Raw genomic sequence first — 987,792 nt, 5'->3', positions numbered from 1 at the left:
ACCCTTGTCTCTCTCCTGCTCTCTTATGAGATAATTCTGTTCTCACACGTGAGTCTCCTTGCTGCTCCCAAATATGCCAAGATTCCTTGTACCCCAGAACCATTGGGCTCTCGGTGCCCTCTGCCTAAGAAGGCTCTCCCCAGATACGTGCATTCATTCCTTGATTCGTCACTTCGCCCAGGTCTCTGCCCACATGTCACTTTATCCATGAGCCCTCCTTCCTGGTTACTATCTTCTTCCCCTACTAAATGTATTTATGGTACTTATTATTATTTATAGGACTTATCATTATAGCACTGCATAATATTATTTAAAATATTATATAATAGTAGTATGTGTGTTTGTCTCTCCCATCGCATGTAAGCTCCATGGGAGCACCTATGTTTTTTTCACGGATGCACCTCCAGCCAATAGGACAGTGCTTGGCTTGTGGTAGATACTTGGTAAACACCTGTTGGTTACACTGAATATGAACACCAGAGTTCAGTGAAGCAACCTCCCAGGGGGGCCAGAACAGGAGAAGGCAGAAAGGGTCTGAGCCGGACTTGTTTGTGCTGGGTCTTTCCCACAGACACGAGGCTTTGTTCATACAAAGTCTGGGGAGTGGCAGCAGGCCACTTTCCAGATGTCTCATGGCCTGGAGATGCCTTCACTCAGATATGATCCCCACCTGCTGTGAAGGAAGGAGGCACATGCTCAGGGCTCTCAGCTCTTTCTCTGAGCTGCGGGTTAAGGGCTGGGTGCTAATTGGGCCCCCGGAGAATCTGGAATGGTTCAGGTGGCTGGTGACAGATGGGAGCAGGGGTCTGGCATCCCACTGAGACACACAGGCCTTGGTTTGGGCGCTGGTCCTGGCTTTGCCACTAACTCACCCTGGGACACTGGGCAAGACTTTGTCCCTCTCTGGGCCTCAGCCTGCCTGTCTCTCGAATGGGACTCAGTAAGCTCCAAGGCTGACTTTGACTGTGATCTGCCTTCCAGATGAGGAAACTGAGGAGCAGAGAGGTTCAGTGACTGGCCTGAAGTCGCACAGCAGCATTAGTCATAGAGCTGTTGGCCCCAGGCCCTTCACTCCCACCTTTCCTCCCCCTGTACCCCTGTGTTCAAGCTCTGACTTAGAGAGCTGGTCTTCTCTTCTCATATCAAGACTTATTTCCCAATTAGGCTTCGAGCCCCTCAGGGCAGGAACCACAGCTGGTTCCTGCTTCTCCCAGTTCTTCAGGATTATGCAACCAACAGGTCCCAGATAAAGGCTTGGCAAATGAAAGAGCTGGGTTGCCCAAGGGAGATGGTGGCAAAGCCGAGATCCCCACCAGGTCTTACTGGTTCCCCCAGAGACTCCAGATGCTAGGATTTGAGTCATTCATTCACTCATCCAAACTACAGTTGCCAATTACCTGGTATGTGCCAATTTCCACTAGAGTGCTGGGAATCCAGCAGTGACCAAGCCAGACAAGGTCCCTGCCCCTAGGAGCTTATGTTCCAGTGGGAAGTAGCAGATCAGCAAGGACCAAATCCAGACACAGAACAATTTGAGATTAGGACAAGACCTATGAAGGAAACAAAACAAAGAGGCAGACAGTGACTGGGGTGGAGCTGATTGAGATCAGGCGGTCAGGGTAGGCCTCTCTGAGGAGCTGAGACCTGCAGGACAAGAAGGAGAATCCCACTAGGCAGAGGGAAGAGAAAGTCCAAAGGCTCTGAGGCTGGGAGGACCTCAGGGTGTATGAGGAAAAGAAAGAAGGCTGGAGGGGCTGAAGGAGACACGTGAGGGCACAGCTGGGCAAGGTGAGCCGGAGGAGTAGGCAGGGGCTAGATCACGCCCGGGGAAGGAGTCTGCATTTTACTTGAAGTGAGTTGGGCAGTCTCTGGGGGGTTTCAGTAAAGGATGAAAAGACATAATCGATGTTTCTAAAGGATCTCTCTAACTCTGCAACTTCTTGCTGTCGCTAGTAGAGAAGCCTCCGGAATCTGTGGTCCCTTGCCCAGGGGGAAGGAAGCCTTTGCTCCCAGGCAGCCAGAGGTTGTAGTGGCTGACAGAGGCAGGGCAACTCACCAGAGAACTGCACCTGAGGCTCTGGTCCAGAGGAGCGCTGCCGCATCCCACTCCCGCCCCCGAGATCCCATCAGCCTGCCCCCCCCCACCAAATGTCCCATGGGTGTTACAGAAAACTGTGCCTGCAAGATGTCTAGGCCCTCATTCCTTGATTATATTAACGCCAAAATGTATTAAAGAAGCATGGTAGAAATGCCATTCTAATTGTTTCGTACACACGCCACTGGGAGGGAACTGATTGGACACAGCTCACAGGCAGTATGTTAATACGCTATTTTCATATGATGATAGCTTTGCATAATCTTCCCTTCTCCCAGCTTTGCAGGGACCTGTTGTTAACCAAGCCCCAGGAGAGAGGGGGAAAGGCAATCTGACTTCAAGTCCACTCCCCGCCACATTAATTAGTCATGTGGCTGGGGAAAGGTGTGTGCACTCAGTACAAAGTAGACTTTATAATTTATACACCAGCTGTTTCCGTCCATTCTCTTCCCTGCCTGCCTCTAATGAAATCATGTTACCAGAGAACTGACTGGCGTGAATTGAGCCTTTAATCCCATTGACCCTGGCCTGGCTGGTGGGGCCCAGGGGAGGGGGTGGGGCCTTTCAGCGAGGGGCTGTGATGCGAAGACCCTGGCAGGCGTGACCCTCCCGCCGCCCCCCACCACAGGCCTGCCAGCCCACACAATGGAGCGGCTTGGCACAGGAGGAGGTGCTGGGAGTGCGGCCCTGCCTGGCTGAGCAGCCCTCGCGGGGATCCCTGGAGGCCGGGATGGCTCACATTTATTGCCTCATCTTCTGAGATCCAGCGAAGCACAACATTCTCATCTAGGTTGTTCTTTTACTCAGAGAACAGGCCAGGCCAGACTGCACAACCAATGAGCTAAGGCTTGCTTTTCTGGCCATGGGGGTCGCTGGGAAAACAGAGACATGATTCCACGGAGAGAATGCTGCCCCAGCCCCCCAGCAGCAAACCGAAACTCTCCTGACCCAGGAAGCTGACTCCGAGCCCAGGGGCCCCTTCCTGGAGAGGAGGGGTAGAGGCAAGACAAAGGGACAGGCCCTAGTCCTGGTGCTGGCGTGTCCCAGAAAGGCAGTGATGAGAATGATGTGTCTCTTTCCCTGCCCCCGCCCACCCCAAAAGAAAAACAAGCAAGATCAGGCATCCGGAGCCACTCAAGCAAATGCCTGCAAAACAGAGCGCAGTTGGCGAGCGCGAATAAACACAGCAATTAGCACCGTGGCAGTCTCTTAAACAAACACATGGGACCAAGTCAGGGGTGGGGGAGATGCCTCTGTCAGAGGGGCCAGAGGCTACAAAGACGAGGCTTGAGGTGAGGGAAGCTGAACATAAGACTTGTCAGGCTAAGATGCTGGGGTGGGCAGATCTGAGCGTGGGACAAAGAAATGGGGTAAGGTGGTAGGATAGGGACTGGAGGGCTGCAGGAGCAGGAAATGCAGGGAGGGTGGTAAGGTGGGGTGGGATAAAGGTGGGGACAGTGTGGCCTCCTGGTTGCCATCTTCAATTTATTGGAAACCCTGATATCCTCATATGGATGTGAGGGCCTTCTGTCTGGGAAATCAGTGAGGTGAGACGTGGCATCCTCAGGCCTCATTTCCCATGAGAGCCTGAGTGAGCAACCTCTACCCAAGCCCAGGTACACTCCCAAGTCTACTGCCCGTTGCTTGGCCTTGGCTGTCACCTTCTCCTCCATCTGGAATGGCAGCCTTCTCTTCTTCCCCCAGCTAAGTCCTAGACCATTCAAGGCTCAGATCTGATGTCACCTCTGCCTTTCCTGATTCCCCAAGCTGGTCTGGCTGACCCCGACACAGCCTACATCTCTATCTTCCCCACTCCTCGATGGCAGCGGCCATCTCTGCATCCCTTGTAGCTAGCACGGGGCTGGACAAGGTGGCCTGGAATGGGTCTCCTCCTTTGGCTGGTCCTCAGTTTACTCATCTGTAAAATGGGCTTGGTGATCTCTTAGAGCCACTCTGTCTGCCCGAAAGCCCCAACTGGATTCTCTCAGGCCGAAAACCACACGCTCTGTCCTGATAAAAGGAGGGGAACTCTGTTGCGGGCATCCAAGCTTATTTATTACCTCTGAAATAGCCAAAGTACTACTTTTGTTTAATGGCATTAAAAAAAACAAACTGCAAGCAGTCCTTTTTTAAATGAAAGTGTGGGGATCATCAGGGGAACCTAGCGAGGGAAGGAAAATGAAGTTGTCATTTTTTTTCAATGTAATTAAACTTGGTTTTCAAAAAATCTCCTGATCTGAAATGTGACTTACGCTAATTACTTCTGGTGGCTGCAACATTGATTTCAGTGTTAAAGCTAATGGACTTAATGGACGTTGCTTTCCCCTCAGACATGGCTTGGGGCTCCTTGCTGGAGGTCCTGTTTGTCTACCATGAGGGGCTTCTGCTGGACCCCTTGAATCCTCTGTCATCAGCTTCTGCTGCCTGAAGCCCTGCCCCTTCCTCTCTCTCCAGCCCTGGCTCTGGGCTTGAGGCCTCAGGGGAACAACTGTCCCCTTTTCCTGTAGGTGGGTGGGGATCAGGCACCTACTTTGTTCTCCCACAGTGCTAGTGCCCGGTGGGAACAGGGGGCACAGAGAAGGAAACGGCAGGTGGTCCCTATTCCTGGAGCGCTCATGGCCTAGAGGAAGCCTGATAGGAGCCAAGGCCTGGGGCTGGCAGGGCTGAGATTGGGAGCCTCAGGCTCTCTCGGCCCTGAGCCCTCTGAGATGGCCTGGTGGTGGTTCAAGGAGAAAGGAAGAGGGAGAAGCAGAGATGGGCCAAGAAGTTCAGGGCAGCCTTGCTCCCTGGAAGACGGGGTGCAGGAGCTGGCTAGGAAGGCAGCGTACTGGAGTGTGCAGGGCAGGGAGGTGGGCCTACGGGACAGGAGAAGCAGGTTGGCATGGCCAGGCCACAGAGTTCTCCATGGGCAGCGGTGGATGGCAGGGGGTCTTGGAGGCCAGGAGGAGACTCTGGATGTGGTCTTCTGTCTTAGGCAGAATGAGACGGAGCCTTGGTGTGACAGTACAACCTGACAGCTGGAGGACCCTCTCTCTCCGCCAGGAAGAACTGCTTCAGGATGCCCTGAGGGCAGGCCGGGCCAGCTGCCTCTGCTGGTTGGCCCCCTCCAGAGTGCTTCAAGTTCCCCCATTAAAATGTCATCTTAACTGGGAGTCTGGGGTGCTTTCCTGAAGGTCTGTTTTCACAGAAGCCTTTGGGTTCTCCCTGACCAAAGGGTCACAAGGTCTAGGGCACAAAGTTATAGTCCTGAGTACACACGTGCCTCCTTCACAAATGGGACCTGCCTGTGCCTGGTAGAGGCTCCCGGGGGCAGGGGCACACTCCTTCCAACATGCAGCCGCTGAGGACACTGTGCATAGGCAGAGCTAGTCAGCGGGAAGCTGTACTGGCCAGAGAACTATTTCCTGAGGTGGAATGCGGGTAAGTCATGGCCCTGTGGCCACCAGGAGGCAGCCCTGAGTCGCTGGCCAGAAACAGAACTCCTGGGAAGCTGAGGGGCCAGGCTGGAGTGGAGGGGCCTGATGGGGGCAGCACAAGGGGTCTTGAAGGGGCAGTGAGAGATGGAGCCGGCTAGGGTCAGGGTGGGAAGGGCCTTGATGACCAGGCCAAGGAGTCTGGACTGGATCCTGTCAGGAGACAGGGGGAGGGAAGGGCCTTCTTGATACGAACCCCCCGGGGGGCAGAGGGGAACAGTGGGCTCCAGGAGGGAGAGTGAGAAGAAAGCCACTGCGGGAACCTCGTCAGCCACGAGGTGGGTTTGATCTCACTGCTCTGCCCTCTCCCTCAACTTCCCGTCCTCTGAGGCGGAGTATGAGGTACATTTCACCAAGGGTACCCCACAAGTTTCTCTCAAACCCTCCCAGTTCTCTGCATGTCCCACCCCTCAGCCCAGGCCACCACCATCTCTCCCCTGGACTACAGCAAAGCCCCTCTCCCTGCCTCTCCAGGCCCCGCATCCCACCTCCTCACACCAGCCTGGATGAGTTTTATGAATCCGAGATCTGACCTGTCTCTCCTCTTTGAAATTGCAGTAGCCAACACTCATGGAGCCCTTGCTACAAGCCAGGTACCCGCTTTATGCATTTTAGGTGAATTAACTATTTTAAACCTTGTAACAATCCTCTGAAGTTGACACTATTATGAATCCCCAGGGTTATATGCATGAAACTGAGGCCCAGAGAAGTTAAGTAATTTCCCTGAGGTTATCCAGCTAGTAGTGGCTAAGCCAAGATTTGAATCGAGACTACGTCCACTTCTGCCTCTGTGATCCCTTTGAGTCTGCTCTCAATGATGCAGTCAGTAAGCCCCTAATCATGTTTGAGTCCTTCAGTAACCTGCAAGACCCTGTGCAACCTGGTTCTCCCTTCTTCTCTGCCCCCTTCACTCCCCCTTCCTCACCACACAGTGTCCTCGTGGCTATTCCTCGAACAGGCCAGACCTCAGGGCCTCTGCACTTCCTCTTCCTTCTGCCTGGAATGCTCTCTGTGTGTCTGCTTGCCTTGCTCCTCCACTGCTTTTATGTCTTGGCTCAAATATCACCTTCCCAGGAAGGACCCTGAACCCTCTACTTAAAATTGCAACTCTTCCCAATACTTCCTATTTCTCTGCCCTGCTTGATTTTTCTACATAGCCCTTAGTATTGCCTTCTGACATATTATACAATCTGGTTATTATAGTATTTGTTATCTTTCTCTTCCCACTAGAATGGAAACTTCATGAAGACAAGGATTGTTGTCTGTTTTATTCATTGCAGTATCCCTAGTACACAGAACAGTGCCTGGCACATGGTGGTCACAATAAATATTTCTGAACGAATGAAAGTATTCTCACAGCTCTGTACCTTTGTCCAGGTTGTTCCACCTCCTTGGAATGCCTTTTCCCCATGGTGCCCCCCAAATTCCTAAGTGCCCTCTCTGTGACCACCTCCAATTGCACTTCTGTCAGGAAGCCTTGAGCCAGGCTCCCCCAGATGCTCGCAGCCCAGGAAGCTGGTCCTATATCACCCACTACACGCACCGTCTGTACTGTGTGGTATGATCCCTGCATTTGACTCATCACAAGTGGGGATGGGGATACTCTGCCAGAGGACAGACTGGTGCCCGACTCATCACTTGCTGTCAGAAGCCAAGCTCCCCTGCTGCCCAGCAGATTCAGATGAGACAAACCCCACAGAGCAGAGGTACCCAGGGGAGAGGATTCATCAGCACCGCCCCCCACCCCTTTACTGCAACTTGTGGTTCCAGACGTGCCTTTGCAGTTCTCTGGGACTTTGCTCCTCTGGTTTCTCCTCTGATCCCTGGGACCTTTGACTCTTCACTCCAAGTCCAAATCTTCAAACTATTCTGTACCTCTCTCCAACCTGACCCTTACCTTCCCACCAATCTAGGTCCAGCTCAGCTCTGGGCCCAGAGTCTAGGTTCACCATGTTCAGCCCTAGAAGTTGTACACTGCCCAATTTAAAGGGGGCATTCATATTGTAGTCTATGTAAATACCACTCCCTGGAGCTTGTGCAATGCCAAATAGCACAACCAGCCTAGCAGACCTGCTGGACCCCCACTCATAGTAACTCCTTGGGTAACATCTCCACTGAGACAGCAGTCTTTGGGCCTTTCTGGGGGCCACGCCCTGTTCTACTCGTGTCAGACTTTACCCACTCTGCTGACCACAACCTAGCTGAACTGTCTGAAGAGAGAGGAAGGTTTGAGAAAGAAGGATGCTCTGGTTCTGAGTCTCCCTTCCCTCCTGTGGGAGAGGCTAAGCCTGCAGAGGGGAAGAATCCCAGCTGAGAGCAGCAGCCTCCACGGACTGGGAGTTGAACCAGTAGCTAACCAGTTTCTGGGCCCTATAAACCTGATGGAGAGACAAGGAGATCCGGTGCGCAGGTTACTTTGGGGATCATTCCTGGGCCAGCAACAGTAACCATTGCAGTCACTCCCATTTATGACTGTTAACCACACACCAGACAAGATGGAGGCTATCACGATGCCCGTTTTACAAACGAGCACATCAAGGCTATAGAGGTTTCGTGACTTAGGCCCAACTCGTAGTTAAGTGGCAGAGTTAGGATTTGAACCCAGGACCATCTAGCACCACGTCCTACATTCTCAGCCACCCTGCCCTCCCTCCTGTAGCGCCTGTGGCCACTGAACACCTGGTTGGATATGCATACACCCTCCACCCCCAGCACCCAGGTGCAGACGTGGATGTTAAACCGCGCCCAGTCCCGAGGTACTACCTGGGTAAAGCATGGCCAGTAGGTGGGTGGATTGGGTGGGGGCCATTTCCATGCACGTCTGAAGATCTGAGGAACAGGACATGGGAGGCTGGGCCTCTCTTCTCCTGACGGAAGCAAGCGCCTGAGTGGATTTCTAACTGAGCGGAAGTCAGGCTAAATCTGCTAGCTCCCAGGTGTTAGGTTGCTTCCCTTTTGGCTGGAAATTCGACTGTGGTTGATTTAAAATCCTGACACCTGTGTCCATCACCCCAGCCTCCACCATGATTACCGTCCCTTTAAAGTTCTAAATCCCTGTACTTGTGCAGTGTCCTTACCCTCTGATGGGCCGGACCTATGTGAGCAGGGAGATTGGGTTATTATGTAGAAGAGTTATAATAAGAAATATGACTGCAAAAGCCAAGTCAGTTGAAATTGGACTATAATTAAATGCTTAGAAAATTCTATGCTTGGCTCATTTTAAAATCAAGTGCTTCTTTGTAGCAATTTCCTTTCTTTAATTACAATTTCCTGTCTAGTTTGACATTTACAATGCAATCTTGGGGGACATGTTTGTGATTTATTATTCCTGCTCCTATCAGGATATCACTGTGCAGAAATGAGTTTATAAAATAAGAGCTCAAATTATTATGGCCTTTGACCAATAAAGCAGGCTCATAATTTCAGGCCTGAGAGAAGATTACCATTTTTGACAACCCAAGGCAGAAATAGTGGAGAGGGGGAGGGCACAGTTTAGGAATTCACTCTATGTTCAAAAACATTGCATCGTCTCCTCGGGGAAGGCCAGCTTTGGAGGCAGAAGAACATATTAATAACGCTTCAAATATATACAAGCCTTCGCGGCTTTGAAGAACTTTCACTGTCGTTGATTCATATCATCCTAGAGTTAGACAGGCAGGCATCATTATGCCCACCTGACAGAGGGGAGAATTGATGCTCAGAGAAGTTAAGTGACTTGCCCAAGGTCATAAAGCCTATAAGAGGGGTCTCAGAATCAGCACTGAAGTCCGACTTAGTGAGTCCTTTTCCCACAATATAATAGCTGACCTAAAGGCCTGAGAAGGGACCTGAGACACAGAAGATACCCTCAGTGCGCATCCAGGCAGAGAGTCCTTCTGCCCCAGTTTCAGGAGTTTTGACCAACCCCGAGAGCAGCACTGCCCATGACCCAAAGGAGGCCTCTGGGACTGTGGCCCCAGCTCATGAAAAAGGCGACATCATTTCCTTTTTTCTTTTTCCTTTCATCTCAGGGTTCTCCCTAGAAATTTGGGAGTACTTACTGGCCTGCATCACGTCTTTTTACCCTGGGCTGCAAAGTGAGACTTCCCAGCCCAGTGTATGAGGGTTTACCTTCATGTGCACATGTGGACTTTCAGTTGCTCAGATACATGGTGCCCAGACATCTGCACTTGTTTGGGGGAGGGTGTTGTGTGAGCACCTGTGCACATATGTGCTGAGTATAGGAGGTATAAGGATGCTTGTACAGAGTGTGCCTTATTACCCAGGCCATTAGACATAATCTAAAGACCAGAAGGCCAGTGTGGAGGCACAAAGGGATGTGCCTCAAAATCACGAAGGACTCAGTTTCAGTCCCTCTGGGAAGGCCTTGAAGAGAACGGGAAACACAGAGAGAAGTTGGGTCCCCTGGGGGTTGTCTGTGGACCCTTCATCCTTCTATTCCTTAGAACTTCCTGCAGTGAAGGCTCCCATCAGCCTGGTCCCCAGCGGGGGGTGGGGGGTGACTTCTGACCAGGTGAAGAATGCCCACTGGCCCCTCTCTGAGTCTGGAGAGTCTCTGGGGAGTGAGCATCCCACTCCCTTCCAGAATGCCACCCGGCTCGGTGCCCTGATCAGGAAAGGGGCGACACCATCTTGGTGATGAGGACCACAGGAGGTGGGGCAGGCCTGGGAGTTGGTGATGAGTCTAGCTGTGGACACAGTGAGTTGGAGGCACAGGTGGGACATCCAAGGGGAGGTGTCCAGGCGGTTGCATGTGTGGGTCTGGAGCCTGGGGAGAAGCTCTGAGCTGGGCTTGTGGGTTTTTGCCCTGCCCCATTAACACCTCGCTGTGGTTTTCAGCCTCAGTGCCCCTCCCCAGCTTTGACCGTGGCTGTGCAGCCAGGATCGGGACAGATCAGCCTACCCCTAAGGTAGGCTGAGGCAGTCGAGCCGTGGCCATGGTGGCAGCGAACACCTGGCTGAGGTGGGGTTCGTGGAGCTGCTGGCCTGGGTTTGCTCATAAACAAGGCTTCTGGGCCAGGAGCAGGGGTTTCTGGGGCGCTGCCCCTCTGTGGATCCCCTTCTTCCCCTTTGTCTCACTTGAAAGGAGTCATTATGGGAGGTAAATCCCCGTCTCTGGCTTTTGGCCTCAGATTAAGTCTGTCCAGAGACTCATCTGTTGCCTGTGAAAATCCCTTTATTACTTCAAAACAATTTTAAAGCAGAATATATTAAGATTTTCGAAGAAAGAGAAAGAATCATATCCCTACACCAGGATGCTCGTTATGAAAGTCAAATGGACGGGCCAAGGCAATCCTCTTACACTGCCTCCCTCACGTCAAACTGGGAGATGGGGCGGGGGCTCGGGCCCACCCCTCTGAGTTCTGAGGAAACTTCTGACCCTTGTACAAAGTGCTGCTCTCCTGAAGGCCGTGGCAGGACTGGCATTGCCTGGGCCAATCTGCACTCGCTTCCCTCCCCAACGCATGTACACACTCACCTTCACACCAGCACACCCACAAGCATGTGTGCACGCACTGGTCCCTCCCTGTCTGCAGTTACTTCTTTGAATCAGGGAGGAAGCCTGGAAGGCTATTTGATCTCTGCTGTTCAAAGGAGAAAATGAAAGCTCAGATGGCGGAAGTGACCCTTCCAAGGTCAAGCAGGACCAGATCTGAAGTCTTCTTCTTCCACGGGCAGGACTCTCCGCTTAGAACTTCCCAGACCTCCAAGCGTAGGTTTGTGGCTCCTCCCAGGTTCCTGACTCCGTGAGGAAGGCCAACCTGGGCCCAGGTGATCCTGGGTCCCTAGCTCCTCCCTTGTTGAGTCTGCGAGGCCTCCGGTCCTCTCCTGCCCAAAGAGACAGAGAATTAGGCCAAGCTAATGCTGCTGCCCTAACCCCACCCCGTCCCTCTCCTGAACCAGCCCCTTCAGGCCCCAGCACCAAACTGGGACAAAGGCCTGTACAGGTGGAGATGGTTTCCAGAACCCATGGAAATCCATCCACCCGTGCATCCGTCCTTCCATCCACCCAACAAGTTCAGCTACACCGCAGCTGCAGCAGAGAGTAAGGCAGCCACAGTTCTGCCCTCAAGCTGCTCGCAGATCTGTGAGAGGACAGGAAAATAGTCATTGCAACCCAGCGTGTTAAGCATTGTGACCGGAAAAGTACAGGGAGCTGCGGGGTGGGGGTGGGGGGGCGGAGGCACAGGCATGTCACTTATCCAGCCTCCTGAGCCATGACAGATGGAAGAGCTAGCCACACGTTCTCAGGGAGGAGGGAGGTTGGACAGTGTATGACCAAGTTCTTTCCAGATGTTTTTTGGGAGCAAAGGTAGGGGGTGGGGGTGGGGACTGGGGCCCAGGACTGCCTCTGTGGAGTGCCACGGAGTTACTAGGAAGCCCTCGCCTGGCCTCACCCAGAGTCTACCGACGCCGATTCCACAGAACATCCACTGTAATTCCTCCATTGCACATTCATCAGTAGGGGGCCCTTCTCTAAGAACCGCTTAAATACAACTAACACTTCAAAGATGCCTGCCACACCTTATACTAAATGCTTTAGGGATATCATCTCCCTTGGAGGTAACGGAGCAGGTGCAAATTGCTCTGCGATGCTCAGGATACAAGCAACGGAACTTTATCTTATTTTTCTAACACAAATTAAATCTGGTGCCGGCCCAAGCTCACCAATGTTCGTGAGAGATCCAATGCCAGTCATTTGTAGTGTGCTTTCTCTTCCTCTTCTTTTTTTTTGTGGTACGCGGGCCTCTCACTGTTGTGGCCTCTCCCGTTGCGGAGCACAGGCTCCAGACGTGCAGGCTCAGCAGCCATGGCTCCTCCTGTCTGAGGCTCATAAGTTGGCCTAGTGTTCTGGGATCCCCTTTGGTCACCCGAGGTCTTGGTTGTCAACAAGCCCAGCACTGTGTGTCCTTCTCACTGGCCACTGGGAAGGGTCCGGCAGCCTGCTGTCCCTTCACTCTCCTACCAAAGCCCTGCCAGTCCCTTGATCGCCTGCAGGCGGACCCAGCTCTGTGACAATTCAGAAATTGTGCATTCACTGGGAAGATTAGGCCTGATTAAGAAATTCATGCTAACGAACTGTGCTTAATTGGATTTGGGGAAGGACACAAAATGGGCTGCTTGACATTCCAGGGTCCTCAGCACAGTCCTGGGGCCTCCCTGGTTCCTCCCGGCAAGGCTGACCATATCAGCCGCCCTTCTCCCCGAGTGCCACAGCCTTCGGCCTCTTAGCCTAGTAACCGGGAAGTTATCTGCCTAATCAGACTAATTAGCACTGGGGACACAAAGTCATAATCTACAAAGAATGCAAATGCCAGTTTTACAAAATGAAAACGCCATATGTGCAGTAATTAGCAAACCACGGGCACATTTTATAAATCATATTTATTAGTTTGTAAACAAATCAAGCTCTAAATGCAATGAAAGATGCCATTAAATGTGACTGCAGCAGTGGCAGTGCTGAGCAGGCCTCAATGGGGGGGGACTGGGGGTACAGAGTAGAAACTGACCCAGGGCCCCTGCCTGGGAACCCACCAACCTCCCTCTAATCTCCCTTCCAGCCCAGCAGCCTTGGTGTGGGAGGCAGGGGTCTGTGCCCTGGCTAGCCAAGATCCATGGACCACCTGTCTTCCTACCAAAGCCCCCTGGTGGGCTGCCCACCTGCCCAGTATCCCATGACCCTGGGCTGGTTACTCAGACTAGGGCTCAAACAAATGATTGTTCCTACCATGACAACAGACGGCAGAGCCCCAGCTCAGCACCAGACCCCTCTTCCCTTGATTTTGGAACCATAGGCCTCTTTGTCTACTTACACACCTCTGGGGCTTGAGGAAAAGTAGAGAAAACGTCTCAGCTGAAGGAACTTCATACGCTGACCAAGCTTGCCGCGTGCTTCTCAGCTTCTGCTGTCCTTGGAGAAGAGCTTGAGGGAAGGAGGATTTTCCCAGGTTGGTCCTCTCCTGGGTTGTACTAATGTGTTCTCCTGTTCATCCAGCTGAGGTCCTGCCTATCTGGAACTCAAAGGGTTGAAATAGAAATATAAGGGTAAGTTTAAGCTTCCCGGGTACTCCAGATCATGAGAAAGGGTCCCAGTGTGGATTGTGGTAGCCATGATTTTGTTCTGGTCAGTGTATCATCCCATCTCCCTTCCTTGGTGAACTGTTCCTTCTTGCCTTGGGGAAAAAAACCTCTTTCTGCCCCATATGACTATGATAAGGCTTTCAGTCCAGGTGTCCGGCACCACCTCCACCACAAGGTGGGCATGTGATCTAAGTTATTGCACTGCATGCCCTGTACCCAGTGACACAAGTTGGACCCATCACTCTCTTTATCCAGATTTTCTGAAAAGAGAGAGAGGGATTGTCAACTTCAGAATTACATAGGTGGTTCACACTTTAATGGTCTGATCTGGTCTATACAAGGAGCAATGACAATCGATTATATAAAGAGAAAACCAAAAGCTCATAGGCATATATATATATATATATATATATATATTAGATTGCATGTAGAAAGATAGGATAGATATCTAATGCATATATATATTATGCAATTGAGAAACATGGAATTAGATTGAAGAGCTCTAACATGCATCTAATAAAGGTTATCTAATAAGAGAATGAAAGAAATAGTAGAGAAGCAATATTTAAAAAGATAATTGTCAAAAATTTTCCAAAATTGAAGAAAGATGTGAGTTTTCAGATTAAAAAATCTACCCAGTGTACTGAGTTGGAAAAATAAAAATAGATCCACATTCAGACACATCATGTGCAACTTCAGAACATCAAGGTAAAAAGATCATTTTAAAAGCTATCAGAAGAAAGAAACAGATTATTACAAAAATCAGATTAGATCAACAGCAGGTTCGTCTTCAGTGACCCATGAGAGAAGAAAATGAAATAATATCTTCACGATACTGGAGAAAAAATGACAATCAATCTAGAATTTTATACCCTGTTAATCTATTATCTAAGAGTGCAGGCAGAATAAACCCCCTTATAGACACGCAAAGACTAAGCTACTATGCCCCTACAGCTCCTCACTGAAATAAAGATGTCCCTTGAGTAAGAAGAGAAGTAAACATGAAGGTAAGGCAAATGGGGTGCAAGGGACCATGGATGACCACAGGAAGTGATTAAAACATGTTGGTAAATTCAATCAAGTGTTGACTATAAAAAATAACAATAACCATATTTTGTATATTTTTCAAAGGTTAAACTAAACCCCTAAACAAAGATAATGAAAAGGATGGGCATGTTCAATATAGCATTACATGGGGGGAAAAAAAAAAAACGGGAAATCTCCAGGACCAGCAAAAGAGTGTATTTATTGCTAGGATGGTAAGCAGGAAGTGATACTGGATACAGGAAGTGGCATTTTAACACCCAAGTAGGGACAGGAGATTTAGCCTCCTGCCCATGAAAAGCCACAGAAACAGAATTAAGACCCCTTGCATACAGCTGAGGGCACTGAAAGTCTGCCATCTATATGAAGATGGAACTAGAGAAACTAAACTCACAAGTGTAGCAAGCAACAAGAAAACGTATTGTGTGTCTGGGGCAGTGGATGGGAGAGAAAAAAAGTCCACAAGAAGTTGCAGCCTTGGGAATGGGCCAGAAGCAGGTATGAAGTCCAAATGTACACTACCTGGGGGCCTAGGATCCACAAGCTGAGAGAATAAGATGGGTCTAGGGAACCAGCAACGAGAAGCATGAAGCTGGTTGGCAAGGAATATTATGACAAATACGGTACTTGAGACTCCATTAGAAGCACAACCCCTGCTAAAGCTCAGAGAAACAAAAGCTCAACGAAAAGTTACCAACCACGTGAGGAAAGGAGGCACCATGAGGGAGTATCAGGAGAAATCAGATTGTTCAAAGATTCCCAATCGTTCCAGAAGAAGAGAGTACAAAGAATGGAGGCGGGCACCCTAGAAGAGAAAATGCCTAAGAATTTTCCACAATTGAAGAAAGAGCTGAGTCCTCAAATTGATTAAATACCTTAAATCCTGAGGACAAATTAAAAAAATCCACATCTAGATGCATTATGGGGAAACTTCAAAACATTAAATAACAGAGAAAAGCAACGAGAGACAGCAGAATTCCTAAAAAAGAACAACAGTTGGGCTGGCAGCAGACTTCTCAGAAGCCCAATTAATTCCAGAAGACCGTGGAATAACATCTTCAGAGCACTACAGAAAAATAACTGGCCACTTATAATTTATTTGGAGTAAAGGCAAAGTAAAAGATATTAGAAAAAGTCAGAGAGTGTTTACAACGCACAATTCTCTCTGAACTAACAACTAAGGGGTGTAACTTAGAAGAAAATTGAGACCAAGAGGAAGGAACAATGAGCAAATAAATTAGAAAGCATGTTTGGTTAATTTAAATAAGCATTGACTACAGAAAATGACGACTAATCTTTAGAATGTGTTAAAAAACAAGGTAGAACTAAAATATTTTATAACAATAGCAAGAAGATGGGAGTGGGGATTGGAGTTAAAACATTTACAGATCTTTGTATTGTTGGAGGCAAATAAAGATATTGACTAAATTTAGACTTTTTAAAAAGATATAACATCCAAACCAGTAGAGAGAAGAAAACAGGTTATAAAAAGAACTCAGGGGCTTCCCTGGTGGCGCAGTGGTTGAGAGTCCGCCTGCCGATGCAGGTGACACGGGTTCGTGCCCCGGTCCGGGAGGATCCCACATGCCGCGGAGCGGCTGGGCCCGTGAGCCTCTGGCCGCTGAGCCTGCGCGTCCGGAGCCTGTGCTCCGCAACAGGAGAGGCCACAGCAGCGAGAGGCCCACGTACCGCCAAAAAAAAAAAAAAAGAACTCAGTAAATCCTATTGAATACAGGAAAGCAAAAAAAAAAAAAAAAAAGAAAAATACATGGTAAAAAATTTTAAAGACGGTATAAAATAGTCCAAGTTTATCAGTAATCACAACAAATTTAAATGAATTAAACCCACTTATTCTGAGATATTCTAAGGTAAGGTTTTAAAAATCTAGTCATAAGTTGTTTATAAGAGACATAATAACTAAAATATAATTTTGCAGAATGCTTGACAGTAAAAGGATAGAAGAATATATTGTAAATACTAACCAAAAGAAAGGAGACATGTTAATAGCAAGTAAAAGAGCTTTTAAGACAAAAAAGTTTTGAGATTTAAAGGAGGTGAATATTTACTGACAAGAGGAAAAATTCAGTAGAAATCTATATTGATGCTGTACCTGGTTGCTATTAATAACATAACCTTAAAGTGACAGAATTACGAGGAAAAATTGACAGTATATTAAGCAAAATTACATAGCAGAAATTGACAGAATTGTGGGAGAAACTGACAGACTTACGATCATAATGGGAAATTTTAACATTGCTTTTTCAGAAACTGATGGAACAGAAAAAATTAGTAAAAACATAAGCAGTTGAATACATATGATTGAACTACACAATTAACATTTGTTTAATAACATTAAACATTTGTTTAACATTTGTTTAAACCCCTGTGTCTAATAATTAAGGACTACACTTTATTTCAAGTATACATGGAACATTAACAAAATTGACTATATAATAGGCCACAAAGGATGTCTTAACAGACACTAAATATTTGATATAATTAATGGCACATTCTATGACTCCAGTGCAATAAAATTAGAAAACAGTAAAAAAGATCTAAAAAATCTCATTCATTTTCTTCCTGTAGTGAACTATACTATGTGTGTAAAAGAGTATACATATGATATATAGAATTCAAGGAAATATAATAAAATGAATATCTGTGCAACCATCACTCAGATTTAAAAATATTATTTTTCCAGACTCTTTCTCTCCAGCTGCATTCTCTTCCTTCTTCCCAGGGATAACCACCATCCTGACGTTTAGGATAATAATTTTCTTGTTTTTTTCTTACTGTTTTACTACTTATGTATGCATCCTTAAATAATATTGATTAGGGACTTCCCTGGTGGTCCAGTGGTTAAGACTTCACCTTCCAATGCAGGGGGTGTGGGTTTGATCCCTGGTCAGGGAACTAAGGTCTCACATGCCTTGCGGCCAAAAAACCAAAACATAAAGCAGAAGCAACATTGTAACAAATTCAATAAAGACTTTAAAAATGGTCCACATCAAAAAAATCTTTAAAAAAAATATTGATTAGTTGTCTGGTTTTTATCTTTATACTAATTGAATCATACTGCCTACACTCTGCCTGGTGTCTATAACCATGTGCTGGGCAAAGGGATTATAGAGATGGCTTAGACATGGATCCTGCCATCAACATGATCACATCTGGTTGTGGGAATGGGTAATTATGACACAATATGAAGTAAGATACGGAAGCACACAGAAGGGGTATTATCATAATCAGAATGGGAAAAAGAGAGACTTCTTGGAGCTGTTGACATTTGAGATGAGTCTCAAAATGAATTGTCTTATTTTCCAAGACAAGGGGGGTGATAATTACTGACAGTTTTGAACACATAGTGTAAAGCAATTTTTGTAAAGTTTGTAAATTTTGTAAAGTTTACAAAGTTTACAAAGTTTGTAAAGCAAACTAAGCCATTGTCTTAGTCAAGATTCAAACTAGGCCAAAAAAAAAACTGTTTTTAACTTACATAATGGAAAAGTCATGTGCAGTGGGTTCAGGCATGGCTGGATCCAGGAGCTTAACTGATTTCCAGGTTCTGATTCTCTCTATATCACTCAAATAGGCTTTCTTTATGTAATAGATCAGACAGTCCTCAAAAGCTCTAGACTCACTTACTTTCATCATAACATTATTAGTAGGAAGTATTTTCTTTCATAAGTTTCAGCCATGGTTCCCAGGGAGCATTGTAATAGGCCCTGCTTGGATCAAGTTCACTTCCTGCATTAATCACTGGGCCTAGAAGGATGGGGTATTGTTATCGTCCTAGATCACAGACCTAGATTGCCTACCCATCTTCATCCAAACCACACAGAACTGGTTCGGGTCTCAGAAGTGAGAAGAAATCTTAAGAAAGCAAAACCAACCAGAGTTCACGCCAAGTATGAGAAACGACAAGCTATTTGGTATGACTGGAGGGTGTGACGAAGAGGGACGTACTGGGGGAGATGCAGAATATGTGAACTATCAAGTTTTACTTTATCCTGAACACGATGGGAACTTTACAGTGATTGAAGGGATTGAAGCAGAGGGTGAGGAGTTCAAATGTTCATTTTGAAAGATCCCCCTGGGACCTGTGGGAGGGAGGGACTGAGAGCAAGGACTGTTATAATAATTCTGGTGAGGAGCCTGAAATGAGGTAGAGGAAAAGGAAACCTTGTGGGGCAGAGGGCAGAGAGTGATCAGATAGTAAACTAACAAAGAAGTAGAAACTGTAGGATGGGGTAGGAAAGGATGGGAAGACAAAGAAGAGAGAGGAGTCGAGGTGGCAGCCATGTTTCTCATCTGGGTACCAGGTGTCTGTGTCGGGGTGCTCATCACCCAGATGGGAAGCATGAGTGGGATCAGCCCAGTATTTTAAATGATGGCTGTATTTAAGTAAGCTCCTGTCTCCAACTTCTTCAAGCCTAGTGCTGGGTACACACTAGTTTCCTGAGAAACCTTTATGGGTAGACAAATTGGAAGTTGCATTGAAAGGTAGGTGTTCACTGTGGCTTGTGCTTCAAGCTGTAGGTCTGCTTCAGGTCCCATTGCCAAGTGCTTGAGAGCCCCATTGAGGAGGGCTGGGGCTGAGCCAGCCTGTGTGTCTGTGGGAGATGACCTTCCTTCCCACTGACAGCCCCATCCGGGACAGCCAGGCCTCCAAGCCCATGCCTCCTGCTGGCGGGATCAGGGTAGGCTGCTCCGCCCCTGCTGCTTAACCTGGTGTGGGGAATGTCCCGACCCTAACCTGCTCCTCCCCTAGCTCCACCCTTCCCACCTCTGCCAAGCCTTTCAGAGGAAATCCTGGAGAGGCTGGAGTGACAGAAGCCATGTCCTAAGCCCAGCCAGAGAGGGTGTTTCAAGGAGGGACGTGACCACAGACAGGTGCTCTACCCCACCATGGACAGGGCTCTGCGAGGCCCTCCCTCCATTCACACCCACAATGCGCTACAAGGCAGACACTAGTACTGTCCCCAATGTACAGATGAGGAAACTGGAGGCCAGAGAGGCAAACGGGGTTGCCTGAGGCCCCTAGTTTGTAAGTGGGGGATCAAAGTGCAGGTCCAATCAGAATCTTGGGCGCTTCCGCCTACTCCTGCTGTCAGGAGGCAGGCAGCCTGGAGTGGTAGAGGCCGGGGTCTCTTGGGAGAAGAGGCTGAGCTCAGATTTTCCCGGGATCCAGGAGGAGTAGACCAGAAGCCCAGCTCTGCAGTGAGCATGGGGCCCCTCCCTCTTGGGCCTGGGTTCCTAGAGGCCCACGCAGAGGATGGTGACAGGCAGAAGGCTGGTAGCAGAGGAGGTGGCTGGGGGTGGGTTAACGCTGCTACCTTATGAAGGACATTTTTCAATTGAGCCAGTAACTGGAGGCTCTGAGAGTGTGTTCTATCTCAGCAGCTCTATAGTCGGAGGATATGAACTGGCTGTGAGAAAGCCATCAGGGGCTGGCTATTCCCAAACTCTTGGAAGGCACAGAGTTAGATTTAATAAAAGGGGAAAATGGAACATTTTCATTAGCACCAAATTTTCCATTTAATTTGGACTTCTGCAAAATAAGTGGCCTAATTACTGCCATCATTTGAGCGTCTCAGTAAGTTTTTCCTCTAAGAAGTTGCAGGCTCCGCATGGGCTCCATTCTCCAGGGCTTATTCTTGTACCACTGCCCCTCCCACCCCACTCCTGGAAGCAGGAAGGTTTCAGAGGCCTGAGGGGGGGGCAGGGCAAGCCCCTGGAGGGGAGCACAAAGCTTTGGGTTCACCTGAGCTCACAGGGCCCTCCTCTGCCACCAGCGCCAGCAGCCAGTGGGAAAGCTGCCATTCTGGGGTCTGCAGACCCCCAACACTGGCCTAGACTGTGTCTGAGCCCTGACTGGAGTCTTGCCTGGGTGTCACCTCAGGCCTGGGAGTTTGCAGAGCTGCAGTGAGCTGACAGTATCTTCTCCCCCGTGGTCTAGCTTTTGCCTTTTTTGCTGCTCACCCCAGGCCTCCGTCCTTGGCCTATAAAGATGACTGCAGCCCAGCAGTCTCAGCCCACTTAACACTGACCCTGCCCATCATGGGGAGGTCAAGGAAGAGGAGGTAGCCTCAGTCCTGGGTCTCACAGCTCTGGTCGAAGACCCTTGAAGGCCCTCGCTATCCCCACCCCGTATCAAGCCTGGATGCCGAGGGCTGGAGCCACTCCTTCAGCTCCTTTCACCCCTCCCCCAACCCTCCCCCCAACAGGCCTTCGGCTTTTGCTTTTTTCTCTTCCCTCTGCGCTTGAAGAGAATCAGGGATTAAAGAAACAGAGCAAGAAATTGCCACGAACTAGCCTAGCAGAAGATCAGATAGAGTGATGGGGGGAAAGGACCCTCCCCTCCAAAGCAGCCTGGAACATCCAGGCCGAGGGGGGCCCCCCGAGAGAGGCAAGGTAAACCAGTGGGCAGGGTCTGGTCCTGGGTGTGCCCAGTGCCAGAGACCAGGGCACTTCCCTATCATCGCCAATTCCTCTTCTCTCCCAGAGAACCAGTCCCATTACCAGTCTCATTGCAGGGCCTCTGTCCTAAGCACAGCTCTTCAATGCTCCCCTTCCTGCCCAGGAAAGCAAAGCCCACTCTGGCCCCTCTCCAAGCCGAACCCAGCAGCCCCAAAACCTCTGAGGGCTCCCGCTCCTCATTTCCAGTGTCCAGGCCCGTGTCACCTCAGCACCCCAGTTCTGGCCCTCCCCTTCCAAGGGAGAGAGAGAGAGGCCACCCCAAGCCCCTTGTGGAAGAGCAGCTAGAGGCTGGTGGGGACACACCAAAAGCCACATCATAACTGGGATGTTGGCAGAACAAGGTGAGATGTTTGCTGGGGAGCTGCGGGTTCCCTTCAGACCCATGGCCCTTCCTACGGCGTGGGGGAGGGTCTTCTTATATTGGCAGTTCTTAAGCTAGACCCTTAGTAGGGGTGAGGGAGGACACAGAGGGGAGTCCCTATTCTCTACTGAGAACACTTTCTGTGGTTCCTACTCTCATGGAGCTCACAGGCCAGTGGAAAGAGGTAGGTGATATCCCCCCCCCCCACCCCCCGTTTACCATACATGAAGAGACTGGCCGATGTGTCCTGTGACCCAGCTGGGGCGTGGTAGAGTTGGGATTCCAACTGAAGGCCTTAAGGGCAAGGCCTATGTTTATTTGGTTGTTACTACTCAAAATTTAAATTTACACATAGCAAAGCGTGCAAGTGCAGCTCAATGGGTTTTCACATACGTGTGCACCGTGTAACCGTCACACGATTCAAGGTCTAGATTCCAGCATCCCAGAAGGCTCCTTCGTGCCCCCTTCCAGTCAGTACACTCCCACAAACGTCACCTCTATTCTGCATATCTTGGCACGTTTCTGTGAGCCAGAGGATCGATTGGCCCAGCAGGGCTCCCCGCTGGTGCCTATGACTCAGCTGTTGCTGGAAAGGTGGCATGACCCAGCCCCCGACTGACACATAGGAGGAAACCCTGGCACTCTGGGGAGTGAAAAGAGTTAATGATGTCAGGACGACAAGTATTAACAGGGACTGTCCCAGTCTCTCTCTTTACCCAGGCCTGCTGCCTCTCGGCCCTCAGGGAGAGCCCAGAGGCGCTGAGGCAAGGTTTCTGGTGGAGGCTGTGGAGGCCCTCACCTGTAGTAGGACCAGACCTGGCCCACCAACCCCTTCTGGGGGTCCACCAGCCTTGGGACTCAGCAAGAAGGGTGGGGGGGGTAGGTGCGGAGCCAAGACACCCCGGAGGCCTGGGAGAGGCTTCCTTTGCCTCTGGTGGCAGCCTGCTCACCTAGCTCTGCCGGGCCCAGGCTACCCTTTCCTTGAGGGTGGACCTCAGAGGTGGCTGGCAGGGACTGTGTCTGCCATCCACAGGATGGAGACGGTCAGGAGGCAAGTTTCCCCCAAGAGGCCTTCTGGTACCCCAGGGCTCCCCAGACCCACGACCACTCCACCCACCCAGCATCCACTGGCCAGGAAGGGACTGCCCAGGCAGATCCTCCTTGACCCCAGCCTGCCTCTTTATCTTTGAGCCAGGCCGGCCAGTGCAGTGTTAAAGCCGCTGGAGTGTCCAAGGAGACATAAAGAAAGTTTAGAGACTTTTAATTTGCCAGCACGGCCACTCCTGCCGGCCGGCCGGCAGGTTGAGCGTTTATGGAGAAGGGCAGCTGCAATAAAGGCTTATTGTTCCTCCCCTGAGCCACCGCTTGGTGACTCCTTTCTTAAGTGAGACAAAGGGAACCCAAGGCCCACTGGCCTCCCCAGGCTTGGGGGGCTGGACCCACAGTTAGCAAGCGTTCCCCACAGCCACCCCAGAGCCAGGTCTGGCGTGGAGGGCCCAACTCTGGCTCCATCTGGACTGCACTCACGGGAGAGGGCAAGCCGGGAGTGCTGACCATGGGATCCACACTCCAGTGGGGACTCCAGGGGACGTTAGAGCTCCGGGAGGCGGGACTCTGACAAGGAGGGGCCCCGAAGTCCCCCTGCAGGGGAGCTGCACAGCCAGCAGAGGAGCAGCTAATGGGACGCTGGGGACAAGCCTCATTTTCAAAGTCCTCCTGGGGGTAGGGGTGTTCCAGGAAAGGTTTCCACCGCCAGAGAGGCCACCACAGGAGAGAGTGAGCTCCCCACTGCAGGAGGTGTGTAAGCCGAGGCCAGAAGCCCACCTGCCAGGAGGGTGTCCAGAATGAAGGCTGAATTCTGCACAACGAGCTCACTTCCAATGCCCAAAAGCCCAGACTCAGGATCCCCAAGCGAGCCCTCTTGGCCAGGCAGGAATGGGGGGAGCAGAGGGGTGTGCTGACATTTCTAGAGATACTCTGAACCTGAGGCCACCACCTGGTGCTGCACACACTTGGGAGCCAGGTATCCCATACCCTTGGGGAATGGAGGCTGAAATGTGGCACCATGTCCCAGAGCACCCTTTACTCAAAGCAGCTGCTACCATAGCCCACAGGCAGCACTGCCCAGGCATCCGGAAGGGAGCCTGAATGGTTTCTGTCCTGCTTGCCCTCACCTGCCATGATGCCTGAGATCCGTGGGCACCCCGGTAGATAGTGATGATGGGAACATCCTTTCTTGCTGTCCATCGCCCCCTCTGGAGACTTGCCTTGCTTCACTGCCCAAAACGTTAATGGCTTTGGAGACGTGCAGACAGTAAGTTGCTTAAACAGTAGCATTTCAGACCACGATGTTGCTGGCAGGGGGTAGGGCCAGCATGTACAGTTGTGTAGGTTGTTCACTGCACAAGGGTAAAGGGAGAAAATGAGGGTTGGAATCCAGACTTTGCTCTGCTCACCAACCTGTGGGCCCTGCTTGGCCCACCCTTGCCTGGAGGAAGGGGAACCTTTCCTAATTTTAAGATACACAGAGACCCTGTAAGGGCTAGTGGAGACCCTGAATGTGTAGTCACCTGGTTCTTGAGGACTGGCCTTTCCTCTCCAGGGCACTCGGACCAAGGGTCACATTTCTGAGGCTTCTGTGATAGCCACAGGCTCAGCTCTAGTGCATCATGGGTGCATCCCCAGCACATAGGGCCTTTCCTGCATGCTGGGGTTGGCAGCAAGAACTGGTGCCTGTAACTTTCATGTCTGCACACAAGGCCTCAGCCCCAGTGACCTCGGGAGCTGCCACCTCAGGCCTCCCACCTCCCAATGCCACTTGTCCTTGGATAACTGGATTGGGGAAAGGGAATATTATTTACCAGTCGCTTAGACCTATTCCTCTCAGCCCGCCCCCATTCTCTGCCTTGCCAAAGAATGAAGATTGGGGATGAAATGAATTCGATAATAACCAATAAGGACCCCCAGAGAAAATAAAGCAGCTTTTATTAAACTTCTTCCAAGACCTTTTGTGTTGAGCCTCTGCAGGCTCTCTGGGTGCAGCCTTCGCAGGATTGGCTCTGTTCCTGCGGGCGAGGGGAGCCCCAAACCTGGCTCTCGTGGTCCCTCCTGCAAATGTCCAGCAATAACTCAGGCTCAGATCCCTCCCATGGCTGCCCTGAGTTGACTCCTATTTGAAAGGCAGTTAGAGCCACAGAAAAGACCCCGGCCGTGCATTGCGGGGCTCTGAGGTTCTGGTGGAGTGGTCTTCCTCGGCCAGGCCAGGGCCCTGGGCAGCTGGTACCAACGGGTCCCAGCTCCAGAGGCAACCGAGTTGAGGCTTGGGACCCGCTACCATTCATCCCCGGAGTCATCTCTCCAGGTTGAGTATGGCACGATTTAATGCTCCCATTCCTCCATTCCTGCTCTGCATGACAAATTGTTTTAATAAACATAAACCGGGTAATAATAAAGTCATAATAAGCCCGCGACTCACCTTATATCACTGCAGTTAAATCCTCCCATAAGCCGGCGCTGGTTACAATGACAATTACGGCCGGGCCAATCCACAGGCAGGCCTGCGTGCGGACAGATCTAATATCGTTTGTAAATATGATTAGTGGGCTGTCATGTTATTGCAGGCTGCTATTTACATTTCTCTCCGGGGTTATCCACTCCGCCAAATCAACATTAAGTAGTGGGCCTCTCTTTCCTCCTTAAATCATACATTCCCTCTGCCTGCGCCAATCCCGCTTAATGAAGAAAGGGAACCTGACGGTGGGAGCCGGGCAGGATGGAGCCTCGCCTCGGCATTCTTCCGAAGACAGATGGGCACGGGGAGCCCCGAGAAAGCTCCGCCCGGAAACTCCAGTGGGTGGATGGGCCGTGCTCGCCACGGCCCCCTCCCCTCTCACCGGCAGCCCCTGCCCCTCTCCCTGCCTGCTCGCTTATGAAAAATGTTCACATAATGAATGGTTGTTGTTTACAGAAGTAATTTCATGCTACATTTCCATTATTGCCTGGATTTGTTTGGCTTGGCACACTAGCCCATTGCCTACGATGAACTTTTAAGGAAATATTGCTCGTGCTTCCTGCTCTGCCGTTCCGCTTCTAATGGAAGCCGCTTGCATTTGAGACATATCGTGACACTTCATAACTGTGTGCAAATAAGCATTCTTAAAGTGCTTGGCTCAATTAATCATTGTTGCGAAGTCCGGTCTGCTCCTGGTGCGCCAGAATCCACCCGACTGGGGCGCAAGTTTGGAGGCGAAAAATCTAAAATCGGGAGGGCGCAGGGGATGGGGAGGGCCAGGAGCCACAGCTGTGCTTTCCAGATCATCCTGTGTCACTGGAGACAACACAGGTGGGTTCCTCTCTGTCCCCAACATAGTTTAGGGCGGCCCTCTCGGCCAGAGAGGGGAGAAAGGTGAGGGTGGGGAGCCGCTTGGGAAGAATAAACCTCGAATATCATACGCCTCTGATGCCTTCTGTAAGACGGCATTCTAGACAGGATTTCATCTACTTGAGATGCCTAAGGTCACCGTTATATTTGAAAGTGGAATATCTAGATGCACTCAGAGGCTCTGAAGGCTGTTAGTCCTTGCGCAGAATGCCCCAGCGCCATGGTTTCTGAGCCCTGTGTGTACGGTGTGGATGTGTACGGTGTGGATGTGTACGGTGTGGATGTGTACGGTGTGTGTAGCCGCCAGGGTGTCTGTCCCTAGCATCTTCACTTCTTGTGCTACTCCTAATCTTTGGTGAGCTTGGAGACCAGGAAATCAACTTTGCAGCATGAAGACTAGAAAACCAAACTTTATACATTATTTGTAAAAGAAGAGGAAATAGATTTGGCTGACAGCGTGGAGACTCTCCTCAAAGTAAGAGTCAGGACATGTGTTTTATTCAGAGCTCTTTGTTTCCTTCCCGATTCTCAGCTGAGTTGGAGCTGAGAAAGGGCCTGGATGGAGGCTAGGAGGAGCTCTATCCTGACACTGAAGCATGTTCATTAATTCATTCTACAAATACTTTATGTGTTAAGCTCCTGCTGTGGTCTGGGCACTGTTCTGGGCCCTGAAGGTCACAGAATCTCCTTCCTCCCCTGAGGAGATGATGCTTGAGCTGAGATAAACACACCCTCTCCTGGTGCCCACATGCAAATCCTTACAGACTCCATATGCATGCACACCTGTGTGTAGTTTCTTCTTCATTAATGACTCCTGAATGAAATCATTTCTCCTCATAATGGCCTATAATTGCCAGACTTTGTATAATGAATTTTATTATTTTAACAAAAAGAGATAAAGATATAGTCTTTTTTTTTTTTTTGCAGTACGCGGGCCTCTCACTGTTGTGGCCTCTCCCGTTGCGGAGCACAGGCTCTGGACGTGCAGGCTCACGACCATGGCTCACGGGCCCAGCTGCTCCGCAGCATGTGGGATCTTCCCGGACCGGGGCACGAACCCATGTCCCCTGCATCAGCAGGCGGACTCTCTACCACTGCGCCACCAGGGAAGCCCTAGTCTTTACTTAATGTCAGGAGATTTAGGAAAAATTTTCATTCAAAAAGGTTAAAATGATAAAGTGGGTGCTTGTATGGTGACACATTCCACTATCTGGAAAATATGGATGACATGAGTCAGGGTCGAGTGTGTGTGTGTGTGTGTGTGTGTGTGTGTGTGTGTGTGTGTGAGAGAGAGAGAGAGAGAGAGAGAGAGAGAGAAGGGAAGGCAGGGACGCGTATAGCTAAGGGCTAGGTGACAGGCCCCGGGTTCCCAGGTACCGTGAAACAAACCAGGGGCCCCAGAGCCATGTGTTCACCAGGCTTGTCAGCCTATACAGAGATTAGGGCTGGGACCATGGCCAGAGAAACGTCTCAGTCCCCAGCAGCACAGAGGAAGCGCGACATGTAATGAAAAGTAGTAGCCCAGCACTGAAAGTGGAAAACGGTATTGATTTTCCAGTGCTTGGTTGCTCAGGGGAGCTCATCAGGTACAACCTCCCAGGCGTCCACCACCCTAGAGGGGTCTGTGGCGCCCCCTGCCTGCCTTGCTTCTCCACTCCACAGAGGCCAGCTCCCCAGCCCAGCCTTTGCAAACCCCGTGAAATGCCTTGTCCTCTGTCCCAGGGGTTCAGCTCAGACAGTGGAAGGACAGGTGACAGTGCGCAGAAAAGGCCTGGGAGGACACAGCTCTCAGCTCTGGTATGTGTGACCAGAGGGCAGGCCACTGCCCACAGGCCAGGCTGCTGCCCTCCTTTAGATCCCTACCCTCACCAATCACTGTGGCATCCAGGCACTCAGGTGAGCGCCCAGCATTGGAGCCTGTCCTTACACAGATCGAGAGCCATGTAAAGGAAAAGCAAGCTCTACCCTAGAGCGAGAAGCAAGGAATAGAGGCAGAAACTACAGCGAGTGGCCCTGGATACAAGGCCGATGCAGCCCCACAGGCTCACACCCATAAGCAGGGGTCACCAGCTGAGAAGGTGACATAGTGCAGCCGTTAAGAGTGGGCTGTTTGGAGTCATCCAGGCTTGGACTGGCATCCTGGCTCCTTCACTCGCCAAGTATGTGAACCCAGACAAATTATTTAACTTTCTTCAGCCTCAGTCGTCTCATCTACTGAGAATGGGGATTCTAGTCGTCTCCTTAAGGGTTTAACGTGAGGATACCATCAGATAAAGCAAGTAAAGCACCTGGCACGTGCTTGGCTCTAGTAGTGTTCCAGATTATTAGCTAAAACAACAGCAACGATAAATATCAAGGATTCAGGGTAGGGCTGAGGCTCACACCTGTTCCCCACCCTGCCTGGTTTTCGCTTCACCAGTGGTACCACCATCCCCTCATTGCCTGATGCAGAAACCTTGCAGTCATCCTAGACTCTTCCCTTGTACCCCAGGCTAATTAGTCACCCAGTCCTGCCCATTCCACTTTCTGGACACCCCTCCATTCTCGTGGCCTCCTCGCCCATCCAGGCCCCGTGATTTCTCTGCTGGATGACTGCGGTAGCTCCAGACGGGCCTCCCCAAATCCACTCTTGCCCTTTCCACTGCATTTGATGCCCAAAGTCTGAAGCAAATCAGGATTCCATCACACTCTGACTTTCTGTCTTCAGTGGCTCCTCTTTATTCTGTACTTGCTTACCTTCCCTTCTATCTCCCCCAGGGGGCCAGTGAGCTCCTCCAGGGAAGAACCCTTGGATTTTTAAGCACTGTAACCCCAGTGCCCATCCCAGTGCTTGGAATGAAACAGGCTCGTGGAATGATTGTTGAGTGAATACATGAATGTATACCTCCCCAGGCCCATCTCTACTGATGTTTAAAGTCAACACTTTGGACCAGCAACGGACCACTATGTGTTAGAGTCATGAAGCAGTGGCCTTTTGTGGGTGGGGTGGGCATTGAGGAGTAGGGTGATTGGGGCAGAGCTGCAGAGGTGGGAGAGGCAGAGGAAGAAGAAATAGTGCACAGGGGTGAGATCGTGAAGAGCCTGGGATATCTGGTAAGGGTTATGCACTTTACTTTGTAGGCAATGGGGGAGCCGTTGACAGTTTCAGGCAGTTCAAAGGCATGCTTTGATTCCTGTCTTAGAAAGGTTGCTCTGGATCGGGGGCATGTGGAGCAGAAACAGGAAGACCAGACAGGATCAGGGTGGTGATGGTAGTGGAGAATGGGAACCAGATTCAAGAGGCACTAAAGAGGTAAAATCAATAGACCTTGGTGACTTTGTATTTGAAGGAAAAGAGAAAGAGAAGTGGGGGGCCTAGTAGGAGAATTACCCGGTAGTTGTGTGATGGTTAGTGTCATTCACCAGGACGCTGAATACAGGAGGAAAGGGCAGTTTGGACCAGGGATTGTTGGGGGTAGAAAGTGATGGGATAAATTTTGAATGTGGGACATCACGTGAAGATGATGGAATCTCTTGGCTATGAGGGTCTGGAGCCCAGGAGACAGCTCAGTGCTTTAGACAGAGGTGAGGGGCCCTCAGTGTACAGTTCAACAGTGGAAGAAAGTCAGGGCCAGGCCAGATTGTAAGGAGGTGTGTTTAATGAGAGGAAAAGTCCTGGGGAACACTGACATCTAGGAGGTCACTGGAGGAAGAAGAGAGAGAAGGGAGTGAGGACGAGCAGCCAGAGAGGAAGGAAGGGTCAGGGAAGATGAGAGGAAAAGAATTCATGGAAGCGTGGTCAGCCGTGTGGCCCACAGAACCTTGACGAGAAGGGAGGAGGTTCATGATGCCTTGGGCGGGATGCCAGAGGGGATGAAATACTTAAAAAAATTTTTTTTGTGTGTGTAATGATTGAGGAGACTTGCATATATAGTTACCTATTGATTTTAATTTATATCGGCCTCCTTTCTAAAACAATTTAAGACAGCTGAGGAAAATGTGACCTTATTTAGAGCAAGGGAAGGACATATAAGTGTGGCCAGGCCCACGTCTTCCATGATCACCTCAGAGAAAGGCCTGCACTGAAATGCCCCCTTGGTTAGTCATGAGGGTCTGAGTCATGAGGACAAAATCAGTTACATGAGGTCAAGGTGAGGTCAAGACGTGAAGTCAGGGACGGGTCACTTTGGTGTGGGAGGTGAGGTCACGGTCAGATGAAAACAATGAGGGGGAGAGACTGGAGGGTCGGGGTGTTGAGGGAGTGAGATCTGGGCGCATGAAATCCCGGTGGGAACAGGATGCGGTCAGAATCGCCCACTGAGGGAGTGAGGTCAGGGTGGGATCAGGCCAGTGGGACATCAGCAGGAGCATGGGGGCGTGGTCACGCTGGGTGGTGATGCTGGGTGGTGACAACGATGACGATGAGAGCCGTCCCGTCCCTGTCCCCACCCCCAAGTATGTGCATAGGTACACATTTGGCTACCATGTGTGCCCAGAGCACATGGCCTGCATGTGTGCACACGTGTGACGTGCCCTTTTCGAGTGTATGTGTGTGCTCACTTGTGGGCGTGGCACATGAGTGCATATTTTGTATAGTGTATCTGTGGTTATGTTATGTTTTCTAAAAGCACACAACGGACTGAGGATTATAATCAGAAACTAGATACAAATCCCTCAAAGCTATGGCCAAGGGGCTTCCCTGGTGGTGCGGTGGTTGAGAGTCTGCCTGCCGATGCAGAGGACACGGGTTCGTGCCCTGGTCCGGGAAGATCCCACGTGCCATGGAGCCGCTGGGCCCGTGAGCCATGGCCACTGAGCCTGTGCGTCCGGAGCCTGTGCTCCGCAACAGGAGAGGCCACAGCAGTGAGAGGCCCGTGTACCGCAAAAAAAAAAAAAAAAAAAAAAAAGCTATGGCCAAACATCCCATGCTATTTCCTGATGACTTCTCAAGGCTGAAGAGCTCTGGAAGCCATGTGGAGAAAGAAGAGCTCTGGTCCTTGTTGGCCTCAGGAGGATGCATTCCCAGTTGGTGGAAATAGGGTGGGGGGCAACTGGTAAAGCAGGGGTCCCCAGCCCCTGGGCCGCACAGCGGGAGGTGAGCGGCGGGCAAGCGAGCGAAGCTTCCTCTGCCGTTCCCCACCGCTCGCATTACCGCCTGAACCAGCCCCCGCCCCACGGTCCGTGGAAACACTGTCTTCCATGAAACTGGTCCCTGGCGCCAGAAAGATTGGGGACCACTGTGGTAAAGAACTGACCCCCCTGAGTCTGGAATGTTCCCACCCTGCAGCTCTCATGCCCTGGCAGCTAACCTCACTGAGCCCAAACTATTCACCCACCTATGTCAGCACTGGAGTGAATGTCACTGTCCCCAGTCCATCCTATGACGGCAGTCACAGTGAGATGGAATCGAGTCACTAGAGTGTCTGAACCCTTCAATGGCTCCCCATCATCCACAGAGTAAAGCGCAAAACCCTTACCAGAACATTCCAGGCCCTTCATGATCCAGCCCCTGCCCACCTATTCTTCTGCTTCTGCCTCCCCAATGCCCACCCCATTCCCAGCAGGCCACTGCTTCATGCCTCCCAGGCTGTGTCACCAGTTGCAGGTTGAAAAAGCTGGCTTCAAATACCAGTAGACGATGGGGCCAGGAGTGGCCTCAGGTGGACCTTCCTTCTTTCCTTCCCTCTTTCTTTAATTAGACAAATATTTATTAGTTGCTTCTAGGCCCTGAAGATATAGAAATGAGTAGACAGTGATCTTTGGGGGCTGGTTAACCTTCAAACGAGAGTGTTAGCGAGGCTGTAACTGAACATAATAGATGCTCAATAAATATGTATTAAATAAATAAGTGAACAAATGTAATAAGTACCACAATAGGTTATTGCAGGATAAAGCACAAGGAGAGAAAAGAAAAGAAGCCTCTTTACCTCTTCCTGGAGATAGGAAAGACTTCACGAGGCCGGTGACGAGCTAGATGAACTCGGAAGTGTTGACTCAGAGCTTGCAGGTGGCGCTGGGAAGGGCGCTGAGCACAGGCACAGGCAAAGGCTGGGAGACAGAAAAGGGCCACAGAGTGTAAGTAGATTGACACAACCAGGGCACAGGTGCAGGGGCAACAGGCGGGGCTGGGGAGGAAGCGGGCTCTGGTCACAGAAGGCCAGTAAGCAAGGACTCCCTCCTGGAGTTGAAGGGGACTCTTCCAACTAGTCAGGAGGGAAATGACTGTGCAGAAGGCCTGGTGAAGAGGCATTTGGATGTGGATCCGTGGGACCTGGCTGTTGAACAGACAGCTGTGTCCTGGACGTAGTGGCCCAGGCTCAGAAGGGCCCCATGCTTGGGGTTTAATGCTCTGTGGTTGCTGTCTTGGAATTCTTCTATCTATGAATCTGTGTTTTGTGTGTGAAGGCTACTGGGACAGTGGCGCATGTGCCAGGGGCTTGGAGCACAGTCTAGCTTTGACCCCCTCCCCGGGAACGAGTTCTGGACCTGCTCCCTACCCCTGGCACCCCAGGCGGGAGCCGTCACAACCTAAGCCTTCACTACTCTGTGCTGTGATTCAGGGCAAAAGTCCCGAGTGTGGGCTCCACGGAGGGAGTAAGAGGCGGAGGCGTGAACCTCTCCTCACGTCCCAGCTGACTGGGCCTCTGGCCCTGACGCCACACCTCCAGGGACCGGGAGCGCACTGCCTCCTGGGGTAGCTGTGAGAATGCCACTGGTCAGTCCAGCACCACCATCCTCCTGCCTGTAGCTCCTCCCCCCAGGGGCTAACTGGGTCCTCTGAAGCCTCTCGCACTCACTAGAGCTCAAAAGCCTGCTCCTGAGACTTAGCTTGCTCCAGGCCAACACCCTTCCCGGTTCCGTCCCCTCAGACCCCCTCAAGCAGTCACTCCAACAGCAGCCAGGCCTGGGATGGAAGACACAGGGTCCTGCAGCCTGCTAGAGCCAACTACTAAATATGCAGGAATTCTGCAAGTCAGTTGTTAAACTGTCAGTAGCTTAAAATCTGCCATCGAGGAAACTGGCAAACACTACAAATCAGGGCCTGTTTTTCCCTTGGAGAGCAGTTTACTAACTCACCACAGCCTGGGGGCCTGATTCCCAGGGGCCAAGTGTTTGGAAAGGCCTAGGGTGATTCCTAGTATGTGTGCGTGTGTGTGTGTGTGTGTGTGTGTGTGTACATATGTGCATGTGTGTGTTTGCTCTTGTGCGTGTCTCTATAGGAGTTTACATGTGCATACATGGGTGTGTGTGTCCTTCTGTATGTTTCAGCACAGGGACTGGCAGTGTGGGTTCTCTGACAACCAAAACTGCCCATGTAGCAAGAGTTTCCCACTGTAGGGGAAATGTCCCCCAGAGAGCCAGCAAGAGGCTCCACTCTATGACCATGCAGGCTCTCCTGCCTGACCCCAGGGGCCTCAGGTCCCCACCTGAATTGTAGAGTAAAGGGCTGGGGATTCTGTGCACATAAGCGCCTTAGCAGCCCCAGAATCCCTGCACCTGGTGTAGCTCTGTTCAAAAACTGTGTTCTGTTTCCTTTGGTTGTTTATATTTCATTTTAATATTGACAGAAAACAAAATTTGGCCCCTTTGGAAAGTCTTAAGTCTGAAACAGTTAAAAACAAAATAAAACAAAACAACAAACTACTAGAAGTTAGTTAGGAGATAATCTTTAGCTTGTCATGCAAAGTTATGCTCATACCAAATCCAGAGAAGACCAGTGAGAAGGAAGAACTGGAAGGACCTGGTACTATGGGCAACTCCAGCCTGATGAGGAAAAAGACAGTGTATGAAATGAGCTCAGTGCACTACCAGGGCTGGGGCTCAGCTCAGCCAGGCACTGGTAGAAGAAGGTGGGACTGTTTCTCTCAGTCAACAGAGGTCATGAGGCAGACCTGGGTGCACCTCTGATGGGAAGGCTGACAATTAAGTAACACTGCCATGTCTCCGTGCTGGCCAGGCACAGAAGGTACTCAATCAGTGTTTTTTATTGTTCTTTTATATGGGGGGGGGGGTGTCTTTCTTTCTCCTTCCTCCCTCCCTCCCTTCCCTCCTTCCTTCCTTTTCTCTCTCTCTCTCTCTCTCTCAGATGACGACTGAATATGTCTGCATACCCTTCATCTCCTGGTCACTGGCTGGAGCCCAGGATGTGAAGATAATGATTCAGGCCCCTTTCCCATCTTCCCTGAAGTTCTGAGAGGGAAGGACTATGTTGCTATGTCCCCAAAGGAAAGAAGCCAAGAAAGGAATCTACCTGCACAATGGATGAGCAAGAGGGTTGGGACCTCAGGCCAGGACCCTCTCACTCTCTAGTTTTAACTGGCCCCTCCTTCTGGGGAACTCTCAGAAAGGTACCTTATAAAGTTTCTCAGCCCTCCTGGCCACAGCAGCTGTCCTCAGTAGCACTTGGAGGAACTTGGCTGTGTCCCCACTCACTCCCTGACCATCCCAGGCATTTCAGCCACATTCAGCTGGCTGTACCCACTGACGGGAGCCCCTCAGGAGGAGTCCCTGGGAACCACAAACTAGAGGTTCAGATTCCTGGTGCCTAGGTGGCTGCCCCCTGGTGGAATTCTGGGGGTTCTCCCAGATGCCTCAGAATAGGGGGTAGGGGAGTGGCAATTAAGACATTTAACTCGAGTTCTGTTATCTGCTTTGCATAATAGCCTTGCTTATACAAAAGATTTTGTTTGAAGAAAGGGTTCAGCTACTTTTTAAGAATTGCAAATCATTGTTCTAGGAGTAGCAATTTCATTAGGTAGGTTTGTTAATAACCTCTAGGGGATTCCACATGGGGGTGGAGGGCTTGTGTGTATTTTGTAAAAGATTCTCTGGGGCCCTGATTTGCCCTGTGTGAGAACCAGTAGCCTAGTGGGTCAGAGAAGGCCAAGCTGGGTGGGTCCCACAGATCATGTCCTTTCTGTGTCCTCACACCATCCTCCTCTGACTGGATGTGGGCCTGATGCCTGCCTGCCTGTCTTGTGCTTATCTGGGCGCTGTTTTGGCGGCCTGGGCAGGCCTTCCTATGACTGCAGCCTCAGTGGGTCGTGTTGGAGAGAGGTGGTTGGACCACCCTCCACCCCATCCTCCCTGCCCTCGGGTGTGCCTCTCAGAGGCTGAAGGAGAGACAAGGGGGCTCCCAGGGGACAGGGCGTCGTCCCCCATGGCTGGGGCCACGGAGTTTCCTCAGGACAAGGAAGGGGACCTTTGCAGAGAGTGACTCGGCCCCTGGATTCCCCACCTTCCCCCATCTACCCTCTCAGTGCTTTGGGAGTTGGAACCTAATGGAAGGGGTTACTTAAGAGAAAGGGGGAATGGGGGCCTGCCCTGGAGGAAGCTGTGCCTAAGGTTGGTCTTGGGACTTGGAATTGGAACGCTGAGGGGCAGGGGGGTGGGGTGGAACCAGACAGGAGGTCCTGGTCCCGAAACCGTCCCCCCTCCTGGGGCCTGCAGGCTTTACCCGCCCCTGCCTACCCACAGACTACCGTCCCCAGGCCCCTTCTTTCAGCTCCCCTTGCCTGACTGTCCCAGTTTGGGCCCACGACCTTCTCCCCCTCCACTCTCTGTCCTCTCTGCAGACCCAGCCTCTCACTTCTGGGCTGACACAGGGGCTCCTGCCCTGTTCTCCCCCTATTCCTGCGCAGGTCTCTGCACCTGCCCTGGTGAGCCTGTGCCAGCAGCCCTGGGCCTCTAGGGGGCAGCAGAGAGAGGATGAACAGGCCGAGCGGCCGAAGAGCCCTGTTCCAGATGCATTTCTGTCTCTGAATTGCTGCGTGCCTTGGGAGGATCCATTGACCTCTCTGGGCCTCCGTTTCTACATTGGCTTTTTGGAGGAGATGACTCACAGGCCCCTTCCTATCGGGTATTCTGCTGTGGTTAAGCCGCTGCAGAGAATCTAAGGAGGAGGTGGAGAAGGGAGTGTTCAGGCTGCCAGGAAGGAGTGTAGGAGGCTAAGCAGTGGGGAGGCCCCAGCAGGTGTGTGTGCCTCCACTCAGTAACCCCCAACCCGAGGACAGCCGACCAGAGGCGACAGACAGGCCAGGAAAGCACGGTGGGGGAGCATGGTGGCTGGGGACCTAGCTGCAGGCACGGGGCCCTAAGAACCAGAGGCTGCTCTGTGCCTGGAGGAACCCAGCACCCCCGCGGCATCGCGGGTCCACGAATTGCCCCTCCCTCTGCCACCCCTGCCCGGGTTTTCTCAGCTCTGATTGTAGGACTAATAGATTTGTGATTTCTCTTTGTAAAGAAATACAACCCCAGTGCACCAGGCCGGGGAGGTCCCTAGCCCACCCAGATGCCCAGAATCCCACGTGCCCCCCCTTCCCTGGGGAGGGCTGGAGTTTGCGCTTGGTGGCAGCTTGGCCGGCCCTGCCCAGGAAGGGCTGGGAAGTCAAGGAGGCTGGAGGGGCCTGTACCCGGCTCTGGCCTCTGCCAAGCTGCACTGGGGAGGCCCAGAGGGGTTTATTTGGATTTTTTAATTATCATTTTTACTTTTTTTCTCCTCATGAAAAAGTTTTAATATACACAGTAAGTTAAGCTCAGAAAAAAAGGAGGGGGGCACATTTCATCTTTAATCTATTTACTTCTGAATATTTAACATACAATTCTGGCACCAATCACCAAATTTAACTGGAAAATTACTCACTAATCTGTTTGCTTATTTGGAATAATTGGGTCGGCTGCCAGCGCGAGGATTTTCCCCCCTGTTTAATATCTCAGTTAGTAGTCCAATTTCAGCTTGGCGGCATAATTACTCTGACAGAGCTGTAGCCATGGGGCCTGTGAGTGGGGCTGCTTTTAAACCGTAAATTATGAAGGATTAGCATTTATGAATTTTAAATCAGGGCTGGGGTAGGAGACACTAAAGCTGCTTAATGCTGGGGAACAGCGGCCTCCACTCAGCAGCAGAAGCCGTAACCCTTCCGCTCCCAGGACGGGCCGCAGGATGTGGGAGCCTGGGACGTGGCAGGTGGTGACCCAGAAGGTGTGGGTCACAGGGCACACACAAAGGACACAGGGGTGGGGGACGCTGCCACAGCGATGGAACCCCCAGGAGTTAGAAAACCTGGGGTGATGTGAGCAAGGGCTTTGGCCTCTCCCCCTGCCCCACCCTGGTCCATAGGGTGCAGTCTCCCCCCTTGGTTAGTAACAGTTCACCTCCCCCCTGCCCTAGAGGAAGCTCAGAGCAATGACCTAACTAGGAGCTGAGGTCACTCCCTGCAGCCCCCCCCCCCCCCCCCCCCCCCCCCCCGCCTGCACGCAGGAAGGGTCCCTGCTGCTCTTAAGCATCCCCATCTGGCCGTGAGCCAGTCTGACTCAGCATCCTTTGGCTCTAAGTGTGACTTCCCGGCGTACCCAGCTCTGGCCAGCTGCAGAACGGCTGCCCAGGTACGTCACTCTCAGTCCTCCCCTTCCCTCCCCTCTCCCTCCATCCGCACCCCACCCTCTGGCACACGATGGCCTTAGACCCGCCTTTGAAACCATATGAACTTGCGTTTGAAACCCAGCTATGCTCTTTACAAGCTGTGTGACCATGGACAAGTAACTTAACCTTTCTGAGTCTCCATCTTATTCATCAGTTAAATGGAGACAGTCATTCCTACCTTACAGGGCTGCTGCAGACTTTTATTAGATACTGTGGGTGGAGTGCCAGGCACAGTGCCTGGCACATGGCAGGTGTTTTTTCTGTCAGCTCCATGCTCCTTGGGCTCTCCCCAAACCTGAGTTAATGCCCTGCATCCACTGCCCTCTCCCTGTGTCTCATCTCTCACAGCACAGGGAAATTTCAGCCTCTGGACACTCAACCTGCCCTCATGGTAGATGCCAGGGATGGATCTCAGGACTCTACTGGACTCCAGCCATCAGTGGCCGCTAGAGCACAAACTCTGGGGCCACGCTGGCTGGATGTGAACTCTTACTCTGTCATTCACTAGCTTGGTGACCTTGACCAAGTTATTTAGCCTCTCTAGGCCTCAGTTTTCCTAACCTGCAAAATGGGAATCATAACAATAGTATCTCATCATAGTACTGTTAAGATTTGGTGAGTTAATGTACGGCATTCAGAATCGTGCCTGCCACACAGTAAACACTAGCTGTGCTGGCTATTGTTATTTATTATTCGTATGAGGAAGATGACTGTGGCCCTCTCTGTGGAACTTGCGGCTCCAGGTGGACCTCCCTTGAGCCTGAGGGATCTTTAGGTAGCTTACAAAAATAGGAGGAAAAGAGGCAGGATCTGAGTGGGCAGGACCAGGCTACCTGGCACCTCACTGAGGACCAGTCTGGAGCACATGTCTCTGAGATAAAGCAGTCCCTACAGTGGCCAGACCTCCACCTGTCCCATCTATGGGTGATGGGACCTTCCCATGGCCTGCAGCTCTGGAAGAACCTCCTGATGTGCCTGATGGGACAAATTTCTGGGGTACAGGCCAGCAGTGCGGGCAGCAGAGGCCGAAGGGGCAGGAATGAGACCATAGGGGCACATCAGCCCAGAGAGACCCTCTGCATGGGTCAGCCCTCTTTCCCAAGCTGGCCAAGATCTCTGTCCTCCCGGTCCCCAGGCCTGGGCTAGACCAGGTCAGTGGGTGGCCAGGGAAGGAAGAGTGGGGGTGACTCCAGGCATTCCAGCCTGCAGGGTGAGTAGGCCAGGCCAGGCTGAGCCCAGAGCCTCACTCTAGGCCTCCAGGGCTAACCTGTAGGCCCAGCCCTTCCCACTGCCCCTCACCAGCTTCAATGACAGTCTGTCCTAGCTCATCACGTCCACCGTGTGACAGCTGCCAGTGCCTTAATGTGAGTCCTCCGGCAGTTCACTTCCCCTTTGGGGACCTGATTTTGCACATCTGAAAGAAGAACAGGAGGGTCTTGCCCGCCTAGGGGTCTATGACTCAAGTTCATAGCCTGTTATCTCAGCAGAATGGACACAGCGTGTCATTCACCTGTTCTCTGCAGAGCAGGTCCCACAGTCCACCCACAAGTCCAGGCTGGGTGCAGTTTGGCTTCGTGTGACAGACTGGATGGATGCGGCAGCCCAACACCATCCATGACCCCAGGCTTAATGACAGACCAAGCCGCAGCCTCAGATCCTGGGTGCGGGCTAGCCATGGGAGTCCCGGGGAAATGCTGCAGTCCAGCGGGGGCTCACAGGCCCTCATGTGGTATTAATGCTCTTTTTAAAAATGTCCTGAATGATAATTTTGCTTTGGCAAATAAATCCTTAAGTGTCCCCCCACTCCTTGTACCTCCATATACCTCACACCATCACCCTCAGCCACCCGGCCCTTAAGGACTATGACTTGGGGGAGGAGTAAAGGGGGAAGGAAACCGGCCAGGGCTGCCGCTGCTTGTGCAGCTGAGGGAGGGCTGCATTCCCAGGGGACCCCCAGGACTTCTAGTGCGGCTGGTCTGCCAGCACGCTGGGATGCTTGACGCAGGGGAAGTGCCCGGTTTGTCGAGTCCTTGCTGCGCTTTGTGATAACTCATTACATTTCTTTCTTTACAAATTGGCCCATTAGTACTCCTGAATTGAACGGAATTCTAACGCCAGGAGCCTCCCAGCCTGGGCCAAGCCTGGGCCAGGAATTACCTGCGGCACGAAGGCCTGCATTCTGGGGAGGAAGCCTGGGACGGATGTCTGGAGCGGGCCCTACATTCTGCAAGGGAAGTGGGTTTGTTTTCTTTAAACTCTAGAGAATGAAAGAGTTCTAACCAAGCCCTGCTGGATTTAAATAGCAAGATCTGCCTCACTGCTCACTGGCTTTCAAGCTGGGGGCTCTGATCCCTGTTTGAGGGGTTAAACTCTAACCCCATTAAGCCATTTATGGAAAGCTGACCACCAGGGAGGGAGGCGGCCCCTCTTCCTGCAGCCTCCCTAAACCCCACAGATTCTGAAATTGGTTGTCACTCTCGGTCTGAGGATTCTAAACAAGTAGGCGCTAATCCCCTCTGTTAAGGAGATACTTATTTTGTCTGAAAAACTTCAAAGAGCCCATGACAGACACTCAAAATCAAAATTAGCATTCCAATGAGGATTTAAAAAATAATAATTCTTACAGTTCTGCTGAGGAGAGGAGGAGAGGGGAAGTGACTGGCCGGGAGGCTGGGGGAGGGAGTGGGGGCAGTGACTTTCATCTGCCTACCCTCAGGAGCTCTGGGGATCTGCCCCTGCTGGCTGAGATGCTGAAGCCCCCTCCCCAAAGAGGCAAAGGCTAGGCCGTAGCCTGGGCCCGCCAGGGTGGGCAGGAAGTGGCAAACCCCAAGGACTGTGCAGATGAGAAGTTCGAGTCTCAGAGAGGGAGGCAGCATCCGGGGCCATCAGCTGCCAGTGCTGCAGCTACAGACAGGCATTCGGACCCAGGTGGGCCTCGGGTCTGCCTGCCTGAGGCCTCAATGGTGCTCGCAGCTCACAGGACTAGTAGGAGTGCAGAGAGGCTGACAGGTGTCCTGAGGCAGCTCAGTGGCACAGTGTGGAGCCCCACGGTCTTGCCAACGTACCTGTCCATGTTACGGCCATGTCTGGAGCCACTGCAGGGTCCTAACATTCCCTCCAGTCCCAGCAGCCTCTCTTCTGGAACCCAGTGAGCCCCCTGCCACCCCCAGGCCTGACCTCTCCCTTTGTTGGACTAGTGCCCCCAGCCCAGCCTCACCCTGGCCTGTCCCACCCCACAACCCAGCCTACCCCAGAAGGTCTCCCTCATCAGAGTCATTCTGGCATTTCCATCTCTCAGGGGACCCTCCTGTTCCAGATTCCAGATTCCCAGGCCAGGAGGAGGCCCCTATCTCCAGACAGGGGGCTCTTCTCTCCCAGTCTCTATAGCCCCTTTCTTTCTGAAGTCCCTTAGGTGCCTGCAGGACCTCCTAGGCCCCTCTCAGATCCTGGACCAAATCCCCCACTTCCTCTATTGGCTCCTGCTTGGCCTTCCCAGGAAGCCAGGGGGCAGGACCTAACCTTCCCACTCCCCTCAGCCAGGCTGCCCTAAGCCTGTTTGGTGTCATCCCCTCCAGGGAGGACCTCACACCTCGAAGACTGTTAATAGAAGTTTCTGGACTCTCAGTCTTCCCCCGCCTCCCCCAGTTCACACTGCTTTTCTGCATCACCCCCAAGTTCTATCCATCACCTGCCCAGTCCCCACTAAGCACTGTGCCCCATTCCAAGGCTGATCTGGAACCAGATTCTGTCCATTCACTCAAACTCTCCTTCAATGTGTAAACCTGCTCTGTGCCTGGTCCCGTGTGAGTGCTGGAGCACAGGGACCAGACTCTGTTCTTGGGGTGCTTCCAGCCAAATAGGAATGCTGGTCCATCACAGTACAGACGGATCAGAGAACTCCATCTGTGGGGCTCCCTGAGGAGGTGCTAATGAGCTTCAACAGGAAGTCACCAGGTGGGCAAAAGAGCAAAGGGCCTTCTAGGAGGTGGAGTGGTGTGCAAACACAGAGAGGCCAGGGAAGCCTGGGAACGAGGCAGAACCCCGACTCTAAGACCAGTACCCCTTCCTCATCCGTAGCCCGGGTCCCCAGGCCCTTCGTGAAGACCACGAGGTCCTGGTCACCTGTTCTAGTAACAGTATTGCACAGCACGTGAACCTCAGAGAAAAAAGGAAGTGCCCATGACACCCTAGGCCACAATGAGAGAGACCCCTTGAAAGCACTGCCTCATCCATGACAGTGGTCACTGGCTTCTGGTACTAGAAAAGCCTGAAGGAGATATCCAAAAGGCCCAGCTTTGGGCAATAACCGTTTCCGAGGCAGGCCTGGTCCCTCCTGGCTGCCTGTATTATCCCTGTGAAAACTGGCTCTGTTCAAAGCACTTTCCCACCCATATCTCATCATAGATTTCTAGAACATTCATGCTCAGAACCCACATAGACTGGTGTTGTCCAACAGAAATACACTGCAAGCCACATACATGATTTTTAAAGTTTCTAGTAGTCACACTGAAAAGATTAAACTAATTTAATAATATATTTTCCTTAGCCCCATATTATTATTGGGTTTATGTAACCCAAAACACTATCATTTCAACATGTAATCAGCATAAAATTATTACTGAAGTGTATAATCTTTTACACTGACAGCACATCTCAATTCCAACTAGGCACATTTCAAGTGCTCCATGGCCACAAGCGGCTAGTGGCTACTATACTGGACAGCACAGAGACCAGCCCAGCGTGTCTCCAGAGGAAGAAACTGGGAAGGAGGGGAATGGACTTTGCTATCAACTGAATGTTTGTTGTCTCCCCAAAATTCATACGTTGAAACCATACCCTCAGTGTGACGGTATTAGGAGGTGGGGCCTTTGGGAGGTAATTAGGATTAGATGAGATCACAAGGGTGCAGCCCTCAGGAGTGGGATTAGTGTCCTTACAGGAGACACAAGAGAGCTTGCTTCTTCTCTCTGCTGGCCACCCTGTGAGATGCTGGCCGTCAGCAACCCAGAAGAGGGCCCTCTCCAGAACCAACCATGCAGGCGCCCAGATCTTGGCCTTCCAGACTCCAGAACCGTGAGAAACAAAGTTCTGTTCTTTATAAGCCACCCAGTTTATGGTATTCTATCACAGCTAAGGCAGACCTGCTCAGGATTAAACGCAAACCAGGCTGTGGGAGGAAGTCCCCTGACTCCAACTTCTGTCCCTCCCACAGTCCTGCTGGACCTTGAGAGGGCCCAGGGCACTGAAGCAGAAGACACTGGGCTGGGGCTAGAGACGGGCATCATGTGCTGGGTCTGCTGCTAACCTTCCCCACACATGGCCTTGGGTGGATCAGGAACTGCATTGAACGTGGGGACCTCCTGCTGGCTGTGAAAGGAGGTCAAATGAAGAGGCACCAGAGTGGCAGACATTTCCAGCGCCTGCTCTGTGCCCGGCCCCGTGTGGTGGCTGTGGGCTGTCCTCATCCTGAGGAGCTTGCGGGTGGGGATGGGACAGTGACAGCATAGGTGATGAGGCCCACAGTGGGGCAAGCACGGGGCCCTATGGAGGCACTGAGGACAGGGTGTTTGGGAGAGGCAAAACTTGAACTGGGTCTGGGGAGAGGAGCACAGGATCTACCTGGAGGCTGGGACACCACCCCAACGCCCCAGCTTCCTAAGACCCCGGGACCCCAGCTGCCCCTGAAGGGTGAGGAGAGCCCACTCAGGTAGCCCAGCCCTGCCCATCAGGCGACACCCAGCCTCAGAGGTGGCTGGTGCCGTGACCTCCTCAGGGGAGCCCCGAGGAGTCCGGCCTCGGCCCTTCGCCTTTTCCTTCAGGCATTCCAGACTTCTTTGGGATGAACTGGGTCTGCCCGTGGGCCAAGCTGGAGCCAGAGAGGCAGCCTGAGTCCTGCCTGCCAAAAGCCAGGGAAGCCACCGCCTGCGGGGAGAGCTGAGCTGCCTCCGGGGCTAAGGCTGGGTGGCAGCCCACGGGGCCTGTGGGGCTTGCAGTCTGCAGTCAGGGCCTCGCTGCCTCTTGCCCCCCACCTGGCCACGAAGCCCCAGAGCCGGTAATGAGCACCTCCGGCTCCACAGCGGCTCAGAGGAGGCCTCCCGGCAGCCCAGCCTTGTTCTCATTGTCCCGCTCCAGCCCAAATGCACCAGGCCCAGGCCTCAATCATGATCAATGGGCCAAGGATGTGCTGAAGCGGCACTTTCATCTTTTCTCAAGGCCGGTGTTTGAACTTCTCCGAGCAAGCGGCCTTCCCAAACGGGCTTGTCTTCTAAGAAGGCGGCCAATCTCCTTTCCCTTGCTTCCTAAGCAGGCTGATCCCGAGAGTTATTGAGGCACAAAAAAAAGAGACGTTCAAAGGCAAATCTAAATTACCGTCCTCTTCAAACTGGCGAAAAGTCTTATTAAGTCACCTGCGTGTGAATCCCGGCCTATTTCTGTCTGCAGACCTTTCTTCCTTTGTGCCACATAAATGGACACATCTTATTGATTTTCTTTCAACCTGGATCACCTCCATCGCTGTGAATATGGGCAGACAAATCCCGCTCCTTCCTTCCTGGTGGGGCTGAGGAAGAATGGGGGTGGCAGCTAGAGCAGATGGGGGCCACTGCACCCTCCTCGCCACCCCTGTGTGCCTTCCCACAGAAGTCAGCAGAGTGGCCCGGAGCAGCATTTTCCTGGGGGAGCTGGGGAGGCACGGCGGGCCCGTAGGGAGGCTCTGTGACTACAGCCAGCAGATGGGGCCTCGCCAATCCTTCCTGGGTTGGGAGGACAGCTCCAGGGACCCTTGAACTCACCCCGCGCTGCCCTCAGCCTGTCTTCTGGTGTCCTTGGCTTCCTATAGCTTGTCCTCTGTGACTCCCATCCCCAAACGCTCCCCACTCTGCTCGCTCCATTCCAGCCTTGACCTCTTTGCTGAACAAGCCACACACATGCCCACCTCAGGGCTTTAGCACTGCTGTTCCCACGCCCAGAAGGACCCTCAAGCCTCTTCCCCTCACCGCCTTCAAGTCTCCACTCAAATGTCAACTTCTCAGTGAAACTTCCTCAGGCCACCCCATGTAAAACGGTACCCATCCCCTTAGGCTCCCCCGCACCCTCCCCACTTCACTTTCCTGCGTGGCACTTATCATAATTCACACGCTCTACGTTTTACTTGCTTGTGTTGGTTGGTTATCTGCCCTCTCTAAAGGCTAAACTCCATGCCAACAGAGCTGTTTGCCCCTTTGGTTCACTACAGTGTCACCGCCACCTAGAACAGTGTTCAGTATACCAACATGCTCTATAAATGATTGTTCAATGCAGGCCACGCAGGGGCCCAGCCAGCGCCAGCACCCCACCTTCTGATCCAGTCCCCAGCCTCCAGAGGACACCACGCAGTATGTCCGGACCGCATCCTCACTTCACCATCATCTCTACTGAAGTGACCTCAGGCTCCCAGACAAAAATATCCTCTCCCTAGGCCTGCAGCTTGGCCTGGACACTGCCTGGTCAGGCTTTGGTCTCAGGACAGATAGTTTCTAAGCCCATGACCACACCTCTGAGCCCATCAGTCTCCTCCTACTGGGGACAGGCCCCTGTGTGAGGGTAGTTCACCCCATCAGATGCAGCTGACCAGGGCAGTACCACAGAAATGCTCTGGGTCCTTAGCTGCCCTCCCCACGCCACTCCCAGAGGACGGATCCTCCTGTGGGGACCCCAGGGCTGCCGCCCATCTCCCTCACTACATCCCTAGGCTGGGCAAGTGGTATAATAATTACTGTACACTACGGTCTGAATGTTTATGTTCCCCCCAAATTCAAATGCAAAAATTTTAATTCCCCAGGTAATTAGGAAGAGGGGACTTTGGGAGGTGATTATAAAATGGGCCCCTCCCTAGCCCATTCCACCACATGAGGACACAGCGAGAAGTCGCAGTCTTCTGGAACCTGGAACCTGATCACGTTGGCACCCTGATCTTGGACTCCCAGCCTCCAGAACTGTGAGAAATGCGTTTCTATAGTGTGTAAGCCACCCAGTCTGTGGTACTGTGTTCTGTCAGCCCAAAGAGACTAAGATACTGTATAAACACCCTGGCTGGCCACTGGGAGCCCTGGGGTTGGCCTTGGCTTTGCAGTTACTCTCTGTATGGCCCCGAGGGACTTTCTTCCATCTCCTGACTTGAGTTTCCCCATCTGCAATATGGAGGAGTGATCCAGAGAACCTGAGGACCCCTTTGTAGGTCAGAGCCCTCTCTGGCTCATTCTGGGGAAAATCAGACCCGCCAACTGGAGGTACTGGGGCTACAGGCAGGGCAAGCCCACCAGCTAGATGGACCTTCTCAGGGCAATTCGCATCTTTGGGCTGCACTGGGCCAGGAGGATGGGTTGAGAGCCTGGGGCAGGGTGGAGCCTTGGGTCTGGAGCAGTGCTCTGGACAGGTCGCAGGGCGGTGGTGAGGGACACACGCCAAGTCCTTACTTCGTTCCCCTTTGTTCCTGGGCCTCAAATGGGCCACAAGGTCAGGTGGTAGGGCTGTGAGCATCGAAAAGCCACCAAACCTGACCGCAGCCCTCAAGGGGACTTTACTCTGATCAGCTCTTCACGGTAGGGATAGGAGTTCACGGGGTGGTGGCCAGGGGTCTCTGACTTAGGCCCATGACCCTGGGGTCTCCCCTTCGACCAGCCCGAATAGGTTGAACAGAATTCTGGTCACCAGCTCAGTCCTGAGCTTGGCCCTATCACTGACCCTGACCCTGGACCAGGCCCAGCCAAGACCTCCGAGCCCAGTGGCCATGCTACGCTTCAGGCTGCCAGCCTCCTGGCTGAGCTGAGCTGCAGGGAGCATGGCTGTCTCCCTGCATCCATCTCCACCAGATTTCATCTTGAGGCCATGCAGGTGGCAGCTTTGCCCACAGTGACACACACCCCCCCAGGCTCCAGAAGGCCTGCGTCTCTCATTAGTCTGTGGACTCTCCCAGTGAGGCCCATCGTGATTCCTCCTGTCTGGTCTGCCTGAGCACGGCCCCTCCCCCATTCTCCCTGCCTCCCCTTGATTGAGGTGTTCTCCTCTCCCTGGGACCCTTGCAGTCACTTCCTAACTGGCCTCCCTGACCCTGACCCTAACCCTTGGGCTGCACTGGGCTGGGAGGATGAGTTCTAGCATACAGCCGCCAATGATCTTTCTAAAACAGTTTGTTCCCATCTCTCTCTCTTGGAAACCTTCCATTGCCCCAAGACCCAGACTAGGGTGCAAAATTTAAGAATGCACTCATCCTCTGGTTGTGCAATGTAGGGTCAGCCTTAAATAGCAATGCCTCCTTAAATCCCTAGGGGCTCTGCTGGACTCACCCAGTCCTAGCCTGGCATTATCCTTAAATCCAGATAAACTCCAGATTCCTTCTCTAGGCTCAAGGCATCACCACATCCCAGCTCCGGCCCTTTCCTGCCTATTTCCTACCAAACCCCACATGACTGCACCTGGCCACACCAAAGCACCTAGGGCTATCCCGCTCAGTGCCCTCCCACTCTGCGTTTCTGCACATTCCTGATGCACCCTCTCCTTTCCTAGGGCTGTCTCTTTTTGTCCTTCTAGGCCTCACTTGGCTGTCACTTTCTCCAGGTAAGCCTTTGACCAGGGCCCCCTTGGGAGCAGAACACAGCACGAACCACATTGAACCACTCAGGCCCATTTTTGGGTCCCTCTCTCTCAATGGGCTGAGTCATCTTTGAGGGCCAGAGCAACATCTGGTTTTTCCCCTTTCCAGCGCAGGGCAGGGCCCAGAGTAAGTTCTCAGTAGGTGTTTGTTGAATGAATGACTGGAGGAATGAAAGAAGAACCCACAAGTCCCCAGGCCCATAAAGGAACCATCCCGAGGAGAAGCCTCATGTATCTTCTTGCTAGAGAGAAGCAGACAGACAGATGGAAACGAGTGAGGCCGAGGAATTCTTTGGGGAAAAGCAGCTCATTTCCAAATGGGAGGCATATAGACCATGGGAAGACAAAAAAATTTCTCAAAATTAAACCAGAGGAGGGGTCTGGGGAGCGATGGGGCTCCCAGGGATTTATTAATGCACGCCTCCAAGTGATTCTTCCTCCTGTGATCAAGGCACTGGGTTAGCACTGACTTCCAAATTATATTTAATTGGACAATTATTCAAACTGAAAAACCTGCACAGGAAACGAAGGCGGTCCTTAATAAACACCTTGTCTCCTCAGCCCCAAACAGGCAAGTCATTTACTGACCCAAGAGGCACAATTTTGTCTTTGGTAAATTTATTTTGAAGTAATCGCCGACTCCGAGAGTAACCATTTTTCAAAGGGAAACTTGGCTCTAGCCAGCAGAATAACAAATTGTTCCCTGACCCGTGTGAAGCCTAATCCCTTTAGAAAGATGTGCGCTTAGAGGGTGGCGGGCCTTGGTGGAGAGGGACGACCCAGCCGCGTCACTGTTGTCCTGCCCTGGACAGGTGGGAGCCTCCCAGGCAGACCAGGGTGCACCCACAAGGACCAGCGCAGACTTTCTCTGCAGGGGGGTTGCGAGGCCTGGGCTGGAGATGGTCACCCGCCCATGGTCCACAAGGTTGGGGAGAGAAGGCTCACACTTCCCCAGCCACCCCTGGGCCTGCCTGAAGCCCAGTGCAGCCCTGATGCTCAAGCCTCCCCCTCGGGGCTCCCCACCCGCCCACCACATCCCTCCGCATCCCTTCACCAGACTGTCCTCATCTCCACCCTCCCAGCCAAGCCGGTCCCAGACCCGGCCCCGCCCCCTTCTCTGCACACCTGGTGAGGTTGTGCAAAGCCCTGCACGGTGAATGCACCTTTCACGCAGAAGGTGCACCGCAGGCCAGCCCCCACCTTGTTGAGCAGCTGAGGGCCTTGGGGAACCTGCTTTAATGAATAGGAGTGCTTTTATAAATAGCATATCCAAATGCAAATGAGCACCTCCAACAGCACGGAAACTGGCTGGGCTCTGGTCCCTTCCTGTTAAGCAAACACAGTTGATAAAAACTGGGTTCTTTTTTTCAGGAGCGTCATAAAGGGACTTCCCTTGACTTACAAAGGGATTCCAACTTGGTTTCCTGGAAGATCAAGGTCGCTTCCTTCACATATAGTATAACTCAGTGCCTCCAAACCCATGCTTGGCCTAACTGGGGTCTCTACCAGGGATCTTTTTGTTCACTGATACATCCAAGTGCCCACAACAGTGCCTGCCAGGAGATGGTGTGCAACAAATATTGTTTACAGAGATGTAGTCCTAGAGAACCTAACCTGTGGAGAGGCCAAGCACCCCTCCTCAGCTGCCCTCACAGCCTGTCTTCAGACCTTGAGCAAAGCAGAGCTGACAAGACGCCAGAGTTGGAAAGACTCTTTGAGTGTTGTCATTTTTCCTCTTCCCCTTTCTTCCAGTCTGGGAAGCAAGCTCTGAGAGACTTAAGTATTAGGCCCAACGGCAAAGCAGGTCAGAGGTGGAAGCAGGGCTAGAACCTGGGTCTCCAATTTCCAGAGCCCCATCCCTCCTGGAGTCCAGGCTGCCTCCCAACATCAGCCCGGCCCCATCAGACAGCAAACAGCATCAAAAGAGCCCTAGCAGTGAGCAGGCCCCCTGAGAGCACTTTTGGCTACATACCTCTGGTTAACAGGGAAACTGAGGCTCACAGAGTGGGGGGTCTTGCCCCAGGTCACACCTTGAGGGGGCTGTTTCCCAGACTCTTAGACATCAACATGCGGCCTAGGAGTTAGGGCCAGGCACCCCATCACCACCTTGGGTCTTCTTGGGGGTCACAAGGCTTGGGCCCCTCTATCTAGCAAGGCCCCTTTGTCAGAGGACAGGGACCCCATGGGACAGGGAGGCTGCCTCTTTGGCTTCTAATTCCTGGGTCATTCTACTGTCCCCATCCCATCCCAGGCGGCTTTTGGAGCACCTAAGGGGGCCGTTCCCACATGGCTCCCGTGGTCTCCCCAAAACCTTCTTTGCTCCTGCCCCTGGGCTCCCAGACCAGCTCCCCCGCCACCTGCCCAGCCACATTCCCCCCACGCCCAGCACTGGCTTCCTTGTGGATTTCGGTGAATGTGGCCTCACCTTTCGCGTAAGGGAGAAGAAACAAGTTGTTCAACAATAACAACCTGAGGGCAACAGCTGGAAGAACGAGGCATTTTGCTACGAAGACCAAATGCAAAGAGAATGTTTGCAGAGCGGGCTGTGTGGGGAAGCAGTTCAATAGTTGGGGGTCCGGAGAGTGGGTCCTGAAATAACCCTTGCCCCTCTTTTAACCAACTGTGTGGCTTCTGAAAGTCACACCACCTCTCACAGACTGTTTCCTTGCCTGGAAAGTGGCACGATAAATAGCACCTAAGTCATTAAATTGTTTGATAATGAGAGCTAACATTTTTTTGAACACTTGCTACGTACCAAGCACTATTCTAAACAAACACTTTACTGTTACTCATTCATTTGATCTGCACTACACAGAAGAAGGTAGTTATTATTTCCCCACTTTACAGATCAGGAAAATGAGACCCAGAGAGGTTAGGTTACTTGCCCAAGGTCACACAGCTAGTAGGCATTCTTCCAATGGATGTAATAGACTTGGCACGCTGTAAGCACTCAATAAATATTATTATTGCTATCATTAAGACTTGACTTTCTTTGTACCAGTCCAAAGAGCAGAATGAGGGCCACAGGGAGGTCAAGGGAGGAAGCTGTGTGGTAGGGAAAGTGTAATAGAGCAGGGGAGGGGCGGGAGGTGGGGGGGAGGCAAGAGCTACCTCTGATACTTCTGATGGGAGCACTGAGGCACATCCCCATGGAAGCATTTTCATCCAAGATTTACGTAAGAGCCAAGAAGTATACTGGGAAAAGGCCTTGAATTTAGACCACATACAATCATTTTCTATGGACTCCAGGGCCCTGACAGAGAGCAATGGTACTAAGTAAGAGCTCACCCAAAGAAGTGATGGTGGCTGGAATGAGGGCGAGCCCAGCCAGATCAGAGCCCCAGTGGGGATGTGGGGTCTGGCCCTGCAGCTGGGGGAGGAATACAGCTTAGCTGGCAACCCGGGGAGCACGCGTGTGCTGTGCCCTTTACGGAGAAAACCATCACAGACTGAGTCGCTACACTTATACCCTGAAGCCAAGCCACCAGCTGTAGGACCCCTAAGTGGACACGGCTGGAGGCGGGGCACCCCTCACTTGGAAAGGGAGGCCTAGAAGACACAGGTTTCATTTCCCATGTGACTGGCAGTAGGGCAGCAGCAAACGCCTGGCACAATGAGCTCCAAGGTGACAGTAGTGGTGGCTGAGGCAGTGAAATCTTGGCCAGGATTCTGGCTCAGTTGGCTGCCCCTGTGAGTACAAATCATGTGACGTACTTCCAGAGATTCCCCCAAAACACTTGTGAAAGGGAGGTCTACAGACACCTGAACTGGAATGGGGCCATGGAGATCCAGATGTTTTGCTAAGGCCCGGGACATACAGGGAAGAACTTGCTAACTTCAGAGAGTCTAACAAGAAATCCAGCAACCTGAAACGGGAATGAGCTCCCCATCGCTGGGAGTATGCAAGTAGAGGGTAAGCCACTGTCTGCCAGAGTTGTTGAGGAGAGGTTTCCAGTCCTGTCCAGAGTGGTGTAAGATGAACCTTCCTGATTCATCCCACCCAATGCTCTTCTCTCCCAGAGGTTCACTGCTCATGCATCATCGGGTCCCTGTATGGCCACAGAGCACAAAAAGATGACAGACACAGTGAGCTAACACTTACGCAGGGGAACTGTGTGCTACAACTCTGCAGGTCCTGACCCATTCATGGCCTCATGACAGATCAGCCAGGTATCGTTAGCTCCATTTCACAGACGGGGAAACTGAGACCCAGAGAGGCTCAGCATTACACTGCTAGGAAGTGGTGGCACCAGGATCAGACCCAGGTGGCCTGGCCCCAGGTCCACACAGCCCCTTTCCAGGCTGCCTTCCAACGCATGGGGCAGTGCCCCTGTGGGTCCTGCATGGCTGGGCTAAGGCCTAGAGACCTGGGTGGGGCCCAGACTGGAGAGGGGCCCTCCGGAGTGTCCTCTTGGGGCCAAGAAGGCCCTGGCTGTCCTGGCTAGGTGGCCTCTTCCTGTTGGATAAGGGTCTACGGCCCACAGTCAGGCGGGTCTGGGAGGAGTGAGGGTGGGCTCCTTCTGCAGGAGGGTAGCTGAAGGCGAGGCCCAGTGGGGTCTCAACCTCCACGTCAGGGGCCAGCAGAGCTGTAGCCAGGCAGCCGGCCTGTCAGGGCTCTGGGAACCTGTGGCTGCCTCCGCTGTGACTTCTGCCACTGTCTGCAGAAAAGCCCTCCGAGTAGACTGAGCCAGGGGTCTTGTTGGGGGTTATGAAGAAAAGTGACAGTTGCGGAAACAGATAGTTTCTCACCCTGCAACCCAGGAAGGAAAGAATGCCCAGGACCAGAGCAGACGAGGGCAGCTCCGCAGAAGAGCGGCTAAGCCCTGGGCTACGCCTCAAGCAAAGGGAGAAGGGTCGGAGGCCTGGGCACCAGGAAGCACCCTCCCCATCCCAGTTCAGAGGGCTGCTTCCATTCCACACTCCGGGGGCCCCTGTCCTCACCAAAGCTGGGGGCAAGCCTCCTAACTGGCCTCCCTGTCCCACCCCTACTCCATAATTCCCTCACCCAACAGCCCCTTATTCTCCACTGCCCTAGACTGATTCCAGAACATACTTCTGCCCATGCCTTGACCCTGGTAACAGCCTTCTGGAGGCTTCTTAGCACCCCGAAGGGAGAGCCCAATCCCTCAGCCTGGTCTCATCTCACACCACATCTCTTCTCCCTCCCTGGGCCCCCATCACCTCACGCCCTTACCGTTCCCCTAAAGGGCAAACTAATTACCAACTCAAACTCTGCCCTCAGCTTTGAAGGCCCTTCTTGTCCTCCGTGGGAAATTGTATTAGTCCTTCAAAGCCCCAACCCATTGCTCCTTCCATGAAGCCAGTTCCAATCTCCATTTTTCCTCCCTTGAGCTTCCAGACAATAAGTACAAAAGTGACAGCCACCACTTCTATAGCACTTACTCTGTGCCGGCACTATTCCAAAAGCTTTACCCCACTAACTCTTTTCACCCTTACAGCTGTATGAGGGAAATATTCTATCAGTCCCATTTCACAGATTAGAAGACTGAGCACAGAATAGGTTAAGTAATGCACCCAGGGTCACACAGCTTGTATGGAGTGGAGCTGATATTCAAACCTCGACAGTCTGGCTCCAGAGTCTTAACCATTATTTGAGACTCACAGGTTGGGGTGTTGGTTATAGGCTTTGCTTCCTTCTAGGATATGAAGAGGAGTGCTTGGGCCTATGTCTACTTTACTGCAAAGCCCTTTGCCTGAGAGTGGGACTGAATCCCACAGTTGGCTGATGACCTGGCTGGGCAGGGGGCTCTGATCCCCACCCCCAAGGCCAAGCTGCATCATTAAGAGCAACCCATAAGGGCAGGTCCCCCCCACCGGGCACCATCTTCAGCCTCCATCCCTCTCTCCCAGCACTTGGCTTTTCACAGCATTTCCTGTGTGTCTCTGGAGCTGCCTGGCAAAGGCCCCCCTGTTGGATCTGATAGTCCTCAAATCAGCTCAGGCTCTCTAGCAGAAGGGTCAGTCCAGAAACTTTCCCCTCCAAATCCCTTCACTCTCTCACCTCTACCCTTCACCATGTTCAGCCCCAGACAAGGGTGAGGTTGGAACCCAAGACAACAGGCATCTCCAGAACTTCCCTAAGAGGCCTTGCAGAGTTCAGTTCAAAATCTATTATCCTGCTCTAGTCCTAATTCCAACTATTTACAATCCCAACCTTGTAATCTTAACACCCCTTAGAAAGTTATGGCTAATATTAGTCATAAAACCACTACATCTATGTTACCACTGTTAAAGGCCAGCAACTCTTATGCCAACAGAAGGTAATGTGCCCAGGGCCTGGCACAGAGAAGATGCCATTAAACTTTAGTCTCCCTTCCTTCCTTCCACAATTATATATTGAGCACCTGCTGTGAGCCAGGGCCTGTGCTGGCTGCTGGGGGAAGTGCTGAAAGCCAGAACACTGATCTTTGTGGTTAACATCCATCCATGGCATGAGGTTTGAGAACACTAGCAGAGGGAAGCCCAGAGAGCTGAGGACACAGTCCCCCACCTGGAGGTGTCGTGTGTGTGTGTGTGTGTGTGTGTGTGTGTGTGTGTGTGTGTGTGTGTGTGTGAGTGAGAGATGGGCAGGGACAGGCAGGAAGGGCCTGTGGGCCAGGCTGAGCAGCTTGGACTCCACCAAGGTGCTCAATGAAGTGCTCTGTTCTAGGAAGGAAGTGCTCTGTCCTAGGAGGCAGGCAGACCAAGGAGGACAACTAAAATGGTCAGGAGGGAGATAATGGCCACCTCTCCTAGCAAAGTGGCAACCAGGTCGGAGATAAATGACTCTTCGACAGTGTTTAGTAGGTTACAGTTAATTATAGCTTCTAGTTATCGAGCGACAACTGTGTCCTCGGGGTTAGACCTTTGTGCCTTATATCCATTATCTCCATCCTTACAGGAATCCTCCCACCAAGGATCTATCAGCCACACCCTGGCAGAAAGCAGATAGCACCCTCAGACTCGGCACCATGAGAAGAGTTTAATCAATGGACTGTCTCACAGATGTGAGCAGGGTGAAGGAAAGCTCTAAAGAATGGTGCTGTACCCTAGAGCTTGGAACCATGGGGAGCCATTACCAGCCCAGGTCAGAAAGGAGATGGGGAGGGAGCAGCTACTGGGACCCAGAGAGAGGAGAGCTGTGGGGTGCCACCGTGGAGGTGGGGTGCTTCAGCTGGGGGACACGGTGAGCCCGTGGTGACCCTGCAGGAAGGAGAACTAGGAGAAATGTAACAACCACATGAAGGCAGACCAGGTGACGAGCCTCCTGGGCATGGGGTGGGAGAGGACAGGCCTAGAGGGCTGGAGCACACGGTCAAGGCCAGAGGGCCTGGGGACTGAAATGCAGAGTCAAGGCTGACCCAGTTTCTGGTTGGACGTTAGTGGCAGATGGTGGTGTGATGCTCAGAGACAGAGTCAAAGGGAAAGGAGGGCAGGACCTCTGTGGCGGGAACGCTCCTGCCTCCACCCCGAGGCTCCCACATGGCCTGCACTGGCTCTGTGGCGCAGAGGACCTGCCTCGTCTTATCCCTGGTCTCCTTCTTTCTAAAACAAAGCACTTAACCAGCTACTTGAAATGGCCTCCTCATGTCCCCCCACCCAGCTCCCACCTTTCTTGCTGCCACAACTCTGGGCTGGCACATGGCACGTGGAGCCATGTTTTAGGGAACGTGAGCTATCTGGGGAGAGTAGGGCCCAGCCTCTGGAGTCGGGCAGAACTGAGCTGGGCAGGCACAAAATGGCAGAATTGTATACATTCAGATGTGCAAAAGCACAGACCTTTATTTTCTATGACTCATCTCATCTTGCTCTTGCACTTGTATTCCCACTGATGCCTGGGAAAGGAGTAGGGGAGATCCTTTAACTCATCAATTAAAGATAGCTCAGCCTTTTCCTGTTTAAAACAGTCTCTTTCAGGTTAACTCAATATCTTTTGCATAAATACTCAGTCTTCCAAAATTCAAGCTCTCAGGACACTCTCCTCTTTCATTATGTCTTCATTCTACTCCCTTCTTGCAAAGACGGCAGCCAACTGCAGGGGGCGGCTGGCACCTCTCATGGGGGCACAGGGAAAGGCATTAGGAACCCATGCTGCCCGTTGTACTCTCACTGGTCTCAGACGGTGTGACCAGCTCCTGGTGTTCACTGAGGTGCTGAGTCCTTGAGTCCCATCTTGGCTTCTAGTCATGAAGCCTGTATCAGCCAGTATAAGCTAGGTTACGCCATGACAACAAACAGCCCCCACATCTCAGGGACGTATTTCTCACTGTGTTACGTGTCCATCACAAGTCAGCCACGGGCCCTGATCCACGTCATCACCGTCCTCCCTCCAGGACCCAGGCCGATGGAGCAGCCACCATCCAGAACGTCATGAACGACGCAGCAGAGGGAAGCGAGTGCTGCGGAGGGTTTCACTTCAGGGTCTAAGTGCTCTGTCCTAGAAGAGGCACTTTTGCTCGTGACGCTTTGACTAGCACTAGACACGTGGTCCCACCATGGAGCCAGGATCTCAGACCTGCCCCATGCCAGGAAGGGGAAAGAAAGAAACTGGAATGCTTAAGACCCCTATTCTGTAGCTCCAGTACGTGACCAACACCAGACCTACTTGAATGTGCCATCGCTCTCCCCAGCATGCCCTCTGTGGGCTGGGAACACAAACTGGCTTTCTCTACCTCCCCTCCGCCCCCGACAGAGTGCTGGAGGTCCTGTGAGGCTGTCTTTCGGCTTAGTCACCCGGGTACCTTCCTTGGCCATTTTTAAAAAAAATGTATGTATGTATTACTTTTATTGAAGTATAGTTAATTTACAATATCGTGTTACTTTCAGGTGTACAGCAAAGTAATTCGGTTATACGTGTATATGTATACATCTATATTCTTCTCTTCTATTCCTTTCCATTATAGTTTATTACAAGATATTGAATACGGTTCCCTGTGCTATATAGTAAGTCCTTGTTGTTTATCTATTTTATCTATGGTAGTGTGCATCTGTTAATCCCATACTCCCAACTTCTCCCTCCCCGCCTTCCCCTTTGGTAACCATAAGTTTGTTCTCTCTGTCTGTGAGTGTGTTTCTGTTTGGTAAAGAAGTTCATTTGTACTACTTTTTAGATTCCACATATAAGTGATATCACATATTTGGAAAAGACAAAAGCTGTAATTCAAAAAGATACATGCACCCCAATGTTGACAGCAGCACTATTTGCAATAGCCAGGACATGGAAGCAACCTAAGTGCTCATCAGCACATGAATGGGTAAAGATGTGGTAGGGCTTCCCTGGTGGCGCAGTGGTTGAGAATCTGCCTGCTAATGCAGGGGACACGGGTTCGAGCCCTGGTCTGGGAGGATCCCACGTCCCGTGGAGCGACTGGGCCCGTGAGCCACAACTACTGAGCCTGCGCATCTGGAGCCTGTGCTCCACAACAAGAGAGGCCGTGATAGTGAGAGGCCCGCGCACCGTGATGAAGAGTGGCCCCCGCTTGCCACAACTAGAGAAAGCCATCACACAGAAACAAAGACCCAACACAGCAAAAATAACTAAATTAATTAATAAACTCCTACCCCCAACATCTTCTTAAAAAAAAAAAAAAGTAAGTCTCCCCAGCTGTAAACCAGGGTCAATAGTGCCTACCTCATAAAGTCACTGCACTCAATAAAAAATATCAGCCTTCTAAAACAAAATTAAAAAAAAGAAGATGTGGTACATACGTACAATGGAACATTACTCAGCCATAAAAAAGAATGAAATAATGTCATGTGCAGCAACATGGGCGGACCTAGAGATTAGCATACACGGAGACTCCCAGCCCCATCTGGGTGACCAACTCCACTTCCCTGGTGCTTCCACTCCGGGAGCAACCAGGGTGTTGACACTTTGCCTCTCTTCCTACTCGCCATTTCAGTGGTGCCCGTCCCTTAACTTCCTCTGCCTGTGGAGGGGAACTTCCTCTGTGTAACATCCTCCAGCCTCCGTCCTCCGCTCCCACACACCAGCTTGGCTTCTCCCTCCTGGCCCTCTGCCCCCTCCTCCGCTTCACAGGCTTGTCCTGGGAGCACCTACTTCATAAACCACTTGTACACGATTTCTCATCTCAGGGTTCACTGCTGAGAACCCAGCCTGAGACAGCACAGGCCCCACAGAGCTGTAAGCAGGCACAGGTAAGGCTGAGAATACCAGCTACTTACTGAGTGCCTACAGTGTGCGTGGCCCTTCACGTGCGTGTCTCATTTAATCCTCACAACTGAACTTCCAGCTAGGAGATATTATTATCCGCATTTTACAGATGAGGAAACGGAAGCTTAGAGCAGTCATGTGACTCGCTGCCATCTGGCCAGTACATGGCGGAACGGGATTGGGATCCAAGGCTGTGGGACCCTGTAGTCAACCTCCCTAACACACACCCCACCCCAGGATGCACAGTGGGTGAACACAGCCGAGAGTCCCGTGACAAGAGGTAAGGTAGTTAGTGTGAGGGAAGACCAAGATCCTTTTTGGAGGAATTATGGAAGAGCAAAACAGAAAGAGCTCAAAGTGGGGATATGGGTGGAGAGGCAGACCCCAGCCAGCACGTGGGACTGGGAAGGGGCTGGGCTGAGCCAGCCCACGGGCACTAGAAGAAAGAAGCGTCAGACTGCACACTGCTCCCTCTCCCGCCCACACCGACACACACGCCCCCACCAGGATACGCAGCGTGGCATGTGCACGCGCTACTGTGACACAGACACGCCAGGGATGCCCGGGGGATTACAGCTCACACGTCACCATTCCCTTGCAGAGACCCTGGTTACACCACGTCACTCTCCTGGTTTCGGCCACCTCCTCTTGTACTAGAACACTCCAAGCATGGCTCCAGCCCCCAGGGAGGAAGGGATAGGCCCACTGGGAGACCCAGGGCAGGAGGGTCTGCTCAGAGAGGGTCCTGGGTTGAGCTTGGAAACACAACCCCTACAGGACATGTTTGGATCTGAATTGGGAGAGGGATTACCCTGATCCAGCCCCTGATGAGGGAGCCAGGGGAATAGCATGGACCTCAGCTGGGCAGTGAGGGTCAGGAGGGGAAGACAGGAGTGGCCCTATGTTCCCCTCCTGTGACGACGGGACCTGTCACAGAGCAGCTTCTGCCTAAGACCTCGGAGGTCGCAGGAGTGGCTATAAGTCAAGTGCAGCCAACCCGGGAGTTCAAAGTTCCCCTTCCTAAGATCTGGGGCCAAGCTTCCACCTGAGCTGTGGACAGGGCTTACAGCTAATGGCAGGTGTGGGTGGGTGGCCATGGCTGTGGGCAGGAGAGAGAGAAGAAGGAAGCCCAAGATCACTGTCCTTTGGAGATGGTGCCGCACCGCCCACACCGGCAGCAATGGAAGTGACTGGGGACCTTCAGTTTCAGGGCTTCCATGGCATCACCAGCCCCTAATACCCTTAGTCTCAGAAAACGGTTGGGGCAGGAAAGGGGACAGGGAAAGGAGAGAGAAAGCACAGAACACTGGGCTAGAAGCAAGAGGAGACTTCTGGGTGTTCCCCGAGGGTGAGCTGGAGTGGACTCTGGGCATGTCATGCCTGGTCTTGGCCTCTGTCTGGGTCCCTAGATGGTACCCCCCAAATGAAGAAATCCTACACCCTGACACATACATAATCCCAACTGCACCCTCATCCAGGAAAAAATCCTTTCCCCCAAACCAAACTCCAGCTCTATTCCCTAACCTGACCTCTCTCCTAAGCTCCCGTGGAAGCCTCTCTTGACCCCTGACCTGAATCCAGCCTTACGTCCAGCCTACCCTGACTGAGTGCAGACCCAACTGGAAACCTCACTCTTACTCTGCCCCGACCTTGAACATCCTCCACGAGCCTACGACCTCGGTCCTGACAGCTCCACGCCTGCCTTGGCCTGTGCGCGTCCAGGGACACAGCTTTGTTACCGTAAGCCCCCTACATACGAAAGGGTCCCATTCCCTTCTGAGAGCACATCTGTAAGTCCAATGTGTTCGTAAGTCCAACAGAGTTACCCTAGGTCCCCAACCAACACAATTGGCTATACTGTCCTGTACTGTAATAAGTTTATAATACTTTTCACACGCATAATACATAAAAAAGAAACACAAAAAATAAAGAAAACATGTTCAGTCTTACAGTACAGTACCTTGAAGAGTACAGTAGTACGGTACAACAACTGGCACACAGGGGCCGGCATCGAGTGAAGAGGCAAGAGGAGGTACTGACTGGAGGGGGGAAAGGAAGTGGGAGATGGTAGAGCTGAAGGATCATACGTAGGGGACTTACTGTAGTTTAAAAGGACTGTGCCTGGCACCTGGCGGCTGCCAGCCTCTGCCCGCCCCACCCTGAGCGCTGCAGGGAACCACCTTAGAGTGGTTGGGGCTCTGAAGTTTTCCAGCCACGCCTGCCATCATCAGCACCACGGGAGGGATTCACCCATTTCCCCGCCTGTCACCTCGTCATACTTTCTAAAGCACAGTAAGCTGATGCCATCTCTCAACATCATTGGACTCCGTCCCTGCCCCAGAGGGCTTCCTTGGGGCCAGGACCTAGAAGGGATAGCCTGGTGCGATTATTTCGCAGACACGGACAGGCAGGCTGCATCAGCTGTCACACGTTCTGCTGGCCTCCTGGACAGATGTCACTCCAGGCCCCCTCTGCCTCAGCCCCAGCACTCCTGGCTCATCTGAGGCCTCCATGTCACCATGAGCATCCCCATTGCCTTGGAGCGTGCAGGAGGCAGGTGAAGCAGAGACCACCAGGGGTCCCTGTCACACTGTGCCTCCAGCCCCTCAGGAAGGTGACAGAAATCCTAAAATCCTCAGCGGTGCTCAGGCACCTGTCCTCACAGGCAGGAGGGACATAAGCAGGGCCTGCTGTGGCCTCTCTCCCATCGCCTTCCCCACCTGCAACTGTCCCAACAGACTGACCATGAGCTGCCTCTACTGCTGTCACGGGACCCCACAGGCAGTGGGTGGTTGGTGGCTGCGTGACCCATTGCAGAGTTGGGTGCTGGTGTGGCGGAAAGGGGTTCAGGAAGAAGCCTGCAGGTAACAGGGAGGAGGGACGCTGTGACAGAGCCTGACAGGATCACTCCCTGGGACCTGAAAATGCTGAAGGCACAGCCCCCCGGAAGACTGGTGTTAACCACAGACAGAACGCTAGGGTTGCAGCCCAGGGCTCAGAGGCAGAACCCTGCCAGGGGGAGACAGAGAAGCATTTCCAGACCTGGGGCCCCAGCCTGTGGGGTTGTCCGGTGGTGTAACCCCCAAGGTGCAAGGTAGGTGCTAGGGTGCCCCCCAGCCGCACTGGGTCCACAGGCTCTCACAGGGCCCTGTGCCTGACCGGACCAGGTGCCCCAGCCTGGCATAGTGGGAGGAAAGCAGGGTGTTGACAGGAAGGTTTCTCCTCAATGTAAGAAACGACTTCCTAACCATCACAGCATTCAATTTAAAAGAAAATCTAAAAAGAAGACATGACATCAACTCTCTGATTGTTTGTGGGCTTTGAAGACTGACTGTTAAACCTCCTCGGTAATTAAGTAGAATGACTCCATTTCGCCACATAAGTACGGTTATTGCTCCTGGATGGCTGCAGTTAATATAAAAGCAGCTTAAGGAAGCCATCATCAAGGCATAACGAGTTTTTAAATATTAATTAATATGTTAATAACCATTCTAGGTTAAGGGTGAGGTTTTGTGCTGTTAGCTTACTGCCAGGGACCCAGGAACGCCTGCATCCTACCCTACGTAACCTCCACTTCCTGGCGGGACTCCTGGGGGAGCGAGAGCACAGCACAGATCAGAGCCCTGCTATGTTCACAGCTACGTGACACGTGATGCCTAAGGCCCAGCACAGCGCGCTGAGCGGCCAGAACCCGGAACATGGAGCGTCGGCTTCAGGGGGCCCGAGCACTTCCCCAAATCTAAATGTGGCATCAACACCTCCCAAGGAAAGAGAGTGAGGCCCCGGGAGAGGTTCTCAGTCCACTCCTCCTCCCAGAATGTACAATCAGAGGGGATGCTAAGGAGGAGTGGTCGCGGGACCCAGGGCTCGTGCCCTGCCTGGGTCCGCGAGATGCCGTGAACTTAAATCGGGGTCCACTAAGGCCATGACCTTGGCCCAGCCGACGTCCTGAGTTCTGACCATGCAAGTCGGCAGAGCCCTCCTTCGGTGGGAGGACAGCAGTCAGAGGAAGGTCTAGGAAGGGGAGAGTGGAGGGGTGAAGCACCCTGTTTTTGTCCTCTCTTGACTTTCTGGTCTACCTAGTGGGGGGGCGTGACTGCCTCCCAAGGGAGGGGGCCACAACCAGCAGCCCATTGGTACAGTTCCATTCCCAGCTCACGAAGGCCCCTTGGTCAATACCTACTGGAGGGATTTCCCTGGCGGTCCAGTGGTTAAGACTCTGCGTTTCCACTGCAGGGGGCATGGGTTCGATCCCTGATCTCACATGCCGTGAGGCACCGTGTGGCCAAAAAAAAAAACCTACAGGAGAGCTGCAGGTCCAGAGGTCTCTGAATAGGTTAGAACAGGACATTAATTGATAATTGAATAACCCAAGGTTGTCCCACACACTTAAGTCAAAAATTCATACACCCTTCGATTTCCCTACCTTAAGTTCTGACCAGCCCCACTGCCCCAGCTAGTTCAACAAAGGGGGCGCCACAGACAGCACAGGTGGCAGAAGTCTAGGCGGCAGCAGAAAACTCCCAAGTCTGAGCCTCACCTCCTCATTAAGTTCTTACAGAGAAACTAACGTCCAAAATGAAATCCCTTTCTATGTGTTAATCCATATTCAAAATTCTCCCTTCCTATCGTTTTCTGGCTGTCTCAGAGAGAGGGGGCCTTCCTCGGAGGCCTGGGGGGTGTCGAGGGTACCTCTTTACCGTTGCAGCCTTGACCAAATTTCTTGGGAGTGGTTTTCAAAGTTATGGAGAGCGAATTCAAACTCTCTCATCTGTGCCATTTTCCCTAAAACTCCTAAAAAACTTCAGCCACAGCCCCAATTCCAGGCCATCTGGAAACAAATGTGGCCACTTCAGCAATAAATAACATTCCCCAAGGTAAGTGAAGTGAGGGTCTGACATTTCTATAGTCAGCCATGGACCACAGCCCACATTGGAGCCCTGGGCTGGGGAGTGAGAGGACAAAGGTCAGCTTTCAACTCCAGCTCTGACCCTGTGTGGCCTTGAGCGAATCAATTCCCCACTGTGGGCCTCAGTTTTCCCCTTCTGCAGAATGGGAATGACAGTCCCGCCCCACTTCTTTCCCAGAGCTGTGGGGATAAACCAAGAGGAAGTCTTTTGGAACCGTAAAAGGAGATGCAAGATGAGGATGCTCTGTAAATGTATTCCCTCCTCCCTTCCTTGGCTTTCCTCCCTGTGGATCAGATCCAAGGACATAGCGGCATCAGCGAGGAAAAACCCCTGCCAGGCCCAGCCTGAGCCAACTCCCAGGGGCTTCCCACCCCTGCCCCCATCTCCACTCTCACCCTCAGGCCTTACCTCCCTTCCTAATCCACCCCCACCTCCCATCTTTGCTTTCCCTGATAGAGTCTCCTAAGGCACAGGCCTGAGGATACCTAGTGGTCAGGGTCTGAACTCAAGCACAGAAGCACACCCCTCAGACGCCCCACATCGAACCCAGCCCCGCCCAGGGCAGTGCAGGTTACATCTTGTCAAGGAGCTTTCTCTCCCAGCAATCTGCCTGGGGGCGTGAAGAAAGTCCTGAATGCTGTGAACACGGGTCTCCCACCTTCTGTCCAGATGGTTTCAAACTTGCTGGGACAGAGGGCTGAGCCCCTTTCTGGCGAGGAGTGGCAGCTGGGCCCACGGAGCAAGGGGAGCACGGCCGACAACCCCTGCGTCAATTAGGACCTGATTAGCTGGGAGGGGGCCAGGTGGGCTGCTGGCTGGGCGCCGGCCCCTCTGTGGCCGCAGCCTGGCTTCCCTAATTAGAAGCGGAGCCTGGCAGGGCTGGGCAGACTTCACGCCGAGAGAGAGGAGAGCGCCAGGCAAGGCCTGAATGCTTCTGTTTCTGATCTCTTCTTGCAGGAAAAAGAGCAAAGCTGCTGTAAGCTGCTTGCCTTTGGGAGGAGGGGAACGAATGGCAGGTTTAAGCAGGGGCCCATGTCTGCTAATTGCAGCTCCTGATGCTTGCCTGGGGGCTGCAGAGGCAGGTGTAAGGGTAGGGCTCTCATGCTTTCCCACACAGCCCCTTCCCACTCTGTCCCTGCCAGGTGTTCACGCTCTGAGTCCCTGACGGGCACCCGGGAGAAGATTCCTGAAGGTTGCTGACTCTGAGTTCTACCCCCAAGCTAGGAAGGCCACTGGCATTCTGTATGGGGTGACTGATAACAGGGGAGGTTAATACTCCACATCTGACTACTGAGCACCGAAATGCGGCTGGCATGACTGAGGAACCCAATTTGTAATTTTATTTGAGTTCATTTAAATAGCCACATGGGGTTAGAGGCTACAGCACTGGACAGCACAGATCTAGGCTGAAGTGAGGAAAATGTTGCCCAAATTCCTCCCAGGTCGCTTGGGGAACCTGAGGAATGGCATGACTGTCCCCTGACCCCATCTTCTCCACCCGCCAAAGGACTTTCTTTTCTCTCCATGTCAGCCTGGGTCCCTGCCCCAGGAGCTCCAGGCCCTGCGGGCTGGGCTTCCAGGAGCAGTTGAGGATTGAGGTTAGAAGCACAGGCTTTGGGGCCAAACAGACTGGAGTTCAAATCCATCCCTGCTCTGCCACTTACCAACAAACCACCAAGCTTTCCTGAACCTCGATTTCCTCATCTGTAAAATGGGTATCATAAACAATACTAATATCCACTTCGGTTACTGTGAGGATTGAATGAGTTAATACATGTGAAGCACCGAGACTAGTGCCTCGCCCACAGGAAGCACTCAAATAAGTGGGAGTTTTTGTTGCTATTACCACCACCACAATCACCACTAGTTAGTATGCAAAGCAGCAGCTGGAATTAGAAGCAAGTACTGACAACTATCTTCTGGAGGGAGACCACAAACCTTAAAAACGCAGCTTGTGGGCTTCCCTGGTGGCGCAGTGGTTGAGGGTCCGTCCGCGATGCGGGGGACACGGGTTCGTGTCACGGTCCGGGAGGATTCCACATGCCGTGGAGCGGCTGGGCCCGTGAGCCATGGCCGCTGAGCCTGAGGGTCCGGAGCCTGTGTTCCGCAGTGAGAGAGGCCACAGCGGTGAGAGGCCCGTGTACTGCAAAAAAAAAAAAAAAAGAAAAACGCAGCTTGAGTCACAAGCTTCTCCTTGAGCAACAGAGAGTAAAGGCCATCAGGAAAAAAACCCAAACACCCAATAATGGGGAGAGGGGCCAACACCTCTTGCTAGTTGAGGAAGTGGTCCGAGTATGGATTCAGACCTAACAATTGCTGCCACCTGGGTGGGGCTGGGGACGGGGTGCACCAGCTGAATGGGATCTGTCGGATGTTATAGGTACAGTCAGGCCTGAAGCTCACCCCGGTGGGGACAGAGACAGGACAATGCCCCCAGAAGCTCCCACGTCCACTTCTGACCATGGGCCTAGCGCTCTTCCTGCCCACAGCTGTCCTGGGAGACCTGGGTGGCACTGGACCTTAAAGGGGAGGGTGAGGGTGGAGGAGTGTCTCTTCCCCCTCCCCCGCAGGTGCTCTGAAATGCATGACTGATGTGGGACTCTGCCCTGGGCCACAAGGACCGACGCCAGCTAGTAGTGGTGAGGTTTCCCTGAGAGAGGTGGGTGGGATTTCAGGCGGAGGTTTGCAGAAGACCCCTGGTGGCGCGGTGGCCTTGGAGCTGGGGGAGGCAGATGAAGACTGAAGAGCACCCAGGCATCAACACCGCCTCTTAGGGTCTGAGGCCTGCGGTGACACGCCTGGGAAATTCTGGAGGAAGTCCTGTTGGCAAGGGCTCTAAACCGCGGCCCCCCACCTCCACGTGGCACAGCTCCTGTCAGGGCCAGCCCGGGTGTCTGGGGGAGCCCGAAGCCCTCCATCTCCTCTGGCTCCGGGAAAGAGCGACAACAGCTGTCAGGTGGCTGGATCGTTGACCCACCGTTCTGGGCTGGCTGTCGGGGAGAGCCAAGGCCCTGGGTGGCGCCGGGAGCGCCCAGGGACGACCCGCCAGGCCAGGGGAGCACTCTGGAGAGACAGGAGCCCGAGCCCAAGGTGACCCCGAGGGAGAGGAAGCTGTCCCGGGAGGGGAGGGCGAGCGCGCGCAGCTTGATTGCGTTGAACAAAATGAGGGCGGCGCCCCGCCTCCTGGGCACTGCGGAGGTTTGGGCCAGCGGCTCGCTTCTCCCCCCCTCCCACCCCCGCCGCCCCCGCCCGCCTCCGGGCAGGGCTGTCATCAGACTCATTGGCTCCCAAGTTCTGAAATGAACTCTGCTCCAAGTAATTACAGCTCTTCAAGTTTCCCGTCCTCTGTTTAAAGAATTCGTCCTCTAGCCCTCAATGCCCCATCAGCTCCCTAATTAGCAGCGCGCGGCGCGATTACACATTCTCCGCAGCTCGCTGGGTCCGGCCCCTAATGAGTGTTTGTGGACAGCTGGGAGCCGGGCCGCCGCCGCCGCCCCGCCGAGCCAGGAGTCAGGGCCCAGGAGTGCGAGCTGTCAGCTCCGTGATGGGGCTGGAGCTGGTCGCAGCCCCGCGGGCCTCCGGGAGGAAAGGCCTTGAAATATAAATGAAGATGAATATTCATATTTGGTTCAATAAGTGCCAACTATTAATATACATGTCTGTCGGGAAGAGGCGGCAGCGCGGAGCCAATTCTGCCGGGCATAATTGCGCTCCTAATTCACAATTAGCCTGGAGCTCCAGGCCTATGCGCCGCGGGAACCCGGGCTCTAACGGTGACAGGGGCCGGGACCGGCCTGCAGGGAAGACCCTGCACACTCCAGGGTGCTTCTGCCCTGAGACCCCTCCCCGCTAGAAGAAGGCAGCCTGCAGTCCCCTCCGGGAATCCCACAGGAATTAACGCGAACTGCGATCTTCAGGTGGACCCCAGAGTCACATTTGAACCACACACACTGCTCCTCTGTGAGGCTGTCAGCCCAGAGGGCTCACGCCCAGTCTGTAACCAGAGCTCCACACCAGGAAATGTCTAGAGATGCATGAGAATTGAAGCCAGAAAATTGTAGGGACTCAGCCCAGCATGGCTGTTGTTCACCCTAAAGGCTGGCTTTCTGGGGGTCCAGCCTATGTAGCCAGAGGGTCTCCAGGCACCGCCCCACCCAGGCTCCTGGTGTCACTCAGCCTCTCTTCTTTACCCTCTCTCGTTTCCCCAGACTCTGCTCAGATGTCCTCCATTATGACACAGTTGCCACCAGGCCTTCTCTGCATCCTAAAAAATCATAGACTGCCTGCAGGTGGCCGCAGAGCCATGCTGAGCATTACCTTCGCCTGCAAAGTATCCTCAACTCGGAGACAACAGGGAAGAAGACCTCAGGGCCAGGGAATGGGTGGAGTCACAGCCCAGGAGGAGGGCATGTCTGAGCCCTGGGAATGAGCCCACACCGGCGGCAGCTGCGCAGAACCCCTTTGAGCCAATAGCCCATCATCACACTGGTAAGTGGGGTGCCAGGGGGTCCCTGGCTCAGCCCCAGATCTGCTTCAGCCAGGGTCAGGGGCTGAGGTCTGCCACCGGGCTAAGGGCCTGCCTGTGCCCTCCAGCCAAGATCCAAACCTGTCCAGACTCAGCTCCAGTGGGGATGAGAGATGGGCGCTCATCATGCCAGCCTGACAGTGAATGCAGGAGGGTGGAAGCTTGGACTTTAAGCTTGTCCAGGGACATCCTGAGCAACAGCCAGGAACAGGTTGGAACAGTGAGGGGGAGGTGGGAGCTGTGACAAGGCCCTGGGGCAGGCCCCCCGGAAGGTCTGGTATGATCAGGGCCTGGAGCATTGCATCCTCTCAACAGCGTGTGAGGTGGACGCTGCTGTAATCTGCATTCTACACATGAGAAGGCTGAGGCACAGAGAAGTTAAATAGAGAGAGTAGAGAGGAAGGCTGAGCACAAGCAAAGCCACTCACCAGTCTGATTCCCAAGGTCTGCAAAATGGCAACGCCACATGGAGCCTGCGGGGAAGGGAGTGGTTTCCCATGGCAGGCAAATGAGAATGATTTTAAATGGATTTTCTACTCTTTCTCTTCTTCTTCCTCTTCCTCTTTCCTCCCTTCCCCTCCCTCCCCTGCCCACCCCTTCCCTTTCCTTCCTTTTATGAACAACTCTGCCCCAAAGCCATTAGGTGAGGCCAAGCAAGGTCACTGTCTGCACCGAAGGCCAGGGGAGGGGCCACAGTGGCCCAGAGCAGGATGTCATGTTGGAGCCTGAGCAGATGAGCCGGACTCCCATGTGAAGGGGAGTGTCTACCTCGGTGGGTCAGAACACAGGGTGAGGAAGCCACCTGGGAGAGTGGTGCAACAGGGGGAGCCTGATTACACACAGGGGATCAAATGCATAAATATACGGAGGCTAATGGGATCCATGTTTCACGCTATGGGGGAAAGGAGTTACAAATAAGGAAAGAGAGAAAACTAGAATGATCCTGGGTCGGAGTTGGAGTTGGCGATGGGAACTCACAGTTCTCGGCAGAAACAGATGAGACAGATAGATGATAGACAGATTGATAGATAGAAGCAAAAACATAGACATAAACGTGATCTGTCAATCAATTGACCTATATTCATCTATTCCTTTGCTCAGTCCACCAAGAGGACCTGCGAACAGTGACACACCAATAGCAAAGAGCATACCTTGCACCCAGTTCTTGAATTCTAAATATAGTTGTCCCCTAAAATGAACCAGGATTTCTTGGAGGAATGCCCGATTCCAGGGCGAGAGCAGAGAAAGTACCAGATGAACCTAGGACATCTTATTGTGCCAAAAAGCCAGTGTACTCAAATCCTGATGTGCATATATCAAAAGGAAACAGAAGTCAGCTTGAAGGGGCTCCCATGGGCCAAATCTGGGGCAATTTGAACATCAAAATAAATAATGATGGTAGCAGTTTATAGCCCATTGAATAAAATAGGAAACCATGAATCCATACTGACATAAATGAATACATGGAAAATTTAATGAGGAATGGGATATTTACATAGTCTCAAAGTACCTTCCCACATAGTTATTAATTACAAAGGGAAAAAGTGATTTTACAATGGAGGAGTCCAGCAGACACCATCTTAAACAAGTGATCAAAGTGAATGTCAGTAATGGAACAAATCAAAACTAGGCACCACCTGATTGGAGACAATGAGAAGAACCTTACATCACGTCTGTCGTGTTTCTGCCAAAAATGCTCCGTCTGAAATGAATCTTGAAAAACGTTGTACAAACCCGAACTGAGGGACATTCTACCAAAGAACTAGCCTGTAGTCTCAAAAGTGACAATGCAAGCAGAGGTTGAGGAACTGTTTCTAGATTGAAATAGACAAAAGAAATATGACAACTAAATGAGACATGATCCCCAAACCTGGATCCTTTTGCTATAAAGAGCATTACTGGGACAACTGGTGAAGCTTGAGTGGGATCTGAAGACTAAATGGTAGTTAGGTGTTGATGTTAACTTACCGATTTTGCTGGCTGGCTGGTGGTTATGTAGGAGAATGTCCCTCTTGGTAGGAAACGTACTGTAACCCATGGGGATGGGAGGTGATGGGGCATAATGTAAGGAACTTATTTTCAGATGGTTCAGGGAAAAAGACAGTCATGTGTTCTGTAGTTGCCACTTTTCTGTAAAGTTGAGGTTATTTCAAAATAAGAATTAAACTTTATAACAAATGCTGGAGAGGGTGTGGAGAAAAGGGAACCCTCCCACACTGTTGGTGGGAATGTAAATTGGTGCAGCCACTAGGAAAATCAGTATGGAATTTCCTTAAAAGCAAAAACAAAAAATAGAGCTACCATATGATACAGCAATCCCACTCCTGGGCATATATCTGGAGAAAACCATACTTTGAAAATATACTTGCACCCCTATGTTCATAGCAGCACTGTTCACAATAGCCAAGACATGGAAACAACCTAAGTGTCCATTGACAGATGAATAGATAAAGAAGATGTGGAATATATACACAATGGAATACTACTTAGCCATAAAAAAGAATGAAATAATGCCATTTGCAGCAACATGGATGGACCTAGAGATTATCATACTAAGTGAAGTAAGTCAGAAAGAGAAAGACAAATACCGTATGATATCACTTATATGTGGAATCTAAAAAATAGGACACAAATGAACTTATCTACAAAACAGAAATAGACTCACAGACAGAGAGAACAGACTTGTGGCTGCTGGGGGGGCGTGTTGCAGGAGGGAAGGTCTGGGAGTGCAGAGTTAGCAGATGCAAACTAGTATATATAGGATGGATAAACAACAAGGTCCTACTGTATAGCACAGGGAACTATATTCAATCTCCTGTGATACACCATAATGGAAAAGAATAAGAAAAAGAATATATATGCATGTATAACTGAATCACTTTGCTATACAGCAGAAATTAACACAACATTGTAAATCAACTATACTTCAGTAAAATAAATTTTTTTTACAAAGAATTAAAAATTTGAAAAGTGTGGGGGAGGTCCTGCTCTGGGCTGAGGCCCAAAGCTGGACGAAACAAGACCACAGTTGCCCATGTTCTAGGGGAGGTGCTGGATGCTCCAGGCGAGGCTTGCCAACGGGAGGCCCAAATCGGCCCAGGTGCCTCACCCAGTCACTTGCTTCCAGATGGTCGGAGGGAGAAGCCAGAGACCAAAGAAAGATTTGGGAGCCAGGAATTCTCTGGAGAGATCACGTATTGCTGCTTACCTTCCACCTGCCCCAGCGGTGGGAAAGGGCTGCCAGGCCATCGAGGGGGTTCTTGAGGGAACATGGCCTGTCCCCTGAGTTTGAGGGCAGGTTTCTGACATCTTCCAGGAAAGTTTGAAGGTCAGAGGTCAGCTGCAGCCATCTGTGCTGCAGAGAGAAGAGAACTCACCACCCCGGGTGGTCCAGGCATGCTGGTGGAGTTTGGCTCGACGAAGGTGAGGGCGTCCCTAGGAGCAAGGGAAAGGTCACAGGGCTCAGCTTTCTTGGAAGAATCCTCCCCAAGGAGACTGTCTGGCAGGGCACAGCACAGTGACTTCAGGAGGTGACTCCAACAGGAAGGGCACACAGAAGCCCAGGGTGGTTGAAAGGACACAGTAAGCTGAGTTCTGAGTGCCCTAAGTCCATGGGTCAAAGCGAGCGCTTACTCAGCACCGGTCCGCAGCCTCCAGGGCTCATTTTGCATGAGAGTCCTGCTCCAGAACCTTAACACAGCCCCTGCCTCCTACCCCAGCTTGTTCCAGCTGCTGCTCAGATATAGATGCTTGTAACAGCCAACAACTGCTGTGACATCACTGTGACAACCCCCTCCAGAAGTGCACGGAGACAGCAGCATTTCTTTCCTCTCTCTCAGGTCGACAGGTGAGGTGGGTGGCTACTTCAGGATGCAGACTGGCTGGGTTGGCTGCAGGTCGTTGTTGGCTTTAAGCCTGCTCCTTGGGCCCAGCAGAAGGGGTAATAGCTCCCTAGGCATGTGCTTGTTACCCCATCAAAGGAAACAGGAGGCTGAGCAGAAACACAGGGCCCTGTCCCAGAGCCCACACACTGTCGCTTCCACTGTCCAGACAGTGGATGTGTTAGTCTTCTCCTGCTGTGTAACAAACTACCATAAACCCAGCCACCTAAAACAACATCCATTTATTAGCTCACAGTCTGTAGGTCAGAAGCCAGGCTTGGCGTGACGGGTTCTCTGCTCAGGCTGATATCAGGGTGTGAGCTGACTGTGTTCTCATCTAGAGCCCGGGATCCTCTTCCAAGCTCATTCCTGCTATTGTGGTTGTAGGATGGTTCCTTGAGCCTATTGAAGTCCCCACTTCCTTGCTGGCTGGCAGCCAGAGCTGTTCTCTGCTTCTGGAGGCCGCCCACATTCCTTGTCACATGGCCTCCTCCATCCTCAATATAGCAACATTGCAACAAATTCATCTCGCGCTTTGAACCTTTCTGACTTCCCTTTCTGCTGCTGACCAGAGAAATTGCTCTGCTTTTAAAGGGCTCACTTGACTGGGTCAGGCCCACCTGCATAATCTCTGCATTGTAAGATCAGCTGACCTGGGACTTTAATTACATCTGCAAAATCCCTCCATAGCAGCAGCTAGATTCGTGTTTCATTGAATAACTCGTGGTCAGGAAACTCGGGGGTTGGAGGGCATCTTTAGAATTCTGCTTAGCACACATGGCCAAGTCCAGCATCTATGGGTGGGAAAATATGTACCTCCCCAGAGAGGCAAGTGAAATGTTACTGAACCATTATCTTACCTATTACGTGTTCCTGAAAAACCCTCTCCAAATCCACTCATCTGACCACTAGACAATCTTCAGCAGTACCTGGGCAGAACCCCACAGAAAGGGAGGGTCCCAGGCCTGTTCCCAAGATGCTCCATCACTGTTCTCTTCCCAGGATGGACTTGGGTGTCTGAGCCCCACGCAGGCCCTGGGACCCTTCTGAACCCCCTTCCTCTGGCCCCCTATCCTGTCTCACTGCGGGCGGTTGTCCAGCCTTCACTTCACCTGGGTGAGCCAGGCCCTCCAGTCCTGACTAGGCCCCTTGATCTCCCAAGACACTCCCCCCATGCTGGGACAGAGGCTGAGGTCCAGTCCCTTCATCCTAGTCCCCAGGCCATCTGCCTCTCTCCAGCCTTTGCTCTCTGCAGTGCCCTTGTGCACCAGGCTCGTGCAACCTCCAGGCCTTTCATCACGCTGGCTGCCCCTCCTGCTGAGTTTCAGGGCTTTTCCTCTTTGATCCCTTTACCCACATCCTTCCAATCCTTCAAGGCCTAGTTTACTCACTCTTTCAGGAAGCCCTACCAGACTACCCCCTGGACCCTGTCTTACTCTGCTCCAGGGCTGGGTGGAACTCCTTCTGGAAGGGTCAGGACAGGGTGGGGGGAGCCCTGCCCAGTGGTAGCACAGTTACATATGGGGGTTGTTCCTTGGAAGGGAGTAAGCACCCTAAAATGCCGGTGTTGCCCTACGTGATACTCTGCCCTTCACGAGGGGGTGTCCAGCAGGGGCAGCTGCCCCCAAGCCTACACGGCCCCATAACCACCCCCCTCCAGTGTCCCTCCCTCTCACCACCCTCTCACATGCCTGCCCGGGCTGCTGTGCTCTCTGTCACACACTCTGGGATCCCCGCCCAGAATGGTTCAGTATTTGGGCTGCCTCTATTTCCCTAGGTGTGACGTGTTTTTGAAGAGTGTCTATACCTCCTGGGACTCAGGACCTGGACTCAGTTTGAACAGAGAGGGTGAGCTAGCTCCCTGGGCTCTGGCTCTGACCATTCTCTGGCTGGCAGAGTCTTGGGAAGGGAGGGCCTGGTGGAGCAGCTGAGGGGCCTTGAGCACAAGGTCACAACTTGGCAACCGAAAGCCAGTCGAGCGCCTTCCATCAAGTTTTTAACCAGAAAAATAGTGTGCCCATTTCTCTGTAATACACCTCTGGGCCTTTTTATTATGACTTCATTTCCCCTTGTAATATTGGAACGTCTCTATAATTGTAAAAGTGTAATAGAATCTAATAGAATTTCATTTGGCGCCCGGAATGCTCCGTGCCATGGCCGCTCATTCAGAGTGAAATAATGATGTCTAATGCCCACACATGGCTCCCCGTGACCTTATTCAATCTTGGGGCTGATCGGGAAATACATTGATTCAATTATACACTGATGACAAATGAACTCAAAGAAAGAGGAAAAAAGGTCAGCATATATTTGAAAATGTAAATCTTAGCAATGTCTTTGGGGTTCGCCCCAAAAAAAGAAAAAAGCCATTTCAAAATGCCATTTGTGGCTAATAGTGTGGAGTTCCAGGCTCAATCAGGGAGACGCATTGGGTGGCTGAAAAGGCATTAATGGGGTGCTGCTTCCTTAGAGCAGGGATCAGGCCCAAATCCACCTTGAGCAGCTGCTGCCTGCACAACCTCTCCCGGCACTGCCTCTTCCCCCAGAGCCAGACCTCCCTTCCTCCCTCCCTCCTCCCTCCTCCCTTTCTCCTCCCTCTCTCCTCCCTCCTCCCTCCCTTCTCCCCTCCTCCCTCTCTCCTCCCTCTCTCCTCCCTCCTCCCTCCCTTCCTCCCTACTCCCTCTCTCCTCCCTCCTCCCTCCCTTCCTCCCTCTCTCCTCCCTCTCTCCTTCCTCCCTCCCTCCCTCCTCCTGCCCTTTCTCCCTCCTCCCTCCCTCCTTTCCTCCTCCCTCCCTTCCTCCCTCCCTCTGGGGAGAGGGTGAGGAGGCAGGGTGGCAGGGTCAAACCACTGGCCATCTGGACAGAGTGAGGGCAGGGAGTGTTCTGGGTGTGCTTGGGCTCCAAGGTGGAGGGTGGTGCCCCCCAGCAGGGCAGCACAGCAGACGAAGAACAACACCCACAGCCAGGTAGTGGTGGACAAGGAGTGCCCAGAGGAAGGAGGAACACCAGGAGAGCTGGATCACACGAGTCAGGCAAGGGAAGAGTTTGAAGCAGGAGAAAAAGACCAGTCATGCCAAATACTGTCAAATTCTAGAAGATGGAGACACATAAAACTCCAAGGCATTCACAGAATTTCTCCAATCAAAAAAATTTTAAATTACGACTGTCTTACAGCAAAGTCCATAAATATGAAGTGTGCAGCTCGATGAGAGTTTTAGAAATTTATATATGCCTGTAACCACCACCCAGATGGACATATGGAATACAGTTGGCCCTCCGTATCCATGGCTTCTGCATCCGCAGATTCAAAATATTTGTGCATTGACAATATTTGGAAAAAATAATTCCAGAAAGTTTCAAAGAGCAAAATTTGAATTTGCCACATGCTGACAACTATTTATATAGCATTTACATTGTATTTGCAACTACTTACATAGCATTTACATTGTATTAGGTATTATAAGTAATCTAGAGACAATTTAAAGTATACGGGAGAATGTACATAGGTTTTATACAAATACTGCACCATTTTATACAGGGGACTTGAGCACCCTTGGATTTTGGTATCCAAGGGAGGGCCCTAGAACAAATGCCCCACAGATACCGAAGGACGACCGTATTTCCAGCACCCCAGCGGCCTTCCTCACGATTCCTCAAAATTAATAACCCTGCATCCCCCTAGGTAAACACTATTCTGGCTTCTATCCCCATACGTTAGTTTTGCCTGCCTTTGCACTTCTTATAAATGGAATCATAAAGTATGTACTTTTCTGCCACTGGCTTCTTTCCTTCAACGTTGTATCTGTGAGATTCATCCATGCTGTATGTACCAGCAGTCCTTGCTTTGCACAGCAGGACTGTGAAATGAATATGCAGGCTGAAACCATGCAAAGCAATCTTGATGATCAATGGGGAATATTATGATTGTTCTGTGACTTTTAAAATTTTTCATCAAAACATTAAAAACTCTCTTCCTGTTGGTTATAAAGGTATAGGGAAATGAAAAAATAGGAACACTAATATTTAGTAACCTGTCGTTTAAAGCATTAAAAATTAAAGTGTTGTATTTCTTTGTAAAAAAACTTATCAAGAGCCGTTTGAACAGTCCTCGCCTCCTTCTGCTCACGTTATGTAACTTACAATACAGAGCGAGCGTCTTTTCTGTGCCTTGGCAGACTGTCCTGCTGTTTTCTAAGTCTGGATCAGCTTCCAACGTTGTGCCTTTGTGCTTTCAGTGTGGTGAAATATCTCTGAAAGTTCCTTTAATTCGAAGTTTTGTGTGAGCTTCACTTTCTCTGGGCCATCTTCATCCTTTCAGTCACAATCAGGTTCAAACAGTGGCTATGTCAGCATTCTCATGATCAGCTATTTCTTCTGTAGCTCCACTTAACATCTGATTCAAATTTCAATTCCATCATTATCGATTTTCATTTCTTTGTTGCACTTTCATCTTTGTGACTAATTCCTTCTTTCACTTAACGAGTTTTGTAAAGTGTTGCATGTATTTATAACTTGGAGATGAGGAGGCAACACAATGGCACACTTTGCTGTCTGTTCGTGAAATAAACAGCAGATGCCCAGTGGCTAGTCACCCACAGACGCCCAAAGAAGTGACATGGCTGGTCACAGGTCGTGATTTGCAGACTGAAGACCAGGTAGGGAAGTTTGTATTCTACGCAGTTACAGTTAATATACCATGGTAACTAAAATTTGAACTGTGTTATTGGGAAACTGGTATTATCTGACTAAACTGTGGTAACTGAAATTTGTGCATATTGGAACCGTGTCAAGTGAAGCCTGCTTGTATAAATAGTTGGTTCTTTTTCACTGCTGTGTACTACTCCATTGTGTGACTATGTCCCAATTTATTTGTTCCTCTTGCTGTACACTTGGGTTGTTTCCAGTTTGCCTCTATTATGAATAAAGCTGCTATGAATATCCTTGCACCTGTCTCTGTCAACATATGAACTCATTTTGGTTGGTTAAAGATTTTTCTACCCAATTATTTCATGTGTCCCCAGGCAAGTCCCCATCCCCACAGAGCTGGGGCATCTGAGCAACATCTGTAAAGAAAGAGGGTCATAATTGCACTGAGATGGGAGGTCCTTCGCCTCTTCCAGACCCATTTTACAGACAGGAAGATAGACTCTAGATCCAGAGGGACCTGCTTGAGGTCACACAGAGTCAGATCTATGGGGCCCCTTTCAACCTGCCCTCCAGGAGGCCTGCCTGCCCTACCGAGGGCTGCCCTTGAGGGTCAGCCCTCCCAGCTGTGGAGCTAGAGTTTGCCTTATTCTGGGGCTAGTGGGACTCTATCTCAATGGGAAAATACCTTCATCCCATCCGCATGGGGCTGAGGTCAAATCAGGTATATGGGGCCGGGAGGCCCAAAACGGGAACCTTACCTTCTCCTGATACCCCAGAAGCTCTCAGTAAGAGCTCAGCCGGCCTGGCTGCCCCATTTAATTTTCATAATTAGCTGACAGCTCATTAGCAGCTCATTAGAAGCCCTGAATGCAGTGACAGTAACAAATTTGGTGCAACCAGGCAGTCCGGGGGTGTCCCCAGGGGAGTGACCCAGGCTGGGCTTCAGAGTGGGGGGCTACTGGGAATGAGCTCAGCCACTGTGCCCATGTCTGAATCCTAGTCCTTGGATACCATTAAAATATCCCCTCCCCCAACCACCTGCCCACTGACACTTTCCAGCCCTGCCCCCAGCTTCAGGACCCTTAGCTACCCTCCCCTGTGCTCCTCTCCTGTGAGGACCACATAGGAGAAGGCAGTCCAGCTCCAAGATAGGAAGGGGGACCCCAAAGCCGCGAGGGACCCCAGAGAGCCCAGACTCTGCCCAACACTGGGCACCAGGCCAAGCCTGGGAGACTCAAGTGCCCCCCGTCCACTCACTGAGTCCTGGGGCGCATGCTCTCTAAACCCTTCTCCACTCATCCCTCCAGCTCCGGTCGCAGCTCTGTCTGTCGGTCTGTCTCAGTCTATCTCCATTCATTCAACATTCACTAGGCACCTATGATTTGCCTGTTCTGGGCTAAGTCTGAAGCAGCTACAAAGCTAGGTTACGTCAAGTCCCTAATAAAGGACTCATGACACAGCGGGAAGGAGAGGAGTAAACAGACATTACAATCCTGTGAGGTAAAGGCTGGATAAAGACTGGAGTAAAAACTGCAGACGCATCAGAAGAGGGGACTCCAGGACCCCAGGGGTTGGACCTGTCAGGGGAGGCTTCCTGGAGGAGACAGCATCTGAACCAGGAGCAGGAGTTTGCTGCTTGCTCTTCAGACCACCACCTTTGTGCCTTCACCCTTCTCGCTGCAGCCCAGGCCTCCCCTCCTTACAGCTGAGCCCCTCCACCGCAGGGTCTCGGACCCACTGAAGGCTCCAGGGGCAGAGGCCAGAGACTGGGGATGGAGCCAGCCCCATGGGAGACAGCTAGAGCCTGGAGGGGGCAAGGAGAGACAGAGTGACTTTTCCTACGGAGGGCATGGGAGAAAGAGAAGAGAAAACGGGGTGGGAGGGGGTGGGAGGGGGGAGGAAAGTCAGAGGGGAAGAGCCCAGGTGGTCCCAGGCTCCCACAGCCCTGTGACCTTGGGCAAGTCGCTTCTCTCCCCTGGATTTCAGTTGTCTCCCCACTGCGCTCCAAGGGAACCTTGCAAGGTAGGGCCTCACCATAGCCTGGGTGAGGCCAGGGCTGCCTGGTATGGCCACCAAAGGTCAGGGCTCTGCACGGCCGGCCTGCCTCCCAATCCTGAGTTCCCAACTCCACCTCGGGGTGGCCATACGTCTGCCACTGGGATCAATGGGAAGCCATTATCATCACCACATCTTAATGACACCAATTAATTCCCCATCTGTGGGTCCCCTGCAGCCTTCAGTGCTGAAGGTTAAAGGGAGGGGCACTGGCTCAGGGTGGCTCTTTCCCAGGATGAGTTACAGGCTGGTCTGTGTGGCATGTGTGTATAAGCATGTGTGTTCATTACCCTTGCGTTGCCTGTGTATAAAGGCAATGTTCATCCTTTACTGGTTTATGTGTGTACACGTGTGCACTCTGTATGTGTGCATTGTCTGTATACAAAATGTTTATGTGTACAAAGTGTAAATCGTTATATATGTGCAAAGTACGGTATGTTGTTATGTGTACAAAGTATGTGCATATAAATGATGCCTCTATATTACGTTTGTACATAATGTAAGGTTTATCTGTGTGCACTGTGTGTGTGTGAAGTTTCTGTGTGTGAGTCCTATGTTGGTGAACACCAAGAACACAAAGGATTTGCACCTCTGTATCCACTCGGATTGTGTGTAAGGGTGCATTCTGTGTCTGCCTGCCTCACTGTACACGTGCCTGTGAATGTGTGCTTGCACATTCGTGTGCTGACTGTGAGGGGCCCTGGCCAGCAGATCCCCCCTCTGCTGCATGGGCGTGGGGTAGGGGCCAGAGGCTCCTCTCTGCTTCTCTGGGGACTGGGGTTCTGCTCTTGAGCCCAGGGTTCTCAAGGGTAGATCTTCTTGCACTCTGACATGGACCTGATGCTGCCTGAGCTTCGTCTGTGTTTTGAAGGATGAATAGGAGTTCACCAAGTAGTAGAGGAGGGAAGGGGGTTCCAGGCTAAATGTTCTAAGTGTGTTACACACACATTCATATAATCTTCACAGCAACCCTATGAAGTGAGCACTATCATTATTTCCATTTTACAGATGTGGAAAATGAGGCAAAGAGATGTTTAGTAGCTTGCCCAAAGACACATAGCTTAAAAGTAGGACAATCAGGAGTCGAACAGACACACACTCATACCCACATTGGCACATATACACAATGCTCATGTAGACGAGACAATGGACACACACTCATGATCACACACACATGCTGGGCACACACTTATGCACCTACACACATTGCACATGTCCACATCCAGACCGTGTCCAGTGTCCCCAGCTGTCCAGAGTGACCCAGACCAGAGCAGAGCTCTAGCTCAGCCCTGGCTTTGCTGGGGTGGGCATCTCGGGGGAGGAAGGTGGTGAGCATGAGATGAAGGAGGACCAGAGGGAAGTGCCTGGGGGTTTTCTCTGCCTTGTAACCCTACCCATGCAGCCCAAGAATGGAGGGCAGGGTCCGCCCCACGCAGCACACCTGAACAAACACGCCTGCTTTGCAGATCTCAGCATGGCCTCACTTTCTCCAGCAGCCATGCGGGAAGAACGCTGCCCACCCTGTCCCTGCCCAAGCCTGTGGAAAGGACTCTCTGGGAAATGGGAACCCCCATCCCACCCAAGCCTCACACGTCCCCAGTCCCCTCAAGGGCCAGCAGCCACCTAGGTTCAAAAAGATAAAAACTAAAGCTGCTGCCTGCCCCATGCACGATGCTTTCTCTGGCCCAAGGAGGCTCCCTGAGGGCCAGGCTGTTCCTAGCCTGTGACCTCAAGGTCAAGCAGTGCCCTGGCCGCACCCTCACACCCAGAAGGCCCCGGACAGCTTGCCCTGCCTGCCTGTGCCAGAAAGCCGGCTTGCCATCCCTCCCCTGGGCTCTCTCTCTTTTTAATTAACAGGAAGCCATTGTGAATACTAAAGAAGAAATTAGCACCTGTCAGTCATTTCTGGGTGTTTTTAGATTTCTCAAGCCCTCTTTAATTAACCCCTCCAGTTCCAAAGCCCTGCCCCCCCTTGGATGGGAGCCTGGCCCCTGCCCTTAAGGACCCCAGGCTAGCTGGTCTTGACTCCCTGTTTAACAGCAGCTTCCCATTCATCTCAGGCCCCCAGTGGGGGCCCGAGCCACCCCAAGATGTCGGGCAGTCACATCAAGACATGAAATATACATGACCTTTCACCTTCCACTCCACATTCGGGAATTTATGGAAAGGAGCTGATCACACAAATGAGCAACATGTAGAAGGAGCTCCAGCACAGAGCTGATTGTCACAACTACGTCCATGGGTACGGGATGGCTTCTTACAGGCAAACAGTCCTGTAGACAGTGACACAATAACAGTGACATAAATTCGCAGTTACTGCCATGGAAACTGTCCTTTATACACTGTTTTGGCAAAGCTGTAGGTTACTAAAGTGCGTTGATAATATGACATTTACAGAAAATCTTATTCTTTGAGAGAGAGTGAGAGAAAGGAAGAAGGCTCAAGAGACGGATGTTTTGAAGTTCCCAAAATGTTAGCAGATATTATCTCTCAGTGGTGAAATCAGGTTGTTTTTTTTTTTAATTTCCTTTTTTTCCATTTCTTTGTGGTGAAATATATATTTGAATATGTCTATTTCTATATTTCTATATATACATATATATATTCAAATCATAAAGTCCCGCAGAGGTGCACTGATTTGATGGACGGCGCTGACTGAAAGGCTGCATGCAGACAGGCAGGCACTCGGGGCCCCAGGGGCGGCTGGTGGGATCTTCTAACTGAAGAGGGCCCGGGAGGAGCCTCCAGAGGGCAGGGGAGCTGAGCAAGTCCTGCCAGAAGAAACTTCTTCATTTGTGTGGAAAGCAAGACTATTTGGGACAGAGGGTGGGGTGGGGGACGGGAGGGGCCTGGAGGAGAGGTCTGGAGCTGGCAAACAGGCCCAGCCTCTCTTTTCCTGTCCCTCCTCTCCCCCCACTCCAGCAGGGGAGAGAGTACTGCTGGCTTGTGCGGGGAGGGAAAGCCCCGGGGCTGGAGCTCGCAGGCCTTGGTTCCCATTCTGTTGACCTCAGTTTCTTAATTGGAAAATTCTGAACTCTCAGAGCGTGGAGACTCCTTAGAGGCTGGCCTAGCAAGGCCCCAGGACTTGGGGAGAAGCAGACGGCCCCCTGAACAGCTGAGGGTTTGGGTCAAGCCTGGTCCACCTCGCTCTGGAGGCCTCAAGGGTCATTTAGGCCGGAGAGGCTGGAGGTTTATTTAACCTCAGGGCCAAGCCTGAGGAATGCCACGGGCAGACTTGCAGACCAAGCACTCAATCCCGTGTGTCTGTTTTCTTCAATGAGGACTCAGAGCCCTGGGTGGGGGACGCCAAGCAGAGGCAGGTGTCTGTCATCTCTGAATTTCTGACTGGGGTCCTTCAGCTTTAGGAACAGAATAGCCCACGGGCTCCAGCTGCAGCTGTGGCCAGTGAAGGCAGGAGGAGGCCAGCCCAGGCCACCTGCCCCTCCCATAGGCCAGGTCTGAGTTTGGAGCTGGCTTGGGGATGCCTGGAGCAGACTTAAGGGTCGGGAGGGGAGAAAAAACAGCCTATTCAGGCCCAAGGCATGAAAAGCTGAGCGTTTAGACAACTCTCCTCAGTGCTTTCCCCAAGCGAGGCCTTAAGGGAGAAGTACGGGGCAACACCCGGCCAAAATTCTCCATTCTTGAGGCCGAAGTACCACATCCAGACCTTAAAGGTGGGACCTCACAGGGGCAAATGCAACATCCTGAATTTCTGGTCAAAAAATTAACTGCTGGAGGCACATGAAAAGATGCTCAACATCGCTAATCATCAGGGAAATGCAGATCAAAGCCACAATGAGATATATCACCTCACACTGCTCAGAATGGCTACCATCAAAAAGAACACAAAAAATGTTGGCGAGGATGTGGAGAAAAGGGAAACCTAGTACACTGTTGGTAGAAATGTAAACTGGTGCAGTCACTGTGGAAAACAGTATGGAAGTTCCTCAAAAAACTAAAAATAGAACTAGCATATGATCCAGCAATTCCACTCCTGGGTATTAAAAAAAAAAACCCAAAACACTAATTCCAAAAGATACGTGCACCCCAATGTTCATAGCAGCATTATTTATAATTCCCAAGATATAGAAGAAACCTAAGCATCCATGAACAGATGAATGAATAAAGAAGATATATATACACACACAATGGAATACTATGCAGCCACAAAAAAGAATGACATTTTGCCATTGGCAGCAACACGGTGGACTTGGAGGGCATTATGCTAAGTGAAAGAAGTCAGACAGAGAAAGACAAATACTGTATGATATCACATATGTGGAATCTAAAATATACAACAAACTAATGAATAACAAAAAGGAAGCAGACTCACGGATCTAGAGGACAAACTCGTGGTTACCAGTGGGGAGAGGGAAGGAGGGAGGGATAAAGTAGGGGGAGGGGGTTAAGAGGTACAAACTATTAGGTATAAAATAAGCTACAAGGATATATTGCACAACATGGGGAATGTAGCTGATATTTCATAATAACTATAAATGGAGTATAACCTTTAAAAATTATGAATCATTATATTGTATACCTGTAACTCATAATATTGTAGAGCAACTATACTTCAATAAAAAAAATGAACTGATGGAGTTGAAGACGGAGGAGACCAGGCAGCTCACGTGAAAAACGGGGCTGGAGAAAGACCCTAGAAGCCCCGGGCAAGTGTGCCGTGACCACAGGCATCCAGTGCCAGAGTGCGCCCAGCCATGAGGAGTGGCCGGGAGGTTTGCTTCGGTCCCACTGTTCAGCCTTGGCTTCAGTGATGGGCTCAGTTTCAAGGACCACATTTTCAGAGGCTTTGACACCCTGGGTGGTCCAGAGTGGGATGAACAGGAGAGTGATGGGTCTGGAGACCATGAACTGGGATGAGGAGAGGAGACAGTGAGAGAAGCAATGGGGCAGCTTGTTGTGAAACAAAGCCAGGGGCATGGCTGATGTTGTCAGATCTCTGTTGGGCTGACAGGGGCAGAGGATGGACCACGGGGGAGTGTAGTGGGTTGAATTGCATCCCCCCCACCCCTGAAATTCATGTCCACCTGGAACCTCAGAATGTGACCATATTTGGAAATAGGGAGGGTCTTTGCAATGTAATTAGTGAAGGCTCTCTAGATTAAACCATAGCCCTAAATCCTATAAGAAGAGGAGAGGACACACAGAGTCTCAGGGAGGAGGCCAAGTGAAGAGGGAGGCAGAGATTGGAGTGATGCTCCCACAAGCCAAGAAGCACCAGGAGCCACCAGAAGCCAGGGGGCGCAAGGAAGCATCCTCCTCTAGAGACAGCATGGCCTTACCAGCACCTTGATTTGGACTCCTGGCCTCCTGAACCGTGAGAATTCTGTCCTTTTAAGCTACCGACTTTGTGGTCATTTGCTTCGGCCGCCCTAGGAAACTGATACAGGGAGAATGGATGGGAGGAAGATTTTAGAGTAATAAGAAGGCTTTTCTGCCCTGCAAACTGGTTCATCTGTACCAGTTTTCTAGGTTCCACATATATGCATTAGTATATGATATTTGTTTTTCTCTTTCTGACTTCACTCTGTATGACAGCCTCTAGAAATAGAGACACAGATGTAGAGAACAAACGTATGGACACCAAGGGGAAAGTGGCAGGGGAGGTGGTGGTGGTGGGATGAATTGGGAGATTAGGATTGACATGTATACACTAATATGTATAAAATAGGTAAGTAATAAGAACCTGCTGTATAGAAAAATAAATTAAATTAAATTTTAAAAAGTCTTTTCTAACAGAAAAGCAGATCGTCCTGTAAGGTAATGAGCTCTCTGTTGCCGTAAGGGCTCAGGCCAAGTTCTGTGAACACCATCAGGCCATTGTAGGGGTGGAGGAGCCCACTCTGGAAAGGGTGGGGGCTTCTGGTGACCCACATAGGTTAATTAGACCAAGACCTGGTATTTCTGACCTGGGCTGATGCTTGGCCTGGGAAGGAGTGGGTGGGAGTGGGGCAGGGGAAGCTTGCCCCATACTTTGCATTCTCACTACGCCTGGGCTCCAACGCGAGCAGTAGACACCATAGTCTGTCAGGAAGACCCTTGCCACCTTGCCTCCCAGTTAGAAACTAGTAGAAATGCAGGCACTCGGAAGAGGGGTCTGGAGACAGTGTGCCTTTCTTTGGTGCCGGGCATTGGGGTTTGAGGCCTGCTCCTCACGCAGCCCGGTCGCTGCAACCCCACAGGCCTGGGCGAAGGTCAGCCGGTCTTGCGCCCATGGTCTGCATGACTCAGACAGGCGCCATCTCCCCCACTGCCCCAAGCTGCGCTCAGGGTCACCCACTGCAGGCTCTTACGATGGCCTCTCACAGCCAAGAGCACCTCTTCACTTTTAACACCTTCCTCTGGAAAAGGCGCACCAAGATCACATCTAACTGAGCTTGCTCTGGTAACTGCAGAGAGCATGCAGGCCAAGCGGCCAGAGAGGCGGAGACTGTGCCAGACCAGCCTGGGTGCCGGCCCCTCCACATGCTCTGGGACCCTCTCACTGGCCAGTCACTCTGGGAAGCCCTGCACGGCCCTTGGGAAGATGAGGGCCAGCATGGAGGCAGCCAGGAGGGCTCACCAGGAACCTGAAGGTCAGCGGGAAAGATGGCCCCAGAGCAGGGGGTTTGCCCAAGTGCTCTGACAGCGGCAGAGTCTGTGTGCCACTCCCCCCCGCCAAGAGCCCCGTAGACAGGCCCAAGTCTGAGGGCCTCCACTGACCTTGACTGGGCCCTCAGCTTAGATGACTGGGCTCCATGCCGCGTGGTCTCTCATCCTCCAGGAGGCTGATCTGGGCTTGTTCTGATGGGAAGGCAGGGGAGCAAGAGTGTGAATGGAAGCACACGAGGCCTCTGGAAGCTTCAGCTCAGAAATGACATGAGTCACTTAGAGCCACATTCGACTGGCTGAAGCACGTCACAGGCCAGCCCGGGCTCAGGGGCCGGGAGATAGACAGTAAAGCCACGCTGTGAGGGCGCGGCTACACGTGGAGAGCCCAGCCACACATGGATGCTGAGAAAGCTTCCCAGGTGATGTTGGTAAGACATCCCTACTGCCACCCTCCTGGGAACCCCGGGGATAAAGGCACAGGGATGGAGGGGGGGCAGTGCCTGGCAGAGGATGGCAGTGACAGTGTGAGGGCCGGGCTGAGGCCAGGCATGGCTGGGAAGAATATGAGGGAAGAAAGGTAGGGAATGGGCTGGGGGTGGGCTTGCCACAAGGAGCCTAGGATGGCCTCAGGTCCGATGGCTCAAAGCATCACCAGGTCTCACTGGCTCCACTGCCACTGGGACAGACCCTCTTCGCAGGTGGCTCATCCCAGCGGCAGAGGCTCAGTCAGCAGGAAGTGGGGCCTGGAGCCCCTGGAAAAGCACAACTGTCCTGAGCTGGAAGAGCCCAAGCTGCTTCCCTCCTAGGTACATCCTGGGACTCCTACCTTCCAGCAGTGGTTGTCAAGCGGGGCTGTGACTGTAGCCTCGGGAGCTCAGGGTCCTCCTCTTGCCACCAGTCCAAGCGCGCAGGCCCTTTTCTGGCTCTTAGCCACGAATCACATGCATTCCCCTCCTCCCTGTCTTCCTTCACCCCGGGCTTCTTTACCAATGCGAAGTGATGTAAGCCTTAGAGGTTGCTAAGGCTAATACTTATGTGTGCCTCCTGGCTCTCACCTGAGCTCCCAGCTGCCTCACATTTCAGTTACATGGCCTGTGGGAGGGATTCCAGAGCCCTCTCCAAGTTCCCGTGCCTCTCTCTGCCTCTGGGCTCCCACCGCCTCTCACTCTGCTCTTGGGTCACCTGAGCCCACCTCAGGGGCACTCAGAGCACAGAGCCCAGCCCGTTTGGCTCCATCCCCACCCCTTGCACTCAGGCACCTTGCAAGTCGGGAGGAGGGGTAGATCAATAAAGGCAGGGGATTGAATTAGTCTGCTTGGGCTACCATAATGAAATAACACAGACCATGTAACCCAAACAACAGAAATTTATTTTCTCACCGTTCTGGAGGCTGGGAAGTCCAAGATCAAGGCCCAGCAGGGTTGGTTCCCAGCGAGGGCCCTCTTCCTGGCTTGCAGACTGTGCCTTCTCACTGTGGCCTCATACAGCAGGGAGAGACAGGGAGTTCTCCTATGTCTCCTCTTATAAGGACCTCCATCCCATTGGATCAGGGCCACACCCATATGACCTCATTTAACCTAATTACCTCCCTCCAGACCCCACCACCAAATACAGTCACATTAGGGATTGGGGCTTCAATATATGAATTGGGAGGGGGGATACAATTCAGTCCATAACAGGGATGTTGATGCAGAGGTCACGTTACAAATGGAGGGTTTCGACCATCTCGTGCTCCTCTAACTTCCTCTCTCAGAGCGATGGGCGCGCCTCCCCGACCCCATAGCTCCCTCAACACTTCCCTCTGATTCAGGCCTGTCGCTCTCTTCTTCTAGTCAAGGACCCGCCAAGCAGTGTTTTGCAAACAAGTGGAGGACTTTCAACGAATAACATCTTCCCCATCACGTAGCCTAAATGAAATTTCTTAGTGCGTTTCCACAGTCTGTGGAAGATCCTGACGCCCAGCCCCCCTGAGAGTCCGCGGCACCTGAGTGCACTTGCAGGGTCCGAGCCTTCCTGAGTGGTTGTGGTTTTAATTAGCTACAGGCTACTATTAATTTAGCTTCATCATTATCCACTCAGTTGCTTGTTGGTTAACCCTGCAATGTGTAGGGATACATAGTTGCAAAAACAGGGTTCCCGGCATAAAACTTCCCACTGCTGAGGGCTGGAGGTGGGCATTCACGTTGGTGCAAACATGGAACATTTCCGTCCTGTTCCTACCTTGGAGGTACACGTTACTCACCATCCCTCCCCACATTGCAGCACAGAAAGAAACTCATTACTGGTAATGAACCCCTAGAATCTGTATTAGTTGAATAACTAGCAGTGCACCATCAAGGTAAGAATAATAGAACTACTGCATGATTTTCAAGTTCACAGAGAATTGTTTTATAATCTGTTTAAGCTTATATTCATTAATAGTAAATATGCAGTTCATACATGCTGCCAGCAGCCAGCTGTCTGCAACTTACTTGAGAATTCTCTTTGCCTAGAAAATGGAAGCAGGTGGGTGAGCCTTGGGGGGAAATTCAGCTTGGAGAACACAGTCCACTGCCTGGGCCCTCGGGCCACTGAAATTTCCAGACTTCCATCAGGACACGTGCACCCCCTTGCTTCCTTCCTGAGCCAGCCACCCATAAAAGTGTCCAGAGAGGCCGTGGGGGAATGAGCAGGGTCAGTGTTGTGGTTCCAACCCAGGCATCACTGAGTGATACCCAGCTGGGGCAGGGCTCTTGGGAACAGGAGTCTCGGCTGAGTCTCGGGCACCTGGATCCTGGGCAGGTGGGGCAGACAGTGAATGTAAGTCATCTGTGTCTGAGCCTGTCATGTGAGCAGCTCAAACCCGTTCCCCGAGGCAGTGAGGGTCAGAGATCGCACACGAGTGTGTGTGTTTGTGGGGTGTTATGTAAAACCTTTAGCCTGAGCCAGGAGAAGGCAGGAAGTTGAGGCACAGTTGAGAGCTCCTTCCTCCCACCTGGGTGCTTACGTCATCAGCTGGGATCTCTGCAAGTGGACGAGGTCTGCCCTAACGCCTTGTCTGGCAGCTCTTGCTTTTCATCTCTTTTAAATAAGCCATATCACGTCTTCTGGCTGCCACACACTGGCTCCTACAGTCCTTGAAGTTCTCAACACTCTGCCCGGGTAGGAAAGGCCCCTCCGTGGCAGAATCTGAAGCTGTTCTGCTAGTGTCTGTTCTCTCCTCCTTGGTGTCCCATATCCCTCGGAAGGTGGTCCATTCATCAAAATCAGTGACCTGACTGTGCCCTTTCACACCCTGTAAAATCCTCCATTTTCCTTTAAACATGTCAAATCCAAAGCAAAACCTGGAAGGTAGAAATGGTGTCCTCGTTAACCCAGAATGACCAGTAAATACCCCACAGCCCTGGATTGATGCAGTTGTCCTGCTGCCAAGGTGGGAGCACTGCAGACCCCTTAATCTTCACAAATCCTCTCTAAAAAACATTCAATCTCATTTTAAATCTCTTAACCCCCAAAGGCAGTGATGGGGACCCGTGCATGATTGATAAAGGGTATTCCAAGAAACCCAGGTCAGCTGAGGGTCTCCTGCTGGCCCCGCCCCCTGAGGGTTAGGCTCCTGCTGCAGCCTCGTAGGGAAGGAGGAGGGAAGCTGCTGGCTGAGGAGATGCTGGAGCCTCTGCCTGCTCTGCCTGTTCTGGATCTGGAAGGTTCGTCCCATGGGAGATATCCTGAATATAGAGTCCTGAGAGACCACGCAGCTCCCAGCTCCCACTTCCAACTGGGACACCTGCCTGGCTTCTAATCCAGTGGCGGCCGAGCAGCCCTTTCACTGAGCCTTGCTGTACAGAGAGGGGCTGGACCACATCCTACCCTTTTCACCCCAAAGGTGCCTTTTCTTTTATGGACTCTGTGTTTTGAAAGATTTTGTCACCCAAAAACTTCAGGTATGAGTGTGGCCAGAGCCGTTCATCACAGACAGAGATGCTCTCTCCACGACGTTCCTTGACATTTGAAAATAGCCTGCAAATCCCATTACCCGCTTTGGGGCCCAGATAGGAAGCGGAGCTGTTGTGTGTCAGGATTACCTGGGGCGCCCTGAGGCCTGGGAGAGGGGAAGGCCTGAGAGGTCTCCGAGGGCCCTCCCACCGAGTCCCTCTGTGCACAGTGACCCTCCTCCCACAAACTCCACCCCCTCCCCGTCCAGCAGCTCCCATCCCACATCCCAGGCACCTCGGCACTCATCACCACCCACATCCACCACCACACAAGGCTGAGTCCGCAGCAGGGGCTACACGAGGAGGTGCCCGGGCTGCTCCGTCCCACCACGTCTCGGTGGGACACCTGCAATTTGGGCCTGGCTCTCATCACTTTGGATACATAGCATCTTGCCGGGCAGCGGCTGCCACAGCCCCTGGCTCCCCAGGAGCTGCACAGAAGCTGGGGAAGCAAAAGCCCTGAAGAGAAAAGTGAGGGGCAAGGGCCTCAGAAGTTATGCCCTGGTTTCGAGGGTCACGTCTGAGCCTCTGCTTCAGGCAAAGAGCTGCACGTGAACAAGAACACACGTGAGCAGCCCCAGGAATTTTCACGGAGGTCTGGGGAGGCAATCCTCGGACAAAGACTCAGGTTCCTGCTGGTACCGGGGGGACGGCTCAGAGCCATTTAATTTAGGCACAGATGTTCCTGTGTCCCTGTGCTCGTCCTGTTGGGAGGGCCCGGGACAGGTCCCGTCTGAGGCTGCGAGCCTCTCCTGCCCCACAGTGCCACCCAGTAGTGGGAAGCCACTAACGCATCCTCGGGCAAGCAGCCTTACGATTCAGTTTGCGCCTTCTCCCCTCTCCGTGTAACTCAATGGGTAAATAGACAGACACTTGAGGAAAGTGAGTCTGTCTTCCCGGCTAATCTCAGGGCTCCGTGCCGCAGACTCAACCCGGGTGCACTCTCTGTCGCTCCCTGCTGGCAGCCCGCTGGGAAGGGGCTCTTTCGTGGTCACCGAGAGTCTGCCACAAGGACATCGATAGGAAAATAAAATGCTTCAGGGACACATCGTCATTAAAGCCTGTCCTAGTAAACTCAAACCAGACTGCCCACAAATCCTTGCTAATAGGAACATGACGGGCCCCAGGGATGGGGGCCCCGTGTCCAGAGGACTGGGGGTGGCAGCCACACTTGGAGGCCTGGGTTCACTTTGGATGAGCCAGAATGAAGGGCCAAGACACATGTCATCTGAGGAGGAGTCCAAGAGAAGTGGAGACATTTAGACTAGAGAAGGCTCACAGGGCTATGGGGATACCTTCAATTCCTAAGGGGCCGTTATGTGGCAGAAGGAACAGACTTTAAATAGTTCCCAGGGGGCAACTAAGGAGCAGGTGTCAGTTAATATGAAGACTCTTCTAGCACTTGTGTGTTTCCACGGTGGAATTCATCTGCCTTGAGACATAGGGAGCCCGTCCATCCCAGGGGGCGTGTCCCCTGAGGCTGCAGGTCGGGATCCCTCCCCTGGGGGAGAGTTGGGCAGAAGAAATAGAGCAGATAGTCCATGATTCTGCAAATTTGGGCTTCAGGAAAGTATCTGGTCCATCATCATCTCATTCACTGCTGATGGGAGGCTATCGCATGATGATTTAGCTATTGAGGGTGTTACCTATCACTATCCAGATTCGCTTAATCAACCTATAAGGAGGTTTGGCCACATCCCCTAGGGATACTTCTCCAAATGGCATTCATGTCATCCCATTCCATTCTCATCCTTGTTCTTGCCAAAGCACAGTCACTGCCCAGTTCCTGAGCGAGGGACACAGGCTGCTGGGTAACCAAGATGGTGCCTGGATGCCTGGGTCTCCCTTGGGCCCTGGGTTCTGTGACCCCTGCCCAGTGTCCAGAAGCCCTTATGCAAAAACTCACGATTAACTCTGGGTCTCTCTTCACATGCTTTCTCTCCTCTAGGCCACTTTCCCCTCTCTCCATCCACCTTGATCCACTCCAGACTTTAAGTCCATCTCAAGCAGCCATCTCCACTTCAAGGTCTGATGGCCTCTCAGCTTAGCCCTCTTTGGTCCACTGCCACCCCTGACTCGGTCCTCCTCAGTGAGTGAAACCACCATCAGTCTGGTTACTGAAGCCAGAAGTCATTCTTGACCCCCTGCCCCCTTTTCTTCACACTTCACATCTACTCATCATTTGATCCCATCAATTCTATCTCCAAAACATATTTCATATCCACCTATTTCTCTCCATCTTCTCTGCCACCATCTTACTCCATGTCCTCTAACCAATCTCCCACCTCTTGCTCCACTTGAGTCATTTGTTACAGAGAAGGCACAGAGATCCTTTAATCAGATGCCATTCCCCAGCTGAAAACTTGTTGATGGTTTTCTGCTGTGTTGAGAATAAACAGGTTCCTTCCCGTGGCCCCTGAAGTCGTGCAGCACCTGGCCTCTGCCTCTCCCTCACCCGTGTTGTTCTGGCCTTTGGACCAAGTCCTAGAACCCAACAAGCTCTTTCCCCTTTCCTTCTGCCTAAAGCATTCTTCCCTTTAGCCTTCAAGCATCTTCAGAATTGCTCTCAGATAAGGTTTCTCTTCTGTTATTCTCTATTACATTACTCTTTCCTTTATTGCTCTAATCACAATACACAGCTATTCTACTATTTGTATAGGTCTCAATCATCTTTCCCTCCCTCTTCCAAGACTGCAAGCTCGTTAAGGGCAATGACCTTGACAGTCTTTTACATCATTTTCTGTCCAGTGCCTGTCACAGTGCCCGGCCCATAGTAGATGGTCAATAAACACTTCTTGGATGAAGGACTGAGTCTCTCAATCCAATTCTACTGAGTTCTTTGTGCAACTCCTGGTCCTTCGTGCTGGTGCTGCAGAGTGTGGTGCTGGTCAACATGGAGGAAAAAGGAGACGTGGGCAGTGGTCAGACTGCTCTTCCCCTCCAGGCAAGCAGAGTGTACTGCAGGCAAGACATCCCTGCTGAGATTGAATACGGGGGTGGGGCACCCAACAACGGTTCACGGTCAGGGACTGTGTTAAAAAAAGAGTCAGCTGAAAGTTGCTATAAAATTCAAGTGGCTGGACGACTAAGTTCTCTACTGATGGGAGGAAGGATGTCAAGCCACAACCAGGTAACTGCTTCCGGAGGGAAAACAACTCTTGTAAAAAATTACCCATTTCAATGGGCTTTGGGATCTTTTCCATTAGAAGCCCTTTCTATCAAAGTTCCACAACAGCAATGAGGATCCTGTGTAAGAACTCCCTCTCTCCTCCGGGGACCAGCCGCCGGCAGCAGACTCAGAGATGGGTGGCGGCTGGCAGGTGGCATCACCCTTAGCTGCTGGGCTTCGTTCCAGAGCAGATGTTTGCCTCATCCTGTACCACAGAAGGGGTCCGAGCCTTCAGAAACAGTCTGTGCTCCCTGAAGTAGGGAGCTGTCTGTATGACGAGGAAAATCATCACTCCACCTGGCATTATCTTAAAGTGGTAAGTGATGGCAAATGCTAGAGATACTGGAGAAGGGCGAGGTGGAGAAATGGTCCAGCAGCTGACTTGTGAACTCCGTATTTTCACAGCTACACACACTACCTGATGAAGAAATATGGGAAATCAAAACATTTATAGTGATTCTTAACCCCCACTGCCCTGCGATGGGAATTGCAGCACTTGGCGCCTGGTAAGCATCAATCTATCATGTTTGCACAGACAGGGCGTGAATTCCCGAGGAGGCAATGGAGCCCCTTTTCTTTCTTCTGTCAAAAACATATTCAAAGGCTTCTAAAGACTGTTCCTGACAATGACCTGTTAGAGCATTTAGAACTTATTTTTATTATGCAAAGTCCTGCAGAATGCAGCTCTCCCTGGCTGCGGGTGGGTCTTACTCAAATTTATTAGCATGCAAAATAATCCTACTCTGTTCTGAAACCTCAAGGCCCAAACTTCACAAAATTACCTCGACTTTTGCTGGAAGACAGAATGTTCAGGAACCACTTGGCCTTTTGGAACTCTGAGATTGAACTTTACAGCAGTCTCAGGCCTGAACTACAAATGCCTGGAGACACACTTGAGCCTGCTGCCTACGTTCAAATCTTGGTTCTGCTACTTCTTAGCTGTGTGACCTTGGACAAATTTCTCAACCTCTCTGTGCCTTAATTTATTCCTCTTTAGAGATAAAAGAATTAGAAGAATACGTGTAAAGGGCTCAGGATGGTGTCTGGCATGTGGCAAGTGCTCTGTAGATGTTGCTGCTATTATTACATTATGACCCTGAAGAGGGGCTTTAGTTAAGAGACAGTGATTGCTTCCACTAATACAGCTCAAAGTCCAGCTAACAAGGGGACTCTGATCTCTAGTAGACTCAGTGTGAACCAGTGCCTGGACCAGGAAATACTGGCTGCTGCCTTGCCCCTGGTCAGACTGGAAATGCCCACTCCTGGGACGGTACAGTTGCCCCGGGGATGGAGACAGCTTGCTGTGCTGATGAGAAGAGTCTCTCCTAAACAACAGGGTGATGTCAGGATCTTGTCTGCAGACCCCGCTGTGGGTGAGAGGGTCAAAGCTGTCTCAGTCCCCCAAGGGCAGGGAGATTTATGTAACCTCTGTATCAATGCCAAGGATATGTCTGGTCTGGAGATGCTGCAGAGTCCACTTAGGAGAAGTTCATGCTGGGGGGAGGGGTCTGCACTGCATCTGTGGGTCTGTCCTCTGTGCCAGGCCAGGAACCACTGCATGTTTTGCGGAGAAGGTCCTCTGAGGTCTTCACCTTGAGTTCGCTGGGTCCCTCAAAGATGTCTGGGGTGGCACCAGGCAACCAAGAGGGGAAGGCTCTAAGAGAGCCAGTGGTGACACTGTCATAGCCCTATTAATCTTCCCAGTGTTCCACTGTCTCCTGTGTGTTGCTGCTTGAAGTGAGGCCACTGGGGCAGTGGTGGGAATCCGCATGGCTCCGGCTGAGGGCTGCTCCGGATAATTTAGGGAACAGAGAGAGCAGATTATACCAGCAACTGAGGAAGGCAGCCACAAAAAAGCAAGACAGACATTGCTTATGGTCTTCCTTTGAAGAACAAAAGCAAAGAAAATTGGCTCACCCGTGAGAGAATGAAGCGATAACCATGTACTGAGCAGAAATCCCAAGCCTGAGCCTGCTCACCCAGGAAAAGTACCGGATCCCGAAGCATAAAACTGAACTATGCGAGGCCTCTGAATAGCGAAAGGTTTTACTTTAAAATGCTTTGTAAAGGGACGTTAGCACTTGTAGAGAAGAAACAAATGCACAGCCCAGGGAGACGTCTTGTCTTCAGGCTGCCTGTGCTTGCCCTGGAAGCCTCTGCTGAGCCCTGAGTCCACAGCCAGGAGACGGCGAGGGTAGCTCCCGTCCCAGCCTGTAGGTCCTCTTGGCTGTTACAAGTCAAGTGTGGCTTTCTTTTAGGCTCCCAGAGGCCATGGTTGGAATTTAAGACCTAAATTTCAGCCTTCTGGGTCCACACAATCTCAGATCCACCTGGGCAATGCTAGATTTATCTCACTGGGTCTAGGTTCCAACCTCAGGAATATCTCCCCTGTCACCCCCTCGCTCAAGCCCCAGTGACCACCCAAGGGCATCAGTTTGTTTCAGGAAGAACCCATTTATGCTCTCTGCTCTTCACTTTACTGTCATTTGGTAGGAGATTGGCAACCATAGACAAAGCTGCCCCAGGTCAAAACAATGCAGAACTGACAAGGGTCTGGATCACCTTGGGTGTCAGGAGGAGACAGATGGTACTCACTCAAACGGGGTAGTTGAGAATCTAACAAAGAGGCTACTGGTAAAGGTACCAGAGAGTTTAGGGAAACCCATGAAGGAAGACACAGTCCCCAGGGCAATAGCCCTGGTCTTAGCCTGAAGGGGCAGGGAACACAGCTGTGAGGGAGCGCTGCCGGCAGGAGCTCAGATCTATAGAAAGAGAATGCAGTGACTTCCCAGTGGCCCAGCACTGGGGGAATCAAGGCCTAGACCTCTCCCCTCCCTGAGTGCCTGTTGGTGTCCCCCACTGACAGAAGCCCAGCGAAGCCAGAGGCCAAGGGAGCCTGTTAATTCACTCCTGAAAGATCACTTCTCTGAGTGGAGAGGGCAGAGCAGGGCAGAGTGGTTCTGGAGGGGCAGATGGAAAATATCCAGCCCAGGGTCATTTCCCAGAGGCCACAGCTTCTTGGTCTCCAGCCAAGTGCAGCCATTATGGAACACAACTTCCCTGGCCAATTTCAAAGCTCTGCTTACTGCTGGGAATGCGTGTTTGAACAAAGCCTTTATTCTCTATTCCAACAGCAGGGCTGGAATTTAAAAAGCTTCATTTTCAAGACTGGCTGCTTTCAATCTTTCTAACCTGGAACTTACATTTTGGAGTCAAACAGAATTATTTAAACAAAGCATTTCAGTGATAAGCACAAAGTGTTTTGAATTTTTTCTCCTTTCCCCTCCCTACGCAGCATAACATTCCTGCTCAAAATGTCAGGACTATTCTGTGGCCACCTCTTACAACCGGCCTCTCTCAGCTTCCATTTCCCCGGGTCTTTGTTCTTCAGCCTGTGTCCTCACCCAGGTGTGCTGCTGTCCAGGCCACGAGAGGCCAGTCCTAATGCAGACTGGCCTAGGACAGGGACCTCTCTAATTACCCCAGGAGCACTTTCGTCCTCTGACTCCTGCTTCCGGGTTTGGCAGAACCATGTGCCGTTATCCAACCAGTCTTCCTTATTAATTACACTTTGTTCTTTTTGCTCCCCTGACCCCAACCCATTTTCCTGTCTTCTGTGATTTAAGTCCGTCTCTGCCATCCTCTTGTTCTCCTCAGCTGAACTTCTCCCCAGCCCCCGGCTGGCATTTATCTTTTATCATATTCCTACTGCCTTGACCTGTCTTTTACTCAAGTCAGAGTGTTGACTGGCATTTGCATTCCTTGGAAATAACACCTGCTCTGCACTGTCCTGGGCAGACTGTGTCCCTGTGGGTCATAACGAAGCCCAGCCCTCCATGCCGTGGTGCACAGGAGGTGTCAGAGTGATTATCAGTGCCCTGGAGTGGGCCTAGCAGTCACTGAAAACACATCTGAAACAGAAGAGTAACTATTTTCACAGCCATGAAAGTAAATGGAGAAAGCAAGGCCACAAATCCCCAGATAGTAAAGAGGTACACAGTTGGAAAACAAAGCTCACATATGGCCTGGCCCAAGTGTGTTCCATACAGATAAATAACAAATAGAAATAATATGAATATTCTCTTTAGAAAGAGTGAGCTAAGTCCCGGTCAAAATGATTCCATGTAGATCAAGTGAAGGTCTGCACAGAGGACAGCTAATAGAACGCATTTTCTGGTAGATGGACAGCTGGCCTGGCCTGGTGCTGGGGTGGGAAAAGGTACAGATGTACTAAAACGTTATAAAATGACTTCACCTTTCACTTAGTGCTTAGTTCTGGACCTTTGCTCAAGTTTACTGAGCAGAATCACTAATTTAAGACTGAAGAGAATGGTACAGATGAACCGGTTTGCAAGGCAGAAATAGACACAGATGTAGAGAACAAACGTATGGACACCAAGGGGGGAAAGTGGGGGGTGTGATGAACTGGGAGATTGGGATTGACATATACACACTAATAAGTGTAAAAGAGATAACTAATGAGAACCTGCTGTATAGCACAGGGAACTCTACTTTGCTGTACGGTAGAAACTAACACAACATTGTAAAACAACTATACCCCAATTAAAAAAAACAAAAAGACTGAAGAGAAATGTGGATAGAAATTTGGATACTATTCAATTTAACAAGAGTTCTCCAATACATGATAGAGAAGAAGGTATCACCATGAAAGTAAGAGCAGTTTTGAACACAGGAACTATCCCATTTTCGGGCCCAGGGGAAGGACAGAATCCAAGCCACTGTCTCGGTTGGCTTTTCTGCCGGGAGACCAGTCACCTCACCTCTGCCTCTGGGAGCACCTCTGGGAAACGTAAATCTCCACTCAGCTGAGACTGGCTTCTCTGTAGGTGAACAGAATACGCTCCTCAAAGATGGCTCACTAATCCCGGAGAGATGGTTTACGGGCTCCTGGCAGGATTGGAAGTAATAGTCAGGAAGGAGAAAGACCTTGAAGAAGCTTCAACTCCAGTTTTAAAGTAAAGCTGGCAGATTCCCCCGGGGAAGCACATTGAAGGCACTGAGAAAATACTGGCCAAACTACTCAGCCAGGGGCAACATACGTCAGTGTTATCTCTGACCCATTTGGAGGCTGGACGGTGTCTTCCAAATTGATCACTAGAAGCACGTCTACTACCTTCAGCCATTGAGGGGATTTATGTGCAACTAGGACCTGCTCAGCTGGCCAGGTGTGGGGCATTTTGGAGGCTTAAGTGACAATCCCACGAGGAGCTGGAATGAACCTAGGTTACTTACTTTATAAAGGCAAAAGCAGATGCAAATTGCTTCCTCAGAGCTTGTCTGTGAGGCCAAGGGAAGCATCTCTTCACCCAGTGTGACCTAGAATGACAAAACTATTTGTCCAGCTGCAAAGGAGAGACCTATAATACTAAGAGGAATGATGTACCTTCCCCTGTGTCCAGCCTCATGACCATCCCCAAAGATGTGTGCCTACCTTTGCAGCAGCAGGCCAAGCTCAAAATTTGCTTTTTAGGGCTTAGAGGACCTGATTATAGTCACCTCTTGTTCACGTAAAAATTAACGTGTGTGGGTGACATCTGGTTTTTTATTGATTCGATCGATACGTTGGGAATTTAGCAGCATGTTAATGGCAAACAGTTACAAAATCTATTTTTCTACATTTAAAGTAAGCTGTCTTAAACCATCTACAGCAACCTAAAATTACAAGAACACACGTGAATGGCTGAAGCACTTCTGCTGTTATGCTTATAGACAAGTTTATTAGTAATTTCCTAACAAATCTTCTAGTGCAAAGTGCACATAATCATTTGGAACCTCCACTGAGGTTCTGGCTCTCAGTTTCCCCTACAAATAATTGTGCCTAAATGTAAGAATCTGAAGTACAACCGGACAAGTGTGCCCACAGCCTTGCTTTGAGGGCATCCACTCCTCTGAACAACTCTCGAAAACACCTTGAGTTGATTTCAGCTGCACAAGCCATCAGGCCTGTTGCTGGCTGTCCTTTAACCCCACCTTGGAGTTGACTGCTTCAATTTTAAAACTGGTGCAAACACTTGGCAGGGCTCAGGGTGGCTGAAACGCTGAAAGCTCGGCATACTATTGTCCTTTTCCCCTCCTAAACCCTCATTGCACTAGAAAGAGCAGCTCTGTTTCTGTACTGTTCAGCGTTGTTTGAGTTTCTTTTTGGTTCTAGGCAGGGCAATGGATTTAGCAGTGCCTCTGGGTGCTGTTCCTTGCCCTGAAGTCGTGGGGGGTTTCTCTATTTCTCCCTTGAGTTCAACTGAAGGGAGTCTGCTAGATATGTAACTTGAGTAACTCATGTCCGAGTCATCCATGTTTTCCTTCTTACTGGGCACAGAAGTCTTTTCATAAGCAGTGGGCTAGGAAAAAAAAAAAAAAAAAAAAAGGCCTGGATTAATTTTGCAGACACAAAGCAATCTACATCAATTCAAAGAAGCGAGGGGCTACAAAGTTGTCTAGGATGTGCAAGTTGGAGCTCTCTTCGGACGTGAGATATAAACTAATCACACTGTGAAACTGTTATTGAATGCCAAAGAAAGCTCCTTTAGCATCTTCAAGAAAACGGAATTGTTTAGTGTCTGGGATAGAGCAAACTACAGGCACAACTTCAAATCCACTGCCCTGCAAAATGAAAGTAAATACCATTCACATAGGCAAGTCCATCTGGACACAGTTGTAATCATTCATCTTTCCAGATTTCTAGATGAGCTTTGACATGTGTGTGGATTCCCTGACAAGCACATCATGATTATTCTTTCTAACCCGGGTATAAAGTTGCTGCATGTGGCCCACTCCTCACATGCTCACCATTCTCTGCATTGATTCCAGGGACTGGCTTCTAACCCCAGTCACACCACTTGGGCAGGTCTGAAGACCTTTTGTAGTCTTGATGCCTCACTGTTAAATGAGGAAAATGGTATTTGCACATTTACTACATGGGCTTATTATGAGAATGAACTAAGGTGGTGGCCACGAAAGTACTCTGTGAGCTTTAAAGCATGAAACAAGTAGAAGGAATTTTAACAGGCAACTGTGTTTTCTCAGGTCACTGCACCCCACAGTGGAGGAAACGGTCTCTAATCCTGCTGTTGTGAGGGAAGCAGAGTCCATTTTGACCTTAGACCCATTTTAGAAATGCTCACTTCCCATTAAATGAAGCTGGGCATAGAGTTCTAAAATAGCAGAGAACGTCTCAGGAGACCGGCACAAGCAGGATGGGGGATGAGACAGGAGCTATAGATGCAGCGAGTTCTCATTTACACAGAATGAGCTCGGAAAGGTCTCATAAGTTTAATACTCTGGTTAACTGAAAGCATACACATGAGTTAATAATCAGGTTAACAATTTTCAAAGAAGGTGAAAAGATTACATATAACACAAAACAAATAAACCTGGTGTGTGCGTGTGTTGTTTTTTGATCACTCTTGTGATACAAGTGACCATGTTTTATACACAGTAGCAGTACGTATTTGTCCAATGAATAAATGAACTCCCAGGGCTGCAGCAAAACCTCAGGTCATTTATGGATTTTTGGTACCTCTATTTCGAGAAAAGAGAAAATTTACCAGATGTTTGCTTACTGCAGACAGTCCTTAAATAGGTGCTTCTTCAAACTATCATTCTTGTATGACCTTATAACAGTATATGCTAATTCTTGAGCTGGTAATTTTGCACATTGAAAAATTAATTTGTACAAATTTGGAAAAGTGAAAAGGTCCTTTTCTGTATAGATGCATTTTCTCAGGAAAATTTCTGGGTTGCTTCTCTGTGTATTCTTTCAAGAAACAGAAAACAAAATGTGTTAGCCTTCAGTAATACAGGTTGTGTCTTCTCCTTGAAAACTCCTTACGTTTAGCAACAGGGTGAGAGTAAAACACCCCTGATGTTCCAGTGTCCAGCTAAAGACAAGCTGCTCTGTTTAGTACAGAACTGGTCCCTAGCTTGGACATTTCAATTCATAAAAATTTAAGTCACTTGACATACAAATCATTTGAAAAGGTGAATCTAAGTTTAACCTCTCTTTTGACATTTCCACCTCTTGAGTTATCACCTGAGTAGTTGAGGAAATGGTTTTCATCATGTCCACTACAACAAATAATCTATAGAATAGGAATAGAGACTCAGTCATTTTCTTTTTAATGTGTTCATATTCATATCTGGTTTAACATTTCCATTCTTCTTCACTGTTCCATTTGCTAATTAATGTACTTGAGTCATTAAAGTAGACTCAGAAGTTGAAGTCACTGGGAAGAAATACTCAGAAAGTCTCTATGGGCAGGATTAGTGATATAGATATTGTCTTCTTTTTTTCAAAAACACTGAAGGCTCTGATTTCTTCCTGGATAAGATATCTTAAGATAATTTGCAGAATCTTCTGGCACAGTGGAAGGAAAAAGGAAACTAAACTAAACTAAGCTTCAGTGTAGGAACATATTTCTCAGTTTCATTCTAGAGCAAGATGAGAAAATGATATCACTCAGCCACATTTATCTATTTTATTTACTTATATATAATTTTTAAGTGAATCAGTTTTTAAATAGGTAGTACATCCCCATGATTTAATATTCACAGTGTTCAAAATCTCCTCCTTGCCCCCTAGTTAACTCAGCTCTGCCTCCCATCCAAGACAACGAATACTATCAGTTTACAGTGCACATTTCTGAAGAGATTTTATGGAACTTCAAGCAAATATTAGGCGGAACCAAATGGAAGTCGTCATCATTTTTGCAGGTCAAAACAGCCTAATACTGGCAATTTCATATGGTTCAATCTAATCCATATATTGACGCACTTTACTCTCACTTTTTTACACAAATGGTAGCCCACTGTAAACACTTCTTTACACCTTGCTTTTTTTTTTTTTTTTTTTTGCGGTACGCGGGCCTCTCACTGTTGTGGCCTCTCACGTTGCGGAGCACAGGCTCCTGACGCGCAGGCTCAGTGGACATGGCTCATGGGCCCAGCCGCTCCGCGGCATGTGGGATATTCCCGGACCGGGGCACGAACCCGTGTTCCCTGCATCGGCAGGCAGACTCTGAACCACTGCGCCACCAGGGAAGCCCCCTTGATCTTTTTAAACTAACAATTATCTTGAACATCATTCCATGTCAATACATAAAAGAGCTCTCATTCTTCTTTCAGCTATGCAGTGTTCTCTTGTTTGAATGTACCATAATTTATGTAGCCAGTTCCTTGAGAATGGACATTCAGGTTGTTTCCAATCTTAACTAGTAAACATAATGCTGCTGTGAATAACCTTGTACTTGTGTCATTGTGTACATGTGTAAATAATATATCTACAGGATATACATTTTAGAAGTAGAACTTCTGAGTTAAAAGTTGTATGGATTTGTGATTTTGCAAGACATCACCGTATTGCCTTCTACTGCAGTTGTACCAACTTATACTCTTACCAGCAACATTATGAGTACCTATTTTCTTATTTCTTTTTCAGTTTGGTATTTAATACATATTAAAACTAATATAGTCAACCACTTTTTTTGTTATTATGAATCTATTTTTTTAATTGAAGTATAGTTAATTTACAATGTGTTACTTTCACGTGTATAGCAAAGTGATTCAGTTATACATATATTCTTTTTCAGATTCTTTTCCATTACAGGTTATTACAAGATATGAGTATGGTTCCTTGTGCTATACAGTAGGTCCTTGTTGTTTACCTATTTTATACATAGTAGCATGTATGTGTTAATCCAAAACTCCTAATTTGTCTCTCCCCCTGCTCCGAGTATCCCCTTTGGTAACCCTAAGTTTGTTTTCTATGTCTGTGAGTCTATTTCTGCTTTGTAAATAAGTTCACTTGTATCATTTTTTTAGATTCCACATATAAGTGATATTACATATTTACCTTTCTCTGTCTGACTTACTTCACTTAATATGATAATCTCTAGGTCCATCCATGTTGCTGCAAACGGCATTATTTCATTCTTTTTTTATGGCTGAGTAATATTCCTGTGTGTGTGTGTGTGTGTGTGTGTGTGTGTGTGTGTGTGTGTGTGTGTGTGAGAACCACATCTTCTTTATCCATTCATCTGTTGATGGACATTTAGGTTGCTTCCACGTCTTGGCTATTTTAAATAGTGCTGCTATGAACATAGGGGTGCATGCATCTCTTTGAATTATGGTTTTCTCTGGATATATGCCCAGCAGTGGGATTGCTGGATCATATGATAGCTCTATTTTTAGTTTTTTAAGGAACCTCCATACTGTTCTCCATAATGGCTGCACCAATTTACATTCCCACAGTGTGGGAGGGTTCCTTTTTATCCACACCCTCTCCAGCATTTATTATTTGCACACTTTTTAATGAAGGCCATTCTGACTGGTATGAGGTGATATCTCATTGTAGTTTTGATTTGCATTTCTCTAATAATTATTAGTGATACTGAGTATCTTTTCATGTGTCTTTGGCCATCTATATGTCTTCTTTGGAGAAATGTCTATTTAGGTCTTCTGCCCATTTTTTGATTGGGTTCTTTGGGGGGTTTTTTGTATTAAGCTATATGAGCTGTTTGTATATTTTGGAAATTAATCCCTTGTTGGTAGCATTGCTTGCAAATACTTTTAGTCAACCATATCTTAATTGAGCTTCAAAATCAGCCTAAAACTGGCTGCATGGAAACAAATCACAATGTTCGTTCCTTAACTCCCTGGTAACATCAATGCAAGCCTATTTACCTAAATGCAAATACTTATTGCAAATGCTTAAAAGCTTCTGTGTATATGTGTGTACCTTGTAAAATATTATGTATGTACTTTACCATTTCTCTTTGCTAATTTGCAGTTTCATTAAGTTTAGGGTGCCATTATTTAGGAATCAGAATCCTAAGAGCTTTCCTAAAGACTGAGTCTCCCTTCTTAAATGTCCCCTCACTAAAACCGTTCTCTGATGCTAATAAAACACGGATGAAGGCTGGTCCACATGATGCCCTTCAGGCCAAGTTACAGCTTTCTTCACCAAGAGTCAAGCCTCTCATCTCCTTGGAATATAAACAGCCAAGGCGAATTCCAACTTCCAGGCTTTTCTCTAGGATTTTTAAAAGGATTTCTTCTGTAAGTGATAGGCTACCTAAATTTTAAGTTTGTATTTTTCTTCTCTCATAGTTGATGGGATTCTTCAGGGATCTATGCTGTAACTGATGCAATTTTACAGTTTTGTAAGAAATGGAAAGTGAAATTTCCAGAGAAATGGAAAGTGAAATTGCCAAGGCTATAGAAGTTACTAAGATCTTCCAGGTCATGAAAGGTGTATAGAAGGTGATGAGCTCCCGTAAGATTGTACAAAGCGGGAGAAAGATGAGAGAGGAATTTCAATATTCAGTTCTAGAGGGAAAGAGTCTATCTAAATGATCATTATCAGTCTGTTGGTCATAATTATCAGTCCAAAAGAGGATCTAAAAAACACTGTAGACTGTTTTCCAAGAGAGGATTTAAAAATCATTGTAAACTGTTCTCTAAAGATACTGTTGTAGTATACCATTTCACAGTGACCAAGAGAACCTGGCTATCATCAGAAAGCATCTTAGAAATCAAAGAAAAAAATTCTTCTATCCTTATTTATCATGAAGAATTCATATCTGAAATACTGCAACCAGTCTGAATAGATATAAAGGGACCAGAGAAGGTTTACAGACAGGCTACTGATGTGCTAGTGGAGGTTCTCACACACACACACACACACACACACACACACACATATATATATAATCACAATTTTAAAATGCAGAAGGGGTAAGATTTCAGCACTGGGAAGCTAGACAGCATCTCTGAGTGCTACAGTCAGGATGGTTACACCAGGGGTTCCCCCAAGCAGCATTTCAGTTGTTTCTCATCTTTGACAGACTCTTACCATGTGGGACTGCTGAAGAATAGTCATTCCTACTAGAGGCACAATGATAGAAAAGATGACCTTACAAGGTTCCCTCTGGTTCCATCTTTTTGTGGTTTAGCACCCTGGGCCTGATTTCTCCAGATGATATTATTAATCTTGAAATGGGGGTTCCATGTGTGCAAGGGGAGATATATAACCAGAAGAAATGGGCTAAACACACATATTTCATTATTCACTGGCATAACTTCAACCTGATGAACACATCTGGTGATAATGGATGCAAAACCTGTAAGCTCTAGGCATATCCCTGCAAGTTAATACCAGTGCACAATTACTAGAAACTGTTACCATTTCTCTAAATTTTGAGTAAAATACATGCTATTTAAGTCAAGTGGTTTATCACCATAGCAACCATTTCTAGAGTCACACATTCAAATTATAGGCCTGCACAAGGTCCAAGTGACAGAATATTCGGATATAAGTTTTCAGCTATAGTTTTACTTGCAATGGTCACCCACTTTCTTTCACATTCCTGTGGTTTTCGGAAGGAAGAGGAAGGGGAAAAAAAAAGCAAAGGGAAGAAGAGAAATTGACTTCCAAACATAGATTTCTTATATAAGCCTACCCACATAAAGAGCAGGGCCTTCTATGGCGTTAATGAAAACAAAATCTAACTTGTAAATTAGAGAAAGATATAAATATCTCTCTTTTCTTTTTAATTAAAGTATAATTTACATACAGTAGAATGTGCAAATCTCAAAAGTATAGTTTGATGAGTTTTGATAATGCATAGAGCTATATAACCAACACCCCAATCAAGAAATAGAACAATTACCCAAGAAGTTCCTTCATGCCACATTCCAGTCAATTCCCTCCCATCCTGGGGCTATAAGTGTTCTGACATTTTTCAACATAAATTACTTTTGTTTTTTCTAAAACTTCATATAAACAAAATAACATAATGTACTCTTTTGTGCCTTGTTTCTTTTGCTTAACATGCTTTTTAAATTTTGTTTTGTTTTGTTTTTTGCGGTACGCGGGCCTCTCACTGTTGTGGCCTCTCCCGTTGCGGAGCACAGGCTCCGGACGCGCAGGCTCAGCGGCCATGGCTCACGGGCCCAGCCGCTCCGTGGCATGTGGGATCTTCCCGGACCGGGGCACGAACCTGTGTCCCCTGCATCGGCAGGCGGACTCTCAACCACTGCGCCACCAGGGAAGCCCCAACATGCTTTTTTTAATTGAAATTTTTATTGAGATAGTTATAGATTCTCATAGTATTATACCATTTATGAGATTCATCTGTGTATTAGCAGTTCATTCCTTTTTACTGTCAAGCAGTATTCCATTGTATGAATATGTCACAATTTGTTTATCCATTCTTCTATTAATGAATATTTGGGCTGTTCCCAGTTTGGGGCTTTTTTTATATAAAGCTGCTATAAACATATTCTACTAATCCTTTTTTGAACTTACATTTGGGATTGCTGGGTAAATGCTAAGTAAATGCTTAACTTTATAAGTAACTGCCCAACTGTATTCCAAAAGGACTGCACCATTTTGTATTCCCACCAGCAATGTAGGAAAATTCCAGTTGCTCCAATATTTGCTAAAATTTCGAGTTGTCAGTCCCTTTAAATTTTGGGCATTCTAGAAAGATTGTAGTGATATGTCATTGTAACTTTTCCTGATATCATTTGCATTTTCCTGATAACTAATGATGTTGCACTTTTTTTATATGCTTATTGACTACTGATACATCTTTCTATCTGAAGTGTCTGTTCAAGTCTTATGGCCATTTAAAAAAATTAGTTGTCTTTTTATTATTGAGTTGTAGGAATTGTCTTTATATTCTGCATACAAGTTCTTTGTCAGATATGTTTATTGCAAATATTTTTCCCTGTCTGTGGCTTGCCTATTTCTTTTCTTAATATGCTTTAGATGAGCTAATATGTTTACTTTTGCTGAAGTCTATTTTATCCATTTTTAAAGGGCTTTCTGTGTTTTAAGAAATCTTTGACTACTCTCTGGTTGGAAGATATTATCCTATGTTTTCTCATAAGAGCTTTATAGTTTAGCTTTTAAACTAATTTCTGTATACAGTGTAAGCTGGGGGGGGTCAAAGTTATTATTTTCCCATATAGATGTACTATTATTCTAGCACCATTTATTGAAAAAACTATCCTTTCTCCACTGAATGGCTTTGAAAGATCTGTAAAATATCAACTGACCTCATAAGTGTAGGTCTCTTTCTAGACTCTCGATTTTGTTTCATTGATCTATTTATCTACTCTTAAACCAATATCACACTGTATTGATTACTGAAGCTACACAGTAAATGTTGAAATCAGATCATATAAGTTCTCCAACTTTGTTCTTTTCATGTTATTTCGGCTGTTCTAGGTCTTACATATTCCCCAATAAATTTTAGAATCAACTTGTCAATTTCTATCAGAAAAGCAAAAAGCCCTAGATTTCACTTGGGGTTGCTTTAAAGTTATAAATCAGTTTGGGGAGACATCTTAATAGTATCAAATCTTCCAATCCATGAACATGGTATATCTCTCCATATATGTCAGCCTTCTTCAATTTCACTCAGCAATATGGTGTGGGGGTTGGTATATATATTTCACATATATTTTGTTAGATCTATCACTAATATTTTATGTTTTACAATAATATGTTAAATGGTTTAAAAAGCTTTTGTTTTCCAATTGTTCATTGCTAGTATATAAAAATACAATTCATTGTTTTGTATACAAATCTTGCATCTTGCACTTTAAGTTCAATTTCTGAAGATTCCTGGGGATTTTCTATGTACACAACCATGGCATTTGCAGGTAGCCACAGTTTTATTCTTCCTTTCCAATCTATATAATTTTATTTCTTTTACTTGCCTTGTTGCATTGGCTAAGACCTGTAGTACAATGTTAAAAAAAAAAGTAGAAAGGACATCCTTGTCTATCTCCTATCTTCAGTGGAAAAGTGTTCAATATTTCACCATTAAGAATTATATTAGCTTTAGAGGGGTTTTCTTTTCTTTTGGTAAAAATCCCTTAGTATGTAAAAGAAAGTTCCCATCTGTCCCTAACCTGCTGAGGGTTTTTCTCATGCTTGAGTGTTGAATTTTATCAAATGGTTTTTTCAAAATTATTGAGATAACTATATGGCTTTTCTCCTTTACTTATTAATATGGTACATTACATTGATGGATTTTTGGATGTTAATCCAAACTGACATTCCTGGAATATACTATACACTTGATCATAATGTTATGCCTTCCTTATAAATGAGTTGGGAAATAGTCTCAACAGTTTGTGTCATAAGCTTTCTCCTCTTTCCTTCTTAAATATTTGGAAGAACTAACCAGTGAAATCATTTGGGACTGGAGTTCTCTACACCTGCAAGTTCTCAATTACAAATTCAGTTTTTAAAAAATAAGAATAGAACTATTTAAATTTTCTATTTTTGTGTATCTGTTTTGGTGTATTTTAAAGGAATTTGACCATTTCATATAAGTTTTCCAATGTATTAGCATTAAATGATTCATAATATGTTCTTTTAAAAATTATTTCCTTCCTACTATTTTTGTTAGGAGGGTGCTTAATTTGATGTTCTTTTTCTAGCTTATTGAGATGAAAGCTTAGTTCTTATTATTATTGCTACTGTTTTAAACAGTCAACATTATTTTATATTTACTCACATATTTACTTTTGCCAATGCCCTTCATATTTTCCTACAGTTACTTTCATCTGGGATCATTTTCTTTCACCTTGAAACTTTTCTTTTAGTATTTCTTATAGTAAGATAGGCTGGTAAAAATTCTCTCGTCTTTTACATATTTGAAAACCTTTTCATTTTTATCTTTGAAGGAAATTATCACCAGATACAGAATTCCAAGTTGGCAGGTTTTTTGTTTTGTATTGTTTTCCATTTAGCAGTTTAACAATATAATTCCTTTGTCTTCTGGCTTCCATTATTTCTGTTGGGCTGTCAAAAGTTGCTCCTTTGATGACAACGTGCCCCCACCCTCCACCCCAGATGCTTTCACAACTCTCTCTCTCTAATCTAAAGAACTAAAGGATGGAATTCAAAGCAACCACAGACACCAAAGAATAGTGAGCGAATTCTTTAAAGGAGATAGCCAGAAAGGGGGAATCCTAAATTCTGCTCAGCTAAAGATAAATGAACCAACCTAAGATGTGAACTGCTGGCTAAGAGGCAATATTCAGTTTTTATCCAATCAACTAATTGCCTGCTAAAACAGAAAGGTCAACACTTTTTGGAGGAACATAGTCAAATCAAGAGCCGGTACAACACAACTTTTCCAATGTCTAGGATACAATCCAAAATTCCTCAAATTCCTCAACAGAAATAACAATCAATAGAGACAGACCCTGAGATGACCCAGATATTGGAATTAGCAAACAAGGATTTTAAAGCAGTTATCATCACTATTATCAATGATGTAAAGTGAAAATTTATTTGGTGAATAAAGCAGCTCTCCATAAAGAAATAGAAATAATAAGAAAGAATCAAATGAAAATTTTAGAATAAAATATAATATCTGAAATTAAATATTCACCAGATAGGTTTAACAGGAACATGGAGACAACAGAGCAAACAGTAAAACTGAAGACAGATCAATAGAATGTATCCAATTTAAAGAACAGATTGAAAAAAATCAATACAGCCTCAGGGACTTATTCAACAATATCAAATGGTCTAACATACCAGTAATTAAGACTCTCAGAAAAAAATAAGGAAAAAGTAATCACAAGACTTCCTAAACTTAGCAAAAGACAGAAATACAGATTCAAGAAGTTCAGCAAATCCCAAGCAAGATAAATGTGAAGCACATTCCTAGCAATATGATTGTCAAACTGCTGAAAACCAAAGATAAAGAGAGAATTTCGAAAACATTCAGAGAAAAGTGACACATTACATATACGAAAAGAACATTTCAAATGACCAGTGACCTCTTATCAGAGAATCTGGATTCCAGAAGGCAGAAGAATAACATCTTTAAAGTGTGGACCAAAATTACCTGTCAAACCAGAGCTCTGTAAACAGAGAAAACGTCCTTCAAAAATTAAGACAAAATAAAGACATTTTTAGATAAAAGAAAACTGAGCGAATTCATCACTAGCAGACATGCAATACAAGAAATGCAAAGGAAGTTCATAAGGCTGAAGGGAGATGATACTAAATGGAAGCTTAGATTTTCAGAAAGGAAAGAAGAGCATCAGAAATGGTAAATATCTGGGTAAATATAAAAGACAATTTTCCTTTTAATGTCTTGGAAATACAACTATTTAGGGCAAAAATTAAAACATTGTTTTGTAGGGTTTATAATTACATAGATGTAATACATGTGACAATTATAGCATAAAGGCAGGATAAGAGATGAGTGGAACCAAATTAATACATTTGAAATTGAAGCAATATTTTTTATAACCCAACCCAATGGGTTGGTTCTCCACAGGGGAAAATATACATAGCATATACTAGAAGCTATAATCTCTAAGGGGAGCTGAGCAGAAGCCAGGCTTGGGAGAGCAGGGAAATGATTTGAAAGGATTCACTAATATATCCCTTCAACCATAGACGTCTGGCTAAACCCGTGGTGAAACCTAAGCCTTACACAGGAGATTCTACTGGGAATAGAAGTACAGACAAAAGCCTTATTGTTTACGGAAGCCTATGAATCCAAACTAGCAACGGGAATTGCCAATAGCATTAGATCAAACAACAACAGGTCAAAATTCATGTTAGCACAATGAATAACTAGTACCTGTATTAGTCAGCTATTGCTGCAGCTATGCTACTGTGTTTGGGAGGTCCCCAGGTTCCATTATTCACTAGGAGGACTCACAGAACTCAGCATATAGTTGTACTCATTGCTATGATTTATTATAGTGAAAGGATGCAGAGCACAATTAGCAAAGTGAAAAGACACTTGAGGAGAAGTCCAGTGGAAACCATGTTTAAGCTTCTAAGAGTCCTCTCCCAGGAGTCACATAGGATGCACTTAATTACCCCAGCAAGAAGTTACGACAACACATGTGAAATGTTGTCAACCAGGGAAGCTCTAAGAGACTCAGCACCCACGGCTTTTATTGGGAGCTGGTCGTATAGGCAACCTCTGCCTAGCACCTAGCAAAATCCCAGACTCCCAGAAGGAAAGCAGGTGTTCAGCATAAACCATATTGTTTGCACAGTTTAGGCACAATTGATCATTCTTATCAGTTAATGGTAGCCACTGTTCCAAAATCTAAGTTCCCAAAAGCCAGCCAAGGGCCAACCTGGCAAGCAGGCCTTTTCAAGGATAGCAGTTTAGGCCTGCTATGTTAACTCTTTTCTGTACAACTACCTAACAAAGAACTGTAAGAGTCTCAGTATGTTATAATAATAAACATTAATTTTTGCTTGGTGGTGCTAGGCTAGACTTCAGGCTTTGTACTGGGTTCAAGTCTGTTCACAGATCTTCATAATTCCAGGAACTGTGGCTTCTGCAGTCATGTTCTTCTCACGTCAGGTGGCAGAAATACAAGAGAGCAAGCTAAATCATGCAAACAATTTTAAGGTCTCTGCTTACATCACACCTCTTAACATTTCATTTGCTAAAGTCAGTCATATAGCTAAGATCAACATTAGTGAGGTGAGAAAATATACATCTACTCTAATAGGGAGAAAAACCACATGGCAAAGGGTATGAATGTACAGATCCCTTACAGAGGTTTTAAATAATTGGGAAAAATAATCCAATCTACCACAGTGCCCTAGGGATCTCACCAAACTCAGAGGGCAAACGAGGTTGGAAGCATCATCTTACCACTTTTGAAAATGATATTTCTTAGTTTGTTCATTAGTTTATTCCCACACCTATGCCCAAAGGAGCCTTAAAGCAGACAAGAAAGAACGTGGAATTTTAGCAATATCCTATGCAAGTTCTTTAGCAACATAATAATAAAATTAATAATAGCTAACATTAATGAGTGCTTACTATATGTCAAGAGTGTTACATGCATGATTTCATTTAGTCCTTGGTTGATGTCATTATTTTTCCCATTTTAGATATGAGGAAACAGAGGCCTAGACACTTACCCAAGGTCCTAAAGCTTATAAGTGGTGAAGCCAGGATTTGAATCCAGGCAGCCTAGATCTGGAGCTTGTGCTTTTAACCAGTAGGATATTTTAAATGGAATGCTTGAGCATATATGCTAGATTACAATGCTTCAATATTGGAGTGTAAAAGTGTGCCAGAAACATGGAAGCACCACCAAATTTTCACATGATTCACATGGGCTCGGGGAACTAAGATTTAATATGTTAAGAAAAGAAAATTTTTATCTTACTCAACTAAAATACTAAGAAAACTTGACTTTTTCCTCACAGCAACAGGTCAATATACCACATAGTTCAACTGTTTAATTTCAATCTTATTTAAATTCAAATATTCCTTGACTTTGCAGAACTGCTAATGAATACATTTCATTGATCAAAATAATTTTCAAAGCTTCTAAGCCAGCTTGCCTTTCTACTTTCTAGACTAGATAAAGTATCTGCTACACATACCATCTCCTATGATTCTGTAAAGGCCATGTTTTTTCAGTCAAGAAAAATGATCACAAAAATCTTCCATTTTCACTAAACAAGTATATTCAAGACTGTGTTCAATAAACAATTTAACAACTAAGAAGTTTTTCCTTTATGAAGCAAGAATTCTGTAATGCAAATACACTTCTATCACATCCAGAGTTGCTAGTCCCTCCCTCTATGGTTATGGGGGGGTGCATTTTAATTACAGACATTCACTTCTCTTCAATTGTCTTCTGAGCTTAATGAACAATGAAAGTACCGTACTACATATCGGAAATCACTAAGAATCGAACGTCGAAAGGCATGTTCCTGCAATAAGCAATGGTCTGCTAAGTGTCTCATTTGAAGATGAGTAAATGCTGCTGTAGGAATTAAGTCTAGGGTCTGTCTGACAGAATAGATTAAGAACCCATTGTAGGGAATTCAGAGGGTTACCAATAACACAAAACGTTATCTAGATGTACTCAGCCTGTAAAAAACATGATATATAAGAGAGAACACTTCTATCTTCAAAAAACGCAATTACCTAAAACAGACTAAAGGTTGAAAATGAAAAGAAAAAAAAAGGACATTAACAAATGTCAACTAGTCAAAAATAAGTTTGAAAAAGTGAAGTGTGATACCTTAGTCCAAACATGAAAAATGAGGAGATACACACTGTATTTTTCCATAATGCCCAGGGCATTTGGAACTAAGGAACAGTTACTCAGAGAAAGAGGAAGGTGCTTAGTTCAACTGTTTTGGTTTTTAATAATTCCTCACTTTCTCTGCTGGTTTTTCAAGTGTTTTGCCACTTATCTAAAAAATATGATGACACTGGCTTGTGAGAAATACAAAATCAGGAGCTCTAAATGGATTTATGAGATTCTTCAGAAGAGAGAACAATGATACAATGGAAAGCAGGAACTGCTGGCAGATTTCCATTTAAAGTAAAGCCAAATTTCAAATATTTTAATGGAAAAAGAGTCATATACACCTCTTTAATTTCGTAAGTATAAATTATTTATCATATCAAATTATCCATATAATCTAATTTTAACAAATAAATTTTTCCCATGAGAAATATTTCAATATTCATAGAGTGATTTTTTTCTCTTTTTAAAAAACTAATTTTTATATGTGTTGGGTTCTTGTTGCTGTGCTTGGGCTTTCTCTAGTTGCGGCGAGCGGGGGCTACTCTTCATTGCGGTGAGTCGGCTTCTCACTGCGGTGGCTTCTCTTGTTGCAGAGCACGGGCTCTAGGAGCATGGGCTCAGTAGTTGTGGCTTGCAGGCTCTAGAGCGCAGGCCCAGTAGTTGTGGCACACGGGCTTAGTTGCTCCGCGGCATGTGGGATCTTCCTGGACCAGGGCTTGAACCCATGTCCCCTGCATTGGCAGGCAGATTCTTAACCACTGAGCTACCTTCATAGAATGATTTTTAACAAAATTAAAATTTCACCCTTAAGAATATTAGTTACTATATGAATCCTGTGTGGACTCAAGACTAAATGGCCTACGCTATTTTCAGTTATCACGTTAGGCCTTATACTCTACAATTTACTGTTAATGAAGATTTGAAAAAAATAAAAGAAGTAATTTCTTAACATAAACTCAACTTCAATATAATTAACAAAGTAATATTTATTCATAAAAATCAGTGAAAAATTTAATATGGATGAGAAGTCTTTCTTTTAAGGGGTAACAATTTTCAGAAAAATTCCCAAATAAGGTAAGGTATTCCTCCCAAGATATCACAGCCAAAACCTAAGCATAGGAAAGTCCCTCAGAGGACATCCACGGCAAACTCCTACCCGTCTTGGAGAAATTCCTGCCACAGCATTTATAACAAGTAGCTTTCCAGAGTCTGCATGAATGGTTCCAATGATTGAAAGGTAGGGTTTATTATCCACGGCCCAGCCTGTGCTATTGCAGGTGAGCTCTGATTGTGGAAAAGTTCTTCTTGTTGATGAGTAGAAATCTATATTCTTAAATTTTCAATCCACTGAGTATAGTTCTAGCATCCACAAGAACCTCAAATTCCAATTCTTCTGTTCCCTAATTGGAAGTAGCTGAGAACAGCATGGCAAGTCCCATCACTCTGTGACTTGCAGGGGAAAGAGGAGGAGGATGGTGGAGACAAGTGACAGAGCAATGAAAAAGGAGATGGAAGACAACCAAACATTTGGTTCACAAGGATATTTTATGTCAGATTCAGTGCCAAACAGAATCCAAGACTACAAAAGACAATGTGCATATGCATGTGTATGTATGGATTTGTGTTTGTATATATGTGAGTATACAGTAGATGCATGTATGTAATATGTGTAATGTATGTGTATACATGTGTGAGTATATATACATGTGTGTATGTATATGTGTGTATGTGTACGTATGTGTGCGTGTGCACATGTATATGTGTGTATAAAATGCCAAGTCAGCTAACAGGAAATGCAAACATTGGGTTTTTAGGATATTTTTAACAAGAATATAAAATACACACATCTGCTAAGCACTGCAGGAGTTGTTAACAGACTAGAGAGGATGAAAGGGAGTCAATAAACCTATGTTTATATTATGGTAAAAATATGGTTATTTCAAAATATCTGAATAATTAAATGTCAAGCTTATTATCTAGACATTTGCTATCAAGTAGACAAAGAAGTTCCCAATGAGTAAATAAAAATCAACCAGATCACTCTACTGGGTCTCTTTCTGCAAATTTCTGACAGGATTCTTAGCATGGCACGGAGTGGGCCAGCCACGCTGCACCTTCCTGGCTGGGGGTCAGGATTTACCCTCTCAGTTCCTTTCTCCACTTGCCCGTCTCTAGGCCTTGGAGAAAGGCAGCAACTCCTCACAAGAAGTCTGGGCTCTCTGGAGGTAAATACAGCCCCCACTGGCAGCATGTTCAATCATTAAAGAAGAGCGAAAATATGCTGATTAGATCTCAAGACAAGAAAGAGAACAAACATACAGACAATTTTTCCTCAAACACAGAAATGAAAGAAAAAAAAGGGTTTGGGTAAATTGTCAGGATATCAATTTAGCAGAACACAATCTAGAATTAATCAAAATGTTACTAAATTTTATTCACCAAAAATGATAAAACTATATTCAGATCTAATAAGGTAAAATAATAAAACTATACAAACAGTTTTAGCTACCATAAAATTGGAAATGACTAACTGGATAATTTAGTAAGTCTTTTTCTAGGTAATACATAAACCCATTCCAAATTGTGTAGCCTGGTAAAATACAAAAATTATTCATCGTGACTCATTAGGCAAAACTGGCACACCACCTGTCTTTGTAAATAAAGTTTCACTGGAACATGGCCATGCTCATTCATTTGTTGCCTATGCCTATTTTCATGCTATAACATCAGAGTTGAGAAGCTGTGACAAAGACTATTACGGCCCACAAAGCCTAAAATATGTACTATCTGTTCCTTTACAGGAAAAATTTGCAGACTCCTGCCCTATATAATCATGGATCCTAAAATAAGCATGTAGGCCACATTGCTAAATCATGATAGTTTCAAGGGAGGAAAGAACTTTACTGTCTTTATCATGCAGGTCTCCTTTGTTACAAACCATTAAAGACCAACAATAAAAAAGAGTTGCAAAAGAATGTTCCAAGTGTTGTGAAGGTACTTTACAGTTTGGAGAAATGGAACAATTGGTTCTTCCTACTTGTTTTGTTGGTTCTTCCTACCTGTTTTCCTTCCTCTTCATCTGAAGAGTTCCTGACATGGATACTTCTGCTGGGTTGGTAACCTTTCAGCTTTTCTTGACCGGACCAGTTGTTCTTTTGATCTGTTGTACTTTCCTCATCACTTCCTGGGTTATTTTTCCATTCTTTCATCATTTCTAGCACATTGGTTGGTCTCGCCGAAGAAATTATATTGCCCTAATGTTAACAATGAATTTTTGGTGTTATAAACAGTTTAGAAAACGGAAGACTCTTACATATTTTAGTAATATAGTCTCACAAATTCAGTAAGTCACATGGAAAAATTATAATGCTGAATAAATAGCAAAACTTTGGATGCCCTTTTGAGCATACTCCTTGTACTGGCACGTCTCAGACCTCTTCACTAATACTTTTACAATATGCCAAAATTTAGGGATGGGAGAATATTCTGGTTTAAAAGAATAGTGCAGCATGCTTGTGTGAAAGAACCACTACATAGGGCAAGTTCCTGGAATCCAAAGACCCCCTTACAGTGCCGTTCCTAGAAAATCAATAGGGAAGCTGAAAGAATGAAAGAAGTTGCCCAAAGTCTACTGGGTAAGCCTATATAACATCAAAATGTTTAGGTAAAAAATCTAAATTCAGTTGACTAGTCCGGTGCCGTGTCCAAGAATATAGATGTTTGACTTGAAAGCTCTTGGTTGACTGGAAGATTTCGATATAATGTGGTCATTTGATTATAATGGATTCCGTGCACTGTTTTAACCCCAGATGTGGCTATACCATACTAAAATTGACCATTTTATATTAACTATATTTTTCTCAAATATAATATTCCATTTAATGCCAAGAAATGCATGAATGCATTCTTAAATGCCTCCTGCTAGACTAGGTATGCCTTAAATAGTTTTGCTCCTAACTCAGACTAGTAGAGAAAGTTTGGACAAGAAGTTTGGATCACATTTAGATTAAAACAGGACGTTTAGGTGTGGGAACAACTATGGAGTGATCTAAGTTAATTTGATATGTGGGTGGATTGAAGCATTAAGCAACAGTGATACAGAATAGTACGAGGCCAGGCATCTTAAGGGCAGCCATCTGAGTACACTGTTGAGGATTTGTAGAGTTCAATATATTCGTGGTTAAAGACACAGACAAATATTAAGCATGGAATAGTAATAATTAAATGAGGATCGTTATGCTATCCGTTCCCTGTCGTTCTTCTACGTCATCCTGTTTTAAGAAGGTCTATATTCTCACTACTTTTATAGCATCCTACTTTTTGTTGCACTTCTGCAGCCTCTACCCATTTACTCCCAGAATGCCTTTACTATGCCTTCTGCCAACCCGTAGCCTACATTTCCGTCAAGGCTCAAGTTGACAGTCATCTCCGTCAAGTATCCCAGAACTTCCAAAGATGTTGTCAACTTAAATGAAGCACAGATGAAGTCTCAGAGAGCAAAAAGGAGTTGAAATTGTTTAGAACGGCAGATAGTCTCACAGCTCTCATCTGAATGAGTTCTGATCTTCAGGGCTCTGTCAACAGCCCTACTTGACCCCAGTGATTCATCTAGCCTCTATTATAACCTCCTGGCTTCATCATGACCTTGAACACTAACCCACAGTGTCCAGGCTCCTGGAATACTAGTACACACAACTTTGCCTCAACTTAATTCTTTCATTAGAAAACAGAGACAATCTGACATCTATGTCTGTAATCCCGGTCCTCAATTGCTCTTCCCTGATAAACTCTCTACAAGTTAACTCTTTGGATCTAGAGTCATTTCTTCTAGGCACATGGTAGAATTTTGCTTCTCCACCTCTTTTGGAACATGATGATATGACTTGTTTTGACCAGTAAAATGTGATTTGAAATAGTGTGTATCACTTCTGGGTAGAAACTTGAAGAAAGAGCATGTAATTTACATGTTCTCAATTTCTGCCTTAGTAACTATAGAAGCACAGAGATGGAGCCTCCATCAGCCTGGGTCCCTGAGTGAAGACAAAGTAAAACAGAGCTTGCTCCCCTCCTCCCAGCCAATGTGCAATGGAAGGCATAAACAGCACTGAGATCTGGGGGTCACCTGTTACCACAGCATAATCTAGCCTGTCCTGATATAGACAGAAGATTAAATATTTACACTCTGTAAGTCACCTCCAAAAAGCTTTATAAAGAGTGAGCCCGCTATATAATCAGCATACCCAACAAAGTTGTAATTACTACACAAATCATATGCAATCAGTACCATGTGATAGCCAATTTATGTAGGCAGTCTTTGCTTTGCACAGTCCTGATATGCATGAATTTTACTCATCATGACTTAAATAATATCAGTCCCTCAGCAACACAGTTCAAATTTCAGTCACCATGGTACATTAACTATAATTGCATAAAGTTCAAACTTCACTGCTAGCTCTTCAATCCACGATCACCAGGTAAATTACAGATCTGCATCACAATCAGTGACCAATCACATCACTTCTTTCACAGTCTGTTGGTGATTGGACACTGTGCACCTGCTATTCAGTTCACACACAGACAGCAATGTGTGCAGTTGTGCTGCCTCCTTGTCTTGCAGGGAATTTGCCAACAAAAATGAAACTGCAACAAAGAAATTAAAAGTGATAATACTGGGAGTAAAATTTGAATCAAATGTAAATGGAATAACAGAAGAAATAGCTGACCATGGGAATGCTGCCACTGCCACTGTGAGAATCTAGATGCGCAACCAAAGGAACTTAGTGAAGGCAAACTTATCAACATAAATGAGGAAAGATGAAGATGCTTCAGAGAAAATGACACCCACAAAAAAACTTGACATTTAAAGAATTTTCAGAGATATTCAAGACATTGAAAAGACAAAGGATACAATGTTACAAGTTGATCCAAACTTGTAAAACAGTATGACAATTCACCAAGGCATAAAAAAGATGCTCCCCTCTGTATGATAAGAAGAAGGCAAGCACTGTTTCAACTAATCTTGATAAGTTTTTAACCCCAAAATAAGATACTTTAACTCTCAATATTTCTCTCAATATTAAATTACAGCACCAAAAATTTAGCTTTACTTTTATTTCATTCTCTCTCTGTATTTAGAACCAACAGTTAGGGAGTTTTTAATGTTTAACAAAAAATTTTAAAGGGCATGGAAAAATCACAATTTTTCCCATTGATTATTAAAATCATTTTGCACAGCTTCAGTCTGCACTATTTTTATGGTTCTGCACTCCTGTGCAAAGCAAGGATTACCTGTACTATCTTGAATCTGCATTTCTAGACAGCTTTCAAGTGCTTGGTTCACATATATCAATATATACACACAAAAGCATGGTGACTGACACGCTACAAATGACTCTATTTCTTATTGCAAAGAGACTGGGGAGAAGAGCAAAAGATCTAGAATAGGGTCATTATCCCATCAAAAACACTATACCATTTATAAATTTTTAACTATTTGCTTCCTATATTCCCTTGTGATATCAAACAGGGCACAAATGTTGGTATAGATTCCAGACTTTCCCTCTTGTCTGAAGTCCAGCCAGTAACTTACCAGACTAGCCCCTTCTTGCCTGCTAACAGTTGGAGGAAGAATTGCATCAGATACTTGGACTGACCAATGAATAAGTTGCCCAGAGCTGTGTGTCATGAGCCTTCTAGGCTCAAGAGAAATTACACATGAACCAACCAAAGAAAAATGGGTGGAATTGTTAGGGCAGACACTGGAGATTGTGGAGACACCTCACCACCAGAACAGTAACCTCTGAACTCCCTTTACTGGCTGTGTTAAGAGGGGTCACACCCTGAACTCATCAACCATGAAGCAGCAAATGGCAAGAAGGCAGCAGTAATAGGCTGATAATCTGAGGCTATCATAAGTAGAAAACAAACCTTTTTGTTAATAAATTTCCACTTGTTTAACTAACAGTTTGAGACGACTTCATTTTGAAAAACTGGAAAAACGAACACTCACAGAGGAGAAGCATTGGTCAAATACTAAGATTTGGATTTAATCTTAGTAGACAGGTCCTGCAAATAGGAACCCAAACATACATCCTCATCTAACAAAATTTGCCTTTTCAAGGACAGTGCCTATCAGTATTCTGTAAACAATAAGTCTTTTACAAGTATTTTTTAATGAACGAATGAATGATATGTATGAGTTGGGGTAAGATAGTATAAAACATAAAATCAGCAAAGCGAAAAGGAAACATTCTGGGTCTTTAACTTACGGTCATCATTTTCTACTTTTCGTAAGTAGCTAGAACTCTTTATTTTGTAATGTTCCGAGGAATAAATTTTTTTAATTAGAAAAATTTTTTATATCTTTATAAAAAAGATATAAAAGGACGCTCAACTTCACAAAATTAATAAAATCCAAATCAAAAACAATGAGTTGGCAATTTTCACCTAATAGATGGACATAAATTTAAGTTTGATAAAACTGTGTTGGTGAGGGTATGGGGAAACAGGCTCTCTCATTTACTTGCTTTTTATGGGAGGATAAATCGGCAATAAACTATCAAAATATGTAATGCACATTCTCCAAACCAGTAATTCAACTTTTAAGAATATATTTTATAGATATGCTGACACAGTATGTAAACATATACTTACAAGAACATTTGTGGCACCATTGTTTGTAACAGAAAAGACCTGAAACAATTTAAATATTCCATATTCATAGGGGCAAAATAATAGTGTATCCATAGTTTTGGATACAATACTGTTTTTCAAAAAAATAAGTGTATCTTCCCAAAATACATTAGATGAAAAAGAATAGTTTGCATAATATAAACCCATTTGTGAAAAGTGAATAATAAAAATGTTCAGAATGTATTTGAAAGAATACATAAGAGACTTAACAATGGTTATCTTTAGTAATTGGGAATGAGGGAATAGAGGGAGAAAGTTATTTTTCCTGCCTTGTTTACCATTTAAATCATTTACTAAGGGTAATGGCAACTATTATATGACTAAAAATTAATATAAACTATGTAGGAAAAGAAATAATGTAAGTTGCAGATACTCACAAAGGACTGATAGCACCCAGTAAGATCACCAAACATGCTCTCATGGGTCTCAGTGAGGCCAAGGCAGCAGCATAGAAAGGTAGTAAGGGCTGCTGAAGTAAGCAACTCTGTACCACTTTAAAATTTTTCCTAACAAAGGCATCTCAGTGATTTAGTTTTCACAAGTATAGCAAATAATGAGAATAGAGAAAATTGGTGTTGATATTCTCATTCTTTAAGAGGAAACAAACTGAGAAATTTAGTAATTTACCCTTATTCCAGAAGTGCATTTCCATTGTCTGCTAAGAATTTCTAGGTAGAGGTGCTGCTGAGCCTTCAATACTGTAATGTATATTTGAAAACTGCTCAAAGAGTTTTTCCCACCACAAGAAAAAAAATTTAAACTATGTGAGGTGATGGATATAGTAACTAAATTTATTGTGGTAATCATTTCACAATATACACATATATTAAATCACTATGTTACACATCTTAAATTTATACAATGTTATATGTCAAATTATGTCTCAATAAAGCTGGAAAAATAAAAACAAAATATATTCCAAACCAACATTCTTCAAATGGTTATGTGTACACCTCGCTGTACACCAAGAACGAAGACTTCCTAAGGGCTGTATGGGCAGGGATGGTTTGCAGGGAGTCAATTTCAAGACCCTCAATTTCCAATGACCTACTCTTTTTCAAAAGTCACCTGCTTGAGCAAGGATCTGCAGTAATTCTTTCCATGTTCTTTTCTTAAGTCAGCTTCTTACAATGCTTGTTATTGTACATATATTATTTGTGTGTGTGTGTGTGAGAGACAAAAGGCTCACATCTAGAATATACAACAAACTTCTACAAATCAATAAATAAAAAAAAAACTAATAGAAGAATGGAGGAAAGACTTGAACAGACATTACACAGAAGAAGATATCCAGAAGGTCAATAAGGATAAGTAAAGTAAAAGTGACCAATTTCATTTGTCATTCAGGAAACGCAGATTAAAACTGGACTTGAGGATATGGGGAGGGGGAAGGGTGAGCTGTGACAAAGCGAGAGAGAGGAATGGACATATATACACTACCAAACGTAAGGTAGATAGCTAGTGGGAAGCAGCCGCATAGCACAGGGAGATCAGCTCGGTGCTTTGTGACCACCTGGAGGGGTGGGATAGGGAGGGTGGGAGAGGGAGACGCAAGAGGGAAGAGATATGGGAACATATGTATATGTATAACTGATTCACTTTGTTATAAAGCAGAAACTGGAGAGGATGGGGAGCAAAACTAGAACTCTTACACATTGCTGGTGAGTCATACAGACTGCCAAGAGTCACATGAAAAGATGCTCAACATCACTAATTATTAGAGAAATACAAATCAAAACTATAATGAGATATCACCTCACACTGGTCAGAATGGCCATCATCAAAAAATCTACAAACAATAACGCTTGAGGGGGTGTGGAGAAAACGGAACCCTCCTACACTGTTGGTGGGAATATAAACTGGTACGGCCACTGTGGAGAATGGTATGGAGGTTCCTTAAAAAACTAAAAATAGAACTACCATATGATCCAGCAATCCAACTCCTGGGCACATATCTGGAGAAAACCATAATTCAAAAAGTACATGCACCTCAATGTTCATTGCAGCACAATTTACAATAGCCAAGACCTGGAAGCAACATAAATGTCCATCAGCGGAGGAATGGATAAAGAAGATGTGGTACGTATATAGGATGGAATATTACTCAGCCATAAAATAGAATGAAATTGTGCCATTTGTAGCAACATGGATGGACCTAGAGATTGTCATACTGAGTGAAGTCAGTCAGACAGAGAAAGACAAATATCATATGATAACGCTTATATGTGGAATCTTAAAAAATGGTACAAATGAACTTATTTACAAGACAGAAACAGAGTCACAGATATAGAAAACAAACTCATGGTTACCAAGGGGGAAATGGGGGGGGGAGGGATAAATTGGGAGACTGCGATTGACAGTACACACTACTATATATAAAATAGATAACTAATAAGGACCTACTATATAGCACAGGGAACTCTGCTCAACACTCTGTAATGACCTATATTGGAATAGAATCTAAAAAAGAGTGGATATATGTATATGTAAAACTCATTCACTTTGCTGTACAGCAAAACTCACGCAACACTGTAAATCAACTATACTCCAGTAAAAATTAATTTTTAAAAAAGATACTATTTACCCACATCTATTCCAACACCGGCTACTGCCAGACTTCTTTTTTGCGGTACGCGGGCTTCTCACTGTTGTGGCCTCTCCCGTCGCGGAGCACAGGCTCCAGACGCGCAGGCTCAGCGGCCATGGCTCATGGGCCTAGCCGCTCCACGGCATGTGGGATCTTCCCGGACTGCGGCATGAACCCGTGTCCCCTGCACCGGCAGGCGGACTCTCAACCACTGAGCCACCAGGGAAGCCCCAGACTTCTTAATTTTTGGTTTATCTCACTGAGGTCTTGGTTTGTATTTCCCCAATCGCTAATGCGACTGAACATCTTGTCACGTGTTCATCAGCCAAATGTGGGTCCTCTTCTGTAAAAATGCCTGGCCCTAAAGCAACTATACTCCAATAAAAATTAATTTTAAAAAATGCCTGGCCCTGTCTCTTTGTACATTTTCTACTAGGTTGTTTGTCCACTTTTCATTGATTTGTAAGAATTATTGAGATTTCATGATATTAACCCTTTTTTGGTTTTTTGGGTTACAAAAGCCTTCTCCTAGTTTATAACCTATCCCTAAAGTGTTGTTTTATGAACAGAAGTTCTGAAGATTCATATTAAGTCAAGTTTATTCACCATTTCTTTTATGTTAGTGCCTTTGGTATCTTGCTTATAAAATCCTTTTCTACACAGTCCAAGGTCCAAAAGATTTTCACCTATATTTTCTACTAAAAGTTAAATATAAATTTTATTATTTAAGTCCTTGATTGATTTGCAGTTGACTTTTGTCTGCAGTGTGAGATAGGAACCCAATCTCGCTCTTTTTTTCATATGGACAACCATTTATTCCAGCTCCAGTTATTGAATAGTCTCTCCTTTTTCCACTGATCTGCCATACTACCACTGTCATAAAAGTTCCAGATATGCATGGATATGTTTCTGCACCTTCTATTTTATTCTACTGGTCAATTTGCTTATTACTGCAAATGATCACACTATGCTAATACAGCTTCATAAGTCTTAATATCTGGTAGAGCAAAACATTCAGAAATGTTTGGGCTATTTTCCACCCTTTAAGCTTCGATACAAATTTTAGGGTCAGGAAAGTTCGTGGAATTTTGATTGGATTTGCATCATGTATGTACATCAACATGAGGAAATCAGTTTTTATGATATTAAGTCTCCTGACCTATGATTATGGTATACCTTTACACTTTTCTTCAATGTTTTCCAATAAAGTTTCATAATTTTCCCCAAATCTTATCTTGAATTTATTTCTAGAAATGATATATTCTTGAATATTATTTTACATCTTCATTTTTTTACATTTTATATTGTTGCTTGCTAGTGAAAAGAAATACAATGTCAATCTCTTTTTTCCAGGTTTACTGAGATATAATTGATATATAACATTGTGTAAGTTTAAAGTGGACAATGTGTTGATTTGATACACTTATATATCGATGAGTATCAACCTTAAATCCAGCTACCTTACTCAGCTCTTCTATTATTTCAAATAGTTTAATAATTTGTCTAATAATTTGTATATTACTGCAAATAATAAGAGTTTTCTTTCTGTTTTCCAATTCTCATGACTTTATTTTCCTTGTCTTAAGTTGACTAAGATCAACAATGTTGGGAAAAACTATTGAAAGCCGATTTCCTTGACTAGCTTCTTATTTTAAAGAAATGTTTCTCACGTTTCCCATTTAAAACGATATTTGCTGTAAACTTTTATCAGGTTAAGGAAGTTTTCTTCTATTCCTAATTAAATTATGAATGTATACTGAGTCTTATTACAAGTGTTTCCATTAAATTATCATATGCTTTTTCTCCTTTAATATATTAATGTGTGAATTTATATTTACAGATTTTTTTCCAAAATTAAACCATCATTGTATTTTTAGGGAAAATCCAACTAGATCACGACCTTTTTTATAAACACAGTTGGATCCAACTTGCTAACATGCTGTTTAAGGTTTTACATCTATATTAATAAGTAATATGGATCATTTTCCTTTTTCATAGGTTTGGTTTACAATGGTCTAATTTTGTTATACTAGAGTATACAGAATTAATACTAGACTCAAAATAAATCAGGAAAATTCTCTCTTTGGGGGCACAGGAGGAGAGTTATAAATTTGACATAAAAGTTTGGTAGAACTAATCTGTAAAATCATCTAGGCTTGGTGTTTTCCTGGTGGAAGATTTTAAACTACTGCTTCAATTTCCTTAGTAATTATATAGGACAATTCAAGTTTTCTATTTATTCTTTTTTTTTTTTAGTTTTTTTTTGGGGGGGTGGACCATTTTCTAAAGTCTTTATTGAATTTGTTACAATATTGCTTCTCTTTCATGTTTTGGTTTTTTGGCCGTGAGGCATGTGGGATCTTAGCTCCCCAACCAGGATTGAACCTGCACCCCCTGCATTGCAAGGCAAAGTCTTAACCACTGGCCCACCAGGGAAGTCCCTTCTATTTATTCTTGAGACAATTTTATGAAGCTGTATTTTTTGAGGAAAATATTTTTTATGAAAAGAAATTTTGTCCATTTTTCCTAAGTTTTCCCCTTACCTTTTTAATATTTATCCTTTTAATTTCTGCTTTATCTGTGCCTGTATTCCCTTTTTCCTATTAATACTATTTTTGTCTTCTCTATTTCTTTCTTATTTTTGCCAAAGATTTATCTATTTGTTGGTCTTTTCAAAGAATCAAATGTTGGTCTCATTGATCTTCTCTTTTCTACCTTTCCTTTCCATTTAATTTATTTTCACTCTTACTTTGTTTTATTTTTCCTACTACTTTATTTGGGTATATTCTGTTGGGATTTTTTCCCTGAGATTTTAAGTTGGATATGTAGTTCCTTTTTTAGCCTTTCTTCTTTTCTTTCTTTTCTTTTTCTTTTTTTGCGGTACGCGGGCCTCTCACTTGTCGTGGCCTCTCCCGTTGCGGAGCACAGGCTCCGGACGTGCAGGCTCAGCGGCCATGGCTCACGGGCCCAGCCGCTACGTGGCATGTGGGATCTTCCCAGACCCGGGCACAAACCCGTGTCCCCTGCATCAGCAGGCGGACTCTCAACCACTGCGCCACTAGGGAAGCCCTTGTCTTCTTTTTTAACGTGAATACTCCAGGTGAAGTTTCTGCTGAAACACACCTTTACTGCATCTCACAGGTTTTGATACGTTGTATTTTTATTACCATTCAGTTCTACAAATTAAAAATTTGTTCTCATTAGTATTTATTCTTTAACCCATGACTTATCTAGAAGCATGTGATTTAATTTCCAAATATATACAGATATTTAATCTTATTGGCACTGACTTTTAACTTAATTGTGTATTGTTAGATAACATAATCTGTGTGAAAGTTATTGAGACTTGCTTTCTTCCTGGCCAGTTCAATTTTGGTAAATGTTCCTTCCACATGTGGTTAAGAAAAATGTATATTCTCTAATTGATGGATGCAGAATTGTATACATGTCCACTAAAATAAGCTTGTTACCTGTGTTGTTAAAATACCCTTGTTTCTGTTTTCATTTGCTTTACGTATCAATAATTGAGAGAAGTGCATTAAAATCTCCCACTATGATGGTGAATTTTCCAATTTCTCCACGTAATTTTGTCATTTTTGATGTATATTTTTGAGGTTATCTTATTAGTTGCATACATGTTTAAACTTATATATTTTGTTTGGATTGAACTTTTATCATTATAAAGTGACCTTCATTATCTCTAACGATGATTTGTTTGTGGCAAGGTATATTTAATTGATATTAATTCAGTTACTCAGGCTTTTTTTGGTTAGTGTTTGCCTGGTATGTTCTTTTCCATTCTTTTTCTTTCAATATTTGTGTCCTTATGCTTCAAATGTGCTTCTTGTAAATAGCACTTAGCTACATTTTTAAAAAGTCAACCTGACCTTATGTCTTTTAACAGGTATTTCTTTTTTAAAAATATTATTTTTTCATGTTTATTTATTTTTATTTATTTATTTATTTATTATTTTTGGCTGTGTTGGATCTTAGTGGCGGCATGCGGGATCTTTTGTTGTGGCACGTGGGCTTCTCTCTAGTTGTGGTGCGCAGGTTTTCTCTCTCTAGTTGTGGCACGTGGGCTCAGTAGTTGCGGGACGTGGGTTTAGATGCCCTGCAGCATGTGGGATTTTAGTCCCCCAACCAGTGATCAAACCCACATCCCCTGCATTTGAAGGTGGATTCTTTACCACTGCACCACCAGGGAAGTCCCTTAACAGGTATTTTTAACCCATTAACTTATTTGAAACTGTTTCTATCATTTAAGTTTGTTACTACAACTGTCTCACTCTTTGTATCTTTGTTAATCCTTTATTACTTTGAAAATCCATTGTCTACATCTTACATTTTAGCCCCCTCTTGTGTACCTATGTTCTCTCTCCGTTCTCAACACTTGTCATGTGTATATTATCTCACATTTTAAGTCTGGGTTATTATGAATATACTTTCTCCTCTTCTCCTTTGGTCTTTTTCTCTTTTTTTGGACACCAACACACTTTACTAAGGTATCTGAAGACTCTCGGTACACATGGCTCTTGCAGTATCTACTGGATTTCTTTGACCTCCTATTTAATTACTTCTATCAAGTGTTTTAAATCTAGGACTTGTGTGGCAAACCTGAGGCCTTGTATATTTGAAAATATTTTTATCATTCCCTTTCACTTGAATGACAATTTGGATGGATATAAAATTCTAAGTTTAAAGTTGTTTTCCCTGTAACACATTTAGAATTATTACTCCATTTACACTTGCATCCAATGTTGCTGCTGAAAAGTAAGATGTCAATGTGACTCTTGTTCTTTTTTATATGATATTGCTCTTTCTCTCTGGGAACATTTAGAATTTCCTCTTTGTTTTTGATGTTCTTAAATCTCATTATGTCTATTTTGTCAGTTTTTCCTTCTCTCTCCTATTTGGTAGTCTATCATCTATTTAGAGCTGAAGTCTTTCTTCTTTCTTTAATTCTGACGAATTATCTCTATTATTTTTTAAAAGATTTCCTTCTCCCTCTTTTTACTTTTTTTCCTGAGACTCCTATTATATGGATTTTGTAACTTTTACTTTCAATTCCTTATAGCTTTTTTTTATTTTTTCAATTTGTTTATCTTCACCTGTTCCCTTCTATAAAGTTCTATTAAAGTCCCATAATCTGATCATCCAGTTTTTTTAATTCATTCTTCAGCTGCACCCATTTCACTACTTATCCTATATAACTGTATCTCTATTTTAACTATTATACCTAAATGGTTCTACCTGGTTTTGCTTTATCATTTCTTGCTTCATATTATTAACATCTTCCCTTATCTCTTGTAGCATGTTCATTTTGTTGACTTCTAAATTCTTGAACTGCCTATTCTAAACTCTCTTAATGGTGTGTGAAATGTGGCCTGTTAGCTCATACTCCACAGGGAGTACTGGCTCCTCAGGAGGACAGACCAGAACCAGGCCTTCAGCCCCAGGAGCTCAAAATCCCTAGGCACCAAAGATCTGCCCCCACAAAGCAACTCCTCAGTTCAGGGTTTCAACCTTATCAAACTTCTCCTCCAAGGAGGAACAACCCAAGGAGGAGGCACTTCTAAAAGTATAACCCACCTGTTCTAGGGTGTGGAGGCCAACAGGTAAGTCAATGCCTAAATCCAATTCGCACCCATTTTCCTTAGCTTCTCACTCATGCAGGGCCTCAGTGCTGCTCTGATTTTACTTTCTACTCCTGTGAGAGGACAGGCATCAGCGTCCCGAGGCAAAGGGGAACTTGGGTTGTTTTTGTCTTCCTATTTTACTTCCTTCCCTGGCTGTAACCTCACTCATACATGCCAGCTCAGAATATCCCCTTATCTTCCCAGGGGTTTTGCACACTATTCTCTGAATCCTGGTATCATGAGGTTTCTCTCTAAAGTTACTCTAGGTTTAATCTTCAGAGAACATGCAGAAGTTTGTGCTAATTCAGTACCTTGTCAGGAACCAGAGCCTCCTCCAGCTGGCCTTTCACTAGGTGGTTTTTGACATATAACCCAAACAGATTTAAAGAAATGAGTGACACTGCTACATCAAAATTCCTTCTACTTGTTTATAAGGTTCTCAGTGCTTACATCTATGGAAACTGAAAACAATAATACAACTGATGCTGAACACTGTCTCTCTCTAACATTAAGTAACATTCAATCATGGATGGATGGCTATTTGGGGGGAAATGTAGCCCTATCCATCCACTAAACAGATATTTTTCCAATACAATTTGACTTATGTTTGATAATTATTAACAATTATAATTACATTCCCTTGATCAATTATAAACAAATAATTAAAGTCACTCTTAAATAATTTTTAAAAATTTAGAGCCCTAGGGTCACGAGAAATAAAAACAAAAATATAAATATATATTTGAGCTGTTTTTTGCAAAATGAAACAAATGATAGGGTGATTAGTAAAAAGTCTTTCATGCAAAAATATATATTACATTGGGATAAATGCGGTGGAAGAAATGCAATACAAAAACAAATTCAAAGAAAAGAATGGATAATCTAAAGTTTCTTTTTTAAAAAAAATTTTTAAATTTTATTTATTTTTTTATACAGCAGGTTCTTATTGGTTATCCATTTTATACTTATGAGTGTATATATGTCAATTCCAATCTCCCAATTCATCACACCACCCCCTCCCCGCCACTTTCCCCCCTTGGTGTCCATATGTTTGTTCTCTATGTCTGTGTCTCTATTTCTGCACCGCAAACTGGTTCATCTGTACCATTTTTCTAGGTTCCACATATACGCGTTAATATACGATATTTGTTTTTCTCTTTCTGACTTACTTCACTCTGTATGACAGTCTCGAGACCCATCCACATCTCTACAAATGACCCAATTTCGCTCCTTTTTATGGCTGAGTAATATTCCATTGCATATATGTGCCACATCTTCTTTATCCATTCATCTGTCAATGGGCATTTAGGTTGCTTCCATGACCTGGCTATTGTAAACAGTGCTGCAATGAACACTGGGGTGCATGTGTCTTTTTGAACTATGGTTTTCTCTGTGTATATGCCCAGTAGTGGGATTGCTGGGTCATATGGTAATTCTATTTTTAGTTTTTTAAGGAACCTCCATACTGTTCTCCATAGAGGCTGTATCAATTTACATTCCCACCAACGGTGCAAGAGGGTTCCCTTTTCTCCACACCCTCTCCAGTATTTGCTGTTTGCAGATTTTCTAATGATGGCCATTCTAATTGGTGATATCTCATCGTAGTTTTGATTTGCATTTCTCTAATAATTAGTGATGTTGAGCATCTTTTCATGTGCTTCCTGGCCATCTGTATGTCTTCTTTGGAGAAATGTCTATTTAGGTCTACTGCCCATTTTTTGATTGGATTGTTTGTTTTTTTGATATTGAGCTGCATGAGCTGCTTATAAATTTTTGAGATTAATCCTTTGTCAGTTGCTTCATTTGCAAATATTTTCTCCCATTCTGAGGGTTGTCTTTTCGTCTTGTTTATGGTTTCCTTTACTGTGCAAAAGCTTTTAAGCTTCATTAGGACCCATTTGTTTATTTTTGTTTTTATTTCCATTTCTCTAGGAGGTAGGTCAAAAAGGATCTTGCTGTGATTTATGTCATGGAGTGTTCTGCCTATGTTTTCCTCTAAGAGTTTTATAGTGTCTGGCCTTACATTTAGGTCTTCAATCCATTTTGAGCTTATTTTTGTGTATGGTGTTAGGGAGTGTTCTAATTTCATTCCTTTACATGTAGCTGTCCAGTTTTCCCAGCACCACTTATTAAAGAGGCTGTCTTTTCTCCATTGTATATTCCTGCCTCCTTTATCAAAGATAAGGTGATCATATGTGTGTGGGTTTATCTCTGGGCTTTCAATCCTGTTCCACTGATGTATATTTCTGTTTTTGTGCCAGTATGATACTGTCTTGATTACCGTAGCTTTGTAGTATAGTCTGAAGTCCGGGATCCTGATTCCTCCAGCTCCATTTTTCTTTCTCAAGACTGCTTTGGCTCTTTGGGGTCTTTTGTGTCTCCATACAAATTTTAAGACTTTTTTGTCCTAGTTCTGTAAAAAATGCCATTGGTAATTTGATAGGGATTGCACTGAATCTGTAGATTGCTTTGGGTAGTACAGTCATTTTCACAATATTGATTCTTCCAATCCAAGAACATGGTATATCTCTCCATCTGTTTGTATCGTCTTTAATTTCTTTCATCAGTGTCTTATAGTTTTCTGCATACAGGTCCTTTGTCTCCCTAGGTAGGTTAATTCCTAGGTATTTTATTCTTTTTGTTGCAATGGTAAATGGGAGTGTTTCCTTAATTTCTCTTTCAGATTTTTCATCATTAGTATATAGGAATGCAAGGTATTTCTGTGCATTAATTCTGTATCCTGCAACTTTACCAAATTCATTGATTAGCTCTAGTAGTTTTCTGGTGACATCTTTAGGATTCTCTATGTATAGTATCATGTCATCTGCAAACAGTGACAGTTTTACTTCTTCTTTTCCAATTTGTATTCCTTTTATTTCTTGTTATTCTCTGATTGCTGTGGTTAGGACTTTGAAAACTCTGTTGAATAATAGTGGCGAGAGTGGACATCCTTGCCTTGTTCCTGATCTTAGAGGAAATGCTTTCAGTTTTTCACCATTGAGAATGATGTTTGCTGTGGATTTGTCGTATATGGCCTTTATTACGTTGAGGTAGGTTCCCTCTACGCCCACTTTCTGGAGATTTTTTATCATAAATCGGTGTTGAATTTTGTCAAAAGCTTTTTCTGCATCTGTTGAGATGATCAAGTATGGTTTTTCTCCTTCAATTTGTTAATATGGTGTATCACATTGATTGATATGCGTATATTGAAGAATCCTTGCATCCCTGGGATAAATCTCACTTGATCATGGTGTATGATCCTTTTAATGTGTTGTTGGATACTGTTTGCTAGTATTTTGTTGAGGATTTTTGCATCTATATTCATCACTGATATTGGTCTGTAATTTCCTTTTTTCACAGTATCTTTGTCTGGTTTTGGTATCAGGGTAATGGTGACCTCATAGAATGAGTTTGGGAGTGTTCCTTCCTCTGCAATTTTTTGGAAGAGTTTGAGAAGGATGGGTGTTAGCTCTTCTCTAAATGTTTGATAGAATTCACCTGTGAAGCCATCTGATCCCGTACTTTGCTTGCTGGAAGATTTTAAATCACAGTTTCAATTTCATTACTTGTGATTGGTCTGTCCATATTTTCTATTTCTTCCCGGTTCAGTCTTGGAAGGTTATACCTTTCTAAGAATTTGTCCATTTCTTCCAGGTTGTCCATTTTATTGGCATAGAGTTGCTTGTAGTAGTCTCTTGGGATGCTTTGCATTTCTGTGGTGTCTGTTGTAACCTCTCCTTTTTCACTTCTAATTTTATTGATGTGAGTCCTCTCCCTCCTTTTCTTGATGAGTCTGGCTAATGGTTTATCAATTTTGTTTATCTTCTCAAAGAACCAGCTTTTAGTTTTATTGATCTTTGCTATTGTGTTCTTTGTTTCTATTTCATTTATTTCTGCTCTGATCTTTATGATTTCTTTCCTTCTGCTAACTTTGGGTTTTGTTTGTTCTTCTTTCTCTAGTTCCTTGAGGTGTAAGGTTAGATTGTTTATTTGAGATTTTTGTTGTTTCTTGAGGTAGGCTTGTATTGCTATAAACTTCCCTCTTAGAACTGCTTTTGCTGCACACCATAGGTTTTGGATCGTGTTTTTGTTGTCATTTGTCTCTAGGTATTTTTTGATTTCCTCTGATTTCTTCAGTGATCTCTTGGTTATTTAGTAACGCATTGTTTAGCCTCCATGTGTTTGTATTTTTTACATTTTTTTCCCTGTAACTGATTTCTAATCTCATAGCGTTGTGGTCAGAAAAGATGCTTGATATGATTTCAATTTTCTTAAATTTACTGAGGCTTGATTTGTAACCCAAGATGTGATCTAACCTGGAGGATGTTCCATGTGCACTTGAGAAGAAAGTGTAATCTTCCATTTCTGGATGCAATGTCCTATAAATATCAATTAAATCTATCTGGTCTATTGTGTCATTTAAAGCTAGTATTTACTTATTAATTTTCTGTTTCGATGATCTGTCCATTGGTGTATGTGAGGTGTCAAAGTCCCCCGCTATTACTGTGTTACTGTCGATTTCCTCTTTTATACCTGTTAGCAGTTGCCTTATGTATAGAGGTGCTCCTATGTTGGGTGCATATATATTTATAATTGTTATATCTTCTTCTTGGATTGATCCCTTGATCATTATGTAGTGTCCTTCCTTTTCTCTTGTAACATTCTTTATTTTAAAGTCTATTTTACCTGATATGAGTATTGCTACTCCAGCTTTCTTTTGATTTCCATTTTCCTGGAATATCTTTTTCCATCCCCTCACATTCAGTCTGCATGTGTCCCTAGGTCTGAAGTGGGTCTCTTGTAGACAGCATATATATGGGTCTTGTTTTTGTATCCATTTAGCGAGCCTGTGGTTTTTAGTTGGAGCATTAAATTCATTCATGTTTAAGGTAATTATCCATATGTATGTTCCTGTTACCATTTTCTTAATTGTTATGGGTTTGTTTTTGTTGGCCCTTTTCTTGTGTTTCCCACTGAGGGAAGTTCCTCTAGCATTTGTTGTAGAGCTGGTTTGGTGGTGCTGAATTCTCTTACCTTTTGCTTGTCTGTAAAGCTTTTGATTTCTCTGTCGAATCTGAATGAGATCCATGCCAGGTAGAGTAATCTTGGTTGTAGGTTCTTCTCTTTCACCACTTTAAATATATCGTGCCTCTCCCTTCTGGCTTGTAGAGTTTCTGCTGAGAAATCAGCTGTTAACCTTATGGGAGTTCCCTTGTATATTATTTGTCATTTTTCCCTTGCTGCTTTCAATAATTTTTCTTTGTCTTTAATTTTTGTCAATTTGATTACTATGTGTCTCAGCATGTTTCTCCTTGGGTTTATCCTGCCTGGGACTCTCTATGCTTCCTGGACTTGGGTGCCCATTTGCTTTCCCCTGTTAGGGAAGTTTTCGACTATAATCTCTTCAAATATTTTCTTGGGTCCTTTCTCTCTCTCTTCTCCTTCTGGGACCCCTATAATGCGAATGTTGTTGCATTTAATGTTGTCCCTGAGGTCTCTTAGGCTGTCTTCATTTCTTTTCATTCTTTTTTCTTTATTCTGTTCTGCAGCAGTGAATTCCACCATTCTGTCTTCCAGGTCACTTATCCATTCTTCTGCCTCAGTTATTCTGCTATTGATTCCTTCTAGTATATATTTTTTTTTAAGACTAGTCCTTTGTTTTATTAATTAATTAATTTATTTTTGCTGCGTTGGGTCTTCGTTTCTGTGCGAGGGCTTTCTCTAGTTGTGGCAAGCGGGGGCCACTCTTCATCATGGTGCGCGGGCCTCTCACTATCGCGGCCTCTCTTGTTGTGGAGCACAGGCTCCAGATGCACAGGCTCAGTAGTTGTGGCTCATGGGCCTAGTTGCTCCGTGGCATGTGGGATCCTCCCAGACCAGGGCTCGAACCCGTGTCCCCTGCATTAGCAGGCAGATTCTGAACCACTGCGCCACCAGGGAAGCCCCCTTCTAGTGTATTTTTCATTTCAGTTCTTGTATTGGTCATCTCTGTTTGTTTGTTCTTTAATTCTTCTAGTTCTTTGTTAAACATTTCTTGCATCTTCTTGATCTTTGCCTCCATTCTTTTTAGGAGGTCCTGGATCATCTTCACTATCATTATTCTGAATTCCTTTTCTGAAAGGTTGCCTATCTCCACTTCATTTAGTTGTTTTTCTGGGGTTTTATCTTGTTCCTTCATCTGTTACATAGCCCTCTGCCTTTTCATCTTGTCTGTGTTTCTGTGAATGTGGTTTTTGTTCTACGGGCTGCAGGATTGTAGTTCTTCTTGCTTCTGCTGTCTGCCCTATGGTGGATGAGGCTATCTAAGAGGCTTGAGCAAGCTTCCTGATGGGAGGGACTGGTGGTGGGTAGAGCTGGCTGTTGCTCTGGTGGGCAGAGCTCAGTAAAACTTTAATCCGCTTGTCTGCTGATGGGTGGGGCTGAGTTCCCTCCCTGTTGGTTGTTTGGCCTGAGGCAATCCAGCACTGGAGGCTACAGGCTCTTTGGTGGGGCAAATGGCGGCCTCTGGGATGGCTCACACCAAGGAGTACTTCCCAGAACTTCTGCTTCCAGTGTCCTTGTCCTCATGGTGAGCCACAGCCACACCCTGCCTCTGCAGGAGACCCTCCAACACTAGCAGGTAGGTCTGGTTCAGTCTCCTATGGGGTCACTGCTCCTTCCCCTGGGTCCTGATGAGCACACTACTTTGTGTGTGTCCTCCAAGAGTGGAGTCTCTGTTTCCCCCAGGGAAAAGTCCTGCAATCAAATCCCACTAGCCTTCAGAGTCTGATTCTCTATGAATTCCTCCTCCCGTTGCCAGACCTCCAGGTTGGGAAGCCTGAGGTGGGGCTCAGAACCTTCACTCCAGTGGGTGGCCTTCTGTGGTATAAGTGTTCTCCAGTTTGTGATTTGATTTTATTGTGATTGCGCCCCTCTTACTGTCTTATTGTGGTTTTTCTTTTGTCTTTGTATGTGGGGTATCTTTTTTGGTGAGTTCCAGTGCCTTCCTGTTGAAAATTGTTCAGCAGTTAGTTGTGATTTTGATGCTCTCGCAAGAGGGAGTGAGCGCACATCCTTCTATTCTGCCATCTTGAACCTATCTCTCAACTGCATTTCTAAATACTTCAATTCCTGGCTGTGCCTCCCTGGGAGGATCCTGAGCAAACCCCGGTCCTGTCCACATGGATGTAGCCCCAGGTTGTCCTGAAGCCCAAATCCCAGCAAGTCCTATGGAGACTGAACTCCTGTTGCAAGGACGCTGGCCCTTCGAGTCCCAAAGCGGAGGACCTGGTGGTGCTTGAGGAGACAGAACTCTAAAGTTTTTGTTAAAGGATAATTTGCTCATAAATTTTTTAAATTGGATGAGATGGAGGTGTTATATATGTAAAAAAAGTTAGATTTATTTTTAATTACCAACATTTACAATATATAGGAAATTATATCCCTTGTAATTATTTACATTTATGATGAAAAACTTTTAAGCTCAACCTAACAATATCTGAAGAGATTCGTTACTTTTCAGTCTTTCTGAAATTATTCAAGCACAGACGTTTGAATATACTGTTCCAAAAAGCACCTCATTCTTCTTCCAATCTACAAAACCAGTAAGTCTTCTATACTTTTGTCTTACCCCATTTTCCTAGTCACCTGAAAAAGTTTTTATTCCTTCTACTCTTTCATCTAACATTTCTTCTTAGTTGAAAAATTGTGTTGATTGTCTTTCTAATGTCTATTTCTCTCCTCTCCTCTGTTCCATTCTCACTGCCCTCGTTCCAATCTTTATTATCTCACCTGAGTCCTATTTCAGTTCTCCAACTTTACTTGCCACTCTGCAAACCATATCACACATACTGTTGCCAGATTATTCTTCCTGAAGTTCTGTCTGCCCTGGCCAGCAATACATCCACCAACCCACTAACTGATAGAGTTGACCTGTGAAGAATCTTAGACACTTGCTACTTGTTCCCAACCTGCTCCAATGCCTATCCTGTTCTATCTCCCCATTAAGATCCTGTTTCTGCCCTTCAGCCATGATCTGTGCATAAGGATCCCTCAAATTTATTCCTAGGGCCCTTCTGGCTTCACACTATTTCAGCCAGGATACTGCATTAGAAGAGGAGCTCCCCCCTCAGAATAGCCCACAGACCCCATCCAAGTCCACTCAAATCACTCCACAAGGGTTGAAGGGACAAAGCAGAAAACAAAACTCACATAAGTTCAGCTATGATCTGGTACTCCAGTGCCTTTCAGTAGCAATCCATCGTCAAACAAGTCAAATACAAAGTCTTCTCTATGTAGGCCAAGGTCTAGAGCAAAATAGCCCTAATCTGCCTTTACAGCTTAATTTCCCACTACTTCCCTACATGTCTTCTATGAGTCTAAAAAACCAGAACTACTAATATACTTCATTTTTTCTTTCTCTATATCTTTGTAAAGTTCTTTCTATCTAGAATCCCCTGCCTTCTTACCATGACTCCAACTTTAATTTCTACTTTTACCCATTTATTTAGAGTCAGATCACATATTACCTTCATTTTAAGTGGTTTTTGTAACCCGCTAAAGGGAATAATAGCTCTCTTCTTAAAAACCTAATAGTACTACTACTATACTATATACTGTATAAATACATGTTTTATATATTAAATATAATATATATTTAATATACATTAATAAGTACAAATATGATATAATATTTTATAGAATATATATTTTATACAGTATATTTTTTATATATATATATATATATATATATATATATATATATATAAAATATGTATACACACACACACATCATATACTCATTCTCTGCCTGTGTTTTTGTTTTAAACTTTCCACTATGCTTTGGGCAACCTGTAGGAAGGGACTATGCCAGACTCATCCTTGTGTCCTCCACAGCACATAGTAGTTATTCAATGAATATTTGTTTGAATTATTAAGTATATATCAATCACTGAATTTTGAGTAAATGCCCAAGGTTCCTGGTTCATGAACTTCCAAACATAATTCTTATTTATTAAAAAACCTTCATTAAAGAGGGCTTTCAAAGTGTATTCATATATGTAAGATAATTCAGAATTTAAGAATAAGTAAATATATCAATAGTAAAATAAAGGTAAGAGACTTAATATATTTAGGAAGAAAATATACAGTAGGAAAAAAAATAGTTAGGTATTAGAATAATTACCAGTAATTAGTTAGGTATCAGAAAATTCCAATTCTTTTACATAGAGTATACAGGCTAAAGGTTAAAAGCTAATGACCAAAGCCTAAATAACAGTTTGTGAATTAGTGAACAAGGACCCTGTTCACGCATAGGAAAGAGTGTTCTGAAGTTAGACCCTACAGTTCATTACAAGAGCATTTGTAAAGTGTGACTAAAAAGCAAAGTACACTGTAATTTGTGGTAAATCACTCAATGGGAGAGACTGTGTTTTATTCATCTTTGTACCCACATAGTGCCCGATGAATTAAAATCAAAAGACACTTGTTAAAATCAACATAGACATTTAAATGACTGTTGTCCCGTTTAAAATAAGCCACCCTGCAAGACTGACGCACTATAATAATAATTTCCTTCCGTCAAAGAGCTTGCAATTGTTCCCCACTATCTATGGCAGGAAGTTAAAACTCTTTAGCCTGGGATTCAAGTGCCCTCACAATTTTCTTTCCTTTTCTAAAGTCTTATTTCCCACTTCTTTCCTTCAGGCATCTTATTTGTCAGTCAAATTGAACTCCTGATTTCACACTTGCTTGCCTCTGTATCCCTCTGTTCATCTGGCAATTTATGTCATTTATCATTTTCTTCTTTGCTTTGTATCTTATACATAGCTTGTTTTCCTTATTATATTGTAAGTTCCTCATGTCAGAGACTAGGTCCTATATGTCTTTAACTATATTTTATTACCTAGCACAGGGCCTGGCACATGGTAGGCACACACACAAAGAATCTGTTGAAGGAATTACTGAATAATACCAGTAGAGCTCAACTCCGGAAACTACTTTTTGACAAGCCGTAAAAGAAAAATGCTTTTGTTAATTTATGACAGAGTTCTTAAATATAAGCAGGCATTAAAAATACTGGGGAAACTTGTTAAGTATGCAAATTCTTGGTGTTAGTTGTTACCAGGGGACTTAATACCAAGGGGCAACCATAACTATCTAATAAGGAATGAAGTCCTGAACCACTGCTGAGAATGAAAAGGGCAAAAAAGAAGAAAAGGATAAAGAGGATAACAGGCACACTCTTGGCAGTGGGAGTCATCATCAAACTCTTCCTTTGTAGTAAAGTCATTATTGGCTGTTTTTCCTTGCATCTGATCTTCGACTTTTTTTTTTAAATACCTGGGTTTTTGTTTTGTTTTTTATAAATTTATTTATTTATTTATTTTAGGTTGTGTTGGGTCTTCGTTGCTGTGCACAGTCTTTCTCTAGTTGCAGCGAGCGGGGGCTACTCTTTGTTGCGGTGCGCGGGCTTCTCACTGCGGTGGCTCCTCTTGTTGCAGAGCATGGGCTCTAGGTGTGCGGGCTTCAGTAGTTGTGGCACACGGGCTCAGTAGTTGTGGCACATGGGCTTAGTTGCTGCACAGCACGTGGGATCTTCCCGGACCAGGGCTCGAACCCGTATCCCCTGCATTGGCAGGCGGATTCTCAACCACTGCGCCACCAGGGAAGTCCCGATCTTTGACTTTTTAAATCAGGATGACAATATCTGTTTAAGACCCATTCACTTAAATGTACATAGCGAAGCAATGATTATTTTTCTCAGAATACTTTTCAGGTATGTACTGTATTTCAAAATGCACAATATATAGGTAAACCATAGAAACTTTTTATCCAATAAAGCTCTTTGAAAAGAATGTTACTATTTGTTCGGTATTGGAAGATCAGTTCTTCTTATAAAGCAGTAAGGCACTGAGAGAACTAATGTGTTCTCTTTAGATTATTTCAAACAGGATATGAATTACAGGAAGCAAGACTTCAAGTGGTTAAGAAGAAAAGAGTTTTGCCTTTCAGAAGTTTACAAAATGCCAGTATTCTAAACTTCATACACTGAACTCCTTAGGATAGTCTGATATAGTACACGCTATCTGTCACTTCTCTATCCATTTGGCAAAGACTACATAGAGACAAATGTTACAGAGGCTCAAAAATGGAGACTTCTGGAAAAATGACCAAAGCCAGAAATAAAGTTGTACTAATTAGAAAACAAATAATTAAATGGCCAAACCCGAATGTTGTGTGATGCTGAAAAGAGATAGATTTCTAAAGCATACCATCTGTTTTACAGTTTTTATTTTGCTGTACTGCAAATCTACTCAGTAGTTTTGCAATGATCTAGCTGCTAACTCATTTGCACAATTACTTTAGGCCAGAAATACTTATTGCACAGAATCATTTGAGAGTTCAACACATTCACAGAAGAGGGCAGATATAAACCATTTTTGAGTGAAGACAATTTCTTTAGTCCTTAAAGAAAATGTTATTCAAAAAAAATGATTAGAAATTGCCAAAAGAAAATCAGAATGCTATCACTATAAATTTATGGTATCTAAACCTATCTAGGCCTCAGGGTCACCATCAACCCCTCTGTTGGCCATTCTAATGAAAACTCATTCTCATCTTGACCCCTCGGCAGCGTTTACCTGGGAGCTGACTGCTCCTGCTTTCTCAAACACTCTTCTCACTTAATTTCCTTGGTACCACCCTCCTGACTTTCCTTCTTCCTCATCAGCTATTCCTTTTCAGCCTCCACTGCTAGCTTCTCCTCTTCTAAATGTTGTAGTGTTTAAGGCAGGGTGCTAAGGCCTCTTGTCCTTTCTATCTGTATTTTCTTCCTAGCTTATCTCTTCAGCCCAATGGCTTTACATGGCATCTATACTCAGGATTCACAGATTTATATCTCCAGCTCATTCTTCTCGAGTTCCAGGCTCATACATTCAATGATCTATTTGAAATCTCCACTTGAATGCTACATAGGCATCTCAAATTTAGCATGTCTCATATGGAACTCTTGACTCACCACTCTTCCCCCAGAAAAAAAAAAATCTATTTCTCCTACAGTCTTCCACATCTCAGCAAATGGCACTACCATCCAACCAGCTGTTAAAGCAAAATCTAAAAATCATCCTGATACCTCCCTTATCCTTATCTCTTATCTGATCCATCACCAAGCCCTATCAAATATACCTAAAAAATATATTACATTTATTTCTCTTCAACTCTATTGCTACCACCCTGTCCAAGCCACCATCATCTCTCAACATTACTACTGCATTATAAGCATATCATGTATTTGCAGTACCTAACACAGTGTCTAGCAAGTCATAGATGTAAAATAACTTTCGGCATAGATAAATATTACTTAGCAATATTCCTATGTCTCTAAGACAATCTCTAATTTCCATTCTCAGACATTTTCTGACATACCTACAGATATTCATTTACTGAATCATCTACTCATCCAGCAATTATTTATTATTGTATTAATTGGTATTAGGTTTAACTGCATATTTCACAGTATCTCAAAGATGACAGACATTTGTCTCCTGCTCATATAAAAACGTCTGGAGGTAGGCAATCAAGGGCTGGCATAGCAGCTCTATGTGCTAAGAGCCCTGGTTCCTTGCATCTTGTTGCTCTGCTATCCCGTTTATAAATTCCACTCTATGATCTAATATGGCTACTTAAACTCCACCCATCACAGCTGCATTTCAGTCACTAGGGAAGAAGATGGATGTGAGGAAGGCCATACCCCCTCCATTTAAGGACACTTCCCAGAAATTGCTCCTACCTCCACTTAGATCTCATTGACCAGCACCATAACTAGCAACGATGGGGAAGAACTAGCAAAGAAGACAAGATAGCAATGTTACCAGCTAAAAGCCAGGATCCTCATTTCCACAGAAGAAAGAGAAAATAAATACTGAGAGGTAGTAGCATCCTCTTCCAAAGTTCCTGCTGTGACCAGGTAATGTTCTGGGTACAGGGATACAAAGACCAGTAAGACATAGGGTCACAAGGGCTTCCCTGGTGGCGCAGTGGTTGAGAGTCCGCCTGCCGATGCAGGGGACACCCGTTCGTGCCCCGGTCCGGGAAGATCCCACAGGCCGCGGAGCAGCTGGGCCCGTGAGCCATGGCCGCTGAGCCTGCGCGTCCAGAGCCTGTGCTCCGCAACGGGAGAGAGGCCACAACAGTGAGAGGCCCGTGTACCGCAAAAAAAAAAAAAAGACATAGGGTCACTGCTCAAGGCATTAGTCCAATGGGGGAAAGCAATATGTAAATGAATAATTACTCAAGATTTCAAGCCAGGCAACAGACACTGTTAGAAGACCTTGGCTTTTCTGAATCCCTGAAGATTCCTTGCATCCAAAGAGTTGAAAGAGAAGTAGATGGTTCCAGTGCTTTACATCACTAAACTATACAGACTGCTTCAATATTCCACAGCTTTAATAATGGACATTTCTCAGCTCTATTTTACTGGATTTGATACAAAAGAAAAGTTCATTTAAACCTCTATAAACATATATAAACAACAGTGGTAGTAATTTTAACAGTTTGAAAATACCCATTTCAGAAATGTGGCAACACTCAATAATTTTTTTAACTTGTCAGAAGATGAAACTAAATGACTGTTTTAAGAAGACTATATATAAACTACAAGGCCAGATGAGAAGAAATAAGCAATGACGGCATGCCAAAAAGAAAAAAAAGAAGTAATACTGTAACTTACCGTTAACCACTGGTTATCTAGTAGTTCCTTAGCTGTGATTCTATGAGCAGGATCTACTTTCATAAGTTGTTTCAAAACACTTTTAGCTGCAAATAAGGGAAAAATCCTGAAAGTCTTATTTATCTCAACTATAATTAGTACCACACATTTTCCAGTTTATTTAGGATTAGGTCTGTATGATATGAAGGAAACTTCTCAGTTATAAAATAAGTATCATCAGTACCAATGGCTAGTATTAAATAAAGTTTAAGGCCTACAGTGAGGTTTTATTGCCTGGATTACCTGGTTTATGGTCTATAGTAAAAAATTAGCTAGATGATCAGCAAATTTCCTCTTCAATTTTTATTATGCATTTTCTGTTTTTGCTGAAAGTTTCAACTATAACAAGCACAGTGAAGATATCACTATTACCACAAGTAAATAGTGTATTTCTACAAGTAAATTTAATGACTAACCAGAGATCTAAAGTATCTGAGTTACTGGCTGCCTTTCTTATATTATGTATACTTGCTTTAGTAAATAATAACAAATCTATACTTACCAGAATCACTTATGGAATCCCAGACTGAACCTTTAAAATGTAGTTCTCCCTTTCTTATTAACTCAAAAAGCTTCTCTTCTGAGCTTGCCATAAAGGGTGCTTCTCCACATAATCTACAACAAAGACAGTCGTTTTGTTAAGATTTTTTAAAAAATAATCAGAATGAGGCTATTAAAAATTAAGTTTCCACAGGACTTGGAAGTAGTGGTGCTTCATATTTAAATAAAGGAGAGAAAGAGGTGGGAACTTCTCTGGATGTAGAAATGGAAGCGAAGGGCTTTTGCAAGATCTGTGCTAGGCTCTTGTATACATTGGAACTTCCACATTTGCAAATGACCCAAAGCTCTTCCAGGTGGGGAAACACTAAAGGGTTAAAATACAGAAAGGTGTGTGAGTTTAAGTGCACAGTAATAGTGGTGGATGATAGAGGAGAAACACTTCAACGTGAGCAAAGGTAAGGTAACACCTTAAGGTACATAATTCACATTGGACTTACAGAAAGATATACAGAGTTATCAGAGTCTAACGAGAGTTATCAGACTCTAATGACCATGTAAGAGTTTTACCTGTGGTAAAATGCTACACGAATGTTAGTGATAGTAAGAATGACCCTGGGGTCTACAGGCTCTGAGTCAAAACCAAAAATCCATTAAAATGGCCACAACTCTTCAAAAATGATACATAAAATGAAGAAAATCTGAATGAGGAAAATCAGTCTGGAAGGGTGAAAGCTGAGTATATGTAACAACCAATATCAGTAAAGCCATGTGTATACAGTAAACATGGGCTTATTTGTAGATTCTGTAGTACGGGGACTATGAGTCTTTAGAATCTTTTAAAGGAAGCACCGTGCTATACTTTACAAAGAGCATGGCAAGCCTATGCTTCCATAGGTGATCTAGTCCAAAACTACAAGAACATGCTTAAAAGTTGCAAACGTTAGCCATCATCTTTATCATCAACCCCAACATCTGAGGGCAACCCTGTAGACAACAACCAGATTTTCCCAATGACAACCAGAGAGAAGTTGGACCTGGACTCATCACAGAGGCAACTCTAACTCTGTATGTCTATTCTTCAACTCTCAGGATTATACTTTTCCACTTTATTATGGAAACAGTAAAACGGCAGAATTCCATTACACTTCCCAAATGCTGGTCTATTATGTACATAAGTATAATGTATAATGATCTCCAGGTCTCTTAACAGATTTTTACTGATTTTTGTTTTTAGTCATATTTTTCTTAAAGTTCTTTAAAAACCTTTCCCACGAATATTTTTTGAATAAGTCTAAATTTGGTAAATATCTTACATGACAATGATTTTCTGGGGGGGGGAAGGGGGAGAGCTGTTCTCATCCTAGTAATTTATCAAACTAGGCTGGATAACACAGCTTTTCATTTACCAATAGGTTCTTGTTAAGTGATAAATATTTATTAAATTGTTCTGCAAACTCTCATTTTAATACTTTTTATTTCTCCAGCTCATTCTGACCCTCCTCTCTCTGATCTTACTTGCCTTACTACTGTTTAGTTTTAAAATGCAATAAAAAAAAGCCCAAAAAAATGGTCTTATGGACAATTACAATCTATTATAGCAAGTACAGGCCAGCAAAAGCCTGGCTCATTGAGTCTGTTAACAACCAGTGATATGCACATTCACCAATTTCTTAGCTGCTCCCACACTGCCTGACTAGCATGCAACTATATAGCTCAAGGGCTACATTTTAAAAATTCCACTTTTTTCTGTCCTTTACAATTTTATTCACACAAAATGTATCTAATGGTTGGTCAATCAGCAGCGTATGAAATTTTATGACAGCAATTTTCTGCACATCCAGAAAAGGGAATCCAAGACGTGAAAAATGCCTCTTAAAGCCTTCCGATTATTTTGCTTCATAGGAATCAAAACAGCAAAAGATAGTGCCCATAAAGAGTATTTATGTCAATTTCACCTTGAGAAAGTATGTTATCATTGTCCAATTAAGTAGCAATGAAACAGGGGTAACTGATAAACAAGAAAATAACCCCCCTGGAGAAGGTAATATGTTTGTGCCCTTGTTGAAGGAAATTATCTGTAAGACCACTGGGCTCAGGCAGATTAATGAATAGGCACTGATTAGCTAAGCAAGAGTCTACTGTAAAGAAAAAAATATGTCATCATTATGATACGCAGTCACACTCAGAAGCAGAAAAATTAAAATTACATCTTTAAGTAGGAGAAAAAAATTTAAGGTATGTAATACACTATCACTTCCCTTAACACCAAATTCAAACTAAGAAGGCAGCAAATACCACATGAATGGTGTAATAAGAGTTCACATGTATTATGTTTGACTTGTGTTGTCCAGAAAGTCGTGAGAGTATAAAACACTAATTTTAAATAGTTGTATTTTTAATTTAAAACTAAGGCTCAGAATTTTAATATGATTCTAATCAGCACAGAACAATGATCAAAAACTTTGTGAATACATTTATACTTTATGCAATCTAAGCAGTGATATGTCAGCTATCTGAGTTACAACTACGATCACAACATCCAATTTCTACTGCCCGTGTATTCCATTTCACAGGACTGTGAAAATATAACTACTGTGATGTCAATATTTAGAAACGATCTGGAAGAGGTAGTGCACAGTGAAATCTTCAATATGACCATAAAACTCATGTTGCATCAACATAAAAATGTTCATATTCACCAACAGGCAGAACAGTGACCACTAACTTTGCAGGACATCTCTTAGACAATTCACTTTAATTCAATTTAACAAACAAATATTGAGCACTGACTACATGTCTACTATTGTACCAGATACCAGGGATGCAAAGATGAATCATATCTCTGTACTTCATGGAATTTAGAGTAAGAAAAACAGGTACAATACACATAATACAATAATTATATTCCATTATAATCTAGCTTTTAAAAGTGCAATGAGAACACAGAAAAGTGAACAATTTATTCTATCATATTTACACATGTGCAAACTTTCCTGATTAAATATGCTTATTATTTTGTTTTTCTTTCTACATTACTGTTTTACATGCATCTTCGTCTACTGCCTTAAATTCCAAAAAGTATACACATAATGAATGTAGTAACTGCTGGGGTCGAGTAGGACTTAGGGAAATAGAAGTCTTTGCTGTGTGAGCTGGACACACCCAGGAAAGAGGTTAGTAGAGAAGAAAAAATAACATCTAGGCAGAATGAACTGCATGAGCAAAGACCCAGAAGCATGCAATACAGGGTGCCTGAGTCATAAGGAGTGGCCTAGAGTGTCCACCAGCACAGGGTAAGTGAATGGGAACACATATGCAGACCAAGATTAGAAAGGCACTCTGGAGCCAGGCAGTGGAAGCTTTGTGTTACGCCATGCGGGGATGCTCTGAGATTTTTCTACAGCCAGGGAGAATTACCAGAGGTTGTTAATCAGGAAAGTAGTACAATCAGATTTGTGATTTAGAAAGACAACTCTGACAACTGTGTGAAGGATGAACCAGAGGCAGGAGAACCGACAGAAAGACACTGTAATCTTCTAGAAAGGGATTGTAAGGAGAAATGATACAAGTGAAGAGAAATGAAATAATAGGTGAGGACACTTCAAAGGAAAAATACAGGCCATGGGGTTTGACTGAATCTTGAGAGTGAGACAGAAGAGAGAGCAAGAAAGGCCAACATTTTCAGTAGCATGAAGAGAAGTAGAAACAACAGAATACTCTCTGGACCCTGGGCTGAACCTTTATCTGGTTACTGCCCGCTCCTCACACGTGCCCTGTCCATCAGGTGGCTCTCGTGCCAGGTCCCAGGACCTCCCTCTACCTGATGCTCTATAAGTGAATCTCTTGAGAAAATACAAAGAAGCTTTTGTTTTGTAGCAAAGGATCAGGGAGGTGCTGAGGCAAGTTTTTCATGTGGCTCAGATCATACAGTGCATTGTAGCATTTATAGATCAATGAAAAGAAAAGCTGAAAGTTATAAATTGATTGTATTAAAAAAATACCTAATGGATGTACCTGACAACTAATAAGACACCTTTTAGAATGACTTCCCAACTGTTTCTTTAGTCGCTTTCTTAAAACTATATTGTTTAGTTTTAATTTAAAGTCTATGTAATTCTACTGTTAGGGATCATCCATTCATTTTAAGTTGTACATTTAGCAGGGTACTTACAAAATGTACATTATGACACCTATGCTCCAAATGTCACACTGCTGGCTATAGTCGTGGGCATTGATAACTTCAGGGGCTGCCAAATAAGCAGAAATGAAATAATATTAATAATACAATAAATGACTTTTAAATGCTTAAACACAAAGCATGAAAAATGTGCTGATGTGCTGTAATTTATTCCCCCACAGGGAAAAAGAGAACCAACAGCAGATGTTAAGTGAATAATGTATAGGCTTAACAACTGACGTCGCTGTATCCTCACCCCTGCTATTTAGCTTCTGATGGAACAATGGCACACACTGTATAGCTAGATGTACAACTCTTCATCTCTTTCAAATTGTTAAGAAATGATTTTGCAAAGATTGTGTAGTTATAGTAGAAGACAACAATATCTCAGTTCTTTGCCAAAAACAGAACTGAAAACATACCTTAAGTAGATACAAGCCCAATAGGTAGAAACAAGCCCAATAGGTAGAAATCTGGATTTACAGAGAAACTAAGATAAACGGTTATAAATCACTTCAGTAAAATAACAGTAGTAATAATAACATCATAGCACTCCTATGGCAGTATGAATTATCTTCCACATTTTCTAAATGAGAAAACTAAGACAGAGAGCTCCTATAACATAACTTGATCAAAAAGCCAATTAGGTCCAGGATGATGACTAGGATGCAGGCACTCCTGACTCCCCAACTCTGGGCTACTTACTTACAATGTGTCCACAATAGGGTTCCTTTAAACAATCTTCTCAAAGTAGAACTTTTTTTTTACTTTGAGGTAGCACATTTTTTAATGATTAGGTTTTTTATAATGGCTGGCTTTCTAAAAAGTCACATATGATATTCCAGGACTATGTCTATTATACTTCTACAGCTAGGTAGCACCACACAGGGCCGACTGTAAGTTATACGTGGATTCACCCCTGCGTCGTTCAAGGGTCAACTGCGTGTGTTTGAATAGAACTTTAAAATTGACAAAGCACTTTTGTATAGATGATGTTATTCGTGTAAATTATGTTAAGAATCATGTGAGACGGGTATGTAGCCATGACTTACTTTGCCAGCGAGGAAATTAAGGTTCAGGTACACATATGAAGCGACTCACCTAAAGCAACACTGTTACACAGCGCCTCCCATGTAAAAGGTGTTTTTACTTTAGAAAACAGTTTCAATCACCCCCCCAACATACACACAGCTTTTATAACTACTGAAAGCAAATGAAATTTCATTTCCTCTGCCTATTGTTAAAGGAACTAAAAAGCAACAACAAAGGAGTTAAAAGGTAAACAGAAGAAAGAGAACAGGCTCAACTGTAGATAATTAACAAATTGAATAATTCTTCTCTAAATCACTGAAAATTAAAATTAATATTTTCCTTTAAGCAATTACTTGTATTCTTTAACTCTACTTAAACTTTTAAAATATGGAATCATTAAAGCTCAAGTTGCTCTATGGCTGCATGTCTACGACAAGGGCAGATTCCGTGATCCGATTCCCTGACAGACCTCCATGTAGGTGCATCACGCAGCAGGGGCCCGGAATTTGGAGCCCTCACTCCCTCTTTCGGAGTCACCTTAATTATCAGGGGCATTTCTACTTGCACTGTCATCGCAGCTCTCACAGGGAGGCAAAGGCCAGACTGGCTGGGCCAAGAAGCCATTTAGGAAGTCAGCAAAGCTCCACAAACCATCTGCCTTCTCTCTTGTTCTCTCACTTGTCTCACAGTGCAGACAACTAATAAGCAGGCATAAAACTCAGGGTGCTTGGATATATTTTCCCCATGTAACTACAGACCAGATGTCTTTTGCCAACAGGAGGATATGAATAGAATCTAAAGTAGCCTCTTCCCAAATAAGATAAAACAATGTAGAAGCTTTATGCATCAAGCAGACAAAGAAACAATGAACTAGGTATACTGCTCAGCCATAAAAATGAATAAACTACTGATATAACAACACGGGTAAGTCTCAAAATCATTACATGGAACGGAAGAAGACAGACACAAAAGAATATATACTTATGATTCAATTTATATAAATTCTAGACAAGCAAAACTAAACTAAGGTAATGGAAATCATCAGTGGTTGCTGGGGTCTGGGTGAGGAATCGACTGGGAGGGACACAAAGGAAATTCCTGGGGTGATGGAAATGTTCTATATATTCACTGGGGTGGTAATTGTACAAGTATATGTATTTGTCAAAACTCACTAAACTTTACACTTAAAATCTGTGCATTATATTATATGTAAATTATGTTTCAATAAAGTATATTTTAAAGAAATCTACTCAAAGTACAAAAAGAATCTATCAAAGCCCTGCGCTGGTGAGTGACTTTAATAACTCTCTTAGAAATCATCAGAGGAAGCAAGCACGATTAAATTAACAGTATTGACTAGGCGGCCGAGATGGCAGAGCAGGAAGACCGTGAACTTCCACAGACACACCAAAATTACCACCACTTACAGAGCGACTGTCTATAGGAATGACCTGAAAACCAGCAGAAAACAATTTCCACAACTGAAGACATAAGTAGGAACTACAAGAAGATGGATAGGAGGGGCGCAGACACAGTAGAGTTAGGACCTACGCTCTCAGATCGGCGAGCCACAGACAGGAGGAATGTCACGGTCTTGAGGTCCTTCCCAGGGAGTGAGGGCTCTTGGTCCCACAGCGGGCTCCCCAGCCCAGGGGGTCTTGCGCCAGGAATACAAAGCCCCCAGAACGTCTCCCTCTGAAAACCAGCAGGGCTTATGTCTGGGAGAGCTGGAGTGCTACAGCAAACAAGAGACTCCACTCTTCAAGAGTGCACACAAAATCTCATCCACTCTGAATCCCAGCTCAGAGGCAGTACTTTGAAAATGAGTCAGACCCACTTGCTGATCTTGGAAAACCTCCCAGAGAGGGAGGGAGCAACTAGGACTCCCCCTGCTGACTGGCAGCAGCCCTTTTGGGGAGTTCATTGTAACACGTGGACACTGGTGCTGGTAAGCACCATTTTGGATGCCTCCCCCTAGCTTATTAGCGCCAGGACCTGCCCCACCCACCAGCAGGCACACACCAGCCCCACACCCCTGGTAGGCAGCTGCCAAGACCTGGCCCGCCCACCAGCAGACTTACACCAGCACTAAGCCCCCCATACCATTCAGACGCCATGTGGGAACCCAGCCTTGCCCACCAGCAGGCCAGCAGAAGCCCCATGCAGTTAACCCTGCAGTAAGCCTACCCCACCTTCTAGCAGGCCCAGAGCCACTGGACATGACACAGCCTCAAAGCCAACCAGGCTGGGGGCCAGTCCCACCTACCAGTGTGCTCACAGTAGTCAGCCCTACCACAGCAGAAGGGTGCATGCAGCCCACATAGGAGTTGCCCCGAGAACATATAGCTCCAGTGACCAGAGAGGAGCATGCTGTTGGGCCCCACAGGACATCTCCTATATAAGGCCACTTCTCCAAGATCAGAAAATGCAACCAACATACCTAATACATAGAAATAGACACAGAGAATTGGGCAAAATGAAAAAAAAAAAAAAACTGCAGAAAGCACAAACACATGAAGTTTAAATAATATACTACTAAACAACCAGTGGGCCATTGAATAAGTCAAAGAGGAAATCAAAAAGACCTAAACAGAAATAAAAATGGGAATACAATGATCTAAAATCTGTGGGCCACAGCAAAAGTAGTTCTAAGAGGGAAGTTTATGGAGACACAAGCCTTACCTCGGGAAACAAGAAAAACCTCAAATAAACAATCTAGCCTTACCCTTAAAGGAACTAGAAAAAGAAGAACAAACAAAACCCAAAATTAGTAGAAGGAAGAAAAAAATAAAGATCAGATAGGAAATAAAAGAAATAGAGACTAAAAAGATATAGAAAAGAACAATGAAACTAAGAGCTAGTTCTTCAAAAAGATAAAATTGATAAACCTTTAGCAAGACTCATCAAGAAACAAGATAGAAGACACAAATAAAATCAGAATGAAAGAGAAGTTACAACCAACACCACAGAAATACAAAGTATCGTAAGAGATTACTATGAACAATTATATAACAATCAAATGGACAATTTAGAAGGAACAGATAAATTCCTTGAAATGTACACTCTCCCAAGACTGAATCAGGAAGAAATAGAAAATATGAAGAGACCAATTACCAGTAATAAAATTGGATCAGTAATTTAAAAACTCCCAACAAACAAAAGTCCAAGACCAGATAGCTTCACAGGTAAATTCTATAAAACACTTAAGAAGAATTAACACCTATCCTTATCAAGCTATTCCAAAAAGCTGAAGAGGAAGGAGGATTTCCAAACTTATTCTACAAGGCCAGTGTCAGCCTGCTATCAAAACCAGGTAAAGATACCACAAAAAAGAAAATTATAGGCCAATATCACTAATGAACCAGATGTAAAAAATCCTCAAAAAAATCTTAGCAAACCAAATTCAATAATACATTAAAAGAATCATATACCACGAGTAAGTGATATTTAGTGCAGGAACTCAGGATGGTTCAATATCTTCAAATCAATCAATGTGATACACCACATTAACAAATTGAAGGGTAAAAATCATATGATCATCCTAATAGATGCAGAAAAAGCTTTTGACAAAATTCAACACCCATTTATGACAAAAACTCTCCAGAAAGTGGGTATGAGGGAACATACCTCAATATAATAAAGGCCATAATGGCAAACCCACAGTGAACATCATACTCAATGGTAAAAAGCTGAAAGCATATCCTCTAAGAGCAGGAACAAGACAAGGATGTCCACTCTCACCACTTTTATTCAATATAGTATTGGAAGTCCTAGCCATGGCCATCAGATAAGAAAAAGAAATAAAAGGAATCCAAACTGGAAAGGAAGAGTTAAAGCCATCACTGTTTGCAGATGACATGATACTGTATACAGAAAATCCTAAAAATGACAACAAAGAACTATTAGAATAAATGAATTCAGTAAAGTTGCAGGATACAGAATTAATATTTAGATATTTATTGCATTGCTATACACTAACAACAAATTATCAGAAAGAGAAATTAAGAAAACAATCCCACATATGGATCAATGGAACAGAATAGTGAGCCCAGAAATAAACCTACACACCTAAAGTCAATTAATCTTTGACAAAGGAGGTAAGAATGTACAATGGAAAGAAGACAGTCTCTTCAGCAAGGGGTGTTAGGAAAGTTGGACAGCCACATGTAAACCAACGAAGTTAGAACACACCCTCTCAACATACACAAAAAATAAACTCAAAATGGCTTAAAGACTCAAATATAAGACATGATACCATAAAACTCCTTGAAGAGAATATAGGCAAGACATTCTTTAACATAAATCATACCAAACTGTTCTTAAGTCAGTCTGCCAAGGCAACAGAAATAAAAGCAAAAATAAACAAATGGGACCTAATCAAACTTACAAGCTTCTGTACAGCAAAGGAAACCATAAACAAAATGAAAAGATAACCTACAGACTGGGAGAAAATATTTGCAAATGATGCGACCAACAAGGGCTTAATTTCCAAAATATACAAACAGCTCATACAACACAACAACAAAAAAACAAACAACCCAATAAAAAAATGGACAGAAGACCTAAACAGACATTTCTCCAAAGAAGAGAGACAGATGGCCAACAGGCACATGAAAAGATGCTCAACATTGCTGATTATTAGAGAAATGCAAATCAAAACTACAATGAGGTACCACCTCACACAGGTCAGAATGACCATCATTAAAAAGTCTACAAATACAAATAACAAATGCTGGAGAGGGTGTGGAGAAAAAGGAACCCTCCTACACTGTTAATGGGAATGTAAATTGGTGCAGCCACTATGGAAAACAGTATGTAGGTTTCTCAAAAAACTAAAAATAGAGCTGCCATATGATCCAGCAATCCTACTGCCAGGCATATATCTGGACAAAACTCTAATTCAAAAGGCTACATGCACCCCTATGTTCATACTAGCACTATTCACAATAGCAAAGACATGGAAACAACCTAATGTCCATTGACAGATGAATACATAAAGAAGATGTCATACATATATACAATGGAATACTTTGCAGCAGTAAAAAAAAGAATGAAATAATGCCATTTGCAGCAATATGGATGGACTTAGAGACTATCATACTAAGTGAAGTAAGTCAGAAAGAGAAAGACAAATACCATAGGACATCACCTATATGTGGAATCTAAAGTATGACACAAATGAACCTATCTACAAAACAGAAACAGACTCACAGACATAGAGAAGAGACTTGTGGTTTCCAAGAGGGAAGGGGAGTAGGGGAGGGGTGGATTGGGAGCTTGGGGTTAGCAGATGCAAACTATTATATATAGAATGAATAAACAACAAGGTCCTACTGCATAGCACAGGGAACTATATTCAATATCCCATGGTAAACTATAAAGGAAACAATATAAAAAAGAATGTATACATATGTATAACTGAATCACTTTGCTGTACAGCAGAAATTAACACAACACTGTAAATCAACTATATGTCAATTAAAAAAAAGACAACAATCTCATTTACAATTGCATCAAAAAGAATAAAATACCTAGGAATAAATCTAACTAAAGAGGTAAAAGACCTGTGCTCAGAAAACTATAAGACAATGATGAAAGAAATTGAAGATGACACAAATGGAAAGATATACCATGCTCATGGACTGGAAGAATTAATATTATTTAAATGACCATACTGCTCAAGGCAATCTAGAGATTCAGTGCAATCCCTATCAAAATAACAATGGTATTTTTCACAGACTAGAACAAATAATTCTAAAATTTGTATGGAAACACAAAAGACCCTCCTGAATAGCCAAAATAATATTGAGAAAGAACAGAGCTGGAGATATCATGTTGCTCAATTTCAAACTATAATACAAAGTGACAGTAATCAAAACAGTATGGCACTGGCACAAAAATAGACACATAGATCAATGGAGCACAATAGAGAGCCAGAAATGAACCCACACTTACATGGTCAATTAATCTATGACAAAGGAGGCGAGAATATACAATGGAGAAATGACAGCCTCTACAATAAATGATGTTGGGAAAACTGGACAGCTGCATGGAAAAGACTCAAAATGGACTAGTTTCTCATACCATATACAATTTAAATAATCTCAAAATTGATAAAAGACTTAAATGTAAGACCTGAAACCATAAACCCCCTAGAAGAAAACATAGGCAGTACGCTCTTTGACACAGGTCTTAGCAATATTTTTTGGATGTGTCTCCTCAGGCAAGGGAAACAAAAGCAAAAATAAGCAAATCAGACTACAACAAATTAAAAAGCTTTTGCACAGAGAAGGAAACTATCAACAAAGTGAAAAGGCCACCTGCTAAATGGGAAAAGATATTTGCAAATGATATATCTGATAATGGTTAATAACCAAAATATACCAAGAATCATACAACTCAACATCAAAAAACCAAACAACCCGATTTAAAAATGGGCAGAGGACCTGAATAGATATTTTCCAAAGAAGACATACAGAGGGCCAACAGGCACGTGAAAAGGTGCTCAACATCTCTAACTACCAGGGAAATGCAAATTAAAGCTACAATGAGATACCACCTCCCACCTGTCAGAATGGCTACCACCAAAAAGACAACAAGTAGCAGATGTTGGTGAGGATGTGGAGAAAAGTGAACCCTCATGCACTGGTTGGTAGGAATGGAAATTGGTGCAGCCGCTCTGGAAGATAGTATGAAGATTCTGCAAACAGTTAAAAATAAAACTGCCATACGATCCAGCAATTCCACTTCTGGGTATTTTTCTGGAAAAAAACCCCTAGAAAACAAAAAACCAAGAATTTGAAAAGATGTCTGCACCCCTATGTTCAACGCAGCATTATGTACAATAACCAAGATATGGAAGCAACCTAAGTGCCCATTGATAGACGAATGGATAAAGAAGATGTGGTTTACATATACAATAGAATACTACTCAGCCATAAAAATTCAATCTTGCCGTTTGCAACAACATGGATGGTTCTTGAGGTTATTATGCCAAGTGAAATAAGCTAGAAAGAGAAAGACAAATACTGTATGATCTTACTTATATGTGGAATCTAAAAAACAAAACAAACGAACAATGTAATACAAAATGGAAACAGGTTCATAGATATAGAGAACAAATGGGTGGTTGCCAGGGGGGTGGGGGGATTAAATTTTCTAGGTGGTTGGGATGTGTTTGATGCTCATGTGAATGTGTGTTAATTTATCTAGCCTTTTGGTTTTTCTGTCTAGCTTTCTTCATTATACTAGGTAATTGTGACTTAAAGGTTTCCAATTTTTAGGAGTTTTCTCTGTGACTGAACACAGGATTCATTTTTGCAAATGTTACACTGGATATTTTGAAATTTTCTGAAAAACATAAATTATCAAAATGACTCAAGAAGATGTGAAAAACTTGAATAACCTAATATAAATTAATAATAGAAACTTTATCCCCCAAAGGGTATCAGGACCAAAAAATTTTAAGGGGAAATTTCATCAAATAATTAATGAACAGGTAATTTCTATTGCTTAAGTGGTTCATGAGCATAAAAAAAGTGAAAATATTTTATTTTTAAAATGAGGATATTATAACCCTAACATCAAAATGACAAGGGCAGCTGAAAGAAAGAAAGCTACACTCAAAGTTCCTAAATAAAGTAGTGACAAATTGAATATGGCAGTACCTTAAACCAAGTGGGGTTTAATCCAAAAGTACAAGGATGGTTCAACATTTTAAAAATCTATTAATGTAATTATTTCATTAATAAACTTAAAGAGAAAAAATATATGATCATCTCAATAGGTACAGATTTGAATAGAAATTTCATCAGAGAAGATATATGAATGACTAATAAGTACATGAAAAGATACTCAACATCATTGGTCATTAAGGTAACGCAAATTAAAAATCACAATGAGATACTACTTCATAACCACTAGAGTGGCTATAATTAAAAAGATAGGTAATATAAAGAGTTAGCAAGGATGTGAAGAAACTGGAACTCTCATACATTGCTAGTGCAAAGGAAAATATTAGAGCCACTTTGGAAAATTGATTTTGGAAAATTTTTGGAAAATTCATTTTGGAAAATTGAATTTTGGAAAATTCATTTTCCTTGGGTAACTACCAAGGAGTGAAATTGCTGGGTCATATATTATTTATGTTTATACTTTGTAAGAAACTGCCAAACAGTTACCCAAGGAAAATGAAACCACACGTCCACAAAAAAAACTTGTACACGAGGGACTTCCCTGGTGGTGCAGTGGTTAAGAATCCGCCTGCCAATGCAGGGGTCATGGGTTCGAGCCCTAGTCCGGGAAAATCCCACATGCCATGGAGCAACTAAGCCCATGCACCACAACTACTGAGCCTGTTCTCTAGAGCCTGCGAGCCACAACTACTGAGTCCGTGAGCCACAACTACTGAAGCCCACACGCCTAGAGCCCGCGCTCTGCAACAAGAGAAGACAACACAATGAGAAGCCTGCGCACTGCAACGAAGAGAAGCCCCCCCGCCGCAACTAGAGAAAGCCTGTGCACAGCAACGAAGACCCAACATAGCCAAAAATAAATAAAATAAAGTAAATAAATTTTACAAAAAGCTTAACAAAAAAAACAAAACTTGTACACGAATGTCCATAGCAGGATTATTCATAATAGCTCCAAACTGGAAACAATCCACATGCCCATCAGCTAATAAATATATAAACAACATACAACGGACAACTGTTCAGCAATATAAAGAAACAGACTGCAACAGGGATGTACCTCAAAAACATCATGCTATGTGAAAGAAGCCAGGCGTATAAGCCTACATATTGCATGATCCCATTTATATGAAATGTCCAGAAACAGCCAATCTAGAGAGATAAGGATTAGTGGTTACCTGGGGTTGGGATGGGAATGAGATTGAGTGCAAACGGGCATGAGGCAACTTTTGGGGGTAGAACTGTTCTAAAACTGGATTGTGGTGATGTTGCACAGCTCTGTGAATGTATGAAAAAAATCACTGAATGGTACATTTTTATGGTATTTAAATTATACTTCAGGAAAGCTGTTAAAAATCACATTTAGGAAAATGGGCAACTTGGTTTATAAAATATATTTAATCAGTACTCTCTGAAAAACCACTGGATGGCAATGAAATTGGATAAAAAATGGAAAGAAGCAAAACATACTCATGATTTTAGCATGAATTAATAAAACAATAATTAAGTTTGGGTGTATGATTACCTAAGAGACATAAACAGCTATAAGAAGAGCCCAGAGAAATAATGAAAACTATAATCTTTGAAGATAAGAACTATGAGAAATCTGCTAAAACAATTAAAATTATTTGACCTAAGAAAAGGTAGCTTGATCAGGGCCATTAAGTCATGACGTGAAATTGAACTGCTCAAGTTTTAATCCATACTAGTTGTTCTACTTTTTCATATAGAAAAAGAATCATTTTAAGTCTACTAACTTACCCATATAGATAGGTGTCCCACATGTGGTCTGCAACATGGCTTCACTCCTTCCTTGCTTCTTCACCGCTAAACCAAAATCAGTCACCTAAAAGAAGAAACTCATACGGAGTTACCTGTGTTCCAGTCCCAGAATTCACTCATTTTGCAAATAGGACTTTCACCGCATTGTATTGCACTTAATTCAGGGATTCTTGAGGATGGAGGGGCTTTACTTGTATTACTAATAAGGACCTTGCTTCCCCTCTCCACCCACCCCTCCTTTTGAAGAAGAAACTTGGTAAAGAGAAGCTTGGTTTGTCCAATCTTGAGAAAACACCCATGACGTTGATTGTTCATTCCTTCTAATTAAATTCACCAGTTCAACATAGGAAGTTGTTCTTGCAAGAAGGCATTTAACGTTTTTTCAAATAAAAAAGTTATTTTTATAAAGTTCTTTCACTGTAAAATACATTCTGGCCTTAGTAAGTTTATCATCTATTTTTCTGATGCTCAAGCTATGTTCCAGTCTAAAGTGCTGTTATAAATGCAAATCATTATCCTTGCCAGCACTCAAGGAAACTCCCCCCTTTAATAATTATTTACAAAACATTATCTCTAGTAAATGCTATCTTTTCTTTATTAATATTTCCTTTGTTTTCTAGAGTATATTAATTTAAAAAATTATTACACTATTAAAAACTACGAGAAGCAAATTAACAGGAAAAAAACCACAATATAGCTACAAATACACAGGAGGCCTACTGCTGCAACTGCAGGCTCTCTGCTCAGTTCTAAATCTTGGTCATTAAACATTTGGTTATTAAATATTCAGTACGTGCCCTTGGTCTTGTCTCCCAAGTTGGAACAGCCTTGGGCTGAAAGCAGAAAAACAGGCACATTTATTGATCACACAATCAAAGATAGGCTTTTGGTCCACAGACACTGAATGGAAAGTTTCCAGTACTGCATGGAGTAAGAAAATATTCCTATCAACAATGTAATATCATTATTTTTCTAAAGAGATTAATAAATTTCTCCAGGAGTGTTCACAACGATCCTACTTGGAACATTATGATACATATCTTTCTCCACAGAAAATTTATACAGATATCAAATATATAAAAGCTTTCATGATCCAATTCAGTTCTTTGGAGAGCATTTATTCCTTTATGCACCAAATATTAATTGAGCACATACTATGCTTCAGGCACTACTCCAGGTACCAACAGTGAATGAGACACACAGAATTCCTGTTCTCGTAGAGTTTACGGTGGAAATATTTAAGAACATTTACTTTACTTGGGTAAAACAACAATGCTGTTAAACCTATTTAAATGCAACAGAGCAAGTTATTCACAGACAACATTTTATTCCTAAATTAACACATTCATATATTTTGAAAGCAGCCACTTTTAAAGTGCTAAGTAATAAATAATGTATCCTATCATTTATTTGACATTAAGGAACACTTAATTTGAATAAAGTCTTCAAGAATAAATACTTGGCACATTAATTTTTCTTAGGACATAAATATTAATACCCAACTTATTAAGTTTGGGTATTTTTAAATGAGAAATACAGACTTTAGCATTAATTTAGTATCAAAGGCACAGCCAAGGTGCACTTTTTCTCTAGATCTGTAACACATTTACATCAAATTACCAGGCATAATTTTGAAATTAATTAGAATTCAGAGCATCTGTTTGTTTGCTATTAACTAATGATTTAGAACTATCAAAATGAATATGTACTTTAGAAAAATTCAATAGCACCACTTAACTTGTAAAATTATTCTTGTCAGTCACAACCTCTTTTGTGAAATTTTTTTAGCACAAGCACTTAGTTTTGGCTGTTTAAAAGCTTTCAAAATGTATCTAAAAAGAGGATGTACTTTGCCACTTCGCTATCAAACTGTTTATAGGCAAAAAATTACGACCATTTCTAATATCTTACCTTTATGTTTAAGTTCATTTCATCATTAGCATCAATAAAGCTGCTTTTAACCATTATGTTTTCCAGTTTTAGATCTCTATGTACTATATCTACCAAGAAAATAAACAACAAATCAAATGAAATAGATAATGAAAAAATAGAGAGGACACAAATAGAACAAATAAATATACTTGACCAGTTAACATCCACTGTTGAAAAATTTGAGGAGGGCCAGGTGTAACCCTGCCCTCTTCTATTCCCTGATATTCAGATCCCTTTTCTCCATGTTTCTAACCTTAAGGAGCCATTTTCTTTGGCTCCCTCACCTCTCCCCAATCCCCTGCTGCTCCAACTGGCCGCTCTTCATGACAAGTGGCCTGGTAAGTATGGAAGAGGATCCTGTCCAAGGTTAGGTATTCCCTGGAGGAGGGAGACACGTATACTTACAAGCCTGGGAAGGTTTCCCATGTCCTTCGCTCTTCAAATAGAGGATTACTTCTTTACTTCTATGCATATGTTATTGCCAGTATAAACATTTAACATACTGCAACCTGGCAACACGTATACAAACTACACTTACTTCAGTATATTTTTCTACAACATCAGTACCACCTTCCTACTCTATACATCAAAATTAAAAACAAAAACCCCTGAGACACAAAATCTCCAGTTGAACATGTCAGAGCTCAGGTAGGACTTTTATGTACATGCAAATACTCTCATGTACCAAATATTTCCTTTGCAAATAACTGATTCAGTTCATATCCATAGCAATCATTTCCCTAAACTTAAAAAGTTATAGGCATAATTTCTGGAAAAATGAAGCTGAATGAGCCCTGGACTGGCAATTATACCTAATTAGTTACAGTTCCCTTACCCAGTTCCAGCCTGTGTTGGAATTTTTATTGTTTCTATTGTTCTCCTTATCTCTTCTTACATAAATACCACAAAATTTTAATATTAATTTATCTTTATGTTTTAGTAGTTGGCAGGGCAAGTCTCTCTGCTGCCTCCGCTGTTCTTCTTTTTCATTGTTTTCTTTACTAGTCTCACCCATTTCAAAATAATTTTATCAAGTTCCAAGAAAAATCCTGTTAAGATTTAGTTTGAAATTATACTGAATTTACAGCTTAATGTGGGAGAATCGACATTAGCATAATATTAAGCCTTTGGTTTCCTGCCCTTGCAAAAATTGTTGCCCTCTGCCTGGAAAGCCCTCCCTTTTTCGTCTGAGTTTGTATTCCTCAGCTCAGGTTTTGCTTCCTCTGTGAATTCTTCCCTGACTTTCCAAATCAAATGAGGCGCTTAATATACCTATGCTCCTTGCACTTTATATGGCTTTCAGAAATTATCATGTTGCATTACAGTTTGTTTTCTGTACTCCATCACCCATCTGCCTCTCAATTTCCTTGAGGGGCAGGTGCCTTGTCTTTTAACTTCTGTAACTCTAGAACTAACCACAATGCTGTAGGTGCTCAAGAAATATCTGCTGAATGAACCCCTGGGTTCCAGTACCGGATCTGCCACACCTAACCATGTCACTTCACCTCTCTGGAACAAAGCTTTTTCTCATCTATAAAATGAGAAGTTTCTAAAGTCACATGTAAGCCAAACTAACACTGAAGAAAAAAAAGCAGGAGCACGAGGAAAAACAGTAGCAATAACACCAAAGAACAGTAAAGCAATTAGAAGAATTAGAATAATATTTAAATGTGGATTTTAAAGTAGTGAAACGATTCCCATATGGTACTATACTGGGGGATATGTATCTTTATACATTTGTCAAAATCCATAGAATTTTGGATTCTATGGATCCAAACTATGGATTTTGGGTGATAATGATGTGTCAGTGTAGGTTCATCAATTGTAGTAAATGTACCACTCTGATGGGGGATGCTAATAACGGGGCAGGATGTGCATGCACGGGCAGAGGTATCTGGGACTCTCTGTAACTTCTCCATTTTGCTGTGAACCTAAAACTGCTCTAATAATTAATCTAAAAAATTTTAAATGCCTAGAATATATAGACTTTTAACATTATTAATATATGTGTTTTTAGAAATTTCACTTTTATTATTGATTTTCTATGTTTGATTTGATAATATTAGCTTCTTTTCAAACTGTTCTGTAGAAACATTCATAATTTCATCTTGTCTGTGTACAATGTAATTGCATACCTGCCTTGCTTCTAATTAAAATATATCTATAAAGTTAAAAAGGAAAAATTTTTTTAATTTTTAAAAGAATATCTTCCATATTAGTAGGCATTATTTCTGTGACTATGAACCCTGAATACAATTGCCCTTAAACAAAAGTGGTGTCTGCGCTCATGGAGTCAGTGAGCTGGATCCTCTTCTTACCCTTATTGTGAAGATAGGCTATAGCTGAGGCGAGACTTCGAATGATCCACCTGGTCTCATTCTCTGAGAAATGACCTTTCCTATTCAGAATTCCTCTGAGTTCTCCATCCTCACAAAGCTCCATCACAAGGTACATTTTCTGACATTATAAATTTAAAAAGAGAGACAGAGAGCACAAATTATTTAGCTGAGGATCTTTAAAATGTTATATATGGTATACGTATAGCAGAAATATGGTTACAATCGATCTTTTCATTCAAAACTATTTGTTATCTATCATGTACAAGATACTATGCAGGATACTAGAGGAAAAAGGAAGCATAAGACACATAGTCTTTACCTTCAAGGAGTTCAGAGTTTCGCTATAATCACAATACCATGGGGTAATGGCTAACAGAAGAGGAATGTCCGAAATGTGATGAGGTTACAGAGGAGGGGAGCCTTTGCCTAAAGAATGCTCACTGAAGAGGCAACATACAGGCACGTCTGGATGACTGAATAGGGATTTATGGGTAGAGAATATGGGCAAGAACAGGCATAGCACATGGCATTTGCAGACTCCAAAGCTCAAAACAGCACTGGTGGGACTTCCCTGGCGGTCCAGTGGTTAAGACTCCGCCCTTCCACTGCAGGGGGCGCGGGTTCTATCCCTGGTCGGGAACTAAGATCCCGCATGCCAGCGCTGCAAGACTAGAAAAAAAGAAAGAAAGAAAGAAAGAAAGAAAGAAACCAGTGCTGGCAGTTAAAGAATAACAAGTATCTCAGTGTTAATAGCACTGGGAGTTTGGTAAGTCAGAGAAGACTGAGATGGTGAGGGGTGAGGCAAGAAAGAACACGTTGGTGTCAGGCTGTAAGGAGTCTTGGATGTCACACAAAGGAGCTGGGATTTTTTCTTTTTTCCCATATGCAATAAGGAGCCACTGAAGATTTTTTTTTTTTTTTTTTTTTTTGCGGTACGCGGGCCTCTCACTGCTATGGCCTCTCCCGTTGTGGAGCACAGGCTCCGGACGCGCAGGCTCAGCGGCCATGGCTCACGGGCCTAGCTGCTCCGCGGCATGTGGGATCTTCCTGGACCGGGGCATGAACCCTCGTCCCCTGCATCGGCAGGCGGACTCTCAACCACTGTGCCACCAGGGAAGCCCGCCACTGAAGATTTTTAAGCTGATGTCTGGAGTGGGGGGAAAGGTATGTGCTACTATCAATTCTGCATTTCTAAATGAACACTCTAACAGTAATGAGGAGCAGAGTTCAACAAACTTTTTTCTGTAAAGGCCAGATCCAGGTAGTAAACATTTTTGGCTTTGAGGAACATACACAATCTCTTGCAACCACTCAACTCTGCTGTTACAGCATAAAAGCATCCATAAACGAAACTTTATTTATGGACTTTGAAATTTAGCTTCATATAATTTTAACATGTCATGAAATTTTACTCTTTTACGTTTTCTCCAACCATTTAAAAATGTATAAAACCTGGCTTATGGGCCATAAAAGAACAGGCCACATGCCACTGGCTCACATGCTGCGTAAGCTGACCTCTGATTATAAGAGGGTAGATGTGAGGCACAGAATGGAGAAAAGAAGGAAGAAGAAAAAGATGTGAAAATACCTGGAGGGAGAAATAGTGGGACTTAGTGACTAATTGGGTATAAATCGTAAAAAGCCACAAATGAAACGCCTCTTCCATATTTCCTGTTTCTGTGCATACATATTAAGATCACCTTAGGTATTCCGATAGCCAAGTCATCTATTAAGTCAAAAAGATTCACAGTCAACTAAAATGCGTGTCTTTTTCATACCTATGCTATTCAGACACAGACTACCCTCCATGTCTCCATTCTATCCTATACCACATTTTCACTGCTGTTTTTAAGATTCTGGAATCTGATCCTATTCTATTACCACTACTAGTGCAACTTCTGTGTTCAGTCAGCAAGCACGAATACAGGAGGACAAGGCTAACAACCTTTCTTCCTATAGTCAAAATTCTGACTCACTCAAACTCAAGATGTTTAGAATTTCAAAAGTAACTACAGAATGCTGCAAAGTCTAACACGTAAATAAGTTTTTGAACTAGGCTGTAGTTTTTCCACTGACAACACTGTAGGATCATGAAATGAAATGGTAAGTGAACTATTTGGAAGGCAAAGTTATATTAGCAGTGCTTACAATATAAATTGATGTCATTTTAAAATGTGTACGTTGATAAAAGTTATATCAACAGAAGTTTTTTACAACTCTTTATACAATTATTAAAAGTAATTGTGTAGAACATTTGGACTCACAAGAAACCATACATAGTCAAACTGCATGATCAGCATTACTATCTTAGCCTAACCCTTCAGGTAGCAATTTCCATTCATCCTTAAGATGGCTTCAACGGAAGGTCTAGGCATTTGTGTGAGTTGGGAAGATGGGGAGTCAGATGTGACCTGTGTGAATCAAGGGCAAACAATACATAAAAAAGACAATCACAGATGATGGTTTCTTTGGCCTTCAAATTATCCTAGATTTGGACTGCCACTTGATGAAGTAACAGATCAGACTTACCCTCCCCCCTGAAACAACTTAAGAAATGGACAAAATACATAAAATAACAATTTTCAGACATTAGACATCAGACAGCATAGGGCAGTGATCCCTGAGAGAGGGGAAATCTATGAGGCCAGTCCCGTGATTATCCTAGCTTACTGTCTGGAGAGTTTCCAAGCCACAGAGAAGGGAAAAGGAATCCAAACAGAGCCCAGCAGTCTACATGAACTGAGGAGATGGTGCTGGGAGTCCCTGAAGGCCAAGACAACTGAAGTTCACAGAGAAGATTACCAAAGAGGAGAAATCTATGGAGAGAAGGTTCCATAGATTTGCAGACAGCCCCCCCTCGACTCTTCAGCGAAGTACCAACTAGCACACATGTATGAGGAAACTACCCAAAGTTGGGAGAAGAACCATGTGAAAAGATCAGAAGAAACAATCACTGGCGCTTACACATGGCCAGGAAGGGTTTGTATTCCCATTAGCCAGAGTGGAAAATCTCATTATTCATGGGGTAGAATACTCAAAAGGGTCTTCCCTCATTAGTCTGGAAAAATTAGCCCTAGACCAAAGGCTGCTCTGGTGCCACCTAACAATGCTTAAAGCAAGCTTGAAAAGTATCAAACTATTTCCGATAACTTAACTATGTCCCAGAATAAAGCTCAAAAATAGTTGTAAGAGTATAAAAAATAGCCAGCACCCAATCAACAATTAACAGGCATCTAAAGAGGCAGGCTTATAACGAAGGGGAAAAAATCAATCAATTAAAACTGACCTAGAAATGGCACATATGATAGAATTAAGAGAAAAGGACATTAAAGGTTATTGTAACTATATTTAAGGAGGAGGAAATAGTGAGCATGTTAAGTAGAAACATGGAAGATAGAAAAATGATCCAAAGCAAATTTCCATTGGAAGGGATAAACAGCGCATATGATGTTACAGAAAAAGAGATTACTGAATCTGAAGATATCACAATAGAAACTCTGCGAAACTAAACAGGGAGAGAAAAAAGATTGGAAAAAAATGAATAGAGCATCAGTGAGCTTTGTACAATGTCAGGCAATCTCATTTGTACTTGAGGTCCTAAAAGTAGAAGGCAGAAAAAATATTTGAAGAAATAATGGCCAAGATGTTCCTTAATTTGATGAAAACCATAAGCTCACAGATTTAAGAAGTTCCATGAACCCCAAGCCAGGATACATGAAGACAACTATACCAAGGCACAACGTAATGAAATTGGTTAAAAGTGATGATAAAGAGCAAAACTATTCTAAGCAGATTTGAGGATAAAATAAGTCACAACTCTAAAACTGAAAAGGTAGAGAAGCCTTCTGGCACCACTGCCATATACTGCTCCCATAAAAGGTAACTGTGGTCGCTAACATTTATCAAGCACTTCTAATGAATCAAGCATAACGCATAACGCAAGTTGACTATTGCTGCCTTAGAGACTGTCAAAGGAAACAAAGAACAATAGCTAACAGTCGATGAGATGTATGCTTTATATTCACTTTCCCGTTTAATCCTTCAACACCAAATGAGTTTGATACTATCATTAAACCAATCTTACAGATGAGGAAACTTAAGTATAGAGAGGTTGAGTAACTTGTCCATGGTCTCAGAGCTAATAAGTGTTGGAGCCAGGATTATACTGCACAGGCAATCTGATCCCAGAGTCCACGTGCGTAACCACTGTATCATACTGCCTCCGAGCAGAGAAATACCCAAGCCCACGTGCATAAACAACTTGAAGGCAGAATGGCAATAACCCAGGCTTCAGAACAACTCTAAATGGAAATTAGAAGCATTGAAAGACAAGAATGAAAACATCTAGGAAAGAAGGAAGATTAAACATATTAGTTTAAGACACAGATGACAAAATATCTTCTACATAGTGCCAAATATGCCCATACCAACTCTACTATGAAGCTAGACTTGCAAAATTATGACAATATTCCAAGAGACTCCAATGGAGAACCAAGGACCAAAGCAAAAAGAAAGACACTTCTAAGGAAGCTCTGGTCACAAATGGGTTATATCTGAGGTTGTTTCAATTTTAAACATTTGTTTTCAACATGCCACCAGAAATTTCACTAAAAACGTCAATCTAATCATCAGATACCTAACTATAAAATCAACAATAAAAAGTCCTCCAGAATGCTCTCATCAATCTCCAGTGACAGACTCATGCCAAGGACATGAGCCACTGTGTCCCAAAAGGATTACTTCCCAAGGGAATGATGTTCATTTTGTAATAACAACAATTTTCAAAATGCAGCACCTGACAAAGCTTTACCTTAGGCGTCTCAAATACTTGTTCTAGATGTATAATGTGTTTGTGTTTCACACTTTTTAGGATGGTCACTTCCCGTTCAAGCAACTTCACAGCAGAGCTTCCAGCCTTCAATGATGAGGAAACATAGATTTCACATATGAATTTCATTACTGCATACCTCAATATAAAAGTTAAAGTTATTTAATATTTTTCCTACATTTTCTTTAGAAGTTCCTTTTTCAAAAGATAACATGCAACTTACCTATGTGTTAAGATTAAAGTATGCCCCATCTTATCCTTTGTCCAATTTTAAGAGATATATAATTTGGCCTCAAACCACGTTTCTTGGACTGTTTCTATAAATTAGCTACAACATGGTCTCTGTCATGTCACAAAATTATTGCAATTTTTAATAGCCTTTTTGGAATTTCCTTCAAAATCGTATTGATCCTTTGATGTTAGCATAATAAAAACAAAATCTACTTTCCCGGGACATCAATTAGAAAACGGATATAAAGCATCTGTCTCATTAAATGTTAGAATTGTTAAAATAAAATGTTTTTGTTTTATTGTTGTTTTGTTTTGATTATATTTATATTCATATCAAAAGAAACAACAGGCAGTGAGATTCTACACTTAGCCCTGCATTATATTACTTCCTAGTCCCCCAGCCTCAAAAATTTGAGAGAGAGAGAAAGAGGAGAGAGAGCACACTCGATCAAGATGGAGATGGAGATTTTGCCTTCAGACCAACCTAACTCCAATTTATCTCCTTACATGTAACCCTTAACCACACCTGACCAGGCCTTCATTCAGGGTGTAAGTAACTGTCTACAATGTCATCTAAGAAATTTCAGAAGGGCTTTCTCCACCCTAACCACCACTACCACCAACCCAGTCATCACTCCTCTTGATATCTAAATTACCATCATTATTCAAGGATAAACATTGTCCTCATTCACATGAAAATATCCCTGAAAGGGATAATAAAGTTCTTATTCCTCCCTCCTTACCCCTAACCCCTGCCCCCACCAAGTTTGGGAGAGACATAATAGTTCCTGAAGGACTGGAAAGGGATTGATCATAAGGCAAATTTTACCTAGTTAAAATTTTTCCTAGTGTCATCCCTGCTTCCAATTACCTTTACCCTTCAACCATTACCATCTCAGGAGGGATAGGAAACTGCCCACCCTCTGTGCCTCACCCATGGAGGATGAAAGTCACAGTTTAAGGTTATCCTAGAGGGTCAAGAGAAATAGTGATTGTGAGGAGTGAATTCCTATACAGACTAGATATGGAGAGTTATAACAATATCCATCTCAATCCTCTTCCTACCTCCCTCCACAAATGATTTGACCTGTATATAATGCAGTAAGATACTGTCCAATTCATATACTGACTATATAACTTTATTTTACTTAGTGTCCTGAAAACTCTCAGCATCAATAGGTATGTGCAAGATTATGAATTCCTAAAGTTGCAAGCAGGCATCCTGACTATATAACCCTAAAACCTAACCCCTAACCCAATCTGGGATAGGAGCAAAGCAAAGGAAATAACATCCCATTTATTTTTTTTTTTTTTAATAAATGTATTTATTTATTTATTTTTGGCTGGGTTGGGTCTTCATTGCTGTGCGCAGGCTTCCTCTAGTAGTGGCGAGCGGGGGCTACTCTTTGTTGTGGTACGTGGGCTTCTCATTGCGGTGGCTTCTCTTGTTGTGGAGCACGGGCTCTAGGCATGTGGGCTTCAGTAGTTGCGGCACGTGGGCTGTGGTCGTGGCTCACGGGCTCTAGAGCACAGGCTCCGTAGTTGTGGCGCACGGGCTTAGTTGCTCTGTGGCATGTGGGATCTTCCCGGACCAGGGATAGAACCCGTGTCCCCTGCACTGGCAGGCAGATTCTCAACCACTGTGCCACCAGGGAAGCCCCGACAGTTCATTTAGTTAATTCTAAAGATTTCTAGAAGGGCTCTGGATCTCCCTTTATTTTTTTGGATCTCCCTTTATTAAGATTTAATGTTACTGTATTAAACTTTAGGGGAAAATGGTATATAATTTCCTATGGCTTGTTTTAAAGAATACATAAAACCTACTATTTCCTTTTGTAAGTGTAATATTTATCATCGCAAATCCAAGGGGAAAACACCTAATGTTGTCTTTTGTTTTTCCTCGGGCATAGAAAGTGTTTTAAAGTTGATGAAACGATCAGATATAAAGCTTGAGGACTTAGATTCTCCCTTAAAAAGAAGCCCAGTTGTTCTTCACTCCAATGAAATCTAGTGAGACATACAGTGATTACAAGTAAACAGTACAGAAGATAGTTGGGGGAAAAGTGGTTCAAACTGAAAGAGTAGGTAGGATGAATAAACAGAGTTAGCTACCAATGAGGAAATAGGGAATCAAAGGAAAGGCAAAGATAGGGACAAAGTATATCAGAACCACATCGGGAGAGACTACCGGGACCCATTTCTCACTAAGACATCACTAGCCCACAGCCCTCCATCTACACATACTGATGATCAGCCCTCACCTTCAGCTCACTCTGGTAAACTTTACCTATATTTGGTTATGCTGGTTATGTTAGGTAATCCTTTCATTTACTTTTTAGTACCTGTCTACTTGAGTTTAAGAACTGGTCCCGTCCCAGAAGGCTAGAGAAATATCCACATTTCTCCAGGGGAACAGCCTAGGCCCTGGCCCTCAGGGTCAGCTGTGTTAGTGTGAAAAACTGTACTGCCTACCCCACCCTGCACTGGCACTGTGCTCTCAGTAGGACGCTGCCGATATGCCTTACCTTTTCTTTGCTCACTCTTTTAATTGCCCACTTAGTTTCTGTCTCCTTGTCAATAGCTTCAATGACCATTCCAAAGCTCCCTTTTCCCAGTATTCTTCCAAAGGTATAGATTTCCTGGATAAAAAACATGAGTTCCTTTGTCTCTCTCTGCCATTCATCAGGATTACAAATAAACATATAATACTGACAGATATCCACCCAAGGGAAGAGTGATTCTGCTCCAGGGTAAAATCAAACAGAAGACACCCCATATTTGCTTCAATATTAATAAACACATCTTAATTAAACAAAAATAAGTTTTGATGAATTTTATTAAATATCCTTTAGAGGAAAACCATAAAAATCCTTACAAAGAAATGTAAAAAACTTCAAAAGCATAAAAAATGAACCTCTTATAAACTACAATATTAATGAAATGTCTTCATAAGAAAAAGGAGGAATGGAACATTCATACATGCAAATATATATGTGTGTGTATAAGATACATTCAACCAAAAAATTATCACCAAACTCTGAGAGCTACACTATAAAATCAGCACATATTAACCACTGAACAACTGCTCTCCTGTTTACCAAGTAACCCTTTTTCTTTATCTTCACTGTTTCTATTAAAAAAATCACTTTTGTTGTTTTATTTCCTTTTGTTTTAGGAAAAGGAATATATGACCAAAATATTAATATAAATCAGCACTGTAAAAAAAATGAAAACCTTCCACAGTAACACTATCCAGACCAAGGATCCTTCTGCTTATCGTTTTACTCCTGCTTACAAAGACAGAATGCGTGGTCTTGCAACCAGCATTCCTCTTCATGTCGTAAAATAACAAGCAGGTAACTCATTTACACTTTCATTTCTTGTGAATTTGGTTGGAGGGAGTCAGTCTCCTTGATCTGAATCAACTCCAGGGCAGTAGCAAGAGTTTCTCAACCCATGATGCACAGGGACTAGAACAGGAGAGAACACCTGAGCTAATGCTGCTCGGGGAAGCCCCTGTTGGGTGAGCCAGCCAAAGCCTGCCTTAGAGATGCCATGTTCCCTCTGCGTGACTACTTTCATCTTCACCATGCAACAGGTAAGTTACTGCTAGACTTTATGTTTTCTACTGCTTACATTCCTTTCTTACTTTTGTAAAAGAAGATCCATATCCAACTAATTACTTACCTCCTTATGAAGGGCTTCTCTGCCTAACTCTGCACCATGGTAATCGTTTGTTTGACTTCCTTCAACACATGTATGCATTGGTCCTCAAACACTATTATTACTCTCTTGCTTACAAACATTTTGGCTCATTTTTTTCCTTCCAAGATGGTCTAGAAACACCTTATGAAGAAGCTGTTTCTTTTGTATCCTTTAAAAAGCCTGCCTGAAACCTTGTAGGCAAAATATTCATGCTTAGTGCATGGGAGGAAAAGGGAGAAGGAAGAAGGGAAGGGAGGGCAGAGAAGGGGAAGGGAAGAAGAAAGGAAAGAAGGAAACAGAAAGAAAAAAGAGACAGAGGGAGGGAAGGGGAGAGACAGAAAGGAAAAGAAAGAAGAGAAGAGAAGAGAAGAAAAGGAAAAGAAAAGAAGAATGTTCAGCTTCAACATGTTAGATTTTCCTTGGATATTTCCTTGTGATACATACTTTGGGGGCTACAAAGATGAATAAAACATAATTACTGTTTTCTCATAATTTGTAGTCTACTCAAAAGACAAGATTATTACTTAAGTCATAAAATCTTAAGTTAAAAAAAAATACAAAATGACACTGGGGCCAGAGACCAGAGCTAAAATACTGGGAGAATAAGGGAAAACGTTATGAAAGACATGGCTTCTGAGATAGGCATGTGAGGGAACAAAGGCAAAAAAAAATAACTGAGAATATTTTTCTCTAATCCAATCACAGCAAGGAAGGCATTTCAAAGGAACAGCAGTGCAAATGTGGAATGAATGAGTGAGCTGATAAATGAACTGAATCAATAAATCAATCTAGTCAGCAAGCCAGCCAGTCAGGAACCTTCTATACATATGCATATTTGAGAGAAGTGAGAGACTGGGTACATGGAGTTGAACCCTGGAGAAGGAACTCCAGATCTGAGGTCTTGAATGTTGTGAATGGTGACCCCCACTCAGGCAGGGCACATCCTGTCCAGGCGATTGTCCTCAGGACACTGCCTTCTGATGACTTATAATTACTTTGGCTTTTCCCTCTTCCCATTACCACTTGATAGTGAGAATTAAAGTCAAAAAACTAAGATGATTAAAATAAGACAAAACATTTTATTATATGTACCTGCAACTCCCAACTATACACTATGTAAAATGAGTTAAATCTCCACTTAAACCTTTTATTCCCACAGAACAAAATAATCTCAATAATCCCTAACCACTTCCCCAACTTTTCTTGTCCTTTAAAAATTAACCTCTCATTTCATCTCTAGACATATAGAACCACAATTTGGACACAGTATTTTAATACTGTTTATAGGATTTTTAAAATGAAGAATGGGTAGAAAAATAGTCCAACTGCCCAACTAGTTGTTTATAAATTAATCATCTTCTTCAACTAACTGCTTTGGCATCATTACATAGTGATGACAATAAGGAGAAAATGACTTCTTGTTTGTAATAATTTTAAGAGGATGCTATTACAATGGTAACGTAGATCTCTTTTTATTGACATATAAGAAGTCCATGATATAGTATAGAGTGTGAAAGCATGCATGATATGATCCCATTACGAAAAATCTGTATATGTGGAGGTGCTTACATTGATGTCTGGAAAGTTGTTCATCTAAATATTAAGAATAGTTATCATTAGGTAGTAGAACTTTGGATGACTGTAGCTTCCTTTTTTATACTCTTCTGAAATGTTTGATATCTTTAAAATGAGCCTGTCTATTTAATAGGGGAAGAGAAACTTCCACTATACCATTTAATGTTATTTCTTAAAAATATGTGTATATTTGAAATATTTTACAATTTAAACCAGGAAAAAAACAAAAACAAAAAATAGGGTAAGACTTATACATGCCTAGAAAAATGAAGTAAAGACAATAAATGTTAAAATTGGTTATGTCTGGCTCATGATTTTTATCTTCTTCACTTTTCTATCTATATTTTCCTAATTTTTCAAAACACATACATTTTGCTTTTATAAAAGCTCTTATGGTTAAATTTAAAACTCAGGAAATTTGTGGATTTTTTTAAAATTCAGGTCTTTTGTTTACAGGGGAAGATTTAAACTTTTCAGGTCAGAAGTTCTCAGAAAGTTTTTCTGATCTCTTCAAGTAAATTGCCAAATATTTCTTAAAGTAATTTTTTAAAGTTATTTAACATTAACACAATTTTCTTCTTGTTGTTCTTGTTGCAGTTCCTTTAATCTGGTGTTAAAGGAACACATTTTAATTTCTAAAATGGTACTAATATTTAAGTCATATTTGTATATAAGAATTAGAATCCTGGGAAGAATAATATTGGTATTCACTCAGTCACAGGCTGGAAAAATATGGAGGGGTCCATGAGGGAAATTCTAGCCTCACTACTGGTCATCAAAGAAGTGAACAGCCAAACCATCTAAGTCACCTGGTCTCTGTCTGCATCCTGAATAGGTCTATACAAAGACTCCACAACTGCCCTCAGCAACAGGCAAGACCTGGAGACCAAAATGTTCTCATTTTGTCTAATAAAAATGCTCTCCACTTTAATTATTAAAGTCCATTTGCACCTCTATGAACAGAAAAAATAATTAATCTGCATTTTCTTTAGTAAAGACTTTGACATACTTAAAAATGGTAAGTTTCCTCTTTCCTTTCCTTAGAGACTTACTTTTAAATCATTTTTGCCATTAACACTGACTTAGAAGAAACTGGAAAATTTCTAGTAGCTTCAGTTTGCTCTCTATATACCTGAATAGCAGCTCCATTGTCCATCCTTATGTGAGGAACTTTTCCTTCTGTAAAGTTGCCTCGACCCCACTGTTGTTGAGATGATTTTCTCTCTACACTTGAGGTTTCTGAGGGCTTGGACCAAAAAGAAATTTTAATATTAACTTTAAGATATAATAATCTGACAAATCTTTAATGTGTGTCAAGATATTTATTGTGTACAAGACAGTTTACTGTTTTTTTCAAATTCTAAGCCCTATATAATTCATTCACTCATTAGGCTAAAAGAGGCCTTAAGAAGTTATTCAATCTAATCTCCTCTATCCAGGCAAGTCTACATGATGACTTGCATAGAAGATAAATCAGGACTTAAAATCTTTAACACCACAAAAGAAAGCAACTTCACAGCTTTCTCAATCACCCTTGTTTCAAGACATAACAGTCATCTCAAATAGGTTATACACAAAAAATTACTGGCCAGACATTCACAAAATATGCTTTGAATGAAGATAACATAGCAATAATTCACTCAGAGACACCTATATGGAAAAAACTATACCATAATACAAATCAGAAATAACAGTTTAGGGTGAAAATGTGAAAAGGGTACAAACTTGAGGGCTGAGAACCTAACTTTTCTTAAACTTACTGCTCTCTGTCTCCAAAGTTGTGCTATATCAATGACAATCTTCCATAGTGCCTCTCCTCTATAAAGGCGAATATACCAAAACCTGTCTAACTGGGTAGTCATAGATTGTAACTAATGCAAGTCAATTTTGTAAGGTATACTTGATATTCCATCTAGATAACCAGGAACTGTCTTAAGTAATAACCACCCTATATTTAACCACAACCATAAATCTCATTCTGCATCAGTTGAAGAAAATGCCCCAAAATTCAGATTGAATTCAATTTGAAAACCAATTCATTTCCATATAAACCATTTTTTAAAAAAGAAGCTGGAATAACATTCTGAATTATTCATAATCCTGAGAAATCATTAATTTGGGCAGTCGTTGGAAAGAGCATAAAAGAAATTACCAACCAACTTTTCTCACCTCTTATGTAAGAAAGAAATGTTACTTTAATAGTTAAGAAGGCAATGAATTGGCTGACAAGGGTCCATGGGATATGGATGAATCTAGGGATGGGATCAGGGAATGGGACATCCACTTGTGTTGAATCTTCAATATTTACCAAATCTTTTCCAGAGGTACTATCTTTGCTGGCTTGTCTTTCTTTTTTTCTCTCTGGTGAAACTGTAAATTCTGAACTACCAGTGCTCGATGTCTGTGACATTTCCACCACTGACATTGGAGAAAGCTTTGTTTTACAAGAACATACACAAAGCACATTTCTCTGAGAAGCAGATGAACAGTTGGGGCATTTTGTGGATTTTTTACCACAGCTGCTATCAGCCATTTGCCTAACTCTTCAACAAAAGCAACTTGAAAGAAAGATGTTTCCAGTGTTTGAGGAAAACAACCAGACCAAAAGGATAAGGTAAGCTGATGACGAAAACTGTAACTTCCAAGTGGTGAGGTCCTTAGGTTAACGATGCACTAGACTTACAGTCACACATGAGAGCTGCAGGTAGAAAAGAAATCACCATTTAGAAAATTCTTTCTTATCCATTCACCCTTCTAGAAATCAAAGAAAAACTAGCAACTAGCACCAAAAGCATCCTGCCTATACATGAAAGTTAATATTTACAACAAAATTAGAACATATTTCTAAAAACCAATACATTCTCATCTTCCAAAATTGAATTCTTGAACTCCAGACATTTTAGTTACTTAAGAGTCGAAAGAATCACCCTCTGTACAGAATCATAAAACTGTTAAAAAAGCATGGTCTAAGGAAATTTGGTGGGTTGATATCAACTTTTTTTAATGAAGTAGAATAGAATAGATATATATGAGAGTATTTTGCATAGATCCTTGGTAAGTTTTGTGAAACTTAAAAAAAATTATAGATATGAATGTACAGAATGTGTGTGTGTGCGTGTGTGTACACTTGGTCACAGTTTAAAATGTATTTCTTAGTGTGGGTTGTGGTAAAAAGAAAAAAGACTTAAAAATACTGATATAAAACGTACACTACTGTGGCTTCAGAAGTTAATAAGCCTTAGTCCACTTATTATCAGAGCAAAGTCATATCACACACTTTACAAAGGAGTAGATAATTTGATTTTATAAAACTATCTAATTCTAAAAGTTCAAAGGCAATATTAGAAGTATCCTCATTTTTATTCTCAAACAGAAAAATAGGAACGAGTGGGTACTATTTTCCCCTGAGTGAAGAACAGGTACGCCCATCATTCTACCTAACTAGAGTTACTGCAGCTGTATGGTGGCAAGTCAGAGAGATGTGAGCTGAGGAAGGAGGGGGATGTGTTCTGCAGCACATGAAAGAGAATACTTTGAGACACTTCCAGAAGGAACTGGGAGTACATCGTTATGGTTTTGTGCCATCCTACTTCAGGTATTACTTAAAAGTGTATTTTGAAGTCATAGATTGATAAGGCTGGGGTATATGGACTATACCTTTGTTCTTTGTACTGGAATAAACTTGACCAGAATAGGAGTTAGATATCTTTATTTCATTAAAGAAATATATTTCCAGTTTTAATTGTCTAAGACTGATTTTCTAATCAGAAACAAGGGCTAACGTTGATCAAATCTTTATCTATTGCGATTACCATATTTTTTCTTATTAGATCTTTTGATATGCTGTATTGAATTAAAAGCTTTCCTAATATTAAAGCATTCTTACATTTATAGTATGAACCCTACATGATCATGATGGATGATTCTTTCAATGTGCTGAAAAGTTGAAATGTTTGTATCTTGACTTTTCACAGTTATATTCATAAGTTAAACTGGTCTATAATTTTCCTTTTCACTCATCTTTGTCAGGTTTTGATACAAGATCCTGGCAGCTTTATAAAATAAATTGGGTATCTTTCCATCTCGCAATGCTTTGTAACAATCTGTATAGCATGGGAATCTACAGGAAAATCTCCCAGGCCCTTAGGATTTTATGAAAGATACTGCTAGTAGTTTATCCAATGTTTATTCCCCCATTCTTCCTTATTAACAGAATCCTCATTTTTGTCTGGGACAGCAGTATGCTAATTAAAATCGTCCATTTCCTAGCATCCCTTGCAGCTTGCAGATGGCCATGTGACTTTTGACCATGAACCTTACAGAATGAAAGCAAAGTTGTACTTAAAAGAAAACTTTATTAAAAACAGAAAAAAAAACTTTATTAAAAACATCAAAAAATAGTTATCTTTTTCTCTCAATTTCTCACTAAGTCATATAATCACTGTATCACTGACATTGACACAGATTGCCGAGTACTTTTTTTTTTATACTGTCCATTTTATTATTTTTTAACATCTTTATTGGAGTATAATTGCTTCACAATGTTGTGCTACTTTCCACTGCACAACTAAGTGAATCAGCCATATGTATGCATATATCCCCATATTCCCTCCCCCTTGCGTCTCCCTCCCACCCTCCCTATCCCACCCCTCCAGGTGGCCACAAAGCACCGAGCTGATATCCCTGTGCAATGCAGCTGCTTCCCACTAGATATCTATTTTACATTTGGTAGTGTATATATATCAATGCTACTTTCTCACTTCGTCCCAACTTAAACTACCCCTTCCCCGTGTCCTCAAGTCCATTCTCTACATCAGCATCTTTATCCCTGGCCTGTGCCCCTGGATTCATCAGAACTTTTTTTTTTTCTGATTCCATATATATGTGTTAGCATATGGTATTTGTTTTTCTCTTTCTGACTTACTTCACTCTGTATGACAGACTCTACGTCCATCCACCTCACTACAAATAACTCAATTTTATTTTTATGGCTGAATAATATTCCATTGTATATACATGCCCCATCTTCTTCATCCATTCATCTGTTGATGGACACTTAAGTTGCTTCCACGTCCTGGTTATTGTAAATAGTGCTGCAATGAACACTGTGGTAAATGACTCTTTTTCAATTATGCCCAGGGTATATGCCCAGGGTATATGCCCAGTAGTGGGATTGCTAGGTCATATGGTAGTTCTATTTTTAGTTTTTTAAGGAACCTCCATATTGTTCTCCATAGCAGCTGTATCAATTTACATTCCCACCAACACTGCAAGAGGGTTCCCTTTTCTCCACATCCTCTCCATCATTTATTGTTTGTAAATTTTGGGATAATGGCCATTCTGACTGGTGTGAGGTGATACTTCATTGTAGTTTTCATTTGCATTTCTCTAAATATTAGTGATGTTGAGCATCCTTTCATGTGTTTGCTGGCAATCTGTATATCTTCTTTAGAGAAACGTCTATTTAGGGCTTCTGCCCATTTTTGGATTGGGTTGCTTGTTTTTTGATACTGAGCTGCATGAGCTGCTTGTATATTTTGGAGATTAATCCTTTGTCAGTTGCTTCGTCTGCAAATATTTTCTCCCATTCTGAGGGTTGTCTTTTCGTCTTGTTTATGGTTTCCTTTGCTGTGCAAAAGCTTTTAAGTTTCATTAGATCCCATTTGTTATTTTTGCTTTTATTTCCATTTCTCTAGGAGGTGGGTCAAAAAGGATCTTGCTGTGATTTATGTCATAGAGTGTTCTGCCTATGCTTTCCTCTAAGAGTTTTAGAGTGTCTGGCCTTACATTTAGGTCTTTAACCCATTTTGAGTTTATTTATTTTACATCCTCCACCCCCACCGCTTCCCCCCTTGGTGTCCATATGTTTGTTCTCTACATCTGTGTCTCAATTTCTGCCCTGCAAACCAGTTCATCTGTACCATTCTTCCGGGTTCCACATATATGCGTTAATATACAATATTTGTTTTTCTATTTCTGACTTACTTCGCTCTGTATGACAGTCTCTACATTCATCCCCGTCTCTACAAATGATGCAATTTTGTTCCTTTATATGGCTGAGTAATACTCCATTGTATATATGTGCCATATCTTCGTTATACATTTGTCTGTTGATGGGAATTTAGGATGCTTCCATAACCTATATTGTAAATAGTGCTGCAATGAACACTGGGGTGCATGTGTCTTTTTGAACTGTGGTTTTCTCTGGGTATATGCCCAGTAGTGGGATTGCTGGGTCATATGGTAATTCTATTTTTAGTTTTTTAAGGAACCTCCATACTGTTCTCCATAGTGACTGTATCAATTTACATTCCCACCAACAGTGCAAGAGGGTTCCCTTTTCTCCACATCCTCTCCAGTATTTGTTGTTTGTAGATTTTCTGGTGATGCCCATTCTAACTGATGTGAGGTGATACCTCATTGTAGTTTTGATTTGCATTTCTCTAATGATTAGTGATGTTGAGCAGCTTTTCATGTGCTTCTTGGCCATCTGTATATCTTCTTTGGAGAAATGTCTATTTAGGTCTTCTACCCATTTTTGGATTGGGTTGTTTGTTTTATTAATATTCAGCTGCATGAGCTGTTTATATATCTTGGAAATTAATCCTTTGTCTGTTGATTTCTTTGCAAATATTTTCTCCCATTCTGAGGGTTGTCTTTTCGTCTTGTTTGTAGTTTCCTTTGCTTTGCAAAAGCTTTTAAGTTCCAATAGGTCCCATTTGTTTATTTTTGTTTTTACTTCCATTAGTCTAGGAGGTGGATCAAAAAAGATCTTGCTGTGATTTATGTCAAAAAGTATTCTTCCCATGTTTTCCTCTAAGAGTTTTATAGTGTCTGGCCTTACATTTAGGTCTTCAATCCATTTTGAGTTTATTTTTGTGTATGGTGTTAGGGAGTGTTCTAATTTCATTCTTTTACATCTAGCTGTCCAGTTTTCCCAGCACCACTTGAAGAGACTGTCTTTTCTCCATTGTATAACCTTGACTCCTTTGTCATAGATTAGTTGACCACAGGTGCATGGGTTTATCTCTGGGCTTTCTATCCTGTTCCATCAGTCTGTATTTCTGGTTTTGTGCCAGCACCTTGTCTTGATTACTGTAGCTTTATAGTATAGTCTGAAGTCAGGGAGTCTGATTCCTCCAGCTGTTTTTATCCCTGGTTTGGCTATGTGGGGTCTTTTGTGTCTCCATACAAATTTTAAGATTTTTTGTCCTAGTTCTGTAAAAAATGCCATTGGTAATTTGATAGGGATTACATTGAATCTGTAGATTGCTTTGGGTAGTATAGTCATTTTCACAATATTGATTCTTCCAATCCAAGAACATGGTATATCTCTCCATCTGTTTGTATCATCTTCAATTTCTTTCATCAGTGTCTTATAGTTTCCGGCATACAGGTCTTTTGTCTCCCTAGGTAGGTTAATTCCTAGGTATTTTATTCTTTTTGTTGCAATGGTAAATGGGAGTGTTTCCTTAATTTCTCTTTCACATTTTTCATCATTAGTGTATAGGAATGCAAGAGATTTCTGTGCATTAATTTTGTATCCTGCAACTTCACCGAATTCATTGATTAGCTCTAGTAGTTTTCTGGTGGCATCTTTAGGATTCTTTATGTATAGTATCATGTCATCTGCAGACAGTGACAGTTTTACTTCTTCTTTTCCAATTTGTATTCCTTTTATTTCTTTTTCTTCTCTGATTGCTGTGGCTAAAACTTCCAACACTATGTTGAATAATAGTGGTGAGAGTGGGCAACCTTGTCTTGTTGCTGGTCTAAGAAGAAATGGTTTTAGTTTTTCACCATTGAGAACGATGTTGGCTGTGGGTGTGTCATATATGGCCTTTATTATGTTCAGGTAGGTTCCCTCTGTGCCTACTTTCTGGAGAGTTTTTATCATAAATGGGTGTTGAATTTTGTCAAAAGCTTTTTCTGCATCTATTGAGATAATCATATGGTTTTTATCCTTCAATTTGTTAATACGGTGTATCACATTGATTGATTTGTATACACTGAAGAATCCTTGCATTCCTGGGATAAACTCCACCTGGTCATGTGTATGATCCTTTTAATGTGCTGTTGGATTCTGTTTGCTACTATTTTGTTCAGGATTTTCGCATCTATGTTCATCAGTGATATTGGCCTGAGGTTTTCTTTTCTTGTGACATCTTTATCTGGTTTTGGTATCAGGGTGATGGTGGTCTCATAGAATGAGTTTAGGAGTGTTCTTCCCTCTACTATATTTTGGAAGCGTTTGAGAAGGATAGGTGTTAGTTCTTCTCTAAATGTTTGACAGAATTCGCCTGTGAAGCCATCTGGTCCTGGGCTTTTGTTTGTTGGAAGATTTTTAATCACAGTCTCAATTTCAGTGCTTGTGATTGTTTATATTTTCTATTTCTTCCTGGTTCAGTCTCGGAAGGTTGTGCTTTTCTAAGAATTTGTCCATTTCTTCCAGGTTGTCCATTTTATTGGCATATAGTTGCTTGTAGTAATCTCTCATGATCCTTTGTAGTTCTGCAGTGTCAGTTGTTACTTCTCCTTTTTCATTTCTAATTGTTGATTTGATTCTTCTCCCTTTTTTTCTTGGTGAGTCTGGCTAATGGTTTATCAATTTTGTTTACCTTCTCAAAGAACCAGCTTTTAGTTTTATTGATCCTTGCTATTGTTTCCTTCATTTCTTTTTCATTTATTTCTGATCTGATGTTTAAGATTTCTTTCCTTCTGCTAATTTTGGGGGATTTTGTTCTTCTTTCTCTAATTGCTTTAGGTGTAAATTTGGGTTGTTTATTTGAGATTTTTCTTGTTTCTTGAGATAGGATTGTATTGCTATAAACTTCCCTCTTAGAACAGCTTTTGCTGCATCCCACAGGTTTTGGGTCGTCCTGTTTTCATTGTCATTTGTTTCTAGGTATTTTTTTATTTCTTCAGTGATCTCTTGGTTATTTAGTAGTGTATTGTTTAGCTTCCATGTGTTTGTATGGTTTACAGATTTTTTCCTGTAATGGATATCTAGTCTCATAGCATTGTGGTCGGAAAAGATACTTGATACGATTTCAATTTTCTTAAATTTACCAAGGCTTGATTTGTGACGCAAGATATTATCTTCCCTGGAGAATGTTCCATGAGCACTTGAGAAGAAAGTGTATTCTGTTGTTTTTGGATGGAATGTCCTATAAATATGAATTAAGTCCATCTTGTTTAACGTGTCATTTAAAGCTTGTGTTTCCTTATTTATTTTCATTTTGGATGAGCTGTCTATTGGTGAAAGTGGGGTGTTAAACTCCCCTACTATGATTGTGTTACTGTCAATTTCCCCTTTTATGGCTGCTAACATTTGCCTTATATATTGAGGTGTTCCTATGTTGGGTGGATAAATATTTACAATTGTTGTATCTTCTTCTTGGATTGATCCCTTGATCATTATGTAGTGTCCTTCTTTGTCTCTTGTAACATTTTTTTTTTTGTTTTTTGCGGTACGCGGGCCTCTCATGTTGCGGAGCACAGGCTCCGGACGCACAGGCCCAGCGGCCATGGCTCATGGGCCCAGCCGCTCCACAGCATGCGGGATCCCCCCGGACCAGGGCATGAACCCGCGTCCCCCGCATCGGCAGGTGGACCCTCAACCACTGTGCCACCAGGGAAGCCCTCTTGTAACATTCTTTACTTTAAAGTCTATTTTATCAGATGTGAGTATTGCTACTCAAGCTTTCTTTTTTTTTTCGCAGTACACAGGCCTCTCACTGTCGTGGCCTCTCCCATTGTGGAGCACAGGCTCCGGACGCACAGGCTCAGCAGCCATGCGTCACGGGCCTAGCCGCTCCACCGCATGCAGGATCTTCCCGGACCGGGGCACGAACCTGTGTCCCATGCATCGGCAGGCAGACTGTCAACCACTGTGCCACCAGGGAAGCCCCCGAGCTTTCTTTTGATTTCCATTTGCATGGAATATCTTTTTCCATCCCCCACTTTCAGTCTGTATGTGTCCCTAGGTCTGAAGTGGGTCTCTTGTAGACAGCATATATATGGGTCTTGTTTTTGTATCCATTCAGCCAGTCTATGTCTTTTGGTTGGAGCATTTAATCCATTTACATTTAAGGTAATTATCGATATGTATGTTGCTATTACCATTTTCTGAATTGTTTTGGGTTTGTTTTTGTAGGTCTTTTACTTCTCTTGTGTTCCCTGCCTAGAGAAATTCCTTTAGCATTTGTTGTAGAGCTGGTTTGCTGGTACTGAATTCTCTTAACTTTTGCTTATCTGTAAAGGTTTTAATTTCTCCATCGAATCTGAATGAGATCCTTGCTGGGTAGAGTAATCTTGGTTGTAGGTTCTTCCCTTTCCTCACTTTAAATATGCCCTGCCACTCCCTTCTGGCTTGCAGAGTTTTTGCTGAAAAATCAGCTGTTAATCTTATGGGGTTTCCCTTGTATGTTATTTATTGCTTTTCCTTTGCTGCTTTTAATATTTTTTCTGGTATTTAATTTTTGATAGTTCGATTATATGTATCTCGGCATGTTTCTCTTTGGGTTTACCCTGTATGGGACTTTCTGCACTTCCGAGACTTCACTGAGTATTTCCTTTCCCATGTTAAGGCAGCTTTCGACTATAATCTCTTCAAATATTTTCTCAGACTCTTTCTTTTTCTCTTCTTCTCCTGGGACCCCTATAACTTGAATTATGGTGTGTTTAATGTCATCTCAGAGGTCTCTGAGACTGTCCTCAATTCTTTTCATTCTTTTTCTTTTATTCTGCTCCCTGGCAGTTATTTCCACCATTTTATCTTCCAGCTCACTTATCCATTCTTTTGCCTCAGTTTTTCTGTTATTGATTCCTTCTAGAATTTTTTTTTTTTTTTGGTATGTAGGCCTCTCACTGTTGTGGCCTCTCCCGTCGCGGAGCACAGGCTCCGGATGTGCAGGCCCAGCGGCCATGGCTCACGGGCCCAGCCACTCCACGGCACGTGGGATCCTCCCAGACCAGGGCATGAACCCGTGTCCCCTGCATCGGCAGGCGGACTCTCAACCACTGTGCCACCAGTGAAGCCCCCTTCTAGAATATTTTTAATTTCAGTTATTGTGTTGTTCATCACTATTTGTTTGCTCTTTAGTTCTTCTAGATCCTTGTTAAATGTTTCTTTTGTTTTCTCCATTCTGCTTCCGAGATTTTGGATCACCTTTACTATCATTATTCTGAATTGTTTTTCAGGTATGTTGCCTCTTTCATCTTCATTTATTTGGTCTTGTAGGCATTACCTTGCTCCTTCATCTGTAACATATTTTTTTGTCATTTATTTATTTATTTTTTTGATGGGTGGGCCTGTATCCCTGCCTTACTGGTTGTTTGGCCTGAGCCACCCAGCACTGGAGTTTGCAGGCAGTTGGATAGAGCTGGGTCTTGGTGCTGAGATTAGGACCTCTGGGAGGCCTCACTCCAATTAATATTCCCTGGGGTCTGAGGTTCTCTGTTAGTCCAGCAGTTTGGACTCAGAGCCCCCACCATAGGAGCTCAGGTCCAACCTCCGGCCTGGGAACCAAGACCCCGGAAGCTGCGTGGCGCGGAAAAAAAAAAAAGAAAAGAAAAGAAAAAAGGAGCAGTACAATATCAAAGAGTAAAAAATAAAATAAAAGTTGAAAGATAAAGAATATATTAGGAAAAGTAAAAGTATAATTGAAACAACTGCAACAAGGTAAAATAAAACCACAACAGAAAAAAGAAAAGAAAAAAGGGGGGGGGGGAGTGGGGGAACAAGCCAAAAGGAGAGAACAATAACAAAGTATAATGAATAAAACAAAATTATAAAAATAAAAATTTATTAGGAAAAATAAAAATATAAATGAATCAACAACAATGAATCAAGATAAAACAGAACCCCAATCTAAGAGGAAAATAGAAAGAAAAAAAAAGTCTTAGCTACAGGGGTGGAGTTTAGGCTGGGGGGTGGAACTTAGGCAGGGGCAGGGTTTAGGGTGGGGTGGGACCTAGGCCGGTGGGGGGGGGGGGTTGATATTTGAGCTTGGGGCGGGGCCTACGCTCAGGACCCACGCAGCCGAAAAGGCCTTGGGGGTGGGGCCTAGGCGGGTCAACATTGAAGCATGGAGCCGGGCCTCTGCCTTGGACCTGCGAGGAAGGGGAGAGGCAGCATGTGGAAAGGAGGGCCTCTGGAGTGTGGAGTTCCGGAGTTTGGAGGTAGGGCCCTGGGTGAGGGCGTAGGGGCGGGGCCTGGGCTCTGCACGGCAGGAGGGAGGCTCTGAGGGCAGAGGATTAGGCCTGGGAGCCCAACAGGCTCCCCAGTGCCTAAGTGGACGGGGAAAGCACTGGCCCCTTCCCTTCCGTTCCTCTGCGCCCCTCCTGTACCGTCTCCCCCTGGGTCTCCCCCTACTTCACTAGGCCCCTAACCGTGGGTGGGTCCCGCTGGCCATAGGAACTCCTCCCCTCCCCCAGCCGCCCCTCAGGGGTGCTGTCCCAGAGGTCCACCCTTTACTTTTGCTCCCCCTTCACTCCCTCCCACTCCCTCAGGACGCACGTGGCTAAAAGGGGCCTAGGTGGTCAGGGGAAACCTGGCTACGTTCCCTTTTGATCCTCTGCCCTCCCAGTGGTTACCCAATTTCCCCCTTCGGGCGTGGGATCCCTTCCCCCCCCCAGCCGCCCCTCAGGGGCGCCAGTCCCGTCCCGCCCCCACTTCTCCTCCCCCTTCACTCCCCCCACACCCCACATCCTACCCGGTCACTGGGGTTTCCTCCTGTCCCCTTAGGTGTCCGTGGTACCCCACCGGTGCCTGGGAGGTGCCCTAGTTGTGAGGAGACGCGAATTCCGCATCCTCCTAATATGCCATCTTGACTCCGCCCTCTGACAAGTACTTTCTTGCTTCAGTTTCTGACATATCCATTGCCCTAGAAGTATTTGGTAGCTATATTCAGAAAGCATAGGAGTTCCTGGTACTCACTGACAAGCTACAGTTCTACTCTCCAACTTACTATTACATTTGCCAACGTAATGTTCTACTCTCTTACCCCAGCAGGTCTAAAACAATAGGTTGAATAGCTGCATGCAAAATTTCTTGACAAGGATTGGATTTCGAATTTAATTTCTTTTTGGCTGCCTGAATTCCAATTATTTTAGCTTAAAAACCAAAATAGAACAAACGTTTACTCACATTTCTTTCTTTTTCATTTATGAATTTATCTGAAAGATTTGTTACTAAAATAAATCTACTGTCTAGCAGGCCAAATGATGTCATTCATATTTTAGGGGCATAAAATGAATCAGGTATTGCAAACCTAGCGTATCTTTATGTAAACACAAAGATGAATAGCTCTTCTTCTATAGAATCATGGAATTACATTTAAACAGGACTTTTGATATAAGAAATATATCAGAAAACCAAAGAAACTTCTAACATAATAGTGTTTCTTTGTGTCTCCAAATACTGGACATGCATAGGTATTAAACATATGCAAATAAATAAAATAAGGTCAAATCATATCAATGCTTAACTAACATGTGAGCTCTCCTTTGGCTAAGGTTTTCATTTTATTTTCAGGAGTAAGACAAGTCAATGGAACAACTCTGATATGGAAACTCTCTGAGCTTTCATTTAAGCATAAAAAGGTCTCTTATGCACTGGCCCTCTAAGATACACTTACAGTAATTTCCTCAAGAAAATGAACACAAGAATGGTTTTATGAGATATAACTAGCTACAATTTTCTTCCCCAAAAGCAATTTTTTAGTTTTCTTTGCTAAGACTGTGTCTACAAGGAACCTAACCGTCAGTCAGTTCATTAAAAAATGTGTTCTATTCAAGTGAAGAAAAAAACCTTATGGATTGTCTGACGATGCAGACCAAGCAGAATGACTGTATATTCACTTTTCAACTACTTGTTTTCATAACATGCTTACAGGACCGAAAGAGGGGCCAAGTGAGCTTTCTAGATCATAGTGTTGTTAATTTAAAATGAGACGAGCACTTGTTTACTATTTCCATTAAGGTCATGATTAGGGAAACCGGTCTGTGTTGTCTTATGAAAGGATCTACAGTATGTTTAAATTTTACATTATTTCAGACATTTAAAAAATGTTTAACAGCTAATGCATGCTATCAGTTTTTAAATTTTAATTTGCATAATATTCCTCACTGATTAAGCTCTAATCTGAAGGGACAATCTTAAATGTGGTCCCCATCCTGACAGTTTAAGGTAAGAACAGAGATTTTACCAAGAAAGTTTGGCTTAAAGAGGCTGGAGAGGGCTTCCCTGGTGGCGCCTGCCGATGCAGGGGACACGGGTTCATGTCCCGGTCTGGGAGGATCCCACATGCCGCGGAGCGGCTGGGCCCGTGAGCCATGGCCGTTGAGCCTGCGCGTCCGAAGCCTGTGCTCCACAATGGGAGAGGCCACAACAGTGAGAGGCCCACATACCGCAAAAAAAAAAAAAGAGGCTGGAGAGACCCTCTCCCTGATTCTTTCCTGTTATTATCCAGTATCTTTTCCCCATGTATTGATACATTATAAGCAACCTGAAGTCAGGGACATTTATGCAGCTCAGAATTATCCTTGTACATAATAGACACTCAACGAAAATTTCTGAGTGTTCATTTTGTGGGGAAGAGCCAGAATCACAAATCACTTAGGCAGAAAAATAGGCAGGTGTACAGAAGAGTTATCAAAGAAAGGAGGGGGTCATGTGGAGGAGGAAAAACTCAAAGGGAATGTCAGGGTTCCCTTCATAGATGTGAAGAGGGTTAGGCACAGGAATTAAGAGTTCTGCACGATTCAAAGAGCCTGCATGCGAATTTAAGGCTGATACAAAGGACTTCCTAACATTTAGAACTGTCAAAGATAAAAGGAAAGACTATCTCCATCACTACAAGTGTCCAGGTAGAGGTTGGAAGGTCAGCTAGCAAGAAACCATAGATGATATGTAAGCATAGACTAGGATGTCTTGAGGTTCCTAGTCCTAAAAGTCTACAAAGATGAATCACTCCTTCTAATGATCAACTGAGGTGGATGGAGCAGACATTTAAAGGAACCGAAGTGATAGCTGACCTCACCTCTACTGTGGAGGTTTCAATTTTATAATGGGGATCCCGCTTTCCTACCGCAGAGCAGGCCAAACTGGTTACAGCCCCAAAACTCACCTCAGCCAATCTGAATTTCACCTTTAACAGAGCAGCGCAGCCAAGCTCTACCACAGGCGCAGGGTGATAGTGAGGAGGAGGAAGCGGATGAGGCGCCAGGCTGGAGGAGGAGTGCTCAGCTAGAAAGGAAAAAGCTAAATTAAGTGAGAAAGAAAAGACACTGTAGGAAAACAGAAGTAAGTCTATCTTCCCACTCATTAAATCAGAGGATAATAGGTGAAGAGTGAGTAAATGGGCCCACATGCAGCTAAGGCAGCCAGAAAACACAACATTGCCAAGAAACTCTAGGAGAGAAGAAGAACCACTCAGAGAACTGTGGCATGAACACTCAGCAGTGCTCCATCCAGGAGCCTTAAAAGAAAATACTCCTCTTTTCCCACTTTACTGAGGAAAAATTGATAAATAATAGTTTAAGGTACTTAAAATACACAACATGATAATTTGATAAATGTATATACTATGAAAGGATTCCCCCTCATCAAATTAACACATTCACCATCTCATGTATTAGATACAAACTTTCAGTTATAAGATGAAAAAGGTCCAAGGATCTAATATATAACATGGTGACTACTGTTAACACTGTGTTTATTACATAATTGAAATTTTCTGAGACTAGAATTTAAATGTTCTCACACACAAAAGGAATCTTAATCCAATTAGCAACAGATCAATAAGTTTAAGAGTTTGATGGCAAATCTGAAAGTTATGCTAGCTTCATTTATCAAGCACCGATTAATAAATTTGGATTGATAAGATCTATTAATGTAAAACCGTGTGGCCAGAGATCTTTCTTGTATGTCAAATATTCGCAGGAGTATTGAAAGAGAGGAACTGTCCAAAGCCAGCAACTTCCATGAAACTAGTTAGTTAGCTAAGCAAAGTGTGATATAATGCTCCAACCCAGATGTTTCATACCATATGAGAAAAGGCATTCTGACCCCCAAGGTCATTGCAAATACTGGGAACACAATTTAGAGGTATCCAGGCAACCTTCGTCTTGTGGCCAGATGTCTGAAAACTTGACAACTCCAAAGAGTCAGCAACAAAACACCAACAACAGATTCCATGATCCCCGTTTTGAAGTTTCTGTATAAGTAATATTAAGAAAACAGAAAACAACAAGAAAAGATACTTCTCTTAACTGTGAGCCCCTCCAGGACAGAAAGTATGTTCTATTCACCTTGTCGTCTTGTATCCAGTAAAGGCCTCCATTATTAAATAAGGATTACTGATTGAAAATCATTCACTGATTGATAGAAACAGTATTTTCAAACCTACAAACATAATATGCAATATAATTGCCTAGAGTAAGAGAGCCAGTGGTTTATCATGTAAATAAATAATATCCTTGAGGAAGTCTCCTGGCCAAAAAACTGCACTACAACCCAACCCTCACTCTATCTTGAAGCTCTCATTCTAGAGCAAAACACCAAAACCCCCATACCAAGCCTGACCCCAATCCTGTAGTCTAAATTTCCACCTACTTCTGAAAGTTTCCCTATCAGACAAGATGTTATAACTACACTCCCAAACTTATGTTCTATTCCAGACTTTTCGTTTTCAGCAATCTCAAAGGATGCATAGACACAAATATTTATTTCAGTGATAAACCATATTATCAAACTCTAAGGGTTTCTGCTCAGTCTCCAACAACTACAGGCCTTGGTCATAAACCTTATTATTACTCAGATCCTCATATTCAACAAAAGGTCACTATTTTTGGCAGATGATGTAACCAGCAATAACTGGTTCATGTTTCTTTCATGTAAAACATGCATGTCATAGACAAGACCAAAAAAATTCACGTGATATATATGTTAACTTTCTCAGGCTCCCTAGTCAAACCACCTCAAGTAAGGATACTTATTTTTGGAAAGAGCCTGTTTTCTTCACTCCTAATGATGAGCCATTTATCTGCAGCACACAAACCCCAGACTTATAGCCAGAACAAAAGCATTTAGAGTGTCATATCTCAGGTGTCAATGTGGCATGCCTGTTAATTACAGCAAGACAGGAAAGACAGGGGAAATAAGACCTAAAAGGCACTTACTGGCAAGAGTTCTGTACGACTGGCCAAGAAGAGTGTCCAGAGGGCAGTAATGAGTTAAGCAAAGAGCACAAGAGGTCGAAGTAGAACAGACCAACTAAGAATCCAGCCATCTAACCGTGTATGTATGTATTCAGCAAACATTTTCTGAATACCTGTTATATACCAAGGATTGTATTGGGTGCTGGGAATAAAGAGATTATCAAGACATGGGCCTTACTAATAATGATTATGATAAAGATAATGATCAGCATATACAAAGTACAAAAGTGATATAAAAGAGGAAGTAACCAGGGAAGTAATATAATCAGGTGGGAAACAAAATTTTAGAATGATAGAGATCAGGATTCAAATCCCACCTCTACTAACTAGCTCTGTACAAATCGGGATATGTAAAGAGGAGTTAATAGTAACTATCTTAAATGATAATTGTGAGGTCTAACTACAAAACATTTGTAAAGTGCCTAGAACTTTGCCTGGTACATATTATTGCTTTAAAAAATCATTATCCCTCACTTGCTGAGGGAACGGTCACAGGTTTCATGGGATAAGTGATATTCAAACTAAGTCTCTTTTTTCGTTCTTTTTTTATTGAGGTATAGTTGATTTACAATTACTATAATTAGTTTTTATAATTATATTAGTTTCAGGTACATAATGATTCAAAAATTTTATAGATTACACTCCACTTACACTTAAGATAAAATATTGCCTATATTTCCTGTGCACTACAATATATCCTTGTAGCTTATTTTATACATAGTAGTTTGAACCTCTTAATGACCTAACTATATCTTGTCCCTCCCCTCTTCCTTCTATATCTGTGAGTCTCTTTGTTTTGTTATATTCATTCATTTGTTTTATTTTTTAGATTCCACATATAAGTGATAAAATACTGTATTTGTCTTTCTCTGTCTGACTTTTTTCACTAAGCATAATACCCTCCAGGTCCATCCATGTTGTTGCAAATGGCAAATTGTTCATTTTTTTATGGCTGAGTAGTATTCCATTGTATATATGTGTCACATCTTCTTTATCCATTCATCTGTTGATGGACACTTAGTTTGCCTCCATACTTTGGCTATTATAAATAATGCTGCTACAAACATTGGGGTACATATATCTTTTCAAATTAGTATTTTCATTTTCTTTGGATATACACCCAAGAGTGGAATCACTGGATCATATGGTAGCTCTAGTTTTAGTTTTCTGAGGAACTTCCATACTGTTTTTCATAGTGGCTGCACCAATTTACATTCCCACCAACAATGTACAAGGATTTGCTTTTCTGCAAAACCTCATCAGCATTTATTATTTGTGGCTTTTTTGATGACAGCCATTCTGACAGGTGTGAGGTGATACCTGATTGTAGTTCTGATTTGCATTTCTCTGATGATTAGTGATGCTGAGCATCTTTTCATGTATCTGTTGGTCATCTGTATGTCTTCTTTAGATAACTGTCTATTCAGGCCTTCTGCCCATCTTTTAATCAGATTCTTTTTAAAAAAATTTATTTATTTTATTTATTTATTTTTGGCTGCATTGGGTCTTCATTGCCACGTGTGGGCTTTCTCTAGTTGCAAAGAGCAGGGGCTACTACTCTTTGTTGCGGTGCTCAGGCTTCTCATTGCGGTGGTTTCTCTTGTTATGGAGCACAGGCTCTAGGCACGCAGGATTCAGTAGTTGTGGCACACAGGTTCAGTAGCTGTGGCTCGTGGGCTCTAGAGTGCAGGCTCAGTAGTTGTGGCACACAGGTCCAGTTGCTCCATGGCATGTGGGATCTTCCCGGGCCAGGACTCGAACCCATGTCCCCTGCATTGGCAGGATTCCTAACCACTGCGCCACCAGTGAAGCCCTGTTTTTTAGATATTGAGTTGTATGAGCTGCTTGTATATTTTGGGTATTAACCCATTATTAGTCATATCATTTACAAATATTTTCTCCCATTCAGTAGATTGTCTTTTCGTTTTGTCAATGGTTTCCTTTGCTGTGCAAAAGCTTTTAAATTTAATTAGGTTCCATTTGTTTATTTTTGCTTTTGTTTTCTTTGTCTTAGCAGACAGATTTAAAAAAAATGTCACTACAATTTATGTCAGAGTGTTCTGCCTATGTTTTCTTCTAGGAGTTTTATGGTTTCCAGTCTTAACATTTAGATTTTTAATCCATTTTGAATTTATTTTTGTATATGGTGTGAGAAAATGTTCTCACTTCATTATTTTCCATGTAGCTGTCCTGTTATCCGAGCACCACTTATTGAAGAGACTGTCTTTTCTCTATTGTATATTCTTGCCTCCTTTGTCACAGATTAATTGACCATAGCGTGTGGGTTTATTTCTGGGCTGTTTATTCTGTTCCATTGATCTATGTGTTTGTTTTTGTGCCAGTACCATACTGTTTTGATGACTATAGCTTTGTAGTATAGTCTGAAGTCAGGGAGCATGATACTTCCACCTCTGTTCTTCTTTCTCAAGATTATTTTGGCTACTTGGGGTCTTTTTTGTTTCCATATAAATTTTTAAATTATTTGCTTTAGTTCTGTGAAAAATGTCATGGGTATTTTGATAGGGATTGCACTGGATCTCTAGATTGTCTTGGGTAGTATGGTCATTTTAACAAAATTAATTCTTCCAATCCATGAACATAATATTTCTTTCCATCTATTTGTGTTGTTTTCAATTTTTCATCAGTGTCTCATAATTTTCCAAGAACAGCTCTTTTACCTCTTTAGATAGGTTGATTCCTAGGTATTTTATTACTTTTGATGTGATGGTAAATGGAACTGTTTCCCTAATTTCTCTTTCTGATAGTTCGTTCTTAGTGTATAGAAATGCAACAGATTTCTATATATTAATTTTGGATCCTACAACTTTACCAAATTCATTGATGAGCTCTAGTAATTCTTTTGGTGGCATCTTTAGGGTTTTCTGTGTATAGTATCATGACATCTGCAAACAGTGGCAGCTTTACTTCTTCCTTTCCAATTTGGATTCCTTTTATTTCTTTTTCTTGTCTGATTGCTATGACTAGGACTTCCAATACTATGTTGAATAAAAGTAGCAAGAGTAGACATCCTTGCCTTGTTCCCAACCTTACAGGAAATGCTTTCAGGTTTTCACCGTTGAGTATGATGTTAGCTGTGGACTTATCCTACATGGCCTTTATTATGTTGAAGTATGTTCCCTCTACACCCACTTTTTATCATAAATAAATGAATTTTTATCATAAATGAATGTTGAATTTTGTCCTTTTTCTTCATCTATTAAACTAAGTCTTAAAGAATGAATTGGAGTTCACTTGGTGAACAAGTCAAGGAAAGGCTCTCTAGACAGGGACACCAGCACATGCAAGGGCTCAGAACCTATGGTTCAAGAAGAATGGAAGAAGGTGATTTCCATTTAAAGGCAAGAACAATGGGAGAGAGAAAGCCAGGTCTGTGCTAAGATAAGAAGAGGGAAGAAGCACTTCCAGGAAGTATCAGGGTTAACAAGAGTGTCTTCACTGAAGAATAGTGGCTCCACTAGGCACAAAAGACAGATGAAGGAGCGTGAAACGTGAGGTTCTCGTTCTGAGAGAGCTTCCAGAAAGAAAGGGCTGCTGCAAGTAGTTTTAGGTGAGACTTCCAACCCTGACACTAATTAGCCACAGATTTGGAGTGAAGAGAGAGTAGCCACCAAACTGCCAACACTAAGTCCTCCAGCAAGCATTTGCAGCTTAGGCATGGAAGGGACAGAGGGCTTCAACGTATGCTGAAAATATAAACTGTAAAGTTCTAAGGTATGCAGAATAAGTCCTAGACAGTACAATCAATCCAAATCTACTGCCGTATGAACAAATTAGAATTTAGTGACAAATTAACTACAGTCAGTGTTTCAATGTGATGGAAATATATGGCTTATTTCTAATTAGTTCCAGAATAACAAAAAATACCAAGGGAGCCTTCCCACTATAACTTCCACAGAAAAAGAAAAATAGTAAGTTATTTATTTTATACACACACGCATACATCCCTCCTCCAAATTCAGCACTACTGCAAACAAAGCTACATCAGTCCCAAAAAACAGAACAGCAGTGTTCTACCATTTGGGTATAAAGACCCCAAATTTCTAAACAATTTATGAGCATTTAAATCTCAGAAGTCTTCTCAGACAATGGTTCCATTTTACACGTACAGAATATTTTAAATGAAATTTGTTTGCCCTTGGTAGTCAGAAAGAACCTGAGCTTTACCATTAGACCAAGGTCCAGATTCCTCATCAGTGACTTAACCTATGTGGTCTCACCTTCCTTATATGCAAAGTATATAGACGGTGTCTGTATACCTACATGGCAGAATCGTTATAAGGATAGGATATAATGTATGTAAAATCCTGATACATTGTAAGCTTTTAATAAGTGGAGGTTTTTATGATTATTATGAAACTCTGCCAAAACCCAATAGCAATAGATGGTAGCATCAGAAAATTATTTTATCAGCCATAATCTCTCAATCTAATGCTCCAAATATTGTTCTACATGGTTTCCAAGATACAAATTGCCATCAAATCAGCTCGTAGCTTAGAATGTAACCTCATGGGAGCCTGCTCTAGATATATGCAGTTGAGTTGTAGAGGGAATGGCTTGCTAGATTAGCCTACAGGCAGCTTGTTAAATGTTAAATTCTGAATGCTACAGGCACTCAAATATCATATTTATAAGAATTTTATTTTTAAAATATGTAGTGCTGAATATCAAGAACGTTTTAGCCTAGCCAAGACCACAGCCTCTCAAAATATTACTACTCTGTGTTATACCTTAGCAACTGATCAAGAAGGAATAATATATAATTGGTTAGGTTTTCAGAGAAAAAAAAGAGGTGTCTGTATCCACAGATTTATTTACTTGGTGAGTTTCCCAAACACTGCAATGGAACTGTAAAAACAATGTGATTAAAATCGATAGAGCACATCATTTGCTGATACTGTTGCCCAAGAAAAGGCAATAAGCCTTAGGCATGTTATTACTAGATTACACAATTTCACTGACAGGTTCAAGATTTTTAAAAGCAACTGAGAATACAGAGTATTTCTTTTTTGGAGCCAAGGGATTTTTTGTCTTCAATTAAAAGAAAATCATCATTTCTCTCTTTTTTTATCATGAAGATTTTAAATGTCCTCTATAACATTTAAAAAATAATATTAATATTTCATTTATTTCCAAAAATAAAAATAGATTGATGATCCTGATTAAAATTAAACTGAAAGCTACTTTTGTTTAACAATACCATATCCAACCACACATCCATTTCACAAATATTAGAATAGTTCAGGGAATAGTGGTTATAGGAGGATTATTATTTCTTCAAAGTCCATGCAGAAGAATATGAACGTCCAAATATATGAATTTCCAAACCTCTTCTGCAAAAATGATCAATGACTCTTTTTTCAGGTCTTAGTGATGAAATGACAAACTTTAAAACAGGCCTTCAAATTCAAAGAATGCTACATTTCAAAGTATGCTTTTTAATCAGATAGCAAAAGTTAGTCATGTAGACATAAATTCATTTGGTAAAAAGTGACCAAATAAAACTGAACCTAAAATCAGTAAGACTTTTACTCTAGTCAGATGTTCTACTATACTACAAACAGAAAACTGCAAAAGTTTTTGATTGCTTTATACTGAAAATTCCAAAGTAGAAACATTCTTCTGTAGCATGGGAAAGCTGATGGTATCAACTATGTAATTTTATCCTTATGATAAAAAAAAAAAAGTTGACCTGAAATGTTGAGATAATTTTAATCATGAATCCTGATAGGATATACAGTGCTAGGCTCACAGAAATAAATTGACCAGGCATTAGGTCTACATTTACCAGCTTTTACCAAGTGAACAGTAAAGTCTATTCAGGGGAGCTTAGGTCTTAGACTTATACCAGATGTAGATAATTTTAAGAAGAAAATCTACAAAACACCACATACTTTCTTGTCACTGAAGTGCATACATATATAAAAGCTTTATGTTCTAAGGTACATTAAAAGATGCTCAGTATTGCTAATTATTAAGAAATGCAAATCAAAACTACAATAAGGTATCACCTCACTCTGGTCCAAATGGCCATCATCAAAAACTCTACAAATAACAAATGCTGGAGAGGGTGTGGAGAAAAGGGAACCCTTGTACACTGCTGGTGGGAATGTAAATTGGTGCAGCCACTATGAAAAACAGTATGGAGGTTCCTTAAAAAATTAAAAATAGAGCTACTATATGATCCAGCTATCCCACTCCTGGGCATATATCCAGAAAAGATGAAAACTCTAATTCAAAAAGATATATATACTCCAATATTCATAGCAGCACTAGTTACAATAGCCAAGACATGGAAGTAACCTAATGTCCATCGACAGGTGAATGAGTAAAGAAGATGTGGTATATATATAATGGAATATTACTCAGCCATAAAAAGAATGAAATATTGCCATTTGCAGCAACATGGATGGACCTAGAGAAAATATCATACTGAGTGAAGTCAGACAGAGAAAGACAAATATTATACCACTTAAATGTGGAATCTAAAAAATAATATTAATGAATTTATTTACAAAACAGAATCAGACTCAAAGACATAGAAAACAAACTTATGTTTACTTAAGGGGAAAGAGGGTGGAGAGGAATAAATTAGGAATATGGGATTAACAGACACACACTTCCATATAAAGAATTGATTAAAAAAACAAGGATTTACTGTATAACACAGGGAACTATACTCAGTATCTTGTATTAACCTATTATGGAAAAGAATCTGAATATATATATATATATATATATATATCCATATCAGAATCACTTTGCTGTACACCTGAAACTAATACAATATTGTACGTCAACTATATTTCAATTTTTTAAAAAAGCTCTATGTTCTAAATAGCTATTGGAATAGATAGCTTTATTAACTGAGTAATACAATTTTCCTTAGTTCCTCTCTCTCCCTTGGTCTCCACATTCAACAATGCTATTTCCAAAACACTTCTCAAATCGATCTGACTTTCTCCATTCCAAATGTCTACACCAATATTATCTCTTGCCTGGAATACTGCAAGAGCTTCCTAACTGGTCACTCTGATTCCAAGTCAACCCTCTCATGCAAAGCATTCTCCATACTCTAGCCAAGATGCTTTTTCTAATATGCAAAACTCATCATGTTTCTTCCCAACAAAAATCGCTTCAGTGTGATATGGCCCCAGTTTACCTCTTCAGGCTTAACTGATTCTACTTCCTCAATGTAAAGTTTTCCAACATACAGAACTTCTTTCATTTCCTGCAATTCTGTGCTTTCTGTAGGCCTTCCTACATGCACTCTCAGCCTGGAATACTCTTTCCCATTCTTCCCTTCATTGTTAAAATTTCTGCTCTACCTGCAGATCTCAGCTTAGACATCATCTCCTTTGAAATTTTCTTGATGTCTTGAGTCTCAGTTGAGTGTATGCCTCTGCTTTGTGCATGTACTTGCTCTAGCATACTCGGAACTGTATGTGTCTGTGTCCCTCCCTATACCCAAAGTTCCCTGAAAGCAGGGATGGTGTCTATATTGCTAGCTATTGTCTCCCCAGTGAAGGAGTGACAAAAAGAAATGCGCTTTTTAGAAAGCATGTTCTACCTGCAGTATAGAAAATGTATGAAAGGCAGAACAAGACTGGAGACATAGAGACAAGAAAGTATTACAATAGTTTAAGCAAGACAGAAATGTGGTCCTAATTAGGAAAGCAGCATCAGGGATGGGGAAAATAGATTCTACAGATATTCAGGAGGTAGAGTGATCGAACTTGGTAACTGATCACCTATGACCATGCTAAGACACAAAGTCAAAGAGGACACTGAAGTGGAGATGTCTAAGAGGCAGTGGTTACATAAGTCCAAAGATAAAAAGAAATCTGGATTTAAAACTTGGAGTTAAGAGTTATGTCACAGAAGAGGCAACTGAAATCACAGGTATAGGTGAGATCACCCAGGAAGGATGTGTGGAATGGAAACATAAGAGAGTCAAGGACAGAACTTTCAGAAACATCAAATTCTAAAGGATAATCAGAGGAAGAGAGTCCACTGAACAATGGAAAAGAGTATCCACAGAGGCAGAAAAGAGGGTATTTAATGAAGGAAAGACTGGCAAAAGCCAGGTGGCTCAAAACTTTCAAGGAAGATGAGGGCTGGAAAGTTTTATTTTAAAATTAAGTTATGGGGTATTGTTGGCAAAAATGGCAGATTAGGGACCTCCAAAATTTTGTTCATCCATAAAAGCAATGAAAAAGCTGACAAAATTATTAGAATAAACTATTCCAGAGCTCTGGAAATTAACCAAAGCCTTGCAGCAACACAGGAAGCATTTATTTTTAAGTCAATAAATAGTTGTATCTCAGGAAGAACAAGAAGCTTTGTGACATTTTAACTTCCCTTGCTCCCATCCCCCATTCTCATCTCTGCAATAGTCTTGAAAAATGATAGCCCACATTCCTGGTACAGCCTAGGAGTCACTGGGTAGAGCAGAATGGAGCTGGAGCCCTTTCAAATCCTCATTCCCAAAGAACTGTCATTATTTGATCTTTCTGATGGTTCCCTGGAAGACCCCACTTATAAGTCAGTCTGTAATTGACCTGACTCAGAACTCACCTAGTATAAAAAAGCCTTCTCCCAAGGGGCATTTGTTGAAAACAGTTACAAGCAAGTGTTCTAACTTCACAGCTGCCTGAGGAAGTAGTTACTACTTGGAGCAACAATAGACTAACCAAAAAGCTTAAAAGAAACAGCTGAGAAATATTCACCCATAGGGGCTTTGAAAAGCTTCAACACAGAAGAGGGTGTGGAGAAAAGGGAACCCTCTTACACCATTGGTGGGAATGTAAATTGATACAGCCACTATGGAGAACAGTATGGAGGTTCCTTAAGAAACTAAAAATAGAACTACCCTGTGACCCAGCAATCCCACTACTGAGCATATACGCAGAGAAAACCATAATTCAAAAAGATACACGCGGGCTTCCCTGGTGGCGCAGTGGTTGAGAGTCCACCTGCCGATGCAGGGGACACAGGTTCGTGCCCCGGTCTGGGAAGATCCCACATGCCGCGGAGCGGCTAGGCCTGTGAACCATGGCCGCTGAGCCTGCGTGTCCGGAGCTTGTGCTCCGCAACGGGAGAGGCCACAACAGTGAGAGGCCCGCGTACCGCAAAAAAAAAAAAAAAAAGATACACACACCCCAATGTTCACTGCAGCACTATTTACGATAGCCAGGACATGGAAGCAACCTAAATGTCCATCAACAGAGGAATGGATAAAGAAGATGTGGTACGTATATACAATGGCATATTACTCAGCCATAAAAGGAACAAAATTAGGTCATTTGTAGAGACATGGATGAACCCAGAGACTGTCATACAGAGTGAAGTAAGTCATAAAGAGAAAAACAAATACCATATATTAACAGATATATGTGGAATCTAGAAAAATGGTATAGATGATCCTATCTGCAAAGCAGAAACAGAGACACAGACATTCAAAGGTATGGATACCAAGGGGGAAGGGGAGTGGGATGAATTGGGAAGAATTCATTTTGCTGTACAGTAGAAACTAACACAACATTGTAAAGCAACTATACTCCAATAAAAATTAATTTAAAAAAGAGAAAAGAAAAGCTCCAACATAGTCTTGGGAATCTAGGAGACCACACACACACATAGGTCTGTACACATGGAAAAGGAAAACTTGAGAAGCCCCTAAGCTCTCATCTCTGTCTGACCTTGAGGCTCTGCACAAGCAGGAAGTGAAGGTTAAGACAGAGCTGTCATACACCTTGCTAAGTGTTGACGGTGCACCCCAACACGCACATAGAGCTCCTCAGCAAAGACTGGTGATTTGTTGGTCACTCTTCCAATCACTAGCTCACCACTAAGCTAAACAAGTAGAGACATCAGTGGCCACACAAAGCAAGCAATACAGACTTCACATAATTAGTTCAGAAAAGTCACTAAACAAACAACTACTACAACAACAACCAATAGAAAAAAAAAAAAAACCCTGGGGATGGGAGAGTATCTGATTTCCAAAGTTGCCACATTATTTAAAATGTCCAGTTTTCAACAAAAAATTATGAGCCATGCAAAAACAAACAAACACACAAAAAACCCAAGAAAGTATGGCCATATAGAAGAACAAAAGCACTTAATAGAAACTGGCCCTGAGGAGGCCCAGATGCTACTACACAAAGACTTTAAATGAGTTAATTCAAATATGTTCAGGGCTTCCCTGGTGGCGCAATGGTTAAGAATCTGCCTGCCAATGCAGGGGATACGGGTTCAAGCCCTGGTCTGGGAAGATCCCACATGCCGCAGAGCAACTAAGCCCATGCGCCACAACTACTGAGGTTGTGCTCTAGAGCCCACAAGCCACAACTACCGAAGCCCACGTGTCACAACTACTGAAGTCCACATGCCTAGAGCCCATGATCCTCAACAAGAGAGGCCCCAGCGCGCTGCAACTAGAGAAAGCGCATGTGTGGCAACGAAGACCCAATGCAGCCAAAAATAAATAAATTAAATAAATAAATAAATATGTTCAAAGAGCTGCAAGAAACCATGTCTAATGAACTAAAAGAAAGTATGTGGTTATCTCCCCAAATAGAGATTATCAATAGAGATATATAAATTATTTTTTAAAAAATCAAACAAATTCTAGAATTGAAAAGTACAATAATTGAAATGAATATTTCATGAGAGATGCTCAATAGCAGATTTGAGCAGACAGAAGAAACAATAAACTTGAAGATACATGTCAATGAAGATTATCTAGTTTGAGAAACAAAAGTAAAAACAATAAAGAAAAATAAACACAGTCTCAAAAACCTGTGGAGATACCATCAACTGTACTAATATAAGCATAACGGGATTCTCAGAAGAAGGGGAGAAACAGAAATGGGAAGAAAGAATACTTGAGGAAATAATGGCCAAAAACTTCCAATTTGATGAAAAACATTAATCGCCACATCTAGAAGCTCAAAAAACTCCAAGGAGGATAAACTCAAAGAGATCCACACCTTGACATATATTAGCCAAACTGTCAAAAGACAAAGAGAATTTTGAAAGCAGCAAGAGAGAAGTGACTTATCACATTCAAGAAATGTTCAGTAAGATTAACAGCTGTATTCTCATTAGAAACAGAATGAAGGAAATGGAATGACATATTCAAAGTTCTGAAGAAAAAAAAAACCTGTCAATCAAAAATTCTAAATCCAGCAAAAACTACCCTTCAAAAATGAAGTGAGTAGCCTAAGGCCAGAATTATATTGATAACAAAACAGTCAGAGACATCACATAAGTGCACACACACACACACAACTAGAGATCAATATTCCTTATGATTGATGATAAATGCAAAAACCCTCAACAGAATACCAGCAGCATATACCACCAAAATACTGAATCAAGCAGCATATGAAAAGGATTACACAATACTATGAGAGGAGGTTGATCTCAGGAATACAAGGTTGGTTCAACATATAAAGTCAATGTAATACACCATATTTATAAAATCCAGGGAAAATAAACACATGATCATCTCAATACCTGCAGCAAAAACATTTAACAAAATCCAACACTCTCTCAAGATAAAAACATTCAACAAACTAGGAACAGAAGGGAACTTTTTCAAACTGACAAAGGGCATCTACAAAAAACCCATAGCTAACATCATAGTTACTGGTGAAAGACTGAAAGCTTTTCCCCCAAGATGAGAAACAAGTCAAGGATGCCTGCTCTCACCACTTCTATTTAACACTGTACCGGAGGTTCTAGCCTGGAGAGCACTAAACATGAAAATAAAATAAAAAGCATCTAGATTGGAAGGGAAACTGGAAAAGATTACCTCTATTTGCAAATGACATGACCCTGTATATAGAACATTCTAAGGAATACATAAACACACACGTGCACACACAAGCTAATAAACAAGGTTAGCAAGGCTGCAGGATACAAGATCAATATACATAAATCAGTTGTATTTTTATACACTAGAAATGAAAAATTAGAAAATAAAATTAAGAAAATGATTTAATCCAATAATATCAAAAAACAAGAGTAGGGGCTTCCCTGGTGGTGCAGTGGTTGAGAATCTGCCTGCTAATGCAGGGGACATGGGTTCGAGCACTGGTCTGGGAAGATCCCACATGCTGCGGAGCAACTGGGCCCATGAGCCACAATTACGGAGCCTGCGCGTCTGGAGCCTGTGCTCCACAACAAGAAAGGCCGTGATAGTGAGAAGCCCGCGCACCGCAATGAAGAGTGGCCCCCACTTGCCACAACTAGAGAAAACCCTCGCACAGAAACGAAGACCCAACACAGCCATAAATTAATTAATTAAATAATTTTAAAAAAACAAGAGTAAATAACAAAATAAGTACAAGACCTGTACACTGAGAACATAAAACTCTGTTATAAGAACTTAAAGAAAAAAATGAAAAGACACTTTGACTTCATGTGTTGGAAAACCTAGTATTGTTAAGATGGCAATACTCCTCAAATTGATCTACCAATTCAATGCAATCACTATCCATTTCCAAGTGTCTTTTTTTCCTGCAGAAATTGACAATCCTAAAATTCATATAGAAATGCAAGGGACCCAGAATAGACATAATAATATTGGAAAAAAGATCCCTTCAATATAAAAGGAAATAACATGGAATATTTAAATATAATTTCAATGCAAGGCAGAAAACAAACGTATAAAGCACAAGATGGAAAGAACAAGCTCTTCCAACTTGGGTAATCAAAACTAATTTATCAAAGAAGATATACAAATGCCGATAAGCACATGAACAGATGCTCAATTTCTTTAGTCATTATTGTAATGCAAGTGAAAACCACAATGAGGGACTTCCCCGGCAGTCCAGTGGTTAAAGCTCCGCGCTTCCAGTGCAGTGGCTGCGGGTTCAATCCCTGGTTGGGGAACTAAGATCCTGCCTGCTGTGTGGCTCGGCCAAATTAAAAAAAAGGAAAAAGAAAACCACAGTAAGATACTAACTCACACTCACCAGGATGGCTACAGTTAAATAAACAAAACCAGAAAATAAGTGTTGGAGAGAATGTGGAGTAACTGGAATGCAAAATGGCATCACTGGTGGGAATGTACAATGGTGTAGCCATGAAAAACAATTTGGTAGTTCCTCCGAAGTTAAACAAAGGGTTACCATATGACCCAGCAATTCCTAGGTATAGACCCAAGAGAATATGAAAACATATTACACAAAAACGTATACACAACTGAATAGAGCAGCATTATTCACAGCACCAAAAAAGTCAGAAACAATCCAAATGTCTATCAACTGATGAACGGATAAACAAAATGTGGTATACATATAATTTATATATATTTATATATATAAAATTCAGCCACTAATATATGTACAATGTGGGTTAACCTTGAAAATATTATGCTAAGTAAAAGAAGCCAGATTCAAAAGGCCACATATTGAATGACTCTATTGACATGAAATGTCCAGAAAAGGCAAATCCGTAGAGACAGAAAGTAGATTAGTGTATGTCAAAGCCTGGGGGGAGGGGAAAGGGTGACGATGCGAAGTGACTGTCAATGGGTCTGAGGTTTCTTTTTTGGGGAGAAGAAAATGTTCTCAGATTAGAAGGTAGTGATGGTTGTACAACCATGGAGTAGTACACTTTAAAGTGGTAAATTTTTAAAAAATTAAATTGTCCCTGAAAATTTGCCAAGATTAACTTAAGTAAATTGATGGGGGCAGACTAAATATTAATTTTTCTTGAAAGGCAAGGCATTTGGCCACTTATCTCAAGCTTTGTCCACACAGCATCAAATATTAATTGAAAAGTAGGGGAATTCCCTGGTGGTCCAGTGGTAAAGAATCTGCCTTACAATGCAGGGGGCATGGGTTTGATCCCTGGTCAGGGAACTAAGATCCCACGTGCCACGGGGCAACTAAGCCCATGCACCACAGCTGCTGAGCTCACCTGCTTCAACTAGAGAGGCTGCATGCCGCAAACTACAGAGCCCATGCACCCTGGAGCCTGCATGCCACAACTAAAGAAGAGAAAACTCTCATGCCACAACTGAGAGAAGCCCGCATGCCGCAAGGAAGAATCTGCGCACCACAAAGAAGATCCTGCGTGCCTCAATGAAGATCCTGCGTGCCGCAACTAAGACCCAACACAGCCAAAAATAATTTAAATAAATAAATAAATCTTTAAAAGAAAAAAAAAAAAGAAAAGCAGGAATTCAGTCTATCTTACAGCTTTACCTAGTTTCAGGGCCCAGTCATACCTATGTGAGGTCTTCTGTCTAGCAGCCCTGCCCAAAGAAAGAGCCTTACTGAGCAAAATTCCCTAGGCCAACTAGCCCTCCAGCTTAGCTCTCTGCCCTTGAACAGTGCAGTGTTCTTTCCATTACACCATGGACTGCCCAGGTTCAAGTCCTGGCCACTTACTAAATCTGTGATTTAAATCTACTTAATCTACTTTTGTGCTTTAGTTTCCTCATTAGTAAATTGGGATAATAAAGCATCTTCCATAGGTTATTATGAGGATTAAATGAATTAACCCATGTAAAATGCTTACACTAGTGCCTGATAAATTGTAAGCACTCAACACACGTTGTGGGGTAATGGAACAGGGAATGAGTCTAAATCATGACCAAACCACTCACGTTATGCCCCAAAGATTCTTTGATAAGTTCTATGGTAAAGGTAAAGGTAACAGTGAAGGAGGAAAGATAGTACATATCCATGTCAAACTCATTTGACCTGATCCACAATAGCAAATATATTTTTACATTATGACCCAGTACACACACATACACACACACGCATGTATATATACAGTGAAATTAATGTTTAATAAAAATACCCTTAGTATTTATAATACACTCTACTTGTTATTCTTGTCTATTCTATTCCCAATTTTTAAAAAATCTTGTCACAGCACCCTACTATCACTCCACTAAATTGATTTTACTACCCAGTAAAATTTGGTCCAAAGTTTGACCAAATTGTTATTGAAAAATATGAATATGGACATGTGACCAACTAACTTTAACACAAAGAAGAATGAATTAAGTGCCCAGTTAAGGTTGCTATTGTGGGAACACAGAAGAAGTTAGTAATTTTGACTGGGCCATCCAGGATCCACTGCATACAACTATGGACACAAATGGAAACTCAAATAATAGGAATTAAGGATTGGTCATAGTTAATCTCCCTTACACTACTATCTTCCCAATCTGGGTGGAAAACAAGCTGCTAAAATATTCGATACACTAACTAATGGCAAAGCTTAGACATAAACTTGAGAGCTGTTATCTGATTTGTCAATTAGATAATGTTGTTTCTCTTGTCCCTTTACTCTCATCCTCTGGGATGAACACCCAACCTCATGGAGTCCCCAATGCCCAGTCACTAGTCCACTCACTGTCCAAAGCACCTGCCTTTGCCCCTATCCAGATTTCCAAGGTGCCCGGGTGTTCTCCAGTCCCCAGTTTTGCCTCAAGTCTACCACACAGTTTCCCCACTTCCCCACCACTATATGGCATTGGTAAGCAGTATCAAAACTTAGCCAAAATCTGTTCTATATGCTTTGGAGAGGCAAAAGGAGAGGTACTAATTTACCACATATGCAATTTCCATCTGCAATGAATGGGTAAATTACTGCTTAATCCATTGATCTTGCCATAACCAGATGCTGAAAGAACTATCAAGTATCTAAAGATTTTGAGTTTCACAGATGAATAGGCTTCCCAGAATTCAGCTTTGTATGTACTATATGTACTGTGTAGTATATTTTGATTATATCCAGAAAATAATTTTGCTCTAACAGGATAGTCTATATAATTTTTTTTAAAAGTTACCATGGTAAATTTGTAGGACCACTACTAAAATCACTTTACTATTATCACAATGGCAGTTATATCTATTTATTCAATCATTTATTTAATAATGTTGGTCAAGTTCTACTATGTGCAAGGAATTATGGGCCCTATATAGGAAACAAAATAGTGAAGTCCTGGATCCTTTCAATCTAAAAGGAAATATCAATAATACGGCATATGTACAAATAGTTTCAGTGCAAGGCACAAAACAAAAGTATAAAATACAAGATGGAAAGAGCAAGCTTTTTCAACTTGGGTAATCAAAAACTAATTTATCAATTCCAAATTATGGTTTACCAAAGTTTAGATCACGTTTAACTAGTAACAAATAGTTTATATACCCTTGAAATAAGAAAACAAAATGTCTGAACCGGGCAATTCAGCAAAAATATGACTTATGATGTGGGAAAGCATTTCAGCCCAAGGCAATAGGAAAGAATATCCATTTCACTCCAGAAGAGGGCAGAAGTTTCTACACAGGAGGTCAGGAAATGTGGAGAAAAGATTCCTCCCTAAATAGGAGCTTAAAATGAATGAGCATCAAGACCCCAACCAAGTTTACTATTTACTACAACATATTCAAATATTAAATGGCATGAACTGATCTACACTAAGTATAATTCCTATTTAAAGGATAAGGGTTTAGTTATTAAATCTTATCTTTTGGGGGAAATCTATAAGAAGAGACATTTTTAATGAAAAACTTCCATGTAAACTGTAGTTGATTTCCATTCTTTATATGTGTAGGAATATTTCATTCCAAAATTTTCAATGAAATCAACACTCCAAGCAAAACAGTTAAGCCATAAAAATACAATAGGGGTAGAGTTAAAATAAGCATATTATTTATTAAGCATTTTCCATTAGGTCCTGAGGCTGGTGAAAGTGGGGGCTGAAAAGGTGTGCTACATCACTCCTGCTCCCTAGGATGGAAGAAAGCCTTTGCATCCAAGGAGACAAGACTGTGGGTAGCATCATGGTACCTTGAAATGGAATGAGAATGTATAATAATCAGCACTAAACAAAGAATAAAAAGCTAATCATAGTCTGAAACAAGTATTACTAAACTATTTTTTTTTTTAAAGCAACTTAGGTTTGAGAAGGTCAGGCCTGAGGAGACAGCAGAAGGAAAAGCATTTAAAGCACTTATGTGGGGAATCAGTAAGTAAAAGCACCCTAAAGTAAAAAGCAAACTTACTGGTAAAGGAAGAAGAGAGGGTCTTGGTGTGGAAAATAGTTAGTATTTTATTTTCTTATAGTAGTAGAGAAATATGTACTTATTATATATGTTGGAAAAATGAAAGACCCTCCCTCCCCACCAAGAAAAAAACTTAACTATTTGGAAATTTAGAAATATTTTCCAAAATGCTTTGATAAAACAAAAATCAAAACTGAAATACAAACTCTCAGGAAAACTGTGAAGAGGAAAATGTTTCCTACCAAACTTACGAGGAACAGTGAAGGTTATACTCAGAAGAAATCTGATGGCTTCAAATGTATTTCTTATACAAGACGAAAAATGAAAAAGAAAATTAACCTAGTGCTCACGTTTAGCAACTAGGAAAAGAACAATTAAATAAACAGAAAGTAGGAAGAAAAGATGAAAAAGGGTAAAGCTTCAATTAATGAAACAAATATCTCACATAGTAGAATGAATAAATCTAAAGACTGATTCTTTGACATGATTAATAAATAAAATAAAATTAAAGAAAATTGAGAGCAAAAATAAATATATAAGATTCAACTTGATCATGGTGTATGATCCCTTTTATGTGTTACTGGATTCAGTCTGCTAATATTTTGCTGAGGACTTTTGCATCTATATTCATCAAAAATACTGGCCTGTAATTTTCTTTTTTGGTAGTATCTTTGTCTGATTTTGGTATCAGGGTGATGGTGGCTTCACAGAATGACTTTGGATGTGTTCCTTCCTCTTCAATCTTTTGGAAGAGTTTGAGAAAGATAGGTATAAGTTCTTCTTTGTATGTTTGGCAGAATTCCCCCGTGAAGCCATCTGTCCTGGACTCTTGTTTGCAGGGAGGTTTTTTAAATTATTATTACAGATTCTATTTCACTTCTAGTGATTGGTCGGTTCAGATTATGTTTCTTCTTGGTTCAGTTTTGGCAGGCTGTATGTTTCCAGAAACTTGTCCATTTCTTCTACATTGTCCATTTTGTTGGTATATAACTGTTCATAATATTTTCTTATGGTATTTTGTATTTCTGTGATATTGGTTGTTATTTCTCCTCTTTCATTTCTTATTTTATTTGGGTCCTCTCTTCTTCTTGATGAGCTTGGCCAGAGGTTTGTCAATTTTGCTTATCCTTTAAAAAAAATAGTTCTTGGTTTTATTGAGTTTTTCTATTTTTTTAATCTTTATTTTAAAGACACAAAACATATTAGAACTGATAAATGAATTCAGCAAGGTACCAAGATACAAGATTAATAAACAGAAATCTGTTGCATTTCTTTATACTAACAATGAAATATCAGAAAGAGAAAGTAAAAAAAAAAATCACATTAAAAAAAATACCTAGGAATAAACCTAACCAAGGAGGTGAAAGACTTATATGCAGAGAACTAAACATTGATAAAGGAAATCAAAGATGATTCAAGGAAATGGAAAGATATCCCATGTTCTTGGATTAGAATAATTAATATAGTTAAAATGGCCATACTACCCAAAGCAATCTACAGATTTAATGTGATCCCTATCAAATGAAAATTTTCACAGAACTAGAACAAATAATCCTAAAATTTATATGGAATGATAAAAGACCCAGAATTTCCAGAGCAATCCTGATGAAAAAGAACAAAGCTGGAGGCATAATGCTTCTGAATTTCAGATAATACTACAAAGCTACAGTAATCAAAACAGCATGGTATCAGCACAAAAACAGACATATAGATTAATGGAACAGAATAGAGAGCCCAGAAATAAACCCACACACCTATATCAATTAATCTTCAACAAAGGATGCAAGAATATACAATGGAGAAAACACAGTGGTGTTCAGAAAACTGGACAGCTGCATGTAAATCAATGAAGTTAGAACACTCCCTCACACCATACACAAAAATAAACTCAAAACGGCTTAAGGACTTAAATGTAAGACATGACACCATAAAACTCCTAGAAGAGAACATAAGCAAAACATTCTCTGACATAAATAGTAGCAACGTTTTGTTAGGTCAGTCTCCCAAGGCAATAGAAATAAAAGCAAAAATAAACAAATGGGATCTAATCAAACTTATAAACTTGGAAACCATTAACAAAATGAAAAGATAACCTATGGACTGGGAGAAAATATTTGCAAATGATATGACCAATAAGGGCTTAATTTCTAAAATATACAAACAGCTCATACAACACAACAACAAAAAAACAAACAACCCAATAAAAAAATGGACAGAAGACCTAAATAGACATTTCTCCAAAGAAGAGAGACAGATGGCCAACAGGCACATGAAAAGATGCTCAACATCACTAATTATTAGAGAAATGCAAATCAAAACTACAACGAGGTACCACCTCACTCCAGTCCGAATGGCCATCATCAGAAAGTCTACAAATAACAAATGCTGGAGAGAGTGTGGAGTAAAGGGAACCCTCCTACACTGTTAGTGGGAAGGTAAATTGGTGCAGCCACTATGGAAAACAGTATAGAGGTTCCTTAAAAAAACTAAAAACAGAGTTGCCATATGATCCAGCAATCCCATTCCTGGGCATATATCTGGAAAAGATGAAAGCTCTAATTCAAAAAGATACATACATCCCAATGTTCAAAGCATAACTATTTATAATAGTCAAGACATAGAAACAACCTAGGTGTCCATCAACAGATGAACTGATAAAGAAGATGTGGCATACATATATATATATATATATACACACACATATACGTACAATGGAATATTGCTCAGCCATAAAAAAGCATGAAATAACACCATTTGTAGCAACATGGATGGACCTAGAGATTATCATACAAAGTGAAGTAAGTCAGACAGAGAAAGACAAACATTACTGTATATGATATCACTTATATGTGGAATCTAAAAAATAGTACAAATGAACTTACTTACAGAACAGAAACAGACTCACAGGCATAGAAAACAAACTTATGGTTACCAAAGGGGAAGGTGGGGAGGGATAAATTGGGAGTATGGGATTAACAATGCATGCTACCATATACAAAACAGAGTAAACAACAAGGACCTACTGTATAGCTCAGGGAACTATATTCAATATCTAATAATAAACTATAATGGAAAAGAATCAGAAAAAGAAAAAATATACATATAAAAGATTCAGAGTATAAAAGAAATCATAAGCACAGATGAGAAAGCGATTAAGATAATTATAAAACAATAGTACTTGCAATTCTATGGTAATTTTCCTAGTTACAATGACTGCATAACAAACTACCCCAAAATTAGTGGCTTAAAACAACAGTTATTTTATTATGCTCACAGATTTTATCAGTCAGGAAGTCAAGGAGGGCTCATCTAGGCTAGAGTCTCTCATGTGACTGTACTGAGATGCCAGCTGGTTTGCAGTCCTCTGAAGGTTCAATTAGACTGTGTCCAGAATGGCTTACTCAGCTGGCTGGCAATAGACGCTGGCTGATAGCTGGGAGCTTACACATGGCCTCTCCAGTATGGTAGGCTCAGAGCAATCAGACGTTTTACATGTCAGCAGACTTCTCCCAGAGTGAGCATCCCTGAGAACTGGATAAAAGCTGCATGGCCTTTTCTGAACCAACCTTGGAAGTTACCTAGTATCACTTCCACCATACTCTATTGGCTGAAGTAATCATAAGCCTGCCTAAATCCAAAGGGAGTGAACATAAATCCATGTCTTGATAGGAATGTCAAAAAACGTTGCAGAAATGTTTTAAAACCATCACAGCAACAAATCTGAATGCTAGAGGAAATCAATAAGTCTGGAGCAAAACATGAATTCCCAGTCATGACCCAAGAAGAAGTAGAAAGCTTGAACAGATCAAATGCCATAGAAAAGACAGGAAAAGGGATTAAAGATCAGCCATTAATTAAATGCATCAGGTAGTTTCACACTTGAGTTATATGTAACTTTTAAAGAGAGAAGTGCCATGTTATTTAAACTAGAGGATCTCAAAGTTTAGTGAGCACCAGAATCACCTTATCAACTGGTAAACATGCAGATGCCTGGGCACCATCGCCAGAGATTCTGATTCACTTAAGTCTAGAGTATGGAACAAGGATCTGCATTTCCAACAGCTGATGTTGATACCATTTTTCCACAGATAAATTTTGAGTAGGAGTGATTTAAACCAGTTAGCAAACTATGGCTTGTTGACCAAATGTGGCCCACTGCCTGTTTTTATAAATAAAGTTTTATTGGAATACAGCCATGCTCATTCATTTACAAATTGTTTATGTCTACTTTTGCACTACAGTGAGAGTTGAGTAGGTGCAATAGAGACTGACCCACAAAGCCTAAAATACCTACCATCTGGCCCTTTGCCAAAAAAGTTTGCTAACCCTTGCCTAAACCACTGTATTATTCTACCTCATTATATTTTCCCTTTTCCAAACTTCAGCAGACTTTTGGTATCTTCTGTTGATACTAAAGGTTAAGGTGCAAAACAAATACAACAAATAGCTTTCATGTCACATGCATTCAGTTCACGACCTGGATCACCACGTTGAAGAGGATGTGAAACTGTCCAAGCTCGGTGAGGAAGAATGTTGTGATTGATTAGCGATGTCTTCCACGGGCATCTACTTGCTGAGCCTGATTATAAAGTATACAAGTTTTAAGAATCTTCTAAAAAAACTGTTGGATAACAGCAACAAAATTTGGAAAGAATGCACACATTTTTAACTACACCATTAACAATGTATCAGATTTTGTTCCAACTGCTGTGGAAGTTATTGTAATAGTATTAAATATTTCACATTCATAAAAAAGTGGAGAAATAAAATCATTTTGTGATTTTATTAGACTGTAATACAGACCAATTTTGTCATTTTTGTACACAAGATTTCTGAGATTGATGTCTGCTCTTGGAAGAATACTAATACTGTTTCAAATGCTATGAGCCTATATTTTATCAGTTGAAAAATGTTCCCGTTATTAAGATACCTTTCAAAGATCCTCTCAACTTTGGGGGTGATTTTCGCACATTAACACCATTTTCCCATGATGTTATTTCTAAAATAGTGACCCAGAACATACCAATAAGGGAAATGACATTTTAAGATTTGCATATTTACATTATTATTTTAAAGGAAAATATGTATTTTTTTTGTTCTAGGCAAAAAAAAAAACTGTACAAGAAAATATATGTGTATGCTTGTTGTTCTAGGCAGGAAAAAAAACTGCAGATGAAAATTTCCAATGTGGGCAAGAAACAGTTAAATACTAAATCCCAATAAAGCAGGAAGTAAGCAGGGCTGCCATGAAGTCCAAGGATGGTGGCACAGGAGAACTAACCACAGAGCAGAAGTCCTAGAGGAACCAGGCAAGGGTAACCAGGCATACCCAGACGTGAGTTTTTCTTACCACTGTATTATTCCTTGCATTAACAAAGCTTGGCCCACAGAAAAAAACTCAATAAACATTTGTGGCAGGAAGGACAGAACGCATGAAAGGTGAAAGGGAGAGAGGGCAGAAGTTCACACAACAAAGCTGCGGCTCCATTCGAATTACCAGATGGTGGTTATAAAGAACAGTTGGGGAAGGTAACTGGTAATAAATAAGTTTCTCCACTAAAAATGAAGACGGCCAGGTAATCAGCCTCCAGTTGCTAAGGGTCTGATGTGCTAAGATCCTAGCGAAGGACACAATGGCTCCTGACATATCAGAAGCAAGTGTTTCTCTTTCCAGTTCCTGTGCACTGACTCTAAATACTATAAAGACAACTATATACCCAGGAAGAATAAGGATCCTCTGAGACTTTTAACCTTGATATGCAAGAGGAAGTTTTATTTATTATGTGGGGTCTCTGGTCTACAACACTGTATTAACAATACCTAGCAAGATAAAGCGAGGAAGGGCAGAAGATCTACTGTGTAGCTGATGATACTTGGTATGCTGGGTGAAATGTATCAGCAAAACTAGATAACTCCAAATTTTATATGGCATTGAAGTTTTTAGAACTGGGAAGTCCATGTATATGCCTAAAGACTGTGAATCTCCTGATAATGTATACAAAACATGTGTATGTGCATTTTTCTGAGAAAAGAGTCCAATACTTTTACCAGAGTGCCAAAAGGTCCACAATCTACCATACCCCCTTCCCAAAAATATTAAGAATCACAACTGCAGTGATTCACAAACTAGATCATTTGTGGGACACAACATTCTAAAATTAAATATAAAAGAATATATGAGAGTATAACACTTGTCATAAAGGTATTATTTCTTCAAACTTGCTTCAGGTGTGTGGGTGGGTGGGTGTGTGTGTGTGTGTGTGTGTGTAGCAAGGTAAATTTTTTCACACTGAGGTCTGGGTCAAAATGTTTGAAAGCCACTGCTCTAAGGCATGAGAAATGTATATACACAACTCTGTAACATACTAAATCATCATCCATTGAAATTAGGTGATCTGTGGTTCACACAATTAGGTGATCTGTGGTTCCAGTGGGTATTCTACTGTTTTGAGTGACACATGATCCACCAAAACAAAATGACTATTATTAGAGAACTGCAATCTGCAATACTCAGAAATGAAAGTATATCTTACACGGTCCTATTGATCTTAAGGAGACCAAGGACTACAAAGAAGTTGCCTTTGAAAGGACCCTGCACACTGGGTGTTTCTGAGAAAATGTGAAAAACTGAATTAAGTGTTTAGGAATGAGAAAAGTGCAAATATTTTCCCTGGGATGACAGAATCCTCTAAGCATCTCAGAAATATATCAGGGAAGGGAAGAGTATGGAAATTCATCCTTAAACCTGGTACAGCAATGAGATCTAGAAAAATTATTATTCTTTTATACAAAAGAGTATGGTAAATTTGCCATGACAGCTTGGGTTTGGGGATGTCACTTTAGTCCCAATTACCAGTAACTGGTACTGTCCACTATTCTCTTCTAAGCCTCAATACAAGAAACATAAATGGTCCAGGTATTGAATTACTTGGCTTATTGTCTAAAATACTACTAAAGCAATTTGTAGATTTGAGTTGTCCCAATCAATGCAAAAATTTCACAGGTATCACTAGATTCTGCACAGCCAGACCACTACCTTCCTCAATCTACAAAAGACTAAAAGTTACCCCTCTCAGATAGGTTCTGGCTTGTGGTTCAAGCATACCTGAAATCAAAAGTGAAGTACCATACTGAGATACTCCATCCCTCTTCCCCTGCTTACCTCCCAGAATGCTTGGAGCCAGGCTTATATCTCCTGGGCAGGAGACTAGAGCCAGTGAGGAATCACTGGAGAAACTGCCTGATACACGTGAAAAGGTGCACAGGTACTGACATACTGGGATTCTTCCCCTAATCCCAGCAGCCCCCAGGAAAAGAGCTTAGATCATTACCAGGTCACCTTTACTAGTTGACACAGAGCTTGTGATGCAATTTTAATACCTCATTCTCAAATAGGAAAACATACACAAGGATAGCTAGACATTTTATGAAAGTCTCAAATGTGAAAGAGAACAAAACAAATGGAGGAAAAGGAACTCAAAAAAAAAAACAGAGAGAAGGCCAGGAGCAAAATTATACCATATATAAAAAAAAAAATCCTCTGAGAGTTAAAAGATATCATATCCATGAAATAAGAAGCTACAATAAAAGAACATTCAGAAACCAGCAGAAGTTCTTCAAATCTAAAAAGTTTATTTTAAAAATTAAATAAACGAGTTAGAAGATAAATTTGGAAAATGTCTTAGAAAACATACCAAAATGACAAAAAGATGGAAATGGGAGTGAATAGGTGAGAAAATTAAGGATCAGTCCAGGAGGTCCAACATTTGAATAATAAGAGTTCAAGCAAAAAAGAATATAGAACATGAAAGAGAAGAAATTATCAAAGAAATAATACATATAAACCTTCCCAGGAGTAAAGAACATGAATTTCCAAATTGAAAGAGCCCACAGATTTCACAGAAAAATTAATGAAAAATGATCCACATCAATAATCGTAAAATTTCTTGGAGGCTTCCCTGGTGGCACAGTGGTTAAGAATCCGCCTGCCAATGCAGGGGACACGAGTTCCAGCCCTGGTCCAGGAAGATCCCATATGCCGTGGAGCAACTAAGCCCACGTGCCACAATTACTGAGCCTGGGTTCTAGAGCCCGCAAGCCACAACTACTGAGCCCGCGTGCTGCAAATACTGAAGCCCGTGCACCTAGAGCCCATGCTCCACAACAAGAGAAGCCACCGCAATGAGAACCTCGCGCACCGCAATGAAGAGTAGCCCCCGCTCGCCACAACTAGAGAAAGCCCACATGCAGCAACAAAGACGCAACACAGCCAAAAATAAAAAATAAATTTTTAAAAATAATAATAATCATAAAATTTCAGAAAACCAAGAATAAAGAGAAGAAAGATTGGTGAGGTACCTTCACAATGCGGGGGGGAAGGGGTCAGGCTGATACCACCTGAACCTATCGATTATTATTAGTCTCACTAAAGTGGGAAAACCAGACACTACATGTCTGATGATGTGATGCAAAGCTTAAGATGTGAGACAATAGAAAATATACAGCAGCACTTATGAAGTATTATTGTTTAATAATTGAACTAGAACTTAATCAAGCATAAATCTACATACTAGTGAGGTTTTTTTATTTCAACTGTTGTATTTTTGAGTACTAAAATATCATTTGGTTATTCTTATATCTTCCATTTCTATGCTGCGATGTTCTATCAAGGGAAACAGTAAGGGTGAATCTCGTCATTTTAGCAGTCATAAGTATATTTTTATAGAGTACTTTGTTGCCACTAACTAAAGAAAAAAGCCAATAGCAAGAATTTTTGGAAAAACAAAGAGCTCAAGAACACAGGCAATTTCCCACGAATTTTGCAGAGTGACCCAAACCGACAAGATGTGTCCTGCACTAATGTCTGGTGTTCAACAAATGATGAATGAATGAATGAATGAACACGCATGTATGCACATCTCTACAGATGTTGAAAGAGGAGCAGAATGTCCAGCCCTTTTAAAAGGTGCTACGTATGGTCACCTTATCTTTGATAAAGGAGGCTAGAATATACAATGGAGAAAAGACAGCCTCTTCAATAAGTGGTGCTGGGAAAACTGGATAGCTACATGTAAAAGAATGAAGTTAGAACACTCCCTAACACCATACACAAAAATAAACTCAAAATGGATTAAAGACCTAAATGTAAGGCCAGACACTATAAAACTCTTAGAGGAAAACATAGGAAGAACACTCTATGACATATATCACAGCAAGATCCTTTTTGACCCACCTCCTAGAGAAATGGAAATAAAAACAAAAATAAACAAACGGGACCTAATGAAACTTCAAAGCTTTTGCACAGCAAAGGAAACCATAAACAAGACGAAAAGACAACCCTCAGAATGGGAGAAACTATTAGCAAATGAAGCAACTGACAAAGGATTAATCTCCAAAATATACAAGCAGCTCATGCAGCTCAATATCAAAAAAACAAACAACCCAATCCAAAAATGGGCAGAAGACCTAAATAGACATTTCTCCAAATAAGATATGCAGATTGCCAACAAACACATGAAAAGATGCTCAACATCACTAATATTTAGAGAAATGCAAATCAAAACTACAATGAGGTATCACCTCACACCAGTCAGAGTGGCCATCATCAAAAAATCTACAAACAATAAATGCTGGAGAGGGTGTGGAGAAAAGGGAACCCTCTTGCACTGTTGGTGGGAATATAAATTGATACAGCCACTATGGAGAACAGTATGGAGGTTCCTTAAAAAACTAAAAATAGAACTACCATATGACCCAGCAATCCCACTACTGGGCATGTACCCTGAGAAAACCATAATTCAAAAAGAGTCATGTACCACCATGTTCACTGCAGCTCTATTTACAATAGCCAGGACATGGAAGCCACCTGAGTGTCCATCGACAGATGAATGGATAAAGAAGATGCGGCACATATATACAATGGCATATTACTCAGCCATAAAAAGAAACAAAATTGAGTTATCTGTAGTGAGGTGGATGGACCTAGAGTCTGTCATACAGAGTGAAGTCAGTCAGAAAGAGAAAAACAAACACTGTATGCTAACACATATATACGGAATCTAAAAAAAATTAAAAAGGTTCTGATGAACCTAGGGGCAGGACAGGAATAAAGACACAGACATAGAGAATGGACTTGAGGACACGGGGAGGGGGAAGGGTAAGCTGGGACAAAGTGAGAGAGTGGCATTGACATATACACACTACCAAATGTAAAATAGCTAGTGGGTAGCAGCTGCATTGCACAGGGAGATCAGCTCGGTGCTTTGTGACCACCTAGAGGGGTGGGATAGGGAGGATTGGGAGGGAGACGCAAGAGGGAGGGGATATGGAGATATATGTATATATATAGCTGATTCACTTTGTTATAAAGCAGAAACTAACACAAAACTGTAAAGTAATTATACTTCAATAAAGATGTTAAAAAAAATAAAAAGATGCTAAAGAGGGGAGGAACTAAAGCTATAACTCCTAACAGGGAGCCTCTAAAAGTTAGGGGTCAGGAACTGTTTCGGGTGATAATGGTAGGACAATGAACCACTACTGGCCAATTAGTCATTCTGACAACAGGAAGGTATATAAAAGCTAAGAGAAATGTTTCCAAATATACTGATGATATAAACTGGTATGATTGAGTTTAAGAGTTGTCCAGGGACTTCCCTGGTGGTGCAGTGGTTAAGAATCTGCCAGCCAATGCAGGGGACACGGGTTCGAACTCTGGTCCGGGAAGATCCCATGTGCTGCGGAGCAACTAAGCCCGTGTGCCACAACTACTGAGCCTGCGCTCTGGAGCCTGAAAGCCACAACTACTGAAGCCCGCGCACCGCAACAAAGAGTAGCCTCCGCTCTCCGCAACTAGAGGAAGCCCACACGCGGCGATGAAGACCCAACGCAGCCAAAAATAAATAATAAATAAAATAAATAAATTTAAAAAAAAAGAGTTGTCCAAAATCTGTTCTCCCTTTGATGTTCAGCCATATCCAAGAAATGTCAGATCTAGCCAGAAGGATTTCACTACTGAATGATATGGCAAGTTCACAGAAAAGGCATTCTTATATTGATATCAAGCTCAGTCTTCCAGGGGCTTAATGATAATCTCTGGACACTATGCTGCATCTCAAAAATTTTTCTTTCAGTGGAGGTGATGGACCTCTCTGTCCCAGTCTAATGAGGACATTAATAATCATTTGGGAAACAGGGTATCAGTGAATAAGGTGGACTAAGACAGCTCGCCAATATGGTGGAGATTAAAAAGTGACTTGGAGACTCACCAAACCAAACTCTCAGCAAAAACGGGTTACATTCCACAAACAGGCGAGGATATTTTCACTTTTAGCCTAAGCAATGGAGCACCCGTAAAACATCAGTACCAGTAAGGGCAAACTACCCTAGGTTTGGATTACAACAGGACAGCAAAAGATCTGAAGAATCTACCTGCAATTGTTTCTTTGTCCCCTAGCAACTCATGCAATAATTACTTGACATTAATACAGTCATGTGATTTATTTGGCACTTAACTAACAGGAATATGTATAAAACAACTCAGGGAGGTTACCGTATCTCTTTTATAGCTAACTCATAACTAAAGTAATACACAAACAAAGGCTAATATAAATTTTAAGCTTCTATAGATTAATAAAGAATATTTGATATATCATCCTTCAGTGAGCCATAAACTAAACATTATATGATCAATGTAGGTTCTAAACAACGTTTACAATGGAAAATAGACAAAGCAAATCAGGGCCCCAAAAGAATTCAATTCAGCTTTACACCTTTAAGATAGGAATGGGATTCAATTATATCAATTACTTGAGAAATGTGTACATTTTTCAATGAGCATATTATTTTAAAACTAACCTAATTTACTTATGAAAGAACAAGAGGCTTTTCATCTCTCCTTTTCCATAGAGGGTTTTTTCTTAACTAGTTTTCAGTTTCTTGACTCAGTAGTGTAATACAATTTTACATTTCCTGCTTTATCTGCTGAAGCAAGATAACTCACTAGCTATTGTCCAGACAGATTTTCATTTCACCCAGTCCATAGTTTTATACAAAGTGAATTTCCTAACTTCAGAGAACTTAACAACTATTCCCAATGAGAAACTCTTTAGGCAATGCCAGGAACCCCATGCAACCCCATGAAAGAAATTCTACTCAACTACAGTATGAACAACTCCTTACTAAATAGCTTTTTTCACAAACTTCAGTGCATTAGGTATGTTCCATGCATATCTTTCTATCATTGTATATTTTGAAATAAAAAAATATATAAAATGATACAGCCCTAAGTCAGTTGCTCTTTTACTTTCCATTTGTTTCAAATGTTTCACAACTTAAGTTTGTGATATTACAATCCCCTCCAGAAGACTTAAATAGTATTAAAATACTGCTTTCAATTTAAAGGGCTAAATATCTGGAAAATTAAGGTCACAATGTTAGAGAGTCTAATGGAGTATGGATTTCTGCTTGAAGTACTTCAACCAGAAACCTCAGCAATCTTAAATCTGTCTCTCCTGGATATAATAAGTTTTAAAGCTTTGAATGAAGTTTCGGAATATGTTTCACATCTTTCATAACTTTAGAAAAGGATGCTGCAGAGAAGCAAAGGGAACAGTTTCTACAATAACAGAATTTTTATGCAGGAGCAATAAGCTACAGAGCCTTTAAAACAAAAGATGAACAGGATCATTTTTAAAGGAGGAAAATAACAAACATTAGAAGGTTTCTTTGTAAGAATTTGTTTGTAGGTACAAAGTACTTTTTAAAAGATCAAGAAATAGTAGATTATTTGATCCCAGGTGTCATAAATCCTATAGAATCATGATTAAATCAAGTGTTAATTTTAAAATATATGGTTTTTATTTCAGTTATTTCTATAGGTAATACGGCTAGTTTCATATTCCATTATAAAACCTAAGTCATTTTTCCAGATAGGGCACTACCTGGGAAGTATTGAAAGACCAAATCACATGAAACATGTACAACATTTGAAATAGGGAAACAATGCAAAATACATTTCAAAAAATTTGCTTTTAAAATGTTCATTTAGAATAGTGGTTCTCAACCAGAGGTGATTTTGCCTTCCTGGGGACACTTGGCAATACCTGGGGATATTTTTAGTTGTCACAACTAGGGGAGTGCTACTGGCATCTAGAGGTTAGAAGCCAAGGATGCTGCTAAACACCTGCAATGCATGGGACAGGCCCACAACAAAGAATTATCCAGCCCAAAATGGCATTAGTGCCAAGGCTGAGAAACCTTGACCTAAAACAATACCAAGGACACTATCAGATGTGCTTGAACAATGAACAAATATCTGCTGAATGCATGAATGAATCTTAATAAGCAAAATTTCTTCATTTCTACTTTTTATAGCTTCTTATTATCTCTATCAATCTGATTCTGCCTAATACAGACTCTATTTCTATTCTCAAGATCTTTACCTACTCATTCATCAGATTCCCCTGTGATGTCAAATATGATGAAATGAAACCACATGTCTATCAAGGATCTTGCCGTGTGATATGGTTCCAAGGGAATCCAAAACAGGGACACTATACTGACCATTTAATTGTCATTCAAATTAGCAGATGAAAACATTTTCAAATGCTTTCAGTGATTAAGAGCTCAAAAATACATAGTTTTTAACTACGGGAATTAAAACACTATTATTTTATTTGGTCACATTTGTTGATAAACCAAGGTATTTCAAATTTATATTTCAAGACTAAACAATCAAAACAGTCTTCAGCAAAAACTCATCATGTGAACAGTGTAACTAGGAAAGGTTAAAAGGCCCATATGATCTTCCTAAATAGTAATTCACAATTCCCAGGTCAAAACAATCTTAAAGAAAAATTTTAAACTCTAGGGTCCCGAATTTAATCTAATATGAAAACTGCATCCAGAGAGGAAATCAGATTTTTAAGTTTTTTTAATCCAGATTTATATGTATCCTTAACTGGTATTTATTTAGAGATTTCTTTTTATTAACAAATACCTAGAATCATGATTGTATCTGAAAAGAAGAAGTACAGATATTTTTTTCCTTATAACTTAAAAAATTTTTGTTTTACTACACACATAATAATTTTGTAAGAAAAGTAAATGATATAGTCAAAGAAAAAGAGCCTTTGATAATTCACATACACGCCTCAATTTATATAGAATCATATTATTCAAGGGTTAAATTTTAAGAATAGAGTTAATCATAAAGATAAGAAATTTCTAAATGATTTCTTTTTAATAAATGTGCCACTTATATAAGGGGGAGAAGTGAATAAAACTGAAAGAGACTTATAAAGAAATGCTTCTAGCCAAAACAATAATGTTAAATGAATTACAAATACTAAATCAATCATAAATATTTACACATTATTCTGCAACTATACTTTGTTTTACTTGTCCTTGGAGACAAATGTTTCTATGAGAAATCCTGTATATTTAAATATTGCCTGAGATAATGTTATTTCAAAAAAAAAAGCCCAAGAATTACATCAACTAAAGCCATGACATGGTCCTATAGTCACAGATTGAAGAGCAGTCTAAAAGCTGTTCAAATGTTTATTCAGACAGAAATAAAGGGCACAGCTTCTCAAAGGGAAATGGCTTTTAATAAAAGCTTATAAACAGAAAGTTGTCCACCAGAGATATAGGTCCAAATGAACCAATGAAAAAGGAAATTCTATGTGGGATTATTCCAAACTCATTTAAAGTCACATGCACTTGGAAAACCCGAAACAATCAAAGTAAGTACATTATCTAGCCATGCTTTCAAATCTATTTCTCCCCGCTGGGTACCAACAACTGGAGAGGGTGTTCATTTGTTCTTTTCGTTCTTTTTTACAGCTAAATGAGCATGCAAACCTTCAAAAGAGTGGCAAAAATGGAAATGACAGCACCATTTATGAATCTAAAATAATCTCTGTGAATCAGTGTCAGTGAAATGGGCAAAAAGACATATAAACATCCCAAGTGAGTAGTATCTCTGTAAGAAAATCAGAATTTGGGATGACCAACGTTACAAAGGATTTTTGTATATATCAATCCCTTGAAGCATTTGTTTAGAGGCCACTAACAACTGTCTAAGAGCAATCTAGCAATCAACAACTAACTCATAAATCCCTTCCAAAATTTTTTATTTAGACCCTACCATATGCACGGGACTCTGTTAGGCACAGTAAGAGAAGCAAAGACTTGTCCATCATAGACTGGCCTCAAGAAGCTTACAAGTCTAGTGGGGAAGATAAGACATGACTAGAAAGAACTTCAAAACAAAATAAAAAGGGTGAAGTGCTTAAAGAGCAGTAAAAATAAAGTGTCTTAAGAAGTCAGAAGAAAAAGAAGTGACTTCCAGCTGGGGTGATCAGAGAAGACATTAAGATTAGGTGCTAACATCTGTGATAGGCCTGGAACTATACATGTGATTTGGACCATCTCAGAAGGAGGTAAACATTGTAAGGGAACAGAAACAATACAAGTGAAGGTGGACCTATGAGAAAGCATCCATGCTCATCCAGAAATTCTACTGGCTAACAGAGAGTACTACAGAAAGAGGAGTAGTTAAAGATGCAGTAGGACATTGAGACTAGGACCAGTTTGGGAGGGCTGAGAAGTCTGAACTTTGTTGGGTAACTGGGAAGCTGGTAAAGACTTCTGAGCAGGAAAAAGCATCATCAAAGTTGTGCTTTAGAAAAATCAATCTAGCTGTAATTGATGTAGGTGAACATCAATCAAATGCAGACGATATAACACAGTGAATATAATGTAAGCCTGCAGGAATTCAGGAATTCATTTATAAAAATGTAATTTATATGCATCTTTTCAGTAACACAGCCCTATAAACTGTCTTGCTCATAGACTAGTACCTAATTATGTAAGCATCTAAAAAGGTCATAAGTACTATAAAATGATATCACAAAACCTCTTGCCTCTGCCTGGAAAGCCTTCCACCCCCTTTCCCTTCCGGTAAACTCCTTATCCTGTAGGTCTAGTTTAAATGTCACTTCCTCAGAAAGGCCTTTTTTAATCACTTATCCAAATTAGGTCTCCCTGTTTTTTCTCTTTCTAAGGAATTTGTACTTTTTCCACACAGCATTTATCACTATTTATATATTTTGGTCAGTAATTGATTAAAATCTCTCTCTCCCACTAGATTGTGAAAGGAAGGACAGTACTATTTTTGCTCATCATCATATTCTCCAGAGCCTTAAACAATATAACACAAGGTAGGCATCTAACAGATATTAGGTCTATGAAGAATGAATGAATGAAAAAGAACAGATTTTAAGGTCACTACTGTAATGCCCTTCTTTGCTAAATGTGCTATTGGCCAAGATACTTTCTTTCACAGGGAAAATTTAAAGAAATCTTAAATTTCAACTTAGAAGAATGCGAAATTCCTATCTTCTAAAACCAGAATAAAATTTCTGTCTTCTAAAATCAGAATAAAAGTCTATACTTCTATAAGGAAAACCTTAAACCAATTATTCAAGCCAGAATATACATTTCTACTTCTTATATCCTTACAGAAATAATTAATAAAGCAACTACTAAATGAACTGGAATAAGGAACAGAATCTGAGTACAAAGTAAGCATTATAAGTCATGTAAAAAAGGTGATCATATACTTGAGGTGACTCCTTGATCCATGCATATCACGTCAGAACCTCAAAGAGAACTTCAGCATTCAATAGGAAAGATTTTATGTTAACCTAAATAATCACTGGAGTAGATAAAACCCTCAAAAACAGATGGCTAAGCTTCTTCACAAATAATTCATTTCCACATTAATAAATACATGGCTTTGAATCACATGCTACTTGTACCTTTGATCTCCAGGCCATAAACATGGTATAATGTTTTCTTCATATAATAATAAACTCATAGAAGATTAGTAATGTAATGAACCTTGAGTCACAGAGGTCTAGAGAAGTCCAAAGGAGTTCAACATGTGGCATTTGGGACCTAATGACAAGATGCAGCCCTTATAAAACTTTAGAAAAATCATCCAATTCATTAGTATACGTGAACTAGGAAGGCCTAACCAACTATAAGTAAGGAACTAAAGAAGTTGGCTGAACTCTGGAAATGCTGAGCTAACTTGGTACAATGGAGTACCTAGAACAAAGGGAAAGCATGATTTCCATCATTCTTTTGGGGCTCTTTGTGCAACTAAATTTTGCAAACCAGATGCACTATCCAAACTTAAAATGAAAAAAAGATCAGCAGAGATTTGTTCAAGGAGGTAGTTTTGCTATAAAGAGACACCTGCATTCCCCAAAATCACTACACTATGTAAAAATCACAGAATAGAAAACATAGGCCTTACGGAGAAAATGCAGTTAGGGACACAACACTCAAAAATTTTGTCAGAGACATACACACACAAGATAGGAACCCAATACAAATGGTAGCATAGTTTCACTCATGTTAAAGGGTTAGGAAAATACATAAATATGGCAACTTATCTTGAAAAAGACCTGAAGTTTGCTTGTGGATGTGAAGATTTGAAAGGTTGTAGCTTGTGAATTAATTGTTAAGTGGTGGAAAGAAGGTTATCTGAAATCACAGGGAAAGGTGTAATGCCAGCTGTGGGTGGGTGTGGCCCATTGCACACAGTGAACTGAGGGAGCTGGTAGATATTCCAGGTGTGTGTACCTGTGTCCATTTTGTGTATTCCTATGTGGCTCGGTTCAACTGGGTGCAATATTCTGTGTTCACCTGGTGCTTCTTGCTGACAAAAATCATACATAAGCAAACATGAAATTCACTTATGCTCAAATTGCTTCCTAATATATCAATCGTGTTTCAACAAATTCAAGTTTTCAAAACAAGCATTAATAGCAGAACTGACTTTATGGGTATTTAGAATCAAACAACCAATGCCAACTTGATACTGCAATCATTTCCCCATTGCTCAAATGTCTTGAGCTCACAACATTTTGAAGAATCACAGAGTCTCTAATAGAAAAAAGTCACAATCCCTAAATAGATCTGTATAAATCATATGGCCAAACTCTAGAAAACGTTGGGGTCTGCTTGGCTCCATGAAAGTACAATCTTCTTCATAAAATCATTGCCTTTAAAGCAATAAGTATATAGTGACATAAAATCTAAACATCACTGGTAAATATAGCATTTGATCAAATCTAGTTTTTACTCAGAAATTAGGATCTTCTTTTCCTGTCATCATCACTATTATCATTAGCACACCTTCTCACGTTTTTCTCTCGGCCTTCAGCAGTCACTACTATGATAACCAAGGCACAAAAGCCAACACATTGGCATAGTTCACAAACCTTAGCAACAGCACTGTTCTTGTCCCTGGTGCCAGTTTCTAGCTTGGTATCATAACAATTGTCATGTAGTGAAAATAGTATCTGTGAACAGATACCATTTCACTTTGTTTTAATCAGGAAAACCCAACCTCCAGGAGGAATGTCTGAGCCTCTACTTACAGCATTTATAAAGCATTATCTATTCCACAGGCTTGTGAGCATCAAGAGCACTCAGGTCAGTGCTTCACAAAAATCAGGGGCTTACTTAATTTTCATTAAATAAATGTTAGTTGAACTTACTTGATTTGTTTTGCTATTTACGCAAAATAATTTTAGTCCCAAAATATTAAATTCCAGTTTCAAAAGCAACATAGTCACCAGTCACCACTAGTCAAAGATTATTTTTGTTTGTTTTTAATTACTATAAAATTAGAAGATAATTGCTGTAAAAAAAAAATTGGAAGAGTCAAGAGTGTACCAAAAGTCCACAGCATCTCCATTCCTCACCTGAGAAAGAACTCATTTTAATGGCTCTCATGTAATATTCTAGAAATTTTCTATGCATATATGTAAGAATAAATTACGTATTATTTTTAGCAAATAAGATCATACTATATTCTCATATAACTTACTTTTCCCCTAAGTATTATAGCCCAGCCATTTTTCCATTATCAGTAATATACATATACAACTTTCGTTTTAGTGGCTATATAATATTCCAAGGTATACAAGCACCTAAAATTATTTAACAAACTCATATCAATAGTCAAGTAAATAGTTCCCACATTGTTTCTATTATAAGCAATACTATAAAACAACATCTTATTACATATACCTTTGTACTCTAGGATAAATATATTTGTAGAATATATTCTTAGAAGAACTGCAGAGATAAAATATATGAACATTTACAATTTTGATAAATGCCAAATTGTCTTCAAGAAAGGATATGAGAATGCCTATTTTATGACATCCTTTTCACCATTAGATATTTTCAGTTTTTCACCTTTGTCAAATCAATAAATGAAAAATGGCATCGCATTTTCATTTCTACCTCTTTAATTATAAGTGAGAATAAGTACCTTCTCAAATTTTTAATATTTTTATTTTTCTGTAAAATGTTTGTTCATATCAATTACCCACTTTTATACGGGGTTGCTCATATTTTCTTGTTGACTTAGCAGTGATCCCTGAACATTAACAACATCAATCCTTTTTCTGTCAAATATTTTGCAATTATTCTTCCCCACTTGTATATTTGTTCATTGATTGTTATCATGGTGATTTTGCCATGCAAAGGCCCTTACTTTTTATGAAGTCAAATTATTAATCTTTTCCTTAATCGTCTCTGGGTTTAGAGTTATACTTAAGAAGACCTCTGTCCTAAGATTATAAAACTATTTTGCCCATATTTTCTCCTTAAAATAATTAATAAGTGATTTTTATTGAATGCTTACTCAGGCCCAGGCACTGTTCTAAGCACTTTGTATACATTATAGCATTTAATCCTCACAACAAGCTAAGTAGGTGGGTAGTGTCATTATCATCATGATACAGATGAAGACTCTGTGACTACAGATGAGGTTTAAACTTATCTGAGGTTACACAGCTGGTATGTGGCAGTGTCAAGATTTCAACTCAGACCAGTAAATTCATCAACTTTAAGCTATATCTACTGATTTTCTCTGTCTCTCCACTAAGAAAAATGAGTTCACATACACATACCTTTACCTCTTCTTTCTTCCCCGCCTTATATTTATTATTTAATTCCTTTTTTCATTAATAATTGTACAGCCTTTACATTTACTTCTGTTTTCATAATATGCAGTTATTTAGATTTGACTTAGTTCCATATTTAAAGTTCCATATTTAAATGGATTCCACATACCCTGCCAATCCTTTAATAGGATTCTCCACTCCCAAGTTCTTTTTCCTTATTTATCACTTAACAGACTAATTTTATTCATGAGGCAATTTGTTGGGAACTAGATCCTTGAATGGTTGAAAATATCATTTGTTACCTTTATACATAAACCACTGCTTGGCTAGGTATCAAGTCTGCCCACATGTATCCCACCAAGCTCTAGAGACATTGCTCCACTGCCTCCTGGCTTTAACTGCTACCTGAGGCCAATCTGATTTCCCCCCTTTTGGGTAACTTGCTTTTTCTGCCTGTAAGCCTATAATATCCTTTTCTTAACCTTGTAGTACACTAACTTTACTATTATATACTTACTTGGTATTGATCATCCTGTCTCAGTTTTTCTTGGAACTGTGTGCCCTTTTGATCTACAAATTACAAATTTCCTTCATCTCTGAAAGTTTTTTTCCTCCATTATACACCTAAATATTTTCTGTCCATTTGTTCTGCTTTCTTTATTAGGCACACCAATAATGCATATGTTGGATCCTCTCTGTCTATCTTTATTATCTGTATTATATTAGAAATTTTAGTTGCAAGCCTATGGGAGAAGATTAACTTGAACTAGCCTAAAAAAAAGGAATATACTGAAATGACACTAGAGTACCTCATATAACTCCAAAGAGCAGCTGGCCCTCAGGGATAACTAGAACCACAGACTTGAACACCACCACCACCAGGCCTATTTATCTACCAGGAGTGTCTCAGCTTTTATTTCTTCTTATGCGTGTTAACTTGGCTCTTACCACCACAGACAGACTCGCTTCCTTCACGAGGCAGGAAACATGGTCAACAGCTCCAAAATCTCACATCCCATGATTCTCACTAGTGAGTGACTGCCCTGCTTTCCTTAATCCCAATTGTTAAAAATCTTATGTTCCCTTCAAATTATTTAAGTGACTATAGATGTATTTTTCCAGAATTTCTGTTTCCCAAAATAATTCTGAATCTGAAATGTATGCTTAGAGAAAAGCAGTTTAGCCAACTTTGGTTTGCTAATTTATTGCTTATTCATTTCTGTTCATTTGATTCTGGTCAACTTCTACAAAGCTCACTGTCATTTCTTCCCCCTCACTTCATTATACCTTAGAAGTCAAGTATAAAAGGGCACCATTCCCTTAGCCTTATTTCTCCCTCTATTCTAAGATATGGAACTGGTTCCCTTGAGGATTTTCAATTTTTCACATGGCCTGCCCCAAAGTGTAAACCTCAAAGGATGGGGCACTCAGGGCCCTCCACTGACTTTCTGAATTTTTAGAAGTAATAGTTACTATTAAAATTCTACTTTGGAAAATTTACAATCCATTCACTCATCAAACATGCGTGGAATGTTAACTATGTGCAAGACACTCTGAGAGGCGCTAAAGACACATCAATGAAGAAAGAAACAGTTCTTCCCTGTAACTATTCCTTGTAAATAGTTACAGCGAGGAAGACAAACACCTAAACAAATAATCACAAGGGTAATAGATCAATAAGTGAGTAAAAAGGTGGTTGTTAAAGCAGAAATTAAATAGAGGGCCCAAGAGTTATGGATTAAGTTATTTAGCTAGAAATTCTCCAGGACTTCCCTGGTGGTCCAGTGGTTAAGAATCCGCCTTCCATATACAGATTGCCAACAAACACATGAAAGGATGCTCAACATCACTAATCATTAGAGAAATGCAAATCAAAACTACCATGAGGTATCACCTCACACCAGTCAGAATGGCCATCATCAAAAAATCTACAAACAATAAATGCTAGAGAGGGTGTGGAGAAAAGGGAACCCTCTTGCACAGTTGGTGGGAATGTAAATTGATACTGTCACTATGGAGAACAGTATGGAGGTTCCTCAAAAAACTGAAAACAGAATTACCATATGACCCAGCAATCCCACTACTGGGCATATACCCTGAGAAAACCATAATTCAAAAAGAGTCATGTACCACCATGTTCACTGCAGCTCTATTTACAATAGCCAGGACATGGAAGCAACCTAAGTGCCCACCGACAGATGAATGGATAAAGAAGATGTGGCACATATATACAATGGAATATTACTCAGCCATAAAAAGAAACAAAATTGAGTTATCTGTAGTGAGGTGGATGGACCTAGAGTCTGTCGTACAGAGTGAAGTCAGTCAGAAAGAGAAAAACAAATACTGTATGCTAACACGTATATATGGAATCTAAAAAAAAACAAAAAAAAGGTTCTGAAGAACCTAGAGGCAGGTCAGGAATAAAGATGCAGACGTAAAGAATGGACTTGAGGACACGGAGAGTGGGAAGGGTAAGCTGGGATGAAGTGAGAGAGTGGCATGGACATATATACACTACCAAATGTAAAACAGATAGCTAGTGGGAAGCAGCCGCGTAGCACAGGGAGATCAGCTTTGTGCTCTGTGACCCCCTAGAGGGGTGGGATAAGGAGGGTGGGAGGGAGACGCAAGAGGGAGGAGATATGGGGATATATGTATATGTATAGCTGATTCACTTTGTTATACAGCAGAAACTTACACACCATTGTAAAGCAATTATATTCCAATAAAGATGTTTAAAAAAAAAGAATCATAAAAAAAAAAAAAAAGAAAGAATCCACCTTCCAATGCAGGGGATGCAGGTTCGATCCCTGGTAGGGGAACTAAGATCCCACATGCCGTGGGGCAACTAAGCCCACGTGCTGCAACTACAGAGCCCACACACCCTGGAGCCCGCTCACCACGACTAGAGAGAAGCCCACACGCTGCAACGAAGGATCCTGTGTGTCGCAACTAAGACCCAATGCAGCCAAAAATAAATAAATATTAAAAAACGAACGAAAGAAAGAAACTTCCTGCGTTGCTTCTCAGTATGGGGAGAGTCAAAAGCCTCCTTGCGGCTAATTTTATTTATTTTGTGATGTCACGTAAGTTGCTTCCCTTAGTGACAGATTGCAAGATGAGGACGTACCCTATAACTGGGTATAATAGGACCTTTCTTGGGGGGGGGGGTCCAACTTAAAAATAACTACCTTTTTTCTTGGTGTGCAAAACCCACTGGCCTTGTGGGAGTATTCCTTGGTATTCAAAGTTAGGGAAAACTGTTGGGATAAACCTGACATGGCACTTACCAAAGTCTTCTGTCAAGAAGGGATGCAAATGTCACCAAAAGAGTACTTGCTAGGCAGGAGCTGTCTGAGTTGGTGACCCAAGCTCAAGCCAGCCCAAGGGTTTATGGAGGAAAGGTGACTCTAGCCCAGCCTATAATCACCATGATACAAGATTATGCTCAGAGGAACAATGGGTAAACGAATGTAAACTAATGATACATTCTACAACCTGAGCAGGTCACCACAGTGCAGTGGATAATTGTGCAGGACCATCTTCAACATCAACAGTCTTTTTTAGCAACAGCTATATTGCACTTACCAGATTTCCAGTTCACTCCCCAACTGTTACATGAACCTTTAGGTTCTTAGACAACACACAAAGTGAAGGAAGAGTCCTCCAAAGGGAGACACTGACCTTTCTGGCAATAAAAGCATGTAGAAAATAATGCAATTAACTTAATAATTAAAAGAGATTTGACTACATTGGGATTTCTCTGAAAGAGTGACACTTGAGCAGAGATCTGAAGAACAACAAGCAGTTATCTCGTTGTAAAGAATACATTCCAAAAGAAGGATCAGGAAGAAACTTGGAAGATCTGAGGAAATTAAAGAGGGTCAGTATGGCTGGACTGTGAAGAAGGGCTACGCTGTTGACAGCCAAAGATGGTGAGGTCGGCAACGGGCTGTCTCCCATAGGGCTTTGTAATCTACCTTAAGTATTTGAGGCTTTATCCTAAGAGCAATGCGAGGTAATAATTAAGCTTTAAGAGTGACATGACCAGATTTGTATTTGTAAAACATGACTTTCGTTGTAGGATGTAAGAGAACAAGAGTGGAAACGAGTAGGAAAGCCAGTTGGGAAGTTATCTCAGGAAGAATGGGCGGGTGCAGGTGCAAGTAGGTTTATAGATTTAGTTGTAGGGAATTTCCATCAAATGTCTTCCTTCTCTATGATATAGCAAGCTGAAGAGAGAGTTGACTTTGGGCATTCATAGGATTCAAGGGATGAGTAAATTCAACCCCAAAAGTCTCTTGGAAGAAAGCAGACACGCTGGCCTTACAGAATTCTGCTAAAGGCTTAGAAGGGAATTCTGGCACTTATGGATTTAGTGTTACATTATACTGCTAGGTTAAGGATTCTGTATTATTTTGTCAAAATAAATCAAAGTTTTACCCAAGAGATTAAAAGCTATATAAAGAAAAGAACTTTCCATTTGCTTGCCCTTGTACAGCAAGTGGAGGTACTCTTCCTAAGCATCACCTTCAAGCAACTTCAGATGAAAAAAGTGAGAGAACTTAGGAAATACTTTTACAGTTGACCATAGATAGACCCTGGCTAGACCGTAAGAAAAGAGGGCTTTATTAAAAGCATTCTTAGCTGATGGTCCTTTCACCATTTACCAGTCACTTAGGTCAAAAAACAAAAGATAAATGCTATTCCCCAGGTCTAGCGCCACCATCAACATGGAGGAAATGATGAAAGCCCTAGATTACAGGGGAAATTCAGCAACGGGTGCCTTTGGGAGAAGAAAGCTGACATTCTGTCCTCATCCCTTCAAAAACATATCCCAAGCAGAAAGAGATCTAGGATCAAAGCTATCTTTAAAGGACTAAAAGGTCTCAGAAGCACTGCTGCCTGCAGGTGTAAAAATAAAGTGACAAAAGTATACTGACAGACCAAATTAGTGATCCCTAAACTTCCTTTTAGGTTGGCCCACTGCTCTTCTTATTAAGACTCTAGAAAGTCCTTGAGAGGGCACCTCCAGGAGTGTCATTTGTGAAAAACCAAGGCAACAGAAAGAACACCTAGTAAGATAATTAGTGGATTTTAGGAGAGGGAAAAAAAAAACAACAAAGTAGTGAGAAGTACAAAGGATAGATTCTCCACCATCTAATCACTGCCACATAAAGAATATAGGTTTTACTGTGATTTCCAGGCAAAGGTTAAAAAACTTCACATTTTTAACAAAAATATCCCCACCCCCATCTCCCTGGAAGTTATAACCCTCTACTTTTGTTGTAATTGGGGTTTACCTGTGGGGTTAATTTCCCACTGGAAGTAAGCCTATGAGCATCCCTACACTGCAGGCAGCATAAAACTGGGGCAGAAAAAAAAAATACCTTCTGCATCAGGAAGCAGAGTTTCATAGCTGGAGTCACAAAGCCCTGGGTTCAAATCCCAGTTCTACTATTTACAAGCTATATGTCTCTGGGCAGGTTACTGAAACTCTTTGAGCCTCAGCCATCTTGTTTGTATAATAAGATTATTATAAAGAGAACATGAGACATAAAGTGTCTTAGCACAGTATCTGACACACAATAGTATACAATAAGGGAAAGGTACTGTTAGAATTAGAAATCATAAATCCTTACCTCCATGTTCTTTCGTTCTTCTCTGCTGCCTTTGAAGAAGTCTTTGGTCTCAGATGCAACTTGTCTACCTGGAACCCCAATATCCTGTCTGCTTCTGCCTATTTATCTCTACCTACAGGACTCTGTTGTCCCTCACTCTACCAACAATCCCTGGACTTAACTTATTACCTATCCAGACCTATAAACTCTGCTGACTCACCCCTGCTGTGTATTCCCTCCCCAGCCTCCTCTTCTGCATGTTGCCTTTCATTTCCACTGTGACAAATCTGAAGTCAAGTCAGATTGTTTCCATTACTTTGAAGGCTGCCTGAAAGGCTTTATTTAACCTACAGTAGCCAGAACCATTAACTTACATATAACTAACATCATTGATCAACTGATAAATCACTCTGTACGCAGGACCACGCTAAACTCCCAAAATAACTATATTTGATCCCTCCAAAATGTGACTCTCCCCTTTTACAATCACAGAAGTTGCCACAAAATGTTGCTTCTAAATGAAGACTCTTGGTTTCTGCATCTTAACTCAATATCTTAACTATTTTGAAAACTAGAAAGATGAGAAACAAAAGTCTCTAGGCTACTTTAAAAAAAAAAATCTTAAAAAAAAAAAAAAAATCTTAGACCTATATTGCTTTAAAATTACCAGAGAGTGTCTATTAGGGAACATTAAATAATTTCACTGTCTCATTACTCTCAGGTTATAGTCTAAGTCCTTGATTGAATTAAATGAATCAAGAAAAGGAATTTGGAGTACTAGTAACCCAAGTTTGGTTTAATGTTTAATGTGTGGTTAGTTTAGAGGCAATAAAGAAAGGTCAAGGTCATTAGCCTTTTCTATGCTGGATATCATCTCACAGGACATCTTGATTAAATTCTGCAAATACAATCTATTGAGTCAATACTGGGTCTTGTAATAGTCATGTATGCTTTTACTACTGCAAAGATGACTCTTTGATTATATTTATAATTCAAAAATTACTCTATTGCCCAAGTCTCTTTCACAGCATAATTCTTTAACTTAGTATACTTGAAATTTTGTACTTCCAAGAACAGAAAGTACTGATAGATAATATACATAAAAAACTAGGTGACAGACTGCCCTCTAGTGGAAAGTAAAGAAATTACTGAAGATGCTTCTTTGACAGAGCTCTAATACAGAGTTACAGCTGTCTAACTTATGACATTATTTAAATGATGTTTAAAACACTGAATAAAATTTACTTGGGATTTATTAATCAATTCAAGCTATGCAGAATAGAATAGACTAAAAGCAGAGACTGGTTCATAGCTCATCTCTGTTACTTTCTAGCTGTGTAATGTTTGTCTCAGTTTCCTCACCTGTAAAATGGGAAAAATAATATTACCTACCTCGTAGGGCTGACATGAGGAGTAAAGGAGTCAACATATGAAAAGTATATAGAACATTGTGCTACAAAGTTAAGTGATATAAAATTATTGGTCATTATTATCTGTAGCTATTATAGGAGGGATTATGGCTGGAGGCAAATCATAATTTCAGAGGATATGAAGAAAAGTGAAAGAGTCCTGGTAGGAACACACTTCTTTAGGGATTAGGCTGTAACATACTAGTAGAGCATCAGCTCAGTTTGTCCTCCCATTTGCAGAAATCCATGAGCTATGCCTGTATATAACAGAACACAGGGGGAACTCAGAAGCAAGTGAACTGTATGTGGATAACATTTTGTGGGAAATACAGGGAAGTTTTTTTGTTGTCCCAATGCAAACACGATGAAGAATACCACATACTCTTTTAAACCAAAAACACTTGCAGATTCAGCCCACCTGGATCTTTCAGGCTTTGGACTCCTTTTGTACCTAATGTCTACAGCATATACAATTAGTACCTTGCTGCACACTAATCATTAGTCTCAGATTCTCTGAATCACACATGTAGCACTTTTCTACAATCAATTTATTCACTGATTGGGCATATATTACAGAATTCTAACTTTTAAAAATAATATTCCGCTGCATCTAGAACAACATATCTAATTAACGACTAAAACAAAGTTAATAATATAATTTCCACCTCTTTTTCCAAGGAAAGCCCAAATCAGTAATTATTTTCAGCTGAAAATAATGCCCATAAAATTGAAAAATGATCTATAATTTCCAGGTACTTCTTTACCACAAATAATTGTCATCCAGAGCAAAATGGCTTGTTTTTCTCATAAAACAATATGATCACTCTAATAAAATCAATATAGTTCTTAGTTATTTCCATCACTGTCCTGAGGTGCCCTAATTCATTTAATTCAAATTTTTTTTCTGTGAACACTCCAAATTGAAATTAAAAGTTGCAATTCAGTTATTCAATACAAACACGAACCCATTAAAATGACATAAAAGTTCCTCTAAGATCTTATTCATAACATTTCCATGTATTTACTGCAAGCGAGTAAAAAGGACCAATGTATGTAATTGGAGTAATAAACTGCAGATAATGTCTTATATATGTAAAACTGCAACTCAGAAATAATTACAAAAATGAATACTACAGTATGGTTAGGTAAATTCTAGAAAACTTCACACCTACTGTAATATAATTCTCTCTGTAATTTAAAGTCACTAAGAAATGTAACACTATTAAAGCATATAGTATTTGAAGATAATTGCAAAAAATAGGCTGTTTGAAGTTTTTGGAAAATTCAAGTCTATTTGGAAATATAAAAGCAATAAAGCTACTCCATTACAGTATTTGATATTTCACTAAGCACAGTGCCATAAAAATTGTGTCCCTAAATATGTCCCTGATACCTGTCTAGAATATATAATGTAGCAGAAGGAAGATCAATTCTGATACTACAGAGGAAAAAACTCATTCTCTTACATATCCTTTGTAGACATACTTAATCAATGATGTGCCTGCTGTGTTGTCTTATTTTTCTTGTACTAAGAAAAACACTTTTATTTCTTAAGACTGAAACAGTGACAATACAGTTCTACCAAAGATGCCAAAACACACAAGGCAACTATGTACCCAAAGACCTAAAGAAAAGTATTTATTAGTATAAGTTTCCTTTTTAGAAATTAAAAGATTTTAAAGTTCAAATAGAACAAAGCCCAGTTCTCCTAAAGAATATTTTCTAGAGAAGGCCCACAGGATGACTTCTAAGAAACATTACAAGGCATAGATTTACCAAGGTTTGTTCTGTGAGTCTCAGCCTTGCTGCACATTCTATAGAAATTGACAAACGGATTCCAGAATGTGTTTGTAAAGACAAAGGTCCCAGAAAAGTCAAAACAATCTTGAAAAAGAAAAAAGCTGGTTTCAAGACTTGATATAAAGCGACAGTAGTCAAGACACTGTGGTATTGGGGTAAAGATAGACAAACTGATGGAACGGAACAGAGGTCAACTAATTTTCAACGAGGGTGGCAAAGTAACTCAATGAATTAGAAAAATCTTTTCAACAAATGGTGCTGAAACAACTGCATATCCATATGGAAAAAAAATTTTAACTTCAATTCCTACCTTCCACAACATACAAACATTAACTTGAAATGGATGATATGCATAAATGCGAAAGTTGAAACTAAAAAGCTTTTAGAAGAAAATAAAGAATGTTTTCATGATTTTCAGATAAGTTAAAGATTTCTTAGAAAGAATATAGAAAACATTAATAATAAAAGAAAAATTGATAAGTTAGACTTCATCAAAATTAAAAACTTCTGCTCCTCAAAAAACACCAATAAGAAAATGAACATACAAGCCACGGACTGGGAGAAAATATTTATAATACATATATTTAACAAAGGACTTATATCCAGAATTATAAAGAGCTCCTACAACTCAATTATAAAAAACATAAATAACCCATCACAAAAATGGTCAAAAAACCAATACCTTACAAAGGATATATGAATGGCCAATAAGCATATGAAAAAATTCACAAAATCATTAGTCATTAGATGGATGAAAGTGAAAACCACAATGAGATATTCCTACACACCCTTCAGAAAAGTTAAAATTAAAAAGACTAACAAAACCAAATACTGGGGAGGATGTGGAACGACAATAACCTTCTCATGCTGCTGCTGAGAATATAAAATGGTACAATCACTTTAGGAAACAGTTTGACACTTTCTTATAAAGTTAAACATACATCTATCCTATGAACAAGAAATTCAATTTGGTACATCCTAGGTATACACCAAAGAAAAACAAAAACATATGTCCACAAAAAGCCTTATACAAATATGTCTTCAGCAGTTTTATTTGTGATGGCCAAAGACTGCACACACCCAAATGTCCACCAACAGGTGAATGGGTAAATAGATTGTGGTACATCCATACAATGGAATACTGCCCAGCAATAAGAAGGAATAAATGATTGATACAGACAACAACATGGATGAATATCAAAGTAAATACACTGAGCAAAAGAAGGCAGACCCAAAAAAAGCATACTATATGATTCCAATTACAAAAAGTTCTAGAAGATGCAAATTAGTCTTTAGTGACAAAAAAATGATCAGGGGTTGCCTAGAAATGGGGATTTGGCATAGAGAGGCAGGAAGAAGGTGTTAAAAGGGGCATGAGGGAACTTTTGAGAGTGATGGATATGTTTATTATCTTGATTGTGGTGATGGTTTCACAGGTGTGCACATATATCAAAATTAATCAAATTGTACACTTTAAGCACATACAATTTATTGTATGTCACTTATATATCAATAAAGCTGTTAAAAATACACACACACATATGCACATACTGGAGATTTCTACTTCCAGTCAAGATGGAATAAGAGGTGACATATTTACCCTTTTGCCTTAAACTGCTAGAAAACTGGACAAAATATGTGATACAACAGTTTTCAGATATCACACAACAGACAACACAGGGTTGTGTTAGCTGGGAGAAAGAAAACAAACACAGTGAGTTCTACAATTGTACCAGCTTACTGCCTAGAAGCAGTTTCCAGAATGCAGTACAAGGAGGAGGAACCTCCACTGCCCCCCAGCCAAAAAAAAAAAAAAAAAAGCCCAGCAGTCCAACTTAGTTGTAGGAGGAAACTCACAAAAAGAGAGCTCCAGAGATTTACAGAAAGGTGCATGTGAGTCTCTGGCTAAGAGCTGACATGCACATGTGTGAGACCCAAACTACCCAATATAGATAAAGATGGAAGACTTTATGCTATGTGAAATAAACCAGATACACAACGACAAACATTGTATGATTCTACTTAAATGAAATACCTAGAACAGGCAAATTCATAGAGACAGAAAGTAGATTAGAGGTTAGCAGAGACTGGGGGAAGAGAAAATGGGAAGTTATTGCTTAGTAGTTACAGAGTTTCTTTGGGGTGATAAAGTTTTGGAACCACATGGCAGTGACAGTTGCACAATATTATAAATATAATTAATGCCATTTAATTGTATGCTTAAAATGACAACTTTTATGTCATATGTATTTTACCACAATAAAAAATTAATTTTTTAGGACTTCCCTGGTGGCGCAGTGGTTGAGAGTCCGCCTGCCGATGCAGGGGACACGGGTTCGTGCCCCGGTCCGAGAGGATCCCTCCCACATGCCGCAGAGCGGCTGGGCCCGTGAGCCGTGGCCACTGAGCCTGTGCGTCCGGAGCCTGTGCTCCGCAACGGGAGAGGCCACGGAAGTGAGAGGCCCACGTTCCGCAAAAGAAAAAAATATAATTTTTAAAAAACCTTACCCAAGGCTGAGGCAGTGGCTGGGGTTGGGGGATGGAGGGGAGAGGCAGCCTTGAGAAGAAAAAGCAGAACAACTCCCAGAGCTCATACGGGACTGGGAGCAGTTCCCGTCCACCCCAGCCAGAATGGAGAGACCTCAAAATACACAGAGCAGCAAAGAGCATTCTCAGAAGGGGCTCATCTTAGTAATAGAGACCAATCAGCCCTACACTAAAGGCTGCTCTGGACTTCCCTAATTAAGCTTAAACGCAAGTCTCAAAAGGCTTCAGCTGACTCCAAGCAACTTAACTGCATACCAGAACAAAATCCAACACTGTGCAAGGAAGTCAACTAAATCCATCAACCAACAGCATGAAAGTCACAATGTCTGCCATCCAATTAAAAACGGGCAGGCATGCAAAGATTCAGGAAAATGTGGCCCCAAAATGCAGAGATCATAGAACTAGCAGACAAGAATGTTAAAACAACTGTTATAAATATGCTGCACATGTTTAAAAGGATAGAGAAATACATGAACATGACTAAGAGAGAAATGGAAGATACTGTTTAAATGATCCAGATGGAATCTCTACAGATACAAAAATACAAGAAATGAAAAACAGGGTGGATAGGATTAACAGCAGATTAGACACTTACAAAGGAAAAATCAGTTAATTTGAAGACACAGAAAAAGGAACTACCCAAAACGAAGCACAGAGAGGGAAAAAAAAAAGGCCACAAAAAAACACAGCTTCAGTGATCTGGGGGACAATATTAAGCATCTAGTATACATATAAATGGAGTATCAAAAGGAGAAAAAGGAGGGCAGAAAAATAAATAATTGCTAAAATTTTTCCAAACATGATGAAAACTATACACCACAGAACCAAGAAATTCAACAAACTCCAAACTGAATGCCAGCTTTTTCAAAATAAAACAGATAAAAAGAAAAAACTGATATATTAACTTCACCAAAATTTTTAAAATTTTGCTCTGTGAAAGACCCTGTTAAGGATTAAAAAGACAAATTATAGACTAGGAGAAACTATTTTTGCAAATCACATATCTGACAAGGACTTGTGTTTAGAATACATAAGAGCTCTCAAAACTCAACATTAAAAAAAAATCCAACTAGAAAATAGGAAAAACACGAGTAGACATTTCACCAAAGAAGGTACACAAACGGCAAATAAGAACATGAAAAGATGATCAACATTATCAGCCGTTAGGGAAATACAAATTAAAATCATGAGAAATCACCAATCAGAATGGCTAAAATAAAAAACAGTGACAATACCAAATGCTGGCGAGAATGTGGAAAAATTAGACCACTCATACAGTGCTGGCTACTAATATAGCCACTCTGGAATATAGCTTGGCAGTTTTTTTAAAAACTAAAAATGGACTTACCATACAACACAGCAATTGAACTCCTGGGCATTTATCCCAAAGAAATGATAAATTATGTTCACATAGAAACTTGTACATGAATGTTCACAGCAGCTTTATTAGTACCAGTCAAAAACTGGAAACCACCAATGTCCTTCAATGGGTGAACCACTAAACATCCATACCAGGGAATACAACTCAGCAATAAAAAGGAGACAAACCTCAAGGGAATTATGCTGAGTGAAAAAAGCCAATCTCAAAATGTAACATACTTTATGATTCTATGTTTATAACATTCTTGAAATAACAAAATTATAGAACAAATTAGTGGTTGTCAGGGGTTACAGAGCGGGAGAGGTGGGTATGGCTATAAAGGAGTAGCACAAGGGACCCTTACGGTGGTGGTATAGTTCAGTATCTCGACTGTAGTGATGGTTACACAAAACTACCCATGTGACAAAAATGTCTACAGAACCATACACACACACGCACACACCCAATAAATGTACAGAAATTTCCTGGTATTGATACTACACTACAGTTATAAGATGTTAATATTGGAGGAGGATGGGTAAAAAGTGCATAGGAACTCCCTGGACATTTCTTTGCAACTACCTATAAATCTATTATACGGGAGGGAGATATTACAGAGACTAACTCAATCTAAAGAGTGAGCCAGTCAGTAACAAACCAACATTTGCAGATGGCGGAGAAAATGTCTGTAGGATGGTGTACCAGAAGGCAGCAAGCAGCAACCAGGCATGTGAGATAGAGAGGATGAAGAGAGAGCTCTGAGAGGAGGGCTGAAGGGGAGCTAAAAACAAACAGCAGTAGCTTCCTAATCCTTCTCATTCTTTATCGGCATTTAACCAATGCCTGGCAAATTCACACTAGTGATCATAATTTGCATGGACAACAAAAGAACAGTCTATATTCTGAAGTGATCTCTCTCATTCAAAGCAAGAATTACAAGCAACAATCAAGAAAGTATGTTCCTAGGCTTTTAAGTTTTCTTTTTTTTTTTAGTACTTTCCAAATTATTTGATGTCCATGAAACCAACTGACGTTACAAGAGGAAATAAACCTGGAATGCATTTTCCAATTATAGATAAAACTCTTATGATACATTACTATATGACTAAATGTATGCCACAGATTAGTGTTATTTCAACTGCTTGATACGTGAATAAAACAGATATTAACTTTCTCATACTGAATAATAATAGCTAACATTTATTAAACATGTTTTATGTGACAGGAACTGGTCTAAATACTTTTGGAACACAGTCTCACTTAATTCTTATAACAATTCTATAAAATAAGCTCTAATGTTATTCCCATTTTACAGATTATGAAACCAAGATATAGAGAGGTTAGGTAATTTGCACAAAGCCACAGAGCTAATAAATGATAGAGACAGGCTTCAATCCCAGGAAATCTGCCGCCAGACCAAACTCTTAAGAGTAATTCGATAAAATGAAGCCAGTGCTAGATGTTCTAGAATTCTATCAATTCACAAAAGACTATTGGATGACTTTAAACAACCCTGAATAGGATTTGAAAGAACTGCTCTACCTCCCTTAGATTTAATGTTCCAAACAAATCATTGGTGACTAAATTATCATAAAATGATTCAAACATTTCAGCAATGTACACCTAAACTCAGGCAGAGTCAGGGCACCAGAACAAATTAAAATTTATCATCAAAGTAAAAAAACAAAACAAAACATGGGCTTAGAATATATGTTTTCAGACTCATGAAATGCATTTCATACCATAACAGCATTTTATGTACAGGTACCACTCTGGGCACTGGAAACATGAAGGGGAAAACACAAATAAGGTCCCTACTCTCATGGAGCTTATATTTTAAGAGGGTAGAAAGGGAGAGAAAGACAAATAAGTAAACAATAAAATGAAAATAAGAGGACAATGAGATCAAGAGTAACTTGGGGGCCACCTTAGTTTGAATAATCAAAATAGTCTCTCTGAAAAGGTGATAGTTAAGTGGAAAGCTGAATTAAAAGCATTTTTTAATGTGTCAACTACACAGATTTAGTAACTCAGCACTTTAGTATATGAAAACTATAATTTATGCCCAGGGAAAGTAATCTACCTAGAAAACATTAAAGTGATTATTTTCCTATCAAAGAGAACCTTAGAACATCTAACAACGTAGAAGCAAACATTAAGAATCCTTTGCCCTTTTTCTTGTAGCTGTTCTTATTTTCAGACATCATGCATATGTAGGGAGAAAAATAATAAGGGACTTGTATATAACATTCTTGAAGTGACAATATTATAGAGACTAGATTAGTGGTTGCCAGGGGTTGGGCGAGGAGAGAGGGAGGAGGTTGTGGCATGAGGGATCCTATCTCACACACACACACACACACACACACACACACACACATACGTAAAACTGGTGACATCTGAACAAGGTACACAGATTGTATTTATGTCAATTTCCCAGTTGTAACATTGTACAATGATTATACAAGATGTTATCATTGGGCTTCCCTGGTGGCACAGAGGTTAACAATCCGCCTGCCAATGCAGGAGACACGGGTTTGAGCCCTGGTCCGGGAAAATTCCACATGCCGCAGAGCAACTAGGTGCCTGCGCCACAACTACTGAGCCTGTGCCCTAGAGCCCGCGAGCCACACCTACTGAGCCCGTGTGCCACAACTACTGAAGCCCGCACGCCTAGAGCCCATGCTCTGCAACTAAAGAAGCCATGGCAATGAGAAGCCAGTGCACCGCAACAAAGAGTAGCCCCTGCTTGCTACAACTAGAGAAGGCCCGCACACAGCAACAAAGACCCGATGCAGCCAAAAACAAATAAATTTTTTAAAAAATGTGATCATTGTGAGAAACTGGGTGAAGACTCCAAAAGAATTTCTGTATTATTTATTACAGCTGCATATGACTCTACTGTTATCTCAAAATAAAAAGTTTTTTAAAAAATATAAGGTGAATGTCAGAAACATATTTAGGAAGCAACAGAATACTGCAAAGAAACAGCTTTCAACAAATTTCATGCACTAATCCATTGATCTAACTTAAGAACTAATCCTCACATCCATTCTCTACATCTGCCTTTCTATTCCTGCCCTGCAAACAGGTTCATCTGTACCATTTTTCTAGATTCCACATATATGTGTCCATCAAAAAGAGTAAATTAGACTTTGAGGCTTATAGACCAAAAGTTTAGAAAATATGCATTTTTTATATGAGGCATCTGTAATCTCAAATTGTGACCTAACTGTAAATGTACTTTAACCTTCATCATTTTCAAACCAGGACTCAGAAAATAAACTTATACAGTTAAAAGTAAGCAAGTCAAATGCACTAAGTAAATAGTGGCAACAAGAATTTCAAGTTTCCTGTATTTTGAAATTAAATAATGCTAATAATACATTTTTGGGGGGGAATACATTCTTGAAACTAGAAATTAAAGAGGATAATTTAATTTTAAAGTGAAAATGTTTTCCAAATTTCAAAAGTAAAAGCTAATATTCTACATTCTTTTTTTTTAACATCTTTATCGGAGTATAATTGCTTTACAGTGTTGTGTTAGTTTCTGCTGTATAACAAAGTGAATCAGCTATAAGCATAAGTATATCCCCATATCCCCGCCCTCTTGAGTCTGCCTCCCACCTTCCTTATCCCACACCTCTAGTGGTTGCAAAGCACTGAGCTGATCTCCCTGTGCCATGCAGCTGCTTCCCACTAGCTAGCTATTTTACATTTGGTAGTGTATATATGTCAGTGCCACTCTCTCACTTCGTCCCAGCTTACCCTTCCCACTCCCCGTGTCCTCAAGTCCATTCTCTACATCTGTGTCTTTATTCCTGTCCTGCCCCTAGGTTCATCAGAACCTTTTTTTTTTTTTTTTTAGATTCCATGTATATGTGTTAGCATACGGTATTTGCTTTTCTCTTTCTGATTTACTTCACTCTGTATGACAGACTCTAGGTCCATCCACCTCACTACAAATAACTCAATTTTGTTTCTTTTTATGGCTGAGTAATATGCCATTGTATATATGTGCCACATCTTCTTTATCCATTCATCTGTCAATGAACACTTAGGTTGCTTCCATGTCCTGGCTATTGTAAATAGTGCTGCAATGAACACTGTGGTACATGACTCCTTTTGAATTATGGTTTTCTCAGGGTATATGCCCAGTAGTGGGATTGCTGGGTCATATGGTAGTTCTATTTTCAGTTCTCTGAGGAACCTCCATACTGTTCTCCATAGTGGCTGTATCAATTTACATTCCCGCAAACAGTGCAAGAGGGTTCCCTTTTCTCCACACCCTCTCCAGCATTTACTGTTTGTAGATTTTTTGATGATGGCCATTCTGACCGGTGTGAGGTGATATCTCATTGTAGATTTGATTTGCATTTCTCTAATGATTAGTGATGTTGAGCATCTTTTAATGTGTTTGTTGGCAATCCGCATATCTTCTTTGGAGAAATGTCTATTTAGGTTTTCTGCCCATTTTTGGATTGGGTAGTTTCTTTTTTGATATTGAGCTGCATGAGCTGCTTGTATATTTTGGAGATTAGTCCTTTGTGAGTTGATTCGTTTGCAAATATTTGCTCCCAGTCTGCGGGTTGTCTCTTCGTCTTTTTTATGGTTTCCTTTGCTGTGCAAAAGCTTTGAAGTTTCATTAGGTCCCATTTGTTTATTTTTGTTTTTATTTCCATTTCTCTAGAAGGTGGGTCAAAAAGGATCTTGCTGTGATTTATGTCATAGAGTGTTCTGCCTATATTTTCCTCTAAGAGTTTTATACTGTCTGGCCTTACATTTAGGTCTTTAATCCATTTTGAGTTTATTTTTGTGTATAGTGTTAGAAAGTGTTCTAATTTCATTCTTTTACATGTAAGCTGTCCAGTTTTCCCAGCAACACTTATTGAAGAGGCTGTCTTTTCTCCATTGTATACTCTTGCCTCCTTTATCAAAGATAAGGTGACCATATGTGCCTGGGTTTATCCCTGGGCTTTCTATCCTGTTCCATTGATCTATATTTCTGTTTCTGTGTCAGTACCATACTGTCTTGATTACTGTAGCTTTGTAGTATAGTCGGAAGTCCAGGAGCCTGATTCCTCCAGCTCCATTTTTCCTTCCCAAGATTGTTTCGGCTATTCAGGGTCTTTTGTGTTTCCATACAAATTGTGCAATTTTTTGTTCTACTTCTGTGAAAAATGCCATTGGTAGTTTGATAGGGATTGCACTGAATCTGTAGATAGTTTTGGGTAGTTTAGTCATTTTCACAATGTTGACTCTTCCAATCCAAGATCATAGTATATCTCTCCATCTGTTTGTATCATCTTTAATTTCTTTCATCAGTGTCTTATAGTTTTCTGCATTCAGGTCTTTTGTCTCCTTAGGTAGGTTTATTCCTAGGTATTTTATTCTTTTCGTTGCAATGGTAAATGGGAGTGTTTCCTTAATTTCCCTTTCAGATTTTCCCTCATTAGTGCATAGGAATGCAAGAGATTTCTGTGCAGAGTAGAGTGCATCCTGCTACTCTACCAAATTCACTGATTAGCTCTAGTAGTTTTTCTGGTAGCATATTTAGGATTTCCTACGTATAGTATCATGTCATCTGCAAACAGTGACAGTTTTACTTTTTTTCCAATTTGGATTCCTTTTATTTCTTTTTCTTCTCTGATTGCTGTGGCTAAAACTTCCAAAACTATGTTGAGTACTAGTGGTGAGAGTGGGCAACTTTGTCTTATTCCTGATCTTAGAGGAAAAGGTTTCAGTTTTTCACCACTGAGAATGATGTTGGCTGTGGGTTTGTCATATATGGCCTTTATTATGTTGAGGTAGGTCCCCTCTACGCCTACTTTCTGGAGAGTTTTTATCATAAATGGGTGTTGAATTTTGTCAAAAGCTTTTTATGCATCTAATGGGATGATCATATGGTTTTTATCCTTCAATTTGTTAATATGGTGTATCACGTTGACTGATTTGTGTATACTGAAGAATCCTTGCATCCCTGGGATAAACCCCACTTGATCATGCTGTACGATCCTTTTAATGTGCTGTTGGATTCTGTCTGCTAGTATTTTGTTGAGGATTTTCACATCTATGTTCATCAGAGATATTGGCCTATAGTTTTCAATTTTGTGACATCTTTGTCTGGTTTTGGTATCAGGGTGATGGTGGCCTTGTAGAATGAGATGGGGAATATTCCTCCCTCTGCTACATTTTGGAAGAGTTTGAGAAAGATAGGTGTTAGCCCTTCTCTAAATGTTTGATAGAATTCGCCTGTGAAGCCATCTGGTCCTGGGCTTTTGTTTGTTGGAAGATTTTTTTTGTTTATTTTTGTTTTTTTTTTCTTTGCGGTACGTGGGCCTCTCACTGCTGTGGCCTCTCCCATTGCGGAGCACAGGCTCCAGACGGGCAGGCTCAGTGGCCATGGCTCACGGGCCCAGCTGCTCTGCGGCATGTGGGATCCTCCTGGACCGGGACACGAACCCATGTCCCCTGCATTGGCAGGCGGACTCTCAACCACTGCGCCACCAGGGAAGCCCTTTTGGAAAATTTTTAATCACAGTTTCAATTTCAGTGCTTGTGATTGGTCTGTTTATATTTTCTATTTCTTCCTGGTTCAGTCTTGGAAGGTTGTGCTTTTCTAAGAATTTGTCCATCTCTTCCAGGTTGTCCATTTTATTGAAATATAGTTGCTTGTAGTAATCTCTCATGATCCTTTGTATTTCTGCAGTGTCAGTTGTTACTTTTCCTTTTTCATTTCTAATTCTGTTGATTTGATTCTTCTCCCTTTTTTTCTTGGTGAGTCTGGCTAATGGTTTATCAATTTTGTTTATCTTCTCAAAGAACCAGCTTTTAGTTTTATTGATCCTTGCTATTGTTTCCTTCATTTCTTTTTCATTTATTTCTGATATGATCTTTATGATTTCTTTCCTTCTGCTAACTTTGGGAATTTTTTCTTCTACTTTCTCTAATTGCTTTAGGTGTAAATTTGGGTTGTTTATTTGAGATTTTTCTTGTTTCTTGAGGTATGATTGTTTTGCTATAAACTTCCCTCTTAGAACGGCTTTTGCTGCATCTCACAGATTTTGGGTCGTCGTGTTTTCATTGTCATTTGTTTCTAGGTATTTTTTGATTTCCTCTTTGATTTCTTCAGTGATCTCTTGGTTATTTAGCAGCACACTGTTTAGCCTCCACGTGTTTGTTTTACAGATTTTTTCCTGTAATTGATATCTAGTCTCATAGCATTGTGGTCAGAAAAGATATTTGATACGATTTCAATTTTCTTAAATTTGCCAAGGCTTGATTTGTGACCCAAGATATGATCTATCCTGGAGAATGTTCCATGAGCACTTGAGAAGAAAGTGTATTCTGTTGTTTTTGGATGGAATGTCCTATAAATATCAATTAAGTCCATCTTGTTTAATGTGTCATTTAAAGTTTGTGTTTCCTTCTTTATTTTCATTTTGGATGATCTGTCCATTGGTGAAAGGGGGTGTTAAAGTCCCCTACTATTATTGTGTTACTGTCAACTTCCCCTTTTATGGCTGTTAGCATTTGCCTTATGTATTGAGGTGCTCCTATGTTGGGTGCATAAATATTTACAATTGTTACATCTTCTTCTTGGATTGACCCCTTGATCATTATGTAGTGCCCTTCTTTGTCTCTTATAATAGTCTTTATTTTAAAGTCTATTTTATATGATATGAGAATTGCTACTCCAGCTTTCTTTTGATTTCAGTTTGCATGGAATATGTTTTTCTATATCCTCACTTTCAGTCTGTATGTGTCCCTAGGTCTGAAATGTGTCTCTTGTAGACAGCATATCTATGGGTCTTGTTTTTGCATCCATTCAGCCAGTCTGTGCCTTTTGGTTGGAACATTTAATCCATTTACATTTAAGGTAATTACCAATATGTATATTCCTATTACCATTTTCTGAATTGTTTTGGGTTTGTTTTTGTAGGTCTTTTTCTTCTCTTGTGTTTTCTGCCTAGAGAAGTTCCTTTAGCATTTGTTGTAAAGCTGATTGGTGGTGCTGAATTCTCTTAGCTTTTGCTTGTCTGTGAACGTTTTAATTTCTCCATCGAATCTGAATGAGATCCTTGCTGCGTAGAGTAATCTTGGTTGTAGGTTTTTCCCTTTCATCACTTTAAATATGTCCTGCCACTCCCTTCTGGCTTGCAGAGTTTCTGCTGAAAAATCAGCTGTTAACCTTATTGGGATTCCCTTGTATGTTATTTGTTGCTTTTCCCTTGCTGCTTTTAATATTTTTTCTTTGTATTTAATTTTTGATAGTTTGATTAATATGTGTCTCAGCATGTTTCTCTTTGGGTTTATCCTTTATGGTACTCTGTGCTTCCTGGACTTGATTGACTATTTCCTTTCCCATGTTAGGGAAGTTTTCGACTATAATCTCTTCAAATATTTTCTCAGAACCTTTCTTTTTCTATTCTTCTTCTGGGACCCCTACAGTTCGAATGTTGGTGTGTTTAATGTTGTCCCAGAGGTCTCTGAGACTGTCCTCTATTCTTTTCATTCTTTTTTCTTTATTCTGCTCCCTGGCAGTTATTTCCACCATTTTATCTTCCAGCTCACTTATCCATTCTTCTGCCTCAGTTATTCTGTTATTGATTCCTTCTAGAGTATTTTTAATTTCAGTAATTGTGTTGTTCATCACTGTTTGTTTGCTCTTTGATTCTTCCAGCTCCTTGTTAAATATTTCTTGTATTTTCTCCATTCTATTTCCAAGATTTTGGATCATCTTTACTATCGTTACTCTGAATTCTTTTTCAGGTAGGTTGCCTATTTCATCTTCATTTATTTGGTCTTGTAGGTTTTTACCTTGCTCTTTCAACTGTAACATTTTTTTTTGTCATTTCATTTTTTTTTTTTTTTGATGGATGGTCCAGCCCTGGAGTTTGCATGCAGTTGGATAGAGCTGGGTCTTGGTGCTGAGATGAGGACCTCCAGGAGGCTCACTCCAACTGATATTCCCCGGGGTCTGAGGTTCTTTGTTAGTCCAGCGGTTTGGACTCAGAGCTCCCACCACAGGAGCACAGGTCCAGCCTCTGGCCTGGGAACCAAGATCCCACATGTTTCGTGGAGTGGTAAAAAAAAAAAAAAAAAATGAAAGAAAGAAAAAAGGAGCAGTACAATATTAAAGAATAAAAAACAAAATAAAATTAGGAAGATAAAAAATATATTAGGAAAAATAAAACTATAATTGAAACAATTGCAACAAGGTAAAATAAAACCATAGCAGAAAGAATTAAAAAAGGGGGGGGAGGGGCAACAAGCCAAAAGGAGAGATCACTAACAAAGTATAAAGAATAAAATAAAATTAGATGGGTGCTTTGTGACCACCTAGAAGGGTGGGATAGGGAGGGTGGGAGGGAAACACAAGAGGGAGGAGATATGGGGATGTATGTATATGTATAGCTGATTCACTTTGTTATAAAGCAGAAACTAACACACCATTGTAAAGCAATTATACTCCAATAAAAATGTTAAAAAATAAAATAAAATAAAATTAGAAAAATAAAAGATTTATTAGGAAAAATAAAAATATAAAAGGATCAACAACAATGAATCAATAACGTAAAACAGAACCCCAATCTAAAAGAGGAAAAAAGAAAAATAAAATAAAGCCTTGGCTATGGGGGCGGGGTTTAGGCGGGGGTGGAACTTAGGCAGGGGTGGGGTTTAGGGTGGGGTGGGACCTAGGCAGGTGGGGGCTGACGTTTGAGGGTGGGGTGGGGCCTAGCCAGGGCGACATTCAAGAGTGGGGCAGGACGTCTGCTTACAACCTGCCCAGAAGGGGAGAGGCAGTACTTGTTCCAGAGTTTAGAGGTAGGGCCCTGGGTGGGGGGGGGGTGGGGGGGGGCGGGGGGGCGGGGCTTGGGCTCTGCACGCCAGGAGGGAGTCTCCGAGGGCAGAGGATTAGGCCTGGGAGCCCAACAGGCTCCCTGGTGCCTAAGTGGACGGGGAAAGCACTGGCCCGTTCCCTTCCATTCCTTCATGCCCCTGCCCCCCCCACCCTGTCTCCCCCAGGGTCTCACCCGTTGCCGCTGGACCCCTAACCATGGGTGTGTCCCGCTGGGTGTAGGAACTCCTCCCCTCCCCCAGCCGGCCCTCAGGGGTGCCGTCCCAGAGGTCCGGACTTTACTTTTGCTTCCCCTTCCCTCCCTCTGACTCCTTCAGGACCCGCCTGGGTGGAGGGGGCCTAGGTGGGCAGAGGATCAGGCCTGGGATCTCAATAGGTTCCTGGGGGTCCAAGTGGGCAGGGGAAACCTGGCCACGCTCCCTTTTGATCCTCTGCCCTCCCAAGGGTTCCTAATTTCCCTCTTTGGGCATGGGATCCCTTCCCCTCCCCCAGCCTCCCCTCAGGGGCGCCAGTCCCGTCCGCCTCCACTTCTCCTCCCCCTTCACTCCCCCCACACCCCATGTCCTACCTGGTCGCTGGGGGTTCCTCCCATCCCCTTAGGTGTCTGTGGTCCCCCACTGGTGCCTGGTAGGTGCCCTAGTTGTGAGAAGACTCGAATTCCGCCTTTTAAAAAATTATTGGGAAAAAACCAGAAATTAAATAAGCCTAGAATCTCCTTTAAAAAAAAAAAAAATCCTACCACACCATTTTGGCAAATTTATGAGCAGAATGTACCATGCAGGATAACTTTAAATAACTAATCAACTATTTTTATATAATACAAATCACTATCATCCATTACCACTCCTTGATTAACAATAAATGACCAAGAGCAAAAGAACAGACTGCTGTAGCATCACCTGAAACTACTTAATCAGAAAGACTCAGAGAAGTATGATCCCATTGGTGGAATAATACTCAGATCCAACTCCTACTGTGCTACTGAACATTCAGTATTCCTGAGCAAGCTATTTAACCTCTGCACCTCAATCTTCTGAGCTGTAAAGTGAGAATCATCATAGCTGCCAATTCATAAACAGGGATGCTGAAGCTTAATGTAAGATGCTGCATCTAAGCTACCACAACCCAACAGATTCCAGCAGTTCTTGCTCAAGCAAAACTTCCAAAAGTGCCAAAGTGAACCCCAAACTCTTACTGCTTTCCGTTTTATCTCCAAATATGTGGATGAACATCATGAGAAGTTGAATATTATCACTAGAACATTTAAAAACCAATGCCTGACTCAGAGACATAGTAACTTTATAACAATAGCTGATTTAATGGTTATTTTATAAATGTATTCATTTGTTATATCAGACTAAATAGAAATATAAGCATTCCACAGAAGTGTCACAACCCATAAAAGAATGAAATAGTAATAAGATATATTGTATCACATCACAAAATTTGTTAATTCCTATTTTGTTTCTTCCTTCTCTAGCAAAGAGAATGTGCAGAACATACAAAGTGAGAGGTGAAGATGCAGACAGATAAAAAGAAGGGTATAGCCACTCTAGGCCCCCCTGAACTATACGCTAAAGAAAAGCTGCAGGTGTAACCTCAGAGCCAATATTGATAGACTTTGAAAAAGTGTGGGAAATAAGAGAAGTCCTTAGATATTGACAGTCAAGTGTTATAAAAATGAGAATATCTGATCATTTCACCTTTACATACCAAGGAACACAGGTCATACACTGCTGGAAAACCTAAGTATCAAATCAATTAGCCATCTCTGGTCTAATCACACTTTCAGGGAGGACAGTTGGCTATGCCAAGAACTCAGATGTGTCAGCACAGAGGCTGTAGGACAGGAAGATTCATTTAGAAAATGCAGGAGGACAGGAGCCCAAAAAATCTAGTACAGAGTTAACAGAGAGTACTATAATAGCTTACATGATACAACTACAAAAATATAATAGCATCACTCTGTTACATGCAACAATTATCTATGAAACACAATACAAATAAACTAAGTTATATTTCTGGATAAGAGATTTTAATTTTTTCAACAATTAAAGTGACTTTAGTCTGCATTCTAAAGTTCATTAACTATAGATTCTAGAGCTAATAGCTAAGAAACAGAAAACAGCCAGAAAGAAAAATCAACAAAGATATTCCAATGCATAATTAATAAATTAGAATATTACAGAGCAAATCAAACTCAGTCTTGCCTCTAATTTCAAAAGCCTATATGACTTTTCACAAACTTCATTTATTATTTACTATTTATCATGCGCTACAAGCAGAATAATCTTAGATATGTTTCCTGATTCTACCATGTCACCCTCCTTAAACTTGTTTATCTGGGCATATTAATATATTTCTATACTCTTCATGATTATTTTAAAATATCTAGTACCACTCCTGAAAAATAGTAATTGCCTACTCAGTAGCAGAAAAATAAAAGTACTGTGTAATATTACTGTTTATCTTCATAGTCACTTTTTTTTGGGGGGGGCTGCTTTGGGTCTTCGTTGCTGCGCGCGGGCTTTCTCTAGTTGTGGCGAGCAGGGGCTACTCTTTGTTGCAGTGCGCGAGCTTCTCATTGCAGTTGCAGTGTGCAACTCTTTGTTGCAGTGTGTGAGCTTCTCATCTGCTCTTGTTGCAGAGCACGGGCTGTAGGTGCACAGGCTTCAGTTGTTGTGGCACTCGGGCTCTGTAGTTGCAGCTTGCAGGCTCTAGAGTACAGGCTCAGTAGTTGTAGTGCACTGGCTTAGTTGCTCCGCAGCATGTGGGATCTTCCTGGACCAGGGCTTGAACCGGTGTCCCCTGCATTGGCAGGCGGATTCTTAACCACTGCACCACCAGCGAAGTCCCCTAGTCACTTTCTATTCTACCAGTGCAGAAGCTATGAAGATGTGAGTATGTATTCCACTCGCACGCCTCTCCATCTGACAGCTCTGCAGGTCTTTCCACACAAGCTTACTTTAGTTCTCTTCATTTCACATACGAATCTTTAAAATTCCCTTTTGCCCATTTTCTGGATATACTCAATGGCAACAGACCCATTACAGCCATTTTTATATGGCAAATTTCTTGAACAAGAATCATACCATAATCCTACCATAATCATAAAGGTCAAATGCATCAGTGCTTCTCCAGGGAAGTCTTTCCATGCAGTAATGAGCCACTTTTCTTTAGGAATCAAAGTTTCACTCTGTTGAGTAAATGACTGCTCACATGCAGACGTTTCTCACTCTAAGTCAGTCAACTATGCCATAACCTTCTCTTTTCTCATTTTTTTTTGAAATCTGCAAGCTTTTACATATATATGATTGCAGTGCTTGATGTAGAGCCCTGCTGATGGAAAAGCACTCACATATTTGTTGATTTATCATACACCTGTACTTGGAATTTTAAAAACTTCCATATTAGTAATAAATAGAGCTCTTCCTATTGTGAATTTCACCATATTCAGAGCAATCCCTTCGGTTCTTGTTTATCAGGCACAGTGGACTCACGCATGTACAAAATAACCTAAATTCAAAGTTATTTATTACAGCATTGCTAGCAAAATATTGGAAACATTCAAATGCCCTTTGATAAAGCACTGGTGGTACATCCATACAGTGGGATACTATGCAACAATTGAAAAATGAAAAGACTTTTTTTTAACTGGAACAATCTCCTAGATATTGTTAGGCAAAAAAAATCAAGGTATAAAAGAGGGGTGAAATTATATTTATATATAATATACTAAATGTTATACACTAAATATATTTATATATAATATACTAAATGTTATATATGTATATTTTATATATTTAATTTATACAGACTCATACATCTCTGAAAGGATAGTCATTGTAGGAAAATAAGTGTCAAGAGGACAGGGACAAAAGGAAGACTTTTTCACTATATATCCTTCTATTTTTAAATTATGTACCAAACACAATTATTATCTATTCAAAAAATAATTAACCTTTAAAAGAATATATAGTGTGGTAGTTACACGCAGAGGCTCTGTAGATAAAAAGACCTGAGTTTAAGTCCCAGCTCTACCATTAACTAGTGTGTGACCTTAGGCAAGTTCTCCAAGCCCCAGTTTCCTCATCTGTAAAATGGGGGTAATGACAGTTACTGTGAGAATCAGAGCAAATCAAGTATATAAATCACTTAGCACAGTTCCTGGAAACTATTATTATTCAATGTTCTATTTAAATGGTACTGTAGACTTGAAAGTCACAAAGATCATCTATCATTTTTTCTCTTATTCTCGGTGAGCAAATTTTGTTAGTTCCTCTTTCAAAAAGATACAGCATCCAACCATTTATGTCCATTGTATAACCACTAGAGATTGGCCCAGACACTGAAGTATTAGCTAAAGACTTTGAATTTCCTAAGAAAGTCAGTTAGAAGCCCCTGCACATTTGCCACTATATACAGACATGTCCATATAATCTCTACTCTACTAAATACCAAATGCCATCAATTTATATCTGTATTCCCACTTTACTGTTTATAAAGTATTTTCAAACACTTTAGCTCAATTCCTGGAATTGCATCTTGGAAACAGAAGGTCCATTAAAGGACATTCTAATTTTTCAACAACTATGAAACAAGCAGAGCAGGCATTTTTGTTCCTCTTTTGTAGATAAACATTTTTAGTTGACGAGTAACCTATTAAATATGAATTTAAATGATTTTTAAATAATAAATTAATTAAATGAAAGCCAAAGAAGAGGAGTGACGTGCCAAAGGCCACATGCTTTACAAGAAAAAATAAAAATGCCTAGATTTCAGATCTTCTCATTTCAGCACTCATTTCACCTACAGTCTTGACAGGAAGTGTGTCTCTTACCAGGACGTCATCAAGCATACTGTTCTTCCCTTACCTAGAAGGCTCTTACCTATGCCAACCAAGACTTTGTTCACAGCAGCTTCCCTGGATCTGGTAGCCCCAGGTCTCTGAATTCTATCTACTGCCATAGCAAACAACTTAGGCCCACACTGATTGTATCTACAAGGATGACCTACAAGCACCTCAAATTCAACATGTTCACAGCAGTAACATATTCACGGCAGTAACTACCTTGCCTCGTTCCTCCACCCTCAACCCTTGCCTGGACTTGCTCTTCCACCTCCACCTCGTGGGACCCCTAGTTCAGTGAATTGTCCCACCGTCACCCACATGGGAAACCATACATCTAAGAGTGATGCTACTCTCCTCCCTCTCCCTAAATCCACCAATCCTGCTTCTACCTCTAACTATCTATAGAATGAATCCGCTTCTCTTCAGAATGGATGTAGAGTAGGAGAAGAGAGAGAACTGGAGAAGAGGGCCCATGCCTAGTCCCCCAGACTTCCAGGATTGGAGAGCAGTGACTGAGAGGTCTGATCCAGGCACCAAAATAGCATGGTTCAAATCCCAGCTTAGGCACTTACCAGCTCTCTGACCTTGGGCATATTACTGAACTTATGTCTCATTTTTCTCATCTGTCCAGTTGAGAAAATACTAGTAGCTATCTCATAGGATCATTATAAAGTGCAAAAGAATTAATATAAAGTGCTTAGAATAATGTCTGGTACACTTTATAGTACACACTACTATTTCCAACAGAAGCATGTTTTTTTTTTTTTAATGTCATAAGGTATTTGTTCCACAGTGGCGTAAAATCCAAAAGTTTTTCATCAAGACAGAAAATCAAAACAGTCCAATGTCCAATCAATCTGATTCTCCATCCCACTTAAAAGTTTTAGTCACGTTGTGCCTATGGCTATTTCCCTACTGTACAACTGCAATACCTCTTACCTAGATTACTATACCAGCCTCCAATTAATTGATCTCTTTATTTCTAGCCCTCTCCAATATATTCTCCAAACTGCAGTCAAAATGATTTTTCTAAAATGTGTATCTATGTATGCCGTTCTCCTACTTAAAGCCCTTCAATCATTCACTATTACTTTGAATTAAAGTCTAGATTTTTTTTAACATGGCTTAAAGAGCCCAATATGATATGTGTGATATGGTCTCAAGCTTCATTCTTATCTACCTTCCCACCCTGCCATCTAGGCTCCTGTCATCACTCTTTCCATTCCTAAAATTCTTTCAGGTCCCACACCTCTCAGGTCCAGGATTTTAGATATATTATGTCCTCTGCTTGAAACACCATGCCCCATCACTCTACCTCTTACCTGGATAATTGCTACCTACCCTTCAGTCTTAATTTAGATGCCGCTTCATCCAAAAAACACATCTCCTGGCCCCCAAATCTGGATTAGGTGCCCTTCCTATGATTCAAGCAGTACCATATATTTCCCCTATCAGAGCATTTTTCTCAACTGCCTATTTGCTTATCTATATTCCCCCGTCAAACTATAAGCTGTACAAAGGTAGAGACCACATCTTTCTTTTATCCTAATGCTCACCACAATGCCTGCCACGTGGCAGGTGCTTCATTAAATATCTGTTGAATAAATTAATATCACAAATGGGGCTCCAGCAGGTTCATGAATATTTTGCAAGCAACATTAAGTGGAAGGATTTTTTTAAACTAAAGTAAATCAAGTAAATAAAATACTAATAAATACAGAAGTTGAAAGTCTTACGGAGACACTCAATATGACATAGAATCTAATCATTATGACTGTCCAGTGACCAGGTCAGAATCTTTGGGAAACAGCAAAAGAGACCTCTCTGAAGAATATAGGTAGAAATAGTTTCCAGTAATACAGAGGCAAGAAATCATGAGCAACAATACATCTCCTGCTAAGCCTCTGGAAACCAAAAAAAAAAAAAAAAAAAAAAAAATCTATCATAGGAAATCTTTTAAAAATATAAAATACATGCTTCAATCTCCTGGCCAACTGTAAGTTCTACCACACTGAACTGAAAAATCAACGCCTAAAATCCATGCAGATTAAACACACTGACAAGTAAAAAATTAATAAATATTCAATCTCACCTCTACCTTAACAGTCAATTTTCAATTCTCTTATTTTTCCCACCTCCATACACAAAGTAAGATTCTCCATCCTCTGTACCTGGTAGCAATTTATACACAGCTCTGGTATTACTTTTATCACACTCTATCGTATTACTTAAGTACCTCTCCTCCACCAGACTCTCAGGAAGACAGAGGTGGTATCATTAATTCATCATTGTATCTTTAAGGCTATAACTGCACATAGTAGGTTTTTGGTGTTTGTGGAAAGGAGAAAAAGGAAGGAAGAGAAAGGGAGAGAAAGAGCAATCTATTTATTCAAGTATGTCGAAAGGTAGTAGTTGAAGTGGTAGAGAACTCCCACAGATGTAAGGAAAAGAAGCCTGAAAGAAGTTAAATTTCTAAAAGTTAACATGCAGATAATTCAGTGAACTTTAATATTAATTAATAACAGAAATAAGGACTACTCATTCTCATCCAATGGCAGTCTACAAGAAAGCTTACAGAGTAAGGAGCTCCATGTAGACTTCTTTATGTAGCCTATGTAGAAGCACAGAGCCCCCCCCCCCAAAAAAAAAGAGGAGGAAGAGGAGGGGGGAAGAGCAGAAATGGGAAGAGAAAAATAAAAAAATTGTTCCATGCCCCACTCGGTGTCTAAGAAGTCAAAGTGATTCAAACACTTCAAAAATGGTTGTCCATGACCAATATTATTAATATTTTGAGAAAGATGCATGAGGATGTTTTACTATTGGGGGAGAGAAAAATGTTGGATATTCTCAACAGAAATTCATTGTCATATTTTCACTTAGTGACATGACTCTAAAATGTTCAAACATGAAGTGAAAAATTCATTTGTTCAGTGTTTGTAACAGATACTCAAATATTTGAAAAATCATTATTTCAACATTAAATATCACTATTTACATTACACAGTATGCAGGCTGGAGTTAGAAGAAAAGACTATCATGTGGAAGATTTGCTTTTAACAGAGTCAGACAATCTGTTCATTCCCCAAGATGCCAAGAATTTACCTTGCTCCCCAATAAACTTAAAGACATTCCCCATATACTCTAATACCAATAGCCTGGGCTGTGTAAGAGTTCGTGGAAGAGAGATGTAATCTGCTATCATCACATATGCAATGAAAAGTACAAAAGAATTCTAAAAGTCCTATAAAACTTGTATCTTTCCCACCAGGGAAACTCTCCCAGCACAGTGACTTTCTTTTTCATAATACCAAATCAAAGCTTTAATAGCATCCACGTTGTGCTTAGGTTCAGCCCAGAAAACAGACTTCTCTAAAGACTTTGGAAAAGAAACCCAACACTTAGATGGAGCCTTATCACTTCAGAAGAAGGTCTATTCCAAAAGAGAACCATCTGTCCCTGAAGGCTGAGCTCATTCCAGACAGAAGATATGTAACTTCCCCTTTTTTATTAATTTATTGGCATGATAACTCACATCAATTTAAAGGCAGTTCATCCACAATGAGCAAACTGTTTGAAAGCTAAATGCATTAAATCTTCTTTCACGGGGCCTGTAAGTATTTTTTGAAATCTTAGTGGTTTGCACTTAATGCTTTATTTTTTAAAATCAGTTTAATCATATCCTAAAACCAGTATTTCTTCAGGAAGATGGATTTCATTTTACCTCCATATCTATTACCCCAGGTCAGAATTGCAATGAATTGTGATTCCATTTGAAACCACTAATACTGCACTCAAAAATCCAATCAGTAAGGGAGTCTGAAAACAGAATTTTCCAAAATGACTACAGTGCTCCTACTTCCTATTCTTAAATATCTAAGACACTAATTGAATGTCCATACTATTTTATTTATAGATCTTTCTCAAATACTCTCACAATAAAATCACCAGTTTTTAATTCCCACTTCCACAAAAGCTCTTTTTTTTGGCTTTATTTTGAAGACTTAACAACTGTATTTTTTAAATCAGTTTGATAAATAAATGTTCAAAAAACAAAATGTTCTTATGAGACTCAGAAGTCTCTACAGCATATAGCTTGATACGCTTTATAACAGTAGGAACAGAGGACAAAACTATGAAAGTATAGTAACACTCAATTATACAAAACAGATGTATGAATATGTGTATAAGTATACATGCGCATGAGATATATATCCACTTTGTGAATTATCTACAAAAGCAATTTAATGTCAGGCAGCTTTTATCCACCATGTCTTCTTGGCTATGGTATGATCATGAATCTAAAATCAATCATATAAATCACTGAAGCAAACCTAGAATGGAAAAGTAGCCATGTCATAGTATCAGGCAATCACAGAATCCTGGAATTGGAAAGAACATCAAAGGACATCTGATACAGCATGGAATTTCTTTCATAGATCTAATGGATGCTGACATGGGCATTGTTATAAGTTTTCCAACGACAGGGAGCCCATTCTTTACTTTCCCCAAGAAGCTCATTTCATCAGACTCCAGTGACAGGATGTTTCTCCTCATATCAAGCCAAAATTATCTCCCTATAAATCCTCCTGTCAGGTAGTACCTAGTCTGTTCTTACAGATATTCCTAGTCCATCTTTAACAGGTCTCTGTGTTCTAGATATGAAGGAAATGAACATGTTCCCCCTGGTCATATTTCCTAGAGGCTAGGCATCTTTTCTACATCCCCAATACCCTAAGCTGTCCTTTATATCATTTAAAGACCCTTAACCATCCCAGGCACTTCAGTCTCCTCTTGGTGAAATTCAGTTTGCCAGTATCTCTATTAAAAAACGGCATCTAGAACTAAAAATCATACTCCACAAATTATTACCAATATTTATTCACTAGGAAATAGATATTTGGGAAAGAGTCAAACCAAAGAACCCTCTGCTTCCTAGGGAGCAAGTCTTAACGTATACAATGGAAATGGCTAGATAAACAGAAAATATAAATCAATGCGATCCAAAAACAGTGATGAGAAAAGTGGGGGGGGGGGGGGGGTTGGAGTTTAAAATAGAGTGTCATCAAGCTATTCATTCTGAAAGAAATTAAACCTCACTATGTGCTAGTCCACAACCTAAATTACCTGAGAACTGGTAATGCTAAAGTAATATGACCAAAACTTTCTAAATTTGCAATAAGCACGGTTATATATAGTCATAGCCTTTAAAATAAATTACTTTTAATCTCATCTAAAGAATCAAATGAAATCAAAATACTGGATGTAATTAAGACTGTTTAGTTTCCCTGGAGATTATACGAATCAGACATGTTAAGCATTCTAGGAATGAAACATTTGATACAATTAAGAAAATCCTATTGAAAAAAATTAGTCTGTAAAACAGAGATAATATGGGGCTAAGGAATGGCTTATTAATTACTTATTCAATTCTGAGTATAATAAATACAGCTATTACCATTTCAATTCACTAGTGGCTGAGCTCAGAAAGCTAAAACACTGCCACTCAATCTGCCTCCAGAATCTATTGATCTAATCAGTATAGTCACTGCCTGCTTCATTTATTGAATCACAGAATTATTTTAGGCTGAAAGGAATTTAGATGAAAAAAAAATGCTAGTAAGAAGGAGGACCAAAATTAAAGACCAAAATCTGGTACCTTGTCTTCTATACTTGAACAACCCTTCAAATACTTGAAAGAAGCTGTCATACCCTCCTTTCCCGCCCTAACCAATCTTCTTTCCAAGGCCAGTTCCTTCAATGACTTATAATATAGGGAGGATCTCAGAACAAAGTCCTATATAAGTGACCTCTGGAAATTCAGACATGTTCTTTCATGTCTGACGGGCCAGCTCAGACTGTGTCTTGAGGGGATAAATGAGTGGCTATCGGGAGGAGGCTGCCCCCAACAAGATGAAGCCTCTTGAGCCCCACTCTTCAACCCCTCAGTTACTCTGCATAAGTCAAGCAAGAGGGACCTGAGAGCCACAGCCCTGGCACAGAGCCAATCAGTAAGTGACTATGGAAGAAGATCAGAAGAGAGGCTATGACTACGCGAACATCAGAAACACCAGGGGACAGCACCTCCAGTTCAGGCGCCTTCCCCTATACCTGGCCTTTCTCCAATAGCGCTCTCTCCACTAGGTCTCAGCCAACCTAATGGGTCTTTCCTGTTTCTGACTAAGCCCTGGGGCAAACAGGACAGAGACTCCTCCAGAGAGTATATAGCCACAGCGGGAGCTCTCCATGAGGATAAGATCATAATCCCAAAGTAGACAGGCAAGTAACCTAGGATGATATTAAAGTGGCAGGATGCTATAACAAGAGAAGCAAGATGGCAAAAGCCCAAAATATTAGATGCTTGGGGGAAATGCTAAAGACAAAAGACAAAGAAAAGGAATTTTTTAAGCTAGGCTTAACATAAGAAGAATAAAGCCAAGACAGTTGTTAATTCTTAACTACAAATTATGCTTCTGTCTTCTCCATCCAAACTGACCTCAAATCTCAGCCCAGCATAACAGGCTCTTTGTAAAGCTGGGCACTGCTGGCCTGTCAGTCATTGTCTTCTACTATTCCCCTGGATATCAGCTTCCTTAAAGACCTACACTCTTCCCCACCTCCAGGCTTTTGGGCCTGCTGTTCATCCGGCCTCAGATTCCTTTCCCCTTCTGCTCATCCTCCCTTGACTGCCCCAAGCAGACCAGGGAGTACTCTCCTCCAGCTCCGATAGCACCAATCCATGTGTCTCTTCCAGCACCTCCCATGGGATATGATCATTTCTTGGTTTGCTTCCCTCCAAAACAGACTGTAAGCTCTCAAAGACTGTATCTTCATATTCCAAGAATCTAGCATAGTCTGGCTCTTAATTTAGTAAGTGAATGAATCAAACATAGGGAAGTAGGATAAGTAAGGTGACAATCATGTGCCAGGCTTTGTCTCATGTATGTCTTTTATCTCTTCTCTACTGACTAATGACAGACATACAGAGAACAGTGCCTGAAACACACGAAGTGACCAATGAAAACCAACTGAATAAATCAAGTGAATAAACATGAAAAGAGCTTTGACAGATTCAGCAAAGTGATATAGTCATGAGTATGAAGGTCCCTTCCAGTGCTAAGATTCTAAGGAGTTTTAAAAAACTGTACTTATACAAATTTCCCAGAAGATTTGGAAAAGAGAAAAGGGAAACTAGCATTTATTGAGGAGCTACAAATTTGTTAGGCACTTTATATATGATATTTGATTTGCTTTTCATAATAATCCTGGGAAATTGGGATTATAATCCCCATTTTACAGATAAAGAAACCAAAGATAGAGATGCAGAGACAAAATTTGAACTCAGGTGAACCTGACCCCAATCCTAATCTTTTCCCACACTGCACACATGAATCCCTGGGAGAAACACAATTCTCCCTTCCCTATCACTCCATTCCAAGGAAAAGGAGTTCTGAAACAAGCCGAGGCTCAATCAGGTCAGGATTCCAGAGGGTAGAGCTTTCAATGGGAAGTATGAAGAGGTGAAAAAGCTCTACCTTCCCTTGAGAATACCCCTCTTTTCCTTGTCGAAAGGTTCACAACTCTTCCCATGTTCCTCCCATGAGTCTGGAAGGAAAATTGTAGGACCTCTCCAGCTTATAAAGGGCCTCTCCAACGCCTCTTTTACTCTTCCCGTTCCCCAACAGGTCAAGTGGCAATCAAGTTATAATTCAGAGGAATGATGGCAAGGAGAGAGCTATGTGGGTCTACTTGAGAGGCCTTAGATTAGAGGGGGAAGCAGCCCTGAAGCTTACACATCCCCTGCAAGCCTATTCACCAAGTTATAAGCCTACATACAAATGGTAACCAAAGTCCTAACTAGCAATACAGGTATTTCTTTGCCTAGAATGTCTTCTGTGTAGGATGGTGGCATCTAACTGAGGTGACAAGGAATCAGCCAAATTTTGTTTCCCCAAAACATGACTCACAAGTTGACTTAAACAAATAACGTGAGGTGTACAACAAATGGTCCTGGGACAACTGGTTATCCTCATGCAAAAGAATTAATTTGGACACCTACATCACACATATATAAAAATTAACTCAAAATGGATCAAGGCCTAAATACTAGAGCTAAAACCACAAAACTCTTAGGAAAAAAACATATGAGTAAATCTGACCTTGAATTAGGCAATAGTTTTTTAGGTATGTCATCTAAAGCCAAACGACCAAAGTAAAAACAGATATATTGAACTTCATAAAATTAAAACTTTTGTTCCTCAAAGGACACTACCAGGGACTTTCCTAGCAGTCTAGTGGTTAAGACTCCATGCTTCCATTACAAGGCGCATGGGTTCAATCCCTGGTCGGGAAACTAAGATCCCACATGCCACAGGGCGAGGAGGCCAAAAAAAAAAAAAAAAAGACCCTACCAAGCAAGTAAAAAGACAACCTACAGAATGGGAGGAAATGTCTGCAGATCATATGTCTGATAAGGGTCTAATATCCAGAACATATAAAGAACTCTTCCAACTCAAGAATAAAAAGAGAATCCAAATTAAAAAAATAAAGGAGTTAAATAGATACTTCTCCAAAGAAGATATACAAATGGCCAAAGATGTTCAACATCATTAGTCATCAGGAAAATGCAAATCAAAAGTATAATGAGGTACCACTTCACACCTACTCAGATGGCTATAATCAAAATGATAGACAATAACAAAGGGTTGGGGATGGTATGGAAAGACTCCTCATACATTACTGATGGGAATGGTGCAACCACTGTGGAGAACAGTTTGGCAGTCTTCAAAAAGTCACACATAGAGTTACTGTATGACCAGCAATTCTACTCCTAGATAAATACTCAAGAGAAATGAAAAGATATGTTCATACAAAAACTTACACACAAATATTCATAGCGGCATCATTCATAACAGCAAAAAAGAAAAAGAAGAAACAACCAAAATTGCCATCTACTGAGGAATGGATAAAAACAATGTGGTATATCCATATGATAGAATTTTATTTGTTTACAGAAAAGAATGAAGGACTAACACATACTACAACAGAAATGATGCTTGAAAACATCATGCTAAGTGAAAGAAGCCAAATGCAAAAGGGCCCATACTGTAAGATTCCATTTATATAAAATGCCCATAATAATAGGCAAATCCATAGGCAAAGAAAGTAGATTAGTGTTTGCCAGGGGCTGGGGGAGGGGAGATGAAGAATGACTGCTAACGGATGTGGGGTTTCTTTTTTGGGGGCAATGAAACATTCTAGAATTAGATAGTGGTGATGATTGCAAAACCTTGTGATATACTGAAAACTTAATTTTACACTTTAAAAGGATGAATTATATGGTATGTTAATTATATCTCAATAAAAAAAGGTGAGCTGCAAGTATAAAAATGAGCTAAGTGTACACATTATAACATGTACCATCAAAGAGATAAAACAGAAAAGCAATTAAGTTAACTTGAAAATCACTGCTGGACATTGGTGTTTACTTTCATAATAACAAATATGAGAAGTATTGCATTTTATTGCCATAAACTGCACAGCAACATAAAGAAGATTGAGAGGAAAAATTAATTTGATTCCATGAAAAACGTCCAAGGATAAATATTTGCTTTCTTCCCAATATCTCAGCTGGTTGTAAGCTGAGCTCCCTGGAGCAGATATAAGAGCCTCTATGTTAGATTTGCTGACAGCAAACAGACTTGAAAGAATTCAAGTATAAGAAACTGAGCCTCAGACGCCCTGCCTTTGGTAAATGGTAAATGGATTCTCTCCCAGCAAGCTCTGTCACTGCAGACAAGCATTCCACCATGATAACGACAAAGTAACAGAGTAGAACTTTCAATTACCAGCATCTCAACCTTAGAGACTGGATGAACATCTTCCATAAGGCTTTTCTCAGATTCTCTGAATGAATGTGTGAGTCCAAATGACCAGTTTTTCCAGGTGAACACAGTTCATGTCAAGAATATTGAATCACAAGCAAACTTTGTACACATACAATGTAAAAGTAAAAACATAAGACAATATTCTAGAACTATGCCTGGAACATCGTAGGCACCCAATAAATACTTGTTGAATAACGTTTATATAGTTAATAATATCTACTACATAACTTAGATCAAATACTAAGGCAAACAGTAGCAGTATTTCTAAATCAACTTATCTTCATTAATAAAGTTGTTTTTTTCTTGCTTTATTCCTGATGTTATACCACACCCTTATTGAGAGTCAAACTGAAAAGTCAATGGTTATTAAGAAAGATAATTAGTCTATCATAAGTAGAAAGGATATTCTGATTAATTCTAAAAGTTACTGCCTCTCATCTTACAAACCTTCCTGAAATAAAACAACTTCGGGTTAATAAAACTGCAGAAATTTGTGACGTGGTTAATCTTTCATGCACCCTAAGATTTATTTTAGTTAATAAACTAAGAAAAAGATATATTGATACAGTTTAATAATAAGTTGTTTACTCTTCACATTCTGGAACCCTAAGACAGATCAAGCAAAACACAATTCACCTCACTGATCCCTATTGGAGCTCAGTAGGAAGGGAAGTTCTTTCTGAAGCACATATTAAAGCACACTAACTTACCAATGCCTAGAAGGTCAGCAATTAATTCTACATTACATTTTCCCTTTTTTAAGCCTCTTTTAAAAACAGGGAAATAATTTCTCAGAATGTAACAACTGTGGGTGCTTGAAATACTATATAGAATCATCAGATGGGTAAAAGAAGTAGAAAATCTCTTCAGAGATCACATCTTTTCCTCTTTCAGGACACTTCTGAAAGTCTCTAAGGATACCATTCTACAAGTTCACGATCTATGACAGACTGTCAGAAAAAGTCTTCGTCAGTTTCTTTTACAGCAGTATAAGCTCTTTTCTTCTATCTTCAAGGAGACATAAAGATGACATGAGTATCACCCTTTACATCATCATCTTTTAGGTTTTTTATTGGAAATCACACTACTCAATTCTCTCTCACTTTCATTAACTCTTCCTTGATTTGCTGACATCACAAAATAACATTTTTAAAGAAAATGTAGTTTGTTAACTGGTCTCTGCATGAAAAAGACTTTCTAAGCATAAAAAGCAATGAATCAAAAAAGAAAAGGTTAACAAGTAAACAACATAAAATTGTTTTAATTTCTATAAATGAAAAGCCATCATAAATTAAAAGAAAAGGCAACTGTAGGAGAAATGCCCCAATATGACAAGCAAGGGATAATATTCTTACTCTATAAAAAGTTCACACAAATCAGCGTCTGGCCAAGACAAGTGCCCCCTACCCTGTCCCGCATTCCCCTCCTCATCCGTACAAGAAATTGCTAGGTCCCTACAAAAAAAAAGAGGTTACAGCTTCTTTCTCCCAGCTTTCATGATCACTGTGCCTTTCTTCTGCCTTAGTCCTTTGCCTCCTACCCGGATGCCCTTTTTCTTCTCAGCCCTGTTAGCCAGGAGATTCAGATAAACAGCCTGATCTTGATTTCAGATTTTCCCCAAGATCCAGCCTCTGAAACACTGCTTTCTACATTGCTCTGTAACCTGCAGGCAAGTAACAACTCACCCCAGGCTCCAGGGATACCTTATCCAACTAATTCCAGCCAAAGCCCAACATATTGGCTTCTGCCTGCGCTAGGGAGGCAGAAATCAAACAATTAAACAATTAAGAAAAAAACTGAGACTCCAATATAAAAACCATCAAAGAGCTTGCGCAGGCAATCTAATAGCTAATAAGATTTTTAATGCTGTAACACATTAATAATGGAAGATGTGAGTTAAAATGAGGTACTATTTTTAATCTGTGAAATTTGTGAAGATTTTTTTAAAAAATAATAATGCTAACACAGGTGTCATAAAACTGATAGCAGGATGGTAAACTGGTATACTCTTTCTAATGGTGGCAGCATGTGTGAAGAGCATTCCTCTGCCCTTTGACCCTGCAATGTCATTTTTAGGAATTGATCTTCAGTAATCAAAAATCTAGTCAAAATATTTAAGTATAAAGATATTCATCTCTACATTTTTGTACGTGAAATGTAACTATCCAACAGTAAGTAAACTGCAAATAAATTATGCTTTTTCCACAGTGTGGATTATTATGGAGCCAATAAAAATGATATAGTAAGAGCTGACTATTCTATAGCACTGATTAAGGACCACTGACTGTCCTAAGCAGTTAACATGTATTCAGTCATTCACTCCTCCAACAACATAAATGGAAACTGTGAGGTATGTAGGTGTTAGTATCATCTCCATTTCACAGCTGAGAAATCGGAGGCACAGAGAAGTTATGTAATTCGTTCAAGGTTACACCGGCACAGACTCACATGCCCTTTTCTGAAATTCTAAAATCCAAAAAGCTCTGAACACCACGTGTTCTCCATAAATTTGTGGCAAATTCATTTGTTGGCAAAACCTGACCTGAACTGAAGCAAAAGTATGTATAGTCTTTACTTACCCCACTTTGAGTGAAGTTATCTTGCTAAAGAAAACTTAATGCATTTGATTACAGAGTGCTGCCCCAGACCCCACTAGAAGGGATGCAGTTTATACACCATGTTGCCTTTCTATAATCTGAAAAATTCTGAATTTTAAAGCACAGACAGCCCCGCGAGTTTCATATAAGGAATTGTGGCAGAGCTGAAATTCAAATCTATGCATCTGCTTGGCTCTGGAGTCTCTGCTCTTAACCACCATGGTTATTTTGAGAGCCTGTTTAATGGCATGGGGAAATTCTTATAATTAAAATATTTAAGTATTTATTAACTACATACTATGTGTCAGACAAAATTAAAATTGGGACAATGCTACTAAGGACAGATAACTGGTGTCAGAAGAGCCTATACCCTAAGGGGGCTTATCCTAGACAGACTGGTCAGTGGCAGTTTTCCTGAGGAACCATCTGATCTGAGAAGTGAAGAATGAGCAAGAGTTAACGAGAAGAGGGAAGAGCATACCTGGAAGGAGAAGAGCATGCGCAAAGGCCCTGTAGTAGGTGGGAAAATGGAGACAAAGGATTCAGAGTCAGTGTAACTGGAACACAGAGAACCAGGAGAGCCTAGTGTAAGATAAGGCTGGAGAGGAGGTAGATGCTACAGGACCTTATAGGTGGAGTAACCATTTGCCCCAGTTTGCCTTAGGAACAGTCCCAGTGTAAATAATAGCACTCTCTTTTACTGTCAAAGGTATCCTGGTCTATATGATAAAATATATGGCCATCCAATTTATCGGCCACATTAAAGAGTCGTACTTTTACCCTAAGAGCGATAAGAAATCCTGATGGATTTTAAGCGGCAGGGGGGCAGAAGAAGGGTATCGTAATGAAATTTTAATTTTCAAAAGATTAGTCTTGCTACAGGGCAAAGAACAGACAAGAATACTGAAAGGATAGGGTGAATACCTTTAGACCAGTTTGGAGGCTATAACAGGAGACCAGGCAAGAGACAATGGCAGCTTGGTCCAGGGTGACAGTGGTAGAGACAGAAAGAAGTGGATGGAATTGAGTTTGGTTTGAACGTAAAATAAACAGACCTTGATGATGATTTCCACACAGAAAGAGTGTCCAAGACTTCTGGCTTGCAAACTAAACGGATGGTGTTGTGATTCACTAGAGATTTACATGAGCTAGAAATTTAAATATGTGAGGCATCTGCATAGCAGCTGTAATTTGAAGCGGGGGAGCCTGTAAGAGTGTCTAAAACAAAAAAAGTTTAGGTTCAAAACCTGCTGATGTTTATTTCCATTGGCAGAGCCCTCTTCCGATGCAGGACCCAATTTTCCGGTTGAATACTGGAGCTGTTTGGTGATTAGACAAAAGAGAAGGTCCCCCTTGCCTGGTGATATGGGACAGGAGGAATCAAACCACGTGCAGCATGTAAACACCCGTTACAACTAAACCCCGAGTGCTTGATATTTACTGTTCACAAAGCAGTCTCACATACAGGCTCCTTGGAGCCCACAACACTTGGTGAGAAAATGTGGTCTGCATTTATGGATGAGGAAACTGAGGTGGAGCGCTTAAATTACCTGTCTACACAGAGGCTGCTCTTACGCCATACTATCTCCTCAAATGTGCCATCCACTGTGTGCAAGCAACTACACTAAGTGCTGTAAGAACTACCAAATAATGAGGTCCTACTAGGTGCCAGGCTCTAGGAAATTAAAAAGAGAGAGAGAAAGGAAAAACAAAAAAACAACGCAACTTCAGAACTTTTAAGGATGTGTTACACTTACCCTAGAGTAAATTCGCTTTAAATTTCAAAAAGGTTCACGTCCCAAGGTGGGGTCGAGGTGAGAAGGTGGAGATGAACCGGGCAGCCAGGGACCACCCCAAACACCGACTCAGGGGGAAATGAGGTCCCAACGTCTGGGCCCCGGGAAACACTAGGAAGGGACGGCGGGGTCCACCGGCCGACTGGTCAACGGAGGCCCAGCTGCCCGTTCGCCTGCGCGTTGCCATAGCAACGGCCAGGTCGGCTTTACCCCGGAGCCTCCCGCCCACTTCCGCGGGGTCCGCCCTGCGCCGCAACGCCAGGGGCCACTCACCCAGGCCGTCGGGCGGGCTGGCTCCCAACTGGCGCGCACACTCCGCGCTGGTGGTCGCCAAGTCCGGAATTCCGCACCTGGAGAAACTTTTCGGCCAGCGGGGCAGCCTTAGGGAGGTGGACGGGGGCCGCGTTGGGACAAAGCGCGTCGGCTTGGCGCGAAGCCCTTCTCCGTGCGGTGGGGCTGGCGAGGAGGGTTCTCCCAGGTGCGTTCGGAGGCGTTCCCGCGAGCAGCTCCTCTTAGCGATGGACCTGAGAAGCCTGTCTCGGGGACAGAGAAGCAGACCTGTTACACTTTATAACAGTCATATCACACTACTGAGGTGATGTCCAGGCTAGTATTCTCGCTCAGGCCCGAGGCCTCGTGGTCCAGCTGGTTGGAGCTGGGGCTGTAAGCCTCGCACTGAATTGGGTTCCGAGCTGGCCTAAAAGTGAGGGAAATGAGTATCAGTGCTGGGGGGAAGGCCCCCGGAGTGCAGGGTGTTTGTCCCCACGGAGGCGCTGAGAAGGCTCTTGAGAGATCAAATGACAATTACCAGGAATAGGTTTTAGCCACAAATCTCTGTGGAACCATCTGAATGCGTGCCCCCCTGCAATAGAGGCTAGAAATGCGGGCTCCAGCTGTATGCTAATGTATTTCTGACCTGAACTAGGAATGGCTTCTGTGGACACGGGTCTTGCTCTCTAGCAGCTGCCGCGGGGGTGGGGGGACGAGGGGTGGGCTCAACTCTCCAGATACTAGCCTAATTATTCAGGCAGATGTCCTCTAAAATTTATTTGATTAATAGCCAAGAACTTGGTACAGCAGGTCGATTCATTTTATTGCTTAGAGGTAGAAGTCCACCTTTGGCAACGGGTTCCTCCTGTCAGCTTCATCTGAAAACTCATAATGGCCGTGGTAAGCAACCGGTAACTTCAGTTTTGCAAATTTTCCGAACACAAAAATAATCCCCACCATGTCCTGTACTCTAGAACTTTGGGGTATTGGCCAGACTTTGTTTTGAAGAAGTACAGAACTGTTGTCTAACAAGGGTCTGGAATAGCCTGCAAGAATTTTCTCTCTGTCTCTCTCCCCCAACCCTGCCTCTATCCAAACATGAGTGTTAGTGCCACAATGTCCAACAAAAGAAGATAAACTCTACCATCTGCTTCATTGAGCTGTGAAGTGTGTGGATCTGCCTTTAGTCAGCAGCTAGGTAGTCTTACACGCCACAGCCTTACCAAGAAATAACTTGGAACTGTCCACTTTCTCATGCCTGTGAAAAGCCTGGTGGAGAGAAACTACAGTGCCGTAGAATTGTTTGAAAGGCATGCAGATGACCCCCTCCTCTACATAGTCTCTGGGTCAAGTGAGTTCCAAACCTGCTACATATCAGAGACATCCGGGGAGTTCTATTTGTTTTGCTTTGTGTTTAAATACAGATTCACAGGACACGCTTCCAGAAATTCTGATTAAATAAATCTCATGAAACCATTTTTAAAAGATCTTCATATGAGCTTGATACAAAGCTAGATTGGGAACCACTGGGCTATGTTTTATCCTGAATTAAGCCAGACCATCAAAAAGCTGTTTGTACCACTTTTTTTCACCCTTACAAAATTGTCTCTACCAAGTCATGCTTTACCCTTATGCCATCTGCTTATATTGAGATGCTATTAAAAAAAGATACGCATGACACCTCTGAATTTACTGGAGGGATTATTTTAAGAATGATGTTTTTTACATCCCAGTAGCAGAATCCTACCATATTGCCCAGCCCAGGGTTTTTCAAGTTTTTTGGACGATAATCCACCAAAAGAAATATGTTTTACATTATCACCCAGTACACAGGTACCTACACATTTAATAACTAAAACAAGTCTTATAAAATATTACCCATTCCACATGCATTTTATTGCTTTTTAATGCTGGCTTCCACCCGTTAAATGATTTATTGACCCCTAGATGAGTTGCAAGTTGCATTTTAAAATCAGCAGTATAGGGACTTCCCTGGCGATCCAGTGGTTAAGACTTCACCTTCCAGTGCAGGGGGTGCGGGTTTGCTCCCTGGTCGGGGAGGTAAGATCCCACATGCCTCGCGGCCAAAAAGACCAAAACATAAAACAGAAGCAATATTGTAACAAAGTCAATAAAGATTTTTAAAATGGTCCACATCAAAAAAAAATCTAAAAAATTAAAATAAAAAATCAGCAGTATAGCCAGATATCTTTTTCTGGAAACTAGCCCTAATCCTCAGACAAACTAGGCCACCTGTCCACAGTCTATTGCTCCAATAGCAGTACCAGAGCCAACGCAATCACATATTTCTCCCAGGAATTTGGAATTAGGACTGAGAGATTTTAGTTTTTCTAAATCTAGGTAGCTAACATAGAAACATAGAATGCTGTAATATTGAAAGTCAGAAGCTATCCACAGACATGCCTTCCCATCATGTGGCCTGGAGAAATGCAGAAAACCAAGTTGCAGGAAAAATGTGAAAAGAACAGGAAGGATGAAAGAGATTCACAAAGAGGAGAGAAGAGACCAAAAGTGTTGTGACAGCTTTCCATTCCTGATCATTTTATTTCTTGAAATGAGCTGCATTCCTGCCTTTGAATTCCACGTAATATTCCAAATCTTTACAATAAGATGCACTCTTTTGCTTATGCTGGTTCAAATGGTTGTTTCTGTTATTGCAACCAAGATGAACCTAATTATATTGGTTTTATATGGCTTTTGTAACAAATTACCACAAACTTGGTGATTAAACAATGTAAGTGTATTATCTGGCAGTTCTATAAGTCAGAAGTCTGACACAGGACTCACTGGACTAAAATCAGTGTCAGTAGAGGAGAATCTGTTTCCTTGCCTTTTCCAGTTTCTAGAGGTTACCTACATCCCTTGGGTTCATGGCCCTTTTCCTCCATCTTCAAAGGCAGCAATATTGCATCTTTCTGACCGTGCTTCTGAGGTTACATCTCCCTCTGATTCTAGCTAGGAAGGTTCTTAGCTTTTTTTTTTTTTTTGCAGTACGCGGGCCTCTCACTGTCATGGCCTCTCCCGTTGTGGCGCACAGGCTCCGGACGCGCAGGCTCAGCGGCCATGGCTCACGGGCCCAGCCGCTCTGCGGCATGTGGGATCTTCCCGGACCGGGGCACGAACCCGTGTCCCCTGCATCGGCAGGCGGACTCTCAACCACTGCGCCACCAGGGAAGCCCAAGTTTCTTAGCTTTTAAGGACCCAAATGATTAGATTGGGTCCACCCAGAAATTCCAGAATAATCTCCCCATCCCAAGGTCCTTAGCTTAATCACCTCTGCAAAGTGCTTTTTGCACAGAAAGTAACGTTCACAGCTTCCAGGAATTAGGACATGGACATTTGGGGGAAATGTGGGGGTGGATCCACACTAACATACAATCACTCTATGCCTTAATGTATTTCAATCCTGAGTGTCAGGGAAAAAAATCTTTTTCTCCTTGAAAAACTGATTTCCTTATAAAGAAAGAAAACCATGAAATTGATCACTTTTCCCTTTTCACCTTCGCTTCTAGGAAGACAGGAACCAAATTTGCAGCTCAACATTAATTTTGTCAAACTCTACTGCTTGCATATCAGTGTTACAACTTTCTTCTGTTCTCTCTCTCTTCCCTCATTTCTACCTTTTTTCTTCATTGTATTGACTGTATTATTTTAAGCTGCTTCAGATATTTTGACTTGTTGTTTCCTCTGCCTATAAGGCTCTGCCCCCATACCTCCACAAGGCTGGTTCCTTTTCATCATCTATATCTCAGCTCACATGCCACCTCCTCAGAGAAGCCTTCCCTGATCCCCCTATCTAAAGTAGTCCCTCCCACAGTCTATCACATTACTTTACTTTGTTGTCCTAGAGCACTGAACACCATCTAAGACAAGCTGATTTATTTTCTTTCTTCCCTCACTGGAAGTTAAGCTTCAAGACAGTAGGGACCCAGCCTCTTTGTTTATTGCTTTGCTCCCAGTACCTGGAACGGTGGCTGACAGTTAGTAGCTATTTAGTAAAAAAACCATGGCATTAGTAAATGAAAGAATGAATAAAGGAAGCGCAGGAAGAAGGAAAGAAGAGATTTTGTAGAACATGTTGATATATAGATGGATAGATAAATAGGTAGATAGGTTGACAGATAGACAAATATTCATTTCTGATGTGCAAATGTCACCAATATTTATAGGGAAGAATCAGAGAAATTACACAAGGAAGTAAAACATAACTCCCTACAATATGTTCATAGAGCTACTGGGTTTTCTTGGGGAACCCTTTATGTAAATGCCTTAGACAGAAAGTTTCTTGAAGTTTTCCAGTGGCTCAAGGCAGCTACCTTAAATATCCCGGCTGGTTACCATGTCTGAAGTCATCAGTTCTCAGTGAGGTGATGGATTGCAATACCATGACTCCTAAGAACAACAAACTCTTGACACTGCCAAGGGAGCTCAGTCTATTCCAGGGCTCATTACTGCACAGCAATCGGCTCTCATTCTAGTCCAGTAATTATCAACGTCACCACTGGCAACAAGTGTTATATGCTGTTTACTTAAACACTCTATGGTAACGTCATTGTTACAATGCAATATCAAATTGCTTGACATTTAAGAGAGATCAGAATCGAAGTCTGTCAATATAACAAAACATAGAAGCAATTAGATAGTTTGTTCCAGGGTTTGTTGACCCTGTTAGTAAAAATACCAAAGTCTTGGAGGGAAGAGATGGACTTCAGTTTTCATAAGTCAAGAAGCAGTTGATTTACACATTAATTACAATTTATCTGTTATTCAAAAGACTTTTAAAAGACTCTATATCACAAAAACATCACTCCATATTTTTTCTGTTCTATAAGATAAGTTATGATATTTTTAAATCATTATGTGTTATATTAAGATTTCTTAAATTGGGGGACATGTCTTTGAAAAGTGTATAATGCAAAATGTAACTTTATCCTAATGATAGCTCTTTGATTATTGGTAGGCTCTACCAATTTATACAAAGTCTTTCCACTTTTCTCTTCTCCTACCTTGACAAAAGTAAAACTGTACCTTATCCCCACAGCTCAAAAAGAAATAAATATTTAGCAATTAACTCAGTTTTTCTGATCAACTGTGGATGTCTGACCCAGCCCCCTTTTCAGATAAAACTAATAGAGTTCAGGTTAGTACATGCCAAAACTAAATTAATGGTTCATAGAGTGGAAGACTTGATATTGTTTAGATGGAAATACTCCCCACATTGATCTACAAATTCAATGCAATCCTTATCTAAATTTCAGCTGCCTTTTTTGTAGAAATTCACCATCTGATCCTAAAATTCATATGGAGATGCAAGAAACTCAGAGGAGGCAAAACAGTGTTAAAAAGAAGAACAAAGTTGGAGGACTCACACTTCCTGATTTCAAAACTTACTACAAAGCTTTAGTAATCAAGACTGTCATATTGGCATAAGGATAGACATATAAAACAACAGAATAGAATTGAGAGTCCAGAAATAAATCCATGCATCATTGAACAACTGATAAGGGTGCCATGGCAATTCAATGGGTGACAGGATAATCTTCAACAAATGATGCTAGGGAAACTGCAAGAGAGTATATTTGAACCTGTACCTCACACCATATACAAAAGTTAACTCAAAATGGATCAAAGACCTAAACATAGGAGCTAAAACAATAAAACTCTTAGAAAAAACACAGTTATAAGTCTTCAAGACCTTGGATTAGGCAATGGTTTCTTAGATATGGCATCTAAAGCAAAAGCAACCAAAGAAAAAATAGATAAATTGGACTTCATCAAATTAAAACTTGTGCTTCAAAAGACTATCAAGAAAATAAAAGACACCCACAAAATGGGAGAAAAATATGTGCAAGTCTTATAAGTGACAACAGTCTAGTATCTAAAATATATTAAGAATTCCTACAACTCAACAGTAAAAAAACAAATAACTCAATGTAAAAGTGGGCAGAGAATTTGAAGACATTTTTCCAAAGAAGATATACATAAAGCCAATAAGCACATATAAAGATGCTCAATATCATTTGTCATTGGGAAAATGCAAATCAAAACCATAGCGGGGTACCAATTAATACCCACTAGGATGGCTAGAATCAAAAAGACAGACAATAATATAAGCTGGTGATGATGTGGAACAATTGGAACCTTCATACATTGCTGGTGGGAATATAAAATGGTAGAGCTGCTTTGGAAAATAGTTTGGCAGTTTATTAAACAATTAAGCACAGGGCTTCCCTTGTGGCGCAGTGGTTAAGAATCCGCCTGCCAATGCAGGGGACACGGGTTCGAGCCCTGGTCCGGGAAGACCCCACATGCTGCAGAGCAACTAAGCCCGTGTGCCACAACTACTGAGCCTGCGCTCCAGAGCCCATGTGCCACAACTCCTGAAGCCCGGCGCCTGAAGCCCGTACTCTGCAACAAGAGAAGCCACCGCAAAGAGAAGCCCGCGCACCACAACGAAGAGTAGCCCCCGCTCACTGCAACTAGAGGAAGCCCACGCACAGCAACAAAGACCCAATGCAGCCAAAAATAAATAATAATAAAATTAAAAAAAAAATTAAGCATAGAGTTACCATATGACCACTACCCAAGAGAACTGGAATTACATGTCCACACAAAAAACTTATATACAAATGCTCATAGAAGCATTATTCATAATAGCCAAAAATGGAAACCCAAAATGGCCATTAAATGATGAATAGATAAACAAAAAATGGTATATCCATACAATGGAATTGTATTTGGCTACAAACAGGTACACGCTACAACATGGATAAACCTTGAAAACATTATTTTAAGTGAAAGAAGCCAGATGCAAAAAGCCATATCTTGTATGATTCCATTTATATGAAATGTCCCAAATAGGCAAGTCTGTATAGAGAAAAAGTAAATTAGTGGTTGCCAGGGACTGGGAAGAGGGAATGGGGAAAGACTGTTAACAGGTATAGAATTTCTTTTGGAGGTGATAAAAATGTTCTAAAATTAGACAGTGGTGATGGTTGAACAACCTTGTGAATATACTAAAAACCATTGAATTTTACACTTTTAAAAAGTGAATATTAGGTATATGAATTATGTCTCAACTTAAAGAGTAAAGTAAAAAAAACTAAATAATACTTTATATTTCATGGATTCTAAAACCCACACTGTTTTCACTTTTTAAACTTCTTTGAAATTGGGTTGCATAATTGATTACATATTACTATTGCTGTCAGCCAGGTAGCAGTCCTGACGTGTAAAAGTCTTCCTGAAGGACCAAGAGAGTGCCAGCATCTTGGTGTCTTAGTTTTCACAAAATACAGGTGATATTCACTCACCTAATGTTATCAACTCTGTTCCAGGCACTGTTCCAAATGCTTTCTGTATTTTAACTTATTCAACCCTCACAACAGCTCCATGAGATAAGTACTGTTATTATCCTTATTTTACAGACAAAGAAACAAAAGTACAGTGTGCTGGAGTGATTTGTCCAAGATCACACAGCTGGTTCGTGTGAGTCCCATCCAGGCTGTTCTGGTCCAGAGTCTGTGCTCCTAACCATTAGGCTTCACTGCCTCACTTACCTGTGAGTGCAAGACAGCCATTACTGTCAACGGTCTTCAAGGATTCCTACCAAAGTTGGCCAAAAGAGTAACGAAAGCTAATAATGAGTCTTGCAGTGGTTCAGTGATTAAAAACACCATTCATTTGGAAGTTTGACTGGTTCATTCAAACATCTTTTGGCTATGTCTAAGGGAGTTCACAGCCTGGAACTTCATTTACAGAGCTCAGATAAGAGGGAGTAACCGCTTCCTGCTTGACTTACAAGGTGAGTAAAGGGAGCTGGAGCTTTAGTCCAGACCCTCCTCATTTTTCCCAGCTGACTGCAGAGACTGACCTCCTTCTCCTATGAGCCTGACTGGGTAAGGGACAGGGCAGACCAGGTTCCAGCACGGGGATGGAGGGATGAAGTCTCTAACTCATGTGCGAAGGATGTGGAGCCAGAGGAAACACCACCAGAAGCCATCTCAGGAAGAAGTGCAGGATCAAACCTGAGGCAAATATTCCACCTCCCTACTACCTGACATCCAACCTTGCTGATTTAATGCAAAGTCAATCGTTGGAAGATTGGAAGGACTCCTGAGGATTCAAGGGTGTATAGCATTCCAGGCTCAGGAGAGAAAATGGATTGTATCACTTCCAAGAAACTATAGGCAGAAAGAAAGGATAGCTAAGCCCTCCCTGTCCCCATTCTGCCAAGGCTCTTGCCACACCCACCCCAGCTGAGCCCCTTGGATACCAGATGCCTCTTTAAGATGACTGGGGAAACCTAGCCGAAGCCAGATTGCTTCCAACAAGCTGACCCCACAGACACACTCAGTTCCTGGAGGCCAGAGTGAGGATGGAGACTAAACTCAACGCCCTTCACTGCCACTCCACATCCCCTTACAGAGGCTAGCAGTAGCATTTTCCAGCCATGAAGTAATTTCACCTCCTCCAGCTTAGGCCTCGGCCTCAGAGTCCGGAAGCCAAATACAATCCTTTCAGTAGAGAAAAGACGGAAGCAAAGAGGACAACAGAAGACACACCCAAATAAGGCAGGGTACCAGCTCTGAACTGTTGCATAATGGAAAGAGGAATGGGTGGGCAGAGGAGGTGCCTGGAATCACCATCCTTTAATTCATTGTTTTCTCTTCTTAAATTTTCATTTGGTAAAAATTTCAAACTTACAGAAAAGTTGTGAAAATAAAAATAGAAAGAATACCCATATACCCTCTAAACCCAGATTCACCTATTAATATTTTACCCCATTTGCTTTATTTGTATCCTGTATATATTTTTTCTATTTTTTCTAATTAGATATTTTTCTAATTAAATATATAAATATGTTGAAAAAATACAATGTAGATAAATTATATTAAAATATATATTTACATATTTAAATTATATAAAAAAATATTTTTTGCACCATTTGAATGTAAGTTACATACACTATGGCCTTTTACTCCTAAATACTCCAGTGCATACTCCCTAAAAAAAGGGTAATTTATTATATAACCACAGCACAGTTATCAACTGTAGTATATTTAGCATTGATAAAATACTGTAATCTACTGTCCATATTCCAATTTTGTCAGTGGACCCAATGATGTCCTTTAAGCACTTCCCCCCTTCCACTACAGGACCCAGTTTAGTCCTGGATATTGCATTTAGTTGTCATGTGTCTTTAGCCTTTTTTAATGTGGAACATTTTCATAGCTTTTCTTTGTCTTAGTGACATAGACATTTTTTTAAAATCCAGCCCCCTATCCCCTGACTTTAACATAACGTTCCTCATTTTGGGTTTGTCTGATGTTTCTCCATAATTAGGTTCAGAGTATGCATTCTAGGCTGCGATATTGGATGGGTGATGTTGTGTCCTTCTCAGGGTATCACTTCCGGATGCACGTGTCCACCTGTGCCTCACTGGTGACGTTATTTTGATCACACAGTCAAGGAGTTGTCTTATTTCTCCTCTGTTTAATTACTGTGCATTTTTTTCTCCCTCACAACTAATGAGCCATCGGTAGAAAGGCAATTTAAGGCTGTGCAAATATCCCGCTCCTCATCAAAATGTCTCCCTTGCACACTTTCCTGACTTTGCCAGAGAGCTAAATGAGCACCGCTGGCGCCACCTATGGGGCTTCTGGCACACTGCAACAAAGGGAATGGGCTGTGGATCCTCCCTCACTCCTGCCACTTGTCTGGTGCCCAGGAGCTTTTTTGGCCTTAGACATTTTGAAAGAAGAGCTTTTTGAGACTTGAGTCACAAGGCTTGAGTTCTAGCTCTGACATCGCCACCAACTCATGAGGAAACTGGGACAAGTCCTTCCCCTTCTCAAGACTTCAGTGTTCCCAGTAAAATGGGAAGTTGGATGACAAAGACCTGATTTCATTCATTCATTCAACAAATATTTGTTGAGCAACTACAGGCACTGTTCTAGGATCTGGGCAAGATTTCTGCTTTCAGGGAGCTTACACCATATGAGGGGTGACCTAGACAATGTAAGAAAACAAATTAAGGAAATGGATAAATACACATAGTAGTAAGTGCTATGCTGACAATAAAACAAGATTGTGAGAGCGAGTGCCTGGGGTCCACTTTAGATTGGGTAGTTAGGAAAAACTCTCGGAAGAGGGGTTTTGGCTAAGACATAAAATATGATATTTGAAATATACCATGATAAAAGTTTAAAAATACATATAAAAGTATTTGTATAAGTATAAAAGCAGTACAGCATTTTAACACCAAAGTTTGGGAAAAAGAAAAATTATGCATAATGCTACCACCCTAATATATTTTAGGATAATAACATTTTATATATTTGTATTTGTATCTTTTTTCTTTTATTTTACATATAATTCTGTTTTGCTTTTTTCAATTTAGCATCATCTCCTAATTATTTTCCATGTTGTTATTCTAGATGCAAACATTGCATGCCTCATATTCCATTTGTTAAAATTATTTGCTCTTTTTCCCTCCCAAGAACAGTTCAATAAACATCCATGTCCCCTTCATCTAGATTTACCAATTGTTAACTTTTGGCCACATCTGTTTTACTTCTCTCTAATAACGTAATATGTAGTTTTTCTACCCCTGAGAGTTAGTTGCAGACATCATGATCCTTTGTCCCTAAACACTTTAGCACGTACCACCTAAAAACAAGGCCTTTTTCCTCTGTAACCACAGCTCAAAGTATCGCTCTCAGGAAGCTTAATATTAATACAAATTATCAGCCCGTATTAAAATCTCCCCACTTGTCCCAATAATGTCTTTTCAAATGAGCTCGATAATTATTTTAACTGATATCTCTGCTTTCTGAAATACTTGAGAGGTTTCTCAAGCCAGAAGAAGTTTAGAACTTCTTTCTCCCTTTATGTATCTTCTGACTCTGTTGGATTCCTAATTCAAACAAAGGCTTTGAGAGTCTTTGTCTCGGTTCAAGTATGCCTATAGACTCTTTAAATATCATTTTTAATTATATCATATTAATTATTTAACCATCTTCTATAGGCTTTTCATTGTTTCTAATATTCTACCATTACAAATCTTGATCATACCGAAAAAGTAACATAAAAATTAAAGATAAAAAGTAATAATAACACTAAAAATAATAAATCCTAATATCATCAAATATCTTGAGTTTTCATCTTTTCCCAATCATCTCATAATATTCTTTAAACCAGGATGCAAATAAGTTGCATACTTTGCAATTGTTTTATATGCTTTTTTAAGTCTCTTTAGTCTGTAGGTTTCCCCCCCATCTCTTTTTTTTTTTTTCCTTGCAATACATTTGCTGAAGAAACCAGGTCATTTGTTCTGTCATTGCTCACAGACTGGATTTTACTGATTGTATCCTTGTGATGTCATTTTAAATGTTCCTCTGTTCTTTGCTTTTCCTCTCAATTGGGAACTACATCTGTAAATTGGTAGTTAAATCTAGAGACTTGATTAGATTCATATTCTATTTGTTTGGAAACACTTCATAGATGATGTTGTGTATCAGGAGACACGTAATGTCTGGATGTCTCTGTGATATGGGACACCCTGGATGGTCACTGCCTAGATCCATTCATTCACTGGGGGTTGGAAAATGGTGATATTCCAGTTTACCAACCCTTCCATTATTAGTCTGAAAACTTCTGAAAGAGATACTTCCCCTTGCAAACAAAGAAGAACAAAGAGCATTGCTCACCACCCAGTTGGACAAGGATTAAGCTATCAGCCACAGCATTCTTAAGATGCTTTTCCCCCTAACTCTCCTTCAGACTTGCTGCCTGTATTTTAAAGAACAGGATGTGTTCATGCAATAAGAAGCAGAGAGCTGAGTTCTTCCCTAGAGAGAAAGCTCCCCAATCTACTCTTCCCCACCTTGTGTCTTAACGATGTTGGAGTCTGGGGGTGAGAAGACCATGAAGCATGTTCAACCATCTCCACTCAAAAAACACTCCAGGACACAATTACTGGTAAAGAAAAGTGCTATCTTTTAATTTGTTCTAGAATGTGTAGGTCCTATTAAGATCAGTGACACTTCCCCTTATCATGTTCCTCCCTCATGCCCCCAACCACTTTGGATCCAATGGCCACTTCTAGAAAAGGCCTAGGAGGAACTCGCCCTACATAGCCAACGAAGGGGTGCAGTTTGAGGAATGGGTATATGGCTCCAGAAGCAGCACCAGCTACTAAAGACTTTCCTCAAAGCAGCTCATTTTGGCCTGTGAGTCCCTTTGCCCTGCCTTGGTCAAGACTCCCTAGCTGTGAACTGCTCCAGTGTTCCCTTGTTCCCTGTGTGGCCTGAGCTTTAGAATTAGAATCACCATTACCAACTTTAGAGCTGTAGAGCCTCTGAGAGGGCACTGTTTTCACCATCCTTCCTCCCCACAACTTTATAGATGGGGAAACTGTACCCAAGGTCACACAGTTCACAACTGGCAGAGCCAAAATTTTGATGTTCAGCATCTCAAATCAGATATCTTTCTACCATACCCTCCTGCCTCCAAGAAAACAACCGGCATCTGCCTCTAGCTCCAGGAACAACTGGAGCAAGCAGGTGGTGGTGACCAGAACAGACGGGAAAGATCCGGCTAAAGGGGCCAGGCTGACCCCAGCTGAACCCCAAGCAAGTGATGAATCACAGCACTGCCCAGTTTCCCTCCATCAGAATGTTATCAGTGGCAGACACCCACCCCTGCCAGGATTCTCCTCCTGGCTAGCAGAACTGAACCATGCATGGAAACATGCTTACCGAGATTCCAAGACCTTACCGACCAAGGCAGGCTCTAACTGGCATGAGGATCCTGGTGCTGAGCTGCCCACCAGCTGGGTAATCCAGCTCACCAAATTCCTTCTTGGTAAGATCCAATCCACATTCTTGGGCTGATTTATATAGGGCCTCTTAGCAAACATGGCTAAAATCTGTCTCTGTGCTGCACTGGGAGAGACAGACAGAAAGAATCACAGATGGTGTCCTCCCAGCAGAGCTCATACACATGCTTGGCATGAGGAGAACTGAGTCCAGGAGAAGAAATGAACTCAAAGAGAACAGGCAGACACAGAGGGCAGGGAGCAGGGGCAGCTGTGCTCCCTCCTGCCTATCCTACTCCTGAAGAGGAGAGACCACAGAAAGCTGCAGATGTGTCCCCCTGTCAGTATTTCAAGGAAGGCTCAGCCTGTGTAGCTGAAAGGTAAGAGGAATCCAGAGAATTGTGGAGTCATGAAAGCCAGATGAAGAGGGTTTTTCAAACAGCAAGTGGCAGACGATGTGAAATGCTGTAGAGAGTTCAAGACAGTTGAGGACAGAAAGGTATTCACTTGATTTGGCAACTGGGTGGTCACTGGTGACTTTTATGAAAATCTATAGAGGATTGGAAAGTGATGAAGAAGAAATCAATGAACAGATTTTTTTTTTTAAAGAAACTTGGCTATTGAGGAAAAAACTGTAAGTGCAACAGACTCTAAGAAATTCTGTTTTAATCTTGGGGAGAACTTTGTTTGTTTGTAAGCTATGTGGAGGTAACCAATGGAGAGGGAGTTTGAAGACCCTGGAAAATGGGAGCTGTGGGATATGCAATGGAGCAAAGTCTTGGAAGACATAGAGCAGGATTCAAGAATAGAGCACCAAACAGGAGCAACTGGAAAGGCGCTGAGGAGGGATACAGACACAGAGGGATGGGAGGGGGAGAGGAGCATACGGACAGCCAAGGTTTTGCTTTAGGGCCTCTCTTCTGTGAAGCGGGCAATGAGGCCAGTCATTTGCTGACAGCAAAGATGAAGGGCATGGATAGAAAGCAGAGTAGTAACAAGTCAGAGACACACCGATCAATACTGAGAGCCCAACTGAGACTGTCAACTCTGAATTTTTCATGCTTAGGAGCCCAGAAAAAGGGAGCAAAAAATAGGTTGATGCAGAAAATGGAGAATGGTTGATAGTTTCAGCAAGAGTTGGAGGAGATGAGGAAGTTCAGCATGCTGACAAAACCATCAGTGTGTCCTGGGCCATGGGTTTAGGCTCAGGAGAGGAAGAAGTCCAGGAGAAAGCTGAAAGACTCGGAGAACAGAAAGCTAAGGTCTTGGAACTGGGCTAAAGGAGCAAGCAATTTATTTAATAGCAGTGGAGGAGTGGGAGAAGAGGAAGCATAGGGGATGGTAATCCAAAAAGAGCAAAGTCTCAGTTCAGGAGTTCAGAAGAGAAGACTATAGGTGACACCATGGAGTGAGACAGAAAGCAGAGCAGAGCCCAGGAACAAACAAGGAGAGGTGTAGGTCTTAGAGGCAAGGCAAAGACCTGTTGCCAGAAATGGGTACAGAGAGCCAGAGTCCGCCAGGGTTGATGGTAGGGTCTTCTGTGGAGCAGAGCCTACAGAGGATCTGGTGGCTGCTGTTAGGGAGGGGGTACCTGCAAAGACAGGCAGGGTGTGTAGTTGGCAATTGCTGGAAGTTAGGCAAGGCCAACCTACCCGTTTTCTAGAAGAGTGCACTAAAATCTCCTTTGCATCAACTGAAGCCACTCCATTCTTCTGTTTCTCAGTATACCCAAGAAACCCAATTCCTCTTCTAGGACTGCATTCTGTACCATAAGAATCCAGAATTCATTGTATTTCCATTTCATGACTTTGTCATTGACCAAAGGACTTAACTGACTCCACAATGGGGCCATTATGGGAATAAGTCAAAAACGGGATTAGCTCAAATGTTAGCAAAGAGCCAGTGAAGTCAGTCACTCAGCTAGTAGCCTTTTGTTCAACTTCTGAAACATCATGTTGTTTTCTGCATGCAAAAACAAAACAAAACCAGCAGTTAAAACACTGGTGCTAAGTACACAGGAAAAGCCAGGGAGAGGGCACTGTTGTGGGGTAACCAACGTAGGGATGGATGGTGGGCCGGGGCTTCACACCCTTGGAGGAAAGGACACCCTACCTCCCACCCCTCCCCCACTGCTCAGGTGCCTAAAGGGAGCTTCTCAGCATGCAGGGTCTCTGCAGTGGGAAGGGAATATGTGACTCTCTACCACATTACTAAGGTCCCCTGGCCCAGCAGGCTACACTCAAGCTGGGAACTTCACTGATAGAAGTGAAGCCAAGCACTTAACTAGGTATTTTCCTTCATATTTGTGGTTTCTAGCTGGTCTTGGGGAAAGATGTCAGTTGGGTTTGAGCCTGTCATAGCCCTCACCCAGCTGCCCAACACAAAACACTGGTGAAGCTCATTCAAAGAAGGTGTGAAGGTGGGCCACACAAAGGAAAGATGACCAAGAGGAGGAATTAATGAGGTAATTACAGAGAGAACCTTGCCAAGCCAACTAAACAGAGAAAAAGATTTGAAAATTGAAAAGGAAGTGGTCAGAGCCCAAACCGTAAAGTCATGTGAGCTCCAAAGAGTAGAGGGTTACATGCAAAGATCGCCTGGCTACTGGATTATTCAAGACCTAGTTACCCCAAACTAGAAAACAGGATTATGGAAGTTCATCTGCTTAGGAGAGCTTGGCATGTGCTGGTGAAAGAATGGCAAGTCAGTGGGCACAGTCTGCTTTGAAGTGAAGATGCTCTCTCAGCCTGGGTGGAAAAGAAACGAGCAGTTCCATCCACTCACAAGGAGAGAAGAAATGTTTTCTCTGATCAAAATTATCCCATTAACAAGGGCCCTACAAATAAACTGCATCTCTTAGCAAAAGTAAAGCCATGACCTACGGCTCCCTTGAAATTAGCTAAGCCATGACAGGACCAGGGAGAGCCGTCCCCAGGCCAAGCCAACATCAGCAATAGGTTCCCTCTCAACCAAGCCCTTGCTCGTGAAGTGGCCTGACCCCCAGCACCTGCCTATGCCTTTTCCTCCCAAACACCTTGCACAGACCACACCAATCCATCCGAGATGCAGCCTGGAGCTCCGCTCCCATGCCTGTGACCTCCAGAACACTTCTCTCTGCATTCTAGGAGAAATAAAGGCCTGAAGTTGCTTCAGGGTCACCAAAGGACACCAAAGAGCCTTCTCGCCTCTCAGTTTTCCCCTTTTCCACGCCAGATAGAACTTCCACGAATGCTTAGGTCTGGCTCCTGCTGGTCCCTCTGGCCTTCTCCAACCTCCAGCAAAAAAAGGGCTGCCAGCAGAGTCTTGGCTTTTTCTGGGCAGTGGACAGCCTGAGGGCAGGCGAGTCAGAGGACTCACTTCTGATCTTTGGCTCTGTGAAGTGGAGAAGCTGAGAATTAGGATCTCTACGCAGGAGGAGAGACCCAGCAGAGAGAGCTGGTTGTGGGTCATTCTCCTTGGCCTAGAACCTCTGTATGTGAAGTAGACAGCAGCTTCCTCATAGTTTTCCCAAGCAGAACTCAGGGTCTGGACCTCTGAATGGACATAATGAAGGGGTGGCCGCCAACAATCACTTCTAAGAAGCAGGTTCTGACACCAAAGCAGTGGCACAGATGGCAGGCTCTGAAGTTAACATCTTCTTAAGCCTGCCAGTGAAATCGGAGCCTAAAGATGTAAGTGGTCTCTGCACAGCCACCCAGCCCCATCAAGAATGCCACACCATCCAGAGCTTCACAGCGGCCACCTAAGTCAGCATCAGGAAAGGGGGCATGAAAAACAAATACCCTGAAAACCGTTAGAACCCGAATAGGCACCAGTTGAGACCTATGGCCTCTAGAAGCCTCATTGCCCTGTGCAGGGCAGGTGCCTCTGTCCGAGCAGGCCAAACAAAGGCAAACAGTGACAGTCTTTGGCTGTGCTGGGCCAGGGATCACAGGCCTGCCATATGTCAGAACCTCTCTCCCTTCTTTTACCCTCTTCTGGGCCCAGGAGGAGTTCAGATATATACATTGCTCCTGAGCCCTGCACACTGAAAGGTGAGAAATGTCGGCCTTCCTCAGCAGAAAGAATTCACCAAGGAAGTTTGGTCCTTCCGAGCCTAACTGGGCTTGGTCTTGTCAAGTGGACCCTACACGACTGATCGTTCTGGTAATAGGGAACACCCCCCTCTTTGCTGTTTACTCTCTGTAGTGGATGCACTACGGCTCCCAAATAAACGCTGTAAGATGCAAACGGCAAAGAAGGGCACTACAAGCTCAACAAGACTTGTCTCACATCCACAATCCAAAGAGAATGAGCTGAAAGGTGGGGAGGAGTGGTCAACAGGACGGGGCGCCAGCTGCCGGAGTACTTGGTCTCCTTCCAGCCCTCACACCTGGGAGATGCTGTTGGCCAGGCGGAACGACACTCTTTTTGCTCTTTCATTCTCCTGAAAGAAGAAAAAAATATTTGGCATCAGAATGGCCCAGTGTAGGGTTTATCAATGTGAAAAGACCAACTGTCCAGACGGGGATTCCCCACAGCCAAAGTGTTTTATTCCATCCCAGGAATGCAACAGCAAAACTCACTGAAGCCACTAAACACTGTGTGCCAAGTGCTGCAAACCACCGGGGATGGCTAGTCAGATCCTGGCACACAGTGGGAAGGCAATACATTTCAGCAGAATTAAATAGCACTGAATCGACGTTTCAGGTCTGCACAGGTGAGACCAGACAAAAGGTCACATTAGATGTCTTTCCTGCAAGCAAAACCTCTCCTTCCTTCTCTACACCAAGGGGCTGAAAAGACTCTCCCTTTCTCCCAAACCCAAGTTGAGATCAGGTACTGAGACCAGGTCCTTCTCTTCTTATGGGCATCACAGTGTGGGGTAATCACTGCACTGAGCTGGTCCTGCTGCACTGGTCCTGCTGCTAATTTTCTGGGTGACCCTGGGCAGGTACCCCCATGTCTCAGGGTTCTGAGCCTCAGTGGTCCTTGGAGCTGATGAGCGCTGCACTGCCTTGCCTTTGTCTGAGGCTAAGGGGTTGGAAGTGAGGGCTCATTGTCACCACTCTCTTGTGCCACCCGAGCAGCTTCACTTCAGGTTACTCTGTACATGCTGCGTGGGTGCCCCCTGCCAGCCCAATCACCCACCCACCTGCCTGCCAGCTGGCAACACCTCCTTACCATATGTCGCCGCCGCCTCTTGGGCTGGATGCCCTCCTGCATGCAGTGGGGCCATGGAAAGCCCTGGGGAGTGGAATACCCACTCTCACTAGACACCTCTTCAGAGTCTGAGTCCTCCTGCCTTGGCTGAGCAAACCGTTTCTCCGGGTAGATCTCCTTCAACCAGCCCTCAAAGAACACTTCCAGGCAGCGGCCTGCCTCTGCAACCTCTGAGTCGGGCTGAAGGGGGAGGAGAGCAGTGATGGTCTGGCCCCCTTCCACAAGCCCATCTCTTCCTGGCCCCTCAAGAGCTATACAGAGAGCGCAAAGCCTGGCTGGGTCTCTGGGATGTCTGGAACTTTACATTTTCTCCTCAGGGCCCAGGATAACCAGTTTAGTATCAGCTCTTAAAGCAGACGTGACCCTGACAGTTACCCACAGATGGCCAGTCACTAGCAGCCCCCATATTCCTCCTGAGTCCACGCTGAGGGCCCGATGTGGGAAAGAGCTTATAAACATTCACTGCAGTAGGCCCCAGGAGGTCTGCTCCCAGCTCCTCCTGGCAGCCCAGGCCCGAACCAGACACTTCTGTCCAGCCATGACAGTCTTGGGGTCACTGGAAATAGGGGAGAGGGAAAACAGGGAAGACATACATAATTGAACTTAGCACAGTTCCAGAACATGAGGCGGACGTCTGATACCACCTCCTCCGGGGTGGTGTAGTGGGCTGGGTCCTTCTTTTGCAGCTTCCTCCGGATGATCGACAGGTCCATGGGTCTCTTGATAATCTGGTAGTAATGCCGGGCCTTGCAGGAGGAGAAGGGGAAGCAAATAGGAAGAGAGAAGTAGAGGAAAAAGCGAAGGATAAGAAGGAAGGAGAGATAGAGAATGAGTTGGAATGGAAATAATAGAACATAAGACAAAGGCAGCAAGAAGAAACATGTGGAGGGAAAAGACAAAGAGAGAGGGAAAAGGAGGAGTGGTTTACATGTCAAGTCAGGTCTGACGCAGCAGCAGCTGTTGGTTGGGGGGCTGTAGTGGCCATGGCCCCCGGGTCCCCTACGCCATGCACAAATTACTCCTGCTTCCAGTGGCCACGCTCTGAGCCCACCCTGGGCACCGCCATGATCTGCTCCAGGCCCAGGGTGCTCTGAGCAGCAAGTCCAGTAGCCGGCAGAAGCAGTGAGGCTTTCCTTACCAGCGGGCTGACAGGCTCGTGGAAGGGCAGGCTGAGGCTGTTGCAGCACAAGGACAGTACCAGCTTCTCACACTTCTGCAGAAAGCAGAGTTGGCAACCGTGTTACTTTGTTCTGGCCCCACCTCAGTAAGGACTAACGATAGCGACCCTGATGGCTCTGTCCCACAGGGTACGAGTCGCTATACTAAGGCACAGTTCAGCCTCCCAGGCCAGAGGAAAACAGCTGGCAGAAGAAAAATCGTAGTGAGCCCCCATAGGCACAGCCCAAAAGAGAGGTATCCAGAGAGGCCTCTCACCCCCTCAGAAAAGACTCAGCTCCCATGGGCACAGGCAGGCTGCCCCAGAGACCCCTCCCTACCTTCTGGTCATACGCGCTCAGGCCAGGAGGGGCCCGCACTCCAGGCTGGTTATAGCGGGCGTTCTCGCAGTCGTACTCCATCTCAGGCTGGCTCAGGCTGCGGCACAAGGTACACACCCAATCTCCCCTGAAGAGGCAAGTGAGGCCAAGTTAGCCCTCAGCACATCACCCAGAGCCCCCTCCCTTGTCCCACTACCCTAAGACAAGCTTGGGGAGTGGTGACATGAGAAACTGAGTCCCTAGCCCTGCCCTGTAGAGAACGGCTTCCTAGCCACAAGCTTGAAAGAAATTTAGTAACTCAGGATTTAGTGAATCCAGAAAACTAGGAGTTACAAGAGGCTGGGAGAGGGGTAGAGGGACAAATCTGGACAGGAGGAAGCTGGGAACAGAGGAGGAAGGGAAGCATCCACCTGTCTGTGTGCAGAAGACACACAGCTATAGCGCCATGAAGTCACAGACCCGTAATTCATGCAGGCCCAGAGAAGGGAGGAAGCCCACCTGAGGGAGCTCTGTGGGCCTGGCCTGCGGTTGGCATGACTCACCCTGGGAAGCTGAGCAAGGCTGGCAAGTGGCAGGAAAGGTGGTACACTTTGGGGCAGCGGTCACAGCACAGCAACTCTCCCCCGTTGAGGCACACAGCACAGAAATCCTCATTCTCTATTGGTACTGGGGGTCCCTTCTTGGCTCCAGGGGGTCGAGGAATGAGCCTGTGTTCTTCAGGAGATGCACTCTCCACTTCTGGTGGCCGCTGCCCAGCCAGAGATGTGACAGTGACCTTTCTACCCCCCAGGTTTGGGGCCTGGATGGCATCAGACAGGTGGTCCTGGCTGACCTTGGGGAAGAAGTGAGTCTGAGCAGTCAGGGCACGGCACCAAGTTGTGGAGGGAGGGAGAGGAAAGATGACAAGCCCTGGGTACCGACTTATTCCAGGACCCCAAGACAGCCAAGCCCCTGGAACACCAGGACAGCTCACTCCTAGTGCGCAGCTCACAGACCACTTGTAGCAGGGTACAAGGTCTGGCCAAGCTACAGCCCCATTCAGAGACTCAGAACAATGCCAGAGCCAGAATTCTCCCAGTAGCAGAAAGGAAAGAGAGGCTCCTAGGCTGGGCCAAGGTTCAAGGAGAAGGCAGAGAAAAGTGGTACCTTAATGGACATGCTGGAGGACTCAGTACCACATTCAATGATCAGCAGGAAGCTCCCATCCTGCTCATTCTTCTGTGGCTTCAGCTTGAACACAGGCATCTCTCCTGAGGAGGCAGCACAGATCTTGAGCCGCTCCAGTCGCACATAGGGAATCTTGGGCTCACTATTGAAGGGTCTAGGGCAAGAACGACATCCCTGGGTCTCGGTGGGAGCCTCCTCTGGCCCCAACCTCTAAGTCAGGCTCATCCATGATCCTACAACTGAATTGCTGCTCAAGATCTCCTCAGTCCAACCCTCTACAGGCCCCTATTCCACCCTGCTACCAGCTCTGCCTGGCCGGGTCCTGCCAACCTCTGGGAGCCCTTTGATCAAAGAAGGGGGGTCCCCGAAGAGGGAGGACTGCACACAGACTGCGTGCCTCACGCCGCAGGAGCCAGGACATCCTCCCACAACCATCCCAGACGCCCAACCACACACCCGACCCCAGGGTCTGGGGGTTGAAGAAGACAGCTGCAGGCAAACGTCTTCTTCTAGTTAAGTCATCAAGGATGCTCACTTCCTGTGCCAACCTCCCAGGACATGAGGTTGGAGGGTGAGAGAGGGAGAGTGGGCCCAGCGTCTGTTACCTGATGCTCTGGTTCCCTTTTGTACCCAGGCCTAGGGCTCCTTGTTCAAAATTCTCACACTCTAAGGCAAAAGACAAACAAATACACTTATGATAACACACCCTGTCACCCACACCTTCTACTCATATCTGCTACTCATGCTTTGGCCACACACCTGTCACACCATTGTTACCAACACTGTAATCACTCATAGTGGTGACAATCCTACCATATCTCCCCCTCCTGAGAGGGCAAGAAGGCCACTTTCTTTTAAAAAGATAAACACAGGTAACACTCAGAGGCTGCCTGGGGGTGAGGGCTCGGTCAGGTGCCAAGGGGCCAGCTTCTCACCTTCAAAATGAGCTCAGGAATCACTTGTTCCCCATACATACACTGGTGTCACCTGCTCTAAGGAGTCATTCTGTCCAACCCCTGCCTTTTCAGCACAGCCTGAGAATCCAGCTCACCCTCCAGGGGCAAGAGGCTCCCAGGAACCCTCCCCTCAGAAGTGCAGTCTGTGGCGATGGGCAGGGAGCAGTGTGGGGAAAGAGGAGGACACTAGCATTTACTGAGCGCCCACTCGGCACCAGGCACTGTCCTGAGCACTTTCCATGGGCAAGCAGGGTTCAAAAATTTAAGTGCTTAAAATTCAGGGTTACATTATTGTGTAGTTAAGAAGAACCAGTATGAGGAAAAAAACAGAAAGATTGCTTCATTTTCATCTATTAATTATGTAGGAAATAAACTGATCATTACACACTAAACATTTATGAATCATACACTGAAATGAGAAGGCCCCCAATGCTCACTAGGCAGTTGCTACTTCCCAACTCCCTCACTTTCTCCAGAAGGAAGGAGCCTTAGCCTAGCCGCATTTGAGAAGGGGTGTGGGTAGCTCAGAAGAGAATCAGAGCCAACCTCCACCAGTCCACATTCCCTTTACTGTGAAGCACAAATCTACATTAATGCCAGGTGCAAGGCAAATTCTTGTTACTACAGAGTAAGTCATCAAATGATTTCACTGTAGTTATTTGTCCCAATAGCCTATGAAGTAGCTATGATTAGCCCCATTTACAGAGAAAGAAACTAACTCAGAAAGGTTAGGTATCTTGCCCAGGTTCAAACATAAAGAGATAGAGCAGGTCTGCTAACTTAGATCTATCACACTCCAAAGTCAGACATGCTCTTTCCCCTAAAATATTTTGCCAAGGCTAGCCCTCCTGGAATGTGCTTTTCCTGCTTCCCCTTACCTATAACCCAGACCCCCGAAATTCTGCATGGGGAATTTTACAAGGAGGCTGATTTCTGGCCATGCCTGGATCAGTCATGGCTACAGTGAGGGAAACAGAACAGACATCAGTAAGTCAGTTCTGGGGGAGAAGTGAATTTAGCCCGAGAGAAACACTGCTCCCTCAGGCTCAGAGCAGCTCTGCTGACCTCTGTCTCACGGCAGCGCTGAGCCCATCTGCTCAAGTGTGTGGTCAGCACGAAAGGCAGGCTGCTGAGTCTCACCTTCTGGGCTCCGGTACTGCTGCAGGGCCACGGATTTGCTGACCACTGGGACCAGTGCAGGTTTTTTCACAGAGAGGTTAATTGGCTCCTCCAGTTCTGAGGGGATAGCCAAATCCTTGGAAGTGTCCGGACCAGGGGCTGTGGGGCCTTGTCCCAGAGAGTCAGTGAAGCGGGTAGAATCCTCACTTTCCATCTTTCAAAAGTGAAAGGCCAACAAGAATCAAAGAAATCAGACGTTTTTCCTGTTGGTGGTCACAGAGCTGTTAAGCTAAGGCCAGAATAAAGCCTTCAGGGGCTACCCTTTTGCCCAGCGATGAGCAGAGGAAGTTGAATGGCATCTCCCCAAGACCTACCTTACACAAGGCATTCCCCAGGGAGGGGTCAGCCCCATCCCCAGGGCGCAGGCTCCCTGCATTTCGGCCAGAGCCAGGACTGCAGCTGGATCCGGTTTCCGACTGCATGTTAGAAGCCGGAGGCACGCTCTGCAGAGGACAAGTTGCCAGGCTTGGTACAGTGTGGGTGGGACCAGACATCAGGCTGGGCCCAGTCTGAGAGTGATCATTTGCCAGGCTTGTGATGGCCCGGGAGGGATCACTCATCAGGTTGGGCATGGAGTGGGGTGTGCCACACACAAGGCTGGGCATGGTCGGCAGGTGACTGGCTGTCAGGCTGGGCATAGCCTGGTTCTGACCGCCCACCAGGCTGGACACGGTTGGTGAGGGGCCACTCAGCAGGCTTGGTACCACCTGGGGTGGAGCAGCTGTCAGGCTGCTCGCACTCTGGATCTGTGGCTCTAAGGTCCTCGCCAGCCTGGTAGATGACAGTTCCATCTCCAGTGTGTTGGAAAAGCCCATGATGCTCACAGAAGTGGAGTGCTGCAGGAGCGAAGAAGACAGGGGACAGTCAGGCTGTTAGCTAGGAATGGTGGGAGGGAGAGGACAGATGCAGCCCACAAGAGTTCCATGCTCAGATCTCACTCTGCCTCAGAGTCTCATAGCTGCAGGGAACGCAGACAGCACAAGAAGTCCTATTTCCATTGCCCTACACCAAGGAGGTTGGTGGGCTATGACACAGAGGCAGGCACGGCTGAGGACACTAGTGTGCATGCGTGTGTGCATGTGTGTGTGTGTGTGTGTGTGTGTGTGTGTGTGTGTGTGAGAAAGAGAGAGAGACAGACTGACAGACGATGAGAGGGAGAGAGAGAGGGACAGTCTACCACCTGACCTGAGGGTGGTACACACTCACACATACACACACACACTATCAGCCACACCCTTCACCCCCTTTCCAGTACCTAAGCAAAGGGTCAGACTGTAGGACTACCCTCCCACTTCACATTCCCCTCTGACTACAGCACTAGTGGCCTCTCTTCCCTTCTGGGGGTCCTACAGGATAGTTTCTGCTACATAAAAATGGGAGGAAGTTCAGAAGGCTCAAACCCTGATCTGCTGCAGACATTCTCTGAGATAGTGCCAAGGCTTGGGAAGCCCCAGTCAGTCCTGGGTAACCTGGGTCAAACTCCAGAGCCTTCTCACAGCCTTGTTCAGATCAATTCCAGCACCACCAGCATCAGATTGAAGACTTTGACCAAGAGATGTGAAGGTCTTTTCTAGCCCTGCTATACCTGCCAAAGACATTCTAAACCAGATGCAAAGAACATCAGAGCAGCTAAATCTTAATATGGACAATCTGGACAATCATTGGATGAGGCAATAATATTCCAACCCCCATAATTCCTTTCTCGTTTCTAACTGCTTGGTGACCTAGGCAGAAGAGACTTAAAAGCTTGATAAAAAGAAGTTAAAGACATAGATACTGCACTGAATCCATTTCAGTTTTTCATGTTGGAGAAAGAGATTTGATGGAGGGGAGACGGTGGGAAGACCTGTTCTAAATGCAACATTCAGGAATTTAAAAGTTTGATATCTTTGCCTTTTTTTTAAGACAAAAGATATAATAATTTGACATCTTTTGAAAATCGAAGGGGAAACAAGGAGTAAATATCTCTAAGTTTCCAAAATCAGTGTCATAAACCTGTCATTCTTTTTCCCATGAATAAGACATTCAGATTTCCACAGGAAAAGAAACACTTCAAATACCCTCTCAAGTTTCCATATTAAGTTAGTAAAGCTAATTAACAGTGAAGAAAAGACTGTCCTCACATCAGTGAATGTCACCCTAGTCACCCAGTTCTTCAAGCTGAATCCTAGGAGGAAGACAACAGTAGAGCATCCTTCCTCCCTCACCCAAGCTAATACCAGACCTCATCAATTCCACCCCTTAAACATCTCTCAAATATTCCCACTTTTCCTCTCTGCTGCTGGTGTCCTAGCCTGGGTTACACATTCATATTTTTCCAGACTACAGTAGTGGTCTCCTCAGTGGAGAAATAGTTTCAAAACACAAATCTGAGCACATCAGTCCTCTGCATAAAACTGTACTGCGCTCCACTGAGAAAGTGCTCAACAAGGCTCCTAAGGCCTTGATGACCTCTTCCCTGTCCTGCTTTGCAGCCACAGTCCATACAACAGCTCTCTCCTCATTCTCTGAACTCCAGCCACTCAGACAATTTTTCAGTTCCTGAAACATGCAACCTCTCTCTTCAGACAGACCGCTTCTTCTGCATGGAACATTCTCCTAGCCCTGCCCCTGTTCCACTTACCTTCTGAATTCAGCTCACCCGTGAATTTTCGCTCTAACCCAGACCAGCTCCCCATTTTATGCTCTCATAACTCCTGGACCTTATTCTCATAGCCCAATCTGTGATACCATTCGGTTAATATCTATTTCTCCTACTAAACTGTAAACTCCATTAGAGCGTGGACTTTGTCTGTTTTGCTTATCCACTGTATTTCTAGACGCAAGAGCAGTGCTTGGCTGAATAAATGAATTAATGAGCTATTCACTAAGCTCAAAATGGATTAAAGACCTAAATGTAAGGCCAGAAACTATCAAACTCTTAGAGGAAAACATAGGCAGAACACTCTATGACATAAATCACAGCAAGATCCTTTTTGACCCACCTCCTAGAGAAATGGAAATAAAAACAAAAATAAACAAATGGGACCTAATGAAACTTCAGAGCTTTTGCACATCAAAGGAAACCATAAACAAGACCAAAAGACAACCCTCAGAATGAGAGAAACTATTTGCAAATGAAGCAACTGACAAAGGATTAATCTCCAAACTTTACAAGCAGCTCATGCAGCTCAATAACAAAAAAACAAACAATCCAATCCAAAAATGGGCAGAAGACCTAAATAGACATTTCTCCAAAGAAGATATACAGATTGCCAACAAACACATAAAAGGATGCTCAACATCACAAATCATTAGAGAAATGCAAATCAAAACTACAATGAGGTATCACCTCACACCGGTCAGAACGGCCATCATCAAAAAATCTAGAAACAGTAAATGCTGGAGAGGGTGTGGAGAAAAGGGAACCCTCTTGCACTGCTGGTGGGAATGTAAATTGGTACAGCCACTATGGAGGACAGTATGGAGGTTCCTTAAAAAACTAAAAATAGAACTACCATATGACCCGGCAATCCTACTACTGGGCATATACCCTGAGAAAACCATAATTCAAAAAGAGTCATGTACCAAAATGTTCATTGCACCTCTATTTACAATAGCCAGGAGATGGAAGTAACCTAAGTGTCCATCATCGGATGAATGGATAAAGAAGATGTGGCACATATATACAATGGAATATTACTCAGCCATAAAAAGAAACAAAATTGGGTTATTTGTAGTGAGGTGGATGGACCTAGAGTCTGTCATACAGAGTGAAGTAAGTCAGAAAGAGAAAGACAAATACCGTATGCTAACACATATATATGGAATCTAAGAAAAAAAAAATGTCATGAAGAACCTAGGGGTAAGACGGGAATAAAGACACAGACCTACTAGAGCATGGACTTGAGGATATGGGGAGGGGGAAGGGTAAGCTGTGACAAAGTGAGAGAGTGGCATGGACGTATATACACTACCAAACGTAAGGTAGATAGCTAGTGGGAAGCAGCCGCATAGCACAGGGAGATCAGCTTGGTGCTTTGTGACCACCTAGAGGGGTGGAATAGGGAGGGTGGGAGGGAAGGAGACACAAGAGGGAAGAGATATGGGAACATATGTATAACTGATTCACTTTGTTATAAAGCAGAAACTAACACACCATTGTAAAGCAATTATACTCCAATAAAGATGTTAAAAAAAAAATGAGCTATTCACAATTTTTTTAAAACAACAATGCATGACTGTTTATTCCACAAATTGTAAGCCAAATGAATAGCAGCTTAGTTCTACTAACAACTAAGTCTATAAGTTTCTCTAAAATAATACCTATTTTTAAAATAATTAGTTAATTAATTAATTTATTTATTTTTGGCTCTGTTGGGTCTTTGTTGCTGCACACGGGCTTTCTCTAGTTGCAGCGAGTGGGGGCTACCCTTTGTTGTGGTGCGTGGGCTTCTCATTGTAGTGGCTTCTCTTGTTGCAGAGCACGGGCTCTAGGCACGTGGGCTTCAGTAGTTGTGGTGCGCAGGCTCTAGAACACAGGTTCAGTAGTTGTCGCACAGGGTCAGCTGCTCCACGGCATGTGTGGTCCTCCGGGACCAGGGCTGGAACCTGTGTCCCCTGCATTGGCAGGCGGACTCCCAACCACTGCGCCACCAGGGAAGTACCTGCCTATTTTTATATAGCTAAAATTTATTGAGAATTTATTATACACAAGGCAATTTGCTAAGTGTTTTACATATATTTCCTCACTTAATCCTCACAACAAACATTAAAGGGTTGTGAAGGTTAAAAGAAATAATCCATGTAAACATTTAGAGCAATGTCTGGCAGTAGGTACTCAATAAATCCCAGCTGCTGTTGCTGCTATTATTGTTATTGCTATTATTGTCGTAGCCCTAATTTTATACCTGAGAAAAAATGAAGCTCAGAAGGGCATCTGCAGTTTTTTATGTTATTGAAAACATAATTTTATAAATCTCCATTTCTCTTTGTTTGTGTTCATGAACTTGCATCCAGGGACCTTACTAAAGTCACTCTGGGATTTTCTGTGCATATAAATCATGTCGCCTGTGACTACTGAGTTTTATTTCTCCCTTTGCTTACATTTGGTTTTCTTGCCTTACTCCACTAGCTAAGACTTCCAGTATGAGGTTGAATAGAAGTAGTGACAGTAGCCATCCTACTCTCATTCTTAATCTCAGGGGGATCCTTTCACTATTCGCCACTAAGTACGATATTTGACATAGGATTTTATAGATTTAGAATCCAGATCTCTGGCACCAAAGCCACACTCTTCATTCTGGTCTGCTTGCCTCTGCCCCTCTCTGTGCTCACCCCCTTCCCTGATCTCTCCCACATTCTGTTCTTCCATCTCTTTGTCCTTCCTTCACCTGCCCTTTGTCTCTCTTGACCTTTTCTCTCTTCTTCTCCTCTCTTTTTCTTTCTTCTCATCTCTTTTTCTTCTCCCCCAACGCTTTCCCCTTATTATTTGTTTAACTGCTTTAATAAAGCTTATATTTTCTATTCTTAATTTTTAGTTTTAAAAGTAGATGAGCTAAATACCCTTTATTTCTCCAAAGAAAAGTTTGCTTTTTATATGTTTCTTGGTATTTCAATGGTCTTCAATAAAAAGCCTTCAATTTGCTGTATAGTCTAAGTCCCAAGATAAGAAAGGTGAGGAGAAAAAGCAATGGGGGGGAATGCTCAAACCAAATGGAATAAAGTAGGCATAGAGCCCAGCTTAAGGGACTGAGGCCAGAGGCCAAGGGCCATCTCAAACATGCCCTGGCCTGCATCCCTTGGCGTCGTCTTGTTGTCCTGGTAATGCACTAACATAGCTCTCTAATATACTGTATTTCCTTATCTTTGGATAAGAATAACCAACGATCATTGTATTCCCTTTTGTAATATAGGACTGTCTAATCCTTTGAGCTGGACTCTTTCACCTTGTCCCTATCTGACATGTATATTTAATGCAGTCATCTCATCTACATAGATGACTCTCAGTGAGGTCCTTGGTGCCAAGCAGTAAGAGCACCAAAATCCCTCTGGGACCATTCTGAGTAATAATAGTCAGATGCTGTATGTCACAAGACATGCACAAGATTAAATCCCCAAACACAAAACTTTCCAGATTAGGGGTAGAGATCACATTTGTATGATACCGACTCCCCTTTCCTGATCACTTATTGCACATCATGAAATGTGAGTTAATACAGTGATAGAGAAGAGAGGGCATGCAGATTGAGCCATGGAAGAATTGTAGAAACTCTGTTGCAGCTTATTTTGAGTTGCGCCTGCTGGACCTGCTCCCACAACACCTAGCAGACGGCATGAGGTCGGTAACATGTCCTAAGATACTGAAGACTAGACTGGTCTCTTTCCTGTCCATATCTACAGCCAATCTCAAGGAGGCCAAGGCTATCAGTAAGTGGTGTAAAGAAAGCTCTGGTAACAGTAACAAGAACCTGGGAAACATCTATAGGGAAATTCTGAGAAGGGACTCAGAGAGACTGCTATGAGGAAGCCGGCCCCAGTCCCATATCTATAGGCTATGCAAATACAGTGGCATTTCTGGAACCCATTATGCTGTGTGTTAGTTATTTCTGATACTTCATCTGGCTCTCTGGAGTGAAGAGCTACAAAATACTAAAACAAAAGGTCCTTATTTCATGTACAGGAAGAAAGAGAGGAGTTGAGACCCTCCATCCTACCCTGCTACAAGGTGAGTAGGGGCAAGGGGAGGGCCAACTTTCCGGGCCAGGAAAGCAGGCTGAGTCTCTAGGGCCTGTAAGGAAGAGTCTTCTTGAGAACATACTAGGGTTGGAGAAGGACTTGGGAATGTGACCAAGTTGTCTGACATTTGGTGCCTCACACACAGGAGGAGCTCATATGTCAATGGAGATGATGCCACCTGCCCTCTCCAACACCCAGGATTGTTCAGAGGTCAAATGAGAGAAGGTGAAAGCGTATGGCCAGCTGGAAAGTCTGTATAGGGCAATCACTGACACCGCCAAGCTTAACTGGCACCTTGACTTCATCTTCACATATAAAACCTTCAGATTTCATGAGGGAAAATAAGTATTTTGAGGTTTGCAAGTAAAAATAAATTATTTTCTAGTTCAGGGAGGAAGAAAAGTCCAAAATGCAAAAAACATACACTGGTCATCAGCTCAGGTCATCTTTGACGTATGAAGGGAGCTCCCTCTTACCTCCATGACCTAGTATCTCCTCACTTGCCCCTAATTTTCTCTCCTCCCAAATTGTATGTCCCTGTCCCTTTGTTCTCTTTGTCTCTTATCTCTTTATCTCTGTTTGCCACCTGCCTGACCTGTGACCTGTCTGAATTGTATGACTTTCAACCTTTTCTCCTAGTCACCTATGTAGTCCTTTACCCATCTAATCCTGTTGATCTGTGCTCTGTTACCTGCTGCCTTTCCTCTCCCCATTCTCACCACCCAGATCTTTTTCTGGAGTTCAATGTGCCTAATATTGCCATTCTAATGACTGCCACAAGATGTTGTCAAAATTCAGAGAAAACATTGTTCTTTCATTTTAACAGGAAGGGAAATTGAGACACAGAGTGATTACCCAAATTTTCCAAGCTTATAAAGGAATCCAAGACTGGGCCCAGCCTTAGAAATCTGCTGGCTGGTCTTGATTTTGTGCCATTAGGTAGAAAGCTAGTGCCCTAGTATGATGTGATTAAGAAGTCAATAAACAGACACTTGGTGCACATACCCTGAGTTTAATACAAATTTCAGGTTGTTACAGAAAGATAATATTGCTGAGGATAAAGTGGCACAGATAGGGTGGTGTTCCACAGAAGTCAATTTTCCAGATATCTGAAACATATCTCTTTCGATAACAAAATGCAGTTAGCTTTAAAATATTATTTTGAAGGGGAGTATTTTTCAAATGCTTTGCACCCTACCCTGTCTTACTAAACAGAGCACATGATGCCTAATGAGACCAATTCTTAGTGATGTAAAAGAACTTTGATGAACCTCTATTGCTGGGGTGTTCTGCAGTTCATTGGTGCTTTAGGGAACTTCTAGGAATGTAGGGCTTAGCTTGTCCTTTCAGTGAATGACTTCACATCATGGCACATTTCCAGGTGAAGTTTCTTGTCTTCTCCCCTGTTGTTAGCTGCCATTATAGAAGTTCTGCCTTCCTGCTTTTACTCTGCTTACTGCTATAATATAGGAAAACTAAAAATTTCCAAAGAAAACCATATAACTAAGCTTGCTAGATCAAGAATGATGACTGGGGGCTTCCCTGGTGGCGCAGTGGTTAAGAGTCCGCCTGCCGATGCAGGGGACACGGGTTCGTGCCCCGGTCTGGGAAGATCCCACATGCCGCGGAGCGGCTGGGCCCGTGAGCCATGGCCGCTGAGCCTGTGCGTCTGGAGCCTGTGCTCCACAACGGGAGAGGCCACAACAGTGAGAGGCCCGAGAACCGCCAAAAAATAAGAAAAAAAAAGAATGCTGACTAGATCAGGCTTATAGTCGCATATAGAATATAATGAGTGAGGTTTGTGACATCTGTTCTTGTTGCTGCTCTGAAGCTTTGCCTGCTCACTTCTGCTTTCAGGTTTTTGTTCTAGAAGTTAAACTCGTCAAAAACTCATCACCATGTAAATGTACAGTAGAAGAAGAGACCAATGTGTCATGTTTTGGAAACATACTGAAGGCCTTCACCCTGGCTGAAGAAACAGATAAGGAGACAAGGATGGAGGTAAATCGATTTGTGAATTAAATCCTTGAGATATTTGAGAATTTCAACAGCTTCATATAAAGTAGACTGGTTTAACAGCAGGAGATCTTGACACAGCTGAATCAGACAGCTGAGGGGGGAACTAACTAACTTTTCTTGCAAGTGGTTTCACAAGTTGATTTTCAATAGGAAAGTTGCTCTTGCTGATGGTGAGTGCCCCTCCGGCTCAACAAAATACTCTTGTATGAAGTAAGGCTATTGCTATAGATGTAACTATGTTGATATCTGCTAACTGACCAAAGTCAAAAGGGAAAACAATCATGGCTGGTGAAGAGAGAAGAAATGAAGACTGCCCAGTGCCCTGATGATACAAGAAGATGGAAAAAGCAAAGAGGATCCCAGAGTCTGAGGTGGAAGGAAGAGGAAAAGAATAAGTGGATTCCAGTAAATCTGAAGTCAAAGCCAGAATGAGTAGAATCGTCAAAACCCAAATTTTGGAGACTAGGAAAACTTAGGCCAGAGGTATTTTTCCCAGGCTGGGTTAAGGAAATTTAAGGCCTAGGAACAAGAACCTGTTTTCACATGAACCAAGAGATAGACAAAGATCTTGGGTTTGGTCTGTGAATAAAATCAGGTTAGAATGAAGGAGACAGGCTTCCTAGAGAGTACAAAATTCAGGGAGCCAGACCTGGGGAGTGTTAGCTCTGTTGGACAGAGCACATCTCTGTACAGTTCTGCACATGTTAACTGGACACAGGCTATGCCCTAAGAAAGCCACACCAGGCCCTGGGAACATTCTGAGAAACGCTGCTGTCAGTGGCAGACTATGAGGAAAAGAAGGTTGCTAAGGCTGAGAACCCATGACCTGGTCCGTAGTAGTGTATTTGGAGACTGTGAAGGCGGATGCCTAGTATTCACTTATGTCAAGGTTTAGAGTATGTATTTAAGCAAATCATTTTCCATCTCTGGGCTTTAATTTCCTCCTCTAGAGGTTAATGTAAATCTCACTGAGTTTTAAGAATCAAATCAAGAGCTCAGGCATCAAAATGCTTTGATAATGGCATAAACGCTATTCATCTGAGTCATTATCCTTGACTCTTCTGCATCACTCTTAATAATCTGGACCACAGGAATGCCTACTACTTCTGTATCATTTGCTGAAAATACATCAAAGACTCCTCTCAAGCCTTAAGCAGCATCTTGGTGGCCTCAAAGTCCTTTGTTGAAGATCTGGGGCCACATTATGAGCAGAAAAGAGGTCCCTCTTGCAAGTGAACTGGGGTTCAGATAGGGCTCTCTGTGACGTGCACAGCCTTGACTCCATGAGTGTTTTGAGGAAAGGAATGTGTGTATTTTTCAGCAGTTGACTAGTTAAGTTTGAAATGAAGCCATCAAAACGGCTTCCAGTTTCACTTGGAATTTAAAGGGGTTCTGTTGCAGAGTTGTCTTTCTTCATCGTCTTTCTTCAGAGTGGCTGAACCAAGATTAAGAAGCATAGGCAACAGCTAGTGCCAAACAAATGTCCAAGTTCATACAAAAACATCCTGCTGGAGGCAGGGAAGGTGGTGGGATAAAATGTTCCCGAGACTGCAGAGCTCAAGCCGCTAGAAAACCCATTCTAGAACTTTCACTTCTCATTTTCAGCAGCAATCTGTTTTCACCATCAGCTTATTTAGTACCAGCTCCTAGGTACTTGTGCACAGCTGCTCAGCTGTAACAGAAGTCCTCCATGTGGTGACACAAAGCAGCTCTGAGCATGACTAGGTCCCTGTGGAACACAGAGTGGTGCCTGGAGCCACAGGTTCCTCTCATCTGTGGCCTCAGATAGACTTCTGACATCCCCCGGCACTCACAGGCCAGTACAGGCTGAGGAGTCGGCTGGGGGCTAAATGCCTTTACCAGATAAAGATAGCCAAGACCAAACTAGGCTGGGTCCTAAGACCTCTCCCCAGCAAGGCCTCAGGCTACTTCAGAGAGTATAAAGATAGGAAAATCCAGCAGGTGAGAGACCACATGGAGTCCTACTTCTCCCACTGCAGTGCACAGAGAGAGGCAATTTAACCTAATCATTGAACACAGGGCTGAGGCAGGAACCTGTGCTCTGGTCCTAACACTGCCAATCGTTGGCTGTGTAACTCTTAGGTGATCACTGAACCTCTCTGTGTCTCAGTTTCCACATCTTTCAAAGGGGAGTAAGAAAGTGGCTTCCTCATAGTACTGCTAGGATAAACAAAGAGATACAATGGAATAATCCTTGTAAAAACCTATGAAAAAAGTAGAAAGTGCTATACAAAGTATTATCAATCAATGATAAGATGCTCAAAATGTTGTTTGGTAACCTTGACCTTCATACCCCCAACCCTGCCCGATCCCAGATTCAAGGCAATGAATTCCCTCAAAAAGAAAGCCCTTCTTCTTATTTCAGGAGCTTTGTGTATAAGCAGTACCCCTCTCAGTCAAGTAGACCCAAAGGTTCCTCTGGGCCAGGACGGCAACCTTGAGGTTCCTTTTTCTGGGAGTCCAAGCCACAAAGAAGCCTACAAAGCATCTGAAAAATGTCAGGCCACTTGCCCCTCCACACCTCTGCACGAACCCAGGTTAACGGCCAGGGGCAGCTCAAAACGAGAAGTTAGAGTTCTTAGGATCTTCTTTAACCCCACTGCCACCCTGCAGCCACACAGGAGGGCAGCATCCCCCTCCCCTCACTGCTCAGAGCACCCTGTGGGCCACCCACACAGGCAGCACGGACTCCATGCTTGCATGTGGCTCACCTCCTTTCCTCTGTACTGGGTGGAGGAGCAGAACTGAGACTCATTAAATAAGCAGAAGCATTTTTAGCATGGCTCCCACTACCAGTTGAGCACTGGCAGTGCCCATGCTTCCTACTGACCTCTAAAGCTAGCTGCCTTCCATTCATCTTATATTCATCTTATAATGTAACTTCCACAGGAGAGCACCAACAATTCAAGACTTAACGTTTTCCTCCCCCCCAAATATGCTTTTCTTCCCATGCTCCCAGCTCAGGTGAATGGCAACTCAGTGAGCTAAGACACACCTCGGACTGTCTTTCCCTCACTTCCCATTGCCAGTCAGACTCCAAGCCCAAAAGCTCCTGTGATCTGATCTCTTGAAGTTCTTGCTGCCTCATCATTCCCATCATTACCTGATTTCATTCAACTTCTCCTATTTCTCCTCTGTACTATTTTGGTCTCTCTTACTACAACTAAAGTGACCTTTCTAAAATTTAATTCAAACCATGTCCCTCCTTGCTAGAAATCCTTCATTCACGCCTCGCAACCCCCAAGACTGAATCCCAACTCCAGAGCATAATTTACAAGGCCTTCCAACCACTCTGGTTTCAATCACGCCCATTCTCCAGTACATCTCATGTTCCTACCGAGCCAAATCATCTGAAACCCCCTAAGTACCCCAGGCTTTCTCTCACTTCTGGACCTTCCTATTTGCCATTCCCTTTGACTATTTATTCTATACTTTCCCCCTTCCTTCCTTTACCAGCCTAACTTCTCCTCCTTCAAATCTCAGCTTAAAATCATGTCCTCTAGGAAGTCTGTGAACAGTCCCTTCTCCCAGAGTTAGGTGCTTCTTCTATACAACCCAATGACTATCACAGCACTTTATCATGCTTTATTGCTGTTGCTTGTTTAACTATCTCTCCCACTAGAATATAAGCTCCAGTGTGAGACTCTTATTCACCAATGTGTGTCTGACACGTAGAAAACTATTTGGCATATAATAGGAGATTAACCTATATTTTTTGAACATTGAGTGAATACACAAATGGGTGGATAGATGGATGGTTGGATGGATAGGTATCTACCCCAGGTGTAAGAATGTAAACCACTAAGAGCCACAAAGGACCAATTTACAGCATCTCTATGGCCTCTAGGCCAGACAATTTTCAAAAGGATAGGGCAGGATGGGCATAGACAAAAAGCCATTAGTACCAGAGGCCTGCCCAGACTTCAAGGGATTTCCAAGTTAACACTTCATTTTTGCCATCTCTTACTTTTTAAAATTCTCTTCTCAAGTATCATTGAGTTAGACTGATCTAAAACATATATGGCAATGGTGCTACTGGGAGAAACATGATGAAGGGTAGGTACACAGAACAACTAGTGGAACTGGAGTTGTATAGCCTAAGGGATGCTGCAGGACCGAGGGTGCAGGCTGGAAGGATACAGAATAGCTGACAGAGCTTCAGGTACAGGGCTGAGTGGAAGTACCAGGAAGGTTGAGGGGACTAGACCAGAAAAGGCAATTGGATAAGTGGAGCAGGGCCAAGGAACACACGGAGTGCTGATGGGAAGGCATGGCACAGCACTGAGGTTCCAGCTAGGAGGATGACCAGGGTAGGGATGAAGGGCAGGGGTTAGAGTAGGACAGCTGAGGAGTCGTGGGATTCTGGGTTATTGCCATGAACGCTTCCACCAGCAGGTAGGTAGATGGACAGGAAGGGCTCCAATAGCTTATCTCCAAGAGATCCCAGTGCCCCTAGATGCTCAGCTACCTCTGCAGGATATCCCTGTAGAGCACTCACCCAATAAATTCCATTAATCCAAATTCTAAGGCCAACGAACTTTGGATTGTGGGACCACATAAAACATTTTCCCCATTTTCATTCATTGCAGACAGAAGAAAGTTCAGGCTTTGGATTCTCATTTTAAATAAACCTTAGCCCTCTTATGTACTAGCTGTAGGACCCTGGATCTCAGTTTCCTTAGCCATAAAATTGGGGTGCCCACCTCACAGTACTGTTGGGAAGGTTAAGTGAAATCACCCTGTGAAGCACCATGCACAGTTCTAGGTACAGAGTGAGGGTTCAATAAGTCGGCTTTCTTTCCCTTTCCCCTTCCTCTCTAAATGAAGCTCAGTTGCTCCCATTTTTACTGTATGTGGGTGTAAATGGGGTAGAGGAGGACCTTGCAGACTCTTTAGGACAGAAGGCATGAGTCAGGGTTGTGTAACATCCAAGGATGGAACAGGGACACTCCTCCCCCCACCCAATCATCCTCATCCAGGTCCCTGGGGTCTTGACAGGCAGTGGGTCCCGTATGGTCAGCAAAAGCAGGCTCTGTTAGTACCTTTCTCACCACATTCGGAGAGGAGTGCTGGATGGCGCTGTCCAGTTGGGGAACACTGTGAGGAGTTTCTTCCCCAGATGCCTGGGGCAAGTTAGCAGTTGTATTCTTGTCAAGAGGGAGAATTGGCTTTGGGCCTTCAGATGCTGGGGACTCATCTGTAGCCTGGAGAAGAAAATAAGAACTTGGGTGGGTTTTACCGCAAAGAGTAGCAGCAGCAGCAAAGGCTAATGCCCACCCTGCACTGTCCGTTGTTACCACCTACACATTGTGAACTGCTTGAAACTTTTTCAGAAAGAAAGATAGTCTTATCTAAATTCTTCCTAATATGACAATCTTAGGACAGAACCCAAACCAAGAATTATGAGCTAACTCTGTCATATTCACCTTAGCAATCATAACAGTTTTGACTTACATTTAAAGAGTTTATGGTCCTCTATAAACCCTAGACCCTTCTCTGCCATCATAAGGATTATTCCATATCCCCTCAAAGGAACTGAGCCTCAGAGGAAGACATCTGAAGCATGATCTGAAGCTGTCAGTCCTGAAGCATAAATGTGAGGCCTTATATTTTGTAATAAAGTAAAAGTCTGTAGAGCTGCTTTGAAGATATAAATGTGGTTACATGTTTAAAGGAGACACCACTATGAAAAAAGTGAGAGGGGAGGAGGAAGGGGCTGGAACAGGAAGCTCTGGGGACAAAGAAAAGCAAGAGTTAAGGATGAAGATGTGGAGTGCTGCAGAAATCCCAGAGGCACAAACTGCACCTCTTCAATTGTCTCTTAGCTGAGAAAAGAGAGGAGCAGCCTTCAGAATCCCCCTAGGGAGAGAACAGGGCCTCCTCTGTGGCATTTCAGAGTCAGCAGCCCCGGATCCAAGTCTTCGCTCTACCACTCAATGTTTTAGGATCTCTAGGCAAACTGCTTGCCCTCTCTGACCTCCACTTCTGCACCTAGAAAAACAGATGGTAATGCCTACATAACAACATTGTTGATAGGACAAATGACATAGTGTATATAAAACATTCCTAGCTTAGTAGGCTTGGAATAAACTCTAAGTCTCTGTCTTAGTGTTATGAAGTGTTATGAAGTTGCTGTCCACTAGCATGTAGGGCACACCTTCACTGCCCTTCCCCCTGTCTGGGATATACAAGTTACAGCAAGGCAAGTGAGGTTACAAAGGTAAGAGACAGCCTCCCTTCTGCCCTGGCGCTAGCTAGAATCCAGCATAGCTCAGGAAGTTCCATTCATGGATAAGGTCCCTAGTGTCACCCAGGAGGACAGGGCTAAGCCAGGCCACTCTGGACAGTATCAAGCCCAGATCTATGTTGGGGCTAAGTACTCCGTTCTCTGGAGCTTTCCTGAGATGGGAGGTGGAGCCCGGCGCAGTCTTGAATTGTGAGGGCTGAGTTCAAGGCCACCCTAAAATGAAGAAACTGTGGTCTTGTGCCACCCTGTGACTGGGAGGCTGTGTTTCCTGCACTGTCCTAGGGAGAATGTGTGTTCCATGCCACCCTGAGGCTCACCTGCACTGTGTCCTCCTGGCTCTGGGACTGGACGGGTGCCGGCTGCCTCACAATGTAGTTGATCTGCCCCACGATGGTTTGCTGAAGATGCTGCGGCGATTTGGCCTGACTCAGCTGCAGGCTGGGCTGTTGAGCCTGAAGGAGAAGCTCCAGGTCCTTCTGCATTTCCTCCAGCTCAAACTTGTGGTGCATTATGTCCACATTCTGGGAACAGGCAGGCCCAGGAGGGCTCTCGTGCTGACTAGAAGCCAGATGCTGGGATGGAGGGAGAGGTGGGGGTGGCTGCTGTTGGGGCGGAGGCGGCGGCTGCTGCTGAAAGTGGCTGAGCTTCAGCTTCTGGTGGTGGCCCAACTGCACCTGGACAGACGGTGTCTGAAAGGTGGGCGGGGCGTGGGCTCCTTGCTGAACATCCTGCGGAGGGACGATGCACACGGGCTGGGAAGTCAGCTGCTGCCCCAGCCGCTGGGATGTGCGCTCTTGCTCCGCAGGGGGCTGGGTTTCCAGCCAGGGTTGAAGTAGCTTTGGTGGATGAGGACGGCAGGGCAGTTCTTTTTCCCTGGGCAGCAGTGGGGAGCACTGCAGTGACCTCAGCTGTTGGGGCACCGTCTCGGAGGGCTGCCTAAAGCTGTGGGCTGGGTGTATGCTGGGCGGCGGGACCTGGCCTTTGAGGGAGGGCAAGACTGGGGAGCAGTGGGAGCAGCACACAGAGGAGGAACACAGTGCTGGAGGCTGGAACTTGCGTGAGGGATGGCTGAGAGTCTCCTGCTGAGCCCCTGGGGACTGGTGGCTTTGATAAAAAGATGATGGTCCCTGTAAGCTTCCATACGCAGGAGTATCTGCCGGGGACAGTTGTCCACCCTCAGTAGTTATACAGCCTAAGAATTCAAAATAGAGAGTGTTTCCAAAGGTAATCTGCAGTTGTTCCCCCTCTGCTACCTCCCACTCCTGGGACCGAAGGATAGCATTCAAAAAAACTTGTACCAGATGCAGAGATTAAGAAATTCAACCCCTGATCCCCAAGACTCAGTCTAGAATGCTTCCAGCAATTGGACCTATATAGACCTGCTTTTGGGGCCTGGGACACTTAGAAATTAGCTCAGCTTTTACCAGATGCTCAGTCCTAACTCTATCTCACTAGAGAAACCACGGGCTCCCTCAAAGAGCACCTACTTCTTTTTTAACAGAATAGCCCAAGAGAGACTCAGACCAAAAAAAAATCAACACTGGGGGAGAAGAAGGAGTGTGTTGGAAAGTGGCAAAGGAGATTCATCCCCAGGACAAATGAGCAAGTCTTCAAATATGGTTCTGGGGAACTGTGTGTTGGGCATGTAGGATGGAAGAGAGTGGGGAAGCTCTAACACCAGGGTCAATGCCAGGCGCCAGTGCTGCGGACTGAGGCCCCTGGGCCCTCATACATGAGTAGATGATATCCATTGCTGTTTCAGGCTAACGGCTCCTTCAGCTCATCTGAGGCTTATTTGGGGAAGAACAAGTGTCTTGAGGGCAGGAGGTGTGTTTTATTCACCTTTGGTCACTTGGTGGCCAGGGTGGGGCCTGACTCAGAGCAGGTGCTCACCAAAGGTCTGTTGAATTAAATCAAAAGGGTAAGGGAAGCAAAAAATAAACCTAAATATATCATTTATCGCTCTGTTAAGTTCAAAACACTTTCACTGAGAATAACAGCCCGGATGAAGGTAGCAGTTGGCCATTAGTTTAACAAACCTACCATTAGGTTGTCAACACAGGCACAACTTCAAGTTGTCTACATTCTGCCTAAAGACTGAATGCCAGCAAGTTATTGCAGCAGGGAAGAAAAACGCACAAGGTCATGAATTATCTGCTTATATCTCAACTCCAAAGGACATGTGTGACACTGTTTGTCTGTCTCCTCTCTGTGTCGCTGAAATATCTCTGTTTGTGCCCACACACATGTGCACTGCCATACAGCATTCTGGAGAGTAGGGCCACTGTCTTGTCTCCTCTTCTAGCAATGAAAACAAGGGAAGAGGGACATTCATGCAGAATAGGAAGCTCAGATCTCAGCTGGTCCTGTTACAAAAGTCCTGTATTGCCATTGCTATTTACGCTATCAACTCTCCCCACCCCCCACCCCAACCCTACCCTCATCACCCCCAGTCATTCAGGTTTGCTCTGGCAGTCTCAGGGAGTGCTTTCTCTTGGGCATATGCTGATCTAGCCAGTAAGCTAAGCAGATGGTCTATATGTGTTCTTAGCAATCATGCACAGGCCCACAGAGTAGGCCCTGGGCTCACCAAGGGAAGCCAGCTGCTTGGTCCAGAAGTTAGGCTCCCAGGTGAATCTGATACTCCAAGGGGAACCAGGGTCTGTGTTACAATTGGTCTCCAGCAATCGCTGCATCTGAAACACAATCTGACAACAGCACCAAAGGTCATTTCTTTGGGCATCTTGCGCCTGAATGACAACGCCCTCTCCCTCACTCTTTGGACAAGTTGAAGGCCAAAGTCCTGGCTGTTTAGCCTGTGGTCCTCCCCCATATGCTTGCTTATTTCCTTACACGTTAGTATCTTCACATTCCTCCGCTTTCCCCCACCCCTACTGATCCCCTTCTTCTTACTGAGGCTTATGGAAAGCCTACATTCTTATCTCTTCCAGGCCTCGAATGATTTTAATTCTCCCTCAGAATATCACTTGGCTGGAAGCCTCTCAAGAGAGTTCCTTTCATTCTACCATAATCTCACATGAAAAGCCAATGGGGGCAGACATTCTCTGAGTTCCCCATAGCTGTCCTTCCATCCGCTTGTAAAACTCCATTACATCCTAGTCAACTGCCCTCTTCCTCCCTCATTCCTTTCATCTATCTCCTATCGCTAACTCTCCCATTTATCTAGGACTTTGGCAAGTATCCAACTGCCCTGACAACATATAGTTAACCAATGTCCTAATCAGCATCTTGGCCTCTTACGTCCTTGATCTCTTTAATGTAAATCACCTTCACCTCTCTTTTCAGTTCACTCACCATATCTAGACCATTTTCATCATCTAGAACCATTCTACCTATGAGACCTTAAACTCCAACAACCCACCCCCTGATCATAACCAGCTCTCACTCTGAGCATGCTCTTCAGCCTCATTGGACTCCCCAAGCCCTGCTCCCTTAGTCCATAGGGTCGTCCCAGCTTTCCATCATTTTCAGTAACAATGTCACTAGTGCCCTAGTTCCCTTCCCATCCCCAATGTCTGACCTTGGGTCAATCCAGCCATCCCAAAGCCATGTTATCTGGGTCACTACACTGATCATTACCCTCAGGGGTACCCTTCAGTCCTTCTTCTTGTCACTTCCTATCTTGTCAGCTTCCTCTACCATGGTCCTTAATGACTATCTAAAATTTTTACTTCTCTCCTCAATGTCATTTACCCAATGACTAACCCTCTCATTATCACCTCCAACTTCACAGAGGGTGAAAAAACCCATAAAAGACAATTTCCCTCAAACTTGTATCCCTCCTATCTCCAAACTTAACTACATTATATTGACACCTTCCTGTCCTCTGATCTCAGAGGAAAGGAGTGCCTCTTGTTTAAGGTCAACCAGTTCACTCTAGGTCCCACTTCTTTCTGCCCTTCCAGTATGCTTCCTCTACCACACATCTCTTCTACCTTCAACCACTTCTCCCAAATAAAGATGTGCAAATGTCTTCCTTACTTTAAAAAAGTATTCCAACCCTGTCTCCTTCTCAAGCTACCTTCTTACTTCCCTTCTTTTCACTTCTGTCTCTACTTCCTCACCTCCCATCCTCAGCTTCCTCATTCTAGCTTTTGACCCTTCTACTTTGTGGGAATGTCTTCCAAAAGATTACCAGGGACCTCCTGATTCCCAGACCTCAAGGCTTCGCTTCACTACTCATGCCCCTTCACCTATGTAGCAATGATAACATTGATTACTTAAAATGTGAAACTCTGTTAATTTCTGTGCACCACACTCTCCTATTTCTCCTCTCACCTCTGATGCTTGCTTCTCATCTCTTTCACTCATCTTCTTCCTCTGTCTATGTGAAAATGACGGCATTTCCTTGGGCTCCAGGTTTGTTCTTCTCTTCTTCCTTCACACACTCTTCCAATATCACTGATATCCCAGTGACTCCCACATCTCTCTCTCTCTAACCCTGACTTTTCTTCCGACCTCCAGACCCATCTATCAAAGCAGGTTTGGGACAGCTCCCTTTAAATGCCCTATAGGCACCTTTACTTCAACATATCCAAATATAAACCCCATCAACATCCTTCAAAATTCTTGCTTCTTTTCCTGGGGATCATCACCCTCCCAAGCCCAACACTTCAATGTCATCCTCAACTCCTCCTTTCCTCTTAGGTCCCATTTAAACCCAAATAACTTCCTATGGAATGTTCAGCACACTGCTAGTATTAATGCCTGGATCCATGACCTAAGACAGAACTACAGAACTTCCCAGCTGAGTTGCTTGGAGGAAGGCAGGTCTATTCCAGCACCTGGGTCCTTAGCACTGTGGGGTTTGGTCAAAGATGGTTTTCACTTACTAACCCAAAGTCAGTGATTGAGGAGTGGGAGTTCTTCTTACCAGCTCTTTGCTGAAAAGGAAAGGGATGCTGGTTTTGCTGCAGACAGCCCAATTAATGAAATTCTGCACATGCTCAAATTGACGGTTGAGAACCATGATGCTCTGCAACTGCTGCTCCAGCTTCCGCTTCCTTTCATTAGTAATGCCCTGGTTACGAAGAGAGAAGACAGAGTCCCTGATCCTGTTCTTGGACTGCAGGCCACATGCTTGGGAAGTCTGGTGGTCTGTGTGTATCAGTGTAAACACAGATGGAATCAGATGAAACTGCACCCCTGAGAGGAGGACATGGGCTGCTGAGGGATGGATGGAGGGAGGGAGGGAGGGAGGGAGACAGGGTAGGTAGATTTTATAGTACAAACATGGAATGGCTAATAAATGAATGAGAAAATGAATGAATGTCTGCATCTCTTGGGCATAGCTTGTTTCATATCTCTTTCAAGGCTATAACCCTGCATAGTCCAGGAAGGCAGTTGCCTTACTGCCACAGCATTAATGGGAGTTTGATCTGATTCTCTAGCCCTTAATGAGCCAACTTCCCAAAATTAGACTGGACATTTTAAGATACAGGGAGCAGCAGAGAGCTATGGAAACTATATATCTGAATTCTAGCCCAGGCATCTCTGAGCCCTGAGACAAGGTTGATATGTGCCTGGTTTCTGCCCCAGGGAAAGAACAGAACCCATCCATCTGCTCACATATACCTCCAGCTCCTCTATGAGCCCACTGGCCTGTTTGTTCAGCTCGTTCATCAGAACCATCTTGGCCATTTTGATCTGGTTTTCCACCTTCCTGTGCTGATGCTTCACCTCAAAAATCCTGTAAACAACAGGATGAGACAGAGCATGGTGAGACCTTCCCCCCAGGCCTACGAGAGCCTACAGACAGCAAACGTAAGAGCCTACAGTGTGGAGGCTGCCTACTGAGATCAGGGCCCACCAGGTACCAAATGTAAAGAAACAAGAACCTTCCTCCACCACCCATCCCACTCTTTGTACAACCCAGCCCACTTGATCTAAGTGGGACAATGGCCCAAAGTTCAACGCAGTTTTCTCTAGGTAAACTGCAGGGCCACGCCCAGGTCAACCCAGTAGCTCACCAGTTCACACAGCACTAGAGGCAGGACAGAGAGAGTGAGTACAGTTATGACTTCATGTAAACAGCGTCACTAAACACCGTCATGCAGTAAAAAGAGCACAGGTAGAGACAGAAAGTAGACTAGTGGTTGCCAAGGGCTGGGGATGTTGCACGGTGAATGGGGAGTGACTACTAATGTGTATGGGGTCTCTTTTTAGGGTGATAAAAAGGGTCTTTCAAAAGTAGACAGTAGGGGACTTCCCTGGTGGTGCAGTGGTTAAGAATCCACCTGCCAATGCAGGGGACAAGGGTTTGAGCCCTGGCTCAGGAAGATCCCACATGCCGTGGAGCAACTAAGCCTGTGTGCCACAACTACTGAGACCGTGCGCCTAGAGTCTGTGCTCTGCAACAAGAGAAGCCACCACAATGAGAAGCCCACACACCACAACAAAGAGTAGCCCCTGCTAGCTGCAACTAGAGAAAGCCCATGAGCAGCAATGAAGACCCAACACAGCTAAAAATAAATAAATATATTCATATATTAAAAAAAAACATAGACAGTAATAATGGTTATATAACTCTATGAATATGCAAAAAAACTCACTGAATTGTACATTTTAAAAGGGCAATTTTATGGTATATAAATTATATATAAAGTCATTAAAGCCATTTTAAAAAGCCATTAAAAAAAACAAACATGGGCTTTGAAGCCACATAGATCTAGCTTCCAAACCCAGCTCAGTCTCTGACTAGCTGTGTGATCTCAGACAAGTCACCTAACCTATCTGAACCTTAGCCTCCTCATCAGTACAATGGAGATAACCCCAACTCAAAGAATTATAAGAACTGATCAAAATGATGCATGCATGATGCCCAACCCAGTGCCTGTCGTGATGATCTCTCAGTACATACTTGTTTCTCTTTCCACAGAAAATACAGATGATTTCACGTCATGTGTAGGTCTATATGGAAAACACTGGGAAAGGGGTGATAAAGGGTAGATTGCCACTGACTTGTACCCACATGATAAGCAGCACTCTTCCCCAATATCTACTCTGTGCCCTTGTCCTTAAGCACCTACCTTTGGCTACTTCATGGCCACTTTCAGAAGGCATGTACTTTAGCCCAGGCTCACTGTGATCATCCTGACCTAGCTTGGCCCCATGCACCAAGTGATGACCCAAAACCCCCTCCCTGGCCCTGAGACCTCTAAGGCCAGGACATATGCCAATGTCTGCATGTCTTCCTTATAAGTACTCCATCCTAGTACTGTGACCCAGGATGAGAGGGAACAGTGCATTTCCAGTGCTGACAAGGGGCTAGCCGATGTTACCTGTCCTCAATTTGCTTTGCAGATGTCTGTAGACTAGCTTTCTTATGTGCCACCTGTGTAGTCACACTTTCCAGAAGCATCCTCTGGTTTTGCAAAACTTCTTCAAGATGTCTACACCTAGAGCAGGAGGCAGAGAAAAAGCTGAGGAGGACTGAGTCTTATTCTGAGCACACCAGCCAAGAGAGAATCCCCACAGTGCATTGTCTCAGCCAGGTCCATGGAGGCTGGGGTTACATGTAGTGAGTCAGAGACTCTTGGCCCTTCAGGCCCTCTCCAGAGAAAGCCCACAACAGGAACAGGGAAGAACTTCAGCCCAGGGGCTGAAGGTTGGCTTGAGCAGGGAGAGGATTCTGAAGTACTGGGAGCCCAGCGCTCTCATAGGTAGAGTCCAGAGCCCTCCCAGTTCCCCTTTGGGCAGCCCGCCGGCCCCACCTGTGCTCTTTGTGTTCCACCATGAGGCAGCTATGGCATGTGAGCACATCACAGGTCTCGCAGAATAGCTTGAGCACTTCCTGTGTGTGTAGAGGACAGTACAAGGCGAAGTCTCCAGAACCACCATTCACTCCTGCCAGAGAAGATGGAGAAAGTGGGCTTCTCTTGCTCAGGAAGACCTCTTAGTTTAAGTTCCACTGAGCATCCCTCAGCCATCTATGGACACAGGGAAGACACAGAGCTTGGAGGGAAGGTGGTACAAAGTAAGAGAGGCCTCTCTCTGGACCAGTGAGGTTCCAGGAACACAAGGAGGAAGGCAGGCTTAGACTGGCTGGATTTGCCCATCTGTCCAGAAATAACTGGCCATCAAGCCCCAGGCACCCCACCACCTGGTGAGCCTGAGGAAGGGGCTTGCTACCTGCTGCACATGGATCTCCTGCAGAATAGTGAGTCCTCTAAAACTCAACCTAAATCTCCTCATTAACCAGGATTCTGTTATGGTGAGGCTGAAACAAGCTACCCAACCTTGCCAGGCTCCAGACCAGATCACATGGGTCATGAACTTTGGTTCCTGTCTGACGAAGGTAAAACCCTTCTCAGAGTTCGAGGGCCTTGAGAAAAGACTTTCAAGAAGACTGTCACTTAAAACAGATGGTGCTGGATGGATAAATGGACAAACCCTGATCCAGTCTGCTGAATTAATCAAGTAACTAAACAGAAGTGAGGGCCGTTTGCTTGAAACAGAGGTGAAAGATAGGGAACTCAATTACCTTCTGTGGTAATTCGAGACTATTCCTCCCTGCACTGCCTCACCCACCCTCACCCACGCCCCCGCTGCTCCCCCCAGCAGGGAGAGCCTAGAGTGAGTTTACACTGTGATGTGACTCTGCAGGGGACAGCTTTCCTTCAGGAAAGGCTCTGAGACCACCCCTACTCTCACCCCCAGCAGGGAAACGAGGTCAGAGAGCTATTCTCCAAAGATTCTATGGTTTGCTACTACTTAAGTGCATGTGAGCTAGTGGAGAGGGTGAGGAGTGATACCTGGAGATCCCTTCTGGGTCCGGGGAAAGAGTGGGCCCCCAGGGGCAGGGCCGTGCCGGTGCTCCTCCGTGCAGGAGCTGCACAGCCAGCGGTTGCAGTAGGTACAGAGGATGTGTGCCGCCCTCTTCTCCTTGCACTCGGAGCAGTTCTAGAGGTAGAGAGTTCTAGAATTACTGACGTATCTTCATCACTTGGGCCTGCTTTTATGAGTGGTAAATACTCTAGGCACTGGGGTCCTGCAGGGCTGTTCCTCCACTGTTTTGGAGTGCAGTCAATTCTGGAGAGCTGCCTGGGAGTGACATGCAGGGGCGTGTGAGGCATAGCGCCCTTTGTGACTAAGCGTACTGCCCTCGGGAGCTATTCACACAAGTCCCGTGCTGCAGCTGAGGATACGCAGATGAATAAGGCAAGGATCTGCTCTCAAGGTACACACAGCCTGGACGGGGTGGCAGACATTCAGTGGGTAATGCTGTGATGAAAGGATGCACCAAGTGCTAAGGAAGCAAAGAGAGGTTTCCAGGAGTTCCATCCAGGAGCAGCCATGAAAGGTTCCATAAAGAGCTGACATTTGAGTTGGATATTGAATGACAAGTAGAAGTTCACCAGGCAGACAAGGGAGGAAAATGGAAAGCACAGGCGAGAGCGAAAACTGTAATGTGCCTATGGAGAGGAAGAAGCTGCAGCTGTATGAGTACACAGAAAGATGATCATACGCAGCCAGGAAAAAGTGAGATGGACCAACTCTCAGAGCTGTGTTTCCACTGCTGCGGCCTGCCAGGACCAAGAGTCCCTAGCCTTCTTCTAGTACAAATGTTCATTCATTGGTCAGCAAACATCATGCAGGGCTGATATAAAAGGTGGAGAAGAAGAAAAATTAGTCTGTCTGTGCATGAATAATACAGGCCACCAAACTGATGTGGATCCTGACAGCTTTGTCCTCACACTGGGATCTGACAAACCCACAGCAAGAAAAAGAAAAAAGAGGAGAAATACAAGTTTTACTGACCAAACTATGAATTCTTTGAGGGTAGAGACATGGGTCTCTGTCTTCCTAGCACCCAGGCCCTGGCATATCAGACATTCAGTAAGAATTTAATACAGGTGCAAGTAAGTAAAACGGCAAATGAATAAAATGTAGTGGGCAAGGATACCCCAGTGGAGAAAGGAACAGAAGGGATACCAGTCAGTAAGTGATGTGAAATTTCAGAAACTCACGCATTAGTTGTTAAATATAAGCATAACTGATGAACCCATTTATCCCAGGCTGGTGCATGAGTTTCAACTCAGTGTGCCGGGGTGGGTGGAGGGTGGGGAATAAAAGCTTAGTACCCATAGTTTTCAGTAAGAGCTATAAGAGAGAGAAAACACCCCAATTTTGCTTCCCCAACTGAAACATTTTGGTTCTCTTCTGGATAGAAGTATGGATGGATGGATAGATGGATGGATGGATAGATGGATGGATGGATGAATGGATGGGTGGATGGATGATTAGGCAAACTGGTGGAAGGGTAACAAGTCAGATGGAGTGATGGGTGGACAGACAGACTTATGGACAGGGGTTCCATAGATTTCTGAACAGGATCAGCTGTTTCTTTGCTTGTCCTGACTTACCCTGGCCATCTTGGATTGCTCAGAAGGAAAGCACTGCAGCAAAAAAATGTTCAGTTACATCCCTGGTAAGGTATACTCGCTTACACCCAGGACAGGAGATGAGCTCTGGGAGAAGGTGGGAAAGATAGCAAAGTCAGGGCAACACTGCAGATTATACATAACATAGGACCTAGACACAAGGCTTTCTAATACACAACACCAAGGTATGTACCAATACCACTTGTGCCAAAATGAAATATGTTTGATGCCATAGCCTGCACTTACCATCTAGGTGCTCCGGACATGACCATCCAATTAGCGGCCTGCCCTACAGAACTTCCCACATCCTCATCTTTGCCTGATCCTACATTCCTTTCCTCCCTACAAGCCATGTTACTAGAGGCCCAACCCTGCTCCACTTCTGATAATCAGGTGCCTTCCTGCTGCTCCCACTCTGCATTCCACAGTCCTGAGAGCCTGGTTCCCACTATTGGCTAAGTTCAAAGGGGTCAGTTTAGCCCAGGGCACAGCTCCAGCCATTTACATTACTGTGTAGTAGAATTACTTTAAAGATCTCAAAGCTAGAGCTTCCAAGAAGGTTCTAGCCAGAGAAAGGCAAGGACTCCCTGCCTGCTCATCTAGGAGGTATTCTTCTCTTGTTACAACCAATACCAGTTGGTCTGCCTCTGGGGCTCAAAGAGGTTTTGCTGGGCCTTCTCCACCCAGTCCATGTTGGGTGCACCACATATATGTGTGTTTCACCCGTGAACATGAACATCTTGTCCTACTCCCCTCTCCCCAGAGAAATGCAGCAGTCTCCAACACATTCATCAGCATGGTGGACTCCTGAACTATATAAGCAGCATGACACTGCTGCCACCCTGGAGATTGTAGTACTTCAGGTCCACCCCACTGGCACTCAGTCCACTGGGTACAAGGAGATGAGCTTCCTGAGGAGGGCCAGGTGCCTGCGCCCAGGGATGAGGACACCCTGAAAAGCGGCTGGCTATGCCAGTGCATGCAGCAATACCACCACAGTCTTCTCTGCCCCATATCACCAAAATGATACAATGGCAGTTGCTCTAGACTTGCAGGCAGACAGACTTAAGCCCAAACACCACCAAGGTCTACCACTCAGCGACCTTGGTTGGGCAAGTCACTTAGTCTCACTTAACTCCTCTGTGCCCCAGATGTAAAATAGAAAGGAAAAACAGGAGTTGCTATGAGGACTGAATTAAACAATACTTGAGAATTCACATGATCCTCCATGAATGTTGACTTTGAATTCAAAAGATTTCTCATATCCCATTCATGGTAGGGCAATAACCTCAATTATCAACTCTCCCAGGTGATGAAAGTCAGATAGTCTGAGAGGGAGATTGAAAAAGTGGTCACAAATTCTCCTCCTCCCTGTGTCCATGCCTTGCAATCCTATCCATTAAAAGTGGAGTCTTCTCTATCCTTTGAAGCTAGGCTGCCCTCATGACCCGCTTTGGCCAACAGAATGTAGCAAAAATGACACTAAGTTCTAAGCCCAGGCCTCAAGTGGCTTTATATGACTCTGCTCTCGCTCTCAAAACTCTAAGACTGCCACGTGAACAACCCCAGGTTAGACTGCTGGAAGATGAGAAACCATGTAGAGAGAGGCCTCAGTTGTCTCAGGTATCCCACCTGCAGCCGTCACAAACCAGGTAGCCCCAACTGACCCACAAGCTGAACACAGACATGGGTAAGCACAGCAGAGATTAGCCAAGCCCAGCCCAGCCCAGAAGAACTACCCAGAGCATCCCAGCCCAAACCCTCAACCTGTAGAATCATAAATAAAGCTTGGTTGTTGTTTTAACCACTAAGTTTTGGAGTGGTTTTTTATGCAGCAAAAGATAACTGATATATTCTGGAAAAATCAAAATCTACAAAATCATGCAAAATAATATTTTAATAATCTTCTTTCCCCCACCTACCACTCCGCTCCCCCGCCCCGCAAAAAACCCCTCCCCTAGCCTCCACAGAGCCATGGACTTTAATGACAGAACTGGATCTGCAATCTCCTAGATACTCTCCTGCGTGTCAAGAACAGTGGCCCGTGGTGGAGAAGGATGCTCTCTACAGGTGGCGTCATCCAGGGGCATCATGTGACTGCCCCTCCCTACCACCTGGCTGCCCAGGGAAGATCCTCCTCATCTACTCCCAGGTCAGAAATGCTGTTCTAATTGTTGGAAATAATTTCCACAAGGTTTCTGACTCCCTGGTACCAGATGCTCAAACATTTGTCATAGTCATACAGCCTCATTATCAGCATGAGAAAGAGAGAAATAACTGAATAGATCAGACAAGGCCTCATCACACATCCTGTACCTCCCCTGGCCTTAAAGATCGAAATCCTCAGCTTGTCACTCAAGGCCCTTTCTGAGTTGGCCTTAACTCTCTCTAGTCTCATCTCTAGCTTCACCTGCCACACACCCTATGTCCTTGCCATGCCAAATACCTCTGCTATCCCTAAATGCACCAAACCTTTGCATAACTCTATGTTTGTGAAAGTGAATGTTCCCTCTCCCTAAAACACCCTTTCTTGCTGCCCCACTCCTTTTCAGATAAACTCCTATTCAACCTTCCAAACTTGTTCAAATGTTCTACCTTTGAGAAGCAGTGTTGATTTCCCTTAGGAAGAGTTAATTATTCCCTCTTCAGGGTTCCCACAGCATCCTGAACATCCTTCTAGTACAACAAATATCACATTGCATTTTAACTATCTGTTCATATGTCTACATACAAAAATAATCCACAATTTGATACTAAAAGATATTGCATGATTTTTATGTTTCTTGTGGGTTTGAGTATTCCAGGTGTGTTCCTTGCACTCACAGCCAATGAAAGTAGTCAAAAGCCATTTGGAAGTTTTCGGGGTGGTGGAAAAAACCAGCCCAGGAAAATAAATGAATCAGGTCTGATCCAGAGCAGAGGTGTGGGGCTTGGGAAAGGCTGTGAACTGGGAGATGTGGGTTCCAGGCCCAGGACTGTCACTAACTGTGCAACCTTAGGTAAGCGACCCCTTTTCTCTGAACTGTACTTTCTACACCCTTAGATGAGGGGAATGGGAATAGAAGGGAAGTATGGATTATCCAACCCTCCTCCTCTGCCTACTGCAACCAGGCTTCAGAAATATTCCCCTGGTCAAGATGGGAAGGGACAGCCAGCCACCCTTGTCAGCAAGTCAGGGACAGGCTTGTGGCTGAGGGAGGCCTGGATCTAAGACCTCCTCCAGTCTGATCAGGGGCTGCTGCAGCAGACAGCAGGGCTGGAGAACCGTGGCAGTGATACACACAGGTACCAGGGTAACTGTGGGGATCAGAGTGGACACAGAGGACATGGGCTCTCTTTGTGTCACAACTTTTGGCCAGAAATTCTTATCTTCCCTCAGAAGGTCCCTAACCCCCCTAGAGCTGTGTCAACCTTGAGCTCTTTGTTTTTTAAAGAGGATTCCCCATTTTTCAATGAGGATACCAAAACAAAGTTTTTTTTAGACAACTGGAATACATGAACTCTTAGGGCTGTGGATATATATAAAATGACCTAACATCAGCTTACAATATTTAACATTAATTTAGTTTTTAATACATATTTAAATCACATATTACATAAAATATTATTTAGATATATTGCTTTTTTCTTTCTACTTGAATTATCCAAGCAACAGCATTGAGCTTTTATTTCATACAGAAGAACATCAATTCTGAGAAATGCAGGACCAGGGCCCAGGGGCCACACAACCATCCCCAAAGGGGGTGGGCTTCTGCTTCCAGAATGAAGAACACACAGGCAGCAGAGGTTCTCTGAAAACTGAAGATGTTCAATCCATCTGTCACAAGAGTGAGCACTTCTGGTCCCTGGGAGGTATGGGACAAATTATTCTTTTACCACCACTCCCTATATTAGGCACTTTACATGTCTTATATAATCGTCAAACCATCTCTTAGAGGTAGGCATTGTTCCCATTTCATAGTTGGATAGACTGAGGCTCCAAGAAGTTGTCACCTACCAAAGATCATAGAAAGCAGAGGCAGAGCTACAATTGGAGCCCCAAGTCTGTCCACCTCTAAAACTCAGCCCTGTCCACTATGCTATACTCTTCTCTAATTCAAGTGTAAATAAACAAGGTAATTTTATTTTAATTAACTAAATGATTTGATTTTAAGTAAAATATTCCATAATAATGATCAGACTCTAATGATGACCTGGACCCAGCTTTGAACTTGGAATCGAGAAGGAGCTGGAAGCCAGCCCCAGCTATGCTTAAAGTTTTAAGAAATATGATCTTTGAGAAAAGGCAAATGAAGCAGAGTTTTTCTGCCTAGAAAAAATAAATCTGGGGGCAGTTTCATTCTACAGATCAGTGGTTCTCAAACTTTGTTACATATTTGAATCATATGAGGTACTTTTAAACATCCTGATGTCCAGTCCACACCCCATATCAATTAAATCAGAGTTTCAGGAGGTAGGAGCCAGGCATCAGTATTTTTTAAAATTCCCCAGGTGAGGGGACTCCCTGGTGGCGCAGTGGTTGAGAGTCCGCCCGCCGGTGCAGGGGACACGGGTTCGGGCCCTGGCCTGGGAGTACCCCACTTGCTGCGGAGCAGCTGAGCCCATGCGCTGCAGCTGCTGAGCCCACACGCGTAGAGCCCAGGCTTTACAAGAGAAGCCACTGCAATGAGGGGCCCCCGTACCCGTTCGCTGCCACTAGAGAAAGCCCACACCCAGCAATGAGGACCCAACGCAGCCATAAATAAATAAATAAATTTATTTTTAGAAAAATTCCCCAGGTGATTACAATGTACAACCAAGTTTGAGGACCAGTGCCAAAGAGAGAGTACCCCTTTCCCCTGTGGCTGAGCTGGATAGACCTGCCCCCTGTATCATGCAGCTGAGAAAGGCAAGCTCACCCAGTTTTAAAGAGGCTCCAACAAGTTAAGGAAGACTCTGAATGCAGCCGTCATGTATTTCCCCTCTGGCAGAGAAGAGAAAAGGGCAGATGCCCAACAGACAGAAGGGTGTCCTGATACCTAGGTACCCTGGGGGTTGGTGGGGAATTGGAGGACACCTTTTGCGTCCCCTAACTCCCAGCTTCACTGAAGGACCCATGAGCAGGCTTAGGGTGCAGCCTGAGGTTCGGCACTACAACGACTGCTGCTGGGGCCTAGAGAGTGTGCTGAGCCCAGGACTTAGTGAGGCAGCAAGGGAGGTGGGTCAAGACTAGGTAGTCCACCCTTAGACATGAACGGCAGTGCCAAGGCAACCTGGGCATGGGGCTGGGGTGGGAGAGAAATCCCAAGGAGGTCTCAGAAAACTAGCATGGGTCAGCTCAGCACACCAGGTCGGGACACATGCACATAAGCCTGAGCTCAGTGCTAAGCAACACTCTGAGGGTTAAAAAGCCCTTCATTCTAGAGCTCTTGTCCAGGGCTCCGTGAAACTTTGCCGCTGGGGCCCAAGCTCTGACTCCAGTAGAGCAGTGGCATCATCTGGAGAAGACTGATGCTCCACTGCCAGCTCTCACCTGTAGAACCAAAGCTGGACAAACCCAGCTTCCAGACCTAGCTTTTTCCACTGTTCATCTACCCAGTTCCCTCATCATAAAGATGGTGACACAGAGGCCCAGAAAGAGGCAGGGACATAGCTAAAAACCACAGATCCTTGTAAATCACAGGTGGCACCTTGAAACACTGAGCAGTCCCTGATTACCTCTGTCAGGGGTATGCCTCTATCAGACACTATGCAAGGAGAAAAAACACTCCAGTTACATTCTCTGGCAGGCTGGCCATCCTCACTAACCATTCCTGCCCTCCCACCCAAGGCAGCCCCAGGGTACTGGGCATCAGCTAAGGCCCCCACCACACAAGCCCCCGAAGCCTTCCTCTAGCCCATAGCTCAGAGCAGCACCACCTTTGAGAAACACGTTGCACCCACTCCCCAGATGCCCAGACCCTGCTAGAAAGACAGATTTCGATCCTAAGGTGATTCTGCTCCTGCCCCTGGCTGCCAGCAGGCTTACCTGTGGGGCCTGCTGCCCTGTGATTGGAGCAACACCTGGGGGAGAAGTCAGAAGAGCGACAGGTGAGACCACCACAGGTCCCAGAGGATGGTGCTCACCAAGTGCCCAGGAACACCCACCCTGCACTCTGCAGCCAGCTGGGCTGCAGGGCCTAAGCCTCAGGGAGCTGGGTGCGGGGTGGGGAAGGGGGAGCAGCCTGGGTCCTCTCCTCCTGTCCCTGATGCATCCTCAGCCAGGGCTGCATTTCTCCAGCTCACCTGAGACGCTTCTGCAAGAAAGGGCTTGGTTGACTCCTCCTGTTCCTGTTTATCTCGAAGGCTCTGCAGTATTTTTCCCAAACTGAACAGCAAGAGGGAGACCTCAAAGAGGCGACTCTTCCTAGCTGCATCTCCTTCCTAATCCTCTGGGTGCCTTGGAACAGAAGCTCAGAAGGAAGAAAACGAGATTTTCAACTTTCAGGAACTAGCTCTGTCGCCCTCTGCATAGCTCAGGAGGCCATCACTCTCAGCCTTTTAGGACTCCATCCAAAAATCCTTCAGCCCTCCATGTTCCCCAAAATGACAGTGCTCATGTGTGGCTGGAACCTGCCCCGATCCGGCAGCTCATTTAAATAGAGCTCATCACAACAGTGTTGGTAGAGAAGTGAGTAGCTGCAGGGCCCTGGGGACCCCCTGTTTATACGTAGGAAGAATGATGCAATCTGGGTATCAAAATAGCAATCCAGAATGGAATAACAGGCTCACGCAGCAGCGGTGCCTGCACAGCCAGAGCTCAACTTGACACACTCTGTCAGCCCCACACTACTGCAGCACGCAGATGCCAGGCACACACTCTCACCACAGCATTTTAAAAATCAGCAGGAGCCCGAGAGAGCCCTCCATGCCCCCGGCACTAAAGGAGGGTGGGGGTGAGGGGGCTTCGACAGACATTAAAGTCTGTCTCCTACACACTCACCTGCTCCTGCCACTTCACCTGAAGTCCTTATCCTGTGATGTCACAGTCAGTTGCCATAGTGACCAATTGTCCGTCACAGCGGAGGATTAGGACTTCAGATGGAGAAGACACATTTATAATGCACAACGGTCCTGAGAGGTGTCCCTCGGCAGCTAACTCTACCCCTCCCCCCAGGGAGATACAGTCACACACAAGCTGGGAGAGAAAGAGGAAGGAAAAACAGGGTCAGGTTAGAGGAAAGATATTAGGATGGGGCAAGACTACGAGTCCAGTATAATTGCTAAAGCCCAGAGTACAGGCAAATTTCAAGAGCACAGAGGGGAAGTGACAGGGAATGAACTTGGAAAGACTGGCAGTAGAGTAAGTGCCTGAAGAGCCCTGGATTCTAAGCCAAGAGGCTTGGCTTGACATTTATCCTAAAAGCAAAGGCCACCCAAAAAGGTTCTGGCTTTATGACTATCTTGATGGACTGGAGATTGGGGGTGGGGGTAGGGCAGGGAGAAGGCTTGTCCAGTTAAGGATTAATGGGATCCTGAATGAGGGTAGAAGTGGAAAAAAAAGGGACAGAAGAGTTGTTTCAAAGAGAACCAGGAGGACATGACCAAAGTAGGATGCTGAAGGGAGTGGTGGTGTGTGAAGGAAAAAGGGTCACATGGATGGGCTGCCATGAACAGAGATAGGTAACAGGAGGAGGAAGAGGGCAGTTGCCAAATCTTATCGTACCTGTATCCTACTTTCTCTGGCATCCGTTCCTTCTTAAAAGGATCAGGCCTCATTCTGCCTTGCTGGACCAATGATTCACAAATCTGTAGGGTTTGTTAGAAATCCCAAAGCCAAATCTCTTGGGTGTGGGTACAGGACCAGGAATCTATGTTTTTAGCAAGTTTCCCAAATAATTCTTAGGCATCCAGACCAGCACTGGTTCAAGGACCAGTAATCAGGAACCAGTGGCCTGGACAACTACAGTAGCTTCCTAGCAGTTCTTACTGCATCCAGTCTTGTCTCCTCCATTCATTCTTCTCAGGAAGCCAGAAAGACTTTTCAAAAATACAGATTTGATTATATTCCACTGACCCAAAACTTTCAATGGCTCCCCACTGTCTACTGAGTAGCCTAAATTGGTCAAGACCCTTCTGTTTGGAAAGGAAATTTGGCTCAAAATTTCCTTTCCAAACAGAGTTCCTACTTCTCTCCTTCAAGCAATCCTATATTCCAACCAAAGTTCACGCCCTTCTGTTCCTCCTGCCCTCTCCTCCCTGTGCCTCATGCTAACACTATCCCCTACCTGTGATTCCCTTCCATATTCTTCTGGCCCTGCCTGGCTCCTACACAGCTATTCCTGCTTGATGCCACCCACAGGTTCAAATCCACCCAATTTCCCCAGGCAGAGCCTAAAACAGGGGTCAGAAAACTATAGCTCACCTGTTTTTGTAAATAAACTTTTATTAGAACACAGTCATGCCCATTCATTTCCATATTGTCTATGACTGCTTTTGTGCTGCAGTGGCAGAGTTGAGTAGTCGTAACAGAGCCTCTATGACCTGCAGAGCCCAAAATACTTTCTATCTAGTCCTTTACAGAAAAGGTTTGCTGACCCCCGAACTAAAGCAACAGCTACTTTGTTTAGTCTCTCCCTTTGAGGTTCCCTTCTGGTAATGGGGATCCTGCTTATTCCCAAGTCAACTCCCATCCCTGTGTGCTCTAGTTCTGCTAACTGGGTCACATTTGAGCTAGAACTTCAGTTTGGGGTAGGATGTAACAAACAAGGAAAGGACATTTCAGAAGGCGGGAACACCATAAACAGAGGATTACAGATGACAAAATACGAGGCCCCTCAGGGAATGAGTGATGAAGCTAGCCCATGCAGAGGAATGACAGATGAGGCTCTAAAGTTAGCACGGGGTCAGACTGGGAAGAGCCCTAAAGGCCATGCTAAGCTTCTGTTCTGAACTGCAAGCAATTAGGAGCCCTTTAGGTAGCTAGAAATTCAAGCTCAGGATAGGAGAGAGTGATCAAAGTTGAAGCTAGAGGATTTGGGAGCATAATCCACAAAGGCAACAGGTGAAGTAAGGTCAGGCAGGGGGATCCAGGGACTGTGGGGCAGGGCCAGGTAGCAGATCTGAGCCAAGAGTCAGAATCTGGGCATAAGAGCCAGGTGACAGATTGAAGCTGGAGATGGGTTATCCACAGCCTTCACAGTCCATGCTCCTAGGAACCACCTGACTGTGAAGTAAGCTTTCTGTGTCAAGAAAGTACCCATAGTGGAATGCAGAAGGTATGGGTAGGATGACCCTGGATTCATCTCTTCTGATAGAGTGGCACCTTTATCTCTTTTCACTTCCTATCTCAAGAGTCAATCCAAGGGCTGATGCATTGACATACTCCATGCAAAGCCACTGTCTCCATTTCCAACTGGGCCTGGACAGAGGACCAGTGGGGGAACCAAGGGCAGCACCCTACTCTAGGTCTGTGGTTCCTACTGTCCCTGAAGCCCAGACAAGCTCCAGATTGGCAGGCAAGGGAGCCGGATTTTTTTTCTGGCTCTCTGTAAGTGACCAATTATGTGACATTCAGCAGAATTCTAGAACTTTCTGGAATCCTGATGTCCCATTTATTCAATGAGGGGTCAGAGATATACTCTTAAGGGCCTTTCCTGCTCTCCAGCCGTCATAGCAGTTAACCAATGACTGGTCCCTCTTGAGTGAGAGTTCCCGCAGACAAGAGGCCCCTCCAAGACCCTGTCCATCAATCACATCTACCTTGAACTCCCTCCCTAGCTATAGCTTTCCAAGTAGTGCCAGCGGCAGCAAGCACATCCCCCAAAACACTGCCTGCCTCCTTCCCGTCACCAGGGGAATTGCTCTCCCAGGAACAGCTCTGAGGTACCAGTGCTACTCCCAGGGCCCTAGAGAGCCAATTAAGGTGGGGAAACTGTTCATGAACTGAAAAACCATCCTGCTGATAGGCTCTGGAGCTCCAGCTTCTGCACCTGCTGCACACCCAGCTCAGCCCAGCTCAGCAACCTGCCCTCCACCTGGGAAACTTGGGGCACTGCCCACAACAGATCCCAAATAGTTGCACACACTGTTCCTCACCTGGAGTGAGCAAATAGCAGGCACCTCGCCTGCCAAGCTCCTGGTTCTGAGATCTCATCCCCTCTACCTCCCACTCTCACCCCAGGCCATTAGAGTCCATCCAGCGGAGCTGCTCATTAAGATAAGTATCATTTCCCTCTCTGACTCTGAGGTTGTAGCATCGTGCATCGGGTCCCTCTCTTTGGATCTTCCCAAATCCCCAAGGCCTGCCCACTGAGGAACAAAGATTGCTCCCCATTTCAGCATTTGTACTTTTCAAGGGATATGCTGTTACCCATCACTAGCTTCAGGAAGCAGGAGGCTATGGTGGTTATTTGGTGTTCTTAGAGCTCTTCAAGTCCAGTCCCAGAGAATACCCAGGATCACCTAGTCAGTTAGTGCTAGAGTCCAGACCGAGCTCCAGGGCCCCTGACTTCCAGACCAGGGCTCTGCCCATATGTAGACTGCATCATCCACACTGAGATTGGGAAAATTAAGATACTAAACAAAGAGATTCTGGAATCTGGACCTCGGAATCAAGGTCTCCCATCTAGGATATGTCTTTTAGTAGATTTGAAGAGAAAGAATAATGTTCCTTTTATTCACACGGGGAAGGAAATATTCAAGTAATGGCCTTCCTCCCCTAAAACAACACATAAAACCATAGGCGCCCTGAGAATTCTGAAGACAGATCCAGCACATAGTAAACAGTTTCAGGCATGCCAGCTTCCTTCAGAGCTTGCTACACTTATTTAAAGTATCACTTGGGGACTCAATGGCCAACTTTCCACGTAGAATTTGACCTGGGACCATTTTCAAATAGGCTTAAAAGCAAACAGTCCCAAGAAGATATTCTCATTGGCTGAGTAGATCCGTTTCCAATATCCAGCCTTTCTGGAGCCTTCCACTCCAGTCATCCCACAGCACAGCTAAGACATTGTGTGTTCAGCATACTACTGCCTTTGCTTTGGTCCCCATCATCAGCTACCTTATAGGGTTGTTGTGAAGTTTAGAAAAGATAATACAGGCATAAGCACTAGGTACAGCATCTGCCAGCCAGAAGGTGCTTGATAAATGTGATTTGCACCTCACAACTTGAGGACTAGAAAGGGGCAGTGTCTTAAGTGAAAAAAGTTTTCCTTCCAGGCAAGAGCCATGGGAGATCTTTGTGGATCCACTGATTAAATCATTTGTTCAACAAATATTCACTTAGGCCCTCGTCCTGTGTCAGGTTCTATGTTGGGCTGTGGCATTGTAGAGATGAAAGGCACAGCCCAGTTGAATGAGATGCCCACCTCACTCCCTCCCCCAGTGCTGAGCCCCACTGCAAACATGCAGGCCTGGTGAGGCTCCACTGAGGGATCAGAGTTGAAAACCAGCTGGACAGACACTGAGCCCAGGCACAGCCCCTCTTCCACTCAACTCAGCAACTTCTCAGTTCTGCCCAGCAACCAGCAGGAATAGATTTATGGAAATGGACTCATCCCCATGCAATGTGGCCGCAACTGGCTGGAAGCGTTGATGCTAAGGACCTATTTAATTCGTCAGCCTCTATCCATCTCCCCTGCCAACCCTCTACCTATTCCCATATTTAACTTTTGAAAGCCCCAGATTGGCAGAAATAGGATAAGCCTTTTAGCAAGTCTGTACTCCTACTCTGCTGGATAAAGTGGCAGTGCTAAAAGCTCTTTCCAAAGAACCAAACTCCCAAAGCATGGCTTCTCAAATTACAACAGGAATCTAAGTTCAGGTACTGGGTATCTCACTGGACTTCCCAGAGATAGGTGACATCTCTGCTTTTCATCAGCGTGGCATTTGAGTGCCATTCTTTTAGTCCTTCAGAAAACATTCAGTGAGCAACTGATATCCACCAGTCCTTGTGCATGGAAAATCTCCCAGAGGTATTGCTCCTTTGCCTAAACTTTAAACAGTCTTCTCTTCACATTCTTACCACACTGTATTATTGTCATCTGTTTAGTTATCTGCCCTTCAATAAAATATGAGTTCCTTGAAGGCAAGGGCCCTGTCTTTTCATCTCTGCACCCTAAACGCCATAGGGCCTGGTACATAAAAGTCAATAACTACCTGTGAAGGAGACTGACATACAAACCAACAAATACCACACAGCATAGAATTCTAAAACCTCCAAGTAGCAGAGGAAGCTTATTCCACTCTGATCCACAAATGCAAATATGGAAGGTAGCAATAGCCTGGCCAGACTGCAGGACATACTAAATAATGTAAGATGCCACATATTCAAGAAATTGCCTCTCTGGTTCCAAGTCAAGCATGTTTGCATCTAACAGATTTTTTTCCACTTCAGTTTCACAAGTTCTAAATAACGGTATTTTTTTCACATTTCTTGGTCTCTTACTATATCCTAAGCACAGTACAGAATGTTTTATGTGTATGTTCTCATTTAATCTTCATAACAATCCTATAAGTTAATTACTACCATCATCATCCCCATTTTACAGGGAGGAAAACTTACCAAGCTATACAACTGCTGTATTAAGTGGCAGGTAGATTAGGACTCACACTCTGATGCCCAGATATACTGACACCAAAGCTTACGTTTTCATTCTCCCTTGCACTTAGAATAACCTGGCAACAAACACTATGATTCTAAAAATTGTCATTAGTATGAATTTAGTTTTCTGACTTTAGAGTCAAACATATCCTTGAAACATGCATAATTAGTTCATGTTAAAAATCTTTTATTTTTTTAAGGCATTCTGTTGTTTTTTTTTTTAATGTATTTTGTTTATTTATTTGTTTAGGCCGCACCAGGTCTTAGTTGCGGCATGCACGCGGGATCTAGTTCCCAGACCAGGGATCAAACCCAGGCCCCCTGCATTGGGAGCACCGAGTCTCACCCACTGGACCACCAGAGAAGTCCCTAGTTCATGGTAAAAATCTTAAGTGAGGGGCTTCCCTGGTGGCGCAGTGGTTGAGAATCTGCCTGCCAATGTAGGGGACAGGGGTTCGAGCCCTGGTCTGGGAAGATCCCACATGCTGCGGAGCAACGAGGCCCGTGAGCCACAACTACTGAGCCTGCGCGTCTGGAGCTTGTGCTCCGCAACAAGAGAGGCCGCGACAGTGAGAGGCCTGCGCACCGCGATGAAGAGTGGCCCCCGCTCACCGCAACTAGAGAAAGCCCACGCACAGAAACGAACACCCAACACAGCCAAAAATAAATAAATAAATAAATAAAATTTTAAAACATTAAAAAAAAAAATCTAAAATGAGATTAAAGACCTAAACGTAAGAATCAAAACTATAAAACTCTTAGAAGAAAACATAGGGGAAAAGCTTTATGACAGTGGATTTGGCAATAATTTCCTGGATATGACACCAAAAGCACAGGCTTTTGGAAAAAATAGGTACGTTGGACTTCTTTAAGATTTAAAACTTTCACTATGTTAACAGGACACTATCAACAAAACAAAAGGCAACCCATGGAATGGGAGAAAATATCTGCAAATCATTTATCTGATAAGGGTCTAGTATTGAGAATACATAAAGAACTCAACAACAACAGCAACAACAAAAACCTGATTAAAAAATGGGAAAAACTTGAAACTAACAACACTGTAAATCAACTATACTCCAATAGAAAAATTAAAATTAAAAAAAAGGCAAAACTGCAACTCTATATCATTAAACAACTCCCCGTTCCCTCCTTCCCCCACCCCTTGGCAACCACCGTTCTACTTTCTATCTCTATAAATCTGGCTACTTTAGGTACCTCATGTAAGTAGAATCATAGAGTATTTGTCTTTTTATGGCTGGCTTATTTCATTTAACATACTGTTCTCAAAGGTCATTCATGTTGTAGCATGTGTCAGAATTTCCTTCCTTATTAAGGCTGAATAATATTTCATTATATGTGTATACCACAATTATTTATCCATTCATCTTTCCACGGATTCTTAGGTTCCTTCTACCTTTTGGCTATTGCAAATAAGGCTGCTATTAACACAGGCATAAAAATATCTCTTCTAGTCCCTGCTTTTAATTACTTTGGGTATATATCCAGAAGTGGAATTGCTGGTAATTGTATATTTAAATTTTTTGAGGAATCACTTTACTGTTCTCCATGGAGTCTGCACCATTTTATATTCCCACCAACAGTGCACAGGATTCCAATTTCTCCACATCCTCGCAAACACTTATTTTCTGTTCTTTTTTTTAATACTAGCCATCCTAACACATGTGAGGTGGTACCTCATTATGGTTTTGATTTGTATTTCCCTGAATATTAGTGATAGTAAACATTTTTTCATGTGCTTGCTGGGCGTTTGGATATCTTGTTTGGAGAAATGTCTATTCCAAGTTCTTTGCCCAGTTTTTATTTGGGTTGGTTGTTTGTTTTTATTCTTGAGTTGTAAGAGTTCTTTACATATTCTGGATAATAACCCAACAGTGCTAGAACTTTTAAGACATATTTAAGATTCACCTTATTTATACATTTAACTTACTGTATTTCCAAGAGTTCTTTAAGTAATTTAGAATGCTTATTTGCTGGACAATTGAATTATTTTTAAAAATTTAGTTTATAAAAGCAAATATTAACTGTAAATATGTTTAAATATTAATGAAAGGCCCTTTAAAAGTGATTGTTAAATTTGCTATATTTATAAATAGAACAAGATTTGTAAGTTAAAATTAAAAGCTTAAGGAAGAACAAAGTCTAAGTAGTAAGTTTAAAAATCATGTATTAATTTAAAAAATCAAAGTATACAATACCTTTTCTGTACTCTGAACTCTCAACAGAGACTCAGAGAGCTTAGGTAGCTTGCCCAAGGGTTTAGAGGCCTTGAAATTCAGATCTAAAGACAACTGCAATGCTATAATGCCTCAAAAATAGCCTAGACTTGTGCTACAAATCACTTTGAAAAAACTGCAGACAACAAAACAAACAACAATGATGATGCTTCTAAATGCTGTCAACTTATTTGGCTTTTTCATCCCACGAGTTCATTCAGCAGACACTCACTGCATCTCTGTTACATGCCCTGTGCTAGAATACTGAAACGAAGGGACTTGGCTCTTGTCTCCAAGGACTTCACAGTTCTCAGTGAGATTGTTTCCTAGGAAACCTGACCTTCAGAAGAAAGACAGAAGCTCCTCCCTGCTGGAGGAGGGAGCAGCTTAGATGGTGAATGGTTCATTAGTCAGTGTGAGTCTGTTCAAAATCTGTTCCTGACTGACCCTAGGAGCCCAGCCATTCTCCCCCCCGCCTTGGAAGTTCAGTGGGTCAGGACATGTCCTCTCCTTCTGGGGAGTCAGCCAAACCTTGAATCAAAATCTTCCCAGGTTTCTTAGCCTGCCACCAATTTAAGGAAATCCCAAACATGAAAAATCCCAGTTTACAAAACATATATTAAGCATCAGGAGGATTTGCTTTGTCTCACAGATTCCCCAAAGAGTTGCTTTCAGCAATGAGTATCCCTGGGCTCTTACATTCTGATTCTTTCTACACCTGAAATTCAGTACCTATGAAATGGGAAGAGACCTGTTATATAGAAGGAGGTGAACCTGTGGTATTTTTGTACTTACCATCTGGGACAGTCCCATGAAGCCCAGCAACCTGCCCTAGCTCCTGGATCAAGCCCTGGAAGCAGTCCTTACAGAGCAAATGCTGACAGGGTAGGAGCCAGGCACCTATATCTTGCACGTCCTGTTGGCATAATGAGCAGATCAGTACCGCCTCTATCTGTCCACTTCTGTGTTTCTGGTCAACTAGAGGTCGCCCCATAAAGCTCACACTTATATCCATGCCCATGCATGTGCCCAGAACCGGGGCTTTTCCATTAATATCCTCAAGCGTGAAGCAGTGTGTAGAGTGAGCAAGCTCCACTCCCTGTAAGTGAAGCACAAAGCAGAGTGATTTGCTTCTCTGGGGAGACAGATACTCCTGGACAGGCCAGAAAGGACTCAGAGACCAAGGCCTCAGAAATCCAGGCTATGTCCCTCTCCAGAACTGGAGGCTCATGCCCTACAACAGGGCACAGATTCAACCTCTCACTTGGGCCCAAAAGACAGTCCAGCATCTCTGCTGTGGAAAACAAAGCCTGGAGGGGTCTGCCAGGTTGTGTGTTTATTACAGGGTTTGTTTGCCTTCAAGTGTCCCAGATCTACCTGTGCCTCTCTTTGTTAGTGGACAAGCTTGATCCAAGAGTTCATGTTGGAAAAGAGAAGGAAATGTATTAAATGCCAAGTTTATACCAGGTGCTTTACATACTTTATCTCCATCCTCACAATTACCCTTGGAGATAGGGACTATGATATTTTAAAAAATTAAATAAAACCATCAGAGACAGGATGAGGAAACTGAGGTTCAGAGAGGTTGGGTAATTGCACAAAGACAGACAGTAAACAGCAGAATTCAAATTCAAATTCAAATCCAGGTCAGTCTGATTTCAGACTCCATACTCTTAACTGAAATGTTTCTCAAGCTGAGGTCCACACACATGTCCTCAGGAGCTCTCTCCACCAACATTTTTAAATTAGTGTTTCATTCTGATGAGTTTTTTAAAGTATAAATATTCTGGATCATCTATATATTCATCATGATGAGATTTTAGAGGCAGTGTTGAGAGTTAGGATCTAGTTCTTACCAAGCAGTATTACTTTGTCTCAGGCTAATGAGAAGAGAAGGGAGCAGACAATATGTAAATGATGCCCTCCTGCCCCATGAAGCTAAAATGAGATTATGGCACACAATGATGAATGTTTCACAGTACCTGGAATAGACAAAGGTGGGAGGGAAAGTGGGGCACCATCACTGCGGCACAAGTTTGCTAAACTTAGCCACATCAGGGTGCACCACACTTAAGCTGTAGTGACAGTTTCGTTTAGCAACACATCATCTGCAAATGAAACTAACATTGTTAATTTGATTGTTTTGGTTTTTTATAATTTATAAACTGTATTAGGTTTTGTAATTGTATAAGAGCAGAAAGAGTGCACCTAGTTTTATATTTGTATTTATTTAAGAAAAAAACCAAAGATCATTTAATTCAAATCCGGAGCTCTGTAATTATGCAAATTTGAGAGAACTTTCACTTCAATCCACAGTCTTTCAGAGCCAAGCCCATTAAGGACAAAGGACGACGGGGTTGGGGGAGACCAGGCTTCTTGCGGGCCCAGCAAGATGCCACTAAATAAAGCAATGGGGGGGCTCTCCCCTCTAGTTCATTCTGAGGCTCTAAGGGCAGTTATTCCCCAGACAGCAGCCCTAGTAGGCGAGGTGAGGGCAATCTCTCTTAGAAGGTTTAAATGTGGTAGAGTTTATTTCATTAGACTTTGAGAATACCAGACCTTTTAGTCTTAGAACTGCTTTACATATTTTAATTATTGAGCACCCCAAAGAGATTTTGTTTATGTGGTTATAGCTACTGCCATTTACCGTATTATAAAGTAAAACTGAGATAATTTAAAAATACTAATTCATTAAAAAACAATAAACCTATTACAAGTCAACATGAATAACATACTTTTCAGGAAAAATTAACTACTTTCAAATAAATTTAGTGAGAAGAGTGACATTGTTTTTCCCTTTTTGCAAATTGCATTAATGTCTGGCTTAACAGAAGACTTAATAGAAGCTGGCTTTCCATACCTGCTTCTGCAGTTACATGTTGTTTTGTTTACAGTATATGAAGAAAAGCCAGCCTCACACAGCTATACAGTTGGAAAAGATAGGAGTATTTTAGTAGCCTTATCAGATAATTGTGGATATTCTTTGATACTACTGCAAAATTTAACAAGCGGTAGTTTCTTAAAGGTTAGTTGTAATGTGGAATCTGAAACTACATCAATGAACTTTTCTTACTCTGTTATATTAACATCCACTGGTCTGTATTACACTTTGAACTGCTCTTTTACTCAGGCATAATTTTTATAACACCAAGCACTGGTGATTTGGAAAATATTGGTTCAATGATTTACACAGATGCTCCAAATATTGACATGTTTCATTATAGAAAAAAAATCACACTGTTTAATATCACCTCTAATTGCATCAGAAAATTCTGTAACTATTATGAAGTTGTCAAACTCATGGAGGCAGCTATAACTTTACCCAAATTCTAATTTTTGCTTGCAAACTCAAATTTTATCATTGGCAACAAATACTGTCAGTTTTCTTTCTTGAGGTGACAGGCTCACTTCATTCTTTGAGAAAATATCTGCCAAATTCTCAAGACTGAATAATCACAGTTTGTCTGTCAGTTGTTCTTTCAAATAAAACTATTGTTCTACAATAATAATAATATAATAATATAATAATAAGGCTAGCGCAGCGTGCAACTCAAATAGTAGCACAAGTGCAGTTCCTCACTTCAGTTCCTACTTAGTTCCTCACTAAGTAGCAGAGGTGCTTTTTGCATACTTCTAATTTCTTCACATAGAATATTAAAAAGACTTGTATTCAAGAATTGAAATTTAATAAAAATGGACATTCTTCAGTGAAACTGGCTCTTTTCTTTTTCTTTTCTTTTCTTTACAAGCAAATGCCTGGCAGTGAAGAACACACTGACTCGTCTTTGGCTTTGGCTTTGGCACCATCAGTGCAAATGTCAACCCAGTGAAAAGGGCAAATAACATCTTAGTATTACTATGAAAATTGTTTGACCTTGTGGAACCCCTGAAAGGGTCTCAGGGACCCCTGATGGGCCTTTAGACCACACTTTGCGAACTGCTGCACTAGACTCTGAAAAACAATTCTGGGCATTTGGGGGCGTGGCATAGCTTTCCAAACCAGTGGGCACTACCCAGGGTAAGAATATAAAGAAATAAGTATTTCATTTCTGTCTCAGAAGAGCAATTGAATTAACTCTATGAGGGTAAAGGTTAAATTAAAGGCACAGCAATGGGTCTCTGACTTAAGGAGAAGGGGGGAAGGTCAAATGATCTCTTTTTTATCCCCTTCCGCCTTCTCACCATAACTTACCTCTTCCCTCTCCTTCCTATCTCCCCTGACCTGGGAGAGCGAAGGGGATAGTTTGGCAGAATGTACTTAAGCCAGGAGTAGCCAATTCAAATGCCTCCAGGGGCCAGCCATATAAAGACTGTGGGTTCAGTGTTGCCAAATCTTAGGTTATTCAAAACACCAGAATTCCGGATTTTTATTTAAATTTTTAAACGTTGGCAACCAATTAAATTTTAAAAAAACATAAGAAAACAGCGTGAGTCAAACAAAATATACCAGCAATCAGCTCTGCTTTAAGTCATGAAGAGACCTGAACTAAATGAAACATCAGGTGAAAGACTGGAAGGACGCACAGGAAACCGCACCTATATTACCTTGTTTACAAACCACCTCTTTTAATATCCCACACCCAGATGTGAGAGAAGGGAGATATTAACTGGGTTTCTGTAACCTTGCCAAGGAATAACAGAGCAGGTCATTGCATGCCACATTGGGAGTTAGAATTTCAAAGATTGTTTGCATGGGTAGTACAGAACAAATTATCATCAAAATAGTATACATTTTCCGGGGGAAAAATGGGAGGGAGAAACACCAAGTAATGAGAGAGCACCTACTCTAATGCTAGACTGTGTTGAATGTGATATATTATTTATTTGTTTACTTGTTCACTGTTTGTTTTAGACACAGTCCTAGGCCAGGACTTTGTCTTTCTTGTTCACCATGGTACCTTCCCCTCTTTGCCTGGCACCTATATATAGTGCCTGAACATAGCACACACTCAATAAATATTTCTAAAATGAACAAATGAATCTCAGTATTTTTTCACTATACAGACAAGAAAACTAAGACTCAAAGAGAATATGCTACTTGTTCAAAATCATTCAGCTAGTGAAAACAGAGGTAGGAAATGAACCAAAATTTTTGTGTTCTTTCCATGAATTTTATCATCTAAAATTAAATTAAAACCGAGGAGCAGTTGAATTTGTTGTGCTATTGGATGAATTGCCCTCAAAGATCCTGGCATTCCTCCCTTCACATTCTGCTATTCTGAGTTTAATGGCAGCGGGGTTTTCCATCCTAGCTTCCAACAAAGCTGTTAGGAAAGCATTTGCCACGTAGTATAATGAGACTTTTGAAAATCTATCCAGCACAGAAAGGAAGGACACTTAGTCCTCGAGTTATATTTATTTTTACTTTGTAATGAAGAAAACCTTGTGTGGTCCTATGAATTTTCCCCTAAATGCCATATTGCCGTATATCAAAAACTACTGATAAAAGCAAAAACAAAACAAAACAAACAAAAACCCTGAACCTGGTGTAGTTTAAATTGGAAACTATACATGCTGCTGGTGCATAAATTCGTACAGGTACAATCCATTTGGAAAAAAAAAAAAAAAAAAATATATATATATATATACACACATATAGCAACATAAAATGAATCATAAAAATGTTTATACCCTATAATACAGCAATCTCACTCCTGGGAATTTATCCTAGACAAGTTATTCAACAGAAGAAGAAAAAAGCCACATATACACAAATGTTCACTGCATCATTTTCTCCAATAGCAAAAAACACAATGAGAACAAGGAAACAAAATACATGAGAAAATGGCTTAGTAAATTATAGTATGTGCTGAAGATAAATTACTCTTCAGCTGTTAAAAATAATAATCATGGATACTGGGTAGTGATACAGAAATGTAATAGTATTAAACGAGAAGCAGAAGACAAAAGGATTTGCATACTATGATCATCAGCTTTGCAGATAGCTATGTCTAGATGTAAATAAAAACTGAAAGGTAATATTCAGACATGAAAACAGCATTGTAAGGTATTATAATTTGAGATGTTTACACTTTTTTAAAAAAAAAATTTTCTTTCATGTTTTACTGTCTTGTCTATTACATATAAGTTTTAAAATTCTTTCTGAAGTAAATTTGGATTTCTGAGTTTTTCTCAAATTCTCACTTAGAAACGACATCCTGACTCTTCCCATCTTAAATTGACAATCTTCTACTTGAAAAAGGAAAGCAACATAATATTTCCAAATGTCCAAGTCTAAAGGTGGAGAGCAAGAAAACAAGGCTGGATACACCCATGCTGTTGTTGCTGTCTGAAGGACTGCTGATGAAATCAGGCTCCCAGAGAGGAGAGGAAGAGAGAGGGACCACAGGGCCCTCTTCAGGGTGGCAGTATGTTTACAAGGCCACCTGGAGAGAGGGCTGAGGGAGCAAAAAGGTCAGCACTGCATATACCTGCCTCACCAGGCGGCTGTCTGGCATCCTCTCCCTTCTGCTCATTTCACAGGCATTTTCTGAGGCCCTGACCCTCTGGGGGAGCCCAGATGTCTGAGATGTCACAAGGCCATGTTTTACTTCAGAAGAGATGCCACAGAGAAAGAGGCCTCTTACGGGTCAGGTCCACCATCACGCCCCGTGTGCCTGGTGAGGAGGGACAGATCACCTAGTGCCTCATGTCTGGCTGCTATATACAGAATTCAGCTTTGTTTGCTCTCTCAGAGCTGGCCGACCCACAATGACAAATCCCACAGGAGCCTTATGTTAAAGCTACATGGTTTCCTTGGGAAGAAGAGGGAGCTGGCTAGAAAACCAAAACCAGACAACTGTCCAGGGCACTCCCCCTACCCTGGAGATCAAACCACCAATGAGGAGAATGTTAGGTGAGCACAGAACCCAACACAGAGTACTAGTCTGCTCAGGGAGGCCTTCCATTCAGAAGGATGGCCTGAAGGATAGGATGCAGCCCCTCTGTAACCAAGGAACCTGACAAAACTATCCAGAAGCAGTGTCCCATCAACCAGACTCTACCTCCATGCCCTGGGCAGTCTTGGTCCTTACTTCAGTCCCTATTTACTAGACACCTGAAGGTAACCTTTCATTCCCAAAACTCTGCCCAGCTTACCTCCATTCACAGACCATCTTCCCAAGGGTAGTTTCTAGGTAGCTCAGCTCATCACTTGTGCACTTACTGGCCAGTTTTGATGTCAAATAGAGGACGATCTCTTCTTAGGCCTTGCCGCCAACTCTCAAGGCCTCTCTTTCTGCTGGTAACAGACAGTATGTGATTAAGGACTGAAAGAGTGATGAAGCCCATAATGCTGTGAGGTCAGAGAGGGAGGAGATGCTAAGGTAAAAGCAGGAGATTTGGAGAAAGAAGACTAAAGGCTAGGCCCAGGCTCTATATCTTAGCAGCTCTATAGCCTCTGGCAAGTCAGTCAACCTTCTGTGCCTCAACTCTCTCATTCATAAAATGGGACTAGTAGAGTTGACCTCTCAGGCAGACACATTTTGTAAACTGCAAGGTATATTTGGTTATTCTCACTGTGGGCTGGAGTGTTCTGGGAAGAGCAGAATGTAAGGTAGGGCTTAAAGGTTGAGGAAGCTTCAGGACATCTGGTCAGAAAGAAGATGAGTACTCCAGGCATGAGAAATGGCACTAGCACAGGAAAAAAGGTAGAAGGGATGTACCAAGTTTGGCTGCAGTAGAAAGCTTGTGCAGGGAAGAAGCCGAAGTTAGTTTGGAAAGGCAAGTGGGCTGTATTCTGCTGGTAATAGGGAGCTATCACACTTTTTGATCAAGTAAGTGAAAGGATGAGAGTCACGTTTTAGGAAGATCAAACTGACAGAGGTGTGAAGGATGGACGATTGGAGGAGGGTTAGAATACAGGCAGGGTGATCACAGGAGGGTGCCGAACTCCAGATAAGACAGAAGATGAGGGCCTTAATGAAGGCCATGGCACGAGGGCTAAAGAGGAGAAAGCAGATTTGAGAGACAGGTATAGAAAAAAAGACACGGTGACAGCGTATTAGAGGAAAAGAATGCTTGGGGACAATTTTCAAGTCTCCCTGACATCACTATCTGGGTGGACAAGGCTGCTCACCAAGCTACAGAATAAAGAAGACACCAGAGAACCGGGAAGATCAAAGTATTTGGATATGTCTATCTAGGATGTCTTAGAATGTCCAAGGGCTACTAACCAGAAATTAAGTGAATATATGAGTCTGGAGCTCAGCAACAGAGATGTGAATTGAAGCCACCCAAGATGAGTTCACCCAAGAACACTGTGTACTATGAAAAGTTAAGAGAGGCAAGGACAGAAGGCTGAAGACACCAATACTTAAATGGTGGACAAATATAGAAGAACCTGAAAGGAAGACAGAGAAGTAGCCAGAAAGATAGGAGGAAGGTAAGAGATTAGTTAGAAAAAGAAGTCAAATGGGTAAAGTACAACAAAGAATAAGTGGTATGAGGAAGAGTACATTCAGGTCAGTGTTTGGTTAATTGATGACCTCCATAAGAGCAATTTCATTGAAATAATGGGGCTGAGAGCTAGACTGCAGTGGATTAAACAATGAATGGGAAGCTAGCAAATGGACAGGATTTGTTGACTATTCTTTTGGGGAGCTTGGCTGAAAAGGAAAGAGCAAGGGTAATAAATAGAAACAAGGAGAATTTAGGATATTTTAGCTTAAATGTATTTTAGCTGAAGGGAACAAGGCACAGAAAATACACCCAAACACACACTGAGTGACTGAGGGAATGTGATCTTGAACATTGGCTGAGACTTAAGACGGAAAGGATGTCTCTTGCACTTTAGTTTAGAAAGGGTGGTGAGGGTAGGTGCATTCATTCACTTAACGATCATTTGTTGAACATGTACTACATGCCAGGAGCTAGGAGTCCATGGATAAAAGAAAGTAATCCTCCAGCCTTTAAGAAATTTGGTCTAGTAGGAAAGACAAATGTGGATCAACAATTACATAAGAGCTCTGTACTAGATTTTGAGGTGGCACAGTGGGGGGAGGTGAGCAACTATGGCTGAATGGGTCAGAGAAGTATTACAAGAGGAGACCCTTGCATAGGGTCCAGATTGAGCAGGGGTTCTCTGGTCCAGGAGAGGAGGGGGTCACGGGCATGCAGTGAAAATTAAAATGTGGCGGGTAGAAGATTTACAGGGTCTGGAGAATAAAGAACCCTAAAGTGACCAGGCGTTAGAGGTCCCTGAACTCAGGTTGTTCCAACTGAGGACGACCGGGACGATAGCACAAGGGCAAAGGAGAAAGGAAGACCTTGAGCCCACTCAGTAGTGTGGGCGAGAAGGTCCCGGAGGGTGGTAGAGACATCTAGAAAGACTTTAAAGGGAGCAGGAATAAAGGGAGCAGGAATAAAGGGAGCAGGAAGAGACATCGGGTGGGCACACAGGGTCAAACAGGACCTTGCGATTTCTCACTGCGGCCAGGGGACAAGCAAGCAACCGCTACCGCCCGAGCCGAGCCGACCACCAAAAACAGCGAGACGCATGGGGCTGCTCAGGATGGGGCGGTTGGTGAGCAGCAGAGAAATACAGTGGCCCCAGCAGGTTCCTGGGCCGTGTCCCTGGGAAAAGCGCCCGGCCCACCTGGACCCCAGCTGCGTGCACTACAGCGTCCCAAGCCCCGCCTTCCGCGCCAGCGCTCCGCCTCTGAGCCCGAGCGCACGCGTGACAGCACGGAGAAGGCTCTCGGCCCCCGCAGCCTCCGGAACAACTCTATGACGGAGAGTTCACCCCACAGGAAGTGGAAACAGCAAAACCCGCAGCAGCTCAAGACCCGCGACGCCAAAAAAGCTCCGCCCGCGGCCCGGCCTCCGGACCGGAAGTGAGGCGTTGGCTCCGCCCCCGAGCTCGATAGCTCGCGAGACTTTGCAGAGCCCTTCCTTTTTCGTCTCGGTTGCTGACATGGTAGGTGATTTTTCTGATGCGTCCGCATAGTTGCTGGCCTAGGCCGCGATCTTTACTCACCTTGCACCCCAGCCACCTACTCCCGAGCTTGGCCCGGTCCTCCAGGCCGCGCATGGCCAGCCGCAGGGCGGGGTAGCCGGCGTGGGTCCGGGGCGGGGCGGGGAGCCTGGGGCCGCGTGTTCATCCTGCGGTTCGGTTTCTCGAGACACGCGGTCCGGGGTTCCCGGGCGCCTCCCTGATGAGGCCGCACGGCCCCGGGCCAAGCCGTAACCTCGACTTTGCTGAAGGTGCAACAAAGCAGATCCTTGACCCCCAGGCCTATAGGCCTCTCACAGACTGGCAAGCTTCGCCCCCTGCCCCTCTTCCCTTAGGCCTTATCACCAAGCACCTTTTCCCACACAGCCATCCAGACTAAGGAAGACCCGGAAACTTAGGGGGCACGTGAGCCACGGCCACGGCCGCATCGGTAAGTACTGTCTCCACATCCTGGTCGTCCTTGGGCTATCTCTGCATGGTGCTAGCTTGTCAGGAAGTAGGTAACTTAGAGAAGTGGGTTAGTTAGAGCTCTTGGCGGTCGAGTCGGATTGAATTTGATCATTAGCTGTTGGCTTTATCTTTGAGAATTCTCTAGTACTCCAGTTTTAGAGAATTTCACGTCAGTTGGGGGGTTGGAAATTGAGCGGGGTCCAGTATTGAATTGGTTGAAGGTATGGACTACTGTGCTAGTGTTGTGAGGTGGAACACTGCAAAGTGATGATTATCCCAGAGTCTTGAAGGAACAGCATTGCTGGAAGAGGGGTATTAAGCAAAGGCACAGAGGTATGGGGAAATGCTTTTGCGAGAAGTAATATCGAGGGGTTGGAGAAGGCTATTTTAGCCATGTAGCTTTGTGTTTCTGCAGGCAAACACCGGAAGCACCCGGGAGGCCGCGGTAATGCTGGTGGCATGCATCACCACAGGATCAACTTCGACAAATAGTGAGTGTTTTTCGGACTCTGCCTTTCCTGACACTGACAGCTTTGGATTTAGGGGTAGAGGGTAGTTAAGAACATCTTCAACAGGAAGCAAGGCTCTTACCACTCAGAAACCTTGCCTGTGGCTGGGTTTCGTCAAGTTAATATTTGATGTGAACTGAGAACTTGTCACCGAGGCTAGAGTCACGCTTGGGTATCGGCTATTGCCTTAGTGTGCTAGAGTCCTCGAAGAGAAACTGCTGACCTTATTCACTGGCTGTGGCCCTCGTGGCATAGTCAGTCACCGGGTTAGTGACATGCATCAGATTGACTTACACAACTGTTAGATCCGTTTAACGCCCACAAATTAGCAGGGTTGTGTTTTAACTATTTGTTTAGGAGACCTGTGTTACAGGAGTGTGGGGAAGCTGTCAAGTGACCTGAATCCTAGTCTTGGCACTGCCTCTCACTTTCTCAGTGACTTACTTTGGTTCCGTGAAATAAGGCTAGTCTTTTCCACCCGATAGTCTTTGGTGGCTTTTTAAAGATTTGTTTTATTCAAGAAGTGGAGTACCTGCTTTGTCACTCTTCTGCATGAGTGCACACCTTACACTGTAATGGGGGGAGATGGACTGTGGAGATGATAAACATAGCTTTTTAGTTGGAGTGAGGTAATGGAAATGGTTGCCTTCTTTTCTCAGTCACCCAGGATACTTTGGGAAAGTTGGTATGAGGCATTACCACTTAAAGAGGAACCAGAGCTTCTGCCCAACTGTCAACCTTGATAAATTGTGGACCTTGGTCAGTGAGCAGACACGGGTAAATGCTGCCAAGAACAAGACTGGAGCTGCTCCTATCATTGATGTGGTGCGATCGGTGAGTGAATTGAATATTTTTTGCCTTTCAAAATTCTGGATAATATACTTGCACCTAAAGTCTATACCCAGATACCTACTAGACAGTTAACTTTCCGTAGCATTTCCACGGGTACTTACTGATCAAAATTGAACTCTTGTTCAATTGTGATTCATGCAAAACATTTGAAGAGTAGTTCTTCCACTCCCTCATTCATTTACTTCATTTTTTACTTGAACGTTTTCCGATCGGTTATCTTATTCCTAGTGTCAGTGCCCTGATTTGTACGCGTTTCTCACCTGAACTATTGGTAGTAATTTAGGTCAGCTGGCTCTGGTCTGTTTTACACAAGACTGCATGAGGCACAGCCCTTGGCTCTTTATGTTTCTTACAGAATAAAATCCTAATATGTTCAATTGTTATTTAAGGCCCGACATTATCTGAAGAGAACCCCCGCCCCCCTCCCCCAAAGAAAGCATTTTTGTATATCATTAGGAGTTCTGGTCCTTGTGTCAGTCTTACCCACTGTGGGTATGGAGGTGGTGGGAATCCTGAGGGGGCTTTCAGTAAAGTTTTAAATTTCCCTTTCTCAGCCTTTTCTTTGAGCAATTCTGATGACCACGACTTGGGGCATTGCTGGAAATGTGATTTTCCTTTTTTGCTTATCAAGTCGTAATTGAATAGGAGAAAGGGTTTGAGCTCTGCCCGAGACTAGAGTCACATCCTGACAGCTCTTGTCCTGGTGTGCTAGAGTCCTCGGAGAGAATCTGCTGGTCTTGATTCACTGGCGAGGGCAGTCAGTGCCCCCGGGAGTGCCCAGATCAGAAACATGCCCTCCCTGGCCCCTAGATGGAGTGGATTGGTAGGCATTTTTCTTCGTACCCATCACAGAGTTGGTGACTGCCACGGTGCATTATAAACCCTTTTCTCTGTTCTAGGGTTACTACAAAGTTCTGGGGAAGGGAAAGCTCCCAAAGCAGCCTGTCATCGTGAAGGCCAAATTCTTCAGCAGAAGAGCTGAGGAGAAGATTAAGGGTGTTGGTGGGGCTTGTGTCCTGGTAGCTTGAAGCCACGTGGTGGGAGATTCATTAAATGATAACAAGTGCTTTTCTCTTCTGGTCTGAGTGAGGGTTCTTTGGCACTTCTACCTCCCTACCTGTACAGAAACCCACCTAACAGGTTCTAGGAGTAAGGGTTTGAGGACCTGGGCTCTTCCACCAGCTCCCCTCAAAGTAATGGAAGAGATGGCACCAACACTGAGAAGAAGGCCTTGGCTGGTTACCTAATTTGAGGCTTCTCACTTACAAAGCGAGAATGATACCTGTTGGTGCCGTCATACCATTGAAAGGCCTGTTGGCATTGTGTGCTCTGACTTTATAAATGAGTGGGACAATGTGCCCTTAATTGTTCCATGTCAAGGGGGAAAACTCATGATCTTTACAAGATTTTGATGAGTCATGTTGGAAAGATGGGTCAGTGGTAGGATAGAAGTGGTTCTTTGGGACTTACTTCGTCAGTTTAAGGTTCTTACACCTGGCTTCCTCATCTCAGACCAAACCATTCTGTTGATAATCAAAATGTTGGAATGGGGCCCAACAGTCTGAATTTTAAACACACCAGGGCTTTTACACATCAGAGTGGTTTAGATTCTAGAAAGCAGTTGTCAGGATTTATGGGTCCTTGTGCATAGGAGTCTTCATGTTCAAAGAAATAACATCATGAAATGCTAATGATTTTCCTTCCAGCGTGAAATGTATCTAATAGAGAAATTTGGGGAATGCTAAAAGGCCAGAAACCAGAATCAGGTTTCCTAGGGTTTGTTACCTCCTGCAAAACCAAGAAGATGAGCAATGCTTGTGTGCAGATAGGACCCTCTTAGATCCTGGTAAATTATAATTTGGTATAGTTTTCCAAGATTTTGAAAGTTTTTTGGCCCATAATAGAACTTGCAGTCTAGAACCCTAACCAAAGAATAGTTAAGATGGCACTTAAGCCCCCTAAAACTCTACTTACATGTTTAGTTTGGTAGAGGGTGGTTTCTGTATTGTTTTGTGGGATCATAAATAGACTGGGAACTATGACTTTCTGTGAGACTAATTTGTCATCACAGCCTTCAGAAGATATTGGGGATGGTCAAATGTAAGGAAAGACGGGAGGAAATGTAATTGATTTGTATAATGGAGAGTTAAAGGTGTCAGGAAGGCACTCAGCTGGATAAGCTAATAACGATCATTAACATCTTCTGTTGGTACTGGTGGAGAAAGGTAAAAATCGGGTTTCCCTTAATGTCTTTTGGAGGACTTATAATAGGGAAGCTTCAATGCCTTCTAGACACTGAAGGTACATAAATGTGTAAATACAGTGTCTTAAGATTCAGGCCGGATTTGAAATTTATATCTAAACCTAATAGCTGTGTGACTTAGACTTAGTCCAGTTTTCTCATCTTTAAATTTAGGTAAACGTACCTACTTGAGGATTGTGTGGATTAAGTAAGATGGAAAGCATTTACTAAATTTTTGTGTTTCGCTCTTAGTAACCAGCATGTAAGTGAACCATTATTACCCGAGCAGACAAGTCAGTTAACCTTGGTGTGATTCAGTCAATGGGAAAGTGGTCTAAACACAGGAAAGAGCAAACATGCATTTAGGAAACCCAGTTTGGAAAGGTTAGGCAAGTTGGGAGGTGTTATATGGGAGAGGAGCATGGAGCGAACAGTTATTCTGGCCCGGCTGTAGTTTAAGGGCACAAGGCTACAGTGGAAGGCTGGAGGCGGGACCATGAGGATGGAAGACAGGATTCAGAAGACATAAGGGACAGACAGGACTTGGTGACTGAATTGGGGTGGGGCTGGCAGCAAAATATGGTTTAGGGGGAGGATAGGTGGTCAGTAGTCCCTTTATGGCTAGCTTCCTCCAAGGTTTCATTGCTAGAACCTTGCAGTATAACTGTCCTGAAACTGGGTGGGATAATGCTCATCCCAATCCTATATGGAGGTGCTGCTGTTGGACATGGATGCTAAGTATGAAAGTCAGTCACTAGTACAGCCATTCTGAATAGGGAGGATGCCTCAAGAGTATAGCTGCTGATCTGTGTGAGCTGCCATGTTCTGGCTTGCTCACTCACCATTATCTACAGGTAATAACTGGGGAGATGCTCTGATTACTCCCAGGTAATACTGTTGCCAAAGGAAGCTGGGTTACTGGTGAAAAGCCAAACATGTTCAAGATAATGGAGGACACGGACCTAGAGCAAGTGCTTATCTTTAATAGGACCAAAGGCAAACCTTACGCTTTGGTTTTATATCTGAGAGTGAAACGTGCCAATGCTGAGATACATAATATAGCCGATGCATAGGAAAAGTTCATGCATTAGATTGTCGAGCTTTGATTAGCCTGTCCGGTAGGCACAGAGACCCATACTGCCACTGCCTCTTTAGTGGCCGATGATAAGTGCACGGTGTTGATGAGATTCTCCCATGTAGGGGGAGCAGGTGCCCCATTACTTAACAGGTGCCCCCTAACTCAGGTTAACGGCTAAATTCTCTATCAGCTTGAATTGCTAAGTATATTTCTAGCCTAATAATTAATGTATGTGCTTTAAAAACATTGTTATTCAAACCTCGGAGCTGCCACTGTGACTTCCAATTTATGGGAAATGTCCGCCACATAATTTGCAAAAGCCCTCATTGTCAAAACCAGCTAAATAGGATTTTAACTTTTCAATTCAAATAAATATTACTATGCGATGGCTAACTAGCCCAGTAGCAGCCAGCCCGGGATGAAAAGCAGCCAAAGGCGTGCACCACCGGCGAGAGGCAGGCAGCGCTCGCGTACCTGCGCTGCGGGGTGGGAGGTTACCGGGATGCCAGCGGCTGGAGCCCTGTGGAGGCTGGCGCCCTAGCAGCCGCTCTCGTTGGTCCCTACCGCCCGACGTCCTTGGCGCACTCAAACCGTCCGCACCGCACAGCCGCTCTCCTCTCCCTTGCCGCTGAGCCACTTCCTGAGGGTGCGAGGTTCTGGTTCCGGCGTCACTTTGATCTCTGTCCCATCCCACCCCAGGGCCGGAAGCATGATAGGCGCCGATCCGCCATTTCCGGCAGGGGGCGGGGCTGGCCCGTGGCGCGCGGACGAGGCGGGAGGTTTAACCCGGCCAGTGTCCAAGTGCGGCGTGGTGGGCGCACAGCCTAGGTCGCCTGCCTCGCCGCACTCAATTTCCGCTTTGGCTGCGCGGAAGAAGAGAAGCTGTGGCCTTTTGATGCACTTTCAAGATGGGAATTTCCATATCTCTCAGATTACGTTGCCATTAAAAGATAATGAGAGTTCGACGTACTTTGGGATTAAAAAAAAACAAAACAAAAGAAAAACTTGTACGTGCATGGGAAGGTTCTGGAAGAACAATGCAGAAGGGATTTTTTTCCTCTTGAGTTTTGGGAGGTGAGGAAGATGATGTATGCTTTGGTAGTTTGTTTCTTCCTTAACCAAATGCATATTACTTTCACGTTAAAAAGCAATATAAATAGACAACTTTAACTACAAGTTATGGTAGCTTGTCAGTGCTGAAAAGTAATATTTTCTCTTATTCTAGAACTTCATGACCTTTTAAATTACACCCACCCCCACAGCCCATAGGCAAGTGAATTCAAGATGTTTTGGAATGCCATACTGTGTGGCTCTAGAAACTAATTTTGTGTGTCGCCCCTAGGAAGAATATAGGTTAAGTGTATGTTTCATTTCTGGCTCTGTTTTGCAGCCCAGTTTTTGTTTTACTTTCATTTCTACTTAAAGTTGGTTTAAAAAAAAAAAAACCCCAATTTATGTATCCTTATAAATCAGTCCTTTGGGGTACAAGGTGAGTTATAAGTCTTATTTGCAAAACAAAGGGTATTATTTTTAACACAATTTAAACTGATCTGTGATATAATTAGAATAATTTTCTTGGGGTCCTAATTCCACATACCATCCAGCGTGAACCACAGTTGCTTTCCAAGAGCATTCCAAAATATTGCCTTTAAAAAGCCCATACTTCTCATTTCAACATTGTGTTTACCAGAGCATGGTAATTTACTGAAAAGAGCATTTAGAAAGATGTAATAGCGCAACCTGCCCTGCTCTAAAAGTTAGCAGACCGATTACTGGAGAAAACCCCAGGGCCTTTCTTAACTCCAGAATGGAGGAGGGCTGACAGTTCATAGGCACTGGGACTTCTGGTAGAGGAGACAGCATTGCGCTGCCCCTGAGCAATTTCCCAGAAAGGCACTGTCTAAGCACTGTTATTTTCAGTAGTGTGGACACCATCCTCGGGGGGGTGGGGCGCATTTTGTAAAGGTACGGGAGCATTTTTGGTCACAATTATGGAAGGGAAGCAACCAGAGATGCTTGATGTCCTGCAATGTATGGGTTGATTCTAAACCAGGGGTCCGCGGTCTGTTAGGAACTGGGCTGCACAGCAGGAGGGGAGCAGTGGGCAAGTGAGCAAAGCCGCCTCTGCTGCTCCCCATCGCTCACGTTACTGCCCGAGCCACCCCCCAGCCCCACCCCTTACCTGGAAGAACTGTCTTCCGTGACACTGGTCCCTGGTGCCAAAAAGGCTGGGGACTGCTGCTCTAAACAGCAAAGGAAAACCTAGCTTAGAACCTACCTTCATTTTACACACAATCAGAATCAAAAAGATGTGTTACTGGTTTTTTGTGTTTGTTTTGTTTTTGTTTTTTGCAGGTTTCATATACTTCTCGGTTTTCCAGGATTCCAACTATTGTTTAAATCAGGGGAAGCTCAAAATGTGTTTTGTTTAAAATATTGCCAAAAATTGTTCATTTCAGAAAACTCTCTTACTAAGTGGTTAACACCCACTTAGTAGAATCTGAGTTGCTAATTCAACACTTTTTCTGCATGTGTAGCTGTTGCATTCACAGTAATTCTGTGTACGGGCGTAAGCATCTGACTTATGTCTTATAATACAGTTGTGCCCAAGCATTCACATATTTTAAGTACATGTTATTTTATGACAAAATACTTTTCCTTTTATTTCTCCCCTTTTATATTATGGTTAAGACTATATTACAGTTAAGATGTGTTTAGGTAGGTTACATTATCTATGAATTTCATTTCAGGATAGTAAAAGGGAGAGTTAACAGTATTTGCTATAGAGAAAGAGTGTTGCATCTGCTAGGATTGAGAACCATCAGTTTAGGTGTCCAGAGATCACGTGAAAGCAGAACTTGGAAAGAAGCCCTACATACTTTTTGTCAACCCCAAACCAGGCCCCCTGGACACACCCTCCTCTACCTTCCAGATGAGACTTCTGGGCGAGGCACAGAGCACTCACTGTACGGGCCCCTGCAGCCCATTCCAAGCCACTGTGTACCAATATCGGTTTTCTAGATTGGGATGAGAGCTGTGGCCATGGGAGGAGGCGGGAACCCCTAGGGTTAAAATGCACTGTACTTTAAAGCTACATACAAGTTACAGATTTTTAAAAATAATAATTTACACCTATATACCTTGTGATCTGATCACATGTCGAGGATTCTGTGGAGCCACATTAAAAAAGAGAGGGAGAGGAAAGGAGAAAGAAATAGCACCTTTTGTAAACTTATTTTATTAAGGAATCCACTTCTATGACTCACGAAGCCCAGGATGAGTTAACAGTGACAAGTTCTGGAGGTAACAACACCCTACTCTGGACTTTCCAGTTATAACCACTGTCTTCTCTCTCTACCTCAGCTGAAAACCCAGACTCATGAGGCCTCAATCCCTGCCCTCCTATTCCTGGAAGATGCCAAAGCCAACTATGTAAGGGCTTTCTCAGAGGAGAAGACGAATTTGTCTTCCCAGAAGACAAACCCTCTACTTTGCTTTATGAGGCAGACAGCAACCCCAAACTATGGACAGGTTGGGACCTGTGCAGGGCTCAGTGGAGATGGGAAAAGAAGGAAAGGGGATTCAGGAAGGGATCATCTCCTGTTTAACAAGCAGGCTAAGGTGGAAGGACAGGAAAACTTCACTCTATGATTCAAATCCACCAGACTCAAAGCCAATACCAATGAAGAGACTTCCAGCTTAATGCCTCATCCTGGGAATTTTCAAGGTCTCAGCTCTGTGAAGGCCTTGGGTGAGTGGAAAGCCTAAGCCACCCATATTCCCCACCTTGCTTCTCTCCTTGCTTTTCCAAGGAATATAGCAGAATTTTCTATATGCACACCTAGACTTCCAATGGAAAAAAAACTTCACAGAGTGACATGGAAGAGCCGTAGACAATGGGCCAGGGCTATAAGCCAGCCCTGGATTGGCTTTAGCTGGGCTTGACTCCACCAATGTTAAGATACCCAATGATGTCTTAAGGGCTTCATACTGAATAGGAAAATGTCAAGATTCACCTAATAGTGGAGCCAAGGGGCAATGAACATTCTTTCCATCACTGGAAACACATAGGATCTGAACAGTTAGCTGTTGGAGAGGGAAGCTGAGCTAGAGCAATGATTAGGTATCTTCTAAGAGCAGTCATACAGCTCGGGCCAGAGAACTCAATTTCAGGGGAGGTCAGTGACCCACACTAAAGGTAAACTCTTAAATCAAGTACTCAGTTCCCTGCATGAAGGTGTTTCATCCCTGATGGGCCTGCCTCAGCCCATTCCCCTGGAGAGAGAACTCTAGATAATAAAGCCAAGAAACACATGGGGCTCTGGGCCCAAACAACTATACACTGTTTATTGAGAACACCCGTAGATGACGGGAAGGAGGGGTGCCCTGTACCGCATCATGGCTACCACTGAGTGGGAGCCGGGCCCAGAGAACACTAGCAGAGCTGGGGGGTGGGCTTCCCATGACTCACTGACCATCACAAAGGTGGGAGGAATAGGAGAAGGCCAGGCCCAAGAGCCTGGTACCATGCTGCAAACGGGGGTTGATTGGTCTTTGCTTTTCAGAAACAGAGGATTAGGGGAGGGGGACTACTAGAAAAAAATAGAAACTCTAAGATTAAAAAAAAATAGTCCTGTACATAACAAGACAGCATCTGCTCTCCAGGGCCCGAGACTGGCAGCAGGGGCCTTAGGCAGGCAGGCCAGGAGCCTCCAGGGGAAGATCAGTGGTTCGGCTGAGACAGTCAGCTGCACATAATTGGCCAGTCGCCAGCACCCAGCAAAACTTCATCCGTGCTCGGGCAGGGCAGGAAAGCACCCGGCCTCTTGGGAATACACAAATATTTACCGGATTCTCTGCTCGTTACAGAAACAGATAAGAAAGCTTACAGCAGATTATTTACAAACAGTATCCTGGGATATTGTGAAGGCAGAGGTGGGCTGGCTTGGAGGGTGGGGTCTGTGGGGGCAGAGCAGCCATAGCAGCCCAGAGGGTCCAAGGCTGGGCCCCCTCCCCAGGCTCCAGGCTCTGCAAGGCACTGGACTCTGTTACTGGGAAAGGGGGCTTAATTCTTCTTGTGGAGGAACTTCATTTTGTTGCCTGTGGGCCAGAGGAGGGCAAGAGTGAGAATGTTTCAGTATCATCTCTTCCAACAGCCCTAACCCTCTCAGTGGGAGAGAAGGATTAGAAAGACTGGATTACAGCTAGGTATGATCCAGGATGGTGAAAACACTCTAGAGCTCTAATCAGAGCACTGGTATTAATCATGTATGGATTTGGGCAAGCCATTTAACTTCTTCAGTCTCAATTTTCCTTTTAAAGTGAGACATGCTATGATGCTGTGATTTAGTTGGCTCAGCTCTTTGAAGGGCACTCTGGTGCTGCCACTTTTGTAGTTAGACCCCTTATAGCCTCGAGGAAAGCTCACTGGTCCTAATGGCCCTTGTGCTCACTCAGGAAGGAGTGCACCCAGGAAGACCTGACCTAGGTGAGGCTCTATGAGATCTCTTCCTGTTCTGTCTACAGCCCCGATATAAATACTGGCATGGGTTTAGAGTAGTTTGGGGTACAGATTCCCCCAGACCCTCCCTTCTTGCTGAATATGTCTCATTAGTGACAAAGCTACTTACCCAAACCGCGGAGAAACTTGTTCATTCCACTCTGCTCAGTGTCTGGCAGTTCCTCTAAATACTGCTCCACTCGCTGCTCAAAGAGGCCTGGGGAAGAGGAGAAACAGGAACAGAGAAGAGAAGAGTCATTGGAGGAAGGGAAGGGGAGGCCTCCTGGAGGGAGACCAAAGGACACAGATCCCAAAAAGGGGGAAACCAAAGATCTGCAATTATAAGAGCATCCTACCAGAATTCAGACTGGCTCATCCATTCAGACTGGGCTTATCAGACTGGCCCATGTTCACTGCTGATGGCAAGAGCCCCTTGCCTCCCAGTGCACGTTCCTGAGCTGCATTATGGTGAGGATGCCACTCCTCGTAACAGAGCTGCCCCCAAGTGGACACCTTCTCCAGCTCCTTTTAGACCACACTACCATGTTGTTTCAAAAGGTTTGTTACACTAAATGGACAGTATTAGTGGGCAGAATAAATAATAACCCTGAGGTTAGAAAGGTCTTGATGAGATGAAAAAGCCCTAGGGTGGGCAGAGCTGATGAAATAACAGAGATAAGATAACCTTTGTGCTCTGAGGGCAGACTGTCACCAACCTAAGACAGTGAGCTAGCTCAGTTCTCTTCAGGGGCTTTCTCAACCCTGGATTCTCAGGACTCCCTAAACTGCACAGTCTGGTCTTTTTCTCTGAGTAAGGAAGGACCTGTGAATGCTGCGGGGATAGGTGGAGATAAGCCCCACTCTTGCCACGTGGCTCCAGCCTGTGCCCAGGCTTGTGAATGCACGTACTGGGGCAGGAGGAGAAGGTGCCCTTGGCAGTCTCTCTCAGAAGAAAAGGGATGTTAGGAGGCCTGCCCTGGCTAATAACTCAAGAGCTTCCTGATGGAAGCTCACCAGTGCCTGGCTACTCAGCCCTGTGGGTAGCAGAAAAGTTGGAGGACTCCTGACATCCCCCCAGAACACCCTACCCCAGGCTCTTCTGGCCTTACCCTTTGCCCGACACTTTCTTAGCTCCCTGTCTTGGATGAAGCCAGCAAACATCTGAGACTCCATAAAAACTTCAAGAAAACGGCGGATGCTTTTGGAGGCCACAGACTTGCGGAAGGCCTCTCGCTGAAAGGCCCGCTCCCCCTTCTCACTCTGGGTCAGGAAGAGGGAGTAGTGCCCAACAGTCTCCACAAAGAACCGGATAAACACCTCTGACACCAGCCCATTGAGGGTATTACATTCTGGAAGAGAAGAGAAAATCTTTGAGGTTCAGGTCAAGAGCCTGCATCCCCAGCCTCCAGCTGGTGGTGTCTCCCTCTCCTCGACGGAACTCCAGCCAGAACCACTTCTCTGTTTTTGAAACCTTAGCTCTTGTGCTCCCAGGCTTGTAACTCGTTCCTGAGCCAGGAGGTCGGAAACTGTGCTCTGAACACGGAAGCTGGGGAATACTTGCTGGATGAATGAAGATGGAGATTAGGGACCAGAGCGCCACTCCCCACACACCCTCACCCTCAGTGGTTTCCCTGGCTTCACAGGAAGAGGAAGCTCCCTCCATCTCCTGCAGTGGCTCGAGGCAGGGCCTGAGAGGGAGGAATAACTAGTGTCCAGTCAGCGAGAAGAGTCTCTGCGGTTGCCAACTGTCTTCAGGGTTTTTCTCCCCAAACTTCCTGAGGTAGAGAATTAGAGGCAAGAGGTAGCTCTGTAGCCTGGGCCACCCTAGAAGCAGCCCCAATGTTTAAGTTTCTGAACTCCCTCTGATAAAATACCACACTATTTCTCTCCCCTGAGACCCAGTCAAGCCACAACTCCTAGAGCCACACTAGTGGGGCTAGAGAATTCTAGGCTAAAGCGAGACCAAGGTCCTATACCTGAGCTTCACTAGCCAGAAGGGTCTGGTGCATAGAATCAGGGTCCAAGCCCCATGAGGCCCAGGCCCAGGCCCAGAGCAGAGGGAGTCTGGGACCAGAACTGATTCTAACTGGGGCAAGCCTCACTCACCATCATCGGAGTCGCTGTCAGAGTCCTGGGAGATCAGTTCATTCTTCCTCTCTAGAGCCTGCTCCAGAGCCGCCTGCAACTTCCTAGGTAACAACGTGTCCTCGTCATCCATCTGCAGGAGAAGGAAACCACACAGTGACACTGACTGAGCACTTAACTTCGTGCCAGCCCTGTTTGAAGAGCCTGAATATATAATCTCGTTTCATTCTCCCAAGAACCCTGATACTATTATCAACCTCATTTTAAGATGAGAAGCTGAGGCTCAGAGAGAGGTTGAGAAACTTGGCCAGGGTCACAAAGATAAAAAGTGGTGGAGCAGGTGGCATTCACTGCCCAGGACCAACAGGGCTTCCTACCCCAGCACCACGATGAAGTCTCCCCAGTTCCTCCATCTTCGGCTCCAGGGGGGAAGCACGGTTGGCTGGGGGAGGGGAGATTGTGGCCCAGCCTGTGTCTCAGGCGTGAGGCGAGGCTGTTGTGCCTGTCTCTGTATTCTGGTTCAGTGTCTGCATCGTGACGTTCGTACCCAGGAGTCGTAGCTCTGTCAGTGGTGTGTAACAGACTACATTCCCAAAGGCTATGGCATTGGGTTGTGTTCCTTTATAGAGAGCTAGGAGGATTTCCACCACCAACAGAGGCTCTTTGAAGTTGACAATGATTGCAAACCTTTACATTCCACTGCATTCTGTCTGTCATGTATAATCCTCCAGCAACATTTCAAGGCAGGTGTTATCACCATGCGTGTTTTAGAGATGAGAATTCTGGTTCAGAGAAGTTCAGAGGCCTGTTCAAGATCATGTGTCTCAGAGGGGGCAGAGGGCAGAGGTCAAGCCTTTGGATCCAGGCCATGTTCTTCACACACTCACACTGCCTTCCAGAAGCTGACGATGCCGACCAGAACAGCAGATCCTGCTGAGGTCAAGACTTCTCAGACCAGCTTCTTTCTACCCTTGTCTGTTCTGTGAATGTGGAACCCAGAGGGCTCAACAATCAGGCTGTGAAGGTGGAGTCGTGTGTGTGACAGTGTTGGGTGCTCTGCATCAAACAAGCACCCACCCTGGGTCAGGCCATGCTCTGCAGCATCCCACTCTTACCTGTCGGATGAATCGGTCAGACCCCAGATTCACCATCAGTGCCTGAGAAAGAGTCACGAGGGACAGTGATTCACGATATGAATCCCTGTAGTGCCCTTCCCAGGCCTCCAGCCCTCCTGGATTCCCAGGGTCAGATAACAGGAATAACTCCAGCCAGGGAAAGACCTCCCAAGGAGAAAGGATAAGAGCTGGGTACACAAAGGAGAAGATCCCAGCAGCCTCGGGCCCCCACCCCCACCCCTCCTGGGGGTTTCTGTTCCTTCTGTCCCTTCCTTCCTCCACACCAACCTCCCCCCCACCACCCCCCCGCCGCTGGCTCCCCAGGTGGCCCACCTCCTCCACAGGCAGCTCCTTCAGTTTGGGGAGGGAGCTGGAGAGCAGGCCAACCAGGAAGGGGGTGGGACAGCAGACGATGTCAATCATGGAGGCCGGGAGGACAGGAATGAAGGTGTGCTGCCAGGAGAAGGGGTAGAGCAAGGCCACCACCGCATGGGAGCAGCTGGATAGGGTACTGGCAGACAGACAGACAGACAAAGCACTGAGCCCAGGCCCAGCACCTTCGGGGAAGGGGCGTTACAGCCTGCTGGGCCAGGCTCAGGAAATCCTTTCATGTTAAACCTCCCAGTGCCACAAAAATGCTAAGGAGTCTTGGGCCTGGGTCTGACCTTGCGGACTGGTAAAGCTCCCACATTGCCACTTCTCGGGACCTCAGGGACAATGGCGCTACCCTCTTTGGTGGCTCTACCTAGGAACAGTCATAAAGGTACACAGCAACACTTGAACACACATACACACCCCCAAGAGCCACCCAAATGCACAGGTGGGCCTGCCTTAGTGTGGGAGTATCAGCTCAGGCCAGGGAGTACAAAGGTAACCTGAGCAAGGGCTGATCACAAATTCATAGTAAGAGCTGGAAGGTCATCTTATCAGGTCCACATTTTACAGCTGGGGCCATTGATACCCAGGGTCAGTCTGGTCATAAGTGGCACACCTGGGACACAACCAGTTCTCCTGTCTCCCAGCCCAGTGTTACTTCTACCATTCTTCTTCTCTATCCATTCCTCCTTCTCCTAATTGGAAAAAGTGGTCTGACTGAGGGCCACTGACTGAGGTGAGGCTGGCACCATTCTTAACCACTCCCATCTGTCCTCTCATGCTCCAGGACATAGCCAGAGGCCTCAGTGGGGCCATCCTTCTCTTGGCCTAGAGGGGGGCTCCAGGCCTCCAGCACCACAGGGCTGGGTGGCCAGGCAGAATGACCAGTGGGAGACTGGAAGGAGGATCTCCCCGATGCTAACTAGAAGGCACAGAAGTGAGTGCTGAGGGACAGTATGGGTCACCAGTCAACACAGGAGACACACCCGGCTTTAACCATCCACCCGTCAGGAAAGGAGTCGAAAGCACTCCCCTAAGGGCCATATTACATATGAGGAGACAGAGGCCCAGAGTCAAGTTCCTTCTCAAGCCTGCCTTTCCCGCCCTGTCTCTCCGCATCTATTGGCCCCACCTATTAGCTATGAAAGCCCTGGGCTCCACTTGATCAGCTCCAACAGGGATTCTCACCCTTTCATGACTAATGCCCACCAGTCAGAGAACATGGTTCCAATCCATGACAGAAACAACCCCTCCTTTCCAGAAGGACCTCGGGGGACGTTCACAAGCGTTTTGGCAGCCAGTGCCTTGCTTGGCTGTCCTACCACCCCATGGACGACTAAAATACTGCTGGGCCTTGAGGCAGAGACACAGGTATCCTGGCCCTGAGAGTCCTTCCCCTAAGGACAGCAGCTCCCCACACCCCAAGGACAGCCATCTGAAAAATATCTGGAAAGGGGCTGTCCAGGGTCAAAGGAAACACAGCTCCACAATGCCTTACAGTGGGCCTGGGACTTGGGAGGCAGAAGGCTTGTACAACCCTTAGGGCGCGCACACACACACACACACACACACACACACACACGCACGCACACACACCACACACACACACACACACACACCCTAGGCCAGAGGGACACACACACACACACACACACACACGCACACGCACACACACACGCACACACACACACACACACACGCCCCCCCCCCCCCCCCCCCAGGCCAGAGGGACCAAGGACTTGTGGAAAACCTAAAAGGTGAGCAACGGAACAAGAGCTGGCTGGACTTACTGAGTCTTGACCCCAGTCCAGGCCTGTGTGCCCTCACTGGGCTGCCTATTCTGCCCCTTTTCAGTCAGAGGCAGACCCCAAGCAGGGAAGACATCTTTTCTAAGACCCAAGATTGGCAGGACTTGAATGCTGAGCCAGGCCAGATCAGGGCCCTGGGGTATTTTCCTCCCCAGATGGTCCAGGAGTGTGTTCAGAGGCAGCTGAAGCCACAGGAAACAATCACTGTATTCACAGCCCTGTTGGAGCCAGGCTGAGGGCCACGGGGGTGGCCAAGAGGAGGCTCTGTCCTGGGTAAGGGAGTGGAACTTTCAAGAAAAGAAACCTCGGGGTCCAGGCTCTGCTAGGGGCATCAAGGTCTGACCAGACCAGAGCCTCACAGCTGGGTAGCGGGGGCTTTGCTGGCAGACAGTGAACACGGATGGCAGAAAGGCACAGACGGGGCCCCAGGGAGCTGCCATAGCTGGCTAGTTCCGGTTGCCGGCTCGGTCCCTTCACAAGGCCTGATGGGCCCATGACACACACAGAACTGTGGTGTACAGAAACACTGAGGCTGTGACGGGAAGTGGAGAGCAATCTTCTTTTCTAAACCTGGCTCTCTCTGGAAAAGCCAGAAGCTCTGGGTTTTCCTCCTCTTTACTTCTTCTGGGCTGAGGGTGGCCCTGAGTTCCTGCGCCAATGCCCTGTGAGGGCATTTGGGAGTCCATTTCCTCATGACCCTCTCATGCACACAAAAGAAAGACCCCAGGGATCGTGGGCTTATTGGGGACAAACCAGGACGAGGATTCTTCTTTTCTGCCTCTCATATCAGCGCCTAGCGTACGTTATGGCACATAGCTTAATAAACGTCTAAATGGCTAAATTAATTCCACCACTCTAAAGAAGCTATTGCCCCCCGTGATGGGTTCTTTGATGAAAAATTATACAATGTGTTGCCGAGATCTCATCCTTTCCCTGCCTGTCCCATCCCCTACATATACCCTTTGCTATGGTCTGAATGTTTGTGTCCCCCTAAATTCTTTGTTGAAATCCTAACCCCCAAATATGATGATATTAGGACATAGGGCCTTTGGGAGGTGCTTAGGTCATGAGAGACCTCATGAATGGGATCAGTGTTCTTATAAAAAAAGAACCCCCCTTCCAGCATGTGAGGACACAGAGAGACGCCAACAGCTATGAACTAGGAAGAAGGCCCTGACCAGAACGTGACCAGGCTGGCACCCTGATCTTGGACTTCCAGCCTCCAGAACTGTGAGAAATAAATTTCTGTTGTTTATAAGCTACCCAGTCTGTGGTATTTTGTTATAGCAGCCTGAATGGACTAAGACGCTCTTTTTTTTTTTTTTTTTTTTTGCGGTACGTGGGCCTCTCACTGTTGTGGCCTCTCCTGTTGCGGACCACAGGCTCCGGACGCGCAGGCTCAGTGGCCATGGCTCACGGGCCCAGCCGCTCTGCAGCATGTGGGATCTTCCCGGACGGGGGCACGAACTCGTGTCCCCTGCATCGGCAGGTGGACTCTCAACCACTGCGCCACCAGGGAAGCCCTAAGACGCTCTTTTAAAGAGGAAAAAAAAACCTTGGCTGCCTAGAAGAGCTCGGCCTCTTCCAGAACACCTCATGTCCAGTGACGTTTCTGCCGCCCCCTCCCATGGCCACAACCATCTGGACCTCCTCTGCCTCTAAAATCATAAATGCCAACATTTCAGACTAAGACTTGTGATCTGTTCAGCTCTTTTCTTATTCTTCTTAATCCAGCTCCCCTGCCTCAATGACCTCTCCAGTCCCTGGGCTTCTTTCTCCCTTTCCTAGTTTGGCCAACCTCCCTACAACCACTCTCCTCCCCAGCACTCTCAAGACCCTCACCTGGTCCTTCTCTGCAAATCCCCACATGCCTGGCCCTGGGTCACTCCATCCAGTTGCCTTCTCCAGGTGACACCCTCACTGGCCCCCTCACTGGATGGCTCAGCACCCCTCATACTATCCCTAGTCATGCCCTTGCCCCTTCCTCACTGTGGCTCTTCCTAAAGTTCATCACTCTCTTATAATTCAGCATCCCACAGAGGTGGCCTTGCCTCCCCCTCCAGAGGAAATGTGGCCATAAGCTAGAAATCTTACTTTCTTACTTCCTTCCTCCACATAAATAGATTTGTACCTCTACAATCTTGGCCGTTGCAAAAGCAGCAGCGTCTGTCTTTTTCCCTCCAGCCAAGTCCTCCATTGGGTTCTCAACCCTGCCATCTTGTGTGCTCGCAAGCCCTGCTCCCTCAGTCATCCTCTCTGCCCGGGTCTGCTAACCTTTCCTCTCCATTTGATCTTTTTCTCACCACACACAGACGCACACATACACATACACACACACTCTATGCACAAATACGACTGGCTGGCATATACTAGGGCTCGTAAATCACATTGGATCAATTAGTGGATGTGCCTCCCCCCCCTTCTTCACCTCACCTGCTGGGCCCTACCTGAGCTTATCTGCTACAAAAATGACGCGGCGCTCCAGCAGCAGTGAGGCAAAGATTCGGATAAGCTGGCGCACACTGAGGCAGGTAAAAAGGCACTCGAAGTCCACATGCTCCAGCCGGGAATCCATGGGCCGCCGCAGCTCTAACACCTGCAGGAGAACAGTGGGGCAAGTGGGGCAAGCCAGATCAGGTGGGTGCCACTCCTGGGTCATACACAAAGCGACCGGAAGCTGGCTCCCCTTCCCACCTGCTTTCCCAAGGCCTCTAACCCACCCCACTGTGTAGTAAGACCCAGTCTCCTCCTCCACTCAGACCACAGCTCTGCCCCCACAGTACTCAGACGCCCAGCCTGTGGGCAACAGGGCTAACTGAACATGGGGGAGGCTCTGGAAGGAAGGAGCTGGAGAGCCATGTGCCAGGCTCTCAGGAAAGGGGGGAGGAGAGCTGGCTGCTCTTACAGATGAGGGAGGCAGGGAGCCACACAGCTTCATCTGCACTGCCCTCCCTGCCCTCCTGCCCGTCTCCCCAAGGAAAGGACTTGGCTCTGCGCTGCCCAGCTCCACAGCTGATCGCTGCCCCTCCGCGCGGCTCTGCTCACCCATCTCTGGACAGACAGTGCCAGTGTCCTTGTTGCCATGCCCCCTCCCTTTCCTGCTAGGAAGAGTTTCCTTCCAGAGGCTCTGTCCTGGCCTCTATCTCTATTGGCTTGTCTAATCCCTGTGCCAGGGACAAGGGAAACACAAGCTGGCCATTCCACAACCTTGCCAGGAAGCAGGACTCTCTTTATCAGGGCCAGACCTAGCAATCTTCCCTCCGGAGAGGTTGCAAGGCCACTCTGAAGGTTGGTGCTGTGGCGCAGGGACCACTTCCCTGGGGGCAGTCATGAGGGTGGAGGGTGGCAACTGACCCTGGCAATGAGAGCAACAGGAAGTGCTGACGCTCAGGCCAGGCCAAAGCAGCTCTCACCCGGGCCTGCCTAGGCTTCCCCTCGCTTCCTCAGCGTATGTGGGCAGCACAGATGTGTAGGTCTCCTGAGAGCCAGGAGGGAAGACGCATGCCCTCTTTTAGCCCTATGGTATCAGAGCCCTCCTCAAGAGGCTTCACCCTGCCTTATCTCATTTGTTCCTCAGAGTCTAAACAAGTGAAGCTCTAACTCCTAGTTCAGTAGTCATCCCTCTGGGCCCAAGGGAAGCAGCAACATGGGCACAAGTTGCCCTAAGGATGTGTCTCTTTTATAGGGTTCTGTTTACACTCTGTCTCTCCCACCGGATGGCGAAGCCCCAGAAGGCCCAGTGATTAGCAGGATGTGGGGTACACCCAAAGTGCTCAGTGAACGTGCGCTGAAGGGATCCCTTACCACAATCACGCCAGAGGCCTCTGCACCCCTCCTGCCCTTGCCCCACCTGGAAGAAGTCACAGTGAAGCTCCCCCAAGCCTCCCTCCTGAGAGCCTGCATGCGGTCAGCGCCCCACTCCTACTACCCCGAGGGTCCGGGCTCCTCCAGGGAGTGAGGGTTCACACAGGAAGCTCACAGGACCTGGGCCTCTCTTCATTCACCTGCCCTCAAGGAGATCACAGTCCAGTGAGGCTGAATGAGCCTAAACCATCACAGCCCACCAGCTACGTGTCAGGATAGGGGAAAGGCGTCATTAACATCTGCACAGGGCGCTGAGAGGGCTGAGAGGTCAGGGCAGCAGCTCAGAGCACAAGATGCTTAACTTGGTTGTCCAAGGAGAGAAGAAGGGAAGTGTCTACTAGGCAAAAGGAAGCAGGGTTCAGGGACAGTAAGCGAGTCAAGTCAGAGCGTTGAGACGAGGCTGGTGCGTGGGCTGGGCCCCATCCTGAAGGACTGACTCCCAGGCATGCTACTGGGCTCTCAGGGTAGGGTCGGTGGTCCTGCCCCCAGGTCATGCATGAAGCAGGAAGTCCCTCCAAAAGAGCGTGGGAGAAAAGATGCTACAAGAAAGGCCTTAAATGGCATTCGCCACTCCCAGCAAACCCAATGTTTCTTTAGTCAGACCGTCTCCACTCCCTGCAGCAACTAAGTTATTTCTTCTTCCCTCTCCTCAAACCCAACATCCACCTCTGACTCTCGGAGGATGACCTTCTTTTCCATTGTGAGAAAACTGCAGCCATCAGATGAGAATCCAGAATCTACAAGCCATGGCCCTTCCTTGCTGTTACACAAGGAAGTGCCCTTCTCTCCTGAAAAGCCAGTCTCTCCCTGGATCCCACCGCCCTGCCTTCTCACTGACAGTCTGACTGTCCCTTCCCTCTGCTGCTGCTTTAACCTCTTCCTCCAATGGGCCACTCCCACCAGCACCCAGACAACCACCTTCAACAGACTCTCCCCTGGCTCCACGTTACCCTTCAACCACTGCCTCTTCCCCATTTCTCCCCACAGCCAAACCTCTTAAAAGCTGTCTCTACAGGCTAGTCCCCCTTCTCAACCCCATTCACTTCTCAACTCTCTCTACTCAAGCTTCTCGGTCCCCTGACCGCCCCCGTTTCTGAAACTCAAGGCGTCCCGCCACATCTCATCCTGACCTCGCCTGAGCCCTCCTTCCTTTCTTGAGAGGGCCCCTTCCTTGGCTTCCTGGGACTCCTCCTGTCTTAGTTTTCAGGTCTGCTGCTCCTCTGCTGCAGGCCCTCTAAATGCTGGAGGCCCTCGGGACTATCTTCTCTTCCCTGTCTACACTGTTTGCTACTAAACATCTTCTCCGGGATGTCTCGCAGGCATCGTGAATGTAACGTGCACGGAGTCAAGCTCTTCCTCCTCACAAACCTCCCTCAGGTGCTCCATCCGCTGACCTGTTGCTCAAGCCAGAAAACTGGGAATTCGCCTTCAAATCTCCCCAACACTATTCCCTATTTCCAATCAAACACAATGTGCTATTGACCCTAATTCTAAGGCACATCTCCAGTCCATCTATTCTCTTCACCTTTTCGTCCACACCTTAATCCAAACTCCGATCATCTCTTGCCTGTACTACTGCAACATATCCAAGCTGGTCTCCCTGTTTTCACTCCAGTCCATAATCTACACAGCAGCCAGAGTGAGCTTTTAAAATCACATCTCGGATCTCATAACCCTGCTTTAGAGACATTCCAAACCCTGAACTTGGCCTACAGGTACCTTGTGATTTGGCCCTGCTGTCTATCCACCCTGCTCACTCCCTTTTTCAACCATCCTGGCCTTTTTACCCCGTTCCTTGGCAAGCGTCCACACTTTCCCAACTTTTGCTTTTACATGCTGTCCCTCTACCTGGAATAATCCTCTCCCGCCCATACCCTTCTCTTTTAGTCTCCCTCCTCCCACTTCATCTGGTTGACTCTACTCACCTTGGGTCCCCAGTAAAATGTCATTTCCTCAGAGGAGGGCTTTCCTGGCCCCTAATCTAAAGCACATCCCGTTACACACTCTCACTCTGTGCTTTCACTTGGCACCTAACACTTTTAGGGGTTATCTGTTTCTATGTACAAGTATTTATTTAGTGTCCGTCTCTCCCACTAGACTATGAACTCCACAAGGACCAAGCTGTGCCCCTCTTTAACTATATGACTCTGCCTCAAGGTCTGCAGGAACCCTGACTGTGAGAGAGCACATATTCTGTCAACATTTGATGAATGAATAAAAGGTGGCCTGCAGTTTAGTCCCAACAGGTCAGGGAAGGCCCCTAGAAGCTACAGAGAGTTGAGCAACGATTACAGTTCTGTCATTCACTCTTTTTAGTCCCTGTTGGTGAGGTGTGCAAATGTGCTGAGCAAGGAAGGGGCCGTGCTCGGCACCCCCAGAGACTGAGCTTGGCCCAGCAGGTCCCACGCCAGCCCCAGTCCATGGTCTGAGAGAAGAGGCAGCAGAAATCCCTACCTCATTGCCAGCCCCCGGCAGGAATGTCTTCACTTTGATGGTCTTCCCTGGGGCAGGGAAGGGTGATTCCATGAGACTTCTCATGAAGGGATAGACCAAAGCGGCGGAGATCCCACGCCGGCGCTCCACCTCATCTAGGACCTGTGCCCACCGCCAGCAGCCCAAAGAGGAAGGGTGTCAGGGCGCCACCCTCCCCTACCTCCTGGGCAGAGAAGAGGGCAGCCCGGCATCTGACCAGCCCGGGCCGAAAGCTGGGAGATGATGGACTATCTCGCCAGGAGCTTCATACCCTACCCTTCCCGTCTCCCTGGCCACTCGGTGTCGGCTCTACTCCCTAACTAGTCCTTGCCTCAGACTCCAAGATCTGAGTAGCTGGGCAAAGGAAATACCACTTGAGGTCGGGTTCCTGGGCACTTGGCTTCCCGCAGGGTCTCTGTCCCCAAGGACTCAGCTCCGCCCACGGCCCAGGGTGAGCTGTGACATTAGCAGACACTGCCGGTGCAGGAGCTGGTATATGGGGAGGGAGTCGGAGAGCTCGCTTGCACTTGCCCTTGCATTCTCGCCTTCTCTCACCCTCTCACACACAGACAGGTGGTTTTCTCATCTAAGCCACATGCAGATACTCCTATGGGAGCTGTCAGCTGGGGGAAGGGGGAGGGAAGTAAGCCAGAGCCCTCTTACCTTGGAAAACAAGCCGAAGCAGCCAAGGCGGCTGATGACACAGTACACCTCTGGCAACCGAGGCCCCTTCCCACTTGGCTGGGCCAGGACAAGGAGGAGAGAGACACAGACACAGAGGACGCATGGTTACTATATCTGACTCCTTTTCCTTGGGAACTGAGGACGAAGCACCAGTCTTCTAGTGAAGACTCTGGGCCTCTTCTAAACCTCTACTCAACCAGGCCCCCAAGGAAAGGGCTGTCACTCTTTGGGGGCAGGCTTCAGCCTCTGCTGGGCCTTCCAGCCCAAGGTACCAGACTCCTGCCAAGCTCTACACAGGCTCCGCCCTTCCCCCCCAGGAAGACACTGATGGGGGCTGGCAAAGGACAAAGCGGTTGGGCAGAGGCTATAGGGTGATTGTGGATTTATATCCCTAAATCCCCAGGCCCCCAGTGGTAAGGGAGGGACTTGTGTACATCCTTAGGAGCAAGCCAGGCGGTCTTCTGCCTCCCAGAGGGGACATTCTGCAAAACATTCCTGTTCTCAGCTGCTCTTTTCTCCCTTCCTTGATCCATCCCCATTCTAGGAAAGCAAACTGACACCAGATAAGAGAAGCAAACTACTATTTATTGAATATTTACCGTATCCGAGTCCTGGGCTTGGAACTTTCCAAAAACTTGTTAGATAGGCATTATTATCCCCCTTTTATTGATGAGGAAACTGAGCTCAAAATTATTAAGCCATTGTCCAAGGTCATGTATAGAAGTCATGGAACCAGGAGTCTGTTTCTGCCTCTGATTTGCTGTATTACCTCTAAAGTATGCTGCCTTCTGACAGAAAGGAAGGGAAAGAAACACAAAGAGACTGGGCAGAGGCATGTACAGAGTAGAGGAGAACAAAGTAAAAGGGGGGTTTAAAAGGTAGGCAGCTGAAGGAGATGTGCACTGAGAGCTCCCCAGGCCTGGAGCCCCCAAATGCAGGCTGGAGTGAGTCCACAGGAGTTGACTTCTCCAGCCAGGGGCTGGCAGGGCTCTGTGGCTGCCTCTGGCTCAGAGGCCTGGAGTGCCCAGCAAGGCCGAGCGGGGAGGGAGCAGAGCAGCAGGTGCTGGCCCCTCATGCAGGCTGCTAAGCAAATGCAGATGGGCTATTTCAGTCTCCAAACCTGCTGGCCACACGTCACAGATCTAAAGAGAAGGCAGAATCTGTTTTTGTCCATATTAGGCCTGAAACTCACTCCTCTCTTCTTCTCTCTCCCCCGCCTCCCCTAAAGCCCCAAGTGATTAAAACAAGTATGTGGGATTTGGGTTAGAATCATTGTGTCCAATCTGCAGGAATGCCGAGCTAGTGCCAGCCCCCTTGGCAGGGACCCAGCCCAGGCCCTCTCTGAGCACGCCAGGACAAACATGCTCTTCCCTGGGGGCAGCAGGCCCACTGCAAAGGAGCAGCTCTGCTCCATCTCTGCTCCTGCAAAGGCAGCCTTTGGAACGCTACCCCCCCCCCCCCAGGCCCAGGTAAAGCTGCCTGGCTCCCCACCTGGCATCTGTACTGCTCTACCTTCCCTTAGCCCCACTCACCAGGCATTCTATCTCCAAGTACTCCTTCTCCCCAGACTACCCTTTGGGGTGATCCAGGATACCAGACTTGGTGTTAAAGGACTTGGAGTCAACCTGGCTCTGGCCCTGATTGGCTGTATGACCCTAGGCAAGTCATTCTACCTCTGAGTCTCGGTTTCTTAATCTAAAGAACATATATAATAATACTGGGTTGGCCAAAAAGTTGGTTTGGGTTTTTCCATACGATGCTATGGAAAAACCCAAACCAACTTTTTGGCCAACCCAATGCCTCATGGGCTATTATGAGTAATAAAGAAAATGACATACTTAAAGCATCTAGCCTGGAACATAAACAGATCCCAAATCACAGTTCATTCCCTTTGCCCTGACTTCTACACTGAAAGTCCTACCTCCTCTACTGGACTATCTAACGTTCCTTGAAGATAGGTGCCATGTCTAGCTCATCTTTATGTGCCTTTAGCGTATGCTGCCTAACCCTCAGCAGGTGTATGCTACATGTTTCTGAATGAATGAATGAACAGCCCAGAACCCTTCACCTGGAGTCCCTGCTATGCATCACCTTTGCCGAAGATCCCCCTCATCTGCCCCTTCTCCCACTAAGGCCTGGGAACCCTGAAACTCTGTCAACAATACCCCTGGTGAGCCCCAGGGGAGTGTGTGACAGGACTCTCTTTACCTTTACCTCAATCTATTTCCCAGGACTAATGAGAAGAGGGATGGTGTAGTGCTTCTCTCTCTACAACATGGCTTATATTTTCAAAACCCTCCCTTTCCCTTGAGTTCAAGGCATCTCTCCCAGAATCCCACAGAAGGTACTGCTCTGTCCCTGCTCAGCCTCCAGCCCTACCAGACCATGGACAGGATGCACATGAGGTTGTCCAGGTATGGGGGTGAGGAAGGTTGTCCTCCACCCCAATCTGATGCACACACACATACTGCTGGGTTGATGTGCTCCTGCAATCAGGATCAGCAATCTGAGCCTGTAAGCCCAAAGTAAATGAACAAAAAGAAAAAGTATAGAAGAGCTAAAAACATATGACAGCCCAGTAGAAAGTGATCCAATCTCTTCCCTTATTGTAGATTATCTTAGATCCTGGGGCCCAATCAGAGGGGAACTTTAAGTCCTGCCATCCCAGGGAGTGCTTCGTGGAATGTGTGTGCGTCTGTGTGTGTGTGTGTGTGTGTGTGTGTGTGTCCGTCCTCAGGCAGCATACAAGGAAGCAGAACATAGAACAACTTGAGTTTCTACCAGCTCAAGTTAAAGAAGAGCGTACACACATACAAACACTGTGGCCCAGTCCCTGAGGACCGAATGGCCCTACTTACTAGTAAGCGCCTGCAGTAGCCAAAGCGTCTGCTGCCATCCTCCCCAGTCAGCATGAAAGAGAACGTCTCACTGGAACAGGGAGAAGTCTGGCATCAGGGAAATATCAGAGGACCCAGGAAACAGCCCCCAAGAAGAGGGACCGCCCAGGAAGGGGGTGAAAGACCAGGCTGCGGTAGGAGAGGAGGCTGGGACTAGGGTGGGCCAGAGTCAGCTGCCCACTGTTATGGGGGTAAAGGAGGCTATGCTAGACCAGGCCTCACCTGCTGTACTCTGACACAGGAAGCCAGTCCTTGGCATCAGGGAAGCAAAACTGGGGAATGGCCTTGAGCCTCTCTTCTGCCTCCCGCATCTGCTTGGTGGGTCGGTCCAGCTGCAAGGAAGAGGAATATGGGGAGAGAGAGATAAGAGAAGACGTGGAACTTGGGACTGGTGGGGGGTAGCTGACAAATATCTCCTCCCCCGAGAGTCCTAGGTGGCACTTGCCCAACCGGCATGCTTCTCAGCAACCCTACCCTGACCCCACTCCCATTTCTCACAGAGAGGTCCGGGTGTTGGCTGAGTCATCATTTATTCATTCAGTATATGCCAAACTAGCACTTTCTATGTGGCACCTGGCATGTGCTGGGCTACCAATAGAAAACCAAGCGGACAAGGTCCCTGTCCCTGTGCATTCTGGTCAGCAGAGTGAGACAATCGACAACAAAATTTCAGAGGGTGCCACGAAGGAAATACACAGGGCGATATGACAGAGATAAGTGGGTGGGTGGGGCTACTTTAGAGTGTCTAGAAAGATCTCCTATTTGATCGGAGAATGAAGAATGAGAAAGAGCCAGCAGCCAAGTGAAGAGCTGGGGAAAGAAGATTCCCGGCAGAGGCAATGGCAGAGAGAAAGGGCCCGAGTGTTACAGGAAGAGAAAGGAGGCCAGGCGGGCTGGCTGGGGGCAAGCAGGGAAGGAGTGATAAGAGCTCAGGTACGTGGGGGAAATGGGGAGTGAGTGCTAATGGGTACAGGGTTTCTTTTGAGGGTGATGAAAATGTTCTAAAATTGATCACATAACTGTGACTATACTAAAAGTTATTGAATTGTATGCTTTAAACAGGTGAATTATATAGTATGTGAATTGTATCTCAATAAAGTGGTTAAAAAAGAGAAAAGAAAAGTAATAAGGTAGGAGAAGTAGCTGGGGGTCCTTCCTCAGGACCCTTGAAGTCCTGGAAACAACGTGGATCTCATTCTAGGCACGCTGGGGGGTGTTCTCTCCGCCCTCATCCTCCGAATACTCACTGGCCCAAACCCACCCCCTCTCCTCCCTCCCGGCTACAGGTAGACACGCTCAGTGCAGTGAGGTGAGTTGCTAAGGCAGGAACAGGATCTCTCTTCTTCCCCAGATGGGCCAGGCAGAAAGGAGGAGGCAGAGGAAGGGGCAGGGAAGGAGGGAGGCGGCCTCACCTTGGGAAACTGGTAGGAGACCTCAGGGAGGTACGTGTTTCGGGATGGCTTCCTCTTGAGCGACACCACCACGAAGCACTCGAACAGCTCCCGTTCCTGCCACTCGAGCAGCTCCAGCTCCAGGGTCCGGTAGCTGGGTGCGCGCTTCAGCATGGACTGGATGTGGACCAGGCGCTGCGTGTGGGCTGGGGGCAGGTCACACGTCAGGGACGAGACCCCCACGTTAGCCCCCTCCACCCCACGCTCAGGGCTCCATCCCCAGGGGTCACCTCTAAGTGCAGGAGCCTAGTCTGACGGCCTGACACAACGAGGTCTGGGGGAGAAGTGGCAGGAGCAAGGTGTGTAGCCTGTCTGCCCTGACACAGTCAGGGCGTCCTGGAGCCTCTGGAGGCTGAGCTGGGGCCAACAGACTGCCTGAGCCAGGCACATCCAGGGATGCATCAATGGCACCCAGCCACCCCTGCCCCTGTGCCAACAGGACTAGAAGATATGAACATCCATGAAGCCTTCACCCTAGGGCCCCTATCAGTCCTTGGACTTGGACCCTTTTTCCCTGTCCCCAGGCACAAAGTCCACTTGCCCACTTGCCTGGGGGACCAGCAGAGGAGGGAAGGAGGGAGCTAGTTCCCACATACTTTAATCATCCAGGAAGGTCTAGGCAGGGCTTCCCAGTAGAGAAGGAACAGAGGTTTGCCCAAGGCCCCCTGGAACATGAAGGTCCCAGAACCTTTCCAGGGAGGTGGTAGCTCTCCTCTCTAGGGAGAGGGAAGATGAGTGGCCTCAGGGCCTCCAGAGTACCAGTTTCCTCAGACTTTGGCACACTTCTTACAACCAGAAGAGGTACTTGTAACCTATTGAACCCATCTCTGACTCTCCAGATTCACAAAACTTACCAGGCAAACCTAGCACCCAATTTTCATGGACAACAGCTTGGGAAAGTAAGGCAGGGTCACCAGCCTTAAATTTGGGAAAAGGAGATGGTTGCATTTAATCTCTCAGGGTCGAGTTCCATGACTGTAGGAATGGACTCCCCTAGAGCTCCTTGCTCTGTTGGCCTCGTATCCTGCCTGCCATCGCCTCTCCAAATGGGGCCACTCTGGGATATTGGAACTGCATGTGCAGATAAGGGAAGGCTGATTCCCCACAGCCAGGGCAGGAAAGGGGTCCATGCTCTTGGGGAGCCATGCCTCACCTTTGAACCTGTCGTCGGAGTCGCTCTCGCTCTCACTATTCTCATCTAGAAAAGTTAAGAGCAGAGTGCATGCTTGCTGAGCCATTGCCCCACAGCAAATGTTTTCTGTGCCCCCCACCCAGCTCTTCTCATGAGGGATGTACCTCGTCTGGGCTCCAGTGGGCCCCTGGCCAGGTGCTGCGTGGCCCGGGGCCAGGGTCCCTTAGAGCTCAAACTGCAGGTGCTAATCTATATCCAAACCCCTATCCACCCAGTCCTGGTTCGGGGCAAGCTGAGGGCCGAAGTTGGAGGCTGAGCCAGCAGAGAGGCCTATCAGCCTGGAACACAAGGGTCTTGCCTCCAGGAGGCCAAGATTTGAAATGGGAAACAGACCACAGTGCTCAGTAAGTCTGGCCTTTCCTTTTGCCAGATGCAGATTCCCACACCCACTTTCCTATTCAGGGCCTCACAGCCCAAAGTCTGCACTAACCCTTCCCAAGGCTTTCTTCCCTCTTTGGCCCTCCCCTCCTATGTGGCCACTTTTTCACAAGGCTCTACCCTCCTAGAAGACAGGAGGATCCCACGATTGCCCCATGGAAGGGTAAACTGAGGCTAGTCCATGCCTCTCCCCACTTCTAATGCCCAAGGGCCCCAGAAACCTGAGCCAGCTCAGGCATCCAGGCCTACCTCTCAGTGATGATGTCTCAATGCTGGACATGGACAGCTTTTTTAACCTCTTCTTTCCCCGCTTGGCATTGTAGATGGAGTTAATTCTTTGGACAAGCTGGGTGAGAAAAGCAGGGAGGGTGAGGCAACCCTAACACCAACTGCCCCGGCTCCTCAGAAGGCTGATTTACAGAGGCCGTCCATTCCCTTACTGGTACAAGCCTTCTGCCCTCTCCGCAATGGGCCCAGTACTGGTCTCCCTCCTGCACTGGCCCCAAGGGCAGACTGGTGGCTCCCCATCTACTTGTCCCCTTAGTGGTCTCCTGCCCCCAAGACAAGGACTTTACACTTAGCTCCCCAGAGGAAGGAACTGTGATCAAACTAGACAGGATGGGAGCTCCTGGGTCTCAAGAGTCCCTGAACCAAGTGAGACAAAGAGCTGCTCAGAGGCAATAACAGGAACAAGGATTAAGCCTTTCTCCTCTGGGCTACAACCTGGGGCCCTGGCAGGAAGGAGCTAAATTCCCAATATACCCAAGCATTGTTTGCAGGCTAAAAATACCACTTGGCTAAATCCTGCTGCTTTGGGCTGGGGATTTGGGCCTGGCTATCTATGTGTGCAAATCATTGCTGAAAACTCTCAATTCTGAGAGTTATAGAAAGGAAGACCCATGTTTGGGTCCTATGTCCTTCAAAGCCTGGAGATGTCTCTGCATACACAGAGACTTCGTGCACCCCACACTCACTAATGGGGAGCTTCTTAAGGACTGTTTCCATCCACCCAGTGGCGTAGAGTACTCCCTGGGGGCCAGGCTAGCCTGTTTTCCCCTAACATCTGCACAGCATTAATCACTTAGGGCATCTTTATTGATAAGAAAAGGAAATAAGCCAGATGAAAAAGAAAGGCCAGTGCCTGGACCTGAAATTGATTTCAGGAGAATTGAGGAAGCAGGCCCAGATTAGGGAGGGAGGGAGGGAGGGAAGGAAGGAAGGAAGGGAGGAAGGGAGGAAGGGAGGGAGGGAGGGAGGGAGGGAGGGGGGAGGGGGGAGGAGAAAAGAGCCACTGCCTGCCTGCCCACCTGCCCAGCCCCAGCCAGCTCCAGCTGGGGAGGCTACCTTGGGAATGCGGCGGGCCCGGCGGCTGGACAGCAGTTCACTCGTGGTGCTGAGGCTGTCCTCATTGAGGCTGGAGGGTGAAGATGGCAGGCTCAACTGAGCCAGCAGCAGCATGTCGTCATGGCTGTGCCTCTTGGGTAATCGTGGCAGCCGGTGGCTCTTCCTTTCTGACCAGTTCCCACTGCGTAGGGACTGGCTGCCGGGTTTCAGGGAGAGCTGGCATGGGAGAGGGGACATGGGAGAAGGACTCAGCACAGATGCCTTGGCTGGCACCTGTCTGCTGGGACCTGGACAGAGAAGCCACAGGCTGGCATCCCAGACTCCTCCAAATCCCACCTGGAATTTCCATCTACCAGGGTTTCCTCTTTTAAGAGCTCAGCTGCTGATCAGCAGCTCAGGGCTAGATTCGATACTTGCTTCCACAAAGGAAGCTTAACTACTTCTTCCAGAAAAAAGAAAGCAGAGACTAAGAAAACTGGGCTGTCTATCTGAGTGGAAAAAGAAGACCAAGTGAGAAATCTGCGGGCCCCTCCTGAGCTCTGGGACACGGCTTAGACTCTGCTCGTTACTGGGTGTGGTCGACGGAGCCAGTCTCCCCCACTCAGCCCCTGAGTTAGTCCTAAAAGGCTTCTCTAGCAGAGGCCAGAATACATGTCAACCCAGCCCTGCTCACTTCTTCCAGGGAGAATACAGGGCTCTGACCACCAAAGCCTGGCAAGGCAGGCCTCGGAGCCAGTGGCTCCCTCACCTACATGGTCCTGGACTGCTCCCATCCCTGCCTGGATCTACTTTCTGCCTCCCTCTGTCTAGACTGACACCCTTCAGCACAGGGCACCTTACTCTTGGCGGATCCGGCTCACCACCAAAAAGCCAGCACCCCCGCAAACTTGGCATGCCTTCCACCTGCCGTCTGGATGTGGCATTGCCTCTCATCACTCTTCAGCAAGTCCTCCTTCCCTCCCATCCCCCAATTTCCCCTTCCCACCCAATCAGTCTGGAAATACAAATTCAATGGAAGCTTATTTGAACAGAGCACATTAGAGAGGTAAGTCTTTTATAAAAAGTCACATCATTCCAAAGCCAGAAGAAATAATTTTTATATTCTCTAGCCAGTGTTATAAAATATCTAGGAGAGGGGCTTCCCTAGTGGCGCAGTGGTTAAGAATCCGCCTGCCAATGCAGGGGACACGAGTTCGAGCCCTGGTCCGGGAAGATTCCACATGCCGTGGAGCAATTAAGCCCGTGCGCCACAACTACTGAGCCCATGTGCCACAACTACTGAAGCCCGTGCACCTAGAGCCCGTGCTCTGCAACAAGAAAAGCCACTGCGATGAGAAGCCTGCGCACTGCGACGGAGAGTAGCCCCCACTCGCCGCAACTAGAGAAAGCCTGCGCGTAGCAATGAAGACCTAACACAGCCAAAAATAAATAAATAGATAGATAGATGAATAAATAAATAAATAAAATTTATTAAAAAAAAAAAAAGTCTAGGAGAGTTAGAGTTGCTTGGGTAGGTCCAAGATAGGATCTCTATTCTCCTGCCTCCTGTCCACCGTGGACAAGGCCAGAATGAGCTATAGTCTAAGAGCTTCCTTCAACTCTTCACCTTTCTTCCCATTCTGCCTCTATCAGTCCATTCCTCGGAGATTCATCCATTCAACCATTTATTCAGTGGGAGTGGTTCCAGGTCCTGGAGACACCTGTCTAGTTCTCCAAATCAGGTTCTTGGGCCTACGCCTGGCCCCTAAATGCCAGTGCTGAGATCAGTTCTGCCAGAGCTGCAGAATACCAAGACTCCAACCTGGGCCCTGTCTTCCTGTTTCCAGGAAGGGGAGGAGAAATAATGATTAGACAGGAGACGACAGGGGCTCCTGCCTTAGTTTTGCAGCTCAGAGCTCAAGCAGTGAGGGGAAGAAGGTGGGACAGGGTGCCCCTAAGAGCACATCTCGATTGGCCACAAGCATATCGACACGGCAGAAGTCCCTGAGTGCAGAGCTCTTCCCTGACGTCACCTTCGCCTAGCACTAGTGAGGCAAAAAGCCTGAGTGGAAGCTGGCCCACGCCTCATGCTGACCCTCCAGGCCCAAGTCAGGGCTGCTGTTACCTGAGCAGGTGGGTTGTTGTACTTCCTGTCCTGAGGACTCCACATCCTGTGCAAAGAGTCCAAGGAGTTCTCAGACAGTTGCTGGGATTTTCGTCCTGCTCTTCGGCTCTTTAAGTCCACATCCTCATACGGATTCTCCTTGGGCAGATCTCCTGCAGAGGAGGAAAAGTTAGAGAAGGGGGAGAAGGCAAGAAGGAAACACACACACACACACACACACACACACACACACACACACACACACAAATAAACAAGCAGAATTCCTGTGAGCCAAAGAGAGTGGCTTCTGCCTGGCCCTTCAGCTCATGAGTCATGCAGCTGCCCGTCTGCAGTGGGGAGGCTACAAACAGATGCTGGCTCCAAGTCCAGAAGCTGAACCCCCCACCTCCAGTTCAGCTCAGCCTTGCCTGGCCTCTGCTTTGTAAATTCAGGGACTGCACAAGACTGGCTCAGCCAATCCATGCCTGTGCCCAGCCAGAGGACAAAGCCAACACCAGGCGTCTCTCCTTGGCTCCAGTCCCTTTGCTGCAAAAGCCCCAGAGATATACAGTTCAAGGTAGAAAAGGCTTTCAGAGGTCACACGGCTGTCCCTTCACCCACTGCTCCCTGAGGACCACTTCTGGAGATGGGCATGGAAGGGCGCTGCGAACTCTAGGGTGCCGGGCTTCACCAGCCCTCCCTCCTGCCTGTACGCTGTGCCACAGCTCTCTCAGGACAGGGCTTTTGCCTGGTACACTGAAGTGGTGAGCACTCAGTATTATTTGTTCAATGAACCGCTCTGACTACAGCGTCACTCCACTTCCTCCACCACAGACCTCAGCAAGAAGACAATGGTCAGCAATCCCCTTTTGGAATAAACTCTCCTGCTATGACACATGGGAGATGTGAAAGGCTTGAAAGGAGTTTGGGCTGGAGGGGTGGGGTTGGTGGGGAGTTCTTGTTTCTCTTCTCAGGACTCAATTCTAAAACCCCTGGCAGTAGGCACTGTATTGGCACTCAAAGTCCAAAGCATAGTCCCTGCCCTTGAAGAGAAACCCCTTCCCACAAGCCATGCCCTCCTGCCCCTTTCCTGCCAACACATACCTGGACTTTTCTAAAATATAATAATATCATGAGCAGGGTCAGTCCTAGAATCACAGTCGTGCAGCAGAATCACAGTGGTGACAAGGTCCACGGGGACTGTGAGGAAATACTGCCCTCTACTGCCCTTTGTCTTGTCTTTCCTTAGCCTCCCCTCGGTATCAAGGCCACTGTTTGGGACGCAGGTACTAGTGGCCAGAATGCGGCTTTGCTGGAGGTGGCACACAGGAAGCTGCTAGCAGGGCTCACTCCAGCTTCTCCAATCAGCAGCGGGATTGAGCTTGGGTGATCACTGAGCCCCAGGGATGCCTGTCCGTGCCTCCCACCATAGAGGAGTTCAGACGTCACTTCTCAGGGAGCAGACAGAAGAAAGAGCCATAGACTAGACACAAAGGCCACTGGGTGTGTAAGCTTTCCTAGGATAGGACACAGGAGAAAAACCAAATCCCTACATGCTTCTTTCAGATTTTTCCATTTCCAAAACCAAGATCTCCCCCCGTTGTGGTATCTACTTATTACTATCATGGAAAACCACCATGAACTTAGAAAATGCCTTTACAGAGGTGGAGGAGGAGGGATGGGGGGGGCTGTGAAGGGGGGATTTCGGTCACAGCTAATTAGACTGCCATGGGAGCAATACAAATCTCTGTAAACTTATGAGTCAAAGATGGGTCAAGGAAGGATTTGGGACTGAATTAAGTGATTCCCAACATCAGCAGAGTCCCCAGCAATTGAACAGACGTTTTCCTGTAACACAGTCATGCTATGAAAATGACTTGTCTCCATTCCAGAGCCCTGACTAAGCAGAGCTGCCTCCAGAAGCCAAATATGAAACCTGGCATCCCCTGCATGTTTTCTCCAGCCTACCCCACTGTGGGCACTTTGGGAGGAATCAGGATAGACTCTGTATGTCTTGGTCCCTCTCCAACATATATCCTACAGCAGTGAGGTTGGGGGACCAAGGACTGGAGAAAGCCAGGACACAGTCTTCCTGATCCTGTGAAGCAGGACAGAGCTGAAGGGGTCAGGAAGAACATTTATTCCAGGCTCATCAAATCTAAACTGCTTTGGGCTGGATGACCAGCCAGAGTCCTTATCATCATGCCCCAACCTACAGGATGACCCTGTCTCAACTCCTTTAGAAGAGTTGCTCCAAACTACTGACACTTGGTGCTGGATAATTCTTGTGGTGGTGGACTATTCTGTGCATCTGTAGGATGTTTAGTAACAACCCTGGCCTCAATCCACCAGACAGATGACAGTAGCATCCCCTCAGTTGTTACAAACAAAAAAATGTCTCCAGACACTGTCAAATGTCCCCTGAGCAGATGGGTGGATAAATGGATGATGGGTGGATGGGTGGACAGATGGACAATGGAAGGAAGGAAGGAAGGAAGGAGGAAAGGAAAGGAAGAGAGGAAGAAAGGAAAGGTGGATGAGTGGATGGGTGGACGAAACTGTGCCCCCATTCCCACTCACCCCATTAAGAACCACTGCTTTAGACAGATGTTTCTAAACTTCCTAATAGCTTCTGAGTGCCATGACGTGAGTCCCAAGGCAAACCCTCTTTTCCTCCCTCCTTCACTCCTTCTCTTCTCTCCCTTCTTTCTTTCCCCACAATCAAAGCTGTGAACATTAATATAAAATCCAAAGCTCCGGACTTCCCTGGTGGAGCAGTGGTTAGGAGTCCATCTGCCAATGCAGGCGACCCGGGTTCGATCCCTGGTCCAGGAAGATCCCACACTCCACGGAGCAACTAAGCCCGTGCGCTACAACTACTGAGCCTGCGCTCTAGAGCCCGCGAGCCACAACTACGGAGCCTGCGTGCCACAACTACTGAAGCCCGCACGCCTAGAACCTGTGCTCCGCAACCAGAGAAGCCACCACGATGAGAAGCCCGTGCACCGCAACAAAGAGTAGCCGCTTGTCGCAACTAGAGAAAGCCCGTGCGCAGCAGCAAACACCCAACACAGCCAATAAATAAATAAGAATTTTTTTTTAAAAGTTAAAAAAAAAAAAATCCAAAGCTCCAAGAAATAGATGTAGGAGACTGAGGCCCAGGGAAGTAATAGATGCACATCAGTGATAACCTGGGAACTGAGAACAGTTGGGAACACCAGGGTCTCAAGCCCAGTATTGCCTCTGGAAACTAAATTTCAGGAAAGCCTTAAACGCCTGCTCCTCCCGACTGTTCAGCCCTAACGTCAGCCTCTTTCTTCTCCAGCAAGGTTAACATCCTCTCTGATATAACCAGGCCACTAATCATTTCTCCAGGAAATGACGGCTGGCCCTGGCCCAAGCCCTGCCTCCCAGCCTTAGCTTGGGCCCTTCACAGCCCCCGTTCACCTATTACTCTCAGCTTCCTGGACTGTTCTGACTACCCTTCTGGAGCTGCCTCATGGAGACACTCCCAGCCATCTGTCCAGGGAGTAAGGGTGCCCAGGGGATGGGGATGTGCAGAGACCAAGCAGTCCCCGAGGCCTAGAGCCACTAAACGGAATCTGCTGAGAGCAAATCAACCCCAAAGCAATGGCTCAGAGCTGGGAGAGGAGGAGGGCTGGAGAGCCGGGCTCGGAACCTTCTCTGGAGGAGCAGAGCCACAGCGAAGCGGAAGAAGCTGGAGCCGAGGGGAGAAACCTGGGGAAGCTTTGGCAGGGACATGGATGGGAGACCGGAAGCCTGGCAGACCTCAAGACTTTCACCTGCATTCTTGCCCACGCAGCTTCCTCGAGGGTGCTCCACGCTGCCCTTGGAGAGAGAGAAGAGGTAGGCCCTCCTCCCCCGAGGCCTGGCCTGAGCAGCTCCATCTCATCAAGCCCAGCTGTGGAAGCCAGAGGTCTCAACCTTTCCCAGCTTTGCTGATGAGACAAGGGACAGGGGCATCGCCAAGAATTTCTGCTTTGCACTCTTTTAAAGGCGCTGGTCAGAGCCCAGACTTATCACATGGATCCTCTTGAAGGAAGAACCCAGTCCCACCTAGCCCTGCCCCCACTCCTCCCCACGTCTCCTTTGGTCACTAACCACAGGTGCCAAGCACCCCACCCCCCAACAAACGCACAACTGGAAGAACCAGTTAGAGAAGGGGTGTGTCTGTGCACAAGCACTGAGAATTTCCCCGAACGGAATCTTAAGCTTCCCAGACCACACCCATGGCTAGGGCCGTGGGTCTGCAGATTCCCTCCCCAGCCCTCTCCTGCTTCCAACCAGCTGTTTCTCCTGGTTCTCAGCCTCCTCCCCACCCTCGCACAGTGGAGACAGGGCCAGATTAGGGGCCCAACTCCCGCGACAATACATAGCACATCAGATGGGGAGCTCTAAGGGGCCAGTTGTTACCACCCTCCGAGGCTGGACAACATTTACCAACTGCCCGGGCACCATTCCCTGGACCGCACCTCTGGGCAGCAGCCTCTATGCTGTTAGATGTCTCTGTTTCCCAGCCTTGGGACAAATGAGAGAAGAAGGCAGAAAGAGCAGAGGCTCAAAAAGCTTTGCAGTAAGGCTGACTGGCTCTGTCCCCAGCTCCCACCCCGCTCAAGTTCCTGGAAACTCTCCCTCAGCCCCAGCTAGCTGAGGGGAGTGGGAATCTCTGCAGGAATGCAGCCCAGGCTCCTTGGTCAGGCGCCGAGGCCACTCCACATAACTCTCTAATAAGCTGCTTCCTTGGGTGCATTTTTAACTGTCAGGCTCAGAACGCAAACGATTATAAGGCTTTGTAGGATAGCAGCGTCTTCCAGAGGCAGACGTCAAATTGGACAGGCGAGAATTAACCAGCCCCACGAAGCAACATGGCAGTAACTTTATTTCTGAACCACTCTATTGCAAATTAGCAAGATAACCTCAGCCTGTTTTGGAGTATTTCACCCCAGTTCCCAAGGTGTCATGCCTGGTATGGGCAGGAGGCTAGCACACTCCCCAGGGCCCCTCGTTCAGGTCCAGGGCTCACGGAGAAGACGTGTTAGTCTCTGGGCCAGCTGGCCCTCAGCCTCTTACAGACACGGAACTCCAGACCAATGGGCTGGTCCCCGAGACAAAGACTCAGCACGGGAGCTCTGGCCCGTGCCCACCTCCCGCCACAACCCGATTATCACACCCCCAGAACAAAGCTCCGTCTGGTCCTGGGCAAGGGAGGCAGCACAAGAAAGAGCTGGATAGTCCAAACCCGAACACCTCAGCCTCGCAGAGCACAGGCTGGGCCAAGAAGACAGAGAAGGCTCCCAAGAAGTCAGGCACTGGTCAGTGGAAGGCAAAAGTGAAAGTGACATTCAGAGTTCAGCAACAAGGGCCCCCCACCAAAGCCTTTAAGGGTGTGGGTCCAAATTCTTGGGCCTGTCGCCAGGGAAGGAGAAAGGGTAAGTCAACCAGAATCTGAGAGAAAGAGAGAGATTCTCCCTTGTATTTCCCTCTGGCCTCCCTGGTCAGGTCGAGAAGTTCAGGCGGGGCTGCTATGGGGATACTGAAGGAGGAAAACGTGCCCAGGGCACTGAACAACCGGAGACGCTGAAACCCACCCTACCCTCACACCACAAGGGCGACGCAAAACACCCAGGTGCCCTCCCTCCTCCCTCCTCCCTCCTCCCCATCCCTCTTCCTCCACTCTCTACACAACGCTCCAAAGACCCAGAAGCTAGTGGAACAGCTAAGGAACATGCCCCAGTCCCAACCTCACCTCATACCAGCCCTCGCCCCTAGCTTCTGGCTCGTCCAGCTAAGAAGCATGCAAGCTGCTCCTCTATCTTCTTGCCTCCTTGAGCAACATCTCGCAGTGGCCGCAAGCCCCCCCCACTGAGTGAGGCTCAGACACACTTGCCTCCCCGTTCCTCTGGACAGGGAGAAATGGTTGAAGCAGCCCTTTCTCTATTCCAGCTCAGCTGATGCAAGAACATTCCCCTGCATGAGATCCCCGGGCAGCACAGAAAGGCTGCAAAGCCTCCTCAGAGAAGAGAGGCCAGCGAGGCCCCAGCGTTGGCAGCGCCTGGATCCTGAGCAGGGGGGCAGCTGAAAACTGGAGTCTGCCCTGTCCCCTGCGGCAGCCACACTGGGTGCTCCCAAGGGCCCTGGGCAGCAACGACACATGACAATTCCTCTCAAACTAGAGGAAACAGACTTGTACCCTGCTCAGGGCCGGGAGGCAGATGGGGCTGTGCCCCTGATCCCCACAGCTCTGGACCTCAGCTCTGGGCGACCGTGTGTACAAAGCTTTTTCCCAGTAGTAAAGGAAGAGGCCTCCCTCCCCAAACCCGTTTGCTGTTCTGGAGAATCTCGTTCCCACAGTCCTTCTGATATGACCGAATTTCGGACGGCTACATGCTATACACTCCCATCCTGGGAAAGCAGTGCCTGTGTGGACCTGAGCACTGCTGCTGGCTTCCCAGAAATCCTGGCCCAGCAAGTTGTACGGAGAAAACTGGGAAACCGATGGCTCCCATCAAATGAGGGAATAGAGGACCCTCTCTTCCGAAGATCCCACAGTCTTATCTGGAGGGTTCTCCACTAGGGCCACTCCTCTCTGTATCATGTTCACTCACTAAGACTATGTCCTTCAGCCCCCCACCCCGGCCTAAGGCAGAGATAACACAGAGACAGAGACAAGGGCGGGAGCGGTCAAGGGCAAGGGCACTTGACCTTCCTTTCTCTTCAGAGACCTACGCTGAGACACACGCTTTACTTGAACAAAACTGAAGCCCCCACTGAAGAGAATGAGGCCAGAATTAAAATAAAAGCCAAAAATAAACCCAACCCAGCCTAGACAACTGGCCTTTTGCTGTTGCTCAAACACAAATTTGCCAACGCAACATCCTCCCAGTTGTTGGAGGGCCGTTCTCCACAGTGTCCTACATTTCTGACCTTCTGAGCAAGAGGAATTAATGGTTCCAGACTATCTTTTCAAAGATGTTTATAGAGCAAACAGCCTTGGAAGACATGTCTCCTTGCAGGGCAGAGGCAGATTTGTTTGCTGACCAGAATGAAAAGGATAAGTCTCCTCATGGGGCAAAGGTTTGCTAGCAGCCCCTTGAAAAGCTTGGGGTTTCTTAAGCTTGAGGTTCCTCAGCTGGGCTGCAGACCCACCACGTGTGCAGCCTCTACCTGGACCTCCTCCCCACTGCCGCATGGGACTGGGGAGCAAGGGGAACCCATGTGAACATCAAGGTCACGTGGCCTGCTGTGCCATGAGTAACAAAGTCCTTTGTCTGTGATCCAAGCGTCTGTGTCTTCTGCCAGCATCTGTGAACTGGGGCAGGCTAGACTTGTTAGCTTGCAAGCAGAGTGAAATCTCAGATACTTTCACAGTTCTTGACACCACTTACTTTAAGGGAAGAGTAGGAGAGATACATATTAAGGACCAGGCATTGTGCTAGGTACTTTGATATATATTTTGTCACATTTAATCCTAACAATAATCCTGTGAAGTGTTATTACTATTACTATTGTTGTTGTTACCATCAAAATATCATCATCACCATTTCATAAGAGAAAAGGTTTCAAAAAAGTTAAGTGATTTGCCTAAGGATACACAAGCTAAGAAAGGGCACCTGTTGGACTCCAAAGCCTTTCGAAAATAAAAGGAAGGGATGATGTGGTTTCCCCCTTCTTGTGGTCCCAGAAGCCCTTTGGGTTCCAATTCATTCAAGGCCAGGCTTTAATCTCTTAGCTGCTCAGTCTTTTAAGCTGCTTTCTCTGATGCCCGTTTCCTGAAGAAGTTCCAGAAGCTGGGCCAGGTCTGCCCACAGCGAATGAAGTGGAACCTGGAAGTGCCCCTCCTGTAGCCATTCTTTTGCAGCACCACAGACGAGCCAGCCCCCCACTCTACCCCTGCTTACCCACAATATCTTCATAGGCATTCTCTTCTAAAGTGCTTTTGGATCCAAACTTGGGTTGGCTCTCAGTACCATTCTCAGTGGGAGAAGAGGGGTACAGGGACTGGAGACTGGATGCATCCTCAAACTCAAAGGATTTTCTGTGGATAACAAAGAGTTTGAGTCATTCCGGCGGAACCCGACTCCTGCTGCCCTGGTGGGGAATGGCTGAGGGCAAGAGCAAAGACCGGAGGTCCTCCTCACAAAACCAGCTACCGAGCAAAGCATCAAGATGGGTCCAAACTTGCCATCCAGATGAAGAGACAGATGGTCTGAAAGGCCCCAGCCCTGGTGCCTGCAAATAATACCAATAACAACTACCACAGCCGAAAGGGATGTTATGTGTCAGATGCTGTGTCATATGCTCTACACATGTTGGCCCATTAATCTTCACAATGCTGCTACCAGGTATCGTGCCACTTTAAGACTGATTAGCTGGAGGCTCAGGGAGATGAACTGATAGAGGTAGACTTGCCCAGGACGTCTGACTCCAGGGTCTGAGCTTTTGACTTGGGCCTCCAAGCCCCGGAGAACATCATTTTTGAGAAGTACCTGCCATTACCAGAGGAATTGAGTGCCTCACCTGCTCTTAAGAGTCTCACATCCTGCCGGTATCCGAGCAAGGTCTCTGGCACTGAGTAGGCAGCAAGGGCTCAACATTGGATGGGTGATGCTCACGGCTGTTTGGGGGTTGGGGAAGCAGCTGGTGGTGGGTGGTTTGTTGAAACATGAAGGCGCTGAGCCCTCAAAACAAATCATACCACTTCTGAGGTAGAACTAGGAGGGGGCAGTTGCAGCCAGCAGCTACTTCCCTGACCCAGCTTCCCTTCAGCTCGTCACCTGCTCCTTTCCATCCCCCAAATAACCTTCCCTTCTACTGCAGAACTTCAAAACCACAGCTGGTTAGCTTCTCAGACACCCTGAGCCCACAGTACCTGCTACTCCTCCCCTTCATCAGGGAGGTTCTTCCCTTCAACGTCTAAGGCTTGGTCCCAGCTGCATCCTCTCCCTCTCCAAGGCAGGTCCCTCCCAGGGAGGGAGAGAAGGAAGTGCACTGACTGAATCCCTCCTCTCACCCATTAACACCTCCCTCATCTTTGGGAACCATCAGATCTTTCAGCTGATGCAGTCCTTTCTCTCTCGTTTAACGAACAACACCCCAAGGGCCCTGGGGTGCAAGTCAAGGACTAAAAGTGTCCTAAAGGCTACATCTTGTTCTCAGCTTGCCCAGCTACTGTGCAGTCCTCGACACAGCAAAACACCTCACGTTGGCCCTCTCCTCCCTCCTCTCTGTGACACGGTCCCTCCTGGTTTTCAACCGCGTCTCAAGCTCCTGTGAGGCATCCCCTTTTCCGCTGGCCTTTTCAATGCCACGGTCTCAGAGTCCTGTCTTCAGGACTTTCTCACCCTGCACTTTCTGGGGCCCCAATATTGACAACCATCACCATATCTACCATTTCTACCACGATGACTCCCAGATCTCTCTGTCACTGGCCCAGACTTTTCAACCAGCTAAATACCCAATGGCTGAGCACAGTGGTTCCTGAATGTTGGCCCGCAGACCACTGCTGGTATGAGAGCAAAAGCTTTCACTGATGTATACAGTGGAGTCAACTTCTTATGCAGGCAGTTCTCAAATCAGCAAATGACACAAATCACGTTCAGGCAAATTATCCTTGAAAATCCCTCAGAAAGGTTCCATGTCGAGGACCAACACACTGTCTTTCATTATAACTGATATAGTCAGTTAAAAACAGATTTCTTTCTCTTTGGTTGAATAGCAGAAATATATGACTTGTATTTTTTTCTTAAATAAAAAAGTATATTAAATACAAGAATCATACCTGGCACAACAGATACAAACTTACTATTTCATGCTCCTCAGGGGAATATGCTCACTGTGTGGAAAGGCAAATAAAACAGCCTGTGCTTTTTGAACTGTTTTTCTTTATCTGTTTTTTTTTTTTCCCCAAGAGCACAGATTTAAATTTGCTGTTAATTCTTACCGGAAGTGACTCCATATATGGTATATGTGTGTGTATATATTATAAATGTAATGTGTGTGTATGTGTAGAACCTTCAGGTTGATGTAACCTCCTCCCATCCCCTTTTTTTCACCTAGCTAAATGCTTCTTGCTCTTCTAAATTTAGCTCAGCGGACTTCCCTAGTGGCGCAGTGGTTGAGAATCCGCCTGCCAGTGCAGGGAACACGGGTTTGAGCCTTGGTCTGGGAAGATCCCACATGCCGCGGAGCAACTAAGCCTGTGCGCCACAACTACTGAGCCTGTGCTCTAGAGCCCGTGAGCCACAACTACTGAGCCCAAGTGCCACAACTACTGAAGCCTGTGAGCCTAGAGCCCGTGCTCCGCAACAAGAGAAGCCACCGCAATGAGAAGCCCACGCACCACAACAAAGAGTAGCCCCGCTCTCCGCAACTAGAGAAAGCCTGTGCGCAGCAACAAAGACCCAATGCAGCCAAAAATAAATATATTAAAAAAAAAAAATTTAGCTCAGCAACTCCCTCTCTGAAGAGCCTTCCCCCACTCCCCACTCAGATGCCTCTTCCTCTGGGTTTCTGCAGCATCCCACCCAGACGTGGATCAGGGCACGCAGCACAGCATCTACGATTTATTTATACATCTCCTGCACCAGATCACCAACTCCTTGAATGGAAGAGCCACATCTTATGTGCCCCTGTGTCCCCTTGACCAGCACAAAGCCTTGGTGCACAGCACGCTCTAGACAGGTATTTCTAGAAATGGATGACTAAAGACAAAGCAAACACTCTTGGCAGGCTTGACATGAAGAGTCCGTGAGCATGCTGAGGTGGGCCAAAACGTGGGATTACCTTTAGCCAAGGGCTCTTCTGGCTCATGAGTCTGAACCTTTGTGATGTCTTCCTCTCTGCACATGGCAGGAAAGTTTCTACATGAGATGGGATATGCTGGATGGAAGCCTGAAGTATGGGGTCAGATTGAAGAATCCCCAGAAGCCAAACAAACCTGAATGCCCACCTGACTCTGGGTTAGAAGAGAAAGGCAGTGAGGGGCAGGAGGACAGGCCTTCCAAAGGAAGCTGGCTCCCAGCCTACTCCAGTTCAGAGAACAAGATGCCTGTCATCTTGCACCAACTCCAGCTGCTCCAGCTCCCAAGTCACTATAATTGTGGAGGTGGCCCGGGTACTCCCGTGTCAGGAGACTGACCAGGAAACCAATGTGACCAGGTCCTTCTTGGACATGGCCAAGAAGCAGATGAAATGTTCTCTCTCTCCTTTTTCCATCAGTCTCCCCTTTCAGGATCCAAAGATCCCCTCTTCATATAAGCCCAGAGTTCCTGTATGGCCAGGAAGCCCTCAGGAAAGAGGAAATCATGTTAAATGTGTCAACACTTCTGTGTTAATGGTAACATGCAATATTTAGATGATGCTTCAGTCAAAGAAATAAAACTCTAGCTGGCATTTCAGGTAGTTACGAGGCTAAGATCTTACTAGTCCTCAAGGGACTGCCAATTCTATCTAAAAGTAAGGTGGCCCTACCCTTCCCACAGAGGAAGTTCCATCAGGGCTCTACTCCAAAGGCCAAACCCAGCCAGCATGTTCAGTACACAGCATTTGGAAGAAGCGCTTTCACCCTCCCACTCACGTTTAAGTATCCTTACCCTGCAAGAGCAGAAGAACAATCAATCTTTCTCACCTAGCTCATGCTTCACCTAACATTATTTGGTGCTCCAGAACTTATAAAGCACTACTGACTGTGACCCACAACTAGAGTCTGCTTCTGCATCCTCCACTGACAAGAAAGCCGCTGTGCCCAGCTCTACGTCACCGGAGGGGCATTCGTTACCTGCTCTGGGACTTGCGGTGACCACGCATGTCCTTCTTGGGTCTCCGGGTGACGGGTGGGGCTGGGGTGGAGGGCAGGGGGGGTGGAGCAGCAGGTGTGGGTGAAGGAGGTAGACCATTGCTTGGCTTACTCTTGGGGTTCTTGTCAGCCTCATATTCAAAGGTGCGCTTGGGTTTGGGGACAGGGTTCACAGCGGGATCAGGGGAGCTCTTCGATGGCAGCAGCTGGGAGGTCGGGCTATTATTTCCAGGGGTCCCCGGCTTAGTGGAGCCACTACCTTCCCTCTCCGGGGGTGAGCCCACCTCCCCCCCAACTCCAGCCACTCCTCCTGCCCGGCTGCCAGCGCTCACACTCGCGCTCCCTGTCGGTTCCTCCAAGGTGCCCAAGATCTCAGTCTTCCTTCTCCCTCGGTCTACACTGTAGCAGCTGCTGGGGAGCTGGGGAAGCCCCCCACCCGGCTGCTCCTTCAGGGCCTGTTCAATTTTCTGGATTCGACTCAGCACCGCTGAGCTCTCCTTCCTGCTGCCGTGCCCCCTGAGGAAGGCACTGGGCTCACTCCGGCCTGGCCGTTTCTCCAGACGGTAGAAAGAGTCCCGGACGGGGAGTGCCTCTCCCTCCTCCTCGGTCTCAGGGTAGGAACACTCGGAGAAGGTCCTGCTCATCCTCCGGAGGCCCTTGAAGTCGAAGGTCTTTTCTGAGCTGCAGGGGGACGGCACCACACTGGGACAGCCCACACTGGGGCAGCCCTCACTGGCCACCCACTCGCCCCCAGAGCCCTCCCGCTTCTCTCCACAAACGCTCATCCTGGGCGAAGCCTCTCGGCGACCCTCCCATGCTGAAATCTTCTCCCGGATGCCCAGGCTGTGGGCACGGGGGCCGGTGCGGTTCAGAAAGATGCTCCGTGGGCCTGCTGCTGACCCCAGGGACGGAGTGCTCTGGGCGAGGGGGAGGCAAGCAGCTACTCCCTCTACATCCTGGGCTGCCCCCTGGACATTCTCCTTCTGCTCCTCTATCTTGCACACTGAAGGGCTTCTGTCCAAATAACCGAAGCTGGTGGCCTTGAGGGGACAGATGGGTGGTGAAGTGTCTGGGGAGGGGGCTTGAGGATTTTGGGGTGAAGGATCACGGGGATGCCAGTCCTTGAGGAGCAGCCGGGAACTGCAGCGGCTTGGGTACCTGCAGGCTGACGTTTCACTGTCACTGAGCGGGTAGATGGGACTCCTCGGTGGGGAGAGAACTGGAGGTGGAGAGACTGACTGAGACCTAAGAGGAAAAAAAAAAAGAAGAAGAGAAATGGCAGTGAGTGGCCTGACAACACTGTTTCATTCTTAAAGAGCTCAGCATCCCTTTCCTATAGGACTCGCAAGCTCAAAGTACTGTATGCAAGTAACGGACCTTCCAAGGCTGTCCTCAAGGAAAGAAACAGCTCCTTATCCACAGCAGGCTAAACTCAATGGTCCTCTCTGCCCAATTCATCCCTAGAGACCCTGAGTACTGTCTGCAACAGAAGCCAGTTCTACGACAGGCCAGGGTATCCCCAAAGTCCACATCTGCCAATCAGAGAACAGTAAGATCAGTAGTGTGCTGCTAAATGTTTAACAATCGGCTCCTTGGGCGAGAAAGCATAGATATGTAGCATCTGCCAACTTCCACAGCATAAATATTCCTACTATGGCTGATTTCAAACCAGCAATGTGACCTCATTGGATGTGGACTTGGGAAGAAACACTAATGATCAACTCTCATGAACTGTTACAAAGCATCTCCAGCATGCCACTTCCCAGAGGGGCCCCAAATATGCACTCAAGCCCTTTGATCTACCTCCTTGACAAGCCCCATCTCCCCCAAGGCTTCTGCTACTAGACGCGAGATACCGCACCTCAGCTCGGGTCTTGATCAGAACTCAGATTCTTGAAGGTCTCAAAAGGATCAGGAGGGCCCTTGAAGAAAGAATCCTTTCCACGCTCTCAATGAGAAGGCTAACAGGGAGGGGAGACCAGCTCCTTCGCAGCTCTAGCCTCTAGCAGTGGCATCACATCAAACAAGCATCAGCCATTCCCCAGCTCCAAATCAACACCCTGGTCTTAGCAACTATCGGGAACAGTTCTAAATCAATGTTTTTACCTATATTTACTCACTGAATCTTCACAAAAACTCTGTCATATTATTATACTTTATTATTATCTTCATTTTGCAAATGAAAAACACTGAGGCATACAAAGATTAAATATCTCATTCAAGGTCTCTAGCTGGTACGTGGTGAAGCCAGGACTACACTATATTGCTGCTCTGAAGAGGAAGCAGTGGCCTCTGTCATCTTTGTGAACTGCCTGGCCCCCAGACATAGGTCAGCAGAAATCCCTACAGCACTGAGCACAGCCCTGTCTCCAATGTAGCGTTTGTAAGTATCAGGGAACCTTTTAGTCTTCGCTACTAGACCACGATTTCTTCCAGGTAGAGGGACACATATTCAGTGTCTAGAAGGTGCTCAGTAAATGATGAACAAATAAAGACAAGAAAAGGTAAAGGTGAGCTTACCGAAGAGAACCATGGGCATACGTCCTCTTCAGCACACTTTTCTAGTTGTCTACTAGGGTCATCACTGTCAACTTTCAGAATTTTTCCCAAACCGTTTTAGTTCAAAGACAGCAGGGCTCTGCCAACACTGCATGCTACCAAGGCCTACCTGACCCTAATGCTGTGGCCCTCAAAGCCAAGCGGTCAGCCTCGCAGGCTCCAGAGCGCCACGCCATCCACGGAACGCAGCCAGCTGCCCCTGAGCCAGGCTGCAGTCACTGCTCCATCACACACAGAAAACTGCAGCTCGGGTGAGTCAGGGATTGGCCAGCAATTCCCTGTTGGGTCATAGCCTCTGGCTGCCCCCGATCAACAGGAAACCTCAACATGCTTAAGTTGTTTTTAAAAGGGCAAGTCAAACAAGAGCCCTCCCACGTGTACATGGGCACAGATGAGAGAAATTCGGTGCCCAGCCAAGCCGATGACCAAAGACACTCTGCTCGGCAAGGAGGTGTGAAAAGAGTAAGCCTCGGTACTCCCTAGGGTAGGCAGTGGTAGGGCAACGAGCCAAGCTTGAGCCTGGGGAGAGCCCAACCTACTCACAGTCGAGAAAAGCCCAGGCCCCTCACTTTTTTCACAGAACCATGGATGCAAAAGGTCATCAGTCCAGCCCTGTAAGCCAACAAGTGTCTGGGCTACACAAAGGACTCTACGTTTCAGTTATTCTCAGTTGGAGGCGGGAGAAGATGCCTTTTATAGAGGATGACCTTATCATGTGTTTATTCATTTAATAAATACTTAGTGAGCACCTACTATGTGCCAGGCCCTGTTCTACATGCTAGATACAAGAATAAACAAGAGACAAAAATTCATGTCCTCATGAAGCTTGAATTCTAGTCGGTGATGGCCAGTACCCAATGAGATGCAGAATCTTTTAGGAAGCCTTTTCAAACTACATATGCCTCATTTCTCCAGACATTGTGATAAATGCTCCCCTAGCGATGTATCTCTTTAACCCTCAAGGTGAGAATTCACCGGTCCATGAAGCCACCTATGGTGGGGTGGTGGGGTGGAGGGGTGGGGGGTGGCTCCCATAGGGGGACAGAAAAACAGTGAGAACCTCTGGTCTGTTTGATTCCAGCATGCTTCCAATGATTTCAGAAAGGATAATTCTGTAACTTCCCTCAGTAGTTCAAACATGGAGAAATTCCCACAAGTTAAGACATTCTCTCAATGCCTAGTCCACTTTAACCGAGGTTTAGTTTTTCTCCTCTCGTGAAGGATAAAACAGAGAAGAGACTGGTCCTTTCCTTTAAAGGTCCTGGTCTTCGGATCTTTGCTGATCTGAGGCCCAGAGCTGCAAGCGCTCCTCGCCCAGCCACCCCACACAGGCCAGGCCCAATGTGCTCCAGCAACTCGGGGTGAAAAGCGGGCCTGCCTATGCTGACCTGGAGCCCAGGCATCCACTGGTTCATCACAGAGAAGGCAATGTTTGCTCACTCCACGATCATAGATTAAGGCCCTGCCCTCATGGGGCTCCGGATGCTCACCTGAGGGTAGAACTCAAGGCATCTCTCTACATGTTTCTGATGCTACCTGTTATCAGGAATGTGACCGTGGGCAAAGCCACACACTCCCTTTGAGCTGCCAGTTTCAATTCCTCAGAATTGTTCCAACTGTATCACAGGGTTGTCATAACGGGCACATGTGACTATGGATATGAAACGATATCATACATTGTAACTCATTATTACTGTTAATTATTAGTAGTAAGTTTTTCACCAGGTTATCTAGGCCAGTTGTTCTCAGTAGAGGGTAAGAACATCACAGTTGCTGGGTTTAAGTTCCAGCACAGCCACTAACAAGTTACATGACTTTGAGCAAATAACTTTCTCTAAGCCTCAGTTTCCTTATCTGTAAAATGGAGGTTAAAAGGACACATATCTCAGAGGATTGTTGTAAGGAATAGAGACAATACGCATCAAGTGTTGCGCTCAGCGGCTCACACTAGTACTCAATCTTAGCTTAATAATTACTAATATTAACAAGGAGCTGCCTAATCAGAATAATCACTTGGCAAACTTTTTAAAACAGTTTACCTCTATCCTTGGATTCTAAACATTTGGGGTGCGAGGGGAAAGGAGTAAATTAAATATGGCCATAAATTCTTTGCAGCTCATGCTATCGAAAGGTTGAGTCTATTCTTCTGCCCCTTGAATCTAGGCTGACCTTGTGATTTGCTTTGATGAATAGAATATGGTGGAAAATAAGTTGTCTCAGTTCCAAACTTGAGGCCTCAAGAAGCCTTGCAGTTTCCGCTTCACGCGCTTGGAACGCTGCCCTGAGACTGTCACGTAAGAAAGCCAGTCTAGTGTTTCAGAGGAAGAGAGGCCATGCGCAGCATCACTGCAGTCCCTCAGCCGACAGCCAGCCACCACATGGGCCTGACACATGGTGAGGTCATCTTGGACCCAACTGAACCAGTTACATGAGCGAGCCCAGGGGAAGCCAGTAGAGGAACTTCTCAGTGAACGCACAGAAACACGAGAAATCATAGATTGTTCTAGCCCACTAAGTCTTAGGGTGGTTTGCTACAATGCAATAGTAAAATGATGTTGTGGGAGAGGCACTGTGTGTAACTGGCCCTCCCCACCCCAGTGCAGGACCAGGGCCCTGGGCCTTCCAACCCCGTGCCTCTCTCTTCCTCCACTTCCCTACAGACCAGCTGCCAAGGTCTGAATGTTTGGACTGCATCCCTCTCCCCGGCTCTCTCTCACCCTACTAGAGGCTCTGGCACTCTTTTGGGAGTCTCCCCTGAACACTCCCTAGAAATGAAGCTAGTCCTGCAATCCCAAGAGTCAGCTTCCATCAGTCCTTGCTCCCAGGTTGAGGGAGGGCTCAGGAGAATCTGTTACCTAAGAACAGGGAGGCTTAAGGAGGAACACACTGGGGGCTAGCAGTCAGGATGCGTGTGTCCTTGTGACAGTGAGTTTACACAACAGGTGGCACGTCCTTGGCATGGATGGGAGAGGGTGCTCGCTCTTGGGCTTCAGTTTCACTCTCTAGTTGTTTCCCGGTTCCTCAAACTGAGGTTGGAAGTGAAAGCAATTCTCCCCCTGTTGGACAAGGAAAGGCTACGGCCAAGAGAATGACAGTGCTGGGACCCGGGCTGCCTTAGGAAGCCAAGCACCTGAGCAAAGCCTTCTTTTGGGTCTGGTCTCCCATTCTGCCACTGACCGTCTCCAGCTTCACTTCTTCAGGGCTCTTGGACAGCTCCTTGCCACCCTTCCCTGAACCCTGAACAAGGGAACAAAGGAAGCCACCTACTCCCCAGGCCACAGTGTGCTAACTGTACCAGGCTTAAGACACACCTTGGTTCTCCATTCAACCAGTATTTACTGAGCATCAACTATATACCAGGTACTATTTTAGGCATTAAGGACTGGCAGAGACTAAAAATAGACAGTCTCTCTCTACAGGTTACATTCTTTTTTTTTTTTTAATTTATTATTATTTATTTATTTATTGGCTGCGTTGGGTCTTCATTGCTGCACGCAGGCTTTCTCTAGTTGTGGAAAGCAGGGGCTACTCTTTGTTGCAGTGCGTGGGCTTCTCATTATGGTGGCTTCTCTTGTTGTGGAGCACAGGCTCTAGGCGCATGCGTGGGCTTCAGTAGTTGCAGCACGCAGGCTCAGTAGTTGTGACGTGTGGGCTCTAGAGCACAGGCTCAGTAGTTGTGGCACACAGGCTTAGTTGCTTCGCAGCATGTGGGATCTTCCCAGGCCAGGGATTGAACCCATGTCCCCTGCAATGGCAGGCGGATTCTTAACCACTGCGCCACCAGGGAAGTCCCTCTACAGGTTACATTCTGGTGGAGGGAGACGGTATGGCTTTAGTTGTCTCGAGTGAACAGACAATAAAGAAACCAACCGTGTGAGATGGTTGTGGGGCCAGTGAAGAAGAATAAAGCAGGGTAAAGGGGTAGAGCTTAACAGTGAAGCAGATCAGGGGAGACCCCTCTGCCAGGGAACATGGGAACAGAACCTTGAGGAAGTAAGCAATGTGTATATCCAGGGCAGGGGAGGGGGCAGCGGGAATGTTCCAGACAAGAGCAGCAGTAGGGCAGAGGCTCGAGGCAACTGCAAACTTACTGTACTCTGGGGGCAACAAAGGGGCCAGCGTGGCCAGCGTGGAATAAGAAGAGGAGGAGTGGGCTGGAGATCAGTCAGAAGCACCAGAGAATCCCATGGACCGACAACGAGGCTTGGGCTTTTACTCTGAGAGAGAAAGGAAGCTCTTGAAGGGATACGAGCAGAAGAATGACATGCTCTGACTCCATATGAGAGAATGAAGTGTGCATGAATGCAGGGGTGGCCACAAGGAGATTACTTAAAGGCTACTGTAACAATCCAGGCAAGAGGTTACAACTGCTTGGATTAGAACGGCAGGTCTATCAACATCTATCTTGAGGGCTGTGCCAATCAGAGTTGCAGAGGAAGCGGATGAGAGGTATGAGAGACAAAGGGAAGTCAAGGATGAATCACAGTTTCTGGCCTGAGCACCTGGTAGAAAGGAGTCAAGGTTACAGCTTTCCATTTCGGATTCATCAGTAGTATATAGATACTATGTAAAACTATATGGCTAGATGAACCATCAAGGGAGTCAGCCTATCTAGAGAAGTCCAAGGGTTGAAACCTGGGGCACTCCAGCATTTCCGGCTTATGTAGAGGAGGAACAACTAGCAAAGGAAACTGACTGGAAGAGCACGTAGTGAGGAAGGAAGGAAACCACGAGGAGGGATATCCTGAGACCTTTGAGAAATAGGGAGTGATCAGCTGAGCCAGATCTGCTAACAACTGAGCAAGGGGAAGACTGCAGAGTGATCCCTAGATTTAGGTAGTCACTGTGACCTTGAGAAGAGAGGTTCTGCTGGCAAGGTAGGGAGGGAAGGCTGACTGGAAGGAATTCAAGAAATGGAAGAGAGAAAGTGGAGATAAAGAGCTCAGACAGCTCTTTCAAAGGGTTTCCCTAAAGGAGGAACAAGGCAACGAGGTGGCAGTTCGAGGGGAACGTGGGGTACAGAGCGTTTTGTTGGTGGGTTTGAGCTGAGTTATTAGAGCATGCTTAAATGATGACTGGAATAATCCAGTAGAGAGGGAAAAAGCCGTTAATGCAGGACAAGAGTATAAGTGCAGGCAGTGAGCAAAGTGAGCAGGCAGTGAAGGGCTGGGGACCCAATGCCCATCTACAAGGGGCGCCTTAGACTGAAGAACCCCATTTGCTCTCATTCCCATGTACCCAGGCTGAGCGTTTTCTCACACGATCTCATTCCTATGTTGCTTTATGCTTCCTTCACCATGGCTTTGACTCCTGCATATATTTCCAATTCATTCCACAGAGGGAAGAAAAGATCCAGAGATGTTCTTTCTTCCTGTCCTTCAAGCATCTGGATCCAGCTTCCTCCCCAACCTCAATGATCTACTCAATGCCTAAGTCCTATCAATTCTACGTCCTTCATATCTCTCAGATCTGTCCCTCCTGTGCCATTCCCACTGCTCCTGCTGCTGCCTTGATTCAGATCTTATCTACCGGGACCATTCACACAAGCTCTCAACTTCTCTCTCTGTCTTCCGTCTTAACCCAGTTCCAAGTCCATCCTCTCGTCTCCTAACATCTTTCAAAAATACAAAACTCATCATGCTTCAAACTCCCCACTATATACAGAATGAAATGCAAATTCATTGGAATGGATCACAAGGCCCCCATGATGTGGTCCCTATTTTTCCTTTATCATTTCATACTGTCTTTTCCTCCAAACAAATCTGCATCCCACTCTTAGTCACATCAAACTCCTTGCTTTTCACAACTTTAGGCCTTCATGCATTCAATATTCCCTTTGCCTGCAGTGCTGCCTTGTGTCCACTTACATGTCTCTGTAACTCCTCTATGGGATCTCTCTTCACCCTACCCCCTCACCCAGGTGGAGATGTCTGATTTTTGATGCCTCCACTGTGCCTGGAAAAATGTCTACTACGGTACTTGTAACACTTTACTGGACTATATTTTTCCTCACCTGCCTCCCTTACTAGACTATGAGTGAAGTACTTGAAGGTGGTGACAGGGTCTTATTAATCTTGATATAACCTGCTCTTTGTACTGCATCTAGAATTTAGTAGGAATTAATGCATTTGTGCTGAGTGACTAAATGAATGAATACAAAAATAAATGATTAAAACCTAGGTCTCCTTATTACTCCTCAGGGCACTGTTTACAGACTTCACTGCCTCTCTCTTTGTGCCATATGACCTGAAGAACAACACAGAAAGGTACATAAAGCACTTAGTGCAGCCCAGCATGGCTGTCAGTCCCTAAAGCCCTCTCCCATAAGGCAAAAATCGTACCCTAGACCAAGAGTCTAGAGACCTGGGTTCTGCTCTGGTCCTGGTTCCATCACTTCCTGGATGGGTTCATAAGCAAAGTCACCTGAATTCTCTGAGCCTCAGGTTCTTTTTTTTTAAAGAATGGTTAAATACATGTATGTACGTATGTATGTACATATGTATGTATGTATGCATTTATTTTTTACCACACCACGTGGCTTGTGGGATCTTAGTTCCCCGACCAGGGATCAAACCCGTGCCCCCTGCCTTGGAAACATGGAGTCTTAACGACTGGACTGCCAGGGAAGTTCCCTCAGGTTCTTTATCTACAAAACAGGAGGAAAACACTTGCTCTGAGTACCCTCACATACTAGCTGTGTGACTAAAATGATGTAAATTTTAAAAATGTTTGAACACCGTTAAAAGTTCCGTGAAGACAGGAGAAATATAAAAGAAAAGTAAATACACAGCAGCTAAGACACTTAATATGCTGCTCTTATCACCTCTTTACTGCTCTTTATTCTAAAATCTCAGAGCTTGCCCCTGGGGAGGCAGACACTGTGAAACTGGGCCCTTGTGCCACCACCTTGTCAGCAGGCAGCCAGCTCTGCTCCTCAGCAAAGGCGTGGATGCCAACGCTGCAGCACATGACTGGCCAAATCCAACATTTACAAGAGAGGGAGTAAGATAAACAGATAGAAGGAGAAAGAGAGAAAGGGGGCGGGGGAGAATGCAAAGGAAATTTAACAGAGGAGCATAAGCACACACACACACACATGAACACACACACACACACACACACACATGCACATGCACACACACAGACAAACGTATAAGACAAGTGAGTAGGACAGAAAGGCCATGAACTAAGGTAGAATGAGAAACAAACTTAAAGAGAGGGCAACGTGTGTGTGCTCATGCCCGTGCGCATGTACAGACAGAAAGTGAGAGTTAAAGTGCAAAATACGTGCCCTTCCCTCCAGTACTGTTTCACAAGAATACAACCTAACCCTTGGGTTAGTGACCTGGGCATCCTCCAGTAACACAGCAGGAAGCATGCATGCCAAGGGACACCCCATATATTGTCAAGGTCACCTAGGGACCTTTTGGGAGGGAAGGCTGTCTTTAGTCCTTGATGACAAGACAGTTCTGAGCTCAGCATGCTCTGGCCACAGAGCTCCTGAAGTGTCAGTATCAGGAAGCAAACCAAATTGGGGCCAGTTGGAGAAGGCTCCTGGGAGTCCAGGAAACAGCCCCAGAGGCACCAAGATGGGCTGTGGGCTCCATGAAGTGAGCCTGTCCACAGATTAAGGTTACACAGGGCCCAGCTTCCAACATGCCTAGTCCCTACTGAGTCGGTGTCTAACCTGCTTCCAAATGAAACTGCCTGGGAGTTGGCCAACCACCATCCCAGGGCTGCTCAACTAAAGCAGGTCCTGGTGGCTCAGTGGGCAGCAGCATCCTCCCATCACTATGTGACCGCTCCAAGTCTGGAGATGGCATGCTCACTGCACTCCCCCAAGGCCATATTCTGAGGCATCCAGAAGAAGAAAAGGGAGGAAGTCTGCCTGAGTCCTATCAGCAAGTCCAGAAGTTTGTTCCCCAGGCCAGAGCAGGGGCTCAGTTCAGTAACGGACACCCCACTCTGGGACAAAAGTCAAAAAGTCAAAAAGAGAGTGACACTCACAACTTGACCATCTTGCTCCCAAATGGCTGGAAGCCCTCAGTAGGGTCCAGGACAGCCTCATCCTCCAAGTGGGGCTACATCTGGACCACTACCTACAGAGACTCAAAGTCAATCACAGCTTGTCAGGGTAAGTAGAACAGTAGCTAGGGTCAGAGCAGAAACTGAGTCACCTTGTCACCTCCAGAAAGCACATCTACCTGCCTGTCATCTAGCTGATTTCTAGGGAAGCACAAGGAGAATTGGTGAGCTCTTCTCTGGGAAGGAACCCCAAGTCCTCTAGGAAGTAATGGCAATGAACATAAAGAGAGCATTTATAAGACAGACGCCTTCTCTGAGACAGGTAAAAAAATGACGCCTTATGGGAACGTCCCCAATGCCCTAGGTCCAGCAAAAATGGAACTGCTGTATAAAGCAGAACCAGGCGCTACGCAAAGCCAAGAGGGAGAGAAAGGTAGCTGCAGGAAACCATGCTAAAGACATTTGTGATGGTTTCAAAACATGGTCCCCAAATTCTTTGACATGACTGCTGCCAACATGACCACTTCTCTTGAATCTGGGCTCTGTGATTGCTTGACCAATAGAATATGGTAGAACTGAATCTGTGCTACTTTTCAGGCCCAGGCCTCAGGAAACCAACAGCTTCTACTTCCTGTCTCTCAGGCTGTGAGAGAGCCCAGGGCATGTGGAGAGGGTAGGTGTTCTGACGGACAGTCTCAGCTGGGGTCCCAGCAACAGCCAGCATCAACCCCCAGACAGGTGAGGTAAGACGCCTCCAGGAAACACAAGCCCCTAGCCACTGAGTCACCCTAAGCCTTGAAGTCTTTCCAGCTGAGGTCCCAGACATCATGAGCAGGGAGCAGCCATCCCTGTGGTCTCTGTCTGAAATCCTAAACTACAGAGTCTGTGAGCAGAATCAAATGGTTGTTTCACACTATAAAATTTGGGATAGTTTTATAATGGTAGATACCTGACACAGATTTGGGTACCTAGAAGTGGAATGCTATTGACACAAAGTCCTAAAACATTGACCGTGGGACTGGGTGATGGTTGTTGGGGGTGCTTAAGGCAAAAATAAGGAAAACGTTAGAAGCTAGAGGAAAGGGGACCCTCATAATGTTGAAAAGTTTGGCAACTCTGTCACCTGTGGTAACATGGAAAATAGGAAGTATATCTAATATATTAGATGAACTAGCCAAAGACATTTCCAGGCAGAGTGCCAAAGGTGCCCTCTGACTCCTCGCTGTCTCTAGTGAAAGGAAAAAGAGATGAGCCAAACAGGGAACCGTTTTCAAACAAAATTTAAAGGAAACATAAACGAGAAAGGGCTTTCTGAGTTAGAAAATAAAACTTGTTTCAGTCTCTGTCTCTCTAGACAAGAAAAAATTCTCAAATTAAAAAATGGTTTCCAGGGCTTCCCTGGTGGCGCAGTGGTTGAGAGTCCGCCTACCGATGCAGGGGACATGGGTTTGTGCCCCGGTCCGGGAAGATCCCACATGCCGCGGAGCGGCTGGGCCCGTGAGCCATGGCTGCTGAGCCTGCGTGTCCGGAGCGTGTGCTCCGCAACGGGAGAAGTCGCAACAGTGAGAGGCCCGCGTACCGAAAAAAAACAAAACAAAACAAAACAAAAAAAACGGTTTCCAGATTGTGGTGACAGTTACACTCCGTGGGTGTGTGTATGTGTGTATATGAACTCATCAAATTGAAAACTTTATTCTTTTGGTTTTTTGTTTTGTTTTGTTTTAACATCTTTATTGGAGTATAACTGCTTTACAATGGTGTGTTAGTTTCAAACTGAAAACTTTAAATTGCATTTATGGTACTTTAATTATCCCTCAATAAATCTTTTTAAAAAAATCTAGAGTGGGACTGAAAGATCCTTTGCCAAGACCTAAGGAAGATTTAAAGTACTGCCTCACAGACTCTTACACACAGACAGACAAAAGGCCTTCTAAGGACCTTAAGGGTGAGCCCTGAAGATCCTCTGTAAATAATAAGGCCTCTAAGACTCTTAACAACCAGTGTCCCATAGCAATCTCACAGGGAAAAATCCACTTATCCACCTTCTGAGGTACTACAAGTGCCATGTGGAGGCTCTAAACCAAGGGCTCTAAGAGTGAATACAGAGAGGGGAGGGGAATCCTTCCTAGCTGAGTGGTCAAGAAAAGGACTGGGAGGGAAGTAACATCTGCATCCAGACTGGCAGAAATGTAAGGTTTGCATTAGAGAGCAGTGCAAGATTAAGACAGAAAGAAAAACCAGGGTTTTTTATGGAAGCCTTACAAAGCAAGCCAAGTTTGACTGTATCATAGATGACAGTAGTTTTTGAGCAGGGAAATCCCAGTCATGTTTATAGGGAGGTGAATGTAGAGGTACAATAAAATAACAGAAGGAACAGGAGAGCTAGGCTTGCGTTCTTCCCCCCATTAGCTTTGTATCCTTGGGGAGTACCTCCTCTTCTCTGTGTCTGTTAGCCAAACTGTCAAACAAGTGGGTGAGACCAAATGAGCTCCAAGGTTCCTCTTCAGCTCTGCCTTTCTCAGAGTCTATGGACTGAATGGAAAGGGAATCCAAAGTTAACAAGACCTATCATGGAAGATACTATAAAGAGTCAAATAGTACAAGTAGCCTATGCTCTAAGAGGCTGATCTCCCAGCCATCTAAACAACTGGTCAACCAACAGTTAGTCTTCTAGGTACCAGGCACAGTTCCAGGCTCAGAGGAAACAGAAAGCAGTCAAAGTCCTTGACCCCAAGAAGTCTACACTTTTACAGGCACCCAAGTTTCCCACACATACATCCAGAGGTAAGGTTTCCAAAACACAATACAGACAGCCTATATTTGCAAGTCACAATGATCCAGATGCTGGAGTTTCACAGTGAAGAAGCTGTTGAGGAAATAAGCAGACATGACAAGTCTTCTGAGAACAGCCCCTGCTGCCTGCCAAGTCTCACAGTACAAGTGAAATCTCCTGAGAGCAACAAGTGGCAAAGTTTACCCCATCTAGATGGCCGAACTAGCTCTCAACATAACACTTTCTTAGCAACCGTTAGCATGACCATTTCTTTTTTTTTTGGCTGCGTTGGGTTTTTCGTTGCTGCATGCAGGCTTTCTCTAGTTGCGGTGAGCGGGGGCTACTCTTGGTTGAAGTGTGCGGGCTTCTCATTGCGGTGGCTTCTCTTGTAGCGGAGCACGGGCTCTAGGTGCACGGGCTTCAGTAGTTGTGGCATGCGGGCTTCCGTAGTTGTGGCTCGCGGGCTCTAGAGCACAGGCTCAGGAATTGTGGCGCACGGGCTCAGTTGCTTTGCGGCATGTGGGATCTTCCCAGATCAGGAATTGAACCCGTGTCCCCTGCGTTGGCAGGTGGATTCTTAACCACTGTGCCACCATGGAAGCCCAGCATGACCATTTCTTAGCAAGCAAGTCACTAAGCTGCTTCTGGTCCCACCCAGGTCATCAACACCAACATCATAAAGCCTGACCTCTGGAATTCAGAGGAGCTTTGAGAATCTCACCTCCCACCCCCAGAAATGGATGCAGCCAAATCTAACGAGCTGGAGTGGGAACAGCCTGCGGGGAGGTGAAGCAGCTAAGGGTGAAGCAACGTGACCCTTTGTCCTCACTAACAGAGAGAAAGGGAAGCCTGCTCCAGGAGACCAAAATATAGCAAAGAACAAAACTTTGGTGGTAAAACGAGAGGTTCACGTTTCCTCCTCCTGCATATCCTGCCAAATCAAGAATGGGCTATAAAGGAAAAGGAAGAGAATAAACTAGCAAAACACTCCTAAGAACCTAATAATGGAATGGAATCTAGGATCTTTACCCCAAACTAGCTTAGTGGTGGCACCAGGTGAAGTCTTATTCAAATTAAGGATATGGCCTTGCAAATACATATCTTGGCAGTTCCACAGGGTCCCATTTGCCCGTCCCCACCAGTTTTCCATGCCCCAAAGTACCCCTGCCCCCAAAGCTAGATACAAATGCCTCTCAGTATCATCAGCTTCCTCTGCCTCCATGTGGATGATGTGGAGGTCCCCAAAGCAGCCAGGGTTCAAAGGCCCAGCTTTCCAAGGTCCTAGCACCCCTGCACTTCCCAACCAAAGTTCCGGTCATACCTGGGAGTCTTTTCTCACTGGAACTCCTGGGCTGGCAATGATTAAAGGGCCCCAGGTCACAGGCAAATGTCTATCGAAAGGTCAGACTAAGAAATCTGGGTGCCAAGGTCATCAATCCAAACTGTAAAAGCCTTGAAAAAAGAGAATGGATCATCCCCCCCCTTTTCCCCTTTTTGTTTTTCAAAATTGTCATCTGGTAGTTTCTCTGTCCACCAAAGAGCCCAGCACCTCGGAGGAGAGCCCTCAGAGTTCACTGACAACTTCCTAAGAACAGTCCCAGATTTGGCTGGGGGTGAAAGCAGCCAGAGAAACCACCAGATGACAATTTTGAAATAATAACAACTACAGTCCAGCAGTAGCCTCTGAGAGAAGACTGTAGCTAGCCACAGAGGCCTGTGACTCCATGCCAAAAGCCCAGGAGAGGAGGGAGGGAAGCGGAAAGGTGGCAGGAAGGAAGGGAAGTGAAGACTTGGCAGGGAAAAATGCCTTTTTTTAGGCACATCAGAGGCTCAGATATTTACAAATACCATCCGTCATGTTATGATGGCAAGCAGGCTGGGAAGCTAAAGGAAGAGCAATTTCTAAAAATGTTTAAAACATGTAGGTATATACTCCAAATAGAAACTAGGGTGCCTGTCAGCAGTTCTGATTCTGCTTTGTCACTTTATGTAAATACTGCATCTCCCATCCCGGTCCCCACAAAGCGGAAATTAGAAGAAAAAAAGAATACTTGAAGGAGCTGAGGGCTGCTGGGTACAGTAATTTCTAATTCAGGTTCTAAATATACTATTTCTTTTAATTTAAGAATAAAATGGTAAAATCACACACAATGCTTATTTCACCCATACAGTCTCATATAAAAAAGTTGGGAACCTTAATTCCCAGTCTCTATCTGCCAACTCAGAGGCAGACTGCAGAGTAAGAAATGCCACCAGACTCGGGGGGGAGGGGGGAGCCCAGCAAAGTGGTTCCTGAAAAGTAGATAATGGGAGACAAAGACTCTGAGATCTAGACCTGTTTCTGCCTTGGCCACCGACACACCCTGGGATAGGTCAGTTTTTCTATCTGCTTTACCCAAGAGTTTGTTGGTGCCTGCCATCCTCAGCCTCACCCAGTTCAGGGAAGCAAGTACGCAAGCAACTCTAGTCCAGGTTAGACGGGGTGCGTGCGCAGGGGGTGTTCTCACTGGTCTTGCTGCCACAGAGTAGATATTCAATTTGTTTGTCTAAGCCCCAAGCTCTAACAAGTCATAATCTACCAATTTCTGTTCGGTTGGCACAGTCAATCCAGACCATTTCCACTGGGACCAAACTGCACATATGGTGTACAGAATTCCTCTTGCCTCATTCACGCCAGTCACTCCCCAGGGGCCACATCCTATGCCCCATTCTATCAACCATACCTGGATATTAGCTCTGAGTGAACCAAACATCTACCACTACCTCTGGCCAGACGTGACTGTGTGCCACACTCCACTGGACTCAGCCTGGTAACGCACAGCCCAGACCTCCAGGAAGGAACTAGCCCGATCCCAGGGTAAGATGAGCATCCTTCTCATCACTATCCATTCTAGCGGCTGAGGTTCCAAAGGCCAAATCTGCCCAACTGAGATTCAGCAGAAGGGGCTATGAAGGGTATGTGGCTTTAATAAAAGAGGTTCTTCTAGGACATCAGCATCCAGCCTTGGCCAAGACCTGAGAAGCCCTGGTGAGGGTTGTACAGCTATCTGCCAGCTCTGGAAGCTTCTACCCCACCCCCGGGAGGAAGCTAACATTTACTGAGTGGCTTTTTGCCAGGCACTATGCTAAGCACTGACATATATTATCTCATTTAATCCTCACAGAAACTCTGTGAGATAAGTACTATTATTATTTTACAGATGAGTAACCAAAATGTTAGAGGGCATAAGAAAATGCCCTGAGATCTCACTATTTGGTAAGCAGTTAAAGTTTGGCCCAGATTGTGCACCTCTATGACTGTCAGAATCATGATGATAATCATTGACATTTGGCAGGAATCCTATCCAGGACACAGGTCACTAGGTGTCCTTTGATGTTACCTTCCAGTGAGCCCCATTCCCTTAGCAGTGCTCCCCGACTCACCTGCTCAGGGTCCCTCGAGGGGCCTTAGTGCCTCCAGCTCCGTGGGTGATACTGGAATTCTTGTTGGCAGTCATGGTCATTTCTGCTCTCTGCAAACACAGAGCCCTGCAAAGAAGACAAGACCTATAAGCCAAGTTTCCATGGGCAGCGAAAAGCACCTCAAACATTTCCAGATGACCTCCAAAACTGCCAACAGGGTTTCTGTGGTGGTTAGCAGGAACCACTTTCCCACATATATTTAATTTCATGTGTTACAGATTAAGAGCCTCAAGGGATCCCTGATCTGGGTTGGGGAAGAGTCTGTGAGCTAACAGATAACTTATCACTTCACAGAAAATGATTTTAAAAACTCCATTTCCATCCTGCTTCGTCTCATTTCTTAAGTTAGAGTTTCCCAAACTTCTGGCATGCCATACAGCCTTTATGAATTTTACCATATTTGCTTACCTCCTGAACAATCATTTATTCAATGTTTTTCTTTAATCAACTTGAAACTGACTTACTTTTCTTAAAATAGTTAATCTTGTTCTAAACAATTAATCATTGACAAATATTTACTGAGTGAGCACCCATGTCCTAGGCACTGCCATCCAGCAAAGAATGAAACAAAGTCTCTGCTCTCATGAAGCTTACATCCTTATGGAGGGAAACAGACAATAAGCAGGCACAAGTCATGTGTGTGATACATAAGTGTACATTTGTGTATAATATGTATAGTGATAAGTGGTAGGAAGAAAACATGAAGCAAGGTAGAGGGAGAGTGAAGAAGATTTGTTTTTTAAAATACGATGTTCAGGGAAGAACATCCTGATAAAGTGACATCTGAGCCAGAAACCACAGTTATGAGTTATCATATTTTTAACATTAAAATATGATAAAATTAATATACTTTAAGGTATTTAAGTATTTACAAAGTGAAAAATGTCTGTACATGTACCATATACAGTTAGCTAATATAGTAACATTATTTTATGCTAAAATAATAAAAGGAAGAAAAATGTTAAAACTTAAGGGTACATCCAGACTGGAAATTGTCTCCTATTTGCAGATGGTATTATCCTCCATGTAGAAAATCATAACAATTCCACTAAAACACTCTTAAACTAACGTATAAAGTCAAGCAAGTTTGCAGGATACAAAGTAATATTTAAAAAATCAATTTTCTTTCTACATACCAGCAATGAACAATCTGAAAATGAAATTTTAAAAATTCCATTAATAATAGCAGCAAAAAGAATAAAATACTTAGGAATAAACTTAACAAAAGAAGTGCAAGACGTATGCACTACAAACTACAAAACATCACGGAAAGAAATTAAAGAAGATATAAATAAATAGAAAGGCATCCCAGGTTCATGATCGGAGAACTCCAAGTTGTTAAGATGGCAAGATTCCCCGAATTGATCTACAGACTGAACAGAATACTCATCAACTGCAGAAATTGACAAGCTGATCCTAAAATTTTGTGGCAGTGCAAGGGACCCAGAGCAGTCAAAACCATCTTGAAAAAGAAGAATAAAGTTGGAGGACTCGCACTCACCAATTTCAAAGCATACTACAAAGCCATGGTAATCAAGACAGTGTGCACAGATGTAAGAACAGAAATAGAAATCAACAGAATAGAATTGAGAGTTGAGAAATAAACCCATACATTTACGGTTAATTGATTTTCAACAAGGATGCTAAGACAATTCAAGAGGGAAAGAAGAGTCTGGTTTTTTTTTTTTTGCGGTATGTGGGCCTCTCACTGTTGTGGCCTCTCCCATTGCGGAGCACAGGCTTCGGACACGCAGGCTCAACGGCCATGGCTCACGGGCCCAGCCACTCCGCGGCATGTGGGATCTTCCCAGACCGGGGCACGAACCCGTGTCCCCTGCATTGGCAGGCGGACTCTCAACCACTGAGCCACCAGGAAAGCCCAGAATAGTCTTTTCAGACAACTGGACATTCATATACAAAAGAATAAAGCAGGACCCTTATCCTTATACTATACAAAAAAAAGTAAAAATGGATTATAGACCTAAATTTAAGAGTTCAAATGACAAAAGCGAAGCCTGGAATACAACATAGAGGTAAAGCTTTGTAACACTGGATTAGGCAACAGTTTCTTAGATATGACACAAGCAACAAAAGAAAAAAGATATAAACTGTATTATACTAAATAAAAAACTTTTGTGCTGTAAAAAATACCACAAGAAAGTAAAAAGACTCCCACAGAATGGGAGAATTATTTGCAAATCATATATATCTGCTAAGCAACTTGTATCTAGAATACATAAAGAACTCTTCCAACTCAATAATAAAAAGACATAATCTAATTTAAAAGTAGACAAACAGAACACACCATTGTAAAGCAATGATACTCCAATAAAGATGTTAAAAAAAAAGTAGACAAAGAATTTAAACAGACATTTCTCCAAAGATATAAAGTTGGCTAAGAAGCACATGAAACAATGTTCAACATCACTAGTCATTAGGGAAATACAAATCAAAACCACAGTGAGGTATTACTTCACACCACCAGGATGACTCCAGTCAAAAAGATAAAAACAAGTGCTAGTGAGACTGTGGAGAAACGAAAACCTTCATTCACTGCTGGTGGAAATGTAAAATTGTGCAGCCACTTTGGAAAATACTTTGGCAGTTCCTCAAAAAGGGATACATAGAGTTACCATAAGACTCAGCATGATTCACCCCTGGGTATACAGCCAAGAGAAATGAAAACATGTCCACACAAATACTCATACCAATGTTCATAATAGCCAGAAAGTGGAAACAACTCAAATGTCCATCAGTGGACGAATGCATTAACAAAGTGTCGTATATCCATAAAATGGAATATTATTCAGACATAAAAAAGGAGACATTCCACAACATGGATGAACTCTCATGCCATTTTTATGAAATGTACAGAATAGGCAAATCTGCAGAGACAGAAAATAAATTAATGGCTGCTTAGGGTTGAGTTGAGGGTAGGAGAATGGGGAGTGACTGCAATGAGTATGGGTTTTCTTTTGAGGGAGTGAAAAAAAGTTCTGAAATTAGATAAACAGTGGTGATGGTTGCATAACTGTGAATATATTTTAAAAATGAATTGTACACATAACACAAGTGAATTTTATGGTATGTGAATTATATCTCAATTTAGATGTTAAAAAAAACTTAAAAAAAATTTTAAGTCCCTTGGAGAATAGATGTGAGAGACAACAGTAATTCACAGTATCTCTAATGTGAATGTGGACTCTGTTCTGGGCCAACAGCACCTTCACAGACGCTGAACAGTTCAGGAACAATAGTTCTCTCACTCTGATTGGCATTCTCATCACACTGACCAAAATGAAGTATGTCTGGATGTGGAAGTTAAACATATTTATTTATGGCCACTAATGACCTTAATCCTGGAGGCCATCTTACTTATTATCTTGGTGCAAATAAGTGATTGGTTTCGATGATAAAAAATAAGCCAGACCCTAATTCTTGATATCATTTATAATTCTTTCCTAATTTCAACATGAAATGCACTCTCTCTAATTTCCTTACCTGTATACAATCTCTCAAGGTTGTCGTTTTGGTGATGGTAGTGGTGAGTGATGCGGGAGCTGGAAGGGAGGAAGAAGCCCGTAGGTGCTAGCAATGGTGATAGCAATGAAACATCCCCCACGATGCTTTTAGAGAAAGAAAACAAACCCTGAGCCTCATTTTTATCCTTCATGAAAAGCCTTCCCGGGCTTCCCTGGTGGCGCAGTGTTGAGAATCCGCCTGCCAATGCAGGGGACACGAGTTCGAGCCCTGGTCCAGGAAGATCCCACATGCCGCGGAGCAACTAAGCCCGTGCGCCACAACTACTGAGTCTGCGCTCTAGAGCCCGTGAGCCACAACTACTGAGCCAGGGTGCTGCAACTAAGGAAGCCCGCGCACCTACAGCCTGTGCTCCACAACGAGAAGCCACCGCAGTGAGAAGCCCGCGCACCTCAACGAGGAGTAGCTCCCGCTCGCAGCACGCAAAGACCCAATGCAGCCAAAAATACAATAAATAAATTTAAAACAAAAACAAAGAAAAGCCTTCCCTACCTATTGAGGAAAAAATCTTTATAAACTTAAGTATATAGCATAATGTTAGTATGAGGAGAAGGAAGAAGGGGAGTCAATCCTGCCACCAGAGCACCTGTGCACGCCGGCTCTGGTGAGATATTCTTTACCTGCACCAGCCAAGGGCCAAGTTAAGTGCTTGGCGTATGGCTGTGTGTGTTAAACAGAAAGAAGGGAAAGGAGAGGCAGCCTCTGGAAGCTTTCCCAGACCAGTTCTCAGGGTCCTTAGGGAGCACAGTGCTACAAGGAATCAACTTGCTAAGCATCAGCTTTCAACTGTGCCCATGGTAACAACGGTCACAATAATCATCAGAACCCATCATAACAACACTGGACATGCTCTACCAGCTCCAGGGCAGGCCCTCAGGGAAAGGAGAGAAGATTTGTGGAAAGACCAGAAACTGAAATATATTAAAAGAACATGATGAAAAATATATTCTTTCCTTCCCTGAATTTCTGATCTAAAATGCTCTGAAATGCAATCATATACTTGAATATGAGAACACAGAGCCAACTTAGTCAGAAGGAAGAATGTAGATAGCTGTGATTTTTGCTTAGGCCAAGAAGAAAAATCCTGTGAAGATGCAACCAAGAGAGGAGTGGGTCAAAACTACCAGGCCCACGGCATTAGCCCTTGGTCACACTTCTGCAAGAACACAGCTGCTATTCTCAGCAGTGGCCCAGGAGTTGAGGCATCTTGGGCAGGCACTGCTGAGAACCCCAGGAGAGCCTACTAAGTCAGAGATGCTTACTTGCTGTGCTCCCTCCCACCTGCTCTCTCTAGCCAGGTCTACCAGGTTCAGGGAATAATCCAGCGGCCTGAGGAACTAAGGACCAGGCTAACCCTTTACACCTGAAGCGCAGACTTGAGCACTCTGCATGGCAGGCTTCCTGGGGGACACTGCTTCTCCCAAGGCCCTAAGCGCCGCCCCAGGCTCCCATCTGTGCTTTCAGCCTGATTGCTTGGCTAGTCTGGCTGCAAAGAGAGAGACACTCCCAAGGAAAAGAAACACCCACCGGGAATAGAGCAGAGAAGCCAAGAGGATGAGAGGTGTTTTGCTAGCTCCCAGGCCCATCAACGGCAAAAACTACATGTTTGGAAAATGAAATTGTTCAATTAGCATCTACCACCGATCACGAATTGCTCAAAACCCCAGCTCTGACAAATTACAGGCAACTATCTGAAGAGTTACAACCCAGAGAAAGGAACAGAATAAGGTACCACTAGAACTTCTCTACAAACTCTGCATCGAGACAGAGACCACAGTCCCAGGTTCTCAAGGTGCAGTGAGAAGGACACCCAGCCTGGAGTCAGCCCAACCCTGCCTCTAGCAACTGCTGGCCAAGGGTCATCGTACATGTGAGTTTCGAGGACTCAACATTCTCGCTATAAGAGCAATAATAATGACATGACCTACCTCACGTGATTATTATTCTGGCACACTGAAGCTTAATAAATCATTTTTCTTCCAGATCATGCTTCTCTACGTATTTGGAAGACACCCTCTCCATTCCCAAGCTAGATTCATTTTTCAGACTCCCCGGCACTGCCATCCAATCCATTTACTCTATGCTAGGCACTGTGCAAGGTACTAGGATATGAAAATGGACAGCTACAGTCCCTGCCCTGGAAAAGCTAACTGTAAAGGGAGAAAAGTGAAGGAAAAAGTGGACTCTATGAAGGCCTTATAGAGAGGTGACATTTGAAAGTAAGCCTTCACCTGTTTGTTACCCATGGTAAAGAGGACTTAAGAAAAAAAGCAAAGGCACATTTATTATCAAAGGTGCTGCTAGATTCTTTATAAAATTATAATAGCTAAAGTTATAAGCATTTTAAAGGATTAAATCATTTAATCCTTGTGACAACCCTACGAAGTGGGTACTATTATTATTTACACGTTACCAAGGAAACCAAGGTACAGAGCAGTTAAATCGCTTGTCCCAAGTCACACAGCTAGAAAGTGGCAAGGCAGGAATTTGAGCCCAGGTGGCCTGCACCAGCGCCCTTGCGGCTCTGAGTCAGCACTCTGCATGGCCTCCAATCATCTTGCATTTCAGCTCTCACCATCCCATGACGTAGTGATAATACAGGCCCAATTTTCCAATCAGGAAATTGAGATTGAGAGAGATTAAATGATTGGCCCAAGATCACTCACCTAGTGAAGGAATAGGGCAGGACAGTGGACTCAGCTCTGACTCCACTGTCCACTTACTTTTCTTAACATTGATGGGGCTGCTTGTTAAAAATGCAGAATCCCAGGTCCCACCTCCCCCTCTTGAACGGAGCCTAGGAATTTGTATGTTCAGGAAGCACTTCAGGCTAGTGTTACACGCCTGTAAGTGTGAAAACTTGAGTACCACAATGTGCTGAGGACTTGTAAAGGTATGAAGGGTCACTACTGACCATCCTCCCAAGAGTCTGCCCAGCTGTGAGCAAATACAAGATGGACACTCGGTCCTCTTCCTTCTCCCACCCCCCCAGCTTCTTCCACCTGCACAGACCCACCGACCCTCAACAAAGGAGAAGGCATGTCACAGGATCCAGTGAAAGCATTATCAATGTCTGCTCTAAACAGTTACCTCAGTCTTTGTTGTACTCTGAGTTCTTGTATCTCAAAACAGCTCTTCCTGCCACCCACCCCTGGTAGCTAACAACCGCTTTCCTCACTTTCCCCTCACTTCCAAACTCCTGGGAAAAAAGAGTTTATACCCGAAGATATTAACTGGTGGTTTGCAAGAGCAAAAATATGTTCCATTTGGTTTTCCCTTCATTTTTTTAAAAAAAGTTGAATTGGTTATCAAACGTTTTAAACATTGGGTGAGTATAAATGAAATGCAAATAAAAATTCAGATTCTGGCTTCTCTTGAAAAATTAGAAAACCTGCCATCACCGTCTGCATTTCTATATGGCAGCAGTTGGCAGTCCAGTTAGATGTAGCAAGCTCTCTCCGAATTACCACTGTCCCTCCCCACCCAACGCCTACAGGTGGCCAGCTTTGCTCAGCTCTGTGGCCTGACTCTCCCAGTCAGCAGGTGAGTGCTGTGTCCCACGTCCCGGCAAGGAAGGGGTAGGGGGCACTGCCCTGGGAGCAGCCACACAAAGCCTCCTGGAGGGCTGGGCTTGAGCAGTGCAGGGAGGAGCCTATGCCGGCCGCTTGAAACCCTCCATCTACTGCCCTCGCTGCCACTGGAGGAAAGACCCTCTGGAAGGCTCCCTGCTGTCACTCAGGCCAGCCTGCATCTTGCAGTTGTCTCTCCAGCTCCCTCAGTGCTCCCTCTCCCTACCATCCAGTCTCATCACCCAATCCACAGATGCTCTGCCCGGGTCTGAGAAGGGATCCCTTAGAGGTCAGTCTCTGAAGGGAGCTCCTTCTGAGGGGTGCCCAGCCTCTAAGAATGGACCTTACTATCCTAGAGCAAAAAACTGTTTCCCCTCGTTAAGTGACATTTCTAAACGTCTGTGTGGTACTTTTCCGCAGGCCTAATTTCGGACATGACAGTATGCCTCGCCCCTGAGGAGGAGACATTTGAGCCCTGAGAGCGCTGAAGAACAGATGCAAGTGTTTGGAGGGAAGCCTCCCGTTCTGCTGGGGTTAATAAGGTCGCCACTGAGAGGAAACACAAACACTGCCCAGCACCCTACTTGTCTGGTCTAGGTAAGAAGTCAGGAGCCACCCCCCGCCCGCCGCCGGCAAAGGAAACCTCTAAAGCACATGAGAGAATTTCTGCCCACGTCGACATTCCACTGATCTCTTAAGCAATCTCTGGTGCGGAAGTAATAGCTTAGGAAGCAGCCCAGAGGGAAGGAGAAGGTGAGAAAGGGAACGGAACTCTGTGTGCCCCGAGAACCTGGCTTCAGCCCAGTCCGGCTCCGTACAGCTGTGGTCTGACTGCCCTGGAGTCAACCTGCTACTCACCCTGCTCAGGGAACACCTACCAGACTGTCCTCACCCCCTCACTGACTCCCTCCTGCTGCCCTTGGTCATCTAGGCCCTGCGGCAGGCCGAGCAGAAAAGGATCAGACTGGCAGCTCCCCCAGAGGAGGGCCTACGTCTCTCATTTCTTCCTCCAAGAGTCTCGGCAACCAGCACTGGCACCGCAAGTTTCAGGGAGGGTCATCATTAGAGAGAGTTCCTTTTAAGTACCCAAACCAGAGTTCTCGAAAGCGGGAGCGTTTGATTCTCCCTTTCTCTCCTGCAGGTGTCCTTGGACTGGGCCAAGGCGGGAGGCGCCTCATCTACCTTTCATAGCTCTGCCTGGACTGACAGCTCAGGCTCTGCTGTCGCGGCTCACCTGCACAGCCTTCCTAGGAAATTCAGCCATCCCACAGGTCCCCTGACATCCTGGCCCGCTCTGTCCCCACGCGGCTGAGAAAGCTGTAGGGCAGTGCTAGCTAGTTCTTCGCCATGTTTTGAACAATCCTCAGTACTTGGCAGAGACTTCTGCACATAAAAGACAGGCAAATAAACGTTAACTGATTTGCCAACTGATGGCAAAAGAGGGCCCCCAAGGAGTCAAAGGCCAGGAAGACAAAGGGCCCTAGAAATTCTAGCACTGGCCATATCCTTTAAGGTGCACTCTTCTGCTCCCCGAAGTCATGGCTGCAATAAATCCAATGAAAGGGAGGTTTCCAGCTGTAGGTGCCACCCAGTTGGATTGTCACCAGCAGGCCTTTTCCTCCCAGCCCTCAGCCAGTCCTGTCTACCTCAGGAGTTTCAATCTCCTCACAAGTGCCCCTATTATCTTCCAGGGTCCTCCTGCGGTAACAGTTCTCATCCAACACACCCATGAAGAAAGGCTGCTCCTGGGAAACCTGCCTTCACCTCCACGCTGGCTTTCTCCTCCCCCACCCCTCTTTTCCCCGCTTCCTTTCCTGACTCATTTCTCACTGGTTATCTGCCCACAACCTTGTCTTTGGTTCTGTTGTGCCTAAAGTCAAGGGGTTACACAAGGGAAAGGGGAGAAAGTGGGCTCAGAGGTTGGGTGGGTGGGTATCAAAAGCTGTAGAAAGGGAGCCAGGAAGGTTTTTCTCAAGTCTGTCCCCTAATTCCCTCCAAAGTTCCAGACCCCTTTTCTCCGTCGGCACTTCTACATACCTGGTACCTTGGATCTTTTCCATTCCAGCCCCAAGCTCTGGGGCTCTAGGTCCAGAAAGCCCTTTGAGCAAAAATGTTGAGGGGATTATGAGCCTGGTCAAGTGGAGAGGAACCAAGATTTGTTTTGCTGGGAGATCAGAAGAATTGCTGGGGGTTTTTACAGGTCCCTGTGAGGCTGAAATCTGTCTCAACCAGTCACAAAAAAGATGATTTTTGTTGTTGTTGTTGAATAACAACCAGAAAAAAATTAAGCTCTCTTTCCATCTCCTGACTGTCCACTTATCACTCCCACATCCTCTTTCCCAACTCTCCTCCCCAAAGAGGTCTTTAAGTTTGGGTTTTCAACCTCAACCATTTTCAATCCCTTTTCCTGCCAGATGGTCCTTCTCCAGTTCAGTACAGATTCTGTGGAGGTTTGAAGTTGGGTTTAAATGTTTCCTGAAAGCCTAAAATGGGGTGAGGGCTTGTTAGGCAATTCCAGGCCAAAGGAATCCTGGTTGCTTCCAAGACAGTTTTAAAAACCTAGACATGGCTGTTTCTGCCAGTCTGGAAACTCAGCCTCTCAGCGAGCGGCTTAACCCAGCTCTGCCAGGACGATGGAGCCCGCTCTGTCCATAGAACGGAGGCCTGCCCCACAAAGAGCCCTGCCCTCTTTCACCCTTGGCAAGAAGAACCTGGTGGGTCCTGTACACATGATGATGATTCCAAGGCCACAGACCTATCTCACACCAGTGCCTTCCCTCTGCCAGTCACAGCAGACTAACTGCCATTTCCTACACATGCCAGGAGTGTTCATGCCTCCAAGCTTTTATTCAACCAATTCCTTCCATCATCAAGTCCTCCACCACCATTCTTTCTTAAATATCCAGTTCAAATGTTGACTTCTTTCTGAAGCCTTTCCCAATCCTACGTCTTGACCCCATTCTCACCCTTCCCATGCTCTCCAGCCTAGCTGAACTCAACCTGACTGATGGCAAGATGCCTGCCCTGCTCCAGAAAAACACACCACCCACAAGCCAACTTTCTCAGAAGAGGACTAGGAAATAGTAAGGGCTAAAGGGACTGGGCAAGCCTCAATGCCTCCGTTTTCCTACCTGTAGTATAGGAAGAATACTCTACCTCTATAATGAGAACTTGAAGACCAATGAGAAGCCATGTATAAAAAACAGAGGATACTCAGAACCAAGAGGGAACATACTTGAAGTCTCTGGCTTTCCCCCAACTCTCAGCCTCAGGACCTCTTCTCTTGTCCTCACTCTCTTAGCTCTTACTCTGTTTCCTATTTCACTGAGAAAATAGAAACAATCAGAACAGACCCTCAATAAACTACCACCATCACATTTACCCACCACCAGCAACAGGGCAGATCTTGTCACTACTTCTGCTCAAAACCCTAACATGGATCCCAATCACTAAAAGTAAGAGCCAAAATCTTCACAATGACCTACAAGGTCTTCATCATCTAGGTCTCTATGAGATCTCTGACCTCATTTCAACTACTCTTTCCCTTTACGTTTTCCCCACCAGCCACACTATCTCCTTATTATTTCTTCAAATACACCAGGCACATTCCAACTCCGGGCCTCCACACCTGCTGTCCCCTGTAACTAGAACATACTCCCCCAAGAGAGCCTGCTCCCTCATCTCCCAGGTCTTTGGTCAGACATCATCATCTTAGTGAGGCCTTCCCTGGATCACACTAAAATTTAGTGTTAAGAAATTACTACTAGGGACTTCCCTGGTGGCGCAGTGGTTAAGAATCCGCCTTCCAATGCGGGGTACGCAGGTTCGATCCCTGGTCAGGGAACTAAGATCCCACATGCCGCAGGGCAGCTAAGCCCATGCGCCACAATTACTGAGCTTGCGCTCCTCAACTAGAGAGACCACGTGCCGCAAAACTACAGAGCCCACGCACTCTGGAACCTGCGTGCCACAACTAGAGAGAGAAAACCCACACACCACAACTAGAGAGAAGCCTGCACACCACAAAAAAAGAGCCTGCATGCCTCAACGAGGACCCCGTGTGCCGCAGCCAAAAATAAATTAAATAAATAATAAATAAATCTTTTTTTAAAAAAAAAAAAGAAAAATTTTTTTAATGAAGAAACATTTGCCACCATTTCAGAGTGGCTCTACCCGGACAGAGTGAGCAGGCTGGGGGCTTCACTGTCCAGGCCCATCTTCCAAGCCCACCAGCCTTCCCAGTTCAGAGTCTGACCTACCCTCAGCAAGCACACCCACTCAGAAAACTGAAAAGTGGGCCACATCCTATGAACACCCAAAAGATTCAGGGCAGGGGTGGCTGCAGCCCCAGAACAACTGAAGTTGCTCTCTGCAAAGATTGCAATGATTTTCCTATTATAAAATGCAAAGATCCTTTCTCTGGGGCTTAATGAATCAGAGGACCTTCCTTTCCTCGTGTCTACTGTTTGGGACACTACTGATCAGCCCTCTCTGAAGCACTGTAATGTAGTTAACTCTCAATCTGGAGTACGGTCTCTGGGGGTAGCATTTTACCATCTGCCTGGAGGATCCTCACGCTCATCAAAAGAGGGCACAGGTTAAGAAAGGTTGGGGGAATACTGTCAGAGAAGTAGAGAGAGACAGGTGTGGCACCTAAGACTTCTATTTGTTTACGTACCTGAAGCCTCTGAGGGCATCTTCCCAGCCAGGCCCCCATGCTACTGTGCTATACTCTGGTCCTTGCCCTTGAGCAGCTCCCCATCCTGCCTGAGAGAGACAAGTAAAGAAAAGATTCTGGCACATTGTAACAAGAGCTGTGATAGATGTATGCACACAGAGTTCTGAGAGCAAGGAGAAAAGACACCTAATCAGATGGACAGGACGGAGGTAAGGGAGGGCTTCTGGAGGAGACAAGAAGTAACACTGGGCTGAGTCTTGCAGGACTTGTGGAAGATAAAGAAGGCAGAAGAACACTGCTGCAAGCAGAAGAAAAACCATGAACAAAAGCCAAGGAGATCTTAGAGCAAGAACAGGACACAAAAGGCAATAACCATAGTGGAAAACATTGATAAATCAGACTACACTAAATAAGAACTCTGTTCATTAAAAAATGCCACTTAGAGAGTGAAAAAAGAACCTTTGGAGTGGGTACACAGGTTACAGAACTCAGCAGATTAGGAACATTAGATACACAGAGGAAACTTATCAAGAAGTAGAGTAACTCTCAAACTGCAGATCTTGGCCAGATCATTAGGGCTGAATTTCCCTTTGGATAAAAGTCTCAGTTTTGGAAGGGAGTAGAAGAAAGTGCACATACACAGCCAGGCTCTGCTAGTTCTAAGTATGCATTTATCTCATTTAATCTAGCTGTCATTGTCTCTATTTTACGGATGAAGAAACTGAGGCTCGGACTTCCCTGGTGGCGCAATGGTTAAGAATCCACCTGCCAATGCAGGGGACACAGGTTCAAGCCCTCGTCTGGGAAGATCCCAGAGCCACAACTACTGAGCCCGTGCACCACAACTACTGAAGCCCACGCACCTAAAGCCCGTGCTCCGCAACAAGAGAAGCCACCGCAATGAAAAGCCCGCTCACCGCAACAAAGAGTAGCCCCCGCTCACCGCAACTAGAGAAAAGCCCGCACGCAACAACGAAGACCCAGTGCGGCCAAAAATTAATTAATTAATTTTTAAAAAATAAGGAAACTGAGGCTTAGGCTAAGTAATTTGCTCAGGGTTTCACAGTAAGTGGCAGACCTCAGAGTCTAGAGAGGTTGGCACTGAGCCCTCTAATTGACACCAGAGCACATAAGTCCTCCGGTCTCTGTCATATCTTGTGACAGGAAGCCATCCTCCAACCCAAGCGTGCCCCTGCAGCCCAGCTCTGTCTGTAAAGAGTTAGAAACGGATATTGGCAGTAGTCTCATGCCTGGCCCCCAAATGCTTGGTGTTAAAATCCCATTTTTCTTTAAGCCATCTAGTTCAGAGGGCCCTGAATCAATTAAAAATAAATGTAAGAGATGCTCCTCTCTTGCTGTTCTTCAAGCCTTTTCTCCTTATCATTCTTCCCCACCTAGGGGACCCTGGTCAAAGAAAGGCCTTCCCCTAACAATGCAGTCCAGCTGGAGCTGAGACTGAAGGTAAGGGGCATCTGTCTGTCCATCTATCCAACTTCTTTAAGGGTTATGATGGGGACAGAATTTGCCTTTTTCCTTCTTTAAATAAAGCAAGTGTTACTTGGCTTCTGTGGTTCTCAAACTGTGTGCTGAGGTGCCCTAGAGCACCGCAGTGAACTCACAGGGGTGCCGCAAGATATATATTTTTTAAATTAATTTCTTTTTTTATTGGGGTATAGTTGTTTTACAAGTTGTGTTAGACGATATTTTAAATTTTTGAGGGAAACAAGACCAATATCCAACATTTGTTTGGACACCCCGCGAGTTCACAGTTTTAACATTAGACTGCACTACATTCTTTTCGATGATGTCATTTCTTTGTGAAGCTGGGTTTTCAGCAGCTGCTGTGATTAAAAAGCAATAACCGTGTGAAAAGCAATGTGGAACAGGAAATGGGATGGCAGTATTCAATCTGATTCCAAGATGTGAGATGTTGTACAGTGCCCAGTACATCCCATAAGTTAGTAACTGTGGTTATTTTAAGAATGAAATAAAAAATGTTTGTAATTGAAATTGACGTACAATATTATGTTAGTTTCAGGTGTACTACATAGTGATTTGATATTTGCATATATTATGAAATGATCACCATGATAAGTCTAGTAACCACCCGTCCCCATACAAAGTTATTACAATATTATTGACCATATTCCTTATGCTGAATATTACATCCTCGTGACTTATTTAATATATAACTAGAGGTCTATACCTCTTAATCCCCTTCACCTATTTCACCCATTCCCCCAACCCTCCTCTAAAAATATTTTTCCTTTCAATTTATATACATATATTTTTCAAATGGCTACTCAGTTATCAGGATATAAGCACTTACTAAATTGTTTACACCTAAACACTTAATAAAAATAAGGTCTCTCTTTTGGCCTCTGGGCACTGTGAAAAATTACTAAAACACTAAAGGCCCACGAACTGAGAAAGTTTGGGAACCTCTGGTAGCAGGTGTTTTTTTAAGTCTCTGTGTCAAGGAGTCAAGGAGGAGCTCCCAGGGCAGGGAGCTCCCAACCCTGCCCCAGAAGCCGGCGGGCAGCTAGCACTCAGGCCTATGGACGGCACACCCAGGCTTTCACTGCAGCTGACAGAAGAGCTGCCCCTCTGCCTGAAGAGATGAGGCTGCACAGTAGCTCCCTCTCAGCCCAGAGGCTGTGCACATCTGCCTCAGCTGTACCCCAGGCTCCCGGGCTCCCCTCTGAACTCCCTCCCTGAAAAGCTCTATTCAGTATGGACCTCATGAATAAAACCCAAGCCAGCCCAGAAGCCAGCAGGGGACTTCCACACACACTCAGACTTGGGCAAAGTCCACAAACCAAACCATTAATCCACTGAGGGAGGGAGGGATGGGAATCTGGGAGACGGCTTCCACTGACAGCCCATCCACTAAAAGGCCAACTGGGTTTTTTGGGTGAAGATTTACATGAAAATAACGCCTTTGTTCCCCAGGGGTTTCTGGCCCTATATACTCCTCCCTCCATTCTTCCCTGAAGTCATAATCCTCTGTTGGTGACATCACAGCTGTTGATACAATAGCCAACTGTTATGATGTCACAAGACTCAACTTTTGTCATTTTCAGTGGGGAGTGGGGTTAGAGAATGTGACAAAGGGCTGGAATTGAATAAGGTTATAGAACTGGAATTTGCTTTTTCATGCTAATTTCCCTGGTAGCGAAGGGCAGTGACTCAGAAAATGAAAGGCAAGCAAGCCACTGGCAGCAAGGCTGTGTGTAGATTCATCTACACCAAGGGGAGAGGGATGGCGTTAGGGGGGCTAGGGCAGAAAGGAGACAAAAGTTTTCAATTCCAGGATTAGCCAAATATGAAGATGTTCTCAGTCTGGCCAAGTTCAGGACTTTCTCTTTCCATTATCCATCATCTGAGCCCAGGGTAAGCAGAGAAAAGCTGAACTGCAGGAAAGGCTCCAGGCTGGAATGTTCCCTGGAAATTAATGTTTGGGATACTGCATTGGGTTCTGGACTCTACACTGTCCAAGGGATAGGCTCTGTTTGGACTGCATCCTGAGGACAGTGACCAGAATGGAGAGGGCACTCAGAGGCATGTCACAGGAGAAATGACTACAGGAACTGAGAGTGTTTACCCTGGAGAAGAGAAGGCTGCGGATGGGGGAGGCGGATAATTGCCTTGAGAATTCTGAAAGGCTCCCATGTGAAGAAGGGACTACATATGCTATTTATGGTCCCCCAAAGAGACCTCAGACAATGAGAAGATCCAGAATGGCCAATATGAGAGAGAACTTTTTATTCTTAAATTCCAGTTAGAGACTATAAGTTTTTTTAAATTCTTAACTTCTTACTTACAGGCGAGGCTCTTGAGGACAAGACTGTCTTGGTCACTTTAGTGTATACCCCAGAATTTAGAATAAGTGGCACATAGTAAGAGCTTATTAATATTTGTGAAATAAATGAACAAACGAAGCAAGGACAATGGTCTGCTGAAGTTGGTGCTTACTCATTCAATAAGTAGTTTTGAATCCCTACCACATGCCACTCACTCAGTTAAGATGCTGGGGATACAAGGGTGAAAGAAGCGGATAAGGTTAGTCTTCCCTCTCCCCCTGCTTTGTAGATTAGCACAGATGGCACGTAAGGTCCCTTCCAATATTGAGACTCCTTGATTTTTAGAGATGACTAAAATATTTTAAACTGAGAGCAAAGAGGACCCCAAAGGCCATAGATAAACCCTACCTACCACCGCTGCTGTTATTCACAAGCCTGGAAATCTAGACCAAGCTAAGGTTGCCTTCTCGACTGGGGAGGGGCCTGATGCTGAGACAGCCCTGTGCTGGGCCAGACCAGACCAACCAGACTGGGCGTTTTATCAAAGCCTCCCAAGCACCCTAGACAAGACACAGTAGGCTCTCATGTGAACCTGGGCTCCCTCAGCCCAGCAATAAGTACGTATAGTCCAGTTAGGTAATATGAGGTATTTCAGATACCCTCACTTCTCTAGGGAACTTAAAATTTCCCCAACAGCCTCAGGGCAATTATCCTTCTAGGGGCCATCTGAATGACAACATAGTCACTACAGAACAATTTTCAAGGAGATAATTCCAAGATCTTCTAGGCTGTGCTAGGGATACAGGCTTGGTTCCAACTTCTGAGGGCATAAGAGTACAACTAAAGGTAATGAAACAGATGATTTAACAATAACGATATACAATATACCAGAGACACAATACACACAGACATTATCCTCTTCAGGGTAGTCCTTAGAGGCCTGAATGTTTATTCCAATACATTCTCAAAACATTCCTGAAATTCCTGTTTGGAAATTGCCCTCAGAGACTTTGGAACATTATCTGAATTTTCTCTGAAGGAAAATCTGCATCCTTCAAGGGTGCTAACTCATTCAGAGCCATGTGGCAAAAAGGGTGCAAACGAGAGAAAAGCATCCTGGGTCAGAATAAGCAGTATCTGTCAAGTATACTGTGGAGCATACTGTATACTGATCTCAAAGGGGATGCATACCGACACTGTCCCAAATCTCCACTTTTTAGAGTACAGCTGTATGAGTTCACAGAGCTCTCTGAGTATCTAATAAACCCCAAGAACATCCATAGAAAACTTCTAAGAACATGAACTTCTGTCTACCCTTTTAGGATGTTCACAAGCTCCCAAAGTTCCTCCATAGACTCACTGTAAGAATCCTTGTCCTGGGCTTCCCTGGTGGCGCAGTGGTTGGGAGTCCACCTGCCGATGCAAGGGACACGGGTTTGTGCCCTGGTCTGGGAGGATCCCACATGCCACGGAGCGGCCGGGCCCGTGAGCCATGGCCACTGAGCCTGCGCGTCCAGAGCCTGTGCTCCGCAATGGGAGAGGCCACAACAGTGAGAGGCCCGCGTACCACCAAAAAAAAAAAAAAGAATCCTTGTCCTAACCCATTTTACCTGCCCCATAAGTGCACAGGTAATTCTGAATGGAGGCCTACAGAGCTCAGCAGGTATGCCAACACTGGGCACTGAGAGAGTGGCAAAAAGGCACCCTGCTTCCATGAGTCCTTGCATCATTTTTTCAAACCTGGATGTCAGCAATTTACAAACTACTACACATCACAGGCCTTCAGGAGTGTTAGAAATAGTTAAATCCAAAAATATCAGACTTACAAATGCCAAAGATCCTGAGACTCAAATGTGACATTTTCTAACGTGGTTTGTAAACTGGTGCTGAAGACAATTCCCAAAGAGGAATCAAATCTACCTATGGTAACCACAGGTGTTTAGCCGTGTAAGTGCACATATGAAGAGCAAGCTATGGTCACAGCACAGATTTTCTCCCCTTCCCTAAGTCCCCAGTCTCCCTGTGAAGCACCGGGAATATGCCTCCTGCCTTCTTCTGGGCCGGCCAGCATGCCTACCAAGCAGCTCCCGACACACTAAAAGCCACCCAAGTCACATCTGGCTCATGCCATTGCTCTCTGTAATGAGGTATGACATGTATTTAAAGCTCTTGTATATTTTCAGATTTGTAGCCTACAATTAGGCATTTTTGAGGGGTGTAGCTAACTACAGTTCTGTTCAGTGACCTATAATTATTCACACAGGCATCACGGCCAATCCAGGCAACTATCAGGCTGAAGGAAGGCACTCTGAGCTCAGACCTCACGGAAGAGGCTGCTCAGCTCTAAGGAGGCCCAGAGAACACTGGTTAGTGACGGGCCTCAGGGGGCCACATTGCTCTTCCTTGGCTATACACAGATACACTGTCCTCTCTGTCCCCTACACCAGTCTTCCTCATCCACTGCCTGGCTCAGCACAGCTCAACCCCAAGCCCAAGGAATGGCACAAAATTGTGCCACAAAAATGTACCGCTTTGCCGGACACAATCTCCATTACCAAGGCAATAGCAATTTAAAGCAATTTCTCAAACTCCCTACAAATCTCTCACCTGAGGAAAAACGGGTCACACCCACCAGGCCACAGAATCCTGCCGTCCACTGCTGTGCAGCTGGGCTGTGGCAGCTGACATGGGCCACCTCTCTGAGCCAAACTCTCTGCCACCCGTTGCAGTGGCCTCACTGCTCCCAAGAGCCCAACAGAATAATTCTCCCCCTTGCAAACGCCTACCACCATGCTTCCCCACTGCTTCCCTGGCTAGAAGGGAAGGCCTGGTTAGCCCTCAAGATCTGTCTCTAGTGATATTTCAGATATATATTTAGCTCCATTAAGAACTGGTTTCTTGATTCTTTAATGGAAGCTCAAATCCCGATTCTAAATATAACCAAAGATACTGCCACTAGCCAGCCCAGTGCGCTGTGAAGTACGACTATGGCCCACACTCAGAGCGGCATGCACGTTAAGTATGAGCCCAATAGCTCAACCACAATTCCTATGCAAGTTACCCTTCTTCCACAACGCTGGCTCCAAGTCCTTCAGCGTGCTTTATACTTTTCAAAAATACTTTCACATGCCACCTCATTTGAGTCTGCCAAACAAACCCCAGAAGTTAAATGCAATAGGTATTTTCTCTCCTTTTTACAAAGAAGACAGGCTCAGGGAGGCTGTCTTGCCCCAAGGTCACTCAGCTAGTAAGTGCAGAACCAGGTCTAGAACTACTTTGTAGCTGTGCGACCTCAGTTCTTCATATGTCAACAATTAATAGCGGCAAACTCATAGGGCTTACTGTAAGAATGAAAGGGCTCAAATACGAAAGGTGCTTGGAATGGTGTCTGGTCCACCGTGAGGACTACGTTATTACTGTTGCTGTTGTTGTTATTTTTAAGAGTACTATTACCACCACCACCCAGAACCCCCAGTTCAAAACCTAAAGCTCTTTCCTCTCCCTCCTTCTGCAACTTTGCAAGGATTACTCAGGAGGCAGTTTCATCTAACCTTGAGTGAGTCCAGACCCAGTCCCTGCAATTTGCCTATGGAATCTGGAACTCACCGGGCCCTCTATCTTACCACTCCACAAACTTCTCCATGCTTTTGGGTGCATACGCATACACACATATACCACCTTTCTGCAAATCTGACTCTCTAGTCTCCTGGCCTCCGATGTCACGTATGCTATGTTAGCCACCATTCTGTGGCTCACCCTGCCTGCAGTACCCAACTTTTCATTCACTTGGTTCCTCCCTTCAATAATCAATAACGAGAACCCGACTCTCTACCAAGCACTGAGGGGAATATACCTTGCCCTCCAAACACACCAAATGAAAAGTGCGGGAAGAGTGGGGTGCACAAGGGGAGTGACAGCACAGAAGTGCCAGAAAATAACTCTGAGGGCAGCACAATAGATTTCAGAACAGCAATGCTTGAAATGCGTTTTAGAGAGTGACTAGAGTTTTCTGGGCAAAGGGAGAGAAGGACATTCAGAGCTAAGAGAACAGCATTTACACAGGGTTACAAGGCAGAATCATACAGAATATGATAATCTCACACTGCCACCATGCAGGGGCTGTATGTGTGTGCCCTCCTGTGTGTGTGTGTGTGTGTGTGTGTGTGTGTGTGAGAAAGAGAGAGAGAGAGAGAGAGAGAGAGGAAGACAGAGAGAGGGAAACAGAAAAAGAGACAGAAACAGAGACAGAGAGAGACAGAAAAAGCGAAGAGAGAAAAATTAGATGTAGGTGGGTGAACCCATACTGCCTGGGGGTGGCAGGCAGCCGGGACAACAAGCGTCACGTCTGCCTTTCCATAGTCTGAGTGGCAATCTCAACTCCCTGGTATGCTTACAGTGCACCAGTCTTAAATGCAAAATCCTCTAACAACTGTTTTCTCTTTCCTTCTGTCTTCCCTCCTTCTAAAGATCTGTTTATCCCAATTCTCATTTCTGCCCCGCTCTGAGCCTGACTTTTAGTGCCAGTGCTTTTACACAAATCCAGCTTCACATCCTGAGTGAAATATAATTTCATAGGAATGTAATTCTGGAATGATCTCATTGAAAAAGCACACCCAGCAAAGGCCATGAGCAAACTTCAGGCCAGCCCATTCACACCCAGAGCCAAGGAGATTGCAGACCCCTTTCCCTTAAATGGACAATGTGCCTGGGGCCCAAGCAAAGCACACCAGCTGCCCACGGATATTATTCTGCCCACAGCCAGCCTGCCTGCTGGCAGACCAAGGCCTGGGCCCACAGCAGTGACCACCACAAACCATTCTGCACCGTACAAGGACAGACCCAGGAGAGCATCCAAGCAAACGGGCCTTACTGCGCAGACGTTCCCCATGCCCCCTTGGGAGGGCTCTGGCTCCAGGCCAGGAGACACCAGCTAAAACTATTAAGACCCCCACTCCCCATCACATCCATGCCAGGCAGAAGAAGGCCCAGAAGCCAAGCTGGTAAGGATCCTCTCCACAGCTATCTGTCTTCCCTACCTCTCTGAAACTCAGCTGCTATCCAACTCTATGGAGACAGTCAAGAAAGTAGGGCATTTGACTCTGGAACCAGATGGCAAAGCCAGGTCTAGCCCAGTCCGGCAGGCTGAGACAGGGTAGAACTGGGGAAGAAATAATATACTCTGACGGACTTTCAAAAACTCTAGCTGAAAAATCACTAAGTTGGAGTCTTTGGAAAAAATGTCCTTACTCCAAATCTGTACCTCACCCCCAATGAATCCTCATAAAATGGACCAGAAGAAGAGGAAAAAAATGAATGGCTTGCAGGGTCTACAGGAACTCTATGTACTATTTTTGCAACTTTTCTGTAAATCTATAACTCTTCTAATATAGAAAGTTGATTAAAATTAATGGTTTGTCATGCTTTCCTCTGTAAGGAACAATGGGAGAAGAGAAGCGCTGGGTATAAATTCCAACTCTACCTCCACCAGCTACGAAGCTGTGGATGAGCGTTCTAGGCCTCAGTTTCCTTAAGGATGAGGTGGAGATGACAGCGTTCTCGTGCAGGTTCACTAAGGCCTGCAAAGGCCTTACCACTGCCCAAAATGCTTTCTTCCTGGGCAGTAGCAGTTCCTCAGTTCAGTCAGCCTTCACCGTGGGTTCTCGGCGACTGCAGTAGGAGGCCCTACCTCCACTCCACGGCCCTGTGGTCTTTATGATTTACAGCCTCTTCCACACATGGCATCACACTTTAAGCCCACAGTAATCACCCAAAGGGCTGAAAGCCACCTTACAGCGAGTTCCAACTAGTGAAAGCTCCCCTTTGTTGACAGAAACATGTTCTCCTTCCTGCTTTCCCTTCCTCCAGTAGGATCCAATGTCACTGCCAGGAGCTGAACTACTTTCCTGCGGTTCACAGGGGTCAACCAGAAGGAAAGGCAGATGGTGACAGAGCTGGGCTCCCAGTTCAATCAGCCATCCTTGGCAGAGGGTGGGCAGGGGAAGAAGTATGCTCTCCAAGTTGCCACAAAAGACTCTGCACCCCTCAGCAGCACCACTACCCCCAACAGCTCCCACACCCTCCCTGCCCCGTGCTCCCCACTAGGCTCCACATGAAGCTGGGTTGATAAACTACAAATCCGCCAAGTTAATGGGCACAGCAAGTTCCCCAAAGCCAAGAGATAAGCCCCCAGGTCAGGCGTGAAGTTGCGCCCAAGCCCTGGAGCCAGGTTCTCAAGCCTCAGCCACCCTGACTCTTGGCTCCATGATGTGCTGTCCACTTTCCCCCAGCAAGACTGCGGTGAGTGGACACAGGCCCCATCCTGGTCTCATAAGTGGATGGGCTGGAGGCCAAGGAAAGAATCAGGTGAAGAAAGGTATGGCTCTGATGTCACATTATCTCTTTAAAAATCACTCACAAGGATATCAGGTCCTTAAAAACTCTCCTAAAACAAAGGAGAAGGCTAATCTCACCCTGAAATTTTAGTGTCCAAATAAGGGAGCAGTCAGTGCTAGAACTGTTAGCTTGCTCCAACTTTGAAAAGCCCTGTGAGAGAAGCAGTTCCCAGGCTTGAGATTCCACTGACAGGTTGTAACCCCTCGAAGCACTAATGGGTACATTCTAGTGGCTAATTTCTCTGACCTTCCAGATGGCTGTACTGGGGACACACCCCAGCTGAGGCCCAAGGACATTAGTTCCTGGCAAGGAGTATGCAAAAGCTCAGCAGCCCAGCCGAGCCAGATAACAGCCCCAGCTCCAGCGGCTTCAAGGACACGTTTTGGGAAGCAGAGCTCAGGAAGAAGATGTCCTTGGAGCTATTTCTTATTTAACCAAATAAGAGCCAAATATAGCCAAATATGAAGAAGCTAACTATGTCATCTTCTGTGCAATTTTTCTCCAGCTAATCACCTCTTATCAAGCTTACTACGATGGTCTCTGATTACATAGAGCTCTTTATCGAGTGCCAGCCCATGGAGGCAGTAAATAAATGTGAAGTGTTACTATTATCATTACTAGTTCTCCTTTCTTCTTCCATCTCTAGTCCTCCTTCTCGTAAATGACAGACTAAGTATCCTCGAATCTCAATATCATCATGTCATTCCTCTGGGCTCCTTAACTGCCAAGTCCAGATTCTTCCGGTTCCTCCAGAACCTTGTCAAATGCTACCAACCAATCTGGCTTCCCTCTTCTTCCTTCCTCCTCGTTCCACCATCCCTCACCTTACCACCACCATTCCCCTACCATCCTCCATTCCCCTTCACACAAAGCCACACAGACTTGCATAGACACACACACACACACACACAAATGCACTGAACTTCTCTCTCCAGGCAGGATGCCTCCCTGCTCCATACATATCCATTTCTGCGCCCATCTTTTTATGTGCAAACCATTTCCAGCCTGGAGTACTCCCTTTCCTCCCTGCTATCCAAATCCTATCCATGCTCCATGGCCCAGTCTAAGGTCCCTCTTAAACTGAAGTTGGGAAACCATCAGATCCACAAACAATGACCGAGCACTTCCCCTGTGCCAGGCACTACGCCACTCACTAAGGACACAGTAAGGAAAACAACACAGTCCTCCATGCTCCTAACTGGTGGGAGCGGCTTCAACAAGAACCTCCCTGGGGGCCTCCTTGGTGAGGAGGTTAAGAATCCGCTCTTAACCGCTCTAGCACAGCGGTTAAGAATCCGCCTGCCAATGCAGGGGACACGGGTTCGAGCCCTGGTCCGGGAAGATCCCACATGCCGCGGAGCAACTAAGCCCGTGTGCCACAACTACTGAACCTGCGTGCTAGAGCCCGCGAGCCACAACTACTGGGCCCGCGTGCCACAACTACTGAAGCCCGTGCGCCTAGAGCCCATGCTCCGCAACAAGAGAAGCCACTGCAATGAGAAGCTTGTGCGCTGCAACGAAGAGTAGCCCCCGCTCGCCACAACTAGAGAAAGCCCGCACACAGCAACAAAGACCCAACGCAGCCAAAAATAAATAAATAAATAAATTTATTTTTTTTAAAAAAAGAACCTCCCTGCTCACCTGAACTGTGCAAGTAAGAGAGTCAACAACCAGACCTCAGAGGCAGCTTGTTGTGACACTTGTAGGGGCAAAGGTGGAGGCGGGAGATGAAGCCCCAGTTGGGTGAGGTCTTCTTGCCTCTCCTTCAGCCTTTCTACGAAGCCCCCTAGGCTTGGTGGTTTAGAATGTATTCTATTACAAGAATCATCGTTCTCTCTGACCACCTTGTCTCCTGCCCTGCTTTGGAGTTTATCAGCTTCAGAGGTCGGCTGGGTCCAATTCCATTCAATAATAACCCTAGCCAATACCCCTCCTAAGGACCAGATACACAGCTTCACATCCCCACCCTAAGCCCGGGAAAAGAAAGAAAACAACCAACCCTTTCCTCAGGAGTTCCCAGACTTTGTGTCACCGTGACTGCATAGCTATTGGAGGCCACATGGGAGGCAACTCCCTTAGGCCTCTCCAGGGTGGTAGACAATTCTCAGACCCTAATAATAACTTCACTTCTCTCTCTCCTATTCAAGAAGGGTTACTGGGATAGGAGTCAGATTGCTATTATTACAAGAATAATCCTGCATACCTTCTAAATTGTAAAAATGGATAACCTATTCACATGTACCTCGGTCCTTTAACTCCTGTAGTAACAGATGTAATAACTCTACATGTCATATCATATCAACGCAGTTGCTCTTTCCCCCTGAATCAGAAACAGAAGAGGCCCTCCAGAAGTAATCTTAGATACCTTTTAGACTCAGGGAGGAAGGAGGAGAGAACACCTAACCCATCCCAATTTATATTTCCAGCAGTGGAGACTCACAGTCTTCCTCATCACAACCTATCTGAACCTCAAGTCTCTGAATAAGCTCATGCCACGTGAGACTCAACCATTACTTCTTATTACAGTTAACGATTCAGCCTCCTGCTAGTAAAGATCACCCTTCCTAGCAAGGCTGAATTGGTCTCAGGAACCATTCTAAGGAATGGAAGGAAGCTCACAGCGTTCAGGAGCTCGCCCAAAACGCCAGTCGTGTGTTTAGGTGTGCAGACCTCAAGGGGCTCTGATAGGTCAGGGCTGCCAGAAAGGCCACAGCTGCTGCTGATCAATGTACACCACATGTGAGCAATACAAGGGATCAGTGAGGAAAGCCTTACAGAAAAGGCAGCACGGAAGGAAGAAGCTGCCGTCAGCCCTCAGATCACTAGCACCTAGCTCAGAGGAGTGTGTGCCTGAGCGAAGCTATGCACCCAACCGTAACAAGCACCCAGTCTCTGAAACCCGTGGCGTCCAGACAGTATCATCTTGTACTCGACCGTGCAGGCTGCCCCCACTCAGCTACCCTGAGGGCGGCCCGTCGCCAAAGGCTGGAGGGAGGGCCCAGGGCACACTAAGCATCTTCAGAGACGCAGCTACACATTCAGTCTCCTTCCATCTCAGCCCCTCCCCCTGCCCCTGCAACTCAAATTTTCAGTCTCCACATATGTGTGTCTGTGTGTCTGCGTTTTATTTACACTACCCATGTCTGTTGTTAGCAACAGAAACAAAGTACTTTAAGGCAGAAAAGGCAAGCGGCCAACTGGCCTGCTGCTCCCCGTCCTGCTTCCAGCTCAGGGAAGAGGCTGTAAGGGATCCTTTGGGCTCCAAGTGACCATGTGGGCTGACAGCTCCCATGTACTAGGGGAGCTGGCATGGAGCCAGGTCACCCCAAGTCAAACACAGCTGTTTGGGGCCCCAACCACTGGCCCTCCCCCTTCTTCCCTGGAGGCCACACTCTGAACACCTCGTTCTCTCACCTGCCTAGATGCTGACTACTGCTGGAAGGCAGAGCTTCAAACGCCAGAATTCAGGAAACCCACTCTCCTCCCTTGTACACTAGGAGACCGTAAAGATGAACAGGCATTGCCTCCCCAGACCCAGACTCTATAGAGAAGCAGCCCAAGGCTAAGTTTTACCTTCATGTCCTTTCCCATCTTCAGTTTTTCTGCTACTGATAATCTTCCAAGTTCCAGTATCAGGCTCCTCAATAAAATCAACAGTAACTACTGATCACTGCTTTGTTTTTAGCACTGCGCTCAAGGAGCTCACAGGCTAACTCAGGGAAACAAGACACAATAGGAAATAATCCAAATGTGAGACACAGACTAAAAGTGCTCTAAAGTACAGTGGGTGGGAGTGGAGGGGCTCACGACAGGATTTCTGTGGGAGAGGAAACATGAGACAAGTTTTAAAGGACAAACAGTAGTTGGACAGAATGACACAAAAGGCTGTTGTAAGATTTAGAGTTAGACTCAAGGTCCCAAGGCAGGAAGAATGGCAGCCCTGGGAGGTAAGAAGGAAAGAGAGTGGCCTGATGACAAAAATAAAACCCTCCCCTCAGGGTCACCATGCTCTGTAGTCCCTCTGCTCCTGCCTCTGCCAAGAGCATGCTCAGTGCCTCCTTTTGCTGCACGACTGTGAAATCCTCTCCCATAGAGTACACAGAGCGCAGCTGGCCCAGCTCCCTAGCCCTGAGAACACCCCGAGGGAACTCCTGGTACTCTAGGCTCCTGCATGCTCCCACAGCTGCAAAGCGGGTCAGGAGTTGGGTCTATTCTTCTGCTGGGTCAGGTCAAGCTAAGTCCGATTTTTCACTCACCACAGCAGGAGAAGGGGTATGAAATTTAAATACAGTCTCCAGTTAGCCAGGGCAACAGGCTCTCCTCCTTCCATTCACACTTACCATCATATGTATATTCAACTAATATATATTGAACACCAACCACGTGTAAACTAATGTGCTTAGTGCTGGTTGGGACACCGAAATACCAAAGACATGGGTCCATCCTCAAAGAGCTTACATTCCAGTAAGGTGGATACAAAAGACACATAAATATAACAAATGCCAGGAAGACTATTTTAGGTGCCATTAGGGAGATAAAAGGCTGTGGATTTGGTTAGAGGGGAATTATTTCCAACTGAAGAAGCAGGAAGGGTTCATAGAGAGGACGGCCCTTGCACTGGTCCTGGAAGATCAAATGGCAAAAGAATAGAGGGGAAATCCTGGGCAGATGGAACTATATAAGCAGAGTCTTAGAGGCAGGAAAGTAGAAAACATATGAAGGACAGTAAGATGTTCAGTCTGATGGAAGTTTAACTGGAAGTAGACCAGGGAGAAGGAGAGCTGGAAAGACAGAGAAATGTCAGATCTTAGAGGCCTTTGAGAAACAAATTAAGGATCTGTCTTTTCTCTGGGAAATCAAGGAAATTTTCTGAGAAAGGAGTAATGGGTCAGGAACTGTGCTTCTGCAAGATGAAGCCATACTCAGAAATCTAGGGGCTACAGCAGAAAAGTCTGTTTTTGTGGTCTACCAGGACTGAAGATTATAGTTAGGATAAGAGAGGGAGGGAACTCAAGTAATCAAGTATATGCCTGGAATTCTTGTCTTTGAGGTTCAGGCGGATGGGACAATAAGTGGGCAGTCCTGAGGGCAGGGCAAGGCTGGAGAACCAGCCGTCCAGAGGGAGCCATGAAAGAGTCAGGGGGTGTAATCATTCAGGGGCTTGGGGAGGGAGCAGAATTTCAGAGTTTAGCATCCTGAAAGTGGAATAGCTCCAAGTGATGAGGCCAAAGCTATGAGTACCTTAACTGGAATGAGGATAAAGTCTTTAGAGTTGAAAAGATTGAGGGACCTTGAGGCCAGAGCGCTGAAGGATTCTCGGCATGAAGTCCCAAGTCCTACTGGGCCAGACAGGAGACCTACGAAGAAGGCTGTAAGCAACTAACATGGAAGGCAAGGGGGAGTCAGCATCAAGAATGAGGAAAGGAGATATATGTGAAGGGAGAGACTGACTTCAAATAGGACAGGTTGCCAGGCAGGGCGGGAAGCAAGGTCAGGGAGTAGAGAGTGAAAGTCAGGGGAGGAGAGGAAGTTGCTTCATTAGAGAGGGTCCCAAGGGAAGTGAGATCTTCAGGGAAAAGCCAGGTTTCAGGTAGGAATGCTCAAGGAGAAGGTAGCAAACAAGAGGCAATACCACTTTTTGTCTATCAGATTAGGCAATCAAATGATAAAACTAATCCCAGAGTGAGGCAGGGTGTGGTGAATGGAGCACTCTCAGACACTGGTGGAGGTACTGGAAACCAGCACAACTTTTCTAGAGGACAATTTAGGAATACGTAAGCTCTGAAAAATACACGCTCACAATGATACCCTATACAAAGTTAAAAGACAAGCCACAGCCAGGAAGAAAATACTGCAAAGCACACAACTGACAAATGATTAAATATAAGAACATGTTAAGAACTTAGAAAATCAATAGGAAAAAGACAACCCAGTTGAAAAATAGGTAAAAGATATGAAGAGACAATTCAAAGAAAAGGAAACTCAAATAATCAATAAAATATGAAACAATGCTCAATCTCTCTGAAATCAGGAAAACACAAATTAAAGCAATGAGATGCTATTTCATATTCATCAGATGGGGAAATACTGAGAAGTGTAGAATCTTCAAGTGTTAGCAAAAATTTAGGGAAATGAAAACTTGTATACATTGCTCAAAATACTTACAATCACTCTCAACAGCAATCTGGTATGACCTAACAAAGCTGAAGAATCCCATACCCACTCCAGGCGGCTGGTGTACACAAACTCTTGTGCGTTCCTCGTATAAGGATGCTCACCACAGCATTGCTTGTAACACACAAAAAGTGGAAAGACTTTAATCATCTCTCACTATCATACAATGGTACATCATATACCAATTAAACTGAATGATTTTATACATGCAGACTTTTCAAAAATGACACTGAGTGAAACAAACCAAGCTGCAAAAGGCTGCATGCAGGAATGGTGTCATGTGTATAAAATTTTAAAACACACAACAATACATTACTTATGGACACATATATAGAGAGGATAAGATATGCATGGGATGATATGCATATCAATTTCTGAAAGGAAAGGACAGGGAAAGCTTAGTCATATCTGTCATATTAATTTTTTTTTAAATAAGAGATCTGAAGCAAATATGGTAAATGTTAATATTTATTAAATCTGGGTGATGGGTACACAGGTTTTTATTATATCTATTTTTTCTTTTGCTTAAAATTTAAAAGATATTATTAAATAATTTGTGTATATTATATACCATTTGATACAGCAATTCCATTTCTAGAATTTATCCTGAAGTTATACTCATAAAATTAGGGATAGATATTTACTACCACATAGCTTTTAATAGCAAAATAATAGAAATAACCCAAAGTCCACTGTCAGGAGATTAATTAGGTAAGTATTGATTCATCCATACAATGGAATTCTCTATTCAGCATTAAACATTACAAAGTAGCTCTATATATGTCCCTGGAAGATACCCATGTAAGAATATTAGTCAAAGAAGGAAGTTACAAAACAATGCTATGTTTGTATTTAAAAAAAGCATATCTAGGGGACTTCCCTGGTGGTCCAGTGGTAAAGAATCCGCCTTCCAATGCAGGGGATGCAGGTTTGATCCCTGGTCGGGGACTAAGCTCCCACATGCCATGCGGGGCAACTAAGTCCACACACCACAATTACTGAGCCTGAACACAACTACTGAGCCACAAACTACAGAGCCCATGCGCCACAACTAGAGAGAAAATCCACACACCACAACTAGAGAGAAAACCTGCATGCCACAACTAGAGAGAAGCCCGTGCGCCACAGTAAAAGATCCTGCATGCCGCAACTAAGACCCAACACAGCCAAAAAAGAAAGAAAGAAAAAAAAAGAGCATATCTAGAACATGTAAGAAAAAAAGATCCAAAAGGATATATACCAAAAAATTAACAGTAATTATGCTATCTCTGGTAAAGTGATGACACATGATTTTTACTTTCTTCTTAATATTTTTTGTTATGTACAAATATTCTGCAATGAGCATGCATTTCTTTTATTATTTTAAAAAATCAACAAAGGAATAGAAAAAGGAAAAGGAAATAGGAGGAGCTGGTCTGCCAATAGGAGGGGGGGTTTTACCTGGAATAATTCAAGAGGTTAGAAGAAAAAGAGGGAGACGTTGCAGACAGAAGTGTAACAAAGGCTCTACAAAAATGAAAGGGTTGGGAGAGCAGGGCTCAGACGTTTTCACCCAGGGTAAGAATCTTCAGTAACAAGAGGAAGAAAGTAAGAGGGAGGAGGTCAGCTGGGGATAACTCTTTGTAACTGAAGGGCAGAGAGTGTGGGTCAGAGAGAACTACACAGTTCCCAAATTCCACACAAAATGTTAATAATAATTTATCCTCCATTTCACAGATCCTGAATCTGCCGTGGAGACCAGCTTCTTTTGGTGTAGCTTGAGTGATGGAAAGAAGACTCTTGGCTAAGCTTTCTGGGTATAACGTCTGTCATAAGAACAGACTCCAGAAGAGTGGACTTTTCAGCCCAAACTATCTTCCCTTTATTCAACTCACCCCGCACCCACACCCCTCATGCACCCTCAGAAGCTTTAAGGAAATGCCAGTCATGACTGAATTATCTGTGATGAGGAAGGTGACTGAGGCAACAGAAGCAATGGCCTCACAGTGACCTTGGTCTAGTCTGCACAACCAGCAATTCTGTTTCTCTAGAATTAGTGAGAAAGGCAAAGGAGACTCAAGGAACGGAATGAGAAAAGTGGGCTAGTGAGCAAGGTGGTAATCACAAGCCAGTCTTGCATTTAGGCAAATGTGAAACATCTAAAACCTAAAACCAATCAAGGCTGTACAGCATCTACGAACCGACATAGATGTTCTCTTGGCAAGTATATCTTCTTTCCGGGTACAGTACCCCCTATCACATAAGCCCCCAGAGGGTCAAGTAGTTGTTAAGAAAGCACAGGAAGGTACAACATCTGAGGCTCCAAGAGTATCCACTGAAATGAAGCCACTCTGTGCTTTCACTAACTGTGGGTTTCATACAAGGAGCCAGCTGCCTGCATTTCCATAGCAGCCAAGCTTTACTCCTAGGCCCCAAATCCTTAATTTGCGCTATGCCAGTGAAAACCCATCAGCAGCTTTTCTTTACATTAAAAACTGACTGTGTAAAACTACAATGAGCTACCACCTCACACCGGTCAGAATGGCCATCACTTAAAAGTCTACAAATTACAAATGCTGGAAAGGGTGCGGAGAAAAGGAAATCCTCCTACACTGTTGGTGGAAATGTAAGTTAGTGCAGCCACTATGGAGAACAGTATGGAGGTTCCTTAGAAAACTAAAAATAGAGTTGCCATATGATCCCGCAATCCTACTCCTGGGCATATGGCCAGAGAAAACTATAATTCAAAGAGATACATGCACCCCAATGTTCACAACAGCAGTATTTACAATAGACAAGACACAGAAGCAACCTAAATGTCCATCGACAGATGAATGGATAAAGAAGATGTGGTATATATACAGTGGAATATTATTCAGCCATCAAAAAGAATGAAATAATGCCATTTGCAGCAACATGGATGGATCTAGAGATTATCATGCTAAGTGAAGTCAGTCAGAGAAAGACAAATACTGTGTGATATCACTTTTATGTAGAATCTAAAATATGACACAAATCAATACATCTACAAAACAGAAACAGACTCACAGATACAGAGAACAGGCTTGTGATTGCCAAGGGGGATGGGAGGTGGGGAGGGAAGGATTAGGAGTTTGGGATTAGCAGAGACAAACTATTATACATAGGATGGATAAACAACAAAGTTCTACTGTATAGTACAGAGAACTGTATTCAATATCCTATAATAAATCATAATGGAAAAGAATATGAAAAAGACTATATAATATACATATAACTGAATCACTCTGCTGTACACCAGAAACTAACACAACATTGTAAATCAACTATACTTCAATAAAAAAATTAATAAAATAAAAAATTGGGGCTTCCCTGGTGGCACAGTGGTTGAGAGTCCGCCTGCCGATGCAGGGGACACGGGTTCATGCCCCGGTCCGGGAAGATTCCACATGCCGCGGAGCGGCTGGGCCCATGAGCCATGGCCACTGAGCCTGCGCATCTGGAGCCTGTGCTCCGCAACGGGAGAGGCCACAATAGTGAGAGGCCCACATACCATAAATAAATAAATAAATAAATAAAAATTAAAAAATAAAAAATTGACTGTAATCATAGCAGTTTTTCCTGTTTTCCAGGATCACTGCTGCAAAGAGGAAAAGGTACAAGAGTATAAAAGAACACACAGGCATGGGACTTCCCTGGTGGCGCAGTGGTTAAGAACCCGCCTGCCAATGCAGGGGACTCGGGTTCGAACCCTGGTCCAGGAAGATCCCACATGCCATGGAGCAACTAAGCCCATGCGCCACAACTACTGAGCCCACATGCCACAACTATTGAAGCCCGGGAGCCCTAGAGCCTTAGAGCCTGTGCTCTGTAGCAAGAGAAGCCACCGCAATGAGAAGCCCGTGCACCACAACTAGAGAAAGCCCACGCGCAGCAACGAACACCAATGCAGCCAAAAATAAATAAATTAAAAAAAAAAAAAAAAAGAACACACAGGCAAATTCTTCTGTGGCTCAATTTCTCCTCTTTCTACCTCTGACCAACAAGGATGACACAGAGCTAGGGGTACTTCCTGCATGTTGAAGGCAGTCACCTGTCTGCCCTGTTGTTGTTTTTCATCTGGAAAAATCACCCACTCCCACCTAGAATCTCTCCCTTGTCACTATAATTCCATGATTTGTTGTGATGTGAGCTTCATTCAGCAATTGCCCAGGACTGGTGTTATCTAGAAGTGATGACAGTCATTTCCAGATCAGAAACAGTCACAGAGATAAAGCAAAGGACAATCCCTGCCTAGCATTTATGACCCAAGAGATGGAGGAGAGAAGGGAGGAAGGCAATGGGCTTGTTCACCTGATCTCTCAACACTGAGTCAGCCTCCCATTTGTAATTGGAGGAAAAGCCCGATACCTGGTATTTCAGAGGGAATGAAACGTTTGGTCAGTCCCCTTCTACCCCAGGGCTATTGTAAAGATTAAACAAAATAATGTTTTAATGCAGGCAAGAGTACAAGTTGCGTGGCTCTGTCATGTAGGAAGTCAATCCTTCCATCTGTTTTCCAAAGTCCATGGATCTGCTTTTATTTGGAAATAAGCAAAGAATATAGAACTCAGGGCCTTGAATTGATTGCTGTCCAACTCTTAGAAAATCCCAACTTTAAAAAGTGATATTTAAAGACCATCTAATGGGGCATGATGAATATCCTGAGTATTTTAAGCTCCATTTTTCTATCAGATCACTGGAAAGCTACATAGATACACCATTAGCTCAGCTCCTTATAGGGTGGTTTTCACTGAGTTGCAATTTCATGTAACACATTTGTATTTTACCAGCAATCACTATATGAGAACTATTGGAAATTGAAATCACATAAGCATTTGTTGTAAAAATGGTAAAGAAATATCCTGTGGTTGTAAAAACAAGAAAAAAATGAAAACATAACTCTCGATTTAAAAAATAGTAAGGATTACTATCTATTGTATCATTCAATATCTCCAACAAAGCCATATAAAAAACTCCACTAATATATAAGACTTTGTCCACCTTGAGAAAATGGTATGTTTCCTCTTTCTTAATGGTAAGGTGTCAGAAGGTCAGTTTCGCAGACTGCCAAAGGACTCAAAGTCAAAGGCCATTCATAGCAACAATCTTAATTAACAAGACTAGGATACTTGTATGCTCTTCTTTGATGTTGATGATCTGTTTCCATGTTATAGAAATCTCCCTTTATCAGTCACCCACTGTGTGCCAAGCACTGTCCCCATGTGTTAACTGTGTTAATTAATTTAACACTCCAAAACAATCCTAGGAGGTAAATGTTATCAATTCTATTTTATCAATTCTAAGAAAACTAAAGCCCAAGGTCATATAGCTGGTAAAAGGAAAAGCCAGAATTCAGACGAGGTCTGACTAAAGTTCCTGTTCCTTCCACTATCCCATGGAAAGTACAGTCAGGTGCTGTTTTTATTATGCCTTCGGTAGCCAGCCACCTCAATTCCTCTTGTGAAAGAATATAAAACCAATGAAAGAGAGTATGTGAAAATATTTTATATACTGTAAGTTATTATTCAAATGTAAATAACTATCATCATCCTCCAGGAGAAGATGCAGAAAGCTGGGCTGACGTCTCTGCTTACACGCACACACGCGTGCACACCAGCAGTCGGCAGGAAATGAGCTCCAAGTACAGCCCAACAGGAAAACATTTCTCTCAACATTAAAACTCATTAAACCATAAATGCGTGTGGTCCAGACACTCCCTTAAACATAGGTGTTTGGCAAGATAGTGAGAAATCATCCCAGTTGTAGCCTCCCCTGGGCACAGACTCCACTTGCTTCGGAATCAAGAAAATGCTGGTATTAAGTCAGCTAGGCCCTCTTTTCTCCCAATTCCCCTTAATCTCCTCTCCTTCCATGATGACCTTCCTAAAAGCACTATTTCAAGAGGTACTATCTTTAGGAGGAGGAATCATTGTTTCGAGTTTTCATTTCTGACTCACCCACAAGTCCACAACTTCAGCTCAAAGTTCTTCAAAACTCTGAAACTCACGATAGGCTTCTTTCCTATAAGTTTGATGGCCACACCCCAGGGGAGATATATATATGCCTTCCCTGGTATTTCAGAGACAAGGATCAGAATAGCCAAAGTCAGAAAAGGGGACACTCCACCTCTAGTCCTCAGGCATGAATGGCTTTTTAGAACTTTAAGGGGCTAGTGGTCACCAGCAGCAAGAAAATGCCAGGAGTTCTCTGGGCCAGTGCTTCATCCAGGGACAGGCACCCACTCTACCTGCCCCCACCCAAAGTCTATAAACAAAATGTAAAGAATGCAACACAAATCTTCACAGAGACTGGCTAACAAAATAACACTCAATCAAATGGCACCAGGGGCTACTTCACAAAGGGATCCCTTAGGGATAAAACAGCAAGCAGGGACTCACTAGGCCATCTCCCTAATACCAGTGCTACTTAGGTGATCAAGTATATCTTCTCTGGAGGCGTCCTGCTTCAACCCCCGCCCACATATCACAACTCTGTCCCTGTTCTTTTTTTTTTTGGTGGTTCAGGGGCCTCTCACTGTTGTGGCCTCTCCCGTTGCGGAGCACAGGCTCCGGACGCGCAGGCTCAGCGGCCATGGCTCACGGGCCCAGCCGCTCCGCGGCATGTGGGATCTTCCCGGACCGGGGCACAAACCCGTGTCCCCTGCATCGGCAGGTGGACTCTCAACCACTGCGCCACCAGGGAAGCCCTGTCCCTGTTCATTTTTAATCCCCTACCCCATTAGTTTTCCCCCACCTCAACCAGTGGACAGCAATCTCTACTAGAGTACACAGGCTTAAAACCTTCTTAAAATGATACTTTGCAATATCATATAATATCGCTTATATGTGGAATCTAGGAAAATGGTACAGATGAACTTATTTGCAAAGCAGAAATAGAGACACAGATGTAGAGAACAAACTTATGGTTACCGAGGGGGGAAAGTGGGGGGTGGGATGAATTGGGAGATTGGGATTGACATATATACAGTACTATGTATAAAATAGGTAACTAATGAGAACCTGCTGTATAGCACAGGGAACTCTACTCAGTGATCTGTGGTGACCTAAATGGGAAGGCAGTCTAAGAAAGAGTGGATGTATGTATACATATAACTGATTCACTTTGCTGTACAGTAGAAACTAACATCACATTGTAAAGCAACTATACTCCAATAAAAATTAATAAAATTTACCACAATTGGAAAAAAAAAAAGTTGTGCTTTTTTTCCCACCTTGCCTTCTGCCACCACTGACTGTGCTTCCAATCTATTTCATAGTGCTGCTGCTCTGCCATAAAGCAACTACTCCCCATCTTCCAACTCTTCACAGATGTACGCACCATCTCCTACCCTAACACACACCAGCTCTCTCCCTGACAGCCCTTTCTTCACCCTGGCAACTTCAATACCTATGTGAATGGACCCACTCAAAACCCCTGTCTCACAACTGACTCCCTGACTTCAAGTTTACTTTTGTCACCCATGCCTATGGACAAATCTTGGACCTTGTCATTGCCTGAGACAACACATCTCAATCTTGTCCTCCAAAATCCTACACCCTGACCACAATTTCCCTTCCTGCCTATCTCTTGGTCTTTTTACTATCCAACAGCTGCTCTTTGACCTTCGTCAAGTCACTCATCCCTTGAGCCCTCCTTCTTTTTCTTAGCTTATATCAGCCCACCTTTCTGTCCTTCCAGGCAAGAATCCATGATCCATCACACCCTCAAATCCCTGGCCCCGGTCTCCTTTCACTGTACAGTTGTCCCTTGGGACGAGAGGGACCCACCACAGATACCAAAATCCACGGATGCTCAAGTCTCTTACATGGCGTAGTACTTGCATATAACCTATGCATACCCTCTCATGTACTTTAAATCATCTCTAGATTACTTATACCTAATACTATGTAAGTGATATGTAAATAGTTGTAAATACAATGTGAATGTTATGTAAACAGTTGTCTGTTTACATAGCAAATGTGTGTGGCAAACTCGAGTTTTGCTTTTTGAAACTTTCTGGAAGTTTTTTCCCTAATATTTTCCATCTGTGGTTGGTTGAATCCGTGGAGGCAGAACCCATGGATACAAAGGACCAAATGAAAGCCTAACTCTGGATCAATTCAATCATCAGTAATCTCTGTTCTTTCTTGAGGGCCACTAAAAATTGCTCGTTAGGAATCAGTATGTTGGGACTTCCCTGGTGGCGCAGTGGTTAAGAATCCGCCTGCCAATGCAGGGGACACGGCTTCGAGCCCTGGTCTGGGAAGGCCCCACATGCTGCGGGGCAGCTAAGCCCGTGCGCCACAACTACTGAGCCTGCACTCTAGAGTCCACGAGCCACAACTACTGAGCCCGTGTGCCACAACTACTGAAGCCCACTCACTTAGAGCCCGTGCTCCTCAACAAGAGAAGGCACCACAATGAAAAGCCCATGCACCGCAACAAAGAGTAGCCCTCGTTCGCCGCAGCTAGAGAGAGCCCGCATGCAGCAACAAAGACCCAACACAGCCAAAAATAAATAATAAAAAAATAAATTAAAAAAAAAATCAATATGTCTCAACATGTCTGAAAGGTCTTTTACAGGTACATTCTGAAGTGTTTATGGATGAAATGGTATGATGCCTGGAATTCACTTGCAAAAATCCACAGGAGAAAAAGGAGGGGTAGTGGACAAGGACAGAGAAAAAAGAAGCTAGTCCAAGTGTTGATGACAGCTGAAGCTGGATGATGGATATATGGGGATTCATCTTCTATTTTCTCTACTTTTGTGTATGTTTGACATTTTCCATAATAAAAAGTTCAAAAAATAAATAACCGCTTAAGTTGAAGATTGATGGGGAGTAGTGCCAAAGGTCACCCACAGATTATCTGTTAGTTATAAAATAAAAGCTATAATTTCACAATGAAGAAATTTGGCTTCCCCTACCTTAAGTAGTGACCAAATTTAGCATCAATAATAGTGAGGAAACCAGACATTACATGCCTCTGATCTGCTGCACCATTTATAGTTTTTTCCCCAAAAATGCTTAGCCTAAATCAATCAAGCCTCTATATCTAATCTGCAGTTTACAGAAAATACAGGGGAAAGAGGAAGAATCTAAATAACACCCCAAAGAAACAATCAGACAAATCCATAAAGTGGCAAGAAGATGTTAAAAAACTTAAGAAAAAGGAATGACTAAAACTGAACTCGTCATTTCCCACTCCACCTCTAATAAAACACATTCCCTCCTGTGCTTTTTCCACAATGTTACCCACGTTTCTCCAAGTCATCCCTGACTTTTCATTCTCCTTCTTACTCTCGTCCAATCTGTCACCAAGCTGCAAATGCTACCTTCTTAATGTCATATATGCACCTCCTCCATTCCCCTGCCACTCTGACCCAGACTTTATTACTGATTGCTGGACTTACCGCAATAATCTCCTAAAAACCATCTCCTTATTCCCAGTTTTACTTTCTTCAAATCTACTCTCTGCAATTCAGCCAAAGTGATCTTGCCAGCAGATTTAACCATAGTGCTCCAGTGCTCAAATTCTTTTAGCGGCTCCACTGCCCACAGTAGTGCTTCTCAAAATGTGGTAAGGAATTGAATGGCAGGAACTCAACATCATATTACACAGAATTAAATGGCATGAAATCACAAGGTGATGGAGCCATTCACTTTGTAAATCTTTCAAACCTTCTCACTAGATTAAGAAGAAAGTCTCCACTTGCTGAGGGAGAGGGAGGGGAAAGGGGAGGGGGAAGGGAGAGGGAGAAGGGGAGGGAGGGAGAGGAGACATTCATAGGCAGCAGTATCTGGCAAAATTTTTTCAACATTTTTTGCTTTCCTTGTATTTACTTTAAAACTTATCTTCTGTGTATAGCAAGTTATATTGATTTTCCACTTTAAGAAAGTGAGACAATGTTTCCTTTTAAAATAAATTTAAGTTTGAAAGTTAGCTGACTTAAATATGTAAATAATAGTTCAGAGAGGCCATGATGATATTGTGAAGATGGTAGGCAATGAAAATTTAGTCTGCGGAAAACTGCCCTACAGTTTTAAAATTTAAATTAATCTGTGTGATTGTGGTGATTTCAAAACAAGCTTACAGATTGTTTGATATTTCTCTCCTTGAACTGGAAGGGCCTCTGTAAGTACCTCAAGGAACAGAATGTGGCCTATGTGAAGGTGCTTACCTTCCCAGGCTAGGTTAGATGGGGCCAGCAACCTCTGACAGTCTCTAGAGGCGCCGGCTTCCCAGTCCTGAGCCACCATGCTGGAGGGGCCACAGGGAGCAATGATGGGAAGGGGGGTAGTAGGAGCCAGAGAGCTGAGGGGCCCCAGCTGCTTGAGTTTCCCCTGCTCAGGCACCACACATGGGAGTGACTGATTCTTCTGATGAGTCCAGCCCAGCCACCTTCTGAAAAAAAGTACGTGAGAAGAGCCCAAGCAAGACCCCCAAAACCATGAGAGATGATAATAAAATTATTGCTTAAACATGCACAATGTTTTGGGGTGACTTGGTACGCAGAACAATGGTAGATCCTGCCTTACAAGAGCTATTCCGACACCCATCTCTACAGTCTCATCTTAATGCTGCTCTCTCTGTCCTACTATGCACAGAAAAAATGACCAATTAGTAGTTATGTGCACATAACTTTGCACACACTGCTTCACTCTTCTCTGTCTCTGCATATGCTAATCCCTCTACCTGGAATGCCCCTCCTTGCCTTGTCCATTTCAAAAACAACGATTCATAGTGGCCAAAAGGTACAAACTAAAAAAAAAAAAAAAATCCATTCATACTTCAAAATCTGAACCAGCACTATTCCCTCTGTGCAACTTTGCCCTTATCTTTCTCACTGTCTTCCCACCAGTGACTGAATTAATCCTTTCCTCCCCGTGCCACTGGGATAGTGGCATAATTCTCACAGTAGTGTACTGACCTTGTATATGTCTTGTCCAGTAAACAGTTATTTAGTTCCTTAGGGGTAGGGATTGTACGTCTGTATACAGCTGGTCCTCCAGGGTCTAATGAGTGTTTTGCTGATCTGAAGTAGTCTCTCCTTCTGCTTCCGTATTTGTCTACTTCCACTAAAAACACTTCCATCTAAGCTTCTGGCTGACAAGAGCAGAGTTGACCCCAGGTCAGTGCTGTTCTCTCCTTGGTCTCTCACACACTGACTTCCGGTTCCAGGATTTTACTTACTCTGACCTTGAATAAGGCTTTCTTTTCTGGGTTCACGACCCTTAGAAGCAGCAAGCCTCGGCTGCTAAAAGCTGACTTTTAAAACACAATTGGGGGGACCTATTAGTAGAGTACCTGGGACATAAGTGGGTCCTCAATAAACATTATTCCTCTTCCTTCTCTCACTTCAAAAATCTTCCTTAATCTGTCTTCTAGCAGCCAAGTTTCTTCATACTTTTTCCAGCAGCTCCCCTCCCACAGTCACACCCTCCCTGGGTCTTAAAATCCCTTCAGACTTGGCCCCTGAATCTCCTCAGCACCAAACTGCACTTATTTAACAAGCAATTGCCACCCTGCTCCCACCTCAGCTAGGCTGAGCTCATCACACCAGGTATAATTTAAGAGAGAGGCTTTTATGTCACCATCTAGGTCTAGTGTGTCAAATTCACTCGCATATAGGATTCACTGTCAAATTTTCAGAAGGGGAGTGATGCAATTATTCCAAAACATTATGAAAAGGAATCTGGCTGTGTTGCGTAAGAATAATAGAAAACAAACAAACAAAAAAACAGGATTGGGAATCAGAAGACCTGGGTACAATTTCTTGATCTGAATCTCTCATTAAAGGCTTTTTTTTTTTTTTTTGTAAACTGAATCAGAAATGTTCCTCTATAAAAGTTGCAGAAAATGTTTTCAATGGTTATGGTACATAATAAATAAGAAATATAAGAATTTGAATACAGGTAGCCTCACTCACTAAAAACACTAAAGTGAACAGAAATTTACAAATAGGAAAAAAGGTTATTTTTGGTTTTTTATCAATAAAAGTTAATTCCTACTTCACCCTACTACAAACTTAATTACAGTCTAAATGTAAAAACTGGAACCATAAAAACACTAGAAAAAATTAATTAATGATTTTTATAATTCTAATGAGTGAAGAAAATTTTTCAAAGCATGACACAAAATTCAACTCAAAAGCCATGAAGGGGGGAAAAAAAGCCATGAAGGAAAATATCATACATTGACCTACATAAAAATTTAAAACATGTGAAAGGCAAATAATTAGCACAAAGTCAAAAATTAAAATAAAACAAACTGAGGGGAAAAATACCAGCAATACATATGGCAAAGAGTTCTAATGTAATATGTATGTAAAAGCTCTTACAAATCGACAAGAAAAAATAATGACCAAATACAAAACTGAACAAAGTATTTGAACAGAAAATTCACATAAGAATAAGCACAACTGCCAGTGAGCATAAAAGGTATTCAATTTCACTAATAATTAAAGAAATCCTAAATAAAGCAACAATAAGAAAGCCTTTTTCACCTATCAGATTGGCAAAGATTGAAACACTCTGTAACGCTCATGTTGGCAAAGGTGTGGTGGAAACAGGCATCATAATATACTTTTTTTTTTTTTTTTAATTTATTTTTGGCTGCATTGGGTCTTTGTTGCTGCGTGCGGGCTTGCGGTGGCTTCTCTTGTTGTGGAGCACAAGCTCTAGGCCCGCAGGCTTCAGTAGTTGTAGCACACGGGCTCAGCAGTTGTGGCTTGCGGGCTCTAGAGCACAGGCTCAGTAGTTGTGGCGCACAGGCTTAGTTGCCCCACGGCATGTGGGATCTTCCCAGACCAGGGCTCGAACCCGTGTCCCCTGCATTGGCAGGCAGATTCTTAACCACTGCGCCACCAGGGAAGCCCTTCCATAATATACTTTTGATGAGAACTAAATTGATGCTACTTCTTTGGAAAGAAGTTTGACAATATTTACTAACATTTTAAAGGAGCATAAGCTTTAATCAGCAGATCTTCCCTTCTAGGAATTTTGCCTAAGGTAATACAAGTACTCAAACGCTTGGGCAAAGACAGCTATATACCGCTGTTTATTGCAGCACTGTTTATAATAGGAAAAACTGGAAATAACTCAAATGTCCATCAATAGAGGTTTGGTTAAATAAATTATGATACATCCACCTGAAGAAACAGAGTGCTGCTGTTAAAACTAATGTACTGACATGGAAAAACAGCCTAGGTAAATTATCAAGAGAAGAAATTTCAACCATTTTTTTTACTGTGTTAAAATATATATAAAAGTTGACATTTTAAGCATTTTTAAGTTTAAAATTCAGTGGCATTAATTACATTCACAATGTTGTGTGACCATCACCACTATTTCCAAACCTCTTTCACTCTCCCAAACAGAAACACTGTAACCACTAAGCAAGAGCTCCCAATTCTCCCCTCTCCCCAGGCTCCTGATAACCTCTACTCTATTTTCTGTCTCTATCAATTTGCCTATTATAGACATTTCATGTAAGCAGAATCATACAATATTTGTCCTATTATGTCTGATTTATTTCACTTAGCACAATGTTTTAAAGGTTCATCCCTGTTGTAGCATGTATCAGAATTTCATCCCTTTTACGGCTAATATTCCACTGTACGTATACACCACATTTTCGTTCATTCATTCATGGATGAACACTTGGGTTGTTTCCACCTGTGGGACAGTGAATAATGCTGCTATGAACACTGGCATAAAGTACCTGAGTTCCTGTTTTCACTTCTGTTGGGTTTACACCTGGGAGTGGAATTGCTGGGTCATATGGCAAGTTTTAGCTTTTTGAGGAACCAAAAGAATTCAGTCCCTCAACAACTGCACCACTTACATTCCCACCAGCAATGTATAAGGGTTCTAAATTCCTCCACACTGTCGCCAATGCTTTTTTTTCCTTTTCTTTTCTTTTATTAGAGTATAATCATTTTTTGTAAAACTAAAGTCGATGTATATACAAATGTATTGTAAGAAAAAAATCCATTGTTACACAACTGTTAACAATGATTATATTTCTGGGGCATGGGTTTACAGGATAGGTTCCTATTCAGACTTATTTATTTTTCTATTTTGTAAAAGTTTTTAGGACAAATGTATTGCTTTTGTTACCAAAAAAAAGGAAAACAATCTTAAACAAAAATTAGCCTGAGACAGTTTCATGCGTGCTTGCTAGTCTGAAACTGTAACACCTCACAGTTCTTGTGTTGTGTATACAGCAATGCCCCGAATCAGCAGCAGTGAAAAGATCTGAGTCCAGTCTTAGCTCTGCCACCCTGGGCACTCAGTTTTCTCACCGCTATGCTCTAATGCACCTAGGACCGGATCAGAGTTCCCAATCAGTATGCCAAGGATGGGTTACAGCTGTGCAGACTCCATCAACCCCTGGGGTAGCACCAGAGCTCAGGGTTACCAGCAGCCTCCTCCTTTTATCCCAGTGCACCTTACAAAAATCATCATTTTCTGTGGGTGCAGGGATATGAAAAAGGTTGGGCAGAGGTAAATCAGGTAACCTTTAATATCCCTTCCCACACTGAAGCAGAATTCTGGACTAACGACGGTAACTAAGAAAAGAAGAGCCCTGGGACAAATCTAAGCGTCACTGACCACGAAGGAGAGATGAAGATCCTCCCTCAAGGCGAGAAGCAAGCACAGGGAATCAAGAAACGAGAACTCCACGACGAGAAGGCAGCTTGTGTCTAATAAGTCTAATGTCTCACCTGAAGTCACAGGTCCTTGAGGAGATACCCAGGGGCAGTGCCTGGAGCCATGCTGCTCTGGGAGAAGCATCCCGAAGTTACCTGCTTGGGCAGCAGACAAGCAAAAAACCTGACCTCTGTGGGAAGAGGCACTGAGGCCTGGCTAAGTGAAAGCCAAGTGAAACCCCCTGTCCAGGTGTTCTCAGCCTATCAGCTGGCAACTGTGGACTTTGCCCTTGAAATTCAACTCCCGGGCTAAAGAGATAATCTCCCAGGCATGTCCTGTGTAAACCTGGCTAATCAACAGAACACACTCAACGCTGAGCCTGCCTGCAGTCCCCGAAACAGTCCTGCCAACCAGGTAGCTGTGCTGAAGGGCAGGGGAGAGCTTATCCTGCCATTAAGGTCACCTATCCGAAAAGAATCACGTGCCCAGGCCAGGCATTTTCCAAAAATCAGTCAACAGCTGTTTAGAGACAAGCACACAGCGGAAAACCTCATGCAGAGGTGACAGGAATATTGTGAGAAGAGTCCTAGGGACAGAGGGCACGAACCTTGACCAGGCTTTGTTGATGTTATGGGGTTAGTGACCCAAGAGATTCTAAAGTGTAGACATGAAATTCTAAGTGAATGAAGTGAATAAAGTGTAGACATGAAATTCTAAGTGAATGAAGAACACCAGTTAACATCTGGCCCTCTCACCCTCACTTGAATCTCAGCTGCTGAGCCTGTTAAGCAGTGGTTCCTAACCTCCAGAAGCAGCAGCAGCAACTTAGAAACCCGTTGAAAATGCAAATCCTCAGGCCCCACTTCAGACCTACTGAACTAGAAACAAGATTTCCAGGTGAGCTGGGGGCGGCTCCCGTCTGAACACCACTGCTCTAAGGCCCTAGAGAGCTCTGTCATCTGGAGCACAGACCCTCCCTCCCCACCATCCAGCCTTCCCTTACAGTCTGCTTTAAATGAATTTTGGGGAACTGGAATATTACCTCTCTAGTTACACCCAATAAGACAGACAAGTTTCTTCCCACTCCAATTCTATCTTCCACATGGTCTCATAGGTTTCTTTTCTACCAACTAAACCCAGTTGTGTTCCTTTCCTGCTTTCAGAAGAACAACGATTCTCCAATTCCTGGAGGGTTCAAACACTTCAAGTTCTGACCTCCACCAATCTTTTCGGCCTCCCGCTAGCTCATCTGTGTGTCGCTGCTCATGGTAGGTGCGGGCTCAGTGAAGAGGTGCTGGAGATAAAAGCATTCTCTCAAGGAGTCTTTCCTAACCACAGAGCTTTTCCTTCAGAAGCAAAGTAGTTACTAAAACAGACAGGGATAGGGGAAACAGGAAAGCAGAATCCCATTACTTAAAAAAGAAATTCCTCTGTGTGTCAGGAATCCATGTTAAATCTGAAATTCAATCTCACCCTGCTCTGCCCTTCACAAACTATTCCATCTAGCCGGTGAACCAGGCTGAACACAGATCTCATGAACACCAAGGACTGAAAGTTTATAAACACCCTATACATTTTCATTTCAGAATCCTCACTCTTGATTTATAGAATCCAAAACAGGATCAGTCCCTTGAAATAGAAGTGTCTACCAACAGAAACTAGTCAATGTTCAATTCCCAGCAAGTGAAAGTTATGGCCTAACAAATTTCTTTCCTCAAACATTGCCAGCAAACTTGAAGACTCTAAAAGAGACCTGTGGGGCTTCCCTGGCGGCGCAGTGGTTGAGGGTCCGCCTGCCGATGCAGGGGACGCGGGTTCGTGCCCCGGTCCAGGAGGATCCCGCGTGCCACGGAGCGGCTGGGCCCGTGAGCCGTGGCCGCTGGGCCTGTGCGTCTGGGGCCTGTGCTCCGCGACGGGAGAGGCCACGGCAGTGAGAGGCCCACGTACCGCAAAAAAAAAAAAAAAAGAGACCTGTGAACTAGAAAATCAGAGTTTACTTACAAATGCCAGTTTACTGACAAATTACTTAAAATTTCCAAAACCAAATTCCATCTTCTTACTACAAAATAGGGGGGATCACAATAGGACATCTAATGAGCTCCTTGTGGAGTACTGATCAGAAAGATCACTCTTCCTACCCAGGTAAAGAGAGGTGATTCAGGCTGTTTCCAAGTCTTGTCACACACCCCACCCTCTCCAGGTTTTGATATGCACTGGTAGTCTCAATATTTAACCTGGTACTCCTTTCAGAAAAAGATGGGAAAAAAAACAAAAAAAAAACCTCACTCAACCCCACAAACATCCAAAATCTATCCTAGCTTCCAATGGACAGAAAGGAGAACATGACAGTAAACAACACTTAACAATTCAGGAAAAAAATGCTCATTAACTATTTTGTATAACTAAGAGGAGGTGGCATCAATCAGAGTGGGGATATAGAAAGAGCACATGCTTTGGAATCATACAGACTTAGATTTGGATTTTAACCAAGTTAGCCAGTCTGAGTTCCTCAGCTGTAGACAGCAGAATATCAACAAATTCGTTCATGGATTGTTGTGAGAATTTGCTAAAATGATGCAAGTGAAAACGCCTAGTAAAACACAATGTCTAGAATAGAGTAAGCATTCATTCTACTAATGATATACCACAAATCTAAAATCTACAGAAATTTTTAAAACACATATTGATCCCAAGAATTATGCAGAATTGAATTATATTTATTCAACTTCCTTTAGCTAATCATTTATGTGTCTATCCCCACTCCAGCTCCCTTCTATTTCCCCATATTTTGACACTTTATCCCTAGTTGTGCCACACCTAGAATACAGACCCCTCATACTGGTTTTCCAAACTCCTTACCATGGCCAAAAGGCTCTACCTGAACTAGCCTCTACCATCTTATACCCCCCTACATCCACCTGCCCCCTATATTCTAACAATGACGACTTTCTGTTCTCTCAACATGCCAAGCTCTTTCCTACCTCAGGGGCTTTGCCTTGCTGTTCCCTCTTCCAGGAATGTACTTTCCCCAAATCTTCACATTCACAGCTTCTTCTCATCCTTGAACTTGCAGCTCAAATGTCATCTTCTCAGAGAGGTCTCCTCTAACTTCTCTTTTGAAAACAGCTATCAAGTTTCTGTTTCTCGGGCTTCCCTGGTGCCACAGTGGTTAAGAATCCACCTACCAACACAGGGGACACAGGTTCAAACCCTGGTCTAGGAAGATCCCACATGCCGCAGAGCAACTAAGCCCGTGCACCACAACTATTGAGCCTGCGCTCTAGAGCCTACGAGTCACAACTACTGAACCCGCATGCCACAGCTACTGGAGCACGTGCTCCGCAACAAGAGAAGCCACTGCAAGGAGAAGCCAGCACACCACAACAAAGAGCAGCCCCCACTCGCCGCAACTAGAGAAAGCCTGGGTGCAGCAACAAACACCCAACGCAGCCAAAAATACACACACAAAATAAATAAATAAATAATTTTTTTTTAAGTTCCTGTTTCTCTCTCTTTTATATCACCATTATTTCCTTCATGGCTCATATCACTATCTTTATCTCATTTATTGATTTGTGTGATTTTTTACTTACTGCCCCCCCATGACACAAGGACTTTGCTGTGTTAGTTACCTCTACACCCCCAGCATAGAGAACTGTGCCTAGAACAGGATGGCTACTCAATAAAGATGTACTGAATGAATGAATAAATAAAAAGTTTCTAAACAAGAGAGGCAGAGTTGGACACCCTCCCTGCCCCCTCAGTGGGATCTCAAGGAAAGAATGTAAATTAAGAGAAAGGGCTGGGGAGAAATAAACCCTTAGGGAACACAAATGGATAAATCATCCCAACTCCCCCACTGACAATAACTGCTATCGGGGCCAGGACGATGTCATAAGTGTTGCAATCTCCACAGCTTTCTTTTTCTCCCCACTAACTTTTCTTATTGTGGTAAAATACACGTAACTCCATGGTTTTCTCCTTTAGTTTCTACAGCTTCCCAGGGCTCAAATTCTTCCAGCAAAGCTATGGAGACATGTGACCTTGGGTATTTTTCAGATGAAAAGGAGTCTGGATAGCATTGCTTTTGAAACCCACCTGGGTTTACCAAACAGATGTGGGTTTTGAGATTTAAAAAAAAAAAAAAAGAAAAGAAGCTTTTCTACTTCCACTTAATGAGATTTAAATACAACAAAATTTTCCAGTTGTTCCTCATTGTTTTCTTTTTAATTTGACCCCTGCCACTTCCCTTTGGGCACTTACTCAGCGTTAAGAAAACCCACCGCCCTTCTTACCACCAGTATCCTCACAGCTGGCTCTCCCAGCACAGCTGAGCTGTAACCCAATCCTGAGCAGCAGTGATGACTCACAACCCAGAGAGACCGGGTCCCACAGAGGACAGTGCTGCCCACTCCATTTCAAAAACAGCAATTTATCTGGCATTTCCACTTATGTTGGAACCCTAAGGGGTGAGTAAATCTGGGGGTTAGAGGGGGGCAAAGAAAATAAACTTCAGTGCTCTCTTTCTAGATTCCAAAGCCTCAGTTCTCTGAGTTAGTGAAGTCACAGACCGCAGACTGACAGTCAGTCACAGACTGACATTGCCAAGTTCAACTCAGCTACCCCAGGTACTTTCCTTTTGCATTCAAATACCACACTTCTTTATAGGTGCCAGGGTCAGTCAGGTTCTTTAATTTCCTTTCCCTATTTGCATCCATTTGCCAAGTGACGAAGTATAGGTACACATGGGTCTGACCTTCTTATTCTTAGATCCCTACAAATGAGTACAAGGCCCCACGTGTGGTTTCTACACACTGTGGTCTTCACTTGTTGTTTTTTTTTTTTTTTTTTGGCTGTATTGGGTCTTCATTGTGGTGCGCGGGCTTCTCATTGCGGTGGCTTCTCTCGTTGTGGAGCACGGGCTCTAGGCACGAGGACCTCAGTAGTTGTGGCGCACGGGCTCAGTTGCTCCGCGGCATGTGGGATCTTCCCGGCCCAGGGCTTGAACTCGTGTCCCCTGCATTGGCAGGCGGATTCCTAACCACTGCGCCACTAGGGAAGCCCTTCACTTCTTTTAATCACTCCTTCAGAACACACGATAGGTCAAAAATTGCTAATAAACTAAATGAGGTAGGGGAGTCTGACATAACTCTGTGCCAAGAAAACTTACCTCCAGTAAGGAGTGTGAGGCATAGTGTTGGTAGCTGAAAGTACCATCAAGGCTGAGCGTCTCCTGACTGTACAGGGAGCTACTGTAGAGACTGAGCTCCTGCCTCTGGGAGCCTACAGAAGCAAAACTGCAGAAGAAATAAAATGTTTGACCCTAATCCACAGAGTTTGGTCTTCTAAAGCAAAAGGAACCTTAAATTATAAACAGCCTCATTCAAAGGGAAAATCTGTGAAGCACCTACTCCCAGGAACTCCCCATTCTGCCCTAGGCCAGCCTGGGTTCAGCAGGCCCATAAATTGGCACTGTTGATATGACCTTCCCAGACTCTAGCTCAACAAGAGATAACAACAAAGCTGAGAGCTTTGGTAGCACTCAAAGGAGATTTGAGGGACTTAAAACATGCTGCTAAATACAGCAGCAAAAGTTCCTGTTTCTTGCAGTTGAACAAGGAAATCTCTTTATAATTACACTTGTAGATAAGATGCACCAAGCTACTCGGTACTACTCCTTCTTGTGACGAACAGGTTAGAACCTCCCGTCCCAATCCACCGCTCCTCGCTCCTCGGGGGCAAGTCTCACCTGGGGCTGTGGAGACAACGTGTCTCCTGGAAGATAAAGTGCCAGGAGCTTCTTATACAGCTCACTGTCTTAGCCACAACCATTTGCCTGGGGATAGTCACCACTCTTCGTTCCCTAGCTCTCTCTGCCCCTGATTTACACTCTCCCTCAGCCCACTTCCCTTCTTCCTCTTTTGCCCAGGGCTCTGCCACAGAACATGCATTACTCATCAGAGAGGGTCCTTTCAACCTAGATGCTCCTTTGTTCCGCCAGATTCCCCCTCTGGTTTACATAATTCTTTACAAAAGCAAGGTACAAGAGCTATGACCTCTGTACTGACAGGGGACACTTACTACTGCCCTGCCGATACTAGATATCTGTCCAAGACATGGAGGAAGGGGATAGCGCCTCACATTTCTCAGCAGAACAAACTGGACAGACAGACTAGCCACTCAGAAACAAAGCCTGCTTGGCTTACAAGGGAATAATAAATATAACTATAGTGGCTCACATTGCATAAAGTGCTAGATACGAGGTGCTATTCTCAGCACTTGACATTTAGGCCTCACCACGACCCTATGAAATAGTACTATTACCACCTCCATTCTATAGAAGAGGGACTGGGGCATGGGAGGCTAAGTACCTTACCCAAGGCGACACAGCTGGGACGTGGCAGAGCCAGAATGTGAACCCCGACAGCCCGACCAGGCTCTAGACATCACTCTTTCATTGGATGGCTCTTCCCTTAACACACAGGTTTGTCTCTGAGCAAAACTGGCTCACTCCAGACTCTAAAGGAGAGAGGGTCTGTCAAAAAACACTGCCAGTTTTCTCCACTGAGAGAAGGAAACAGTGTTGGCCGCATTTATTCACAGAGCTGGTCTAAGTCTTTACAGCAGAACAAATGAGTACTCCAAACATGTGTTGACCAAAATTTTTCCAGAGGCACTAAGTGAAACCACCACCTCCTTTCTTAATGACCTGGGAGACCTTCTAACTTACTAAGGGCTAGAGCCTCTCTGCAAGTTGTTGCAACCGAGCCCTATGCAGCTGAGAACAAGTTCCCAGTCTCCAAGTTATACGAACCAAGGCAAAATGCTTCTTAGAATCCAGCTGATGGGGTTAAAAAAAAAAAGTTACCCAAATATGTTTTTAAGCATAAATTAAGTATGTTGGTCAGTCTGAGGAAATAAAATGTATCAAATATTTTACTTAGCTTCATTGGACTTTAGGGAAATCTAGTTGGAAAGATAAGATAATGCATATCAAGAGTCAAGTCAGAATGTCAATGAAAACACTCAATCCAAACCTCCCACTTCCTGGAAGAGGAAACTGAAGCCTAGAGAAGCCAAGTTACTTCCCCAAGGTCACCCAGCAAGTCGTAGCTAGAGCCAGGACTAAAGCTCAGATCTGCTTACTACCTGGCCAGGGCTCTTTCTACTCCTGTGTGCGGGCAGAGAAGTTCTTAGGAGGGAGAGATCTCTAACAGCAGAAGCAGCTAGCATTTTTTTTTTTTTGTGGTACGCGGGTCTCTCACTGTTGTGGTCTCTCCCGTTGCAGAGCACAGGCCCCGGACACGCAGGCTCAGTGGCCATGGCTCACGGGCCCAGCCGCTCCATGGCATGTGGGATCTTCCTGGACCAGGGCACGAACCCGTGTCCCCTGCATCGGCAGGAGGACTCCCAACCACTGCACCACCAGGGAAGCCCCAGCAGCTAGCATTTTTTGAGAGCATATGTGTGCCAGAAACTAAGCTAAGTGCTTTATGTAAATTATCTCATTTAACCCCTGCAACAGATCTTTAAGATGGGTAATATTACTAAGACACTAAGGTTTACAAAGGTTAACTCCAGAGGTCCACAGATAGTAAGAGGAAGTGCCAGACTATGAACCTCCAGAGCTGGCTACAAAGCCTATGTTCTAAGCTGGGTCTTGAAGGATACAGGATAGAATTCATGGAAGCAGAGGTGAGGAGTGCTAGGGTAGCCAGTGTCCAGAGCACTGAGAGCAGCTTGGGAAGGGCCTCCAATGCTGCGTTAAGGGGGACCTCAAGGTCCTACCTGGGCCAGCCTGTAGGAAAGGGGCAAGCAAGAAGCAGTTCTATACTCCCATGACTATGAAGGGTAAGCATCCTACAAGAGGGTAGAGCTGAGCCTATGAAGCTGGGTTGAGAAGGACCACGTCAGAAACTCTCCTGGGGTCTTGACAGAGAGATGAATAAAGTACAAAGTATACACTCCTTCTAAAAGAAGAATATGATTTGACTTTCCTAGCCTAGTAACCCCAACCTGATTAAGAGATTCCAGCCTTACTCTCTTCAAAGAGCTGCTCCAAGTTGATAATAATAATGGAAAGCACTGAACATTTACTGTGTGCCAGGCACTGGGCTGAGAGCTTTATATGTATCATTTCATTCAATCCTCACCACAACTGTAACAAGCTAAGAGTTATTATTATATCCATTTTACAGATGCCTCACAGAAAACTGGGACTCAGAGAGATTAGATAAATTACCCAAGGTCACACAGCTAGTAAAGAGTAATGTCAGATTCTAAACCTGTGTTTATATGACCCCTGAGTTCCAGCCCTTAATCACTTCACTACACTGCATGTAAGATACTCTCATTATGTGCAAATAATTCAATCAGAGCTGCTCTAAGGCAGCACCATACACTCACTGAATATCTAATAGTCACTGAGAGTTGAACAAACACATTACAGGTTGACTCACTTAAAAGCAATCTATAAAACTCAGTTGTCAGAACTCCATAAGGGAGCCTGTGTTCCAAGACATGAATGAACATACCAAAATCAGTTCCTCAAACAAATCTAAAGAGTTCTAGAAACTAGCTGACTTTATAGTTTTCTTTCCAATTTTCCCATTTCCCTTTTCCCGTTCCCCACCCCCTGCACACACGCACCAGGGTCAGACACTGTCAGAGAAGCCTCAAACACCCTCCTCCTATTTCCAGCCCTTTAGTGGGCTCTCTCCCATTACTCAAACAGTGCTTCAAATCAGAGTCTAAGAGTTGGACCCTCTTCCTTTTTCCCAGGCTAACGCATGAGATAGCCATTAACCCTACCACCAAAACCTAAAACTTCAGTAGGTCTGTGTTTCTTCTCAGTCACACGGACAGAGGCTCACACTGGGGAGGAAATAACTATACTACAACAAGTAATACAATATATATATATGGGATAAATCCCACACTTGATACTTTTTTAGATCCTCCCCAGCTCTTGGCCCAGACCCTCTGTATTCACTGACTAAATGGGTAAACAGACCAAGAGAACATATGGGCACCAGAGATGTCTCTGGGCCCAAAGAGCAAATGAACAGGGGTGTTGACTGCAGTGCCAGCCGCTCCCACGCACTCCTGCCCTCCCAGTGCTTGTTAGGATCTACACAACACTGTCTCTTTGAGCCCCTGGGGGCGGGCCGGCATTCTGCAGTATCACGAAGGCCTCCTAGGTCAGCCCAGGTACACCCTCTATCACCCTTCCTGTCCCTGACAACTACCCTCTCCTCAATCCCCCTCCCAGGGCCTTTCTCCTGTTCCTTCTAGTAATCTTCCTACTGCTTCAGATCTCCCATAACCCTATGTTTATCTCCTTTTTCCCAGGTTCAAATAGTCCTTCATCCACTGTGACGCTTCCTATTAGCCAATCTCCAGCTCACATACAAATCCCTTCAGTGACAAGTCACACAGAAAAAGAGTCTGGATCTTTGAGAAACAGGTGGTTTCATGACAAACTCTTAGGAACAGGTCAGCTTTGGTTAAGAAGGCTTCATATCCTGATTGCATATAATTCACCCTTTATAGAGACAGTGCAATCTAAGATTCAGGCAGTTTTCAGAGAAGAGTATTGTGATCATTTCAACAGCCCCTCAACAGCAGTATACCTGAGCCAAAAAAAATGAGAAGGGATCTTTGGAGAAATCCTTCAATAAGGTAGTCTAGACTCATTCAGCATCTTCCTCTCCCCTCAAAACACACATACACACGTGCAGGCCAGTTTTCTAGGGCCCATGGCTAGAAACAGAGACCCTGGATTTTTTCTATCAGACAATATATCACGTGGCATGTTCCCCTCAGATGGATACACCCGCATTTCACCCCACCCACCTATTGGGACAGGTGCACAGAGCAGCTTCTCCCCAGCATAAAAGAGATGCACAGTCTCCCTCCCCACCCCCAGAAGAAGCCACTCACTAGTGCAAGTTTTCCCACAGAAAAAGAACTCTCTGCAGACCATGCCAGGTGGTCTTTTTTTTTTCTTTCATGCCCTCCTGGCCCCTTTTCCACTTTCGCATGGTTCCTGCGAGGCCCCCTCCCTACAGCCTGCTCTCCCAAGCTAAGGCAGAGGGACAGAAGGAAGACAAGCCAAAGCCGTGCAGGGCTGCTGCCCGGCCTCCCCCAGGCTCCACACACGTTCCCTTTGCTTGGCTGCCTCAGCAAACTCTCTTGGGCCCAACATGAGAAATCAGGAGTCTCCAGGGCAGTGACAGGTAACAGCTAAGAGAAGCAACAGGATGACATGCTCTCAGCCTCTCAGTCCTGCCAGCCTGCAGGGAGGTGCTTTGGACAGCCCAGGACTCAGACCCTCTACCTGTCTCAGGTTCCTACCTCCCGGAAGTAGTCATTAGAATCAGGTGAGGTGGGGACGGGACGCAGCCTCTCTTAGTCCCGGGCCAGCAGTGTGGCTGTGATATCTGGAGTTGTGGAGCCTGTCCAAATGGTACACCCAAGCCCTGCATTCCAGGGACAGGGGCAGAGCCAGCAGAACTGAGGACGGCCTTGGCCTGTCCTCCAAAGTATTTCAGAATTGCAACTTCCCTGGGTAACTGATTATTCTAATTTTACAGAGAGAAGGAGCCCAGAGGGAGAAAGTGCAGGAAGAGGAGTAAAGGAAGGGGGAGAGAGGGAGTAAGAACAAGAATGTTACTTTTTCATCCTTAAGGAACATGGAGGGATCTGATTTGTGACTCAGCTCTGGGAAACTGGACTGACAAGGAGTGGGGAACAGCTGCAGCCCCAAGCTAAGCTGTGGACAGCTTCCCCTCAGGCTGGAGAGGCTGCTGTGACAAGATTCACCTGGAAAAAAGGCTCCGTTATTTAAAAAAAAAAAAAAAAAAAATCTGTCTGTTCAGGGGCTTCTTCCAAGGCACTACTCCAGGGCCTGGCTGGCAGGTGTGCCCTTGCCCTACAACAAAAGCTGCGGCTGCAGGTGGGGTGCCGGCCCTTTCCCGTGTTCCCACCTAGTATGCCAGGAGCCTCCCGGAGTCTCTGAGGACAGAGCTGGGACGCCCTTGCCCAGAGGCTCCACTCCCCTGCTATTCTGTTCCTTGCACAGTCCCACGGCATATCGAGTATCTCTGCCCTTGGAATTCCCAATTCCTTGTTTCTTTCTTATTTCCCTCTAAGCTGTAGCCACAGGTTCCTAAAAGAGCTGCCTAGCCCCCAAGGACCTTTCAGAGCAATAACACTTCCTGCCAGTTAGAACCCTGCCTTTCAAACCCAAAACGGAGGAGAAAAGCCTCCCTGCTCACTCGCAACAGTTTCCCCAGCAGAACCTAACAGGATGAGGGAACCAGCCCTGGCAACCAGTAGCCTCTCTTCCAGCTTCTAAAATCTATGACTCCGTAAGCGCCAGGCAGCTGTGGGAAAAGCAAAGGGTCTCTTGGAATCCCTCTCCTCCATACTAAAACATGTGAGTCAGGTGACCCAGGGAAAGCTTCATCTCTGAAGGATCATTTATGGCTCAAAGTCTACAGTGAACATCACTAAACTTCCCAACCCAAAGAAAGCACTATTTGTTTCTTTTCACATCTTGAAGAAGTTTTAAAAGGATTTTCTCATTTTTATTTATAAATGCAAAAGAGAAGGGACTTTATAAATGGGAAAACCAGAACAAAGTGACTTTCCAGAAGAAAGAGGGACCATCCATCAAGTGTCAATTCATAACATCTTACATCATATAGGACTTGACTTGTTTAAAACTACGTTCATGGAAATTATTTCATTTGCTCCCCGCAACAGTCCTATGAAGGAGCTATTATCATTATCCCCATTTCACAGCCAATAAATCTGAAGGTCGTAGAGGTTGAGGGTCTTGCCCATGGCTACCTTTATGGTAAGTAGCAGAACCTGGCCACGGTTCACGTCTCCTAAACCCAAATCCATTATTCATTCTGCTACACCAAAAGAAAGATCATCTGCTAGCCCTCTTCACACGTGCGGGGACCATAAAATTGGAGGAGCTGCCCAAACACATCCACACGAGTAGAGGAGAACTGAGATCCTGGATTTGCGTTGTCCACCGAAGGGGCCACTGACTCAGAGAGGCCTCCTCTTCACATCCCCCAAACTGAGTCCCAGCCAACAGCGCCATGCCACATCCCCCCAGTTAACCGAGGTGTCAACCAAGCAGAGGAGCCCTGGAGTGCAGTGAAAGGAGGCATCACTTTAGAAGCGGCCCGTCTGAGGTCCAGGGCCATGGAGTTCACCCTTATGGAGCCTCAGGCCACAACAATGATGTACACATGTCCACATTCAGGGAGCCCGCTTGGGGACATGGCCAGTGCTTTCATTGGCAAGCTGACCCGAAGTTAATCAGAAGGCCCCCCTCATTGTTTGCCAGAGTACAAAAGACATTCTGTTCAGAAAGTTCAAGAAGAAAAACCAAAGAGCCAGGATGGCAGCTGTTCCCTCATCCCACAGAGAAACCAAAGGCACCCACCAAGTTTCCTGAGGCCCAGCAGTAAGTTTAAGATATAACATGGCTGAAGCGGAAGCACATCCCGATGGGTCTCCACTGCAGGGAGTGTCCACTGCGTTAACCCTCCTGATAAGATCACTGACAACCTTAGCTACCTCATCACCTATGAAAGTGCCTTTCTGGAACAGTCTCCTCTCCTAGGCCACAATGAGTTCACCACACACTAGTCCTCTAGGTCAGAACAAGTTTTACCGAAACATAGGACAGTGTAGAAGGGGCGTGCGGCATGGACACTGCATGCCCTGAGAGTTGGTTAAAATATTAACCAAGGAATCCATTCAGCACAACCACAGCACTTCATGTCTCCTCAGGTAACCTAGCTCTTAGCAGCAGCTCACTCTGAGATATCTGGATAAGAAAAACCTCTTTGCAGGTCCCCCAGCCCCCAGACACCACCTGCCTCCACCCCATGTATTTTCTAAGGAAAGCCTGTGATGGACTTTATTAATGAAGGAGGACAGCTTGCTTCTTACCAAGCTACCTGGGGGCCAGAGAGAGAGACCAACCCCGGTTCAGATATCCCTAGGACAGTCCCTCTGTCCTAATAACTACTCCGGAGAGACTTGGAGCTCACCACAGGCTCCCAGCTGAGTTAATTAGCTTTTTTTTTTTTTTTTCATTAGGTCAGACATAGCAGCACCAAGAGACAAAACAGACAGTGTTCACTAGAACAAACCAAGCCACTCAAAAGACACTGGAGTTTCCATGTAAGAACTACAAACACAATGCTGGAGTGATGATAACTCATTTTTCTACATAAAAGACCCTTCCTGTAAAATATCCTGAGACTTTGTGCTAAATAAAAGTAAGATGATGCTTCCTATAGTGAAGTCTAAACACCTCAGGTTCAGTAAGAGTGAGATCAGCTAGATCTGCAAAGTCAAGAAAATTGGCTGTTTCCCTCCTCCTTAAGCTAATAGAATCCAACTGTTGGAGCATGACATCATTCCTGAGCCCCAAACCCCGAGCACAGAGTACAGACACTTGCCTGCCTCCCAGAAAACAGCCCAAGACTGGCCAGGAAAGGAGGAAAAACAATCCAAGCCTGGAGCTGACCTTACCTGAAAGTCCCGGTGCTTTCCTGCCCACTCCATTCTCAGCAGTTTGGCTCACACCACAGTCTGTTAGGGAGCCCAGGGCCCCCAAATCCACTCGCTCCGGCTCGGATACCTGCTGCGAGCTTCCCACGGCTCCTTCCTCTGACCTTTCGTGGCGCTCCTTCCAGCCAAATGAGCGGAGCACTGCTGGCCGGCCAGGCCAGTCGTCATGGAGACCCTGTTCTCGCCAGCGCTCGCTCCCGATCTCTCCCTCCCTCCCTCCCTTTCTCTCCCCCGACCCCTCCCTCGCTGTCTCCCTCTCTCTCCCTCAGTTCTGGGAGGCTTTCACGAAACAGCACTGTCTTTTGATCAGCTCGGTCTCTGCACGCATTCCACTCCTCCTACCTCCCTCCCAGTCAGACAAGGGCTCTGGGCTGCTCCTGGGAACTCGCTTCAACAGCTCAGAGGGGAGAAGGGAGAAGACAGTGAGTGGACTTGTTCTGCTCCCCACCAGTGTCTCATTTTTTTTATAACTTGGAAGAGTCCTGGTCAGGGGGGAGGGAGCTAGCTGGAACACTTGGAGGGGAAGCAAGCCCTTCCTCTGGGTCCTGGAGTGAGGGGAGGGTAGGAGGACCCAGATGCACTGCCTCGACTTGTTTGTGCGCTTGGGATTTTCCCCGGCAGCAGCTGAGGCGGAAATGCATTCACCTCCCTGGAGCTCGCCTGGACTGGCCTCTCTTCTTACCTTGCTGCCTGCCCAGGCCGTGGTGATGGCTTTAACCAGTGCAGGGACTCATGGTACTAGTGCTGGTGCCAAAGCAGTCTCTCATCTTCCTGCAATGGAGAGGAAAGACACCAGGTCAGGTCCAGTAAGTGTCCTGGGCAAGTCAGAGTCACAGCCCAAGCAACAAATGTGATACAAATACAGCCTAAAGCCCAGGCTTTCTGTGAGCTGTCGTCATGGCCAGAAATAATATCAGTGCTGTTAAAGAGCTAGCACAGTGCCTGGGACACAGCAGGCCCTCTAAGCGTAATCCCCCGATGCATATTTCTGCTCTGTAATATATTTTTTAAAATATTTATTTATTTGGCTGTGCCGGGTCTTAGTTGTGGCATGTGGGATCTAGTTCCCTGACCAGGGATCAAACCCGGGCCCCCTAAATTGGGAGCACGGAGTCTTATCCACTGGACCACCAGGGAAGTCCTCTGCTTTGTAATATTCTTTTACATGCACTATTTTGTTCGATCCCCAAAACCTTTTGAAGTATACTGGATAGATATCATTATCACCATTTTATAGATGGGAAAACTAAGGCTCAGAGGGATCAAATATCTAGTCCACAGTTACAAAGCCAGTTTGGCAGTCGAAGAACTAACAGTAGAGACCAGTCCGCTGCCCCCTAGTCTGGTACTTTCCTCTAAGGTACACTGCCATCTGATCTTACAAACTAACAGTTTTTTTGACAGCCAGTTATGAGATACAAGGCTGGGTTCCCTGGGGAAGATAGAGACTCCTTCTGAGTCGTGATCAAATAGGCCCTACTATCATCTTTTAGCCTGAAGGCTCTACGATAGCCTCTATGAGATATGAAACATACAGGTGCACAGATGAGAGAAAAAAAGTCCTGCCCTATAGCTATAAATTACCTTACACTTCTCCAAAGTACTCTTACAAATCTTGGCTCATCTGTTCAACCCAAGAGACCCACAGTTAGGATGGTACTATCATACTAATTTAACAGATTTTTTTAAAAATCTAAAAGAGAGGCCAAATAACTTGGCCCAGGTCACAGAACCAGAAGATAACAGATCTAGAAATAGTAGCCAAGGCTTTCAACCCTCTTCCGTATATTAAGCAGAGTAGTTCCAAGAGCACCAGACAGAGCAGGGGTCAGAAGATCAGGTAGCCCCGGCTCCACAGCAGCCATGTGCCTCCGGGCAGATCACCTAGCCTCCCAGTCTCCATATAAAACCTGTCCCCTGGGCAAGTGACAGGGCTGGGATGAGCATGAAAAGATGTGTGTGAAAGCATTCTCCTTCACAGGCACTGAGCTAAGAACTTCATCTCAGCTGCTCTTCACCACAAACAAACAAAACCTGGGGCAGTTGGTTTGCCCCCAAGAAGAGGCCCCTGAGGCTCAAGGAAGACATTTTTCAACGTTGCTTCCTAAAACCGTGCTAGAGAGATTCTGATGGAATCTTTAAGGCTGAGATCCCTTGCAGAATTTCTGTGTTTTTCACTAATGTCCAATATACCACAAATTTCTTAAAACAAGATTTTAATTCAGTCAGGTTTAAAAGGTAAATATATGTCAGGAGATAAGGTAGGAGGTATGTCACAAAATACAACAGGAAATAACAGAATGGCACAAACCCTAAGTGGGGGGCACTTTTGCTTCAGTGAAGCAATCAGAGCTTCAAAGAGGGTATACTCAACCACCTACTAGAAATACCCAACCCAATACCCTGACCCAAGTACCAACTCAGGAATTCCTCATAGGCCCTAGTGTCCCCCACCCCCATCTGCAAAGGAAGACAAGATGAAACGGCAAGGGCAATACCATCAAATCACTAAACTTCTCCCCCATCCCATTCCCAACAGGCAGCCCTCTGCTCTGCTCCTGATGCCCAAAATGCACATTCCACTTGCCCAGTCTCCATGATGAGAAAGCAGAGGTGATGCCCATTCATTTTTACAATAAGACAATAGTCACAGTTATAATATTAATACCAACTAATGTTTATTGAGCACCTACCATATGTCAGGCATTCTTCTAAGCAGCATGAAGGGACAAGGTTGAGTACTAAAGCTGATACAAGTCAGTCTCTAAAGTAATGCAAACTTCAAAAAGCCCTCCAGACCAGACACAGAATGCAGGCCATGCTCCCCCTAGTGGCACACCGGGGTTACAGCGGTTCCTTAGGGCCCTCCCCTGGGGGGACCAGGTAGGGACATAGTAAGGGCCGCATTAGTGGGAGAACTGAAATCGCTGCTTGGGTGCTGCTATTGTGTATAAGCTCCTTGAACTGGGCAGAGCGAAAGGACAGCTGAATCCTTCTGCTGCCTCTGCAATGCTGGATTCAGATCAATCCTACCTGACCTTTCCGGAAGGATAGGGCTTTTACAGCCGTATGTGGTCTAGTATCTGCTGGGAGGCCCACATGCAGACTTCAGCCAGAAACCCAGGAGATATCCTTGCACATCCCTACCTCACACTCCCCGCAGCCAATCCACTTACCGACTCCAAATAATTCTACTTCCAAGATTTATCTTTTATCTGTCCGTTTTTCTGCACCTCCATTGCCACCCCAGTCTTTCCCCTTAACCACTGCACCAACCTCCTAATCACCCCAGCTTTCACTCTTGCCCTCACACCTCCGTTCTCCACAGAGCTGTCTGAATCACCCTTTTACACCAAATCATGTCATTTCCTGCTTAGCACACTTCAATGGCTTCCCACTGCATTTAGGATAAAATCTGAATTCTTACCAGGACCTATAAGGCCCAGCATGATCTTTCTCCAGCCTCCTCTCCTCTCAGCACATTTCCTACCCTCCCACTCTGGGTGCCAGCTACACAGGCCACCTTTTAGTTTCCCAAAGTGTCAGATCTTCTCCAGGCTGCTCCCCTTGCCTGGGACACTCCCCCACACCCTAGTCTTCACCCAGCTGAATCTTACCCGCCTAGCCTCAACTTGCCTCTCACCTCTGCAGAGAAGTCTTTCACGATCCTCCAGTGTAAATGAGGACTCACCCTCCATGGCACTTACCATAACCTGCAATTGCTCATTTGTGCGATTACTTGCTTCCCCCCTGAGTTCCTTAGGAGCAGGAACCTTGAAAGTTTTGCTAACCACCATATTCTCTGCATTTAGGATAGGGCCCAGCTCATACCTGGCACACAATAAAAATCTGCTGAATGAATGCATAAAACCCCCTTTCTTCCTGTCCAACAGGAAGAAGAAACTTAGAACAGCCATTTCACGTCACTCATTGTATCTTTTCATAGACTTACAAACTATAATTACATGTCTTTTCCTCATGTGCCTTGCCTGTGGCCTCAACCAAAAATTCCTGTAAAGTCTCCCTGTGGTTTGTTTCCCAGAACTTTCCTCGTAAGGTCACTCTTCCGGGGACGCGCTCCAGGGTTTTACAGCCTTTCCCAGTCCCAGAGTGCCCACTCACAGGCACTCCAGCACAAGTATCACTGCCAAACCAAGTGGGATGCAGGAATGGCTCAACGCCCACAGATGGGAAGGCTCTCCCGGGTCAGCTCCATTCAAGGACAAAAATGTTTTCTCTCACCTCCACTGTGCAGGTCACTGTGCTTACAGAAAATACACTTTTACTTTAAAAAGTCATCTTATGTTTTATAATTTGGAGATGGGTGTAAATATTGTTGAAAAAATGTTTTTCCATTACTGAAAAGAAACTGAAAACTACTGTCTGGGGGAAAAATAATGAAGGCCTAAATAATAGCAACAGCAGTGTGCCTAAGCCCAAACCCCTCCCGTGACAGACATGGCCACCAAAATCTGAAATCCCTTCCGGCTTCCTCTCCTGCCACACTCCCCCACGACCACCACTCCATTACAGGCACAACCATCACACACCAGCTGGTGCTCTGAAAACTGCATTTCTCCTCTCCCTCCCCAGCTGCCCACACTGTTACCTTTTTCTGAGTGCCTCCCCTTCCCTAACTAGCAAAACCAAATGGCCTTCAAGGCCCAACTCAGTCATCACCTCCTCTGTGAAATATTTCTTGATCTCCTGGCAGGATCTGTTTGTCTACTCTGCAAGCCCACAGCAGTTTAGGATGCCTTTATCATGGTATTTATATCATTTTATCACTGCTACTTGCACTCCCTCTCCCCCACAGTTGTGAGCCCCTTGAAGTCTATCTACTTTCATATTTCATTCAGAGTGGGCAACCAATTAATATGTTCAATAAATGAAACACTTAAAAAGACTCTTTAAAAAAAAAACCCACAGAAACAGCTGCCCCCTCCATTAGATGAGGGAATTTGAGTGGATAGCCTTACATAGTCTATCCACTCAGATTCAAGAGAAGAAAAAAAATTATATATATATATATATTTTAATATATATGTGTGTATATGATCATTAGGTTCTAGATTTGATCACTAGAAGAAATTATAGTCTTTTCTTTAAAAAACTTTTCTTTAAAAACTGAAATGCCAAATCTGAAAACACAGGAGCAGAATAAATCTTTTAAAGTCACTCCTTACTTTGGGATCATTGGAATTCAAGAAAAGAAAGCTGTTATCTCAATATTACTGGCTGGATCCTAGAATGCCTAAGAGATGCAGTATAACTTCAGATGCCTCTAGAGAGCCTAGCTCCCAGTGCCCACCAGACTGGGGTCCAGCAGCATGTCCACTGAAGACACCCAGTTCTACCCATGTGTCCTGCCCATTTTCCTACACTGGGCTCTGGTTGCCATGTGAGTAGGCAGGTTTACACAAGAGCTCTTTAGGACTTTACAGTTTTCCTTTTCTACCTCTGAGTGGCAATGTGGTTAAGAAGGGAAAAACTAAAAACTCAGGAGTAGAGAAAAGAGTCATCAGACTGGAGTCCAGGTCCTGGTTACAGGGCGGTGAGATCCTGAGCAAGTCCCTGTCCCCCACAGGGCCTCTGCTTTTTCCTGCATATAATGAGAGGGGTATTGGGCTGTTGGAACTAGCTGTTCTCCAGTGGTCCCTTCTAGCTTCAATGTTCTACTGCATTGTTCTTTGGCAGTCACCCAGATCCGTGGTTCTATCCTAGTCACCTAGTCCCCTTGCTTTCTGAATGAATCCAAAGCAGCAGAAAGACATCTTGTTTCAGGAGCTACAGAGCCTCCATCTAATCCTTTCAGCAGAACCCCATGGGGCTCTGGAGTCATCTGCTCGGGATCAGATAGAAGAAGACCATCACCACATAAGGCAACCTTTCCTAGAGGAAAAGATGGGAGATTCAGACTCCCTGCCCAAAAGCAGCTGGCCTAAGAGAAGAAAGGCACCAAACACAGGGTGGGGAAATTAGGAAATGGCCTGGGAAGTGCCTGGAAGAAGACTGTAGCTCTGCCAGGGACTCACTCCTAGCCATCAGTCTGAGACAAAGCAGCCTTTACAAAGCAGAAGCACTGGCAATATCTAAGGAAGTTCTCTTGGAAGACAATCTGCTTACTGCCAATCAAGCAGTCTCTTCATGGGCTCTACCAGGGCCTTTGCATCAACAAAACAAACGCGTTCCTCCAGATGGCAATTCCAGCCCTCCTCTGCCTGGGAGCCACAGCTGGCAGGACCTCCAGTGCGCTGGCCACTGCTACACATACTTTGCTTCACAGCCTTCCTGGGAAAACAGAGAAATACCGATTCTTTGCTCAAGTCCTGGCATTTTATGGTAGGAAATTCTTCCAGGTCCTTATTCCTGACCTAATCCCGCCTGCCTCCGACCCTTTTCCCACCTACTCCCCTCCGACCCTGAGGCTCTGAACTCAGAAAGTGTGGGCTCAGCCTAGAATTATCCTAGATCCCACTGCCCTGTGGTGAAGCGGCTACTGGACATCTTCATGCTGGGTTGAGCACACTCTCCTTCTGTGCGCCAGCCTTCCGGCCCCAGTCCACCTCCACTCGGCTCACAACCCTCAATATGAGGCTCAAAGTTCAGATCCCCAGGACACAAGGTACTCAGTGCCTTGATCCAGTCCCTCAGAGTATCTGTCACAGAGTGTATATATAGGCTAATTTCTGGACTCTCTCAAATCCACAGGCCCCTGACCACTGCCCCTTGTTAAGTCCAAGCATTTTAACACTGGGCCACATAAACACAGTCTTGGGGCCAGGAACAACTGGACCAAGGAGGCAGTATCCCAGACCCCCTCTAGAAGCCCCATTTACCCTTCCAGAATGGGCTTCTCATGTTTACTTGGCTCAGAACTCCAAGCTCAACCAAGATCTTACCCGTCATGACTAAAGCTGCAGGTAGGGTACAAAGTGAAGGAAAAGGAGATGGAGGAATAAGAGGAATGTGCACTCAAACAGCTTTTCCACGATATAACCAAGAAAACACCTTGAGCCTCAGAAAGGAGTATCCCTTAGAATAAGATCTGGGCAAAGCTGTGGGAAATGTGGGTCCAGCCATATCACCTCCTCCATACTGTCCCCCCTTATTTTCCCAGGTTGGACTGGATTCTCTACCTCCACCCCCTGTACTCCCTGGGACAGTCTACTACTCCTGCATCTGCCGTGTTCATATTTTAGTGATATTTAGCTCATATTTTCATATTTTAGTGCACCAAGGCTTACCCAGCTCATTTCTCCTACTAGCCTATGTCTTAACTCTGAAGCCTAGTTTAGGGTTCTGTACCGAGTACAATTAATAATTTTTTAACATATGGACTAAAGAAACCAACCAACTAATCGATCTAACAAATAAGGGATCAACAATATCACCACAGAACCTAAACCATTTGGTGCTTAGCACCTCAGGGTGGTCCAAGGTTTTCAAGGTGTGGTACATATATACAAGATGATTACAAGTGGTATAAGAACATTTAAAAAATTTTTAATGCTCTTGTATTTATCTTAATGTGTATTTTTTTAAAAAGATAACCAGCTATTAACTCCATTTGCACTGAAGTCATTGAGTAGACCAATGCTAAAGAAGGTATATATGTTTTTTGTTTGCATTTAGTTTTGTTTTGCTAAAATTAGTGGGTAAACATTTAAAGAGAAATGGGATACTTACACAACCTCAAAGTATCTCTCTCAGAATATATATTAATTACAAAGGAAGAAACAGGAAACTTGTCAGTGGAGAAACCTGGCAGACATTACCTTCACCAAGTGATCAAAGTTAACATTATTAGTAATAAGATACACTGACATAATGTACCCCTGACATGAAGCAATGAGAAGGGCACTGCACTTCTGTGGTGTTCTTCCCAAAAATCCATAACCTTAATCTAATTATGAGAAAACATCAAACAAACCAACTTGAGGGACATTGTATAAAATACCTTCCCAGTACTCCTCAAAAGTCTCAAGGTCATAAAAGGTAAGGACAGACGGAAGAATTGCCATAGACTGGAGGAGACTAAGACACAACACCTAAATGTAATGTGGGATCCTGGATTCCACCCTGGAACAGAAAAAGGACCGTAATGGGAAAGACTAATGAAATACAATTAAGGCTATAGTTCACATTATACCAACGTTAATTTCTTAGTTGATAAGTATACCATAGTTATGTTAGATTAGGGGACTTTGTACTGTCTTTGCAGACTTTCTGCAACTCTAAAATTATTTAAAAATAAAAAGTCTTGTAAAAGCTAATTTAAAGATAAATAAATAAAAGTATATATGGTACATATCATAAACATGGGTGAGAATGACTCAAGTTTGAGAAGCAAGAGTGGCCACCCTTCAAACCCTACCTCCAAGGAAAGCTTCCCCAGAATAAGAAGAACAGCTGTAGAAGAATATTTAGTAAAATGGGCAGTGTTCAGTTTACCTTACTTGGAGAAAAAGTAATTATCCCATTTTGTTAAATATATATATATATATATGCCACATATATAATGCATAGAAAAAATGTCTGTATTGAAATAAAGATAACCTATCCTGAACCAAGTACAGATGGCATTTATTAAATAGTAAATGGGATATAGCTTTTGGAAAGCATCTTGGCTAGATCAATTAAAATGCTCATATCCTGTGACTCAGTGGCCTCATTTCTGGGAAGCTGTCCTAAGAATAAAATGCCCAAGTATAAGGGGAAAAATGCATGTTCCCAGCATTATTTATAATAATGAAAATTAGAAACAAACTCCATGTGAGTCATTACTAAATTGGTAAATGTCAAGTGTTTTTTGACCACTACCCATACTAAAAAATAAATTTTATATAGTAATACAGAATGTGCATGTATGAGAGAGCGTGTGTGCACGTGTGTATGTATACAAAACTGAACCAAAAAGTTTCTGCAAATAATACTTATCTTTACTATGTGTGATGCTCTCTGCCATTTTCTACCCTTATCTATTTCATTAAGGAAACAAACAAAGCTTGTAGAGCCCCACTAGATTGATTCCCCATCCCACTAATGATGACCTGCAGTCTGAGAAACACTGCACTAGATGGACAATTGTGCAGCCATTAAAAGAAATGACTACAATCCACAAACTGGTAACAGTGATTGGCTCTAGGGAAAGAAAAGAGAAAGAACGTAGGAGGAAGATTTGCTTTTCACTGTACATCTTTTTGTACCTTTTGAATTTGCAATATATACATGTATTATTTATTTAAAAAGTGACTGTGAAGACTTTAACAGTATCAGACAATGCTAATTTTGCATAACAAAGTTATAACTACATTAAAATGTAGAAAACACATACAAGGGAAAAAGGAAATTATACCAAAACAATAACCACATTAGCAATTTTTTCCTTCTTACTAAGTTCTACATATGCCACACGGTTACTGTTTTACTTCTACAATTTAACATATATTTATTTTCTAAAATTAATGCAATTATTGGCAAGGGTACATAGGAGATTTCAAAGCTAATGGTAATGTTTTCTGTATTAAGCTGGGTGGTAGATACATGAATACTCACATTTAAACTGTACATATAAAAAACATATACACTATATTTTAATAATATTTTTAAAATGAAAGATTGCAAAAGTGGACCATTTTTTCAGGTCTGCCTCTCCTCACCCTCAAACTCAAGCAGACACTCCAACAAAGTGTGGGATAGGATTTAAAACCATCAGTCAAATGGATACCTTCCATTTTTGTAAACAGGTTGTAACATGTTAGAACCTGTCTCCTAAAGATTTCCATTTAGAACTTTGTAGGTGGGCTAGTTTCAGCGTTCCATTCACACTCAGGACTCTCTTTTAGTCTGTTTCCTTGATTTCCCTTCCCCCCCCCCCACTAAGCCATTGTTTATGCCTTCATACTTTAAATCACATATAAGCTCTTCTGAGCAAAAGGACCATTTCTTATTCATCTTTGAACTTCCAACAGGCTATAATGCAGTGTTTTCTTTACACACAGCAAATGCTCAATAAGTATTTATTAAATAGGCAATATCATAGGCAAAACTCCAGAACAGAGTATATGAAACACAAAAAGTAGCAAGGACATAAAGAAGGAAGCACTGATCACTGGAGATTAAATAAAGTCATGCTAAAAAAGTCATTACTTTTATTTAATACAGTTAACATGGAATTATAGTAGAGAATAAAGGAGATAATATATGTAACACACTCAGCAATAGATAGTAAGTGGTCTATAAATAATAGTCTGGGGGTTTAAAAATAATATGCACACATATTTACATAATATATATTTACATATGATATATATTATGTGTCACATAAATAAACATATGCACACACATATATCAAAGAATTCCAGGACACAATTTATCTGCACTTCAGAAAAATCTCTCTTGATCTTATGGATAAAACAGGAAGGCACTGGCAGTAGCACCGTCTGGTAACTCAGGACAGCTGGGTCCAAATGGAAGCGCAAAATGGATCAGTATCAACTACGAAGGAGTACTCTGGAACTCCTAGAAGTCTGGACATTCCCATCTGTTCTAATCCTAGCCTGGTCACCCTTTTTTATCAATGACTCGGGTAAGGCACGCTTATCAAAAATGCACATAACAAATTAATTGGGAGGGAAAATTAACATATTAGAGATAATTCCAAAAAAAGGGCCTCCAAAAACTTAGAACCATAGGTTAAGTATAACAAGATTAAATTTTAAAAGGACAAAAGATATCATTTTACACTTAAGTTTATTAAAAAAAACTGCATGACAACAGGACGAAAATGGTAGAAGTAAATTTTTGTGACTTTCCGTTTGAATAAAAAAAAAAGAATGGTATAAGTGAAAGACACTTGAGGAATGGTTCAATATGAGTCAACTGATGAGTCCCTGTGATTTTGAGTTTACTGACCGACATACAGAGTCCAGATCAAATGAGGTCCATGTCTTACTTTGCTCCATTCTGGTTAGAACAATAGTGTATCCAGGGGACACACACTATATTTGCAGACCCAAGGGTAACAGAAGCCCTAATAATATCCCAGGCAAGTATGCTGAAGAGAAAAAGAAAATCAAGTCTGTGGAGTCCCTTAAATTGAGAAATAAGATAACATCTCTGGTTCATGAAGCTCTTAAGACCCCCTACAGAACAGAAAGATAAAAAACTACCCCATAACTTACTCCCCATGGAGTCATCTCTGGGAACTAGTGGCTAGATGCGATAAAGAAAGCTCACAGAAAGAAGAGACAGCTGAGCCCTGCCTGATCTGCCCTTTGTGCCTTCCACTACTTACATGAGAGCCTCTCATTTGGGGCTCTGACCATCCAAGTTCTAGTGAGGATGCTGAGAAGCTCAGGAATGCAAACAATTCTTACCCGTCATCTCCCCAAACCATGGTTCATCATGATCAGAATTACAAAGTGATGTTTTTAACCATCAGAGTGAATTCTTGTGGATCTTTAACCTTCTATACTGAGCTGTCATCTGATAGCTCTTGTGAGCAAGGACTCGGCTTTGACTGTTGTAACTGAAACATTAGACAGTAGGAATGCAGCAGTTCAGCTCCATCAGGCATTGCTGGGACGTATACATACCAGCGTATCTCCCGTAATGAGAAACTACAGTGCTTCTAAGGACTTAAGAAGAATCAGGAGGAGAGAAGAGCAGTGGCCCCTCAAAATTCGGTGCTTATCCTAGGGACATGGATGGTGGCCCTGGTCTACAGATGAGTGTCCTACTAAATAAACTTCAATGTCCTATGGTAGAAGATGCCATTTTTTAAACCCTTCTCTCTCTTTTCCCCCAAGGATAGGAACCTAGAAGTTTCTAATTTATGCAATGATTAGCTCCTTCCTTAACAATACATACACTAGGTGTATCCCATTTTTATGTAAAATAGAGCTAGTCTGCCTTTTGTATAAAAAGAGGTGCTTATAAACATTCATTCACTTAGAGATCAACTCAGAGAACAGGTGAGATGATGAGAGGAAAAACAGAGGAACGTGGAGGGAGAGAAGAGTGCAATTTAAGATCCTGAAGGACAGAAACAGGAGGAAGCTTGTTTGGAAGTCTGAGAATAGCATATCTGGGGGAATTCCTGAGCATTACTCCCTGGGATGTCAAAGAACATATCTGAGTAGCACTTAGCCTTTGAAGGAAAGAAAAAAATTCAGAAAGCCTATATTCCTTACCTGGGTGAACATGATTGTCTATAGCCCATGTAACGGGTTAGCTGACGCTGCTAATGACAGCATTATTAGGAAGAGGGCAGAGTAAAACAAACAAACAAAAAAACACACAAAAGGTCAAGGACTACTGTCCCCAGCACAGCAGTTGCCAGCAGAAGACTTCTTTCTCACAAGCCGTGGGACTCCAGAAGCTATAACTGGGAGACACTGGCTCTCCTCATACCCAAGCAAGCAAAGGAAGTCAACCACGTTAAGAGTCCTCAAGGTGATGAAAGACTGCAGCCACTCATCATCGACGCAGATAACATCTGCAGTCAGTGATGCAGGGACACTCCTCTTCCAAGGAAAAGGCCCACAGGAGCTGAGGAGGGGAAGTTTACTCAGGAAAAATCCACCAAGAAAATGAGGCATGACTGTGTCTATGTGCTTCCAAGAGAGTAACCACTGCTTATTAAATTAGTGTTCCTCTTCAGACTCAGGATTTCTCCAAACACAGCCCGCAGAAACATAGCCACCAGCCAATCACGAAGGGTCAGAGACCCAGAGACAGCTGTGAGAGCTGTGAGAGGCGAAGAGGAGACTAAATTGGGCTGTGGAGGTTTGCAAAATGATTTTGAGGACAGTGAGGGTGACCCCAACTCTATTTTTCTTTCTTCAACCGTGATCTCTCTCTGCTCTGTCTCCTGCTGTATGGGGCGGTGAGAATGAACACAAGGAGGGAGATCAAGAGCTCTTTGAATAGAAAGCAAGAACTTGAAGGGTAATTGACTGTGGAGGTGAAGGAGGGTCCAGAATGACTCCCAGGTTCCGGCTTGATCGCTGAGCACCAGCCACCACAGCAGGGAATAGAGACAAAACAGAATATTCCAAGGTGCTATGCTGTAGTCATGTCTGAGTTTAACCAAGAGAGGAAGTTGCTCCAACACAGGAAGTTATCTAGACAAGACAGACAAGAGTGGAGAGAACAGAGATGGAGGAAGGGGAATTAGACTAGAAAAATAGTTAAGGAGAAAAAATAAAAAAGGAAAGGAAGGAAAGAGGAAAAGGGGAATGGAGAGAAGTGCATGCATGCGTGTGTGTGTGTGTGTGTGTGTGTATTTTAAGAGGAGGTGGGGAGAGGACATGGATAACACAAACAGCCATAACTCTGCAAATACTGAGTTCAAATATCGGCCACAGCCTACTAACAGCAGAGTGTGTCCTCTTCGGTAGTTAGGTTCTGGGGTCAGCATATAACATGAAAATCATGTGGAAACAAATTACTCTTGAAATTCCCTTAAAAAGGCACCACCCTGGAAACCAGCCACAGTCTCTGAGGAAACCCAATTCAATACTTTTCATATACATTATTTTCATGCACTCTTAAGAATCTCAGAACCAGAAGGACCCAAGGAGTCCGTCCTCCTTATATAGTGGTTCTCAAAAAGAGTTCCTAGTAGTAGAACCACTGATTTAGTCTGAAGCTTCTTGAATAAGCTTCATTTTGCTCAGAGAGACTGGTAATCACCTAATGTCACCTAACTAGACAGGACTTTTCTCTGACCCCAGACTCCTTCCTCCATGCTACTCGTCTTAAATTTCCCCTAGGAGATAAAAGGCCAAGATTGGAGGTCCCATTATACCACTAAATAGTTGTGCGAGTTGGGAATAGTACCCTCTCCTTTCTTGGCTCTAATCTCCCCATCTGGACAATGAAGCCAGATTAGATGAACTCTAAGAGCCCAGACAACTCTGAGATACGTACTGAATGAAAAAGTGCTTTGAAAAGCACTTCATAAACATAAGATATCATAATGGTCAACTCTCACAGGGCAGAAATGTTGGCATCCTACGTCTTTCCCCTCAATTTTACCCTTAATATCCCATGTCCAGGTCCTACTTATTCTACTTTTGAATATTCTCTAGGATTCACCCCCTTCCTCTCTATTCCGGTTGCGGATGACCCATACTCTTTGGTGGGTCTCCTTACTGCCAATCTCTGTCCTCTCCAAAATTAGCCTACTCTCTTCCACAAGAGTGCTTCCCACGAAATTCCACTTTCGCTGCATCCCTTCCCATCCCCTGAGCACCAAGGCAGATCGTCGTCACAGGGACCCTGGAAAGCCACACCCTTTCTATGTCCCTGCTGTTCTCCACAACCAGAACACCTCTCCTTTGCTTATATAAAGTCGATCCAAACTTCAAAGATCAGAAAAGATCCTGCCTCCGCCAAGAAAGTTTTCCTATAGTTTTAAGAACCTTATTTCTGAACTATAAACACATTCACAGTTAGTAACCAAACACAGTTAAGATCTCTATATTCTCTATTTGTTTAACAAATTTTGTCTCTCCCAATAGACGATAAATTCCCTCGGTGATTAAAAAAGCTTTATATAATATTTGAATCACAATGTTGGTTAAGCTGAAAAATTCAGCTAGTATTATTGACTGTTTGATGGCTGAAAAGCAAGATCTTTTGCCCTTGACCTTTCATAGGAAACGTTGGGGGTGCGGGGAGTGGGGAAGGGAAGGGGTGGAATCAATACTCCCCCAACTCCTGAAGTACCTTCCCACCATTTCCTCCCAACTTTCACCTATTCTGTTTGAACCCTCTATCACAGGTTCAAATCAACTTCTTCCCTAAGGATGAGTCTCAGCATATCAGAGCAGTATGCTCTGTAATATTTAGTTATATTTAGGCAGTTATATTTAGCTCCATTCTTAATCCTGATCAGTCTTGATCAGTCCGCATGATAGCAGCAGCTGCTTACAACCCCTGACAGTGACGGGAAGGTAAAGGCAAGAGAGAAATGCAGAAGGAGGAAGAGCCAAAAACTAGCAGGGATTTTGTAATATACATTTCAGATTTGGGCCCTTGAGGGAGGTCTGCTTCAAATTAAGCCCCATCTGTTCTCAAGCGCCAAAGAGGCAGGACATCCATGGGAAGGCTCTGTAACCTGTCAGCACATAGACACCTCTACAGGCCATGCCACTGAGGACTGCAAAAATGCTTCTCATCCTTAGGGAGCCAACAAACTGGAGGTGGGGACTCTGACTGGCCATCCCTGCCAAGGGATGCTAACATGTGCTGTCACCACCCAGAGCGTCAACGTAACCAGACTGGAAAGACACCCAGAAGACACATGCTCTTACCTGCCGCCTCTAAGCTCCTTCCTCACAAAAGGCATCTGCTGCACCCATCTCCAGAGCCAAAGATCACAGGAAACCGAGCACTAATCTTCCTCCTCGGACCCTTCCTTCCAGAGTGGCAAGGAGACAGGGAAGCAAGTCAGAGAAAGTTTTAAGGAGAATCAATACCACACGGCACCCCATGAAAAGCTAGCTCCTGGTCCCAGGACTGCAAGAAAGGGCAACTCCACATTCAAACTCCTGGTTATCTCCAGGGGCTGATCTCCATGGAACTGCCCTCGCATTCTGCATCACAGAGGCACGAAGCAACCGCACCCCACAGAGCCCCAGAGGCAGAGAGTTAGGCAGAAAGGAATGCAGACGCTTCCCAGAAGTGCCCAGCAGAGAAGAAAACCAAGAGCTTACCACAGCTTCCTGGGCCCAGAAGGGGAGGAACTAGGCTCTCAGAAGAAAGACTTCAGCAGCTCAGAGACCTTGAAGGTCCTCATATCTGAAAGCCCTAAAGACGAGAAAAGTACCGTGGTGGGAATACGCCTGGACAGAACAAGCCTGGGCTGGCCCCAGATGGCTTCCAGTAAGCAGTGGCTATGCTGAACGTGAGCAAGAGTCTTACAGAAACCCGAAGCTATTGATGGCCCCAAAGGAACCCAAGGCAGGCCTGGGATGGGGATGTCTGAACCACCTAGTATAAGCTTTTGCTGGTGGCTTTACCACCTGCCTTCCATGCAGGGGCTTCATTTTTTTCCACATCTTGGGGGAGGAGGATGGAACGAGAGCAGGTACCCAACATCTGACAGGAACACAAAGCTACTCAGCAGATGGGCTTCATAGGCTCCAGTGCCTCCCAGCTCTGTTCTCTTTGTCATGCTCCAGAGGACACAAAGCTTCTTCCATTCCTACTGTGAGTTGTAGGCTTCCCAAGGAGCCCCACCACAGTTCCCAGAAACCCATACAGAGGCAAGGCTGAGCAAAGAGGAAGATCTTCCCTGCAGACGTGCTTTCTCCAATTTGTCACATATTATGGCTTTGTGAGGCTCTGTTCTAGGATAAGCATAGGGGAAGGGGCAGAACATAGAAAGGAGGTGATTCGGAACACCTCCTGTTGTATACTAAGCAGCCACATTAAACATACCAAACAAAAATAATCAAATAATTTTAATTGAAAAATGAGTTAAATCATAAACTGCTTTCCCTTCCAAGAAAAGGGCAATTCCTAATACAGATTCCCAAAAACCCAGACAACGTTTCTCCTTCTCCTCTCATATCTAACCCCAGTTTGGAAACCCTCATCAGTTGTCAGCATTAAAACAAAATACACACAGACACACAGAGACACACACGTCTGTTCACTCCTCAAAGCCTTGTTCCCACAGCCAAGGTTACAAGACCCCTTCCAACTTCAGGTCCCTGTGGGGACAGCAGGAGGCAAGAATTAGACGAAGGCTTTTCCCAAGCAAAGGCCTTGTCTCCCAATAGGATTGGGGGTGGCTTTAGACACCCCCAAGTGCAGGAAGGAGGCTAAGCACCTGGAATCCCCCCTTCCTCCACAGCACCAGTAAACCAGCTGACGTCATCTCTCTGGTAGCCACATGTCTGCCTCCCAGCCTCTGGGATTTTGCCCATCCTCACCTCAAGATTGCAAAATAAGTGTCTGGAGCTAGTTAGTTCAGTTACTTACAGCCTGGTACCAGTGAGACAAAGGTGAAAGGTTTGCTCCTTATACAAATCATTAGTTTCACCCTGCCCTGTGGCCATAGGTTTTACTCCCGTCCCTTGATCAAAATGCATGCTGCTTTTTGCAGAGACGAGACCAAAGATGAGCTCAAACCATCTCTGGGCACCACAGAAAGAAAGACAAAGGAAGAGGTAATCAGTTACGGACCTACTTCTTTAGAACTACATGACATATACTATCCCCAGGCAAAAACATATGGATAAACTTTCCCACTCTAACAGGAAATTCTCAGTCACTTGGAACCTAGTAGAGCTTGGAATTTTATTCAAAAAATTGTTCCATTTTCCTGAATTCTTCATTCCACAAAGAGATGCTACAGTTTACACACAGAGCACAGGGACATCATCAGTTTTCATAAATTGGCAGCAGATTTATCCCACTGGAAATAGACACAGCTTCAAACTAGAAGCTTTCCATTTAAGACCTGACACAGCAACACAACAAGAATGTATTATTTCCTACTCAAGAATAGGAGCAGATAATTCAATTAACTCCACTAAACAACTTGTTTCAAGAATGTGGTCCTGTCATAATTGGATCATGATATTCAAAGTAGGGGGACGTCTTCAGGCTTTAAGCTAAAGTATTTCCTGAAGTTACACATAGCAAAAAAATAAATAAATAAAAATAGAGAGGGAGAGGGAGAGGGAGAGAGAAGAGCTTAGTCAGGCATGGCACACTCTAGTACCTCCAGCTGCCACGCAGAGACTCAGACCAAAGGAAGGACCCAGCTTTCCTGATGGAGTACCAGGCCTCCTTTGGAAGCACTTTTCTTCCTCTCCACATGACAGGAATGGAGTTGGCCCCTTCCACAGCAATATCACCCTTAGGGGCCAGAGGATGAAGACTGGTTTTGCACTGAACACTCCTTTGTCAGTCAGTCACCTTTACAAGTTGAAGAAATTTTCCCAAAGAAACAATATTAGATATGGTAGCTGCATGCCCAAATAGGCTCATTACTGAACATGGCTAAAATACTGTTTATATAAAGATACAAGAAAAGTTACCTGTGTAAATAAATACTTGCAATAAAACAAAACATAAGAGAAATAAAATTAAATAATTTTTACATATCCCAAAATTGTGGTCCTGGAAGAAGGACAGATTAATTGAAAGATAGGTATTTTTAAGGATTCCAAAAGGTATTCACAAGGACAACACTGACAGCACTCATTCTTCACATCATCTCATTTCACTCCCAAATGTGTGACTTTCCTTTCCAAAGTATTCTTGGTATCATGCTTATCAGCTATGACTGGGGATAGCTTTCACTCCACAATCAAAGAGGGAAGGGGACAAGGAGAGTATTTCTTGAGGTAACTATGCAAAATAGGTAGAAGAGAAAGAGAGTGGAGGAAGAAGGTTAAAGAAGATGTGAGTAGGATTTGAAAAACACCTACCTGAAGGGGAACTATGAGCTATGACTCGTGAGAAACACAGAAGGCAGAGGGTTTGTGAGTATCCAGGGCTGGAGTGGCAGGGAGGACACATCGGGCATTACGTGACAGCTATCAGTTGGGCCATCTTCCTAGGACAAGTTGGTTTAAGAACAAGTGAGACGGGGGAAAGTACCAAATAGCCAGACATGGGCTCACAACTCTTATCAAGCCCCAAATCAAACCATTATTTCGCCCAGACGATGCTGGCATTCACAACAAACACATCTATAGAGCCTATAGGAAATGTTTATGCCTGTTCTCTTGGAGCTGGATGAGTTGGAGTACCTAGCTATCTAAAGGAAAGGAACTATCCCAGAGCTCCACGTCATCTAGCTCTAACAGTCCCAGTAAAGTAGAAGGCATCTCACTGGTGATGTAGGGTCAGGATGGAGTCAGAGCATATAGAGTATGTTAAAAAAACAAAAACAAAAGAGAGAGAAAGAGAGAGAGGAAGGAAGGAAAGAAGGAAGAAAGGAAGGGAGGGAAGGAGGAAGGAAGAAAGGAAGAAAGAGAGAGAAAGGAGCACTGTGGTGTATGTCACAGGGACTTAAGATAAATTAAAGGATTGCAGAATAGCAAAGAAGGCCCAGTTGAACACATACAGAGTCAATTATGTAACTCTTCTCCCCAGAACTACTCTACTCAGTTCCATGACTTTCCCTAGCAAGGTGCAGCAGCCTGAGAGCCTCCTGAGGTTGGGTGTAGCAAGAGTGAGTGCAGGTCCTTATCACTAACCCTGCAGGGACAAATATCCCTCTGAACTCATTTACCAAAGTTTCTGCTGATTATGCCTGACACAGGATCACAGGGCAGCAAAAGACTGTGGAGATGTCTTCCAAATCTGCATTGGAGGAAACCAACACAAATCTTTAACTGGAAAGAAAAAGTATAAACTAGGCAAGACCTGATTAAATCCCAGAATCATTTCAGAAGGGGACAGGGAGAGATCAGGAAGAAATGTACCTCTGCCTATCTGAGTATGTGTGTGAGAGCTATGGTTTACATAGGCAGACGTTAAACTACTTTGTTCTTCTTCAAAGACTTGCCTCTCACGAACACCAACGGGGCATCTCTCAGTTCTTCTGTCTACTTTTAGTTCCTAGTTCCTGGTGATAGGATCCCCCAAATATCACCCCCTTCCTTGCTGGAACCAAACCATACCACCTTCAGGGCACAAGAACTGGAACGCAGCCATGCACAGAAGGAGTGATCAACAAATGCAGAAGTTGGACATGTTAGCAAACATTTAAGGTTTCTGGAAACTACTACTTCCAAGGACCATTCTCCACATGATGAGGAAATCAAAGCCAGGTGAAGATCTGGGCTGAGTTTCAAATATTTCTGGGTTTATGAAGGAGGTGGAAGGTGGGAGGCAGAATTCTGGAACTGAACCCACAAAAGGCCAAGCCTCCCACACCTCAAGGGTGACAGCAAACAGGTGTGGACCTAGAGCAGCCCCAGTGGTGGACAAGGCAGTTATCTCTTGAAGTCATCCTTGTCAGAGAATTTCCACCACTTTGTTATCACAGTTTATACTTTTTCAAAGTGACTAGACATATTCATTTTATCTATATTTGGATGTGAGTTTCCTTCTGGCTCCACTAATGATAGTCATGGTCACGGTTCTCTGCCTCTAGCCCATCTACTCTCCTTGATCCCCCAGGCTTACTCTCTGGGTTCCTATCTCTATAGATTCCCGTCTTCTTTATCATAAGGCCCCTTTTGACAAAATGAAATTGAGACATAGAAATGTGACTTGCACAAGATCACACTGCAAATTAGTAGCACAGCAGGGATTAGAATCCAATTCTCTGAACTCTAGTCCAGCACTCTTTCCAACTGACCACAATACCTCCGTTATAGGAGAAACATCTGCTCTGGAGCACCAAGACCAAGAATCAAAACAGTTTATCTGCATGTCTTCTTAAGCAAAACAACACAGCCAGAATGTTTGGCAGAGACTAACTAAATATTTCCTCTGTGATCTACGCCGGAGGGGAAGACTGTGGGAGTGAGGTAGGCACAGGACACAGGGAAACTGAAGAGAAAACCACTGCAAAGGCCAGCAGATGGGCGACGAAAGAGGGAAAATGCAATCCTAAACTGAGGACAAGCTAGGGGCACAGGAATCAGATTTTTTCTTTAATGTTGAGATTTAAAATTAGGATTCCAGATCTAAACGTGAATGTAAACAGACTGTCATCTAAGAACTGACTAAAGAGAAGCCAGAAGAAAATGTATCACAATATCAAGTCATAAAGACAGGAATCTATGGGAGTGAGATGGGGGTGCCTAGGAACTCAAGGCTAGAGGCAGAGAAGCACTACCGCGGGGCATCACTAGTAGAACTGGAAGGGAACTCAAGGGACCTAGACAAGGTTCTTCCAAAAGGAGAAAAAGCACCAAGATCATTCAGCTGAAAGAAGGCTGGGGGAACAGAAGTCGTCACTGTACAAAACTAGGTCCCCTGGTTTAAAAAAAAAAAAAAGAAAGAAAAAAGAAATCTACCTGATGATGCAAGAGAGAAACTCTCCAAAGAGTTCTCTCCAAAGAGTTCGAAAGCTGTGGAATGGGAAAGTTCTTACCACCAAGGAAACGCCACTTGAGCTTTCCCGGAACCTTTAAGAAAGAAAAGGCTTCAAAGGGCATAGGACTCCTCAATTGTGTTAAATGAACAAAAAGAAAAGGGAGGCTTCCACAACAGAACAAAGAGGTCTGAGGCAGGCCTTCTACCACTGACCCTGGGGGCAAAAGGGTTTTCTCTAGCACTCCTGTGACCAGTTATCTTAGAGAGCACACAGTGAGGTCAGCCTCAGAGAGGCTGTTTGCTGTGCCTGCATTCTCGTAGGCAGGCTGATTGGGAGCAAGGATGAGGTAACCTCACCAGCAAACGTGGCCACTGGTGGTCACCCTCGGGCTGGAGGAAAGGGAAAGAAAGAACCTGGAGCTCTTACCCTCAACAGGTTTACGTTCTATTTGAGCAGCCAAGACACACATCCCAAAGAACTAAGAGGGCTTCCCTGGTGGCGCAGTGGTTGAGAGTCTGCCTGCCGACGCAGGGGGTGCGGGTTCGTGCCCCGGTTCGGGAAAATCCCACATGCCGCGGAGCGGCTGGGACCGTGAGTCATGGCCGCTGAGCCTGCGCGTCCGGAGTGGCCCACTACCACACACACAAAAAAACAAACAAAAAACCCCCAAAGAACTAAGAAATCCTGCATCAACACTTTAGCTCAACAAGCTCCCATAAGTCATCCAGCCTCTGGGCTTGGAAGACTATTCCCTTTCTTAAAGAAGAGTACCGGGCTTCCCTGGTGGTGCAGTGGTTAAGAATCTGCCTGCCAATGCAGGGGATATGGGTTCGAGCCCTGGTCCGGGAAGATCCCACATGCTGCGAAGCAACTAAGCCCGTGCGCCACAACTACTGAACCTGTGCTCTAGAGCCCGCGAGCCACACCTACTGAGCCTGCGAGCCACAACTACTGAAGCCCACATGCCTAGAGCCCGTGCTCTGCCACAAAAGAAGCCACCACAATGAGAAACCCGTGCACCACAACAAAGAGTAGCCCCCACTCACCCCAACTAGAGAAAAGCCCGCGTGCAGCAACAAAGACCTAAGGCAGCCAAAATTATAAATAAATTAAAAAAAAAAAAAACCTTTAAAAAATAAAAAGGAGAGTACTGACAACTAAGACAGTGATGAGCAAATGAGAAATGGCCTAATAGTCACAGAACATAGCAAAAGGGAATTTTAGGAGACAGAGGAATTGCTTCCTGATTGTGAACTGATTCACTCACTAGGCAAAGTCTATGAGACAAGGAGCTAAGCCAAGGAAAGTATTTTAAAAGGATAGGGGGAATGGAGAGGGCAGCTCTTCCCCAGGTGGAAAAATTGAGAAGGCAGACAAAAGGAAGGAGTGAACTCCATGGAAACAGGGAAACCCCCCACCCCAAAGCTTCATGTGTAATCAAAGGCAGAAAGGACCAAACTAATGTAAACAGGCCAAGGGAAGCTAATGTGCCCTTCTCCAGAGAGGCCAAAACACACACTTCCCCAGCATGGCCCTGGAAATGCAGAAGTTAAGTGTTCCCTTAGATGAGGCAGGCAGCCTGGGGGAGTTGGGGAATTCCCAGGCTGCTCTTGGGCATTTTTTTCCTCCGAGTTCCCAGGCACTCAGAGAGTTCACAAAAACTCCCGGGCACAGAGACCAAGTAGAAGGTAAAGCTAAGACTTTACTGCTTGGAGGAAAATGCAGTTTGCCCAAAGTTCCCACAAGAGAGAATCAGAAGAAAATAACCAGGAGGAACAGCAGGACAACCTCCAAATCTGAGCACCTAGGCCACAGGCCTGCGGGCTTCCCACAGTCCTCCTTAGCTCCGATGCAATAAACAGCTGCCCTGGAGAAAACAATGGGCCTTTGTCTGTGCCTCTGCCTTTAGATTATCTTGGAGAACCAAACAGGATAATTCCTTTAGAGGAGTGGTTCTCTTAAATACTGGCCCAGGCCATGATTAAAGTTTTTATCATGTACAGCATCCCTCTCAAATTCCTACCTGATCCACAGTGGGCAGTAAGGGTCCTGTGCAGCCCTGGCCTGGTACATGAACCAGTCCCAGACAGGTTCTGGCAGCACTCTTCCTGGAGCCCTCACCAGTCAGACACCAGAGCTATGACTTCTGCTTTCTCCTTGGCCTGGCCACAGAATTAAAAGCCGAACAACTTACCCACTTCTCTCCATTCACCAGAATATTCCATGTTGTGTGAATTACTCTGACAGTTGATGCTGTTTTCATCAACATACCTGTTGAAATGCACTATCAACAGTAACTGTGATAAAATAAAGTGTGAAACAAGCTGGAGAGTCAAGCTTCTCCTGAGGTACTAACAAATAAAAATTCCCCAAACTGACAAACACATCAATAAATTTTATGTTGTAATTTTTCTTGATTCAAAATAGTTTAAATCTAACCTAATTTTGTAAAAGAGGAGAATTAGGTGCTTTCTTGCAAAGAGCTGCCCTATTATCCTATTTTAGTTATTGTTTTTAATTTATTATTCTGGTTTTCAAATGTCCTTTCTTATATGATGTGATGATGACAGGTTTGGGGTTTTTGTTTATTTTTGGCCTCTTTTCCTGGGAAAAATATCTTAAAATCTAGGAATTCTATATTGGCCTCAAAAAATAAACAAACAAACAACTGTGTTTTATGAAATTCAATATCCTATAGTATGCTAGTCTTTTCCCATCTTCCTCCACAGAGACAACTGGTGGCAAATGAATTGAGGAGCCATTTCTTTCAAACCACCAAGGACTAGATGCCACAGCACAAAATCCCTTCACATGAAACAGAGACAGTCTGAAGAATTCCTAGTATCTTCCTCCTCAAGACCTCTCTCCTCACCAGCATTACTCCTCTCCCCAAAAGCCTCCAAATAAAGCGTACTCAGAGTTTTCCAGAAAAGTTAGCCGGATACCATGAGTTCCCTAATTCAATCCAGAAGATCGCTCATTTTCCATGATTTCAGCACAAAGCATCATCACAATGTAGTGGAAAGGGCTTTGGAATCAAATGAACCTGGGTTCAAATGTGGGATCTTGGGAAAGTTACTTGATTTCTCTGAGTCATGATTTCCTCCTCTTCAAGACAATCAGTGGAATTTAGGAGCGTATCAAGCAGTGACTAGCACAGAGTAGGTCTCCTGCACTGACTCAGTTCTTGCTTGTCAGCATTCCCTCCTACTGTCCCCCAAGAGCCAGGCTCTTCAGAGAGTTCTTTGAAAACAGAGATCTGGAAATAATGAAGCCAAGTACAACCTTTTCCCACAAGAACTCAAAGTCATGCGGCTTTCCTTACCTTGCCTTGCTAGTTACATTCCATAGCTGTCCACAATTCCTTTCCAGCCTCTTTTGGAAAGGCCGGGGCACCTATTTTATGGTATAAATCTCCCTCTTCTCCTTCTTAAGAGCCTAGAAGAATAAATAATTAGGTGGCTCAGGGTTCTCTAAGGGCAGGGCTTTCAGTGTCATCCTGGAAACTATTAAAATGTGGAAAAACCACTCAGCTCACCACCTCATGTTTCTGTGTAGTATCGAATCAACCCTTCTGGAGTTCCTTCAATCTGCTCTGAGCAAATACTGAATCAGGTCTCTTGTACTTTGCTGAACAAATGTTCCAAACAGGCAACAAAAAAACCATAATCAATTTTTTCAAGACTACATACAGCCTCATGTTATAGTACTCCTATTTTGATCCCTATTAATGGCAGCCTCTCCATCAGGAAAGCAAAAGAATTCCCAGTACGAGATGGGCCAGAAGAGTGACCTCACATACTACCTTTTCCAGGACCATAGAATTTTACACAGTTGAATTCTTTATAACAAGCGTTATTTAGTAAATGGAAATGTTAAGCTTGATTTAATTTGCAGAAATTTGTAAAAGTTTTTCATGTAAACAAATTCAAAAATCGGAAAAAAAAGTATTTATTGGTCCAAAGATCTCAAATTTCAATTCCAAAATTAGAGTCACCCTTTTAAATGACAAGCAGATGACCTCAACCAAGCAGGTGGCCAAAGCGGGTAAGAGCCCTTGGACTCTAGCACTAGTCTCAGTCTGCCCATTGCTACTAAGGTAACAAAACCTGTAAGAGGAATAACCCTGGGTGGGCCTCATTTTACTCCCCTAGCAAAATGTAAACAAGGAACAGAAGATTACCAATAAGGAAAACAGTCACTGGGAAGGAAGCACCATTAATGGATCGCTCTTGCCCTCACTACCTCATGCCTGGCCGAGAGCTCCCTCCCCATACCTCCAACCCCACTGCATCTCCCTTTTGGGCCATCAAAGTGTACTTCTGGGCTGGCTTTAAGTCACCATCTGGTTCATGCCACTCCTGCCATCTCCCCCAAAGTTTTCATGTTCTTTTATACCTCTGAGCCTTTTGCATAAACTGTTCCCTCTTCCTGGAATGTCTTCCCACCTCTATTATGCTAGCCAGCTCCAAGAGTCCCTCAAGATTCAGTCCCCACAGCACCGCTTCTAGCTGCTTTCTCTGACCCTGGGGCTTCCTTTGCATTTTTCCTTATTATTCTTCCCTTTCCTCGCTATCATACTCTATTGTAAATGTTCATTTTTCAAAGATGCCCTAAGTGAATTTTGCAAAACAAGTACTCCTTCCATATATTTAAATCAACATTTAAGAGATATACCTTCTGGCACGTAATAAACATTGACATTTTAAAATAAAATTACTACGTTACTCTCTTAAATGAATCCAATGAAATCTAAATACCACAGTGATTTGAAATCTACCATCATTCATTTAAAAAAAACATGAAATTTTATGCCATTCTTTTTTTTCCATATACACTTATCATTTTTACTTCCTCCTCAGAATTTTACCCTAATATTTTACGCTTGAAAATATTTTACTGGTAAGCCTATGATAGTTCTCTGCATTATAAGTATTATATATAAATTGATATATATAAATTTTTTAATTCTCCTATAACAGTAAGCTCTAAACGTTAAAAAAAATTTTTTTCTTCTGGATTGGGCTTTCATTACCTTTGTTATTAATATACAATTGATCAAAACATATTACAAATTTGTATTATTAAATATAAAAAGTAAAATTGTATTGCAAATACATTAATTTTCCATTTTTATAGTTGCAGGTGCCAAGAAACTGTTTACATAAATAACTAGACAGGAATGAAGGAAGTTTTTTTTACAGTAATATCAGTCAACCTTTGCACTCCTGAGCTAAATGCCAAAATTAGACAGTGGTCTATCATCAAAAATTTTTAATGATCTACCAACTGACAATTCTTTCAATTTTGTTGAAAGCAAAAACTAAAAACCATCTGATTTAGAAAAGGATTTGTTACTCAGAGTCATTCACTTTCTCTAAAAGTATTTTTAATTGCTCCTTTGCTAGCCAACTGGGAAGTTTTCACACAGTCAGCACACAAACAGCAAGATTCAGGATGAGAAATGCTATGTCTTCTTTTTGTAAAGTGAGAGAAGAGTGACTGAGAAAGGGGACATCTTGAGTACAACTGTATTCACAGACCTGGAGGCTGTAGAACCAAGCAGCCAGCGCTCCAGAAACAGGACCAAACGGTGTGTCTCTCAGGTACAAACCACGTCCATCAAAAGTTTTCTCTTATCACTGGAGGGCTCTTCCTTCAAGTTAATCCTAACAAAGATGAAATGGGAATTCAGAATTCCATTTCTCTTATACAAAGTCATTTTCCAAAATGAGGGGTTTGTAATTAAGTGACCATTAATTAAATTCAACATCACAAAATTTTAAATGGCCCAATTCCTTAACCTTTATAATGAGCCTGAAATGAAATCTCGATATATTGAAAAGGACTTCTCACAAATCTCAGTAAATACAGTACAAACAAAATAGTCTGAAGCTATGAAAGGAGGATCAACAAGTAAACTTACAAAAATGAATAAATAGGAAAAAGATATGAGTCAAAGAAAAAAAAAAAGCCTTACGGTAGAAAAGAAGAACAAAGCCAATCCCTTTAACTGTATGCCTTCCTCACAGTAAACAATCAATCAAATTTACAGAATGGCTGATATTGATTCTCGAGGTATAAAACAGACTATCATACTGACTATATAAATAGTACAGGCTGCAAAAGAAATAGTAAAAACATGAGGTCCATACTAAATCAATGAATAGATGAATGTAATAAAAATAGAAATGATGCTACAGAAAAAGCTAATCAGAAAAAGATATAATATACAGAAAAAATTTTTAATGAAAGAAATAGATTCAAAGAATGCAAAAAATCACAATCATGAGAAGGGATGCAGCTCAGAGAACCACCTGCAAATAACAGAAATCTTTGAACAAATGACCTCAAATCTGTAATCAGAATTTTAACAGAAGCAAACTGTCCAGAAGTGATTAAAGAGTTTGGTCCGAAAATAAGATTACAGAATCCTAAACAAAATCAACAATGAGGAACTAACACTATGTATGACATTCTCATACCTTTTAAGTATGAAGAGAAGAAAAAACTCTATGTATGGAGAAGACCCAAATTTGACTTTCTTCCAGTTTTGCAGAGGATATAATTAATGCCCAGATATGTATGAAAAGCTCTGAGAAAGTATTTCACCTCAAATTTTTTAACAAGATGAGAAGATGCCTTGAGAAAATGAAAACAAATTAAGAAATATACCCATCACATACCTCAAGTCCAAAATACAGATCAAAGAACAACTTTAAGTGAGACTTAAATGTTTTAAGTTTAAAAAATAAGATCAAATAGCCACAATCAACAATTTCTTATTAAAAAGATAAATAAAATGCTAAATAGGGAAATAACAATTGTCAAGAATAAGTCATTAGTAAAAATATACAAAAAGTAAGAAGCAACAGACAAGAGGAGAAGCAGTATCAGAACATGAAGATAAATTAACAAGTAATTTATACAATGTCAGTGACATTTACAGAAGAGGCATACCAACCAAAGGCAAAGTGTGGGCATTGTGTAGATCCCCATGCAAACATCCAATTCAAGTAAAAGACATCTTTGAGACAACTGAGGACATGTGAATGTGGCCTGGGTAATAGATGATATTAAGGAATTGTTGCTAATTTTGTTAAATGTGATGAGAGTGGTTATATATATATATATATTTTTTAACTTGCACAAAATTTTTTTTTTCTTTTTCAAATTCTTTTCCCAATTAGGTTGTTACAGAATATTGGGCAGGGTTCCCTGTGCTGTACAGCAGGTCCTTGCTGGTTATCCATTTTAAATATAGCAGTGCGTCCATGTCAATCCCAACCTCCCTAACTATCCCTCCCCCCTAACCCTTCCCCCGTGGTAACCATAAATTCATTAGCTCTAAGTCTGTGAGTCTGTTTCCGTTTTGTAAATAAGTTCATTTGTATCATTTTTTTTTTAGATTCCACATACAAGCGATATCAAACAATACTTCTGGTGGTTATATATTTTTAAAGTCCTTATCAGTTAGATATGCTTTCTGAAATATTATTGGGTAAAATAACTCAAAATTCCAGAAATGATGAGAGAGTTAAATAAATAAAACAAAGTTGGCAAAATGTTGATAATATTTGATGCTGGATAAGGATATATGGGAAAATTTAAAGTTTTTTTAATTAACATATTTATTGGGCATGTACTAAGTATCATGCTCTGCCTTGGTATTAGACACAGTGATAAAACGGCCTCAAGAAAGAAACACAGTGAAGTAAGTGTTCTCAACCTAGGGTTCACCTAGGCAAATATCTATGATTTCTATCAGTGACAAAGTCACAGGTAGTACTATTACTACTGTGCTCTATCGCCTATACTCATAATTAAAAGAAATACTAAATCTCAGTAAGGGGTCAGTGAAAATGATGATGTAATTTTTCTACCCAAGTTGCAGACCCTCTGAATTCTATCCATGAACCTCCAAGGATTACAACATTCTGCAAATATTCATTAAACATCTACAAGGTGACAGTCACTACTAGGCACTGGGGGTGCAAAGGTGAGGAGAATATAGTCTTTAAGCTACACAAATTAAAACAGTTTGGCATTATCACCATAACAGACAGACAGCCCAATGGAACAAAAGTCTAGAAACACACTTAGGTGTGTTTCTAGACTTTTGTTATATATATGAATTTACCATATGATTAAAATTGGCATTTTCAAAACAGTGGGGAAAGAATGGATTCTTTAACAAATAACATTAGGACAATTCCTTGGCAAAAATAAAGTTAGCAGAGTAGTTAAAGCATGGGCTCTGTGGTTCAAATACTTGAACCTGAATTCTGTCTTTGCCATTTACTAGCCAGGCAACAGTCAACAGGTCAATTTCACAGTGATACCAACAGAGAAAATAACAGTGCCGACATCACAGGTTTGTTGAATGTATTAAATGAGTCATTACATGTAAAGCATGTGCCTGGCATTAGTACCTGGTGTATAATATGCACTCAAAAATATTAGCTATTACTATTATAACAGAATAAATTCCAGATTGAGTAAATATTAAAATTAAAAAAATGATACCATAAAAGAGGTAGAAGAATATATAATGGATATTTACTTAATCTTGCTGAGGGAAGATCTTTCTAAGAATGACACTACAGGTAAAAAATTTTTGTTAAAAGATTAATATATTTCACTACATTAAGTTACTTTAATTGTTTATATGTGGAAAGCAATAAAGTCAAAAGTTAAACGGGGGAAATATAAATATATAAATATATATATATATAAATACATATATATATATATATATGTGTGTGTGTGTTGAGTCAATATCCCTAATATTAAGGGTTGGTAAAATCAGTAAAAATAAAATATAAAAATCATGAACATGTAAATCACAAAAGAAATACAATTAAATGGCATTAAACATATGAGAAAATATTCAACCTCAGTAGCAATCAAAGAAATGCAAATTAAACAACAATGCAATACCATTTTTATCATATCAGATTTGCAAATATTACTTTCATTCTTTTCATACTTTCATTCTTTCATTCTTGGCAAGGATGGCTATAAACAGACACTCACTCACCCTAGCAGAAGTGTACACACCTTAAAGACTTTCTGGAGGGTGATTTGGCTAAATGCATCAAAAGCCCTTGAAAATGTTCATCTCTTTCATCTATCCATTTTACCTCTGAATGAATCCTCCAAAAACAATCAGGGAACTGCTCTAAAATACAGGCATCAGGATGTTCATCACAGTGTTTTTATAATAGAAAAAATAGGGAAAAAATTAAATTTAAATAATAGGTTAAAGTGGATAAGTAGTATTTTATGAGTGCATATTTATTTATTTGTTTTAAAGTGTTGGTACAGATTTTGGTATATATGTAAGCAATGGTCATCTCTGTATAGTAGAACTGTAGGTGATTTTTTTGTCTCTGTTTTCTAATTTTTCAAGAAAGAATATGAATTACTTGTATAAAACTAATTAGGGGGGGAATGCCCCATCCATGGGCTCTTAAATGATGAATAGAGAGAAAGACGTGTAAATAAGTAACTACCTATAATAATCATGCCTCCAGAGTGCTTTCTGCACTGGATTCTGTCTGGAGCTGAGTTTTAAAGGATGAATTTGCCAGGGAATGAAGTCAGAAGGCCAAGAGAATATCAAGCACAAAAAATGAAAGGGAATAAGAGCCTGTGTTGGCAAACCACAGGCCATTTCAGCATGGCAGGAAGGGGAGGCCATGTGTGAAGGACTTGAAGTAAAAGCCAGATGACAAAGATTTTTTAATGTCATGTTAAATGAGTTTGGAATTATCCTGTCAAAGATGATTCAATAAAGAGCTTTTGTGATTCACTTACATGAAGATCAAGAAAAGGCAAAACAAATGGTAACAGAAGAGTGGTTAGGGATAAGGATGCATATACTCGCTGGGAAGAGACAGAAAGCAACCTTCTGGGGCACTGAAAATGTCCTTGATCTGAGTGGTAGTTATAAGGGCAAACACAAATGTTAAAGCCCATTAAGCTATATGCTTAATATTTGTGCACTTTACTGTATGTTATTTCTCATAAAAAGGAAAGTTTTTAGCAAGGAAGTATGGTAAGTGACTTGTATTTTAGAAAGCTCACTCTGGGAGCAGCCTGGGAGATTGACTTAAGAAAATCCAGGGGCAGGCATTCTGAGACATTAAAGCTGCATTCCAGGAAGAAGATGGTTAAGACTTTAAATGGGTTAGAGGCAGCAAGAGAGCAAGGAGGACTTTTGAGAAATGGCGTGACAAGACTTTGTGAGTGTGATTACTGAGAGAGAAGGAAAAATCAGAGATGAGTCTATAAAGGAGCTGGTGAATACAGGAGAAAAAAGAGCAGCTTTCCACAGATAAGTATTGAATCGGGCAGTCTGAGGTGCTTGTGGATCATCCAGCTGTCCAATAGCAATAATTATATACACTAACTACATGCCAGGTAGTTCTGAGTACTTTATCTATATTATATTAATTCATTTAACCTCACAAAAACCTTATGAGGTACCCACTATTATTACCCCATTTTACGGATGAGGAAACTGAGGCACAGAGAGGTTAAATGACTTGTCCAGGACCAGATATAAGTGGTGGAAAAAGGATTTGAACCTAGGCCATCTGGCTCAAGAGTTCAGGCTCTTAAGGTGACCACTGAGATATAGGTGATATAGTCTCTCACATAAAGGAAAGAGTTGAAGCCCTGGGGATAGCTGAGATCTCACAGGAAGAGAGTATGCAAAAATACAGAATAACATGCTTCTTAGTGTTGTCACAAGGGTTAAATGAGATGACATTTGTAAAACTCTTAGTGATACACAGGTCACAGAGTCAGCACTCAGTCAAAGGAGTCTATTAAGGATAATTCTTTTTTTTTTTTCTTTTTTTTTTCTGCAGTACACGGGCCTCTCACTGTTGTGGCCTCTCCCGTTGCAGAGCACAGGCTGCGAACGTGCAGACTCAGCAGCCATGACTCACGGGTCCAGCCGCTCCGCGGCATGTGGGATCTTCCCGGACCGGGGCACGAACCCACGTCCCCTGCATAGGCAGGCGGACTCTCAACCGCTGCGCCACCAGGGAAGCCCAAGGATAATTCTTCAACAAGATAATATCATACAAAAGGGACTGACTGGGTTAGAATAAAAGAAGTTTAAGGGACATAACAACCAGATATAGCATGTGGTTATAGGTTCAACGTTGGTACAGAAAAAATGACAGGATGCTTGAGGATCAATGGGGAAATCTGAAACATGGCCTGGGAATTAGTTAAAATATAAATTCACTGAACAGGAAAAGTGGAGATAATTAAAAAATAAGATAGAATGAAATACAGTATGTATAGCGTGATCTTGCTTTGGTGAAAAACAAAGAATACAAATATGTACATAGATATGCTTAGAGAAAGGTCTAGAAGAGGGTGCACAAAGATGTTAACAGTGGTGATCTCTGGGTGTTGGGAAAGTGAAGGTTTTAATTTTTTTTATAATTTACTACAATACACATATTTATATATATGTGTATATATATACTTTTTTTAATATTTATTTATTCATTTATTTATTTGGCTGCTCTGGGTTTTACTTGTGGCGTGCAGGATCTTCAGTGCGGCATGCGGGATCTTCAGTTGCGGCATGCGTAATCTTTCACTTGCAGCATGCAGGCTCTTAGTTGTGGCACGTGGGATCTAGTTCCCTTACCAGAGATCAAACCTGGGCCCCCTGCGTTGGGAGCACTGAGTCTTATCCACTGGACCACCAGGGAAGTCCCACATATTATATTTTTAAAAGAACCAATTTAAAGTTGAAGATAAAGATAATTTTATATTTTGTAGTTCTCTATTAAAGAAGCCCACAGACACGAAGAAAGCAGAGCAAACCTCAGACTGTACACAAGCTAGCTCCAGATGCCAAGCAAAGGAAGAGAAAACAACCTCACTCCAGATGGCAATCCAAAGATTCAATAAAACACTCCTCTTTTGCAACTGTCTTCTTTTGTTCTGAGCAGCTGCTTTTTCCAAACGATGGGGAAATTTAGCATGATTGCCTCCCTCTCATTTGTGTCATTCATTCTACGAAAACAAGACACCATGCCCCTCTCAGCAACCCCAAAGAGCCAATGAAGCAGGCAGAAGTGAAGGGTCAGAGAAATACCAAACTCTGCGTGCCCAGTGTCTACAACACAGGCAAAGCAACTTTCAGAGGAAGGAAAAAAGTTCCCATGGAAAAGGCTCTTCTTAGGGATCACATGGGCAAAAGAAATTCTTCTGGAAAGACTGCAAACTTACAGGTTTCATCAGGAAGTGCTGCCCTTAATGGAATTTCCCAAACTTAATGCAAAGAAGCTAATTTTCATTTCTCTTAAATTTAAAGACAGGGCCAGGGACAGAGGTAAGGGAGAGAGGGGAGTGCCCAGTGTGGGTAGAACAAATGAAGGAGGTACAGTACTGCTGACAACACTCCCCTCTTGGCCAGGAATCCCAGCAAACTGGAAGCTACCAGATCTACCTGGCAAATTCCAGTCAACCAGTTGAGGACCCTCACCAATTCTTACTTTTCTTCAAAACTGTCTCAGCATTCAGCATATTGGCTGTTACACAATACACATCCAACAAGTGAATGCAAGCATAAGTGAACAGTCTGAACTGAGATCTTATGGACCGAGCCATATAACCTTGGGGGCTTAAAGACGTTAATGAAAAATAGAACCAAATGTTAATATTCTATATTAATAACATTTGATGCAATATGATCAAAAGATTAAAGCTCCAATGCTCAGCACAGTATCTGGTGTTTAATAGGCCCTGCTCAATAAGTATCTGTTGAATGCTGAATACCCTAGGATTTTTTCTGCAACCCAAACTCTCAGATCCAGTATGAGATATTATTTGAAGGTCTGTGTTCTCACTTCTTGCTGACTTTTAAAGTTTTTCCTTAGAGATGGAAAAAGATTCCTGAGGATGGAAAAAACTTTTAAAGTATCACACCCTGAAAGCTTTTTGCTAGGCAAAAAAGGAAAGGAAAGGCATTCTCAAAGAAAGAATACCTGAGCCAAAACTTGTAGCTATGATTGGAAAACAGTGTGCAGTGAGTGTGCTGTGGTTCAGGTGTAGACATTATCAGAAGTGGCAGGAGATACAGCTAGAAAGATTGGCTCTGAAATATAAAGGGATTGTAATCTCCTTCATCTCTGAATTCCCCAAAGCACTTAACACGGTGCCTAATATGAAATCAGTGCTCAGACGCTCGGTAGGATGGATAGAGGCATGCAAAACCTGAGCAAGCTTTTCAGCCTGGCTCAACACTGTTACAATCAGTAATAACCTCGTATCTTCATCTAATGTTAATGAATTGCTTTTTATAATGCTCAGAAAATAATTTACCCACTGACACTTTGAAATACAAACATCTGTGATTCATATGTGAATAAACCTGACTTGCTGGAAGAGTCTGTCATTCCTCAACTAATAATAAATGCTCACTGAAACTACAGTTAATTTTATAATACCTCCCTTAGAAGAATTTGTATTAACTCTTTTCTTTGAAAATGTCTAAAAAGGAATGTTCCTTTCTGGTCCAAAATCTTGTTACAACATAAAAAATTAAAATAAAAAAAACCTCTCAGATTTTTTGATGCCATAACTAAATAAATAAATAAAATATCATACCCTGTGCCAATTCACTGACCTGGTAAGGACTGTATCAATCTGTTCTCATCAGCTCTGGTGGAAAATTTATGTGGACTACATGTATGGGCCTGGGCTTTATTGCAACCCATCCACCCAAAGCATTTGTGGGCCCAGGAGGCAGGTCTTACTTCCATCGGCCTCCTGAGTCCTAAAAAAACAGTGCAAAGTTGGGGTCCCTGGAGGCCTGACTCCCCAGACACAGCACAGCTCCTCTGACAGAGAGGTCCAGGCCCTCTCTTAGAAGCTGCTCCCATTCATTATCCGTCTGTTCCTCCTGCCCTTCCCCATCCCCTCCATCACTGTTTTCACACTGGTATAGTGTTATCTTCTACCCCTACTTTGCTAACCTGGCTTGGCTTCTTTAAGAGGAATTATCATTTAGATACTAAAATGTCATTTACAACCATGTACAGAATTAAAGTAAAATACCAGTTCTCCACGCTTTTTACTCCCAAACTCTCTTAAAAACCTAGGTACACACATCTTACCAAAGGATTACATGTCATCTTCAAAAACCACGAATTTCCAAAAACAAGAAAAAAAACTGAAATGCTACTAGGCCCCTAACTACACTAATACCTGGATCGTTACAAGGGCCTCCCAACTCCTCAAGGCTCCACTTTTCTTTCTTAATTCCAATCCATTTTCTATACTACCAATTATGTCACCTTCATTGGAGAAAAAAGACAGGGCAAGACTTAAAGCATTTTCACATGCCTCCCTGTCATTCTGAATTTAAAGTCTTCACGATAACATTCAAGATCCTCCAGGATCTCGTCTTTACTTTATTCAGCTTCCGATATCTCCCATGTATCTCTTGTATAAACCTTCTGATTCAGTTAGGATGGCCTAATTTCCATGCCAATTTCTATCCCACACAAGCCAACATCACTGTATAGAGGAAAGAGAGTTGACCTAGGAAACTTAATACCTGGATTCCAGAGACATTTCTGACATACACTAGTTGTGTACCTTTGGATAAGTCCTTTGCGTCTCTGGGCTCAGTTTCCCTGTCTATAAATAGAAAGATTGAGCCAGATCATCTTAATAATCCTCCCAGGTTAAAAAAATTACACTATGGTACTTCCCTGGTGGCACAGTGGTTAAGAATCTGCCTGCCAACGCAGGGGACATGGGTTCAAGCCCTGGTCCAGGAAGATCCCACAAGCCCCAGAGCAACTAAGCCCATGCGCCACAACTACTGAGCCTGTGCTCTAGAGCCCACGAGCTACAACTACTGAAGCCCACGTGCCACAACTACTGAAGCCCACGCACCTAGAGCCCGTGCTCCACAACAAAGAGAAGTCACCGCAATGAGAGGCCCGCACACCGCAACAAAGAGTAGCCCCCATTCGCCGCAACTAGAGGAAGACCACATGCAACAATGAAGACCCAACAAAGCCAGAAATTAATTAATTAATTTTTAAAAACTACTCTATGATTCCTATATGACTAACTAAATCCATCTCTCCTTCAAAGTCTGCAAGTCCTCTGTGAATTTTCTCTAAGCACTCCAGTCCACAATACTCTCTCTTCTCTGAACTCCTATGTCTGGAATTCAAAATAAATCAAACAATGTATTCATTCAACTAAGATTTTCTGAGCATTTTCTTGGCCAGATATTATGGCAAAGCCTTGGTAATAAACATAAAGCCAAGTAAGACCCAGACCTGTATGTATCACCTGTATATCCCTTTCCTCTCCACTATTTTTTATCCAAGTAATGTTAAACATGAACATAAAATGCATATGACACCATTTATTCATTTAACAAATATTTAAGGAAAACTTTCCATGTCCTGTTCTAAAAAGTAAAGATACCAGGAAACAGATGGACCAACTCCCTAACCTCATGGCGTTTGTTTATTTTTGTAAAAGCAGACAGGAAAAACACACAAATATGTAATGTAATTTTAGGAAGAAAAACAAAGCAAGCATTAAAGATTGACTAGTTTACATCGGATGGTCAGGGAAAGCCTCCCCGAGGAGGTGCATTTGAGCCGACACTTGAATGAAGTGAGGGTGCAGATGAGCAATATTCAAGAAGCGCATCCCAGGTGCAGGGCCAAGGCTCTGAGACAGAAGAGATGGGGGAAGGCGAAGAGCCGGTGGGAGGGCTACGAGTTAGAGCACATAAGGACTTGGTAGTAAATGTGAATTCTATTTCTGAGTGTGATGGGCAGGATTCCTTATAAGGGCTAAAGAAGGGGACGAACATAATACTTAGGTTGCTATGGGAAGAAGGGACAGGGGTAGAGGAGTTCAGGACCAGCTAGAAGGCTAAACAGAACCAGTTAAGGGCTTGGCATCCAGTCTCCAACTAAGTTCACATCTTGACTCTCCAGTTTATGAACTGTGTGATCTCAAAAAAGTTCATTTCTCTGACCTCAGTTTCCACATCTTTAAGTGAGGGTAATAGTACCTACATCACCAAGTTGTCTGAAGATTAAACTAATGCATGTAAAGCCCCTAGAACAGAGTCTGGCACAAAGTAAACATTCCATGAACGCTAGTACTTTAAAGCCATGGGATCACCTAAGAAAAGTGCGGATAGAGAAGAAAAGGGGGCTGGAGCCTGAGCCCTGGGGCACTCCAACATCTCCAAAGGCCTCCATTCAACCCAAGGCTTTTCCATAAACCTGCAATGTCCTAAGCCTTGTCTGGGGCCCCAAAGGCCCTGTATGTAACTCACAATTTAAAACTTGATAACTTAATACTTTATAGAGTTCTTTAGGCAACAATTATATGTTCTAAGTTCAGGGTTGTTTTTTTTTGTTTTTTTCACATACTTGTATACCCACTACCATGCTTGGCACAGAGTCAGACACTTGTGGACACATCACATAAGTTAAAAATTTTAAAGTCAATATATTATTATATTTTTCTCTTAAGCAAAAAAACTTCTTCATCTTCTTCAAGGAATGATGTGGATTATAAGATATCTTTAGTATCACACCATCATCCAACCATCAGGCCCATCTTGCTAGAGATAGTCACAATGGCCAAAGCACCTGCCACGCCATTTTCCCTTCTGACTCCCAATCCTTATGCTTTGTGTATAAACTTTTCTGTCTCCTCTTTCCTGGAGATTTGTCTAGGTGTAAAAGTCTCTCCTATCTGGCAACATGTCACACTCAGGCCCCTGGTCCCCAGTCCCTATAGCCCTAAAGAATTCTGGACACTGAAGCCAAATTATTCCTTAAGAAAACAACAGCATCAAAACTTAGGTGAAAAGAGGGAAAGAAAATGGGCAGAAGCCAAATACACATCCAGAGAATCATCTAGGAGGGCTCCTTCCACCAATGCACAGGTGTCACAATGCCTCAGGCTAGTGACTCTGAGTATTTATAAAATGACCTCAAGTGATACGAGTTTCCAACAGAACAACGGTAAAAGTCAATGAGGGGGGAAAAGAAGTTCTAAGAGTTTATTTCTTTACTTCAATTTCCACAGAACTATATGCCCTTCTGGGGTTTTTTTTGGTTTTTTGTTTGTTTGTTTGTTTTTTTGCTGTACGCGGGCCTCTCACTGTTGTGGCCTCTCCCGTTGTGGAGCACAGGCTCCCGACGCGCAGGCTCAGCGGCCATGGCTCACGGGCCCATCCTCCCGGACTGGGGCACGAACCCACGTCCCCTGCATCGGCAGGCGGACTCTCAACCACTGCGCCACCAGGGAAGCCCTGCCCTTCCGTTTTTCTTCATTGTCCCACCCACCTTCCTCCCCACGCCCCCAGCGCTGGTGATAACCACAGAAAATAATGCTGACCCACCAGGACCAACTCTTGATGTGGCTTCAACCACATCTGCGCCTCAGATCCTGAGATCTGCCCCTGGGCCCCCAGGGACCAGTAACAGTGACAAGGATATGGGAACTATGTCGGCGATTTGAATGTGGGCAGAGCTGAGCACATGAAACTGCTTCCAAATTGGCTTTCTCACTCATATCTAAACCTGGAACAGACAAAAGGCTGCTAAATGTTATTTTACCAATACATTTCAGCAAAGCTATTTCTAACTAATTTGGACCACTGAGCTACTTATGGGGGTTGTAAAAATGGTCCATCTGAAATAAGATACAAAGTGTCCTCTGCCCATCTCCCATGACTCTGCTATCACTTTCCTTATAAACACTTTGGTACTAAATTCTATTCTAATTCAAGGCAATGACCTGTCAAAACACAGATGTGGAGGGAAAAAAACAGCAAAACAAAATATCACTGCTGTTATCTCTGATTAATTGTACATTAAGGACTCAAATGAACACTCTGACCTTAAATCCCATTTTTCCATGCTCTTCCTAACCCTATACAGCACTAAATATTCATTTGTAAGCTGGTTTTCTTCATCCCTAGGTCTCTGTGTATAGAATCTAATGTCCACTGAGAAGCAAAAGTTTTGATTCCCCTCCCATAGCAGTACAAAATTTCAGGAGAACTTCCATTCCCTTTGGATCCCAGTGTTAGGATCACTCTGGTTTGTGTAGAAGCCCTTCGGGTCTAAGCACCTAGAATCCATCCCTGGCTCAAGAGGCAAGGCCAGACTTTCAGGAAAAACTTCTCCAGGCAATCCGTACTACTAACGCACTGGGCACTTTCTAATGCAGGAGATATTACACTAAGTGGAGTTCCCGGCAACAGTATACGTAACCTAACGTGACTAATAGCAAAAATAACTGACAGCACCCCGTTCACTCACTAGAAAATACATGCCCACATGCTAAGCCTCTTTATCAGGGGTCATCTCAGCATCTAGAGCAGAAGCCAGAGTGATGTACAAACAGCCACTTACCCATAGCAGTAATCCAATCGGGGGTATCCAAAAATTACTTCCCATCTAACTTCTTAACTCTACCCACTAATCAATTCATCAAACACCTAATATTAAGCATGTTCACTGAAGAAAAGCAATAAGAGAACAAACAGATGCTTGAAAGCACTAGCCAGTGCTTTGTCCATAGCAGATATTCAAATAACATTAGTTGAACACCAGAGTGTACAAATGGTAGCAATACAGAGTGCTTCCTTGAAGACCAGTGTCTGACAAAATGTCCCAAGACACTGACTCCTTCACTAGAGGCTATATCTACTCCAATCTAGCCTTCGAGAAAGGGAAGAGTAGGGAGAAGGGGGAAAAAACCCTACAAATATCTATATTCAAACTTGTCCTTAGCTAAATTAACACCAAGATCCCAACTACATGTCAAAGAAAGACAAAAAGCCACCAACATTGACACTTGTCCACTCAAAGCAGTTTCCAGAACACTGACAATCAGGACTCTCAGCATGTTCTAATCACTATGGCCCTTTATCACAAGAGGTCCATTAAAAAGGGTTTTCTTTCTTATGCTATTAATAAAGGGTTAAGCAGATTATTTCTATCATATTTGCTTGGGGGTCCTAAATTCCGGTTTGAACAAATGATTCCCACACTTCTAGAAAGGCCTTAATTGGGTTACTCTGGTACTTTTAGTGCAATCTTGCAAAGGCTGGATTCTTTTTAAGTCCTTAAAGGACCTGGGCAAAATTCTTTTGTTGATAATTTTTTTTAAAAAGATCATCTCCAGAGTTTACATATGTTCCACAATTACTCATGCTGATAGGGGAGAAAAAAAGCACATTTTATTTCCAAAAGGCTCCCTTCAATCTGAAAGCTCTAATTGCCAACATATCTGATATTGACTTCCTGCATAAAACAACACACAAAACAACAAGTATAATCATCTGTCTAAAAAGCAAGACTTAAACGGAGAAAGCTCAGCTTGTTTAGCCAGAGAAAGGGAAGGGAAGGATGGGTACAGAAGGAACAATCTGCACTTTTGGTAGCTGACGTTAGGGTCCAGGAAAGACCATTTGTCCACTCTGTGAACAACTATGCATTGAAGAGGGATGGGAAAACAGTAAAAGTAAGAAACACTAAAAGAAAACTCAGGCTAACGACAAGGAGATAATCTGTGATCATCAGTCTGGAAAGATCAGAAAACATTTCCTGGAGAGGCTGCGAAGTCTCTTGAGAGAGAGCAAATCTCTTGAGAAAAATTTAAGGATATTTGGAGGTGGAGATTTAAGGATATTTGGAGATGGAGTGGGTTAAAATAGTCAAGTGGTTCTACTATACTAGGAGATTACATCTGAGTATCAAAAGGATATTCTAGTCTTATTTTTCTAAGCTTTTAGCTATCTTAGAAAATCTAAATCACTCCTTTAATAAATTATAAAAATGACAGATGCTTACGAAATATAAAAACATTAACAACTGTGTAAGCAATGAGCCAAAAATGCAACCAAACATCTCTGACATTTAAACAAGAGCACTGCCAAAGTCTCTTTCTGAGACCCCAACTCTCAAAACTAACCTCAAGGGCATTCTCACAGAAATCCATACCAAAAGATCACCAGTAAACTAACAATGAGATCTGCCATTCTCTGGAGAGAATCCTAGATGGTTTTCCTTTCTCATCTATAACCACAGGCTACAGATAAAACAAAATGGGTTTCAGGTGATACAAGATACAAAATGGGAGAAGGAACCAAGGGATTTATCAGGGCATGAACTACAGTTCATCCTGGGAGATTACCCTGATCTAGAAGAAATAGATAAACTGAGCTAAGAAATCCCTCCAACATCGAATTCCAGACACTTCTAAATAAATGGCAAAGCTGGAACCTTAACCCATATCTTTGGACTCTAAATCCCCTACACCAAGAGGTCACATTCCTCAGAGGTCCAAAACCCAAACTGAGTCATGCCCTGACACATTTAGAGGTGCTGGTGAGAATTTTACACGCCAAAGCCTCATTAAATAGGGCAAGCTCTCCAGTTAGAGGCTCCTAAAGGTAAAAATGGATTTGGAGAACTGAGATCAAATTTTGGTTTTGCATTTTTTTATTTTACAAAAAAAATGGTTGACTCTAACATTAGTTAAAACTTCTCTAGTTGACAAACTTGATTTTTCCGTCAGCTGCCCTTTTTTGTGCAGCCTCCTGTTACCTGATATTCCTTGGCCTAAGAACCAAGTCTTCAGAGCACTGACACATTCAGAGGAGGAAAAGGCCTAGAGGTTGCACAAGGAAGAGCAAGAAATCTAGATTGTATTCATTCAAAGTGGGAGACAATTCCAACAAAATGGCTCCACCCACTGCTGCCCTTCCTGAGCCCATTATCTGCAGAGAATCAAAGGGCCTGCCTATAAACTTGGATAGTCTATGGCCCTGTAAGCTCCCTAGCTGTACACATGAATAACACAATTAACTGGTAAGAAATGTGGCCAGGTAGAAAGAGCTTTGCACATCTCTAAATCCTGGCTTTCCTATCCCTTCTAAATTCCCACACAGTAACTACCCCAAGGCATTCTATTGCTCCTCCATAACAAAAAGTGAAATAAATGTACATTTTCTCTTAATTGGTCTTATTAATAAGAAAGGTAATCTCAATTCATTTTTACCTTGCTAGTGCCAAGTTTTAAAATTCAGCATTTATGGGCTTCCCTGGTGGCGCAGTGGTTGAGAGTCCGCCTGCCGATGCAGGGGACACGGGTTCGTGCCCCGGGCCGGGAAGATCCCACATGCCGCGGAGCGGCTGGGCCCGTGAGCCATGGCCGCTGAGCCTGCGTGTCCGGAGCCTGTGCTCCGCAACGGGAGAAGCCACAACAGTGAGAGGCCCGCATACCGCAAAAAAAAAAAAAAAAAAAAAAAAAAAAAAAAAATTCAGCATTTATAAGAAGCAACAGAATGTTGGGGGGAAAAGGGCATCTCAACTTAAACATCTTTAGGGCAGAGGCCCTAGTTTGGGAGCTCAACTTTGCCACTTAGGAAAGGCTTTTAAACAAATTACAACATTGATCTACATCCCAGGGTAGTCAGGAAAGAAAACAATTTTTAACCAAAGCATTGAAAAACACATGGGGAACATAAATGACAAACCGGCAGTCGTGCTGCTTCACATACACGTTCCATGTCAACGCTCACCTGCTCGGACCCAGCTCTTCTCTGATCCCTGGCAGCCCTGTGGTCTGTGCAACCCATTCTTACCTAGTGAACAAAGCCATCGAAGGATACGGGAAACGGGGCAGGAATTTACACACCCAGATATCCTGACTACACTCACTTTCTTTAACCTGCTAATTAAGAACTACATCTTGCACTTTACCTAAGATGAGTGTGTCACCTTCCTGTACACAGATGTCACATTAATCTAAAAACATTGCCCATCACTTCTTTTCTCAAAAATCTTTAGAAGCTAGACAACGTTACAGGATAAAGTTCCAGCTCCTGAGCCAGAATTCAAGCTGACCAGTCTGCTTCCACTGAACCTGCCACTGCCATTGTGGAAGGCAGCTGGGGAAGCACAAGCTTTAGAATGAGACCTCAGGGAGCTGCAATTCCAGCTTTACCTCTTACTATTTGTGTGATCTTGAACAGGTTGCTTATCTTTTTGATCATTTCTCTTTAAAACAAGAACAGCAATACCTACTTCATAGCACTAGAAGATGGAAGAGAGAACATGGCATATGGCACAGAGTAGATGCTCAGTAAGCATCACTTCTTTCCCTAGCTCCAATCCAAAAGGTCGACTCTCTCTTCTCTTGAAAATTCTCCCCATCAACTTTCCACTAATTTCAGAACCATGCTTTGTTTCAACGCCTAATTGAAATCTTTTCTCTTCTATGAAACTACCCTGGCTCATAATCATTTTCTCCTCTGAGCTTCTATAGTTCTTATAGTCTAAGCCAATGGATCTAAAATTTTTATTGTTCTCTTATGTGTCACTCCTCTTTCCCCGATGAGTCCACCAACACAAGAGCAAAGTTTTTATCAATTGTCAAGCCAATAACAATGTAAGTGTTCAATGAAAAATACTTTGAAGATTCAGTTGCCTTGGGGTTGTCTACCAATAATCGTTGCCCTTCTGGCCCAATTAGGGGATAATACCACTTCCCACATACACTTGACCAAATCTCGCCCGTATCTTGGAGAGTTTTTCCAAGGGTAATACTTATGGGGTAAATGAAAATGAAGCCTTCATCTATGTAGTCACAGGGGGACTCTCAGCCAAGCTGGCAGAGTCCAAGAAGCTTTAATTCACTCCATGCATTCAACAGGTTCTTTTTGAGCCCTTGCTTTGTGCTGCCCTTAATTCACCATGGGAGACAGATTAAGAGCAATCTGGTCTCTACCTTTGATTAGCTTTCTGGAACCTAGACTATTTCTGATCCATTAGAAACCCCTATTTCTGAAAAATCTCATCAGTGAAGGGATTCACTTTCTGAAAATATTACTTGGAGAAAAAAACAAACAAACAGTAATACAGTCACTTGGGTTTTAACCTTGTGGCGCGTCCTAAGATGGCCAATTGACGTATGTGCACATAAGGGATAGCTCAAAACAGCCCTGGAGATGGGATAATGACCCCTTCACCATTCCCAAGACCCTGTGGTCCAAACAGCAGAAACACCTGCATGGGGATAAAAGCTGGACTAAGGCAGCATTAAGGCCAATTCTCTCACTTAGTTGTTTTACTCAGGTTCAAGTAATTATAAACCACATTCTCATAAAGACCACAGGAAAATGCAATAATCTCTCTTTAGAAACACTTGAAAACGTTCAGTCTCTTGAACTCTACAAACTACTGAATTCTTTAATAAGGTGGCATAAAACGTTGGCTGAAGTGTGGTCCTTTAGTCTTGGGTCACTTAACACTACACTTTTAATACTTAGTGCACTTCAGAACAAGGGCGAGAAAGGAAAGGTAATCAAAGTAGTAGAGTGCGAAGTTCATTTTCCTTTGTTTGAGTTGTGTGTGTGTGCTCTTGAAGGAGCCTGCACACAAACTACCACAGCTCCAGGTAAGAGCTGCAGAGCAGCCCGGGCGCGTCCAGGGGCTCGCACAGAGCCTACTCCCAGGACCGCTCGGACTTCGGGCTCCTCGTCGCACACCACAGCTCTGCACTTCCCCAGACCCTCGGCTCCATGTTCCCCACCCCTAACTGCGCGCCCCAGCGGAGCCGGGAAGTAGGGCTAGCCACGACCGTCCGGAGGGCAGCCCCCAACAGCCCAACTCGTCTGCGCCTTCAGAGGCCCCCGAACGCAAACACTCCCAGAGCTGGAACACCTCCGGGGCGAGGAGTGGTGAATAGCGGGAAAAGGGCTAGGACTGCAGCGGCAGGGCAGGGCGCGGCAGACGCAGAGCCGGATCCGGCGGCCCTCCTGCCCGCCACCCGGCCTGGAGCAAGGGCACTGGGACAAGCAAGCAACCTCCCGGCGAGAAGACGGGCAGGGAAAGCCGGGGCGGCGGCCCGGACGCACTTACCTCTGCGCTCCCCAGCCAGGCTGGGCGCTCGCACGGATGGGGGCTTGACTGCAGCCGCGCAGCCCGGAGGAGGAGCCGCTCCGGGAGAGAGGGCGGTCGTCGGGCGGGCATCCGCGCCCAGGGCTGCGGCCGGGCTGGAGGGAGAGGGAAGGGAGGGAGCACAGATTTGAGCGGAGGGGGGCGTGGAGGAGGTGTGCCTCCACCCGAGACAGAAAGGGTGGGCTGCTAGAGCCTGGCGGAGGGGTTGTGCTCGGAGGCTCTGGAGGGAACAAGAAAACCGCGCTGAGAGTGCGCAAAGGGGGAAGGGAGGGCGCTGGGGATGGGAAGACAGGGCGCGGGGGCAGGGTGAGGAGTTGGTCCTCAAACTGGACCGGCCCTCACCTCGGACCATCCGACCAAGAATTGTCTGGGTCTGGAGCAAAGCACAAGGGGGTCTGAAACTTTATGTCATTTTCTCACACACACGTGACCCCCCTGCAGTCCAGATGGTTTCAATCACTGGAGGAAAAAAGCGGCTCTGCTGGTATGCATGAAAAGCCGGAGCTGGGAGAGTCTGGGAAAAGCTGCCTGTACAGCCCGCCTGCCTTCAAACTAACCGATGAGCTCTTTCCGCTCTCCCAGCCCTAGGCTAGGGGAGCCCTGCAAAACCCAAAAAGACGCTAAAAGAAGCTACATTTGGTATTGCAGGAGTAGCGGAAGAACTCTGAAAGCACTAGGGTTCCAAGGCGTCTGGTCTGAACCGAAAGTTCTAAGGGCATTCTGAGAATTTGTTTTAAATACTCCATTAGCTTGCAAAACCAAAAACTGGAAAAGGGTGTCATTAAAGAAAAAGCAATGTAATACTAGCAGTGAGAATCTGTGATTTATTAGCGGAATTCTTAAAGAAATTGTTAACTCAGTATGACTATCCACTTGTAAAAGAATAATGCAAATCACTTAAAATCGAAACCCATACATACTTGGTGGGATGTTAGGAAGCCATGTAGCCCAATTTCTCATCCCATAAGTCACTATAAATAGAACTTAATGTTGAAATGCACAAAATTGACTTTCACAAACCTAGTTACATTTTGTAGGAGCAAACGTATATGAATGACCATACCTGATTCGGGAAGATCCCACATGCCTCAGAGCAACTAAGCCCGTGCACCACAACTACTGAGCCTGCGCTCTAGAGCCTGCGAGCCACAACTACGGAACCTGTGTGCTACAACTACTGAAGCCTGCCCACCCTAGACCCTGTGCTCCTCAACAAGAGAAGCCACTGCAATGAGAAGTCTGCGCACCACAACGAAGAGTAACCCCCACTTGCCACAGCTAGAGAAAGCCCGCACTGCCAAAAATAAATAAATAAATAAATATACTAAATAAATAAATAAAATTTGTTTTTTTTAAAAAAAGAATGACCATAAACAGACTCTAAGGCCAAGACATGTTTCCAAAGCCCAAGCCAATTCAACTGTACATACCCTAAAGAAGTACTTACTCAGTTGCAGGGCAAGCATCAAAAATAATGGGGGGGAAAAAATGGGGAGTTTAAGATATTGATACATCTTGAAGATAATTTAACTTGTTCTTGATCCAACAGAAAAAGTGGCAAGAACCAAACTGATAGTCTATTGTTCCTTTGCCAAAAAAGGATATTAACATGAATTACTAGTATTAATGCTTTATCTCAATAAAATTGGTGCCAGAGCATATGTTTGGCCTTTCTAGCAGAAGGCCTTACATAGTTGTCTATGTGTGAAAAATATGTCAGTCTTTGGTAAAGTGAATTGGTTCTACATAAGGAAAACCCAAGATTTTCATTTCTCTACTGGTAAACACAGGAGAAAACCTGAAACTAGGGAAATCAAAACAAACTTTACTCCAAACTCAAAAAGTTCACTGACATGCTTGAACCCTTCAGGAGACTTGGGCTATCTGGATGGACTGAGCCTTCTCCAGTCTTCTCCAATCTCAAATTAGGGTGGTTCTACCCTCCACAAGCAACAAGAGAAGTCATGTAGAAGAATCCTCAGGGAACACAAGCCACAAAACTTAACAATGCTCCAGGCAAATTCCACCTGCAGCTCCCAAGCTCTGTACAGAGGTACTTAAGTTTCCCACTTCCAAAACTATTAAAACTTCTATTAAAGTCTTGTTTTTCTTGTGCGTGACACCTGTAAAGAAAGCCAACTCACTGGAAAGCATCAAGATGTTCTCTCTTCAGACCCAGGATAGTAACGGTTTTCATCTCTGGCAGCTACTGCTGCTGCTGTCTCTTACATGTGCTAAAGAAAAGTAAGAGAGCAATAATGACATACAAATAGTTGTTCTTTTTGTTTGCCAATGCTTTGCAAACTATGCGTCAAACTTTTTTAATTCCTAAGAAAAACCTTAATTAGATATTCTCTTTCAGAAATAAAAGTAACATCCCTTAGCTTTTCTAAATATAGTCTTGAGTCTAAACTCCACTGATGTCAGTGTTAGTTCATCTTAATACTAGCCAAAGATTTATTAGAGACACTGACATCTGAAATGTTTTTAAAGCTATTTTAAATGGTATTAATTTAGTGATTTGCATTAACCTAATGTCCACATCACTTGACAAAAAAAGCCAACTATGTATAAGGTGCTAAGGGAGGTATAAGCTCTATGAGGACACGGACTAGGCCTATCTTGCTAAAAACTGTAGCCTATGTGCCTAACACAGTGCCCAGCATGAAAGAGGTGCACAATAAATATATGCTATTTGAATAAATGAAAGATAAATATAAACACTCCTCATAAGGTTACAATTCAGTAGAGGCATGTGACTTGAAAACAACAGAATGAAGTAACATCTTTAGAAAGGATACCAGCAACAAAAAGAGAGGAAGGAATCATTAGCATTAGCTGGGTTTGGATTTTAATCACAATATGTATTCAGAAATGTGCAGAGACTGCTGCAAATAAGAAGCGTTTATAAGAAGAATTTGGTGTATTTCGTGCCTAATTTAGGGATCTCAGAGATACACTTTCCCATGTCCCCATTATTCAGTCCCCTCAACACAGAGCCAAGACAAGATTTGAGCATAAACATCCTGGCTCTAATTTGGATAGTATGAATGCTGTTCCTTTCATCCTCTCTCATACATCTCCTCCACCCCCAAGCCATTTCCTCTGTACTGTCTTCTGTCAGTCTAATGAAAGTTTCCTAATCTTTAGAAGCAGTAGCTTTGGTTCTCTTTGTGTGGAGAAGTACAATACACTCTGATTACATGGTTATATTCCATACAGATGCCTGGCAACACATCTTATAGCTAAGGGTCTGTTTAATATTTTAACTTTGAAGGACTTATAATTCAACTATTTTGCCGTATACCAAAATAGCACTTGATGTCACAGAGATGGGCTTTACTTCCTTTTGCTATTTTAAACTCTGTGCTTGAGCATGGTGAATAGTTTGGGTTTTCTGGTTCATGGATTTTGCTTTGGCATTTTTTTTTTCCTTTGAGGAACAAAGGGCTTAAGATTTTCAAGGAAGTCTTTCAGGTGTACAGGTCTAGTACTCATGAAGCAGTTATTTCCTCCTAGGTACTCTGCCTATAATATTATATGTGGTCATTAAAAGGGCAATGGTGGCTTACTTATGCCACATGATCCAAATAACCAGGTTTCTCTAAGGCGGGCAACTGGAAAAGATGGTCAGCCCAGATGACCTTTAAGTTTTCTAGGTCATGCTCTTCCACATATCACTTCCTTTTTTCAAAAATTTTTGTTTTTAATAAAAATAGTATGTTTTGTTGAAACAGATACACTTAAATGCTAAAGATTGAAATCATCCTAAAACATTTTTTAAAGAAAATAATTACTAATCACTAATCCATAACCTCAACAAGTACTATTTAATCCAATCCTGCTTTCCATTCTCCCTAAATGTAAGTAGAGCCTCATTTCTAAAGCACCCCATTATTTACCCTTGGAGTTTTTCCATAAGCTTTAAGACTTTGGGCCAGTTTTGACATAAAACAACCTCTGATCTGTAATCTCCAGGGCCCAGCACACCTCAGAAATAGCTATCAAGAGTGCAAAGGGATGACCTTGTCACTCCCTTTGGTTTTTTACTTTCCTCTTTTCCAAGCCCCTCAAAAGGCGAATGGGGCTTACTTATATTCACACAGATGTTAACTAAGTCAGTAGTATGAATCCTAGCAACTAGTTTTTGCAGTCAGTAAAGCGTAATAGTGTGTACTAGATTACTAATTCCTACATCTCCTAACCCTTCAGAATCACATAAGAAGCTTGTCAGAAATACAGATTCTGGCTCCAGTCCCAGATCTACAGAATTAGAATCCCCAAATTTAAAAAACACTAGACTAAACTAATTCTAAGATCTTTGTCAGTTGTATGTATGGCAATTTTCCCTTAGAAGAAAGCCCCTCTATCACCATACATTCATAGAGGCTTTCCTAAAGGAATCAAGCAAGATATCATATGAATTGAAATAGAATATAGTTCTTTCCTTCACAGTAAGCAACATACTGGAGCACAGTTACCTTTACAGCCTAACTTTGAAAAAAAAAAAAATCCTTAAACTGAATGCTTTAAAAAGTTATTCCTACTACACATTGTTTACAAAAGTTTAAGAAGATTTTGAAATTGAGGAATTGATTGTAGGGGGAAGAATTACAGAACCCAAAATTGTGTACAAAAATTTTTAACATTGTGACTTAAGAAAACACATTAAAATATATATATAGGGCTTCCCTGGTGGCACAGTGGTTGAGAGTCCGCCTGCCGATGCAGGGGACACAGGTTCGTGCCCTGGTCCGGGAAGATCCCACATGCCACAGAGCAGCTGGGCCTGTGAGCCATGGCTGCTGAGCCTGCGCGTCTGGAGCCTGTGCTCCGCAACGGGAGAGGCCACAACAGTGAGAGGCCCACATACCACAAAAAAAAAAAAAATTATATATATATATATATATATGTAAGATATATACCTGGTTTAAAAACTTCAAAAACAGTATAAAAGAAAATATAAAAAAGTCTTCCTTCCCACTCTTGTCCTCCAGTTCCTCTCTCTTCAGGCAATCACTGGAGTTTCTTGTATATTTTTTCAGAAATTTTCAAAGGGAATGCAAAATTATTTATGTGTGCATAATACATTTTTGAGAGGAGAGGTCCATATACTGTAACAGATTTTCAAAGAGGTTCATAATCTCAAAAAAGGTAAAAATCACCAGCAAGGCTAAGGGTTCAAGTTCTACCCCAGTGTATTGGTAGGATTAGCAGGATTCAACTTTCAGTTTGCTTGTGAATATTACTATGCACAATTCCAGACTACAAAATAGCTTCAGCAAGCAATGTTGGTTAACGTACAGATATGGTTCAAAAATACCACATCTGTTTGTAAATAACCTCCTAATTTTATGTTTTTCTCAAACAATCCCTCCAATAAATAGTTCCTCCTGTTGACTGACTGACAATGAAAATCTGTAAGAAATTTCTGGCATATACATACACAAAGACAGTAGATATTTTTCTCTCACAACCTGAAATTTTTCTATTGGGATAAAATAAAGATTTTATTTATATCTACACAGAATTTAAAGGGGAAAATTAACAGTATTGCTGGTAGATATAATTAACATATGTTTGGGGTTATTAATAAAGATCTTAAGAACCTATCCTTTAAGATACAAATTAATTTTGTCAAGATAGTAAATCTCCTTTGGATTTCAGTGATTATTACTTTCTTAAGTGTTTTAACTGGGATTTTAACATAAAATTACAAATAAGTTATTAGTTTGTTAAAGTATTTAAGGGATAATGGAACTGAACTACTTCACTTATCTCCTTTTTCATAGTAGAATCTATTTTCCTTGCCTAAATAGTGCCTTTCACTCTCCCCTTCCAAAGTACATGAAAGATATAGTACCTAAGAGCAAGGTTTTTTTTCTATAATCAGTTTACAAAAAGGTTCGGTCAGACCTAAGTTCATTTCTTTTCTTGTTCTATAATGTTGTTTGGGGTTTTATTCCAAATACTAGGCTATTTAGTATTTATTTAAAGAAAGTATTAGGATAGCTTGACTGATGATGCTGGGTGGGCTGAACCTGACAGAGAATAAGATGAGATGCCAGGTGCTCATTAGATGGATTAGAGACAAGAACAAGCTCAGAAAGGCTGGCTTAGTCAGCCTTATATCGAAGAAATATCTCTACATTAAAGAATGACTTGCTCTTGTCACTAAATTCACTGAATTTTGCCCAACAAGCATCCCCGAAATAAGAATTATAAGAATGTAATATCTTCTAGTCCATATTACTTGCAAAAAAAGAACCTATAATAAATAAGAAAAAATGATTATATAAATATAGCTATTTATTCACTCAACAAGTGTTTATTAAACACCTGCAATAAACTGATTTTGATCACGGGGAATAAAAGAGAAATAAATTGTACAAGCAAGTTTATAATCTATATATAAACAACTAGTCAGAATAAAATAAGTGGTATAAAAGAGACAATGAGGAGGAAATATAGAAATTTGCAGAAGTAGTAGAGATTCTTACTGAGACCTGAGGGAGAGAGGGCTGGAACTGAACCTTAAATGATTGTTAGAATTTCCATTTCAATAAATAGAAAAGAAGGGAAGATAATTCAAAACCAAAGGAATTGCCTGAGCTGTGAAATAGTAGCTTTAGGAACAATGACCGGTCCTCATTTGACTACGGTAACACAGACTAAAAATGTAGATTCAGTGGAAAACAGTTTGGCAGTTCCTCAGAAAGTTAAACACAGAATTACCATATGACCCAGCAATTCCACTCCTAGGTATATACCCCAAAGATTAAAAACAGATGTTCAAATTAATACTTGTACACGAATGTTCACAGCAGCACTATTCATAATAACCAAAAGGTAGAAATAACCCAACTGTCCATCAACAAATGAATGGACAAACAAAATGTAGTATATTCATATAATGGAATATTATTTGGCCACAGAAAGGAATGAGGTATTAATACATGCTACAATGTGGATGAACATTTAAAACACCATATAAGTGAAAGAAGCCAGACACAAAGGTCACTATATTGTATGATTTCTCTGAACTATCCAAAACAGGTAAATGTATAGAGACAGAAAGAAAACTAGAAGTGATGGTTGCACAACACTGTGAATGTAATTAATGCCACTGAATTGCACATTTTAAAATGATTAACTTTTATGTTGTATGAATTCCACCTCAATTTTTTTTTTAAATGGTAGATTAAAGGTCGGTGGTACAAACTACTAGTGCTTACTAATATTCTTCCCAATCCTCAGAAGTTTATATCATCCAGTCACCCTACAGTTACGCAGGGCCATGGGGCTGTTTTAGCAAACAGGCTGTGAGCAGAAGCAACACATGTCACTTCCTGGCCAAAGTACTGAAGAATGGGTAAGAGAAGAGAGGCCATGCCTGTCTCCCCTGCAAAGCCCTGTGAGACAATGGAGAAGACTGTGTCCCTGAATAAATGAGGGCCTCCCTATTGGCCCACGCTGGACTTGTCGTATGAGTAAGAAATATGCTTTTGCTATCTTAAATCACTGAAATTTTAGGGGTTGTTACTGCAGTGTAAACTAATCCTACTCTGACTAATAGAGGGTCAGATCCAGGAAGACCATGAGAACAATATTAAGAAATTTTAATCTTATTCTGAAGGGCGTAGAGAAACAATATTTTTGAGGAGAAAAGTGACATGATGTGTACTTGAGGAAAATAATTCTGGATGCAATGTGCTGAGTAAAGTATGAACAAAAGCAATCCTCAACCTCTGGTGCACATCAGAAATCACCTGAGGAGAACTGTAGTCATCTTCTAATTTCTTTATATTTCTGTAAAGAATAAAATATTTGTCCTCTGGGGAAAAAAATCATCCGAGGAGGTTTTCAAAATGCAATGCTCTGGTCCAGGGTGTCTCTAGATATTCTGAACCAGAATCTCTAGAGGTAGGGTCTAGGCACCTATAACTGAAAAAAATTCTATGGGAAATTCTAGACTACAGGTTAGAGACAAGGAGGAGATGTCTAATCCTAAAATGACCAAGTTTACACGTTTAGTGATTTCAAATAAACAGTATAACAAAATAATTATTTTCTTGACAAATGGAATGATAAATGTTTAGGGAGTTTCTGTTAAAATACTAAGTTATTGAAAGGTTACTCACATTAACATTTGTATATTGCTACTAAGAGCTGAATAAAGAATGTTCATTTGGTATGCAGGGATTTAAGCTTTCGGGGCTTTTTGTTTAGTTTAGTTTTGGTTTGATTTTTCTTTTTAAAACCATGCCACAATGCCAAATCTTACATTTTTTTCTTTTTCCTGTTGAACTGATGCTACATTAAGATATAGGCACAAACATCTCCTAAGTGTTTTAAATCCATCCAATTGTTTGAGAAGGCATACGTGCTGGGCCAAAGAAGCCAAAACATTAGAGCTAGGAATTTTGATGAAGATAATAATTGCTTACAGACCAGCTTGTTTTAACTTGCTGAACAAAGAACACAATTTTATACCACATTTTCATCACAGGCTTTTTCTCTGCATAATCACTACTATACATAATGAGCACTTTGAAAAGGGAGATTATTTACAGGTTAAAGAGTAAGGAAGTTATCAGTTAGATTCCACCATCTTCAAAATTTCACTTACTCAAATTTTACATTAATTAAAAAAACTTTTTTTGCTGGCCTAAGCACTGTTTTGAATATTTATAACCCATTTGTTTAGTGTGCACAGCAAAAATCTAGGAACAAAGACACTGTTAATTTCCAGTTAATTTCCCTGAATGGTTCTATAACCTTGGATAGGTCAATAATTTCTTTGTGCCTTAGTTCTTTTCTAGGACATTTCTATATAGCAATACAGTTCCATCTTTCTCACATCTGAAAGCTGTATTCAGGCTCTGTGCCTATGTCAGGAGTTATGCCCTCACTCCTTCTCCCATTCAGTTACTTCCATCACTTGCAGACCCCATAATTCAATACTCAACCAATATTTATTAAGGGCTTAATCCAGGACAGGCAATGCAGTGAGGGTGGGGATGAGTTCAGTCCACAAAGAACAGTGATGCTAGTTTCCTGACTAATAGAATGGATGTCTCAGTCATTTTGCTTGTTTCATCCTGATTCTGGATTTCCTATTCTTTACTTCCTCTGGAATATGTAGCTGGAAGTCCTAAAAATCAAGGTAGTATAAATTCTGAGTATCGGGTTAAGGCAGTCACTCGGTGATCAGATGGTTATAGGGCCACACAGTCCGGAAGTCAATATGGTTTCAAGACACAGATTAAGAAGTCACGGAAGGGACCAAAGCCACCAATTCATAAGGCCAAGATAACTCTTTGTTTGTGGTACCAGTGATGACCCTAGGTTTGCTTAATCTTTTGCCCTTACAACTCCAGCCTCTAAGGCAGAACTCTGTGGACCTCAGCAAGCTATGTAGATTTCTGATTTCCTTAAAGCAGGGAGCCATTCATCTCAGCACCTAAGCCTTCAGTATCAGTGTGCGAAAGCAGGGTCATGACTTCCAACTAAGTCTGAAATCTTGTAAATGACAGAGAGAAAGGAGGGTGGGAAGTGAGAGACCTATGTCGTCCAGATGTATAAGGGGTCAGATTCTAATGGTAGACCTTAAGTTTGAGACTCCAGACCCTGGACATGTGCTCATTATTCTCCATCTACCCATGCCACTGGTGTTTGTATGTCAATCTCTTATACTCTGTCTTTGATCTGTTGCTTGCCCTGAGCCTTGCCATTCAGAGGCTATCTGATTCTGATCCATGGCCTTGTTCTGATCTTGGATCATGGATATGCCCAATCTCAAACACTTATCTGGCTCTGGATCCCTAGCCCAGGCCTGATCACAAACTTTATTCTCTTGCCACCTATGCTCATGCCACTTATTTCAGTCTCACCACAGTTTCTTGTCCTCCTTCCGCATACATTGTTGCCTATAGTTTGGGGCTGGCTACAATTTTAGAATCCTTTCTAGCTCATTCTGGCAGGACAAAGGAGGTAAGTAATAATTAGTTTATTTAACAACAGTGTACAGAGAAGACCTAAATTTGCTCACATTTAACTGTAGTATGTACATCACGTAATTATACCTTTCTGTATCTCAAATTTCTCTCTTTAAATTAATACATTTGCCATCACATTCCCTCAAAGATATATTTATACTTAATTAAAATAACATGTCTTCTGAGGTTATAATAAAGCTATATATAGTATGCTCTTGCATTCCTAACCGTAAAATGAGTATTAAGAACATTTAGAAACAAATTGGCTCCCTAAAAGGAATAAAAATTTTGAGTAATTTATTTTAAATATAGTACAGCCCACTTAACAAAATATTTCTGAAATGTTACATAAAAAGAAAAATATTATAAATGAATTAAGTAGAACATATTATTCAGAAGAAATTCAATGGTGGGTTCTTTTTCTTAGTGAGGAAAGATTTTGGAAATGTTATCAGTTGTCCCATAATTTAATAAGTTTTACATATTCAGATATAATTGCATTGAGTTTTCTGAAAGAGATTTATCTTAACAATCTTAGGGGAAAGGAATATTCTAAGTACATTTTATTGGGTTAACTCAGTTAAAGGCTTTGATTTTCCTAGCAGGGAATTACTAAAACAGACGCATTTTTCTTTTAAAGGCACAAGAATTCTCATTGTGCTAGTATAAAGAGTAGATTCTAAAGTGTTATATAAAGTATGCTTCTAAAATTTAAAAGAGTTAAAGGAGATTCCTCATCTCAATTCCTAGGAGATGCTGTATCTGGAAAGGGTAAACAGAAGCAAATAGTTTCCTGAAATTGTGCCAAGGCTACATGTCAACTGCCTGGCAGGAAATGCTTTTGGAGGGCCTAGATAAACAGACTATCATCTTTTTTTGGAAAAATCTTCTTCTTTGACTTCTTACAAAGCAAATGTACTGAGTCTAACTAGCATCATGAACACAATAAGCAGAAAAGGGCACAGAGGATTTTTAAATGATGGTATCTTTAGAATCTCTAACAAGTGATCTGTCCGTCACTTTTAACATACATGGACCTCACTGCTCAACAAGCATATACTCAGTACATGGTTGTTGAAATTTGCTGGTAAATTAAATCTTATCTTTCTATTAATTTTCATCATGATTTTGGTGAAGCTTTATCTTACAAGAAATTTTCATTTAGCAGCTGCTCTAAATACTTTAGCATTATACAATGATAAGATTTTCTTGCATTTATATAGCAATTAATTTTTCAAAATATTTTACATCCATTATCTTAATTTTTGTTCTAACATTTTATTTTACAAGTGCTAGCATTGATGCTAAGCTAGCATCTAACTAACATCTCGTGAGATGTCAGTACAAAAATTAAATCAAAGATTAAGTTAGAGGACCAGACCTAACCTATTTGTCTGAAATATTTTCTAGTACATTTCCTTCTGTCCCCACTATGTACCAGATAATGGATCCAAAAATCCTACTGTCATATCTACTAAAATAAACCTTTGACCTCACCTCACTTTCTTAAACTGCAAAAAGCATGATGAGGATCTAGGTGTTGACTCAGAACACCTACTATCAGCTAGAGAAACCTCCTGCCTTGTATACAGCCTAGTCAGCTTTTTTGTACCTCCTCTCTCCACCAGCCTACCTGTTCTGTTGTGCTACAATCCCATCACCCATATTGTCTTCCCCTTTTCTCACAATGAAAGCATCCTATGCCCCACTCATCTTACGCCAAATCTTACCCAGTCCACAACCCAGAGCAAAATTTCCCTGGCCCAAGTAACAAAGTAATAGGAAATGTGGCATACCTCTCCACCTGCCTGCCTTATCCTGTAGTCAGGGAGCCTCAGATAACAATTTGAGCCACTGCAACTATGAGGTCCTTCTCCATATTCCACAGCCACCAGCCATTACTTCCAATATCCACCCAATCTGCTCCTTCCCTCCCAAACAGAACATCTTTACCTTAGTTACTATTGGGCCTCATGGGAAAAAACAAGACAAAACAAAACTTTGTGTGTAGACCATTTTATGCACTCTCCACAAAATGTGAAGGGGATGGTATGTGACTGGATGAAAGAGTCACAAAACTGAAAGATACAAATATTTGAGTGTAAATAGTACATTTTAAATGATATAGTCACCCTATTATTTCTTTAAAATCTTAATTTATTTCTATTATTTCTTAAAATAGAGTATACCTTTAATTATAATTAGGTAAACTTAGTACAGACCAGGAAATATAAGTAAAGTTTTCTCTAGGACTGGTATAAAACTAACCCTAGAAATTTGGTTTCCTACTCCACTTGTTAGAGCTTCCGGGAATGGAAATACATCCAAACATCAATACAGAACAGAGGCTTAATAAATGACCACTGAACAAATAAAGAAATATTGATGGAAAGAATAAACATAAATTTCATCCTAAAGAATATGTAAAAGTAAATCTTAAGAGAGTTAAGAGTTATTAGGAGTTTGGGATTAACATAAACACACTACTACATATAAAATAGATAACTGGGACTTGCCTGGTGGCACAGTGGATAAGACTCTACACTTCCAATGCAGGGGGCCCGGGTTCGATCCCTGGTCAGGGAACCACATCCCACATGCATGCCGCAACTCAGAGTTCTCATGCCACAACTAAGGAGCCCCCGTGACGTGACTAAGGAGCCCACCTGCCACAACTAGGAGCTGGTGCAACCAAATAAATAAATAACTATATTTTTTAAAAATAGATAACCGGGCTTCCCTGGTGGTGCAGCGGTTGAGAGTCCGCCTGCCAATGCAGGGGACACGGGTTCGTGCCCCAGTCCGGGAAGATCCCACATGCCGCGGAGCGGCTGGGCCCGTGCGCCATGGCTGCTGAGCCTGTGCGTCCAGAGCCTGTGCTCCGCAATGGGACAGGCCACAACAGTGAGAGGCCTGTGTACTGCAAAAACCAACCAAACAAACAAAAAATAGATAACCAACAAGGACCTACTATATAGCACAGAGAACTACACTTAATATTTTTTAATAATCTATAAGGGAAAAGAATCTCAAAAAAATACATACATATGTATGTATAACTGAATCACTTTTCTGTATATCTGAAACTAACACAACCTTGTAAATCAACTATACTTCAATTAAAAAGAGAGAGAGAGTTAAAAGAGTTATATTTTAAAAGGTTAGGAGGGTTATAAAATTGGAAGGGAACAGGAAGATCAATATATTAATTTTTAAAAAGCAGCTGGGTCTGTCAATATATACTGTGTCAGTTTTTAGGACATTAAAACTCCACATTGGCATGTATTTTTCATTTGCCCCAAATGCAAAGAATATTTCCCTTTCATGGGATTTTTTCCATGATGCACTTTTTTTCTGGAATCATACCTAGATTTCCAGCCTGGTGCAGGTACCTCTCAAGGTCGCCAAACTGGAAGTAACCTCTGCCACTCTCAACTCCCCAGACATTGTTCTATGCTACTTATCAAGTTCCACTGTACATCACGGTTACTCAGTCCTCATGTTTACATAGTACGTACCTCCACTCTTAGATTATAAACTTCTCAAAAACAATGACTTTCTTACTCATTTCTTCTTCTCCTCACAGCAAACTATAAATGTCTATTCAATGTATTTAGAAAGGGCTTACAATTCTTTAAATTACTGTTATCAACATTCATCCAATAAAAGACTAGGAAAAAAAAAAAAAAAACCTCCACATTGGGAACACTTCCAGAATGATGGACTGAGGAGATTGACAAATCATCTATCCAAAAAGTCACATTAAAATAATACAAAATTATCAAAACAATCATTTCAAGATTTTGGGGGGGAAATTAACCAGAGGTACACAACAAATTGAAAAGCATTATTTAAAAGAACAATAACAACCGAACCTCTGTTAAGAAAAGTAGGGATCTGGGGCATCAGAGGCTGTTCTCATTCCCTATTCCCTACCCCCAACTCCAACATGATGATTCTATCAGGACAGGACAAGCCATGAAAACCAGCAGCTCTGCTGCTTGGAGGGTGATGGCTTAATTTGGTGTCCAGAGTATTGTTGGAAACAAATGATCTTAGAAAATAAGTGGTAAATGATCACCAAAAATTAATATTACAGCTGGCTGAGACTGCAGCACTGGTTGGGGCAAGCAATAGAGCAGCCAGAAATTTAAGTGAGACCCAGGGAACAGTCGTAGTAGACCTTGATAAGCTCTCACGTATCCGGGTGGTCTGGAAGGTGTGCCCATGTCCAAGGTTATGCACTGGCTGAATGTGAGGCCTTGCATATACAGAAAATAAAAGTCGCAGCAGACTTGACTGAACTTTACATGTGTTGCTCAAGTCATACACAGATACTCAGCAAAGGGTAAAGCCAAACTAGGCTCAAGATATTTAAGTACAACCTGTTACCAATCATTAGCTGACCACTAAACTATGCTGACAATCCCTAGGAAGTCAGGCTTAAAAATAAAAACAAGAATTAAAAGAAAAAAAAAAACTGAGGAGACACATCAGTGGCCACACATTGCAGGGGAAACAGACTCTACATACTTAGTCCAGGCAAGTTACCAAACAGCCAACAAACAACAGTAGCAGCAACAACCCCTGGTGAGGGGGAAGATCAGAATCGAGAGTTGCTATATTATCTAAAACAGAGGTCAGAAAACTATAGTCCACAGCCCAATTATGGCCCATTGCCTGTTTTTTTTACATAAAGGTTTTTTTGGAAGACATCTATGCTCATTCATTTACATATTGCCTATGTCTGCTTTCCCACTACAACAGCAGAGTTACTTAGTTACAACAGAGACCACATAGCTTGCAAAGCCTAAAATATTTACTGTACGGTCCTTTATAGAAAACATTTGTTGGTCCCTGATCTAAGATGTTCAGTTTTCAACAAAAAATTATGAGACATACAAATAAATAGGAAAGGGAGGCCTATATACAGAAAGAGGACACACTTAATAGAAACTGGCTCTGAGGGGGCCTAAATGTTAGACTTAACAAAGATTTCAAGGCAGCTGTTATAAATATGTTCAAAGAACTGAAAAAATAGACAAGTTTTTAAATTAAAGTATGACAACAACTCAATAGAGAATATCAATCAAAAGATAGAGATTATAAAACAAAACAAATGCCAGAGTTGAAAAGATATGAAATGAAAATTCACCAAGGGATTCAACAGCAGATTTGAGATTGCAGAAAAAAAGAATTAGTGACCTTGAAGATATATCAATAGAGATTATCCAATCTAAAGAAAAGAAAGGAAAAACGATGAAGAAAAATAAACACATACTAACATATGTGTAAGGGGAGCCCCAGAAGGAGGAGAGAGAGAGAGAAGGGCAGGAAAAAAAGGCCCAAAACTTCCCAAATATGAGGAAAAACAATCTACCCATTCAAGAAGTGTAATGAACTCCAAGTGCAATGAACACAAGAATCCACAAAAAACCTACTAGTACCAGCAAATGAATTCAGCAAGGTCACAGGACACAATATCAATATGTAAAAATCAACTATATTTCTATATACTAGTACATAATCTGCAAATAAAATCAGGAAAACAATTCTATTCCCAATGACATAAAAAAATAAGTATTTAATACATTTGTTAAAAGAAGTACAAGAGTACAGTAATAGCTATACAACATTGCTGAGAAAAACCTAAAAAAAAAAACCTGAAATACACAGATGTTCCGTTTTCATGAATTCAAAAACCTAATGTTAAGATTACAATTCTTCCTAAATTGATGTATAGATTCAGTACAATCTCTATCAAAATCCTAATAATTATGCATAAGCTGATAAGCTGAATTTAAATTTTATGGAAATACAAATGACCTAGAATACCAAAACAATTTTGAAAATTAAGAACATAGTTGATGGATTCATAGCTGCCAATTTCCAAACTTACTAGAAAGCTATAATAATCAAGACAGTGTGATACTGACATAAGGACAAACACAGACCAATGGAACAGAATTAAAAATCCAAAAGCTGATCCTTATATTTAATTTGTTAAATAATTGATATTTAACAAAAGTGCCAAAGCAATTTAATGAGAAAAGGATAGTCTTTTCAAAAAATGGTACTAAGATAATTGGATATCTGCATGTAAAGAGAAGAATAAAGACCCTTACCTCATAACACATACAAATGAATGCAAAATGGCATAAACCTAAATGTAAAAACTAAAATATAAAGCTTTTAGAAGAAAACATAGGGAAAAAATTTTCAAGACCTTGGGTTAGGGAAAGATATATTTAGATATGACACCAAAAATATTGTACAATCCATAAAAGAAAAAAATTAATAAGTTGGACTTCCATCAAAATTTAAGATGTTTGTGCTTCAAAAGACACTATTGTGAAAATGAAAGCCATGACACAGACTGGGAGAAAATACTTACAAATCATATGACTGATAAAGAATTCTTGTTAAAAATAAGAACTCTTGGGCTTCCCTGGTGGCGCAGTGGTTGAGAGTCTGCCTGCCGATGCAGGGGACACGGGTTCGTGCCTGGGTCTGGGAAGATCCCACATGCCGCGGAGCGGCTGGGCCCGTGAGCCATGGCCGCTGAGCCTGCACGTCCGGAGCCTGTGCTCCGCAACGGGAGAGGCCACAACAGTGAGAGGCCCACGTACTGAAAAATAAAAAAAAATAAGAACTCTTATAACTCAATTAAAAAAAAAAATTTAAAAATGGAGAAGATTTGAATAGACATTTCATGAAAGAAGAAATAGGAATAGCTAATAACCGCAAGAAAACATGTTCAACATCATTAGCCATTAAGGAAATGAAAATTAAAATCACAATGAGATACTACTTCACACCCATTAGAATGACTATAATCAAAAAGACAATAACAGGGACTTCCCTGGTGGTCCAGTGGTTAAGAATCTGCCTTCCAATGCAAGGAACACAGGTTCAATCCCTGGTTGGGGAACTAAGATCCCACATGCCGTTGGGCAACTAAGCTAACGCTCCACAACTACTGAGCCCATGCACTGCAACTACTGAGCCTGTGCACTCTGGAGCCCATGCGTCACAACTAGAGAGCCCACATGCTGCAACTACTGAGGCTGCATGCCACAAGTAGAGAGCCTGTGAGCCGCAACTACTGAACCACATACTGCAACGAGAGATCCCGCATGCCACAACTAAGACCCGACGCAGCCAAATTAAAAAAAAAAAAGACAATAACAAGCACTGAGGAGGATGTAGAAAAATTGGAACCTTCATACATTGCTTGTGGAAATGTAAAATGGTACAGCCACTCTGGAAAACAGTTTGGCAGTCTCTTAAAATGTTAAACATAAATTTACTGTAGCACCCAGCAATTTAACTCCTAAGTATCTCCCCAAGAGAAATGAAAACCTGTATCCACACAAAGTCTTATACCCAATCTTTTATAGCAGCCTTATTCATAACAGCCCCAAGCTGGAACAACTGGTAAATGGATAAACAAAATGTAGTATATTAATATAGTGATGCAATATTATTCAGCCATAAAAAGGAATGAAGTACTGATACATGCTACAATATGGATGAACCTCAAAAACATCATGCTAAGTGAAAGAAGCCAGACAAAAAGGTCACATATTATGTGATGCATTTATAGGAACTGGACAGAAAAGGCAAATTTATAGAAATGGCAAGCAAAATAGTGTTCGTCTGGGTCTAGGGGTGGGAGCTAAGACTGACTGCACATGGTGGACACTAGGGTTCTTTTTTAGGTCATGAAAATGTTCCAAGACTTGATTGTGGTGATGATTGCATAAATTAACTAAAATTAAAATAAATTAACTGAATTGTATACTTCGATCAGGTGAATTTTATATATAAATTATGCCTCAAAGTAGTTTTTAAAAAACTCTACATGGATTCCAACTATTTATATCTTCCAAAATTACTATTCCTTTAATCTCTGATGTTTTTAAAATGACAAAACTTTTCACTAATCATTCCTGCTCTGCAATCAATTTTTTAACTTCCAGTCAATTTTTAACATTTTGTGAAAGCTAATTCTCAGAAGTTGGATTCATTTTCTTTAATCTATATAATTGAGATGACAATTTTGATGAGTTTCTTTCATTCCCCAATAACCCAATGAGTTGATGTAATCAGGCAAAATGAATGATCTAATGACTCACTCAGTCATGATATAACGACTGTAATACTACTTTACAAAGCTATAATGATTCTAAAGCTCTCTAAGTCTCCTGAAGAAATAAAAATACCACCTGTCAGATAAAATGATTTATACATTCTTCGGTATGTGCAGTATAAATCATTGTCTAACTGGCATGACACCCACTTTTGCATCCTACGTTTTTAACCCTTTTTGCCCCCTCCACATAGAGAAACAGAATTTACACTGCTCTTCACTAGATTTGTTTTTTGTCCTCAAAAAGTCCCAAATACGGCATCAATCTCTTTCCTCAGATCTCAGGAATAAACACTTCCTCCAGTCATCTATTCCCCCAAACATAGACAAATAACTTCTATGTGTTCTCTGTAATGAATTTACCCTTATGAAGAAAGAAATCATGGAAGACTTATACCAATGGTTTCTTTCTCCATCAATGATCAGATACATTCCTGATTATATGCCCTCCCTCTATTTTTCGGTCTATTTCTAAGTCTCTACCAGTGGCTTTCAGGAGTACCTGGCTTGGGCTGTGTTTGATTCACAAGGGTCCTGATGGCAGGTCATGTTCCATCACTTTTTTCCATCCAATCTTAAAAAAGAGAAAAAGGATTCGCTCAATCTGTGGCTTACAGTACGAACGTTGAAATTATTTTTAAATATATATATATATATTTATAAACATAAAGACAAACACAAAGATTTAATTTCATGTCAGTCTTCAGGCTTCAGTTTCATTCCAAGCAACTTCTTTCCCATATATTTCTAAATGTTAAATTCTGGAAAAATTAGTTACAACTGAATATTCATTGAATTCATTAAAGTGTATGTATGTGGATTTTTTTAAGAAGCCAATTCTTATCTGGCCTAAAAGGAATCTATTTAAACTAAAAATTCAATCAGTAAATTCAACAAATATCTATTGAACACCTACTGCTCAACAGTCCCTGGATACTTAGGGACAAATAAGGAACAGTTTCCACCTTCAAGAAGTTTATAAGCTGATAGGAGAGGACTAATCAGAACTACATATAATTTAAATCAGTACCACAATATTAAAAAAAAAAAAAGCCATGAAAACACAGGTTGTACTTGGGAATCATGCAAGATTTCAAAAACTTCCCTTGACAAAAAGATAATGCTTCAACTGGAATGGAATTGGGAGTGGAGAGTAGTAACAGAATCCTGGGGAAGAGAGTCAAGTGGGGTGCAGTGTAGATGTAGTCTCAGATGAGTGAGGGCATATTGGGAGAGAAGGCTGAAGTCTGATGAAGATAATAATACTAGCTAATATTTATTGAGCATTTACTATGTGCCAAGTACTATTTAAAGCACTTTACATATATTAACTTATTTGATCCTCACAACTACCCTATGAGGAACGTACTGTTATTATTCCCATTTTATAGATGGCAAAACTGAGGTATAGAACAGTTAAGTAGTCTGCTCATGGTTACACAGACACAGATAACAGTTATGGAGCCAGGATCTTGAAATCCATAAATAATAAAAGAAGAACAAATTCTATCTCACCCCTAACTACATTCATTATAAGAGTAATTAACAGGTATCTTAACTACCCCTTCTCCCATTAATTCCTAAGCCATCCTTCAAGGCCCAGCTCCAATGTTTCCTTCCTACAAAACCTTTCTTGATCCCCCAGCTGAACAATATATATTTCTCCTCTAAGCTTTGTAGCACTTATCTGGATCAATCTTACAGCAAACAGCATATGAACAAAATCTTAATATTTCATTCCTAGCATTACGGATTTTATGTGCATCATTCCCTCTTTTAAGTTCTCCTTTATACTTTGTATTCTCCACCCCTCCTAGGGCAGTGCCTGGCACTTAATGGTAGCTATATCTATGGAGCACTTATTCTTGGCAAGGCATCGTGCTGAGTATTTTGCAGGAACTCTCTCACAAAATCCTTACAGCAACCCTATTCAAGCATTCAATCGCTATTTTCAGTCCCTTCTGTGGCAAATAAAATACTAGATGACTCTTAAACTCAGTAAACAAGGCAGATATGGTCCATGTCCTCAAGAAGCTCACAGTCTATGAAGAAGTACTATTGGTATCCTCTAGAATAGAGATGAGGAAAAGTGAGACTCAAAGAAATTAATTTGTTTGCCCAGAATCACACAGCAAAAAAGTGGCAGAGTCTGAATTCAAACTCAGCTCTCCAGACTGGATATTTGGAACCCTGTGCATAAAACCACTATGATCTAAAGGAGGCACCTAAGAAACACTTATTGAAGGAAAAGTTTTAGAAAACTCCTACAATGAAAACTATCCCGAGGATAATGAAGACTTCCATTCAATTTCGCTCTGAGAGGAAAGCAGGAAATGAGCAACAGCGCAGATGGAGGTTGTAGTAGTATCCTCATACACACCTGATAGCTCAGAACTGCTAATCAAGCCATCTGCTGAGGAGACCTGCTCAGCACTGAGGATTTCCTCGTGTCCCTTAAAGTGGTCCCTCCTGAGCAACAAGGCCTCGCTGCGCGCCAGGATGGTGTAGCGAAGTCACTAATTCTCAATGAGACCCTGTATCTCCTACCAGATAACCGGTGGCGTGGAATGGAAGGTAAAGACGCACGGCTCCTTATTTAAACGTGGGGCAACTATTCTCGAAAGGTGAACCCCCGCCCCCGAGAGAAGCGGCCTCCAAAAAAGGTGTGTCTATACTTCTCACCGGAGGAGTGAGGAAGCAACCACGAGGGGATTACGAGAGACCCAACAAACAACGCAGGCACCCCTGGCCCTGTGGGCGGACATCCCACAGCCCACAGCCTGCTGGCCAGACAGACTCCCTTCTCCAAACGCCACTGTGGCGGCCGCACTGTTTGGCCTATCCTAGTCATCTCCCAAACAAAAGAGGTTTTGGAGTAGCGATATCCCAAAATATAGACCAGGCATTAATAGGCACCTGGAGGCACGCGTCTTACTCCCCACGATTTCTTAGCCCAACAGACCACCTGACTTTACACCAGGTTCTCCGCGTTGGGCGGCGGAGACGACCTCTAAGGGCCAGATCCTGACCCAGGGCCTCCTGCGACAGCGTGGACAGACAGCCTCCGCCACTGGGTCGACTCCGGTTCCCGCGACCCGCCAGCTGGCAGGCCCCGCCCCGCCCCCTACGCTCTGGCAGTTAGGCCGGCAACCCGCTCACAGGAGCAGCGGCCGGGACACAGTAGGCTTGTCCTGTGAGGGCCGCACGCTTCACCGCCCCCGCCACGCCCCTCGACCCCGCACCGCCAATGGCCTGCTGCGCCGGCGCAGCATGCTCCAGGCCCAGCCCTCCCTCGACGACCGTGCGCTGAGCGCATGCGCCTTGAGAGGCCGGTTGGGTGAGGGATTCTTAGCGAGGGAGGGGGAGACGGAAATGGAGGGTCTCCGCGCGCATGCCTTCGCCCCTGACACCAAGCCCGCTAGAGAGCGCGTTGGGCGGAGCCGGGGGCGGCGGTCGCCGGGGAGATCAAGGCCCTGGGTCCGACCCCGAGCTGGAGCGGGGTGCCGGAGGCCCGCTAACCCGCCGGTGTTTGTGTCTATGTGCCCTCGCAGGGAGACATGGAGAACTGTTTGGCGGCCGCGGCGCTGAACGGGGTAGACCGACGTTCCCTGCAACGCTCGGCTAGGCTGGGTCAAGAAGTGCTGGAGCGGGCCAAAAGGAGGGCGGTGGACTGGCATTCGGTGGAGCTTCCCAAAGGCAGCGTGGGGGTCATTTCCCGGGAGCGGCCCTACAGAGAAAGAGGGCTGGCAGCCGGCCCCCATCGCCTTCTCCCAGGAGAGGTGAGGGCCCCAGTGCTGCGGGACCAGCCCATTCATTCGCTCAGCAGCGGCTTGCTGAGAACCAGGGCACGCCACACAGCAGCACCCGAGGGATCCTGTCCTTGGCGGAAGCTGTTAAGTATCAGGACAGTGAACCGGAAAGCCTTTTGAAAACTCTTGACGTTTGACAGATTCCTATTGGCTAGCTTTAGGATACCGCTGGAGACCGCTAGTGCTCGGCCCTGGTTGGTTACTTTTTACAACAATTCTTACAGGCTACCGTTTGATATTAGAGGAAAGCCAACAAACCTGTCTTTGTCCTGGAAAAATTGCATGTCTGTGTATTCCTTTTAGAGTTGGAATTCTTTCTCAGTAAGAGCCTTTTACTGACTTAAACGAGCCGTGGCCTTTCAAAAAGTAAAAAGGAAGGTATTCCCAAAATGACTTCCTTCTCCAGTAGGGAATACAGATCTCACCTGTGACTTGCCGTTTATTCACATAGAGAGAAGAAAGACACCCAACCCTCAGTGCTTCCTTCAGAACAATGGCTGAATTCATGGACTATACCTCAAGTCAGTGTGGGGTAAGTTGGTGTAAGCCAAAGTCATGCCCCTGATCTGCCTGCTGATGGATCACAAAGTGGATTTTTGTGGAATTTAGGGAGAATCTGGAGACTGCCTGTTCACCCTGCCCTGCCTTCGTGGGCAGGTTGTAATCAGCCAAGGGTTTAAACCAGGTGATAAATCCAGGTTAGAATTCATTCAACAAATATTGGATGCCTAACTTTAACTGTTATGAGGATACAGCAATGCACAAGCCAGAAAAGATCTGCCCTCACTATTGTTTGGGGGGGCGGGGCTTATTTGCTGAATTCCAAAACAAGTCCGAATATTAGCGGTATTTAAAACTTTGAACTGAAATTTTTTTTTTAATCAGTAAGATCGTTCTAAACTGGAACCGAGCCTCTCTGTTTTCAAAGCAAAAACTGAAACAGAATCCCTCCATTAGATCTTAATCTCTGTTCCAAGTCCCTGGTAAGGTAGAGTGCTTTTGTGTGTGTGTGTGTGTGTGTGTGTGTGTGTGTGTGTGGCCACACAGCATGTGGGATCCTAGTTCCCCAACCAACTTGCACCCCCTGCATTGGAAGCACGGAGTCTTAACCACTGACCACCAGGGAAGTCCCCCTGGTAATGTAGTTTTTAAGTATGCCCCTTTGGGTCCATATCACTTGTTGGCCACAGAGGTGGTTATGTGGCACAGATGCAGTGCCCTCATCAGAGGTAGTGTGGCTTAATGGCAGGAGCAGCCTCCCAGGAATCAGACCTGTGTTCTGCCACTTTCTGGCTATAATGCCTTAGGCTAGTTAGTCTCTCTCAGCCTTACCTTCCCACATGGTACAATGATAATGTTTCAAGTCCTTTCCAGCCCTTATAGTCTGTTTCTTTGGTTTCCACTGAGAGATGAACACCAGAAAATTGTCATAAACTGTAGCACAGGGTACTTATGTGAGATTTTTGGTCCCATTCATTGAAGTGGGTGAACAAAGGTTTTAAAGGCCCTCTTCTCAAAACCATACACTAAGGTCATCTTTAAGTACTTTCAGGGAATGTTGAAGGCAGGCAGCCAACATTCAAGAAAATCACCTGTATGGAAGGTACTCTCTGTCTTCTAGGAATTAAAACAGACTCTGTGGTCTCTTCCAGCCTTAACATTTTATGATTCTTATGTGTTTGTAAGGGTGCTTGGTCTGTACGGCAGAAGGAAGAGAATACCTTGTTTCTGTCCTGCTTTTCAATTTCATAATGAATATTAAGTTTCAAAAAATCTCTAATATTTCTACATCTTTTATAAAATCCTTGTGACTCCAAAAATAGGATTCCAACCAGTGAGATACAGTTCAGAGAGTATTTTTATGTTATTATTTTGTTAAATGGTTTTAGAAAAATCCATAACTTTGGCTCTACTATAAAGTGATCAAGTTAAACACTTTGGTTCATGGTTCAGTAAAAGGAATAATATTTGTCTTTGGTTTGAGGTTTAGCAAATTGATGTTCTTCGTTTTGGTTTTCAGTTCATGCTTTAGTTCAAATCTCCATTAAGGAATGGAGGCTCAGAACCTCTCAGCTTTCTAGAAATAGAATTAAGAACAGTGTTTGAGTTTGCTTTCAGAATTTTGGAGCATCCCCTAAATTACATCATTAGAGTCATGTCCTGACATGCTTTCCCCAGCTTCTCATTCTTTTGGTCTCTTGCCTTAAACATTGTCCCTACCCTCTGTTCAAAGCAAGCAGGCTTATGTTGTCCTCATCATTAGTCACAATCAGGGGCAAGTCTAAGGTTAACTTTGAGGGGGAGGAAGGAAGTAGACAAGAAAAAAACTGCATTCTGATCCTTTGGATTATTTTTGCTTAAATCGGAGTCTTCTCCCTCCCCTCCTCCGCATGGGGAGAACGGCTGCATAGCTGTTGGGTTTATGTTATATTTCCTGTTGCATTTCTAAATCTCAAGGAGATGCACCTCTCTCTTCTCTTGTCCTTGTCTGAGACTTAGTAAACCCAGACCTGTTTGTCAGAACTTGTCATGAGAGGAGATGAAAGGGCTTGTGTATTTGACCTCGGGGTGAGGATGTTGTGAAAATTATTTAACCTGGCAGAGAGCATGTTCCTACCCAGCTTGAGTTGCCAGAGTTCTTGCCCTACAGAGGCAGCAGATGGCAGCAAAGTAAGGCGAAGTGCAGTTTCCTTCTCTGCAGCCACTTTACACGGGCTAAGATTTGTTATATGACTTCAAAGGCCTCTCAAGAGGGCAGGTAATTTACCTTTGCTCTCTTGCCTCCCTCCTTAACCACATTTGCCCAAGTAACAAGGAGTTTTTTGAAAATTTGACCAGTCTATTTGGTTACCCAGCATCTTTCACATTACTTCTCTAGAAATATTATTCATCTGTGCCAGAGGAAGGAGGGGCAAACCACGTCTATCGTTATCACAGAGGGAAGTCGAAGCTGCACTTGTGCTCGGACACTGGGAATGGTCAGGTATGTATCCTCAGCTGTGCTGTGCTGTGCCCTCAGCTTCCCAAGATAGGAGGCCTTACATCTTGGAGCTCCTGCTGGATTGTATTATTGGATGCCTGGGTGACTCAGCATTACAGCGCTCCACAGAAATCTATCACCTCCCAGCCTTAGAGAACTTACAGCAATGAACATGAAATAGGAGTTTTTGTCCAAAATAAGATATTAATGCCACTGTCGGATCTTCAGTTGAACCTGCAGTCCTGGGCCAAGGGATTCTTGGACAGGCTTAACAAAAGGCCTTTCAAATATCCTCTTCTGCATCTAGGGATATGAAAGAGATTTTTAATAATCACATATTTCACTCTAAGGTAGTGATAAGTATCATGTCTTTGGTAATTTTAAAAAAGGAAATGCAAGGTGGGGGTTTCTTTTAACAAAATGCTTTTCCTAAAGATAACAATTACAAGCCTCTCACTGCAAATTACCTGTATTTTACCACATGTCACTCTGGGAAGCCAAAGACTCTACTTGTTGAACTGATTCAACAGGAGTCCTTTGTTGTTGTTTCTGGGGAGAGTAGGCTTTTTTTGCTTTTGTTTTTCTTTTTAAACTCCCCTGGTTGTACTCAAAGATAGCAAACTTAAGTTCAGAGTCTAATCCACAGGTTGGATTCCTGACTTCTCTGGCCTGTGGGTTTAGGGAAGGGATGGGAGAGTGGCCGCAGGGATGTGAGCCATCCTGTTTCCCTGGCCTGGGGTACAAGGGGTAGCACCAGAGCCTGGATCCTGGGCTTCCTCTTCTGCCCTGGCCTAGGCCCTCTTAAGAGTGCTTGACCCTAAGGGAGTTACATGTGGGCAAGAGTCATTCGTATCCCTCCCATCCCTTCCTATAAGACGTAAATTGGTGCCTCTAAGGGAAATTGACTTTCTCAGTTCAGCCTCTTCCCCTCTAGTACTCCCACTGCTGGGAGAACCTTGGAAGAGAATTCTATTTTCTGAGAGCCTGTTAAATGTCAATCACTTTTGCACTTTAGATCTTCCTTACAGCGTAGTATGCCGAAGCTATAGACTAGGAAACCAAGGCATAGAGAAATTAATCTGTCCGTCTCAGTAAATGACAGAGATAGGATTCAAACTCAGGTCTATCTGAGTCCAAAGCCCATGTAAGGATAAAAGGTAATCATGGTAAACATCTGACTAAAAATACTTTGCAGAATTCACTAAAAGCCTTAAGAACTTAGGTGACAACTTGGAAAACACTGACAGAACAATTGTTAGTTCCTAATTAAGTAGGAAAAATTTTCTACCATCCAGAAGTCAAAGTTTGGGCCCTAATCAATGTTTCTACCTCACTCTTTAGAGAAAAGACACCCCCCTTGGTGTCGGAGGCATCCGTCAGACGTCAGAGTGTGCGCTAGAGGCATCCCAGCCTGTGAGTACAGAACTTCTAGGGTACTGGGCTCCACCACCACTGCAATTCCATGAACTGATCTGGTTACTATAGGGTTCTTTGTACTGGATCTATAGTATTTTTAAGTTGGGATATTTTTACCCTTGGGGACAGTGTACAACATTTTAGTTCAGTGTAAAATTATGTTTTCTTGGTATCCTTCCTTCACTTGAAATTTCAGGGATACTCTTTGTGCCTGAACTCATAGTTGCGGTTGGAAAGAATGCAAAGTATTCATATCTCCATTCCTACAGCTCAGCTGGGCTGGCACTGGGTCCTGTTGGAATTCCACCATCTGTTCAAGCAGCAGGAGGGGCCTGACCCTCCTGCTTACAAAGTGAAAACCATTGCTGAAATTCTGAAACGTATACATTTGGTTAGATCAGGTTCCAAAACATTTGAAGGGATTTGTCCCTATTTTCCGCAAATGTTTCTCTGTGAAAACATACAGTGATGTTTTTAGGATAAAATATTCATTAGTTCATGAACCCACGGAATCTTCTGGAACTTGGAAGAGCTGGAATTCTGAGGAATGGAACTCTGGTGTGTTGCTGCAGTAGTTTGCTTAATTTTTGTTTGCATACAGTGTGCTACTAGCCAGGATTCAGAATATACTAGAGTTAGTAGCAACTAAGACTATTCTGCTTTTAGTACAAGTTGTTAGGCTTACATGCCTCTAATACTTACTGTATTTTGGTAATGCTAATCTTCCTGATGTTCACAGTGTAGGAATCACAGAGGCCAATCTTGCACCTTTTATGCAGACAAATGAAGCATCCTTGGCTTTCTGCAATTCTGATACAGCTGTATTTTCTGAAACCTTTTGTTTATTTTCATAGTTGATGACTAATAAATAGTTGTGGCATTGTCATACACATTCACGTCAGTTAAATGATGATAAGCCTCCAATTTTGCAGTAACTGGGCATGAAAGGATATAGCATAAAGCAGCTTCGGAAAACCTTGGCTTCAAATCTATTTGCAAGATGGAAAGAGAGGAAGTTTCATAAAAGTATAAATATTATCATTTATTCCTCCTAGCAGAATTTACTGGCAGTAGTTTGGTCCACCTGCCCCCCACCCCCAGGGGTGGTGTAGAAATGACAGCTTCTGCCTGTGGCTCCTTCTGAGCATTGAGTAAGCATTGGTAGTGGTCTCCCAGTTGTGGGATAGGCGCTTTGGCTCTTAATTACAGGCTCTTTTCTGGTTTGTGACTCTGCTCTTTGGCCATTTGAGCTGAGACCCTTCCTCTGCCTGCATATCTGCCATGACCACTTACCAGCCGGGCATGAAGTCTGTCCTTGGAGAATGGCTTGTGCTCAGCTCAGCTCTAAACATAAATCTTTCCACTAACTCCAGCTTCCAGTGTTTTGTAGTATCGATCTTCTTTGACTTACGTCCTGATAAACCCATTGTAAGTTGAAAATATCATAAATTAAAAGTGCATTTTTTTTTTAAATTTTTATTTATTTATTTTTGGCTGCGTTGGGTCTTCGTTGCTGCACGCGGGCTTTCTCTAGTTGCAGTGAGCAGGGGCTACTCTTTGTTGCGGTGCATGGGCTTCTTATTGCGGTGGCTTCTTTTGTTGCAGAGCACGGGCTCTAGGCACACAGGCTCAGTAGTTGTGGCATGCAGGCTCAGTAGTTGTGGCTCGGGGGCTCTAGAGCACAGGCTCAGTAGTTGTGGTGCACAGGCTTAGTTGCTCCGTGGCATGTGGGATCTTCCTGGACCAGGGCTCGAACCCGTGTCCCCTGTACTGGCAGGCGGATTCTTAACCATTGCACCACCAGGGAAGTCCAAAAGTGCATTTAATACACCTAACCTACTGAACGTCATAGCTTAGCCTAGCCTACCTTAAACGTGCTCAGAACACTTACATACCCTGCAGTTGGGCAAAATCATCTGACACAAAACCTACTTTATAATAAAGTTTTGAATAGTTCATGTATTGATAATTTATTGAATGCTGTAGTGAAAGTGAAAAACAGACTGGTTGTATGGGTGCAGGATGGTTATAAGTGTATCAGTTGTTTACCTTCGTGATCCTCGTGGCTGACTGGGAGATCGCTCACTGCCGCTGCCCAGCATCACGAGAGAGTATCGTGCTGCACATCACCAGCCCGGGAAAAGATCAGAATTCAAAATTGGAAGTACGGTTTCTACTGAATGCGTATCACTTTCACACTATCGTAAAATCAAAAAACCGTAAGTCTGACCATTATAAGTCGGGGACCATCTGCATAGGAGAACCGGTCTCCCAAGGGAGGGCTTTAGCCAGCCAGCTGACTTTCTGCATGACAAAGTGGAATCTACTCATAGTGTTCTCAGCTTTAGGTGAAAAGAAATGTTCCATCCTCCTAATAATGAACTTAGCAAAGCACAGTTAAAAAGAATACTTCTCATTATCCCACAGCGCCTTGCCATTACTGCTGATCTGTGATAACAAGTGCCACTGCCTACTTTTGAGCCCCAAAGCAATCGTCATTAGCCTTTCCCTCTACCTGATTCTTAACCTTTCTGCTCCAACCAGAGTGTTCCTTTTATGATCCTTCATGTTCCTATAACAATTTAGTGTTTTCACATACATGCTTATTTGTGAGCTAATTTTAGAAATAAGGAAACAAGCATAAGGAGAGGCTGAGACTGGCCTAAATGGCAGTCCTATTACGTTGCCAAGCCAAGCCTTGAAAGCAGGACCTCCTTCTCCCACGTTAGTACCTCACTCCATCACACACAGAGGGAGCCGGGTGGAGGTGACCTGACGGCACTGGTACATAAAATCTCTAAACTGCTAATATCCACTTTTCCTTCCAGGCTGAGAACATCTCTAAGGACCTCTACATAGAAGTATATCCAGGGACCTATTCCATCACTGTGGGTGTAAATGACTTGACCAAGAAGACTTACATGGTAGCAGTTGATTCAGGACAAAGTGTGGACTTGGTCTTCCCCATATGATGTTGACCATCACAGACATCGCCTTTTTCTTGTTTGTTTTTTAAGTATCAAGAAGAATAAAGCTACCATATGTCCTCTTAAAGTTTACACATTAATCCTGCTTTTAATGCTGACTGTAGAGGGTCAGCCTTCCTAGGAACTGGAGTTTGTCTCTTTCAGTGCCTATTTTAACTTGAAAGTCCCTTCACCCTCTTCTGCCCGAAGTAATAATGTAATGATGCTGTCTGAATAGTTTTTACTGCTTGCTTTCCAAGTAAAGGTTAATTATGATAATAAAGTGAGAAATTTGGAAATGAAGAGAATTCCTTTTTATTGGCATTAAGAAGTCAAACAAAATGTTGCTCATGTACAACTGAGGCTTCATGAAAAGATGGCAGAGAGGCTGTGGACACATTTGCCCAAAGCAGGCCAACCATGTTCTGTAGCTTCTGTGGAAGAGGCATCCTCAAGCAGATCGCACCAGGCCCCTGGAAGGGAGCCCTCGCCAGGGCCGCCACACTCCTGTGCCCCTTAGGACAGGTGCCTTCCTGCCACTTATCTGCAGGGATGTCTTCCTGGGGTGAAGATGCTGCTGCTTATTGGACTATCACCTGTGGCCTGCACTGTACCATTTCCGTAGAAGAAGGCCTTGTGTCAGCCACTTTGTAACTAACTCCTCCTCAGGTATCTACTCTTTAGCTTCCTACAAGAGAAAAAAAAATCCTGAGAGTCTTATTTTGATTTTAAAATCAGTGACTTGCTATCCTTAAAATTACAAAGTCATTGATGTGTCCTAAACATCTTTAAGCTACCACACCAACAGTATTGTTGCATCTCTCAGTTTAGTTGCCTAGGGAGTCACCTCATTTTGAACATGTCTTTCCTCAGAAAAAAGGCCAGTATTTTATATGATGAAAACAAAGGTTTGGGGACCTCCCTGGCAGTCCAGTGGTTAAGACTTCACCTTCCAATGCAGGGGGTGCGGGTTCTATCCCTGGTCGGGGAGCTAAGATCCCACATGCCTCACAGCCAAAGCACCAAAAAAACATAAAACAGAAGCAATATTGCAAAAAATTCAATAAAAGACTTTAAAAATGGTACACATCAAAAAATATATATATCTAAAAAAAAGAATACAAAGGTTTAAGTAGAGCTGTATTCGCATTCCTAGCAAAGAACAGACTCTCACGGACCGAGGGCCTAGTAAAGCAGGCCCATGCCCACCACCATAGGGTAGAGGGGTCAGTTAACTGGGGATCCTTGCACCCCTAGTGATGAAATTCGTGGGTTCTGTAAGCCTTCTGAAATCATATGCAAAACTGTGGGTGTGTGCAGTTTTCTGGGAAGAGGGGCCATCGGTTTTATCATTCTCAAAAGTGGTATGACCCCAGAAGGTCAAACAACCATGGAAAGAGTCCTTCAGAAGCCCCTTCCCAGCCATCTGCTTTACCTAGATCCTTGGGGCTTTTCGTTTAGGGGGAATTCTGGTCTCCTGATGTGCCGCAGTACCCCGACTCAGTTTTTTGTGTTCAGCTTCCTCTGGCAAGATCTGTAGTGGCTTCATGCCAGTGGCTTCCAGGACCAGCTCCCTGGGACTCCCCGCTGCTGCAGTTTTCACTTTCTGTTGTTTGTTGCCCTCTTCTTTCCCGATGTTGCAAAGTCTTGTTCCTAAACCCAAAATTCAGTTAGTTGAATACGCCACCATTTTGATGGGATTAGACTTGACTTATGTAGAAGTGTATCAAGGATCACAGAATCCCTTAACTGTCTGAAGCCTGTTTCAGTCATAAGCGAGGGTGGAGAGCAGCATGACTGCTGGCATGAATCCTGGCCCTCTAGGACTGTTAGGTTAGTCTCAGACAGTAACCTCACTGCCTGCAACTAAAAGGAGCCAAAAGTGTGGAGGGCGGAGGACACCCATACAAGAGGATCCTTAAGAGGTAGAGCCTCAGACCAGACTGTGAAGCATCAGTGCTTGATGGCAATCAAGCACAGTGAGGAGAAGCAAAGCAGCACATTTCCTTAAAAGGATACAGGATCTGGAGGGGAGAGAAGAAAAGCTCTGGTATTTGCCATTGTTTCTAGCCCAGGCACACACGTCGTTTTACAAGCTTCACCTCACCAGTTCACCTCGCTAGTTAGTGTGGTGTGCAGCACTCCATCTGGGACGGGGGTTGGAGATGCCCCTTTCTCCACGCCCCATGCAGGCATACTCTCCATAGCTTTGGGTGCAGAGATAGGACCTGGCAGAAGGCAGGCTCACTGATTCTCATGGTTCAGCTCCAAGAATTAACCTTTGCCCAGAGCATAACAAATGATCCAGTACCTAGAGGAAAGCCAGGCCAAGTACCTGAAGATACTATATTTCTCCTTATAGCCAATTATTAGAATGTATTTGGGTGCGGGGGAACTTTAGAGTGGATCTGTTTAAATATGGTGATGCGGGGAGAGAGGCTGAATGTAGGTGTGGGTGCGTGGGTAGTGGCAATAAGAGCGGTGTATGCTTGGGGCCAGGGAAGATTTGTTTGGCCTCAGTCAGGTTTAGAACCAGTCTGGATAGAACGCCATGGAGCAGGCCACAGCCATGGGAATGCAGGCCTGGAGTCTGGGGCAGGTCTGACCGCCATGGCTTCTGGTTACCCCACTGGCATTCCTCTCCCTGAGACTGGTCTCATGCCACCTCAGTTGCTGCCCCAGAGACTCCTCCCTGTTGGAGAGATACAGCTTTTCTTTTTTTTTCTTTTCTTTCTTTTTTTTTTTTTTTTTTGCGGTATGCGGGCCTCTCACTGTTGTGGCCTCTCCCGTGGCGGAGCACAGGCTCCGGACGCGCAGGCTCAGCAGCCATGGCTCACGGGCCCAGCCGCTCCGCGGCATGTGGGATCCTCCCAGACCGGGACACGAACCCGCGTCCCCTGCATCGGCAGGCGGACTCTCAACCACTGCACCACCAGGGAAGCCCGAGATACAGCTTTTCTTTCTCCAGTCTGTGCTGAAGCAGGAGGGCAGTGGAAACTATGGAGAATTTAGCTTGAAAACTCTAGACTTTGGCACCATTTTCTTTATATTATCACTTGTTGGAGGGCATACCCTGTAGAAACAGCTGCTTCCAAGCAGCTTCTACCAAGGCCTTTCACTGCAAGGAAGGAGGCCCAGGAACACCTATCCCTGCTCCTACCTTTATATTTTCAATACAAAGTGTCCTCTCAGGGAGGGGAGGAAGAGCCCAGCTAGTCATAGCTATAGCTTCTCGTCCCTCTACTTATTTCCCTCTCAGAGGTGGGGGAAAGATCACACACCTCGAAAGCCAAGGGAGGAACCTCATCTAAAATACAACAGCAGCCAACACATCCATCCCTGCCCACTCCGAAGCCCTGGGGTCCAGAGGAGTCCCCCAAGAAGGTTTCTCAGTGTAGAAACAATTTCTCAGCCTCCTGGAACTGAAGACTAATAAAGGCCTTACTCCTGGTGTAAGGTTAAAATCCTCGTGGGCTAAGAGGTCCTTCTGGTTGAGCAGCTGTCCTGAAAATAGGGCAATGGCTTCCCATGGGGACCCACAATGAGTCCCAGTGTGGGCAGTGCCTACAGATCCTTATGCCCTTAGCGGTGGTATTCTTTAGCCCTCAGTATCCCTGCCCCAGAGTGGATGTTCATTTAATTCACTGAGGTTGAATTAGTCAGCACAGGGCCCCAAGAATCTAGTCTAGGGCTGGCTTATCCAAGTCACCTCCTTCACAAAGCTCTGCCGGCTGCCTTAGGCGTCTGCTCTTTCTGGGCCCCACTGGGAATTTAGACCGCACGGCATGAGGCATATCAATGATACACTGCTCTAAACCTACACGGGCATGTTGCTTGGGTAGAGAAGTTTGGGGATGGCTGCAGGTTGCCGATGACAATGACACTGCCTCCCCTCTCAGTGGTAGAGTGAGACGCATAAGGCTGTGCCTGGTTCCTCCCACTCTGACTTCCTAAGGGGCCCATCTGGAGAGTAGGGTCTGATGGCCAGTGTTTAAAGACCCGTTTCTGTGCTTCTCAGGGTGCTGAAAGACTCCAGTCAACACCTGGAGGCATTCTGACTGTACATCTAGAGAAAAATCAATGCCTCCAAGGAAAATGAGGGAGGGGAGGGTAGAAATGGACAGTGGCAGAGTCCTGCCGGTAGAGACTAGTGAACAAAGAAAAGACAGTTGTCAAATAGGGATGCAAACCTTAGCACAAAGATCTGCCCATCCTTTCTTGTTAGGTTTCCATTTAATCAATAAAACCCACGTTTCCCTCTTATCACAGCCCCTCCTTTGACATGACTAAGTGTTACTTCCAATCCCAGCACAGCGGACATGTGCATCAGATTCCTGAGAGACACATGGGAGGGAAGGGAGCAGGGGCCTCAGCCCTGCCTTAGGAAAAGGTCTACCTGGCTTCCTGGGATGCGGCTCGGACCCGTTTCTCCTCCAGTACCTCCATTCCGGCTGGCAGAGGCCACCCTGCCTCCTTGGAGACTCCTCAAGAAGGATGGGGGCCGTGTTGCCTGTGCTGTCCACCAGCAGCCTCTGGGGAAGGCCCATCTTCAGCTCATTCTCCAGATCCCCCTCTTCAGAAGAAGAGGAGGTAGAGGAGGAAGAAACAGCCATGGGAGCCTGCACTGCTACTTCTTCCTCCTTAGGACCCTCAAGGGGCAAAAGCTGTGCCGTGGGCTTCAGCTCCGTCTCTGGATGCTCTCTGGCTGTGACCCCTGAGGTTCTGGTTAGAGGCCACCAGGTGGGTCCAGCCAAGGGGCGGCAGCAGAGGCAGCCCTGGCCCAGCAGCTGGCAGCAGGCATGCGGGTGGCAGGGAGGGCACAGGAATGGAGCGCTCAGAGGAAGCCCGCCGGTGACACATCCAGCGACCGGCCCCACCAGAGAGCAGCAAGGGGCCCAGAGGAGGGGCCTGGGGTGCTCCGTGGTGAAAGGCTTGTGCAGCCTGTCCACAGCCTTCTTCCAGACAGCTGGGGGCACCCACCTGACCCCTCCAAGAGGCACAGGAGCTGTCCTGCCATTCCAGAAGTGAACAGTAATTTCTTCTTCTTTGGATGCTACATAACAGAAAAGGTCACAATTTTGTTACAGCCGCCTCTTTCATATCATGGGATAAGGGTTCTCCTCTCCCCAGAAGCAAAGCCTCATCACAGCCCCTCTGCTCTGCTTCCGCCTGTGTGCACCTCTCCCTGGAGAGCCTGCCAGGGACATTCCTCACCTGCCCCATGTTTACTACCCCTTCCTGTGCCGCCATGTCTTGGTTTTCACGTCAAAACCAAGATGCATCCGCAGGTGGGGGAAGGGAAGGAGAAACCTCCTTCTGTCGCTTCTCTGAACACAACGATGCTGACTGGCTGGCCTCGCACAAGGGGACTGTCCCAGTCCCTGGACGACTTGGTGGGGGACCAGTCACGAGTACTGGTGTGACCCCAGGATAACCTCACCACACCATGGGTTAAGTAACCAACATAGACATAGTAGCCTTGGGCTATTTTGCCCTGATAAAGAATATTTTATAATCTGAAAAATATGATTTGTCTCTCTGTGGCCACCCTCAGGACGAAGCTGCAGGTGAAAGGGTAAGGATTTTTTAAGCCTCTAAGACCCCTAAGCTGGAGAGACACCCTTTGCTCTCTCCTCAGCCTGATCACCAGCCTGGCTCCTGGGGACTGGGAGGCCAGAGCGCTCCCTTACCTCTCTGGGGGTCTCTTGCCTCCAAGCCCAAAGGAATGGTGCCGGGGCCATAGCACTGTTGGTCTGGTCCCCAGAGTGCCAGCACCTTGTCCCCAAGGCGCAGTGAGTATTCCACGGATGGCGAGAACTGAATGACATCTTCCTCCAAGACCACGCTCTGCCGCTGGGCTGGCAGCCCTGGGCATGTGACAAGGGGAGCCTCAAATTCCACCAGCAGGAACCCCTGCCTCTCCAGCTGTGGGAAAGAAAACACTCAGAATGAGACCTGGCATTAGGAAGTACTACAGGGAGCACCATGGTTCCCTACAACGCCTAGGGCCAGACCCAGGGTCTCCCTCGCATGCGGCAAGGGCTGGTTAGGGAAAGGGCAGGGCCAGGCGCTGCTCAGGAGCCCACTATGGCAGAGACAGGCCGGCTGTGAGGCGGACGCTCTTCCCTCTGCTTCTTGCCGTGGCAACTCTTGTTTATCACTTCTTGCCTTTCCTGTCCCGTGCTCTTCCTTTTCCTGTTTTGTTTTTTCAGTGGTATGCGGGCCTCCCACTGTTGTGGCCTCTCCCATTGCGGAACACAGGCTCTGGAAGCACAGGCTCAGCGGCCATGGTTTACAGGCCCAGCCACTCCGCAGCATGTGGGATCTTCCTGGACCGGGGCACGAACCCGTGTCCCCTGCATCAGCAGGCGGACTCTCAACCACTGTGCCACCGGGGAAGCCCTCCTGTTTTGTTTTGTTTTTCTGCTATCTTTATATTTGGCCTGCAATTCACAGGAGTAACCTGGGTCCTCTGGATCTTTCCCCAAGCACACCCCCTCCTCCCAGCACTCCCAGGAAGTGTTGTCCCTGTGTCCGCGGCCAGCCAGGGGTGGGGTATCATCCACAGGCCCTCTCGGGTGAGGACAGGCTGGGGCTGTTGGAGCAGCCCTCTGCACTGCCATTACGTCCATGAGGGGAGGCTGGGCAAAGGAAGCAAATGAGCAGCCTGGCAGAGAGGGCAGGAGAAATACTAAGCTAATTAAAAGAACAAGCTTACAAATTGACTTTTATCAAACCACTAGACAGGATCTATATTTGAGCAAAACCCTGTTAATATTTCATTTGAAATTACATATTAGTTACTTGAAAATGACAAAATGACTTTTGATTGGAAATTCTATCATTTATATATATTTTTAGAAATCACACTTGTTTTCCCTCTATGGATCCACATTCACAAAGTCTGACTCTTTGTGGGAAGACAAAAATACCAAAGAAGCAAGTAACCACCAAAGTAAAGCCCAGGCCTGGCCCCAGCACGCAGGCACCGTGCTCCTGTGTGGAGGGACACAGGCTTACACGAGGAACACACATCTTGCTCCTCTTTCCCTTAGGCTGGCGCCCATCATTTGACACACTGAATTTTCCTGAACAAAGTGCTTTTACTGTATATTTTCTTCACTGTTATGGATTGAATAGTTACCCCACCAAATTCATATGTTGATGTCCTAGTCCCTAGTACCTCAGAACGTGACCTTATTTGGGAATAGGGTCATCGCAGATGTAACGACTTAAGACAAAGTCACACTGAGTACAACTGAGTAGGGTGGGCCCCTAATCCAATGACTGGTGTCCTTACAAAAAGGGGAAATTTGAACACGGACATGCACCCAGGGAGAACAGCGTGTGAATATGAAGGCCAAGATCAGGGGATGCTTCTACAAGCCAAGGAACACCAAAGATTGCCAGCAAACCACCAGAAGTTAGGAAAGGTGCATGGAACACATCCTCCCTCACAGCCCTCAGAATCACCAACCCTGCCAACACCTGGACTTCCAGTCCCCAGAACCGAGAGACAATTTCTGTTGTTTAAGCCACTCAGCTTGTGCCACTTTGTTACCCAGCCCTAGCAAATTAATGCACTCACTGACATTACATTTTCACTTCTGCATCCTGACCATGGAAGATCTGTGCTTATCCAAGAAACTGAACTGCTGGGCACACACAGCTGAGGCATATCAGGTATGACAGGGCCATCCAGAGGAGCATATGGGGAGATGTTGGGACTTAGGGACTTGCCTCGGGAGCAGCCTTTATCTGAGCCCTGTAATAAAAGCCATCTGCTTCCCTTCTTGCCAGGACCCATGCGTCCGCAGCATCTCCACCTCTTCTCAGCCAGCCAGGCCCCTGCCATGCTGGGTCAGCAATGTGGAGACACGGGTCATAAGATGCATATCTGGGAAAAAGCAAACGGAATTAGGGAGTAGAGAAAACCAAGCCCTAAAACCATCAAGAAACACGTTTCAGAGTTAGATCTGAGCAGCGCCATGGTGTGTGCATGACAGATAAGGCAATATGGAACAGAAATCCATGTAAAGAGTGGCAATCTGTGACTTCCAGTAAGATAAGGTAAACTACTGGAAGGGGCAGAAGGAGAGGAGAGTGAAGGGAACCGTCGTTTGAGGATTGGGAATTGTTTCAAGGTAATCAGGGTGGGATTAGCTTTTATGTATTCTGGTTATGAGTGCTGGTCTGAGACTAGACAGCAGGCCAGGAAAGACTTCCAGGAAGGGAAATTCTGAGGCGGTGTGTGGGATTCCACGATGAGGCATGGAGGCTTGGATGGTGATGCCAAAGGAGCAAAATTGCAAGAAGGCTGAGCACTGTGGGGTAATAAGAGAGGAGGAGGTGTTTGAGCACAGGAAGCACAGAGGAGCTGACTAGGAGGCTGTGAGACAGAAAAAAGGAGAAGCTAGTTCTGGGAAATTTTGTGGACAGGACCAAGCTGTAGGGAATTGTTGAGTCAGGGTTGGGTTTCCGAAAAAACCTGTTTACTTTGTGGGCAAGCCCGGATACAGGCTTTGAATGAGATGGTCCACACAAGTGAATCAAGAAAGGGGCTAAAGTGTTCAGGCTGGCATGTCTCTAACCTGGGCAGACTGACTTGAATAGCATGGACATGAATCCCTGGGACTTGCACAACCTGTATGTGCTTACAGGCTGAGGTTCCTTTCCCCTCTTGTATTCACACTGTAGACAGCCAACTAAAGATACCATTCACAAAAAGCCAGGATAACTGAGGGATACTGAGGGAACTTGAGGAGGGACCTGGAGACCTCACCTTAGCGGTTGGTAGCAGAAACCCTAATTGCTCATGTAGTCCCATGGCAAGTCTCAGAGCTGATGGTAAAATGAGCTAGAAGTTTATAACTGATGATGCCTGACTGCCTTCCCTCACACATGCCAACTCTGACATCTGCCACTCCGCTAAAAGGTGGGATGAAAGCCAGGTCAACCCTTGATGTCACTGGGAGTGCAGTTTAGACTAGGGGAATATTAAACCCCAAGCTACTCAGAGCCCACACGGTAAAGAACCCTTTCAGCCTTCCCAGGAAGCAAGCTCTCTCCCTCCTGGGCCATCTCTCCCACCATCTAGAACCAAGAACAGAGAGGAAAAAGGAAGCCGAGATCGATACCTGGTGAGAGGCCTCTGCCGGGTGAGCCAGGGTGCTTGGGAGGTGAGAGGGCAGACGAAGGAGAGTTCCCAGGGAGGAGCAGTGCCGGCCCAGGCAGGGGCCTTCAGGGTTGTGGCCACGCTGCAGTATTTGGGCAAAGGCATCCCAGGCCCTGGGGAGGAGTCCATTTCCTTGGGAGAAAACACCTGAGAACAAGCGGCACTATTATCTGAGTTGCTGTTTATCTGAGTTGCAGCCCACAGCCCAGGAGAGGGCGCCTGGCCGGGGCTGGGCTCAGCTCTGCGGTTTGCGGCCTCTCTGCGGGCGCACCCGGTCCCACCGACGCGCAGGGTGTCCCCAGAATCACCTGCCCGGGGAGGCTCAGCTCAGGAAATAGGGGAGGGGTTGAAAGAGCAAGAGCTGGGATTTCAGAGAAGGATCTAGCTGTAGTAAATCCTTCACAGCCTGCTGGCTGCGTGCTCACTTCACCTCGGTGCTTCAGTTACCGCCCAGGAGATGAGATATGGAAAGCACCTGGCATATTTAAGTAGCTCAACATACGTTAGTTTTTTTTCCCCCATCTCCACCCCAGTTGTAGGGGCTTCGGGGGTAAGACCACACGCCCCTTCGCAAATCGTAGTCCTGGTGACAAACTGACCCCTAACCCAAGCCACAGACTTCCCTCCTAACCCAGTCACCTGCGGGACTAGACCGAGCTGAGAGCCCAGGGCTGTGGCCTCCGTAGACGTGCTCAGAGGCGACAGGGCCACCCAGGGCCCGAGATACCACTCCGCTGGCCCAGCCCACCACGGCCCTGTTGAGTCTGCTCCTGCCCAAGTCCACAGCTCTGACCCCAAAGGGACTTATCACAGCCTCAAACTCCACCTCAGCCTCAGCCCCTTCCAACAGTTGGAGTTCACGGCCTCAGACCAACTGACTCCTGGTTGCCTAGCAGGTTGCCATGGATGCGAGCCAGCTGGGCCGAGGGCGTGTACTGAGCAAGTGCAGAGGGGGGCTGGGGCCTTAGGCCGCATGCGCGGGGCGAGAGGGTAGGGGGTAGTTCTCCGCCTTTCTGGGGAGGGGGTTTTGGCGGGAAAGGCCAGTGCGACCTCAATTCCCCAAAAGCTCGGGCTTCACCCTCTGCCGGAAGAGTCCGTCACGGTGTGCAGCCCTCACGGATCCCAGGAGAGTCTCGTGATGGGGGGAGCTGGTCCCCCAGAGACTCAAGGCTATTGACCTGCCTTCACCCGGTGCGGGCAGGAGGCTGGAGTGGAGGGAACCACTGGGTGGCCTAAGGACCCTAAGCTAGAATTTGTCTTTAGTTTAAAAAAAAAATAACCAAAAGTGTGGGCATGTTTGTCTGTAACAGACAGGACTGCTGAGGAGCAGAGGTGTAATGATCACTTGGGGTGGTGGGAGTGGACAACGGGGACCAAAGGAACAGAAGTCTAGATTCTGCTCTCATTTGAACATCCAGAGGAGGAGGCTGGTATCTGAAGCATCTCACAGTCATTGTGCACTGGCTGTGTGCCCAGCACTGTGTTCAGTGCAGAAGACCAAAAAAGTATGTAGGGACGTTTGTGGTTGTCTCTACCCCATCCATCCCTGCCTTCCACCAGTTCCTGTTTCTGTTGTGGCTCTGTGTGGTTAGGAGAGGCTAACTGTACCCCCCGATTCATGAGTGTCCATCAGCACATTCCATCCCCTGGCCACTAGGGCATGGGCATGTTCCCGTGCCTCTGGAATCAGAATGAATCTGTTGGAAATCCTGGGTTATAAACTTTCTTTTTCCTCCTATACATAAATAAGAAAGCTTGAGGTTCTGGGAGCTTCTGACAGTCTTTCTGGGACACTGAAGCTATTCCCAGAGAGGACAGACCTAAAGAAAACAGGTTCTTGGAACAGTGTTGAGCCCTGCCTGAAGGCGGCCCTACTGCTAGAAGTTAAGGTATGTAAACCAATAAATTCCCTTTATTGGTTACACCAATTTTTATCAGATTTTTGTATCGGTTGCCACCGAAAGCATCCTAACTGATGTCTACCCTCACAGAGCTTAATTTTGCAGCCAGGAGAATGACTGTTACCCTAAAGGCTGAGGGATTTAGTCTCTGGCTATGAGAGAAGGCTTCCTGAATAAGATAGGTGGGATTTCAATGGTGAAAGGAAGAATAATATTCCATTCCGTCTTGGTAGGAAGCAAGAGCTAAGACAGAAGGATGCATTTGCAAGACTGTGATTTTCTTTTTGGGGTGGAGGGAATGGGGTGTCATGGGAAAATCAAGTGTGGATATTTGGGAAGGGGCCAAATTGATGGGAGCTTTGAAAACCAAGCAGATAAATGTCAACAATGTCATAGTCGAAAGGAAGTTGTCATAGGGCTTGAGCAATGAAATGACATGAAACACTTTAAGAAAGAATATCAGAGTGATGATAGAGCCAGTTGAGAACAGAGCCCAGGAAGCCTCGGAGTTATCCAGACACAATGTGACAAGATGGGAATAGGAAAATAACACCACCAAATATTTCCTGATGCCTACCTGACTTGAATCACTTTGCTGGGTGCTAGGAATATAGGATGAATAAGACTGACCCCTATCTTCAAGGAGCTTACACTCTACTGAAGACAGAGATAGGTGTGCAAAGATAGCAGGATAAGAACGGCAAGGAAATATGTGTTCAAAATAAAGGAACAAGTAATAGCTGTGGTGGAAAGACTTCACAGAGAGGTGACAATGGAGATGAATGTGACAGTGTGTTGGAAGTCCTGCCTGGGCTTGGTGACAGAGGGGACGTGGGAGTTAAGGAAGAAGGAAGAGCTGAAGCTCATCATAGGAACAGAAATAGAAACATTTTGAAGGCAGACTCCAAGATAGGGGACGTCACTGTCCTTCCCACATTTTCTGGCCTGGAGAACCTGAAGAATGTTGATGTCATGGGCAAAAAAGGAAAAAAAGAGGATAATAAAGTTTAAAAATAATGGCTATGAAAACATTATGTGTTTTCATAATGTTTCACATTATGTTTTCACATAATGTTTTCATTATGTTTCACAAGCACTGTTAATACTGATGATAAACATAAGGGGTAGCTGCTTTTCCTATAATTCTCATTCTGTGGATGAAGAACTGAGAAAACACAGTGGGGATGCAGCAGAGTCAGAATGTAAACGGAGGCAGTGTGACTGTGGAGCCTGCACTCTTAAGTGCAAACTAAGCTACCTGAGGATGTCTGCTGCATGCAGGAAAAAGATGACTCTGAAGTAATTTCAAATGACAACAAGGTTTTGTTAACTACTTTTGCTTTAGCCCCAAGATACTTCCGCATCACATTATGAGTGAGGTATAGATTTCTTGCCAACTCCAAATAATAAAACCCACCAAACTTTGACAAATCCAGGGAGGTTCATTGTGATTGCTTAGCATGAAGCGTCTGCAAAGTGCAGTACAGGCATTGAATAGTCATTAGTCTTACAATACTTTTGTGAGTTTCTCACAGCTGAGACTCTGGCAAAGTGTGCGAGAAGGGCAAGGTGAGAGATATAGAGAATTCTAGGGACTCCTGCTTCCCTAAAGTTCTTGAAAGAAATTACCAAAGGTTAAGAAGCGTTTTCTCAATCTACATAAGATAGTTTAGTACATCTGAAACCCAGGTAAGAAATATCCAACACAGCTTTGCATTTGAACTATTATCTGCCCACCCAGAGATTCCATTAGGAAAACTATCAAATGATGTAAGGGACCACATTTTGTGAAATTATTTGTTTCTATTTAGAAACACGGAATCAAATGATTCTGAAAATGGGGTCAGTGTGGCGGCTGGTGGCTGCCATTACGGAGGAATCTTTCCTGGGGTTATTCTTGGCCTCAGCCTCATCAGGGTACAGAAGGGACTGCAGGTAATTAATGTACTTGACTGCGGCTCTGAGGGTTTCCACTTTGCTGAGTCGTTTCTCCAAGTACTCCTCTGGCAGATGATGTCGGAGCTGGGCATAGCCTTCATTGACACATTTCACACGCTGCCTTTCCCGCTCATTCCTTTTCTGGATAAAGGCTGGCCTGTAGGAGTCTTCACACCTTCTGTAATTTGGATAAGGCATTGGGAAGGAGAAGGCGCAGGGTTCCCCATAATCTTCCATGATCAGAGTCACTGGAAAAAGGCAGCAATGGCAGGTCTTCAGAGTAAGGAGATGGCACCGGGCCCTCAGCGTACAGGTGGAACATGATCATGGGGTCCAGAGAGAAGGACCTGGTCAGTGGCAAGTGGGTGGAATCAGAGGAGACAGGCAGTTTGTCTGGCAGATTGGAGTAGCTTCTATTGTCCATCGTTTCCTCTTTAGCCTGGAAACAGAACCAAGTTTATTAATTTGGCCAGATCAAAAGAGAACAGATATCGACAGAGATCAGAGACTTTTCTGCTTTGATGAATAGTTTCTGAGCTCATTCTGAAAACTTGATGGGGTTACAACATTCTTTGGGTAGTAAGGGAGAGGATTTTTGATGGTACACAGAAACAGCATGAAATAACATTGACTTGCCTTGTGAGAAAGTTATTTCCTTTCAGTCCTTATGATTACAAGGATATATCTTTAGTCTGATGAGAGTGTGTTTTCCATACTACTAGAATGCTTTCTAATCCTCCTCAGATGGAAGCCTTCAACAGGAATAGTATCTAGCTAGAATCTAATAATATTATACTATTAATTTCTATTTATTGTGAATTATACTGATTTCACATTTACAGTAGTGATACAAAGTCTCTTTTAAAAATAAAGCTACTTGAGTAAAAAATGTAAATTGATTTACAGAAAAATAGTAAGTAAATAGCAGTACAGGTGGAACACTAATATAATGAAGATTGTGAAGGTGTATGCAAATACTGATGTTTGGGAAACACTGAAACACCACAATATTCAAATACGTGTTGGAGAAATTACAAACTAGTTAGTGATCATGCAACCTCACAGGCATAGCCTTCTTAAACGATACCTGATATGCCGGGGGCAAAACTGAAAATAAAAATAAAAAAGGAATCATTTGCTCTTAAAAATTCACTGTAAGATTCCCTTAATGAGAAACTCCCCTAACACATTTAAAACATGGTCAATTAACATATTTTTACTTAGAACTTTAAATATATTAAGTGCATCTGTATTTAGGTTTTTTTTTTCATGGAACTTAAAGTATAATACTCTAAGATGTCTCATATCAACACATTCCCTTCTTCTGAATAGGCCTGCATCCAGCTTATTTATTACACTACCATTACTTTTTGCCTTTGACTGTAATAATGTGGTCACAACGGATTTCACAGGAACATTACAGTGTAACTAGTTAACTGGAAGTCAAGGAAGTGCTGTAGGAAAAGAGCGTTTTTCTTTCAATCATTAACATTCTCAAGTTTCAATCTTGGCTTTGCCTCTTCTTAGCTGTGTGTCCTTAGGCAAATTTCTTAACCTTTCTGAGCTCTGGCTTATTCCTATGTCCAACTGAGATATCAACTATTCTGCAGGGTGGTTGTGAGGATTAAATGAAAAAAAAATACATAATGCACTAGGTATTAGTTCTTTTCCTGTTTCGTTTGTTAACAGATGAATACTTGTGCAGCATCCCTTTCTCACCTGCACCTTATAGAAAACCTGGCCTATATTTTCCCTAACACTGGAAAATCAAACATTGATCTATCCAAAGCACATCTGTTGAGAGATGAAGAACACACCCAAAATGGAAAAGGAAACGCCACATGAAATCTAATTTTGGGCTTTCAGAAAAGAAGGAAAGGTGGCTTTCTTTTTCCACAAAAAACCCAGCCCTAATGTTTAAGGGCAAGATTAGGTAAACACTGGCACTTGTTTCTCTACCTGAGTAAAACAAAACTCTGCAGGCTGCACTATGTAATGACAGGAGCAGTCTCTAAGCACCAGAAGTCAAGTGCAATAAAGTGTATTACAATTCTTGTGAAAAAACCTATCCTATCAAGTATGGTTACAGAAAAGACAAATGACTCTGGAACCAGAAAGAGCAGTAGGGGATGGGGGACAGCGGATGAGGGGTGGGAAATGTGAGTGGTGGGGAGGGTTATAATGTCATGGTGAAAAAGGCTGAAAAAGGAATAAATGCCAGGAAAAGCTCTTCCTAATAGAAGTGTGGTGGTGAGGGAATGAGATAAGTGCCATAGGTCCAATTAAAAATCAAAACAGAGGAAATGAAAGATTCCAAATTACTGATCCAATGGCCTAAAATAACTAACATAAAATGAAAATCTCTGGATTACAAACTAGCCAAGATTCTGCCAAAAAGAAAAAGTTGCTGAGAAAAAGAGTTGGGAAATTCTCGAGCCAAGAATTCTAGAGGGTAAGAGATAAAGGATGTGTATGGCAGAAGTTGGGAAATGATGGCACAATGGGTATGGAGCCCCTATTACTACATTTCTGAGAACATCAGCACCTTATTTCTGCCTATAGCTAACGAGCCAGAACTGATACAACAAGGTACCAAAAAGTAAAGCAGATGTCATCAAAGCTAATTACACACAGAATTCTTTCGGTATAGTTCATCCTGACTGATAATTTTAACAATATCTTAAGCCTTGACCCAGATGAAGTCTGAGTAATTTGTATACACAACAGGTAATTAATAGTTTCTAGGTTTTAACAAGACATTGCATAATTCTTGGAAAAAGAGCCTGGTGTCTTTGGAGACACACTGATGAGAAAGCCTTTTCTATTGAGCATTTCCAAAAAGTTCACCAATCAATGTAGCAGCATTTAAATGATCCTTTATTCAAAGAAGAAAATTTAACAGATGGCCTCATCCACCAGAGAGCAGACAGCAGAAGAAAGAAGAACTACAATCCTGCAGCCTCTGGACAAAAACCACACTCACAGAGAGATAGACAAGATGAAAAGGCAGAGGGCTATGTACCAGATGAAGGAACAAGATAAAACCGCAGAAAAACAACTGAATGAAGTGGAGATTGGCAACCTTCCAGAAAAAGAATTCAGAATAATGATAGTGAAGATGATCCAGGCTCTCGGGAAAAGAATGGAGGCAAAGTTCAAGAAGATGCAAGAAATGTTTAACAAAGACCTAGAAGAATTAAAGAACAAACGAACAGAGATGAACAATACAATATTTGAAATGAAAACTACACTAGAAGGAATCAATAGCAGAATAACTGAGACAGAAGAACAGATAAGTGACCTGGAAGACAGAATGGTGGAATTCAATGCTGTGGAACAGAATAAAGAAAAAATAATGAAAAGAAACGAAAACAGCCTAAGAGACCTCTGGGACAACATTAAATGCAACAACATTCTAATTATAGGGGTCCCAGAAGGAGAAGAGAGAGAGAAAGGACCCGAGAAAATATTTGAAGAGATTATAGTCGAAAACTTCCCTAACATGGGAAGGGAAATAGCCACCCAAGTCCAGGAAGTGCAGAGAGTCCCATACAGGATAAACCCAAGGAGAAACATGCCGAGACACATAGTAATCACATTGGCAAAAATTAAAGACAAAGAAAAATTATTGAAAGCAGCAAGGGAGAAATGACAAAAAACATACAAGGTAACTCCCATAAGGTTAACAGCTGATTTCTCAGCAGAAACTCTACAAGCCAGAAGGGAGTGGCATGATATACCTAAAGTGATGAAAGGGAAGAACCTACAACCAAGATTACTCTACCCGGCAAGGATCTCATTCAGATTTGATGGAGAAATCAAAAGCTTTACAGACAACCAAAAGCTAAGAGAATTCAGCACCACCAAACCAGCTCTAAAACAAATGCTAAAGGAGCTTCTCTAAGTAGGAAACACAAGAGAAGAAAAGGACCTACAAAAACAAACCAAAAACAATTAAGAAAATGATCATAGGAACATACATATTGATAATCACCTTAAACGTGAACGGATTAAATGCTCAAACCAAAAGACACAGGCCTGCTGAATGGATACAAAAAGAAGACCCATCTATATGCTGTCTACGAGAGACCAACTTCAGACCTAGGGACACATACAGACTGAAAGTGAAGGGTTGGAAAAAGATATTACATGCAAATGGAAATCAAAAGAAAGCTGGAGTAGCAATACTCCTATCAGATAAAATAGACTTTAAAATAAAGAATGTTACAAGAGGCAAGGAAGGACACTATATAATGATCAAGGGATCAATCCAAGAAGAAGATATAACAATTATAAATATATATACACCCAACATAGGAGCACCTCAACACATAAGGTAACTGCTAACAGCTATAAAAGAGGAAATTGACAGTAACACAATAATAGTGGGGGATGTTAACACCTCACTTACATCAATGGACAGGTCATCCAAAATGAAAATAAATAAGGAAACAGAAGCTTTAAAGGACACAACAGACCAGATAGATTTAATTGATATTTATAGGACATTCCATCAAAAAACAGCAGATTACACTTTATCTCAAGTGTGCATGGAACATTTTCCAGGATAGATCATATCTTGGATCACAAATCAGGCCACAGTAAATTTAAGAAAATTGAAATCAAATCAAGCATCTTTTCTGACCACAATACTATGAGATTAGAAATCAATTATAGGGAAAAAATGTAAAAAACACAAACACATGGAGGCTAAACAATACGTTACTAAATAACCAAGAGATCACTGAATAAATCAAAGAGAAAATCAAAAAATACCTAGAGACAAATGACAATGAAAACACGATGATCTAAAACCTATGGGATGCAGCAAAAGCAGTTCTAAGAGGGAATTTTTTAGCTATAGAAGCCTACCTTAAGAAACAAGAAAAATCTCAAATAATCTAACGTTACACCTAAAGGAACTACAGAAAGAAAAACAAACAAAGCCCAAAGTTAGCAGAAGAAAGAATACATCAAGATCAGAGCAGAAATAAATGAAATAGAAACAAAGAAAAAAAAAAAAAAAAAAAAAGAAAATTTAACAACAACAGTGATAGAATGAAAAAGGCAGTAGCGAAGAGGATCAAGATAGGAAGTCTAGTGGCAGCTGGACATGTTTGTAGACACTGAGTAAAGGTTTTAACAGAGAGCCACACAGGCTGTAAGTGCTGTGGCTCCAAAGCCAGATACACGCATAGCTAACAAATGCACCTGCCTTTTAGGGAAAATCTCAGGTGTCTGTCTTAGAACTCTTCTGGGAAATAAATGATGAGGTCTTAATGATAAAATCCTAAGAGATTCTGGATGCTCTGCTGAGCATAAAAGCTTCAACTTTCTGAGAGATTACAAATATCTAGCATGGAAAAAACAAAAAGCTACAACTGCACATATAATTGAATTACTGAACGTTAGGCCTAGAGAAACCTTAGAAATCCTCTTATCCAATCCCTCATAATTGTTGCAGAGCTAGTAGCAGAGCAGAGGTCAGAACCTAAATCTCCTGACTTCCAAACCCAAAAACACTTTCCGCTCCTCCAGATGACTGAATCATCAGCAAAACTGACTCTTTCAACATATAAGCATATTTGATAGTTTAAGATAATGGAATAATCAGATAGCTGAAAAAATTCATCATTTATCAACCGTGCCTAGGGCCACTCTGGAGAAGAGTCTCTTACCTGAATTTTGTTGCCGAGAGGCTGTACTTTGGGCTGAGTCAGACTTAAACTGATTTATAGGTGATCATTTAGTAACAACATGCAAAATAGCTTACAGTTACACAGAACTGCTCAGTCTGGTTTATCTGTTTTCTCTACCTAATATGTAGATATGACAACATACAACAAAACTAAACAGAAAGCTTTGCTTGCAAAATTGGACTCTTGTAACAAATTCTTTTATAAAAAGAATGCCCCCCCATTTATCTGAGTTATATAATCTTATATCAAAATTATTTATGGAAAATATCTTTAAGTAATAATCTCATAATGTGCAAATATTCGCCAATATTTTTAAAACAGAGATTAAGGCCATAACCAGGAAGCTCAGTATGAACCTACATTTTATTATATATCTATTAAAATTTTTTTCCTTCTAAATAAACTGTTTTTCAGAGCAATTGCAGATGCACAGCAAACTGAGCAGAAAGTACACAGTTCCCATTTACCTCCTGCTCTTACATATATGCACATTCTCCTCTACTACCAATAAGCCAGCCCCAGAATGATAGATTTGCTACAAGTGATAAACCAATACTGACACATCATTATCACTCAAAGCCCATGGTTTACATTACGGTTCACTCTTGGTGTTGTGCAATTCTATGGAATTTGACAAATGTATAATGACATATTATATACTGATTTTTTTTTTTACTCCATAGTTTTGCCTTTTTCAGGATGTCATATAGTTGGAATCGTATAGTAAATAGCCTTTTCAGATTGGCTTCTTTCACTTAGTAATATTTATTTAAGGTTCCTCCACATATTTTTGTGGCTTGATAGCTCATTTCTTTTTAGCACTGAATAATATTCCATTGTCTGAATACCATATGATATCACTTACATGTGGAATCTAAAATATGACACAAAGGAACTTATCTATGAAACAAACAGACACACAGACATAGAGAACAAATTTGTTGTTGCCAAGGGGGAGGGGAGTGAGGGAGGGATGGATTGGGAGTTTGGGATTAGCAGATGCAAACTATTATAATATAGAATGGATAAACAACAAAGTCCTACTGTATAGCACAAGGGACTATATTCAATATCCTGTGATAAACCATAATAGAAAAGAATATAAAAAAAGTTTTTCAAAAATTATTTTTATTGTTACATTTCGAAGAGGACATAGGAAGAAAAAAGCCAGTTATCCAATAACTGCTATACCTTTCAGAGGGAGGCAACTGGAACTCCAGTGCTAGTTCAAAGCTGCACACACTACAGCTCAAACAGCTGCCTCTCAACCTGACTGGAGATGCTGACAAATATGTGTACGTCATCAATCCAGGGAGGCTTGGGTTTAAAAGAAAATTTCTTTATTGCAAGTGTCCAAGTCCTTAGGATTCATCCTTAAAGATACTAGAAGAAGATGAGAAAGACCACACACCAAGACTATGTTTATTCATTAGAGTAAACTAGTGAATGGCCACTTTGTTCTAGGATGCATTGCATCAGACATCACAGTACATGAAGAAAATCTGCATCTTATGAAGAGCCACCAGGCATTTCAGATCCAATTTACCATGAAGTGCAGCCACAGGTCAACCAGATGTCCAGATAATATAGTCAGTGCAAAATTCAAATAGGTAAGTCAGGGCTTTGATGAGGCTGGCAGACTTCAAAATATAAATGAAACTTGAAAATAAAAGGCAAAGTCTATTTACAACGATTGTTTAGTAAAGTGACTTGAGAAAAGTTATGTTAAGCACTTCCCACGTATCCCTCCCCTACTCTGCCAAAAACAAAAACAAAAAACACCACACAAAAACCACCCCAGAAAATTATCTTGAAAACCAAATTAAAACTGTGTGGTAAAATAGAGAGTGCTTTTTCCAGGTAAAGGACTTCAAGATAATTTACAGGCAGACATATTTTTATTAGTAAAAGTCACAAATAGGAAAAGGCTAACGTTGTCTGAGGCGTGTGCTTTAAAAAATGCCTCCATTAATACATTAACAAGAAAAGAAAATACCAAGCATGTTTTTGTTTCCAGTTTCGAATTTTCCAGCAAGAGTTAGTGAAATCAACAGGGCATTAAAACAAAACCCAGGAAAACTCAGTCAATTTTTTCCCATTGTCTGCCTTATTTCTTTCTAGTCACCTTGAATTCGATTCCCAATTAGCTGAGGACAACATGACGGTCAAAGACGGATTTTCGCTGCTCTTGAACTTGAAGCTTCCAACGCTGCTGGGCATACTCTACTTTATTCAGCACATTGGCTCGACTGCGGGAGCGGGCCAGCACATCGTGGGCATTTGCAAAAGGCTGGTGATCCTGAAAGTCCAGGAATGGAGAACATCAGACAGTATGGTCCGTGTAAAACACACACACACAGTTATCCAGCCACAGAGATAGGAGCAGCTGGCCTTTTCAAACAGACCATCTAATTTGGCCAAGCACTCTTAGGCACTCAACTACCAGAAGCAGGATGAACTCAACTACAGAAATAGTTGGTTCAAGTAAAATAAGCGATGAGGAGGTATTTGTGCAAAGTTCCCATGAGTCACCATTTCCAAAGACATTCCCTTAAGAAGTTGGGATCAAGACAAAGACAGTGGTCATTTACGTTAAAGAGAAGCCCGTCTTGATGAGTGGTGGAAAGAAAATCTATTTTGCATGTTAATATCTATATGTTACAGATACAGAAAGTGGGGCTTTTCCTTGTTTTATTCAATACTATATAGCTAATCTGTGGCTGAGGAAACTCCTATCTTTTAATTTCCTGACTCCCATTATATTAGAATTTTTACTTGCCAGCTTGGGGCCACATTCATCCTGGGAGATGAGTTGACTGGATCCTATCTTGGTTGGTTTCCATCTCTTCTTATGCCCTCAACACCTACATTTCCCCCCTTCCCCAATCTGTAATGAACAGAGACATAGCTCAAGTGCTACAATTACCCTCTAGTGCTAAGGACAGTAAGGAATTATTACTTCAGCATTTCTATTTGGTAAAGACTTGAATCTTTCATTGCTAAGCACACAGTAGCTTCCATGTTAGCTGCCGCATTAGGAAAGAGGCCATTGAAGGGTCACCCAGGTATCTGTAGAAAACGAACCTATCCTGGTCAAAGTAAACCAACGCCACTGATGTCTGTAGTCATTACACAGGAAACCACCATGCTAATCTATCTATGAATGAGATATAAACACAGCTGCCTAAATGACAAAAGGCATTCAGTACTAATTTATTGCTTTTGTTTGCCTTTTCCTTGATCTCTTTTTCCTGAACCTGGGTTAGCAAAGCTCCTAAATGTTCCAACATAGGATAAAAGTCACAAGTTAGACCTCTTAAACTTCGCCTCTCAGAAAGAAACAATATTGTTTTGCATGCTTGCAAAAGCTCTATTATATACCCAGGGCAGGAGTCAGCGTGCCTATGGAAAGCTATACATAACCGCATAACTATATATATAAAACTATAACTAAACAGTGTTTTAACACCTGGTCTTCTTTTTAGAGCAAGATATTTATATAATGTCGACATTTCAAAGACATCAAAGAGTTTTCTGTAAAGAATCTATCCCTGCCTTCTTTACCGAAATTGCTTCAACTTTTCACTTAATTTAGGTAATATCTTGTGCAAACCCCATTCTTTTTTTAACCTTACAAATGAAAATAATAAAAACAATTCCACAAAGTTCAAATGTTTCAAAGATGTAAGAAAGAACATTAGGAAAGAGGAAGGCAGCTAATGTTGTTGGATTACTTTATTTCCCATGAGGAAATAAACCGATCCAAGGTCATCTAACAAATGAGCACAAGCACAAGTCTTAGCTTCCCTAAACGTGACTTGGTGTCATATCTTAACACACTGATTTTGTTCAGGTAGATTAAAATGACACTATCCGAGTATGGTGCTTCAGTGAACTTGTATATAAAACATTATTACCATTGGTTTGTTTTGACATAAACAAGACTGGGAAGAAGGATGTACTTTACCAGCAGAGTGTTTCTCAATTTCATAGTCCTGTTATCTACTCTTCAAGGTAGGGAGAGAAACATCTTCTTAAGGAACAAATTTAAAGGACTAAACACACAGTTAATCCTTCTGGCCTATTCTCCATCCATCAGAACAAGACTGAACTAGCTGCTCATAGTCATGGATGCCAGGAGAATGCAAATAGAGATTTACTCTTTATATATGTTTGCACTTTTTATACCTGATAAAATTACAATAAGTACAAAACATGTTTTAATGTAATGCTTTGATAATAGCAATGATGTGTCGTGGATATATAACATAGTAACTATTGTGACTACTTGCAGTGAGCTTCTTAACTATTTGTGCTAACTCTCACTTGATTCAAAGTACTCTACACCCAACAAAAATGGAAAAAATTAAAACAGAATTTAACTGAGAATTTAACAAAAGCACGTATAAAGGCACATAAAGAGTGAAGAACTATCATCTTGGATTAGCAACAACTGTAGGAATTTAAATTGAACTTCTTTTTGAACGAAGTTGTTACCATAAATTCATACCTGTGTTTAGAAAACCTCTCTCTGCCCAGAATCAATTTAACTGATATGCAAAAGTCAGCCAGGCCTCTCAAGACAATGTTCTCACATGATCGACATGCTCACAGAATCAATCTCTGGTGAACAAAATGGTTACTAAGCACATGGTCCCATCAAATGCCTTTCCTACATGTTTTTATCTACACATTTGTACATCCATTTCTTTTATGCTCTGTGTATTACATTAATATTGTCTATCCCTAAAGTCAGGAACCAGATATTTAATGCTATAAGGGATGTAGTTTAAGTCACAGTTTCTGTCTCTGTGCCTATAATGAAACGGTTTAGGTGGCCTTTGATACATAACGTCTTCATATGTTAGTAGTTCTCAGCTGGGGGTGATTTTGACCCCCAGGAACATTTGGCAATATCTGTGGACATTTTTGATTGTCATGATTGGGATGAGGCTTCTAGTGGGCAGAGGTCAGGGATGCTATTAGATATCATGCAGTGAACAGGACAGCTCCCTACAACAAACAATCATCTGACCCAAAATATCAATGGGAAATGTTGTATGTGAATGAAAATTAACATGGGAACAGTATTTGAGACTCTAATTCTTCCTGATATGGAAAAGTTACTTGTTATGTGTTGGTTGAATTACTAAAGGAAGCAAAGGGAAAAGAGGCAAAGAGAGGTATTTCTATGAAAGTTCTTCGCAAAACAAAAATGAAATCTTGCTCAAATTAAGTTGAGTATTCAATATCGATATTCATGAGACAAGCAGGCTCTGTAATTATAACTTAAGCCATTCATTCAGGATCCCCTTTCTCATCTTTTACCAATGGGTCCACAAGCCATTCCAGAGTAAAAGGACTTTTGACTGTGATTGGCAAGGCTTTATCCTGGCTTTGGCTTTTGGAATTGATTCTTGACACTCTACTAAATTTTATTCACTTTAAGAAACATAGTTCAATAAAGTAATCCAAAATAAAAAGTAATTTCTAAAGAATATTATATATGTAATAATGAAATAGTGGAAAATTTGGAAACAAACCCAAACAGGATAATGACAAAACAAACAATATAATTCTCTAAGCCATATTGAATAACAAATCTGCGGACTATGTCAATTTCTCAAAGGTTTTGAGTGAAGTAATATTATTATATATACAAATATGAATGTGTTTTAAAGATAGGAAGAGAATCAGGAGTGATGGTTTTATTTTTCTCTAGAGTTAAAGATCACAGATTTTTTTAAAGAAGGAGGAAAATAGGAAATATAAAACATCAGCAGGTTATCAAGCTGTACTTCATTAAGTAAAGAACATTATGGTTTTCATGCTTCCCTTCACTAAAGCCTCTTTGCCTTTTAAAATATTTGGTGATGTTGACAGGAAAGGTGTTCAGGCAGGAGCCTAGGAAGAAGACTATCTCCGATGCTTTTCTCAATGTAAACAGGAAAAGGCAATGAAAATTGTGCCCTTGGTAGTGAAAGGCAAAGCCTTGTACAGCACACTCACCAAGGATCATCGGTCTAACCACCACATTTATGGCTTTACAGAGCAATTTCCTCATAAAGAGACATACACTAATATTAGAATTGTCTTTAGGTTCTCTGGTGCAGGATCTGCTCCAGATAGGGACATCTATTATGCAACTACTCTTTACATGCACTTTATATCAGATGATGACAGAGACTGGCCTTGAACACCTAGGGCATGCTAAGAACTTACCCCAACATCATCATCGCTCTGTATCAATTGTGAATGTCCAAATAGGCGTCTCTTCAGTATGGGCTCAACCAGAGTAAGATATACCATGTACAGAAGCAGAAGGCCCAAAATGGAGAGATAAATTATAATGGTAACCTAAAGGAAATTGAAAATAAGTTGTATCTCTGTTCAAGCCAAGAAATCTGAATTTTGTATAATAATGCTGAAGCCATAGTGAAGACTGATCTGTTAAGCATATAGGATTTCTATACAAACCAGATTCCAACATAAGAAATAAACTCAACTCTTCACCAAAGTATTATTTATAGAAAAAAAGGAAAGAAAGCATTTTGCCTTTGGGATCTTTTCACGAGTCTTCAAATTCCATCTTCACCTACTGCTAATCATTTGCACCACTGCTAGCACGGCAGTTCTCTTTTTTCACCTGAATACAGTGTCCTAGATTCAACAGCACTGCAGTCAAAACCACTTTCTGTTAGGATCCCTAACAGAAAATGTAATTCAGATGAATTTCAACAGCATACTGCTTTAGATCAATTTAGATATACAAAAATACATTTTAGGCACATGACTTTCTTAAGATCTTAATTCGTGCGGTGTCAAGCAGTACAGTGTGATACCTCCCACTAGAATGGCTACAGTTAAAGACAGTCAATACCAAATGTTAGCGAGGATGTACAGAAACTTAACCCTCATATGTTACTGGTGAGAAGGTAAAATGGTACAACTACTTTAGAATACAACCTGGCAGTCTCTTAAAAAATTAAATATAGGGCTTCCCTGGTGGCGCAGTGGTTGAGAGTCCACCTGCCGATTCAGGGGACACGGGTTCGTGCCCCGGTCCGGGAAGATCCTACATGCCGCGGAGCGGCTGGGCCCATGAGCCACGGCCGCTGAGCCTGCACATCCGGAGGCTGTGCTCCGCAACGGGAGAGGCCACAACAGTGAGAGGCCCGCGTTCCGCAAAAAAAAAAAAAAAATTAAATATAAACTTACCTCTCTTAGGAATCTACCAGAGAGAAAGGAAAACATACATCCACACAAAGACATGTATGCAGATATTGATGACAGCATTATTCATAAGAGTAAAAATCTGGAAATAAATGTCCATCAACTGATGAATGGATAAACAAAATGTGGTATGTTCATGTAATAGAATGCTATTCAGTAATAAGAAGGAATTAAGTACTGATACATGCTACAACATGAAGAGACATGTTTTTGAGGTCTGTGTGAAAGAAACCAGTCACAGAAGACCACATATTTTATGATTCCATTTATATGAAATGTCCAGATCTGTAGACACACAAAGCAGAATAGTGATTGTCTAGGGCTGGGGGTAGGAATGGGATTAACTATAAATGGTTATGAGGGATCTTTTTGGGGTGATGGGAATGTTCCAAGACTGGATTTTATTTTTATAATTTTTTTTTAGAAAGTTATCAGGGCCAATACCCAAAGTATTTATTTATTTTTATTTTTTGGCTGCGGGGCATGTGGGATCTTAGTTCCCCAACCAGGGATTGAACCTGTGCCCCCTGCATTGGAAGTGCAGAGTCTTAACCACTGGACCACAAGGGAAGTCCCTAAAACTGGATTTTAAAAATTGGTTTTAAATTTGCTAAAATTTATAAAATTGTACACTTATAATGAGTGACATTTGGGGTATGGAAATTATACATAAAAATTTTGTTTAAAAATAGAAAAGTACAATGATGGTTTCTCTATGGGACAGTACCCTGCTGGAGCAGGAGCTCTCCACAGGGTCAATCACAACAGGAGTCTTTGTAACTGGCATAGCTGAGCACCCCAGATTCCCCTGAGGCTTTTTTTTTTTTTCAACAGGAATGGGGACCTCCATATAAAAAAATTGGGGAGAAGAACTATTAGCCACCATAATAAAGTAACTGAACTCATTAGAGGTCCAAATTGTGATGAGTGATCTACATTCCATTTCCTATAAAAGATAAAGAAAGGAAATCTTAAAATCCAGAAGTGATGTTTTCTAGGATAGAGCAGTCACTCTATATATAACTTTTTCTAAGGGTTGAGAGGGCAGGAAGAAGAAGGTCTAATCATCCTGCTTTCTCACTAATCTTTGGCGTACATGGCCCGCAGAGAAGCTGGAATGTCTTTCTGGGAAATGCTAATTATACTTAGGGCTTTTTTTGTGCCATTTCATATATCACATCTATCTAAGGTATCCTAATTAATGCACAAGGCATCTCAACGAGGCAGGCGGAGAGCAGGCCCATTGCTCCTTTTAGGGTGCGGGCTGGGGATGAGAAAGGAGGGGGTAAGAGGGTGCTGGGGAACAGGATGGAAGAGCAATAGTTTAGGTAACTAAATAGATTTCAAATGTCCAAAATTTTCTTTCTTGTCTAGATACCAACAAAAACTGTTCCAGAAGCAGAAAAGATGGATTATTGTTTTTTTACCTTGATCGTAACAGAACTTCTCTCCTCATATTTGCATTCACAGCGTAGACAGTATGCTTCTACATCAGGCCCCCGCACAGGCATGGGGTCCACAACATGAAGGCAATCGCTGGAAAAACAAAGATAAAATACTGCCTAAACCTAGCTGGATTTTCTACTTGCACTGATCAAACCTTTCCTGAAATCCGGAATAATCACTGAACTTTCCCAATGAAAGAATGAATATAAGGAACGAATAATCAGTAGGGGAAGGGAAATCATTTCCTCTCTAAACATTAGCAATTTGGTAAGCTTTAACAGTCTAAGAAACCATAAAGACACATATGTAGCAGCTATTTTCAAAAGTGCTATTTATAGTTAAAAATGGGAAAAATCCCAAATGGGACTGAAAACTACTTAGCAGATCAAGTCATATTTAGACTTGTTCATTTAGCAAGTAAAACTGCCTTAAATGATTTAAAGTGACCTGAAGCATTATTCAAATATGAGATTACCTCTTTTATGAATTAACTAATATCATCTAAACTGCCACAGTGTGGTATATGAATGGCTAATCACACATAACAGTTGGTAAATTATGAAACTCTAAAAGCTGAACACCAGAGTAAGAAACAATTACTTTTCTTAATGAGCAAAAGTCTATTTAAAAAGCATGGAGAAGTAGGATTAGGACAACAAAAATATTTTAAAATGAAAACACTACCTGGCAACAGTACCTAAAAATAATAACAGGCTGAATGTTTTTGTGGTTGGACGTTTATCTTCTCCCCATTTTCCAGGTCACTTACTTACAGCTTATGATAAGCAACCCTAACCAAAAAATCTTTTTCCCAGAAATCTGTCAATTCTAGGAAATAATTAAATTCTTACTCTCCCCAGCTATTAAGAGCCCACTACCCTGATCACCTTCAGCAAAGGCAGGCAAAGCTTTGCAGGCTGCTGGGCAGTTTCCCTCCCTCTTGTGCTCTCTCCCTTAGGCATGTCTGGCTGCCTCAAGAACTCTACCACAGCATCCTGTCTCACTCCACCCACCTTCTTGAGGGCATCCAATGCTCCAGGCTGATTCTTTCCCTTTGCCCTATCAGAACGTACTTTTTTGTGTTCTGTTCCCTCTGAGCTGTGGCGTAAGAAAGAAAACCCAAAATGGCATAAATGATAAAAGTTCAGTCAGTTTTCCTTAACAGGTAATTTAATTTTAACAAAGGTAGTAATGAAAAAATAAGTCTCAACTGGCAGACTTTCAAATAAGAGTAAGGTCCCACAATTCACACCATACAAGTGTGTGATATTTGTTCCAAATGTACAGAAGACCAGGAACGTATCCAGCTGGATGCAGGCATAAAATAGGCAGAGGAAGCTAAATCCCACTGCAGGGGTATCTAGCTCAGAATCATAGAAGTCATCCAGCCCAGCACTCTCGGAGAGGTCACCTGTACAGGTCAGAGTAAAGTAATAGGTAAAAGGACCAGAATCCAGGGCTCCTGCCTCCTAGGACAGCCCCCCTGTATCTCTCTGAACCTCAGGAAAATGAGACTTATCTCCTACTTAGTTTTCTATTTCAGCTTCAGAAGCCTTAGTAACAATACTTAAGAATTACTTGGGGAATTTAAGTGTTGAGTATTTCTTTGGAAGTACAAATACAGTTTAATAACAAGGAGATTTTGAGTGCTGTGCAGGATGGGAGAGGAAGCAGGAAGGTTGGTTCTGGCTGGCCACTCATTGTAAACACAGAACCCAGATACAGAACACAACCACTTCAGGAACTAGGCGACACCTCCCCCTAGTGCCAAAAGGAGGACATTATCAGCTTCAAATCACGCCTCAAACACAAACCAGAGAACTCAAAATTTTTCTTAAGTTAGACAGTATAGGTCAATGAAGAATTAAAGCTAACAACTGGACAAAATGGAGAGGCCAGGAGGTAAAAATATATATAGGGCCAGATAAGATATTGGAAGCCTCGCAAAGCCATAACATCTTGATTAGTCATAACTTGCCTACCCTTCTAAAGCCAGTTAAAAAACTTTCAGTGACATCTGTGAACCTATCCCTAGTAAAAGGCTAAGCTGCAGGAAGGAAGCAAGGGAGAGAGGGAAGAAAAATTCCAAAGCAAGCCTAGTTTTCAACTGTTTATTTTCAAAGCTCCCTATTTTCACCAATAAACAGGGATAAATGATATACGGTTCTCTGTGAACCTGGAAAAACAAAAAGTCAGTGAAAAGATTAGTGCTAAACACTTGAATAGTGAGTTCATTTGCCACTCAAGTAACAGGCATCATATTCTATTACTGATAATAAAATAAACTGATTGTAAGTGCTCAATATATTTGGAAAATTTATAGGAATAACTTATTTGAGTTTTCTTTTCATATAAAGTAACTTGCTGATATAAAACCTAGAAGAATAGCTAAATCACTTTGTAGTATGAGACAATTTAAAGTAGAACACAAAAGCTCACAAGAAGTTCTCAAGAATATACTCACCAAATGTCGGATTGAACCTAAATGCACATCATGGGAAGAACAGACAATGACATCAGAAAAGCTAAACATGCTCAAAGGCTGCCTTTTTTTGTTCAAAGTCAGCCTGGAATATTGTAACAGAATGAATTTAATTCTGCTTTCAAACTTTCGGGGCTATTTAGCTGTGAAATCGGGCACATGTGAAAGTACAGAACATTTGGAGCTATTTTTCTTCTAGGCCTATCCTGGCAACCTTCCATTACAAACTATAAAACGTCCCAGTCCAGAGTAAGGAGCCCACCTATCCTGCTACAAAATAACTGCTTCCCAATCATTTTACGGCACATGTAGAAAAAGCTATTATTTGTAAGGTCCACTGGGATAAACAGGGAAGGCTGCTGGTGGCTAGCTAGTCAGGATCCCAGTCATCACAGGCCTACTTGATTATATGCCAAGGGCTGAAGGGATCAATGACTTGGCACACCTATAACCTATTAATAGCACACCAATTGGTAAACTCTGATATTCATGGCTCATTCCCATTCCTTCCTGAGCCTGTTGACACTTTTAAACATAGTCTCCTATATCTGACAAGATATCATCAAAACCTACAAATTGTAAAAGCTCTGACCCAGATAAATGAGGCTTGCTTACCTTCCACTGAGAAGCAAGAGGGAGGACCAAAATTTAAGGGGACACAGAAGGGTAGCTATGGGTAGTTTGGGTGCCACAAACTCAGCCCCATCCCAATGTAAAAGCCTCCCTGCCTGGGGATTTTGGCTACATTCTTTTAGGCCTACATCATGCACTCAGGGCCTTACTCTCACTTTTTCAAATAGAAATGGAATTCAACACTTTTGCTTAAAGAGAAAACAATACATTGGATGAATATCCAGGGCTAACAGTGGCAACCAAAGAAAGAAATTTGACAGGTAATTCAGTAATCCAGAATACTTACCAGTCTTTTTGGGATATGTTCTTATTATAAATACGCCCAGAATTATCTTTATAGGGAGGACAGATACATTTACATCGGACATCCTCAGAATTCTATAACCAAAATAGAAACTTGTTGACAGTTTATCATCAATATTTTTAAAAACTGCAACTTACACATTGTGCTAAGCATCCCCGCCAAGTATTCTAAAACCATTCATTTAAAATTTTAAATAACTGTGAGATATACAAGTTTTTAAAAGCCATTGGTAATGCTAATGAATGACTATATACTACATAAAATTATTTTGAAATAACATCTAGTATCTGTGACTTGTTAATCACATTTTTGTGTCACATGACAATCAAATTGTGCTAATGTTATCACCATCTACCTGCTAGTAGAAAGACGAGGTAGACAGACAGCTGCGCCTGCAGATAAGAATGCTGATTACAGAAGGATGGGGAAATATCAAACTAAAAATTACTCACAAAACAAATCACAATTCTTCTACTCACCATCCTTTCACCCTTTGGTAGAAAGGTATTGCTATGGATAAAATGGGTTGGGCCAGAGTCCTATAGAAGGGATGAAGTTTTGGAGGCACTCAGCTATAATTAGAAAGGAAGTACTGGGTTGGCCAAAAAGTTCGTTCGGTTTAAAGTAAAAATAAAACACACCTTCTTCATTTTCACAGAGAACTTTATTGAACGTGTCCACTAACCGAACGAACTTTTTGGCCAACCCAATACATAAGGGAAGTAGTGTGAGTGTAGCTGAGATCAGTTTGGTCTACTCTTCCCAGGAAACTTTGCTTCTAATCCCTGGGAGACAGAGAGGACAACTACTGATAAAGCAAGTTTCAAGAAGTGGAGGAAGGGGTGACTAAATTTATGAATAGAGGGAGTAGGAGACGCTTCCCCAACAAAGGGGAATCTAATCTGAGAAGGCAGCAGCTCATTAGTCTCCAGAGGACCAGGTCCAAAACTCCTATATATGGTGGTATATCTGGCAGAGTTGCTAATTCATTTACTCATTGAGCAACTACTTAGTGAGCATTTGTCCTGTGCCAGAACTTGTGTACAATGAGGTGGATTCAGATAAGTGTGAGACATGGTTCCTGCCCAGAATTAGGACATGCCCAAGTAAAGGAGACTGACAAGTACATGGTTACAATATACCACTTAGAGTGATGACAGAAGATATGCAGAGGGTGCCAGCAGTGTTTTGAAAGTCAGGAGACTTGCCGCTGTCCCTGTTTCTGGAGGGACATAGGGAAGATTTCAAAAAGAACCCTTGACCTAAACAACAAGGATCTATTGTATAGCACAGGGAACTAAACTCAATATCTTGTAATAACCTATAATGGAAAAGAATCTGAATTACTTTGCTGTACACTTGAAACTAACATAGCACTGTAAATTAACTACATACTTCAATAAAAAAAGAACCCCTGACCAAAACCCCCCTGACCTGTATACTTGTCACCCATCTTTCCCAGCCCCTATATTTAAAGGTATTATAGAGTAAAGCTCCAATTTAAAAAAGAAAAATGTCATTCTGTTTTCCCATCACATTAATGTGCAGGCCATCTGTTTTCCCTAGTAATGAGCTAGCTCATCAAGGACAGGTCTGGAGGGTATGGGCACGAAGGGGACTAGATAGCAGCATGAGGGGGACCAGAAGGGCCAAGAAATGGAGCAGGGGAGAAGGCCACAACCTCACCTCTCCTGTAGTTTGGATCCTCCCTTACCCTCTAAATTATCAAGAAGAGAGAAAGCAAGAAAGGGGCCAGGAGGTCCTGGAGGGAGTCAGGTGAGGATATGAGGCCAGTGAGAGAGCCTCCTGTAGGTCGTACTGAGAAGGAAGGCTGCCAGGAGAAGCAAGTTCCCACAGTGGGAAGGGATGAGTTCAGGGGTGAGGTGAGAGGAGTTAGTTCCTAAGAGGGAAGACAGCTGTGAGATGCGGGCTTCCTATCATTTTGGCCTGGGGAATTGGGTCAGTGGTCTGTGAAGCCGGTGGAGGGCGGCGGTGGACTGTCAGAGCTCAAGCGTATGAAGTTAAAGGCTCTTAGAGTTGGAAAGGCTGTCAAGTTTGAGGGAGTAGGGGTGCTGTCGGGGCTGGGAAGGGAAATTCAAGGAGGCGGAGATGCTGTCCCGACTCTGGGCGCCGTCAGGACCGGGTGGGGCTGGGGCGGGGTGTCAGCTCCGCGGGTGGGAGGGGTGCGGGCGGGGACCGTCAGACAGCTGGAGCAGGAAGGCTGGACTGCTCCCTGGCCGTCGGGAGGGTTCCGGGTGGTAGTCAGTCAGGGCTGTGAAGCTAGGGGTCGGGCTGTCAGGGATGGGAGAGGACTTGGGTGGGACGCAGGTGGACAAGGCCGGAGGCAGGGGAGGAGCTCCGGTCTGGGGCGAGCGCGGGGCGGGACTCACCTTGGCGGCGTCCGACAGCTGCACTAGCAGCAGCACCGAGAGCGCCAGGCAGGACAGGCTGAGCATGGAACCGAGACGAAGGAGGCCGGCCCACAGGGTCGCCATCGCTGCCAGCCCCAGCAGTCCCCACAGCCGGAGCCCCCGAGACCTGCTCTCGGTCGGGCTCCGGCTCGGGCTCCGGCTCTTCCGCCCGCACTTCCGTCTGGGCCCTCGCGTCACGGGCCGCGCCGGGTCAGCTACGAAAAGCATTCGCCCCGGAAACGGTTCCCGGTGCGAAGGCCGGGAGGCTGCGCGGTGCCCCAGAAGCAAAGGCGGCCTCTCGGGGGCGCAGCGTGGGCCCGGCGGAGCTTTGAGGTGATAGGCCATCTTTCCCCGGCACCGAGGCTGCGGGGCTGTGGGCCGCCAGTGCACTAGCAGGTCCTCCAGCCCAGGGAGACCCCCCCACCCCCCAGCAAGCCCGGGCTGTCAGCGGGGGGACGGGGGGCGGGGCCAGAGCGACCCCTGCGAGGCCGGAGCAGTTCGTTGCGGGACCCAGAGTGAGCCTAATAAGCCCCAGGAATTGCTGAGAGGCGGCCCGTCCCGGCCGGCGCCGGCGGGGCGGGTGTGAGGCGTGGGGACAGGTATGGGACTGGCCGAGCCATCGCTTCCCGGGATGCCCACCCCCAGTCAGAGTGTCGAGAGGTCCTCTCTGGCACTTTAGGTACTGACCTGCGGCCCACTCGCATCCCGGACCCCACTCCCCGCGAAGTTGCTAACAGTCTGTGAGCTGCCTTCTTGGGTGTGGCCTCCGTTTGGGGCTCCCCGCTTGCCTCCCACTGGGGGTCTGACCGCCTAAGCACAGCCTGCCGCCAGGAACTGGGAAACAGCGGAGGGGCTGGGCTGGGCCAGGCCTGCCTCCGGAAGGTGTGGAGTTGGCGAGAGAACCGCCCTAGTAGCCTCCTCCGTCCACGATTCCAGAAGGTGGGGGATCGCGGCGCTACAATCCTATTCAAGGTGGCTGGTCCCCTAAGTCAGAAGCCGGGGAGCACTGACCCATCCTTCCCAGAGCGGGTCATCCTGAAGGGTAATTTAGGATAACCTTGGAGATGGCAGTGTCTCCAATTAAAATATTTTTCAGTTAGTAGAGACAGTGGGGTTGTAGTGGAAAGGATGCAGGGGCTCATCATAACTTCTACGGATTTTTGAATGACCTTGGACCAAACACTTCCCTTTTCTGGTCTCAGTATGAGGTAACTGAACACTTACCTATGGATTTCAAATTCTGCTTTCATGGAATACCCCGTGTTTCCTTTCTCTAAGCAAAACTTAAAAGGTGGTCTTTTCCTAGTTTGTGGAAATGTTTAATTAACGGACAGAATTTTCTCAATATTTTTCTCCCATGTGATTCTTGTTGATGCTAGACTCTAACACAAGGTGTCTGATGCTACGCCAAATATTTTTAGCCCCTTTCAGTCCCACATGGCAAGTGGTTCCCGGTCCCAACCAGAACCAGAATGGCAGGACTAGATGACTTTTCACCAAGGCCCCTCCAGGCTGCCTTCTGAAGATGCTGTTACGTTAGTTAATTATCAGGTTTTCTTAGCGGGTGTCCTGCTCGCCAGAGGACAATCTGGAGACACCAGGGGTCAAATGTGTCTGACTGTGATGCACTTGTGGATTTGTGATTGCTAAAAGCTGTCTTATCAGCAAGTTTGAGATCAGTTTTGGGTTAGTTGTCTAGGTCTAGCATCTGAAGGGAGTGATTACTCTTTGGCTGAAACCTCACAGGCCTTCCTGTTCTTCAAAATTGTTCTCAGGGCTTTGACTCAGGGTACAGAGACCTAGAGGAAATATATAATAGTGCCTCACCAAGTACACTCAGTCTGGGCAGAATTTTAGAGTTACACTGTCAGATATTGTAGTCACTAACCACATGTGGCAATTGAGCACTTGAAGTGTGACTGAATTGAGATATGCTGTAAGTGTAAAATATACTGAATCTTGGGCTTCCCTGGTGGCGCAGTGGTTGAGAGTCTGCCTGCCAATGCAGGGGACACGGGTTCGAGCCCTGGTCCGGGACGATCCCACATGCACGGAGCAACTAAGCCCGTGTGCCACAACTACTGAGCCTGCGCTCTAGAGCCCGCGAGCCACAACTACTGAGCCCGTGTGCTACAACTACTGAAGCCCACGTGCCTAGAGCCCATGCTCTGCAACAAGAGAAGCTACCGTGATGAGAAGCCCGCGCACCGAAGAGTAGCCCGCTACAGCTAGAGAAAAGCCTACGCACAGCAACGAAGACCCAGTGCAGCCAAAAAAAAAAAAAAAATATATATATATATATACTGAATTTCAAAGACAATATGAAAAACAAAGTATCTCAATAATGTTTTTATATTAAGGTTGAAATATTTTGGATGTATTAGGTTAAATAAAATGTTATTAAAATAATTTCACTTGTTTCTTTCTACTTCTTAAATGTAGCTACTAGAAAATTTAATATTTATATTAGATATAGCTGTTCTAGAATATAGGCTGTTGCTGCCTTGAGTAGAGTGACTGTAATAAGATGGTTAGTTGCCTGGCTAGAGTCTGAATGAAGACTCAGGCCTGGGTAAGGAGATGGGTGACAGAGTTGAACTGGCACAGCTAGAGCCAAAGGTTTGAGGTTGGGGGGGTATATGTCACTAAACAAGGAATGTAATTCCAGGTGACACAGTGGAAGTGGAGGAGTCAGTTCTTGTTCTGCCCTGCTCATGCCTAGATAACTCTTACTTTCCCCTTAGGTCAGGAGTCTCTTCAACTAGAAAGCCTTCCCTGACTTAGGTGCACTTCCATCTGTATTTGTGCAGATCTGTTTCCAAACTTAACCCATTAGGATAAAATTATGTTTTCATATCTGCCTCTATACTCCCAACCTCCATCAAAATTTTGCAAACTCTTTGAGGGCAGTGGCCTTGTTCATTATCTTTGTACCTGGAGACTGGGACAGAGTAAAAACCAATAAATGTTTGTGGGGACCTGGAAAAGGGAAAAGGAATGGGAGAGGCTCCTCTGGTCAGTCTCCAAGAATCAGGTACCTACTTGAATCCCTACTTTATTCCTTTATTATCATGAGAGGGCAATGCTGAGATGCCCAAAGAAGTGCAGATGGGATCTGGGCACCACAGTAGGCAGGAGAGGGGAGATTTTCTGTCCTAGGGTCTTCCTAGACCTTCAGGTCACATCAGAGTTGTTCTGTTTACAGACAAAACTCGCCTTAGTGAGTACCCACTCTTTTCCCTGCTTCCCTGTGACTACGTTTCCTTACTCTATTCCACTTAAGGAGTGATAAGTCCAGGTGCACCTTCCTACCAGGTATGCGCCCTCTCACTTCTTTGTAAGGCCTAAAAAATTCCCTGGTGGGGGATGGGCAGAAGAGTAAGAAGACTCTTCTCTAAATTTAAGTGTGGAAGTCAGAAGGTTAGGAAGCAGAAGTGACAATTTATGTATCTGGGACCGAGGTTTTGCTAGCTCTGTCTGCAGTCCCCTCACCCCTTTTCCCTTCAGAGCTCAAATAGTTCTCTGGATGCCCCAGTCTTCTTTCTCCACCTCATCCTTTCTGATCTACTCAGCACTTTCCCAGGCCACAGCAGTCCAGGAGAACAAATGGAGTCATGCACAGCATCAATATGATGGTTTCCTTGGATCATGTCTCCAGTGGTTACAGCAGGACACACAGAAGTTCTTCTGAGCATACCCTGGGAATGTCTCATGTGAGCCCTCTCCTTTACCATGTGCATTGCCAGGGTGCTCCCTCCTACTCCTACTCAAGCCCCCTTTAGTAAGATTTTCTGCCCCCTGCTACTTGTAAAGCCACATAAGTATACTTGCTGGCTCCCACCATGGTAACAACAATGTATGAGGCCAGAATTACATCTTTCTGTTCCTAGAGATGCTGGTATCAGCAATAGCTGACAAGTTACTGGAGACTGTAAAATAACAAAGCAACACAAGGTTTAGTACCAAAGCAGGGAGAATTTTTAAAGTTTCTTTCAGAAGGGTGCTAAATCAGTATTCTTGGTTTCCCAGTGTCTTATATCTTACAATACCTAAGGGAAACAGTTCCTCCATTCTGACTGCTAAGATTTTCAAATAAATGAAAAACTATACTACTTGTATTCATCTTTATTTTCACCAATATAGTATTTTTTTTTTTTTTTTGGCCGCATCACACGGAACTTCCCCGACCAGGGATCAGACCTGTGCGCCCTGCAGTGGAAGCACGGAGTCTTAACCACTGAACCACCAGGGAAGTCCCCAGTATAGTGCATTTAAAGATATCAAATGGTACTTCACAGTTGACCCTACCCCAGCACTCTACATTCTGAATTTCTGCTCCCCAGAGACAACTTCTTTCTTTTAAGATAAATCTCTTCTGGGATTTTCTCCCTATTTCTTAATAGCATGCTTATACTCTAGTTCTTGATTTTTCAGTCTGGGCTATTATCTTACTTCTTGCTATAGGAAATAAGCTATGTACTTACACTCCAATGTCCTCTCATAAACACATGTATTATTTCTCCATCCTCCATCCCTCAATATATCTAATATCATCTTAGGTAAATCACTATTCCTTACATTATTATAACTGTGTACATATTTATTCACGGTTGAATAAATTAGCATAATATGATTTCATTTCCTTTTTTTGACCGAAGTTAGCCATTGCCTCTTTTTCCATGTTTCTTAGCATTCAAGTATCTATAATTAATTTATCCCAAACTCTCAATACTTTCAAACACATCAGGTAGCCTATCAGTTTAGTTATTTTTTTTTTAAATTGAAGACAACCCTCCAGGGCTTCATCATCCTCCTTCATTCTGGACTAGTTATTCCTTAAGCCCATTACACAGGTTTTGCCCTAGAATAATTGAATAATTTTATCATTTCTTCCCCATTTCTACCTCTTTTTGTTTTTCTGAAAGGCTTCTATCTTCCAACTCTTCTTTTGAATTTTCACATTTCTGTTATCCTGTTTTAAATTTACTACTTTCTTGACTGCCCTGCCCCCTTTTAAATAGCAATCTGTTCCATCTGGGAATACAGCATCTTATTTCTCTGACGATACTTCTAATGTTATGAGTTTTTCAGTCTTTGTTTCGTGGCTGTGTTTTGGTATTTTTTTTTCTGTTAGAAGCTTTTTTTATGGCCACACCATGAAGCTTGCAGGATCTTAGTTCCCCGACCAGGGATTGAACCCAGGCCACGGCAGTGAAAACACAGAGTCCTAACCACTGGACAGCCAGGGAATTCTCAGAAGCTTTCCTTAAATGTCTGGAGATCCTTGGCTATCTATTCGCATGTAAGAGTTAGGCATTAGAAAACTGACTGGAAGCTCTGTGTACATAGACAGGGCTTGTGATTAGTAGAACACACTGCGGTATTTTTCAAACTTCTGGTTGCAAACCCATTAGTGGTTTGTGAAATCAATTTAATCACTTGCTACAAACTTTTTTTCCCAAAAGACAGAATAGAAAATACTATGTCAGAATATATCACACATAAAAAGGAAATTGTTTTGTGAAACTTTGGTTTCACATACACACACATACACACATATACATCATATGTACATATTATGTACTGGGTCAAGTCCATAAAATGGGGATTTCTTATTGTGGGTGTTTTCTCGAAGAAGTTTGAAAAAAATACCACTTAGGGCACTCAAGATCAACTGCCAAGATGCATAGTTTCTTTCTCTTGGAAGGAGAGGTAAGTTTCGCTAGAGAAAAATTCTCTAGACTCCTACCTGCTGGTCTGGTAGCCAATGTTCAATCAAGCATTTGTAGAGCACTTACTACATGCTAAACACTCTTCTAGGTACTTGGTATACAGCAGGGTGTAAAACAGATAAAACTTTCTGCCCTCCTGAAACTAACATTCTAGTCGGGGAGACAATAAACACAGTAAGTTATACAATATTTTGGTTTTGTGCTATGGTAACACAGCAACAGAAGGGAAAGCTGAATTCATGCATAGAGATGCTGGTAAGAGGTTAGATGTGGTAGGAGTGGTGAATGTTCTGATTATTTCATGAATGAAGTAGAAAGCAAGGCCATCATCTGGCAGTATTAGAAGGCAGTATTAGAGACTTGAGAAGAAAAGAGAAGGTGTGAAATAACTTAGGAACACAGCCCAGCAAACTAGAGCCTGTGGCCAAATCCTGTTTTTGTACAGTCTGCTAGGTAACGATAATTTTTATACTTTTAAATGGTTGGGGAAAAAAACCTGAAGATGAATACTAAATTGCGACACATAAAAATTACATAAAATTCAAATTTTATGAGTTGTATGGCAATATGTAAGGCAATGCTTATATATTGCCTTTGGCTACTTTTTTGTTACAATGGCAGAGTATAGTAGTCGTGAAAGAGACTGTATGACCTGAAAAGCCTAAAATACTTACTATCCGGCCCTTTGCAGAAAAAGATTGCAGACCCCTGATCTAGAATAAAAAGGTGAATGACTAGGGAAATATGATTGTTGGGCAGTGTTAAGGGCCTGGGAGTTATGGACATGAGTTTAAAATGAGACCAGTCAGCATGGTTGCTGCATAGGGGTAGGCAAAGAGCTGGCTCTGACTGGAATTGTGGTTTTGCAAAGTGAGTGTGACAAAAAGAGAAGGTAAACTGAGTTAAAAGTATATGCAAGTGAATCATTATATCCATTGACCCAGGGATTTAAGTTGCTTATGAAGAGAGGAGAGAAACTCAGGTTAGGGACAATGAAAGGTGATAATCAAGGGAGTGTTGCAATCAAGTTGCTAGCAGATATCTGGAAGAGAGAGCTGGTGGTCAGACAGTCAGATACATGAGCCTGAGATCATGAAACGGTTATAGGTTTTGGTAATAACAAGATCTAAGGTATGACCATTGGAGTAAATGGCAGGGAAAGGTAAAGGATAAAATCAGTGGAAGACTGTTTATTCAAGGAACCAATATGTCAGGGAGTTGAAAGGATCATCCATTTATGTAATTAAATTACGAAGAATTAAATCTGGAGTAGTGTTGTGGGGAGTGAAATGAGCCAAGAGCTAAACTTATTGAAAACTGAGGCGGAATGACCCAGGGGCTTGTAGATTTTGTAGATGATAGCAACAATGAAGGGACAGGATTGATATAATTTGATGGCATGAGGCTCAAAGCTGGGGGGTTTTAAGGGAAAGCAGAGGGAGAAATGTCTGCAAGAAGTAATAAGAAGCAAGGAGACCATCTACCCCATCTCTAGGACCAGTAATAGAACTGTGGGAGAAAAAACCACCTTGAGAGAGCTGCAGTGAAAGCACTGTCCTAAGAGAACAGCCACATTTCAGGGTTCTGGGATCCAAGTCAGCTTAAGAGGTATCTGATGCTTCAGAATGCTGAACCTTAAGTCCCCATTTTCAGTAGGATGCCTCCTCTCAGCTGCCAGTTGTTCCTGGTGGCTCCAACTAGTTCAGTTTCTCCAGGGGATAAACAAATTAACAAATGAATGACTAAGGGGTGAGGATCTCAGGTCTAATTTACTTTATAGTCTTTCGAGTAATCATCTTGTTTTTAGTGGCTAATGGAGTCTTTGGTGATGTGTATTTTACCACCATGAAACAGAGCAAATTAAAATTATTATGAGATGTATAAGTCAAATATGAGTTATACAGTATGGTTTGTTAATTTAGGTCTACTTCAGTATTCGTGCCCCTTATTTGATTATCAACATAGGCTGATGCTGAGCTTCCCACCCATTTTCCCTTCCCTTTAATTGTCACTCTTTTCAAGTCCTGGCCTTCCTCCTAGCCCTTACCTGCTGATACTGAGCCTTTATATCTGAAATTCTACTCTCCATGGGGCATACCAGTTGGATTCTCCTCTCTGGCTACCCTTCCTCAGACCTTAGGACAGACCCCCTTCATACAGCCCTGTGACTGAACTGATCTTTATGAAATCTATTCACTTTAATGTACTTTCTATTCTCCAACCGGTTCCTATCTACCACAGAGAAACTGTTATGAACTCAGACACGTGGGGGATAGTTTCTGTAGAACCTTCAAAACAGAGTAGTTGACTCTTCATATGGGCAGCCCAGAAACAATGAAATTCTCATGTCCTTACCCATTTTCAAAATAAGTAAGATGAGAACCACTATAGCAGCCCCCAAGTACAAGGGCATCCAGTATATCCAAGGAGTTCAGAATTTCACAACAGAATCCCAAGATATCTCATATTAGTTTGCCAAATGATGAAAGCAAAGTTAAATTCCCGTTATCCAGGCTCACAGCACAGGAGATTAATATGTCTCCACTCCCTTTGTCCTCGAAGTCTCTCCTCTGGCAAACACAAGTATCTCTACTAGATCAGCCACACCCCATCTCCCCAGCTTATTTCTCCCGTTCAAGGGTTTGAGTACGTCAGCATTGGAGTATGTGGGTCCCCTGAAGAGTTAGGTTTTCTGTATTAGTTACACACTGGAAGGCTACTCTGCCTCCAGTAAAAACAATGCCAGGATTGAATTCCCCTCTCTGATTTTGGTGGCTGGGCTTTGCTGGTTAGGGGCATAGGTCCAGGAAAGAGTGTGATAAAGGTGCTGAAAAGAAAGAACAGGGCTTGTAGTCATCAGGCTGCTAGAACCTTGGGACAAGTCACTACCTAAAAGCAGGTAAAGACCCAGCTTTTTCTCCATTCTGGTCAGGCATCTGGCAGCCCCAGTCTTCTGAAACATACCACAACCCTTGAATAAAAAGGTCTCTGAGAAAATAGATGTCACAATGCCCACATGCTTGACACTATGTGAGAAACAGCTGCCAGTAGGTCACTGACCAGACAAGCAAGCATAAAATAATATAGTAGCATAGCTTAGGATGCACTGATAATGGAAGGAAGAAGTAGCGGCTAACAGAGGAGTCCAAGCTATAACACACAGACTAGTACGTCTCTGCTTTCTGATTTCTTGAGAACAGTAGCCTGCAACTCTTCAAAGCTGCATAAAAAGCTCATAATTTCAGTCCAAATTAATGAGTCTATGTTTGTAGTGATGGCAATGAGACAAAAATAAACTACATTTGATTCACAATCCCATTTAATAAATATGTCCTAGAATCAAAGAATTTTGGCATTAGAAATGACTTTGGAAGTCTCCTTATCTAACCTTCCACCCAATGCAGAAATCTCTCTCCAATACTGCTAGGAAATGATCTCCCACCTTTCACTCCCAGTGAAAGAGAATTTAGAGACAGTCCATTTAATTGTGCTAAGCAACTGTGTCTTGATACTACTCTGAGCCTTAGCTTTTCCTTCTGCAAAATTGTGAACACTACTACCTTCTTTGTATTAATTAGTATAGTCCCTGGATTAAAGTAGATGCTTCCCTCCAACGGAGTCAGGATATGCCTCTCTGCAACCTCCACCTATTGGAAATGCTTGCTTTCTGGTGCCAGAAAGAACACTTTCCACATGACAACTCTGAAGACCATAATGAGGTTACCATTGCCCTTTTCTGGATGCTCCACAGATTATATACACATCCCTGTCTTACAAATGACATCTCCTACACACAGAGTCCTTGACACTTCTACATAGAGAATGCACAATCAACTAAACACCAATATCATCTTCACAGGAATTTCTGTTAATCCAAGTTCTCCCCCACTATGCAAGTGCAATAGATTTTTTAAAAATGGAAGTCAGCATATATTTTTTAAACTCTGTTAAAACAATTTTGTTGGCTTCATTCTATTAAGGTGATTATGAATCTTGATTCTGTTGCTCATTGCTTGTTTGTTTTTTTTTTTCTGTACGCGGGCCTCTCACCGTTGTGGCCTCTCCCGTTGCGGGGCACAGGCTCCAGACGCACAGGCTCAGCGGCCATGGCTCACGGGCCCAGCCGCTCCGCGGCATGTGGGATCTTCCCAGACTGGGGCACGAACCCGCATCCCCCGCATCGGCAGGCGGACTCTCAACCACTACGCCATCAGGGAAGCTCATTGCTCATTGTTTAAGAGTCAGATTGGTTAAGTCTTTTTACATTTATTATATTTAGAATAAATGGACAAAAGTAAGACAGAAAACCTTTTGAGGTGGAATGATAATATCATCTGAGTAGTGGTAGAAACATAATTCTAGATTGTGATAACCACTGTCATAGGTATAGAATGTTTCTTGTTGACTAATAACTACACTGTTTAAATACTAAAAATATTAACACTTAAAAGGTAAGTTTCTATCATCTGTAAAATGCAGTTATTTGCAACATCATTTAGACCTTAACTTTAACTATATATTAAGGTTCATTCAACCCTTCCCCTTCCCAAACCTCTTATTTGTTTGAACCAAATAAATATTTCCTTTCTAAATAAATAAATATATTTATAAAAAGTAAATTCGTAAACAAAATTTCTAGAAGTAAATGTTCTCTCACACACTGGGGATCCACCATAAAAGATTGTTCTCACAAACAGTTAAATCTTTGAGGGACTACCATAAGCCAACCACTTTACACAGGTTATCTCATTTGATACTGTGAAGTAAGTACTATTATCACTTCTGTTTTGTAGATTACAAAGCCAAGCTCACAGAGGTTCACTAATTTGCCCAAGGACATACAGCCAGTAAGAGGGAGCAAAAGGGCTAGTAGCAATGGAGGAAATGAGGACCACAAAGCCTTGTGTTCAGAAGATCCTTTAAGAGAAACACAGATGCAGCTGGGCTATGCCTGTGCTCCGCCATCTTCCAGGGGACCTGACACAAAGATTTTGTCAGACAAGCACACAGAGGGGAAGATTTCACTTTATTGTTACATTAATCTCACAAATAAACTCAACACAGTCACGAACACTGAGCAGATAAAGTGCCAATGCAGAGGCCTGGCAACAGAAGGAGGGAGGAATCCAGTTCGTCTCCTCCATGTGCCCAGCCTGGAAAGATATTTCTATTATACAAGAGTAAGGGCAGCTGACATACCAAGCAACCCATCTATAGACACTTTGAGCTAAGGAATAGAAAATCTTAACAGGTGGGGTCTGTGCAGGGCAAGGAAATAGAAAAGTCAGAAAACATTTTTTCCTCAAATAAGTCAGGCACAGAAATACCAAACGACAAAGACAATATTTTTCAAACTCCCTGTATTTTATTTGGACATCTAATAAGGAATGAGAGGGATACAGTTCTACAGGGTTACTTCTTGCTACCACCTGTCTTCAGAACGGTGACCTGAGTAGACACTCTCTTCCCACACCCTCAATCAGAGGTACCAGAGAGAATTTTCTAGGATTCTGGGAAGAAATGACCTTCCCTGCTTAGCTAGCCAGCCTCAGAAAAGTGGACCAGTGCTTCCTCATGAATATCAAGGAGATATGGGCTATCAGAGTAATCAACCTGGAAGCATTTAAAGAAAATTAATGAAGCTCAAGACTTCCTATAATTATCTTTAGACAACTTTAGGTACCTCTATCAAGCCTGAGGTTTAAAGCACAATTATTCGGTTAGTGAATTCAAATGGTCTGACTGCATGGAGTGAGATTATGATACCATAAGCTCAGATCACCCCAACTGTCTCTATTCCAAAACTGGGACGTCACTGACAGATTTTCAGAGGCCAGAAAGATCACTAAAGGCCACCTGATCAACCCCCTGATGCTATATAATCCTGAACTCCAAGGGTCAAAATCAGTGGCATCTTTCTAGCACCTGAGAATTCCTGGCCTCACTTGGTCCACAGGGAATCTAAATAAGGATAAACCAGGCCAAGGAACTTCTAACATGCCTCACTTGTGGCCAAGAATCAAGGCTCAGAGTGGAACTTTCAACTAGGGAAAAGGTGAAGTATTTCAACTCAGTCCTAGGATGAGAAGCAGGCCAAAGTGGTTCCATGATAGGTAAGGGAGCAGAGTGGAGAGGCCTCAATGGAAAGGTGCAGGTGCCCCCATGTAAGAAAATGGGGGTAGTTTGAGGGGGCACTGAAGGCTGGTAACATGGGATCACCTCTGCTGAGCTTCAGATGTGGCCTCTCCTACTGTGGCTGTGCTTAGTTTTCCATCTTGCTTTCTCTGTAGAGGCTGATAAGAAGGGCCTGGGGGTGACGCAGTGACAACTGGCTACAGTATGGCTGCCTAGCTGTTCAAATGGGGGTCACGTCACCAAGTTCCTAGTCTTTAGGGAGCTTCTGAAAAGCTGAAAACAGAGTTCCAAAAAACTGTTTGATAAAGACAGTAGCTTAACGCTAGACAAGATTGTTGGTGGGATCTGGCAAAGTTCGAGGAACTGCTGCTATGAACCAAGGGTAGACTTGGGAATCTCTTAAAGGGACACCCACAGCTGGCTATTTTTCTGACTTCTCTGAGCACATCTCTGACCAAACTGAAGGGGAGATTCCATTACAGGTATCTATGTGCCCAACTGACACCCCAACAGAAAGGCTTCAAGAAACCCCATGACCTTTTTGAGAGGGGTCAGGAAATACTGAGGAGTCAGAAAAAATTGTTGTGAACTCTTGGGCAGGCTCCTGCCCTGCCTCTTTCCTTATTCCAGGACAGAACTGAAGAGCTTCCCAACCATCAATTCCCTGCCAGGAAGTTTCATTCCTCGCCCCCATCCCAGAAATGTTTCCCTAGGTAGGCTTTCCCACCAACTGATTCTATCCTTCTATTTTGGACCTGCTCTGGGTTTTTTCATCTCCTTTCCCCACTCCTGTTCCCAGCTACTTGAGTCTGATGCAGACAAATAACAGGCTAGACAGAAACACTGACTGGATCTTGGGGTTATCAACACCTGACAATGATGCCCAGATTATTTACTGAAGCCTTCAATTCCATCTCAGAGAGTGGTTAATGTTTTTCTGTCTGTGAGTCCTTCCTCCTCCTACCCTCCAAGATGTTCAAGGTGAGAAGCCACCTCATTCATCTTTATACCCATGGCTTTTAGGCACCAAGATAAGCACCTAAATGTGACAGTCTGGGTCAGGGGACTTCTAGTGGGCTTAGCACACAGGAGGGAGGGCTTCCCAGATCCTCTGGCATCCATCCCCAAAGCATAGCCTTCCCCTACCCTGCCTTTTTACAAATCCTCACCTCTTCATCCTCCTCTCGAGGCTTGACGCAACAAATGAGAATGAACATGGCCTTGGCCTTGGCCTTGGCTTGTCAGCTCTGAATTCTAGGTCCCCTCTGCCACCAACTCAGTATATGAGCTTAGACAATTCAATGGACTCTCCAGACCTTTAAATGAAAGGGTTGGACTAGATGATTTCTCTGGGCTCTTTCAGATTAATTCATACTTGAGAAATCAATGAAAGAATTAGAAGAAATTCGAATTCTGAGCCATAGGTACCCTGTATCTCTTTGAAATAGCTGAAAGGAGGTAAAGGTCAGATTCCTGTTCATTATACACTTTAACTACAGGAAAAGAAGCAAGTGTATCTATGGAGAAATAGAACCTAGCAGCCCCTATACTTGACTAATAAAAGCAATTTCCTTGAAGAAGCAGAGAAATAGGCCACAAGTGGGACCTGGCAGTGTCAAAAAGGTCTATAAATTAAGTGATCAAAGGAGTAAAAAACAACGGCTATAACCAGACAAGATCTCTAAGCACAGACTAAAGTCTAGAGAGGTCTGGGTGGGAAGGACCCCCTGGAGCTTCTATTAGAGGGGAGGACTTGGTCCAAAGCAAGTTGCTACTGCATTTGGTTCAAACCCAGTTTTCTTAATCTGTCAACCTGGTATGTGTGCACACGTGCAGACATGCTGCAGGCTGTAGTTATGCTTCTGAAGTGCTGAAATGAGAAAGAAATAAAAGAAATGATACCAAATTCAAAGAAGTTAGACTGAACGCAAGTACAATTTTAGTTTAAAAGCTACTCATCTTCCCCACCACTCTATGCAGTATCATCACTGCTCATTCTGAAATGTGGGCTATAGTTTTGTGGGATTGTGAACTCTGGGGGTGAGGAGGGGTATACTTGTGGAATGATTGACGGTCAAAAGCAGGATACAACCCAATATCCTGTGTGAGAACCCCTCCAGTTAATGACCAATGGATTTTACTTGACCACACCCATTTGGGCACTCACTTGTCTTCATTCAAGGAAACTGTCTCCTCAAAAGGGATTTCTTGCTTGTCTGTCTTCCCCATGATCAGCCGGTGCTTATCCAAGTTTATGATGCACTGAAAACAAAGAAGAATCACTGGTTACCCTCAATGATCCCACTATGGGGTCTCCATGTAAGAGGACCCTTGCCTCAGAGAAGAAGTACCAATGGGAATATAGAATCAATCCTACCTTCAGGGATCGGAGAGTCTGGAGACCAAGGGACAAGTTTTTCTCATTGTCCTCTAATAAAAAAAATTAAGATTTAACCATTTTCATGTTGGTTTAGAAGTCAGCCTTATCACCATTAGGTTCTATGCAACCTGACCTCCCTTTCTTCCTTCCATCCATCCAATAAACATCTGTTGAGCATTTATTATATTAAGTAATTTTCCCAAATCATTATAGTTAAAAAGTGATAGAGTCAAGATTCAAACTGAAGTCTTTTTAACTCTAAAGGACAAAGGCCTTTGGACAAAAATCAGGAACTTAGAGTACTCTCTAGAATAGAGTACATGAGGGAAAGTATAGGAGTTGGTGGGAAATTATGAAGGGATTTATGGCAAAGGAGTAAGAGGATCTTGCCCTCTACCTCCAACTAGCCCACAGAAAGCTCTCAGGGGCACACAGAAATGTTTGTTTTCTTACCCCTTGAATTTTTTTATTCTCTGAGTGATTCTCAATATGTCTTGAATGTAGCTCAAGGCCCATCTGGTACTTCAGAAGGCAAAAACTGGGACAAGATTTATAGTACAAAAAAGTGGAAACCTGGGATTTTGAAGAAGTCAATATTTACAGGCATAAAATCCCATGAGGGTTTGGTGGAAGGAGGGAGAGGGTTTAACTTAGGGGTCCATAGGTCCAGTCCCCCATTCTACTCACCAACCACGGCTGCTGGGCAGTCCAGATGGAGGGAGCCCAGAGTGATCACTAGGTGCTCAATCTGGCCCACTACTTTCAGATGTCGGGGTAGAGAAAGCTTCTCTCCTTCATGCTTGTGAGATCTGACATGCTCCTTGAGTCTGCACCAGAGAGGAAATAACAGAATCCCCTTGGCAGAAGTTTCTGGTGGAATCTGGCAATGCCTACCTTCTGACACACAGCTGGAATTTTCCAGAGATTTCCTGGGTTAATTTACCAAAAAAAAATGCTAGTCTACAATTCTTGTTTCAGCACTTTATCCTAAACATGCCAGGAGATATAAAAAACTAAAGATTCAGCTCCTATTCTCAAAAAGCTATGTCACTATCTGCACTGGTGGAATATGAGAGTTGACACACTCAGAGAATCCTTTTCTGCATCTCAACATCCCCACCTATGTGCAAGGCAATTTAGTTAACATATCCTTTTATCCATCTGTGGGTAACAGATCTCAGAGAGGGCAGGTAAATCCTAATTTTAGAAGATGCTTTGTTCAGTGTCTAATTTTCTCTTTGTCTATTTTAGTCTATCCTCATCATTTAGTCTGAGGCCATAAGGATGGTGGAGGCAGGTACTTATTTGTTAAGTGCATTGATAGTGGCATCAGCAAGGCATATTGTGGAGAAAGTCCTAATTAATTTAACTTGTCTGTCTAGGGGAGGAAGGAAAGAACAGCACCAAGGTTTCACACAGTTATGTAAGCTGATTGGAACAGCTAGCACCGAGCTATTATGAGTTGGTGGATAAATACTTAATTACGGACTTTCTGTGCCAAAACTTCTGCTTTACTCCATTTCCTCTCTTTTGGTGTTATAGCCCATCCAAAAGAAAAATAATTGCAATTTTACAGATGGTTATTAATTCCTCTGGAATCATGGCAGTCTTCTGCCTAATTATGCACCAGGACATTATTAGTCTTTCTGGAAACATCATGTTGCACTACAGCTCATCTCTTCACCCCATAAAAATGCTCAGGATTCTTCTCATAGGAGCACTTGTGTCCTTGGACTCCACCCCCACCCCACCCCGTCCACCGCCCTAAACAGCAATGCACAAAACCCATAGAGCCAGCTTCAAAGAGTCACAGTTGTGGTGAGGGGTGAGGAGAAGGTAGAAATGAGAAGGAACAGAACATGTGGCAGAGGTCACTGATTATACAAATCAAGACTTGTGCAAGCCCTGCCTAATAGGGATATTTTGAAAGTAGCTTAAAATGGGCCATTACATCTACCCTAGTGATTGTTTCAATACAGAGATTTAGGCTGGGGAATGCTCTGTTGTACTTAGGGCTAGAGAAGTGGAAAAGGATATTGGGTTGATCCTCCCAATCCTGGGCTAGACCTCAGGGCCCATCTGGTACTTTGGAGGAAAGAGAAGGAAGAAGAAAGGAAATAAAAGTACAGATTGAGTGAAAAGGAGGAAAGATACAAAATGGCTTTCTCTGACTAAAAAAGAGGGAGAACCCAATTCCAGCTGTTAGAGAACTGAAGATATTCAATATATGAGGTGTCTGCCTCACACCCAGGCCCCAGCAGGGGCAGCAGTAAGAGCTGATTTTACCTGTTATTTGCAGAGAGGAAAGGTACTCATCACCCCTGTGATGGTTCAGGCCCAACAGCAATAGCAGCTCTATTCCACGGTCTGACTGATACTTCTTGGGACAGGCAGTGTGGCCTCCAGAAGGACCCCAAGTAAGCTAAGGCCAACCACATCCCTGATTTTACTTCTCTCGGGTACACCACCAGGGCAGATCCTTCTAACTTGTTGTCTGGGCAGGGCACAAATCAGGATCAGGGCATGGCACGCAATGAGCCAAGGATTTCATACTTTCTCATTCCGGAGCCCAAAGGTCTTTGCTCAAAACTTAATTGGTGGGAGTTAATGGAAAGCCTGGACTTCAAAAATAAATTCAAGCAAAGAGTGTATTAGCATCTGACTTCCAGCACAAGTGACTACTTACCCCAGTCTGTCCACACAGGCTGAAGAGATGAGATTATATTGACAGCCTGTGTCAACCAAGGCTTTCACATCCTTTCCAGCACACTGTAGAGAGGAAACATACTGTTCAATAGGAGCCAGAGAAGCAAAAGGGAAGGGAGATCCAAAGAGCAAGCAGCAGGTGTCATATGAAAGGCAGGGTTGGGGAGCATCCTCACAATTATGGGTTGGTAGTGTCCCATCTTTATCCATTGCTGAGTCTCCTTTGAGGGGTTCTTTTTCCTGCTGAAGCTAGAGCTTACAGAGGATCCCAAAGGACTTTGGGTATTTCATTCTATACACCAAGTGGCTCTTAATTGTGTGTGTGTGTGTGTGTGTGTGTGTGTGTGTGTATCACATACTCCTTTGCAAATCTGACGAAACATTTAGTCCTTTTCCCCATAACGATGCACATGCATACAAATTACTGCATATATTTCCAGTGTTGCATTGAGTGCCCCCCTTAAAACTCATTTATGAATTCCATGATAAGACCCACATTCTATACAATTTGGAGGAAAGGTCCCCATTATTGGGATAATGGGCCCAAATCCTGTTCTCCAGAAAACCTGGAAAAGCTATTCTCAGAACATTACCTGGCAAGAAACCAAAATCATGTCATCAACCTCAGACTTCTTTAGCCCCTCAGACTTGGCATGATTGAGTTTGTTGGTCTTGGAGGCCCAAGGGACACGACTGCTTCGGAGCTTTGACAGGTTGGTTTCCATGAGGCGCCTCTGCAGAATGTTATGAGGTTGCTTGAGGAACAGAAAGCAGAGGCTTCTTAATGACAGGTCATTTCCCCCCTTCTCTCATTGTCCCCCAGGTGCTGCAGAAATAATGAAGGAGCTGCCCATAACTGAGCTCTACCTTTGCTTCTTATTTATCCTTCCTTCAAGTAGGGACTTCATGGGTATTATCAGAGCAGGAACTATAAACCAATTTGCAGTAGGCAACCCTGAGTGAATGAAAGAGCAATGTGGGACCCTGGGAAACGTGGACAGGGCTAATAGTCCATGGCTAAAGAGAACTAAGGGACCCTTGTGATTTGTACTACCTGGGCTTGCTGCTTTCCCTTCCCTTACAAGGGCATTTCAGGAGGCAAGTGGCCATAGTCTATGTGGAATAAATGTATCTTTCCAGGGGACTTATAGAAAGGGCAGCTAATTCTCACAGGCCAAAGAAACCTTCTTAGCGCTGGTTTTCAGGAGTTCTGTGTACTTCTGTTTCAAGTCTCACTCCCTCACAGTATTATCCTTTGGACCCAAATACATGTGCCTTGATGACGTGGCTCTCCTGTGGGCTGAGTTATCCATGGGTGGATGAGGTAGGAAGACAGGGATTCATACCTGCTGAATAACCCTCTTAGAAGACACACTTTAGAACCTGGCAGAACCCAGAGGAATCATCCTTACTGTTATTCTCTGGACCTCAAGGAGCATAAGGCTCCTCCTGCCATGTGCTTGTCATCCATTCCCGCTCTCTTCAATGGGCCAAAAGTGGAGTGTAAAAGGGACAGAAACTGACCAAGAAGCAGGGGACTTAATTAGACCTTATATCTGTGCCAGGATACCTAAGGTTAGGAAGAAGAATGAGGAATATGAAATCAAGTCTGCTCTTTAATAGAGCTTAGGAGAGTTACTAGGGCAGATATATCTATGCTCTACTGTTTCTACTCAAAGTGGCCTCCAGAAGGTGTAAGCCACCTCTTAAAGTCATTTGACCTGAGAAATTTCTATACAAAAGCATATTATTCCTAGTTTACAATAATATTGAAAATCCCTCAAAGGATGGAGTCTAACCCCAAGTTTCTATGTGACACATACTAGATGGCATTCCAATTCTAGGGGGGGAAGAGAGTTACTCCTAGAAGCCCAGAGCCTAGAACCTTCCCCAGGAAGTGGGTAGAAGTGCAGGAGGTCTTCATTTCCACCATATTACAGATTTCTGAGGAAGAATGGAGTCAGAGCCATGACTCGCTGTAACCCTGGTGAGGCGAAGAAATGGATTCCCAAAATACACTGACTCTTGGCAAGGCAGATTTTAAATTAGTATTCTTGGGAAAAGGAGAGAGAGGGGCATTTAAAAGAAAATGAGAGCTTCTTAATTTGACAAGGAGCTGGAGGAAGTGCTAACTCTGATTTCCTGATTGGACCCTGGGAGAATGCTTTGCTCCTCAAAAGAAACAGAAATTCTTCATTCTTATCTCTCTCACTAATAAGTCTAGATTCATACTAAAGCAGGTGTTTGTTTCTGTCAGGTCCATGCTTAGCATGACCAACTCAGATAAGCTGGATTTGTAGAACTGAAGACTGGAAGGGACTTCAAAGTCCATCTAAACAAAGCCCTCATAACCTAAAGTTCGAGGCTTTCCTTCTACAGTGGTCTTGCCCAACACCACTTTACCTGGTTATTCTGAATCTTGAGAGGAGTCTAATCATCACTGGACAGATCAGGCAAACGAGGAAGGTTCTGAAATCGTTTTCCTTGAAGTCATCTCTCTTTGAATTTTCCTACTCTACCCTTTCTCCACAGGCTATACACATACTCAAAGTTCTCACACACTGGGAAGAAAACACCTCCACAAACCCTCAGACCCTGCCTCCTCAGTGCCACGTCCTAACCACAACCCTGCCTTAAACGGTCTTAAAAAAAGGTCGAAATCACTAGTCAATTTCCTGATATCCTATATTTTCTTCACTGAAATCACTTCTGATCCCACAACACCAATAACGATCTCCTAATTTCCAAATCCGACAGACATATTTCAGCCTTCATTTTACTTGACTTCTCTAGGGTGTTTGGCCCTGCTGACTATTCCTTTATTTAGTAACCCAAAAAAGGTTCAAACGTAATACATCTTCAATATAAAATATTCAAATGTCACTGAAGTATATACAATTAAAAAGGGAAAGCCTCGGGCTTCCCTGGTGGCGCAGTGGTTGAGAGTCCACCTGCCGATGCAGGGGACACGGGTTCGTGCCCCGGTACGGGAAGATCCCACACACCGCGGAGCAGCTGGGCCCGTGAGCCATGGCCGCTGAGCCTGCACATCCGGAGCCTGTGCTCCGCAACGGGAGAGGCCACAACAGTGAGAGGCCCGCGTACCACAAAAAAAAAAAAAAGGGAAAGCCTCTGCAACCCTTCAAACCTTCTCAGTTCTACTCCCTACAAAGAACAACCATTAAATTTAGAAGTACATCCTTCCAAAAATTTTAATACATCTACAAACATAAATAAAAACAGGATCATACTATAACACTCTTCTAAATTTTTAATTTTTGTTTAATATATGAAAGGCATTTTTCTATGTCAGTACATATAATTCTTTTCATTCACTTTTATAACTACAAGTCTTCATAGTATAGTTCAGGAGTTGAAAATTCACAGCCAATTAACTCATATGAACCTCAGAGATGCTCTTCTGTAGCCATTTAATTATGCCCTTATGTTTGTTTGTTTGTTTAAAATTTTTTTTTTTGGCCGCACCACATGGCATATGGGCTCTTAGTTCCCTGACCAAGGATCAAACCTGCACCCTCTGCACTGGAAGTGTGGAGTCTTAACCACTGGACCACCAGGGAAGTCCCTGCCCTCATGTTTTAAATGACAATGTAACTGCACATTTACCTTTGCTCCCAACGAAAATTTCACTAAAATCATAGTCAAGGAACAAGAAAGGCCTAAAACTATAAGAACAAAGAGAATAGTAAAGTAAGCAACAACAATAACAAAAGAAGAGATTTTGACAAAATTTTGGAATCTAAATAGCAGACGAAAAACTGGTAACTGACCTAGACTAGAGAAAGCTAAGTGCTTCACACCATTTTACTTCATGGAACACTGGAGTGGCAGAGACTGCCAGTTACTAATTAAAATCCATGATCTCCTCTTCTTTCTGGAAAGATACCTAGATTATGTTTCCCAGCCTTCCTTGTAGTTAGGCAAGGCCATATGACTGAGTTTGGCAAACAGAATGTGAGTAGAAGTGACACATACCACTTCTAGGCCTGGCCTGTAAACCTCTCCTGTGTACACTCCTCCATATTCTTTTCCTCTTCTGACGGGCTGGAATGGAGATGACCCTTAGGGTAACCTACCTGGAGGTAACGTGTTGAAGACAGAAGAGCCACTCACTGTCAGCCTGGGTCACTAAATGACTACATGGAAGAGGGCTGTCTTGTTGACCTTCCCACTAGAACTCTTACCTAAGAAAAAATAAACTATTATATTTGAACTAGTTTATACTTGGGGGTCTAGCTGTAAAAGCAGTTTTCCTACTTAAACTAAAACCCTGGAAAAGCTGAGGAATTAGAGGTATTAGAACCTCTACAATTGGAGGGTATGATTAGGGTTGGAAAGAGATTAGTATAAAGCCTGCATAAGACTCCTATGCATAAGACTCCTTCCCAGTTGATCCAGACAACTGGGAAGAATGCCAAAACTTTATTCTTTTTGTAAGAGTAAATCAAAAGACTCTGGCTGGTTGACAGTTTGGCTAGGCTTAGGACAGATTCCTTCAACAGCTAAGAATGAGAGTGGAGTGCCATACTATACCAGAACTGAAGAATATGAGTTGAAGGGCTCACATGGAGCCTTGCATAATGAAAGATACAAGACCCAAACCAAGATTTCACATCATTAAGAATCTTTGGAATATCATGGATGACAAAGATTCCAAAAGTTTCCAAAGAGAAAAAGATGATTTCAAATACAAAGGATTAGGAACCAGAATTACATAGGACTATTCAGTGGTAATAATGGAAGCTAAAAGACAATGGAATAATACTTTTAACAAATCTGACAGCACATAATTTCTAAACCTAGCCAAGCTATCAATTAAGACTCAGGAAAGTTATTTCCCAAGAATCCTTAAGCAGCTTCTGAAGGATATACTCCACCAAAGCGAGGGAAACCAACAAACAAAGAAAAAAGCATAGGATCCAAGAAATAGAGTATACAATAGAGAAGAGAAACAAGAGAAATTCTGAAAACGGTGTTGAAGAAAAAGTCCAGGATATTGGTTGTGTAGTGGGCCGTGAGAGCAACCAGTCCAAAATGAAATGCGAGGATAGAGCGCTCCAGGAAGGATGTCTCCAAGAAAAAAAAAAAAAACACCTGCTAGATCATCTGCAGTTTTAAGGTACTTGGAGGAGATTTAAATTTTAGATAGAAAATTAAACAAAGGGAAAAAACTAGGCAATTATTAATTTTGATAAAAATAAATATTTGTATGAGAAAGAAACATAATTATGGTATAGTATTTGACTCAGCTGTGAATAATATGAATATAGTCATAATAATGTAAGCAGTAAATGCTGATTTGACCCAAGATAGCTATTTAATTGTTACTAATATATTACAATATTAATATAGTAGGAGAGGGGACATGATGGGAAGGTATAAGAGAATTAAGGAACAGTTTAAATTTTTTTTAAGTTTTAAATTATATACATGTGCTTTTTGATAAAAAGTAAATTTTAAAAATATACCCTATACATTAAGAAAGCATACAGCCACAAGAAAAGCCAACTTATGATGGCTTAAATGGAGGTGTATTTTTTTCTCACATAACAAGAAGACTGGAGGTAGGCAGCTGCTGGCATTAATTCAGCAGCTTAACAATTTCAGGGCTACTGTTTCCGTAATTCTCTTGGATATTCCCTCATGGTCATATGATGGGTGCCCCAGCTCCAGGCATTACATCCACATCTAAGGAAGGAGGAAGGAACTCTGTGCCATCTATCCTTTTTATCAGGAAAGCAAAAGCTTTCCCAGAAGTTCCCTCAGCAGTCTTCTGCCTATATCTTCTTGGTCAGAATTCCCACAGCCACTTCTAACTGCAAGGGGGTCTGGGTGTATTTAGCTTCTGCGTAGAGGAGTCAGGTAGATAGAAAAGGGCTGAAAATGGGTGATGATTTAGCCAATTAACAGTGTTTGCCAAATCATGCAAAAACTGAAGTGTGTGTACATGTGTGCACACACACATACACACACACACCAACAATGTAACTTAGGCAGATGTAATGTCAGGTTACCCTATAACCAACCACCTTAGCACCTATTTTTTTTACATCTGCCCTACTTTCTGCATTTTTTGTTTTTTGCGGTACGCGGTCCTCTCACTGTTGTGGCCTCTCCCATTGCGGAGCGCAGGCTCCGGACGCGCAGGCTCAGCGGCCATGGCTCACGGGCTCAGCCACTCCGCGGCATGTGGGATCTTCCCGTACCGGGGCACGAACCCGTGTCCCCTGCAACGGCAGGCGGCCTCTCAACCACTGCGCCACCGGGGAAGCCCCGCTTTCTGCATTTTAAAATAGCACATCATCTATAGACCTATGAGTCTGTGGTACAAACATACCTCAGTTTATTTAACTACTAATGGACATGTAGATTATTTCTACATGTTTGCCATTAGAAACAATGTTTCAATAAACTCAACATTCCATTTTTTTGAAAGTCTCCTCCACTGGCTTCTAAAACCACTTTTCTGTCTATTCTGCATCTGTCTCATTTATTGGCTCCTTTGCCTCTGCTCATTTCCTAAATGTTAGTGTTCCTTGTTGCTCTATCTTAGGTCCCTTTCTCACTCTACAAAACCTTTTAGGGCAATCTTATCTGCTTTCATTGTATAAATTAGTACCCTTATGATGATGACTCCATCTCATGCCCAGCCCTCACTTCTGAGTTTCAGACCCATAGAACCAACTGCCTCTTTGAACTTCTCCACTTAGACACCCCACAGGCACTTTCAAACTTAACTTGTCCCACTGATCTTTCCCACAAAACTTGTACTTTCTCCAGTATTCTCCGTCTTGGTGAGTAAAATTCTGCCTCTTTAACACCTTGTAGTTTCCTCTCCATTTCTGCTGTTATTGCTAAGTTCAAATAATCTCCTAAAACATTATGTTCATGGTCTCCTTCCCCTACAGTGGCTCCCTTGCCAGCTGTATCAAACACAAAATCCTCAATTTAGCATTTAAGATCTTCCACTGATTCATCCTCCTTCCCAGTCTTATCTTTAATCCTCCATGAAGGCGTTCTACTTTAGCAAAAGGACCACTTATCACATACTACCTTGGGCAAATCACTAATCTCTCTAAGCATTACTTTTCTCTCAGTCTCACCTTCTTCATCAGTAATAAAAGAGGTTTGAGCTCCAAAGTCCTGTTCTATTTTAACATTCTGGATTATTCCCTTTACACCAATCTGGTAAAATGGCATCACTACACGCCCATCCATTCTTGATTCTTTTCTTTTCCTAAACTTCCATCCCAAGTATAGATAGTCCCCAATGTACAATGGTTCAACTTATGATTTTTCGACTTTGTGACGGTGCTAAAGTAATACACATTCAGTAAAAACTGTACTTCGAATTCTGATCCTTTCCCAGGCTGGTGATACGCAGCACAACACTCTCTCATGATGCTGGCAGAGGCAGCAAGCTGCAGCTCCCAGTTAGCCTCATGATCATGAGGGCAAACGACTGATACACTTACAACTATTCTGTACCCATACAACCATTCTGTTTTTTCACTTTCTATATGGTATTCAATAAATTAGATGAGATATTCAACACTTTATTATAAAATAGGCTTTGTGTCAGATGATTTTGCTCAACTGCAGGGTAATGTTAAGTGTTCTGAGCACTTTTAAGGTAGGCTAGGCTGAAATACGATGTTCAGTAGGTTAGGTATATTAAATGCATTTTCAACTTAACAATATTTTCACCTTACAATGTGTTTATCAGGATATAACTCCGCCATAGGTCGAGGAAGATCTGTACTGTTGCTACTTCCTCCAAAACTTTTCTGGTATCGATCTACTTCTCATCTTTACTACTTCCAATCTAATACAAGCCACCATCATCTCTTATCTGTGCTACAACAGCCTCCTAACTTGTCTTCCACCTCTTCCTTCACCCTTCTCCAAATCATTCTCTACACAGCAGCCAGAGTAAGCTTTTAAAAATGTAAGTGAGATAATACATTCCCTTACTCAAAAGCCCTTCAGTGGGGCTTCCCTGGTGGCACTGTGGTTCAGAGTCCGCCTGCCGATGCAGTCCGCCTGTGCTCTGCAACGGGAAAGGCCACAACAGTGAGAGGCCCACGTACCACAAAAAAAAAAAAAAAAAAAAAAAAAGCCCTTCAATGGCTTCTCATTGTTCTTCAGACAAAATTCAAACTTCCTACCACGGTCTAGGGCTCTGTGCCATCTGGTCCCTGTCTATCTTTCCAACCTCCACATACATACCATATACACACCACTCTACCCTTTATTCATCCACACCTCCTTGCTCAAAAACTCTTTCCCATTCTAATGCCCTTGCACCTGCCATTCCCTCTGCATGAAATGTTTTCCTCTAATATTTCAAATAGGTAGCTTGATCTCATCTTTCAATTCTCAGCTCAAACATCACTTCCTCAAAAACATCTTCTCTGACCATACTATTTAAAGTAGGCACTCCACTTCTTTAGTTACTAACATATCCCACTATTCCTTTCAGAGTAATTATAAGTCCAGAATTATTTTGCTTTTCTAGTTGTTTATTATTTCACTCCCCCACTAGAGTGTTAATTTCACAAGGGCAAGGACCTTCATTGTCTTGATCACAGCTATATCCCAGCTCTTAGCATAATACCAAATGAATAAATCTCTGCCCTTTAGTTCTTCAAAAAGCCTTTCTTGATTAATATCATACAGTTCTTTCCTTCAGAATCCCTTCAGTACTCATACATTACATAGTTTGTACTACTTGCATTCCCATTCCTTGACTGTTGCTTTGTAAATATGCTTAAGTGGTTTGTTTTTGTTTATTGAAATATTGCCTTTCCAAGGGCTATCTTCTACTTTCCAGGTGTACTTCAAGATACACAGTATTAGTTAGATAGGTGCTGCAGGTACTCTGGTGGCCTTTTGGACATAGCTATGTCATCTTCCTGACATGGATCCTGCTTTATGCTTTAGCTCAACAAGGCAACACTAAGCAGTCACAGGTTCTCTACTGTTCCTGCAGTGTGGCTGCTAAACCCTAACCAGCATTTAGGCATCTAAATCCTAAGCAGGCAAACTCAAATGTGCTGCCTTTATCACCATCGGGAGCTTCTGAAAGAAATGGGCACAGTGGGCAATGCTGTATTCCAGGTAGACAGAGCTGAGGTTCCTCAATCTAGGAGCCAGTCTGATTAAATATCTCTTCTAACCAGGCTATAAAGTGGGAAGAAAAGTGAGGTGAGAGGAAACAGGCTATACTGCAGGATACCACAGAATCATGATTTGAGCAAGAACTTCTAAGGCCACCTTTTCAATCCCTTTACCTACGCTGTACTGAATCCAGACAGAATCAAACTAATGGATTTCTGTGGTCCACAGAATGGGTCAGACTGGAAAATAGGAGAAATTATAGAAGTCTGCTTTCTTTGTAGCATTTACTCTCAGAGGAGAAACCCAAGGTTTCTAGCTTCCAATAGAACTACAACTAGAACCACTTAGAAATAGGGGTCAGCAAATATGGCCCACAGTCCAAACCCAGCCTGCTGCCCATTTCTGTAAATAAAGTTTCATAAGAACACAATCAGCCCCATTTGTATTGCCTATGGCTGTTTTGCATTACAACAGCACAATTGAGTAGTTGAGACAGAGACTGGCCTGCAAAGCCAAAAACAATTAACTATCTGATCCGTTACAGAAAAAGTTTGCCAACCCTTGACTTAGAGTATTGTTTAAACTATATATGCTTTGGGGTCAGACAGAGCTCAGTTCAAGTTAGTAACCACCTTGCAGAGCTTTTGTGAGGATGAAATGAGATGGTTTGTACGAAGCATTTAATACCATGTCAGGTATAAAGTAAGCACTTAAATTTTAATAATTATATGTATGTGTACATATGTATTTTAAATTCTCATGCTCGGCTTAAAATTGAAGCTGATTACCATTCACTTTTTTTTTCTTAAAAGGGCATGAAATCATCTTACTCCACTTTTGTCCTCATGTACAGTTTGTAGACAGACATGGGCTCCTGACTGACTCTCACTTCAAGCCCAATATACATGTCTCTGTCTGGTCTTGGAAGTCTAAAAGGGCACTAATATCTGTGCCTTCTCTTCTTTATTTACTAGCTGAATATACAACACGTGACCCTTTCATCACCATAGGATCATAGACAGATTGTCCTTAGGTTTACTGCTGCTCAAAAGCACATGGAATCTACCTAAGGCAGTCTTGTCACACTGCCCCAGGACTTCTGTGTTCTCTCTGCCTTTACCTTATGACCCAATAGACATGTTATTTCAAAGAGAACAGCCTTATTCCTGATTGTTACCTGCTGGTGTGAGATGGTGGCTTCTCAACCGCCCATGGCAGACTGCATTTTTGTTACAAAGGACTCACACAACTGCAGGGACTTCAACCAGATAACCTGTAAAGTTCTTCTTACTCTGAGGTTCTATAGGGCACACTCGAAGCAGCCCCCTCTCCATATAATCTCATAGTCAGTTGACTCACCAGGGAATGATGAAACTCTAGTCAGATGTTGGTCACCATCACTATTGTCACACCAGACCAGAGTAATCACTGCTTCCACTGAACTCCTCTAGCGCTTATTGACTATAATATCTTGACAACTACCATAGGCTTCCTGGTGGTATTATTTACATTTTCATGGAACTATCTATTCAACATCTACAATTGAATAGCTAATAGACATCCCAAACTTAACTTCTTCAAGAATCAAATTCCTGATTTTTTTTTTTTTTTTTTTTTTGCGGTACGTGGGCCTCTCACTGTTGTGGCCTCTCCTGTTGCGAAGCACAGGCTCCGGACGCGCAGGCTCCGTGGCCATGGCTCACAGGCCCAGCCGCTCCGCGGCATGGGGGATCTTCCCGGACCGGGGCACGAACCCATGTCCCCTGCATCGGCAGGCAGACTCTCAACCACTGTGCCACCAGGGAGGCCCCCTGATTCTTATTCCCTATCCCTAACCCACTCCTCTTGTATTCTTAGCCATCTCAGTAAATGAGAAACTTTATTCTTCCAATTGCTAGATCAAAAACCTTGAGGTCATTCTTGACTACTCTTTCTTTCAGATCTTTAATCCAATCTCTCAACTAAACTTGTCAGCTCTGTCTTCAAAATAACCTGAGAGTCTGATCTTTTCTTGTCCCCTTAACTGCTAGCACACTGCTCTGAGCCACCATCATCTTTCACCTGGATTACTATCTAACAGCTCCTAACCAGTCTCCCTGCTTCTACTTTTGCCCTCTATAGTGAAATCCACACAGTAGTCTACTTTGTGAAATAAGTCATGTCGTGTCACCCCTCTGCATAAAATTTTCCACCAGTTTCCCATATCAGATTAAAAGTCAAATATCTGTACAATGATCTATAAGGCCCTAAGTAGTTTGGCCTCCCACTATCTCTCTGATGTTATCTCCTATCGCCCTCCTGTTGCTTACTTTGCTCTGGCCACAATGGCCTTCTTACAGTTTTTTAATCACATCAAGCACACTGACAATTCAGGCCTTTGCACTTGCTGTTCCTTCTGCCTAGAACATTCTTCTCCAAGATATTTTGCTCTCTCATTTCCTTCAATATCTCGTATAATGTAATGTTATCAGACAGGCCTTCCCTGACCACCCTAGATAAAATAACAGGGCTCTACTCCATCCTACCCTGGCCATTACACTCCCTATTCCCTTATCCTGGTTTATTTTCTCCATAGCACTGATTACACCCTGATATATTATATATTTACTTGATTTATTTTCTGCCTTCTCCCCCCCCCACCACAAGAACGTAAGTTTTATGAGGGCAGGAACTCCGTTTTGGTTCACTACTATATCTTCAATACCTAGATCATGCCTGACATGTAATAAGTGTTCAATAAATATTTGGGGAATAAATTAATTAATCAGTCCTATCCTTCCCCCTAATCTATAAACTCATTGTACAGGTAAACTTTGCTGTCTTCTTCTTTGTGATCCTAGCACCTAGCATTGTGTCCTGAACATAGCAAGTGTTCAAAGAATGTTTGCTGTAATTAGGATTCGATCATGGCTCTGGAAATCTTCAGTTTGCACTAGATCCTGATGTTATACTGGTATTTCATGCTCCTCTTCTAAGACTCCCAAGTTCTCTGGTCCAAAATCTATAGCATTATGGATGTCTTGTGGCATTATGAATAACTTATCTACAGGATACCACCCAGGGCTGCCCTCATTGACAGAAATTCTGATCAGGTAGATCAGATACTAGGAGTACAGGGCTAGTCATTTCATGGTCAGTTGGCTTTGCTGTGTTACACCATCCTTCCCCCAGCCTTCTCCTAATTCTAGTGAGTTTTGCTAAAGCATTTGGCTAGAAGCAGAATCAATCATAAATAGGAAAGCAAAACTGTCTTTCTATTGCTGAATGAGTAAGGATATAGCCTGATGGTCAGTAATATTATCATATAGGAAAGACAGCATAATATCCCATGATATGACTGTTTTTAAAAATTAAAAAGTCCTTACCTCAATGAGAAGAACATTTATGAACCTGGTAGCTAAAACAAAAGAAATTAGAATACGCAAAACTCCAAGAGTGATTTTTTTCTCTACCCTCATCAACTTAAAAAATAATAATAAATGAAATAAAATATTACTCATATCTCTGATTTTGATTCTTAATCTAATACACAAAAAAGAGCACAAGATAAAAGGACAAACAAAATAAGACAGCCAGACATAAGAAATAAAATTAATTTCCACAGTAGACTTTGTAGCAGCCAACTACTCACAAACAGGAAAAGGGCAAAGGCACCTCCCTAGGGTCAAGAGAACAAGAACACATTTCACTGCCCATGGATGCTCTTTGCCAATCCAAAAAAAGTTGGCAGGCTGGATTCAAATAGTGAATGTTATAGAAACAGCATGGTAAAAGGTAGATGATTCAGAAAACTCAGCAGTATAATTCTAATATAGGTCACTAGTATGAGGAAAACAACCCACAATCTTCTCACTGGCACAAACCCCAGAATCAATGAAAACTGATTTGTCCTTTCCCCGCTATCTCCCTCTGATGCCATCCCTTCCCTTTTCTTGTCCCTCTTTTATTGAGTTTGTACTATAGATTTATACAGTCAATTTTTGTATCCTCAAAAATTTCACTTTGGTGAGAGAACACTGAGTCAGCACTGGTCTATACTACCAGATCTATCCATATATATATCCATATATGTGAAGTGATATAGTACTTCTAAGGTTATTTCTAAGATTATCCTGATCCAGCAGCATAAGTTCCAAGAAAGCTTAAGCATGCCACGTCACCCCAGTACTCAGAGCTCTCCTAGCCCTACCTCAGTCTGCCTTGGCATCTGTGACCTGTTCTAGCTCTTCTGTGCAATCACTTGCACATTACAGGTGTGAGAACAGTGAGAGAGGGACATCAACTCATGGCAGTGGGGGGAGGCAGGGGAGAGAAATTGTAAACCGTGGTTCAGGGTCTCACAATAAACTGCTGTGTGTCACATCCACAGCAATAACCTGCTTCTTGAGGAAGCTTCTTCCTTCCAGCCTAGTGCCTATGTTCTATGCTATCAGCTCCTGTGTGGCTCAACTAAGACAGACTGGAGTCAGAAAAGCAGATGGAGTTCTTCCTACACAGGATGAAGCAGTATAAAGAATGCTAGGCAGAAGAATGGAGAGGCAGTTCCTCAGGGCTAGGAAACTCCTTGACATCCCAGGACAACCAAATGTCAATCATATCTTAAATCCAGCATGAAGGGGAAAAAAATGCCACATTGTACTTATTTTCCTATTACTGTTTATTGGCTGAGGCTTCCAGGAACTAGGATTATTGTGACAGGAACTAGGATTATTGTGGTCTGAAGGTAAGAAGACTTGAACCTGATTTGCTAAATGAATCTAGACTGTAGTAAAGTGAAAGGAGGGAAGAAAGACAGTTATCGCTTTTCTAGGAATACATTTCAGTCACTCACCACTCTGAGTTAGCATGAATCAGATTAACTATCCTGTGGCTTGTGCAGGTAAAATACCTTTTAAAAAACAGAGCAAGATAATTGAGTAGACATCCCCTGTACAATAAATAACTAAAAATAATTCTCTATCACAATGGGGGAGGGCAAATCTGATCTTGGGATCTATGTGCCATTAGAGTTGATTAAAACAAGAAGAAGAAGAAGTAGATTCAGCAGCTCTGCCCTCCATACCCATCTTGTGGTGGGAAATGGCAATTTCAGTGGCCCAGGCTGACACCCCGCTTCCCTGACAAATTAAACATTCCAAAAGCTCAAAAAATACTGGAAAAATTAAACAGAGCATCTACTTCATTTAAGACATTTAAGTAATGCTTCATAAATTATTGCCTAGATGAATAAAGTGATTGTGAAATTCAAGAAAACAAGTTAAACTACAAGAAAATTCCAGATAAAACTACAAAGCTAAACATCAATTTGGTCCAGTGACTTAAATATAAGAGTCAAATACAGTTCTTTAAACTAGTAACCCTTAGGCCCCCATAGGATCCCTCCTATAGATAGAGAACAGTACGGTCTTTGAACTCAGACCTCCAGTCCTGGAGTTTCTCCTTCTTAATGCCAAGAACAACCCTGCTAGAAAAAAAGACTGCGCCAGCCCCAGCTCCAGCTCCACACATCAGCCGGTGGAGCAGCTGGGGCAGCCTGGCCTCCTCCCTCTATCCACTCTTTGGGGGTGGAGTAGCAGGAGAGGAAGATGATGAAGAGAGGTTTGGGGCTCAGGAAACCTTCAAGGTCCACACTGTTTCTCTCCCCGCCCCCCGCCCTCCTGTTGGAAGGTCAAAGGTAGGTGAGACCAAAATCAAACGGAGAAGTAGATTTTGCATAGGGGGGAAATGGATTCAACAAAAGTCAAGTGTATCTGGATGTGGTGACTGCCCAGAAAGCCCCCTTCCCACTTCGTTCTCTCCTTCTCACACCACTTAGGAGTCACCTCTGTCTGGGTCACGGGCCCGGCCAAGCAGCCTGGGAGGCAGCGGGAGCTACCCTGGCTGCGAGGCTCAAGCCCCAAGCAATCAAACTCGGTACTGCGAAAAATGGGAGGGAAAGGGGACCTGAGGGCAAGAAGGCAGGGCTGGGTCTCTTCTGCTCCAGAGGAGAGACACGAAGGGAGGAAGCTGCGCTGAAGGGAGGGCGAGCTGGAAAAGCTACGACGGAATCCCGAGAGAAACTAAAGCAGGGGAATGCTGGATGGAGAGGAATCCGAAACAGAGCAATAGCGAGACAGCCGACAGCGGCCGGCGGCCGGCGGGGGCCCGGCCGCTGACTCAGTGAAAGCTGCAAAGGGCGGGCCCCGGGAGACCTCACAGCGCGATGGTGACTGGCCGCCGCGCGCGGGGACCCCGAGGCGGGCGCGGCCGCGGGGGCTCACCGTGTCCTTGGACGAGCCCAGCTTCTTGAGGCCGTCCAAGGGCAGCAGGTCGGCCGAGTCCTTGTGGATGAACTGCACGGCCTGCTTCATCCGGCGCTGCTGCCGCAGCGACGCCCCCTCCCGCCTGTCCGTCTCCTTGCGGCCGCCCTCGGTGAGGAGTCCTGAGTAAAACATCGCTGAGGCGCCCGCGGCCCAGCGTCCCGGTCGCTCCCGGAGCCCCGGCAGCCCTCAGCCTCGAGCTTCTCCAGCGCCGCGAGAACCGCGCGCCGCCCTTTTTATAGCCGAGCGTGACGTCACTGGGAGCAGCCAGTGTACACGCGGGGGGCGGGGCCGCCCCAGCCTGCGCGCTGCTTCCCAGAGTCCCGGGCCGCTGCCCACACCCGCACCACCCCACTGGGGCACGGGGCGGGAGAGGAGGAGTGGCGCTGGCGAGACTGACTCCGAGCGCCAAGGTCTACCGCGGCAGCTTTACCCAACCGGTCCCTCGCGTTGTGGGTGCCCCGCATCCCCTGGACCGAGATGAAGTGTGGGGAGGCCAACGCAGGAGCGGCCTCTCCCACGGCAGCCGCCGCCACCTCCTGGTCCCCGCTCACCTGTCCACGCCGTGGCCGACCCCGGGATCACCGACAGCCGGGCCATGCCCCGAGTCCTGCCTCCTGCGCCGCTGCTCGGCTTCACCAGTTCCCACTTTCGCGCCCCTCCTGGAGCCCTAGCGCCCAAAGCCCCGGCTCCCGAGGACCGGCGGCGCACTCCGAAGTTGGATTGCTAGGGATTTCTCCAACTTCAGATCGGTCCCCACCCACCAGGCCCACGTGACTGGGGAGGGGGCAGCCCCTGCGGGCCGGCCGGAATCTGCCTTCCGGGGACCCTCCCTCCTCCCTGCTCCCTCTGCCCGCGGGCCCAGGACCCGCACATCCGAGCCAGGGAAGCAGAGCTTGGGGGATGCCTGCGGGTCACCCTGGGGCTGAGGAGTGGCGAGGGTCCCCGCCTCCGCACGACTGCACACGAGTGCGAGCCCTACACCTGCTCTTCGGAACACCCGGCAGAAAAGCACGTTTTTCTCAGCCAACACTCGGGCTCTCTCCAGCATGACTCTGGGAGCAACTGGAACCCGGTTTTCTTTGTGAATAAGTCATACTCTCAAGCCATTCCAATCGGGCCTTCAGGCATCCTGGGTCCTGGCCTCGACGTTGTGACTTAGTACAAACCACGTTTTCCACTCTAGAAACTAACACCACTGCACTCTCCCACCCCATTTCACAGGAGCAGGCATGAAATAGAAAGATCTGCTCCCTGAAGAGAACCAACAAAAGTAAGAATAACGACATTTACTGAGCCTTTACCATGCACCAGGCACCAGAATAAATACTTAAAATGCAGTCTTTCATTGAATCATGGCAATAACTTATGAGATAGTATCATTATTCCCATTTTACAGGCAAATGCCTGAGACCTCCTAACTGGTCTCCTGAATGTGCCTTGGTTCCCTTCCAATCCATTGTTCCCTGCTGCCAGAATAATCTTTTCAAACTACAAATGTGATCATCTCACCTCCCTGCTTAGAGCACCACAAAAGTCTTCCTATTGCTCTCAAAAGACCCATATTCTTGCATGGTCTGCCCCACATCTGCATCTCCACTCTGTACTTCAGCCTCATGAGCTTTCTTTCCTCCAGTTCCTTGGAGAAGCCATTCTCCCTCCAAATGGCTGACCTTTGAATATCCTGTTCCCTCTGTGTGGAATGTCCCCTCCAAACCTGTGTAGTAAACAGACCTCAATTCCACTGTCATGTCTTTAGGAAAGCCTTCTCTAACCTCCCAGAGGGAGTAAGTTCTTCCTAATTATAAACTACGCATCTCTCCTGGACGTTCCACTTTTTTTGGTGGTAGTGGTGGGGGCGTTATTGGTTGTTTGGTTAATATTTATTTCCTTAATTAACTGTAAGCTCCAAGAAGGCAACTGAGTCCATTTTTTGCTTACCATTGAATCCCTAGCTCACAGAAGGCACTCAGTAAATACTAGTATAAGTACAGCAAGAAGTTAAGGTCTTATCTGAGGAAAGCAAGAGGTAGAGCTGGGATTTTAACCTCAGACTGTCTGCCCCCAGAACCTGTGCTGGACTTCCCAGACCTAGAAGGGCTGGGTTTGACCTTGCTTCTTTCCCTCAGTTCCTGCCTTCAGCACTTGTCCTAGATTCAGAGCTCACATATTCCTGTGGGGAGATAAATCCAGAAGGTCAGAAGGCTGCTCACCTGGCTTCAAGGAAGCCCCAGGGATTCCTTGTCCCCCAGCACACATTGAGCGCGCAGCCACCTGGAGGGGGGCAAACGGGGGGGGGTGGGATTGCAGCTCACCTTCCAGTTCCCTGGCACACTTCCAGCAGTGAACAACAGTGGCTGCCCTGGGCCCTTCTGTCCTGTCGCCTGGATCCCTGCCTAGTCACTCCTCCAGGCCTGAGTCGCCCAGGGAATGGTAAAAGACAGCCTTGCCTTGTCTCTCTAGGATAGGTGCCTCTGAGCTCAGCAAAACATCAGGACAGGTCCAAAAGTGAGGGCCCCTGGGGCTCCGGCCAGGACAGCTACTTTCCTCTGAGAGGAAGCCAGGCAGGCAGATTCCAACTCCCCATCCGCAGGCAGCTCAGCTCAGTCTTGCAGCCTTTTTGTTGGGGATGGCCCGACAGAAGAAAGGGGCTTCTTTCATAGTGAGATTCCCCCGACACCCCTACCCAGAAAACCAGGAGCTGAATGTCTCTGATTGAACTGGAATTTGTCCATATCAAGTGTTATGGGAAAATAAATAGAGCCTTGGCTGGAGATGAGAGTCTTTTTGTGAATGCAGAGCTCTTTGCTATAGTGGGATTTGTGTTCTGCAATTGGATCTATGGCCCCAACACCTACTGGTCCCCTCATCTCTCAGAGATCTTCCTCAGCCAGACTGATACCATCACTGCTCTTAAGCATGGGGCAAGGTATGAGGCCAACCCCACTCCCTGTAAACACCCTATGAGTTTCTGCAGACTGCAGACCTCTGGGCAGTTTATCCCGTTTGACCAAATGACTTTGAGCAAGTCACTTCCTACCTCTAAGCCTCAGTTTCCACATCTGTAAAATGGATGCAGCAAGATTGCTTATAAAATTGGGCTTTGTAAACTCTGGAAGGCTGTACCAAGGAAAAGTCATTATTAATTCTCCATATAGCCAACCTCCCCTGCCCCACTGACCCATCTAGAAAAAACTATAATATAGTTGTGAAAAGCACAGGTTTTGGAGTTTGATACACTAGGTTTGAATCCCTGCTCTTCTACTTACTAGCTATGCAACTAGTAAGCTACTAAGTTACTTTGCCACTCTGAGTTTTAGCTCCTCATCTAGAAAATGATGCTAGTAATGTATCTACCTCTCAGGGCTGCTGTGAAGATTAAATGAAATAATAATACACATAGCACATTGTGGCATGTAGTAAGGGCTCAGCAGAAGGTAGCTACCGTAATTACCTGGGACAGTCTCAGGATTGCTGAGCCTCAGAATGGGCCCTGGCCTATGCTTCCTCCAAGCCTCCCTACAGACCTGAGCATCTCACCCCCTCCTTGGAACCAAGGCCTCCTGGGGTAGCAGCTGGCCTCCTCTCTTCCTCTCTGTGGTGTCTCTGGATTCTGAATTTACCATGTGAAGTAAATTCTGCTTTAAATTCTGTTTTAAATTCTGTTCTAAAATCCTAACATCCTGCCTTGGCTGTTATAGAGGGTATGTCCTGGAAAATTATGCTAGATAAGCTGATGCTGCTTCAGTTAGGATTTTATTCATGTTGTTCTTATTATAAGTCACAGGAAACCCAGTTGAAAATTTCCTAAGCAAAAATGAAAACTTTTTCCTCCTGAAACTAACACAATATTGTAAATCAACTATACCTCAATTTTTTTTAAGAAAAGGAAAACTGTCCCCTTAATTTAAAAGTGCAGGGGTTTTAGGCATGGCTGAATCCAGGGGCTCAAACAACATTAACACTGTCTTTCAACTCTGAGCTGATGCCACTGTAGGCCGGCTCTTCTAGTGTGATGGCTGTCAGCAGCTCCAGGCTTATAATCTGTTCACCTAGAAACTCTCTTTTGGGTCTTCAGGTAACAGGGAGACCTTTGAGAATGGTCTACAGGATGAGTGCTGGGGGTGAGAGTCCAGAAAAGTAGATGAGAAGATCAGAGGAGAAAGAGAAAATAGTCAAGGAACTTTCATCCCCCTGCCCTTGCTACCCATGCATATTTTGCTCTGACTTTGCCCTTGGGCACACACTGGAAGTAATGGCCACTGCCCGGCTCACCCTTCACTCACCATCTCCATCCTTGTAGTTGCAGAGTCCCCTTCTTCCTCTGGTGCCCTTAGTACCACTCCAAATCCCTCTGGCAGGAAGATTCTTCAAACAGCTGTCCCCTGCAGGTGTTGTATGTCTACCAGGATCTCTGGCTACACGTTGCCCCCAAGTTGACACCCAGCCCTGAAGACGGTCGACTTTGGCAGGTTAACGCAAAGACAAGCGTTACTTCTGTCTTCTTCCTTCAGGGTAATTGCCAGTGTCACCATAGCCTCATAAAACAAGACTGATGGCAGCCCCGCTGGTGTTTTCCAAAGTTGGCTGGGTCTTTTGGATCCATTCCTGTCAGCAGTGATTTTGTTTCATTTCCTGGCATGAGAACAGGATGTAATCTCAAATAAGATAGCAAAAGAGGACAGAAAAGTGGGGGGGGGGAAATCTCAGTATCTCAAGTGAGAATGTCTGGTGGAAAGAGGCTTGGCACTGAATCCCGGCTCTGCTCCTTGCTTGTTGTGGGACCATGGCCAAGTTTCTGCAGCTCTCTGAGCCTCAGTTTATCCATCTGGCCAGGCTCTGTGTGGTTTAAATAGGATAATATGTAAAGCAAAGGGCCTGGCACAAAGTGAGCCCTCGATAAATATGAGCCCTGTTCCTCTTTCCTTCCTCTGTCCAACATAGGTAGAGAACCTGGAGAAAGGGCGAGAACAGAGGCCAGGGGAGAGCTCTACCGTCTGGAAACAGACCTGTGAAGATGGCAAACTTCTGAGAACGCGGCACAGCCTTGGCTTGACAGGCTGGCTCCAAATCCCTTTTTGTCACACCCAGCCAGAGGTAAGAGGGCTTGCAGGGCACCTCAGAGCACCTGGTTACCTCTGTCTACCTCAGGAGCACGGAGGCCTCCACTGCCTTCCCCCAAAAGAACTAAGCATGTGGCTTGCCTGTGACAGTGACAGGTCAGTGGCCCTCACTGGGCAAGCTCTGGCTTGTGGGCAATGGCAGCAGAGAGGCCAAGGGCTCTGTGCTTGGGCGTGCAGACATCTACACACCACACACACTCACACTCACACAGCATTCACTGACCTATATTCACACAGCTCTGTACTGCCTGAGGAGATAAGTCCTTGTGATTATTTTTAAAGGTTTTATTTGGAAACAATTTCAAACTTACCAAAGTTTGCAAAAATAAAAGCAATACAAAGAACACCTGTATATTCTTTAACCAGATCATTAACATTTTACTGCATTGGCTATATCATTTGCTTTCCCTCAACACAAACACACAACAAACACACCCAAGCAAAACACTTTTTCTAAACTATTTGAGGATAAGCTACATACATTATGACCATTTACCACTAAGATTTCATTATATATTTCCTGGGAATAGGAATTTTTCTCGTATATAACACTGCAGATATAAACCTCATAAATTTTCATTGATACAATACTTTTATTTATTATTGTTCGTGTTTCAGTTTTGTCAATTGACCTAATAATGTTCTTCATGACATATTCCTCTAGTACAGGATCCAGGCTAGGGTCAGGGGTTGTATTTGTCATGTCTCTTTCTTTTTCTTTTTTTTTATAGATTATTTTAATTATTTATTTTTGGCTGTGTTGGGTCTTTGTTGCTGCGCGCAGGCTTTCTCTAGTTGCGGCGAGCGGGGGCTACTCTTCATGGCCGTGAGTCGGCTTCTCATTGCGGTGGCTTCTCTTGTTGCGGAGCACGGGTTCTAGGCGGTTGGGCTTCAGTAGTTGTGTGCGCGGGCTCAATAGCTGAGGTTCGCGGGCTCTAGGGCGCAGGCTCAGTAGCTGTGGTGCACAGGCTTAGTTGCTCCACGGCATGTGGGATCTTCCTGGACCAGGGATCGAACCCGTGTCCCCTGCATTGACGGGTGGATTCTTAACCACTGTGCCACCAGGGAAGTCCCCTGTCATGTCTCTTTAGCCTCGTTTAATCTGGAACCTCTCCACAGTTTGCTTTGTCTTTTATGACACTGACATTTTTGAAGAATACAGCACTCCATCTTTTTATTAAATAACTTTTTTTAAATAAATATGAGCAATTTCATTCTAGAATTCCATCTTTTAGGATATGGGGGGATGACATTCTGGGTACCAATAATTCTGTTACTTAGGGTCGCTTCAAAAAAGAGATGCTATTCTTTATTTATTTATTTTTATAGTCAGCCATCTTTTTTGAATCTTTTTTTTTGAATTTTATTTTATTTATTTTTTTATACAGCAGGTTCTTATTAGTTAGCCATTTTATACATATTAGTGTATATATGTCAGTCCCAATCACCTAATTCATCACACACACACCCTCACCCTGCCACTTTCCCCCCTTGGTGTCCGTATGTTTGTTCTCTACATCTGTGTCTCTATTTCTGCCCTGCAAACTGGTTCATCTGTACCATTTTTCTAGGTTCCACATATATGTGTTAATGTACGATATTTGTTTTTCTCTTACTTCACACTGTATGACAGTCTCTAGATCCATCCACATCTCTACAAATTACCCAATTTCACTCCTTTTTATGGCTGAGTAATATTCCATTGTATATGTGTACCACATCTTCTTTATCCACTCGTCTGTCGATAGGCATTTAGGTTGCTTCCATGTCCTGGCTATTGTAAATAGTGCTGCAATGAACATTGGGGTGCATACGTCTTTTTGAATTGTGGTTTTCTCTGGGTATACGCCCAGTAGTGGGATTGCTGGATCATATGGTAATTCTATTTTTAGATTTTTAAGGAAGCTCCATACTGTTCTCCATAGTGGCTTTATCAGTTTACATTCCCACCAACAGTGAAAGAAGGTTCCCTTTGCTCCACACCCTCTCCAGCATTTACTGTTTGTAGATTTTCTGATGATGCCCATTCTGACTGGTGTGAGGTGATACCTCATTGTAGTTTTGATTTGCATTTCTCTAATAACTAGTGATGTTGAGCAGCTTTTCAAGTGCTTCTTGGCCATCTGTATGTCCTCTTTGGAGAAATATCTATTTAGGTCTTCTGCCCATTTTTTGATTGGGTTGTTTGTTTTTTTAATATTGCGCTGCATGAGTTGTTTATATATTCTGGAGATTAATTCTTTGTCCGTTGATTCGTTTGCAAATATTTTCTCCCATTCTGAGGGTTGTCTTTTCATCTTGTTTGTAGTTTCCTTTGCTTTGCAAAGGCTTTTAAGTTTCATTAGGTCCCATTTGTTTATTTTTGTTTTTATTTCCATTACTCTAGGAGGTGGATCAAAAAAGATCTTGTGGGCTTCCTTGGTAGTGCAGTGGTTGAGAGTCCGCCTGCCGATGCAGGGGACACGGGTTCGTGCCCCAGTCTGGGAAGATCCCACATGCCGCGGAGCAGCTAGGCCCGTGAGCCATGGCCACTGGGCCTGCGTGTCCGGAGCCTGTGCTCTGCAACGGGAGAGGCCACAACAGTGAGAGGCCCACGTACTGCAAAAAAAAAAAAAAAGATCTTGCTTTATTTCCCACTGACCAAAACTTTAAGTATTTCATGGAATAAATAAATAAATGTTCTACACTAAGAAAAAAAAATCTTGCTGTGATTTATGTCAAAGAGTGTTCTTCCTATGTTTTCCTCTAAGAGTTTTATAGTGTCCAGTCTTACATTTAGGTCTCTAATCCATTTTGAGTTTATTTTTGTGTATGGTGTTAGGAAGTGTTCTAATTTCATTCTTTTACATGCAGCTGTCCAGTTTTCCCAGCACCATCTATTGAAGAGGCTGTCTTTTCTCCATTGTATATCCTTGCCTCCTTTGTCATAGATTAGTTGACCATAGGTATGTGGGTTTATCTCTGGGCTTTCTATCCTGTTCCATCAATCTATATTTCTGTTTTTGCGCCAGCACCTTGTCTTGATTACTGTAGCTTTATAGTATAGTCTGAAGTCAGGGAGTCTGATTCCTCCAGCTGTTTTTTTCCCTGGTTTGGCTATGTGGGGTCTTTTGTGTCTCCATACAAATTTTAAGATTTTTTGTTCTAGTTCTGTAGAAAATGCCATTGGTAATTTGATAGGGATTGCATTGAATCTGTAGATTGCTTTGGGTAGTATAGTCATTTTCACAATATTGATTCTTCCAATCCAAGAACATGGTATATCTCTCCATCTGTTTGTATCATCTTTAATTTCTTTCATCAGTGTCTTATAGTTTTCTACATATAGGTCTTTTGTCTCCCTAGGTAGATTTATTCCTAGGTATTTTATTCTTTTTGTTGCAATGGTAAATGGGCATGTTTCCTTAATTTCTCTCTCAAATTTTTCATCATTAGTGTATAGGAATGCAAGAGATTTCTGTGCATTAACTTTGTATCCTGCAACTTTACCAAATTCATTGATTAGCTCTAGTAGTTTTCTGGTGGCACATTTAGGATTCTCTATGTATAGTATCATGTCATCTGCAAACAGTGACAGTTTTACTTCTTCTTTTCCAATTTGTATTCCTTTTATTTCTTTTTCTTCTCTGATTGCCATAGCTAGGACTTCCAAAACTATGTCGAATAATAGTGGTGAGAGTGGACATCCTTGTCTTGCTCCTGATCTTAGAGGAAATGCTTTCAGTTTTTCACCACTGAGAATGATGTTTGCTGTGGGTTTGTCGTATATGGCCTTTATTATGTTGAGGTAGGTTCCCTCTATGCCTACTTTCTGGAGAGTTTTTATCATAAATGGGTGTTGGATTTTGTCAAAAGAATTTTCTGCATCTATTGAGATGATCATATGGTTTTTGTTTTTTGATCATATGGTTTTTATTCTTCAATTTCTTAATATGGTTTATCACATTGGTTGATTGGCATATATTGAAGAATCCTTGCATCCCTGGGATAAATCCCACTTGATCATGGTGTATGATCCTTTTAATGTGTTGCTGGATGCTGTTTGCTAGTATTCTGTTGAGGATTTTTGCATCTATATTCATCAGTGATATTGGTCTGTAATTTTCTTTTTTTGTAGTATCTTTGTCTGGTTTTGGTATCAGGGTGATGATGGCCTCATAGAATGAGTTTGGGAGTGTTCCTTCCTCTGCAATTTTTTGGAAGAGTTTGAGAACAATGGGTGTTAGCTCTTCTCTAAATGTTTGATAGAATTCACCTGCGAAGCCATCTGGTCCTGGGCTTTTGTTTGTTGGAAGATCTTTAATCATAGTTTCAACTTCGTTACTTGTGATTGGTCTGTTCATATTTTGTATTTCTTCCTGGTTCAGTCTTGGAAGGTTTTAACTTTCTAAGAATTTGTCCATTTCTTCCAGGTTGTCCACTTTATTGGCATAGAGTTGCTTGCAGTAGTCTCTTAGTATGCTTTCTATTTCTGTGGTGTCTGTTGTAACTTCTTCTTTTCCATTTCTAATTTTTAAATAACTGTTTCACTGAGACATAATTCATATACCGTACAATTTACCACTTAAAGTGTAGAATTCAGTGTTTTTTAATATATTCACAGAGCTGGGCAACCATCACTATAATCAATTTTAGAACCTATTGATCATCCCAAAAGAAACTATGTACCCATTTCTTTTGGGCAGTCATTCCCCATTTCCTCCTAAACTCTCCAGCCCTAGGCAAGCTGTCATCTACAGGTTCTGTCTCTATGGATTTGTTACATTTCATATAACTAGAATTGTACAATATATTTTCTTTTGTGACTGGCTGCTTTCACTTAGCATGTTTTCAAGGTTCATCTATGTTATAGCATGCATCAGTATTTCATTTTTTTATGTCAAATATTACTCCATTTTATGGATTTCTCACATTTCGTTTATCCTTTCAACAAATGATGGACATTTAAGTTGTTTCCACCTTTTGGCTATCATGACTAATGCTGCTGTGCACTTTTGTGTACGTGTTTTTGTATGGACTTACGTTTTCATTTCTCTTGGAGTGGAATTGCTGGGTTACATGGTAATTCTATGTTTAAACTGTTGAAGAACTAACAAACTGTTTTCCAGAGTGGCTGCACCATTTTACATCCCTACCAGCAATGTATGAGGCTTCCAACGTCTCCGCATCGTCACCTACACTTGTCCCTTTGATTATAGCCATCCTATAATGGGTGGGTGTAAAATGATGTCTCATTGTGGTTTTGATTTGCATTTCCCTGATGACTAAAGATGTTGAGCACCTTTTTCATGTGCTTATTGGCCATTTGTTTATCTTCTTTAGAAAAATATCTATTCAGATCATTTTCTCACTTCTAAACTGAGTTATCTATTATTGGGTTGTAAGAGTTTTAATATATTCTAGCTATAAGTCTCTCATCAGATATATGATTTGCAAATTTTTTCCCCATTCTATGGGCTGCCTTTTCACTTTCTTGATGGTGTCCTTTGAAACACAAAAGTTTTTAATTTCGTTGGTGTGAAAGTTATTTCTCTTCCCTTTTAAAAAATGGAGTATTTCTCATTTTGTGTTTATCCAGTTTTCTTGTATTGGGATTGAGGTTATTCATTCTTGGTCTGAGTACTGTGTAGGTGATGTTATGTTCCTCTCAGGGTATCACATCTGGAGCCACATGTTGTCCATCTGTCTTCTATTGAAGATGCTAATTTTGATCATCTCATCAAGGTATTGCTTGATATCTTTACTGTACAATTACTGGCTTTGTTTTTTTCCTCTCCCATTCATATTCTTTAAAAAAGCACTGGGAGTTCTTTTCCCAATGGTGTAACAAAATTCTTTAATAAAACTTATAAAAATGAATATTTAAGAATAGTTTTTTCAGCTTGAATTGTTTTCCTTTTCCACTCCCAAAGAAAATACAAAATTACCAGCACCCACATATACACTCAAAACTATAGTGATATTCTCTACACAGAACTACTTTAGAGTTTAAATGCATGTAATACTTTTGCAAGTATTGCGAGTTTGGTATGTTTTGAAAAGAGTAATTTAATTTTGGGGTGTCAGGAAATGGGTTTTGTCAAAGTCCATTGCCGGCAATGAGCAGGCCTAATAATACTGGCACAGAGCATTAACTGTACATCTTATTAACAGTGAGGTGAATAACTTTGAATAAGTTTTAGAGAAATAAAAAAATAACTGGGATTGGAAGTTTGGGATTGGCATGTATACATTACTATATTTAAAATAGATAACCAATAAGGACCTACAGTATAGCACAGGGAACTCTGCTCAATACTCTGTAATAACCTAAATGGGAAAAGAATCTGAAAAGAATACATACATGTATATGTATAACTGAGAAAAAAAGAAGAAAAGAAAAGAATTTTCAAGTTTATCAGTTACGCTGCAGTGACGCAATGAAGACGTGCTTTTTGGTTCTGCCACATGTTGTTTGAAGGTGGGCAGGAGGCACCACTCTACTCCATCCTCAATATGGAAAAGAGAGGGTGGTGAAGCACATGCTGTTTTCTCAAAATGTCAATCTAGAAGGGACCCAAGTCTCTCTTGGGTGACCAAGAGTGACACACATTTCATTGCCCAAAATGAGTCCCATGGACACATTCAATTTTTTTTTTTTTTTTGGTTGTGCAGCATGCTGGATCTTAGTTCCCCGACCAGGTATCAAACCCATGCCCCCTGCAGTGGAAGCACAGAGTCTTAACCACTGGACCACCAGGGAAGTCCCTGAATGCATTCAGTTTCAAACTCCATGAAAGTGCAATAGCATGGCAGGATCGATGTGGAATACTTGTGAAAAAACATACATCTTCTATTGAATATAAAAATGTTGAAATATATGAAAAATAAATGTCAGTGATATAAGCGATCCATGAGGAATGTCAAAAAAAAAAAAGTAAACACAGGATAGACTCTCAAGCAGGTATTTCACGTACCATAAAGATCGCTTCAAACTAAGGAAAACCGTAACAGAGTAAAATTCTGTCTTAAGTTAAAAAAAAAAAAAAAGGATGAAATTCTCTCTTTTCAGACTGTCTACACTCCACTAGCACATTTCGCTTTGAGTTCTGTGCTCTCTGAGGCACATGATGGTCAGACCCACCTTGGCCAGGCCTATGTCCTCCTCTCTCATCAGGGACTTTGTCCCACTGACCACAAGCCTCATGCAAATTACTCATTTTTGGAACCTGAATTCACACCCTGACAAAGTGAGTGTGTTCATCGGCCTTACTTGCCTACGGCCCTGGGCACTGCTTCTCTGGGGTCAAAGGTTGGACTTTGTCATGCTGGAAACATCAAACCTGAGATGAGCAGCTCTGAAGAATGTGTGATTCTGAGCTCAGCAAGGAGATGTACTGCCATCTTCATACATCAGAGGCTGAGGACTGAAAATAAGGAAAGATGCTGGATTGACAGGTCTCTGTATATGGGTGCTGTTTCTGATCTGAGAGAGATAGTCTTAGGAGATTGGAAGAACACATTTCTCCTTTCCAGCTCAGGAGAATAAGGGTTTTCAGAAGGTCCTGTGGAAGAACCCTAGTCAGGCATTATGGCCTTTCATTCCTACTTCAAGCTCCAATTCTTCTGGTTCTAGAACAAACACATCCTACTAGAAAGCCTGAAACTAAAGGATTCTCTATTCAGTGAAATGGGAGAAACTAGCAGAGTATGAACCCATTTTTTAAGTGTATTTTGGATTTAACTTCTCTAGTCTGAAGTGGTGGAAGATGATAATGATGATGATAGTTAACATTTATTGAGCCCATACTACATTCCAGGTAGTTTTCTAAGAGTTTTCCATTTGTGAACGCATTTATTCTCACAACAACCCTATCCAGTAAGTACTATCTTTTTCTTTATTTACTATATGAGGAAACTGAGGCACAGAGAGGTCAAGTAACTTGTGCAAGGTCACACAGCTATTAAGTGGCAGAGCTGGGATACAAATCCAGGTACTGCAGAGGACATAATGGGAGTCTTGGAGAAAATTAACATTATGAAACATAAATCTTTGAGAAATCTTTCACTAAGATAAACAGAAAGAATGCATTCTCAGAAAAGTACATTAGGAATACTGAGAGGGGGAATATTGGGTGAGTCATGCTGCTTGAGTCCCCTTAGTTCCTCGTTGGAAACCCCGAGTGAGGGTCTACCAAGCCTCTTATAGTTGCACCCACATCACTCAAAACTTCAGCTTTGGTGCCTGATGTGGCTGCTAAAAGCTGCCTTCCTCAAGCCAAGTCACCTGGACCTAACACTGGGATTCTGAGCACATATTTTTCCTTTGCCACCATTACCATCTGGCTATATTGTCCACAGTTTTATGCAATGGACAGGCATCATTTACTGCAGCTGCACTGGCACTGTGTAATGATGACCAGTTTGTGGTCATGCACAGTGAGTTACACACAAGGCTGCAGAGGGCTGAGCCCAGCAGGCCCGGCCAGGGTTCACCACAAGCTCACACTCTTTACCACCACACTCTTCTGCTGGCCATGACTGTGTCAGTCACACATTGCTGGGTCTATCCTCCCTGGGGCATTGGTTCCATTTTCTGCTCAGAAACTATTAATTATTTTTCAACCACAAAGTGTATAATAAGGCAAAGATAGCACCAAAGCTCAGATTTGAGGTAGGTTTGTATTTCTGCTTTTTGCGCTGCACAAGGAAAAGATAGAAAACTCCAAACTATGCCTCAAAGTTATCCTTCAATCCTAGGTAGGATAAAATATAAGATCATAAGACAGTCCAAGTCAGTGGGGTGTGTAAGCTCTTTAAACGACACGTGGTGAAAATCACACAAGATTACAATTTGGGACTGATTGTTCCCCCGCATTCTTTTTTTTTAAATTTATTTTTGGCTGTCTTGGGTCTTCGTTGCTGTGTGTGGGCTTTCTATAGTTACCACGAGTGGGGTCTACTCTTTTGTTGCGGTGCATGGGCTTCTCATTGCGGTGGCTTCTCTTGTTGTGGAGCACGGGCTCTAGGTGCGCAGGCTTCAGTAGCTGTGGCTCGCAGGCTCTAGAGCACAGGCTCAGTAGTTGTGGCACACAGGCTTAGTTGCTCCGTGGCATGTGGGATCTTCCTGGACCAGGGCTCGAACCTGTGTCCCCTGCATTGGCAGGCAGATTCTTAACCACTGCACCACCAGGGAAGCCCCCCCTGCCCCCCCTCATTCTTTCAAGTCCTTTTTCCTCCTGTCTCAGGAATATGTATCCAGCCTAGCATGGTGCCGAGACCATAACAATGAATAAATGAATGTGGTGTGTGTGTGTGTGTGTGTGTGTGTGTGTGTGTGTGTGTGTCTTTGGACATGGATGTGATTCAGAGAATTGTTGATAGTTTGAAAGGACCTGAAGATCAATGACTTCTCACCTGGTCATTAGTCATTAGGCCAGGCAGAGGGAAGGAAAAGACCTAAACAGATACATTCCGAGGGCTGTTTGAAGCAACATGCAATCAGTTGTCAAACCACAGCCCTAGTCCCCAACATCCCATTGGTAACATTTTGTCTTGAATTATGAGCATTTAAGCTCCAAGGTTACTTAAGCTCCAAGGCCGTGGGATGACTGAAACACAGGTGGATTCCATTTACAACCACTAGGTGGCATCTGTTCTAGGAATTGCAAAATGGCTTGTTCACAAGCTGGAGCTTTCGTCATGCTGGCCTGAGCCAAACTGTCAAGTTCCTGCTGGGTGGGCAGAGGAACTTGCCAGGGCCAGTGCTGCCAGGCTTGGTTTAAGGAGCCAGTGCCCTGGGAGGGGGCTGGATTCATGATTCCAATGATGAGCTCACCCTATCTAGAGTAGCCGCTCCCTCCCACCACCTCCTCATACTCTTTTCACCCTTTTTAACTTTCTTTATAGCAGTTATCACACTTGACTTTACTATATGTTCGTTTATTTTCTGTCTCCCTCCACTAGAATCTAAACTCCACAAGAGCATTTTGCTCATTACAGGATCACCGGTTCCTCAATACCTAGCACTTGGTAAGCCCTCAGTAAACATGTTGTATAAATGAATGAATGAGCAAACACGTTAACAAAGAATTATTAGTAACTAAGGTCTGTAGTCCATTCCCCTAATGAGATACTCTGAAAACCAAGCAATGCTGAGTTATGATCATTGTTTATAGTAGGTGGGTTTAATTTGTATCCCTTTTATTCAGCTAGAGCAACCTGCCTGTGAATGAGTGGTTTCACTTTCTAAATCTGTTTCAATCCTGTGTTCCCTGGAAAGTGATCCCTGCTGAGTAGGTATGTCTTTATAGCTGTCAATCACAGGAGCAGCCTCGCTGGGCCATCAAGCCCCAGATGTTGGTCTCCTGTAGGCGGATCAGGACTGCCTGAACGGAGAAGGAAGCATGTTACCACAAATATCCAGGACACCCCTGAGCTGGGTTCACAAGCCCCTGGAGTAGATGACACAGGAGGAAGCCTCTCCGAGGCTTCTAATTTCCTGTGGTTGGGCTCCTAGTGGCAACACCCAGGACCTGGATTTGGAGGCAGCTGATGGCTTGCCTAGCAAGAAGGCCACAGGTAACAAGGCTCCCTTGACTTGGTGAGGAACTGCTTTACTCCAGCCTCACCTAATCCACGTGCCTCCCAAATACTAAGAGTAATGTAGACTTGGGTAAGGCTCCTGGGATCCATCCTCCCGCGTGAAAAGCAGCAGATATACTGACAGCCCCAGTAAGAGGCATGTCTTCTGAGTTAAGGAGGAGATCGAGGTGTGCAGGAGGGAGCCCAGGGTTTCCCGGTGCACAGGCCCACTGTCTGCAGTGGTCTGCAGTGGTGGGCAGCATGCAGCAGCCCCGGTGCCTCTTCCTGCAAAGATCCACAATTCCTTGCTCTGTGCGGTGCAGCTGCTGCCTTTCCCAAGTTTCCACATGACAATTATAAAATCACCTGCAAACCTAAATCCAGTGAGTGCCTACAGATGACACACTCAACAGCTCAGAGAATGATTCAGAGGAAGCAATCTTCCAAAGTGAAGATAATCATCCGTTAGTGTGAAAAGGCAAGCACTCTTTTATTAGCATTGGAAGCTCAAGGGAAACGTGGCTGAAGCCATAAAAGCAGCACTTCAGTAAATGGCTCAAGAACAATATCCACAGCTGGAGGGAAGGACATGTACAGATTCCTCTCCCACTCAGAGTTCTACCACAAAACTTGTTCTCGCGGAAGGAAGGCAAAGCTCAGCTCTGACCTCTTCCTGTTTACTTTATCAACAGCTCCCCCAGAGTTCAGAGTTGACTGGTCTTCTTTTATCTACCTACTTTTCCCAGGTGACCTCAACCCGTCTCATTCTTTATTCTGTGACATTAAAATTAATATTCCAGCCCTGAGCGCTCCTGGGACTTCATAGAACCAGTTGCCTATTTGAAATCTTTATTTGGATACTAATAGTCATGTCATACTTAGAATGGCCAAAATTAAACTCTTGATCTTCTCTTCTTTTCCAGTGTCTTATCATTGCATAAGAAAGCACCCAAAGCCTAATGACTAAAACAACAATAATCATTGATTTTGCTCACAAGTCTGTCATTTTGGTACGGCTCAACGGGGACTGCTCAGTGAAGCATCAGCTGGAGAATCCATTTCTAAGGTTAGCTGGCAAGTTTTGCTAGCTGTCACCTGGGAGTCAGCTGGGTTGTGGGGAGGTGGGGAGGTGGGGAGGGCTTGGTTTCTCTTCACGAGCTGCTATGGCTTCCTCAAGGCATGGTGACTGAAGTCCCAGTGAGTTTCCCAAGGAGACGAAGTGGAAATTGCCAGTATCTTAAGTCCTGGGCCCAGGAACTAGTAAAATGTTACTTCTGCCATATAAGATTGGTTAATCAGTCACAGATCCCAGGTTCAAGGGGAGGGGCAAAAGGCCCCCAACTTTGCATGGAAGGAGCATCAAAGAATTTGTAGACAGGTTTTTAGATTGTCACATGTCCCAAACCTGCTCCTCCTGCAGTCTTCTCCATCTACCAGTTATTCAGACAACTAGGGGTCACCTTCAGTTGCTGTCCTTCCCTTCCCCTTCCACCCAATCACCAGCAAGTTCTGGTGACTCTCTCCCAAAACATGTCCAGAATCCTTCTGTTCTCTCCTCTCCACTACTCCCGCCTTACCCAGACAACCTCATCTCTCACTGGATGGCTGCTCGGTTGGTTGCAGTAGTTTGTTAACTGTTCTCTGCCTCCGTGCCTGCTTTCTAAAACCTATTCTTCATACAGTAACCAGAGCTATCTTTTAAAAACAGAAATCAGGTCACCTCACTCTTCTGTTTAAACCCCCTCCAAAAGCTGCACGACATATTTAGAATTAAACCCACAACCCTCATTCTGAATTCCAAAGCCCAGTGTGCTCTGGCCCCTGTCCAGTTCCCTGGCCTCATCTCATACCACTTGCCTTCTCACTAGTCTATGATCCACACACACGCTTGTTGCTGCCTGATAGCCTTTGCACCTGGCTTTCCTCTATCTGGAATGTTCTTCCCCCGATTTGTCCAAGGCTGGTTCCTTCTTGCCATTTATTTTTCAGTTGAAATACCGTTTACCTAGAGAAACCTCCGCAATTCCCAAACCTAAAGAAGCCACACCATCATCTGTTATATTAACCTATTTTAATTTTCAACATAGCACTTACTACTAGTTGATACTTTCCGTGTTGATTTGTTCATTGTCTCCTCCCTCTAAAATGTAAACTCTAAAATGACAAGACCTTGTCTGTCCTGTCACTGTGCATCCCTAGGACCTAGAACAGTGCCTGGCAAAGAGCAGATGTTTGATAACTATTTACTGATTTAACAGGTAGCAACAGTAGCCCCTGCCATCCAGTCTTCCAACAGGACCACAGAGTCTCTCAGAGTGGTTGATGGGTATAGAGAGGAAGCTTCAGGAGGGCTTCAGTGGCTCATGCATGGCCCAGCTCCTGAAGGATGCTTCACAGAGACCAGGTTTATGCAGCCTCCTTCCAACCCCCAGTGTACTGCCATCCCTAGCCTTCTTGTGAAACCAGCAATACAGAATCAGACAGTCCTAAGGACAAAGTTACTAACATGCTTGGACGGGGTGGCGCAGTTCTGCTGCCATCGGTCAGGTCATTAACTCACATTGTATTACATTTGAATTTTCATCTTAGGGTCAGACTCAGAAATGTAAGCCAAGTTCCGGCATCACCAATTCCAAGTACTTGTATTAATGATTATTTTTTAAAACGAAGATGCTCAAATTTTTGAAGAGAGACTTAGAAATGGGTATTTAGGATCATCCAAATAAATTTTTTGAAGTTTGATTGGGCTTTTAAAAACTCAATGTTATTAATAGGTTAAAAAACAAAACATTGAGGTGAAAAGAGAATTCAACAATAAATGAAATAATCTTTGTTTTCTTCAAAAATGTTTGTTAATCTTTTTTTTCTTTTGGTACTTTGGTGTAGAGAATTGATTGTGTGCAGAGTTAGTTTGCTACTGAAATAAAACACTATGGTTGTGTGTAGTCAGCCCATTCATTAGGGAAATGGCAGCTTGTTTGATAGAAGTCTTTTTTATTCACTGTAATGAGATTTTTGCCTATAGATTTCAATTTTTAAAAATTTAATAATATTGAAAAATCAAATTCCTGTGGGAGAAAGTGACTGTGAGGTCCCACTGTGCCGAGAGAAAATGAGATGATTCTGTGGTACTAAGAGGCCGGGATTTGTGTGCTTCCGGCAGTGGGTGACCATTAAGGGCCTGAGACCACCCTGAGCCGTGCAGCCCGTGCCCCTAGACCCCAGTCAGGCTCTGAACTTGGCGAGGGGAAGGAAGGCAAACATGACAGGCTGGTCTGTACCACGTCGCACCTGGACCTCGCACGCCCTGTGCTGGGAAGCCCACGGAGGAAGGAGAACCCTTGGCGGTATTGACTCGGGGTGTGTGAAATCTCCTTTTCATGATGGATGGATTCTCATCCATCGAGGAGATCACATCCTATCTGAACTCTCCAGGCTCTACTGCAGCACCCAGAAGAGTGCTGCCCTGAGGGCACAGCTGAAGGTGTAAGACAAGCACTGTGCGTTTGCTCTGAGGTGGAAACTGGCAACAGGGAAGGCCATCGATAGGTCTACATTACGATGTCTGTGGAAGTGCTTAGTTTCTACCTTTTTATTTCTAATTCTTTCTGCTGTAAGTAATTTCTAGTGATCACTGCTTAGGACTCAAGCTTCTGGGATCAAACTTAGGTCACACAGGCTGGAGAAGGCTGTGGAGTCACCGAGTCCTCCCAGGTCCCAGGTGGGTAGATGATGCCTGGAGGACTCTCCCTCCCTCCCTCCCCCCTTTCCTGCTCTGCCTGGTCGGAGCCGACACCTGAATGCAGAGGGCTCCCTTAGGGAGGACTATGCTGGAAGAAGCTGAAGTCTCAGACAAGGCAGCCCCCTCAAGGAGGAGTGAGGACCAAGAAGGACACGTGCATCTCACCTGAGCTGACTGAAGTCCCGCTCAGCCAGCCCTTGACATATCCAAGACATGTGCCCACAGCAATGAGAAGCGAGTAAGACTCAAAGCCGTTCTCAGTCCACATCCACAATGCTGGGAAAGAAAAACCAAGTTCAATTTACCAAAATATCTGTATTATCTATAAAAATTGAACTCTAACCAGGCACTGCTACTAGAGGCAGCGTTATCCGGCTATGCTGGCTGCAGAAGTAGATCGCTGTGTTCCACCAGCCCACAGCCCAATGCTGTGCTGAGTGGCACGTGGGCAGGCTCATTTGTAAGGTCTCAGAAACCTGGACACTTTGGAACGGAGCAATCGGATGAAGGATCTTGGAAACATTTCCCGGGACTCCTGGGCTGTGTACTTGAAATAGTTCTGGGGGTGGGCCAGAACGTCAAACAGAGCCTTGATCAGTTTCTTATCCTGAAAAGAACAGAATTTTGTTACTGGGCCAAAATATTTTAACATTATGACATTTTGCCAATGGAACTATAATGTCCCACTGTTAGGCGGTAGGTTGATGAGCTGAAAAACGCTTTGTGAAAATTGTCTCCTCTGATTTTTATCTTTTTTAGTCCCAATTTTTGTTTCCTAAGTATCTATAAAGAGCACATATTACTTTTATTTTAAAAATTTAATGTGTAAAAAATTGTTTTTCTAAACCACGTGGTAACTTTGGAATTTGGGGAATATTTGTAGCGTTAGTGATATGGCCAGTGTTTATTTATACTTATAAGTATCTAAAATTTGGTGGACTTCAGGCTGGAAGGATGAGCAAGGAGCCAAGAATCCTCAACTATTTGGAGAATGAACATGGAAACATGAGTTGCCGCTGGCTTGGATTTCTGATAAACAAGTTTCCCTCTGCTCCTCCACACATTTCCAAACTAAAAAATACTACTTTATTTGACAACACTAAAAATGGCCCCTTGAGTTTTTTTTAAAAAAAACCTAAGTCTGATGAAGATATAAAACTGACCTCAGCCCAGAGCAGGCTCAGTGTCTGAAAGGTAGCAAGAGGAAACCCTTCCTCAGTGGCGCCTGGCGAGCCCTGGGGGTGACTGCCGTGGCCACCTCGGGTGCATACTCACCTTCAGTATTTCCTGATGGTTCTCTGATGCATAGAGCCTGCCATCTCGAACTATGTCTTCAATGAGTTCCTGGTAGTCCTCTGTTTGAATAAAGGACATATTTTGCATTTGTATGCTTTAGTTCTTTCCAGGCTGACTCTTTCATTTTTCAAATAAGGTTCTGAGAAATGCCCCTTCTGTAGCTGCCATCAGAACAATGACCTCTCTGATACTAAGAAGGCAATCAGAGAGAACTTCCACAGACTCACCCGCTACCTCCTCTCACCCACCAGCATCTGCATCCATCTCTCCTGTTCCTCCCTCAGATGAACCTCTGTATATCCAGCCAAGACCCATCCCTCCACTTTGCTTACCAGCTCCATGTTCTCTCACCAAATCAAGGACGTTGTTCCACTAATTCTGCCCTTCCTTTCCTACGTGATGAAATTTTCTCTCTGCTGGTCTTTCACACCAGCATGCAAACATGCTGTTGTGTCTCCAATGTTTTTTAAAAAACCCCTCTCTAGACCTCATTTCTCCCTCCAGCTTCCATCCCACGTCTCCGCTCCCCTTTGTAGCAAAACTCCTTGAAAGAATTGTCAGCACTCACTATCTCCAATTCGATTCCTTTCTTTCTCTCTCACACCCATTCCAGTCGACTCTGGCCCCCAGCACTCCGCCAAAACTGCTTGTTGGGGTCACCAGTGACCTTCATGCTGCTCAACTCTTAGTCCTCACCTTCCTTGATGCATTCAAAGTCTAGCCTATTTCCTACAGTCATAATTCAAATCAAGCATATGCAAAACACAATCTTTTTTAAATTCCAGGCAGAGAAGAATGTCTCTTTGTATGCATATTATGTGCAACAAATCCAAACAAATCATAAGAACATCACTGGAACTGTGTGGGAGAAAAAGTCTCTCCTGCTCAAGTGATGGGAAATGGAAATTCATAGGATAATACTCATAATTACTAATTTAATACATGTACAATATCGCTGGTCCTCTCTTCATGTGGTCTCTTTCTTCTTATCCTTTCATTTTCGTGAATACAAAATCTATAAAATATGAATGAGGGTACGTTTTCTTTTTTTTTAATCTTGAATTCCTCTACTGCAGAGTCTCTACCTCAGAGAATTAGCTCCTTTTGATGAGGAGTTCACCATTAGGAACGCTTGTCACTGTTCTAGAGAGCTGTTTGCCGCTATCCCAAATGTTTCCAAACCACCGTCTTTTAAAAAAATCTTTCCTCTGCTTTTAAGAACTACAGTGTTGGGCTTCCCAGTGTCGGGCACAGTGGTTAAGAATCCGCCTGCCAATGCAGGAGACATGAGTTCAAGCCCTGGTCCGGGACGATCCCACATGCTGTGGAGCAACTAAGCCTGTGTGCCACAACTGCTGAGCCAGCACTCTAGAGCCCGCGAGCCACAACTACTGAGCCCGCATGCCACAGCTACTGAAGCCCGTGCGCCTAGAGCCCGTGCTCCGCAACAAGAGAAGCCACCGCAATGAGAAGCCTGCTCACCACAACGAAGAGTAGCCCCAGCTCACCGCAACTAGAGAAAAGCCCGCATGCAGCAACGAAGACCCAGTGTAGCCAAAACTAACTAACTAAATTTATTAAAAAAAAAGAACTACTGTGTCTCCTCACTTGCTCCAACTGTCATGAGAAAAGCACTCCAGTGTTGTAGGTAAGAACTCAAGAGTCCCAAAGACCCCTGCAACTTTGTCCTGCTGTGCTCTCAGGCAGTTACTTAAATCTCTAAGCCAGAGTGGCCTCATCTGTAACATCAGGAGAGTCGTGTCCACTGCATGGGTGGCTGTGAGGAACGTGCCGTGTCAAGGGCACTTGGCATATGCCTGGTCCTCATAAGCTCAGCACATGTTAGCCGCAGCTACGGTGCTCCCTGCTCTCCAGGCCAGTGGGCTAGTCTGTAGCAGCCTCAGCTGCCCCTTCTCAATGTGACTGCTGTTCTTCTGGGCTTGGAACCAGATATCAAAACTGTCTGAAATATAGGTTGAAAGAAAAAATTAAATAGGCTCTGGTGAAGAGCTAAAAGGCTTCTGCACGGCCAAAACAGCAGTTTTCAACTATTTTCTGCTGTGACAGACACAATATTTTTTTAAATTGGGGTATTGCTGTTTAACAATGTTGTGTTAGTTTCTACTGTACAGCGAAGTGGAGTTCCCTGTGCTATACAGCAGGTTCTCATTAGTTATCTATGTTATACATATTAGTGTATATATGTCAATTCCAATCTCCCAGTTCATCCCACCTGCACCCTCTCTTCTCCCCTTGGTGTCCATACATTTCAGACACACTCTTGTGGGCCTAACCAGGGTTATATGTCATTTCCCCTGGTTCAAGCTACAACCCTTTGTTTGAATTAAAGAAAAAAATCAAGACGTTTTCATGTGTCACAGAGTTGAGAACAGCCTGACTGAAATGTGTGAACTTTGGTGACATTTGTTCTGGAGTCTCTGTGGCTTTTTGGCTCCTTCCTGATCCTAGATGGGGGAGGTTGTTGGCTGGCTGCCTTTGGGGAGATAAGATGCTCTGAATCCCAGCAGAGCCACCTGGGAGCCATGTGTGTCCACCTAGGAGTCTGAGACTAAGGGCCCTTGTCTTAGTGTTTGACATGGTTTCAGGCACCAGGATGATGATTCTAGAGTTTGTCACATGTTAGAAATAAACTATGTGAGGTGTTTTTAGGACCTCCATAGAATATCGTCTTTCCAAAACACCTACTTTTCACACCTGTCTGCCTAAAAACCTTCAGTGGCTCCCTTTAAGATTAGGTCCACCCTTCTGAGCTTGGCACTCGAGACTCTTCATAGCCTAACCCCACCTGCTTCTAATCTCATCTCTCACTGCTGAGCCCCATGCACCCTACCAACTGGCAAAATCATTAGTCCCCAACATGCCAGGTACTCCATCCTTTGACCTATGTCATTCCCTTTTCCTGAGTGTTCTTCCTCCCATTTATAAGAAAACTTACATATTCTTTCAAGACCCAAATCTCTTGAGACTTTGCTCTATTCTTTCCAAAAACCCATGCAAAATGAATGGCTGCCCCTTTTTCTGTCTCACACAGAGCCTTGTACATGCCCCGTTGTAGCATCTATGACACCATATTCTTTTTTGTATCTCTGTCACTAACCGTGTTGTCTCCAGCACCTCACCCAATACCTGGCATACTAGATGCTCATTAAATATTTGTGGCATGGATGAATGAATAAGTTCACGATGAACAGATAACTCTTCCCTGCTAGGTTATGAGGTCTTCCAGGACAAGGTCCAGTTCATTTTGTGTTCCTAGTCAATGTTTGTCACCGAAGTCTCAGAGCTTGGTAGGGTCCCAGGGCTCACACAGGCCACCCCTTCGTTTAACAAGAAGAAAATGAAACCAGGGAAGTCATCTAACTTGCCCAAAGTTACACAGCAAGTTAGTGTCAGAGACAAGACCAGAACTCAGGTCTTTTTCCTCATTCCCTGGGATTCTATATTAAAAAAGCTGCAATTGTAGTAGGTTAATATTTATTGAGTATTTACTATGTGCCACACACGGCACCCAGTCCTTTATGGATTATCCTACTGAACTCTCACATTAAGTCTAACGATTATCCTTATTTACACACTGAGAAAATGAAGCCTAGAGATGGTAAGTAACATCCACAACGTTGCAGAAGAGATTAAACCCAACCTGGCTGACGCCATCGCCCATGTTCTGACCCACAAAACTATGCTCGCGTTCATTTACTTTCTAAAACATCTGTTCATCCTTGTAGTCAGTATCCCCAAATGCCTGTTTAAACCTTGGCACCTGTGAGTCAGCGATGTCCTTTCTCCGTATCCTGCCTGCCTTTCTGAGCATGCGTGCTTGTCAGCAGTCTACCAGCTGGCCCAGGAGTTGATTCTGTTCAGAGCAGAGAACCTTCTTATGCGTGCTGCAGCCTGAGCTTCACAGTGCTTACCATCGTATGTCACATATGGGACCTGGAACCCTCTGGCGCTGTTCCCTTCATTGGACTTAAACTGAATCCACAGCTTCTTGGATCTAGAGGTGAAGGCGATGGGGCGTTCGTAGGTCTGGCAGGTTTCATACGTTGTCACAGAATTGGACGAAGCTGCCAAGGGAAGTTGGAGGGGACGGGGTTCAAGACTCATCACTGAGCCTGCAGATAATAAACACTCATCTTTTCAAATCCTCACACCACAAAACAAGTTATGTACAAGGGCTCTTCAGGACCAGCTGAGTCCTCGTAAGGGCCACAGTCGTGGCTGTGGGCCCCAGGGAAGGCTAACTGCAAGGCCCATGGCTGGCAAACGGCAGCAGCCCAGGGTGCAGCACTCACTGCAGGAGCTGAGGTCAGGGCTCTCACATTGCAGGGCCAACCTGCTGCAACCTGGTAATAATCTCCGCCATTCACTGCATGGTTCCTTAGACCAGGCAGTGTGCTCTGCACTTTATAGACTTTTATCTCACTTAGCCCCCACCCCCCAAACCCAGAGGAAGTTGGTGCAGTGGTTATCTCATTTATGGAGAAATTAATTACTTGCCCAGGATCACACAGCCAGTATGTGGAAAGATCAGGATTCAAACCCACACCTGACTCCAGACATTGTAACCACTAATAAGAATGGCGAATACTTAAGTAGTATGTGTCATTATTATTCTAAGTGCTTTACAAATAAAAATGCATTTATTCCTCATGATAACCCTATGAGGTAGCAACTATTATTATCCCCATTTTAACAGATGAGCACTCTGAGGCACAGAAAGTTCCCGAACGTATTCCCAAGATCATAGAACTAGTAAGAGGTGGAGCTGGGATTCAGATCCAGGCAGAGCCCCCTCATGACACTGCCTCTAAGCTGCGTTGGTGACAGTATCCTTTTATGGACACTGGGTCATGCATCAGGATGGGAGGCGGGTCCCTCCTGGCTGGACCACGCCCTTTGTCTTGGTCAGTCCCTAAGCCATGAGTTGCTTCCCAGGGTGAGGCAAGTGTCTGGGGTCCTGAAGCCAGCCCTGCATGAGCTTCACTGACACTCTGTGTCCTTGTGGAAGAGGGTTCCCAATGAGCACAGAGGGAAGACTGACCCGCAGGATCGCTTCCTCTAGGGTTCAACAGGAGGCCTCAACCTGTGGTTTTTGTCTAAATTTTGTTTTCTTGGCAAACTCTAGAAACTCATGTCCCATCTCTGTTCAAATAAGAGGTGTCATTCTAGGCCTGCTTCTCGCATTTAAAGCCAGGCATAACCAACAAGAACCTACTGTTTAGCACAGGGAACTATACTCAATACTATGTAATAACCTATAAGAGAAAAAAATCTGAAAAAGAATATATATACATATATATATATATATATATATATACACACACACATATATATGACTGAATCGCTGTGCTGTACACCTGAAACTTACATGATATTGTAAATGAACTATACTTCCATAAAAAATGTTTTAAATAATAAAGCCAGGCAGCGTGCCATCAGGCTTTCCAGCTGGCCTCAGAAGGGGAGAGGAGCAGACAGGTGAGACGCACCAGTTTTCCGCATCACCAGGTAGTCTCCACAGTCATCCTCTATGGGCAGGAAGATCTCAGGGACCACAATCAAGATGCGGCGCTTGGGGGGTGGGTTGATGGTCCAGGTACATTCTGTGTTGGCAGGGTAATTGCCTGGGTAGTTTGGGGATTCGATGTATCCAGTGAAATCACCTAGCTCCCCTCCACATCTTCTGTCTGGAAGAGGAAATGCCGTGAGTTACCAAGGCACAGCACAGCTGTCATAATGTCATGGTCAAAAAATAATAATAACAATGATGTCATGGCCAGCCCCCGCTTGGCTGAGGAGAACCCTATTGCCCCCGGAAATGACATCATCGCAGGAATGAGTCTGCCCTGTAGTGCCCACAGCCCCCACTGGGAGCCCGACTACATTAACTTCCCACACAGAGCTCACCCCTCTGGGTTCCCAGGGCATCATTTTCTCATTAACTTGAAGGCATTCAAGGTCAGGGACAGGTGTTTGTGAAACAAAAGGATAACTTTAGTTTTTACTGTTTTGTTTACAAAGTCCAAGTGCCAGGAGAATGCATGGCACAGAACTTGTAGGTCTGTCAAAATAGGGAGAATAGAGCTTACTGCTCAGCAAAGGATATTTGACCCTTTCCTAGAGATCTTTGATGAAGACATGACAGCCATACTCTTTCACTTTCCTCTCTGGTCAAGACCATGTTTTATTTTTAAGTGGGGAAGAGAATTCCATTCAGCTATCAGTCAGTATAGGTCATGCTGGATACTCACCTCTGGCACCAAAGGCAAGGAGCATACACTTGTGCGTACACACACACACACACACACACACACACACACACACACCACCTCAGCCATACTTCACTCACTGAATCTCCATTCATCCAACAAATATTCTTGCCCTAAAGGAGCTTAATGTTTAAAACTGTCAGGTGAACCTGTTCAAGAGAAGATGTTGAAGGATAACCTTTGGCCTCTCTAGTTGTAACTGGGATTTATTATTCCCAGTAGGAAAAAAACACAAAAAAACCAAAAAAACAGTCTTTTGTTCCTGGAAGAGAAGAGGGAGAGGAGAGAGTCATGGAGTCAAGAAAACTGTCTCCGAGCCTGACCGGCTACCTGAGGAACCGTGCCATGCAGCTCCAAGGACCAGAGGTGGGAAGGCAAGGAAACATTTCATCTTGACGGGGAAAAGAATCTTCTTACACTGTGAACTTCCCAAGTGTAATCTACCAACAGACTAGGATATTATGAGCGGCAGTAAGCTTCTTGTTAAGGCACGGGGAGGGGGAAGGGTAAGCTGGGACGAAGTGAGAGCGTCGCATGGACTTATATATACTACCAAATGTAAAATAGATAGCTGGTGGGAAGCAGCCTCATAACACAGGGAGATCAGCTTGGTGCTTTGTGACCACCTAGAGGGGTGGGATAGAGAGGGTGGGAGGGAGGCGCAAGAGGGAGGAGATATGGGGATATATGTATATGTATAGCTGACTCACTTTGTTATAAAGCAGACACTAACACACCATTGCAAAGCAATTTTACTCCAATAAAGATGTTAAAAAAATTTTTTAATTTAACGAAAAAGAGACTAGACAGCTACTTGTGAGGATGTTGTTAAAAGGGCTTCGTTGGGATAGAGAGAAAACCAGATAAGCTTCCAGTCATAAATTCAAGTGATTCACTGCCCCCTTCAATCCCCTACTCTTCCAGTTTGGGGAGGCCTCTTGCTCCCCTACATTGCTGAACCAGCTGAGGTTGTCAGCTGGCCTTTACTAGAGAATTTTACACAATAGTTAAAAACAAAGAAGCAAACAAACCAAGTCCAAATAGCAAGTCCTTGAATGATTTACCTCCCCATTCCTACAGAATACAAACTAAGCTCCCTAGTCTGGCAGTCAAGACTGTCAATGAAAAAACGCTGGGCTTCCCTGGTGGCGCAGTGGTTAAGAATCCACCTGCCAATGCAGGGGACACGGGTTCGAGCCCTGGTCCAGGAAGATCCCACATGCCGCAGAGCAACTAAGCCCGTGCGCCACAACTACTGAGCCTGCGCTCTAGAGCCCACAAGCCACAACTACTGAGCCCATGCGCTGCATCTACTGAAGCCCCCGTGCTCTAGAGCCCGTGCTCCACAACAAGAGAAGCTACCACAATGAGAAGCCCACACACTGCAACGAAGAGTAGCCCCCACTCACCTCAACTAGAGAAAGCCCGCGCACAGCAACGAAGACGTAACACAGCCAAAAATAATAAATAAATAAAAATAAGTAAAATTTAAAAAAAGAAAAAACGTTGCCTGCCATGTCAGTAAACAAAGGATGTTGCGACCATCAAGCCATCACACTGCAGCCACCCCAAATGATGCACCCTGAGGAGACTCAGGATGAGAAAGCACAGGATGCTGGCCCCAGATAGCTGAGGTGCAGATCAAAGGAACGATTTCAGTGAGCCCAGACTCTTGTATATTCCCTTACACAGAAAAGCGCTAACTTCCTTACCTTGAGATATTGGGTCTTGTTTAATTAACAGTAATCTTGATGTTCCGACTACCTGGTCTTTGTTGCAAAAACTCATATATATCCTGGTTCCTCCCCTTCCTCTTTGGAGCAGTCCCTCAGAGCTATCAGAGAGGCTGTGTCCCGGGCTTAAGTTCTCAGTTTTGTGAGCCGAATAAAACATAACTCTCAACTTTTAGGTTGTGCTTTTTTTTTTTTTCAGTCAACAAGGCTTCCTTTCTTGGTCTGCTTCAGACTCCCTGCAGCACATTCCATGATCAGGTCCAGGGGTCTCTTCCCATAAAGCCTTTCACCTTTCTGAGTCTGTGCTTCCTCCCAGCTGCTCTCTTGGGCGTGAAGTTCTTTCTCCCACTCTCCCCCAACTCTCCCCATCAAAACCTTTCCTCGTCTCTCCAGACAGAGGGAGTAGCTCTTTCCTCTGCAGTCCCGCAGCCTGTGCTGCTGCAGGGCCAGGTACTGATTCTGCTTGCATTGCCTGGCACATAACAAGTCCTCAAACAGTGCTTGTTGAACAGGGCTGAACTGACACTTTACCCTTGGGAGCAAATTACAGCAAGTACAGCCTGTGAATGTGCCTGGAGAAGTAGCCTGCACCAATACAGGTGAGTGCCTGCAGGTCCAGCACTGAGCTGCAGAGCCCTGAGGAGGGCTAACAACGGCTCCGCGGTCCTGAATGAACCAGGGACTCCTGCCAACTCGCACCCCCTAGGTGGACCCAGGTGCTTGCCCTCTTAATCAAGGACTGTGAAAAGCCTTAGAGAGAGACCTACTTTTACACTGGGTTATGTTTGTGGAGCCATCAAAGTCAGTCGTGGTATTTCCTGGGCAGGAAACACAATTATTCTTTCCAAATTCTGGCTGGTATGTTCCTGCTGGGCAGCGAATACATCGGTGAGTGGTGGTGTTGTAGAAATGTCCAGGTGAACATTGAACTGTAGGGGTGGGGGAAGGTGGAGAGAACGAAAAGAAAAAAAAAAGACTTATTTTCATCAGATGTAACACGAAAGCTTTTGCAGTTTGGGACAGAAATGTCTATGCCCAAATAAGTACTGCTTTCCTACTACTCTGGGGCTAATCAACATTTAATTCCCTAAATAGCCAGCTTGGGTGCGACTTGTGACTCATGACACTGAGAAAAACACAAAGGGAACGAGGTATGGGTGTATCTTCTGAGTTCATTGTCCGTGATGTCGTCGGGCGTGAATGCTCACAGCTCTGTCTTCATGCACAGCGGGCCTGGGAGCCTGGAGGGGCGCAGAGCTGACCCTGGGCTTGGGGCTGGGCTCCTGCAGAAGGCAGCGGGGTGAGGCTCTGGAGAAGGCGTAGGGCCTGTTCTGGAGTGGGGAACTCTAGGGAAGGGTGAGAAGCTAGAGGAGGCCTGGAAGCAAGGAGCAGAGGGAGCCTGTGGACTAAACCTGCCCATCTCCCCGGCTGTCTTGCAGTCAGCCCCGTTCGAAGGGGAGGACCATATCTAGGGAGTTCCTGTGCTCCCTGCACATCCAGCAGGGACGAATGGCCGTGGGGACCTGTCCTCCCTGACACTGGGGCCCACACAGGGCACCTCGGCCGAGCTTGACTGGGGCTTTACCACGGTTCTCAAAAGGGGAAATTCAATTCCGGGAAGAGGCAAGCTGCCAAGTCCTCACCTCTGGTTTCACAGTCCTGGAAGGAAGTGGCTCCCAGGTGTTTGGTGAGGAGGCCTCCTCCACAGGGAAAGCAGGAAGTACGGCCAGCTTCAGGCTGGAATGTGCCCAGGGCACAGAGCTGGCAGGGTGCAAAGCCATCCGCGGAATATTCACCAGGTTGGCACAGACCTGGGGGGATCAATGACCTTAGGTGAGCAAGGCCCCTGGGCAGAGCCTTTCCCATCTCTCTGCAGATGAGATCAGAGAGATGTGGTCAGGCCTGTCACCCCATGCGGACCTCAGCTCCCACCTCAGTGAGAGAAACTTTGTCCAGCCCTGCTGCGGACACTGACGAGGTAGCATGTGGGTGCTGATGTTTACACACAGGGCTACACAGCACAGCGCAAAGATGGAGACAAGTGTGGACCCTTCTGGATTACGGAGCAGGCATGGGTAGGCTGCAGGCTTAGGACTACCCAGGGCCCAGGCAGCTGCTGCAGTGCAGGAGCCCCTAGAGAGAGGGTTCTCTGCCTGCAGTCCATGTGATAATTCGACCCAGAAGTACACCCTCACCCAGCTGATTACATCCTAGTGATATAAAGACTCTTCTGGTCACGGAAGAGTCTCCCCTTTTTACCAATTATATTTACTAAGTTACATCTCCTTATGCTAAGGTGTGTCCTGGCCTCCCTCAATTAGTGTACTAAATGCAACCGATCCAATCCACATTGACAGAGGGACCCAGAGGCGTTTATTGACTTTAAACACCGTACTTTATTATATTTTTTAAGTTTATGACAAGTATCACAGCCATAAACAAAAGGATTGCTAAAAGCACACATTCCTTAGGAATTGGCCTGGCATTGGCAAGATGCTATAAAAATCTGCCGTCTCTTATATTCCTAATCATCTCTCCTCTATTAATTTTCATGGTTTTCTTTCTACCCATAAGGTACAGATATAATGGCATTTAACAAACACACCTGAGGGAGGAGTCTGGCGTCTGTCAGACCTGGCTGTTGATTCCAAATCCTCCACTCTTTAGCTGTGTGACCTTGAATGAGTCTCTTTAACCCCATAAAGTTTTTGTAGTGATACAATAACCATATGAACAACTCATGGAATTATTCATGAATGCCTGCATGATGCCTGGTATAGGCAAGTATGCAATAAGCGTTAGCAATTATTATTATTATTACTAATATTCTGATGTACTATAAATATATCTTATTAAGGTCACACACAAGTGTGAACAGATGCCCCAAAGTACCTCCTTATCAACCTTGCCGTTAGTCCCAGGATTTCATAACAGGCCGAAGTATGCTAGGAGTCACACCGTCAGTCTGAGGATCTGATTTGTAAACCAGAAAAGGTCCTGCACTTGAGTTTGAAGTCATTTAGGTGGGAACTAAATCTGGCTCTGGGAATCACTAGAAGGAGAGGCAGGGCTGCCAGAGCTCCGGCGCACTCTGCCGTGGACATCACCTACAAATCGCCACACCAAATCACACCTTCCCTTTGAGCCCACAGAGTGTCAGTACAGCCGGCCCTTCTCCTGTTTAATAAAGACATTTACTAGTAAAGTAAATAGGAAAGAAGCCCACAGAACCTAAGTAAGCATGGCTCCAGGGTTAACATTTTATAAGAGACAATTAAAAACTCTTCAAAAGAATCACGGACATAGAGAACAGACTGGTGGTTGCCAAGGGGGAGGGGGTCGGGGGAGGGGTGGAGCGGGAGTGCGGGGTTAGCAGATGTAGGCTAGTATATATGGAATGGATAAACGACAAGGTCCTACTGTACAGCACAGGGAACTATATTCAATATCCTGTGATAAACCGTAACGGAAAAGAATATTTTAAAAAAGAATGTATATACATGTATAACTGAGCTGTACAGCAATAATTAACACAACATTATAAATCAACTATACTTCAATTAGAAAACAAATAAAAACTAAAAATGCAACACACACGCACAAACTCTTCACAGAGTTTTAACAAAATAACCAGATGGATACTTTTTTTAAAAAAATTAATAAGCTCTGACTTTGAGACCAAAGCTAGAAAAAGAATCAGTGCTACTTCCTCCATTTTTGGACACTTTCAGGTAGTCCCTACACACTGGGAGATCACTCAGGTCTCAGGGGATATTTATTTACAGTGATTAAACATGCAATTGCAACATTTACACATTTTTTTCCTGTCAGTGTATTCTATCAGATCTTCATTCATTTGTTCAGCATGTGTCAGGCATTGAGCTAGGTACTGGAGAGCCAACGATGAGCCCAATACGGTCCCTGATGGTAGGAATTCCATGGTGCAGTACGCATTGTCTGCACTGAAATGCACTTATGCCTTCTGCTAAACAATACAGGAGATTGGAGGAGTAAGAAGGGACAGAGGGCATTCTCACCTCCACATTCAGATGCATTCCAAGCTTCTGGAGTCTCCAGGGCCCCAGGATTTTCTGGTCTTGGGCATGGTTCGCATGTGATTTGCCCCTCCTCATTTTGGAAGGTTCCATTTGGACATAAAATGCAGCGTTCTTGTACTCCATCGTAGTATGTTCCAGCCCTGCAACTGACTAGCCAAAGGGGGAAATGATCTTGTCAGTGAGGGCACAGAGGCCAAGGAAGGATGATGTGAGTGCTAGAGATGAAGGTAAACAGATGGCACTGACCCCACACTCCCCCATACAACCCCCCTGAATACAGAGGGTGTGCCACCTCTGGGTTCCCTGTGTACACCTCTCTGCCATGGTCTCTGTCACCCACTGTTAGAGGCATTTACAGGTCCTCTCTCCCTAGACCACTCGGGGGCAGGGATCACAGTGGTCCTAATTATTTTTGAACACAAGCACTGATGACATTCCCTACTTCACAGGAGGAGTATAAAAGTGAAAATCATTCACTGAACACAGGACTGGTGCTAGAAGAATAGAGAGGAGGGGGTTATTAATTCTGGCTGGTGGCATCCTGGAAGGCTTCCTAGAGGAGGCCACATTTGTGTCAGGCCTTGAAGGATGAGTAGGAGCTCCCCAGATAGGACGAGCGGCAGGTTGTAAAGATTCACGCCTGACATGGGAGGAAAGGGAAGAAAGGAAGGTTGGGGATAGACTGAAAAAGTCCTTGAATGCCAGGCCTTTGGATTTTATCCTGCAGGTAAAGGAACCATTGAAAGGGGAAGAATACGACCAGAAGCTGTGTTTTAAAAAGCCCACTCTCTGTTGGCTGTGGGGAGGGTGATCTCAAGGGTCTTACAGATGACCTCTGCAAAACAGCATGCTTCATATTTGTAATAAAATTGATACATGACAAAGAGCAAAGCCTAGTAAATGTCTCCTGAAAGAATAAACTACAAGGAAATTAATAAACTATGCTTTTGATTATATTTTGGTGTTCTTAGTTAAACATGGGCTCATATCTTATTTTAGGATATGAATATAAATATACTGAAGTGCGTTCCCTAGTATAATATTTAAAGAACATCATCATAACCACCAAAGCAGGCTTTCTGATGGCTGACGTTTGTTGAGTACGTACCATCTACTAGATACTGTGCCACGAGCTTTACACACTTTATCTCATTTAGTTCTGGAAACACCCAAAGGAGCTGGGCGCTATGATTAGCTCCATTTCACAGAAATAGAGACTTAGGGACATTAAATAATTTGGCCAAGGTCCCACAGCTAATTTGTGAAATACACCTACAATGAGATCAAGAGCTTTGAGTTTAAAGAGGAAAAAGGTCATTGAATAAAAGTGCCGACTGAATCACAATTCCAGACTTTGCCAAGGATTCTCTATGGGGCATTAGGGGAGTCTGACTGGAATAAAACACATTTTCTTTTATACCTAAGCTGCTAAGAAATAGAAAACAAAATATCACATGATAAAATTAGCTATTATAGCTCTTGAATGTGTGTAAGGGGGAATACTGGTTTTCATCCTACCCTACAAATGCAATTTGCATATGTACTTTTAGGGTTAAACATGGCAAAGTTCTCTATTACCAGTAATAAAAATGTCTTTTCATTATTTACCCCATAATTTAAAGAAAACTGAGGCTTTTTAAAAAAATCATAGTAAGATGAAACATGCCACATTTCAAATATTATTTTTACAATTAAATGATATCAGTCAAAGTCTACTCTAAAGTCTAAATCTTAATACTTTTTTATATTGTTTGGATTTTCTTTTACAATATTCACATATCATTTTTAATTCATTTAATGACATTTTTTAAAAAATTAAAAGTGAACCAAACTCTTGGCAAACGACATTATCGTGGGTATGATGCACAGAGCTCTGGCAGACAGAGCCTATAATTCCAGACTTAGTCTCTAAATGCAGCCCTACAGGATAATGATTTCCATAATTACTCTGGTTTCAGCTCACCTCCTATGAAAAGCTGGGCTGAATTATGTAGTAGGAATTCATGGCTTTTTATCCTGTGTTCCACCTGACTATCCCAGCGCCTATAGCAGGCCAGTAAATGAGAGCCTAACCCCTTCATGGCTCTAACAAGCCAGCTGTCATGAAGACTGGCAGCAAGCAAATAAAACCAGGGCTGTTAGGAGCTCCTCTAGCCCAAGCCATGTCCATTTTGGGAACGGCTGTTTTCATAACACTCATTCACCTAAAGGGACAGTGCCCATACGATGGCAAAGATTCCAACAGCCCCATGAATCATAACTTAGAGTCGGATCAGTCTGGTCTGTTTTATCACTGTTCCTCTGGCAGAAAACGATCCCCTTCATATAGGTGGACAAGAATGGACCTGGTTCTCTCTGCGAAGAGTAACTGGACGGACTCCCGCTGCTCTGGTTGTCCACTCCTTCTTAGAACTATTGAAACCCCGCAAAGCCTTTTCAAGGTTACGTTTTGTGAAGCCTCAAGATATCCCACATCTGTTGCAATTTCTCAAGTGAGCAAAGGACTGAGAAATGCCCCTTGGGCTGCCCTGCAGAAAAGAGGGCACCAGTTCTTTTTTCTCACAGTGAAAGGCCTGCTCCACATAAACAAGCTCATCTTGTCACTCACAGTTTCCATCTTCCTTCCAGAGAGAAAGACGTACAGAAATAATCCATGGCAAGCACCTTCCAGATTAATTTGTTCCTTTCACAAGGTAAAAATGGGCTAAACACTAAAAAGCTATTCTGAAATGTCATGAAGAGACTCCTGAAAACAGCTCTTTGCAAATCTGCTAAAGATCTGACCTAAAGAGACCTCAATGCCAGTTCCAGTTGCTTCTCTTTTCTCCTTGAGCAGCCAGCTTGTTTTGCTGCCCCAGACAAAGGAGTCAATTGCCCCCAGAACACTTTGCGATCACAGCAAAGCTTTTGTGTGTCTTCAGTGACCATTAAAATCCCATTCTCAAATCCCGCACAGCTGTTTTCTCTCCCCTTCAAAAAAAGAAAGCCTTTCTGATGCAAAAGGGAGAGACCAGTGGGGACCAGGATTAATGGTGACAAAGAGACCTGAAGGCTGGCCCTCTTTTCAATACCACGGCCTTTGAGTATTTCAGGCTATGGACAAACACTATGGTCTCTCTGTGGCTAAGATGGTGAACCTAATAAAAGGGGTCACTCTCCAGCATCTGACTGTTTTCTTAAGAATCACGCCTTGCCTTCTGAAGGAGAGCCACAGGCAGCCCACGTGGATTCCCAGGGTCTCCTGGAGCTGCTGCTTTGTCACGGCTCAGAGGTAATGGCGCTCGAGGCGGTGCTGTGGCCTCAGGATCCTGGTTTGAAATCCTTTTAAATGAGTGTTTCAGGATAACAGGAGAGAGCACTCCCTTGGGCTGAGAGGTTGATTTGTCACGTCTGTCCAGGTTTTTGGTGTGTGCTCCGTTTGCTATTTGAAAACATTCCTAGAGTTGGGGCAGAGAGATGAGCCGGACTTGACGCCTTCCTTGCTGAGTTTCCCCAGTGCGTGCTGTTTTCTTCATGCCTAGTTAATGGGACTGAGATTTCACTTCCTCTAGAGTGCCTCTTTTGCCCTCAATTTAAATATTTCCCCAAAGATTTGCCCTTGGCCCTCTTTTCTCTTAGTGTTGGCGGCAACTATCCTTGGGATTTCATCTGTTGTTCCTGTGAAGATTCATCTACTCATTTATTCAGTTAAATACTTAGCACTGATTATGTGCAGAGTACTGTTCTGGGGGCTGGAGATACAGCAGAGGAGACAGACAGGGCCCTGCCCTAACGGGGCTCTCATTCTAGTGGAGAGTATGAACAATAAATGAGCAAACAAATAAATACATAGTAGAATGCTAACTAGAGGTAAGTGCAATGAAGAAAAGTAAAACAGGCAGAGAGGGTAAGGCAAAGAGTGGTGGGGATGGAGTTTGCATGAATGCTATTTTCGAAGAGTAGCCAGGAAAGGCCTCTCTGAGCAGACGGCAGAGTGAAATGAGAGAAACAGCCTTGTGATGGTATTGCCTAACAGCAAAAGAGCCAATGTAGCAGGAACATAGTGAAAGGGGCTGGGTGATAGGATATGGACTCTAAAAGCAAGCAAGGGCCAGCTTACGGAGGTTCTTGAAGGTCATGGTAAGGAAATTAGACCTTACTCAAAGTGTGTTGGAGGTTTCAAATGGGGCAGTGAAATGATCTGACTTATGTTTCTAGAAGATCTTCTAGCTACCGTGTGGAGAACAGCCTGAAGACAGGCAAGGCTAAGGAGAACAATTCAGAGCCCATAGCAATAGACTGGCAGGAGATGGTGGTGGTTTGGAACAGAGTGGTAATAACAGAGGAAGAGAAAACTAGTTAGGCTCAGGATATAATGTAAAGGCAGATCTGACAGGATTTGCTAATGGATTCAGTAAGGAGCATGACAGAGCAAGAGAGGCCAAAAAGACTGAGGCTTTCAACTTGAGCAACTGGGCAAACAGGGATGCCAGTTACGGAGATGAGGGATGAAGGAGATGAGGGAGAAGTGGGTTTTATTTTGGAGGGAGAGAGGAGAATAAAATGTTTTGTTTAGACATGTCAAGTTTAAGATATTTTTTGGCCACGCAAGTGTTGGTGTTGAGAAGGCACTGGTTATACCTGTGGTCTCCAAGGTAGAACGCTACACCTCAGGGGTACCATTTACATTTACAAAATGATCCAGAGTGTGAGCAAAGCATTTTCACATCTATGTGTATTAATTTTTATCTAAAAAATAAGACGTAAAGAAAGGTTCACTGGTTTAGCAATTAAACCAGATTTACCATGGTGATCATTTTGAAATGTACAGAAATATCAAATCACTGTGTCACATACCAGGAACTAACATAGTGTTGTATATCAATTATATTTCAAAAACAAACAAACAAACAAACTCACAGAAAAAGAGATCAGATTTGTGGTTACCAGAGCTGCACAGGGCTTGGGGGTGGGAGAAAGGGAGATTGGATAAAGGCGGTCAAAAAATACAAACGTCCAGGTATAAGATAAATAAGTACTAGGGATGCAATGTATAACACGATAAATATAATTGACACTGCTGTATGTTACATATGAAAATTGTTAAAAGAGTAAATCCTAAGAGTTCTCATCACAAGGAGAAACATTTTTTTTCTATTTCTTCAATGTTGTATCTATACGAGATGATGGAGGTTCACTAAACTTACTGTGGTCATCATCTCATGATACATGTAAGTCATATCATTATGTTGTACATCTTAAACTTATACAGTACTGTATGTCCATTATATCTCAATGAAACTGAAAGAAAAATCATTTTTTTAAAGTTCTTCTGTTTAAAAGAAAAAAAGATTAGGAACTACCCTGGTGGTCCAGTGGTTGAGAATCCGCTTTCCAATGCAGGGGATGAGGGTTCAATCCCTGGTGGGGGAACTAAGATTCCACGTGCTGCGGTGCTACTGAGCCCACACGCCACACCAGAGAGAAACCCACGCGCCGCAACGAAGAGCCTGCGCGCAGCAACAAAAGATCCCGTGTGCCTCAACTAAGACCCGATGCAGCCAAAAAAAAAATTAGTCCCTTAGTCAGTCCACATCTCCACAAGTCAGAGACACGTGTGAAGACACAAGGTCCCCAAGAAAGAGACCTGTGGGTGGGGAGGTACTGACTGACTCACTTCCTTTCAGTGTCTCAAGAAGAATTTCAGTTGTGCCTCATTGAATAGATTTCCTGATTAAAATGATCTAGTTTCAACCAACTGAACCATCACAAAGTAGAAAGCAGCTTTAAACAATTCCTGTAGAAATCCTGGGCCCATGATGCAGAACCAGTGATGCAAGTGCAGGTGAACCACAGGGAAGTGCAGCGCTGACACAGCTTGTTCTCCTGGTACTAGCTCTTGTCAAACCACATCACGGGATAGAAACAGTGACAATTTAATCAGATCTGACAAGAGTTAAGCCAAAACACTAGTAATGAACAAAAAGACTATTTGAAAAATGATTTACAACCACTACTGTTCACAATGAACCTTACCAAGTTGTCAATATGGTCCCTCAGAGACTAGCCAGCTATTTGAAATTTTGTTTATGTAAACTGTATCTCATTCTTCTACTTGTTATGTTGTACACAATATATTAGCCAATAGTAAGAGTATATAATTTTAAAATAAGTAAACATTCACAAATTCAAAAGTATTTCACTGTGTGTGTGTATATGTGTGATCAAAAATGTTCAGCACCTCTAGAACAGAGAAGTCCATGATTCAGATAGAGGTCAGAGCTGGAGAGGGCAGTTTGGGAGTCACTAGCATGTGGTGGTATTTAAAGCTATGGAGCTGGATGAGGTCACCGAGGAGAGTGTGAAGATAGGCGAGGGGCATGGAGGACTGAGCCCTGGGATCCCTGATGTTTAGAGATAAGAAATTAGGGGAGAACCAGTATGGAAAATGAAAAGGGAGCAGCTGGTGAAGCAGAAGAAGAACCGGAGGTGTGTGGTGTGTGAAACCCATGACAAGGGTTTCCAGGAGGAAGGAGTGATCAGCAGAGTCTGAGGGACAGCTGGAAACTGGATTTGGTAACGTGGAAGTTGCTAGAAACCTTGGGAAAAGCAGTTTCAGTGGAGCGGTTGGGAATGAAAACCAGATTGGCTAGAGTGGAGGAGAAAATGGTCAGTGAGGTAGTAAAGACAGCAAATTTGGACAAGTCCCTCAAGGAGTTTTGCTTTACAAGGGGGTCAAAGAAAGGAGGCAGGATCTGGAGAGAAGCAGGAAGTCAAAGGAGGATTTGTGTGGGTTTTAAGACAGGAGGTAGGTTTGCGTGCTGTTTGAAATGATCCAGTAGAGAAGGAGAATTCTGAGATGGGGGTCGGTGGGGACAACAGCAGGAGTATCGTTTTTGAGATGATGAGAGGGAATGGGCTCCAGAGCCCCAGTGCAGGAGTTCCCTTAGGAAGGAGCGTGGGCTGTTCATCCATTTCAGCAGCAGGCGAGTCAGAGCATGTATGGACAGACGCAGGATAGGAGGGTCAGTCCGCACACGGAGAGGTGCAGTCGTTTTCCTAGACTCCCACCTGCCCATGGACATTTCTGCCTGGGAGTCTTGTTGCAACTCAAATTCAACTTTCTCAAGGGGAATGCTTCTCTCTTCCCTTCCCAAGCCTTCCTACCCCTCTGGCTTTACTCTCTTTCTAAACAGCACCTCTATATTCCCAGTCACCAATGCTCCAAACCACAGTTATCCCAGACGTCTCTCCTCCCTGCTGCAGCATCCTACAGTTGTGTCCCTTTTGTCCATCCCCTATGCTTCATCCCCATGGCACTAGTGTCCTTTGCTCCTCGCCATCTCGTATCTAGATTACTCCAATAACCTTCCAGTGATTTCCCTTGCCTGTGTTCCTCTCGGCCTCAGCTCTGTTATTACATGCTGCCATCAGATTCACCTTCCTAGGGGCTTCTGGTGGCGCAGTGGTTACGAATCTGCCTGCCAATGCAGGGGACATGGGTTCAAGCCCTGGCCAGGGAGGATCCCACATGCCGCGGAGCAACTAAGCCCGTGCGCCACAACTACTGAGCCTGCGCTCTAGAGCCTGCATGCCACAACTACTGAAGCCCATGCGCCTAGAGCCCGTGCTCCGCAACAAGAGAAGCCACCGCAATGAGAAGCCCGCACACCGCAACAAAGAGTAGCCCCCTCTCGCCGCAGCTAGAGAAAGCCCGCGCGAAGCAATGAAGACCCAACGCAGCAAAAAAAAATAAATAAAATTTTTTAAAAATTAAAAAAAAAAAAAAGATTCACCTTCCTAAAGTGCTTCTCTGACTGCTTCACTCCCTGGCTCAAAAACCTCCTTGACTTGCCTCCCTACACTTCTCAAACTCAGCCTTTAGTCCCCTTTTCTGTATCTGAGTTTTCGTTCTTTCTCATGCCCTCTCAAGAGCCCATTTTTTTCTGCTTTTCCTATAAATCTTTTCTGATTATTTCTTCCCCAGTGATCACATTCATCTAGCCATTCAACCAACCCACAGGCTTTTTCTCAGTGTCTCCTGCATATGAAACAGGGCTGGGTGAGATGAGGGACATATGGGAAGCAAGTGCAGGATCAGAGGCCAAGTCAGAAACCTCTGAGCTCACCCCAACTCTTTCCTCGTCTCAGTCCCCAACCCAATTTATCACCAAATGCTGCTCACGTTTCCTCCTAAATATTTCACTAATCCACTGCTTCTATTCTACTCCATCTAGTGCCTTCATGTTCTCAATATCTCTTATGCAAAGCATTCAGAAGCTCCCAGATCGGTTTTTCTGCCTCCAGTCCTGACCCCCAATTCAGTTAGAGAGATCTTTCTAGAATGTAAATATGACTTTATGCTCCCTGATTCAAGCCTCTAATGACACCTGTCACCTAGAGATAAAGTCAAGGCTCCTTAGCAACATATTCAAGGTCTCTCATGACTTGGCCATGTTTTGCCCACTAGCCTAGCTGCTCACTGCATCCTACCTTCCACTCCAGGGTTAGTAATACTGAAATGCCAATAATGCCCTGTGCACATCTTGCTCAACCTCACTACCTAAGGCTGTTCCTCTGCCTGAATGCTCCTCCCCATTCATGCTTCATCTGGGCATCCTTCAAAACTCACTTAGGCTTTCTCTCTTTGGGGAAGGCTTCTCTGACGCTTCCCTGGGAGGGTTACGACTTGAGGGATGCTGTCATATTTATTCAGACCTCCTCAGCACCCACCACAGAGCTGGCCCACGCAGGGCACTCCATACGAGTGCGGCATGAGTAAGATAATCACAGGGCACAGCCTATATGTGGGAGACGTGAGAGCATTCAATTTGAGATGGTCAGGAACATAGGCTCTTGAGTCAGATCTGAATGCGAATCCTGGCTCTGCCACTGACTTGCTGCATGACATTGGGAAAACTGCTTACCTTCTTATGCCTTAGTTTCCTTATCTGTAAAAGGGGCATGATGCAGAATGACTTGTGATGAGACTAAATGAGATGAGACATGTAAAGTACTTAGCACAGGGCTGAACACATTAAGTGCTCAATACATGTCAACATTTTATTAAATTATGTTTTTTAAATTAAAAGCATTTCCTACCAAGTCCATGTGCTAAATATTGGTCTAATATTGGTCTATATTGCTAATATACACTTTATATTTTCCTTGATTTAAAACAGAAAAGAAATTTGCTGCCTGTTCAGTTCCAAATAATTTGTCAATTTTGAAAACTTAAGAAGAAAATGCCTGGCTCCTTCCTGCCTCAGGCCCTTTGCACTTGCTGCTATCCCCTCCATCAGAGCACCCCCTGCCTCTATCAGAGTTTTGCATGGCCAGCTCCTCCTTCTCAATTAGGTCTTAGCTCAAACGTCACCTGCTCTGACGGTCTCCCTTGAACACCCTGTCGGGACTAGTAATCTCTCCTCCCCTCTGACCCTTTCTGTTTTATTATCTTCAATAACAATTATAATTTCTGAAATTATCTTTCTCTTTACTTTTTTATTGTCCATCTCCTTCCATTAGAATGTGAACTTCATAAAAGCAGGCTTCTCACCCATTATGTTCTCACTGATTCAACCTAAGTTCATAGAGTGGCACAGAGTGGGATCTCAATAAATTCTGTTTTAATTAAGTTTTTTCAACTACTGCAGAGGAACACTACTACTATTAAAAGTTGAATTAAACTTTTCTAGTCTCTCAAGAACCCAGGCACTAGGATACTTCCCAGTTTGCCAGTTGCCTGGATTGTGTCTTTTTAAAATTTCAACAAGTTTTCAAAATAATCAAATACAAAAATTTATACTTTAGGGCTTCCCTGGTGGCGCAGTGGTTGAGAGTCCACCTGCCGATGCGGGGGACACGGGTTCGTGCCCTGGTCCAGGAGGATCCCACATGTCGCGGAGCAGCTGGGCCCGTGAGCCATGGCCGCTGAGCCTGTGCGTCTGGAGCCTGTGCTCCGCAGCAGGAGAGGCCGCGTACCGCAAAAAAAAAAAAATTTATACTTCAGCAAGTATATTCCTTAAATAATGTATCCTTTATGAAAGGATAAACAGCTATGAAAGAAAAATCGAAATCCATTTCATCATTAATTTTTTCTTTTCTTTCTTCTTCTATATATGAAGGACTTTATGAATTACTGTGAGCTTAAGGAATTTGTTCCTTGGAGAATATAATAGCTATTTTTCTTTTTTGCCATATTGCTAAAATTGATCACAGATGGTACAAAGGTCACCTGCAGAGCAGGCTGTCCCCAAAGTCCTTAAATGTCAAATTAATGAGACTTTACTGTATAAAAATGACTATAAGAAAGAAAATGTTTGGTCAGAAGTGACTATGTTCTTTGATATAACTTGGGACTTTAAATTTTATTTTTTAAAAATGATATTGGAAAACCAAAAAAATTCAATGGAAAAATAGGCAAAGCATAAGGATATTCTCAGAAGAAGAAATCTAAATCGCCACAGACATATGAAGGCATGCTCAGTCTTACTAATAATCAAAGAAAAACAAGTTAAAATGACTATTATTTTTACTTAACAGATTTGCAAAAATTTAAAAGATCAGTAGGGCTTCCCTGGTGGTGCAGTGGTTAAGAATCTGCCTGCCAATGCAGGGGACACGAGTTTGAGCCCTGGTCTGGGAAGATCCCACATGCCGTGTAGCAACTGGGCCCATGCGCCACAACTACTGAGCCTGCGCTCTAGAGCCCGCGAGCCACAACTACTGAGCCCACATACCACAACTACTGAAGCCCGCCCGCCTAGAGCCTGTGCTCCACCACAAGAGAAGGCACAGCAATGAGAAACACGCACACTGCAACGAAGAGCAACCCCCGCTCGCTGCGACTGACAGAAAGCCCATGCACAGCAACGAAGACCCAACGCAGCCAAAAATAAATTAAATTAAATTTAAAAAAGAAAAAGATCAGTAATATATAATCCATGTTAGCAATGAGGCAGGGCAAAAAACACTCATATACAATGTTGGAGGGAGTATATATTAGTATGTTTTTTGGAGGGTAATTTAGCAGCATCTATTCAGTTTTAAATATGCATGTCCTTTGACCTGCAATTAGACATCTGCACGTCTATCCTTCAGAAATACTGGACATGTGCACAAAAAGAAAATTCACTGCAGCGTTATTTGTAACAGAAAAATCAGGAATAACTTGATTAAATGTCCACCAATAGGAGTATGGCTAATAAACACTGGTGTCTTAAAACAAATATAGATTAGGAAGCTTTAAAAGAAGTATGGTAGCTCCTCTGTTAGCATGGAAAGATGTCCATGATCTACCCTGTAGTTAAAAACAATACACAGCACTATTAAAACTGCATTGATATATTTTTTGGTTTTTTTCACACATAAACCTACAGCCTATTTTCAATACAGCAGCCAAAGTTATCCTTTTGAAACGTTAAGTCAGAACCTTGTTACCTCTTCACTCAAATCCCTTCATTGGCTTTTCTCTCACTCAGATTCAGCGACCTCACCAGGATTTCCACTCCCCACATGATCTGGCCCTCTGCTACTGCTCTTACTTTCTTCCTCTGCCCTCCCTCCCTCAGCTCTCATCATCTTGGCCTTCTCTCCAGCCCTCAGGGGTTTTGTACTTGCTGTTGCCTTTGGCTGGGACCCTTTCCCCCAGATCTCCCCATAGCTGGTTCCTCCCATCCTTCACATCTCTGCCCAAATGACACTTTCCAATGACCACTGTCCCTGAACACAGTCTATGTTTTGGGGGAGTACACTCCTCCTCACCCCTCCCCTTGCCAAAATAGAATCTTCTATTCTACTTCTCTGCTTACCTGTTCGTCACCCCCTTACCACCATTTGCTACAGGATATATTTCCTTCTTTATTGGTTTGTGGTCTGTCTCCCACCTCCAGAAATGTAAACTCAATGAGGGTTGAGATTTTTGCTCTTTTGTCTCATTATTGGATTCCCAGCACCTAGAATAGTATCTGGCACACAGTAGGTGCTCAATAAATATTTATTGAATGAGTCAATAAAATTTCATTTTTATACGTGCATAAAAACAGATGTGGAAAGATACACAGCAAACTATTGACAGTGATTATTTCTGGGGAGTGGGATTGGGAGCTGATGGGAAAGTTTCCATCCTAACTGTGTACATTTCTGTATCATTTGGAATATGCACCACTTAGGTAATTAAAAACTAAATAAAAAATATTTTAAAGGAAAAACATAATGGTTCCATCTCTCCTTCCAAGTGACTCAAAGCAGTCTTTGGGCTCTTTTCTAGAAACACAAAACAATTTCTAAAAAGAACTACCCTAGGTTTGTCTCCACTGCATGTGCCATCAGAGCTCAGAAAATACCAGTAAGCCTGCTTTTCATGATGTTCTAACACCATTAAATAGATCAGGAATAATAGACAGACACACACACACACACACACACACACACACACACACACACAAAGACACCATGGTTTGCCCATGCCAGGAGTCTGCTGGGTAAAAAGCCTTTCTAACTAACACACCTGACTCCTCTTTACACCCACTTCCTCCCTCCAGCAGGAGAAAGGAGTTTCACTGGTAGTTCCTTGTGCTGTTTCTTTGACATGGTAAAATCTTTAACACTGCTGTCAGGCAGGGTGAACCTGACGTTGTGGACTACAAAATTCATCCAGTGCTAGAGGGTGCTCTTGAGACAGGATACATGGCCTCTCTTAGAAGCAAATCCAACTAAACTCAGCGTGATAAGCATCTCAGGGACACGTTCACACACACAACAGCTACACAAACCTTGTACTGAGTGTTTTTCACCAGCTGTCACGGTCATGAGGCCTCTGTTAAGTAACTCCTAATCCTCCCCCTGAGGCCTATATTCCCCAGAAGCATCCCCATGGTAGTACTAATAATACTCTCACTGGGAGTTGTTCCACAGGGCCCTTGACACTAGCTTTTCCTGAACTCTTAACTGACCCATAAACCTTCCTGGTGAGCCTGCAGGGCCTCTTCCCACAGGACAGAAGCTGGGGGAAGGGGTGCAATTCAGCTCTGAGAGGCCAGGAGGAGGCTGGCCCGCCTATCCTGACAGTTTCTGCAACTCACCCTGGAAAGCAGGGCGGCAACAGCCAACTCTCATCACCATTTTGGTATGGAAACTGGAACTCTTAGAATTTTCAGTGAGAACCAACCAACCAGCTGGGTTGTTCTTACCTTTTTTTTTTTTTTTTTTTTTTTAGGAGAGTCAGCTGGAATACAAGTCAAGACTATCTGAGAACCAGCCCCTGGTGGACAGTTACACTGATTTTACACATGATTTTCACTATGTTTTGGCAAAGCAACAGAGTTGGGCTGTGGACCTATTGCTGACAATTCTTCTGAACAAGTGCCTCTGGGCTCAGCTTTGCTTCTTCAGAAACACTGCTTTATCACTCCTTAGCTCAAGCACCATTTCTCAGGCCTCATGATTCCAATGACACTACAGAAAGGACACCAATTTACTCTGGAGGGGTCTGGTTATCGAAATTCACCTTTCTTGGGACCAGAGCACAGGCTTTGGAGTGGGACCATCCATGGGACCTTAAGCAAGAGCACTTATCCCTCTGAGCTCCAGTTTGCTCATCTGTAAAATGGAGATAATAATACCTACCTGGTAAGATTACTGGAAGGACTGAATGAGGTCATGCAGATATAATGCTTAGTGTTATGCTTGTGACAGATGAGGATTCAACAAATGGTTACAGTATTACTGTAAAGAGAGACCCTAATTTCCCCCCATTTAAGACTTTTTAGGTAGAATCTCTCATAATTGCCCAGAACAGTCTCTCACAACAAACAAAGCTCAAGACTGACCACCTTGGAACGTCTTGCCCAGATTCCTCTTGCCTGGAACTTCATCAGAGGAATAGAATTGATATTGCTCAAGTTTAATTCTGATACATGCACACACACGCATACATACACACACCATCACCACCACCACCACCACCACCACCACCACCATACACTGGAACTGACACTACTAGAAAGCTTGGGCCATAGCTCAGGGATCTCATAAGGCAGCTGAGCGACCCCCAGCCTTGCCTCTGCATAAAACTATGGACAGGAGTTTGTTCATTGCCACCATGTGTCACACCAGAGGGATGATAGGGGAACTGTGATAGTGGAGTGTCGAGAAGGCTCATGGAGGCCTTATACTTGCAGTCCTGCCCCAGCTGGGGGACCACAGTGCTTTGAAGACCACGGTCCCTCAGATCCTTAAGGGGCAACACTCCCTCTTCTCATCAACCCTGCCTCTTCCATTCTGTCCCTCAACCCAACAGAGAGTTATTAAGTGCCAGGCACTATGCCAGGTGCTGGGGGCTCCTGATCCTGTAGGCAAGGCCAATACCCACATGTAGTTCTTAAATGAGCGTGGGTGTCCCAGGTGTTCTCTGGAAGAAGCCTGGGGAGAAAGGATGGGACAGACTTGCTTTTGGTTACCCTTAGTGTTTTTGGAGCTCAAGACAGTTCTGTTAGCAAGAATGTCCCGGTCAGCAGGCCACTCACCACATTGGTTTCCTACATGGCCCTGACCCACTCCACAGGACTCCGCCCAGTGTTCAGATGTTTGGGGAGACTTTTTAGCCACTTCGAGGTCCACGCCTGAGAGCTGGAGGTGAAACTGCTCCCTGTGGGCAGCCTTCCGGAGCGTGCGGATGGCCTTCCGGAGCCGCTTCTCTGTTCGCTTTATGATGCAACTCGGATCACAAGAGGCTGAAGAAACGAGAGGGACAGCAGTGGAGGGGTCAGGCTGCAGCATGTGAGCATGTCCAGACCAACTGCAGGACCCACAAACACCCACAGCTCCCTGTGCACAGCATGGGGAGAGGCTTGGAGCTGGACACCTAGCAGGCTGGGCAGCATTCAATTCAAACAGAAATTTGTTGACCAAAATGGTAGCTTTGGGTTTTGATGAAGCAGATAAAATCATCAGGTTCCAAACAATTCAGTTTAGTTTGGGGGTGAAAAAAAACAGGAGATACTTCAGTGGTTGCACTATTTCCGGCCACCCCCCCACCCCCAGCAAGAATGATGAAAAGTGAAAGGCAAAGAAATAAGGAGCAAGCCGTAAGAAGTCTGGCACCACAGACTGTTTTCAAACCAACCTGTCACCTCCTTTTGGTTAGTTTCAAGCTCAAACTCAACAGTGATAAACATTTCCTTAGGGGTGCTCGGTCGTCCGGGGGCTCCCGGGACTTGCTTGCCAGAGCTGCATGTAAGGTTTGCGTAGCGGAAGCTCTCTTTTACTGAGCTGTGCTTCTCTGTATGAAGAAACAAAATTATCGGAAGCCAAATCCTGGCAAAGCACTCAGCTGAACATTCGCTACAACTCTGTAAACATTTCATTAGAACAACTCTCAAGGGACTAGATGATTAACTCCATATGCCAAGACGCTGCAAGCCCTCAGCTTGCAGCACGATGACACTTTAATCCTGAAGAACCAGTATTGCCACCTATATAACTTTACAATTTAGCTCTTGAAACTTATTTCCATGAATAAATGCTGGATGTTTCCGACTGACTGGCCACATCTGTGGAAGATGGGGACCAAAGATCGTCTTGCATTCCTGACTGGTAATTTGTTAAGGTGTGTTCATGTTCTCACAGTTGGTTTCTTTAAAGCTGGACTATGATGTCTCAAGCAGGGGCTGAGGGGCTTCAAGTAAGGAACGAGCACAGGAGTAGCAAGGAAATTAACTCCTGCTTTCAGGCAAACTGACCTTGGAGTAATTCCAACCCAAAGGGAAAGCTGGAAAGCCCATCAACAATGATGGCTCAGTTTGAAATAACCAGGAGCAATAAATGGCACAAAGAATCAACAGAACCAAACAATATCATGAAGGCACGTAGGATGGGAGTGAAAGTGTTATGTAAGGCAGGGCTTTGTACATCCTCATTCCTGACTTTGGCCATCACTCCTCCCTCCATGGCTTCCAGTGAATCTTTTAACTAATGATTGTTAACCAGAACCAAAGAGCAGGTCCGCATACCATCCACACAATTAACTAATCTTACTTTATTGAACTGAAGTATTATCTGTATCGTGTTCTTCTCTAACATTATAAGGATGTTCAAATCAGCAGGTCATCAGGACCAAAGGAAGGAGAAGGCAAATTAATTTTTCCCTAAAGATCTATCTTACCTTTTCAAAAGGCTAACTTCACATCTCAAACTGAACAGATGCTCATTCTGAACCTGTTTTCCTTTCCATTTTTCCATATCTATTTTTTAAACTTTTTATTTTGAAATAAGCTTAGACGTTATAGAAAAGTTGCTAAAAGAGTACTCAGAGTTCCCATATACTCTTCACCCAGTGTCCCCTAATGTTAACATCCTACATTTACACGTATCTTTATCAAAACTAAGAAATTAACATTAGTACAATACCATTAAGTGAACTAAAGACCAAATCTTTTTTTTTTTTTTTGCGGTACGCGGGCCTCTCACCGTTGTGGCCTCTCCCTTTGTGGAGCACAGGCTCCGGACACACAGGCTCGGCAGCCATGGCTCACGGGCCCAGCTGCTCCGCGGCATGTGGGATCCTCCCGGATCGGGGCATGAACCCGTGTCCCCTGCATCGGCAGGCAGACTCTCTACCACTGTGCCCCCAAATCTATTTTTAAATAATGCTTTCCCCTCTGATTAAAAGTATAAATGCTCACTGTGGGGAATTTGGAAAATGCAGGACAAAAATTAAAATCACTCATCATCCTTCCACCCACATATAACCCACTAATAAGGACATGGTGAGTTTTCTTTGTTTTTCTTCTATTCACGCTTTTTCTTATACAATTTAGGTCGTATTAGATATACACAATGTTACTCTCTCTTTTTCCATCTTAGCATTATAACAAGAACATTTTCTAATGTCATTAAACATTCTTTGAAAACCCATAATTAATAGCTGCATAATATTCCATCAAATGGAGGTGCCCAAATTAATCTTGGTTAGTTACTTAAAATAGGCACTCATATGTGACTAAAGTGGTTTTGCATTTATTTGTTTGTACAGTTTATTTGAGGGTAGATTGGGGAAAGAACCCTCCCTAATACATGACTCCTGATTTTTTTTTTTCTAAAACTATTCTATGAAATAATACTGGAAATGTGAGCTGGGGAAGAAAGAGGAATGTTGGATTCTGCTCTTTTCATAAGGCCAGGTCTACTTGGAGAGTATTTGTTCTGATGAAGCCAAATGGCATCACTGCCTCCCAAAACTAAATCCAGCAGGAAAGCTGGATATTACATCTTTGTTCATCAAAGATTACCCTTTCTGAGCCAAACCTTTTTTTCATTTCTTTGGATTTGGATTTTGGATTATTTTAAGGAAACTCTAGGGTCTAGAAAATTTAACCCAGTATGATCACAAGGTACTAATGCATCTTAAGCCCTCATTGATTCCTATTAACTCACAGCTTTCCCCAGAGCTTCACTCTTTGTACCCTGCAAAGGAAACCCTGAAGAATAACTCCAGAAGCATACGGAGGTGCCAAGTGAGGCTCTTCTTCATCTCGTGAAGAGAGTCCACAGAGATTCTGAACTGTTTGATCCCATCTGAATGGCTCGGCTCATTACAGGCCCCTTTCCCACAATGCAGGCAAGCTCCCTGCACCAGCCATCTGATTCCATACCTGGTAGTACTGGTCGCAGACCCTCGGGAAACAGATCAGCCTTTTTCAAACTACACTTGCCTTCATTTAGCTTAAAGGTTACACTTGTCCTGACGGTGGCGACATCTTCAGAAAGAAACAAGTGAGAGATGTTACCTTCAGAGGCAAAGGAATGGAAACACCAGTGGGTAATGGAGAGCTGTCCATTGCTGGAAGTACACCCTGAGCCCCTCTCTTATGCTGAGACCAAGAAAGTTTGGGATTGGGGAGCGCCCGTTCCCTTGGACTGGGGGCACCAGGAGCCTCCTAAGAGTTACACTTGTCGCTCCATCTGAGATGAATCCAGGGCTCAAACATAACAAAGGAAGGGCCCAAAACAGCCTCAACGGTGAGATGAAAAATGAGGTCATTTCTGTGCCTTTCCAAGAAGGAAGGCCAGAATCCCCCAGTTCAAATTTGAGCAAGACAGCTGAGGGAAATGGAAGGGCAGATTCTCCTAAATAAGCCTGTCCTGGGAGGACAGGGCTGAGGGAGCCACCATTCCAGACAAGGATGGCACTCACTAAATGTGGCTAGGATTTTCAGGGTCTGTGAGGGAGCAAGCCCTACTTTGAGGGTCTCATATGGAAAATTCTGTTCTCCTTCCATGGTCAGTCTTAATCATGTTAGGCTCTGGAGCCAATGACCAGGATTCAAATTCCAGCCCTTCGACTTGTGATGAGAACTTGAGCAAGGTACTTAGTCTCCCTAAGCCTCAGTCTTCTCATCTGTAAAATAGACATAATTACAGTCCTTACGTTACCGGGCTGCTGTGAGGATTAATGAGATAATGCAAAACAAAAAGTGTTTAGCCTACTGTCTGGTACATAGTAAGAACTGAATAACTGTTAACTATTTGCTTGCTCACCTTAGGGTGGCCTTAATCTCCAAGTGATCATCACTACGAGTTTTGGTGAAACAGACTGTGAAGTCCCCTCTGGCTGGGTCCAAACATCAGACAAGACGGGCAGTGAAGGATAATGCTTAAGACTCTGGACCCAAACTGCCTGGTCAATATCCTGGCTCCACTATTTCCTATCTGAGTCGCTCTGGATATGTTATTTCACCTCTCTGAACCTCAGTTTCTTCATCTGGTTAATGAGGATAACAGTAAAATTGCCCCAGAGGGCTGTAGTGTGGATTAAATCAGCTAATACATGTAACACAGTGGCTGGCATGTTTTAACTGCTCCATCAATTCACACGAGCTGTTATTATCATGCTTTGCATCTCTATCTTTGCTTATATACATAATATGGACATCAAGAACCATTTCCTTATTCAGATGTTCACATGACATCATCACAGATGCTTGTCTAAATCTGGGAGGACAAGGCCTCTTAAAAGCTTTAAATGTCCTTCTTTGTCTTTTGATAAAGGGTTTGGGCCCCTGTCCCTGGTCAGAATCCTTGCTCCCCTTGTCATGTCCCTGTCTCCACTGATGCCATGTGCCCCAAGCCCACATTTCCTGCCAAGCCTCTGAGGTGCTCTATGGTACAGGGAGCTGGGAAGACCTGCGTCTCCTGGTCCTAGAGCTACGTGGGCCTCTGCCCAATATGATGACCCACCAGGGCTGCATGGAGCCTTCCAGCACACAATGGACACTCAGTAAGTGTCTGTTATGTGGTGAGTCAGATTGCAGGCACCACGGCTACAGGTAAGAACATCCTGTAACATGCTTGCGGCATCAAAGAGATTAGGAGAAAAGAAAACAAAGCCAACGCCCAAGAACAGTATCCCACAAATGAAGCCCATTGAACACCGTGAGCCCCAGAGACAACACGCAGGTTTGGTAATTACCCCCAAAAGCAGAGTCATTTGATTTTTGCTGTTTGCTCCTGAGAGGAGAGGAAGAGCCGCAGGTGACAGAATAGGCCTCTTGCAGTCCTGACAGACAGAATGTGGATCGTCAGCAGGTAAGCAAGGTTACAGTCTCTCCCGGTGGCAGCTCAAGTCACCCGCAACCCCACTCCACGTGAACCACTAGAAAAGCCCCCAGAATACAGGGTCTCAGAGCATGGGCCTCCAGTGGTCAGGGGGCAGCTGGTCAAAGACCTGGAAGCCCTTTGAAGCCATCTAACACCTGAAGGCCAGGAAGGCCTGGCCCTGGCATGAGGACCTGCCCCAGGGCCTGGGACCCACTCACCTGAAGAGAGGTGAATGCCAGAGAGACATCTGAGGAAGCACCTGTCTCCTCCACCACTCTTACCACACTGCAGGGACACGTGGGGTGATACGCTAGTGGGCAGGACCCCCTCCACTTCTAGACAGGACAAAATACAGACACTTACAGAGAGAGAAGGTGTGACAAGGACGGCTGAGTCCCATGCTCAAAGGCCCCAAGAAGGGAAGGTAGTGCCGACGCCCAGCACATAACACGGACACCATGTTTATTTCCCCCAGGGTAAAGGAGCGCCTTGTACTCTATTCTTTTCATGCAGAAAAGCAACCAGGGAAACAGAAGTGAGTTCCAACCTACGCAGAAGCACAGAAGGAAACCCCCAAGGGCCTGCAAAGTATCTCCTGTTTTTGAAGGATTTAAAGAACGGCTGCTGCAGCTCGGGGGAGGAGAATGCAGTGGAGGACTGGTCAGCCGCACTCCGGGTCCAGTGGGACCAGGGGGACGTGGGAGAGTGCTGCTGGGCCAGCGGTGAGCCCGCGCACTGAGCCCGAGCCTCGGCGCCTCTTACCCACACAGTCTTTTTTATTCCAGTGGAGCTTGTGCGCAGAGTGGCACCGGCATTCGTAGCTGCCCACGGTGTTCACGCAGACCTGCTGACAGCCTCCGTTGTTGACGCTGCACTCATTCGTGTCTGTGGAGCAAAACGCTCTCCTGTCACAGCAGCCATTTGCTGACCTGGCTGACACGATCCCTCCATCAAGGAAGGAGCAGGAGGTGAGTCGCACGGCTGAAGCTCACTGAACTAAGGGAGGGTGCTGACGGCCTTCAGAATGTGCACTTGGCACGAGCTGACCCACTCCCCACTCAGTGGCCTTCCTGGCACAAGCCTCACCAGCATGGACTCAAGTTCCATTCTTGACCAAACATTTCCGCCAGTAAGGACACTCAGAAGGGGGTCACACTCTATTTTCAGGTGTCAAATTCAGACACTGCACAGGCTTCCAGTTTAAAACTCCACCATCCTCCTGGGCTACATCCCAAGAGAGACAGAGAGAATTAGGACTCCCCACTTGGCGGTTCATATAGTTGGGATATAGATAAGAAAAATGACTTGCACTAATCCCCATCAACTTGAGACTGAGTCCCGGTCAGAAGGTGACTCCAACTAAAACCCAAATACACGTCCATATTCAGGGAATATTTCCTCGGGGTTTCTTGATGGACTGGAAGGGCATGTGTTCAGCCATGCCAGGGATGTGTTGAAAAGGAGAAGAAAAACAACACTATCTACAGCAAATCACTACTATCCATTCTTCTTAAGGACACAGGAAACAAGGATTGGGCAGGAAGTACTAAAGCCAGTGGTTCCCACATCCTCAGATCCCCAAAATCACCTTGAAGCCCTAGACTTTTAGAATAAGAATCTGTATTCTCAAAGATTGCTGAATGAATCTGATGATTAGAGACAGCAGAGTGATGCCAAATCTGACTTAAGCCATAGTTTACTTAGCTGTAAGGTCATGAGACACCAGAACATGTTGCTGCAAGGGCTCAGAGCAGGGAGACAGAGTCCATGGTCCCACTTCCAGCTCAGAGACCTGCACAAAGACCAGCTCAAAGAGCTCAAACCAAGCTCCGCAGCCAGTTCCTATGCAGAGCAGAGCTGTGGAATCAGTTGGCGCACTGCCAAGCCTCTCCGAGGGCCATGACTTTACTATCTTGGGAAGTTCCAGCGGACAGGGCACCAGCTCCTGAGAGACCCACCCACTGTCTGAGTACAACTGTATCAATAAAGTCCATAAAGAATTCACAACTGCAAGAGCTCAGCTCTTCTCTCTACTCCATTTCACACGTGACGAGTTAAAGGGATCAATGTGGGACGATTTCCCATAGCAGCTGCTTCCCGCGAGTCGATGGACTCCCTACTACTGTATAGGGCCTGGTATGTCCGGTTCAGCCCCCAAGGTAGAAAAACTGGCCCTGATCTGGGGAAACCTTAGGAATAAGTCCCAGCCTCATCCGACTCTAGAGGGATTCCACTCACCTCCACAGTGGGTAAAGCCATAGAGGGTGTACCCTTTGTTGCAAGCACATGCAAACGTGCCAGGGTGGTTGATGCAGCTGTGGTCACAGGTCCTATCCAAAGAGCATTCATCCACATCTGTAATTGTCAAAGGGAGAGGGGAGCTGAAACCAACTCTGAGGGACAGTGGAGAGAAGAATACACTTATAAGAACACCAGTTGCTGACCAATAACAAAAACAACAAAGTGAAAATTATCTATCAGTTCTCCCGGCTCACTTGTGTTAAACAAAGTGTTGAGCAGCCCACAATAAGTATACTCACAGCCAGGACCCTTATTTCCAAATTCTGTTGCACACTGCACTTGCCTAAAAGCTCGGTTGGTCTCTCTCACCCATGCTTATCTGCAGGGCTGAATAATTTAAAATATTTAAATGAAGTCAAATGAGATAACATAACCAAAAGGGGTTTGTAAACTATTAGGGTGCTGCCTGTGCATTATTACTGTTCTATTACTAATTGGTAAAGGAGCAATAGTAATTTTATAAGCTATGGCCAATTAAAAGGAGAAAACACTTGAGCCGGAGAGAAATCTAGCTCCTATCTCTTTTGGGTCTTGCCAGAATTCATCTTCTGGCCCCAGGAGGCCAGTTGATCCAGGGTTTTAATGCCCTCTGCACTAAAAGAATGCATTAACATTAACATCCTCAGTAATTTTCTATTGCAGACACTGAAATGTGGTGCTTAAGCACCAAACAGGATCCTCTTGACCAATCCCTTGGCTTTGTTCCTCCCCCATGGTTCAGTCCCAGTTCCTCCCCCATGGTTCCGTTCCAGTTCCTCCCCCATGGTTCCCTCCCTTCCCGGTTCAGCATGAAGGCATCCTTGGCTGCAGTTGAGGTCATGGAAACTAGCCTCAGGAGGCTGCATTTGTCAGTCTAATCATCTCTTCTTCCCTGGTCTGGTTCTTACATCTTTCCTGTACACTAGAATCTCAGTGCTTCACTTCCTCAACTCTTTGGAAGATTTTAACAGAGTTATGACTTGTATCTCCAAATGGATAAACCAGGACTCAGTGGAAGCCAACTAGACCATTGCTAGATCCCTTTTCAACACCAAACGTGCCACAAGAAACTATGTTAACAAAAAACAAACATTTGGAAGGGACTGGAGGAATGAAAAACATGAAATAAAAGAGGGCAAAATCTTACAAAACCTCTTCATCCGTAACTTTTCCCAGAAGTCCTGACAATTTCTTTAGTAAGTTTGTTCTGTGTAAATATTTGTTCTACCAAGACTGATCAGTGAAAAATGAGAAAAAGTCCACTTCTTCTGTAGTAATTGATATCATTCTATGAATTCTTTTATTAATATCAGCCAGTTACCGAGAAAGTGGGCTCATTCAGTAGCTGACTTTGGCTGCTCACAACAGGCTTTTGCTTTGTCAAAAATAAGCAGATCACTTTCTAATTCCTTTTTAATGTGTTGACACAGCTTAAATAGTATTTCTTGCTCTATACATTATGAAACATTATGTGGAACGGCAAATTTTCCTTCCAAGTCAAACAGAAGAAAACTGTGCAGTAGTCATCTAGAGTGAACTCGCTGAATTTAAAGGGGTGTGAAGTGTCTGACAAATTACATACCAAGAAGAAAAAAACAAGAGAGAAACCTAATTCACACCATAAGATTATAGAAAGGTAATGTTGCATCTTTATTATATGAAGTGAAATCAGATATTATTTTCTGACTTTGATTTAATTCTGGGATTTCTAACAAAATAAGTTAGGCTGTTCTTATTCTCAGCAATGGATCAGAAATAAATGACAGCACATCTTTCCTGAGAGTTTCTTTCTATATATCAGTGGGGCATAAAATGTGCTCAGCTGAAAATATAAATGATGCCCCCAACCCAAAACAGCTTATCACTGTGCAAAACACTTATTAATATCAACAACTGCTACCCAGAGAAGTTCCCTTGCTGCGCCCCTTATATGGGAAGGATGTGTCTGAGAAGGGGTCTGAAATCCTGCCCAAGAACTGCCCAGCCTTTCCTCAACTTAATCCCCTCCCTCCCTCACCCCTACCCTTTCCCCAAACACCAAAGGCTGGTCATTCAAACAAGGCCTATAAGGAAGGGACCAACTGGTTGACCCCAACTTTTTGCTGAGAAAAGGTATGTTAACTAAATCAACAACTTTTTGTCACCAAATTTTGTTAGAAAATCCATAACATTAAAGGGAATTTTAGAAAGGGAAAATTATTCATAATTTCAACACCCTAATGCAACCCTGCTTGCATTCTGTGATCCATTCCATTTCTAGCAGCGAGCTCCGCTGTAATCACACCACATGGGTTCACTGAGGTGTTCTCTAATCATTAACAGCTTAATTTCCAAAATATACCTGTGAGCTACCTCAGTGTTTCTATTTTACTTAACAGATGAAATAAGTGAAGCACAGGGTGGAGGTTGGATTAGTGACTCCGTAGAGAAGCCCAGCGAGCCAGTCTCTGCCCAAGCAGGGTTTCGTCTTCTCCGATCCAACCAGTGGGCATTACACAGCACAGCTAGCTATGTTTCAGGACATACCTTGGCAAGACTTCTCATCTGTTAATAATTTAAATCCCTTTTTGCAGCTGCAGTCAAAACTGCCCACGGTGTTTTTGCAGAAATGATCGCAACCTCCATTGCGCGTCTGGCACTCATCAATATCTGTAACAGTCAAGCATCGGCAAATCAGACAGCGATACTTGCCTCGTTATCCACAAATCCCTGAAGTGCTATTGTGTGTGCTTCATTATTCTCTGAAACAAAACAGACCCATAAAAGCATTTAAGGATGTTTGCTGATGTTTTTAAACCTACACATGTTCTCTTGTCTGGCTTAACCCATTTTGAAAGACAAGTGCCTGGTCCCCTGGAGAACTCTGACTTACACTGCCCCTCCCTTGACTAGCATTAAGGAAACAAGCTATGGGAAAGAACGGTGATGTCCTATTATATTCTCATCCTTGCACAAGTCTCTCAAGATAAGATGGCTTCCTTTCCTATACTTCCCATTCCAGTTTAATGATTAAAGTTATAAGGAACTAGAATATTTGTTTTGGCAAATTACACCATGATCAAATAGCCTCAATGCTTTTAAGTGATTTCTGACACTCAATTAATTTTATCTTTTCTCAGTTTCAACTGGTAACTGGTTATCTACTTTTTTATCACGTTAAAGAACTAAGCCTTTGTACTCGGGCCCATGAAATACTAGGTCATCGGGGTCTCTATTCATCAGTACAAGTTAATCGTACAGTTATTCATTGTTCTCTGGATAACAATCTTGGCTGTTATTTATATAATAATCTCTAGACTGTTATTTATGATATGATGATATTATCTCCTGCAAAAGAATGTTCCCTTGAACAACTGCTTTCTTCTAATAAGGCCACTGCCTGAAATGGATCATTTGATGTTTGTAGAAGCTGACCTTCTCAACAGTTAGTGAAATTAAGCTGGTTCTAATTAAGCTTACTCAGTTACAACCTTCTACTAGCCCAGGGAAGAAAAGCTTCCTTTTGATCAATATGAATCATAAGCAAATGTGGAGTCACTCAGGAGGTGTGGAGGGGAAGAGCTTTACTCCCACACATTAGCCGCACGGAGAGGCACAGGCTACCTTTACAGGTCTTCCCATCCAACTGGAGACTGAATCCGACGGGACAACTGCAATGAACACCTGTCGAAGTATCCTTACAGGTGCGATCACAGCCTCCGTTGTTGACAGCACATGTTTCTGCCAAGGAGGTAAGAAAAAGGCAGTTAGCTTCCTAAAGAAGTGCTCACACAGCTGGGAAGAAAGGGGTATTGGTGCAGTGTTAATACTTGACAAAAATTCATGAAAGTCAGGAAGCGTGTGGGGTCCTCATGGTCATATCCCAAGCCGCTGCCACCCGCAGGTGAGTTAGAGGGATAACAGGGGCAGCTCCTCCCTGCACCCATCTAAATAAGTGACATCTCCCGAGGAAGCCTGACAGGGTAAGAGAGGGGGAAAGATGCCTCTGCCAACCTGCTGAGCCTTTTCAGTGGCAGATTTGAAGCCACTAAAAGTTCCTGTTGATCGACAGCCAGTGACCTGCAAGTATGACCACATCTAGCAGCCTAGATGTGAATGCAGAACACAGCAAAGGGGGATGTTCCTTCCTTTATCCTGAACCTTCTCTATTCACCATGTGTAATGGGCAAAGCAAGAGAGGGTAAACGTTGCCCACGCCACCCATTCCCTTGCCGCAGACCAATGACTTCCTCCTGGCAACTGCCAAGTAACTCAGATTAGAAGTTTACCTTTCCTTGAAAGGAGAAAGACCTGTCATAGTTACATGAAAAAGCAGCCGCAGTTGTTAAATCATATCTATAGAGATGAAGAATAACAAGCTAATGGCCTTCTATTTCTGTATATTATGCATGAATTCCAAGTAATACACAAATGCTATTCAACATTCATTCAACGGTTAGCACTTAGGCATCCAGAAACTGATTTTACATCCATAGCTACCTCTGTAAAGCCTTGGGGGCAGGGCGGGGGGCAGTAAACTTAATTCTGATTAAATATGACAGATAGAACATGTATGTTTATCTCTGTTTCCTCACCAAAACTCATTAAAATGAGAGTAAATAAATTTTTTAAAGTATAAATCCTTAAGGACAAATAAAAGACAATAGATGAAAGATGTCAAATCTTCTGGAAGTGGCATGTCAATGGAGGAACAGTAACTGGCATAGCAGAAAGTTAAACCCTAGCAGTGGGGCTTCCCTGGTGGTGCAGTCGTTAAGAATCTGCCTGCCAATGCTGGGGACACGGATTTGAGCCCTGGTCTGGGAAGATCCCACATGCCGCGGAGCAACTATGCCCGTGTGCCACAGCTACCGAGCCTGAGATCTAGAGCCCGCGAGCCACAACTACTGAGCCCATGTGCCACAACTGCTGAAGCCCACGCACTCTAGAGCCCATGCTCCACAGCAAGAGAAGCCACTGCAACAAGTAGCCTGAGCACCACAACAAAGAGTAGCTCCTGCTTGCCACAACTAGAGAAAGCCTGCACGCAGCAACAAAGACCCAACATAGCCAAAAATAAATAAAAATAAAATAATTAAATTTATTTTTTTAAAAAAACCTAGCAGTCTGCAGAGTGATGCCAACAAGTGGTAAGCTCATCTGAGCCACAGAATCCCAGAGAGGCTCAGGAACTGGAGGTACTAAAGTTAGTCTAGAGGCAGAGGTGAGGACGGAGTTAAAAATAGGAAGATTGATTGAGAGTCTGTATAACAGATAGGCTCCCAGATCCCCATCTTAATTCCACAGCCCACAGCACATCCCTATTTGGACTAAAGCAGATAAATTTCTTCTCTGGAAAAGGGCACCAGTAACAGCAGAGGAGGTGCTGTCAGGTGAAAGTCTATACTGTGAAAAGAGAGATCTCAAACTTTCACCCCCTCTGCACTCCAGTTCCCAGGACACTGGCAGCCAAGTCTAAATCCCCTCAGCAGGAGACTGAAGGATTCCTCTCCAGCCAAACTGACCGGCCCAAGGGAAAAGACCTATAGATTCTGGCATTTGAAGATCTCCAAATGAAATGACTAAGCCACTGCCTAGTCAACCAAGCATAAAGCCCACCAGCTGATAGAATATCCAAGTGGCTTTTCAATATTCCACTATTAAATAAGAAAAGTCAGCCAAGGATCACCAGACATTTCAGGAAAGCCTCTAGTATGAAATAAATACACCAAATCAAACAAACAAGGGAAAAGGAACCTGAGGGAAGCAAAGATAATACAGGGAACAACAGAGAAGTTAGAAAATCTTATCATTAATTTCCTCAGGGAGGTAAGAAAAGCATCCATGAAATAAGAACAGGTTCCTACAACAAAAGACCAAAGTAAAATTCTTAAAAAATTAAAATATGAAAGCTGAAATTTAAAAAGAACCCTATAGAAGGATTAGAAGAAAAAAATGAAAGATCTCCTAGAAAGTAGAACAAAAATATCAAGAAGAGAAAAAAGAAGAAAATTTGAGGAGCAATCCAGGAATTACAACAGCCAGCTAATAGGAGTCCCGGAGAGAAAGAGAAAAGTGAAGAAAGTTATCAAAAGAAAAATTTCTCGGAACCAGGGGATGCGAATGTCCCTCTTGAAAAGGCCTACTCAGTGCTCAGAATAACAAGTGGGACAAATCCCACAGTGTGGACATTGTTGTGACATTTCAGATCACCAAGGACAAAAAGGAGACCCTGAGAACATCCAGAGAGAAGCTCTCGTAGGTTCCATACAAAGAATCAAGACTAAAAGTGACTTAGACTTCTTGAAAGAACACTGAATGCTCAAAACGATAGAGCGCTATTTAAAACTCTGATGGAATATTTTTCCCAACTTTGAATTCTATCCTGAGGCAAATTCTCAAGAAAGGGTGAAAGGGAGACTATAAAGGCATTTTCAGGTATGCAAAGTTTTTAAAAAATCTATATCTACCCATGTAAACTAACAAAAGAGAAGACATGGGATCCACCAAAACAGGAGCATGGGTAAGGGAATTCCCAGGCTGTGGCTCAGGGATAGGCCAGGATGACAGAGGTGCAGCTGGCCCAGGATTCAGGCCCTGCTAGAGCAGGGCGGAAGCCTCAGAAGGGACTTTTTAAGAAGAAAATAGAATTGATAAGTTATCTGCTGTATCTGAACATATTGTAAAGGTTTTAGAGCTCCGCCAGAAATTTGCAAAAAAAATTGGTAAGAGGTACTAAGAAAACTAAGCAAACAAAGAAAAGATAATCATAGCACATTACATGACTCAGGGGTGAATCATATTTAGATATTCATAATATGTAAATTGTGATAAAACTATATTAAGGATATGGGGGAAGGGGACAGAAGGGAGATATAACTTATTCTTCTGTGGTAGGAAGTCAAAAGCTAATATCTAAAACTGACATATCAAGGGAATTCCCCGGCGGTCCAGTGATTAAGACTCCGCACTCTCATTGTCGAGGGCACAGGTTCAATCCCTGGTCGGGGAACTAAGATCCAACAAGCCGTGCAGTGCGGCCAAGAAAAACAAAAACAAAACAAAACAAATAAAACCTGACACATCAAGAAATAACTGTAGGACTTCCCTGGCGGTGCAGTGGTTAAGAATCTGCCTGCCAATGCAGGGGACACAGGTTCGAGCCCTGGTCTGGGAAGATCCCACATGCCGCGGAGCAACTAAGCCCGTGTGCCACAACTACTGAGCCTGCACTCTAGAGCCTGTGAGCCACAACTACTGACCCCGTGTGCCACAACTACAGAAGCCCGTGTGCCTAGAGCCTGTGCTCTGCAACAAGAGAAGCCACTGCAACGAGAAGCCTGCACACCGCAACGAAGAGCAACCCCCGCTCGCTGCAACTAGAGAAAAGCCTGCACACAGTGACAAAGACCCAACGCAGCCAAAAATAAATAAATAAATTTATAAAAAAAGGAATAACTGTATACACTTCCCTTTTCAGAAACATGTGGGAGGGGGAGTCAGGAGAAGAAGAAACAACTAGGAGAATTGAAAATTGTGGCCCCTGGCAAATGGCTAGTTAGGAGACAGGGAAATGATATATTGCTTTACAAGCTTAATAGTGCTAATTAAGTTTTTAAGGTTTTTATATTATTCATATGTACTATTTTAAGGCAATTAAAAATAATAATTTTAATAGGGCAGAAAAGAGCTCAGAAATGTCACCTGCCTGGTAACCAATGGCTGCTTAATATCTTACCTGACTATTAAATCCAGAAGCTATCGAAAGATCAGTTTTGTTGAGGCCAGGCTGAGCTTTCTCCAGAATAATAACGTCAAATGATCTGATGCCCACCCTCACAGCCACCGCTGAACGTCTGCAGTCACCTCCAGCTCCAGCAGACCGGCTGCCAGACCTTCCTGTGTCCCCCAGCCAAGTGCCACTCTTCTCCATTCATCTCTTCTGCCATTAACATGGGCTGAGTCCAAAATAGAAGACTCAGTGGACAAAAACCCAGCCAAATTGCCATATGCTAAATAGGGGCTGCCCAAAATGCCTCTCTCATCACAGTTACTCAGAGGGCGGGTGGTCTGACATGCACTGACCACCCACTAAGTCCCAGACAGCGGACTCTGGGCACTTTTGCATATTATTGTCTTAACCGAGCTTCCTGATAACCCTAAGAGGTCAACTGTATTACATCCATTTTAGAGCAAGACCAGGACACAGCGGCTCGGGACAGTTTGCCCAAGTCTCAGCGCAAGTCTCAGCAGCGTTATGACGCTTACCCAGTTATTCTGATGGCTGGGCCGGCGCTCTTCCCACAATACCAGGGGTCCTGGATGGTGACTAAGCAATAGCAGTGAGTGGAGAGCAGACACACCCTGGCTGGACAGGAGCTGCTGACTCTAATTCAGCTGGTCTGAGGGCACATGGGCCCCAGGCTCAGGCCTGATGCAGTAAGTTGGGGAGGGAAAGGGACAACGTCACTGGCGGGGGAGGGTGGATGAGGCACCTACCCATGAGCAGCCGCCGTTTCACCCGTTTATCCCCATCTGCCATGGATGTGGCATTGCTCTCCATCACCTCCAGGGCAGCGTCCTCTCGCTCTGCAAGAGATGCAAACAGCACAGTTCTCAGACTAAATGAGTCAGATTGTTCATCCCCTGCACAACCACTTCTGTGGAAATCCCAGACATGAGACCAGTGTGAGAAATGTGACTCTGTTCATTCAATAAAAATATGTTGTAATGAGGCTCTGTGTTAAATGGCCTCAGAGCCTTAATAGACATTAAATATGGAAAAGATTTTTTTATTCTACTGTACTAACCAGAGACCTTGGGGAACGCAAGCTTCAGATTCACTCCAGAACCCTCAGTCCAGGACAAAGAGAATCTTGGATTGGGGAACATCTGAAATGGAGCTAGCAAAGGACACGCCATGAAGGGCAGGACAGGCAGGCATCCCACCAGAAATATGCAACCCTGGCTCCTGCTGATGGCAAAGGCCACCTGTCATCATGAACAGCTAGCTTTAACTTTGCGTTGCCCTGGCCTTTTGGGATGTGCTGTTCCGATCTTCAGAATACCAGCTTCAGGAGCAGCCTAATCCAGGAGAGGAAAAAGGGCTTTCCAAGGTCTCACAGGGAGAAAGGGGCCCCCAGTCCAGGCCTAGACTACTTCCATGGCCACACGTGAGGCAGCATGGGACATGCTTGAGGGCATGTGCACTGTAAACACCCTGCCTCTAGTACTAAACAATATTAATCGTTAGGGTTAGGGCTGGGGTGGGGCGAGCAGGCTGGGGAAGACCCTAACCCAGTGTTGGGGTCACCATTCACCAAGGCAGCTCCTTCCATCCGTGTGCATCTTGTACTGGGGATGGCAGCTACACTCTGGGCCTGCAGCAGTGTCCTCACAGGAGTGATGGCATCCGCCGTTTCCATGGTTACAGGTCACTGAGAGGAAAAAGAATCAAACCATAAAGCACGGAGGTTTCCACAACTGGGGCTGTACTTGCTCCCGAAGAACTCTGATTTTCATTCAGGAAGTATTCGAGCACCTAGCATGTGCTAGGAATTGTGCATAAAAGAGAGAACCTTGACTCAGACCACGTCCCTGTCTATATCAACAGGTAGTCACGATATGACTTGTAGAAATGATTAATGACAGATTTAGAGCAACGTTATACAGAAAGATAGACATGGGAAGGTCAGGGGAGATTTTTCACTATTTAAAGGAAATTATACCAAAAGATTCCAAACTAGTGCTTTGCTCTATCACGAGAAGTACTAGGGCGTTTGGAAATGCTATAACACTTAATATCTGGAACAGACAATATTTAATTTGTATGTATATGTTAGGATTTCTCTCATCAGATTCCATGTGGATTAGTTAAAAGGGAGGGTAATCAGAGGAAATGATGACTCTTTGCACACAGTTAATGCAACATTAACCAATAATTACAAAGCTTATGTATGAACACATTGATGACAAGCCAAGGGTGAAAAAAAAACTACAAAACTATCTATTCATCAAACTCAACAGTGGTTACCTCTGGCAAAGGAAATGGCAAAGGAAAAGGGGGAAATGTTGTATGTTTCTTTGGACTGTTTAAACTCTTACACAACCATTTTTAATTTTCTAATTTAAAAGAACTAAAAACATATTTGCGCTGTGAGAAAAAACTATTCTGTGACTATAGCTGTGTAAAAATTGTGTACGCATATCAACAAAATAGGAATAGGAAAAAGCAAAACAACTGATTGTGTGGTGGAATTCTGGATTATTTCTTTATTATATCCTCAAGTTTTATAATATCTGAATATAATCTTATAATATTATTCGAGCAGTGATACCTTAAAAACGTTTTAAGTTTTTAAAAGTAAGTTTTCAGGTATTCTACTGGCTCCCAAAAAGCTGTAAAATGCTGAGTCTCACTCCACAGGTGGCTCTCCTGTGGAGACCTGGGTCCTCCTTTTGAAGACAGCTGGAGCCAGCCCCACTTTTAGGGGCCCTGTGAGGCTGTCAGAACCTGTTGTTGGTGACGGTGGCATCAGCCCTGGTTTGTCAGGCTTTGAGGTTGCACTCTGGTTTGCGATGGAGACAACAGAGAGGAGTCTCTCACCGACGAAACTGCCTCTCCTTCTCTTAACCACTGAGGTCTACTCACTGTAAACAACCATCCCCAGCAAACTGCAGGCGTCTTCTAGAGGCTCCATGACTTTGGGAAGAGTTCCTACAGGGAAACCCTCAGTGTTTCCTCTGGCGTAAATAGTGGTTTAGAAGCACCTTTAATGGCTGGTTGTTTCCTATTATCCATTGGAGCTATTATTGTGTTTCCTCATTGTGTGGCAGCTGCGTCTGGACTGTGTACACCATTCATTGACTCATCCATTAAACAAATGTGGATTGAGCACATCCAGGGGAAGACTGAGAGGCAAAAATAAGACAAGATCCCTGACTTGGTGGGGCTCGTAGTTGGGGAGACAGACACAGAAATTCAACTCCAGATTCAACCCAATCGTGTGGTTGAATCAAACACACGATTCAACCCCAGAGTGCCACGTGTATCATCAAGGAATAAACAGCGCTATGGGAGCCAAAATACAAACTGGCTGCCTTGTCCGAGGCCATCGGGGAAGGCTTCCGACGTTATGTATCATGGTGACCAGGAGCACAAGCCTTACAGTTAGGCAGGCCTACGTGTGAATCCTACATTTGCCACTTACTTCCTGTGTGACCCTGTAGCTTTACCTTCTCCACGATTTCCTCCACTTAGCTCATCAGGCGGTGACTGTAAGAATTAAATGCAACGTGGCACCTCTTTAGACAAGGCTTTGCACATAATAAATGCTCCCCCAAAGTAGCTATTATCTTTATCATGATTAGAAGTTAGGCAGGATATGAAAAATTGAGTGAGAATTCACCAAGCTAGGAAGGAAGGAAGGCTTAGAAAAGCCTTGGAGGCATGAAAGAATGGGGGCTTTCTCCAAAAGCCAGGAGTCTGGTGTCTAGAGAAAGGAGGCTGATGAGGCTTGTATAAGAAGCAGGCACCAGGTACCAAAGAGCTGCCAGATGAGGAAATTTGACTCTATTCTACGGGAACAGAGAGACCTGGCCCCCAACATTCACACTCCTTACTCCTGAGTGCTATTTCCTTCCGACTGGTTCTTTTAGAAAACATCATTTCCCTTCCCTACAGGAGATTACCCTCAATATCTCACGTGACTGCCTTCCCTGATGTTTCTGATGCTGGGCTGCACAAGACAACCTCTGGGGTAGGATGGTTCCCAGCACAGCTGTGTGCCAGTCTGTACTTACAGGTGCAGTCTCTCTGGTTCTTGGCCAGCTCAAAACCAGGCCTGCACTCGCAGGCAACGCTGCCCCTCGGGGCCTCCTTGCAGATGTGACTACAGCCGTGATTCTTATTCATGCAGCTCAGACCCTCTGCAAAACAGCAGCACGCAGCCAGTGACCAGGTTGCAACAGAATCCTGACCCCGGGAGTGAGGCAAGGGTCTGGGGGGTGGGCCACAGACCTGCCTGCCTGGGTGTCCATCAGTCCCATGTTTTAAAAGAATACATCACTCAAATCAAGCCAGGTCATTTAACAGAGATATGAAAACTTTCTTATGTCACCCAAGAGATAGGATGTTTCAATTCCCCAAAAGAGGTAGGAGCTCTCCCAATACACTGAAAAGAAAGTACCCACCAGGAGGGAATTCCCTGGTGGTCCAGTGGGTAGGACTCTGAGCTTTCACTGCCGAGGGCCCGGGTTGAGTCCCTGGTCGGGAAACTAAGATCCCGCATGGCATGGCCAAAAAAAAATTTAAAAAAATAAAGAAAGAAAGTACCCACCAGGAGCTCTCTGTTGGGTGTGGAATCAGAACCTGTGGACCCCAGGAACATGTCCTCAGACTCTTATCTCTGCCATGTTGTTACCCATGCTGATCAAGAATACAAACAGAAAAGGAGAATCTCTCTACAAAAATCTGAAGATAGACTGATGAAGATTCCCAACCTTTTCACATATTCTTGAAGATGACTTTCAGAAAATTTCAACCCTCCACTCTACCCCCACCAAATCCACACTTTGAAGGTGACTGAGACTACTGTATCTCAGCATCACCCCATGGACACCTGTCCAGGGACCTCTCTTATGTGACCACCTTCAGTTAGTCCCTGGGCCCTCCCTCAGTGGGCTTGGAGGACAACAGCAGAGAGAACAGAGAGAGACCTCATATATGTGGTTTCCTTTAGCTGCTGTAAAATCCTTCTCAGGTATACTGTAATTTTCATTAGGCCCGATCTTGTTGTAACTGTGGTAGGAAACAGGGTTATTTTCCTGGATGGTTTAACATGCATCTAAATGACGGGGTCATAGAAAAGTAGACACCTGTGTGGTTTGCCACCATCAGGCCTCTTCTCAGTACCAATCCTTTAGGGGGCTCTGCCGCCTCCCAGCACTCTGAAGGAACTGTTATCAAACCCAAGAGTAATCTCAAAACCTCTCCTTGGTTTGTACAACATTAATAAGTGCGTCTTCACGGGATGCTTCTTTGCATTTGTGCAATGTTAACTGTAAAACATCTTTAAGAGTAGGGATTTTGTTATTGATTCTCCACTAACAAGACATTTTCTAATACTGGAAGTGGCACTATTTTAACTGAGTACAAAAAGCTTTCATTCAGCTTCGCTAGGATCCAATACTGTTCCGTATTGTGCCCCTAAAACCTTAGCCAATTGGTTCTAATGAAGTCAGAAGTCATTTCTCTCCAGTTCTCACCATGGGGCCGTTGATCTGTGCTTAACTGGAATGATTGTTTTAATACAAACAGATGTCATTCCTATTCCAAAAGACAGAGCAACAGTTAATACATCCCATATTCTCTTAAAACTATCTTGTTTTTTATCTGACAGTTACAAGCTGTTTGAACTCCACCACTCAATCTGCTGGAAGTTGCTGGGATTCATTCACCCGTGCCAAGGGCTGCTGTCAATTAACACAGAAAGAAGCTTGCACGGGGTCAGTGGAAAGCTCTCTTTGCTCTGGCTGGTGACTTCTGAAGGCGTTATTTGCTCCCAGTAATAAGATGGCACAGAAGGTAAGAGTTGCCTCCAGAAGCAGTGTCCTGTTCCCCTAGGAAGGCCCAGCAAGCATTACCTTTGTTCTTGGATCAGCAGAACATTTGAAGTAATAGGGCCCAGGAGCACCCAAGGGTAAACGTAACAGTGCCCAAGAAAAGGCAGCAGTAACACCTGTGAGGTACACTCCTAAACAGGTCAGCTGCTTCTTCCTCTTCTTCTTTTTCTTTTTCATTCTGTTTACAAGTCTGTTCAGACATTTGCAAAGTGACCTTTACTGCCTCAGAGCAATCCATTTACACAAGAGATATTTTGTAAGAACTGACTGTGTGCCAGATACCATGGGGATACAAAGAAGTTGCCCCCTGATGTCATATCCTATCAAGCAAGACCTAAAGTTACCAGGAGACATCGGAGGTTTAAATGGCTCTGGAAATGCTAAGGGCTTTTTAAGAGTTGACCCCGAAGCTTTTCACAGTCCCCTGGCTCAAAACAAGGTCACTGCTAGGGGTGGCAGATGGATCTGGTCCAAACTGGGAGGCCCAGCTATGGTTCTGGCTCCCCCAGAAACTGCCCTGGCAGTCCTGTTTCAGGTCGTTAGTTCACCAGGAAGGAAACAGCTCAGAAATGTGAGAAATATCCCATTCTGGTGGTCCCCAGGCTCAGGGTCTCACTGAAGAATATTTCTGGAAACCAAATAAAAGTATGCCTTGCAAATAGGGCAAGAAAAGGGGGAAACAGCCTCTGCTGAGAGCACAGCCTCTTCCTCACTAACCTGACACCTTCCTTACTACTCTAAAAAGGCAGCAGTGCAAACATCTAAAAATACTCTTGGAGCAGACAAAACAAAAGAGGAATGCTCATTTTGAGAGCCTGAGCTCCCATGAATAGGCACAAAGGCAGGCTGGGTGGTGTGTCTCCTTCTAGCCTACCCTCATTACATGGGTGAAAACACACAGTCTCTTTATCAGAGCTTTGGGGTCTCTAAGGATGAAAAAAACACAATAGCTTGAGTTTCTCTCAGAATCAGCTATTAAGATCCCCTATATTAAAGAACATTTAGTAAATAATTATTAAAAACAACAACAGCTACACTAGAAAATACTAGCTTGCAGTGTTTACCTTCTTTCAACCATCTTCAGAGAATCAGCTATGGGTTTTAACATCTATTTTAATACAGTTTCTAAGGGTTTAATGTGCACATCAAGGAGGAAACCCTACAGGAACACTGTTTACAGATGGCTCTATTTGAAGAGTTAAAACCCTAGGATGGAAGGGGGCAGCTGCAGACCGCTCCAATCTGCTGGCTCACGCTGCCGTGAATTTGCCCAGCAATCGGGTTGAAACACAACAGAAAATCACAGAGTGCTTCCAGACCACAACTCAAATTCTTGTATTTTGGTTTATAGCTCCAGACAAATATGCTCATTTTAAATACTCTTCAGGGGTTCTAAGAATGTCTGAATTGTAGAAAATTTAGAAAACACAAATTGCGGAAAGGAGCTGCTCTTGTATTTACTCCTGGTGTGAGGAGCCCGTGTCTGTAATCAGTCTGGGGGGCTTGGAGCCTTGTCCAGTCTGGGACAGGAGAAAGGGGCTGAGCCACTGCTCTGGAAGACCGAGGGTAAGAGGTGATCTTAATCACCGAGAGTGGCTTCGTGAGTGGTGGGACCCGTACTGGGGGTGTTCAAGCCCTGGCTTGACCTACAGGGCGCCACCCCCCTCCCCACCGCCTGAAGAGAAAGCCAGAGTGACTTTCCAGGAAGCAGCTTTGAGCAACCAAAAGGGAGAGGCCCTGAGATCCAGATCATTCGTGCTGCTGGCATCTTAGTTCAGCCTCTGACCAGAGGCAGAGCTCACCCAAGAGTCCAGAGAACCCCCGGCAGGAAAGTGAAAATGAAACCTAACTGCTACTTAATCAAGGGCCACACACCTGCATGGGATAAGAGATCCACCTGATTAGGGTTGGAGTCTATGACCACCCAGCTTCCACACTGACAATGAGCAGGCTTGGGTAATAAGAGCATCCGACTCCCCATTTCTCTGACCCTTCTTCTTAGTACCCAGACAGGCCTTCTGGTTAGGGATAAGAAAGGGGCCATCGTTCTTGGAAAATGAGGCAAAAATCATCTTCCACAAAGAAACCCTTGAAAAATCACTAAAACCACCACGATTAAAACAATAAATCTACAAATAGTAGAAGAACTGAAAATCACCACATTCTTAAGTTATGAGGATGAATACGCAGCACATGCCAAAAGGAGTTAATAGTCTAGGATTTGGGGCATTTCCCTTAAAAACAGGCACCGGCAACCTTGGGAGACATAAAGCCAACAAAATGTAGTTCTCTGGGGACTTCCCTGGTGGCACAGTGGTTGGGAATCCACCTGCCAATGCAGGGGACACAGGTTCGAGCCCTGGTCTGGGAAGATCCCACATGCCGCGGAGCAACTAAGCCCGTGTGCCACAGCTACTGAGCCTGTGCTCTAGAGCCCGTGAGCCACAACTACTGAGCCCGTGAGCCACAACTACTGAAGCCTGTGCGCCTAGAGCCCATGTTCCGCAACAAGAGAAGCCACCGCAATGAGAAGCCCGCACACCGCAACAAAGAGTAGCCCCTGCTCACCACAACTAGAGAAAGCCTGTGCACAGCAACAAAGACCCAACGCAGCCGAAAATAAATAAATAGAATTTTTTAAAAAAATGTGGTTCTTTGGCTTAAGAAAGAGCAGAGAATTAAAAGCACATCACTGAGTTCAAAGTGGCTGATGGGCCACAGGTCCTTAATTCCTCTCCCTCCTGAGAATCCACTGAACTAATAGAAGAAATAAAATAGGTATAAACTCAACGCAGAGAGCACGAGCCATCAGAGGAGAAGAATTTTCTGCAAATTTATGGAGGAATGGTAAATGACAACATGGGTGAAGAAAACCATAGTATAGAGACCCCCAGTCTGGGGAGGGGGTTCACCTGCCCCCTGGAATCCCAGAAGCTCAGAGTTCAAAAACGCAAAACACAGGGAATGCCGGGTCTTGCTGAAAACAGGGCAATTCACTGAGTCTCCCAAGGAAGGCTCCAGCCCCTCCTTCCCCAAAAAACGTGCTGTGGTTTCCAGCACCTTTCTGCAAAACTGGGCAGATCATCCAGTGCATTTCTAGTCATCTTTGAAATGTACTCCATTTAGAGATTAGAATCAGAGAATGTGAGAGTCTGAAGAGACCTCAGAGCTCACCCAGTCCAACCCACTTTTTTAGCAGGGTGAGAAAGGTGCAGCTAAAATAACCTGCCCACTTGTCCTCAGGCCTCCAGGCTTTCTCAACTCCGTGCTTCCCTCTAGAGCCTTTGAGGATGGGGGTGGGGGATTCTCAGATGTGACCCTGCCCCCTGCCCCCAGCCGAGCAGAGCTACCTTCTGAGCGGTGAATGCACGTGTGCTGATTGTCACTCAGGAAAAAGCCCTCCTTGCAGCGGCACTCGTAGCTTCCCATGACGTTGACACAGGTGTGCTGGCAGCCGCCATTGTTCTCCAGGCACTCGTCCACATCTGGAAGGGGAGAAGGCTTAGCCTTTGCTTTTGTGACTGCTTCACACACTGCCCCACCCACCACCACCCTGCCCCGGCAGCCCAGGGGCTCCTGCTAAGCAGAGACGAGGTCTCTCGTCAGGTCCTTGCATCACAGAAGCTCTCAGAACTGAAGCCAGTGGGGCCGCAGGTAATTAACCCAGCCCTCATGGGTCTAGAGCTCCCTTAAACAGGCCCTCCACCTGGACACCTGGATAATCAGTTCAGTAAGTATTTATTGAACACCTTCTCTTTCCTAAGCACAGTGCTAGAGGAGACAATAAAACACAGATGCGTAAGATCGAATTCCTTTGCCCTGGAGCATCTCCTTCAGCAGAGGGAGAGAGACAACTGTACAAGTAATTGTGAGATAAGGTAAATGGTGGTACAAAGGAAAGAAGTCACCTCTGGTTGTGGGTATCGGGATGGGTTTTATGGAAAAGCTGATGAAGGTATGAGCTCTGTAGTGTTTCTTCAATTTTAAATCAGGAGAAGGGATTCTAGGCAAAAGAAAGGGTGTGAGCATAGTACGAAGGCTGGGAGACACAGAGCATGTTCAGATAACACAGTGTTATTCAATTGGGCTGAAGCACAGTACATGCAGGGAAGTTACAGGAGACAGAGCTGGGAAGATAGACTGGGTCACACTGCAGAGGACCTTGAATAGCAAAGAAGTTCCTGCTTCATTTGAGAGGCAACTGGGAACCCCTGGAGCAGGGTGACATGGTCAGCCCCTCGTGTTGGGAAGGATAAGGCAGCAGCTGAGGGAAGGACACAGGGAAGGGGAAGAATTGAAAGCCTGGAAGTCCAGCTTCACACGTTTGCCTGAAATAGCCATGGCTGGCGCTAGTAGGGGACCGGACCTGGGGCCTGGCAGTGCGGATGCCTAGGATGGAAGAAATAGAAGGGGACTGTGGACAAGCTGCCATGTGGACATGGGGTGAGGTGGCTGAGAAACATGGGGAAGACCAGTGCTGGGTACAGAATTGGGTGTGGAGATGTGGTTGGTCCCCAGCAGGGCAGGGAGGTAGTAAGTGTGAGATGCTGACATTCAGGGCTAGCTCCAACAGGCTGTGGGAAGCCTGAGCCTGGTGTAAAGACAGCTTTGAAAACCACTTACTTGTGGTGTCCAGCAGGGAGGGAGGGAGCCTTGCCCCAGTGCTATGCCCCCAGGGCGAGGGTAGGGGACCTTCCTTCCACTGTGTCACTTACTACCTTGTGCGCGGCTCCATCAATACACTTACCACCGTGCATTTTCAAAATCTTTTTTTTTTAAATTGTACCTTTTGACTCCTCAACATCTTTTACTTATGCATCTCCACTAGACTGCAAACTCCTTGAGGACAGATTTTTACAGATTTTTTTAAAATTTAGCATAGCCCTGGAACCTGCAGGCACATATTAACTCTTCAATGCATGAACAAACAAGCAGGAGAGCACAGCATCACCAGAGTTAAAGAAGAGGAAACTTCTAGAAAAATCTCAGACATGACAGAAGCTCAAGGAGAAGGCTGATGTAAAAGCAATTTATTTTCTCTAGCCCTGACGTCCCACGTGCCTGTCACTAGCTCCTGGGGGCATCCGTAACAAGCACATTCACACTGAGATATCTGTTATCTGGTTTCAAGCTTCAGATTTTACAGTCATCCGTCCTCCCACACTACCCAGCAGATGCCTTGCTAAACTGATGGGACTTAAGCCATCCCCTGAAGCCTAACAGACTTGCCCTTCTCTGTGCCAAAGGGTGAAGGGAGCACATTCCAGAGGGTGAGATGTGCTGGATCACACCTGGCCCCGCTGTTCCACAGCGAGGCCTGGGGTGAGCAGGAGAGATGTTTCCCTGAACACCAAATCCTGGCCTGGTTCTAAGTAAAGGTGTGCTCCCCTCTGAGCTGCACCGCCCCATCCCGTGTTTAACCCACTATTCCTTTTCGCCAAAGCAATTAGAAATGAATCAAGTTGGGTGACGCACTCTGACTGAATTAATACAAAAGTTCACAAGCACAAATGTGCATCACTAGGCTGGTGAGTTTCTGCAGAATGTAAAACAGTGTTTTACAACCCTGTCTGCATGTTAGAACCCTGCTGTCCGGACCCCACCTCCTAAGACACTGATCTAACTAGCCTTGGATGAGACCTGGACAGTGGTGTCATTTTAAACTTCTCAAGTGATGCCAGTGTGCTACAGGACCTAGTAGCTATGTTGTGCTCCCAGACATTCAATAAATAGAAGCTGAATTCAGGTGGGCTGAGCTGTGTGGAAGAGCTGCATTTTGTGTTTCAGGCTCACAGGCACCCAGGATCTCTGAGCACTCTGGGTCGAGTGCCAGAGCTAAGTGGTGTTTGTACTCTGCGTATCCTGGCTAATATATCGGCGGCTAATTGTGCGGTCAGGGGGCGGGGGAGAGGTAAGGGTCATCCCAAAGAACACAGGAAACTGTCCCTCCTAAAAAATTTAGGCCCTGAGCTCCTTTCCTGTCACAAAATGCTTCTGCTCTTTCAAGTCCAAATGGCAGCTACGTCTCTATGTGTGCTTGTCCTGCTGTTCTCAATGTACCACTGTATTTTCTCATGCCTTCCTTTTCATGGAATCCTCAGCCCCTTCAGATATACTCGGTGGATATACTCAGGGTTTTTCTCCAAGGCAGACCCTTGCTACCAAACCCACAAAGAGACCCCAAAGAGGGGAAACGGAGATACTCTGCTGAAATACCTGTGTTAGCAGCCAGGCCAGGAAGGACTTGGGGCCTCAGGCCTTTACTCCAAACCACCCCCACCCAAGCTGGCCCAGGTCCTTAACTCTTGGAAGTGTCCACTTTTTGTTCTTAGGAAGCTCATACTTCCTCCAAGCTGTGGGTTTGGGCACAACTGTGATGACTGGGTCTTCCATCAAATACAAATCCTCAAAATGCCATTGGCTAATCAAAGGGAAATGAGTGATTTCCCCTAGAAAATGGTTTAAAAAAAAAACCACACTGTATGCTTCTCAACAAATTACACACTAAAAGTGATTTTTTTTCTAAAGTTTTTAATTAATCTCAATTTATTGATGCTCTCAGGATTGTCTCTCTAATGTGTCTTTTTGTGGTGCTAATGGCCTAGAAAGTCTGCAGAGGGGTTAGTGACTCCCCAGCCCTCAATCAATTCTTCCTGATAGCTGCAGGCTTAGAAGGCCAAGCGGTCTGACCACTGCTTGACCTCTCACACAGGGCTCAGACAGGAAGGGACAGAGTCTACATCAGGATGGGGCTCCAGGTGACATGATACAGGTCATATCAGGGCTTAGTCCCAAATACTCTCCTTCCCCAACACGAAAAATACAAGTTCTGCCTGTACTCACTTAGTGACTTTTATGCTGATCTCAAAGCATTTGATCAAGTGGCCATTCCCACTGCACAGCAAGGGAGCATCTGAATAGCTGTCCCCACAGAGCCAGGGCCTGGCTCAAGCTGCTCCTTGGTTAGCCAAGTGGATATAAGTGGGTCAACCACATGAAGGATCATCAGTGTCAAAGGAATCTGATGGCATCTGGGTCCCATGTCCTCCTGTACCACTGCTAACACCAGTCTTAAAGTGCAAACAGACCACAAACACTTGCCTTCCAGGTGTGCTGCATCTTCTAAGACCATCCAACATTCAACCCTATCCAACTGCTTGCTAATTTTAAATTCTGTTTTATTCCTGGCATAAGGAACCAATGTAAACAATACTCTTTGCAGTCCCTAACTCACTGAAACTCCAACAGATGTTTCTGGTTTGTGGAATACTAGGAGGATGTTAATGGAAGGTTTCTACTTGAATTTCTCTCTCTTTTAAGAAAAAAGAGGAGGGTCTACCTGGCTGAGATCCAAGCACACATGTGGAATCTTCAGGACAAGTAGTTTTACATGATTCTGGAAGAGAGACACTTACCACTGAAGAAATGGTTATGAGTCAAGACCCTTTTAACACAAGACCAAAGATCTTAAAGGTAACAAGTCAATGCCAGAAAATCAATAAGTAGTAATGTCAATGTCCACCCACCTCCTTGGACTAATGGAGGATTTATATTATGAATGATCACATAAAAACTAAAATACTTAACCTGGTTTTCTATCAGCAAGTGTGATTTCTAGGGAGCCAGAAAACAAAGGTCTCTGATCCCATTTCTCTTTTAATGAGTATGTTTGTCAAAGAAAAGAAAGGGGTGGAGGTGCCAGAGGGTAGGTAAAGGAGAATTACCATTGCCAACTGTTTTCCTTACCAAGACAATTATGACCGTCATGAGCCAACATGAAGCCATCAAAACAAGTGCAGCGATAATTGCCGGGAATGTTCAAACAGTCATGGACACAGCCTCCATTGAGTTCATTTTCACATTCATCAATATCTGAGGAGTGAAAGAGAAGTAAACCACACAAGCACTATTTCTTTAGTGTGGAGAAATATGCATTTACCTTTTAATCAGCCATCCCACATCTAGCAATCTCCAACAACAGAAAAATAAATATGCATAAGGTTATTTGCTGCAGCATTTGTAATTACAAAATATTGGAAATGACCTAAATGCCCACGCACAGCAAGCAGTTGAAGAATTAAGGTACATTTACTTGGTGGAATACTATGCAGCTGTTAAAAAAACAATGAGCTAGATCTCTACGAACTGATTTGGAGTGATTTCTAGAATATACTAATAAGTAAAAAAAAAATCAAAATGCAAAAGAGTATCTGTAGTATGTTATCTTCATGTAAAAAATAAGGAGGTACACGCACACACACACACACGAAATTCCAGCACGCTCTTTTTGCAGAACTTGACAAGCTTATCTTACAATTTATATGGAAATGCAAAAGACTCAGAAGAGGGAAAACAATTTTGAAAAAAGGAGAACAGATTTGGAGGATTTTCACTTACTATAAAGCTACAGTTATCAAGACAGTGTGTGGTACAGGCATAGAGGCAGACAAACAGATCACTGGAACAGAATCAGAGTCCAGAAATAAACCCTTATATTTATGGTCACTTGATTTTAGACAAAAGTGCTAAGGCAATTTATTGGAAGAAATGATAGTCTTTTTAACAAATGGTGCTGAGACAGTTGGATATCCATATGCAAAAAAGGTTGATTTAGGCCCTTAACTCAGACCATACACAAAAATCACAAAATGCATCAGAGACCTAAATGTAAGAGCTAAAACTAGAAAGCTTTTAAGAGAAAATATAAAACTTTCATGAGAAAATCTTTGAGACCTTGGGTTAGGTAAAGATTTTTTAGATACAACACCAAACACACAATCCATAAATCTAAAAATTAATAAATTGGACTTTGTGAAAATTTAAAACTTTTGTACTTCAAAAGACATTAAGAAAATGAAGAGAAGTCACAAATTGGTAGAAAATATCTGCAAATCACATACCTTATAAAGGGCTTATAAAGAACTCTTACAATTCAATAAGAAGACAAAAAACCCAACTTTAGAATGGGCAAGAGATTTGAATCAACATTTTACCACAGACAGTATACTAATGGCTAATAAGCACATGAAAAAAATGTACATCATTAATTATTTGAGAAATTATAATTATAATCACAATGAGATACCATTTCACACTCCCTAGAACAGTTATAATAAAAAAGACAGACAATGACAAATGTTGACAAGGATGTAGAGAAATGGGAAACCTCATACACTGCTGATGGTAATATGACATAATCACTTTGGAAAGTTCCCTGGCAGTTCGTTAAAAGGTTAAACACAAACTTACCGTATGACCCAGAAATTCTACTCCTAGGTATGTATCAAGAGAAATGCAAAATCATGTCTACACAAAGACTTGCAGGTGAATATCCTTGGCAGCATTTTTATTTATAATAGCCCAAAAGTAGAAACAACCCAAATGTCCATGAAATACTAGTTAACAATAAAAAGGAATGAAATACCAGTACAGGATGCAACATGGATGAACCTCAAAAACATTATGCTAAGTGAAAGAAGCCAAACACAAAAGACCATAATGTATGATTTCATTTATATGAAATGTCCAGAAAAGGCAAATCTACAGAGACAGGAAATAGATTAGTGGTTGCCTGGAACTGGGGCTACGAACAGGGATCTTACTGTGATGAGGAAAATGCTTGAAAACTGTATTATGTGATGACTGCACAACTCAACTAATTTACCCAAAATCATTGATTTGTACACTGACTTAGAATTGGTGAATTTTATGGTATGTAAATTATAACTCAATAAAACAGTTAAAAAGAAAATACATATTTAGCTGCTTATTTGTGCAAAAGAAATACAGGAAGGATAAACCAGAAAGCACAGAGATTGGTGACCCATGGTGTGTGGGAGAAGGGGTGGAAATAAGGAGGAACGGGAACAGGAAAGAAATAGGAGGAAGGAGTCACACTTCTCTGAGTTTTTGAACTGCTGTGACTCTCAGAACCATGGTGATGTTTTACATACACACACATCAACCAGGAAACAAGAGTGAGGGTGACAAGAGGGATTAAAAATTGGAACACAGGGCTTCCCTGGCGGCGCAGTGGTTGAGAGTCCGCCTGCCGATGCAGGGGACACGGGTTCGTGCCCCAGTCCGGGAAGATCCCACATGCCGCGGAGCGCCTGGGCCCGTGAGCCATGGCCGCTGAGCCTGCGCGTCCGGAGCCTGTACTCTGCAACGGGAGAGGCCACAACAGTGAGAGGCCCGCGTACCGCAAAAAAAAAAAAAAAAAAAAAAGGAACACAGAGAGAAACAAATAAACCTAACTGTACTGTAAATGAGTAACACACCACACTGAAGGGGATGGGGAAGAAAAGTACTAGCCTAAGTATGTCTGAAAAATAGTAGCTTGACTGGATGTTATAAGGCCAAATTCAAAAATAGTTGTATACAAATACTGTACCCTAATTATTAAATCCGTTTTACTCCCAGAATTATAGAGTAATAATTCTGTAAATACTTTATGTGTATACTGGGATTGAACAAATAGGTGCATATATTGCAGATAATGAGAGCCAGGTTTCTCACTGTTGGAGAAAGAAGTTATGAATAAGCCAAGAGGGAGGTTAGAATGAATCCTGTGATACTGTTTTGGAATCTGAAGTATCAGTGTAACTCACTGTTTTTAATATATATATAGAAATGGATAGATACAAGGAATAAATATAGATAAGTGTGTATGTGTGGGTTAGTATACATACATATATTTCCTAGCTCTGTCCACTGAGAGGGCCTAGGAGGAATGACATCCCAGTAACAATGAAAACACCAAGCATCCAGATCTTGGTTTCTATACATCATTTTCCAATAAAAGGAAAACCAGTGCTCCCGGAGAAGTAATTGATTCCAGGGTTGGGGAGGGGAAAATACAGGTTGAGGCTGGAGCATTTTGTGGTACCAGAAAATTAGGAATTTCTCAAAAAAGGATGGAGGCATGTCAACAGGACACAGGAGACCATGTGAAGGAGCTCCCAATGGCTAAAGCTGGAACAACTTGAGCCAAAAATAAATAACCATATAATTAAATAAACACCCGTGAGTCCATACTGGCATAAATACAGAAACACATAAATCAATACATAAATAAATGGGGGAGGAGGGACAGATCTTCCTTACAGAAGAATCCCACTTAATAGACATGTAAGGAACTAGAGAAATACAAAATTACCGAGAGTCACATATCACAGTAATAATTGTTGCAGGCAAGATCCACAGTTGGATGCTAAAATCAGCATAGGCTAAAAGCATCTGCCCCGATATATATATATATATATACATACACACTGAAAGGGGAAAAAATAGTAACTTTGTAGTGGAGAAACCCAGGATACACCATTTTAACCAGATGATCAAGATTAACATCACCTGTAGTGGGAATGTTGACATCATGTGCGCCAGATGTGATGCACTGAAAAGCACACAATAGCGCTTCTGTAGCAGCTTTGCCGAAAGCTTCACTTTTGTATTACTACAAATGTGTAACCTCAATTTTATCGAGAGAAGACATAGGACATTCTCTTATCGCGTCAGTTCCTACCATACTACTTCTTATCATGTGAAAACATAAGGCCAACAAAAGAACTGAACAGTACTCATCAATGTGTCACTGCCATGAAAGACCAGGAAAGACTGAGGAACTGTCACAGAATGGAAGAGACAAAGGAGACAACAGTTAAATGTAATGTGGGACTTTGAGTTGGATTCTGGAAGAAAAAAAATAGAAAAACTGTTAGGGAAAAACTGGTGACATTTGAGTAAGTCTATAGTTTAGTTAATAATATTGTGCCAGTGTTAATTTCCTGGTTTTGATACTGTACTATGGTTATATAAATTGTTAACATTAGGGTAAGATAAATGACAGACATATGTGAAGAATTCTGCACTAGTTTTGCAAATTTTCTGAAGTCTAAAATTATTTCAAAATAAAAAGTAAAAAAAAAAAAAATACAAAGGCCAAGTCTAGATTCATCCCTGTTAAACCTGATTCAGTTCCTTAAACTGAGAAATAAGGACCATATAATTAATACTGACCACTGAAACATCCCCTCCCCAAAGTCTGGGATATAAGCAAAGATCATTTAGCATAAAACATCATGTACCTAAAGACACTTCTGAAGCACATTATTTTAAAAATACTTATTCAGGGCCCATACTTTCATTTTTCCAACATTTTGGCAGAAGAAATTTGTGGAGGATAAAATTCTGTTCACTCTGAGCAAACCAGTTCCCATCCTTGAACTTAAATAGGGGCAAGTGACTTCAATGATAATCACAACACAAATGATACCACAGATTGGACCCAAGAGGCTTAAAAACTATTAAGCCAGGAAATACACATAAAAGTTACATCTTTGAATATCTGTATTTTTGAATCTTTGCAATCCCCATTTTCTTTCCTTTTCCTTCCTGGAAGAAAGTTTCCATTTCTGGATCCCTGTACCAGAAATCCAAACTAAACAGGGTCATCCTTATTCACTAGGTTTATAAACACTACAAGTATTCAAAAAATCAAATCCTTCTTAACAGGGAGAATATATGCTCTCTGTTAATAGTGATTACCTGGGGATAAATAGGAAGGTCTTTACTTTTCTATTTTACACATTTTTGTATTTTTTGTATTGACTTTCTATAACAATAATCACATATTATTTTAAAACCAATTTAAAGGTAGAAAAGCAGCGATGCCAGTCAATCATTAATTATTTTAAACTAAATAGTAGGCTTTTCACTCTAAACTGTTAGCAATTCAATTTCTTATTTGTGATAAGCCAAACCCAACAGCTAAGAATAACCAAACTTTTGCCACTTGTCATTTAACATTATTTACTAAATAAGTACTTTATCCAAAAGAAAACTTGGCATGGTTTCTACCCCCAGAGAGCATACAGTGACTGAAGGTCACAGTGAAAAAGTGAACATTTTTTTCCCCAAACAGGGTACCAACATGTGTGAATTCCAGTACTGTTAATAGAATATTTAATATGGTGAGGATGTGGTATGGAGGAACTGGCAGAGAGATGTTTCAGAGACAGTACTCTTTTGGCCTCCCATGATGCAGGGCAGATAGAGAGAGAGATGGCTGTCTGTCTCTGGGAAAATATGAGCCTGAAGAAACAGAAGGGCTTTATGGATGGACCACCAATTCCACTTGCTGCGAACCTGACCAGGAGCACGTCTCCTTTGATGGGAGAGGCAGGAGTTTTGCTCCTCCTGCACAAAGGAGACCATAAATTTATTAGGATTTCTCACCCAACCAAAGAGGGACAGTAGGAGGCTGCGTGAACAGCAGAGACGTGGGGTCAGGGACAGAGCTAGAGTGGGGATCTGACTTTTTTTCACCTGCCGGCTAATTGTGTGATCATGCCCACGACCCCTTTCCCGATTCCCCTGAGCCTCAGTGTCCCCATCAGTAACACGAGGGAGAGGATTGGCTCAGAGCTCCCTGAAGAGCCCTGCCAGCTCCAACATGCCACAGTTTCCATGCCCCAAGCAGCCTCTTCCTATGAGAGTCCAGTCTGCAGCTAGTTCTCAATGGCAGAGTTTCTGACACTGAGCTGATCCTCCGTGGCCCAGAACACAAAATGGCAAAGTCCAGACTTCAGCCTCCCAGATCTGGAGCTCTAAGGGCTTAAAATATCCCTCCACAGATCTTTCCAGGGCCAACTTGCAGCTCCAAATGAGGCAGGCTCCTGGTGCAGCTCTAAAGCTTGGCAGGTAACAATGCCAAACCACCCGAAGTCAAGGACAAGATAGAGCCACCAGAACCTCAGGGGAGGGCAGGACTCTGGCACTCAGACTTCAGAGCAAGGATGCTGCCCCAGGGAGGTACAGGATCAGCACAGATCAGCCCTGTTCTGGCAAGCATGGCTCTCCTGATCAACATGGCTGCTGACTTTCTGCCCCCAAACTGAGTGGGACCAAAAGATACTAAAGCAGCGCTTTTCCTTTGCAGAAGCTAGACAAAAGGACATTTCAGAGCCAGATAAAACTGTATGATCAGCTCTCGGAAAGACCTGATGTTCCCTGTTTTTTAAGGATCTGACATGCAATTCAGAGAGTAGGTGATGTGACCCGGGGTGGCGGTGGGAGGGCTGCTGAAGCACTTTTACCAACACAAGTGGCCACGACAAGAGCTGAGGAGGTAGGGAGCTTCCCCTGCTGGCCCACCCACTGCTGGTCCCCAAGTCACTTACCCTCACACTGCCTGCCCTCCCCTTGGTAGCCAGGCCTGCAGGAGCACTTGTAGGAGGTGGGTGTGTTCTGACACAGGGCATTGGTGTGGCAGTCGTCTAGCCCCTGGGCACACTCGTCCACATCTGCAAAAGAGCACAGCAGCTCCTGATATGGTGCCCCGAGCCCCGGTGACCTGGCCTTGGCCCCTCTCTAGCATCATCTCCCACCAGCCCATCCCACTCACGCCTCGCCAGCTAAACTGCTTGGGAGCCCCTGGGATGAAGTGGACCATGTCCAGGCCCCTGTTTCCAGGCACAGCCTGTTCCCTCTGACTGGGATACCCTCTCCACTGGCCTTCACGACTCAGCTCAAACCCACCTCCTCTAGGAAGCCTGCCAGGACCCCAGAGTGTAGGTGAGTTGTCCCCCAGGATATGCTCACATATCACATTGTCACTGTTTTCCTGCCTCCCCATCTAGATGGTATCTTGATTACAGACTGGACCTGTGGCCCGGAGGCAAAGCACAGTACCTGGCACATGAGTAGGTGATGGTAAAGGCCTGCTGAAGGAAAGAGCAAGTTGGCAAAAATGCTCTGAAAACCGAGCAGAGTCTGTCAGCTTTCTCAGGGTTTGGGGTATGGGGGGAAAGCTCACCCTGGGCTCTGAGAACACCATCCTGAACCCTCAGACCATGCAGAGAGGTAATGGTGCCCCCCTCCACCCCTTCACCGCTGCCCACCCTCTCAACCTGGAAACCGGCCTTGGCAGAAGCCTTTCCTTGGCTGATACTCCTTCCAGGATGTTAATTAAAAACAAAAGAGTTTTGAAAGTATTCCAAGTCCAGTTAGTGCACAACGGGTATTCCCAGATTCTCAAGCAGCAGCTGTTCCACAGACAGAAAAATCCCTGGAGCCGACCCTGAAGCCCCCAGGACAGCTTCCCGGCCCCAGAAGAAAGGAGCACGGCTGCCATAACCTCACGCGGCCGGAGCCCTCAGTTTCCCCATCTCCGCAAGGAGACTCCAAAGCCCTGCTCCCCGCTCAGCCCGCGCGAGTCTGCCCAGCAGGCGCTCCCCGAGGATCAGGGCGGGAACTGTCATCAGCCCCGGGTCCGAGGCCGGGCCGCGCACTCAGGCCCTGGGCCTCTGGCCCGCGCGGTGGCAGCGCCTCTGCCTGGCCTGCGGGTGCGGCCCCAGGGGAAGGGGGGCCACGCGGAGCTCCGCAGCCGAGCCCCGGCCCCACTTGCCCCGGGCGCCCCTCGAGGGTCACGGGACCCCTTCTCGTCGCCCTCCCTGCCCGCCGTGCCAGGTGCGCCCCCGCGGCCGGACACTCACCCTCTGGCGGCCCCGTGGCGCGGCCCCAACCGGGCGGGACAGCCGCCGTCAGCAGCAGCGGTAGCAGCAGCGGCAGCAGCGCCCGGGCCGCCCAGGGGCAGCCAAGGCCCGCGACCCCCATGGAAGGCGCGGCGACTGCGGGCAGAGACTGCGGAGCGCGGGCGGCGAGCGCGGCGGCGGCTCCGGGAGGTGTGTGCGGGCGCCCTGCCCGCCGCGCTCTGACACCCCCGGCCCGGCCCCGCCCGGCCCCCGAGCCCCGGCCTCATTTTCACACAATCCTCCCCGGGCCGCCCCTCCCGGCCCCCTCCCTTCCCCCTCCCGGCCGGGGCGGAGGGGGCGCGGCCGCAGTGGCCGGAGGACGGCTGTCAGCCTGGCGGGGTCGGGCCCGGCGGGCCGCGAGGCTCCCGCCGCGCAGGCCCCCGCCGCAAACCCGCTGCTCCCGCACCGCCGCGGCGCTGCGGCCCGCGGAGAGCCTCGTGCTCCGCCCGTTCGCGGCGTCCTCCAACTTGACCCGGTCCCTCTTGTGAAGACAAACAGCACTTCTAGCCTGAAATACTCGGACACGGGGCACCCAGAAAGTGTCCTGTGTAGCTCAGAGTCCTATAGTCCCCAAACCCCAAAACCACCTATGGGGCTTACCCATCTCTCCACTTAGGAGGGGGAATGTGGATGGAATGAAAGTGATTCCACAGACTTCGGATCCTCAGGAGAACTCAACGGAGAGGGTAAGCCCAGCTTCTCTGCTCACCTCAGCACACACTGTCTACACCCTTCTCCGTTCTGCCCAACCCGGGCCTTCTCTGATCCCCTGCCCCCAAGTCCTGGGAGGAGAGTGGCCCACTTGTCCCCCACTGGGGCACCGCTGAGACTGTCCCTCTGTGGCACAGTGCTGGGCCCATAAGCACAGCACAAAGTGTTCATTTCACTGAAAACCGGTTAAATGTATCTTCAGAGCAGCTTAAAGGTGAAGGAAAAGGGGGCCAGAATGTCAAGGGTGAGCCACCAGGGACAAGACAGCCCAACATGGGCACAGGTGGTATCTACGACCACCTGAACTCATAAACATCAGGTATGGCCAGCTGCAGATACAGGCAGTGCTTGTCACCTGGCCCTCCAAGCAAGACATCCTTATAAGGGAACACACCTGCACAGGGCCTTCCCACACCACCCTAGGCACAGGTGACTGGAGCCAACCACACGCAGCATCAGCATCACTCCAGGAACGAAGGTAGTAGCAATTCTCAGATGCAACAAAACACCATACTCAGGGATTTTAATGTTCATTGTTTGAGCTTCTCTGTATTTATTAAATTTTCTCCTGTGAATATATGCACACATATATGTATGTATGTATGTGTATATATATTCATTCCTTTGATAATCAGAAAAAAATAAACATCACAAAAAATCCACACCGAGCTCATGCACAAAAACATGTCTTCCTAGGGTCCAGCACCCTCTCAGAGCTCCCCACTCTGCACCACTCCTCGGCTGCCCCTGCCCCTCCCGTCCCCACGGCACCCAGGCTGAGACTGCCTCTTTGGGTCTTCATTCCTAGTGTTGCTGTCTAATGGAGAATCTGAGAAAATAACTTTTCTGTGGTTGTTTTTCTTCTGACCTTTTCATCCCCAGCAAAGGCAAGCAGGTTGCATCCCTTTTTCTGTCTTTCACCCCTCCCTCCCACCCCCTTTTGTTTGGTGTGGAGAGAGACACTCAGCTATTTCTAGTAATAAGAGTTATTTTTACACATTTGTAAATCTTCACTTAGTGAAACGTTCTCTCCGCCTCTGCCTTTGTGTTCTTAATGGTAGCCATAAATTACTGCCTTCTTTTCTCTCCGCTGCATCAGGCTTCATTGCTTTTGAAATGATCAAAGTTATTTTCTTTTAAAATCCAACTGGAAACTGCCCATTGTGTGGCACAGACCTCGTTAGCTCCAGTCAAAGCATATAAATACATAAAGCTGCCCATTAAACTCTACAGGAGCCTCCTCTAGCCCCTTGTGCCTGGTAAGAAATAAGATGCACTGTTCTTCCCCTCAACTGTTTCCCCAAGTTTATATTTCAGTAAGAATACAAATTAATTATGAGACCCAATGCTTTTTTGTCTAAGAGTGTAAGTTTTCCCCGTGTTTCCCGGAAAAGTTTACCACTGGCACAGATCTCCAAAAATGTTCTGAATCCTATTTTGTTTGCCCTAACTTCCATACAACTGTGCTTTCAGCTGGTCGGCTCCCAGATTCCTCGGCAACCTTTCTGACACTTAAGATTAAAGTCAATACGGTTTACAACCAGAATTTCCATAGGGGAAAGGCTTCAGGGGAAATTTGTGCTCAAATGTCAATGTTTTCAGTGTTCCAATGTCAGGAGGGACTTCATGGGCCCTGAACTAGCTGCCGTCTGCCCTCTATTGTCCCACTGAGGTCCCCACACTGTCCCTGGACTAAGGCTGAAACTCCCTCTCCCCTCCCTCAGGCTGAGAGGCCATGAACCAGACTGGAGGGTAGAGACAGCCCAGCCAGCCCCAGCCACTGGTGTGGGCTGCTGGCACTAAGAAGACTGTGGAAGCGGAAGCTGCGGGTGCTCCTGAACTGCATATGGCTAAGGTAGACTCTGCATTCACTGGACACCTTTCAGTGCCCATCTTTTTTGACTCTTCAGCAGCCTTTGGAAATTCCTTTTAGAAACTCTCCCTCCCTTGGGTTTTCATGGCAACAGGCAAGCTCCTGATTTTCCAGCCTCTCAGGAAATGCCTTCTCGGTCATCTTCTTGGGATCCTCCTCTTTCAACATCCTCTCCCTGATGGTTCACTCATTCCCTTGTTTCCATAATAGAAATCTCCCTTTAGCTTCAGTTCTGTGTATTGTCTCCAATTGTCTACTGGATACCTCCACCTTGATCTCCCACAGGTCCCTCAGATGCAAGATGTTCAAAACGGAGTTCATCTTCTTCCTCAAACCTGCTCCTTCTCAAGTACTTCCTCTCTTAGAGAGAAGGGCACCACCATTCTGCCAACACCAGGTCAGAGACCTGGCAGTCATCCTAGACTCCATTTTCTCTCTTCCCACCACAGCCAAACCCTCATGTCAACTCGACCTTCTTACCATCTCTCAAAACCATCCTCTTCCTCCATGCAAGCTTCCAAAGCTCAGGCCTCATCATCCCTCACCTGGTCTGTTGCTCCTAGTCGGTGGTTCCTTATCGATTTCCCGGTCTAGAATCTCACGCCCCTTCAGTGCATCTTCCACAGTGGCTGCCAGAGTAAAATGTAAATTTCATCACAACGATCTCAGTCCTCCTCAGGCTAAAGTCCAAACTCCCTTGATATAACCACTCAAGCAAAACATGGCTACCCACTTTTAGGTATATACCCAAGAGAAATGAGTGCATATGTTCACCAAAAGACACATAACAAGAATGTTCATAATGGCTTTATCACACTAACACGAAACTAGAAATAACCCAAATATCCATCAACTAGAGGATACATAAACAAATTGTGGGATATTCATTCAATAGAATACTATAAATGAATAAATAAAATGAACAAACTCTAATACGCTCAACAACACAGAGGCATCTCATGATTATTATATTGAGTGAAACAAGCAGATACAAAAGGGTACATATTGTGTACTTCCACTCCTATGAAGGTTAGGAAGAGACAGAACTAATTAATAGCGATAGAGGCCAGAATAGTAGTTCCCTCTGGGGATAGGTATTGACTGGGAAGAAGCATGAAGAAACCTTCTGGAATGCTGGAAATGTTTTAGATCTTGATCTGGGTGGGGATTATATGGATGTATACGTATATAAAAATTCATTGAGATGTTGGCTTACACTTAAAACACTTTATGCACTTTATTGTATCTTTTTACCTCAAAAAATAAGTTAAAACAAGAACTGCTTAGCCAAAGACGTTTGTGATCTGACTCCCTTCTACATTTCCAGCTTCTCTCCTACTACACCCTTACCCACAAGCTACACTCAGCAACATCGAACTACTTGTACCAGGAATTTGTCACTTACCCCCAGATACATCTTTTCTTTTGCTCACGCTCTTCCCTTTGCCTAAAAGACATGAAGTGGGTCTCAATAAATATTTGAGTAAATGAAGTGCAACATCTTGATTAATAAGTATTACTAACAGAGGGCCAACTGTACATATAAAAACTATCAAATTGTACACCTTAAATATGTATGACTTAACTAAATGTCAATTATAACTCAACAGAGTTGTTTAAAAATAATTAAATTAAATTAAATACATACCATTAAGAATCAACCAGAAATGAATGAGACTAGCTTTCTATTAAAATCACCTCCAGAAAAAAAAATATATATATTACTATACCCCAAGGAAAAAGATGTGTGCTGAGATGTCCCGCAGACAGCAATGAAAGTACTAGAGTCTGCAAGTTAGCAGGTTCTGAGAACTAATGCAGAAAGGAAAACCCATCTGCTCTTGCACACACATTAATTTCTCCTCTATGGATGGCATTCACATCTCCTGGAAAGCTTTTTCAGCACGTCTGAGCTGGATGTGAAGTAGTAAATTTTTCTAGTTGCTTAACCCATCTCCATCTGCTCCTTCCTCCTTCCTACCAGATATTCACCCCTTCCCCAGACAGCCCACATTCCTAGGAGGGAAGCTGCCCCACCTTCGACTTCAGGCTCTGGAGTTGGATTAAGACAATCAATATCTTTCATTCCATTCCCCCTGCAACAGTCACTGGTTCAGGGGTAAACACTGGTTCACGTGTTAACACTGGTTCACGTGTTCTAATCAGAAGGAATTGCAGTCCCTTTGCTTGAAAGGCTGGAATGGAAGAGTTCTCTTTTCCTGTTGTGATATGGGTGTGATGAACGAGACGCTGTGGCAGCCATCTTGATACCAACCCAAAGAGGGTAAACCAAGAGGAATATTGAAGTCCCACCTGAGCCACGCCCCACCTCGGGACCTCCAGGTATATGTGCCAGTACACTTCCTTAACATTTGAATTGGTTTTGTAAAAATATTTTTATTTTAAAAATTGTAGTAATATATATATATATAACATAAAATTTACCATTTGAACCATTTTAAAGTATACGCTTTAATGGCATTGAGTACATTTACGTTGTTGTGCAATCAACACTGCCATCTATACCCAGATCTTTTTTCATCTTGCAAAACTGACACAATAATTGTTCATTCTCTCACCCCGCCCCAGCCCCTGGCAACCACCATTCTACTTTTTGTTTCTATGAATTTGACTACTCTAAGTACCTTATATGAATAGAATCATACACTATTTATGACTGCCTTACTTCATGTACCATAAATTCTTCAGGGTTCATCCATATTGCAGTATGTGTTGGAATTTCCTTCCTCATTTAAGGCTGAATATATGCCACTGTATGTGTATACCACACTTTGCTTATCCATTCGTCTGTCAATGGACACTTGGGTTGCTTCTGCTTTTCGGACATTTTGAATAATACAGCTGTGAGTGTGGGTGTACAAACATCTATCTGTGTCTCTGCTTTCAATTCTTTTTAGTGTATATCCAGAAGTGGAATTGCTGGATCATATGGTATTTCTATTTTTAATTTTTTGAGGAACTGCAGTACTAATGACCACAGCAGCTACACCATTTTACATTCCCACCAGCAATGCACAAGGATTCCAGTTTCTCCACATCCTCACCAAAACTTACTGTTTTGTTTTGTTTTAAACAATAGCCATCTTAATGGATGTTAAGTGGTGGCTCATTGTGGTTTTCTGAATTAAGTTTTCTGTTATTTACAGCCAAAAAAATATTCCTATTCAGCTCCAGATAAGCCTCCATTAGGAAACTTTAGCTAGGTAGCAGGTGATCCTCTGAGTGAGGTGGGAAAAAGAGAGTTGGATGGGGTTGAATCCTCTCAAGAGCCTAAGTAACAAATAACTGTTTATTCACAGAATTGATGCTATCTTGGTGTAAATGCCAGGACTCTGTTTCTTCAATGGTTCTGAAAACTGCACCAACACTCCTTTTTGCTTACAGAGGATTAAAAATGCTTCCAATAAATTTTTCCTTAAAATGATAATAGTTAATATTTGAATGAATACTAAATGTCAGGCATTATTCTAAGTACTTCATATGCATTAGCTCATTTAATCCTCATAGAAACTCTATGAAGTAGATATCATCATTATCCATATTTTACAGATATAGAAACTGAAGTGAAGAGAGGTTAAGTAACTTGCTAGGAGGGGACAGACCAGGACTTAGTGCCGAGATGTCTGGCATCAGATCCTCCTTCTTAACCACTGCTCCTTGTGGCCCATATGTATGCCAGCTATTGTGCTAGGCACTATGGGAGATACAAAGATGAATGAGAGGCAGACCCTGCCTCAAAGAGCTTACAGTCCAGCAGAAAAGAGACTTAATTAGTATTCATCCTCAGTACCTCTCTCAAAATATAAATATGATAATTCTTGTTGAAAAACATTTGGTGCTCCCTGGCCTGCATTATCTGTAACATAGGCCAACCTCATGGGCAGGACCAGCTCTTAATTTGCAGAGCTCAGTGCAAAATTAAAATGCAAGGCTCCTTATTCAAAAAGCAAGGGAAGGGGCTTCCCTGGTGGCGCAGTGGTTGAGAGTCCACCTACCGATGCAGGGGATACGGGTTGGTGCCCCAGTCCTGGAAGATCCCACATGCCGCAAAGCGGCTGGGCCTGCGTGTCCGGAGCCTGTGCTCTGCAACGGGAGAGGCCACAACAGTGAGAGGCCAGCGTACTGCAAAAAAAAAAAAAAAAAAAAAGCAAGGGAAAAGTTTCATTAAAGGTACCAAAAATAGTTTTTTCCTTTAAAACTATTTTATAGGGGTAATAGTGATATATGAGTAACAACAAACTTACAAAGTACAAAAATAACATTTTAGTATAATTTTATAGAATGCAATAAACAATAATACTTTATTAATGTGATATCTTGATTGATCATCGGATTTTTTTCTGGGTCACTTTTCTGAAAACTCATTTATTAGGTCATTGAATTTATACTTTTGGGATCTTCATTTTCGATCAATATAATTGAAGGGACATCAGTCATCCTTGGCAAATGAAAGGTCACAAATAATTTTTGATAATTTTTAGTTATGAGAAGGATCTTTCTGCTGGTGAAACTATTACTGGATCTGTTAAAAGTATTTTATAGGCTGTAACACACGGGGAAAATTTTTTGATAAATTACTTTGAAACATAAATTTTAGTACATCTAGAACTGATGATTCTTGCAGAAATTTTCTTCTTAGAAGATTTAACTCTTCATACAAATCAGTTTGGGGTAAGTCTGAATTTAATTTTAAATATAAATTTATACAATGGCATTTCAATGTTTTCCCTGACATTTCCTGTAATTTGTGAAGGTCATATAAGAAACTGAAAGTGGCTTCATGATTTGTGTATAATTCAAAACACTTGTTTATGTATTCAAGTGTTCACTGCTGTATCTTCAATTACAAGGAAAAATTAATTTTAAAATTGTCTTCCTTATTAATAATTGGTTAAGCTGAAGCTTCATATGTAAATAGTGTTCTTTTTCATCTAACGGAATGATTTTTATATTTGGTTTCTATTTCTAAGCCTGTGGACATTTGCCTCACAATGTTGCAGCAGTTTTAAAAACCAGAGACTCTAAACTCCTCAAAGAATTCTAATAACTCCCTACTATGCTTGATTGCCACGTGCATGTGTTTGCTTGCCTTTGTAATAATTTACTGACAAAGTTTACTGCCTGAGTGTTGGCAATTTCTGTCCCAGTGCTCAGGCCAAAGCAGTTGTGCAGACACCACAGGAACATGCTCTGTGGATGGAGGGGCCACCACGGGTCTCAGTTGTGCCCCCATGCAGAGACCCTCCTCTCTTCTTGCTGCTGCCACTGCCTCAGCTGCCAGTCTGGGCCCTGTATTAGGATATGAGCTAGTTTTACTATTTTCATAGTAGGGAAGCCATAGATACTATCTAAAGAAATGGAGGATGAAGGACGTCATAGAAGGTTTTAATTATAAAGGTAACTTACAAGAAGAAAATCCAAGATTTCTAAATAGCAGAAGAACCTTGCACACGAAACTGGCTTCAGAAGAGAGAGAAATGATGGAGAACAATTTGTACGGCAAAAATAGAGAAGGTTGTCAAAGAGCTACCCTACCTCTTTATTTTTTTAATCTTTTTTTTTGCGGTACGTGGGCCTCTCACTGTTGTGTCCTCTCCCGTTGCGGAGCACAGGCTCCAGACGCGCAGGTCAGCGGCCATGGCTCACAGGCCCAGCCGCTCCGCGGCATGTGGGATCTTCCCGGACCGGGGCACGAACCCGTGTACCCTGCATCGGTAGGCGGACTCTCAACCACTGCGCCACCAGGGAAGCCCTACCCTACCTCTTTAAAAAAGCAACAGGACCAGATAATTTCACAGGAAAACACTATCCAAGAGAAAACTTGAACAAGTAGAAATATAACATGCTCTTGGACAGAAATATGTAACATCATAAAAATGTCAGTTCTCCATAACTTAATTCAAATTTTAATGTGATCCAATAAGTTTTTAAAAAATATTTATTTATTTATTTGGCTGCGCCAGGTCTTAGTTGTGGCACACAGGATCTTCGTTGTTGCGTGTGGGATTTTTAGTTGAGACACGTGAACTCCTAGTTGTGGCATGTGGGATCTAGTTCCCTGACCAGGGATCGAACCCGGGCCCCCTGCAGTGGGAGCATGGAATCTTAGCCACTCGACCACCAGGGAAATCCCCCAATACACCTTTTTTAATTAGATAAATTGATTCTAAATTTACATAGACAAAGAAAGGAGCAAGAATAGTGATACAAAGTGTGAAAAAGAAGAGCAATGGCAGGGGAGGTAGATCAGCACTACATATATTAAAAGATATTATGAAGCCTCAGTAATCAGAACAGTGTAATGCAGACAGATAGGCTAATGGAGTTGAATATAATATCCAGAAATAGTCACAAAATCATACATAGATACAATATAATAAAGCTGACATCTCAAGTCATTGGAAAAAATATGGACCACTAAATAAACGGTACTGGAACAAATGGGTAGCCACTTAGACAACAATGAAGTTGAATCCATTCCTCTTGCCTCACTAAGTTAACTTCAAATGAATAAAAAATTTAACTTTCAGGGAGTTCCCTGGCAGCCTAGTGGTTAGAATTCCAGGCTTTCACTGCCATGGCCTGGGTTCAGTCCCTGGTTGGGGAACCGAGATCCCTCCAGCAAGCTGCATGACCAAAAAAAATTTTTTTAACTTTTTAAAAACCCTCAAGAGTTCTAAAAGAAAAATGAGAAAATACCTTTCATCTTGTAGTAAGGAAAGCCTTTCTGTCACCCCAAATCCAGAAGCCATAAAAGATTAATAAGTTCAACCATACAAAAGAGAATACTTTAGTGTTTAAGAAACATTATAAGTAAAGTCAAAGAATAAATAAATAATAAATTGGGAGAAATGTTTTCATATTAGATTACAAAGGAGTAATCTCTTTCATATGTAAAGAGCCTCTAGATATAAATAAGTAAAGACCAGTTACCCAATAGAAAATGGGGAAAGGACACGAATTAAAAGAAATATAAATTAATCTTAAACATACGAAACAAAAAATCCAAAGTTTGATAACATTTTCATGGCAAGTCTAGGGAAACAAGCATTTCAAACATTAGTGGTGGGAGTGTATATTGACATAAGTTCTACAAAAAGCAGTCTTAAAACATCTATTTAAATTAAATAAATGAACATATTTAATATATGTTGACTCTCACATGTGCAAAATGACATATGCACAAAGCTATTCATCACAGCATTGTTTGTAGCAGCAAAAGATTAGAAGCAACTAAAATGGTGAAAAACCCCAGGCAGAAATATAAATTATATGACATCCATAAAATAGAATATTACATAGCTATAAAAAGGAAGGAGGAAGCTCTATATGTTCTAATATGAAAAGCTCTCCAAGATATACTTTTAAATGAAAAAAAAAGTACAGAACAATGTGTATGTTCTGCTACATTTTGTGTAAAAAAGAAAAACACAAGAATTTGTATTTTCTTGTATATACATAAAGAATTTCTAGAAAGATATATAAGAAATTAGGAAGATGGCTAGGTAGATGGAGGTCAAGGATGGGAGGGAGGTTTCAGTGATTGTGTCTTTATACTTTTTAGTGGTTGAACCATTTAACTATATTGCCATAGAACGAGGAGGAGGCGGAGGAAGACGAGGAGGACTGGAGTAGAGGTGGTTTTTATTGTCATGACCACCAAATTAAATTAAAATTGAATGAAGTCTAGATCCCAAACATTTTTGAATATCATGGGGGCTTCCCTGGTGGCGCAGTGGTTGAGAGTCCGCCTGCCGATGCAGGAGACACGGGTTCGTGCCTCGGTCCGGGAAGATCCCACATGCCGCAGAGCGGCTGGGCCCGTGAGCCATGGTCGCTGAGCCTGCGTGTCCGGAGCCTGTGCTCTGCAACGGGAGAGGCCACAACAGTGAGAGGCCCACGTACTGCAAAAAAAAAAAAAAAGAAAATCATGGAAATTTTCAATATGAGGTTTGTTCATAGTTCATTTTCAGCCACAGAGTGTAAGTGAATTTCTCCTGCTGCCTACAAAATGTTGAGACCTGATTACAGTGAGTCATCATCCTGGACCAATTTAGGCTAAACAGGCAACAGATAACATCTTCTAAATTCTTGTAGCCACATTTTTAAGTATTGCCTAAAGCCTGTGGGAAGAGAATGGGCAACCAAAACACACACACATGCAAATACACACACTTTGGTAAGTCGTTAAAATGATCATATAAGATTACTGATACAGAGATGCTGTAATCCTTTTAAATTAGCTCATATAGCCTATTAATAAGATTATAAATTAAGATGTGACCTGTGATTCCTTTCAATTATCCATTTTGCAATTTTACTGCAGGTAACTAGCTATGCCCTTTCATTTATTAATGTGTCAACACAAGTCAGTGTGTCAATTATTTATTTCTGAAATATTGTTCATGCCAGTGTTCAATTAAAAAGAAAAGAAAGAGAAAAAGAAAGAAAATAGAGTTCATATATCCTATATCAAAAACTGGACAGCATATGTAATAGAAGAAGCAGAGACTTTACAATTATGTAAATTCATTTGTAGAAAAAGTAGCCCTTGCTTCCATCCCGCTACCATGACACTAAAGGGATGATGACAAAGCTTCTACAATGAACATATATTACTTTTATAATTAGGAGAAGAATTTTTAAAATGTAAATGTGTATATGCTGAGTATGTAGGCAGACTTGGATGTTAACTCCGAGCATCTTGGTCAGGTCACGTTAATCTCTCGGAGTCTCAGTTTCCCCATATGTAAACTGAGGGTAATCATACCTGCTTTGCAGGGTTGAGTCGTGGATGTGATGATGTTTGTGAAGTACAGAGCACAGGATCTGGCACATAGTAAAAATGGGCACATAGTAAAAGAGATTCTCATTCCCCACACACCTGGTGGAGGCAGGACCCACGGAAGCCAAGCCCGGCTGGTGCCCTATTTCCTGACTTCCTCTGTTCAGGCTCTTCTACAGCTGTGCCAAAGCACAGGTACTTGCCCCTGCTTGTTGGGAGAAACTTTAATTTAATTAATTATTAATTAATCCATACCCATGGTGTGATTATAATTAGGAAACCTGGGATTTGGGGAGATAAGCTAGCTCTGTCCAGATCCCAGAAGGGTGTTTCCCTACTATTATGTTAGTGAGAAGTTTTCAGTGCAGGAAACTGAAATGGCCTGAAAGTATATAACAGAAAGAACTAAGCACTTAACAAAATGTTTTGAAGCAGTGAAGGGGTGCACCCTAAGCTGGGCCTTCAGGAACAATTCCCAGACCTAACCTGCCACTACTTCTGCTCAACTGGGGCAAACCTCGAGAACTCTCCAAATAGCTGTGAATTCAGACACCTGAGCTTGAACTCTGTTGTTTAATTATCTACGTAACCTTGAACAAGTTACTTAAACTCTTAAGAATCAAGTGGAGGAGGCTGCCATCACAGCAACTGCTTCTCAATACCTGGAAATTGTTTGTTAGGCTTATCTCCAAAGCCTTGTTCATGAACCAAACAAACAAAACCAGAAGCAGTTGGAAGATAGCTTCTGCCTCGTTCCTACTTTTCAAATCTCACATGAATACATTTCACTGGCAGGATGTAAGTCACATCCAGGACCCTAGCTGCAAGAGAGCCTGGAAATGCTGTTTATGCTGGAGTTTTTTAGCTTGTTAGCTTACGCAGTGCAGAAAGGCATTCTAGAAGGACTTGGAAGTCAGCACTGACTACCAAACAAACAAATCCATCACAGAGAGAGTTATTTAGTTCCCGTGAAATTGGGAATTAATTTCCCTGCCAACACCTATTTGTGCTGCAGAGACTCCAAGAGTAGTCAAGGCTTAAACTCATTGTGCTCATTGGAGAATGTAGTAGACATGTTTTGTTGCCTCTCAAGCGTCCGTCACCCACTATCTCCTGCTAACAATGCATAGATTTTCATTCATTCATTTCATTCAGTAACCACCTCTCCCCTAAGCTACCTGTGTGCTTTGGAAAACCAACCCCAATTCCATCTCCAGGAGTGAGCCCTCATTGTTTTAGATAAATTAGCACATTCCATCCTCTTGGCCATTGTCATTGGTACAAAGGCAAGTCTCTCCCAAAAGAAGTAACTTAAATTTCACATTCCCTCTCCACACAGGATCCAAATAGTGAGAGTATAATTTACAATTTATCTTTTTCAGCTGTAGGTTTCTTTGCTATTGCTTGTTCTTCATCTATTCCTATATCCGTTTCTTTGTCGGCTTGCTCTGTGTCTTCTTTGTGTGTGTGTGTGTGTGTGTGTGTGTGTGTGTGTGCATATATATATATATATGAATATAATTTTTTAAATAAATTTATTTTATTTTTGACTGCATTGGGTCTTCATTGCTGTGTGCAGGCTTTCTCTAGTTGCAGTGAGCAGGGGCTGCTCTTCCTTGTGGTGCGCAGGCTTCTCATTGCTGTGGTTTCTCTTGTTGCAGAGCACGGGCTCTAGGCATGCGGCCTCAGTAGTTGTGGCTCGCGGCCTCTACAGCACAGGCTCCGTAGTTGTGGCGCACGGGCTTAGTTGCTCCGTGGCATGTTGGATCTTCCCAGACCAGGGCTCGAACCCGACCCCGTGTCCCCTGCATTGGCAGGCGGATTCTTAACCACTGTGCCACCAGGGAAGCCCCAATATATGAATATAATTTTATTCAGCCTTAAGAAACAAGGAGATCCTGCTATTTGTGATTAACACTGGTGAACCTGGAGGATATTACACTAAATGAAATAAACCAGGAATGAAAGAAAAATACTGCATGATCTCACTTACATGTGGAATCTAAAAAGGTTGAATACATAGAAGCAGAGAGTAGAATGGTGGTTACCAAGGGCAGGGAAGTGGGAGAGATGGGGAGATGTTGGTCAAAGAGTACAAAGTTACAGTTATGTAGGATGAATAAGCCCAGAGATCTAATGTACAGTGTGATGATTATCGTTAATAATATTGTATTATATACTGGAAATTTACTTTAAAATAGATTTCAGGTGCTCTCACCACACACACACAAAACTCAAAGATTTATATTTATCAAAATTCACCATTAACAGAGTAAAGGTAAACCACAGAATGGAAGAAATTATTGCAATATGTATTACCAATAGTCATATCCAGAATATATAAAGAACCATCACAAGTCAATAAGAAAAAGATAGATAAATCAATGGAAACATGAGGAATAAACTTGAATGGGTACTTCATCCAAAAGAATAGCCAAATAGCCAATATGCTTATGGAAAAGTAATCAATATCATCAGTCATCATGGAAATGCAAATTAAAACCACAATGAGAGCACACTGCACTCCTACCAGAATGGCTAAAAATAAAAAGATTGACGATATCAAGTATTGTGTAGGATGCAGAGCAAGGAGAGCACTCACAACCTGCTGTTGGGAGTAAAAATTGCTACAGCTGTTTTGGAAAAGAACTTGACACATGCTGCCTACCAGCAATTCCTCTCCTACATGTATATACCCAGCAGAAATGTATGCACATTTTCACCGAAATACTCTAAAGGAATGTTCTTAGCACCATTATTCACAATAACCCAACACCGGTAGTAGCCCAAATGACCATCAACAGCAAAATGGATAAATAACTTCATACTATACGGTACAGTCATACTATTCAGTAGTTAAAATGAATGAACTTCAGCTACATTTTTTTAAAAAAAGGGATAAATCTCACAAAGTTAATTTTGAACAAAAGAAACCATACACCAAAGAGGACACACAGTATGATTCCATTTGTTTTCAGTTAAAGAATGGGCCAGTAGTTCTCAGCAGCATCGGCAGCACCTGGTAACTTGTTAGAAATGAAAATTCTTAGGCTCCAACATAGAACTACTGAATCAGAAACTCAGAAAGTGATTGCCAGAAATCTGTTTTAACAAATCTTCCAGGTGATTCTGATGCACGCTAAAGCTTGAAAACAACAAAATTGATTTATGGTGTTAGAAGTTAGGATCCTGATGATTTGGGGGGAGGAAGGGAGTGGTGATGAATGGGGCATGAGAGGTAATAATAGGTAATAATAATCATCTATTTTTTGGCCTGGGTTGGAGTCATGCAAGTGTTTCCAGTTTCTGATGAGTCACTGAGCTAAATGCATACTTGTGAGTTGTGCACTTTGCTGTTTACATGTCAGGTTTCATTTTAAAAACTTACTAGAAAAGTGATAGATAATAAAACTGAGGAAATCTTCCAAAAATAAAAACAAAAAGATGGAAAAATGAGTGAGTGGTAAGATGAAGTATAGAACATACAGTGCCTCAATAATAGACATTCCAGAAAAAGAAAACAGAAAAAGGAGAGGAAAACAGCCAAGGAATAATTTACGAAAATTTCCTGGGAATGAAGCCAATTTCCAAATGAATTGAAAGGGCCCCTCAGGTGCCTACAATGGATAAAAGAAAACACATACATGCACACACGTAGGCAAAATTTATCATCAGAGACAGAAAAGATCCCACAAGCTTCCATAAGGTAAAAAAAAGTCTCATACAAAAGGTCAGACATCAGAGTGGTTTTGGACTTCTCAGTAGCAATGCTGGAAGCTAGGAGGCATGAGGCAATGCATTTAAAATGGAGAAAAAGTATTTCCAAGCTAGAAGTCTATCTTTTTCCAAACTAGGAATATGTAAGGGTAGAATAACAACATTTTCATATATGTAAGATCTCAAAAAAATGTATGGCCCATTATTCTACTTTCTATGGATGTTACTGGAAGATATGCTCCACGAAAACAAGAGAATAAACTAAGGAAGACAGCATGGAACACAGGAAAACAGAATATCCAATACAGGGGAGTACAGTGACCAGAACCTTTATACAATGTGATGCCCTGAAGCCCAGGGTGATGGTGAAATGAGAGCCCAGAATGACAGCAGCCCCAGGAGCCACCAGTCCAGCCTGGAGCAGGTCCAAGGGTCCAGGAGAGACTTCTTTAAGAAGACAGGAATGCACTGACTATCTGGTACAAACTAATGCATTGAGAGGAGCTTCTGACAACTGGCCAAGGATCTGGGGTTAAATTAGTGATTAATGGAAGGAAACAAGCACTGAAGGGACCATTCCAAAGTTCCACTCTGGCTCCAGAGCTCCCAGGGCATCGGTCAGGGCTGTGCTTGGCCTGCATGGCAGTCTGACTTCTCTCCCAAATCCTCAGTGCTGTCTGAAACATGCTACACACTAAGATCCATCTCAGAGTTTGCTTTCTGGAAACACCAACCTGCAACACAAGACAACTCCAGAGAAAAGAAAATTTGTGGAGGAAAGGACAAGTCATCATATTTTACTACATCATGCAGCAGTCAACAGTGTTTACATAACCATAATAATGTAAACTTTACATGTTGATCTAGCCAAAACTACCATATCATTTTATCGGGAGGACATGAGAATGGGGAGATGTGTCCCGGGAATATAGGAAGAAAGTGAGATGAGTCCTCAATTTCCATAGCAAGAAATGAAGAAATAATACCTAAGATAAAAAATCAACAAGTAGCAATTCGAGGCAGTTGTTTAGAGGCACAGGAGTAAATACGAAAGTAATTAGCTTAATAGGACGTGAAAGTGATTGCTTCTGCTCCTGAGCAGAGGGAGAATGTGTAAGGGATTGCTATTTTTCATAGCAAGATTTATAGAATTATTTGATTCTTCAAACTATGAGCATGTCTAACTTTCATAAAAACACAGCTAAAATCAAAACATTAAGCCTTGGTAGTGCGATCAGGTGGGTCAATTATGGTATCCCCATACAAGATATTACACAGCCCCTAGAAATGATGCCAAGATGAATATCTATTGAAAAGGAAGGATGCTCTTAATACCATGTTAAGTGGAAAAAAGCAGAGTTCAAAATGATGTGCACATTAAATCAACTTTTAAAATTAGATACAGAACGATATAAGAGTGTAGAAAAAAGTCTAAAGGTATATACACCAAAATATTTGGAGTTACTCTCTTTACAAAGAGTTACTCTCTTTACATGGTGGGGAGTGGTGGGATTTTTATTTTCCTCCATTTGTTTATCTTGTAGCCCAAGCCATCTCTGTATCCCCCAGTCTTCCAGCCTTGCAGGATCACCCTTTCTTTTAACATTTAAATTAAAATGGCTGAAACCTTCATCTTATATACTAAGGAAAGTATATAGCAAATGTACGTAAGCAAGTATATATATATATATGCAAATTCCAATGCTCTCCCCCAACACTGGTGCAAATTTCCAGATGCCTAGTTCTCGTGTTTACTCTGATTTCCTCTTCCTGCCGCCCTCGGTTTCCCTGGCATCCCACTTTCTACAGCTGTTTCCTTCTCTCTATCCTTAGTTAACACAAACATGGAACATTGTCCTTTTTCCTTGATTTCTCCAAAGGATGTCTTACATGAGGCACTGCTGAAGGACTACAGCTCTGCATGGCGTGGTAGACAACTTAAAATCAGCGGGAGCATCTCTATTCCAGTGTGTCCTGGCTGACCCTGCTTCTGGGGGATTCTCACCGGACATTCTTCTTCTCTGACCCCTGCCTCTCACAGAGCGGCTGGGTCCCTTCAGGATACCCTCACTTCTGGCCCAGGACCCCACTCTGGGTCCTTACCTTCCAGCGAACCACCAAATCCTTCAAGTCCTTCATTTTCTTATGCAGAGTGTGAGGTCTCCCTTGTGGAACATGCTTTTTCCAGCAGGAATATCTTGACCTTTCATATCCAAAAGACCACCAAGAACCCTTTAAATAGTCACCTCCTCCAGCTTGAATTAGTAGCCAGAGTCAGTTCTTCCATTTTGTCTTTCCATTACATGTGTAATGGCTGTGCATTTTCTATAATGACTGTATTGCTTTCGTAATTAAATTATTTTCAGTAAGAGCAGTGCCATGGAAGTTAGGAGTTCAGGCCATGAGCAAGTGTAAATGTCAAGTCTTAGGACCCCAGCAACTACCCGCAAGCTCCTGCTCTGTGCCAGGCTGAGGAGATGCTCATTAGGGCAGTGTGGGTTGTGGAGGCCACGGCAGGCCCAGAGTTCCACAGGGCTGCTGAGCCCAGTGTGGTCAGGTCAGCAACAGGACTCCAAGGAGACATGTGGCCAGTGCAGTCAAGGTGAGGACCTTGCCCCAGCTGACCATGACGCCTGCCCCTTTCCTCTCTATCAATGTCATCAGCCCAGGCCTGGCACAGGTGCAGCCCCTTCCCCTGGAAGCCTTCCCTGAGAGCCCCTCTCTCAGAAGCTCTGCTACTTATCAGCTGTGTGGCAAGTCAGTCCACCTCCCTTGTGCCTCAGTTTCCTCACCTGTGAAACAGGGATAATAATATTTGTAAGAATCAAATGAGAGGGACTTCCCTGGTGGTTCAGTGGTGAAGAATCTGCCTACCAATGCAGGGGACGCAGGTTCGAGCACTGGCCCGGGAAGATCTCACATGCCGCGGAGCAACTAAGCCCGGGCGCCACAACTACTGAGCCTGTGTGCTGCAACTACTGAAGCCCGCGAGCCTAGAGCCTGTGCTCCGCAACAAGAGAAACCATCGCAATGAGAATCCCACGCACCGCAACGAAGAGTAGCCCCCGTTCGCGGCAGCCAGAGAAAGCCCACGCGCAACAACAAAGACCCAACGCAGCCAAAAATAGAATTAATTAATTAATTAACTTAAAAAAAAAAGGAATCAAATGAGAAATACTTGTAAAGTGGTCGGAATGGTGCTTGGCTCAGAGTTAGTACTCCATAACGTTAGCGATCATCACCATCATGGTCATCGCTATTCTTGTCACCGTGTCCATGGACTTTGCCCTTGACAAAGACAGCACATGGACATGTGTGGAAGGCTGCCTGGAGGAGAGCCCGGTATGATTTATCTCTGTTCTCATCACAGCCAGCAAAGGTACCAACATGGAACTCATGCTCAATGCCTACTTGATTAAAACTTTGGAGAGAAGAAACAGCCCAGCTAAGAAACCACACATGAGCATTACCTGCCCAGAAACCCGTTTTGAGTTCATTTTTGTATGTGGTGCTAGGTAGGAGTCCAACTTTATTCTTTTGCATGTGGATATCTAGTCATCCCAGCACATCTGTTGAAAAAGACTATTCTTTCCCCACTGACTTATTTTGGCACCCTGTCAAAAATCAATTGCCTGGGGACTTCCCTGGTGGTCCAGTGATTAAGACTCCACACTCCTAGTGCAGGGGGCCCAGATTCGATCCCTGGTCAAGGAACTAGATCCCACATGCATGCCGCAACTAAGAGCCCACATGCCGCAACAAGAAGATCCCGCGTGCTGAAACTAACCTGGCACAGCCAAATAAATAAATAAATATTTTTTTAAAAAACCAGTTAAGTGTAAATGTGAGAATTTAGTTCTGAATTAAATTCTATTCCAGTGATCTATATGTCTATCCTTATGCCAGTACAACACTGTCTTGATTACTATAGCTTTGCAGTAAGCTTTGAAATCAGGAAATGTGAATCCTCCAACTTTGTTCTTATTTTTCAAGCTTGCTTTGGCTATTTTGGGTCCCTTGAACTTCCACATGAATTTTAGGATTAATTTATCAATTTCTGTGAAGTCACATGGAATTTTGGTAGGAATTGCATTCAACTATAGATCAATTTAGGGAGTATTGCCGTCTCACCAGTATTAAGTCTTCTGATCCATGAACATGCATATCTGTTTATTTACATCTCCTTTAATTTCCTTCAGTGATGTTTGGTAGTTTTCAGAGTATACATAGGTGTTACCCTTTTGTTATAGGTTCCTAAGTATTTTATTTTTTTGATACTATTATAAATTGTTTTATTAATTTAACTTCAGCTTGTTTATTGCTCCTATAGAGAAATACAATTTATTTTTGTATATTGATCTTGTATTCTGAAACCTTGCCAATCTTTCGTTTATTAGTTCTAATAGTTAGTATTTGCTCACAATTGCTTAAGTGCCTAGAACAGTGGCTGGCACATAACTGGGACTCATAAATTTGTTGGATAAATGAATGAAAAAGTGAATGAAAATACTCTCGGTGTTTTAAGGGTCAGGCCAGAAGACTGACCTACTGGACCACCTGTGAACAAGGTCATTCTCTCAGTGTGCAGAGTGGCAGCAGGCCCAGATGGAGCTAAGGGAGTATCTCATCAGCAGAGAAGATGCCAAGATGGTATCTAAAACTTTAAGTTGGAGTCAAATCACAAAAAGCATGACCTGGGTCAGAGCACTTACTTCCTCCAAGATGGGTGTTCTGTTCACAGTGAAAGGAAAATCACCCAAGGCCCCTCACATTTGGAAGAGCACACCATGTACCTGAGATTATTGACCTAGGACAACCAACACCAAGTTATATTTTAGTAAAATTACGTAACTTTAAAGAAAAAGCATTTTGAGTATTTAGCCAAAAAAAAAAAAAAAAAAAACACGTGATTTTAAAAAGAAATAAAGTGATCACTATCACTGGACTTTTTGACAGTAATAACTCATGCCAGAGACAGAATAATGTATTTCAGATATCCAAGGAGAGAAAATGTGAGCCAAGATTTAATATCTAGCAAAACTGACCTTCAAGTAAAACATGTAAGAACTCTGGAAATAATATTCCTATGAGTCGTCCCTAAGGAATTTATTAAAGAATAAATAAATAGTGACTGAGTGGGAAAAACAAGAGGTGGCTAGTTAATTGGAGACTTTAAGACACGTGCTCCAGTAGGTGGGTAATAAACCCTATGAAGACTCAGGGACCTGCTACCTCACTGAAGTTTTTAGGTGTCCAGTGGTCGTGGGTGTGCCAGAATATCTCCTTCAAATTAAAAGACCGATTGATGCCTCTTTCATCCTCTACCACAAAGAAGGAAGCTCAGCACCTGGAAGGCCTCTTTGGTCTCTGGAGGTCCCACATTCCACAACTAGGAATTCTTCTCTGGTGACACAGGAAGAGCCAGCTTTGAGTGGGGCCTGGAGCAGAAGAGGGCTCTACAAGAGGTCCAAGCTGCTAAGCAAATAGCCTGTCATTTGGGTCATACGATCCAGCAGACTCTATAGTGTTGGAAGTGTCAATGATGGGTAAAGATGCAATCTAGAGCTCATTGCAAGCCCCAGGGAAAGAATCACAAAGTAGGCCCCTGGGATTCTGGATCAAAGTCATGCCATCTACAGCAGAGAATTACACACCTTTTGAGAAGCAGCTCCTGGCCCTGGGCCCTGGTTTAGATGAAATGCTTATCCATGAGCTCAAGTGAAAAGACATCAAGAACTTCTGGTTATGAACTGGGTTCTGTCAAGCTGGCCAAGTCATAAAGTCAGGTGCAGCCAGCAGTAGATCATTGTAAGATGGAAATGGTAACCTTGGTTTGCTGGTAGGTCAGCTTGGTATGTGGGTGGAAGCCAAAAAGGACAGTGGCTGCATGACAGTCACATTCAGGAGTTGCCTTGAAAGACAGTGGGAAGCAAGGGAAAATTTTCCCAGTGAGCTGCAGACTGTGACCCTGGTTATGGAAGGAGAGCTGTATACAAGAGGCTGGACACACATTCCTGGGCAGTGGCCCGTGGCCTAGCTGGCTAGTCAGGGGACTGGAAGGAAAGGGTCTGGAAGACTAGCGACAAGAAGGTTTGGGGTAGAGGGGTGTGGTTGGACTCTTAGAAGTAGACAGCCAGTATGTCACACATCACCACCCACCAGACAGCATCCACCACAGAAGAGAAGTAAACTAAGTAGATTAAATGACTCAGCCACTTTGTCACTGGCCACCCTGGAACTGGCACAATAAGCACATGAATGGAGTTGGTCACAAGATAGATATGGAGGCTATGCATAGGCCCACCAGCATGGACGCCCATGTACCAAAGCTAATCTAGCTACTGCTGACTCTGAGTGTCCAATCTGCCAGCGAAAGAGACCAAAGCTGAGCCCCAGATATGGCATTATTCCTTGAGGAGACCAACCAGCCACTTGGTGGCAAATCAGCTATGTCAGGCCCCTTCCATCCTGGGAGAGCCTGCAGTTCATCCTCACAAGGATAGAGATCTATTCTGAAAATGTTTGCCTTTCCTGCCCACAGAACCTCAGCTAGCACCAATATCCAGAAGCTTAGAGAGTACCTGATCCTCAGGTATGGAATTACATCCAGCATAGCATTCAACCAGCGCACCACTTCACAGTGAGGCAAGTTAGGGAGTGGGCCCGTGACGTTAGGATCCACTGGTGATTGAGACAGACAGATAGATAGATAGATAGATTTTTTTTAATTGCACCATCCAGACGCTACCAACCTCAAAGAGCCCTGACATGGCCTACTAAAGGCACAACTGAAGCACTAGCTTCAATAACCTGAGGCAATAATCGTCAAGGGTGGGGTGCCATCCTTCAGGATCCAGTATATTCATTAAATCAGAGACTTTCATGTGCTGCTGCGCCCCTAAGGAAGAATACATGGTTCCAGGAACCAAGGGGCAGAAGAAGGAGTGGCCACACTTACCATCACTTCCAAGGGCCCACTGTGGGACACTGTGCTTCCTGTTTCTGCAGCTCTGGGTTCTGTGGGGTTGGAAGCACTGATCTCCAAAGGGAGCACACTCTTTCCAGGGGACACAGAACTACATTCTTTAGGTCCCGGTGCATTGAACTATAGGCTCCAGCTGCCACCAGGGCACTTTGCATTCCATGTGTCTGAGGACCAGCAGACAAGAAAGGAGTCACCATCTTGGCAGAGATAATTGAGCCTGAAGAGCAGGAGGTGGTAGGGCTGCCTTTATACATAGGGGATGGGTAAAACACACGTGAAACCCAGGGCTTCTTAGAGAAATAGCTGATTCCAAGTTTAGGACAGAAAATGTACAAGAGGAGCTTGGGACATCTTGAAATGCCAGAAAGCAACCACCAGCGTCTTGTCAAACAACTCAGGAGCCAACGAACTTGAAGAGGCTCCCAACAGCCAAGACGGGACAATAAAGACAATAATTGCAATGAAATGAAAGCCATCAGATATGTTTATTCATAAGTTCATAGTAATTTTTTTAAATAGCCACCTTCTGAGGATAGCAGGGAACCAGTCCAATTAATTGTCTTAAAAGTTGAGTAAATAAAAGGAAAGAATTAAGCACTTATCCTGCCTTTCCTATACAAACTCTACTGAGAAATCAAATAGATGAGGGGGCAGCATCTCCTTATAAAATTATTCCATCTAATAAATGAAAACAAAATGATAGATTAGAATATCCCCATGTTGCAACCCCCAGTGAATTACTTACCGGATGTAGGTGTTGAGCATCAGTGACTGCCAACACCAATAAAAGTGAACACCAGTCATGAGGTGCCTCCTGGTAAATAAGCACACACTGCCTAGAGTCTCTTCATCAGAGGGATCCAACCTGAGGCAAATCAGGTCTCTGGATCTAGCTGCTGATTTGCAGGAAGTGCAGAGAGTAAAGGAGCACATTGAACTGCACCCCCAGGGTGAAACTAGCAAAATCCAGGCTGTGGAAAAACTACAGGTCAAACTGCCCAGGTTCCTCAACAGATAAACTGTAAAGAAAAGAAAAGAAAGGGGTAGAGGAAACTCGTTAGATTAAGAGAGATGTATCAAGTCTAAAAAAGAAACAAAACAGTAAAACTAAACTATAGTGTGTAGGGATGCACACTTGGGTGATAAAAGAATAAAAGAAACTCAAGGAAGTCATTACTGTAATGGTCAAGAAGTTGGAAGGAGGGAGGCGGCTGGGACAGGAATGGGGAGCTTGGAGGATGCTGGGGAGACTGGTAAAGCTCTATTCCTGGCCAGGGTAGTGGTTACAAGGGTGCTCACTTCGTAACAATTCACTGAGTTCATCTGCTTGTTTATTGACCAGTCCCTGAAATCTCAGAGTCTGAGAAGCACTGAGTGAGAGCGGGTGCAGAAGTCGAGGCAGGAAGCGCTGCTTACTGAGCACACTGACTGCACTTGATCTACCCGGAGCTGCTTGAGAGGCAGTTGACTCGAGTGTCCTTGAAACATTGAGCTACTGAACATGTCTGTTCTCTTATATCACACATCATTCCGAAAAGGGTTTGCTGCAGATTATAAAACAAAACGCAGTAGAAAGTGAGACATTCATATTCATAGCACAATCGGCTGTTAGAAGGAGCAGAACACAGATGGTTCCAGGAGAGCCCTGATTTATAAAACATGATTCACACTTACCTTCTCAGCAGCGTCTGCTGGAAAGGGTGTTGCTTCTCTACTGCTTTTGGCTGACTGAGGCCACCAGCATCCTCCGTCAAAGCACATAATCAAGTGCTGGATGTTGTGCACACATCACACAGAGCCAGGACCCACTGGACCACTTTACAAGTTAGACCCATGACCACATCCAGGAAGGTCACTTAACTCTAACCGGCTCGACCGGTGGCTGAAGGCAGAGGAGAAATACTCCCAGGTTACCTAAACAGTATCCTCCCCTTGCTCCTCTGAGACGTGGTCCGGTCATGGGTGAATCTGCCAGGCAGTAGACCATACACGTTGGTTATGAGCCTATGTTGCCAGTGACCTGTTCAGGCCACACAGTTGTCATGTCTCAGCCCAGCAGTTATGCTCTGACCACAGGTTTCCATTTCTCATGTCAGAGAAGGAGGGGCCAGAGCATCAATAACATTCTTCACAGGTGTAAATGTGCACAAGGAATGCCACATACTGGTGGTATGGCTTTGGTTTTTGTGCCTGCAGCATGGGTTCATTCTTTCATTCAGTCCACGTCTACTGAGCACCAGCAATGTTCGAAGCCCTGGGATACCTGTCAGCCTTTTCCTTGTCTCCCGCTTTGCGGATGCAGAGCCCACACATACGCTGTCCTCCCTGTCTCAGACTTGACTCTAGAACTAGACTTCCCCAAGCTTCACAGTACGGCAGGCACCTTCACATCGCCATGCCTTTGCACATGTTGTTCAGTCTACATGCAATGTCCACTCTTGGGACAATCCTCCACCGTAAGCACAACTCACTATGGTCAGTATCTTCCCTGATGTCATATTCTCCTGCAGCACTTGCCTCTGAGCTCCTCAAGGACAGAGAGTCTGGGTCTCAGTCAAGAACCAGGACAGAGCTTGATACAATGGGGTAATAACAATGACCAACATTTACACACAGCTGACCTATTCCAGGCATATATGCAGAGTCATTTAGTCCTCACAACAAACCTATGAGGCAGCCACTATTACCATTCCCATTTCATCGATGGTAAGTAAACTGAAGTTCGGAAAAGTTACATAGCTTGCTCTAAGTCCCAGTAGCAGAGCAAGAATTCAACCAAAGGACTTTGGCGCATAGTATAGTCTGTGATGTTAACCAGTGCCAATGAATTCATGTATTCCACAGACACCTACTAGGTACATAACCTGTGCCAGCTACTACTTCATGAACAAAGTGGATTGGGTTCCTCCCTCATAAAACTTACATTTAGAATTACCAAATAATTAGTATAATGGTTGCCGATGTTAGGAAGAAAAATAAAGCAGAATAGGGGAAAAAAGTGACCGTTGGTATTTTAGAGTGGTCAGAATAGGTCTCTCTAAGGACATCTGAGCAGAGACCCGAATCCAATAAGGGAGTAGTTGTCAATGGAAAAGCCACAAGCTTGGAGTGAAACAGTCTGGTAACTGCAAACTACTTACATGATGTGTGGCCTTGGGCAAGTGACTAACCTTCTCCGAACTTCGATTTCCTCACCTATAAACTGGGAATAATCTAAACTTGCCTTGCAGGTTGTGAGTAAAAGGGAGAGGTATGCGTAAAGCACCTGGCTTAAGGTCATCTCTGATCTCGGCCCACAACATACACATGCTCCAGAGGCACTGCCTACCTGCCCCACTTCCAAAAGAACCTGAAGACTCCCACCACCCGCTCACACCCTCTGCCGGCAGGACGGCGCACTGCAGCTGTCCCGGAAGCCTCCAGTTGCTTTCCTCACCTCTTTAAAAAGCCTCACCTGAGCACTGTCAGTCATCAGGGAAGGAGATGAACAAGAGACCCTCCCCGCCCTCTAGGAGCTCAGTCTAGGGAGTGGGCCCAACATGAAAGCAGGTAATAACAACCCAGAGAGGAAGTCCCAGCATCTAAGAAACTACAGGAGCACAATGAGGGAATGATTAACAGTGCCCGGGGTGGGGGGTGGGGGGTGGTAAAGGAAATCCTGAACAATGAACATAAGTGGACAAGAGGGGAGGCATTCCACGCAGAGAACAGAACATGCAAAGTCAGGGAAGCATAAAAGAGGACACTGATTGGCTTGAGGTGCTGTACTTGATTGTGCTACACTTCTGGAGCTTCCTGCCAAAGCAGCTTGGTTGAAGAATAAAACCAAAGGAAGCTGATTCCCAGGACCCTTATAAAGCTCTATCACCTGCCATCCTGGGAAAAAGCAAATCTTCTCTCAAGAAAAAGCTTTCCTTCCCGAAGGCAGACAGGGTCTCCTGTGCCGTGTTCCCACACCTGGTCTTTCTTACCCTTCAAGAAATGGCCCATCCCGTCTCGGTCAAGTGACAACTTTTGCAACCTTGGCCAGGTCTTTTCCCCTCTCTGCCTCAGCCTCCTCCTCTGGGTAGTGGGAAATTAACCCTGGGATGCATCCGTCTCAAACAGCCAGGAAAGCTCCTGGTGCCGCAGTGGGTAGGACCCAGGACACACAAGGCCCTCTGGGCAGTCCTGGCCTGGGAGGCGACGCTACAGCCTGGTTCTCTCAGACAGACCCAGCTGCACCCTCTACTACCCACTCCTCGCAATACCCCATGAAAGTCAGGGACCCACACAGTTCTGTTTCAGGTGTTTTATTAAGTGGGCCATACTGCAGCTGGTTTCTAAGTCGCAAAATAACATAAATTTAACAATGATAACATAGCCAGTTAGACTGTGACAGCTTTTTCTTTCCTTAGAAAAAAGAAAAAGACTTAAAACACACAATGGAGGGTTAAATAAATAATACATAAAAGAAAGAAAAGGAAAACCTGTTAAAACATGCTTATGTTTACTTCTGTGCAACTGTGTGCCAAGAGGAAACTGATTTTCTGCACGACGATACATCCTGGCATGTCTCCTTCCCAAATAATACTGACAAAAAAAAGAAAAGACATGGAGCTGACTCATCAGTGCTTGTAGAGGCACTACTAAAAATCCCTTTGATTGGAGCTTGGGGCTTCCTGCTCAGCACACCTGTATGTGGCCCGTGAAAGCCAAATATCCATAATAATGTTAATATAGAAAACATCAGTTTAAAAACAATGTGGAATGGCCTCATTAACGCGGCGGGGACGAGGAAGCAGAACTGCCCCGCACGTGCCGCAGGCTCAGTCCAGGGAGGCCGCAGGCTCCAGCGCGTGGCCACGGCGAGGGAGGGCACCAGCTTCAAAATAAGCGGCACCAACCTCGTCTCCCTCTCCCTATCACTCTTTCACATGAAAGTGTGTAAAAAGCAAATCAGCAAATAAACTCTAAAATAGATTATTTATTCCAAAAATCCTCTACTTTTCTTTTTACAGTGAGTGTACATCTCCTCTCATCTCCTGCACAACTCGCGTAGGTCCCTTTGGGAAGAAGGGGGGAGAGCTACAGGCGAGTCTCTGGGTCCTGCTGCTAGCTGGTGCTGGGAAGTCAGATGTCGATGCCCTTGACCAGGGATGTCTCCAGCGTGATGTTGAACTCCTGCAGTGTCTGCAGCACGCGGATCAAGGAATTGACAAGTGTGTGGTCTTTGATCAGCGCCACATCCTCATACATGTGTGCGGTGATGGGGCAGTCAGCCAGCAGGGCGATCCAGTGGTGCAGGAGGTGATCTCTGGCAGGGAAGGATCAGTCCAGATGCGTCAGAAGGGAAAGGGAAGGGACACGGTTAGCGAAAGCCCAAGGGAGAAACCTGCTCCATCACACCCTGAACAAAGTCTGAAGCTGGAGAAGCAGATATCTCCCCGCAGCCCCCTTTCCCTCCCCTAAGAGCACTTGGCGAAGATGTCTTACACAGCTTTAAAAGGCCCCCACTGTGGGCTACCGAGCCCTAGGGATGCCAACCCAACCTGACCCAAACAGGCCCTGTCATCTGCCAGAAGGCCTGCTCCGCCTCCCCCTCTAGCCCCCCAGACAACCCCACCAACAAGACACCATGTCCTGTCAGCAGCACTTCCTCCATCTCAACAGCCAATCTCTCCTAGATCGTCGCTACTCCCCACAGCGACCACCACCAGGAATAACACTGCAAGCTGACATCCACATAGCACTCAGCATGTGCCAGCCACCATTATAAGAGATTTAACCTTCATGACAACCCCATGATGTGAGGTAGGTGCTAGCGGTGCTATTATTATCCCCACTTTACAGATGAAGAAAGTGAGGTTGATGGAGGTTAAGCAGCTTGTCCAAGAGCACACAGCTAGTAAGTGGCTGATCTGTGATGTGAACCTGGTGAATCTGGTTCCTGAATCTGTTTTTAACCACTATGCTAACTCCCTCCCTTGCACGGCCTAAATAAAAACTGCCTTGTTTATCTGGGCTTCGTGCTCTCACCTGACCCACTGGAATAACCCCTAACAATTTTGCCCATGAATACCATCCATGATATCAAATCACTATCATTTCAGTCCCCTGATTAAAAATCAACTCTGTCCCAGCTCCTCATGGCCCCTATCCCTTAAAGTGTTTCCTTCCCACATTCCACCTGTTATTTCCTGACCCCACATGCTTTGCTTCCTTTAGGGCCTCTCTGTTAGTTCTGTCTGCTTCAAGCTCCCTCCTCACGTCTACCCTCCCGTTAAGGCTCACCTCAAATACCACCTACTCCCTGAGCCTCCTCTGATCCTTCTCCTCTACATTTTCAGCAAACGTTACGAATGCGTACTTTTTTGAACTCTCCCAAACTTCTGCCTTGTACTAAATAATCAGGACAGGTGAACTTCTAAATGGTAGAGACCGTATTTTATTCAGCTCTATTCCCACACCTTCCATGAGGCCTGGCACATTCAAATGTTTGTTAAAGAAATTACTAGATATATACCCTCTACTTCAAATTTTGTCAGGGAGACAGTTTTATTCCTTCGCATCAAAATGTGGCCCCTCCTCCCCAGTTACACACACACTTTCATCCCCACCCTACCCCTCTCTCTCACACGCACACACACACACACGCGTGGCACATGAAGAAAAGTAAGGGCCTCTACCAAGGCCTCACCTGCCCAAGGGCACCTGGCCATTAGCCACTCCCCACCCCCGCACCACACTGGGCCTCCAGCACCATCTTCAGGGCTGGCTGTGTGCACACTGGGCCATGAGGCTGCAGTACCTGGCTCCCAAGCACACCAGCATCTGAAACTTGCCATCCTTGCCAATGTTCCGGGGATTATTGTTGATCGCAGTGACAAAACGGCAGAAGTTCCGGGCCCTCGTATGCCAGTTTTCCTCAGGAACAAGTTCATTCTGCTCCAAAGTCTCGTAATAGGTTTGTGCTTTTTCTGTGAAGAGGAGACAAGCCTGCCAGTGACAAAGGCTCTCAAAACCAACCTGTCCCTGACTGTCCTGTAGGCCACTTGCCACAGGCCTACCTCCGTGTCAACACAAGTAACTTAGTAGGAATAACATGAGTGCTCTGAGGCCACTGGTCACATTTCAAAATGATCCTTACGAATGTCTGGAATTCTGCTGAGAAAGAGGAAGCTGCATCCTGCTGTGAAGCAGCCAAGTGCTTGCTTTTTGTTAGTTGTGGTCTCAGACTTCAATTCTAAAGGCATCCTAAAAATCACACATGACTGACCAACGTTCAACACTGCATCTTCAACTGAAAATGAGAGAGACTATGTATATTTAGTTTGAAAAATTTGAAAATTTTTGAAAATTTGTGTTTCATTCACTTTGATAGTATGGTTTAACTGGCCATTTTGTCTTTATGTTTTATTTTGAAACCATTTACTTTATAAAATGTTCCATATGGATATTTATTTTCACTTTGAATAAATTAAAACAATTGGTACTTTAAAAAAAAAATAAAAATAAAAAATGATCCTTATGTTCCCTATCTCTGTATTTTAAATTTCTTTATGTGGCCCTTGATATAAAGATGGTCCTTTCTCAACAAAACTCTTGAGGGAGAAGCTTCTTGCATCAAATTCTCCAAGGGGGTGTAACACAGGGCTTGGACTCCAATGCAACTGGTCTTTTGGACCTACGAGCAGGAAGTGTGAGGAGTCATGACTAAGCCTGTATTATATATGACAGATGCCTGGAAAGAACCCTTCCTGTCCAATTCTCAGGAGATGAGGGGCGAAGGGTGGGAGGGCTTCTGTTATTACCTCCGAGAAAAGCCAGGGCAAACAAACACATCTAACCTGAGAGTCACCTGATTTAGCTTCTGTACCTCAGACCCCAGTGGTCAGCACCCACATTATGCTGATGATTCCCCCATGTCTCTGCATGCTTTTCCCACCCTCACACCCTAGCCCAACTCACCCAAGAAATCCCAAATGAAGACATTTTTGAAGAGCCGCGGTGATTTAAATCCATGCTGGAAAGCCTGTTCCAGGGCCGAGACAAGGCCACATTCTCCACAAAGCAACAGCGTAAGACTACCTCGCTATATAAGGAAACAGGAGAGAATGCCAGGCTTGCCTCAGCCAAGATGCCCTCCCACCACTGCATCCCCAGCCCACTGCCCACACCTGGGAGGGCAGCAAAAGACATGCAGGGACCTTGTCTAGTCTCCCCAGCACCTGGCAGGGCCTGACTTAGAGCAGTTCTCAGTAAATAGCTATTGAATGAACAGATGATGGTTCTGGGCCCCCAGCAGGGGACAAAGCCCATGTGGCCAATGTTCAGGGAGACCCAGACAATTTCAGAAGAGGACAGAAATACACTGTCCATTGGAGACCCAGGGACTCTGCTGGGTTGTCAGTGAGTAAGGAAAACAGGGCAACCCTAGGCACAGGCCCCCAGAGAAAGGAATCTGCTGAATCTCAAACTCACTGAGGCACACACTCCATGTGCTGGGCTGTCCACAGCACCTGGGCCTGGAACAAGATTATTCTCTCTTACTCAATATAAGGCCCTGGGTTGGAGGGCAGGGAGGCTCACCTCTTTCTCAGGCTTATGGAAGTGCTTCACGATGCCATTGACTGCCTCACCGATGGACTCCTGGATCTGCCCAGTGTTCAGCTCTGATAAAAATCAAGCAGATATCCAGTCTCAGGTTAACAGTACTTAGTTGACTGAGCAAAAGACTGAGGACATAAGAAGACCCACAGGAGAGGTAGGGCAGCTTGGACCCTGGGAAGAGTGGCTCTTGCCCACCCAACTTTGCTGAGCTAGCTCTTCCTAAAATCTTGGGACAAAAAGCAAAAGCTAGGATCTTAAGAGTTCTGTCTCCAGAAGATGCTGGTCAAGTTTCTTCTCCACTTTGCTCTGGAACTTTTGGCAACCAAAAGAGTGCCAAGACTTGACAGTAAAGCTCAGGAACCAGGAAGGGGAAGGGCAGAAAGTAAACCCGTCTCCTCTATAGGGGCACATACAAATAGCACAGAGGACCCAGGCCAGGATCCAGGAGCTCTCCCCTCTCCTTCCAGTCCTCTAACAAGAGTGCCAACCCCCCACAACTGATTCATGAGAGGAGGGTGACAAATGCCTGGGGCTGCTTTGTCTTTGTCGGCAGAGGTGGTTCCTGAGGCAGCTGCACAGGCTGCGGGGAATCTGGGCTCCCTTATCAGTACTTCCAGAAATCTGCCCATTCCCCAGGCAGGGCAACATGAGGGCCCGGCCCCATCTCCCACTTACTGGGCTTGCTGTTGGGTGAGATGGTAACGAGCCTCCGGATGACGCTGGGAGACTGCTGCAGGGGCGGGGTCCGGCATGGCCTCTCGTCCACCTCAGGCTGGGATGTGAGCAGGTCCCCGACTAGGACCCGCTCCAGGCTTCCGTCATCCATGCCCTTCCCCAACCACCGGCCACACGGGAACCTGAGGGTCAGGCAATAGCCTGTCAGAACTGCCAGCTCCTTCAGCGTCCCTGATCAGTAAAGGCCATCAAAAAGCCAATCCCTGAGGACAGGCTCTGAAACCGGGCTGGGGATCCTCAAGGCCCTGCTCCTCATCCCACCGTGCGGCATCAGGGAAGCCACCCGAGTGACAGGTGGCCTGGAACCTGTGCACAGCGATGTCATACACCTTCACTTGTAAAGCCCTCCTTCTATTTCTTTTCAGGGCATGAGGCAGAGCCAAACAGGAAGTTGCCTCCGCCTATCACAACCTAAAAGGTCTCCCTGAGAACCCCACATACCCAAGCATCAAACACAGCCCCTGGTGGTACACCTAGCCCCACTGTCTCTGGGCATAGCTGAGGGAACACTTACTTGTAGGTATGTCCGGTGATCTCATTCCTGACCATCACATACTCAACAAGCCATTTGGCATACAGCCCAGAGTTATCATGGCCTATCTGCACCGTAGTGAGCTTCCCCAAGTTCTGGTACTGTGAGAGAACAGCCAAACAAAGAAGATGGGGTAGGTCAAGAAAACAGAAGAAAAGCGCCACACTCCTCAGAGGCACACATCTGACTGGCTCCCTGCAACGTGGCCCCCCAGTATCTGCAGGGGCAGAGCTCATGGCTCCACCTACTGCCAAAGCTGGCAGTATAGTACTACCTCATGAGGCACGATGCCAAGAAAGAAAGAGACACTACCTGGAGGAAGACTAGGACCTGGGAGCAGAAGGCTCTGGAAATGGCAGAGCAGTCTGAGCTCTCTGTGAACATTTGGGCTCAGCAGCTGAAAGAATTCTTGGGGGTTTTTCAATACACCATGGACAAGGAGGTATGCAAGTCCAGATGGGTGCCTTCCAGCCAGAAACCACTTAGACAGGGCAGGTTCCCCCGTCCTCAGGTCAACCCTTGGCTCTGGCCTCTGATCATCTTGACAGGTCAGCTGTGCTGAAGCGTAACACTGCATAGAGCAAGGCCTCTAAAACGCTGGAGAAAGCTTCCCAAAGTAGCTGTTGAAACTCAGATACCCATAGAGCCTGGGGCTGTGGTCACCAGATAACACGTACCTCGAAGGTCATCTCTAACACATTCCTGGGAATCTGCAGGATCTGTGTCTCACCCAGTTCTCCCGAGATGCAGATCCATGGGTTGGCGGTGAACATGGAGCCCCCCAGCTTCTTGCTCGGTACGATCAGGATGTGGTAAGGAATCACTGTTTAGGGGAAGCCACAAAGGCATTGGAGGGGATAGGGAATCCCTCCCATACCTGAGAGGGCCCTGACCTGCCCCAGGTGTGTTGGCATGATTGGGGTTCCTCGTACATAGCCTGGAGCAGCAGGTCCTGAGGACCCAGTCTCTGGCTGGCTTAGAATATTAGCCAATCTTCCCCTCAATCTCACTCCTCCCAGGGTTATCACCCAAACATCCAAATCCAAGCCCATCTGCAAGCTCAGAGCTAAGTAAACCTGTTCCTTAAACAATATCACTAACTCAACACTGCACTGAATTGCTTTTCAGAGCACTTTTCTATCTATCATCTCAAGGACTCTAATAACAATCTCCAGAGAGGCCAGGCAGGTATCACAATGCCTTTTCTGAGGAACTGAGAGGGAAATAGTTTCCCCCAGGTCTCCTATATTCCAGTCCAGTGCTGCTTCCACTGAAGCCTACAACCCTTTTCTCTGAGAGGGAGGATGGGTGTCATATAGAACAAGAGTCCACCACTGCTGAAGCTGCTGAGTCACTGGCCAAACAACTAGTCATGAGGCAAATTCAGACCACCCCCCACCAAACAAAGCATCCTAGCACCAAAGAAAGTTGAGGCTCCAAGGGCCTTCCTTAGACCATTTTAAACCCTCTTCCTCGCTCTGCAAATAGGGAGACCAAGCCCCACTGCAGGAGTAGACACTGCTCACAGATCCATAATGAGTTAGGGCAGAACAGGGCCTGGACCCAAACCTCCCACTGCCATCTGGAGTTTTTTCTGCTACTTCAGGAAGAGTTGTTGTTCCCTGGGGGCTACTCTGAAACTTTCTGTAATGCTGAATGACTCTCTCAGCCCAAAACAAGAGGGAGGTTTCTTTACAGGTGTGCAGGGAGGGCAGTGAACTTCACCCCCCACACCCCACTCCACCTTAGGCCCCCAGCACCCAGGACCACAGTAACAACACAATGGCCAAAAGCGCTCAGCTCCCTAGTTCAGAACAAGAGTAAGAAGCCTGAGAGAAAATACAACCTCCAAGGAGGGCAAGTACACCTCTCCCCACAGAAGAAAGTACAAGTGATAATCTTTCTTTAAAAAGGGGACAGTAAGTTAGCCTCAGACAGGCTCATGAAGACTGGCATTGGGAAGGCTAGTGGGGAGCACAGGGCTACTCACGGATAGTTGTGAAGACGTTGGTGAAGCAGAAGTAATCGACGGCATTGAAAGAGAGGAGGTGATAGAGGAACTGCTCCTTCTCATCATCACTGCGCAGGAAGGCATAGCGCTTGTACAACTTTCTGTCGGAGAAGAGGCAATACATCAGTCTCCCAGACAAAAGGAGAGATAAGAGGCTAGAATTATTCAGTTCTGGAAGGACACAGCTAAGGGAAGAATGTGAGTCAAGCCTCAAGCTCTTTAGGGCCACCGAAAAAAGGAACAAAGCCAGCTACTCCAACTGAAGGCTAGAGGGAAAGTGGCTTTAGCTACAGCAGGAACAACAAAAACCAAACTCCACCTGTGTCCAAGAGTTGACGTTACTATAATGTAAAGTGTCAGACGTCATGGGATCTTCTTTCCTAACCTGAGGGCTTCTATAGGGCCCATACACCCCAGTGTATGGTGTAGGAGTAGCAACAGCAGGAGGTTGTTACCAGAGCTAGTCTCTGACCCTCAGCAGACCTGAGATCCACAAGTCAGAACACTGCTCTGAACATGAATGTAAGCTGAGGACAGCTTCAGAGGCAAGGAATGGAATGATCCAGGTCATAGGCAACGAAGAGCTGTGTAGACGATGTCCTTCCCCTCTTTTCAAATTTCCTCCCATCCCCACCCCTCATCCACTGCTCACTCATCAAAGGCCAACCCCTCTGCCTGACACTGCAGGCCTCTGGGCCTGCACAGCAATGGTACCTTCCCCAAGTAGCAGGGACACAGAGAGCCAAACGCACAGGCCCCCAGCACAAGAAACACACAGAGAACAAAGGAAGGTCCCTGTCCTGCCTGCCCAGACCGCAGTCACCATGCCAGAGAGGTATGGGATTCAGTAGACCTGTGAGGTTCTACCTAGACAGTTTATAAGGTAGGAAAATTCACCAACCAAAACCTACTCTGTGCAGGTGCTGGAGAGGGAAGCACCTATCCTCACATACAGTCTAGATGAATAAATCTGATAAAGGCCACAGTATAAGACATAATGAGTTGCCAAATGAAAGGCACTCTCTGGGAATTTAAAGACCCAGAAGTTTCGATGGTCCTAGAACAGGAGGGCCTGAAGGACGGCACAAATTTAGACAGGGGTTGTAGAAGAAGGAGAAGGACAGGGTATAAAAGCCAGTTTGGCTAGAGTTGAGGGCTCAGAGAAGTGATCAGTTAGCAATGAGACTGAAAAGTATGGCTAGGGTAAAACGAAGGCAGGCCCTAAATATTCAGGCTAAAGAGTTTGTAATCTGCCCTACAAGTAATATGTTTCTTAGAAGTAAAGGGAAAGCCATAACCAACTTCAAGAAATTTGAATTTAGTACAGCTGAAGTGTGAAAGGGGCATGAGGATGAAACCTAGGGAGTGGAAGTAAATAAGGAGACAGATGGAACAGCGGCTAAGGACCTGAAATGTATATGTGGGAGGTAAAGTTAAGCAAGGAGTCACACGAACTCCAAAGTGTGAACCGAGGTAGGGAGAAGGAGTATTGGGAGAGGTACATGGTTCATGCCTCCAATGAAAGCAAATTTTAATAAGTGGAAAACAAATGGATAATGATAACACAGACCACCAGTGGTAAAAAAAAAAAAAAAAGGAATGAACAAATACTGTAACAAATGCTATGGGTGCCTGGAGGAGGAATGGACTAAGTCTCTGGGTAGTCTAGGCAAACTCTGGCAAAGAAGACTTCTGACTAGGCCCTGAAAGGGCTGAACACATCCTGAGAAGTGTGAGGGGTTTGATGTGGCTAGAGCTTTAAGCAAACTTAGGAGAAAGGTGAGAGAGGGTAGGATGGAGTAGTAGGTAGGTTTTGATGAAGTACACCTTTCTCTCTCCCTATATCCCACCCAAAACGCAATCTGTGGCAGCAAAACTCTCATTTTATACTCACTGGAGTAAATTCTAAGCTTTTGTCCTCTATCAGGGCTACAGTTTAAAGAAACCAAAATTAGTCTCCTCACCAAAGTCTGTGCCCTGTTTGCTCCTGCCTAGGCCCTTAAGTTCACAGGCCCTAGACCTATCCACTGCCCTAGACCTTCATAAAGATCCTGGGCTTGACTCCCTCTTGGCTACCTCTCTGCCATGTCCTCCTGCCAACTTGCAGCATCTCCTGACAGACGATGCCCACACCGGCCAACAGGAATCACTTCTGCCCTGTCAGCCCCTAGTGCCCACACAGCCACAGATTTTCCCAGGACACACAACTGTCCTCTAGAATCTGGTATGCAAACAATTCCCTTCCAAACTCCAGGCTTAAATGTTCACTTGTTCTCTTTTAGTTGTCCTTCCAATCTTCAAATATTATTCCTAAACCTTTTCACCACTAAAGGGAATCAAATGTAAGCACTTTAAGAGTTGTTATTTTGTAACCTCTCAAAGTGAGCTCTCTAATCTATCAAGATTTTGAAACTGGTTTCTTGCTGTGGTTTAAACACACAATAAAGTCTAAAAAATTACATTTTCACTTTAAATAAAAACAGATTCTTCAGGTTTAATCAATTCACTTACACAAAATTTCCCCAAGGTCCACTTCTCTGCTTTATTGTCCACAGGGAAGTCACATAATAAAGGATACCATGAAAAGATGCCCAAGGAAATGCCAAAAAGAAAAATGCCCAATAGGCTTGCCAATGAAGAAAGAACCAAACATATTATATATAGGAAAAGACAGAGAGGTGGTAACTGAGAGGCAGAGAAGGGAGACAGCCTTCCTCCCCACTCCTGCTCTAGTAACTAGGGTATGGAATAAATGCAAAGGATATAAAATCAAGAGAAGGGAACTGTAGATTTAGCGGTTCCTAGGAGTGAGGAAGAGCAAGGACCTGGTTACTATGGGCTGGCCTAGGCTCAGGAGAGAACAAAAGATATAGGGTATATCTTAGAAGTTTCTTTTTAATTCTCCAATCCTTTCCTCCTCAAGACAGGAAAGAGACCAAGAAAATGCCCTATGCCCAACAGGTATACAGATCACTTGAGTGCCACAAGGAGAGGAGGACCCCCCAAAACTCTGAGGTATCCAATGAGGATTCCATCCTTCTCACTACGTCTGTAAGAAAGCTATTTGGGGGGGGCGGGGATATAGATCAAGAAGGTAGGGAGAACAGATATAACAGAATTATTCTTCTACAGATAAAGAAAGAGAAGAAGAAATGTTACATCACCAAAAACTTCAGGAAGAATATATCACCAAAACAAGAAAAGTCATCCCACCTTCTTTACGGGAACTGATCCAAGGTAGAGCACAGCAAGAGCTCATTGGTTGACCAATGGCTGAAAGAGCCTGGATAAACCATAGTAAGTCCCAGAAGAGAAACCAACAGCCAAAAGGGAGGACCACTGCTTCCTGGAGTGGCTGTGGCTAGAGGCCCGAAGAATCCAGGCCTTTAGAACTAAGTTAGGAAAAAAAAAAAGAACTAAGAGAGCATGAAGTCAACTGATTATGTCTGAATGTTCCTACTAAAACAAATGTGCTGTGTTAAGCAGCGCCAAAAGAGTTAATTCATCTACAGGAAAATATAAAAAATATTGCAGTGTAAGTGTACAACAGTGTTCTACAAAGAAAAGAAAAAAGAAGAAATGCTGCAAAACCTTCATATGCAATTTGAGTTTAGCTGAATTCAGCAGTAATGATATACTGAATACCCTTCCCTTCCCACGGGGGTTTCCAATCCCTCCCGCCATTCCCAGGAGCTGGTTATACTCCAAGTGGAGTGGCCTTACTTGGTGAGCTCATGGTCTGAGAGAAGCTGCTTCAGGTGTCTGGAAAGTAACTTTTTTTCCATGGACAGTCGCACCCATGCTCTGGCTTTTCCCACATCAGTCTTGATTTCCCCAATGTTCTGGATGTGCCTGAAGGGGGAATGGGAAAAGGGGAGTGGAGGATAGGGTGGGAGATGAACTCACTATCAATACCTCCCCTGTACCACCAAAGGAAGCCTGGCCAGGAAGCCCTACTGCATCCTGAGAGAGTCCATCTCTCTTGTTCTCTAAATCCTGAGCTTCCATGTAACTTTGCCAGATAGACTCAGCATAATTTGGGGGGGCTTGGGAGGAAGCCAGTACAGCTCTCAAAAAGCAAGGCTAACCCCAGAGGTCTCAGGCCTTGAAATACTCTGGTGTAATTCTCCAAAAATGTCAGGAAACACAATTGCTTGTACAGCTCTACAAATGCATCATGAAGCACAGGACCAATGAGGAGGGATTCCTGGTTAAATGAGACACTGTAGAAGCCCAGGTCACTGAGACCCTGCTATTTAAAGTGGACACCTCAGACTTCCCTGGTGGCGCAGTGGTTAAGAATCCACCTGCCAATGCAGGGGACACAGGTTCAAGCCCTGGTCCGGGAAGGTCCCACATGCTGTGGAGCAACTAAGCCCGTGCGCCACAACTACTCAGCCTGCATGCCACAACTATGGAAGCCCATGCACCTAGAGCCCGTGCTCTGCAACAAGAGAATCTACCATAATGAGAAGTCCGCGCACCAAAACGAAGAGTAGCCCCCGCTCGCCACAACTAGAGAAAGCCTGCGCACAGCAACGAAGACCCAACGTAGCCAAAAATAAATAAATAAATAAAGTGGACACCTAAGCAGCAACTGAAAACAGGATTTTAGTGGCTTATTACAAATGAGCCCAGACTGACCTCATATCCTGAATGAGGGAGATTCTCAGGGGAGGCATGACTGAGCTGGCATCAGACTTCCTCCGTTCTGAATCAAGAAATATTCCTAGAACAAAAAGTTGGTTAAGTCCAAAGAGATCTGTATACCCAAATAGCTGACTACCCTTCTTATCTCAAATCACAAATATCTACAGAAAAAAGCTGGGGTTACTTTGGTAACACTTTGATCAATCATTTCATGAATATTAAGTACCTACCAGGTATCAAATTTTATACTTTTATGCATATTATCTCACTTAATTCTCTAACAACTTATAAGATAGCCATGGACGGTATCACAGAGGAGGAAACTGAAATTCAGAGAGGTTAGCTGCTTTGCCCCAATCACCAAGTGGCAAAGTCAGGACTGGAAGGAACACAGATCCTCTGGCTCCTAATCCAGTGTGTTCTCATCATAATCCATGGAAGCAGTGCTTCCACTAGGATCTACTACGCATGTCCTGCTCTTGCCTCAAAATGGACTACAAAAGAGCCAAGGGAATATGTAAAGAACATGATCCAGAATGCTTAGGACCTCTAGATACAACACCTTTATATCCTCATGTTTGGCCCAACATTTAAAATTAGTATCTTCATCATTCAGCGGCTGATAATTTTTGGCTACAGTTTATCCCTTGGCAATAAATTCTACAGCTTTCCTGAGAAGACTCTGCTCTCATACTCAGAAAGTGGACAAAAAACTCCTTATGAGGCTACTTTGGGAGCTTTTGTACCTAGTTTTTTGCCCACTGTTTTCCCCATGTTCAGTGCTAGCTGAGATCAACTAATTCAAGGCCAAAGACAACACTGAGTATATGCCTACCTTTTCGCCCCCACTTAAACTTATCTTTACCATTAGGACAAAAACATCTAAGAAAGTTAAACAAACTCCCTGGCAGAGAGAGGAGAATGAAGGATGGTATGAAGGGGAGATGCTGCCAAGAAGAAAAGGAAGGAGGGAGACTGTCCTGGAAGGGACACTGCAGGATGTTATAAAGAACAGTAGACCAGGAGACAAGAGGCCTGGCTCCTAATCTGGCCTCTTCTATCAATTCACTGTGTGATCTTGAGTAAATTAAATTCCTTTCTGGATCCCAGTTTCCTCCTCTTGTAAAAAAAAGGGGGCTGGACTAGATGATTTCTGGGGTCCCTGCCAACTCTGATATTTTTATTAAATATAAACAGAAAGCAAATGGAAGGGATCATGCACACCAGGCCTTGACTTTGAGCAGTTCCAAGGCAGGACACTGACAAACAGGCTCTCTTAACTGATAGGATAGATCATCTCAATGTTCATCTCAGAGAAATAAAACGAAAGACTCTGAAAACACTCTAAACACAGGACATCAGTATCAATCCAAATTCATTTAAAACCCAAATTTATTCTAAGACTGGCCTCTTGCTGATATAAATCTTCTATCTCACTGATCAAGTGTATAGAAACACATAATAAAAGCAAACCCCATGGTTTTGGCATGCTCTGTGGTTCAGAGAGCCCTGTGGCTTAAACATTACAGAGTAAAGACTTCATTGACCTGGAACAGTCTGCTACAGATGATCACTTCAGTGGGGGATGGGAAAGTAAGTGGAGGGAGTTTGGCCAGTGGTGCAGAGACCATCTTACCTGAGGTACTGAGGTTTCCTGATGTGAGTTTTCTCTGCCGGTTTTCCTGATAATGTAACAGGTGGGACCACAAGGCTGATTTCCCCTGGAACCAATGCAAGGGAGAAATATCTATCAGTTTAGATTTCTAAGGGCAAGGCATCTAGTGAGCAGAGTCAGAGATAATTTGAACATATAGATATGCGCTTTTGCTAAAAAGTATCTGTCCTATTTGTTATCTCGATGTACACCCAGATGCAATGTATACAAATATATATCCCCTTACTAAAATCCAGGAGAAATATAAAGAAGAATGGAAGGGAACAGAAAAAGAAATGATCCCCCACTGGGAATAGGAAGGACATGGCCAAAAAAGAGCCTGGGAATGGACCAGTGGATAAGAAAGAAAAAAGCAAATAACCTATCAATCTCTAAATGGTCTGTTGGTTGAAGGTCAGCTTGGGTAGTGCATGATGGCTTTTGCACAGAGGAATGGATACCGAGCCTACGAGATTCTGTGACAGCTCCCGAATTTCCTAAAATATTTAAAGGCATTCCTGCCCTTAGTGCAGCCTAGGGAGGGTAAGTCATCACAAGGATGGGGATTTACTGTGGAAGGTACTTTGAAGAAGCCTGCAGGAAAGGAGGTCGGTACTTAACTGCAAATCTGAGATATACTATAGTCGACACAGCAGAACCTTGGCATTTGAAAATATAAAAGCTGCAGTTTAAACTGCTGGAGACACGCAGTGATTTGTCATTTTACCAAGGCACAAATCTGAACAGCATTCTCAAGCCTGACAAAAGGAAGCAATTTGCCTACATAGTGAATAAGCCTAGCTGGTCACCCAGCAACTGCTTTGTCTCTTTCTAGTCATCCTTCAGTACACAGTGACCCTTGTTATGGGATTAAAAACTTTATTTCAGATTCATGGTAAATGTTCCTATATAGTTGATATAATATAAATGTAGTATAAGTTTGTTTTAATAGTAGGATTTATTATGATCATTTTATAAGTCACTTAGTTTCTGTATTTCATAAAAGTAAGAGTAATAATAAGCACAGAAGCTACCATGTCTTGAATTTTTCTATGAACTAAGCACTATGTTATATGTTTAAAATACAATACTCTGTTTAATGCTTTCAACAGTCCTAAAAGGTAGGTACCTCTATCCCCATTTTCTTTAGAAAAGAGCAAATTGAGGATCAGAAAGACTAAGTAACTTGTAAAAGATCACACAGCTAGGAAGTAGAATGTTGGGCAAGCTTAAGTATATCTAATATTAGAACCATTGCTGTTAATAATGAGGCTATATGGCTGCTTCTGGAAGAGAGCATTTAACTTCTGAAGTTATATTTTCTGAAGAAAATTTTATTCTCTGGAATGAATGTGAGGATTTAAGGTCTCAAGATTTTCCCCCTGAGGATATTGAGGATCTGTTTTATTCTTAACCTCCAACTTGATCTGTTTTGGGGGGAAAAAAATCAAGCATTTGAATGGAAAAAAACCCCTCATCTATAGATCAGCAAGCTGTTGACATAAACTTGCTGTAAGTTTGGCTTTCCTACAAGATTTAACCAACGTAAAACCCAACAACCCCAATGGCAGTTTTTTAAAAATCACACAAGTTAAAACTAGACGAGACCATTTTTTTAAATTCACTGAATTACCAAACGTTTGAGAAAACAGCTGTTCAACAACATCAATGAGACTACTCCTAAACTGTTACTAACTGGTATATTAATACAATGTATGTAGAAGACAATACGAGACCTTAAAATATTCATGCTCTTTGATTTAGTAATACAACTTCTAGAAACCCATTCATCCATCCATTTACTGAAACCATAGCATAGGCCCCTAAAAAGGCAGAGACAGCCTTTTTCATCACTGTATCCCCAAAATCTGGGCAGACGAGGAAAGCAGCCTCCCTTAACAGAACTGTCTGGAAGTAAAGTACAGCTGGTCACCAGAGAGTCCTCACATGCAATGATACCGAAGAGCCAAAGGCAAGAGCAACACCAGGCCACTGTGCCAGAAGGACGCCCGGGTGCTCAGTGATTGCACTGGTGAGGATGGAGAGCCAGGGCAAGAGTGAGAGAGCAGCAGCTGGGCTGAAACCTAGTGACAGGGCACTGGGGGTTTTCTAGTTCAAGAGACATGGATTATTCTTTTCCTCTTTTGCAAAGGGGCTGATTGGGATTGCAAGATTCAATACAGTCCCACTACCCATTTGGGAACGTGGCCACACAGTATATAGCACCAGATTCTCCAAGAATGTCACATGCATGAAAGATGAGAAACAACCCCTTTTCATTTACCAGTCCTCAAATCTCAAATGGCAGCAGGTACAAAAACAGTATGATAAAAACAAACCTCACCTTTAATTGTCAGAAAATATACTAAAGGAGAAAGTCCATGTCCTCGGAAAATGTCACCGAAAGCCAAAGAGAATGGTGAGGATAACAGGTTTTTATGAGGACTTGCGGCAGGCAGCCCTGCAGGCAGCTAATAACAAAACCTAGGAGGCCAGCAGCAAAAACTGCGGTTTGGGTTCTCTCTACTTTCTAAGCAGATACTATGGGTAGTTGCTCAGTAACGTGCCCCAAAAATCAGAAAATGGGTAGTTGCTCAGTGACGTGGCCAAAAAATCAGAAAAATCAAATAACTCAAACAACCAATAATAAAGGATTGATTCAGAGAGGGGTGATAAGATCACCCTCTGAGAGTGAATTTGATCGCAGTCGGGTACACGATGGAAGAGACCAGGGAGCCAGGTTATAATCCCTGGACCGCAACACTTATAAAGTGTACAAAGTTCTGTACCAAAAAAAAAAAATCTGTTTCAGTATAGTCACAGAGTTGTGCAACCATCACCACTACCTAATTTTAGGTGATTTTTACCACCCCAAAAAACCCATTAGCAGTCACTCCTTATCCCTCCCTAGCCTGTGGCAACCCCTAATCTACTTTCTATCTATGGATTTGCCTGTTCTGGACATTTTATAGAAATGAGATCATATACTATGTGGTCTTCTGTGACTGACTTCTTCCTCTTAGTATGTTTTCAAATTTCATCTATATTGTACCATGTATCCACACTTCATTCCTTTTATTGCTGAAAAATATTCCACTGTATGAATACACCACATTCAGTTTATCCATTCACCAGCTTATGGACATTTGGGTTGTTCCAACTTTTGGTTATTAGAATAATGCTGCTAGGAATATGAACATTTTCATACACATATTTACATAGACATGTTTCCCTTTCTCTTGAGTACATAGCTAGAAGTGGACTTGCTGGGTCACATGATAACTCTAACATTTCAAGGAATTGCCAGATTGTTTTCCAAAGAGGCTGCACCACTTTACATTCCCATCAGCAATATCTGAAGGTTCCAATTTCTCTGCATCCTTACTAACTCTTGTTATTGTCTGTCTTCTTTATTTTACCTATCCTAGTAGATGTGAAAAGGTATCTCATTGCCGTTCTGTTGGATTTTTAAATATACAGCTGTACATGGGCATACGTGTACAGAAAAATGTTTTGAAGGACAGATGAGGTAGATTGTCTCTATGCCCATGAGAATGAAAACTCCAGGAGGGCAGAGATCTTGGTCTGCTTTGTTCACTGAGGTATCTCAAGTACCTACAACAGTGCCTGGCACACTGCAGGCCCTAAATAAATATTTGCTGGATACGTACATATATTTCCTAATTTTTCCATAATAAAACTGCTTTTGAAAACTTTTCAAGTTCTTTTCAAATTTAAAAATGCATGAAAGTGTAAGCTGTCCATCTTGCCTAGTTATTCAAAGTACAGTATTTTGAAATAAGGAGATTCTCTTGGTATTGAGCAGTAAAAATCAAACTTACTCAACTTTTTTGGTATTCTCTGAAATCTTTAGAAGGTTAAGCTATCTGCTTATAAAAGAAATGTTAATGACAGACCTTTTCCCACTGGGAATACAAATAGTGAAGGACCCTTAAAATACATTTGGTACTTCCTGAGCTCCAAGTTTTCTTTCTTTTGTGTTCCATCTCCAGACTAGGACCAGCCACCAAACAGGATCTATCAGTTTGGCCTTCAGCTCTGTTTGCAGGAAAAAAGATGCCACTTTTAAAATGTCTGACAAATACACAGATTTATAAAGCTTATTTTTAAAGAAGATAGCTTGGGTCACATTTATTTACTTATTTGTTGAACTATTTCAAGTCTCACTCCAAAAGCACCATGCACCATTCTTCAAAGCCAGTCAGCTGGAAAAGTGTGGGAAAGCTAGTAAGCAAAAACAGGAAGACAGTCTGCTCAACAGGGAGAGGCCAGACATTCATTACCTGTTTCACTTGTAGCCCATGACTCCAAATCCTTTCCAGGAGGTCACAAAGGCTGGCAATCAAGGTGTTCTCTTCCACCCCTGTGATGTTCACCTCCCCGTGCCCTAGCTCCACAGCCTCTCGGCCCATCTTCTCCACCAGCATCCTCTTGGTCTATAAGAAATCAGTCGGTAAGATTAGACACCCACAGTTAGCCAGATCACATTCAACTAGAGAGGGTTGTGGCCAACTGCCCAGCATATCTGCTGGGCTGGGAGTAAGACCCACAGATAAAGAGTGTATTTATTCTCCACCACTGAGGTCAGGTTATAGTAGAGGGCCTTCTTCAAAGAAGATAAAAACACAGAAATCACTATTTGACCCTGGGCAAGTGATTTCATCACTCTAGATTCAGTTTTTACATTTATGAGATGAAAAGAGTTGAATAAAACCCTTTGGTCATGCTCATCTCTGATATTCTCTGATTCTGACTGCTTAACTGACCCTATTAAACAAACCTTTCAGCATTTAATCCTAGAAATATATCTAAAGTATCCATCAAGGGAATGAAAAGTTGAGGAGGAATAATTTACTTTTAGGTAAAATTTTTCACGTGCTCATTGTAAAACAAAAACAAAAAACCACACTGAATAATGATAATTGCAGCTTTGTGCCAGGCACTGTACTAAGTATTACATTATCTCATTTAAGCCTAATAACTCTATGAGAAGTATTACTATTTTTCACAATTTACTGATAAGGAAATTGAGGTCAGAGAACTTAAGTAACTTGCCCAAATTCACACAGCAAAGAAGCAGCAAATCTGGTCTTTGAACCTAAAGCTGCCTGAATATTGAATCCAAGTTCTTAAGGAAGATTTAATCATGTTATAAATTTGTGACATATAAAAATCTAGGGGCTTCCCTGGTGGTGCAGTGGTTAAGAATCCGCCTGCCAGTGCAGGGGACACGGATTCCAGCCCCAGACTGAGAAGATCCCACATGTCACGGAGAAAATAAGCCTGTGCGCCACAACTACTGAGCCTGCGCTCAAGAGCCCACAAGCCACAACTACTGAGCCCACGTGACACAACTACTGAAGCCCATGTGCCTAGAGCCCGTGCTCCGCAACAAGAGAAGCTACCACAATGAGAAGCCTGCGCACCGCGACGATGAGCAGCTCCCACTCGCCGCAACTAGAGAAAGCCCGCGCGCAGCAACGAAGACCCAACACAGCCAAAAATAAAAATCAATAAAATAAATTTATAAAAAAAAAAAAGAATCTAAAGAGCAAGGAAAAATATCACCCCTACCCTGCAGAAGCAACAACTCTTAACACTTTGGCATATTTCTTTCCAGTGTTACTATTTTTAATTTTTTATTGTGAAATATATCTCATATACAGACACATATATGTGTGTATGTGAGTGTATACTATTAGACTATCATAACCATCAACGAGATTAAGAAAAAAATATTGCCCATCTATACCTTTGAAGAATCCCATGTGCCTTCTCCAATCACCTTTCCCACTCTAGAAGTGATCACTGTTCTGACTTACACGGTAAAACTACAGAAATGCAAGGAAATGATTAACACCTATATTTGTATCCCTAAACAATGTAGTTTAGTTTTGCCAGTATGGTTTTTTTGTTGTTATTTTCTTTTTAAAATTTATTTATTTTATTTATTTATTTTTGGCTGCATTGGGTCTTTGTTGCTGTGTGCAGGCTTTCCTAGTTGTGGCAAGCGGGGGCCACTCTTCGTTGCAGTGTGCAGGCTTCTCATTGCACTGGCTTTTCTTGTTGCGGAGCATGGGCTCTAGGCTCTCGGGCTTCAGCAGTTGTGGCACACGGGCTCAGCAGTTGTGGCTCGTGGGCTCTAGAGCGCAGGCACAGTAATTGTGGTGCATGGGCTTAGTTGCTCCACGGCATGTGGGATCTCTCCGGACCGGGGCTCGAACCCGCGTCCCCTGCATTGGCAGGCAGATTCTTAACCACTGCGCCACCAGGGAAGCCCCTTTTGTTATTTTCTTTTTCACTTAACTTTATGTTTGTGAAATTCATACACACTGATCAATATATCTGTTGTCGATTTCCACGCTGTATAGCATTCCACTGTATAAATATACTGCAATTTATTATTTATTCTCCTACTGATTGGCATTTGGGTTGTTTCCGGTTTGGGACTATTACAAAGAATTCTGCTGTAGACGTCTCGTACATATCTCCTGGGTCATGCTGCAAAGGTTTCTCTAGGGAGTATACCTAGGAGAAGAATACTGGATAATAAATGCTATGCTGTTTTGCAAAGCAATCATACCAATTTACATTTCCAACAGTATCAGAGTTCCCTGTTGCTCCACATGCTAGCCAACAGTTGATAGCGTTAGGCTATTCTTCAATTCTAACATGTACACTTTTCCACATAACAACAAATCTGAAATTAGGATATATTTCACCATCATTGTTGACCAGGCAGTAGACATAAGAAAGCTGTCACTGCCAGAGCATGCATCTCAAAACTTGAAAATGAATGCAAGGGGCATGGAAAACAAATCCCAGAGACAAGAGACAAGCCCTCTTTCAAAAAAGGCAGCATCACCAATGTTCTTGATGGGAGAAAAGACAACATTATTGGGAAAAATCATGGATATCAACGACTTAGAATGAACTGATGAAGTTATTAAGATGCCTGAATTCAAAATATCAGTATTGGTATATCAACCTAACTTGTAACAGTAATAATTTTTTCTTCAAGAGAAAGTATATTTGATTTCTTCCCATAAATGAGCATCACTTAGAAACTGAAATGCAGGAAAATCTTTTTTTTCCATTGATGAATAAACAGGATGTAGTAGGGGCCAAGTTAGTTCAACTGTCCTAAAAAGCACAGTATACTGACTTGGTTGAAAGGCTATATTTTTATTAGAAATTTAAGTTCTGAACTAAAATATTAAAAGTTAAGAATGACTATCTTGGGACTTCCCTGGTGGCACAGTGGTTAAGAATCCCTCTGCCAATGCAGGGGACATAGGTTTGATCCCTGGTCCCAGAAGATCCCACATGCCGCAGAGCAACTAAGCCTGTGCGCCACAACTACTGAGCCTGCGCTCTAAAGCCCGCAAGCCACAACTACTGAGCCCACGCGCCACAACTACTGAAGCCTGCGCACCTAGAGCCCGTGCCCTGCAACAAGAGAAGCCACCGCAACGAGAAGCCCGTACACTGCAACAAGAGTAGCCCCCACTCACTGCAACCAGAGAAAGCTCATCGCAGCAACGAAGACCCAAGGCAACCAAAAATAAAAATAATAATTTTAAAAATAAAAGAAAGCAGATCTCTACAAATCTGTTATTAAAAAAAAAAAAGAATGACTGTCTTTTGATCCAGCAATCCCACTTCTGAGTATATATCCGAAAGAACTGAAATTAGGATCTCAAAGAAATATCTGCATCCCCATGTTCATTGCAGCATTATTCATGAAAGCCTAGATATAGAAACTACCCAAGTATCTACCAATAGATGAATGGCTAAACAATATGTGGTATATACGTAACATATGATGGAGTATTATTCAGCCTTTAAAAAGCCTTAAAAAAGAAGGAAATCCTGCCATTTGCAGTAACATGGATGAACCTGGACGACATTATGCTAAGTGAAATAAGCCAAACAGGACAAATACTACATGATTCCACTTATATAAGGTATCTGAAATAGTCAAACAAATTCATAGAAGCAGAGAATAGAATGGTGGTTGCTAGGGGCTGTGGGGAGGGAAAAATAGAATTGTTGCTCAAGAGGTATGAAGTTTTGGTATTCATAGGTAAGAAGAATAAGCTCTGGAGATCTGCTGTACAACATAGCACCTATAATAATACAATATTGTGCCATTTAAAATGTTAAGAGGACAGATCTCATGTTGTGCTCTTACCCCCAAAACAAACAAAAAACGCAAAAGAATATAAGGAAATTTTTGGAAGTGACAGATATGTCTACCTTGATTGGTGGTAACAGTATCACCAGTGTATGCATATGTCCAAACTCATCAAGATGTATACATTATATGTGTGCAATTTTTTGTATATCAATTATACCTTAATAAAGCTTTAAAAAATTACTCTTCTTGTAGAATGGAAAAAAAACATGCCAACAGCAAGCTTAAACTGAATAATACACCTTCATCTGGCACACAGTAGGCACTCAGCGAATTCTTGTTTCTAGACACGAGATCAGTGCTATCAGATTAAATCAGAGAGGCAAAAACATTTGCATACGTGTAAGACTAATCTGTTGAAGACAATACAACTACATTACTTACTTAAGATACTACTTACTTAAAATTAATGATTTTAAGTAACATAAGATGTCTAAAATTAAAAACTACATCTGTCTCTCAGTTTTAAAGAATACATATTAAGTTTTTATCAAGCAAAGTGTGCTTGCTCTCAATTAATGGTATATTTTATTTAAAACAAATACACCTAATTCCAAGTTAAAAGGATCTTAACATTAGTACTATCCCATTACATTAACAATGTTTTCAAAATCAAGAAAAGAGTGGTCAGAGCTAGGCCTTGGTCTCATCTTGGCTGCCAAGGAAAATACACATTCAGAAGTGTCCACAGCTCACCTTGTTGCGGCATTCCTTCAGCAGGCCCTCCACAAACTTCCAGTTGGTTTGGGCAATCACTGACGGGGAAAGGTTGGATAGTTTGGGCTGGCGGATGGTGCTGCCCATATTCCTGGCTTCCTGGATGTACTTCTAAAGCAAACGGAAAAATCAAAGACTCTTAGTGCCCATGCACACAGACCACAGGCAACCAGTACTGATGGGGCCTGAAGAGGGCACTATCACCCCGCACTTTCTTACTGCCTCTTTCCTAGGCTCAGGGCAAAGTTTAAAATGCAGTGCTTGTATCGTAGGGAAAACTGAGAAAATATGATGAATTAATTCTGTTTTTTCTAATGTAAAGCCCTCTTGGCTTTAATGATACAAGAGGTAAAAAACATATGGCTGCAACATGTATGAGTGTGCAAACTCCTATGAGTAGGCAAACCAACTCAAATCTCAGCGTACTATTGAGGAAAATCATTTTCCCCACCAAGTTTGGAGGAATTTAATTCCTCTGCTCATATCAAAGATATCCATCCTTGCTAAATTAGGGCCTAAAGAACACGTGTGTACACTCAAAACAACAACTGCATTTTCTGATTTTCTACAGTTTGCTGGTGATTCCCCATATGCTGTCTGCTTTAACATATAACCAAATCAATGCAGTAAATTGCACACTGACATCCTCTCAGTATCCCAGGTTCACAACCAACATTTTTACTCCCAACTTCTTTCTTTCCCCATATTTATTCCAGTAGTACAATTCTGTCCATTCTATCTTCTGGCCCCTCAATCTGCCCCTACTACCAGCCCCTAAGATTAGGCTTCAATTACTATCACCTGCACTACTGCTACCTGCTCCTAACTTGCTAGCTACCTCCAGTACCTCTTGCCTGCCAAATATTCTGCCCACAGCCTCCTTCACACAACCACCACCAAACTTTGGATCCTGCCATCTCCTTTACTTGCAATACTCATCTTTGTCCCTAACAATCCTATCATCCTCAAGACTTAAACAGATGCTGGTTCCTCCAAACAGTCTTGTTTGAGATTACCCCAGACAGAACTGACCTCTGCTTTCTCTAATCAGTGATCAAACACTGGCGTGCCTCTCATATGGCCCTTTCATATGGCCTTTGCTCCCTTAATAAACTGGTATTCCCTGAGGACAAGGCTACCTCCTAATCATCTTTATATTTCAAAGTGTTTACTATAGTGATTTTGACCAAGAAAACGTACTCAATAAACACTGCTGAAAGAAATAATATGGAGGTGAGGTGGAAGACCCAGGGGAGACTTTTAAAATAACACCTACACCCAACACCCATTAGGCCACCCTCACAAAAACGCCAAGTACAATTGTACCCTATAAACCAGCAGTTAAAAATTCATAACCATATTTTGCAATATTAATTTATTCCTTTAAAAAACAGCAAAGGCAAAATATTTTCCCATTCATTGAGATGCCAGACACATATGAAAACAACATGCTTTACTGGATTTCATCGTATAAAATGCAAACTGCAGGGTCTTTTCTCAAAGAGAAGTTTCTGAAATAGGTTTCTGAAGGTGAAGCTCCATTTTCACAAGTTCTCTGCAACTCAGTAAGGCAGGGTCTCCAACCTGAAGTTTATAATAGAAACTTTACTGGGAACAAGTTACAGTGGAGCTGAGAAACTCAGCTTACAAGCAATAAGGACTCAGGTCAATTCAAGAATCCTCAATCCGCACGCACCTGATAATAATATTCTTTTGCTCCTCTGACAAAAAAAAGTCAAGATTACCTGTTTTAAATTAAAATAAAGAAAAAAATAGGAAAAAAGGCTCCTCCTCCCCAGGTTCAGAGAGTCACAGCATTAACCCAAGTTCAGCTTTTCCTCTTTCTCACTCTAACAAAATTAACTTCTTTACCACCATACCACACACACACACACACAAAAGCCTCAAAAATTTTAAAGGGATTTTTCCCAAGTTTTAGAATCTTATCTTCTGAGGTTCCTGTCAGCCCTCCCACTCTCCCAACCCCTGGGAGGAAGTGAGTATCATGCATGAGTGACTACTGAAAGGACAGTGAAAGGCTCTCTTCCAAGCACTGGTTATCATTCCCGAACAGAGGTACAAATCTGGTTCAGGGAGAGGACGCACATGGCTAGTGGCCCTGCTGCCCCTTGTGAAACACTGTACATCCTGAATTTGTCACAACCGAGGCCCATATCAGGGATCAGGAACTAACTTATTATTAACCCTTCTTTATGAGGAGGATATTTGAATCAGAACAGAGGCCAAGGAAATGAGAAGGAGAAGGAGGGTGTAGCATGATAACAGGGTCATTCCTTGTCATTCTCAAGGTGTCTTACCTCTCTCTGGTCATTGTCTAAACGCAGGTGTTCTGTGTGCTGCTTCTGCCGGTCTTTACGCCTCCACTGGGCAGGGGCATTCCTTTTTGTCCACCTGACAGAATCAAAGCAGACAATTAAGAATATTCCGCTAAGAGGGACTTCCCTGGTGGCGCAGTGGTTAAGAAGCCGCCTGCCAATGCAGAGGACACGGGTTCGAGCCCTGGGCGGGAAGATCCCACAACTAAGCCTGTGCACCACAACTACTGAGCTTGCACTCTACAGCCCGCAAGCCACAACTACTGAGCCTGCGTGCCACAACTACTGAAGCCCGCACACCTAGAGCCCGAGCTCAACAAAAGAAGCCACCACAATGAGAAGCCTGCGCACCACAACGAAGAGTAGCTCCCACTCGCCACAACTAGAGAAAGCCCGTGCACAGCAACGAAGACCCAACACAGCCAAAAATAAATGAAGAAAGGAAGGAATGAAGGGAGGGAGGGAGAGAGGGAGGAAAGAAGGAAGGGAAGAAAGAAAGAATATTCTGCTAAGAAAGTAAGGTCAACTGACGGGAGAAAACTTAAAACATCTAGGGACCAATGGTGGCCATGGGAAACCACCAAGAAATCATCAGAGATAGCTCAGAAACCTTGAGAAGGGTAGCTTAAAGATCACTTGCGAGGCAAGAAAGAGATAACTCCCCAGGGACAGAGACATATCCTTTTTTTTAAAATAAATTTATTTGGTTTTGGCTGCATTGGGTCTTCGTTGCTGTGCGTGGGCTTTCTCTAGTTGCATTGCTGTGCGTGGGCTTCTCACTGTGGTGACTTCTCCTGTTGTGGAGCACCGGCTCTAGGCGAGCGGGCTCAGTGGCCATGGCTCACGGGCCTAGTTGCTCCGTGGCACGTGGGATCTTCCCAGACCAGGGCTCGAACCCGTGTCCCCTGCATTGGCATGCAGATTCTTAACCACTGCGCCACCAGGGAAGTCCCAAGAGACATATCTCTCTTGAAACACCTACAAAAACTTCACTTGCAGATCCAAAACTATACTCATTCAACTCTGCCTGGGCATTGATACACTCATCTCCAAAAGTAACGAAGAAGAGCAATCCTGCTAAGCTATCTACTTTCAGTTCAGTTATTTCAACCACCACTTACTAACGATACAGTGCTAGCTAGGTGTTGTACGGATTCAATAATGAGATGATTTCAACCCATCTGCAGTCCGGCCTTTTACAGGCCCTGACACATGGAGCTATCCCAATTTGCACAGTGGAGACAGGAGCCGATGATACTCTGTCACCTGTTTCCTTGTTAAAACAAGTGAACAACCTGGATACTGTGTGTTTTCTCCATATTTGCTTTACAAATGTCAAGGTCTCCTGGAGATAACAGTCCAGGTCCAGATACCGTATAACCCTCACCACTGTGGCTAGGGAGCTGAATCAGGGAATCCCTGGGGTTGACTCACTTGTTGCTGGCTGGCCCGGTGGAAAGCACATCAGACTGCAGCTTAGGGAAGAAGCCTGGTTCATACTTCCCTTGTCCAATCTTCATGTCAAGTAAATGGGGGTGAACCGCAGTATGGTCGATTTTTGCCAGTCGCAGCTCAATTGCTTTCTCTGGATGAGAATGAAAAAGTCCAATATTTTAAAAAACATACCATATTCTGGGCCATAAAACAAGTCTCAATAAATTTAAAATAACTTGAATCATACAAAGTATGTCTTGTGACCAACAATAATCAATAATACCTTAAAACTAAAAAACACACTTCAAAATAACCAAGGGGTCAAAAAGAAAATCAGCATGGTTGAGGTTAAAATGGAATGGAATGCCTTTTATTGGATGTAGATTGTGCTGTCTATTGTTAAGAGTACTTGAAACAATTCAGGTTGGTTTTCTTGAAGTAATTTGTATTTATGATTCAGAGAACTCATGTGGATGGAAATCTCTCTGGCCCTCGAAAAACATGCCATCAGCACTCAGAGTCGGTGTCGCCCACTACATGTCCTGCCTTCTGAATAGAAAAGAGGTGTTATTTAGGGAAATTTTTTTTTTTTTTTTTTTTGCGGTATGCGGGCCTCTCACTGCCCTGGCCTCTCCTGTTGCGGAACACAGGCTCCGGATGCACAGGCTCAGCGGCCATGGATCACAGGCAGAGCCGCTCCGCGGCATGTGGGATCTTCCCAGACCGGGGCACGAACCCGTGTCCGCTGCATCGGCAGGCGGACTCTCAACCACTGCGCCACCAGGTAAGCCCCGAAAATCTTTTTTTTAACATATGTGTAGATCATTTACTACTGCATAATATTTGTTCTTTGGTCCCTATAAAGATAGTTTTTCTTTAATAGCATATATTTTAGTGGTTGTTTTAAAATTATACAGAGAGCAGAAGTTCTTTATCTGAAGTGATTTAGTAGCGTAGTGAATTCGATAATTGAAAAAGTCATGTAACTTTGGGAATCCTAAAAGGATATATACATCCCTTAAACATTTTAATTTAAACCATATGACTGTATAATCACCAATCTTTTGATGAAGTGTCTGTGCATTTTCTTTGATTATGGATCCACTAATCAGGGGTCTGCACTGTTTCTCTTGCATAAATCTCACCCATAATTCATTCACTGAGTTTTCCAGTTTTTAAAGTGGAGTGAGAACTTTTAAAGGACCTTGCAAAAGAACCATAGTAGATGCTAGTTTTCCCAAGATTTTTGCACTTAAGTGATATGCCTAATTCAATTGCTGTATTTTTAGTGACTTTGCTTTTTAAAGCATTTAATTTTGTTTTCAGAGAAACAGTTCTTTTTTTTTGTCCTCATATCTTACCATTTATTTACATAATATTTGTTTAAATTATACAACCCAGTAATAAGTTCAACTAGTGCAGACAAGCTTGGAAACAAATGCATAATTAGTATTTTTTAATTAATTTTTAATTGAAGTATAGTTGATGTACAATAGTATATAAGTTACAGGTGTACAATATAGTGACTCACAATTTTTAAAGGTTATACCCCATTTATACATATTATAAAATATTGGCTATATTCCCCATGTTGTACAATGTATCCTTGTAGCTTATTTTATACATAACCTTGCATTAGTTTTTGTTTTTGTTTTTTTTGCAAAAGTAATGCAAACTCAAGGCATGCAATCAAAACAATTTTAAAGGGAATAAAATGAAATCTCCTTCCTCTCTCCTTCCTGTGGTAGCCGGAGATCAAGTTTCTTGTGCATCCCTAATGAAATAATAGTTTTTTAAAACAAATAAATAATGTGTGGACAAACAGTGCAGAGAGAATTGAATGTTTCCCTTATGTTTTTTTTTTTTGGCTGTGCGGGCTTTCTCTAGTTGTGGTGAGCAGAGGCTACTCTTCGTTGCGATGTGTGGGCTTCTCATTGCGGTGGCTTCTCTTGTTGCGGAGCACGGGCTCTAGGCATGCGGGCTTCAGTAGTTGTGGCGCACGGGCTTAGTTGCTCCGCGGCATGTGGGGTCTTCCCGGACCAGGGATCGAACCCATGTCCCCTGCATTGGCAGGCGGATTCTTAACCACTGCACTACCAGGGAAGTCCCTGTTTCCCTTTCTTTTTGATCTAAAATCCTACCCTTGTGAAATAATCTCTTGATTTTTTTTCATGCCCTCCTCCTAAATACTTTTATATAATGCACTATTTTTAATGTTGTGGTGCACATGTATTAATTATAATATTCTTTAAATTATATACATTTTGATATACATATGGTATATTAAAGTAAAACTTGGAAAAAAAGCATTTCAGTCATATGGTAGAAATTTAAAATATTACAAAAGGGTGTATGTACAGTGACGTGTTAAGACTTATCACTGTTTCCTGTTTCCTTGCATATACAGCATGTATACCTTTTAAAAACAACACAGATGGGAGCATACTAATCATTGTTTTATACCTTCTTTCATTTAACAGTTTATCTTGGAGATATCAGGACATAGATTGGGTTGTTTCCTAAGAACAGAGATTGCATGAGAAACATCCTTGTTCATACAATTTTCACAGAAGTGTGAGTATGCAAGGACAGTTTCTAATTCAATTTCTGATTTGCAGGAACTTCCCTGTAGTTTGTTTTAGGAGTGAACTTATCTGTAAAGTGATCCCAAGCCTAATGTCTTTCTCTGCACAGAGAGAAGTCATAAGAATGTGCTGATTATTCTCTCTTCACCACTCAGAAGTGGTTGTAATCCCAGTATGCTTTGCGTTATCTCCTTTTGTTAAAAGTAATTGCTCATTACAGCATTATGGGAGCTGTGAGAAAACCCAGAGAGTTGCCTCGAGCTGAAGTGTTTCCAGTTGATTTTGATTGGCTAAAACTCTTTGGATGCAGATGACCTTCATCTGTTTCCTATTTATTAGTTTCACCTTCTTGGAATGATGAGCACAGAGACAGGCAATGGCAAAGGAGGTACTGATTTTATCGTTTGTACTGGTGTATAGAAATGGATTTTGTGCTGTTGCTTACAGCTCTGGGAGGTCAGCATCCTAGTGTGGGTACCACGGGTTGATGGATCCCGGAGGCATGGTTTATTAGGCCATCCTTCAAGATGAGTTGTTGCTTTTTTAAAATACAAAAATGTAGGGAAAACGAAACCCACAACTCAGACCAGAGAGGCCATAAAATTCCAAGTTTCTAGTATCTGTAAAACCAAACCATATAAATGGAAAGCAGTTTAGCCTTGAAAGAGGAGATGATTTCTCATCCCCTAAAGTGTTTTGTTTCTAAGAATAGCACACTTTCAAGTGCATCACAGGGAATTCTTCAGGGATTTCAATCTGAGGCGAATAAGGTTACCCACTCTAGCAGAAATAAGTGGGCTGAGTTTCAGATACTGGATTAGACTCATCCTGAAGAGTAGGGAAAAACCAGAACTAGATGTCTGTGCTATTGAAAAGGCTGCTTTTATGGAGCAGAGGAAGCCCCTTCCTTCAGACTTCAGCATGCCCTGTTTCATGATTAGAGAGTAGATAGATGTTCCCTGACACTGTAACTAGGTACACTATAAGGAGCAAGCAGTCCAGTGTCCAGGAAGCCTCATGAGGAAGGCATTTCAGGGACTCCTTTACTCAGTGTCTGTTGGACCCCTATGAGATGTTCTTGTCTCTGAGCAGACCTGTCAGGAATGCCAGCCACGTAAAGGAGTAGCACCTGCTTTATTGACTTTCGGTAAAAGCAGCAGCTTTTTGGTTTTCACATGATTGGAAAGGCCTTGCTCCTTCCTGCCTTTTTTAAAAAAACCCAGAAATGGTGTGTGTACACTGAAACGGGGGAGAAATTATTCAGTGTAATATTTATTCAAAATGTGTGTTTAAGTGCCAGTGTTGGGACACAGTAAGACTGGACCTTCAGCTTTAAATATCTCTTGGAGGTTTTCTCCCACACCTTTACATTCTTTTGATCATCTTAAGTTTGAATTTTAAAGTATATTCTTATCATGTCTGAGATTCTCAAGATTATTGCTTAGTAGATTATTTACAGGCATTCATATCTAGAAAAGAGAGGTGAAAGATACAAAAACTGAGGCCTCGCCTAGAGAATCATTAGAATTCTTCTTAATAATAATTGTTAGAATAATCATAGAGCAGGAAGATTTCAACAGAAAGATAACAAGCCAAGTTGTACAGGTGCCCCATGGAACTGAGATATCTCAGAAGAGGCTGAAGATAGAACTTGCAGTGGCCTAAATTTTGTTCCTCAGTTGTTGCTTACTCTCACGTTGGAGTAAATACTTTTTCTGAAAGGCTATATAGATTATCTATTTAATCCTTGAAAGAGTTTTTTATTTTTTTTTTGTAATTTGTGAAATATTTTTGTTGTTGCTTCAATTGGGAGAGGGTCCTCACCAAATAGTCTTTAATATGGGAATGGCAGTGCTTTGTGGGGCACAGTGAAAGATGAGATCGACTTTCTTCTTGAACTCTTATCAGTCTGTTCCTGATTTTAGTGAATATGAAAAGCTTGCGCTCTTTTGTCCTTCTGCTAAATCAGTTGTATTTTTTTAAAAATCATTATTGATGACCAAATCTCTGAGCTCAGTTTTACCCACTGATTGTTTTACATCACTTACCTATTATCTATCAAATGCCTTAGCTTTCCCCGAAGAAGCGTGAGGCACTTCCTTAGAGTGTACTCAAAATGTTTGAGATGATGAAGTTTTAGTCATCAATTTTTATTTATTTGCATTACTAGTTAAAAAAAAACTATTTCCAGGTCATGCTTAGCCAGGAGCAAGGTGGTAAGCTGCTCCAAAGTTTTACTGGTGAGCACAAAGGCTGCTTTGCTAAAACCTAGTTGATATATATCAGCTTCTGCTCACTTCCTACTCATTCTTCTTCATTCTCTGGAAAGCTTTTTGTTATTTATTACTCATTTATGAACCAAGCTGGGATTTGCTTAAATGGTGGGCTGAGTTTTTAGTGCATAAAACTGTTTAGCTCCTGTGAAAACTCATTTGAAATCAGCCATTCCAGGAGGAAATTACTCATATGGTTTTAAAATTGATGTTCCTACTTTGTCTTTAAGTGTCTGAAACCATCATACCATTTGTAAATAGTAATGTGTTAAATCTCAATCTATTGTATTGGCTTTGCTGATGTATTTTTTACTCATTTTAAAAATAAAACAAGTCTAGAAATTGCATTCTGAAGAAAAGCTAAGCTTTGAGCACAAGCTTCTCTTCCAAGATATGCTCTCTGACCTAGAATAAGAGTTTTGAGTAATGAAAGTCAATCTTCTGGGTCTTTCAGGTTCTAGGGGAGCTTTTTATCAAAGTGTTAAAATGACACTTTCATGCTGTTACCATTCAAGAAAGGTTGCCAGGTGGAAGGCAGACTTGGCTAGTGTGGAAAACCAGCCTCTGCATGCTTGAAGGTTCTTTGGGCTTGATCTTGAAGGCAAAGTTCACATCAGCTCCTTGTAGAATGCAGACATGTGAGTGGTAAATGAGGTGTTTTGACATTCATGCTGAACAGAGACTAGACCACTGTTCCTTTTCTTTTTCTTCCACTTCCCCATTCTCCTTCTACTGAAGAGAATCTACTTAACATTCTGGTTTAGTATTCGGAGCAAGGTACTATTTATGATACGTATTGTATTTCTTTTTTTCTAAATTGTATTTCTATATTAAATTTTATTACTAGCATGGACCTGTGTGTGGGGGGGTATACTTCAGCTTGTGGTTCATTGAGGTCTCTGGGTTGTCTCTCTGATACCCACAAGGGAATCATACTCTGAGCATACCCTTGCTGAAATTTATCCTGTTCCTTTCTAAATGTGAAATTGTGTTGAAGATTTTAACTTACTATTTGAGAAGCAAGTACCTTGTTTTTGACTGGTTTTGTGTGTGTTTTGTTTTTGACCTAGATTACCAGAGACTGATGACTGTGGCGGAGACAATTACAGCTCTCATGTTTCCTTTCCAGTGGCAGCATGTCTATGTTCCTATTCTCCCAGCTTCTCTCCTACATTTCTTAGATGCTCCTGTGCCATACCTGATGGGCTTGCATTCCAATGGCCTGGATGACCGGTCAAAACTGGAGCTGCCTCAAGAGGTAAGAAAAACGTGGAGCTTGGGTGCTGGTGCCTGTGGCCCTGATACAGGATTTGGGAGAGAAGGGCTTTGGGATGAGCCCAGGGTGGTATCACCAAGTTTATTTTCTTTTATTTTGGGGAACACAAACAACTTTCCAGGAAAAAAGTAAAAACAATGAACATTTAGCTCAATTTATATAATTCCAGAAACACCTGTTTCCTCTATCACCTGACATACTTTTATAATAATCTCTGTTTATACTATTGTGAACTGCCTTTTTCAAACATGATATTTTACATATTTTTAAGAAAATCTTTTTATTATGTAAAAGTTTAAACTTACACAGAAGAGTAGCATAGTGAATCTCAGTGTTTTCAATACTTAGCTTTAACAGTTATCATACATTTAAATTGTATTTTACTTCTGTACTTTCTACCCCCTATTTTTTAAAGGAATTCCACATAATATAGTTTTATAACTGCTTTAGTAGCCAGACATGTATTAATAAATCAGTGGTTTTGTTTTATAGGCCACAGTTACTCTGTAAAAGTTGACCTGATCATAGTGATTCTTGTAGTACTGAATGTAGCTTTGAAAACTTTCCTTGCTCAAGATAAGGAAGGCCTTGAGAGAATGCTTCTCCTCCCTTGCTGTGAGGATGGCCTGCTCCTCTTTCCTATTGTTTCAAATACTAAAATAATTGATTAAAAAAATATATTTGTTTATTTACTACTCCATTCTAAAATAGATTTAAAGCATCATCAGAAATAAGATTGTCTTGGTTTTTATTTTCCTAGAATTACCAAGAGGACTGGTCTACCTCTTTTGGTCATTTTGTGGCTTGTATGAAACTAGCTGGGGGAAGGCCTTTCCTACTCTGAATTTCGTAGTCAACAGCAAGGCCTGGGAAGAAGACTTTGGACTATGCACACACTGGTATCAACATGACTGTGTCTCATCCTTCCACCAATGATTTTTGGGGGGAAGATTTTTATGTATAGCTGAGGAATGTGAGTAAGAGGACCTCCAAAGAAGAGACCGTTCTCATAGAATTGGATCTAAGCAGCATTCACATTGTTGGGCATGTCTGGGCAGCCATCTTGATGAACATGCCTGATAATTAGATCATACCCGTAATGTTTAAGCTATAGTCAATTGCATCTCTTTTTCTCTCTCCTTTGGTTTTATTTTTATTTATTTATTTGTTTGGCTGCGTTGGGTCTTAGTTGTGGTGCGTGGGCTCAGTAGTTGCAACACGTGGGCTTTCTAGTTGTGGCGCACGGGCTCTGGAGCGTATGGGCTCAGTAGTTGTAGCGCGCGGGCTTAGTTGCCCCGCAGCATGTAGGATCTTAGTTCCCCGACCAGGGATCGAACCCACGTCCCTTGCATTGGAAGGTGGATTCTTTTGTTCTTTTTTAAATTTATTTATTTAATTTATTTATTTTTGGCTGCATTGTGTCCTCGTTGCTGCACGCAGGCTCCCCCCAGCTGTGGCGAGGGAGGCCACCTCTCGCCACGGTACGCGGTCTTCCCATTGTGGTGGCTTCTCCTGTTGCGAAGCACGGGCTCTAGGTGCGCGGGCTTCAGTAGTTGTGGCACATGGGCTCAGTAGTTGTGGCTCGTGAGCTCTAGAGCACAGGCTCAGTAGCTGTTGTGCACGGGCTTAGTTGCTCTGCAGCATGTGGGATCTTCCCGGACCAGGGCTTGAACCCGTGTCCCTTGCATTGGCAGGTGGATTCTTAACCACTGCGCCACCGGGGAAGCCCCGGAAGGTGGATTCTTAACCACTGGACCACCAAGGAAGTCCCTCGCCTTTGGTTTTAGAATCAGAGTGTCTTCCTTGTAGTTTTTTCCGTTTCTGCCTCCTTTGAATCTATAGAGCTTTGTGCTATTTGGGGTGCGACAAGATTAATTAAGGAAGAAAAGATCTAAATAATGTCAACTAAAAAAATGCAGGAGGCTGCAAAAAGAACAGAGTTTATTTGGGGACTTAAGAATTGCAATTGGGGAGACACAGATTCAGTTAACCCTGAAAGAGTATTCCGAGGAAGAGAAAGAGTCAGGGGCTTATAAAGACAAAAACCACGAGGTTGTTAAAAGTTGCCCTGGTGAGAGTTGTGATCGACTCTGATGCGAGTCAAATTATTTGTCCTTAAGAAATCACAGGTTATTTTAGGGTAGGGGTCTTGTTAGTATATAGACTGTCACGAATTGTTTTAGGGTAAGGGTCTGATTAGTATCTTGAGTTTCTGGCAGGTGTTCTGGTGTTCTGTTCTTCATCAGGTCAAAAGGTCAGCTTCCATCCAGGCTGAGTCATGCAAACATCGTACTTCCTTAATGGCTTCCCGGCTCCATTTTAGAGATCTCTCTTAGAAATACTGACTCCATTTTGACTTTCCTTTCACAATGATGGAGAAAACCATTGAGTTTTGGGGTACTGGGTTTTTATATTTATTTGTCTACTGATAAATATGCATAAAGAGTAGATATCAAAGATTAGAGAGTGGGGAGCTTTTTGTTGTTGCTTTAAATGACTGCATATTTAATATTGACACCTTCTTCTGGTAAACGTAATTATCATTTTGTAAAAGTCAAAATAAGAATAACAGTGAAAATGTTCATTGCAGCTCTATTGACAATAGTCTGGACATGGAAGCAACCTAAGTGTCCATCGACAGATGAATGGATAAAGAAGATGTGGCACATATACACAATGGAATATTACTCAGCAATAAAAAGAAACGAAACTGAGATATTTATAGTGAGGTGGATGGACCTAGAGTCTGTCATACAGAGTGAAGTAAGTCAGAAAGAGAAAAATAAATACCGTATGCTAACACATATATATGGAATCTAAAAAACAAACCAAAAATATGTCATGAAGAATGTAGGGGCAAGACGGGAATAAAGACGCAGACCTACTAGAGAATGGACTTGAGGACATGGGGAGAGGGAAGGGTAAGCTGGGACGAAGTGAGAGAGTGGCATGGACATATATACACTACCAAACGTAAAACAGATAGCTAGTGGGAAGCAGCCGCATAGCACAGGGAGATCAGCTCGGTGCTTTGTGATCCCCTAGAGGGGTGGGATAGGGAGGGTGGGAGGGAGGTAGACCCAAGAGGGAGGAGATATGGGGATATATGTATATGTATAGCTGATTCACTTTGTTATAAAGCAGAAACTAAAACACCATTGTAAAGCAATCATACTCCAATAAAGATGTTTAAAAAAAAAGATTATTTTGATAATAATTGTACAGAATTAAATATATGTCAGAGAACATTAAAGGAATTCCAGAATTTCTAAGGAAAAAAAAAAGGAAATAAAGTATTTTGAGCTGAATAAAAATGAAAACACAAAATATCAAAATTTGTGGAATGTCATTAAAATATTACTTGAAAGATTTACAGCCTATCTTAGGCCGTGAATATTACAAACAACTCAATGCCAACAAATTTGACAACAGATGAAACACACAAACTGTTAAAGCTCACTCAAGAAAACAGATAACCTGAATAGCTCTATTATCTATTTTTTAAATTGAATCTGTAGTCTAAAACCTTCCTACAAAGAAAACTCCAGGCCCTGATGGCTCCACTGATGAATTCTGCTAAACATTTAAAGAAGAAATAGTATCACTTACACAAGCTCCTCCAAAAAACTAAAGGGAGTATTTCCCAACTTATTCTATGAGGCCAGCATTATCCTGATACCAAATCAGACCAAGACATTAAATGAAAACTAGGAACCAAATCCCTCATGAACACAGATGCAAAAATTCTAAACAAATTTTTAGTAAAGCGAATCCAATAATAAACAAAAGGATAATACATCATGACCAAAGAGAGTTTATCTCAGGACTGCAAGACTGGTTTACACATTCAAAAATCAATGAATATAATTCACCATTTTGATAAAACTAAAGCTAAAACCCATATAATTACCTCAATAGATGCAAAAAAGCATTTGGCAAAATACAACCACCACTTCTGATAAAAACTGTCAGCAAGCTACTAACAGAAACCAACATTCTCAACTGATAGAAAAATACCCATGAAAAACCATGTGATGGGCTTCGTGGTGGTGCAGTGGTTAAAAATCCGCCTGCCAATGCAGGGGACACGGGTTCGAGCCCTGCTCCGGGAGGATCCCACTTGCCGCGGAGCAACTAAGCCCGTGCGCCACAACTACTGAGCCTGCGCTCTAGAGCCCGCGAGCCACAACTACTGAAGCCCGCACGCCTAGAGCCCGTGCTCCACGACAAGAGAAGCCACTGTAATGAGAAGCCCGTGCACCTCAACAAAGAGTAGCCCCCTCTTGCCGCAACTAGAAAAAGCCCACGCGCAGCAACAAAGACTCAACTCAGCCAAAAATTAATTAATTAATTAATTAAAAGAAAAAAACATAGTAATAACACCATACTTAGTGGTGAATGCTTTCCCCTTAAGATCAGAAATAAGACAAGCATGCCATATTCTATTTGACATTGCACTAGAGGTTCTAGCCAGTGCAATAAGGCAAGAAAAAGAAAAGATATCAAGACTGGAAAGGAAAAAGTAAAACTATCATTATTTGCAGGCAATAAGACTGTCTACATAAAAAATCTGAAGGAATATACAAAAAGCTACTAGTTTAGGAGGGTTGTAGGACACAGATCAATATACAAAACTCTATTATATTTCTATATATTAGCAATGAACAATCAGAAATTGAAACTTTAAAATACCATTTACAATAGCACTAAACATATGAAATACTTAGGAATAAATCTGACAAAAGATATGTAAAACCTGTTCACTGAAAACTATATAACACTGCTGAGAGAAATTAAAGACCTGAATAAATGGAGAGATATGCCATGTTCATGTATCAGAAGACTGAATAATGTTAAAATGTCAATTCTCCCTAAATTGGGCTATAGATTCAAGGCAATCCAAATGAAAATTTCAGGTTATTTGTAGATTGGCAAGCTGATTCTAAATACATATGAAATAAAAAGGACCTACAATAGCCAAAACAACTTTGAAAATAAGAACAAAGTTGAAAGACTAACACTACCTGACTTCAAGATTTAATATAAAGCTACAGTAATCAAGACAGTGTGGTATTGGTGTAAATGTAGACTAACACATCAATGAAACAGAACAAAGAATCCAGAAACAGACTCACACATATACAGATCACTAATATTTTGACAAAGGTGAAAAGACAATTTATCAGAGAGAGGATAATCTTTTCAACATATGATTCTGGAACAACTGGATATCCATCCAGAAAAAATAAACCTGGTCCCTTAGCTTACACCATTTACCAAAATCAACTTGAAATGGATCATAGACTTAAATGTAAAGCCTAAGACTAAAAACTTCTAGAAGGATATGTATAGAAAAAAAAAACTATGTTACCTTGGTTAGGCAAAATTTTCTTAAATACAACACTAAAAGCATAATCCATTAAAAAAAACCCTGATAAACAGACTTCATCAAAATTAAGAACTGTTCTTTGAAGGACACCATTAAGAGAGCAAAAAGACAAGCCACAGAACAGGGAAATATCTGCAAATCATATATCTGATAAAGGACCTGTATCCAGAATATATAAAGAACTTCCAAAACTCAGTAATAACAAAACAACACAATAAAAAAAAATGGGCAAAAGATTTAAACAGGCACTTCACCATAGAAGACCTGTGGATGGCAAATAAGCAAATGAAAAAATGTTCAACATTACTAGTCATCAAGCACATGCAAATCAAAACCACAATGAGATACCACTACATAGCTATTAGATGGCTAAAACTGAAAAGACTGAGCATAGTAAATGTTAACAACAATGTGGAAGAACTATAACTCTCATACACTGCTAGTGAGAATGTAAAATACACACCTACTTTGAAAGACAATTTGGCAATTTCTTTAAAAAGTCAACATATGAATATCATATGGTGCAGTCATTCTACTCCTAGGTATGTATGCAAGGGAAAAGAAAACATATGTCTATACAAAAACTTACATACAAATGTTCATAGCTCTAATGCCCACCAACAGGTAAACAAACAAATTGTAGTAATATCCATACAGTGGAATACTACTCAGCAATAAAAGGAACATGAATGAATCTCAATATAATTATGCTGAGTAAAAGAAGACAGACTAAAATAAAGAATGCATACTGGGGCTTCCCTGGTGGCGCAGTGGTTAAGAATCTGCCTGCCAATGCAGGGGATACGGGTTCGAGCCCTGGTCCGGGAAGATCCCACATGCCGCGAAGCAACTACAGAGCCTGTGCTCTAGAGCCTGTGAGCCACAACTACTGAGCCTGCGCACCACAACTACTGAAGCCCACACGCCTAGAGCCCGTGCTCCACAACAAGAGAAACCACAGCAATGAGAAGCCCGTACACCACAACAAAGAGTAGGCCCCCTCACCACAACTAAAGAAAGCCCGTGCGCAGCAACGAAGACCCAACACAGCCAAAAAAAGAAAAATAAAAAAGGAATACAGGGCTTCCCTGGTGGCGCAGTGGTTGAGAGTCCGCCTGCCGATGCAGGGGACACGGGTTCGTGCCCCGGTCCAGGAGGATCCCACATGCCGCGGAGCGGCTAGGCCCGTGAGCCATGGCCACTGAGCCTGTGTGTCCGGAGCCTGTGCTCTGCAACGGGAGAGGCCACAACAGTGAGAGGCCCGCATACCGCAAAAAAAAAAAAAAAAGAATACATACTGCATGATTCCATTTATATAAAAACCTAGAAAATTCAAACTCTATAGTAACAGAAATCGTATCAGTGGTTGCCTGGAGACTGGGGGAGAGAACGCAGAGAGGACAGGATGGAGGTATTATAAAAGGGCATGAGAAAACCTTTGAGGGTATGGGTATGTTCCCGATGTCAGTGAATATAACGTGTAACAAAACTTTAAATGTGTGCAGTTTACTGTATGTCAATAGTATCTCAAAAATTTTAAAGGGTAAGAACCAAAAAGCTGGTAATTCTCCTGGTATTGCCTAGATACATATAAAAACATCTCACCTTTGGGACTTGCTGAGTGTCCTAGGTCAAGTGGCCTTCTCTCTCTGGGCCTACCTTACTTCCTCCCACCCTTACCCTCCTTCATCAGAACTTATTTAGTCTCTCAAAAAGTGCTAGGCCCTATTCTAGGTCCCCAGATACAATGGCAGGCCAAAGGAAAATCTTTACCTGTAAAATTAGTGAATGAGTAGAGTTAATTGCCATCAAGATCCCTTCTAAATGTAAATTTTAAAGAATCTCCAGAAAGACCCCTTTAGTTATATTCTGACCATTTCCCAATCAGACTGATTCAAGAAGCTAAGGTGTCCATGAGGAATGGCATGAGGTAGCTGAACTACTCCTCTAGGCTAGAAATCTGAAGCCAGTGGCAAGAACTCTGAACTAGCATATTTGGAGTACGTATCTCAGGGAAATACCGAAGGGCTATACCAAGGGCATGATTCCTGGGAACAGAGCATGTAGTTGCCTGGAGGGTCTCTGTGATACCCATTTTTCTGAAATGAGTCATAGAAATGAGGGTTAGTTAACCCTCCTTCCATATCCCAAACTCCACATTCTAATGGGACCACAAGAATTCATGTCCTGGCCACAAATGAGACCAGAGTAACTCATATCAGTATTTGGTGTTCAACAGTTGGATTACAGATGGGCTGAGAACTGACTGCCTCAACCCTTTGGGCAGAAGGGCAAGGTTTCAAGTGACCAGAGTGTCTCATTTTACAGTCTCCAGCTATAAACAGACTCCTCCCTTTATTCCCACAAGCAATACAAAAATATTGTCATTTTTCAAGTGTAACACAACATGAAAAGATTGAGAAGTCCTGATTTAAAGTGATGGTTTAGGAGATGTTTCTCTAAACCCACAATTTTGTAAAAAAGTCTCCATCAAACTCTCCAGGACCAACACCTTAGGCAGGGTTCAGGACCTGAAACTTGATGTGTGTGTTCCAGGAGGCAAGGAGGACTGTGTTAGAGTATTCCACTTGCATGGGCAACACGTCCTCAAGTCTTGGCCAAGAGGACTGTCACCTTAATGAAAGGCTTGGAGCAAGAGCTGAAAGATAAAGTCAGAAAGCTATCGAGCATAAGGCTGAGGAACCCAGGATTTTGTCCAAACTGTCAGCACTTGTATCTTCAAAACCTAAAAAAAATGCCTGGCACATTCATTCATTCAGTAAATACTTGGTGAGCACTTCCCATATACTGGGCATGTAGTGGGTGTTTATATTTGGTAAATGAATAAACAAAATATACAGAAAGGCTACAACAAGGACACTGAATATTGCACAAGGAAGAGAACACACTACTTAATCTGACACCTCAAGCTGAGACTATTCTCTGGAGAAACTGACCTAGACGGGGACTCTGTGAACAAAAAGGTGTATTTCATCATGCAAGTAGCAAACAACTTTTAACATCTATATGTTCTAGGCACAATGTTAGAGGACTGGGGGTAGGACAATGATTAAATACAGTCTCTGCTCTTAAATTGCTCCCTGATAATCATGGCTCAAAACAATAGAGATTATAAAGGGGAGGCAAGAACAAAGCAAAACAGGAGCTTAGCGTAGGATCAGCTCAGCCTGAGAACATCAGAGAAGGCTTCACAGAGGAGGAGACATATCAGCTGGATTTCTATAAGCTGCTTACCCATAACTCACTCGCCCCTTCTTTCTTGTTAATAGAATCAATACAGTTCAGGGTAACATTACACCCAGGTCAATATTCACTTTCACAGCCTCCCTTGCACTTAAGGGTGGTCATGGTTCTGGCCTATGAGACAACAGAAGTTGTTGGGAATTTCTGGGAAAGCTTTTGCTTTCTGATATAAGAGGGAAAATACAGCTGGCATCAACTTTCCCCTTTGCTCTGAATGTGAACATAAAAGGCCTCTTGTAACAAAGAGGCAACAAGTATGAATATAAAAGTCAACATGCTAAGGACAGCTGAGTGAAATGATAGACTCTCATTTCCTGATTACACTGCTGAGCAGCTGAGCAACCACCAATTCTGCACTTCTTGATAATTTAAGAAAAATAACCCCCATTTATCTCATGCACTGCTGATTAGATTCTCTAGTACTTACAGCAGGACCCATTCCTAACTGACACAGTGTTAAAGGATGAGAAGAAGTCTGCCAGGCAAAAAAGACAGGGGAAAGCATTTCAGGCAATGGGAACAACTTATGCAAAAACAGAAAACAGGGAAAGAAGCTGGCATGTTTAGGAACAGGGACATGTTAGTGACATAATCCAAGAGGCTAGAAAGTACAACAAGGAGGCCTCACTTGCTTCATCCACAGTGGTACACTTCTGGTACATGGATGTGCGCAGAGTAGGTGTCCGAACATTCAACAGCCTGATCTTGTCTACTCGGGAATCAAACACCCGGAGCACAGGATCTTTATCATCATCATCATGACACATGATTTTGTTGTCAATGAAGGAAGCAAACATCTGGGTCTCCAAGAATCTTGAGAGGAAAGGCAGGTAGGGCTCAGGCTGATCTGACAGAAAAGATGCCTGGTGGGACCAAAAGGAAAAAGTCATCAACAGGGAAGAGGGCATATCAGCCTTAATCAACCATGGCTACATACCCAAGGGATTCAGTAGGTTAACTCTTCTCTGAAGCTTCCTAGGTCTTTATAAATTGCAAACAATAAAACCTCTCCATCCTTTTTAAAAATTCATATAATTTCAGATATCCTGAAACTTTGACACACTGGCCCGTTTAACTTACTCAGGTAACCTACTGTGGCAACCAATGTTCCCAGAATCCTGATGTTCAACCTGCATGCACATCTTTGCCTAAGAGAGCTCTTTGACTGAAGGTAAACCACCTGATAGCAATAACCAGCACTCTGCTCTAAAGCAAGCAGACCTTATATTTTATCAACATCAGAAGGACCATGAACTTGTTTCCAGCACATATTATGAAAGAAAAACTCATCTTCAGTCACATCTTTAAGAGAGTCTGGCATGTTCTCATTTCTTACCACCTCCCCAGTGGGATTATACTCACTTTGTCAAAGTTTTGCATCTGTTCCCTGTTGGTAAACCAGGACTCCTTATCCTGGCTGGGCTGAATGACAAACACCTCATAATCTGCAAACATCTGAGTGAAACGATTTGCAAAAACTTCCCGGATCTGAATGTTTAGCTGGTAAATCCTTAGTTCTTCTTCATCACACTGAACTTTGAGATCCTTATTGCTGCTGGGGTCTTCACGTACTTCCAGCTACAAAAACAAAACAAAACAGTTGAGAACATGCAAGCTTTTCCTTTTATCCCAAAGAAATGCAACTCATCCTTTGCCCCGCCCCCCGCCAATGGTCATTTACTTTTGCAGCAAATGGAGAAAATAAACAAAAGAGAAAAAAATGGGAAGAAAAGAAAAAGAAAGGAATTCTGACATGGAGAAGAGATAAATCAGGGTGTTCCACTTGCAGGTACCCAGCAACTCAATGAAAGTGGAGAGGAACTCATTACAAGCAGAGAGAGATTCAGCAATAGAGGAAAAGACACCAGTTATCTCAAGGGTCAGGGAAAGGAAGCAGTCTGGGAAGTCAACAAGAAAATGATAATGCAAAGCAACAAGGTCAGACTCTGGTTTTCCCTTCATCTCTTTGATTTTTCTCCCCCATATCACTTTCCCTATCTTTCTCCCTAAAAATGTTTCCTTACTGGTTTTCTTAACTTTTTTAATCTCTCTAAATATTTCTCTGCTCTTCTTTAACTGGCCATGATTTTTCTTTTTTAATATCTGCTCTACTAACTAAACAAATCAGGAAAATGAAACGTTTCACACTTCACTAAAAAATAGCCCAACGAAATGATTACATTACCCCATTTTATATGTAATTTAAGAAAGTAATTTAATAGTGAGAATGGGTAGGGTGAAGAGATGGGTAAACAACTACACAAAGCGGACAGTCTCATCAAAGTCAGGAAATGCAAAGTTAAGTACATCCCTGGGAAGAGCAGAGGACTAGAATTCAAGAGGACCAGGTTCTAGCCGCAAGTCAGCCACACAGAAGCATTTAATCTTAGGTAAAACACTCAGGATCTCTAAGTCAACAATTCCTGCTCTATGTGCTTTAGGATGCTGTGAAATTCACAAGGCAATGGATCTGAAAGAAGTCTGAACACAAAGATTGCCACCACCATCCCTCCAAGACTCTCTGCAGTAGTGTTTACAGAGAATGACAGCAGCTTCTCCTTGATGTTGAAGTGAGAAACTACCGAGATTTAGATTCAAGTAGCAGAGCTAAATGTTTGCCACAGCTAAATCCAGAGTCTCCCACACAGAGCATCCTTTCAGTACTCACAGATATGCCTTGCCCTGAACTGGGTGCCTTCTCATTCCACACTTTATTTCACCAAGACAGCACCTTAGCATAGACCCATATACAGCATCATACCTTCTCCAGGCTCACCCCAGTCCTCTTGACCAAGGCCTGCAGGCGGGCGATAGTTTCGTTCTCCTTGAGGAACTCGTAGGAATGTAAAGGGGAGCCTGCAATGTTCCCATTCCTCTTGTCGGAGACGAGCTCAGAGGCCCGGAGCCTCTTCAGCTTGGAGGCACTCTCGCTACAGTGAAGGTTCCCTTCCGGGGGAATGCCAAATGCCATGAGAATCTCAGAGACTTCCTGGACAAACTCCAATTTGTTGGGAAACTGAGGCAAGTCCTCCGGCAGCTCAATGAAGTGGTTGTCAATGTCCACAAAGCAGAGGTTAGCCTGGCAGTCAAAACATGATGAGGAGTGTGAACAACTCCAAAGTATTAAGGAAGAAGCTTTAGAGGGGATAATGAACAAGAAAGCAAAGAGCAAACGTCTGCAATGGGCATAACTTAGGTATGGTTAAAGAAGATGGGGTGGAAGGAGGTAGACCTGAGTTCCAGTCTTCCCCTGATGCTTTCTAGTTGTGGGATCTTGGGAAAGTTACATAACTCTGTTTCCTCAGCTATAAAATGGTGATAAAAACAACTTATCTTAGAGACTGATAAGGATTACATAATGACATAGATGTTTAGCATCTAGCACAAAATTCTCATATATAGTAAGTGCTCATAGAGTATTTGTTGAGTTCACAAATTCTTACAAGAGTAAAAAGAATGCTAGGAGTGTGTCAGAAAGTCTAGGTTCCAGACCTGAATCTGTCACTATCTCCCTATATGACCCTGAGCATACCAGTATCCCTTTCTGAGCCTCATTTCTGATTTGTAAGATTTGATGGCTGGTCTTGATTTTTGTGCTTCCTTCTGGCTTTAAGATTGCTTCTGAGAGGATGTAGAGAGACAGTACTTTCATACATTGCTGAGGAGGCAGGTAATCTGGATTAACAAAAAATAACCTGGCAATATCTATCCTTATTTTATAGACATAACTGACACAGGGAGGTTAAGTAACTTGTCCAAAGTCACACAGCTAGTAAGTAGGAGAGCTGGGATTTGAACTCAGCTAGCCTGACTTCAGTCATACCCTCAAGCTCTTAACCATACATTCTTCTCCTTAGAGGTCTTACAAATTTCTTGTTCAATTTAACTTAAATATTTTATAGTTCTCATCCCTGTTGGAATTTTCTTGCAGTGCAGCTATTAATTAGAAAAGCTTTTTATTTTTGTGTATTTATTTTATAACCATGAACCTGTTCTAGCCATGACAACTGTCATTTCCTTCACTGCAGAGCATTATTAAATGCTTAAGTGTTTGTTATAGCAAGGATAATAATATTACCTATGTCATAAGTTTGTTTTGAGGATTATGAGACAATTAATGTCAAGGATTTAGGACAGTGTTAGTATACAATAAATGTCAATTAACATTGCTATTATCACTGTGGAATATAAAACTCCAATAAATGAACACACACACACACACACAATATATATATTGTATTACTAAACAGGAAAATTCCATAATGAAAAGATGCTAATAATCCCCACATTTATTTGTAAATTTAATGTAAATTTTTTTAAAATCCCAGAAAGATTTTAATTTTTTTCAAGGGAGTATCTGATGAATTGATTCTGAATCTTACCTAAAAAAAGAAAAGAAAAGAATAGCCAAGAAAATTCTGAGGGGAGACTTGCCTTGCTGGGTTCTATTACAAATATAAAACAATGGGACTTCCCTGGTGGTCCAGTGGCTAAGACTCTGCGCTCCCAATGCAGGGGGCCCAGGTTCAATCCCTGGTCAGGGAACTAGATCCTGCATGCCGCAACTAAGAGTTTGCATGCTGCAACTTAAAATCCCACATGCTGCAACTGAAGATCCCACATGCCTCAACGAAGATCCCACGTACCACAACTAAGACCCGGCACAGCCAAATAGATAAATAATATTTAAAAATAAATAAAGTGTTTTTTAAAAGAAAACAAATATAAAACAATAATCTATTGGAAAAGAACAGTCTTGAACAGACCCATTTATTGTGGATGAATTATTCAATAAATGTTTGGGGGACAAATGACTGTACATTTAGAAATGTTAAAGTATAATAACATACTCAAAAATAACTTTGAGATAGACTGAAGATTTAAATATAAAAAATAAAGCCACTTTATGTTTTAAAAAAGAATCTCTACCTTTTAGAGATACATACTAAATATATGATGACATAATAATGCTGTGTGAGATTTGCTTCAAAATAATCCAGTAGGGTAAATGGGAAAAGAGTGGAGGATACAGAAAGAAGAGTGGCCATGAGTTGATGATTACTGTGTAATGATGGATGCTAGTCTCTTTACTCTTACATGTGTTCAACATTTTCTATAACAAAAAGTGAAAAAATAAATACCCCCACAAAAGTATTAAAAGAAAATATAAAAGATTACTATTATGCCTTAGGGTAGAGTTGGACTTTCTAAACTTTATACAAGGCTAAAAAACATAAAGGTAATTACTGCCATAAAAATAATTAAAGATAATCTGAGAAACAATAATTGTCATATATAACATGTAAAAGGTTAACATCCAAAGAAATTATTGAGATAAAGATAATTTACCCAGCTGAAAAATGGAAACAGGTTATAAAAGGCAAACACAGAAGACGTTTCACTTAATTAACTTCAAATATATGAAAAGATGTTCAATTTCACTAATAAACCAAGAAATGCAAACAAAATATTTTTTACCTCCTGGATTAGCAAAGATTTAAAAGATTTATAATGTCCAATGCTGGCAAAGTTACTAGGAAACAAACAACTCATACACTGTTATTGGGAATGTGAACTGACAACTTTCGGGGAACAATCTTAAAGAAATTCTTCTTTTTTTTTTAACCAGTCCAACCCAAGAACTAGAAATTACCAATATTTTTATCTACTTATGTACTCCCCAATCCCATCCCTCAACCTACACAGTCCCACCCCTGTAATCACTATCCTGAATTCTGTTTATTATCTTTTTGCCTTTTGTTTTTTATCACGTATGTATAGTACATGCCTTTAAATTTTTGCTTGTTTTTGAATTTTATAAAAGGATTATTGTTCTTTACACAGTCTTGTGGTACTATTTTTCTTCACTGAACATTAAGTTACTAAGACTCAGCCGTTTTGTTGTATGTAGCTACCCATTATTCATTTTCACTCTTGTATAATATTACACTATGTGGATATACTACAATTTATTCATCAATTTTCCCATCAAAAGGCATTTGACTTGCTTCCTGTTTATTGTTTTTACATTGTTATACATGTTTTCTTGGACACGTGTGCAAGATCTTCTCTTGGGTATATCCTAGGAGTAGAACTGCTACGTTGTGAGGCATGCAAATGTTCAATTTTATAAGGCCTAGCTGTGTTCCAAAGTGGTTATAACAATTTACATTTTTACCAACAATCTAAAGTGATCCTACTGATCCAAATATTTCCAATACTTGGTATCATCAGATTTCTTAATATTACTACTTTAGTGGGTACATTTATTTACACTTCCCTGATTGCTAGTGAAGAAATGTGTATTTTTTGTACAATCCCTCTTCATGTCTTTAGCCCATTTTTCTATTGGGATGCTTATCTTCTGACTGATTTGTAGGAGTTCTTTATAACCTCCTGATGCTAACTCTTCATAGGCTATATGTGTCCTACACATATCTTCTCCTAGTTTTTATTTTTTCATTTTAAGATGTCTTTTTCTTAACTAAAAAAATCAAAGTTATCAATCTTTTATTTTATGGAAAGTGCTTTCTTCATCTTGTTTACAAAGTCCCTACCTACCCAGAGGTCAAAAAGGTATATATTAATATTTTCTTCGAGAAGATTTAAATTTTTCTTTTTGACATTTAACTGCTTAATCCATCTCAAGTTGATTTTGTTATGGCATTGGGTAGGAATCCTTCTTTACTTTTTTTCCCTATGGACAAGCAATTTTTCCAGCTCTGTTATTAAAAAGTTCTTTGGCATGGTATGTTTATTATATATCAAAATACTGTTCCACTGATCCTGCTGTTTATCCCTGTACCAGTAAGTCTTGTATTCTAAGAGGCAGGAGGACCATATAGTAAATCCAGATTAATATAACTATTCCACAAACTCTCAATCTATTGAAACTGCATGTTTTAACATGTCCATGTATGCATTCATTCAATACACATTTGCTGAGTGCATAAATTACTCCATTTACAAATCTATAATAAAGAGAACTTTCCCATATCCAAGATTCAAAAATGAGAAGAATCACTTTAAATTTCACCTTCTAGAGTTCCTCCACTAGATAACAACTTTAAACCCGTCCTTGTTAAAGAGACGATAAATGTTGAACACCTAAAAATAACACCTATTTTTTGTTTATTCCTCTAAGATTTTAAAATTATAAGTGCCTTCAGGCCAAGCAATTAAAAAATATAGTAAAGACAGAATTAAATCATCTAGTCATGAAGCTCACCTGCCTCATGAGCCTGTCCATACAGCTAACAGAAGAAAAGCACTGTGACCCACCAGAAGCACACAGTGCAATCATTTATCCTCTTGGTCCTCCTCTCTTTCGAGGAGAAAACCAGTTTGTCCAATAGGAAACATAAAGGCAGCTAAATACAACTATAACCACTCGACAATGCTTGGCTGGCTTTTCTTCCACTGCTATTGACCAAACACAGAATGTCCGTAAAGAACTTTATAAACTCCAAATGCTGTATCCACATATTGTAGATACTCCTAGATAGAGGTGGCCAGAGGAAAGAAAGCAGCTCAGGCACACTTCAGATATTAAGATAGGAGCCTCTGAGACACTACTAGCCATTCTTTGCAGAGTTGGGCCAAAGCAGGTAGGGGTAAGAAGGCAAAATGAAAAGGGGGCCATTCAATTACTAGACTCATACAACAGCCTCACGCTTTCTCCTCTCAGTACTCAGAGGGCTCTGGCAAACAGAAGTAACTTACAAACCTACCTCAAACCCCTCATGCTCCCCCTTCCTCACCTGAAAAGAGGCCAACTCCTGCAAAACAGCTTGGGAGACAAGAAGCAACCTGGAAGGGGCACTGAACCCAAGTGATCAGTCTTCCTCAGTTAACCTCCTGTCTCGCTGGGAGAGGCCATGGGAAGACTTTGCTACTCTGGGGTAGTGATCACATGGATATCCCAAACCACAAAAAGTTTCCCAAATCCTTTCCTGCAAAAGGTCACAATGGCCCTTCCCAGGCCTGAGTTTCCACCACCAAATCACAGACAGCCTCACTGGCTAGTCTATCTTCAAGTTATTCACTGAAGGGGAGCTCAACAGATAACTGGGGAAAAGCTATTGAAAAAGTATCCTGAGAAAGGAGAAAAAAAAAGTAGGAAAGAAAGAGAGGCCCAAGATAGAAAGAAGTAACACCCCTTTCCCCTGACATAGCTGTGGAAGAACTGCCTCCTTCCTGTGCTCAGACAATGAAACCCAAAAGAGAAGCACAAGACAAAGAATGTCTCACAAAGGCAGCTCAGCACTCTCACTTGCTCAGGGCCAGCTGAGCTCATGTGCTGGTGTAAAAAGAAACAAAGGGCTTTTCACAGACTTTTGATGCCCAAAGACAGGGCAGCAACTGATGAATTCTGACTTGGGGGGTTAGAGAATGTACACTCTCCATGTCTCTGGACAAAGTCCCTTTTATAAGTCTAATGTGCCCCCACCCCACTACCCTGATGGTGCCCACCTGCAAAGGCCCAAGTGCATTTCCCAGCCTCAAGGCTTCCTTCTAGCATCGTAAAGATACCACAGGATGGCCACCAAAATGTTGAAAGTAGTTATCTCTGGGTGGTAAAATCTGAGGTAATTTTTACATTATACTTTTGTGCATTGTTAGAATTTTTAACTATAAATGTATCATTTCTGAGATATTCCAAAGCTGTCTTTCAGAGATATTATCACGCTCCATTCATTATGTGTACGTTTCATGGTGCTTTACTCCTTGAAAAAGCCAGTCTTTTCTCACCAGCCTACAGTTTTCCATGGGGACTGCACAGACTCAGATATCCCAGAGGTTATCTGCTAAAAATCAAGTTAGAAAATATCCAGCTACGTAACTGTCTGCACAAATATGTGAACTTCAGAGGAACAGGCTGGATGAAGTGGGACTCTGAAACCCTAGAAGTGCTTATGAAATACACAAAGGTATTCTACAATCCCACTGTCACCACTCCTTCTCAAGTAGACCACAAGGAGAAGCAGAGTACAGAAGATGCAGCAATGGCGGAGGCTGCAAAAGTGGAGAATCCAATATCCCAGAACAGTGAAATTTTGGGTTTCTCAAACAACCCACAGTTTCTCAGTCCTGTTAAGAAAACTGCTGGTCTCCCAGAAGCCTCTTCACACACCCACATACATGAAGCACACACAAAATAATGCTGAGAGAGCCTACAGGAAATAGAACTTGCCCCAAGTATACAGCAAGCTGATGCCAAAGATGAAAATAAAACAGAAATCTGGCTTCTGGCCTAGTGACCCATTTATCACATTATGCATGCCTCTTCAGCTTTCTACCTTCAATCATTTTCTACTGTTATTCTTTCTTTTTTTTTTAACATCTATATTGGAGTATAATTGCTTTACAACGGTGTGATGGTTTCTGCTTTATAACAAAGTGAATCAGTTATACATATACATATGTTCCCATATCTCTTCCCTCTTGCGTCTCCCTCCCACCCTCCCTATCCCACCCCTCTAGGTGATCATAATGTACCGAGCTGATCTCCCTGTGCTATGTGGCTGCTTCCCACTAGCTATCTATTTTACATTTGGTAGTATATATATGTCCACGCCACTCTCTCACTTCGTCCCAGCTTACCCTTCCCCCTCCCCATATCCTCAAGTCCATTCTCTACTAGGTCTGTGTCTTTATTCCCATCTTGCCCCTAGGTTCTTCATGACATTTTTTTGGTTGTTTTTTAGATTCCATATATATGTGTTAGCATACGGTATTTGTTTTTCTCTTTCTGACTTACTTCACTCTGTATGACAGACTCTAGGTCCATCCACCTCACTACAAATATCTCAATTTCATTTCTTTTTATTGCTGAGTAATATTCCATTGTGTATATGTGCCACATCTTCTTTATCCATTCATCTGTCGATGGACACTTAGGTTGCTTCCATGTCCAGACTATTATCAATAGAGCTGCAATGAACATTTTCACTGTTATTCTTATTTTGACTTTTACAAAATGATAATTATGTTTACCAGAAGAAGGTGTCAATATTAAATATGCAGTCATTTAAAGCAACAACAAAAAGCTCCCCACTCTCTAATCTTTGATATCTATTCTTTATGCATATTTATCAGTAGACAAATAAATATAAAAACCCAGTACCCCAAAACTCAATGGTTTTCTCCATCATTGTGAAAGGAAAGTCAAAATGGAGTCAGTATTTCTAAGAGAGATCTCTAAAATGGAGCCGGGAAGCCATTAAGGAAGTACGATGTTTGCATGACTCAGCCTGGATGGAAGCTGACCTTTTGACCTGATGAAGAACAGAACACCAGAACACCTGCCAGAAACTCAAGATACTAATCAGACCCTTACCCTAAAACAATTCGTGACAATCTATATACTAACAAGGCCCCTACCCTAAAATAACCTGTGATTTCTTAAGGACAAATAATTTGACTCGCATCAGAGTCGATCACAACTCTCACCAGGGCAACTTTTAACAACCTCGTGGTTTTTGTCTTTATAAGCCCCTGACTCTTTCTCTTCCTCGGAATACTCTTTCAGGGTTAACTGAATCTGTGTCTCCCCAATTGCAATTCTTAAGTCCCCAAATAAACTCTGTTCTTTTTGCAGCCTCCTGCATTTTTTTTCGTTGACATTATTTAGATCTTTTCTTCCTTAATTAATGTTGTCCCACCCCAAATAGCACAAAGCTCTATAGATTCAAAGGAGGCAGAAACGGAAAAAACTACAAGGAAGACATTATGATTCTACAACCAAAGGCAAGGGACTTCCTTGGCGGTCCAGTGGTTAAGAATCCACCTGCCAATGCAAGGGACACGGGTTCAAGCCCTGGTCCGGGAAGATCCCACATGCTGCAGAGCAACTAAGCCCGTGCACAACAGCTACTGAGCCTGTGCTCTAGAGCTCACGAGCCACAACTACTGAGCCCATGTGCCACAACTACTGAAGCCCGCGCACCTAGAGCCCGTGCTTCGCAACAGAAGAAGCCACCACAATGGGAAGACCGCGTACCGTGGCGAGAGGTGGCCTCCCTCGCCACAGCTGGGGGGAGCCTGCGCGCAGCAACGAGGACACAATGCAGCCAAAAATAAATAAATTAAATAAATAAATTTAAAAAAGAACAAAAGAATCCACCTTCCAATGCAAGGGACGTGGGTTCGATCCCTGGTCGGGGAACTAAGATCCTACATGCTGCGGGGCAACTAAGCCCGCGCGCTACAACTACTGAGCCCATACGCTCCAGAGCCCGTGCGCCACAACTAGAAAGCCCACGTGTTGCAACTACTGAGCCCACGCACCACAACTAAGACCCAACGCAGCCAAACAAATAAATAAATAAAAATAAAACCAAAGGAGAGAGAAAAAGAGATGCAATTGACTATAGCTTAAACATTACGGGTATGATCTAATTATCAGGCATGTTCATCAAGATGGCTGCCCAGACATGCCCAACAATGTGAATGCTGCTTAGATCCAATTCTATGAGAACGGTCTCTTCTTTGGAGGTCCTCTTACTCACATTCCTCAGCTATACATAAAAATCTTCCCCCCAAAAATCATTGGTGGAAGGATGAGACACAGTCATGTTGATACCAGTGTGTGCATAGTCCAAAGTCTTCTTCCCAGGCCTTGCTGTTGACTACGAAATTCAGAGTAGGAAAGGCCTTCCCCCAGCTAGTTTCATACAAGCCACAAAATGACCAAAAGAGGTAGACCAGTCCTCTTGGTAATTCTAGGAAAATAAAAACCAAGACAATCTTATTTCTGATGATGCTTTAAATCTATTTTAGAATGGAGTAGTAAATAAACAAATATATTTTTTTAATCAATTATTTTAGTATTTGAAACAATAGGAAAGAGGAGCAGGCCATCCTCACAGCAAGGGAGGAGAAGCATTCTCTCAAGGCCTTCCTTATCTTGAGCAAGGAAAGTTTTCAAAGCTACATTCAGTACTACAAGAATCACTATGATCAGGTCAACTTTTACAGAGTAACTGTGGCCTATAAAACAAAACCACTGATTTATTAATACATGTCTGGCTACTAAAGCAGTTATAAAACTATATTATGTGGAATTCCTTTAAAAAATAGGGGGTAGAAAGTACAGAAGTAAAATACAATTTAAATGTATGATAACTGTTAAAGCTAAGTATTGAAAACACTGAGATTCACTATGCTACTCTTCTGTGTAAGTTTAAACTTTTACATAATAAAAAGATTTTCTTAAAAATATGTAAAATATCATGTTTGAAAAAGGCAGTTCACAATAGTATAAACAGAGATTATTATAAAAGTATGTCAGGTGATAGAGGAAACAGGTGTTTCTGGAATTATATAAATTGAGCTAAATGTTCATTGTTTTTACTTTTTTCCTGGAAAGTTGTTTGTGTTCCCCAAAATAAAAGAAAATAAACTTGGTGATACCACCCTGGGCTCATCCCAAAGCCCTTCTCTCCCAAATCCTGTATCAGGGCCACAGGCACCAGCACCCAAGCTCCACGTTTTTCTTACCTCTTGAGGCAGCTCCAGTTTTGACCGGTCATCCAGGCCATTGGAATGCAAGCCCATCAGGTATGGCACAGGAGCATCTAAGAAATGTAGGAGAGAAGCTGGGAGAATAGGAACATAGACATGCTGCCACTGGAAAGGAAACATGAGAGCTGTAATTGTCTCCGCCACAGTCATCAGTCTCTGGTAATCTAGGTCAAAAACAAAACACACACAAAACCAGTCAAAAACAAGGTACTTGCTTCTCAAATAGTAAGTTAAAATCTTCAACACAATTTCACATTTAGAAAGGAACAGGATAAATTTCAGCAAGGGTATGCTCAGAGTATGATTCCCTTGTGGGTATCAGAGAGACAACCCAGAGACCTCAATGAACCACAAGCTGAAGTATACCCCCCCACACACAGGTCCATGCTAGTAATAAAATTTAATATAGAAATACAATTTAGAAAAAAAGAAATACAATACGTATCATAAATAGTACCTTGCTCCGAATACTAAACCAGAATGTTAAGTAGATTCTCTTCAGTAGAAGGAGAATGGGGAAGTGGAAGAAAAAGAAAAGGAACAGTGGTCTAGTCTCTGTTCAGCATGAATGTAAAAACACCTCATTTACCACTCACATGTCTGCATTCTACAAGGAGCTGATGTGAACTTTGCCTTCAAGATCAAGCCCAAAGAACCTTCAAGCATGCAGAGGCTGGTTTTCCACACTAGCCAAGTCTGCCTTCCACCTGGCAACCTTTCTTGAATGGTAACAGCATGAAAGTGTCATTTTAACACTTTGATAAAAAGCTCCCCTAGAACCTGAAAGACCCAGAAGATTGACTTTCATTACTCAAAACTCTTATTCTAGGTCAGAGAGCATATCTTGGAAGAGAAGCTTGTGCTCAAAGCTTAGCTTTTCTTCAGAATGCAATTTCTAGACTTGTTTTATTTTTAAAATGAGTAAAAAATACATCAGCAAAGCCAATACAATAGATTGAGATTTAACACATTACTATTTACAAATGGTATGATGGTTTCAGACACTTAAAGACAAAGTAGGAACATCAATTTTAAAACCATATGAGTAATTTCCTCCTGGAATGGCTGATTTCAAATGAGTTTTCACAGGAGCTAAACAGTTTTATGCACTAAAAACTCAGCCCACCATTTAAGCAAATCCCAGCTTGGTTCATAAATGAGTAATAAATAACAAAAAGCTTTCCAGAGAATGAAGAAGAATGAGTAGGAAGTGAGCAGAAGCTGATATATATCAACTAGGTTTTAGCAAAGCAGCCTTTGTGCTCACCAGTAAAACTTTGGAGCAGCTTACCACCTTGCTCCTGGCTAAGCATGACCTGGAAATAGTTTTTTTTTAACTAGTAATGCAAATAAATAAAAATTGATGACTAAAACTTCATCATCTCAAACATTTTGAGTACACTCTAAGGAAGTGCCTCACGCTTCTTCGGGGAAAGCTAAGGCATTTGATAGATAATAGGTAAGTGATGTAAAACAATCAGTGGGTAAAACTGAGCTCAGAGATTTGGTCATCAATAATGATTTTTAAAAAAATACAACTGATTTAGCAGAAGGACAAAAGAGCGCAAGCTTTTCATATTCACTAAAATCAGGAACAGACTGATAAGAGTTCAAGAAGAAAGTCGATCTCATCTTTCACTGTGCCCCACAAAGCACTGCCATTCCCATATTAAAGACTATTTGGTGAGGACCCTCTCCCAATTGAAGCAACAACAAAAATATTTCACAAATTACAAAAAAAAAATAAAAAACTCTTTCAAGGATTAAATAGATAATCTATATAGCCTTTCAGAAAAAGTATTTACTCCAACGTGAGAGTAAGCAACAACTGAGGAACAAAATTTAGGCCACTGCAAGTTCTATCTTCAGCCTCTTCTGAGATATCTCAGTTCCATGGGGCACCTGTACAACTTGGCTTGTTATCTTTCTGTTGAAATCTTCCTGCTCTATGATTATTCTAACAATTATTATTAAGAAGAATTCTAATGATTCTCTAGGCGAGGCCTCAGTTTTTGTATCTTTCACCTCTCTTTTCTAGATATGAATGCCTGTAAATAATCTACTAAGCAATAATCTTGAGAATCTCAGACATGATAAGAATATACTTTAAAATTCAAACTTAAGATGATCAAAAGAATGTAAAGGTGTGGGAGAAAACCTCCAAGAGATATTTAAAGCTGAAGGTCCAGTCTTACTGTGTCCCAACACTGGCACTTAAACACACATTTTGAATAAATATTACACTGAATAATTTCTCCCCCGTTTCAGTGTACACACACCATTTCTGGGTTTTTTTAAAAAAGGCAGGAAGGAGCAAGGCCTTTCCAATCATGTGAAAACCAAAAAGCTGCTGCTTTTACCGAAAGTCAATAAAGCAGGTGCTACTCCTTTACGTGGCTGGCATTCCTGACAGGTCTGCTCAGAGACAAGAACATCTCATAGGGGTCCAACAGACACTGAGTAAAGGAGTCCCTGAAATGCCTTCCTCATGAGGCTTCCTGGACACTGGACTGCTTGCTCCTTATAGTGTACCTAGTTACAGTGTCAGGGAACATCTATCTACTCTCTAATCATGAAACAGGGCATGCTGAAGTCTGAAGGAAGGGGCTTCCTCTGCTCCATAAAAGCAGCCTTTTCAATAGCACAGACATCTAGTTCTGGTTTTTCCCTACTCTTCAGGATGAGTCTAATCCAGTATCTGAAACTCAGCCCACTTATTTCTGCTAGAGTGGGTAACCTTATTCGCCTCAGATTGAAATCCCTGAAGAATTCCCTGTGATGCACTTGAAAGTGTGCTATTCTTAGAAACAAAACACTTTAGGGGATGAGAAATCATCTCCTCTTTCAAGGCTAAACTGCTTTCCATTTATATGGTTTGGTTTTACAGATACTAGAAACTTGGAATTTTATGGCCTCTCTGGTCTGAGTTGTGGGTTTCGTTTTCCCTACATTTTTGTATTTTAAAAAAGCAACAACTCATCTTGAAGGATGGCCTAATAAACCATGCCTCCGGGATCCATCAACCCGTGGTACCCACACTAGGATGCTGACCTCCCAGAGCTGTAAGCAACAGCACAAAATCCATTTCTATACACCAGTACAAACGATAAAATCAGTACCTCCTTTGCCATTGCCTGTCTCTGTGCTCATCATTCCAAGAAGGTGAAACTAATAAATAGGAAACAGATGAAGGTCATCTGCATCCAAAGAGTTTTAGCCAATCAAAATCAACTGGAAACACTTCAGCTCGAGGCAACTCTCTGGGTTTTCTCACAGCTCCCATAATGCTGTAATGAGCAATTACTTTTAACAAAAGGAGATAACGCAAAGCATACTGGGATTACAACCACTTCTGAATGGTGAAGAGAGAATAATCAGCACATTCTTATGACTTCTCTCTGTGCAGAGAAAGACATTAGGCTTGGGATCACTTTACAGATAAGTTCACTCCTAAAACAAACTACAGGGAAGTTCCTGCAAATCAGAAATTGAATTAGAAACTGTCCTTGCATACTCACACTTCTGTGAAAATTGTATGAACAAGGATGTTTCTCATGCAATCTCTGTTCTTAGGAAACAACCCAATCTATGTCCTGATATCTCCAAGATAAACTGTTAAATGAAAGAAGGTATAAAACAATGATTAGTATGCTCCCATCTGTGTTGTTTTTAAAAGGTATACATGCTGTATATGCAAGGAAACAGGAAACAGTGATAAGTCTTAACACGTCACTGTACATACACCCTTTTGTAATATTTTAAATTTCTACCATATGACTGAAATGCTTTTTTTCCAAGTTTTACTTTAATATACCATATGTATATCAAAATGTATATAATTTAAAGAATATTATAATTAATACATGTGCACCACAACATTAAAAATAGTGCATTATATAAAAGTATTTAGGAGGAGGGCATGAAAAAAAATCAAGAGATTATTTCACAAGGGTAGGATTTTAGATCAAAAAGAAAGGGAAACAGGGACTTCCCTGGTAGTGCAGTGGTTAAGAATCCGCCTGCCAATGCAGGGGACATGGGTTCGATCCCTGGTCCGGGAAGACCCCACATGCCGCGGAGCAACTAAGCCCGTGCGCCACAACTACTGAAGCCCGCATGCCTAGAGCCCGTGCTCCGCAACAAGAGAAGCCACCGCAATGAGAAGCCCACACATCGCAACGAAGAGTAGCCTCTGCTCACCACAACTAGAGAAAGCCCGCACAGCCAAAAAAAAAAACATAAGGGAAACATTCAATTCTCTCTGCACTGTTTGTCCACACATTATTTATTTGTTTTAAAAAACTATTATTTCATTAGGGATGCACAAGAAACTTGATCTCCGGCTACCACAGGAAGGAGAGAGGAAGGAGATTTCATTTTATTCCCTTTAAAATTGTTTTGATTGCATGCCTTGAGTTTGCATTACTTTTGCAAAAAAAACAAAAACAAAAACTAATGCAAGGTTATGTATAAAATAAGCTACAAGGATACATTGTACAACATGGGGAATATAGCCAATATTTTATAATATGTATAAATGGGGTATAACCTTTAAAAATTGTGAGTCACTATATTGTACACCTGTAACTTATATACTATTGTACATCAACTATACTTCAATTAAAAATTAATTAAAAAATACTAATTATGCATTTGTTTCCAAGCTTGTCTGCACTAGTTGAACTTATTACTGGGTTGTATAATTTAAACAAATATTATGTAAATAAATGGTAAGATATGAGGACAAAAAAAAACTGTTTCTCTGAAAACAAAATTAAATGCTTTAAAAAGCAAAGTCACTAAAAATACAGCAATTGAATTAGGCATATCACTTAAGTGCAAAAATCTTGGGAAAACTAGCATCTACTATGGTTCTTTTGCAAGGTCCTTTAAAAGTTCTCACTCCACTTTAAAAACTGGAAAACTCAGTGAATGAATTATGGGTGAGATTTATGCAAGAGAAACAATGCAGACCCCTGATTAGTGGATCCATAATCAAAGAAAATGCACAGACACTTCATCAAAAGATTGGTGATTATACAGTCATATGGTTTAAATTAAAATGTTTAAGGGATGTATATATCCTTTTAGGATTCCCAAACTTACGTGACTTTTTCAATTATCGAATTCACTACGCTACTAAATCACTTCAGATAAAGAACTTCTGCTCTCTGTATAATTTTAAAACAACCACTAAAATATATGCTATTAAAGAAAAACTCTCTCTATAGGGACCAAAGAACAAATATTATCCAGTAGTAAATAAAATGATCTACACATATCTTAAAAAAAAGATTTTCCCTAAATAACACATCTTTTCTATTCAGAAGGCAGGACATGTAGTGGGCAACACCAACTCTGAGTGCTGATGGCATGTTTTTCGAGGGCCAGAGAGATTTCCATCCACATGAGTCCTCTGAATCATAAATAAAAATTACTTCAAGAAAACCAACCTGAACTGTTTCAAGTACTCTATTAACAATAGAGAACACAATCTACATCCAATAAAAGGCAATCCACTGCATTTTAGCCTCAGCCATGCTCAGCAATGCCCAGGAAGTTTTCGGAAAAAGTTTTTTTTAACTGTGCTAAGCATGACTTTTAGGTCCTGAGTTCAATTTGATTCTACACACACACCTTCTCAACTGCCTTCAAATCTCTTAAAATCATTATGTATACAATAACCCATATTCTGGGAAATATAAGAAGGAGCACTGAAGGAAAAAATGTTACCTACCATATTTCTGGTTTTAATCCTCCTTTTCTCACCTTTAAACATCCCCAACTGCATCATAGGTATTAAAATGTCACTGCACATTTTAATACCCTATCTGGTTTGGTTTCTCCTCTGTTCTGGTCTAAACCAGACAGTCTTCACTACTCAACCAAGTCTCTGTTTCAAAGTACAGTTGACCTTTGAACAACAGGGGGGTTAGGGGTGCCTACCACCCACACAGTTGAAAACCCGCATATAACTTTACAGGTGGCCCTCTGTATCCACGGTTCCACGTCCAAGGATTCAACTAACCATGGATCATGTAGTCCTATAGTACATATTTACTGAAAAAGATCCACATATAAGTAGATCCGTGCAGTTCAAACCCATGTTGTTCAAGGGTCAACTGTTTTGCCCAGCTCCAGTCAAGAAACAGTAACTAAAAAAGCAACAAGAATTGTACAACTCTATACTTCACTCAGAGACAGAAATCTGAAACATCATTATTTTAAACAAGTTGCAAAGTAAAACCTCAGGAATCACATTTTAGTCAACAGATGCTTTTGTTCAGTCTGCAGTGTTCAACAAGAACGTTGTTACCAACGTTTAAAAATCAAAAATTTCATGTAAAAAATCTGGGTCCTCATGAAAAATTGGAAGACCTAGTAACATTAGGCCAGCATTTCCACAAGGAATTAATTGGAGCTAACTAGTGGCTGTCCACTTTAGATGGGGTACATGCTCTTCAATTCAACATAGTCTCCATTACTTCACCTTCAGAATCCAACCATATCATACCACTTCGCTGTTACCTCCCTAGTCAGAGACAACATAATCTCTCACTTAGATTGTTAAAATGGCCTCCTAACTAACATTATCCAGACCCTGCCCATGGACCAAATCTGGGACATCTGACCATCAAAATAATTAATCATAGTAATGGCCTATATAACCTACTGAATAAAATAAAAATCTGTGAGTCCATACGATAATAAACAAACAAGGGAGAATGAAATGTTCTTCCTCACAGTAAAATGCAACCATCCTGGTAACTGGTTCAGACTAGAATCATCAATGGATGTTAAAGCTATTAGGCAAAATTTTGAAGAGAAACAGTATATTTACAGGGTTTCTCCCACAAATTACTTCTTAATTACAAAGGGAAAAATGATAACTTTCCAGTTAAGAAGCTCAGCAGACATCGTCTTAACCAAGTGATCAAATTAACATTACCAAAAATGGGACAAATGAACACCATGTGCCTCCTATGATGATAAACAGACATTATGTGCCTCTAGCTACAATGCACTGAGAGAACCACAACATCACTTCTGTGATATTGCAGCCAAAAATTTATAACCTGAATCTAGTCATGAGGAAACATCAGACAAACTGAAATTGAGGGACATTCTACAAAATACCTTGCCTGTACTCTTCAAAAATGTCAGTCATTAAAGACATGAGGAATTTACTACTAAAAGCAATGCATGTTACTGGACTAAATCCTGGACCAGGAATTTTTTTAAAAAATTATCATTCACTTTTATGTGAAATCTAAAAAATAAAACAAACTAGAGATTATTAAAAAAAAGGAAGAGACTCACAGATATAGAGAAGAAACAAGTGGTTACCAGAGGGGAGAAGGAAGAGGGGGAGAGGCAATATAGGGGGGTAGAGGATTAAGAGGCAAAAACTATTATGTATAAAATACGCTACAAGGGGGACTTCCCTGGTGGCACAGTGGTTGGGAATCTGCCTGCCAGTGCAGGGGACATGGGTTCGGGCCCTGGTCCAGGAGGATCCCACATGCCGCGGAGCGGCTGGGCCCGTGCGCCACAACTGCTAGGCCTGCGCTCTGGAGCCCGCAGGCCATGGTTGCTGAAGCCCGTGTGCCGGGAGCCTGTGCTCCGCAGCGAGAGAAGCCACGACAGTGAGAGGTCCACGCACCACAACGAAGAGTAGCCCCTGCTCGCCGCAACCAGAGAAAGCCCGCGCGCAACAATGAAGACCCGACACAGCCAAAAATAAATAAATTTAAAATAAATAAATAAGCTACGAGGATTTACTGTACAACACAGGGCAGCCAATATTTTATAATAACTATAAATGGAATATAACCTTTAAAAATTGTGAATCACTATGTTGCACACCTGAAACATATAATATTGTGTATCAACCATACCTCAATTTTTAAAAATTTATCATAACAGACATTATTGGACAATGGTAAAACCTGAATACAGTATTGTTATTTTATCAATGTTAGATTTCCTAAATTTATTAATCATACTATGGTTATATAAAAAATATGTTCTTGTTCTTATGAAATAAAAGCTGAAGTATTGAGGAGTCAAGGAACATGGAGTCTACAATGACTCTCAATGGTTCAGTTATGTTCACACACACACAGAGATACAGTGGGAATGATAAAACAAATGTGGCTAAATGTTAATAACTGGTGTATTGTGGGAGAGTGTACAAGAGTTCTTTGAACATTTCTTACAACTCTTCTATAAGCTGGGAATTATTTCAAAACAAAAAGTCAAAACTCTTAAAACCTCCAATGACTAAGCATCTCAGAGCAACAAAGTCCTTACAATGGCCTACAGGACTCTGTACAATTTGGCCTCCTGTTAAGTCTCTAACACTATCTGCTACTACACTCCTGCTCTCTCACACCATGATATCTACCAGGCTTCCTCAATGTTCTTGAACATACCAATCACATTTTTGTCTCAGAACCTTTCTACTTCCTGTGCCCTTTGCCTGGAATACTTTTCCTAGACATTAACATGAGTTGCTCACAGAGGCCTAACATAATCACTCTATTAAATATTGGAATTTCCCTTCCCCCAATACTATCTTCCTTCCTGTTTTATTTTTCTCCACAGACCTTATTACCACTTTACATACTACATATTTTATTTATTTATTTAATCACCTCTCAAAAAAAAAAAAGGTTGGGGGGGGAAATTCCCTGGCAGTCCAGTGGTTAAGACTCGGCGCTTTCACTGCCAGGGCCCAGGTTCAATCCTTGCTCGGGGAACTAAGATCCCGCAAGCCATGAGGCCAAAAAAAAAAAAAAAAAATCACCTCTCTTTCCCCACTGAAATATAAGTTCTATTATAGCAGGGATTTTTATCTATTTTGTCCACCCTGAATCTCTAGCCCCTAGAATAACTCCTGGCACACAGCAGATTCTGAATAAACATGTACTAAATGAATGAATTTTATGTTACTTATCTGGCTCCTTTAATAAACATTTGTTTCCTTCTGCTCTATTTTACTGTTTTGTCCAAATCTCCTGCTCACCATCACTTAACCTCTCATTTATAAAAACAATTCAGTTATAACAAACAAACAACAGAAAAAAGCAACACATCCTCATTTTCTCAAATATATTTTCTCAAATATACGAAGGATCATCGTTATTGTCAGGCTGAGGAAGGGGCAGAAATAACTCTGCAGAGTGATAGAACAAAACTGATGGAAAGTCAATTTCCCATGACCATCAACTCCTGCCTCCTCTTTTCAGCATCTATCAGACGTCAGGAGGCAGGGTTCCCCTCCCAGACTGGAGTGCCCAGCAAAAGGCCACGATGATAGCCAATTAGAAATGGTAGACCTCTCATGTTCCATTAATTTGCCATCCAGCACCTACCTGCAAAAGATCTGAGTTTTGCTCAAACTGTAACAGCCCTTGTCCTTTACAGTCAGCCCTACTGTATCTGATATGGAAAGAAGAGAGGCCCTATGAAGGGAGAGAGCTCTAGCAAGCACTGACTTACGCTGTGAGTAGAGCAGGATTTGAAACTCCAGAAGGGCACAAGTAAAAAGTTGAAACACATTCTCCACCCCAAGCAGTTCAAAGACCTCTTTGACAGGAAAGTCGAATAAGGGAAGCTCATTGGTACTTGGTCTCTGGCAGACAATTGGCCCATAGACCCCAGAAAACTTCAAGGACCGGCCAGGAGGTGGGAGTGGCACCTCGTAGAGTACATTGTATATGTAGCTCTCTAGGGGCAGTGGAGGGGGCTGAGGTGAAGTGACTGCCTGGTGAAGTTGTTCCAGCACACTCCGACATGCTTTCATGAAGGACATGGGCGTGATGAGGCAAATGCACTTAGAGACGTAGAGCGTATCCCGGCTAATGTCGTAGGAGTTGAAGCGCTGCAGCTTGGTCCCAGGAGTGCCTTCACCATCCTCCATGTCACTGTGGTCTCGGCCATAAGCAAGGGGAGCATGGAGGACATCATACTCAGCATTATGCATGTGGTAGAGGGTCTGCATTGCACTGCAGATCTGCTTGCTAGTCACCTCCTCATAAAATGTGAGGGAAAACCCAAATGTCCGAGAGCCATCCTCCCTTGTGATAATAAAGGCATGGAACTGAGGCTCCCTGGGATCAGCCTGGGTCTTGAATGCCAGCCCTTTGGGCATGCATAGCTGCAAAAGACACAAGGAAACAACTGGTGAGAACACTCACTGCTTATCCTCTTCTCAGAACACCATCACTACTTATTTACTTAAAGAGCACCTACTGTGCTGGGTGCCTGGGATATAAGACCAACACAGCAAAATATCTGCCCTAAAGACCTCCCATTCTAAGACACACAAGTAACTAAAATTATAATGCATTTATCAAGGCTATACAGAAATATACACGAAGTGCTAGAGGAACAAAGAACAAACAACTCAGTCTCAGCCTTCATCAGAAAAGGCTTCAGAGATGAGCTTATGCTAGGATTCATCAGGTAGATAAGAGAAAGAAGGGTATTTCGGGGGCATGAAGAAAATGCACAAAGGAGGTAAAAGAAAACTTGGAGAATTTAGGTAGGTGGTTAAGCATGACAGCATGTATTAGGAGATGATGCTAGAAATATATCTAAAAACCAGACAGATGCAACTTCATACCTAAAAATAAACAAAGTTTTAGATTCTATCAGCTCACAAGATTCTGTCATCAATAAAATCTTCTCTTTTCATAGAAAAAAAAAAAGGGTGTTCATTTCATGTAATGCAAGGAGATGACATAATTAGGATAAAGATGCACTTTTTTCACTTTAACTCAGATGGGTTATATAAAGAAACTTGGGTAGCTAATCTAACTGACCTGAATCAATCAGTTTCCATTTTCCACTTTTCCACAAACCTGGCTAAGGAACTAAGAGGAGCCTGGGTTAACAAGTACAAGGAGCTATATTATGGTATATCCATTACCCTTGAACTTGACTTCTCAAAGCCTAAGTGTTTCTAGAATATAGTATGTTAAAAGGAAATAAGCACTGGACTAGGAGTCAAAAAACTTGAGGCTCTCTATGATTCAGTTTCCTCCCCTGTGAAATGAAGATAATACAGTTTACTCTGCAATGAAGATAATATAGTTTACTCTGCATACCTCACAGGGTTATTGCATGCATCAAACAAGATCATCCTCAAAAAGCTATTAAAAAGTAACAGAGGCAGTACAAAGATATGGTTAAGAGCAGAGTTCTGGAAACAGACTATGGTATTTAAGCTTGCTCAACTGCTCCTTAGCCATTATGACCTTGAACACATTACTTAACCTCTCTGGATCTTAGTTTCCTCACCCATAAAATATGTGTCTGTGTCTGTGTGTGTTTACTTAATATTATCTACATAAGGGGTATTGTGAGGATTAAATGAGTTAATTCATGTATAATACTTATCACAGTGCCTAGCACAAAGTGAATACTCAAAAAACGTTAGCTTATTCATGGTAGTATTCGTCTACAAATTTAAAATGCTGCCCTATCTAAAATTATAATAAAACAAAAACACCCATTTCTATCATATTACTCAGATATATACAATACAGATGAAAACTGCTTTAAACCTCACTTATTGTGTAAAATCAATGCTATATGCAACCAATAGCTCAATCTCACAAAAAAAGTTCACTGACCCAATACTATGTATTTGTCTGACTCAGCAGAAGCACCTTGTGACTTTTGGTATATCTGATATATTCCAAATATTTGATATAGTGATCAAAATGCAGAATCACAAACAATATGCATGTAAGAAGTTACTGATACTTGGTGGAACCACTGCTACCATAGTCTGAACTCACAATCCTACTGTGAATTACTCTGTAAATTATCTGACACTTATAGCTAACAAATACTAACCATTCCCACTGCATCTTGGTCAAAGGGATTCCAGTCCACATTCTCAGGATATCGTGCAAGGACCTTAGACTTGAATGTTCGTCTCAATGGTGTCTGCTCAAAATTTTCTCCTGCAAGAAAAAGAATGAAGCAAGTCATCTCCACAAAGTCCCCTGAAACCACAGGTTATGAATATCTGAGCTTGGTAGTCCAGCAAGGTACAGAAATGAAGGCAAAAGGGTTAGTATGCCAACCATCTAAGAACAGGAAAGGTATTATAGTTATTAGATCAGTAAGAAGCTGGAAAAGTTTAGCACGGTTAATACTGGACACTGTTAGCTACCCTGGCTTTTCTTTAAAATGAAATCATTACTACAATCTTCTTGGGAGGAGAGGGGAGAAAGCACAAGGAAAGATGAAGGATTATATCCATCATTTTTTTTTCCCTAAAAGCTACATTTCCTTTGCTTAAAGTCAACTAATAACATCATAAAAGCATAAATTATTTTAAATTCAAAATAAAGTATGCATTTCTATGATCTCTGAAAAAATACAAAGGGGATTAAAAAATTCAAGAACATTAAGAAAGCAGATTTCAGGATAAATCCAATGAGCTATTTTGTCAATTGAGAATCATTTGAAATTTCTGAAATTCTCCTTTGTTTCCCCCTTCCCCCTCCTGAAAACATTAGAGCATACTGAAATAAGAACACTGAAGAGAAAAGAGGAAGAATCAAAGAACCCACCACCTAGAGGGATACAAATATGAAAAAATCTATTGGTCGAAAAAGGCATAAGAAAGTTAGGTCAAAGGGTACAAAATGCCACTGGAGAGACTTATATAAGAGCCACCAGAATGCTTTGGGTGTTCTCAATTTTGTTTTGTTTTTACCTTCAGTTGTACTTGAAATGAAAGAGCTGGCACCATCCCTGGCTTTAGAAGCCTGTATGTACTGGCATAATGCTATATGATAAATGAAATAACATAGTATTACAATAAAGCAATGTTATTCAAATTTTTTTGACCATGACCCCAGTATGAAACAAAGTTTATATCATGAAGCAATAAACACACACATGATATATATTAATATATATAAATTTACTTAAAACAAAAATTTCACCAAAAAAATACCCTTACTATATGGAATGTGTTCTCATAATTTCTACTCTATATCATTAAAACCAAAAAGGCTAACTGCAGACCTACTAATGGTCACGATTCACAGTTTGAAAAACACTACAAAATAGTATAATGGGATGAAGAGCTCAACAGGTATTAAATTACTATAAAGCCACTAGTGCTTTTTCTAAAAGTATACCACCCAAATATTGCTTTTCCCAAGGGATTAGGGAGAAGGGAACAAATTAAATGCACCTAAATATTTTGAACAAATAAATTTAGTAGGCATCATGGAAAAATATGTGGGAAGCATGATCAAGGACAATTCAATTGAATTCTATATCTATTTACTGAGTAATCATGTTATACAAGGGTCTTAGGTACTGTGGAGGATAGAGATGAACCAGATGAAACACCCATCCTCAAAGACCTTTCCATTAAACGTATAGGAAAAATAACATGCACAAATAACAATTTCCCAGGAAGGTTATTATCTGGGAGGCTCAAGCTTATGTGGTCTATCCATTCAGAGCACACTTGCACAGGATCCTGTTCACAGGCTCTAGTTGATAGAATACATTCTGTTCCAACTAAAGTTTTTATAAGTTGGCTTAGAACCCAAAGGGGCTAGTGATTATTAAGGAAGATGCACTCCTCACCAACACAAGACTGGGATGAACCTAAAGTCAGATAGTCCTTCACTCTAAATCATCCCAGAGGCACCTTGAAAGTTTAAAACAGAGTTTATATTATATTACTTCTAAGGCACCTGTTCCAGAAACTAATAATGATTCCAGTCAGAGAGTTATTGCTTTTAACAATTAAAACCTTCACTTCCATTTTATCTCAGGTTTTGTCCACCATCATCATCAGAAGCCCACTTATTCATAATTTTCAACTTCTGACCCAACCTTCTTTCTGTTAGTAAAGCAAGTTCCACAACTCAATTCCTCTAATTTCTAATCCCTTCTTCCAAATTGATTTTTCTGAAACTCTTTTCTAGCAAATTTCATCTCTCAAAATACATTTCATAATCTTCACTAAATAAAACTGGCAAAATCAGCCGGCAGCTGGTAATACCGGTAGCAACAAAGCCCTACAGCTACGTTGAGCTAGTCTCAGAGTTTTCACTAACACCTGCAAAGAGTGCAAAGAGCCCACCCATGGCAAGCCTGCACTCACTGTAGAAAGTAATTAAACAACAAGCAGCTGACATAAGATCTTGTCTACAGTCTGACATTCTCAGAATGTATTTTTAAACTGCATTCAGTTCTGAGAGAAGATAACTATTTCTTCCTCCTAAGCTTCTTTATTTTTAATTGTCAGTTTGCTCATTTCTTCCTTAGTGGGCTAGAAAATCCCCTCAGTAAAAACCACGAAATATTTGAACATATACAGGAATCACGGCAGTTAGCAATGTCCTATATGGAAGCCTTTAGAGAAAGATGTTTTCCTAAGATGGCTACAAGGTGCCCCCTAAGACATGAAGAGCATTCAAAGGATGGAACAGGGGACTATTTAGGGGGAGAATTTTAAACAACCAGTGAGATGTAGAATGGAGCCAGAAGTGAACATGATGAGCTGACCTGGAGTGTAGACAAAGAGGTGGGGGAAGCTATGAATCACAGGGAGAACTGGCCTTCAGATCCTCTGTCCCCACCACTACCTCTCCACCTCCTGCTCCTTCTTTAAACAAGCTGAGTAAAGAAGTCTTGTTAAAGAGTCAGGTTCTGAGTAAAGGCACAGAAGAGAGTGCCAATCTCAGACAAAAGTCCTTCTGTGTATTAGACTGGACCAGTAGCAGGAACATAGTCTTTTCACTGCAAGGGGAAAGAAGATGTATAAAGAAGAGGTATGAAGGCCCTGAGAATAATCGTTGTTCATTATAATCACGTCAGAAAGTAATAGAGGAAGTGTCAGAAAGTAATAGAGGAAGGAGATCACAAACCTAAAATCTTTTTGTTAAAACAATTCAATCTAAAAAAAAAAAAAAAAAACAATTCAATCTCTCATCATTTACTGAGGGCTGAGTTTTTTGAGAATAAGCAATGGAGACTTATTGCCTCAGGAACATCTACATAGCCTCACCTCCTGAAACCTACACATGTGTCACAGGTCCCATAAATCCTCAATTATTTAGACCTTTGGAAATTCAGACAATATCAGGAATATGACATCACAACAACTACTGTCCTATTGTCCTAGAAACAACAACTAATTATTTGCCCAACACAAATGTCAGCAGGTTTGAATATCAAAACTAAGGCCCATTTCTAACGGCAACTTAAAAATTAGTCAACTAGGTATCAGTCTGTCTTTGTGAATTTGCTCCCTGGAAAGTACAGTTCAGATAAAATCACGACAGATTTTTTTTAAAGCCTGCATGCCTTACAAGGACTTCTAATAGGTTCTTTGTTTACTTGTTCTGCTCTGGCCAGGCCAGAAACAAACTGATATTTGTATTGCTATTAGCCTGTTGGTACTAGCTTGATTTGAATAACCCTGAATGAGGGATGCTTATGCTGAGAAGCTTCAAAGGAACCCCTAAACTCTCTGAAATAATTTACAAATTTTTGTATGAAGACATTTGCATTTTTCTGGGGAGAGAACACAATTTCTATCAAAGGATCTCATGACTCGAAAAAGTTAAAAACCACAGCTCCAAATGTTTATCCTAATTTGGGCAGAAATATTTTGACCACTTAAAGGTTAACCTAAATGGGCAGGTTTTCATACAATCTAAAATAAAATACACATACTACTAAATAACTGCTTTCTAGGTTGATGATGACCCAAATTAAAACCATTATTTTCTCCTTTCTTATCATGAGACACCTATGTTGATTGTTTCATACATACATGTCAACAAGTTAAAAAAGAAAAAAAATATCCTCAAAACTTCTGTCTGAAGTCCTCTGTAAGGTCATCAGAAAATGTTCAACAAGATCTCCAAGTTGTACATTTATATTAAATTTATTACATCTGTGTTTTTAAATGGTAGAGCAGATATGAAAAGGTAGGTACCCAAACAGCTACCTGAGAAAGACCCAATATGGTTAAATCTCAACCTGGTTTATGTTGAACCACACAAAGCTTCTCCAGATCACAGTGCTAGCTTAGATTCAAGCACAATAAAAGTAAGCATCATTTCCTGGGAAACTGTTTATGGGACACATCTGTTATATCTACATCTTGGGTTAGATATACCAATAAAATGAATATTTCAATTTCTAAACCTATCAGTAATCAGAGTTTGGATACACTAAAGGAGTTTTACATAAAATTTGAAGTTAAAAAAAAAAAAAACGGACTTCCCTGGTGGCGCAGTGGTTAAGATTCCATGCTCCCAATGCAGGGGGCCTGGGTTCGATCCCTGGTCAGGGAACTAGATCCCACGTGCATGCCGCAACTAAGAGCTCGCATGCCGCAACTAAGGAGCCCGCCAGCCACAACTAAGGAGCACACATGCTGCAACTAAGGGCCTGCACAACCAAATAAATAAATTAAATAAATATTAAAGAAAAAAAGAGCTAAGGCCATTTTTATATCTGGTCCCTTGGAGGAGATAGGGAGGATAATATAAATATCTGTGAAACTGAAACAAAACACACAAAAAACAACAAAAACTGACTTTGTCAACAGAATAATTTATATCTAGTTTGATGGAAGTTCTGCTTCCAGCGAGACCAACTCTCTGGCAGATAACTATGAACTCCGGACAAAATATAAAAAACAACTACCTGAAGGTACTAGAAATGAAAAGCAGGCAGATTATGAACGCAGATGGAGGGTCAACTCTTAGAAAAAGGTAACAACACTGGATAAATGTCCCCTTTTCATGGCTTTTGGCTAGGCAGGTCCCAGTCTATGCCATGAGAGGTGGCTAAAATTCGGATAAAAATCCATAGTTATACTAGCTTAAGGAACCGGAGGACAGAATTTAAAGGCAACCACAACAGCTGGGAAGCAAGGGAAGGAAATTCCAGAGAGAGCCAGAGAGGGGGTGCCCCTAACTCTGTGTATAAACGCTGCTCAAATCTCTGGCTGATCCCTGAACCATGCGTGCATGGAACAGATCCCAAGCAGCTAGGTTAGGGCTAACAGAACTGAACTGAGATTTAAGCGGCCGCTCACTGCTGGGAAACAGAACAAACAAAATTCAATGTTTTTGGAGGAAGGTGACAGAATCCAGAGTCTCTACAACATATCGTACATAATGTCAAGGACACAATCTAAAATTGTTCAGCATATAAAAAAACAGAAAAACATGACCCATTCTCAAGAGAAGAGTCAATCAAAAGTAAACGACTTTGCATTGATCCAAATATTGGGATTAGCAGACAAGGATTTAAAACAGCAATGTTCATAATGAATGAAAAGACAGAACAACGAAATAGACACTATAATTAAGTGGATGGGCTTAACAGCAGATTGGAGATGCAGAAGAGTTAATGAACTTAAAAACAGGTCAACCAAAAAATAACCAATCTGAAGAACAGAGAGAAAAAAGATTAGTGAGAGAAAGGGGGTTGGGGGTGGGGGGGACCCAAAGTTATGTGGGGCAGCAAGTCTAACATACATATAATTGGAGCCCCAAAGGAAAGGAGAGCAAATGAGGCAAAAAAGAATATTTGAAGAAATAATGATCAAAATTTTCCCAATTTGGTAAAAGATATAAATTTACAGTCAAGAAGCTCAGCTGAATCCCAAGCAGGATAAATACCAAGAAAATCATATGCAGTCAAATTTTTGAAAAAAAAGAGAGAAAAAATTTTAAGGAGAAAATCTTGAATGGAGCCAGAGGGAAAAAAAATACATTAAAGAAGAAAAAATTATTGAAATTACTACTGCCTTTTTAACAGAAACAATGGAGATTAGAAGACACGGAACAACACCTTACAAGCACTAAAAAAAAAAGAAAAAAAAAGGCCTTGTCAACCTAGAATTCTATAAACAAACAAAAATCCTTCAAAAATGAAGGCAAAATTAAAACAACTGCAAGTAAAGCAAAACTAAGAGAATTCATTGCTGCAGACCTGCACTACAAGAGTAAGAAGAGCCCATCCCAATAGGTTACATGCTGTATGATTCCATTTATATAACATTCTTGAAATGACAAAATTATAGAAATGAACAGGTTAGTGGTTGCCAAAGGTCAGGGACGGGGGGAGGGTGGCTATAAAAAGGCAGCCCTAAGAATTCTTGTGGTGATGGAACTATTCTGTATCTTGACTATATCAATGTCAGTATCCTGGTTGTGACAGTATACTATAGTTTTTTAAGATGTTACCATTGGGTAAAGAGTACAGGGTAATCTCCCTGTATTATTTCTTACAACAGCTTATGAATCTACAATTATGTCAAATAAAAAGTTTAATGTATTTAAAAAGTATATTTTTAATTTTTAAAAAGTGTTTTAATGTTTTTAACAACCTGCCAAAGTTTTAAAGCAGAGGCTGCAGGCAACACAATTGAAGCATTCAAAGCTATACCTTGGACAGAGCTCTTTGAAGGCAGCTTAACTATCCCTCTCTCCAGGCCCAAGACAGAAGTGTCACATAAACTGCCTCACCTCACCACATCAACAGCAATCCTACAAGGTCTAGTTCACATTATCTACAGCAAGAATGATGAAATTTTTTCCTCTGGGAATGGATATAACCAGGTTATTATGCTATCCTTTGCATACTGGCATCCTGGGATGTCCTACAATTGATCCTGTTAGTGTCACTGGCCATCAATTCAGTGCTACTCATGCTATAATCAATTTCCTTCCTGCATTAAAAGACATCACTGTATTTCTCCTGTTACAAACGTTTCCGAAACTGACTGCACATCAGAATAGTATCACTACCAACTCATACTTGGGTTTTCAGTTCACATTGAAAACCAGCTGGTTTTATCTTCAATTCATTTGTTGCCCCAGCATTTCAATTCTGCTTGTCTTCTAGATAATTTCTGAACCCCTGTACAAATCAGAGATCATCTTCTGTCATCTTTGACTAAGAGGGCACAATGTAGTAAGAGAAGGGAATGCAAATTTCTAACTAAATTAACCTTGTTATTACTTTTAGATGACTACTTCATTAATATCAGCACTTTTTAAATAGAGATAGCTTTAAAACACACAGTAAGACTAGCAAGCAGAGTTCTGGTAGCTAAAGAAAGCCATCTTACACTGCCCTCATCACTGTCTTCTTCCTCTCTTGTACACATACAATCGAGGTAAATTCACAGCTCCTGCAGCATAAAGTGAAGAAGGTAAACTGCTCCTTGAAGAAACAGCCTATACCTTGGCCCACATCACCAAGATGACTGTGGTGCTCAGGAGTCAGACACTTACAAACAAATATCCAGAATGTAGATAGTGAGCTGCCCCCACCCTGGACAAGCCACAAGGCCTCTTCTAAGGCACTATCTAACCCAGGAAAGCTATTTACCAGGCTTTTCAATGAAAGAGCAATAGAAACCATCTGTTACTCCTATGTGTTCCCCTGAGGAAGATTTGTTCACTTTCTTTCTCAACATATTTTCTTTGTCAGATAACTTTAGATTTGTGTATACAGCCACTACTTTTATTGATGCTTTGCCTCCTGCTTGATATCATCCAGGCACCACACCTAGTCCAACTCATGAACCTAGTATTCCTAAAATGGCTGAACTTCTCATGTACCTGATTTTAACAAGAGACTGAGATTTGAGAACCTATCCAGAGATGACTGCTCCAAACCATAGCTAAGACAGAACTTTGGTAGCAAGACATCAAGTGTAGACACTGCCTCCCTTTCAGCCCAGCTGAATACCCTGCAGGGCACACATTTGTTGAGCTAACATCTTGAACTAAGATATGTAATTTGCTGTGTTTAGTGGGGAAAGCAAAAAGCTCTCAAATTCACGGTCTATCAGACCAGTTTAACGAACCCAGTCCTGTGAGATGGAAATACACATACTGTTCTAAATAGAGTGAGGGCTCCCAGAGGCTTTACGTGTGTATACACAGGCACTTTTCTCTATAAGCTGGGCCCTCCGGAAAACTGGGCTTAGGCAAACCCACTGGACTGGAATCTCTAAGTAAGAAATAGCAGAGGACAAATATGAGCGATGGTCCCCACGCTCTCCTCAATACCAAATTTTAAAATAAGCAGCCTAAATTAAGTGTAAACAACTAGCCTGGAAGGGAGGAGAGAGGGTCAAGGTCCCACCTTGGCTACTAATTGTATGATCCTAAACAACTTACTGAGTTTTGTGGGTCTCACTTTCCTCAACTGAAAGATTAAGAAGCAGAGAACTAGTTGGTGATCCGTAAAGGTTTTTCCAGCTCGATCATTCCATGGCTTAATGACTGCTGGGCCTACAGTCTGACCAAGCGTGGAAATTCTACCTTTCAAATTGTGAGCTCTAGGCATGCGTTAGTTCTCCCTCTACTGCCTGTATCTTCCCAAAATCCCACTAAAACAGTAGTAGAGGTGGGGAAGCATAAACCTATAGAATGAAAGTGAAGATAATAGCAACAAAATTTTAGAAGCTGGGAAGCAGATGGATGAATCATTACTGACAGTAGACTTGAGAAAACTGAGATACAACATAACCTCCAAAAAGCTCAGGAACTTGTAGCATCAGGTACTTATGAAGTAGGGATTATGATGGGGCTAAAAACAGAAGAATTGATTGAAAGTCTATTTAAGAACCAGCTGGCATCAGCTCATGAATAAACAAAATGTTGTGTAACTACACAATGGAACATTATTCAGCCATAAAAAGAAATGAAGTACTGTTACATCCCGCAACACAAATGAACCTTGAAGACATTATGCTAAGTTAAAGAAGCCAGACACAAAAGGCCACATGCTGTATAATTTCATGTATATGAAATGCCCAGAATAGGCATATTTACAGAAACAAAAAGTGGTTGCCAGGGGACTAACTGCTAATAGGTATGCAGTTTCCTTTTGGGATGATGGAAATGTTCTGGAACTAGATAGTGTGATGGCTGCACAACACAGTGAATACACTAAAAACCACTGAAGTGTACACTTCAAAATGCCACATTTATGTTACATGAATTATATCTCAATTTTGAACCAGCTGGACCACCCAGCCCACCCCACCCCACCCCATACATTTTTCACTCCATCTGGCCTCCTCCATTCAAGAAGAAAACAAAGTTTATTCTTTACAATGGATAAATAAAAGAATGAGTGGGGAGGGCAAATGGGTGATGGTGGTCAAAAGCTACAAACTTCCAGTTATAAGATAAATAAGTCTTGGGGCTGTAATGTACAGCATGGTGACTATAGTTAACAATACTGTATTGTATATCTAAAAGCTGCTAAGAGAGTAAATCTTAAAAGTTCTCATCACAAGAAAAAAAAAACTTATAGCTATGGTGATAGATATTAACTAGACATTATGTAATCATTTCACAATATATACATATATCATTGTTGTACACCTAAAACAATACATTGCTATATGTCAATTATATCTCAATTAAAAATAAAAAAAGAAGGGACTTCCCTAGCAGTCCAGTGGTTAAGACTCCACGCTCCCATTGCAGAGGGCATGGGTTCAATCCCTGGTTGGGGAACTAAGATCCCACATGCCGCACACTGCAGCCAAAAAAAATAAATTAAAAATAAGAAGAAGAAGAATGGGTGTCTATACTTGGGATTGTACAGTTATCAAGCATTAACAGCTGAGAAACCACAGACATAGCTGAGAGCAAGGGTATCATTCTAAAAATAGGGAAATAAGAGAAGATTTACATACTGAACATTGAGACCCTCAGTGCTCTTCCACTACTTGGCTCTCAGAAAGTTAGCAGCTAAGATTATGCCCTCAAGGCAGAGACCTGAAGGAGCATTTTATGTAAACCCGACCAGCACAAGAAAAAAGGCCTAGAGATACTGATGGTACAGGGGAAAAAATACATAGCCAAATCATTCCATAGTGAACCTCTCAGTAACCAAATCCCACCTATGAACACAGAGATCCCAATCAGCTTCTTGGTGCATTATTTTTTTTTATTTATTTTTTTAATTAACTAATTTATTTATTTATGGCTGTGTTGGGTCTTCGTTGCGGTGCGCGGGCTTCTCATTGTCGTGGCTTCTCTTGTTGCAGAGCACCGGCTCTAGGTGCGCAGGCTTCAGTAGCTGTGGCACGTGGGCTCAGTAGTTGTGGCCCACAGGCTTGGTTGCTCTGCAGCATGTGGGATCTTCCCAGACCAGGGCTTGAACCCGTGTCCCCTGCATTGGCAGGCAGACTCTTAACCACTGCGCCACCAGGGAAGCCCCTTGGTGCATTATTCTCAGATGTAATGCATAGCCAGAGATCATGAGGTGGAAAATAACTCCCCACTCCTTAAGGATGGGCTGCTCATAGGAAAAATCTGACAAACGCTACCAAATCTGACAAACACTGGAAAAATCTGACAAACACTATCAGGAGATCAAGATAAACATGAACAATGATAAGTCATGTTGAGAGTATGTATGTATTCCTGATATAATATGATGAAAATGACACTTTACCTCTGTAGTCTTCCTCTCAAAAAACCATAACCCCGGTCTAAAAACATCACACACATCCCGATTGAGGGACATTCTACAAAACAGCTGACCAATATTCTTCAAAACTGCCGAAGTCATCAAAAAGAAAACAAGCCTGAGAAAAGGTTACAGCTAAAAGAAGCCTAAACAAACATAACGACTATTTATAATATGGTATCCTGAATGGGGAATACTGGACAGAAAGAGAGTTATGCAAAAACTAAGAAAATATGAATAAAGTATGGAGTCAGTCCACTAAGTCTAATATCCAAATAATAGAATCCCATAAAGAGAGAACAGAGAAAATAAAGGGGAAGCTCTTATCAACAAAATAATTCAATAAAATTTCCCAGAAATGAAGGGCATGAATTCCCAAATTCGCAAGTACACTCCAACGATCCAGCACAGTGGATGAAAACAGACCCACACTTTAATTATAATAATGTATCAATATTGGCTCACTAATTGTGACAAATGTACCATATTGAATGTTAAGATACTACTATTGGGGAAACTGCATGTGGGGTATATAGGAACTTCCTGCACTATCTTCACAACTTTTCTATAAATGTAAATCTATTCTAAAACAGTTTATTTAAAAGATTTTAAAAATTATATCCCATTTAAACAAAATGTCCAGAATAAGCAAATCAAAGACAGAAAATACATTTGTAGTTGCCTACAGTGGGGGGATATGGACTTCATGGTATGTAAATTATATCTCAATAAAGTTGTTTTTAAAAAAAATAAAAAGACAAACAACAACAAGCTTGTGGAAATTTAAAAGGTCTCTGCCAAAACTAAAATTAACCAAGAAAGATGTATATATGGGATGTGCAGCAAACTGGATCTATCACAAGAGAAGTATCACAAAGTATAACTCCAAGATAAAGGGACAACCTAAGGTACTAGCTGTGCAATAGGCCTAGCAAGCCAAGATTTCAAATGATCCAGATTGAGCTAGAGCAAGGATCCATAGTTTGTGTAAGATTCTCAAAGGGATCTGTGAACCAAAAATTACCATAAGCCACTGCTTCGAAGTATCCATTACAGGTTTCACCCAAGGGTCAAACCACAACATACTCCTATACAAAAAGAATCTCTCAGATGTTGCAAATCTCAAAGAGAAGAAATATAGAGAGTAATGAAGATTAACACAGTTTTCCTAACTAGATATGATCATGTACAAATAAAAGGAAAGGAAACAGAGGCACAGTTAAAGCCCTCAAGAAGCCCTGTGAATGTGATTTCTGATGAAACTTGGTACCTTACCCTACAGAGCTTAAGACATCCTGAAGATAATGGTATTTTATTTAATTTTGTGATTTCTGTCCTACCTACCTCAAAAAATAAAATGACATGATAAGAAAAATCATATAAAAATTTTAAATCAGAAGAACATTAAAAGAAGCAAAAAATATAGATAAGTACCTATAACATAGATTTCCCATAAATTGCAAAAAAATGACAGTTTGCTTATAATATATATTTTTTACTGAAGTATAGTTGATTTACAATGTTTCAGGTATACAGCAAAGTGACTGTTATATATATCTACACATATACATACTTTTTCAGATTCTTTTCCATTATAGATTATTACAAGATATTGAATATAGTTCCCTGTGCTATACAGTAAGTCTTTGTTGTTTATTTTATACATAGTAGTGTGTATCTGTTAATCCCAAATTCCCAATTTATCCCTCCCCCCACCCCCACCTTTTCCCCTTTGGTAACCATAAGTTTGTTTTCTATGTCTAGGAGTCCATTTCTGTTTTGTAATTAAGTTCATTTGTATCATTTTTTAAGATTCCACATATAAGTGATATCATGGTATTTCTTTTTTAAAATTTTTATTTATTTATTTTTGGCTGCATTGGGGCTTTGTTGCTGCATGCAGGCTTTCTCTAGTTGCAGCGAGCACAGGCTACTCTTCGTTGCAGTGTGCGGGCTTCTCATTGCAGTGGCTTCTCTTGTTGTGGAGCATGGGCTCTAGGCACGTGGGCTTAGTAGTTGTGTCTTGCGGGCTCTAGAGCGCAGGCTCAGTTGTTGTGGCACTTGGGCTTCATTGCTCTGCAGCATGTAAGATCTTCCCAGACCAGGACTCAAACCCATATCCCCTGCATTGGCAGGCAGATTCTTAACCACTGCGCCACCAGGGAAGCCCATTGTATGAATATGTCTTTCCTTGTCTGACTGACTTCACCTAGTATGATAATCTCTATGTCCATCCATCTTGCTGCAAATGGCATTGTTTCATTCTTTTTTATGGCTATGATTCCATTGTGTGTATATACCACATCTTTTTTAACCATTTTTCTGTCAATGGACATTTACGTTGCCTCCATGTCTTGGCTATTGTAAACAGTGCTGCTATGAACACTGGGGTGCATTACAATATATTTTTAAGTAATTCAACACAGAAAAAATTATGGAAAGAAATACACAAAATATTAAACATGGTTATGTTACTTCTAGAAGGCTGGACTATGGGTGATTGCTATTTTTTTCTTTATGCTTTTATCTACTTTCTATATTGCCTACCTTGAGCACGTATGATCTCAAGATAAAGAGATTACACTAAAAAATATGCATAACTTAATGGCACAATTCTCTCGAGCTAGTAGAGATTTTTTTTTTAAACTAGGATTTAGAATACTAATTTAATTCCTAATTTCTATACTGCAAAATTTAGATATCTTAACAATATTAAAGTACAAGGATTAAAAAAAAACTCTTCCTATTTATATGCACCAATTTAAAGGTGAATACTAGAAGACTAATATTAATCACACAGTTCTTTTAAACCAAAGAAACATGTATTAAAATAGTTATAAAATATTAACACAGTACTTGAAAACTGAAATGAACAAAACTTTAACTCAAAGCCAAAACAACTGTAGGAGTCCTGACTCATCACCTACAGAGGGATTTGCATAGCTACATTATTCATTGATAGCGAAAAGGAGAATAACCATCACTCCCTGCCTTGTTACTAAAAGCCCTCTTGGGAGGAAAAAGTATTTGAAATTCATAATCCAGTACTACCTTATAGTGAAAAATCTACCAAGGCTCTAGATTTAGTTTCCAACTTGAGTCAGCATTGTTCTCCCTTCCCAGATTGCCACAAGTGAGTAAAGCACAAATTTAAAGATAAATTTTATTTATCTCCTCACAAATAAAATTTCAAGATAATTTCCTCCTTCTCAGATTTCTGCTCACCCAATACCCACTTTCTCTGTGTTTTTGCAAAGATTTCCAAAGAGGAAAATACAGATCTTTTCCTTAAAGCCCTCACTGTCAGAGTTTTCTCTATATCTTCTTTAAGTCTTAGAAAATGAAAAGCATTCCTCCTCAAAAGGTCAATTTCATGAATCCAAACTTTCCACAATTATCCACACATTACTCTTGCACATTTCCTCTACTCTTGGCATTATATAGGATGAGAAACCTTGAATGCAAAAAATGAAAAAATACATATACTATCTGAAATTCACTGAAAACATTTTCACATAGTATATTATTTTATTAAGCTTCACCACAACCCTCAGAGGGATTTTACAGATAAGGAAACTGGCTCAGAGATAATAAGTCACCAATGGGTATAAGGCAAAATGGGATTAGAAACCCCTCCAGACACCCCATCCAATGTTCTTTACACATACTACACTAGAGTGTATGTCTCTCAGAACTTTAAAATTTAGAGCAGTCAAGAAGTAAAATCTTGGTTTAAGAGTAAGTAATCTTCATCAGAAGGCTAAAAAGCCATAAAACCCCAAGTTCTCTACTGTGATACAAAACAGTATCCTCAAGCCACAGGTCATAATAGGGGTTCCTCCCCAACTAAAGCAACCCAAATCTCCTGGATCCTTTCACTGCACCAAGCACCATCAATCTCCAAGTTGCCATACCCTTTAGCAGTTAGGACAAAGACGGCCCCTCAGAGCCTTCTCTTGGTACTAGGGATCCACAGAGAGTATGAGGTTAAACTGGGGGCCCAACCTGCCAGTAACTGAGCTTAGTAAGAGGAACATGAACTCATGAGGCTAGGGCTTTCTATCAGCCCCGGGAAGAAAACCAAGACTAAAAGACACCACTGTTGCCAAAGCTTTAGATGAAAAGCTTCTTAGAAAAAGCCCAAGGAGTAAACGCTATGTCAGTTTTTTTCTATCCACCTTCTCAATGTCCATTGTCTTCTACATCTCTCATATTCTCTTATCTGGATAGACTATGAAAATTTATCAGTTCCATTTAGATCAACAACCCTACAAACACTGATCCTACTTTTCCTAGAAAATCATAGGTCTGCTAAAATGAGGACCCTAGCAGAATGACTAACAGGGTAGCAATTTTCCTGCAAGTTATTTATAGAAGCAATAGTGGCAGCTGATAGTCTTCAAGCTATTACAGTCAAATACCATCATTTCTCTTTTTTTCCCCCCACTATTATTTTTCACACAGTCTGTCTGGCATATTCTTGTTTATTTTACTTGTTCCTCTAACTCTTTAATCCTAGCTTCCATTACCATGCTGTAAATAGCATATGTTATGGCCAAACAGGATGACTCGACATTGCCTAAACATTCCCCATAGCTCCCTGCTCATCTATCTTTTACCTGCCCCACTCACATCAAGTCTAAGTTGTTCCTATCCTTCAAGACTTCATTCAAATGCCACCTTTATTATGCAGCTAACTCTCTAATTGAGCTAAACGGCAGTATCTTAAACTGACTTCACTGAAGGCAAAATTTAGTTAATACATTCCCATCCTTCCCCCTGTTCCCAATGAAAGCTCAGTTCTTCTGAATAGAACCAAATTTATCCTTTTTTCCAGACTGTTAATTTGCCTTAAAACTTTGGTATAGCAGTCAGAGAATTAAACACTGAAATGGTTCCAACACACTAAGTGACACCTTTGAAAGAAGCTCAACCAAACTAGCACGACATCACAAAAGCTGTAAAAAGAAAAAAATATCCATACCCTTTGACCTGCTAAATCCGCTAAAATACCACCCAAAAGGCACCAGGGGGAAAAAAAAAAAAGGCACCCACTAAAATAGCACTCAAATAGCATTTTTTTAAAAAGCTATTTCTCATAGTAGAGCTATTAACAACTGCAAGAAAAAGAAGAAAAGCAAATGCTTAACAACAAGAAGATAGTTTGGTATATTAAGGCACTGGAATACAATCTAACCATTAAAGCAACATACATAGGAAAAGAAAAAATTCCCAATTACAATATTAATTACAATTGGGTTAAGAAGTGTAAATACAAAAAAGGTTGATCAAAATTTTTAGAGCCAATGGCTCCCAACTAGAAGCCCATAAAGCCTTTCTTCCTTTATGGCTGAGTTGGGTCTTTGTTGCTGCAGACGGGCCCTCTCTAATTGCGGCGAGTGGAGGCTACTCCTCGTTGCGGCGCACGGGCTTCTCATCGTGGTGGCCTCTCTTGTTGCAAAGCAAGGGCTCTAGGCGCGCGGCCTTCAGTAGCTGTGGCTTGCGGGCTCTAGAGCGCAGGCTAAGTAGTTGTGGTGCATGGGCTTAGTTGTTCCGCAGCATGCAGGATCCTACCGGGCCAGGGCTCAAACCCGTGTACCCTGCACTGGCAGGCAGACTCTCAACCACTGCACCACCAGAGAAGCCGGGGGGCATCATTTTTAATACTTCAAAAAGCTATACTATATAAAAATATTATATAAACTAAAAGGTCAAATTTCTTTGCCTTTGGCTGGAAGTACAGACATACCTGAGAGATATCATGGGTTTGGTTCCAGACCACCACAATAAAGCAAATATCACAATACAGCAAGAGTGAGTCACACAAATTTTTTGGTTTCCCTATGCATATAAAAGTTATGTTTACACTACACTGTAGTCTAGTAAGTGTGCAATAGTATTATGTCTAAAAAAACAATGTACATATCTTTTTTTTCTTGATTTATTTATTTATTTGGCTGTGCAGGGTCTTAGCTGCGGCACAAGGGACCTTCCTTGCCATGTGTGGGATCTTTTAGTTGTGGCATGCAGGCTCTTAGTTGCGGCATGTGGGATCTAGTTCCCTGATCAGGGATTGAACCTGGGCCCCCTGAACTGGGAGCGCAGAGTCTTAACCATTAGACCACCAGGGAAGTCTCCAACATATCTTAATTAAAAATACTTCATTCTAAAAAATGCTAACCATCATTGAAGCCTTCAGCAAGTCAATCTTTTTTGCAATAATAACATCAAAGATCATTAATTACAGATCACCAGAGCAAATACAATAATAATGAAAAAGTTTAAAATATTGCCAGAATTACCAAAATGTGACACAGAGATATGAAGTGAGTAAATGCTGTTGGGAAAATGGAGCTGACAGACTTGCTCCATGCAAGGTGGCCACAAACCTTCAATCTGTAAAAATGCAATATCTGTGAAGCCCAATAAAAGGAAGTGCAATAAAATGAGGTATACCCATATTAACCCCAAGTTGTACTTCTAATTATTGCAAGGCAATCAGAAGTTATAATTGCCAATAATGTACCTTTGAGAATTTTTTAAAATCCAATTATAATTTTATAAATGTGGGGTGGTTAAAATACATAAGCTTTTTCTAACTCTTTATTATGAAAAGTACAATGAATTACCGTGTATCCATCATCCAGTTTCAACAAATATCAATGCATGTCCAATGTTACTTTATATCTGTACACCCCCATACCAAATTATTTTAAAGCAAATCTTGACATATTTTATCTACAATATTTCGGCATGTGTCTCTAAAAAATAAGACCTTTTTTTTCTTTTAACATAACCGTAATACTATTAATACACCTAGAAAAATTTGACCAAAAGAATCCTTAGTCAGTGTTCAAATTTCCTTAATTGTCTCCTAATGTTTGAACCTAGCTTTCCAATCAATGAGTGGACTTAAAGGAAAATACTACATAACGGCCTTTAATAATTAAAAAAAAAATTGTTTCCAGGAATTTTTTAAATAAAATTGTTTAAGAGCATGAGGAGAAAAAGAGGCAATTTCTCTGTATGAATAAACCACAAACAAATTACAGAAACTTCAGGTCTGGCATAAGATCAGGAAAGAGGGATGGTTAGAGTTAGACATGATTCTCAAAATATTTAACAATCAGTACAATGTGGGCACCAACCAATCAGGACAAATGCTAGCCATACACATATAGTATACAGACTGGATATCAACCCTGGATAGAGAGAGCCCTGACTAAGGAACAAGCAGAAAGGCCTCAGAAACCTGCTTCCCATGCTGAAATTCAACACTGCCGTCAGTGGAACAATAAGCTACAAACACCGCAGTCACACGCAAAGTTACCACAAGGTCTTGATAAACATATTTTCTATTTGGCACAGCTGTTAACTGCTGGATCACTACAGCTGCAACTGTTCATTCAAGCAACTATCATTTGAACTAGGCAAAGAAAGAACCCTCTTTTAAGCAAATAGCATGGAAAAGCAGAAAGAGTTCTTGATTTTAGCATGACCTAGAATATAGGCTGTCTGTCTCTAAAAGTTAAAACGATTATCTGGCACTGATAACTAGGAAAGTTAACAGCTGAACCTACTGCTTGTAGGTCACAGCTTTTCTTCAGTTTTTTTTAGCTTGCTATAGAATGTAAAAGATAGTCTTGTATGATTATTTAGAATCCTTTCATAACCATAGGCCATGCCCTGACTATTTTAAAGTAAATGTAAAACAACATACCTAAAGAAAAGGAAGAGGGAGAGAGCTCTTGAAATGACACAAGAAAGCCTGGAATTCTAGGCCTGGTTCAATATACAATCAAGACTTATGCCAATCACTTTTATCCACCCGGATTCCAGTTTCTCCACCTTCATATAAGGCACCTGCCAATTTCCCCAGCCTCACCTCCTACCACCCTCCTCTTCCCCTTTACACACTATCTGTACTAACTCACTTGTAGTTCCTCAAATATGGCATGCTTTTTCATGCCTTTATTCTTTTTGTAGATGCTATTCTCTGCCTAGAATGACCTTCATACCCTTCTTTGCCTGCTTAGCCAAAATTTACATTTATTCAAGTGAGTGCTATCAAAATCTATGGCAGTCCAACAATGCTGCCGTTTCTCCATCTCCAAGTTTTTCTGGAGCTCTTCTGTGGGAGCTACTGTCAGAGCTATATACTGGTCAAAAAACAAATCTGCTCCTTTGAATGTAGTTCATATGATATTTTCAGGTCCCTCACTACCCTAGATCCTAGAACTGAAATCAGTACTCTACCTAGGTGTGGTCTAATATCGTTTAAAATAGCACTATCAAAAACAAACAAACAAACAAAAAAAAAAAAGCACTATCCACTCGCTCTTTCAACAATATCTATTAATGAAAGCTAAAACCACAACTTTTTGTCAACCAAACCACACTTTTGCCATAAATCCAACTTGCAGCCAACTACAAGCCTTACATTTTTGTGTTGCTATTAAGTCATACCTCCCTTCTACACTTATACATTACCTGTTTCTTCTTTTCCCCCCTTGGGTTTTTTTTTTTGTCACGCTACGCAGCTTGCGGGATCTTACTTCCCCGACCAGGGACTGAACCCAGGGCCATGGCAGTGAAAGCGCCAAGTCCTAACCACTGGACTGCCAGGGAACTCCCTGCATCACCTGTTTCATCATACAGCTCAAATCTCTTATTCCCAACTATATCCTAATCATTCCCTTCAAAACATTCTTGAATCAAAACATGGTAGCTCATTTACCAACATGAGCTACCATATTCATGAAACTGTCATACTGAGATTGTCATACTGAGTGAAAGTCAGACAAAGAGAAATATCGTATGATATAGTTTATATGCAGAATCTAAAAAGAAATGATACAAATGAACGTACTTACAAAACAGAAACAGATTCACAGACTTAAGAGAATGAATTTATGGTTATGGGGGGTGGGGGAGGCCAAGGGTGGAGAGAAGGGATAGTTAGGGAGGTTGGGATTGACATGAACACACTACTATATTTAAAAAGGATAACCAACAAGGACTTACTGTACAGCACAGGGAACTCTGCTCAATGTTTTCTGGGGTTTTTTTAAAGAGTTAACCTACCTTACTCTTTTTTTTTTTTAATATTTACTTATTTATTATTTTTGGCTGTGTCGGGTCTTAGTTGCAGCACAAAGGCTTAGTTGCACTGCAGCACATGGGAATCTTAGTTCTCCAACCAGGGTTCGAACCCGCGTCCCCTGCACTGGAAGGCAGATTCTTAACCAATGGACCACAAGGGAAGTGCGTGGCAGCCTGGATGGGAGGGGAGTCTGGGGGAGAATGGATACATGTATATGTACGGCTGAGTCGCTTAGCTGTGCACCTGAAATTATCACAACATTGTTAATCAGCTATACTCCAATATAAAATTAAAAGTAAAAAAAAAAATGGTAGCTGACAGTATTCCCCTTTTCTACTAGTCTACTCCCTTAATAAAGAAAATGTGGTTAGTTAAGTCACTAACATATTCCTAGCGGGCCCGTGTTGGCTCCTAATAATCACAGTTTCCTCTTCTAAATCCTTAATAAACCATTCTAGATTTTGAATATGTCGAGCTCTTACCTTCTTCTCAGACTTGAAAATATGTCTTTTGTGGTAATTCTATGATTCCTTACAGGTTATTGACAGTGACTAAATGATAATCATACCAAAATACTTTCAGAACTCTGGGGTGTAATTTGTCTGGGTCAGGAGACTTGAATTCATTCAGAGGAATTAAATGCTCCTATGTAAATGCTTAATGATCTCAGGTTTCAGTCTCTCACCAATTCAGTTCTATCCTTGCCAATCTATTGATAATTTACCATGACAATGGAGGGGGGAGCTTCTGGGGCCATTTCAGTCTTGGAGATATTTTTTTCAAATGTGGTTATTTGGGATTTCACATTTAGAGTATCACCCAGTATAAAACATCCTTCTGGAAGAACTATTTATCACAATAAAAGTTTCTTCTTTTTTAGGGTTCTTCAAAGCAAATCCATAAAACTGTTAGAGGAAGCAGAGATGGTAATTATAACACAGTTCTTCTTACCACAGCAGCAAAAACCAAACCAGCCAACCTATTCCAAATGACGCTAAAGAAGAATTTTGAAAATGAATACACTTCTGCTACCACAGAGAGGGAAGAAAATGTGTCGAGCCAAAAATTTTAATTGTCTCCCAAGGTGAAAATATCCCCAAAATTCATCAACATTATCAACCCACAGATATTTACGCATTGTGCAAGACATTTAATCAAAACAATTCATCCAAAACCTAACATCATGGGCTTCCCTGGTGGTGCAGTGGTTGAGAGTCCGCCTGCCAATGCAGGGGACACGGGTTCGCGCCCCGGTCCGGGAGGATCCCACATGCCGCAGAGCGGCTGGGCCCATGAGCCATGGCCTCTGAGCCTGCGCGTCCGGAGCCTGTGCTCCGCAACGGGAGAGGCCACAACAGTGAGAGGCCCGCATACCGCAAAAAAAAAAAAAAAAGAAAAGAAAAAAACCTAACATCATAATCACACCCTCTCAACAAATCCAAGCTATAAATATAAGCACAGACTGATGTTTTCTCCACTCAGCCACCGGATAGAGACCCTGTCTACCCCACATTCACCCATTCTGTGACATTACTACATTATTCCATACTCAAGCAATTTATCCATTAATCTTCATTGAGTTCCTACTGTGTAGCACACGACTCTATGCCGCTAAGTGCTATAGAGACATAAAAATTTATCATTCAAGGGACTTTCTTGATGGCACAGTGGTTAAGAATCCGCCTGCCAATGCAGGGGACACAGGTTCGAGCCCTGGTCCAGGAAGATCTCACATGTTGCAAAGCAACTAAGCCCGTGCACCACAACTACTGAGCCTGCGTTCTAGAGCCCGCGAGCCACAACTACTGAGCCCATGTGCCACAACCACTGAAGCCTGCACACCCTAGAGCCCGTGCTCCCAACAAGAGAAGCCACCGCAATGAGAAGCCCACTCACCACAACGAGAGAAAGCCCATGCACAGCAACGAAGACCCAACACAGCCAAAAGTTAATTAATTAATTAATTAATTTTTAAAAATTATCATTCAAAATCAACCCCTCCTGGAATTCATGAACACACTTGAGTAAACTTGTATTTCGTCCTCCAGGCAGACAGGCCTCAGAAATCTGAATGGGCCTCTCATCCAGATGAAGCTAGGAAGATACTGCTGTATATCCTGTGATATAGATACTATAATAGTGGAAGAAACAGGACTTTAATGACAGCAAATCTAAATTCAAATACTAGTTCCATGTCTTGTTGAATTTTAAGTAATCTGCCTAAGGTCTCTCTTCTATAAATCTCAGTTTCCTCACCTGTAATGCAGGGATAATAATACCTATTTCATAGGCGTATTGAGAGGACTGAGTGTGTAAATATGTGTAAAGCATATGGGACATACTTGTATGGAGCACAAGAGGCAAAAAAATAGCCATACATGCAAGAATCACATCTAAATCTTCAACCATGAAAACAAGACACAGAAATGCCCTGGAAATTCCCAAATGCTTCCCCAAAAGGAAGCCTCTACTGCATGAAAGTGACAGCATTTATCTGCTTCACAGAATGAGCACCAAAGCAGAACCCAGAGCAGGAAACGTGGCTGTACCAAAAACACTAAAATGTCCCTAAATTCAAATTTCAAACCACAGCTCACAAGGAAGCACCCAACAGTCTTCTTTCCCAGAGTGCCAAGATTTAAGAATCTGGGAACCTCCTGTCAGGTTACCCTTAATAACAGAAGAGAATTATCTTCACCCTTAAGGCCTTTTATACTAACAACCTTTTTTTTTTTACAGAGTTTCCTAAACTACTAAAATTTTACCAATTGGTACTAAATCAAAGAACAATGACTGGGCTTCCCTGGTGGCGCACTGGTTAAGAATCCACCTGAAAGAAAAAAAAAAAAAAAAAAAATCCGCCTGCCAATGCAGGGGACACAGGTTCAAGTCCTGGTCCAGGAAGATCCCACATGCTGTGGAACAAGTAAGTCAGTGCTCCACAACTACTGAGCCTGCGCTCTAGAGCCCATGAGCTACAACTACCGAAGCCCGCGTGCCTAGAGCCCGTGCTCCGCAACAAGAGAAGCCACTGCAATGAGAAGCCTGCGCACCGCAACGAAGAGTAGCCCCCACTCACCACAACTAGAGAAAGCCCGTGCACAGCAACAAAGACCCAATGCAGCCAAAAATAAATTAAATAAATAATTTTTTTTAAAAAAGAACAATGACTAACATTTGTTTTACTAAATGTGTATTAAAAGCACTGTTATTGGTCATTTCAAAGCCTTGTTGTACTTTAGGCTCAGCTGTGAGAGCAATGGACATGTTTCTCTTTCACTCTACAGAATGCTGATAAATGGTGTGCGCCCGTGCACGCAGACACACACACACACACACACACACACACACACACACAGAGATGGGGGAGCTTTTTCAGGCAGTACAGAATTGTGTTATAGCATAGTGCTTAAGAGAGTTAGCTCTGGGATTTCAGATCTAAATGTGAAAGGTAAAACAATAAAAGCTTTAGAAGGAAACAGAACATCTTTGTGACCCTGCAATAGCAAAGATATCTTAAACAGAATACAAGATGCATGAAACATAAAGAGAGAAAACTGATAAAATGGATTATATTATAACTAAAAATTTCTGTTCTTTAAAAGTCACCGTGAAGAGAATGAAAAGGAAATACACAAATCACAAGAAGATAACTTGCAATACATATAACTGAAACAAGAAACATACCTAGAAACATATAAAGATTCCATTAAATCAATAAGGAAAAAAAAGACCACCTAAAAGAAAAATGGCAAAAGACTTGGATACTTCTATAAAGAGGATATACAAATAATGGATAAACCTTTGAGAGGTACTCAACTTCATCAGTCATCCAGAAAATGCAAATTTAAGTAATGCAATACCACTACATAACCGCTAGAATAGCTAAAATGAAAAGGAAGGAAAATGCTGAGTGTTGGTAAGGATAGGGAGCAACCTACACTCTCACGCACTGCAATTGAGAATGTAAATTGATCCAGCTACTGTGGAAAACAGCACGGCAGTATCTACTAAAGCTGAACATAAACCTATGACCCAGCAACTCCACTCCTAGGTATATACTCAACAGGACAAAGTGCACGTTCACAAAAAGGGCACATACAGGAAATGTTCATAACATATCACTATTGTTAACATTCAAAATCTAGACACTATCCAAGTGTCAACAACAGTGGAATTGAGAGAGAAATTATTGAGTAGTTAACACAAAAGGAAACACAGCAGTGAGAATGATCAATCTAAAACTGCATATAACAGTATGAATGAACCTCTCAGACATAATGTGCAAAAAAAAATCCAGACACAAAAGAGCACATAGTGTATGGTTACATTTATATAAAGTACAAAGACAGGCAAAACTAATTGATGCTGTTAGAAGTCAGAACAGTGGTTACCTTTGGTGGGTGGGAGGGCAATTACGGACTGGAAGAAGCACAAGGAAGGATTCTGGGGTTCTGGCAACATGGGTGTGTTCAGTTTGTGAAAATATATCACAGTGTACACTTTGACGTGTACTTTACTGTGTTTGTTTGTTTCCTTAGTAAAGTTTTACTTTTTTTTTAAAGCATAAACTCCAGATTCTGACAGATTTGAGTTCGAACCCCAGCCTTTCTGTATATTAGCTGTATAACCTCAGGCAAATTGTGTTGTGCCTCAGTTTCCTCGTCCATAAAATGGGAAAAATAAAACTTCTCTCATATGGTTGCTAACAGGCCCAAATGAGATAATGTATGTAGTACTATTACCCCATTTCCACTTCCCAACAATGTCAAAATTATATAGAAAATTAAGTGATGCAAAGAATAAAAATGTTAGCAATAGCAAACATTTAATGGATACTCATCATGTGCCAGGCACTATTCCAAGCCATTTAATGTATTAACTTATTTAATCCTACAAAATCCCTAAGAGATAGGTTTTATTTCCACTTTAAAAATGAAGTAACTAAGGCTTCCCTGGTGGCACAGTGGTTGAGAGTCCGCCTGCCAATGCAGGGGACACAGGTTCCAGCCCTGGTCCTGGAAGATCTCACATGCTGCGGAGCAACTAAGCCCATGTGCCACAACTACTGAACCTGCACTCTAGAGCCCACGAGCCACAACCACTGAGCCCACGTGTCACAACTACTGAAGCCCACGCACCTGGAGCCCGTGCTCTGCAACGAGAAGCCACCACAATGAGAAGCCTGTGCACCGCGATGAAGAGTGGCCCCCACTTGCCGCAACTAGAGAAACCCGCGTGTAGCAACAAAGACCCAACGCAGCCAAAAATAAATAAAATAAATAAACTTACCAAAAAAATGAAGTAATTAAAACAGAGAAGTAAATCACCCAAGGTCACACAAACAGTAAATGGAGGATTCTGATCCAGGTGACAGATGTAACTTTTAGGCTACACTGTATCCTTTACTATCCCAGCAGAGAACCTCAGCTTTAAGGAGAGGAGACCAATATAGATACAGATATAGATTCACAAATATTTACTTCTTTAACAGTTTGCACAGTTTGTATACCACATCATGGGAAAAAACACTCACCTAAGAATTAAGAGACCCCAAATTCAAGTTTCAGTGCTAAGTTAACTAACCAGCTGCGGGAACCCAGACAAATTATTCAAAACCCTCCCAGCCACATGTTCTTCCTCTGTAAAATGAGAGGTCTGGAAAGTCTAACCAGCTCTTTTATGAGCCTTTGTTGCCTATATTAAAAGAATATAGCACAAATACAAGGCCTAGATAAGACAGTGATTACTGATGACAATGACAACATATCTGACTGGTTCCAACATCACTGTGCTAAAGAAATACTTTATTATAGATAAGAATGTTCTACCAAAACAGAAGTTTGATTTTTGTCAGAGTCACATGGCTTCTGTCAAATATAACTGGACCTAAGTCATTTTTATCCTAAAATCCTATGGTATAACACTGTAAATCAACTATACTGTAATTTAAAAAAATAGTCCTAGAGAGTTCCCTGGCAGTCCAGGGGTTAGGACTCAGCACTTTCATTGCCATGCCCCAGGTTCAATTCCCGGTCAGGGAACTAAGATCCCACAAGCTGCGCAGCACAGCCAAAAAAAGTCCAATGGTATTTCTGAATGCCAAGTGTAGTAACAGTACAGAGCAATGGTGATATTAGTTTCTTCTTCCCTAAGTATTCTTCCTAGGCTCTCCTTTTTACTCCTCTCTGCTTCTTGCTCACACTTAGAGAAATTCAAAACCTACCCTTTAGCCCCTCTGTAGTGGGTGGAATGCTGGCCCCAAAAAAGATATGTCCACATCATACTCCCCAGAAGCTGTGAATATTATCTTATTTGAAAAGATCTTTACAGAGGTTATCAAAGATCTTGAGATGAGAAGATCATCCTGAATTTGCTGAGTGGGCTCTAAATCCAAAGAGAAGTATCCTTATAAGATAGACACACAGAGAAGACACAAAGGTGATGGTGATGTGAAGATGTGAGTGATGTGGCCAGAAGCCAAGAAATGCAGCCACCAGAAGCTGGGAGAGGCAAAGAATTATTCTCCCCAAAGGCCCTCTGAGGGAATGCAGCCTGCTGACACCTTGAATTTGGACTTCTGGCCTCCAGAACAGAGGAGGAAAAAAAAAATCACTATTGTTTTAAGCCGCCCAGTTTATGGTAATCTGTTGCAGCAGTCATAGGAAACTAATACACCCTCCAAACCGCATTTTTTTACCCCTTACTTCTGTAGCTAACTCACCAGCTTTCCTAAGCAAAAGAAATCCATAATTATCCTTCAAAAGCAGCCTAACCTCAACCCTCCCCAATCCCCCACAAAAAAAGAGCAATAAAAGAAATTATAAAAAGCATACACAGACAATTCACGATAAGAACACAAAGGATTAATAAATAGCTTTTTAAAAAAATATACCTTAGTAGTAGTCAAAGAAATACAGATTAAAACATAATGATATCCCAAAAAAGGAAAACAATGAGAATTAGTGAGGATGTGGAGAAAGTAGAGCCCTCGTGTGTTGACAGTCTGAATGTAAAATGGTGCAGTCACTGTGGAAAACAGTTTGGCAGTTCTTCAAAAGATTAAACACAGAGTTACCATACGACCCAACAATTCCACTCCTGGGTGTATACTCAAACAGGTGTTCCTACAGAACCTTGAACACAAATGCTCATAGCAGCACTATTCATAATAGCCAAGAAGTGGAAACAACCCAAATGTCCATTAAGTGAATGAATAAACATTCACACATACAATAATAACCATATAATGGAAGGAATGAGGTACTAATTTATGCTACAACATGGATAAACCTTGGAAACATTATGGTAAGTGAAAGAAGCCAGTCACAAAAGGCCATATATTGTATGATTCCATTTATATTAAATATCCAGAATAGGCAAATTCAAAGAAACGGAGAGCAGGTTAGAGGTTGCCGGGGGTTTGGGGGAGGGAGGAATAGGGAGTGACTGTTCAATGAGTACAGGTTTCCTTTTGGGGTGATGAACATGTTATATATATCATAATGGTGATGACTGCACAATATTGTGAAATGTACTAAATGCCACTGAACTATGTTAAATGGTTAAAATGGTAAATTTTGTTATGTGTAATCTACCAACCCCCCCCAAAAAATATATATATATATATATACACATAAATGATGGCAAGCTAGAAGTGAGCATAAATTGGTATAGCACTTCCAAGAAGAAATTCATCATTACACATGAAATGTGCTTAAAGGTTCATCTAATTTGACTTAATAACTGTCTTACTGTTATATATACTAAAGCAACAGACACTCACAGATTTGGATAAAGTATACACGTTGTAAAATTATTTATCATAAAAAAGTATAAACAAACCACCCAAGTGCCAAGTAATCATTAAAATTTTACAATTCACTCATACTTTGGAATCAAATAACAATTAAAATCATGTTTATGAAGAATACTTAATGGCATGAGAAAACTATTCAAGACATATTTAAAAACATGGGAAAATGATCAACATATAACAGTAAATTTAAAAAGCAGGATACAACATTTTTTTCTCTTATGATCTCAATTTTATAACTCTATATTAGTGTACATATATTGTTTTTCACTGCAAGTGTTTCTGAGGTATTTCCTGAGAATCAAAATATTCCTAAGAGATAAAGTTTCTGCAAATCAATGAGAAAAATATAAACAACACAACAGAAATATGAACAAAAGGACTGAACAGGTAATTCATTGAAGGAGTGAAACATGAAATACACAAGTGTACATGAAATATATGAAAAGATACTCAGCCTCACAAATAGTTAAATTTAGATTAAAACACACATTTTCTTCCCAGCAGATTGAAAACATTTAAGAAAAGCAGTTAATATTTCGTTGCAGATATAGAGAAAAAATTGGTAGAATCTTATTGTTGGTGAGAGGCTAAACTTTTGAAGAGGGCGATTAGGCAATATCTATTAAAACTTAAAATATACATTATTCCTTGGACTCACAGAGTCTAGTTTTATCAATTAATCCCATACAATGACTCCCACAAGTGTAAAAATACTTGTACAAGGGTATTTGATAAAATAAAAATTTGAATATATTCACCAGAAAGATCTTTGTACTGATGTGGGATATTTTTTAAGATGTTATTTATAAATATATAGAATGTTATAATTTGAAATAAATCCCCTTTTTACTTCAGCTTGTTTGAATGAGTTTCTATTACTTGTAATTAATTAACTCTTAACTAGGCACAATAAAATTTCAGGAGAATACTTGCTGATATTGAGAAATACTCATGACAGGACATTAAGTGAAAAAAAAAATCAAAACATAAAATGTTTGCATTTCGCCTTATCACAGTATGTAAAAGTATACACACATACACCCACATATAGTAAAAACTGGAAAGAATATTGGTGATGACTATACACATGTAAACATATGTAAAAATACATCAAGCTATATACTTAGGACTTGTGCTTAAGGCAGACTGCAATACGAACTTTTAAGAATTGGAAGGAACTACAAAAAGACATCAAAATGCTACAAGCTTAATTCTGAATAGTCACTCGTGAGTGACTTATTTCTGTACCTTTCTATAATTTCTAAGTTCCCTATAAGAAATGTACTTTATAATTTAAAGTTTTATTTTTAGAGAGAGAAAATCCACTCCTTACATGGTTGACCTTCAAATATGTTTTTTCCAAACCTCAGAGTCTGTAACTTATGTATAGGCCAAAGGTGTTTTTGTACATATTAAATGAGCATTGAACTAATCAATGAATACATGAGAGACCATGTTTTTGTTCAGGGTCACAGCCAGAGCTAAGCCCTCTACAGCAAATTTTGCAAGACATAAACTACAAAGCTAGAGAACAGAATACTCTTTCCCTCTCCTGAACCCCAGCAACACCTCATTATCTGCTCCTCACTTAAGGAACTGATCCTCTTCCACAGCTATTGGTTTATGTATGCCTGACTTGTCAGAAGACTATGAGCTCCACAAGAACAGCAACTCTATCTCACACATGTATGCAAACAATTGTCCCATCACTAAGTTGGTCTTTCAATAACAGAAAGGTATATGGTAGAGGACTTTAGAGACAGGGAAAAAAGGTTCCTAATTCTTGCTATGGGAACTCAAGCATGTTATTTAAATTCCCTGCACTTTAGTTTCCTAATCCGTAAAGCGAGGATAATGTCATTTGGTACCTAGAATTGAAATGTATTCACTAAACAATAAATAGCTATTAATTTAGTTATGAGGGATTGAACAGTTTACTCTAGCCTCATTTCCTTGTCTGTGTTCCCCATTAACTACAGTGTACTTGTGAGTGGGATGGTCAGCAGAGGCTAGTACAAAAGTGGGTAGAACAAAGCTAACTGGTCCTTACGAAGACTGACTCAATGACCCTGGCCTTATTAAATTCATCACACTCATAACCAACTGAGCTAAGCAGCCAACAGAGCTAGACCAGGAGACCAACAATCCTCCACAAAACACTAAACATTCTTCTAGAAGATAAAACTACAGATGCTTAAATACCAACTTTCCACACAATAAAAGTGCAGTGGAAAGAATGTGTTTCACAGAGATGTGAGAAAATGGGGGTAAAAGAAGAATGCTAGCTTAATTACTTAGCAAAGAAAGGGATTAAATACCATTTGAACATACAGAACCTCAGAGCTAAGCAAAACTGGATGGATGTCAGTTTAGCAGGTGATACGTCTAGGTATTCGTTTTATTTTTCCCAATAAGAGATTGTGATCCTAAGTCCATGGGACTGGTTAAATAAACTAAAACTAGATTCATTTAAAAAAAAAAAAAAAAAGGTTCATCTGAACTATTATAAAATTTAGCTTTATACATTAAAAATTACAAAATAATCACAGTGCAATACAAAATGCCTCTCACATCACCATCTTACCTCTAAATCTGACGTTGGCCCTCAGCTTTTTGAGTATGGGTAAACAATCATTGCTACTCTCCTCCTCTACAGACCCCACCTTCTTTATTACTCAGCACTTAGAAAAGTTGTGGAAGTCTGGCTTCTTTAAGTTCTAAAAAGTTAAGTACTATGCCTTATATCAGAAAAATATATATATATGATTACATACAATTCTTTGAAAATCTGAATAAGCAGCCTTTACCTTTTCATAATTAATACAAATCTTTATCAAATACCTACTATGTAAAGCATTTCTTCTAGCAAAGCTCAGAAATTTGTCTACCTGACTCTGGGACAAGAGAAGTTATAACATAGTTCTGTAATTTTTTAATTTGTATAATGACCTACGGTTTTTATAATCAGGAAAAAAAATTTTAATGTAATGGTCATTGTCAAATAAAGACTCCAGGGAAGGGACTTCCCTAGTGGTCCAGTGGTTAAGAATCCATCTTGCAATGCAGGGGACGTCTGTTTGATCCCTGGTCAGGGAACTAAGATCCCACATGCCATGGGGCAACTAAGCCCATGCTCCACAACTAATGAGCTCGCACACCACAACTAATGAACCTGTGTGCCACAACTAGAGAGAAGCCCACACACTGCAACGAAGGGCCCACGCGCTGCAACAAAAGATCCCGCGTGCCACAACTAAGACCTAAGATGCAGCCAAAAAATAAATAAATAAAACTTTTCTAAATTAAAAAAAAAAAGACTATGGGGAAAACTAGAAAAGAGACATTTAACTTACTCAAAATAAAACCTCTGGTTTTCTTCAACAATATAACAATAATTAATACCTATCTTCATGACATTGTTAGAAAGCCATTATTCTAAAACTACAAAAATAAAGAAAAAAAGGACACCAGAGATGACACAACTGAGAAAGGAACCAATTCTTTTGACATTCCTGGAGAGTAATTCTAATGTATTACTGTTTTTAATGAATGTAATTTGTTGTAAATTGGGTTTATCCACTTATAAATCCTAGCTTATGATTATTATTTCTAAATCATTTCCTTCTCTGTCTTCCTGACTTTAAAAATCCTGAAAGTTTCTTTACAATAGCCAGGTCATGGAAGCAACCTAAATGCCCATTGACAGACGAATGGATAAAGAAGATGTAGTACGTATATGCAATGGAATATTACTCAGCCATAAAAAGGAACGAAATTGGGTCACTTGTAGAGACGTGGATGGATCTAGAGACTGTCATACAGAGTGAAGTAAGTCAGAAAGAGAAAAACAAATATCGTATATTAACACATATATGTGGAACCTAGAAAAATGGTACAGATGAACCGGTTTGCAGGGTAGAAATACAGACACAGATGTAGAGAACAAACGTATGGACACCAAGGGGAGAAAGTGGCAGGGGAGGTGGTGGTGGTGGGATGGATTGGGAGATTGGGATTGACATGTATACACTAATATGTATAAAATAGATAAGTAATAAGAACCTGCTGTATAAAAAAATAAATTAAATAAAATACAAAAAATCCTGAAAGTTTCTTAGTTGCTTCCCATTACCTTTCATTATAAAGAATATGGTAAATCAGAAGTCATAGCCAGCACCCAACAATAACCACAAAAAGATGCAACCTGCAGGTTACACTGAAGGATTTCTGAGGTTAGTAGGTACAAACCTCTTTTTCTTCTTTTCAAAGAAAACAGACCTCAGACAAACAGCATAAAACATCCTGAAACAGCCACACAAAAAACAGAACTTCTTAGAAACAAAGCCCCAGTAACTATTTGGTCTAAGAAAAACATTTCCAGAACTGATAAGAATGGGGAGACAGGAAAATATATATATAAAAAATAACAACCAGCCTTAACTACAATTCAAAAAACGAGTGACCTGACTCCTCCCCTGACAGAGTTCCTCTACTGCATTGTGGGTTGGGGACTGATCAAAGAGGCCATGCCACAGCTCTGCCACTCGATGATTAAGCCATTGCTTCAATATACCCAAATTTAAAAGAATAATCTCGGGAATTCCCTGGCAGTCCAGTGGTTAGGACTCTGGGCTTTCATTGTCGAGGGCTCAGGTTCAATCCCTGGTTGGGGAACTAAGATCCCAAAAGCCATATGACGCAGCCAAAAAAAAAAAAAAAAAAAAGAATAATCTCATCACTGGTGAGATAGCAGACAGAAGACCTGGATTCTAACAGTTCTTTCTAACTTTCTGGGTAACAGTGGACAAAAAATTATATTTTCAAATGGGACTGAAAATATTAAAAACTGTTTTAAAACTATTACATCTTATTTTTTTTTAATTTTATTTATTTATTTATTTAATTTTGGCTGTGTTGGGTCTTCGCTTCTGTGTGTGGGCTTTCTCTAGTTGTGGCGAGCAGGGGCCAGTCTTCATCGCGGTGCACGGACCTCTCACTGTCGCGGCCTCTCTTGTTGCGGAGCACAAGCTCCAGACGCGCAGGCTCAATAGTTGTGGCTCAAGGGCTTAGTTGCTCCGCGGCATGTGGGATCTTCCCAGACCAGGGCTCGAACCCGTGTCTGCTGCACTGGCAGGCAGATTCTCAACCACTGTGCCACCAGGGAAGCCCAAAAACTATTAAATCATTTACAAATATTAATCATTACCATCTGTCAAAAGTGGTGGCTGGACTATCTCAGACCTAGCTCTGACAGTTTTTGATTCTGTGACCAATATAAATGAATGCACACTTATATTATGTTTTGCCACCTAGAAGTAGTTTAGAAAACAAGAAATCCCACACTCACAGAGGGATGAAGCTTAATAAGAGGAACCTCCACACATCTTCTCCCTGCTCACAGCCTCTCAGCACTCCATGAAAACATTTTAGATTAACGCAGCTAGTTCAGCCCATTCAGTAGACCACAGATGGCCTAGCAAAATTTTGACCTGAATTGCCCATCACACTAATGAACAAAAGAAACAAACAAGAACTACTAACCTGGCTCTCTTTAACAAGAAACTATGATAGATCCCGTGGATGACCATCAAGCAAATATCCTAAGTATAACATTTGAGAAACTTGATGGTCTAAACCATAGCTGTTCCCATCTAACTTCCTGGAGCCATACCCGACCCCTTGGAAGCACACTTGGAAGAAAACAGCTTGAAAGCTAGCACATGCCCTCGTTTTCCACCACGACAGGACTCTGACACTCACAAACCCAGTCCAGGGTTCTGTATACTCTAAACTAAAATCAGTCATTACAAAACATCTGGAACATAGACATTTGACCAGTAACTGCCTCACTTAATAACTTTTGAGAACTAAACCTAAAAATCTGGCAACGATAGTCTCTGTGTAATCACTGAATTCCACAAGAAGTCACCAGCTTCTAAAGGGCAAGGCTTTCTCTCTTTTACTAGGTCCTATGCCGTATCAGCAGTAACCTAAAACATATCAACATAGGTTCCCTCATGTGTACCTAGGTTCCTAAGAGACCTCTAAGACCACCTGACAGTAATTCAAATCCAGAATTTGGCAACAGGAATTGAGATGCCAACAGGAATTGAGAAGCCAAGCCAAGTACAAGTACACCTTCCTCCAGAGTTAGCAAAAAACAACAAGCTTATAAAAGGATATAGGACTGGAAATGGGTATTGCCGAAGGAGGCCCTAGGCAAAGAAAACTATTTATAATCTAGTACAGAAGGAAGGAAGGGCGGAACAGAGTCTAAGAACTTGGTTTAAGCACGAAACACTGTGACTCGGGATTTCCTCCTAAGAAGAGAGGAGCAGAGCCCCGTTGTTATTAAAGTAAAATCCACTTACCTTCAATGTGATCCTCCCTACCTGAGAGAGTGTGAAGTAGGGTGCTCTTATGTTAAAAATATAGCCTCTCCAACTAAATTTAGCATATAATTTTAAATCACCTTGGGGCTGCTCTGTAATTGTTTTCTGTGTGCTAGTAGTGTCTCCTCTTGACTTCTTATTTGCTCTACCTTATAAAAGGAAACACATGACCTAACTTAGGAAATCTCCCCCTTCTACCCTGAACTCTGGAAGTATCCACAGATGCCTGAGGTAAGCTACCAGGATTTGAGTTTTGCTTCAGCTAGGAGTCTGAGCTTCAGAGCAGGGATGCCTTTATAAAATGATCATGAGAGAATCTGTGCTGAATTGACCAGACTGGTAGAGGAAAATAAAAATTAAGGTTATTTCAAATTGACTCCCTGTTTGAAACTGGCTCATCAAACTTTTTATACCCACTTCATCTCTGAGAAGAGATAACTTTTTTTTTCTTTTAAATAAGATATCCTTCTTAGTCACCAAGAATATGCAAATCAAAATCACACTGAGATAACCACTTTACACCCACTAGGATGCCCATGATCAAAAAGATAATAAGTGTTGGTGAGGATATAGAGTGTGGAACCCTCAAACACTGCTAGTGGAAATGTAAACCAGTGCAGCTGTTTTGGAAAAGAGTCTGCAATTTCTCAAAAGGTTAAACATACAATTGCCACATGACTCAGCTATTCCACTCCTAGGTATATACCTAAGAGATATGAAAACATATGTCCACACAAAAATATGTACACAAATGTTTACAGTAGCATTATTTATAATAACCAAAAAGTATATAAATAACCCAATGTCCATCAACTTACGATAAGTAAAATGTGGTATATTTATACAATATCATTCAGCCATAAAAAGAAATGATATATTGATACATGCTACAACATAGATGAACCTTGAAAACATGCTAGGTGAAAGAAGCCAATCACAAAAGACCATATATTGTGATTCCATTTATATGTAATGTCCAGAATAGACAAACCCATAAAGATCAAAGGTAGATTAGTGGTTCCCAATCAACCTACTGCCCTCAAACTCTCTTCTTTCTCCAACTCATCAGCACCTGTTTTTACGAAATTATAAGTACAATAACAAAAATAACTTTCATTTTAATAAAAGGTCTAGAAGGATCTATATTAAAATGTTAACTACTATGAAGAGATTAAGTTTTTCTTATTATCATGGATGTGAAGAATAATGATGTGAACTAGTACTGATTTGGTGATAAGAAAATAAAAGTTTTTTCACCCAAGGAGGAAAAAAAAAAGTAGATTAGTGGTGGCTTAAAGCTGGGATGTTAGGGAGTTGGAAGGATATGGGAAGTAACTGCTAAACGGTATAGGTTTTGGGGGGAGAGTGATGAAAATATTCTAAAATTGACTTTAGTCATGATTTCGCAACTCTGTGAATATACTAAAAAACACTGAATTGTGTACTTTAAATAGAATTAAATCTCAATAAAGATTTTTTATATATTAGAGAGAGAAAGATAAGACACATATATAAGTGATAAAGCAACTGGAGCAAAATGTTAACAGTGAATCTGGAAAAAGGATGTACTGAAGTTCTTTGTACCATTCATGTCAATGTTTGGTGTGAAATTACATTAAAAGAAAAAGCTAGGCTTCCCTGGTGGCGCAGTGGTTGGGAATCCGCCTGTCAACGCAGGGGACACAGGTTCAAACCCTGGTCTGGGAAGATCCCACATGCCACGGAGCAAATAGGCCCGTGAGCCACAACTACTGAGCCAGTGCACCACAACTACTGAAGCCCACGCACCTAGAGCCCGTGCTCCTCAACAAGAGAAGCCACCGCAATGAGAAGCCCGCGCACCGCAACGAAGAGTAACCCCCACTCACTGCAACAAGAGAAGAGCCCGCGCGCAGCAACAAAGACCCAAAGCAGCCAAAAATAAATAAAACTATTTTTTTTAAATATATTAAAAAAGAAAAAGCTAAAAAAATTAAGATCTCGGGCTTCCCTGGTGCCGCAGTGGTTGAGAGTCCACCTGCCGATGCAGGGGACACGGGTTCGTGCCCCGGTCCGGGAAGATCCCAAATGGCGCAGAGCAGCTGGGCCCATGAGCCATGGCCACTGAGCCTGCACGTCCGGAGTCTGTGCTCCGCAACGGGAGAGGCCACAACAGTGAGAGGCCCGCATACCGCAAAAAAAAAAAAATTAAGATCTCTCTCTTGATAATCATGCACAGTATTCTTGCTTAACATGAAACGGAAACCTGCACTAGACAAAACTGCCATGTCTGTTCCCACCCCTGCCAGACAAGTATTTTACTTGTCTCCCCCACACTCATCAAACTACTGCAAAGCATGCAAAGCAGCACTCCAGTAGCAGAAAAGAAGGATAAAACGTGGCAAGGGAGACAAATATTCTCCAACTTTCTCAGAGCCTCAGTTTCCTCATCTGTAAAGTCAGAAGGTTATATAGTCTCTAAGAGAGCTTCCATGTTTGACATTCCATGATTCTGTTGTTCTAATTTCATTGCCCAATATAGTTAAGGAGAAGTATGATCTGACCAGTCCTCTGGCTTTCCTGGACAGGGAGCATTTTTTCTCTCTTCTAATGGTGACATTAAGAGATGATTTCAGGGTATGTCAATGTTCTAAGCAGGTTCATACAGGACACTGGCCAGTTTCCCAACTATCTATGTTCCTAAGCCCTCTCTTCAATTCTTGGTAAGACCCACCACTCAGAGCCTGGGAAACTGCAGTAGTGGATGCATAAACCTAGGATACTTATATCTCAATGCTGGGTGCAGGTCAGTGCAGAGGAACGTAAAGATTCCATAGTAAGAAATAGGTTACTAGCATTCTGGAAACTTAACTCTCAGGCAGAGATAGGGAACGTAAACTCAGGAGTCCCACGTCATGGTAAACCTTCTCCTGCAGTTACCTGGTGGTGACCATAAGAAGAAAAATGGAAAATGAATATGCCCAAAACACCCATCCATCAAAGAGGCAGAAAGAGGGACTGGACTCTACTACCATCTGCCCCACTTAGAATGGGCCAACAATAATGAAAAACCAAAATCAAAAATGTTTCTTCCAGATTTGCTTATCTCCTTGACAAACTCAAAAAGCTAACAAGCAGATACCATTTCTCAAAGTTGGCTAGACTTCTGCTTCACCAATAGATTACCTTTCTCTCCTTCAACCCAAAGTACTCCCTCAACTAACCAGAAGAGAAAACAAAATTAATTTTCATATCTTCCTCTGTTCCTTGCACAACAAATAACTACATGACTTGCCTAAATGCTTAAGTCTAGAGGAAAGGGGAGAGGTGACATGGAGAGACTCCTATAAATTCAATGATCAGAGTCTATATTCAACACAGCAAGCTCTATGTTTATTGCTGCAAACAGAAAAAAATGAATCTTAAACTTTCTCCATAAAGCCAGAAGGAACACTGAGCATCTCTGATCTGCTTGTTCTGGATTCACTCCTAGAGTATAGAAGCTATCTGATGTATATAACTTAATTTGCTTGGAGAGAACATAGACTCCTTGGTACCTCCCTAGAGAACCTGGGTGCAATTCACAATTTCCTGTAGTTTCATTTACTATGACATCATCAGTTTAGGAGCTATAAGGCAGAGAGAAAATGCACCCTGGAGAGTCTCAAGACTGACCCGCAAAGAGCTATTTGTATTCTGTTTTGTTTTCCTCAAAGATTCCCTCTGGGTAGTCCAGATTCCCCTATCAACCCACCAGAAATGAAATGAAGGAAAAGAAGAAATCCTTCAATCAGTGCTTATTCTAACAAAGGCCACCTATTGAATAAATAGTCTTGGCATTCCACTACTGCAACCACACTTAAAAAGATAGAAAAATACCCTTCCTTACACATTTTATACAGCTCATCCCCCCCCTTCTTTATTCTCTCAATAAGCTTTCACAGGTATACAATTTGAGCTTGCTGAAAAGCCACATAATTAACAGATATTCACTAAAAGAGAATTAACCTTTTGAGAATCTACTTGATGAGACACTTTTTATTTACATTCTCTTTTTCATAGATGAGGACCCCAGCAGAGTTATCTAACTTGGCCCCCAGTCACAGAATTAGTCAACAGCAGAGCAAGAATGTTTAACCCCAAAACCCATGCTCTCACTGACAAATCACTTCCCGGCTCCACTCCTAAGCTTTATCATTTGCAAAACATTCTCTTTATTTTTGAAAATCGAATGTCTATAAAATTTAATAGACACTTAAAAGCACAACATAAAAATCACACTGGTTTATTCCACCAGTTTAAAGTTTCTTTTACTGGGGAGAACTGTATCATTTTTAGTCTTTCTCAACATGTTAGTGTTTTCTAAAGACCCAGCCAAGCAATGAGATGCAGTTTAGTGTCACGAGAGGAGCACTGGATCAAAGTCAAGCAATTAACTAGCAGGACATAGGCCCTACTGTCCTTCCTGGGCCTCATTTTCCTCTCTGAGGTCCCTTCTAGTTCCAGTACCATGAACTGAATTCCAACAACTATTGACACATCGCAAAGTCACAAATTTAACAAATAGGAAACACAGATGAAAAATTAACATCAGTATTATAAAAATTTGAAGACCTAAAAAAGTGAAAAACTACTCCAACAAGAGGCCTAGTATTAACTGTATTACTGATTCATGATTTTTTCTCCACCTGCTCTGCTATTGATTTGAGGAAATAGTGTATTTGCTCTGACCTTGCTAAAGGTCATCAATTTATCACTTTTTTAGAAGTCCATTTTGACAAATAGGACAATCTAAAAGAAATGGATAAATTTCTAGAAACGTACAACCTACCAGACGGAATCATGAGAAAATAGAAAATCTGAACAAACCAATAATAAGTAAGGAAATTGAATCAGTAATCAAAAACCTCCCAACAAAGAAAAACCAAGGACCAGATGGTATCCCTAGTGAATTCTACCAAACATTTAAAGAAGAATTAACATCAATCTTTGTCAAACTCTTCCAAAAAACTGAAGAGGTCAGAACACTTCCAAACTCATTTTACGAGGCCACTCTGATACCAAAGCCAGGTAAGGACACTACAAGGAAAAAAAACTATAGGCCAGTATCCCTGATGAATATAGGTGTAAAAATTCTCAGTAAAATATTAACAAACCAAATTCGATAACACATTAAAAGGATCATACACCATGACCAAGTGGGATTTATCCCTGGGATTTAAGAAAGGTTCAACATATGCAAATCAATAAATGTGATACAACACACTTAAAAAAAAAAAGTCCATTTCGAAGTATGCACCTTTTTTTTTTTTCATAAGAAACACTGAAATTTTTCTGATGGGGGGAAAAAAACCACACAAAACCTGTCCTGTCACCTCCGAAGCAAAGTAAAATTAGTCAACAGGATAATCACCTTCAGGAGAGAAACTTTACAGTAAACACATCATGACAGAACAGCAAAAAGGAGTATCTCTCATCAAATCAGGATGACACAACAAACCGCCACCCACATGAAACGTGCAAACTGGACACTCCAGACAAAAACTTTTCCAAACCTTGAGATTCAAAGGCTCCAATGACGGTGCAGTGGAGTTCGCGGGGATCTTACAACTCTGACACCGGTGCAGTGGAATTCATGGGATTTTACAATTCTGACACTCTTGGGCAATTAGTGCCAAATCTGATCTGGGCCCTATCTTCACTTCTCCACCACTTCCCTTTGAAAGATGACTTGAGAAGCATCACTACGCAACCCAGGCTCTCCAACTAGGCTGCTGCCCTTTTATTCACAAATGACGCTGGCCTCATAAAAGACATAAATTATTTTCAATAAAATATGGCACGGCCCCGGAGTACAAGCCCTTTCTAGATGTAAGGGAGTTCTCACCCTCCTTGGTGTGGCCCAAGTTCACTTTATTACTTCACGTCCCATCAACCCAGGGGGCCCAGCCCAGCGCTGGGTTAGAACGGTTTTGAGGAACTGCAATCACAGGCTTCTTGGGAAGAGGCCAGATAAACTCACCAAGTTTTTGTTTTTTGTTGTTTTTTTTTTTAAGTCTGGGTGGAACTTACTTTCACCAGGACGTGGGATATCTTCTTCCCTCCCTAATGGGTGTTCGAGGACAAGCTTCCCTTTATTTTATACTAAGTCACTCAACCTTCACCAGACTGTGAAGACAACCCTTCTCTCCTCCTCATCCGGGAGGACCTGGCCACAGCTCAGCGGGGAGCAGGGGTCGTTCGGAACCCTCAAGGCTCAGAGCCCCTCGTCCGTTTCCCCTCCTCCAGAGTGACGCCCCCTACCCCGCGCCCGCCCTGGGTCCTTCCGACCGACCCTCGCCCTGCTCCCGGGACAAAGCGGAGGTGGGGTGGTTTCCTCAGGGGTCCCCGGCGGCCGCGGGGAAGAAGCCCCGGGCTCAGCGAGCACTCACCCGACAGCTCGTCCGGCTCCAGCCCGGTCTCAGTGTCCAGCCCGCAGATGACAAAGTAGTCGGCGAAGCGACTGGGCGCCGAGCCCCCTCCACCGCCGCCGCCGCCGCTCATGGCGCCGGGGCCGAGCCGGGCCGGGCCGTGCGGAGCGCGGAGCCCCCGCACCGGGCGCCCGCCCGCCCTCAGGCCGCCCCTCCCGCCGGCGCCGACGCTACCGCGGCTCCGGCCGCCGCCCCCGGCCTTGGCCCGGTCCCCGCGGCCGCCGCGGCTGCCGTGACGGGGCAGGGGGGCACCGGGCCGCCCCGCGCCGCATCCTGGACGCCTTCCCCTCCGCGCCGCCGCCGCCGCCAGCCGAGAGCGCCGCGGACGGAGGTAGCCTGGAAAAGGGCGTAAAGCGCTGAGGAGAACCCCCACCGCGGCCCCCTCCCGCCGCGCCTGCGCAGGCGCCTTCGGGGAGGGGGCGGGCGCCTCGCGGAAAAGATGACGTGATGCTCTTCGGGCAGGCTGGCCGCAGCTTCCCAGGCAGTCTCCGCAGCGCGGCGGGCAACTACTGGGCCGCCCGCAACCTCCACCCCCTCGGGGCTGCGACTCCTTTAGGGAAGGCAGAGGAGGTGCGGGATGGATGGACGCATCCCGCAGAGCCGGGACCCTGGCCTACGCTCCGCCTCCCACTAGAGGTCCGGCGATCTCCTGTTTAGACCGGCCCTGTCACAGCAATAGGGTCGCAGGATTGAGCTCGGAAGCTCACCTCATCCTAACTCCAGGAAGCCCACCGGCCTAGATCCCAGATAGCGCCTTCTCCCTGACCCCGCTCCCTAACGTCCACGCCCAGCCCTTTCCCGAGTAGAGCTGAGGATTCCCCCTCTTTTGGCCGAGGTGGATCTGCCCGCCCTATATTTACCCTTGGCTTACAAATGGGGAAACTAAGGCTCAGAAAGAAGCAAGGGCTTTCCCCAAGGTTACATAGAGTCTAAGAGACAAAGCCTGGACCAGAATCTTGGGCTCGTGGTTAGTCCCCGCTCCCTCCCCCCCAGTCCAGCCAGGCCTTTTCCCATGCACCAGGCTGTCCCTTTTTCTCTCCTAGAGCCTCCAGAGACCCATGCCACTTGGGAGCTCCCCTTCTGCTTCTGAGAATTCTCAGTTCCATCCCTGAGTCGGTCCTCCTGAGAGAAGTGGGGGATGAGGAGGAGAAAAACTTGCCTCCTGTTACTTGTGTTGGGACCCCGCGATTTGGTTTCCTACAGAAGCTAAGCAGGAAACTGGAGATCAGAAAACAAGAAGATAATATGTAGAGTGGTTACTAAAATGGGCTCTAGAAACAATGCTTAGATTTGAATCTGGACTTTATCATTTACTGTGTGACCTTGGGCAATCTCCAGGAGCCAGCAGTCATGTTTTCTGTGAAGATTACATGAGATAAATACGCATACAGTTTAAGTAGTCAGAATAGTGCCTGGAAGTAGAAGGCACTCAATAAATATTAGAGATTATATTATTATTCCAGCAAGAGGTGTGCCTAGGGTTTGCTCTAGCAGGCTGCTGCTAAAGGCCCTAGAAGGCAGCTGGCTTCCCCAAGGGCTGACCCTGGGCTATCTCCTGCGTTTTCTCCTGGGTACCTCTCTTAAGTATTGGTTGGGGGGGAGGTGGCTTGGAGGTCACAGCCAATGTCACTTGGAACCATAGTACCTGCTCCTCTTTGTATGTAACCTGCCTGAACTAGTAAGAGAAAAGTGTAGAAAAGGTAGCTTCACAAAGTGCATTTAGGGTGATGCTTCACCCTATCTTGCATGCTGGGGTTGCAGAGACAGTAGAGGAGGTTTAGAGAGCTAAATGGTTACAAAGCACAGAAGAGGGGCATCTTTCCAGGTTGGGGGATGGTCAGGGAAGGCTTCCAGAAGGAGATATAATCCGACCTGAGTTCCAAAGGATCAAAAAGAATTTCTCAAGTAAAAGGGGGAGGAAAGGATGTTTCAGGCAGCGTGTGCAACAACAGGGAGTGACAGATTAAAATGGTTACATACAGGCAACAACAAGTAATTCACTTCTCTGGGAGACAGAGAATTAAAAGGAGATAAAACCAGGGAGAGAGGAGGGCAACAGAGCAGGAAAGGCTTCCAATGCCAGGCTAAAGAATTTACCCTGTAAATTTACCCTGTGTTAGAGGAATGGTAAACTGCAGGAATTAAAGCTGAGGAGGGACTTCCCTGGTGACACAGTGGTTAAGAATCCGCCTGCCAATGCAGGCTACACGGGTTCAAGCCCTGGTCCAGGAAAATCCCACATGCTGCGGAGCAACTAAGCCCGCGTGCCACAACTACTGAAGCCTGTGCAAGGCACTGCAATGAGAAGCCCACACACCGCAAAGAGGAGTAGCCCCTGCACTCTGCAACTAGAGAAAGCCCACGCACAACAATGAAGACCCAACGCAGCCAAGAATTTAAAAATAAATAAATTTAAAAAAAAATAGAGACTTAATTTTTTAAAAAATAAACAAAATAAAGCTGAGGAGTGACAAGCTCTGACTCACATCTTAGAATGATCACTCTGGGAGTCATGTGGAAGAAGAGGCTTCAAAAAGTCTTAATTATCCTCAGTTTGAAGCCCAGAAACTTTTTATCCAATGTGTCCAGGGTGATCAGGTGCTAGGAGACCTCTCACACTAACTCAACTCATAAAACAAGTTAGAAACGAAAGACTGTATTAATTTGCCCTGGGAAATGTAACTGCTCAGAGACCCAGAATACTCAACTGTAAAGTGATCTCCTTCCCAGTAGGAAATATGTTTGGCAGAGTGATTGCTTCTGCCAGAGTCAGAGAAAAAAAACAGAGCTGAATGCTTTTAAGTTTCAGTTTAAATCCTCACTCCCACTCCTACTAGCTGTATGAGCTGAGGCACATCAGTTAACTTCTCTGGAATGAGAATAATCAACCTTTCCCCCCACAAGATTGCTTTTAAGATTCATAAATTAATTTTTTTAATGAATGAAGAAAGGAATTTTAAATATCTGGAACATAGTATACTCTTAATAAGCGGCAACCTGGGGCACCCACTTCAGAATGAAGGATCTGAGAGAGAGCAAGTCGACATCTGAGGGAAGATAAATCCAGGAAAGGGCATGAGGAAAAAGTGTGCCAGGAGTGGTCAAGGAGCAATAAGAAGGTTAGGATGGCTGGGAAGTGTTGGGGGTGGGAGGAGTGGGAGAAGATGGTAGGTGTGGTGATGTTGGCTTGTAGTTCACCAAATAATCATGTTTCGCCTTCCACAGTGTGTGGAGTTGTCCCTAGGAAGCAGCTGCCTGGTCAGGGACAACGTTTCCCACCCCACTTGCATTCACATGTTGGTCATGTGACTGGTTCTCACCAATAGAATATGTGAAGGACTTTATGTGTGTCATTGCTAGATTAGTGTATTTAAGAAGCAAATGAGGGGGGACTTCCTGGTGGCTCAGTGGACTTCTGTGCTCCCAATGCAGGGGGCCAGGTTTGATTCCTGGTCAGGGAACTAGATCCCACGTGCATGCTGCAACTAAAAGTTCACATGCCACAACTAAGGAGGCTGCGAGCTTCAACTAAGGAGGCTGCGAGCTGCAACTAAGGAGTCTGCGGCCGCAACTAAGACCCAGCACAACCAAATAAATGATTAAAAAAAAGAAGAACAAGCAAATGAAGGGACTTCCCTGGTGGTCCAGTGGTTAAGAATCCACCTTCCAATGCAGGGGACGTGGGTTCGATCCCTGGTCGGGGAACTAAGATCCCACATGCCGCAGGGCAACTAAGCCCACACACTGCAACTACTGAGCCTGCACTCTGGAGCCCACGAGCTCTGCAGCCAGCGCACAACAACTAGAGAGAAGCCCACGCACCACAACGAAGACCCAGTGCAGCCAAAATTTTAAAAAATAAATAGAAAAAGAAGCAAATGAGAGAAAAGGGAACCCTTCCTACACTGTTGGTGGGAATGTAAGTTGGTGTAGCCACTATGAAAAACAGTATAGAGCTTCCTCAGAAAACTAAAAATAGAATTACCATGTGATCCAGCAATCCCACTCCTGGGCATATACCCAGACAAAACTATAATTCAAAAAGATACATGCACCCCTATGTTCATAGCAGCACTATTCACAATAGCCAAGACATGGAAACAACCTAAATGTCCATCAAGAGATGCATGCATAAAGAACATGTGATATATATACAGTGGAATACTACACAGCCATAAAAAAAGAAAGAACTATTGCCATTTGCAGCAACATGGATGCAACTAGAGATTATCATACTAAGTGAAGTAAGTCATAAAGAGAAAGACAAATACCATATGATATCACTTACATGTGGAATCTAAAATATGGAACAAATGAACCTATCTATAAAACAGAAACAGGAAGGGCTTCCCTGGTGGCGCAGTGGTTGAGAGTCTGCTTGGTAATGCAGGGGACACGGGTTCGAGCCCTCGTCTGGGAAGATCCCACATGCCGCGGAGCAACTAGGCCTGTGAGCCACAACTACTGAGCCTGCGCGTCTGGAGCCTGTGCTCCACAACAAGAGAGGCCACGATAGTGAGAGGCCCGCGCACCGCAATGAAGAGTGGCCCCCACTTGCCACAACTAGAGAAAGCCCTCGCACAGAAACGAAGACCCAACACAGCCAAAAATAAATAAATAAACAAATGTGGGGTTTAAAAAAAAAAAAAAAAACAGAAACAGACTCACAGACATAGAGAACAAACTTGTGGCTGCCAAGGGGGAGGGGATTGGGAGAGAGAAGGACCAGGAGTTGGGGATTAGTAGATGTAAACTATTATATATAGGATGGATAAACAACAAGTTCCTACTGTATAGCCCAGGGAACTGTATTCAATATCCTGTGATAAACCATAATGTAAAAGAATATTAAAAAAAGAATGTCCATATGTGTATAACTGAGTCACTTTGCCGTACAGCAGAGATTGGCACAGCATTGTAAATCAACTATACTTCAATTTAAAAAAAAAGAAATTAAAAAATAAGCAAATGAGATTAATTAATTGATTAAAAATTTAAGAAACAAATGAGGCTTCTTCCCTCTCTCTTTTTTGCCTTCCACCAGCTAAAAGTAGAGAATTATGAGGTTCTAAGGAATGGCAAAACAGAAGACAGAGGAGCCTGGATCTCTGAATCAACTACATGGAGGAAAGTCTCCAGCTGACCAAGAATACCCGCACTGGGCTCTTTGGTGAACAAGAAACAGACTTCAATTGTGTGAAGCCACTGGTACTGTGGGGTTTATTTGTTATAGCAGCTAGCATTACCATCACCCAAGTAGAATGTGTTGGGGTAGGGGAAGCAGATCACGGAGAGCCTTGTAGCTGCACTGTAAAGATTTTGTCTTTGTCTCTGAATAAAAGGAAAAGTCACTGTAGAATTTTGAACAAAGGAGTGTCATGATCTGCCTTGTTTAAAAGGATATGTAAGGTACCATTTTAAGCACTTCATATATATTAACTCTGCCTTGAACTTGTCCTGAACTCAGATTTGTATATCCAACTGACTTCTTATCATCTCAATCTGGAGGTCTAAGAGGCATCTCAAAGTTAACATATTCCAAATCAAATTTCTAATTTACACCCGTAATATGCTGCCCCTTCCACATGCTTTCCCCATCTCAGTAAGTGAAAGCACTTCATGCTTTCAGTTCATGCCAAAAACCTTACACTCATTCTTCTCTCTCTCTCTCTCTTTCCCTCCCTCCCCACACCTACACCACACACACACACACACACACACACACACACACACACACACACAGTCCACGTAATATCCATTAGAAAATTCTATTGGTTCTGAAAATTTTAACAATGAGTAAAGCATAGCACAGTTCTGTCTACTTTTAACCCTTGTTTGGTTCAGAAAGTTATAAAAGGAAGCTGGAAAAAGAACAGGTTACTGAAAGTGTGAAACATCCTGGTTACACGAAATCCAGAAAATCACTAAGCATGTTTTGAAAAATACTTTGTAACTGTATCTTATAAGTTACCCCTACCTTTAGTGAGTGTTGCTGGATAATGATATTAATAATGGAAAAACTGGGAAAAAAGACAAATTCATATTATATAAAATACAATGATATATACAGTGCATGTAATAATCCTTTATTTTTAATATAAAAGAAAAAGTATATAATTTTTATTAATAAATCAGTTTCTTTCCCTTTGCTTAATATATATTCAACAAATATTTTTAAAATATCATTTTGAAAGATACCAGATTACCTGCCTTATTACTCCCTTGGGTGTTAGTTCTTCCCTGGAGAAATGCAGGAACAGCAGGGCTAACCTTGCAAGTCTGTACCTTACAAAAGCAACACCAAAGTAAAGGGAGGGAGGATATGATCACAATAGATCAGCCCAAGAGCAGAGCAAATGAGCCCCTAGGAAAGGTCCACACAGATCTACTCACAGAGCCAAACCTTGCTTTGAAAGCTAGAATGAGGTCATGGCGTATCTTCAATCAACACTAACTGCAAAATTATATATATTTGTATTGCAGTGTTGTTTGTAAGAGAAACCCCCTTCCCCACCCCCCAAAAAAAAAAACTGGAAACAATCTAAATATCCAGCTTTAGGGAACGGGTTAAAGAAACTACAGCTTGTAAATATTGAAATATTATGCATCTGCAAAACAAAACAGGAAGACAAGGAAAGAAGAAAAGACAAGGAAAAAAATAAAAGAGACTCATTAGGTACTGATACAGAAAAAAATCCAAGATATATCGCTAATATAAAAAGCAAGTGCAAAACTGTGTGTGTAACAGTTCAAACATGGAAGTAACCCAAGTGTCCATCGATAGGTGAATGAATAAGTAAAACGTAGTATATAGATACAATGGGATATTATTCAGCCTGAAAAAGGAAGGAAATTTTGACATATGCTACAACATGGATGAGGCTTGAGGACATCATGCGACGTCTTTTTGTGACACAAGCCAGTCACAAAAAGACTAATACTGTGTGATTCTACTTACATATGGTACCTAGAATAGTCAAAGTCATAGAGACAGAAAGAGAAAAGCGGTTGCCAGGAGCTGGGGATGGGAGGAGAGGAATGAGGAGTTATTGTTTAATTGGTATAGAGTGTCTATTTTGCAAAATAAAAAGAGTTCTGGAGATGGATGCTGGTGGTGGCTGCAGAACATTATGAATGTACCTAACGCCTCTGAATGTACACATAAACGTGATGAAAATGGTAACTTTTATGTTATGTGTATTTTACCACAACTTTTCAAATTGAGAAAAAAATCCACAGTAAAAATAAAATAAAATTTCAAGGTAAGTCATCATTCTTTGTTTGTTCTGAATTTACTTCTTGGACGCTGGCTTTTAAAAATGAAAAAGTAGATCTGAGCTGAAAATACAAGTAAAATGTAGGAGAAAGCAATATAGGGGTAGGGGATTAAGAGATACAAAATATTAGGTAGAAAATAAGCTACAAGGATATAGTGTACAACACAAGGAATATAGCCAATATTTTATACTAAGTATAAGTGAACTATAACCTTTAGAAACTGTGAATCACTACATCGTACACCTGTAATTTATATAATGTTGTACATCAACTATACTTCAAAAAAATAAAATTAAAAATAAATTAAATGTAGAAGAAACAAAGTCACTTATTAAAGAACAGCTCTGAGTGGAACTCTGAATGGATCTCTGAAGTCAGAGACCCAAGGTTCAAATCTCAACTTTACCATTTACAAAATCTATAATTTTAGGTAAATTTCTTAACCTCTCTGTGCCTTAATTTTTTCATCTGTAAAATGGAGATAATGATATTACTTGCCTCATATGTTTGTTGTGTGAATTAAAGTGATACATGTAAAAAACAAGTGTGTGTAATATGCTGTCATCTGTGTAAAAAAGATAAAATAAAAGAAATATGTACTTTATTCTTTCTTGTATATGCATATACTATTTTTGGAAGAATAAATTATTCTGTTAAACTTTACTGCTTCTAGGGACAGAAACTGAATGACAGGGATTGGGAACAGAAGGGAAGTGTTTCGTTTTACATTGTTTTGTACTTTTTGGGTTTTGAACCATAAGAATGTATTATCTACTCAAAAAATAAGTATTATTAAAACTTTTTGAAATGCCATCCCCTTCCTTTAGTCTCCCCTACTCACACAGCAAGATTAATCTGCCAGACACACAGCTCTGGTCATGCTACAGCCTGCCAGTCAGAATCCTCAGTAGGGCACAAACTCTTCCTAGTGTGACTACTAAGGCTTTATATGATCCAGGCTCAACGCACCCATCCTATTATTCTTCCAATATCCCCCTTCACACAGGCTGTCTCCAGTCAAGCCTTACTACTCACTCAACTACTTTCCCAGCAGTCACCCTGTTTGGGACCATAGTACCCATAACCCATCCTCACCTTGGCATTTGGAAAGCCCAAAGTTAATCACTTATTTGTGGCTCCTCCTCTTTTACCCAACCGGGTTCTTGGACTCTTTCATCAATAGAAATTGATAAGAAGCCAGATGAGAAATTCAGGCAAAGCTTTATTGGGACTCGTGCTGCAGCACAAGGGAGTGAAAACAAGTAACAAGTGCCCTTGCTCACTCCCTGAGGGGAATGAGTTGATCCCTTAAATGGGGTGAGGGTAGGGGCAGGTCCAGGGGTCAAGCTGGAGGGGTGGCTTGGATGATCTGCCCACCCCCTTGGTGGTGCTGTGTGCAGGGATCATGTGCCGTACCCTGCTTTTGCTCCTGACACCTCAGAAGTGACAGTTGGGCTTTTGGGTTTTTTGTATCCTGTTGTACATAATTTGCCCCAACTGCCCATGTATGCAGTTATTTTTAGTCCCTTGTGCAACCACTGCAGCAAAGGGTCCAAGGCCACAGGTCCTAGTCTGTCTCACCTCCACACCTCCCATCTCACCCGTTTTCTCTGATTTGTGTCAGTAAACACCTACAAAACTTCCCTGCCCCTACCTGAGCCTGATAACGACCTAGAAGTTCAGGCCTTAGATTGGGGCCCTGCTAACCCAATTTAGACCTGTACCTCTGAAAGGGAGAAAGAACTTTTTGGATCCCAAAGTCCCTGGGCCAATGGCCTCTTCCACTAAGAAAACCTCAGGAGCAGGAACTTCCCTACCTCCTCCTTCCAAACTAAGCCTGCTCTGAGGTGAAAGGGAAAAGTGGTTAGGCAGATGGGAGGACCTTGGCCTGACACACCATATAGGCGAGGAGGCTGGGACAGCCCCCCTTACCCTCCCACCTGTACATTCTTGCCTTGGCCTCAGGTAGAGCCTCTGAAGAGAAGATAGGGCCAAGGCTGGACTCCAAGCTAACATTAGATTAATTGCCCTCCTTCACCTGCTGACCTCCCTCGGGGCCCAGCTAATGCAGCACCTCTTCTAAGAGTCCACAACTGGGGACTTCTAGAGCCCTCTGCATCTCACCACACAGGGTCTTGATACCACCACTCAGTTTCCCTCCCCCAAAGCAGTCAATGTCAGCAATGCCTTGTTTATCCTTTCAGAGACAGTCCATATCTGTACTAACAGGGCTGACCCCACCCAGCGAGACCCTGCCCACTCCCAGCTCACAGCATAGCATTCAAGAAAGGTCAGCTGGTGAACCCAGAGGTTCTCAAAACCCTTCCTCTCCAATGCTCAGTGAAGAGTTCACCATGTGCAAACTGAAATGAATCCCACTGATCATACAGAAAAACATAAGCTTCACAGTATGGGCTTTCTTAAGACAAGAAGCACAAATACATCTGGGTAGAGTGACACACCCACAGCCATCTCTGGCAGTCAGCTCTCTTTGCACACTGATCCATGTCCTGCTGTCCCACCAGCCCCCAATACCTCATTCATAACCAGTATCAGGCTCCTCATGTCTCTCAACCACACAAGCTCCCTAGATCAGTTGAAAATCAGACATCACCTTCAGCCACCATAACTCACAGCAACAAAGAAGCCCCAAAGAAGAGTCAGCAACCAAGCAGCATCTGCTGCCCCATGGCCTGGGGAAGGATGAAGTTGAGCAACAGGAAGAGCAAATTGCTGATAATGTTCACGTGTGATGCAACTTTCCCAAAAGTTGTGCATGAGCGTGTGCATGTGTTTATCTATATACATGTCTGTTTATTTGTATGTGAATGAACATTTGTATAGAGTCGATAATGTATATGTAGGCACTCACATATATTAGATGTGTGTCTGTGTACTTGCATGTGTAAACAATTGTGTTGTGGGTAGTGTGTGTATGTTTGTGTGTGTTGTATGTATCTGAGGAGGCTGAGACAGGGCAGAGTTGCTAGACCAGATAAGCAAAGGGATACCTTTGGCTCCTGACAAACCTAGGAGTGACTCACTGGTGGTCCCTCTGTCCCCTCCTCCCTTCTGTCCTCCTGGGTTGAGAGCATTTTGAGAGTCTGGGTGGATGGCCTTATATGTGTTGTATCCGGCCCTCTCCCTTAGACTGTGAACACAGACCCTTGCTATTCCCATCAACTTGAGAGCAAGAGCTTTCTGGGAAAGGCCAGATGGTCTCCTGAGGGGAAGTGAAAGGCCCTTGGACCAGATCCCAAAAGGAAGATATATTTAACTGTGGCTGGGCTCTCAAAGGTTTTTGGAGGAGTGATGGAATAGTTATATATCTTAATTGTGATGGTGGTTCCATAATTGTATATGTTTGTCAAAACTTACAGAATTGTACACTAGGAAGAGTGACTCCTAGGACTTCCCTGGTGGCGCAATGGTTAAGAATCCGCCTGCCAATGCAGGGGACATGGGTTCGAGCCATGGGCTAGGAAGATCCCACATGCTGTGGAGCAATTAAGCCCACACGCCGCAGCTACAGAGCCTCCGCTCTAGAGCCCGTGAGCTACAACTACTGAGCCCAAATGCCACAGCTACTGAAACCCGTATGCCTAGAGCCCGTGCTCTACAACAAGAGAAGCCACCGCAATGAGAAGCCTGCGCATCGCAACGAAGAGTAGCCCCTGCTCACCGCAACTAGAGAAAGTATTCGCGCAGCAGTGAAGACCCAACACAGCCAAAAATAAATAAATAAATAACTTTATTTTTTAAAAAAAAGAGTGAATTCTTCTGTAAATGATACCTCAATAAAAAATATGGAAAAGTCTGTACAATTGACAATTGAATGTTAGTATTTTTTTCAGCTGACCATAAACAAAAACATAGTGTCACACTATCAGTTTTCTAGGTTATATCAATTTGCCTTTAGTATGATAGGCAAAAAACATAAGAATAATTACATATAGAAAAATTAAGAATATTTAATTACTGAAATGATTAAATTTATAGTAATGAATTGACAGAATTAAAACAGCACAAGACTTTTAACACATCAAGAATTAACTATAATCAAAATAAACTGAATTTCTAAAAAAGTTCAGCGCATTATGTCCTAGTTTATATTTGGGGAACACTTTGTCTTTATTCATACATAAGGAGATGTTCTCTTTTTTTTTTAATGTTCTTTTTTTTTTCTTTTTTAGCTGCGCCTTGCGGCTTGCGGGGTATTAGTTCCCCAACCCGGGATTGAACCCAGGCCCTGGCAGTGGAAGTGCCAAGTCCTAACCACTGGACCACCAGGGAATTCCCAAGAAGTTCTTTTAAGAGTACAGTTTAAAAAAAAAAAAAAAGAGTACAGTTTAATATACTCTGTGGGCAAGGAAGAGATATTACTGGGTTGCTGGTAACTGTAGAGCTTGCAAAAGAATTATTAATGATTGTTATTAAATGCAGTATATTCACAATATATGTGAAATGGTTTGGGTTTTTTCTGAGTCTGAATAAAAGTTCATGAAATTTCAAGACAAGGAGGAGAAGGAAGAAAGAAGCAGATGCCACTCCTAGGGACTGTAAAGGAGCCTGGCTCAGGAGCCAGGAAACCCGAGTTAAAATCCTAACTCTGCAATGCACTCAGATGATGTGACCTTGGTAGGTCCCTCATTCTCTCAAGTCTTCCGCTTACCCAGTTCTACAGAGAAGGCCTTGGCCCTGAGTACAGTTTCCAATAGCTGCATCATTGAGAGTTCTTTTACTGCTCTCCCACCTCAGGGACCCTATACTTAGAAAGACATCCCTGGGGGACTTCCCTGGTGGTCCAGTGGTAAAGAATCCGCCTTTCAATGCAGGGGACCCAGGTTCCACCCCTGGTCAGGGAACTAAGATCCCACATGCCAAAGGGCAACTACGCCGCGCGCCACAAATACGGAGCTCACATGTCTCAACTAGAGAGCCTGTGTGCCACAACTAGAGGAGAAAAAACCCACACCCACACACCACAACTAGGGAAAAGCCCTCATGCTGTAACGGAAGATCTCGAGTGCCTCAACGAAGATCCCGCGTGCCGCAACTAAGACCCGATAAAATAAATAATAAAATAAATAAATAAGTAATAAATAAATATTAAAAGTGAGGAACTACTGGTTTTGATTCTCAACTGAACGCCTCTATGATTCGGAGGTGTGCCTGGGCCACCCCTTGGCCTGCTGCCTCAACTCCTGTCTGCCGCCCACTAAGTTTGCTAAGCTCAGGTTGTAAGTTATCCCCATTTGTGCCTCTGACTTCTGGGGACCCTGAGGGTAACAGGCAGGGCTGCCATTCACTATACAGACAGAGCATTGCCCCAGAGAGACGATTCATTGTGGTCACTATTCATTCACATAGTTATTACGACAGTTTTCCAACAGATGGCAGTAAAGTATCTTAAGAAAGAGGCATCTTTTTCTAGTTCACGCCAAATCACAGTATGAACTACCAATGGGGCTGCATTTTCTCTGCATTGCCCAACATGGTGATGGTCAACAGCAAGACACAGGAAGTAGAACTGGGCCTCACAGAACTAGAAAGTCAAGTCAACATTAGTTGTTCTCTCTCTTTCTCCCCCCACTCCCCCCACCATGGCTTCTTTTAGTCTCTCTGCTCCTTCTTCTCCCTCCCTTTCCATCCTCACTCCTCACTCATTTGTTTACAAATGTCTATACTGGATACATAATAATAGTTGGAGTCTACATTGATTCTTACCTCCTTCTATTACACCCAGGGCGACTTCCACGGGCTTTCTACCTATGCACAGGACTCTGTATTCAGAACTTGTTTAATTCTGGGCTGTTGCGGCTTTAATTTTTTTTTTTTTCTTTTGGTTGCCTGGAGGGGCTTGCCTTAATTCCCTGACAGGGATCCAACCGGGGCCCCAGAAGTAAGAGCACCAAGCCCTAACCACTGGACCACCAGAGAATTCCCTTAAAATTCTTAGTAACTTTATCTTTGAACTTGTGTTTTATAAGTGAAGTCTGATGGAATGAAGGAACAGGCCCATGAGCAGATGTTGTATGAGCAAATGCATGTCCGCTGTTCCTTGCTGCCTGATTCCCATACAGTGTCTGCAATATTCCATGGCTGGTGAATTCCGGTGGACCTGTGTTGCTTGGGAATTCAGCAAGAATTAAAGCCAGTACAGGGCAAGTATGTTATGTCTACAACTGCATAAGTAGGGGTGCTGACTACCCTGCCAGGGTGTGCTTTCTATTCAAACCAGAACTTGCTCCTAACACAGAAAGAAGGCATCGGCACTCTGAGAAATGCAAACGACTGAGGAACCCTAGCACATTCTTATTTATGTGACTTCCTTGTAGTAGCCAATGACTTGCTAAAAATGGTGACATAAAAGGAAGGGGAAAAACAGGGCAACCCATAGTTCCTTTTCCTTTCAGGCCTTTTTCATTCATCAGTAAGTCCAAGAATGCTGGTAGAATGAGTACTCAGCACGAAGTGAAACAAAAACGGTTGAGTTACTTTTTGCAGTATTTCCAATGTTCGTGTAAGAATAAAGTGAATATGCATGTATGAGCGTCACAGTAGAACTGTATAATTTCGGTGATACTATATTCAGTTAAATGCTCTTATATTTGCATTTAAAACTGCCACTGCGCAATATAAAGATAAATATAAAATTCAAGCTAATAATTTACAATTTTAATTTTTCTTTGCCTAGACTAACAGTAAACACAAACACCAGGACAAATCAAGAAGACCCTGGAAACAAAGAAAAATGTTTACATTCAAGGACTTTTTTTTTTTTTTTTGGCTGCACTGGGTCTTTGTTGCTGCGCTCAGGCTTTCTCTAGTTGCAACAAGCAGTGGCTACTCTTGGTTGCAGTGCACGGGCTTCTCATTGGGGTGGCTTCTCTTGTTGTGGAGCATGGGCTCTAGGCACGTGGGAATCCTCATTGACAGGCAGATTCTTAACCACTGCGCCACCAGGGAAGTCCCACATTTAAGTATTTTTAATGGCACTAATTTTTTTTCTGCTTTTTGAACAAAGGGCTATGCATTTTCGTTGACTGTGTTCCCCATGCTATACATTTCCTCCGGGTGCGTGACTCATTTATTTTGTAACTGGAAGTTTATGTCTCCATTCTTGAAGTAATACCAGTTGGTTGGGACTGCATCAACCTTCCCTCTCTTCAGCAGAGGTCCTGTACTCAAAGAGCTCATGGTTAGTTAAGAGCAAATAGATCTAACTACATTGAGAACACTTAGTCCTTTAACAGCTGTACAAAAATGGAGGAGATTGCCTTGTAGTTTACGGCTGAGATTCCAAACGATTATCTTTTTTTTTTTGCGGTATGCGGGCCTCTCACTGTTGTGTCCTCTCCCGTTGCGGAGCACAGGCTCCAGACGCGCAGGCTCAGCGGCCATGGCTCACAGACCCAGCCGCTCCGCGGAATGTGGGATCTTCCCAGACCGGGGCACAGAACCCATGTCCCCTGCATCGGCGGGCGGACTCAACCACTGCACCACCAGGGAAGCCCCAAAAGATTATCTTTTAAGATGGTAGATCCTATTAACCGGTATGCCATTTATTTGTGTCCGGCAACCGGGCTAACGCCTTGTTTTAGTTTCAATTTGTTTGTTTATTCTGCTGTTTTAAGTGGATGATTGTAGCAATTTCAAATAATGACAGTTATACCTTTCCCCTCCAATGTTTACACCTAATATTTCTTTGTCTTTCTTTACAGCATTTGGCCAAGACCTTCAGTATCATGTCAAACTGTAGCAATCGCAGTGGGAATCTTTATTTGGTTCCCAATCTTAAAGAGATTGCATCTAAAATTTTCCATTAAGGATGACATTTGGGGCTTCCCTGGTGGCGCAGTGGTTGAGAGTCCGCCTACCGATGCAGGGGACGCGGGTTCGTGCCCCGGTCCGGGAAGATCCCATATGCCGCGGAGCAGCTGGGCCCGTGAGCCATGGCCGCTGAGCCTGTGCTCCGCAACGGGAGAGGCCACAACAGTGAGAGACCCGCGTACTGCAAAAAAAAAAAAAAAAAAAATGACATTTGGGGGACTTCCCTGGTTGTGCAGTGGTTAAGAATCCGCCTGCCGGGCAGGGGACATGGGTTCGAGCCCTGGTCCGGGAAGATCCCACACGCCGCGGAACAACTGGGCCTGTGCACCACAACTACTAAGCCTGTGCTCTAGAGCCCGTGAGCCACAACTACTGAACCTGTGCCACAACTACTGAAGCCCGTGCGCCTAGAGCCCGTGCTCCGCAACAAGAGAAGCCACCATAGTGAGAAGCTTGTGCACCACAACGAAGAGTAGCCCCCGCTCGCCGCAACTAGAGAAAGCCCACGCACAGCAATGAAGACCCAATGCAGCCATAAGTAAATAAATAAATAAATAAATTTATATATTAAAAAAAAGAATGACATTTGCTATAGGTTTGGTAAACAATTTATCAGATTAAAGAAATAACCTTTTATTACTGACTTGTAATAATTACAATTTTTACTATATATTATATAGATATTGAACTTTATCAGAAATTTTCCTGCATCTACCAAGATAATGTATTTTTTTCTCCTCTTCATGTGGCAAATTACACTGATAAATTTTTCTTATGTTGAACTATCACTATGGTCTGGGAATAAATTTTACTTATTCTTGATGTATTTTTTAAATATAAGAGTTGGATTTAGATATACAATATTTAGAATTTTTGCATCAGTGTTCATAAAAGAAATGAGTCTAATTTTTTTTACTGAATTATTCTCACCAGGTTTTGGAATCAAAATTATACCGCTACACTTGCACTTTGAACTGGAAGGCTTTCTGTCTTTTTCTACTCTCTGGAAAAGCTTGTATAAGACAGGAATAAACTGTTCCTTGAAAGTTTGTTAGAACTTACCTGAGAAACACCTGGATTTTGAAAGTGATGTGCCTGATTACCTTTGCAATTTCTTTTAATACATTTTGGTCTGTATAAGTTTTCTGTTTTTTCTTCTGCCAATTGTGGCATTGTATTTTTTTAAATGTTTTTCTAAGAATTTATCCATTTCATCTAGATTTTCCAATATATATTTATTTCAGAAATATAAAAAATTTTCTATTGTGCATATAGCCATTTCCTCTTCTTCTGTTTGTATTTTATTTATTTGCACATTTTCCCTTTTTACCTTGATCAGACTTGTCAAACATGACTGACAATCTTTTCAAAGTACTAACTTTTATTTTGCTAATCTTCTCTATTGGCTTTTTGTTCTTTAGTTCATTAATTTCTACTGTTATCTTATTCTTTCTTGTTTTTTTGTTTTGGGGCTTTGATTTTTTGCTCTATTTCCAACAATTTATGTAATTTGTTTCTTCTTCTTCTTCTTTTTTTTTTTTGGCCACACTGAGCGGCTTGCGGGTTCCTAGTTCCCAGAACAGGGACTGAATCCATGCTCTTGGCAGTGAAAGCGTGGAGTCCTAACCACTGGACCACCAGGGAAGTCCCATCATTTCATTTGTTTTTAAATTACTCTTTTTATTTTGAGATAATTGTAGATTTATATGTTGCCTTGAGAAATAACATGGAAAGATCTCATTTACTTTTTACCCAATTTCCTCCAAAGGCAATATCTGGGAAAGCTATAGTCCAATACCACAACCAGGATATTGACATTGTTACTGTCAAGATACAGAACACTTCTATTACTACAACGATCCCTAAAGTGGTCCTTTTATAGCCACACCCATTTCTGTCCTACACCCACCCTTTCCTTAGTCTCTGGCAACCTCTAATATCTACTCCATGTCTATAATTTTGTCACTTCTAGAATGTTATAGAAATGAATCATATAAAACATATTATGACTGGCTTTTCTCACTTAGTATAATTCTCTGGACATTCATTCAAGTTGTTGTATGAATAAATAATTCATTCTTTTTAATTGCTGAGCCGTATTCCCTGGTATGAAGTTGCCACAGTTTAATGGTTCACCCATTGAAGGACATCTGTATTGTTTCCAGTTTGGGGCTATTATGAATGAAACTGTTATAAACATTCATATGCAGGTTTCTATGTGAACAGTCTTCATTTCTCTGGGATAAATGCCCAGTAACGCAATTGCTGGGTCATATGATAGCTGCATGTTTACTTTTTTTTAAGAAACTGCAAAATTGTTTTCCAGATTAGCTATACTATTTAACATTTCCACCAGCAATGTATGAATGAATGGTCTAGTTTCTCCACATCCTTATCAACATTTGGTATTGTCTCTATTTTTTATTTAGCCACTCAGGTGTGTAGGAATATCTTGTTGTTTTAATTTGCAGTTGTCTAATGATTAATGATGTTGAACATCTTTTCATGTGCTTGTTTGTCATCTGTATATTGTTTCTGGTGAAATATTTGTTCATACCTTTCACCCATTTTCTAATTGCATTGTTGGGTTTTTTTACTGTTGAATTTTGAGAGCTCTTCATCCATTCTAGATACCAGGCCTGTATTGGATATGTGGTGTGCAAATATTTTCTCGCATTCCGTAGCTTGTCTTGTCAGCCTCTTAACAAGATCTTTTGTAAACATTTTAAAATCTGTTTTATGTTTTGGTTTTTTTGGTCACAAGGCATGTGGGATCTTAGCTCCCTGACCAGGGATCAAACCCGCACCCCCTGCATTGGAAGGCGAAGTCTTAACCACTGGACCGCCAGGGAAGTCCCAACATTTTAAAATCTGAAGTACAATTATCAATTTTTCATTTTATGGATCATGCTTCTGATGACAAGTCTAAGAACCCTACCTAGCTCTAGATAACAAAGACTTTCTCTTATATTTCTTTCTAAAAGTTTTAGTTTTATATTTTACATTTCAGTTTTATTATTAACTTTGAGTTAATTGATATATGTTTTGAGGTTTTTGTAGAGGTTAATTTTTTTTTCCCATGAATGTCCAAATTGCTCCAGCACTATTTGTTTAAAAGGCTATATTTTTTCCATTGAACTGATTTTGCACCTTTGTCAAAAATCAATTGGGCATATTTGTGTGGTTCTCTTTCTGTGTTCTCTGTTCTGTTCCATTGATCTATATATCTGCCCCTCTGCCAGTACCACACTGTCTTGATTACTGTAGCTATATAATAAGTCTTGAAATGGGGAAGAGTGATTCCTCCTACTTTATTCTACTTTTTACCTATTCTAGTGTTATCTATTCTGGTTCCTTTGCCTTTCCATATAAATTTTAAAATAATCTTATCTACAAAATATCTTGCTGAGATATTGATTAAACCTACAGATCAATTTGGGGAGCCCTGACATCTTTACAGTGTTGAGTCTCCCAGTCCATGAAGATGGTAGGTCTCTTCTCTCTCTTTTTTTTTTAAATAAATTTATTTATTTATTTTTGGCTGCGTTGGGTCTTCGTTGCTGCACGCGGGCTTTCTCTACTTGCAGTGAGCAAGGGGTACTCTTTGTTGCAGTGCGCAGGTTTCTCATTGTGGTGACTTCTCTTGTTGTGGAGCACAGGCTCTAGGCACGCGGGCTTCAGTAGTTGTGGCATGCAGGCTCAGTAGTTGTGGTGCACGGGCTTAGTTGCTCTGCAGCATGTGGGATCTTCCTGGACCAGGGCTTGAACCCTTGTCCCCCTGCATTGGCAGGCAGATTTTTAACCAATGAGCCACCAGGGAAGTCCAGTATGTCTCTTCTTTCTCATCTAGTTTTAAGCATACAAGTCCTGTATATAATTTGTTAGATTTATACTTAAGTATTTCATTTTGTTTTGAGTGGCTATAAATGGTATTATATTTTTAATTTCAGTTTCTATGTGTTCATCATTGTATATAGAAATTCAACCTTGCTGAACTCACTTATTAGTTCTAGGCATTTTTTTGGTCAATTCCATGGTATTTTCTATGGAAATTATCATGTCATATGCAAATAGGGACAATTTTATTTCTTCCTTTCTAATCTGTATGCTTCTTTTCATATAAATTTATTTATTTATTTTTGGCTATGTTGGGTCTCTGTTGCTGTGCGCGGGCTTTCTCTAGTTGTGACCAGCGGTGGCTGCTCTTTGCTGCAGTGCACGGGTTTCTCATTGCTGTGGCTTCTCTTGTTGTGGAACACAGACTCTAGGCACGCAGGCTTAGTAGTTGTGGTTCATGGGCTTAGTTGCTCCACGGCATGTGGGATCTTCCAGGACCAGGGCCCGAACCTGTGTACCCTGCATTGGCAGGCAGATTCTTAACCACTGTGCCACTAGGTAAGTTCCTATATGCTTTTTATCCCTTTTTCTGCCTCATTTTACTAGCTAAAACTTGCAACACTGTGTTATATAAATTGGTGAGAGTGGATATCCTTGCCTTGTTCCTGATCTAAGGGAAAACATTCAATCTTTCACCATTAAGTGTAATAATAACTATTTCTTCTTTAGTTAGCTGTTGTATTCTGTCAAGTTAAAGAAGTTCCTCTCTATTCCTTTTTCTGAATGTTTTTATCATGAGTGGCTGTTGAATTTTGCCAAATGCTTTTTCTGCATCTATTGAAATGATAAATGAACTTTCTTCTTCAGCGTGTTAATATAGTGGATTACATGGATTGATTTTCAAATTTTAATGTTTTTTGTTTTTTGATGTAATTAAAATATTTAAGTGTGTTTAGTCCATCTCACTTTAACTACTGTGCTAGTTGTGTCCCATAAATTTTAACATATAAGATATTCATTATCATTGAATTTCAAATATTTCATAATATCCTTTATGTTTTCCTTTACTACGCAAATTGGAATTTTTTTATTATTTATTTTTATTTTTTTACCTGCATCAGGTCTTAGTTGTGGTATGTGGGATCTTCGTTGAGGCATGCTGGATCTTCCACTGTGGCACGGGTTCTTTGTTGTGGCACACAGGCTTCTCTCTAGTTGTGGCGGGCAGGTTTTCTCTCTCCAGTTGCGGCGTGCAGTCTCCAGAGCGCGTGGGCTCTGTAGTTTGCAGCACTCAGGATCTAGTTGAGGTGCGCGAGCTCAGTTGCCCACCGCGGTATGTGGGATCTTAGTTACCTGACCAGAGTTCGAACCCGCATCCCCTGCTTTGTAAGGCGGATTCTTTACCACTGGAACACCAGGGAAGTCCCACAAATTGGATTTTTAAGCTACCTTTTTGTTATTAATTTCTAACTTCACTGCAGTATAAAGATTGTCTAGGGGCTTCCCTGGTGTGGGAATTCTTAACCACTTCCCTTCGCAGTGGTTAAGAATCCACCTGCCAATGCAGGGGACACAGGTTCGATCCCTGGTCCGGGAAGATCCCACATGCCATGGAGCAGCTAAGTCCATGGGCCACAACTACTGAGCCTGTGCTCTAGAGCCCATGAGCCACAACTACTGAGCCCACGTGCCACAACTACTAAAGCCCATGCACCTGGAGCCGTGCTCCACAACAAGAGAAGCCACTACAATGAGAAGCCCACGCACTGCAACGAAGAGTAGCCTTAGCTTGGCGCAACTAGAGGAAGCCTGAATGCAGCAACGAAGACTCAACGCAGCCACAAATAAATAAATAAAATAAATTTATTAAAAAAAATTGTTTGATATCAACCTTTTGCAATTTATTGAGGCTTTCTCTGTGATCTGTTTTTGTAAAGATTTTGCATGTGTTCAGAAGGAATATGTATTCTTTTTTGGGTGCATAATTCTACATATATATCATACATATATATGCTTTAATTAATTTAGTTTTCATATATTCAGTATTTGCTCATTTTTGTCTGCTTCTCAGTTTCTGAGAGGGATGTGTTAAAATCTCCAATCGCAATCAATTTATCCATTTTCCCCACAGTTCTATAGGTTGTTGCTTTTTACGTTTTGAAGCTATGTTTTTAATGCATTTATACTTATAATCATTGTATCTTCCACTCTATACTTTTTTCTCAGTATGTTTATCACCTATGATATTTTTGTCTTTAAGTCTATTTTGTCAAGTGCTCCAGCTTTCTTTTGATTTAGAATTACCTGGTATACCTTTCAATCCTCTCACTTAAAATTTTTGTTTAAATATTCATCTATTATATTCTTTATTTCAATGATTATACATATTTAATATTTTACCTAGTTCTTTATGATTTCTTGTTCTCATAGCATATTAATATCTTTATTATTTTGAATATATTTATTAACATTTATCTCATCCAATAATTCTGCTTTAAGTATTATACGTTGTTTAATTTGCTGTCTTTCTTTCATAGTGATTGTTCTTCTCAGGTGTCTAGTTGTCTTGGTTAATGATTGTATGTTCTCCTGGTATTAGTTACTCTTTCTGTTAATATCTATCAAGCAGGGACTGAAGGCCAAGTCTCAGTGTCTCTCCCAGTGAATTTAAAGAGAGAGGATGGAGTAAGTTCCAGGGTAGAAAGCCTCAGATACTAGGTTCCTTTGACTGCCACTTTATTAGGCCACTCCTCAGGTCAGGGATTTACCTATAAACTCTTGGAAAGAAACCCCAATGTAGGAGGTAGTCTCTTTAGTTTATGATTCCTAAGTCCTGGATTGGGGTGGGGTCGGGGGCAGGGGTGGAGAGAAGTGAATGTTGAGGGCTGCTAGGCCCTGTGTTCATCAGTTCTTCACCCCAGCAGCACTTTCGCACTATCCTGTTGTTATCCCGGTGACACAGGGAGTCTGGGCTATTATTTAACGCAGGAAGAGAAAAAAATGTAACTTCGAAACATTCAACCCATACTTTCATTTGTCTCCAGTCCTCCCCCATGGCTCTAGCTACTAGCAGTAGTGAGCATACATGTGTAAACACACACAGAAAGTCTCTAAAACTTTCATTCTCCCCAGAGGTTTCTCATGATGTTTGTGCTTCTCTCTTGCTTCCCTTGTTCCTCTAGGGCTGATTTTGGACACGAAGCCAGCAGGCTATGGTAGTTCACAATCTTGATAGGTAACTTAAGTTTTTAAGAGATCATGTTGGCTGCTGTGTAGAAAATGGAATTTAGAGGAGCAAGCCTGGCAAAAGGCAGACAAATTAGGTTATTGAAGTACTCCAGGTCAAAGGTAAATGGACTTGGACAAACTACAATGCTAGCAATAAAGATGGAAGAAGTAGTTGGATTCAAGAGTTCTGGAAGTACGGCTTCCCTGGTGACGCAGTGGTTAAGAGTCCACCTGCCAATGCAGGGGACACGGGTTTGAGCCCTGGTCCAGGAAGAACCCACATGCCGCAGAGCAACTAAGCCCAGGCTCCACAACTACTGAGCCTGCGCTCTAGGGCCCACAAGCCACAACTACTGAGCCTGCGAGCCACAACTACTGAAGCCTAGAGCCCATGCTCTGCAACAAGAGAAGCCACTGCAATGAGGAACCAGTGCACCACAACCAAGAGTAGCCCCCGCTCACCGCAACCAGAGAAAGCCCATGCACAGCAATGAAGACCCAATGCAACCATAAATAAATAAATTTATATTTTTTTAAAGTGCTGGAGGCATAATTAATAAGTTGTGCTGATGAATCGAATTCAGGGTGAAGAATAAAGACTGGCTACTAAGTGTTTGGCATAAAAAACTAGATGTATGAATGGAGCCTTTTTTTTTTTTTTAATGGAGCCATTTTTAGGAGGAAGACTGACAGAAGAGCAAAACTGGGAGCTCTCAATTTTAGACATTTAGCACATTCTTATTGGATAAAACAGCATAAACCCCCAAACTAGGCAAGTTCCCAGGCAGGATCTTCTGCTACTCTCCGCACCCTCAGAATCGGGTTTCTTTTGTCTCTGTCCCATGCCCTGAGAATGTACATCATCAGATGGGCTTCCTGACTACTTCAGTGTCTCATTTCAGGGTCTCTATCACTGTTAAGGGAGAGGATGTGTATATATGACCTTCAAGCTTTCTGCTCACAGGGATCAATCATTCCAGCTCCTCTCATTTCCCGTTTTCTATTTGTGGCTTTTTGGTTAACTTAAATTCATTTCCCCTTCCTATCAGCATTCCAATTTCTTTAGTCTGGTGGCTGAGTGGAATGGTTACCATTCCAGTGGTAACCCCTGGAATGTGAATGCTGAGCAAATGCCTACAAGATGCAGACAGTTGTACTTTATTCATTCCATTGGCAGTAGCCCGACCTCTATCCTGTTATGAGGCCATTCCAGTGCTTCTGGTTCCTAGCCTCCAAAGGTACCAATGAATATCCTTTTGCTCAAGCCAGAGTTGAGTTTTGTTGTTTGCCATCAATGAACCCTGACTAATAACTAATAACTAATAATCAGGACATGAGTGCAGTCTTCCCCAAATGCCCAGCTTCTACAACAGTAACAAATGGGTTAGTGTTTCAGCCCCACCCACTCTCCTCCTCCACTCCCCGAATCAAGCAGCCCTTTGTTTTCTCAGAACCTCTCCCAAATATTCCAAAACCTGCTAGGCTTGTTTTGTTTGTAACCAAGCCTTTCCACACATTCACAGCTGAAGCAAATTGATGTCTAGGGCTTGCTTTAGGCAGCACTTCGATCAAAAGGTAAGGAATGTATTTCTTTCCATTGCCCAGAACTTTACTCATTGGGCCTCTGAACTCAGTTCCAGCTCGTTTGAACTGATGCCTCTCTTCCCAACAAGGCTGGCTAGAATTGTTATCTAAAGATAACCAGTGTGTCATCCTGCTTCTCCACCCAAATTTGAGACCTAAGAAAGATGATTCAAGAGTCTCTCAGGCCTTAGGTGGAATCTTAGTTTCTACACTTAAACATCACTAAAAATTGCTTCTATAATGTTTGACTCCAGCTAGACCTGATGTTCCAAAATGTATTTGATAGCACCCTTATCACATGACTTGATGAGAAATCTCCCAAGTCTTCATATAGGTAGAGATTATTTTATTTTTCCTATTTTTTGTGTAGCCATAAACTATAAATTCTGACAATTATCCACATTACCAAATACCTTATATAAGGACTCATGCTTACCACTACACTGACATGGGCATCTGCATCTTTGAGACCACGTATAATTCTTGATGACGACGTATAATTCTAATTTTTTTGTATCAATCACTATCCCTTCATCATTTCCAGACTTCACCAGGAATTCCAATTTTCCTCTGCAATATCTATCACTATTTCCTTTCAATATTTCTCTAGTTAATAGTAGCCTATGACCTTAGGGCTCTCCAGAGTAACAGAGTCAATAGGAAACGTTGATATATATTATATATATTTATATAAAGAGATTTCTTATTAAGGTATCAGCTCATGTGATTACAGAGACTGAGAAATCCCACAATCTACTGTCTGCAAGCTGGAGACCCAGGAGAGTCGGTGGTATAGGTCGAAGGCCTGAGAGCCAATGATGATTCTAGTCCAGGTCAGAAGGCCTGAGAACTAGGACTACCATGGGCAGATCAATGTTCCAGTTCAACCATCAGGCAGAGAGTGAATTCAACTTTCCTCTACCTTTTTGTTCCATTCAGGCCCTCAACAGATTGGATCATGCCCACCCACATGCGGGAGGGCAATCTGCTTTACTCAGACCACCAATTCAAATGCTAATCTCTTCTGGAAACACCCTCAAAGACACACTCAGAAATAATGTTTAACCAGCTATTGGGGCATCTCATGGCCCAGTCAAGTTGACACATTAGATTATCCATCACAAACCTTGACTGGTGTTCTAACATGAATTCCAAAAGCAAGCCCCAGAGTGCTGATCTAGTCACCAGGAAACCGTCTCAAAGGTTAAAGTAGGTAGGGGTCTTGACTCAGTACACTATGTCTACCTTGGGCCTGTTAGCTTTCCAGGAAAGAATCCATTTACTTAAGGAAGTGTAGGTGATGCTGCACAAAAGACCATCTTCCAGACTATAATTTCAGGATGAAGATTCTTATAGATTCACTCTACAGGGTTAAGACAATGCTAAAATGTGACTAGTTTTCCATTTAAAATACACAGACCTGAACAGCGTAATTCCATCTCTCAGCTTCCATAGTTTTACGATTTCAGAGTGGTTTTCAAAAGTCCCCTTAGACTTTCAAGTGGTACTCCAGAACTATCAGTGGCTAACACTGGGTCAATTTCTACTCCCCATCACTCCTTTTTTTTTGAGCATGCCCGTGCAGCATGCAGGATCTTGATTTCCCAACCAGGCATTGAACCTGCACCTCCTGCAGTGGAAGCGTGGCGTCTTAACCACTGGACTGCCACCAGGGAAGTTCTTCCTGGCAGTCTTTATCTAACAGTTCAGTCATCATGACAGGAGTACCCACTTGGCACAGCTCCAGATGTTACATGATAGTAAACCTTAGATTAAGGAGCCCAGGCAGGCCCCCAAAATATAATATAGGAGTTAGTGAGTTCCCCCACCTTCTATTCTCAAAGTACCATCCCCGATAACTCGAAGTGGTCATCAGACTTGATATTATGACTTCTGTTTTTCATACCAAGTATTTCTAGGATGAAAAGACTCTTCAGAAGAGTCCTTTTAGCCCCTAAACAATTTCCATTTTACCCTACCTCATATTACTAGCAAACTAACCAAATGGGAATAGCCCTTGTTCTGTTTTCTCAAGTCTTTCATTGCAAATAAAATGGTTAATTTATTTAAATGAGATAGTGTATGTGAAATCTACATCTGGCACCGTAAGCTATAAAACAAGCTAGACAGGACTTCCCTGGTGGCACAGTGGTTAAGAATCTGCCCACCAATGCAGGTGACATGGGTTCGAGCCCTAGTCCAGGAAGATCCCACATGCCGCGGAACAACTGGGCCCGTGCACCGCAACTACTGAGCCTGCACTCTACAGCCCGCGAGCAACAACTACTGAGCCTGCGCATCTAGAGCCCGTGCTCCACAAGAGAAGTCACTGCAACGAGAAGCCCGCACACTGCAATGAAGAGTAGCCCCCACTCACCACAACTAGAGAAAGCCCTCACACAGCAACGAAGACCCAACGCAGCCAAAAATAATAAATTTTTAAAACAAAAAAACAAGCTAGACAAAGCAAAGGCTGCTTAATTTAATATTTTTAGTTAGAAGGGTCTGTTAATGTATCTCATTAATTTCAGAGAATCCTATCATGTCTGAGCTGTAAGGAACCTGGACCTTAGAGCTCACTTAGTCCAGATGAGAAAAATGAGGCCTAGAGCTTGAACAACATCCTCCGAAGTCACCCAGCTTAGCAAGTTTTCCCCAGGTAATGAAGAAAAAAGAGAAAGAGCAATAATCAGTAGAGTATTGAAACTGCAATAAGATCCACCTTAAAACATCTAAACAGGGCCTCCCTGGTGGTACACTGGTTGAGAGTCCGCCTGCAGATGCAAGGGACACGGGTTCGTGCCCCAGTCCGGGAAGATCCCACATGCCGCGGAGCGGCTAGGCCCGTGAGCCATGGCCACTGGGCCTGCGCGTCCGGAGCCTGTGCTCTGCAACGGGAGAGGCCACAGCAATGAGAGGCCCCCGTACCGCAAAAAAAAAAAAAAAAAAAGTTGCACATGCATGTTGAGGAGAGTCCTAGGACCAGTCAGGTGTGAAAAAAGAAACAAGATAATTGGCTAAATGTAAACAAAGACCCAGAAGGGCTGTCCTATATGTGATTTAAATCACCTCTTTATTGCGCTCCTCATTCAGGAAGCCCACACTCCTTTCCAGGCGTCTATTTCTGCCTGGCTTCTGACTTACTGTGCTCCTCCTCATTAGAGAGGATGCCCATACCCTTTCTCTCTGGGTGTGTGTTTCTGCCTTACTTCTGTCTTAAACAAACTGCTTCTCTGTGTGCTCTCCCATACGTTGTGCTGTCTTTAATAATAAACCTTGTACCTGTTTTTACAGTTTTTGCCTCCTTGAACAAGACATTCTTCCTTTCAAATGGGAAAAAGCTAGGGCCACTTTGCTTCTAGCCTCTAGCCCCTGGTGGTCTGGTGGCTACCATTCCTGGTTTTCATCCACGCTACCTAGGTCCAATTCCTGGGCAGGGAACTAAAATTCTCTCTTCAGGACTGCTCACTGCTCTCTCTGAGATCAATTCCTTTATAGAGAAATTATATATACAGATACTTAAATAAATGTTTACCTGTACTTACTTACCTCTACAATTTAAATTTTAAATGCCTTAAGATTCTCAAAAGCCAACTATAAAAATAAAAGGTTTAAAAAACAATTTCTTTGTTCTTAGAGGTGAAAATGTGCACAGAATTTCAAAAGAATATTTTTATTCAGTGAAAGTTTTTTTAAATACAAATACTTCCATGAAATAAATCCCAAGTGCTACATTTAAGTTTTTCAGTACAATTTATTCTTACATTTTAATTTACATTTATTAAGTGTTTTAGAAATATTACACTCAAAGTAATAGAGCTCCAGAGAGAGGCCATTAACTAAGAGGTGAACAGTCTCAGTGTGTCAACTTCCTAGTTAGCCTGCTCGCCTCCCCACTACACATACTTGCCCTCTGGTGGTTATTACTATGTAGCTGTCTTCAAGATGTGGCTGAAGCTTGAATCTACATCTGGCATCAGGCCAAGTCTGTGAATCCATGAATATAGGCCACCAAATGCATTTAGAGTTCAGCCTGCTGAAGGTTCTTTCTTGACAGACAATGATGATGAATGTGGAAAGACTGGCTATTCTCTTGGGAGAAGAAAATATATCTCACCTTAAGTGACAACTACAGTTTTCTAACAGAAAAAATAATCAGCAAAGGGACAGGATCAATGATAAGGATAGGGAAAATACTCTGAGAATAGAGTAAGTACAATATATACATAATGGAATAGTGAGGCTGCTCCTGAGTCCAAACTCTTATTTTTAAAAGTCTGATAAAAATTTACTCAATTACATTTTATACAGTAATATTTAGTGAGCTCTGTCCAAAAAGGCTATGTTTTGTTTGTAAAAATAACAAAAGCTTTATCACTCAGTCTCTGGTCAATAAGAAAGGAAGAAAACCTTGCTAGAAATAACAATAAATAATTTCACACAAAAGTCCAGGTGACATAAGAATAGTATATTAATTAATATATTTTTTTGTATTTACAATAAATCCATTTGTTAATACTGCAATAGAAAAAATAATCAGTCCACATTATGTAGTAGAAACTGGCTTTGAGGCTGATCATACCTCTCACAATAAAAACATACAAGGATTTCTTCCACAGCTAAAGTACTTTTCAACATGACAGTCTTGGGTGAAAGTAAAACTGACAGAGTACTTTACTCTATGTCCTAGAATCAAGCGATCGAGGCTATTACCGTTAAGCAAGCAGCAAAAAGCTGTTTAGTTTTTCCAGGACTATTTAAATAGTAGTTACCATATGAGAATTTAATTTTACTTTGATATAAAAAGTAAAAACCCTAAATAGGGAAACTGCATTAATCAAAAGCAGCCCCAAACAAAAAAGCCATCACTAGAAATGAAACAAGGCATTCTTATGTATCATGCATAAAAAAGGATAATTACATAATACATACTTTAATGACCAGACCAATAAATAAATGAGGTAAATTTTACAGTCATTGGAACAAATAAACTATATTCAACTACTTGAGTGCTGTACTGACACTGCTTTTGTTTCAAAATAATAAAGTAACATAATTAATCTAACATCTAAAAACTGCATACTTTGAATGTTTGCTTTTTTGATACCCTTTTGAGATAGTAAAGGGGAACTGTGTAACAAAATATTATCTGAATATAAATTATCAACACCAATATGATACAATTATCATGTCATTGCCATTTTGTATATGCACAGTGGAAATATTTTGAAAGCTAGGAAACAGATGAAAACAGACTGGTCAGAATTTTAAATTTCAGACCAATCCATGATAATCTAGAACAGAAGACAAAAATAAAATTCACTAAATAGATATAACTTGATATCTTTTCCAAATTCAGTAGTCCACTAAGATGCAACTTCAAAACAAGTCTACTACCTCAAAGGTAAAAAGGAAGAAAATGTAAATCTCTTTTGAGCTTTAGTTTTCAAGTTTATGCTCTGAAAGAAGGCTGACATTAGTCAAAACAGCAATACTGTATCTTTGCTTTTGAATTTTGTATTTGCTTTTCCTATTTTAGTTATAGTATGGAATAGAGAGAAAAATATTAAATTATTAAGTCAAGGGTAAGTATTTATGGCCAGTTCATGAAATATATTGAGTTAATCAGTTGGGTCAAGAATTTCCTACTATGCTGCTGCATTTATTATCTATAGCCTTGGAATAGTAATTTAGGAGATGTCTATCATAACTACTGACAGCACTTTTCATGGTATACCAATTTCCATTTTTATTTCTTCTCTCCTTTGCCACTTAAATACATTATTTTAACCACCAGATAGGAAATTTTATTTTACAAATTCCTGTTTCATTTACTGAAGAGGTGATTTTAACACATAAACCTGCCAATCCTGAGAGATGATGATGATGATGATGATAGGAAAACTAAAACGCAGAGGATTATTCACTCAAATTTCTGCTTTAGTTTTTTTTGGAAGATGGCTGGCAGAATAGAAAGAAGAGCCAAAATCATTAGAACAAATACTGAGTTCCAGGAAACAGCTTCCCCTGCTGTTGTAAGCTGGTACAATGTTGTTCCTGCCTTAATTGCTACAAAAGAGGGAGGTGCAACACCTAAAATAGAAAGTAAAAACATATGGTAAAAAATAATCAATTATTTTTAAAAATTAAAATACTGTGTGTATACAATTTCTTCTAAGAATATAGTGATTTACAATTGGAAAATTTTAATTTAATTTAAAGCCCCTCAAGTTTATTTCCATATAAAGAATTCAGTCTTTCATAATCACCGCTTAAGGATAATGAATTTAAAAACCCAAGGAAAGTCTCCAGAAAATAATTTTACAAAATTTATCAACAGCCTTAAAAAATGAATGTGCTATGATCCACCAATTTCAACTTTAGGAAATATTAATGTATATGAACAAAGATCTAGTCTCAAGGATGCTCATCAAAGAATTATAATAATAAAAATCTGGAAACAATCTAAGTCTTCAAAAATAAGATTGAGTAAATTGTCATTCACCCTTGATAGAGTGTACTTAAAAATGAGTGGTAGGAGATACTCAGAAATGGAAAGATACTCAAAATATATGAGTAAAAAGAGCAGTTTATACAAAAGCATGGTGGAACAGCCACATTTTATTAAAAGCCAGAACAAATTGGAAAAATTACTTTAGCCAAAGCTGAAGTTAACTTTATCTCTAGGTATTTCATCTGTAAAATAAGGAGACAGTACAAAATTCTCTCTTCTGATTCTATAAGTGTAATATTATTTTACAAAATCCAAAATTACCCCTGCTAAGATTTTTTTCCCACTTTTATAGAGAACCTGCTAAGATTTTTAAGTCTGTCTACAAATTTTTCTAAAAATAGCAATAAAAAATTAAGTATTATCGTAAAGCTTTAACAGACAGTCAATACTTGAGGAATCTGCTCATTTTGTTGGTATCTAAACAATTCACCTTAAATTTGGAAGAAAAGCAGAATACTCTTACTAAAGAACTACCAGAATTCACAAATATATAAATGAATCTTTATACCCACTGATTAATTTCAAAATTAAGTGTTAGCTCCTTGAAAGCAAGAAACTTCTTGTTCATCCTTGCTTTCCCTCAAACTTTCAGTAATGCCCATAATAAGTTCTATGTTAATAAAAAGATAGGATCAATTTTCTATTGAAAATTAAAGTTCAGTATTTCAGTACCTGATTAGAAGACAAAGGAGAAAGTACTCAAAAAAGGCATCTTCAAATTTTTTTTTTCCTCTCCACTGAGGGAGAGAATGGAGTTAAAAAGTCCTGCTTAATTCTACATGATTAAAAAAATATCCAGCAGAGAGTGCTCTTGTTTAAAAAAAAAATTTAAATCAACACAATCCAACAAACATTTCCGAGCATCTATTTATATGGGCCAGGCTCTGTGCCCACCAGTTATATATGGTGCTGGCATGCCTGCAAAGAGCACAAAATCTAGCCCAGCTGGACACTGCTAGACATGTACACAATGAGTTCTAACACAGCATGAACCAGAGGGCTTACCTAGAAAAGTGCCAATAAAAAAAACTTTCAATGGCACGTTTATCACAGGAGATGTAATATTAATAAACCAGTTAGGCAGAAATGGTGTTATTCTCAAAAATATAATGTAGTTAATGAGATGCTCTCTATGACGTTCAACCTGTCACAAGAAAGAAACAAGTTAGGATCAAGATAAAGCCAAGCCTGAAAATAAACTGATTATAAAATACCTTATTTCAAATTCTTATCCCTGATAGCTCAGCATTTACCCAACAGAAATGATCAAATAAGGAGCTTGAAAATGACAATGAACTGCTTATCAAATGTTCATTACTAGAGCTAAATAACATCAGATGAAAGTTTTTAAGATTGTGCTTAGAGTGTAATGTTATACTACTAAAGATGGCTCTACATCAGCCTAGATAATATGGCTCAACAACATTTTAAACCTAAAAAGGCAAAATTAAATTTATAACTATATATAAGATAGATATCAAATGACCAACTTTTTAATGCCTTTAACGTCCTGTAATATAAAGGGCTAGTATAGTACATCAATAAACCTGGCCTCCAATTAAAAATTCAGATAATCTTTATGTTAATGTACTTCACATGAGTGAATTCATTCATCATTGATAAATGAGGTTAAACAAGCATATAGAAACATTTAGCTGACTAAATAAAAGCACTGATTACAGTTTATACTTCCTAGATCTTGCTACACAAATAGTGATTATGATTTTGGACAAAATGCTTAATTTCTCTTAATTTCCTAACCTGTAAAACAAAGGGGTAAATTTCTAAAATTCCTCTGATTTAATAGTCTGCTTCTTCTGATTCTTTATAAGAATAAGATTCTTAGCAATACTATGCTAGACTTTCCTGGGCAGTAGACCTTCTATTTATCACTGCTAGTCTTTGCAGAGACCCTAACGGAAGATAAGTTCTTCCCACTGATGAAATGCATTAAAAGAGTTGGCTGATACAAGTTTTTCAGAGACCCACTGACAGCATCCTGCATCAACACAAAACAGGTGAGGTGTCTAAATATATGGATGCCTTTACATTGACACTTTGACTTCTGTGCTCTGATTGAAGTTATTAGGAATAAAGAATTAAGATGACTGTTACAAAAACATCATATTTGAAATTATTAACATTCATTATTTGCCTACCACTTAATTTTCAAAAGATCATTTTTATCAAAGCCCTGAGTCTGAGTTAATTTATGTAGATATTATACACTGACCCCCCCAAGTAGCCAAAGAATTACATCAAATAATTTAAAAATACATGTTTACCTGCTGTGACCATTTTACTGCTTTCTCAGTTAGGTATTTATAGACAACTGGCCTCCCAACTAAATAGGAGAGCATATAGCAGAATGAGGCACCGAGTCCAGAACACTACAAAATAACAAGAACTCATAAGCACTTTGTACTTTTCCATCTTATTCACATGGATATATATTCACCTAAGGCAAACCTCAACTAGTTTCTTTCTTTTGGGGTATGGGGTGGATACTCTGCGTAACATCTCTTGAGCAGAGCAGAAGAACCCATCTGATCTAGTCCTTTCTCTGACCAAATTATAACTAAAATGAGACCAGCTAAAACAAACTGGCACTTGTGATTAAACTTAGTGACTATATCCAAATAGTTAATGTTAGCCATTAGCCTATGAATAAAACTTCAAGAGCAATATTTTTTCAATTCCTATGCTTGAAAACACTACCTCCTGCCATGGGACTTAACTCCTTGGGCCCACCAACATTCTTGGACTATTTGAATTACAAAACAGTATAGAAAGCAAAGGCTAGAACAGAGCCTATAAATGCAATTAAGTCTATGATAACCCTGTTCTAGAAAAAGCCAAACTATAACATCTCCTTATGGAGGGACTTAACAGATATTACTGTAACATTAACCCCCTTTTAAAACTAATAAGTCTATGCTTCCAGAGACTAGTGGGACTAGGATGCCATCTGCATTCCCATCATTCTATTTAAAGTTATTTCTTTCTAGTCTCCCGATTTCATTTTATATACTTACCAAACAAACAAGAAATAAGGCTAGTGGAAAGGGATAAAGAAACCCTGAGAGTATACTGAGAAATATAGAGCCTGGAATAGCAAATGTTTGCAAGCTGTTAACTTCTAAGTTAAGGATTAAAACATAATTAAATGAATTTTTAAACCACAAATCCAACAATCCAGAAAAAAAGTATCAATACAGAAATTAGATGTTAATAAGATTATATCCATATTTCAGTATTTAAAAAAAGTAAAATTATACCCAAAGTTTAAAAAATACATGATTCTACAGCTGCAACACCTTTATAACCATTTACTAACATTATCGTAAATCAATGCTAATTAGAGTGTGTTACTAAGAGAAAACAAAGACAAATACTGAATGTGTACCAGATAGAGAGGAACTGGGCACTTCAGGGGAAGGGGGGGGGGGGGACACGGGGCAGAAAAAAAGAAAGAGAACAGAAGTCTTCAGTAATCTTGTAAATGACATGCTTCTCTAATGCACTGGTTTTTTTTTTTTTTAAAAAAGGCTCTTTTTTAAAAAAATTTATTTTTGGCTGCATTGGGTCTTCATTGCTGGGCGCAGGCTTCCTCTAGTTGTGGGGAGCGGGGGCCACTCTTTGTTGCAGTGTGCGGGCTTCTCATTGCGGTGGCTTCTCTTGTTGTGGAGCACGGGCTCTAGGCGCACGGGCTTCAGTAGTTGTGGCACGTGGGCTCAGTAGTTGTGGCTCGCAGGCTCTATAGTGCAGGCTCAGTAGTTGTGGCGCACGGGCTTAGTTGCTCTGTGGCATAGGGGATCTTCCCAGGCCAGGGCTTGAACCCAGGTCCCCTGCATTAGCAGGCGGATTCTTAACCACTGTGCCACCAGGGAAGCCCCTAATGCATTGGATTTTTACTCTCAAATATTTTTAGGAAACATGATTTCTATGGAAATACAGGTACAATATAATGTATAATAATTACTATTTCTAATTTAACTTTTGGACATTTACTTCAACTTACTACTCATTTAAAAAAGAATAAGGGTTACAAAATATAGTAAAAGTCACAAATCTTATTTTTAAAACAGAATTATGTTTTTTTCCTGCGTCTCTCTAGTTCCTAGTTTTGGCCTGGACCTCTGCATCACCCATAACGTGATTTACTTGTAAGTCAGACAGACTGAGTGAATTCCTTCAACATCTCTCCCTTCTACTTTAAAATTTCTATCTTTACCCATCCTTCCTTTTTTCCTCTAGTTCCCACTTTACTCTTGTTTTCATTTCAATCTCCTTCTTCCTGAGTTCTTTTATCTTTAACTTCTTGCTCTTGCACAGATCCTTTCTGTATAAAACCACTCAGATGCCTACACACTAAAGAAAACCTAGGCTTTTCCTTGAGCAAGGTATCCTATCCAGTTACTGCCTCTCATCTTCACTGCCTCCCTTGCAACCTGGCTTAACCATCCCTCACTCTACTGAAACCCCCTCCTGGACAAAAGTAATGACTTTTTCTCAGTAAGAATTTTCTATTGACCCTTGCATAGGATTAAACATCCTTCAGTGTAAAACTCACCTCCAGTGAACTGTATTTTTCTTCTGTGTTACAGATCATTACTTCTCTAGTTTTTCTCTTCTCCTCACCCTCAAACCTGAGATTTCTCTAACATTCTGTTAGCTAATCTCTCACTTTTCTTTGATAAATTCAGTCATTTCCATGTATACGGATGTACACATGGCTTCAAGCATATGGTGACAGATAGATAGATAGATAGATAGATAGATGATAGATAACTTTGAATTCTCTATCTCTGATTCAACTTTTCTAATCAAATACCAGTCTCAAATTTCCCAGCAGTCTACTGGATGCCTCCATTAAAAATTTAAACTTAGTTATTTCAGGGCTCTTTAGAATCTTTTAATGGAAAGTCTCAAACACATATGAAAGTAGAGAAACTAGTATTATGATGCCCTATATTCCCATATACAGCTTCAACAATTAATATACAACCAATCTGGTTTTCTCTATATACTTTACCTTTGATTATATTGAAGCAAATCCAAGACATATCATTACATGTACAACTACATTAATACCTTTAAAAGATAAGGATTCTTTTTCTTTTTAACACAACTATAATACCATTGTCAGAGATTAATTAACCAAAATTCCTATCATAAGTAGCTATTGTGTGTGCTCACAATTCCCAAGAGAGTCTTAATTTTTTTTTTTTTTGGACAGCTGGTTTGTTCAAATCAGGACAAAAAAGGTCCACACATGGTATTTGCTCTCCACAGCACTTAACTACAGGTTTGGTTCTTTTTTTTGGTCTTGTTGAAGAAACTGGGTCATTTGCAGGATTTAACAATTTCTGAACTTTGCCTATTGTATCCCTTAGGGTGGTTTAATATGTTCTTTTGTCATTTTTTTAAAATTAATTTTTATTGGCGTATAGTTGATTCACAATGTTGTGTTAGTTTCTGCTATACAGCAAAGTGAATCAGTTATACTTATACCTATATCATTCCGCTGTCATTTACCTTATAGTGTTAACAAAGCCATTCTCTCTGCATGGGGATATAATTTGACCTTAACTTTCCAGCTTTGTATAGATTTTTATTTCTTTTCTCTAACACTGAAAAATCTTGGTTCTTAATGTCATAAACATAATTAGCTATTTCCTTTACATACTATTAAGTATATATATATACACATATATATATACACATGTGTGTATATATATATACTAGATACATTAATATCACATATTTTAAAATTTCAGAACAATATAGCAACTGAAAATAGTTTAAGATTTCTTTCAAATCTTTTGTCCTTAAGATTTATCCCAGAAGGGACACACAGCCAAATTACTTTTTTCAAGGAAACAATTTGAAATAATTCTTCTAGATAGTCAAATCCCCATCAACTCAATATATTGTTAAATTTGTTTCATTTTGCTTTAGATTGTTTAATTTTTTTAAATTTTGTTAAAATATACATAACATAAAATTTACCATCTTAACCATTTTTAAGTGTATGGTTCAATAACATTAAGTACTTTCACACTGTTGTGCAAGCAATCTCCAGAACTCTTCTCATCCTGCAAAACTGAAACTCTATACCCCTTAAATAACATTCCCCCCTCCCACCTCCCCCAACTCCCTGACAACCATCCTTTTACTCTCAGTCTCTATGAATTGGGCTACTCTAGGTACTTCATGTAAGTGGAATCATATAGCATATCTTTGTGATAGGCTTAGTTTGCTTAGCATAATGTCCTTAAAGTTCATCCATGTTGTAATATGTTTCAAAATTTCCTTCCTTTTTAAGGCTGAATAATATTCCATTGTATGTATATACCACACTTTGTTTCATTCATCCATTAAAGGACACTTGAGTTGTTTCCGCCTTTTGGCTACTGTGAATAATGCTGCTATAAACATGTGTGTGCAAGTATCTCTTGAGACCCTGCTTCCAATTCTTTCAGGTATACACCCAGAAATGGGACTGCTGAATCTTATTTTTAATTTTTTGAGGAAATGCCATATTGTTTTTCACAGCAGCCAAACCATTTTATGCTCCCATCAACAGTGCACAGGGATTTCAATTTCTTCATATCCTCACCAACACTTGTTACTTTCTGGTTTTTTTTTTCTTTTTGATTAGTAGCCATCCTACTAACGGGTGTGAGGTTACTTTAGATTTTTAACATTTCTGTTTCTTTTTTCAATTTGATTTAATTGGTTTTATAATTACGTGAAATATTTATTTGGTTCTAAAGTCAAATCTATACAATAAAATACACTTAGAGAAGTTTCACTTCCATCCCTGTTTCATCTCTCTCCATAGGTAAACATTTTTATTCGTTTTTAAAAATATCCTTTCTTTTGTCATCCACAGCTCAAAAGTCCTCAACGACTATCCAATACCAAATCAATATTCTATATTCCTTAGCCTGTACTCAAACTTCTCTACAATCTGAGTGCAATGTCTAGCCTACCTTCCTAAACTTATTTCTCAAATCCTCCCCTTCTCACATCCTATATACCAACAAAATTGGGCTACTGATCACTTCCTAACCATGCCCTGTGCTTATAAGCTCTGATCTAGACTTGCTTTGTCTAGAATGACTATACCGTATCTCTACCCATAATTCCCATTATTCCAGATGGAAATAGTTGTTTTGGTTTTGAATGCTTAAAACACTAGATTGTACTTAGTATATAATTAGTACTTTCTGGTTAAATGGATGAAAGCTAAAGTTAAAATAAGTAATTATAATGTAAAAAGTAATTAACATACAAGAGTTTGAAATAGGTATTACCAATGAAAGTACTAGTACTGCACTGCTGAATACAATGGCTACTAGCTACATGTGGCTGTGGGGAAGAGACACTAAAATGTGCCAGGTCTGAACTGAGATGTGCTATGAGTGTGAAATATACACATTTTAAAGAATTGGTACAAAAAAAAGAATGTGAAATAGTAATAATTTTTATGTGGTTTCATGTTGAAATGATATCTTTGACATTTCAGTTCAAGTAAAATGTATTAAAATTAATTAAAATTAATTTATTCTCACTTTCCTTAATGTGCTAACTAGAAAATTTTTAAGCTGCATGTAGCTCACATTATACTTCTATTAATGAGCGCTGTACTTATTATACGCCCAAAGATAAGTCTTCTCTTTTGTTCACTGAGTTTAAAAAGTACCTTTTTAACACTCAGAGCTTAAGATTCCAGAGTGTAAAATAAACAGAAAATTATAAGAAAATATATAGATTTAACAAATTATCCTATAAAAAATCTAAAACAGGGGCTTCCCTGGTAGTGCAGTGGTTAAGAATCCACCTGCCAATGCAGGGGACACAGGTTTGATCCCTAGTCCGGGAAGATCCCACATGCCATGGAGCAACTAAGCCGGTGCGCCACAACTACTGAGCCTGCACTCTAGAGCCCACAAGCCACAACTACTGAGCCCACGTGCCACAATTACTGAAGCCCACATGCCTAGAGCCCAAGCTCCACAACAAGAGAAGCCACAGCAATGAAGAGTAGCCCCCGCTTGCCGCAATTAGAGAAAGACGTGCAAAGCAAAAGACCCAATGCAGCCAAAAATAAATAATAAATTAATTTTTTAAAAATCTAAAACAATGCAGAATCACTACAATACCTTAATTATTAAGCAAATAGTAACCATATGCAATAAAACCTGCTGAATTGACAATATTAACCAATGATTCATTTAAAATTGAAAAATTTAAACCAAATGTATTTTATAATAATAAACCTATTCCTATCTTTTTTTTAAAAAAAATATTTATTTAATTAATTTATTTGGTTGTGCTGGGTCTTAGTTGTTGCATGCATGTGGGAGCCAGTTCCCCGACCAGGAATCAATCCCGGGCCTCCTGCACTGAGAGCGTGGAGTCTTAACCACTGCACCACCAGGGAAGTCCCTATTCCTATACTTTTAATTCACTTTCTACAAGTCACTTTCTTTTTTCCTACTAATTTACATATGGATATTAAGACAACTAGGCTACAACATTTATTCTGCCATAGATGATCTAGATTCACTTATGCTAACTGGCTCTCTGGCCCTGTGGATGGGTATCCCCTTTATCCCTCAGCTATGAATCCTTCCAAAGCTAGGGGGCAAAATGGGGCAGAAAAAGATGACTTTCCAAAGTAAATAGAAACTATATGCCTCATTCACAAAATGTTCACAAAAACCTTACAAAAGACAAATGAAAGGGCTGAACCAAATGTTTCTTATTTGGGGAAAATTTTTTTTTTTAATGGTACGCAGGCCTCTCACTGCTGCGACCCCTCCCACTGCGGAGCACAGGCTCCGGACGCACAGGCTCTGGACGCACAGGCTCAGCGGCCATGGCTCACGGGCCCAGCCGCTCTGCGGCATGTGGGATCCTCCCGGACCGGGGCACGAACCCTTGTCCCCTGCATCGGCAGGCGGACTCCCAACCACTGCGCCACCAGGGAAGCCCTGGGGAAAATATTTTTTATGGTTAAAGTTTATAAATGCAAAATAACCTACAAGCCTAACACTTTGGTTTTTACAGATAAGTGATGAAATGGGAAGTAGGAAAAGGCAGCAGGTGTGAATTTCTTAGAACAGTCAGTATATAATTAAATTACCTTACAAATAACTGTTCCAAAGAACTGTGGAAAGACAGGTGCATAATAATCATTCTTCAAATTACCCCCAAATTTGAATTTTTCTAATAAATAGGGAGGATAATGACAAAGTGCCCACACATAGCACACTACCTAAATATAAATGTTATCTTCACCAGTTGGGTAAAGGAGTAATGTTTGTATTAGCAGCAAAAGCTATTATAACCGTACTTGTCACTAAGTTGTTTATGCCAGGAATAACTGGTCCAATGTGTTTTAAGTATACACTCAAAACATCTGCATAAGGAGGTAAATACAGGAACATCTATATGTTAAATACATAATATCTAATCCAATAAAAATCCAAGAAAATAAAATGCTATTGAATTTTATGAGAAAAAAATTTTAGCTGAAAAGTCCAAAAAACCAAAAGAAATTCAGGAAATAAGAGAGGAAGCAAGAATAGAAATATTTTGAGAGAATTAACAAAATAATTAATATGCCTTTCAGAAAGCTGATTTGGAAAAGGAAAATGATTACCTTTACAACATCAAGAGTTAATGCCGACATTTCTCCAAAGAAGATATACAGATTGCCAACAAACACATGAAAGGATGTTCAACATCACTAATCACTAGAGAAATGCAAATCAAAACTACAATGAGATATCACCTCACACCAGCCAGAATGGCCATCATCAAAAAATCTACAAACAATAAATGCTGGAAAGGGTGTAGAGAAAAGGGAACCCTCTTGCACTGTTGGGGGGAATGTAAATTGATACAACCACTATGGAGAACAGAATAGAGGTTCCTTAAAAAACTAAAAATAGAACTACCATACGACCCAGCAATCCCACTACTGGGCATATACCCTGAGAAAACCATAATTCAAGAAGAGTCATGTACCACAATATTCACTGCAGCACTATTTACAATAGTCAGGACATGGAAGCAACCTAAGTGTTCATCGACAGATGAATGGATAAAGAAGATGTGGCACATATATACAATGGAATATTACTCAGCCATAAAAAGAAATGAAATTGAGTTATTTGGTGAGGTGGATGGACCTAGAGTTTATCATACAGAGTGAAGTAAGTCAGAAAGAGAAAAACAAATACCGTATGCGAACACATATATATGGAATCTTAAAAAAAAAAATGTTCTGATGAACCTAGGGGCAGGACAGGAATAAAGATGCAGATGCAGAGACTTCCCTGGTGGTGCAGTGGTTAAGAATCCGCCTGCCAATGCAGGGGACACTGGTTTAAGCCCTGGTCCGGGAAGATCCCACATGCTGTGGGGCAGCTAAGCCCGTGCACCACAACTACTGAGCCTGCGCTCTACAGCCCGCAAGCTACAACTACTGAGCCCACATGCCACAACTACTGAAGCCCGCATACCTAGAGCCCATGTTCCACAAGAGAAGCCACTGCAATAAGAAACCTGCACACCACAAGGAAAAGTAGCCCCCACTCGCCACAACTAGAAAAAGCCTGCGCATAGCAATGAAGACCCAACACAGCCATAAATAAATTAATTAATTAAATAAATTAAAAAGATGCAGACGTAGAGAATGGACTTGAGGACACAGGGAGGGGGAAGGGTAAGCTGGGACGAAGTGAGAGAGTGGCATTGACATATATACACTACCAAATGTAAAATAGATAGCTAGTGGGAAGCAGCTGCATAGCACAGGGAGATCAGCTCCATGCTTTGTGACCACCTAGAGGGGTGGGATAGGGAGGGTGAGAAGGAGACACAAGAGGGAGGATATGGGGATATTTGTATACATATAGCTGATTCACTTTGTTATACAGCAGAAACTAACACAACACTGTAAAGCAATTATACTCCAATAAAGATGTTTAAAAAAAAAAAAGAGTTAATGTCTTTCATTAACTGAGAAGATTTGGAAAATACGTTGGATTAGAATAAAAGATACAAAAATTAGAAATTAACGTCCACAAATTGGAAGGCTAATCACCAGTTGCATAGGCAGTTTGAAAATATGTAGAAAGAAAAGCAATTTTCCTGCCTAGTTAAAATACAACATATATTTCTATATAAAACAAAGAAATACATACTAAGAACTGTAAAAAAAAAAAAATTCATATCCTTTACATGACTAGTTACTCTCATAGGATTTTTTACCAAGAAAACCATCAAATGGAAGAAAAAAATCATGAGCAAATGATTCATAACACAACATCTAGAAAAGTAAAAATTAAATACAAATTATATCTTCAAACCTAAGGGAATTTTTTTAAATTTATGGTATGGTGATTATTAATTCAAAATTATTATTTAAATTAAGACAATCAATTAACTAATAAAATAATCCTAAATAAAATGATTATCTTGAATAATACAAAGGAAAGAAAAAAAGTTTATAACTGAAATAAGCAGAAAATAGAAAAACTGGTAATAAATATTCAGAAATGACAACTGACATGAAGAGAAAGGATTAAAGTGAGAATTTTTTCATTCTCATTTTTCAATATTTTATTTAAGGTTATACTGCATTAAAAATTTTTAAAAGGAAAAATAGTTACGTATAACTGAGCAGCAGATCTTTTAAAACCTTTTTCTTAAACAAAACTAGAAAACATTCTTCAGTTAAAAGGATACAAAATATATGTAGCAAAATAAGCTACAAGTACTTGAACATAAAAGGTGTCCTTATATTTGGATAAAACTTTTCCTAGAGCCTTGGCATCATCCATATCTCTGGGAACCTTCATATTCATTCTTTCTTCTCTAAAGAAATAAAGTGAAAAAAAATTTTAAATAGAGATTTGCCAAGATAATTCATATCAAAGTCAAGTTCAAAACATGAAGTTCTATCCAAAATGATTTGATGCCTTGATCTGTAATATGCTAAGCATAAATTCACAAAATTTAAGTTCAAAGTCTATAAATTATTTGTTTTTTAATGTTTTAATATAATTTCATGAGATATGTAATCCATTTGAAAATTCAGGATGACCCCAACTAAAGGTTAAAAAGCATTTGCTCAAACACTGGAGTAAATTTTGAATTAAGAAATGAACCACTGATGTTAGCATATCTAAAACATACTGAACATCATTTTGGGTAATCCTCATGATAAACTGAAGTCAATAACCAATTACAACTGAAATTAAGTAAAAATTTCAATGAATTTACAGTTCACATCTTTTCTTGAATATCCCAGCTCAAAGTTCAGATAAAAACTTAAAACACTTGTCACTTTCTATTAATTTTACTTTATATTTGGTGCCTTGTTTGGAACTGAATGTTCTGTTTATAAAAGCCCCAAATAATCATCTTTGTGTTTAATGTATATTGTACCCATTTATTGTACCCATTTGTTTACATGATGAAATTTAACTAACCTTGCAAAACAATGATAGAATGTTGTTTAAGTCCTATAAAAATAGCAGGTGAACTAAAATGGGTTTTCTCATTTATAAATTTAAAAGCTTAAAAAAGCTCTTTATAGGCGTGTGCATGCATCTCACACATATACACACACCGAAAGAAATAGGCAGAATATAAAAGATTTATAACAGCATATTATTATACGAAAGTGTTATATTTCTTAGAGCAGATTGGGATCCAAAACAACCTTAATCTACACTCTATATTCTTTCCCTCCTTCAGTCAGCTCTTTATTTCCTACTCCTTTGATTAAAAAGAGAAAAGATCTAAAATTCAATGATACTAATATTAACATAACAATATAACATGCTGTCCTCCCAAAGGCATTTACATTCACGTAAGAAATCAAAGTATTAAAATAAAAATAAGTTTAACTATAAAATTTCAAGCATAAGAAAGTGTTAATGAAAGAAATTTAGAGGAAACAGGAACTTCCTTATACCCTGAAATCACATTTCACAGTTATCCATCACCACACCAAGCTGGCCCTGGTTGAAAGTCTAACTACATTTTAGTAGTCTCTGATGTAATCTATGATTACCCAAGGGTGTTGTTATTGTGGTTGAATAACCCAGGGATATTTAATCCTCATAAAGTATGTGTCAGGTCTATAATCTTTTCCCTAAAATTCAAAAAGCTCTGAAAACCAAAAGTTCTTTATAATCTGTCAGCAAAAATTGACCCACACTTATATACAGTTTTTCATAGTCTTCTATAATACAGGTTTCACTGTAAAAATATTAATTTGATTATGGGGTGCTACCCCAGATCCTGCTGGAGATACTACATAACATACAGTATTTATTCCATGTTATCTTTCCAAAATAGAAAAGTTCTAAATTCTGAAATACGTTTCACTCCCAAGGTTTTTGTTATGGAATTGTGGCTGTATACTAGATAGACAAGTTTTTCTACAAAGTGCATTTGACAGTGAAAAGTACCTATTCAAACCATGTCATTTCTATAAAACAGGGAAGAGAAAAAGAGCTAGGAGACAGAGATGTGGTGCGGAAGTAAATGGATGAATAGAGGCAGACAAAAAATGGTGACACGGAAAAGTAGGAAGGGAGAAAACAGGGATGGAAAAAGGGATAAAGCAGAGAAAAAGAGCATCAGTATTTCTCAAACTGCAGGTCAATATCTATTATGGACTGCAATATAAATTTACTTGGTCACTACTAACATTAAAAAATAATATGCAATAAATTTATTAATGTGGCTATGTTTTTCAACATAGCCATTAGAAAGATGCCTTAATTAGAGGAGCAGAGCTAGGAGAACCTTGCATAGAAAATCAAGAAACATATTTGGAAAGAAGTATTTAAATTACAGTGTCAATATGAACTTGCTACAAGCCATGAGAGCTGACATACAATTATTATGCCAGTTCTGTTCCTTAAATTAGTTGAACTTTCAATGCACGTTCATCTCTATAAATGTCTAGACATTTTCCACTTCTTTCAGTATACTTACTCACTAAGCTGAGGAAAATTTTTATATACCAAAAACATAACAAAAGCTGCAGATAAGAAAATGGACACCAATATAAGAAGCGACATTCTTGCTGACCCAGCTTCTGCACAGGCTTTCTCTGAAAAGAAAAAAAAAATTATAATTAAGATAAATATAGAGGAAGACAGTATTCCAAGCCAGTAAATAATTTCCTGAAAGGTTTTCCTCCCAAGAAACTGTTCACACTTTTGCCCAAAACACTGTAACATTAAATTTTAAATACTACCATATTTGATGTTTATTAACTGGCCATAGTTCTTTGAAGGGATATATGCATTTTAGAAGCACAGAAAAACAGAACACCAGAATTTGTAGCACTGATTTGTTGATAAGCCAAAGGGGAAAAAAGGGCATTGCTCTAAATGATATCACTGACTTTCAATTTTATATATCTATATTGGGAGATAACAGCATAGGCAGAATGGCCTCTTAAGAAAAATGAGGTAATCTGGCAATTACTTCAAACTGTCATGAGAAAGAACCCACAGATTCACTAATGCAACTGATGAATGTTACACTTTCTCTTTACACCAAGGGCTTCAGGATATAGTTGAACCTCAAATGTTTTGGGTGGCTCTGTCTGTGACTCCAAGAATGGGAGAATATGTTTGCATTCTCCAACAAGGTAATCTTAGTGTTATCTTAAAAATCATATGCAAGTGGTCGGAGTCAAGATGGTGGAGTAGGAGAACACTGAGTTTGCATCTCCTCACAACTAGGGCACCTACCGGGTGATGGTGGGGGACTTTGGACACCTAAGGGAACAGGAGGAACCTGCGAGCGACCAGGTAGGACATGGGGGGGAGCGAGGGGGGAGGAGAAGTGGAGGCAGGAGGGACTGGCACCCCTGAGGGGCGCCTGGGGGAGAGGAAGGGTTCCCACGCCCGTAGGGGCCCACTCACAGGGAGAGGATCAATGGGGATGGGGAGAGACCGTCAGGGGATCAGAGGATTGGAAGGGAACGTGGCCAGCGTTTCCCCCACCCACTCAGGCCCCAGGGAGCCTGATGAGGTCCCAGGGCTGATCCTCCACCCTCCGAGGCCCCCTCCATCTGCGTGGGTCCTGGGGGTGTGAGAGGGAGGGGGAGAGGAAAAGTAGAGGCGAGATGGGACCAGTGCCCCGAGGGGTGGCTGGGGGGGGAGGGGAGGGGTTCCCACGCTCGGGAGGTGGGCACTGAGGAGGGGCACACGGAGGGCACACTGTGATCCCCTACCCACAGGAAGGGGATCAGTGGGGACAGGGAGGGAACCTCAGAGGATCAGAGGGAACTTGGCCAGTACTGCCCCTGCCCACTTGGGTCCCAGCAAGCCTGCCGGGGCCCCAGGCCTGAGCCTCCACTGTGAGGCCCCCTCCAGCTGTGCTGAGCCTAACCCCCGCCCCCCACCCCCCAGGGCTTTTCCAGTCCTGAGCCTAGGCCCTGCCCCTGCCTAAGTCTGCCCCTCCCCCAGCCTAAGTCTGCCCCTCCCCCACAGCCAAGGCCTTTTCCTGCTTTTATTCTTTTTCTTTTTTTCTTTTTGCTATTATGGTTCTGTTTTACTGTGTTGCTATTTCATTTTTATTTGTATTTTATCTACTATATTTCTTATCTTTCTAACTTTATTTCTTTTTTATTCTTTGTTATTGTTCTGCTCCTTTGTTTTTTTTTGGCCACACACCAGGTGGCTTGCAGGATCTTGGTTCACAGGCTGGGGGTTAGGCCTGAGCTCTTGTGGTGGGAGCACCGAGTCCAAACCACTGGCCTAACAGAGAACCTCAGACCCCAGGAATATTAATCAGAGTGAGGTCTCGCAGAGGTCCTCATCCCCACACCAAGAGCCAGCTCTACCCAGCTGCCTGCAAACTCCAGTGCTGGAAATCTCAGGTCAAACAACCAGTAAGACAGGAACACAGCCCCAACCATCAAAAATAATGAGACGACAAAAAAATATGTTACAAACGAAGGAACGAGGCAAAAACCTACAAGACCAAAAAATGAAGAGGAAACATGAAACCTACCTGAAAAAGAATTCAGAGTAATGATAGTAAAGATGATCCAAAATCTTGGAAATAGAATGGAGGCACGGACCGAGAAAATACAAGAAATGTTTAACAAAGACCTAGAAGAACTAAACAATAAACAAGCAGTGATGAACAACACAGTAACTAAATGAAAAATACACTAGAAAGAATCAATACCAGAATAACTGAGGCAGAAGAACAGATAAGTGACCTGGAAGATAGACTGGTGGAAATAATTGCTGAAGAACAGAATAAAGAAAAAAGAATGAAAAGAATTGAGGACAGTCTCAGAGACCTCTGGGACAACATTAAATGCACAAACACTGGCATTACAGGGGTCCCAGAAGATGAAGAAAAAGAGAAAGGGTATGAGAAAATATTGGAAGAGATCATAGTTGAAAACTTCCCTAACATGGGAAAGGAAATAGCCACCCAAGTCCAGGAAACGCAGAGAGTCCCATACAGGATAAACCCTAGGAGAAACACACCAAGACACATATTAATCAAATTGACAAAAATTAAATTCAAAGAAAAAATATTAAAAGCAGCAAGGGAAAACCAACAAATAACATACAAGGGAATCCCCATAAGGTTATCAGCAGATTTTTCAGCAGAAACTCTGCAGGCCAGAAGGAAGAGGCAGGATATATTTAAAATGTTGAAAGGGGAAAACCTACAACTAAGATTACTGTACCCAGCAAGGATCTCATTCAGATTTAACGGAGAAATCAAAAGCTTCACAGACAAGTAAACGTTAAGAGAATTCAGCACCACCAAACCATCTCTACAACAAATGCTAAAGGAACTTCTCTAGGCGGAAACACAAGGAAAGAAAAAGATCCACAGAAACAAACCCAAAACAGTTATAAAATTGTAACAGGAACATACATATTGGTAACTACCTTGAATGTAAATGGATTAAATGCTCCAACCAAAAGACACAGACTAGCTGAATGGATACAAAAACAAGGCCCATATATATGCTGTCTACAAGAGACCCACTTCAGACCTAGGGAAACATACAGACTGAAAGTGAGGGAATGGAAAAAGATATTCCATGCAAACTGAAATCAAAAGAAAGCCGGAGTAGCATTACTCATATCAGATAAAATAGATTTTAAAATAAAGACTGTTACAAGGGATAAGAAAGGACACTACATAATGATCAAGGGATCAATCCAAGAAGAAGATATAACAATTATAAATATTTATGCACCCAACATAGGAGCACCTCAATACACAAGGCAAATGTTAACAGCCATAAAAGGGGGAATCGACAGTAACACAATAATAGTGGGGGACTTTAACACCTCACTTACACCAATGGACAGATCATCCAGACAGAAAATAAATAAGGAAACACAAGCTTTAAATGACACAACAGACCAGATAGATTTAATTGATATTTATAGGATATTCCACCTGAAAGCAGTTGAAAACACTTTCTTCTCAAGTGCACATGGAACATTCTCCAGGATAGATCACATCTTGGGTCACAAATCAAGCCTCGGAAAATTGAAGAAAATTGAAATCGTATCAAACATCTTTTCTGACTACAACGCTATGAGATTAGAAATCAATTACAGGGAAAAAACTGTAAAAAACACAAATACATGGAGGCTAAACAGTGCGCTGCTAAATAACCAAGAGATCACTGAAGAAAGTAAAGAGGAAATTAAAAAACACACAGAAATGAATGACAACAAAAACATAACAACCCAAACCTATGGGATGCAGCAAAAGCAGTTCTAAGAGGGAAGTTTATAGCAATTCAATCTCACCTCAAGAAACAAGAAAAATCTCAAACAATCTAACCTCACACCTACAGCAACTAGAAAAAGAAGAACAAAGAAAACCCAAAGTTAGTAGAAGGAAAGAAATCATAAAGATCAGAGCAGAAATAAATGAAATAGAAATGAAGAAAACATTAGCAATGATGAATAAAACTAAGTTAGTTCTTTGAGAAGGTAAACAAAATTGATAAACCTTTAGCCAGACTTACCAAGAAAAAAGAGAGGGGACTCAATAAAATTGAAATGAGGGACTTCCCTGGTGGTGCAGTTGTTAAGAATCTGCCTTCCAATGCAGGGATCGATCCCTGGTCAGGGAACTAAGATCCCACATGCTGCGGGGCAACTAAGCCCACGTGCTGAAACTACTGAGTCCACACACCACAACTAGAGACCCCACGTGCTGCAAAAAGAGAGAAGCCCATGTGCCGCACCTAGAGAAGCCCATGCGCCACAACGAAGAGCCCGCACGCTGCAACAAAAGATCCTGCATGCTGCAACAAAGATCCTGTATGCCACAACTAAGACCTGACATAAATAAATAAATAATTTTTTAAAAAATAAAAATTTAAAAAATTAGAAATGAAAAAGGAGAAATTACAACTGACACCGCAGAAATACAAAGGATCATAAGAGACAACTACAAGCAACTCTATGCCAATAAAATGGACAACCTGGAAGAAATGGACAAATTCTTGGAAAGGTACAACTTTCCAAGACTGAACCAGGAAGAATTAGAAAATATAAACAGACCTATCACAAGTAATGAAATTGAAACTGTAATTACAAATCTTCCAACAAACAGAAGTCCAGGACCACATGACTTCACAGGCGAATTCTATCAAACATTTAGAGAAGAGCCAACACCTATCCTTCTCAAACTCTTCCAAAAAATTGCAGAGGAAGGAACATTCCCAAACTCATTCAACAAGGCCACCATCACCCTGGTACCAAAAGCAGGCAAAGATACCACAAAAAAAGAAAAGTACAGGCCAATATCACTGATGAAAATAGACGCAAAAATGCTCAACAAAATACTAGCAAACAGAATCCAACAACACGTTAAAAAGATCATACACCATGATTAAGTGGGATTTATCCCAGGGATGCAAGGCTTCTTCAATATATGCAAATCAATGTGATACACCATATTAACAAATTAAAGAATAAAAACCATATGATCATCTCAATAGATGCAGAAAAAACTTCTGACAAAATTCAACACCCATTTATGATAAAAACTCTCCAGAAAGTGGGCATACAGGGAACCTACCTCAACATAATAAAGGCCATATACAACAAACCCACAGCAACCATCATTCTCAATGGTGAAAAACTGAAAGTATTTCCTCTAAGATCAGGAACAAGACAAGGATGTCCACTCTCACCACTATTACTCAACATAGTATTGGGAGTCCTAGCTAGAACAATCAGAGGAGGAAAAAGAAATAAAAGGAATACAAGTTGGAAAAGAAGAAGTAAAACCATCACTGTTCGCAGATGACATGGTAGTATACATAGAGAATCCTAAAGATGCCACCAGAAAACTACTAGAACTAATCAATTAATTTGGTAAGGTTGCAGGATACAAAATTAACACACAGAAGTCTCTGGCACTCCTATACACTAACAACGAAAGATCAGAATGAGAAATTAAGGAAACAATTCCATTCACCACTGCAACAAAAACAATAAAATACCTAGGAATAAACCTACCTAAGGAAGCAAAAGACCTGTACTCAGAAAACTATAAAACACTGATGAAAAAAATCAAAGATGACACAAACAGATGGAGAGATATACCATGCTCCTGGATTGTTAGAATCAATACTTTGAAAATGAATATACTACCCAAAGCAGGCTATAGGTTCAATGCAATCCCTATCAAAGGCATTTTTCACTGAATTAGAACAAAAAATTTTACAATTTGTATGGAAACACAAAAGACCCCAAATAGCCAACGCAATCTTGAGAAAGAAAAATGGAGCTGGAAGAATCAGGCTCCTCAACTTCAGACTCTACTACAAAGCTTCAGTAATCAAGAAAGTATGGTACTGGCACAAAAAAACAGAAATGTAGATCAATGGAACAGGATAGAAAGCCCAGAGATAAATCCACGCACATCTGATCACCTTATCTTTGATAAAGGAGGCAACCATATAAAATGGAGAAAAGGCAGCCTCTTCAATAAGTGGTGCGGGGAAAACTGGACAACTACATGTAAAAGAATGAAATTAGAACACTACCTAACACCATACACAAAAGTAAACTCAAAATGGGTTAAAGACCTAAATGTAGGACTGTACATTATAAAACTCTTAGAGGAAAACCACTCACAGCAAGATCTTCTATGACCCACCTCCTAGAGTAGTGAAAATAAAAGCAAAAATAAGCAAGTGGGACCTAATTAAAGTTAAAAGCGTTTGCACAGCAAAGGAAACCATGAGCAAGATGAAAAGACAACCCTCAGAATAGGAGAAAATATTTGCAAATGAATCAACAAAGGATTAATCCCAAAATATACAAACAGCTCATGCAGCTCAATATCAAAAAAACAAACCACCCAATCCAAAAATGGGCAGAAGACCTAAATAGACATTTCACCAAAGACATACAGATGGCCAAGAGGCAACATGAAAAGGTGCTCAACATCACTAATTATTAGAGAAATCAAACCTACAATGAGGTTATCGCCTCACACCAGTCAGAATGGCTATCATCAAAAAATCTACAAACAATAAATGCTGGAGAGGTGTGGAGAAAAGGGAACCCTCCTACACTGTTAGTGGGAATGTAAATTGATACAGCCACTATGGAAAACGGTACGGAGGTTCCTTAAAAAACTAAAAATAGAACTACCATATGACCCAGCAATCCCATTACCGGGCATATACCCTGAGAAAACCATAATTCAAGAAGTTACATGCACCCCAATGTTCACTGCAGCACTATTTACAATAGCCAGGACATGGAAACAACCTAAACGTCCATCAACAGATGAATGGATAAAGAAGATGTGGTACATATATATAATGGAATATTACTCAGCCATAAAAAGAAATGAAATTGGGTCTTTGTAGAGATGTGGATGGACCTAGAGTCTGTCATACAGAGTGAAGTAAGTCAGAAAGAGAAAAACAAATATCGTATATTAACGCATATATGTGGAATCTAGAAAAACGGTACAGATGAACCTATTTGCAGGACGGGAATAGAAATGCAGACATAGAGAACAGACGTGTGGACACAGGCAGGGAAGGGGAGGGTGGGATGAACTGGGAGATTAGGTCTGACATAAATACACTACCATCTGTAAAATAGATAGCTAGTGGGAACCTGCTATAAAGCACAGGGAGCTCAGCGAGGTGCTCTGTGATAACCTAGATGGGTGGGAAGTGGGGGGGTCCAAGAGGAAAGGGATATATGTATACATATAGCTGATTCACTTCATTGTACAGCAGAAACTAACACAACATTGTAAGGCAATAATACTCCAATAAAAAAAAATTTAAATAAAGACTTCAGTAGGTAACAGTCCTCTTAAATTAAAAATTAAACAAGACATTTTGCATGGCAACTCTAAAATTTAACTACAATATTTTTCTTCCCATCATTAATTCACAAGTCCTAAGTAAGGAGTCTGAGGAGAGAAAGGTGTGGACTTAACTGGACTACAGACCACCACCCTAAACCTTCCTTGAGTACACATCTCTCTGATTGCTACTTGTTGCCTTACAGTTGGATGATGAAATATATAGACATTTGTTGAACAAAATTAACCTCCAAGTTTAACTCGATACCTATTTTTTTCATTCTCTGAAAGGAAAACTTTTTCAAGCATTGTACTCAGCATAATGTAAACACAAGAAAACAGCTAATAATGCAATAAAACTAAGTGAGTCAATTTTGAAGCTCTCCATTCTTTCACACAAACTTGGAAATAGGGAATGTTCCCTATTATGATTCCACAATTCTTTTTTAATATAGTTCTAATAAATCTAGAGGCTAGCACGTAATTCATTTAGTTCTGAACAGAGATAAAAGTTATAAACTTGGGAATTCCCTGGCTGTCCAGTGGTTAGGACTCCACACTTCCAATGCTGGGGGCCCAGGTTCGATCCCTGGTCAGGGAACTAAGATCCCGCAAGTCCAAGGTGCAGCCAAAAAAAAAAGAAAGGTTATAAACCTTGCTTTAATGATTCAACATCTGAATGTGTAACATACACATTTATAATGTGCATCCTCCTTCTGGCTGCATTAGACACAAGTTATTTAGCATTTAGAGCCACCCACAACAGTGCTTTATACATTCATTAACCTCCAAATCTTCCATCATACTAATTCCCATTCTCAATTATCCCATTATCTGTTTTCCAACCTCCTCCCAGGCCAAAGGTACAGCTAGAGAAAGATCATTGTGCTCTCCTGGCTTACAAGTTCATATGCTTCCTGCTTTTCTATCGTCAATTAAGGTTATCACTGGCAAACTATAATCCTTTTACAGTACCCTCCAAAAGGGCTATTTCAAGTCTTCAAGCCTTTAATTCTACTTCCCCCTATTCTCAACCAATGAGGCTGTCTCCATACTTTAGAGAGCTTCCCAATCTCTACCTCAAGATCTGTTCATGAAATTATCTCCACTTCCCTCTTTCCCCTTATCTTTGCATCAAATGCCAACACACTTCCTTGCAGATCTTGCTCTCAGAATTATCTCATCTCCATTCACTGAATATCTCTAATTCTTCCCACTAACAAGCAACTCTTCTCTAACTTCTAATATGCATATATCTACCCTGAAAAATCAAAACTTAACCTTAATGCCCCTGTAGTAGCTCTCTATTTCTTATAACTTTCATATCAATACCTTTTGAAAAGCAAAATCTTTATATCTACAAGATTTTAGGAATCACTCTTACTGGTCATCTAGTCCACTAGTTCTAGACCTACAGAATCCTACCATTCTAATAGGTAGGAGGAAGCAAAAGACCCATCTCCCCTGAGGACACAGTTTACAGGAACTCTAACAAGGATTTCAGAGTTCCTTTTTTTAAAAATTTATTTGGCTGCATGGGGTCTTAGTTGTGGCACACAGGCTCTTTGTTGCAGCACGTGGGATCTTGTGTGGCGCGCGAGCTTCTCTAGTTGCAGCAAGTGGGCTTCTCTCTAGTTGTAGCGTGCGGGCTCCAGAGCACATGGGCTCAGTAGTTGCACTGCGCAGGCTCCAGGGTGCCCGGGCTCAGTAGTTGCAGCACACGGGCTTAGTTGCCCCACGGCACGTGGGATCTTAGTTCCCCAACCAGGGATTGAACCCACATCCCTTGCACTGTAAGGCAGATTTTTAACCACTGGACCACCAGGGAATTCCCTCTAACAAGTTTTTTATGGTTACAAGAATCTATTGTAACATTTTTGGAAGTAAATTTTATTTCAAGAGCTTAAAATTTTTTAAATTATGTATTAATAATCAAAAATGGTAGTATCATCAAGTATAAATTTAAACAGTTAAAATAACTTTTTTATAAAATATAAAGAATTAACCATTAAAAAAACACACAGAGAGAAAGCATGTTTGCAGGCAGCAGAAGAAAGAGCACTACCTATCTTGTATAAAAGCTCATTCTCTGATATTTATGCCCTGCATCTCTGCTACCATTCAACCCACACAGCCTCACTATCATCAACCACTTTCAGGCACTTCCCCTATTCAGCGAAGACTAAGCCAAGCTTCAAGCAAACTTTTCATAATCCTAAAAGATACATCTATTTAGATGATTCACCCAGCCTCAAAGTTCTTATACTTTCATTTCTATTCAACTTTAGCCACCCACTTCCAGTGGTACACTAAGTTCTTACACCACCTGAGACTGCCCTATCTTGGATATTTTAAATTCCAACTTGCCATTCCTTGATCATCTTTATTCTTTCATGAGCTTAACACCTCCATTTTCTCCCTCTGTTGGGCTCCTCACTTCTCTTCCTTCTATGCCCAGCCTGGACTCCATGGTGTATGCAGCAGCACCTCTGATTAGAATCCTCACTCTTTCCTTATAGCTAATCTAACCCAAAATCAGTGTTTCAAGCTTACTTTCTTCATTCCTATACCAAGATGGTTGAGCACAAGTAAAGAAAAATCATGAGTGACCCATCACAGAAATCCACGTCTATGGGAAAACTGACTTAGCCTCATTTCTACTCCCTTTTTTTAGGTGTTGAACATGAATCAGTCTGAGCCAATTAGGTAATTCTTACCCTCTGACAACAGTGATAGGTTCAGGGATAAGCTTTTGATCTGAGGCAATCTAATCAGAGTTAATATCTAGATTTGTATTGCTAATACTTAGAAAAAGATTCTCAAAATTATCAAGGAAGCATTTAGCTTACCTGGACCTTCAAGAGGAATCAACCTTAAGGTAAAGCTAATATCAGGTAAGCAAAACAAGATATGAAAGAAATCTGATCCTGATGATATCACTGAGCCACTGGTCCCAGACTGAAGCCAGTGAATCCCACTTAATCTCTCAACTTTCTGGTTATATGAACCAATAAACTTCCTTTTAGCAAAGCTTTCGATTGTGTTTTCTACTGATTACAAGCAAAAGAATCCTGATATATAATATCTGGGTTGAGACTGACATCAACACATCATACTAATACCTTGGTTGATGTCCAAATGCCAATTTTAGTCTTAGTTCCCAGTTATCAGTAATCAGAGCTTTCTTCTTCTTCCTCTAAGCCAGTACCTAGCTCATAGCAGATGCTCAAAGGATATTTGTTGAACCACATTAGCAAGGCAGAACCTAGAACAGGCATCTGAGAGGGATATATTATCCAATTTTGAACAATACTGCCTCCTAAGAGCTGTAAAACCAACTTCAAGACAGTGTTTCCCAAACATTTTTGGCTGCTTTCCACAATAAGCAGTGTATTTTATATCATGATCTGATACACACAAAATCTATATAATTGAAAACTAAATTCAAAGAATACTTACCCCCTACTACATGCAAAGAACTCTGCTATTTTCTCTTCCATTTTTTTAAATGGCTCATGATTACCCATCAAATTCATTTCACACCGCTCACAAAGGTATGACCTATATATTGGAAAATGTGGTCCTAGGAGTTCTCTTAAATCAAAATGGGGAACTTCTATGATTTGCGAGTAAAAAGATCAGCCAGGGCAAACAACAAAAGAAAATAAAACACCTGGTCCAGGTACCCTTGCACACAGAGTAGGTCAAGAGCCTCTCAAGTAGTAATACCTCTTGTCTCTCACCCTTTCTAATCATGCAAGAATTAGACTTTCAGTGTTATTGCCTTGCTCAAATCATCACAGCGGTCCTCAGTAAGACTCAGACATCGGACTAGAGTCAAGGCAAGGAATCCACTAAATGTACCAAACACTGCAATGTGAGGTGTAAAATATTTCAAGCATACACACAATGACAACTATTTGTCAAAATTATGTAGATGTATCAGTTAATAAAAATACAAATTTATTTAAAAATACAAATACATGGAATTTATAGAAACACTCTATTACCATGTATTTCTCAAGAGTTAATAAAAATTTTTTTCTCTAAAACCTTTCCTTTTCTGAATAAATAAAAATTAAAAAAAGAAATCCTCTACTACTGACAAGTTTATCTCTTTATAGACACACACAAAAGGTTCACACTAACTAACCTTCAAGCCTAATGTTTCCCCCACCCAGAATCCTTTTCTGTTCTCTCTACTAACCCAAACCCTACTTCTCTATGAAGGCGTGCCTTCACATCTCTTCCCTCTGTCTTCCTATAGATCTGTAGACCACAGAAGTCATTTGACAGCATCACAAAAATAACTTTGTTGAATGTGTTGTTCAAATGTTAAAATACAAGAAACAATTGTAAAAGCACTTTGGCAGTTTCAAGGTCTTATTTTCTGAACAGCTTAAGGTTAAAAAAATAATAATAATAATAATAAAATAATTGACTGCTATCCCAAACCGAATGACAATCTTTAGGGATGTTCTATCTGGACACCATGGAAAATACTTCCTAAGTATTTTCCTATCTGGAAAATACTTTTTCAGGAAGCCCTTAGATTACTGTCATTCTCAGTTGCAGCATCATCAAAACAAGGTTACTATCATTTACAGTGGATTTATACTTTGACAACACTTCATTTCTGGTTTTTGAAGTTATTTGGCTCTATTGTCTATAAGGTGTAAAAATATCCAAATATATAAAGCTGAAAGACCCAAATTAGACTGGAGACATTTTATTTGAAAATAAAATACCATTTTCTGCAAGACGTTTTCTAAATTTTTCATGTTTTAAATTTGATTCAAAAAATTTCAGCTGATGGGAATTCCCTGGCGGTACGGTGGTTAAGGACTCGGCACTTTCACTACCAGGACCCGGGTTCAATCCCTGGTCAGGGAACTAAGAGCCACACTGCATGGCCAAAAAAAAAAAAAAAAAATTTCAGCTGAATGTTAAACATATTATATCCATATATAAATATATTTTTAAAGTGTATAATACTTTACTGATGACTATAGTTACAATGTCGCTAGACACTCTTAAAAGACCCTCTCTTTACCCATCACTGGTGGTGGAACACATCAGTGTGAGTAAGATGCAGACAACTTAATGGGCATTTGTTAGGATTTCTCCAAGTTTATGGGCTTTGAAAGCATTTAGGAGCTTAAATCACTTCAACTGCTGAAAAGCAATGAAAACTCTACGCCCAGATGAAATCAAAGTATTTAGTTTCTGGGTACACTTTTTTCTTAAAATAATATTTGAGGCCTTGAGAAATGCCAGGATGGCGTAGTGGAAAAAAAGCTTGAGAATAAGAGATCTTAGCTATAATAGTAATTGCTAACATTTATTCAGCCTTCACTTCACATAAGCCAAACATTACACTAAATCCTTTATGTGAATTATTTTGTTTAATCCACGCATCAATCTTAAATAGATATTACTATTATTAATATTATCACCATCCCCACTGTACAGTTCAGATACTGAGCTTTTGAAGGATAACAAGTCCAAAGTCGTAAGTGGTAGAGCAGGGACGCAAACCCAAGTGTTCTTGCTACCTCGAAGCGGCACCTGGATGTAGTTAAATCCTTGCTTTTAGCCAATACTTCACTAATCTGGCTTTCTGACTTTGTGCAAGTTATATATCCACTCTGGACCTCAGTTTTCTCATCTGTAAAAATAAATCAACGAATGCTAATGTTCCTTCCAGTTCTGCCTAACTTCAATATTATCAATCTTACAATCTCCCTGAGCGTCAACCAGCCAGTGTCATTCCTTCTTCTAATTGAACTCAACTAAAAAAGCATTTACGAACCCACTAGGTGTCCGGCCTTGTGGTAGGCCGTAGCTTAGGTCCCCGACTCTGCTCCCGCCACTAGATGCCAACAGGCCCCCTTTCCACCCGCAAATCCCCTGAACCCGCTGGGGTCCTTTCTCCTCCGAAGCCCCTCCCGGCACACTCCCGCCCCTGGGCCAGCCCCAGCTCTGGCTCCCAGAAGAGCTCACCCTTCAGGTGGTTTCCGCTGCCTGGCGCCGAGGGACCCCGCGGCCCCGCTGCCTTGTCCCCCGGAGGGGTCGCATGGAGTGCCCCCGTCTGCGACCTTTCGACAACTCTGCCTTTCGTCATGGCTGCTGCAGGGAAGGTGGAGGAAGCGGGGTGATGCCGCGGCCCCTTAACAACAACTACGCGGCAGGCTCTTTACAACACCCAGGGGCCACAGCCACAGCCACTTCCGGGACGACGACCTCACCTGAAACGACCTCAGGCCCGCAAGCACAGTAACACTAAACCGGGCCCCGCAGCGCCTACTCGGACTAGGCTCCGCCCCGCACCGCCCCCGAGGATAGCGCGCTCGCGCCCGCCCAGTAACCGCGAGACTAGCCAGGGTCCCCTTCCGCCCCACTTGCTGCCCCGCCCCGCTTCATGACTGCGCGGAGCATGCGCAGTCACGGTACCGGAGTCCGCGGGTGTGATTCAGAGACGCAGGCATCCAACGCGCAGCTCTAATTATCCGGAAGTGCGATCTCAGAGACTGTAATGCCTTTGTCCTGGCGACCGGAAGTGCCCGGGAATGATTAGTTGGAGTTTCGTGGTGGATGCTGATTCAGCTGACTCCCTTCTCTACCAATTCGAGAATCTGTCTCGAATCTGGAGGGGCTAGACAATGCTTGCTCTGAAGATGTTGGAAAACATAAAGCCTGAGCCGAACCCACCGAGTTTCAGGAAACTAAGGCTCAAGGAGCCCGTAATCTGTGAAGGTCACAGGGTGGCAGAAATCGGTTTAGAATCCAGTTTTCTTGTTCCCAAGCCAATGCTTTCCCACGTCATCGCCCTGCCACCCCTCATTTGTAAATCCAGGTCAGCATATTTATCTTTTCCTTTCTCAGATCCCAAACGTACCTTTTTTGGCGGTTACTTTTTCCATCCTACCTCTCAGAGCGGTATTCAGCTTACTCACTGGTGAATGTATTGGAATTCCCTCTTGAAAGTAACTTGGTAATGTGTATAAAAATACTGATTGTTCCTATCCAGTAATTAAATTTCTAAGAAGCTATTCTGTGGGAATAAACATGCAGAGGGAGTTATTCCTAACGGGATTATTTCTTAGTATAATAGTAAATGGGGAAGCAATCTAAAAACCCAACACCAAAGAATGGTTAGGTAAATGATGGGAGAACCATTCAGTGGAACTGTTTTATGTACACATCCTCTGCCTACTTATATTAACACCTTCAGTGACCACTCTAAGAGGTAGCTTCCCATTTAATTCCTTCATGGTCGTTATTAAAAGCAATAATTATTTGGATTATTTGTTTACTTGTTTATTGTCTGCCTCCACCTCTAGAATGTAAGCTCCATTAAGGTAAGGGGCCTTGTCTTTTTGTCCACCATTGTATCCCCCAGGAGATGACAGTGCCAACACCTAAGAGGGCATTCAATAAATATGTTGAATAGATTTTCAACCATAAAAAATGACGAAGAGGGGCTTCCCTGGTGGCGCAGTGGTTAAGAGTCTGCCTGCCAAGGCAGGGGACATGGGTTCAAGCCCTGGTCTGGGAAGATCCCACATGCCACGGAGCAGCTAAGCCTGTGAGCCACAACTACTGAGCCCATGTGCCACAACTACTAAAGCCCACACACCTAGAGCCTGTGCTCCGCAACAAAAGAAGCCACTGCAATGACAAGCCCATGCACCACAATGAAGAGTAGCCCCCGCTCACTGCAACTAGAGAAAGCCCGCATGCAGCAACGAAGACCCAATGTAGCCAAAAAAAAAAAAAATACCCAGAGACTAATAATGTGGATGATGCTTATTCAGAAACAAATTCCAAGAGATAACTATAAAAAACAAAACAAAAATATTAGAAGGAATACATAAGCAAGTAAATTTATATCTTTGGAATAGAGGTCTTCTTGAGCAAGATGCAAAACTATTAACTTAAACCCTTGATATATTTTACTAAAAAAAAACTTTTAAGCACCAAAAAATAATCTCTAGGAACAGACTGAGAAAAAATATTTGTCACGTAAATAAGAATTACTACAAATCAATAAGAAAAGCACAACTCAACAGAAAAGTGGACAAGATATGAATAATAAATTCATAGAAGAAAAATTAAATAGCCAACAAATTAGGAAAAGATGAACAAGTTCATTAATACAGTGTGATGACACTGAGAGGTGTATAGATTGCAATAGCAGAAGAGAGGAGTGTCTAAATTAGAATGGAGCTGCAGTGAAGGTCTCCTAAGGAGAATGATTATTAAACAGATTTAAAGGATGAGAGGGAATTAACAAAGGAAAGGAGGAGAAAACAGCTTTTGTGAACAGCTTTGTTTTATTATTATTATTATTATTTATTTATTTATTTTTGGCTTCATGGGGTCTTCGTTGCTGCATGCTACTCATCGTTGCAGTGCATGGGCTTCTCATTGCAGTGGCTTCTCTTGTTGCAGAGCACGGGCTGTAGGTGTGTGGGCTTCAGTAGTTGTGGCACACAGCCTCAGTAGTTGTGGCTCGTGGGCTCCAGAGTGCAGGCTCAGTAGTTGTGGTGCAGGGACTTAGTTGCTCTGCGGCATGTGGGATCTTCCCAGACCAGGGATGGAACCTGTGTCCCCTGCGTTGGCAGGCGGATTCTTAACCACTGCTTATCTTTGAAAAGGAGCTTTAAGCAAAGAATAGGAGAATGGAAAAAGGTGAGATAAGACAAGGGCATTATCACAAAGTGCTAGAAGTTTGAACTTAATCCTGAAAGATATCTGAAACCATTGAAGAACTTTTTTAACTGGAGAGAGATGTATTAAGATTTGTATTTTACAAAGCTTATCCTTACTGCCCAGTGACAGAATTAGAGGAGTGCCACACTAGCAGCAGAAAGAGAAGCTAAGAAGTTATTGTAATAATCCCAGCTAGACCCAGGGTAGTGGACTGGAAACAAAGATGATGTCAGATATGAGATAATGTGAGAAAAATTATTTTAAAACTTTTATTTAATTACATGAGTAAATACATACTAGTTATTCCAGAAAAAAACTGAAAAAACAAACAGAAAAATATAAAAATCATCTCTAATAACACCATCCATAGATAATCATGATATTTGGGATTTATCCTTCTGGAATATTAGAAATGTTAACTAAGGAAGTTGAATCTAGGGGAGTAATGCCCTAATTAGACAAGGATATTAAGTGAGAGTGAAGGGATTAGGTGTTCAAGGAATTTCTGGTTTAGGAGGCTGAGTGGAATATTTGTGCCTAAGATAACAGGAAGAGGAGTCACACTGGAGGGAAGGATGCTGAATTTTGTTCTGGATACTGTCTATCTATACTTCCTTGCTTCCTGACTTCTATCATCTTTTCTTACCTGAAACTCCTCTCCTTATAGTCACCAGTGAGCTTCTTTTCATTGGATTCAGTTTTTAGTCATTTGCTACCTCTCTCCATTGCTTAATACATTAACTGCTCCCTCCTTCATGGTTTCCATGACAATTCTCTGACCACTTAGTAAACTCTTTTGGAGGAAACTTCTTTTTTCCTTTCCCTTAAAAGCTGGCATCTCCCCTAGATATCCACTCTCTTCTCAGTCTACAAACTTTTTCTAGGCAATCTTGGCCATGACTTCAATAACCACTTATACATACATAGATAACAAATTTTTATTTCAAACACCAGAACTATACACATAACACTTATTAGACATTTATACCAGGGTGTACCACAAGCACCTCAAACTCAGAATATACAAATCTGAAATCAACTTTATCCTTCCAAACTTTAAACACTTCCTGTATTCACAGTCTTGGGAGATGGCACCATCAGTTCCCCTTATGCTTGAGCCAGAAACCTAAGAACTCTCATTTAACATTCATTAAATTCAACTTGTTGAATGAATGATGAATGAATGAATTCCTCTTGTCTTTCACACCACATCCAAACACTGGGTCTAGTCAGATCTCCATCTCCTCTTCCTTACCTTCCTCATTCAGATCTCATGACCTCTCTTCTCACTCACCTCTAAGCAATTTTCCATATTACCACTAGAGTGGTCTCTGAGAGACAATCTTGAAGCCCTTCATGGTCTGACACAAGCTCAAATGGTCAAGCTGACTCTGAATCTAACATGAATAAACAAATAAATGAATAAAAGAAACCATTCCGGACCACATATCGTACCCTGAACACACCATACTCATTTGTGCTACTGTGCCTTTGCAATAGTTGTCCCTCTGCCTTAAATGTCTTCCCCGCAGTGTTTCTCTATGATCAATTACTGCTTATCTTAGAAGAGTTGTCCTAAAGGTACCTACCAATCATGACAGGCACTTCCTCCCCTGGATTGACTCTATTTTAGTAATTACCTAATTATATTTAATTGTTTACTTTGTTGGGGGGGAGGGGCACACCACATGGCGTGTGGGATCTTAGTTCCCTGACTAAGGATTGTACCTATGCCCCCTGCATTGGAAGCGTGGAGTCTTAACCACTGGACCACCAGGGAAGTCCCCTAATTGTCTACTTATTATCTGCAACCAGACTATAAGCCCCTTTGGTGATTCAGCATGGTGCCTTTCTCAATATGTTTTTGTACAGTGAATGCCTTTGAGATACATGAAAGCTCTCCAAATGCATATGATCACTAGACAGTTAAATGCACAAATGAAAAAAGAAGGCTGAGAGGGGTAGACCTGTATCAGGAGATATAAAAAAATATTATAAAGTAATTAAAACAGGGGTGTACTGGGTCAGGAAAAATGTAGGTAAACAAATGAGATCAAGTAGACCCACATAATCATAGGGATTAGTATATGATAAAGGAGGCATTTTTTTTTCAATTTAAAAAATTTTTAATTTGTTTCAAAGTTAAACCCAAGACACATTGACTTCATAGGAAATCCACTGAGAAATGTTTTTCTAGGCTGAACACCTGTTTCCCTTTAGTCTCCCCCAACAGAGCATATACATGTTAATTACTTTCATTTTATAATCACTGCTGTCCCACCACTATACCAAGAATACCTAAACTGTGTGTGTGATATTCTGAATGTTCTTAGTTATAGCCTAATTTCACTAACTGCAAAAGATTTTCTGGGATAACCTGTCGCTTGAATTCTTTGGCTACTTTTGAAGATGAAGTCCAAAGAACTCTTAAATGATTCTCCTTTGTGTGTGGGGGGGTTATTTTATAGGCATTAGCAACTAGCACCTGGGGCTGTGCTGATCCCATCTGGCATCACTGGGAGACAACCTGTAAAACCAAAGAATCATTTGATGCAACAGGCAACTAAGTGACTCAAAACTGAAGGTTAAATTTAAAGAAAAAACTAATTTAGAGAAAAAAAGGGCTATCCTAGAGGAACTCATTCTAAAAAATCAATCATTATGCCTCTGTGTGTGTGTGTGTGTGTGTGTGTGTGTGTGTGTGTATAAGGCACAACCAGATCAATTCAGTGCATGCTGGTGGGTCCCACATGACTCAAAGGAGGCATTTTAAACCAGAAGAAAAAAGGATAGATTATTTAATAAATGGTACTAGGATAATTGTCTAACCAATTTTTAAAATCAGATATCTATCATGTACTATATACAAAATTAATTATCAGATGATATTAAAGCTTTAAATTTAATAATAAGAACTATGAAAGTATAGAAAGATAAATAGAAAAAACATTTTTATTATCTTGAGCAGAAAGACCTTTCTTAGTATAACCTATAAGAAAGCCTCTGATTTTATCCCTGTGCAAATTTAAAACAGAATTTAGCACCCATCACACACCCAAAGGAAAATCTATTCCACAAAACAATAATGAATAATGTAGAGATTATTGAATTGTTTGAAGAGAAACAGAGAGACAGTTAATAAATTTTTCTAGACATTTTTGTTCTTCCCTCTTATTGTCAGCACCTCACTTTTTCTCCCCCCTCCTAATCTCTAGAGCAAACACAGTGCTTTTCTGCTTTCAGTCTTGACTTGACGGCCCTGGAGTTCTAGCCTTTGTGCAAGCATAGCAAATATTTATCTAATAAAAGTTGAAAAGCTTTTTTAAGGATCTAAAATTAATATTGGAATAAGGAAGACATTAAAATATATTTTCCATAAAGAAATATGGACATAATTTAAGTTTGCAGCTTGCTGAATATTCACAGACTCAAGAGGGGCATCTCCAAGTCAAGAGACAGAACAGTACCAACACCCAGAATACCCAATACTTCCTTCCAAGTCACTATTCACCCTCCCCAAGAGAAACCACTGGAAAAGCCTCTTAAAATATAATGCAAAACCTAAAGCCAATTTGAGATTTCCCTATCTAGCCATGACAAAGTAATTGGTACCAGACCAGCCTTCCCACTGCAAAGAACTAGAAAACTAGGTAAGTATCTGAAACAACTGTTTTTACATGCTGAACAATAGTCAGTCAAGGACTATGATCCTTGAGAGAAGAGAAACAAATGAGTCTCATGATTACATGGTCTTCTGCCTAGAGGCACTTTCTGAACCACAGCACAAGAAGGGGTAGCCCAAAGAGGGCACAGTGGTATTACTAGGCCAAAGAGAACAGGATGGGAGTTCAAGGCTACCATTAAGGCTGGAATTTGCAGGGCAGGACACCAGAGACGAACAAAGAAGAAGCTCCAGATAGCTGCATAGGAATCTCCTTGGGTTTTTGGTTGAAAACCTGCACAAGCCAGCGTAAGACCACATGAGGGGGAGCAAAGAAAAATGCTCGCGAAATAATGGATACTGGAAAGCTGTGAGCTGTGTGGAGATTCCAGAGCTTACATGGGACTGGAAGACATTAAAGTTCCACTAAACCAGAGTGAAAAAAGCTCGTGACCAAGTTTGGCATTCAGAAAAGACACCAGAAAGGCAAAGCCTTAGTATTAGGGCTAATCTAACCGAGAAAAGGCTGCTTTAGACATACACTAATACAGATTAAAAACAAGATTCAAAGGATTGATTTGATGCACAAGTAAATTAACCGTCTACAGAACAAAATTCAATTATTTTCATTGAGGTAAAATTGATATATAACATATAAATTTTAGGTGTACAACATTATGAATTGATATTTGTATACACTGCAAAGTGATCACCACTAGTTACCATCTAGTTACCATCCATTACCACACAGTTGATCCCCTTCACCCATCTCATCCTCTCCACACTTCCCTTCCTCTCTGGTAACCACCAATATTTTCTCTGTATCTATGAGTTTGTTTTTTTCGTTCATTTGTTTTTTAGATTCCGCACATAAGTAAAATCATATGGTATCTGTCTTTCTCCCCCTGAATTATTTCACTCAGCATAGTACCCTTAAGGTCCATCCATGTTGTCGCAAGTGGCAAGATTTCATTCTTTTTATGGCTGTATAGTATTGCACTGTAATCTGTATATCTTTAACCATTCATCCAATCATAGACACTTAGGTTGTTTACATATCTTGGCTATTGTAAATAATGCCACAATGAACACAGGGGTGTATTTATCTTTTTAAATTAGTGTTTTTGTATTCTTTAGATAAATACCCAGAAGTGGAATAGTTGAATCTCATGTCAGTTCTCTTTTTAATTTTTTGAGGAACTTCCGTACTGTTTTCCATAGCAGCTGCACCAATTTACATCCCCACCAACAGGGCTCCCTTTTCTTCACATCCTCTCTGATACTTATTATTTCTTGTCTTTTTTTTTTTTTTTTTTTTTTTTTTTGCGGTACACGGGCCTCTCACTGTTGTGGCCTCTCCCATTGCGGAGCACAGGCTCCGGACGCGCAGGCTCAGTGGCCATGGCTTACGGGCCCAGCCGCTGTGCAGCATGTGGGATCTTCCCGGACTGAGGCATGAACCCGCGTCCCGTGCATCAGCAGGCGGACTCTCAACCACTGCGCCACCAGGGAAGCCCTCTTGTCTTTTTGATAGTAGTCATTCTCTGATAATAGTCATTCTCTTTGTGGTTTTGATTTGCATTTCTCTGATAATTAGTGATGTTGAGCATCTTTTCATGTGCCTGTTGGCCATCTGTATGTCTTCTTTGGAAAAATGTCTATTCAGATCTTCTGCACATTTTTCAATTGAATTGTTTGTTTTTGTTGTTGTTGAGTTGTGTGAGTTCTTTATATATTTAGGATATTAACTCCGTATCAGATACATGATTTGCAAATATCTTCTCCCATTCAGTAGGTTGCATTTTCATTCTGTTGATGATTTCCTTTGCTGTGCCACAGCTTAATTTTTTTTAAAAAGAAAATAAAATCAAGAATTTTTATAGCATGGGATCCACAATGTTCAGCATGCAATCTAAAATTACTAGGCACTCAAAGATTCAGGAAAAGGTGACCTATAATCAGAAGAAAAATCAGTCAATAGAGACCCAAGAATGATTTTTTTTTTTAAGCTATTATGAATATGTTTAAGGATTTAAAGGAAACCATGAACGTAATAAGGGGACAAACAAGAAATACCACTAAAGAAATGTAACCTGTAAAGCAGAACAAAACAGAAATTCTGGAACTAAAACATACGATACCTGAAGTGAAAAATTAACTAGATGGGTTTAACATCAAGTTAGACACTACAAAAAAAAAGGCCAGTGAACTTAAAGACAGGGCAAAATAAATCTTCCAAATTGTAGCACAGAGAGAAAAAGGCAGAGTCCAACATATTGTATGTCTAATTAGAACTTCAGAAAGAAAGAAGAGAAAAATTAGGATATTTGAAGTACTTTTTAAAATAATGCTCAATTTTTTTTTACAGATTTGTTGAAAACAATAAGCCCGAAGATCAAAAAGTTAATTGAACCCCAAGCAGGATAAATATAAAGAAAAACACACTTAGACCTGTCATGATGATACTGACAGCCAGAGATGAACAGAAAATCTTTGGAACAGCCAGAGGGGTTTTGGAGAAAAAACACATTTCGTTCAGGGGAACAGAAAAAGAATGAATGCAAACTTCTTATAGAAAAATAATGCAAATAAGAAGAAAATGGAACAACTTCCTTAAAGTGCTTAAAGAAAATAAAATTAAAGCTGTGGACTGAGAATTTTAAATCCAGCAGAAATAGCTTCAAATACAAAGGTGAAAGAAGGATATTTCAGTTAAACAAAAACTGAGAGATTTGTCATCAGCAGACTTAAAATACAAGAAATGTTGAAGGAAAATTATGGCAGAAGGAAATGCAGACCTACAGAGGAATGAAGAGTGCCAAAAATAGATGGGTAACTATAAAAGACTTTTTTCTTCATTATATAGTTTTTACAGAATAATTGGTAATCATATATCACTGGTGGGAGTATTAAATTGTACAACCACTTTGGGAAAAGTTTTGGCAGTTTCTTATAAAGCTAAACAAACACCTATTTTATGACCCAGCAGTGTCACTCTTAAGTATAGTTTAAAATGCATGTCCATGTCCAGAAAAAGACTTATACACAAATATTCACAGCAGTTTTAGTCACGATAGCTAAAAACTGGAAACAGGTAGTGTGAGGACATTGTCCCTGAAATGGGGTGGGCTAGTGTAGGGTGTCAGAGCCTGGACAGAATGAGGAGACTCGGTCAGCATAGGGGTTTAAAACCCAAGCAGAGTGGGGAGGGTGTCCTTATAGAGAAGCAGCCCAGTGTGGAGTTTCAGAGCCCAAGCCAGGTGTGTCAGAGGTCCCAAGACCACCCCCAAGTTCAATAATTAACTAGCAGGACTTAGCACACAGTCATACTCATGGCTATGATTTATTACAGCAAAATGATGCAAACCAAAATCAGCAAAGAGAAAGGCATATGGGGCAAAGTTCAAAGGAAACCAGGCACAAACTTCTAAGAGTTCTCTCTCAGTGGAATCACAGGGAACATGCTTAGTTCCTCCAGCAACAAACAGTGACAACATGTGTGAAATGTTATCTATCAGGAAGCTCATAAGATTCAGAACCCAAGGTTTTTATCAAAAGTTGGTCACAAAGGTACTCCATGCCTGTATGTACAAAAATTCCAGATTCCCACAAGGAAAGCAAGTTGTTCAGGATAAACCACATTATTTATACAAAAAGTTTGGGCACAGTGAACCATTCTTATCAGTATGGGGAAGGTGGGAACCCTCTTGAAATCCAAGGTACCAGGTGCCAGCCAAGGACCAAACTTGTACACAATCCCTTCTAGCAATAGCAGTCTCAGGCCTTCTATATTAACTCTTCTGCACATCAGGTGACAAGGGTATCCTTGAGGAGGGGCAGCTCAAAGCAGGTTTTCAAAGCCAAAGAATGTTGAGGAGAGTGTCCATGCAGGGGGCTGTGATGGTACTAGCCTGGTACTGGGAGTCAGAGTCAAAACTGGGTGAAAAATGCATCCATCTAGGGCAACCTGGTTCAAGGTGTTGGAGTCAAATGGGATAAGGTGGGCATCTACACAGGAGAGAGAAGGGTGCAGCAATAAGAGATTGGTTACAAACTGGTACATTGATAAAAAATAAGTAACAATATTACGATAATAGTGGCCTGGATTTTCTTACCATCATTAGAGTTAAAAACATGTGAAGGGAGAAAAGTAGACTGAAACTTGTGATGTTGGGGATATTGAAATTGGAGGTATCAGTCTGAACTCATGGTTTTCAATAGATAGATGGAAGTAAGAATGAATATAAATGTAATTGAGTGTGTCTACCAAACGGGCCTGGAGCAGTGACACCTCAAGGACAATGAATATACTTAGTGTTAAGATCTTGGTTCTAAGTAATATTTTTCAGTTGTTGGAGAAATGGCTAATTACAGGGTTAGTTACAGGCAAGGAAAAATACAAGATGAGTCTGGAGCATCTTGTACAAGAAACAAGGAAGTGCTCAAAGAATGACAGGGACATATCAAAAGGACAAGAGCCAGCTTGAAGAGGCTCCAGTGGCCAAATTGGGTATAGCTTGAGTTGCAAAATAAATAATGATATATTTTTAAAAATATTTATTCATTTATTTATTTTGGTTGCGCTGGGTCTTAGTTGCAGCAGGTGGTCTCCTTAGTTGCGGCACTCAGGCTCTTTAGTGTGGCATGCGAACTCTTAGTTGTGGTATGCATGTGGGATCTATTTCCCTGACCAGGGTTGGAACCCGGGCCCCTTGCATTGGGAGCGTGGAGTCTTAACCACTGTGCCACCAGGGCGGTCCCAAAATAAATAATGATATTAACAGACTATAACTCATTGGATAAAATATGAAATCATGAATTTATGTTGATAAAAAAATCAATGAATAAATTTAAAGTTTGATGAAAATAGAATATTTACATAGTTTTGAAATATCTATCATAAAATATTGATTAATTACAAAATGAAAAAGAGTAACTTTATATCCCACTCAAATGATTCAAGAAAAAAATTCTTTGTACTACTGGCAACAATTCTGAAAGAAATAAATACACAAGTCACAGTTATAGTCGGAGATTTTACCACTTATCTCTTAGTAATTAACAGAACAAGTAGTTGTTCTGTATTCTGATTGTGATATTGGTTATGCACATCGTATATTTGCTAATATTCATAGAACAATACTGTAAAGAATCAGTTATACTGTATAATAATTTTTATTTTTTAATTAATTTTTATTGGAATATAGTTGCTTTACAACGTTGTGTTAGTGTACGATAATTTTTAAATAAAATAGTAAATAATAATATCTACATATATAGTTGGTGAGGAAAAATCTTAAATTTTCTATGGCTGGACAATCAAACTAAGACAGAAAGGAAAAAAAAAAATGACATGACCCCTTTATGGTAGGCCTTTCCCAATGTGCACTGTGCATCTACATTATACATTACCCAGACCTTCTCAAAGCAGGAGGATGAAATCAAACTTTGAGAAAAAGCTGGTCCCTTTCTTCAGATGCCAGCATTGTAATTCTATGATTAATATTTCTTTTTCATCTCATACAAAGGATCACATTGACCAAGGGCTTGTTCTGTACGTGCATAACTGACTAAAAACAAAAAACAAAAAAACTGATGAACTGTGTGCACAATGCTAACCTTTCAATATGGTACATTAATTGTTTATCTCAAAAATGTATAAAACTGTATCTCTAACTCCTGATCAATGGAGCAGTTCTCAGAGTTTCTGAGAATCTGTTTCCCGGGTTATAATCCTCAGTTTGTCTTGAATAATATTCTCTTTTCTTTCTTCTTAGCTTGATTGTTATTTGATTTTTCATTGACATAATAGAGAGAGTGGCAAAGTAAATCAATAAAGTAACTTTACACCTTAAGGAGCTTGAAAAAGGAGCAAACTAAAACAATAGCTAGCAGTAGGAAGGGAGTAATAAAGAACAGAATGGAGACAGATACAATATAGAATGGAAAAACAATAGAGAAAATCAATAAAACCAAGAGCTTTTTCTTAAAAAAAAATTGACAAATATTTAGCTAGATTGACTAAGATACAAAGCAAGAAAAATTAAAGTATTAAAATCAGAAAAGAAATTGTTACCAAAGTTCATGTGCCCGATGCACAGTGAGGCCAAATAAACTGAAACATCAGAGTTTGAAGCAGAGAAAGGTTTATTGAAGTAGGACATTTCTACAGATTTTACAGAAATGAAAAGGATTATAAGAGAATACTGTGACTTTTCACAAAGACGGTGCTGAAAGCGAAGAAGGAAGCCCCTGCCCCTCCCAAAGCTGAGCCAAAGCAAAGGCTTTGAAGGCCAAGAACACAGTGCTGAAAGGCATCCACAGCCACGAAAAAAGATACGGACATCACTCACCTTCCAACTGCCCAAAACACTGTGGCTCAGAAGGCAGCCCAAATGTCCTTAGAAGAGTGCCCCTAGGAGAAACAAACTTGACCACTATGGCATCACCAAGTTCCCCCTCACCACCAAGTCAGCCATGAAGAAAACAGAAGACAACATACTGGTGTTCATTGTGGATATCAAGGCCAACAAGCACCAGATCAGACAGGCTGTGAAGAAGCTCTATGACATTGACGTGGCCAAGGTGAGCACCCTGATAGGGCCTGATGGAGAGAAGAAGCGTATGTTCAACTGGCTCCTGATTACGATGCTTTGGAAGTTGCCAACAAAACTGGGGTTATCTAAACTGAGTCCAGTTGGTAATTTTAAATATAAAAGTTTTCACTAAAGAAAAAGAGGATACTGTGATGAACAGTTCGCTTCAGGGAGAGGAACTGGGTGGCAGGGAAACAGTGAGATTTTACTTTTGAAATTTTGTCCCAAATGCATGAATAATATATTTAACCAATAACAGCAATAAACATATGAGCACAAGAATAGATAAAAATGAAAATAATTTATTAAAGTATAAATTATTTTTACCGTATTTTCTAAAGTTTTTGCAACAGGCTTGTGTTACCTTCATGATTGGAATAAAAACAAAGAAGATTTTTTAAATGTTCGTAATGTTAGTATGCATACAATTTTTATTGTATTTCTTTAATATCATATCAAGTCTTACCTCTTCTTTGACTAGAGGAATTTAGTGAAAACAGCATCTTCTCCTTGGCTATGAGCAGGAACGGTAACCCCTAAGTTTTACACTTCCAGGTGAGGAGACCTCAGCCTGAACTAGGAATGGAAACAGTTTAGAAACAGAAAAAGAAGAGTAGTTTCTCAGGGAGCCAAAGAAAGAAGATGTTGTCCTAGAAATAGGTTGGAATGTGGTGGCTGGACTCAGGCATTTAGAACTAATTTTTAAGTCCCAATGTTCAGGCAGCTGTCAGACAAGGCAGGCCAGAAGCCAATGGAAACCAGCTGGTAAAGCTGGAAAGAAGAAGCAGGCTATGTATGTGGGGTAGGCAGGGTCGGCACCTTCACATACTGGCACAGCAGTGAGTTCTGGCCCCAAACTGAGTGAGAAAAGGGCTGGGCTCCAGTCAAGAACAACCAGCCAGGTCAAATTCTCTGGATTGACATCACTCTTGTGCCAAAAGAACGCAGGCATCTCAAACTGCCTTTTCATTTGTGCTGGATGGAGAGAGTGTTGGCAAGAGTCCGAATGGTTCAAGGCTTTGAGGCTTGGCCCTCTGGCCCGTTTCTCTCAGAGCTGCTATTTGCCCAGGCCAGTAAAGAATCCTGGTCTCTAAAGTCAAGATTATCTGAACAAGTCAGAATAGAATAACTTTTAAAAATGAACACTTTTAGTTTTAAAAATTATTTTTTCCATGGGCCATGTCGTCACTTATTATATTATAATAGCACATTTGTATAGGTTTTTTGTTTTGTATTACTCCCCAATTGGGATGTAAGCTCCTTGAGGACAGGGGACTTTTTCTGCTTCATTCACTGCTGTCTTCTCAAAGCTCAGAAGGGTGCCTGGCACAAACAGAAGATTTTAGTTGAGTTACAAAAAATAATCACTGCCAAAAAAATGTTACAAAAAGTTCAAATAGTAAAGTTCAAAATGTAAAATTTGAGTCTTTGTCCATATCTCCATCTAATTCTACTCTCCCAAGATAACCATTATAACATTTTTGTGTATATAATATTAATCCTAGAACAATCTTTTTATTTCTGTTTATCTTAAGCAGACCACAATGCCTGGCACAGAAGAAAGTACTTGATACAACTACTTGAAAATTCATTGAATGAGTTGTAAGCAGTCTTGGAGTTGGGGTGGAGTGGCTAAAAAAAGAGTTGGCTGCTATAGGCTATTTCCCTGAACAAGTTAGGGTGAGTTCCTTGAGTTAAGCATCTGTATATCACACGTATCGAGGAGAGTGCCTGAACAGGAACCAATTATTTATTAAGCACTTATCTATGACCCAACCATATAATGAGGAGAAAGGTTTGATTCTCCAGCCTGCTGCACTACTTCTGGCTTTCTTGAATAAGACTCCTTGCCCTGTTAAACTGGCTCAGTGCCATTCTACCTGAGCATGCTGGCCCCAGGGCAGAACTCCCATCCCAAAGGGCTCTCCATGCCTTTTGGCTGCTGGCAAGACAGAATGAGAAGACTGTCCCATAGGCCAACAGACACAGACACCCACGCTCATGCCCAGCATGTCTGCATGGAATGTTGCCCAGTTAGAACCTCTGAGAGACAGACATCTGTCAGCATCTCTTTGTGAGGGTGTCTCAGGGGATTTGTCTGAGTGCCAGCTTCGCTATAGAAAAGGCAGTCAAAGCCGGAAAAAGCCAGCCATTCAGTCACACTGAAAATACAATATTGAAGCATTAAGCTGGAATGTGACGATTTACAGCTGTCACACCACACTCTCTAAGTGAAATCACATTTTGTGCCAGACTTCCAAAGACATAATCACATGAAAACTATTTATGTTGCCTTGATGCATGGTTAAAAATAGTTTACCACAAATGTAAGAAAATCTACTATGGGATCTCTGTTGAGAAGCATAAATACAGGGAACAAAGTGGCTGTTTTCTATTTTACTTCAGGAAACATTTAGTCATAAATAGAGTGATGCACTAAGCATAGAAGAAGAGTGACTTAGGGTGGATTCCTTGCTAGTCAGTAACTTTATTGAATCAACAAAACTAAATCAACAAAACTAAATTTCCTAGAATCCACCTTAATGATAGAAAAATCTTAGTAGGCCTTTCAGGTTCCAATTCATCTTCGTTTTCTTCTTGACTTCTGCTTATTTCCTTACCAGATCTTTCACCGTCCAGAAGTTAAGTAAAATATTCCAATCTCTCACTGTACTTACTGCTGGGTTCTTATCAGTGTGTGTGTGGTGGGGAGCTGGGGCAGGGGCGGGGAGCTCATTGTAGAGAGGGCCTGCATTCTCAGTACCCAAAACTTGAAAAGTTGCCACACATTTCCTCAGGCCTCTGCACCGGCTGGTTCCTTGGTTTGAGAGGCTCTTTTCCAAATCTTTGAGCAGCTGCCTCCTCATCATTCAGGTTTCAGTCAAATGTCAGTCCTTCCTGACTATCCTATTTAATATTGCCCTCCTCCCATGACTCTGTCTCATGACATTTAGTCTTATTTTCCTCACAATACAGCATCTGAAATTTTACTTACTGGATTATTGTCTGTCTCCCTAGATAAGACCTAAGCACCATGAAAGCAAATGCCCTGTCTGCCTTGGTTACCACAGTACTCCAGCACCTTGAATAGTTCCTGGTATACAACAGGCTTTTTGTACATATTTATAATTGAATAGGTGGTGGCTGATAGATGGTAGTGGTTAAGCGTAAAACTTCGGAGGAGTGATTTGTTTAAGGATTTAAAAAGAGAATTTTAAATTTCCAGCCAATTACTGTCTTGCCAAAAAGAAAAATGAATTGGGATTATCACATCCATTGTCAACTTCTAATTATGCCCTTAGCACTGGTTTCTGTACCAGGTGTGAGTCTATCACACACAGTGCATTTTACCACTTGGATCGGAGATCAAAGGAAATCAAAAGTCATTAGCAAATCATAGATTAACCATTACACATATTTTCCTCAATAGCTCTTGGAAGAGTCACCCTAAAACACGCTGTTATTCAATGAAATATGTAAATTAGTAATGAAAAAGTTCGTTCAATTAAGGTGAAGAGATACACATGAATACAGAAGGCACATTTTAAAAGGATAGAAAAAGTCCCCGTTGAACTTAACAACAATAAGGTCATTCTTTTGTTTAGTTCTCTGTAGTGAAAAAAACTGTAAGGATGGCAAAAACGGACATTTTTTTTTAATTGACATTTTATGGCTCTTGTGAATTGACACAAAGTAAAGGCATATATTTGCATCAGAAAAAAATTAACATTAGCAATCAGAGCTATCTCCTAAATGTCCGAAATATGACTTTTGTTTATATTGCCTCTCTGAAATCTTAACTAGATTTTTTTTTTGACTATAGAAATTAAGTAAGAAACAGGGCCCTCAAAATAATGGCAATTGATTTAATTCCTCTTACCTTCACTATCCTCGTCTGTAAAATGGAGCTAATAATCCTTATCACATAGAATGGATAATGTATACTAAGTGCCTAGCTTTAGTAGATATCCAATAAATATTATTTTGGGTTGTTGCTATTTTTTTTAAATAAATTTATTTATGTTATTTATTTATTATTTTTGGCTGCATTGGGTCTTAGTTGCTGCGCACGGGCCCTCTCCAGCTGCGGCGAGCGGGGGCCACTCTTCGTTGCGGTGCGCGGGCTTCTCATTGTGGTGGCTTCTCTTGTTGTGGAGCACGGGCTCTAGGCACACGGGCTTCAGTAGTTGTGGCTCGTGGGCTCTAGAGCGCAGGCTCAGTAGTTGTGGCGCATGGGCTTAGTTGCTCCGCGGCATGTGGGATCTTCTCAGACCAGGGATCGAACCTGTGTCCCCTGCATTGGCAGGCAGATTTTTAACCACTGTGCCACCAGAGAAGCCCCTTGCTCTTTTTAAAGTACTTGAAATCCAGAAGCCCTTTGGGCAGCATCTGGCCTTGTGGTCTCTGATCTGCTTCAGCCACTCTTAGCTCTATAACACATCCTTCCTGGGAGGTTACTCAGCAGGCACTGTGGGAAATAAGAGTTTGTTCTGATTGTGAACTGTCCCTGCTTGTCAGAACAATAACAACAACAACAAAATCAAACATCATTTCCAGTCTCCTCTCCAGCACCAATTGTGCTTCAGTAATCTATCACTAAAGAGGTATCTGGGGTAAAACTGAACATGTGCATAAAGAGATTGTGAACCCATTTGGGTCGAGACTACCACTCCATCAGAGGCCACAGCAGTAGCAGGACAAAACTGAACCAGAGCAGTAATTTCAGGGATGCCTCTCCAACAAGAGGCAACTAGCTACATGAGAAGACCTCTGAGTGCCTCATCCTTCTCTCTGACCCCTTCCTGAGAACAGGGAAGGGGACAAGGTGTCCCAGGGTATGACTCAGCCTCCACCTGCCCTCTAGGGCACTAGAGTGGGAGGAGGATTTTAAAAAGTCCACTGATCTCCTCTGCCGTAAGTCTAGCTTATACTGGGGCAGGTGGAGAGCTTCGAACCAATCACGAGATTGACAGTTTAGGTTTTGTTGTTTCTTTCTTTTTTTTTTTTCTTTTTTTTTTTTTTGCGGTTCGCAGGCCTCTCACTGTTGTGACCTCTCCCGCTGCGGAGCAGAGGCTCTGGACACGCAGGCTCAGCAGCCATGGCTCACGGGCCAGCCGCTCTGCGGCATGTGGGATCTTCCCGGACCGGGGCACGAACCCGTGTCCCCTGCATCGGCAGGTGGACTCTCAACCACTGCAGCACCAGGGAAGCCCCCGAGACTGACATTTTAAACCAAACTGAACTGAGTTTTAGTTGTCAAGTCATAGAATCTGCCCAGGATGTCATTAAGGTACAGGTGAGGGGGATTTGCCACATCATACTTGAAAGTGGTAATCAAAAATAATAATACTGGGCTTCCCTGGTGGCGCCATGGTTGGGAATCTGCCTGCCAATGTAGGGGGCATGGGTTCGAGCCCTGATCCGGGAAGATCCCACATGCCACAGAGCAACTAAGCCCGTGTGCCACAACTACTGAGCCTGCGCTCTAGAGCCCGTGAGCCACAACTACTGAGCCCGTGTGCCACAACTACTGAAGCCCTTGTGCCTGGAGCCCGTGCTCTGCAATGGGATAGGACACCGCGGTGAGAGGCCCACACACCGCGATGAAGAGTGGCCCCCACTCGCCGCAGCTGGAGAGGGCCCACGCGCAGCAATGAAGACCCAGTGCAGCCAAAAATAAACAAATAAAAATAAATAAATAAGTTTATTTAAAATAATAATAATAATACCTAACAATTACCGAGTGCTTACTATGTGCTTAGCCTGTTCAAGAACTTTACATATATTGGGCTTCCCTGGTGGCGCAGTGGTTGAGAGTCCGCCTGCCGATGCAGGGGACATGGGTTTGTGCCCCGGTCTGGGAATATCCCACATGCCGCAGAGCGGCTGGGTCTGTGGGCCATGGCCGCTGGGCCTGCGCGTCCGGAGCCTGTGCTCCGCAACGGGAGAGGCCACAGCAGTGAGAGGCCCGCGTACCGCAAAAAAAAAAAAAAAAAAAAAAAGAATTTTACATATATTATCTTGTCTAATCCTCATAATAAGCTTGTGAAGTAGATCCATTACAATCTCCACTGGACACAAGAGGCAACTGAAGCACAGAGAAGTTAATTTGCCTAATTCAGACCCCAGCAGTCCCACTCCAGAGCCAAGCCCCTGACCAACATGCTTTACTGCTTCTTATGCCGTGATAGGTTGAGATTTCTTCATAAACCAGTTACTCACATATGTGGGCCCCATCACATATCAAGACCATATAATGTGTCAGTGCAGAGTTCTCTCTTTTGCTTACTTAAAGAACAAAACCTCTCAAGATACAAATTTCAAGAAATCTTCACTATTCCAAGCAGACTTTGTTGTTGTTTTATTTGTCTGTTTTGGCCACTCCACGCGGCTTGCAGGATTTAGTTCCCCGACCAAGGATTGAACCCGGGCCACAGCAGTGAAAGTGCTGAGTCCTCACCACTGGACGGCCAGGGAATTCCCCAAGCAGACATTTTTAAAGGCAAGACCCACCTGGGTTGTAGGATAAAGGCCAAATTCAATCACCTACCAAGAGGAGTTAAGAGGGCATCTGCCCTAATCTACTTTTGCCCCATCTCTCACTCTATTTTTTTTTTTTTTTTTTTTGCGGTACGCGGGCCCCTCACCGCTGTGGTCCCTCCCGTCGCGGAGCACAGGCTCCGGACGCGCAGGCGCAGCGGCCATGGCCCACGGGCCCAGCCGCTCCGCGGCATGCGGGATCCTCCCGGACCGGGGCACGAACCCGCGTCCCCTGCATCGGCAGGCGGACTCTCAGCCATTGCGCCACCAGGGAAGCCCTATTTTTTTCAAGTTTTAAAGGCTACTTTATTGGCCTTCTCTGGACATTCTTTGTTTGTTTGTTTTTAGTTATTTTTTATATATATATTAGTGTATATATGTCAATCCCGATCTCCCAATTCATCCCACCACCAGCTCCGGGACAAGGCAAGATTTAGACAAGAAAGTGAGAATGGGAGCAAGACTGTGGTAGGAGGGGAGTACCAAGAAAAGGAGCCTAGGGGAGAAGAGAAGAGGTATCCGGAAAGGAAGTCTACAAAGCTGGGCTGGAGACTAGAAGACAGTGTGGCTTGCAAGAGAAGTTCCGTATGGAAGGGACTGGTGGCTAGAAAAGCAATTTGAGACCAGGTTAAGGAAAGGAGAAGTTCAGTTTGGGACATTTTTGCAGTGTTTGCACATTATCTAGGTGGGGATATTCACCAGGAGAGTAAAAATTAGGACCTAAAGCTCAGCAAACTTTAAGGCTATGAATAATAAATGAAGAAGTCATCAGCCTATGAGTGCAAGAGAAAATCGTTGGAGTAGATAAACGTATTTAGCAAAGAGGGCAGAGCAAGATGAGAAGGCAGCCAGGAACAGAATCTTAGAGATCACCTATATAGGGCAAGTGGAAAAAAGAAAACAGTGACGGATACTGAAAAAGCACTGTCAGAGAAGTAAAAGGAGAATCCATTGAGGGGGGATCACAAAGGCCAAGAGAGGAGAGATTCCAGAAGGCAAAGACAGTCAACATGGCAAAGAAGAATGAAAAGTGAGTAGAAGTCATTGGGTTTTGCACTTAGAAATTGGTGACCTTTGAGAGGGAAGTTTCAGTATAAGAAAGATGCTTCTCTACATCTTGCTGAAAGTATACAGCAAAAGCCATCACTAATTTTCATAGTAGTTGTCTCAGTCATTGTCCTAGTCAGCTCAGGTTGCTATAACAAAATACCATAGACTAGGTGGCTTAAGCAACAGACATTTATTTCTCACAGTTTTGAAGGCTGGGAAGTCCAAGGTGTCTGCTGATTCAACTCCTGGTGAAGACTCTTCCTGGTTTGCAGATAGCTATTTTCTTGCTGACTACTCACATGGCAGAGAAAGAGAGCTCTGGTGTTTCTTCCTTTTCTTAGAAGGGCACTAATCCCACCATGGAGGCCCCACACTCATCACCTCATTTAAATCTAGTCACCTTTCAAAGGCCCCACCTCCAAATAGTATCACAGTAGGGGCTGGGGGGAACATAAACATTCAGATCATAATAGTCATAATTCTTTGGGTTGCAAGAAAGAGAAATTCACTTTAAACTAGTGCAAGGAGAAGGCATTTTAGCAAAGCCCCAAGGTAGCCAGTATACAAAGGGAAAGGAAAGAGAATTTGGAAAACCATCAAGAACTGTGATCCTGTTAGTTCTCTCACTATCTCTCATCTCTGTTTCTCTCTGCACAGCTGTTTTGGTATCCCCTGTCTTTGAAGCCTAGCTTTCAGTGTTTTGACATGCATATGGCTAAACATGGCCATTCCACAGCTTCTGAGAATGCACCTTCTCCACTCAAGCAACATGCAGATACTGAAATAGAATTTCTCAAATCCAATCATAGTTCCTGATGGAACTTGTATCCCTGAAGCCAATTCCACCTTTGTCAGGCTTTAGAGGAATGAGACAATAACCTTATGTTTTTCACCTTGTTTGAATTGGGTTTCTATCATATGCATTTGAAGAGTTCAGAATTTCTGACGGTAAAAGTTATTAAGCCCCAGAATGCATTCCAAGAAAGGCTCTCTTTCTAAAGAAACTCTCCAAGAATTGTCTAGAAAGGACAGTTCTTTCCTTTAAAGGGCCCTTAAGTCTAGATTTTTCCCTCTGATTTCAAAAGCAAGTAACAAAGAAGAAATCAATCATCTCATCATCTCCCTGGGGAGGCAGACAGATGTTATTATCCCATTCTGACAGGTACAAATGGGCACAAAAATACTGAATTATTTTCTTTTGCTATCCACCATGTCAAGAGGCCTGCTAGGAATGGGAAACCCTTTTTAGCCTCAAGACAGCACTTTTCATTTTAAAAAGAAAACTGCAGGGACTTCCCTAGTGGTCCAGTGGTTAAAAATCTGCCTTCCAATGCAGGGGACACAGGTTCGGTCCCTGGGAACTAAGATCCCACATGCCACGGGGCAACTAAGCCCACGTGCTCTAGAGCCCATGCGCCACACCTAGAGAAGCCTGTACACCGCAATGAACATCCCGCGTGCTGCAACTAAGACCCAATGCAGCCAAATAAATAAATATTTTAAATAATAAAAAAAAGGAAAACTGCAACATATGGGAAAAGAATCTAAGAAAGAATGGATATATGTATAACTGATTCACTTTACTGTACACCTGAAACTAACACAACATTGTAAATCAACTATACTCTAATAAAATTTTTTTAAAAAGAAAAAAAACTGCAACATATGAATACTTAACCAAGAACGAAGGTTAACTTCTAGAGCTCATTTATTCCACTGAAGTAATCTCTAGCCACCCCTTAGTCAAGCATCCTGGATAGCTTCAGGCAAATGAACCCCTGAGCAGAAAATATGATTGGGAATTAGATCCTTTAGCTTTTAATCTTTTTCACCCATTTATTTCTGTATACCTTTTCTGCTCTGAATAATCTTTCATCATTTATTCTTCAGGGAATTCAAGCATTGCGTTGCCTTTTTTTTTTATTTTTTGCATTGCCTTTTGAGATCTGGTTGTGAGGCATGTCAAGTCCTTTGGTAAGAGCAAGATTTCCAACTGTGAGAAAGGTATTTTACTAGTAACAGCTGTTACCTCTGGGGGAGGGGATTGTGTAGAAGTTTTACTTCCTAAATTAAATATTTCTGAAATGTTTGAAAATTTTCAATAATTATGGGTTGCTTTTGTAATCAGAAAAAAAATGTAAACACATATTTCTTTAAAATGTTCAATGCCAAAGAAAAAGAAAAATGCAACCCAACAAAGAAGAAAGATATTTTACCTATGGAGCTCTCCGAGGGTATAGTATTTCTCTATCATCTAGTGCATTTTGTCCTTTTTATCTTCTAATGATTAAATCCTATGTTTTTCTAAAAATTGTAATGTCTTAACCAAATTTTAATAAGCTCAGGTCTCTGGCTCCAGTCGTCCTTTTCAAATCATTCCCCACACTGTTACCAGAGGGATCTTTCTTAAACAGATCTGAGCAAGTCACATCCCTGCTGCAAATTATCTGAGACTCCTCCTCCCCTGCAGACTCCAGGGACTCCATGAACCAAGCCCTACCTACCTGCTTCTCTAGGCCCATTGCCCTTTACTAGTCACCTTGCTCTTAAAGCTTCTACGATACCAGACTAAGTTTTAGGAACAGCATTTCAAGGCCCAGACTGAACCATCTCCATCTCTGCCTAGATCAGAATGCACAAAGACCTCTCCAAAAAGCTTGACTTTGCTGGGGCTGGGCTCAGGGGTGCTCCTGTCAGTAGGACTGAGGTCATAGAGACTGAGACACAAGAGTTGGCACTAAGGTGGGTGGAGTGTCTTGCAACAACATGGACAGACACAGAGGGTATCATGCTTAGTGAAGTAAGTCAGACAGAGAAAGACAAATACTCTATGTTATCACTTATTTGTGGAATCTAAAAAAATAACACAAACGAATGTATATAACGAAACAGACTCACAGACAATGGAGAATAAACTAGTGGTTGCCAGTGGGGAGAGGGAAAAGAGGAGGGAGAGGCAAGATAGGGATATTGGATTAAGGGATACAAACTACTATGTATAAAATAGATAAGCTACAAGGATATATTGTACAGCACAGGGAAATGTAGGCACTATTTCATAATAATTTTAAATGGAATATACTCTATCCAAATATGGAATCACTATGCCGTACACCTGAAATAATAAAACATTGTAAATCAACTATACTTCAATTTTAATAAAAGGTGGGTGGACTGCCATCACCTTGCTGATCCTCTGTGACCACCTCCTCACTCCTGTCTTTTTTTTTTAATTTTTATTTGTTTATTTATTATTTTTAGCTGCTTTGGGTCTTTGTTGCTGTGCGCGGGCTTTCTCTAGTTGTGGCGAGCAGGAGCTAGTCTCCGTTGCAGTGTGCAGGCTTCTCATTGTGGTGGCTTCTCTTGTTGTGGAGCACAGGCTCTAGGCTCGCAGGCTTCAGTAGTTGTGGCACGTGGGCTTCAGTAGTTGTGGCTTGTGGCTTCTAGAGCACAGGCTTAGTAGTTGTGGTGCACAGGCTTAGTTGCTCAGGCATGTGGGATCTTCCCAGACCAGGGCTTGAACCCATGTCCCCTGCATTGACAGGTGGATTCTCAACCACTGTGCCACCAAGGAAGTCCCCTCACTCCTGTCTTAACAACAGCAGAATCACTAGCACATCTCTATATCCCTTGATATTGGTTTTCTCTGTGATTTTAGGGGCTTGACATAACTCTCTGGTGGCTGCTGTGATATCTGCTACACGGATCACCTGGTATTTCTAGCCCAGAAGTAAACTCAAAGTGAGTGTCATGTAGATCAGAGGCTGTGTTAGCTTAGCTCTACCGGACCTCTTGAGTTCCTGTTGTTGCTGAAGGATCAGGAAGTGAGGGTGGGGAGGGGGGAAGGAGACTTAAGGAGGAAGAGAGGCCACACCAGAGTAGTTCTGTGCCCCAAAAGACTGTCTTATCAAAGGCCACCTTGTTCCTTGCCTGCTCTTATTATGCAATAATTGGAAGCACCCAAGCTTTTACTCCTCTTGGTCATGCATAGTGTATTGAACCGGGGGCTCTGTAAGAACACAAAAAGTATGTGCTAGTGATTGCAACTGGGGCAAATATGCAGATAGGTGGTCAAGATCTGGAAACGAATTAGCCAAAAGATAATTAGTAATGTGTCAGGTTAGTGGTATTATGAGTTACTTTTTCTTTTAAAAAATTTAAAATAATTTATCTTTTAAGTACTTGTTAAGAGAAGATGGGGCAGGGGAAAAAGAGAATGCTGCACCTTTGAGACCTGAATGTCTAGGGCATAGTGTAATGGGATGTATATATATGCACCATCATAACCCATCCCACTCCACAAGTCACCATGGAGTTCAGCCTAATACTCCCATAGAATTGGAAAATCGTGGAAGGTCCCTTCGGGGTACTTTAGAGACAGTTTAATCCGATTCTTCCTTTTATAGAAGAGAAAACTGAGATCCAGAGAGATCAAGCAGTTTTCTAGGGTAGCACAGTTAATTTGTGGTAGAGCTGAAAGGAGAACTCAGGTTTCTTACCTTTTAACCAATGGAAGGAATAATTTTATTCTTTCTTATTACTGCCTTTCAAACTCATTCTGTCAACTCTCCCTTCCCAGCCCCTTAACCTACCATCTTTGGTCCTCCAGCCAGCCTCTCACCTAGCTCTCAGGTGAGAAAAGTTATCAGTCTCTCTACACCACAACTCAGGGGACTCAGGTCAGATTGTCCCAAGAACTCTCTCACCATACTCTGCTCCAGGTCCCAGCCACCTCAGAGCATGTCTTCCATTCAGCACACATCCACCTGCGATGTCAGTCTCCCCTCTTGGCAGGTCCCTATTCTTTACTTTCCCTTGACCAAAGATAGAGGAAAACCACAGCGCTCTGTTAGTTCTCTTCAAAACAATCCTCACTTTTTAAATGTCTCCTCTTTTTTTTTTTTAACATCTTTATTGGAGTATAATTGCTTTACAATGTTGTGTTAGTTTCTGCTGTATAACAAAGTGAATCAGCTATATGTATACATGTATCCCCATATCCCCTCCCTCTTGCGTCTCCCTCCCACCCTCCCTATCCCACCCCTCTAGGTGGTCACAAAGCACCGAGCTGATCTCCCTGTGCTATGCAGTTGCTTCCCACTAGCTATCTGTTTTACATTTGGTAGTATGTCACTTCGTCCCAGCTTACCCTTGCCCCCCAACTGTGTCCTCAAGTCCATTCTCTACATCTGTGTCTTTATTCCTGTCCTGCCCCTAGGTTCATCAGAACATTTTTTTTTTAGATTCCATATGTATGTGTTAGCATACAGTCTTTGTTCTTCTCTTTCTGACTTACTTCACTCTGTATGACAGACTCTAGTCCATCCACCTCACTACAAATAACTCAGTTTCATTTCTTTGAATGGCTGAGTAATATGCCATTGTATATATGTGCCACATCTTCTTTATCCATTCATCTGTCGACGGACACTTAGACCGCTTCCATGTCCTGGCTATTGTAAATAGTGCTGTAGTGAACACTGTGGTAAATGACTCTTTTTGAATTATGGTTTTCTCAGGCTATATGCCCAGTAGTGGGATTGCTGGGTCGTATGGTAGTTCTGTTTTTAGTTTTTTAAGGAACCTCCATACTGTTCTCCTTAGTGACTGTATCAATTTACATTCCCACCAACAGTGCAAGAGGGTTCCCTTTTCTCCACACCCTCTCCAGCATTTATTGTTTGTAGATTTTTTGATGATGGCCATTCTGACAGATGAGAGGTGATACCTCATTGTTAAACCTCTCCGCTTGATCATCTTTTCTCAGACCAAAAGTGGGAGTGGCAGGCTACAGATCTCAGAACCAATCTGGGGGCCACCCCCTGAGCAAGTCATGCAAACACCATCTGACATGTCTTCTTATAATATGAGGGTACTTGCCATCTATTATTCTAAGCTGTGAAAAGAAGAAAAGAGGGAAATCTCAGTTAACATCTTGTTACAATTGTATCTATTTCTTTCCAGGTGTCTTTGTTTCTTAATACATTCCAGCTGTAAGTTTTTCAATTTGATTTTTTATTAGGTTATGCATTCCAATGAGAACACATCTCAATTTTTTTTACTTGGTTAGACCCTGTTGTGGGCCAACTTCTGTCTCCCTCCTTCCCCTCAGCTGAGAGGCTGTTCAGTGGCATCTGCAGGCTCAGGCTTAATCTAGTCACTGGACAGAATTCTCAGCAGAGGCAAGAGGAATTTATGGCACTTCCATCCCTCACTCTACGGGTTCTTACCAAGGCTGTTGCTGATCTGCACTTACGTCCCGGTCCTATCTGTTAACTGACCTTCAGTCTTATTCTTGAGACTCAGCCCTGCTGTGGACTCCAGACCTAGTCCATGGATTTCAGCCTAGTGCCTTAGATCCAATCCTTATACTCTGCCGAGTCCTGATCCCCCTGCAACTGGCACACGCGTGCCCCTTTCAATTCCCCACTCCTTGAGACTGGACTGTCCCTGAAATTTAGTCCAGTGGCTGGAGTCCTGCTACCTGCTGACCAGACTTATCTGTTCATCTGAAGTCCTGAGTATCTCCTATCTCAGAATTTTTCTCTCTCCCATTAAGACCTGTCAGGTCCCGTTTGGCCCCAGGAACGAACTGCTTGCCCATGCTACTGCTCGTTGGTTGTTCCTGTGCCCTCCCAATGGCAGATTTGGCCTGCCCAGTACTATTGCAGTTGACACTGTGTCCCCTGGTGGTATCAGATCGCAGTCTTTTCCTCTCAGTGGCCCTAGGCCATCATAGGACTCAAGCCAGGCATGAACCATTTCCCCTGAGTAGGATGTTTTATTATATAACTGCTCTGAAGAACGGTGCAACCCTTGGGACCAAATCAGAACAGCCTTGTGTAGTGAGTCATTTGAGGACAGATCATGGAGTCACCTGCAGTCTCTACTCAGGCACAGTCAACCTGGATCAGAGACTGCTGAGTACTAGTTAAGTGAATGTGTGTTTAATGGACATTTATTTTGCCTGCTCAGCATCCCTTCTGGTCTGGTACCATAATTTTTCCTTTCCTATTCTCAATCCAGCATTCTGGTAGGGTTAACCCAAACCCCAGCTTTACCCCCTGGCCAATCAGAGCAACATGACACTCCTCGGACTCAGTGATTACAGTGATGTGCATGTGACCTAAGCTGGGCCAATGACAGTCTTACCTGGAAATGTTACTCGCCCTATCAGAAAAGAAGTGCTTTCTGCTGGGGTTACTAAATTGATAGAATGTAACCTGGAGCTACTGTGTGCCATCTTTGACACCACATAGGAAGAGACTGCCTGGTAACTAAGTCAACTTAGAGGAAAACTAAACTGAAAGAGGAAGGAAAAATTGTTACAACATTGATCCAATCCTAATGCCAGCAATCCACCAATGGATTCTTTGGTTTATAAATCAAGAGATTTACTTTTATTGTGTAAGTCAGTATGAGTTGGTTTTCTATTACTTGAAACTAATACAGCTGGCAAAAAAAACTGACTGGTATTTCCTTCTGCTTTACCAGCTGGGTAAACCTCCAGGAAGGAAATACACCAAAGAAAAGCCAGTTGAAAAAGTGCTCAAAAATGTATTCTTTCATTCATTCAACCATTCCATTTTATTTTATATTTATTTACTTTTGGCTGCGTTGGGTCTTCCTTGCTGTGCACGGGTTTCTCTAGTTGCGGCGAGTGGGGACTACTCTTCGTTGCGGTGCGCATGCTTCTCATTGCAGTGGCTCCTCTTGCTGCAGAGCATGGGCTCTAGGCGTGCAGGCTTCAGTAGTTGTGGCACATGGGCTCAGTAGTTGTGGCTCGCAGGCTCTAAAGCTCAGGCTCAGTAGTTGTGGCACACAGGCTTAGCTGCTCTGCGGCATGTGGGATCTTCCCGGACCAGGGATCGAACATGTTTCCCCTGCACTGGCAATCGGATTCTTAACCACTGCGCCACCAGGGAAGTCTGGGCTAGTGTATTTTAGAGGGATTTAAAAAACAAAAAGAAGAGTGAAAAAACTTGGTCACTACTTCCAGAGATTCAAAATCTAACTAGAGGAAGAGATAATGTTAGAGAGAGAGAGAGACAGAAAGAGAGAGAAAATAAGCTGTCATGTGACTGGTAGAAACCTTGATAACTGAGAGGAAGGAGATAATTTCCTCTGGGGTGAACAAAAAAGGCTTCGTGGAACAAGTGGAATTTGGACTGTGAAGAGAATTTTTGATAAGCAGAGATTGGGAGGAAGAGCGTCCCAGAAAAATAAAAGAGTTGGGGGAATGACAAAATGCATGGCTATGCCTATGGAATTACAGAGCATATCAACATGGCTGGAGTTGGTATCCATATAGGAGAAGGTGCAGAAGTTAGCTGCTACCAGACCTGGGGTGGGGGGTGGGGTGCTGAGGCATGGAGCTTCTATTGTATTCTCAGGGAATAGAACCTTCGAATAGAACGAGACAAAGGGAATCTTTGAATGCTTTAGGATAGTGTTTGTACAAGATGAAAGTTATGATTGATCAGAAATCACTTGGATCCTCTTTCAAACTACACACTTCAACCAGATGTCCCTAGAACCCGTGCTTCAGTGAACCACTGTAACTGAAAAGTGCGTGTTACAACTCTCAGCCAGGAACATGAACAATGGTTGGGAAACATCATCCCAGAGGCAGAAACACTATTTCAGAGACTATTGTGTGTGGTCAGAAGGGCACCAGGATCAGTAAAGCTGTTTTAAAAAAGGAGTTGGGGGGAGGTGATGGGGAAGGACCTGAATTCATCCCTCACTTAGACTCCTTATAGTCATTTCCTCCTAGCTGCTTTCTCTGCCTCTGGTCCTGCTCCATTTCAAACTATTTTATATTTCATGGCCCGATTAATCTTCCTGTCCTGATGCTGTCATTCCAACTCCAAAACCCGTTATGACAAGCCACTATCTACAGAACAGGCTGAAGTTCTTTGATTTCCCATAGAAGGCTCCTTTTGAATGAGGCTGCAGCCATCTTTTAAACCTTGCTTCCTGCTATTTGGCATCAGGTATTTTCTAGTCCAGCCAAGCAACTACTCAAGAGTCCCTTGCTTTCCTGTCTCCATGCCTCTTTCATGCTGCTCATTCTGCCTGGAGTACCATTCCACATTTCCTTTCTCATCTATCTTCATCTTCTCCGTCCTTGAAGGCATAGTTCAGATGCCTTTTCTGAACCCCTCTCTCTCCCACCCTGCCTTTGATAATGTCTCTGCATTCTGAGCTCCCATAGAACTTTACCTATATCTCTCTTTAGTCATGCATAATTTGCTTTTTTAAAAAAGACTCCACAGTTATTTATTTATTTATTTTAAATTTATTTATTTATTTATTTATTTATTTGGTTGCGCTGGGTCTTAGTTGCGGCCGGCGGGCTCCTTAGGTGTGGCATGCGTGTGGAGTCTAGTTCCCTGACCAGGGATGGAACCCAGGTCCCCTGCATTGGGAGCTCAGAGTCTTAACCACTGTGCCACCAGGGAAGTCCCTACAGTTATTTATTTTTAAAAAATCAAAAATTTAAAAACAATATAATAAAATAAAAATCACACATTTTCCCACCACCCAGAAACACCAATTTTTAAGCTTCATATTTGCATTCGTTTTTTCTTTTTTTTTTTTTTAAATCTGTTATTTTAGTTATTTATTCATTTGGCCTTACTGCACAACATGTGGGATCTTAGTTCCCTGACCAGGGATCAAACCTACACCCCTTGTATTGGAAGTGCGGAGCCTTAACCACTGGACCACCAGGGAAGTCCCTTTCTCTTTTTTTTAATTGAAGTATAGTCGCTTTACAATGTTTCAGGTGTAGAGCAAAGAGATTCAGTTGTGTATATATACATATTGTATATATATGTATTCTTTTTCAGATTCTTTTCCGTTATAGGTTATTACAGGATATGCATTCATATATATATTTTTTTCCCTTTGGTCACGCCGGGCAGTATGCAGGATCTTAGTTCCCTGATGAAGGATTGAACCCACGGCCTCCAAAATGGAAGCATGGGGTCTTAACCACTGGACTACCAGGGAAGTCCCTGCATTCACCTTCTTAAAGGAAGGAAAACATTATAGATAATTTTATTGTCTTCTTTAACCACATACTCTCCCACTCAGTCCCATTTCTGCTCTCAATGTCCAGTGAAAACTGCCACCATGAGTTTGGTGTGCATCTTTCCATTCCATTCCCTGTAATTTTATCTGCGAACACATATGTATCCATCACCAATGGACTGTGATGTTGTGTGTGTGTTTTTTTTTTTAATTAAAAAAAAATATTTTTTGGCTGCGTTGGCATTGGGTCTTCGTTGCTGTGTCCCCTTTGAACCTGTGTCTCCTGCCTTGGCAGGCAGATTCTTAACCACTGCGCCACCAGGGAAGTCCCTATTGTGTGTATTCTTAAATTTATATTAATGGTATCATGATGTATTTGGTTTTTGTTTTTTTTTTTTTTGCTTGTGCTGAGTCTTTGTTGCTGCACATGGGTTTTCTCTAATTGTGGCGAGTGGGGGCCAGTCTTCGTTGCAGTACGCGGGCTTCTCATTGCAGTGGCTTCTCTTGTTGCAGAGCACGGGCTCTAGGCACGCGGGCTTAAGTAGTTGCAGCCCCTGTAGTTTGTGGCACGCAGGCTCTCTACTTGAGGCAGGCGGGCTCAGTAGTTGTGGCACCTGGGCTAATTTGCCCCGTGGCATGTGGGAATCTTAGTTTCCCGAGCAGGGATCGAACCCACGTCCCCTGCATTGGAAGGCAGATTTTTTTACCCCTGGACCACCAGGGAAGTCCCCTGTTTCCTTTTCTGATACTAAAACAGGTTCATGATGGAGATTTTAATTCAGAAACATCAAAAGAAAGAACTTAAGATCGACTGTAATCGCAGTCCCTGTGTAAACTGCTCCTCTTGCCACCACTTTGCTCCCTTGTCTTCTCTCCAAGTACCCAATCAATGCTACCTGGGCTACCTGCAAAGTGTCACGGAGGTGTCCTAGAACGCCGAGGTCCCTTGGAGCATCCACTCTCTCTGCTACTGGCATCTCGAGTCTGTCTCTGCCAGCTTGCAGATCTGTGCTGCCCTTCTCTCTCTGGTCAGTAGGCAAATGCCTGTCCCTTTCTTATGCAAAGCTCTTTTCATTGGGGATCTCACAGCTGAGTTCCTAACAATTCAGTTCTTTCAGCAAGCCATCCAGAAGGGTACCTGGGCTCCTGGTGAGTCGGCTGTTTCCGTTTTAGTACACAGCCTTCTCCTTCCTAGGACTGAGTGGGGAGCAGGTTCAAATACAGCTTTATAAAATCTTCATAAACACCCTTTTCTAACATTCAGGCCCTGTGGCTGATTCCACCCTCTATGGGAACTCCTTCTTCAGTAGGGGATTTTTCCCTTAAGGAATCCATTATTACTTTCCACAGCCTGTGTTTCATCAGGTGATGTTAATTTTAAAAACTCAAATTTTACGTACTTCTTCTGGACCCAAGAAAATCAAGGGAAGGGACTAGGTGTTTCAAGCATTCTGTCACAACAGTGCAGAGCCCAACTTGATGTCCGGGTTCTACACCAACCAGGACACTGATATATATATTATCTATCACAGTGCTGGCAAACTCCACCGAGCCACTGCCCTTACCACACACACCCCTATATGTTACTTCCTCCGTGAAACCTTTTCTCATCCCCCTCTATTCTCTCAGTTGCTTCCTTTCTTGTTCGCACTTAGATGAGAGCATTTATTACATAGTATACACACACACACACTCCAGCTCTGAGAGGGCTGGAATCTATGAGCCACAATGTAGGATGAAGAGTAAGCATAAATATTTATAGGAGGGATGAGGGTTTGGGTGAGCCAGGCTACACTCTAGTGCTTAAATACCAGAAAAGGGACTTTCTACGCAAACCAAAAACAACAGGGAGGTGTGCCATTTTCTTGAAGCAGGGCAATCTGTTTGAAAAATGTAGTGTGCCTTAAAAATGTGCCAGGTCATTGTGTGAGAGTCGGATGGGAATGTGGCTAAACCAGTTAGGAAGTCACCCGCGGTGACCCTGCACTGAGATGTTAAGAAGTGCAAGATGGTTGCGGTGGCGTGGGGAGAGAGAACTACATCCAAAAGGTAAATTCAAAAGAAATAATAACAAAAAGTTAGATTTGCTGAGTTCCCGCTATTTGCTAGGCTGGGCCAACACCACCAAGGTGGGTATGGTCTCATCCCCATCTCGCCCATGTTTAAAATGAGATTTGGTCAGATTGAGCGACTCTCTAGGGGGGTCTCACACCCGGCAAGCAAGCAGCTATGCTGAGCTTCCAACGCAGGTCATGGGGCTGCCGAGGCCTCCGCTGCCTCAACCCCAGTCACCCACTCTGCACTGCGCGGTGAGGGCCGTTTTCCCGACCTGAGGCCTCAGCTCCTCAATTCTTCACTAAGAGCCTTCCAGAGGGCACTGCAGTTCAGGGATGCTTTATCCAGCTGCCAAGCCCTGTCGGGACCTTAGAGCCCAGCGGCTGCGGTCGGAAGAAGGCGCGTGGCGGCGGCGGCAGCGGCTGCAGGAGCTGAACGGACCCCGAGGCGGAAGCGGCTTGGTCACGGCGGGGCCGGAACGCGGTCAGCGCGGAGAGCGCCGGCCGCCCGCGGCTCTGCATAGTGAGCTGTGACGCTCGGCGGCCGCACGTGCGGGGCAGTGGGGAGCCACCACTGACCGGAAAGGCCGAGTCAGCGCAGGCCACGCCCGCGGAGGCCCGTGTGGAGGGCGGACGCGCGACTGCAGGACCCCCGCACCTTCGGCTCCTGCGCGCCGCGTCCGGGCAGCCGGCGCCGAGGGCTGCGCCTGCGGATCCCAGGCCATCCCGGCACCACGGCCCAGAAGAGATTAGACGCAGGTTTTCGAATATCCCGCCCCGGGACTGGAATCTGAGACCGAAATTTGACATCTTGAAGTCGCCCCAAGCAACAGATGCTCTGTGCAGGTTTCAGTGGAAGCTCCTGACCTGTGAAAGGAGACAGGCTGTGTGTCTCAAAGACTGAGTGGATTTTGAAGATCAAAGGGACTTGCCCAGGAACAGAATTGGTTTGCCTGACCCAGTTCCCAAATTTAGTAAATAATAATGAAAACGAAACACTCACTTTTTTTTTTTAATGCAAGAGCAAAACTTCTAGAATTCCAAGAGAAAATAAACCTTGGTTTCTGAGACAGTTTCAACAAGATGGGAGTGTGGCAGAGGGAACTTTCTAGAGATCCCTGATAAACGTGATCCCAAGGTCTTTCTCCTGTTTCTCCCCACTTCTACAATAGTGAGGCCAGAACCCATTTTAGTAAAATAATGCTTTATCGTTTTTGCTCAAATTTATTTTTTAGTTAAAAATGATACTATAGAAATTGCTGGGGGATGGGGGGTTGGAAATTACACCTAATTACAGTCCCTCAACCAGAAAGCACAATTACTATTTATTTATTTATTTATGGCTGCATTGGGTGTTCGTTGCTGCCTGAGGGCCTTCTCTAGTTGTGGTGAGCAGGGGCTACTCTTCATTGAGGTGCACGGGCTTCTCATTTTGGTGACTTCTCTTGTGGAGCACAGGTTCTAGGTGCGTGGGCTTCAGTAGTTGTGGCTTGCGGGCTCTAGAGCACAGGCTCAGTAGTTGTGGTGCACGGGCTTAGTTGCTCCGCAGCATGTGGGATCTTCCCGGACCAGGGCTCGAACCCGTGTCCCTTGCATTGGCAGGTGGATTCTCAACCACTGCACCACCAGGGTGGCCCCAGAAGCCACAATTACTTTTGCTTCTCTCTTTACTTAATGTTCACAAAGAAGAGATTTTTACATAGCTGCAATAGAGCTATCACTTTCTATTTTACTGTTTTCAGGTAATGTTATGTAAACATTGGTCCATGGCTCACAGATCTTCAGGATCATTATTTTAAATAACTGCATTATGCTCACCACATAAACTGCTGTCCTCCTGTTGGTGTGCCTGTAGGTTGTTTTATTTTTATTTTTTAATTTTTTTGGCCGTGTTGTGTCTTCGTTGCTGTGCGCGGGCTTTCTCTAGTTGCAGCGAGCGGGGGCTACTCTTCGTTGCGGTGCGTGGGCTTCTCATTGTGGTAGCTTCTCTTGTTGCGGAGTACGGGCTCTAGGCCTGCGGGTTCCAGTAGTTGCAGCACGCAGGCTTGGTAGTTGCAGCCCACGGGCCCTAGAGCGCAGGCTTCAGTAGTTGCCACTCACGGGCTCAGTAGTTGTGGTGCGTGGGTGCTAGAGCTCTCGGGCTTCAGTAGTTGAGGACTGCGGGCTCAGTAGTTGTGGTGCGTGGGCTTAGTTACTCCGTGGCTTGTGGGATCTTCCCGAACTAGGGGTCAGAGCCATGTCGCCTGCATTGGCAGGTGGATTCTTAACCACTGTGCCACCAGGGAAGTCCCTGTAGGTTGTTTTATTGATGTAGGTTGTTTATTGCTCTTTACTTGTTTCTGACGGTCAGCCTTTGTCCTCCATTGGAAACGTTCTCACTGGGCAAAATGAGGAACCTTATGAGGAAAAGTGGCTGCCAACCATTGCAGTACAGGAAAGCTTATTTTCTTTTTAAGAGTTCGCATCATTTTCCCAAATAGTCTTGATATTTTATCCCACTTGGATAATCACAGCCTTTCTTTAATGCTGTAAGGTATACATTTTAAAAGACCAGAACTTTCCAGGAGTCTGACAGAAGTGGGATTCAGAGTTGTGTTGTGAGACATTTTCAGATTTTCTTCAAGCAGTTTGTGTTCAAGTGCCACTGTTTACTGTCTTCTGTATGACTCAGAACATGTTATTTAACCTCAATCTCAGTTTTCTCATCTGAAAAATTGGGATAATAATAGTACATACTTCATAAATTGTGAGAATCAAATGAGATCATATTTGTAAAGTGAGTGCTTCGAATCCCCGCACATAATGCTCAACAAATGTTTACTTATAAATAAATATTATTGTCTTTCTGCTATTAAAGAGAACAATGGCTTTATACTGAGTAATGACAGACAGCATCTGCCATGGCTACCAAAGTTGAAATGGTATAAGTGTTTCCTTGCAAACTTTACCCACCATTTGAAAATCAACTCCATGTGTAAGTCTTCTTAATCAGATCAGTAGTTTCATAGTTAGAGAAAATGGCTTAAGCTGAAAATAGGTGTATAATGTCATACGATCTTTTGAACAAAGTTTTACTTTTAGAAACTTGGACCTATCTGGGGCAATGAGACTGAAAGGTGTGGGGAGAAGATCAAGAAGCTGTTACTTGGGACTTCCCTGGTGGCGCAGTGGTTAAGCATCTGCCTGCCAATGCAGGGGACACGGGTTTGAGCCCTGCTCTGGGATTGCCGTGGAGCAAGTAAGCCTGTGCGCCACAACTACTGAGGCTGCACTCTAGAGCCCGTGAGCCATAACTACAGAGCCCACATGCCACAACTCTTGAAGCCCGCACACCTAGAGCCCATGCTCCGCAACAAGAGAAGCCACCGCAATGAGAAGCCTGCACACCACGACGAAGAGTAGCCCCTGCTCACTGCAACTAGAGAAAGCCTGCGCCCAGCAACGAAGGCCCAACACAGCCAAAAATAAATTTTAAATAAATTTATTTATTTTTTTAAAAAAAGAAGAAGCTGCTACTTTTCATCTTAGGCTCTTCTGCATTACTTTGTCACCATGCACATATATTACTTACTTTTTCATTGTTGTTTTGTTTTGGATGTGTAGCCTAAATGCTTGCTTTTGAGTCAGTCTGTTAGATGGTTCTTCAAACTGAAAACTAATGGAGTCCCAGATGTGGTTCTGGTGTAACATACACTAGAATTTTGCTTCTCCATTTTTCTATCTTAGGCACTGTTTTCAACTGCTGCTATTCATTCATCCATTCAACATATATTCGTTAACTGGTTATTATGTGCCAGGCACTACACTTGGTAATGAAGACATTCCTCAAACAGGCAACCAAAGTTTGAAACACATGTGTGCCAGCTACATAGAATGGATTTCTTGTTAAAGACTTCTGTGATTGTTGGTCCTTGCGCTTGTTGCTAGTGAATCTTGAGATGATCTGACAGAATGTAGCTTTCTTTGCAATAGAGCTGTACCTAGAACATTCTATTTCAGACTCCAGAATCCTGCACATATGAAATAGAGATAGGACTAACTTTGGGCCCTGTGGTAAGGGAATCTCTTCCGCCAACGCTGCTTTTCTGGAGCTCTGCCCAAAGCTAATGTTATACAAAAGGGCTCCGTGGGCACTTTGCTGGAGAAATTCTTTGATTCAAATCAATTCAATTCAAAATCATGTATTGAGTACCCACTGCTTATAAGCACTGGGGTAGGAGTGGGAGATGAGCCAAATATAAAAACAACCCAGACCTTGAAGCTTATTATCTTTTAGGGTCTTAAATCTTCCTGAAGATTATTCTGATCCAGGTACTTCTCTTTTAAAAATCTTGAATGGATCTCTTTTGTTTTCGAAAAGTTTTTTATTTATCTCAAAAAACTCTAAATCTAACTGAGTACTGGACACTATGCTAGGGTATGACGACATCATTTCAAAAAATTACCGTTACTGGTTCCAATATTGTTGATGGCATCTGAGTCACCAACACAACGCACTTATATTGGTCTGAATTGTAGCCAGAACTTGTATAATTTTGTGCTTTTGTATTGTTGCAAGCATCTGACTACTGCTTTATGACTTCTAGTGTAGCTGTCCATGAGCAACTGCATATTAAAATACAGATTATTTTATTGTAAATCACTTTCCTTTTTTAAAAATAAATTTATTTATTTTTATTTATGGCTGTGTTGTGTCCCCACTGCTGCGCGTGGGCTTTCTCTAGTTGTGGCGAGCGGGGGCCACTCTTCCTTGTGGTGCACGGGCTTCTCACTGCAGTGGCTTCTCTTGTTGCGGAGCACGGGCTCCAGGCACGCGGGCTCGGTAGTTGTGGTGCATAGGCTTAGTTGCTCCGCGGTATGTGGGATCTTCCCAGACGAGGGCTCGATCCCGTGTCCCCTGCCTTGGCAGATGGATTCTCAACCACTGCACCACCAAGGAAGCCCCCTCACTTTCCTTTTATTTCTTCCTTGTATTATAGTTAAAGCACTATATTGATTCTTTAAAAATATGTGTATTTAGACTATAGTATCTATAGACCTCATTTAAGAATAGCATAGAGGACATTACAAAAAGAGGTCGGATAAGGTTGAGAACAACTGGCCTAGTCAAATAAATCTAAATGACTCATCCTGGCACTTATGGCCATCATTGTCTTGTCTCAGGTTTATTTCTTTTTGCTATACCTAGGATCAGGCCAAGTTGCTTCACTTGATATTCCCAGTTTTGGAGCAGTGCCTTCTATTCCCAATGCTCTGAGGTCACCTTGTCCTATGCCACTGGGCTCTGTCAACTTTGCCACATCTAATTGACCAGTCTATTCATAGTCTGTCCAACTGCCCAAGAGAGATGTTCAATAGGAATGATAATAATTAACCAGATCAATCAAATTTTCTCTTGCAAAGATTGAATTTGAGACCCAGACAGGCAATTAGTTAATGGCAGGGTCAGAAGATGAAAGACACACAGAGAAAAGGCTGTAACCAGAAGTTATGACACAGCATAATGCAGGAGTAGACAGACGTCTTGAGTACCCAGAAGCAAAATGAGAAGTAGTAGGAGCAGGAGCAACGGATGCAGAACGAGCGTCCCTACACAGCGGCGCAGCCTTAGAGAGGTGTCCACACAAAATAGCTGTTCCCTTGAGCTGCCTTGGATCTAGTATAACTTTCCCGTTCCCAGATGGAATTTAATCCCCCACAAGGCCTCAGTCCTACATGATTGAGATTCCTGTCTTCTTTATTTTCCCACATAGCCTTGGAGGAAATCTTTATCACTTAAGGTAATATGATCTTTTTTTTTTTGCGGTACGTGGGCCTCTCACTGTTGTGGCCTCTCCCATTGCAGAGCACAGGCTCCGGACGCTCAGGCTCAGCGGCCATGGCTCACGGGCCCAGCTGCTCCACGGCATGTGGGATCTTCCCGGACCGGGGCACGAACCCGTGTCCCCTGCATCGGCAGGCGGACTCTCAACCACTGTGCCACCAGGGAAGCCCGGTAATATGATCTTTGCAACCAAAGATCCCAACTACCAGCTTCTCCAAATCATGCTCTCCCATTTCTGTGCCTCTGCCATTTCCTCTGTTTACAATGTTCTGCCCCACGGTCTCGTTATTGCACGACTCAGTGTTATGTACCCAGAGTCCAGCTCGGACGCCATCTCCTCCATCCTGTTATCTTAGCTGCAAGTAATGGCTTCCTCTGTCCTTGGAGCTCCCATTTCTACTTCTTTTAAGAATATTTCTCACTCCCAACTATGTTATAGAAAAACATCACCTCTATTAGATGAGTACCTTGAAGTAAATACAATGACTATCTCATCTCTGTTACCTTCATAGCAGAGCTAAACATAAAGCCATGCGTAGAATAGGTGTTTAATTATTTACTTCTCCTATTGATACGTTGCCTATCTTCTCCCCATTTCTCAGTCTTAGTTCATTCATGGTGTCAGTTATCTTTAAGAACACGCCATTGAACCAGAACTGGTTTGCACGTAGTAGAATTTCAATATATGTTTGCTGAATGCAAGATCCAGCTTTTACTCGATATCTAGGTCAGCATGATATCCTATGCACTGGGCATCACAAAGATATACCCCGATATTTATTTATTTATTTTTTGCGGTACGCGGGCCTCTCACTGCTGTGGCCTCTCCCGTTGCGGAGCACAAGCTTGGGACACACAGGCAGGGGACATAGAATGGCGCAGTGGTTGGGGGTCCGCCTGCCGATGCAGGGGATACGGGTTCGTGCCCCGGTCCGGGAAGATCCCACATGCTGCGGAGCGGCTGGGCCCGTGAGCCATGGCTGCTGAGCCTGCGAGTCTGGAGCCTGTGCTCCGCAACGGGAGAGGCCACAGCAGTGAGAGGCCCGCGTACCGCAAAAAAAAAAATTTAAAAAAAAAAAAAATTTATATATACTTTAATGAAAAAAATTACTGAGCTAGAGAATCATTTCATACTGATAGAAGTTTCAGTTCCTCCGTAAATAGCATAGCCCCAAATATGTAATGCAAATCGACTGATAGAATTATAAGAATAAATTTAGAAATCCACAATCATAGGTGATTTTAATTTTTTCAAATATTTGAAGAAACAAAGAGGAATTAGGAAAGAAAAAGCGGGACTGAGGATGTTACAGGCTGAATAGTGTCCTCCCCAAAATTCATATGGTGAAGCTTTAACTACCAGAATGTGACTATATTTGGAAATAGGGCCTTAAAAGAGGTGAAGTTAAAGTGAAGCCATTAGGGGACTTCCCTGGTGGCACAGTGTTTAAGAATCTTCCTGCCAATGCAGGGGACACAGGTTCGAGCCCTGGTCCGGGAAGATCCCACATGCCGCAGAGCAGCTAAGCCCGTGCACCACAACTACTGAGCCTGCGCTCTAGCACCCGCGAGCCACAACTACTGAGCCCGTGTGCTGCAACTACTGAAGCTCGTGCAGCTAGAGCCTGTGCTCTGCAACAAGAGAAGCCACCGCAATGAGAAGCCTGCACACCACAACGAAGACCCAACGCAGCCAAAAATAAACTAAAAAAAAAAAAAAAAATGAAGCCATTAGGGCAAGGCCTAATCCAACTTGACTGGTGTCCTCATAAGGAGAGATTAGGACACAAAAAGAGACACCAGGGACACAATGTCCATGGAGGAAACACTATGTGAGGACACAGTGAGAAGGCAGCCATCTCCAAGCCAAGGAGAGAAGCCTCAGAAGAAACCAATCCTGCTGACACCTTGATCTTGGACTTTTTGCCTCCAGAAAAAATAAATTTATGTTGCTTGGGGCGGGTGTGTGTGGGGGAATGTGACAACATGGGTTATTATTTCATTATTTTTTAACTTTTAATTTAATTTTTAAATTGTATTTGTTATTAATTTTCATTTTCAGACGTTATAAAAAGAGTACAAAAATTCCCATATACCCTTTACCCTGACTTCTCAAATGGTAACATTTTATCACATTTGCTTTATTATTCTCTCTGCATATATTTCTTTTTTGAGAGTAAGTTGCAGACATGATACCCCTTTATTTATTTATTTATTTATTTTTAAAGTGAAAGTGAGTTTATTTATTTATTTTTAAAATACATTTATTTATTTTTGGCCGCGTTGGGTCTTCGTTGCTGCGCATGGGCTTTCTCTAGTTGCGGCAAGTGGGGGCTACTCTTCGTTGTGGTGCGCGGGCTTCTCATTGTGGTGGCTTCTCTTGTTGCGGAGCATGGGTTCTAGGATCGTGGGATTCAGCGGTTGTGGCACGCGGGCTCTAGAGCACAGGCACATGGTGCACGGGCTCAGTTGCTATGCAGCATGTAGTATCTTCCTGGACCAGGGCAGATTCTCAACCACTGCACCACCAGGAAAGTCCTGAAAGTGAGTTTAATTAGAGAGATCCTCATTTAATAGGCAGAATGCAGTCATTCTCAGAAGTGAGAGCAGCTCACATGATACCCCTTTAATGCTAAATTCTTCTATGTGTATTTCCTAAAAACATATTGGGTCATCTTTGAGGATTTGCTTTTATATTTTATCAAGTTGAATCTACCATAGATTTTTCTTTAAGATATGGTCCTTATGCCTAAGGCACAGATTTTCTAGTGTCTCATCTGAAGTCCAGAGATGTTTAATGGGATCTCTTCACTCTGACGGGGCTGGAACTCCCGTGACTCCCAGACTGCTTGATCTCTAGTATCTCTGGTCCATTCTCCAGCTCCTGGGAGCTTCTATCTAGCAAGCCTTGTATGGTCTCGCTCTGTGAGTGTACAGCACAACCCTCAGCCATGTTCTCATGGGAGACCACCACTACCCAGACTTCCACAGCTCACCTCTACACAGCTCCCTCCTCTAGGAAATCTCACCACAATGATTCCAGCAATTTCTCCTGTCCTGAACTCTGATCTCTGCCTCCTCAGATCTGGTGTTCTTTCAGAACCCTCTTCCTTAAATTGTAGTTAGGAATTATCCTCAGACAGAATAGACTGATTGTTGCCAAGGGGTGGGAGAGGGTTGGATTGGGAGTTTGGGATTAGCAGATACAAACTTGTATGTATAGAATGGATAAACAACAAGGTCCTACTGTACAGCACAGGGAAATATATTCAATATCCTATGATAAACCAAGTGGAAAAGAATATGAAAAAGAATATTTATATATGTATAACTGAGTCAGTTTGCTGTACAGCAGTAATTAACACAACATTGTAATTCAATTATACTTCAATATAAAATAAATTTTTTAAAAAAGACAGATAGATGGACAATCATGGGGCTCACTTTGTAAGTTCCCTTTCTCTTGGGGATCACAGTCTTATACTTTTTTCTTTTCTTTACCTCAAAATGGTTGCTTCATATATTTTATCCAATTTTTTTTTTTTTTTTTGGCTCCACCGCATGGCTTATGGGGATCTTAGTTCCCCAACCAGGGATTGAAACTCTGCCCCTGCAGTGGAAGCGTAGAGTGCACCACCAGGGAATTCCCAATTTTATAGTTGTTTACAGTGAGATGGCTATTCCTGTAGTTACTTTATTATGGTCAGAAGTGGCATGTGTATAGGTTTGTAATTTACATCAATGTCATTATGCTATGAATCTCATAAAGTTGCTTCCTTTTTCACACAACACTGTGTTTTTCAGATCTGTTCATATTGCTATAGGTGCACTGAGACTGTTGCTTTTAACTGCAGCATAGTGTTCCAAGGTGTGAATTTACTACTTTTGTCTTTTCCACTGCCCTAATGATAGATATCTGGGTTCCCTCCTACTTCCCCCTAAAACAAAAAGCCATGAAGACTATGATCTGAAATGTAGACCTAGGACTGGGAGTACTGCCTTATAGTGTGTAAGCATTATTTGATTTTGCTAAGTAAATACTAACAGATTATTTTCCAGAATAGTTGAATCAGTTTATATTTTCATAAGCAGTGGACAAGAGTGCCAATATTCCCATACACTTGTAAATACTTGGTATTATAAACTTTATTTTTTGTCATTCCAGTGGAATAAAGATGGTATTTCATTGTTTTATGTTTCACTAATTACTTGTGACCTTGAGCATTTCTTTATATCCCATTTAGCAATTCAAGCTTCCTCTTCTATGAATTGCCTCTAAGTAATATATTTCCATTTTTCTTTGGAGTCTTAGTTGTACTGATTTGAAGGAATTCTACATATATACTTGATAATAACCCTCTGTGGGTTTTATTTTATTTCATTTTATTTTATTTTTTACAAGTAGGGCAATCTAGTGTCTCACGCAGGAGACTGGCCTTACCGTCACTGAGTACTGCGTTTGGTTCAATCAATCAAATACTTTTGGACACTTCTTTTTTAAAATTATTTATTTATTTATTTGGTTGTGCTTGGTCTTAGTTGCAGCAGGCGGGCTCCTTAGTTGTGGCATGGGAACTCTTAGTTGTGGCATGCATGTGGGATCTATTTCTCTGACCAGGGATCATACCCAGGCTCCCTGCATTGGGAGCATGGAGTCTTAACCACTGTGTCATCAGGGAAGTTCCCCTCTGTGGGTTTCAGATGTGGTAAATATCTTTATAGGGTCTGCTATCTCTCTATCAACTTAGTCTGTTGTATCTTTTATAGGATAGAAATCTTTATTTTCATGTAGATACATTTTTGGATTTGATTTTAAAAGCCTTTCCCTTCATCTAAGTAAAATAAAAAAAATTCTCTTACACTTTTTCTATTAGCCTTACAGTTGTGCTTTTCAAAATTGTATGTAATCTATCTGGGATCCACTTATGTATATCGTGTGAGGTAGGGATCCAGTTTTATTTCTGTCCTTAAAAAGAGTCAGGTTTTCCAAAACTACCCACTAAACCACCTGTACTTTTCCAGTTACTTTAAGGTGTCCCCTTTGTCGTATATGAAATTCCCATTTATATGAGGGTCCAGTTTATAGCTTTTGGTTCTGTTCCATTTCTCTATTTGTCTGTTTCTGAGCCAGTGACATACATACATGCTTTTAATGCTATGGTTTTTATGGTAAGGCAATATGGTGTTATTGTGAGTCGTATGTTATTTTCTATTATCTTCTCTAGTTGGCTGTGGTTGACATAGGTGAATGTTATTATTTCTCTCTCTCTCTCTTTTTTGTTTTTGGCTGTGCTGCACAGCTTGCAGGATCTTAGTTCCCACACCAGGGATTGAACCTGGGCCCTGGCAGTGAAAGCACCAAGTCCTAACCAGGGGACTGCCAGGGAAGATTAATAGAGGCATAACATATATAATAGAGTGCACAAATCTTAAGAGCTAGATAAGTTTTGCTTGTGTATATAACTGTTGTAACCACCATTCAAACCAATACATAGAATATTTCCATCATCCCAGAAGGTTTCTTTTTCCCTCTCCCTGTCAGTATCCTCAGGGGTAACCACTATTCTCACTTCTACAACCATTGATTAGTTTTGTATACTTTTGAATTTTTTAAAAATTTTATTTATTTATTTGGCGGCATTGGGTCTTAGTTGTGGCACGTAGGATCTTTCACTGAAGCGCACAGGCTCTTCTTTGCCGCTCACGGGCTCTCTAGTTGTGGTGCTTGGGCTTAGTTGCCCTGCGGCATGTGGGATCTTAGTTCCCCGACCAGGAATCCAACCCCTGTCCTCTGCATTGGAATGCAGATTGTTAACCACTGAACCACCAGGGAAGTCCCTATACTTTTGAATTTAAATATAAATGGAGTCATACAATATATACTGTATCTGTGTGTGACTTCTTTCATTCAACACTGTCAGGGAGATTCTTCCATATTGTGTATATCAATAGTTCGTTATTTTTCATTTCAGTGTAGTATTCCAGTGCACGAATTTATTTATTTATTTTCAAATTTTATTTATTTATTTTCAAATTTATTTATTTATTTAACTTTTGGCTGCACTGGGTCTTTGCTGCTGCATGTGGGCTTTCTCTAGTTGTGGCAAGCAGGGGCTACTCTTCATTGCAGTGTGCAGGCTTCTCATTGCAGTCGCTTCTCTTGTTGCAGAACATGGGCTCTAGGTGTGCAGGCTTCAGTAGTTGTGGCATGTGGGCTCAGTAGTTGTGGCTCATGGGCTCTAGAGCGCAGGCTCAGTAGTTGTGGTGCACGGGCTTAGTTGCTCTGCGGCATGTGGGATCTTCCCGGACCAGGGCTCGAACCCATGTTCCCTGCATTGGCAGGCGGATTCTTAACCACTGCACCACCAGGGAAGTCCCTATACTTTTGAATTTAATATAAGTGGGGTCATACAATACATACTGTATCTGTGTGTGACTTCTTTCATTCAACATTCTCAGGGAGATTCTTCCATATTGTGTGTATCAATAGTTTGTCCTTTTTCATTTCAGTGTAATATCCCAGTGTATGAATTTATTTATCCATTCTATTTATAGATATTTGGGTCATTTCCAGTTTTGAGAAATTACAAAGAACGCTGCCACAAACATTCTTGTGCATGTCTTTTGATAGACATAAACACTAATTTCTTTAGCGTATATATCCAATGTCATATGAATGCTTAGTTTTAGTTGGCACTGCCAAACATTTACTCAGAGTGATTGTACCAAGTTATATTCCACCTGCAATGCATAAGAGTTCTAGTTGTTATACATCTTCACCAACACTGTATTGTCAATCACTTAAATTTTAGACATTTTTTGCATGGGTCAATCTACCTTATGGTTGTTTAATTTGTATTTCTTTGATGACTTTAGTGATGTTGTACACCTTTTCATAAGTTTATTGTTCATTTTGTTTTACTCTTTTTCTCTGTAGTGAGATGTCTAAGTTTTTTGTAAATTTTTTTTTTTTTTTTTTTTTGGCCACGTTGCGCAGCTTTGTGGGATCTCAGTTCCACAACCAGGGATTGAACCCAGGGCCACAGCAGTGAAAGCCCGGAATCCTAACCACTAGACCACCAGGGAACTCCCAGACTTTTTTTTTTGATAAATTTATTTATTTTATTTTTGACTGTGTTGGGTCTTCGTTGCTGCGAGTGGGCTTTCCCTAGTTGTGGCGAGTGGGCTTCTCATTGCGCTGGCTTCTCTTGTTGCAGAGCACGGGCTCAGTAGTTGTGGCGCACGGGCTTAGTTGCTCTGCGGCATGTGGGATCTTCCCGGACCAGGGCTCGAAACTGTTGTCCCCTGCATTGGCAGGTGGATTTTTTTTTTTTTTTTTTTTTTTTTGTGGTACGCAGGCCTCTCACTGTTGTGGCCTCTCCCGTTGCGGTGCACAGGCTCCGGACGCGCAGGCTCAGCAGCCATGGCTCATGGGCCTAGCCGTTCCGCGGCATGTGGGATCTTCCCAGACTGGGGCTCGAACCCGTGTCCCCTGCATCGGCAGGTGGACTCTCAACCACTGCGCCACCAGGGAAGCCCTGGCAGGTGGATTCTTAACCACTGAGCCACCAGGGAAGCCACCAGACTTTTGTAGATTTTTTAATTGTCCGTCTTTTTTTTTTTTTTTCCTGATTTGTAGGAATTCTTTATATATTCTGGATATGTCATTATGTACTTGGACTTATGTTCTTATTAGCTTGCCACTATTTATTTATTATTATTATTATTATTATTTTTTTTTTTTTTTGCGGTACACGGGCCTCTCACTGTTGTGGCCTCTCCCGTTGCGGAGCACAGGCTCTGGACGCGCAGGCTCAGTGGCCATGGCTCACGGGCCCAGCCGCTCCGCGGCATGTGGGATCTTCCCAGACTGGGGCACGAACCTGCGTCCCCTGCATCGGCAGGCAGACTCTCAACCACTGTGCCACCAGCGAAGCCCTATTTATTATTTTTAAATAAACTTTTTATTTTTGAATAACTTTAATTTGTAGAATTACTGCAAAGATAGAACAGAGATTTCCCTTACACTCCACATCTAATCCCCTATTATTAACATCTTACATTAGTATGGTACATTTGTCACAACTAATAAACCACTATGGATGTATTATTTATTTATTTTAATTTTAATTTTAATTTTTTTTTGCGGTACGCGGGCCTCTCACTGCTGTGGGCTCTCCCGTTGCGGAGCACAGGCTCCAGATGCGCAGGCTCAGCGGCCATGGCTCACGGGCCCAGCCGTTCCGCGGCATGTGGGATCTTCCCGGACCGCGGCACGAACCCGTGTCCCTTGCATCAGCAGGCAGACTCTCGACCACTGTGCCACCAGGGAAGCCCTATGGATGTATTATTATTAACTAAAGTCCATACTTTATTCAGATGTCCTGTTTTTCCCTTATGTCCTTTTTCTCTTCTACGATCCCATCCAGGATGCTACATGGCACTTTTTTTTTAATAGGTCTTTATTGGAGTATAATTGCTTCACAATACTGTGTTACTTCCTGTTGTATACCCAAGTGAATCATCCATATGCATACATATGTCCCCATATCCCCTCCCTCTTGAGCCTCCCTCCCATCCTCCCTATCCCACCCCTCTAGGTCATCGCAAAGCACCGAGCTGATCTTCCTGTGCTTTGCTGCTGCTTCCCACTAGCTAACTGTTTTACATTCGGTAGTATATATATGTCGATGTTACTCTCACTTTGCCCCAGCTTCCCCCTCCCACCCCGTGTCCTCAAGTCCATCCTCTATATCTACATCTTTATTACTGCCCTGCAACTAGGTTCATCAGTACCATTTTTTTTTGATTCCATATACATGTGTTAGCATACAGTATTTGTTTTTCTCTTTCTGATTTACTTCACTCTGTATCACACACCCTGGGTCCATCGACCTCACTACAAATAACTCAATTTCATTTCTTTTTACGGCTGAGTAATATTCCATTGTATATATGTGCCACATCTTCTGTATCCATTCATCTGTCAATGGACATTTAGGTTGGTTCCACGTCCTGGCTATTGTAAATAGTGCTGCATTGAACATTGTGGTACAGCTACATGGCATTTAACATTCATGTTTACTTAGACTCCTCTTGGTTATGATATTTATTCTTAAAAAACCTTTTTATTATTATGCAATTGTAAATTCCCAGGAAGTTGCGAAGTTAGTCTTCAGAAGTCCTGTGTACTCTTCACCCAGTTTCCCCATTACATCTCACATTAGCACAATATTAAAACCAGGAAATTGACATTGGTACAATGTGTGTGTGTATAGTTCTATGCCATATAATCCAATGTGTAGATTCATGTAGCCACCACTGCAATCAAGATACAGAGCTATTCCATAATCACATCACCCTTGTGTTATCCTCTTTATAGTCACATTACTTCTTTTCCCCCTTGTCCACCACCATCTCTAACCCTTGATAACCATTAACTTGTTCTCCACTTATATAATTTTATCATTTTGCCACTATTGATTTTTAAACTGACTTTAGTTTTTAGAGCAGTTTTAGGATAATAGAAAAAGTGAGTAGCAAGTATGGAGAGTTCCCATATATCCCTTCACCTCTCCCCACACAGTTTCCCCTATCCTCAACATCTTGCATTAGTGTGGTACATTTGTTATAACTGATGAGCTGATATTGATATATTATTAACTGACATCCACAGTTTACATTAGTGCTCACTCTTTGTGTTGTACATTCTATGGATTTTGACAAATGTATAATGACATATATCCACTATTACAGTATCATATAGAATAGATTCACTGCCTAAAAATCCCCTGTGCTCTACCTATTCATCCCTCTCTCCCTCCCCTGAGCCTCTGGCAACCACTAACCTTTTCACTTTTTTTCATAGTTTTGCCTTTTCCAGAATGTCATATGGTTAGAATCATATATTAATAGTATGTTGTCTTTTCATATTGCTTTGTTCATTTAACTATAGGCACTTAAGCTTCCTCTATATTTTTTGTGGTTTGATAGCCTGTTTCTTTTTATTGCTGAGTAATATTCCACAGCATGGATTTACTGTTGGTTTGTTTATCCATTCACCTATTGAAAAACATCTTGGTTGCTTCCAAGTTTTGGCAATTATGAATGAAACTACAATAAACATTCATGTACAGATTTTTGTTTGTACATAAGTTTTCAATTCATTTGGGTAAATACCAAAGATTGTGATTGCTGGATCATATGGTAAGTGTATGTTTAGTTTTGTAAGAAACTGCCACACTGTCTTTCAAAGTGGCAGTACTATTTTGCATTGCCATACAGTGAATGTGAGTTCCTGTTGCTCCACATTCTTGTCAGCATTTGGTGTTGTCAGTGTTTTGGATTTTAGCCATATACAACAATAGTTGTACAGTGGCACCTTGTTGTTGTTTTAATTTGCAATTCCCTAATGACATATGATGTTGAGCATCTTTTCATATACTTATCTGCCATCTGTGCATCTTCTTTGGTGAGGTGTCTATTCAAATTACCATTAGCTGAGTTACTTGTACTCTGTGTACCCTGTGTGCAGGGCTTGTGCTAATTGCTTGATATACATGACCTTACAACAATCTAATGATAAAATTCCTATTTTACAGCAAAAAAAACAAAAAAAAAACTGAGGTCCTCAGTCATGTCAAAAGTAGGAAGATGTAGAGTCAAAATTCAACCCAAGTCTGGGGCTTCCCTGGTGGTGCAGTGGTTAAAAATCCGCCTGCCAATGCAGGGGACACAGGTTCGAGCCCTAGTCCCAAAAGATCCCACATGCCACGGAGCAACTAAGCCCATGCACCACAACTACTGAACCCACGTGCCACAACTACTGAAGCCCGCGTGCCTAGAGCCCGTGCTCTGCAACAAGAGAAGCCACCGCAATGAGAAGCCTGCGCACCTCAACGAAGAGTAGCCCCTGCTCGCTGCAACTAGGGAAAGCCCGCGCATAGCAATGAAGAACCAACAAAGCTGAAAATAAATAACTAAAATAAGTAAATTAAAAAAAACAAAATTCAAGATTCAACCCAAGTCTGTTTGTCTTTGACACTAATGCTCCTTCTACTAAACCATAATGGTATTGAAGCTCTATGACTAACTGGAATAATTTTTGCCATCTAAAAGCTAGGTCTTTCTGGGTCAGCTCTCCATTAGACTGCCTTCCTGGAAAATGAAGTCTACCAAATAACCAACCACAGACCTCCTTCCCAACAAATGGGGTAATCTGACCTCAGGTCAGAGTTTTCTGGTTACTGGGGCCAAAGCTAACTCACATGTATTCTATTTTCCACCCTTCAATCTGCTTGTTGGGCTTGATCTGCATATAAAAGGACTGCAAAGTAAGTAGCATATTTCCCCCACATTATGAGTGAGCAGGTAAAAGGAAAATTTCCCCTGTGAATTAAAATAATAATCCTGATATGTGATTTCTCTTTTGGTCCTCATGGTTATCCTGACTACTTTATGTGATAAAGAGAGTATTCACCTGTCCATAGTAGCTAAAAATTGCACAGAGAGTCTTCTGTTTCCAATCATGTTGGAGTAACAGTGAACACTTCCTGCTGTAAACAACTAGAAACTGGACAAAATATATGAAACAACTGTTTTCTGACTTCAAACAAGGAGCAGGATTGTAATCTTTTTTTTTTTAAGACTTATTTATTAATTTTGGCTGCAACGGGTTTTAGTTGCAGCATGCGGACTCTTAGTTGCGACATGCATGCAGGATCTAGTTCCCCGACCAGGGATTGAACCTGGGCCCCCTGCATTGGGAGCGTGGAGTCTTACCCACTGGAGAACGAGGGAAGTCCCAGGGTGTTTATACATAGGGTGAAACTTCAAAGATTGGGCAAATAGTAACCAAGAAGCTGTGACCTGAATAGTTCTTACAGTTCACACCGGGCCGGGACCGTAGAGTTCCCACCAGCCAGACTGCAAAGACCTTGTTGATCACTTGGGACATCAATAGAACCCCAAAAGGCCACACCTTAGTTTTACTGTAAAATAGCCCTATAATAATTGCTAACTTAGACTTACCCTTAGAAACCTTATAAACAAGGCTTGAAGGTGTCACACTGAACCCCAAATAACTTACTGCCTACCAGGACAAAGCTCAACATTCATTAAAGAAAGACAAGAAAATTCACTCAGTCAACAACATAAAATTTACCATATCTAGCATCCAATAAAGAAATGACCAGACCTGGCAAGAAGTAGCAAAATGTGACACAAATTCCTAATATCAAGAATGAAAGAAGGAATATCACTACAGATACTGCAGACATTAAAAGAGTAACATGTGAATATTATGAACCACTTTATTCGAATAAATTAGACAACTTAGATGAGAGGGACAAATTCCTTGATAGATATAAATTGCCAAAACTGACATAAGAAAAAGGTAGAAAATCTGAATATTCCTATATCTATTAAAACTTAAATTCATAATTGAAAATCTTTCCAAAAAGAAAACTCCAAGGCTCAGATGGATTCACTGTTGAATTCTACAAAATATTTAAGGAAGAAATAACACAAGTTCTGCACAAATTCTTCCAGAAAACAAAGGAGAAAGGAGTACATTTTATGAGGCTAGTGTTACCATGATACAGTACTAAAACCAGGTAAAGCCATTTAGGAAAACAAGACTAGTGACCAATATGCCTCACAAAGATAGATGTAAGTATCTTCCAAAAAAAATTTAGCTAATTGAGTACAGCAATATATAAAAATGGTAATACATTATGACCAAGTGAGGTTTATTCCAGGAAAGCAACATGTGAAAATCAAATAATATAATTCACCACATTGACAGAATAAACAAGAAAATCCATATGATGATATTAATAGCTCTAGAAAAATATTTGACAGAATTCAACACCATGTTCACGTTAAAAACTTTAAGAAAATTAGGAACAAATGGGAACTTTTAAAATCTGATAAAGAGAATCAGTGAACAACCAGTGGTTAAAGAATGGGGGGAAAAAAACCCTGTTTTTATTTGCAGAAGACCTAATCATGTACACAGAAAATTCTAAGGAACATAGAAAAGAAACTAGTAAAATCAATAAACTAGCTTAGCAGAATTGCAGGATGCAAAGGCAAAATACAAAAATAAATTGCATTTCTAGATACAAGCAACAAGCAGCTGGAAAATGATATTTTAAAGTATGATTAACAATAACATGAAATATTTAGGCATATATTTAAGAAAATATGTACAAGATCTGTACTTGGAAAACTAACAATATTACTGAGAGAAAAATTTAAAATATCTAAATAAATGGAGAGATATACCGTGTTCATGGATTAGAACACTCAATATTGTTAAGATGTTAATTTACCCAAACTGATATATAGATTAAATGCAGTATCTATCAAAATCCCAACACACTTTTTATAAATTAGAAATCAACAAGCTGAACTTTCCAAATGTATTTGGAAATGCAATTAACCTAGAATAGTCTAAAAATTTTGAAAAGGAGTAACAAAGTTGGAGGATTTATGCTACCTGATTTTAAGACTCAAGACGTTGTGGCATTTGGTGCCCTGACATTGAAGCTACAAGAGTGGTCCTTTCTTGGGATAACCAAACCTACACCAAGAGAACAGGCTGGAGAGAGGATCAGGGGATAGGAATTCCGGTGTCTTTATGTATAAGAGCAAGAATTCACACAGGGGAACCAAGATGGCGGAGTAGCAGGACAAGCTCTCACTCCCTCTTGTGAGAACACCAGAATCACAACTAGCTGCTGCACAACCTTTGACAGGAAGACACTGGAACTCACCAAAAAATATACCCCACATCCAAAGACAAAGGAGAAGCCACAATGAGACGGTAGGGGGGGTGCAATCACAGCAAAATCAAATCCCATAGCTGCTGGGTGTGTGACTCACAGACTGCAGAACACTTATATGACAGAAGTCTACCCACTGGAGTGAAGGTTCTGAGCCCCACGTCAGGCTTCCCAACCTCCTCTGGCAACAGGAGGAGGAATTCCTAGAGAATCAGACTTTGAAGATTAGTGGAATTTGATGCAGGACTTCGACAGGACTGGGGGAAACAGAGACTCCACTCTTGGAGGGCACACACAAAGTAGTGTGCACATCGGGACCCAGGGGAAGCAGCAGTGAACCCAGGAGAGACTGAACCAGACCTACCGGCTAGTTTTCGAGGGTTTCCTGCAGAGGCGGGGGGTGGCTGTGGCTCACTGTGGGGACAAGAACACTGGCAGCGGAAGTTTTGGGAAGTGCTCCTTGGCGTCAGCCCTCCCAGAGTCTGCCATTAGCCCCACCAAAGAGCCCAGGTAGGCTCCATTGTTGGGTTGCCTCAGGCCAAACAACCAATAGGGAGGGAACCCAGCCCCATCCATCAGCAGTCAAGCGGATTAAAGATTTACTGAGCTCTGCCCACCACAGCAACACCCAGCTCTACCCACCACCAGTCCCTCCCATCAGGAAACCTGCACAATCCTCTTAGATAGCCTCATCCACCAGAGAGCAGACAGCAGAAGCAAGAAGAACTACAATCCTGCAGCCTGTGGAACAAAAACCACATTCACAGAAAGACGGACAAGATGAAAAGGCAGAGGGCTATGTATCGGATGAAGGAACAAGATAAAACCCCAGAAAAACAACTAAATGACGTGGAGATAGGCAACCTTCCAGAAAAAGAATTCAGAATAATGATAGTGAGGATGATCCAGGACCTCGGAAAAACAATGGAAGCAAAGATCAAGAAGATGCAAATGTTTTACAAAGACCTAGAAGAATTAAAGAACAAACAAACAGAGATGAACAATACAATACCTGAAATGAAAAATACACTAGAAGGAATCAATAGCAGAATAACTGAGGCAGAAAAACGGATAAGTGACCTGGAAGACAGAATGGGGGAATTCACTGCTGCAGAACAGAATAAAGAAAAAAGAATGAAAAGAAATGAAGACAGCCTAAGAGACCTCTGGGACAACATTAAACGCAATGACATTCACTTTCCTTCCCAGAAGGAAAAGAGAGAGAGAAAGGACCCAAGAAAATATTTGAAGAGATTATAGTCAAAAACTTCCCTAACATGGGAAAGGAAATAGCCACCCAAGTCCAGGAAGTGCAGAGAGTCCCATACAGGATAAATCCAAGGAGAAACATGCCAAGACACATAGTAATCAAATTGGCAAAAATTAAAGACAAAGAAAAATTATTGAAAGCAGCAAGGGAAGAACAACAAATAACAAAGAAAAATTATGGAAAGCAGCAAGGGAAAAACAACGAATAACATACAAGGGAACTCCCATAAGGTTAACAGCTGATTTCTCAGCAGAAACTCTACAAGCCAGAAGGGAGTCACATGATACACTTAAAGTGATGAAAGGGAAGAACCTACAACCAAGATTATTCTACCCGGCAAGGATCTCATTCAGATTTGATGGAGAAATCAAAAGCTTTACAGACAAGCAAAAGCTAAGAGAATTTAGCACCACCAAACCAGCTCTACAACAAATGCTAAAGGAATTTCTCTAAGTGGGAAACACAAGAGAAGAAAAGGACCTACAAAAACAAACCCAAAACAATTAAGAAAATGGTCATAGGAACATACATATCGATAATTACCTTAAACGTGAATGGATTAAATGCTCCAACCAAAAGACACAGGTTTCCTGAATGGATACAAAAACAAGACCCATATATATGCTGTCTACAGGAGACCCACTTCAGACCTAGGGACACATACAGATTGAAAGTGAGGGGATGGAAAAAGATATTCCATGCAAATGGAAATCAAAAGAAAGCTGGAGTAGCAATTCTCATATCAGATAAAATAGATTTCAAAATAAAGAACGTTACAAGAGACAAGGAAGGACAATACATAATGATCAAGGGATCAATCCAAGAAGAAGATATAACAATTATAAATATATATGCACCCAACATAGGAGCACCTCAATACATAAGGCAACTGCTAACAGCTATAAAAGAGGAAATCGACAGTAACACAATAATAGTCGGGAGCTTTAACACCTCACTTACACCAATGGACAGATCATCCAAAATGAAAATAAATAAGAAAGCAGAAGCTTTAAATGACACAATAGACCAGATAGATTTAACTGATATTTATAGGACATTCCAAAAACAGTAGATTACACTTTCTTCTCAGGTGCACACAGAACATTCTCCAGGATAGATCACATCCTGGGTCACAAATTAAGCCTCAGTAAATTTAAGAAAATTGAAATCATACGAAGCATCATTTCTGACCACAACGCTATGAGATTAGAAATTAATTACAGGGGAAAAAACGTAAAAAATACAAACACATGGAGGCTAAACACTACGTTACTAAATAATCAAGAGATCACTGAAGAAATCAAAGAGGAAATCAAAAAATACCAAGAGACAAATGACAATGAAAACAAGACGATCCAAAACCTATGGGATGCAGCAAAAGCAGTTCTAAGAGGGAATTTTATAGGAATAAAATCCTACCTCAAGAAACAAGAAAAATCTCAAATAAATAAACTAACCTTACACCTAAAGGAACTAGAGAAAGAACAACAAACAAAACCCAAAGTCAGCAGAAGGAAAGAAACCATAAAGATCAGAGCAGAAATAACTGAAATAGAAACAAAGAAAACAATAGCAAAATCAATAAAACTAAAAGCTGATTCTTTCCGAAGTTAAACAAAATTGATAAACTGTTTGCCAGACTCATGAAGCAAAAGAGGGAGAGGACTCCAATCAATAAAATTAGAAAAGAAAAAGGAGAAGTTACAACAGACACCACAGAAATACAAAGCATCCTAAGAGACTACTACAAGCAACTCTATGCCAATAAAATGGACAACCTGGAAGAAATGGACAAATTCTTGGAAATGTATAACCTTCCAAGGCTGAACCAGGAAGAAATACAAAATATGAACAGACAAATCACAAGTAATGAAATTGAAACTGTGATTAAAAATCTTCCAAAAATCAAAAGTCCAGGACCAGATGGCTTCACAGGTGAACTCTATCAAACATTTAGAGAAGAGCTAACACCCATCCTTCTCAAACTCTTCCAAAAAATTGCAGAGGAAGGAACACTCCCAGACTCATTCTACGAGGCCACCATCACCCTGATACCAAACCCAGACAGAGATATTACAAAAAAAGAAAATTACAGACCAATATCACTGATGAATATCGATGCAAAAATCCTCAACAAGATATTAGCAAACAGAATCCAACAACACATTAAAAGGATCATACACCATGATCAAGTGGGATTTATCCCAGGGATGCAAAGATTCTTCAATATACACAAATCAATCAATGTGATACATCATACTAACAAATTGTAGAATAAAAACCATATGATCATCTCAATAAATGCAGAAAGAGCTTTTGACAAAATTCAACATCCATTTATGATAAAAAACTCTGCAGAAAGTGGGCATAGAGGGAACCTACCTCAACATAATAAAGGCCATATATGACAAACCCACAGCAAACATCATTCTCAATGGTGAAATACTGAAAGCATTTCCTCTAAGATCAGGAACAAGACAAGGATGTCCACTCTCACCACTATTATTCAACATAGTTTTGGAAGTCCTAGCCTTGGCAATCAGAGAAGAAAAAGAAATAAAAGGAATACAAATTGGAAAAGAAGAAGTAAAACTGTCACTGTGTGCAGATGACATGATACTATACATAGAGAATCCTAAATGTGCCACCAGAAAACTACTAGAGCTAATCAATGAATTTGGTAAGGTTGCAGGATACAAAATTAGTGCACAAAAATCTCTTGAATTCCTATACATTAGTGATGAAAAATCTGAAAGAGAAATTAAGGAAACACTCCCATTTACCACTGCAAAAAAAGAATAAAATACCTAGGAATAACCTACCTAGGGAGACAAAAGACCTGTATGCAGAAAACTATAAGACACTGATGAAACAAATTAAAGATGATACAAACAGATGGAGAGATATACCATGTTCTTGGATTGGAAGAATCAATATTGTGAAAATAACTATACTACCCAAAGCAATCTACAGATCCAATGCAATCCCTATCAAATTACCTATGGCATTTTTTACGGAGCTAGAACAAAAAATCTTAAAATTTGTATGGAGACACAAAAGACCCCGAATATCCAAAGCAGTCTTGAGGGAAAAAAACAGAGCTGGAGGAATCAGACTCCCTGACTTCAGACTATACTACAAAGCTACAGTAATCCAGACAATATGGTAATGGCACAAAAACAGAAAGATAGGTCAACGGAACAAGATAGAAAGCCCAGAGGTAAACCCACGCACCTATAGTCAACTAATCTATGACAAAGGAGGCAAGGATATACAATGGAAAAAGACAGTCTCTTCAATAAGTGGTGGTGGAAAACTGGACAGCTACATGTAAAAGAATGAAATTAGAACACTCCCTAACACCACACACAAAAATAAACTCAAAATGGATTAGAGACCTAAATGTAAGACCGGACACTATAAAACTCTTAGAGGAAAACACAGGAAGAACACTCTTTGACATAAATCACAGCAAGACCTTTTTGACCCACCTCCTAGAGTAATGGAAATAAAAACAAAAATAAACAAATGGGACCTAATGAAACTCCAAAACTTTTGCACAGCAAAGGAAACCATAAACAAGATGAAAAGACAACCCTCAGAACGGGAGAAAATATTTGCAAACGAATCAACGGACAAAGGATGAATCTCCAAAATATATAAACAGCTCATGTAGCTCAATATTAAAGAAACAAACGACCCAATACAAAAATGGGCAGAAGACCTAAATAGACATTTCTCCAAAGAAGACATACAGATGGCCAAGAAGCACATGAAAAGCTGCTCAACATCAGTAATTATTAGAGAAATGCAAATCAAAACTACAATGAGGTACCACCTCACACCAGTTAGAATGGGCGTCATCAGAAAATCTACAAACAGTAAATGCTGGAGAGGGTGTGGAGCAAAGGGAACCCTCTTTCACTGTTGGTGGGAATGTAAACTGATAAAGCCACTATGGAGAACAGTATGGAGCTTCCTTAAAAATCTAAAAATAGAATTACCATATGATCCAGCAATCCCACTACTGGGCGTATACCCAGAGAAAACCACAATTCAAAAAGACACGTGCACCCCAATGTTCATTGCAGCACTATTTACAATAGCCAGGACATGGAAGCAACCTAAATGCCCATCGACAGATGAGTGGATAAAGGAGATGTGGTACATATATAGAATGGAATATTACTCAGCCATAAAAAGGAATGAAATTGGGTCATTTGTTGAGACGTGGATGGATGTAGAGACTGTCATACAGAGTGAAGTAAGTCAGAAAGCGAAAAACAAATATCGTTTATTAACGCATATATGTGGAACCTAGAAAAATGGTACAGATGAACCGGTTTGCAGGGCAGAAATTGAGACACAGATGTAGCGAACAAATGTATGGACACCAAGGGTGGAAAGCCGTGGGGGGGTGGGGGTGGGGGTGGGATGAATTGGGCGACTGGTATTGACATGTATACACTGATGTGGATAAAATTGATGACTAATAAGAACCTCCTATATATTAAAAAAAAAAAAAAAGATTTCCCCCTGAAAACCAACAGGGAGATCATTCAGTATATAAGAGGATTTAAAGGGAAAAACGTCACCCCAGGGGTGCTGCCTCCACCTCATATTATCAGAAGAACCAGATTTATGCACTTGGAGCAGAAGTACCAATTGTTTTCCTTCATGCTGTGGACTTGGATAAGAAAAATGTCTCCTCTCCATAATCTCATCATTTACTTTGGCTCCACCTATGTAGCCCTTACAAGAGAATTTGCTAATTTTGTTCTCCAGGACCAGAAGGCCATTGATTTACTTGGGTGGTCGAAGGACACCCACTCTCCTGATGAACATTTCTGGGTGACACTTAACAGGATTCCAGGTATGCGGAACTTGATTTCCATTCTACATAAAGTCTGGAAGCATTGTGTGTGTGTGTGTGTGTGTGTGTGTGTGTGTGTGTGTGTGTGTATTTTACACTTTGAAAATATCTTCAATTGCATTATATATATTTACCTATGTTTCCAGCTTTATGGACACCCTGTAGACTGTTTTGTATGTCTGTTTCAATGGAATTCATATAACATAAGTTACAGTTCTTACATATCAGTTCTAGGGCTCTGTCTTTGTGACTCTGAAGGACAGGCCTTTGGGGGTGGGACTCAAGGTAAACAGAACTTTGCACTTCCACAAAAAAAAAAGAATTCACACAGGGGTTGTAGGGAAGGGGAAAGGTAGAGGAAATGTTGGTATGAACAGCTAAACAAAACTTTTGCCCAGTTTGAGAGTGTAATTGTAATCGGGTGCAGTTAAGTTACTTGACTCAGGTTATTTAAAAGGTAATGGTTACAGTTGTTTAAAGCAGAAAATAAGAATAATAGGGCATCAAAGTTAGTGATGTCATGTCAGTTGGCATTATTTAAGAAACTTACAAGCACAACTGAAAATTCCCAGTTATCAGTCTGGAAATGTTCATAGACATAGACTATAATTTTTTTTTTTTGGTAATTAAGTGATTTAAATTTAAAAAAAAGCAAAATACTGGAAGCACAAATATCCAGATTAACAGATGGTAGACGCCTCTCAGCAGAGACAATAAAAAAAGACTTTACAATTCTTCTCAAAAAAAAAAAAAAGACTCAAGACATTGTGATATTGGCATAGGGACAGATAAATAGATCAATGGAACAGAATAGATAATTTAAACATAGATCTTCACATATGTATTTGGGCAACTGATTTTTCAACAAAGTGGCCAAGTAAGTCAATGGTCAAAGGGTAAGCTTTTTAACCAACTGCACTGTACTAACTGGATATCCATATGCAGAAACAATTAACTTCAATGCTTACCTCACACCATACACACAAAGAATTAATTCACATTGAATCATAAACCAAAACATAAATGCTAAAACTGTAAAATTTCTAGGAGAAAACATAAGAGAAAATCTTTACAATCTTAAGGTGAGAAAGATTTCTTACATAGAACACAAAAAGCACAGTTATGAAAGAAACAATTGATAAATTGGACTTTATCAAAATAGAAAATCGTTTTTTGAAAGATCAGTTAAAAAAATTAAGACACAAACCGAAAGAAAATATTCACAAAACAGAAATTTGACAGAAAGAATTGTACCCAGAGTATCTTACAACCCAAGAGCAGTAAGGCAACAACCCAATTTTAAAAACAGTCAAGGAACTTCCCTGAGGGTCCAGTGGTTAAGATTTGGAGCTCCTAGTGCAGGAGGACCGGGTTCGATCCCTGGTCAGAGAACTAGGTCCTGCATGCTACAACTAAAGATCCCACGTGTGGCAACGAAGATCCCAAGTGCCACAGCTAAGACCTGGCACAGCCAAATAAATAACTGAATAAATATTAAAAACAAAACAAAACAAAAAAACCAGGCAAAACAGGGAATTCCCTGGTGCTTTCGGCGCTTTCACTGCTGTGGCCTGGTGGTTCAATCCCTGGTCGGGGAACTAAGATCCCAAAAGCCACGTGGCATGACCAAAAAAAAAAAAAGACAGGCAAAACTGTTACTTTTCAAAAGGTGATACAAATAGATATAGTAGCACATGAAAAGATGCTCAACATTATTAACTCATCAGAGAAATGCATCTTGTACATACCATTACACATCCACTGCACTAGATAGACTAAAATTATTATTTTTATTTATTTGGCTGTGCCAGGTCTTAGCTGCAGCCTGCGGGATCTAGTTCCCTGGATCAAACCCAGTCCCCTGCATTGGGAGCATGGAGTCTTACCCACTGGACCAAAAGGGAAGTCCCTAGACACACTTGAAAAGACTGAGAATTCAAACTGTTGATGAAGATGTGGAACAATGAAATGTCCATGATGGCTGGTGGGAATGTAAAATTGTACAACCAATTTTAGAAATCGTTCGGCAGTATCTTATAAAGTTACATATACACTTACAATGCAAACCAGCCTTTCCATTCTTAGCTATTTACCAGAGATATGAAAACATATATCCACACAAAGATTTGTAAACAAATGTACATATCAGCTTTATTCACAATAGGCAAAAACTGGAAATGACTCAGAGGGCCACAGATGAATGGATAATTGTTGTACGTCCAGTCAATGGACTGCCATTTAGCAACAAGGATGACCTGATGTACTCAACATCGTAGAAATAATCTCAGAAGTGCTACAGTGAGTGGAAAAAAAAAAAAAGCCAGACATAAAAAGTGCTTACTGAATGCTTCCATTTATATGAAACTCTAGGAAAGGCAAGTCTGACAGGAATAGAAAGCATATGTGTCATAGGGCTGAGCATGTAAGAGGTGACTGGGAAGGGCTAATGGCTAGAATCTATATGTCGATTATGGTGGTGTTACATGGGTGTATAACTTTGTGAAAACTCATTGAATTTTATGTAAATTATACCTTGATGAAGTTGATCTTTAAAAATTTTTATATGGTTTAGGTCATAAACTTCAATTTTGTGTAGGTCAGTGTACTTAAAAGAAATGCAATAAAATGGTCTTCATGTGACAGTATCAATACAAGGTTGTCTTTTACCTTTCCTTGCATATACTAAGCTTTATAAGGACATCTATGTACCAAACTGTTGAAAGTGCACACTTACTGCTGGGAAAGATGCTCTGCACAAAGTCCCCATTTCTTCACTTTCTTTAACTTTCCTTCCTTGCCCTCTTACCTTCCTTTCTCCTCGGTCCTTTCCTTAATACCAGTAACAATTTATGTTTGTACTGAGCTTTATAATTACAAAGCACTTTCCAACCTCATTGGATTCTCAGAATAATTTTGGGAGCCTGGTATGGAATTATTTCCTCATTTTTTTTTTTTTTTTTTTTTTTTTGCTGTACGCTGGCCTCTCACCGTTGTGGCCTCTCCCGTTGCGGAGCACAGGCTCCGGACGCGCAGGCTCAGCGGCCATGGCTCACGGGACCAGCCGCTCCGTGGCATGTGGGATCCTCCCGGACCGGGGCACGAACCCGTGTCCCCTGCATCGGCAGGCGGACGCTCAACCACTGCGCCACCAGGGAAGCCCTAACATGGTGCTTTTTCTTTTAATCTTCACACACTTATTTATTGAGCACACACTCATTTCTTTTCTTTTTTTTTTTTGGCCACGCCGCACCATGCTGAATGCAGGATTTTAGTTCCCTAACCAGGGATTGAACCTGGGCTCCCTGCAGTGGAAGCACAGAGCCCTAACTACTGCACCACCAGGGAGTTCCAAACAGACACTCATTTCTTTGTCTGCCACAAAGAGATAGATAGATATGGTCCCTGCCCTGGAGGAGCTGACATCTAAATTTCCAGTCATATAAGTCACATTTTGTGTGTTACTAGCTAAAAATAAAAAAAACCCTACAAATTATTTGGGTGTGCTAATCACTCTGCCAAGTAAACTGAAGGGTCGTGGAGCCAAGCTCCTTGTATGGATAAAGGAACTCTGGCTCCCTAGACAGGGTCTAGTACCCTATGAGCTATACTCTCTTTGAAGCATGAGACACAGGCCCCCACTCCAGCTATAGACCTGCAAACCTTGCCGGCTCCCAGTTCCCAGCACTATAGCTTAAAAACCATATTTCCCCCAACACTCCTTCACCATTTCAGTTTCAGGCACAGGGAATTAACATTTTTGGAGCACCTTCTTTGTGTCAAGTGCTTTTACATACATTGTGTTATGCTGTAATTTTCACAATTCCATTATGTACAAGTCAATGCTGGAGTCTAAAATAGCTATGTAGTAATGCAAAGAGGACTGGCTTTGGAATCATGAAGACTGAGGTTTCAATTCTGGCTCAGCCACTGACAACTAAAAGTCATTACTAGTTCACTCATTCCTTTCTTCATTTATTCACTAAAATATTTATTGAACTCCTAGTAGATATTCAAGCTCTGTGATAGGAGGTGAAGATTCAAAAGTGAATTAAAACATAATCTTTATTTTCAAGGCCCTTTCATTTGAGGGATGGAATAGGGAGATGAAATTCTTAAACAGATTGTATCAATACAATGATATATCTTACAGGTTATATTATGAAAACCTTATGACCTTTCACAATCTAAGCCCTGGAGTCTTCATTGGTAAATCAGGAATAATTATACCTCACTTCCAGGCACAGTGGCTGGCACATAAGAGATTAATATTGCAAAGCCCACTATTCCAGGGAAAGCCTTTTGTGTCTCCCTTTTTCCTTTTTGTAAAGTAAAAACAATAAGTGATCTTTTAACAAATTGTATTTGAAGGCTTATAATTCATTTTAAGTAAATACATTTACATAACTTTATTACAACAATAACAGGTATGAAAGGAAATTACTGAAAATCTCACCATGCTAGAAAATCAGTTACTTTCATTTGCCAGCCTTGTTTCCCAGTTTTTGTCTATGTAACAAAGCTGTATCTATATATAAATATTTTAGTGTTGTTACATTTGTAATTTTTGGTGACTGTGAAAAATTTAATAGACTGGATTCCTGTAATTTGCTTAACCATTCCCCTACGGTTCCACATTTCTTTTGAGAGGCAGAGTGATTCATTGGAGAGAATGAAAACTTTGAAAACAGAAACATCCTTGGTTTGAAATCCTAGGCAAACCTCTTACTAAGTGACCTTGGGCAAGTTAATTTAACCTTTCTGAAAATGTTTGCCTGTTTAAAGAAGGTGGATTTTAATAGGGATTATACTTTTATTCTGCATTTAGAGGCGATCTGTGCCAAAATTTGGATACTCAAAAAACAAACAAAAAAACCAAACAAACCAAAAACCCCATAATTTTAGTATTTGATTATAAATATGTAATGTGATAAACACCTTTTACACATAAAGGTCATTTAACCCTTTATGTTATTTCCTTAGGATAAAGTGTCATAAATGGGATTAGTTGGGTCATAGATTATAAACATTTTTATGGCATTTAGTAACACATCTCAAATTGCTTTTCAAAAGGCTTCCTTCAATTACACAGCTACTAGCATCACACATTGCATCAGCCTTACCTTATGGTTACCAAAGGTATATTATTATGTGGAATCTATGTGTAACTGATTGTTTTAATTTTCTTTCTGTGAAGTTTGAACATTTTTCTCTTTCTGAAGAACAGGTCTTGTCTTGTAGGAGCGACAGCTCAGGGCCACGTGGGCTGCGGACTGCCCAAGTGGACTACATCTCCCAAAGTGCTCCACGGGAGCGCCGACAGGAAGTGGCCGGAGCATCTCCCGCCTCCACGCCGAAGAGAAGAGGTTCTATCCGGGGCCTTAGCGCTTCTCTTTCCTTTCGCGCCGGTTGCCGCTGCGGAGCGCGGCGGGTCCATGTGCGCAGTGAGGGGCGCTATTCCTGGCCCAGTAGCACCCGAGCTCCGGGTTTGACTGCGTCCGCCCTGCGATGGACCCCAACACCATTATCGAGGCCTTGCGGGGCACCATGGACCCAGCCCTGCGTGAGGCCGCGGAGCGCCAGCTCAATGAAGTAAGGACGCTGGGCTGGCGGCGGCGACGGCGGGCGGGCGGGCGGGCGGACTGTGGCAGGCCGAGCCCTCCGGGTCTGGCCAGAGGCGGGGACGGCGTCGCTGAGGGGCCCAACTGGAGCCGTGGGGCGGGGACCTGACGGCGAGTGCCACGCCGGGGCCCTCAGGCTGCTGCGGCGGTGGTGGCGGCGGCGGCCAAGGCAGCCTTTGCGTTGGATCCTGAGCTGGGCCTCTGGCTGCGGTCGAGGCATGAGGAGCCGGCTAGGGCGAGGCGGGCGTGACGGGCTGGACACATGGCTGGCTCGGGTGGCCGGCCGCCCTCTGGCTCATTCCCAGCTCGTTCCTCGCGCCCAGGAGGGGGCGAAAGTCACCGGGAGGTTTTTCAGACGTTTCCGGTAGCAGTCCCGCTGGCGCCGGATTCTGAGGGGCTCCTGGGAATGCAGAGCTAGTCCCACTGGGGGCTGTGCCTGTCAGCTTGTCACTTCCCTGGGCTGATCGGTGACCTGCACAACTTTCTCTTCTCCGGCTGAGCTGCTAGGGACAGCTTTCAGAGGCGAGCCCCCGCTTCTTAGGCAGGGTGCGGGGAGTGCGGGATACCCATGGGAGTCTGATTCACTGCTCTTCTACTCTGTTAACGCCTCGGTCGGGGAGGCAGCGCGATTTAGTGCAAGGTGTCAGGTGAAGTGCACCCTTCTAATTAGAGCTGTACCACTAATTTCTTGACTGACCTTGGGCAAGTCTCTTAACCTTTCGACGCTTAGTTTTCCCATTCATAAAATTAGGCCACAGGGTTTGCTGTGACAGTCAAGGGAGACGATGTAAGACAGAGTGCCTTGAAACGTGCCAAGCTCCATGTCAACTCTCTGAGCGTTGGTTTCTTTTTTACCCATATTTTTGGAGGAGACCACCCTTTGGAAAAGAGCCTTATTATGTGGGTATTTTATTGTACTTTTTTCAGTTTCATTCTTTGTTTCTAAATTTCTGTAACTTATATTTTAGTGAGTATTTTAAAGGCTTCTTTAAAGGATCGCTGTCACTTCCTATGCCTTCCTATGAATTTGCCCAGCTTTAGTGACGTTTAGTGTACTTTTTTTTTTTTTTACATAAAGAGAAGTCCCTCGTTAAAATAGAAATTCAGTTAGTTTATGCTCTTCTTAGCTGGTGGGTAAATTATTTAAAAACATTATTTATATTGACTTCCAGGAGTACTGATAATTGAACATCTTCAGTGTACAATGCTGTTTTAGAGATTCCTGGCCTCTAGGAACTTAAATTTTAAGACCGCCCACGGAATATAGACAAATTAAGTGTAAAATTATTTAAAAATGAAAAGTTAAATCTATTTTATATGTGAATAAGACCATTAGATCTTGCCAAAAATGATGCTGAAATTCTTAGGCTCGAAGACACCTTGGGAGGAGGATAGATTATTTTTGGATATAAAATAGTGAGTTGAAAGAAATTCCCACTTTGAACCATTACTAAACCATAGAGGGAGTTGTGGATTGCTTTTTATTTTGATTTGTTTTGTGATAGACACAGGTTAAGATGAACATTATTTTGTTGATGATGTGCTAATGCATATGTAAACCTAGACACACTAAAAGTTTAGTCATAGTGATTTCTACCATGACTTTGCCCTAAAAGCACATTATTTTGACTAAAATACTTGTGTGTAATTATTAATTTTAAAAATTGTTATTTGAAAGAATTGGTTCCCTTGTAGAAAAATTGGGTAAATGATACTTTCTGCAAATTAGAAATTCATTTATTCCTCAATCAGGTTATTGAATATTCAGTTGTATGTACTAACATCTTGTGGTAGAGACCTGGGGTAAGTATTTCACAAGCTAGTTTTTAGAAGATAAATCAAAATAGTATTCAAAGCATTTATTACTTAACCCTTAAGCTGCTGTTAGGGTTTTAAAATACTCTGGAGTAGTGAACACTGCTTATCTTTTCTTTCAAAAAATTTGATATCTGGCCTGTATTTCTGTGATGGTTAAATGTTTACATTTTGCAAATTTCTTTGTCATTACACCTAGATTTTTTAGTAATTTTCCTAAGACAACTTTTCTATTAATTAGAATATTTATTCTCATTTCTAATCTTGATTCCATTTTAATGAAGTGCTTCCATTTGAATACTTTTTGCTTTGACTTTCTTGTGGCAGAACCTTGATTTAGGAAATAGATCCCAGATAAGTCTTGAAGAAGCTTTACTGTAGTAAGAAGGAGGAAGTTGCATTTTATTTTTGGCAAGCTCTTCTTGCTTTAGATAAAATAGGGTGAACCAATCAGTCCATGATGTCTCATTCAACTGAAGCTACATTTTGGTTCATTTAGCTAAAAGAAAAAGATCATTGCCATTTGAATAGATCTCTTCAGCTAAGTGAAGTAATCACTAACTCTATAAAAATTGTAAATGTTATCCAAGTATTAGAGTGCAGATGGTTTAAAAACAAAACGAAAAGTGCCTTTGTCTCAGCTATTGCACTTAACTGTTCCATCTGCTTGGAACCCCTTTTACTCAGTTGTCTCCCAGAAACTTCTATCACTGTTCAACTGTCTCCGTATCCCTAAGGAGTGGCCTGACTACCATGCTCCCTGTCTCCCTTCACTTGTTTATTTTTCTCTGTGTCACTTATTTATCATATGTATTTTACTTATTGTTTCCCCAGTATAATTTTTGAGTTTCATGAGGTCAGGAATTACTGTGTTTTGTTACTGCAATTCTTTGTTAATGGTAGGCTTTACTGACTTCCTGTTATAATAGAGAACAGTATAGGCTTTAGATGTCTTATACCACCTCCACTTCAAGGATTTTAAGGGTGCTTTTTTTCTTTTTTAATTTTATTTATTTATTTTGTTTATTTTTAGCTGCGTTGGGTCTTCGTTGCTGCGCTCGGGCTTTCTCTAGTTGCGGAGAACGGGAGCTGCTCTTCGTCATTGTGCACGGTCTTCTCATTGCGGTGGCTTCTCTTGCTGCAGAGCACGGGCTCTAGGCGTACGACCTTCAGTAGTTGTGGCTTGCGGGCTCTAGAGTGCAGGCTCAGTAGTTGTGGCACACAGGCTTAGTTGGTCCGCGGCATGTGGTATCTTCCCAGACCAGGGCTGGAACCCGTGTCCCCTGCATTGGCAGGCGGATTCTTAATCACTGTACCACCAGGGAAGTCCCTGTTTATATGTTTTTTATGTTACATATAGATAAAGTTCCATAAGACTGTTAAAGACCACAGTAAGGACACTCTTTTTGGCAGATATTTTCAAGATAAATCTGTTTTAGTATTCCCCACTTACTCTGTAGTGTGTTATGAATTTTGATTTTTTTTGAACCTCTGCTGTAATTTGGAACCCATTGTTCTCTCTCATGTCCCAATTTGAAATATGTTTGTATAACAAGCTTTGCCTCAAAGACTGAAGAAAAACATTTTCATTTTTTTTTTTTAAACTATAAAGATTTCTGCACTAGCTGTGAGGTGTTAAAGTTACTTAACCTCTAACCATCATTTTCCTTATGTTAGTATGGTATGTCATTGTGTTGTGTGGGTTGAGTGAGATGATGAATGTAAAAATTTTAGGAAAGTGTTTGGCAACTACTAAGTTCTCTCCAGATTATTTGAATTACTGTTTAAGTGCCAATTGATTAACCAATCCGACATGCAATACATTTCATTTCCTACCTCAGTCTGCTAACTTTGTAGTTGTTCATCTCAGTGGCAGATGATCAGCACTGATGGAGAAAGAACACAAGTACATATTATTTGGACAGTGAGCTCACTAGTAGATAGCACTATTGCAGCATGAAAATTGGCACTCTTATAAACACAGTGCCTGCCACATTATAGGTTCTCTATAGTAAATGTTTGTTGAGTGCAAAGAGAAATAACTTGAATAATAGAAATTTTTTTTGTTTTTCTTTTTAAATATATTTATTTATTTATTTTTGGCTGAGTTGGGTCTTTGTTGCTGCATGCAGGCTTTCTCTAGTTGCGGCGAGCACGGGCTACTTTTCGTTGCGGTCTGCAGGCTTCTCATTGCGGTGGCTTCTCTTGTTGCGGAGCACAGGCTCTAGGCACTCGGGCTTCAGTAGTTGTGGCACGTGGGCTCTAGAGCGCAGGCTCAGTAGTTGTGGCACATGGGCTTAGTTGCTCCGCGACATGTGGTATCCTCCCGGACCAGGGCTTGAACCCGTGTCCCGTGCATTGGCAGGCGGATTCTTAACCACTGCGCCACCAGGGAAGCCCTTGAATAATGTTAAGAATGTTAAGAATACTCATCTTTGAATTGTTAAAGTAGGTTTGTGTTACAGACATCTGTCACTTCTCATTTAAATTCTATACTGTATATTCTAGTATATCTAGAAGTGCAATTTTTAAAAATTTGTTTAGCTAATCTAAAATATGTGCATTTGGTATTCATTCAACATTGTTTCTTATATTCCAGACTATTTGCTCTTGAATACAAAGACTGTCTTTTCCTATCTGTACGCGCGCGCGCACACACACACTCAGAAATACTTGTTTTTTTCATTTGTAAGATAAAGAAAATAATGTCTGGAGGGTTTTGGCAGATTATTATAACAGAGAACAATATCGCTGCTCTCTTCCTGCTTTAGCTGCCAGTGTTCTTCAGTGGAAGCCTTTCTATATGCAAACCTTTACTCATGCTGCTCACCCCTCCTGTTAACCTCTTACCTCCTTAAACTGAAATTTTTCCTAACCATAAATCTCATTTAAATCTCTTTTAAACCCTCAGTTCCTAAGCTTAATTGCTGTAAAATGCTTATGTAGGCAGAAATGCTGCTTTTTCACGTGCTTTATGTGAAAAAAAGTAAGAGGACATAGCTTTGATAAGTTTCTTGATATTTTGTTTATCTTTAAAATTCACGAACTACCTAAGTAACATCTGCTGTCTTCACAGATGGTTACTATTACAACCGAAAGTGATTATTTATAATTGGTTAATTTGATTTTATTTTATTAAAGGCTTATGAAATGTTTAATCAGTGAAAATCTTAGGTCTGGAAAAGTGCAAAATGACGGCACATTTATAGGACAATTTAGCAAGTCTAGAAATTCAGCAAATATTTATGAGGTTATGGTGTATGTTTTTGGAAGATAGAATAGTTTGTAGTCTGAGCAGGTTAACATTCTTTAATTAGGAATATCATGAAGTAGATCCTGTTCTGAATTTTGGAGAGGGAAAGTTCCTGGATTCTTGGATTGTTAGACAGGAAGTTATTCAGTGACAGAGCATGTTAAAGATCTGAAAGAAAGATAACACCATATTAATATTTGTAAGAAAACAATTTTCTTTTTCAGAAATAGATGCATGCATTATTTTACTTACTGTTTCTGTCAGTGGCATGTTAACGATGAGCTTGATTTAAAGTGGGTGCTTTTTTTTTTTTTTTTGGTTGCTAAGTAATTTATAATTAAGAAGTTTTTTAAAAACTCCTTAGTTGGAAAGCATTACCGCAATTTAATGAAAGGCAGGAGGACACAGTGAGGAGCCTCAGCCTGGTCCCGGTTTTACCACTACACTGCCTTAACCTCACTATGCCTCATATTTCATGTAGGTAAAATAGATACAGTAATTGCCTTTGTCAACTTCTCTAGTAAAGCAGAGGGTAGAAATTCCTTGGCTCTTGAAATTACCTGATTGTATTCATTTTATGTAAACTCTGATGTCATAGTGCCCTTAAGCGCCTCTCTTCCTTATAAATGATGTAAAGTACAGTAACTAATTGAAGGTCTGTTTGGTTACATTACAAAATGGTGAGAATTAATAAAAAGTTACGTCTTAAAGTAAGCTTTAAAAGATATTGACATTAGGTGATTACATTGGAAAATGTGGGTCTAGAAGGGAAATTGATATTGGAGAAAGCATGACTACAGTCTGTCTGGTTCGAGGAGCTGGAAACACCAAGGAGAAAATGTCTAGTAGGCAATTGGGAATGTGGAACTGAAGTTTAGGAGAGAAAGCAGTAATGGAAAAGTGATTTTTCTTCTGCAGGTGAATTGAGAGGAAGGGAGTGTGATCCAGAGGTGTGGGGTGGCCTAGAGGGCTGCATACCCTTTGGGCCATGCCCATTTTGGGGACATTGAGAAACATAGGGAAAAGGAGATGGGAGAATTGTGCAGAAAAGCCAAAGGGCGCCAAGAAAAGGAATTTCAAGTAAGAAGATTGGTTGTAGGTTTAGTTTCCTTGTTCCATAAATAAATTTCATAAATTTTCTACCAGTGAACATGAATTCCTTTTGTAATAAGTAAAAAAGCTGTTAGAAAAAGAAAGCGTTGTTGATATTTCTAAATGAGGGAAGTTAAAGCAAAATGAGTTTGGTGGGGGCGGGGAGGGGAGCTTTAAAAATATTGGCAACCTTGGAGAAAATTTCTGATTACAGGGTTAGTGAGTGAAATGCTAGTAAGGGGGTAGGAATAAGTTTGTAGGTTAAAAAGGTAGTAGGGTCAGGGGAAATTTGTTTATGTGATATGTATTTCGTTTTTTTTTTCTTTTGTAGTTTGACTTACTTTGGGGAGTAAGGGGAGCTACCTGTGGAGTAGAAGTTTTTCAGGCCTATTATTACCTGTTGTAATAATAATTTTCTACTTGTAATTTTTTTTTTTCTTTTATGGTACGCGGGCCTCTCACTGTTGTGGCCTCTCCCGTTGCGGAGCACAGGCTCCAGACGCACAGGCTCAGTGGCCATGGCTCATGGGCCCAGCCGCTCCGCGGCATGTGGGATCATCCCGGACCGGGGCACGAACCCGCGTCCCCTGCATCGACAGGCGGCCTCTCAACCACTGCGCCACCAGTGAAGCCCTTGTAATGTTTTAATAGTCATCTATCCTAGAATTATATTCTTCATACTGCTTCAGGACCTTATTCTTCCTGCAGCATAGATCTGATCATGTAAAAACTTGCAAAAAAAGTGCACACTTAATGGATCTTGATGTGGTCACAATATACCTATTCATTTTTTAAAGAATAATTTTTATAGATTTATTTATTTTTATTTTTTGCTGCATTGGGTCTCTGTTGCTGCTCGCAGGCTTTCTTTAGTTGTGGCGAGCAGGGGCTACTCTTTGTTGCGGTGCGCGGGCTTTTCATTGCGGTGGCTTCTCTTGTTGCAGAGCACGGGCTCTAGGCACACGGGCTTCAGTAGTTGAGGCTCACAGGCTCAGTAGTTGTGGCTCATGGGCTCTAGAGCACAGGCTCAGTATTTGTGGTGCACGGGCTTAGTTTCTCCGTGACATGTGGATCTTCCCAGACCAGGGCTAGAACCCGTGTCCCCTGCATTGGCAAGCGGATTCTTAAGCACTGCGCCACCAGGGAAGTCTCTACCTATTCATTTTTGTCTTCCACTGTTTTCTTTCATATTTCTACTAATCTCTTTAACATAACCCATACTTCTTTTCCTTTTAAAAATCTTTTCTCTCTATCTCTGTGGGTTTAAATCCTTTAGGGTCTAACTAAAATACTTACCTGTCAGTCTAATTAGAATTAATTTCCCAACCTACTTTAGAGTGGTGATCTTTTATCTCTGTCGTATCTGGCATGTTGTAAGTACTAGTAAGTGGAGTGGAGTTAAAGGAGATGGAGATGGAGTTGGGGCTATTGAAGAATTTTGATGAGGTGGGTTAAGGATGAACGTTGAATTATTTGGCATGATGACAGATCATGAGAAGGTAAGAAGTTGTCTGGAAAGGTAGTTTTGTGTTATGGTGAGCAGCTTTTAAACCTGAGTATTAGCAGTTCTAGCTCTACTTAATGATATATAATGACCCATTTGTTGCTTAATTTCTCCTGGTTCTCTGACTGCTAGAAGCCAGATACTTTGACTAATAAAAGATTTATTGTAGCATCTTCTCAAGCCTAATCAGTGTTTGCCAAACTTTGTGATAAAAATTGATGCTAGTGATATTTTTACTTAAATTTATTTTTTATAGTGTAAAACATGAAGACCTTTAAATTTATGATAGTTAATAAATATAGTAATAGTTAACATGTGATAGGAATTCTTCTAAATATGTGATAGTTTGCTATATCCAAGAATGCCAGAAAGTTGTTAGAGATTACCCAATGCTTGAAAGAGTTTTTTCCTAACTTGTATAGTTAGTGTATATCTTTATTTGTCCTGTGTTTTATAATTGTACAGATCCATGGGGGTTTTTTCCCATTTTTAAACTTTATTGGGGTATAATTTACATATCGTAAACTTTACCTGTTTTAAGTGGAATCAGTGATTTTTGGTAGATAATACTATTACCACAATCCAGTTTTGGAACATTTCCATTATTCCAGTAAGATGCCTCTTTGCAGTTTGTATTTAATCCCCATCCCAGTCTTAAGTGATTACGAACCTACTTTCTGTCTCAATTTTCTTGAGAACCTGATTTTTAATATTTAGTACTAATTTAAGTCCATTTGTTACCTTCTTAGGGAGAATACAAGGCTACCTGCACTAGGGATTTCAGCTGGATGAGGCCAATAGATAGATGTCCCAGGTTGAGATTGCTTGTGCTATTCCTGCTGACAGAAATATCCTTTCTTTCTTACCATTAGTCTAGCTCTGTTGTCTGAAAGTAACTTTTTTTTGTTTTTTTGGTCAGTTGTACTTTTTGGATTTATGCTGGTTTGTTTATGAAGGCATTCAAAGTGACCTAAAATAATAGGGTAATAAACTAAGTGCTTGTTTTCAGTGTTTAGTTTTGTTGATTTTTTAAAATAAATTTATTGATTTTAGCCACTTTAGTATCCAGTTCAGTGATTTTTAGTGTATTCACAGTTATGCATCCATCACTACAAACTTTAGAACATTTTTATCACCCCTAAAGGAAACCCCATACCATTAAGTAGTTACTCTTAATTCCGCCCTACACCTCCAGTCCTAGGCTACATTTTTTTTTTTTTTGCGGTACGCGGGCCTCTCCCGTTGCCGTGGCTCACGGGCCCAGCCGCTCCGCGGCATGTGGGATGTTCCTGGACAGGGGCACGAACCCGTGTCCCCGCATCGGCAGGCGGACTCTCAACCACTGCGCTACCAGGGAAGCCCTCTAGGCTACTTTTTGCTCATAGATTTGCCTGTTCTGGACATTTGATATATATGAAACCATACCATCTGTAGTCTTTTGTGACTGGCTTCTTTCACGCAGCATAATGTTTTTAAGGTTGACACATGTTGTACCAAGTGTCAGTACTTCATTCCTTTTATTACTGAATAACGTTACATGAATGTATGGATATGCCACATTTTGCTTATCCATTCATCAGTTGATGGACATCTGGGTTGTTTCTACTTTTTTATGAATAATGCTGTGAATGTTCAAGTAAAAGTAGTGTTGTTGGCTTTTTCTTTTAATTGAGGGTTAATTTACATATAACACAGAGCTCAAAAATATGTACAGCTCAGTCAGCTTTTACCTAGGTACCACCATCTAGATTAAGATAGGTAGGTAGGTAGGAAGATAGATAAGATAGATAAAACATTTCCATTGGCCTAGAATTTTCTCTTCAGACTCGTCTTCAGGTTATCATTTTTCTGACTTCTGTTAACTATAACTTGGATTTGCCTGTCGTTAAACTTCACATTAATAGAATCACATAGTATGTGATACAGTCTGGCTTCTTTCTCAACATATTTTTGAGATCTGTATTATTGCTTGATTCTGTAGGTTGGTTTTATTTTTTTAATTTATTGTATAGTATTTCATTGTATGAATTGTACCACAGTTTGTTTATACATTCACTTGTTAATGGACAGGTATTATTGTGAACATAAGCACTTATTTCTCTTGGATATATAAGGGGGAAATTGCTAGGTTATAAGATAGGTGCATGTCAGATACTGCCGGTTTTCCAAAATGGTTGTACCGTTTTATACGTCTACCAGCACTGTGTTCCATTTTTTCCCCCATCTTGACCAGTGCTTTGGTGTATTGCATATATTGTTTTGTGGTAGGATTGTCTTGTCCACTTGTACTAATTCTTTGTGTTTGTGTGTGTGTGTTTCCACACTGCGCGGCTTGTGGGATCTCAGTTCCCCGACCAGGGATTGAACTCGGGCCATGGTAGTGAAAGCTCGGAATCCTAACCACCAGGCCACCAGGGAACTCCCCATTTGTTATGTCTTGATATTTGCCAAAATACTTTCCGTGTTTATTCCTTAGAGCTATCCTGTGAAGTAGATTTTGTTATACTGACTTGGTAATTAAGAGTTAGATTTGCTGAATCAAACTTGCTCAAGAGTTAAAAATGTAGGAAGTGACATCACTTATGTTTATAACTGTCTGATTCTAGCAGTTCATTCCAGGAGTTCACAATTTGATGCGGGAGACAAGATACCTACTGTAATTTTTTTTTTTTTTTTGCGGTACGCGGGCCTCTCACTGTTGTGGCCTCTCCCGTTGCGGAGCACAGGCTCCGGACGCACAGGCTCAGCGGCCATGCCTCACGGGCCCAGCTGCTCCGCGGCATGTGGGATCTTCCTGGACCAGGGCACGAACCTGTGTCCCCTGCATCAGTAGGCGGACTCTCAACCACTGCGCCACCAGGGAAGCCCCCTATTTTAATATTAATGGCCTAAAAAGTGACATAGTAGTGGTCTTTGTGGGCTCATCGGTCTAAAAATATAAATACGCTTTTTCACTCTGCACAGCCCCTAGGTGATCAGAACTGCTTCCAAAGCCCCTTTTTTTGTTGATTCATTGTTATTCTTTCAATAAATTTGTTGAGTATTTTGAATGTCAAACATACGAGGAACTGGGTATACAGTAAAGTCCTTATTCTCAGTGGAGCTTAAAGTCTAATAGGAGAGGCAGACATAAAACCAGCTACAAATATAATAATTACAAATATGTAATAAGTATTATGAAGTAAAAATACCTTGGAGCTTATGAGAGTAATAGGGAGCCCTGCTTAGCCCTAGTGTGATCAGTGAGGAAATGCTTCTCTAAGGAAATGTTTAAACTGAGACCCAAAGAATGTGAAGCTGTGGACCAGTTAACTCTGGTGGAGCACTGGAGAGAAGTGTTGTAGGTAGAAAGTCACAGCATGTACAAAGCCTCTGCAATGGGGTAATGTGTATTGTTGAAAGGACCTAAAGAAGGCTGCTAAGGTGGGGCAGTGGGGGGTGAAAAGGTTTCTTTATTATTTATTTATTTATGGCTGCCTTGGGTCTTCCTTGTTGTGCGAGGGCTTCTCATTGCATTGGCTTCTCTTGTTGTGGAGCACGGGCTCTAGGCGTGCGGGCTTCAGTAGTTGTGTCTCGCGGGCTCTATAGCACAGGCTCAGTAGTTGTGGTGCATGGGCTTAGTTGCTCCATGGCATGTGGGATCTTCCTGAACCCGGGCTCGAACCCGTGTCCCCTGCATTGGCAGGTGGATTCTTAACCACTGCACCACCAGGGAAGGCCCGAGAAGGTTTCTTTAAATGAGGCTGAAGATATAGACAGGAGCAAGATAACACAGGGCCTTTTAGACTTTAGGAGATAGAGTAGAAAATTGTTAAAAGGTTTGGTTAAAGGGGATTAGTTTACAATTTTAAAGATTATTGGCTGCTAAATAGAGAATGGTTGGGGGGGCAGATGGCTACATCAAGAGAGATGATAGTCACTTGGACTATGTTGGTGATAATGGGAATGGAGAAAGTGGACATAATAATTATACAAGCATTTTGTATGTAGAATTGATAGGGCCTGATATATTGTATTGGGGTAAAAAAGAGGGAAGTATTAAAGATCACGTTCAGTTTTCAGACATGAATAACTGTGAGGATGGTGATGACAAGGGTTGGGAGAGGTGGTACAAGGAAGTAGAGTCACAGCTTTTAGGGGAAAAAAATGATTTGAACATAGTAAGTCTGAGAATCCTATGAGACAATGAAGGTAGGGATGTTAAATAGGTCTGTTAGAGTGTCCTGGACTGGAAATGACATATTTGATTTATAGATAGTATTTAAAGACAGGAGTTGGATGAAATCAGCTAGGGAGCAGAAAAGATGGCCTGTGACTGAGTTCTTGCACCACGTTCTAGCATTTGTACATAGAATGAGAAGCAAGCAAAGGAGCCTGAGAAGATACCAGGAAGAGTGGTGTATGAACTATGTAGGTGGAAGGGTGTTTCATGAAAGTGATAATGGTTAACTGTGTTCAGATCTATTTGGAGTACGGGAAAGGGTAAATTCCTCCCTTTCATCTAACTGCTCCTGTCCAGGTCTTAAATTTAAGCATTACTTCTGGGTTAGGAGGTTCTACTTTTGATTCTTCCATAGTGTTTTCTGTTTCTTCCATTATACTTTATGGCAGTAACCTGTTTGTCTTGTTTTCCTTCACTGTTAAGTTTCCATGAGGTCATGGAGACTCATTGTCTCGTTCAACCTTGTATTTTCAGCTCCTAGCATAGTGTTTTGCACCAAGAACACCTAAATAAATAATTTTTGGAGTGACTGAACGAGCAAAGTATCACTCTGGGTCTAATGTGAAAGACATTTTTTTATATCCAAAGGGAAATTTTTCTGTTTCTAAGAATGTGTTTGTAGAATGCATGAGAGTAGCATTGACATATATACACTACCAAATGTAAAATGGATGGCTAGTGGGAAGCTGCTGAGTAGCACAGGGAGATCAACTCAATGCTTTGTGATGACCTAGAGGGATGGGATAGGGAGGGTGGGAGGGAGGCTTAAGAGGGATGAGGGGATATGGGGATATGTATACATATAGCTGATTCACTTTGTTGTACAACAGAAACTAATACAACATTGTAAAGCATTTATACTCCAATAAAGATATGAAAAAAAAAGTCTGTAAGGAAGAAACTAAAATAAAAATCACTAGTGTCCATGTGAACACATGCAGAAAAATACTAAAACTTGGGCTGGAAGGAGGAGATAACATTATAGGAAATGGTTATATTGGGGGAGAGGGAATGAGAACACATATGAGAAGAGATTTCAGTTCTTTATTAATAAATCAAAATCAAATATGGCATATTTAGGAATTATTAAATAACTTTTATACTGTTAATGAAAGTAACCCAGGATCATAGCATAAAATTTGGATAATAGAAAATAACATATACAATAGTTCCTCTATAATCTTACCATCCCAGATACAACTTATTAGCATTTTTGGTGTATTTCCTTGTTTTCTGTATATGTTGCATTGTATATTCATGTAAATATATTTGCTAAATTATCGTATAGTTTGTATCCTACTTTTATGTTCAAAGCTCTTCATTTAAATTTCCTATTGAAATATGCATATAGAAAAGTGATCGTGAGGATACAGTTGATTAGTTTTCACAAACTGGACACACTTTTATAAAACAGACGTGTTAAGAAATAAAACGTCGGGCTTCCCTGGTGGCGCAGTGGTTAAGAATCTGCCTGCCAACACAGGGGACATGGTGAGTTCAAGCCCTGGTCTGGGAAGATCCCACATGCCTCGGAGCAACTAAGCCTGTGCGCCACATCTACTGAGCCTATGCTCTAGAGCCCGTGCTCTGCAACAAGAGAAGCCACTGCAATGAGAAGCCCACGCACTGCAACGCAGAGTAGCCCCTGCTTGCCACAACTAGAGAAAGCCCGCGCGCAGCAACAAAGACCCAACGCAGCCCCCTCCCCCCAAAATAATAATTAAATAAATAAATGATTTTTTTAAAAAAGAAAGAAACGTTATTAGCACCTTGGAAACCGCCCCTCAGGCTGTTAATTTTTACTTGTTTAATTTTTGTCTAGCCACTTCATAGAATGTCTCTGGAGAAATTATTACTGAATTGAGGAAATAGGTATCACAAAAGACACTGTTTTTGAGCTGCTGCCACCAGTGTAGGTCAGAAGTGCAATGGTACACAGGCAAATGCAAACATAACAAAAGTTTTAGGAGTTAGGTTACTGAATTTTTTGAGTTCCTTATATGTGAGTGATAGGAAATAAGGCTGGAATCAACTTGTGGAGGAGAGCCTTTTGTGCCAGCCAAGCAGTGAAATAGAGTACTGAGAATATTTATTTGCAGAAATTTAAAATGTATTTTTTTATTTGTAGGCACACAAGTCTCTGAATTTTGTTTCAACACTGCTTCAGATTACTATGTCGGAACAACTGGATTTACCTGTGAGACAGGCAGGCAAGTTTCCTGAATTATTTTCTTGGATATGTGTAAATAATATCATTTCAAAGGTTCATAGTTGAGTAGCAGAAGTATCCTGGGAAGGCCCTTCAGTGATTTTCTTCACTGAAAATTGGTTTGCTCCGTTGTGTTTACTACAAACTGCCACAAGTGCCTTGATATCTGGTGACAGAGTTTAAAGGAATGTGATATTTCACTGAATTAAAAAAGAAGCTGGAAGGAGAAATTGATGGGGTTTATTGAAAGAGTCTCCATATTCCCTGTTTTCTTCCATGATGGATGATTCTAAGATACAAACCTCCAGCTGTTTGCTTTTACTATTTTATTTTAACCATTTAAAAGGTACTGTTTCTTAGTTCCAGTTTCAACAAAATATTGAGTAATTCCCTCAGTATCAGAGTCTATGAAAATGTGGCATACTGCTCCTGATATCATCTGTTAGTCTGCAGAATAATGGAATTGACCTCTTTAATGCTTGTTGTTTAATTTATTTGCAGATGTATTTCTTACAGGAAATATAAAGTGCCAATAACCTTACTAGTCTAGAAAAACCAGTTATATTCTGGGGTTATTTCTTGCTGTTCTTTTTCCCTACACCAGTTTTATTAAAAGAATTTTTTTTGCTTACGATATTTAATGTATAGTAAGCACATTCCTTTTCTCTACATAGTGTTTATCTTAAAAGTTATGTTTTAATGGCTAAATAATTTACAATAATGTGCCATATGCAGTGAACCATTTCTCAGTTGTTGGAATTTAATCTCAGGTCTGTTTGATTAACAGTTGTATTCCCAGTGCCTAAGGTATTGCCTGACACACTGCAGGTACTCAGTAAATGAATGAATCAATGTAAGTTGTTTATGATTTTTTTAAATTGGTATATAAGTAGCACAAAAATGGGACATTTTTTGTGCCTATAAAATACAGTAATTTTGCTGAACCCTGGTCAGCAGTAAATCTTTAAAAAAATTTTCTAGTTAAATAGGAAAAGGTCGCTTTGTTTATTTTAACTGTCAGTTCTTTTTTACTAATGAAGTTAACATTTTCCCATTTAGTTATTTTTTTAGATAAGAATCTTTGCCTTTAAATCTCAAAATTTTACTAAGATGTTGAAAGCATTTGGCATTTAGGAGGGACCTTAACACATTAGAAACTTGATTATGTGTATTAGCAAAATTAAATTCTAGAAAGTTGTTTATTAGTATGTACAAAACCAGAAGCAACCAAACTATGAAATTGGTCCTAATTTTCAAAATATAATCATTACTTTAAAATTTATTACATCCTTGTAATAATTGAATGATATTTTATAGTACATGGTATATGGTGGTTTTATCTGCTAGACTTTGAAAGATGCATTCATTCTGTCTTTGTAGTAGAACTCAGGCATTCTGGATGGAGTAGACTGTGAATCACGAGGTTCTTTCAGTGCAGTTCTCACCTGTTTATGTGTTTTGTTCAAGCAAACACTTTTAAAAATACTGAATCAAAAGTGTACAAATAAGTATATATATTTACTTCCTTTGTGCATTTTGTTGGAAAGAAATACTCAGAGGCTATATCTGGAAGACATAGGGGCTATATCAAGTCTTAATTTTTATCTTTGTTCTGTTTTGGAACTAAAGAATAAAATAGTATTAATCTGAAATATGTCAGTCCCACATGCTGAATCAGTGTTCTTGACTGTAGATGTAGGTTATCTTAAAGCTTTTGTTGAAGGATATTTTAATATGTAGTTGTAATCTTTTTTGAAATGCTGTAAGATGGGGTATTATTTTAATTTCCAGGATAAACCAAAGTAGAATATAAAAATCATATTTGTATCAGTTATCCTTGTTTGAATAGGTACAAGACTCCAGGTAAGTGTTAATTACTAATCAGAGAAGAATCAGTGTTTTGCAGAATTTAGAAATTAATTTTGAATAATTTCCCTTTCCTATACATTCTGTACATTTGTGTTCGAGGATTCTCTTTCTCTCTCATTTGGGTGGAGGGGTCAGGATAAAAAGCATTATTACCAAGCTAGTTCAGTTAGAGTTAACTAGCAATGTGCAGGCTAGCAGTATGATAACTGACAGAAGGAGCTAGCAATGTGCAAGGTGGCAGTATGATAACTGACAGAAGGTAGTAGTCTGTAATTTTTGAACATAGCGAATTCTCCCATAAAATAACACGAATTTGAATTGGTATGATTGTGGTGTATGATTGAAATACTTAAATTTATTGACTGAGAATCTTTATATACTGTAATTTTTCTATGATTAAAAATAACAACCTGTGTGTGTGCTAGTCACTTTGAGCTGCTCTAACAGAATACCATAGACTGGATGGCTTATAAACAACAAATTTATTTATCACAGTTCTGGAGGCTGAGAAGTCCAGAATTAAGGCACTGGCAGATTTGGTCTCCGAGGACCTACTTTCTGGTTCATAGACCCTCGCATGGTAGAAGAGGAAGAAGCTCTCTAGGGTCTCTTATAAGGGCATTAATCCCATTCGTGAGGGCAGAGCCCTCATTAGCTGATCACCCTACTAAAGCCCTCATCCCCTCATCACATTGGGGGTTAGGGTTTCTGGTTAGGGGGTTAGGGTTATACATTCAGTCTGTATAACAGAGTTATTAATTATAGAAACTTGGTATATGTATGTGGTTTTGTTTTTAGAGGCTTCATTTAGAAAGCGGATTTGGTAAAACAGCTTTCCTACAGAAAACAGGGATGAAAAGTGTTGTGTATAAATGTGTTGTAAAAACAATTTTGTTTGTAGTTTGCAGAGTTCTCTTAGACTGTATGTTTAATAATAACTTTGTGGGTGATTACTGTAGCTGAGCATTAAACTTGTGTTTTATCAACTTTTAAAATTATAGAGTATAGTATTTTGATTTTAAAAGGTTAGCTTTCCTAGCAATGTTTGGTCTGACAGAAATAAATTGAGGTGTAGACACAGGGATATTTACAGTGCTTTCACTTTCTTTTGTCAAATTGATCTATATTTTAGGTGTTATCTATTTGAAAAATATGATAACACAGTATTGGCCTGATCGGGAAACGGCACCAGGGGATATATCCCCTTATACTATTCCAGAAGAAGATCGACATTGTATTCGAGAAAATATTGTAGAAGCCATTATCCACTCTCCTGAGCTCATCAGGTATGTATATGTTTTAAACTTAACCTTTGTTGCAGATATATAATTTGCGGGCTTTGGAGGGATGCAGAAGAGGGGATCTTTTCAGAACATAAAAATCTGTCATTTTTTGTGGCACAAAACTTAACAAATGCAGTTACAGGGGAATTCTTTTTTGTTTTATTTTCTTGCTACAGTTTATATTTATTAAAAACCAAAACTTCATGTAAAACTTGTGAAACATACTATGATCAGATGAAAGAGGGTATAGAAAGTTATAGAATACTGTCATATACTTTATATTGTATAGTCTTGATATTTGAAAGCTTGTTGTGTATGATTTTGTAGAATTTTTTTTTAACATCTTTATTGGAGTATAATTGCTTTACAGTGGTGTGTTAGTTTCTGCTTTATGACAAAGTCAATCAGCTATATGTATACATATATCCCCATATCTCCTCCCTCTTGCGTCTCCCTCCCACCCTCCCTATCCCACCCCTCTAGGTGGTCAGAAAGCACCAAGCTGATCTCCCTGTGTTATGCGGCTGCTTCCCAGTAGCTTACATTTGGTAGTATATATAAGTCCATGCCACTCTCTCACTTTGTCCCAGCTTACCCTTCCCTCTCCCTGTGTCCTCAAGTCCATTCTCTATATCTGCGTCTTTGTTCCTGTCCTGACCCTTGATTTTGTAGATTTTTTTTTTTGCGATACGCGGGCCTCTCACTGTGTGGCCTCTCCCATTGCGGAGCACAGGCTCCGGACGCACAGGCTCAGCGGCCATGGCTCACGGGCCCAGCCGCTCTGCGGCATGTGGGATCTTCCCAGACTGGGGCACGAACCCGTGTCCCCTGCATCAGCAGGTGGACTCTCAACCACTGCACCACCAGGGAAGCCCGATTTTGTAGAATTTTTAATGAGAATAGTTGATGTTCTAAATGAAACCTGTCAGTTGATGATGGGGATGAAAAATAAAAATAAAATCACTTGCATTTGTAACATTGTTGGGTTTCTTTTGAGTCAGTAGTAACAGTTTTTGCTTAGTGACTTATTTTTGTCTAAACAGCCTTTTTCTTTATATGAGTTAACAAAACTTGAGGTAGCATTTCTTCCTCCTTATTGTTTATTTTTGACTTTTAGGGTACAGCTTACTACATGCATTCATCATATCATTAAGCATGATTATCCGAGTCGCTGGACTGCCATTGTGGACAAAATTGGCTTTTACCTTCAGTCTGATAACAGTGCATGTTGGCTAGGAATTCTTCTTTGCCTCTATCAGCTTGTGAAAAATTATGAGTAAGTATCTCTCTCAATTCCTGTAGAGTTTTGAGAAGTAGAAAAGGCTTGGGAAATTTAAGCTAATTGGTTTGAACATCTTGAAATTTCATTTGGTATATATACTAAAGTTAGTGAACTACATGTTGATTTTAATTGTGTCTTCCTTTTGAAATAGCATTCTTGTTTTAATTCTGCAGTCTCTTCTGTTGATTCAACTATGAAACTCCTTGTGCCCTTTTTTCTTAATCATGATCTGTTTCCCTGTTCAAAACCCAAGTTATCCCTAACTTCTCAATATAGGCTCCTCAATTTGTGGTGATAAAAGGCCTAAAGATAAGGTTTTAAGATGTGAAGGGGGTCAAAGTACATTGATCATTAGAGCTCTTTATTCTGCCTTTCTTTGAATTTTTATCTTAATTTGGGTTCTTGTGAAGTTTCAAGAACCTACCTCTAATTTTTTAAGAAGAATATGTTGGAATTTCATATGATCATTTTTAATCATTGTGTTTGAGGGATTCATAGTCATTTGCTTCAGTGTTGGCATACTTGAGCAAATTATAGTTCATGTAAGTAATTGGTATCAGTAAGAAAGATTTAGGGATCATTTTAGACCTGGGCTTAAGGATCAGAAAAAAATCTAACCTTGGAAGTTGAGGTATAGCACTAAAAGTAGTAAGCCAAATGTTGCAGAGATTTTCTTTTAAGTGTGTGGTGAAAGTAATGAAATTGGTAGGCACTTGAAAGTTTTGATATTAGCAAATTATGAGGAAGGAACACTTACACCATGATGGTGGCTTTATTTCCAGCCCTAACAGCTACACAGATGCCATTGTGAGCCCTCTAATTCTGGGACTTGTAGTTAGCCTCCAATACCCTTTTTGGGTCCCAACTCAAAGTAGCTGATGAACTGCTGCTTTTGTTCTGAGCAGGAGAGAAATAAACCATTTACAGCATTGGTACTGGTGTTTTCTTGTGTTCCCACCAGCTACCCATCTTCCTGCTAAGGAATGTTCCAGCTGTTGCTCCAACCTCTGTCAGAGTGCCAGTTGTAGTTCTGGTAAGTGAGTGACTAAACTGAGAGAGAATAACAGTAATAAGCTGTCATTGTCATGGAGGAGGTTTGTCTCTCCTGTCCTTAATCTTAGCAGGAGAGAGTATGACAGGGATTTTTAAAATGGGAGACATAGGCTGCTACAGTGTTGGAATTACAGTTCATTTTCAGCTAGTGTTCGATTGTGGAGCACAGCGTGTTCACAAGGGATCTGTGTGGACTGAAGCAGTTCTAAGAAAATTCATGGAGAAATTGGAAGTTGTGATGGCCTTCAGGAGCATAGATCCTCAGGAAATGCTTGTCAGGTGAAGGAGCATAGAAGGAACATTTGAAGAGGAATGCATCTCACACCACATGGAATAGTATGAGCAAAGAAAGAAAGGTACAGAGGTGGAAATGTGACACTGTCTTTAGTGGGTAGTGAGGAGACGACTAAATGGTATGGATAACTTCTGTTGAAATCGGGGATCATTTTGTCTTCTTTTTTTTTTTGGTGGTAGAGGGGGATCATTTTGAATTGGTAAATTGGGACTGTGTTAAAAGAGGGTTTTGAATGCCATGATGGGGGATTTGTATGTGATCTTTTACATGATGAACCGTTGACTTTTTTTTAACAGAACAGTGATGGGCTAGTATTTGAGGATTCCTGTGAGTATGGTTCACCAGTTTGACACACTGCAGCCTTGTGGTAGTAGACTTTTATTGGTGGGAGGAGGTGAGCTCCACATCCTACTCCTCCACCATCTTGATCACTCCCTAGGCTTTTATTAGTGTCACATTTTCACGCTTTCAGGAACTTTCAGGTTGTATGAAATAATATTTGTTTCCTTGCGTAAATTACTTTCATACCCATTAGTTTGGATATGGTACCACCCAACTTCCAGTCTACTACTCAGTGTAGAGAAGGAGGTAGGAGAGAATAATATCTAACATGGAATGGGTATTCAAGCCCTCTTAATGTGGGTGATCACCTGGGTTGGATAATGGAGAGAGGTGCATAATATAATATAGTCCTCACCTTTATTGTTAAAAGATAATATTGTCAGTAATTAATATAGTTTGTCTAATCAGATTGGAGAGTGCAAATGGCTTCCTTTTGTAAATTGTTATTGCTTTATTGACTCAAAGAAATGTACAGGTAACCTTTTAAAGTGTATGCTAAGTGTAATTTCTCAGCACATTAAATAATATTTAGAAGTCTGTCAGTTAATTGTTTAATAATCTCAGTCATTATTAGCGTGACCATTTCTCTTGGTGTTTTTTATTCTTGGCAATTTACTTTGCTTCTCATTTCTCCCAGTAGGAAAAAACAATCCAGTCTTTTAAGAGTGTCTACCTTTTAAAACTGTGCTAAGATACTCCATTCTTAGATACATTTTCTCCCCTCAAAAAGGCTACCGGTAGATAAAACTGGAGTCTGGTAGGGAAAATCAATTATTTAAAAATTAAAAAAAAAAAAAGCCAACAGACTTTTTAACAATACTGTTAAAATGCTAAGGAATCTATATGGGGGAATGTCTCAATTAGCTATTCTTCACTCGTATCCTTGGAGCAAAATGTGATTCAGAATTTAGGATTTTTCAGATTTTAGGAAGGTAACAAGGTTCACATAATACACTCCTATGTACCAGTACCCAGGGATCAAACATATTATTATTATATCTGATATAAAATATGTGAATATTCACTCTAGATGGGATAAATAGAGATCATAAATAGCCTGTTGAGGTCAGGTTTTGTTGCCAAAAGGTTACCAAAGAACTTCTGATTTATAGTGCTTTTAGAAATAGAATATTTTCTGCTTTATAGATGCCACTTCTGCCTTAATGCACTTTGTATGTAAATTACTTAAGGATGGTTATATGTAATCAATTTTATATTGATCAGCTGCTAATGTTTAAAAGCCAAATTGTTGTAGCTCCTCAATTGTATCAGTATTCACAGTTACAGATGGCATAGTGAGGTGGTTAAAGGGCAGATCCTGAATCTGCTGAGGTTCATACCTAGATGTCTGTACTGGGAAAGATACTTAAATTCTCTGTCCCTCAGTTTCCTCAACTATAGAAGTGAGAATACTAATGGGGCCTTGAAGATTATTTACCTCATAATAAATGCTCAGTAAATTTTAGATACTATTATTTGAGGTTTTTTTCAAGTTGCTTTTTGCCTGTGGTTTGATTCCATAGTAGGTTCTTCTTTCTAGGAATATAAAATTGCTTAGAAAGTATTTGCTTATATTTGTATGAACAGACAAGTAGTTTAAATTTATATTTCATTATATAATATATAAATATATATATATAATAGATATGTGTATATATATTTATCTACCTACCTATCTATCTATATGTATATATATAATTGTGAATAAATTCTCACAGAATTAGTTTGTATTCCTACCCAAAGGTATAAGAAACCAGAGGAACGGAGTCCATTGGTAGCAGCAATGCAACATTTCCTGCCAGTTCTAAAGGACCGTTTTATCCAGCTTCTTTCTGATCAGTCTGATCAATCTGTCCTCATCCAGAAACAGATTTTCAAGATCTTCTATGCTCTTGTTCAGGTAATTTTATAAAGTAGTTTTTATATGTAAAGTCAGTCTATCATTTGCCACCTTAAACAATGATAAAGAATTTCAGCATCTGAATAATAATTTCACTTGAAAATCTACATTAAGTGGGTAAATTGCTAGTCAAATATAAATTGCCAAAATTACAAATACATTAAAGTCTAACCAAGCATACTTTGCCAAATACACAAATAGCTCTAATAAATCTTAATTTATAAGTGGGCAATCTTAAGTTCTCTTAAACCATCTAATACTATTTACAAAATTAGTAAAATTTTCTTATGTCTTTCACCTTAAGAATTCACAAGTCTGAAAATCAGTTTACTGGATTAGAGTTTACATCTAACGTGTGCTCTGTTATGCCAAATATGCATAGATTGTTGCAGTAATTACAAAACCTATTCCTAAGCTTGATACAAAAATACTAATACTGTGGGCTTGACTGGCACACTGTAATGGGCCTTATTATCTTTGTATATTGTTCTAAATCTTCCTGGGATAAAAGATCTCACTAAAGAAATGGTTGTGTCTATAGTCTCAGTGGACTATAATTACTTATGAAACAGAGTTTTTGATTTGGATTAAAATTCTGGCTCTTTTTGTGCCACATAGCCAAAGAAAGATTCATCTCATCCACCAGGACCTTTGGTTCAATTCATGCCATTACTTATTTTTTTTTAAATCTCATTTAAATAGACCTGTGACTTTATTTCCACTAAGATTATTATAACTGACTCACTCCATTGTTTGGTTGGATTTTTCATGCCCTTGCTAGATCTTTAAAGATAATCTAATATCTTTCTAATGGCTGCTTCTTATATAATTTTTTAAAAAATGATTTGGATAGACAATGTACTGTTTTTTAATTGTTTTTCCCTCTAACTGGTAGGATCACAACTTCTAGATTATAAAAATAAGTTCTTTTTATAAATTATTCTAGGGCATAGGACCCAACTAATTTTTTGAGACTAGCATACCTTGAAATCAAAATATAGTACTGTCTCATTTGTGAAAATAGAGGTCCTAAAATCCTAAATAGGATATTGATGTTGTGAGCCTATTAAGTGATGTGATTTATCCCAGGAACACAGGAATGGATCAAGAGTAAAAAACCAGTTTTTGTGATTAACTTTTATATTACACGAAAAGAGAGACCTGTAAACAATCTTTAAGGATGCCAGATAAAGTATTTGATAAAATTTAATAACCATTTCTGCTTTAAAACAAAACAAAACAAAACAAAAATACTTAAGAATCCTGGAATAGAAATTTCCTTACCTTGATAAAAAATGTTCACTAGAGGGCTTCCCTGGTGGCGTAGGGATTGAGAGTCTGCCTGCCGATGGCAGGGGACATGAGTTTGTGCCCCGGTCCGGGAGGATCCCACATGCCGCAGAGCGGCTAGGCCCGAGAGCCACGGCCACTGAGCCTGCATGTCCGGAGCCTGTGCTCTGGAACGGGAGAGGCCACAACAGTGAGAGGCCCGCGTACCGCAAAAAAAAAAAAAAAAAAAGTTCACTAGAAATCACAATAAATATACCTCATGGTGAAAATCAGATACATTCCCAGTAATTTGGGAATAAGACAAGGATGCCCACTATCGGTGCCACAGTTCACCATTGTACATAACTAACCGAATCAGCCAGATGAGAAATTTGCCTATGTACTGAAAGAGGAAATGTGGACTGAATGAAGTACTTTTTGTAGGTTTTGTGAAGAGTAAAAGGAAGTTGGATTTTCTTTTGTAAGGATTTTAAAATATTGATTCTTGATTTTAATTTAGTATACACTACCACTGGAGCTGATAAACCAACAGAACCTGACAGAATGGATAGAAATTTTAAAGACTGTTGTGAACAGGGATGTACCTAATGTAAGTCTCTGTGTATTTCTTATATCACTAAGCTTAAATATTTAGTTACCTTTTGAGAATTTTAACTGATATTTCCTAAAACATTCTTTGTGAATTTATATTATTTGTGAGGCAGATTTTTCTAGATAGAGACACCATTTGTTTACATATGTGAATATATTAAGTGAAAAATTGTAAAGGGTTATTTTGTATATTATTAAGTGCTTGTATTATATCTTTGTTTATTCCATCCTAATTCTGTTTCTTCAGCTTTTAATTGAGTTCATAACATATGTCACCTGACATAGTTAGAAATTTTTTTTCTTGTGGTGAGAACTTTTAAGATCTATTCTCTTAGCAACCTTCAGATAAACAGTATAGTATTTTTAACTATAGACACCGTGTTTACATTACATCCCCAGGACTTACTTATCTTACAACGGGAAGTTTGTACCTTTTCACCATCTTCTAAAACTTAACTGTGGTAGTCATTTCACAGTATGTACATATGTCAAATCATTATGTTTATAAACTAATAACAATATCAATTATTTCTCAAAAAGGAACAAAGAGCCTATAGTTGGATTTTAGGCTAATAATTTGTTAGACATGCATGAACAGGGGTAGAACTTGATTTACAAGTTGGTCAAACTTTGTAGTTAGTTATATTACTTGCTTTTTAAATAACAACTTCATAGAGCTATAACTCAAATACCGTAAAATTTACAATTTTAAAGTGTACAATTCAGCGGTTTCCAGTAGTACATACAGAGTTGTCCAACTATGTTATTTTTTTCACATATAATAACGATTTTTAAAATAACCACAATTTTTCTTTACTATCTAGTTTTCTAGAGAGGTAGGAAATTTACAATGCCTGAATCCCTAGTGTGTTTTAAGTACTTTTATATACTTTGCTTATTTAATCCTCAAAATAATTCCTTCTGAATTTATTTTAAACAGAGACATGGAAGGGTTGTGTAATTTATCCAACATAATTTTATTAGTGAGATAAGTGAGACCAGCCTCCTGTTTTGTAGTTTATTGCTCAAATTTTTATTTAAAAAAAATGCAGAAGAAATAAATAGGACGTTTCTTGCGTTCCATGGGAAACTAGTTTGATGTGTTATTTTCTGTACACGTTTAATAGGTATAAAATACAGCTTTAAGAGTTTTCATACTTACATTCTGCACCTTTTTTGGTATAATTTGTAATCATGAACATGCACATGTAAGTAAACAGTTCAGTGGGTTATGAGAGTCATATTCACCAGAGTAACCATCACCTAGAATGTTTGCTGGTGGCTGGGTCTGGTCATCCCTACCATCACCATTCTCATTTCTGGCACCATAGATTAACTTCACCTATTCTAAAATCTAATAAAAAGGTAATTTTTTGTATCTACCTTCTTTTGCTTAATATTACGATATATTCATGTTGTGCTATGGTAGTTTGTTCTTTTTTATTGACAAGTAGTACCCCATTGTATGAATGTACTACAGTTTATTTATTTACAAGTTGATGGACATCTGGGTGGTTTTAAGATTTTAAGATTACAAATAAGGCTGCTATGAATGTATATGTTTAACTTTATAAATAACTTCCAAAGTGGTTGTACCACCGCTCTCACTGGCAGTGTATGGGAGTTTTGGTTGTTCCACAGTCTCATTTCTCTGTCTTAACTTAAAAATATGTCATGGATGTCTTAGGTCAATATATAATGAACCAATTCATTCTCTTAATGGATGTTGCATAATTAAACATCCCCTTGTTAATGAATGTTTAGTTCTTGGCAGTTTTTTTCTGCTACAAATGGTTTTGTAAATGAACATTCTCATACATACATATTTATGTATGTATACTAATATTTTTGAAACTGGATTTCTAAAATGAAATTTTTCATGCCCTTTTGATTTGAACTATACTAGTTTAAGCTACTTGCCATGACTTTGATTTATATTATTTGGATCTTGACTAAAATGTTTGAGTTTAAACTTTTATAAGACTTTGAGAAAGCATGTCCTTTGTAACTAAGTAGTGAAGTGAAGTGCCTCTTATATTTAAATAAGGGTTAATACTTTTCCTGTTCTAGCCTTTTATTATGAAAGGCCATCATTGGAGGAGGATTCATGTTTCTGTGAGTCTGTTCTGAACTCACACTATTCCTTTTAGATTGTATTGTCTATCATTAAATAAATGTCTCTTTAAAGGAAACACTTCAAGTTGAAGAAGATGATAGACCTGAGTTACCATGGTGGAAATGTAAGAAGTGGGCTTTACATATCTTAGCAAGGCTTTTTGAAAGGTACACATTTCTCAATATATGATAATTTGAGTTTATTTTTTTCAAGAATTTGTTTTTTTTTTTTATAAGTGCTGATATAAAGCATTATGAAGACATGATGGGCATTTGAATGTTCTTTTAGATATGGAAGCCCTGGCAATGTTTCCAAGGAGTATAATGAATTTGCTGAAGTATTTCTGAAGGCATTTGCTGTTGGTGTCCAACAGGTAAGTCTAAGATAATTTTTCCAAGTAGAAACATGACACTATTATGTTAATTTGTCTTGCTTATTTCTAGTTTCTTTGGCATTCAAAGATTGCATGTAGCAGTCTTTAACATTTTGAACACTGTAGTAGTTCTCAAATGTTATGGTCTCAGTACCTCCTTACACTCTTAAATTATTGAGAACATCGACAAGCTTCCATTTATGGGGGTTATACCTTGTGATATGTACTGTATTAAAAATTGAAACTAAATTTAATGGTATTAAGTTATTAAAAATAACAAACCTATTACATATTAACAGAATACATGTTTTTGTTAAAAATAATTGTTTTCCAAAATGAAAAATTTTTAGCAGGAGGAAATGGCATTGTTACACATTTTTACTACTTTAATGTCTGCCTTAATAAAAGGCAGCTGTATACCCGTCTACCTCGGTATTCATTCTATTTCAATTTGTTTTAATGGAAGTAAATAAAGATAATTTGGTCTCAAAGATAAGAAGTTGGAAAAGGAAAGACTTTTAATATACTTTTCATATAATTGGGGAAATTTTTGATATCACACCAACATTTGACAATGGTATTTTCTTAAAGGTTAATTGTAATTTAGAGTTTGAAACTGTAACAATAAACATTTCATCTTCTGTTATATTAACATCCATTGCACTTTGAATGGGTCTTTTATCCATATATGATTTTATAACATACTGCCCTGGTCATTGGAAAATATTGACTTATTGAGTCTATGCCGATTTTCTAAATGTTTATAGATTTCCTTATGTAGTTTTAAAAAATTACAGTCATTAATATCACCATTGATCTCATAACTGTCTTTAAATATTGGAAAGCTGTCAGGTGGATCTAAGTAGTGGATGTAAGATTTTGAGAATTCTAGTTTTGCTTGAAAGCTCAAATTTTAACACCAGTAACATATTGTCAGTTTCCTTGGAGAGGCTCATTTTGTTCATTTTTGAGAAAAAAATCTGCCACACACAAAAGTCTAAATAATCATAATTTGTCTATCAGTTTTTCTTTCATGCTTATGATAATATTTGGTGGGAAAAGCTACTATTTCAGCTTTTCTTCCAACCATCGTACTTTGGTATGTAGCAGAAGTGCTATATGTATACTTCCCATTTATTAATATTTATATTTCTGGTTCACTAAGGACATTCCTAAGGAAAGTTTATTCTGCGATTATGTGGCTGTAAAGAATATGATGACTGCTAGTACACTTTAGTGCCACTCCTTTAATTCATGTTAGGAACCTGAAGTTTTACCATCACTGCTTTTGTACCATCGATGCAAATGTCAACACAGTAAAAAGGTCACATAATGTTTTAGCATTATTATGAAAATAGTTTTGACCTGTCAGACCTTCTGAGAGGTCTGTGGACCATATTTTGACAACTGCTATTCTCAAGTATCAAGTTAAATTAGAACTCTTGGCAGACGTTAAATAAGTAGGTGAATGGTTTGGGTAGGATTTGCCTAGAAGCTGATTTTAACAATATAGTGCTGTCTCAGAATATTGTGGTATGTTCCACAAGTAGCATATGGTTTTCTCTTCTTTTTATACTTAATCAGAAACTAGTCCTTTGACACACAGTGTTACTTCAGTTTGTTTATTTTAAATACTTTGGGAATAAATATGGTTCTCCAATACATAATTTAAAAAATTACTTTCTTTTAAAAAGAATATGGTGGTTATTTTATGATAATGACCTGGGTAAGAAGTGTCAGATGTTTTTGCTAGCTTGTAAGTGGTTAAACTTTCTATTTAAACTTTATTTTTTGATCAAAATTTTTTTTTCAAAGGTTTTATTGAAAGTGTTGTATCAGTACAAGGAGAAGCAATATATGGCTCCTCGAGTTTTACAACAGACATTAAATTATATTAATCAAGGAGTTTCTCATGCTCTCACTTGGAAGAATCTGAAGCCTCATATACAAGTAATAATTTTCTATCTGAACTATTTTTCTAGAAAATGTAATAGAAATAACATTAATTACCAAAAGTTTGAAAAAGTGCATTTTTTTTGTTGACCTATGTTACTTAGTCTAGTTCTGGTAATTGTACATTAGGAAAATGATGCAACATCCTGACAAACTTTATAAAAGGTATATTGTGGATATTCAGATTATTTTTTAATCTGAAACTGTTATCTTAAAATTTGCTTTTAAGTTCTTACTGTTGGATCATGATTATAGTTTAACATGATTAGCTAACATCATGTAATTTGGAATAGGCAAAGGACTATTTCACCAAATTACTTTTGAGGCTAATTTGCTTATGTACTATTTCCAATGTAATTTATTTGCTTTATTTAGAACTGTAGGGTTTGATGGACTAAAATTTCATATTGCATTTTCTCGGAATACTTAATTGCTACCTATGTACACATGTCTTACAATGACTCGTTGCACAGAGGGTAAGAATATGTACGTTGATAGTCGATCTGAGAATGCATTAAATGCTTTACTGAAGTTTGATGTTAAGCTTTAAAACACAAACTGGAGAGTTACTTTTGTTTTAGCACTTAACGGAAATTTGAAAGTTTAAATTTGAAGACCGACTTATCTTAACTTTTAAATTGCAGGGCATTATCCAAGATGTTATTTTTCCATTGATGTGCTATACAGATGCTGATGAGGAACTTTGGCAAGAAGACCCCTATGAATATATACGCATGAAGTTTGGTAACGAATTTTCACTTTTTTAGAAACAAAGTATGTCGGTAGTTAAATTTGTATATAGTAAACTTTGAATATTAAGGCCTCACCTTAGGAACTGAAAAGCCTTCTGTTGTTTTAATGCAATTTATTCATTGTTTAGACTTTCAGGAAGCTATTCATTAGTTTTGGCATTTGAGAATGATAATCTTCATTTTTAGCAGAAACAAATACAGTAATGTTAGTAGTTATGATTATTGGATATGCTTCTGGCACATGCCAAATCTGTTAGAAATTCACGGTTACAGCTTAAACACTAAGTGTCTAAACTATACTTTTGGATTCCACGTCAGTCATCATGTGTGTGGAAATGGAGACGACGCATACTGGAAGCTAGAGTCTGCATGGGACTAAAGAATTGTAATTTGGCTAATGTTGAGTATTAGTCCTTCTTTGTACCAAAATCTTATGTACTTTCAGTCATTTGTACTGTTGTGACCCCATTGTGAAAATTCTCACAGTAGTGGGGTTTTGTATGAAAGAAAATAATCATTGGGAGAAGTTGATGGATTAAGACTTAATTTGTACAGGAAAGAAAAGGAATTAGGCTTTTGCAAAGTTATATGGGGATCTGGGTTTGTTTTCATGCTTGTTTTCTGTGAAGATTTAGCAAAAATTTAAGGTCCTTTTTTGTTGTTACAGAGCATCATTTGCAAATTATGTTAAAATGTTTGTTGAAAAAATTGAAATTACTGTTTTCTGTATTAATTTTAAATTTATTCTCTAGATGTGTTTGAGGATTTCATCTCTCCTACCACTGCTGCCCAGACACTTTTGTTTACAGCTTGTAGTAAGAGGAAAGAGGTAGGTTATTTAATATGTGGATAACTTTTGCTTTAATACTTAAAATATGTTCAGATATACACTTCGTTTTTTTTTTTTAATTTATTTTATTGAGTGTAGTTGATTTACAGTGGTAATTTCTGCTGTACAGCATAGTGATTCAGTTACACATATACATACATTCTTTTTCATATTCTTTTCCACTATAATTTATCACAGGATATTGAATAGATTTCCCTGTGCTCTACAGTAGGACCTTGTTGTTTATTCATTCTGTATATAATAGTTTGCATCTGCTAATCCCGAACATTTAGTTTTTAATGGTAGCCGTATAGGTCATTTTGTTGTCAGTGTTTTAAAAGGGTTGTTTGGATATCCAGTAAAGCATACTTTTCTCTTTTAATCTAGGTACTACAAAAGACTATGGGATTTTGCTACCAGATTCTTACAGAACCAAATGCTGATCCTCGAAAAAAAGATGGAGCCCTACATATGATTGGCTCTTTAGCTGAAATACTTCTGAAGGTACTTGTGTGTGTGTGTGTGTGTGTGTGTGTGTGTGTGTGTGTGTGTGTGTGTGTGCGCGCGCGCGCGTGTGCATGTGCACGCGTGCATGCATGCACAAGCACAGTTAGTTTTAATGACAGCAGTTGAGATAAAACAGAATTGAGGTACAATTCACATACCATATGGTTTGCCCATTTAAAGTGTACAGTTACGTGGTTTTTCGTATATTCAAGGAGCTGTGCAACCGTCAACTCTAATTCCAAAGCATTTTCATCATCCCCAAAAGAAACCCTTTTATCAATCACTCCCCATTTTCTCCCAAATCTCTCAGCCCTAGCCCTAATCTACTTTTTGTCTCCTCTGTGGATTTGTGTATTCTGGGCATTTCATATAAATGGAATGATAAAACATGTGGTCCTTTCTGAGTGGCTTCTTTGACTTATCATATTTTCTGAGTTCGTCCATGTTACAGCATGTGTCAGTCTTCATTCTTTCTTTATTGCCAGATAATATTCCATTGTATTGATACGCTGCATTTTATTTATCCATTCATCAGTAAGTGGACATTTGTTTCTACTTTTGGGTTATTATTAACAATGGAGCTATGAACATTTCTGTACACATTTTTTTATGGACATACATTTTCATTTCTCTTGGGTAATACATACCTAGGAGTCAAATTGCTGGTCATATTTTGAGAAACTGCTAGACTGTTTTCCAAAGTGGCTGTACCATTTTATATATTCATTAGCAGTGTGTGAGGGTTCCAGTTTCTATGTCCTCATCAACACTTCTTATTATCTGTCTTTTTAAATTACAGCCATTCCAGTTGGTGTCAAATGGTACTCTCATTGTGGTTTACATTTCCCTAATAGCTAATGATGTTGGGAATCTTTTTATATGCTTATTATCCACTGTATATCTTCTTTGGAGAAATTTCTATTCAAATTTTTTGTCGATTTTTATATTGGGTTTTTTGTCTTTTTATTGTTGAATTGTTAGAGTTCTTTATATATTCTAAATACTAGAAACTTTTCATATACAGTTGACCTTTCAACAACACAGGTTTGAACTGTTTTTGGGTCCACTTAACACGTGGATTTTTTTCCAACAATAAATACTACAGAACTACATGATCTGCAGTTGGTTGAATCTGCAGATGCGGAATGACAGATATGCAGGTCAAATTGCAAATTAAATGCAGATTTTCAACTGCGCAGAGTGTCAGCACCCCAACCCCCTCGTTATTCAAAGATCAACTGTTTGTGGTTTGCAAGTATTTTCTGCCATTCTGTGGATTATCTTTTTACTTTCTTGCTGATGTCCTTTGAAGTACACATGTAATTTGATTTTGAAATAATGTCCTCTATACTTTTTTGCTGTTGCTTGAGCTGAAGGTAATTCTTTTTGCATATGAGTTATCTTCTTTTCATGTTGCAAGACAATTGTAAAGTAGTCTTTTTTTCTTCTCAGAAAATTGATCTTTAAGGAAGTTTGTAAGCTTGAATATATCCCTTTACAGCCTAGGAATATCATGCTTTTGTGGCACACATTTTCTGGTAAAGAATGGCTGACTGGATTAGATGTATGTTTAGAAACCTCACCTTAATTGTACACATTTCGTCTGACTTCATAAGATCTGAAATTTGTTTTCACTTTAAAGTTAATAAATAACTATTTCAAAGTGTAAGTAAATATTTAGACAACAGTTCATCCTACTCCCAGAAACCTTGCTGCATATGATGCTCCACTGAATTCATCACCATTAATTTATGGGTATATTTTGTGTATCTTTCAGCTTTTCTATATCTGTCCACCCATTCTTCTCTTCGTTTATAAAGGGTAAATTACTTGGTTATTTGTTGTGTCTGGGAATCTTGAGTGAGTTCTCACATTCAGGTTTTTGTTTTAACTTTATATTTTTAAACTTTATACTTAGAGAAAATTTGCAAAAATAGTTCCCATTACTCTTCACCCAACTTTTTCTAATGTTAACATATTAGATAGCCATGCCGCAATTCTCAAAACCAGGAAATTAATATTGATATGATACTATTAACTAATCTGCAGACCCCTTTCACATTTGATAAGATTTCCCACTAATGTCCTTTGTTGTTTGGTCCCTGATCCAGTCCAGAATCCCACGTTGCATTTAGTTATCATGTCTCGTTAGTCACTTTCGTTTTTTAAAGTGTTGTCAATTTTTAATGTTGATCCTAATATGCAATTCAAGGAACTCTTCTTAAAAACTTGTTACCATTTAGAAAATATCCTATTTTAAGATTTACAGGAGTATCTTTAGATATCCAGATTATTACCCTGAGAGCAGGATATTTCTCAATCTATGTTGTATTGTTCATTTAGAACCTTTCCAGAGAGGTTCTTTCACTATAATAGTTTTATATTAACATTTTATAGTTAATATAACTGTTTATATAAATAGTTTTGTAACAAAAAACGTTTAATAAGCTAAGGAATAAAATTAACCACTCTTCCCATTACTTAAACACCATTGATGTTAAGATTTGGCATAATTGCTTTCTAAACAAATGATGTAAAAGGACTAAAAAAATGTACCCAGTGATTTTTGATAGTAACGTTCGAGAATAAGAAAATGGATGTGGATCTTGTGGTTCAAAATTCCAGAATAAATGTATGTTTTGACATCAGTAGTCATTTTTAAAACTTGTGTATCTGGCATTTGAGATGATTGTATTTGGAACTTTATTTTTACAGAAAAAGATCTACAAAGATCAGATGGAATATATGTTGCAGAATCATGTATTCCCTCTCTTCAGCAGTGAACTAGGCTACATGAGAGCGAGGGTATGTTTTAAAGCTGTATTGATTTATACATTTTATGTCTTGTAATGAATAACTGCTTGTGTGGACTTTTATATGGAAACTTTTAAATGTTCACTTTAAAGCCATGTTTTATTCTAGACTTTCGTATAAGTCTTTAAATGGCTGCTCATAATGTGTGCATAGTTTTCATCTGTGTCTGATAGCAGTGTCTGTCTGTGTTTTGCATTCAGGTCTTGCTATCCACACAAACATCATGTAGCCAAAGAGTAAGTTGGGATCATAGTACTGGTCGAGTGTTGTGTCTTTGGACATATCTACCACTGGCCAGCCTCCAAATTCCCACACATAGCACTTTGACACTAGAGATATTGTCACATGGTGGAATTTAATGTAATATACCTACAGTAACTCACTGCATTTTTTTTTTTTAAAAAGGCTTGCTGGGTCCTTCACTATTTTTGTGAAGTGAAGTTCAAAAGTGACCAGAACCTGCAAACAGCCCTAGAGCTGACACGAAGATGTCTGATTGATGATAGGGAAATGCCTGTTAAAGTGGAAGCTGCCATTGCACTTCAAGTGCTGATCAGCAATCAAGAGAAAGGTAAAGGATTTGTATCTCAAAAATAGTGCAATGTGCTTACGCATAATTGTACAAGGCATAATCGTAGAAACGTGATACATTGTCTTCCTTTTTATTTGAAACGATTTCTTGTTTACTCTTTGGTATATATTGTGTCAGGTTTTAAGGAGTTTTAGCTGTTTTGGCCAAAAGTTTTTTTCTCTGTCTCTTACAGCTAAAGAATACATCACACCATTCATCAGACCTGTCATGCAGGCTCTTCTTCATATTATAAGAGAAACAGAAAATGATGATCTTACCAATGTAATTCAGAAAATGATCTGCGAGTATAGTGAAGAAGTTACTCCTATTGCAGTAGAAATGACACAACATTTGGTATGTTATTTGAACCAGTCATTTATGCATTACTTAGATTACAGTATTTTCACAGAGCTTCTGTATGTCAGGCACCATTCTAAGCTCTTGATATATATTTTAACTCATTTAATTCTCACACAATCCTATGAGGAATATTCCTATACTGAGAGAATATGTGAGGTATAAGAAGTTTAAGTAATTTGCCCAAATTAGGAGGGGTGGGTCTGGGATTCACACCTGAGCTGTATGCCTCTACAGTGCAGAGCTGTTTACTTGTACTCACATTGCATCATGACTGCCTTGTTTGTGTGGTTTCCTGGATTGCTTTGGACCAACTGAAAGATAGAGATAATCGTTACAAATAGATTTTTAAAGTGAAATTTGTGTAAATAGTTATTTCGTAGTTGACCTTTGTCTATTGTACATAGCCCTGAACTTCTGAGAATTAACAACATAAATTATTTAAGGGTAATAGAAAATATGGACATGTACCCAACAATTATCCATTCATATTCTCTATACAATGGTTTACTTGGTGCAGTTTGTATTCTTGCTAAATACTGAGGTTTGAAGAATCTAACTCTTGGTATTTGCTGTGTATATTTTTAACAGCTGATTTTGAAGTGGGTAAAGACATTTGGATAAATATAGTAGTGTTCATTAAAAGTATATTGCATTATAAAAAGCTGATTATTATGATTCCTCATAACTAATGACTTTGCTCAGTTGCTCAGTGTTTTTCAAAATGATTGAATTCAATGGCAACAAAAACCTTGATGACTAGTATTTGGGCATTGTCAAATGTTAGCCAGTAATTTAAATAAAAATATTCATAATAATAAGCACTTTCTATGCCTTGCCCACAGTATCTATGGAGATGTCAGGAAAAAGAGGTCAAGTAATCTGTTTAAGGTGACCTAGTAAGTGGCAGAGCAGTACCATTGATTATAGAGCCCAAGCTCTTAAGTAATATTAGTTGATTTGGAAATGCTGATCGGTTGTGCTGTCCCAGTGAGAACATTTTAAAAATTAAAAGTTTTAGACAAAAACGTGTTTATACTGCTTTAATGGCAAACCTTAATTACATTCTCTTGAATGTAGGCAATGACATTTAATCAAGTAATCCAGACTGGGCCAGATGAAGAAGGAAGTGATGACAAAGCAGTTACTGCTATGGGAATCCTGAATACCATCGACACACTTCTTAGTGTAGTTGAAGATCATAAAGAAGTAAGAAAATGATCCAGTGTTGTAAAGGTTTTAGGGAATTTCAAGCCAACTGTTCTATGCTTTTTGGAGGGCTCTGACTTACCTATTCTCTGGTCATCTTCTCACATACCTTGATTTTGCTATCTATTAACTAGTACCCTTGTGTAGGTACCTTACAGATATTTTAGAAGGAATAGGAAGGAGGTATTTGTATCACCGTATCTTTACCCTCAAGGCTCTGGGTTTTGGCTCCCTCTTAGGGTTACCTTTTCAGATCCAAAATTATGGTGATTCCTAGGAAAACATATTCTTCCTGGTTTTCCTTATTAATAAAATTTTTTTTAGTTAGGGTATAATACATATAACATATACCACCTTAACCGTTTTTAGGTGTACATTTCAGTGGTATTAAGTACATTCACGTTGTGCAACCATCACCATCATCTTCCTAGTTTTCTTCTTTTACTATTGTCTTTTGGAAAGGTAAGCGAATTGTAATCATGAATATTAAAAGTGGAATTATTTAAAACATACAGAAAAGAGTAAAAAACATAGAAAACTAACCAGTACCCCTTACCCACCACCTAAATTTATTAGATTTTTAACGTTCCGTGGTATATCCTTAGACTTCCAGTAAGAAAAATTTTCAGATAATGTAATTGAAACCATTAGGGCACCACTTCTTAATCTCATTTCCCTACTTCCTTCCCTTAGAAGTAAGCATTGTTCTAAATTTGGTGTTTATAATTACAATGCAGATATTTAAATCCATAAATCATGTTTTCAGATTATCTACAAACTGCCTTTTGCAACCTGAGAGTTACAGTAAACTTTCAGATTTTTTTTGTAGATTATAATTGGAGATAGCTAGAAGCCATGAGGAATCCTATAGCTACCTTACGGTTAACAAATCAATTGCTTACTATATTTGAAGAGTTGAAGATGTATTGAGTATATGTATTCGAAATGGATATCCTGCTTCTATATCTGATTAGTAAATTTTTGTGTGTATGTGTGTGTGGTACGCGGGCCTCTCACTGTTGTGGCCTCTCCCGTTGTGGAGCACAGGCTCTGGATGCGCAGGCTCAGCGGCCATGGCTCACAGGCCCAGCCGCTCTGTGGCATGTGGGATCTACCCGGACCGGGGCACGAACCCGTGTCCCTTGCACTGGCAGGCGGACTCTCAACCACTGCGCCACCAGGGAAGCCCCTGATTAGTAAATTTTATCTCATTTCCTCTCCCCCACTTTTTAAACATTCTGATGACTTCCAGGGATTTGGGATCCAATTGAGGACCATACTGACAAAAGGGGAGTGTGTATTTTCTGTCTATCTTGTATGACTTGGGGGCCTAGCTCACTGTTATATAAAATGGAGGTGGCTTAAAAATTATTGGGAGTGGTAGGAATAATGCCTTATTTTAAATAATTTTTCAGTAAGCTACTGATTTACATCTCAATTACACTCTATTATATCTGGCCTGAATTAATCTATGTTGACACACAAAAAGATTTTAGTCTCTGCAGAATGATGTGGCTCCTTTATTTTCATACTTACCTGCATTTTTCCAGGAAATTTTTTTTTTCCTTTACTTTATAGGTAAACTATGCATGTTCTTTCTTCGTCTCATTGTAATGGTGTTTCATTAAATTTCATACCTATATTGATTCATAATTTCATAATATGAGTCATTTCGAAACAGGTTTAAAATATTAATTTGTTCACAATATTGACTTTACACTGAAATGCATTGAATTATTATACATTATTTAATAATTCATTCAGTGTGCTACAATTCCATATGATTTTTTTCTTCTCTTTTAGATAACCCAGCAGCTTGAAGGAATCTGCTTACAGGTCATTGGAACTGTTTTACAACAGCATGTCTTAGGTATATATCTCTGATTGTGTTAAGAATACACTACTATTTCATATGAGCAAGCATTGTCCTAATGACTCAGTATTCTCTTTTAGAATTCTACGAGGAGATCTTCTCTTTAGCACATAGTTTGACATGTCAACAAGTGTCTCCACAGATGTGGCAGCTACTACCTCTGGTATTTGAGGTTTTTCAGCAAGATGGCTTTGATTACTTTACAGGTAAGTCAAGTCATCATAGAAATACTAAGGATTCCTCCCCATTTGTATTCAATTTTAGTGTATCACTTGAATACAAACTTCTGAATATTCTAAGTGTTTTGTTGTTTGGATAAGTTATCAGTAGCAATTAGTGCTCAAAGATGACCCATTATACATTTTGATTTAGTTATCACTTGAGATTTTTTTCTTTAACACAGATTCTTACCTTCTGCCCCCTGTCAGTCTTCTTTGTATAATCTTTTAACTGCTAAATATGAAGGAATGCACTTTAATAATAGCCTCATGTTTATGTTTAATTATAAGTGAATAATTAAAAGTGAACTTTAGGGACAGAACATTCAGACTTGCTTTTTTTTTTTTTCTGAGATTTTTTTCAGAAACACAGCATATATGTTAGTAAAGATACTTAACTGATGCTTTTTTTATTAATACAGATATGATGCCTCTGCTTCATAATTATGTAACAGTTGATACAGACACACTTCTGTCTGATACCAAGTACCTTGAAATGATATACAGTATGTGCAAAAAGGTAGGTCACTTTTTGTTAATATAAGCATGTGAGGCTGGTGCTATAAAAAGTACAAAATTGTGAAGAGACGTGGTACCACATTATGGTGAACATATTATATGGGTCTGACAGAATAAGAGCTTTAAGAGTTATAAACTGAAAATGGCTTTGATTTCTAGATCTCTCAGTAATGGCTTTGACAAGTATTTGTTTTATGTCTGCCCTCTGACATTTAATTGGAGTTATAAATGTTTGGGTTTTGGGTTTTTTAAATAAATATATTTATTTATTTATGGCTGTATTGGGTCTTCTTTGCTGCGTGTGGGCTTTCTCTAGTTGGGGCGAACTGGGGCTACTCTTTGTCGCAGTGCGCGGGCTTCTTATTGCGGTGGCTTCTCTTGTTGTGGAGCACGGGCTTTAGGCGCACAGGCTTCAGTAATTGTGGCTCGCAGGCTCTAGAGTGCAGGCTCAGTAGTTGTGGCGCCCGGGGCCAGTTGCTCCGTGGCATGTGGAATCTTCCCGGACCAGGGCTCGAACCCGTGTCCCCTGCACTGGCAGGTGGATTCTTAACCACTCTGCCACCAGGGAAGTCCCAACACCAGGCATTTAAAAAATGATTTCGCTTTATGAAGTTTTTAGATGTGTTTGTCCTCATCGATGTCATTCCTTTCTGAACACTTAGTCACAAAATAATCATCTAGTTATGTTATTATTTATTGCCAAATTATATTGTTTATGTTAATACTCTGGAAACAGAGATGTCTATACCATCTACTTTCCTATTCCAAAACCCTTATCCTTAACCCTTACATTCCTCTAGTGCTAATGAGCACATCAAGTCCATGCTTTTATTTCTTGTCTGGAAACAGCCTTTGCCATCAACAGATTGCCTCTACTTCCTGCTCATCTCACTCTCCATTGTCACTATGTTTTTAGACATAGTGGTTGTCAACTTGCTATGGTCCAGAATGGCACATGGGATGTGCTTTGATTATGTAGACCAGTATTACAGACGAATAACTCCAAATCCTACGGGTGCTTTAGACTATAGTCTGTACAATGACTATTGCAGTCACTCATATTAATTAGAATACCTTAAATACTTCAGCAGCTATAGACTGATTCAAGGTTTTGTGACGCCTCCTTGCCGTTTATATTTTGTATTGATCAGGTTCTTACAGGAGTTGCAGGAGAAGATGCAGAATGTCATGCAGCAAAATTGTTAGAGGTCATCATTCTGCAGTGCAAAGGGCGTGGCATTGACCAGGTCAGTGAAGCTATTAATGATTCGTGTTGGAGGATTCAGAGAGGGAATCTTTCCCTTCACTTTTTCATTTTGGGCATTTGTTCTCTATATTTTGTATGTTGTTTATTATGACACCTAGATAACATGTTAAAATTGTTCATTTAAAATTTAACCAATATTTAATAATGATTGTATATTTAATATGTATGGAAATATGACTGGCAAGTTTTATGGCTACTTGTTATGCAAGGTAAGTTTTGACAAGATTTTTTTTTAAGTATATTGTGAGAGTATTGTTTGCCACCCTATCACTTTGCAATAAGATAGATTTAGTCATTAAATTTCCATGGTCAGTTTCAACAGGACTTTGAAAATCCATCTTTATTGAGACATAGTTGAAAGATAACGTTGTATAAGTTTAAGGTATACAGTGTGATGAGTTGATAAATGTTTATATTACAAAATGATTACCACAATAAGGTTAGTCAGTAGGGATATTTTGAATCCAATATTGCTATTGTGGTGGGGCTCTAATAGCTCAATGAGGACCAATTTTTCTCTAAAATTGGATTTCCCACTGAATTGGCTCAACAGTAAAAATTGGATCATTTAATGGAAGGGGGGTTAGTTGAGGCAACAAGAAAGTTAATATGGGTGGGTAGTTAACGGCTGCTTTACTTACAGTTTTGGAATGTTTCGCTGTCTTTCTCTACAGTGTATTCCCTTATTTGTGGAAGCAGCTTTAGAGAGACTGACAAGAGAGGTGAAGACAAGTGAACTTCGAACAATGTGCCTGCAAGTTGCCATTGCAGCTTTGTATTATAATCCACACCTACTTCTCAACACCTTAGAAAATCTTCGCTTCCCTAATAATGTTGAACCAGTTACAAATCATTTTATTACACAGTGGCTTAATGATGTTGATTGTTTCTTGGGGTAAGTGACATATATTGGATCTTTATTTACTTTGTAAGGAACTCTGCAAAATCTTTTTTAAAGGAAAATAAGGAAATATTTTATTTTATTTTTTAGGCTTCACGACAGAAAGATGTGTGTTCTGGGCCTATGTGCTCTTATTGATATGGAACAAATACCACAAGTTTTAAATCAGGTTTCTGGACAGATTTTGCCAGCTTTTATTCTTTTATTTAATGGATTAAAAAGAGCATATGCCTGCCATGCAGAACACGAGAATGACAGTGATGATGATGATGAAGCTGAAGATGATGATGAAACGGGTAAGGGATTTGCAATGGAGAAAGCCAGTCTTATTACCCAGTTAGAAATATCACTGGACTTGTTCTTTTAGCCCTTCTCCTAAAGAAATGTGGGATCATAGCCAAATGCTTTCATGTTCATTCATTCATAGAACTAGAGTGTAAGGTCCATGAAGGCAGGAACTTTCAGCTGTATCACCATTACGTAAAGCAGTTCTAGGCGTATATAGTTCCAGTGTTGGCAGGTTTTTTGTGTGTGTGCTTTTATATATATATATATATATGTGTGTATATATATAGAGAGAGATATATATAATTTATTTATTTTTGGCTGTGTTGCATCTTTGTTGCTGCACGTGGGCTTTCTCTAGTTGCGACGAGTGGGGGCTACTCTTTGTTGCAATGCACAGGCTTCTCATTGCAGTGGCTTCTTTTGCTGCAGAGCACGGGCTCTAGGTGCGCAGGCTCAGTAGTTGTGGCTCACGGGCTCTAGAGCGCACAGGCTCAGTAGTTGTGGCACATGGGATTAGTTGCTCCACAACATGTGGGATCTTCCTGGACCAGAGATCGAACCCGTATCCCCTGCACTGGCAGGCGGATTCTCAACCCCTGCACCACCAGGGAAGCCCTGTTGGCAGGTTTTTAGTGTTGGTAAACATCTGTCTATTAGTGCTAAAATCTAGCTATATCTACACTGTAAAATTAAGTTAATTAGATGTTGGCTAATACATTTCACCTGTAAGACAGTATAGACTACAAGAATATAAACTGATAGGATGTTGTTTAAAAGAAATTATTGTAAAGGTTTCAAAATATAACACTTGCCATTTTTGTCTTTTATCATTTACTATCTTAGCCAGCTAGGCTTTAAAAAAAAAAATCTCATAAAAGGTATTCTGTGGATATAATAAACTATTCTACTGTACTGTTGGTATTTGATTTGGTATATACCATAAGTCTCAGCACACCAAGTGCTGGTTCTCATATTATGCAGTCCTTTTTCAGACTTCTAGTACTAACAGTTGTGGTTAGTTTTCTTAGATTTCTATGAGAATTTTTTTTCTGTTTATTGCTGAATATGTATTTTTCTGTTTATTGCTGAATATGTATTTAAACACCAATTCCTGGAACTCTTCCTTGAATTTATTCAGTTGTGATTTGTAATTCACCAACAATGATCACTGTCACTGAGTTACAGTGAGTAACAGAATATTCCAGTGTTAACAAGTGTTAACATAACCTTTTTATGACTTGGCAGAGGAACTGGGGAGTGATGAAGATGATATTGATGAAGATGGACAAGAATATTTGGAGATCCTGGCTAAGCAAGCAGGCGAAGATGGAGATGATGAAGACTGGGAAGAAGATGACGCTGAAGAAACTGCCCTGGAAGGCTATTCCACGATCATTGATGATGAAGATAACCCTGTTGATGAGTATCAGATATTTAAAGCTATATTTCAAAGTAAGTTAACTTGTCATATGTAATTCAGATAGCTCCGTATGATCCATTTTCCTGAATCAATTTGTTCTTATTTACGTCTGCCCCTTAAAGAAGGGGTTTTGGGTATATCAAACCCAAACTAAAATGTGATTTAGGATTGTTAGGCAGAGTAACCAAAGTTACTTCTACTGTTGCCTTAGAGATTCAGTGTATTTTCCTCATCCTATTATTTTGCTTTTATTTAGATTGTCATTTTGAAATATGCACGTCATAGGAAAATTGTATAGTTCAAAAAGTTTATACAACGAGTTTGTTTTTCCTACTTCTAATTTCTAACCTCCCAGCTTTCCCCAGAAATATCTACTGTTATGTCTGTTTCTTATGTTTATGTATTTGTGTATCTTTTTTTTCCCCCTGGCTAAACCCATGCTTACCTGTCTGAGAATTTGACCATTTATATAACATTTATGGTCTTGGAATCTCTGTTCTTTTCTCCTGTTTCACAGTGTGTGGCTACGGAATACTAGGTGCCAGTTTTTGTTTTTTACATCTGTGTTCTTTAACCCAACTTAAGAAATTAGAATTGGCACTATATTTGAACATCCTTTCCCTCCAGAGTTAACTACTGTGCTATTTTATCATTCCTATGCATTATGAACGTTGATGTAGAATAAATTCTCTGATAACCAAAGCATTAATCTTCCAAGCCCATGACAAAGCAATTGTGATGCAAGCTTACAGAAACACAAGGAATTGTTTCTGAGCTACATGGCAGACTGTAAGGATTGATTGAAGTGCCAAGAACTTACTGACTGGCTTTTGTCCATGACTTTGTATTTTGTATACTTAAACACATGTTAATCCCTAAAGGATGGTTTATTATAGAAGGCTCATCCACAGTAAATGCAATAAAGTAGAAGTAGAAAATCATGTTATAGAGAACATTTTTAACTAAATACTGCAGAGCACCTTTCTGTGGAAAGACAGTACATATATCTAAGAAAGTGTTTTTTTGAATAAGCAATGCAGAATAAGCAATGCAGAAAAAAATAAGTTGCTTTAACTCTTAATCTTTTAAGGGGTTTGGGTTAACTTTATTTCTAGTTTCCCTAGTTTGTTACTTATATAACAATTGGATTAGGCTCTAAATCCTTATTTACTAGCGATAAGAATTATGACTATGATTAGATTTTTGAGGCATAATGCTAAAACAGAATTTTTTTTCCCCCTGTATCTTTTTTTCACAAGTAATTTAAAATACCTTAGATTATTATTGAGAGAATATAAACTAGATCAGAATTTCAGTATTGGAGGTGGAGTAGAGGGAATAGAACAGAAAAGAACTACCAGGACTCTCTTATTGCCCTTTTTTCCCTTGTTTTCTTTTTGATAGCTATACAAAATCGTAATCCCGTGTGGTATCAGGCTCTGACTCATGGTCTTAATGAAGAACAAAGAAAACAGTTACAGGATATAGCAACTCTAGCTGATCAAAGAAGAGCAGCCCATGGTATGTTAATTGACCTCAACCCCTCTTTTTTTTTTTAATATTTATTTTTTAATTTGGCTGCACCAGGTCTTAGTTGCGGCATCGGAATCTTTAGTTGCAGCATGCAAACTCTTGGGATCTAGTTCCCTGACCAGGGATCGAACCTGAGCCCCCTGCATTGGGAGCGCAGAGTCTTAGCCACTGGACCACCAGGGAAGTCGCAACCTCAACCCCTCTTTAATGCAATTAATGACTTTGATACAGCTTTAAAATTTAAATTAAGTGATTTAAAATTACATAAAAGCTACAGTTGTTGGAGGTGATAAGAAATTCATTCCAATCTGTAGAAATGAAAAAAGGAATTTTGGTTTTGGCCATAATTTACTGATTTTAAGTATAGTTGAAGACTACTTTCAGTGTGCAGTAGCTTTGATAAGGTCGCTAAATCTCATGGGGCTGGTTTGATAGTAGAAAATTCCATTAAAATTGTGAATTTTAAAGTTATGAAAACTGCAATTTTTTTTTGAAAACTGCAATTTTTAAAAACTATATTAAAGACATATCATTTCTTTTCATCGTTAAACATTTCAGTATGCCTTTCAATACAGGATGTTTCAGATATTACACAGCCTAGTAGTTTTCTAGAGGTCTTAATACTGCGTCAGACTAGTTTTATATTCAAAGAGGGTCCTCCTTATAAAAAAGGCACAGCTTTCTAAAGTATTTAATTTGAATTTGCCTGCATTAGATTCATTAGCTGTAATTACCTTTGGAGATTGGATCCTTCTGATTTAGTATTTGACTCAAAATAGAGTAAAGATTTTTCTTTTTAAACAATGCAAAGTGAAAGTTGGCTAAGAAGTCTATAGCATACAAGAGAGTTGGTCTTCTCTACATAATATACTCTTTCTTCTATACATTTGGAGGGAGAACAGAGGCCAAAGTTTGGAACTTCCTGGCTAGTACTGGTGGTTAAGCTATTGTTAATGTCTGTCAATTCCTTCTTTTCTCCAAAGCAGTAAGGTGATCGAATGCTCTATTAAACATTCACATATTTGTTTTTCTAGAATCCAAAATGATTGAGAAGCATGGAGGATACAAATTCAGTGCTCCAGTTGTGCCAAGTTCTTTCAATTTTGGAGGCCCGGCACCAGGGATGAATTGAGTTACCACTTTCCTGCAGTGTGATTGTAGTGAAGAGCTTGTGTTCCTCCTAGTAGCGGTTCCAGAACTGGTTCATGTTATCCACTCTAAACTAATTGATGAATAGATGGACAAAAAAAAAAACCCAGGAGGTGGGACCTGATCATGCAACTTGGCACTGAAAATGAATCCAGAGGAATTTTGGCGGGGGAGGGAGGTAACCTGGGGGGCAGGGAGTATTTTCTTTATTTTTTGAAGAAAGTAAGATTCTGACTGAAAGTTCAAGTGACACTGTGGAAATCTGCAACAAGAGGGGATGTCATGAAGGCAGCTTTTCTTTTTCCGAGGAAAAAATAGGCATGGGCTACAGGACTATTTAAAATGTCTCATTTACAGTATAAGCTCAGAGGTAGATGTAATTTTTACACCTATGAGTATTTGTCCGATTTCTGTCTCTTCCTCACCATTGGGTATCTATTCTTTATATGTAAATAAGATAAGGTAATCGATAGCCTTATTCAATCTTCATCATTTTCATCATCAAAGATTGTTCCTATGTAGATTATTGGACATTTATTGTAGCACTACATAACTGATTAAAAAAAATCTGTAAATGAATTAGCACTTTCATATTGAAACAAGCCTGCTAGCCTATGTATAAAATAGCAAAATGTTTGCTGTTTATAAAAAGATGGGATGTAATGGGGTGGGGGGCAGGGGTAATTTCAAGTTATTAATTTAAAAATGAATTAGCAATTTTGTACCTGGTGACTTTGTGGTGCACTCACCTCTGATAGTGACTTGAATTCGGTATGTTAAAAGGGGTTAGTGATATTTCATTGCTGCTAAAAATGGCAACTCCCTCTGTGTCCTGTTTTTTCTTAAAGCTCTCAGTGTACAAGTGGATATTTGGATACAAGACCTTACTGTAACAAATAGGAAAGATGATATTTGAAGCATGTAAATTGGATATAAAGTTCTACTCTTAAAGAGTTGATAAAAGAGTATGGCTAAACATCTATATATGCAGTCTATTAAAAGAACTTAATTCGGCTTTTATGTCTTCATTTGATTGCAGTTTTTTCCTAATTATAAATTTTTTCCTCATTGATCTGTTTTTATGCTATACCTAGAAAGAACACAAAATGTACACTTTTAAAATTGACATTTAACACCTGCCCACCTCCCTTTTCCCGTCTCCTCTCCCCCTCTTGTTGATGGTGGTATCTGGTCTTAGATAGGCTGAAGGCACAGGGTTCCCTCCAAAAACCACTATTGATACCACTGCAGAAACAGGCCAGCAACAAGACAATGTAGAGAGGTTGGCTTGCTTCCCTCTCTTCTAACTGCATGTTCAAAAATAAGCTTTTATTGATATTAAACATCTGTCAGAAGAGTCATACATTGGTTTATTTTTTATATACATTATACACACAATATTTCAAATTGAAAGCAACATCTCAGTGGATTCAAGACTATTAAGTGCTGTTGTCAAAACAGACCAGAAAATTTATAACTGTAAAAATGAAACATGCACACATTATTTAAAATGCATAATGAAGAAAACCCATTGGTGTTGTGTTTTTCTTGTATGCCAGTAATTAAGCCACTACTGTTGGCACTGTTTGGTTTTCTATTTTAACACTGAAGGAGTGAAAGTATTTCCTATATTTATGAATTTACTATGAAAATCTTGGCAAAAAAAGAAAAAAAAAATGTCTGTCTAAAATGTGTGGGTGAAAACTGTTAATCAAGTGTGTTCCTAATTTGTTTCCCCCCAAGTTGGACACCATCTGTAAACCCTAGGTTGCTTCAGGGGATTTCACTATTATATAAAATCAGTAAAATTAAAGTGGAGTAGTTGTATATATGCAACATTGTGTACAGAGGGGAGATACTGAATAGTATTAAACATTTTCGTCTTCCTTTACCTTTTATCCCCTACCTAATATCTAGTCTACTTTTTTAAATTTCAAACTTCACTGCTCTTTGAATTGATAATTCCAATTTTCACATTGTTATTGGAAACCATATCTAATAAAGGTTTTAGTTATTCCCATGCACAGTATGGAAATTCTCGTTTGCTGAGGTTTTGTTTCAAGAAAATGTATTGGCATGTATTTGAGAACACGTTTTATTGTCTCCTCTGTCATACAGTCCAAACTAATCTACGTTTATGGATTTTTGAAATGAAAGACCTTAAAATTAAACTATATTTAATATTAAATATTGTTCAGATGGTAGTTTCTAATACATCAAATATATACCTCGATTATTTTCAGTATTTCCTTAAATATAACATCAAATTAGAGTTTCTTACAGATTATGGATCTTGATATGTGTCAGTGTTTTTAAATAAGGTTATAGGACTTTTAGATAACTTTTCGAGAGTAGTATTTATAAACTTGTAATTAGTTGCATGTAGATTTTATTTATTTATTTAACATACAGCCTTTCCCACAGTTTCACTAACCTATAACTTATTTTTTAATTTATACAAGTTAATTCTGACTTTGGGTTTCAGTATTTTGTCTTTTTTAATGGCTGACATTAGCATAAAATCTTCACTTTTTTGTAAACTTAAGCCATCCATTTTTATAAAAGCTATTCGTTTATCAGTATTAAATAAAGGATGTTAATCTATTTCTCTGCAGGTAACAGAATGGTGATTACTAATCTACACACCTTACCAAGATAGTGGCTGCTGTGTTCACCTCTAGAAGAGACCAGAGTGTAGAGCAGGGGTGGCCATACCGCAGCCCTATGGCTATGTGCTGCTATTCAGTCCCAGATGTAGTCCCTGAAGCAAGCATGAAGAAAAAGTCATTAGGAATTGTATTAATATAAACCGTGTCTTTGGGAAGATCTAGCACAATGATTTAAGCATAGTAGGCATTCCATAAGTGTCTGTAAAATGAATGACCTAAAATTACATTAAAGCATATTGGTTATAAAAATGTCAGTTCTGTTCTATATAATTTTAAATTTTGGTGAAGATTATCTGTGAATATTTATCAGTATCCCTCCTGAATTCTAGGTTTTACCCTTGATGAGGTTGGCCACCCTTGCAATAATAGCACTTCACACTTCGGTGCATGTGGTTTTTACAAAGGGAAACTAGACATCCAGCTGGAAATCCAGAATTTTATTACTATGAGAGGAATATATATATATATATATATTTTTTTTTTTTTTTTTTTTTTTTTCTTCTTTCGGTACGCGGGCCTCTCACTGTTGTGGCCTCTCCCGTTGCGGAGCACAGGCTCCGGACGCGCAGTCTCAGCGGCCATGGCCCACGGGCCCAGCCGCTCCGAGGCATGTGGGATCCTCCCGGACCGGGGCACGAACCCGTGTCCCCTACGTCAGCAGGCGGACTCTCAACCCTTGCTCCACCAGGAAAGCCCGAGAGGAATATATTTTAAGTAACTTTTTGAGACGTAATTCCCCTTCGAGGTTTTTTAAAAGCACAGATGAGGGCTTCCCTGGTGGCGCAGTGGTTGAGAGTCCGCCTGCCGACGCAGGGGACACGGGTTCGTGCCCCGGTCCGGGAGGATCCCACATGCCTCGGAGCGGCTGGGCCCGTGGGCCATGGCCGCTGGGCCTGCGCGTCCGGAGCCTGTGCTCTGCAACGGGAGAGGCCACAACAGTGAGAGGCCCGCATACCGCAAAAAAAAAAATAAGAAAATAATAAATAAAAGAACAGGTGATAATTCCTTTATGTATTTATAGATTCTGCTTTCATGTATAGATAGAAATTTGCCAATTACACTTGGTATTTCCTATATTTAAATGCTTCCTACCAGAGTTTTTTTAAAAAGTTTCTTTTAACATCCTTTTAATAATTCAAAATGAAATAAAAAGGAATTTCCTCAACCCGAATAAAGGCATCTACCAAAACCCTAAAGCTAATGGACTTAATGATGAAAGATTAAACACTTCCCCCTAAGATCAAGGACCATGCAAGCATGCCCACTGTTGCCACTTCTTTAGCATTGTACATGAGGATTTGGCCAGGGCAATTAGACATCCAGATTGGAAAGGAGGAAGTAAAACTATGTTCACAGATGACATGATGTCACAGAAAACCCTAAAGAATCCATAAACACAAAGAGCTAATGACTTCTTCAAGGTTGCAAGATATAATATCAATATACCCAAATCAGTTGTATTTCTATACAGCAGCAATGAAATGAAAGTGAAATTAAGAAAATTCCATTTACAATAGCATCCCCAAAATTCTTAGGAATAAACAAAAGTGAAAAACTTACACTCTGAAAACTACAAAACACCTAAATAGAGACATCCCATGTTCATGAATTGAAAGACATACTATTGTGAAGATAGCAATACTTCCCAAGTTGATCTGCAGATTCAGTGTAATCCTTGTAAAAGCTACCTTTTTTGCTGGAATTGACAAACATTCTAAAATCTGTATGGAAATACAAGGGACTCAGAATAGTCAAAACAATCTTTAAAGCAAACATGATTTTACTAGTAAGGATACTTTTTTTCCTTTCTTTTTTGGCTGCATTTCGCGGCTTGTGGGATCTTAGTTCCCTTACCAGGGACTGAACCTGTGCCCTCTGCAGTGAAAGTGCAGAGTCCTAACCACTGGACCACCAGGGAATTCTCAAGGATAAATACCTTATACTGACCAAAGGAATAAAATAGAGAGTCCAGAAATAAACCCTTAAATTTATGGTCAATTGATTTTCAACAAGGGTCCCAAAACCAATGTAGGAAAGAATCTTTTTAAAAATGGCTCTGAGACAGCTGGGTATCTACATGTAAGAACATGAAGTTGGACCCTTAACACTATATACAAAATAATTCAAAGTGGTTTCAAGATTTAAATATAAGATCTCAAAGTCTTAGAAAAAATACAGGTGTAAATCGTGACTGAATTAGGTAATAGTTTTTGGATATAACACCACAGGACAAGCAACAAGCACCACAGGACAGGCCCGCATACCGCAAAAAAATAATAAAATAAAAAACAGACGACTTGGACTTCATCAAAACTTACAACTTTGTGCTTTAAAGGACACTTTTCCAGAAAGTGAAAAGACCCCAGAGAATGGGAGAAAATACCTGTTAATCTTGAGTATATACAGAAGTCTTAGAACTCAACAACACAAAAACCCCATTTAAAAACAGTAAAGAACCCAAGTAGACGTTTCTCCAAAGAAAGAAATGGCCAGTATCATAGGAAAAAATGCTTAACATCACTAGTCATTAGGAAAATGCAAATCAGAATTCATGATGAGATATTTCATACATACTAGCATGTCTATAATCAAGAAGGTGCACAATTACAAGTATTGGTGAGGAAGAAGAGAAATTGAAACCCTCATAGTGTTGATACGATGTAAAATGCTTATCTGTTGTGTAAAAGTTTGGCAGTTCCTCAAAAGGTAGAAAATAGTGTCACCTAGCAATTCCACTCCCAGATGATGCATATATCTGAGAGAAATCAAACATATGTCCACACAAGAACTTGTACACAGTTGTTCATACTAGCATTACTATAGCCAAAAGGAGGAAACGACCCAAACAGCCATCAGTTGATGAATGGATAAACAAAATGTGGTATATCCAAATAATCAGATATTTGGCAATAAGGAATGAAGTACAATTACATGCTACATGTGGATAAGCCTTGAAAACAAAGTGAAAGAAGTCAGTCACAGGATTTCATTTACATGAAAGATCTATAATTAGCAAATCAATAAGTTAGGGAACACTGGGCAGGGGTGGGGAGGGAGGAGGGAATGGAGAGTGAGTGCTATAGGGTTTCTGTTGGGCATGATGAAAGTGTTTTCCATTAGATAATGGTGATGGTTGAACAGCTTTGTGAATATACTAAAAACTACTTAAGTGTATGTACACTTTAAAATGATGAATTTTATGATATATGAGATTACAAACTTTTTTTTTTGCTGTACGCCGGCCTCTCACTGTTGTGGCCTCTCCCGTTGCAGAGCACAGGCTCCGGACGCGCAGGCTCAGCGGCCATGGCTCACGGGCCCAGCCGCTCCGCGGCACGTGGGATCCTCCCGGATCGGTGCACGAACCCGTGTCCCCTGCATCGGCAGGCGGACTCTCAACCACTGCACCACCAGGGAAGCCCGAATTTTATGATATATGACTATCTCAATTTTCAGTTTTCTTAAGCCTCAAATTTGTTTAAAGTTCTCTAAAAAGTAACATAAAATGTTTATTTATTAAATACAAATTAAGATCTAGCTATCCCCTTATTATAGGGAAAGTATTCTTCCCCCCAATACTTTGTTTTGCTACCAGCTGCTCATTTGTTTTTTAAATCCCATCACCCTATCAAATAGCCCTAGCTGGTGCGAGTTTGGGTGGGTAGCAGGAGGAATCTTCAGGAGCTTTAGATTGATAACATTTTGTAAATTGAGTTTACTCTCCTCTTAGTTTCCCACTAAAATAAACCTAACACACATTAACCACAACTAGTAACCTTGGAGCTCACTTACTGGGTGATATTTTCAAAGATGTAATGAATGAATGGGGTTAACATGTGGTCCAGGGGTAGAGTTGGTAAAATGAAAAATTGCACACACTGGAGTCACTATAGATAGCTTGAAATGAGGAGAATCATGCAATTAGCCACTAACAAAACATTACCAGTTGTATTATACCTATGTCTATGTCAGCATATATACTGAGAACTATATATCTGAGATTGGAAAGGAACATTTTAAGTAACTTCCTCATACACTTCTAAAAGTATGTTCTAATTAAGCTCTGATTAATGCTTTCGGTGTGGAAGCTGATTAACTGAATGAGTTTATTCTACAGACCAAGGACTCTTAATTCTGGGTCCAGGAGTCCTATGAAACTGCAGTCTTTAGTATATTTTTCATAGCTTTCATCTGAATCTCAAAGGAGTTGTCAAAGTGCTTAAGAACCACTGCTGTTGACCATTAAAGTGAGGACTGGAGAGAGATGGGCTAACATTTATTAAGCACTTGAAAAGTATCTCTGATAAGCACTGTGCTACATTTATCTACATTCTCACATATCCTCCCAGTCACACTGTGAAATAAGTGTTTCTACTTTACACATGGGGCTACAGTTTGTAAGACAAGTGACACATCTAACAGCCACAACTTCCAATGGAGAGAGTTGGTTTTAATTTATTAGTGTTTTCAGAAAAGAAAAAACAGAAGAGAAATAAGTTTTTTAAAAAAAGAAAAATTCTTCAGTGTTTAAACAAAAGCTACAAATTCATAATAAAAATTTATTGTAAACCTATATGAAAATAATTTGATAACTCAAAATCACCTTCTCCTAGACATAATTACTTTTAAGAGTTGAATGCATTATTTCTACGTTTTTTTGTTTTTTTTTTTCTCGGGCGCATCGTGCGGCTTGTGGGATGTTAGTTCCCCAACCAGTGATTGAACCCGAGCCCTTGGCAACGAAAGCACGGAGTCCTAACCACTGGACTGCCAGGAAATTCTCTTCGTATCTTTTTTCTATACATATAATAATTTTTTGTTGTTTGTTTGGTTTTTTTTTTTTTTGCGGTACGCGGGCCTCTCACTGTTGCGGCCTCTCCCGTTGCGGAGCACAGGCTCCGGACGCGCAAGCTCAGCGGCCATGGCTCACGGGCCCAGCCGCTCCGCGGCATGTGGGATCCTCCCGGACCGGGGCACGAACCTGTGTCCCCTGCGCCGGCAGGCGGACTCCCAACCACTGCACCACCAGGGAAGCCCTATACATATAATACTTTAATGGTTATTTCATTGTACAAATATACCAAAATCAACCAATTCTCCAGGAAGTTTTTAGTTACTGAAAGACATGTTTTTAAAACCTTGATGGCAACAGTTTTTGAAGGGGGCTAGAAATAAGTTAGCCTATTTAGAAAACTGGGGAAAAGGTCCAGCTTTGTGTAAGAGCATGGACTAGTACTGATTGGCAGTGAAATGTTTTCATGCCATTAATTTGTTAACATGTAATAAGATATGAGGGATAGG

At 42.6% G+C, this 987,792-nt stretch overlaps 13 protein-coding genes, 1 long non-coding RNA gene, 3 other non-coding genes and 1 pseudogene across 76 annotated transcripts; 7 read left to right on the top strand and 11 right to left on the bottom strand.

Moving 5' to 3' along the window:
• Window positions 1-10,216: 10,216 nt before the first annotated feature.
• On the bottom strand, window positions 10,217-65,193 carry LOC137230496 (uncharacterized). Its single transcript, XR_010946152.1, has 7 exons — window positions 65,009-65,193; window positions 63,970-64,174; window positions 31,823-31,943; window positions 25,011-25,092; window positions 23,710-23,934; window positions 13,387-13,586; window positions 10,217-11,397 (listed from the first exon to the last, which is right to left on the bottom strand). It is a non-coding gene; the product is annotated as an uncharacterized lncRNA (long non-coding RNA).
• Window positions 65,194-96,609: 31,416 nt separating this feature from the next.
• STK33 (serine/threonine kinase 33) lies at window positions 96,610-278,595 on the bottom strand. 9 transcript variants are annotated; one of them, XM_067750002.1, is made up of 15 exons: window positions 266,719-269,742; window positions 185,566-185,684; window positions 183,151-183,321; window positions 172,743-173,132; window positions 171,567-171,680; window positions 167,680-167,793; window positions 164,906-165,010; window positions 160,075-160,213; window positions 157,736-157,824; window positions 155,804-155,888; window positions 145,314-145,389; window positions 141,144-141,256; window positions 140,603-140,688; window positions 114,036-114,230; window positions 96,610-97,250 (listed from the first exon to the last, which is right to left on the bottom strand). In XM_067750002.1, exons 4-15 carry the CDS (start codon window positions 172,965-172,967, stop codon window positions 97,032-97,034), a joined length of 1,560 nt encoding a protein of 519 aa, XP_067606103.1. In that variant the 5' UTR covers window positions 172,968-173,132; window positions 183,151-183,321; window positions 185,566-185,684; window positions 266,719-269,742; the 3' UTR covers window positions 96,610-97,031. The 9 variants fall into 9 exon arrangements, with proteins under 9 accessions (XP_067606103.1, XP_067606104.1, XP_067606110.1 ...); XM_067750003.1 differs by lacking the exon at window positions 266,719-269,742 and adding an exon at window positions 266,407-266,604; XM_067750009.1 differs by lacking the exon at window positions 114,036-114,230 and having other exon boundaries at window positions 266,719-278,595.
• Window positions 278,596-278,716: 121 nt separating this feature from the next.
• Window positions 278,717-339,570, bottom strand: TRIM66 (tripartite motif containing 66). Of its 17 annotated transcripts, XM_067749972.1 has the most exons (23): window positions 339,361-339,570; window positions 336,864-337,002; window positions 321,330-321,394; window positions 321,069-321,238; window positions 314,946-315,050; window positions 313,335-313,482; window positions 312,294-312,426; window positions 311,862-311,978; window positions 310,156-310,270; window positions 309,455-309,601; window positions 307,151-307,268; window positions 304,878-305,752; window positions 303,356-303,517; window positions 289,871-290,392; window positions 289,518-289,710; window positions 288,027-288,087; window positions 287,401-287,575; window positions 286,797-287,086; window positions 286,255-286,381; window positions 285,897-285,971; window positions 285,352-285,504; window positions 284,720-284,938; window positions 278,717-283,982 (listed from the first exon to the last, which is right to left on the bottom strand). In XM_067749972.1, exons 5-23 carry the CDS (start codon window positions 314,952-314,954, stop codon window positions 283,923-283,925), a joined length of 3,699 nt encoding a protein of 1,232 aa, XP_067606073.1. In that variant the 5' UTR covers window positions 314,955-315,050; window positions 321,069-321,238; window positions 321,330-321,394; window positions 336,864-337,002; window positions 339,361-339,570; the 3' UTR covers window positions 278,717-283,922. The 17 variants fall into 17 exon arrangements, with proteins under 17 accessions (XP_067606073.1, XP_067606067.1, XP_067606064.1 ...); XM_067749966.1 differs by having other exon boundaries at window positions 321,228-321,394; XM_067749963.1 differs by lacking the exons at window positions 321,069-321,238; window positions 321,330-321,394 and having other exon boundaries at window positions 336,864-337,005.
• An 86-nt stretch (window positions 339,571-339,656) lies between these two features.
• Window positions 339,657-342,600, top strand: RPL27A (ribosomal protein L27a). Its single transcript, XM_067750024.1, has 5 exons — window positions 339,657-339,681; window positions 340,084-340,147; window positions 340,583-340,658; window positions 341,336-341,510; window positions 342,428-342,600. Exons 1-5 carry the CDS (start codon window positions 339,679-339,681, stop codon window positions 342,554-342,556), a joined length of 447 nt encoding a protein of 148 aa, XP_067606125.1. The 5' UTR covers window positions 339,657-339,678; the 3' UTR covers window positions 342,557-342,600.
• On the top strand, window positions 340,826-340,955 carry LOC137231347 (small nucleolar RNA SNORA3/SNORA45 family). The gene has a single exon (XR_010946471.1). It is a non-coding gene; the product is annotated as a small nucleolar RNA SNORA3/SNORA45 family (small nucleolar RNA).
• Window positions 342,194-342,322, top strand: LOC137231345 (small nucleolar RNA SNORA3/SNORA45 family). Its single transcript, XR_010946470.1, has one exon. It is a non-coding gene; the product is annotated as a small nucleolar RNA SNORA3/SNORA45 family (small nucleolar RNA).
• Window positions 342,601-349,168: 6,568 nt separating the features above from the next.
• DENND2B (DENN domain containing 2B) lies at window positions 349,169-523,222 on the bottom strand. 19 transcript variants are annotated; one of them, XM_067749983.1, is made up of 28 exons: window positions 502,144-502,275; window positions 483,718-483,843; window positions 481,500-481,612; window positions 480,369-480,445; window positions 475,608-475,735; window positions 472,878-472,971; window positions 472,476-472,579; window positions 463,276-463,440; window positions 457,832-457,920; window positions 400,692-400,796; window positions 383,894-385,156; window positions 380,016-380,152; window positions 372,118-372,269; window positions 370,014-370,229; window positions 368,919-369,015; window positions 368,253-368,297; window positions 367,061-367,245; window positions 365,871-365,980; window positions 365,610-365,679; window positions 362,731-362,808; window positions 362,050-362,190; window positions 358,179-358,327; window positions 353,882-354,059; window positions 353,549-353,590; window positions 352,455-352,566; window positions 351,458-351,697; window positions 350,479-350,565; window positions 349,169-349,948 (listed from the first exon to the last, which is right to left on the bottom strand). In XM_067749983.1, exons 10-28 carry the CDS (start codon window positions 400,769-400,771, stop codon window positions 349,914-349,916), a joined length of 3,417 nt encoding a protein of 1,138 aa, XP_067606084.1. In that variant the 5' UTR covers window positions 400,772-400,796; window positions 457,832-457,920; window positions 463,276-463,440; window positions 472,476-472,579; window positions 472,878-472,971; window positions 475,608-475,735; window positions 480,369-480,445; window positions 481,500-481,612; window positions 483,718-483,843; window positions 502,144-502,275; the 3' UTR covers window positions 349,169-349,913. The 19 variants fall into 19 exon arrangements, with proteins under 19 accessions (XP_067606084.1, XP_067606083.1, XP_067606087.1 ...); XM_067749982.1 differs by lacking the exon at window positions 463,276-463,440; XM_067749986.1 differs by lacking the exons at window positions 463,276-463,440; window positions 472,476-472,579; window positions 472,878-472,971.
• Window positions 523,223-523,585: 363 nt separating this feature from the next.
• On the top strand, window positions 523,586-531,802 carry AKIP1 (A-kinase interacting protein 1). The gene is made up of 6 exons (XM_067750021.1): window positions 523,586-523,669; window positions 523,884-524,111; window positions 524,593-524,673; window positions 527,020-527,124; window positions 528,463-528,534; window positions 531,366-531,802. The coding sequence occupies exons 2-6, from the start codon at window positions 523,890-523,892 to the stop codon at window positions 531,507-531,509; spliced, it is 624 nt and encodes a 207-aa protein (XP_067606122.1). The 5' UTR covers window positions 523,586-523,669; window positions 523,884-523,889; the 3' UTR covers window positions 531,510-531,802.
• C9H11orf16 (chromosome 9 C11orf16 homolog) lies at window positions 531,803-544,089 on the bottom strand. Of its 2 annotated transcripts, none has more exons than XM_067750011.1 (7): window positions 541,318-544,089; window positions 540,641-540,825; window positions 539,244-539,400; window positions 537,194-537,428; window positions 535,900-536,556; window positions 532,939-533,156; window positions 531,803-532,191 (listed from the first exon to the last, which is right to left on the bottom strand). In XM_067750011.1, the coding sequence occupies exons 2-6, from the start codon at window positions 540,805-540,807 to the stop codon at window positions 532,939-532,941; spliced, it is 1,434 nt and encodes a 477-aa protein (XP_067606112.1). In that variant the 5' UTR covers window positions 540,808-540,825; window positions 541,318-544,089; the 3' UTR covers window positions 531,803-532,191. The 2 variants fall into 2 exon arrangements, with proteins under 2 accessions (XP_067606112.1, XP_067606114.1); XM_067750013.1 differs by having other exon boundaries at window positions 541,505-544,089.
• Window positions 544,090-544,362: 273 nt separating this feature from the next.
• Window positions 544,363-544,941, bottom strand: ASCL3 (achaete-scute family bHLH transcription factor 3). Its single transcript, XM_067750023.1, is given in 2 exon segments — window positions 544,363-544,761; window positions 544,763-544,941. Coding segments are annotated over 2 exon segments (540 nt in total). The 3' UTR covers window positions 544,363-544,400.
• TMEM9B (TMEM9 domain family member B) lies at window positions 544,816-565,552 on the bottom strand. 7 transcript variants are annotated; one of them, XM_067750018.1, is made up of 8 exons: window positions 565,413-565,552; window positions 564,705-564,940; window positions 562,297-562,388; window positions 559,909-559,993; window positions 558,877-558,985; window positions 556,439-556,573; window positions 552,342-552,515; window positions 544,816-544,956 (listed from the first exon to the last, which is right to left on the bottom strand). In XM_067750018.1, exons 3-7 carry the CDS (start codon window positions 562,376-562,378, stop codon window positions 552,360-552,362), a joined length of 567 nt encoding a protein of 188 aa, XP_067606119.1. In that variant the 5' UTR covers window positions 562,379-562,388; window positions 564,705-564,940; window positions 565,413-565,552; the 3' UTR covers window positions 544,816-544,956; window positions 552,342-552,359. The 7 variants fall into 7 exon arrangements, with proteins under 7 accessions (XP_067606119.1, XP_067606118.1, XP_067606120.1 ...); XM_067750017.1 differs by lacking the exon at window positions 559,909-559,993; XM_067750019.1 differs by lacking the exons at window positions 559,909-559,993; window positions 562,297-562,388.
• Window positions 565,553-575,464: 9,912 nt separating this feature from the next.
• On the bottom strand, window positions 575,465-597,356 carry NRIP3 (nuclear receptor interacting protein 3). The gene is made up of 7 exons (XM_067749961.1): window positions 597,080-597,356; window positions 582,272-582,433; window positions 581,659-581,741; window positions 579,660-579,799; window positions 578,970-579,022; window positions 578,760-578,854; window positions 575,465-578,462 (listed from the first exon to the last, which is right to left on the bottom strand). Exons 1-7 carry the CDS (start codon window positions 597,251-597,253, stop codon window positions 578,447-578,449), a joined length of 723 nt encoding a protein of 240 aa, XP_067606062.1. The 5' UTR covers window positions 597,254-597,356; the 3' UTR covers window positions 575,465-578,446.
• Window positions 597,357-616,841: 19,485 nt separating this feature from the next.
• SCUBE2 (signal peptide, CUB domain and EGF like domain containing 2) lies at window positions 616,842-681,099 on the bottom strand. Of its 6 annotated transcripts, none has more exons than XM_067749954.1 (23): window positions 680,878-681,098; window positions 679,564-679,686; window positions 673,127-673,252; window positions 668,731-668,865; window positions 663,560-663,685; window positions 661,078-661,194; window positions 660,257-660,346; window positions 655,382-655,498; window positions 654,305-654,427; window positions 651,737-651,853; window positions 650,261-650,383; window positions 649,717-649,833; window positions 649,371-649,457; window positions 647,554-647,688; window positions 645,027-645,182; window positions 644,428-644,634; window positions 629,903-630,073; window positions 627,509-627,676; window positions 626,633-626,794; window positions 623,353-623,550; window positions 621,775-621,927; window positions 617,822-617,901; window positions 616,842-617,153 (listed from the first exon to the last, which is right to left on the bottom strand). In XM_067749954.1, the coding sequence occupies exons 1-23, from the start codon at window positions 680,996-680,998 to the stop codon at window positions 617,001-617,003; spliced, it is 3,105 nt and encodes a 1,034-aa protein (XP_067606055.1). In that variant the 5' UTR covers window positions 680,999-681,098; the 3' UTR covers window positions 616,842-617,000. The 6 variants fall into 6 exon arrangements, with proteins under 6 accessions (XP_067606055.1, XP_067606056.1, XP_067606057.1 ...); XM_067749955.1 differs by having other exon boundaries at window positions 647,554-647,658; window positions 680,878-681,097; XM_067749956.1 differs by lacking the exon at window positions 663,560-663,685 and having other exon boundaries at window positions 680,878-681,099.
• A 26,185-nt stretch (window positions 681,100-707,284) lies between these two features.
• DENND5A (DENN domain containing 5A) lies at window positions 707,285-813,606 on the bottom strand. Of its 5 annotated transcripts, none has more exons than XM_067749948.1 (23): window positions 813,442-813,600; window positions 773,939-774,010; window positions 773,068-773,177; window positions 770,704-771,361; window positions 761,176-761,363; window positions 751,436-751,753; window positions 750,037-750,252; window positions 749,303-749,537; window positions 733,888-734,038; window positions 732,436-732,529; window positions 730,097-730,228; window positions 725,487-725,639; window positions 721,165-721,249; window positions 719,523-719,607; window positions 718,602-718,730; window positions 714,858-714,979; window positions 713,545-713,690; window positions 712,850-712,968; window positions 712,276-712,457; window positions 711,580-711,662; window positions 710,959-711,082; window positions 709,799-709,967; window positions 707,285-708,304 (listed from the first exon to the last, which is right to left on the bottom strand). In XM_067749948.1, exons 1-23 carry the CDS (start codon window positions 813,551-813,553, stop codon window positions 708,121-708,123), a joined length of 3,867 nt encoding a protein of 1,288 aa, XP_067606049.1. In that variant the 5' UTR covers window positions 813,554-813,600; the 3' UTR covers window positions 707,285-708,120. The 5 variants fall into 5 exon arrangements, with proteins under 5 accessions (XP_067606049.1, XP_067606053.1, XP_067606050.1 ...); XM_067749952.1 differs by having other exon boundaries at window positions 709,833-709,967; XM_067749949.1 differs by lacking the exon at window positions 773,939-774,010 and having other exon boundaries at window positions 813,442-813,599.
• Window positions 813,607-840,974: 27,368 nt separating this feature from the next.
• Window positions 840,975-871,537, bottom strand: TMEM41B (transmembrane protein 41B). Its single transcript, XM_067749947.1, has 8 exons — window positions 871,396-871,537; window positions 871,151-871,276; window positions 857,789-857,906; window positions 855,524-855,652; window positions 846,790-846,883; window positions 846,040-846,144; window positions 844,760-844,898; window positions 840,975-843,333 (listed from the first exon to the last, which is right to left on the bottom strand). The coding sequence occupies exons 2-8, from the start codon at window positions 871,269-871,271 to the stop codon at window positions 843,164-843,166; spliced, it is 876 nt and encodes a 291-aa protein (XP_067606048.1). The 5' UTR covers window positions 871,272-871,276; window positions 871,396-871,537; the 3' UTR covers window positions 840,975-843,163.
• A 9,144-nt stretch (window positions 871,538-880,681) lies between these two features.
• On the top strand, window positions 880,682-884,492 carry LOC137231124 (large ribosomal subunit protein uL23 pseudogene; annotated as a pseudogene).
• Window positions 884,493-934,899: 50,407 nt separating this feature from the next.
• Window positions 934,900-982,740, top strand: IPO7 (importin 7). 2 transcript variants are annotated; one of them, XM_067749946.1, is made up of 25 exons: window positions 934,900-935,144; window positions 949,188-949,269; window positions 952,270-952,423; window positions 953,538-953,696; window positions 957,136-957,292; window positions 959,082-959,171; window positions 961,362-961,456; window positions 961,578-961,662; window positions 963,478-963,612; window positions 964,260-964,359; window positions 965,120-965,196; window positions 965,584-965,700; window positions 968,419-968,508; window positions 968,923-969,088; window positions 969,282-969,442; window positions 970,526-970,654; window positions 972,458-972,524; window positions 972,608-972,733; window positions 973,168-973,265; window positions 974,416-974,511; window positions 975,206-975,426; window positions 975,523-975,728; window positions 976,966-977,172; window positions 978,545-978,661; window positions 982,438-982,740. In XM_067749946.1, exons 1-25 carry the CDS (start codon window positions 935,061-935,063, stop codon window positions 982,479-982,481), a joined length of 3,063 nt encoding a protein of 1,020 aa, XP_067606047.1. In that variant the 5' UTR covers window positions 934,900-935,060; the 3' UTR covers window positions 982,482-982,740. The 2 variants fall into 2 exon arrangements, with proteins under 2 accessions (XP_067606047.1, XP_067606046.1); XM_067749945.1 differs by lacking the exon at window positions 982,438-982,740 and adding an exon at window positions 979,708-980,837.
• Window positions 968,653-968,836, top strand: LOC137231344 (small nucleolar RNA SNORA23). The gene has a single exon (XR_010946469.1). It is a non-coding gene; the product is annotated as a small nucleolar RNA SNORA23 (small nucleolar RNA).
• Window positions 982,741-987,792: the final 5,052 nt, after the last annotated feature.

The sequence above is a fragment of the Pseudorca crassidens genome, chromosome 9 (assembly GCF_039906515.1).
Source record: "Pseudorca crassidens isolate mPseCra1 chromosome 9, mPseCra1.hap1, whole genome shotgun sequence".
NCBI lineage: Eukaryota > Metazoa > Chordata > Mammalia > Artiodactyla > Delphinidae > Pseudorca > Pseudorca crassidens.
The sequence above is the reverse complement of the archived record's forward strand: the minus strand, read 5'-3'. Positions and strand labels throughout refer to the sequence as shown.

Bases quoted from the DNA above. Each gene is read 5' to 3' on its own strand.
- STK33 (XM_067750002.1), bottom strand. From the start codon at position 172,967: ATGGCTGATAGCAGCTGTGGTAAAAAATCCACAAAATGCCCCAACTGT. The intron at 160,214-164,905 runs GTAAAGCTTTGT...TTATAATGTCAG, and splicing joins AAGTATTTGAGACGCCTAAG to AAAATGTACCTTGTGATGGA. The intron at 140,689-141,143 runs GTAAGTATAGAT...CCTTATTTGCAG, and splicing joins GGATTCCATAAGTGATTCTG to CTAAAAGTGTTTTGAAACAA.
- TRIM66 (XM_067749963.1), bottom strand. The intron at 288,088-289,517 runs GTGAGACTCAGC...CTTTTGCCTTAG, and splicing joins GCAGTACCGGAGCCCAGAAG to AGTGTGAGAATTTTGAACAA. The intron at 287,087-287,400 runs GTACCACTTTTC...TTCTTCCCCAAG, and splicing joins CCTCCAGCATGTCCATTAAG to GTCAGCCAGGACCACCTGTC.
- RPL27A (XM_067750024.1), top strand. The intron at 340,659-341,335 runs GTGAGTGTTTTT...TTCTTTTCTCAG, and splicing joins AGGATCAACTTCGACAAATA to TCACCCAGGATACTTTGGGA. The intron at 341,511-342,427 runs GTGAGTGAATTG...TCTCTGTTCTAG, and splicing joins TCATTGATGTGGTGCGATCG to GGTTACTACAAAGTTCTGGG.
- DENND2B (XM_067749988.1), bottom strand. From the start codon at position 400,771: ATGACCATGACTGCCAACAAGAATTCCAGTATCACCCACGGAGCTGGA. The intron at 385,157-400,691 runs GTGAGTCGGGGA...TTTTCCTCTTAG, and splicing joins CCTCGAGGGACCCTGAGCAG to GTCTCAGTCAGTCTCTCCAC. The intron at 369,016-370,013 runs GTAGCCTCCCCA...TTTCTCACCCAG, and splicing joins GGGCCCGCCGCATTCCCAAG to CTTGTCCAAAGAATTAACTC.
- AKIP1 (XM_067750021.1), top strand. From the start codon at position 523,890: ATGGAGAACTGTTTGGCGGCCGCGGCGCTGAACGGGGTAGACCGACGT. The intron at 524,112-524,592 runs GTGAGGGCCCCA...TTATTCACATAG, and splicing joins ATCGCCTTCTCCCAGGAGAG to AGAGAAGAAAGACACCCAAC. The intron at 527,125-528,462 runs GTATGTATCCTC...CTCACTCTTTAG, and splicing joins CGGACACTGGGAATGGTCAG to AGAAAAGACACCCCCCTTGG.
- C9H11orf16 (XM_067750011.1), bottom strand. From the start codon at position 540,807: ATGGACTCCTCCCCAGGGCCTGGGATGCCTTTGCCCAAATACTGCAGC. The intron at 539,401-540,640 runs GTATCGATCTCG...GCTTTTTCCCAG, and splicing joins CGGCAGAGGCCTCTCACCAG to ATATGCATCTTATGACCCGT. The intron at 536,557-537,193 runs GTAAGGGAGCGC...TCTGTTATGTAG, and splicing joins GGCAAGAGACCCCCAGAGAG to CATCCAAAGAAGAAGAAATT.
- TMEM9B (XM_067750014.1), bottom strand. From the start codon at position 565,070: ATGGCCTATCACCTCAAAGCTCCGCCGGGCCCACGCTGCGCCCCCGAG. The intron at 558,986-562,296 runs GTAAGTATTCTG...TTGTTTTTCCAG, and splicing joins AACATATCCCAAAAAGACTG to CGATTGCCTTCATGTTGTGG. The intron at 556,574-558,876 runs GTAAAAAAACAA...AATTTCCTTTAG, and splicing joins GAAGTTCTGTTACGATCAAG to GTTACCATTATAATTTATCT.
- NRIP3 (XM_067749961.1), bottom strand. From the start codon at position 597,253: ATGTTTTACTCAGGACTCCTCACCGAGGGCGGCCGCAAGGAGACGGAC. The intron at 582,434-597,079 runs GTGAGCCCCCGC...CTGTTCCTCAAG, and splicing joins TGGGCTCGTCCAAGGACACG to CAACCTCATAACATTCTGCA. The intron at 579,800-581,658 runs GTAAGTAGTCAC...TCTCTGGTGCAG, and splicing joins GCCTGTGTGGACAGACTGGG to ACTCAAGGAGCATGTCAGAT.
- SCUBE2 (XM_067749954.1), bottom strand. From the start codon at position 680,998: ATGGGGGTCGCGGGCCTTGGCTGCCCCTGGGCGGCCCGGGCGCTGCTG. The intron at 663,686-668,730 runs GTAGCTCTGCTC...GCTGTTTTGCAG, and splicing joins GTGCATTCACCGCTCAGAAG to AGGGTCTGAGCTGCATGAAT. The intron at 654,428-655,381 runs GTAGCCTGTGCC...TGACTGTTACAG, and splicing joins GGATGGGAAGACCTGTAAAG to ATATTGATGAGTGCCAGACG.
- DENND5A (XM_067749948.1), bottom strand. From the start codon at position 813,553: ATGAGCGGCGGCGGCGGCGGTGGAGGGGGCTCGGCGCCCAGTCGCTTC. The intron at 761,364-770,703 runs GTAAGTCAGTGC...TTTTTGACCTAG, and splicing joins AATCCTGCTCTACTCACAGC to ATTACCAGAGACTGATGACT. The intron at 712,458-712,849 runs GTAAGTGTTCCC...CCTGACCCTCAG, and splicing joins ATCACCGGACATACCTACAA to GTTCCCGTGTGGCCGGTGGT.
- TMEM41B (XM_067749947.1), bottom strand. From the start codon at position 871,271: ATGACGAAAGGCAGAGTTGTCGAAAGGTCGCAGACGGGGGCACTCCAT. The intron at 857,907-871,150 runs GTGAGCTCTTCT...TTTTCTTTTCAG, and splicing joins CAGCGGAAACCACCTGAAGG to AGAAAGCCTGTGCAGAAGCT. The intron at 843,334-844,759 runs GTAAGCCCTCTG...TTTCTATTTTAG, and splicing joins TTTTATTGGCACTTTTCTAG to GTGTTGCACCTCCCTCTTTT.
- IPO7 (XM_067749945.1), top strand. From the start codon at position 935,061: ATGGACCCCAACACCATTATCGAGGCCTTGCGGGGCACCATGGACCCA. The intron at 957,293-959,081 runs GTAATTTTATAA...ATTTTAATTTAG, and splicing joins TCTTCTATGCTCTTGTTCAG to TATACACTACCACTGGAGCT. The intron at 972,734-973,167 runs GTAAGTCAAGTC...TTATTAATACAG, and splicing joins TGGCTTTGATTACTTTACAG to ATATGATGCCTCTGCTTCAT.